The following is a 1,018,228-nucleotide window of genomic DNA, read 5'->3' as shown; positions in this document are numbered from 1 at the left end:
TGAAGAATGTTTATTGTAAGGCAATGCATATTGTCAGCTTAATGCATGATATGAAGAATTTGCTCTTGCATCACATGCTCCGATATTCATGGTGTTTTATTTAGAATATATTGTATCTCCACCCAATGCTCAGTGTTTTCTATACCTGCTAGCACTCCTTTTCTTTGACTTGTCAAGTTTGATTATTTTGTGTCTGCTTGTTTAAGTGAGGATATTGTGAATTACCTGACGATACAGTAATAAAGAAGTCTGTAAACATTCCACTCACATCACTGTGAGCAACATTTCCTTTAAAAGCATAAATAAAACCATTAAACATATTTTTACAGTACATCCAAGGAGTTTCAAATGCTGTTCATTTGGCTTAACTACGTCCCTTGAGAAATTTTACCACTGGATTCTTTGAGACAAATACAGGTTATCTAAGAAGAAGCTTCTAAAACTTTTTTGTCTTAATTTTGATGATGGATTTTGATGTTGTAAAATTGCTGCTTAGAACATTCTCATTGAATTAGCCATTTCACAGGCCTAAGTTATAGCCCTATAAGTCCTTGTGAGTCTTTCCATTGATTTTACTGACCTTTAGATTGTATTTCTTCAAGCTCATTAAGACTCCATATCCAGTCATTCTTTTTTTTTTTTTTTTTTTTTTTTTTTTCCTTAGGGATCTTTATCCATTTCCTTAGCACAAATATATGAAAAATTGAAAAAAAAATAATCCAGTTTATTTTAAACAGGACACGAATTACACCTTTACACATCTTTCTCAGTTAATGCTTGAATTTAGCTGTGGCAGTCTCCATGGGTCTGACAGGACTAAATCTTCTTTCAGTCTAAGCTTTGGCCTAAAAATCATAGTTCCAATGTTTTACTTCAAGCGCTCATGAAAAAGACTGAAATTTTTTGTGGAATTGTTTTTATTCTTCTGAGGAAAATATTGGCAACCAAAAGCAATTTATAGCAAACTGAGAGAACTTTCCACAAACAATCTAGCCTTTATTGGTCTTTTGGATATAGGAAAAAAAAGTATCCAGGCAAAAAAAAGAATCAGTTGAAGATATTCAGTACATCTTACAAGAGGAAAAAAGTGATATTTAGATATGCTTGCTTATCTGTTTGCCTGTTGTCTTCTTAAACTGGTTTGAATCAGGAAGAATCTTTGAAGGTGGCTACTGCTGGTAAAGATGAAATGAAATTTCCCATTGTCCCAGCCATCAAGTTTCCCTGGGCTGGATACGGCACCCTTCAGTTTGGGAAGACAAAAAACTCTAGGTCAGATAATGAAGTGCAAATATTCACCATCTCCCAGTATCCCAGCTCAAGACAGACCTTATCAAAGTTAGAAAAATAATGAACACCTCTCTCTTGCCAAACATTAATCCACAAAACCATGGGAAATGAAAGCCATGAAGAACCTGCGTGGAAATATTGCAGAATGCTCTCACAGTCTTGACACCATTAACCTCACTAAGAGGAGAAACTAAAACTCCCCAGCAAGTTGCAAACACTTGGAACAATTAGCTTCACTGTCTATACGACAAGACAACAAAACACTGAAGACCTTACACCAGTCCCTCTTGTATTACATTCATTTTGAATGGTAGGGATGAATACAGGGAGTTAAAACCAGCCAAAAGTCACAGCTGGGAGCTGGCAACAGTATTTCAGGCTTGGCCAAAAATTGTTTGATGGATACGCATGTTAGGTGTTCAGATCTATTCACTTTACAAGAAAGAAACAGTGTTTGCCTGAAACATCCCACTCGGTGAGCTGGCATTTTGACACTGGGAATTGGCTGGAGAAGCTGTGTTGATGGGGCTGGAGGGGACGAGGCAGCCCATGGGGATGTGGCAGAGATGAGGGGAAGGCTGTGGGAAGAGTATTAAGAGCAGAAAGCTTTGTGAAACTTTCTACTTTGCTTCAGATGCAGAACCAAACTTCAGCATGGGAGTGAATAACATAATAATAAAAATGCAAATACTTTGGACACCTCCAGAGACGTGACTTTCTGACACTGTTCCAAATGTGAAATGCTCAGGCTCCTGAGTCAGTGTAGGAGGATGGTTACGAGTTGCATGCAGAAGTTCTGGGCAATAGTGAGGTTTTGAGGGATAAATTCTATCACTCAAGTATCTGTTCAACATTATGTGGAAGCGTCTGTGTACCTGGATGACCCAAGAAAGAGATAAGAGAGGAATACCTCATTTCTCTTTCTCAAAATTGAGTGGGGCTAGTACTTTCCTTTTGTTCTCAAGCCAGCAGACAGATGTACATTCCTTTTAAGCCCTGGCACTCATTAGAAACTGATGTAAAAATGACAGCCCAGTATTATTTCTTTCTGCTTTCTGTGAGGAGTATCTTCACTATCAGGCTGTCCCTTGGGGTTACTTTCTAGGCATAGAACAGATTTATTATTCATGGCTGGCAAAGAGAGCATGACCCTGCAAGTACACACACTTTCTTAGCAAGACAGATTCCTTCAGAGAAAAAAGACATATTCATTTAATAGTATAACATTTTCTGTAAGTCTGAATTTACTCATACCAAAACCCTCCTCTGTGCATTTCTGTTTGTTTTATCTGAGAGAAAATACCTGCCTAGTCCAGTGACAAGAAATAAACTCCCTGCACTCCCAGGGCAATCCTTTACCCATTGATATGGGATGGCCATGTTCAATGACTCTTGCAGCCCTTTCTACACTTTCAGGGAGGATAGAAAGGTCAGCATAGACTTTAACCAAGTCCTAGCAGCCCAAAGTGAGTGATCCCCCCCCCAGATTTTGCAAAAAGGGATGAAAAGGGCTTCAGCTCTGGAATTCTTCCTCTCTGCTCCCATTTCTGTTAATCATCTCTTTCCATATACTTTAGAGAAATACCAAGCACTCTTATAACAAAAGTACAATATCCACTCACCTTTTTAACCCAAGCTACTCCTTATCTCACCACTGTTATTTCATGACTGAACAAGCCAATGAAACTAAATGGGAAGCACTTCATCTCATCTTGTGCCACATTTGGGGTAATAAACAATTGGAGACACAGTGATTAGAGCTTGCACTTTCCTCTGTTTTGTCATCTGGTGTACAACAGACCTTTCACTTAACAAAAGTGCATTCATTTTCATGAATCTGATTCTTCAGAATAAAATACAAGAAGCAGTACATGTAATTTACAGGACCAAGCTCTTCACTTAAGTGAGCACTAACTGCCATTTTTAGAGTAATAATTCATTATAGAAAAAATGTATCCTCTTTTGCACAGCTCCTGGACTGTGGAGAGTGATTTGTACATTCAGACATTTACTGTGTGTATCTGTCAGTTTATAATTCCCTTCTGGGAGGACCCTAATGCCTTTCAGTGCATTGTTCCTTATTTGATGGTGGGCCAAAATATGGACATTCAGGCTGTAAAGAAGAGATAAGCTGAAGAAACCTCATTATTTCCATATTTTTAAGGGTATAGAGAGAATAAGTGCTTAAGCTCTGAGACAGCATGAGTGAACCTCTTAGAGAAATTAAATCAGTTCCTCCTAACTACACTGCTCCTTGAAATGGACCTAGGCTGGATGGGATCCCTGACTTGACCTGGTACACCCACACTTTGGGGTGCTCAGCACACATCTCTTTAACTCTGATTGCTGTTTTGCCATGCATGTTTTGCCATGCTATCTGAACTTCATGTGGGTGCAAAATGCCCTTAAATTTGGAGCATGCACCATCTCAGAGGGACTGTGTCACCAGGGCAGGTGAGCTCTCCAGGATGAGCCTGCAAACCTGTGAGCACTAGGGCACAGTTATCAATGAGGCAAGCATTCTTCATGGGAGTTCCTTACTTTACTGGAAAATACCAGGCTATTGCAGAGAGAAATCATATCTGTAATATATCTCTGGTTCAGAGTACCTAAAATATATCTAACAGAATGATTGTCATTGCTCAGCAGCTCCATACCAAAAGGGACTTTTCTATGTGAAGATACTGGCAATTACCCAATACTAATAAAAAGACACCAATGTTCAAACTGTGTATGTCAGAACTGGCTGGGTATTTCTGATCAGAATCTATTTTCAGAAAAACATAAAATTTCCACAAAATCAGTAGAAAGATATCAATTTGTTTAGAAATCTTTCTCATCCTTAGATCTTAGAAGTATTTGTTTCATTTTTTGTGAGCTGATCAAGTGTCTGAATGGTTTTGTCTTCCACTGGGAACTGATTCAGCTTCCATGAACATCTGTTGTTCAACTTAGGTGAAATTGAATACTTGATTGAAAGAAAACAACCGAACAAAATCACATACATGTGCACAAAATAAACAAACAAACAAATAAATAAATAATATATATAAATCACTTTCACTTTGATTGTTTTTCTGTAAAATTAAGGTGAATAAGCATGGAAGCATTACCACATTCTCAGATAGCAGAAATTCTCAAAACACTTTCACCTTGGCAGACTAGTCAAATAACACAAGACATAGTTGGGAAAACCAATTAGACTTCTGACGAACATCTTTGCTTGGTCTCCCAAAGTCTTTATTTGACTAGAAAACAAAAAGAGAGTAAGTAAAAAATTGTTATTCATAATACTGATTATGGACAGATCACACTAATACAAAAATCACCAGTACTCAGAATGGCATTTACCAGGAGTTTCTTATCAGCATTAGCAGTGTAATGGCATGCAGTGGAAAGGTGCTGCTCCTATTTTGAACCATTTCATTCCACCTTTTTCTGGATTTTTTCTTTGTTTGAAGAAATCAAAATCTTAAAAGGTGAACAGTGTAGTGTGAAAATCTCCAGATCTTCCAGCTAGAAGTAATAACGAGAATTAGTAATAATAAAAACAACCAGGTTAAATAACAAAAGGTAGGAATTTGGCTTGGGCTAAATCCAGCATAAACGTGGCATTAAAACTCTGACTGTCCATATATCTGTCATCTCTGCTTTCATCTTCCATTTCCATCTTGACCTTTAAAATTTGATCTTATAAGGGTATCTGTGTAAGCAGATGTTGTGTTCAAAGAAGGCCCAGCTACTGTGAGGAACCTTGGCAGGGCTGCTTTGCAACAGACCTGATGGTTCTTTTACTTCTTCAACACAGATGTTGCCTCTTCAAGCCTATTGGATTGCTGAACAAGTAAGTGATGCTGGAGGTCAATAAAAACCGTCGTAGCTGTAATGAAAATACAATATAAATAGTATCAAAATGTAAAATATGACTAACTAGTGGGTGAATGAAAATAAGTGGCAGAGAAATGGGTGGTATTATAGTATAGATCAATCCTCTAATTTGATTTCATTTCTGCATTCATTCAAAAAGGAAAAATGATACTTTTTTTTTTTTTTTTTTTTTTTTTTCAGAGATGATAGGCTAATGTAAGTATTAATGGGAATAATCATCATTATCAGATTAACATGTTAAGAGGCAAGGATCACAGAATATTTACTAAGGACAGTTAGATTCCTCCATAGGTTATTCCTCAATAGTTTTAGGGTCTCTGAGAGGTCCCGTAGAAAAAACTCACTGCACCGCTATAGATGAAACCAAGGAATATAAGCCTAATTTTCCGATTTCTAATTTTCTAATTTTCCTCTTTCTTTCCACTGGTCACATATACAAACAAGAAATGGGTTTTAATAATTTTGTTGAAACATTTGCAATGGAACAAGTAAGGGTTTTATTTCAAGCTCCAAATAACGTGTTTTACTTTATAACCTTATCACAGAGAAGGTTGCTTTGGAAAGGACAGAGATTTATTCTGAAACATTTTTCTTTCATCTCTTCATAGTTCTGTTGATGATTTTAAATGTTTGTGCTATTGGTACTTACATACAGTAAATGATAAATGATATATTACAACAACAATTGTATGAAGCTGAATTGCTTTTTTAGTGAATTTAGTGAATTTATTGCCTTGAAAGGTAACAGATTGATAGTACTAGTGAATTAAATCCTCTCTTTATCCCCAGAGCAAGTATAATATGGGCATTACAAATATTTTTCAAACCTATAAATCAGCCATGGCACCTGAACTATCATCCACAGGGACCTGCTACTCCCTGCTTTTCACTTTTACTTTTTTCCTAAAACTTCTTCCTCTAGGGATTTTATAGGATACTTCAACTGCGAGAAAAAAAAAAAAAAAAAAAAAAAAAAAAAAAAAAAAAAAGCGGTGGTACATCTTATGAGATTCTCTTTTCTGTATCAAACAGTAATTATCAACTTTGTATGGTAGAAAAAGTATGTGGAGAATGTCACTTAGTGATGCCTCGGAAGGTAGAACAGTAGTTGCTGAAATACAGGTCATAAGCAACTTACTTCCAGTCATGTGTAGGAAACTCTACTTCACCTCTTATGTGCTTTTGTTTTGTTTTGTTTTGTTTTGTTTTAATTAATCTGAGCCTTTCACTGGTAATATAGTCATAAAGCTCTAAGTGGTCACCAAGTTTAGCCCACCTTGAAAATAACTGGAACTGGAGAAATGGTGGAAATACAGAGCTGGATTCCCTTGGGTACATTCGCTCCACTGGTCTCAGTAGAGTTAATCTAATTTATACACATCACCCCATGAAAAAAGGTAAGTTACCAATGGTGAGCTCAGAAAGACCTCACAGGAGCTAAGGACCAATTTATAGCCAGCCCAATCATTTATTTTCTGCAAGACTTCCTCTTTTCAGTACTCTCAACTAGACATTTTCCAGATTCCAGTTTTTCATCTTTTGAAATGTGTAAAAATCAATTCATTACTGAATTTGTCTGAAGAAAACTATGTAGAAAGAAAAGCAGGTGTTGAATAAAAACAGTAGCACTCCAAACACATTTTTTCAACTCTTATAAATAACAGTTTTCTTATAAGTTTGCCTCTCATGAGGAGATCTCACCTTACAAACCTGGTGAAATTAATAAATTAATAGAATATTATTAAACATTAAGTGAATGAACATTTTAGTATAGATTATTATTATTATTATTATTATTATTATTATTATTATTATTATTATTATTATTATTATTATTATTATTATTATTATTTTTATAATATATTTTTTCACTAAGGTGAGTGTTCATTCCAAATATCACAGAGCTTGGAACTATAGCTTTATTTTACAAACCTGCATTACTGTTTCACACAAATATATATATATTTTTGAATGTTTCCTTTCTTTTGGCCTTTTGACTTTACTGTTGTTCTGTTGTCATCCATTTCAACTTTTTTATGATCCCAATTTGAATTAGTGCTTCAAATATTCATAAGATTCAGATCTTGCCTAGACTCGGTTATTCCTATTGTTTACTACTGCAGTTGCTTTTCCATCCATTCATTTTTTCCTGGCAATATGAGAGTTGCTTTTAACAACCCAACACTTCCTCATACACTGTATCTGGAGATTCATGAAAACAGTACCAATGCAGCAAAGAAAAAAATTCATTTTGCATTTCTCGGCTTAAACTGATGTGATATAGGTACTGAAATTACTAATCTATGACAGCAAATATCTAGCATTATGGTATCTATTTATATGAAGCCAGGAAAAACATTTCTGCTTATTAGAGACTTTAATCACACTTACCCATTTGGATTTTAGAGCATTAATGTCATGCGATAGGTTTTACACAGCTGACTACCTATTAATTGAATACTCTAATTCAGCCTCTAATTCTGCCTTTAATGGTTGAAAGCCCATTAAAGCACCTATTTCCCTAATAGCTGTGTAGAAAAGTTAATGTTTGTTGCTGTTTCATCCCAGCTGAATCTTCTTGTTGTCTTCTGGCTGAGCACTCTGTTGCTGCACCTTTTGTTTTGAGTTTGGTGCCAGAAAACCAAAAAGTGCTTTTTAAGAAGAATTCAGGTAATGGAAATCAGGCATGTTTGCTCGGTGTACAGTATCCATAATAAAGCACTCCTGTAACAGGTTCATCCTAGCACAGAATATTAATCTAAGATTATTTAATAGTCTAAAATAATAGCCTGTGGCTCTCTTTTCAGAATAAAAATACTTTACCAGAATTAAGGCTAAGCCCTTTGCCTACCCAGCTGCGCAGACTGGATGAAGCCAAACAGGTTCTCAGAAAATTGCACTTTTCCCGAGCCTGCAGAAACTTTTGTAAAACTCCAGTCCAAGATGAAGCAGACCAAGTTACAGGACAGTTCTCTTCACCTATAGAAAAAAAAAAAAAAAAAGAAAGAAAGAAAAAAAAAGTAGGCTTTTGCACCTGCCAAATTTGCTTTTGACTTCCATGCTGTGAACCTGGAAACAGTGCAGGCAATAGCATCTCATTGAAGAGGCAGCTCTTCAAAGGTAACACAGGTCTTATGATTCTTTGTGTTACTGCATTTTTTTATACGTTCACTAGAACTGACTAAATATCAATGTCTAAATTATGAATAAATACCACTGGCTATGTTATCAGGGTAGATGATTTTATAACTCCATCTAAATTTGCTTTGCTCTTTTGGAGGCTCTCTAATGTATTATGTCTTGACATTTTTTTTTTAAATTATTCTAGAGTATGTCAGCTCACATCGCTGCTTGGCCTAAAGTCAAACGTAACAAACGCTTTGTTAAATAATTGGTCTTAGACTATAGAACAAAGTCATCCATCATCAAGTCATAGGTTTTGTTTTGTTTCCAATAAATTGTTTCAGTGTAATTTTCTTTGGTAATAAATCTTGAATAGTATTGAATATCACAGCACTGAATTTACTGTATGTGCTTAAATATAGGCTAAATACCTATATCAAAACTAAGAGCTTGCACAGACCTCTCGCTTCCTGTTGAGTGTATAATGGATATAAAATATTTAACACATAAGCCAACTACTGCTTAGATGAAGAAGAAACTTCTCCATTGAAACTGTTATTCCCTGGGTGCTCATTATCAAGTTTGTTGAACTTTCCTCAGAAGCAGCTGGTGCTGGCCTGTGCTCAACAAGATGAGCAACAGTCTGGCTTGTCACACTGTAAGTAGGTCTCTCACGTTCACAGTAGGTCACAGAACAGAAATTGGTTGTTTCATGGTGCAGGAACCATTGTGTTAGTCATTATTTCAGCCACTGGATAAAATGGCTTCCCTGGATAAGGAGCCATGCATCTGCTGCTAGGGCTGAACAAATGGAGGATATGACACATCAGTTATGCAAAGAAACCTCAACAGAAGTTTTGGGAAAGCATGGCCCATTTTACTGCATGTCTTGATAAATCTAGGAATCTAATTCCTATTAGACTAACCTTCTCTATTATTTATTTATTTATTTATTTATTTATTTTGGAAGGTGAACTGCTTAGTAAATGGTTCAGTTTCACAGACTCATAAATACATGAGTCTACGTAAGTCTTAACAACAAATGGGAATATCTTTGTTCACATTATATTTTCTTCAAACTTTGAGTTGTAAGAGAGCCAAAATGATTAGAAAAGACAATCAAACTTTGCTATTTTAACTGAAATTATTGTGAATTTTCCTGATTTCATAAGATGAAATATGAAGAGGATTTTATCAGAAATTTCTCTGAGACTGTCTTGCCAAGGACTGAGGTTTAGCAGGGAGAACATTTTTTGTTTGTTTGTTTGTTTTTCCTGGAATACAAATGTAAGTACATGTTCTGTTGCCCTAAATTACATTAATACTGCTACCAGAATGTCCCAAAGAGAAAATAAAACTCCGGAGAAGTGCATAGCCATCAGCTCCATTGGTGAATATGCAGACAGCTGTAAGTGTTTCGAGAGCTTTGGTATTATTCTGGAAGGTGAAGACAAGATATACATGCTATCTGATTCAACAGCATGTCAAGAGCAGTGAATAAAAGCATTGGCTGCTCAAAAAGACTTGTCAGGAATTTCTGGAATACCTGCAGGGTTTCAGCAATGCTTACAAATTGCAAATGTCATTTTGTGATAGACTGCAAATAATTAAAAATGGCTAAATATACTGCCTGTAAATGGGCTTGTTGAAAACTTTGATCACAGACAGAAAGGAATTCTTTTAAAAACCTACTGTTAACAGTAGGTAAAAAGTTAATGAGAAACATGTAAATAATTAATTCTTCCTCTAGAGCCAGAAAAGATTTGTTGTTGCTGCTAATGGACTCACAATATAGGTTGCATTATATTTTCAGAAGTAAACACTGGATTACTTGATCTCCATACAAAAGAAAATAATTTATTGCACTAATAACTTTATTAGTGTTTGTATTCCCAATAAAGAATATTTTCCTGTGTTAACTAAAGCAACTTGCTTTGATGATATATACAGGGTGGCAGAACTAAATTGACACCTCAAAATTAGCAGCGTACATAAGTCAAAAATATTTTTTAAAAATAATAGTAATAATGAAGAAAAATGTACAAAAAATGCCTGGAACTTTGTATTTACAAGAAAACATTTGCAAAGCACACAAAATTAATAAAGACAATCCAAAGGTAATACTGTCTCATTCCTTCATATGATGTCCCTTGCAGCTGTAACATCAGGAGAATTATTATACTTCCTTTACTTACATGTACAGAGCATGCAGTCATCACAGCTTGAATGTAATTTAGGTCAAAAATGCATACAAGATACCAGGTGTTCAGAAACACCAGTCTGGTTTCAGATGTGGTCATTTCACTACTGAACTGAAAATATCTGTCTCTTTACATTATTTGATAAATATTTTTGTAATATTAGAATAATCTTGCTTTTGACATTATGATATTAAATATGAGATTGTACTGGGTCTGGTAAAACCATCACAGAGATTGATCTGTGTTGTCCCAATAAAATAATTCTTACATTGTTCTGCTAAATTTATAAATTTCATGCAAACTAGCTGGTACATTGTCCACAGATTATTAATAACTGAGCTGAGGCAGATGTATCTCAAGGACAATGGAGATACTTCAGCATAAACCAGCAGATAGCTTGGGGATAGGTGATAGGTTTAAAAAACAAAAACAAAAACAAACATAAAAATTGCCATCTAAGTTCTTTCTATATAAGACAGACAATCAGCTCCTGCTATAGTTTCATTCATGTGTGACAGACACTGATAATATTTAATCATAATAAATGCACAGGAACTACTGTTGCTTTTGCTACTAACAGAGAAAATGCACCTTGGCTATCTGATGTTATTAATTTTCATTTATATGTAAATGAATAAATATATTAGGAGGCTGTATATTTTCTTTCCAAGAGGGAACGTAGGTTTCTCAGGTTGCAGATTTACCATAATTCAACTGTAAAAGTACAGATTAAAATTAAACTGAATCTAATCTAAAAGTCACCATATAATAATAATAATAAAAGAAGTATCTCAGATAACTCTTTTCAGCTGTGGTTGCACTGAACTCTGCTGGATAAAGCCCTGGCCAGGTCCCTCATCAGGAATGCTGCAGCCATGCCATGTACCCATAATGTTGTAGGGCCTGGCCTAAGCCTGTTCTCATCCTCAGCCTTGTGTTAATTAGTATTTGCATTAGCTGGGGGGAGTTCCAGCAATTCTCCCTCTGCAGAGGGAGGAAATCTCACTGTGGTGTGTGTTTTTTTTTGGGTGGGGGCATTACTCAGCTTGACTTAAGGGACAGTAGCAGATTGGCATTTTCCCCACATTAAGGCTTATGTGTTTCAGCCTTGTTTCCGACTTCTGTTTCTGACTCACTGATCATTAGCAAGTTTCTGGTCATTTGGACAGGGTTGGTAAAAGTGCTCCATGCAATACCAGTCACACCATCACACTATCCTTGTTTTTGCCTTAGGCTACAGAGAATGGTGTGCCTTGACTATATTAGCTGAGTTGATGGGCTCATGACTTTTCAGATCACTTTTGCAGAACACCACCTATGTATCAGATATACCCCACATTGCTAGTGGAAATTATTTATATCAGAAATAAGCATGGAAACAAGCTACCGTATATCTAATACACACAGCAGCAAGAAATCCTGCAGTATTTATACTTCCTGCAAGAACAATTTCTAGGTCTTTGTCGCATGCTGTTTCCCACATCTGGCCATGGCATGCATTTCAACTCATCAGTGGACGTTGCTATTTCTAGTTTTCTGCTTTGCGGGCTTGATGTATGCAACTGCATGTGACTAAGCAACAGATCTGTAAGAGCAAATAATATCAGTCCTGATGAGAATCGAATTAATATGTCTTTTATGGGGCACAGCTGCTGAACTGGTGCTGTTCCCCACACAGAAACGCTATGAAAAATGTTCCCCATTTCCCTATTCGTGTACATCCACGCAAGGTAGTCTTTTTTTTTTTTATGTATCTATTTAGCTATGTCTTACATAGACAGCAGCCTGCAAATGCCTCAGTCAACATGAATAACAAAAATAATGAAGAATTACATAATGAGGGCTTATCAGGTGTGTTCTGGTATGTACCAAAGAAGCTGTGGCTGGGAGATGTGGATAATTTTTGTCTGCAAGTCCTCTCATTTCGACATATTAACGGGCTGCCCAGTAGATGGTGGTGTTATTTCAACTACTCTGCTCTGCGCTCCCCATGAAGCAGACAGGCTGCACTGAACGACGATGGGAAAAGTCACTGTAGGATTTTGCAGCTCCTAGAATTACATTTACAGGTCATTTCCAGCAGCTTCATGGTATTCCTTCTTGTAGTAATAAAGGTTACTGATGTGTATGTTAAATTAAACATTACTACAATTGTCTTGATGAAAATGCTGGTGACATGAGGGAATGCCCCTTCTCACAGGCAGGAGTATTTCTTCGAGGGATCTCTTTTCCTGAAATTTCAGTCTTCTACAAGCTGCTCTCTGGCCCTGGTCTGGCAGTGTAATTGCCTCCTTATGGGATTGCCAGGCTCCTCTGCAGCTTCTATGGAATAACTTAATTACTTGTGGTCTTTACCAGCAATAACTCGTTCCTTTTTCTTTCCATTCCTCAAACTTTTTTTATTCCTCCTTGTTCCTGTCCCCACTCCACACCCCAAGCAAATACTCCATCAGATTTGCTGACTTTCTTGCATCCTTTTTTTTCAGCCTGGATTGTGTCCTTTCTCTTCCCAAGCTACTTCTAGAGAGGCAGCAGCTCAGACCCTGGTTATTTGGCAGTCACAGAGTAAGATCCCATTGGGGAGTGCTGAACACCCCCAGCCAGGCAGACAGGCACTGCTGCTGCCTCATGCTGCATCTCCTGGGTGTGTTGCACACCAGACAGCCTGCACAGCAGACTGGCACCCCCTGGATGTCACCTATTCCAAACAACAGCCGTTCTCTCTGAGACAGCCTGGCAGTTGTAATGTGGCTGCAAACCTGTCCATGACAGTGCTAATTCCTCTGAGATGTGCCAAAGGCAGGAGTCAGCCTTTCTCACCACCCTCTAGGATCTGACGTCTTCCAGGAAGGAGCATTTCTCCAGTCTCACCGCTCCTTCCAAGCCTTCATACCCATTCCCTGCCCCTTCACAGGGGATGCAGAGGTGGCTCCAAGCCAGCAGCTCACTTGCAATAGGGTTGACAGCACATTTGCAGCCTCTGACATGTCTGGCATTTTGGGGGCACCCATTATCCAGATACAGCTAAAACCCATGGGCAGGACCCAACCTTCTCTTTCCAGACTGTTTCCTCAACCACCACAGCCAATGTCACATAATAAGCGTGTGATCAAAGGTTTAATGCAGCACTGTAGCCAGGGTTGCAGTTATCCCGAGCAGACAGCTATTCACCTCCATTTAGCCATGCAGAGTCAGGTATAAAAATGTAAGACACATCAGAATGAGACTGCTTGAGAAGTACAGAATATATTTTTTGTAATATAAGGCAATTTATATGTAAAACATCTGTAATCACAAAAGTGCCTTAAATACAATATTCAAATTTCAGCAATAAAAATGCTGTATCTGACAATGATAAATCAGCACATTAAAAACATGTCACTCAGAGAGCAGATGCTCTTTGCTGGGGAAACAAGGTTTGTAATGTGGAGTTAAAATAGTGGTGACATAAACATGAACAGTCATGCACAGCTGGTCTGTGTCCCCAGCAGTGCCAGGATGGGAGCTGAGGAGGTGCAGAAATGCTTCACGCTGCAGCATGTTGCTATGGACACAATGACTTCTTCACTGGGACTGCCAGGATTGTGTGTTTACAGGGTCGGACCCCTGCTGATCCTAAAATGATGAGAGCTACTTGCTAGTCAAGTGCTAAATTCAATTAAATTGAATAGGAATATTCTAGCTCTTTCTTTCTTCTTTGTGTTCCAGGACCCAAATCACTTCACATTTTCAAACTATCTAAAATAATTCATAAACTAAACAAGTCTTACATAATTGTCTCAGTGTGCCCTAGTCTGAAAATAGCCTTTGGATCACATACATCTTTTCGATGACCTTCTACAGGACAAGATTTCTGCACAGATGATAAGAAAGCTGTTTTTCATGCAATCCAGGGAGAAAGAAAATAAGGAAATCTCTCAAGGCTGAAAACAAACAATTCCCCTGTTTAGAGAAAAAGCACTAATAAAATTTACTTAAGAGTGGAAATTAGTTGACACTGTATGATGCACAATGAGTGAAAATCTCTGTGAGAATGAACTTCAGAGGGCTACATAGGAACTGGGAAATTTTACTCATACGATGCAAAGAACAGGGTCACAAGCTAACTTTCATGGGAATTAGACCTTTAATAATCTGGTCTGTACTTGATTAGAGCAGTGTGCCACAGTGTAAGAGGCTTTCATGTCTTTTCTTCCCTTTCTTTAGTTAAGTCTATTTCTAAAGCAGTAAGATAGAAGGTTTAGATGCCATCAAGCAGTCACAGCCACAGAAATCTTAAACATGTAATACAGTGAGCAATCTAACAGGATTATCAAAAAGTAATAGTTAAGGTTTTGTTCTACTAAATGTTCACCCAGCCTTTGTCAAGCATTTCTAATTACCAAGATTTTAATGGTAACGTTTAACAGCCCCAGAACTCCAGGGTCTTTTAATATCTGCCACAACAGAGCTTTCAATTATCATAATTCTGTCCTTAATTTCCGTCATCATAATTATCCTTCATTACAGCAACATTCTTAAATCTGACTCATCAAAGCAAAATTTTTCCTTGTTTCACTTGACTTACAGCTCAGACTGAGATTTAACCTCTGAAACAGTCATTTTACCCTGTAGTTTCTATGAAAGGAACACAAAACAAAACAATACAAAAAAAACCAACAACTTCTCCACTTTCCTACATATGACAGTTATTGTATCAGAGTAGGGGACATACACAATATTTTTTCAAAACTAAGAGTCAAAGGCTGAATATTTATACTATTTTTGTAATAATAATGGAAACAGTACAGGACAGAAATCTGTTATATTTACAACAGTCATTCACATCATTGCACGCTGACCTTCACCAAACCTAGCATGTTACAAAAAATAGTGTTTATAGCAGATAACATCCATCTCTCTGATAATCCACCTGTCTTAGAAGAGGCAATCCATTTGATATGCTATTAATTACATTAAGAAAATACTGAGATATCAAGAAGCTACAGATCCTAATTTATTCAAGTTACTGATGTGCAATTTGCTTTTAAAGTGCTTCAACATTTTCACTTGAAAAATGTGACAGCCTCCTGTCAGATCTTCTATTCTCCACCAGCTCTGACCAAGCTCAGTTTGATGGCAAAAACAGCGTAGAATCTGTCTTTCAAAAAAAAAAAAAAAAAAAAAAAAAGCCTTCAAGCTCACTGAAGAAAGGTCAGTGTAACCAATAGTGCTCTGTTGCACCAGGTCTTTCTAGACCTCACCCTGTACCTACTGAAGTCAATGAGGGCTTTATTGCTGGTTTTGTGGGAACAGGTTCCCAGCCATCTGTCTCTTTGCCAGCCAGCTTTCAAAGTCCCCTTCTGCAGTACTTCACTGAAGTCAATAACTTAATTTAATAAACTCAGACTACAAAATAAATACTTCTGGCACAAGTGCTGCATGCTAAGGGTTTAGGTATTTTATGGTACCTCTAGTACTTCTATAGTATTTCTACCCTGTAACAGCCTAAGCCTAGAAAGTTTCTAAATTAAAACTATGAGAATGTAACTAATACTATACCATAAGGATTTAAAAGAGAAAAAAACTTTGGCAATCTTGCTGTCATTGCCCTATGGGAGGTTGTGATGTGTAAGGGGATTGTGTGATGTAATGGATGAAGCAAGCCCTGGGAGCCAGCTGAGCCTTGGAGTTGCTGTATCAGTATCTTGACCTTCTTTTGCATCACTCAAACCATCTGGAAAATTAGAGGCAACAGAATGAAATCTGGACAGTAGTACCTTGAGAAAGGTAAGTTGCAGAAACATGTAATAAAAGTTTTGTTCAGCACTGTAATATGTGCTACACATGCAAACAAAAATTCTATATATACAGAGTCCAGTATAAATTTATCAGATTTATAAATACATTCCTTTGTTTCCCCCCCCATTTTTTTCAGTAGAGATCTTCTTGCAAGCACTCAAAATCTACAGATAATAAAGTACAGTCCATACTCAATTGTTAATTAATTTAAGACCTTCTTTTTACATTTTTATTAATTTTAATGTAGCTGGTTAGTGGGCAAAAGACATGATTTATATATAGGCTGCATTGAGCTTATCACAAGGGTCTTAAATTGTCTGCTTTAACACTAAGGTCCTGCAGTGAAGGAGACCTAGAAAACTAGTTTTTCCTCTCCCGTCTTTATGTCTGATCCTATTAATCTTGTGTTGACCACAGTCTGGACAGGAGAGGGGAGAGTCATTCCCTTTATACCACAGGTACTGCTCAGGTAATTAAGGTTCTCCAGAGTGATTCAACCTGGGAGGTATAAATGTTTTCAACCTAAAATGGGCACTGAATCCAGTTCTTCATATTTTCTTGACAAACCTGTATCTCTTTGGGCACTTTGTCCCTATTCTGATTTTAATGTGGCTAATGTCATTTGCACACCAGTGATCGGCTTTGTCTGTCTTCTCTAAGGTGGCTCAGAAGTGCTCCAAAATTTGTGTCTGCTCACCTTCATTTCCCTGCCAGGCTGAGCACAGAGCTGAGGCTGCCCAACAATCTCATCTGCCTCTACAGCAGAAATCAGCTGCAGCAGCTCTTCCAGAGGCATTCAGCACTTGGCCACAGCTGACCTGATCTGGTCTTGATGATGATCCTGCTTCAAGCAGGATGGAGTAGGTGACCTTCTGGTGTCCCTTCAACTAGCATTTCTAAGCTTCCCTTGTCCTGCCTGATCAGTGGTGCAAAATCAGCCTTGGCATGATGGCATCATCTTTGAGAACAGGCAAGAGTCAGGCCTTAGGTGCCCCGTTAACTCGTTTAAGAGATTGGCTTGGTCACTCAGAGATCCTCAGATATTCACTTTGATTTTCATTTGCCCATGAACTCTTCTGTGTGAGCAGCTCTGGATCTGGGTCTCACTCCTAGCTCCTTTCCAAGTGCCTTTGATCCAAATTATGAAACAGAGGTAAACGGGAGATGATGGAACATATTTATAAAATGAATTGTGGATATTATAAAATATATTTTTAAACTAAGATGATGGTTTAATTTAATAAGCTTTTCTCTCTATTAACTATTCCTGAGCTGCTGCCAATGCAAGAGGAGCAGCTTGACAGCATTTTTGTTCTTTTCATTAAAACTCTTTCATTTATCACATATCCAGCAGTAGAATATTAGAGCTGAAATCTACCTTTACCAGATCAACACAATTTGATTTAAAGTCTCTATGTAGCTACTCACAACTATATACTTTAAAAATAAATAAATAAAAATACAAATGAAAATAAATTACAGCATACAAATATGTCAGAGTGACTGGAAATAACTGAAATAATGTATGAGGTTATCAGTAATGTCACATGTACGTGTGTGATATCAAAAAAGAAAAAAGTAATTACAAGGCGGAACTTAAATAAATAATACTACTGTACTGGGAAATCACTGCCCTTATATTCTACTGAAATCTAAAGAGAAGATTAACATCTTTATTCCCCGATGACATTTTAAGAACCAGCACACAAACAAGCTGGAGATCCCTGACAGATTAATGTTGCTAAGAATTATCAAGATTAAAGTAAATTTATAGACATGAAATGGTAAGCACATGCATGTGGTTGACTTTAGATGCTTGTTTTCATGCACTTCTAGCATAACTGCTCTTATGTCCATGAAGATACTGTGGATATTCACAAGATCATGACTTCATTGTTGCCATTTAAAACCTTTATAAACAATTAGCAAATCTACCTTTAGATAATAAGATGATGAAATGTGTTTTGCATCTAGCTGTTCTCTGGACCAACTTTGTACTGGAACTTTCACAATGCAAATGAATATTTAATTAAAAAATAATATTATTAAAACTTTAAATATACTTCCTGACAAAATTTTTTTTTACACTATGCTATGAGTTACTCTCCAACTTGGATTGCTAATGGTAGAATGCTGGAATTCAAGGGAAGTAGTAGAAAGTAGTGTCCCAAGCTAAAGTTAATTTATAAACAGGTTGTTTCTCTCTTGGATGCAGACCTTATCAGACCTGTCCAAAAACTGCAGTGTACTACTTCAGTTATGGAACAAACCAAGAAGACAAATTCTACCAAAGAATAAAAATTTGGCTATTCATGGAGAGTTGACTTTGGGATTGAGTTACCTTTACAAATAAAAGTGCGTATTTCAAACTCTGCTAGCACATACAGAATTGGTCGGCAATTATGCATCCCCTGACAAGGTTATACATCTTCAGACATATAACAGTATGGTTAACCTATTTCAGGGCAAACAACAAATACATTAAGCATGCTTATTTAAAACTATCTGCTTATCGTTAGTGACAGTCTAATCATACCATCGTTTAATCTAACAGAATAATAGAAAAACCCGTGGCAGGTTGGTAAAATGTAACAGCAAAAGCTCAGCAAGAGATTTTCTCCGTAGCTTGATTACAATAGCTTATTGACCCAGCATAAAAAACACTGGAGAGAATGGATAACATTCATTCTACTCACTTTTCATTTAGCACAAGACCATTTTGCCTATTGTTTCCTCAATATCTTATGTACTCTATTCTGCAGTGTTCCTGACCATGAGACTTCTCAAATAATTTAGGAACAAACTAGATCCTACTAGTAAAATGTTCTCTTTCCTATGTATTTGTATTTGTCAGAAATATCATTCTTCTCTTGTTAACAAGAAGTGAAAAAATATAAAAATTAACTATGCTCTTCTTCACAGGGATTTTTATTAAATACAGTGGAAACAAGATTTTTTTAAGTTCTTACTGAAATTCAAATTTTGTTATGGACACATTTGTTAAAATTTAGATAGTTTCATTTGCAATTTTTGAGCCTATGTCTCATCTAAAAAATCATAATATTTTTGAGCCCTTTATCTCATATTTCTATCATTGATTAGAAGTAGTTACTCTAATGTTAGCAATGAAATCTGTTATTCATAGGCATTTCTCAAAATGAAGTTGTAACAAGCATATTGTTTTCAATAGAGCTATTAAAAAAAATAAAAAAAAAATATGTGTTTTTGCAAATTAAATCATGGATAAAGAAAATCATTATAAATACAAATATATCAACAGTCACAGGCTAACCAGACCTGCCCTTGACTGACTGACTGAAAGCTGTTCTGCTTTGGTAAATATTAAGAGTAGAATTTGAAAAACACTAATTAATGTGCACAGCCCTTATTGATGCTCAGAAGGACATGACTTTCAAGGTCACTTAGCCATTTTTAATTATTTTATCCTTAGTCTTTAACAGGAGACTCACGTCACCACAGTATTCAAGAATAAATGATGTGCCTTATATAAGAAATTACCCTAATGACTGAAGATCAAAAAAATCAAAATCCATTGTGTTTAACTATTTAATACCTCTCATCAGATGTGTCTTCAGCAGTGACTTGCCTGGCATTGGGATAGAGGATCCAAACATTGCTTGGATGCTGTTCCTTGCATAGCCGGGGAGAAAGAAGAGCACGGTGAATACAAAACAGCTAATCTTCTGCTGACTTCAGAGTGTTTGGGCCTGGGCAAAAAGTGAACCATCGCTATGAAGAATATCATAAATAAGATATGATTTAACTATACAGAAAATAACATATATAATGCTTTAGTAACAACAACAGACTGAATGACTGTGCATAGAAGTACTTTTGTTATGATCAGCAGCCGAGTGAAAATGAGTGTCCCAGAATGGGTTCCTTTTCAGCTTGTTATTGGACGTAAAAAGCACTACTTGTCCTTCTCTGGGGAACAGTAGACTGTTTGTTTGTTTTTAAGGGAAAAAGCCATAAGACAATAAAGGGGAATCATACAATCTGCCAGCAGTGCAAACAGCGAAAGCTGGACACGTACATCACATAATGCTTTGTAAGCTGACAACTGATACAGATAAATGCCATCAGACCATACCTCTGTCCTCCCACTGCTCGTCTTTCTCTTGCCTAAAAAAATCCTGCACACTGGTTATGAGAATCATAGAGATTCCTGTCCTGATGCAGTGGAGAGTCAGTCAGAGTGGAGAGTCAGTCACTGTGCTATGGCAAGGATTTCATGAAGGATAAAGATCTTCATCATAATTAGTATAAGAATAAAAATAAGTTCTGTGAGTAGCAGGAGGTTTTTTGAGGCTAGAGACATTGAAATATTGGTTCATCAATACGATATAAGCATAGAAACATAGAAACAGCTCTTGTTGAAATGAACTGCCCTGTGCCTTGTCTTAAAAACAGGATTCAAGACCTCTTTCCAGCTTTGCCACTAGCAGCCACCATGACCCAGGGTGTCACCCACATCCCCTGCATCTCGGTTCTCAGCTATGAAAAATGGGTTAATAACAACTATCTTACAAGGAAGTTGTGAGCTTGCATTTTTCAGTTAGATTGGGGACAGTGAGGAAGTGCAGTGAGGTAATTGATTGATACTGGCTAAGTGGTTGGAATGCAAATATCAAATAGTCTTATTTTATTCAGATTTTCTTATCTTTAATTTCCCATTTACAAAGCAATGATCATGTGGTGATTTTCTTAGTTATGAAAGGCATTTTTTAAGGAAGTTTACAAGAAGTAACACATATCAAATGGTCTGAAAAGGGTGGATGTATTTTGATTTTTTTAGATCAACTGTTTGCAGCTTTTACCACTGAATTTTCAGAGGTGGAAAAAAAAAAAAAAAAAAAAAGACATACAAATGTTTCTTTGGCTTTTTCAAAACATTTGAAAGAGTATAGCTTAATCATCTTCTCCTCATATTAAACAGCCTGATCAGTTCTGGTGGCTTTCATTCATTTCTTAATCTTGTGCTTTCATCAGTTTTAGTTTTTCACCTTCTCTTTTATCTCTTTGCCTCTAAGTGCACACACACGTCTCTCACTTCCCCTCTCCCTCTGGAGATATTAAACACGTTGCCTCAGTCCTCTGTGCTCAAGGGCTTAAGAGCTCAAGGTCAAAGTCTTGCAATGCCCATGACTTGCTATATGTTTTGCAATTCCTCGTGTCCCTGGAAATGGTAGCACTGTATGTTGATGTGGAATGCCACAAGCTGCAATCACGAAAGCTTTTTCAAAATGAACCAATGATATGCTAAAACACACCAAGGATGGGACAGGAGTCCCATTAGCAGCAGCATGCCACCAATGCTGGAGTTGGTGACCCCCATATTCACAACAACTTTTATTTTAATTTGTTTTCTATTCTGTTGAACAGTCTTAAAAGTGACCTGGCTGGTGCTTCAGCTCACAGGTATGGTTCTTATTAAAACAAATACAGGAATTATTGTTTTCATTAGTGACTTATTGATTCATACACTCCTCCTGGATAGACATTGTGCAGTCAGGATTGCATTCAAACAGGAATAAGTTGTGGATCAGGTTCAATTTCTTTTGATGTACTGTCTTGTTTTCTGGAGGATATAGCATTTCTTTTTGATGAGGTAGGACAAAATTGTAAGGGTTTAACCCAGGCACCTTTATAGCACCAGTGACATAAAAGATCATTTTAAATGCCACGCTCTTTGTGACCCTGATTCAAAGACAAAGTAAAAAACCTATCCGCTGTAATTACATGCATCACCACACTGAAATGTATTGAGTCTTCATCAAAGTTTGTGATTTCCATTGTATTTTCAAGCTCCAAAAATCTGAAGGTCTAACAATAGTTGCACAAGTATTTTGCTTTTGGTTTTAGATTGTGATGTTGATTTTGTTAAATGGAAGTCCTTCTGAGACAGTTGTGTTCCTGCTCTAATAAGCTCTGCAGTTGCTTGTTTCCGTCAAACAGCTTTCTCTGTGCTAGTGGAATTGAGCTTTCTTCCAGTTCAGGAGCACTGCCACAGACAGAGACTGGTTAAAAGTAGTTCTGACATGCATGAAATTCTGACTCTTCCACATGTCACTAATCATCTTATTTGGTCTTTAAGATGAAGGGTCATTGTACAATGTTGTTCCAGAAGGCTTCAAAGCCACTGATCAAGAAATATGAATCCATCACAGTGTGTAATTGGGTGTGAAGTGTCATCCTCCCACAACAGACACTGTAGCAATATCAGAAAGGATGTACTTTCATTTAAATAGTCATCATATCAAGATCTTTTTGGTAACACAGCTTTTACAAACTGAGAATGTGGAAGATAATTTGACAAAGCTGCTCAAAGAGGGTAAGATCAACCTTTGAATGCATTGCACAAACTTTCATGGTATGGCAAGTCTTCTCCATTACTAAAATAGATACTCATGCTCACAGTGTTGAGTAGCCAAGTACTCACCAAATCAAAGCCACTACATATCAGTCACTACAAGTTACTAACCTGCCAGTTTTCAGAAAAAATTTGGTGAAAATCCATCTACTGTTCATCCCATTATGGTGGGCAAAGGAATATTTGAATTGCCCAGCTGCCAGGGCACTGTCACAACAGGGAGCAGGAGTTGGGTTCATTAAGATGGGAGGGGTTTCTTGGGAGGGGAGCCCTCCTTGTTTTCAGAGAAGCTCTCAAACTCTTTCTGCTATATAGATTCTAATTAATGTTTAGATCTTAGGCATGTTCTAAAGGTTTAGATGATTGTGTCATACTGAGCTCCCTCTTTTATGCGCCGTTCAGCTGCATTGTCCACAGCTAATGAAGACAAAGATAAGTACCCCATATTATTCCCACTCTTTATTCCCTTTCTTTGTCCATCTCTGCCTGTGAGATTTGCAGAGGATGGATTGCATTTCTGAAGTGCTCAGAAAACATCACTTTTGGAGGTAGTGCCACCACAAATAAAATAGACTAGGAATGGAACAGAGATTATTTCCAAAACCAGCCCAATATACTTTATTGTCTCCCATTAGTCAATATAAAGAAATCATATGTACAGATGACTTCAGAAACTGGAACGTAAACCTTCTAAATCAAGTACGTTTATAAATATTTGAAGTTGCATTCAGTTGGTCTGCATCTTTTAAAAATATATCTTGAATTCTTTTTTAAAACAAACCAGGTCAAATATGGTTAGAGATCATTCTATATTTTTCTCATTATTTTTTTGACAAAATATTATCACACAAGCTATGGCAGTGTATGGCAAGTTTTATTTAATAGAGTTTTACAACAGATTTGCTGACAGGCTCTTAGTGCAGCACTAGCCAACAGAACTACAATAAAGAGCTTTATCTGGGATTAAAGCTTCTGGATTTACTCATTAATTGGATTAATGAACTGTAATTCATCATGCATGTCAATCCTGCTTTAGTCTAACTCCTTCTTCCACCCTCCCTGTAACATTCATCCAAGGAAGACCTCTGTTCCAGGAAAGTTCAAGAACAATGTTAAGACTTCCTTGATTTCACATTCATTTTAAATCTCTAATGTGAACAAAATTCCCTTTATTATTTCCCTGCAAGACTCTATAACTTTTCTTTACGTAATATTTAGTGTATTTCAGGTATTCTTAAAATCTCTCATTTCAGAGCTCAGGTGTAATGCTGATCTCAGTGTTCTGTTGTTGTTATTTGTTTGTTTGTTTGTTTGTTGTTGTTGTTGTTTTGTTTTTGAGATTTCAAGGCTGTAGAACTGTCTTCACTTGTTTTTTGCATTTAAAAATTCAAAATACTGAAAGTGTTTAGCTGAAGTTTTATTTTATTTTAATTTAATTTTGTGACATTTAGTGTTTTCTATTAAAATACTTATTCAATTATAGTGAAAAGGAGACTCAACCTAAAACTTCTGGTAGTTTGTGATTAAAAATCTTCTTTGGGAAACACATTTTGTTTTCCTTACATGCTGATAAATGATCTAAAATATTAAAATGTCTTTTTTAGCTTTTTTACTTCAGATAAACTATTTCATTTGCACCTTCAAAGGATACGTTTTTATTGAATATACAGAATATGCACTGCTCCAGCGATGGCACTCTGAAACAGTAACATTAGCCCTGCTCAGCTGTCAAAAGCTGAAAAACAGATTCTGCAGATATCACTCCTCTGGAGTTGTTAATAAATTGCCTCAGAGCCTGGTTACAGAAGAATATGTGCATGGCAGGAAGTCAGAATTTGAAATGAAAATGTTTCTGAAGTTTGGAAGTTACCTAATCACACATCTTCCCGTTTGCTCTGTGTGTGTCGAAGCCCCTTGGCCTGAAGCTCGGAAGGGTAAGGAGCTCTCTGCTTTCATATCTTGGTGGAGAGAAAGAACCGTTTCATCTGCATATCCCAGTGATTCTCAATTTTCAGCAGACAGAAGTTCCTGAGGGAAAGGAGCTATCTACTCCCATTTATTTGTAAGAGTAGAAGTCAAACATGGTCACAGAGACGGTTTAATGTATATATACTTTCTATACAGAGCATTTGCAGTGAAACGGTAGGACTTGCCCTGCCTGAAAGAAGTGCAGAATAGACTGAAGAGTGGAGCAAAAAAGAGCTTCTGCTATTTCATATCAAGGAGCTTTTCCTCTGCTCCTGGCCCCTCTCTGTTGGCAGGAGGATGCTTTGATGGGAGGCGGTGAAAGCCTATGCCTCGCTGAGATGCATTGTACAGCCTTTCTGCGGGAGGATGGAGGAGCTGGGCCCACTTGGAGAGACCGTGCAGCTCAGCTGCAGGATGTGATCACATTTTTATAGCTGGATCTCACCTGGAGAGAGGGTCTAGCTCAAAAAATGGACTGGAAGACAGACCAGGCTGATTTCACCCAAATTCTGGTAGTATAATATTCCCCAGCACTGAGGCAGGGATGTAGGTTAACAGAGGAAGAAGGAGGGGGAAATGATACCCAAAGTAGCATTTTTCCACATGCTGTTTGCTTGGGCTGGAAGAATTGAGTTAATTAGATACTGATAGTGTTTCTGAGTGAATACATTGCTTAACATTAAGAGAAGTAACTTCTATAAGGGAAAGTAATATCTCTTATTAAAACAACTAATATAATTAGAAAGCCAGTAGGTTTTCAGGTCAGAGTCCTTTAGTCCGTCTGACAAGAAGAGCCAAAATTATGTCTAATGAAGATCAGAGCCAACAGCTCATAATTCAGTTTATTACTTTAATCACTTTGTGGCAGAGAAGTGGGCTGGCACCTCAGAGAATCAGGCAACAGGGTCTGGCGCCTTAGTTTAGTAATAGGAAAATTCTCAGTGCTGTAGGAAGGACAAGAGGAAGATCATGGTGTACTGTAAAATAAGAGCTTTTAAAGATTTGTTTAAACCAATTGACTTCTAAGCTTTTAGTTATTGGTTTATCTTTTGAAGGTATTTATATGGGTGTCCAATGAGGACCCTCTCTGAGAGATTAAAGATGGAGCATATCTTTAGAGGAGATGTTCTTCCACTGAAAAAGTAGGAATTGCAAGTCATATGGCATTGCTGTATTCCTAACAGACACAATTGTTTGTGCAACCAGAAATATCCCTTGTTTTGAACAGAGACTAAGGATGGAATTTATATCACTACAATTTAGCTGTTTTATATGAAATAGCCACCGCCAATATTCCTTCAATGATCAGTTACAGCAAATGCACTCCTTCAGAGAAGTGTTAATGTCTCCACTGGGGGGTCCGATTTTGGATTATCTGGATACATTTGATAGAAAACTCTTCTAATACATTAACTGTTCAGGTCAGCTACAGCACATTACACAGGGACAATGCCTCAGGGAAGCCCCAGACGGGGACAGGAACAACAGAGGTTACCCAACCTACTGTATCTTGGTACTTCTGATAGCTTTTAAGATCAGTTGAATCAGCTTTTGCAGGTGGGGAAGCAGAGGGCAGCAAGTTTTAACCAGGTACCTTACTTTTTTAGCAATACCAAGTTTAGTGCAATTATTTCACTGTTTGTAAGCAGAACTTAACAAAATACCATTAATCCCAGGGATTCACAAAGGATGCCCAAGCCAAAATGGTTTTCTTTTAAAGAGGTCCGCTTGCTGTTTGAATCTGGACATTGCTGTTAACAGTATCTAGCAGAAGGATATAAAAAGATTAAAACTAAAGGCAAAGAGACATGGAAATAGTTTGAAATAAAAATGATGTGTTTTGCTTGTTTGTTTGTTTGTTTTGTTTGGTAGTGGTGGTTTGTTTTTTTATACTAGGATAAAATAAATTGGACTGCAGATGTGGAGCATCCACTTGATCCTTCTGCTTTCAAGAATCATGGTGGAAAGGTACCACTGCTCAGAAGTTTCTTTACATGGTTAGAAGGCAGCAATGATCGCAGGGAACCAATATGATCTCTTATATACAAGAAACTGATCTTTTAATATGGACTGGAGACATTTTGTCTATTTTTCTTCATCCCAGAGAGAAATTCCTGAGATGGTAACCCACAAATGTTCCCATGCCATGGACAATGAAGGCAAAGGAGAATGCCCAGGGATCCTGTGAAAACCAGCTTCTTTCTGTGCAGGTTACAAAGCCCCTCTTTTTCAGCAAAACACAAGAATCACTGCTAACTTCTGATAGTTAGCTGCAAATGAACTCAGATGCATGTCCAGCTTAGGTTGCACATATAGCCTAACATGCAAATTGCAATCAGTATCTTTTTATAGCTGTAACTATAATCTTGATTTCCTTGTTTGAAGAGCAGAATACTACATCAAATATATATGTAGTTTGCTCTAATTTATCCAGTGTGTAGGGTATTAGACATACAGATTTATGCCATCAGTTATGCCAGCTTCCTCATGACAAGAGCCAACACTGATTTCATGCTAAGGTGAAGCATTGTGTGGGCTGCAGTCAGGATGTATATGTCTGAGCTACTGAAGGCCCACAGACATTAAAAGCTGTCTACGGCTACTGATAACAGTATCAGACAACCTCATTTACGAGCTGCCTGTTGGAGTCTGCAGCCTCCAGGTTCTGTCTCTGATACCATCCACGCCAGCAGCAACTTGGTGTGTGTCCATGAAGCAGCTGATGCAAAACTTCAGTTACCCAAGGCAAAACTGTCTATGTTGACTTCAAAATCTGAGCAATTTGCATGGAGTTTAACACACAGAATCTCCAGGCTGTGGAATGTGACAATGAGCAAACACTCTGTAGAAACACTACTTCATGCATTAATGTGCCAGCAGGGGTGAGTGTGTTAAATGGAATGTATATTCCAGGGAGAACTATCGTTAGGAGAAAACCAGGGTGGCACACCTCAAGGCTTGAGCCCTAGTGCTGGCACATCTCCACCCCATTTTTAAGTGTTCTCTCTTCTGAAATCTTCATACAACCCAAGCACAGATTTTCTTACATCGAGATAAAACTTATTCTCAGAAATTTGTCTTGTCCTTTATTCAAAATAGACTTTTGGGGCTTTTTTTTAATACCACAACATATAAGCAATACATTCTGCATCTATTGCAACTGTGTTGTTGCTCATCAAACCAGGTCTGCATTGATATCATTCTGCTCCTGTACCACCTTTACTCTGAATTTTGTTCTGTACTTTACACAGCCCTTGTTCTCCATTTTATGTGTTACTTCCACATAAAATAGGAAATGACAACACTTTACTCATATTTTAGGATGTAGATTGAGATTTAAAATTGCTTTACTGAAAAATCTCACATCTTCCAATGTTGTAGAGATTTTCTTCAACATAGCTGGCACTGATTCAAATTGAACATTTTTAGATGGCAGCCACAAAAACCATCACAGTCTTCTGTTCAGTGTAAAACTCAATGCTTGAACCCCAGGAAATTATCATTTAAAATATCAGTACTGGCTATAATGAAAACTGAATTTTCAAGTAGTCTACGCTGCAACTTAGAAAGGAATTTTTCTAGAGTTTTGAGAACACCATGTATGGGGAGGGGGAAACATAATTATATATATATAAATGAATGTGCAGGAGTATAAATTATATTGCATTATTATGTTATTAACACTTGATGAGTGGATTACCCTACCAGGAAGCTGACAGCTTCTGCACAAATGCAAATATATATATATATATGTATATACCTAGCAAATAAAATCTGATTTTCTAATACTGCACAAGATAAATTAAGATATGTAGTTTTACAAAAAGGTGAATGCCAAAATATTAAAGAAAAAGTTTATTACAGATAATTGCTTGCTCTGTTTATGCTGTTTCTGTAGAACTTGGATAAGCAATTTAGGTTAGGGAGATTTATAACTGTTTTCATGAAGATGTATGAAACTAAAAAATTGCAAGCCTTTTTAATCCACCTATAAATCATTTTATACATTTAATTTCTTCTGTATAAATTTTATGGGTTCATATATAAAATACAAGTTAAAATTGCTACATGCTTTCAGATGAACCAGCTATTGCATTTCTTTTCACCTTTTCATTATTACTGTAGGTATTCTCTTCAAGTAGAATACATAAAATTTCCCATAGGTTACTTAATATTAAATATTTAATGACTGTTATAATTCTGCATTTAAAAATATTTTCATAGGGATGTCAGTGGTGGTTGCTGTATATGTTCCTTCTCAGTAGGACTACTAGCAGAATGTTCATTATTTTGGAAGTCGGAGTAACAGTGAGCTAGCACAGGACAAAAACTCTCCAAGGATGACCACAGGGCAATTGCCAAAGCCACCTGAAGCAGTAAAACCCAAGCAGTGCTAAGACTCAATGCTTTTGGGCTGGGGTAAAACCTTCTAGTAGAAACCCCAAACTATTTCCTGGGCATAGTCCCATACCAAAGCTGGCTGATCCCTGCCATTGAGGAAAGCTTTGGAGACCAGGGGATTTTGGAGCCACTGCTCGAAGACTCCTCTTCAGATCCGTTAACTCCTTTGGCATGAGTTGGTAAAATCACTCTTTTTGTTAGTGAAACTCCCTGGATTTATTGGCAAGCAAGTGACCAGCACTGAGGCTCTTTCTTCTCCCTGCCCTTGGTAGCTCATGCTGTCGTGGTCTCCTCTCTCCTTCTCATACCCAGCTGCAGCTGGAGTAGGGCCAGACGTACTTCTGTGAAGCTCATGGAGGTTTTGCTGTAATTTCACAGGAAACAGGACCTTAAATTGTCAAATCCCCTAAGGAGTTTTCTGAAACCAGCTAGGTTTCAGCATGACTGTGTCAATTCTATGGCAACGACATGACGTTGTTCACTTCTAATTGTTTTGACTGCTTATTCATCCAAGTGGATCATTATGCATATTTGTGCTCCACAAGAACTGATTTTGGAAAAAAAATAAATATAATAATAATATTGGCAAGGGAAATAGATTTAAAATGTCCTTTTAACATTACTTTCTCTAGATAGACCAAATGCATATGGAAAAAAAGTTAGATGATCTTTTGTGTTTTCATTTTATGTAACAATAGAAAAAAAATCTGACTTCAGAAATGGGGAGATCTGATTATTGAGGTGTCTTTTGAAGCATAACTAGAATTTTTTTTAAAAGACACAAAGGGAAGCTAAGGTGTCAATTCTCCCCCAAATGTTCTATAGAAATTATCCAAAGAGACACTTTCCGAAGAGAAACTTGCAGTTAAGGCAAATTTAGCATAATTTCTAAGCATGAAAACAAGCAGAGAAATTTTTTTCATTCTTTGGACAGAACTCTTGTTTTCACTCAACAAGGGTACAGTTTTATCTGACTGTGAAAAACACTGATACCGTGACTACAAGCACAGCACTAAGGAAAGCAGCATGAGTTGCCCCTTGCCCCTTGACTTCAAGCTGAAGTTACATAAAGTGTCTAAGCATGTTCTTCACATTTTACTTTCTCATAAATTTGTTTTTCTTAGTTACGTTACCTGGTCTTTCCCCATGCTCCTTTTGGATTTTCCTTCTCTTTTCACTGTGTGCATCCACATGATTGTGGTGGTCATGGGGTCTGTAGAGTATACAAACCTGATAATGCAAGATATTCCCCATTTCTGTGAAGGAGCTCTCCAGGTCCCCCCTTGCTTGCTCCAGGACATAATATTGGCTCTAACTGGTCCACCTGGATTCCTATTTCCTTTCATCCTCCACTGAACTCAGAGTCCTTGTGGGTTATGTAAAGATTTTTCAAAAGACTTTACAAGGTTATTGCCACTAAAGTGCTTATATCTCAGAGGACCGAGGAAAAGAAATATGCAGTTTAAGCCACAGAAATTTATGTAATCTTCTTGGAGAGGGGATCCTTCAGACTTTGCATTTAGGTATCTGGGACAGCTACCGTGATGATATGCAGCCATTATCAATCCACTGCAACCTGCTTTAAATACGGCAAGGCTTCAATTATAAATTACTTACTTGTTTCTATATTGTATTAAAGGGTAGTTAAGAAGTTCAAAGCCATTTCATTACTACTGCAAAATTTATCTGTGGGGACATTAGAATAAAAAGTACTTATTTGCTTTGTGGCTTAAATTGCACCATTGTGGGGTATCAGCTTGCATTTTAAAGCAGTAAATTCACAAAATTACATTATGTTTATAGTTGTCATCAAAATATAAAAAGGAACATTAATCTTCTCAAATTTAATTTTGCTTGGGTTTTAATTCTATTGCTTATTACCGGAGGGATTTATAGAATTTTCTCTTAATATCTCTGACTTCACAAAGTTTATGTTTGAAAAAATAATATGTTATAGCACTGAAGTAATTTTCTAGCTGATAGTTTTAATATTGCCCTCTTATTCACTAATAATTTACATACAAGTATTATGGTACTCCATATTCGTACCAGTTCAATAGAAATGTTATGCCTGCAATATTTCAGCCCTCAGCTGAAACACAATGCTGGGACTGTCTCTGAGTGGGGAAGAGGTTTCAGTTTCTCAGGTACAGCACAATCTTCTCACAGCTCTGCTCTGATCAGAGGTGGAACCAGACACCCTACTGAGAAATGATGCTCTGCTATTTCTTTTAGCTGACGAGAGTTCTTTATTATTCCTTTTTCCAGCAAACTTTACCTTTCCATCTCTTTCTGGTACTAAATCTCTTAGTACATGGGCTGGGTGTTGCTGAGGTTTCACACATCCCTACCTGCCTCTCAGCTGCATGAATGAAGGGATAGAACAACCACCCCCCTTTGGGCGAACGGTACCACTCAGTATAAATTTAGTTCAGAATAAATATTAACTTGTTAATAAAAAATACAAGTATCAACTTGCCCTCTATGAGGAAAAATGGTAAGATTATTTTTCTCCCATTTCTTTTCATAGGAAAACATTTTATTGAGCAGATGGAAGTCTGACTCCAGTATCGGAAGAGGTATGTAAAATACAATATCCCTGGACATAGCTACCTTGTTCACACTGATATGAAAGAAGCTGATTTTGCCTCACAAGAAGACTTGCATGAGGTGCAAGGTGAGAAAGGTGCCTTGTGTGTAACGTGGCAGATGCACATTTATTTGTTACTTCACTGGCTGTAGGAAGAGGAGATAAAGTAAGAAGAGTTGCTACAAGAAAACTGTATTCTTGCCTGGAGCTCAAAAGGCTTTTGTATAACAGTGTGGGTTTATTTTGTTTTTGAGCTTCTTAATAAAATGGAAAGAATAAACTCAGGATCAGTGAGAAATGTCTTACACCTGTGACTGCTCTTTCTCTGCAAGGTGCCCAGGGTAGCCCCCACGAACCCCATTCCTTCATGGGAACAACCTCAATTTTCTATGATTTCTGGAATTGATTGTACTTTGCTGGTAGTCCTCAGGGTGAGTAAGTCAACTACTGCTGAACTGACCATTTGGCACAAATTTCTGAGATTGGAAATTACTACAAACATCCAAGATCACAGATAAATTTATCTTTTATCTCTAAATCAAACATTTTTCCTCATTGCCTTCCCCAGTCTTCCCTTGCCTGAATTTTAGTTGTTCTGGGACAACAGCAGCTCCTACATTATGAAGTACTTGAACACAGGGCAGGTTAGGCCTTCATATATTTCCTTGTGGATGTTGCTTTCTCCATTTTGTTCCATCAAAGCAAATAACAGCCCCGGTTTCCAAAAGGGATGCTTCACAGTGCTTTCTAACCTGACTGGAGAGAGGGAAATGGTTAATAGGGACACACTCATTTAGATCTTTTTACTGGTCCTTATGGGAAGACAATGAATTACTTCAGATATTAAAATCTCAAAAATGCAACTGAGATGCTACTTTAATAGAAGTCAGACCTTATAAATATTCCATGTGCCTGCAATTTATATTGCATTTCTGTATTTTTTCAGGCTGCTGTTATCTATTTTTATTATGAGCTTTATTCTATCAGCAGCTCTGATAACTCCAGTAAAAAGTTTATTTAACAAACAAATCCAAAAAGGTTTTCATTGTAGACCAAGTTAGTGTATTTTTGGGCTGTCAGTTACTCTTATTTCTAGTTGTGATTTATTGCCTGTTTGTCACTTGTCGCCTACAGATTATACTTATCAGTAAACAAAGACCTGCCTTTTATTACAGTTTAAGCATGTCAAGGATGTTTTTTTGCTTTCCATTAACATCATACAAGGCATTTCTGAATATCCTGAACCTCTAGGTTGTCGTTTCATAGGATGCTTTGTGGCACTCCATTGACATTGTTGAAGGTATAGCTATGATATGTATTATGCTAGTTTCCAATTCATGCTTCTCTGACTGAAGGTACCAATATAGAATCTATGTGTGGGTTGAATGGAATTAAGATGGTTTGAGGTCAAGTTTAAATTCAAAATTAAGAAAAATGTGCTTAATTTCAGAGTCTCAGGAGTTTTTTTTTTTTTTTTTTTTTTTTTTTTTTTTTTTTTTTTTATATTATCTGCTAGACTCTGTGTTAGGGAGGGAAACTAAATGGGGAAAGCACTTGTCTTAAAAACCTAATCCGGGATCTTTCTACTTACCTGCCCACATTGGTTAGAGCACTCACACAGTGAGGAGGAGACATTTGGATGGGGCAGCATCCTCCATATGCATTTCAGAGGTACTAAATAAATAATACATCCATTACTAACATCTCAGCAGGATGATCTTTCACCCTTCTGTTCTAGTCTCCGGGAAGCCATTGTAGTTCCAGTTACAGTCATGCTCTTCTAATTTTTGAAAAGGTTAACACAGTTTTATCCTTAATAGCTGCTTGATCATTGCAGAAGCTAACAAGTCATGTTGGAAACATTAGTCAGGAAGACAGGGGAGTATATCTGGATGTCTCGCACAATTATAGAGAGAGTTATTCTCCTGCTGTTATCACTGCATTATCATGGCTGGTATTGAAATGACATATTTATTAAGGAAGAGTACATGAGGTTCAGGAAGCTTTGGGTGCCTGCCAGCAGCAAAGTGTCTGCATATCTCTTCTCCTGGTCATCTTATTGTCCTAACCATCTTGTGAAAATTGTTGGGCTACTGTTTCATCTTTTATGTTCAAGGATCCCATGTTGGCACTTTCATTAAGGGAGCTGCTAAGTTCACTGCCACAGTGATTTGATTAAATGGCATAGTGCTGTTAAACAGATAGCCAAATAAAAGGATTTTTTTGTTTGTTTGCTTTTAATGTACCTAACTAACTATATGCTATTTGTAAATTATCTTTGTAAAACAGTTGTAATTCAGTTTTCTTTCATTTAAAAACATCAGATGGACATTTTTTCCCCCATATCTCTTTGATAATATTCTGCAGAGCTCTGTCTTCATCAGGAAAAAGTAAAACCCCTCCAATCCTCCTGCTTTGGTTTAAATCTTCTCTTGATGTTCTGGTCAATTGGGACAGATGCAATGGCTTTGAAAATCTGAACCTGTCACTTACTCCCTGCTTCCTGAGCTCAGCACTCAAGAACAAGCTCCAGCACTATGGAGCTTGTTCTTATAGCAGTGCAAGGCCAATTCTGCTCTGCTCTCAACTCCAACCTAGTGTAGAGAAGGACAGAAAAGGAGGTGGAAGTAACACCTGGGTGCACCTGCATGTGCAGTCTCCCAGTAGAGACTGACTGCTGACCCTGACCGTCTTCTGTGCTCAACATTTGCCTATGCTTAAAGAAAATCCTAATTTAATCTGTATAAATAGAGATGAAAAACAAACGAACAAACAAAAACAGAAAAAAAAAAAAAAAGAATAAAAAACAAAATTGCTGTGATCAGATCTGTTACTTCCAGCCTTGTAACTTACATACAGTGCATCTCTTGGTGTTATGCTTCCTGAATCCACCTGCATTTGAGCCTGCCACATACAGAGACATCACCTTTGTTGGGAAAACTTGCCAAAATATAACTCAGCAGGAAATGTTGGTTAAGTCTTCATGGCTTAGATGTTGCATAATTTAATGGTCACATGCTACCAGAAAAGCCTTTTTCTGCTTTGCAAAGTAGTCAGTAAACCAGTGAAATATGACTATGAAAGCGGATTGCATTTTTAATATATTTGCATGTTGAACTCCTTGAGAGAGCAGAGAGGCTTAAATGGTCTGAACATGAAACTAAATACAGGAGGAAGAAAAGCCTGGAGGAGCTGGAGGATGTGTAAGAAGCACTGCTGCACTCAGCCAGATCAGAAACAATCTATTTTCCACTTCATGACTCCCATACCATGAAGTGACATGAAATCTGGAGTTGTGGGATAGGTAAAGGAACATAAGCAAAACCATGGCCTTTCATGTGTTTTCAGCCAAAAATCTAACCTCTTCCCAAAAATCTGTATTAGGAAATATTATTCTGCACATGGTGTGGGTGAAAAGGATGGATGTGGGTACGTTTAAGTTGGTATTTTACTTGGAGGGAAAAACTTGGAGATCAGCATACTGATCTAAAGTTATTTATTTATAACTGTGGCTTGTTTCTAATATTGTGATGCACTTTCTGCTTCCTTTAATTCATAAAGTATTTTGTAAAGAAAGGTTAGAAACTAAACAGGGTTTGGTACAAGTTTCTTTTTATTACAAAATATAATTTTGTCATGCTACTTTTATATACTATATACGTATACATAAATCTGTATATAAAAGCTATGTATGTATATATCTACAACAATATCTATATACCCATATATCAACGTAGGTCTAAATATTTAGAAAAAAACACTCCTTCTTCAAGTAATAATTACTCTAAGTAAAATACATATAGAAACCCCTTTGAAAAAAAAATCTGCAGATGTTAACAAGGTTGCTTAGGTAACTGTTCATACAGAATTAAACAGGAGTTTCTTACATGCAAAATACATTGGTTTAGTGAAGAAAAGCACATATTGTGAGTAGCACATGGGAAATTATTCTTAGTGCAATAAGATCAACTCTCACCCAACAATATTTTAGCTTTTCACTAAAAAGTAGTATTTTTGAAGCTATATTTATAGCTAATTTCACATCAGATTGCATTTAAAATATCTCAGTGTTACTTAGTGCTACTGCTAGACAATACTAGTTAGTCACTGTAATTGCCTAAAGATTTCATATTACTTTTAAATGGGAAAAAGAAAGACTAATGAAGTTATACAATTAAAGTAATCATAGCTAATGGTTAAATAAACATGTGAATTGTGTCTATGGAGCTATTGTGGGTTCTTTGATTTCTTGGGTTTAATGATAATTAGCTGAATTTTAAAAGCAGAAGCTTAAGAGAAATTAAATGTTCCCCATCTAGAGCTGATGACCTGGGATTGTCAAAAAGCTTAAAAGGATTATAATTCTAACTGAAAGCCCAGCCTACATTTATTATAATACTGCTATTGCAATATTTATTTATTTTATTTTATTTTATTTTATTTTATTTTATTTTATTTTATTTTATTTTATTTTATTTTATTTTATTTTATTTTATTTTTTACTATAGCATTAGAAAATACTTTGGAATTAGAAAAATCTGTACAATTGGCAAAATAGGAAGAAAAGTAATTCTTTAGCTTGCACAGTTTCAGGAAAGATTCCCAACCTGATCTCATGTAATACACTTGTGACTAACCCTGAGGTCCATTCTTGTGGCCACCTCCTCCTATGCTGGGTGAGACCTTTGAGTCCCCGAGTTAACCTACAGCATGGTGTATGCTTAGGACATTGAAAGCATCTTGAAGATGGTACAACAAGTGTCTTCTCCAAAACTTGAAAGATCAGTGTCACTAGCTTGGAGGGAAATGCTTTAGACTCAGATGTTTGTAAACAGGTCTGTAATGACTTATTCATATTAGACAGTACTTACAGCAAGACTAGTGGCCACATTGGAGTCCAGAGAACAGAAAGTGGAAATGGAAGACAATATTTCTAGCTAAAGCACACTCTTCATTCAGTTTATTTAGACTGTTTGCACTTGAGTATTTGGAATGTTGGATCACTCTGCTGCTTAATGTAAATACTGGGCTTATGTCTCAGTTGTTTTATTCAGGACTATCATACTGAAAATGATTGTGTCAACATGAATAGACCTAGAAAAAATCAAAATAATTGGAGAAATAGCTTCTATTTCAGCCCCCAGTTGACTAAACTAACCGTAAATGAGGAGGCTATGTTAGAAATATTGAGATGTTTTATGGACAAAACATGTAAAAAAGCTAAATGATGACTTGTTTTTAATTATGGGAACTGAAGGATTGCAACAAGCATTGCCTCTCACCCAGGCTGGTGGGTCCTTGTTAGCCAACTCGTAACATCATTTTCACCTCCTTGGTGCTGCTGGATACACTATTCCTTAGACAAGCCAGGATGCCATTGGCCCTCTTGGCTATAACTGGGGACATGGTTGTACCATTTACCTTTGACACTGCCTTGTCAGAGAAAGCCCAGCCAACACCCAGTACCTTCAGTCTGTTTTTGCAGATAAAACATACTTTCAAACTGTTCTGTTTCTATTTTCTCTGGGAAGTTTTACCCAGCACTGTAATAGTTAGGGGCTTTAAACCACACAGATTTCATGTACCTTTTTATGCTTTCTAACCTTGGTAACAATGCCATGTCCTTGCAGAAAATAGTATGTAGGGAATTAATCATATCAATGACCTTTAACTACAATGTCTGTAACATTTGTGGTACCATGGCCCAAAGTCCTGTGACCATCAGTGAAGAATCAATAAAAATCTGACAACAAATTACATCAGTAAAACAAAACCTGGCTCCAGAAGAAGGGAAATGGAACAATGCTGACTGAAGCTGCTGCTATAAACTGTGACAGCTTTTGGCCATATTCCACCACCTAAATCCACATACCTACTCACTGAGTTTAACCCCATTGTGACAAGATACGAAACCTAGCCCAGAGAACTGAAAAGACCAACTAAGTCTTTAGACCAATGAGGCTAACCCCGGAACCTTTAAGAACCCCTACTGGAGATCTAAGAACCTCTACTGGAGAGCAAGACTAGCTTTGAGAAGCTCACAGTCTGTGAAGCAGATCTCAAAAATTATCTGCAGGTATCAAGATTGTCATTAAAAGAGTTCCTTCAATGTGTCAAGTTAAAATAAATAAATAAATAAATAAATAAATAAATAAATACACAAACAGGAGATAGGAACAAACTTCAACAGATGTAGCTGTCATTTAAGATTAAAGCAAAAAGCTGACAGTACAAAACCTCATGGTGTGTGCAATCACACGTTTGTTTCTACCAAAGCAAAAGTAGAAGTACCTCTTAAAATATTCCAGTTAAAAATAAAAGAACAAAGTGTACCAACAATAAATAAATCAAGACACTGAGAAGAAGAACTCTAATATGTCCACACATGAATCCTGCATGCACCTCAAAGCTCCGTTCTCAAGGACCGATTATCCCTCTAATAAATCATTTGCTTTCCTTCTTAGAAAACAGGTTGAAAGCATTGAATCTTAAGTCCTCTTTCCTGCAAGAGGAAAATATACCTGATCTAAAACTGAGAGGACCATGGAGGAGGAATGGTTTAAAAAGCCCACAGCATTGAGCAGTGTTGAGTCTGGATGGAGGAGAGTAACCACAATGCTTGGACCAGGACTAAACTCTCAAAAAATAAAAGATCGGTGTTTAAGGAAAATAACCTCTTTTCAAACCAAACAGCCATCCTACCTAATACCAGTTCATAGTTGTTTCAAAAACAGGCCTCCTGATAACCTGAAAAAAATGTAATCTTCCCATATCAGTCTGTATCATGTCCAAACACCACTCGTGTCCCCTTAGCCAAAGCATTAAATGGTACAGAGAGCATATCACAATACCAGATCCTTTTTCAGCTTCTCAGGACTAGAGAAGTTTGTGTGAAAAGGCTGTTGCATACACAGAATGGGGATAATTGCTTTCAGGTGAAAGAGGCTTACAGTCATATCCAAAAAAATCCACTTCCATTCAAATAGAAGAAAGCAGTTTAGAGAGACAGAAAGATGAAAAAAAGGCTTCATGGAAATGTATCTCACCTCCTGCAAACGTCTTTTAAGTAATAAAGAAAAAAAAAATAGCTTTTGGTTACATTTACGATTTACGTTTTGGCACTATCTTTCTTGTTCTACATATATGGTATAAAATACACTTGTGTGATGTTCTACCTCATACCTTAACACTTGCATACAAAGGAATGTAATTTTCAAATTACTGCTTTTTTCACACACATTAGATTTCCTTCCCAAGTGAGAAAAATCCTAATTTTTAAGAGCTTATCCAATTATTTTTATTTTAAAGATCATCTTGGCTAATCACTGACAAGCTGCACGGTACAAGAAATCAGCTGAGTGCGTATTTTCAAAAGTACTATATAATCAAACCATTTAACCAAGCATTTTATATGTCTCAGGACAAAACAAACCTCTGTCAATAAAATTACAAGGCATATCACAATCTACAACAGATGCTTTATTGAATTCTTTAAATATATTACTCTATTAGCATCAGTTCATGTCACTGTTACACTTCAGGTGAAACCTTCTTAAATGAACACTAGATAAAGGATGGACCTGTTGCAGCAATAGATTTACTGTTATGGATTTAAGAGGTCTCCACTGTATTCACATTACTTTATTACCATTTAGCACATTCTAATTAAAAATAAAAAGACTTCTTCCCTTTGCCTTCTTCCCCTGTGCATTCTGAAGTGATTTAATTCTAAAGAGAAAGAGCAAACGACAGATCAAAAGAAAATGTTAGACTATAAATTACCTGCTTCTCTGGACATATGGACTATTCATTAAGTACGAGGCTGAATGCTAGTTACATTCCATGTCTGTCAGATATGCTAATTCACCTAAGCCATTTAACACATCCTGCAAGACATTCCCATGCTGTCATTTAGGGAACTGCTTCTTAAATGGAACCTCCAGTTCCCAGAGACTCCCTGTACCATGCTGGTTGAGTGAATAGTGGCTGTAGTGGTTATCACTGGGAGGTGATCCCCACCATTTTTAACTTCTACGCAGGAAAAGATTGGTCTTCCTCAGGCATCCTTGTGCCCAGACACAGTGTAGATGTGGCTGTGTCTCCCTGATTTTTCAGCACAGCCCTGCAGATCTGCCAGTGCTGTCACCAGCTCAGGTGGTGCGCAAGTGGCACAAGCACAAATCAGAAGCCCTGGGACAGCATACCCTCTGTCTAGTATATTCATGGGAAAGGTTCGTTGGAAGAAAGGTACAACTGAGGCATCAAAAATTGCTCATGTTATTAGTATTGGGCCACATCCCAAGAAAGTAACCAATCTCAGCAGGGAAGATAACCAAAAAATTGGTAGGAATTTCAACGAGACTTGGACTGCCTGGTCTTTTTTTTTTGGAAAGACTCAGGTCTACCTATATAGAAGTGGAACCACTCATAGGCTGGGCTCCATCGTCTCTGACAGTGTCAGATTGTTTAAAGACACAGCCTGTGCCCAGCAGCACTTGTATTGTATTTATTTTGGTGAAGCAGAGAGATTACATTCAGATGGAAAAGAAGTTGCAGAAAGAAACTGCTCTGCTGCCAGCCTCTAAGTACATTAATGGGAGTGGGCAGCCGGTGCCTCTTCTGTATGTAGGGAACAGCTTGCTATTAAAAACAGGTGAAGGACTTTGTTTGACATACAAAACTACAAAGTGCCTACTTTACCTAAAATAAGGCCTCATTTTATTATTTAATTTTAAAAATGTCCCATTGAATTTGTAGTATTTATGCAAAATTACTGCTGTGGTAGAATTGTCATTGTTCATTAGTGAAAGTCCTGAGTGCTCTTTTATTTATTTATTTATTTATTTATTTATTTATTTATTTATTTATTTATTTTAATGTTGACAATTCTTAGTGTTTATTAAATTAAGAAGCTAATTTGTACTGGATAGATTCTAGCAAAATCCTGCTGGAATCAGCCTAGCCTTCTCAGCAGAGCTGAGTGAACATAATTTAGCATTCTCCAGCAATTCTTAGCACTTCCCAGGCTTCTTTTCATCAGAGACTTGCCAAAGTATTTTGAACTGCTTGCTTTTTTTTCTGACTTAGACAAACATCCTGTAGGAAATTAGATTAATACTAGTTCACAATGGAAAACCTTTATGACCCTCTTTCATTATTACTACTCAGATCATCATTCACATCATGAATAAAGATGTGGGGTATCGCTCCTAGAAATGTATTATGCTGCTAAAAGTCGCTGTTGTTTAAAGCTACCTTAGCCTTGCTGGGAGGACAGAGGTGGAAGCAGACTGCCTTAAAAAGTTTCACCTATTGCCAAAGTGAGAAGAGAAAGTGATTTTCCAAAAGGCAAACACAGTCTTTCAAAGATACAGGAGCCAGTGCCCTATCCAGTGTTATAAACCATGTTCAGCAGTGTCCCATTGCTTTGCCAATGTGGAACTGGCTTCTGCAAGGCATGTGTCACTCAGTATGGGGTAGAGGCTAAAGAATCATAATGAAGATCAGGCAGTCTCATAACTCACCTGCTCTCCAGCTGTGCCAGCACTGAATAGCACAGGGTACAAAAGAAGGGAATGGGGGAAATTGTCTTGACCCAGGAATTTTTTCTTTATGGTCTTTCATAGTATACCAACATCTCACGTTTCATATTTTCCTGGACACTAGATGGGGACAGATCAAAGATGAAGTTCAGTCACAAGTCAACACTGCAGTTCAGAATGTGTTTTCTTGGGTGGGTTTCCAAGCTGAGGAGCACACAGTTAAAATTTATTGGGGAAGTGAGGTTGTTCTCTACACAATTAGCCTACCAAAAGGACAGATGAAATTTCCTGTATTTCAAACCACTTCAGTCATCTGGGGTATAATAATGAATAGGTTATCCTGTTTTAGCATACAGATGCATGTCAGAGAGTAGATTTTAACTACTAAGAAAGAATTTGATTATAGAAATTGATGTTACCACTGTCATTTTATAAAGAACACTACTGATTCATCATGTTGTGGTAGGAGTCACCAGACAATTTTGTTAACAACAGTTTAAAAGTTCTTTTTTTTTTTCTTCTTTTTTTTTTTTTCTTCTTTTCTCTCTCTCTCTCTCTCTTTTTTTTTTTTTTTTTTTTTTTTTTTTTTTTTGTCTGGAAAACACGATCTTGTTCTTTGTTCTCCTAAAGAACAATCATTTGAGAGGATTTGTTAAATAGTTGAGAACTTGTTCCTTCACTTTATTCTCCATCCTTCAAGGCAGTTCCCAGGACCGAAAAGTCCAGCTGGGAACTGGACTGTGGTACATGGGTTAAAGTTTTCAGAAGAAGTGATTATGGATTGCCTGCATATGACTATTCTCTGTTACTAGATTGATGTGAATATGTACGAAGTAAGTTAAATTGAGACTACAGCCAGACTCTGCTTCACTGATTTCTCCTCCCTGAGAGCTACTCCTAGAGCCTCTAAGGGCAATTCTAGCCCTCATATATACATAACATATTAGAGTGACATTGGAAGTCTAACCAATTAGTGAGAGCATAGTTCTGAATTAAGATGTCCACTTCTGAAAATTTTGGCTACAGACACCTATTGCTATCACCCTCACTTTATCATACATCAAGAAGGAAATTTTTCACTGGTTTTGCATAGATTTATTTGTACAAAATTGTTATTGGGCCTCACTGGCAGTGAGTATAGAAGATTTACAGTAGTTGGAAAGATGAGGGGAGGAGCTGGAAGTTCACACTTCAGTAGACAGAGGTGCTAATCTTAAAATTCTAGCTACATTCCCATAAATATGAAATATGAGGATGAAGAAGTGATTTGAATTTATGAATAGGAAATAATGTTCTCCCTCTCTAAATCTTACCATTTGCTGTAGTTAATGATGAAATGCATTGCGATTTTTTTTTAATATATTTTTTTAACTAAAATACAGATTTAGCCAATTCTGAGCTTTTTGAACATCAGAGATGGATGTTTTGCAACAAGATGTAATTGTCAATTATTGAAATATATCCATAAAGACAATGTCATTAAGCATCAGTGAAACTACAGATGGTTTGAAAGATATCTAAATGTTTCTAAATTTAGCCCAATTAAAATAAGAGACCTGTGTAAAAAAATAAATAAATAAACAAACAAACAAACAAACAGTGCTCTGAGGATTCAGGGGCAGGAGGGGGATATGAAATGAGTGATGTAGCAGTCTGTGCTCTGTATAAATAAAGCTCTAAAGATTCTGAGACAAGAGACCTTAATTGAAGTCCATTAAAATCAATGGAGGTATAAAAACCAGACAGAAATAGAACAGGAAAGATAGCATACCAAGGGAATTTCAAAGTACTGAGCATATCAAGGGAGTGTCAAAATATCGAGTACTCACCTGTGTTTTTTACTGAATTAACAGGAGCTATTGATGATCAAGATCTCAGGAAATCTCATAAATCTGTCTGCTGCTGAATTTTGGCATGAAGTGTTCCTCTAAGGATGTTATTCCATTGACCTCACTCAGCCTATGATTTCACCTCTGATCCTCTGTTTTCATTTTTTAACAAGGTGTGGAATATAAATAAGTCATAACACTGAATCACACTTTTTCTGCAGTGCAAAATTCTCCTATCTGCTGCATTTGCTTCATCTGAAAGGGTAGAGAAAAGTATTTATGTCTATCCTTAGGCTTGTAACTAAGTACCCTGAGAGCACCCAATATCTCTAAAAATATAGCTGTTGTTCAGGGAATACTTGCTTCCACCCCTGTCCTCTCACTGCCCCTGGCTATGAGATTCCTGAGCAACCTTGCTGAGGCATAGGGACTACTCCTGCAGTGCTAGCCATTGTGTTCTCAATTCATGAACCAGGTGTCTGCATTTTAGTTTTATTTGTGTTTACTGGCTGCTTTTTAAGTTTCAAGAGTTATTTTCAAGATTTTCTTCCCATGTATGAAGAATGCCATTTTTTCTATTCAGGGAAATCCATTTTGAAAGAAAGTGATTCTAAGTGTTGAAGCTTTAAGAAGAAAAAAAAATAAAAATTAAGCAGCATGAGATTTATAACATATAATTAAGTGAGATTTCATTGACATATGTTAGAAGAAATCTTTATTTAGTTTCAACACTTTTCTCTATTAAAATAATACAAAATCAGAAGTCTGCAGCATCCCCATGTAGTCATCATCTGGATTTACTGTGCTCGGGTACCCAGTTGACCTATTAGTGATTATCACTATACCAAGGAGTGCTTATTTCAGGAAGAACATTGTATTTGATTATAAACTGTAGAATGCATATAATTTTAATATGTTGTATTGGCCAGATTATTCAGTCCTTCCTTTCACAATATAAGTAGTCCATTTATTTCAGTATAACAAAAATTAAGTTAAGGAAAAACAAAAAGGAGAATGGGTCAATTTAATAGTCAGGAGGCTGCACAGTCTGCACCTCTCTTTCTGCTTCATTGAAGGCAGACTGCTGTGATAATTTTAACTCTGCCTGGTCAATGCAAAATGCAGGCCAAATGCTGCACACCTTCCTCATGCCAGCAGTCCCACTGAGCCCTGGAGTTTATAGCAGTTTCTGCACTCCATCAGCCGTATGCCATGAAATGAAGTAGGATAGCCCATTAATTTATTTTATTGCAGAAATGGCTAACTGATGAGTTCACCAACTGATGTACCTTAAAGGGGGATATGGGAGGTTAGAAATGCACCTGACACTGAATCTTTACATAACAGCTCCAGTTAAAAAAATAAAATAAAAAATAAAAATAAAAAATCATTAATCAATAAACACCAAAATACATTTTTCAGAGGAATATTTTCCAAAAGGAAATCAACTACTAAAATGGCTATCATAGGTAATATAGAAAAGACTGGAAGTTTTCAAGTGAGATTTTTGGCTAATAAACAAAAGAAACATGATGATTTGGCAGCCAACCTTAAAAGAAATTTTAGGTACATCCAGCAAAGATATGATATGTTATTGTGACAATTAATGCATTCCTGGGACAGAATTTCTTTTACTTTCATTTGATACACTAATTAATTCCCATATAGGTATAAGTAGATGATTCTTTGCAGCACTCACTGGCTAAGTTCTTATTGGATAAACATAAACAAAATTTATGGATAACTCTAAACCCAAGACCTTGGACTGCTGAGAGGACTGTCTTGAGATTTCAGCCTTCAATTCCCAACTTCTTAAAAAGTCCACAGTAAGTAATGATGCTCAGTATATCAGCCTGATACTGCCTCTGCACATTAGCACTAGTTAGACGGTGTCCATAACTCTTGCAGTGCTGAAAACCACAGCAAAATCAAAAACCGTCATGAGGCTTTTCTCCCTCAATAGAAACATTTCCTTAAGTGAATACGTATAAGCTTATATCAAAAGAACTGGTGTAACTAAAAAGCCATTTGCTCAAGACACTTTGGGAGCAGAACAGAGCAGACAGGCACAGGTTTTGGTGGCCTGAGTTAATCTTCTGACTTTTCTCCTCTGCTGGCTTACAGGATACAAGCCCAAAGTTGAGTGATGCTTGATATGTTGGCATTAAAACTTGTATCTGTGTATTTTCCCAATAAAACAATTTGAAATTTCAGAAACATCAATAGGAGTAAGGTCTACTTTAGTAACTTACTTGTAAATGCTGAGATGTTGATCTTTAGGCAAGTGCATAATATTAATACTGAAAGAAAAATCATGATTTCTCAATTTAACATCTATTTTATTGATTAGTCAGGTACTGTCCTTGTTTTTGGTCAGGTTTAGACAAAATGAATGTGGTCCTGACTGATGGGCTCAGTGCTGGTGGAAGGGATTTGTTGAAGAAACAAAAGCAGGCAAGCAGGCAGGTATTAAAAAAAAAAAAAAAAAAAAAAAAAAAGGCAAACAAAATCACATTTTCACTCAGAAAATGAATTTAAAAAAAAAAAAAGGGAAACATAAAACAGACTCTGAAAGAACAAATGTTCTTAACAGATACACAGGCATTTTTAGAGAAAATCCAGACTACAGGGACATTAAAATAAAAATGGAGCAATTTAACAAAGAGAACAAAACATTTCAAGAGTACTAAAGTACATGTTTTACATAATGAAGAATTCAAAGAAAAAGGAGGAAAAGAATGAATTTTAAATACTGTTTTCAGTAGTGACTATCTTAAAGTCTCTAATCAGAAAAAGGAAGCCTTTGTAAAGAGCATAGCAATTACAGCTATCAAATACTGTATGTGAGTTCCTTTTTCTCTATATATTTCTATTTCTTTCTCTTTCTCTTTCTATCTGTCTTTCTCTTGTTTTGTTGATCTTTTTTTTTCTTTTTCTTATTTCTTTCATGTTCATTCTCCCTTTCTTTCTTCTCACACACACATTCTATTCCTCTTTCATAATTGTTTCAGTGCTTGTTCTTTTTGTTTTTGAATAAGTTATTCTAGAAAATGTCAAAAATATTTCAAATGAATGATGACATACTGAAAACATGCAAAAAAACAGTCCTTCTGACAGTCTGCAATACATTCACTTTCTCAAATTGTATTTGAGTTTTGACCATGAATAATAGTATTTATCATCTGATTAGGTAGCATGACCCCAGTGAAGCAACGCAGCTCATTACCTGCTAAACTATATTTTGTAGACACAAAGATGCCTTGCAGAGGGCTTAAATGTCAAAGTGCATTGGCCTCAGGCTGCTGGCAACAAGATAAAATAGGAAATTAGTGTAGGTGAAAATCTGTTATTTGTAGCTGGGCTCCGTTTGATGAGATTGCAGGCTCTGAAATGGAGCCTACATTGGGATCACCCTTTACAGCCATGATACATGATACAGGAGATGTTTAATATTACAAATAAGCCCATATTCAACTACTTGCCAGCTATGATCACAACCAATCATTTCAACATAAAACACAGATCATATTTCCCTACAGCAAAAAATTCCAGGTAGTTTTAAAGTTTTATTTTATTTTATTTTATTTTATTTTATTTTGAGTTTTAGTCTGTCTCTCTTGCACTCTCTGTCATTGTCTCTTTCTTGTTTATCATATATGTAAGGAAGGAAGAAAAAAAAAAAAAAAAGCTAAAAATATTGGTTTATTTTATCCCCTTATCCCCAGAAAATACCAAAATACAAAATCACAAAAACATAAGAAACTTTAAAATACCTATCAGATTCCTGTTTTGTTAAGTAAAATGCAAAGATAAGAAGATAAAAGAATTGTAAGAAATGTTGATAGAAGCAGAAAAACTGCTGTTGTATAGTTTACAATGTAAAGAAAGACACACATCTCACCTTTCCTTCTTTTTCAAGTGATATGATGCTTTGTGACATAACACATCTCTATAGATATATATATGTCACAATACCCATAAGATTTTCTATATAAGACTCAGAATGAAACAGTGTGTCATTCACATGACAACAATTTTCTTCTTTCAAGCTCTTATTATTGAGGCAGATGAGTTTCTTGATAGACCAGTTTGTAACAACATGGCTGATTTCAATAACACTATAAATATCTGTGAAGAAATATGAAACCTCCAAAACAATTAATGCCCATTAACATAATTTCTTTTTCAAGTGAAATCCTAAAAAAAATTTCAAAGGTTGATACATTGAGCTTTTAAAAAGGTGATGCTGAAGACTAATTGTCCTCTGTGGTGTCTGTAGCACCTAAGTCTTCAGAAATGTTCATTTTCATGGAGTAATATACTAGAGAGGAAATTAAAAGTTTTAGACTGAGTATAAAGATTGACAAATTATAAATAATTAGCCAACTGTGACTGCCTAAATAAACTAAATAATAGAACTTTCAGGTTTACCTACAAGAGTGTTTCTTTCATTAGTAGTTCTACTACTTCTAGTATTTCAAGATTAAGCAGAGGGAAAATAAATCTATGCCCTGAAAAAGCTTATTGCAAAATTAATATAAAATAATCTTAAATGTTTTTAAGTAAAAATCTTGGTATAATAAATTTGTCTGTATCTTCCTCTACTAGGGAAAAACAACAACAACAACAAATGATATTGCTTTAGTGTTTTCTCAGAAGGTTTCTTTTTCCAGTTCCAGTATCTTCGAGGTAACTACAATACAGAAGTACTTATTAAAAAAATAAAAATTAAATATAAAAAAATATATTTTCTTTCAGCTTCTTTGGACTATGCTTTAAGTAAAAGTCGCTTCTATTTTTCACACAGGAATCATTTTCACTCAGTTATCAATACCGACAATTTTACTCGTTTAGAAAACACATGATTGGTTTTGACAGGTCATTGCAAAGTATGTGCCAAATTGTGTGTGGCTCCCAGGCTCTCTGCTCTGATTCCCATCCCAAAACATTAAATCTCCACTTTTCTAGTGGGTCAGATGCCGTAGTCTTCTCCTGAGGAGATCAATTTCCTTGATGCCAGTAAATGAACGAATGAAGACACTGCTGTGTCAAAAATCGTTGCTGGGTACTGGTAGCTCACATTAACGAGAAGAGAGAAGCCAGCCAGTGATTCCTACAGTTAACCTTCACACATACACAGATGGGCCTGAGCAAAAGAAAATGTCACTAAGAACAAAGCCATAAAGGCAATATCAGAAAGACAAATGTTCCTGATGGAAAATGACCTTTCACTATCAGGTCACTGGTTCAAACTCATTCAAAAACTACAGGAATGAGGGAGGTTAAAGGATTAAACTTACTGGGAGCCCAAGGCTTTAAAAGAGATTCTCTGCCCTCTCTGTGTACTTAAAAGGAAAGATAAATAAGCAGCAATAACTAAGATTGCCTGGTAAAAATTTCAATTAAACACGAAGAATGTCCTTTTAAAACCACAAGGAAATGGACTTCATACATTTATAGTATGGTCAAGACAGTAACCTCTTTCTAATGATAAATATGACCACATTTTTCAAAATAGAGAAGGGAGATAAAATATAAGTGATCAAAAAAAACCTGTTCATAATAACAATAATATGTAGAAAGTGGTGATAATAATAAATGAAAACAAGTGAAAAAGATGCATATTCCAGAAAATAATCTGAGAAGTGAAGCTACAAGGGAGTATTAGATGTAAATCAAGTAAACATTCATGACACAGAAATACTATACAAGCAAGGTCACCCAGCTAACCACATCAATCGCACCTCAAACTTGCCAAAATGTTCAAACCTCATTGACACTTAAACTGGGATAGAGATGACAATGAGAGATCTTCCTAAGAAATACTAACATTTTTCAGATTTGCCACTTAGCACACATATTAAAACAAAAACAACAACAACAACAACTGCATATGTACTCACTTATAATGCTTTCTTTACAGAAAATCCCACGACGTTAAAATATAGTGAGTTTTTTTTCGTGCTCTTTCTCTTCTATATATTCAATGTTTACAGGAACTGCAACATTCAAAATGTCCTTAGCTGCAGATTTAGTTATAATAGTGGCTTTTCAGTAACTGGGATTTCTACATTTTCCACACTGATTATGACTGTCTGTTAGTAAAATTATTACTGAAGCATCTTCATAATTTCAGAGAAATGTTTGGTCCATTTTAGATTTGCATAACCTGGGTAAAGTGGATAACCTGCATCTGTTTGGGTGACACAGGTCATGGCATGTGGACAGGAAGAAATTCCTTAAGAAAGATTTAAGGTGTCTTAACAGAGTTAAATAAATGGTTCTACACAACTGGGAAGCAGGAGTCCTGACTTTTGCTTTGGTGTTTTATGAAATTCTTTCTTTTATGGCATATATAAATGTCACCACTTATTTGTTTTGGAGAGGACTGAGAAAGAGAAATGTGAATGTATTTCTGGAAGTCATGCAGTTGGTAGAAAATGGAGCTTATACTGGAGGACTGGTGTGTACCAATATTTCTGAAGCCCTTTTCTCTTTCTAATGTTAAATAATACAGGTTCCCTCTGTTCAATAATCTATCCACCATTCGCTGTGTTGAAAAATTATTCATTTATACCTTCTTTTTCCATTAGCATGAGCTTTTAATGTTGAATCTTGAGTTTTGATGCATGGCTTACTGAATAGATGACAAAACTCAGCATGACAATTAGCACAGAAGTAATAAGAAGCAGAATCAAGCTTTCTGGACAGCACAGTGAGTGGTATGCTCTGATGGATGTATTTTCTAGTTTGCTTGCAAAAACAACTGCACCATTTCCTCATGCTGAGTCTCGGTTAGAATTCAGGAGCAAAAGTGGAGAAGTCATTGACAAGTTTCTTCTAGCACAGAAAGTTAATTTAATTTGCTAGTAGACTGGTTTTCACGCAAAGAACTACCATGATACCTGACACAGCATGTTTTCTTCTGTGACTTAAATTGTTTTCACCAGTTCTTACACCACCATTTGCTCTACACTCCTTAATGGTTCAGTTACCAAATAAGAGAGAGGAAAATATACTCCTATTCCTTTAAAATATCCAAGACTAATTAACCTCTAAAATAAACTTCTAATTTTGGAGGAATCATTAAGCAATAATGGAAACAACAGACTTTTTAATTAAACTTCACTGGGGAGGTGATTCTCGTATTTGCTGAGTTTGTCAAATGCCTTGACAGACTTTCCCAGTTTTGCTGGCACTTTGCTACATTTTTTCCTGACCCTCACTGAACTCCAGTTTTATTTTGGGACTTTTGATGTTGACAGAGATGTTCCTAGCAAACTGAATTTTGGTCTCTCTTGCAGATGTTTTCTGTCTGTCAGTGTCACCTTGTGCACTCCAAGTGCATGCTGCTCACTACTGTTCTTACCTCAAAGCAGTGGATCAGGGAGCACAGAAGGACACATCCACCCTTTAAATTTTGCTTTGGTCACTGGTTCTTCACTAATATTTTCTAGTGACCCATCTGAGGGACTGAAGTCTCCAAGAGCAACACAGAATTTTGAAATAATTCCTGCTCTCTTTTTTTTTCTCTCTCTCTCTTTTTTTTTTTTTTTCTGACCACCTTACCCCAAATACTGCTTTGAGGGAATTAGCCTATGGAGGGGCTGCTGGGGCAAGGATCAAGGACCGAAGGACCGACCAGTAGAAGAAGTACCAACAGGATAAAAATATCTAGATTTTCTTTTCTTTTCTAGAATTTCAGTAGTCTATACAAGATCACAGAAAAAGCATGGAATAGAAAATGGACTAAATAGTTAGAGGAATAAATAAGGGTGCTAAACACAGTGGAGCATGATGAGTTTATGCTTGCACATAGGGAACAAAAGCTGAAGTGGAATGGAGGTAAGGGGAACTAGGAGGCTGAAGGATTTGGAGAAGGTCACATAAAAAAAAGTGAAGCAGGGATGAAATAAGCAAAGAAATAGCACTGTGTGAGAAGTTATAAGGAATCTATCTGTAACAGATAAGTGTAATGTTCAAAGTGTGGAAAAGAAAGTTTCCGGAGGATGACCAAAAAAAAAAAAAAGAGAGAGAGAGAGAGAGAGAACAAGAGAGAGAGAGAAAGAGAAAAAGAGAGTTGTAAGAGCTATGCTTGTATTAGGAAGTTTGTGTGAAGGTGGTAAGACCTTAATGGGTTTTCAGTGTCTCAGGGAGAGAAGAATGGATATAGGAAGCTGAAATAAGAGCAGCTCACACATACTCCCCAAAGAAAAAATAAAGATAACTTCCATAGTGCATTTGGGTACAGATGAGAGAGAAATCAGCTGCCAGACCACATCATGTTCAAACCATCTGCAAAGGCACAAAGATGAAAATGCTAATATGCACGTGTCAGTGATACAGCTCTCTTGAAATACTGTTGATATTTTGAAGTGGTGGGTAGGCATGTCCAGAGACAGTTCCCCTTGAAGATTTCTGCCAGATCAGCTGTCTTCAAGAAAACAGCATGAGAAAAAGCATTTTAAAGTCCATTTGGGGAAGATGCAGCCTTGGTTAAAATGGTATATCAAGTTACCATCACAAAAGGATCTTAGGAAACGACTAAAACTAGTATTTTGAGATTATAATAATACATGACATAAAAGAATAATTTTTATATGGGTGTGCAGAAAACCTTAGCTGTGAAAATTCTAAAAGAAACAAGTATTTAATGGATTCTGGAAACTAGTTCCTTAAAAGTAATGTTATTTTAGTTGTCATATCTTGTTCATGTGGTTATCCAAAAATTTCCGTTCCCACTTGTCCTTTGCATTTGCAGTGAAAAATAAAAATAAACTTGTGTTATCTTCTTCTACAATTTGTTTAAAGAACAACATTCAATTCTGATAGAAAACACACACACACACACACACAAAATATATAAATAAATACACATTATTTTAGTTCATTTAAGATACAAAATGTGTGACTTGAAATTTGTTGTTTTCAAACATGAATGCCTTAAATTTCTGACCAGGTGATTAGAATGGTAATTACACCAGACTACTCCCAGGCATTACATGAAAAATACGCTCCTACATTTCTTCATTTAAATTATGGAAACATTGCAGTTCAGCTAAATCTAAAAAACTTATCCCTAAGTAATCCTGTCATTCCTTTTCATTATGGTGAATTAGTTTAAAGCACACATTGAACCTAGGCCAAATCAATACTTGATTTAAAAAGGGAGAATGGTGAATTTTATAAAACTCTAGAGGTGTCAGCATCTATACATATACCTGTAAAATAACCATGCATTGCAATAACAAAATTTCTACCCTCAACTGTCACTGAGAAAATATTTGATTAACATTTTCCACAAGCACAAATACAAGCCTGATAAAGAATGATTCAGCACAAAGTCTGTAAGGCCAGCTGGGGCCCATTTTAATACCAGATCATTTTAACACCAGAATAAATAAGTGACCATCTTCTGAATCTGACCTGTTTGTCTCACAGCTCATAGGATTTGCAAAGTGCCAAGTTTTCCAAGATTTTGCATATTTTCATCTTTCACGTATATTATAAGCTTTTAGAATGTATTCCTGAGGACAGAGCAAACAATATAATTTTACTCTTACGCCTTTTCCAGTAATATTAATAAGTATTAACATTAAATTAAGGAATTATTAAAATATATAAAATAAATGATAACTAGCAAGATGATTTCCAGACTGAACACCACTTGCACTCTTTGGCTCTCTTGTTACGCAGCAGTCACCAATATCTGTGAATTCTTGAAATTAAGTTCCATTTTTCTTCCTATTTTCTCCCTTACATATTTTCTGCTCTCAGACTTAGTTGGTGGCCTTTCGGGGGAACATTCTCCTTTCTGGACATACCTGTTACAGTGCTGTGTCCATGGAAACTGAAGTCCCAAACAGGCAAGGAAGACAGAGCATCAGTTTTTGCCTGCTCCAAGACCTAGCACCTAGCCCCAAATCATCTTCTGCACTTGCCTTATCTTGCAGATAATTGTTTGTTTCAAGCTATTTTTATTATATTGGTTAGTTTTTCTCCTAGTTTTCAACTATTTTTAAAAGTGTAAAGATTGATTACATTTTACCCTTTTCTTTTTAGATGCCATTTGTCACTGTTGTGAAAAACATCAAAATGAAGGCTACTTCTATTAAATGGGAAACACTATAATTCCCATGCAATCTGTCCTTGTATAAGAAAAAAGAAGAAACAGCCTTTCCTCCATGACTAGATTTGATTTCCCCACATAAACCCACACCTTCACACATCACACCCACACATCATTTCATACAGGCTGCAAAGTTAGTGAAGTGCCAGAGACTGCAAGTAAATATTTTAGAAACAATTGCATTTGTCTCGTGAATTGCACCCTCTGATTAGCTTTCTTATAATCAATCACACTGGTATCTGATTCACAAAAGCTCAATTATGCCTCTGTAAAAGCAATTAGATGGAGACCTTAAAAGAACAAATTAAAAGCTTTGAATACTTGGAGAGAGTAATTTAAAAATATTAAAAGGAAATTACTTTTTAATTTTATGTATTCATCTATTTGTAAGTTAATGAAATTAATGGGGCAAGAAATGAAATGGAAATTCCACGACTTTGCATTTCTATAGTTAGTTTGTTTGCCAGGAGCAATCCCAGAAAAGCCATATTTAGTACCAGTTTACAGCTAGAAGTAATAAATACTCTAATTGCAAGAGTATTGCACATTTTGCCTCTTTTATCTCATAATCTACAAATATCCTAAATATTTCCCTGAAGGAGTGTCTGCTGGACAGGAAGAGGTTGAAACCCTACTGTAAAAGTGTATAAAGTGACCCTGGAAAAATTGAGCATTTCTATTAAGATTGTTTTTTTTCCCTTCTGCAAACAATATTTGCTCAGCTTTCCATGTCAACATATCTTTGAAATGAATCATTTGAGAAACTGAAAGCTGTGACATAAGGACTGTGAAAAAAGCAGTTTTCAGAAGATATGTGTGTACTTGAAGTGTTTTCTTCGTACTGCTACAGATGGAGAAAGGTTTTTTTTTTTTGTTTTTCAATCTTTGCTTGGAAAAATAAGCACAATCAAAATAAATAAAATAAATGGGATGAAACTTAACAGATAATTTTTTTTGCAACCATTAAATGTCTGCAAATTTTGACCAAGCACCTGAGCTAAAGATAAACTGAATTTCATTTCAAACTTTCATGCTTGTTTCCTGAAGAATTTGGAAGTTAAACAAGTCTGATATTATTGCTCATGAAATTAGCGGGAGTCACATGATTGAGTCCTAAATTCTTTTAGTATAGCCTTAGAAACAGCAAGAAGAGGAACAAGCAGTGTCAAAATCTGAATAATTGTATCTATGGCAAAAGGGAATCAGCATAATTATTTAAAGAAAAAGGCATCAGTAGCCTTTAGTAACGTAAAGTTTGGAGAAAAGTAGAAAAAACCATCATCAAGGCTGCTGCCGTAAACTGATGTAACACCAGCTGAGAATATATTTTGTTTTTACTAGAAGCTATGAAATACTTAATTAAAAAGATCATGTTGGCAAGAAGTCTTTTTATTAGTTATATCTATTCACAAGCAATTACTGCAGTATTAAACAGGTAATACACCAAAAGTGTCATTTATTGTTATGAGATTCTATGTAGTTTAATGCTCTGTTTAATAATAGCAACAAGGATAATATTAAAAATAATTGCCAAAGCATTAACAGAAAATGTGTCAGACCATTCCCCATCTTGTCCTGCCTAGAAGAACTCCTCCTGGACATTCTGAGTGGCAAATAACACCATTAGCATTCAGCCAGTGAGCCATTCAATAGCATTTGGGTCTCACCACATCAAACAGGAATGCTTCAAGCCTCTCTGTCTCAAAAGGAGGAGGGTGAGCAGTTCCCCTTTGCTCTGAACCAGGTTCCCCTCTGCTCTGTCACTCTCAGCCCCTCATCCTCCAAAACAAGACTGAAGCATATCTTGTGAAGGGCTTCCCATAACAGCATTTTTCCCAGTACCCAAGACTGGGGGGCTCCCTTTGCTTTTTTATTTTTCTCTAAGATGAACATTTAAACCAGATTTCTGCTAAGTAAAATAACTCCTCTAAAGTGAATGGCTGCAGACAGACATACAGCACTTCAAAAGAAGCAGATATATGGCTTTAGATGCTCAGTAATCACTCCTTAGTTTGGATAATATAACAAAGGCATTAATCTTTAATAGTTTAATAATAAAAGACTGTAAGTATGTCTTTTCTTCATTTCCCCTGTTACATTTACACATAGACCTCGACTTTAACAGTCTTTCCTATAGCCCACTTCTCTTCTGCTAAGTAAGGACCTGCTGTCTCAGCTGACTTGTCCTTCTTCTTCTCCTACTAGTATTGCACACACTTAAATAGGAACCATCTATTTTTAAAATAACCATTTTCTCTTTTTGTCTTCTTTTTTACATACCTAGCACAGGGATCTTCCCATTTATAATTTCAAACCACATTTAAAAATGACTCCAGATTACCTGCAGCAGGTGAGGTTAATTGTTGCACTGTGGTTTTGTCTCAAAATAGTGACTATGTTTCAGGTCTGATGGTGATCCAGGTGCCCCAATGGTCATCAAGCTTTAACTGCTTTCAATTACTGATAGAGAAAAAGATGTCAATGGCAGATTGCACAGGACTTGGTGTATATCAAAGCACACAGTTAAGAAACAATTTCATAGATTTTCCCATAACTGATAAATTCTACATAAACAGATTACCTGAACCATCATTGCTAAATCAGCTGTGAATATTTGTGGGTAAGTGTAAGTGCTTATGTAAGTAAAATAAACAAATAAAAAAGCAGATGACATTATAGCTTTAGTAACACTAAAATAAATCTTCAGATTAAGAAACTGGATTTAGAGTACATATGTGCAAAGACATAATTTGGCTTGAAGTGTTCAAAAACCTTTAAGCACAGTAGCAAAAATTTAATTTCCTTATTTGCAGCAGCCCACTAGTCACACTGAAAATTGCAGGCCCTACTCTGTGATGAACTTGACCTAGGTTGTCACCTAATTTGAGTCAGTTTCAAGATTAAATATATATATATATATATACCAAACAAAAGCCATTACTATATGTATTATTTTAAGTTTGAAAGACATCTTAATCTTAGGCAAATTTTATATTAACTTTCGTGATATTTATGTTATTTTCACAAAGAGAGATTTTAATGTCACTGTCTGCAAGTCAGATTAATATCTTGATTTTCTTACCTCCACCGACTGTCAGTATAAGCCACAATATCTTATTTGATGTTTTCTCATTCAAATTGGCATAATTGTTATTAAATATATTGGCATCTACATGATTTCAAGTGTATTGGTGCATCCTTAGATACTTATTATTTTTGTATTTCTCATTCCTGTTCTATTTTTTTTCTTGGCAACAGCTTTCTTACATCTGCTCAAATCATTGTCTCATACAATTTATCAATACTAACTACTGGTCTGTATATTCTCTGACTCACAAATACCTTAAAAGCTCTGACATTAGGCACAAAACCAATATCAAAATAATGATACTGAAATGTATTTATCTTAATCATGCAGTTACTTCTATGGAACCACAAGTAGAACTATTTTTCACAGGGTGAGGGGAAATGTATTAACTTTTAGGTAGAGTTTGAATTCCAGAAAAAGAATAAATTGTATCTCTCCAATTCTGCTTGTTCATCATTTGCTTAATGGATGATTATATTCAGAATATGGAAATTGTAATGACTGAATCTTTACTTAAATGACAGTTTAAGATGAAAAGGGCATGATTAGGAAACCAACCCAAATCTACTTAACAGAAAATAAATCCACAGAAAATAACAAGTTAGTTTTGTCTTACAAGATAAAAATAAATAATGGATCTAGACTTTATTTTGTAGTTGCAGAAGTTTGAGACCTTTTCAAAATGTTAATTTTGGAAATTGGATGCTCATTTCATGTGTTGCAGGCTGATCTTCTGCAAGTGATTCCAATCACTTATAAAGAAGAACCGAGAAACAATAAATTCACAGAAATAAACCAACTCCTCCCCACCCCCCCCCCCAAAAAAAAAAAAAAAAAGTAACAGTGGAAGTAACACATGGTAAATTCTGCTTTTCTCTTTTTCCTTCTGTTTTTCTTCTTTTACTGTCAACTCTTTTCATGGTAATCTTTGCTCCACTGAAGTCCACAGCAAAAATAAATATACAAAAAAATAAGAATCCTTCCCTGGAACAAAAAGCTTTGTTAAATATGTGACACTCTGGAAATTAAGACCTTGAAAACTAAAAAACACCTTTTCTTTTGTCACATTTTCTTATTACTTATTCTTCTTATTATTTCTTATTCTCAGTGAGTCCTCAGAAACCTTCAGCCTGTTTTTCTTGGAAATTATGAACACATTACTTCCTATATGCTCTAAAACTAAGAGCAGAAGAAGACACTTATCTATCTGTGTTATGTTATAGGATGAAATCCTATAACAGGATTTCATCTAGAATAAGAAATAAAAGACCTACATTCTTGGTTCACTTATAAGTAAATCTCAAATTTCGCTTTAAAAAAATCCAAGAAATTATTTGAAAAATATCCACTTTTTATTCAATTGCCAAGTCTAAATATTACCAAGTGAATATACTGTTTCCTTTGATCCTACTTTGGCACAGACAATATATGTCATTGTAATCTGAATCCTCTCTTTTGTTTCATGTTTAATATCAGATATTTCAAAAAAAGAAAAAAAAAAAAAAAAAGGCCCAGTTCTATCCAGGCCTCAAAAATACCTTTTTATCTTTTATCTGCGTCTTTTTGTTCTGCCTCTAATACAAGCAGATCTCACAAGCATAAGATGGTGAACATTTCATCTCCTTTTTTCTGTTTTCTGAAAGTTTCCCTGACCCACAGCCCTTGTTTTCAGAAATCAGCAGTTTCAACCCATTAAATACTCCCTATTTTTGCCGCCTAGAAAACAGAAAATACACGTCTTAAATCTGTGTTAGTTCTCAACTGCTCACACAGTCTTAAAGTGCAACTTCGTTTTACTAGCTCTGAGTGTAGACAGAAACTCAGCTCTACCTCAAGAATCACCAGCTAATACATCAAGATGGTCCATCTGAGGTTGCTGCCATGATCTCAGGCCCTCAGATTATTCACCCTGACAACCAAGAAGTCAAGCTTTAAATCTAGGCTCAGTGTCATTGACTGCAGCTAGGATTTATGACTGAGCTTCTCCTAAATGCTTATATCAATGAATCATAATTGCTCTTCTGAGACAAGCTGGATTTTCTATTCAAATCTTCCCACTGCAAAATCAGCTGGCTGCCCTTGACAGTCACATTTTCAAAAAGTTTCACTGATCTGCTACTTATACTTGCAAAACATTACCTATGCTTTTGAACTGTCTGCAGTACAGGAGAATCCAGTCCTACACACAGAGCAATGTCATGGTATCCAGCAAAGGGTGGTTTTGAAAAACAAATCTCACAGTAAACCAGCCCATCATTGACTTAAGAAAGAAAGGACAAGAAGAGTGATTATCACAAAAGTGATTATGAATCCTTAGTTCCATATATTCCTTTCTGAAAGGTCCTATGAAGGAATACATGGACGTCTAAATATATTCATATTTCCTCTTCTTCTTCTCCACTCTTTACCAATGACTTCAAATACTGCATGGAATTGTTTGTCTGTACTATGTCAGTTTCATATCATTGCACAGAGCTACATAGAGAAGGCCAGAATGAAATAGTTTATATTGCCCTTGTGGGATTTAGTTAATTATTCTAGCCTGGACTTTATTCATGTCAGGAGCTTGGCACTGTGCTTTCTCCCAAGAAAGTTGTTTCCTACATAGATGAGCTGAACAGTTATGGTGGAAAGGTAAGTTGTATCTTGACAGAAATCTATCAGTCATAGATTACTCACCAAGTTTTATTTACTCTTTCAGTTAATATGGACTCTGTATTTCCTGACTACCTTGAAAGAAAGCTCTGAAATTTGTTTTGTTTGCACTTCATTGCAACGATTTTAGTGAAGGTTAAAATTTAAAACTGCTTTTGCACCAAATACAAATGTTTCTTTATGGCAAATAAAGGCTTATACAAGCATTCTGGACATGTCTGGATTGGAGAGGAATCCTTGCTTAGACTGGGAATTTAGCAATTTGTGCAAAAAAACAGTGAAATGTTTTCTGAGTGCAAAAGCACTGTAGTTTTTCATCTCACTTGTTCAGATGAATAGATGAATGCAAATGAGTGGGTCAGATGGGAATCTTTATTCTTTCTTTTAAAATATATAGTAATGGAGGAATTGTCAGAAGGCTGAGTCATCATGTAAGTGCGTTTCCAACTGAAGGTCTGGCTCTTCCAGCACACTGAAGTGTACATATAGTATGCACCCACTCCAGTTATTCAGCAGACTCCTGTAAAATTCTCAAGAGCATGGTTGGAAAGAAACAGAGAAACAAGAAGACATAGGGAAATTGTTGGAGTAAATTTTGAACTCACTGAACTGAAGCTGTTACTTCTGTTACAGGAAGAAAGATTCTTTACAGAGGCCAAAAAACAATACTGTAAAATATATTGTAGTTCATCTTTGACATCACAAAGGTGTCTGATGAATATTTATTTTCAGCTTAAAGAGTGTCTGCTAAGGGATACTTAAGTCTATCCGTTTTCATATGCAAGAGAGGGGAAAGAGGCACCAAAGCAAATGAAAAAATTGAGGAGAGAGTAATGGCATCTATATAGAGGAAGACAAGGACATTTGTACAGGAATCTGGAAATAGTTTAATAATAACAAAAAAAAAAGTAAACTAGCACAAACAACAGCAAGTTGTATCTGGATGTATTAATACAATGTGAAATCATGCAAGATATAAAAAGAGAGGATTTAACATTACTCAATTATATAGAAAATGTGTCAAGAACCATACTGTCCTTTTCTGTAGAGAGTGCATAGCAGTTATAATTGTTACTTAAATTTAAAGGATTCCATTTATATTTCTAACTATATATTTCCTAGATGGGTGGATAAAAGAAAGTCAGAAGTACAAGGGGAAAGAATACTTAGCAAAGAAAAGGAACAGACAGTGAGAAAGAAGACATTAAACTAGTAAAAAGAGATAAATTGGCATAATTAATACCTTTTCTTACAAACACGGAAATCATTTGAAAAGAAGTTGAAGAACTTATATTCAAAGAAAAGATGTATATTCAAGTTGGTCAAAGCCTGAAATCAAGTTATGCTTTCCTGTAGATCCTCACATTTATTTTTTTTTTCAGAGACCCTGATCTGCTTTGTTAGCTATGGTACATTTATATGCAACCTCTCAGTGCAAAGGAGCTAAAGCAGAAGGAAGGATTTTTTGTAGAGTAGACTGCCAAGCCACAAATTTTTGGCTGTGCAAACAGGCTCTGATTCTCAAGTAGGTTTGTGCACATGCAAGCAAAGTGTTTCAGATATTTTTAGCTTCTGGACTGGCATCAACTTGTAAACTTTCTGTATGTCTGTGCACGTTAATTATTTTTCTCACTGTAAACCTCCTCACCTTTAGGGAAAAAATGGCTTGAGATTATGTTAGGAGAGTAAACACACTTAGCCCTAGGTCTAGGTCAAACATCGACTCAAAGAAACAATAATTGTGCCAGTAAATTATTTCTGGCACAATATCTGTCACTTGTTTCAAAAGAGTTGAAGGTGAACATGCCCATTCCTCAGCTTAAACAAACCTGGCTTTCTTGCTGTTGCACTGGCAAAAAGGTTCTAACAACAGCCATTTTAAATTCTATTTTTTCCTTCCAACTTCTGCTTTTTTCTTTGTCTTTTCAGGGGGAATTGGACAGCTTCATACTGCAGAAGATAGGACAGTCACTTTGCTTGTGTTCGTGTCGCCCCTTCTGCTTAAGGATCATTGTCTGAGAAAAACTTAAAGCTTGGAGAATCATTAGTGAATAGCTATCAAAATATTAAATGCAAGTATTTGTTGAAGCATGAAGAACTGTATACTATTCTCATTATTGTATAGGATAATAATAATACTAAAATGATGTATCACCAAACCTGTAGTGCAGAGCTCATCTTATATATGTAGTTCAGGATTCACTGAACACAGTGACATGTTCTGTTGGTACTTGTACTAATTTAAAGCTTAACTCCAGTGTTAACTTTAATTGCTTCTCAGTTTCCTTCTCATTTTATCCATTTCTGAAAATTTTTTAGACTTATCTTGTTATTTCCCATCCTAAATTAAGAAGACCAGATGGACAAGATGTGTCACAGACAGCCTTGAAATTATTCTGTGTTCTCCAAGCAAGGTATGGAATCATTTGGTTTTATCATTTGTGAGTGGCTGTTTACTTATACTGCCTCATAAGTAGACTTAGGGATTCATTAATGACTAAAAATCAGAGACCTTGTAGCAAGAATTTATGTAAACCTTAGAGTAAAAATAGTTTTTCACATTATTTTTCACATTATTATGTAGGAGAATAATCGTATCAAATAACCCAGATTAAGTTGCAATGTAAATGCATCAGCTGAGAGTATGCATAAAAATATGAAGATATAAAACTTTATAGTCAATGTATTTTTAATATTTTAAATTACAACATAAGTATAAAAAATTACTTTGTCTGTGTCCTGTTAGCCAAGAAGGCTAGAGGTCTAATGTTTTATCTTATAAATTTATTTAAGAAAAAAAAAAAAATCATTGAAAAGTATTCTGATTCAAAAATAATGCAAAACCCTTCACAAAATGAAATCAGACAAGAAGTAAGGGAAATGATACAATATTAGTTTAATGATTAAATCAATCTAGGCAGGGGTTGTGCCGCATTAAGGGAAGACATTATATATGCAGAGCTTATTTTCTCTTCCTTTAGAGAGAACTAAAGTATACTTGACTCCTACACCTTAGCATAACATGTAATACAGAAAATGCTATCTTTCACTGTCATTTCAGTAGGAAATGAAAGCTGTTCATCTTGAATGCAAACCATGATACTGTGACCCATGTATTCTTGAGTTGGGATTATTTGAAAAGGTTATACTAGTAGTCACCTCACCAAATGAATTATTAAGTGCAATCATATCTCCCCCATTCAGTGTTTTAAGAGAAACAAAACTGATATTATAAACAATCTCTCCTCATCTGCTCATTTTTTACCTCTTCTCTGTACCTATTCCAGTTGAGATTCATCTTATCTGAAGATAGGCTGCAGGTAATATAGGTAGCAATCCACTTCAGAGACTTATTCAGTAGCCTAAATATTTCATTATCTTCAGTGGAAAAAGGCTGCAGTTACTGTTTTCTAATGCCCTATGGAGTGGCTCATAGGCAGCATGCAACTGAATACTATATGTTGTATTCTCACATGTCAAACTGATAACTTCATCAACATCTTCTCTACCTGAACTAATAATTCTCTACAGTATACTACATCAGATGCTTTGCTGAAAGCCAAAAACCAAGACATCCAGTTACCTTTTCTTTTCCTTTAAAAAATAAAAAAAAAAAGCAATGTCTAAAAAATCACTGTTTAGTTTTAGTAAATTTATAGAGCATTTTACTTTATTTTATCACATGCAGGTTTTTTTCTTCCATTCCAAATGTAGACTAAGGTGAGTCTAGCAGATGCACAGCAGTGACTTAACATCTTGCCTCAAACCATTTTTTCTCAAGCTCTCCTTCTAGGAATTTGAAAAGGATATATCAAAATGTCTAGACAATGTTTGTCAGAAGTTGCATGTCAATAAAGTTATTTAAGATTCTTATGACTTTATTTTAAGTTATTCCTGTGTTATGCAATTGTCATCATTTTTATAAGGAAAAATATAAAATAAAAAATCAGGTTAATGAAAGGATTAATTTTTAGACTATGCATATGCAATTTGTTGAACTCATGTCAAATGTTATACTGAGAAGGAGCTTACAAGGATTCAAAGTAATGATTAACCATTGATATGGATGAATGCTGACTGTAACATCAAATAAAGACAGAATGAAAAGGCTACAAGTCCACGTGCTTCAGGCCATAGAAATTTCCTGCAGTGCTTAGGAGGAAGTTACTGTTCTGACCTGGTCTTTCCAAATCCAACAAGATTTTTGTACTTCTGAAGCAGGAGCAGGTAATGCCTAAATGAGTACAGGATAATGCAATAGATAGGCCATAAGAGAATTGTGATATTCCAAGAAACAAATCCAGAAAATCAAAACTCATCATTTCAAACCTCTTAATCTATTCTATCATTTATTCTACTTATTCTGTTTGTAAACTCCATTTAAGTCCATTAAAGAACTATAACACTGAAGGCAGACAAGAAATCTAATTATCTTTTGTTGCAAAGCACCATATGCTTCTTTTAACTTCAAATAATAGAGCGAAGGACATTAGTATTTTAAATGAATCTTTGATAAAGTTGAATGAGAGAGGGGAAAAAAATCAAATGACCAATATATTCCAGATACATTGTTTTTACTATATATCTTTACATGGTCACAAAATTATTCTGCTGCATTCAGGAGATGTCTGTTTAAAATATTGAAGTTAGAATAACAACAACAAAAATTAAATTCTTTTTGCTTAATTGCTTGCTAAGAAGACAGAAAATATTTGGCATGTCTGCATGATGAATGAAGACACAGACACAGAGTATCACCATCACTGCTTTATGAAATCATTGCATGCTCTTCTGGGCAATTAATACAAGCCTGCAACTTAGGTGGTGTATTTGAAAGAAAAGCAAATAGTTGTTTAGATATTCTGGTGCCAGATTTCTCTCCCTTTTTTTTTTTTCTCCCACTTTCCAACCCATTTTTTGGATTAAACTTGTCTAACTTCAACACTTAACCTACGTTGAAATGACACACTTATTTAGCAAAGTAGATATTTGGTAGAAATTTCAGTGGGCTTATCAAATATTTTAACTACTTTACCTGTTCCCCAACACTTAGAGGGTATGTGGCTTACAGGATCAGATTTTTTTACAATTTTTTAGATTTTAAGTGTATTTAGTATTTTTATGTTACTCATTCTAATTTCAAATTATGTGTCTGCATTTATATACAACATAAACAATGTACTTTTGAAAAAAGAAAAAAAAATGGAAAAAAAAAAAGAGGTTTCCATATGCATGTCTATATTTGCTCTGGTTTTCTTTTAAAGGATTACTTACATTCTTTCCAAAAGAAGTCAGCAATACTTTTTCTCAGACAGGAAATTAATTATAACAGCAACTTCTGGTTTCCTTAAATATATTAGGACTTTAATATTTGATATTGGGTTAAGATCTGAAAAGAGAAATAAAAGCTGTTAAATCTTTAACACATCACTTCAATTTCCTCAGAAAGTCTGGGAAAGCAATTCCATCTATTCTATTCATTATATAAAGAAAAAAAAAAAAAAAAAAAAAAAGGATTATTGTATGTTCAGCAAGCTTAACTATGAAGCATCCTGGTGGAATTCATATGTAGTGACAATTTTGGACAAGTTCTGTTTTCAGATAAAGCTATAATAATATATTTGAATTCAGGATGGGTTTAACTGAAAGCAGATCTTGACCACAGTATTTTGGGCAATCTCTCCATCTTAGAGAACAGTTTATGTAGGTCAGTACTGCTCCAGTGAAGGACTAGGTACCATCAGTCACCTTCAATACAGAGTGAAGGAATTTGGAAACTAGATAAAGAAATGGAATATTGGTTATCTCAAGAATTTTACTCAAAGTAATAATCTACAAATTACAATTTTTTAACAGGTCCTAAGAATTTCAGTTTTGCCCACAGAAGGAGAGGGGTAGCTGGCTAACATAATTTCCAGACTGAAAAGAAACATCTTCCTAGCTAGGCATTTAATTTGGGTCCTGATAGTTCATTCAAGATCATTTGGATTTTTATCTTTTCCTCTCAGTGGTTCTATAAAAGTGGTTTTTGCATATATTGGTCTGAAGTGTTTCTTGCAGGGTTTTTGAGTGTGCTGAGGGGCACTCCAGTCTGGCTGGAAGTAGGTGCTTAAGCCACTTTTGACCTTTCCCCCTTTCCCCCCCCCCCCCCCACCTTCTTCTTTTTTTTTTTTATTTTCTCATTGTTATCAACTACAGTTTTGTATAGTCAAGGTAAAATTAGTCCTTCAGGGCTAGTCTTAATTACATGTCATGACATAAAGTCTGAATTCTTCAACTTCATCCAAGAACCAAACTTCAAATACAAAACAAATACAGCCCAGACTGCAAAAACATTGCAGTAAAACCTCAGTTCATAAGATTTATCAAGTAAAATGGAAACAGTTGTTTTAAGACAGGTACGATGTTAGTGCATAATTGATATATCAGTTTAGTTTCAAGTGTTCCCACTTTGTCAATTCACTGTTGCAATATCTGTCCACTCTTACTACTATTTTAATATTAAATTTTGTCTTTTTTTTTTTTTTTCAGGTGGGGTAATCAAACTCAGGAATTAATTATTGTATTTGAGATTCAAACCATTGTTATCTCTATTTGAAGAATGCATTATGGAAAACAAACAAACAAACAAACAAAACATACCAAGGCTAGTAGTCAAAACTCAGCATACTAATATAAAGTGCTAAGCTTTTCTCCTAAAAGTTTTGTTCCACTTTTAGTACATGATTCTGTTTTTAAGTAAGACTTCACCAGTCCTTCAAAACAAAGCACATGGATACAGCTCTTCATTAAATGATTTCAAGTGAGACTCAAGTGGATGATGGCAAGTTTCCAAAGTCCCAAGTGAGAGACCTGTGCTGCAATGGAGATAGCATGTAAGGGGCTTTCTTCTTTTTATGTCTTCCACTTACTTCTTTTTGGCAAATGTCTGCATATTGTGTAGTTTTGGACTGTGGCTACTTTGGAGAAAAACTAAGATGCTAATGAATGAAACCTAATATTTATTTTATTTTACATTATTTTATTTTATTTTATTTATTTTATTTTATTTTATTTTATTTTATTTTATTATTTTATTTTATTTTATTTTATTTTATTTTATTTTATTTTATTTTATTTTATTTTATTTTTACTGGGTTCAGTCTTAAGCGGCATTTGTACTAGTTGCTTCCCATCCTGACTTTGAGCAACAACTTTTTTTAAGTTTTCTGTCTTCACTGCAGAGCACTTCTCTGTGTAGCCAGGAAAGAAAAAAGAAATGGGCAGTTTCCCCAGTGCCCCATATTTCCTGCCAGGACTCCTGTGATGAGATGGAGCTGGTAATTTCTTTTTGTAGCTGCATCACAAAACGGCAAAAAGGAATCCTATGGTATTACTGTTTCAGATCTCATAAAGCCCTATTGAGATCTCTGTCCCCACATGCCCACACTACAGAATGGATATGATAAAGTTTGGATATTATCCAAACTCTGCTTTCAGTCTCCAGTTTTCTATTTTCAGCAGGCGAGCTTTTCAAATATATACTACAACAACGTGAGCTCGAGAGATCTTTATTTAAACAAACAGAATTAGGTTGTACAGCTATGTTGTTAATGACAGTTCCTGAAACACATTTAACTGCGATTTGGTGTTATTATCACAGCTAAGTAGTTTTCATAAAGCCTCAGTTAAATATTTCTCCACTAACTCATCAAGACAAAGAGTTGACCTCAGCTTTCTTTCAGAGTCCATCAATAAAGCTCCTTGGGAAGCAGAGGGGCCGTTTAAAACAAAAACAAATTCAAGAACTTCCACCTCCTCCTGTTCTATATTAGCTAAACACACCGAGCCTGCAGGGCTGCCCATCCCCTGATGGCTCGTAATAGCCATTTTCATTCTATTTTTAAGGGTAAAGTTGTTCATAAAGGTGGCCTGCCTGCTGGGCTCCTGATGGATTTAAGATCTTGATATTCAGATTACAGTGGAAGTAGCTAAAGAGGAAGGAAAATGCATACTAGTCTTGCTGTTATATTCAACAGAAACCTAATCACACCAGGCTTTTAGGCTTTTTTTTTTTTTTTTCTTTATCCAAATTAGCATTATTTCTGTTTAGCCTTCATTAGGGACGTTTAGATTAAGCAGTTGGTTACAGTAAACCCTACGCAAAAAGGGATGTGCTTTGTTTTTAATGCCACACTGTAAAAATCTAAGTTTCTCTACAGAGGGCCATAAAGGCTATATACATTTATAGAGATCCATGAACTGTATTAGAAAGGAAAAAAACACTTTTCTGTGTCAATTTAGTTCATGTGAATAAGACAGATATTAGTAGGAAGAAAAAAGATTCAGCAAATAAGGGGGCAACACTGTGTTTGTGGTATGACGGAAATTTAGAAAGGTTTTGCATCCAGGTTGTTTTTGCAAAGCTCACCACCCCTGACATCTCCCTATAGTCTGGGCTCAGTGTCTATGGTATTCAAAGCAGAGCTTAGGACCCTTGTCCACAGTACCTGGTCACCCCAACAGAGCTGGTCTTATTTTCGTGCCCTTCCTGTATGTTGCAAAGAATCTGAGAGAAGACACCAGAAACACAAGCATGTAATTAACACAAAGCACAGCCATGGAAGACATGTATGATTTTTTGAGATTTTTGCACACCATTTATTTGGTGCCTGATCTTGCTGGCTTTGGAGAACTTTCCTGGCCACAGGGAGAGGGCAATTCCTCTCCCAACAGATCTGATGTCCCAGAGGTGGCTGGTGGGCTTTCAGAAAGGTTTCTAAATTACCTGAGGTTCTTCTAATACCCTAAAAATTCTTTCTATCCTGCATCCTTCCAGGAATAGCATTGCTGTTCAAATCAGTCTGTGAAGACGTCTTGTTATCCAGGATGTCCTTGTCCATGCCTTCTACTTGTCCTCTGCGCATTTTGGCCTGAACTAAAGTAAATCTACAGTCTTCAAAACTTCAAGACCCATTTCCTTCAATCTTCTTTTTATGTGCATTAACTCCAAAAAAAAGTGTGGTATAGATACATTCCTTACTGACACAACTCTCTTCCAATTCTGGGTACAATTCATAGCATAAAGTGCTCTTTGCTTTTAACTGAGGGTCAGATTTTTGCATCATGCCCTTGTACATCAGGAACAACAACAACAAAAAAGCCATCAGACACCTGTATGTGCAATGACTGGTTGCTGGGGGTCTGGGGACCTTGTCAAAATCTGCCACAGCCATTTCACTGCTTTGTCAGCATGAGGCAATGCATCATAAAGCAGAGCTGATACACCAGCAAGATGAGTAAACCCAGCACCAAAGCAGGACAATGATATGGGAATCTCTGATTTCTTTCTATTATCTAAAGAAATAAATACAGGAAAAAAAAAAAAAAAAAACTGTTTAAAAAGGAGGAAGGTATGATTAAAACCTCTCTATAATGAATTTTAAAGCAAGCAAGGGTTTATACAATCTGAATTTGTAAGCAGCTCATGGTGTACTGCCTGAGACTGACTCCTTTCAGCATCCACTGCAACTACATGCATGTGTTGAAAAGTGAAAAAACAACATTATGCTTTTCCTTTCAGGAGAGAAGTCTGAAAGTACTTTTCCCTCTTTTATATACTAATAGGTGTAAAGGATTTCTTGCTACCTTCAGATGTCAGTGTCAGATTAGGATGTGATGACAGAGGACATAAGGTATTGCTGGACAGTAAAATGCCTCTGGCCACAAGCAAGCCTGTCCTCGTTAATTTTATCTCAGCCCCATCTCTCTGATTTGTCACTGGCTCTGAATGCTTCAATCCCTTCTCTCCATAAAAATGTCTAGCTGTCTCTTAAATTCATTTATGCCATTGCCTTTTATGACCTTACTTGATAACTTACTCTTTGTGTTTTCCATCCTAAGTAAAAAGCCTTGCCTGAGTGAATTTCCTCATTGATCTTAATTTCCTAATTTTGAGGTTGTGTGACTGTCCTAGTTAAACATTTCCTCACCAATTGAAGTACTATATTTATGTTTGTTTACTTTGACTCTCTAGATAAAAAGATGAGTCTGTTTTTTTTTTTGTTTGTTTGTTTTAATCTTAAATGGCTGTTCATTTACTAATGTATCTGTAAGGACCTCTTTCATAATTTATGTTATATCTAAGTTTGGAATAATGTTTTAAGAAATCTTTTACATTATACATGCATATACTACCTCTACAGCAGGTGTCCATCACCAGGGCTGGACATGGGTCTGATAAGCACAGCCTTCAGCTAAGCAACTCACTTTGGCAATAGTTTCTCCCTAATATTTTCCTATTTTATATGGATGGTATACTTTAAACCATCATCCTCTACTACTAAAGTCATCAACAGACTATAACACAGCTTCTACAAAACAATTCCTCCAGATTGTCTTGATAGTTTTCAATTAACTTTCTGAAACAATAACAAGAATAATATGTTCATATGTACACCTCTAGTCTTCATACATCAGCTTTGGTTATTTGTAAAAATATTTTATATGCAATTTCTACTTCAAGTCTTTGCACTCCAGTCTACACAAAAGGCATTATTAAGACTTTCCCTGTTTCATTTCTGTGAAGATTTCATTGTCCATCATGGTCAATATATCTTCTCTTAATTTTCACAGAGTCCAGCCAGGTAGGTCATGACCAGATTCTTCTATATTTTTTTTTATAAATTTAGAGACTGTAATGAGATCATGATCCAGTCTGCCTTTTCTTTTAGGATAAATATATACATATATATATATAATAATATAATAAATATTATTATAATATATGATAAATATTTAACAGACTCTTTTTGAGTCTGTTTTTCATGTAACCACTCTATGGCATACATTTAGCACCTTATCTTTAATGAACTGTTCTGAAAACTCACTGAAGTGTCCAAGCTGAAGGTAGTACTTCAACCTTTGTACTTTTGAGTTAATAAATGATTTAAAAAATATAGTAGGCCCAGCTAAGATAAGTTCTTACACCTTCTTGAACAGAGAAGTCTTCTTCCAGGGCACTGCTGAGTGTTATGGAACGAAATTTCTAATCACTAGATATTCTTGCTGTTTATACTGGGGCCTGAATGATATACTTACTAGTACCTTGGGATCCTACCAGCATCCAGCACACCAGATAGAAAGAAGGATAAAGGTTCAAGGCATTCTTGCTCCCTTATCATAAACCATGCAGCCCACTGAGCCTTGGTGGGAAATGGAGTAAACCCTCAGCAAAACATCCCAAGGTCTGGCCTGGCACCTGCTCTCTAAGAGAGCATGCTCTCTTAGAAAGGGATTTTTGTGTTTTAGACTTATTAGTGAGAGAAGACTGTGAAACACTAAACCATAGACTGGGCTACAGCATTAAATAATAATAACTTGTTCTTCTGGTCTAATCTGTGGGCTAGTAAAGAAATGACTATATCCTTATTCTTGGTGTTTAGCGATATTAATTCCTATGTCCCTGTGTTATGTGGAAAGCATAAGCAGAGAACCCGGAGGAAATGCTGCCTTATTTTTCAGTACAGCCTACAGTCTCACGGGGCTGGCATGGTTTATACTAGGGAATGATAATCATTTGTTCTACTTGCAAGGAAGGGAAAAAATAATCTTGGGGTCATTTACCATAGTTGTATAAATAAGAAGATTTGTATGTTGATTTTGGGGATAGATGTAATGGGAATTGTCAGACACATAAGAGCATGCTGCAGCTCATGCTAAGTAGCTAGGCCAGGCAGCAGCACTATGGACAAGGTCACACAAGAGCAAGAAAGATGGTGGGTAATGCCTGTATTGCTGTCATTTGCTGCAGGGCTAGCACAACAGACATGCACTGGGTAGCACTTTTAAATATTTGTTTCTAGCTGTAATTTCATGTATGAGCTGCACCTGCTTTGCTTGGTTGCTGTATGTTCTTTCACATCTGTAGAAAAATGGAAAAAAAAAATCTCAGCAGAAAAGAATAGCCTAATAGATAAATCACAACAGGCAATTTTTTGAATACTAGCCAAATGGAACTAGCCAAAGGTGATAGTTATAAGGAAAGAAATGCTGCCATTGGCCTGATTTGCTCAAGTCTGGCTGATCATACTAGCATAGAGCTTCACTTACTGTCATCCACCAAAGCATACCCAGGATCTTTTCTTGGAATTGCATCCAAATGCTATTCATTAACAGTTTTACTATGGATATTTATTTTGCACTACAAACAGTAATGTACGAACAACAAAAAAGGTAATATCATTATAGAGGCACAAGTACCAGCTCTGTAGTTCCTAGTAGATTTTGGTTTGCATTTAAAGCCATACAGCCTTTTCTGCTCCAAATATTTGAATGCAGTAACTGATGTGCTTGCTTAAAATGTCAGTGAAAAAAAAAAAAAAAAAGTAACAAAAGTTTCAGAAAAAAAAAAATCTGGATAAATTATATTTCTGTAGTAATTAATAGAACATCATGTATTCATTATCTTGTGGTGTTTGTTTAATACAGGTCCCACACACCCTAGAAAATAGATAGGGCAGAGATGATCTTAAAGCCTTATCCATCTCTGTTCCAGAAGTCAAAACCATGATAGGTATAATTTAAGCAGCCCACCGTGGAGATGGTATCGCTTGCCAGATTTCCTGAGATTATGTGTGTTTTGACACTACCACTTCATACACTTTACTTGATCATAACTTTGGCACAAATCCTGATGCCAGGATTTATATGAGTAAGTATGGAAACCCCTCAGGATTCCATGCAGCTGCCTTTTGCAGCACTTGCAATGGCATATGTTTATCAATGAGCTCCATGGTTTTAGTTGCTCATAACTACGTGAAGGGTGGTGTGATTATTAAAGGAAAGAAAAGGAAAAGAAATTTAAAATGGCTCTGAGAATAATGTAAGAATATTAAGAGACAGAACATCTCCTAATATGGGTATGAAACCCATACTGAAGAAAACAAAGGCAACCAAAAAAATTACAAAGCAGTTGTACATATCTATGTGAAAGAGCAGGCTCCATTTGTATTTGTTATACATCAGAAAAGCATGGGTCTCCCTGCGCAGTCACAGCCTTTCTCAGTAATACAGCAGGAGCTGTGCTGTCCTGCCTTGAGACAAAGCTGGTTGCTGTCACCAAGCCTTGAGCATTGTCTGCCCAAACAAACAATGAAGCTGTGTCAGTACCAGACACATTTGGGATTTTATTTTTTCAATGAAATGAATTGCCATCAGTGGAAAATAATTTATCATAGCTGAGCCCTTTTTGTTAGGAAATACTGTCTGAGCAAACCCTTTTGTCAGGAAATACTTTTCAGCTGTAAGTTCTGTTCAAGGTGAAAAATGTCCACCCTGAAGTAACCATCCAAGTGATATCCAGGATGGTCAATGGGGATGGGCAAGGATAGGTCACCTTTATGATGAGTACACCTTTCTTTCTTCAAATTAGCATGGCTCAAACAAAAGAGACTAAAGTCCTCTCTCTGCAGCAGTCTATGACTCTGCAGGGATTAGGGCTTGGTCTTGGAAGATGGAGGAATGACAGAGTTTTCACTAGACCTCAGTTTTCCCAAGAAAAAAATATTTAAATCTCAGTATTTCTCAGGATGGGCAAATTATTCTAATGAGAAAAAATACTATTTTCAGGAAGAAAACAATTATTACTTTGTGCTCTCTTTAAACAAGGCCATCCAGCATTGCATTGCCACCTGTCAGTAGAACTGACATAGCCCTAGTTTGGAAGCACAGGAAAACTCAGTGAAAATCAGATTATGGAAAAGGTCGAATGTATCTGAGGTTTCAGAAGTTTTTTTGTAGTTCTCAGAAGCCAATGAAGCAAAGTTCTCAGGAGCCACTGAATCTGCCAACTTACTTCTTGCACCATTTGCATTTGAAGACTTTCCCCATTCTAAATTTAAATTTGTTCCATGTTAGTGTAAAATAAATAAATAAATAAAATAAATAAATAAAATAAATAAATAACAATAAATTGGGTAAGAAGAAAAAAAAATACTTCAGGAGGTATTTTTGGAGATTTACGAAGTATTTCCCTATGTCATTTTTTTTTTTCTGCTCATAAAATAAACACAGTACCTACACATTACCTATTGAAAGAATGCATCAGCTTTTTTCTTACTAGACTTTTTATTGTTTTGTATGTGTATTGCTGCCAGATGAGGAGCCAAGGTCTTGCCCCCTGTTACAAGAAGGTTGTGAGGCTGAGGGAGTTATCATGGGTACAGTCAAAGATTTTATTTTTCTCAGGTTTCATTTCAGTTTTGATCTTATAATGTTTACACTTCACTAAGGAATAACAAAGTAACAACACAAAACTCATTTCCAACCTTCAAAAAATACCTAAATGGGTTTAGACAAGGTTGCAAGGGGACTCAGTCCAAGCCTTCCTCTCTGAAGAGTTTTACATCAATATCTTTGTTAAAATGAACATTTTCATGATTTCAACAAGTAGTTAGTTCTCATAACTATCAAAGCTCTTCCCTGGCTCAGAGTATTGCACAGACCCCAACTCCCAGAAACCTCCTCATTTTGTTTAGACTTTTTGAACCCTTCTAAAACAAATATTTCATTTTCTATTCCATTTTCTGGAATAGTATCTGCAGGGAGTGAGGTGAGACCCACAGAAAATTGTAATAGTTTAACATTCACAGGACTTTTGCTTCAAAGCCCCAAACACAACAGTTTCTTCTCAGGTTCTCCAAGCAAATAGACTTAATTACTGGGGATCTGGAAGAGACACTTCTTCATCTCACACCAATTATGGGCACAGGCTAAAATCTCATATGCATTTTGGAATCATATTCATAAATCCATGAACCTTTCTGGGAAGCTGAATACATCATCTGAGTTCCACCAACAGAAGTAGTCATCTGGACATGGTCCTGGGCAAGCTGCTCCAGGTGGCCCTGTTTGAGCAGGGGGTTTGGACTGCCAGAAGTCTCCTCCAACCTCAGCCATTCTGTGATTCTGTGAGAACTTGTGTGTGAGCCAGTTGTTTCCTCGGTTTGCTTCCAGTGCACTCCTAAGGAGCCCAGTAGGTAATTGAAATCTTGCTTTATTACCACCCCTCTATGTATGGATTAATGCATTCACTGCAGCCTGTTAGTAAGATGCCAAGCACTCCCCCACTCAAGTAATAGACTATAATATCCCTGACATTCAGGAGGAAACAACAGAATACAATTAAGGACAGAATACGTAATATTCGCTGAAATGAAACAGATTTCCAATCAATTAAACAGACTCTTCTTTCAATAGCACCAAACAAATAATAAATTTACAAAACTAATCGGTTCAACACAAGCTGAGCTAATGAGTGTCATTTGGGTCACATCCTCAAATTGCAAATAAATGTTATCATTTATCAACCTAACACATTACTCAATAAATCTTCTGCACCACTGTTCATACTTATCAGCAGTGTCATTTAATATTCCTTTCTGATTTAGAAAACTATTTCCTCTGGTGCCTGACCCTTTGTAATGGAAAACTACCGAAAACAGACAGTAGCTAATTCAAGAATTGTATAACTTGGAGCTAAACAAAGAGGGGGACAAAACTGAAATGGTCTAGTATTCCTTTTTCAGTGGGTCTCCTCCCAAGTTGGAAATAATAGAAGCTTTTGAGATTCATTTAAGGAAATTAAATGATTTCCTTAAGTTTCATTTAAGGAAATTCAGACTACATAAAATGCAGTAAGAGCTTTTACAGTATGTAAAATCATGGAAATGATTACGCTTTGTCCAGACAAGGAGAGCTACTTTTTTATTTATGCAACAAGGAATTGTGGACACCCCCAGCTGCAGACACAAAATCTCTCCTCCTCAGCCACCTAATGTGCTGCATGCATGTTTTTAGACCAGTAATTCTGGTGATTTCAGCATTTTGAAGTCTCTACCAGGAAGGGAATAAAAAAGGAGAGAGCTTCCAAACGCCACTCTTTCACAATCCCCCCTTCACCCCAGAAAACCAAGTCTGGCTGCCCCACAAGTGATACCTGGTTTGTCCTCTCTTTTGTCCCAGTCTACTTCCCCAGAAACTGTGTCCTTCAGAACTCCCTGCAGACTGTTCTGCCTAGCACAGACAGAGACCTTTCTCTGACACTTATCCATCCCAGAATTGAATTACCCAGATTCATCTTTTTCATCACAGACAGATAAGAGCTTAGCCATAGAGCCACTGGGACACATTTAAGTGGGACATCTTGTGACCGACCTTCGTAAGTGTGCTTGTTTCTGTCTCTCAAGAGCGTGTTTATGGTGACTGTCAAACACTAAAGAAGTTATGAACTGCACTGTCCTCTTTGTGCACTTGTTTTAGTACACACTGCACAGCTGTATACAATAAATTGGTACAGGACCACATTTTTCCAGAAGGGCCTTTACTTGCAGCACTCTGAGTATTAAAAGGTCAAAAACTGACACCAAGCACAGCTGAGTGGGGTGCATCAATGGTTGGCTATGTCCATATGTGAATCTAACTTGTTTCTTTTTTTTTAATTCCCTTTTCCTAGCTCTTTCCACTCAGTGCTATTTTTCCTATCTCCTGCCCCAGTTCTGCTCTGAGTAGTGTCCTTTCATTGATCCAGGTCTCCCCTTTACCAGCTTCATCACTCCCGTCTCTTCTTTACAGCTCCTAATATTCTTGTCAGCTTTCTTATTATTACTTTCACCTCAGATCCCATCCATTTCCTATGACCTCACTTGGTCCCCCTCCTTCTTTTCCTCCCTTTTAACTCATCTCAGTCCTTACCCTTCATCATTTCAGGCAGACAAGTTTTCTCATCCCTTACCCGCTGCCAGCACCAGCAATGCTGATAAGGTGAGACAAGCTTCTTGTTGTCAGCTTAAGGATGCTGTGATAGGAAACCCAAACTACAAAGAGATGTGCAAGTGGAGACCCACCACGTGCAGGCTGAGTCAGTCACTCCTCAGTAGGAGCAGTGGGAGTATGGACCATAAACACTGAATGCAAAGCTCTGGAACAAATCTCTGCTGAGCAGTGTGGAGACAAGGTGTGGAGAGATTTCCATTTTGGGGAAAGTTTTGTCAAAATGTCAACTAAAAGCACCTCTTTGATACAAGACAGCTCTGTTGCCAAATAATGTGTTCTCATTGCTATAGCTGGAGATGAAATACAAAATAATGTGGCTTAAATTATGTAGCCAAAAGCAAACATAAGTGTAGAGAAAGTTATAAGCAACTGAAAATTAGAGATTGATTATGGGAACAGTTGGGTAACCTTAACTTAAACATATCATATTTCTCATTATAGATATGGCTCCCATACCACATATAACGAAATCTAGTTCTAAGGAAGTTCTCCAGCATGTTCTGTTTTACAGTCCTCATGAACTGACATTAACATACTAAGCTTTATTTTATCTGATTTCATGAAGAATGTCTGTAAGCAGGTAGATCTGCCATTTCTGAATTTCCATATCAAGGAAACTCAGATAAACATTTCAACTGCTCGTTTGAACTGTAATTTTGATCTTACTGCTTTCAGTGAAATTTCTGAACACCTAATGATGGTGGAATATCAAAATGGTATCTGCTGTGCAGATCTGAGAGGGAACTTTACACTTGACTGTTACACTAACGGTACATTTTCATGTTTGTTTATATAATTTAATAAACAGAGAAGTACCATAGATGGAATCTAGCAATGCGTAAATATCTCAGAAATAATATGCATAACATTTATAGCACAGGATAGTCATAACACATCAACCACTATTAAAAACACATTTGCTTGAATTTTAGGGATGCACTTCACACTGCTAAATGTCTTAGATATGTTTAGCCAGCCATTTCTAATGTAACATGCAACATTAAAGTTAAAGTAAATGCATTTGCAGTGCCTGTTGACCACTTTAACCAGTTTAATAAACCATTCATAATAAGATACATGCACAGAAGTGTTCCATAAGCATTGGATAAATCAGCATTATTAAAATAATCAGCCTTCCAACTAAAATAAACACCTTTTCTTTTAATGCTAGTATGCTGAAATTCATCTGAGTTATAAGGTCTCTACACTTTTGGTAAATATTTTGCTTTGTTAGCCTAGTCTGTGTATATCGTGCGTGCATGTGAATACATCAGATGAATGTTTTCTAGTGGTATTTACATTTCTGTATGCACCTCACCTACAGTGGTAATGAACATTTGTTAAGTGTATTGCAGTGATCTGTCTTTGCTCTAAACAATTTCTTTCCTGTGGCACATAGAAACTATTGTTTCCTTAACTAGCTGTATCTCACCATGTAGAACAAGCTTCTGACTTATAACCTGGAAGTATATTTAGGTAGTCATCTCACCTACTTCAGGCAACATTTAGGTAGTCTCACATGTAGTGAATATGCACGCTATTCCATGACAGTATCTATTTTCAAAAACTTAGAAGTGACAGCTCCAAGCATTAACAATCTACCCTCCTAGTATTTGTTATTTTACTCTAGTGTGTATTTCTGCATAGCAGTAGCAAGTAAATTTCCACAGGGATGTGAACTTTAGACAAATCCCCTGCCTGTTTATTCTCTGAAGATATATACTACACCCTTATTCCTTTGCTAAGCCATTCTTCATTTAATTACCTCTTTGTACCACGTATCCATTACACCCATGAACAACCAATTTCCTCTCTTTGTGCTTTCTGCTCATTCTTCTTCTGTTCAATAGTGAACAGAGCCCTAGTCACTCCCTGCATATATCACACCACAGTTTCTGCACATCCTGGCTTGCAAGCCAAGGAAGAGCCAGTTTCAGACAAAAAAAAATTGACCAACATTTAACAAGACTTTGAGCACTAGTCATCCGGATTTACTCTGCAGGTCTTTAAACTGGTATTGATCATGAGGAGGAACTCTGAAATAGTAAGGTTCTGTGCAAATAAATAGGAACAGTAGAGAGGTTTTCTATCTATGTGTCCAAGAACTGAATGCTCCATTTTGAGAGCCACTCTGGTTATAATGCTTCTTACCCTAACTTTTTTTGTTGCTTGATATTTTCAGTGAAACCTAATAAACAGTTTCTCTGGAGCTTTGCTTTCAAAGCTTCAGAGTAATGGCTGCAACTTCCCTCAGGTGTTTGCTCACCATGGTTACCATGACACGTTTCTGAGAGCTGCTCATTGACATTTGCTCATCACAAAGTCATGGGCTGGTGGAAGGAACTCCTATTGGACCAGGGAAGAAGCCTGGGGACTCCCAAAGTACCAGAATAAATCAGAGGGTGGCATAAGCTGTGGCATCCTTCCTTTATGTTTCAAAAAGTTAAGACATCAGATTTTCATTTATTTTTTAATCTTTGAGAGCCAGGCAAATAAACATGAAGAAGTTATGCAACATGTCTCATGCTATGTCAGGTAGGAAGGTATTCTTGCAAAGTCTTTGACCTTCATATCCCAAAATTTCCAAATCTTCATGTTGAGCTCTGCCATTTCTTAGTTTTGCCTTTCTTCAGAACTATCTATGAGGCTTAAAAAATATTTGTCCATAGCACTGAACAGATATCACAGAATGGTTAATTTTAAACTTTGATTGATTGGAAAATTAGACTGGCAAAAATGCATCAATATGTCACTGTTCTGAGACATGACTGAAGTCTGTTTTCTCACTGTTTTTATAGCTGTGGAAGTCTAACTTGTATGAAGGTACTTTAGATTTATTCAATTATATCAGAGAGCAAGATGTGCTGTGTAGTGTAGCGTCTGTTGACTGGGTTTTCAAGATTACTAACTACTCTGTAAAGATAAGATTCTCAAAAACAGTCTAATCAGTGTTCTCTCTTGCCATGGATTTTATTGCACACATTGCTTGGCATTAGCAGTCTGTTTTACTCTAGGCTCTGCAGAATTTTGGACATCTTTTGAAACTATTTCAATAAAGTTTTGGTAGAGCACTCAGGATGTTAAGCACATGTTCAGCATTAACAATAATGGGAGTTATGCACGTACTGCTATGGGGGCTACATTTACTAATTACCTCCAAGTTTTTATATTCTAAACCAAAGTGCAGCATTTTCCAAAATGCACTTCAGTTTATTTCATTCATGCTTCTCTTCTGGTCTCCAGACAGACTGAATGTTTTGATTGTGTCAGTATTTGCTGTTAAATTAGATACAAACTTGCTCAGATAATTAATCACACTCAGTGCTTATTGTGCATCTTTCTTACTACTATGTGAGCAGATTTCACACAGCTTGTGGTTCATTATCAGATTGCATGAAAAAAGCTGATTACCTTTCTTCTCATATAATTACATTAACGACAAAGCCAGCTTCCTGTCTCCATGTATCTTTGACCACATGAAATATTTCAGGAGAAGCTCATCAGAAAAAATTGCAATATCTCCGATTATCCAAGTTTCAGTTACCAATGTCAAGCCCTAGATGTTCAAAAATACCCAGTATTCCTATCCTCATAGAAAGCAAAAGTGAAAGAAAGAAATAAATCCCTTCAGGTGTCACCCAAGGCCAATGGAGCTTGATTCTGCTCCTGCCTTTGCCTGGTTGTGTTTGTGCTCAAGGAAAGAATATGCCGTGGATGTTATATTCATAAAGTACCTTCTTCTTTTAAAGCTGCTATCGTTTGACTTTTCTCACTTAAAAAATAATTCATTATCTCTGTTCTTTAGATTAACTTAAGAAGCCCATTCTATTATTTCTAAACAAATCTTCTAAAAGCTGGCTTATCATGTTTTGGAGTCCACATGAGAACCCAAGGAGAAAGTATAGCACTGCCATGAACCCAGAAACACAGTTAGACTGCTCTGTTTAGTCTTCTCACTGACATAAAGGAATTTGCACAAAGTTAAACTTGGCTGAGTGTCCCTGTCACTTTGCCCAGGAAGAGTCACATTCTGGAAAATGTCGCTCATCCAACCTCCTTCCTTGACAGCAGCAGTCCTAAGAAAAACATTCACAGTATGCCTTAACAGCTTAATATTCATAATTTATCTGGAGTGGCTTCATTGGTTCCTCTAACCCCTTTTCCCCACCTCACCACCTCCCCACAAAAAAGTGCAAAAGAAACCTACATTGATTTGGTTACAGAAATGTAATCACATGCTCTCCGTGGACTTTTCTTTTCACTGTTAGTTACTAAAACATCCAAAATTACCATGACACAAGTTGCAAAAATCACTGACTTTTCCCCCTTATCACCGGGGCTTTGATTTTTTTCACTTGTCTGTATACTGCTTTAATCTCTTTGTAGCCCCGAGGAAGCTGGTTTGGAGCCCTCCTTCAGGGATGGGTGGCCAGCCTACAGCTCCACCTCTCCTTCTGGTGGTGCTTCCATCAGGTCCTGTCCAGAGCCCTCTGCATTCCTCTTGGCCAGCTCCTGTGTGCTCGGAACAAAATGTGGACATTTCTTTCTTCTGAAAGAGAGGTGAACCCTACTTGGATTTGTGTGTCTGTTAATTTAAAAGTGAGATAAAGCCACAGGTTAGACTTTTAGAGACAAATTGAGCCCAAATAGCTCCACCAACATAAATTTATCTTCTAGATGTGTATTTTAAAAATAAACTAGAAGTGGTACTTGGTGATTATTTTTTTAATCTTATCTTGACAGAATGTATATTTTCTTAGTTTTACTGGATTGCATAAAAGTGCGTGTATAAGATTCTATTTTCATTTTTCAGCTCCCATATTAGATATTGTGCTTTGTATTGAATCTGCATTGAATTATTAATAATTTCCCCTTTACTTGATAAATTCCAGGAAAGGGAAGAAGAGTGGTTTAAATTCTATAAAGAAATTAAGAGCTTTGCTGGCAAAAGATTAACACTGTATTGACCCACTTTAGTATTCTTTTCAAGACTAATATTAAAGGAGAATTCATCATCTAAGCCTCTCCTAAATATTGAGCATTAACCGACTTCTGATATATAAAAATATTGCTACTCTTATTAAAAAGTAATGGTAAACATGAAACAGAGAAAATTTTGTTCAAGATGCTCTAATAGGCTTGATCCATTGAAAATAAACATAGAAGTGCTGCCTCCCAGAACACTGGATAAAATCACCCCTGTTCTCCCTGTGCAGCTTTTGCTGACTTGTACATACAGTTGAGCAGATAGATTTTATTCACTCAATATTTCAATACGAAGGACTGCCAATCAAGGATTCACTTCCAGGAGATGGATGAATTTGTGCTAGTAAGAGTTGCTTAAGAGCCACGGTTTCTTGTAAATGTTTATAAGAAGATTCCTCAGATCATTTCTGCCCCACAGTGTAATTAGAAATTCTTGTTTCTTACTATACTTGTTTTGTTTGAAAAACAGAATGCCTGAGCAGTTAATATGCTTATTTGCATATGGTAATTCTACAGCACACATCAACAGCTCTGCTCCCTTATGTAATTATGTCAGTTCAGATTTTTCCTAGGGCTTCGTCTCGTTATGCCTTTACCAGCACTGAACTTCTCCATGTGTGCTTCTACACTATCTTCATGGCCCAATCAATGTTTAGAACTTTAATTAAACTGTATTTAGACTCTGCATCTTTTGTCATGGGTTTGGATACACTTAAAAAGCTGTAGAGACAGATAACATTCACTTTCATTATATTTTGGAATCATTTCTAGGATCAAATTAACTTTCATACATGGACGAAGCTGTTGACTTCACTGGGTTTACATGTGCAGATATGAAAATAGAAAACAAGATCACTGGATAGGTAATAAAAAAACACTTTCATAACATTAGCTTTCTTGTCTGCTGGGATGAAACAGTGGCACAAAAACAACTCTAATCACATACTTGCAACTCAGACCCCTCAATTAGTCTCCCAAAGGCTACCTTTAGTTGTCTGTAAATTTGCTGGGAATGTAATCCCTTAACTAGCTCTTATGATATTTCACAGACTTTTCATTTTCTTAATAATGATTTTCCTGTAAAATTTTCAAAAAGGGGAAGGTACCTCATTGACTTTGTGCTCTTTTGGTATGTCATATGTCTGTTTAAGTACTCTTTGCTTACACTTAGATAATCCCTTACAGCAAATAAGTATGGGAGACTTCCAATTAGCCTCCACAATAGCAACAATCCTGTCATTATTGCTTTTTGACTCCTACATTAGAGAGAAAAAATAGGCCTTTGTTGTTAATTTCACATAATAAGTAAAGCACCCTTTGAAATATCCTTATGATTTTTGGACATATTTTCTATGAATGTGAATGTGTACCATATTTTCACTGATAAAACATTGGATTTTTTTTTTCAACGGCCAACTGTATACAAGTTTTGTCCATGCAAACAAGAGCATTATTATTTTCTTTTTCTTTTCACCACAAAATAAGTATATGAAAGGAGAAAAATCTCTGCCTGAAATAAGTACCTGAGTAAACTAGTTTCATGTTACATCAAAAGCTAGACAAAAACTATGTTGCAACAAAGGACATCGCATGGCATAAATAAGAGGGTTTTTAATTACTCCTGTGATTCTGTGAGATAAGGGTAAAACTACATCATCAGGTATTTGATGGGCAGGAATTATATCTTGTAGTAACTACTACAATGTTTGTAGAAATCCAGGATGTTTCCCTTTATGTTATTTTGGGATAGTGTTTGAGATTTCAGTCTTTTCTTGCCTTTTCTCTGCCTCCTCCCACATTCCTGAGACACAGGATTCTCTGACAAATACCTTCTCAAGCCCAGACTGTGATATTTGGATTTGCAGACCTTGCTAAATCCCAGGAGAGACACTCAATCTGGAGGCAGCACCAACATTTCCACTTCGTCTTGCTGTGTCAGAACCAAAGCCTGGATAAAACATCCTCGAAACCAAACACCCTGCTGACAGAAGAACAGATGGACATCCACAATTTAAAATCTCTGGAATTCCACTGGGATACTTAGCAGTATTTCATTTTTGTTGTTGATATTGCTGTTTTATTAAACAGAGTTAGACTAAAAAGTATCATCTCACTGAAGAAACTGAAAATTCTAATGAGTTTTGTGGTCAGGCAGTAATTACATTAGCTTTTCCTAAAACTGGATATGTTTAAATTCTCATCTAATTACGTTTTCAAAATGAAGCAGGGGAGTGAAAGGTCATAGTATTATAGCCAGCATATTTTGTTTTCCTCTGGAAAGAGTACAAGAATAGTTTCAATGGAAACAGTTTGAGATTATGCTTGATAATTTGTAATTAACTCTCCAGAGTGCTGTGAGGCCTAATTAATTACTTATTGGAAAGCATTTGGAGATCTTTGGAAGAAAGTTGTTATAGTAATGCCAAGAATTGCTGTTATTGTTATCGTTAGGTGTTTTTCATCCCCAAATGCGGTTAGGTGGAAACTGTACCTTTATTACCTTACACTATCTTATGAAGAACGCTAATCTGATGAAAAACAGTATTTAAAAGCTGTGAATAATTTTCTGCAGTGGGAAGCTGGAGATGTTAATTCTGAAACTGTGAGTATAATTTATGAATAAGCCAAATGCATAAATTGCATTCAGAAGTTCCATAATAATAACACACTTTATATTCTCCATCTGTAGATAAGCAGGTACATCTATTTGTAGAATTTGTCTTCTGTTATGAAACTGTTTTCAGTGTGATGGAAGTACTGTATCATGACTGACTCAGTGTTTTTAACACCCAGCATTTGCCCTAAGGTCTGTCAACAGGAAAGTGTCACACAAATGTAATTAACCCAAATTAATGTAATAATGAAGGGTCATGAAGATATTAGGATTTCTATTCAAATTAGGAAGATCCCTCAGTATAAAATATTGAAAAAACAGTCCACCCCAATTTGTTTTCCAAATTGTATTTTCCGAGTGGAGCCTACACACCTGTAAGAAAGAAGACAGATGTTAGCCCTTCTCCCAAAAGCCACACAGACAGAGAAGAAAAGGGCAGCTTCAAAAAAGAGAACACTTGGGTTTCCAGCCAGAACATAAAAATGTTCAGTCTTGGTATAGAAACAAAGAAAATTGTAGAGAATTTCGCAGAATTATACATAGACTATCCTCTCTTTCCCTTGCTGTTTTATGCTAGCTAAAACTAAAAAGGTTGACTAAATTATGTTCAGTAACCCCTAACCATACTTATATGTTTATCTCAAGTATTGAAAACCCTTGAGAATACCTGAAGTTGTGAAAAATGAACTACTTGCATTACACTGAGAAACCCAAGAGATAGGAAATATTCCTGAGATTTCTTCCCTGTGAAGAGCTAACAACCTAAGAGGCTAAAGCAGGGAGCTTTGTTACACCATGCTCAGACAAAGGAAATGTAAAGTTTGAAGCAAGCATGTGTCTTCCAAATCAGTATCTACTCTGAAGAAGGGTGGGTAAAAACAGACATCAGTGTGCATGCTATCTATGGTACCCATAATAACTATATATAGAAATATGGTTTACTAATAAGTCCTCATGTATTCTCCAGAAGAAGTCAGATCTTAAAAATTATTGCTTTTATTATTTTCCCATGTAATAATACATTTATGAATAAATCTCATCATGTGCACAAGATACAAAGCCATTTATTACAATGGTGGTGAATGCACATTTCCCTCAAGCATTAGCTGTCTCTAACAAGCAGGTTGCCGCATCTCTCTGTTTACCTTGTCAGCAGTGTTCATTTCTGTTATCACTCTTCTGGAAGAACAAAGTTTCTAGATATGCCTCAAAGGTGAACATAATTATGCTGTTTACATTGCTATTCCTACAGGGATCATAAAATAGTACTTAGAACAATGTTTACAGTCATCAGCGAAGCAGAAATCACTCTGTACGTACCGGAAAGGCAGAAAACAATACCCCCTCACTAACTAATTACAGATGGGACCATGCTGTATAAAGATCCCCTGTCTTGCCTGTGATCTAGGTGCCGGGTACTTTGGTAGCCTGAAGCATGCAGCAATTACTCTGTCCATCAAATCAAAATTTCTCTAAGGTGTTTTCTTTTCATTGGGGCCCTGCAGACAAAGTGACATACCAGTTTCTAACTTTATATTCAGAGCAAGGAAACAAGTAAACTGAATGTAATGAAGCATGATTTAATGCGCCAACTAACGAAAACACATCCCTCTTCGATGATAAACTTTTTCATCAGTATGCCTTGTTTCATCTGATCTTTAATCTGTTAGGGCCTGGGACAAAGCTAATCAAAGGCCATGGAGGAGTTTCACAGAATGGCTGAGGTTGGAAGGGACCTCCAGAGATCATCTAGTTCAATCCCCATAATCAAGCAGGGTCACCTAGAGCATGCTACACAGGATCACATCCAGGCATGTTTTAGATATCTCCAGAGAAGGAGAATCCACAACCTCTCTGGGCAACCTTTTTCCCATGCTCTGTCACCCTTTACCTTCAGTAGGTTTGGGGTCAGGCGTTCATTGTACAGCAGTGGGGCTCGCTGAAAGCAGATATTGAGCAGGCATTCTTCTGCAGCACTGCTGGTCCTTGTCTCCACACAGTGAGCTACCTTCCTCTGCATGCACATATGCATTGAGGTCATAGCTACAGCAACACTTTTGAAAGTTAATTATGTAAAATATGGAAAAAAATACTGATTGAAGACAATGTAGCAAAGATAATTTATGCATTGCTCATAGATGTAACTCGCAGGTGGTTGGGTATTATTACAAATGCGGGTGTTTTCCTTATTTCCTGATTACTACCAGTCAGTCTGTTCTGCTCAAGCTAACGTAGCTGTGATGTGATTTCATATTCACATTCTTCCTATTGTAATATTATATTTTTCTTGGCTGACACTTTACATTCATCATGTGGCGACTTTGTAGTCAGCTACCCTTGCTGTTTGCCTGAGGGAGCAGGGGATATATCAGCTCCGTCACACATCCACAGGAACGTCAGCAACAGAAGTTCAAACTAACCAGCCAGCACCACCAAATATACATCATAACAACCTAAAAGCTATCATTTTGGAGAGAAGAAAAATAATAAAGAACTACAGCATATGAAACGCATCAAGAATACAGGAAAACTATTTTTGAGGGACCCGTTGTACCTTGTTGACACAGCACTGTTGGTTTTGGATGTGATAGTGCTGGTATAAACATATTGCTGATATAAAAGTGCAGCTTCAGGGTGGATACAAGCTAATAAGAAGGAGGGCCTTCACCTTGGTTCACCTGGACAGAACAGGGTCCTGAGGGGCCCTTTGGAACAGTCATGCCATGTTGCTGGCCCACAACAGGCAATTGTGTGTCTCACCAAAACCTCAACAACGTGCCCAGGTCAGGGGAGTGAGGGCCGAGCCTCTCAGTACTAGACTGACAGAACAAGAAGGACTTTGGGGCACCATAATTATGTCTTGTGCCATAAGCCATGCTTTGGAAATCAATGTGTAGAGACCAAAATTGTGTTATGGGTTTATGAGTTCTTTTCTTTCATCTGTCTGAAGGTGAGAGCTGGTGAAGTCACTGAGAACATAACCATGGATAGCAGAGAGGCCAGAGATGCCACCAAACTGTGAAGTGTTCCTAACACAGCACTTTCTGTTGCAAAACTCAGGCCAAATTCAGAGTTATTGCTGTCACATACATTTAGGAGGTGACAATAGTGAAAGAAAGGACATAAGAGTACAGCACACACGTTTTCATTTTCACAGCCCGTTATATTCCTGATCTCTTTAGACTTAATTCCAGTCTTATAAAACAAAGCTTTAAGAGGAAAGAAGAGTCATTTTCTAATCACTCACAAGACTGAAATGACATTTTCACAACATGATTTGCTGCATCTTTTTCACCATTTATACAGATTTTATTTTTTATTTTTGTCTCCATTGTTCTTTGAGTTCTGTACTTACACTACTTAAACAGAGACTGGAGTCTTAGCTGCCACTCTGTTTACAGAGTTTCACATTAAAGAACTTCCCAGGTCTCATATACATCTATTTTTCATCAAAAAAAAAAAAAACAAAAAACCAAAAACAAACAAACAAAAAAACACAAACACAAACAAACAAACAAACAAACAAAACAAACGAGTGAGAGAGAGAAACTTCTCACCGACTTTCAGAGAAGACAAGAAGAAAACTTGTGCTAAAACTTGATGTGGCATTAATTCCTGTGCACTGATTGAGCTGGTCCCTGCAGAACACCATCACCATGGCTCACTCCTGGATGTTGTCAGCCGGCTTCAGCACACTGCTTGCAGGAGTCAGATATGACTTGTTCCCCATTGCCGTGAAATCACTGTCTGAGAAAAAAATGATCACACAGCTTGTGCCCCAGAGGAAGCAAAATGCTGGGAAAATGCAGGAGAACACACCAGTGGCCTCTCAGCCTGAGGTACTTTTCTGGGCTGTGTTTATAAATATCTGCTTTTTCAGTCCCTGGAATAAAAGTTTTGCATTTTTAATCCCTTCTCTCAACTACTTCACACTTCGCCTTGTTCTTCTTCGAATCTTTGCCACAGTACTTGCACCCTTCATACCCATCATGTTGCAGCCTCTTCTTGCACGCACCACTGCTAATGATTGCTACATTTTTTACTCTTTCCTCTTTTCTCTCTCTCTTATTTATTTATTTATTTATTTTTAGACCAAAAGGAAATCTATGTACCCCACCTTCTGTAACAGGTACCTGACACTCGTCTTCCAGAAAGGCACCCAGCCATGATGTAACAAACTTAAAATTAAAATTGTCATTTCCATTGCTGTTTAAAATTCTTTTTGTCATTGTTTGAGCAGCACTTTCAATTTCTTTATTGCAATGATATTCTAATTTTTATGTGGATAAATTCATGCACACATTATCATGTGGACCAGGAGGACTAGAACATATTTAAGAAATCTGTTTCTAGGAAGCTCTAAATTGCATTAACAATATATTTTAGTAATAACAATCAAGCCTGGCTCATTTCCTTGGGATTAATGACTAGCTGGGAGAGCTGATGGCCCCAAGAAGTAGTCATTATTTTATTAGAGATTTTTTTTGGTCTTTAATTAGGCAAAAATTAGAAAGAAATCCTGTCTTTTCTGTGTGCGAGAGTAATGACAGCATCTCAGGAGAAAAAGTACAATCACTCTAAGTAGGGAAAAGGTTTCTTTTAAATGTTTGATAACCTTTGGTAAGATCATCAGGTTAACACTGTGACACGTCACAATTTTCTGCAGGTTTCATCTGTTCTTTTAGTGTTTGCATTTCTCTGATCTCAGAGGGATTTTTGTTGATGTTTTGAAAAATGAAGCATCTAGATTTTGAGGAACATTTGTAAATATATTGTACACCTTTGGATAATGTTTTGCAATAGGATTACTTATGACAGCCAGCTCTGCCCGACTTCAAGTTTGCCAGCTAGAATGTATTGAAAATGGATGAGGAAAAGGAAGACTTGAAAATATATAAAAAACAAACAAACATATAACCTCTCTTACCCACCACCACCACCAAAAAAAAAAAAACCAAACAAAAAAAAAAAGGAAAAGAAAAAAAAAAAAGAATTATCTAATTACAAACAGCAGGAAGATAATAGGGTAAATGGTAAAAACAAAAATGAATTACTCAAAAACTCTGTTGGAGAAAACTTGCTAGGGTGGTTAGTGAAAAACTACCAGAAAGCCCACACCGAACAGGAAGGCAGGAAGGGCCTGGGTATCAGAAGGGGAGAAGGGGAGGCACTGGCTAACAGGTCCTAAGAGTGCTGCTACATCCTAAGCATCCTACAAAGACATGTCTCATTAGTGACACAAAAAAAAAAAAAAAAAAAAAAAAAAAGATATGTAGACATGGCTAGCACTCTTGATTTGGGGAAAGAAGAGTCATGGTACTAAATGACAAGGCAGTGCAGAGAGTGATTTCATAGGTAAAGGGCAAATGTGTCAGAGAGTAGACTGAGCCCAAAGACAAGTTTTCCCACCAGTATCTGACCAGGTTGCTCTTGGGTTTCTTTGCAGATTTTACAAGTAAAAATAATAAAAAAAATAAGTAAAATAAAATAAATAAAATAAAATAATAAACTAAACTAAACTAAACTAAACTAAACTAAACTAAACTAAAATAAAATAAAATAAAATAAAATAAGGAGGGAAGAAGCCTTTTCAGAATGCATTAGCAGGAGCCACGTATTTTGAATATGAAAAACCTTCCCCCGACATAGCAAAATTGGTGTGCAAAGTTCAGACTGGTTTGATTCAAAGCAACTTAAAGTTACCACCATCTTGCACATTTTTGCTCTCTTTGAAATGTGTTATCTAACTTTGAAAGTTATAGCTAGACAGAATTAGTGATCGTGACTATGTTGTTTTCAGTTCAAGTAGACTCTTGGTGTCTCTGTGTTAATTTATTTGTCTTTGCTTTGTGAAATTATGTGCCATTAACTCACTATGTTCTGTTAATCCTCTGCAGTAATAACTACATGCAACAGCCCTTCTGTCTAGTCAGCTGAGATTTGACAGCCTCTGTTTGCTAAACGTATCACTTCACTGAGACTTTGGAACACACTTTTCATATTTCTCCATTCTCATTATCTAGCTAAGGTCCTTATAACATATGGTCCTATTTTCCTAATTGCATTCACTGTTACACGTCAAACCAAGTTAATCTTTCAAACCGTCAGGCTAATCAGTACAAAATGCATGGCCACTGTTTGCACACATGCTGGTAACAAGAGGGGAACAGGACCTACACAAATCTGAAAATGCCACTGAGTCCCAGCTGGGTTGTTTGTTTCCCCTTCATTTTCTAAGATGATCTGAAATGCGTCTTCTCTCTCATTTACATTTTCAGAGTAATTTTCTTGACACAGAGCTAATATCAGTGGTGGCTGATGTCTACCCAGCCAGACCTTCAACATAAGGTGGGACTTCTAGTGATTCCATGAGATAGATCTTAAAGTAAATGGCCAAAATTATTCAGTATGTTATTATTATTCACAAGAAAATACAATATATTATTTAACCTCCTCTAAGGCAGCAAAAATGTGGAGACAGTCTGCATAGTAATTACCACCCAGCTGTAGGTTTCTTATTTGGTAAAAATAAAAGGTAAAATGCAGCCTGCAATTTACTTGTCATACCTCTGACATAATCGCAACAAGCTTGATTGTTCCCCTGGAGCAGGTTAGCTGGGAACATGTAGGTAGAGGTTAGGGGAGATAGTGGTTTGTATACTTAAAAGTAAAATATAAGAAACAGAGGCAAAGAAAAACATGATGCTTCCACTGTAAAGAAAGTTTGGTTCTAGTGCCAATGGATACATCACAGACAATTCCATCAAAGCTGTATGAATTCAGTAGACTCGAACTGGTTTCTAACTTCTCTGCAGTAAATCACTGGTTTTTTAATTTTTTTTTAATCTTGAATAAATGCAATAGAAACCTGAAGCCTGAGCCATCGGCACTCTCATACATTAGCTAGATACTTTGATTTAATCAAGCACATTTCAACAGTTAAATGCAGAATACCCACACAGAAGGAAGGAACACTCATTGGGCCAACTAGCAATTTTCTGTTGACAAACTATTTTTCCCCATTCACCTTTGAAAATGTCATTAGTTCTAGGCTACTTCCTAGCCCATAGTAATGAGCAGTGAAGGAGGAAGAGTCTTTATTTGCCCATATAAAGGGAATGAAAACAGATTTATAGTGTCTTGCTCTCATTTCTTTCACACTTTCCCTGTCTCAGATTCAACACATTTCAAATGAGAATTGTGAAACTATCTTCTACAAGAGAAACCTAAGTACTGTTCCATGGAAATGTATGTATTCACACTGGGACTCTATTTAGTGCTTTAGTTTGATCTCTAGTCTAAAGTTGTATCTGAAGTAACATCAAAGTGTGATTTTGGAACAGCTTTTCTTACATGTATTACATGGAGTTAACTTTATACAATTCAACTGATACAACTCAGACTAGAAATCGAGTAGGTAGTTACTCAATGTGAGATATATGGTAGTGCTAGGAAAGGTGTATAGAAGAAAGATAAGGACTATTAGATATAGGGAGCAGTCTCCATGTGGGGATTAATTAAATAGGTTTAAATATAATCCGTTTGGGAAAGAGAGAGCTTTCTCCCGTGACATCCCACCTCAGCTACGAACATAGAAAAAGTTAATAGGGATCAATTATTCACTATTTCTTACCACAGAAGGGTTTGGGATGGTGCAGTAAATTAATTTATGTAATTTAAAAACAGGCAAAGGGCAGTGTTTTTTCATGCAATCATGATTAAACTGTGGAACTGATTATTACAGGGTGTTACAGATGCTAAAGTCATAGAAAGGTTCAAAAGCAATTAAACTAATACAGGGAAGAAATGCACTTCTGGGGCTAATCTACACAAGATGTAGATACAACCTCTGAGCTGTGAGGGCGAGAGCAGAAGGGCTAAACCGCAGGTGTGCTCTCATTCCTTAGCCATTTGACAGCAGCCACTGCCAGCAATGAAATACTGAACTGATGGCTTTATAGCCATCTTTATAGCCATCTTTATAGCCATGTTATATATTCTGAGATTTCCTTTGTACACAGAGGTCTCACAGTGGGTATCACCGCCCCTGGCTGCTCCACAGCTGCGGGCAGTAACATCCCACCAGCAAAAACCCCAGGGCACAGCGCTGAGCAGACAGCAACCACCTCATGGTAATTAATACTGGTCATGTAAGCTGGAAAATGACATTACGAAAGTTCAGCTAATGGCAGAAAGAAAACAAACTGTAATTAAGGAAATTATATACTTCTCTGTATTTTAGAGGCTCTCCGAAGAAAAGAAGAGAAAAAAAAAAAAAAAAAAAAGGAAAAAAAAAAGAAAAGGATGCTTAGGAGCTTGGATTTTCAGATTCAGATAATTAAGTTCTGCATTAGAGGCTTATTAAAATATATTGCCCAAGAGACCAGACAGAATGTAAGATGTCTGGGTACAAAACTCTCAGAGATAGAGAGAACAAAGCTGCAAGGCCTAAATGACCTTTTACTATTCCTGAATATCTTATGATATGATGTTTGAAAATGAAGATTGCCAAACAGATGGAGCTATTAACGAATTTAGGAAACAACACGTCGTATGCTCAAAGGAGCTTTAGGAAAAAACTTGCATTTCATGTGAAATGCTGAGGGTCAGTTAAGATCAATCAAAAGTAGAAATGAAAATAAAGGAAAAGGCATAACTTTTCTGTTATTAAAGGCCTGAAGATACAAAACGATAGCTCCAAATCAGCTGCAGTTTTTGTGCATCTAGGTGGTACTCCCAGCTGGCTCTGGCAGAGAGCATTTACCACACATCTTGGAGAAATGAAATTGAAGATCTTAGGTATGTGGCAGAGCTAACTGTCATAGTTTACGTCTAAATAAACTAAATCAAATAAAACTAAATAAATTAAACTAAATAAAAATCAAATTAAATCCAGGAAAAAAAATAATAAAAAAAAAAGAGGATATTGAACCAGCAGTCAATTGTTGATTAAGAAAACATCACTAAAATCTGAAATTTATTTGAAAATTAGAAAATTAAGATTGAATTTAACTTTTATCTTCTCTCAGTGCAACTTTTGAAGCAGTCTTCATTTTTCATTGAGAACTAACAATCTTCATCTGCTGCCAGTGGAATACTATATAATGTTAACCTCAGTTATTTACTGTTAGTGGAAAACAGTTTCAGTGTGAGACCTGGTTTTAGACCCTTTTAATTTCATGCTAGCCAGCTAGATGAACAGTTCCTTGGCTCTTGGAGCATAGTAGCTTGCTACATAAGAGTATACCCAAATAGTTGATGTTACCCATTGCTGCCATGACGTGCTCTTTTTGACAGTGCATGACAAGTGATACAGTTACCTGGCCTCTAAATCATGAGATATTATTTGTTACAAAATTCATGGTTTTCCATTGCACTCACACATATGGAGAATTGTTAAATATATATATATATACATATATAAAATCTCTGCTTAGTTTTCAAGCTGAGAAAATGGTTTAGACCTGCAAAAAGCATTTCTGAGTAACAACCTACAGTATGGCAACATGCTTTCAGATGATGAAATGACTTATCTTATTGTTCCCCAACATCCTGACATAATTTTCTGGTTTTTAATGGTGTTAGCATTCCATTTTCTTGACTCTCTATAAGCAGTTATCAACAATTTCATTTGCTAGTTCAAGACCAAAGCAATGGGGTGGCCGATGTCTACTTTTATAGCCCCTGATGGGGAGGAATCTAGTATTCAGGACTGATATTTGCTATCAACTTCTTATTCTTTTTTTTTTTTTTTTTTTCCCTCAAACTTTTTGTTTCTCCCCAGCAAAGTTTGTTTTAGTTTAATCCTCTCAGCTTGTTTTCTGTGGTTGGAAAATAAAGAAAAAAAAAACCACGCTTCTAACAGCAGCTCAGAAGAGGTAATTTAGGGTCCCAGGAAAGCCTCGCTGAATGCTGCATGTGTCTGAGCTATTGAATTAGGTCTGTGTCTTGCCAAAGTGTACCTGATGGAAAGGTTAGATAAGCTTTCTGTTACATTTCATACCCACCACACAAAAATATAAATGTTAATAATTTATTAACACTTGTCATTAATATTGCAAAGTCAAGCGTTCATAAGTCAGGTTGTCTGGGCAACCTTCTCTTTTGCTCTCTCATGCACTATATTGATGTGATCTGTAATTACACCATGACATGCTAGTATTTCCATAGGACCCCTGACTCATTTGGTGCACAGATCAACCAGGGCTCCTTTAATGAGTACAGATAGTCAATATTTTATTTCAGCTCCACTGTTAATTGTGTGGTTGTATCATATTTAGCAGCGCTGTTTAAACATTGTGCTGAGGACAGACCAGCTAATCTCCTCACTGACTTTCTGGCCATATTCATTATTTCCCCATTTTTTTGTGGAATGATCATTTGATGTTCATGTCAATACCACAAAGACAGAGTGATAGCCTACTGATTTTATTACAGGAAGCTGAAGTACAAACAGATGAAGGTCAAAAGAGTCTGTTAATTTTGGATGTCCAATTTGGTAACTATGGGATCTGAATTTTACTGAGTGCTCAGCATTATATGACTTGAGGTAAGTGCAGTGCACCTTTCCTACTGCATTCAGCTGCATCTGCAAGTGCTCAGCAGGTCAGGTCACATATGAAGGCGTTGATTTACATCTCCAGAAAATGTTGCATGCAGTCAGTGACCACTGGTGACAAGCAGGTTCCACCCCACTGCCACCCCACTGCCCACCTGCCCTTGGAGGTGTGATTTCCAATGCTATGTCGTGCCACCTGGCAAAGGGATAAATTTGGGAATATTTCATTTCAACTCTTTAGAAAGAGAAGTTGTGTTTTTGACAAGACTCCATGTTTTTTTCCTTTTTAAAAAATGACCTAGGGACAAAAAAAAAAAAATCATAACCAAAAAAAAAATGAAACAGAACTTACCACATTAGGTGGAATTAAACACTTTTGGTTGTCCAAATTATGTTGTGTTTCCATTTTATTTCTGTGCTGTGCTGTTCAGACTTTCCTTCTCTTCCCCCCTTTTCTGGATCATCCTGACAAGCCAGAAAACTCATCCATTTCTGAAATTATCCACATTTATGTTCAGGTTGAGCTCGCCTGTTAGAGCAGTAGGAAATGCTGAACTCAAACAAGAAAAAAAAGAAGGGAAAAAAAAAAAAAGAAAAAAATCATTTGAAAACTTTTAATAGAGCATTACTAATTTTTCTGCTTCATTTCTGATTTCAGTCAGTGGTTTAATCTCACTTGGTGCTCCAGAGCGTCTGGAGAAGCAGGAGTGTGGCTGCAGCCCTCTGCAGTGTTATTTCTAGCACTCTGAAGCTTGCAGCTCAGCACAGACAGCTGGCAGAGTTTCTGCATCTCTTACACCTGCAGAGTGCCAGGCAATTTTGTCCTGATCCTGCTTTCATAGAATTAAATCTCAAACTTTTCAATGATTTTAACAGAGTCAGGCTTGGTCCAAGAAGAACAATATCCAGAGCTCTGTTCAACCTAGTAAATAATATTTTCTCATGGTACTGCAAACAGGGATGAACTGATCCATGCAGTGACCTCTGTCTTTCCCTCAGTTCCCCCCCTTCTGCCACACAGCAAAACAAGTTAATACAGTTTCAAGGCAACTAAGTTCAGAAAAGACAATAAATGGTGTACTCTCTTCCCAAAGCCAAAATAATCTGCATTTGTTTTGGAACACTATCATGAATCACTTTAATCTTTCCTTTCTTGAGATACTTTTTTATTTCTTTCTATAAATTCCATCCTTTGTGAGCTGCACAGTTGCATTTGAAAACTCCTCAGATGAAGGTTTTAGTCATTTGCTTTTTGGTGAGTAATTGTACTCATTTTCGGCCAGAAGACAGTTAACCTTTTGAGACAGTCAATTGCCCTCTCTATGTACCTATCACTGTTCTTACTGGTAGTGTAAGACTAAAACTTAATAACCTTGAAAAGATGAAGCATTAGCTTTGCTCTGACAAAAACTCACTCTAAGTTTTAAGGCCAGAAATTTTCAAGGGAACCTGAAGGATTTGGTTTTTAGAGAACTATAGTTTGGTCGAGTTTGAAACCTGAATACTTCCGTACTTATTAAATTGTAGTCCATATGAATCAGACAAAATCTGTGGTACCGTTTATATATTTTATTGTAATGACTACTTGAGTTCAAAGACTACTGCTGAAAGATATTGCCAAATATACACAACTTATATCCCTTTTATCAATTATGAAATCTTGTTTTGCTTTAGAAAATGAATCCTAAGTACTTAAATCAAATGATGGCTATCTTTAACAAACACACAGAGAGATTGTGATTATCTATAAGCATATTTAACTCTACATACCTTTGAAAAAAATACAATTAGAGGAAGCATTATATGCAATATATATACAAAAAAAATACTGCAGCATGATACTCTTGGAATACTATATTTAATAGTAACTTAATAAACACCAAATTATAAAAGACTGCAAACACAACAAAGCCATATATTTTTAACAGTTTACATGCAAAATTCCAGCTCACTTTTTGGAAATGCTCACACTTATCCAGAAAAAGCTCAAGATGACCTTTAAAGATGAGAACTGTCAAAGTAATGTGAGGGGGTGGGCTCTCTTATCTGTCTGCCTGTTGTGTGAGATGGGCTTTCAGTACCTTTGTTTCCTTCTGCTTTCCCTCCTCCTCACCCCAGAGAGCCACCAGAAGAGCCCTGTCCTGGGACAGCTGAGACGAAAGAGTTGAGAGGAGATCTGACGTGATTAGACACACCCAGCATCAGAAGACAGAAAGGAGAGGAGGGAAAAGGTGGGAGAAGACCAGACTGGCCTGCACGGTTGTCTGTAGCCAGTGTCAGACTTCTACTATTGCATGGACGTAGTCAGAAAAAATACTAGGAGGTGGTTTTGCGGGGATGGTGATGGGAGAAGATGAAGACACACAAAGGGCACATTTTCATCTAAAATACAAAATGAGAAAAAGAACTAGTTAGGGGTTGTTTTGTTTTGCTTCTGTTTCTAATAACGAGATGAGGAAGGCACATGTTCTTTCTGTTTGTTTTGGACATAGAATGGATGTATAAAACCTTCTTCACTTCAGCTACCTTCTCTTGGTGTCTTAACACTCCTCACAGCATGGTCACCAGCAGAGATCTCAAGATGTCCTTCCTGCTCCAGCAGCAAGCCCCCAGACCTCCCTGTCTCTCTTCTCATTCCCATTTGCAGCAAAAGATCTCATTTTGAGAAGCTTTTGTGTGGGCTTGAAAAATTCTTAGTAAAATTAATCCTTTTCATAAGCATTCCAAAGTTGTAATTCCTCAAATGTTAAGAACATTTACCGCTGAGAAATAGTTTGTAGAAAAAGTTACTTACTGTTAAATCCATCTGCCTGCTTAAAGGTGAAAACTTAAATATATTCCTTAACAGCTTCCAAATGATACATTCCTCTGATGTGTCTATTTTCAGATGTTTTGTATTTTTCTGCAATCAAAATTGCAAAACTTTTTAAAATGATAGCTCTGGAAATTATATTTTTGTGTCATTTTGACATACTCCTTCAACAGATTACAGAGTCAAGGAGCTAAAAAACATTAATATTCTTTAGTCAGTCTTTATCTGGCAACTCTTAAGCAATTTCCTTGCCAAAACTAGAAAGAAATATCCCTACAAAGATACTTAAAAAGAGACAATGCCTGCTTTGGTGATCACTCCATGCAAAGCCTTTGTGAGAACTGAATTTAAGAATACATGCTTAAAGCTGGAAGTCATTCTTTGTTCAAATAAGAATGAACTGACCTGAAACAGCATTTCAGCTCCTTTCAAACCCTCAAAAACCTAAAGAGGTAGCTAAAGAAATGGCCTGCATGAGAAAATAAAATGGAAACTTTTGTAATAAAAGTAATTTCTTCCCAGACAAAGAGCACACAGCCATCAAACTCAGCATAAATTATAACCCAAATGCATATGTTGTAGCACATTAACCAGTCATGACCTGATCCTGCCGGCACAGTAATTCCATGGAAACACTGGGGAAAAGATAAAAATGAAGGGAATGGAGATTTTTCCCCATTCCCTCCCAGCCTCTGCTCCACTGCAAGAGGAACACCAGGGCTCAGCTGTACACAAACCACCCCGCCGTGTTAGCTGGTTCCTTTCACTGGTTTGAAAGAGCTGGAGCTTACCGGAGCTCTGCCAAAGAGTTACACACAAGTGTGCCTTATATTACCATTAAGGAATAATTGGATGATAATATAAAACAAAATATCACTGGCTTCTGTACCATAGACTTCTGTTCTGCTGGGTTAGGATTATGCAGACAGAAAGGAGGTGGCAGTTAATCCTGATAAATGTTAAGAAACAATGCTATGCCATTTGCAATTTAAAATTTTTAATTTTAACCTATTGGGCTGTTCCAAAACACTTCCTTCAATAACTTTTGAATAATTGATTTAATTATTTTCTTTGATCCCATAGGACTTAGTTGAATATTCAGCTTCAACCATTTCTAAAAATGGTTTACTACGTCAAGCATCACTCATTTATCTATACATGACATTATTCTATCCCTTCATAAACAACTTCAGTTTTCCCTGTAACATCATGACAAACACTCTGGGGCACAAGACATTTTGGTCTTGTCTCTCTAAGGACACATACCTCGTCAAGCACAGATCCACTAGGAAATCTGAAATCTTTGTCAAAAGCCTTGAGCTAAGATTTTTATAAAAGAGGTGGCAATTAATGTAACATCTGCTTTGTTTCTTCTTTCTTTCCTGTTGAAAGAAAATATTGATGTGAATAGATGGCTTATGCTAGGACAAAACAAAGAAACAAAGCTGACTAAGGTGCTTTTCCAAACTTATGATGTGGCAAATATTATGATAAGAGCTACCACACCTACTTGTACATTGCTCAACTGCAATGGCATGTCTACTGTCATAAGTTGACCAAAGTAATGAAAAGGCCAAAGATACCTTTTCATAATTTATATGGAAATCACTGTAAATGTCTCCATCTTTGCCTTGCTGTCTTGCACCGGCTGCTGTTATATCTCAGCTAGGAACATGCCCTGCAGACACAGAAGGGGCTGTGTGGAGCAAATCTGCAGTGCATATCCAAAGGATGAGATGTGGTTTCATGTTGAGCCTGATGCAAATCAGGGGCTTTTCCCCAGCCAGGACACCAAATGTTACTTGGAAAGTGACAGCGGAGAAACTCATGGTAATAGCAAGCAATTTGCACGTGAAGGTTTGTTAATAAAACATGCAGAGATCAAGGCAACCATTGTACACAATGTGATTTGGGGAAGATGAGCAGAGGATGTTCCTCAGTTCTGAGGACATGTGGAAAGACAGCTGTAAGGGCTGTGTCTCTCTGTGCTTTCACAACCCAGTCAAGTATTTCCTCTGTCAATCTGCTGCCTTTGTGTTTCATTTGGCAAACCTATTGGCTATGCAGCATACCACAGCCCTTCGAAAAACAGTAAAAAAAAATGTAGGATTTCTTTATAATCGCTTGTTTTTGCTGTCTTAGCTCCTAAACCAGACAATGTAGTGTCCTTTTATTAAGAGTCTTCAGTGTACACACACATTTTTTCATAATTATCTTTTGGGGTTTTTCAGCCATTCCTCCTGACCACACGCTTGGAAATTCAAGAAATTTGAAATATGTATGACTCTCCTTAGAAGCTTGAAATAATTCTCCAAATTCACAGCAAATCAGGCAATGATTATTACACAACTTTCATGAAATATCTCAGAAAAGCTCGCTTTCATAGTCATGATTTAAGAGGAACAATTATCACTGCCCAGCCTTATTTTAAGGCTGCAGCTTTAACAGGCTGAGATCACTGTGATTTCATTAAAAATCAATAAAAGAGGCAATAGAATTTTCCCCTTCAAGCATCCTATTCACAATGAAGGAATGTTCTAGTTTAAGGCAAAAATGTAATGCAGATGGATGATGACAACATCACTGGAAAGATCTTCAGGCATTTACATATTTTTCTGATTCCAAAACCCATTAGAGAAGTCAGGCACATTTTGCACTCACTTTTGAGTGCTGTGAACACTGTGAATTTAATAATAAAAAGGGTTCCAAGTCACTGCTAGCATAGTGCTAAATGCAACCTGTATTTCTCATAGTTTTTTCCCCAAGTGACAATCTCAACTAGTCTAGACAGACATTTTCTCCTACATGTTCACTGAATCCCTCCCGTTTTGCTATTGAAAAACTTCAGCAGCAACCTCAGTGAAACAATGCAGCCAAAACCTAGCATAAAATTATGCTATAAACCTTCAGTGGATAGTTGTGTGGAAACCTCTTTTTCTACAAAAAATAAAATAAAATAAAATAAAATAATAATAATAACAAAAACACACACACACAAAACACCTCTATTTATATCTTGAACATCTTGCTTTTATATATCCAAATAAAAAATTCATATTCTCTGATGGTATCAGGGAATTGCTTGCAGCCGAATAGATACTTCTAACATTTTCCTGCTAATATTATGATAGTAGCATTGTTATAGCTGTGATGGTCTTACAATATAAGGGAAACAAGGTCTGCAGGGGGAGAGGTAATACCTTTTATTAAACCAGATGATGTAGCTGCAGGAAGAGTGACTCTTTGCCCTGGTAAAAGTTTTGTGCCTGAAAATATCTGTTGTTTTCTTTCTTCCTCTACTATGAAAGCAATTGGTCTTCTTCTCACAACTATTCTGCAATCACACTGGCTATGCTGGGAATCCTCTAGCTTTCATTGTCTCTGCCACTGTCTAATAGATTCTGTCTATTGTCTGCCACTGACAGACAATAAAAATTTCACTGTAAATGACATCTGGAACTTCTCCATAGCTTGTTGGGAGAAGTGTCCAAAAAGATGGGGATGAAAACAGGATTGCAGTTCTTTCTCTTGGCTTACTTACATGTGGAGGCAAGTGGCACACACAGAGGATTAAACCCTATCCTATAAGATGCTGGAAAAAAAAAAGAAAGAGGAAAAAAAAAGACCAAAAAGACCAAGAGTGCACACCTGGGCTGAACCAGCTGCAGTCAGGGCTTTGCACAGAGGAACTGCTGATGTCTCCCATCCTATTACTCCATGCCCATTCTCAGCAAATGATGAGGAGCAGGGCCAGCACGGCGCTGAGCTACTGTGCCTCAGCTCCCATGAAAATGAAGCTGGGACAATGAGAGGTAACAACACTTGAACCAACAAAGCCTTTCCCTAAAGGAAAGGTCAATACGGAAGAAGACTAAGGGATTGCCTTAGTTGTCAGAAGTGCCATCTTTTAATGAAAATGGCAAGCACAAAGTCATTTATTTTTCATGTATTACATGGCAACACTTGTCTTGCAGTCAGGTATCGCAGGCATGCTTTCAGTGCTGTGGTTTTAATGAGGTGCTTGATCCTTGTGTAAAATCAGCACCACAGCCCTTATCCAGCAAGAACTAACAAGGAACTATAAATGGCCCAATTACCAGGCTGAAATGTCATTCACACATTTGTTATCTCCCACACCAACAGGGAAAAATAACACAGAGACACAGTAGCTGAAGGCAAATTGCAATTACTGTCGATTGAACTAGGACTTGTGAAGCTCTTCATGTAATTCAAAGCTTTAAAATTTAACGTGAACTATATTTAGTTTCGAACATCAGTTGGGTTCATTAATATTTTGGTTTAGATTTGCCAAAAGTCACAATATCCTTATTAATAATATTAGCAGCTCTAACTGTTGCCTACTTGATACTCTACTCAGTTTTGAACTCTTTTGCTAAATTACTTCAGCAGCAGCAGCACTTGAGACAGAAGATTTCTGGAACATGGTCAGGGAGAAGCTGGACGCTCTTCCTCCAAGTCACTACCATGTCAGTGCAGGGCATGATGCTTGAAGAAGGGATTTTGCATGTTTGTCTTCCAGCTGTTTTTTCTTGCACTCAAGCCTTAGTCTTCCTCTTGCTAAAGCATATGCTGTTAATCTTTAAAAAATGCTAATGCAATAACCCCATCTAATTTAGGTATTTGTATTAGCAGTACTGGAATGCACTGGAATGCCTAAATAAAGCCATCTTCCCTAAAATAAATAAATAAATAAATATTTAACATTTTATTTGCCTTATAAAAATACAAGCAATGGCAGATAATGGAAGTGCTGTGGTCATGGTAAGCAGCACTCAGTTCCTCCACACTCTTTTTGTTTCTCAGGCACTCCAGCTAACCCAAGCATTGCTCTGAAATAAAGCTTTTCCACTTACAGCTAGCACAGTCAGTTCCCAGGGAGTAATCTAAATCCCTCACCACTTTCAGAAAAAGTTGTCTGTTATATACCTAACAATTGAAGATGACATGATCTTCTATAAAGCATTTTGGATGTAAAGATGAAACAAAACTATGCACTGAATGTCTCATTTCCAAAGCACACAAGGATGCTATAGGAACATGTTTAGATACCAGCACTGCCAAGCTTAAACAGCCTGCTAAAAGAAACAGAAGAGTACTTGTATTCTCCCTCTTACCGTGAGCTGTCAGCAAACTCACTAATTGGGGCTGTGAAATTGTTTATTGCTGGAGTTATCTGAAAAGCAAAGAGGTAGGGATAAGGACAGCAGCAGATCAGGCACTGAGATGGACGATGTTATTTTGTGATTCACTCAGTTTATAGACTGATTATGCACTGGTGCAGATCAAATGTTTTCAACATTTGTTTCTTCTGCTTTCCAACCGAGAAATATCAAGCAGATTTTAACACATATGCTTAAATTTGCTTACAAGAACAGGGGTGTTGCATTTTATATAAAACTAATTATGGTAATACATGGTGCTGAATACAGGGAGCTACAAGCACTGGAAACAATAACCATGTCTTATCTTTGCACCTTTCTGACTGCTAATACTCATAGGCTCTTAAGAGTGAAATATTTTTTTTTTTAACTTTGACATAGTTCATTCGTCTACTGGATTTCACTGAACTTTGGTATAATGCAGGAAGACAACCTAATTATTGGTAATATTTGGTAAATCTCACTTTACCACCCATCTTCCAGAAAATATTTAAGTCTTTTATAAATAGACCATGCTGTGGACTGTTTAATTCCAAAGTGCTTTATTTCCCATTTGAGACTTGAGGAAAAAAAAATAAATAATGGTAATAATAATAATAATAATAATAATAATAATAATAATAATAATAATAATAATAATAAATTGTTCATGAGAGTATGGCTACAAGGTGTCAACAATTTTTTAACATGATAAAAAAAAAATCCTCCTAAATTTTTGCTATTTTTGCTATCCTTAGTATATAAGGATCTACTTACTACAACTTAGTAGGTCTTTCCTTTTTCTCTTACTTCTGTTTTGTTTTGGTGCTTGCTTTTTGGAGGTCTGGCATGTGGTTTGTTAGTTTCTTTTTTTGTTTGTTTCTGTTTCTTTTTTTTTTTTTTTTTTTCATTGTGACTATTAGGATAGAAGGTCAAGATAAATTACATTTCCTACCCATCATTTTTCTCCTGGAGTATCCTTCGCATCAGCATTTCCCTCAAGCTAAACTCATGCTTCACCAGTTTTTTTAAGCACAACAAGCAATCTAGAGCTTGCCATCTCATAGCAGAGTCAATCCAGCTTGCAGGAGAGGATATTACATTATGCTTTCTACCCGGCACACATCACTCCCTTGAAAGTATATGCTCCTTTCTGCTATTTAATAAGACAAGCATTGGCCTTTGGATCAAATGTCATTTGCAGTACCTGCTGGAGCAGCAAGGTGTATTATGGATTTGCTGCAAAATCCACTACAATTATTATGGAAATTTTCCTTAGGAATATAAGGGTCAGTGGTTCCAGGGGAAAAACAAACAAACAAACAAACAAACAAACAAAGTAGTAAACCACAAAAAGACAGAAAGACATTCCAGTTACTGGAATGGAGAAACTACTTCACTTCACTCCCTAAAAGGTTCCTGGGACATCTGGACACTGTGGTCAACCCAGACTCAGCATTTCTTTCCTCTGGCATGTAATGTATTGGAGTATGGAAAACTGTTCACTTGTAACTTAGTTACAAGCAAATGATCAGAAGTGTTTAAATGAGTGCAAACACATCTTTACTTGAGGTTAAACAAGAACTTAATCCCATTGCAGTTATGGTCCCTACGCTACAACCTCACTTGTAGATTAAAATTTCCACAGGACAAGAGTTTTCAAAGGGACTAGATTATCCTACGGCTATCTGAGGTATCCAGAGACACAATTAGCAACTTAAAAAAATATAAAAATTAGGAATTTAAATATTCATATTTCAGATACTATGAAATACGTGTTTGGATTGTATTTTGTATCCCAAGCTTAGGAAAAGAGCTTCATTAGTTTTTTTTGAAGCATCTCATCACTGACAGAGACAGATTACTGAAATATATGGTCCTTAGGTCTCATTCAGTTCCTAATCACTGGATCCTGTGATGTAGTCAGGTAACATTTTTCTCTCCAAGCACATTACAATTTGCAGGCAAACTGGGTAACATTTTCTAAGCTTATTTAATATTTCTAGTATGGTTGTCAGCTGGCTTATGAAATGTTTACCTTTACAGTGGTTTCCACGTTCCTCTTGATGAGTTTCCTTGTTGGAAATTAAACTTATCCATGATATTGTGCAAAGATATTGCCGGTACTGCTGACCAGAAGGAACACTGAGTTTCCTGAGGCCGCTTCATAATTGCATTTTGGAATACAAATGAGTTTACACTCTGAAGAAGATATTTCATTTGAATTCTTCCCAACACAATTTCTTTTTTAAACTCCATCACCCAATGTTCACAAAGTTTATTCACAGATTAAATCCTGTTCTGTGACTGTGCAAAATAATTCCTGTCTGGGGTTCAGCCATGTAGTTTTGTCCCTGCTTTATAACCTGCACTCTATGCAGGTGAAGCAAGATGGACACAACATGTCCTGTGTGATGTGCAAGTATAAGTTGTGCTCTGCGGTGACACCGAAATTGCAAATTCAGAATCCCTGATTTGCCCAGCTGTGAGTCAAATCAAAGTAAAACAAGCAACAAATTGCAAGTGGATGCTCTCCCAGACCACCCAGAGTCCCTCTGATCGAGTAATGCTGTCAGGTGGTAGTATGCATTATTAAGCTGCCCTACTGTGGAATATTGGGTCAAAAATCTCTGGTAAAGCAGAGTTCTCTACTTTTTGTTACTGTTTTGTGACTTGAATGCCCTGGGTGTTAAGCCCCACAGCAGTTTAGAAAGGAAATTTCCACAGCTTATATGGCCCACCAGAAAAAAATGTGGACACAAGTAAATGATGATTTTGTCCGTCTTACATTCAGGCTTTTTCTTTTACTTGTTGGTGGCATTTTTTCATAACTACTAAAACATGCATGTGTGCTACACGAGAGTTCCTTTGATCCTCTGGTCTGGACCCCTGCACTGCGGTGTCACGCATTCCCTCAGCTATGGCTAACAAGATCTTTCAAAGAGGGTTTTTCTACTTTGTCACCACATAACTACTGCCAGCTCTTCATTATCATCTTAACACTGAATTTTTCCATTACCTGTGTTTATATCTTTTAAAAATTTCTAATCATGATTTCCAGCCAGTCAAGACATGGATAGTTCATTTTATCTTCCTGCACAGTGCATGCTTTCCTGACCCACTAACCATTTTTATAGCTTTTCTCTAAACTCCCTCCAAATTAGTCAACATCTTTCTGTTAATGATGCATTCAGAGTTAACCTAAAAGGTGAAAAAGCATCACTAAATGAGCTCCTTTCCACACTAGCAGTGGCTTAAATGAAAGCAAGTTCAAGTGAAAAAGTTGATTTTAATGGTGCTAGCAGTTGAGTAGAAGTCTGCTTAGATGTGGAGCTACTAGGCAGATGGATGGCTACATGAATTTTAACAGGCCAATATGCTAATGTGGAGACACCAATAAACAGAACTATTCAGATGAATATTTGATGGATTCAGGGCAATGTCATGAGGATTTCAATTTCTTTAAAAGGTCTTGGAAATTACAGAAAGACAGAAATGTGTTCTTTTCACACTCCTTAAAGGGATTTTGTTTGTTTGTTTGTTTGTTTCAATTCTTTTTGAAGACAAGGAATAATAACCGTGTAGTCCTTTTACATATGGAAATGACAGACCAGGAAAGGACTGAACTCGTTACTGGTTCTGACTGAAGCAGAAGGGATATTTGGAGCAGGGGGGTTGAGGGAGAGGAGGATATTTTCCCAAATGAGTTACTCCTCTGTATCCATGGACTACCACAAAATTTCCTCTGGTGTTACAATTGGTCAGTAACATGGAATTGCTCAGCTTATAAAACATTATTGGTTGTGTGGAGAGATGTGTATTAAAATTAAAATCGCATCTAGTTCTGTACATGTCTTGAATATAGCACAGTGTGGAAATATAAGAAATGAAGGATCCAGCTCTTAAAATATCTACTCAAGAAAAACAATAAATAAAATGCTAAAAATGGGAAAATATTAAATGCCAGAGTCTAGATCTGCAAATGCTAAATCAAATGTTTAATCACTTCTATCTTAGTTACATGAGTACTAATTCCATGACAAAGAGTCCCTGGCAGGGATAAAAGGGAAAAATAAGAGCGAAGAAATTTCAACATCAGATTCAATATCAGATCATGAGAAAACTTCCAATGTTTCCCACGGCTGAGGATTAAGCTCAAAACATTTACCGAAATTCATAAGAAATTATAACTTCTAATGAAAGGTAAAAGGGTTCTTGTAAATTTTTAATCTAAATTATATAGACAATTACATTAATAAGACTTAATTATATCATGAAATATTTAATGTTTTTCTCTATGCTAAATATTTTTTGAACATAGTTCTCCTGGTTTGCAAGTTTAAGAAATACTTAGAATCCAAACAGAAACAACTGTTAAAAACAATTTTGAAATGTACTAATAGCATAGACCATTGCTTCCATCATTACTTTAAAAAAAAAATACTTTGGTAAGCTGTACATTTTATTCTTTTTGTAAATACAGAGAAAAAATAATAAATACTTTGTTCAATATGTTCATTTAATAGAAAAACAGCTCATAATGTACAATTAATATCAAAATTTGGCAGTAATGTGTAACTATTTATTAATGTCTACATTTACTTTGTATTTTGCCAAAACTATCCAGCCACATATTTACTATCATCCACAATGTGACTAGCTAATTAATCCACTTGTGAAATTTCCTAAATTGTATGCTACTGCTATTTTTGTTATGTGGCTCTTCAGCATGACAGTACTTCATAATTAACGCATGCCAAGCACGCCATATTTCTTGCAGGAAGTGGACTAGTTTCCCAGCAGTGACTCTTCTTCAACATGGGATACGTCCCTACTGCCCCACAGGTTGGGCTGCAGTTCCTACTGAACACTGGCCCTGACTGCCCACTGGTGCTGGGATGTCAAACTTTAAGTTAAGCGTATTACCAAAAGCAGTGTAATACCCCTAGAACAGCTGTAATTTGCTACATGATTATTTATTCATTTATTTAAATGAGTATTACTAAGCTGTGGCAGTTTCCTCTGTAGTATCTGAAGGGCTGTACAACATTTTGGTGGCTCAGTCCTACTGACTTCATTGAGGTTCATACGAATTAGGTGACAGAATGCCTTCAAGCGAGTTTTTCACCCAAAGCATGAACAAAACACATGTAATGTATCTAACATGCATTAAAATGCATCTAATATGGCCAATGATCAATACCCAGAAAGGGGCCCCATGAACACATGGACAAGTCTTTCCCTGGGCTGTCAATTCCTCTCCCAGGTAGGAATCACTGCTATGGAGGCTACCCTGAAAAAAATAAGCATGCATTTTTGTAAATGGGAGACCTGTTCTTACATTTAATACAGTTCATGTATATTCATACCTGTGCATATTTTATATATATATATATGCATCTAATGCATAAAATCTATACATTTGCATATGTACACACACCTATATCTATATGTGTATTCAGACACAGGCATACAATCTATACAGAAGCAGAGGCTCCAACCTCTGTTTCTCCACCTCCCCCAACATCAGAAATACAGAATATTCTTATTTCTTTTGCAGGGCAAGATCAGGACCTGTGAAAGAAAAAGGAGCAGAGTTTTCACCGATGTGTAGGCACAGGGGGTGCTCACACAGGGATGACAGGGTTTGGCACATGGGGGTTGCAAAGTGGTGCTCTGCATATTCAATTTCATCAGTTCCTAATGTTTTATTTAATAATTTGTGAGAGGATGAGTCACTGTTATTATTTTTTAATACAAAACACGCATGCCATTTCTCTACAGCAATCTCAAAAGTTCTTCTCACAGCAGGCACAATCACAGCTATTTCCCACTTTGCAACCTGTTTGTCTGTCCGGTCTCACAACAGCTGGGGCACTGCAACTTTCCCTAGATTTGCCGTTCTATTGTGATTTTCCCTGCCCTTCCTTTCTGCCACTTTCTCCTGCCTTTTTTATTTATTTATATATTCTGCCATTTTTATCTCTTTTCCCTTTTGTCTATAACGCCGTGCTGACTTTAACTCACTCTTTTCTTTTACATACTCTACCAGGCTGCAGTTTTGATTTGTGGCTTTCCTGTTTTATTCGGAGGCCGACAAAGGAGGGAGCAAGTGGCCCCCTGTGCATGGAGCCAGGAAGCAGCACAAGGGCTGGTGCACCAGAGCCAGCTGTCCTGCACACCATGCAGCAACGGGCACAAAACAGAAAAATTACAACCTCTAGCTCAAGGAAAGCTAGCAGTAAAGCTGCAGTAAAGCATGGGGAACCGAGAGCCTGGCCTCAGAGGAGACAAGCAAATAAACCTGCCCAGAAATAAGAGAGAGGGCTGCACAGTTTGCTGCAGCTCAGAAACTCCAAATTAACCAAAGCAAATCCTGCAAGCCAGCAGGGACCTGCAAGTGCATGGCAGGGAAGAGAGGAGGAGATGCTCTGAAACCTTTTTGTTGTTCTGCCTCACCTCATTTCTTTAGGGTTTTTTGTTATTGTTTAGAAGGTAACTAGGCATGTAGGAATGCAAAACAAACAAACACAAAGGGTTGTGTTTTTCTGTTGTTTGTTTGTTTCAATTTAAAGCACTCTGCTCTTTCTTGAAAGCTTACTACCAAGAAAAGACAGAAGCAGATCCGCCTCCACTTGAGCTGGTTTGCAGCCCCATTACAGCTGTCCTGGGAGGCAGAATAAGGCACAGGTAAATCTGGTCCCATGGTTAGTACACAGGGCAGTAGAAGGGGCCAAATTTAACTGATCAAAATCTGATTTTCCCCAAGTCATTTAAAATTTATCCCTTTCTCTATCTCTCTCTTTTTTTTTTTTTTTTTTTTTTTTTTTAATATATATATATATATATTTTATTATTTTTTAATGCCTGGAAAATTTAGGAATACAAACTGCTCATACTTTCAGGTGCCTGCTTAGTTTTCACTAAACACAACTTGTGTTCAGTGAAAGCTATGTCTTAGCTTTAAAATACACTTCCCATTTCTATTTAAACTCTTCCTGTAGTAAATGAGGCACAGCAGACCTCAACTTTTCTTTGAAATGTGCAGGACAATCACTCACAAGTCTCTCACTGCCACCCTGCCTCCGATGAGTCCCCTTTGGACCAGCAGCCTGTGGATAGGAAAGTCAGTGGTAAGCAGCTGCCATGGTCTCTCTGAGGCTCTGCACTAATCTTTGTCACAAGCAAATCTTGAATTTCCTCACCTCAGACACATTGCCATGTGCATGGGCATAAGGAAAGAGGGAGAAGAAATTGCTGGGGTTGGTGCACCACGGTCTTCAAGGATGGTGCCAGGTTCAGTTAGGCTTTGGAGGCACAGTAAGGTGAAAAAAAAATCAGTTTACCTTGCTACCTTAACGGCTTTTTCTAGACCATTAAGTCATGATATAAATAAATCAGTTAACCTCTGCCTGTGTTAACTTTGCTGTTCCTTCAAGGAAATTTCACAGCATTAATGCAAATGTGCCAACATTGTGGAAGAATATTCTCATTGCTGATATACCTTGTGTTTAAAATAGGAACTATTCTCTCACAGCGCCTGCACAGACATTTTAGAGGTGCCTCCAGCATCTAAGTCCTGCCTCTAAATTCCAGTACACAGCTATGGTTTTTATTTCATCTTCTATATTTATGAGCTATTCTGGTAGCATCACAAGCTGATGTTCCTCCATCTCAGTCAGAGAAGGTAATTCCTTACATAGGCCTCAGTGACTTTTCTGGCTGCAGCTAACTGAACTTTTTTTACACCTAAAAATTAATGAAAACAAAGGCACAGCAAAAGAAAGCAAAGGGGCAGTGAAAACATATCACACAGGCTGCTGACAGTGTGGAGCGTCTGCCCACTCAGAAGCCCATGGAAGTATGTTTTTCTGTTGTATTTTACGAGCAGCTAGATAATTTTTCTCATGAGTAAAAGCATTTGTAGCCACACAATGGAAGCAAATATAAAAAAGGCAATGTGATCCCATGTTCTGGGCAGAGCAGACAGGTACAGCGTACGTCCCACCACCTTGCACATCTCTGTTGGGCAGGAGGGAGCCTCTGTGGGTGGGGTGCAGGATCAGCTTTGGTGAGTGATGGTCTAACTGCATGCAGAACATTTTATGTTCTGAAAACAGAGGAAAATGAAAGCCAAGTGAATGCAAAGAGGAGAATAAAAACATGACAATTTTGCAACTGGCAGAGGAGAGATGAAAATAAGATTTGGCAAGAGATCAGCTTTAACTCAGAACCAAACCCAACGGGCACTAGTGATAGCATATAGCTATTATCCTTACAGTGACAGAGAAAAAACATCAAATAGATCATTTCTTTTGTGTCTGAAATAGGCCTTTGTCCTAGCTCCACACAAGAGCAACCTGGACTAGATAACCCAACCAGCATTCTTGCAATGCTGATGCTCTGACAAGATGCTTTGTGAGTAAAGCAAGGGAAGGTTTATCATCATGTATCTATTTATCTGTCCTAAGAATGCTTTCCATTTTAGTTTTGTCATTAAGATAGATTCACTTTACTAGTCCTTCTTCAGCACCAAGGTAAAAATAAGCTTTCCTTCAAACACAGCACTTTTTTCCTATGCATTCACCTTTTAGTAGCATACAGAATTGTATACATATACATGCAGGTATACAAAGTGGAATTTTCACACACAAAAATTAAAGAAAACTTAGTCTTTACAGTAACACCCGAGAAGCCCTAGAAGAAATATGCTGTATGAATTTAAAATGTTTTCTGCCATAACAATAAAAAACTTTTCCAGAGGCAGATGCTCAGATAAACCAGCACAGCTTCTCTGAAGTGAACTGAGCCATGACTGCTCCAGCTACAGATTTTGTCCATAGCAGATACCTCTGTGGACTGATCCTGATCCTAGCGAAGTCAGCCATGAAATTCCATGTATTTTCCATAGGGCAGAATTGGTCCCAGCATATACATATAGCTGTATTGCTGGAAAGATGAAGGAAGAAAAAGACATCATAAAGTTCCCGGTTTGCTAAGCAGATGGTGGAAAGAAGGCCAATTATAGTGTAAAGCATCATTTCACTAAAAGAAGTGTGAGTGCTGGAAGAGCTCTGAACAGAGGGGATTTTGCTCTGCCATGTGCAGTCTCCAGGAAACAAAAGGAAGGGTGTGACTGAAATGAAGACAGGCAGAATGTAATATTTTCCTTTGATGTGTAAACAGATTTAATGCAACAAAAATCAATGAGGAAACTCTCCAAAGGAGAGTATTTTAATGTGTTATCATATTTCACATAGATTTCATAAAAATTCAATTTCAATTATAGCACAGTTTACAAACAGTGCTGTGCCTCCCTGGAAAACATATGGCCATCAAAACTTCAAACAAAATACTGCCAAAGTCGCTCATAAAAAATAAATAGCCATAAGCCAGTGTGTTATTGTCCTTTTAATGTTTGTTGAATGCCTATAATTCTTCTCGTGTCCGCCTCGGCTGTCAGCTTTCTGACACTCAGGTCTCCCTTTCACTCACCTCCCCTGGAAGATGTCTCGGAGAGAGAATACTAGCAGGAGCTATAGTGTGAGGAGTTCTTAATTATTTTGGATATTATCTTACATTTCCAGCTGGGCTGCTGCAGAAAAAAAGGAAAAAAGTATCATAACCACCCCCCTGCAAAACAGCAGTGTAGCAGCAGCAGAGAGAGGACGGCTGAAGCACGGGATGGTGCTGCAGCGTCTGCTGGAAGTGAGGAAACAGGCTCTTCCCCAGCAGCAGTAAATGACTTCCTGAGAGCTGTAAGCTCCTGCACCAGCTCCTGCTTTGATAAATTAATAACCCGCTCCATGGCTCAGCATGCCCCAGCCCAGCGAGCTGCAGCCCCTTCGAAGCTTCGCACAGGGTGCTCCAGTGGGGTTGGTGTCGGGCACATTACCTCTGGTCCCTCTGCAAGAGGCAGGCCAGAGCCACGCAGGATCAGAGAGGGTTATGCATGCAGGTAGGGGTTTATTTTAGTACTTTTGTCAAGGGATTAGATCAAAATGGATTCCGTGCTTCTGCAACACAGGGGCTCAATGATGCTTAATACACTGCGTTGTGCAACAAAAGGGCATTTACATCTTACACAGAAGAAGCTGAAAATAGATCAAGACATCCAGTACTGGCCTCACAGCTGGCTCTTTCCACCTGGGATAGAAGTTGCAGGGCAGAATGAAGGTGAAGCCTTGGGGAAAAGGTAAGGGTGGCTTTGAAACAGCTCTGACTTACCACACCAACCTACAGCTTTGACAACAATGCACCCCATATCCCAGTGACCACTGCCAGGATATGTGTGACAAACCCCTTTTCATTCAGCTGGGAAATAGGCACAGTTCTATGGAAAAAGAAGTGATGCTTTCTACCTACCTGTAATTTCCAGAAGAGTTACTGTGCAGCTCCCAACTGATGCAGAGATAAGCTTCACCCAGTAAAACCAAACTCTACCCTTTTTTCAACAGAGACACAGCTCTTTTGTCCTTTAAGAGCATCCCGATGTCAGGAGACCAGCTGTGGCAAATGAAGGGCTGCCATGGCTGGGAGAGGACAAGGTACTCCGTGCCTTGCTGAGCAGAAGCTTTTGCCCCTGTGGTGGGTGCACAAGGAAGGATCTGATTACAGGACAATGCCACAAGCACGCCTGTGTCCCAGGGGCATTTGGAAATATTGGGGGGAGCTACTGGTTATAATGGTTTTGCACTGTGCTCAGGCTGGAGAAGGAAGCTGGGGATGGAGGGAGGTTAATATGGAGCAAGTGCTGATAAAATGCCAGGAATGAAGCAGGAGAAATGAGAAAAAAAAAAAAAAAATATATATATATATATATATATATATATATATGGAAGAAGGAGGACATTATTGATAGCATTAGTGAAGTGTAAGTGTGTGGGAAGAAAATGTGATGTATACTGGCAAGGGCAGAAGAACTCACAAAACCAATGTGTTTTAGTCATGAGAGTGAGGACACTGTGCAGAGCTATTAGTTTTCCTCAGCATACACCTGTCTAGCAAAGACTGCAGTGGTGGAGGGATGGCAGGCAGTGGTGCTGGCTGTGCCTCTGCAAGGATGTTACAGCTGGTACTCATGAATTTTGCTCTGCTTTCACTGGAACAAAGAACAGACATCCTGCATAAATGTAAATAAAAAGAAAAATCCGTTCTCTGATCTACCTACCCAGACTGAGTGTAGGATAGAGAAACACAATTCATGCCAACTAGTCTGTGAATCCTGTGGAGACAGGTCAATGTGCAGCCACCTTGGCACTAACCTGCTCCACCTGCAAGGACCCCGGAGGGATGATCACCACCCTGAGCTGTCTTGCTCTGCAGGGCTGTCTTTGCTGCTGTATGCCCAGCAGGACTTTATGCAATAGGAGAACTGAGCAAAAATATGCATTGTCTGTGGCTCTGCTCAAATGAGATATTTAAGCATCTGACCAAAATTGCTAGATGTCACTGGGACCAGCCACTGACCGAAAGGACCATGCTAGCTTGAGAAAGGCAAATATTGTGAAGATAGAGCTATGAGAATATAGTAGTTAGTTATATATATAAATATATGTATATATATACACATATACATATATATATATTATTTTATTTTTTCAGAAAGGATGTAAAATGTATCTTTGCTATTCTCCCATTGACATTAATACGGTGTCTCCACAGGATGTGTCCCTCTCAGAGAAAGGCCAAACATCCCCAAATCTGCCATCTTTTTTAAGGAAGGTCCTGGGGGGGGGAATATGGTCTTATGGCTCCTTGGCCTAAACAGCCATCAGCCATGAGGTTTTGGTCAATTCTAGAACAATAAAGACAAAAATAAATAAATAAATAAATAAATAGACTTTTTTCTTATTACAAGCAGTAGTAGTTAAGCTCACAGTAGATATCACAGGAATACTAAAATAGATCATTCCCTAAATGCCTGGGAAAGTAGCAATAATTTAATGTTAAATATAAATACTCGACACTTTCAAGCTAGTTCAAACTAGTTTCATCAATAAATATCCTTGTATAGAAAGATGAGTCTCATAGTATATCCCAAAAGAATTTACAAATGATGGGAAGACTTCATGTACAATTACAACAGCGATAGTAATACAGTGCAGTACAGGAATGTACAATTCTGCACATTAAATATTCTCCTTACAACCCACCACCTGGGTCTCTCCTGCAAGGGCAAATTTATTCTGATAATTTGCAGTCCCCTGTTTAGAGATCTGTAACGTTGAGGCAGTTTGAACCCATAAACCACAAATTCACACTCAGAAGACAGCCCTGTATGACTTTCGTAGGTATGCACATTGACTCAGCCTCTCACCATTAAACAAAAATCCCCAGAATCTGTAGCAGTTTGGGGACAGACGTAGTGTGCCTTCTTTTCTTTGGTTTCCTCCTACCTACCCCGTTAGCTGAGCCCCTTCATACCCAAGAGCAGGCAGTGTTGGGGCAGGTGGCTCATGTTTTGCCTCCCCAGCTTTGGGTTTGAGAGCCACAGGAGACAAGCATTTGGGAATGATCTAGTGCATGTACAGGAAAGCACCAGGCTAGTATCTAAGTGCTCTTAAATATTTAACGAAGAGTCGTGAAGAGGAAATTGGCCACCTAGCTTAACTTGTAAACAGCAGGGCTGCATTAGCTGACAAACACAGCAAGTGTCTAAAGCGCTAACAGGCAGGGAAAAAGAAAAAGAACAAATGCTGAGGATGAACAAATGGAGGCATAAAAACGCCATTGTTAGCGGGTGGATCGTGTTGTTGCAGGAGGTGGAATAGGACCCCCTGGTTATGGGACATAAAGAGCAAAGGCTCTTTGGGGCTCCTTGGAGAGTGCCCCATGTCCTCAGGACACAGTGGGGGGAAATGGTTCACGTGTGCCACCACTGGTCCCTTGAGCTCACTGTCTGTCTCTGAAAACCCTGGCTCAGGCAGCAGAGGAACATACGTGTATCCTCTGCCTTTCTATAAACTCTCCAAGGATCAAAGACAGTAAAAGGAGAAAGCCCTAACCTGACATTTGTGAAAAGGAATATAAAATATCATGGTGGTGGATAAGCAGTTGGTCAAAGCAGGCTGGGAAGCCTGAATATGATCCCAGTGTGGTGAAACCAGTGCGACAGGGACAGGGACAGCAGCAGGCCTGAGGCAGAGCCTGGAGGAAGAAGTGCAAGACCAAGGCTTGCCAGAACTGGTAATGTCACGCAGCTGGCATGGCCAGCACTGCCACAGGGGCTCCTCGACATCAGGAAACATTCAGGGAGCTGTGGTAAACTCCAAATGAGATTATTTTTGTGCAGGCAGCCTCCCCTGAGTGGCCCTGTGTCTCAGGCCTGAGCCCGAGCTTCCTGCAGCAGTGAGGGAGGTAGGAGAAAGCTGTGGTGGACTTTGATGAGGCTACCCATGAGTGAACGTGAAACAAAAGACAGCTGATGGAAACTAATTGTTACATAAAAGAGCTCTGTACAGATGTGTTGAAGACACAGTTATGAAAGCTGCGATTTAACATCTATTCCAATAAAACCTGTGTCGAATGACAGCCAAGCCTGACACAGTTAATTAAAGCGGGATGCGCAGACACTTATATAGAGACAGCAATAAACAGCTTTTTCAGTTGATTAAAAAGCAAAGACTGAGGCTTTTGACTTGGCACAGAATATATTTGCTGTAAGCACACCTCATTTGCCACAAGTTAGGAGTACTGCTGCTCCCAACAGGAGGGTGAAGCCCTCAGTGCATTTAGCTGACTACCCCTAGACCAACAGCAGCGTGTGAATAGGCACGGGCAAATAAATTATAATAAATGACTGTTACAGCCCCCATGGCTGCAAGGCCCTAATGAGTTTGGGAGGTGGCTGGTGCATGGTGCAGAGACAAGCTGGGCCTCCAAAAGGCAGGAAAAGTGTATGGGAGTGTTTACACATTTTGTTGCAGTGGTTTGTCTTTTCCCTTTCACAAATGCTCCTGTCAGTTGCTAGACAGAGAAAAACCATGCCAGAGCACTGAAAAATTAGTTTGGGAGCAGCGAGGCTTATTCTTGGTGCAACAGGCCTTTGTCATTCATAGTTTTCAGCCACTGCCATCTGCAACATCATCCTGGGCATGCAGTATGACAGCCAGCACGTACATACATAGCAGCAAAGTGCCTTGCCACAATTTGTGTTTATAGCCAAGGAAAGAACAATGGAGAAGCAAGAGGAGCATTCTATGCATTCCACAGTGCCTTGTCATTAACAACAGCCTCCTGCAGCCTTTCTTCCTCAGAAAATTGTTTTACTGAACAATTTACCAGGACCACGGAAAACTAAAGGTGTCTGTGGCTGAATTTCTACTTTCCACCTCACTGGGTTCATTAAGCATGATTAACCCTCTCTGTGAGAATGCCACCAGCAGTACTTTTCCACTGTGCTGCTGGTATCCCAGGATTTGTGAGCATGGTTTACATTACTGATCTGGATTCCCACACTTATAAAATATTTGTATGGATGGGACGTGTACAGTACAGATAAGAAAAGGTGAGGTGTTATAGTAAAAATTCTGTTACTCATTTTTCTCTCTCTAGTAAGCAACAATACCATATTTTCCTGACTGACAGCAAAGGTAAGGCAAATTGTTGGATACAAGGGCTCATCAACAAAGCTAATTATCCCTCATAAATGGATAATAGATATAAAACATTGTTATTTATGTACGATCCAGAGAGATAAAGCGGCTAGAAACCATATGGAAGAGTGAAGGAGCAGAACGGACACATTTTAATCGACCTGGTGCTGGTTTCAGCTAACAGCTAGAGCTCTCTTGGCTCAGGAGTAAAGCAGAGTCCCTGTCAAATCTGTACTGAACTTAAAAGTAGCAGAGAAAAGCAGAAACTCAAAATGAGCTTTAGTAATGAACCTGCACTTTACTTTTCATAACAATGGATTTTTTAAAAGGTATGTCAAAGAGAATTGAATTTGGATCCATGAATACTGCAGTAAATGATGTAACTCAAGTTAATTAAATTCTGTCTCCCAAGAACTACATTTTTCCTTCTTCTAGCAGGTATATGCTACATATCATAGTCTTGGTTAAATCTAAGCATCCATTTTGGATCAAAGTATTTTCCCAAAGAAACTATTCTGAACAGAATGTATATTTTGGAAAAATATACATATTCAAAATGTACAGCATACATATTCAAAATGTACATTTTGAATCTATAAAATAGTCTCATGAGCAAAAGCTATTGAGAATAAAGCAAGATGGTAAAGTAAAGGCAGTGCGAACCAGCTCAAACTTCTTTTATGTTAAATTTTGGTGCAGGTGTAGGACTGCTCCTCACCAAGTCCAGCCTTTGCTTTGGGAGGAGGTGTGATGTTGCCAGTCTTTTCCCTTTGGGTGATAATAATTACAGTGCACACCACCAAGAAGCTCTATCAATGCACAAAAGAGCCTGAGGGACTTACCATCAAGTGGCCAAACTGTTTCTTGCAGCATTAAATCACCAGGAGTCACAAGATGTACAGCAATGGGAAAAATAAGTATATCTCTTGGCTTTGTGGAGGAAATAGGGTCATAAAAGGCCCTCTCTCATTTTTGATCTGTAGCCTATGAGTGTCATTTCACATCCAGATGCCCATCAACAGTATCCAAACAAAGTTCATTACCATTACGCTTCTGAAAAAAAAAAAAAAAAAAAAAAAAAAAAAAAAAGTACAGCAGATGAGTATTTCTATCAGCAAACCACAGGGCAACAGTGTTTTATAAACACTTTAAAATATATATATTTTTTTCATTTCTTTCCATTTGAATACTCTCGGTAGCAATATCGTGTGTTCTTACAAAGGTTTAAAGGTTTTGCACCACAGATTTATGCTTTACTGGGAACTACGCCACTACCTTCATCAGTAAACTTGGTTCAGAAAAAAACAAAACAAAATAACAAAAAAACCCTCATGTGCCCTGACTTCACAGTGAACAACAACAACAACAAGAAAAAATAATAATAATATAAAAATCTATCATTAAAAAGTGGGTTTGCTACACAGAATTCTGAGCAGTCTTTAATTTCCGCTGTACATTTTCACCCTCACTGAATGGTGAACTCCAGAGCTCATACGCAAACATCCAATGACAGGATTTTAAATCCTGGAGCATAAAAAAAAAAAAACCTGATTTAATCAACCCAAAGCATGTTGATAAAATAGTTAAGTAGATTAGATTAAAATTCCATACTTGCAATGTTTTATGAACAAAGCTGTTTAGTCCTGTGGGTAACATTTTTCTTCGCCATAGTCTAAGAAAAATACCACAAACAGCTGTGTTATGTACACTGAATACATGTTACTTATATCATAATAACTGCTCAGTTCTTGGCAAACTCAGAATTCAGAGTACTCATAAAGAGCAAGTTATGTGCATATCCATTTCCTATTAGAAATTTAATTACGTGGAACCAGGCTATGAAAACTAGAAATTTTGTTTCCTGCCCACGTGCCTGGACTTTAGAAGTCATCCCGGTGTTTATGTGGTATGTTAGCCCCAAATATTGCTAAATCGAGTGCCACCAGATCTCACGCTGACAGAAGAAATACTCACAGAAGTGCATTTTCCTACTCAAATATGAAGCTGAGCAGTATCAAGTAAAGCAGGTACACCTCAGTGGTGATCGCCGCCGAGTTCCCCCCAGCTTGGCATGAAGAATGATTGGGGAGAATGCTTAAAACCATTCAAAATTGAAATTACAGAAGAAAAGGTAGGATAATGGAGCACTTTGCTTTGCAAGGCTGCTGTAGGTTAGGTCAGGCAGCATTTCAGTGGAAACATACAATTTCTATGAATTCATAGCAATGAAAACTAAAATGTGAGATGCCTTTATTATCATAAGCTTCAATTTCCCTATGTATGCTTTTCATGAATTCCTGTACTTTATGAGGTTCTTATGATCCCCGATTTCTTCGAAGCAAATACACATCTCTGCACAAATGCATCCTTGCAAAGAAAGTGAGCCAGACAAGGCAGCTGTCCTTTGTAGCTCATGTGTCTGATCCCAAGAGGAGGTCAGCACAAAGTGGCAGCAAGAGCGAATGCAAGAGCCATCAGGCAGGAGAAATGGCAGAATTTCAACTCCTTGGGGCCAGGAAACAGTGAGAGTGCTGGCGAGGGTGAAGAGAGAGAGGAGGGGACTGGAGAGCCAGAGAAGTGCCCTGAAACCGTCTGGAGAGAAAAAGGGTGCAATCATTGCAATTGTACATAACAGACCTAGTGCATTGTACTACTGTAGCATTTGCACAGAAGCATTTTCTTGAAGGAAATGTGTGAACAGGGCCTTCCTGGGGTAGCTCTGCATACCCACATTCACTTCATAGAATCACAGAATTGTTTGGGTTGAAAGGGACCTTAAATATCCTAAATAAATGTCCTAATACCTCCATGTTCTTCCTGTGCTGGGGGCCCCAGAGCTGAACGCAGGGCTCCAGGTGAGGTATCACAAGAGCAGACCAGAGTGGGCTAATCATGTCCCACAAACTGCTGGTCACACTTCTTTTGATACAGATACTTCCCTTGCCTTCTTTCCTGCTCTTTGAAATACATATTTTAGCAGGGAAAAATCTATGTTTTGGCTGAGCAAACATAAGCAAACAAAAAACACATAAAACCCCTAAATGATCAAAACCAACCAACCAACCAACCAAAAATATTTCTTAGAAGGCCTGGGACTATGACAATATGTGAACTATTAGAACCATCCCAAATAAGGCCTCTGCCTATTAAAAAACATGTCTTTCTTTCAGCTGCCTTATGGCGTAAGTCTCTCAACCCAAATGAAAATTCAGTCATTATCAGTTCTATAGGAAGAATAGAATCATAGAATCATAAGTATATCACAAATGCTATTTTTTTTTTTTCTGATGATTAACGGTATTGTCGATTCTGAAATATCTCCCTCACACACACGCAAACACACCCTCCTCAATGATGCAGCAGGCTCTTGGGGTATTTATTGATTTTCTACCCTAATGCAATCATGAAATACCATGGATTCCTCTTCCTGCGTATCTATATCAATGTACATCTACATCTGTCCTCTATCCCTTTATCTCATCTTTTGTCTTAATTGTAGCAGTGGGCAGGTGGCACCTGAAGGTGAAAACTGTGGATTTTCAGCCAAAGTGCAAGTAGTAGGAGCAAGGTGGTCTCAGGTACCTGCCTCCTTTAGTGGCTGTCCAAATTTTTTTTTCTTTTTTTTTCTTTTTTTTTTTTTTTTTTTTGCATTCAGTGCAGTTTTACACCTTGTAGTCGGTCATTAGTGCTAAACTGTTAATGGACTCACTCATCTCGGAAACTACAAATGCAGCACATCATTGCCTTCTTGCTGATGCTGTATCATCAGACAACTTAATCACACACGTACCTGTGGCTCTGCATTTAAAATACACTTGAATATTGTTGTGCCCATTAAGTGCAGACTGCTAAATGTGTAAAATATGTGACTTGTGGCTTGCCACCATAATTTCTATTTTAGACATTGAAATAGTACCGTTTTGAAATAAAACACACAAATTATCATTGTTTGGAGGCTGGGTTATGTGGTGAATGTTGTACCTCTCAGGAAGTTTTCAATGACAGAAATTGCTTTTGTAGTAAACCCACAGAACTGTAGTCCCTTTGGTTTGAAAATTGTGAACTTTTAGACTGATCCCCTGTGTAATGTAAGAACTACTTGAATTAAGTCTTTGCTGAATTAAAGCATTATCTGTTTAGAAAGACATTAAGTTTTGATTTAAAGATTGCCAGTGATGTAGACTGTAACAATTACCCTTGGTAATTTGACTGAGCAGGAAATATCTTCACTGATTGAAAACAAAACCTCAAAACTAAACACAAAATACTTCTATCTGAAACATTACCAAATTTCACTCATCTGATTCTGTATTAATCCCAGAGATTCAACACTCATTTATACTCCCCTATCTTGTCTCACGGAGGAATCTCTGATCAAATGACCCCTTAAGCTGTACTTTGTAGTAAGAAGTTTGCAAAACCATAGGTATTTTGTTTAGTTAATAACCCATTCCAGTTTCACAGTTTAGCTATGTGCTTCCTTCTGCAGAAAGTTCAAGATACTATTACATTTTAGAGTAAGAATTTCTTTTTTTTTTTTTTACACTCAGGAGTTTTGTTGTGGTATTGGTGTTACTGATTCATTATCTGCATTACTGACTTGATGCTTCAATAGATTCAGCCTGCTGCTGTGAAATAAGGCAGGGCAGGGAGTCAGCAGAGACCTTCCTTCAAGCTAACGAAGCTCAAAGGTCTCTCAGGCCGAAATGATTAGGAATGCTTTGTAGGACTATGCCTTGTTTTTGTTGGTATAGCTATAATGGAATTAGATATATTGGTATAGGACTGTCTACGTGATTCTCTGATGCTCAGAGGTTTGCAGAGAAATTACCTCTTGCCTTTTTTGATATAGATATAGCTTTGATTTTCTTTTTCTTTTTTTTTTCTTTTTTTTCTTTTTCTTTTCCTTTTCCTTTCTTTTTTTTTTTTTTTTTTTTTCCTTTTCTTGGTCTGCTGAAACACAAAGATACTAGCTTTGAGTTCCACTTTTGAAGGGCAGTCTTAATTTACAGAGTAAGATTTATAAGCAAAGAGGTGACAATTTTGAGATCTGCGGTCATTTGAACTGAAGTGGGAAGGAGGTGGCAAGGAGAGCAGCCCCATGTCACTCATCAGCATCATCAGATACCAAGGATGGTCCAGAGCTTTAGTGAAAGAGAACAATACAACATGTTTGGTCTTCATACTGTCACCCACAGCCTGGCTGAAGACAGTATTTCAGCAGGTTCCTCTGTGCTCGTGAGTGGTGGTGCAGGACTGAGATGTGTACACCACAATGGGGTCATTTTCTCAGCTTCATTTTAGCTCCTCACTTTCTTAAAGGCTGTAGAAAGAAGTATGGTTTGTCCATGATGGATAGGACAAACAGCTTTAAATGTCAGCAGTAGAAATTGATACATACTCATAACAAAGAAAGGACAAGTGCTGGAATTGGTTGTGTAAGGACATTGTTGGTACTTTTCAAAAATGTGAAAGAAATGCCTATTGAGGCTGGCTTAGCTACAGCTGATTCTGTTTTGGAGACACAGAGAGGGCAGATGCCCCCCTGAGGTCCTGTCAAGCCCTGTGATTCTGTATTTGTTATCCTTAATTACATAGTTCCCTTCCTTCAGTGCTGTCTACAGTTTTCTGTCATCTGTAATGAGGATGACTCTGCTTTTCTGTCATTCAAATCTTGCAGAAACATCACAAGTTTTTAAATTTTAATTCGAACTCTACAAATATAGTAAGTACAAATAAAGAGAACGGTTCAGTACAAAGAACTCTATTTCATATTATCTGTATCCATGGAAATCCAGTTAATTTCCCTGATTTTTTTCAAGCTGCCAGTGAACTGCTTCACAGAGAATAGGAGGTAAAAAACCCTATGAAAACATTAAAGAAATAGAAATACACTTGGGCACTTGGGAATATGAATAAGGAAGGGTTGAAAAGAATTAGAAAATAAGATGCTGCTGGTCGCTGAGTCCTACAGACTTTGGATAAACGTACATACTCCCTAAAACAGCTGAAAACAAGAATGAAAAGAATCCCATCTAATACTTCTATTATATATAATACATGATGCGATTTACTGGCTAGACTCTTTTTCTTGTTTTAATATTCCAAGAAACTTGAAACAGCACAAACCCAAGCCTGAAAAATAAAGAGACAAGCACTGGGGTAAAACTTTGTTTCCATGTGCTACACTGGAGTGCTGGTAGTGTTTTTTATCTGCATGCGGCAGAATTTGGGACACCATTTTTGGACTCCATAGCATGCCACTAGTGCTTCTGCTTCTACCTTGCACAGAAAGTGACACACCACAAAATCACTGTAATGATGGATATCTTTAGGGTTCAAATGTGCCCTTCAGTGCTTTTCAGCCAGCTGGAGGAGAGGAGACCTCTCCTGGTGTGTGCTTTCGGTCTCGTCACAGGGCAGTGGAGGCTTATTAGGGTGCTCTGTGGAGCCTCTCAAGGATACACTGGGAAGCCAAGGCAACTGGCAAGGGGTATTACTCATTTGATTTACAGTTTTGCAGTACCTTCCTACGTGGAGTGCCTGGTTGTTAACTTGTACCTTGATGTCCTTCAAAGCTCCTGACAGTTAAAAGAAAATTAGAAATATTTTTGTAATATCAGAATTCAAAATAGACCATGTAGTTGCAAGTGAACAAAGCCCTGCATTTCAGTCCCTTTCTTCTTCCTTTCTTATTGTATTTGGCTGGTTTGCATACTGCCTACCACACACCTGGAGTCTCCATCTCACCTTTGATGCTGCATCCTTGGAGACAATCCTGTCTTGGTGGGCAACACTTGCCCGTGTAGGCAAGGATCCTTTGCCAGATTTAATCTTGCTCCCTGAAACTTGCTGTTATAAGATTGGGTAGGTGTTCTTAATTAAAAGGCGCATTGTTTCACTTCCTCTGGGACACAACTATTGCTTTATTAGAGACATCTTCTTTCCTTATGGACTTAATTAACTGCTCTTTTCCCAGTGAAGGGTAACGCTTCCTACACCCTCCCTTTTGGAGAGTCACCAAGCACATCTCTGTGTGAAGTGTCCTCTTTGGTGAACTCTCGTATTTTACATCATGCTATACAAATAAACATACTTGATGCAGCAACTGAATGGAGTTTGGATGTTTGCAGGTTATTGCTTGCTCCTGGCTGATGAGATAGCAATTAACCACGCTGGAGTGACAACAAGTGTGGGGTGACTGACCTCAATATATTTATCTCTGGTAGACTGTAACAATTGTTCTGATCATAATGATGCCAACAAAAATAGGATGTGATATGGAAGTATGTGACAAGATTCAGGTTGTCATTCTGTATTTATTGGATATGGCTATTTAAACAGACAATATAATCACTGTTTTTTTAATTACATTGTCATTATAGTCAATGTTTTGCTATTTCATTTAGTGTTAATGTGCTTGTTAACCTAAATTATCTTATTCCTTTATTAAAACATTTATTTTTCAAAGCATATGTTTATTTTATTTTTTTTTTTTTTTAAAAAGGTCGGTTTTATAGCATATGAGAAGAAAAATAATGTTTTAAATTTGCCAATTTGGAACCATTCTATTTACAAAAGCTGAAATACATTATTAATATTTTAAGATACTTTTAGTAGTAGATGTAAATGTTAATGGATGGGAGGAACTTCATATTAGGACAGAAAATTAGGACAGAAAATAATTAGGACAGATTCTTGCTCTATTGATCATAGTCCTTTAAAAATAATGTAGTATTTTGTTGCAATTTTGATATTCCTTAAGAAAGGGCACTGTTGTTAAGTAAGTCAGATTGATTAATTCAGTGACAGGAGATGTTCTTCAATCCTTTAACACTTATTAAATTTATATTAAGACTGATCAATGCATGATGAGAGCGGGCATATAGTTTGACAGATAGTCTTAAAACTGGGTAGACAAGATATTGATTAGCCCTATGCAGAGCTTAACTCTGGTGTGCTTCAGTCCTGGAAATCCCAAGTTAAGCACATTGTGCAAAGAAGTGGGGCCAAAACCACTGGTGGTGGTGTCCCATCAGCCCTTCTCACTGCACTGGGACATGAGTCTGTAACCCATATTTCCTCCACAGTCCTTCAGAGCATGACATTACTTTTTACTGTCGCCACAGTACTAGGGGATTACTTTCAGCTCTTCGTCTTGCTGTGTCCCAGTGACCTTGCATATTTAATCATAATTGGAAGTCAAGTGACTTTTACAAGACATGAATGTTAATTAGGTTTCAAATTGCTAGAGAGGGTACTTTGTCTGGAGATCCTCTGATTGCAATAATTAATTAGTTGTGCGAGGTCAGCCTCCTGTCTTGCACAGTTCATTGAACAGCATCTTTTCAAATATTTATAAAGATGTTTTAGTACCTATCACTGAAAGCTACATTAATGCTTTAATTTAAGCAGGAAAAAGGACAACCTAATATTGTCGGACATGACTTAGATAGTATATATAATGGCAATCTCAAATTAGCCATTTTATTATTTTTTTATTATTTTTTTTTTCTTTCTCATGTCATTTAAGAGTGGGGGAAAACATACTTGATTCTGCAGTATAGGAAACAAACCAAAAAAAGATGAATTAAAGCTGTGATTGTAGCCTAATTAACATTAAAATATTGTTCAGGGCAATGAAGAATTAGGACTTTAGGAATTTCAAGATAATTAGAATAGCTAAAAGTATACAGAAATTCATCGCACGTCTATAACAAAGGCTTCACATCTTCTGAGAAGTGTCAGATAGGACACACCAGGGCAGTACAATGTATGAACCCAATCACGCTCACAGACAAAAATGGAAGAAGGTCACAGTCTTTTTATGATAGACCTATTTTCAGACTGCCTATTGAACTACAAAGTCCCACGGGGTGGATGTGTTTTTCCTGAAGCGCAGTAACACACCAGTACCAGCTGAAAGGCCACCGAAAGAGCCTGGGCATGGGATCCAGGCTGGGGAAGCACGGGCTGCACACCAGCCTCAGGGCTCACACGCAGCGTGGCTCTTGCTGCAGGGCAACTCTGTGCTGCACAAAGCATCCCCATTATAGTCTTGCTACTAAAATGAAGTCCAATGACTAGCAGGAATCTGTAATTTGAAAGTGTGATCTCCGCAGCAAGGACAGCAGTGCAGCATGGCATACTTTCATGCTTTATGGCATTTAAACAAAGAGGATCTGCCCAGTATGCACTGGGCAACTTAAAACTAATTGCAAGCTACATTCCTCCTCCTAGCAAAACCAGCAACTACCATCACATTTTTAAAGTAGTGTGTCTAGGAGCCTGCACCCTTAGGGCCGGATATGCAGACATTGCTTTTTTTGGGTGGGGTGGAAGGAGAGATGTTAGGATCCACAGACATGCCTGGAAAAGGGCAATAATCTAATGTACACAGGAGTCCTCCCACCTCACCTCAGCTCACCTCACCTCGCCTCACCTCACATCACCTCACCTCACCTCACCTCTCCTGCCTGTTCTTCCTTAAGAAAACCTCTTCTGAGACTTTATTATAAAAGATGGCAGACCCCCTTCTACTATGTGGGAACATTAACATTATTTTCATTGCTTTCTTTTGCTTATGAAAATTGGTTGTGGATCGATTAAAAAAGCTGTAGAGCTGCTGTACTTACGCTTCTGTAAGTTCAAAGCTCCAGATTTACAAAATACTCATTTTTATATCATATTTCACCAAACATGAAGAATTTCTGTTGGGCAACAACCAATTTCATATTGAGCACCCCTCTGCAGCCTTTCTAAAGGCTTCCAGAATATTTAGCAAATTCACACAGGCTCTGTGAGCTTGATCCCACAGGCGATGAGGTTTTGCTAACTGTCCTGCAGTTCATTGTGGACAAGGACTTTAGCTATGCAACTAACACCAAAGCTTTTAATAGCTTGGATTCAGAATCAATAAAACTAAGATAAAAATCTTAAGTTTCTTGCTATGTTATGCTCACAGTGGCAGTATTAATTCCACAGCAATACAGGTCTATTTGCACTGGTTTATGCTTCCCACTGTTTGAAACTCAAGACTCATGAGAGCCACCAGGAAGCAGGTATCCCAGGCTCACAAGCTAAAAAAGTTCCACCTATGTAATGCCATTTGCCAAAATTAGATGATACCTTAACTGAGCTTTCAGGGTGCTGTCAGACACCTTACGACACTGATCACTTTGGTATCTCATGGAAAAGCATCGTTGCCAGTTTATCAAGAAGTCCTCAAAAACACAGGCAGCAAAGCATTGTAGAGACTTGCTCCAGCAAAACAAAGGGAGGGACACACTGCATTTGAACAACTTAATTTCTCACTTAATTCCTCTTTCACAGTATTCCCCGCACCCCCTTCCCCCCCCCCCCCCAAAAAAAATAAAAAAAAAATAAAAAATAATTCATAGCTCCAGGCAGCTGCTGTAAATATCTCAGGAGGAGAAACATGGAGAAACATTTTGCTGGAGTCTGACACACAAGCCAGATACAGCACTTATCCAAGCAAACAGTGTCTGTACTGTCAGAGCACCCCTTAACCTTCCCTTCAGAGCTATGCATACATGTTTATTCTCCAAAAGAAAGGCTGTAAATGATGTCCACTAGTGGAACGTGAGGTCTGGGACAGAAGACAGACAGCTCCATGTGACATACTCTCTGCTATACCTTTCCTATCACTGGCACCCAGCAACACTGTGCTCTTCACCCATGCCTACCCAAAGAACCAGAACTTCACCATCCCTAGCTTGAGATACTATATTAGCCATGTGAGTGATGCCCAAATCTTCCAGTTTTCAAGTTAAAACTTTGTATCTTAACATTGTCTCTTGCTGTTTGGATGGAGCAAGACCATGCAGCCTGATGTAGGTGCTGGGCTACTGCACAGCTCAGCTTCTGGCACCAGGTTGCCCACCAGCACAGCTGAGCCTGTCGACACAGGCAGAAACCCATTCCTGAGGCCCTTCCCAGTCTTGGGTTATTCCAGTGGCTGAACAATGATCTCCTGAGCAGATTGTCTCTTTGGCTAATACTGCCTTATATCTAACATGCATATATTATTATCTTACACTAATCCCCAAACACCTACTTAGGTGACACAAGATTGCTGCTTGTGCATCACAACACGAAAGAAGTGAGAAACCATTCCACTGCACAGCTATTTTCTAAAAGCTTCCGAGTTGAAAACTCTCATTATGTTCAGATTTGTTTATTTAAGACTCAGAAAAATTCACTGACTAGATTGTATATTTTTTTTTCCCTCCAGGTTGCACATTCACTTGACATGTAGTAACTTAAAGAGCTTAACAGTAACCCCGAATTAATATATCCCATGAGTTCCTGTGGCAGTTACAAACTTTCCTTTGTACTTACCTGTTAAAATGCGTTTACTCTGATTAAACACACATTAGTTCGGATACTATACATATTGTGTATATGTAAATATCTCGATAATTTTTTTCCTTAAAAAAAAAAAAAATCAATTATTGGTTTAGTAGAGATAGTAGAAGCTTTTTTTTTTTTTTTTTTTTTTTTTTTTTTTCAGGTAAAACTTGTTCAGCATCCTCCAGAGACCAGCAGTTTCCTCTATTCATGTATGACTTTGAAGGCCACAGTCAGAGGTCATAAGAGTCACAACATCTACTAAGTGATGTGCAGCTGGCATAAGGAACCAAAAGATGCTTTATTCTTCTTTTCTCCTTTTTGTCATCTTACAATATGGGCACTAAACTAGAAACCCTTATTTTCATCAGATCTGTATTTCACACATGTGGAGATGGTAAGTGTGATAAATTAGAGAACCAAGATGATAAATTATCACCCCCTCTGTCAGCCATACCTCTGCTCACCAATCCATCTCTCTAAGACTTGAAAAATTCCAAGTGCCTCAATTTCTTTGTAGTGGTGCCCAGGGCTAGACAGACAAGTTTCACTGTTGGTTTGCTTGTTCCACATGAAAAATGTCTTAGTTTTTAAAGCTGATTACCCAGACAACCTTTTATTATCAATGTCATTTCCTTCTTTTATTACCTTCTCATCCTCCAGAAAGGAGAAGGAACTCTTTTATGTGAAACAGATTTTTGGAAATGTATTGAAATAAAATTTTATTACATATGTGACTACACTAGTTATAGTCACTACCAACTTCGTAAGAATAAATTAATTATTGTTATATCAGGACCTTCTCTATGATCTTACTGATAGCTGATCAACTTGGGAAGAAATTTTAAAGGCATTCCACTACAGAGCTTTCCTTTCTTTCTGTAAATAACAGACCCATGATTAGCGAACAAAAAACATTCAAAAATGACAATCAAAATAAATATTCTCAAATGCATTCCTAGTTCCCAACCTGTTTTCATGTTATCTTAATTGTGCAGAATGACTGACTAATCAAAGTAGCACTTAGCAGCATCCATCCTGATTTGTAGCTTTGAACTTGTCTTGTCATACTTTAGTGTTTACGCAAACTCTTGCATAGAAGAATGACAGCCTCTGTCACAAGACAGAGACTCCATGACACTGTTATTGTGTGTGAACATACAGAATGTCTTTAAATAATAATAATAATAAATCATTAGACAATTCCATAAAGTTTGGCACAAATGCTTTTTTCATGTGTTCTGTTTAAAGCATCTTCTTTCAGCAAAGCAGTTTGGAACATAGCTTGTATTGAAGCACATCATGTCACCCTTCAAGCTTATGTGTATATTTTTCTGTTGAAGGGAAATGGGTGTAGTGAAATTAAAAAGTGACAGAGCTGTATCATGGTCACCCAGGAACTTGAAACCATGCTTTACACATAGCCTAAACCTAAGAGATAAATGAACAGTGTATTTCAGGGCGAGATTTATCGGAAGTTCCATTTCCCTGAATAATTTTAATAGCTGATATTTATGGAACCCACAAACTGCTTCACACTGCTAACAAAAAATATTAGTATTGTGGAAAAATAATTTTACCCTGATGAATTCAGTGAAATACTACAGTACCAGCATTTCACGTGAAATGCCGTTAGTACTTTCAGGAAAGCAACCACAAGCAGCCTTGCAACTATACCCTGAAGAGAAGGATGTTTTAATCAGTGATACAAGCACATTTATCCAATTTTTCTTTTCTTCTAAGCTTATGTCAACTTAAAACACACAAGAATCTATGGCTTTAAGAAAAGCAATAAGTTTGTGGAAATGTAGGAAGTTCATAATTTTGTTGTTCCTTGAAACTACTTATATAATTTCCTGCACAAAAATATTTTACTGATTTTATGAAGATGCACATACAGGTTATTGAGCAGGTTCTCAGTCTTCCACCCTTCAGCTCCTTGCATGCTGTCTGTAGATATAGAACTGGGGACTGAGGCCCCAGAACTGGGCTCTTAAAGGACTGTGAGAAACAGCTCCTGTGGAGAACCTTGGCAAAGTTAAGAAACAAACCAAAAAATCCATTACAAGGATTATTTTGAGGTTTAATTTAAAGATCTTTAAGGCATGGCAGTGGTAGAGCAAAAGAACTCCATCAAAATTCTGCCTAAAAGCTAAAGATCAGATTCTGATCTAATATCCAACATCTAATAACTCCACTGACATTTACTGTGTACTTCTATGAAAATAAATAAATTTAATTTTTAATAGTAATTTACACGTAAGCTAGTTGAAAGTAAACGAAAATGTCTCACCAAAAGGAAATATGAGACATTACAATAAATAAATTTCATCAGTTCTGTATAAGAATTTATGATTTCAAACTCATGTTACCTGCATATCCACTAGTTAAAATTAGTTCTGCTAGAGCATTGAAGATATGAGGTTTTCTCCACCAGAAAACAGACATTTCTGAGAAGTGTAACTGCTCACACCTCATAAAAACTACAGTTATGTAAAAGTTGAGGGCCAAATCCATATCTGATGATTTCAAAAGAATAAAGGCAGAATCTGTGGAATCATAGCCGTGTGGTATGAAATTATTTAATTTGGGATTTTTGTAGAAAATAAAGTAATTCTAAAATTCTATTGACATAATATACAGCTATACACTTAATTTATTCAAACGTGCAGAGCTGCAAAGAACATCCAAATAGAAGTTGTATAAAAAGCAAAAATTGTCATTAAAAAAAGGAATTTAGCCATTTGTACAAAGTAATGTTCTTTCCCTTCAATTTGCTTTTCTTTAGTTTTCATTTTAATCTCAAATTTAAAAATTAGTCAACACACTGAATCAAGTATGTAGATTTTCATTTAAATAAGTCAGTCAACAATTTTTTTTGTATAAAGTATTTAACACTTCATTGTAGAAACATAGGCAAAATGACTATTATAACCAAAATGAAAAATACTGTTCAATCTAAAAAAATGTACTTAAACAAGAACCTGAAAAAGTTTATGATATGCATAACATTGTTCAAGCAAAATTGCACTAGTATTACATAAATCAGGAATTTTATAAAGGCCCCAATATGGCAAAGTTTAGAAATAGGTAGTATGCATGCACAATAGTACAACAAAAATCTTTTATAAAACAGCAGTTATTTTTGTAATGCTTGTACAAAGGGAGTAAAGAGCAACCACAAACATATTTAATCTGTTAGGTTAATATATTATGATAGCTAAAAGTCAGTCATGTCTAGCAGAGGAAGGAAGAGTCCTCCTCAGTATATATGTGTGAATCAGTCTTTTGTGCCTTTAAAGTTATGTATAAAATACTTTGATTCAGTTCAAACCTGAAAGACATTGTATCCTTTATTTCCATCAAAATTAAAAAAAGTTGAGTCAGATTTTCCTTCTTAGCAACAACAGAAAACAAATCAGGTCAGAGCAAGTGCTGGAAACTGATACTGAGGCTTTTCACTTCTGATATCTGGATTTTGGCATTTTACACAGGCTACTGAAACTCGGGTTTAGGTGAGGTTTAACTAATATGCAATTTGCTAATGTTTTATCTCAGCAATATCCCAATTGATTTTTATTTAAAGCATCTGCTGTGTTTTGGATTCCTTAGTATCTCTAAACGAGTATGATTTTTATTTTTTTTTTTTTGTGATTGCCAAAACTGAATGCTGTGATTGTGTGCATGTGCTTAAGGTGTTTTGTGTGTGTGTTTCCCTACTGCTTGGTACATGTTGAGGAATTATTAATTCATAAGTAATGCATATGATTAAGTGAATAAACATATAATGCATGTGTAGGCAATGCCCTCTTGTGCTCTAGGGTGGCTACTGTCCTAAAGGACTCTTGGAGTTCATATGCTTTGTCCCACAGCAAGTAAGGTTTCAGCTTCCAAGATATATTGTTACTATGTTCTATAAGGTTTTAATAAATACAAAGCTTGTTTACATGGTATATATGTTTAGTATAGCATGTACAGTCACTGAATTTCTGAAACATAATCATTGTGTTCATGCAGATCATTAGATGTTTCATTTCTATAATCTTGTTTACTTCTTGGCAACCTAAAGCTAATTTAAAAGCAAGTTATGTTGGTTTGTGAAAAGTTATCTAGCTTTATCAGGATCTGAAGAGAAATTCTAATGGGCACAAAGAAGAGAGTAGACCATTCAATCATTCTTTCACCATTTAAAATAAACAAAATTACACACTGTACTACAGCTTCCAGACTACATAATGAAAAAGTGCAGATACCATCTTCATTGATTAAGTAGAACCAAAAAAGTTCATAGAAAATAGATTGCTCATTTTCACGCTACAAACGATAATGTTGTTTGCCATTTTAACAAATTTAAAGGTGTGTTATTTCAGCAGCATTGTTGTAAGTTGTACCGTAGTGCAGTTTCTTTTTCATAAAAATACCTTACAAATGGTCAGTCAAAAGTCATCAGCAAAAGAAAAACCCAGAAAACATCAACGAAACAAAAAACAGAGGTAATGCTGATGCCAAAACAATTATAATACTGTTGGTACATAGAAAAGTAATCCTTATATTTTATACATTTATACAGAGTATAAAAGGTAACAGCAGATTATGCCACAGTCTCCCTTATCCCAATATCTATTTTCTTTGGAAGGAGTTCTCTTCTTTCATCAACGCTTGCTAAGGAGTTTCGACAGTTTTGTCCATCCATGTATAACTTTGCATATACTGGATTGGAGTAATTTGTTGGCTGCAGAGAAATTAAGCATACCTTAGATCAGTCAGATTAAACCAAAATAAACATTTATGGATATGGAAATGGGGTTGTTAAAGCTAGAACAAGTACACATAAAATATAATTGGACATATTTAATAGATACCTGGACTTCTGCAAACCTGATAATGGGTTAATTATTTAGTTCAAATTAAATTCATGATATGAGACATGCTATTAAAATAACCAGTGACGTGACATGCAGCATAGTATGATATTAAAACCATAAAAGCAATGACAAAAACAAAAACCTTGAAAAATGTCTCTGAAGTTCACTTGTCCACCTTATTACACCAGAAGATTTCAGAATAGGTATGAAGTAGTTTATAGAGAAGGTGCACTGTGAGACCATGTGACGAGTTTAACAGTAGAAAACTGCAATCAACAGTTTCCATATATTACCTGTTCTAAGACATCAGCATCCCATCAATAGCTGACCATGTTTTCGAATTCTGTGGCCCAAATATACAACATGATTTGACCAAAAATTCAATACTTTTGTAATGAAAATTAAACTTTTTTAAAAAATAAACCAGCATAACTATTAACATATCATAGTATTTACAGATTGAGAAATATTTTCTCAACAAGTTAGGTAGCTTGGACTATAACGAAAAAATCTATTGAACTGAATAATACTTCATTATAGGACAAGTCCATTTTTAAGTCTGCAAAGCACTCGAGTATATGAGAAATCTCCTACATACGACAGTGTAAAAGGATGAACATGGATGAAAACTTACTCTCCTATCAGTAATGCTAAGGGAAAAGCACTTTCCAAGGTTTATAATATAAATGTCTCAAATAATTTCTTCATACTTTGTGCGTTTGTTGTCTTCTAGAAGACCTTTGCTATGCAACTTGATATTCAGACTTTTACTCACTGGAAAAGGTACTTTGTGGTCAAAACATTCCTTTCTCGTAACCAATGAAACAGTACAAGTTTGCTTACACAAACATAAATATTTACAAAAAGTAGAAGAACAGTAAGACAGAAAACAGGTAAATGAATTTGTTTAGTGAGAAGTGGTTAAATTTTTTATTACACTCCTTACCCCCTCAAAGGTGGGTAGATTTCTTTATTTGAACATATGCTGAAAAAACACTTGGGTAACAAGGAATAAAATGAGTCCAGAATTGTAACTTTCCTTTTTCCTGTTGGTCAAACACTCTTTCTGAATCCAGGGTTCTGATATTCTTTAGGCTGGCTAGCTAAAGCAGCTACTCCTTTGGGTTAGTTAAAAGCTGCCTATTCTACTATTCTATCTATTACAGATGACAAAGTGACTGCCATGCTTCTTAGAATGGAGGAAGAAAAAGGTGAGTCACATTTATTAAAAAAAAAAAAAAAAAAGGAAAAAAAAAAAAGCTACTCTTGTATGTTTTTGGAACTTAAATATGTAATAACTGCTGCTGTAATTTATGAGAGCAAAATCTCATTTAAGCCTGTCTAGCCCCATTGAATTGGAGATCTTTACATTTGTCATAATGATTATCATCAGCAAGTTAGGTTTATTTCAAATGACAGGACTTTTTATTTCTTTGACCATCGCTGTTAAGGGTGGTAACTACAACAGTACAAAGAATCTTGGCATTTATATAGTGCCTCATGAACATGAGGCTCTGTCTCATGATACCTCTTTGAGTAGGTCCTAATGCAGTACAGTGAGCCACAAAAAGTAAATAGAGTGATGTGAGTAACAGTTACTGCTGCATATGGGCATATATTCTATGTCTTCTCATCAATGGTTCTGTAGTCCATCAGAAATGTCATACCCTATACAAATTGTTACATTTTGAACAATAAAGAATATGTTACAGTCATGCAAGAATGCAAATGGAACAAAAGATGAATATATACTGAGGCATGTGAAAATGAATGTCATATTGATGTCCCTTTTTAATAATTTAAACTTCAGTGTTTGCAAACATCATGCTGAATTGTAGTCAGTCTGATACTTTAGAAGTTACTACCTTAAGATATTCAAAAATTGATTGAAAGCTGCATTGCAAAAATTGATTGAAAAATGCATTGCAAATATTAAAGGAAATTGCTCATTTTAGTGTTTATCAAATTCCTTTAAAATGACTTTTTTTTTTTTTTTTTTTTTCTCATTTACTTGGGAACTTCTTTCAGCTTGATAAACTTCACTAAATGTCTTTAATTACAAATGAATTGAAAATACATCAAGATATACAGCTCCAAATGCCATGCTAACCTTACTTAATGCTATGCGAAAGCATCATTTTGCTCACTGGCTTTGCATCCCTTTGCATCCCCGTACATTTGCAGTTTTAGATCTTTGTATGGAGAGAGGAACCCCTTATCTCAAAATTAAAATGTATTAATTCCTGTCATTCTTCCTCACATTAAAAAAAAATAAAAATAAATAAATAAAAAATGAAACCACACACAAGATACCTCTATTCTAAAATGACAGACAAACTTTCTTTAGCGAGGGGCTGTGGTGGAATGAAATGGATTTGAATCATCATTTCTCACCCCTGTTGATAGTGGTCCTTTCAAGTCAGAGTTTAGGTAGATTGATGGAGTTGTGTGGGGAAGCTTGAATGCAGTGGGCCCTCCCCCTATGTATCTGGCCTGTATAAACAGAAAAATTTAGTTTCTGTGCTAACAGAGTATTTTCTATGTGTACTTATAATCACTGTTACATAAACAGTGCACTGATTGAAAACATTATTTTAGAGTGATCAATAGCAACAATAATTTTAAAAAAGCTCATTGCATGTATTCTTCACCTTCAAAAATTCTTTCATTCAGTCTGAGAAAAACATTCAGCATGTTAAAATCATTTTTTTATTAAGTATTACAGCCCGACTTCAAAATGAGCATTGGTTCAGTTACTCATCCCCCGGGAGTAACTCCATTTTCAGCTTACCTCTTGTACACTGCACACTGGCTATGTGATTCAGCGATGACATTCCTAGAGCTAACAGTAATCCGGTTATTGCTTTGTCAGAAATGCCACAGAATGATGGCTGCCCTTTGGTGTAAGTCTGATTACGGAGCTCTAGGAAAGATATCGCAGCATTACCCTGTTCATCCCATGTCACATCACTCAGGGTGTTCAGTCACTGAAGAGTGCTGCTGCAGAATGACAGCATCTTTACACAAAAATGATAATACTTACTAGTTTTGTGTAAACATTTAATCTATCTATCCAGCCAGAACTCTGAATTCTGTATGCCTTTGGGAGTTTTCATATATGAAGTAAGTTAAATCTTCTATGTATGAATACATTCTTTCACACTTCAAAAGGTAGACTCTATGATAATGTATTTCCATTCAGTATTTGTGACTAGACTAAGAAGATGATTAGGCAACTCAAGGCAGAATGTCTGTGACAAAACTCACTTCACATTTTAGTTCCAATCTATTTTTGTAAAATACAGGCACTAGGAAAGAATGTCCATCATCAAGCATCAGACTGCAAAAACATTTGTTAATATACACAGGAAGTTTCTTCAAATGAAACCTAACTTTTCTATATGTTCACTGTGTCGTTAAATCTAAACACCATCATTTTGTTTCTATTAATGACAGTTAAAGTCAAAATCTTTTAAAGACATAAATTAAGTAATGTTTTGGCCACTTAAAAAAGAAAAAAAAATACCTTTTCTGCATTTACAGTAAAATCTGAGGCTAAAAGACCACCTTCACTGTGATCATGGCCCACCTCATACATGTTATATGATGGATTGCCAATTTCAACATTGATTCCTCCGTTTATAATGGGTTGTCTTCTGATAGTTTTTGTCCTGTAATGCATAAACACAAGAAATAAGCTAGAGACTTAAGCTAGTAGCATATAAATGTTGAACAGCTAGACCTATTTTAACACTTCACAATCTTCCGGGAAGAGATTTAAAAACACTAAATTCTACATAAAAACATTACATTTCAAAATATAATTTTAAGAAAAAAAAACAGAACAAGACACATTCTTTATTGAAGTCAACTCTATTTCTCTTCTGAAGAGTGATTATTAAACTGTTGAGAATGACTTCTTCCACTTAAACAATTTACAGACCAGCAACCAGTTTTAACAAATTGCCTATGAATGAATCTGTTGTTTAGGAACAGCAGCATCTGACATCCATGGAGCCTGGCAGTATCAGCATTACTAATGGTACAGCCAGAAATGTATTTTGTTGGCTTTTCAGAAAGAAGAAAAAATAAATAAATAAATAAATATATATATATATATATATATATATATATATATATTGTCTTCTTCCTTTCACACTTCTTCACAAATGTCTAATGGACTTAAAAGGAGACATCTCAGTTTTGGAGGTAGGTTAACAAGACTCAGGAAGATGCTCAATCAGCAGACCGATTACTGGACTGCAGTAGGTGCTTTGCCATCTAAGTCTTCTGAATCTTCTTTAGTAGGCCACATCGATATTATTTGGAATATTTCCTTGTTAAATCTCCCTCTCCACTACCACCATTTTGCTAAACACAAGTCAACAGCTCTTCCAAACGTCTTTATACAGTAGAAATTCCCCAACAACTCTTTACAGCCTTTGAAGAAGTCAAAATATCTAGTACATTCCCTAATGTAATTATGAGTTCTAGGGCAGCTAAAATTCAAGAGAACAAAAGATTCACTGTTCAGTGCTGGAACTTGGTTTCCTGTACAAGATAAATACAGTACTGATGATGAGGCTCAGGATTCTACAGTAGGTACTCTGAACATTGTTTACATCTTCACTATAACTTACACAAAATCGAAAAGAACTAATCAATGTAAATAAATCAGAGTGAACTATAATTAGAAACTGGAAATTCTGCACAGGCTCTATCTGCAGGTATTCATAGACATGAGCAATATTTCTTAATTATGTGGTTCCAAAAAAATACATTAATTCTGCTTACTAAGTTCACTAAGTCTCTGGCTAAAATTATTAACACTTTTTCAGCCTTGGCAGGATTGAGCAAAATTGTCAAGAAATAACTATATCATCTGATCTACTGCAGGTGGAATACAAACACATTAAATATCAATTGTTCCAGCAAGAATCAAAATGTAACTAACTAATTGTATCCAGAAACAGTTTGTTTGTTTTTAACATTCTCAACATTGAAGAATTTTGATATCAAAAAGGTGCACATATTTCAAAGATTTACTTTTTATTCTATACATAACTATAAAAAATACTTACCTTCTTTTTCTTTTGCAAAGAAATAGTCCAATTACCAGAGTAGTGATCAAAGTCACCAATAAGACAAGAGGAACAATGATTGCAATGCTTCCTAAAACAGGAAAAGGAAATCTCACTGAATGTTCACAGCTAAGTCTAATCACAGATGTAAAAAAGCTAAATTAATTTTAAAAAGAATAATTTACCTTACCAACAAATGAAATTTCATGCGATAAGCTTCATTAATTTTAGATTTGAATGTTGAAAAAATATCACAGATACTGGTGTAAACACTACCAGAATTTTTTGTCAATTAATCATACCTGAGTTAATTCTCACCACACACACACCTCTCCTAAACCCCTGCCCTCATTTGCAGTGATAACGTATGAAGGTGCATGGAATTGCCACACACTTTGGACTTAAGTAGCATGGTCACTGATTTCAACTGCCTCCATCATCTTCAGCAGTATATTTAAGTCACACAACTAATAATTTGTAAGATTCAGTGCGTTGTTCTGATTGAAGAATTCTATTGTTAGCATTAATATATATTTATTACTTTTATTTGTGGGAGACATAAAGTGTAGTAAGCAATATTAATTTCTGTGTGGTTGGCATATCCCTTCCTTTTACTGCATTCTACTCAAGAGCCAGTAATTTTGTTATGTTGATATAAGCAATCAAGGCAACTACAATAATGCTTAATGTAGCAGAAAAACAGTGTACAGATCAGACAGGAATGTTAAAGCAGAGGAGGGAGCAGGGAAGAAGAAAGTCAGCTGAACATTATTTTAGCAGATAAATAAAATGAAACCTGCAAAAGTAAGGTCAGCAGTGGTACCCTTCTAAGAATTTCTCAGCTCATAGTTCAGCAATAAAAAAAAACAAACAACATACAAGTACTTTTATGTTGTAACATCTCTCAAAGTGATCCTTACAGACCACAGGACTCTAGTATGAAGCCAATGTGGAATGAAATGCATTTCCTCTACTATCACAATACTTAATTGGTGGAAAATGAAAATACTGCTTGCTGTTTCATTGACTAGATGGGTTGATTCATGACAAAATAAGCTGTTGATAGTCTGCAGCTCTCCATGAAACAGTATTAATAAAGAAATGCAAAAAAACGTCCTTGAATTCTACCTGAAGGCTTACTGAAAGTCAAGTCAGATTCTCAGAGGCCCAAAATAAAGTACTATTGAACAAAAACCTTAAGGATTCTGAATTCACTTCAGCTTATAAAGATTCAACATGTAAAGGACATTAAACAATTTCTATTTTAAGATAGCATTTGTGTAAATACCTTTTCTCCTTTGGAGAAAAAAAAAAAAAAATGTTCATTTTGCCTTGGCACGTAAACTTACACAAAAAGCCCTGAAAAACAGGCTACTAAGCATGAGCTGCTGTCTGGAAACCATGGTGCATCCTGGGGTCTAGCGGAAGGCAAAAGATGAACAGATGTTTCCTAAATCATAGCAGGTATTCCCTCAACAAGTAATATCTAGCTAGGTTTTGCCTGTTTTTTTTTTGTTGTTTGTTTGTTTGTTTGTTTGTTTTGTTTGTTTGTTTTGTTTTGTTTTGCCTGTTTCTGACTTGTAAGTTTTATCACTTGTCTGTAAGTTTTTTCACTTGTCTGGATTGGTAGGAAGATTTAATCTAAGCATCAAGCTGACCTGAATAGTGGGCAATTCGTTCTCCTGCTCTTCTTGGGTTAAATGTGACTGAGACGTACAGCAGGGTACCATCAGCATACTCAATGCACTGCAGGGGACTTTGTCCAGTTTAAACTGCCAATACCATAGCAATGCCATCCTTTTATGCTTACAGATATGTTTCAAAAAAAACACGACAGGAGCTGTTCTTATTTTCAGGGTGATTTTCACAGTAGGTAAAATTCAAACCTCTGCAGACAGCCAATGCAAAAGTTATGAACTACTTACAACTCTATTTTTGATGCTTTCAGTGGGACTTAAATGGTCAGAGGTCTTGTACTAGTTCTCTGCACAGCAGTGATATCACCAAGCACTTGTCACTTGATAACATTTTAAGAAAAGTGCAGGCTAGCCTTGAAACAGCGAGTGTATGGCATATGGCACATAGCCAAACCTTCTCATGAAACAGTGTCAATCAAAATGTTAAAGAAAAAAAAAAAAAGCTTTTTTTTCCCTCTCAATTTAAAACAGGTAACCAGCACATATCATTTCACAAACTCATATTCTAAAAAGTATCATCAAGTTAAAATTTGATGAGCAATAGCAGTTATTTGAAGTACTTACTTGTACTAATATTGTCAGACTTGCTGCTTTTGGGAGCTGGCCTCTCACACTGTGTGCCTGACCAGTTGGCTGAACATCTAAAAGGATCCAATTAAAATGATAAAATTAATAGATGTCAGCTGTTAACACAGTAACCTATTAAAGAGACCACCAGCATCTTCTCAAGAGCTACACAAATGACAACTGTGATTTTACAAAGTAAACAATAAGCTTCATGAAAGGAGTCAACAATACTCTGCCATAGTGCTTACAATATTCTGAGCAAGTTTTTAGTTCAAAACTACAGTTTTGTATCTTCAGTTGCTGCTATTATCACTGCAATCTCGATTCCAGAGTCCTTTTCTAAAATTATTGGATAATAAAATAACTAATCATATATTAATGTATCTTATACCAATTATCATCTACTGTGCGATCATGAAGGAGCATGTGAGCTGAATCCATGCATAGATAACTTAGTCTAGCAAGGTTTATTTGTACTATGTTGTTTTAGGGTCAGCTTTTATCTAGAAGCTCTATCAGCCACTTCCACATCGCAAAAAGAGTATTTGACTGGACATAAAGCACTACACACATCCAGTAACTCACACTATGTATACTAATTGCCTCCTCCCAGGGTGCTGCTGTTCCCCATTGCGCTGAATAATAAAAAGTTTACCATGAAATCCTTCTTACAGACCTGGCTGTAATAATTTACTTGCACAATTAAGATCAATCTTTTAGTAATATTCACAAACTTACTGAAGTTTTCTTTTTCTTTCTATTCACATTTAAATGTTTTCCTGAAAATTCCATAATGTTTTATATTTTTTAAAAAATTAACTATATAAGTACATACATATTTATAGCAATGTATACATATGCTTGTAAGAGAGTTAAAGTATAAAAAGCTATGAAACTGAAGGGATAGGAGTATCTCCACTGGCTTCAGAGGTCCTTGAATACTGATAATGTGAAGAATAAATATTTCGTGAGCTAGGTGCCTGGATGAGCACAAAGTTATTCAGCTGTAATTTCCTTGTGTGAACATCAATATGCAAATATTTCCTCAACTGAGAAGTTGCTCTCCATGCATACAAGTAAACACAAGGAGTTCATGCATGCAGCCTCAGCACATCCATCAGAAAGGGAAACAAATACCTGAATGAAATCCAGTTGCTTATTCATCCTGCTGTAAGTATGATTAAGTTTACTATGGAACCTGAAACTCTCCTTGTGGAAACGGCAGAAGTAGTCACTTTTCATCTGCCTCTTGCATATTGTGCAGTGACTCATATTTTTCACTGTATTTTTGAATTATTTATGAGTTTCAATAGGGGTTATCTTTAGGAAAATGCAATAGAGCATTACTTTGCATGCAGTTCTAAGAACAGCTATTATCTAGTGCCTTTCTAAGGATTAAATGAATTGCAGAGTTTAGGGCTGGACGCACTTAATGAGCAACATTGTTCTATGATATAAAAAGGTTTGGAAAGATACAAAATATTCCAGATAAATATTGTGGAATTATTCCAGGAGAGTCCCAGCTAGATTTGCTGATGATGCCTCTGACTCTCTTTTGTCTTTGCAGATCACATGGGAAAAAAGACTAATTTATCCCTTTCCTCTTAAGCCTTCTCCAGCACAATCCAATATTCAGACAAAACCTTTTACTGTGTTTCATGCTAAGTTTGAACCTTCTTTGGAAGGTTTCTAATTTCCTTTTTTTTTTTTTTTTTTGGTAGGACATGTTATGCACATGCTTAACTCAAACTCTACAGACATAAACAATGCACAGATGGTATTTAAAAAAAAAGTGTTTATTAATTGATAGTTGGTTCAAAAAAATTCCTACATAGAGTACTTGTCTTATAATTTAGTAAATTCTTATATTTAAATTTAAATGCATATTTCCATTTCCACACAGCAAAGGAACCTCCCCAATTGCTAACTAATTACAGACAATATGATTCACAATAATATAGTTTAAAACTGAAGCCAACTGACATGTTTACTCCTGATTACCACCATTTTAGCTCTTTCCAAGCCAAAAAAACCATGATTTTAGTATTTTAAAAGATGCATTTGTTCCTTTTTTTTTTTTTATAGATCCATTTTTATCAATTATATCAAATGGAAGTGATTACACTGATGGCCTACCTTATTAAGATGCTATTAAGGAACTATTTTTCAAAAGTCTACCATTTAATGCACAGCCGCAAAGAAAGTATCTCCATTCTTATAGACAAACACCTTAAATTTTTATATTTAGTATATTCTACAGGGAACCGAACTGTTGGTATGCAACAACCAAGAAAGAAATATGTTTTACTGGAAGTTTTGCATCATTGCTCTTGAGGTTTAAGTTCCACTTAATGCTATACTATGGAAAATAAAATAAGAGTTAGACATACCTTTACTTTGTACCTAAATCCTTATATTGAAAGTTTCAAACAGTTCTGCTGTATAAGAGAATCACTACTGTAAACCTACTTTAAAACACTTAAAAGAATATAATTTAGTGAGATTAGTAAAAGATTCACCATTGAAGTATGCCAAGTATAAGCTTATCAGAAAATTGTGCATACTGTACACATTCTTCAAAATGTTATAACAGATATGACACCATGACAGCTGGTGAAGAAAGAAAACCTACAGTTCTATATGTAGAAAACAAAGGAACAAATTAAGGTAGTAGGATTAGCAGTTCTTGGCATTTTAATTGCAAAAAGTCAGCAATACTGAAACAGTTCTGAGCAATTTGATAAAAGTCTCATAAAAACATGATAGTTGCCACTTCACTTTCCTTTTCCAAAGGCTTGCTGTCACCAATACCTCCTTCAGTGGGATGAAAGCTGACAGGATGGCAATAATTTTCTTCTGAAATTAGACGTAAAATGCTTGCCCTTTTATGGTCTAGGAAGCCATTAAAGAATCTTGGGCGTACAGAACAGAAAACAAAATAAGGTCCAAGGGAAAGGTGTTTGCAAGGGAGTTTGACACCAAAAATTAGCCCTGAGCAGGCACATGAATAATGCTGGGGTTAGGATATGGACAACAGTTGCTGTAGGAATGTGGGAAAGATTAGTAGATCTGAATTACTTTTATTAGTGTTCAGATACAGTAGACATAAGTTGTTCTTAATAACAGACATTTTTCTGATATTAGAACATTTAAACTCAGACTGCTCAGTATCTAGCATGGGAACTGGCTTCTGGTTTAATTGGATGCACATCATTTTGCACTTTTCCAAATCATTTGATATCAGGAGTTTTTGTTCTGTACTACTGCCAAGAGTTTTATGGCCAAAGATATGACATTTGCAGTATAGGCCAAAAAAAAAAAAAAAAAAAGGGAATTGACGAAGAAGAAAGCCACTGATTTCAGTGAAGACATACATGCTATCAAGAACTGCACAGAAAGACAGTGATAAAGCCTAATCTGAGCTACACAAACAAATAAAGATGGAAACAGATTGGGATCTTGACAGTGAAGGACAGGTTGGAGTCAGTTGAGTGGTGCAAGGTGCTACAGGTGCAAATCTCCAGTCCCCAACAGAGTCAGTGAACAGATCAAAGAGCAACAGCATCTTAGAGAATGCCAGTATAAATCCTGAAAGTGAATGTAATAAACAAAAGGTTGTACATGGCCTGCTGCCAAGGTCATTAATGAAACTACCTACAGCTCTCTCTCTTACAATTTAGTTCTACATTTAGAAAGAGGTGACTGCTCAGGAAACACACATTGTGAGATACAGACTGCCTGTGCAATAAGAATTATTTATGCAGAGGAAATAGTATTGCAGAAGAGAAATGTTTTAAAAACTCTAAACTGGAATTGTAAAGACATCTGACTTGTAATGAGAAACATTCAGAATTAAGACATTTACATTTTAGAGAATGATCATGCTGTTGTTACAGAATCTGTTCACGAGAGAAAATGTCTCTTTTCTCTATTTTTCTATAAACCTTACAGGTCAGTGCACTGAAACACTCTAAACTCAATTATATGGGCACTTGACCAAAAGGAGCCATTTGACTATGAAATGTCTGAACAAATAGAAAAAGCTAGTAAAAAGGCTAAATTGGAGGAAGTGTGGATATTTCTTTTTTTTTTTGTGTGTGTGTGTGTGTGTGTGTGTGTGTGCGCGCCAAAGGCATTGTCATAAAATATAATATAGAAGGCATAATACGCAGTTAAAAGTGCTCTTGTAAAGATGTAAAGAGCTGTTTTCCAACTCAATACACCAGTGTGTAACAAAAAAAAGTCAGAAAGCAGCACTAAAAGATTAGACCAGAAGTACAACAGAATCTGTGAAACAGTCATTACAATACAGAGGCTGAAGGGGAATTGAAAATGTTTCTTACCTAAAAATGTTATTTCTTCATTACAGTAAGTAATATAGCGAAGTAAATTTCTAACTTTTATTTTTAGTCAAGACATAGATAGCAATGTATTAAAAATAGTAAAAGCATTTAAAGGAAAGTATCCAGCCCCTCTATTTTGAGAACACATTAAAATTCTACTAGAAAATGTCTTCTCATTAGTATTATAATTCTTTGTAAAATGAGAACACAGAACATCTGAATTATAGTTATTTACTATTTGTATTAAATTGCACCAAAAGGCAGAAATTGAAATAATTCACTTTTTCCCTAAAACTCTGTAGAAAGACATAGTATGAAATAATCCTTGCCCTATACTAAGTCACTGAACTATTCCTTATTAATTAATTAAATAAATAATATAGATACTTAGTAGAAGCAGTCTTTATAAAGGGAGCTGATAGTACAGAGTTATACCCACAGACAAACCCCCAAGTGAAGGAATTTGTTGTAGAAGCTACGGGATTGAAACCTTACAACACAACTTGAAAAGGAAGTACAGGTTACCTTGCTGTACAAAAAATTAAGAATAGAAAAATAGAAAAACTGCATAACCCAAAAGCAGACAACGTTTCCAATAGAAAATTACTTTTGAGGAATGCAAAGAATTTTGGTAACAACATACAAGAAAAACTGTGACTTTTAACATTAATTTAATTTTTGCATGACATTCATACACAGAAATCTTCATTCACAGCTAGTGCATGGTGTTCACTGCTAAGGAAAAAGCCTTGAGATGCATCTTAGCCTCTGTGATTCCAAAGTAAAAAAAAATAAGTGTAATCGTGAACTCCATGCTGTTAGGAATTTGTATACAATACATATACTATTATAATATTTTAATAATATTAACATAGAGTATATAATATTTTAATATTATTAACATAGAGTAAATATATAAAAATTAAGCATGTCTAGATGACTACCACTTCAGCTGAAATTACACTGAGCAACCAAGTAAAAGAATAGACTGAAGTGGTAAAAATATTAAAAGAATGAGAACTGAGTGGATCCATAGATATATGACAAACCATGTTTCTCTCTCCTTCACACAGAGATAAATTAGTGATGTATGGCAGCAGTTGCTATGCAAGTTTTATCTGAACAATTTTAAACTTATAAAGGGTACTTGCATTACAGCCTAGCTGCTAAATGTTCAATGAAGACTGTACATGTTCCTGTTTTCCGAGGTCTTGTCACTTTTTTCCTTTGCCAACTACTCCTCAAACATCTGTTTGCATTTAGTTCTTTAACTAATGCTAGTTTACAATACAAACTGAATGAATTTTACAATATAAAGTTACAACCTGCTGATTATGTTCAAATTCAAGACATTTATAACAAACATTTTTTAGTTGAAAAAGAAAGGTCTCAACTAGCATAATACAGTGAAATTCCTGTTGTAATTATAACTGTGTTATAGCTATATAGTTATATTTAGCTTCATTAAATATATCCTAGGAAAGCATATGGAAAACATTTATTGCAAAATACTTGATATATTTTTCTGTTCTATGATTTATACTGCCTGTCATGATTACAATTGCTTTCTAGTCTTAGGCTGTCTTCTCAATGCTATGATTATTCTATGCTGCAATAGCTTTTTTCTATTCAACCTTCAGAAAATGCCAGTCAGGGGACTTCACAAGATTTCCTTCCTGTCCGGAACCAGACTATGGATCTACCTTAACCTTTTTTTTGATCAGAGACCTGCCATAGTTTTACATTTACTTATGTTTTTGCATATACTTACAGTGTTTCTACATACATATATTTACATACAAACTGTTCATATTTGAAGATTTTTAATGAGAAAGAAACATCAGGAGAGAGGTACAGCATCACAGGAAAATGAGCTTGAGGGAAATATACTCCGTGTGGATGAACTCAGTCTTTTTTTTTCAGATTTGCAATAACATGTACATGTGTACACATGCGTGTGTGTACACACCCATGCGTGCACACACACAGATTTTCTCTCTCCAACATACTGAAAATAAAGCTCACAAAGCATCTCTCCTGTTTAGTACATTCCTGGAGGAATTATTTATTCTGATATCTTCATATCATCACTTCAAGTTCAAGCTTCTTGTTCTCACTTATAAGAAATTAATTTCTTTTCACTCCCTATGTGTTTTGTATTGTTTCTAACGTATTACTCAGCCAAAATCCTCATTTTAGAAAGAAAGTAATTTAAACATTGTCCACCCTTCACTTTTCAGTTTCTTCTGCTACCAAAGTCATGCTTTCCTTCAAGCTCTTGTATCATATGTGCCTTTTAATTAATTTGAAAGGCCACTGATTTCTCTACTGAATTTGCTCTCAAAACCATGCATCTGCTTACTGAAAGCAATTAAAAGTATCTAGGGTGACTTCTTCTACATTACAGAAAAAACAAGTTCTAGTTTAGAAATACAACACACAAAACCTGAAAGCCTCTGAACAGCCAATGCTTCTTATCACAGGCAACTAATTCAAGGTTGTGAATTGTCTTCTGAATTTCTCTCTTTCTTACACATGACAGCTAGGAAACAGAGACTCTGAAGTTTAGATACATAGACAGTAGCCTAGGAAGGAAGAAATGACTACCCTTTTAATTAGCCAGCAAAAAAATATAATCTTACTTGTGTCACATTGAACTTCTCAGCCAAACTGATGAAGGGTTGCTCAAAAGCCCATTAAAGTATTTATAAACTCTTTAAAATCAGTGGGATTTTGGTAAGGACCAACACAATTTATGTCTTTTATCAGTTTTGACTGTAAACTTCTTAGAGCAAGAACTGTCCTTTGTTATGTTTCCATAATGCCTAGTGCAAGGGGGTTACAATTTTATCCCACTTTTGTGCAGATGCTAATAATAATAATAATACAAACATAGAGTTATAGCAAGCTATAGGTATAGTAAATGTATGAAATACACAAATGTAAGAGAGGGTAATATTCCTCGAAATCAGTATCTATTATAGCCATTTCTACTACAGAAATTGACAGAGTACTGCTTATGTTACAACTAGGGTTGAGCTTGTATACTCAAAAGCTTTTAATTTTTTTCCAGCTCTCTTTATTGGTGTAATACAGGACATAATCTTTCACTAAACCTTGCTTCTCTTTCATGGTGTATAGTTAGGAGATAGATAATTAGTGGGAAGGAAATAGAGATGCAAATAAAAGTAATTTTTAAAAAAAAGACTGACTGATAGAACAGCTAAAACAGACAGTTTGTAAAATAAATTGAAAAAACATTTCTTGACTATTTCCCATCTGAATCTGATCTCATGTTCATTCTGCTTTCAATGGGCTGATGAAGTTACTGAAGCAATTCAGACATATCTCATATGCTTCTAGTGTTACATGTCCCACTCCCCCCAGATCATTACAGAATAGTACTGAAGATACTTGTAACAAACTTAATACACAAATTCTAAAAAGACAGTAACTACACATAAGATCATACTGTCTGAGGACTCCCTCAGTGGTACAATTTTTAGAAAAGGTCAAATTTTATCATTTTGATATCAAATTCTTTCAACGTTTGTTGAGCAGAAAAGAAAACAGAAAATAATACAGAAAAAAATAATAAAGTTTTTTATATTCCTAAAAACAATGCAAAGAATTAATAATCTAGATTTGTAGGTGTCTTACCTACAAAGACAAATCACAGTGTATCCTGCATCTGCATCAAAGTGAAGACCAGCTTCACTTTCTTTTTTTTTTTTTCCATAAAAAAAAAACAGCAAAGGTTGTTAAAAGGAGAGTAAATTCTTACAGGCTTATAGTTCCTCTGTATGATTATGGCTAGGATTGCCATTTAGAATGGATAAATCTTATTTTCTCTTGTCTTTACTGAATGATAATAAGGGCTTTATTACTTACAAAGTATGCATTCTCAACTGATCTGGCTGCAAGAGGCAGAAGAGTTCTAACTGAATTAAAATAAAATCATCTCCCTCCAATTTCTTCCCTCCAAAAATCATCCACCTATGACTAGTTAAGAAAAATGTTAGCTCTTAATTGTCTCTCAGAGACCAAGCAGATGTCATCCACAGTGTGACCAGAAATGCAAATTGGAGGGGTAAATTATTTTCTCTACCAGTGGAGCAGAACTTACAGAAAAAGTCTTTGAGAATCCTGTTCCATGGCACAACATCTCTGGGATATTTTCATTCCTTCCCAAAGTCTTTTACTTAGTATGAGGTCAGTAAAATTATAAACAAGCTCCAGTTAAAAACTAATTTGTGCCACAAAGACACAAGATATTAGAAAAAACAGTGAGAATAGAGGTTGGCAAGAAGAACTGAGACATATGGAACTACTCTTCCTCGATCACTGTAACTGCCTTTAACTCCATAAAACAACCATTTGCCTCTCTTCTCTTTCCTTTAAGCCAGAAACAATTTAGAAGGCTCTCTTAACTCCTAGACACAGAGAGTGGCCGTACTAATCCAACAATCAGTTTGAAGACAACAGGAAGACTAGCTTTATCTGTGATTATACTGTGAATGTGATGAAGTAAATTATCTACTAAAGCTTCATCTAAATTTCATCCTCGTTACCAATTCATCCGAATCTCTTCCTCACACTGAAGAGAAACTTGAATTTGATCTTTCTCTAGTACCTTCTTTTCTTCCATGTTTCCCCCTTTCCACCATGTAATACATTTAACAAAAAAGCTTCTAAAATTGTATTCAGATAAACCTCCTGAGATGAAAGAGAAAGGACAGTTTAATCTTACTAAAAATCATTATCTTGTTAATGTCTGTTGCCAACTTATTTATTTATTTATTTTGAGCTTGGTATATGCACTTTTCTGGATAGCACAAGTGCCCAATAAAATTAATCTTGGAAATATTGTCACAGTAAAAGGAAATAGTAAGTAAACAAAATAAGTTAATCACTCTGTTCAAAATGTTGCAATCCCTCCCTCAGCTTTCTTTGGAAGACAACCTGCTCAAAAGGGAAGAACCACTGCCTTCATCAACTAAATAGTACTTCAGATACTAGTATTTCACCTTCAGGAAGGAAGAAAATTGCATCTAATTTCACTTTTACACAGAGAAGTGATTTTTTTCTCTCTGCTCTGCTTTCTATAAGCCGCTGTTTTGTACTTTTCCCTCATTATATATTTCAAAGGAAAAGGAAGAGTCTCATCTAGTCTTGGAAAGTAATACTTATCCACGGATTTCTGAAGTCTGTTTTGTTACTTTCTACAGCTGAGTCCAAACTTTGACCATTGCGTGCTCCGGGCATTGGCTTCACAGTGGCTTCTGAAGGAAAAGAAGTATTTTCATCTGTCTGTGTGTCTGGCAGCATGAATCTTTTCAGTATTGTTCCTATTCAAACAACCCACCTCCGTACTTCTTTGCCTTACATAGAAAGTAGGCAGAAAGGATTATGGGGCCTGTAGAACCTGTGATACCTTTCTGTTAGCATAAATTCTTGAAATTGTTGGCATCTGGCCTCATATAGAAGCTCTAAGGAGGTTAAAATTTTGTTATCAATTCAAAGACTAACCAAGAAATATATATATATATATAAATATTTTTAAATGACTTCTCATTTTGGTCAGCAAATTTAGTTAAGCCACAAGATCCTGAGAACAGGCAGTGTCAAAAAATAAACATTGATGCTACTCAGAAAGTTCCTAATTAAATTAACCTCATTGAAATCCTACTGTAATATCCAAAGCAGTTTTGACTCCAGTAGAAAGAGAATGCAACCCTTGTTGGCTATAGGAATGCATATTGAAAAAAAAATCTTCATATTTTTCCGTGGAAATCTTACATTAGATAAAAAGTAAATATTTACTGGTTTATTGAATTATGAGAGAGTATGTAAAATTCAGAACTGATTCTGAATGGTGTATTTTTATGCTATTTTATCTATTACAACATTTCACAATAAATTTTGTACTGTTACTTTCTTGAGAGCTCTGATAACATCCCCAACATATTAAAAAGAAAAAAAAAAAAAAAAAGGAATGGTACTTGCAGTACATGACCTTATAAGCAGCAACATGTTTTGCTTCAGGCTATCTTATTCTTAAATCTGTAGGATGCACAGAAATAGAAACTGTCCTGGCAATCATTTCACATGAATGCTGACCAACAGACCTACTCTCCATACTCTTCAAAATTTTAAGATGTGGTAGTCAGAAGACTAATGTACTTTCTAATGGATTTATGGTAGCTCTAGCCAGTTTCATTGCCTGAAAAACATTGACAAAGTATTTTGATTGTACTGATTAAAAAAACTGTATTATTCACCATACCTAGTCAGTCTCATTGTCTCATCTCTACCAGACAATGTAATCAATCCCCACAGCAGTTTACATTTTCAGAAACCATGAGATAAGATTAAAGCTGTTAGAGATTTTGTATTTTATCCCAAATCTAGGTCTTTGGCTCATGATTTAAATTCCAATTTTTGCATCATAACTGTTGAGTAAAGTAATGTACATCTAACTGTTATTGTGCATCTCTGTGTACATGTATGCCTAACTTAGAGCATTTTCAAAGACTAAGTCTGTTTATTTCCTGATAAGGATTAAATTTTACCCTTTAATACATAGACCTTAAATCCATTAGCAAAATACAGCACACAACGGTGTCTATTCTATATATTTTTTATCAGCAAAGTTATGAGGTAACTCAAATGCTTCTGTTTAATAGTTACTTTTTTAGAGCATACTTCTATAGTTTACAAAAAGACCTATGAATACAGGCTAAACTCTTGAGAAGGTAGCTAAATAGCTCCCCAGCTTCTTTCCCTACAGAGATAAGAAATAGTAAGTCAGTTTTAGACTACAGAACATGTGCAATATCACTGTTTGCTAAACTTTATGCTGCGTAGGATTAAATTGATAAAATATCTCAATGTGAACAATAAAAGCCAAGAAGCATCTTTTTTAGTATTTTCAATACACTTTTTAAAAATAAAGCTTTTTATTTCTTCCTCCAATGACATAGATACTCCAACAATATGTTTAAATATAATCATCAGTGCAACTATCAAAGAGTAAGTGTGCATTACAGAAACAAGAACCCGGATTAGGTATATACTGTGAAATGTATGTGAATGTGCATGACTTGAACCAATGAACTGTGGCCTGAAATGATGTCACAGAATGTGCAGCATTAAGTGGAAGGTTAAACCTACTTGCATCTCGGTTCATTAAACGCAGTTAAAGTGCAAATTCCCTCATTCTGACAGTAGTAATCACAAGGGTTCACTTTCTGGTCACAGCGCTGACTTTTAAACCCCACAGAGCATCTGCAGAATTTCAGTAAAATAGACCTCTATAAATATTCTGCCTTTTGCTGAACAGATTTTAAATGCATTACATATAATTATGGCAAGACACGCACACATACACAGGCACACACCCATAGATGTAAAAAATTAATAGCTTTTTTCATGGAAAGATCTAATCTGACTACATTGAAAAATTTGCTCATCAAAGCTTTTTAAGCACTTTTAAAACAATGGGCCTATACAAACTTAGGTGTTCAGGAATCTAAGATTTGTAACAAAGTAGTATTGTCAAACGTTATGCGCATTTATATTGATTGATCCAGTGTGCAATGGTCTTAGAAATGTTCATGATTGTCTTCTTAGCATGGTTAAGTATTGGCATATGCTACCAGTTTTTTATTTGGAAATACATAAACAAATTAACACATGAAACTTGTTTTCCTTGAGATGCTATGGTGTTCCAGATGGAAAAAGAACAGATCAGCTATATTAAGAAAAAGAAAGGAAGAATCAAAGTTCTAAAATAACTGTTCTAGGTGTTTAAGCACCTGGACTACTAGACTTGCCCATCACATTTTAGTCTTACATATTACAGCTGTTACATTCTCTTTTTGCTGAGGTTTATGAGTCTCTCTAGTCTTCTACTAACGATATTTAAGGAGATCCAAAAAACAGGTAAAAAGGGCCAGGTGAAAATAACAATAATAATAAAAGAGCCATAGGTACTTAAAGCAAAATAAGGACTATGGTGCAGTTGCATTCCACTGTCTCTAACCCCAAAGCTACAAACATTTGTTATCAACTTCTTTCCAATAGCTCAACCCTTATGGTTTTGCAGCTTTGCAAAGGTGCTTGAGCTTTCATAGGGAGGAACATTTGATCCGTCTCTTACATTGCTAAAGTCACAAAAACTAAGCATTTCTCTAACCTCCTTGAAAGTCTGAATACAGCTAACACTCTCTCTAAAAGTCTAAAAACACCTACATCACGCACGTCAACAAATGTTGACTGCATCTGTATTCACAGATCTGTAATACCAGATCGCAGACAAGAATTTACTTATGTCACCCTGGAAATTACATATTTAAGTCTAATTATATCTTATAATACCTCATATATTCTTGGAGAACACTGTGACATCTAGGTTGGTTTAAAAAGTGGAAGACTTTCACAGTGAGGCTCTTCTGCAGTGCAGAAAAGATTGGATTATTTATTAGGAAAAAGTAAAAAAAGAAACAATCCAGAAGTGTGACTCAGTAGCTCAGTGCAACTCTCAGCAGGAAAAAAAAATAATTTCTTGCTATGATGCCTACTTCTGTATTTAATATTTAGTAGGTGAAAAAGATACACCATAGCTCTCAAAAAAGGACTAGAGGAAAGGACTAATGTAGGCTTTACTACCTCTTAAGAGAGTACTTCACAGTCTAGTCTACAGAATCACATTTTCTTTGGTATTGGATGTCTGGGCTTAAGAAAAGCATCTTGAATTATTTTCTTAATGCTGGTGTATTTCTGCAGAAGGGGAAACTGATCTCACCACATAACAGCCAAGCTTCTATGGGTAGTGTAAAGGTTAAGACAGAAATGAGATACATGAGCATATCCTCTGACACATAAAGGAAATAAACACTGATATCATTCTCCCTGTTCTCTAGCCATCAGGTTCCTTACAGAAATGTATCACCACCACCTCTGACCGCCTTCATAAAAGAAAACACTTCATCCACCTTTGAATAGCAGGGACAGACAACCATCTTGTACATTTGGATTCCATTCCAGAACAAATACCTAAATAAGCTTTAGATCTGGCCCCAAATTATTAAGTCTCAAAACACTTATCTTCATGTCTATATACATATAACATATAGCTTATTGTTTGATACACATATTGTAAAAATGTAGAAAAGGGTTACAGAAATAGTCAGAAAAAGTACCAAAAGTTGCGACTGCAACTGGCATATTTTATTTCCTAAAGAGATCAGAAATACAAAAACTCTAGTATTTGTTGGTGTTTTATTATGGTCTCCATAGATATTTTAATGCAGGATACTCACAGACAGACTGGTATATTTGTGTCTGGGTCCAGCTGACATGTACCACCATTGTAACAGTAGCCATCACATAACTGACACGTAGAGGCAATCTTTCCATTAGTGCAACTGTCATAGTTAAAAAAAAATAAAAATTGCTATCAGTATATTAGTAAATCTAGTGAATCACATTATAACGATCCATATATTAAAATACTAATTTTGTGATATGTATTAAAATTGCAAGAATTCTAGGTTTCTAACTTGAAAAGCTAGTGCAGGCAGTGAACTTTTTACACAAAATATTTTAAATCTTTCCTTTTATGAAAATAAACTATTATTATATAAAATAATCATTCAGCAATACAGCAGCACATCTTAATTTATATGCTTTCATTAGTATCAATATGTCTTTTCCAATTTCACAGATACTGCAAAAAGAACACATTTTGATAGTGTGGTAAAACTAGACTGTTTACTAAATATTTCTATGACAAATTTTTTTCCAGTCAAAGACACATTCAGTTTCCTACTACATTATGCTTCTCCCAGTGAGAAGTACTCCAAAAGTTGGTTTAAAAAATCAGGAGCCAATGAGTTCAACCAAAACTTGGTAGCTGCACACTCACAGGCACTGTTCTGATGTGACCATTTCAGGGGCTAGTTGCTCTGTAACTGATTTTACAGATCTAAAGGATACTGCAGTGTAATGGGTATCAAATATACAATTTTGAATATACCCTCTTTTCTCAACACACACACATACACACACACACACTTACTTGCATACTATGTCATTACTGTCCTTGTTTATTATGCAGTGTCCCCCATGACACCTTATACACTTGTCCACTTCACATTTTGGACCTTCGAATCGTACTGGACAGACACATTCTACGCTTCCATCATCAGAAATAGTACATGATTCAGAATTTACACAATAATGGTGGCAAACATCTGCAAGAAACATGAAATCTAATTACAAAAAGACATTAAGGAGCGTCACATTTTTGTAATGATTAAAAAATAAAGAAAGCTTTTTTCCTTTCTTTTGAAAAAGAAACCCCCCAACAGATATGCAATATATTAGCAACATAGTCTTGTGAAGTGAAATAGAAATATAAGTTCATAAGAGATTTTTTTTCCTTCTGGATTTCTAACCATTTATGGCACCACCACACATGATACAAAGACTACTGATGAGAAGCAGAGCAGTGTTAATATATTTAATGGGACATTGGCTGAATAAAAATATTCTGATAAATGCACATTACCATTAAAAACATTATGTTAAACTGAAATGGGAACAGTATTTTGAAATAATTAACTTTTATTTTCATTTGTCCACATATAAAAATTTAATGAAGTTCTAATAATACCATATAATGACATGACCAATAAGTTCTACAAAAAATACATACCGCCTTATCTTTATAGGCTGTGCAGGACTCTATTATCTTAAGTAACTGCTTCAACATCAGCAGGACTGAGGTTTAAAGCAATAAATTCTTTAACTCTTTGGAAACACTAGTAGCCATCTCATTTATTTCATCTCCCTTTTATATAAACAAGTTAGCAGACTAAAGAAACTTGCAGAGCTACCAAGATATGTTGTTATCTAAACAATTATGTAAGAGTGACAACTTTCTTTTGACTAAACAGTTTTATTTTTACATCTTGTCATTTAAGCTTCTCAGTCCAGACAAATCACTTCTCTCTGTTTCTAGTACTTCAGCTCTGTCTAGTTAATGTTGTGTGGAACTTTTGGTGGTGTTCCTGATGGACAAATGAAGTAATTAACAGATAAAATGCATCATTTCTGAACTATGCATCTGTATTAATTCAAATTGTTCTATATTAATAAAATATTAACTTTCTGTCAAAATTAAAAAATTCAAGTCCTTTGAAGATCAGGATATAACTGAGGACAAATCATCAGCAGCTAGAAGTAGAGTATTACCAAGCCCTTCAATGGAAAATGAAACCTTGGCCATATGGCAACTTCAGCCTTGAATGTGAAATTTTAAGATGTTGTTTTACTAATAATATTTTCAACTTCAGAGCACAAGTAAAATACCTATGCACATTCATGTATCACACTTTGCATATAAACTGGTTTCAATCACATCACTGAAAGACCAAATTCTTAGAAGCAACTAATCTTTGTAATATTATAAGTTATATTAATAAATTTCAATAGGCATACAAACTGACCGCTTTTAATACAGCAAAAAAAAACCAACATACATACTTTTGAATAACAAAACTTTTTGAATAGCAAAACAAACAATAGGTGTGAATCTATGCACATATCAACTGTTGTCAATCTGTGCGATGTCACAGAACTGTTACTGGCTACAAAATAATACTCTAAAAGATTGTAAGACTCTTCTTTTCCTAAAAGTATTAAGGTTTAAATAAACAAAACCTGTAGCTTATTTTGTATTTTATGATGTGTTTGAGTCTCTGTATTGTGGCATTTTTGCAAAGTGTCAGCAGAAAACCCAAATCTGACAATAAGCACTGTTTAAAAAGTAACCCTAAATTTACATTTAAATTAATTCTTTTAAACAACAACAACAAACAACAACAGCAACAACAAAAAGCAAAAAACATGTTTGCAGAAGCATTCAACTAGAAACAATTTGTTTGGTTTTGGGTAAGCCTCAAGTAAATATTTTTCTTAATCTGTATGTCTGTCTGGGCATGATTTATACTGTTTTCAAATACCCAATTGTGTTTGCAGATAGTTATTTGTGGATCCATGCAGTTTGTTTAATACCAAGTGGGAGAGAATCACAATTACTTCTGGTTTTCCTTTCAAAGGTTTCAATTTATTTCATAGTCTCCCAACTGGAAATACATTCAGTTTACTTCAGTACAAATCCTATTTAAAGATACGCAGTAACCCATTCCCTGTTTGACAATCTTTCACTAAAACAAAGTACTTTTTGTATCTAGTAGGTAATTCTAAACCAGACCTTTATAACAACTAATTTCCCTTCAATTTTGTTTAAATATAGCCTTTTCAGTGAAGTCACTGAATTATGTAAAGAGATTATGGTTTTCACATTGAACATCCTACAACCACTATGATGATCCTCTATCTCAGTGTTATAGTCAATGCAAAAACACGTGTAGAGAAAAAGAAATTTTTGAAAAACAGGAAAAAAATTCTGACCTCGGATAATTAATTGATATTAAGTTAGGCTTGCTTGTTAGTAGCTGTTTGTTAGAGTGCTACAGACTTTCTAAAGGCATGAAAACGTTTGGATAATTAAGGTGATCTTGGAGTGAGTGGATGAAGGAACATGGAAGAATGAACCTCAAAGCAGCACCGATTATATGCTGCTTACTAGGATTAGAAATAAAATGGTAAATTAGCAGTTGGAGAAAGAGTGTTGGCTATTTGTGAAGATAAAGGACACCAGAAAAAATCTTTAACCAAGTATGTCAGATTATTATTATTATTTCAGAAATTCCACCAGCAAAAAATAGTAAATATAAAAAGTTTAAGTAGAAAATTTTAATTCAATGATGTTATTTCTATTTATGAAGTCAGATGTCTGGGACAATTCCATTTTAGATTATTTTTCATGTTAATACTAACTTTAATCACTTCTGAATAAGTTTTTTCCTCCTACATGAGTAGATGGATATTGTGGAAGCATGTTCAAAGATCATTTAGATAGACCAGATTCCATTTTCTTAGGAGTAAGAATAATTTTGGACCTAATTTTATCAATGTGTACCACAGATAACCAAATCAATTCATGTTAAACTTCCATTCTGTGAAACTTCTATTATAAATCCAGGTTTACTAGCGTGTGAAGATTACTTACAGTACTGACATCTGTCTCCTGTGTACTCAGGCAAGCAACTGCAAAAGGGTTGATTTCCAGCAGTGACACTGCAGGTTCCTCCGTTTTGGCAAAAATGATGGCAGACTGTCTGGTTGCAGTTTGGTCCTGTAAAACCTAGTGCACAGTTGCAGGTAGGCCTCCCTGTTCAAAACAAATAAGACTACTTTATGATAGAAATACAAATTAAAATAATAATCACTACATTAAAGATACATTTTTTTGTAACAGTAGCAAGCTTTAATGTATGAGCCCGACTTTTTCATCTTACACTTGTGCACGTATAGTTGGTCACTGGCTATTTATTTGGGAATTATTTTGAAAGACTGTCTTACGTAGGAATATTTGATATGACTAAGCTCCTCAAATCATCCTGACAGGTTGGGTTCCACTCAGTTGCAGAAGATATTTGTATAATCATCATTGCAGTTTCTTCAGAATTCAATACATTATTCTCAAAAGTACAAAGTTTTGTACATATCACATGAATACAAAAATATTTACTAGTATGCTAGTAAGTCAATTTTACATAACATTTTTACTAAAATAAATATCTCTGGCTGTTCTGTTATCCTGCCCCTCTAATATAATAAATACTGTAACTTAAGGTGAGTTGTCTTGTATCAGACCAAAGATGCATATAAGGTCCAATATGCAATTTCTGAAAAGTAAATGAAGGCAAGAATATTTGTGTAGAATGAATTCCTAGTCTACAGTAGCTTATTTTAAGGGGTTTTAAAATACTATTTAAACCCTAATGCATTTTTCTCCTATGATTTTTACCTGTTTCAATTCTCCTATTTTTTCTCCTTATCTAAATCTAATGTCTATGAGATTTATAGCTTTGTTATAACTTTACTGTTTTATTAAACTGTTCCACTTATCACTGATTTTTTAAGGCTTATCTTCTCTAAAACTACATTCTGCATCACGTACACGTCTTTCCATCTCCTGAATTTGCTTCTATATCTCATTTATAATCTTCTCTTCAAGTCAAATGACTTATTGTGTCCAAATAGTTGGTCCCCTTCTCACTTCCTAATAATCTAGTCTCATTCTTGTTTATTTCTTATGATTTTTTTTTTCCCCACTCTCCTTCCCTTTGCTTTCATCATTCTGCCTTTTGGGTTTCCTTAAAGTTCGGGTAAATAGACCAAGTTTAACACTTTTCTCCTTCCTGGCTTCCAAAATTGGTATGGAGAGATGCAGATTCATCAGAACCTCAGGACAGTTCTGGAATAAACGCGCTGACAGGACAGACATCATTTGAACCATCAAGAACCCAACCTGCTGGCAAGTACAATCAAGATCTTAATTGGGTCCATGCAGACTGTGACAGCTAACAGGCAAAGACACAGAAACACTACATCTGCACAAAGGAGTATGGATAGGCTAGCAATAGTCTAACAGTAAATAGGTATCAGGCAGAACAAAAAGAACACACCAATAAGTTGACTACAGAGAACAAACACAGGAACATGCATGATTTATATTTACTGAGTAATTCTAAGAAACAAGGTGGGAGAACTGAAATGTCCAGTCTTGAATGGGTATATCAATATAATTGGTTATTGCAAATTTGGAAAAGGAAACCAGTTAATGGGCTGTTGTAAAACTTGTATGCATTTACTTCTTATCTCATCTTCGCTGGTCATAGAATAGGGCTACATATAAAGAAATATTAGGGTTACAGTTAACTACAGTTAATTACTACATAATGCACTGTGTATACATTCTACAATGCAGAAGCCCTTCAGACTGGAATTGCAAGCACAAATGGGGAAAAATTGATTATTGGATTTTATTAGTGACTGTCCAAGCCAGACAGTCACTAATAGTACAGCTGTGGAATCTGGAAGAGATCAGAGAAAGACAGATAATGCAGTAATGATGAAAGACTCCAATTATCCCTATATTTACATCTGTAAAACTCCACACTAGCAAACGAAGCAGAAACTAACTTCTTAGATACAAACAATACTGCTCCATGGAGAGCACACAAGAGAAGCTATGCATGACTTGGGCCTGACCAATGACATGGTTTAAAGTGTACAGGAGAGCCAACATCTTCAGTAGTCAAAAGAAGTAACATTTAAGGGTTTATAAATATGTTAAAATAAATTTAACATTTATTTTCCATAATTACTTCTCACCTTTGTATTAATCTACCAGAAAATATTTAGTGTTGCCTGATTTGCTGAAGCATTTTGACTTGGTCCCTTCCTTGCTATATTTTGTCTCACGCCTTGTTTCCTCAGTAATTTTTATACAATCTCTTGTATAGGTATCCACAACTATCAAATTCACATTGTCTCCTGATGCTGCAGCTAAAACTCTGCAATGAGACTCCTCTTTTTCTTGCCTCTGTTCTATTTAGTTGGCTGTCTCATTAAAGTTACACAGATTAAACTAAATATGCCATAAACTCCACAATTCTCATTTTCTTCCAGTCTGCCTTTGGTTTAATGTCATATAATCATTTAGTATCATGTTCATGGAAGAATTTTTCAATGCAGGTGAAGTACCCTTATTTTTTCTGCTTTTTCTAAGGCATGTAGAATAATTTATTTATTATATTTCCTTCCCTAACTTCTTACTCTTATTTTACATCAAACCCTTCATGCAATTCTTTTCTATACTTTCTATTTTAAGCTACTATACTTTAAAGTGTTTTGCAAATCATCCTAAAGGCCATGAGATCAGTAAGTCTCTTCCTCTAATGAGTACAGCAGGAACAAACCCATTGACTTAAAATAGCTCCAAGTAGTTTAATATGCATCAGCCTGGTTATTCATATCTGTCCCCTGTGATCTAAACATTAAATCAAAGATGTTGAACTCAGATGTTAGCACAGAGTCTTTGTTTTTCCCCATGTATACACTTGTACTTAAATTTCTGCCCTCGAATCAGAGGTTTTCACATCCGAATCAATCTTTCAAATAAAATAGTGATATTTTATTTTCAAATATAAGTTTGAAATTGTTTTTTATTACCAATATTCCCCTATTTTTTAAACTGATGGACCATGATATTTTCCTAGTTTGTAGAAAATATTATTCTATTCTTTGCTAATGCAGCCTTATAAATATGCCAAATGGCTGACAGTTATATGAAAATTTAATTCAGTATAGCCTAAACACCATTTTTATCACTGGATTTAACATGACTTTTAGTAATGTTAATAGTTCATTGCCTATTTTACACAGACTGTTGGCATCTGAAATAATAGTAATAATAATAATGACATTTTCATCTGCCTTATTCTCATAAATTATTTTGGATATAAAGTGCTTCCAAGAACAGTTTAATAAAACTGCAGTATTAAACAAAGACAAACAAGTTTTCACAGCACAGAATCCAAATATTGATTTATGCTTGCAAAGAAAATACTTACATTAACCAAGATGTCATATATCCTAACTAACAACCACTGCATCTCATGCACAGAGAATATAAACATTTACACTCGTTATGAAGTTTCAGGACTAGAACTATGTAGGGACAAAAGTCATCTCTTAATCCCTGAATTGTGCCACAACAGACATATTAACGACAGAGTGTAGAAAAATATTCACAAAATAGTATAGAAAAATATTAATAAGATAAGTGGCTTATGAAGTATTAACTTCTTCAGATTCATCTTTTGGTGAATTTTATTTAAAAAAAAAAAATCCAAAGAAAAAAATAATCCCAGTTTTGAGTTCTTTTTTCTTCAGTGCAGCCCTCAAATGGACTGTATGAGAATACTGTCTTTTCCTGTACCTATTACAAATCAGTACCCTAGCCTTCACCTATCCTCTTTAGACCCCTAGCATATTAATCCTAAGAAAAAAAATCTGTTTTTGACTACCTATGTTGAAAAATCTTGTTTGTAGTCAAGGAGGACAAAATAGCAACATATTTTCAACATCTCACATGAAAATGTTCCAATTCGAAAGCTGTAATAATAATACCTAGAAAACAAGAAGCACATCTTTTTGTTCAGGATTTCTCCACACTCAATGCGTTACAGTGAATAGGCACACTTTGTGATTTACTATTCCTAACCCAATTTTTGGATAAACTGAATTTCTTACTACATGTGAGAAAGTAGCAAGTGGATGTTTGCTACTTGCATCCCCATACCAAGGGGGTATCCCCTTATCAGTGGGTATTTTCTCTTTGAAGTAATTATAAATAATAATTCTACACGAATGAATTGCAGCCAAATAATAATTAAGGGAGGACTGACAGGACACATAAAACAAATAGCCAAAAACTATAATGACATTTGAGTAAGCAATGTACTTGTCACTATTCTCTGAAGATTCTCTCTATAGTCTCCTCTCTCAAAAAAAAATACAAAGCTTTAATCTTAACTGTGAAACTGATGAAACACACACACACAAAAAAAAAAACTGATATTTTTTTCCAAACATTTTGCACATAATTTAGCAAGTTAAATAACAATGCCTTATGCTGACCCTGAGATATATGATGATGGTTTTGGCAGTAGGACATGACCAAAACATGAAACTTTTGCCATAAAGATGAAATATAGTTTCCCCCTTTCTTGCAAAAGAAAAAAACAACAAAAACACATCTGTAAGAAGCTGTCAAAGACCCAAATCTTAAAATGTTCAATTAGCACAGAGGCTGTAGTTACCCCTAGTCTCCTGATTCAATTTGATATATAATAGCAAACTGCTTTTCAAATTATCTTAAAAAATAGCTAATTAATATTTTAGTGCATTGTTCCTGTAATATCTAGGTGATTTATTTCATGTATCTAGTCATATATCCAAAAATCCTATTTGAATTTATTTTGTAATGAACAAAGCTGTAGGGCAAACATTTTTGATTCATGCTATTACCTAGACCACAGAGAAATATTCTGCATTTGATATGACCACATAAGATATTCTGCTTGCCTTTTTAAGAAATAAAGTACAGCCTTTTATTTTAGGAAAATAAACACCATTTTTGTAAGCTTTTTATTTTTTTTTTCAAAAAATTAGATCATCTAGATTAATGTCTGCACCAAGACATAGGTAATTTATTTCTTTTTGTCCATGGTAAATTCCCTACCAGCAATATGTGTATTCTATTCGTTATGTACAATCTATTTAATTTGCATATTTCACTTGCTGTCACTATTAAAACAATGTGGCACACCAGCCTACTATAAGTAATATTATGTCCTCTAGAGTAGTTATCAGCAGTTTGTGGGAATCACAATAATTCATTTCTCTGATGCTGATGAACCATAATTAGCTTTACTGAACCAACAGTACTGGAGAGAAGCTGTATTACACTACATAATTAGTAGCTGAGCTGATTGGGATCAATCCCAATAGATATGTATTCTCTCCATGTTGTGAAAGAAAAGGAGAAAAGAACCATCCCAAAATGCATTATTGTAGTCTTAAAGGCTGCTCTTTCCAAGGTTGTTTGTGGGACCCCTGGATCAGCTGCACACCAGATCAGACATCTTCAACCCCCAGTAAACCATGCATCCTTCCTGTACGTTCCCGTGTCCTGGCTACAAAAAGATGTACATGTGTTGTGCTTTAAGCTCTTGGGAAGCTCAGCACCACACAGCTGTATGCTCACTGCCCACCCCTTACCCACAGTGGGTTGAGATGAAGGCAATTGGAAAGAAAAGGAAATGAGAATAATAGTAATGATGATAAAACAAGGTACAAAGCAATCGTTCACTGCCTCCTGACTGATGCCCAGCCAGCTCCTGAGCAGAGGCAGCCCCACCCCAGCCAACTCTTCCAGTGTTATTGCTGAGGGATGTCCCTTTGGGCTGCCTGGCCCAGCTGTCCTGGCTGTGACCCTCTCAGCCTTTGGGGGACCCCCAGCCCCTGGCTGGCACGGCAGCACGAGAAGCTGAGCAGTCCTTGGCTCTGGGTGAGCCCTGCTCTGTAGCAGCTGAAACATCACTGTATTATCACTGTTATTTTCATCAAAAATCTGAAACACAGCATTGCATGAGCCTCTATGAAGAAAATTAACTCTGTCCCAGCCAAAACCAGGACAGTACGCCCCTTGGAAGCTTCCCAGTTTGAACTACTGGGACTGATCAGACATTATCAAAGAACTTGTTTACTTTGCTAGTGTTTCCAGTATGCACCATCACGTCCCCAAACCATCTTGTTTTGTTCACATTACAGAACATAAAATAAAAACTGCTTTATATATATACATATAAACATATGTTTAATCAATTTTTGTTTAGTGGAAATAACAAATTTTTACTTGCTTTCATACAAACACCATGGTTCTATGTGGTTAAATATAAACTTTGAACCATAAATATAGTAAAAAAGATTTATCTAATTTTGTGAACTAGTTAAATGTTGGTATTGTGTTCAAGACACGTAAAATTTTGATCCAACATTTTTACCTTTAACTGTAAGTAAAAAGGAAGTGTGTTTTTTATGGTAACATTTTTTTTTTTTCCAAATTCCCATTAATTTGGTATTGGAAAGTGTTCATTATTATATCCAAACTTTTAATTACACGTCTCAGATGTGTACTTTTAATTAACTGATGACATTTTCTTTGTTCAATTTTTGTAGTTCAATACAACTGTCATAAACTTATAAATTTTAATTAAAGCTGCCCCAATCTCTAGCTATATAATGTTCACATAGGAATTTGCCAAAAGGCTTAGCAGTAAGTAAACCAACAGTGAATAATCCCTGAATTGCCAGTGGGATTTGTTTAACAAATTAACATTTGTGTGCAGATAATGAGGTTCTACAATTTACCACATCTAGCAAAGATTTAGCACAATCATGTTTTAAAAAATGAGTAATACTCTGCAATTTACTTAATTGGTTATCACATTCCTATTATATATTAGGTAGTGAAAGAGAGCAGAATTTACACATTCGCTAGAACACACATATTTGCCAAAAGTGTATTTTATATGCTGTGTCATTCCATTTTTATCGGAAAATGATGAAAGATCTGTTTTCAGGATGTATCTACCTTGGTTTTCTAGCAAGAATCCAACAACAAAGAAACTTCCCAAGTCCTACAGAAACCTCACAACAGCTGGGCTCCTGCAGAAGCTCATTTTCCTGTGAGGCTTCTGGGCAAACACCAGCAGCATGCACCCGAACCAGCTTCTTTCAAGTCGGAAGGCATGCACCACAGCAACTTGGATGAGCAAACACCACATCAAGTGGTCCAGATTTCGTCTCCGGCAACACAAAATTCACAGGGGCACTTCCATAAGCCCATTGTGGCAGAAATAACAGACAGCAACTGACTCCTTTAAACTGGGAAACTGTGGAAATAGAGCTGCTAAGTGGTCCCTGTGTACCCTACCCTGACTCCCGCTCAGCATGCTGATGGCCTGCAGCTGCCTCTGCTCACACCAGTGCTAGCCCTGTGGCACACGCTCTGCAGCTCTGCCCTGGAAATTTCCTCACAGTCCCTCAGCTTTCCAAAGGGTATGCGTGTACAACAACACTTGTAGATTGACTCCATCGAGGCTATTTGAGTTAGATAATATAAGAAAATCAATAAGGGCAATCAGAGCTTCTACAAAAGACAGATTAAAGCAAGCTGAAGTTATCATGGGTCATTTATATTTTGTGGGTAGGATCTAGATTGGCACTAGCACACATGTGCCTGTTGCAGCTTCCAAAGGAAAATGCTGCATCATTTTGAACAAAAAGAAAAAAAAAAAAAAAAAAGGAAAAAAAAAGAAAAAGACAAAGGTGAAATGTGTTTGCAGCAGTTAGCAGGACAGTTTGATGTTTGATGAGCCAGTTGTGTCATGGATCAAAAGCTGCATTAGGAGGAACTGTTTGGGAACATGGTATGCACAGATAGGATCAGAGTAGTGAAACAAAATGATACTGAGCTGACTTAAAATAGAAATTTTACACTTTCCAGATGTAAAAGAATTCTCTACACATGCAAACAAAAATAAACAGCATGTACCATACTTTTTGCTAGCGGACAGGTCAGCCTGGGAGGATGTAACACTGGAAATCTGGGCATAATATAATGCCTACTTTAAAGTTCTGCAGCCATGAATGAATAGTGGAGGAAATCCTGTAATAAAGAACCTATGTGTTGCAATGTACAAGGATAAACTAACATGCCCACTAACAACTCTCATATGAACCTGATGAGGCAGATCAGCTCTGCCTGGAAGGCTGATATGATGAGAAGGAAGTAAGTGAATGCTGCTCTGCTTCAGATTTCACACCCCCAGTCCAAAATGTGAATGGTATATGCAGCCCTTGCAGCTAAAAGTGCATTGACTGAATTCAGTGACTCAGTAACATGTTTAGCATAGTAGTATATCCAGCAGGAAAGAAGAAACAGTTGATGCAAAAAAAAAAAAAAAAAAAAAGGAATTAAGCTTTGTTGAGTTAATAAATTGCAGTTTTCAATGTCTTAAGGGCATCCAGTTTAGCTTCCCTCTGTAAAATATATAATGGCTTTAGTATACCATGGATTAAACAAGGACATGGGGACATCTCACTGACGTGTTAGTTTGTTTCAGGAAAACACAATTTATTGTCTGATATAGATAAGAAATATAGTCTGATAAGAAATAGAGATTTCTTCCTAATAGAATATTTACAGGGTCCAGGGGCAAGGCATGCAAGGAAAATGAGGTGTGGATCAATTTGAAAGTTTTATCTGGAATGCTGGATGGAGTCACTTTGATTTAGAAAGATATATGGTCTTCCATTTCTTCCATGTCTCCAGCACATGAAAGTTATGGCACAGGCTTCAAGGCATGGCTATTCTCATGAATTGGACATGGCAGATGGGAAATCTGGTTAACTTGAAATATGATTATTAAAAATTAAATGAAACTTGGAAAGTGGACTTTCCAAGCAGAATACTACTCCTATAAGCAGGTATGCCCAGTAAGAGTCATCAGAAATTTTGACATCATAAGGACATGGGAGTCAGATGCTCTCTTTTTGCTTACAAATAGAAGCTGCAATTTTAATGGCCAGGTCTCCGTTAGTAATGAGCAGGAATGGTTCTGTGCTGGTCTTAGCTAATAAAGGCTTGGCATGCTTTGGCTAATTTTGGTACAGTAAACTTGTGATGCAGTTAAAGGCTCAGATTCCCAAAATCAGGCAACTGAACATTGAAATGTGGATTGTGGTGACATCCAAGCTGGCTCTCCTGATATGTTTTTGATACAGGCATGTAATCCTGTTTCAGACCAAAAGAAATAAGAACAACATCTGCATCTTCAGGCCCTCTATAGCAGATGGGACCATGATTAACAATTCAGCATAAGTATATTGTATAATACACTCATATCTCTCATTTACTCACTGGTGACCAAATGTACTACACTAATTATTTCAGCAAGATTGAGATTTCAGATGCTGGATTTAATAGGACAAAAATATTCAAAATCCAGGTTACAGAATAGCTGTGTGAGCACAACAACTGCTAGCTGCCTGGTAAAGAAAGCACAAGTTGCTGCAGGTGAGTGAGCCCTATGGCTACTGCCAACTGCCAAAAGAAAAGGAAAGGAAAACCCCAAGGTCCGGGATTCAGAACTGAGCTGTGCCATAGGAGCTAAGTTACTAGTTATATACAGCCTTTTAACCCCACAGAAGTATCAATTAAATGCATGACATTTAAAGATGTGGGAGTAAACATCCTCTCTTCAGACAACAGCGAAGTTCTGCACATCATTTAAATCACCCATGACTGTCTTTCATTCACTTGCATGTCCTCACTAAACGTGTATTGATCTCGCTAAATTGATACAAATCTCTGTTTATCATTTGTGTCAGTAGTTCCATTAGCTGTTAGAAGCAGTTTCAAGTACAATTAATCAACTTCAAGTTGACTGTACAAGTAATTCTTATTTTCTAATATTTAGCCATTATTAGTAATATTAACTATGAAAAACATTATTAATCCTCAAACACTCAGAACTGAAAAATCATTTGTTTAGCATACAACAAAATACTCGGTTTGGATTCACTTGGATTTTTGCTACCATATGTCTGTAAATCAGAAGAGGATCCACAGAAGCCAGTATAGTAAGTGAAACAGAATTACTGAACTATATAAGCTAAATTAGTAAGGAATGCTGAGGAAAGCATTAAGATGTAAGCCCCCCTCTATCACAGAGACTAAGATTAATTCTGCATTACAGGGGAGTCCATTTGGTTGTGTTAAACAGTCACAAACTCCTTTTATATGGTCCAATGCCTCTATTTTCCTTTCAGTAACGAGGATGTTGGTCATTTCAACACAAAGGAGAAAATGATTCTACTTCAGCTTCTAAGAAGAGACTAGACATCAAACTCTTCCTCCTCCAGCTGTCCTGTTTTTAATAAAATATTTATATGTTCCTTGGAACAGGAAATAGAATTCATCTGCTTTCTCACATAATTACTAAATTTTAGAGTACTTCTTAACACACTTTCCCTTTCTAGCCCAGTGTTTAATTGAAGCATACAACCTCGAATGTCCTACATGTTGGGGACACAGATCAATTCCCAAATATGCACATTTTGACAGTTAGGAAAATCTCTCTTGAGATAAGAAATGTGATTTCAAATTTCTTCAGGCAAACAAAGGATTTTAATTCTGATCAACCAGTTCTTCTGGAGAATTAGATGAGGAAAATGCCCATTTTGTGAAGTCCAGTAAGATACAGGGAAAATCTAAGTCGCACCACTTTGTAGCTTAAAGAAACAACTCGACATGTATGCCCAGTAGCACCTAAGACTTTAGAGAGAGAATTGAGATACAGAGAGAGCAACAAGAAGATGTGTGGGACTTTTCCAGATGTGATTTGACTTGACCTTACAATTTACAATTCCCTTTTCACACCTCAGTATGTGTTTTTACACTGAATACTTACATGCTTGCTTTTGTGGGATGTAGTTTAGTTTTGTCAAAATACTGAGATACATGAAAGAAAAGCACTATTCATTATAAAGTATATGTGTAGTATATGCTGCTATATTTCATAGAATGTAAGCACAAACAAAGGAAAGAAGTTACAAAGATTAAGAAATCACAAGGTAGACACATATCAAACATTTAAATTACAGTAGGTAGAATAATATAAAGCTGCACATAAATATTTACCAAGGAGAGAGGCTCCACAGGTTCCTCCGTTCTGGCAGTAATTGTAGCAATGGTTGGTTTCACACCTTTCACCTGAGTAACTAGGCCAGCAGTGACATCGGGGATCCCCCTTCTCGTTTATAATGCACTTTCCTCCATTTTCACAGGTTAGTTTGCAGGTATCATCTGCAGCAAGAGCACACAAGTGTTTTCAACAATTCCCTTTCATGTAACTGGCAAAACAGAGTGTCTTCATATTTTAAATGGAACTACTGATCTCTGTCAGTGTGGAAAATGAATATATATATGTATATATATATATATATATACACATATATATATATATATCACTTATCATAGGAAAAAGACACACTTAGAAGACTGTGAGCCCCCACTGGAAAGGCTGTTAAGATTTCCAGAGGCACTGGGAGCTGTACAGCAGGGCTGGAGGCTGGTATTGTACCAAGGTACTGGCATGGGCACATCTACTTGGCAGCTGTGCTTCATCAAAATGATGAGACAGGAAAACTGACCTCCTGAGGACAGCAGTTATTATGAATTCTTGTTTGAATATATCATTCTTGGTTTAAGAAATGAAAAAATGAATATTGGTTGCATCTGGGGGATCTCAGAAAACTTCCCTGTCTTCTGGTAACCTCAGCATAAAGTGGTTTGCCTTTTCCTATTTGATTTTTTTTTTTTTTTAATCTCTTTTCCACTCTATTAACTAACACCCTTCTTACCTAAATTTTATCCAAAATATTTAAAAGGAAACTACTCAACCTTTAAATCCTTCTTATAAATTGATGTTTGCATACTAACTTGTTGCTCTTAAACTGATCTCAGATATATTATTTTCTCAGCTGATTATTACACTTCTCTCAAATTAAGCTGAAACTAGACAACAAATCTCAAAGTTCCTGTGGAGGACTGAGTGGCACTACATTACTTCAATTGTTTACAGTAACAATAATAAATACCATATGTTCTTCATTTTTTGGTATCTACCCTAGATATATTCATCTACTGTAACAAAGCTACTTTGTACTTGGAAGTTTGAAGATGCCTCAGTATTTTATTTATTTAGGTGGTTCATTAAATCCTTTGATGTTGCATGAGCCATTCTTCAGTGACTCATTATAGAAGTTGTTTAAATGGATAATGTGGCATAACTTATTGGAGAAAAGGTCTATTTTTGTTTTTCTTATCTTATCTGTTTTACTTATCATTAGTCATGAGTTTATAGAGCAGAGCTTAGTAAAAACTGAGCAATACCAAAGTACAGACAAGTGCTGATTTTTATGAACCTTTCTGATTGCACATTAAAAACATCAGTTATAGTTCTCTTCTAGACCAATTCTGCAGAGTTAAGATGCAAAATTTGAAAAAAAAAATCAATTATGACAGACATTATTAATTCAACAGAAAAATAAAATATCATAAAGCATATTTATAAGAATTAAATATGGACTACAAACTTCAAAGTTACTGTAATCACACCAAGAAATACATGCCTTCATATTTTCAGGAAAATATAATGAACCAAAAATTGCCCACAGTAAAGCTATTCTAATCCAATTGCCTTTCAAAAATTTAGGTATTCATGTCTTAGACAGTTTAAATGCAACATATGTTAAAACTTTATGCAGTGGTCAGTGGTTGACCTGGAAAAACATAAAAGTTGTTAAATTTTCCATCATAACAAGATTACTAAAATTTGCTGCTGGCTTTGTTCTCTATCCAACACTTCAAATTCAAGAGTTTAAATAAAATTCTGATATGAAATGAAGAGAAGTTGCTACAATACTTTTGGACTCTAAATAAACAACAAACTAGGACTGGAAGATGTAATGGATAAGCGAGTTTAAAGATACTATGTTAGACTTTAACAGTATAGGGCTTTTAATGCTGCTGTTTTGTTGTTTGAAAGTAAATACAAGAGTCAAATTACTCTTGCTGATTCACATCAGCCAAGTACAAAAGAGGATCAGATGCCTTTGTGTGCGAGACAAGAGCAGAACGATCCCATAGGAGAAAACAGGAAGAAAAAAACAATACAGGAGAGAAACACAGAAGAATTTTTATAAAAAGCTGCACACTCTTAATTTGAATTAGTGAATAAAGGCCTCAGGAGAAAAGAGCTGAGAACATCTGTAATATGCATTCACTTCTGGAACAAAGCAACGTAAAATAAATCAGAAATCTGGAGCCAATTCAATACTAGTCAGTGCTAGCAGGAACTTGGACTCAAAGACCTCTCAGCTGTTCTTTTCAGTTCTGAAATGTCAGAAGTAAATAATTTCACTTGTTATAGTACTTCCAGTCTAGCTACTGAATCTATCTAACATGAAAAAATGTAAAGGGTTATAGGTCATATAATTTTATATATTTTCTTCTAGCCTGGTTATTTATTCTTCAGCTGCCTTGATTTGTCTAATCAATCTTAATACATCTTCAATAAAGAACAGAATAACTTTGATTTGTGGTTTTTCTTATGTTTTTTCTTCCTAATATGACTATATGACAGAAAAATTAATGAATTTATGGCCTATTTGCGCTCTTTGCCTCTTTCCTCTAACTGAAAGTAAAATCTTACACAGAAGAAACACTGAAAAAGCAGCAATACAAAGCATTCTGAATCTCACTGATATTTTTTCCTTCACTTGTCCAATTTTTTTTATGTGATCCATCTCTCTCCCCCAGTCACACACATACACATCTTTCATTGGCATTTCTATAACAACCTTTTCTTTCTTGAGAAAAATGTATCTTACTTTTTGCTATTTTTATTCCTCTGAAATATCCACTAGCCAGCTAAATGGAGAGATGAGGCACATGGCTAATGAATGACAGTCATTGGCACAAGAAGTTTCCCTTCCAATAGTGGAAAATAATCATCGCATGGGGCAGAAAAGTATTTGTTCTTGACTATCCCAAAGAGAAGTGCATAACTCATACTTTCCTGAGCTGAATGCACCTATTAAGGAGAAAGTAGAGTTCAAATGTTATGCTAAGGTTGTGCAAATTTTTCTGTCCCTGCAGATGAGAGTCTTAATGTCTGTTAGATTATTAGAACAAGTTGTAACCTCTGAAATTTGTCTGAACGCTGTATGGAAGACCTTGATTTCCCTTCAGATTATTTTTTTTATTATTTAAAAAATCCATTTGGTTTAAAACCCTAGGTGGAAGTGAAAGGGCTAAGAAAAGGATGCACAGTGAGAAGAAACTAACACCTGCTGTAATTTAACCCATTTTCTTCTGTTCTGGGATATATCATTCTCAATGGTATACCTTTCTATAAATACAGAACATAGTTATGTAATCAAATATTTTTTCAAACCAGAAGCAGAATTCTGTGTTTTACACTGTTCTATTTTGTATCTAAACAATCTGAAAGCAGGACAGAAATCAGAAGCTAGCATATGGATTGCCATAACTTTTGCTAGTACAGCTTCCTGAGGCAGAATTCGTGGATGAAGAAGAAGGCATACAGGGATTAACCTCTACGTCCCCAGCCACAGCACTCAATCTACCTGCAGTTTGTGTGCGCAGTGGGTAAGCCTTCACAGAAATGTGCTGAAGGCAACAATGTGATAAAGTAACGTTTCATCTCTCTTCAGAAGCAACGTCAGATCTGAGTCTTTACAACTTTTTTCTCAGGCATTTCATCCAGTCAAGACAGCATAAATATTCCCTTCTTAAAATGAAAAGTGATAAATATTCACCCCCAGAATACTGAACTCATGGAAGCATTCCATTACTTTTGCTCATTCAGCTGTGATACACACTGTCTTCCTCCAGCGCAAGTCTCTACATTTCCATCCTCTCGGTACATATTTAGCATCACTGTTGTACAGACAATTAGATACAATGAACCTGATGGTTTCAAATTAAGTAGTCTCTCAGAAATATAAAGAGGTACTCTACCAATATGAAATCGAAAGAGTAGCTTCTAAATTGAAAAAGTTAGGCCTGCTACAGTCAAGAAATGTATCACAGAAAAAAAACGTGCTCAGTCAGTCATAATCTGCTTGGGAAAAGAGAGATGGAAGCTTATCTAAGAACACACATGAAATCACTTTCATTTTATTATCAAACCATTCTGAATGATACAACACATGCGTTGCAATAACTCTAGCTTTAGAATGCCAAATTAAGCCCCCAAACTGTTTTTCATCCGTTGCAAGAGATGTTGGTAAAACAGCTGTCTGGAGCAATCTGGATTTAGTCTTACAGAAAGCCAATTTATAATTCTTCACATAGTACTTATGAAGAAAAATCAATTCACTGAATCAAGACTTTTGTAGAAAGGCAATTCTATTATGCAGAATTTCAAGACTTACCTCAATTTTCTTTGGTTAAAAAATCAACAACAATCCAATGAAACAGAATTTGAGTCAATTTGGGGCTATAGTCACAAGAAATAGAGCAAGAGCCTTAAAGTGGTTAGACAGCTAAGTAGTAGCTATGGGTCATTGAAAATAATTTTTAGATTGTACTGTATCATCAGAAAAATAAATTGTATTGAAGCATTTCTGGCTTCTGATAACAAATCAAAAGTAGCCAGGTAGAAATGTTTCCATCTCAGATGAACAAAGAGCTGATACTTGGAGGGACAGCAATTGCAGATTCTCCCTGAAGACAAAGGGTTTTTAAATAGATCTGTCTTAAAAGTTACAGATCTTGTATAGTATACTAATACTTTCTATCACTGACTTCTCAAACACAAAAGAAACCCTATCCTGTGAGATCTAGAACCTTTTAAAATCCAAGCTGGTTAGGAATTCATTTCAGCTGTATAACTACATTAGGCTTAGCCTTATATATTATATGGATATATATATAATATATATGGAGAGATATAGAGAGAGCAAGAATTCAGTAGCTATTTTACCACGAAATCTATTTTCTTCTGTTTTGATTTTAAGGATTATTAGATATTACCAAAAAAGGTCATTTTAGATAAAAATATTTCAGTTGTTTTTTTCTTCTTTTCCTTTTACTTCAAACTCATTATAATTTGCTATGTTGTTCTTACTGCCTTTTAACCATTGTTGCAGTCTAAGCAGAGTTGTTTCCTGAGGGTCTTTTATTTTTTTTCTCATGAATGTCTCTTGTTTAATTTGAAATCCAAAACGCTTCTGACCTTTTCAAACCTCTTTTGGTCAAAATGTATGCACGTTCATTTTCCAATATAATTTTGTATCAAATCAGCTGGAAAGCTAATTTTTTATTTTGATGAATATAAACAATTTTCTGAATCAGGCATTATGCTTCTTCATATTTAGTTTCCATTTCAAATATGTAATACTTATGATGAAAAACATAACAAAACTCTGACTCACAGACAGGTTAAACTCTTGCTATAAAAAAATTGACCATTTCTTTATTTCCTGCTTCTCACACAGTTTTCAATACCTACCTAAAAGGCTCTGATCAATGCATGTTCCGTTAACCAATGATTTTCCTTCCGGACAAGCACATGATGCACCAGATGGGTTGAGTAAACAGATGAATTCACATGTCAGACCCAAACATGGATTAGGCACTGTTTCAGAAGAGAAAATATTTTTAAAATACATTTTTTGTATTTGGTATTTTTTTTTCTTTCTTTGTTTTTGTTTTAGAATTATATTGTGTTAGAGAACTGGGAAGAAATAATCACAAAATTCTGATATACTTCCAGTTTCTAGAATACCAACAGCCTGAAAACAGTGAACATTCACTCAAATTGCAGTGCTAGATTCAGGCCATGATAGAATTTACTCCAGTAACAAGAAACATATTGGTAATATGCAGTAAAAACCCTAATTTGTATTCAGCTCTTTTCTAATTTTTTTATATTCCATTCACAGTGTGGGTATACAAGGCAGGCATTTGTCTAATATCTCTTCAAATGAAAGAAAAGGGATCAAAACCTAAATTTAACTTATATAAAGAAATAAAACTAAATCTATTTTCACTTTGTACAACCAAGATATGTTTTACTTTTCTACAGGTGATGGTTACTTTTAGGTTTTTGTTTATTTTTCTGAGATGCACTTCCCAAATATTTAGTCTTAAGTAATTATGCTTACTCACAGTCCATTTGTTTGTAGCGATGAAAAATCAAGGCACTTTTTGCTTTATCAACATCCACACTTAGATATTCCACAAGGCTCTTGCCAAATTTGTGTACTCTAAATGCACCATTTTTAGGACCTGCTCCATATATGTAATCCTCAAAAATGTCAATTCTATGTGGATGCAGTAAACCTTAAATAAAAATAATACACATAGATATATATTCATATACAAAGAGTAAACAGCTTTATTTTAATAATAACTTAAATTGAATTGCAATTACAAGTTAAAAGGCATTATTATTCAGCATGTGCAGTTTTTACCCACAAAGATTGCCTTTTAAAAAGCAATCTTCTTAAAACGAATTCTTTCCATACTACGAGCAACTAAATGCGTAGCATTCCACACAGTTCAACCCCAGAAAATGGTTGAACATTGAGAAGAAGGGAAATCCTACAAGAAAGACCACCCGATTAAAGACTACCTTTTATACTACACATATTTTAATTCATAATGATGGTAAATTAATGCAAAATAAAATGCAAAGCCTCTACCAATTCCTCATTTTTAGCAGCTAGTGTCTTCCAGAAGCCTCTGGTGAATTCCAGACCACTCTCTCTCTCACCAGATATAATAACATCCCAGATAAAAATCCAATACCAATTGCCAACTAAGCATTCCTCAACGTGCTTTCACATCTTTTAAGTCTTTAATGTTCTGAATTTCTACTAAAATTTCATAAAATAATATTACATATATCATCAAATTATTGAACAGCCAACATGCAATTGATTAAAAGCAAAGTTTGCTTGATCAGAATCTCTTTTCTTCTGAAAGTAGCCTTCCCAACTGACATTCTTTTAGTAGAATTCTGTGATTGTTAACTGACTGGAAAGCCAAATTATTTTTTTTTCTTCCAAACTGACTCTGGTCAGATCTCACTACAGTCTACAACTTCCTCATGAAGGGGAGTGGAGAGGCAGATGATGATATTTCCTGCCTGGTGACCAGCCAGCAATAGGACCTAAGGGAAGGGTTTTGAAGCTGTGACAGCGGAGGTTCAAAATGGGTATCAGGAAAAGGTTCTTCACTGAGAGGGTGGTTGGGCAATGGAACAGGCTCCCCAGGGAAATGGTCACAGCACCAACCCTGCCAGAGTTCAAGAAGTGTTTGGACAATGCTCTCAGACACATGGTCTGATTTTCTCTGTGGTCCTTGAAAATCAAGAGTTGGACTCAATGATCCTTGTCGGTCCCCTCCAGCTCAGATATTCTATGGATCTATGAACTTTACAATTCCTATGCAATGCCAAAAGCTCCAATTTCTAACCAGTCAAGGTCCTCCTGTTGTAATGTAAATTCAAATGAGGCCACACAAATATTTCTCACAGTTGTATTTAACAGTAACTAAGCTAACTAATAGGTAACAATCTTGGAAATATGCACATATAATTCTGTATTTGTTTTCCTAAAGTAACTTCATTAGATTACTTAAAACTTAAACACGTATTTCTTCTGATAATATATAAAGTATTAGCTACAAAAAGCAATGAATATTAGTTCTTAAAAGCGAATGCTTTTTTCTTACATAGTTTCTCAGTGTAGTAAAATTTTTGCCCAATAAAACAGAAATCATGTTACCTAAATCCTCTTCATACCTTGTTTAGTGCTCACAGACACAACTGAATCAGAACCATCAAAAAGAACACTTCCAATAACAGATAGTTCAAAATCAGCCCAGAACAAACGCTGACTGAACTGATCAACTACAAGACCTGAAAAGAAAAAAAAAAAAAGTTCAACCAAGTATACAGAGGTTGAATTTTTTTTATTAAATATACAGTTTTCTATCATTCATATTCCAGTGATAAAGATGACAAGGAAAATACAGGCTTGGAAACCAAGGAACAAAATATAGTAACTGCAGCTTAAACCTTCCTTGAGCCAACTGATTTCTTTTACTTTCTTAAACTTGCACATCCAAGTCAGTACCTCAGCAAGGTACTGGATATCTACCAAGTGGGAATATAAACATAGGATCTAATCCTGTCATTTTCTCTATCAACAAAAAATCTCTTTTGTTAATAGATTTCTAACCAATAGCTTTCTAACCTAGTGTGACTGCATGTTAGGAACTATAACGCATTCACATTTGATGTTGTATGCTGAATCTATACTGTTTCTACAAATGTATAGCTATGTAATTGTTACCAACAAAACTTCATACATACATGTAGTAATTATTACAGAACTAAAAATAAGATTGTTTTAATTAAATTAGATTGAAAGTGTTGCAAGAATTAAACAGCAATATCCACAAATGTGTTTACACCCATATATATGGAAAGAGAGCAAAAGTGAGAGAGTGAGAGTACAAACAAGAATCAAAGACGGAGAACGATGTGATTACTCAGCCTCTAGGCAATAATGAAATAGTTAAATCGAGCAGTCCATGTTACTCCAGGGGATGCTTAAATGATTAATGTCATTTTAAGTCATGTCAAAAGTTTCAACCTGTGACAATATTTGAAGCATAAAAGAATTTAATTCAGAGCTCCTAAAGATGTAGTGTATTTTTAATAAGAATGGGAAAAGTATTTTTCTTCCTAGTTATGTAAGTAGGTAAGTCAGAAAAAAAATAAAAAATACATCAAAAGAAATTATACGTAACAGCAAAAATTCTCTTCTTAAGGTCATAAATTAATCGGCTACAGATAGATGAGAGGAAGTAGAGGATGTGCAATGCACAGACCAGTGAAATATGTTTCTATTTGCAATTCTGTTAAAGAAAAAGTTTTTAAAAGAAACACTAGAATTCAGACATACAGTTAAAGAGAATAATTTCTGGTTAAATATCACAATGTGTCAACTCTGTGTGTTATAAGGTACTTGTAACAGAGAATATTTTAGAAATAATCCCCAGTCCAGTCCCCAGCTTAAAATTATTTTTTTGCATTTTAGTAAGAATACTGAAATATCAAAAAAAGTCCTCTGTGATTCTTTCGCTATATCAGAGATAACACAAAGTGAAAAAAAAATAGATTTTTTAGAACTGGATTTAAAGATCTGTGTATCTGGCGTGTTCACAATGTTTTATCAAAGAAGCTCAGCAAAAAATAAGCAAGAGTTCTGATAAACTAAATTATGATCTCTTTCAATCCTAATAATCAAAATCTACTTACTGAATTTATTACTGACTATATATTATTGTATTTCAAATTTGCCTAGAAAGGAGCATTAGCTTCTTCTCCTCAGAGCTTTTCTTATCACGGATATAATACCTTAAGTTGTTATATTTCAATCTAATCATGTCAATAAAGGAAGGGTATGACCTTTGTGGGGTGAGTGTAATTTGCATATTCAACTCCATAAACCCACCTCAGCTAGGGACTTACAAGTCTATTATAATATTACTACTTGTGGTAGAGATAGTGTCAGCTTGTAACTGATTAGATAGTAACCTTTAGAAAGAAGCCTGTATTTCAATAGATATGCATAGCAAAGTTGGACAACTTTGGACAACAATTTGCAATACAATAATAACAAATTATCATTGTATGCCTGAAGAAACATCAAATATTGCATGAGAAAATGGGTTGCAAACACATTGTTTGTGGTTTCAAGACAGGATGCTGATATTTAAGAGAGAACCACTTCGTTATTGATTTATCACTTCCTTTGTCAAAAAAAATTACTTTTATCCTGACAATGGCGTCTTAATGGTAATTCACAAGATCTCAACATGCATTGTCAAGCTTCAAAATGCTTCTGTAAAATACTGAGATAATGAAGTTGTTGCTTCTGTGAACACCTAAAACCTCATTTTATATTATTTTGCAGCGTATTCAGGAAACTAACTGTAATAGGCTGTAAGACTTCACACACAGTCTTAGAAAACGTGTTTCTCTGCTAACTGATGTTCCCTTAATTGATTTTGCTTGTCAAGTGTTATTGAACAAATCATTTTTTTAAACTGATTTTATATAGTCCTCTGGTACTGCTTGGTAAAATTAACCAGTTAAGCTTTGTTACAAAAGTTTAAGTCATATCAAGATGCACTGTTTGAAAAAAATACCTAAAATTTTTTATTAGTAGCTGCACATCAATATCTTGAATATATATGAAAGAGTATACAATAAATATATATTTGCAAACTGAGAAATGAGAATTCAGACAAAAAGTCCACAATGAATTGGAAATGCCATGTAATTAAGAAGAATGGATAAGGTGCATACCTGTAGGTCTTTGTAAATTCTTTTGAACCAATATCCTCCTCAGTGTACCATCCATAGATGATTCCTCTATATGAGAGCGATCCCCAATAACCGTCCAGTACATCATCCTAAAAGCATTACATTAAAAAAAAAAAAGAGAGAGAGAAGAAAAAAGATAGAAGCCTATACTAAACCCCAGAACACTTTATAGATACCATTTTTTTTTCTTTTTTTTTTTTTTTTTTGGTGAGCAACCTACCTGAAAGATGGGAGGTAGCTCACCCTGATTTACATAAAAGTAATCTGAGTTGGCAAGGTTAAGTAAATGACTTGGAAAAGTTTAGACATTAGTGAATATCATTTTGTTTCTCTTAATTTGCATTGCTGTTTGAATTACAAAAACAGAGTAATGTTGAAACATACATACCCCTTTTTAGGATTTACAGCAATTGCATATGGTTCTCCTGCGATACTCGTTAGGAGTCTTGTACAGTTAGGTCCATTCAATTGACCTACATTGATGGAATATCTCAGACTAGTCCAATGAGTTGTATAGTAGCTGAACCAATGCATTCTGGAATGATCGGTCCAGTAAATATTTCCAGCAATCCAGTCAACAGCAATACCCCTAGGTCTTTTGAATTCTGGACACTAAAAGGAACAGATGTTAAAGTCAGATTTAATGAAATGATCGTTCACAGCAGCTGTATAGTCACAGATTTGTATCGGCAAGGAACATTTAGCTTTAACATGAAAAAATTAAAAACACTTCAATGCAAACGCAGGCTCCACCTGTAGGAGTAAAAGCAGTGGAAGCAGGCTGCTCACAGTTCTACTCAACAAAGAACAAGGCAATGGTTCAAAACAACTGTTTCATCAAGTCTTGGGCTACCTAAATTATGAAAACAGCACTTAGGCATGAGATACATGAACTACTAATGCTGAAGTAAATAAATGTTGCATATCGAAATTCCAAAGGAAAGGAAAAGAAAAAAACAAGATTATGCATTTATTATACTCTATGAAAACCAAGCTATGCAATGCAATCCCAACCTAACCCTCCTCATTGGAAATGTTTTTTGAGACCATTCCGAGTTATGGCACCTCAGGAGTCTGCCAAGGAAAAATAAAATCACTACGTTGAAAACACTGCAAAAAAAATACCTTTGTATTCTGCCCAATATTGGTATGCAGTAGTAAAGAAGCTATTGAAGCACTTTTCCTCCCTTGCTGTTAATTGTGCTCCACCATCAATTAAAACTAGAGCTATTCAGCTTCATTTACAAGAGTCTTGACTGATTACATCTTTGAGATTATAAACCATCATATCTGGTTTCTGTGAAATCATATCTGTATTATGATTCCACAGATTAAAGACTAGATCCTAAAGTACGGTCCTAAGGGACCATATCATACTGTGAACTGGAGATACATATGAAGAATATTTACTGAAATTTACTAAAATTCCTGAATAGAGAAGTAAAATCTATAAAATAGAACTACCCAATTATTTCTTATATGAATGATATATATCAACAAAAATTAATACTTGCACAAACTAAATACATGTAACAATTGTATACTGGTTTACATATAATTATATCAAGTTAAGCTATGAACAAAAAAATTCTATTATTTGACAAATGCAGAAACAGAATGCTAGTAAACTAAGTAACTGAAATCAGTAAACTGAAATCAGTGAAGAAAACCGTAAAATAGCTTTTTTCCTTGGGTATCCTTAATACCACAAAGACATTTGTAGACTTTTTTTTTTCATCATAAAATAAAGGTCATTTCAATCTCTAGGTGAAGTAATAGGACGTGCAATGGTGAATTTAGATAGCCCGCTGTTTGTAAAACTTTAATCCTGCAAAAATGTCATAGAATACACATTATAAATGTAAAGAGAACCCTGACTTCCTATTTAGATGAATATTAAACCAACAAAATCAACCACCGAATTTACAAATCAGTACTTCTTTAAAACACAGGTCATAGTAGTTTTTTTTAGTTAAGATCACAAATCATAAATTTTTTACAAAATGACGATACAAGCAGGATATGCTTTCAGAAATACTCTTTCAAGAAGTGTAGCACCTGAACGCAACATCCCTTTTTTTTTTTTTTTTTTTTTTTCTTTAGAGATATTTTTGGTATTGCATTTCTGTAGAAAAAGAGTAAGAGAATGATTTATTGCTTTTTTTTTTTTTTTAATGTATCTTGATTAAAAATAATATATTATCCAATAATAGATAGCAATAAAAATAAATTAGAAAAGATGATACTTGAAAATTCTTAGTCTTTCACTTCTGAAAATAGAAAATTTCCTTAACGGATGAGCATCCCAGTAGATGCAAGTATTTACCAAACCACTGTTTGTGTTACATAAGTAGGATCATTTAAATAACATATCTGTCTGATCCCAGAGAGGCTCTCCTAAGGTCATAATTAAACATCATCCATACAGAGCTGCCACTTTAATGTAAAGCCATAACTTAATGCTGTTACCTTTAAGAATAGTAAAAACATTCTGATGATCAGCACAACTAAAAAAGAAGCAGAAAACCTGTTACTGTTCCAATCAGTTAACAGCTGAAAAGACCAGAGTAGATATTCCTTAAATATTCCTTGAGCCTGGATATCTGCTATTGTCATCAAGCATTTGCACAGGAGCTCTCCTGTACTAATGGTATCATGGTGTGTACTGGAACATCTCAGTGTATGGATCTGAGCAGGATTTTTTTTTTTTAATAGTATTTCTTAGCCCTTCTGCATAATTAGTATACTGTGAGGTAAAAATACCCAGGTCAGTTCCAGTAACCTCATGAAACACGTAAGTCATGGAAAATATTTGTGAGGGTAATCCGGGAAGTTTTTGTAAACCAAACTTTATCATTTTATAGATTTCAAACTACTGTCTGCAGACTTAGATACCATCTTTACTTCATATAAGGTGCATTAACAGAACATATTTAAGCTATGGTACATTTTAGCTGGGGTTAGTAGAACATTTAAACCATTTTTCCATTTAAAGCAATGGACTGAATTCCCCATGACCTGGGGAAAAGTTGGGAGTACATGGGTAGATAGCTATATCGCAGGAGTGGTTAAGGGCCCTTGTTAAGCTCTCAGAACAGTGAGCCTGGAGCAAGCTGCTAATATACTGATTAAATACATTACAAAACCTATGTTTTTCTTCCTATTATACAGTACAATTATTTTAATGTTCAGCTTTGTGTTCTCTTCCATGAAAAAACAGCACTTGAGTTTAAGTGGCAAATCACTGTGTTGAATATTCACCTCAGATAACATATATCCTCTCTCAAAGGATTATACCAGTAAACAGCTGCACCAGTTATCACCAATTCACTTAAATGAACTTGAAGAATGTAATCCTCTTCTGTATCTGCCAATAAACTCTTCAGAGTTGATATTTACTATTTCCTTTAATGCTTCAATTTATGCCAAGTTTAAACCCCTTTTCACAGAAAAATAAGAGATACTCAAAGCTGTTCTCTGAGGAAGGCTCTTGATATGCTAATTCCATAGAGCAATTTCAGTTGAGATGTATTTTCTGCATTAATGCAATTACCTGAAAATGCAGGTGAGTTTGTTCAAGTTTGCCATCCTGATTTACATATCAAAGTCTAGATATAGAAGTTAACAATGTAACCTTTGAAAACTTATCCATTAAAAACTTGAGTTAAGTATAAGAAATTTTCAAGCTTTTCAAAATCAAAATTTAAGTGACAGTGCTAAAGCAACACTATAAATTAATTAAATCACTGATCTGCTACATATATGGCAATAGTATTTGAGTATTAATGAGATAATTTTCGGAAAATATTCTGTAGAGGTTAAAGCAATGAGAAATAAATGCTTCACAAAAATAAATGCAAGGCAGTTGGAATTAGATGATCTTTAATGTCCCTTCCAACCCAAGCCATTCTGACTCTGATAAATGAAAGGTCTCCAACTTATACTCAGATATACTCAATTCTGTTCATTTTCCGCATACAGATTTGTAAAAAGCCTTGCATGGTTTGGAGGAAGCACCTTCACAAGCATCTACTGGCCTGAGCTCTTGGAGGAAAATAGTATATAAATAAAATCATATTTTTTTTCATGCAACACTGGGAAAGCAAAGCTGTATTTCAATAACCTCAACTTAAGAGGAAGTGACTAGAAAGTATTCTGGCATAATGGCAAACCAGAAATAAAAATAAAATAAAAAAAATAGTAATCATAATAACATTTTTACTTTATTCATTTAAACATGGAGACAATATTGAATCAATCAGGAAAATTTCAACCCTTGGACTATTAAGAACTCTCAAGGAAGTTTATGTTGAATTTTATGGACCTATAATAAAGCACAGATCCATTAAAGATGTTGTGGGCCAACAGACTATACTTATCCCTGTAGAAGTTGACTGGATGTTAACCACAAAGAAATAAAAGAAATCAATAGAAACAACAACAACAACAACAAAAAAAAACAATATAATTATTTCACAAGATTTTACAAGTTTGTTATTTTCTCTGCATAAGAAATTTGATACAGAGATTTGTCTAGCAGGATTTCTTAGGTACAGGTATCCGCAACTTTCATATGAAAAAAATATCACAGTACAATTAATCCACATGTTCAGTGAATACTTAGATTCTCAAAGTATCCTGCCCCAAAACTTGAATGACATACGTTACCAACAGAAATGCTAGGAATAATCTTCTATTTTAGATCTACTTCCCACACATATTCATGCCATCAGTTGTTCATGACATCATGAACAACTGTCCACTGGTGCCTGCATCCTCAGGGTTTCTGCTCAAAGGTCAGAAATGTCATTCACTTTCAAAGGTAATTTTCTTGGTGGAAAGGTACTTAGAGCTGGTTTCAGATGTGCAAGATTTGAATGACAGATGAACGATTAGTCTACTGTTGCTATTGGTGTTTATTCTACTGGATACAAAAGCATCCATGTAATGTAAGCTCATCCCTGTTAACTCTTAATTTTAAGGAAACAGCTAGAAAGATGTTCTAACCTCACTTCTAGTGGCCAAGAAAAAAATAAAAAAAAGAGTAACTGAGTAACTCTCCTTTTGCCATCACATTTAATACAGTTGAAAATCTAAATTTAGAGAATTGTAGAAACATGGACATACAGTTCATTTTGTTATCTTCAGTTCAGCAATAATGTATTCCTGAGAATCTTCTACATATAGATTAGGTAAAATGAATATGAATCTGCACTTCATTTGTTTATAAGTAAAGACTGCTTGAAGTTACCCTAGGTTAGAAAAATCCACATTTCTGCAGCAAATGCCAAAGTTACATTTATACTCATTCAAAAATAACTACACATTTAAATAAAGAAATAAATAAATACCGGTTTCATTTTTAAGTGCTTCTCATAGGTTTTCTAATATTATTGTTTACCTGGTCACAGGAAATTAGGCCTCCCTTTGGCCTATCTAAATTTTATGTCTTCCAAGTATTTAAAATTCATGCCCTTCTTTAAACCATATCACTTATACATATAATATCCTCTCTTTTTTTTCTCTCCCTCTTAAAAAAAAAAAGTATATATATACCTTCCTAGTACATAATATTTCCCAGTTTCTAACATATTGGTTATTCCTGTGTAGAACAATTTTAAGTATAGTTGTGTTCTCCTAGAGCCATGAAAGGCTCTCCCAGAGCCTTGAAAGAAAAGGCATAGTAATTTAATTTGACATGTACTATTTGAATAAAATAATTATCAAATAAGAATTTTGGCTTATTAAATCATCATGTTATTATAAACAATTAAAAAGAAAAATAAATGGAAAGATGTTTGTTATTTGCAATCTTTGGGTTTGTTTACTTACTATCAAGCCACTGTTACTTTGCCTTCTCTCTCGGTCATGAAGTTTTTTGTAGAAAATTCCTCCAGGATTAAACTGAGTACTCCAAACAATCATGTTCCCTTGAAAATATGCATCCATTCCAGTTATCCTCGAATTATGTTCAATATGTGATATTTGTTGATGAACATCACTGTAGTTGAATGGATATGCAAAACCCAGGATGTCAGTGTCATTAGCAACATAGAGAACTTGATCTTCAGAGCCTAGGAATTATTATAATGAAACAAAAATAAGGTAAATGTCAACTAATGCAAAAATCGGTGGTTTTCACTCAAGTAGCTTTTTGGTGTTTATCTGACTATTTTTTATCTTAAAAAAACACTTCTGGTCTGGACAATAACCGCAACTCTTCATTCTTTGATACTATTATATGACTTCAATGCTCTCCAGACTCACACTGTGACATCTGACATTGTATATTTCAAGGAGTGTGTAATGTAAGAATTTGAAAACTTGAAGCAATATACAAAAATAGGGGATATTATGCATATATCCATAACCCATATCAATTGCTACAAATTTTTAAACGCATGTTGTGTCTAAAGGGTCCTAAACAAACACAAACATGCCAATAGGCATTATTTCAAAGTGCTGTAGTATCTTTGGTGAAGACAGTGAACCTTGAAAATGACTACAATAGAAGCACACTGGACCAGAGTTGCTATAGAACACACACAATAATGCCTTACATCTCAGCATTTCAGACAGGGTTTATGGACACATGTGCAATATTTACGGTTATCTAGTTACCATCTAGACTTGGATATCATATATGTTATTCATAAGAAAGGTTATTCTGAGTTGTTTTGAGAATTACTTTGTGTATTATTCAAGAAATATTTATCTAAATATTGATTATATATGCAACACATCAGTGCTACCAACGATGTACATAATAAATGACTTACTATACCCCATTTATTCATTTATTATAATTTCAGTAGCCTTACCTTTTGCTACACAACTGTTATTCCTCTCCTTATAATTTTTCTCACATGCACATTTGTATGACCCTTTAATGTTATTGCAATGTTGGGAGCAGGCACCGAATACCATACACTCATTGATATCTGTGAGAGAAACAAATGCAGTTTATGAATCTATAGTCTAATACTATTTATTATTTAACTGAACATCCTGGAAAAATGCAAATGAAGAAAACAAACTCATAAGTATCAGTATATCTTGCAACAGTGAAAGGAAGCTTTCTGCAATTATTACTAACATTATTCCCACTGTAATCGACACAACTCAGAAAGACATATATATATATATATTTCCTATTTCTCCATCCTTCTTGTATAAACTTATAATCATTAGAACTTGAAATCAACTTTGAGAATGAAAATGCCTGCTACAATTATTTCCAACATATCTACCTCTATTAGACTAAAAAATAAATGACCACCTGTTATTGGACAACCTCCCATGTATAGCATTTTCTCAAAAGTAAAATAATGAAGCATTTTTATTCAAGAGTCTATTCACTTGTGCAGATCACTTCAACAGGACTGTCATTTTTTCTGCATGTTACTGTTCATCAGTAAAAAAAAATAATTCTGAAACTATCCTTTGGAAGGTAGAAGTACTTATCCTTAATTATAACAACTTTTTTTTTTTTTTTTCTGCTCAGTGTGGCATCATAGATATTGAGACCTCTTTTCTAAGGTATTTTACCTTCAAACTATTTCTCTTCATTTCAATTTTCAGTTTTATTCATCTTCATTATTTTTAAGCATCTAAGGTATTCTCACATATATATTTAAAAGCCAGTCCTAAATGGTCAGTTAAATATTCTATTAGACCACAAATCATCCATTAAAACCTTGAATTAGAAATTCATTTAATATTTGTACTGAACCTTTTGACATTCACAATCAGTGTTAATCTTTGATAACTTCTCTGGATATGTGCACAACTCTACATCCAGTGAGTCCTTTCAGTTTCTTATCTTGGTTTCTAAATCTCACAGCTATGAAACAGTTTTGGGGAAAAAAAAAAAAAAAAAAAGACATGCACCCCCTTTTTTAGCATCGAAAATGGACTACCCAACTGTCTTTTAATACTTTACAGTGAAAAGTGATGGAAAAGGTCTGTACCTTCACATTGTCTATTTCTCTTGTTTCTCTGAAATCCAGGTTTGCATTGACACAGTAGGGATGTTTTTGTTTGATTACAGTATGCATCATCTCCACAAGGATTCACATTAGCTTCACATGTATATTCAGTGACACCTAAACATAAACAAAATGTCTAAAAAAAACTGATAGATTTGTTTATCTGTTAAAAATGACATTGAAATAACAACAAAAAATGTGACAAATTTATCTTTCCGTTGAAAGATCAAGGTAAATTTTAATACATGACATTACAGTATTTACCTACATATGCATATAAATTGACACTATTTTCAAGTATTTAGTTGAAACACTGTGCTTCACATGAAGAATTTAATACCAAAATTTATCTTGTTGTAGATGTGAAATAAAGTGCAATTCACTTATAGCTGATCTACTCCAAAAAGAACTACCCAAAACACCCTAAAGGCTATTGCAACTTTTCCTTCCTTTTTGGTACATCAAATAGAATTAGAATCAAGTAACAATTAGCTGCCTTTTTTAATTATTTTTTTTTAAGACTGTGTGTGTATCTGTTTATATATACTGTACAGGTTATGTTATTTTCATGTTACACTTCAATGCTGTTGAAGAGGTTTTCAGTGGATGAAAGTCTCAGTTTATTCTTTATTTTCTGCTACAATCATGAAAACAAACTGTCAAAAAACTCACTTATTTTGCAGTCTTGCTCATCTGAACCATCTCCACAGTCATCAAACCAATCACACTGTAGTTCCATTGGAATACATTTCTTATCATTACAAGCGAATTCATCTTTTTTACAAGGTCTTGTTTTATATGCGATTTTATCTATGTAATTACAAATGAGTAAGAAAAAAAATCAGTATTTAGGCAGTATTTAAACTCTTTAGATTATTTTAGACACATGTAAATTGAAATGACCATGAAACATTAAGCAACTGGAAATTATTTCAAGCTTAATTTCTTTCAGTTTCAAACTCTGATCTACTAACCTCCAGTTAAACTTTACTGAAGGACAAGCAGATCTCTGTAACAAAGTTTGCCTTCAGGTTGTTTTCTTTGATCTGAATGCCTTGAAAGGTAATGTCACCTACCACAGTGATCTTCATCCGAGTTATCACCACAGTCATCAACCTCATTGCAAATCTGTTCGGGTCGCAGACAAACCCTGTTGTTTCTACACCTGTATGGCCTTGTTGGAGGGCATGGAAACTTTACTGTATATTAAAAAAAAAAAAAAAAAAGAAAAAGAAAAATAAAAAAGAAAGAAATCAGCTAATACCCAAGCTAGTATTCTTGAATCTTCTTTAATGTCTCCTTATCAAAGCAATGAGCAGGCATGGGAACACAGCTGTCCTTGACATATGAATCGTACTTTTTATGTTCTGGTAACTAATAAAAGAACACTGAAGTAATGTTTACAGTGTAAGTTTTTTATTTCAAGAATGAAATTATTTTGTTTGATATAGGTTATTACACTTTTTTTTTTTTTGAGAATCATTAAATATGACAAATAAAATAAAGGAAGTAGCAAAGCTTATCTATATTTCAATGTAGAAACTACTTTTTCCCATCTATGCACTTCCTCTAAGAAGCTTATTTTTTCACAAATATCTTTTCTGAAATTACATGAATAGAAGTAACAATGGAAAACTGCATCAAATTGGATGTGCATAACAACTATTTGCATTGATGATTCCATAGATCGTTGTTCAATGGAATGCTAATTATAGCTGTAAAAGTTAAGTATAGCTGTAAAAAATATTTTCAACATTAATTTTACTAAACTTGACTGAACTCATGAAAATAACTTGTAGCTGTTAATCTAGGTTTTATTTTTTTTCCAAGAACTCTGAGAATTTCAGTTTTACAGTGTTTCAGATTTATAAAATTTCAGTTTTATAGCTTCTGTGAAGTTATTTTATTCATGATTGCAATGGCAGGCGTCCTGAAAAAAGGAACACACAGTAAAAGTTTATCATAACCTTATATTCCCTATTATCTGACACCTGCTTTCTCTCCTGTTTCCTCATTGGCTGAGTACTACAGGTTCACAACCTATTTGACGCACTTCTATACCATATGGGTACAATTTAATTTGACCAACCATTAATTTCTTCTTTTCCTTTTTTTTTTTTTTCCTTCTGCTCTCATGACTAAAAGGCCCGTGATTTTTGTTTTTACTGATTTTGTATGGCTCACCCTGTTTTTCTTAGCTATCCTCCTTATTTTGGGACAGTGGGATCTTTCCCTTATCTGCTTAACATACTCCACACTGCTATGCTGCACAATCACTTTTGAATATGCAAAGTTAGTGGAATTTTCCACTGCAAAAACACCTTCTATTGCAAAAACACAACTTTGTTTCTCACACTAGCTAATAGATGATGTCTTTTGTTTTGCGTATTTTTGGAAAAAATGACTTTGCTATTTCTAAAGTTTTGTGATGTTAGACTTCTTTAAAAAATTACTCAAGATAATTTCTATGTAATGTAATAATACATTTAGCATTCGTTACAGAACTGTTGGTTTTAGAATAAAGAAGTATACATCTACCAGATAGACATAACTTTAAAAAGGCACGTAAGTAATTTCTTATTTGACATCTACCTTGTAATTTTAATAGAGGTAAAGACTGTAAACTGAAAAAAAAGAGGGAGCAGGGGAAATTATATCCAGTTCCTCTGTCTAGAGTTTTCACTAACACAGGCAACAGTATAACACAATATGAACTCAGTATTTAGAAAGTATTACTTTGCTTGTATGCTCACATTTCAAGATAATCTTCTAAAGATCAAATGAAGAAAACTTAGATGTTCTTGTCCTTATATAGTTAGGTATTTACATGCTATTTTTAAATCACTTACTGGTGTTACTACATTGAAAACACTGAAAAATTTAATGTCATACCACACATTTCAGCAACTTCATCAGAGTTATCTCCACAGTCATCCTCTCCATCACAAACCCAAAAATGCAGTTTGCAGAGAGAATTGTTGCACAAGAACTCGTCAGCTCTACATATACTTCCCCCTGGAAGGAAAGAAATAAGACAAAAAAAAAAAAAATAAAAGACAGGAAAACAGACAAAGAATGAATGACAATTCTTGATGAAATCAATAACATCATTACACATCCTATCTGCAAAGGATGACACATAGTGTAACTACATGAGCAAATCCCACATGTACGAGTTGAAGAAGCAGAGGAAAATACTCATCTCTTCCTTTACCATATGCTTCTTCCACTTTCTCCTCATGACTGTTGGTTATATCTAGCAAATTCCTATTTGGCCTGACTAGAAAGGGAAATTACCAAAGAAAGACAATGAAAACTCACCAGCTATAAACTTTGCTATTAGGGTAGATCTAGACATATAGGTACAGAGTAGATACGACTAGGTGACCTCTAAAAGTCTATTCCTTTTCATAACTTCTGAAATATCTCATTGGGATATTTAGCAGACACAAAACACATCAAGAATATTTTTTTTCCACACAACTTCTGTATTGATTGATTTCTGAAACATCTAACAAAACAGAATAGAGTGTGAGAGCTAGAGGATTCAAGCTTTAAAAATGCTTCAAGCTGGATTCAGTTTTAATATGTGCAGCAGTAAGAAAGTATTTTGTTTCAAAGATGTTACAACTAAATTTTACCATTACAATCAATGAAGTTATAGAAACTTCTTGAAGTTCATTTTCTACAGAACATAATTTTCTGGATGGATTCTCAGTTTTCTGAGAAAAGTAGAGTACAGAAGTAAAAAAAGAAGAAGAAAAGGGACATGTATCTGCAGAGGAGGAAACAATGAAATTTTATAAGATAGCATCAAAACTCTCCCTGTGGCTTTGCTCAATGCATTACATCTATTCTAATAGTTAGATTAAGCTCCAGTGGTTTTTTAGTTATTCACTCAGTGCCCTGTTCACACCCCATTAAAAACAACAGAAGGGTTTCTTTCACCATAAAAGGTTCAGAACAGGTTTTTTTTTTTTATTATTTTTATTTTTTCCAGAACAGTAATTTGCATGAAATACCCACTGTATAAGAGGATGTTGGGAACTCTCATACTATGTTACTGAATGCGAGTCACCTCCATTGCAAATATATGTTACAAGCAGTAACAGAAATTTTATTTATTATTATTCATGGAAAAATATAATTCAGCTATTTATTTTTTTAATTACAGAAGACGTGAATATAATTGTGTGTATAATCACAGTAAAGCCACAACACTGGTTGAATCATAAGACTGAAAGAAACTAAAAAGTTGTTTTTTTTTAAACATGCATTTGTGGGCTATAAATAAATAGTATGGAAATTGTTTCAGAATGCTATAGAATAAAATTCCATTTGTGTTTGCTGTATTTTGAAAGAGGAAAAAAATAGTTATCAGTAAGATAAACTGGCATTTGTTTTATGTGATTGCTCTGCCTGCCATCATTCTTTTATAGAATAGATTTCTATAAGAGAAATCATAATTGTGACATAAATACGAAGTATTATAGCAATAACCAACTAGGCAAAAGGTTTCTTATTGCATTATAAGCAATTTGCAGTTCACAGAAGCTTCATTATGCCATCCAAAGAATAATGTAGGCTTCAGATAAAATAAGTATGTTCCTACTTATTTACAGATCATTGCTTTTTAAAGAGATATAGGCTACATATTTGTAAATTTTAAAATGGACTTCTAAAAGTTTGTTGATTTTTCCATCTTCATAAAACGGTTCATATTTCAACACTTCCAAATATGATATTTGCTCTTTGCAACTGAACATCTCTGGAACACATTTCAGATTTCCAGATTTCTTCATTTTCCTTCATTTCTTCCAGATTTCATAATTTCTGGTCTGTCTTTCAAACTAAATCATCCCACATAACCTCTTCCTCCCTTCCCCCTCACCCCCACCTCAGGGTAAGCGTTGTTGCTTAGTAGTTTTATGACAAAATAATGGAAGGATATTTTACTCTGCAATTGCTTGCTTCACCTCAGATTATTATTGCTTACTTTTGTACTGCATTATGCTATGCCTTTGAAGGTACACACAGATCATATGATTCTAGATGCCTAATCCACAGAACTATACTCTAAAGAGAAGGAAAAAAAAAAAAAGTCTGGAAAAATAAAACAAATGCAGAGTAAAATGTTGCTATAATTTCTTTTACTGAGATGTTCTGTCTTTGTCATAATTATTGAGTCACTACACTTTAAAATCTTGTGCAGAGTTACACTGCTACCGCCTTTTTCATGGTCTTAAGCTCAGGAGAAATACTAGGGGGAACTTCAACAACATTTAGTTGCTTACGTGTACACATCCGTATGTCATACATGTATACAAATACATATGAATGCAGAATTGAAAAGGTATAGTAGAACAAGATTTCTGATTTTTTTATCAACTATGTAACAGATATATTTCTCAAAAACATTTGGAAGCTTAGTCATAACCATGAAGGAATAAGCATAGTGTTTAGCTTCAAGTGAATAAAATTATGTGCATAGTTCTGTTCTCTCAGGAAAGAGAATTCAAAGCGTGGTCTGGTTAGATGGAGGATTTCATCTACATGTAACAACAGAAAATCGGGGTCTTTATTTAGATTTTTTTTTCATTATAATGCATTGTTTTCATCTTATTATTACTTCTAAGATTGTTTTAAATAACAACAGTCTGGTAATATGGTATGTATTACTGATTTCTTTGATGATACAGAATACACTACCAGTAAAAAGCCCAACCTTGGTCACAGTCTTCTTCATCACTGCCATCCACACAGTCATGGATTCCATCACAAAGCCATCTGACAGGAATACAGTAAGCCTTATTTTTGCATCGAAATTGATCTTCTTTACATTCTGTTACACAATCCATCTGTGTGAATACAGATGTGAACTAATTATTAACGACTAAAAGTAACAACATACCTAAAGACAAACCTAACAAAATTTACTGACAGTTTTTCACTGCCCTATGCATTTAATAAAATATAGTTGTCTCTGACAATGGCATGTGTAATTTAAATAGTTACTGAAGTCCAAGTGAATTCATAACCACACTATACATGTTCTGATAGCGCCTCTGTTGCTCACTATTAGCAATGGAAACGGTGGCTATATTCATCAGGACAGTCCTGAAAGAAACAATCCTGAATATGAAGCCAGCTAGTACAATCTGTCTCATATCCGCATCAATCTGGACTAGATACCTTCAGAGTGGATTCAGAGTCTTCACCTGCACTAGGTAGCATTTAGCTCATACATACTTCTGGCTCTAAATGGCAGCTTTATGGCTTTGAGAAAAACAAACTACTTTGTGTCTTTTTTTCTTGAAGTTGTTCAAGAAGATATTAGTGTTTTAAAAAATATATAAACGGTTTAATATCTAGGAAGAATATGGCTTGAAGGCCCATGGAGAGTGAGGTGAGTCCTTGGATTATTTGATATCTCGAGGACAGAGGGAGACAAATGTGACACAAACTCAACCATGCTGTGAGTACAGAACAGTCCCTGAAGTGAACTGCCCCAGAATGACACCCAGGTGTTGATTTAGGGGAAACAAATTGATCTATTTGAAAAGGACACACAGCAAACAAACATAATCCACTGTGAATACAAAGCAACCAAAATCATGGGGCTAAGTTATCTGACAGTGTTCAATGAATGCAGGAAAAAAAAAAAAAAAAAGTGTTTCTATTCAGTTTAAAAATTGTTACAAAATTCATGCCAGACACTAGAAAAATAAAATTGTCAGTTACCTCATCAGATCCATCAGCACAGTCATACTCTCCATTACATTTCAAAGATGCTGAAATACAGCCTCCACTTGCACAGATATACTCACTTGAAGAGCAGGTTGGAGACGCTGGTTACAAACACATATTTTAGCATTAAGAAAAAGATAACTTATACATAAGCTGTCTTATGATTCCATGTCTTTATCTGGTTTAACAGTGTGCAAACATGTATTTATAAATGATGAACTTTTCCGAACTTACAAGGAAATATTTGACAAAACTGAATTGTATCATCCTAATTAAATTGTATAATGACAATGAAGGGATGTGTTTTATCACTGAGAAATTTCTTTTTGTGTTTTCCTTATGTTTGGTAAGGATGGCAACTACACATATGCACATATTCACAGAATTAGTATATTATAAAATGCATGCTTAAAGTGGGCCTAGGCTTTACCTAAATTATGTAAATGTTAATAATTAAACAAACTTAAGTTATATGAAACCACAATTTTGGCATGCACACATTATTAAAATTTTAAATAAATACTTATTAATCAGTTTTTATTTAAAACACAAGTAGACATTTTTGATGCCTTAGAAATCAGGAAAGTTGTGTCATAAAATTCCATAAGCTTCATTAATGCAGATGAAGCTTACAAAAAAACCCCCACAAATATAAACAACTACATTTTCCAAGACAATAATAATGAAATAAAACAAATTTGCTAAAGAAAACCTTTGTGTAAGGACTAGTAAATACTGAATTAACACCATAAAACAAAAAATCTCCAGATACCATAACATGCCAAGAGATGCTGGTGTTATCAGAGCAAAATTTTGTAAGCTGAATTATATTTCATTAAAATTAAATACCATTCCTCTCAACAAGTTTCATATTGTGTGGCTGTATATAAATATTTTTGTTTTAAACATGAGTAGGAAGACACAATGATACAAACTCAAAAGTAATAATAAGTCATTATTTCAAATAAGTCTATGCCAGACTTATTTGCACTCCTCCCTACTCGTAACTCACAAGTTCTCAAGTTATTGACTTATTTTCTCCTTGTTTCATTCTGCTTTATTCCTTGTTTCATTCAGTTTTATTTGTCAGCATTATATAAAACAATACCTGGTTCACAATTTTTCTCATCATCCCCAAGTTTGCAGTCTTCATGACCATCACATTTCCATTTTGCTGATATGCACTGACCGTTGGAACACTGGAACTGGTCCCTTGAACAGCCTGTTTCACAATACCTCTGTTACAATAAAAACAATGTGTATACAAAATCAAGAGTTTAATATAAACATAGGCAAATATACAGCTAATCAGAGAAATTAATGGCCATAACCCTTCACATTATTAAATACAGCAATGCCTTATGAAATAAAATATCTTTGTAAGTATGATCCATGAAAGGTGGGAAGCACCTGAGGTCCAATACTAGCAGGAAAGGAAAGGGGACAAAAGGAAAGAACAGAGAAACTGTAAAGTAAATATCCATGAAACTTCTGCTACATAAGCAACAGTCTACATATTTTCAGCAAAAAAACGTAAACCAAACGAACTGACTGCTGGTATTGAAAGCAATTGCTACCCAGCTGGGACAGAAAATGTATGGAGGATGGGAAGAGGTTCAGATCATTGATGGAGCCAAAAAGATGTAGATAAACTACAGATAAATATGGCTTGATTTTAAGTCAGCTTCTGCTTTTAGAACTAATTAAATAGGTTCAATTTAGTAAATACATATGTATTTATCGACTCATGTCTACAGTTTCTATTACTGCTTATTAAAACAGTCATATGTGGGAAAACCATGGTCAAACAATATAAGGTCAAAAAACTACCAATTTTCTCAAATGTTTCTCCTGGAAGAAACCTACCTCATCTGAGCCATCTGCACAGTCATAGTCTCCATCACACCAGAATCTTGCTGAAACACAGTCTCCATTTGCACAAAGAAAGTCTTTCAAAGTGCATGTTTGAGGCTCTGAATAAAGAAAAGTAACAACCAAAAGAGGTAAATTTCTATTTATTAGCATTTACATAAAAATATTTCATACAAAAACAAACAAACAAACAAAAACCAACCAACCAATCAATGAATTACTATAACAAAGTCAAAAAAACACCAACTCTGAAACTCAGGATTTTTTTGTCTGTAGGATTTTTGTGTTGTTAAAATTTAAAACTATTTTTCATTTACATATAAGATATTAATGAAAATTCTGTCATTTCAGTTGACATATTTCTTTAGAAAATTATGTGATGATGAATATGTAAACATTATTTATTTTAATGCATGCATATTATCACAGGTTCAGTGAGAGATACCACAGACTAGAAATTTGTTTTGCAGTCATTACTATCCGATCTAATTAGAACTAAACAGATCTTTCACTTTCAATCGCTCAATAGTGTACCTTTTATCACATACCTTTTAGCAAATATGTATGTCAAGAATTAGCTTCCCCTGTGCTAAGCATTCAGGGGAACGATCTTGAGATGCTAAATGCAATACCTAAGAAGGAAGGTTCGGAGTTTCAAGTAAAGTAATTCAGTTTTCAAGCAATTAAATATGAGATGAAACATGACAATTATCTACTGACCAAAATGCTGACAAAACTGTTAAAGTAGTTTAACAGAAAGAGAATACAATGAGGTGCAAAAGTTAATGGACAGCAAACTTTCATAAAAAATACACTATTGTCAGAATGTTTGAAAACAGAAAAGAAGTAAAGGTAAGAACAAGGATGGAGTTTTTAAGTAATGTCAGAGAAAACAGAAAGATGTTAGATAAAAAGAATCTTAGGAGCTTACAGATGGACAGGAGACAGTAAAAGTTGGAAGATAAATGGGATATTTTTTGATAAATTGATATGTTCTTCTATTCCCTAGGAAGAAACAAAACACAGGTAGGTCTGAAGTCATTATAAAAGGCGGACACAATAAAAGGGAAGAGCAGACAAAATTAATTCAAGGTACAGGCAAAGCAAACAGAAGTAGGCCGCAGGGAGCGATGGAATAATCGTGAGAAAGTGAGATTTGCTGCTTCAGCCTATTTACTTCACTGTCTGCATAGCTCTGCGTTTTCGCTTTTACTGCCATGAAAACACTGGACAGGGGAGCAAAGTGGAAGATTCTCCCAAAAGAATACCATGCACTTTCTTCCTGAAAATGAGGACAAACAGCTGGTAAAAGGTCTGAAGGGCATGTCCTACAAAGAGAGGCTGAAAACACTTGGGTCATCTAGTGTGGAAGAAAGAAGGCTCAGAAGTGACCTCACTGCTCTCAACAACTTCCTGAGGAGGGAAAGTGGAGAGGTGCAGATCTCTTCTCCTTGAAAACTGATGACAAGACATGTAGGACTGGTAAAAACTGTGCCAGGGGAGGTTCAGACTGCATATTAGAAAAAAATTCTTTACTGTGAGGGAGGTCAGACACTAGCACAGACTTCCTAGTGAGGTGGTTGATGCCCCAGGCCTGTCAGTGTTCGAGAGATATTTGGACAATGCCCTCAATAATATGTTTCAACTTTCGATGGTCAGGCAGTTGGACAAGATGATCTCTGAAGATTCCTTCCAACTGAACTAATCTATTCTAAAAGACACTGGGGAAAAAAAAAAGAAGTCCCTCTGGACTTTGAACCATTACATTAAACAAAGGTACAGAAGAGATAATTGAGCAAAATGTAATGGAGCCTTTATATGCAATTTAGTCTTGACTGTCACACAGTTTTTGGAGAGTAGGACTGAAAAAGCAACCAAGGTTTATTTGTGAGAATATTTCTGTTGGAGGAAACACTGTATTATATAAATAATGTAAAATCAAGAAAAAGGATTGATTGTTAGGATCTTTTCAACAGAGAGCTAGGAAGAGTTCAGGCAAATGGCAAACAACAGCAACTAAATCAATGGAGGGAGGGTGAAAAAGAGAAAGGAGAAACTGAGAGTAGGAATAGACTAAGTAATACTAAAAGGTCTTTAAATAGGAATGGAAATTAGAAACATGGCTGTTTTGTGGGGAAACGTAACAGAGTAATCAGGGAAAAACTAAAACAAACAAACAAACAAACAAACAAACAAAAAAAAACAAATGACATCCCTTCTCCACCCCCAAAATTAGAAACTCCCAATTGAGAAGTATTTGGCAGATAACACCAGCGTGAGAACACATTAGACATGAGTTGCACAGATCTCTGGTGAAGTCAAATGAAGGTTTTTGTGTGTGGTTTTTTTTTTTTTTTTTTTCTTAAGAAGTCTCAATTTGTAGAAATCAAAGACTGTCTCAAGAAAGGAGTATTTCTGATGGATTTTTCAGCTTCTTCTTCATTTATTTTCCCCTCACTTAATAAATAAAAGTCAAAATTACTCTGTTTGAAAGTTTTTAGAGAGGAATTTCATTTTTCAGGTAGGCACAACTTTTAATTTTAAAGCTGTAGGGAAGTAGTAATAAAAGCAAATCTACACCAGTTTCATCAGTTCTCCAGCAATGTTATTTTTAAGCAAATCAAAGGTTAGCATTTATATGGTTTCTTAGATTATATACATAATACTAATTTTCTCAAAGCAAAAGCTCAATGTATAAATGTCAGCAAATCACTGACATTTGATTCTCTTTACTGTCAACAGGCCAGGAGAGGAAGTTCAAGATATGATAAATTATGTAAAGGAAATACTTTGTGGAAAAACAATTCACATGCAAATAAGCATTTGTCATGTTTCTGTACTTATTTGCAAAATATAAGCAAATACTTTTTCTATACTGCTAATGAATTATTTATAAACAGAGATTTGATTCTGCAAAAATGTACACAATGGGCTAACTTCTCATTTCTCTGTTTGCAAGAAATATTTCTTCTGCTGTTGGAATACATCTATGTGATTTACATATGAACACAGAAGAGCACTTTCCCATCAGTGCTGTGGCTGTTAGTGAAAGGAATAAGTATTAATAGACCTCTGTATAACCAATAAAGGACAGCATCTTTCAGCTTCTGCCTTATAAAAGCACTGAAACTCCTTCCTGAAAAAAAGCATTTTTGAATTATTAGAAAGAATCTTATTTGAAACACAGAACATAAGATGATCTCCTTTCACCTTTTAAAGTTGGAAAATTATCTGTAGAGCCAACAGACACTTTTGTTATCAGTTTAAACGATAGCAAGAATGGGATCTCATGAGAAAGACTTAAAATCATTTCATATTTGGGGTTCAATTTCTTATTTAATAAGCATGGATATTGTACTGTCATGAACTGACAAGATTTTATTAGGAGACCAAGCTACTTGCATATAACTCAGAGGGAAGAACAATTTTTTTTTTTTTCCCTTAAAATAGAATATGAGGTTCAAACTTATACTGTACTTTTTACCTGTATTTGTGCAGGCCAAACATGTTTGCTCCTTATGAGGATTCTGTGCTTTGCAACAGCTGTTGCAAAACCAACTTTTAGAAAAACTAATTTATATACAAGGAAGGGTGCAACCTGTATGTAGAAAAACAAGTAACAGCAACATAAACGGGATGGAAGCTCTTCAAACAGAATGGATTAGGGTTGTATATTGACCTCTTGATTCATTCAGGCATTTGGCAGCCCATCATATAGACTTAGAGGAATTAGGGGGATGTACTTAGGCCATACTTTCTTTCAAGGTATTAAAGATTCTGCAGATACAGAATGGAGCCATTATGTAAAATGCAAAGCAGAAACACATGTAAAGCAAAATTATATTACATAAAGAGACCTTCAAAGAAGTCATCCACGTCTCAGTTCTTTTGAAAATGTTTGCTTAGTAATCGACAAAGATTTTGTGTTCTTGGTTAGACTATCATCAATAATAAAGTTTTAGCCTATTACACAGGATATAATGCAAAATATGCTGTTCTATGGACTCTCTCTATGGAGTACATAATTAAGATAAACACTAAGGAAGAGTCATACAGAGTCATTAAGCAAACAGGAACCGAGTTCAAAATTAAGGGTGACGATTACTTATTCAATGGATTGTTTCATTGTAAAAGTTAATTACTTCACAAAAGAATGGTAAAGATGTGTGGGGGGGGGGGGGACACGGGACGGGATGGGACATATCCTGGGGCTCAAGAGATTTGAAAGAGATCTACTGAGTTTTACTAGATATACAAAGCACACACGGATAAGGAAAATCAATGAACTGAAAATAGAAACTGAAAGAATACTCAGAAGACATTTCTGGCTTGTCATGGTTTACTCTGTCCTAGCTACTGGCCACTACTGGGAACAAACCAACAAAAAGGACCCCTGGTCTGAAGCAGCGTGTTTATATGTCCTGCCAGAGCACTGAATAGTGATGATGTAGTAAGTGATAATTGTAGTAGCTAGATATTATTCTCTGTACTGAAAGAACTACCTTTACAAATGACTACATGATACGAATATATGCCTCAAAGTCTCATTTTGTGAATGGAGGTCTCTGCCTCACTGGACGAAAAAGGATGTAGCTGGGGATACTGTATTCATCAGATATACTACCAGATAATTATGTGGGAGCGAAACCTTTCAGTAAGCCAAGCCAGAGTACCAAGTGTGATGCATCCACATAACATAAGCGAAACAGTATTAACGTGACAAAATGAAAGAGGAGGTAAAATCAAAACCGTTCTTCCTTTTAAGTCTCCATTGCTATACAGCTAAAAGCAGTAGCATAGACCATCCTGTAGAATGAATGCCTGTAAGCATGAAATAGTTAATAATTTTTTCTTTGTGTATTTAATGTGATTTTCAAAACAGAATTTAATTTTTTATTTTGTATTTTTTCAGCATCATGTTTAATCAAAAAGACAACACTTGTTCTATGTTAATCTAGGCATAGAACTGGTAGATGTCCGTAAAAGAATAAATCTTTAGTACACATAATTTTATTGAAGTAAAGCCTTTACTTGCCGTTAGCTACCACTGAAACCTAGCTGCTTTTAGAAAACTGACACTACGCATGGTCCTATTTGCACCAAATCAGTTGAGCCTTAAGCAGTGTAAAGAATGCAGAGAATTTATAGCACTGTCCACTCAAGATCTACTCACGATGACATTAAGAGACATTCCAGATTAGTTTCTTTCAATATGCTAATTTAAATGTTTTCACTCAGACATTAAATAATTGCTGGTTCTCATTGCATTTAGGATACAAACTTATCCAAGGACAAAATTAACTAATTTGTTTTCTTGACAACTTGTAAGCGCAACAAAACACCACTGAGAAGATTATCCAGCAACTGTAATATTTCCACACTGATTGAATGCATGTCCTTCTACAGCATTATTACATTTGCTTTGCTTCAATGTTTACAGTACTTTATATTTTCTTTAATTACATTCAATAAAACATTGCTGGTGCCTTCTTTTGAGCAGGAATAAGACTCATTACTACAGATTTTCCCATTTTTAAAGTTCCCTCAAAGAGAAAATACTTTGGCCTAATTTCTTTAAAAATAACCCCAAAAACTCTAACAGCATATTCCCCTTCCAAAAAGATAATAATTAACTGAGAAGAGTTAAAAATACCTTGCTTTATTTAGTGCTAGCAGTATGAATCTTTTCTGTCCTTAATAATTCTTACTTATTTGAGAGGGTCAAAATGACAGAAGGCTGCCTTCATTAGGATTAATGTTTTAAAAGGATTTTCCAGTTTTGAGCATATTCACTGGAAAATTCAATCGTTACTTAAAAATATTTATGGCAAGTTTGGTAGTACTGTCAGTTACTGTCTCTTTTCATTGTAACTGCTGCTTCTCATGTGTCCTTGTCTAGGTTCCCATTAACATGGCTGTCCTCTCTCTTCCTTGAGCTACTCCTGTCAAACTGCTTCTGATATGAAGTTGTGGGAATGGGTGTGACATCCTTCACTAGTTTTCTGACATTTTTTTGAAGGAGCACAACACTTTTGCATTCATCTATATAAAATGATGTGGTAAGAAGTTCATTAGATAAGAACTACAAAGAAGTAAACAAATAAGCTGGGAGGAATGGTTCACACTGTACATTGTAAGACAAATGAAGGTAAAGAACAAAAAGGTCTGGAGATGCTATGCCAGAAACACAGTCTTAACAGACATATCTCTTGGCATTATAGCACTAATATTTTTTCACCCCCCTGTGTGGTATTTTCTAACTCACTCTTTTGCTGCTGATAACTTCAGGTTACTATTGTATGCGAAAGTAAATAATATAGATAAATGTACATACTTGAGTTGAATTTCTAAAATTCAATGAATTCATTCTGTATTCTTGAGAAACAGCTCATTTTCTGATATAGCTGCCTGAAAAGCCCTTTGTAAATTCATGTATGCTATGAACAACTTATCATAACGTGCCACGCAATACATTTTGTCAAATTCTTTTGAAGCTCTAATTTAATATATATTTGTTTCATTGCACTTGATTCTATAAGTGGCCAGACAGCCCATAAAGAATTTTCTACATCTATTTTGAACAACTGAACAATATTATGTATTTTCCCAATGCTTCTGAGATTTTGAATTTTACAACTGTGCCAGCATACTGCATTTAATTTAGACAGCAGAATAAGAGACTTAGGAAGAAAACAGTTAGGAAGAAAAGTATGCATTTGACAAGCAAAAGAAAAAGGAATACTGAAAAGAAAACACAAACTACAATTCATCACTACACAAAGATCTGTTTAACACTTACATATTGTAAGGTTTGTTCTGAGAATTTAAACAATTTTAGTTTAATGCACAGGCTGTATCCAGATACTCTCAACTCACTAATTCTGTCCACTCCAATTAACTACAGATTTCCTTATCTGAAAGTCTAGAGAACAGCCAGGAATGGAGTATATAACTTAGGTATTGATGTGAACACAAAGAAGGGAAGCTTAATGAATACATTTTTCTATCTATATATTTATATTTAATATATTACATAATTATTTTTATTTATTTTTATATATTTATTATTTATATATAAATATTGTTTTTATTATTTATTATATTATTAATAGATATATTATATTTATTTATAAATAAATAAAAAGAAATTGCTGAATAATTTCTCCTATATTACTTGAACACTTGTTTTTACAACCTTATTCTATGACAACCTAAACTTTACAGAAGAGAATTAACAGTTCTGGACAATAAATAAATACCACTTCACACATGACAAAATTTCAAGTAAGATGCTTGATACTTATTTTGCATACAGTAGTAATGTTTAGTGGAGGTGGGCTTTTGTTGTTGTTGTTTTGTTTTCTGTTTTTAATTTCCAACTTTTAAAAAGATTATCCAGTCACATAGATTAACACTGCTATACCAAACCTGTGTCTTTCTTTGATTTTTACATGAGCATAATAGAAAATAATTTCTTGCTATTTATAATAGAAATGGAAAAATCTCACCATCACTAATACTCAAATCCAAAATAAAATATCCAGTGAAGCTAAGAAAGCTTTTGTGTGTTGTCAGCAACACCTGCTTCCCTGCCCCGTGTCCTGTCCAGGTTTAACAATAAATGGCTCTGAGTCAGATGGCATCTTCCTCTTTAAATGAAGCATTTGCATTTGAAAACTATGGCACCATTGCTTTCAGTAACTCTTTTTTTTTTTTTTTTTTTCCAAACAGATAGTGATCAAAAGGCATGTAAATCCACTTAAACTTTCAAGCTAAATGAACTAGTCTTCAGACATCCTCTACCTCTGGACAGCATATCTCAAAAGGGAGAAAGGAGCAAACAGCACTTGCACACCATGAGGATGCCTAGTTTATTAAACATTCTGGCTTTGACAGCATTCTAGACCTCAAAGATGCTAAAAACACATTCAGGTTATACAACCAGAGACATGCATACAAGATTATCTGTACAAAAAGATATTAATTTATTGTATTTCTAAGAACAAAAGAAAAAAGGAACAGAATTTGTTTGCCAAATGAAGAGAAGATGCTTCAGAACTACTGCTGGAATTTCTATATAGACAATATTTATGCTATATAGACAATGATTGCAGGATGAAAGAAACAATTATGAATTTGTCATTGCTTCCTGAGAATCAGATCTAAATAACACACTGAAAGTGATATTACAGAGATTTATTAGGCATTGGAGTTCCTAATGGGTGGAAGAGAACTAGATTAACCAAGCTACTTTCAGTAACAAGGTCTACTTTTTAATCTAGTTAAGTATTATAGAAACGGGTTACCAAAGGCAGATAGTGTATGATCAAAAAATTGTTTAACAAGGTGTTAACAGTATTATTATTATTGTTATTATTAAACAGTAATTGTTTATTGTTAAACAGTATTTCTCACTATGTTTTATTTTTCTTATATAGAGATAATAAACATGAAACGTAAGAGTAACTGACAAAGGTAAGCTAATTCTGACACTGATTATTGTGAGTTCATCGGGTTATTGACAACTCACAATTCAGACTTTTTTTTCTTTTGTAGCTCTCAGAGAATTGCAGATCTTTAAGAATTAATAAAATTGGAAAATTTCAGCAAGAGACATTTTCAATTCTGGTTGACTAATTTTCAGTGGATCAGATGGCATTGTAAGAAAGCATATATGTGCAATTTATCCAAATTAAAAAAAAATACTCTTACATGTTAAACTGACTGTACTCATTGTAACATGCACGTAGGTAAAAGTTACTTACTACAGTTCTCTTCGTCAGAATTATCACCACAATCATTTTGACTGTCACATCTCCAATGATCTGGAATACAGTTGTTGTTTTTGCACTGGAATTCATGAGGCCCACATGTTTTTTTATCTGTAATTAGGATGAATATCATTTATATCACTGCAGAGTCAAAAGTGGAAACATTGCTGACACAACATTACTAAACACCTTTCAGAAGGAGCAACCTAAAAACTTAAAAAGTTATTTTCAGAACTAATTTATTTGTCATATCACATTCTTTAAAAAAATCTTTATTCACTCTTACCAAAAGAGATATACTTACAAATTTGATGATAAAATTAAAATACACACTGTAAAAAACTCTCATTTGAAATAGGAAATGTGAAATTTAGAAGTGATGAACAGATTATCTTGGAGGGGTTAACAATTGAATCTCAAAAAACACATTGACTTTCCCTTGAATTTTACTATAAGATTGCTCTACAAAAGATCAGATCACAGTAAACTACATTTTTTTAAAAATGTACATAATACATATTTCTCAACAGCTATGTTTGCATGCAATTATTTAAGACTAATCACACGTAACAAAACTTTGCATTTTGCTTTGTGTTTTCACCTTTTGTTGTCTTGGACTGAAAGTCTGCTTACACAGAGGAAAAAAAGCATATAATGCTAAACTGAAATTAAATTTCTTCATGCAGTAAATTCTCAATGAGATTTCCTGTTTACAGAATAGGCAAAACCTACTGGGGATGCGTGAACACTCTGAACTACTCCAGCAAGAAGGATTTGCATCTGTGTTTTATTTTTTTATCTCACTGTGATGATATTTCAGCAGGAATTTCTTAAATTTCCATTCAGCTATTTCATAACTTCCCAGATCAAACTTCATGTTGCTATTATGACAACTTGATAAATTCTAATAACTGACAGAACAAAAGAGAATTAGCTTAAGTCAACCTGATTTTTCTGCCTCTGAAATAGAAAGGATGATGTCCCAAATTAGAGATATTACATTTGATACTATGGCCCAAACTGCTGCTTTTTGTAGTTTGATTTAGGTGTGGTTCTGGAACTAGAGATATAGAGCAAAAAAAAAAATTGAATATCAAAAAGGTGGCGGCAAACAGCGGCATAGCTCCTCACACTCACATATTTGTTAATTAAAGTACTGCCTCTTGCATTTGTTCCCCATTCTCTGCCAACTTCAAGACTATAAACACTTTTCTCAAAACGTACTTCTTATGATGTTTCTCAAGATGACAGAAGTAATTCATACATAGTTACTGATAGTTCAATCATGACATTTCAAATACTTACATGGGCAAACACTTTTAACTTTTTAGCTTTTAACAATGGCAAAAAACTTTTAACATTATAAAACATAAAAATGAGAAAAATAAAAACCAGAACTCTTGCATTTGCATCTGTAGCTTTGTAAAAGGTGGTTTCAAATCAGAAACCCATCCTACACATTAAAGTACTTCTAGTAAACTTTATAATCCCACACTACATATCTTCCCCTAAAATGAGTCCTAAAGATTACTCACAGATCATATACTATTTGTTCTTCCACATTGGGCAGACACACAAAGATCTAATCAGTAACACACAGAACACAGAGATAACATCCTTTCTTTTCAGCCACCTGCTAGGTTGAAGACAATGTGCAAGATATCTTTTCTTATTCTTTATAAAGAATCACCTAGTTCTCAAGAATGCCGAATACATTTTCTATGACTGCCTCTTTACGCTTTTGTAGAAAGACTGGATTTTATTTTAATATCCTTATGTGTATTCTAAATGTATGAGTACTGATAGAATATTAATCTTTCTTCTTCCTAATTTATCTAAAACAAACAATAATTTAACTCTTTCCTTTACAAAATACTTTTTATATCTGCAAGGCTTTCTTCACTTGAGAAATCTGAAAGCTTTTTTATTCCTTTGGGTTGATTCTGGTCTCTTATAGCAGCTTACAGTTGACATGTCTTACGGACCAGATTTCTTGTTTTTTCTTTCATTCTTCACATTAATGAGAGCTCAGGAAAACACTAGGACAATGGAACTAAGATATAATAAAGAGAAATATTTGGGAAAGTTGTGTAGCAACTATATGATCTTGCAGAAAGAGCGATTTATTCAGCTCAAAAGAGCTGTATACATACAGCCTAAAAGCACATTGATACCAATACCAATGAAGTAAAACCAAAATTTTGCCACTAACTGCATTACACTGCAGTTTTGGGGATTCACCATCAGGAAAAACAAACAAACAAAACAAAACAAAACAAAACACTTATGCTCCTTAGGCTAAAAAGCAAAGTAATATTTAAAAAAGAAGAAAGCAGAAAACAAGTCATACTAACATTGACACATTATGCGAATAGAAACCTTAAATACACGTAACCTTTAAAGCAGATTATAATCACTTTCCAACACTGAACACAGCTTTCTTCATATTCTAACCCCAAAAGGGCCTTTTACGATGTAAAGGAGTAAAGTTGTGAGTAAGGATTACCATAATTTAATGGCTTCTTTTAATGCAGGCATGAATTAACTTTACCTATTGTTCTTTGAAAAACACCACATGCTCATTAATAAGCATGCATTTCCTAACTACTTTAATTGTCTGAGTTGAAAATGAACCATAGAAAACTAAATACATTCAGAACAATTCTAACAAATTCACTCAATACAGTATCTCCAATAACATATGGTAGTAAACGTTTACTAAGCAATATATACATGACTATGGGGCACTTAAGCAAAGAAGAAATTACCCTTTATGCAAGTTTTGCATTGCAAGCATTTTAAAAATGAACTATAAATGATAACAAGTTAGTATTAGCACCAACATATGCATATCTTTATTACACTCAACTTCTAGCTTCATAATTTAATTTCCCCACAGTTTGTTCATGAAAATAGCCATCTTTAAATACATTAAAAAACAAATAAACAAAAGCACAGACGACCAAATCTTGTTCTAGCTAGTGATATAACAAGATCATTTAAACATATTTCAAGTCCTAAAAATAAAGAAAACTTTAAAATGTGATTAAAGCCATCTTGTTCTTGCATATGTTTACTTTTTAGATGAGTGTGTGTAACAATCACGACTGGCACAGAGACTGTGAGTAGGGATAATTGTTTTCCTTCTGATCCAACGCAAAAAGTAAGGGCATTATGTTCAGCTAGCAAATTTAAAATAAAAAGGGAGGGTTTTTTGCACAGAGGTTCTTTCTGTTTTTCTTTCTATTGGCTTTTGCCAATGATGAATCACAGTGACTTAATTATATTTTCCTGTTCAATATTAGTTTTTTGTTTTTTTTTTTCTCTTAATTTTCCCTATTTTTTTTCCTGCTCTGCTTTCAAATTTTGTGCTTTGCATATTTTATTATATGAACCTTTTTAAGATTCTTTGTTCCATATCACTTGGGCTTGAATGGGTTACTCAGAAATATGAATCCACAGTTTGGCAGCTGGGAATGCCCTTTGTTAGTGCAGTTCTTGCACTGACATCTATCCTTCATCTTGCCTGTAGATGATCTGCTTTCTCAAACTACCAGATTTAAGTACAAAAATTTTATAAGTATCAGAGGTTCTTGGAGAAGTTCTATGGGGTTGCTGAGTTTGTGAGATCGTGTGATAGGATGTGTGTCTCACTGAAGCACGCTGACAGAAGCAAAAGTTGGTCATGTCAAACTGCAGTCTGCTCTGGATCCTTCTGTCCAGCCAGTCTTAACATCTAATTCTCCACTTAAGAGACCTCTGTCGACAAACATTTAAGTCAACTTCATACTGGTCTTTATTCTGAGTTACATTTCCCAGTATATCTCACAACACTGTGGCTCTTGTTGCATGGAATAAAGTAATTCTTTTATTACAAGATGTTTTTGCTACATTGAGTGTCTTTCTTACAAAAAAATAAAAAGGTGATGCAGAAATTATACCGAATAATCTACTCAAACTATACAGTAGATTATAGCAAACTATGAAATTTTTTACTGTTTATTAATCATAAAAACAATAAAGTATGCAGAATAAATTGATAAAAAGTGGATAATTCTTTAAGAAAAATTTAAGAACGTAATTATATTCCAGATGAGATACTATATTGGCTGGAGCTATAAATTAGTATAATAGAAAGTGCACAGTTTAATTATCCAACAAGAATTGTATGAGACAGACAAAGCTATCATACCAGATAGGTACTACCATACATCAAAAGAGGACATCTTAAATGAAATCCTTATATACTTTTGCTACTTCTTTCAACAACATCAAACTACAGTCATACTCAAAACAGTAATATATTCTAAACCAGTGTCATGCTTACCACAGTTAGCTTCATCTGATCCATCAGCACAATCTGGGTCTTCATCACATACCCACAGTTTAGAAATGCAATGTTTAGTTGTTTTACATTGGAAATGGTCTGGAGAACAACTGTTTTCAGCTTTAAAAAAAAAAAAAAAAAAAAAAAAAAAGGATTTAAAAATTAAATCAAGAAGTTTAAAGGATTTAAAATTAAATCAAGAAGTTTCTGCTTATATTCCAAACACTTTTTGTACGTAAAGTTAAAAAAAAAAAAGTAACTTCTGTAAGAAAACAGTATTCAGGTTTACATTTTTTATAATTTCATCTTCTTTTTTTTTTTTTATTACTTTACACACAATAGGAAGATGTACGCAAGAATTTAGAATACAAAAACATCCTTACAATAAAAACATCCTGAGTGTACTCGTGGATTCCTTCTTCTATCTAAGCAGTGAGAACACTGCAACCATCAAGAGCCTTTCACAGAGATTCCTCCTCATGAAAAGTTACTTGCTTTGCTGATTTATTTCTTACAGCATTCAGCTCCACAGACTAAGAGGAAAGTTAAGTTCCTGCCTTAAACCAAGAATCTGCTTTCAAGCCAGCGTGGGTGGAATGCTACTTTAAATTCATGTAGTGAAACATGACTCTACATCAATTTATGCCAGATCTTACTATTTCTTAAACTCATAACTGAGAGTATAAAGACAAGATGAAGGACATATACCTGGACTGGACTGTGAACCAGTTATTTGAGAGCAGATTCATAAGGATTTCTTTAGAGATAAGTATATGTAGAAGAACCTCTAAACTTTCTTAAATTGAACTGAACACAGGTGGAAAACAGCATGTCCTATTCTTTGATAACATTATCCAACATGAATACTTGTCCCACTTTTACCTAGTGAACTCCACAAGATTTTTAACAAACTTTTTTCAACAAACATGCTGAAAAGTAACTTGCTCCTTGGCACCAATGTAATACCACTGATATTGATATAACAAGGAGACATGCTTGTTTCCTTCAAGGGTTTAGCAAAATTAAAAATAATTAATTAATTAATTAATTAAATAAATAAAAGCACATGTGTTTGTTAAAATATAATATCAATATTATAAAAGATAATAACAACTATTACCTGTCTTGCTGTCTTGTGACAGGAACCCAAATCACCTTGAACTTTGAGGCAAACTTAACCCTCCCACAACCCTCACAACTTTGGGTAGTCTCTCCAAAGACACCTGAAGAGTTTTCAGAAGCCATAAACTAGATTTTATTAGAATATAAACTAGCACACTTAGCGTTCTTAAAAGAGAAGCTCATAATGTCTAGGTAAGACAATAGTGTTTTTATTTTATTTTATTTTATTTTATTTTATTTTATTTTATTTTATTTTATTTTATTTTATTTTATTTTATTTTATTTTATTTTATTTTATTTTTTAAGTATATAATGAACCCTTCCAGCCCCCTAACTCATGCCTTTGCAGGTGGGTTGATAGCTGATTTTCAGACAATTCAAAAGCTTGCTTTGTATTACAGCAGACTGTCCTATCCCATCCTAGTGGAAAACATTCCAAGGAACTCACTGCTGATCCTGACCCTATTCCTACCACAATCCTTGAGCACGGCTGTGCTGTGGACTCTACTGCTCTGATTTCATTTTGTCAGGTTCACCTCATGGTTTTGAGAACCTTTCACATAACATGTGCAGATCTTTATAACGAAGAGAGCAATCTCCCTTATCTTTTGCATGTACTTACCTGACTCCACTTAATCTGTTTTTAAAGAAATGTGACATGCAAACCAACATAATTATATTGTTAGATACTATAGCTCTGCTGCATTGTTTGGAAGATGCCATTAAACATGATAATTAACAAAGCCTTTGTATCCTTAGCAACCCTTCCCTTGGAGAAGGACATGTTCTTTCAGAAATGCAACACATGCAAACTTTGAGAAAACTAATTCTGAAAATAGGAATAAGCACTTTAGATCATCTGTAGATATGAATAATGAACTGAGTGAAGGACAGAGACGTATTTGAAGACAACAACATCATTTTAATTGTAGAATGATCAAAGATACTACCTATTCAGTACATTTCCATTTTAAAACTGAAAATACGTTCTCTATTTGTCTCTGAGAAATATGGAGTGAAACTGATTTTACCGAAAGATGTATAAAAAGATGAGTAAATGGAAAGTTGCATAGATAAATTAATGAAGTACCCGTAGAAAAGGAAATTGAAAAGGTAGAGAACTATACCAGTGAAAAGGGATATAGAAGGAGCTATGGATCTACATAATTTCCAATAAAAGAAGAAAAGTATTTTTCCCTTTAAATGTGTTGCCGCAAGCCACGGCAGATGAAAGCCTCAAGAATATGAGTCATTTGTGAGGTGGTTAACAGTAAAATGGATATTTCAGCCTAAGTCAGAAACCCAATTAAATGCTTGAAATTAATTTATTTACACACCCGTTTTCTTTGAAATGACTTTTAAAAATGAAGTTAATAAATGACATTTTATTTTGTTCTCTTGTATATAAAGCATTGTACATTAAACAGTCCGATGCATTAGCTGTTTTCCATGTTCCTCACATTATTTTGCAGAGGACATTAACATTATTTTACATATTTTATTTCAGCTTCTGGGTTAAAATCAGCTACAGTTGTCAGAACAAAATTTTCTAAACATAACTTACGGCAGTCTCTTTCATCTTCTTCATCACCACAGTCATCCTGTCCATTGCATCTCAGATTTATTGGAATACACTTCTGATTCTTTGTGCACTTAAACTGACCTGACAGACACACATGTGTGTCTGGAATTTGAAAGAGTAAAAAATATTAATTTAAAGAGATTAAAAGTTAAAGATTAAAAAATTTAAAGATTCAAAGTTAAAATAAAAATACAAATAACTTTCTTGATAGCTTGGCATTTATACCAGTTTAGCATGTTTCTGAAGTCTTTAATACATACAGTCACTTACCACAGTTAAGTTCATCAGAATTGTCCCCACAATCATTCTCTCCATCGCAGATAAAAGCTGGAAGAGCACAAAGTCCAGTTCCACACTGAAAACGTCCTGGCTGACATCTGAATTCAGCTGGAGGAAAAAAATGCTTTTTAATACTGTTGGAGGAATAATAAAGTGTCAATAGTGTTGTTCTTTCTCAACAGAGCTATCAAAAGTATTTGTGAACATTGTATTTTACATTCAATGTTCACAATTTTACAGTCAAATATAAATCTAAGTAGATAATAGCAAATAAAACGTATGTGTACTACTGTAAAATAGATTTCAAAGTGTGAGATTTTACATTCACGTAACTGTATTTATAATTTCCAAATGATATGTTTATCATTACAATGCTCTACAGGTTGTTTACTAATAGTTCAACAGAAACTTGCAATTTAGGATATAAATATTTCAATTCAAGTGTGCATTTCAGAAATTTACTATCTAACTCTAATTCCACATCCTATGAGTCTACCACTGCTTTTTCTTATAGCCACTGCCATTTGTGTGAATGAGCAATTATGCACTTCTATAGCACTATTTTCTATAAACAGATTGTAGCTAAAAATGTTAATCTTACGTACGATGACTATATATGTTAAGGTTTGCTTCAAAGGCCTTTGCAGCAGAAAAAGAGAACTAATAGCATTGTAAAAGAAATGGATTAGAGATTTCAGTACACAAAATTCAATGAGCTGTTACTTATCTGGAAGACTCTATAACACATAGCAGAGTTTTTTATGTTTATTAGCTTGAGGAAAGAATACAATAATATTTTGTTTTATGTAGATTAATATAATAGAGTTTTATGTAGATTAATTTAATAATATTAAAGAAGTTAGTGACTGGGACTGAGAACACAGTATCATTAATAGACATTACTCTTCAGGAATCTAGTACACTAGACAGGTACTTTTCTAACAAGTAAACCAGCAGCCAGCTGCCATCACAGCAACCATCCTTTGGGATGCTGAAAGAATCATCTTTATTGACTTTCAGCTGTTCAATGGGAGAGTACTACAGTAATCTACTATTTGGACTACGGGAGGCTATTGAGAAATATCCTGCATCTTTTGTAGTGTGTCAGAGTTACACAGGGTGCATGAAAAATGTTCACTGCATAAAACCATTCAGACTGCTGGTCAAATTCAGCTCACCAACCTTTCTTTTGACAAAGTTTATAAAATTATAAAATTAAAATGTTTATATAAAACATATCATGCAAAATAAACAGAATCTTAGTTGGAGTCACATCGAAAACATTGCTGTTTCAGGAAATTGCACTAAATGATACCTTGAAGCTAAACCTGTATAATTGCAATAAAACATAATCTAATGAAAATTACTATATCACATTTCTATTGCAAAAATAGAACAATTAAATTCAGCAAAAATTTAGATGGAATCGAGTAAAAAGGAAAAATGTGTACTTATAATTTTCCAAAGAGACACTTAGTAGTCATGAGTTAATGAAAATCTTATACAGCCTGACAGATAAGACTCTGTGCCCTTTCTAAATCTGACAGAGACCAAGGAAAACAAAACAGTTCTGCAAACAAAAGCTTTCAAAGAAAATCCTCTTCCTAACATTTATAAAACATTATATTTGATTTGGACTCTACTGACAAAACTGAGTTCCAAATGTAGAATGCACTTACGGCACTCATTGGGCTCATCAGAGCCATCTCCACAGTCGTCAACAGTGTCACATTTCCACCAGAATGGAATACATTTGTCAGTTTTGCATCGGAACTGTAAAAGGAGAGAAAGAATATGTTGTTGGTTTTTTTTTTTTTTTACAGGAACAGCATAAACTATAAGAAATCAGATTCATTTGATTAAATCATTGTTCCACTAATAACTTCTGGTTGTTGATTTTATAAAACCTAATTTAAAAAAAAAATATGTTTTTGGAGATATATTGCACTGAGACTTCATCTGACAGAAGTCACTGAGGTTTCAATGACATTGCTACACTCGTAGCTCCACTGATAAAAAGCAATCACGGCATTTTGCTGCATTCCATGACTTGATCCTTTAAGATCTTATTCAGAACAACCACAAAAACAACACTGTAACTTTGTTTTCACTAGAAGAAAAACACGAACAAAATAAAGGGTAGAAATGATTTGATGCAATCTTCGAGGGCTTATCCTAAAATCAGAGTTCTTTATGTTAGGGAGAAAAATCTGAATAGACTATCCACACCTTTCAACAAATATTGTGTTTCCTACTTGGTTTCTCTATGAGCACAGAAGAAAAGGAAACCAGCAAACTTAGAAGTGCAAAACATTTCATTTTTTGTGACAGCATATATATATTTTTTTCATTTCTTCATGTTTTAAAAAATATTAATTACTCAATAAAACTGTTTAAGAGGTATTTAAAACTTGGTACATTAGTTCAGGTTTAATTTGTCTGCCAAGGCAGTTCATGGTTTCATTGCCATTTATACATTGAGCAACATAATTCCCATACCACACTGACAGACATGATATACAATTGGTTGAATCTAAATTCAGGCATATAGAAAAACCAAATTGCTGTATTTTATCCTTCGGTGCATATTGTTGTATACCACTATCAACCTCTACTAGACAAATACATCAGCTCCAGATTTTGTTTCTGTCTAATCCTGTATTTTAAGAGAGTACTTCTCTGGATAGCCATACTCTAGGAGGTTATTTAGGAATGGGTGTAAGGCTGTTAATCCGTTCTACAAAGGTATGCATAGCAGGGTAGTTCAGCAGAAGGCCTCCTGGTGTAGGAAACCAACAGAAACTCAGACAACTCTCATTCTTACTAGTTTCTATTTGCTAGCTTGGCCTTCTTACTGCCTCATTGTTTTAAAGTACCAGCCATACTGCTCACCACAAGGCACCTCAAGCCATTACTGACAACATAAATTTAATTCCAGGAAATGGGTACTAACTTAGATATTTTTCCACTCTGCATGGAAATACTTATGATCCCTTCTAAATCTGGGATCTAATCACTTAGTTAAACTGGGGGTCAGAGTCATGTAGGTGTGTGTGGAATTACCTTAAATGGCCTTCTAAAGTCTGATGTATCTTGTAGTGAATAAGTTCTTACATCAGATTAGCCATCAAAAGACATCTGAATGTCTGTCTGTGTGTAAAACGAGTGAGTGTATCAGCCATCCAACTGCTTCAGAAATGGCTAACAGTAGATGTGTTTTCATGAGTGATTACATCATCAGAATAGCTATAATTTTACAACAAAATCTGAAAGTCTTTACTGAGCAAAGTATATTTTTGCCACAGAGCTCTGCATCTGATGCCATCAGGCTGACAAATTATCAGAGTAAACAGATTTCAGAGTTAGAAGAAAATGACTAATAACCAACATCAACTTGTAGTTGTATTTCTGCAAGCAACTCCTCCAATATAACCCCTCTCTCCCTCCTAAGGAATGCAGAAGTGATAAAATATTACTTTTGGAGGATCCAAGATACAACACTATCCTTCAAATCAGATTATGAATTAATAATTTAGAAAGGAGCCACTCGATCAACTGTTACCATGTAAGTAAAATTAAAACAAACAAACAAAACACAAAATAGAAAGTGCCTTTTTACTTTAATAAAATTAATTTGAGAAGGTGAATATATGTGGAAAAAAGATTAGGTAAAATAATCTTTATTTTCTTTTATTCTTTCTTTTTGCTCACCACTTAATGGGAAGTGACAGACAGACAATCTAAACATAAAAGATGCAGTGAACAAAATAAAACCACAGAAAGCACTGCATTATGGTAACAGAGGAAGACAGTGGGAAGGAATCTTAACAATATTACTTAAATTAACTTGTACGTCATTATAAAATTATTAAGGTAAATTGAAGATGACCACTGGTCCTTCAAAAGGAAGAGTAAAACCCTTTCCTTATTGAATATGGACAAAATGCATCATGATGTGTAATGCTGTAAAGTCATTAGCATACATATAACCAAACTCAACTACTAGAAACATTAAAGCTTGAAATATATATATACATATATATATATATATGTATAAAAAACATGAGGCCATATGTACTATTACAATCAACCAAACTAATTGAGTAGAACAGTCCAAAGCCTTTTATCAAACTGGTTCTCTTGTGAGAAATAAATCATTATGTTCCAGTTAATCTAACTTAAATCTTAAGAAAATGAATTTATTTCAAGTCATAGGGAATCCATCTCCCATAAATAATTCAATGTTTTAATTGATGCAATTTTTAAGTAATTGTGCATTTTACCATTTTTATCTACCTAACTGGACAGCTCAGTCCCATCCTTTTCTTATATCTTGTATTTGTGTAAAGTTTGTTCATGAATGAATACCCTCAAACCATTTTGTAATTTTATCATTCATGTTTTTTATACATATATATATATATATATATATATATATGTATATGTATATTTCAAAGCAATGTTTATGGGTTTAGTACCTGTATTTGCTCTAATGACTGGAAGAAACATCCACATTTGACAAGGAGCAAGCTCTGTGCTCTCCAGAAAACAAAAACAAAACAAACAAACAAACAAAAGCATTTGAAAGTAAATCTATTTTCAACTAATCTTGAAGATTAAGCACTTTAAATGCACCCATGAGTTTCCTAGTCTTCAGGTGTTTTGACTGCTGCTTCCGTATTTCATAGACATCAACCCTGGTTATTTAAAATGAGGTGAAAACACAGTAAAATGCAATTCTTCTCTACATACTTCTCTACACTTACCTGACTGGCAGTGCAGTTCGATAAACATGTCTTGTTATCTGCAGCAAGGTAAAAGTTAGTGGGACAGGCACAAGTATGCATCTTGTCAGGGGCCAGAAGGCATAAATGACTGCAACCACCATTGTTTAGTGTGCACAGATGTTTAGACACTGTGGACAGAATAGGAAAGGTGTATCAGAGACTATTATTTCAGTTTACTTCAGAGTACCTACCTGCTTTATAGAAGAAAAATGTATTACACGCTTCAATTTTAAAAAGGAATGGTTCATATCAAAATCCTTTTCCTTTCGCCTTTAAGCAATTCTTCTTTTTTGTATGCAATAATTAGTTATTACTAAGGATATACATTCAATAAACAAAAACATGATAAAAAGAAAAAAAATAGATAATGAGATAAAAAATTACTTAATCTAGATCAAGTACCAAATTGTATTTAGGCAGAATTCAAAACATAGACAACAGGAGACAAAACACAATCATAATACCTATATTTTCTGTCATTTTCTCAGTACAACAGGTTTCTAAACAACAGTATTATTCTGCATTATTAACACTCTCCCACTTTTGCAATAATAACGCTAAATATATTCATAACATAATGCTCTGATCTTGGTAACTGTTAGCTTGGACTCTAATGTAATTTAACCATCCTGTACTTCCAGTCATTAACTATAAATGACTATAAAGCTATTTCATCACTGAACAAGACCTATCACATTCATTTAATACCAGATATACTAACAACATTGATCACAGATCTATATTTTAAAAACTACTGAAACTTGAAAATTTCTAAAATTCAAAATAAAACAGAAATAAAAAATAAATCATTGCAGCTAAATAATTTTCAATTAATTCAGCAACTGGATGCTTACTAAGTGAAACACATGTACATGCTGCATGGAAAACATAGAATAATTACCATCAGGTTGTCTATAAGAATGATACACCTGGATGTCTGTTATGGTGTGCCAGGAATTAATCAGTGACAGTCTGTTTAATCCAGAGGTTTTGTGGGCACGGCTGAGTGATTTGGTTTTCCCGTCCGTCCAGTAGATGTAGTCTTCAAACAATGTTAGCGCAATCACCCCTGGAATATCTTGATTAGGGACTGTAAGAAGAGATGCTAAGATTAATGTTCACTCTTGGAAGACTGCCAGCTAAAATATTCCATACTGAATGGGTTGACAGATACAACTGCTATATAATGTCTTGAGAATAATTATCATGACAATATGTCAAGCCTAAAGGGTTCTTTATTACCAGTTACGAGAAAGATGGATGAGGTATGTGAGCTCTGCTTGCTTGGAATTAGTTGGCCCAATCAATGTTAAAGAAATGAAAGAATTCCAGTCAACAAAAATCACCTCCGGATTCTAAACCAATTACATGTTAAGTTGTAAAGTCGTACGTAACATAATTATAACTTAACCTATTTTTTTTTTTACAGAAGACCAGTATTCATTTGCTGTCTTAGGAGAATAAAAGTTATTAGAAAATACCCAAAATACAAAGCAAACATCCCCAGATGCATTTAATTTAACACAATTTAAGGCAATTATTATTATTTCATTTTGGCAAAATATGCTGACAAGTGAGACAGGGAGAAAAAAAAAAACAATTTATTAAACATCACAGTAAGAGGGCATACTGTTTATTCCTAGCATAACCAGCCATACAGAAAAAAAAAAAAAAAAGAAAAAAAAATATACAAAGTAATAATACCCCATTGTTATAACATCACAAGATTATAAGTCAACATCACTTAAAAAGATGAAAGAACAAAAGGAAGAAAAAAAGCTTTAGAGTGTTCTTTATTCTACTGTATACTTGGACTATTTGTTCTTGGTAAACATAAAAAAAAGTTAGAATTCAGCTTATTTATAAACTGTATGTAACTGTAATCATAAATGTCACAGGAAACATCTAACCATAATGTTCAATTTGTGTATTATAGTCTTTTATCACCAAGTCATTCTATTACTGATAGAGCTAAAAAGGCAAATTAGAGAAGCTGAGTCTGTTATTTTAAGCAACATATTCTTAACACATTTACCTTGTTTTCTTAGATGAATATAGCTTCATCTTTCTACATGGAATGTGCTTAAGTTTGGTGAATCCCAAATTCCCACTGGAACATTTTATAGTTTACTGACAACTGATGACCAATACTTGAATAAGAACTTAGCAAATGTACTTTTGTGTACAACAGTCTTTCCTATATAATGAACACCAACATAAAGTCTGTTGACTTTTGGTCCTGAAAACCTTGCTTTTTAGACTTGAAATTATTTTCCTTTCTTGTATGTTTACACATTCCATAACCATCATACTGAAACAATGATACTCTTACAAGGAGCTTCATAACATTTCCGTGAAATCAGTTAAATTGCATTCATATAAAAATATCTCAGTTTTGGCATGTATTACATACACAGCATTGGCATGGTTCTCTATATAGTACAGTGTCCCCAAGAAAAGCTCTTATTATTTCCCTTATTAGTAAAATCACATTATGAAAAGGGTGTCTACAAAATGGAAGTGAGTCACTCTCCATGTCGATTGTTGCTATCCCATTTCTCTTAGCAAGGAAGGAAAGAATTCTTGAAGAATCGTTATTTTCTGCTTTACCACCAAAGTAACAAGACAAGTAAAAGAAAGCAAAACCACAGAAACTATAAGCACAGGTATTTCCATCATACTGTTTATTTTCCTCAGGCTGACATTTGCTAACCAGTGGACTGATCAAAATATATTGCAAGAAAAACATCCAAGACTCAGGAAAACTCCAAGAGGTACAGTAGGGTTTGTCTGCCTACTGGAAAACCTATAAGCATTATTATCAAATTGTACCAGCTACTTGCACGTTAATTTTGCCCTGACTCTGCTCTGGTGTGAACTAAGTAATTCACTATGTGGGGAAAATAGGGGAAGGCTAGACAACAATACACAGCCTCACCCTAGATGTAGTACAGTGTGTGGGAGAATCTCCAGTACTGAAAACATTGGAGTTTTCACATAACCTTAACGCATAACCCTACATCTAGGCACAACAGAGACTAAGCAGTCAAATGCTATTTTCTTTTTAAATGTTCTTTCACTTAACAAAATTTTTTTTTCCACTTAAGATTTTCCTTGAATCTTGAGAGATTCTTCAAGCTTTGCACACACCTTTAATAATGCTGAGTTCAGCTTAGTACTGTTCCAGAAAAGGCATGCATCACTAATTTTACATAAAAAAGTGAATGATCTATAAAATGCTGTAGCATAATTATTAATTGGGAATACTAATTGCCATATCCTACTCTTACAGACAGATTACTGTAATTAATTAAGGAAGCATAGAATTTACACATTCATGTCAGTTGGAATAATGAAATTACAATTCTGAAATATGAGTTAATCAAAATCTGTGTACACACATGCTATATGGAAGAAACATCTTTCGGTTTTTCAAATTTTATGTATGTTTTTATTCAATATTTATTTATTCAATATTTATTTATTCATTAGCATTTGCTATTGAAAGTTTCTTATAGCCTCTGCATCATATGGTTCTGTCACTGAAGAAAAAAAAACAAAAGACAAGCAGAAAACTTAGGTTCATCTGCAAAACTGCAGAAAATTCCCCACTGATCTTAAAGGATAGTTTCTAATGAGAAATGCAGACCAGACTGACAGAAGAAGCTGGAAGGAACTGCAGAAAGAGAAGCTGCTACTTGTAAAACCCTGGACTGTAAAACACTGAAGCTATTCACGAAGCCATTTATCTTGCTTTTACTTGAGTTCTGAAAACATATCTTTTCATATAAATTATGACCCTTTCTGTTACTTTTGACATCAAATTAAAGACGTCAAAGATATCACTGCAGGCTTTCTAAATAAATAAATAAATAAATAAATAAATAAATGTTGTTGCCTTTGTCTGTATTCTCTTATTCTGATCACAGTTAGGATTAAAATCAGAACAAATGGGCATGTAAAAGCCTTAATGCACATAAAGAGGATTTAATTGAGACAATTATCTTGATGTGGTCTTCTGTAATACTCCCCAGTAATGAAAAATACCTGTAGCATTCATCTTGTCTTTGACCATCCAGTAATTATACATAAACATCATATACTGAGTACAGATATATAAGCAAATGCTTACTTTCCTTTCTATGTATATCTGTGGGTTGTCATAATGACACACAATCCATTCAGAAATCCGAGTACACAATTCATCTTAGCTTCAATGGATTATGCATACATCAGAATCCAGATGAAACTTCATATGCATGATCTAAAAAATATTCAGGAGAATAACATACTGTTTCAATTCTCTTATCATGCCTTATTAATAGGGAAGCTAAGTAAAATGTGTAGCGTAAGATTCTAACTACTACAGTTAGAGTACTGCACTTCAGAAAACAACTGACTGATGCAAGTAGATTTTTCCTTGACCTATTTCCAAAGATAATTCTGCAAGCACCATGTTTAGAAACTTGTTTTCCATAAAATACCTTAAGATCAAAACCAGAATAGACAATAGAATGTAGCAGGTATTATATAATCTATTTATATTCTTTAAAAGAAGCATGACACAGTGTATCTTTCTAAAAAATGGATTTTGCACAGAGGTCAAAAGATGAAACTGTCAGGGACTTAATCACTCTCATGTTAGGGTTGTATTTTGCTGCTGTTGTTTCTGACAGAATTACTGAATACTCCAGAATAACTGATCATGAAATAAGAATGGATGCTGCATCCAACCAACAATGCAGGAATGTGAGTCTCTTTAGAGTAGTTCAGTTTAAATATTTGACATGTAGGGTGAGAAACTGAAGCCCCCACAAAACAAAGCACCCTTTTTTCACCAGTGCTGCTGATGAGTACACATTCATATCAGCCACTTATTGTGGAAGCTTTCTCTTTGAGAAGAACTGCTTTTCCAACTGAGTATAGAATTGAGCTCATATATTTTAATGAAAGAACTTAGAAATAATTCTGTATGGAGATGGACTCACAAGTTCACTCCTGAGCTCAGCCACACCTGCATGTAGGAGGCGTACAGGACAGCAGGACCATTCCATGGGAACCATGTGGCCAAGCCATGCTGAACCCTAAAGCTGTGAAAGGACTGATGGCATGATGGTTCCAACTGCTGAGTGGGAAGTCATCCTAGCCAAATACCGATCTAAAGAAAATAATGAAATAGTACTATAAACAACTCACTTGGTCAGAGAATTTTTTAACCCTTGAGTAACTTCATAATTTTAATGGGCTTCTCTGTTAAAGTCAAGATTTCATGAAGTGATGTTCAACAGAAATTTGATCAAAGTCACGACCTTGCATCATTTATGTCTCTAAAAGACCTAAGTTTTGTGACTATGAAGCTTGGAGAAGTTACAAAAATAAAAGATAATAATAATATAAAAAAAACATAGGGAAGCAATGAAAGGACTATTTTATTTAACATAATATGTCAACGTGTTAAATAAAATAGTACAAACAAATAAATGTAGATAAATATATATATAAATAAAATACATACAAAGTAAATACAGTATCAATGGATGGAATTATATCATATAAATTTTATTCCAAGCTGATCGTAAAAAGCAATGTATTTTCTTTCAGTTGGTACATCTGTAAAGACTGAGGAAATGTTTTATTAAAAAAAAGGCACACACACAAAAAACAAAACAAAACAAAACAAAACACAGATATTTAATGGCAGTTAATTCTGATTTCTTTCACTGCTTGAGGCATAGTACTATCATAGTTCTCTCATATCCCAAGACAGGGGGGTTGGAACTAGGTGATCCTTAAAGTCCCTTCAAAACCAAACCGTCCTATGATTCCACAGCCGAATATTACTTTGCTTCATTCCTTCATTGTTTGATATATTATAAATAATGGAACATCAGAACTGTTGACACCTAGTAAATAGGTTATAAAATCTAGTTTGTATTAACTGTGAATGACAATAAAATGTGATATAATTTTAATGTCGTTTTTTTTTGATGCAACAGTAAAATAGTCCTTCATGTTTGTTCTTTGCCTCTGGGGACATCAGCATTCCAAGTTTTCCAAAATCTGAGGCAGTGACAACTGTTGATTTGTCATAAATGTATGTAGGTGAAGAAACACGCATTGTCTTTTTTTGTTCTTTTACTTCCAGAGAACTTCAGTTCTACCTCTTCATAAATGGCATACATTATTTACATGTTGCAATACTAATTACAAGTCTCAGAGCATACATTACAGAGTGAACCATACTTTTAAACAAGAGAGCAAGACTAATTGCCCTCCTTTCTTTAGCAAGCACTGTGAGGATAGACTACTTTCTGCATAATCAGAGAAAAACCAGGTCAGAGTCATAACAGGTAAGTACTTCTACCTTCCCTTCATCTCCTATTTTAGAACATTTAATCAAGATGTCTACTTGTCAGCCCATCAGTATGGAAGTAATACACTCTGTTATGCACAACTTTAACAGCTATGAGGGACAAAAAATGCAGAATGCAGAATCACCACTCTAAGCCATTTGGGAGGAAAACTGCAAATGAAATTTGTTTTTGATTCTTTTTCCTACCACAGCCTTGCTCCATATTACCGATGGCTGATTCCCTTGCAATACCTTCCTTTTCTAACAGGACTTCTGCTGCTCTTCTCTATTAGGATTTGATCTTATACAGAAATAATGAATTGTCTTCTAGTGGAAGAAACTGCTAATCTCAGGCAGTGCTTAACCGAATAGGGAAAAAAAAGAAAAAACAAAAGAAACAAACAAACAAACAAAGATGAGAAATTTGATGAGAAGTGAAGCCAGTAAATAGAAGGAATGCACAAGCCTATCAGAAAGCTGGAGGAAACTGGAAGAAGAAGCAGGAAATCTGGACAGATAAATAAATCTAAACATCTTAAGATACCAATGTATCTGTGGCATTAAGGCTGACTATTAGGTATGACTTACAATGATACCATGAGCAGAGATTAATAAATTTTCAAAAATATGCTTATAAAATCAGTTGATCAAATATAGGACTGAAATATTGTACTGTCCAACTTTAAAATGTTTTATTGCTTTTTTTTTATTTCGATGTGAGCAGTTATTTACATGCCACTGCCACCCTTTAGCTGTAAAGTACAGAGTAGTATGCTATCACAACAATGTTTAAATCATTCTCAAATACATGCTAGTCACAATTAGAGCAGAAAGATACATAATGTGCTAATTAATTTCAGTTTTCAGATTTATAGAGACCACTTATATGCCTACCACTCTTAACACCTGGAGACCCACGTATTGCTGCAGTTTCAATATTCATCCCCACTCTGCCTCTCAAGCTGTTCCTTCCACCACCTTTGCTTCCCCCATGCTCCTGCCCAGATTCTCCCCTGCTGTCATCTAACTTTGAGTACATAAACTGCTAAGCCCCTTTTGTTTATCTCATTTATCTTCTACCACATGTAAATGAGCTATTCAACATTCTTCACCTTTCTTCATTGAGAACAGATGGCTACCTCCCCCTTTTGATCGCTTTGATATCAACAAGGAGAGACACCATGACTTAAGAAAAACATAAGAAAAACTGAGTTTTATGTTCTCTGTTCTATGTTCTTGCTTTCTGACAGCAATAACTGCATGGAAATTAATGCCAATCCCTTAAAATTGGTGATGCAGTATATCCAGCACATATGGAAACTTCACTGACTTCACCAGTAAATGTCCACTAAGATTTTAATGAGTATGTAGAAAAAATATTTTCAGAGCCTTATAATATAATGAATTTTTGGCGTATTATCACAGGAACAACAGAAGATATAGAAACCAACCCACTGGCAATCTTCATAACCTGGGCTCCATAAACTGGAGACTGGAACCTCAGAGTAATATAACTGTGTGAAGTAACTTTAATGTAGGAGAACCTGTATATTCTTCCTAAATATTATCCTTTGAAAGAGATAGAACACAATACAATACAATACTCAGATTTAGGAAGACATATGAATTGGAGATTTTTACCTGAACAATTATGAAAACTATGACTTATTATGAGTTTGTGCTAACAACAGATGCAGCTAACACCAGATGTGGTTATAACAAGCAATTCCATAGATGCCACAAAAGCTGGAAGAAAAATTTTCCAATATCAGAACTACAGTTTATCTGCTGTTAAAGTTTCTTTCCACACTTTTATAATTTTTCATCTATTTAAACTGCAGTTTAAATCTGAAATGAATTGAATTCTGTAGTGTTAGGACAATTCCATAAACAAATGGATTTACTCTGCTGTAATATTCAGGTGGCAGAGTTTAGACTTAGACACAAATGTTCTATTTCTACCTACAAAGCCCCCGAAATTAGTAATTCTTGAAATTACAGAGACTAAAATTAAAAGGAAAAAAAAAAAAAAAGTTAGCATCTCCCAAAGCTTTTTACTTAATACCATAAAACTTGCACATATTTAGACACAATATTATACAATATTAGACACAATAAAGTTTGTAAACACTCAGGTAGAAACCAGTTCTGAAGACAAGGAATTTTCAATTTAAGATAATATAGAAAAGTTTCTGTCTGATAACTATATTACAGCTAACAAAGTAATTTCCAAATACACAGTTCATTTAAAGGCTTAGGACATTTTCATTGCCTCATGTTCCCTGTAAGATGAAGCAATGAAGTGCTTTAAAAACTTTTGTTTTTAGAGTGTGAAACATCAAAAAATTTGGCATGGTTAAATTCTAATCTTAGCTCAGAGGAGTTTCTGTACTTCCTAAACTGGACTATCAGATTCCATTTTTGTATTTTCAAATTCTCATCGTCAAAAAGTGAAATGGGAAAATGGTAGGTACTCTGAAGGATAGGAGGAAGGATTGCTTGTGTGAGGCAATCTGATAGCTAGGGAACTGCAAAGCTTGCATGTCCTCTGGGCAATGGGAACCAAAAGCAGCTGTTAAGTCTGACAAATTCTTCTTATTTTTTTTTTTTTTTAAGCTCACAGAAGTAAACCAGCTTAGTGCTTAGCCAGATTAGTGCCTCAATGCTTGCTTAATCATTTACTGTGCATAACATTTGTGAATGCTGCAGTGCTAAATTGGCTAAGCTCTAAAGACAGTTTACATAATCACACATTAAACTTCAAATAGATAAGCAAGGTCATTGCTACCCCTAGCGCCAAGAAGAGTTCCCAAGTAGGGTAAGATTTCTGGCCTAGTTAGCATGTTTTCGAAGTTCTTACTAGGACTCTTGACAGTTATAAAAGCGCCCTGTTCTGTTAAAATGCTGAGGAATTTTACAAGAGGAAAGCAGCAGATGTTCTCTTTTCCTGAAAAGTTTTTAAGACTCATAAGAAAGAAATAAAAATACTTGTTGCAAAAAATGTTACCATTATGATCTACATTTCCAAACTACACATAAACTGCAGCTGCATGCAAAAACAATCGTTAGTTTAACAGACACGGTGTCAACAATTAGCCACAAATTGTTCAATTTCTGTAAGTTTCTTGCACAGACTTTGCAGTTTTCTGTGTTCTATCTCATACAAAAAGTATCTCTTTATGATATATATTCAGATCTATCCATTCTAATTTGAGACTTATTTGGTGGATATTGTGAGGTCTTTCTGTCATTTTCTGATAATTTCCATACCAGGTCATTTAAGATTCAAAAAACATATTTTCAGAAAAAACTCAGAGCAAACTAGCTCTATCCTCAAAGGTCAGAGAAGCAGGTAAAAAAAATACATAGCTTATGCTACTTAGCTCACAACAACTAGTACTTCAGATTGCATTGCTCACATGATTCCCATTCAGACTTTATCTGCTGCATGAGTATGTATTTTATGCTCATCATATCTGTGCCTTTATCCTTCTTCTGAAGGATATGAAAATACGAAGGATAGAGTAAGCTCAAGCATCCATTAGTTAACTTTGACAATAAAAAGTGTCTCAGAACGACAGAAGAAAAATAGACCATGAAATCCATGTGAACAATGCATCTTCAAGAAATACAGTTATCACAAGCTATGAAACAGATCTTTCTTATTTAAGTGCTCATTGACAGATATTGCAGTTTCTTGTATCAAAAAGCTAGAAGCGATCATTAAGTTTTGTTTCCTCTAAACCTCAACCACTGAACTTCCTCAGGTTTCCCTTATTAAGGCAATTCATTTGTAATGGTTAAAAGTTATTTTCCAGAAATGTTTCTTGTCTCATGTTGAAAGATGAAGACATGAAAAATTGATTTGGAAGTTTGTTCTAAGAGAAGCAGGACAAATATTCTGATTAAATACAAATTTATCATTATGAATTAGCTCTACAAAAATCTCAAAGCACCTTTTAAAACATCTACAGGCATGTTTGATCTACTTCAGATGCCAAGGATTCTATCGCTTCTTTGTTAAATACATAGAAAATTTTGTACCACTTGGTTTGATAATTGTATTTTGCAAGAAACACCTGATAACAGAAAGTGACAAACAGTATTAGCTAATGAAAAAATCTTTCGCTCACATAATTTAAATACTTCAGGATCTTCCTCTCAAAGCTAAAGTTTCTTCTTGCTTGAATCTCTTACATGTCATCTGTAAGAACCATGTCCTTAAAAGTATTGTAACAGGTTTACATAAAGTCACAGCCACTTATGGAGTTTGCCTCAGACATTTAACTGCTACCAAATTTTTATGAATTTTCATTTCAAAATCATCATAGTAAAAACTTACAGGCCTAACAGCCTACAGAATGTCCAGTAATGCTTGATTCCTAACACTTTCACTGTAATACTTAGGGGGTCAGACATGCTCCTTAAGAAGTCATGAATAGATTCAGCTGTCTGAAACTGGTGGCAGTGTTGTTAGGCAATAGACACCAAAGACAGTGAAACTGGAATTTTGCAGGTTTCTTCTCAACTGTACCAGTATGTACCATTTTCTGAGACAGAAAAATTCCAAAACTTTCAGATTGAAAGAGAAAACTGAAAAAAGATTTAACCACTGCATTTAGGTGTGGACTAAGAAAGAAACATTTCCACCATTTCCTTTTTTTGTTTGAAAGATCCAGAAAGAAGAGTAAGAGGATAATTGTATGAAAACTAAATAGCAGGATAGCAGAATGAGGAATAATGTGAAGAAGAGCATGAAGCCTTGCTTAACCTGTCAGAAAAACAGACTGTCAGCAGGAATTCAGCCTGCAGACAGGATATATCTGAGCTACTACTGCTTTGGTGAGCAGGTTAGGACCATTAAACTGTCCTGTGTTCACTACAGAAAACATGGAAGTTAATTCTGAGATTAATGGGAGTGGTTACAGCTCTCATAGCTATTGCTGTAGTCTCCCCAGTTCAGCATTTCAAAAACTGTTCATTATCTATTTATAACTTATTCTTCTTGAACACAAGACCTAGAAAACATTTTTTTTTTTTCTATTTTTCTTTTCAGAACAAAACTCCAATCTGGAAATAAAGTACTCATTTCATGAGCTCTGGTTTAGAGAAATCCTAGAGGCACTCAGTATGAGATAAAAGCCCCAAAAAGCCCAAATACACAAGTTTTACCAGGATAACAGCAATTCTGAAGTTTGGGTAAAGCTTGTGGAAGGAAGCTCAAGTTAACAGTGTTTTGTCTTAGCAGAAAAAAAAAAAAAACAAAACCAAAAACAATTTCATATATTTGAATTAAAGTGTAAGATTATACCATAATTATACCATTCGGAATATGAGAAGTACTCATCACAGTGTAAAGCTTTTTTTTTTTTTAAATACTTTATAGATAAAAGACTAGCATTCTAATTATCTGCTAGGTGAGAAGCAGAACACAGGGATAAAAATTAGTTAATTACATAAGTATTTCAAAAGTTATTATTTTATCCATCTACCAAGAAAGCCCCAAATTACATTTGTAATACTATTCTGCTTACTGACTCATGCTGAGCAGACTAATGGGCTTTCCAGACTTTCTCAGGCTGCTTTTAGCCGCATTGTAACACATGGCACACAGGACATACTCCTTCCACTTTTAACAGCCAAGTTTCTCTGGCTTTATAATGTGGTCAAGTATATACTACAGCACAGAATTGACAGGGCAGCCTTTGATTGCTGAGTCTGTTCCCTAGAGTTTCTGTTTTCATTTGACATTTTTTCCATGGGCAAGTTTAAAATGTGGAATGCATGTTTAAAAAAGATTCATATTCACAATAGAAAAGGAATATGAAAAGCAGCTTATAAAATGTTGATAACAAGGAAAAAGTGTATGAAAATTAAGTTGCAAAAAATGTTTTAAAGTACAGTTTTCACATGATTCTAAGTAACACATAAAACATTTCAATTTTAAAATTACCAAAAAAAAAAATAAAGTAATTAGCTGTTTGACCAACCTTTATGTCTATGAGATCCATCCATGTCAGAAAACTCGATATGATTTTCATCAGCCCAATACAGTCTGTGGTTGACATAATCTATGGTAAGAGCCATAGGTCTAGATATTTGTGTTTCTATGACAACTGTTTGACTGGAGCCATCCATACCAACACGGCCAATGTGAGGATACTCACAGCAATCAATCCAGTACAGGTATCTAAAAATAAAATACAACAGCTGCTTGGTGATGAAAACATAGCAAAAAAAAAAAAAAAAAAAAAAAGCAATTAATTTAGCTGACGTCAAAAATATATTGGTAGTCATTAGTCATTCCATGATTCCATTTTCCAGGTAGCTTTTTTTAAAATTATTTTTTAATTCATAGAACTAGGTTAATTTTCTGAACAACAGTTTTATGTAAAATATTATAATATTTTACAATTATATTATATTATAGGATTATTTAGGATGGAAAAGACTTCTAACATCATCAAGTCTTAGTTGACCATCACCATCAACTGTTAACTTAGCACTACCAAGTCTACCACTTGACCGTGTTCATAAGTACCATATCTACACATCTTTTGGATACCTCCAGGGATGGTGACTCAACTACTTCCCTGGGCAGCCTTTTCCAATGCTTCACAACCCTTTCAGTGAAGAAATTTTTCCTAATATCCAACCTAGACCTCCCCTGGCACAACTTGATGCCATTTCCTCTTGTCCTGTTGCTTATTGCTTGGGAGAAGAGACCCAAAACTGTCTCTATAACTGTTAAGAAAAATGTCTGCTGTACCTATAGCTCATACCAGTCAAGAAAGCAAAAATAGTGGTGATACTCAAAACTTCAATCAGAATGCCAGCACAAATTAATAAATAAATTATGCCAAGTAAAATTACTAATTACTGAAATTAGCAACTACATTCACCTTTTAACAAATTATTTAAATTAAGCAGGCAGTTCTCACTTCTCATCATTGTTGTTGCAATAAATTTTTCAAGCCTACTGACCATTTCAAATTTTTAAGACCACCTTAGCAGTAACTGAAGTTTATTATATATTTAAAGACTTTTTTTCTAAAGTTATATGTGGACTACAAGTCTTCTCTGTGATCTTTCTCTCTCTCCCAAAAAGCCTTAAAAGTCTCCTAGTACTGAATCAATCCAGCTATTCTATCTCCTAGTACTGAATCAATCCAGTTATTAGGCTTTTGTTAAAATCAAAAACCTAATTTCATAACGTAAAAAAAGGCAAAAGCTATCTTCCAGTTAAGAGGGATCAAACATTTTCATTCTTCAATTCACATGCAAGGCCTATCAAAGAATGTCTTCCAATAAATTATAGCTGAATAACCCCACTTATTTGGAATCTAGTGAACACAGAAAAGAGTGACAACAAAACAGTTCACTTCAGTGAATAAACGAAAAAGTCTGTAAGATTTCTTTGTCTCTCATACAATATGAACCTTTTGTTATTCAGTATCCCATTTATTCATAAACAAATAAATATGATGATGTGATAATTGTTGTTAATGCATTTTAGACTACTGATATTCAGTATAGCTGAAAGTCAGATAACAGAAAATAATTAGTGCTTCTCTTCTGATTTTATAAAAAATATAAAGTTAAGATCAAATATTAATTACTACAGAACTGTTTCTTCATACCCAGCTTGAGGATCCAATGACAGATCTCTAGGAAACTTCACCCTTTTGCTTACAAGGACAGTAGGGTATAAGCCATTGAGTTTAGACACTTCAATAATTCTCTTTTCAGTATCAGACCAATATAGATTCTTCCCAATCCAATCAACAGCCAGTGCATTGGGAACAGCAGTATTGTGGACTACCTAGAAAAGCAAAATTACAAAAATTAACCATCTAAATACTGTGAGGAGGAATAAAAATTAAAGAATTAAATTTGTCTGAATACTGAGATGTGGGATATATGATACAGAGAAATACAATGTGAGAAAAACAGGTATTACTCCTTGTTAAGCAATGACACTTCTGAAGTAATGACACCTTTGAAAGTAAAAACAATGTGACACCATTTCTTATAGTCAGTGAGAATGGAGAATAGCATGATGACACCTAATTTTCAACTTCTTTACATAATGCACTAAATTCTAATAATTTTGTATCTTTATTTTTTTTATCTTAAGTTTGTAATTTTCCTTTTGTCTTAATAAAAAAAATACATACCTTTTTTTTTTTTTTTTCCCTTTACTACTCTGTTTTTCATAGAACTCAAATGAAGCTTCTTCCTTGGTAACACACCCTAAAATATGTCTACTTGTTAGCTCACCACTTCTTCTTACACTACATTGGCATATATTTCATTTTAATATCACACTAGTGTCATACATCATCATGACAGATACCATGAGGGCACGTACATCAGGCAAAAAGAAAAAGCGTACCTGGTTGGAAAGTAAATGCTGCGCTGTTATTGTCAATGTTCATTTGGTAGAAGGAAGAGAAACTTTCTAAGAATTAGCTCTATTTCAAAAAGACTACTTTACTGAGGAATAAACTAAGGGATAGAAGCAATTTGGTGCCATAACGGATAGACTATGCTTCACTGACTTGAGATGTGTTATTCTCAAAATTTCTGATGACCTGAATAATTCTGAGACTTGAACAAATATCTCTAGACATACATGACTACAAATCTCATCATGACAGTATGACTCAATCTAGTCTGGCTGGGAATACTTCACATTAAGTATTGTCTCAGGCTATATTTGAATATTCCCAATCATCTTAAAATGAGAGTCCAACTTCATCTAAGCTTCAAAATTGTACTCCTAATTAGGAGTAACTGGAACTTAAGTAAAAAGAAAGATAAAAAATCACAGGTAGCAACACTGGAAAATATTTAGGATCTCTGAAGTACCAATAATGGATTTATTACCATAGTGTACATTCTAATTTATTGTCATATTCACCACTAAAAGCATATGCACTCAAGTATAAACTTTACATGTAAACATTATAATGTATTACTGAATGTGTGATTTTTAATTTAATTTACCATATGAAGACGTTGAAAATCATTCAAGATAAGAGATACTGTGAAGTACTTTACTCTAATTTTATAGTTATGAATATGTAAAAACATCATTTCAGGTTATTACATTATTTACCACCTTATAAAATCTTTCTAAAATTAGATCAAGTTGTGCAACATTTTCTTCACATTAATAGAATATTTTATTTCCTAATACCTTAGCATTACCAGCTTCACTGTTTTATAAATGTGTGCCTGCATCAAAGCTATGCAATGCAACATGGGACATTTCCTGTACAAACGGACAGCTCTGCAAACTCATATTGTGGCTTAGTTATACTATCTAGAAGCATCAACCAATTATCTTCTTTTCTAATGACTTTTCTTTTGAAAGGTCTCTTTAAACTTCTTCCAGTCACAGAAATGACCAGTGTGACATTTAAAGTCTACAGACCAGCTGACTACAGCATTTTCCATAACTTCAGTACTTCAGTATATTTACACAGCCTACCTACCTACTTATACTTGTTTTTTCTTTGGCTTTCTGTAAACCCCACTGCACTAACAATTCAGTCAACTGTCAGTTAATTCATACAGAATTTAGCTCATGAATACAATCCTCTTAGCCCTTAACTCTATTTCAGACAAGATCCAAATGCAATTAAATTTTACTATGACTTGCTAGATCATGCCATGTATGTATATGCATATACCCAAACTTCAAAATTTGGCTTACAGCCATAAAGGAGAATTTTCCAAAATACTGAAAAAAAAATATACATTCTAATAGTAACTTTATTAATCAACAAGTACCTTGATGTCACTTCCATTCAAACACATTCTGTTTATCCTACTGCCATTTGGTCTGCTGGAATCAATCCAATAGATGAACTCTTCTCTATAGTCAAAGTCTATTGCAATCACATTATTTAGCCCCTAAAAAAGGAAAAAAAATAAAATAAAAATAATAAAAAAATCAAGCCAACTTATTCAAATAAGTTTTAATATAAAATATTTGATAGCATTCAGAATGCAAAATATATTGCATATAACAGTCATCAAAATGCTTCATTTTACTAATCATTATTTTTTAGTACCTTTTTGAGGTACTTTAGTTATATGGTGACAAATAACTATTGCACTTCAAAAAGTCAGATGACTTGAAACTAAATGAAGGTGTGATATTCTTCATTTCTGAAATTAACTTTATCAGTAAATATATTTATCTTTTGCTCGATCTTTTTGTTAATTACTACCTTTGGCATTACTCTAACAAACAAAAACAAACAAAAACATTTGTGCATTCAAATGATGGCCCTCATTTCCTTATTTGAGAATGGAAAGCCTTGTCCCATAACTTGCTTTACATTCTACTTGTAGTGAATTCATGGTTATTCTTAATATTATACAGAGATGTTGTTATCAATAAATGATGGAACAGGGGTAGCAAAAAGAACAGATGCAGTTTGCACTTTTAAAACCATAAGATCATTTCATCAATTCTATTATCAGCCCAATGACCTTTTACTTTCAGGTATTTTGGCAACCTCTCTCATTATTGAAATTCATACCTGTAGAGAGAATGCTCTGGAATTGACAACTCTAAAATAAACAACTAATAAGAACAATATTTAATTGCCCTGAAAGTAATATGTGGCTTATCTGTAAACTACTGTGTAATAAGGTAGATCTATCTTTTGAGCAAAACCTAAGAGGAAAGGAGTGATCAGGCAGCACAAACCACCAGTAAAGCCTGAAACGACACAGTATTTCAAAAATCACATATCCATGTACACACACTTTTGGTAAAGCCAGTTGCAATTCTGACACTTTTAGTTGTGCTACGAAACAATTTTTCTGTCTCTTTTTCTATTACTAGCAAACATTCACCTAAAGATAAAGCCACACACCAAATTCTTAACAAAGAAGACTAAAGATGAATGAATACAGAAGACTATCAAAATGTATAAAATTCTGAAAATCAACGTCACCAATTTTTGAAAAGCTTTATCCCTACATATTTTAAAACAGCGCATACATTTCTTAAGTATCCAGGCTGATAAAAGAATTTGAATGCCTTCAAATCTTTGGTTTCAAGTGTTTTATTTTTGAGTGAGTTTGGTTCAAATATTTATCAGAACATCAGCTGCATGTAAAATTGTTCCTGCATATTTGCAACAGAGTTCTCTGTCCAGACAGTATCTCTTCCTGCTCTGCATATCACTTTGAAGTTCTCCTAGCGTTATTCTTTGTCTTGTATCTTCTACCCTGCTTTTAGAAGGAAGGGTAAAACTTTTAGATGGCATCAGCTGCTTTAACCTTGCATCTCAAACCTGTGGTTTTATTTGTCTCGGTTACATGCAGCATACTCTATCCTAGTCCATAAGTTATGGTCCCCTTGGTGCATCAATTAAAAAACAAACAAACAAACAACAACAACAAAAACAAACAACAACTAAAATCACTAATAAGGAGCAGGAAGATTCTACCTACTTTGCCTACGGAAATCCTACAGATTTTAATGACAACAAGTGAAGAAAATGGAAGGCAAAGAATACAGATGAAATGTATTTAAACAGTTGAACTTTTTATGTACATTTGAAAAGAAAAAAAAAAAAAAAAAAAGAGGACAAAGCTGGCATGTAACAACTCAGAGAAGATTAAATGAACTCCTGCTTTCATCTCCTCTACTCTGAGTTTATATGAACGATTGTTAGAATGACAAAGCACAGATCAAATGCACAGAGAAGGTAGGTTTTGCTCCTTTGCCAGAGCAGTTCTGGTATTTGCCTTCATCTGGCAGATGTCTAAGAAAGGGTTAGAGCTGATCCATCGTACCATTACAAGGACAAAAGGATGTCCTCATGAGGAAGACAGCTCACCTGTTCTGCTGGTATAGCTTCCTCTTTTGCTTTCAAATCTGGATGTTTTCAAAAATGCAGTATTTATAGGATCAAAGGCCAGTAGCTTCAAAAGTTGAGATATATATTAGACTAATGAATTGATGTGATTCAGAAACCACAGATTGTCTTCAATGGCTAGAGCTACATTGTCCCTAATGTAGTGAAAAGGAGTCTATTAAATTCAAGACTAATAAAGCTCTGTGCCAATCTGTCAGCACCAAGCATAAAGAAATGTTACTGTTGCTCCACTCTTTTCACAGGCTTCTAGTAATAGATATACCAGCAAAAGAGGAAAGGCAGTGAGATGTAGATGAGAGGCAGTCAAAAGGATTTCAGAAGAACAAACAGATTTTAACAAAATGTTACCTATGCTTAAATAAATTAAAATGTTTAATACAAGATGGTTAATTTTGTAATTACTGTTGTGAAGAGCTAAACACCTTTCTTGTGACCTAAACACCTTTCTTGTGACATAAGCACAGCTTACTGACACAAGAAGTCACAAAAAACCTGATGCTATTGACTGGCATAACTGATTTGGAACTCTAACCTGTGGTAACTAACTACACTTAGGTGAAGCATAGAAGCAGAGTAGAAACTGCTAAAATGGTAGCTCTGTACCTACTGGGCAACTTTATATTTTTTATTTTTTTTCGAAGATTTGTTTTGCTTTGTTTTGTTGTTCCCTGTCATAATAATTTAGAATAATTACACAAAAAATCAGATTTAGACAAAGATGCGTGTTCATGCATTGTAATGCTGCAAATATTGGAATCGAGTTTGTCTAAATTAAAAAAAAAAATAGATTTGGATTCTGACAGTAATTAGCCCAAATAATACATGGCCAAATATATATGTATTTTTTTTTTTTAAATGAAATATTAAAATTGGTCAAAACATATTGCAGTGGAAGAGGATCACAAATAACATAAATTTTCATACTTCAGAATGACTGACAAAACAACTGCCTGAGCCTTAATCATCTCAATACTCAGGTAGTAAATTTAAAATATTATCAAAACTGTGAAGGTACTGCAGTTGTTCTGTGGTGCATACAATGCCAATTGTAGCATGATATTTCTGTCAGTTGCACAATTTAAATAAAAATAAAAGTATCAAGTTAAACTTAGAGCATGGTACTATGATTATACCTGTTTCAACAAAGTGTAGTTGGATCCATCAGTGCTAATTTTTCTTATTTCATGATGATCAGCCAGAATTAAGAAAGGTTCCTCATCTAAACCCCGGGAGAAAGAATATATTAGACTAGCTTTTACGTTAATTTATGGAAAATCAGGAATACAATGCTGAAATACAGATGGTTGGAAAAATAAATGTTACATGCTCTGATCAATGTTATGGATGAAAGAAATATTTAAAACATTCAAATGTTCCAAGAAAGATCAATGATGCAGTATAAAAATGAACAAAGCAATCAATTAGTATATCTTTCAATGTAATTTAATTTTTTGCCTTTGGAATATGGGAACCATACTGTATTTTATGCTAATTTAATGTCAGCAATTAAATTTGAAATATATTTCATACCACTTGTTTTAATTTGAACATTCACTTTCAAATTATCACTAAGATGACTAGTATTTTTTTTCTGTTGCAAACCAAATACATTTTGTCCATTGCTTTTTGAAACCTCAACACTCTGTATATTTTAGATATAAAGAAACAGCTATTTGGATAAATCTCACTTTCTAATTCTGAATTTATGCCATTTTTTTAAATTTATTTTTTTTTACCCCATTTTTCTAGTTTATAAAATAATATTCCTTCAGATTATGCCATCACTTTGATACATCACTGACAAACACAGTGGCCTTTTTTTTTTTTTGTCTTTGTTTTCACTCTACTAACAGAGATTGATACATAAAAAATAGTAATAAGAGAAAATGTATTTATGATTTTTGTCTACTGCTCATACATTCTGGGATCTAATGTGCTGTCAAGCCTACTCTGTTCTTGTATTAAATACTTTGCCCCACCTATATGTTTAACTTGTAAGATATTCTTCAGTTCTTCATGATCTGAGACACCATCCTCAGCAAAGACTGTTAGTGGGTTGTGGAGAAAGGCTGCAATCTCTGCTCTGTTGTAAAGATCTCAAGGCAAATTATGCAAGAGATCAGCATTATACTGAACATTTGCATGTTGGTAACTCCTCACAGCACAACCATCCTTGCCACACCTCATACAGCTTCATCATCATCACTTTTGAAGTCTGATTTATTACAACTCCAGCATACAACTGTCCAACAATGTGCTTCAGCTCCCCTTCTCATTTGAGCAATCTATGAGTTCTGAATATATGAGTGGCTTGCAAGGCATGAGACAGGAGTAAAGTAAAAATTAGATCCTGTATCTCTACCCTCCCCTGTGCTTTTGCTCATTACTCTTAGAAGCACCTGGACAGGAATTTTGAGGCAAACAGAGGTTCCAGTCTTCCTATCATTTAGAAAGAAAATAGATGGTTTTGATAAAACAACAACCAACCAACCAATGAAACAAAAACTCTGCAAGGCAGGAATCTCCTCAAGCTGAAGATTGTCTACACTATGAACAAAATCCAGCATAAAGCAGTAATGGAGTTTTGTTTCTTTTCTGTTAACATTTTGTTCTTTCTTTCACTGACCTAATGAATCCTACTGACTAAAATACATAAAAATAACATCAAGGGCATGGACAGAGGTGTGAGGAAATAAGCAGTGTTCTTATATATCTTGAACTGTACTGTGTATTGAAGATGAGAGTTGAGAATTTTATATGTTACAGAAATAATGGATTTTGCAGTTTCTGTTCTATTTTCCTGATTCTCCTTTTCTCATGCTCACATTAAACATACTAGGAAGTCTGAGGAACAGTCTAATATTCAAAAGTAGATGAAATAAAACAGCATATGTCTTTTACATAAACATATTGCTATTATTTTGTGATTCAGAAGTTGATTTTTTCTTTGACTTTTCCAATACTACTCGTAATAAAATAATTCAAACTATCATAATCCACTATAACTATTCACCAAAAATGATTTAAGTACAATACATACTAAAACCATAACTTATTATTACATTCAGGCACTGAATCACACTCCTACTGTTTGTTGAAGAAGTACTGTGCTTTGAAGTAACTGTTTATCTTGCTTAAAAGATAAACAAAGACCTTGGAGTTAAGGAATGTCACAAATTATTTTGGATACAGCTGTGAATAAAAAAAATAATAATGAATTGTGATACCTGAAAGGGATTTACAGCCATTTGGGTTATCAGGCTGTATTTCATACCCTTCTGCACACAAGCATTTGTAGGTTCCATATGTATTGATGCATTGCTGGCTACAGGGAAATCCAGATGAACATTCATCAATATCTATACATGTTTTGCCATCATCCTTCAGCTGGAATCCAGGCCAGCATTTGCACTGGGGAAAAAAAAAAAGAACACAAATACATTCATTTTGAATTACTTGCTGACTCTGTTATCTTTTGAACATGTTAGCATCATAAATTTCTTTATGTAGCCTCAGGTTTTTAAGTAAAATTCCAACTATACTGCTATTCATACTGTTAACAGGCAGACATAGCTACGTTTCTTTTCAACTGATGGTGAGATCATAAATATAATTTCCAAATAGATATCTCTTTAGAATAAGTAATTATTCCTTCTACATTAACTGAAGCAAAAGTAAAATGCATCTTTTCAAAAATATGGAAAAAAAATCCATAAAATATAGAATTTTTCCATAAAAACATGGAGAAAAACAAAACAAAACAAAACATGAAAATAATGACACATTAACCCCTTTTGAATTCCTTATTTTCAAATGCACATGGACTTTTTGGTAAGGTTGATCAATGGTTTTCAATGCTTTTTTCTTGAATATTGATAACATCTAGCATTCTGTGTAACAGGTACAGTAATGCGAATGACAACTCTGAAGCCAATTTTTACTTGGGTCTGATAATCACTGCAGTAAACTGATTGCATGCAACATCAGTGGTGCAAAACACAACTGTGTAGAAACAGGTGAGAATGGATGAGGAAGATAATATATAAAGATCTGAATCAGAAGAAAGTTCTAAAGGCAGCAAATACATATCAGAAGAAATTGGTGGCCAAGTGAAGACAAAAAAAAAAAGAGAGCTTTTGAAACAGTAGGCAAAACAAATCATAGTATTAGACAACTATTATTTCAGAATATTACAAATGTCAGTAAAAATGCAGAAATGCCATACATTCTAAACAGAGATTCTCTTCTGTATTTCACAGAAGACCAAATGATGTTATTTCACATCAGTTTCAAATGAATTAACTTGTATGTAGGGATTAAAAATAAACAATAAGTGAACGATCTTCAGAATTTTAAAACTGCAGTTTTCATTACATTTTCAGAACTGGGCTAATTCCTCTGAACTGTAAGGAATTAATCCCTGGTAATTTAAAAGGGCTATAATCATTTGATATAAACACTATAGTCAAGAAATGAAGAGGCTTTGAAATTGGGGCATATTTTCAGACAGTTGCATGTCTGGTTGCTTGTATTCTCTATTTTGTTCTCTGCAGAGACCCATCATCTGGTTTCTACATAGTCAGGCTACTACAACTTTGCTACTACTTTGATTCATCTAGTCTAGTCTCCATGGCCTTCAGATTCATGGTTTCAAGGGTTTGACTACCTAAAGGCCTAAGCCATATTGTCCAAATTCTATTTAGATCTCAATGAGCCAATATTCTATTAAAAAGATTAAAAGTTTGGGTGTGCGGTTAGGGATACTGTAGAGTTAAAATCATGAAAAAACGTCTCTCAAAACCCACAGCCTCTACTTACAGGTTAGTGCAGTGATTAGGGTTTACACAATATACAGGAAGTATTCTTTTCTACATGTTTCAAGCCGCAAGAGCAGATTCAGGTAATTCAACACAAATCACATACAGGCAACTACAGGTTTTATTCTGAAATTAAGGCAATGGTACTTTGTTCAATTATGTTAGTATCTTTGCCTTAGGAAAGAAAAATGGAGACAATTTCTACTCCTGCTATTCACTTGTACGTTTGATTTTTTCACAACTGAAAAGGAGACTGTTTTTCTATGCTCTGTACACATCAGCATAATTTGCTACATACAAAGAATTGTATGCTTTTGTCAATAGGTTTAATAGGTTTAAACGTCAATATGTTTTATACCTTTTTTTAAATATTTATATATACACTTAGAAATTATTTGCTTACTGGAAATAAAATTTTGAATCTTCTTGCTATAGTAGGTAAGCCACTTCAATGCAAGCCACGTATCACAATGTGTGTGCAAGTGTGCAACACATTGGAGTTTTATAATAATCATGCAATAGTTAAGAAACAGGTAAGAATTAAGAATTTGCATTTTCTAACACCATATTTAATAGATATTCACCTTGTATCCAACAGGAAGATCCTGACAATCTTGAGAGCAGCCACTAACTTTCTTACTGAGACATTCATTAATGTGGCAGCTTTTCTCATCAGAACCATCACTACAATCTTCTTTATTATCACAAACATGACTTTGAGGAATACACTTGCCATTTTTGCACATGAAAAAAGAGCTGTTACATGACTGCTCTGGAAAAGAAAAAAGGAGACACAACTTTGTGTAGTTGATTAGTATTTGGAATTAAGTTTCTGCTGGATCAGCTGCAATATGCATGTAACATCAAACAGTTGTGTAAGAATTGAATGTTCATTTCTTACTGATAGTATTATAATACCTTTTTACTTTCCAGTATCTGCTTTTTCACTGTTTGGAAAACTTAAAGGAACCTCCCATCTTGAAAGACTTAGTTGAAAATAGTCAATGTATTTACGAGGCTGAATGCCTCCCTTAGAAAAGAACAAGCTAAAATGAAGTAATGCAAATTAGAAGCCTAAAAAATATGTTAGATATCATGCATTTGATGTAATACAAACCAGCAGCACAAAAAATTACACTGATAACACTGAAGATAAACTTTTTCTATCATATAGAACTAAATTTAATTAAAATAGTCTGTACTTCTTTAGGAGGAGTTCTGTAATTAGACTCTAAAGTTAGATTTGGAAAAATTAAAAGGGAGAAGTAAAGTTGAAATACAAGATAACTACAGGGAATTTTCCTCCTGTAATGAGTGACTTAGATTAGAAACAGGTCAGATCATTAAACAGGGTGCAATGCTAGACATAGCTACAGATTCACATATTAACATCTATGTCATACAAATCCCAAGGCTTTAAAAGATTTTAGAATTCATTTGCAGTTTTTGAGATTATCTGAAAACTCTTGTGTATGTTCATAACATTAAGATCTTCAGTACAGTTGTCGAGAGACTGGTAGCAGAAGCTCCCTATGCATTCCCTAGGGTATGAAATTTCAGCAATAACATGAGATCTATCAAATAAATACTACTGTTTTGAATACCACCATTTAATTTGCACACATATTAGGATGTGACTATAATATAATGCTAGTTTTATCAAGGATTGGGATTTTACGTCTGGCTTCTATAAATATAGGTAAAGTATACCTTCCTGATTTACAATGTGAGCGCACCTACAGCCTCACATCTTGGCAACAGGTCAATTCAGCTACATTCCAGATCTTCATATCAGAATCACAACACTTAAATATCAAGCACATATGTTGCCTTACCACAAAGCAAATAAGTGATTTCCATCAAAATCATTATAAAGTCCTACTGTGCAATAAGGCCATAAGATCTAGACAGAAGAACTAGCCTTTCAAAAAGCCATAGAAAATATTATATGCAGACCAGGATTCATTTACTGCTCAAAAAACAGTCGGACTTCAGCAAATTTACAAATGCCAGTAAAAAATATCAATAAACCCAATCATATCTGCTCAGTAAATACAAACCTGAACTTTTGCATTTTACATTTATAGGTGCCTCATCAGAATGGTCTGGGCAGTCAAAATCACCATCACATTGCCACTGGGAATTTAACAGGCATCTTCCATCAGCACACGTGAACTCTCCGGGATGACAGCGACGATATCCTAGAAATATAATAATCAATGACTTCATACTTTACTTAATACTTTTGACATACAATTTTGCATAAACAAAGCATTTTAATTAAAATTTTCTTTTGTTCTATAAAGAGATACAAAGCATTATTTGCTTACACACGAATGTCTACCAACAAAGAGAGAAATCAAATAGCTGTTATGCAGCACAGTATAGTCAAGAAACAATTCCCACCTACACAAAACATATTTATGCACCTCTCACATAAACATAAATACATTTTCCTTTAGAAGTAATTTAACTTTATGCTATTATTAGGAAATAGCTTTCCAAGAGACATTTGAGAAATTACTTTACCCACCAAGTAGTTTTTACAACATGCTTACTACTCACAAGCTTTCCCTTTGAAACATGCAGAATAGTAATCATTTTAACCATTCCAAGCATGCATTTTCTAAGACTTTCACAAAATTAAGAAAGATATATAAAGTTTATATACTTTAAAAGCTAAAATGGATTATTCACAGAAAATTGTAATATATAAGCAGATATTTTCTTCTTAAAACATGTCTGTATAACCTAAAGTTTAAAAACAATAAGCCAATAGAAAAATCCGGAAGAGTCAACACAAATTTATTTTTTCCTATTTGATTCTGAAACATGAAGGTTTCAGATGGAAAATCACCCTCTATTTGAAAGATATGTACTTATAAGATTCATTACATCAAACCAACTATTAATAAACTTGTGCTCCTGTTTTGGAAAGAAAACTGTAATTTTTCCTATATTCTATGCATATAAATTCTGCCTCAAATTACCTGTAGTCCTTGAAAAGAATCTTGAAAGCAAATTGTGATTTATTTTAAAACTCAAGAAAAAAATACAGAGTAAACATGGTTATAGAAGAAGAATTAAATAGCTATACTCAGCCTGGTTATAAAGAATGATTTTGGTTCTTTTTTTTTAAATACAAATTATGCAAAATCATGTTTAAGATTATTTCCTCCTGGGAAAAAAAAAAAAATCAAAAAATTTGATTCTTCAAAGAAGCAAATTCAAATTCTAGTTACTACTGAAGCTTTGATTTAAATACCCAGGCTGAAACAAGCAGCGATAAGAGACAAATTATAGAAGTAGAGTTAATATTTGTCTTTATTTTCTAATTACTACATAGCATATCTTTTTTTTTTTTTTTGATAGCAGATGGGACATGACATTTGACTGTCTGGGATGAGATACCACTCTACATCAAGAGCTTTGAACCTTTTGTATCTTTAGCTGTCATTTAGAAATGTGTTAATGTACTATTTTCAAAATGCAATATGTTACAACATCAATTACAATCATCACTTGGAATACAAAATAATTCTGAGGCCTCTGAGGTGTTTTTTTTTCCTTGTTTTTTTGTTTTTTTTTTTTCTTCATTTCTCTCTTTTAACATGCAATCATGCTTAAAAGAAGATAGGCTGGTTTGATATTTGATACTTTTTGGTTGTCTGAAACACCTTTGACTGGACGTTTCTATAAGCCAACAGTTTTACCTCAGATCTGTAATGTTTCACAAAGATGTCACCATGAAAAATGTCTTTACAAACGCGAAGAACAAGAGCCTCTGTTCTCTTCTTAATTTAATATTGTCTCTTTTCTGTATGAATAGGATGTAAAGAAGCTGGGAATTGGGATAAGAAAATTCTTCTTATTCCTATATTTGTCTTTTAATTAGCTACATAGAGTATTTTGTACAGGTTATTCTTGAATAGTTGTTTTTGTTTTGTTTTGTTTTGTTTTTTCAAGAGCATACTAAATACCTTACAACATCAGACAGTGGCTCATCTAGCCCAGTATTCTGTCTCCAACAGTGGCAATAGGAGAATTTTAGGGAGGATATATTTTGTTCTCATGGTCTCCCCAGCCTGAATTATTTTTATGTGTTTTTTTTTTTGTTTGTTTTTTGTTTTTTTTACAATTAATTAATTCTTTAGATTTCATAAACAAAACAGGATTATATAATGGAATTAAAAAATGTGTAAAAGAAATTTTCAAGGGCTACAAGAATTTTTATAATCTGTTTAGATCTAAAATCTCATACAAGTTACAACTGGTTATTCCAATTACCCATCCTATTTTTATATTATATCTGAATTATTCCCAATGAAAACAAACAAACAAATAAAGTATACCCTTGCATAATACAGATGGAAAAAAAAAAGTGTTTTAAATGGAATCCCCTAACTTATCATTTAGAAAAATATCCCAAATGAATTTTTATCCCACTCAGTAGGCAGTGGATGCTGAATAATCATAATTTGGGGGGATATCAAGATGCAGATCTAGCAGAGCTCCGAAGTCTAATAGAGCTATTATTAGGCTACTTAGTTTGCAGTCAAAAAATTAGATATTTCAGTGGATTAGATGGTTAATTTTCACATCACGACAGCACCTTAAAAAGTCTGTTTTGGAATTTGCTTCCTGCTCTCTACGAGTAGTTACCTTTCTCATAAAAGAATGTATCCCTTCCCTAAAATTACATAATGAGTTTACCATGCTGTTTCATCCTAGTCACACATTACTGTGTGTAGTTGATTACCACCTAACAGAAAATCGCACTGAAGCATTGCAATGTGTAACAGATGTTGCTGTAGATTTCAGTTTACTCAGTAAAAATTAAGTGGAGCCTGTTCCTGAAGGCATGTCTATATTACAATTAGTTCAGGAGTCTGTACATCCCCTTCTTCTGTTGCTATTTCCTCCTTCTGCCCCTCTTCAGAAGTCTGTCAAAACACTTCTATTTACTTGTATATGTATTAGTATTTTAAGGGACCATGCATGTAGATGATGCTATAGAAAACAAACGAAATACATGAGCAAAAAATTGTAATCATTTAGAAAAACAATGCACCTATTTCTGAAGTTTTTGAGAACCTGTTTGCTTCTAAATATTTATTAAAGAGCTGAAGACTGTTTACAAGTAAAAACTGATCAGAAAGGCACTCCTATTCCCTTGAGTCCTCAGCTTGTTCATGTAGTGCTAAATAAAGGAACAAACCCCCCCAATGAGTCACTTCCTATGAAGGGTACTGATATGCAGAAACTACACTTTATGCTTTCACTGTTGTATGGGCACACTCTCAAAGACTTCTTTTGGCAAAATAATCTAGATAGCAACAGCTGTTAAGATACCAATGTCAGTATAAAGTGTGCACTTCAATCACCAAAAACAGTCAGTATGGGCGCAATGGGGTGTGCATCTGACCTCATAGAAAGCTACAGTCCTACATGGATTAGTGGGCTGTAGAGAGCAACAGGCATGCACTCAGATAGAGCACCCACATCTCCAGTAGATGCCATGTGTGTGTGTATTCAGAAGTTTGGGGGATTAGTTACAGGAGGGCATTTAAAAATGAGTAAGGTATATTAACATTTTGAAGGTGTACTCTGATTTATCCATTGTGTTGCTGTTATTTATACCAAATGTATAGTTCACTGATTTCCATTTAATTGTAAGTTATTAATGCTTTGATCCTGATTTGGTTTAAACTACATGAAGTAAGCAGCTTTTCATTACAACTTACTGTCATCAACAGCTCCTTTCAAAACAGCACATAGTTTACTTAGTTGAAAAGGAAAAATAAAGTTTGATAGGAAGTCTACATGTTTGATCTGCTTTTTTCTAGGGTAGCTAACTACACGGGCAACCACATCAGTCGCACGGCGCAGTAAGGATGCAGCAGTAGAATGAAGTAACTAGTAATGAGAACCTAATATTCACAGTAGAGGCATTACAGGATTTTACTTCACACTAGCTCTCCTCTATTCCTGTGGACTTTGGGTCCATTGCTGTCTGAAGTATACCTACTATCTGGCTCAGTTTCAAAGGATTTTTTGTTTGTTTATTTGTTTCCCCCTATCATTTTGTTTGCTTCAGCACTGCTGCATGTGTGCCAAAACACCATATGTGGGAGTGCCTGGGAGATTCACTTCAAAAGTGCACTCCTGATCTGACCTACATAATGTCAATGCAGCAGGAATGGCTGCTTCATCTTAATGAACCTGAAGTTATAGATTGCATGTTTTTAAATTATTTTAAATCTCATTAGCAAGTAACTGTAAGTCACAACCATAGGAAATAAGTTGTCATTGCAGCTCCATCTCCAAGTTAATACCACTAGCTAACGTTAAAACAATTATAAAAAATGAAGAGATCTTTTTTTCAATGGTGACTTTAAAGAAGCAGACCTTGCATAAGGCCCTTTAGTTAAGTCTGAAATTTTTCTGTTTATTCAACTTTTATTGTACTTGCCACATTCCAGTGATTCATCTGATCCATCTCCACAGTCATCATCATGGTCACATACAAACTGTTTGGGAATGCAGATGTTGTTATGGCACATGAAAGCATTCTCATCACAAGTGTTATTAGGAGCTAAAGAAAATACAGTACATAAAAAAAAATGAAATTGAGAACAGTAAGGTATATAGCCATTTTCTTACAGAGAAATGACATGAGAAGTAGTTATTTTCAGTGTATTCACTGTAAATAACTTTAGTTTTTTGGATCATCACACAATTAAATGGCAGAAAAAGCTGCTCATAACCACCAAGATACCTAAAGGACAGCTAAAATCTCACATAATCCAAGACAAAAAGGTTTCAGAAGTTGATGCTGTCCACAGCTAACTTATGGTTTGCCTCTGAGAGAAATAAAGTTAGTAAAGTACAGATTTCTTTCTTATGTTACTCTGCTCCTAAACAAAAGCTCTTTAAAAACCATAAATACCCAAAATACTACTCATCTTAGAAATAATATACCATAAAATATACATTCAGTGCAAAGACATTTTCTCAGTATTTTTAATCTACATCATGGTTACATACTTTGATAAGACAAAACCCCTAGTGAAAATAGTACTTTAATTCTGACACATTCAGTACAAATGTATTTCAGAAGACTGGAAGCGATACTTTATAGAGGAGGACATGCCAACATCTGATCAATTAGCCAGAAGAAATTGGAGACATAACTATATTTTCTTTTTTGATGCACAACCTCCCTCACATGCAGCAGCATTTTCTTCAGGAAGAGGAAGAAGACTGCATTGTCAATGATCACCTAATTTTCATTAGTAAACATGCTGTATATTGTGACACACACTGATTTTCATCTACTGGGCATCAATAACAAAACCTGAAAGTATTAGGTTGATTAAAACATTTAAGGATCCTGGTATGTATGCTCACATGAGGTTAGTCAAAATTTACTAGTTAGTCAAAAATTTACTAGTTAGTCAAAAAAATTATCTTGGCAGTATAAACTTATGATACTATGGACACAAACAGCATCAGGATATTATAAAGGCAAAAGTATCAAGAAGAGAAATACTAAGCATTTTAACATGCAAACGTACCACAGCCTGCTGTAGAAAGTTCATCACTTCCATTAGGACAGTCTCTTTCACCATCACAGAGCCAGTGTTGAGGAACACAGGCATGGGAGCCTAGGCAACTGAATGTCTCCACAGCGCAGGTAACTGAACCTGAAAAGATGCTATGTGTTAGTGTTCAACATGTTCTAACTGCTGTTTGCTTTGTTTTGTTGTTGTTGGTGGTGGTGGTGTTTGTTGTTGTTTAAAACATAAATGGTAATGACTGGGGAAGCTAAAGAAAATTTTGCTTAGCACAGTATGATAATCATACCGGACAAAATTGTATTTTACAGTCAATTTTTTTACAAGCTCTTCCCTCTTCCGTTCTTTCCATTTACTCTCTCTTAATTCACTGCAAAGAAATTTAATTTACTGTACTTCATGAAACCTATCCAACAGAATAACTTTACCAACCCATTTTGGGCTTTATGTTTGACAGCATGTTTTTGACTGTCTGAACAGAGGAACTCATTTTATAAACCTCACAATCCTAACATCACTATACTCTATGCCAGGAGGATGCAGGTATCCAGATCTTGCATGAGACAGCCCCATATGGCTAGAAAAGAGCAATATGTACCACATACAATAGCAGTGGAAGTAAGAAAATCTTCCACAGTTCCAATGCAAGGAATTCAACATACTGTTTGATTTAATCTGGTATTTTTTAATTAATTTATTTTTTAACAGGCTTTTCTTGATACAAAATATTATATCCTAGGATTTATTTTACTATTCTGAGGTAAACTTTTGATCATTCCATTGCTTAATTTTCTTAGATAACCTAAGTATACTTCATTAACAGAGTATTTTCTAGTCATTTCAATTAGAAATTAACAAAATAGTAAAACAAATTCAAAGATTTTTATTTATTTATTTATTTATTTATTTATTTTGGTACTACTTATGCAAATAAAAGAAAGCTTTTGTTATTTACACTCATTTGACATTTTTGGGTGCTTCTGAAATTAAGCTTCAGACTAAATAATTAATGATTTTTTAAGATTCAAAAACATAAAGTCATCTTGATCTCTCTTTTCTTTTTTACAATTTAGAATGGTCTCCTGCTCCTATGAAGAAATACAGTCTTAACTCCCACTTGATTACTGTTGTGGATTTTTCCCTCTTCAGGACAGGGCTTAGAATTTTGTGGGTGGGCTTTCCTCTAATAGATCTACAGTGTATTGTCAAGATACCAAAAGAAGTAATCCTGAATATCCTTGAAAGAAAAAAAGTGACAAAAATCACTATGTTGTAGTGACACTTGGTAATTTGCTGGCCTTTGTCTTCTTTCCTCCTCCCACTTTCTATTTCCTGCTCTATGTTTCCTATTAAGGTTCAGGCTTTGATGTTTCTTAAGGTTTCACATTGTTCAATAGTAGTCCCAGATGCCTGTCTTCTTATTTCACACCTGCTTCCCTGATCCTGTTCCTAGGGAGATGAGAGACAGACAGAAATCTTACTCTTATAAAGACACTGCCTCCAACTCTCCAATCTTACCACTGACATGAACACCATGAAAAAATGTATTGTAGATGGAGGTCAACTTGAAATTAATGCAAAAATTCATTCATATTTCACCATATTATAATAGCATATTTTCTATTTTCATCCTTTTGATTGGTTAGCATTTCTACATACATGTTGATTAAAAAATTATTTTAACAAACCACAACTCTGAAAATGAGCTGAAGAAATTTCTTTATCTACTTAATGGAATGCTTTCAGTAAAATCATCATAAATAATGATAATTTTATTGTGTTATCACACATGAAATATGGAACAAAATACTCTTTGCTGAACATAGTTTAAATAAGAAGATTTAAAAAAAATAAATATTTAGAAGTTTTTTTTTTTTAAGGAAAAATTATAAAATACAACATAGACAAAGATGGAACCAATTTATAAAATATCATGAAATTGTAACATCGGTATCATGACAGCATAACTTGACACAAGTGATTTTCTTTCTAAAAGATTTCACTAAATTTTCCACTCAACTGAGTTTTAGATAAAAGTAGAAATTTCCTGTAGTATTAAAGTATTTAGGGATTTGAGAGGAATATTATGTAATCATGTTTACAACTGTATATACAGAAATTTAAAGGGAATAGCAGAAAGAGTTGTGAAAACAAACAAACAAGCAGACTTTTAGAGTCTTAAGGCACCTGCCTACCACTGAAATATAAAACTGAAATAATGATACACGTATTTTACCTCAGGGATGGGAATTAGAGAGGTTTGGTTTTGCCTATGGTGGTGTGCCCCTCACATCCTCACTGACAGACTACACACAGATCATATAGTTCCCATAAAAAGGAATTTAGCAAGGCTGTTGGCAGGGGAGAAGATATTCTCTGTCCTTTAAGGACACGTTCCCTTTCTACTGCCTTCATGGATCACTTAGTATATGTGATCTGACGTGATAGAGAGACAAAATTATTCTACTTACCACAAATAGCATCGCTCTCATCTAAACCATCTCCACAGTCATCCTCACCATCACAAGTCCACTGTTTAGAGATGCACTTGTTTGCAGAACAAGCAAACTGATTCCATGAACAGGACGAATCTAGGAACGACACCAACCACTACATTTGTTAGGTTCAAAACAGCACTGTGTTTCCTGGAGTTCAGCCAATGAATGAATCCTGGGCACTGCTTCATTCTGTCATCCCAATTGTAGTGTATTAATACACTCAAATACAGTATAATCCTAATCGCTGTACTCCAAATGTTATCAGTTTATCTAAGAGTTTGCATTCACCAATACATTTTAAAAAATGAGCAATTAATTAAATCAATGATAAAACATTCAGAATGATTACATTCTAATATTTGAAAACATGTGGCTAGTGGAAAAAGGAGAAACTTTAAAAGCATAAAGCTGGTTTGTGTATTTTCATTGATGTTTTAACTATACTGAACCACTTTATTTTGGTAATAGGACAGAGATGACACAGTCCACATTTTCCAACATTACTCTCCTCTTGGTACTGCAGTACTTAAATGAATTTTAAATATTTCATGTTCTTTTCTCTCTTTCAAGAAAAATAAGGATTTAAATCTGAAAATGAAGTATTAGGGACTTTTTTATATAGCTTTATATTCAATCTCAGAGACATACTTGCATACTTCTTTTTGAAGTGTGTCAGTGGTTACAGAAATAAAAATAAGATAAAATGCTCACCACAGTGCAATTCATCTACTCCATCCTCACAGTCTTTCTGCCCATCACAAAGCCAGGTGTTCAGAATACATCTTCCACTAGGACAACCAAAATAATTTTCTTCACATGTGGGTTTGTTTTGAACTGTGATAAAATAAAGAATGTAATGTAAAATGGTCTCTACTAGTATGAATAGGAGCCTAATACATTTCTGCTAAATTTCTGAATACTGATGGACAACAAAGTGATTATGTTTGAAAATGTAAAAATGTAAAAAAAAAATAATAAAAAAATTATATTATTTAACCAATAACTAAGTACTTTAGGGAGCTGAAATACTTTAGAGAAAAAAGAGAGCACAGCTTCAATTTAAAGGGACCTACAGTGGAAAGTATTAAGTATTTCCATTAACAGATTTTTAGGTCAGGTATATCAACAGTGCTTGTTGTTTTACACCAGCTGAAGAAATTGTACTTCTGTTCCATCTGCCAGTACCCAAAGGATAAACTAACTGGGGAAGTATTTTTGTCACATTCACTGGGATAAGCTATAAGCTTGACACATGCTCTAACTGTACCATTGAATTACAGTACTGACATTGGAGCCAGAGATTTAGATTTTATCACACATGAAAAAGTTGTTCTTCCATGCTTTATTTCTTTTGTATATGGTGAAAGTCATTTGAGATTTACTTGAATAAATACTCAGAAAACAGACATGAGGAATGAAAACGTACCATATCTTTCGTTTCAAGACACAAGTAGAAGTATTATTCTAATGAGTAGCACACATTTTCAAAATCTCAAGAAATTTGTTGCCTGTGAAAACCCAGGCAATATGTACTCATTCTGAAGCTCTCTGCAAAGGGTTCTATTACTCCTTCAATGTATGTACCAGGGCTATCTATAGTTATTTGTTTTGATTTTTTTCCCCTCTTTTTCTCTCTCTTTAAGAAAAAAAGAAAAAAGAAAAAAAAAGAAAAAGTTATGATATTTATGGCTTCTGCCGTTGTATGAATATAAAAAAGGATAAAGAAATAAATAGGATGTTTATGATGGCTGGGTAGAAATTAAAGACTGTCCAAGTATAACCACCCCTAAATGAATATTTTGCCTTAATTTTCTGTAAGAACAATGACACTGAACAAAGTTAAGATTGTTAATGAGAATTATCATATTCATAACAGAAACAACACTCAGAAACTTAATGTGCCAGAGTCAGTCAGTTCTGAATGAAATGGCAAAGGAAATCACAAGCAGGTTGAATTGGAATGGTACTGTGTTCAAATAAAGGGAGGAACGATCCAGGCAATTAGTCACACATTAAAATGATGGAACTTTTGGCACACATTTGGAAAGACAGAATAAAAGTAACACAAATAAATGGACAATGCAATAAAATGCAATATCAGTTTACTTATGCAACATTAATTTACTAAAGCTATAGCATATTACCATCAAATCTTTTTTGGTATGGAAAAAAACACACAAACAAAGGAAAAACAGTAATTCTAAGCTATTTTGAACTCAAATAGATGAGTTGAAAGAATGACTGGATAATCTGCAGAATTATAGAAATTAGAATGAAAACTATAATTTAATATGCATATGGTATAAGGAAGATGAATGTTCTTAATAGCAGGTTTAAGTTAGTGCTGAAGTTCTAGGTATCCTCTGGATCCTTGTAATGTTTTCATCAATAAAGCTGGCACAAAGTAAATGAGAATTCTAATAGGTTTTAATGATGCAATGGGATTATCACTAAGAAAAACAGAATACTAAATGGGAATAATCAGATGTTGTTAATTATTGGCTAAAAAAAATAGATAGTATTTAACAATGTTAAATTCCAAGTTTTATTTGTACTAATTAATAACATTAATTCTTAGAAAAAAAGAGAGAGATACTGGTCGTAAGGAGATGATTACAAGTTAACTAGAACAAGTCAATTATGAAAACAAAGAAACAAAATTTCTTGTGGGATCTTTCTCTCCAGTGCTACTACATAGGTTCCAAGAGTAAATCTGTTTCAACACTAATAATTTATGTTACCTTCTAATTTCATTAACGCTATGGTCATTCTGATAGAAATTGCTAAACAAAACATCATGAAAGTGCAGGCTTTCCCTCAAATTTATATTATATATGCATATATCTTGAAAAATTATATTTCTAATATGTTAGTATTCTGATCTCATGAAAATTTCAGTCAAAAAGTTGGAATAATAAGACTCTTTAAACTGTCAAATACATTTGCCTCTTGTTTCTTTCGTGTATGATACTCTTTTCAGTCATTATTTTTGTTATTGGCTGTTTGCTCACACTTATTGTAATAATATTTCATGAGTCACCTTCCAAGACTCTAGCATTATGAATTTATTTATTTTTATCTACATAAAGGTGGACTGTTTTTCCCAAGGAAAGAAGAAAGAGAAAAAACCAAGAGTCATAGGTTTGTATGAAAAGTTACACAATTTCCAGCAGTAAATACCTCTTCCTTTTCTGGAAGCCTACTACCTCAGCCTGGGGATTGGGACTAAGGTGTACCACAATCTCTTTGTACTGGCTCAAGAGCAGAAAAATCACTGAAGCAATAGCCCTGGATTCTACCCTGTCAGCCTGCACCAAGTACCTCAACAAAATAAAAGTAAAAAAAAAAAAACAACAAAAAAAAAACACTAAACTAAACTAAACTAAAAAACCAATTCAACAAGAAAAGAAATACAATCCACTAAAACAGTAGCTAATAGCTAATAAAAGTTCCTGAGGAATTGTGTGGAAGCTTGATGAGTTTGATATTTTAATGGTTTATTTAGATAAAAATGAATAATGACAGACCCAACCTGGATGAAACACAAAGCTAGATATTACACTTGTCTAAAGAGAAATGCATTAATTTGTAATAACTTGCATCATCTAATGAAATGCAAAATAAAAACTGGCAAGAAAAACTTCATTAACATATTTATCTCTACATTAAATATTAAGTATTGACTGAGTAAACACTTTGCAACATGTTTAAAAATAATATTGTAATATATTTTTTTCCAGAAATGTGTGTATGCGCGCACACACACACACACACACACATTCTTTTTAACAGTTACCTGGGCATTTTAGTTCATCTGTGTAATCTCCACAGTCATTAGATCCATCACATATCCATTCTGGCAGTATACAAAGTGAAGTAGAATTACAACTAATAAATCCTGTAGATTTTATTCCAAGTTTATAGAAATAGGCACAGTTTGTATTTTCTGGAAAGAGACAATAAATTACTGTATCACACCTAATACAGATTGAAAGCCTTATTGTTTGGTTTGTACGTTTAGCTTGAATTTGCACAGACCATGCAGCTGTTGGCATCCAACAAGTAATGACTATGAATTATCCACTATATAACAAGGAATAATCATGGAACAGATGCTAAGATGAAGCACAGACAAACACGAACTTACCACAGTTCTTTTCATCTGAAGCATCTGCACAATCAATGATCTGGTTGCACTGTGCTGATTTTCCAATGCAAATCCCATCTGCACAACGGAATTCTGTTGAAGCACATGTTGAATCTATAAAGTATGGTTAAAATAGATATAAATTCATGTACTAAACAGACAGTCCAGATGCATATTATACTTATTATACATATTATACTTAAAGCTTCTATCCTTTAGGATGGGATCTTCAGAACTCACTGTACCTTCCAAAGCTAAAACTTCAGTAGAAATTAGTAGGCCTAATAAACTTGAAAGCATAAGTTTCTAATTTTAAATTTATTTATTGAGCCTAAACATCTCTCTTTAGATAATCCAACTCAATTTGAGATAATCATGTGAGAAGGAAACAAGCACTTCCAGCACGATCTATGAATCTTTTAAATTTGTTATTTAACACCACATAGGGGTTCTTGCCTGTATGCTTTTCTCTCTACCCATATTCAGTTTAAGATTAAAAATCATATAGTACTTTCTGAAAAATCCTAGCCACCGAAGTTACATGATTTTTAGCTATATATGGCATAGTTTCTCCTCCAAACTTTCTGAATTGTAACGAAAGATTTGTGTTGTCTGCTAGATAATTTTTATTCATTCACTGAAGCACAATATGAATATTCATGTTTTAAAATGTAAAAAGAAAAACAATTTTGATATAAAAAGAAAATAAATTCCAATAAGTTTTACAAAGGACATAGACATTGTCATGCATCTGAGAAGCAAAGAAACAACACTGGCTACTTCAAAGAAGAAATAGTGCAGCAGATGCAGAGAAGAAATCATATAGCACATATTTCATCCTTTCCATCTGTGGCAAAGATACAACTTCATGTATCATTTAATGGAAGAAGCTGCAATAGTATTTTTGGAGTTTTCCTTAGCCCCAAAAATCTCTCCTTCTAGAGGACAGTAGGTGTAAAACAGAACTCAATCTTGATAATCAGTCCCAATATATGATCTCTTAAACATACCAGTATGTACCTGCTCTTGTTTTTGAATTATAAAGAAAAAATCCAAACTCTTGTAATTCCAGTAAAATTATCTGCGTTTTCTAATTACTTCTGTTTACATATGAAATATTTCTAGAGCAAAATTCTGAAACCACCTTGGAAGTAACTGTCATTTACCTTTACAGTCAAATTCATCAGAATTGTCACCACAGTCATTTGCACCATCACACACTTTGTTACTTGAAATACAGCGGCGATTAGAACATGGTTTAAAACCCTTTCGACAGCCTCTATTTTCTGGAAAAGCAGCACATAATTTCATTTAGACATCTGATACATTAACAGAAATAGCCTTACATTAAAAAAAAAAAACAAAAACAAAAACAAAACCATACTCCAGAAAGACATTTTAAATGAAAATGCATTTGAAGCTACAGAAAAAAAATTTCTGAACTTGTTTTTGTCTGACACAACAACTTGGAGTGCAATTTGGAGTGATGAGCAGATAAATAATGATTGAGAGTAATACATGAAAGCATGATGAGAAAGAACAGAAGAATGGCAAAGAAAATAACGAAAAAAGGGAAGTCTAACTACAAATTTTCATTATCTTGTGATGGTAGGAAAAAAAAATTGCTATAACTTCTGATCAAACAGCATGAAAAATCTAGATTGCTAAACCAAAACAGATTTGGCCTAAGCCAAATTCATCAATAATATGGAGATTAAAATAATAAAAAATATTAGCATAAAAGTTTCATACGTGAAACTTTTATCTGTTCATCTACAGGATGAACATGAAGTATGCCTGGATTTTTGAATACTAATACTGTAAGTATTGGTATTGCTCAGGTAAGTGCACTATTGAAGAATGTATTCGTTTTGAGTATTCAAACATATCAAAAATATGTAAGGTATTTCCTGAAGCCCTAAGCATTGTAGAATTAAAGCCACAATAATAAACAAAGTTCATAATGTTCATTGAGCTAGCTAATCAGTAAAAAATCCAGCACCCTGTACTTCATCGGATTCAGGAAGCAACATACTCCGCACGACCTAGTGCATGACAGAATTACATCTCTTTTTCTAATATGTAGCAAAAAGTTCTGTATGGTTGATTTAAATCAGGCAAACCATACACAAGCATATTGCAAACTAATATAATGTCCATCACAAAAATATGTGGCAAATCCATATAAATACAAATTGTTGGATATTGCATTTATATTTTTTCAGTATCAAAGAAAAAGTATAAAATAACTTTAGCAGCCCTATAAACCTGAAACTGACTGCTGATACATAAGACAACTACTCTGGAACAACAAGAAACAGTATTTTGAGATTCTTCACCAGCTGCAGCTTTCTTTCTAATTTGTTCCCATATGACTTTATATGCCTTCAACTTACCTTCTTCTCTCATAACAAAGTACAGGAAACTATGAAAACTTAATCTTTCTGCTACGGACTGTGAATGAAATCAATGACTGAAGCTAACAGTAGAGCCAGATATATTTAATCAAAAAAAAACAACATGGCTGTGTTCTTTTTTGTTGTTGTTGTTTGTTTGTTTGGACTGTACTTTGTGTTGTAGAAAATATTTTCTCTTTATGTCTAAGGAATATACGTAAATACAAATATGTTTGTATTACTACTACTTAGTAAGACAACCTAAGAAGGAATTCATGGAAAATTTTACTAAATATGGGAACAGAAATATTGATTGTTAAACTAAAGCTGAAAATACCGTTGTTTTTGTCATTGTTTCTAAGCTGTTTCCAACCTGTGTTTTTTGTAATTTTTTGTTTTAGAAATAGAAATATAAGAGAACTTGAGATGTTTTGTATTAAATATAAGCCAGCTAATACATGAAGTTTGCAAGGAAATACCTTAAAGTACAGTTAATTTTGTCCATATAATGTCAGGGTTTTGTTTGTTTGTTTGTTTTTAATCAGTAATTTGGCATTTTCTTCTTGTGCATTTTAGTGAGCAGTTGATATATGTAAGTAGTAAAGTCAGAAAAAACAAAATAAAATTGTATAACTGAAATAACATAAAGGCAAAAAATCTGGAAATACTCACCACAATAAAAATGTTTCTCATCAGACTTGTCTTTACAATGAGCAATGCCATCACATGTCAGTTGATAATCAATGCATTCACCATTTCCACATTCAAACTCAGAATAAATGTTGCAAGTAGAATTCTTAGCTAAAAATAAAATATATCAACACATTATTTTTATACCTGTTATCCTTAGTGAAAATGAGAGCAATATTTGGCTGCACTTGTATTAATCTCCTCTACAATTTTAGAACACCAAAGTACAAAAACTCCACAGCATCAAAATTTAAAAGCTCCCACACAGTAGTGGCCTGTAAGAGTGATAACTGATTTGTACATTTCTCGATATTTCACAGGAGTGAGGGCCAATATCTAAATAAGAAACACTTTTCAGACATTTCATGTTGGGGCAGAATTCCAGTGCAAGGTAGGAGAAAGCCTGTAAAAGATATATATATGTCCATGAACCAAGAGAGATGTGAACACGTAGTGAAGCAAGTTAAAGGCAGTAACTCTGATGAGATGATGACTTTGTTATTACTGTTCTCAACATTTCTTTACCTACATGCCTCTCCACAGCTTGTATATAATCATTACTTAGGAGATGTTTTAAAACGCTCTTCAATATAGCACATCCAAGAGCAAGAAGTAAATACTCACCATTACCTAGCGGTTAATTTGGACTCAACTCTGTCTTGCTGTACTGCACAGCTGCTCAGTGTGTACACAAGTGCCAGGATCAATGTACTACACACAATGTTAAGGCGATTGCTTAACACACAAGGAAGAAAACCTGTTGTTTATACTTCACTTCTTTTTATTCAGAAAAAAATAATCATCGGTAGACATGAAAATTTTGTGTTCTCTCCTTTTCAGAGCAAATATTATATTTATTATTTTATAGGAGAGATGTACACATAATATTTTGACTTCTTTCTCTTGCATATTGATTTTCTGTTAGTTCGGTTAAAAAAAAATAAAGCATTGCAGTATTTACACAGAATGATTTGGTTGTGAACTTTGTTATAGTACATTTGCTTTATATGCATGGGTCTGAATGAAATATCAAAGCTGAGAGAAAGGACAGATCAAGAGGAAGAACAGGGAAATTATACTGTTTAGTATGTTTGTTGTTGTTGTTGTTGTTGTTTTTGCTTGTTTCCATTATAATTACTTCTGCACAATTTCAGGAGGAACAGATGTCCACTACATGCAAAAGTCAAGCCAACATAATTTGAAAATAATTCTTGATTTGAGTTGAATATGAAGAAAAACACAAAAGTTCTGAAAATGTGGATTCCGGACAAGGTGAGGTCTGATCCTCAATATATAGAGTCCTTTAAATTTCAATCATGTTATCACGTAACTGCTCTTTTTTTTTTTTTTTCTCTTTTTTTTTTTTCCCCTTTCTCAGCATTGTAAGGGGTAAGATGTTAGGGAAAGTCATCTGCAGTTAACTTTGTAGTTCATCTAGTTCAGTATTTTAGACTGTAATCTTTAGAAAAAGTCCCCGTCCCCCCCCCCCCCGTCCCCACCACCCCCGAGAAAAAAAGGAAAAAAAATCAAAAAGTACGGGTAGCTTGCCTTCAGTTAAAGTCTGACAGTAAACCCTTGTATAGATTTTTTCAAATCCCAATTTTCAGAAACAAAAGATTCAGAACTTTCAGAACTGTTTAGTTGTTTACAAACAAGTAGTCAGTGTAGTCTTATTATACATATAATCATCCAATTCCTCTTTTAATTTTACTAAAGCTCTGTCTCAAGAATCTTCACTGGGAGTAAGCTATGTATGCACATCACATCCTTCCGGCACATAGTTCCATGTTCATAAACATCAATTCTGCATAGGGAAATTGTGATCTTAGGAAGCTACAATGAATGACCACATATTCTGAACCACTGGTGAACTTGAAAAAATAGTTATTTCTTATTTTCCTTATCATGTGTTGAGACATACTGGTTCAGAGCATGGAAAGATGTGGCAAGAAGAAAATTTGAACAGAACATTGTCAAAACAAAACAAAACAAAAACAAACAAACAAAAAAAAAAAAAAAAAAAAGAAAACCAATTTCCAAGTAGTCTTCCAACTTAAATTGATATATTGGCCAACGGCTCAAACACAGACTCTGCAAGATTAAGTACGACTGCCCTATTTATCGGTTACAATTATTTTATATATTGTAGGACATGTGTATTGGGTTTATGTGGCAAGGTTGTGGTAGTGGGGGGCTGTAGGGGTGTCCTCTGCGAGCAGAGCCCAGAAGCTGTCCCATGTTAGATAAGGGCCAGTTTCAGCAAAGGGACCTGCTGCTGGCCAGAGCCGAGCCAATAAATTATGTTGCTTGTGCCTCTGTAACAGCAGATTTAAGGAAGGGAAAAACCAACTGCTGCACAACAGCAGCTGGGAGAGCGAGGAGTGAAAGCCAGCCCTGCAGTTCTCAAGGTCAGTGCAGCAGGAGGGCAGGAGGTGCTCCAGGCATGCAGCACAAGTTCCACTGCAGCCTGTGGAGAGGCTCCTGGTGGAGCAGGTTGTCCCCCTGCAGCCCATGGGTCCCACATGGAGCAGATCTCCACGCTGCAGCCCGTGGAGGAGCCCCCAGTGGAGCAGGTGGATGTGGCCTGCAGGAGGCTGTGGCCCATGGAGAGCCCCCGCAGGGGCAGGCCCCGGGCTGGACCTGCAGCCCGTGGAGAGGAGCCCACGCAGGAGCAGGGGTCTGGGGGGAGCTGCCACCCACCCATGGGGGACCTGTGCTGGAGCAGTTTGCTCCCGGGGGATGAAGCCCATGGTATGGAGCTGTGTGGGTGCAGTTCTTGAAGAGCTGCTCAAGAACTGCATCCCGTGGGAGGGACCCCACGTGGAGCAGGGGCAGAGAGTGACTGATGGAGCAGCAAAGACAAAGTACTGCATACTGACTACAGCCCCCATTCCCCATTCCCCTGCACCGCTTGGTGGGAGAAGGTGAAAGAGGGTAGATGGGGGAAGGTGTTTGTAGTTTGTTTTAAATTTCTCAATGCTCTACCTTGTTAGTAATAGGTAATTAATTTTATTAATCTCCCTATCCCGAGTCTGTTTTGCCTTTAACAATAATTGCTGAGTGATATCCCTGCCCTTATTTCAACCCCTGAGACCTTTTCATTGTATTTTCTCCCCCTTTCCCTTTAAGGGGGGGGACTGAGCGAGCAGTTCTGGTGGAGCTCAGCTGCCCAGCTGAGTAAAACCACCACAACATGAAAGAGAAGTTCTCAACAGAAAGAAACGGCAAATAAATGTTAAGTAGAATACAACTACCCAAACTGAAATTTAAGGAGGGAATAAATATTAATGCTTTTTAACCTTCCAGAAGTCTTGTGAGACATAAATTAGTTAAAAGCCTGTTATGTGCCAAGCTTTCAAAAAAAAATTGTAAACACTGCTAGAGCAGTATTTATAGTATATATGAGCAATCAAATTAATGACTTGGGTCAACTATCTTTGCTCGTGATAGTCAACTGCATCACACCACAGCAAAAACACTGCATCAGCTAGTATTACTTACTCACACATCTGTTATCATCTACCAGTATTCTGTCCCCTCTACATGAACAGTTCACTCGTCCGTCAGGAGTCAGAAGGCATAAATCATGACAGCCACCATTCATTTGTGCACAAGGAGATAATTCACCTGAAAAACAAACAGGAAAAGATAGACTCTGCTTTATTAAATTTGCTTCAATGGCCAACATCTTAGAGAGAGCAAAGATCACCGTATTTCAGATTTATGGGCAATTGGTTCATGTTTTATCAGTCAGATGAAAATGTCAGCATGCCTCAGAGGCTAGCATGTTAAAGATAAACAAATGGAGTTATTTTGAATATAATCACTAAACAAAACCCACAACATTCAGAACTGTAGGTATTTGACAAGAAATGATTTAGCTACTATCAGAAGAATGCCTGTAGCAGCCAATGCTCATTCAATAATATTTAGTTACCTGGAGAAGAGGTTGTATCACACCTTTTGTTACCAGTTCATACAACAACAATTTATGAAATGTTGTGAAATGTTTTAACTTTATTAAAACTAAGTAAAATTCTTTAAATTAGTAATAAGGAATCAAGAACATAGTGTATTTTCTTTTGTAACTTACAACTGTTAGTATCATTAGCAACAGCAATAATGCCCATTGGCTGATGTGGGATATCAGAACGAAGAACTTTTGTATCTCCTCCCGTATATTTACTGGAACGCAGAATAGCTCTTCTCACCCCATCTGACCAAAAGATATAATCATCATATACTGCCAGGCTGAGAAAGGTGCCTGGTCCAGATTTAACAATGACCTAGAATACATAAGCACAGAAGAAGAACATGAACAGGACTGTTGTCTCTGAAAAAGAAAATTTAGTTTCTTTATTATTTTTTTTTAAATTATTATTATTATTATTCTTTGCTTACAGCACCTGGAAAAATGAGATAACAACACACAAAATGTTAACTTACTTATCATACTTCAAAGTTTTGCAACTCCAGGTTTTCATTACTCCATAAGTCAAAAATCACAATTTAACTAAATGCACTTGTAAAAATACCTGCTCAGAACACTACCTGCTTAATAGCCTGAGCAGAACAGAGAAAAAGAGATACTGTAGAAAGCCTGAACATCTACAAATTGCGTCTTTATGAATCAAACTGAGAAGTAAGTTTCAGAATTGGAATCTTTGTCACTATGTTAACATTAGAAATGTGAACCCAACACACAAAAAATGCTTTATGTTTTAAGATCACAAAATTAAAAAAAAAAAAAAGCTCCTCAGTCACCATAATAATTATCAGTTTAAAGCCTAGAAAGAAATTATGAGTTTCAGTTTGAATTAAAACTGCAGAAATACAATGAATTTAATTTGTCTGTCTCAAATCTTCTTAAATATTTTTCTATATGTTCTTTCTTTCTGCTTATTGGAATGAAAAATTTAACATGTACAGTTTCTGTTCTGAAGAACGTAACACATTTGTAATCTGTCCTCTAGTTCAAAATTCAATTTTATCTGAACAGCAGAATTATTGGAAGGAGCTCATTATTTTTCCATTAGAATTTTTGAAAGATAATGAAAACAAATAATATTCTAAACATGCTTATTGCACTTATTGCATTTCATTCTTTTATGTTTCTATGTGAAAATTAGTAACTTAGCTACACGTATTAAGTGGGAACAATTCTGATCCAAGATGGCATGAAAAATTTTATATCTAGCTTCTGCTTGTCATAGGTAAGCTGGGATAAATGCTGAAAAAGAGTATTTTAAATAACCCAACAGAATTTTTATTTATTTATTTTTTTAATAACCGTCAGTGTTCAGCCTATATCTCTACCTAGGTTACCATGTTTGTTTGTTTGTTTGTTTGTTTTTATCTCCTATGTGTCCTTTTTCCTCTTTCCCAAAGGCCTTTTTAGTAATGGCATGAGTTCATGGAAATCAACTTGAAATGTAGAGCATAATTATTGGCATACACACAGCACATTTTATGAATTTGAGCTACTCATGCTGACTGCACATATGCACATGGGCTGCACTGTGCATGCAGAGCCAGCTGGTACACTATTCAGCCTACCTGCCCGTGGGTGATGTGTGCCATGTTTTTTAAATGATAGCAGGAGAAAAAAGTAATATGGTCAATCCCATATTAAAATAAATCTTTGTCATCATGCAAAGAAATCACCTAGTAGAGAGGACATCTAAATTCAATTTCCTGGAATAATAAAACATTTTTCCCACTACAACTCTGCCTTCAAGATTAAGAAGGTGCCCTAACTGCAGTATTCAATGCTTCTCCATGCTAGAAATGAACGTTTAAGATACTGAAAAGCAAGCTGCAATGCTAAACTTGCAGTGTTCCTGCTACTACTCACATTTGTAGTTTAGATTAAATAAATATTTAAGCAACTATTTATTAACAGGCCTGGACTTTTCAGCACCATTCAAATGGGAAGTATTTATCTCTATAAATTATGACTCTTAACAAGGGTCTTTTACATGCGTATTAATTACATAATACTAATTTTCAATATTATGAATGATAATGGGAATCCTCATCTAGTGTTAAATGTATGCCAATCTCTATTAGAATTTACTGAGAACACGTGGTTTTAAAATAATCTTATTCTCCATATCCTTATAAATTGTTGTTGTCTTTTAATTAATTCCTTCTTTCAGTTAATTTCTGTCAGGTTACCAATATTGCACATCAAGATACTTTTGCAAACAGACCCAAGTTAACACTGTCACATCGCTGTCAGCCATCTAGCTTCCATACATTAGAGGACTTTATTGATGAGTGGCCTCTTTCATCAATTTCAATCTTAGCATTAATTTACAGAACTATTTAAATAAAGCAAATCACCGATGATAATTAAGTGAAATCCCCGGCAAAACAGTTTAGCAAGTTTAGAAGCTAGGGGGCATTTTACTCTTTGCATTGATTCTGTACTTCTTCCAACATAGGCTGATCGAAAATACAGGCATGTGGAAATTCAAGAAACATATGTTCTTTTTGATTAGATTTGCAACAGAAAAGAATCAAGAACGGAACATTCCCATTACAACTAATATATTTATAATGCTGAGTAGAGAAAATTGAAAAAGCCACCAAAATTTCACTTCTGGTACCGTTAACTTCCAAGATTATCCATAATTCCATCTGCTTTTCAAACACAGAAAGAATGAATTGCTTAAAAAGTCCCAAACCTAACAATAAACTATCATAATTAGAAAAACAGAAGAGACAAAACATGATGAACTTAAATGTCTAGGTGGCAGATGCAGCATGTTTTGAAAAAAAAATATATATATATATTAACCTTTTTTTCTGCCCTGTTATTTCTTCTAGTTCTGTTTAACAAAATCACACAAAAGCAGTAGAAATTTATTAGATAGTTTCTCTACAGAGAATGGATTAAATCTTATTTTATTACTTGACAACAAGTCAATCTTATTAAAACATCTGCCTTCTGGTGGACATTTTTTTGTTGTTGTTCAGGTTAATTTCCATATCTCATCATTTATTAACACAGAGAGAATAAAGCAATGTGATTCTTTAACTCAGAACCATGTTCAGGATCTGGATCTTTCTGTAACTGCTCCTGACCAGATCTTAGTGAGAATCTTTTCTAAGACTTTTTAGCACATTCTGATTTTAATGGAGTTAGACAGTCTTCATTTATAATTGCTAATATTTTGTATGCTTTATCTCTCTTTTAGCTGCCTTGGCCAATCTCAATTCTGATCTGCTTCACTGAGTTATCCACCTACTTCTTAAAGTAACGTTGGTGTCATGGTGAATATCTTCCAAGAATTGACCAAAATTACAATACTGTCCTCAGTCACACCTGTCTTTCAAATAAATGTAATGACATGTCTGGAAAGTAATTTGAGATGTCAATCATAAAGTCAAGCTTTCTGTAAATGCACAGTGAAACCTTTAACATCTGTTTCTGTATTAAGTAATCTGGTGGAACAGATATGATAAAATGTTACTGAAAATGGAAGTTGAACACCAACTTTGGAAGTATTTTTGCTTAACTGCTTAAATACAGTATTCTAACAACACTGTAAATACAATACATACAATACAATAAAAAAACGTCTTACGGAAATTGAAGGCTATAATTACTGAAAGATAAAGTAAAGATGGAGAAACCTCTAAAATGCATTTTAACAATCACATCTGTAGGCCCACAAAAACATAACTGAGAACAAAATATTTGTATTCTAGATGTTAGAAGATAATCAGATTTCTGTTTACAGAACACTAACTATAGTTGTAGGCTCCAGATCTGTAAAACATTACAGGGCATACAGTATTGAATGAGAAAAGAAAAAATAAAATAAAATAAAATAAAATAAAATAAAATAAAATAAAATAAAATAAAATAAAATAAAATAAAATAAAATAAAATAAAATAAAATAAAATAAAATAATAAAATAAAATAAAATAAAATAAAATAAAATAAAATAAAATAAAATAAAATAAATCAAAGATATAAAGATACAAAAGATATAAAGATACAAAAAAAAAAAGTTCTGAAACATACAATCAGCTTTATCAGCTCTGTTCATACCTAAAATGTTATATCTAAAGCAACACTAAGCAACCAAATACGGCTGTGCCACAATGTAAAATCTAATGGAAGGCAGGGTCAAAAATTGAAGAAAAAAAGGAAAGGGATTGTCAAAAAATGACAATAGCCAGATTTATTTTTAAACAAAGTTCTGATAAAGTAGAACAATAAATGTTAAAAAAAAATAAACAAAAAACAACTGCATATTGTTTAAGTAAGAAAAAGTAGCAAATATAACAAAAATAACCTTCCAAACTTGGAAGAGTACTTCAGCAACCACATATTAAATGAACTCTAACACTCCATTTAATAGATACAACTCAATACTGCTAAATTATGTTCTATCCATTCATTGTACTAGATTACTGTGGTGAGCAGAATAAAAAAAGAAGCTACCTGAAAGAAATTCATAATATTACATTAGCATTTCATGTTCTACCCTACAATTGCTATCTTTGTTAACCTAACTGAAACTAGAAAGCATCAAAGCAGACACAGTGAGGAAACAGGTAATTGGTTTAAAGTATTTTTAGGGTGGCTGAGAGCAAGACCTTGCTGAAAAACCCTAGAAAATCTCAGACCACCACAATTTGGGAATGATTTTTACTTGTGTCATCCTAATGTTACAGAAACCGGATATCTTGCCAGGCTGGATAACATACCAAGAATAAAACACTTCTGCCCTAGAAATACTTCACCAATAATACAATTTCATGGTTTGATTCTGGCATTCTTAGTAAGAACACATCTATGAGATGATGAGCAACTCTGATGAAGCACTGCCAGTGAGGTCAATACAGCTTAAGAAGATTTGAATGAAGACGCATGATATACATGACAATACCAAACTAATGCAAGAAAAGAACTCAGAAAACACGCATGATTCCATTTCTCCACATTTATCCTTCCTTCTTTTTGTTAGCTATGTCAAAAAAGACAATATATTATTATCTGCCTGAACTTCTCATTGTTATAAAATTTAAGCTCCTGATTGCCTTCTGTTTTTCCAATGGATATATCAGTTAAACATCTGTGAAAGAAAATTTTGTTGGAAAGTTTGAGGAAATTCAAGCTTCATGTGTACCTTGTAACTTTCTTATACGTGTTTTCCTGAATTTTATTCCAAGGTAACACGTATGGTGGGACATGTGTATGGTGGATCTGATTAACTATTTTGCTGTCTATATGTTTCTTGATACAGATTGCAATCGGTTTTTAAATTCTTTGCAGTTTGACACTAATTTTGGAACCATGGTCTTGAGGTTTTGAAAATAAACCATATTCTGAAGGTATGACTATATTTCTCATATTATCTAGCTCCCATACTTTACATTATTTATAACATTAAGAAAAGGCAAATAGCTGTACATACTAAGCATGAAAAGATAAATACCCTAGTTGACTGTGTTAGTTATTATATCCTGAAAAATTGTTTGCCTGTCATAACACCTTGTGTGCCATCACACGTGAAAACTCAGATCAGCATTTCTGACAATGGCGTTGATTCTCCCAAAACAGGTATTGGTGTTGGATCACAGCGATAGCTATAGTATAGCTTTGTATAAGTCACCCACTACAGCTCCTAAAAAAGCCTTCAGCATGCTGTTGTAACTTGTAACCGCAAATCTTACTACTTTTAGGAGCTTTTTTTTTGATGTAACAGAGAAGGAGAGTTAAAAGTGCAGAAAGCCAAACAAAGAGATGATAGACTAGAAGAGGTAGAAGTGTCAACAATAAATGCCTGAAAAAAATTAAATGACTAGTTTGTCTTGCTGATGCAAACTGAAACTGAAAGCCAGAGGTTTTGATGAAAAGGTGGAATTTTAGTAATGGTTTCTGCAATTAAACGACATTATCTCCCATTTCATGTTTGCAATGCATATTTTGTTCTATACTGTGCAGGATCAGAAAAGCAAAACTAAACACCAAAGGAAAACAGAAAAAAGGAGCAGTACAAGACAGAGGTATGGACCAAAAAGTGAAAATGTAGCCAAAATGTATAGGAAAAAAAGTCAAATCTAACAGGGAAAAATAAATAAAGTGTAAGAAAATGATGTAAGAATTCCTGTTGATCTAGAAGAAACACAAAAGAATATCCGCTCTAGAAATGGGTATTTTCTAGTAAAACATTTAAAGCACAGAAACTAATATGATTTTTAATTTTACTACTAATCAGCTAAACAAGGTGTTTAGTGACATGTTCTTCATTTACTTTATTGTGCTCTTTGGGAGGTACAAGTTCCCTGAATGGAAGGCCTCATGAAATATCAGAAATGTAGAACTAAACATGCAAGTATGTTGTGAACACAGACCAACTACCTTTAATATATTCCAACCAAAACATAAGCTAACTGAGCACTCCAGCACCAAAATGTATGATGATAGAAGAGTAAAGGAGTACAAACATACTTTAAAATTGAGATTTAGAAAAGTAGGAAATAAGATTTGTAGAGTAACACACTCATAAGCATTACACAAGAGAAATTCTGGTGATTTCAGCAAAGCTTGACACACAAAGAAAACTTATAATTCCCCTATGAAAAGTAGAATATCTCTCTATGTCTTCTACTGATTTCTACATTTTTCCCCACCATTTTCCAAGTTTATACAGATTTTTTAGTGCAGTGGTGCTTCAGAACCAATATCAATGCAGAGATATTGGTAATGGTCTGCATATTCAGAATTTCACAAATTGGAGCGTGCTGAGTTTATAAAGCACTACTTCTAGTTCAGATTTTTTTTTTCAGTTTAAGTTTTAATATACAATTAATAGTAGAAGAAACATTATTTTTGTAACATTTTGTTTACTTTAAAGATAGTAACAAATGCAAACTAACAGATTTGCAGTGAATATATTTGTGATTTATGTTTTACTTACATATCTTTGTGATCCATCATATTCACACCTCTCTATTTTTCCCAAGCTGCCATCTGAAAAGTAAAGTTTCTCCGCCCTATGATCAATGGTGAGTCCATTAGGTGTCAGAATATCTGTACTAATGATAACCTGTGCATTCTTGCCTGAGAGAGTAGATCTCATGATGCTTGGGAGTTGCTCATTCCAGTTAGTCCAAAACATTAAGCTGTATTAAAATCAAAATAATAAAGAAAACCATAAGATATATTTTATAATTTAATTCTCTTTATGGAATGAACAATAGAAAAAATACATGCCAAAGGACTGGTATGTAAAAGAGGGATAATAAGGAATCAAGTGACCTTGGTATGTTCTACAGTGGGCACATCAGGCTCCTGGCTGATGTTGAACAATGGTAAACAAAATGTTGTGGAATGAGCTATGGATGTAATTTATACACTCATTGAAAGTGGTGGTAGGGGAAGTGAGACTGCCCACTTGCGTTAGCTGAAATTTCTTGAAATCAGCTTGGATTTTTAATGTACCATGAAAATGCAATCAATATTTGATCTGAAACATAAAAATGTACAAAATGTTGTAGCTTCACTCTGTGCTTGCTTTAAAAAAATTATACTAAAGTTTGTCTTGTAAAACAAGAAATCCACTAAACCTTCATAGGGTTCAGCTGTATTTGATGACTGTCAAATAAAGAAGTGAAAAAGGTCATGCTGTTTTCTTGACATTAGTTAAAAATCAAAATCTGGTAAAAGCATCATCATCATCATACATACTTTTGACATTCATCTAGAGCTAACACATGTGGATGATCATCTTCAGACATTGTTATTACTGCTTCCCGGTTGAATGCTCCTCGACGTCTCTGGTCAACAGTGTGTCTTGTGATTGAGGATGTGGTTGAACTGGTCCAATACAGAGTGTCCCAAGCTCTATGATAAGCAAGTCCCTCCACTGACCCAACATCTGGAAAACATGGTTACAGAAAGAGCAAATAAAACTCCTTCTAAAAAGGCCTTTTCTTGTTTAAGTTGATCCTGCAAAATCTCAGAGTTGAGAGAATCACAGAATTCAGCCTATTATTCCTTTCAATTATCATCGGTATCATCAATTCCGTTATACTTCCACCTTCCACCTGCGTTGTTTTTGTTTGTTTGTTTGTTTGTTTTTTTCCTGGAACCAAAGTTAAAAAATATTGAAAAATATGGGGAGCAAGATCATTCTTAATATCCTTGTACTGTATTTGTCAATGCTAGCACTTGTTGAAATATTTTCACTACAGTGTCTCCAGCAAATACATTAGAAATAATAAGCTTTTATTCAAGATGGCAGTAAATTAGTTACAAGTTTGGTCTTCATTTAAGAGAAGTCTTGGCATGTTTTTACTAATTACTTGTACTATTTCACCTTATCTTTGGATGTATTTTGTAACAGATATACATATTACATTAATTGGGATCAAAATGTCCTTTACTGTTATCTGAGTAGGCTTTTATAAAACATCTGAAACACACTGAAAAAGACCAGCTTTGAATGTTGTAGCATCAATACACTGTTTTAGTAAGCCACAATACCACACACTTTCTTTCTACATAAAAAATGCGTTAGAAACAAAAGCAAATATTAATAAGCAGCTAAAACATATATTTTACATCCAGAAAAGATAAATTGCATCTGATTTCAATGTATAAAAGTGACAGACTGTGAGAATTAGTAATTACTTCCTACCATTATTTTTGAATTACCACAGAAATGCATGTTGATTACTTCACTTATTATTTTGTTAGAAACAATTTTAGACCAGAAGGTTCATACAGCTATTAATGAACTATAGAAGACAAGACCTAAAAATATAATAAGGATTACATTATGCTGATTATTACAATTTACACTCAGCTTTCAGGAAGATGTAATTTTTACCACGCAATTCATACACACAGAACAGAAAGTCCCCAAATCACACCAAAAGTTAAATCACACCAAAATTGCTAACACTAAATTAAAACTATGAAGTAAATAATTAATCAGTATTTTAGATTTCTCTTTCTTTGCATTTGGAGATCTCCTGATTACATTTTCATGATTTATCTGTAGAGAAGTCACAGCAAATTTCTTACAGAAGAAAGAACAGAAGAAATAAATTGGATGACACTCCGTAAATGGAGGTGAATATATGTAGAAAAGCTATCCCTACCTATGGAGGGGAATTAATGAATAAAATATATTCAGTTCACTTAAAATAACTCAGGAAAGTGAATGAGTTTTCAACTGGCATTGAAGGCAACTTGAAAATTACGAAAAATTATTCTGACCATTGTAAAGGTTACCTTTTAGATAAGAATTCTGGATGTGACAAAGATTTCTTTAAGAGCGATGGCCATATTCAGTTATTTTTAATTTTAAGCATGAAAACATATTGAGATATAGCAAATGAATGCTTCTTTCCTTATTTTTTACTTTATTTTATTTTTTTTAATATCCACCATAATTTGAAATCAAAGAGAGGTAGTTCTTTCAAACAGCAGGACAGAGATGTGCAAGTACTTTAGTACTTTAAAACCAGTTAGAACATGCCTGAATGCAGGCTTATAATCAGCTATGGTTTACATAGTTTCTGGTATCATCTTTCTGTATGATAAATTAAGAAAGCTAGTTGCTTCGTTCTTGGATATTGCAACCATGAGCTCCCACACCACATGCATATTACTTTATGCCAGGAATGAATGAAACAACTAATTCCTCTTGAAATGTACTCTGGCATGGTTCTGGCAAAAAAAATATGCTGCTGAAACAACACTGCAGGAAGTATAAACAGTACGATGCCAGACTTCGTTCCTTTTGTCCACAGACCTCCCAACCACTGAAATCTGTGCTTCTCAAACACACCATAATTTTCTCACACTATACTTCAGAACATGCAAAAATATTCCTGACAACATAACATTAAAATATTACTCTCATGGCTGACATGGCCAGCACAGTATTTTAGGCAACATGAAACAGATGAAATCCTAACAATAATAATTTCTCAGAGCAAGAGAAACACAAGATAGGATTAAATGGAAACTTGGGATTGTCTAAAACATCATTAAGGCACTAGGCCAAGCACTGTGTACGTGAACCATTTTGCACCCTGGTTTGGATCCTGGATTACTTCCAGGGCAGAAATCTGAGATACAGGTATTGATACATTTCTTGGTCAATTTTTGCAAACTTTTGATTAAACTGTGAAATTAAAAGAAATTTTAGGAAAAATGATAAATCTTAAACATATAGAACCATGAAAACAATTCTAATTTAATCTATTAATTTCCATTTCACTTATGTTGAATTCTTCCAATTTGCCATTGCCAATTCTGTATACTATACTGACATTTTCTGACCAATTCTGCATATTACTTATCATGAACAAACCATCAGAGCATTTACCCTTTTTTTTTTTTTTTTTTTTTTTTTTTTACCCTTTCATATCTATGCAAGTTGAATGTTTCCTTAATTTCTTTAATTATGGAATTTTTTCGAAAAATGAAACCAAGCCTTTTGCTTGGTGGATAAAGACATAACCCTTAGGAGGTAAAGATTTAACCAAGATTTGCAGCAAATCATGCTCTTCAATTGAAAGGCACCTATCAGAAAATAACAACAAACCAAACCAACCAAACAACAACACATTTCCCTCATGTAACCTTTTGAATTTCTATCAACTTCAGCTTTGTTACTTGTCTGTACCTGTCAAGAGATTCAAAAGCAACCTGTTTATACAACATAGACTAAGATTGTTCTGTACTAGAAAAAGGATAGTGATGTTTCTGCCACAACTAAAATGATTAAAATGGTCTTGAAATAGAAGATATATGTGGGTTTACTTGTAATTTCTATGCTTAATAGGTCTTTATTTTTCTACAGAAATCATGTTCTTATATAATCATTAACATTATTAAATTGGACCAATACATCAAACTGCAACTCCAGATCAGGGTGTGTAATATATTCTTACAGTATGAATATTATGAATAATGAAACGGTCACTTCTAAATTTTAAGAAAGAGAGTCGTGGACAATTTTGCCATATATGGAGAAACATTTAGCATACAGATGAAAAATAAATATTCCTCTTGTTTGAATTAAAAAATTAAATGTTCTGTTTTAAAAAACCTTGCAATATACGCATGTTCTGAATGGACAAGAACTTCAGCAAAGTAATCAATAAAAACACTATTTAAGAGAGAACAACAGCAACAATTCTAAAAGAAAAAAATAAAAGCTAATAAAAATACAATAAATCTCTAAGATTAAGAGAATTTCAAAGTCTTAGACTTAAGAGAAAAAAAGTTATCTGAAAGTTTATTGCTTAGAGTCAGACTGTAAAAGATGCTCAAAATCAAATATCTGAAAGAAGTTCTTCATGGTGAGGGTGATGGAGCACTGGAACAGGCTGCCCAGGAAGGTTATGGAGTCTCCTTCTCTGGAGATATTTAAGGCCCATCTGGACACCTACCTGGGCAGTCCCTCTAAGGAACCTGCTTTGGGGTTGGACCTGCAGGGGGGTTGGACCTGATGATCTTTCGAGGTCCCTTCCTGTGATTCTGTGATATTCAGTTATGGAAATGTGTTTTCATAAAAAGAATTTCAGGAATTATCTGAAGTATTTGTGATCTTTTAAAAATCTCCTTTAAGGTCTCCTTATAGACTGATCTCACCTTTGAGCAACCTAAATGAAACTATTAAACAGCTCGGGTGACCTGTGAGTGGATGATGAAGTTTTGTTAAACACCACAAAATCACTTTGACTAAAATATATGCTTAGTCAAAAAGAAAAGTCAGTTAGAAAGAAAAAAGAAAAGAAAGAACACTATATAAACACTATCTGTAAGACAAGAATTAAATGCTAACTAAATATTGTCTGCTGAAAACACATACCAAGTGCATATGTTTAGTTCCACTGGAAATAAAAATCCTGAAGAAGTAATACCAAGAATTCTCCTTTATTTTTCAACAAACTTTTTTGATCATGTTGCTCACTTATGAAATTGAGAACTCCACCGAAACCAAAGAGAATCATTTAATACTTTTTAAAAAACACAAATCTGTAAGGAAAGTGATTTTAAAGTCAGTGACATAAAGACCAGACGGTAAATGCTAAAGTCATCCAAGATTTAGATAAATTCTTACAATAGAAAACAAAACAACTTTTGTTCTTATTAACATTGAGTATGAACAGGATGAATTATTCAGTACATCATGTAGAAAAATCTTCAATATAACTAGGATTTTTGGTTGTTTGTTTGTTTTTACATTGTTTGTTGGTTAAAAATACGTTTTGTTTTACGCATGGTAGTCAAGAAACATAACATGCATATAAATTATTTTAAAGTGTCACAAAAATTAAGTGTAATTTAAAGCAAGTACCAACTAAGGACAGAAGTGGCCCTCAAAATGGTCCTCCTGCCACCTTCAGATGCCCCTCCTCAAAACTAAATCTTTTATCAACTTCATCTTGCCAAAGAAAGGTCACTAGAGGAGACTCCAAAGCAACTGAATTCTAGTGTCACATCATTACCATTTTGCACTGAAATTATTTTGCATTTACTTAATTCTTACTCCTTAAGGGATACCCTAGACTACATAGGGCTTTTGTTGTTGTTGCAGTTACTATATCATCAGATATTCAGTTACTTTAAAAAATAAGGGAAATATGTTCTCATCCTGTTTTGTGCTACAATTGGGGGATTCAATCCCAAATCTACTGACAGGATGAAAATTAGTGATTTGTTTACTCTCAGACTCATATTTTCATAGCATCATACAATATTCTGAATTAGTATAGCATAAAGAAACTGGAAATGAAAAGAAACACATTTGTTTCACTGACATATTGAATTAAAACACTGATGGCATTAGATGCCTACAGCACTGATTAAATTTATTCTAGGCATGAAGCAACAGTTTATGATTTTCACATGAATAGCATACTTAAATGAAAGGAACATTAATACAATATGATATTAATATACAAATACTCACATTATTCACCTGCCACTGACATTCTGAATTAAATCAGCAATGGGGTGTATAACTGATTAAATATCTACACAAGAGAATGCAACAGCTTATGATTTACAAAGGCAATGGTAGACCGATCACATCATTATGTTGCCAAATGCTATCTATCACTTTTACTGAACTTAACGAAGATGGATTGCATACCACAGATGAGATGCGGCCTATAAATATTGTCATGCTGATCTTCATCTGACTTTCCCAGGGAAAAGACAAGCAACAAATCAATAACTGAAGAACTCAGATTAGAGCTCCCTGATTACTGCAAATACAAAATAAATACTTAAGGGTGTAAAGTTTAAATTATCCAATAGTTCTAGCCACTGACTTTCGGTAATGTATATACTATTTCACTGTCTCCTAGATTTTGATCTATCTTCTGCAAGTTTTAAAATTTTCTAGTAAGTTTACAGTAAAAACTTTCTTAGTTTTGACTGCATAAGTTCAACTACCCTTTTCATTTAATTTGATATTCTTACACACTCTTTTTCTTTAGCAAAGCTGATAAGCAAGAACTGCCAACATTATAAGGCAAAATAGTGTGGTTTTATAATTTTTTGTTTGTTTGTTTTTGTTTTTTATTATTGCTGAAAAGCCAACAGAATAGGAAAACAGCATAAACTACACTGATATCAGAACTTTGGAAAGGCTTTAATACTTAAATCTACACTGATATCAGAACTTTGGAGAAGGCTTTAATACTTAAATGTACTTAACATTTAACACCTGTTTCATTTTTATGTACCTACTAACTTAGTTTTCACAATTTACCTTTCAGGATACAGTCTGTCAGTTGTTTTACCAGACTGGTCATAGGAGATGAAACTGCTTTCTGTCAGTCTGTTTGTGTAAAATTACCACGATAGATAACAGGTGATCTCAGGTGAAAAAAATGCCTCACAAGCAGCAAAACAGCCAATGAAAGGGTTATAGTTCACATAACTAACTAAATGTACAATTAGAACTCTAAATAGTTATTTCTCTTCTACTTTCCTCTTCAAGTAGCCAGAAGGCAGGAAGTCATTTCTGCTATATAAAATTCTAAGACAATAACAAGCTGTTAAAACAAAACAAAGAAAAAATAAATCAAGATAAGTTATATTTGACTCAAAAATTAGAGACTGATTTAATTTTTTAATTGCTTCTGACATCAATCATATATATAACAAGTACACAGTATGTTATATTGTAACAGAAACCTTAAATATCAAATATGACAACTCTGTATTGCAACAGTTCAATTAACTCATTATCCTGTTTAGCCTATAAATATAATTTTAGTGCACATGTAAAGTTTGCCAAAATTATACCATAAATCACCATTTTTCTATATCTGTTAAGTATAAAATCATGCGGTACAGTACTAGACATTAAAGATGCAATAAGATAATATAAACAGAGGCTTTGGGTTCTTGCAGGCAAGAACTACCTTAAGTAGAGGACACAAAAAACAGCTCCGTGGATATACTGACTAACTGACTGCAGTAAGCATGAAAGAATTAACATTTGCTGTGAATGAACTAAAGAGAAATAAAATCATTTTGGAATCTTGGGGGGGGGGGGGGGAGGGGAGGGAGGGGGAAGGCAAACAAACACCCTCATTTTTTTAGAAAGTATAATACCGGAATCTCAGATTCTAAAAAGTTCAGTGACTTTCTAACAAGTGAAAATTCAGTCTCTGTGTGATAACTATTCACAGAACACTTCTTAAATATGTGGCAAAAAGAAACTAATGGGTAAGTATCTTTCTGGATTTATAACATTGACTTAGTCTGCATCCATGAAGATATATAAAATATTATGTTCAATCACTGTACGTGTGAAATAAGTACGGCATGAATGGCAGGCAGATGCCCAAGTAGTAGGATGTTTATTGTCTAGTCAATCAGCAAACTCATGAAGGTCTACACAAAACACCTGATGAAACTACTCAGGCAAGGAGTCATTCTAATTAAGCATGGAAAAGACCATGAACGTAACCTGCAGTTGATGACTTTAATCATACTTAGATGAACTAGTCAGCCAACTGAAAACACGATAGATTTTTATTGTGTGAACTAACCAACCAATGGAAAAGTAATGATAGAGGGAGGATATTTCTGTGCAATGAAGTGCATTAGATATTGATTAAATGCATCTCTGGGATGGCAGTGGTAAACTCCAGTTTGGAGCTGGACAAGGTACGTGAAGCTGGACATTTAAGAGCTGATCACCCATCAACACTTAACAAACACTTGAATGCTCACTAACAGGGTGTTATAAGCTATGGAGTGCTGATAATGTAAACAGGACAGAGATACTGGAAGGAAAGACTCAGAGGATCAGTCAGCAAATCATACAGTGTTCATGGGACATTTTGCCACAGCTGCTGATGTAAAGACAGCAGCAAATTTACACCAGTAAAAATTTAAAAGCAACATGGAAAATTGAAGCAGTTACAAACTGTTAATTCTTTATGAATCATCTCCAGTTTAGGAGGCAAAAGCACCTTTCCTGAATACTGAGGATGGGAATGCTAGCGAACTGAAAGATCAGTGTATGTTAGTTCCCGTCTTAAATACATTTCAGTTTCATAGTAGGAATAACTAAACAAGCCATGGAATGTGCAAAAGTATATATTCCTAGAATAGTAACTGATAAGTATAAAGTTAGTAAATGTTATCTAACTATATACTTATTTACTGTACAGATTGCAAATTCTACCCATTAATCATAATATACCACCACATACAAAACCAAAATGTATTGATAAACCAGACATTTTCTTTTTTCTAACAAGGTAGCAGTTGTAATAATAATTTTAGCTTTTACTACTTAATGTCTTAGGTTTAACGATAGTCTCTCAGTTTTACCTTGTTAAAAAGTGAACATCACTGGAACTATACCATATACAATTAAAATAAATGCAATTTGTTTACAGAACTAAAAGCAACTATATTAAAGTATTTATCTTTAACAGATTAAAAATTTCTTGTGGAGAAGAAAGCTCAACAACGACAGGGACCTCATACAATGTACCAAATTTAATGCTCTGTAAGAGAAATGGGAATATAAATGCCTTTTTGACAGTTAAATTGGAGCCATTTAGTTAGCAAGAATAGTAGCACACATTGGAACACCTTTAAAAGATTCAGACTGTAAAAAGCCTTACAATACATCACAGGATCTGACACTTTATGCTAGCAGTGAATAAATTTTTGCCTTCTATAGACACTAGTGCCTGAAGTTCTAAACAGAAGCAGTCTTTTTTTCACATAACACTTCCTTTCTTACCATGAAGGATATTACACTGGCAAAAACGTCTTAGTGTAATTGTTTACATAGTTAGGAAAGAAATGGCTCACCAACAGTATCTCATCTTAATACTTCTTCCCATTTCTGATTGCTTTCTTTTGCCTGTCCTCCCCTTTCCTCTCTCCTTCAATTTCCAATTCTTTTCTTTTCTTTTTAGTGTTGTACCACTATATTAAGCCTACTTGAATGCTTGAATGCTGCACTCTTCTATAGATACCCTGAGGCAGATGTTGGTTAACGAATAAATTGTCTCAAACCTATACCTATGATAAAAAAGGAAGCTGCATTATTAGCTTAGCAGCTCAGGCTCTTATTTCAGAAAGTATTCCTTGTATAAACATAAGCTTTGAAACTTTAAGCTTTGAATTTTGCACTGTACACATTAAGAGACCACTTTCCAAATATACAGGTATGTCACTGGACTGTGTACTTTCTTAAGAAAATTTTTTCTAACACCATTGATAGATTGAACCTCATTCTACACGACAGAAATAAACCTGGCCTAGAAATTCTGTGATTCTGGCAATCTTGAAAGAAGGATGCACTGTGATATTTAACATTACGACAATTGTATGTGCATAGTCTTACCACAGCAACACAGTAGGTCTGCAGCCTCAGAGGTGCATGTGGCTCACTCTGTCAAAAGACATAGGAGTCAGCATGGCCTCTTCATCTAAGCTCATAGAGCATGTCCACAGAGTTGTTTCTATGACCACACCACACTTCTATGTTGTCCTCAGTTTTGCCTCCAGAAATGCTGAGGCAACTTCTCGCTTCTGAATGCACATTAGTCATCAAATAGCATGCAACTTACTCTGTAAAGTTAACCTTAATTTGCATTTGTAGTGGGATGGAAGACAGTTCACAGAGATGGTTCATCAGAGAACTGGTTTGAGTTTGTCTTCTCTCAGTTCTCAGTTGATAGAAAGTTTAGACTTCTTCAGACTTACAGACCCACAGTTTCATGTTCATCAGAGAAGGAAGAAGGGACATAGATGCTGTAATAGCATTTTACTTCTAGGCAGACAGAGAAGGAGGGATACCAAAGTAAAGAAGAAAAGGTTGGCAGATGGTTTGGGAATTAGGGCTTAATCATGAATATCATAGAAGGATAAAACAAGGTTCACCCTGTTCAATATTATGTATTTTTGGACTAATGGCTCAATCCACGATGATAATAATGTTTCCTAACAGGAAACAAAAAGTTTAAGATACAACCCATCTTCATAATTTTAAATGAATTAAGGCTCCAATTAGCTGTTTGTTCCACCCAAACCACGAAGAATCTACCTTGGGAATAATATGATATCTTCCACTGGCTTTCTCTAGGTCAAGCTGAGACCTCCCATCCAATGTAGAAAAAAATTCTATTTAGATAATCACATCACTAATAAGAAAGTCAGCAGGCTATTTATCAGTTGACAAAATAAACAACAGCCAATGGGAGATGTGGTATAAGAAGGGGATACGCATGAAATATTAAAAATCTCTTATATTAAACAGATGTTTGTTTCCATTGAAACATTTTCAGTCAGTTCAATCTACTATAAAATTACTTTTAGATGGAAGATAAGTCTATTTAGACCTATACAGATTGAAAGTACTTCATATACTTTTATCAGAGTGCATATGAAATGGCTTCTAGTTTGAACATTACAGAAACATTCAGAAATTTGAAATAATGGTGTTGTTCCACCTAGAAGTGTTCAACAACAAAGAAAAATAAGAACAGAATGCTCTCCAGGCTCCCTTTGAAATGAGAGTAAACCATATTGTCCCAAATGAGACTGATAACTTGCAGCAATTTAAACAACTCACATTTCCAAATATGTCCTTATGTAACCTTATGCCTTTAACTGCTAGTGAATGCTATTCTTTTCTGTATAATGTTCCATTACCTCATTTTAACCTAAGTTTTCAGTAACAAATTCTTCAACAGAATGGCAAAAGCTGGGATGTCTGGTTCAGGTAGGCATTTAAACACCTGTTCAGAGATGGCCAAGCGAACATACTGATTCTTGTATTTAATGTCTTCTTCAATATCCTAGAATGCCTGTAGTATATTGGGGCTTAAAATTAGATAAAATTAGAAGACAAACAACTTTCAAAGTGTACATAATCTCTCTAGACCCCTCCTAGAATATTAAATGATTTAGGATATGATTTCCAAGTCACTGCTTCTCATAATCAAAAACTCCAGAATGCTTACACAAAGTGAAAACATAGTCCTTTTTGCAGAGTAAATCCTGCATGATTCTTCAAACTGGAAGAACAGAGAAAGTATGTATCAAAATGTATTTTCCAAATATAATCCCTTTGTGTTTTGTTTCATACAGAACTACCATCGACAACAAACAACAGGAAAGTCACAAAGTTTCTCATGATTTATGAAGAAAAAAGGCACTTGGGATTCTGTTTCTTGGAACTGTAAAAATACAGTTTGCCTTAACAGGTTTCTGAAGCTTTTACAGCACAACGGGATACAAAACATGCAAATGTATAGCCAGTTTAAGTCACAGAAGCAGTCTAACATGTCTAAAGTGAGCTGCAAGGGTGATCTTCACAACTAAAATGTGGAAGATTAAGAAAAGAAAATGAAATGTACCATCTTGCATCCTTTCCTTTTTGGAAGGAAAGACTGAGATCAAAACACATGATAAAGAAAGCAGTCTTGTCACAACATATTTAAAACAGATATTGCTATAATGATGCTAATTTTAAAAATCTCCACAGACTGGATAAGACTCTACATGATGCTATAGTAACAAAATCAAGAGCAATACCGAGTGGTTAAATAATTCCTCAATCAAAATAATATTTATTTGTGAGACATCACTGCCAAGAAAACGGAATTTTTACAGGTCAGCAGTCAGGCCCAACTCCATCCAGTTACTTATCAAAAAATAAGAAAGAAAAAGTCCCTACTAACTGAATGACCAAAGGAAATAAAGTTAGAAGTTATGAAAGAATTCACTCCCCAAACCTATGCTGCATAAAAATAAAGGTGTTAAGGAATGGCATACTGTGCACATGCTACACTGTTGTTTTTGTTTGTTTGTTTGTTTTGATATTGCTCTTTCCTGCTGAAGACAGAACCCTATCAGGTACCAGGTTCTTGGTGAGTTTTGAATCTGTTTTTAGTGAACTGGAACAAGTTAGATAAAGTTGTTTATATGCTGTAAATCTACTTTCCCTGAGCAGAAAATGTGTTAGCTAATGGGTTGTTTATGAGTTGCAAATCTGTTCAGTGAGGTGAAAATTTGTCAGATAATGGGTTGTTTATGAATTCTAAATCAATATTCAGTGAGTCGGAACTATGTTAGATAATAGCTTGCGTATGGGTTGTAAATCTGTTTTCAGTGAACTGGAAACATGTTAGATAATGGGTTGTTTCTGGGTAGTAAATCTGTTCTCAGTGAGCTAAAAACATATTAGATAATGGGTTGCTCGTGAGTTGTAAATCTGTTTTTAGTGAACTGGAAACCTGTTTAATAAAGGGCTCTTTATATATCTTAACTGTTTTTAGTGTGCAGAAAAATTCAATAATGTGTTGGATTTGAGTGGCATATCTGATTTCACTGAGGTAGAAATCCATCAGCTAATGGATTCTTTATGAGCAGAAGATCTACATTCAGTGAACTAAAAGTCTGGGACAATAATGTACTCTATTTTCACTATTTCACTCAAATACAGTTTTATTTATTTATTTATTTAAATAAAGTTTTGCCTGATTTGTAGACCTCAGCTTAATGAGGTCAAACAAGGTTGTAAGAACCACACTAAGTAATTCTAATGTGGTTTTGTATCCCTTTCCAGTAAAGTAAAATTTGGTACAAATGCCTACTGATAATTTGGGAAACAAAAGACAGCAAAATAAATGTCAAATAAGTTATCTTTTAATCCTGCAATGAAATATTATTAGTGAAATTTGTCAGCTGGATTCCATTCACTAATTTTCACTATTTTCATAGTCAACATAGAAATCAGAAAATTTTCTGTCTTACAGTGAATGGAAGCACTGATTTCAGGTAGTCATTTTGTTTGTTTTTCATATTGGCTATCACTTTTAGTCAAATACTTCTACTGTATCAAGCAGCCCCATGAACTATTTCCTGTTTGCAGGGAGAGAAAGTCACGTGCCAACTGCGGAAAGGAAGGATATGTGGTACAAGAATGCCAATTTTAAATGAATCACTCAACATAAAGAAAGGTTTTTAAAACATGTGAAGGAAAACAATATAGTAACATATGTTACTTTATACTGTGATGTGATATCCCTTCTCACTTATAATGAATAACAACCGAAGCATTTCTATAAAAACACCCTTGTTCAGAACTATATCCTTAGAATATACAGTACATTTCTGAAGGATACAAAATTTCATCTGACATTCAATTATTCAGAGTGCTGACTCTGCTAATGAAAAATGAAATCAGGCATATTAAGATTACAAGTAGAAACACTGTCTAACAATTTCTTAAAAGTATAATTCTCATTTGTGCTCTATGGAATGTTCTTGTACAACAACCCATTATAAAGTAATGAGGAATAGTTTATTGTTCTTTTAAAAATCCAATTTGTAGCTGCATTGTTGCTTCATCAGTATTTCTTTCTCCTGTTTTAAATGTAAAATTCTCCAGTGGCTTTTCATGTAATGCTTTTCATCCTATCCTACAACACCAGAGTTAAAATAACATTGTATCATCCCTGCACACGTGAGCTGGCTGTCTCTCTTGTAGAGCTAATCTCAGCTCTGAATCTCTAGGTTTAATGCTTTCCAGAGAGTAATGAGAATATCCTGACAACATTGCTTAGTTTCCTTTTACTGTATCTCAATATGGATATCATTAATTCCTCTATAATATGCGCACATAAAAACTCAAAATTAAATTTAAAAAAAGGCTTTTGTACCATATTCAAAGATGCTTTTCCACTCTTTAATGTGAACAGTTTTCATGACTGGGAATAGCTTCTTAGAACCACAGTGCAGAGGTGCACAGTGATACAATTATCCAGTGTAAACTGTAGAATATAAGTTCATCACTTTGCAGCTGTTTAGCTTCTTTCTTTTCAAAAAGATTTTTTTGTTAACATGCAGTAGCAAAGGGCAATATGTTCTACATCAAATGTACTTCAATTTTTCCAGTAACTTTCTTTTGTCTCCTTATTGTTTGACCCAGACAAATAGCTAAATGTAGCAATGCCACAGGCAATATAACATGACAGTAGAAATTCAGATGAGAATTATCTACAATACAGGGAGAAAAAAAAAAAAAAAGAAAAAAAAACAATAAAACACTTCAGACATTATGGAAAATGGCTACCAAAATGAACTATTGCCTGTGGAAAAAAATAAAAACAACTCAATCAGTATTTGAAAAAATAGCATGAAGAACCATAGTAAATATATGCTTCTGATAAATAATTACAGATGAATGATTTATGGCATATTTTAAAACCATTATTAGAAAATAAATATTAGAAAAAATAATAAACTAAAATAAATATTAGACAAGAAATTTAAGGCAGCATATGATTCTGGAATGTAGGTTTTTGTTGGTAAGATTTTCAGATGGTTAATATTAGGCTATATTTCTCATACATCCGTATTCAGATTTTCCTTGAATTTGAACTTTACCATGACAAACCACAAAAATTTGCATTAACTTTGAATAAAAGTTATGCTAGACTTTGTGATGATATTGATGTTGATTCCTTAAGGAGTGACAGGCCTCAAGTATTTAGAAGCCAAAAAAAACATCAAGTTTAGCAACTCCCCTTGCTAATGTGGTGAATGAATTGAATATGCAAAGTTACTGAGTAAGCCTCTCCTTGAAAAGGACAATTTCATAGGTTAGAGTATGCCTCAGATAATCACTGAGTACAAGTCGCTTTTCTTGAACTGACTACAAGAATGGTGAGTCAACTGGACACACTGACCATGGTCCCAATATTTTTATACCGAGGAACGGTTATATCAGCAGAGGTATCTTACAGTATTCCGCTCCCACTAACTACAAAAATACACAACCGATAATTTCACGATGTAACAGGACTTCTTTCATGCCTAGGCAATGTATAATGAGGTTTGTTAGAAAAGCTCCAAAAAATTACCATAATACAAATGAAATATCATGGCCCCCCCTCCCCTTTTTTTTCTAGTAGTATGCTTCACATGTCGTAAGATTGCTATAAATTATTTTGAAGTTGTAATACAAAAAGATAGTGTTTAAATTCATCTTACAGGGAAAAATTGTAATAGTTGTATTATATGCTTATGTATAGTAAAACATTATTGGCATTTTTGACCCTATGATGCCAAGTGGTTATCAACTTTTGACTTAATATGTGTTATTCAAAGAAAATACATATAGTGTGAAATTATTTTTTTACTCACTTTCTATTAGCACTTTTCTGCCCGACCAGTTGTCTGTAATAACTTGTATATTTCCAAAGTGTGCATCACTGAAGAATATCCGATTAGAACCTCTTCCTCTCAGACTATAGTCAAAAGCAAGAGCTATCACATTTTTGAAGTACTCTGGATTTTCATATGGCCTTACTGGTGAATTTAAGTTGGTTTCATCAGAAAGATGTATACTTTTTAATATTGTCCTTCCTGAGTATAACAGGTAACCTTTATGTCTTAGGCAAGTAATTCCATCTTCTGCAAGATAGCCATGTGCACAAGCACAAGATCTTTGTCCATTTCCCCGATAAAGGCAGAGTTGATGACACCCACCATTATTCTTGGCACAAACATTAGTACCTGTAGGAAAAAAAGAAAAAATAAATCTCTCTCTTGTACAATTACAAGTAACAAACTTAAATCAGAATGCAACTTTACACATTCCAAGGATTCTTCTCTTAAACTTTATCTACAGTACAGGTAAATCAAAGGCCAAAATAGCAAAGAATATATAATTTCAATGACAAATAGACAAAGTAAATTTTAAAGTAAACAATCTATTAGCAAACATAACTAATTAACATTCTTTCCAATTCACACGTGTATATACTTTATAAATAGATAATGATTGAATGGATTTTTCTTCCACATTCAGATGAAGACTTAGATAGACACCTATGAGCTGTTTCAAATGCTTTGAAATATTTTATTTTTTTTTTTTTAAACACCTGTTACTGGCAAAGAGTAAATTTAGATACCATCAGAATCCTGCACTGTTCTTAGCCAATTTCTATCAAAATGAAAACATATATATTAATATGTACAAAACTGTGTCAATCCAGGCCCTTGTTTTTAATAACAAGGTTTCCTAACATTTTGTTCTATTTTCTTTTAAAACCTGACTTTAAAAACTTACTCTCTGACAAATGCATTCCATTAAATAATCATTGTCAAATTAGTAAATTCAATGACATAAACTTCACTTGTTTCAAGCCATATTTAAAATTACAGTAATTGTCAATAATTAAGACCTATTTTCCTTTGTCTTTTTTTTGGACTATGTATGAAATACAATTATAGTTAGTTTAGATAATTTAGTTTCTGTTTCTGACAGCATTTTCCATACAACAACTCAGCTCTTTCAGTTTTCCCGTTTCTGATTTTTTTCCAGATATTAAAAAAAGAAAAAAAGAAAAAACAAAAAAAAACAAAAAAACAGTCTCAATAAATTGTTTTCTGGTAGAAAACCATTATAATTGTCGGGGAATAAGTAGTGTCTTTGTTGACTGCATTTTCTAACTGCTACATTTCAAGCTGAAGATACATTAAAGCAAAAGTAATGGGGGATGAGAGTTAACTTTCCCTTTAAATTAGAAATGTTGCATTTTGAGTTCCTAGGCAAAATTCCATGAGAAATATTCCTGTGTAGTCATGCAAAAATATTGGGAGATTATCTGTATACATTTGCACTTGTGGTCTCTTTGAAGAAGTTTTTGAATTTTTATTAGGCTAGAAATGTTAATATCTGGTTGGAAGGATGAGTTTGAGAGAAAGGCAAATACATGAAAGAGATTCTCAAGTTTCTAAAATCTCTCTTTGAAAATTTCAGTGCTTCCACAGTTCACCAGCTGTAAGTATCTTAAAAAACAGCCAGCTCTAAAAACAGTTTAATTAAGGCGTATCCTTACAAACAGCACTGAAGGAAAGTAGGAAATCACTCGCTTAGCACTGCAGGGCTGGCTCATCAGAAAGGGTAAAACAGGTGTTTGAAAAAAAAAAAGCATTAATATTTGTCAATCATCACAGGTTCTTTGTGTAGTTGTTTTTTGTTTTTTTTTTTTCTTTTTTGTTTGCCTTTTTTTTTCCTTTTTTTTTTTTTTTAATTAGAAAGTCAGGAGACTAGCTAATTATGATTTTTTTTTAAGGAGCATTGACTACTTCTAGTTCAGTAAACTTAAATATATATATATATGTATATATAAAATAGAGTTATATAGAAAAAAATCAAAAAAATATTTTTCACCTGTTTTTTCCCTTTTGTCCTTCTGGCTCACTGACAGCCCCTCCAAAAGACATTAACCATTTGTACCCTAGTAAAATTTGAAAAATGTATTAAAGATTCATCATTCAGTTATGTTTTTCAAACTAACATTAAAAGATTTTTAGCCTCAGTAACCATATCTCCTATTACTAATGCAATCGAGTATTTCAAGCTACCAATAAAATCATTACATATAATTAAGCATTTTATCCAATTATATTTTCCTAATCCTAAAATACAAAGCCCTTCCAAGCAAGCAGACATTAACTATTTCTAGCCTAGTTAAAAGAAATGGATTTTCTATGGATATTTTTTATCCATAAAATATTATGTCTACAATACGGTGAAACTGCATGCAAAAATCTTTAATAAAATTAATACACGTGCTCATTGTTATTAAAACTATTTATTATTTTTTTAAAGAAAAAAATGAAAAGACCGTTTATCTTATTGATTGTTAAATGTTATTCTTTCGAAACAGATTTATTTTACATTTCATATTTAATAAAGTTTTTTAGGAAAGATATATATAAAAAAACAAGGTCTTCAGATACATGATGTTGTGATTAAAGCAACTTTTGAGCGCTACCAACACTAGAAATATTTGTATTAAATAGTTTATCTTTTCATGGTAATACTTTATTTCTCTGTGATTTTGAATATATATATATACATATATATATAAATATATATGAATATATATATATAGACATAATTTGGGCTGAATTTCCTGGTAGCAGTTTGTTCTGAGGAAATCATTACCATTTGCTGGTAGACTTCTTAACACTTTTGCTAACCGAAACAAATACATGAAACAAAGATATTGTTTACAAAGGTGATACAATCACGTCTCTATTTCTCACAAAATAGTTCTTGTTTTTTAAGATCTCTATTGATTTAGAATTTTAGGAAAGAAAAGAAATCTAAAAGAAAGATTACTCTTAGTGGAGAATAAAATTCAGCCATTTTTATCTTTATATCATAAATCACAGAGAGTATATGATAACTTTTGTCTCTTCAATTTCCAAAACAAATCAAATTCCAATGAAATCCAATTATTTACAAGGTCTCTTCCCACACAAAATTGCTGGACTGAAAACCAAGGAATTTCAGGAAATAAATATTTGAGAGACAGAGGCTGGGATTTTCTAATTGTGAAAGAAAATTCTGCTTTCCAACAGAATTTTGAGACAGCCTGAAATTGTTGCTTTTTAAATCACAGTTTAAGGTCTATCTCATTCCTACAGAAAACAAAAAGGAACAACACAATTTGTTCTGGTTTTAGACTTTCTCCTGAAAACATTCAGAAGGATTTTAGTAGAAATTGTACTATATAGTTTTTTAGTATATTAACTTAAGCTAAAAACAAAACAAAACAAAACACAAACAACTTTAAGAGTAAATGTGGAGATATTGCAAAATTTATTGCCATAAATCATTGATTATTTAACTTTTTGTATGCTTTAATATACATAAAATGTACCAGGCAATAGTAATTGAAACACGTAATAGTATCCTTAAGAACAGCCAACCTTTCTCTCGTGCTCTATTAAAGATTTTCACTTCCTTCAGGTTTATTCCAAGGCCAGTCCTCATGGTCACAGCATCCGTGGCCTCATTCTTGTGGCCTCTTCTAATAGAGCCATTTGCATGTGCTCTGCCAAAAAAGTTGAAGATGTCTGATCAACAATCCTCAACTAATTCACACCAAACAAATGACTGAAGGGCAGTGGAGAGTTTGCCTAACAGAAGGTGAAGAAACCTTGTCTCATCTCTGATGCTGATATGCTTAGCTTTCAGTATCAGAAATACCCTTTCTTTGGAAACTGTGTAACTTTCTGCAATCCATTCTCTGACCTTGTTAAGGAATGGCTAATCCTACAAAGGTGAAACACCTGGCACTGAAATAACATTTTGAGACTCAAATACTTATGAAAAATAAATTACCTGTCAGACCAGTAGATGTAAGCTCCAAACACCGCGACAGAAAACATATCCACATTGCTCCCTGACAGCACAATCTCCCGATTCCCTCCACTTTCAAGGTCAATCCTTTCTATCTTGTCGGTACGAGCATCACACCAATATAATTTATTTTCCTAAAGATAAATTTTAAAGGAAACATCAACAGTCTTGTCCAAGTTTTTCATTAAGAGTTATTAAGATTACAGCAAAGCGATAAACCATTTGACTTTAATGAAACATAACAAATATTGTACATTTTAATGTATACTGGAAGACAAAGAAACTAACCTCATAGTCAATGGAAATCCCGTTAGGCCACACAATCCCCAGGCTCACAAGCACAACCTTCTCAGACCCATCTAAGTGTGCCTTCCCTATGCAAGGAGTCTGTCCCCACTCTGTCCAAAATAAATACCTAAAATATTGCAGAAATTACCAATTAAAATTTAGCATCAAAATAAAGAGATGAAAATGTGTAATACTGTACTTCAATAGCAAACAAAATGAATGTACCATTAGTAGGTATTTTAAAAGCATAATAAGGCTTATGTATCTTCATATAACCTTTAGAGGATGAGTGTATTTTAACACTTGTTTGATAACATATTTTTTAGACAGATTCTTTGCAGATGTTTTTTATGAAGTCATTCTTAAAACTGTAAATAATCAGTCAACATGCAGTTCTTTGATATAGCTTTACTGCTTGGGAAAATCAAAGAAAATTATAAAGAAATTACTGCAAAGCAAGTGCACACATCTAATACCTACTAAAAACATCGTGATTATACAGGTGATGTATGTATAACTAACTAGCAGGTTAAAGGAATCTAGAAGATTCCCAAACACCTGGCAAAAAGATAACACAAGATATTTAATATTGGAGTATTAATGGTAATAAATATATTGCTATATAAACTTAAATAAACTATTAACTAGCCCAGAAATAAAAACTTGATCTTCCCAGAAGTCTGGGAAGGGACATCTAAAATACTTGTTTCCTGGACCTTTGCAGATAGCAGTATGCCACATATGTATTTGGTGTGTATACTGCAATGCTTGAATAATAACACACCAACTTTTTTAGGAACTACCCCATATATGTTACATAGCTAACATGGAGATGCAAGTGGCAGAAATTTGATGCAGTCCTGGATTAACTTTCAAAAGATATCTGTGAAGAAAATTAAGTCAGAGTTTAAATATCCATCCCTCCAAACACAAATCAAGTTCCTCAAATGTCTTCAAAGGAAGTAGTTTCAAAGTCTGAGAAATATTTCATACTCCCCCTCTTCCCCCCTTAACCCCATATTTCAATCACAATTTTGAGCTTCATCAGAAAACTGCTATTTAACTGTACGGAAGAAAAAAAAAAACAGCCCAATATGTTTTAAATGAATAAGTATACCTGGTGAGGGACAAAGACCCTCCTTTGTAGGACTACACATTCTTAACTTTTTCCCTAGTAATATAAATAACATTACCAACCAGCTGAATGCTGGCTGCTTCATATCTTGGTATAATGGGCAGATTCAATGAGATGAAATAACTGCTATTTTCCTCTCCGTTTTTATAGCTGTCAACTCAAACTCCAAGAGAAATGAAAAAATGAGAAGTCAGGGCAACGAGAGAGTGGGGAGAAAAGAACACCTTTGAAAGTTTTGCCTGGCAAAGGGAAAGAGATATGACAATAACGCAGAGGCTAAGAAGGCATTTATCTCCCCACATAAAGATACATCTTTCCTCCACCTTGAAAACTTTGCTGTCCTACTTGTATAAAGTAAGTTTGATTGGAGACATCTGAAGAGATGTTGTGGCACAGTATTAAAAAGAGAGTCCAAGTTTACCTGCATTCACAAAAAGTGTACCTTTCTAGCAGACATGTAAAGTATTTACTAATCTGTAAGTAAGGTGTGAATACCTATTTGTGTTTTGAAGACGTGAAGTTTACCCTTCTGGTCAGAATAATTTTATCAGGTTTATGTGTATTTTTCTGCAAAGGCTTTTTAAAAATTTTTATTTTTATTTTTTCCCCTCCTCTGTAACAGAAGACCACAAATGTTCTGGTACATTAAGCACAAAAATATTTTAGCTAGATCCTGAAGAACAGCATAAATCCAAAACTGTTAGCAGATACAGCCAAGCATCCAGTGGTGCTATATGAACATAGCTGTAATCATTTGTGGCAAAAGCTTTTATATTATGCAGAAAATAAAACTCACTATTGCTTTCACCTTCACTCTTAAATACGTTTAGTTTGAATTCCCTAGTCTGCAGAATACACAGATCACTACATCTAAATTCTTATAAAGGAAATTGTGGCAAAGATCCAGGCAGCATTTTGCATCAATGGTATCAATCTGGACTCATTGAGAAGTCAGAATTCTTCATTACTAGGCCTGCAGACTCCTCTAACTGAGTATAGAGACTGCTTTCCTGAACATACTGTGATACTCGTTTGATTGAAGCTGAGGAAAATGAGTGACACATCTTCATCTTTAGGTTTGAGAGGATACACATAATGTGGCCTGCGTTTTGCAGGATAACTGTAGCATTTATATCCACTGAGTCATAAATCGACTCACAAAGCACATTTCATGTTCCAATGAAGAAAAGATGGGATTTCTTTGCAGAATTTACTGCTTCTGCATTATTTGTAACTCTATTAACAATAGCTTTGGAGCTTGAAGGGGACAGAAAGTTCTGTATTTGCCTTAGTGCTTCACTGTAGTCTGTACTCTTATCAAACAGTTGGATGAAAACAGACGTAATTTTTGACACTCTCTTACCCATGTGCTTCATTTAACATAGCTCTCAGCTACCCTGGGCAATTTCCTTCATTGTGCATGATGATGTTACATGACACTGGAATTTATAACTGTAAAGGATTACACCATTCTATTATTTCAGCATCACTCTGAGGTCTTCATTACCTAGCGTGACTTTTTTGGATTTGCTGGAAACTTGAGAAGTACTCAACAGATTTATCAAGTTTCCAATCAATGTCTACACTTCTGTTAAAATGATTATCTTAGAAGATAAAAACTTGTGAAAAGATGATACAGTACTTCATTTAGACAGAGACTCATGAAAAATCTCAGCATATGTTAAGAACATTTTCTTCCACCCATGTTTAGTTACAGAACAATATATTCCAGTACAATCCTTTCAGGTTCTGATTCCTAAAAGCTTCAGTGCTAACATGCAGACTTTAAAAGAAATACAAATAGCCACAGTAATGTTACCCTTTTTCTGGATGTACTGCAATAGATCTTGGCTGGTCCAAACCCTGGGATATAATTACGTATCGGAATGAGCCATTGAGTCTGGAAACTTCAATTAAGTTGAAGCCATGATCTGTCCAATATATGTTACCTAGGAAAAATATTATGAAGTTACTGGAAAAAGCAAACACTACTTGAAAAGTGAATTCTTGAGAAATTAATCTTAAATGTTTAAGTTAAGACCAGAAACTAACTGCTATATTTTAAATTACATGCATCTAATATTTTTAATTTCCAGTCCTAGTCAGCCTTCTGCTTTAAAGTATAAACTTGTATTTGTAGGTTGTCATAATTGAAACTGTTGATATATGAAATAGTGTCCAAGATATTTAAAGATTTTTTCCTGGCTGTAATTAAACTAACTCCTCCTCCTCCTCCTCCCCGCCCCTTCCCCCCCCCCAATTAAATCAAATCAAATAAATAAATAAATAAATAAAAACCTCCACACACAAAAAAACAGTTGTACTATGTTTAAAAACAAAACAACAACAACAAAAAAACTAAATTATTGAAAGCAAATCAAGTTATTTAGTCTTGAGCTGAAATGAAAGTGCATACTGTCAGAAATCATGACAGTACCTCAAGCAGGTAAACACCTACCTGCTATCCAATCCACTGCAATGCCTTCAACTCTTCCCAAGCCATTTGTGACAATGTCTTCTTTCCATGTCTGGTCTCGTTTAGATCTGCTAATTTTGTTGAAACCCATGTCTGTCCAATAGATTGTATCATTACCTAGAAAAAATATGATAAGGATTCTTGGATTAACTGTAAAACTTCAGTAATATGTCAGAGTAAACAAAGGAATGGTTATCAACATTATCATTTTAGTTCCAGAATATTCAGTGCTCTGAAGAACTGCAGTGCCAATCTGACTATATAGTCATTTCCTTCAGTAATCATTCAGATTAAATTTTGGCAGTAGCAAAAAATGTAACTAGAAAAAAAATAGAAATTTGATAGTGACATAATAAAAACACAGAAAATGGACTCATAGAAAATACTCACTAAATTAATTTGCACTAAACTAATAAGGATCCCTGTGGGTTTCAGATACAAATAATATTACAACATTTGCTGAGTTCCAGTTTACATTTGGAGATAGATCTAAATGATCCGAGTGATAAGCCCCTCTAATTTTATTAAGACACCAATTTTCAGGGGTTCTCTTATGCTAATAATCAAAGTCCTGTGTATCTCAATAAAACATAATGTTCTCAGTAGGACTCAACCACTGAAAACCCATGTCATGGGAAACAAGGCAATAGGAATACAAATTGAGCAACTGGCCTTTATTCTGCTATAGACTCTGTTCACTTATAAAAGTGGATGACATTGCACAGAACTGTGCATCAATACTGTCTGTCGGGTGTCACTTAATATCATAATTGTACAAACCTGTTTTATTTTCCAAATTACTCTGGAAATTAATAGAAATGATAGCATGAGTAAGACAAACTATAGACAGAAATCTGGGGAAAAATGTGTGACAGTGGCTCTGGGTTCCCAGCTCACACTAAGTACAACAAAACTGAATGAAGAATTGAAAAGACTGCTTCTGAGAAAAGCAAAATCTTCAAAGTCTCAAGTCCCTTCTGAGGTTAACTATTGCAGAACTGAAAGGGGCTCAGCAATAAGAATGTGTTCTTTCAAAACTCTTAATGATTTTATTACTCTGTTGCAATATACAGTCAACTTCTACTTCCTCCATACATAGTTACAATTATTTATTTATTTGTTTTTATTTCTTTCCCATTTATAGGAATGGGATAAGATATCTTCCACTTATATGATAAACTATACAAAATATTTACCTGCATGAAAGTCTATGCCCACAGCAAATGAAGTTCCGGATACGGGCATTAAAGCATCCATTTTATCATTTGGATCAAGAGGTATTCCTCTAATCCCTTCATGAACAGAATACATAAGAAACGATTCAACACCTAAGGGGAAAATCAAATAGGTAATGAGAACAAAATGGAGACTCCTAATCAACAAGACCTGAGGAATTAACACTTGCTAGACATAATTTTCCAATACAGCTCCATAATTTTCTAGAATGATAAATCCAGCTCTTTGAAAACACATTCATGAATTATTATGGCATATTTATAATAAATTACAAATACACATTCCTTCTATTTTACAATAGAAGAAAATCATTGTACATTTAAAGCAAGCACCATCTTATAATTAAGTAATTAGCTTTAATGAAAAATAAAGCTAAAAAGAAAGTATTTTGAATTATGAGAAATTTAAGAATATTTTCAGTGCATATATTCTTTATCATATGCATTATTATTTTCAGTGCACTTTATATATTCAAGGGACAGTTTTACAGTACTTGTAGAAAGCAGGACTCAAGACTGTATAAATTATCTTCTGAGGCATGAGATTCCTCTCACCTCATTTAATCATGCACACTTCCCTTACAGACAACACAGAAATGCATAGTTTAAGGGAACAATGCATGTGATGTATTTTAAATGTTTACATTTGTGTTAGTTGCACTCCAGAAGCACCTATTTCTATTAAGTGGGAAGAAACAGTTGAAATGAATCACACCTTTCCACAAATAGAATTATAACAAGTACTATGTTGCATTAATCTCAAAGTTCATATAATAGAACACTTCTAAGTTTAAGGGAAATTACACAGCATGATGATATGCAACTTGGAATTTTTAAAAGTCCAACTATGATACAGGAAAAGTTCCTTTTTCTTCACAAATTTTTTAATAAATTTCTTTCTTTGTAAAAAGCTAGCTCATAGAACACAATATGAACCACAAAGTTTCAGATAGAGAATTACCAAATTTCGTTTAAACAATAAGAAACCTAGCTCGCAAATGAAATGAGCAATACTCAACAAATATGTATGTGCAGAACAGTACTTCCCAGTTTTTGTCTGAGAAAGAATAAAAATAGTTAAAATTAAAATTAGAAGAAAATTTAGTCCTAATATCTGTTAATATCTAGAATGCAGTATAAAGGAAGAAAACTTCAGATACACAATATCCACCAGTTTTACTTTAACCCACAACTGCAAGTTATGAGTATCTGAAGCAAAATTAAAAGAACTATATTAGAAAAAATAAATAAAAAATGTTAAGACCATGTTATTAAGTTACATATGACAAGCACTGAAGTAGTAGAAAAGCCACATTCATGTTGCTTAACTGTTTCCATGTATTCTCCATCATGAGTTAGATGAGGCAGCAATTCCCTATTTATTTCCCTATTTATTCCTATAGGAATAAATATTTTCCCTATTTATTCCTATAGGAATAAATAATACAAAATGTATACAACTATAGCACATCTCAACAATAAAGTGCCTTTTACTGTTTTGTATTATTCAGGCAAAAAGTAAAACTTCAGATGTAAGCTGTTTTCATTCTCCTCCTCAAATAGAAAAAAATAATAAATAAAATAATAATAATAATAACACATAATATATATAATATAATATATATAACGATATAATATATAATATATGATATATAATAAATAATGATGTTATTTTAATTAAATAATAGATATTATTATTATTATTTTACTTTATACTAAGGGCAATAAAATAACAGTAGATATCAAACACTTCAAATACTGCAGGCTGTAACTTAGATTTAAGTTATGGCCTAGAACAAATAGATATTGACCAAATGATGGGACAGATGATCTGCTTTTCTGTCTGCATTAGGAAAAAATGTGAAAAATATTCCTTAGAGCTTCCACAAAATGTATGCAGAACTAAAAGAATAAATTAAAAGTCATATTGAAATTCTGTCTTAACCACAGTAAACACTCCTCTTTCTCTGTTGCAGCTTGAATCATACATATTAAGTATGGTTAAATGAATTAAAATGAATAAATAAAGTTTCTTTGTATATTGCTTACAGTGTTCCCATAAAACTGAAGTTAGCTAAAGTAAATACTGAAAGCAGTTTTACCTTTGCATGACATGCGGTTTTTTTGAAGGTTGTAGCCTACTGTACAAACACAGGTCCTGGTAGTTTCTGATGTAGGTAAACAGAGCTGGGAACATCCACCATTGTTTAACTGACAAGAATTGCTGCCTAGAACATAACAGAGGAGAAGACACAAGAGGCAGCAAAATTTTAACAGTATAATCCTGACTAAAAATGAGTGTTGTCATCAATTTATTAATATTAAGAAAACCAAATTTTGTTCAGGTAAAGACTTTGCAGTGGAAATATGCACAAAATATTTCAGGCTATACTATTATTCATGCATTTTGTCGTGCTACAGTCATAGTATTTTACCTGTGCACTGAGTTGTGTTTCTTTTTTTCCCCCTCACCGTTACAATTAACATTTTTTTTGAATAATGCCTTTTTTATAGAAAAAACATATGATAAAACTGAAAATGTCATATTAAGTTTATGAGTAGCAATACTGAAATCTCACTAACTTTAGTCCAGAAGGCATATCTTATTCTAGACCATCAGCAAAACATGGATCATATTTTATTAATTCAAATGGTATACTAATCTTGCATCTTCATGAACTACCACTTGACTAGTATAACTTACACATACTCCAATGTGATCTCATAGCTCGCTGATCCTACTTCTTAATTAGAACATTTCATTTTAATACATACTTTTTAATAAGATGTGTAATGAACTTTGTACAAAGTACAATAAATACAACTCAGTAATTTGAAGCATCACGAAGAAACACTTAAGTCAACTATGACATACAAGGAATTAGTTGACTGCAAGTTACCAAACCCATATGAATCTAAGCAGTACTTATTGCATTTATTTCTGTATTCGTAACTTTGAGATATTTCTTCATCTGAAGTCATAAATGATTGAACTATACGAATACAACAGACACTTGAGACATCAACCATTCTGTGATTCTCCAACATTTAAAACTAAGTGCAAGACTTCCAAAGCACATTTGGTATTTCCTAGATTTGGTAAAATGGCAAGTGTTCAAGGGAAGTACTCAATATGGAACTGAATTAATAACATTGGACCCTGAAAATGAGGGCTGAGAATAATTAAACTAATCTCACATTTTCATAGACTTCTTGATGGACATCTTGAGCATGACAAACTGGTGATGAATATGTGATCTTTGAGAGAAAAGGTTGAAATTCCTATGGAGCAAATCTGTTGATTAACTTTTCCATGGCTAACTGTAATTTTAATGACTAACCACCCTGACTGAATCTTAATCATTCAAAGAAAAGATTTTAGAATACCCAAATGATGCATATCTAAGATTTGGGTCTGACTGCTGATGCACACATAAGTCATACATGCAAAAGCAAGTTATTGCCACCTTTAAGAACACTTTATTCATACCTGTGCCCTTTGTAGCATTCATCTCCCATTCAAAAGTGGAAGAGAAAAGGTTAAAAAAAAAAAAAGGTAAAATTTAAATGGCTTTGTCAATACACAAAGCTCTAATATATGATCTAATATAGTGGAAGAAGTGGAGCAGCCCCAAAAGCCTTTCTTTCACACTTGTGTTCTGTGAGATGATGTTAGGAGTTCTAAAATTATTTATAGAAGATTAATAATGATAAAAATAGCAAATTATGTAGATCAAAATACAATTCTAGTATATCAGTTAGTGTATTTACCAAGTATAAAGGTGGCGTCCAACCAGGGAGAAATTTCTGAGTGAAAAATCTAGCAACTGTACAATGAGAAAACACGGTGTGACTTTCAATTGCAATAGAAAAAAAGCAGAACCCTCTTGTTTCTAAGTAACTTATTTTTCAAACTTAAAATATTTTTATTAATCCTCTACTTTAGGTCAAAATCAGTGTTATTGTTAAGGATCTTGAGTCCCACTGTGTTAAGTGGTCTTAGGATCACACAAACGTATTTGGTCAACGTAGGATTTTTATCTTGTTGTAGTACCCAACAATGGATAAGCCTCAGTGCCAGATTTTTCTCAAATGAAATGCGACCCTTGTTCACTACTTTTTGAGTACACTCAGTAACACACACAGGCCAAGAAATAGAATGCTGGGTTATTAACAAGAACATTTTATGAGATATAACCTTCATACTGGAAATATAAGGAGACACCAAATGTTCAACACAACACAATGTATCTAACAAAGACAACAACTCTACTTAAGCACAAGTCATGTGTACGTTAATAAAACCAGATATTAAATATTTCTCCCTACCTAAAAGCTAGCTAATGAGATCTTTGGACTACATATTGCCCATCAGACAGCATAGCTCCATGCTTAGACTACTTATTTTCCACCAAATATCAGACGCTTTAGCTCCATCCTGTGTTCTTTTGGAAGCTTCTCCACAAAACGAAATCATTTGTAGATCTCATCGTCATCACTTTCAGTGCAACCATCAGCACTTTGAAAGCAGCTGGAATCAGAAATAATCTCTTTCTAAAGAATCTCCCAAATGTTTTCATCTCTAATCACCTCCAAATTCATAAAACTGTGTGCATGACCACAAATTACACTTTTTCTTATTATTTTAATTCCCACTTTGCCATCTAAATTTTGGCAGTATTAGTAATATTCCCCCATTTTGTTGTTGTCTAAATTTTGATTTATACTGCCACAATTTCTGTCAATTTAAATGAATTAAGCTGTCTTAAAACCAATAGAAAATTTAGAATATTAACAAATTCTCTGTTAATACTTCATTTGTTTAAACTTTCAAAAATTTGAGACTGTTTACACACCAGCTCTTATTTTCTGACTAAAAATTTTAAACTTAGACTTTAAGGAACTCCAACACTCATTACAGCATCAACTGTGGAAAACATCTAATAAATTAGAACACATCAGGCAGATATACTAAATCAATGATCTTATATTCAGTATTTTATTCAATAACTAAATATTTAAAAGTATTTTATCACTGAATTATAATGAAATGAATGTTACTGTGTTCAAAGAATGGAAGGAAAATAACACAAGAAAAGATACTACATAGCCTAAGAGCTGGTTAAACATGCTTAAAATTTTACATACCTTGCTGTGCTGCCTTATCATACACTTTCATATGCACAACACCTGAAGTTTTGTTTCGCAGGACAGCTGGGTTTCTTCCATCTCTTTTGTTACATGTACCGATCTGAGCTAAATTCTGGTCTGCCCACCAAAGCTTTTTATCTGTAAAATTTTCAAATTTTTAAAATTAAGAGGAACATTATTGAATTACTTATGTTTGAAATCTAAGGGGAGATGGAGGATTTTCAATGTAATTTTCAATGTAATTTTCAGATCAATTGTAGGCAAAACTTACTCAAAGAACAAATTATATGTTTCTTAAATAATAATAATAATAACAATAACAATAATATTTTTTTTCTCTATAGGTGAAATATTTTCACATATTATGAAGTGGAAAACCTGTGAATTATATCCAATTTATAACTGAAAGTTACAAAACATTATTCACATATCAAATACTATTGCTAAACAGGGTTTGTTCTCAGAGTTTGATATAACCATTCATTATGTACATAGAGATGACAGGAACTCATGTTTTAGGCATTCACTGTCTTGATTGCTCAAATTAATAAGTATTAGAATTATTATAAAAATTAGTAAGAATCTTGTAAGTGACTAAGAAATTATTGAAAACACCATCTTACATAATAAACATTTTTAATCATAAGTTACATGAGATATTAAAATAACAGAAAAAAATGTCATACTATGGATATACTAGCATAAAAATTCAAATCATCTTCATCAATCCACGTATACAGAATACGTAAGTGGCATGGAGGATTTGTCAAAAATTAATAACAGAAAATTCTCACAGGATGCACAATTGCAGCATATTTTTCAAGGGTGGGATTTAAAGTGACTTGAGTCACAAATATTTCATTTAAATGTAGACAGTATTTTTAGACAGTATTTTAAGTGAAATGATGATAGAAACACTACATTTGAACATTTTCCTGTAGCCACATCAGTTATTGTGGAATGTGAAATTTCATTAAAAATAAATTAAGAAACAAATGTCATATTGATGCAAAAATAATGCACTTCATAACAATTAAAACAACAGTGTAGGAAGACAAGCTATTTGAAAGAAATTTCAAGGAACTGAAATATATACATGAGATGTATGTTGTCTCCACGTCACTTACTTCACTTCAGGATTTTTTTTTTTTTGTGAAATATCATTTAAATAACAACATTAGATATTGTTTAGATTTGTTCAGAAAACTACAACATTCATCAATGCCATTTTTCATCATACAACTTTGAGACTGACTCTTCACCTGCTGGATTGCAAGTAGCTCTGCAGTTAAAGAGCTTCTGCAGTTAAAGAGCTTGTTAGAATTATATTCATCTAACAAAAGCTAACAAGATGCCCTAGTGTTGATGGTTTAGGTCAATATAAACTATGTTACCTCAAACCTTTACTGGGGCAATATTCCTACCAAGTTTTTAATACTTCATGTTTCTTGCAGCTATATAAGTGGGCTACAATAGAGGTCTCAACAAGCACAGAGCCAAAAGAAACAAAACAAAGATGACTTATCAAGAAACACATCAAGAGCAAATAATGCAAACAGAAGAAAAGTATATGAAATATACACTTGAAAACCTTCCCAGCAGCTCTTGTAGAACACTTTTATTCCCTATTGATAAGGCTTAGAAGACAGAAAAGGCTGAAACGAGAGGAAATCAGAACTCCAGAAATGCACTTAAGTAAGTCTTCTCGCTATTTCTTTATATTTCTATCCATATAAATAGCCTCAGTTATTAGCTTTTTTATAGCTCTGAAGGATGACATCAAGACCTTATAAAAACTTTCCACAACACCTACTTCCTGCCCAAAGAAAAAACACAGGGATGACAATAGCTCTGTAGTATGGCATAGCTTCTGGGACAGCTACTGGCAGGGACTAGTAAAATATCAAAAACTAGGGATACCCAAGGACTGCTCATCCTTTCTCCACATCTGAGACTATGAAAACTTCAGAATCACGGTATTGAAATCAACCATGACATGCTTTTGTGACTTGCCATGTGCCAAGAGAGGAAAAAAAAAAGTGTTTAAATTTCACACACACAGGCATTAGCATTACACATTGAATGTAAGATGATTTGTTTAGTGTAAACTAACATCTTCTACATAAATATTCTTCCACGAGGTACATGGCAATAGTTCAGAATAGTTCAATCTACAGCAAAGTGAAGAATGCACTGAAATTACAAAAGTGTGTTACTGAAAGGCGAGTAAGCTTCTGTCAGATCAAAAATAATAACAATAATGCTTACTGTCTAATTTTAAGACTAAACACTAACTAGTGTAAACTTACTTCCAAAATGAGAACTCAGCTAATTCTTTCCAACACAATGTTCACAGTGAAGAGCTCCTTACCTAACTAATGTCAAGTCCTTCAGTTGTTTCCCTTATAACATAATCTTTTCATTTTTTATCACAATTAATTTCAGCCAGCTTGTTCCCATCTATTCATCAATCTCAATGGTTGCTGGAAGCAAAGCAAAATAGTCCTTTCCTGTCTGGTAGAGACTGAAACACAGAGCATACCAAACATACAGAAAACACTTAGCCAATGCTAACTCTTAATGTCATCCTTCAGACATTGCATAAAAGCATTATTTCAGCGAAGAATTTCCTGATATTTCTAGTCAGCCAAACAAATCCAATGCAAAGCACTGCTAACTGTTTCTATGAGGTGCAACAGGAACATCAATATCCCGTATATCATTTTTCACAATAAATGTGTAAGTTATTTCTGCTAGTTGCTATTTAAAAAAATAAGGAAAAACAAAAAACAAAAAAAAAAACAACAAAACAAACAAACAAACAAAAAAAACCAACAATGCAAAGATAACACAATCTTTATCAAAACACAGATTTCCTTATGAAGGACAACTGAAGAACATGTATATGTCATACTTTCTCAACAAGCTCACAAGCCACCCAGTACAAACTCTTGTCTTCTTGAGCCCTAGTATACTGCAAAATAGCTGAGTGATTGAATGGTCAAATACCTTCCATTTGCTGGCACACATATACTGGTCAGCTTATCACTTTACGAACAGCTCCAGAGAGGCAACAGCATGTGCTTTGTTTTGACACAGAGAAGACAAAGAATGGAGTGGAGAGAAAAAAAAAAGTGTAGACACTTAAATATGAGAGGAAAATGGGGTATTGTGATAGCAAAAATTGGAATTGAGAACAGAGGAAGGTCCTCGCAGCAGAATGGGGCAGAAGATGAGGAGAAAAACTGATCTGAGCTCTTAGGATAAAGGAAGATTTTTCCATTGAAAGCATTACTGGGAGAAAAATAGAGAAAAAACAAAGTTACTGCGTTTTTAAGATGCAGGAGACAGGAAACCAGTCTTCACTCTTCACCAGTTTCACTTCTGCTGCAAAAGCTGCTCATTTGAGGGTACTTGTACAGAAAATCCTAAATTAAAATGCCTACCTAATGGAAATTCTACTGATTTTACCCTGTAGAATAATTTTTTTTACAAGTGAACAAATTTGATTTTAATGTTTTCAATTTTTAATTAAAAACAAATAATAATCAATAAGTAACAAATCATGGAAAAAATGAAAAGCAGACTCTACCTTCCAAAGCATCACGATATCATTTTATGTAGCTTTTTCAAACTCTAACTCCAATGAACTAATGCCCAAACACTGACATGAAAATCATAGCCAAACTTGTTTCATATCCTGAACACATTACTCCTCAATGCCTCTAGAATATACACAGATCTTTGATGTGATGGCCTCCAAGTATGAGGCTGACATGTAAGTTCCACAGTCTGTAATGTATTTCACAGTACCAGTTTCTCCCTTTCCCTCAAAGCAGTAAGATGATCTCCTTCCAACTCATTGCAGGTTGTTTCTATTGACTTAGTGAAGTCAGCCACCTTTGTGACTGGCTCGTAGTTTATCACTTCATAAAGATACAGATTTTTATGTTATAAATTTGAAGTTATACTTCTGCCCTTACCCTCAGCCACAGATTATTTCCTATATTTGCATTAATAAATAAGTTTAATCCATTTTGTTGGTAAAATTTAATCAAGCAAATAAAATGGAGTCCTGGTACCACCTGTCTAGTAAGTTTTAGTAAAGAAACAAGGTTTCATTCACCTATCTGTTATATTCTCTCAGTTAAAAAAGTGTCATAAAAGCAAGTTCTATTAACTGCCTTCTACTCTCAGCCTTTTCTAAAAGTTGCCACTTTAATAGCATCTTACCTCATATTTAGACTTGACCAATAGTCTTGAGGGCAATAAAATATGGGTCTCATGTGAATATTAAATTTAACCAAGAAAGGTAAAGGTAAAAAAAAAAAAAACAAAAAACAGAGAAAGTAAAAATAATTATAGCAGATCTCTGAATTTCTTCAGAATTATATTCACTTTCCTATGTGTATTTTTAAACTGGAAGAATGTACATGGTAGTATATGGACATGTTTAGGTTAATAAAATATACAGCCTTTCAGTGAGTTAACATTTCACTCATGACACTTAAAATATTAATGACTGTGAAATACTATCTTGCAGCAATGTTCTACATGAAGAAAAAAAATGAACATTTCCTTTTTTTTTTTTTTTTCTCCAAATAGCTATGTATCTTTCAAAGATCTTAAATGAAATAATTAAATGGAGCAAGTCCATATAATTGCAAGTTTAACATCATCAGTATTTTCATTTCAGAAAGACAAAGTTATTACTGCAGATGAACTAGAAGTAAAACACTATATCAAAAAACCTTTAATCTTTGGGAACACTGCATTTCCAACAAATATTGTGTGTTAACTTCATTTCCAGTTCATGTTCCTATCAGTTAAATGAATTGTTGCCTATGATTCAGTTTTAATATTTAAGGCAATTAATATAGAGAGCCAGACAGCTGAGTGTTTTGTGATGAAAGTTGCAGACCTGAAAAATAATTTCCATTGCAGTAACTGTACTTCCACAAAATAATATAAACTTTGAAAATATAAAGGAAGAAAAGCATTTACTGAGTGGTTTGCACAGGCATGTTTTGACAGAACAGTCTACAGAGTTGAAAGATTCTGAATATGAAGATTTGGAGACATAAATGGAAATCTCCAGTGAAACTGATAGGGTGGTAGGGCACTGGAACAGGCTTCTCAGGACAGTGGCTGTGGCACTGAGCTGCTGGAGTTCAAGAAGCATTTGGACAATGCTCTCAGACATAGGGTCTGATTTTGGGGTGGGTCCTGTGTGGAGCCAGGAACTGGACTCAGTGATCCTTGTGGGTCCCTTCCAACTTGGCATACTCTATGTTAATTTTATTTCTATATTAATTTTAAATGAAATCTATCATCCTACACATCCAAAGGTGCTAGAATTTACTGACTGAAAAGATCGGCCTGTGATATCTTTCTGTTAAATTAATAGTAGCTTATAAAAATCTTTTGAACAAGAAATTACTGTGCTCAATTTTGATGGCGTGAATTATAACAACAAAAAAGACATAGATGTGAGGTAGGAATATAGTGGTAACAGAATGATATTGTCTACATGAAAATTGGAGGGCTTTTGTTTGTTTTTGTGTTTTCTTACATGAGATTAGGACCCACAATAATGTATTATCTATCCTATAAGATTAGTTCAGCTTTTTCCATTAAATAAAAAAATAATAATTTTAAAAAATAATTTTACATATGTTGAATGGGGCTTTGATCTTGGTTGGATGGGGCTTTGAGCAATCTGGTCTAGTGGAAGGTGTCCCTCCCCATAGCAGGGGCTTGGAATTAGATGATCTTTAAGGTCCCTTTCAATTCATACCATTCTATGATTCTAAGATATTTCAGTATTCAAAACCTGTATTTCAGCATTAATCACTTTAGCCAATTAAATAATTTTGGCATTGACTGTCATATTGTGCATGGTGTATATCAGAACTTACAGTTTTATGTATCAAAACCCACCCATAAAATTAGCTATAAGGCTGGAGTACAGAAAGAGAGCAAAATGTATACAATTTTGATGTTTTGTTGCATTTACTACAAAGAGGAGACCAAACTCTTAGGCATTTCTTTAGTATTTTTGTGTGAAACTCATGTTTGGCTATGGTTTAACAGCCTACCAAAACTGCAATCTGATGACTATCTCTGGAGAGCAAACAGGCATAATCCCCAAATAACCAACTTTGCATATTCTTTTACCATGAGATGAAAGCATGACATTTGCTTAATCAGGAGGTTCAATCAGCAGTAATTATCCTTAACACATAGTTTCCTTTCTCCCTTTAGGTATTAGCATAGAGCCAAACCATTTCTGTATCACCAACTGGATGTTCAATGATGTGCCTCTGTAGCTTACTATGTTACTAGATGAGGCAATTGCTGCTCAAGGGAATAGCATCTAGACAATTTCCATCAGTGATGTCAGACGTGTAAGATCATAGAGTTCTTTTTTTCCTCCCTTCACAACAGACTCAAGAAATAGAGAATGAATCAGCACAATACAAATTCATTACTAGCCCTTAGAGTACTGGACTGCAAATGCAGAGGTTACGTAATTTCTTACGACATCTATAATAAATTAAAAATCTATATTAAAAAATACAAATCAAAACAGATCACAAGAGAATAGCCAAAATACACTTTATAATGATTCTTTTATCTTCTTCTTCCATCTTTGTTAACTCGAAGCCTGGATAAATACTATTTAGAAATATAACTTACAAGATCTTTCTGATATATAGCACAGAGGTTTTATAGTGCACTACAAGGTTTTGAAAGAGATATGGATACAATATGGGGAAATCTGGTCATTTCAGACGTATTTGAAAACAATAATAATCAATTTTTGAACTACAGGCCTCTTGAAGAAGAATCTCTTAAAACTACCAACCAAGAAGCATTAACTGGTATTAGCTGTTCAGTTGTAAAATCATAGAATTATAAAGGTTAGAAAAGACCTTCAAGATCATCTGGTCAAACCATCCTCCAACCTCCAATATTACAGCCTTAGATGTAAAAAATATAGGTTTTAGTTGTTTGAAAACCACTGGATATGTGATACCTACCACAACACAGACTCATACACACACACACACAGGTTATTCATTAGGCTGAATTAATCTGTTTCTATTTTTTAAATAAATTGATTTTTATGCAAACCCACTTGGCTAGCATAAAAACTATTTTCTTCTAGAAAATAGCAAAGAAGAAATAGCAACTCTATTTGAAATCTTTAAATATCAAACTCAAGTTAAATGATTTGTTTGATTATGCTAACAAGAATGTTGCTCGATCACTAATTACAATCTTGTTGCTGAAACTGTGTTATCATATATATTAAAATTGTTGTATTTATCCATTTTGTTGGGTAATTAGCATTAAGCACAGCAACATATTGGGAAACAGCAATTTCAAATGCCAAAAACTGCTACACTAGCATTGTGGACAGTCCTTTGGAGATTTCAAGCAGTACTCCGAATGCAAATTTTGATGGACCATTAGTTTTCATTAATGATAGTTTGAGTATTTATGGAAGACAACTATGTACTGTACTTAGAACTGGGCAAATTGCCTAGATATATTTCATATATTAATGCTAATGTAATGAATGGTGTTACAGCAATTAGAAGACTGATGACTTGGAAAATTAAGGTGTATGTATTTGAAGTTTCCCGATCTAAGCAGCCCCTTTGATTTCACAATTACATTCAGCAAAGTCACAGCTTCCACCATTTGAGTTACTTGAAATGGATTGTAGTGTTTTTTTCAAAACTCTGTGTAGTGAAAATGAAAAAAAAAATAAAAATCAAACAACCAATATATCAACTAACCATATGACTTAAAGTAAATGTCAGCACAAATATATTTTAGTAATATGAACCAAGATGTTCTGTCTAAAATAGAATACTATAATTGTTATTGTCTGCTTGTTTGTTTGGTCGTACACCTCAATGGCTGTATTATATACAGTTTGTGTTGAAAAGAGATTTTTCTAATATCTGCATTCCTTTTGGAGAAGCTAATATATATCTCCAATTTGGTTGCATTGCTGAATGACTTTCAATAGAATATTATGCACTCATAGAATCATTCACTATGTTCAGTTACTGTATTTTATGCTACTGAAGAATGACAAGGGAAATGTTACTACTTATCACCATAGAACATTTCATTTGAGGTTTCTACTATATCATATTCCAATTTTCTAATTAAGTGAGCTGGATTTTGTGTAAACTACTTTTGTGAGGACCTAATACAAAATCCAACCAAATATCTCTCATGGAAGATTTCAACATCGTTTTCTTCTCAGCTACAACCTTACAGTAACTAATCAATATTTCTCTAGCAGTGTTCAATTTTTGATTTAGGGACATTCATGGAAGACTACATCAATTTGGAAATATTTTAGATATTACTGCAAGCCCCTTTGTAATCAAAATCTTGCTGTATAATGACTCTGCTCATCAATCCAGAAATACATAAAATTCTCACACAGGAGTAAATTTCCAGCGAGTTTCAGTTAGAGTCAAGGAACCATAATCACAAAGCATCTTGGAAGACAGGAAATGAGACTTTATACAGAACGCCAAATACAGATATGTAATTTGATTACACAGAGACAGCAGCTACCAGGAAAAGTGCCAAAATCAGATATGGAATATCATATCTTAAACTCAGTCAAATCTTAAGACAAGTATAGAAAATGTTTTCTCATTTTCTTAATCTTGAAAAGAGTACCACTGTGGATTCTCTCACACGGAACATCCCAAGTTTCTGTAAAAGTAGATGTATTTTACATCAACCTGTAAATGGTGTCTGTAGTAGGTGTTAAAAATTACGCATGGAAATGAGTATGATGAATTAGAAAAGCTTGTAAAAGACCACAAGAAATTTCACAGGAGTTGAACACAATAAAATGAATTGTCAGTACAGTGGCAGAAGAAAACTGCCATTGACCACATGCAAGACAATGAACAGTGGGAGGTACTGTACAAAGTATTAACATATATTTCTGAATAGTAATTTAATTAAAAAACAACTGATGTTGCACTCACTGACTTGCACAGAGGGAATGTGCTTTTGCAGAAAAAGTTAGGAAGAGCAGACCAGAAAATATGACTTCAGCATGGATTGATAGCAACATCTTTATAAGATGTTGCTGGGCAGAATTAATTTTTTATATGTCTAAGGGCAAAGGAAAACTAGCAATTTTGTATATATTCAAATATTTTGCTTTCAAATGGAATATAATTTTCATCTCTTACATATCATACATCAAAAAAGAAGTGGCAAAGGCAGGAGCCAGAAGACTAGGAATTCTGAAGCTTAGTGTACAGAAAATAAATGACTGACACTGTTGAGTAGAAAAACAATAAGTAGAAGATCCAAAATACAGAAAGATGTGAATTACATAGCTTGTTTCCATTTCTCTCAAAGATAAACCTTGTAACCAACTTTTTTGTTAGCATGATTTTAAAGGATCTAATAGTCAGAAAATGTCAGAGTCTGGAGAGGATAGTAAATATCTGAAACAGTAGCAGTTAGCTTCCAAACAGTTTACAGTGGTTAGTTACAAAAAATTTTCAGGATTGTAAACTATAAGAAAATCTCCTTAAATCTCCTGGACATTGTTGAAAGATGTGTTAGTTTTCTGAGCAAAAAGCTGGCCAGACAGCTGCCCTCTGTAAGAACCAGGGCTATCTCAGATCAGATTATGCTCACTGCAATAAAACCAACTTGCTCTGTCTTCACAATGAATTGAGGTTCCCTCCAATCTTTCCTGGTTTTAGCTGTTTAGAACAATAATGTTTCTAACAATCAAAAATAACTGACCAATGTATTGTGACCTGTCGAGACTACTTTACCACAAGTGTCTGAAAATACTGAACTCCATCTCTTCTTTCTGCCCCAGTGGAAACGTAAATCAATGATATGACATGATATGATCATAACATAATATTAAAAAAAAAATTGAAGTTCTCCAAAATACTGCTTTTATCTGGATAGGTACCAAATGCTGAAGACAGAAAAATGCAAAAGATAGCAAAAGCCTACAAGACTCTAACACTTAGTGGAGCCCAAATGCCAGAAAATGGTTAAGATTTTTGGCACATATGTCATGTCTATTTTCATTTTAGTTGCTAAACATTAACTACCATGCCCCCCCCCAAAAAAAAAAAAAAAGATTTTTTCTGCTCTGACTTGTTTTACACACAAAAATGTGTAAATATAAGAAGCTGATGTAAAGCTATCATCACTTCAAGAAAATAGATGAATGTTTCACAACATAAAAATACACAGGAGAAACAAATACAGAAATCTTTCATGTTTTTCAGTCAGAGTATGCAACACTGTATCAACAAAAACAATACTGTATCAATACACTCATACTGAAATGTCATATTGCAGTTTATCAAAACTATGGCTCCTAAATAAAGACAAAACAAAAAAGCAGAACAAACAGAAAAAAATAAACACATATTGTGTTTATCAATTTTGAGTAGGAAGGTTTGTCATCACCCACAAAAACAATGTACCACAAACTAGTGATATTATATGAATATATGTTTAAAAACTAAGCTGTAGAAATTCTTGCCTCTTCACACCGGCAAAAAATCTACTTTCATACAAACACAAATGAAACACTCTTCTTTAAATGATAGCTGTAAACTCTTTATTCTATATCCCAAATGGATCATAACTGCTGTAGCTTCTGTGAAGCACAGATAAAGACAATACCATATATGTTTCAGTGACAGCATTGGACAAATGTTCTTTACAACATCTCATATTAAAGACCTTCAACAGTTCCCTGAAGTAAAGGTCATCCATTCATTCAATTCAGAGTCACAATCAAATCAATGAAAGATGATTTTTCCATCTTAACATTCATGACTCCTTCTGACACAAAACTAGCTTTTGTTTATGAATGCATATATAAAAAAACATCCCTTCTCTAACTGATTTTGACAGCATTTACAGCTCAATACTGGCCAAATAGTTTCACAATAAAAACTCCTTTAAGCAGCTTTTACTTTAAACTATAACAACTTACACTGTGTGTATAAAGTCTTTGGGGTTCCTTTGAAGAAATTTTCAAAAGCACACCAGCTATATGTGCACTATACAGTTAATCAAATAAAATACATTTTTAAAGAGACTGGTAGTTGATGAGTCAACTATAACAATAAAAATCTAGTTATAAACAGAACTTATTTGTGGAAAATCCAAGATAAATATAAATCGTGTTGAATTAAACCAGAATAAAGGTGAGAAAAGCATTTAGAAGTAAATAAAACACTAGTTCTGAGTTAAACTGTAATTTCTTAACACACTGTACCCTAGAAAGGGCAAGAGATGAAGGTACATGTAAGAAGCATTTGGATCGACAAAGATATATTCTCATAATATTCAACATTCTCCAACTTAAGGACTCTATTTAAGTATTTTTACATATGTTACCTCTCTTCTTCTGTTTGTTTGTGTTGTTTTTTTTTTTTTTTTTAGTTTAAAAGTATTTAAATTATCCCAATATTTCTAAAGTGCAATGCATAAAAAAGAAAAAAGTTGATTGAATACAAAGAATATTAGCAGACATCTGAAAATCCAACTCATCTATTTATGAAAATGTTTCTTACAAAACCAAATCTTACTTTTGCTCTATGCATTATCTACATTAAAACAACAATAACGTTTACAAATTTTTGACAGTTCACAATTAATTAGCTTCCAATTATTTGAAAATTATTGCTATTACAAACTTACTTACCCATAATGGTTAAAGCTGTGGCTTTTGGTAAGTATTCTTTCATGGACTCTATTATTTCAAGATTACCACCATCCAAGTTGCATCTATTTATGGTTCCATTTCCCGAACTTATCCAGTAAAGTTTGTTCTCCACATAATCTATTGATAAACCTGTAATTAACACATGCAATTTTAACTGTTTGAAAACCTAATCTACATTTAGCATTAAGCTGTTTTAACAACAAAAATGTGTTCAAGAAAACAAAGAAACAAACAAAAAAAAAAACCATAAAATTGTTATCTATCTACTCAAACTTTAAAAAACAAATCAAGAAAACCAAATAAGATCAGACATTTTTAGTGAAAAACAACATGCTTCTTGAAATATTTCTGCCTTTATTTGTCCAAACATCTACAGAAGTCAATCAGGTACTGACAGATGAAAGTATCATCTGGCAGAGAGCTACTTGAAGGAACTGAGGTCCTAAGAGATGTCATTAACTACTACCAAATGCCAACCAGAAGCCAACATTTTTATTCTAAAATTATGAATGTATATTCTTAAAACAATCTTTTTGTGTGTGTGATTTTAAGAACTAAGAAGAGTCTGTTCTCTCCCTAAATGCATAGTCTTCTGCTTAGAATGCTGACAGAGATTAAAAATACCAAAACTTAATGACAGTACTCAATAAATTTATAGTTACTAATTTTAATTTAATTTCATAGTAAACTGTCTTCATGATCAACTCTTTGGAATTAGAAGCAAGAGAATTTAGAAATAAAAATATTTGAAAAATAGCCTACTAAGTAAACAAAGCATATAATATTCTGGAAGACAGTAAAAAGAACTAAAAGATAATATATTTCAGACTTCTCAAATCCTTTAAAACTGTTGAAAAAATTGCAGCAGGAGATTTTCCACAGTGAAATACACTTGGCATGGTGACAATACATGCCATAATAATTTGCTTTGGTATTAGACTTTTCCCAGAAGTCGTATTAGGCAGCAGATGATTGCCAAAAAATACTGTATTTCACTACAAAGGTCAGCTTCTAGAAGGCACGAAATACTCTTCTTCCATCCTGTAATCCACTTCTCTGTAGAAAGTCAGATAAATTTTAAAAATTCTGACAGAAGAAAGTAGTGCCATGTGATGCAGTACTACGAGCTTGCATCAGGACACTACTTTACGCACAGCTGACATCGTAAGCCAAAAGGTGTCCACTTTGTAAGCTTTTCAAATGTAGTCTTCTAGTTCCTTTACAGTTACTGATATTTGTTCTGCTCTCTGCAAGTGTATCACCCAGAGGAAAAACAACAAAAGCTAAAGAGAGGATACTGGGTATTGCCTCAGCAGACTGATCTTGCAACATCTCTTTGCAAAGAAGTGATCCCCAGCTTGTAAAATAAGCACTGATCAAAGTGAAAGGGTAGTACCACAAACCTTGGAGACACTTGCAGTACATAGGAAACTTTCCTGAGAATCTGAATGAACCTTGCCACGGATTTACAAGGGTAACACACAAACAAATATTAAGGTTTCCTTACTATCATATGGATAGAATTTGCTATTCCCAGTAAGTCCTGCCTGCTACTAGATAGCTGCTCACTGATTTCATGCAGACAGGTCTATTAATGGGGTTGCTATGAATGTTATCTATACAGCAATTACAATGTTATGTTGCCAGGTTTTCTACTATTTTAGTTATTAAAATAATGTTTCTACGCATGGGTATACCAAAACATGGTATATCTGAAGCCACTATCTATAGAAGCAACAACCCCATCTATTGGGGCTGCTTGGGTAGGCTACCCAAGTCTACCACAGCTTGTTTTCTTGGAACGCTTTCCTGTAGTGTTATACCACCGCTACAAACTCAGAGTGCTTCAAAGAGCCTAGAATCATCACCTAGATAAGAACTGCTACTATTCTTAAGAGTGAGCTCACACATCTATTTTGAGTAAATGATGTAAAAGAAAACATACTGCAATATCCTGAAAGAACTGTCATAGCGGTGACCTACTCTTACATGTAATTTTACTGCACATAGACCTAACCTGGTACAATTAATAACCTGAAGCCTTCTCCAATTCCTCCTTCCAACACAACATTAAGCAGCAAATGAATGGACTGAAGATCAGGTCTTGGTCAGGTCTAAAATTAAACTAGACAGTCAAAATGAAGTCAGAAAAATAATTATACAAATGGTATCCTCCTCACAAATAAGATCAAAATAATTTAATATCATAAAAACTGACATTTTTAAATTAAAGTTTTTAATATTGAAAACAGACACTTATGTGTCAGTTAAAATACAGGTATGTTAATAAGAATAATTGAAATAAAAGATTAAAAATATTCTCCAGAGAGTGTCATCTCTTGCACATTCTTAATAGGAATGCAATATTCCATAATTTAATAATACTGTTTTCCTTAAAAAAATCCAGTGGAAGCATGCTTTTTATTTCTAGAGCTTTACAACAAACTCCTTAACCGAAGATAAGTTCCATGATCAAATGATCTGCCTCACAAAGCATGAAGATAAATATAGCAAGAAATCTGAATCCCTAAGAAAGTAATTTAATGGAACTCCATTGACTAGTTTTGTTTTTTGTTGTTTTTTTTTTTTTTTTCAACTGATCTATATATGTCAGTATTTGAGGCTTTTAGAACTGCAAAATGGACTATTAAGTTTTAACTAGCATCTTAAGAGAAAAATAAGAGACAAAATTTGTCTTTGTAAGATTATCAGTTTCCAAAATATTTAATCTACACATGTTGGTGTTAATACAAAATATTTTAACTGAAATTATCTCATTCTTTCAAAACCAAACTCAAACTGAGAAAAAAAAAATTGTTTTCAAGACAACTGTAGAAAACAAATGTTCAGGACATCTTAATAAGCCATATATTTTTCAATAATCCACCCGTGAATTCACTTATTAGATCATTCACCTCATTCTCCAAATACTCCAAACTAGCACTACATGAGCTGGAGTATTCCTTATAGAAAAACACAGTTTCTTGGCTTGAAATGAAATGCTACTTTGGCTCTTCAGCAGTTTTTTTCTTGTTCTTAATATGGAACTTCTTGTGCTAACAATAATGATAATTTAAGCCATTAAAACTGGTATTTTGCACATGCATGAGTATTTAGAGTATGATGTTGGAAATTTAACACTTGTTTTATCTACAAAACAATTTATCTGATTTTTCCTCAGATATACAATGGAATCTCTTTTCATTGTTCATCCTGACTGACAATAAAACTGAGCCAAGATGTCTACCAATTATGAAATATTTCAGCAATAGACAGGTGCAAACTTTACTTTCCCTTTACATACATATATACACACACAATTTACTTACTACATGTTTTATGACTTATCACACTTTCAGACAGGCAAGAAGAAGGGAGAAAAAACTAAATCTCTATGGTCTCCTCTGTCTCATTATTATGTAAAAGAACTTTCAATCTGGAATGAAACCTATTCAAGTAACTCAGATCTCAAAGGTGTTAAATTAATCTAATACTACAGGAAAAAAAAAAAAATCTCGCAGCTCTGTGGTGAAGTAAAAAGTGTGGTGAGTCACAATCCTCAGTCCTACAGGCTTACAGGAATGTTTAACTGGATGAATAGCCCATCTCATACCACTGAGACTCTATGTGCATGAAGAAAAATGTCACAAAACCCACACAGATTTGCACATGCAGCCTTTGACCGTACTGATATATTTACAGAAAAAGAGGAGTACTTACCACTCTACCATGCATTTGGTTCAGTGGCTTTACTGCTACCCAGAACAAACTCAATGACAGAAACCATAAGGACTGCAATTTAGGACCTTGTGACCTATGATCACAGGATATTCAGTGCAATAGGTTGCACACAGCCTTACTTCTTAATATTGTCCAAATATATGAGTTTATGCTTCACCTCAAAATTAGTGGCTTTGTCACTCTTTTCCTCCAAATAAACAGACAACTGTTTTTTCAGGTGGATAGAAATCAAATCAAACCAAAAATAAAACAGTTGCCAAATGTTTTCTATAAAATTCTTTGGATGTATTGTCTAAAATGCATGTTTTGTTTGCTCTATTTTATTTCATTCATTTTTTTGCTTCTGAAAGTTTAATACACTCAGTTATCAAAAGCCATAAATTATTTAAAATATAAACACTTTATTGATGGGTTTTTAATCTGGCAAAGGTAACTGAGTTAACTACTTTAACTCCCTAAACAAAAATGAAATCACAAAAAGAAAGGAATATGAACAACAACAACAACAAACTATCACACATAGAGAAGATATAATTTTCAAGAAAGTGCTCCAATTTACTACCAATTATATTAATTCTCAAATATTAAAAATTAGGTTAAGTCATATCAAATGCATGCTCCAATTTCTGCTCTCTATACATAAAAAAAAAAAAAAGAGCCAAATTATCTTTCATTGTGTAGCTGGGGCTGGGATTCTGTTGAGGATAGTTACAAATTTCCACCAGTAAAAGAATCCTCTCACATTGATTAAATTGATTAAATTAATTAAAATCCCACTCTCTACACTTTTTTTTTTTTTTTAAATCCATGTCCTAAAGTGTAGAGATACAGGTGGGTTCTACTTCACCTGTGGTCCACATAACTAAGAGTATACTTAATGCATTACAATAGATTTCAACTCAATTAGAATGGGCCAAAAATACCTTAAATGGTGAAACACAAAAATACATTAGTCTTTTCCATGCCTTTATGCATGTTCTTATCACTTTTAGAAAGTACATCACAGTATATTTACACAGCATTTCAATATATCGTTTGTATTAAAGTATTGTTGAATGAAAAAAGAAACAGCAAAAATGGTATTTACCAACAGGATCTTTTTGATTCTGAAAGAGAATTTTGCTGTTGCTGCCATCCATGTTTGCCATGTTAATTGTGTTTCCATCGGTCCAATAAAGCTTACTTAAGAAGAAAATAAACATATTGAAAATGTCGCTTTGTGTACACAATATTTTTAATGCACCAGAAGTGAAAACATGTTTATAAATTTAGAAGTAAGCAAAATATACAAATAGCAATTACATGATTTAATTAATACTAAGCTTTAGTAGGGAAACATTATTCAGTTAAGAAATTCTCAGAAAAATCTTTCAAATGGATACATTTAGTTCAAGTTTGAAAGACAACAAAATGTGCAAAAAAAAAAATCTGAATGAAGAAGAAATCGTCTGATGAGCTTTAGAACAGTTTAATTATTAAAACCACAGATATCTTACCCTTTTACTGGGTGAACTGCAAGACACTGAGGTTTATCAATTCCATGGATGATTGAGGTTTTCAAGGAACCGTCTAAATGTGCCACATTAATTTGTGTTTCATCAAATTCTGAGCTAATCCAGTATAAATTCCGTGATATCCAATCCACTGCAAGACCTCTGATACTCTGAATATCTGCAAAAATTAGAAGCAGTTGTTCTTTTGATTTTCTTTCTAGACTATTCTCAGTCTTTGAGGGGAAAAAAACAAAAACAAAACAAAACCAAACCACCAAACAAACAAACAAAAAAAAAAAAAAAACAAGCACACAATATATTCTACATTTTTTTAAATAAATGTGTGCAATACTCTGAGAATATGTATTTGCAAACTGGTTATTGAGAATGAGTAATCATGTTTCTTCTTGAATCTGACACATCTGAATAAGTAACATGGAATTTGCATTAAGGATTTGGGAAATCCTCCCTTAATAGTCCTAAGAAAATAACATAAAACCTATTGTTCAAAAATAGTAATAAGAGAGACTCACTGTTTTCATAGTGCATTCCTCTATTTAAGAAAGTATTTGTTACTCAGTGAGCTATTAAAAAGTGTTTTTTTGAAAAGATGATAATGTAGAATGAGTTAGCCTCGACTAGGTAGTTTAAAGATCAAATTTAATAACCATAAAATTACTTGTGAAATAAGAAAAAGGTTCATATTTGTGCAGTCGCAAGTCATACTTAACATATAGAATACTAAGAAGCTTTCTAAAACAAAGCAATGCTGAAGCAATGCTGAAGCTTAAAAGCCTACTTTCTTTATCACTGAGCAGGTTCACTATATAAAATGTAAATGGTTCAACACCACATAAGTAGGTAGGTAGCTACAGCACTGAAGAAGCTATTTTTTTTTATTTTTTTTTTTTAGTTCTGGAGCTGGTATGTAATATGAAATGGTATGTAATGATGAAAGACTTAACTTCCTCCTTAGGCTTTGAAAAGGAAGGATGTAACGCAGCTGTTAAGAACACCCTAGCCCTAAAACAAAGTAACAAGAAATCTACGTGTATTCACTGATTAAAGCTTAAAGTGTAGTTTATCAAGAGCCACTGGAGGAAACTACTATTCTTATTGTAGATATGATACTGGATATGAACTTCAAAATAAGGAAAAATGAGAAAGAAAGATAATTTCTGAAACAATGTATTTTAAAGTCTGTGCAGATAAAGTCTGCACAGATAGCTCTCTCCAGAGTCTACCACAAATAATTTTGATTAAATATGCAAGACTTTTCATGGGAGATCAATGACTAACGAGAATAGGCACTGCAGCATTAGAAGAAGTGAGCCTATTAGAAGGAATCAACCTCTGATGGTAGCCAGTACAAGTTGAGCTAGCAAAATATGAATAAGATATGCTTAATTAGATAGCTTCACAAGTCTCTTTGCATGTGAAAGCCTTCATTAACATATTCATTAAGAATGGTAACATCTGCTAATATTTGCCTTAAATGCTGGGTATAAAATCAGTACTTAATGCCAAGGTAGCAAAGTGATGTTCTCCCTAGGCTTAGCAGTGATTCATACTGCATCTTTGTAGGTGAGGAAGCAGGCCAAGGGTGATTTCATTATATTTCATAGTTTGTACTTTTTTTACATATTTAAATTACATAGTTTGTAATTTAACTTGGTTACTTTCACTGACAGAATTATTCCCACTGACAAATTAACGTGGCTGTTAGTTTGGCTTGGCCTGCATATATGTAAGGTCAAATGGTTATTGTGCATAAGAAAATTTTCCAGCTTTCAAGAATGCATCAAAAGACACTGAAAACACAGCCTTGACCCATTTTAAACTGTTTCCTTGTTCCCTTGTTCTTTTTTTTTTTTTTTTTTTTTGGTTGGAAGAACTAGAAAAACAAGGATTTCATCCTCTTAAAATGATTAAAGTATGACTTCAGCATCCTTGTGACACTGGTATGAGACTTCATCCAATGGGAATCCTACTACTATATGCCTATAAAGCTTCTTAATTTTTTATGACAAGTATAAAAATGTAACTGTTAGCAAATGAGTAGCAAATGAGATCATTCACACAAAATAAGTAGTCCTTATAAAGTCTGGATACATCAGAACCTGATAATTTTGCAAAGTTTATCTAGTCTGCAACAGAAGCTAACATCAACTAAAAAAGATATAAAATTATGAAATAATGCTAAATATAATAATAAATATTATGATAATGATAAACAGAAACACATGGTGAGTCAATTTTATTAAGCTTTTTGATAAGTTTCTTAATTTTTCACTGTATGTTTTATACAGTAAAACAATGGTGTAATTCTACTACCATTTAAAACCAAACCAAACCAACCAAACAAACAAATTCTCTTTTGGACACCTCAGTTCATGATGTAGAGAAGAACTTCAAGAGACACTATAAAACTTGTTCTACTGATTGGTACTGAAAATTGTCTCCTTGGGGATAGCAGAGGAAAAATAAAGATACCCACACAAATAAATTAATTTATCAATCTATATAGTCAAGCGGGGATATTGCCATGCTTGTCCAATGACTTTCTGAAGTTTGCTAATACCACAGAAATTTCTTCTAAAGTGACACCTGGGAAAGAATTTTTTTTTTGCCCCCTTGGGTTACCTATTCTAAAAAAGTATTTTCATTTTTTTCATTTGCTTTCAAAATGAAAAACATCTGATCTTACAAAAGTGAGTTATTTCTTTCCTCCTCTTCCTCTTCAAATATACACTCAACAATTTGCCTCCAGATAGTCACTGTCAGACATTTCTGCTTTTTAAATTGTTCTCCTATTGTTTACATGAATTATCCAATACCAGTGAAAAGTATACCAAATAAGAATATGAACACTTAGAACACATGAACATTTACCTAAAATTATTTATTTTTAATTCAGTATTATGCTATTTACCTCTTGAAATAATGGTTTCTAAGCCAGTCCCATTAATGAAGGCACGCTTGATGGTCTGTGTTTTCACATCAGTCCAGTACAACCGTTCCTCAACAGCATCAAAATCTATGACTGTCACATCGTCAATGTCAGGAACAGTGAAGGCTGTGATGAAGTTGAAGTATGGGTTCTCTATGTCCACTCCTCTTATTTCAGAATGCCTTGCATAAAGAAGAAATTTCTTCCTTTCTGTTAGAAGACAGGAAAACATCACCTCATCCTCTTTATATCATTGCTAGCAGAAGTCAAAGTTAATTGTTTAAAATCAGGTTACAAATGTGTAAATAGAGTTTGTATGAATTACTTAATATCTCCAGAAAACCTGCGCCTAGTAACATTTGAGAAATAACGTTATAGAGCACAAAAAATCACGGGAAAAATATATTAATTTCGTATACTAGATGTGATGTTACTGTTCCACTAAATCAATACAATCTAGTGAAAGACTAGGGAAAAATCTTGAATAACATTTAAAATTTTCTATTGCACTTATCCCAATGAAAAAGAGTTTAATTTGCATATTGTAACAACTATTAACCTTTGGTATATTTCAGGGGAGCAGACTATTGCTGTAACAGGAAAGTTCCGCAATCAACAAAACTCAGTAGAAATTCTAGAATGTATATGTGGAATATTACAAGGTGTATTTTACAAGGTTGTACAGATAATGGACACAATTATTTGACATTCAGTGGTCTTTTATAGCTTTAAAGTGTTTATTATATATTTTTTTTAAATAAAATTCTCCTACAAGTCTATATGTCTAACATTTGCTTTTTGTTTTGTTTTCTTAATCCTTGTAAATGAAACTAAAACAATTTTAGAAAAACAGACAGAGATTAAAGCTATTAAGTATCTTTTTAATATTCATCTTAATTGACTCATCATTTTTTGATGACGAACCTTACACCATAAATCCTTCTGTTTTGCAGAGGTAAGTTCTACTGACATATCATACACACAAGCAATAGAAAATATGATCATGGTAATAAGTATCAACGTTACACATAACCCATATATGAGAATAAGTTGTCAGTTCTGAAAAAGGAGATGTCTCTTTTAATCTATCATTAAAATGCTCTGTAGAGACTGTTTCTAAGGCTATTTTAATTTGTCCAGTTCAAAGTCTTAATACAATTGTCACGCCTTGAGAGGAAAACTTACCATAACATGTTTTCTTGTCTAAAGAAAGTTTCATCAGATGTGGACATGCACATGCAGCACTTCTGTTGTGATTGATCAGACACATATGAGAACATGGACCTCTGCCCTCATTAGCAGCACATGGATTGGAAGCTAAAATTGTACAGGGAAACAAAATATAAAAATAACATTTGGAACTAGTCACCATTCTTGTAGTACCAAATATTTTCTCATTAGATCATGATTACCATTTTAATCCTAAGTTGATTTCCTAGCTTTTCACTAAAAACAAACAAGATTCTAGGGGAAAATTTAACTCATTAGCAGTTCAAGATTTTTTAATAAGATTTTTAATATTAGTATTCTGAGAAGTGAGAAATACCTTATTCATTCAAATCTGGAGTAACACAGCAAAGAGAAATAAATATTTACATAGAAATGTAACCAGATATCAAGATGTACACCTCATTTTAAAGTGCAATACTAAAATCTGTTAGTAACTATACACTGTAAGGCCTAATCTTTGTTAATTCCTTCAAATTTCTCACTGAAATTTATAGCTAAATGACATTTAAAAGCTAACTGCTCAAAATGTGATCAATACATTACTTATGAAGTTTAATGGCCTTCTCACCTTCTTACTGATTTGACTCTTGGATCTCTTCCTTTGTTTATAGCTTGAGGAGAGGAACACCCTTATTTAGTTTCTTGTTGTATATTTAGTATCATCACACAATATTCCTCAAACAAAATTTTAAATTGCAATAACTCATTCCTCATTAAAGACAGTCAGGAGCCAAATGAAATTGTAACTGTACTGAGTTAGTAGCTGCTTCTAACATTACAGAAAGCTGTATTAAAATATTTTGCTAAGTTAGCAATAATTGCCAGTGATGTGTCTTTTTGTGACATTAAAATGTGATTGTACAAGGTCCTATTTTAGCTGCCATGCTATTAACCTTGTCTCATTTGCTGGTGTAAGGTACCTCTTTTGTCAAAGCAGCATAAGCTATACTGGTGAGAGAGTGGTGAAAATTCTCTTTGAAGAATGACCAGGACTACTGAGCTTGTACTTGTAATCATTTTTCCTAGGCTGATAATGAAATCATGGCCAGATTTTTTTAAAGTTTGGGCAGTCACAAAATTTACCATTCCAACTTCATGAAGTCAATGGATAAAGTTTTCCCAGTGAGATATTAATTTTGCAGTTTATTTATAACATTTAAATATGAACAATTGCATACTCCTAACCAGGAGGCATGGAATAAAAACTGTCAGTGAGGACATAAACAATACATTTCATTTTGTCAAGAGCCAAAGCTTATACCGCGAGATGAACTTCAATAAATTCAGTGCTTCCCCTCAATTTGACCTACTAATTAGAATATTAGTGGAAAATCTAACATGAAAAGATGATTTGAAAACATGTAAAACATCTACTTTTTTCAAAGAAAAACCTCTACTAAATGTAATTTTTTTTCTTCAAGCAACTTCCTACATTTCTCTGATCAAGATGTGCTGAAATTGCTTTAAAGACCAACAAGCAAACTAATTGAAGAAGACTTCTTAGTGTTACAAAACCTGGAAAGTATTGTTATCTTCATTCATTACTACACAAACACAGAATGAAAATTTCAAAAACTCTGATTAATGGGTTAATAAAATTCTATCCAGCATCTCCATCATTCTATCAAAAAAAATCACATTTTTTTTATATATTATTTTTCCATTAAGTCCCTTTCAAGCACTAGTAGCACTGGAGGCTAAATAGCTTTTTCCCAGTCTTTGCTATTTTTCCTGTTATTCCAAGGCTTATTGAAAAGAAACATCAGGCATCCTCTTTGTCATCGTTTCTAAATCTGATAAGAATTCAGCTGGGTCAGTAGACTTAAAAATATTTAGTCTTGGTTAATAATTAAATATCTTCTTTAACTGATAACAGACTGTAAATACCCTTTTATCTTTATGTGATGGCTATATATTGATTTTAGAGTAAACTGTCATAATCTAAAAATTGTGTATACGAGCACATGTATATATTCCTTTTTCATTCATACTGCTTTCATTGAGTAACAATTAAGTCCATTCTCTACTTTTTAATAAAAACACAATTCTCTTGAAGAAAAATAGGTATGCCTATTAGGTATTGGCCTGACTGACTCACAAAACTTTGGCTCTTTCATTTCCTTGTGCTAGTTCTAACACTTCTAATTCTATCGTGAATCACCATAAAACCAATCCTTACTTATCTTCTCCATGCCATTTAGAATTTCACAGAGTTCTTTTGCAGAGAAGCCTGTCTATAAGCTTTATTTCAAGAAGCAGCACCTTACCTTACAAAAACCTTTCACATACTTTTGATCAGCCTGTCAAGCTTTCTCTGTATCTTTTATATGATCTGCTTACAGCATTCAAGATGCAGGAGTGCTATGGATTTATACAGCATCACAGTACACTGTGTGGTTCTTTATTCCTTTCCTAATCATTTCAACCAATCTATTTTCCTTTTGATCACGGCAACCCACAGAACTGGTGTTTTCATCCAACTAGTCAGCCTTTTGCATTATTTAATTGATTTCCACTCCTGATTGCTTGTCAATCTAGTGCTCTTACAGTAGTGTGCACAGTTAGACACGTCACTCTTCATCATCTTTTTTGCAGTCTTCTTGACTGCTGTCTAAAACATTATTTAAACAAAATGTTTATTTTTCTTGACCAGTAACCCTTAAAAAGCTCCAGACGTTCTATCACCAGTTGACAAATGAAAGATTACCCTGACAACCTCTGAATATGCATTCGCTATGGACCAACTTATATTAGCTTCATATTGAACCCTTCCCTTCTTGGCATCAGATTGCAGCTAGGAAAAAAAATAAAATAATATTCTACTTTAATGGTGGATGACATGATTAAATTCTGCCTACACTTTCAGATATATGCACTTTACTTACATCAAAAGGATACTTTTAAATCGCTGACAATCTATTCTCCGTATTATTTAAAACCAGTTATAGATCTAACACTCTGCTCACCATCAATATTTCCTGTAGTGTTGCTTTTCACAGGTCCAGAGACCATTCTACAGTACTCGGTCAAGACAAAATCTTTATACTACCTGATTGTATCTGATTATTTCAGCATTAATTTTTGGAATTTACAAGTTAGCCCTGATCAGAAAATGCACTAGTTCTCATATATCTATTTATAATCTATGTTCTCTATTTCAGTTTCAGTTTTGAGTCACTCAAAGATTTAGTCAGTATCATTCATACATTCACCATGAACCAAAATAGACAAAGGGAATAGCAGTAGCTCAAAGATAGCATGGTTCTTCATGGTACTCTACTGTATGCAGCATAACAGCTTTATGGCAGTTCTGAAGCTCTTGTTAATGAATCTCTCTCTTTCCCCTTCCTCCTCGCCATGTCCACTTTAGCCACCCAAAGGAATGGGCTTCACTTAAAGCTAAACAAAATCAGGCTGTTCACATTTGCCAGTAAAATTTTCTCATTTTTCTTTCAAACAGAAATCTGCAAGAAGGCTGACAGGTACAGGAGAGTACACAGTTTAAGATGAAAGGGTACCACAAGAATCATGAACAGAGAAAATTGAAATTAATGAGATAAGTTCAATACAAAGAATACAGAATATATGGAATTCCTGACTTTAAAAAAGTATACTGATATACCAGGCAGATGATAAGCACAGATGTAAAAGAATAAGAAAGGTCGTATAGGGCACAAATGATATGGGAAAGCCAAAGGCTATGGTACTTTTACACAGTGGGTGCTATATTTTATAGAAAACTATCCTCAGAATTAGAAATTTACTGTTAAATTAAGTAACATAAAAGAGAAGTGACAAAGAATTAATTGAAATCCAATGGTGAAAAGTTACAACAGTAAAAAGTTATGTGAACAAGTAACTGAGAAATGAAATGGCTGATAAAAATCAATATATATACTGCAATAAACATGGGGAAAAAAAAACCAAACACACAAACAAAAAACAATCCCAAGTTATAGATACAAGGATGAGCACAGAACTAGCATCTATATGTCCCAGATACTTTTCTGAAGTAACAGAGTTTATATTTTGCTTATGAAATGACTGTCCAATACCCCTGATATTACAAGAGCTAGGGCACACTGAAGTATCAAAGTATCAGCTGTTAGGGCCACGATGAGTGTGATGAGGTTGTCTTTCACACAATGCACAGTTACACAACTGAGCCACTTGTCCAAAAAGTTGCAAACATCCAGAGTTTATTTAAATTCAAGTCAAAAAAGAAAGGTTCATGCATGAAAAATCTGTCAGAGGCTTTAAAGCCTTTAAAGCACAAAGATACCATGTGAGGTTGAAAAAATCACTGAGTTACAGCTTACTGGAAGCTGACAGGCTATATGGGAAGAGCATGGCTGTTATCTTCCCTCAGGACCCCACTTTAGGCACTGATCAGCTTCAATTGACAGAGAACTGATGTTGAGCTGGCGAAGACAAATGTAGGAAAGAATGTTTTTATAATTCCTAAAACAAAAATGAAACTTGCAGAAGGCACAGAAGAATCCAATTTAACTTTGGAAATGTTGTATATATTTTGCAGGATTTGCTGCTCATTTTGAAGTAAAAACGATGTATACAAGAAACTTGTGATAAAATCTCAAACACATACAATTTTAAAAATCCCACCCCAAATGAAAAAGCCAGATCTTTGCTCATATGCTACACTTCAGTAAAAGACAACACAAGCCTCAGCAGAATATTGTAGTAAAACAGTGCGAGGAAGTTAAATGATTTCCATGTTTTAGTTACAAAAAAAGCCCAGTCGTACCAGTATGCTTTTTATTCAGCAACTTTTCTACTTCTTGTCCTAATTTCCAGTCTATAAAAATTTTGTCTGCAAAATACAAAAATAATTTCACAGTCCTTTTTTTTAATTGAATACAAATTATTAATGAAAAAAATATAATGTCACAAATATTTCTTTTTTAAAGAACTAATACAAATTATTAATGAAAAAACAAAAATGGGAATGTGTGAGAAAACCACAGCTTTCTAAATTTTTACAAGCTGTGATCCTCCCAATGCACTATGTTTACCCCTCCCACCACTATCCTTGGTAGTATAGCTTGTGGAACAAATACAGCTTCTCATGCCTAAAATAGAAGACCTTATTCTTTGAAGGAAGTGGATTTTTTGAATATAATGGTAGTTGAGAAAATACTTTTCTTAGAAAATCTGCATTTTCTATGTTTATAGCATTCTTTACACACTGTTTTCATTCTGTAAGATAAGTAGATCCCAAACACATATTTCTGACATGTGACATCATGCTGCATGATATCAAGGAGTAGTCCAACATTTGTGTTTTTACTAACAGGTGAACCTATTGCCCATACAAATATCTCACTAAAACTTTATTACCTTAAACCAGCACCTGTCCTAGATTAACTGAAATACTTTTAGCTTTATGCTACAGTAATTTATTTAGCTCTGCTGTACTTTATTTCAATCAAAATAAGAAACATGATCTTAAAAAAAAAAAACTAATAACCTTTCACCCATATAGGTGACCCAGATACATACCTATGGATCTGAGACTAGAAACTGCTTGTCTTTCTATGCTGTATTTATTTTGACATTTTCCCATAAAAACGTAATGTTAATTTCATTTTGGAATTTGAAACTGTGCATTATTTTGTTTTACTGCACAGTTGCTACAAAGTCGAAGGAAGGAAGGAAGGAAAATTATTTAAAGTAAACCCAGATGGCCAATCATAAATTGAATTTGGTATTTTATGCATCATAAAAATCAAAGCTAAAATTACACAACTTGATGTTGAAACTTCTTGATGCTAGCAAACTATGGCTGAAAACTTGTCTTATACCTTCCCTTAGGCCAAGATATCTGTGACAATGGACTATCATCTCCCTAGGCTACAGTCTCTCTCTAAAGAAAGATCATCTCCCACGAAGTTGCCTGGCACTGGTCCAAACTGAAACAGAATTTAGTTGTTTTTTCTAACAGTAAGAAAAGTCTAATGGGGACTCTTCTGCTACTGTGAAAACACTGAATATAGAACACAGGTCCTCAAACACCAAACTGGAAAAAGTGACTAATTATAGAAAATGGCAAAAAGCCTTACTTGAAAGTGATCTACAGAGATGCTTATTTATTCCACACATTTGAAGGTATTGGACAGAATGGACATAACATGATACAAATTTTACACTGTTTTCTATTACCATCAACTTTTTGGAACAAGAGTTGAAATTAAACAAGAGATTACAGAACATTTTTTGACTCATGTGCTTACACTCCAGTGGCATTTTTTATTTTCCTATATTCACATACAAATTAAGTCACTGTACTTTCTAATGCTTCACAATAAAAACGCATGCATGCCCAATTGATTTTTGCAGCATCAGTGTTTTCCAAACCACATTGCAAGAGCTTTCATAGGTAGAAGCTACAGCTATGTAGTTATACGTAAATATGGCCTAGATATGGCCATAAATAACAAAACTGGATGTATTAATAGATAATGCCACTGGTGTTATCTCAAGCATGTCAGAATGGAACATTGAACTCAAAGCTACAAAAATAGGAGAAAAAAATGTACATATGGGAATGCAAATGTACATATGGGAAGTACACATTTGTACAAATATATATACATTTAAGTATATATTTGCATATTAATTATGCATTATTATAGATGTAATAGCTGTAAAACATATTATTCACACTTTATATAATCTTTATCCTTTATATAATCCTTAATCTTTATCTGCCTATTTTGACTAAATAACATATCAAAAGTCAAAGACAGGTTAAAGACAGAGAATTAGAGACAATGAAGTTACCAGGGAAGAATTAACAGCTAATGGGATACATGAGACTAAGACCACAGCAGAGGAATAGTTACTGCAGTAAACTTAAACATGTGTATAATTAATAACATGGCAACTCACTTCATTCATTAAGCATGACTTGCTTTCTTTTGGATGATCTGTTTTGTTGTTTAGAAATAATCCATGAGAAATTGATATAAAAATATATTAAAAAGATTACATAAACTAATTCTTCCCTCCACTGGCTTATACAACTAATAAAACAGTAGTGCTACAGTTGTATAGGAAAGCTATATAGAAGAGTTGGACTATCTTTAAAAAGCTGGCACTCCAGCTGTGATTAAGCAGTTCTCAGTTCAGATCTCTTTTTGATCAATACTCTAACGTATCTCTTTCCAGGTATGGGTTTCAAAGCCATCAACAACATCATAATATTGTCTGCCTGTTGTATACATGATTTTATAACTTTAGATATATTTTAAACATTGGCTTATACACGCAGCTATATCTGTATTGAAACATCACTTTACTTAGTTCTTCATTTTACATGGGGATTCTACTGGGATACTGATCTCCAAGTATACTTTCAACAAAATACTGAAGATATTTACTAAAGAACACTTCCTTCTGCTCAGCATCTTATTATATCCCTTCATTACTACTTCAACTACTACCTCATCTTCCAAAAATGTCCTTCTATAATTAATTTGGTTCTAATTATTGGTTTTGTTACTAGCAGAGTCTTCCATTTTTCACCAGGAATTAAAAGGAATATTTCCCTAAATCAGACAATCCAATAGTAGCTGCATATTTAGCTACTATAACTCAAGACTGAATTTTACTCATCTCAAAACTTAAAACTGTCCAGATTACATTTATCTCTAATGACAAAGCCTTGGCATGATTGTACAGCAGTGTTCTGGTATAATTAGGTGTTATGCTATAAAAGCTAGTATAAAGTAAAAATGGTATGTATGCATATTGAGAGGTAAGTTATATACAGATGAAATTGGGAAGTTACAAAATAATGTAACAAGAAATAATTAAAGAATTTTATATTATTTAATTAAGGTGAACTTCCTTTCAGTTTTGATTGTTACCCAAACCAAAAATAATGTTTTCATGTTACCTGACATTGTCAGCTCTGAACTGATGCCTCCAGAAGGTTGACCTAAAACTTTCACTAAAACATAACTATTGTAATTTGAAATTGGAAGTTGTTAATGTTATTTAAAGATAAAAGTTGTTAAGTGAATAGGACATGCTTTGGAAAAGCATCTGTTTAGGGGCAAGATTTAACTGCACCTATAAATGGTATTCTCTGCTGGTGGAATGTAAATTATGTAGTCCTAAGTATGAACAGTGGGACTGAGAAGCTAGTAGAGATAGAGAAGTGAGTGCCAAATTAAGAAAATTGTAACACTAAAACAATATTTACTACTGGAAGTTGCACACAGTTTATTTTACAGAAAAAATAATCTTCCTTTAGAAAGAAGCATGACAGCTAATATTGTTATGTTTGCTTTTGACAGACTAGTTATAGTTACTTCAGTTACAAAAAAAAACAACACATTACATTTAAAGCTTTTTAAATATACATGTATGTTGTTCTGCACTATATTTTTAATAGATCAAGAGCAAGAGTTCACATGGGCAGCATTCACAGACACTGATCTCACGTTAGTTCTTGCCTGAATAAAGATTCTGTTACTACCTAAGGAACACTAGTGATGAACATGACATTTAAGTAAAAACAGTCAGTTCAAGGCAAATCCATATACAGATAATAGTATATAAAAGAGTACTTTGTTCCCCTCATATAAATAATAATTAAGTGTTCTATAAATACTCACCTTGTGGTTGACGACTTGGGTGATATATCTGAAGATCAAATGGTTGAGCACTTGTTTTTTGTATTACACTGACATTCTGGCCAGTCCATTTATTGGCTTTTGCAAGTGTATTGGTCCGCCAATCTGTCCAGTACACTTCACTCCCATACAAGGAAACAGCGAAAGGGTGAGAAAGATATTCATGACCCCGTATAATTTCTATCATGCTGGTTCCATCATATAATGCAGAGTAAATAGCATCTGATCTAGAAAGTAAACCCAAATTTAAGATTACATAAGAATAATACTAATTAAAAAATTATACAGTCATTATGAAATTGGTGCAAAATGTATTAAGACCTTATACTTACACTGTTCATTCACTGAATGCATCAAATGTACTCCCTTACAGTCATACATTGACACACTCCCATAGTCAATGTCTATGCACCAAAGACTGCTAAGGACAAATTGCTGACTGACAAAGTAATTATGTATAATAATAATTCAACGAGAGGAATGTCCATAAACTACATTCACACACAAGACTCTTTATGTTCAGAATGTACATATCTACATTCCACTTACAACGTATCTCACATTTTTGTATGTAAGAATAAGGATTTATAAACAGATAACCAAGAGTTCTGGTATCATTTTACCTGGCATCTGTCCATACTATTCTTTTTTCAAAGTGATCTACTGTAAGGCCATTAGGCCAGGCTCCAGTATCCATATCTTTATATATGATCTTTCTTTCTGCTCCACTCATAGAAGCAGATTCAATGCGAGGAAAATTTGCATCCCAGTCTGTCCAAAACAGAATTCTGGTGAGACACAAGGAAAACAAATATAAGAACATCTTTGAAGCATGTGAAAGAATTTAAATGGCTCAATGACAAATTAGTTGGAAAAAAGATTCAGTCACCCACATTTTTAAAATGAAATAAATGTGACTTTCCATTTAGTGCCTGTGAATACTAGTACATAGTATATTGAAATATTTTGTGAGGGTATAAATGGGCCAGTCACATGCAAATGGGCTGCTGCTCAGTCCTCTTGACTGACCATATTCTGCACCTCTTGTTCTTGTCTTCCTGCTAAGTGATATTTCTATCTCCTTTCCTAGTTGGGTCCTCTACTCTGCATGCATGTTGTGTATATATACCTACTAGGACAAGATTACTGGTGCTGTTCATGTCTGTGCTGAATGTTTTTGCCTTTGTTCATCTACGTGTATATGTATGCATAGACATATACATATGTATATATACATACATGTATACATATATGTATATGTATGCATGTACATGTGTATATGTATGTATGTTTACGTATGTTGTGTATGTGTGTATGCATGGACTGAGAGCACATGCTCAGTCAAAATACTGGTTGGAATTGAAGACATGAAGCTGTGGCAGCCACGCTTCCACTGAGCTACAGCATTTGTGCAATCCTAAAACAAACAGCTACTTTAAATTATCAGTGTTTCTGTATTCAAATTTACTTGTGAAAAGAATGAAGAGCTATTCCTATGTGTGTTCAAAGATTGTATTCTTTCACTACTTCTAATGAAATGTAGTATACAAATTCCTCTAGTTTTCCAAAAGACATATTTAAGCCTTAATTTTCAGGAAGATTGGTGATTTGGTGGTGGGTTTGTTTGCTCGTTTGTTTGTTTTCCCTCAGTGATTTAATTTGAACAATTTATCTGCCATTTCTTCTGCCAATAGTATGTCACTTTTTAAAGTTCTGTTTAAGATAAGCTATGCATTCTGTAAATAAGCTTACTAGCAAGTTCGCAAACATTATTTCAATTTCAAAGATAAGAACAAAACAAAAAAGGTAGGATTTACCCTCCTTGACCTCAGTCATCTAAACTATGTTTTTATAGTCACACAAATATCAAAGTCAGATAAATTATCTTGGCAATATTTAAATCTGTCCATTAACTGACCACAGGCTCCAGTTATTATCATCTTCACTACAAAATTAAATGAAACAATCACTCAGCAAGAGAAGTATTTTGTCAACAAATAGTATCTCCTGAGTTACCTTTTCTTAACCCTTTTCATTGGGGCAGAACACGCTGTAACAGATGGTATTTCATTCAAAATACTGTTTCAGACATTATTACAAACAAGTTAGGTTCTATAACTTACAGCAAAAAGGAAGTCAAATTATTTCATATTTAAACCTTTTTTTTTTTTTTTTTTTTTTTTAATATTTTGCAACATGAAAAAGTGTTTTATTTTGTTTTTTTATAATTACCCGTATCTGGGATCCAAAGCAATAGCCCTTGGATGTTCCATAGCTCCTGCTATTAATGTTGTTCGCAAAGTACCATCTAGTTTTGCAACTTCTATTTGGTCCAAATTACTGTCTATCCAGTATATATTTCCTGCAATCCAGTCTACAGTAAGACCTTCAGGTGTGGCCAGGCCATGTTGTACTACCACTTCAATGGCACTAACACCTTAAAAGAGAGAAAGAGAGAGAGAGAGATTCATGCTCTTGGAGTGAGCTCTTGATTAATCCAATGGATGACAGTGCTCTTTCATTCCATGTGACATTTTTTCTTTGGAAATGGGATAGACAGGTATAAATAAGTACATTTCTGGCAGTATATAAATAAATTTCATTCTACATTAATTGAAATTTTTAATTCTTTGACAGTTTAACAAATAAAACCCTGAAAATTTCAGTGAAGGCCAGAGCTCACATGGAGTCACACAGCAGACATTCTTGTGCCCTAATAGCAGGGATCTCTTTTACAGTATCTGTGAAGGACATACTTGTGCTCTGTCTCCAACTGACTAGGTATACCAAACAAAACTTCATGCAGCTCTTTAACTTTCTTGTCAATCAGAAAAAGAGAAAACTGAAAGATTATGATGAAGACAGAAAAAGCAGGGAGAACCCTGTTTGGACTACACAGTTTGAAAGCTCTACAAGAAAAAATAACTTTTTTTAATTCACAAGTACAATCATGCTGTTTACAAAGATCTCTTTCCCACCATAAACTGTCTTTGGATCTGCAAGTGATTCTGCACAAACAGTAACTACAGAAGCATTTTGTTAGCCCTCAGGAATTCCAGGAGAGTGCAGTGTTATTTATATATATACATATATATATATATATATTTAATACAGCAGAGAAGTCACCTGGCCTTTGATACAGTGTGATTGCAACACAATGTGATGACAACAGTCTAACTTACTAGTTTCATACAAACACCACAAACATTAATGGAAAGTGGCAAGTCTTTGGCTATCTTCACATACTTAGCCCTGTAGGCTACTTCTGTCCTAGTCTGCACCCATGGATATAAACATACCCACAAACACCATCTACTAAGAGGAAAAAGAAACTATGTCGGAGAATGTAAGCATGAGTGCATATGTGAACTGTTATAACAGCAAATTTTAGATACTTCTATCAGTTAGCTCACACAGGAGTGAAAGCACCTGAATAAATAGTTTAACTGAGAATATTATGTATAAACACTTTTAAATATATTATTAAATTCTATTGAGTTATTGGCCGTAATTATGTTGCCAGAGAAAAGAACAACTCTTTCTGAATGCTATGAAACTTTCACCTAGTGAAACCTGATCATTTATCAGACATCTGATAAATTCTTGCATTTTTATCAGACATCTCATTGCTCTCTACAACTTCCTAAGGTGGGGAAGTGCAGAGGTCTCTTCTGGTCTGTTCTTCCTGATAACCAATGACAGAACACACAGGAATGGCACAAAGCTGCTCCAGGGGAGATTCAGACTGGACATTAAGAAAAAATTGTTTACTGTGAGGGTAATCAAACACTGGAACAAAATTTGTAGACAGGTGCTTGATGCCCCACAGTACATTTCTTGTACTTTTTTAATATGGGGAAGCTAAACTGCAAACAATTAGAAAAGAAAAAAAAAAAAAAAGATATTGAACGCATTGGATCAGGAAGAAATATCAGCCCTTTGAGGTTGCCAGTTTCCTCCCTCCCTACAGTGTATTGCAAAAGGAAACTTTTATAACAAATTTTTTTTCTAGTAATACACCAATCTAGATACACACCCTTTTAAAGGCAGAATGCCATCAAAGATTCTGTTTGTGTGAAAGGTGGTAGCTCAGTTACAATTTAGGAGGTCCAACAACCTGTAACTGCAGTTGTTTTGACTATCAAGAAATTAAAGATTAAGTTCATACCTCCAGTATCAGAAAGCTTGCCTCTGTAAATTTTGTCTTCTACCACATCTGTCCAGTACAGTAAACTCTGACTGAAATGAAAATCGAGTGCTATTGTATTTCTTAAACCAGGAACCAAGAGGCTGTAGTCACGCTTGTGAAGATCAATTTTTCTGATCTCATGTCGAATAGAAAAAATTATGAAAGCCTCAAATGGATCTGGAAGCAGAAGATTATACATTTCAAAAGAATGATAGAGAAGAGATTGTTATATATTACTATAAATTACAATTGGAATAAGAACAGCAGAGTATTTTATCAAGAGAAACAGTTGATTAAAACAATTAACTTTCTTATGGAGAGCCTTTGAATGTATTTTATATTTTTTAGTCCTTTCAGACTTTCCACTTCTCCATTCTAATATTATCTTTGATCACAACTACAGACACTAAAGCATTAAAATCAGAAATATCAAATTCAACTATTGAACCATATAGCTCCACCAAAAATAGTTACATAAGATCTTTTAAAAGACTCAAGTTATCAAAATTAAAATCTGTTTTCTCAAAAGCTTCAGAAAATATTAATCCATTAAATTATACATTGTTCCAAAGCCAGTTAGCTGAAAACATTTGACATATATAATGATATATATAACTTTTTTTTTTTTTTTTTAAATTGAAGTGCCTAAAAAAAAACTCACCGTAAACTACCAAGCAAGGAAATTTTTTTATGTACTTACTGGTATACCCCATCACCAAACCCACCTACCGTTAAAGTTCTCCCTTTTTTTGGCATTCAAATAATGCTAGAGTTGTGCATGTAATCTTATATCACTACCCATGTAAATACATATAGAAGCTTTCTGTTTAGGTCAACCATGCTATAAAATTGATTTTGTATTATACTTCTTACACAGTTCTAATTTGTGAAAGCTTTTTCAAACAAGTAGCATTGTTAATAATACAAACAAACAAAAGACAAAAATGGATCTCTGTAAACTTTCCAATAAATTCAATATATCCACATTAATAAACAAAGTTTTTCACACTGAGTCACCAGAAAGTGGTTTTCTTTTTCTTTTGCAGTTATTTCTCCTAGAATGCAATACAAGTGTACATTTTTTTTTTTTTTTTTTTTTTTTTTAAGTTGAAAGAGTAGGTATCTCTCTAGAGCTATGTTTCTGCTGATGTACTTGGTCATAATCTGCCTTGGCCTTTACAAATGGTCCTTGTGTTTGTTAAAGCAATGGCTAGCTTTCTGCAAAGACAATTTTTCAAAGCTGTGCTGTGGTTGAATAATTTAATGAAGAACAGTATCACTAATGTTAGTAGCCATTTCACAAGTTTCAGTGATCTGAACCTGAGAAACAGCTTAAGGGCACTCCTCAATTTCTGATAAATTGGCAGCTGTTATGCAAGAAACCACAGGCTAATAACAACCTGTGTTTTAGGCAACTCCAATGCATAAGAAGACACATGATATAAAACAGCAGTAGTTTCTTCTATGTTTCTCAGTAACAAGCACCACAACTGAAAAAACAAACAAACAAACAAACAAAAAAACGAATATGTGCTCCCTTGGTGGCTTTTCCATTCAACTAGGGGAAGTCTACCTCAAACTAAATAATGTAATGTGCAAATCATCAGATACAATGATGAAAAGGTTAGAGTTCAATGCGATCTTATGAAATTTAACATATAGTACTTAGAATGTAATTCAACATATATATATATATGTTGTGCAATGTTGATTTACATTCTAAGTACTATATATATATATATATATATACACACTGTGACAAATACGAGACAAGGATTGCAGATTAAAAATTTCTCCAGAAAAAAGTCATAGTAGGCAGAAACCAGTTTTACTCAGGTTCCTCTATGACAAGGATATTTAAATACAGACAAATGGCTAGCACTAATGATTATAACTTGAAAGTAAAAGACCATAAAATGAGAGCCTGAGCACAAACAAGGTGAGACCTGAAAACCAAAGAACCCTTTAGCAAGTTACAAGAATACCTTTGCTTTTGACTAGAAGCCTGGCTAGTGAGTTGTGAGATCAAGTCCAGCCATCATTCTGCTTTACATGACATAACAACCAATCACAGTTGTCTGTACTATTGGAGTGGTCCCAAATTTTACCAACCCCCAGTAACTATGTGTCTATTAAGTACCATTCAAGGTGCATAAAGCTTGAATAATAAGCTGCATAAAATTATGTAATTGATGGGATTCCAGACCAGTAGGGAAGAATCTAGGAAATTATCAAGCTGAACCTAGATCAGCAATGGCATGGCACTATAAATATGGTCATCACAAGGGTTGCATATGAAATAAATATGATATAAATCTTTAAGATATGCTAATATATGCCCCTAAGCTTTAGAGGCAATCTACAATACTGTATCCTGTTCTGAGCATGACTCTTAAAGAATGTGACTCTTAAAGAATGTGAATCAACTACAGGAATTTAAGAGCAAATTAGCAAGCATTTTAATAGGTTTAGAAAGCATGACCTGCAGAAAAAGAAAGAACGAACTGGGACTGCTTAGTCTAAAAAGGAACAGAGTAAGATGATGAGTGGAAGTACATAAAAATCTTCAAAGACTTAAGAGGCTGATAATATGGAAATGGGAAAAATCTTGTTTTCCATATAAATAACAAGTGGGCCAAGGATTAAAGGCTTAAACTGGAGCAAGATGACTAAGAAAAGCCAGAAAGAAATCTTAAGGGAGAGTGTGGCACTGAAACGTACCACCTCTGTGAAACTGGGAGTTCACCATTGAAGGTGTCTTGAAGGTCTTTGAAAGCAGATAAACAATAGCAGCATCCTATTGTGTTTGATGTTCTTTCCAATGTCATAATTTTATAAATATGAATGAGCTAAATTTCAGTGAATTATAAAATTGAGAGCAAATACTCTGTATTTTACCAATTAATTACACGTATTTTCACGCACTCTTTCCTTGGATGAATTCAATGAAATGGATCTTGATTCTCTTCTTTCCTGATCTCATTTTTCTTTTTCCTTTTAAGAATGGTCATTGATAGCAATACAGTAGACAAAAACCATATATTTCTGTAACTACTGATTTCATGAATGCACCAAGCTTTTTTATCATATAGAGTAAGTATATGAAATACATGATATAAAGATGAAGCACAATCTGCACCAACAGATGGAAGAAAAAATTCTGGTAGAAGAGAATTGCATGAATAACACACTTAAAAACACAGTATAGAAAGATTAATGCCTCACCTTTTCCAGTGGTTTTAACTTGAAAGTTTTGAGAAAAATGTGAACTGAAACATTTGTTTCCCAAATAAATGCCTATTGTTTCCTTGAATCTTACTGTAAGAACAGTAGGATAAGCAAGCAACTTCACAATGCTTTGTGAAATTTACCTCAAAAGAAAATGGTAACTTTGTAAAGAATTTAGAAAAAAAAAATAAATAATATATATATATATAAGAAGTTTTACATTGCTTAAAAAGGACCGGACCATCCTTTGTCTTCCCCCTGCCCCGCCATTTTTAATATTGAAAGCTATCTGGAAATTTTAACAAAATGGAATTTAAAAACAGCTTAAACAGATCAAGAACACAGACATTCATCCTCTTTTCCAAGTATTTATCTAGTAATACAATAAAAATACACATAGTAGAGTTTCTACAGCTTAGGAAAGGCTAAGAGTCACTTTTTAATGAAATCTATACTACATGTTTCTGAGTTCATCAAACTTTTATTATACGAAGTTCTGAAAGGTGGAACATAAAAATGAAATTTAAATATCTTTCAAGAACAGTTTTTTCCTTCCTATTAACATCTAAAAGAGTTCAAGTGCAATATATCAGCACAACTTATTTTGAAGGATGTTCCAACAGAAAGTAGGAAGAAGTGTATGGAAATATATAATTTATATTGACTTTCTATTTGAATAATGAAGCCCTATAGCATACTTTTAGTTCAATCGATACAATTCTAAAAGTGAATGAAACATTTATTCTTCGGGAAGTCAGTAATGTAATGGTACATGTCAGAACAGTAAAAGCAAACTAGTTGAAAACATGAAATATGGAAAACGAAGAAACTCTGAAGGGGAAAAACACTACAGCACTTAAAGCCCTCAAGAACTGAAGAGAACATATGCAGAAATAAGAGAAAACAGGGGAATGGAAGAGAACGGCATTGCAAGAGACATTAATAGAGAACCTTAAAAAAATGCTCAAATTAATATTTCTCTTTACTTATTTTTCTATAACTCATTCTATTACCCCGGTTATTCATTAGATTCCTCTGGCAAACAGACTTTTCGATTTTGATATGCCATGTAAAAAAAAAGGGGGGGTGGGATCATAATAATTGCTGGATTTTCAGTCTATTATTATCCCCATTAGATTTTTGATGGACACTCAGCCAAATATTTTGTAAAGTGTCTTGAAAAAATGAAGTGCTGCATACTAATGTTACATGTTACTGCTGTGTACTACAGAACTGCTTGTCTATATATAGGAAAATGCTGTTTTAGATAACAAGAAAAATAATGTAGCTAAGGGCAAGGTAATAATTTTCTTCTGAACATTTTTTCTCCTAGATGAATGATTATTGGTTACTGCTCTAACATAATACACTTATACTCCGAGTTTAAGGCATTTACAAACAAATATGGCTATTCTAAGACTTACTTCATATCAACTGGCAATATTGAAGACTTTGGACATTACTGGGGACTGTTGACCTTCACAAAATCACTTGCAACTCTAGTTGTAGTAGACAACTATAAGCCTTTGTTTTATGTTTTTGTAAGAACTCATGCACAGAGATATAAATTGTATGGACATTTTGAGACTTAAAAATGCACAGATGAGACCAAAATTGGGCTCACTTGACTAGTTTACTAAAGTGCTCTTCACACAGTCAGCAACTAATGTATCAGAGGTTGTATCCTTTGGAGTATTTACCATACCCTTAAATGAAAGAAACTAAAAGGGGTCAAGACTTTATTATTAATTGTAAAAGTATATGACACTTTTAATACAGAATAATTTTGTTGCTGTTTTGATGGCATTAGAATATAATCTTTATACCTTTAAAGAAATGTATCATCTTTCTTTACACCAGCTGACATGCCCAGTCTCAAATCATATATTTAATATTAAATTCATTAATAAGATGTCAAAAGTCAATTTGTAACTTTATATTCCTGCTAACACAACTAAATATTAAACAGAAATATCGCATGGCCCTAAGAGAAGCTGAGAAGCCTTACTCTGTCTCAATTTTCTTACTTTCCAGCACAAGTGAGTCTATTTCATTTTTTCTTTTTCTAATTTTTATTTTTCCCTTAGTTTTCAAATACTGATAATTTGGTTTAATTTAAAGTTAATTTCAAACATTCCTCTACAATGATTACGTCATTTTATAACATTTTTAATCCTTTTTTTTTTTTTTTTTTTTTGTAGAATCCAGTAAGAATGTGTGGTTTTTTGAATGCTCAGAAATGGCGGTACTAAAATAAAGATTTAAAGATTTCTTTAAAATAAAGACTGATCAAGAAGAATCAAAAAGGAGTAAAACAGTGTCATAAATATCCTGAAAATTGGGAAAGCTTCTGGAGAACAGAGGGATGCATGGAGAGATATTCTAAGGGATGCCCAAGGACTCTGACCAGTAATGCTCGAGACCAGCAACTCAACGATGAATAAACTAATTTTTAAATCTCATTCTCCTAAACCAGCAGTGATCCCTCTTCTGGAAAAGCAGGTTGAGACCTAGCAAATGTAATGCTGGAAGGAGGGTGAGTGATTGCAATGATCAAGTACAGCAAAAATTCTAATCTCACAGTTCTTAAACAAAACCCAGTATGCAAATTCACTACGGGCTGTCATTTACTGTGTCTTGCTACTGGCAGAAAACCACTGCAAAATAATAGAAACAGCATAACTTGAAAGTGGGGAGCGGAGTCATGGCAGGAGGACTGCCTCTTTCTGCAAAAGCAAGCTAGTAAAAGAACTCAAAGTATGTTTTCTGCAATCTTAGTCAAAGTTCTTTGACTCTCTAAATATTCTACTCATTTTTCTTTGTATGTTCTCCAAGTGATAAACAAACTGGAACATGGTGAATTCTTTTGTTCACATATGTGTTATTTAAAACAGAAGAAGTAATAATTGCTAAAGATGTTGGCTTTTTGAAACTGTTGAGTTCAAAACAGGATAACCTTCTAATACTCTTGCAACACTTCAAGATTGCAAGGGGAGTCTGTATGTAATAAGACAAGGCACTCTGTTGAAGTTAATTGTTTTTATTTACCTATTAGAAGACTGATCTTTTACTTCACTTAACCAATCAATACCAAGATGTCACAGACTGATAATTTTATTGAAAATAAATAGAAAATACCCTATATTCCTTATATATATTTATATTTGTACACATACATAAACATAAATACAATTCCGCTGCTATAATACAACTCCCCATGGGATGTTTTATAAAGAACTAATACTGTATTATTCCTTCATCCTGCATCACGAACAGTGTCACCGTTGATGAGTTTTTTAGATTCCTATCAGCCCTAGATTTTCACAGTCCAAACCTATACTTAATATTAAAAAATGGTGAAAAAACGAACAAACAAAAACCTACCACTAAATGGACATAACAGCTATTAATGTCTGGAACAGTGAACTGAATTCAACTTACCGGTACTAATGCAATTTTCTCCATCCTTACTGAGCTTCCAGCCTTCATAACATGAGCACTTGACAGTATTTTTATGCTGTTCACATACTTGACTACACTTAAGGTGTTTGGTACAATAATCCATGATTTCACAAGTTTTGTTGTCTATACTAAGACTGAATCCTGAAGGGCAGGAACACACAATTCTTCCTCCAGGAACCACAGAACACTGATGGCTACATCCACCATTATTAAGTGAACATTCATCTGAAATAACATGGAAAAAATAAAGTATTAAAGACTGCAAGGGACATCAGTTATATTGTATAATTCTTAAAGACACCGGGTCTACTAAAACATACGAAAAGCCTCTAAGAAAAGCAAACTGAATTTTAAATCTGCTAAACAGCTTTGTATATTTATTTTTAAAATGATCTACATGTAATTTTTAAGTATTCAGCATTGTAGCTTTCCTGCAACCTTTCAAGATTTTAGCATGACAGATGTACAATACATATACATACACATACACACTCATCTTCACAGACTTTCACGCATATTATTTCTTTCACTAAAGAAACAGAGTGTCCATACAGAATTAGCCCCAGGGTGATGTATAGAGAAATAAACACACATACATTAAAGTACTCCCAAGTACTTCCCTTGCCTCGAAATACTTGGAACTTCTGGGTTTGGGAGGGGTTCAGCTCTTAGTCATTGGGTATCTATATCATAAATGACTAGTTGTCAAAGAAACATGTACAAGAAAGAATTAAATACATAAACAAAAACAAATAAGGATTTATTTATCCTTCTCTTCCATTAACAACTACCAGAGAGTACTTTTTCTGTATCATCTGTGTCAATGCTCTCACATTATATTATGCACATAACTGATGATCTGCAAAGCTCTCCTAAACGGATTGGTGGTGATTTGTGAAACCTTTAAAGAATCTGAATTTAAAGCATGGCAGTTGTGTACAGTGGTCTGTAAGAAATTCTGTGATCTCTGAAGCAAAAAAAGCAAAACACTAGAATTACTCCTTACCTCATAGTACTACTGATAATCACAGAATCAATGGCAGTGCCAAACTGGTCCATTTTTGCACTGGAATCGAGGCTTCACTTTTATTTTTTAATCTATTTTTGTCTTTAGTTATTTTGTTTGATTCTACCAAGTTTTTGAAAGCCCTGTTCACTTGTGATAAGATTTATAAAACAGTTTTCTAAACAAACAAAAAAAAGCAATAAAAATGACTTTCTTCTTATAGTCCTATGTTCAGATTTCTTTTTTTTTTTAAAGACAAAAAAAAAAAGGATCAAGCTCTTTAAAATATCTAACATGTGAAGGTGCAGCCTGACAAACCATACATCCTGAATATATCCTTCACCTTATGCTTGGGTTTGTTTTAAAACTAAATAATAAACAAAAGCTAAAATGCCTGTTGTTGACTAGCACACCATCTAGAAGTTGTAACAATTGTTAAAAGACAAGCTGGGCCCTATATTGTGTCCAACAGGATATAGATGCCATAATTGTCTACTACTAGTAGAAAGATGATTGTTCAGATAAAGCAACAGCACAGAAATGATATAAATTATCTTACACTATATATTCTTTCACCTGGATTTTAAATGATGCACTAACAGGTGACAGTATGGAAAATTCGGGGCTACCACACAATTTTAACATATTCCAGAGGCACAGTGAATTTAACAATCCCTCTAACAGCACAGTCTGCAAACCAACAGAGCAAGACAATGTAAATCTCTGCCTTCTCCAGCAGCTTTTGCCCAGCCAGTGAACTCACTCAGCTACGCTAAACAATTAAGGTGACTCAGCACAGCCCATTGAAGGATCTCCTGGTGAAGACTGATTCTAGAGAGTGAAAATGCTTGAGAGCATCTTGAAATGATGTTACCATCAAAGAGAAATGTTAATGCCTTCTAGCCATCCTAATACATTTCTTCATGATCTCCTATACAGCTACTGACAGGATTCCATCAACTCAAGCTTTTGTAATTTGAGAGAACTGCACATTAGGTTCAGTGCTTTCATTTATAGCAGAGCCCCTTAAGTTGTTTACCTCCAGAAAATGAAAGACTTACCTATGCAGCTATGTTTCCCCATATTTGAAAAAAAAAAAAAAAAAAAAAAAAAGATCAAGGAGAAGAACAGCATGATTTAAATTAAAATAAATAAATAAATAAAAAATCCTCACACAGGCTACTGTGATAAATTTTCAGTAAGATTAACATGAGAACTTTTGTTTGAAAGAAAATATTATGACAGACAGCATCAAGGAATCAGGAAAATGTGTCTAAAGCAAATACCACAAAGATCGCCTTCATCAGATCCATCAGGACAATCTCTTCTCCCATTGCAGAGCTTCTCAGGCTGTAGGCAGATGGAGGTATCATTAGCACAAGGATATTTTGGTGGTCCACACATATAGCCCTCGCAATTATCCTCATCAGACTGATCCTCACAATCAATATCGCCATCACATAGCCACGCTTTGCTAATGCATCTCCCTTGGAGAAAAAAGACACAAAATAAACACAGGAAATCAGACTGGAAGCAAGCTTTGGAAAAAAAAAAAAAAAAAAAAAAAAAAAGTCAGTAACATTACACAGGATCAACCCTGACTTTTTCTGTGCTGAATATAAATGCTTACAGTCAGGACATATCTGCATAATGTCAGTTAAATATTCGAAATAGTACTGGTTTTTATTATTATTATATATATATATATATATATATTTTTTTTTTTTACTTCAGCTTTTCTTCTTCTCTCCTCATTTATCTTCTACTCCAACAGCCTTCCATAGGAGCAATGTTTCAAGATATAACATTCTATTTATGTGGGTTTGGGGAACAAAATCTTTCTAGGAAGTATAAACAATACATTCCCAGAACACGACAGAGAAATTATTATCTATTACACAGAATAACTGTAACAGATGAAACATCTGACAAGATTTTAGTATTACCAAAGCAGTGTTCAGATCATTTCTTTCAGTCTTTAAAAGGAAAAAAACAACAACAACAAAACAACAACAACAACAAAAAAAAAAAAAAAAAACACCTCTGTGCTGACCACATATTTAGAGATGCAAGACAACCTTTTGACTGAGAATGTGGTAATGATCTTAAAAAAACATACAGGTATTAACCTAGAATCACTGAAGCCAGGGTTTGTAACAGGTAAAGAATAACAGACAGTGAATGTATGTATGTACATACCAGTGTATATATGTGTGCACATGCGCATAGTCATGTCCCAAACTGTATTTTTGAACTCAAGCATAAGCTTGTTACTTGCTAGCTACAACCAGAAAAAAAGCTGGTTTTAAATTTTGGTAACACCTGGACTGAACAAATTTGATACGGACTTATTTTTCCAATTAATATGGGGACGTCAAATAGAACTGATTAAGAATCTGATCTTGCACTGTGCTTCTGCCTATAAACTACTTCGAGAGGCTGTCTGGAATGGGAAGGAAGATCCTGGAAGCATGGAAACAACTGAGAACAATGCCTGTGGATGTCCAGCTAATGGCTGGTGATGATCAAGACTTAAATGCAAGACTGGTAAATGCAAACTGCTGTATAGCATGAACTAACGTGAATTTTTGTTCAGACTTCCCAGTTTGGCAACCATCTCTCCAACAGAAAATTGAGACTGAATATGACATTGTGGGGGAAGCAAGCGAGTGAAATAATCAGCTAGAATAAAATTCTCATCCCATTAAATGCACCCCAGTGCCTGGTCCACTACAGGCCATCAGTTACTCTGTGTTACACATGACATTGTCCCATATAAAAACACCTTGAAAGAGATTCTGTAGAGCTGTCTACAAAATATAGTACCCATCCCTAACTGTCATTCTACTATCTGCCATAACACAGTAGCTGATTTTTTTTTTTTTAAAAGAATTGTTTGCTGCTTAGCTTAAGATGAAAATAATGGTTCCTGTTTGTTCTCATCTTCTTTCAGTGGCAGAGGTACCATCTTCACAGAATGATACAATACGTTGGTAAAAGAACAAAGAAAAAATATGTTTCTGCAGCATCCCACAAAGCTGCTTTCACTTTCGGTGAGCAACAAAAAGAATTGAAATTTCAGGATCACTGTACAAAGAATGTAGTTTCAAACAACAGAACATAATTTTACCAGTACAAAAAAATCACATGAAAATTTAAACAGGGAGAGATGTCAATTAGAATGAAAAACTTTCCACTTTTTCAGTAATGGTCAAAGTCCCAAACACCCTACCAAGGTGTCCAAGTCCCAAATATCCAAAAAAGATAGGAATGAACAGACACAAGGAAATAAAGCTGTACACGTAACATGTACACTGTCTATTCTCAAATGCAATCAAAATTGCTTCAAAAAATGCCTATATTCATTATTATCTTGAAATGAACATTGATTTTATATATTATTCTAACACAGCAGTAGAATGAAAGCTAATGGAAGACATGAATACCAAGCAAATGCCAGGTCCCAAAGTAAATTGATGTTGCTTCTAGTAGAGAAGCAATCTGTTTTTCTTTCTTATTTTTTTTTTCTTTAATCTTTTATACATACAAATGTTTACAGAGTTAATCAGTTTGCCTACCTTTCTCTTACCTTAATGAAGATATATTTTAAACTAAATGATTTAGCTACCACTATGACAGCTATGACATGTTCTTAAGTAGAATATACTTACAAGGAATTAATCTTTGACAAAATTCTAAAGAGACAGACCTAATGAAATATTATGACTCTCTTGAAATCATTACTTCAAATTCACTCAATTATTTTTGCTTTACTGCCCCTTACTGAATCTTACATTTTTGGTTTCTAGAAACCATTTCTGTAAAATTCTATCATAAGTTAATTGCCTGAATGGATATCTTTTCTTTGCCATACCTCTTTAGCGTAATACAGAAAAAATAAATGTAAAGTAGTACATCAGAAGTTCTGAAGCAAGAACTATGGGTAAAAGACTCATCCAAATGCTTCTCCAGCTTTTTTTCTTCCCCCGTTTTATACAACTGTTAGCAAGTACAACAGAGAATTAACTTTTTACACACCATTCAGTCTTTGTCAGTCTACCGAACCCAGGGAGTTTTTGGACTGATGATCTATTAAACTGTAGGAAAGATGCTTTGATGGACAGTTAATTGCATTCATTTTCCTCTTAGTGTTGCTCCTAACTGCTGAAAGCTGTAATGCCTTCCTAACCTATGGAATGGACCCAAACTCATTCACTCAAAAACGCATATGTTCTAATCTTACATGTTCAACAAAATGCAGCAACTATGCCAGTCAGTCAATGATCTTACTTGCTTTGTAGTACACACTCGAGACTTTCTTAAACTAATTCCTTAAACTAATTTCTGCTATTTAAAAGCTTTTTGTTCAAAGCAGATGCTTATAAATATCTCCTGGATGAGACAAAAGAAAATTTTTCTCATCTACTCATCCCATATCACAATCTTCCATTTTGACTCTTATATTCCGTATTCAGGCAGTATTATTTACTGTTGTCCTCCTCTTCCAACATCACTGTAATGATCACCAACTGGTTACTTCCTCTTTGTGTACATACCTTATTTTCCCACTCAAATAAATCTTACTTCTTCCTTCATTTTTTTTCCTCTGGTGTATTATTAACACATGGGGAAAAAAATGTACAAAATGATAGCCCACAGGATAGCATTAAAAATGGTAAGCTACAGAATTAACTGCTTCTTCAACAAAATACAAAAAGCCCTAAGCATGAAAAATGTACAATACAGTTCAGATATATTGATTACTAAACTGAAGTATTCATGACTTTCTTACATTTGTCTTCAAAGAAGTACTTGAATACTACTATCATTAGAGCAATTTTTAAGTGAGATTGCACAGATTTTAGTTTTGGTCCAATCTGCAAGTAGGAAACAGAATAAAAAGTTTAGATTTTTGCAGTACATAAATCTCAGTTGAGGTTTTTACATACCTGTAAAAAATTGTAGGACAGAATCTGAATTTAGAATAGTTAGTTTAATCTTAGCTTAATCTAATTTAGCCTAAACTAACTTAGAAGTAGTCTAATTTAATTTAAAAGCAGAAAGTGGACTAGAAGCAGCCCAACAGCAGTTAATCTAAGGTAGTTAATGTACCTCCTACACTACTGCTGCTCATAACTCTAACTTTGTTTATCACATCTCCACAAACAATTGCGTGATGTTCCAGCAAAAATGAGAAATGCCAATCTGAAATCCGTTAATGTAAATTAACAGATTAATTGACCTTTCTTTTGAAGCAGACCTATTATATTTTGAATTAGTAAATTGGATGCTACCACCTAGCAGTATATAAGGGAAAAATTAGCCCACTTCTCTTAGTATGAACGATTCTGACAAGTGTGAAGAGCTAGACATTATAATTTCTTTAAAATAATCCACAGAGAAAATGACGTTCTGAAACCTGAGAGAATCATGAAAGGATTATGACATAAACTATTTCTCATAACACCATTAATATTCATTTGTCCCACCATCCAGAATTAAATTGAAAAGTAACTAAATAAAAATTTGATTTTGCAGCTTCTTGTTACAAAGCATTACTAACATTTCTCCTCTGGAACAGCAATTTTGCTCCTTCCAGGACTGGTGGAAGGAAAACAATGAAAAAAAAAGTTATTGATAGAACTGTCAGAACTGATTCCAATAGTGATGGTTCCACACCACTACCAAGCATGATCAAGTTTTCCTATAAATGAAAGCCATATATCCTTAAATTCAGCAAATGTTTGATGAAAATAAATTTTTCGCTGCCAGAGAATCCACATTTCATCCTCCATACGACAAACTGACTGAGACATTGCACTCATTGCACATGATTATAAACATGGTTAAACGTATAATGAGGAAGAATAGTTCGAAAACTTTTCCCCATTCTAGCTTCAGAAAAAAAGATATTATACTTCATAAGGAAGTGCCTTTCTTCTTTCAGGGTTCTCATCAGCCTATTTTAGGGAAAAGACTATTCTGTTAAAAGAAAATAATCCTTTTTTACTTATTGAAGTTTGGTTTGTTTGTATGTTTGTTTTAATACTTAAATACATAGTTATGGAAACTGTAAGAATACTAAAGGAAGCAATTTATTTAGTTTACACAAAATTCTGTATTTCATATTTTTTATTTTCATATTTATTCAGATGTTATGATTTCTGTAACTTTAAAAGCCAAGTAGCAGCAAGCAACCAAGCTTTTCTAAGACATCCTGAAGTATTAAAAAATTATTAAAACTCGACTCTGTTCATACTGTAGATTTGAATAAGTATTTTACTATATCCATACACATTTGCAAATACTCTTAGTCAGAGTTCACATAACTAATTTGCAACATTTATCATGCTCAGCTATAACACAGACACTAGGACATGCTCTTCTTTCCATTACTAATGGCAGCTACAATTACTACTAATTATATATATCTCAATTTAAATTTTGTTTTTAAAAGTTACTTTACCGCCAATATTTCATTAAGCTTTGAAATAAATTGAAAAAATGATTAATACAATTACAACCTATATACATTTCATATTCCTTTTAAGTATGATTTTGCAAAATATCCTAATGTAAACAGTAGCTAGTCATATTCTTTTCAGATTTTTAAAGCAAAGAGCAAGACTAGATATTAAGCATTCTCGGTGAATACATTTTTCTTTCAACGTTGTCATTATAATTTCCAATGCTGTAGTTCTAATTCTTTGAAGTCTTCTAACTAATTACTTTATATAATTTCAATGAAATCACTTGTAGTGCTGAAGACGGAAAATGGAATAAAATACTTGGAATTTAAATCATTTTTAAACGCTACATTTATATATTTGTTTTAACGTACTATCAAGAGAACAGTCGCAGCTTTACATAATCTCAAAAACCATCCATTTTATATCATAAATCAGAAAACAGATTAGGGAAGCATATTCATGCTATTCTGGTATGCGTAACCTCAGTAGCATTAAACACTAAAACCACTATTCACATAGTACATTTATGACCAAGTCACATGCAGAAACACAAACACAGTATAAGTGAGAGCAAAACATATTTGTGAATATATACCTGTACTCTTGCAGGAGAACTTTGTTTTTTCATCACACAGCCGTATGGTTCCATTACAGCCTTTTTCATCACTACCATCTTCACAGTCCTTTTCTCCATCACAGCGCCACAACTCAGGAACACAATTCCCATCAGGACTGCATTGAAATTCCTTCCCATTGCATCTTCCAGGAGAGGGAGTTTCTTAGAAAAATGAAAACACCTATTTCAGAGAGTGACTTAAGTCCCAATGTAATGTGGTATTGTATAAAAAGAGATGGGAGTGAACAAGAGAGGCAAATGAATAGTACCAGATCAGTTATTTTAATACACATAAATAATAATACATTTTCAAATACATAAAAATTAAGAACTTATGTACAACATCCTGCTAATCCATCTGTTTGTATGAGGTCTGGAGATAGAATGCAGGTACATCAAAAGGACCAATAAAATCAAGTACAATTATTTTGTTGTGGGAAAATCTCTATGATTGATCACTATAATAGAAAACTATGAGAGAAAAATATATTAGCTTCTTTTTATCAGTTTATCCTTTGCCACAAGCATGGTCCCCTTCCCTCCCCACCCAAATATACACAAAGTATGACATTTGATGGTGACTGTAGTTTGTTAAAACATTTCTATGCTTCAGCAATACTATCAGAAATTAATATTGGAGTAGCACAGAAATGAGTTACTACATAAAACAAAAACCAACCAAAAAAAGAACACACACATACACACACAAAACAACAAAACAAAACAAACAAACAAACAAACAAACAAAAAAAAACACAGAAAATGTAAACAGCAGCTTAAGAAATGTTCCTTATTGGCTCCTTATCTAGGTAGCATGCACCTCTGTTAAAAAGACAAACATCATGTTTATCATAGTTCAGTAAAGTAAAACAATGAAACTTCTTTTGGCATAGGGTTTTATTTTATTTTTTAATGCATTCTTCTTCTGTAGTATCCTTCTGTATTATCATATTGCATCTGAAATATTCAAAGCTTGTTGTAAAACTAACCAAATTGCTTCCTGTGCTGTGTTCCAAGGATATTCTAGAAAGTAACTTCCCCTTAAATTATAAAACGTGTAAGACAATGCAATGATGTAAACTGTCCCTTCCCATTTGCCACTCTTACACTTTTCCCACTTCCTCTTCTCTACCTTAAAACTATGTTAAATATTTCTGTTTACAAATAAAATGCAGATTTCTACAGGGAATAACAGGTACAAAGTTTATTTATTTTTCTCTAATAAATGGGCAAATTCCTCATTTCACTTAAGTGTATGGGGGTGGGGAGTAAGACTGACATCTTCAAACAGTTAAATGGAAGTTTGGCAACTATGTGAGCAAGGAAAGAAAAGATAAAGACCATGAGTTATCCCAGAAAAGTACAGAGATGTCTCCTACAAATCATACTAAAAGTAGACTTTTAAATGTGGTAAGATGATATTTAAATTCACTATGACTGTCAGCAATATAGCAAAACTTAACGCCATAATTTGTAGTGTGTTTATTGCTAGTTAGGGACTTCTTCACTGCTTCATTGCTATTGGAAATACAAGAAAAACACAGTATGTAGCCTAACTAGGGTCCTTTGTTTGAATGTAAATTCAAAAAAAAAAAAAATCAAAATGTAAATTCAATCCTTTGAATGTATAATAATACATTCTCTGTATTTACCAGTAATAAAATACGGGAAGAAGAAAATAGCTACCTTCCTTGGTGCAGTTTGTTTTTGTTTCATCACTAAAGTCTCCACAGTCATTGTCACCATCGCATGCCCAATGGCTTGGGATACATCTGCCGTTATAGCACCTGAACTGATCAGCAGAACATGAATGAATACAGCCCAGTTCATCACTTCCATCGCCACAGTCATCATCTGCAAATATTAATTTTTATTTTTTTTTAATTTTAAAAGATACAAAATCTGAGTAAAAGATGTCAGGAGAAATAAACTATTTCTGAAAAGTGAGAAAAAATAAAGTGTAGTAAATAAAATAGTCTGTTTGTTAACTCCCCACAAGAGTACAGTAAACTTATTTCTAATACACAGAATTAGAGAATATCTTGAGTTGGAAGACACCAATAAAGATCATCAAGTCCAACTTCTGATTCCACAGAGGACTACCCAAAAATCAGACCCTATATCTGAGAGTGTTGTACAAATGCTTCTTGAACTTTAGCAGGCTCAGTGACATGACCACTTTCCAGGGGAGCTTGTTCAGGGCCCAACAACCCTGTCTGGGTGCAGAACCTTCCCCTATCCCCCAGCCTGCCCCTCCCCTGTCCCAGCTCCATGCCGTTCCCTCGGGTCCTGTCGCTGTCCCCAGAGAGCAGAGCTCAGCGCCTGCCCCTCCGCTCCCCTTGTGAGGGAGCTGCAGGCCGCCATGAGGCCTCCCCTCAGCCTGCTCTGCTCTGGCTGAACAAACCAAGGGACCTCAGCTGCTCCTCATACAGACATACCGAGCTTCACCTCTAAACCCTTCACTGTTTTCACAGCCCTCATTTGGACGTACTCTACTAGTTTTATGTCCTTTTTATGCTGTGGTGCCCAAAACTGCACACAGTATGTGAGGGGAGGCCACACCAGCGAACCCCAAGATAAGGTTGACCATTTTGGCTGTCATGGCATGCTGTTGACTCTTCTTTAACTTGCCATCCACCAGAACCCCTAGATCCTCTTCCATAGGGCTGCTCTCCAGCCGCCAGTCCCCCAGCTTGTACGTGCAGCCAGGGTTGCCCCTTCTGAGGTGCAGAATCTGGAACTTTCTCTTGCAGAACTTCATGCAGTTGATGACTGCCCAGCCTTCTAGCCTGTCAAGATCTCTGCAAGGCCTACGTGTGCAGGAACATGTAGTTCCTTAACTCTGTCTCTTGCCCCTCTGTCAGTTTGGATAGTCTAAGCCCCTTACACTTATTCACACTTAGCTATTCAGTCACAGATACCAGTGAAGTGTTAGGGGGCTGTAGATTTTCTTCATTTCTTTAGGCACGTAACTACAGATGCTCCCAAATGAAACAATTTAGTTTTATTCTCAGTGATTCCTTAAGTTAGACAGTTAAATACATGTCTAAGCAAGCAAGCATAGAACTGTATATAAGTCAAAATGAAAGTCTGATGTCAACAATTATTTGTAATAGTATTGCTTTTTTTTTTTTTTTTTCTATGCACTTGCAACAGTGAGAGGTAGAGAAAGATAGCAGCATGTAAGTAAGGGTGAAATGTAGTTTCTCATTACTTTAACGTTGTAGTCATTACAACAATCGTAAGACAGTTCCTGTAATTTGATTGTGATCACCAAGAGAGGAAAAAAATAAGTATGTTAGATAAACACCAAAGGGTTTCCTTACACAGAATTTCAGCAAGCAAACTGTGATAATTTGGGGGATTTTGTCCATTTACAGCTATGAATTCCAGTCAGCTTCACAAAATTATAGTAATATCAAATTATGTGGTGGATGAAGAACCAACCCAATGTTGTTAGAACTGGCATGGTATCCCTCCCACATCACAAGCTCTGGAAAAATATTCATGTGAATAGCTGTCATTCAGATATATTATCTTTAGGACAAAAGAAGTAACTATATCATAAAGTCTTCCTGACCTTCCCTCTTTGTTGCTGTTTATACAGTGGAACTTGCCCACAAATTACGTATTTTGTTCCTGGAACAGCTTTGTTTTCTGAAAGTAGAAAATACTTTTTATAAACAACATTTTGTTTTTGCTTTTGTTTTTAAATAATTGAAGATTGCATCAAAATTCAATTTACATAATACATTATTTGCAACTATCACCATATCCTACTGCACTGTTTCCTGAATATTCCTTCAATTTTGCTGCTTTCTATATTGGGTCAGTGATTTAGAACTACTATACTTATTCTCTGAACCAGTTGCAAGACAAACTGGTAATATTAGTCTCATAAAAAAAGAATGAATACCAAAGTAAGATCTACCCTATTCATTTCAGGTTAAGAACACTCGATACTTGCCTGAATCACAGAGCCATTTGCTGCTAATGCATCTTCCGTTTTTGCAAATAAATTGAGTTAATGGTTCACATGTTGGGAATTCTGTGAAAGTGTTCAAAAACAAAAATTATTTAATGTACATCATCTTTAGTGAGATTCTTTCACCCTTCTGCATGCATAAATTACACAAGTCGAATACATTATAAAAACATCTGCACTTGCCTGAGGCAATTTGAAAAGGAGGAAAAAGTGAGAAAAAAAAATAAAGGCGGGGTAGAAAAGGCTTTTAACAATAAACACCATCCAATACCTATCCTTCATCAATGTGGACCACTGAGGTGTATTATTCTGTGTCATATGTCATGGTCCTATACTCCCATGAGACCAGGCCTGTCTTTGCCATTAGTTTTATGACTGATACAAACTGAGTTTTCAGCATTTTTATTTATATAAAAAAGGTTCCCCAATTGCAATAATTGCCAGTAAAGGACAGGAAAAAGAAGACTATAAAATTAGAAGGTTAAGTACAAAGTAAAAGAACAGTCAAGAAATAAAAGTAACTGCACAATGACATAATAGAATGCAAAATTAAAATGTCAGTATTTACAATCATTTCCTACGTGTATTCCTGTAAAAAAAAAAAAAAAAAAAGAAGTAGAAAACAGACATCATTCATAGAAGGTCATCTCTATGCTCATTACAATGAACTTTGTTTTTAAGATTGTCTACTATGCTTTTGCATAAAATGAGTTTTTTCAAATTTCTTTTTCTTCTAAAACCAATGACATAGCTAGGTATGCACATTCATACTATTTACATGTTAAATAGTATGAATGTGCTTGTATCTATTCCATTTGGAAAATACGAGAGCCACCTTACAAAACCTACAAATTCATGAGAAATAATCTGGAATTTTAACTTGATTCAAAATGAGTGTGGATGAGCCTAAACTCTCTGTAGAGACGTTCAAGAGAGTAAGATTCTTCTCAGAAAGTGTTAGATACCTAACAGAAACCATAGACAATGATATTACCAATCCACTTGAACATCTAAAGTTAAGTTCTTCCTTCACTGAGGAATTTCTGGTTGGAAGTTCCTACAAAGAACATCCTAAGTGCAACAGAAAGTAACATCTGAAATGAGGCATAGCACTGTCAGATAAAACAATGCTGCCAAACTGCAGCAAATCACCAAGTGGAATCCTCATTAGGTGTCTCCCGCTACATTAGATTGTTCTAGTGTTTTTACAACTGAGCTGAAATAAAGCTAAACTTCAGAAAGATTTTGAGAATCATATAATCACTAAGTAGTGAATCATTTTTGCGATTTTTTAAACATGCTACATAAACATAGCATTTTTTTACAACAAGAAGTGAAATATTTAGTCAATGAGTCTCTGACTTAGATTTGCTGTCTTTTGCTGTCTTTGTTGCAGAAAATGTGCTATAGCTAACACAAAAGCTATTATTTTTATAGCAGCTCAGAGATGGTTTTAGCTTAAAAAAATCACACATAAAGCAACAAACCAGCTACATCAACTAGTAATATTTAGAGATCACCAAGAACATTGTAAGACTAAAGTGATTATTCTTCTGCTTCAACACAAGAAAGAGGTAGGAAGAAAATTTAACACCAGTGACAAAAGTTTGTCAATCACTCTTAGAGAGTCTTTTGTTGTTGTTAAACAAAACATTTGTTTCTTGGGGGAACACATTACAGTGACAACCAAAAATCTGTTCTGATACAAATAATCTAGATGTTCAAGGCTGATGATGCCTAGCTTAGATGCTTTAAGCAAAGATGAAAGCATTTTTTATTTTTTTTTTTGCATTTTTAGCTGTCCCATTTTTTTTTCTAAAAATTGAATCCTTATATTAAATGTCATTTTCCCCCTTTCCTTATATGAATTCTTGTATAAAGAGACTGAAACTAATCAAAATGACTTGTGATTGCCCTTACACATACATGCATATCATGTCTCTCAGATCACCAGTCTTTGCAAGGATGTTTTCCAGTATCTCCAATATTTAATTCTCAAACCTTCAGACTCTACAGCTCCCTCTTACATCCTGGAGGACAGACACAACACCAACCCTTGCTGTCACCTCCTGAAGCTGACTCACATTCATCCCTGTGCTGACTGCCCAGCAGACACATAAAACAACAAAGGTGCCTCTTGAGCTCACAGGGAACTTTCTGCACAGTGTAGACACCAATCTGATTTCTTTTTGCTATCCAGCTGTTCTGTAAAAGCTCTGTTTCTTTGATGCTTTTTTTTTGCCTTTTGGTTATTGACTGCAAATAGCATGACATAGAAAAATGGACACTAAACACAATCTTAAGTCAGAAGAAAAATAAGGAGGGTCTTCAGGAACACCATGATTCTTAGAAATAGTTGTATTTTAAGAAAAAAATGAATTTTGATACTGGCATCACCTTTCCCATCCTGCTCACCAAAGCTATAGACTAGCATAATTATATATAAGTTATACATAACCAATATAAGCCAAAAGTTATTCATAGCTGAAGACTGATGCAGGTAAAAAACTATCTGTAATTGTAACTATTAAATACAAGATGAATTTTAAACTGTTTCATAAAAGAATATTGGAAAGCTAAATATTTTTGATAGTGGCAATGCCTTTACCCATTAGCCATCAAATTGTAAGGCAGAATAAAAAAATCAAATATTTGACATATTTTATAATCAGAGTACTCAGGCACAAATGAACAAAATCCTAAAATATGGCACATAGGTAAAATTTGGCTAAACTGAAAGACAGCAGGTAAAATAATTGTTGATTAAATGATCTGAAGAAATATTCCAGATAAGATGACAGGATATACCATATCAAACGTGGGTATAACAAAGATAATATTAAGATTTATAAATTGACCAAGAACACAAGGTATTGCCAGTGACAGAAACTATTACTGTACTAAGTGCCTTGCTGTACCATTACAGAAAACACCGTAATTTCAGAGGCTAACATACAGCAAGTCCACTACAATCACCTTCTCTATCTCTGTACATGGCAAGCAACAGATCTTACTCAATTTGAAGCATGGCAATTAGAAGCCTACCTTAAAGCATTTTCACTCACACAATGTTTTTTTGTTTTTGTTTTTGTTTTGTTTTGTTTTGTTTTTGTTTTTCTGTTTTATCAAATTTCTCATCTATTGATCAGATATCAAGTACTTTCAATATCAAATAACCTTTTTTTCTTAACAAATTGTTAAAAAGTAATGAGAAACAAGACAAAAGAAAACAAGTTAATACTCCATGAAACTACGTACATATAAAATTTTCGAAAGAGCTTGAATGCAGTTATAAAAGAAAATAGTGCTGAAAATTACACATGGCCTTAAAAAGTAACAATGTAAACTCAACTAATGGGTATTAGCTGATTGCCAGTCATGAATAATTGAAAATTAAACAAACTTAAAGGATTACGAATCAACAGAATTTACTGATTGGATCATACTCTATAGATTTTCTGGCAGCTGAGGACCTTGAGATTTATGTTTATGGAGCACAGGGGTATCAGCCACTCTCATTTACACATCTACTCTCTATGTGCTTTCTTCTTGCTATCCACTAGAAGGGCTTCATTGGTATTAAGAGTTTTGCAGAAAAACTGTTATCAGTAACAGAACTCTAACAATGCTGAAAGTTTACATCAGTAAGAATTTTCAAAAGAGAAAAAAAAAGGGAGAAAAAATCAACAATAGTGTTTTCATAGTTTGATTTTGATTACGAAACAATGTATTTTTGTAACAGTGAGCCAAGTTAGAATATCAAACACATCTGAGAAAAAATACAGAACTACTAAGTATTCTCACAAATATAATTTATATTTATTTATTCACTTTGTGTACAACCTATTACTTCATTTTTGCATGGTTGATGCTACTAAAATATTCTGTCTCAGCATTCTTTCTCAAAAACTCTTGATAAGTCAGTCCAGAAAAATGTCCTATAATATTGCAACACACTTACTAATCCATATTAGTAAGTGGATTGATTTACTAATCCATACTACTAAGTCAAATAATATCATAAATATTACCTTGTAAACAGGTAACACCCTGATACAATATTTTGCAGACAGCTCATTGACCTTTTTGCACTCAGACTCATGGCAGTTACCTGTGACCTGTCAAACAGATGAAGGCAGTCATGCTGACTTATAAAAACTTTAATTGCTTGGAAGCAGTTGATTAGAAAGAGTGCATCTCTTTTTGCAGTATCTCAGTAAAGCAGGAATCATCAGAGCTGCTAATAATTAGTATCTCATTATATAACCAAGAAAGATTCTATTTTCTGCAAAATACCACATTGATTTATTGACATCAAACTACGCTGAGTGGGCCCAGGTATGTGGCTGAGATAAAGATCAGTTTATGAAGGTGACAGTATTTAATAATGGATTGTAAATTAGAAATGTATTAACTGATCTGCATATTTGGTATTGTAGTTAAAAACTCATTAATAGAATATGCAGTCTTTGTTTGGTTTATTTATTAATCAAATAAATTGTATTTGTTATTTCAGAAAGAGTATCTTCAGTTCATATAAAAAGAAAAAGAAGACCCTCAGACTCTTTCTATGTGTCAGCTTGCATTAAAAGAGTACCTTATATATTGAACTTTCTGTAGAATAACTTTACCTTTTATCAAGAGAAAATTCACTTACCGCAGGATGTCATTTCATCAGTTTCATCTCCGCAGTCATCCTCCCTGTCACACAGCCATGATGTTGGAATACAGCGTCCATTCCCACAAGCAAACTGGTCAATTTGACATGTTCTTGCTGTCAAGACAAAACACTCCAAAAATGCAAGGGAAATGGACTAAATCTGTTAGGTCTTTTGGTGCATGACTGTATGTAGAAGTTGCAAATCTCTCCTGGCCTGGTTGTTCATTTTACTTTGTCTGACTAAACATCATTCACCTCCTTTGATTTCAGAGAAAATTGAGGTAATCTGCAGGACTGTGTTCTACCTCTCTATTGTATAGTTCGTAGTGGTTTTCCTGTGTTGAAGAAAACACTCTTTTACATGTAAATATACAAAACTAGGTGGTAGAAGAGTAGTAATACTTGATAAAATAACAGTGCTCGAGTTGAAATAAACAAAAAGCAGGGTATGAAATATTCTAGTTTGTAATTTGAATCTTAAGTCTTTTATTTGCAAACAGTTTTTCATAAGATAAACAATGATTACTGAGATTCTTATTTACACAGAAAATATACAGTACGTGTATAACATGACTGGCTTTACTGTTCCTGGAATATTTGCATTTGCAAATACGAAACTGTAATGATTCATTAAAGTATACGATGTATGTCTTTTCTCTGAAGAAACAAAGATCATTAAATGAAATTAAACTATGTAACTACTGAAATGGTTTTGAAAGTTGATGAATATCATCAATCATCAATCTAACATATAAAGCTGACACTATTTATGTGTTTATTCAAAATCTGAACCTGTAACTACAATGCCAATGATAATGACACAGACTTTGATTCCAGATTTAAGCTTTGGAAGTTCATTTATATGTGGCTGTACTCTTAAAAAAGACTCATATATTAGAAACCCTAAAAATCAAGAGAGCATTTTTTCATTTGCTATATTCAATTAACCTTTTTCTTCACAAAAATAGCCCCAAACAAAATAGAATACAAGCTTAAAATAGTTCAAAGAACTATTCTAAATGTGAATAGCATTTGCCAGTGCAAAAATAAAAGGAAAAAGAACACAAAATTCAAGGGATTTTGCACCCAGGGATGCAAAGCATGGTCTTCAAATCAGACTCTTATTCTGCAATCATACAATTGAATATGAAATGATATCAAGATATATTAAGATCTGCAGTAACACCGTAATGGTGACATGGACTTCAGAGGTCTGTATTTGTGCTAGATGTTTTTTATCCAGATCACACAAATAACAACCAGTACACAGAAAAGGAAAATTTAAATCAAGCAAACTGAGTTCAGGTACATGCTATCACTGGATTTCAATTTAAAATGGCCATCAGCTTATTGATGTCTGATATTTTGTACATAATGATTGTTTAGTGTACACTACTGACCAGCAGCAACCATCACTTCAAGATTTGGAACTCCATGATTTATTTTAGTGGAATTAGTAAACAATTTTCCTCTTGGTATTTCCTTATAAATCCATTATATAGTTAATAAATTGCAAATCCAAATGACAACAATTTTCAAGACACCAAAAGGAAATTGAGTAAGAAATTATGGTTTTGTCAGCATAAAATAAAATTTACTCATCACAGCATGTTAACAAACAATTCTAACTGCCAAAAAAGATTTAGTAGGGACAAGTATGCAACTAAGTAGTGCTTTGACAGTCAACTTATATGGATAGATTAAGTGCTGAATTACTTTGGAAAGCACAGTCAAGCACAAGGATTAAGTGAAACATAATTTGTATTCCAGCCTTAGGTGCATCAACATCTGAATTAATTTAAAATGGCAATAATCAGATTACTAAAAGTAGACTGGTTCAGTTCAGCTCAGAGCAGTCCTGAATAGTTTATGGAGCTGGAATTAAGTAAAGTTTTTACCTGCACAGGTTTTATTTGATTCATCTTCATTATTACCACAATCATTAGCTCCATCACAAAGCCATCTCTTGGGAATGCAGCGATTATTTTGGCATTTAAACTGATCGTCAGGACAACTGTGATTGACTGGAAAAAGAAAAACAGAAAAGCATTTATCCTAAGAAAATGATCAGAAAAGCAGCTGAAAACAGTATATTAAATTGTACTTAATGATGATGTAGTTAGCATGGTTATCATTGCTACAATATAAAAATAGTTCAGCAATGCAGTCAATAAAAATTTTTGAGTACTTAAACATAAATTAAAAAATACATAGTAAAGAAATTCCTAAAACACTGGTGTCAATATGGAAATTCTCTTATAATAATGACTAAATGACAAAAGGTAGTAGCATCTTACACGTACAAATGAAAAGACGTCAAAAGTGAACAGAAAAAATTATGTTTCCAAAAAATTGCAAATGCAAGGCGTAGCCTGCATGCCTCTAATATATAATAGATTAGAGCTTCACGTTATTTGAGCTACAGTAGTTAACACCAGCTGAAAATATAATGATAGCTATCCAACAACAGTTCTGTTTCAGGCTACATTTGGTACATGGAAACGTGAAGTTGAAGGTTTATCAGAGAATTTCATCACCTGAGGATTTCAATAGGCTTAAAACACAAAGGATCCATAAAAGAACTTGTATTGCCCAGCTGGTAACCTAGTAAACCTATACCATATACATAACAGGGTACATGCATGGGAGTATAGCACTCAAATGACCAGGACTGGATGCACATATCCATCACATTTGTTATCAGATGTCATCTCTTGTAATTTGCGTTATATAATACTGAAAGATATTTGCCTAAAATCACCTTGAACTGAACAGGAAATTTTACATATTTTCTTCAGTGTATGCAGGTCCTAATTTGGGGTGGAACAGAGCTATATATTTTTTTCAGAATAAAAATAAAAATAAAAACATTGAAATATAAGGGAAAAAGAAGATTAAAACAATTTTTAAAAAGTAATACAGTAAAAATTGATCTAAGAATTTACGTTGCAAAAAGTAACAAAAACTGGTAAATTGTTGGATCCATTGTTTACCATCAAGGTCACATTTATATGCTGTGTAAATAATATTAGGAATATAAAATCCTCAAAGAAATATATATACATAACATATATAAAATTTGACAGTGATTTAGGTATAGATATATGGCAACATGAATAAAAACACCACAAGTATCAAGAAAAAGGCAATTTCACAATAGGTTTAAAATGACAAAAGTAAATCTTTCTAGAATTGTACACTTTTTTTTTTTTGTTTGCAACTGAACACTTCTCTCACATGAGCCAAGTTTATCAGCAGCCAGATATCACCAAATTTTTATTATGTTACGCTAAGGAAATGAACAAATATGGCTCCAACTATCTTAAATTTTAATTGTATACATACATACTTTAGCTATCTTAAATTCTAGTAAAGTTGAATTAACCAAAATAGTATAAACCATAAAATAAATACATTTGCTTAAACTTGTTAATTTCTAGGTAACCTATACACAGATGTTGAATAGACCTTTCCCTCTGCATAAGTCACTGACTTTGCTGTAAGTTTGGGAAATTTGCTACTCATTGAAAACTATCTAATTTTTAACAGAGGGCTATTTTTTTTTTTCTCTAGTACAAATACATGGATGCTAGAGGATTATATCTAACAAAACAAATTTCAGACACCTTTTCTTTTAAGAGTAAAGGAACAAACACTTACTAATAAGTATTTTAAAAAACTCAAGACTACCTTAAAAACATGAGCCACCTGAGAGCATGCCCAAATTCCAAAATGAGATCCAAAACAGTCATGACATGTTTGGAACACTATGTATGGATCTAAACATTCAGTATGCCGTGCCTAGACAGAATACATTTTTTTTTTTTTTTTCAATTCACCCAAAACCAAGTCAGTACAGGTTTATTTATTTACATGGAACGTATGTATGGGAAAAGAAAGACAGGCAGGTTTCTTAAAAGCAAAAAGAAAGAGAAACAATACAAAAATGTTAATATTGGTACAAATCAAATATGAGTAGGAAAACACAAAAAGATCTGAGTGCCTTGTCTTGATGGCAGTTTACAGATTCTCAAAACACCCACATAAGGAAGACAAGGGGAAGTTTATAACCAGACAGAAACAGAAGGCAGACTGAAGTCACTGAGTGAAGATACAGGGAATACACAGAACAGAAGTGGTGCTGGAAGACGTTCCAATACAGAGAAAAAAAGACAATCAATGTCAGATTCTGAAGGGCAAAGATGAAACATTCAAGAATCCTCACAGGGTTCCAGGAAATATGTTGAGTATTCAACTGCCATTACGGCTTGTCCTCCACATCATTCACAAATAATATTGGTAGACTACAGGGACATGTGCTACCTGAGGAACTGGGAACTGAAGAATGAATACAAGTTAACTCAGTTCTCAGTTTTGATTTGAAATAATGATCCTCTGTGAAGTCTGGCATTAGGCTTTGTTGCATTAGCTGGGCTTTGCTGCCACAATATTGCCATTTCCTTAAAAAAGGATGTCATTGAGTTGCTTTTAATCCATCTAAAATGAGGTTTGCAAACTGAAGCACATATAAGCAAAACAAAACAGAACACCAAAGTGAACAAGGATGTAAATTGCTAAGCACATATCCAAAATATTATACAACAGTGATCAGAGATTTGAGAAGGTTATAAAATGTGTTTGAAATGATGCACGTTACTATCAATGGCCATATATATATCTCCTTTTTACTTACCAGAGAAATTCAGGTGTCAAAAAGTAAAATATGATGCAGTGTAAAAGTGACAAAAAATCTGATATTCAAGAGTGAAAAAGGTACCTCACAAACCTGTTTTTGCTAGCTACCAAATATCGCTGGAAGAAGGAAGACTTTGAAAGCACAAAAATTATGTAAATACTGCTGACCTCCTTTTCCAGTGTGACAAGTATGTATGTTCTGCTTCTTTTATGCTAATAACAGGGTCTATTATTAGCAGATCTTGCTCATCTACACAAGAGCAATAAACTATACACAGTTTCAAATGCTGGGTTAAAAAAATAAATAAAAAATAAAATAAAAAAAATAAAATCTCATGTTCTCTTCCACCTACTCAGCCATCCACAGTCTCTTTTTTAAAGTTTAACATATATCTGGAAACAAATGGTATTTAAAATGAAAAGACATCTTGCAGGCTTATCCTTGACATTTCAGTAGCTTTTATCTTTGACCTTTCTACCTATTCTTCGCATTGAAAACAACACAGAGTGAGTGTGATACCTACAGCACATGAACCCTTCATGAGTGTTTTGTGTGGAAGGTGCAAGCACATTTGAGATGGAGATTAATTAATAATCTGAGCAAAAAGGTATTCCAAGTTGTATGTATTCACTTACGAAGCAACCTAGTTTGCAATCTGACTGGCAAATAAAACTGCTATCACATGTGATAAAAGTAAAAAGGAAAGACTTTTTTAAAAATCTGACTTTATTATTAGATACATAGATATTATTTTAAATGGTATTTAAGGCTTTTGCTTATATATATTTAACGAGTGTGTATTCTATTCATAACTGCAAATAATTCAGGCTAATTAAAAAAAAATCTATTGAAGTTACTATAGCAACTGTTGAAAAGGGATTACTGCTATCATAGTGGACTCTCTAACTATATGTCACGTACAGGTTTGGGACCAGATTACGATTTCATTTATATCTGTATAAATCCCTTTAGTATTACGAGCTTTGATCAATGAATTGGTCTAAATTACACTAATTTAAATGAGAATCAATTCAACTTTGCCAAAAGATTTTCCTTCTCACTCTTTTTATTAGTTGAACTCCTTATTTAAGTACAAGAATCCCCTGTATTATGTTAGTAAGCACTACAGTTCAGATCAACTGGACAAATGTCTTGACAAGAATTAGGATTTAAATCAGTACAACTACTACATGGAACTATCAAAATACATAAATGTAGGATAAAAGAATAATTGTCTATTTAACAGACATGAAGAAGAAGACCAAGGGATGACAAATGCAGTATATATCAACATCAAGCCTGTGTGAAACAAAAAAGATTTACCCAAGGATATATAAACACCACTCTCAATCCTCACAAATTCTCTTAGCCTCATCAGGTTCGTAAAGACCTCAGCAGAAGTACATACATCCAATTTTGGACACCCAACCCCAAGGATCATTTGACAACGTTCAATAAATAGCAAAGAAATCTAAACAAACTAATAAACAAAATAAAAAAAAAATAGAAAAAAAATAAAAAATGAAAATAAAAAGAACAAATTAGAATTGTTTTGTCTCAGAGAGAAAAGAATGAGAGACCATGACAGAAGTTTTCAGACTAAGAGAACAATGCTACACAGTAGAAGAGTTCATCATGTCTACAACTGATAGGAAAATAAGTGATGAATTTTCATTTCTGTAAAGAACACTTGGTTTAGGGAAATGATCTAATGATAGAAATAGGCAAGCATTGCAACAAACTGAGGAAGGAAAGAGGAATTTTCACAGCTGCAACTCTCCTTTCCAGGAATGACACAGATACATAATTGGTATGCTTTCTACTATTCTCATTTCAACACTGGGACTCTAAAGTAAAGATAACAACAATACTATAGCTCTACTGAAACTGAATTTTTAAAGACAGATTACATCTTGCTATAACTGGAAGTACTGTATTCTTTCTTCTTATATAAATAAAACATTATAGAATTACAGAATCCTTTAAGGTAGGGAGGGACTTCTTGAGATCACCTAGTGCAATCCCCCACTCAGGCTGGGTCAACCAGAGGAGGTTTCTCAGGACCACGTCCTTTTGAGTTTCAAATATATCCATAAATGGGCAACCCGTTGCAATGTTTGACCACTCTCACAGTATAAAAATGTTTTACTGTGTTCAGATGAAATTTCCTACTTTTCAATTTGCGTCAATTACCTTTTGTTCAGCATGTGGGCACTATGGAGATGTGTTTGTCTCTCATCTTCATTTCCTGCCGTTAGGTACTGTACTTCGCCTTGAACTGCCTACTAAGGCAGCTGTCAAGGTGAGGCTGACCCAGCTTAAGAAGGTTGAACTAGAGACAACCTGAGGCCCCTTCCAACCTCAACTATTCTATGACCGTATTTAAAAAGTGCAATAATTAGAAACAAAGCAAAAAATCCCTACACAGAAAGAATTAGAAATGACAATGCCAAAATCAAAATCATTATGACTGACATACTGCTCTTGTACTAAGCTATGAAACTAGTACGAGTGTCATTTAAAAATACTACTACTATTATAAACAAGAAAATGAAAGATTTACATAAATGACTTAAGGATATTGTTTGTGCTTAATACGGACATATTATTTTGTTTCCAGATTTTTAAATAAAGTATGAAATGTGGGTTAAAATTTCAAAGAATACATACAGCAAATTTCAGAATGCTCATCACTGCCATCCAAGCAGTCATCGTCCCCATCACAGCGCCAGCGATCCTGGATACAGCGCTTATTGTTGCACTGAAACTGTTCAGCTTTGCACAACTGTGGTAACACTTCTCCCTGTTTAACTAGGAAAAATATCCAAGAAGCACATGTAATATATCAGCTTGATACATACAGATTTTTTTGTTTGCACTCTTCTGAAGAGTTTGTAATAAACTTTTTATTTTTTAGGTAATATGTCCTGAAGCCTGCAGCAGCATGCAGACCTGAGTGTATAGCTGAGGTAGTATATTTTTAACAAATGGAAGAACTCATAACAGAATGGCTTTTTTTTTTTTTAATTAAGGCATAAGATGATAGTGTAAAAATACCCATTTAAAATATTGTAATGCCTCACTGACAATGAAAAGAAAATATTCTCACAGACAATCAAAATTCTGTTGCACATTTAAAGGCTAGAAAATGATTACTGAAAAGCTGATTCTTGTATCCAAGCAACAACTAAAACACCTGCATTATGCACTGGTACAAACTCAGCAAGAAAAGGATAAAATTCTATGGCGGTAGAATTAAGTAGCAAGCTACAAGCTTACTGGTAAATCCAGACAGATACATTTCTCAACATAAGGTTCAGAATCTTTAGTGTGTAAAATACAACACATCCCTCTATGACCCTATCAGGAACACCAAAGTCTTTGGAAAGAGCTGGGCACTGAAGTCAGATGGGAAAAAAAGGAGGAAAGATGCTTCATTGAGATCTGAAAGTGTCTAGCCTCTCTTCCTAATGCTTACATTCCCTCTTACCAGTGGTAAATCCACCTTCCAGTATTTTCTGCTAAAAGAAAAGTTTGCTTTAACAGAGATGGCTCTGCCTGCCATGCGTTTGGGTCAAGTTCAAGGTAATTGTAAACTCAGTAATGTTCATCGTGCTATGAAATAATTCTTTTGCTTTACTCAGCTGTACCAGGTCTATAGCTGGAGAGCTATGTAAAGTTTCATACACTACACTTAAAGAACTAAACAAATGAGATCAAAAAGATCAATCAGAATTTTAAGTTACAAAATAGCGTGTCATCTTTTTTTTTTATTATTATATTTTTTAATGCACATACTATCTGATATTAACATTAATTTTAAATTCCATGTTTTATTATTAATATATATATATATTTGGTGTTTCAATGAAAATGTCCAAGGCAGAGATGAAAGGAAAAGATGGCAAAATTTGCATAGCCTATGTAAGGACATGTTATGTATATAAATATCTGCTTGATGGATTTTATGAACAGCTTGAGAACTAACATTTTCTATGCCTGATTTCAACTAAAGGTATGGAGACCATATAATAATCTGAAACCAGTTCATATAGATTATTAACTTGAAATTTCCTTATATTTCTGATATTTTGTAAAAGAGGTAAGTGAAATATTTAAATCCATTAACGTATCAGACATTTTAAAATATTTTCCAGTGAACTCTTTAAAAAGCTTACTTGTGCAAGTTGTACTGTTTTCCTCCAAAAACTGATTATCAGCACAGGCACAAACTCTGCCTCCAGGAATGGCTAAACAAAGAGTACTGCAACCTCCATTGTTAACACGACATGCATTATCACCTGTAAAAGCAAGAAAAGGAACTTTAAAACTAACAGCTGCGCTAGAACTAGTTTTGTTCGTATGTTTGTTTTTATTTTCCTTTTTTGAGTATGTAAGCATTTTAAGATCCTTTTATAATTATCCTCTCCATTTAGGGAAACATTATTCTCATAGTTTGATTACTACAGCTTATAATAGAAGAATAATTTCAGTTACAGGTTGCAATAGCTTGTAAGAATAAAAAGCAATTACATCATTAGCTCATAGCATTTTATCTCACGTTTTAGGAGATGAATAAGTGTTGGAAACTATTTAATATGTTACATCTACATGTGCTGACAGATTGCCATGAATATAGTGGTTTTAAGAAATCCAACAGTATATATAGAAAGGTCTGAATTATAATTGCAGTTGCACATGTTCAAACAATGTGACTACAAATGCAGACTAAGAAAAAAAGAGAAACAGAAATTAGAAGTACATGTATAATGAGATCGTGGCAGATAGAATTCAAGGCAGACATTCCACTACTCTTTGATGAACACATCTGCTTTTCTTTGCTTTCTTTTCCCCTGTTGTTTCTTCCCAAAAGCCATATGCAGTTCACACAAAGTTACTGACAGCTGTCAGGTGTTCTAACATGCACTGCTGCATACTGGTGATGATACTGTGAAAATACAGCTGAGTTTTAAGGATGGTGACAAGGTATCTGTGAGATGTCCTGTAAACCTAAAAAAAACCTCCACCATTTTAATATGCTGGGTATTACGGCTGAGCAAAGTACACATTAAAGTTGTATCTGTACTAAATAGCATTGGGATAAATGGTGAAATTTCTATGTTATTTATTTATTTATTTATTTTGTTCATGTACAGGATCAAATGTTGCAGGACTGCAAACATCTTAGAGTCTCCGATTTTCTGTAGGAACCGTGGAACTGGAAACACTGTTCTACTTGTACATGTCAAAAATGATAGCCCAATAGGCTTGACATTTTTCTTGTTGAGATCTATAGTTATTATTATTTAACATAGACTACTTTTAAAACAGTATTTTACTTATACTCATTCCTGATATTTAGTTTCATGCTTTCAATCTCTGGTAGCAGACATTAGCCAGAAATATGTTCTCACTAAAGAAAGCAAATATTCAACACTTATCTAAATTCCATATGCAGTAAACAGATTCCAAAGTTTTCTTCAGTAAAATACAAATGTAAATTAAATTGTGTGCATTTTCTAAACTCTATCTGTACTACTTTATGGCTTTCTATCTCATTTCTCTACTGACACAAATAGCATAAACAACCTACTCTTGCACTATTCTCAAAGGCCACCATTCTGTATAACAGCACCTTGTACTTTCAGCAGACTAATTCATATGGTGCTGATGAAGATCTTACCCAACAAGAAGTAAATTAGTATTGTATGTGCATGAGCCAATGCATACATATTATCCATTCATATTTTCAGTGTCTCTTTCACACACAAGAAAAACAGTAATAAACACAGAAGAAATACAGTTAGTTATACTAATTTGGCTCACTGTTAATAAGTACAAAATGATCAATTTTAACATCAATGGACTGAAATATTAAGAATTGTCTTTGTCATGCCATAACCAACATGGAAAATATTATTTCATATTAAAGCTTTGAGAAATTATATCTTATTAATACCTTGCTGTTTGCGCGGGTCATAAATCTGAAGCCCAAACAAAGGTGGTCTCTCACTTCTTAACAGTGTCACATTTCCTGTAACCAGATCCAACTGGAAAATAGATCCATTCATATAATCTGTCCAGTAAACACGATTTCCATGATGCGATAGTCCAAACGGATGATTCAGATCTTTTCCACTATAGACTACCTGCAATTAATTAGTGATCATTGGCAAGGCTAAAATAATTATTTTTTCTTAGCATACTTTACAGTGAATATAAAATAGAAAACAGGAAAACTGAGATTAGGAGATTAGCAATGTGTAGATATAGCAATTTAATGCAATGACATTAGTGTAAAGCTGTTCTGTGCACCAGCAACAGTTAACTTCATAACTTCAGATACATTCATTTTAAGTTGATCCTAACATATAATGCATAGGATTGCAGGTAAACATACAATTATTATGTTCAGTAAAAAGATTTCAAATATTTGCTTCTTCTAAAATGTTGCTGAACTCCTCTTCTCCTATAAACAATCAATCTCATATTTCAGAGTGACTTTTACCTCAACTAGGTTTTTAATTCAGCACTCCTGCTTCTACCAAAAGCAAAGAACAATGTGTATGAGTTGCTTATTTTTGTTCAAGTGTGAAGCAAAGAGCAGAGACTACTTATTTATTTTTTCTTATTAAATTCTCCATTATCTTGGGTTGGGGTAACTTAAAAATAAAACAAAACAAAACATAACATGCCATTGTTGGTTCCCATAACAGCAAAAACTATTTTTCTCCACAGATCTTTTGCCTCTGGTTAATTAACATAAACAGAAGTACAAATTATTACCAAATCTTGTCTCTGTTTTATAGACTGCAGGAATGTAAACCCATGTCTTTGCTATAGATCTAGTCTCAGGGCTCGCTAACAAGAAATACAACTACACAAGAGCTGTCTGATAAAGAGGAATAGTTTAAAAATATCTGTAATTCCTACAGAATTAAAACAAACCTTTTTTTTTTTTTTTAAAAAGTTTTAATTTACCATCATGAAAATTGCATTCATTTGAATGATTTGAATTATAAAGACATAGAAGAGAGCAAAATTCTACATCATCTACTTCTGGGAATGCCTCCTTTATACTTCATCATAGCAGCTGTTGTTTAGGATGATTAAGTTTCAGTATTCTTCTGTTGGCTGGGCTACTTCCTTGAACTAATGCCCAATAGTGTATTTCTATCTTGCCTCCAGAAACAGTGAAGCAGTTCATCAGATTCTGTACCTTGTCTCTATTTAGAGACACATACCCAAGAGAATAAATAAACTGTTAAAATACAACTGCTTTGAGGTGACGAAACAGCATCTTGCTTTCCCCTTCAATTTTTCTATTTGGGTTTGGAATGTATTCATTTATTATTAATTTATTTAATGGTCAAAACACTTCAGTTAACTGCTTTTGATAAAAATTAATTCATCAGTCAATCACCCACCAACTAGTGGTGGAATTAATTTAGAAATTCCCCAGACCCCAAGTCTTCACTATATCAACATTTACAGAATTAAAGATGCTACAGACCCAGTTATATTTTAACCAGAATATCCTGGAATAAATAACAAAGGACCCAGCATCAAAAGCAAGTATCTTCTAGTTATTTTTGGATGCATACAATTTACTCAGATGTCTCCAAAGTTTATTTAAATCACAGAATTATGCAAGAAAGCCTTTAAAAATCAACAACAACAACCACCACTAACAGAACAATTCTGTGACACTTCAATATAAAGCCTGTAAAGACAGGTGCTTCTTATTATTCAGCAGTTACAGCAGGAGGCAAAAACAGCATCTCTCACTAGTAATCCATGTGTAATTCATGGCAGCTGTATTTACTTGTTTAGACCTGTTCTGTCCAGGAACTTTCCAACAAGTCTAACATGGCAAGTAGACAAAGATCTTTGATTAAAATTGCCTTGCTGCCAGTACACTTACCCTCCTGCTCCCTCCATTACAGGACCATAATGGATTTGGAGCAAAAGTAAAAACACTAAATGTAAATTCCAACCTAGCTATTGTGACAAACTGCAACACTACTGCATTGATACAGGTTTAAGAGCAGATAATCCAATACACTGATTTTAAAAGCAGTATGTGCTTGCACAGGGACGAGTACCAAGGAGAATGGTGTCTACAGTCACTATTTTCAGTACTAGAGATCTGTGTATTGGTCCTATCATATGGCCATCATATGGAGGGAATCATGAATAAAGGACAAGTGAATTTGTGAAAAAAATGCTTACACAGAAGTAAAAGGACTTAATGCCAGCCACTCTCTACTAATGCCAAAGAAAACATTTCAATTGTCAAGGTACTAATTTTATGAAACTAATTTTATTAGTTTCCAGTCTAAAGCTTCAGCTGTTTTCCATATGTTTATTCTGTGCTTGTTCCTTCTAGAAAACAACATAGGACTTCTATAAAGATTTGTATCGAGGTAATACAGCCATTAGTAATAACTAAAACAATCTCTCTCTATCGTTGACTGTACTTGTTGAGTGTTTCCTCTCTACATAGTACTGCAAATGTTCAAATAATGTCCCAAGATTCATCAAAAGCAGTAAAGCTAAACGAAAGCCTAGCTCTGGCAGAGTCAAAAGACTTTTCTTTTTCTTTTTATTTATTTATTTATTTTTTTACTGAAAAGCTCTCTGTAGTTTGTTGGATCAATCCAGATGAAATTCATTGTCACATGAGAAAAATATATTAATAAAAAAATAACAACTTTTGTGTCACTTTCTAAAGTAAAGATGAAAACTTTAAGCTGCATTTTATTCTTCTGCAGGAGACTGCCAACATCGCTTGTTTCAACGGAGATTACACTGGACATGCCACAGGGTTACAGAGACTTTAAAAAGCTTGAAAAGTATTTTTAATGTAACACAATAAAATCCAGAGAAAGAGCATGCCTGTGGCAAAGCAGCAGTATTTTTCTTTTACCTTTCTGTCAGTTCCATTCAAAAATATCCTTTCAATGTGATCATAATAGGCATCACACCAGTATAACACATTGGCATGATAGTCCAGAGTTAAACCATTTGGCCATAGCATCTTTGATGTTACAAAAATCTGCCGACTGTAGCCATCCATCCATGCCTTCTCAATTCTTCCCACACTGTCATCTATTTCATCTTCTTCCCAGTCTGTCCAATACATCCAGCTATGAAATCATAAAAAATGAACATTTAGATACCATTTTAATCATGTGAATAATACTGTAGACTTTTAACGGAAGTTTGAAACAGTATACCCACAAGCCAGAGCAATTTTGTCTTTTGCAAGTCTTTGCATGCCTTTCCACTGCTATATAATGATATTTAATTTCCATGTATTCTGGATGCTGCTAAAATGACACTTAAGGATTTTTTCTCATATTGTAATGAATTACACAAACACCAAATGGACTGACATGAGAAGTGAAAAAATTAAGAACTTTTTTAATCACACCAGAATTATGATTTTTTAAACAGTATTTTACTGACTTCGTCATGAAATTTGAACTTTAGCTGTTGTGTAGTTTGTGGGGTTTTGTTTGTTTGTTTGTTTTTAAGTCTAATTTGCCTTTTGATGCAAAGCTGATTTTTTTTTTTTATTATTATTATACTTAATACTATATCAAAAAGCTTCAATACATGAATTAGTTGCATTCTAATTGAATAGCTACAGGATAACCTTGATGTTCTGTGAACTTCACATCCCACGTGAAAGCAGCCAAATTACTCTGAAACTATTATGAGCAGTCTATCCCTTACAAAAGTATTTAGAAATAGATGTCTAGAAGTATTTGAAAATTATCTAGTTGGGCTAGTAGGCAATTTTCGCAGTTTTAAGTGCAGCAGTGTAGATAACGAAAACAACTACAAAAAATAAGTACCTACTCTCAAAAATCAAGCAAACATTGCAGTAAGTCATCTAACAGTATTCACTTAGATTGAGTTCTCTGAGACACTCTCTACTGGCCATTATAAACACACCCTGTGTTTACTTTTCATTTTTGTTTCTTTTTTTATTGCATTAGTGTATTGATGATGCCTTATTAAAGAATTTGCTGGTGACAATTCTGATTTCAACAACTTAAAATACATAACCTGAACTTATACAAAAGCTGAGGGTAGAAAATATGCTAAGAAATACCACATTTTTCTTACAAAAAGAAAAACACAGGTTCATGGAAAGAAACACACAGAAGCCAGTATGTAATGTATGAAGCCCCTAAACAGCATTCCAGATGGAAGGTAATGTTAATATGAGGAAAATACTTTGTAACAGATGTATACTTTAAAGCCAAATATAGATTTGCCATTATTAAGTATTAAATAGAGTAAAACCAGCATATGTTTCTTAAACAAATATGGTGCTACTTCCAAGTATTAAAGGTGTCACGACTTCTTAGGTATTTAGGTGTCTCACCTAATTTTAGAATCATAAATCTGTTGAAATCAAACTTTCTGAAATAATTTCTGTAATCCCAATCCACCTAATTTGTTAGTACTTTAAAGAATAAAATCCTGGAATTTTAATCCTGATTGTCTCCATGTGTCCAAAGGAAGGAAAAAAATGAAGAAAAAAAAAATGTTCTTCCTGACAAATCCAATCAGATTAAAAGACAATTTCAAATCTACTGGGCAAGCATTTTATTCACACCACTTTTATGTTTAAGAATAATTTGATCAGTTTGTTTTTTATCTAAGAAATTGGAAAAAAAATAATATTACACCATCATTACACAGATTTAGGGATATGAAGGTGTACATCTTTTGTTTCTTCTCTATTTAACATGATTCTAACACAAAGAAAGTTGTATTGGGTTCTTTTAGTATCTTTCCAAGTATATGCTAAGAACATAAACAAATTTTTGATCCATGATGCTTACAAATCTCACTGTATGTCTAACTCAAAAAACACCACATTTAACCACAGAATTTTAAAACCTATATATGCTGTAAAGCTCAAGAAAAGATACAGGCCAGTATGGAATTTATACTGAAGGCCAAAATATGTTTTATACCTATTTACATGACTCCTAAAGAGCAATTAATGAGCTTTCCCCCATTAACTTTTTGTCTGTACTTATTCTAGTTATCATGTCATAAACTAAAACATGCTTACAGTAATGGACATTTACATTAATGTGCTTTAATTGTATCTCAAAATGCAGTTAATACTTCTGTGTTGGTTAAATCAAGACTAATATTTTCTAAACATAATTAGAATGCCATAATAAACGCTATCCCTCAGGAAAAGCTTCCATGGGAAGCATGATCATGAAGGGCAAGTTATTTTATTAGTGAAGTGTTTTATATAATAGTCCTTTCCAGATAATACATCTTCATACACTATTTCCTGTGCCATGCATTTACTGAGCTGGAAAATTTAACAAAGTAATTGTAGGTATGGTTATGGTTTGTGGTCTGATTTTACATTCTTACTATCTGACCTTAATTAATTATAGCCTGTCCACAGTCACTTCCATTCCTCAAGGACAAGCTCAAAAGTGAAAACCTGATAGTGTAAATACATTCTAGTACTAGAAAAACAGCAATCAATCCAGCCACACTAGAGTTACCTGCCTAAATCATTCCCCAGTGACAATTTTCTGAATAAATGTATCAGTGAATTTTTAGGTATACCACAACCATAACACACTAATATAATGTTCTTTTTATTATGCAGCCTATCACAACCTATTATATTAGTAATGAAAAATACCTGTCTCATTTATTTTTGTAAACTAATGTGTACAAGGATATGATTTTAATTAACTTGAGAAATAGAGACTTAAAAAGAGAGAAATAAAGAAGAGTATTATAAAGTTCACCTAATATTAAAAATACATACAGGTCTGATACACTCAATTTGTTCAAGCAAAAAGTGAATCACATTCAAATTAACTTGACATAGGTTCAGCTGTGTCTGAGCATACACATTCTTCTCAAAGCTTCAGACAAGAATTCTTGACAGGAATTAGAGATATAGACTAGACTACTGCAGAATTTTAGACTACTATTTGGCTTTACAGACCCATCCTAAGCAAAATTCAATCCTGTATTTATCCTATAAAGATATGAATTAAACATGATAGACTACTCCATACCCATTGACAGGATCAACAACAATTCCTCTAGGGTGGGACATGTCTCCCTCCAACAAAGTTTTCCGACTTTGAGCAGCCTTTTCCAGTCTGGCTACAGCAATCGTTTTCCTGTGGCCATCGTTTGTCCAATAAAGATTATTTCCAATCCAGTCCACTGCTATGCCTTCTACATTATCGAGATCTGAGAGAGAAGGGAGGGGCAGTAATAAAAGATTAATATTATACATTCATTTTCTAACACTACCCATTAATGTCAATAATGGACAATATCTTATACATATAGCTAAATTAGATTATTTTATTGAATTAATTATATTTGCTGAATTACACTACTGAAGTTTGCTGTGTCTGTCAGAATTAATTTTTGCTGAAGACAACCTACTGGCCATAAAATTTGTGTATTAGGCCATAAGCCCTGCATATGCTAACTAATCAGACTCAGACAAAACACTGTTTAACAAAATCCTACTTAGCTCTTAAATTTAACCCAAAATTGTTATATCACCCAAGTCAGGAGAAGCTTCGAGGATTAACTGTAGTATTCCATCTAAATTATCTTGTTTTTACCCAAATAAAAAAATATCATTATTTTTTAAAAAAATAAGCAAAATATACATTGTATATACATTGACCATGCAAAGCACAGAAGCAAGAACATTACAACAGTTTGAGTAATTCTCCACATCTATGTACAGGAGCATCACTAACACAGCAAACAATACACACGCAAACAGTGTGCCTCAGCAGCATCCCCACCTCTCAGCGCCCACAAAACACCTTTACATGTAACCAGCCCTTGACAATCCCATTAGTTTTGGGGCATGCTTTTCTTGCTCCATCTCAACTCAACCAATGCTTCAACACTGCCTGCCACCCCCACCCCACCACCTTGTGGCAGCTGGGGGTGTCCTTCCATTACTGGGTCCCCAAGGTTTCTGGGTCTGGTTGTGAGCACCTCAGGGTTGTTCTGAGCCAAACACCAGCCACCAGCAACTGGAGGCACATGAAAGAGGTTGAGACAGGCCCAAGTGGTGGTACCCAGTGGTTACCTGACTGCCACCCACCCAAAAGCTTTGCTCACTGTAGTAGTCTTCTGAAGTAAAACTGTAGGTGGAATCGCTCATCCTCCTATATCACTCCTACATGATTTGGCACAGCTCAGGTTGATAGTCTGAGTTATCTTTACCACAACAAAATTGTGCAAGGCTAATGCCATACTCTAAAACTTTAAAATTTCATCACAAAAGATGCCTCCCCATAATACAATTAGTAAGCACTAATGGAAAGGCCGTACTTACTAAGTTTAATAATTTCAGCATAACTATGAGGGTTTTTTTGCAACATATCAGACCTGTTTTACTTGGGACAAACTCTTCACCAATACTATTTTTTTTTAGATGACAAACGCCTTTAGCGATGTTCTAATAAATTATTCCATTCCCCACAAGAAACCAGTGAAATTCTTCGTAACAGATGGGAATGTAAGGCACTTGTACCTAGTCAAGGTACATAACTTATTTAACATAACTTATTTAACAGACTGCAAAAAACTTACTGCTTACTATAGCCCATAGATAATGTACAGGGTACCATCAAAAACACACCAAGATAAAATATGAGTTTTATCCCAAAAATGAAATATTGGGCTTTTTATAGACTTGGATGCAATAAAAGCATCTATAAAAGGTGTCATTATAATCTCAATAGCATTGTAACATGACAAGTGACTTCACAGTCCTTTTGTTGAACAATGTTTTTCAGAGAGTTGTAATGTCACTAAATCCCTATCAAGTTAGCAGAGACATAATGTTTTCACATAACATTTTTCCTAAATTTTATAGCTATTTCCTTTAAAAAAAACGCAAATGCATTTAAAATGCAATGTTGAAGTATCTTAAGAATATAGTAGAGATATGCACTGTATTTTCAGATCTAAAAATAACAATCCCCTTATTAAGACAGATATTTCAATAAGTATTTTTCAGTAAGAGCCTACTAAAAGTGACATCATGACAGCCATGTAATACTATTTAGAACTTTTTCCCTTATCAGTATCCCCTGATATAAAAAGTATATTCCCTGTTTTCCCTCAGTACAATGGACAGTGGACAAACAGCACAAATTAATAAAGAGAAATATACAGATGAAATATTCCTTAAAAAAAAAAAAAAAAAAAAAAAAGGAAGGAAGGAAATTCCTGTCAATATCGTGGAGTTATATATAAAAGTATTTGAGAAATGAATTTGCTTGTCTCGAACAAGTTAACAATGTGGGACTAGAAGTCTCTCTAGTGTGTGTAATTATTTTATCCCAAGCATATTGCCTATGTTAACTTTAACACTTGTGGAGATGTATGTAAATGGAGGTGTATGCATGTAAAGCTGCGATGTATGTCAAACTTTTTTTTTTTTTTCACAGTTTTTTTTCGTCTGATTGTTTTCTAAATTTAAACCTTGAACTGCAAAATACACTGTACCACTGCAGTGACCTGAATAGTAACAGGAATTAAACATATGTAACATCTAAAGCTTCCTTATTTAGATGAGATTATTTTTATTTTTTTTTTAAATGTGAACTGAAGCTCAAATACAAATATAAGATTTTTAAAAACTCATATTTCTAAAGGCAACAATTTGCCATATCGGTTTTAAATGTATAAGAGATTATAAGCACAGTATGCAATTTCGTACAGAATGGCCTAACTCCATTAATGTCAGTTAAATCATGTGCACTAATGTTGCCTAAAATACTACACATAACACAAGCATATATATTTTTTAAAATAGTTCTTCTGTATACAAACCAGCTAGACAGATAGATTCCAAAGATCTGTGTAGACTTACCATTACCTTGTTTAAACAAAAAGTTAGCCTTTGCCCATCCTTGCTAATATTTCCAAGTTTTCCATGATATAAATCATTAAGGCTTACAGTGACCTCAAATAACATCAGGGTGTCAAAGAAATGTGTTTTTTTTTTAAAAAGGAAGAATAAAAGAGGGAGAGTGTGTGTTTGTGGCGGTCCAACTGAACAATCCTTAAGTCCCTTTAAAAAAAATATCTGTTTTGTTCCATTTTTTAAATTTAAAAAATGTATTTAAAAAGTAAGTCTGAAACTTTTATTACAGCATTTTCTGTTGCTGATGAAAGTACACTTATTGCAGTTGTGCTGCCAAGTCTGGGATAGGCCTTGCTGTGGGCTGTCAAACAGTTATCAATACTACACAGCAGTTTATTTTCCAAAGTGAAGAATAAGAAATCACAGCTGAAGCTGTATCGGAAATCAAACTCCAGCAGCGTTAGGTGCTCAGCGTTCTCAATTGCCAGTCAACAGCTTGTAGGATCAGGCTCTCATGTAGGCAAACTGTAATTATCTGAGTTACAGTGTTGTTTGAGCTAGCATATCTGTTCTTGCAAAACCTGATAGTCACAAAAAATGACAACTTCTCATCTGAGAAATGACACAGATAGAGCTCCTTAGCAGCATGCTGTACAGAGCGAATATTAAACCACCTCCTGACACACCTGATTTTCTCTAGTAGCCTTCCACCAAGGAATGATTTAATCTATCCCTGCTGAGCTCTTGAGAGCTGACAGAAATAAAAGCTGAGGTGGTATGGCTGGAGGCCATATTAATTTTTAAAATCATGATAAACACATTAACAAGTGTTCTTTAAACATTCCTTAAAGTTATGAAAATACATCAAGTTCTAACTTACAATGTAAGCTACTGGAAAATGAGTGAGGAAAGAATGACACTGATTTTATTTATTTTTAAATATTAGGAACACTAACAATACATCATTAAGTAATCCACATCTCTTTTGGCAGTACTTTGGCATTTTGCTATGTTGTATTTACGAAGAGTAGAAATTACAGTTAAAAATTATTTAAAAGAATCTCATCAAGTTGTTGATCTGGTATACAATGTTTATTGACGTTTGCATGTTTGATTAGGCTAACCTCAACCTGTCTGACACCCTTCAGCAAGGATACTCTTTGGTATGACCGTGAATGTTTAAGTCTATATACTGTCCACTCTACCTGCACTCCACATTTGGATTAGCTTGTTGTAAAATAAAATGTCTGTTGTTTAGTTAAAGTTCAGCAGTAGAGATTTGGTGATGTATGTTACCCATTTCCATACACACAGTGAAGAATTACCAGATTGGCACCTGAGTGTTCATTATTTACTCAGACAGCCACCATTTATTATGCTATCACCAAGCTCCTCGTAGCTACTCCTGAAGGGATCTGCATGCGGACTTTGAGGTCTGTAGAGAGGAGAGACCTTATACCAAAAAAAGCGTCACAGCACTGCAAATGGGAGAGTTGTCTCTGAGACAGCAGGATTAAAACATGGGTTATGAATCATGGGGAATGAAAATCCCTCCATTAATGCAAAAGTATTTTAGTTACTTTCACAGTCTCAAGCTTCAATTTACAAATGGAGACGTTAAGCTCTATGAAGAGCAAGATGGATATTCATGCTGCTTTTATTTTTCTTGAGTACTAGAAAATAATTACTGCAGAATGTATTTCAACTGAGGCAGTAGCTACATCTTGCTGAAGCCGTCTTTCATGAAAAATGTCTGTTAAAGAAAAAGACGGGTTGACAGTCTAAAGGTTTAGTTAGTGAAATAGCATTTAATATGAAGAGATGTGCCTCTAGACCAGGGAGATTCTATGGTGAGAGGTGGAAACTAGAGAACTGCTGATAGTTTTTCTACTTGCTATAATATACAGTACAAATACCTTAGTTCAGATTCTCAAAAGTGTTTAGGTTTTCCTGTTGCTTCCACAGATACAAGGAAAAATACATCAGAAAAGACAAAGCTAAATCACTTTTTTTTTTTTTTCCCCCTAATTAGTTTTCAAGTGATAGCACTACAGAAAGTCTTCCTCTGCCAATCTACTTGAATAAACTCCAGAAACCACATTGTGATACAGGTTGTAAGTAAGAAGTCTCACAATATTCATAAGGACATTGGATAGTTTAGTAAACAATTACAGGAATTACATTATGGATCCACTGTACCTACTGAAAGAATGCAGTGGAAATGCAGGAGTATAGGCTAAACAGAAAGAATTTGCAGCAGAGCAATTTAACCAAACTTAGCATTCCTGCAGTACAGAAAAATAAATAGGAAGTTCTAAAAAAAATAAATGTATCCAACTCTGTTCAAGGTCTAGTTTGGGTCTGTTTTCAATAGGTGATTTAAACAAAGTTTTAAATTATCTGTAAAGGTCAGTTCAACTTCTCCTGAGTGAGATTCTCTGAATGTCACTATCAGTTAGCATTGCCTACCATCTTTGAGGATTGTTTCTCGCTCTGTGCCATCAATTTTCTGTCGTCCAATTAGGAAACTGGTAGTATCAGCAAAGTAAATGTAATTGGTTTCGGCATGGAAGTCCAGGGCACGAGGATTGACTAAGTTTTCTATAGGGATCATGTATTCATCAGATACTTTGGTATTCAGGTCCATTCCCCGTATTATTCCTGGGCGTCCCTTCCCATAAAAAAGAAACAATTCATTCTTTGGTCCTGCAAAAGAAAGATTACAAACATAAACAACTGATGCTGCCTAATCTTCTTTACAGTGCATAATGTCACTGTTTAATTAACCAGCACAATTAGTGGGGGAGCAGGAGCGTTATTCAATACCAAAAATTAAACTTTCATATATTCCAAAGGTATCTAAACTGAAGAAATCTAGCTAATTACATTACCTTAATTAAAATACAAATTACTTCAGTGAGCTGCTTACATCTAATTATTTTTTCTATAAAAGTTCACACTGAAAAGAAATGCTAGATCACAGAATAACTTTGCATCTAATGTAAAATGCACATATATAGCACTGCAGACATTTAATTTTACAATTCATTAGGATCTATCAGGGTAATGTAGACCACGACTGAAGCAATCATTAGATCTAACAAGACTGTAAACTTCAGCAAATTCAAAACACCATTTTTTTTTCACCTGAAGTTTCTAAGACGCAAACAAAAAGTTACGGTAAAATTCTTTAAGATGGGAAGGAATATAACAAATTGACATGCTGACTTCCTTCATTCCTTCATACTGAGATACAAAACATGGATACTGATATTTCCTACTTTTTTTTTTTTTTTTTTTTTTTTTTTTTTACAGTTTCCTTAGGTAGGTTAATTACAAATAACTGAAGTTCGTTAAGGAGATTTTCTTAAAGATACTTACAAAAATCCTTAATACTTCATGCTATAAGTATAGCTCTTAAAATTGTCTAAAACATATTCTTTTCCCAGTGCCTCTCAGTGTTTTTTTTTTTTGCTGGAATTGTTCATGCAAACAGGGAGAAGATTGACTGAGGTCAAATGCAGTTATCTACCACCATCCATCAAAGCATTTAGTTGCATACCTTTCTTTTGAACTAAATCAATGTCATTTGAACAAGAAATCAGACAAAAATAGACTCATAGAATCACAGAATGGTTTGCGTTGGAAGGGAACTTAAAGACCACCTAGTTTCCTCCCTCACCCTCCCCCTGCCATGGGCAGGGACACCTCCCACCAGACCAGGCTGCCCAAAGCCCCATTCAGGCTGGCCAGGGATGGGGCAGCCACAGCTTCTCTGGGCAGCCTGGTCCAGGGCCTCACCACCCTCTGAATGAAGAATTTCTTCCTATAAAATATAAACACATAGTTTATACTTTAAAAAAGAGTAAAACTGGGAACTTGTGATGATTTTTTGAAGTCTTTTAAAGAGCATCCCTGATTTGTCACTTCTGTGAACTGTGAAACCATTTTAAGGAGTGAAAAGAGTATATGAATCAAATGCCAAGTACACGTTGCAAAGCAGTTTTACCTGAAAACAGCCCATGTGACAGCCCATATTGTTATTGATTTCAAGTTAAACAACACATTAACTAAGACCTGAAATATTAGCATCTGGCAAACTGTTTGATTTCAGTAACATACTTTTGCATGACCTGCCATCGCTTCCCAAGATGAAGCCAGTCCTGCAGCGACAAGTCCGTGTTTTGTAGTTGCTGCTGAGCAGACAGATGTGCGAACATCCCCCTGGCATTCCATATGGGTCCGCCTCACATGCATGGCTTCTGACTACAATGAGCAAAAAACAGCACAATGGAAATCCAGTTATGGTCAGATAACATTTCTATATGCATCAGTATGTAGAAAAATTTAGACAGGGAAAAAAGGGATTTTTTGTTTTGTTTTGTCATGATAAGTCTTTCCTCATAATATAATTACAAAAGAAGGTGTTTTTTAAGGTGATACCCAAAGGGGACAAACACATATATCCAAAGGACCATCTTGTGCCTATCAAGCCTACAATGCTGTATGGGATAACTCCTTTCTGAATGAGTTTCTGTAGAGTTGTTTGGTGGGCAACACTATGCTGGGATATATGACTTTCTTTACCTTTATTTGTTTGTTTGATTCTTTTTGTTTGTTTGTTTTGTTTTGTTTTAGAGCAGAGTGAATCTCATGCCAAATACCCCATTACAGTTCACTATATATTCAACAACATTACACAGCAAATTTTTTGGGGAGACACCTGTGCAGAAACTAAAGAACAAAATAAGTCTTGTAGCATTTTCCTCATATTTGGGACAGAAATTCAACTAAAGCACAGCTCTCAATTAGCAGATTAATATATCAAATACACTTTTAAATATTATTTAAGGCAAATAAGATCAGAAAACAAAACAAAAACTATAATTCTATTTTGTATTTACTACACTGACTTAGAAGAGGACAACAGTATTTTAGCTCAAAAACTGCTTTTCCTATCTTTCTCCTTCCCCTCAAGCTTCTTAGTTGTTTTATTTATTTATTTATTTTTAAAAAGTAATCCAGTGTTTTAAGATCAATATTGTTAAAGGTATACATAAACTCTACCAAGTTCAGACAGCCTTTACAGCAAATCTTGACAAGCAACAAACACGTCCATTCAAAACAAAAGGAGCTGCAGAGTGAACAAAGGGCAAGAGGAACAGATTAATCACAGGATGTAATAAAAGATTACACTGTGCTCATGTCTCTGCTATACTATACTCAACCTCTCTGACTCCCTCAGGGGTACAAGAGGGAGGCCTATAGCAAGAAGAGAGTCTTTGCGGCCTCCTTCAGATTCTGACATCTGCAAAATCAATGCATTCAGATATAGAGTAAAAATTAGTTCACCCAATCAGTTATAGTTTGCTATCACTTCAGAACCATCCCTAAAAGCAGTCAGGCTGTTTAATAACATTGATGTTAATCACTAGAATTAGTGTGTTAGCTTTTACATCCCAACAGTCATGACAAGGATTCTAGTATTTACTGCTATCAGTCATATATTAAAAAAACAAACAAACAAACCAAAAAAAACACTCATAATTTTGGATCTTACTAACTTTGTGCAAAGTGCCCACAAATCATACTGATGTTCTGAGAGCAGAAAGTTATACAATCAGACCTATGATTCAAGTCATATGGACCTCAGAATTTGCTATTTGACCAAAAATTCTGAGATTTTAAAAGTTTTTCATTATAGACTAAAATGGGGTTTTCTCTGACAAAAGTCAAAGATTGTATTTATCAAAGTGAAGGAAAACTTAACAACAATTTCCTGTCTCACCAATGACTCTGCTGACAGGTTGGAGGGCTACCTGACTACATCTCCATTCTTTTTGGCAACTCCAAAGACTGAGGGAAGGAATTTTGACTCTCTCAGGGGGTACAGCCTGTGCAGAAAGCAGGTCCAGAGAAACGAGGAATCTCCAAGGTCAGATACCCAACCAGGTGGGAAGTATTGGACACAACAATTTTGAGTGTTAAATTCTGAAAGGCTGAGTGTGTGGATCCAGAGCACTTGCAAACCAGGGCTCTTAGGCCATTCTCCAAGTTGAATGTTCAGGAACCAGTGGTGGGTGATAGGAGGTCAGGAAGTGTGAAAACTGGCAGTGAAGAAAACAGAAGACTAGGAAGGTGAAGAAGTCACAGAGAGTTCTGCTGTAGTGTCAGCTTTTCACTGCACCTCGTGAGACATCTTTATGGAAGAATAGTCTTCAACACACATTCACCTATTAACTCAGTTTACATTTCCTAGAAAGAAGAATTTTTATCTCACCTGCTGTTTGAGTTCTTTTCTGGTACACACGGATCCCTTTAGCATTGTCAAGTCTTATAAGAGACTGAACATCAGTGCCATTATATCTGTTTATCTGTAAAATGCTGAAGTTATCTGAATTAACTGCATATAAATAGTTTTCAAATACTGCCAAACCACAAAGATGCCTAACCTGGAAAAGAGAGAGAAAAAAAAAATCATTATTTTGGCTGAATGTTGTAGGTATAGCCATGTTTTACGAACATTAAATAATAATGTGAAATGCACATGGCAAACTACACAAAATAGTTTCTCAGTATGTTGATAAAATTAGTAAAAAATACATGGAAACTACACTACAAATGTAGTTCACACTCTTTTAATCGACAGTTTATAGTGACTAAAGTTTTATATAAGAAAGGAAGAAAAATAAGAGTATTTAGCAATGTGTATTCATTTAGCCTTTGAATTTCCTTGGTTCTCTGTCTTTTAAATTAAAAACACCTGCATACTGTGTTAAGCACAACAGTTTATATTAGTATTAACTAATGTTAATTAACTATTAATGCCTAATATTAACTAATATTATTAACAACAATTCTCTAGCATTAACTAATAAATCTAGTAAATACAAATATTTAAAGGAGTCTATGAGTTGAATTAATGCATTTTTTCATTGTGATATAATCAAACACAGGTAAATAGTAGTGCAGAATAGTCTATCTGAACTTTTTCTTTTTTTTTTTTTTTTAAGTAAATAAATAAAGACACCGTTTCCCAAGCTATACCTGAGATTCTTTTGTTTGATAGATTTGAATATGTTTTTCATCACACTCTACTGCTTGTTTCTCAAAAAACAAATACTAAAATTTTATTCATCTCTGATGTGCATGGGCACACTGATTAAAAATTACCTAAATTTAGTTAGTCAATTAGCCAATAACAGCTCAGATATGATGTGTTCAATAATCTAGAGTTTATGCTTGATTTCTAGTTTTGGTATATTTAAAATATCTCACTGAGCAATCTTGAAAGCAAGAGTTGGCTGGCAGATGTTCACAAGCTGAATATCTTACTAGTGTAATCAATAAATTATTCACCACAAAGTATTTACTCAGCTGATTTACTCCCAAATTCAGACATACCTCACAAAAGAAAAACAAAAACAACCCAAAACCTGTTGTGCATCAAATATAATCAGTGCATCAGTCCTTCCTGGAAATTACCCCAAGCTGACCAAATCTTGCCATTGTATTCTGCTTTTAGCCATTTAAAAGAAAACAACTGAAATCAATTGAAGTATTTCATTAAGACCCAATAGAAATACAATCCAATTAGAGTAAGACCAGAGATAAAAAAGAAAACAGACTTGAAAATAATGATGAATCTGTACCAAATTGTTGAATTCTCCTCTGCATTATAATCCTCTTTCTTTCCTATTACCATTTGCACACAATTTAAAGCTTTATTATTTGACTCCCATGAGAGCTTTATATTTACAATATTAACAACGTGACTCTTTACAATGCACGTTATAATGCCTTAATTAATTTTTATTTAATTTATTCGTTTCGGCAGTTTTTACTTCTCATAAAGATTTTCAGCTATCTTATGCATGACTGGAAATGCTTGCTATAAAGAACAATCCTTTGAAAGCTGTCCAGGCTATCAATCAGAAAGGCTGTATCATTTGGAAAGCATGCCTTTTGATATGCTTGTACTTATGAAATAAAGTTTAATCCCTAAAATTTCTTTAGAATACTTTGCTGATTATGCCAATTATTTGAGTTTTGGTAAACAGTGTGTACCTAGAAGCAAATAAAGAATTACAGCAGAATAGGTAAATAGGTATCTGCATGTATAGGTATCTGCACACCCTGTTTAACCTCAGGCAGAAGCAGATGTGCCCACACCAGCTCAAAGAATGTAAGTAGCAATCAGCCAATTGCTTGGTCTTTGCTAATTTTCCCTCAGTTTCCATGAGCCTTGCAACTGTGTGCAATTGCTACCTACTACTCCATTCTCCACCCTGAAACAACAATAATGGATTGATATATTCCTGTTCAAAAGCTCATATGGTCTTAGCATTTGTATTTATGACTGAACATCTGGATCAACTGGGAAAAACACCATTGCTATCAACAAAATATGATTTAAGGGCATCCTGATCGGTCTGAACAGGTGAATATCTTTTGCTATTCTCCTGTTTCTTTAATATTCTGCCTCTTAGTCTCCCCTTCCTGAACTGGCCATGATGTTAATAATTCCCTAGTATATTTCCATTGCCTCATATTTTTTCTCCTGAAGTCTTTTACGATGAGGACTGACTTGCATGGTGCATTGTTAATGAAGCACTGAATGGAAGTTTGTTTATAGGTTGCAAAATATGCTAAAAACAAAAACCTGTAGAAAACAAAACATGTAGGTGGTTCTTTTAATGTCTAATGCATATGAAGCAAAAAGAGAAAAAAAATCTCAAATTACTGTTAGCATTATGCATGTTCATTTATTGGTATCATTTTCTTACATTTTCATATAAATACCTACTTGTCTGCCTTTAATTACTGTATGTCTCTTTCTCCCTTCATAGTCTACAACTTCCACATTATCCAGATAGATGTCAACCCAGTACACATATTTATTGATGAGGTCTAGTGCAAGAGCAGTTGGCTGTTCAATTTTAGAGTCTACTATCCATGTCCTGTTCATTCCATCCATGTCACATCTCTCAACCTTGGCAACGTTCCCATAGTCTGTAAAGAAAAGCTTTCTGTAGAAAGAAAATAAAATGTTGTAAGTTTCAAAGGGTGTGAGCATTGTGCAAAGCTCCTGGTGGCACTGTGCAAAATAAGTTTTCATTCTGTGTTGTATCAGGGTCCGTACCTATCTACATAGACAATCATCAGTGATTAACAAAAAATTCAACATATCCTCTAGCAAATTCACAATTACATGACATTTTCTTAAAGCAGAAGGTACAGAAGTTCTAAATGCATTTCCTTACACCACAGGTACACCCCTCATGTAGTACTCAATTTGTTTTTAAGTGGTCAGTATACATATGTACAGAGACTATATTAGTACATTAAATATATCTATATATCCACTATTTATTAAAAATATGGTAAGATAGTTATACGTACCAGAGAGTGGCAAAACCATGAAGCACTTGGATGGTTTATACAACAATTTGTTACATACAAGGTATTACAAATACAGTGATCCACACCATCAAGCTTTTGAAAGTATGTTTCTAAAGATGCATTAGGCTGTAGTGCATTTATATCACCTTGGAATATTCAGGACAGGACTACCAACTATAAAAAAACTTTTTAAAATATTTCCATAAATCCAATGAGCCGTTCCATTAAGAGTAATAGGAAACTATCTAAGATGTAAAAATTCCTAGTGAAGCTTCTCAACCCAATCCTTCATTAGAATTCAGTAGATTTAGTACACACAAATCAATCCTGATTAACCTGACAATATTTTAACTAGATTAACTATTTGTGAGATTAAATTGCACTTATTATCAAAGACCACCTTGTCATGATTTTAACATGTAATAAAGAATAATATGATTCCAGAGGGAATGTTACTTAAACTACCTGGAGAATCAGGATTTCATTTGCAAATGAAGTGAATTATCTCCTACTTATTACCATTTCTGGTAATAACACTGCATCAACACTATATAAGGCGTGTTTATGTTGAAAAGCAGTAATTTATAGCCTTGTAACACCTCATAGAAATTCAGCATTGTAGTATGTTTTAAGCTAGAAAGAATACATGGTTTCTGAATAGCTAAATGAGACCCATGTCATTTATTATTAACATCTTCAAATAAATAAGAATACAATTTAAATGTAGTTAAAGAGTGTTTCATTGGAAAAATACACAAATTAGAACACCAGTAAAAATATTGAAGGCATAAGAATTATCTGTAAGTACAGCAGCTGTCAAATGTTAAAATGAATTGATCACAGAATCATAAAGTAGGACTTGAGGAGAATTTGAAAGGTCAAGTAGTCCATCACCAGGCCATAAGGCAGAGTAAACTTTACCTATAACATTCTTGAGGGATAACTCCATTCCTGACTGGGAATCTGATTAATCAAAATACTTTTGAATTCCTGTCTCGTCCTTTGTTGTAATTTTGTATCCCAGCTGTACTTTAAGAGCATTTTAAAAAGCACACATTTAACATTCTGGCCCATATAATCAAAATGTGCACATTACAGATGATATGCAAAGTAAAAAAAATATGTCTGCAAAGCAAATATTTCATTTGGAATTAAAACAGCCAAAAAAAAAAAAAACAAATTATGTGACTATCTGTGTGTATACGTATTTAATCAGCAATAACAAAATCAATACCTATTACATTTAAAATAAGTTGTTAAAGCATTACATGTACTCTAGTTGACAATCTTTACTTTTGGGGATCAGATGTAGATTATTTAATGGAACTTTATATCTCAAGATTCAATTATTCAAATCAAAGCTCATTTTGCAATCACAGAACCAAAATGTGTTGTTGCTGAGATCAAACACACATATATCTGTATACATTTCTGCATACATATATACATGTGTATACATATGCATATATATATATACACACCTATATCTCTGTTGGTGTAGATATAGATCCTTATATATATACATACATACACAGAGCAGCTACAAAGACCTGAAGCTTGACTTCAAGCTGTCTCTTTACTTGATTGCTTAGTGCACAGTATTCTTGCTCAAGATTAATGTTTCTATGCGATGTCAGAAAACAGACTAATTCACAAGTTAGAAATGATAATTCTTTGCCTTTTGCAGCTATTTCTCTCTGGGCCATTTACAACTGATCTCTTTTTAGTTCAGAAAAAAAAAACAAAACAAACTGTATGTCAGAAAAAGTAGATACAGTAAAGAGAATCTAATTTAAGTTGCTTGTCCACCTTTCAGGGATGGGGAGGTCATTTCTTAATTTTCTAAATACCTGGTTTATATTAACACCATTTGTGCTAAGTGAGCTATCATGACTTAATGTGTAAATAAGATACTTTTTATTTTAAAAATAAGGACTCTTCTCCTGAAGACTGACAGTAATAAAACTTTATCTTTTAATGTAGAGGCAAAAGATAGAACAAGAAAATAATTGCCTAACTGCCGTTGTATGATCAAAGAACACTGTAAATTAAATTAAGGAAATTAGATACTTTACCATGTAATCTTGAAATACAATTCTGTATTTTAATACTAGTAAAGATTTTTAGAATGAGGTTTAAATCAGAATTGCATTTCTAACACATGAAGCTGACCCACAATTACACTGTCTTTCCTTTCCTTGGGAGTTCTCAAAAATATGTTGTAGTGGTATTTATTGCAACTTAGACTAATTCTCCTGCTCACAAATGATGCTGGAGTTGCTTATCCATTTTCAGCAGAGGATGGTGACATCTTTTATCAAGTCACAGAACAATTTCAGAATGAATACCATTTGCATTTGCCTGTACAACCCAAGCACTACACATTAGTACTGACCTTGAGGGACCAGCTCTAACAGGGACAGGGAGATCTGTGTTCACTACAGCCCTTATAACCTGAGACTACCAATGAGGATGCTGTCTGGGGCAGCTACAAAATAGTAAAAATTTTGGCTGTAAACTGATTTTTTTAAGGCATGTTATTGTTTGAGAGTTCCAGACATCTTCACGCACAGAATTTCTGAATAATCTCCCAGCTCCTTGAAACTGTCCAAGATGCATATTCTGCGCATTGGTAATTAAGACTAAGAGGGGTCATATTCTTCATCAAGTCCAGGTGCTTTGCAGGCATCAAATATTACTCTTTTTTCAAACTTCTCAAACTCATTAAAGTATTTTGCTATTTTGTCCCAATGACTCTTTCAGAATTCTCTTCCAGAATGGTTTGTTCTAACAGGTATGAATCTACATATAATAATTTAATGACAATTTCTTCAAGACTAAATTATAATCTAATGATTTTTGCAGCACACATATTTGGCTTAAACAGTTCTTTTCACCTGTCTTTTCCTCTGGATGTATTTCTCAATAGCAATCAAATTCTTCCACTGTCTACTGAGCAGCTAGAGCTAAGCAAACAAAGTCAATCTGTCTCATCTCATAAGGCAGGTTTTTTATGTTGCCCTTCTCTGCAGTTATTACAATTTTAGGTCATGTTATTGACCAGTGCATGGTCAGCACTGGATACAGTGTTCCAGAGAAGAGCTTGCTGGTGTCTATACAAAGGCACCGTAACTTCCCTGCATCTGCTGGAGATTCATCCATCACTGCATGGCATTTGCTATTTTCACAGCTCTATTACACTGCTGATTTACAGTCATCCTATCACCAGCTATTACATGCATCCTCCTCCCTCTGCTGATTTCCCAGTTTTCAGATGACTTTCTTCAGGCTATGAAGTGTAACCCGTTCCATAACTGAACAGCTAAGTCTTAAAAACTTATGGTTGGAGTTTTTCCAACAAGAGTTTGATTCCAGCTAGGAAAACACAGGGATTACTCCCCCACCATCTGAAAAACAAAATATCTGTAACATTTCAAAATATCTTCAAATGACAAACCCGTTGACTGCAAACAACAATAAAGTCATGTTACCAAATAAAAACTAATTCTAAAGAAGAATGCCATCACCAGACAACAGTAACAGTGAGTTTTCCAGTCCCTGTTCTTATACCTGTGGTCACAGATTCATCTTTCCTTCCCTTCCCCCAACTAGTAAGATGGGTCTCCAGAGGTCTGCTGCTCTTTTCTGACAGAAGACATCTGTCCTGAATAGGAATTTCCTTTCAGACCCAGACAGTTACTTTCTTCAGCTGTAAAACATGATATGCCTCCCTTATCGCTGTTGTTTATTTCCCCCAACTTCTCTTTTGTCACTTACTTCTCTTTTCCAAGCTTTCAATCACAGCATTCATGATCTGCCTATCTCATTAGCCTTGAAAGAAATATGTGCCCATCATAAAGCCACATTTGGCCATTTGAATGAAAGAAATCTTAACTTCTTATGCACCTAAGAAGCCATATAATGGATAGCACAATCAGATAATTTTCAGGGGACACCATCTCACAATTCTGCAACTCTTTGGCAAAGAAAAATAAAAAATGCATGGAACAATACATGGTATGATGAAACAATTTGCAAGTTTTTTTCCTGACACATACAACTGTGCTTCACGGTTGAGTTTATTTGTGTCATTATTATTTTTCATTCTTTATTACCCTCCTCAATCTCTCATTCCTCTTTGTAATAGGAAAGAGGTACACTCATAACCATGTCCAGAAACTTATGTATTCAGCTGCCAGGTCCCAGACTTTAAATTGTTCCCTGGACAACGTGCAAGCCAGCCTATTTGTAGTTCTTATAGATCCTCTAACTCCCAAGTTGGCTCTTAAACCTCAGGTGTTCCTTCAGTGCATCTCTGGAACAGGAATGTGTTATCATACAGTAACCTAAATCCCTCATGACGACAAGCAAAGCACAGTTTCAGGAATGCTCAAACAAGACAAACAAATGTAGAAAATAAACTATCACATATCTGATTGCACAATGTGATTTAAGACCAAATGAATGAGTGGGCTGGGTAGCAAAACAGTCACAGCCTATCCTCAGGCCAGGGCTGGGGGAGCCCTGGGTGCCTCAGACTCTCTCGTGGGGTACCTCGGTCTCTCCCTGTCCTCTCACCTGGGTCACTCCAGATGCCCTAAGTTTTAGGAGCTATTAGAGAAAGCCCAGGTCTCGAATGACCCCTTCAAACTCTCACAGTGTTTGACTGACTGGACCAGCACTGGCACTTTGCTTGTCTCAAAGAAATCCACACCTCCACAACTTTCCCAGTAACTGATATGCTATTTTCACTCAAGGTTTTTCCTCTGCTTCCACATCCTATAGGGTTACCTAAAGCTCACGTTTACTCTGTTGTCAGTGAGGCCCAACCCATGGAAAATGCCACACAGCAGTTAAATGACAGTGAAAATACCACTTTCTGCCTCCACATCTTCTCTCTTCCTCTGGTTTTCTGTTACCCGAGATAAGGGTTTGTTAGCATAAGCACTACGTGGTAGGAAAAAAAATAAGGCTTACAAATGTACTGACATTTAAAAGATAGCACATTCTACTTAAGCTGAAGAACCAGAAAAGGTGTTCTTCTGAAGTACTTACAGGTTCACTAGCTTAGTTTCAAAAAGATGGGAACTGCTGGGGTAGGTTTTGAAGGAAGAATGAGAAAGAGCTTGGTGGTTCATGGGGCAGAGTCAAATGCAATGAAGTTTCAGCAGGTGTAAATTAATGTAATGTATACAGAGAGAAGGCCACTTTCTTAGACAAAGTTACTGCCGTGGACCAGATCTATTCAGATTAAAGGAAAAGATTTGCAGTATATCTCAATAGGAGTTGAAAGAGGGGTATTTAATTTCCAGAAATTACACCGAAAGGATCATTATCAAGACAGAAAGCTTCTAAAATATTCTGTTAATCTTGGGACAAGTCTTGTTTAATGAAAAAAAAAACTAACTGTATGCTTTGGAATGTACGAGTAGCGCCAAGTTATCAGCTTTTTTTCTCATTTTGATTATAGCATGGGAAAAACTCTGAATTGGAGTATCAGATGTGGGATGAAATTTAATAACATGAAATAAATAATAATAATAATAATAATAATAAAACCTGTTTTAAAACTAATAAGCAGACCTTTGGAATTGATTGGCACTCTAGGACACACTGTAAATACAGCAAGATACACTGCAGGATAACTAAAATTATGCGGACTGTGATGAACAGGGAACCTTCTTCAGAAGAGGTGATCAACTAATTAAATAAAATGACTGCATGAAAATATCCATGAAATGCTCCACTGGTAAACTAAAGCTTGTGGTATCGGGCGATCTTTTAGCTGTATGCTCAGAAGGGGACTGTCATGTAGTGTTCTATCTGATTTCTTCTGCATGTTACCTAAATGAATGTAATTTGATTTAAATAAAATTGCACTTAATTAATAGTATGTTTTATAGCATGGTGCAGGAACATTTTTTCCTTTTTGACATTTAAGCTCATTCCTGGACTCAGTAGTTCTCTTTTTCATCTGCATCTAAAGGAAAATTAATCAGACACATTGACTTGACGCGTGGTGGTAAATGAACCATGGTCATTAGCGTACCAGATGAATCTTAGGTACTTGCTTACACATCAAATTTAAAACATTTGCTACATTTTGGGCAAAAGGCCTTTGGATTTGGGCTTATTATTATTATTATTATTATTATTTTATTTTATTTTTCCTAGTACAATGCAGCATCCAACACTGTAAGAATAACTTCACGTTAAAAATTCATGCTATTTTAGTATTTTAGCAGGAGTAACAACCAGGAGTTTCTCCAGTGTCATGTTTTACCTTTTGTAGCTGTTTTTGGAATTAAATATTGAGTGGGTATTTTGGGGGCTCATAGGAGTGAAATTCTATTACAGCTCCTCCCTGATTTCTGTAAAATAAAGGGAAGACACACGTTTCAGATGTTCATAATATTTTGGATTTATAGTAATGAGTGCAAATAGTAAAATAATAATAGCATCTTCTCATAGGGAGCTGTAGATTCAGTGTCACACAGGAAGCAGCAAAGTGCTGAACAGATAGAAATAAAACTCGGTTAGACAACTCCTTTGCACTGCACAGAGCCTAGCTCAAACACACCATTTGTTCCACAAGAGAACATAAGCGAAAACAGCAAAACCTCAACCAAAAGCCTTAGGGGGAACATTTGTAATAAAATATCTTTTTAAACAGAAAGCACCAGTTCAAACAAAAGTTTTCTTATTTGCTTTAACACAGAGAGCAGCTTGAGCAAGGAACAGGGTAAGCAGGTGTGAATTTGGGAAGGGATTAAAATCCTATCTGGTTCACTGAAAAGGTAGCTACAAATTGTGACAATCCATCTGGTTCTTAATGAACAGAGCAACACAATGCAGGAGAAGAGAAAAATACTGCAACTATTTTTTCTTCTTCTTTTTTTTGCTACTCTAATTGCCCATCATTAGAAACAGACCTAACACAAAACAAAATTTGCCTTCTGTCAGCAGGAAGAAAAAAAAAAAAGAGAACACCTCGATATCATTTCCTTAGACACACAGACATGTGCGTGTTCAGAAGTGTTATAAAGTGAATGTAACACGGTAACTCAGGACTGTGATTTATTACATTGCTTCCATTGAATGCATGCCTGTTATTTTACCTTATCGGGACAAAATCTTGCATAGAATTTATCATGTTTGATTCTTTCCTTTTCACTTTTGAGGGGATAAAAGCCTTCATTTTCTTTTTTCTTAGGAATGACAACCAAATGTACATTTTTTTAAAGGTCATAACGACCCTTAAAAAGTTTTGCATCCTTCATTTTCCATCAAAATAACTCTCCAATCTACCATTTCTGAGTGCAGCAGTAATAATATATGACAGTAAGATGTAAAGTTAACTTTCTTTCTTATGATATCTTTACACAGTTCCATTTTTCTCTCACAAGCTATACTTCACACACAAAGTAAATATGGAGCAAACCCATATGCAGCCCACTATGTTCTCCTTCTTGCTGTACATATGAATTGAGGCATGAATTTCTGTATGTGCTAAAAAACCTACATCTGAAATACAACAACAATAAATCAAAAGACAAACACCCACAGAAATGAAAATCCAATTCATAGGTTTTGCTATAGAATACAAATGAAAACAAACTTTGTGTTACATGTATTCTTGCCATAATAGTTAAATTTATTTTTCCCCGGCTAATATCAAGATTAAAGTGATAAAACATAATCTTGAAAAACCGCATCCTTTAGCATATACCACAGTTATTCTTGCTTTATCTGCCATTCTGCCTAAATACAATTCAAAACCCTTTAATTGAAGCAATGTAATTACCTTGAATAATTTTGTGCAGCATTGGTGCATTTTCATCACATATTCTCTTTATTCTGAAGAAAAAGATGTTGTCTGTATTTTGAAAATTTATTCCAAATATAAAATTCTAGGAAGTCAATCAAATGTCTTTTATGTCTATGTCAATGTTTTTTCTTAAAAATATGCAAAGGTTTAATAAATGTTATTTTTAATTGCAAGACATGTTGCAGATGTATTTAGGGCCTCATTAAGGCTCTTGAACATTACTATTTAATTCGTCCAGTTGTGTGCTTCTACAAACTCATCAGTTAAAGTAAGAATAAAGAACCATTGATTATTCCCATTTTATCAGAAACCAGCTGTGCCAAATTACTGTGTTGATCCACTGGGAAAATTCAGTTTTTAAAAACACTCACACTGTCCTGTAACATGGCTTTCTATAACCACTTAAGTAGACTTTTAAGACACAACAGCCAAATAATAACAAAAAGTCTTTCTATTTTTTTAGTGTAGTCTATATAAACCCCAAAGTATTTCACATACAGACTTACATATTCATAAAATATGTGTTTACACCCAAATCATGCACACACTTCTCTTAAAATCTGAGCATGGAGAGAACATGATGCTGAATAAAGTTCTTGGATTATCTTAACTAATTATTTCTGAGGATTAGATGGTCATTTTAAACTGCTCTGTATTTTATGAGATGTGCAAGACACAGTGAAATAATTTTGCCAAAGAAAATTAAAATTCTGTTTTCATTGGAAACTCAGGGTCTGACATATCCTTAAAAAAAACAACTAAAGAGTTCTTTTCAGTGTAATATTTCATATTATTCTGCTTAGAATGATTTCTGGAACAACAAAATGGTGCAATTTGACCATTTATAATACTTACATGAAAACAAGTACATAACAGAACATGCACACTCAAAGACTTATTTTCGAAGGTTTAATTAGGATTGTACCGAAGTGTTCTCAGATAAATAGCCAAAACACAGTACTTTTCCTGATGCTATTTATTTTTCACTATATATTATTATGCGCACTCAGACTGTTTTTTTCTTCAACTCAGTAAACAGCCTTTTCCTTTAGCTGAAAAGAGAAAATGTTGAAAATTGCTTTTAAAAAATAGGATTTGGGGGAAAAAAATGAAGAAGAAAACAAAGAAAGTTTTGTTAACTGTTCAGTACTTACAGGGATAAAATAAAATAAAATAAAATAAAATAAAATAAAATAAAATAAAATAAAATAAAATAAAATAAAATAAAATAAAATAAGAACCAAGAAAGTGTGCCTGACCTCCAACCTGGTGAGATTCAGGCTAACAGGAAAGCAGGCTGGAGCGTGCTACATCTCACTAAGTTCAGCTAAGGAGCAAATGCAGACAACATTGGCAGTAGCCAGCTTTTTAAAAATGGTTGTGTAGACAGAGTGGGCTATTATTTCACAAACATAATCCTGCTTCTCAAGGGTTTTTCTTTCTCAGAATTTGAGACATGACCCTTTCAATCCAGTGTGAGGAATTTTAGGTTTGTGAACTGTTTGGCACTATGAAATGCAAAACTAAATATTCAGTTTGTCTGGGATTTAAAGTTACGCTTTGTACATCACCTACATCAATCACTACAGATTTCTGTTTTAAATTAAGAATGCTAGGTTTTCAAACTTGTGATTTCTGTCAACCTAATTCAATTTGCATTAGAGTTATAGAGAATAGAAAAGGAAGCATTGTTTGCAATATTAATTTATTTAAATATTTATTATTAATGTGAAAAATACATTTTAACAGTTCTTCCTCATTGGTATTTTATGACCTATGCCAGACTAAATGTCAGTAATAACTGGCATTTGAGAACCTGTCTCATCCATCTCATACAGAAAATGCTACAATAATCATCATTACAGGGGATTATATTAAAGTAATCAAAAATCCAGTTTGCAAGCTTAAGGAACCTCGGGGCTCCTCCTTTGCATGCAGAACTGGAGAAAGGCTAGGATTATATTCACAGGTTTAGTCTTTAGGTCCCAGAAGCTTCAGACCCCAGCTTTTAAAACTGATGATTTCAGGTCATGATAAATTAGCTCTACACAGCAAGGGTCGAATTTACTTTCCAACAAATTCATGAATGGAAAATGTATCAGTGGTTTTCAAACCCAATGACATGTTTCTAACTCTGGAAATCAAAAAGTTGTATACTGGTGGAAGCTGACTGGTTTTCAGTGGGAACTACTACTGCGGTTCTAAGCATCCTTTCACTACAGCAATGAGAAGACACACCTTAAAGAACAGTGACAGTAGTTCTTCAATGCCACTGGCCTCACAGCTCCTGATTTTTAGATTAAAGCATTAAATTTAATTAATGATACCAAAGTGGAAGATGATCTTGGAGAAAGACAGGCCATTCTGTGTAATAACTAATTTGACAAAAATTACACTTAAAAATGTATTTTAAACACACATATATTAATTAACATATAAACTATACTTCAACGCAATCTTTATACATGCTAATAATCTCACCTTATGCCAAAGGTGAGCAAATACATCTCATATTTGATCCACAGAAGCAAACACTGCTAATACAATGAATTGTTGTGTTGCTGTTGTGTGCATGGCTATTTAGCATAGCCCAGAATACAAGATACAGTTGATATTTGACAGCAATGGACAGATCATTATCACCATATGCAGCTTTCCTTTGTAACAATGCACTAGACATTACAGGTTAGGGAATTACTCCAATCTAACTGATTATTCTACTCATTGAGCAGCAATGAGGAGGTACGCAGGCTCACCAAGAAAAACATGTACAAGCTGTGCAAAATAAAATAAAAATAAGATTCTCATCTAACACTTCCACATTTCTATTTAGAAATCATCCTTCTTTAATATAATTATTTTTAAGGTAACAAATTCCAAAGTGAACATTAGAACTTGTCCTAGCTCCTGAGGTTCTGACCAAGTACCTTCTGCTGGAGAAATTGCTTCAGACACTGGAAGTTAACAAGGTTGTGCAAGTCTTGTTAACAGCACATCTTTATGCACATCTGCAGAGCCCGTAAGCTCTGCACCATGGATTCTTAGCTAGAGCATTATTTTATGTCAGCAACAACTGAATTACTTGATGCCATGCCTCCCGTTGGCATTTAGCAGCTTGTAAAGAAAAACAGGCAGTTCATCTTACCCATTAACTGCCAACTAAGCAAGTCATTTTGTCCCCAAAATTGTATTACAAGTTAAATTAAAAACAAAAACAAGCACTGGTCTGAAACAAAGATCACAGACAAGGAATTATCAAGTAAATAGAAAGAAAAAAAAAAAAAAAAAAGAAAGAAAGAAAAACATGATTTATACAGTATCGTAACATTTGAAAGTCAATTGGAAATATTCTATTTGTGTTATTTTATCTCTTCTGAGATCAAAGACTCTTTAAATCTTTCTGATGTATTGTTCTTAAGGTGTTACAAAAAAGAACTTGGTGTTGGTTAAATGACTAGTAAATTGGTCGTACTCCACCATGGAAAACAATCCAGTGTTTTGCTGTTGTTACTCCATCCTTAATGTCTTAACCTTGAATTTGCAGTAGCTAGTCATAGCAGGAAGGCAGTATTATTTATATTACTACTAATAATTAGTGCCTAATTACTAGAACTAATAAAAAAATGGATAGAAAAGTGACTGATATAAATACAGGATATAGAACTCATGAATGCTGATTTGAAACACAAATACATAAACGACAGCAAGATTTCCATTTTGACTTCCAAAGATTGCCACAACTGAGAGCTCACTGGTGACTTATGCCATTACTAGTTATATCTCCACTGTGACAGAGAAGTTATACAGATACTAATGGGCCAAAAAGGGTCATGTATGCTGCTTTAGTTAGCAAATGTTTTCCTAACATTTTCCTCAAACTTTTACTGAATGCTGTGAAGAATACAAGAGAAAAAGTTTCTATACATTTTCACGTACATGTTTCTACATGTAATAAACACTGACAAGGGAGTGAAAATTGATGGAGGTTGTGTATTTTGATGCTCAAAGTGACTTAGTTGAGCTAGGGCATAGAAATACCATAGTACTCATGGTTCTCTCATGCACCTGCATTAGTCAAAGAATGGACCAGTTGTGGTGCTCTTGTATTTTATGAAAAGTGACGAGATACAAAAAGAGATACAAACCACTGTGTAAAGGTTTTTGCATCTGTAGATTAAGGTTTTGAAAAATGTCCAAATATACTCAGATGTCAAAATTCCCAAGAGTAGCAGGTGCTCACAACTTCCAAAGAAATTACTCAAGAGTTCTGAAAGCCTGCCTAGAGAGAAAAGTATCTGCTTTGAGTATTATGTCCTCCTGGAAATATAAAGTATAACCCACCCCCTCCCCCCCCCCCCCCCAAAAAAAAAAGTCTTTCATTACTCTGCAAGCAACCCACTAGCTTTAGGAAAAGGAAAGAAAGAAAGAAAGAAAGAAAGAAAGAAAGAAAGAAAGAAAGAAAGAAAGAAAGAAAGAAAGAAAGAAAGAAAGAAAGAAAGAAAGAAAGAAAGAAAGAAAGAAAGAAGGAAAGAAAGAAGGAAAGAAAGAAGGAAAGAAAGAAGGAAAGAAAGAAGGAAAGAAGGAAAGAAGGAAAGAAGGAAAGAAGGAAAGAAGGAAAGAAAGGAAAGAAAGAAAGAAAGAAAGAAAGAAAGAAAGAAAGAAAGAAAGAAAGAAAGAAAGAAAGAAAGAAAGAAAGAAAGAAAGAAAGAAAGAAAGAAAGAAAGAAAGAAAGAGAGAAAGAGAGAAAGAGAGAAAGAGAGAAAGAAAGAAAATATAAAAACCCTGAAGTACCAGGTGCTGCTTACTTGGTCACAGTAATATTGTAACATCCGCTGATTTCCTGCTTAAAAACAAACAAGCAAACAAAACAAGCCACCTGTCCACCAATAACTACATTAAGAACTACAACCTAATGACCTGCAATACTAGTTCTGCATGTAGCTAATAAGTCAAGAAAAAGTAATTAGGCTCTGTGGAGCCACGTGCATCTGTATGTCCTGCTGTCCAGCCCTTTTCACTGGGACCGTGTACTTCCTGGCACAATTTTCACAACAGAAGAATTACAACGCACAGAAGCTCAGCCACGAAGGCAGAAACAGGCCAGAGCATCCAAGCGGGATGACAACCAGAATATTAAGATGTGGTGATAAAATCATTTTTGCAGCCAAACATAATGGTGCAACCAAATATCCCCTCATATACTGGGGACTTCCAAAACCCTTTCATGCCCCTTATCGAGCTGAGAATAGCTTCCTACAGCTAAGCATTAACACAAAGGTGGATTCCCCTATTTAGGATACCAGACATACAATAATTACAGTACTTCTAAGAGGAGCTTAGATACCTCCACATCTTTCTTTCTTCACTACAACTTTTCATCATGTACTCATAAATTTAATGTGTAACTCATCCATTCATGCAGCTGCTTAAATACGGGAATCAACATTGTCACTTTTCTTTTCCTCAACCAAGCTATAATAAGAAAAATAGATTGTTTGGGGGATCCTAAGGATTTTCAGTAATCTTGGATTCACTGGAATTGCTAAATACACAAACCTTCTGAAAGCTGACCATACAAAAAACCTTTTCCTGGGAATCTAGTCAGAGATAGTTTGCATTCAACAGCTTACACTGTTGTCTTCCCTGACAATTTTCAGTGGAGACTAAATTAATCTTTATTAATCTTTTTTTGAGCTTCATATTCAGCAACATAGAATATTCTGATGTGATTTATAGAATGACTCTAGGGTAGGGTTTACTCACTAATGACCCCTTTTATGAATGGGATATATGGGAGGAATTGCTTTTTGTTCTTTATGTGTGAGCAGTGATTTGATAGGCTAAGATCAGAATATTCAGATTTCACTCACGTCTTTGTAAATGTTAATGCTAATCTATGAACTCTGGAAACGAATAACTTACAGTACTGCATAATTCTTATTATTTTACAGGAGAATGACAAACATTTATTATCTTCCATTTATGTTGAATTTTTAAAGTAAAATTTGGTATTATGTCCTTATCCAAATTCATACTTTATTACAGCACTGTTATTAATGTCAACCAGTCAGAGTTGAATTTCATTCACAAGTTGATAATCAACTGAAAATATGAAAAGCTTAATATGGTAACTTCCCCTCAGGAAGAAAACAAAATATGATATTTTCTTGGTACAATACTGATTAAGATCCACTATCTACAAACCACAGGCACAGAACCTGCCAGTCAAGTTAAATTTTTTTGTGTGTGTATGTTCATAGCTGTTCGATGAATGACATGTAGACAATCAAAATTTATTCTTACAATAGTTTGAAAACTGATAAAGAATTGTTACTACTCATGGCAAACAGGGATTAACCTAATTTACATTCTTTAGTGGCCTTTCCTATCTCCCATTCATGCAAAAACTTTGCAACTATTCCTAAGATGAATGGTTTAAATGTCTATAACAGTATTCCCCACTTTGTCTTGAAATGTACAGTGTTTTTTTGTATTTATTCCTCCTTCCCTACCCACCCCCCCCAAAAAAAAAAAAAATCTTATCCACAACCATACTACCTAAGACGTTGCTAATACATAAACAATGTGATTTTAAAATACCAGAAAACCGAATTGGCAGGCTTTTTTTTTTTTTTTTTTTTTTTTTCTTCACATAATATTCATAGGCAAGTTCTAATCCTGTGTTCTCTCAGCTTTCTGCAGGACTACAAATGTTACCTTTGTTCTTCTGAAATTTGCTTGAGGAATTGCTAATATTCAGAATTAACACATTTGGTTTCAGTTTTTTGGAAGATGATAATTGCCACAAGTGATGCTGCATGTCTGAAATTTGAAAGATCGCTCAAATTTTGCTCATTATTATTATTTTTTAACATGAGTTGTTGGCCTGAAATTTTTCATTTCATTTCAGTGCATCATCCCAATCCTTACTCAGTCACCTGCTACTGTTTGCCACATGAAGCTTGTCTCATTTCAAGAACAGTGAAAACCTGTGCTGTCATGACAAAGTACTTGATAGAAATGTCATATCTGTAAAACACTTAGCATGCTTGTTACAGAATTTTGAATTTAAGGAATTAATTAAGCAAGTGACTGAAGCTGTCACCTGATCCAGAGCAACAGCAGCTAGTTCAGCTTACATTTTTCTTTTTTAAAGTGTCAGTAAAATGTATTATCTTTGTTTGCAGAAATGATTGATGAGATTTAGTCATATCTCCCACCCCCAGAAAGAAAACTAAACCAAACTATGTACAAAAAAAAAAAAAAAAAAAAAAAGACTATTTCAGGGAAATAGTGGACAAGTTACATATATAGATATGTACGTAGTGACAGGAAAATCAGTGTTCCCAGGTGATTCCTGCATACCTTGGTTCTCTATAAATTCTTTCAAACATCAACCTACGCTGCATAGATTTAAAGAGGAAGATGATGATTTTTAAACATAACTAAATCAGAAAAAAAAGGCATGAACAATTGCAGAAATACGGAATAAATATGCATTTATTGCCAACTATATGATTATATTAATGTTCAAAGTAAGTTACGTAGGCATGAACCAATGTATCGATAGCTGAACTCTCCAAACCACCTCACAAACTTAAATACCAACGCCTAGAACATTTTCACACTCAAAAATCTGACAATTATAACTCATGCCATTGAAAATATATGAAATATGATAACAAAGTATTTATGATGCATCCCACCCAGTCTCATGGTCTGCATAAGTGTTCACTAACTCACTCAAGCAGTTCCCTGCCCCTTGGTCTCCAGGCCACCAGACACACCTGTTGCATTTTAAATCTAAGAAGCTTTATTAATTAGCAAATTAACTTTTGTTTTAGGAAAAGAAGAGACAATATAAACCCCACTAATAATGCAGGGCACCTTATGTCACACATTCCACGGTGGCAGCAGAAGAGGAGGTGAAAACCTCTTTTTCCAACCCCAAAACAGGGAATGGAGCTGCACAAAATAGAGCAAGATTGATCAGTGGAGATTGCTTTTATTAAAGCAAGTGATGCAGTTTGAAGAAAAGATTCACTTTCAGGCAGACAACCCCTCAAGTCTGAAACCATATCATGGTGTGCAGGAAGGTTTGATTTCCTTATTTTAAACCAAACTCGATACAAACTGACAACAGAGGGAAGTGGATCGGAGTACAGCCTTGGGGGTCTTGGGGAGGGGGGCTGGGGAGCTGCTTGTTTGCCTGAAAGCAACAGTCCACAGGCATAATTAATAAAATATATTTTAAGACTATTTTTGTTATATTTATACATTATTTTATTTGCCATCAGAAAAATAATTAATATCTACTTTGCACATTAATTGCAAAGGCAGTCAATTTACTCTAATCAGCCTGAGGTGAACAGAGCACAAATTAAGTTGAGTTTTTTTTTCCCCACTTTGTTTCAACTTAATTGTCCTCCTCTGAAAAAAGCCCAGTGAATAACCTTACAATTTCCAGAACTATTTTAATCAAATTGCTTGCTGGTGCCTGTGACAAGGTGGTAGATAGCCTGGGCTGGAACCTACAAACGCCCCCTGAAATAAAGCAGTTATTTCCTTTCTTACCTCCTTAAAAGATGTGTTCCTGGGCTTTTCACTTTTTATACCAAAAGAGGGAAAAGAGCAGGACAGTAAAGATACTACTTTATGTTCCTTACAGGTGTTGCTATGTTCAGCAACCAGTAATTGCTTCATATAGCTTGTTTCTTGATGGTGCCTGGGTGTGTATACTTGTCAAAGCATGACGGGCACAGTGAGCAGCAGTGACAATCAGCACAGAAGATGGTATGGTGCTCAAATCCCAAAGAAAACCTTGGCAATATAAAGGATAACCCCCAGGGACTTAAGGATGCAGTTGCTTTCAAGAATCCTGATTGCCTTCTTCCTGTGTCTAAACATCTTTGAAATGTCATCTTCATTGCTGGGAAGTGAGAGTCAAACAGGAATTCACAACCTGAGTTCTGACCTCCAAATCCCTGCACAGCAACTAGAGGGAATGAAGCACTTTGAACTAGGATGCACAGTAGTTGTATTTAACTACGAAGCAAAATAACAACCTTTCTTTTGTTGTTGTTGTTGTTTTTGCTGTTGTTGTTTTGTTTTTAATTAAACTAGTAATGCAGGCTGTCCTATTGCTGAACTCAATTAAGTATGATGGGGTATGTTCAAAACATGCTCTTCAAGCTCTGCCACTCCAAGTCTAGACTGGAACATCTGATCTGCAAGTATCAGACTGCTGTAAACAGGCAATAAATTACCATCTGAGCCACACGCTATTAAACATGCTTCAGAAAAGCTAAGACTCATTTCAATACCTAGGTAGCAGTTGAAAAACTAAGGACAATTTAAAAGGTAAGGAAAATTTCAATTAAAAAGTGTACATTGGGGAGAGCAGGACATTTATTTTGTTTCTTGGTTACGTTATTCCTCATTTGGAATTTTGGTTGAATGTTTTATCAAGCAATGATTTTGGTATTACATAAAAATTTCTGCTAAGAAGGCAGAGTTTACAATGCTGTGACAGACAGCCCACTAGCTGGCTTAAATCTTTTATTGACTAGAGGTGATTTTCAAATCTGTATGCATCCATTGCAATATCAGGGAATCTGTCCCCACATTTCCTTTCAAAGCTTTTGTGCTTACTATTACTAATTAAAAATAAAAAACAAAAGCAATAAGATCATGTATGACAGACAAAAATTCTCATCTCTGCTCTAACAGCTCTTTAATTGTCTATGAAAATTATTTCTTTCTTTATGCATTGGTAAAAAGCTTCAGCGGGAGAGAATGAAGGTGACTGGTAGGCCAGTGGCCAGACAGCGGTGTGGTGTGCTGGAGGAGTGGAGATACCTAACTCTGGTACTCCCAGGTGTTGTACAAGCATCTCCTGTGGCTGTGGCATTCCCAGGAAGTTTCTTCTTTCACGATAACTTTGAGAGTTCCCAGGTTCACCACAACCAGGACACACAACCTGTTGCAGACAGAACTTTTCCCCTGCAGTTTTGCTTTAGAAACACTCAAAGTCATTAAACTGTCTTTACATATGCGTACATTGCTGAAGTGTGTATGCTGCCATGTGGAAAAACAAAACACGCCAAAGTTCAGAGGCTTCCACCTTTATGACCCTGTGTCTGGAGAAGTCATAAAATCATGCTTTATATTTTCCTATCCATTTTAACAGAAAGTGCCCTGGAAGCACTTCATAAAGCTAAAAAGTAATTCTCACCTGAAAACCATTCTTGATGCTAGAAAACCTAGAGATAAAATTACTCTTTATTTTTAACTGCACACCACAAATGTATTTTGGTATGAAAACACTAGCTATTTATAGAAAAAAATAATTGAATGTAAATGCTCATAACAGATCACTGGACATTAGTGATCTTTGTTTTAATTTTAATGGGAATGCATTCTGTTTGTAGTACAGAAATGGAATCAGTAAGAGCAGAAGACACGTGTTGTATTAGCAGCTGGGTTTGGAATACATTTTCTAATGTCAGATAATGAAGTCAGTGATCCAAGAAAGCCAGGAAAATCACAGGGTAAAACGAATGAAAATGATGATATTTATTAAGCCTCTTTTCAAGTTTTTCTAATAAGAATACTGTCACTAATCAGTCATTCATAACAAATATTCATTAATTTTCATCCTTCTCAAAGCACTGAGCGAAAGTAAGGTATTTTTAGAGCTGATGAAGTTGAGGTGTTGAGCGGTGAGCTCACACAATTGACAAGTACTAAAACAGGAAAGAAACTCAGTTTTTTTCATCCCTTACACCTGTGCTTTATCCATCTGCATGAAGTTCTCTATACAAAACACTGATCAGGCAGCATGCCTACAGCTGAAATACATCATCAACTGACAGGGATGTATTCACATTACCTTGTTTGCTCACTATAGCAAATATTTGCTTAAATTTCCAAGCTCTGCATTGCTGTAAAATAATTTATAATAATATTAAGTATAAAACCTCAAAATTGTATAATTTGGCTCATGCAAAATTAATTTGACATGCTACAGAAAAAAGGAAGGACTTAATGTGGCTGTGACACACACCAGAAATTTATAAACACAAACTGGTTCTGCCTTCTCCTGCACACACAGCTACAGAGCTTGATAATGAATCTGTTTTGGAAAGGTTTCATTAAGACTTTCTCTCTTTTTTCTTTTTTCTTTTTTTTTCTCTATTTTTTTTTTTTTCTCTCTCTCTCTTTTTTTCTTTTTCTTCTCTTTTCTCTGTTTTTACCTATAGAGGTCAGGGCATGAGCTCTGAAGAGTGCACTCCAAAGCATTCCTGGGGGTAACAGAAACGTGAGCTCACGTGGGGTTTATATTCTGTACTGGGAGGATGGTGTGTGTTAGGAAAGAGGAGTCAAAAATCCTATAAACCAAAACTGGCACTACATCCTAAGTCCTGTCTAGACCCAGCAGCACCACAGGAAGGATCCTCCATAGTGAATTTTCCAGGTTTCTTAAAATCTACTTTTTGCTATAAATGAATGTAGTAAGAGGGCTATGTGGAGATGTCTGAAGTTTCATCAGACTCCTACTTACGATATTACATTTCATAGCTACAGACAAGATAATACATGTATCCGCAGAAAATCTGAATGGTTAGTAAGAGCCACCTCCCAGATAAAACTTCACTATCTCACCTCTTCCTCTGGCTTTATAGCATAATTCCAGCCAAGACAGCTTCCAGAAACACCTAATTCTATGAATCTGAAATCTGAAGTACATTTTCCCTGACAATTAGATTAGGAAAATGGAGAAGGCAGAAACTGCGGGCCATCACTATCCCTTGAAACTTGAGGGTTAGCTCTTGCAGCCACAGCGTTAGTTTGTTTAGCACTTCAAGAGATTGGGCTTGATTGTACTGGGTTTAAAATTGTACTATTTGCTTTTAGAGAAAGATAAACAAAGTATGGAAACTATCAGACTGAGTTCATTGATGTACATGTAGTACATGAGCAGTTCTCATGTTATTCATTTTGAATGCAAAGTAATAGGGACTGAGAAATGTTATGTATACCTTCTTTTCTCCCCCATTTTTCTAAGCCCAAACAAAAGCATCTTTCCCTGACACTTGACACCGACAGTGACAGTCATTACTTTTAAATCTAAAATAAATATCATCTCCCAAACTTGCAAGATGCCTACTTAGTAAAGGAAGTCTCTGCAATCTTCATCTTGAGGCTTTCTTACCATGTGTAGAAATCTATGCTATACTGCAGTAGCAAAAGCTTCCTATCGACACCTGTAGGTTTCAAATTGCAAACTAGGAGCTCTATCTCTCTGCAGTATCACAACAGCAAAATAAAATATCAGCAGGACACCAGATGTGAAAAAGACGGGATTTGGCTTGTCAAGAAGGATTTGGGTCCCATCCAAGGGTGAGGGAAAATGGAAGCTTCTATGATTTTTTAAATTCTGTTTTACATGAAGTGTGCCATTCACTGCTCTTATTTTCTTCTCACCTAAACAAAAGGAGGTTGCTTAAATTGATATGCAGTTCAGCCAAAGAAGATTAACAATAGGAGGTTTATACCACAGCGCTGAGGAAGATTTTTCCTCACAAGAGAAGTGTATTCCCTTCATTTTCCTTAGCATTGGGATAGAGTCACATTTAAGACATATAACTGTCTGTGCAACTGTATGTAAGAACACACTGAACAAATGTGTCATTTACAGAGGATCACAGTTGCTTTCTAGCTGCTTGGACAAGTGAAAATTTTACCAAGAATTATTCAACATGTGCACGTTTTAGACCTGCACCTAATTGCTTACATGACAGTAGGACAGAACTTACAACTTCATAAACACATGAAAGTTACTGTCATAGCTTTTCCATCTACCATATTCTCTTTCAGCAGATAGAAAATGGCTAAATTACCTTTCTCATCCATGGCAAACTGTGAATATGAGCTCTAGAAGCCACCACATGCTGAGGAGAAAATGCAGCCCAGGTGCCCCTGGTTATTACTAGCTGTCATGTTTTTTTTTTTTTATTATTATTCTAAGAGGCCTGTAAGACTTCATTATCCGATTTTACAGCAGTACTTTGCTGATAACAAGTAAAATTCAAGTAAAGGAAGCACAGAGAAATGAAATGGTATGCGCTGGGAGGCAGCAGGCTGACCAGCCTAAGAGCGGAGTTCTCTACAGCAGAGAGGCCGGGTTGGAGCTGTGGCCAACTCATCTTAAAAACTGTAAATCATAACAAAACCTGTGCTCTGGGAGCAATCCACAAATTGCATGAATTTTTATGAATGTGTGGGAACACACGTCTTTTCTTTATTCTGATACCTACCCACGTTAACTCCATCTGTGACATCCTAGTATTATTTTTCATCCTGAAACATTCTTCACTTTCTTCTTCTTTTTTTTTTTTTTCCTAATGTTCTCCTTATTTTTGTCCCCAAGTAAGGCTTTCTACATCCTCTTCTTGCTTTTGTCCCATCTTATCCAATTTGCACCATCTCCATTTCCATTTCTATCTGCTTCTCTGATCTCAGATTATTTGCACTGCACTGACTACAACCCAGCATTTCTTATTGTTTTTTCCATATCTGTCCATATTATTTTTAAGCACTTTTCTAAAATATGTGATAACAGAAAGGAATGGGAACTTTCCAAAGTGATGTTTCAAAATTGAAGACACAGTGGCCTAGAGACACTAAAAAACATATATTTAAACTTGATAATAGAGAAGGCTCTGTAGTTGTGATGTTCATGTCTTTATTACAGCTTCTTTTCCCCTGAAACGTTTCTGCAAGGAAATAGCATGATAGGATAAAGTACCCATCATTAAGCCCCAGTATGTGTGAATATGGAGGTAAGCCAAAACAGAAATAGACAGCTTATTTGGAATTTGGCAAGACAATATTTGGCATTCAATGCATTAAGTGGTAATTTGCATTGTATTTATTTAGCTGAGCATTTATGGTACATTTAAATGTGAGAATAATAAGTAAAAAGGAGTTACAAAAACTGCAATCAAACTGTATGCTGCTCTAGGCCTAGAAATTATTAAAATGAGATCTAATATGCATATTATTTGATTTTTTTTTTCTTATTACAAAGGATTCTAACAGTAATATCCCTAGGGTTTTCAACGTGTTATTTGTAGATGCAATTTTTTCCTCCCAATAGAAAACTGGACCTCTAAGGCAGCTTTCTCATATATATATATATATATATTTAGTACAACAATCTACATATAAGCTTGCTTTTCTCATTCACCTTTTGCAAACCCTCATACGCAGTCTGAAAATTTCTGCAGATCACCTGTTGAAACACAATGCAACATGCACAGAAACCATAGATCAGTTTCTGACACAGAGTAAACTCTTGTGATTTTAGCACATTCATATTTTCGGCATTATTTGTGGGATTTTAGGTTTTTATCTGTGGTCCAGAGCCAGTAATTCGCCTTCAGATTTGTTCCATCCCCCTTCTCCCCACCATCTTTCTAGGTATATTAATTACCAAATACTTACATGTTGTTTGTCTTATCCTTGTATCATTATCTTCAAGGGACAGCTGTTGAACAGCTGCAGAGGTACACTATCTTTTGTACATGTGGGGAAGTAAGTTTGTATTTCTGCCTGGGATTCCAATCCCTCTCTGTAGGATACCCAAACATATTTATCTTTCTGCAAGATAATGTTTGCCATTTAATATATTAGTGGATAATCCATGCTGTATTTGTTTAGTTGTGCTCCTTGGAACATTAAAACCCAGGAACATTTATTCTGCAATGTTCTAAATTGGTTGCAGAAGCTGACAGCAGAATTTCCTGGAGATTTTGACTGCAGCTGCTTCTCTGTTTTGCCTTATGGAGCTTATTGTACATTACAGTCAGTACAGCCGTTTTTAGGCATACGTTTACTTGAATGCAAATGCCCAAAGCTGCCTGTGTGCAGTTTTTTAACTAGCTGGTGTTAGAGCCAGCAGAGACAACAGGAAAAGCCGTGTCAATATACACATCAGCACTGCATTTCTCTGAAGAGGAAGAAAGAAGACTGCAGCTTGCTGCAATCCTCTCTCAGCCTTGCTTCTGCTAAGGGTACCTCCACTGCTGGAGCCTAAGGACGGAGCTGATGCTGTCACAATGCAGCAGAATGTGTGCTGCTTGCAGGGGTGTGATGGATGTACGAATTCAGGCAGCCAAAACCTTTTGTTATTTTGTCCACAAGACACATGCGTGGCCTCCATGGCAATGTTTGCCCCAGCAAACAGCTGTTGTACATCAGCCCCCAGCTTCAGGTCTTACACCCTCTTGCAATCCTATTAACTATCGAGTTTGTTAGGGACAAAAAGTATTTCCTAAATTGAATACTATAACAGGAATTCACTCAATACTTGAAATAAAGCTAATGATTGCATTTAGTTTTACAGGGAAAAGAAGAAAAGGGCATAATTAAGAGCCATACATTGCAAGGGATGAGTGGAGCACGCCTGTGAGTGCCTGCAGTGAGTACACAGTTGGTTCGTTGTTATTGTTGTTTTTAATTATTTTCTTGCTATCTTAAAATGCAAGCAGAACTTTAAATTAAAATATTTACTTTTTATATGCAGCATCACCTGCCACCTTCATCTGTTAAAGCTGATGCCTTCAAGGTGATATATCTAGCTCATCTTTGGGCAAAAAAAAGCACACAAAAAGAACAAACCATTTCAAAATAATGCTCTCACAGAAAGCACAAGCACCATCTGACACAGCCCGGAAAGCACCGTGGGGCACAAGAGGCACCAAGGGCCCCATCTGGTGTAACTTGTTTTGTCAGCAAGCAGAGAGCGCTCACCCATGCATATGTTACTGCTTATGTTGTTTAACTGGTCAATGATGTTAATTACAATTAAATGTTCATTGCGGAACTTTATAGCTTGTATGGGCACAGGAACATAGACTTGATTAACTAACTACAGACTAAATGGAAATATTTCTGAAGCTAATGTTTCTGAAAACTATTAACGGAATTTAGTCAAGTTATATTTCCTGTAACTAACTGGCAACAGGGAAACAGATAATGCAACCTCATCTCCAAGGAGTACATTAGATGGAAGCTACAAATATCCTTATCCAGCCTCATGGTGTATGTGTGGCTATTCACTGTAATTATCCTGTATGTTTTTTTTTTTAATTATTTGCTTGTTTTGTTTTTTTCTTTTCAATTTTTAGAAGGGTCAAAAGCCAGCTCACACTCTCTGAAGCTGATAAGCAACTACTGCCAATGTAAGCAAGCAGTCAACCCTAACACTAAAGGGGTGACAAGCCAGAGCTGACACTGCCCACACTCTGGCAGCTGTAGCTCTCTGTGTCTTCCAACTTTCCTTACAGAAATAGAAGTGTAGAAATCACTTCCCAAAGTTGTGCTGGGCAAAAGAAAACTATTATTCGGAATAGTGAACAGTGGATAACAATGTAGAACACATCTTGTTTTGAAAAACTCTGTTTTGCTAAGTCAGTTACCGCTGTGACCACTTTCAGCCCCTGTTTTGAAGCTGCTTTTTGTATATCTTGGGTTCGTTCACAGGTCTGGTTTAGAGTTTGGCAACTAATATAGGTTCCTGGAAACTCTTATCTAAATATTATTGAAATTTTATTGAAAATAAAAAATAAAAAACTCCTTGACGAATGTTATAAGTCTGTTTGCCTTCAAACAAGGTGATAAAATAGATATCATCTCAACCTCTAGTTCTCATCTCTTTCTCCTTAGAAACAGGACAAGGATGGATTTATGTAATTTAGCCCCACACCATGAGCTAAGAACACAAAAACTTACATCAGAAGTGTTACAAGTGCAAAATCAAGCACTCAAATGTTAGCAAGTGTTACACAGAATCAAACAGAATCACAGAATTATCTAGGTTGGATGAGACCTCAAGATCGTTGAGTCCAACCTCTGACCTAAAACTAACAAGTCCTCCACTACACCATATCGCTAAGTTCAACAACACTGTCAATATAGTCTGAAATTACCACACTACATGACCAAAATTCTTTGATTTCAGCCATTCCTACCGTTACCACAAAACACGCCGCCTCATTCATTATCATCTATTGCTTTATGTTATATGCAGTCTCCTGCCCTACAAAGGAAATGCATTTTGTTCAACTCCTGCCCTGAGCACAAAGCTCTTCATTCCCGAACAGGCACTTCACTGGTGTTCGCCCCCATCTCCTACCACTCCCGTTATATTCATGAATAGTCCTTCATAAAACCCTCCCAAGCTGAAATGAAGTAATCTCCCTATTTTACCACAGAATTTAAGTGCAGAATCTCAAACATACCTGCTAATGAGCACTCAAGTTAAAATATGCTAAGGCTGATATTGCACAGCACTTTGCCTTTGACACCATGTGCTCAGCATCTCATTTCCCAATCACTTCAGACAGCTGAGCACAGTCAAAACTTCCACATACCAAGGACACAGGTGGCTCTTGCTGGATATTCATATGATATAAAATACAAAAGCAGTAGTGTCTTGTGTAACTTTTGGCTAAAATAATTCACCAGCCACAGACAGGAAGCCTCTCTTAAAATCTTGGACAAAATCCTAAGTAGAATTCAATTTCCTTTCCTGAGAAAATATGTTTACACTTCACACCTCCCCTACCTCACTCACAACATCCTTTTCACAAAACGAAAGTAACAAATGAGAAAAGCTTCATTAAGCCTGGCAGTTACTGTGGTCTACAACCTGTAAGACATCTGGGAAGGAGAAATAACAACTGTGCATGTGAGCCGTAGGTATACATCACGCACAGACACACACTACATAAGTAAAAAAGCAGCTTAACTTAACCAACCCCAAACAGTCTTGGCTGTTAGCAGGATTGAGTATGGCCTGTAGGCATTCAGATCTTTCAAAATTAAGCTACCAATATGTTTAAACATGCAGTTAGGTGCCAATGTTAAGGTCTCACTTTCGAAAATTTTAGAACAGACATATTTTATTATTTTTTTTTGTTTAAGTATGAGGTATGTATATTAAAATACTGGAACACAAAATATTACCATGCTCAGAAAAGTACCTACGTGACAAACCACAAAACAGTAATTTAATAGGGAAGCTAATACATTTAAAAAAAAAAAAAAAAAAAAAAAAGGAAGCAAAATACTCTTAAAGTTTCTGAAGATGCAACATATTCATATCAGTAAACCATGTCAAACACTCAGGAACACAAACAAGAGCTTGGCTTGGTATAGTCAACAAATTTCCATTCCAATTAAAATATTTTGGTTAGAGGTCTGATTTTCTGTTGAAGTCAGTGTAATCCCTGTTGGAAAAGCAGTTTGCTTATTCTCTGCTCCTTATGCTCAGACAAATGAGCCGTGCCAGCAGAAAGCACCATATATTCTCATTCTGCGGGGTAAGATCAGCCAAGAGGTGGTGCTGTGCAATTTCTTTGTCTGAAGAAGTCTATAAGCATAACTAAGTTTATAAAACTTAAAAAGACTGAAAGAATGTAAGTGGTTATTTTTCAGCAGGTAAAAAAAAGGCAGTGAGTTTCAAATATCCTCCTATTAATACAATTTTTCATTTAAAATCTGTTAATGTGAATCCCTGAGTAGTAAGGCTTGGGTTTTTAGATTTGCTGTCAAATAATAATATGAATAATAATGATCTATGTAAAGCTGAAGTAGAGTTAATGAGAGGTCTTTTTTTTTTTTTTTTCCTTGGCTTTCTTCTAGGCTTGTCTACACTAACAGTTTGCATCTCCAAAGAGTTGATTACCAGCTGATTCAAAGTAGACATGTTTTCAAGTGGCAGTCTGGACACCTTCCAAACACATCAGTTCTGTAGTTTAGAAACACTCAGCCTGAGGCCAACTGTAAACTTGGACCATATTTCATGTGTGTCTGTGTGTTGTCTTACCTAAGAAAGCGAATTAGCTAGCACACATTGACTGGCAATGAGCAAGCTTAAAGCCAAAAAAAAAAAAAAAAAAAAAAAAAAAAAGTTTCTAGCAGTAGAACATCTTAATTTCAAAAAAATTAAGTAAGCAAGTTCTCCCCTGTTATTTTGCTGTATTTTTCAAAATGCTACAGTTGAGAAAGAGAAATATTGCCTGTAACTCAAAAGGTCTCGTCCTTAAAGAAAAGCTGCTCAGCACCTACTATGGCCACAACCCAATGCTGCAATTAGCTTCTTAGCCATGTTTAGCCATGAAGCAGTCACAGGCACCACCATGCCATGGCTGAGACAATGTCACCCTGTACCAGACAGTAAGTAAAATCTATTTGATGCTTTTTATATGCTGCTTACCAGCCACAATGGGAGAAGGCTGCTCATACCGCTTTACAGACACAACTGTAAATACAACTTCTAAACATACAATTTCACTGCAGTCTGTTAAAATAAAGGCAGTTCTTAAAAGGCAAGGATGCCACTCATAGACACAAACTTCTGCAGATTTTCTGTTTCAGTTTCAGTTTTCAGTTTCATTTGCAGTAAATTGCACCACCTCTAAAAGAAAAGGACAGAGAGGTGTGGTTTTTTTTTGGTCCTTATTTTACTTCAAATGTCTCCAAACCCCTCAAGTGGAGAAACAAAACACATTTACTTTGGTAATGTCTCAGTATATTTTAAAATGTGCTTTTTAAACAACACTGAAATGCTAGTAAACACATTTATTCACACCCACTCTTCTAGTATCCCATTATTTGACACTGTAAGCTTATAGATATGCACACAGATACCACCTCCTTTACTGAGAAAGGGTAACACAAGGCTGGAATATCCCTGCCAGACAGACATAGTCCTAAACATCCCTGATGAAGGAAATTGCAACATCCATGTGGGTCATATGCCAACATCTATTCATCCTAGTAAATTCTGCCTTTATCTGCTGAAGTCTTTGCAACATATTAAAATGATTTTTCCTGTCCTTTCTTTAATCACCTTTCAATAAACCACCATTATATTTAAGCAGCCATTTATAAAAAAATAGTTACGGCTCTTCTCAACCTCCTCTTTTCTAGATTAGACTGTCATAGTTCCTGCAGGTCATGTTTTGTATATCTTTTATTTCCTATTATTATCTCCAGATTTCCGCCAGTTTTTCTATATCTCCACCAAAAGTGTCATGTTGCAGCAGAGCTTCAGCAAGGCATGTACACGCTGGTGAGCAAAGCAATGAGGACACTGACATGTGAGAAACCTCAGGAAAACAAAACATAGGGAAACTGTATGAAAAAACATATACAGAGGTAACACAGCTCAAGAGAACAGCAGTTTCTATTGGGATGACATCATCACACAGATGGTAAATTAACTGAATGAATTTCATCATTTTTTTCTGAGTTTGAATGATTCTGATTAATCCAGTATCAGAGTAATCCCAATGTTTTTATACTAGAAACCCTGCATATATGGAGGCAGTGATTTATTGTCAGTGAAGGAAGAAATGAATGGCATGGCAATAGCTTATTAGAAAGTCTTTTTGACAATTTTTCATGCTAGAATAGAAAGACTGGTGTAAAAACAACACAAGAAATGCGTGACCATTACTAGAAAAGATTTTTGGAACATTGTAACATCATACTATATTAAATGGGTGAACTTTTTTTTTTTTTTTGATTACTTCCATTTTGTTCATATTTTGGAAAAAAAAAATAAAAAATGAGAGTGTCTCTCTTTCTTGCCCTCTGTATATATAAGTGCTCCCTGAGTCCAGCCTAATGCAACTAACTCCTTTAAAAGAAGACAGGTTTTAGCAGTTCTTTTGTAAGATATTTTTCTTTGCTTCCACTCATGCAGTGCTCTAATTCATATCAGAACTTGTCTTCTACACAAATGACCTTACAGAAGATGGCTAGATAATAAGACTATCAGGTAATAAGAAAAATAAAATAAAAGGCGAATTCAGATGGACATGAACATAATGTACATGCATTATAAAGCCTTAAACTCCCATTTATATTCTCATTGAGAAACAAAGTGGCCTCAATTCTCTCTGGCTTAATTGCTTTCATCCTGGAGGAAAATCATTGAGAGGATGATTTAAATCTTGCAGCTTTTGTATGGACATTGCAGGTAAAAAAGAAAGGACTTAAAGCTTCCATACCTGGCAGAGTAGCACACCTATTTTCTATTCCTTCACAAATACTGAATTCAAATTCAAAGAATCAGAGTAATTTCGGCGAAAGATGAGAGTTTTGTTCAGAACCTTAACTAGCTAAGGACTGAAGGACAGGAATCTAAGGGCAGAATTAAGAGTAACTACACTAATTACACAGAGACAGTTAAAAAAGAATGTGTTGCATCAGCCGTGAATTGCCCCAGGTGATCAAATTCATGGAGTTTTATGAGTGTTGTTGCTGTTCATGTGTTCAGATGGTTTGCTGACACAATTCAAATGTTTAGTGGAAAAAAGCACCAAGGATACCCCTTAAAAAAAAAAGCCGTTTTGGGTAAAGAGGATGCTGTAGTCAACTGGCAGCTGAGATCTTCAGGCAGGTCCCAGAGAAACGAGGGAGGTGGGATGCTGCATTCAAGGTCCTAGCTGAAAGGCAATCTTTGAGAACTTAAAAAAAAAAACACTTTAATTTACTTCATTATTTTTTTTCAGATTTATTACAAGTTATGGATGTTTTGTGATTCCATAAGTGTTTCTGAAAAGTGTAATCTATTGAAGTTTTTTTTTTTTTTATTATTTCCACTGATTATTTTTCCATAATTATTGACACCATTCAAATATTCTTCCTACCAGACATGACATACCTATTAAAATCATTGCACATGCTGAAAAATAAAGAAAAAAGGTTTACTTTAGTTCATTTTACAATAGGCTTTTCTTCAGTTTTCCACCAGTTAGCTTTTTATTCTTTGGGCAGTAATCCTGGCTATTAGATGATGCCACCACTCAGAATATCAGCCAGATATTCTAATAATACTTGCAGTCACTTTGCCAACTCTTTCACTCTTTCTTTTTTAGGATCACTAGAAAAAAAAATAGTATTTTTCATTCAGAGTTTATCACTGTTATTAGTGCCTCTTTTTTTTTTTTTTTTGAATGCAATTTTATTTTTGGTGGCATTTGAGGTTTTGGGTACCCAGTAGAGTACATCTTCCTATGCATCTTCCTATGTATATGGAAGATTGGATACTAATTATAGTCATCAATTATTAATGTCAGTAGTATTTGATTAAGTATGCACAATAATAAATGCACTCATATAAATTCTTGAAACATGCATGTAATAAATATATTCAAGCTTTTTCTTTTTGTTATCTTGAACGTAGTAGTCACTTAGATCCAACTATATAACCTATCTTTGTAAATGATTTCACTTTTAATGCAGTTATATAATGTGTTTGGTATTTTGATTCTTCCCACTTTATCGGTGACTGGGGATGTTTGTCAGCTTGATTTGTTGACTTTTGCATACAAGCTTGTCTCTTTCAATGCTCAGAAATCCAAATATTTTTGAGTTTATTGAAGAAAAAACATTATTTCTTCTATTTTCTATTTGCACATCCATGCTAAACCATATCGCATTATTTCAGGAAAGAGCAGATGAGGATATGACTTTTTACTTTTTGTCATTAAGAGCCGCAGCAGCAGCAAAGTTTCCTAGTGAGCAGATCTGTACCACTACAGAAGAAACAGAATTTCAAAGGAAATTAGGTCCAGCGGGAAACTTAAAGGTGACAGAATTAAAAAAGAGTTTTATGCCACAGTTTAGTTAGCAACAATTAAAATTAAAAGATGGAATGGCATAGAACTGAAAGCTGAGTTCTCTGAAAATCAGAAAAAAAAATCTTCTCTCAAATGTTTAGCAAGCATTTGAACTAAATAGATAGCAACAGAGGCAAACATAATTTCAAAAGATCACTACTTCTTATACCTCACAGCCTGAAGAGGTGGTGGAGTGGGAGGATGAGCAACAAAATCTGAATTCTTAATGAAAACTTCTAGATTGTCATTAATTATTGTAAAGATTTATTTTTTAATTATTTTTTTTATTTTCTTTCTGAAGAGGATTCTTTTCCAGGTCACCTTTAAAACTTTCTAAAAGTTACTGTGCCTTATATGTATCTTACAGCTCTTTGAAATTGCTTTGTGACAAGAAGAGGAACTGAACTCTTTTAATAATGGCATGTTATTAAAATACTAATGATTTTGCTGTTTAAAAGTGAGCTTTAATGATTATAACACTCCTCTTTGATCAGCAGGAAATGGTGACTAATCTGAGAGGAAAAAAAGTTTTAAGACGCAGATATCTCTCAAGCCTTGTGGGTGCTATAAAAGCTCAGAGACAAGAGAGAAAAAAGAGAATAAAAAAGGCAGCAGACAATAAGTGTAGATGTTTTATTCTTATCCTAAAAGACTCCCCTGTCTAAATAACAATGAAGCAAATGAAGAAAAATAACTACTGTTTTGACCTCCCCTGCTTTTTGAATTTTTGCTCCTCTCCTCCCCTGTAAGAGACTTGATTCCTGTTGATAACAAACTCCCTGACTTTCCTTGTCTGTGAAATCACTCCAGTCCAGTCACCAATTATCACAACACCAGGTCAGCTCTAAGACATTTTTATCTCTTTGAGCAATCTCTCTGGCATGACACCATCTCCGGCCACTTTCTAAAAGCAGGTGTGAAGGGAAAGGCCATGCTTCCCACAGCCAGCCCTGTTTACCAATCATGCTAAACACAAGGAAGTATTCAAATTGAACCATTTCTTATTAAAACAAGTCCATAGGGGTTTAAATTGCAGATATCTGTAATACCCTCACTGAGATTCAAAACCCCACTGCACACAGCCCTCACTGTCCCAGTGCCCCAGATGCCAGTTCTGCTCCTTGCTGGGGCCCCAAGTGGTGCCCTGTGACCCATGGGGAAGCTGCAGCATGGCCCCATCCAACCCTACACTTTTTGGTGCCTTTCAATATGATCTTATATCATGCTTAATTCAAAGCAAATAAAATGTAAGTGCAAATATTATTCATTGTGTCTAGAAGATAATGCACTCATGTGATTATAATTATTTTCTTTTATGGATAAATGGAAAAATCAGCTGACTTCCAGGAAAGTTGATTCAGAAAGTGTCTCTCTGTTGCCTCATCAGCTGACTTGTTCTTCTTTGGCTATTGCAGGACTCCTAACATGGGATTTCAGGGCTCTGTCTAGTCAGATGTTTCATCAAAGACTTGACCCATGCAAAGGTTTCTCTTACTGTCTTCTCAGATCCCACCACACAGGAGATTTCATACCAGCTTACAAGTCTTCCCATGCTGCCAAAAGGTTGAATTGTCAGTCCAAAACTCACTCCATTCACAGGTGAAAAAAAGAAAAAAAAAATCTGTTTGCCCTCTGGATGGTTTTCATCCTCTAGATGTCCTTTGCACACCCCAGGCACTCCTGTGCATTTCCTGAGCACAACTCTCTATCAAGGAAAACTTGGATTCGGTGACGTATAAAAACTTCCCTATTCCTTTGACTTTGTTAACGTGACCTGCTCAGTGAAGTTCACATCACATTTTGGGCTGTCCAATAACCACAAATGTCTCAGGAGGACAACCATACGCAGCTTAAGAAAATAGTCTACTGCAGCTGATCACTTTGGACAACAACAGGGTTCGTACGATATCTCCAATGTCTTCCTAATACCCGTACAAGAATTATATCAGAAGTGCAATAGATATACAAGGAAAGCAAACAAACAAAAACCTTACAGGACAGAAGCAACTGCTCCTTAGGAGTTTTTTAGAGCTTCTTTTAAACATAGTATTTTAAGGATGTTGCTCGGCTCAGTCCTTATACAGAAGACCACATCTCAAAACGCTACCTCACACCGTGCTTTCTCCCATTTTCTCAAATTTTAGACTGAAGAAAATTGCCCAACTATTTCAAGAACTTTGTTATGCTTTTGTTTTTCTTTTTATAACATGGCTTGATTTTAGCCACGGTAAAACTGTGCTTCCAGTCTTTCAGTCCTTAGAATCTAAGAGGAAGTTAATGGAATAATCCTTTTTTGAGTTTCTGAGATGAGGAAAAAAAACAACTTCAGCTATTAACTCTTCCCTTGTTCACCTTTGTGGATTGGAAAGATTAGCAACTGATTGCTATTGCATACTTAAAGTGAAAAAGATTTTCTTTTCTTTTCTTTTTTTTTTTTTTTTTTCCCTTTTCTTTTTGCGGTTATACAGCTGTTTTCTTTTTTCTTGACTTATTAGCATTTCCAAGAATTGGTACATAACACCATAACACATTAACAGACATGGCTTTTAACAGCCATCGTATCACAATCTCTTGTATGCATTTGCAGTTGTTCCATGAAAGAAATAAGCAGGGTTCTTTTTTATTATTACTTCTACAACATAGCAGAAGGAAAAGCCGATTAAAAGATTTATTCAAATATTTACATGACATACAATGTTGCAGTATTAAAGTGCGAGCTTGCTCTTTTTACAAATCTCTTTAGCAGTAAGTCTTTTCTCCCCATTGTTATTAATACAACTTTTAAATGGTAGCTACAAGCTCCCATTTCAATGCCTTCAGCCTCTAATTGAGCATCCTCTCCCATTCTTCTCTCCCCCTTCCTATTCTCCCCCTTCTGCTACACCCGTCCTTTGTAGTGATTCATGTATGTCTCACCCATTTCTTCACTCACAGTTCCTCTATGCTCTGCTCCACGCATCCTCCCACTCACCAGCTTCGCTCGGCACATCCTCTCTGTAATCTCACCTTATGTGCTTTTTCTGTAGACATACCTTTATGATTGGATCAGTTTTGGAAGTGCAAAACTCTTTAAAATTCAACACGCTTTGTATGCTCCCTATTAAATACAAGGGGAGACTGAAATATAAAAAAATAAAAATAAATAAATAAAATGCCTTGCCTATAGACATCTAGCTTGTTGATGGCAGAGCTTAGAGAGAACATAAATACAAGTCTATTGTCATGTCAGTTTAATATATATATCACCTTCCCCATCATACATGTATGGGGATCTAAGTCCTGTGACTATACAAGCTGATTGCCAAACTAGCTACAATCCTTTAGAAAGGATTCTCCATGAGTACAGTAGACCTACAGACCACAGCTAGAGTGAAAATCTTTCTAACTCAGCTCCTATTTGTTTCATGTGAGTCATCAGTAATCAACTGTACGCCAATTTCAAGGACCGGTCAGAGTAATAGCTTCTATTTCTTGATCATCAAGGTCCCATATTAAAATTTATCAAAAATATGAACTACAGACATTAGGAGCCAAGCATTTTACTTCAAAGGTATTCGATAGATAACATATTATTGCAAAACAATTTATTCTTCCTCTCTGTTTCTGATTGCCACTTTGTTTTTCTGCTAGCATTGCTCTAGCTTTTTAGTTCAGCATACTCTGAACTCTGAACAACTCCCAGTGGCAGTGGAAACCTAGCCGTTCCCTCAGGTAACAGCTCCCTGTGACTCTTCCAGTAATTATGTTGTGCTATTCTGAACTGAAAATCAGATGACAAAGCAGATGAGTATTAGTACAGCAAAACCTCTAGCTGGGTAAATAATTAATTAGCTGCTTTTTGTTTGTTTGGTTCCTAAATGTTTCAGTTGGGCTTACATTAGACATCATCTGGAGTGCTAAAAAAGGAAAACAGTTTGTATTGGTAAAACTGCTGAAACCCTAGACCAAAGTAATATGCTTACATTAGATATGCAAAAAACTTGCTCGTAAAAGAGCTTTTTCAGTAGTGGAGTCTTTCTTTTCTCAACTTAAAGTTCAGTTTTAGAAAAATAACGAGTTCTCATTCATTCACTGTATGATGTGAAATAAGCTTAGTAGTTCAAGTTCAACTGTAAGCACATGAGTATATAAAATCATCACCCCTAAACATCTAACGAAACTCACAGAGATAAAATTCATCACACTCACAAAATAAATAAATAAATAAATAAAAAGATTAAGTAATTTTCCACCTACTCTCATTTTATTCTAATGATAAATGGAGAATTTCTGGTTCGTAAAGTAACAACTGAATGCAACTAAAACCAGCTCAGATGTGATCACATAAAAATAGCAGGGCTTGACCTTGTACTACTACAGGGAAGTCTGTCATAGACATAAAGGCTTAGGATCAAGCTCTGGATTCCTTAATGCAGGAAATGGTCTTCTCTGTACGAATGTACTTTCAGCTTTTAGAAGAATGCTGGAGACAGTGAATGCACTATAACAGCAATACATGTTACTGGAGCAAATATCATAAAATCTAATTATATCTAATGTCTTAAAATGTATTTTTTACAGGAGCCCACAAAAAAAAAAAAAAAAAAAAAACAAACCAAACCAAACGACAAAAAAAAAATCTCATCCTGGACTTCACATTTAAATTAATTAATTAATTAATTATTAAAAAAAAAAAATCAGCAAATTACCTAGATAGCAATACCATGTTCATACTTTGACACAGAAATATATCTCAATCAGAATCAGCATGAAAGGAAAATGAAAAGCAAAAATAGAGAAGAAAGAATGGAAGAAAACACATTTTTAAGTAGCCAGAATGTTTTGATTATCTCTTTGCATTTTGTACCAAAGCCCAGTCACTAACAAGCACAAGTAATACATAAAGTGAGGAATATTAATTAAGATGTATGTTAGATATCCTATTAACATAATAACATATGTCATATAATTAATATAATTGCCAACTAAAGCTGTAAAGAAATAACTCATGAAATGCAAAATATGAATTCTGGAAAAAAAAAAATCCACTCAGTGTTTCCATCATGAAATATATCAGTATTGCTCTATGAAGAATCACAGTATTACATATCATAATCACTTATGGTCTCCCTCCAGGCCAGCGCTTCCATCTACACTAAAGCAGACATGATTGCTCTCAGATGTGGCACTGCAAAAGGCAACTATCTGAATAAGAATGGTTTGCAGCTAGCAAAGAACAAACAGAAGGAAAATCAGTCTTTCTTTTTCTGTTCTATTCCTTCTTACAGAATCAAAGTGCAGGATATAATTCTTACATCCCTGACAGATAAGATTATCTAATGACAAACTGTGGATTCATCTAGTAAATCCCGTAAAGAATTTACAAGTAAATGTATAGAAAAAAAAGGCTGCTGCTGGCAAATCTGAAAGCTTCAAGTTCTTTCAGATCAGAACTTGCAGAAAAATCAATTTAAACACGCATTTTTTATTTTTCTTTTAAAACAACACTGCAGTCAGATCAAGTCAAGCTCACCATCTGCTGCAGATAGAAATACAGCTATACTCAAGAATTACATTATAAAACTTCTTTGTAAACTTTACATGCAAGCTGTTCTTGTCAGAATTAAAGTCATTGTGATCATGCATCTTAATATTCAATCAGGCTTTAAATAAAGAGTGACAAAAGTCCACATATGGATGACAAGCTGTTCTACAGTAAATATTTTTGTATTTATTGAGAAGGGGCTTATGGCTGTTTAGGATGTATTCCACCAGGCATTTTGGTTTAACTACTTACAGACTAATAAAACCAAAATAAAATCTCTGTTCCAAAATCCTCACTGAAATTTACAGTTTTTAAATTAACTTAATTATTCTTATTTAGCTATGCTTTTACTTCGTCGTTTGCTTGAAAACTTTTCCCAGCTGGTGGCTGTTATAGAATAGAAGATTTTTAGAGCCCTGTATTTTAGGCAAAGCTTTATTCACAGGTGGCATTGAACATAAGTATGGAAGAAGAAAAGCAAATGCAATGTGTTTTTATCATTATAACTGACCATCTAAAGCAGAGGAAAAAATCTTTCACTCTTTTGTGTAATTATACCTCTTAGAGCCAGTTCACATATTCCTGCAGCTGAGAGAAGAAGGTATAAGAAGTTCCTTTTCTCCATACACTAGTTATAAACATAATTTACAGAAAAACAGAAAATAATCTTATGACAAGTAGAGATAAAATTTGTTTTCCATTTCCAATTCCACTTCGAAAAGTTACAAGGCACGAGCTGTGATTAATATAGTTATGTTAAGTACTTGCTGCAAGTGCATTACATGTTACTGCTTTGTTCAACTGTGCAAGTAAATCAGGACAGCAGTGAAAAAGTTTTTAAAATGATTAATTAAGCAAATACACAGACCAGCACACATCATATAAGATCAACATTTCCTAATGAAAATAAATAATCTTACCCTGATGTTGGATCAACAGCTATGGCCTTAGGGTTACTGAGATCCAGCTCAATGAGTGTGACACACACCGTTCCATTCTGGTTGCAGACAAAGATCCTGTCACTGACATGATCCACGAAGTAAAAATTCCCAGTGATCCAGTCGATAGCTATTTGCTGTACATCTGCCAAAAAAATCAAAGGATAAAGAGAAAGCTCAGAAGTGCAATTATAATACAAATAACTGTTTGTAATACAAAGAACTTCACCAAACAAACACTCTACCCAAAGAACTCAAGCTGTTTTTACAATGAGACTTTATACATGGTATATTGTATATAATAAAGAATTAAATTCTCTATGGACAAAAAATAGTTGGAGAGAGTTGTTCCTTTCTAAGCACAAAAGTCTCATTTCAACTTCAAGGACATTTAAGGTACACATTTGTTCATAGCTCTGTTAAATATTTCAAATTCTGTCTGTGAAATTTTGTAATGATATGCTCAGAAGCAACACCACCGACTGATGGTGTGTCTGCAAGAGAGGAGTTGGAAATGGGTGTCTGGGTGTCTGTTACACCATGGGGATGGCACACTGATAAGGCTTGCAGCATTTTATTAGATATGTATAAAGGGAACTAGAAACTGATTATAAATAATCCATAGAAATTCAAACAGCCTGTGTGTAGCTATGTATGTCTAAACACACTGTATATAATAGCACATATGTGTGTGCAATGAATTCACTCTTTTTTTTTTTTTTTTCCCTTTTCTTGTTGTTTTGTAAATCTGCATGCAGCAAGATTTCTGATTCACCTGTCACAATGATTAGCATCAAAGTAGCTGTCTGCCCGGTAGCTGGAGAAGTTTTATAACAATGACCCAAGAGTCTTCCTCTTGGGATGCTAAGGTGGCTTCACAACCACCTAGCACTACTGCTCTCATTTCCAAACAGTAAGAGCCTTTTCTGGTGGGATCCTGGAACTGTTTCTTGTAAATGTCTTCTAATCTCTGCATTTTTCTTTTAAATTAATCTACTGGTCTAAAACATAGTCTTACTCTTACACTAAGTAAAAGTATAAAGAAGTGCAAAGAACATAACTATCAATTTCATTTAACTAAGATTTCTTTACTTCCTATTCTCATTGACAGTACTGAATTGACATCAGCCTGTAAGATAGAAGACTTTGTTATTCTTAAATTAAAAACAACAAACTACTATAACATCATTTCCTGTGAAATATTTTCAGTGTTCAATATGAATGAACTTTCATTTTCAAAATATATATTTATTATATAACAAAGGTTTCAAGATACTGCTAATATAATATATAATTATTTCATGACAGAAACAAAATGTGATAAAATAGTATTTCACACAGGTTTTTCAATACTTTTAATTTTTATACTTTCAGTTTATGTATTTCCATCTTCCTTCGCAAGTTTTTTAGTCCCCACACACATACTTGAATAAGAATCTGTCACTTCTATCACACCCATCTTGTATTAGAGAATATAAAGTAAGCCTTTAAAGTTACTATAAAGTAACTGAAAGTTTATGAGTTATGCATTTGCTAAATACTTAGACATGAAGACTCATGCACTGTCCTTCAAAGTGCAGATAACATAAACAAGATTTACTCAACAAAATGTCAAGACACCATCTCTATTCCATCTCAGCCATCCTATTACACAGTTCATTACAGTCTCTTCTATCTCAGATTTCTTCCCTTCTGCTACTCATTTTCCTTTTAATTCACAGTGAATATTATGCCTTATCCCTTCTGATAGCTCCTATTATAAAGACACGCTGAGCCAGAATAAAGGAATGCTCCATTTAGTCTCAGATCCAACCTCCAGAGGAGGTCAATGTCAGGTGCACTATGTAGCACATTAGACATATGTAAGCACTAACAAATATTTCATACAAAAGGGAGAAAAACTTTTTTTTCTTACTTATTGAGAATAACATTTACAAAAGAGATTTGATTTTAAATATTTGTAGGCATAAAATTAGTAAATAAATTATTGCAGCGTGAGCTCTGGAACACTGCTATACTTTGGGAAGCAGACGAAGAGCCTGCTGGAGGAGGGTGCCGTCTTCTTTCCAACCCGTGGGAATGTTCCTAGTTTTACCTAAGTGTGACACACACTTGAAAGGCATGATACATACAGTTTATTAGATCTCTTAACATAATGATACTCACATCTATAAAATATTAGCTTTTTTTTTTTTTTTTTTTTCCCATTGTTTTTCAACATGTCATTAACAAGAAATGGCACCGAACAGGTATTTATGGAATAAAAGGAAATTAATTCAAGGTCACACTAGGGATAACCATTTGCATCCAATAGTTGCAACTGAGGTTTCTCAGCAATCCAGGCAAAGTGAGACACCTAGAAGCAATTTAACTGGGTAACCTTTGTGTCACAGACTTCAAAAAGCATTCAGAGCTCTTAACATCTCTTTGCCCCATTTCCCTTCCCCAGCAGGTTATCTTTGGGAAGAGTGTGGAGCTAACAGCAGCACGGGCGATTTGCAAGACATAGGCTCATTACAACTGCGTTCCTTGTAAAGCTGTTCTTTACAAAGCATGCTATGCCAGAAGACTCGATTACGGTTTCCAGAAAAAGAGCCACATTAATTCACATTTTTCTTCAGAAGTCTACTGCATGAAATGGAGGAGAGATCTCCCACTATGGAGAGAACATCTCTCTAAAATAAACCTTCTGGAGCAGTACATCACTGAAATCTATTAATTAACTTAGACATTTAATGCACAGTAGCATTTTCATTTAACAGTTCATCTAACACAAATATGTTGTGTATTTTAGGTACCAGTGTTGTGGTATAGCTTTTGTCTTTTTTATACCAGGAGCTCTGCTGTGCATAGGACACATCCAATTGCTCACAAGAGAAGCTTATAAAGAATTGTCCAAGTCTACGCCTCTGTAAAATCATATCCCATGTGAAAAATCCACTTAGCTGGCAGTTTTCATGAATCAAACTTTTAATCCCTGCGGTTTCACTATAGTAGCTATGCATTTAGATGCTTTGAATGGCTCTCCAGTTATCACACAAGTCAAATGTACTGTATGCTACAGAGATAAGGTTTTGGTTGCACTGGGGACTTTTAAAATACATATTTCTGTGCTCAAGATGTTACTGAATTAATTTCTTGCTTATTTTTATATTCACATATTAAAACCGAATATGTACAGATGGCTAGTTCACTGACATCGTTAAAGTAATGAATCTTTTTTTTTTCTTTCATTCACACAGCCTCAGAAATCTCTAAAAAGAAATGCCCCTCCTGAAAGCACACATATTTATTCTGAACAATCTCATATGTATTTCTGAGGGTCTTTCTTATTTTAATTACAGTTTTGATGGAGTATTTCTACCAAATGTGATCAACCTTCCTTTAGTACTTTCTAAAAAACAGAGTTTCCTCTTAAGGACTTCAGAAAGAAATGTTAAGATATCATATAGTCTAAACTCTACTTTGGTTGATGACGTTATGTAGACCATGGGCACTAGCAAAAGCAGGGCTGCAAGAATATATATATATATGCTTTTATATAAAAATATATATATTTTTAACTCACAAGTATTATTATACCTTTAGAGAGAATGACATTTTTATATGAGGGTGACTAAGTCTTCAATGGTACTAGAAATATATGTCTTATGGCCAAAATATAGTTTATGAAAATCACAATCATACTGAATGACTGTCTTCTTTCATTTCAAATCTCAAACATGTATTTTGTACTGTGCACATTTTAATTTCAAATAAAGACTTGCACAATTCAGTTAACATAAAAGAGCAAAAACAGTGCTATATTCTTGTATTTGTACTACTGCTGTAATAATCAAGGATTCAACACAGGCACTGCCTATTAACGTAAATATTATGCTAATTGATTTTATTTTTTACAAATATGGAATAAAGAGTATAAATATAAAAATTAGCATCTTTTCTCCGTTTATACACTTCAGTAAAAATTTTCAATTTTTAACATGCAAAATGATCTAAGCACATGACACGGGGGAACTTAAAGTAGCTGGAGTCTTTTATAGAAACTTCTGAGTGAACAGAGGAATGATTCTGGATGAAATATAATTAAAATTAAAAATGCTTAGTGTGATCCCCATATGCTTCTGGTTAATAATTAAAAAGACAGACAACCTCTCTCTATTTCAAGAGAAAGAACTAAGCTTCTACTGCCTCATATACTTACAGTTTTCCTTGTTCTGAATGACTGCAATAAAGAACTGGGAAATCCACTCTAGACTCAATGAGAAACAATTTCATTGACAATTGCTATGGGAAATAAGTTCTTTTTATAAAACCTTTTTTATTTATTGCATAGAGACAACACTGATAGTTTCAAAGAAATTGTATATGATCTACAGTAAAATATCTTTATTGGCATCAAAATCATGAATCATTATTATGTTTAGGCAGGGTTTTGGATCTTATTTAAATAATAGTATTAGTGTGTATTTTTGCTTGTATTTTCCTAAAAATAATGGATATAATTGAAAATGCTATGAAATAATATTCGTTTTTGTCACAAAGTTTATTTTTTCTTTCGTAAAAGTTGCTCTTAAAGGAAGTATTATTTTGATTTACACAAAAAGCTAAAAAAGAATTAGGTATTAATTCTTCTTCAATAGCCCATATACATTTCTTCCGAAGCAATATAACATCCAGACTTCCACACAGGACTGTAATGCTGTATTCTGTGCTGGCATGGGGGAGATGAGGGACATGGAAGTGCTTTAAAGTAGTGGTGGTTCAATAAAATAACAGCCAGTGTGGGTGGGCAGTTTCCTGACACCCCCACAAGCACTACCTGGAAACTACAGGTGAAGATGGAAGTACTCACTGCTTCTGCACACCAAAATGTCAAGTGCTTATTTTACAGGACTCTTTCCACGCTGCAAAGAGCAGCCTGGCATTGTCACAGGTAGCCAGGTCTGCTAAGAGCCACTTGTTTAATTTATTCTATGATAATTGGCTCAACAAGCAGGGTATTTTTGAGGACAGTGCAACAGTTGTTTGGACGGCTGGCCATATGCTAGGGGAATAAATGATTCTGAGAAATGAGAGAGGATTGCTCTAATAAAACTTTCATGAGCTTAACGTTTCTGTAACAAGCATCCTAACACATGGAAGCTGTTGGTACAGTCCCTAATGGTCACGCACCGTACGAATACCAGAGTGGTGCTGCCCCATGCCAGGAAGAGTCACCCTCTGTCCCCTGTCCACCAAAGACAACAGGGGACAACAGATCTGCAGACCTCACAGGCAGTTTCACACCCGCTTTCTCCACAGCCTGTAGTGTTAGGAACTGTGTGCCTCTGGGGCTGTCTTTCATAAAGCAGCCTGCCATGAAAGTTAGCTTCACTGTGTTTCAAATAAGGAAGCATCTCTTGATTTCTGCTAAAGTCCAAACGGGTAAAATAGAAACAAAACTTTAGATAAACAAATAAATAGGAATCTGGAAACTAAAACCTCAAGAAATGAGGTCATAAAAAAATAATATAAAAATGGGACAACATATTTGAAATATTTTGTCTCTTGCTATGTTCCCTGAACCTTCAGGGTGTATTTTTCCAACATTTATGTGTTTTAGTTCTCCACCACTAGAAAACTGCTTTGATTTTTTTATTTTTTTTTTTTTCTTTGACTGGAAGTTGAGATTTTATCAGGTGAGACTTTGTGAATTGTGTAAGGTAAGCAAACGATGAAAGTGCCAGGTATGGACGAACCTGTTCAATTTAACTTACTATCTATTTAGAGGAAAAAAAAAAAAAAAAAGAATTAACATGGAACCAACACATTTTACTCTGAAGAACAAGAGAAAGCAACTTGAAGATAGTCTTTTTGACAAGTTTTGAGTAATGAGACTAATGGTAGCAATCCTTTATTTTTCCAGAACAGACACCAAAAAGGCTACCAGTTAAACAGTATTTAAAACACGCTTAAATGACAGGCTGTAAAATCTGCCTTGGCTTTGCCTCTCATCTGGGAATAATGCTCCTAATTAGCAGCCCAGACAACCCAATACTGACACAGTGGTTTGGGAAAGTTAGATTGTCATAGATTTTTCTGTGCCTCTGCTATTGACAGCAACTGGCCGTAACTGTGCTGCAATACCATTTACAAAATATATTTTTATTAAATATGCCACCATTCAATAAGTTAGACAACACTGTTGTCTAAACTTTAAATAGCCATGTCCTGAGTGATTATTGCATATGTTTAAAAGCGAATTATCAAATGACAAATACCCATCTGTCTTTTGCAAATGACTCATCCTCAAATACAAAATTCCTTTGAAATAAATCAGCCTTCTCTGATAGTGTTTGTAAGGAGTACAATGCAAAACCTAAAACATTACATTTAAATAAGCACTTTAAAACATCCAGACTTCAAGTTCCTCAGAAGAAAAGAAAGCTTTTCCTCTTGTTTGCTAAGTAACATAATTTAAAATTCAATAAATTGGGTTCCTGTCAAAAATACAGTTGGTATTCTTCCAACCATACAGGATATTAGAATATAATGTTTTAAAAACCTATAAATGTGAACATGGAGACAATGGCAGCTTCTCCAAACTGAAGATATATTTTTTTTAAACTATGATTCTATTCTAAATATTATGAATACTTAATAAAAGCATCCTGATGGCTCATGAAGACATCCAGTCTCTCAGAGACGTTGTCTCTCCAGTCACTCAGAGACTTAAGCATTCAGCTTCAGCTAGATACAGGAGAGAACATGTTTACATTTAAAATTAAAATTGAAATGTTTAAGACATTTTTATCCTTTTACTGGATGCAGCCCACATCTGAAGAAGAGGTCTAACTCCAGAAACTTCATCTGATTCTGGAGCTTCTGAAATTATCAGATTCATACTAGTCAAAGGACTCTGCAGAGGCCACGATACAGCCTGCCCCAAAAGACCCCTGTCAGTCCTCACATCTGTAAGGTAACCTCTGAGCACTGATGACAAGACATGTGTATGCAAGCCAATTTTGTGGCCTCTTAAGCAGTACAGTGGATATTTATGTATGTTTGCTGCACTTTTATGCAGAAGGAGGCCAAGCCAAGCAGTACTGTTACGACAGGCTGAGTTTGTGGGCTATGGTGGCCCACTGAGAGGGTCTGAGCGGACAGAGAAATGCAGGTCTAATGATAAACCCCTTCCTTCCACTGGGAGCCCTGAGACCTACAAAACCACAGCAACAACAAAAATCCCATCTTTATTCTCTAACAAATCCCTGTTTACAGAGCATTCAGAGGAAATGTGCTGATGGTAGATCACAGATATGCTTGGGCTATGGGTCTTTGCCAGGGGTTTTACAGGAGGGGAGTAAAGTCTACCCCTGAAGCTTTTAGCATAGCTCTTCTTTTAGTCATGTTATAAAATGATTCTACCTTACAACTTATCACGTTTCTGGAAGGAGTAAAAAAAAGTGAAATTTTCTGCTGCTGGGTCTTGAGCCACAAATTTGGCCATGATGCCAAGATGTGCAAGGCAGAAGTGTGAAACAATGACATAATGGCCTTGTGAATGGCCCTGTCTTTTAATCCCAGGGCTTAGATTTTTATAAGTGAATTTTCTGCCACTGGTCTTGTCAGAAACAAGTAAGAATAGTCAAAAACCGTATCATTTCTAATTTCTGCATTACTGAGTTTCAAGCACATAGCCAAATGATTGTAAACTTTTAACGGGGTCCCAGTAGCCTACATCCATACTGAACGATAAAGACAGATTTATAGAGGTACATAGCTGTAACAATGTCTTTTTTCTTTTTTTTTTTTTTTTAACTGCACATTCAAAAGCTTCTTATAAATCTGCTGAGACTGTAAATCAAACCCAGTTATTTACTTCAAAGCAGTTAAGTCATCCACTGTTAAAATTAAAGCATAATTCAGCCGCAGTAGGCATCCCATCAAGCGTGTGGACTAAGAGACCTGCTGGGGGAAAACACTGCGGCTGCATTAGGCTGTGATACCTGTCTCATTGAACCTCCTCCATCAAAGGCAAAAGTCGACAACCTTCCCGCCTTCCAGGACTGCCTGCTGCATGTATTAAGAACTTCATAAAGCATCTTTACACAAAAATAAGGTCACTTAACCATTTTCCCATGAAGACGCTAGGCAGTAGATTACTACAGTTTTAAAAACGTGTCAATAAAGTGAGGAGTTACTTTGGCAATACAAAGTATTTAAGGAAAACGACTTCCACAAAAAGTTTGACAGCTTAATCCCAGAGGCGAACAACAACACTTTAAGAAGCACTTCTTGGGGGTATAATGTAGATGCAAATTAACATTGTCAGCCTTAAACAAAGCTTTAGGGAAGGAAGGAAATTCATATTGCATGTTTTTTGTAGAAGGTGACATTTGTCAGACAAAACTGGCTCACAGGATCTAGAGCACACTGTAGTCTCTTCCAGGTAAAATGCAGGTCATAGTTTTGTAGCAGAATTTCATATTGAGACCAATATAGTTGCAATTCGTAATGGATGGTCTAGACAATATGAATATGCAGTTCATGGCATGACCCAGTGCTATCAATCAATCTGTGTCTTTTCACCAAAGAGCATTATTACATTCAATTTAGTTTTAATCAGTAGGTAGTACTGATTAGTACTGGTAGTACATAGAATATTTCATTCTAATATATATCAGAAACATTTGTATTGGGCACAGAAGTCTTTCTCTTCATCTCAAACATATTAGAGATAAAGGAGAAGATGTCACCATTTAAAAAAAAAATATTTTGCTAGTATTTATATATATATATTAAAGAACTTGCTTATAATACAATTAAAATCTGCATACTGAGTCCAATTTAAATCCAGCTTGAGCATTATTACTTAAAGAATATTACAAAATTTTTAAAATCTTTAATCATAAAAATATGTCCAAACACAAGATACTTGTGCCACATAATATCTATAAAACAAACTCTTAGCATGTACTCTACTAGATAGGATGACCTCTTTTTTTTTTCAGTGTTGCACAGGAAATAAAAGGAAAATGCTCCTTAAATTAAAGGGTATTAATGTTTCCTTCACCATTTTCCCTGCATCTAAAAATGAAATTCTTCAAAAAGGATCGTCATATCCATGGCTAACTATTCCTACAACCCAGAGGAATCACTGTCACAACGTGAGGCCTTCGGCACATCTGTAATTCTGCAAAACACTGAAAGTCACCATATAGCACTCACTAATGTCAGATGCCTCATATTACAGTTCGATCAAAACAAACAAATAAAACCCTTAATGCCTATCAATGTTGGCTGCCAACTGTCTATAATAAATGCATACTCATGCAACCATGATCTCCCTGTCTTCCTCTGTCCATTCTTTTTTTTTCCATCAATTTATTCCATATTGTCCAATATCAAAATAGCAACCTTTGAGGAGAAGACTGTTATTTGTTATATTTGACTTGACCAAAAAAGCCCAATTGTCCAGACTTAAGACACAGGGTTATTTGATGCACTTAAATTAAAAGCAAACAGACAAACAAAACCTCTTGCTAAGTCTTTTCCCAAAGGGTTCAGTTTTGAAGCTAATGCAGTGGTTATTACAACAGAAAAGAAACCCGTATTTTGCAACCAGTTGTACAGACTTAGTGAGCAACCTTTATATCCTTGAAAGAGTCTTCAAATGAAAATGCATACTATCTTCACAATATTCCTATCTAGAAGAGAAACAGCATTGATTTTTCCAACACATTATATTTCTTTCCCTATATGTAAGCACAAAAACACCTCCCCATATATATATATTATATAAAAATCACTTGGGCAAAATATCTGTGTATGACATACAAGCAAGTCCAAAAAATGGCAAAAGGAATGAGTCTCTGGAACTGCAAATTGTGGCAGGTATCCCCATGTACTCTGCAATCAGCTCATTATTTTTGCTTACATGGTGTGACAGAGATTCTATGCAATTATACAAGCAAAGATGGTTCAAACTTTTATCAGCAGCTCAAGAACTGTCATGGTGAATGCCTGACCCAACACATCAAACCACAGCTGTTTGGTGACATGGTGATAAAATGCAGAGCTTCAGCTCTGTGCAGACAGACCATCCCTTTTGCATAGCATCCTCCTCATTAAATAACTTACAAAGATTAATAAGAAATATACATAGCTTAATTTTGACTTTAGCAAAAGTTATTTATTCCATTTAAAAGACTTGTTACATGTAGTTTTTCAATGTCAGATTAAGTGCTTTACTAAAAACACAATTAAACTTTGTAAAATAAAGCCAAGACTTTATTTTATTCAACCTAACTGACAAATAGTGAGAAGCATAAGATTTGTTCTTCCGTTTTGTTTTAGTAATATTGACACAATCCATAAAGTTTTCAGCGTTCCAGGTTCTACTCCAAAGCTGAAGTCAAAAGAAAGTTTTTAATCAAATTTGTTTAATTCAAGGCAGAAATCTACAATTTCAGTTCTATGTATTGAGAATTCAAAAATATTTCCACAAACTACAGATAATACTTTTTTGAGCTAGACATTTATTCTGCCATTCAAACAAGTATAAAAAAAAAAAAAAAGAAAAAAAAAAAGAAATAATGTATTAAAATACCAATTCAGAGGATATTTTTAATTTACCATTCCCACCACAGTGCAAATAATAATCACAGTTTTATCAGCTTTTACAAACATGAAATTCCTTTCTGTAAGAGCTGTTGATAAAGTACTATGTAAAGAGCAAGGACTTTATTACATTCTGACCCAGACACACTCCTTTGTGCATCTCCATTGCAGGCTACAATAAGGCACTGAAGCACCCATGCTAGAGTAAATACTGAAAGCAGACCTACACAGAGGCCGAACTGATGTGCTTTAAATATTTTCCTAAAAAAAGAAGTGGCAAAGATGCTGCAACAGGTTTTTATTCTATCAGAGATGCAGCTTCTCATTTCAGATTACTTCGATTAATGCAATTTGTTATTTATTTATGAAAAGCATGACCTTTATTTATCCTTTACCCCACAGCAGTACAAAGTGTTAGATCAAAGTAGGAGTTGCAAAACATAACAATTATGCCCCCTGCTTTACTATGAAGACAAAAAGGTTTAAAGGAAGATATGTTTTAAATTTTATTGTGATGTTATTGCAATGAACCTTCTATGATTTCTGTCTCAGATAAAAGTCTTAAGGTGGCTGAAGAACTAATTTTAATTACATAATACAAAGTACATTATGTAAAAAGAAAGATTTCTGATTTTTTTTTGTCTTTCTGAGTTGATTTTAGTGTTTTTTGTTGTTATTGTTAGCTTTTTTTTTTTTTGATGAAGTCTGAATGAAATGTTTGCATGAATAAACTAATATCTTGAAGCAAGTAGCAAATTTACTGTCAATTATTCTAACGGAAGTAAACTTGATTGGCATCCTGTGTGACAAGAAATTACAAAGCAATATCTCCACTTCAGAAAATCTCCACTTCGGAAAAAAAGCACTAGCTATATCATCAAATAATGTGAAATTTATAAATAAAAAGTAAAGAAGATGAAATTAGTTCATGCATATATAATTAGCTGATGATATTTAACACAAAGTTAAAAATCTAAATATTTTATTGCCACTGATGTTAGCTTCTAAGAGCCTAAAGCCTCAAGTTCATAGCCAGCTCCACTGAAATGGAACGATTATAACTATATGCCTCCTGTGTATCTCCTGTATACACTTCTGTCTTTACAAGAAAGGCAGAAAACAGTGTTCTGTGAATACTGAGGACATCTCAAGAGCCTGAAAGCTGCAGCAGAAAGAAGATTTTTAACAATTGCTGTGGCTAGACAGTTCCTTAGATCCTGCATAGGATCAGAAGTGGGTTTGGGTTGTAAAAGGAAATGCCGTTCTGTTCCTGTTTCTCTTGCAGCACATTGCAGGAAAAAGATCTTTCTGGTTTCAGCAGACAGCAAAAACAAACAAACAAACACTCAGTCAGAGCTGGAATCAGAGGAACGAGGGAGCATCTTTCCTAATCAGAGAGAAGGCTGTGCTATGTGAATGTCTGCATCTCCCTGGACGTTTACCCATTACTGAAGTCCACAGTGAATTTACAGAAGCAGAACAAGTTCAGTTGTGAAAATGATATTACAAAGAATAGTACCAGTTGCTACCATGTAAAAAACAAAATGAAGTCAACAGGGTGTATATGGATGTTGAAGGCTTGAAAATGTGTCTGATCAGATACAACATGCATTATTTAATTCCACATTTCAGAAAGGCGATCCCTGTGTTTGTTTTTTACTGTTATTTCATTATTCTTATATCTCAGGATATAAATTCATTTGTAAAATATTCACTATAAAAATGTGTATTTTATATTTGCAGCAATCTAGTTATCTACCCAGTAGAGCCTTCCAGCCCCCAGAATTATTCCATTGTATCTTCATAACCTTGTTACCAAAGTACAAAATGTTATTGTTTTACAGACAGTACAATCACACAATTTATCAGTGAGAAAGAATCCCTCAGCATTATGTTTGATAAAGATAAATTTACTTGATTATCAATCCTTTGACTAAGTGTCCGTTCTTATGAAATCCTTCTGCTGCTGTGGGAGATGGTCTGCTTGCCCCTGAAATTCCTCCCTGACACAAGAGCTTTGCTATGCAGGCTGGGCTGTGATGTAGGGCTGACAAACAGTACAATTCTGTCAGAATGTTAGGACAATAATGAAACTAAGATTCAAACTGGTCAGCTAGCAAGCTGATGATTGGGAAAAAGGGAATTCTGCAATGCAGAGCTGAGAATAAGGAGATGAAGAGATGGAGGCTTTGCAGAGACACTATTCAGGAGACTATCTGAGGCAGAGCCCAGGAGTTTAAGGAAAAGAAAATAATGCAATCAAAAATTTGCACTGAGAAATACCATTGAGATAAGACATTTGATTTTCTGCACACAGTCTGAGAATTAACTGTCCAGGGCATGGCTTCTGAAAAGCACATGAAAAGAAAAAGACAGCATGCCAGCTCAGATAAGAACAGAAGCAGGGGTTTCACTGATGTCAATGGAAGATCAATTGTAGAAACTGGATAAGTAACAAAGGTTGAAGAAATAGTAGTGTTATATCTGAACAACTGAAAAAAATCCATTCTTGGCAATTAACAAGCAGTTAATAAATAGCTCTTATTTCAAAAGTGCAGGTAACCTAATGTTTGCAGGAAATTCAGCCAATTCACAGAATCTACTGTGGAAGCTTGTGCCACAGAAATGCACAGCATAATGTTACAGGGACACGACTCAAGCCAGCATAAGCCCCCAAGTCAGACTGAATGGACTGCATCCAAAAAGCACCAAAAGCAGACAGATGCTTCACGGCTAGCATTTAGAAACTCCTAATAAATGCATAGTCCTCTAAGAGCCTCTGATTTCAAAGGTTATAGCTTAATTTTTCTGCAAACACCATCAAGTTTTCAAATATAAATCTGAAGATATGAATACTATTCTTAGAAAAAGGCCGTGGATTTGCAATACCTACCATGGCCAACAGAAGATATCTAGCTCAGTGTTCATGTTGGAACAGAAACCCCAGAGTCTTCAGGCAGTCTCTGATCCTGTCTCTGAGAAAGGCTGAACGGATGGATTTAGCCAAAGATGTCCTGGTTTTGGCTGGGATACAGTTAATGTTCTGCCTAGTATCTAGTTTGGTGCTGTGCCTTGGATTTGGGATGAGCATAACGATAACACAGCGATGTTTCAGTTGCTGCAGAGCAAGGCTCACCCAGAGGACTGCTCAGCTCCTCGTGCTGCCCTGCCAGCCAGGGGCTGGAGGTGCCCTGGGAGGGGACACAGCCAGGACAGCTGGGCCAGGCTGCCCAAAGGGACATCCCACACCATGGGGCATTGTGCTCAGCAATAACACCACAGAGTTGGCTGTGGTGGGGAGCTGCTTCTCCTAGGAGTCAGGCTGGGCATCTGTTAGGGGGTGGTGAGGAATTGCATTACTTATCACTTACTTTGTACATTCTTTTATCATTATTTTATTATTATTTTTCCCCCACTTTTCTTTCCCATTAAACTGTCTTTATCTGAACTCACGAGTTTTACCTTTTTTATCATTCTCTCCCCCATCTCACTGCGGGGGAGTGAGTGAACGGCTGTGTGGTGCTTAGCTGCCTGCCGGGTTAAACTGCAACAGATGTGAACTACCCTTATTCTTCTGGTAAACATGATTATCATCAAAAAGGCTGTGTATAACCAATAATCAGAAAAGATTAGCCAGGAGTTAAAGACGGGAGCAGAGTGATAAAAGGAAGTTTCCACAAAGCTTGAGTCTCTAAAGGAGTCTTATCATTACAAAGTGCAAAGTAACCACACGCAGAAGGACAGTTATCAGATAGCACTGCTGCTGCATTAAATAAAAGTCCATACAGCACCAGGAAAACTGTATCACACACCTGATCAAAAGTTCTCTAAGTCCAGGTCCACTAGAATGAGAAATGAATGTATTAGGCTAAAAAAAAACTCAGCAGCAAAGCCTCCTAGCCTATGCCATGTCCATCAAGATGACCGCAATTATGTTGTCTCATTTCCCGTGAACCCCTGCTGCAAAGAACGAGTTTCCCATCTCAGGCCATGGAGAAAAAGATGTTCCAACTAAAGATTTGCACTTGTGTCTGCTGAAGGAGAATACCTAAAAGAATATGGGAATTAAACACAAAAACATATGGAAACCCCTATTTCCAAAAGCCATACAGGAAGTTATGAGGGAAGACTCAGGAAAGAGGTAATCTTACACATATGTCACTGACAGCCCCATTTAACTGCCTAAGTCAGGGGACAAAGCTGGTTCCCCATTGAGGATCGCTGAATTCCACAGCACAGCTAGAATGTATAGCAATAACATGTGCAAGTCGCCTGGAAAAGGACATGAATAGATGAATAGGAAGGTGAGAAAGTCTAATAATAATAATAATAATAATAATAATAATAATAATAATAATAATAATAATAATAATAATAATAATAATAATAATAATAATAATAATAATAAAAGTTTCCATAGTAAAGGGGAAGGTCAGCTTTGATAACGGTAGGATTTCATGATACAGAATGACTGGGCAGTAAAAGGAGATGGAAAATTCAAGCTGAATAAACGTGATTCTCAAGAGAAAAGTGTGCCATTTCTGCTTATATAATGATGACTTTATCTAAAATGAGATATTGACACTACAACAACAGAAAAACACCTTTGGAGAAATTGAGGAAAGTCACTATCCCAGAAGCAACATTTGTCCAGTCCTCCCAGAACCGCACCATGATGTAAGACTGGCCAGGGCTCTGGGAGTGCCAAGCAGATTCCAACTACACTGGGGTATTTTTAAGGATACTTTTTTCACACCCCCATTCTGGTTCCAATTACTCTATCAGATGCTCTCAACACTACTGAAGTGTGATTTGAAGTACAAATGACCTTTGTCATGAAGCTGTCTCATTTCTATTTATCTTCTAGGAGGTCTGTAAGCATAGACAGTCTATCACAAAAAAAAAAATAAATAAATAAATAAAAAATCACGGTCTACAACTATAATGTCAGCCTCTCACACCTGTCTGGAGACAAGTTCAGGGGCAGGCTTCATATAGGAATAAACACCTCCCCTCAGATCTTCACAGTTGCTCTCCTCCTGAGTAAGCCAAACTTTAGTTTGATTTCTCATGAATATTCATACAAACTTCACAGGAAGGTTGCTGACAGAAGCACGATCCTTAGTGCTTAGTGTTTCCTTCGATGATTGAGACTCATAAATGCCAAGGTAAATGACTAGCTGTTCTGAACAGCACAACACTCATAGCTGTTGTTAATCACTGGAAGGAAGCGTTTCAGGTCTGGGGAGGGAGGAGCTTTGTGATTATGTTTGTTTGTTTGTCTGCATGATTTCAAAGTCCAAAGAGACAATGAGAAAAAAAAATAATTTTTTAAAAAATGGACAGCCTCAAAGATCTTCCTAGCCCTCGTGCCTTTAAACCTTACTCAGTTGTTTTTGCTTAGAAGAAGCTATTTGTTTTTTTTTTTTTTTTTTTCTTGCTAAACTCAGAAGAAAGAGCACACATACGTGTGTGTGTGTGTGTGAGTACACAACTGGGGGGACCAGAAATGTGGAAGAAAACAGGAATGTAAGCACAGAGATGCTGCTGGATCCTGGTCAAATCCTCTGGGCTCCCTGTCTGATGGTCCTCACAGCAGCTGTGTCCAAAAAAGTCAGAGAGCCAAAACGTCAGCCTTGGCTTGGGCTCGTGCAGGCAAGGAGAAGGTGATGGGTTGCACAAGCAGTTCTTGCTCCCCACCAGAAACTACCCACCCTCCTTGCTCCTGCTGTAAGGCAGGCTAAGGAAGTCAGCAAGATTACAGCTGAAATAGTAGAGGCAAAGCCTAATGTTTCCTTTCATCCAGATCAGTCCCGTACAAGCACATCTACAAACAGAAAAGCCTGTGTGCCTTCCCAGGTGAGGTGGCACTGAGGAGGTATAAAACACAAAGCAGCAAAGCTAAACACAACTATTCCAGGATTTGAACTGGAGTATACTGTGATTACCAAATGCCAAGAAAACCTGGATCAGATACCATCCAAGCATAAAATCTCATGCTCTGAAGCAGCATCCCAGAAGAGTTTTCTGCAGAATAGTGGCTGAAACGCAGGCTGTGCTGCCTGGCGCTTGTTTGGAGAGCACAAAGTGCTTCGTAACCTGTAATGATCAAGGTGAAAACTGCCTATTAAAGTGAGGAAGGAGATTCTGTCATCCAGAAGATGCTGCTCCTGCTGCCTCCTGTCCCAACACCAAAAAAAACATGAGCATGGGATTGCACATCACAGGTGTGAAAGGACAGAAAATTGTGAGAGACTTTCCACTTTTATTCCATTAAAAAGAAATTCTGCTAGTTTGGTCCTCACGGTAGCACTTCACATAAATGATTGTTCCTGGAAGTCTTGCTGTACTAACTGGAAGTGGACTGTGAGATAGTGTGAAGTGTCAAGGAGCACACCCGTTATTATAGGTAGTGGTTGCACAAGCTGCCTTATCTGAGACTTTCCTGAAAGCCTGTTCGGCTCCAACACTGCATACATTTTCCAAAAGGGAAAAAATTCAGTTTAACTACCAACAACTTCTAGGTCTAGAAAAGACAAAGGTGAAATAACTTGCCAGTGCCTGGCCTTGGCTAACACAAGATTGCCTGTGTTAACATTACAATGCAAGAAACCTACTTATTTAAAAGAGTAAACCTACCAAGCAAGCAAACAAAAACCTTGTTGATGATATAATAATTCTCACAAGACTGAAACTAGCTTAATAAGAAAGCACAAGGAATGCCAACACTGCTGTGCTTCAGCCAGTGACACCTGAGATGCAGACCAAGTTAGCACTGCCCTTTTCAAAGGAACCTGATTGTATCCACCTAGGACATGTATGCCAAAATGAAGTCATGTTGGACTGTCTTTTAAGGGAAAATGTTGGATACTAAAGCATTTTAATTTAATTTTATTTTTTTTATTGTGTGAATCTAAAGCTTCTGCTGACTAGAGCTTACACTCTATGCTCTACCATGAAAACTAACTCATTTTCATAGTCTGCTTTCCCAGAGGTAGTTTCTCATCTCAAAACAGGACCTACATTCTTGTTCCCAGCTACAAGACTTGCCTGCTCTAAAAAAGCACTTTGAATAAGGCCACTTCAAGCAGTCCCAATCACTTTGTATAACTTTTTGTGTCATATGCAGACGACACATTTTCTTCCAGATAGCTAAAGAAAACAGATTAGAAGACTGGGATAAAGAAATTCAAAATTCCACAAATACTACTCAGAACTCTTTTCTCTCCTTTCAGAATGTCCTCTTTGTGGCAAGAGAATAAAGAAAATATTTTCTATGAAGAACAGACCTTCCATTTTCCTGTGACTAACTCCATGGGCACAACCATTTATTTGGCTTGAGCTGCCAGAGGATGTACTTGCGCTTGAAAATGCGCAGGTTGAAATCCTTCACCAGGAGGCAGAATGAATTTGTTTGCCTCACCCAATGCAGGTGCTATACACTGAAGAGGAATAGCAGAAGGTGCATGATGGGTAGAAGATGGAGGAAATAAATAAAAAAAGAATTTAAGATTAAAACTCAGTTTTGCAGTAGCCACAAAATGACCTATCCACATGTGCAGATATATATATATATATAACGATATAGTAACACCAGACTCCTTGCAGAAATAACTCCAGGTGTATGTCTAGAAGGGAGGATATTAATCAGGTGGACAATTTCTGCACTGAGTACTGGAAAAGAAAAAAAAAAAAATAACACCACAACACCAAATCATCAAGAGACGAGCTCTGACTGAACCTTTTAGATGTTACTGTGCCCTTGAGGAGCAGCATGTTGTCCATGGTGCCTCAGGTGCCTGAGCAGGACAAAAGCAGCTCTCACACTACTTGTTGCCCTGTGAAGAGAACTGAGCACCTTGGAGCTGATATGTTCAGACTGCTGATATGTTCAGACTACTGTGGCTCCACTGCCAAGAAGAGCGTCTGTCAATATGTGTGTCTGGGAGAAACACCACCACAGCTAAATCTGCTGGATTTTGTCAATCATTGCTCCAAGCAATGTTTCTCTAAGCCTCCAAGCACCGTTTTCATATCTAAACTAAAGAAAAAGTTGGAAGAATTCTCTGCAGTCGGTGCATGTCCGTGGGAATTACAATTCTTCATTTAAACAAGACTGAACAATTACACTGGAGTTTCAGGGAAATATTAGAGTCCACAGGCTGATGTGTACGAACACTATGAAAAATGATTAGCTCATTAATTCCAGGCACTGTATTCATTTCAAACACATAATACAGACTTAATTTTGCAAACAGATGTGCTAATGCAGATCCGAACACCACAGAGATTAGCAATTCCCTTCACATGCAGAGAAGAGAGGGAGAGGAACGTAGGAGAGAATTGGTGAAAGAACCACAAACCGCGGTGCTAGGAACCACTTTGAGGATGAAGATAAGTGACAGAACAGACACACATACAGTTCAATACAAAACAGATTTTGCTAAGGACTGCAGTTAATCTGATTGCTATTACTAACAGGAAAAGAAAAGAAAATATCAATAATAGAGTGAATTAAAAAGGCACAATCAAATATTACCGACAAGATTCTTAGGGGTCTTAGATATCCAGAGTATGAAAAAATAAAATAGGAAGAAGGCAAAATGAAGTACAACTATACATCTAGAATAAGAGAGTCCTCTAGAAGTAATATTGTCACAATGAGTGGAAAAGCAAAGCAAACCAAAACAAAATGAACCCCTTTCTATTTTCTTTTTTTTTTTTTCTTTTTCCATTTAATTTCCTATAGAGTAAATATATAATTAGGAAATAGGTTGAAAACACAAATAAACAAAAACCCTTTACTCTGCAGAAATGACCACATTTTACAGCAGCTATCTTGATAGCCTAAAACACAAGTTCTACGACAAATTGATTACTTTGATATGCACAATATTATATCACCATCAAATTTGTGATTTGAATATTTCCGAACCTAATGGTCACAGAGTTTGAGATCAATTCAGAGTTCATCTTTCCTGTCCATCTCTACTTTAAAGTATATTTCTAAATCTTAGGTCCAAAGCAAAACAGTGGAGGTTCTAGCCCTGAGTTCACAAAAGCTAGGTTAATACCACAATGGCACTCCTTGGTGCTGTGTTTTATAAGCTGATCTGCGGACAATTCTACTGTGAAAGAAAATTGCATTTTTTGGACTGTATGCTGTTTTGCAGTCTGTTCACATGAAAATATGTAAGTGGATGAACACCTCCTTCAGAAGATAACAGCAGTCCACAAATTGAAAAGATGATTGAGAAGTAACGCTGTAATGCAAAAGACTAATTCCGTATTATGAGTCTTTTTTTTTTCCTTAATTGCAAAAAAGGCAGCAATTTGTTTCCAGTGTCAAGAAATATTTTGTTATTTTCAAGAACTGACATACCTACAATAGATGACAGCAAATGTGATAAGCATGTGTCTCTTCTTCATTCACTGTCAATATTATCCCAGTAGTAAAAAACATTTTCAAGCTTTATGTAGCACTACTTTGCCAGAGAAGAGGATGCATTTTACATTTGTTCTTCTGTTGTACTGCCCTGGTTTTGTAAGTTCTACACATTATATTTAGACTATAAAAATGCACATTTTAAAAAACATCGTATACATATATTTTTTATTGGAATGAGAAGCATAAAAGTGCTTCAATATGAGTTTCAGTATTTAATGCCTTAAGACTATCTTCAACAGCAAGCCCCCAAATATTACTGACATCTCCTGCACCAGGTCACAGCAAACACTACAGTTTTGCTAAATGACTGTCAGATACTTACTGTGAAGATACTGAGCAATGTTTATTATCCACTCATCTGTTAACTTCCCAGCTTTTGTTATCCTGGTGCATTTCAGCTGACTTGAAAGGTCTCTCGATTCAATCCAACAAATTGTGTCCTCTTTGTAGCTATAATCTAGTGTCAAAATTGCAGATCCTTTTACAGGGGTTCGGGCAGACACTTTGCTTCCATTAAGATACAATACCTCAATTGTTTCAGAGTTTGCAACCAGAAGAAGAGGAGGTCTATCAGCAGGCTCTGAAAACAAATCAGAATTCAAAGTGTTAACAGATTGTGTATAGCATAATTATCATATCAGTATTAACATATTTTTTAAACGTTCTTACCTGCATGTTTTAAGAGATATAATAAATAGGTTTTGTTTTTATTTTCATAACTATCATATATTCCAAATTACTTCTCTATTTTATCCTGCTGTTCTAATAGTTCACATCATTAAAGAAAATTAATTACCCTAGCCCCACAGCTTCTGTTTAATTCCAAGTATCATTATTGCAACATTTTTCATGCCCAAGTCATAAAAAGAAATACATTTATACAAATTATTTCTATCCAGATTACTGACATTTCTAAAAGAATGGAGGGCAGGAAAACCTGAAGAATTTATGAGTACGCATGACATGGTAAGGTACTTTTCATATCAGAGTCTATAAAATAAGACAAAAACTGAGTGAATGCTTCTACAAAGCAAAACAACATATTAAAATAAATAAATAAATAAAATTTAAAAAGCACCAAAGCAAACAAACCCAATGCAATGGAACCTGACTACCTGCAGATGTTGGGTCTAATACTGTGCAATGCAAGGGAAAAAGCTTTATGCAGTGGAGAATCCTAACAGCGAAAGGGAACAGAGATTGCATAGTTTCCATTGGGTTAACATACAGGTCACAACAAACAAACAAAATATGAAGAAGCAATTCACATTCACCTGAATTACTTTGACTGGAAATCCTGCTAGTAATTTATAAAAATACTTGAACAATGTGTGAACAATGAAGGGAACAATAATACCCAAACAGTGAAGAATATATACTTTAAAGTACAAGGTATTCAGCTGAAGTGATGCTACAGAATAATGATTTAGCACCCAGGTCAAGTTCAAGTTACAATTAAAGTAAGGTATGTTGTACACTCAGAGGAACAAACAATACTCATCGAGCTAAAATATGTTTTGCATATGATGAGTGCTATTGGGCACAAAAGCAGCTGGTCTTGCTTTTGGTGTATTTTAATTGCATTATTGCCTAGAAAATCTGACTTGAAATTATGCATCTGACTTAGTCAAGTATTAATTAATATTAATCTCAGTATGTTGAGGAGTTTGAGAGGGGAAGAATCCCCTCCCTTGCCCTGCTGGCCAAGCTGCTTTTGGTGCAGCCCAGGACACAGTTGGCTTTCTGGGCTGCAAGCACACAATGCCAGGTTTCTACATCTCTATTTATTTATTTGTTTACTATTTATTTACTTCTAGGGTAGGATTAGTATATAACTGACAACTTTGTGTAGCTTTTCCTTTCATTTATTTATTTATTTAATTTAACAGAGGAAGATGACTCATTTATATAAGCGGATGTTTATCCTCTGCAAAGAAGGGATCTCTGCTTTGACTGAACTTTCCAAAGAGACTCAGGTTCTGAGCCGCTCACTTCCCTGTACAGCTGTTGTTGCACTAGGCCAACTATACACACTGGAGCAATCTTCTTGCACCAAACTACTGATTAATTTCAGTAGAAACAATTGTTCATGAAAGTTGCCACCACAAGCAGCAGAATTTAAGGTAAGGAGTAATCAAGAGCTACACAAATCAAGATATAAATTTTCTGCAATTTAGATTTTCTAAATACATATTATAATATTCTGCAGATATAGATTTTCTGCAGAGAACCTAAGGAAGGTTGTTCAAGAACTACTCACACCTATTTATACACCAAAGGTGACAACAGATGGACTATGCGGAAAAAATATTGAACAAGTCAGTGCTGTCAATATTTTCAGATGAAAAGTAAAATTTTCAAATAAAAAGAATAAATGCTTATATGGAACCCAAATTGACTAAGTCCCATTGAACACCTAAAGCTGTTACTGGTGATTTTTTAGCAGGAATAATGACTCACAAGGTTCCTACAAGGAGTTTTGGGAACTTCTTTACAACTTTAAGGAAGATTATATTGAACTTTCATGCAAATTTTATGGTTTAAGCTTGTTTCAGGTTTAATTAGAGTAACAGTGATGCCTAATTTTGCAATGAGGTATGTTCATGTGAATAATAATGCTGAGTGGACACACCTCTGAAGTTGTACTTAAAAAAAAAAAAAAAAATACCCTAAAACAGAAACTTACACTGCAGTTGCCAAGCCTGTGGAAAAAATATGCATTGCCAAGTCTCACCCCAAGAGCTCTCAGCCTAAAGCAATCTGCTTATATTCAGAAGAATAAAACAATGTTTAAACACTGTATTAAAATGCAAGATTTTCAATCAACATTCTACTTCATACAGTTTTCAAAATTTTGCTAGAGTAATATCAGGTGAGGAAATGGAGAAAAAAATGCATAAATAAAAGGATTTACAAATCATATTCCATCAGCAGGTCTGATTAACGAGAAAAGATGCTTTATTAAATACACTGCTCAGTGGTCTTAATAAAATCCACTGAAGTAGGCTTTATGTTTTGTTCTTTGGTACCATGTGCTTTCATTTAAACATCTATTTTGCTGATATTTTGTTTACTTTGTTGCAAAAAAAAAAAAAAAAAATCTATAATGGATCAGCATGCATTCTTTCTAAAGTGGATTTCATTCTTTCCTATAGTTTTTCAGTACCTTGGAGCATACTTCTTCTCTCTCCAGGAAATCACACTGCAAAACCACACTTTGGTAATTTACTACTTTCCTAACTTACTGACTGTCCTCATCTTACATTTGCTACCCCCATTTAAATCCATGCAATTTTTCTGTAAATTTTCAGATTTTTAAAGACTGAATAAACTTGTTTATGAAACAACCTCTTATAAAGTGGTGAGAAGCCACAAGTGAAGCTCCGTAGCCATACTTTTTTCCCAGAAAATGAAGGCAATGAAGGTTTTAATAAGCAATTTTATTTGAAAGGTGTCCTGTGTATGGAAATCTCTGTCCCTCCCTTTCTTATAAACTTATGCTACCCATCAGAAGAAGAGAACTTAAGAGAACTCTTAAGAGAACTTTAGAGTTTCTGTTTCCACTACCCATTGACCCCAGTGGAGATTTTCCAGACTGGTACAAAAGGTGTTTGTCTGCCTCTTGCCAAGTATTTAACACCTAACAGCTAACCAGCTGCTCCCTTCCAATGAAATAACATCACTCCTTTCCCAACCAGCAGCAGTGTGAAAAATTCCTTATTAACATTTTTGCTCCTATACTTTATATTAAGGGAGATATTACCACTGCCTGCAATCTGTAAAGCCTTCAAGAAGCAGCAGATACTCAGGAGCTGTTTGCAGATAAGGAGCCAGCCTCATTGCTCAATTGTCCAAGGCTGTCATGGAGAACCATATCCTTTCTTGCAGTGTTCTGAATCTACCTATTGGAAACTGCAACAAGGATTTAATGCTTCACTGAACTCCAGATAAAGCTTGTATTTCAGTATTAATGTCTAAGAAATAAAGGAATTATGAAAAAGAATTAACATTGACACCCCTGAGCAACAGCTGTAATCAAACCTGGCTCCAGACAATGGAATCACAAGTACACGTAGCACTGCTAAGAGGTTCTGCTTAGCAGGCGCTAGTAAACATTAAAACACATCTGTATTCTTGCAGAACTTATCCAGAAACTAGATCACTGAGCTTGAAATTCTATTTTTCAAGCAGTCCATACATGAAATAATTGAAGGGCTTGAATCAGTTAATCTTGCTTTTTCACAGTAGGGTAGGTAGCTTGCCTATTTTAGTGTTTTTCAGATAAAGACTGATTTATTATTATTACTTACTAAAAAAGATTCAAATTATTTCATGATAATGTCATACGCTAGGGAAAAAAAAAAAAGTTCCTTTAAAGCATTTTAAAGTATCATAAACATAAACAAAAGAAAAGAAAAAAAGAAAAGAAAAGAAAAGAAAAGAAAAGAAAAGAAAAGAAAAGAAAAGAAAAGAAAAGAAAAGAAAAGAAAAGAAAAGAAAAGAAAAGAAAAGAAAAGAAAAGAAAAGAAAAGAAAGAGAAGCTGAAAAAAATGTCTTGTCTTCCACGTCACAAAAAATCTACTTGTCTGTTTCCCAAGAACAGAATCTACAAAGCTTAAAAGTTTAGTGGACAGATCTAAGATGAGTTGCAGTGAGCTGACTGCAGCTTTTCAAATAACTGGACTTCATGTGTGTTATTTTTTCTGGAGTATTTTCCTTTTTTTTTTTTTTTTTTTTCTTCTCCATTTTATAGGAAAGATAAGACGTGAGTAGCTCTCTAATCCAGGGAAGTTTTATGTTTCATCCCTCTTGACTAAAAAGAAAGTATCTTCCTTTGAATTATGTTTAAGATAGAGTGGTAGAAAAGATGAAAGTCTTGCGTTTTTCCCCCTCCCTGATCTTGTCTAAAATACAGATCAATAGTGATGCCACAACAAATCAGATACAAGGGCGTTTTGCTCTGCCACCAACAGTCCTACTTCTCTGAAAGAAAATCTTCAGAAATGCCAGCATTTGTGTTGTGCTTTTTTTTTTTTTTTCATTATTATGGTCCAAAAAGGATAAAAATCATAATTCGGTGTTTACAAGCAACTAAAAAAAACTTCTCCTCAGGTCTGCACTGTAGATTTTAAGTCCTTTGCTCTTAGCAATGCACGTATTGCATAACTGTCCAAAAATTATTTAGCAGTGTTGAGTAAAATGCAGTCAAATTTTATTCTGAAATTTATTTTCAGTGCTTAAACAGTCCTACAATGGACTACTTGAAACTAAAAACCCTTTCTAAACCCTTGAAACTTAGACTTGTGAAATTTTACAAGCAAATTGTTTTGTGACATAAATTGAAGAGTGATGAATGTCAGGAACAGGTTTGTACTTGAATCATTATCACTTCCACCCTCTTTAACCACACAACAAATGCTTCTTATCACATGGTATTTCTTTATAGATGGCCTATGAGGGTATAAAAAATATGAGGAATTTTGGAAGAAAGTGATTTTTTGTTTCAACAGCTTAAGATTTCTGAATCTGTCACTTTGTTTTCTTAAATATCCTTCATATCCAATGCAGGCCTTACAGTATAGGCATACAGACTTGGCAAACAAAGCTTTTCCAAAACTCTGTTCAGCAAAGCCACATTTTGTTTCATTTTCACCTTAGAAGAAGGCATTAGCTGCTTCTTTATTCATAAAAGAAAGCGTGGTTAAAAAGTCAGAAGAAAGAAACATGGTGTGCCCCCAGCTGTTTTGATACCTTTTTTAACATCCTTCCCAAAGGTGCTGTGCAGCTAAAAGTTTCAGGCTCCAAAGTTATGTAAATGAGCTGAGGAAGAAAAATGCAGGCTCTAATGAGAGACGAACCTCCCCACCTTCACAGCCAAGCATTTGGCTGCCTGAAGGGCAGAAAAACAGCAGCTTGTGTGAGGTGCTCTGCAAATTGTACCTGGAGGACCACATACGGCCAGGCCGCTGTGAGTGGATGGGTTTGGGGCTTGTGGAAGAGGCTGAGGAGGCCTCCAGTGGCCACCTGCAGGGCTCCTGCAGGCCACAGCTCACAAACACATCTCCCCTGCTCAGCACCTTGGGAACTGGGCCTCCACAAGTTCCCCCATGTCTCTTCTTGTAAGGATTCAGAAACCTCTCACTCAGGTTACAGAGGCAACAAAATCGTGGCACAGGGCTCCATAGTTACCTCTTGTGCTGTACCTAGGACCATGGATGGCAATTTATATTCGCAGCAGAACTGCTGTTATTAACATCAGAAAGCTCTACATAATGCCTAAGCTAACTTAAACCTTTATTGCTTCTTATCTTTCATACCTTTTGCACACAGAATATTCTTTAGTTCATTTTCTTTATGAATTTGACAACTGCTTTTGTCAAATGCAGACTAAATGGGTAGCTCACTCTTTCCATCCTTATTCTCCTTAGGCTTTTTAAGGAAATTAAAAAGTTGATTATTTTTTCTAAGAGCTTTTTTTTTTTTTTTTTTTTTTTTTCTCCCCTTAGATACAACCTTTTCCCTGGATTCTCTTCTACTGGTCCACATCCGCTTTGCATGATGTCCCTCTCTGGATGTCACATTCCAACTGATGACTTCCCAGTGTTGAGTAAGCATTAGGATTATTTTGAAGTCATAATACTTCTTATACATACCAGGATTGTACCTCTCCCTTTGCTCACAGAATGGCATTGCCTAACCTGTGATCCATTACACAATTTTAGACACTTTTTGGGAGGACTGGTTCCTCGTTGCTTGCTCCCCAATCTTTTATTTTTTTTTTTTTTTGAACAGGGCAGCACCTTGCTTCTGACCCTGCTTGGCAGCAACCTGTGAAAGCAATTTGTATCATCGGTGAAGCTATGAACATGAACGCTTAAGGAAAGCTACATCCTGGTACATGGAAACGTCACTATTTTCCACACTGTAAACTGTGCCCTGTAAAACAGCATACACTGTTACAGGTCGCTGTAGCTCTTGCAGCATTCTCTGCTAAAAGCACCATCATCACTATGCCAGAAAGTTCTTTGACCTCTGTGCTTTATGAAGAGTTTAGCTCCACTGTTCAACATATTGATAATTGAATCCAGCCTTACTTCAAAGAAAAATTATGATTACACACAAAACCAACATAACAAGCGACACTGATGTCTGTGCAGTGCCATGATCTTGATTTGCACTATCCTGCTGTGATTTCTATGGTTAATGATTAGTGACCACATGCTGAAAATAACAAAAAAGATTAAAACTACCATAAAGCAAACATGACAAAACACTAAGAAAGACAAAGGAATAGTTATTCTCTGTTAACAGATGATCTGATTTATTTCACCAAGACCAACAAGATATTGACACCTCATTACAACACTGAGTTACACACTCTGCTAGATGTAAGAAAGGAAACTCAAAGGCTCATCTCAAACCCAACACTGGCACCACAAGAATTTCCTGACCTGGAACAGTGATATTCACTTCCATGCAGTGGAGGAAGAAAAGTATTAAAATATTTTTACTTTTAATGGTCTTTCTTATCTCATAACACTTATCTGTGTATTAAAAAAAAAAAAAAAATCACGCAGCCATGTTATGTGGATCAATATAAAACTTGATACAAGCAGTAAAAAACATGTAACTTATTAGTGCTCAAGTCAGAACATACTTAGCAATGCTTGAGGTAGCCTCAAGAAAACAGTAGACTTTCACATTTTATCATGATAAAATAGCTACAAATACTCAAAAATATATAACAAACATAGCTTTATGCTGGGCTGTTGAATCATCATGGATGTAAAAAAAAATTATCAAGAAAGTGTTTTTTTTTTTTTTTATCATAAAAACATTGTTAAGTCAGCATGCAGAGTACGAAAATTCTTTGTACAGTATTGCTTCATTAAAAAAAATTCACTAATTTCCTCAAATACCTAATTTACTATTGCTAATGAAACTATGAGGTAAAAAGAAAAAAAAAAAAGTCTAGTGTGAATATCTGTATTTTGAAATTCACCTCTTGGGATATTACAAGGACAAAGCAATCTCATGTCTTTTTTCATCCTAAGGGTACAATTACCTTGTGATCATTTCCTCTGCCTCCTCACTACCTCCGCTGTCTTCCCAGAGTAAACAGCCTATTTTGTTTGTGTGAGGAAAAACCTTTGATTTATTTATGAAGAGGGAAATTGGGGACTATTCTAATCTTGGCTGAACTGAGTATATCAATTTAATTAATAACAACCATATAATAACTACCAAGAGTTCCCTTGGAGTATTGTCATAATATGTGAAAAGTTGTTCTAGGGTTGTTGTGTTGTTCTTTGTAATACAGTGAAGGACTTCAAGTCCATATCTTCTATGTGCTCTTCTATCTATATTTTCATATATATTGTTTATACAGGACCAAAACAGAAATTATTTTCATTAAGGTAAAAAGATGTTAAAACTTACCATTTTTGGCCTTGCAAGATCTGTTGTCAGGCTGAAGTACGTAGCCCTCCACACAGCTACAAGTGTACGATCCCTCTGTATTTATACACATCTGGCTGCAGCTTCCATATGTATTACATTCATTCAAGTCTAAAGGGACATTAATGAGATCTTGTTTAAGGATAACAGAAATAATAATAATAATAAAAGAAAAAATGAGGAAAGTTCGATCCATTAAATCATTATGGTATTTAAGTATTCGTCTTCTCAAGCCATGACCTTATTACCAATATTGGCTGTTGAAATTACCCCAGCAACCAAACAGAAGGCCAGGAGTTCTTGAGTTAAATTGCTGTTTATTTTTAAAGTTAAAACCTTCATTTGTTCAATTAGCATCCAATGTCTACATCATGTTAGGGAGACATCCGGACTCTTGTTAGTACTAGAAAACACTTGTATTTAAAATTATAAGGGCTGTGGCTGAGACAACATTTCAGGGGAGAAAATTGATTATCCTTCTGAACCTATTTGTGCTGGAAATGTCTTACAGTTCCTTAAATGAACTGTCACAACTTCTACATTAAACCATCATCCACTACATCAAAAACTATATATTTCTCTAATCTAAAGAACAGTTTTCTCAAGTAGGGTATATAGGCATAATACCATAAACTCAAGACATGCTATTTAACAGTGGTTGAGGGTTTAAGTAATAAACTGACATTTAAAAAAACCTGCTGTTGAAATTATTTCCTCAGATATATTTTCAATCACAAAACATGACAACCATAGAGCAAAAGAACTTAGAATAAATTACATTTATGAAGAATCTGGCTTAGCACTATTACGTGTAGAGGAGTGATTGGTAGTGAGCACATACATAAGGCAGCAGAACTCCAATCTGCTTATAAAAAGAGAAAAAAAATAAAACAAGAAACAAATACCTGGATAGAGAATTAAAAAGTCATATATTTTAAAAATGGAAAAGAACACCAATTTCAGCCCACATTTAATTATGCCAAAACAACATTCCTTGATAAGTTGTACGATCTGGGAGGGTTCATTTATCAAATTCTAATCTAGATGTGACTTTATGGGCATGAGGCGAAACACTGCAACTCTCCGCAATTCTCCTGGCAGTAAGGTCTGGAGAGCAGCTTGCACAAACGAGCTGCAGGCTCATTTGAGCAAAGGGAAAGAAAAGGGAAAGACTCTCACATCCTCTGGTCTGGCAGAGGATGCTTTCATCCCAGTAAGTTAGGAACAGCTGCTGCTGGGGCACGGGCACAAGAACATCAAGGAGTCAGCAGGGAAGTCCAGACCCTCATTATGGAGTGGGGCTCTTTCCCTCTGTCTGATCCCACAGGTTCATGCTCATTCCCTGATGAACACCACTGAAGGAAGCTTGTGAGCACAACAGCTCATCCATGACCACCAGCACTGTTAGCCTGCCTGCATGGCTCCCAGACCTAAGCTGGCAGCCCACCACTGGTTCTCTGCACCTGACAGCCATCGAGGAGCCATTAAGAAACCCGTGTGTCAATCCTACAGCATCTTTCTTGTTTACCTGTGCAGCTTCTTCCATCACTGCTCGTTTCATATCCATCTCCACAGTAGCACCTGGTGCCATTCCTGGTAATGGCGCATTTGTATTGGCAATTCATCTGTTGGCACTTGGGTAGCAATTCTGTAAATAGTATTATTTAGAGCAAAATGTTAATAAATGCTAATTTATTATTCCTATATCACAAAATTCAACAACATATATATATATATGTGTGTGTGTGTGTGTGTGTGTGCAAATGCACCTCTCAGGAAGGAAACACCACCACCAGCTGTTGTTTGAAATAGGACAAATACATTGGAAAATGCTTGCTTTGAAAACTGTATTTTGGCACAATAATAAATCAGCATTCCATTTCTACCAAAAGGTGCTCACAAATACATTATCAAGGTGCACCGTTGTTCTGCTTAGATGTCTCTTTTTCACACATCAGTCATATTTTAAGCAATGATTTGGAAAAAAATAAAAATAAATAAATAAAGCACCAAACCTAAAAAAAATAAGATTATAGTCATAAAAACCAGCAAAGATTATGAAAAAGATCTCAACATCTTTGTCTTCCCTACTTGTCATATCAATTGATCTTTTGAAAGCTTGTCTTGATTTACTGATACGCATATAACCTTTACAGTAATCAATGGGCATGTGTTCTGGCTCAATAATTTAATGTTGGACATGTACTGTTGGATAAACACTGGACATAATATATGTCATTACTACTGAAGTCCTTCACAGCATCTATTGCTTAAATACATACCATCAGTACAAGGAATGATGCTAACAGCTGGAAGAAATATAAAAATAGAGAGACATTTCTCAGCCCCAAGCTGGATGAAATGTATCAATTATTCTGCTAATCAAAAAAAAGAGCATTTTAATGAACATTTTTCCCTACAGGAAAATAAGAAAAGGATTGTGGAAAACAGCTGTAAAAGCTTATCTGAAGATATTTTTCGAAACTACATGCAGATGGATCAGAAAGTAACCCAAAAATGGACAGAGAAAGGTTCTGTTATAGGGCTGGTTTCAAGTGACTGGGAATGTCCTAAAGAAAAAGAGTTCTGTAGTTTAATATGTTTTAATCAGTTTTAATCTGTGTGGTCATTATTCATCAAGCTCTACTAGGGGCTAGAGTGAAAATTAATATGAAGAAGAATCAGCATCAGCATCTGAAACCTGGGGCTGCTGGTGTCAAAATAAAGAGGAAACTTTGGAAGAAAAAGTTGATGTGCCACCCAAAGTTACAGCTTACTGTATTGAAAAAAAAAAAAAAAAGAAAAAAAAGAAAGAAAGAAAGAAAGAAAGAGGTGTCACAAGAGGATACTCCCTAGAATTCTACAGGCCACACAATCCGCAGACTGACTAAGAGGCTGGTAAATCATCTATTGTCCAAATCTGCCCATTTGCTAAGTGGTTTGTGGGTTATTTCTCTGCCTCGTGTGCCCTTGTGAATAGGAAGGTAACACATTTTGGCCGCAGCTTGCTTTGTTGGCGTCTTGTCCCTAGTCCAGTCCTTAAATCTATTACATCCTTCCAAGAACAAGTCCCATTCAGAATGCAAACAAGGAAATTTCCCCAGAGGTAACCTGAAATGGGGCCGCATGCCGAGGTGTGGAGCTGGAGTGGAGGCTGATTATATGCTATCTGTTTATTTAATATTTCTATCTGCACAAAATCGACATATACATTTCATTTTCTAAGCAAACACGGATCGACCATCCTTTACAACCTATAATTTTCTTCCTCAAATATTTGTCTTATGCTGTACAGCCGGTAGCTTTTACCGGATGATAACTATTTGACTCACAAATGGGACTTGGCTTGTTTGCACTCTTTCCATAATGGATACAGATAGCCAGCAGCTTCAACTGGAATAGCGGGACCTGCACACAGCCAGAAAAGGCTGCTAGAGAATGGCAACAGTAAATTGGAAAGTGAGATCCATTAGAGGAAAGTGAATAAAAGCAGCCTACCTGCTCCTTATTTTCACAAAAACTGTTGCATTTCATTGATTCTAAATTATTGCAGTATCATGGGGATGGCTTTTACCAACAAAGCAGTTGCATTTTCTTTACAGTAAGTATAAATGAAGTACTGCACATAGCCCATTTCTGCCAAAAATATTTCTTGTCGCGTATCTCATCCCTCATTCTTTGCACACAGTTCTATTTTTCACACTGTCTATCACAACTTTGCTGGTGTCCTCATCCCATCTGCTGTGTTTTTAGAAAGGGCTTCTCCAAGAAGGTGTTCTGCTAAAACTGCCTCCTCTTGCACAACTCCTTACGCTCACTTGGGTACAAATGCTGTCTGATCAAGTTGATCCGCTGATCAAGTAAGAGATTATTTTTCAAATGAGTTTTCTCAAAAGACACATTTCCTGGTCCCCTGTCAATAACAGTCTGAGAAAGTTAAAACTGGAACAGGGAGAAAAACAAAATGTCTTCTTGCATTTTAACCAGCTCTGACAAGAAGCAACCTATCATTTTCCCAGGTTTTACACTAAAACTTCTTTCACCAGTTTCCCAGTGAGGCCGCCGGGAGTCCTTCAAGCACACCAGACTTTCCTACAAATCCGTTTAAGACACGATGTCGACTGCCATATGTTTCTGACTTAAAAACTTAAAACCATTTCCCTCCACTAAATTATCAGTCAGATTATTACAGCAGCAAGTGGCCTCCACGCACTGCTCGAGTGCAGAGCTTCCTTGCTGCCTGTCTGACAGACACCTCTGTGCCCCCAAACATTTTTGCTCTACTGCTGAGCTGCGAAACCTGCCAGGGGAATTCACGAGCGGAAAAACACAAAATACAACAACAACATCGAGGGTAAATAAATCTATTTTCTATTTTACTGGCTCTTTTGTTTTCTTCACTTTAAGTAACTGATCCTAAAAACCTTTGGGGAGAAAATGGAGTTAGCTTGCCCCTGGAAATGTTTGAAGTATTGAAGGACATGCCATGGAAGACAGTGTGTACATTTATGGTTTGGTTAGATTTGTAGCAGACTGTTTGGGAAGAGGTGAGGAGGCAAAGAAAAATCATAAAGCAGTGAACATCAATATTTCTAATGTTCCAGATAGGAAATGTAAAGAACTAAAGAACAGGGATCCTCATTTCTTGTCCTTCCTACCTTGCTTTAGGATTAAGTAAAATTCTGTTCCCACTCTGGTCTCCCTTTCTGAACGTGAATTGGTTTACAAAGTACGCAGGCAGTGAAGAACGAGCATCACCAAGCTTTGCATTTTTAACACAGCTACAGAAACCTGTATTTGTCAAAGCACACTATTTCTGCTGCAAGATTTAAAGGAAGAAGCTAAACTGAGGGAAAGCAGCAGAAGTAAGCTTTAAAGCTCACAAGGAGACCCACAACTCAAGACCAGGAGTGGCGGAGCAAGCTGTGAGATTTGCAGAGATGCAGGGTAGCAGAAGCATGTGAGTGCCTTTAGGGTGCTCTATTTTCCCCAGGCCTGGGTCGTAATGCCAATTCATCCTGCACTGCTTTAGGTCATTTTGTCCAGTGTTTTCTTTCTGCCCCCAGAGACATTCAGGGCAGCATTTTTTTCTTCCCTAAGTCCCATGGAAGAAGCTCTCTAAAGCGGAGCTCCAGCTCTACCACAAAAGTTCCCCTGCTTTCTCAAATACCCCCATGTCAATCTTGTGCTGACTTTCTTATTCCTCTGACTCCCAGGTACCAGACCCAAAGGAGAGCAGTCCATCAGGACAAGACACTGCTGATAGCCTCTCACCTGATATGATATACCTCTGACAAAGACCCAGAGGAGCTGTAAGTTTTTTGGACGTACTGCTCCCACAGGATTTCATAGTAATAAAATCCTGCCTTCATTTATCCCTTCCGTGTTCAAGGAAATACACTGCTTATCATAGTTCATCCGAAAGGAATGATATAAGGAACTATCCTCTCTTGCATAGCTTTTTAATGAAAGAATTAACCAATTGATCTGACTAACCTTTTTATCAGTTCCTCCTCAACTGACACAGGGTACACACCAGGTTCACACGTGGTTGTTAAACTTATATGTTTTGACTGTTTTCAGCTTGCACTTTCTTAATTCTGTGTATTTTTTGCCTATGAAGGATTGTTGAACACTAGAATGGATTTAAGAAGATGCCTCAGTGAGACTTCCCTTTCCTGAGAGGATGGAAGAAGACTAGATTCACATTAACATGTATTTAGATGCCATAATTTTTGAGCCATTTTGATGATAATAAGACCTTTTAGCTGCGGTGGGTTCCCAGTTACATTTCATTAGTGCATGCGTAATATACAAATCCTGTACAGCTCTTTTTGTAATGATGCTAGAGTACAGACAACATCGTAGCACACTACGTTAAAATTAGCTGATCACACAATGCTGATAAGCACCAGTGATACACAGCCAGATTAAGTAAAAGCAATTGCCTGAAGTTTGTGGTTCTGAGATCAAGATAATTTGCTTAGGGAATAATAGCAGAGATTCTGCACTCAGTTTGGGACTTAATAATTTGAACTGAGGGATTCTTGTCAAATAGTTCATCAGGGGATGGCTGTGAACTACCAGCACCATGCTGCCTGGGGAAAAAGCAAATGCAGCTCTGGAAGCATCAGGATGTGTCCTTCCCACAGAGAAAGCCATGATACCAAGGGCCAGGACACCAGCAAATCCTTTTCTTGCTGAATGCAGCTGCTGGAGGCTGTGCTCACCCAATGGGTACCTGGAGGATAAACCCAGACTTGAGCAGGCTCAGGAAAAGGCTTCAGGGACTGACAGTGGAGCTGTGACTCGAGGGCAGACTAAGTTTCTTTGTTGGTTAGTGTTGGGAGCAGAAAACCACAGGCAGTCATAAATATATCAGAGGCTCAACAGTGGGGAAAGAGAGACTATTTAAGCTAAAGGGTTACTGGTGGAAGTACAAATGGGTATAAATTGTTCATTAATACATTTGGACTGAAAAGGAGAGGTTCTCAACTATCACTGTAATCAGGTTCTGGAACTGCTCTTTGAATGGAAGCAGCAGGGACAGAAAATGAATGTTTTCAACATGGATCATGATAAATTCATGAAAAACAGCATATTGAAAGGCCCCCGAAACACCAGACACTGCATTCATGACCCAGGAGGTTCTTTCTGCTACTGTATTCCTCAAGCAACACACCATCTTATGCTAAAATATCATTTTTCATTATGGAACTAAGATTAATTCTTTTTTTTCCTTGTCTCTGAAACATACCCAAAGGAAAACTTATGGGAACTTGTTACTGAATTAGTCTTCTAATTGTACTCCACACGCGTTCTTGTTTCTCTTAAATATTCGGATTCTTTTTGGCAGCTTTGTGTTTCATGAATATACTTGATCTTATCACTGTGTTATTCACTCAGCTTTTATGATTCAATATTCATACACTGATGTCTAGACTGTCCTTATCACGCATATGCTGTAAACCTTATTTTTCTTTTCTAGTTCATTTTCTATTTTTTTGAAGTACAATTCTTTTTATATATTAGACTCTCTAATGCAATTTACCCCAAGGTTGTTGTTTTTTTTGTTTGTTTGTTTTAGTTTTTGTTGGTTTTGTTTTTTTTTGGTTACACAAGATAAAGCTCTACAGTTTGCTTCTCTGACAGAAAAGGGTAGTTTGATTGATAGAATTCAATTGCTAGATCGAAATAATGCAGCCTGTTTTAATCTTACATTCGTTGGTCATTTTATTGGCTTTGACTATCATACCATAAAAATATGACAAAAGTATAATGATCTTTGTCACGCTCCTCGGCCCATAACTCTGTTATGGTAGATATACCACTGAGAAAGAGATTTGGAAATCTAAGATCAGATTCATAACCTTGTACTCCTGCTACGGGTGACCCCAGCCAAAGTTCAGCATTGAAGCAGGAGTCAAATTCCAAACAACATGCAAGACTGGGAGGGGACACAAAAAACCTTTAGGCAAAATACATAAATAAATACATACATAAATTCCTGCACCTCTTCTCTGTTTCAGGTAAAGCTGCAGCCTCTGCATTTGGGGACCAGGTGATTGACTGTTGCTTTGTAACTTGTGGTCAGGAGGCTTGGGACAAGACTAATGATGTTTTTTATTCATCCCCCAAATAAACCACCAGTTTAGAAACAATTGCTAGAAGCCTTAAAAATTGAGACATTTACAGGTAAGGTCTGCAAGCCAGCCTCCAGGTTCCCAGCCCCAGAGATCAGTTGGCAATAAAGGTTTTCTATACAGTGTGCAGACTAGGAAACAGCCTCCCCGCACGGTAACCTAAAAACCTTGCACACTGAACAGCCTGAAGGAAGTTGTAAGCCCTGGGTATAACTAAAATCCTTCATTTTCCTTCACAGAGCTTAGACATCTGAGCCTGGACTGCTCGGAAGAAACTCCACTTGCTTCAGCTCCAGAGTGCAGAATCTTCTCCTAAGGCTGGTTTGAGAACGGTGCTTTGTGCTGGGTACCAGGCTGCTCCTGAATTTTCCATAAAACAGTTACTGGATAAAAGATACTAAAAGACTGCAGTATTTCTGCCCTTTGCCATTGCTATAATCATCAGGCAACAGAGTCATACTCTAAGGTATGACTCTGAGCCCACAAAACCCAGACTCCCTGTGGCACTGATTCCACACAAGGATGCCTTCCATTTCATACCACATGGTGAATGGTGCATCCTGCGGGGGAACACTGATGCACTGATGTGCTGTGAGGTGTGGATAGCCCCTGGGCTGAAGGCACACCTGGGTATTCCTGGGTTTCATCTCCTGAGCAAGTGCTAAAAGCACAGCGCTGTCCTGTAAAAGCTGGGCAGGAGCTTCTGTCATGTAAATTGTCATTGGTAAGAACTTCATAAATTCTACCTGATGTATCTCGGCCCTCCGTTGGATCTATTTTCTCATCACAGTCTATGCTGGCACATAGACTGTTGTTGAACAACTTAATGTATTATTTTAAATAGACATTAAAGTGCATTTGCCTATTTTATGATTAGAAGAAAATTACACGTCTTGTTTAATGAACTTGTCTGCTCAAAACCAGAAGTGTCTTACTGTGATTATTGTTCAATGAAAATGGGCACGTCTTGCTGAGTTGCCGAGTAACAAGTGATTAACAAGATATTATTTAAAAAAAGACAGATTTCCTTTTCTGTCATTTCAAACCTAATGAAATCAGAAAAAAAGAAAACAAAAGAAAAAAAAAAAAAAAGGAATGTTACAAGAGAAATAAAACTTAAATAAGCAAACCAAATCTTCCAAATTCGTACTCTAGTCAATGTTCCTTTTTAGAAGTGAGAATATCCATCTTCAAAATATTACCTAACAGCACCTCGGGACAATATTCACGAAAAAATTTATTTTTCAAGGATGTGCTATTGAAACTTCTTCCTGCCTAAATCTTGACCTACAATATTTGGCTGAGCTTCAAAACAATTTGTTTTATGTGGTGCTCTTCAACCATAGCATCACAAAACATTTGAAAAGATGAGATCAGCAGTAGTAAGCATGTAGTAAAATATTAGATTCACCAGTGGAAATGGCTCATTATTTTGACCTTTTGCTGTTTTAGTTATACCTTGGCTGCCACACACAAGCATAAGCATAAACTAGGGAGAAGTTCACCTGGGAAAATTCAAAATAGGCAAGTGATTTCATGACTAAAGGGATGAGACCATTTATATGGCTATTAATCTGGATGCAAGCTATAAATTTAAAGAATATAGATTTTAATGAATACATGCTTTTTTTTTTTTTTTTTTTTTTAAATAAACTACTGTAAAGTTTTAGGTATTTTCACAGTGTTGAATACATACTAAAGCAGGTTCACTGTCCCAAATATTCAGACCATGTGACTAAGAGCACAGTCCAAATGCTTCTTAAACTCCAACAGGCTTGGTGCAGTGACTACTTCCCTGGGGAGCCTGTTCCCGTGCATGACAACCCCCTCAGTGAAGAACCCCTTCCTGATGTCTAGCTTAAACCTCCCCTTCCTCAGCTTGACACCATTCCCATGGGTCCTATTGCTGGTGACTAAAGAGAACAGATTGGCAAGAGGCTCTGAGACATAGAGAGGCTCTAAAGTCTCCATCCTTGGAGACATTCGAACCCAGACTGGACATGGTGCTGGGCAACTTGATCTAGGTGCCCCTGCTTTCAGCAGCTAGAGGCTCCCAAAGGTCTCTGCCAACATCAGGGAGTCCGTGGGTCTCACAGGCTGTCCCTTCCATGCAAAGATCTGCCACCATCTCTTCATCCTGCAGCAGTCTGAAACAGGGGAAGAGGGAAGAGGCACAACTGACTGCCACCTGCAGAGGGCAGGTGACAACAGGAGGAGAAGGAGGTTAAGATGGGGAGCTGGGGAAGAACTTTCTCTTCCCTCCCTCTGCCTGCAGGTGAGACGGTGATGGGAAAGAAGATCAGGCAGTGGCTGCTCCCTGTGGAAGCTGCTATCTCCTCTCTCTCCCACATCTCTTCTAACCCTAACTTCCCTCCAGCAGTGACAGCTGCATGGAGTTGGCAGGCCGCAGGAGGCTGCTCATCCTTGCACAGTAAATCTCCATTTCTTCAGGCAAAGCATACAGCATGTCACCTTCGAGACTTGCACTAGTCAGCTATCTACTTAGGAGATAAACAGAGTCAGCTCTGGCATCTAAATTCAACACAAAGCAAAGTCACACACTGGGAAAAAGGAAATGTGTGCTCTTTTCACCCAATGAAGGGAAAAAAAAATAAATTTCATAATTGACAGGCACTCAAATGTGAGTATCCCACATGATACTTTAATGTACAACTTATGTTTTTAGACTCTGTACAGTTAATCTTTGGATGTGAAAGTCGCAAAGAGTTGTGGAGGAGAGATGATACACTGACTGGAGTGATATGGTATGCTCGTACAGTCCTTGCACTGGTATTACTTAAAGCTGAAAGAAATTGGAAGATCTGGACATTGCCGTGGACCATGCAAGTGCTCCCCAAGTACTTCAGTGTGAGATCAACCACATTAAGTTGCAGAGTCTCCTGTCTGCAAAAGCAAAGTTTTATATTTTATAAGAGGTAATGCATAAGCTTAGTCTCTGATGAAACATTGTCCTACACTTCTGCTTCTGAAGTATCACTCACTTTAACCATCACGTATTTCAATGATCTTGTTCACTCTATATTTATATACTTGACCTTATTCTACATTTTGCTGATGTTAATTTTTTATGTGCTCAAACACACTGTTGTTGTATCTCCGGAGCATTCATTTTTTAAAATTAGGCTTTATACTTAAAAATAAATAAATAAATAAAATATATGCATACAAATATCTACATGTCAATAACACCAACCATTTACTGCAAGTATTTAAGTAGTAATAATTTCAAGCTTTTTTCTTTTTCTTTTTTTTAATAAAACAGCCCAAACTAAAAACTATTCAGTGAGTCTCAGAGTGCTCTGGAAGCATTAACTATTTAATAATTGAAGCCCCACAGTGTTCTGTTGTAATAGGGACCCACTACAACATTAGTATAGGTTCACCAGTGATGCCCATTCCTGTGACTCCAGCTATCTCACCCAGCCACTGGGTAACAAAGACTTAGAAACAAGTGGAAGAGGTGTGCCTGTTACTGTAGTTTTATAAATGGTTATGATTTCCAGCTCTACTTGATTTGAAGCCAGATCACCCTATGTCTTAATCACTGTTCAATGTCTGTCTTAAAAGAGTCTCTTGTAGATGACCAATACATCTGACCTCCTCATACAGCACTTTTCATTCAACCATAATTGTGTTAAAGTCCATTTACATTAAGCAATAAAAAGTTCATATAAATTTGTTTTATGGCATCATATAACACCTGATTTAATAGAACTCTTTTGTTAAAATGCAATCCAGTGCCAAATTCATACTAAATATCTAAAACTTTTTGAAGTTCAGAGAGCAATTCTGATGAGAGTTTCCTCTAAACATAAGAATTTTTATATTTTGAAATAATATTTATTGAGAAGCCATGGAGTAGAATAAAAACCTTTTTATTGAGGCCCAAAACTAAAAATTTTTTTTCAAATATCTTCAATGAAGACTCGTGACTGAGACTATTGTTGTCAACGTGGTGTCTGTTGCCATTTTATGCTAATCAATTTTTGTCATAAAGTAGACCAGGACAATACTATGAAGTTTTTGTAAGTGAGGTGTTAATTACAAAGGAATTATGGAAGGCCATTCACACAAAGAACCTTTCTGCTCCATGAACCCAAAGGATAAGCTTCAAAGCAAGGCACCCACACTGCTCAGAAGGAAGTGACCAACACAGTAGCTCTGCGTACTTTGGTGTACAGATCAGGACTCGTACTGCTCCAAAGCTGACTGATTAGTCACTCCAGTGAGTGACTAAGCAAAGATACGAGAGAGCAGTAATCTGTAAGAGCAAGTGATACTGTGTGCTACAACCACAGACCCAGATCATCGCATGAGGTCTTAATTCATCCAACCTCAGTCAATTACCTTGTACAAAATGCTTCAGCTGAAATTCTTAATACTGCAATTCTCAGTACTGCTATCTGTGCCTAATGAAATCGATAGAAAGTGTTTCATTTATTCCTAGGCTTGGACCTTATGCCATCTCTGCAGGCAGTAATGTTTAAACCATTGAGCAAGGTGAAAGAAAGCAGTATTCTGATGTTTTCTACAACTTGGAAGACACACTTGAAGGCACTATAAGTCTCACCAATCTTCTTGGTTTAGATTGGCTCATCTTTGCCTGCATATCACTAATGGTCGTGAGTACCTATCGATCCCCCTCAAATCAAGCAAGGTTAATTGCCTGCTGCTCCTTGGCATCCTTTTAGCCTTTCAGCCATCACTGATCACTTTCTGATTACCTGTGGTGAGATGCAGGCAGATGGTGGTCAACTACATATTATTTTAAACAGACATAATTCACAAAAGTGCTATGCGTATGGATAACAATAATGTGTCTTGAAGACTGCATTATACATTTATGCTGTAGGGCACTTAGCTTGCTTGCTCCACTGGATATGCGGCTTAATAAAGACTAAAATTCCATTAAGCAATACATTTCAATAAGAATGACTTTTACTGTTATCTAACTAGAGTGTACTGGCTTCTAAGTGACCAGGTTTCATTAGTGAATAAACTTGGTGGAAATGAAATGTCCTGAATATCAGTAGCAGAGGTTAGGAAAAAAAAAAAAAAAAAAGACTTACTGTATTTGTTCAAAGATAATACATAAATGCAACGAAACCAAACCAAAACCAACACTGCTTGGGATTATTAATATCCCAGGTAATTCTACATGCAGGTACCGTTGAACAGTGGAGCCCAAAATCAGGTATAACAAACGTGTTCAACTCACGATTTATTATGCACTAAACCTATCTGGACAAGAGCTGCTTTTCTGCTTTCAGCTCTGTTTTGTCTTCACAGTAAGTTTTTAATATTATGAATCAGAATAAAAATATTTTAAAATATCCAGCCTTTATTCAAAATAAAATCTCCAAGACTGTTACAGGCTGCTGAGAAATAATGGTATTTGCAAGAGCTCTCTCGCAGTAGCAGTCACAGATTTGGAAGAAGATGCATGCAAGGAGTAGAGGGGTTTTAGCTGGCAACCTGCTGCAAGAAAATGGGATGGCAGTCTTGCCAGACTGACTCTTAAATGAGCAAAGCAGAATACAAAACTTTCACACAGGCCTTAAAAAGTGTCTATTGCCCAGCACGTTGGCATTCTCTGTTGTGTCTCAAACACATACAGCCTAGCAGATGCAATGCCACTTTCCCCTGAGGTAGCACACGAAGACATCTTGGTCCTCTTCTGGAATGACAGCTTGTAGAGGAAAAGGACCGGATTAGCCTGTGCCTTTCTTCTGTTGCCTCAGCTAACACTGCAGATATAATGGTGCAGTAGGCCTGGAAATAGTGTGGGAGTCTTAAAACATTCCAGAAAGCCCAGAAGATTATTATTTTTCTTTTCTTGATACTGGAAAAAAAGCCAGCATCTTTATTTACTTTGCTCCCTTCTCAGTTATGTGGAAAAACATAATTAAATCATTTTGAAATCATAAAAGACACCTATAATAGCTTTTTCCAACGTCCAATTTCATGCCTCTTCATGGAAGTAGTACCTCTGAAATTACTTCTCTTCATGAATACAACTTTACTTGATAGATAAAATCCTCAAAAAAATTGCCAAGCAGAAACCTCAGGCTCACGAAGCACTGCCTGCCTGGAAACTCAGCCAAGGACTTGGAACAATTACATAAAGGGATTGAATAGCAACAGATCCCAGAGAACCAAATGTGTGACTCAGTAACTGAATTTCTTTATGTGTACAACTAAAGCCAGTGAAGGATAAGAGAGAGGACTTTAAGCTAGAAGGGAATTAAAAACTAGCAGCAGGGAAAAACTATACCGGAGAAATAAAATTCTTACTCAATAGTGGTTTTTTTTTGTTTGTTTTTTGTTTTTTGTTTTTTCCTGGGAGACAGATATATGGAGTTCTGAGCTGTGGCTGTGGCAGGGGCTGGAATAAGTGACACATTTTTTTACAAGCCCCATTTACAGCGTCTGCCAGCTAAAGAGGCTGAACCTTTATATTCTTCTCTGCAGCAAGCAGAGTCAAGTTGCAAGGTGGCTCCTGGAGTGGGTTTGTCCCATTGGAGGTGCCCACCCCATGGCAAATCCCACACTGAGCTGTACATTGCTGCCAGTGTCTGCAAAGATTCACAATTGCCAATTCTCAAAAACATGTTGCCAGTGGTTTTCTTATCAGTTTACTTCTCAGGGTGTTACGAACCTGTGAGTCTTATCTCATGAACGTATGTGAGTGTGCAGAAATGCACATGTTCAAAATAGCTAGAAAATACAAGCCCTCAAATCCCAAAGCCTAGAAAAGAACTGAATTACACCTACTCTCCTGATGTCTGTTTGGCATTTTATTTTTATCTTACCTTGTATCCAACTAGGATTATTTAGCTATAACTTTTCTGCAAGAACTACTTATACCTAAAGCGCCCACTGAAAACATGAAATTAGCAATAACCTTGTAAAGTACGGTTCTGTTTCCAACCATTTTACCATGACTCATCTTTCCTCATTGTTTTTCTTATATCTTACCCAACTAACGAGACTTGAGCCTTTGGCAATGTGTAATTGATTCAGCGCTGACGAGATTGAAAGCAACAGAAGCACAAAAATTGCTTTTCATTCATTATTTCATTTAGCTGTAAGTCAGTCATCTATCCAGAGCAGCAACTTGCACTGCTCAGAATTGCCTATCAGTATTGCTCATACATGGCACTGACCCAGGCACAGATAACACATAGGAAAGCTTAATCTAATTTTTACTAAATTTCCATAGGACAAAGCCATCCACTGTTTTCTGTTATGAGTTCCCCAGCTGTTGTTTCAGTACCTTTTTTTCCAAACCCCTTCAAGTCTTTACAGCCCCAAGTAAAGCCCTTCCTTGAGACCATCCTCTGAAGCAAGGAACTGCTAAGTAGCATACTCCAGTGATGAATCTACTCTGCTCCACATATTTTTTAATTGTTGGGTAAAGATTATATTTTTTATGTAACTTTATGCACCTTTACACATATATGAATTTACACATATATGAAGAGGAAAACGTGCATTCTTTCACAGAAGTCACATTTTATTGGTAGAGACAATGTAAATGAACACCATCCTCTCAGCCCACCTCTTTAGCTTCATTCTCCAAGGCGTACAGAGAAAAAGCTGATAAGTTGATATAACCTGATATAAAAATTCTCGATACCAATTTCAGCATGCCATAGCCTGAGATTATTAGAGGCACAGCTGCAGCGGATAATGGAAAATGAGTGACTGAGGTGATATGCTTTAGAGGCTAAACTGTAGTACAAAGATCAGCCCCTATTTCTAGCTCCGGAGAATAAATAAGGAATTGCCTTGGTATTTACAAAAGAGCTTCGTGTATTACTTCACCATTTGGTTACTATATTCTGGCACATTAAAAGTTAACCCAGCTTTCGCCTGGCTTCTGGAGGGAGAAAAAAAGAAAAAGCGAGGGGAGAAAGAGCATCTCTTTCTTTTTTCTCCAGTTTTCTCTTCCAAAGCTTCTTTTAGAGGCCAGTCCAACCATGCCAAGTGGGGGGCTCAATGCAATGAGTACTGCAACAGGTTTGGTGGGGATCTCTGCTTCTCTTACTATTTTAAGTAACTTTTTACTAAGTTTTAAACATTATCACTTAAAAATGAAGAATAGTTACATTTACTTCTTTGAAAATGATTCTTAAAAGAGACCGTTTCCAGCATGCTGTAAATTGTGCACGTCATCTGAAGATTTTCATAATGAGATGTGTTTTGCCCTAATAAAATATGGTTTTGAAATTGGACAAAAGTTCTCATTATTAGTTTATTTTCTGTGGTCTTCATCAGACTGAAGAACAAGAGGCAAACCATTTTCCTGAATCATGTTTATCTGTTTTATGTGAAGAGGCATGCACACATATTTACAAAACACAAGTGAAATAAACTTGGTCCATTACACAAGGCTGTTAATCGTCATCTTACTTCTTTCTGTTACCAAGCCCAGTGGAAAAGCTTAGGTATGCCCAAAGTTAAAGGTAACATTGGAGTAGCTGAGAAAAAAGAAAAAAAAGTCTTTATTTATTTAGTGACTTTTAATAAAAAACTATTAAGCACATGAATTTCAGCAAAATCTCTACTCCAGAAACTCTTAATACATTACTACTGTGAAAAATAAAAATGCAATTAAAGAGGTGATTTAAAATCAGTGCAGAATAATACTATTTTTCATGAAGAAAACAGAAATTGAAAATTAAATTGGGGAAGCATTTTCAGTGGTAGCTAAATTTAAAGTGTGTACCTCCACTTTTTCGTACATTAATGTGATATAAAATTCTATTAAAAAAATGTGTTTGTTTCATAAAAACTATCAGTGCAACTAAATTTATTTATTTATTTATTTATTTTTTCCTGTTCCACAGATGTGGGCTAACTCAATACTCAAAAGAATGTAGGGCAGCTGGTTGGTAGCACCCGTGCATCATTACTTCCAGGTAGCTGAAGGGCCTCGCTTGTGCCAAAAGCAAAGCAGCTTTTCTGTGCTTTTCCCACGTTTACAAAGCAGCCCCAAACACACCTGGATTTCTTTGGATAAAGTGATGTTTATAACAGCCAGGAACCTTAGCTCTGCAACACTCCTTGTGAGTAGGTAATTGACTCCAAGGCAGTCCAAGGTGTAACCCTGCTCGTGAACTCCACTCATGCTTCTGCTGCACCTTGGGATCTCCTGGATTCCTTTGCTGTCGGTTTGTTTTGGCTAAGGGGCAGGTTTTCCTTTAGCTACCATGGCAGCTGTTGTAACTGATTTGTTATAGATTTATTATATTTATTCATTTGTATCAGATAACATTACATTTTTAGTGTAAATTACATACGTACATGTATTTCTATATTGATCTTCTACACCTGGATCTTTCTTTCTGAAGGCCTTGCTTTCTGCCAATGATTGGAGATGGAACCTAAAACCTGATAAATACTTCTAATATGGAGCCAGCTATTAACTGTATTCAGCAACATTTTGTCCTCTTTTTCTAACTAAATTCCTCTTTTCTAACTAAAGCCTTTATTTCATTTACGTCCTAAATTAATTGGTTGAATTTCACAAGCACTGAGCACTTCTCAACTCTAGCTGCTAGAAGAAATTATTTGATGGGAACTACAGCTATTCACCATATCTCAGGAAAATATTTGATTTATGCATTTAAATCTAAATTTAAGTGATTAATTTAGCTATCATCTCTGCAAACAAAGAAAAATAAGGTCTGCTCAAACAGACAAAGTACATGTTTATGTTGTGTTTTTCCCAGGCCCATCAATGGCTTTGGGGTTGAACAAATTGTGAAATTCCTGTCTAGGGAAGGTTCCTTCTTTTGCTTCCAGGCTTCTGGGTCTAGTTTTTTCTTCCGTTTGATGTCTCTCAGTTTTTAATGGTGCTGCATGCTCCCCATCTTCTGTCTCCCCAGTGCTCTACCCAAGTTCTCGATCCGGAACACACTCAATTATTCAAGCACCAAAAGCACAGTTTCTCCTTCCAACATGTTTAACTGTCTTCAGCCCAGCACACAGAACAAAGGTAACCAGCAACAAGAGTCTCTTCTTTCCAACTGCCTCTAGCACGGTCTCTCCCACTAAGAAAATAATATGCAATACTCACACAACTGTGAAAAACAATTCCACTACCACATTTGAAAAACAGAGGGTTCAGAAGGCAAGCAGTTAGTATTTTGCAGCACTTTTCCTTTCTCATTCCTATTAATGAGGCTGTAGGGAAAGTCAGAGTAGAAAATAAATTATCTAACACTCCTCAGTGTTGCCTGACTACAAGTGTACTATTAATTAGAATCAGAATCATTAAGGTTGGAAAAGACCTCCAATATCATCTGGTCCAACCATCAAAGCTACTGAATAGCCCATTGAAGCTATTTAATATGTTTTAAATATAATATATATATATATTTAATTTTTTTTTTTCATGCTTTGGTGACTGTTGTGTGAACTTCCTTACCTCCATCCAGTCTCCCTCCAGCAGCTACAGAGACCAACAAGCCTCAAGACAGGTAACCACCAAATGGACCTGTCCTGCCATCATCCAAAGCATTGGAATGCAGTTTTTCATAAACTTAAGTCACATTTTTTTCCTGTATATACGTCACAGCAACATTTCAGAGGGCTACTGAAGCAGTAACTAGTACCACATTCAGCAGTTCTTTCATTTTCTTCTATGCATCTATCCATAATTCTCACCAAATTCAAAAGGAAAAGGCAATTACAGCAGCCTGCAGTGATTAAGCTCCAGTTCACAAGCAGCTTTGATGATTTCATTGCTATAGAATTACAATTTTTGTATGTGCCTTTCTTTTACTGTGAGACAATCTATTCTCTGTATGGCAACAAAAAAAATGCTGGTTTCCTTTTCCAGCTTTAGTTTTAACTTACCCTTTTTATAACCTGATCTTGTCATCTTGTCTCTTACCTAAAACTCCCATTCCTCCTCAATTTTCCTCACAGATAGCTATATACAAACACATCTATGTTGTATGCCTATAATCCATGTTTGCACCATTTTCAGGAACACTTAGTAGAGACCAACTTATAACAGATGCAGACATTAGGAGAATACAGTAAATCAAGAGATAAATCTCCATTAAGAAGACAGCAACAGAGGTGGGGGCTTTGTTTATTTTCAGAATTGACTTCATTATTTCATAGCATGACTTTTGTGTTTGTCACAATATATAAAATATATAAAATATCAGAGAAAATTCTCAATTTTTATATACCATAAATCTACACTTTAGTGACCACAGTTATAAAGCAATGTAATTTACTTAGTCCTTCACTAAATATTGTACCTGAAGAGCTATAATACAACACATAGTACAGTTACACTGTGTGAAAACAGGAGTTTAAACACAACTTCATCTTACGAACATTTCAATGTGCACAGATTCATCCATACATATTTAATATATAGTTTCAGTACTCCTCTCCAAGCATTACTATCTACTGCAACATCAGCCTTACATTTGCCTGATGCAGCCTTCAACACATGTTGAAAGCCTGAACCAGTACACAATGCAAACAAGTAGACAGTGTGCATCCTAGCAGTCACAGCCAGTTTCAAGTTATGTCCTTTAAGTAGCTGATGAAAAGACATTATTATAAAAATGTCTATAAGACAAGTCTATCAGAGGAGCCTTGAATAAAATAAAGACTTCAGATACTATTAGAATTAATGAATTAGGTCAGGTCAGGTAATTCATTACCTGACTGAATCAGAATCCAATCTGAGGCATCCTTTAAAAAAAAAAAAAAAAACACATTCAAATGAGGTAGTGTTCACAGGGTAGTTGTGAAGATAATCATAATTTAAATGAGAAAGTGCCTGCACAGTTTTAGCAAAGTCTGACAGGGATTCTATGCAAAAACAGCATGGTAAGCAAAGGCAAATTTCCACAAATTAATTTGACCTTGATGAAAGGCACATATTTTTATCAATCAGACTTAACTAATATTGACTTTGGGCATTAACCAATGACATACATAAACATCCAGGTTGTTAAAACAGTTGTCAAGTTCATTTTCCTCCTGAAATCACAGTTTGCTGATAAAGACCTAGCTGAACTTAACCTCTGAAAAAAAAAATGTATTGTCACACGAAGCAAGAGGTGCATAATTTTACTGCCTACCAACTTCTGAAAAAAGACTGAAATCTAGAGCCAGGACAGACACAAATGAAACTTGGTCTAACTATAACCCCAAGTGACCCCATGGCCATGACCATCCTTTTCCAGCAGCACCAGTAAGGTGACTGGGAAGAGAAAAAAAAGACACCACCTTTGCTTGTGGCTGAGTTGCTCACTGTGGGATCATTTCCATTGGAAGGCCATGAGAACAGCACACTTCAGACCTATATAACATGGTGCTTCCACTAGCTATATGAAGAAACAACCATCATCTGGAGGAAAACAAGATCCCTGCTATGTTTCCTGAGTGAAGAGCGCCCGCTAGCCCTCAATGAGAAGACAAAAGCTCAGTGCTGCAACGTGAGGCAGGAGCTGCAAACAAATGGCAGGCCTCCCAGCAGGAAAGGCTCCTGGCTGGTGGGCATGGAGAGCTGCTCAACTTCTGTCTCCTCCAAGATCAAAGTCTTCTCTGCGCTGTCAGATGCCCTGACAGAAGGGAAGGGCAGGGACCACAGTGGCAGCCAGGCTTCAGCCAAGCATTTTCAAACATTCAGTAAGGTGTGCTTGAGATCAGATTTGAGGAGTACACGAAGGCTTTATTCTGTACCACAGCATTCACACATCTAGTTTGTGTCACATCCAGCCTTCACCGAAGAAACACCTTGAGGCATTTCATGACTGTGTTGACATTTCAATTATGCTGCATTTAAATAGATTTGGGTGTGCTGAGTCTTATTTCTTGCTAAAATATTTCCCATTCTAAATATAGATTTACAACATTATTTATTAAGCCAAATTCTGACAGGAAACATGCTATGGAAGCAGCAAAGCTGAGCGTCACAGTATTTGCCTCCTCCTTTTTAAAATTCTTTCTCTCTCCTTGTTTCATCTGCCTCATGACTTGAGGCTCTGCACACAGAGCACTGCAGGGACAAAAGCAGAGCTCTGTAAGGGATCATCAAACTGGGGACAGCGTGCAGAAAGGCAAAATAAGTTTGTTTTTTTTTTTTTTTTTTTTTTTTCTGATGCCTCCTCAAATGAGCTCTGAAGTGAGCAGGAGACTAGTCTGCCCACTGGGATGGCCCAAAAAAAGGTGCAGGCTAACTTTAGAAATCCATAAACAGTTTAGAAATTAAAGCCTGTAACTCCTGGAGCCGTTCAGCCAACCAATACTTTTTCCTCAAATTTCCTCGAAGTTTATAGGGAGCACTAGCATTAAAGAACTGGGAGACAAAAATCGCATCCATAATTTAGCAGCCTTACTGTAATGACCGGCTTCTCTACAAGCCATGAAAATGTCAAAGCCTTTGCTAGCAGAGTTTGCAGAGCTCTGTTAAACAGCTTTTTACACAGCAACCCCTTAGGAACCCACAGGTTGCTGAAACATGTACCAGATGTACAGTATTTGAAGAAAGAAGAAAAGCTAAGAGTTGGTTAAGTTTCATACATTTCTCCTCTTCTTCATTCATGGCTAAAGAAAGTAAACAGTTGCTAATTCCAACCTCTCTGGATATGATGTCTTACATTAACAATTTTCTGGGCAATTCTGTTGCTTTAGGTGATCTGAGAGTAACAAATATTAAGGAGCCTGAATATTTTCCTACATGTCTTTTAGAGATTTGTACTTACTGCTGTTTATCCAAAGAAAGTAATGGCTCTGAATCCTGTTGAAAAATGGACCACAGCACTGGCAAAGTTTTTCCTGAATCCAGTTTTATGAGGATGAATAAAACAAGTGTGCATAACTATCCAGCAATATATACTACTCACTTTTTTAATGCGCCTAGAAATATTTGAGGGAATGTGAAGGTGATCTCTTGAGAATATATCCAATACCCACTGTTACCCTTAAAATCCCATGCTGAAACTTCATTGCCAAAAATAGCCTCCTAAAGGTGACACTCATATGAAAGATGTCACAAGTTGCAGCAAGAGCTGGATGAATATATAAGCCATATTTACAGTGCTGCTGCAACTTGCACATTTATTCCAGTATTCCCTTTCCTCTGTAGCATTTCTTTTGCTATTTTACATGAAGATTTTTGTTTTGGGGAATATTTTTAAGTACATGCAGTTATGCATGTGGCTTGCTTGCTTAAGAACCTCATTATTATGGGAATGTGAAATGTATCCACAAAAATGTTTTTAAATTAAAAAATAAATAAATAAACCCAGAAATCAAAATGAGCAAGAGACAGGTGTTTTAAACATCTTATTCTCTAAAAACAAATTTTACAAGGCAAAGAAAGCAAATATTCCAACCCAAAATATCATTTAAAGAAAGAATTCCCCACATAGCCCCATATGAAGCAGGTAACAAACAGATGTCAGCACATCTGCTCATGCGTAGGCTTTCACCTGTATGTACTTTTTAGGGGTCAACAGTCAGTAAAAATAATTACACGTAGCCTTATGCCCATATGTCTTTGGATGATCAGTGGAGAAATATTTTCTCACCAGTTGCCTGCCTTCCCCCAAACCATTCAAGCACTGACGGCAACACAGGAGACAGTGAAAGCAGATGAGAATGAACCTTTCTGGAAATTCCCTGGAGTCTGACTGTGCTCACCAAGGCTCGACAATTTCTGCAGGCTCTGCCCAGCCCTGACCCAGCTGGTCCAGCTGGGCAGAGCACAGCAGCTCAGGGCAGCACCAACCCTATCAACAAGATCTTATTGCAGCATCTCCCCAAAACAGGCTTCTCACTGCAAGGGCCATATGCTGCTGCACTGACTTGTGCATTTCATAGCACAGCTGAGAAGAAATAAAATCCAATACAATTTTGGAACAGAAAATAAAAGTTATTATTCAGATGACATAAAGGTTGGTGCAGTACCTGAATGTGATACTAACTTCAGGTCATATTGCCAACCATAGTGAACAGCTTCTTTTATTTTATATTTTATTTCACCCCCATTTCCTCTACAGTAGGCAATTCAGCTACAAGATGCAGATGAGATGCAGGATACTAGCTACTGGCATAAGAAATATTTCCACAACTTTACTGCAATGCTTTGGACTAAATTCACATCCATGGCCATTATAGTCAGAAAAAAAAAAAAAAAAAAAAACAAACCCTAAACTGCTAGATCAATAATAAAGGAGTTCAGTAAATTAAGTACCACCTGGTGGGGAATGTGATGTCAGTACTCTCTGTCCTAAAATAGTTGGAGGAGCACTTCTCCATGCATAGTTTTACTGAAGGATAGGTAAAAGACATGTAAAGCCTGGACTCCCACCAATTTTAGTAAAGATGCACGTGCTCCTGCAGTTATGTCTTTGGAGAGCTTGTGTCTAACAAGCATAGCAAGTTGCAACTTGATGATTTCATACACCGGCATGAAAGCTGGAACTGTAAAGAATTACACCCCTACTACCATTATTTACTATGTTACCCTGACCCACTTGGTTCACAAGAGAAGAAACTTTGGTTGACCTCTAGAATTCACTCTAATAAGTAATTATAAGGTGTAATTGGGATTATATTGGTGCCTTGGAGTAAGAATAAAATGGAAAGAGAAGATTTCCTTGTGAGAACCAAGCGCAAGATCAAGCTGAGCTGTGCCCAAATTCAGAATGGCAAAAACAGATCTTCACTTCAATACAAATGAGAACAAAATTGGTGGGATCATCCTCTGACGTAAGGACTGCTAACAGGGCTCCCAATTAGAATTATACCATCAAAATCCAGCAATGTGTCAACCAGTGAAAATCCAATTGTTCTGCAGACCCAGGCTTCCTACCAAGTTTAACTGTCAGAAAAAATAATAAAAATAAAAAAATACAACTACGTCCAAAACTTAATCCAAAAATTTGTATGTAGCGTATGGAGAACTTTTAAGGGACCAATATTATTTTACTCACTTTTTACAAAGTATAATGTTCTCTGAAGTGCCTTTATTAGTTCATTCAGGGTTTTAATAAATTGAGAGACCATCCAGGATCAGAGACTTAGTTTCTTTTAAGCGGTATCTCCAAAACCCTTTCCAATGTTCAGAAGTTCAAACCAAATGCTGACTACCACAGTGTGCTCTTCCTGACCTGAATATTTCAATTTCAGAGTTTCCTAATGAAAATCTCCCATCAAACACTTTTTTATTGACAATGGTCTGCTCTTCAGAACAAAGAGAACTACACCTCGAGAATAAGAAATGTGTACCTGCAACCCTCCATATTTTATTGACTACAAAAGTTCTCTGACTTCATGCTTTCTCCACACACACACAAAAAATGACAGAAAAAGCTGTGCCATTAAAATCAGACAGGAATCAAGACTGCCCTAAGAGCCCATTATTGCTGCTAATGAGGCTGATACCGCTGCGTCGAGTTGCTCTTTTGCTACTGCTGCTCCACAATGCAGTCAGCCTGATGAACTCGGATCTTCATTGTCAAACATCAAGAACACAGCACAGGAAGGTTGCAAAGTCCAGGTAGCATTATGCACATTGGTAAAAGAAGAAGGAAGGTTGTTTGCAAAATAGGAAATACACAAATCTGTCTGTTTCGTTAGCAAAAAGTATCTCAAACATAGGAGACCGACTACAAAATATATGTAATAATAATAATAATAGCAATAGTAATAATAATAATAATGCTTCTATGTTCCAGCTGGGTATCTGCAGTATGTGATTACTTCCCTCAGCCAGTGCAATGTTAACAGGAGGATGACTTAAAGGAGCCTTCGGAGAGAAGTGTCACTGCTTTCCGTGAGAAACCTGAGATATGGCACACATGCGGATCCACATCCACACAATTTGTGCAGCCTCCACCTCGGCATAAAACCGTGCACTTTAAAATATGACAATCATAACTTCCCATTTTCAGATGGTACCATTTGTTACAGGATGGTTGTCTGCCGTGTATTTTATCTCCTACATATGAAAAATTTATAGATGCTCCTGAAGATGTTCCTGAAAAAAAATCGAGGAACTCACTATCAACCTTCTGTGTAAAGCAGCTCTCATAAAAATTTCTTCTCCTTGGCATCAGTGCTCGGTGTTGGATAGCAGACTCCCAGTAACAGCAAATGGCCAGCTTCACTCATAAACAGGCTACACATAGGTAACTAACTAAAGGGGGCATAATCATATGGGAAAGGCTATAGTGGAGTTATTTTCCTGCTTTTGTTGATACAGGAAGACAGAAGGCACAACAGCCTGAGTGTCACTGCATCAGGCAGGTCAGTGGACTCACATAATGGACTACTGGACCATATGGACTATTAAAATATGGCTATTTATACCAAAAGCATGATTCAAAACTGAAAAATATCCCGAAATGTATGAAGTCCATATTTAAGATATCGATGCCTCTTAGACTTTCAGCAATCACCTCAGCTTTGGTAATCCACAATCACATGGACACATGCTGTCTGCATTGATAAGGAAGCATTTGTTAGCTATGTTTACCATTTTATTTCATATATACATGAGTTAATTTAAGTTCACGTGAAATTATTCATATGAAATTATTTAATTGCATTCTTCACAGATGAAGACAGCAAATATAAAAGGTAGAAATTTATAAAAAGCTGTGGAGAAGCAACTAAAAACTGAGAAAAAATGAATAGTAGAACACCAAAAGTCCCAAGTTGAGAGACCTGATAAGATGACAATTACAGCTGAAAAATAAAAAGCTAATGTATTTTCATGATCTCCCATCTCTTACAAGAATGACTATATCCCTAGATAAAATCTTTTTTTTTTTTTTCCCTTTAATGAAATGACATTCAAAAAGCCCTTCGAGAAGAACAACTAGCAGCCGCTACAATATTCTTCTTTAGATTTTTAAAAAGAGGGAAGATGACCTGATTGAAAAATGCTGGTCAGCAACAATAGCTTTGTCCCATCTTTTTTTTTTTTTTTTTTTTTTTTTTTTTTTCTTTCCAGAGGAGAGAAGTGCTCCCTGACTGAGAAAAGAGTGGGCAGAAAGCATGTTCTCCTAATCACTCTCAGGTAACAGGCCCCAGCTGAGCTCTACCAGGCAACAAGCTTTCTATTTTCTTTCAAAGAAAGGGAAGGAGACCTCATTTAGAAAATTTAAAAGTTGGATGATTTTTTTTTTTCTCCCTCGTGAATAGAAAAGGCTGCAAAATTGGCTGACTAATGCTGCAGAAGCTCTTCAGAGCCATATTGGTTTCATTGTGTAACAGCATGAGAACCCAGTCCCTCTCACCCAGGAAACAAACACGTGGGGATAGCTATGGGCTCCTGGCCTCAAAATGGCCAGTTTTGCTAATTCCACGGTGAATATTAAGAAACCTGGATTCTGATCTGTTTAAAGCTATTTGCAATGAACCACCGATGTATTTCAGAAGAACTGAGAGATGCGGTTCAATCCTTACAATCCTTATGTTAAATAAAGGAATCTGAAAAAAAAAAAAAAAAAAAAAAAAAAGGAAGAAATAATTTGGGTTGGGTTAGTTTGATTTGACCATGACAAGCAATGACAGAACACAGAGCCTGGGGTTAATTTGAGTTTCATAATGTAATGAATGGAGCCTGTCAGTCAGAGAGAAAATGTGTTAATAAAATCAAATCAAGTACAAGTGGGGATTAGAATTCCTCTCTCTGCATGGGACTACAGTGGCAAAAGGCTATTGTGCAGAATATTAAAACTAAAAGATGCTGATAAAACAGCTTAGCATGTTTAGTAGCTGGTGCACAAACACGATAATCATTTCCACGCTGAGCACAGAATCAATACAGCGAATTACTTGCAAATGCCTCACAGAGTGTTTTCAATGTCACCAAGAAAAGTTCTGTCTCAAAGCTTGGAGCCTTTCTCTCTTGGCAATACATCTCCCACTCACTTCCCACTGCAATACTTTCTAGCTCTGAACGTCTTCTGTCTTTTTTTTTGACACCCTGCTCTGCACAACTTCCTTAAGTTTCATCAGCCCTGTTCCCTCTCCATCTTCACACAACTGTCTCTGAACACTAGGGGGACCAACAGAGTCATTTTCTTTTCTTAGTCTGCTTCATCAAAAAAAGAAAAGCCTTGTTCTTAAGACTTTCTAATCATATGTAGTATCAACCAACATTTTTTCCCCACCTCCAACTTAACCAGAATAAAACCTGTGGCCAGTTTCTATCCCCTCTCATTCCAGCTTTGTAATTTAGTAAGTCTTTCATAAACTTGTTTCCAGTAAATAATTTGTTTTCTTTTTGTTTGACCTTCAGTGTTGCAGTTATTGGCATAACTTCTAGGTCTTATAGTTATTTTAAAATTCTCTGAATCTTTTCTTGTTGAGACTTTTTTGGTACTTTGTCTTCTGAGTTTTTAAAGAACTTCTCTTATACCTTTCCATGCATTTCTTTTCTTAAAACTGAATATGCTGCAGTCAACAACATATAACTCAGTGTTTTGTGCATCCCAAACTAAACAGTATAAAAAAATGCCGTTACAAACAAATAAGAACTCTAATAATTACAGGCAGGAAGAATCTGTATTTAGTTTTGATGTGAACTAGACCAAAGAAGAAGCAATGTGGTAAAGATTTCTACAAAAGTTTTAAAAGTATAAAACCCACTCAATGAGGAAAAAATAACAAAATTAGGTATTAGAACAGAACAAGAAACTGAGTGGAAAACACCACTGAATCACTCTCTCTATATATTTTAAAAAGCCAGTAGAGATAACAAACCAGAGTGAATGATATCAGACTCAGTAATATCTCACACTGAAGGCATACAAAGAGCTGGAAAGGCCTAGAGGATTTCTAGGACTCAGAAACTGATGGACTCAGAACAGAAGAAAGTGAAAGAAAAAGGCTTTACTTTCCACTGTTCTTTTCAGTATCATGAATTATGTTCTGCTGTCTGCTGTGCATGCCCTTTCCTTTAACATGCTCTGCTTTTTCATGATAAACTGCTGTGGGCAATAATCTATGTATGCTTTTCCCTACAACCCAATTTTCATTTAGGTCAAAATCTTAGTTTCTGTGTAAACAGTGAGACTTCAAAAATATACTTTTAGGCACGAAGTCACGAGGGCATCCAAACACACAGCAGCATCCAACCACTGCATCACCAAGCTTCGTCTATTTGATGTCAGGTATTAAGTGTGGATATTCCTACGTAATTGCACATACTCTAAGCATAAAACATTTCTTCCTGATAAAAGCAATGTTTTGTATTAAAATTGTATGATTAGGTTGAATCCCTGAGTCTTCAGTGCTAAAATGTCTAAGAAGGGGGTTGTGACACCTGGCCATGGACAGGTGCAGTCACCTGTTGCTTACATCGAACACTTTGTTAGCACAACTGCCATGATCCATATTTCATCTCTAAAGAAATAAACAAAACCCCACAACTCTTCCATACTATGTTTTGATAACTAGTTGCCACCTCTATACTTTTCTTTGCTACAACTTATTGCAGAAAAGCAAACAAACAAACAAACACATAAAACCAAACCAAAGCAAGCAAAAAAAAAAAAACTACCAACAACAAAAAGCAACATTTAGTGTCAGCATGAAAGATTAAAATAAAACTAATAATAATGATAATTAAATATCCTCCCTGGTAAAAAAACTAAGTGTCCTGGAAAGTCCTTTAAGAGTCCTGTGAAACTCCTTTCACATAACCATGTCTCTTAACTTTTTAAGGATTTCTGATCTCTTACATCTTTACTTAACTGAATCATGCTGCAAACATATATGTATATCTACATATATTATATGTATTACACATGTACATACATATACATATGTATTATATGTATATCTACATATATTATATATATATGTAGATAAATATTTTGGGGGGAGTACCAAAGAAAATCAGGAGAAAACAACACAGAAAAACAATCTAAGAACCACAGTGATTGCAGAAATAATTTTAGACTCTATAGAATTCCAAATTCTTTGGGGTGTGGAGATACCTTCACTCAGCAAATAGCTGGCACAGGAGATAATCGATGCCTACCATTACTTCACTTAGTTGCTATTGCGCTCTGTACAGTCAAGCAGATGCGTGAGCACTGCTCATCTCCTCCAGAGCAAAGCCAGCTGGCGTGGCACGGTGGCATCTCATTCCACAAGAGCTTTCACCTCTGCCTGTGGCCATGTATTAAAAAACTGCAGTTAAAACCATTCCATGCATACAAAACAGCCTGAGCATGTATGCTGGGTCATATGCTCATAATGTCTCACACTTTTTGATCTTCTAAACTTTTCTTTAGTTTGCCCTGTGCTTGTTTAAACGTGATTCATTGAAATCTGGCTAGCAACACATTACAATAGCTATCCCACACCACAGAATAATAATTATTTCTGAAGATAAAATAGTGGTCCTGGCCCAGGAATAGCGATGAACAAAGAGACTGTTCTCTGGGGAGATCTAGCACACGATGTGTAGTATGAAAACTACCATTTCAGTGACTCAAATCTTCAGACACCTACCATGCAAATTTATTCTTCAATCAGTGTTTATGATTAGTATAAATTTACTTCTCTCCAGTTCTGTAAATTTGACTTTTTAAACAAGAATTAGAAAAAGTATGATTTCACAGCCACCACCTTCCCTCTCTTAAGAAGTTTGTGGGATCCTGAGGTTTCATTGTAATATCAGAGACTTTGCAGGCTCTGGGTTATAAACTGTCTGATGAGGCAAGGCAGGTAGCTCACATGTTTTCCAAAACGGCTGTAATTTCAGTATTACATTATGAGATTAAGATTGACTGCAATATGGTTTTTGTTTTCTACCAAAAGAATGGCCTCCTCTTCACTGCTGGAACAGAAAAATGGTATTCACTATCTAGCTGAGGGTGTCAGCTGGAATAGTTATAACCCTAAAATCCAGAGGAGCTGGACAAGCAAATAGCAAACGTCTGGATGAAAGAGGTTGAGGCAGAGATGGATCAGGACAGGGAGGAGGAGAAATTTATAGGATAGAAAGGATATTCTGACTGAATAGTCAGAAGAAAGTGCATCTGGTAAAGGGTGTATTTTGTCTGTACAGTTAATGGATGTGTTTGTACCCTACGGTGTAGCAGATACTTGCCAGAGTGCCTCACCATGACATGAGAATGTCATAAAGAACATCAAGAATCCTCATAGGAATTTCCAGTCCTACAATTTTCAGATTTGGGACAGTAGAAATGCTCTATATGACAGCTTCGGTCCTCTGGGAGCTGTACAAAAAGAAAACCTTGAGAGAGCAGCAAATTGGCACGGACAGGAGCTGGTGCTGAGCCCACCTGCACAGCCACAGAAGTTGCACAATGCAAATTACACGAAGACCCACAATTCCTGCAGAGTGGCTCTTTGCTTCATCTTGGTGATGACTGTCACTCATCCTGATGAGAACTGTTATGCTCCTCATTGCAAGCTGTTATTGTTTTTTCCCTGTGTATTTCAGGCATGCTGAATGCCAAGTCTTTTCCTGCCTAGCTGCTATCCTAAGGATCACATCCTAACTTTGTTTCCTTCCTGCCCATTTCATAGTTCCTTCATTATGCACTTGGCTCTAGCCTAGTTTCATGCCCTGTTTTTCTAACCACTTGGTCAGCTTTGATTAGGTGCCTTTTATGCAGGTTAAGATTTCTTGAAATATGAGTATTTGTATCTCACATTCAATACAGAAAATACTGGAACAAATAAAAATAACTTCCCAGGAAGCAGCAGGTAGCCCTGTATGTTGGCCACATCTATTATTAGCAAGTTGCTCAAAATGCGTGTTTTGATCCAGAGAACAGGGAAAGCAGCTCCTTTCAAGATTAATTTTGAAACACTACATTAGCAGAGAATAAAACCAGGAGTTATATTTCCAGACTATTTAATTCTTTTCCCAGAATTTCAACAATTTGGAAATGAATTTGTAGGATTTAAGTGCAGCAAATCAAAAAGTTGTCTACAGCACAGCTCTGATGCTATATCCACACATTAGTTCTACCAGCAGCCCTCAAGACAGCGGATCAGGATGTGCTGTCGACATGTCCACAGGAATCAGACACAAGGGATTGTAGGGTCACGCTCTGAGTCTTGTTCTGGGCAACAGGGAACACATCATACATATGGAGTGAAGAATTTATTGTTAGTCCAATTCTTCGTTATTGAATAATACTCCAGTAGTCCAAAATATATAATTAACAAAAAGCCTCAGCAATAATACCATACTTCAAAGCTAAGCTAGGTCAGGCGATACTTGCTTGCCTACTGGGCAATAGATAAAATGAGCTGCAGCAGCTCAAGTGCAAGCAAACTGAGAGGGAGCTGAGTCCTAGCTTTTACTGGGAAAAGCTGCTGCCTAGAAAGGTTGCTCTTTGCCAGAGGATCCCAAAGCAAGAAGGATAAATCACTAAATGCTGTAAATAATCATTAGATTTTTGATTAGATATTTAATTTTGATAGCTTAATAAATAAATAAATAAATAAATAAATAAAAAACATAAGCACTCTTTAAAACTCTGCTACTCTGCTATCGTAGAACTTTATTTAACATTCTGCTTGCATTTTCCCTTGTGGTAAAATATATATATATATATTTCTGCTAGTACTACTAGAATAAGTATCTTCTAATAAGGCAATATTCTTGTTTGACATTTAATAATTAATAAAATGTGTAATATGCTGGTCATGTAGCTTAAGCTCCTCGAGTTCAGGTCTCAGGTACTATGATGGTGAGTGTAGGAACCTCAACAGCACAAAATATATTTTCCTACAAAAGAATATTGTAACTTGTTATCTGCATTTAAGTTTGTACTTAGATACCAAACAGCACTTTCAAAAATTAATTCTGTAGAGTAAATGTTTTAAAATGTGGAATGTGTTCTACCTTATGATTACTCAACCTAACTATAACCTTATTATACAAATTATTATTTGTTGCCAGTAACTGAGGGCAGAATTCTCTATAACTGTAATTTACACATTTTTTGGTGATTCATGAACCAAAGTAAAATACAGTTCAAAGTCTCATACTGACTCACATTGAAAATATATCAGAAATGTGCCCCTATTAAAAAACTCAACAGGTAATTTTCATTGACTGTATTTTAATGCAGGAAGGGGGCAGATTTACCATGTATCAGATTCCACTCTTACAGACTTGGATTTCAGAACAAACTCTCTTTTTAAGTTGGTATTATCTGTTGATACATATTGGATCTACCAATAATTAAAATACTAAAATGGTAATTAACAAAGGTGACATTAATGAAATGTAAATATTCTAGTGGCTTAGAAATAATGAGAATGACTTTAGGATTAATTTTGGATCATGCTTAACAGCACTACAGAGAACAGATCTGCACTTCAAAATTGCCCTTCCACTTGTCAGACATCTAGTACTAGCCAATTTACTAGCTAACATCTAGTGAGAAAACATAATTTCTCTTCCTCTTCTTGCTTTTGTTTTTTAAAGTGTTACTTTCATTCAAAGTTCCTTTCTAATGTGGGGCCTTGACCCTGGAAACTGAGAACTTGGGCCCAAACCCCAAAGGGCTACCAATAAATATGAGTACCAGAGGAAGAAACACAATCAGAAGAACTAGTAGGAAAGGAGACAAGGCACATATTTTAACTCTTCTTTCTTCCCATTCACAGAAAACAAACCATTGTGATGTAAAAAGAAATAGTAACAACAAAGAAAGGGGTGCTCATTGCTTCCAAGTAATAAGACTATCTAAATTTGGGACAAATGTACTGAATTTTAATTTCATTTCAAGGTACTGAAAGTGGACTGTCTAATAACACTCTTTAGCAAGGCTTTGTCTTGTATTTAAAAAAAAAAAAAAAAAAAAAAAAAAAAACACTAATAAACACACAAGACTCACAAAAAAATTGCAAAGGACTTGCAACACCTGTTGTTCTTTGGCACATAATGAAGAGTGGGCTAAAGAAAAGAGGCTGTCAGGTGAAAACACTCTTGGTTTTTTGTTTTTCCAACCACAAAACTTCCTGCCCATACTTTACAATCTGAAGTTTGGTGTTTTTTTTAACACTAATGGTTATTTCATTTTCAAAGGGAAATAGCTCATCAAAACTGTACTATAGGGAGCAATCCTGAACTCAAAGAGGGATAGCTGAGAGATATAAATATTTAATCTCTAATTTCTTAGATTCATTGACAAATAACTCTGTGAGTCTATCACAGCAATTGTTAAAAGAGTTCTTTATAAATGAGAAATAGACTGTTCTGTAGCACTGTGCCCATAATATAACAGTCAAACTTTCTCCACACTTTATCAACTTAGATCAAAACCTAGAAATTGTCTTATGCTTAGGAAAGAGAACCACAAGACCACACACTACTTGCTCAAAACTGGTCATTAGTACCTTGAGTGAATAAATATTTACCTCTGTACCGTTTTTGATAGATTAACGGATGAAGAAATTGGATATTTGATCAATTTCATTTTTTATTGAATATTCATTCTGCATTTTGTACAACTCTTCCAAAGATACACACAATCAAAATTCACACTGGAGTTCTATTGAGTGTGCCTAGTTGATAATATCGGCTAATTAAATGCAGCTTGTAAGCATATTAATTTACCATTTTTATTTTGCCACTGAAATTCCATCAAGCTTCAAATAACAAAGAATGCAAACAGCAATATATAGCCATCTCTGGTGCTCAGTATACATCTGGAGTTTCAAAGCACAGGAGCTACTACTTCTAATAAAAAAGACACCTTTTGACTCACTTGGAATATGAAAGGCAACCTCAAAAAAGCCAGACTTTTCTGAACCTGAAGGTAAAAGATGTGGTTTACTTCAAAAAGATTGCAATTTGAAATTTCTTAGATAATATACATATCACCATAAATTAAAGTCCTTACAGATCTGTTTTAATATACAATATCAACTTAAAATTTCCTTCTCATACATAATCCACAAAAAATATAATGCACAGGCTTTTGCTAACATTTAGTGATCAATGCTTTTAAGATTGATCTAACTGAAATCAAAATCTGTGAATTTGCCCTCAGAAGTCTGTTCCTATTTGATTTTTACTCTAACTTTGTATGTTATGAAATTTAGACAAGCTTCCCATGTTTTTTAAAGATAATCCAAAGAAGCGATGTTTCTGTGCATTTGTCCTCAAATTGCATGAGCAGATGTTATTGATATGAGGCCTCCTATGCACACAAGAACTGAATAGGGCCCTATCTATATTGCTGTAATCATCAGAATCACTTTAATTTTGCAGACACTTTCATCACTCTGATTGCCTAAGTTTCTATTGGGTAAAAATAAAGCATTGACTCTTTCAAAAACTCATGCTTATTCAGTATCAGGATCATCTCACGCTGTCTTAAATGAAACCAGGATAAAAAAGACTAGAAAGAGACAACTCTTGGGTTCAGAACAGTAGCAGGACTCCCACTAGTGCTGTACGTATGTCCAACCACCAGTATATTCCAAAACTGGGATTATTACATTACTCACATGGGTGGCTGGCACATTTGACAGTACATGAGGGAAAAAAGAGTTGTAGGGTGAGCAAGGGGAGACTGGCTTTTCGCTACCTCTTTTTTGTTGTTATTTGAATTATCTTTATATTTTACAAAACAGATATTTTCTGTGCAATTTGAAATCCAAATGGAAAGAGTAAAGCATTGCTTTCAAAACTCACTTAAACTACTTCATTCAATAAACTACTTTATCTGAAGTCATAGAGAAAAGGTTTTGACAGCTAATAATAAAACCTGGATGTTTCAGAATGCTGTGTTAATAAGACTTGAATTTGATGGAATAATTTCTTTGACCTCACCGTAAATCTTGTACATTACAGAGATGTCATTAGCAGCAGTCAGTAAAAGTAAATGTGCTTGTTGAAGAAAGGAACTAATGTAGATACATTGGCATTTATTAGTACCTCATTGTATTGTTACATTACACTTTTGTTTTTGAAATTGTAAGAGAATTCAGGTCACTGATAAAAACCATTATTCTCTCCCAAAGGATTTTTGTAATGTAACTTCAGTGAACATATGTTGCTATCTATTGCATACTCCAGATGTATGCCACCAAATAAGGTGAAATTTATAGCCTTCAGGAGTAATTAGGAAGTGGAAAATCAAAATGAAGAAACTGTGCACTGGCAATTCTAGATAATTGTAGGAAGACTTTCAGTATTGTTAAGAATCTCAGGGAACATAGCAAAATATATGACTTTGTCAAAACAACTGTCAGCTATGGCTTACTTTATTGGAAAGAGTCAGACCTACCCTGTGCCAGTCCCTGAATTAGACAGTGGCATTGAATTACAATAGCAATAACTCTGAGGGTTGCTAAAATCCACTCCTTCACAAGCAACAAGATGGAAAGACAAGGCAAATGGAGAAGTCTTTCCACTCTGTCTCAGAGCCAGCTTCCACCAGATCCTCTGGAGGCTTCACAAACCCTTCCGACCTCAGCGAGCACACCAGTGCAGAGCATGAGGCTTGGTCTCACTCCTCCAATGGCATCTACCAGGCTTAGCAGTCCCATGTCTCAATGCACAAAGTCTGATGAAAGCTGGAAGTTCTTCAGCTGTGAAGAAGTTTAAAATAGTTGATATGGATCTCCTCTATTTCTGTTCAACTCTGTTACAACCACTGATTATATTAGTAGGAGTTAAGAGCTAAAGACAAGATCGGTCATGCTGTTATGGAGGACAATGTATAAGTTTAAAAATGGATTAAAGAAATTCATAAAGCTAAGCAGAAAGGGGTGATCCAGATGCAAGGTGACTCAGGAAGATGGTAAGCTTACTAAAGCTGAGAGCACACACACCTAATTTCTCTTCCTGCCCTATTTCTTATATTTTTCGCAAAGCACTGACTACTGGCCCCTGGCAGAGGACCAGGGTGAGAAATGGAAGAAAATGTTTCTCCTTTGCCTTATAATCCCCTTTACATTTACTTTTCTCGGTTACTGTACATAAAGCTATGGAATTAGCCAATAAAGGCCAGGTATTAAAGCTATTATTTCTGCACTTCCAAAGTTACACTTGAGAATAGAAGACTTGGAAGAAGTTCTGCTTGATTCTTAGGGGAAAAAAAGGCTTATTTATAAAATGTAACAAATGCAACTGGATGAAAAGAAGCCAACCACACTAGCTTAAAAGGAGTAATACTTCATTCAGCAAAAAGATGAATACTTGCAGTACGTGAACACGGCTTTAAAATGCCTCTGAAATTTTCAGATTAAGAAATGTATTTATTCAGCTCTGGAGCTGGACACAGTGACCCTTGTGGGTCCCGTCCAGCTCGGGATATTCTATGATTCTATGATAATAGTATTTAATTATTTGGGGAAAAGCAAACAAACAAACAAAACTTCCTAAGATCACTGATGTATTTTTGCATGATTTTTCACAAACATGGAAGCCTTCTCTAGTTTCATTAATAAACATGGCTTTCTCTTATTCATCTGTTCTACTTCATAAATTGATTAAACGAGCTTTAGATGCCATAATATAGATCTGAAAATGGTTATTCTGCACCAAGCAATTTGCACTACTAGGCCAAGTTAGCACAGGCAATTCCCTAGTGTGCACTTCCAATGTATAGAGAAGAAAAATTTAGGCTGAATTCAAATGGTGGGGAAGACAACAGAATGACACACGAATAACAAATGGTTACAAATCCTGCTCTCTGTGCAAATTTACAGCCTGATTTGGAAAGCACAGTTCCTTCTGCACAGGACTGCATATACAGCTACCGCGTCACGGTAACACGTTTTCTGACAAGAGCACTCCAGCTTATAAACCTTAACAAATGAGGTAGATTTTAATTCTTCCATCTAAAAGCAATTTTCCTGGGTGGCTTGTAAAGCACAAGATAACTTATATATGTGTGACAGCGAAGTAGAGAGAAACTGCAACATTTTATTGATGATTTGAAAAAGTCATCAGCAAGTTGGCGTTTGTATTCTAACAAACATGCCATCCCAAAGTGTGTTCCCACCATTCCTTAAAATATCTTATCACCCAGTCAGAGTTATCCTAACTTTGGTTTCTTAAATCCTACTTCAGGCACCTACAGTGTGGATCTCAATGAACCTAATCTAATGCTATTTTTGCTAATAGTCAAGTGAGTAACACAGACCTAATTCACAGCAATGTCACTACAGACTCTGCTGGTGGAAGTTCACAATGTTAAAGAATGAGAACAGAACGATGATGACTAGCATAGGTGTATGCTTTGTATCTCCAAACTGCTTATTATGTTTATGTACTTATGGGAACAATTAAGTTTGTTCTTGGAAGGACTGAACAAAAGCCCAAAAGGACGTAAACAGAAACACATAAATAGCTGTGGGTTGAAATCAGTAGCAACATAACATCTGTGTCACTTCATTCTTAAAAAAACAAACAAACAAAAAAGATGTGTTGCACAGCAATAGAATAAAGAAATATGAACTGCAGGGCTACACAGTTGTGAAAACTGTCTTTTCCATTGCTTATTCCAGGTTGTTCGGGTGCAGCAAATGCTAGGTGTGCTGTCTTCAGTGAAAGTAAACACCCATTTCCATACATTTAAAACCAATATGCCTTTCAGTAATGCAAGTTTTTTTTGGTTGGTTGGTCTTTTTTTTTTTTTCTCTCTCTCTCTTTTTTTTTTTTTAATCATGACAGAGGAGCATCTAGGAGACTTGAAATGCATCCTAAAACTTTGCAGTGTATCAGTGTCACCATAAGTCTCCAGCTTTCTGCACAGTTTTAGTCCTACCTCGTACTAACAACAGCACTCTTCAAAACTAAAGGAGCAGTCAAAACCTCAGCTTAAGCCATTACCACTCCGAGCCTCTCTGATCAGAGGGAACCCAAGTACCTCATTAGGGTTTACTTTTTTGTGTATGATTGCTAAGAATTTACTATTTTTCTTCAATATGTATTACAATTTAGAATTGATCTGGGTGCTAGAGATATTTTCTTCTAGTACAAAAAAAATAAAATGTACAGTGAAATGAAAATCTACTCCCAAGGGAATAAGACCTTCAGTAAGGAATCTCAGGCCCATCCATTTTCTACAACAGCTGAATGGGAATGACTACTTAAAGTAATAGGTTTTAAAATGTTTTCTGAGATGAAGCAGCAGTACCATGGCACTTTTTTTTACCATTGTGATTCTGCCAGGAATCGGGTAGGCAGGAATAATTATATAATATATATAATTCCATTTACAGATAGATCTAAATGTAGATGTACGACTCCTTTGTGAAATTCAGGGCTCTGGAGCTGTCACAGAATGTCTCACTCAAGCCCTGTGTTATAGTTTGCAAATGTAGAAGAGTTGTTAAGTTTCCCATCCCCGGGGAAACTGCATGCATTGCAGATTTAGAGCGTTCTGTCTGCAGGAGAAAGCCAAACCGAAGTTCCATGCATCAGCTTTTCTGTTGGCCAAGGAAGAAGTGACCTTGTTCCCTGTCCTTGCTAACTGGTTCAAAAGACGTGGGAGAAGGTCCATGCAGTACATGCAAGTACTGACTGAGGAGAGGTAGTGGCCATGTTGTGTTGTGGGGCTGTCATGCAAATATGCTCCGCAAGCTCGTAAATATATGCACGACTATCTTTTTTCTTAATACTTTTTTTTTTTTTTTTTTTTTTTTTCCCCACCTTTTTTGTCGCATTCCCCTTCTCTCTCCTGCCTTTTCTCTCGGGCAGGCTGTTACCGTCTATCACCTTGCCGTGGGCCCAGGTGGCACTGACACCTAGGAGAAAGCTACAGCAACGCTGCCAGACAAAAGAAGCAGGAGCCACACAGATCATTATGTGTGCTGCCGGAGAGGAGGAGCAGCAAAACAACTGGCATCCAGCTCGTCTGGGACTGTTAGCAGGTGCAGCAAGTATCCGTGAAACTAAACGGCACTGTGGGAATACAGGGGCTGGTTTAAAAATATTCTGTCAATAGCCTGAAAAATCTATGCAGACTTCAATTTGCCTATCTGCTTCAGTGACATTGTTCAGCTGGGCAGGCTTTGATGTGGTAGTGAAATAAATTCATACACACATATACATGCACATCGGTAGATAAAAATATACATCTTGCACCGATCTCTTCTGGATGTTAAGTCAGCTCTGTCGGCATCTCTTTGCTCAGGTCAACCTCCTGCCTTTGAGCCCTGCAGAGATGCTCTTGTCCTCTCTAATAGGACAGGTATCAGAGCAAATGTTGTGTGCCTTGTGATCTCCAAAAACAGAAGGCATATATAAAAGTACGTGAGAGAAATGTTGGGACTTGATGTGACATCTTTTTACAGCAATACCATCAGATACTCGATTTTGTTCATGTATAATTCAGAGTGGGGCTTCAACCTGAAATGAATACACTGCATGTGCAGTTGTGCACTTGTGATAACGAAGAATTTAGGAGTAACGTTAAAGAACATTCCTAGAACAGAGCTATGTTTTTTTGCAGTGTTTCTCCATTTGAACTGTCAGCTTACCATTTTTGAAGCAGTTGGCCCATTTTAACCAAACCAAAAGATGGGAGTTTTAAGGCAGAGAAATGAGGGTTGTGGTGGGTGGGATGCCAGCAGAGGTACGTCTGGATGGCGTAGGTAGGCCTGGGTGAGCACAGGGAAGGGAAATGAAAACTTGTGGGTTTTGGAAAGGGAAGATTACAGCAACCTGGGATTTGGGGAAGAATGAATGAAGATGTAAGATACTTCTCTGATTTTAAATGTAATTTATGCTTATGAAACAACTCTTTTTCACTTGTCCCTTGAATAACGGAACCCTTTCTTTCTGACTCACTTTGTGTCTTTGCATTGTTTCCAGTTTAATCCCTCCTTCCCCCTTTCCGGGAGCATGCTGCATTCTTGTCTTACTTGAAGACTTCAGCCACAGCAGCTCTTCTTCCCAATTCCTGCCTTTAATCCCATCATTATTCCTACAGTGCTTTGATCCACGTGATACTCCTCACTCTAATTTTCAGCCCTTGTTCTCCTCGCCATATATCCCAGTTTTTCAATCCCCTCCAGCATCCATCCATCCTGTTTCCCTGCCTCTTCACCTCTGCCTTGTTCTTATTTCTGCTATTCCACTTTGTAGCATGAAAGGAAACACAGGAGCAATGTATTGCCACTGGTCTCTTTGTCAAACAGCATCTTATAGCTGCTTCTAGGACTTTGTGGGTCATTGTAATTCCTGAATGGTTTCTATAACGGTTTTGGCCTTGTTTTTTCAACTGCTTTTGCAAACATCTTGAGGTGTTAAAGCGAATATAATTTCTTTCAGCCTGAATGGCTTGGAATCGGTTATTTCTCTTCTATACCAAAAAGCAAACGTGTATTTGATGCCTCTGACGGCTGTCTTTGTTCGGGGATCTATATGTCTCTGCTTGTAGACTGTTGTGGCATGATAAAAACCTAAGAAGCATTAAAAATATTAGCCGCATTTCAACTGACAGCACATATATCTTGGTATTGAGTATATAAAGAAAATCAGCTGGGTTTATGAACAGGCTCGGGTGCAACTGTAGTAATAGACACGGTGCTATTAAAGAGTGACAGTCTGTTGTGTTTCCATTACAACTGTCACATCTCGGGATTGTGCAGGCCTTACATGACTGCCACTAGGAGCACGCCATGTCGGTGATGAGCATGAGAAGCAGAGCAGAAAGATGAACCACAAATCATGCTGAACTAACTACACAGGTGAGGAAAAGTTTGTTGAAGGATAATGGCTTTGTGCTTCTGAAGAAGATATAAACTGTGAAGGGGAAAGTCTGTTTTCTGAGTCTGAGATGAGACCAGGAATGTCTAAGATTCAATTGCAGTCCCGCGGTGTCTGCTTGCACAACCTATTGACTTGTAGATAGTCCTGCAGGACATTGTGAGACTTGATTAATATTTGTAAAATGCTTCAAAATGGATTGCTAACAATGAACAGAGCTATCATGAAAATCGGTGGGAATTAGGCCAAAATCCTCTTTTTCCTATTATTCATAATTTCTCCTATTGATGCTCTTTTGTAAGTGAGTTACAATTTCTTCTTGTTTGTGATAGCCTATTATCTATTTACCAGCTTCCTTTAAACAAAATCCTCTTAGTAAATGAGTCTGCTTTTCCCTATGAAAAACTTTTAACTCCTCTTATCTCTCTCTTATGTTGCATTGTGTTAACTCTTATCTCTCTCACATTGTATTGCATAAATCCAAACCCAGTTAAAAGAAAAAAAAAAAAAGATAATTGTGTTAACAGATTATTACTTAGTACTTTTCAAGAAAATGACTTAGAAATTACTACAAAGTACAAATATTGTTTACAATTAAAATGCAAATTCTAGGCTTTTAAGCTGAAACTTAGTACCCAATTTCTATGATGTAAATTGGTAAAACAATATTACATTTATTTTTTCACTTCCAACAAACCGACATGATGAAATCTGGTAGTCAAGTCTTTCTCCCACAGATGCATGAAGTATTCTGCTGAGATCTGACACCCATCAGGACGCCCTATGAAAACTTACTGTACTGCTCAGAATGATTTATAGTCTGCTACAAACACTGTTGTTTCGTATTGTGAGGTCTTGTTAGAATGCTGATGTATTAAGACAAAGTACCATCACCTTCCAAACTTAGCTGTGATAATATATAAAACCCGTCTTTGTGGTCATCTAGCTATAGCACTGTCATCCACGAGAAACAGAATCTTTCATCTCTGACGAGCTTTTTGTAATGTAGCACCTTCGCTCCGAGCTGCCAATTTCTAGTCAATCCCGAGCATCCAAAATTACAGTGAGGGAAGGCATGTTATATGTTCATCACTGAAGATGAACAGCCTGTTTAAACAGTTCTAGGTTTACACTTGGTAGCATTCTGAGGGGATTAACCAATGAAGAATACATAACAATAGTTTCCACTTGATAATTAATTTCTAACTAACTCACAGAGCTTTTAAGTGTAGAAAATTCCTCTTATGGCTGCTAACATTTCATAAGACTGCTTTATCTTTGATTTCTAGGTTTGAATTGCATTTTCAGGATTATTTTTAATTACCTAATAGTAAGATGTAACAACAGAGTAACAAACTCTGTAACAAAATATTCCCTATATACTAATTGGACCATCCACCCAAACTGCCATTCTGTGATCAGATGCATAGTTAGTATTTCATAAGCTACTGAAAAATATCAGAAAGCTCCCCCGGATTCACTCAGGACAATTACAGATTTCAGCCTCATTCAGCAGATACCAAAATGTAGATAAACCAAAACCTGCTGAAGTCAATGCAGGAAGAGGGACCCCCGTTCCCACCAGAGATGTTGTGCAGACATTGACTGCAGGCCCAGATCTCTGTCCTTCTGATGTGCAGGCTTACATCTTAGCCATGAAAATGCTGGCTGAAAAGCTTATAGAAAAATGAGAAATAGCAAAGCAGTCAAGGTGCTGCTTATGTCCATTAGCATGTTAATCAAAGAACGCGATAATAAGCTTTTTGTTTTGTTTGAATTTAGCAATCAGACTGCTACTGCTTATGTATGAGCATATATTTAGCAAAATTAACAAACAAAGTTAGCAATCAAGTAGCTGGAAGAGATCATTCCATGCATCCAACCAGGCACAAGGTTTACATGTGAAGAAGATCAAGGCTCTTTGGATTTGTCTGCATTGCAGTAGAAAGGCTGCTGCAGGGCGAAAACCACTGATCACCCAAGTCTGCAGTGGCCAGCTGATCAAAGGAACGGCTAATTGATAGGGAAGTCATTTGGGTAATTATGATTTGGTTGCTCAGATCTTACACATTTTTAGTTCGATAAATCTCTGCCCTGACAGATGTACAGCCTGGTATCTCTTGAAGCTGAAAGGATTGTATCTGAACATCTAATTGCAGGTTATAGGAGAGAGGAAATAATGTTCCTATCTGTAGCTTGCAGTTACATAATACAAGCACTAAGTACCTAGTATCTCTGATATGGAGCATGGTCAAGATTCGTTTTTTTTTGTATGGACGAACTATTACTGGATGAACTATTGAGTGATATTTCCAAAATCTCATAATTTGATGAAAATGAGTTTGACTTTACCATCAGTACAGTAGCTGATGAAAATGCCTTACTGCCAAAGTGAAGTAGGAAATAAAGATACCAATATATGATTGGTTATAACAAAGAAGAAAAAGGTTGTAGTCAGTGAATCTTGCAGTCACAGGGTATAATCAGACAAAGCTGAGTGCTTTCACCACTAATTTAAATACCGGTATCTCAAATACTGACTACTAAAACTGCTGAGTCATCTTGGAAAACAAAGAAACAAAACAAAACAAAACAAACAAACAAACAAAAAAATCACATTACCACAGTTAGGCAGAAATTTTACGAACACAAAAGGCAATTTTGTGTAGGTAAGGGGGATATTCCATCTTACTTCTGTTAGACTACTTATACATGTAGGTGGAGACGACAAGAGTGGAGGGATATTTTGGTAGAATGCAGGGATTTACCCTGAGCACAGGGAAGAAAGGCTGGACCTCTGCTGATTTTACCAGAAGAGAACGAGTTATGGTCTACATATTTCATAGAATCATAGAATCATAGAATATCCTGAGTTGGAAGGGACCCTTAAGGATCATCAAGTCCAACTCTTGACACCGCACAGGTCTACCCAAGTTCAGACCATGTGACTAAGTGCACAGTCCAATCTCTTCTTAAATTCAGTCAGGCTCGGTGCAGTGACCACTTCCCTGGGGAGCCTGTTCCAGTGTGCAACCACTCTCTCTGTGAAGAACCCCTTCCTGATGTCTAGCCTAAACTTCCCCTGCCTCAGCTTAACTCCATTCCCGCGGGTCCTGTCGCTGGTGTTAATGGAGAAAAGGTCTCCTGCCTCTCGACACCCCCTTACGAGGAAGTTGTAGACTGCGATGAGGTCTCCCCTTAGCCTCCTCTTCTCCAGGCTGAACAGGCCCAGTGCCCTCAGCCGTTCCTCGTACGTCTTCCCCTCCAGGCCTTTCACCATCTTCGTAGCCCTCCTCTGGGAGGAGGAGCTCTTCTTATTTAACAATACTTGATCTGGACAGCTTTACTCTACCTCCTTTGAAAGGCCTTGGCAGCACAGGGCTGAAATTCACTGAAATTCCCCTTTATCCTCCCAGGTGCTTTCAGTGGAAGTCCCAACTACTGCTGTACAGGATTTGTCCCACTCTGAATTGCAGTATTTGGGCAAAATACCATACATTTGTCCCATCATGCATTTGAAGCTGAATTCCTATCAGTTTGATGCATAAGTAATGCAAAAGCATAAACAAGTTTATGAAAAGATATTATGAAACTTGAAGTTAAAAAAACACCACCACCACCACCACCAAGAAAAAAAAAAAAACCACCCTTACTTCCTTCAGAATTCGGAATCATTGAATAAGTATCCAGATTTGAATTGAAAGTGCTAACAAACTCCTTGCTATGACTACTTCTAGCCAAAATCAGAGTTAACCTAATTGCATAAACCAGTAGGAATTGATAGCAATTTTTATGTTCAACAAACATAAAAGAAGCCGAGCTTGTTTTAGCAGAAGCCACAGCCAGGAATACAAGATTACTTCCTGACTATATTTTTCAGTAGACAGCTACCTGTGTTAAAGAATAAAATTTAGTGACAAGTGTTCCATACATATATATCCAATTATTTTATTCTCTGGGGATTGCTTTTTATGTCTTTGGGAAAGGAAACATGTGAGTTAGACTGTGATCTTTCTCAGATGCAGCAGATCTGATTGCTGTTTCTACAAGTCCATGTGGTTAATACAGCCTTAACTTAAGGCCACAGCAAACTAAATCTCATTATTGGCTGTTAACTATAATTTTTTATTTACTTGAATTTGACTTAATTATAGTAAAGCTTTCATAGTGATAAATATCTTCTAATACATTTGACAAGGACAAAACACCAAACACTGTAACAAGACAGTGACTTTGGATCAAAATCTATTAATTTACAGTGATATAAATCGGGATTAATTCTTTGGATTTGTACCACAATACCAAAAAGAAAAAAAAAATGTTTAATGCTTTGTATTTTGATGCTGTACCTCTTGAATAAAGTTAATTTAGATTCCATTGTACATGTCAAATTCTTTTGTAGGTCATCTATTTTTTTAATCCAAACCAAGGCATTTCCACATACATCTCCAAAACAAAACATTTACATGAAACAATAAGAAAATCAAGGTCCTCATTGTTTGTTGTTCAATGCCTCAAAATGTCTTTTGAAAATGGAATTGTTAAGTACAGCTTATATATCCGTAACAAAAATAGTTCGTGCAATTGTATGCCACACTCTGATTTTTAGCTGAATGTGCTAAGAACAATCTGGCATTGTTCAATCAGCTGCCAGAGCACTCCTCATCTGATGTTGCCCAGGTGTGTTGATATATGGCAGGCAGCATTTGGGGCAGAAGCCTCTCCTAAGGAACAGCTGGATTCTGAGCTGTGCCATAAAAGGCCTTTTCCTTTCTTGCATCTGGCAGCTCCTATTGGGGATGAAATCTAAATTTCTACAGTGAGAGTCATGGGTAGCCCTGAAATGCCATGTCTGGGTGTTTTGATCAAAGAACCTGCACTAGGAGATGCTGTATACACTGAGATTTAAATCAGCCCATTACAAATGCAGAGTATTTTAATAGCAATTAATTATTGCTATTACTATTTTGAAAATTTACTGAAGAGAGGAAAGGAGAGGAGATGCACTGGGCCTCTTGCCTCTCCACCTTTAGTGGGGTTCAGGAAGCCTCTACTCGCTGTTCCAAAAGCAAGATGTCAAGTGGCTGAATGTGATCCACCTTGGAGGTGAATCTCCGGCAGGTGCAGAGGACAGCTGGTAGCAGGCAGGCAGCAGCAGATGGGCAGGACAGTGGGAAGGTAACCCCAGGCTATCAGGAGATGGCCAGGGCATGGAGGGCAGCTCTGCCTAACCAGCAAGTGGATCAAACAGCAGAAAGGCTTCCCCTCCTGGTTCACCACAAGTCATTAATGAATGTCTTTTTTAGAATTTTTTAAAAGATGTTTTAAGGACACAGCCAGACCTTCCTCCTCACTTTGTTCTGTTATATTAAACTGACAGCAAAACCTGAATCCTGTAAATTTCAGCAATGTCTCTGTTGAAATTTAGATCTTACTTTTGCTGGGTTACGTGAATATCTTAATTTAATTCCCATTTGAAATAAAAACTTGCTTATTGTACAAGCCTGAATTCAGAAAGTATTACTAAAGAGTATGTAGTCACTGTGGCAGTACCGATCATTGACATATAACAGCTAAAGACAAGGACAGCAATGAAGGAAGATTAAGATACTATATAGGTAACATTCCCCAGTCAACTGACATTTGTGAGATGCACACTGCAAAATATTAATGACATAAATGCTTAATGTTTGTGGGTTTAAAATTCATTAAAAAGTACTGTTTTCTTACAATCAAAAGTATGCACATTGAATAAAAAGTGGGTTTATCTGAGACAGTTTAAATCCTAGTTTTGTTTTGTTTTGTTTTGATTTCCTGTAGCACAGCTTGAAGACAATTTGCACTGGGGTAAAGCACAGTAACCTAAAGAAAAGGACACCCCAATATAACACCGAGTTCTTATGTGTGAATCCGAACTACAGCTCCTCCCTTGTGTTGCACTGTAATTTTCTGTAGAAATGCATTTTTTTATTCCCACTTCCACTAACAGTTAAATCTACTTTTACATTTTTTTTCTTAGTGATACTTTGGAAACATGGATGGCACACATCAATGACACTTCCTCTGTTTGGAGACCAGCCATTAATTCAGCTAGTAAGTATCCAATTTGCACTTCTATCAAAATAGAAGAAGAAGACGGGCACCAATTTAGCACCTCCTCCTGCTCCCAACCTTCGCTGCCCCTCCTGCTGCCCTCGCAGACCTCCCCTGTGCAGAGCCGAAATTAGCCTAGCTGCACACCCAACACTGACAGACATATGCAGAGGTTCTCTAATTTGATTTTTATCAACTCAACAGGGAAAACGTGAATCTCCACAGCATCTCATTAGGGACCAACCAATTACTCTTACTTGAACTCCCAGGCAGAGATGGATAAATAATTAACAATTTACTAGATGATTTAAGATCTATTTTTTTTTCTTCTAAGAAGATTGCTTTTTTTTTTTTTTCATTGTTGCCTTTAAAAATAACCTGTAAACTATTTCCATAAACAATCCTTGGTCTGTATTTTCCAGCTTTGTAAGGAATTCTCGGAGGCATTTGATATTCAGCACTCACAGGCTGAGCTAATTGTCTGAAACCACAGATCACACATTACGTTTCTCTCGTACATTTGGATGGTTGCAGTAACTATAATTATTTTCTGAAGTGAATATTCAATTTCTGCATCTAAAGCAAAATTTTCTGTAATCTTATTTTTAAATCTATGTTTCCCTAAGCATTCTTGTCACTAAAAGCACTAGAAGGTTTGAATGTACCAAGAAGCATTTTCACTTCAACTGCTAAGATTCTGTGTATTGCAGTGGTCTGCAATCTTTCTGCAATGTCATTGGAGAGTAAGATATGAAATAGATACATCATTGTATTCACAGAGGTTCGTCCTGCTCTGGTACTCTTCCAGCCTCAGGGGCAAAAGAGTCAAACACCAGCCTCTCAGATCTGGAGTCTGAGTGAAAGTAAAAAGGGAAAAATCTCAATACACAAGTAACCATCGCTGGGATCGACAGGGAGGAGCAAGGAGCAATGTTAAGAACAGAAAAAGATATGGATCTGAGAGGGAATAAAAGAAGGCATCCTCTGCTACCAATGTATATAGTATTTATTGGTTTTGTTACAGGACCTAAACAGCTCTCTATATGAATAAAACATGCACCTCTCTGTTCCAAACATTACTGTTTTAATATTTTTCACAAGTCTTTAGTCTGTTCAGAAACCAAGGAAAACAGGAGGGAAATAAAGATATGGATATACAGGTATGCATTCTTACCTATAGGTAAGAAAATATGCACACATAAATTCAGAAAGCTTTCAACTTGGAAGGCAGGAACTTTCAAAGAATGGATTCAACCCATATTTAATTAACTCCAGATTTAATTATTACAACACCAGAACCATAGCTTTATAAAGAATAACTGCCTGGAGACTATCCTTCTTTACAGACTGTGTAATTACAAATTCCACAATATTAAACTAATCCTAATATTGAGAATATATATATGTGTATATACAAACAGAATATGTTAAGAATATTACTAGGTAACTGAAATTGTGCAAAAATACTCAATTACAAAATGAATTAGGAAAATCTTCATGTACACAACTCTGGTTAAAGAAATGGGGATGCATACATCATTTTCAGAGAAGAAAAATACCCAGAAAGAAAAAGATATGCTAAAACTTCAAAGAAAAAAAAAACGGGGGAATACTACTGTAGATGAAATACTCAGTGAATTATTATTATTATTTTTAATAAGCTCTTCCCCCATTTCTCTGTCTAAAATTACATTAAAAAAAAAAAAAAAATCTGTGGCAAATTTATAGCAAAAATGAAGCTCAGTAATTCTTTTGGCTTCTCAACACTCCCAACTCACTGTTTTGTTTTAGATCATTCTCTAATTTCTTTGAACAATTCTTCATCTGCAGCCTATTTATAGCGGCGTTAAACAGTCAATAATCCAAAAGTGGACTGCTTTGATTATAAGCTTGCGATGTTCTGCTTCTTGAGTGGGTGATGGGTCTTAGAATTATCTGTCTGTGTGAATTCATTAAAGATACTTGTAAGAAGCCAGTAAGCTCCTTTATGGAACCAGGTAGCTGAAACAATTTGAGACTTCCATAAAACTTTGGCAACCACCACTATTCAGCTTGATCGGATATGCACAGGACATGTGGGAAGAGGAATCTCACTGAGTATTATTTTGTGACCGTTTTTCCATTAATGAGAGAGAAATAGAAAGACCAGTGAAGCAGTCAAAGAAAGCTGCAAATTAGCCTGGGGTACAGCCAAGGAGGTTCTGGAAGCTCTGTCCTCAGAAAAAAAAAAATAGGAAGCAAAGCTCCTGGCTGAGTGCCGGTGAGCCAGAGACATCGTCTGTCGTAATTCCTGGGTAAGGGAAAATAGCGCAGGATATTCTCTGTGACTACATAGGATAGTGTAAAGAAACATGACTACAGAATCTTTTTTTTTTTTCTTCTTGCCTAAAACAATCTCCAAGAGCCTGAATTTGGTTAATTTCCAAAAAAAAAAAAAAAAGTATTGTGTAAAGGTTATAGACAGAATTTAGTTTCCAGGGCAAGTAGGTAGGAACTGGTCCTCCTGTTGATCCATGCTGGAACAAACAGTGTGGATACTTTCATAGCTCATTGATGTCTCAGAAAATGAAAAATATGATTTAAAACAAGGGCTGGACACATAAAAATGAATTAAAGCAGTGTCTGAAAGGCTTCGAGAAAACAGCTGAGGGATGTCTTGCTTCTGGAGATCAAACATCTGTTAAAGTAACAACCAGACTGTCTAGACAGATTATGAAGTCCATTTGTCTCGCAGTGGCAAGACGAATCAGGATGAAGTGACTAGTAATGCAATTACTACTGACAAAAATATATTTCACATTACATGGGTAGAAAAGTTAAAGGAAACTTGAAATTTCTTAATAGAAAAGAACCACAAAAAGGACTTGAGCACTGAGAGAGGAATGGGAAGACTGCAGCGTGCTTGTTTGGTAGTACTTGGTATACTAACAGAAAAACAGCCCAACCCTACTTCCAGCAACCAACTGATGATGCTGAAGAACTTGTATCACTGATGGGATTCAGTTATCCTAGTTCAGTGCCTGGGCTATTTACAAAGCTTTATTCTAGCAATTAGTCAGAGGTGGGCAAGGCATGCTTGAAAGCTAAAAGGAGACACAAAGAAGAAACTACCCAAGCTGAGGGAAAGCCTTTGGAGACTTGTCCTCTTGGCATAACAGATTAGCTGCTTCTAGGATAAACAAGAAATGGCCTATAGCTGCTATGAAATAGTTTTCCTAGGGAAGGAAAGCTGTTTGCAATAGTCCCCAGTCCATCCTGATGCCTAAGATGTCCATGGGACAGTAGGTTCTCATCTGCCCCATGACATTCCTGACCAAATTAGACCAGTTTGTAAAACAAGAAAAACAAAAAGTAGTGAAACAACTATGGAAGAAAAGCTCAGAGGGCTATAAGTAACAGCATGTAGGCTTAGTGTCCTGTTTCTGAAAATGGCCAGAGGATGATGCTTAGGGAAATATACTATCAACAAGACATTTACAGAGTCACCTTTCCTTCTGGTTTATCTTCCCAATTTGTGACGACCAATGCCCAGTGAACATCACAAACTGATGGCTGTTTCAGGTATACTCGCACCAGGAATTTCATTTCACCAATCCCTTTTCTGCACCTGTTTTTCTGCCTTTTTTAATTATTATTATTTATTATTATTATTTATTTATTTTTTAATTGTGTGGCTAATTTAACTACTTGCTGACAGAAAAAAGAGACTGGCTGTACAGCTCAAATGCACCACAACTGCTAAGAAGACCAGTTTGTTGCAAAGCCAGGAACAACAAACACAAGCAGCTGCTGAAAGTCACTTTCGCGTTATGAGATGCAAGGAGGAACACAGCTCTGAGGCACCAGTCTGTAAGTGTTGTTTACCTCTGGACCTCTGTTTTTCTTTGCTTACTGTCAAGTAATAATAATGTTAGTAAAGCAATTATATTCAGGAATAGTAGATATTTGCTGAGACTTAATAGTTATCAGATCAGACACGCTAAGACAGCCTGGGGGAATATTAGCAGTTACAATTCTTGTGGATCTGGAGGAGAAATGCCATACCTATCATTGCTTGCTGAATTATTTAACAGGCAGAAAATGGTAAAGTAGGAAACACTGGTGCAAACCTGAAGTAGAAGCTTTAATAAGTACTGAGAGAAAAGAAATCGCAAGAAGAGGGCACTTCCCTTCAAATGGGCAAGTCAAGTGTTCAATAAAGACAAACTTAATTGGTCCAGCCAAACACTGAAACGTTGAAACTGGAAGAAGAAGAAAAAAAAAAAAAAAAAAAAAAGTACACCTCTGAGGATCTGCTTGAGAGTTTAGGAAAGAAGGATGAGATTTCCAGGCCTTTTGCTCATTTATCAAAGGTATAATTGAGCCTTGGACATTTTTGTAAGCTTTCACATAGTTCAAAAAAAAAAAAAAAAAAACAACAAAAAAAATCACCCAAACTTCATTCAGTATGTGTTCCAAGGGAGCAAGCATTAGTAGGTTGAATTTAGTAGCTGAATGAATTGGTTTTCCACAGACTTCTTGCCTGTACTTACTGATGTATTATGGTGTCTTAGTTTTATTGGTTATATGGGTGATTCATTTATATACAGACCAATTAGTACCAATGCTTCCTGTATCATTAACATATCCACACAATTTCTTACATTTATTCTGTTTCCTAACCAACAACTCAAATAACCTTTTAGTGTTATACAGCAACTTATTTACATCGTCATTCCCACAATTCAATCCACTTAGGTTTGCCAGCAAAGTTTCTAATTAACCATGTGTCTCAAGCACCTAAATTGCCCTGCTTGAATTTCTTTAAAGTTAAACATCTCAATAGGGTCAACATCATTTTAAAGGATTTGTATTCATTAACATCCTAGATACAACAGGTTAAGCCTGGTTTTCTAAACCACATAAAAAGAAGAGATTGGCAACTGCAAGTAGATCCTAAGGAGATGCAGAGATTACTTTCAGAGCAAGCCAAGGCCTGTTGTAACTTAAAATGATGGCTTTTGAACCCAGACATGTTGAAAAGGCTAATGGCAGTGACAGTGTGTGACCTGTCCCATCACCTTGTTATATCAGACAATAAGTAATTTTCTGTTGCATCCTAAAACCTTTCAAATGTATGAAAGATGTGTGAATAATATGGCAAAAAGCTAATCTGCACTGTGAACATAAGCTGTGAGGAAGAACATCTTCTCAATAAATGAAAATACAGATTCTGTAGAATGGTGTATGGCCAGACACACCAGTGCCAAGGATTAAGGCCTCTGCCCTTTATAAAAAAGGCAAATACTGTTAAATTATTGATTTTCTGGTTAACAGAAAGTAGATATTTTATGTGCTGAAAATAAATATATTTTTAAATTTCCAAAGTTTTGGCATTATGACAAAATCAGCCATAAAAATATACAAAACTACTGTTAGAATTGTAATTCCTAATGGATCAATTTAATCAAGTTTTAATTTTTTTAAAACTGCACAGTTCAGCCAAGCTTCTTTTAGATCTTCTTAAATGAATGATGAAGTCAACTGAAATATCTCTTTTAGCTAAGATCTGATTATCAGCTCATAAATCTCACTGATGTGAACATTTATGACAAACTTCAGTTGGGTACTGTTCTCTGACCTGGTGACAAGATGCTTTCATCCCGTGTAGCATATAGGCAGGGTGGTACTGCACTGCATAGACTAGGAAACTGGTGAGATGCTAGACCAGCATCTCAAAATACGATGCATGGGGCAAGCTCAGAATGTACAAAGATCTGCAAGAGTTGTATAAACTACAGTCAGGTAAGTTTGTCTTGCTGTGTTTATATGTTCTCAGTAATACACAGTGTTTATTACAACTATTTTCATAACCTATTCAGCAATGTTATAAATTCCTTGACTTTATCTTCCAAACAGGCCATAGTTGATAATTTTAAGAAATGTACAGCAATAGATGAATGCACTGAATTTCATAGGAACTGACATTCAACAGCAGTACCAGGACAGGGAGCAGTATCTTACCTGCCCAGTCCAAGCATGATAAAAAGGTCACTTAAGAAAGACCAGAATCTTGAAATAAAATAGGCAAAAGTGTGGTATATTTGAAAGGCAATAAAAGGAGAAAAAAAATGATAAAAAAATAAAGCAGATGGAAATTTCTCACTAGTAAATGCAATATTTCTTCCCCTGGACCCCAAAAGAATTGGAAGCCAGTGAGCATTCACAATGCATATATAATTTAGTGGCTGAAGTCCTAACTGTTGAAGCTTTTAAGTTCCAATGTTTTATGTTCGACTCGTGTAAAGGAAATGAACCCCTAATAGCCTACTCCCTAAGTTTAGCTGTATCTAGCCTAAAATATGTATTTACTACAGCAAGGTTCTCCAGAGAGTTCCCATGACTAAATACTACTTTTTAAAGGAGATCACATTTCAGTTGTGTTATGCACTTCTGAAAAATTATATGCTTCTCTTACACAACATAAAGGTCAAATCGGCAGCCTGGAAAATTTCTGTGTTAAAGAGAAGAGCTGTCTGGAGCTTTTCTATTCAATGTCTGTTCAAAAGTTTGTCTGGGTATTTCATAGAACATTTCAGATATCTTCAGACATGTACTGTCCAGCTTAGTCATACACCACTCTCTAGAATGCAATATATTTGATTGTTTCTTTGTTGTGAGAGGTTTTAGGTTAAGCATAGTTTGTCTGTTCCAGTATGATGAGTATGTTTTCCCGTACTGCTTCTATTGATTATCTACACACAATGATTTTGATGTCAAGGTCAATTATGTGAAGGGTCACTTATTACTTGCACCTTTTTCTTACGAACCACAAAATTTTGACCTACCAACAACCTCTCCACAGAATCATCTCAGCAGGAGAAAAGGAAAACAATTCTGGCTGAACTGGTTCTGTCAAATCTTTAAAATATTGTGTCACTATCTGAAGTGATATATGTGGCACATCAGATGAATAGGAGCATATATCAATTGTGTGATCTGTGATGCATGTGCGTCATGCAGTATGACAAGAAATTGATTGAACAATAAAATGTAACAAGTGCACTCACAACAGACCAATATATTTGTTAAATGTTTTTTAGGAGTACCACACAGCATATTATTCCACATATTTTAATATTTTCCAAAAAAAAAAAAAAAAAAGTGTGAAAAATATGCAGGAAAAAGTCTTCTTCCCACCTTACTTTCTTGATGTGACATATTTAGGTGTTTCTTCCTTCATTTTACATGTTTTGCACTTCTTGGTAAGGATCAAGAATCACAACTAATAGAGTCAATACTTGAAATCATTCTTTATATGCCAAAATTGGAAGCCAGTCCAGGCTTGTATGTTCAGGAGATTCAAACAACACCTGGTATACGTTTTTTTAGGTAAGAAATAGCATGTATTAAATGGAGACGTTTAATTGTACATAAATGCTGTAATATCACAAATATAAAAGTATTTGGTCAAGTAAATGAGCTACACACATCGATCTGTGAAAGAAGAGACATCAGTGCCTCATTGAGACTAGCTACAGATCAAGAGAGTTCAAGCAAATGGTTTCTGTTATAACAACATATCTCCAAAACAAATTACAGCCCTTGTGTAGGGCTGGCTCACCTGACACAGGATCTGTGGGAGATGCACGCCTATGTGGAGTAACAGCTCCAGAGTGCTATTATGCACAGCACATAAAATGTTTTCAGACACTTATGTTTAGTCCTTGAACCTCTCTCTTAATGGAGCCTTGATTCTCTGTCAGTCTGCAGGATCTATAGAGTGGATACTAATATACTGGCATATAGCTTTGCATTTAATGAATGCACAAGTGGTCAAATGAAGTGGTCAGAAACTCCGCTCATTGCATAACTTTGTTGATGAGGCAACCACGTATATGCAAATATACATTGTAAACACAGTACTTATTTTTTCTTTACGGTTGACACAATGCAGCAGGTAGAGTACTTTAGTGGAATTTGTTTTAATCTGGTATCTGAATTTCCATCAAATAAAAAATAAACATACCTGACGTTAGTTTAATATTTGCCTAAGATCTGTTAAAGATCTTTCTTGATTGAAAGCAGATAAAGAGAAACAAAACTAACTTAGTAGATGTCTAGCCAACTCTCTGCATACTATAAACTTTACATTCCCTACTATTTTTCCTAATGTTTTGATAATCCCAATCTAGGATTCCCTCGGCTATCCATAGGGATAATCAATAACTGAAAGGAAGACATTCAAGACTATAATGTCATCCCCTTCCTAGCTCATGCTTTGACATGGAGCTTTTATTTCTATTTAGTTTCCTTAGCACTAGTTACTCAGTTCCTACCCTGTCGCTTCCATCAGTGCTGTTGATACTTAAACCAGGCTTGATACCTAAACTGAGGTTGATAGACTTCAGAAGTACCTCAAAGGAACAACACAGCCAACACTTCTGGCTCAAAAGAGCATTTTTAGAGCAAAACTCTCAGATCTTCAGAAGTAGTTGGAAGGTCTAAGACTTCATGTCTCATTATTTTAAAAATCTTAATATGGTAAAGTTTCTGAGGGAGTGTGGGGGAGAAGAAAGAAGCCAACAAATCACTCAAGCTCATAAATTTGATGCTACAGATTGCAGAAATTTACTGACTGATTTTACACCCTTACTGTAGTTTGACTATTACTTTAGCTTCAGAATTAGCATTCTTCTGTATCTTGATTACATCTCTGCGTATTCCCTTAATCTCACTGTGTATTTTGAAACATTATCATTTCCTTTGAACTGACTTCTCCCAACTGCTTAATGCCAGTAGCAAAATTTAGCCTCTTAATGCATCATTCTCTTTAGAAAGAAAATGCAGAAAGGAAAACTATGTTGTCTGAAGACACCCCTTCAGTCAGTATTTCACCTCAGAAGACCTATCTGGTGTCAGTTGGTTTATCCAATGAAGTCCCTCCCTGTTTCACTCTTGATTCATTCACCAATTCATGGTTTGTATCACACTTTATCAAAGACTTCCAAAACTGATATCGGGCAAGTTCATTTACAAAAACGTTACTGCTTTGAGAATTTAAGTATATTTCAATAAAATGACAAAAGAAAAAAAATATTCTAGAACTCAGTGCTCCCCTCCTCCAGAAATTTCCTCCTGGGTTCCATGTTTTTCACTTAGGGATATCATGGTATTCTAATGACAAATCAATGTTAACAAAAGTTGAGAGCTGCCCACTCAAGATATCTTGCAGCATGATGATTGAATAAATTGTGTTAAGTGATGCAGGAAGATGTTCACATTGGCCCAAGGAGACAGAATTTGAACCAATGTTTCATACTTCCTGATGAAATGATTTAAACACAGACATTTTAGTTAAAGCTAAGGACCTCCCTCCACACTTTTTGTACCTCAGGATGTGATGAAAAATTATTATCATGTTTGCATTATTCAGTATAAAATGAAATTTCAATGGAAATATCTCCAAAGCATTCACCAAGTCCTGGCTATTACCAACCACTTTTTTCCAGAAAAAAAGCACTACTTTTTAAAATTCAAACCAGACCAGTAGATTTATTTCCTACAAGGCTTTAGACCTTTAAAAATCTCAGTTACATGCAGCATTTCTATTCATGTGCAGGAAAATAATGCTTTCAAACAATATATTTTGCAATTCAGCAGTCAAATGTACTATGCAAACAAATACACTCCCACAATCTCCAGACCTGAGCATCACATTAAATTTGAAATTCAGAAAGGGTATAAAATGTCAAAGTTGAGTTTTGAAAAAAATGTATGACAAAGAACTGATGGATGGGTGGAGCGGGCTGTGCAATAATTACTTAGTGAGGAGTCAACTGAAATAAGAAAATGAAGAAATATTATCACTAAAAGAGATGAGCGCAAATGGTTTAGCATTGAGGTAAATGTGCAGTGCAATATCTCCCATTGCATGGGTCTGGTTTTCACTTATTCATTTTTCCTATAATTAAAATGACAAGTGCATATTTATGAGGCAAAATACAAGTATATCATTCCTAAACTGTTTGCAGGTTTTCTATTTCTGCTCATTTACCTGGGTCTATTCTACATGTCAAAGCATGCTGCGTGCAGATGACTACTGAGAGTCTCAGAGCTTAGCAGGAGTCCCGCGTCTGTCTGAGAAAGGTATTCCCACGGTCAATGAACAGCTTCTTTATGTCATATTTGTAGGTACTTGAGGACACCTCTCTAAACCACTTCAATCACTTAATTTTCTTCTGCCCTTTTCTGTGAGGAGGAGTATTCTTGCACTGATTTCGTAACCGTGAAGGAAAAACAACATTGAATGTCATTGTTAATTACCCCTCTTATTAAACCATTTTCAAAATTTAAATTCAAATGCATTTTTTTTTGAACTAAAACTAATATATTTCTGATAGTTTGCTTTACTACTAGAAGTCTCCAGAGACCAACAATGAGATTCCCCCAACTTACATTCAGAGAGAGAGCCCTGGCCCTCCAACATGTAAAATTTAATGCAAAAAATAGGCAAGGATGAATAATATAATTATATCTGTCTTTTCACTGGGGAAAATGGCATTGAAACATTAACAATTTTATAATAAATCATCGTATTAAAAATATCAACTTGGATAAGAAAAGATGGGAAATTCTCACAGCAAAGGTTCATCACTGGATATGGGATCATCATAAGTGTTATGTCTTTAGAAACGACCTGAAATCATACCACAGTTCATAGAAAACTTTCATTTAGAGAGTACTAATTGTGTTGATGTCTGGCTACCAAGCATTAATCATTTATGTCTTTCCACATGTAGGTTTATAACTATAAAAATATTACAAAGGTGTTATTTCAATTGTGTTACCATTAGAAGGAAAATATGAGTTCATGAATCAGCTTATCTCAGTTTTGGAAGCTGAAGAGTAAACAAAGACAAAGAGAAATAATAAATGTCTCAGGTTTTCCCTAAATGTCTCATGTTTTCCCTAAGTACTTTTTTTTTTTTTTTTTTTTTTTTTTTTTAATCAGGAATATTAATTTGTTTGTGCAGTCCTTTCAGATCCTTAACAGAAAGATGCTCTGAAATATACTGTTGTTGTTATGCCAGAGGTCACCAGATGGCACTGTTAAACATTTTAAGATTTAACTGATAATGATTTTTTCTTTTTTTCTTTTTTTTCTAAGATGAGCAAGGTTTTAGTTTTAAAAGAAAATACTATTTTGTTGCTTTTGTGATAGAGAATCTTTGAGGAAGCTCTGACAATTAATTTGAAAGTTTTCTGTCCATCTTTATTTCTCTCACTGGAATCAATAATGGAGCATGAGTATCTCCTGGGATCTCTGGTTTACATTCTCCAAGAGGCAATTTCCCATGTGAGCTGCTTCTGGCTTCTTTGTTTCAGAGACTAATATATGTAGTGTAAAATATACTCATTACATGAAGAGCATAAAGTTCTGGCTGTGTAGCAATCACTTTTTCTCATCTGGAATCAAGGCACAAAATGTTGTATCTGGTACCACTTGTCAAGAACGGAAAAAATATTATCTACCTTGGAATGGGAAGGTGGATCACCCCCATTTCTTTTTATATATTTATTCGTACTTTTTCCATACTTACAGGTCTTTTTATTTTTCTGCAGTGTTCGGTAATATAATGCGCTTAAAATAGGAAAACACACTTGGATGGAAACTTCTTGACAATGCTTTATACTAATTGATACTTAACAGTCTAGTAAAAAACATTCTGATAATCTGAGAATCCCTCCGTTCTACCGCTTTTCCAGGGGAAAGTCACTGTCTATGCAACAATTAAGTTTTCTTCTTCCCAAAGATCAGTGGAGTTCCATCAGTTTGTTAACCTGAAATCTCTATTTTCAAGCACTGGAAGACATATTGATCAGTACTCTTTCACAAGATATATATCTATATATCATATTTGTCTACTTAGATCTAGCAGTAGTAGAAGGAGTGGGAATGTGTACAAAGTTGTACATAAAATGATAAACAACATAGTCATGTTTGACATGAGTTTTATCACCTGGCTGGATGCTGAAGAGATTTATTAAGACAAGTTCTCTAACTGGACCTGAAATGATACATAAAAACTCACTATCTGGTCACTCAGGCAAGAAAAGCTCTGAGGAATTTTAGACCATGCTTTTATATTTAGTGAATTTGCTTGTCACTTAATATGTTGGTATAAATAATAACACATTTTTAAAACTTCATCCTCAGGAGTATAAAACCATCCACTTTGTCAGCATGTATAAATTGTTATGGTAATATATGACTATAGTTTGGGCAAGTCAGCAAAACTGTATTTAGAATTAACCCAGTGATCACTTCCATTGACACCAATACAAAATTAAGTCAGCAAGAATGCTACTTTTGCAGAACTATAATAATACACATTTTACAATTTTGTTTTATTTCTTGGTGAGGCAACAGATTTCTGTATAAGTCACTTAACCTCTTTTGGTCATGTTCTTTATCTAGAAATTGGAAATAACAGTATTGTTTGACATCCTTTTGGCTGTTTTTCTGGAATCGTGGTCTGATTATAACCTGAATCTGGCCAATAAGAGTGTTTAATTCAGGTATATTGATATCTCAGGGTATCCCTATTTTCCTGTGTTTTGTGGGGGAAGAAAAATTAAGTCCTGGATCCATTCTAACATAGGACAGAAACCTCTCTGAAATCTCAAAAAGTAGCATCAGAATATTAACATGACCCTTTGCACTGTAGCTGTCTCTAGACTGGGCAGTCAGTAAATAAATACCATTATCCTAATACATTCCATATTCTGGAATTTGCTGTCTCCTTTGTGTGCTGATGTGCTATAGCAAAAAAGTGTATTCTTTTCATCATAAATTTAAACTTTGCTGAAACAATTAGTCTATCTCTGTGTGGAATTCTATTAAGAATTTTAAGGAAAATGTCAAATAATATCAGCTGAATATTGCAGTCTATTTTACCATTATATGCATTTCCAGAAGTCAGTATAGAAAGAACAACGTGTACATCCAGTTCTTTCAACCAAAATCCCAGGTGCTCAGAGGCTCTGCTGTCAGTCTAAAATATTTATACATTGATCTGCTAAGTACATAAAGCTCCCATCTTGAATACTGTAAAACATGTAGTAAAGCCTGTCCATCTAGATCTCATTGCATAAACAGGGACATGAATTTGTTAATCTGACTGTATTTTACTGGTGAACTCATCTAAAAAAGGCTTGTTTGATTAGGTTCAGAAGACAGTTCTCCTAAGCATAATTAGAATAATCTAGTAAAATCAATTACACTGATTCAAAGTTGCCGAAAATTTGGATTTAAATTCTGATAAAATGTATGAATCATCGAGAGCATTGCAGATTTGTTTTCTATCTGTTGGAGTCTTCGTGTGTATAATTTATTTTAATCAATGCATGGATAAACTATAAAACCTAAGGAAAGGAAAGAAGGAGGAGCTTGGGAAGACACTATTATTTTAATCTATTGATTCATAAGATACGTCTATAATTTTCATATGCATCTTTAATCAATAAAATTACATTAAAATAACTAAAACACATTGAATTTTGGCTGGGAGACACTTGTCAAAAGTGTTACATCTGTTAGAGCTGTGGTGAAATGAACTAAATTTAGTTCATATACCTGTTAAACAGAATTTAGGACAAAAAAAAAAAAAAGAAACAGAGGTGATAAAAGATTTCTATGCAGGATTATTTTTTTTTTAATTCTGTCATTCTCTTCACTGTTGTAGTATTTATTTATTACACACTAATGGGGATGAAAACAGAATTTAAATGGAATTTTTTGCAAGTGTCTAAGCCTTAGTTCAACAACCAAAGTATATAAACTTAATCTGTTTTTTAACATTATCGTCTGCATTAAATGAGTATTTGCTGTCTCTCTGAATGAGTCTACCACTATTGCTGGCTCCCAAGTGCACCCAGTATCACTAATTGATTGTCATGGACAAGAAAAAATTCCAGAACATGAAGTAAAGCAGATCAAAATGAAATGTGAAGTATATCAGGAGGAAAGCAGTGAAGAAGAAAATGGTATTGGAATGTATGGGATAAAATGAATCCACAATAAAGAAAAAATTAAATGATTTCTCATATAAAGGATTTAATTTGGAACAACAGTAGAAAAAGGTTCCCAAGTGGTGGTTATTAACCCAAGGCATCATTACCCATGCTTTTATGCACTCATATAGAAAAGACCACTGGCAAAAATATCTTCTGCTTTTAAAATTCATTGCAGAGGTTGAAAACAGAACTGATTTCAAGCAGGCAAGCACCCCATTTCTGTCCCCCCAGCTCAAGAGAGAACAGTTGGCAGCCTGTCAGACTGAAGGTGTCGGTGTGACAGCAGCCATACAGCCAACACCGGCAGCCCTTCTTCAGGTCCATCTGATCTCCTCGGTCACTGGCAATTTTAGAAACTGGAGGAGAGAAGACAAAGGCAAAAGGCTTACAAGTTTCCTTGAAGTGAATAGGGCAGTTTTTTAGGAAGAATTCTGCTGTTTTCACAAATTTTTCAAATTTACAGTATGAGAAGAGAAACTGGTGGTAGCTAATGAAAGACTACTGGGAATAACCTAAGAAGGAAAGGCTCCGAAGATGATTAAATGGAGATAGATTTCTATTAATTATCCTTCAGTGGATTACAGTCTGGAAGTACTTAGCTATGAAACATTAGAGCTCATCAAGAAAAAGGAGGGAGAACTCAAAGAGGATGATCTTAAAAAACAGGAAAAAAAGTAAACTTCACAGACAAAATGGGCTTGGGGATATTTAAGCTGGAGATGTTTACTAGAAAATATGAGAACGCATGTAATTTCAGTGTGAGTTTGAACACGCTGCAACAGAAATATATATATATATTTAAAGATAAATTTCAAACAAGGAGTGGTGAAGTACTTGGGGTGGGAACTGGAGCAGTAACTGCCTAGGTCACAGGCTGGACAAGAGAACCTGGCCAACCCATGTACGCATTTGTGGGAGGTCAAGAGATATGATCAGGGTGTTAGGATACAGCTGTAAGGGGTTAGAAAATAAAAAGAAAACAGTGAAACTAGAACTCTCCCAGGAGGTAAAGCGGATACTGAAGGAGTAATAGTAGGACTAATAGTAGGAGAAGTGACTATGGTCATATACAGTCACAGTGACTGTAGCATTGAGGTATACTTGAGGTGTCTTGAAGTGGTACAAAGATAATGGTAGAGATAAAGAGGCCAGGGCAGATCATTTATCTACAGCACAGTCAGGACTAAGTGACAATATATATCAATGGGCTCTGTTTAGTCAAATCCACTTTGGAGTTCAATGGTTGAAGAGATTAAGGAGAATATCCGGAGTCTGTTAGGTGGACTTGGATTTAACTGATAATAAAAATTATGCATTAAGGCTAGCAGGAATGCAGCCATCTGCTTCAGGAGCAATGTCCATGGCTAAGTGTCCTGGGTAGTGCTGTGGAAATGACAACTACAACCTCCAGGTAAAACTAGCTTCATGTATAGGTCCTTGCATCTCTTTCCACACATGCCCGCTCTTCACCTGGTTAAAGCATGTCACTTCTGAACATAAGAAGAGTGCAGAAATCAAATGCATGGCTAGGAGAGACACTGGAATTTCCTTGTGATTCAAGTATACAGACCTGCTTTGTAACCAGCATGAAAATTTAAAGCCTGTTGTAATAAAATATATTGCCCAACCTTGAGAAGCATTCATCAAGCTCTGGGTGATGGTTGATATACAGGTAGCACCTAGTGGGCATTGCCTGCAAACATGAGAGTAATGCCAAGCATCTCATCCAGTTTGAGAGCAGAGATCATGAACTGGAAAACCCTCTTCTCTTTGGAAGAAGAGCCCAGCCAATATGCCCCATTACTAGATCAGTCCTCTCTTCAGGATGCCAGACATACACCAATAGGTGCAGTTGGTAGTCTCCTTTATTCTGTGCCCTCAGTCCCATGGTTTGCCTTTAGCCTGAGAAGAAGACTGCACTTGTTCCCATGTAAGAAGACGATCAGTAGTGAGCCACTTTTCATTTTCTTTCTGGAGTTTCAGCTTCATATAAAAACCGTTTGAATTTGCAGCAGAAAAGAGCCTGCAGCTTGGCCTTAAAGAAACTACATCTGATATGAGAAAGCGTTTGGGTGGACATAAGAAAAATGGAATATCATTAAAATAGATTCTAATTTTATGCAGTATGGAATATTAGAGCAGCACATCCCCCCTCTTCTTGCCTTCATGCCTCAGGGGTCACTCACAAGGTTAACACAGCCATTCAGGACAGATGGGGACAGGCTGTTGGCTTCATGGCACCAGAGCAAAGTGCGCGATTACCTCGGTCACTCACAGAACCAGAATCATTTAGGTTGGAAAGGCCCTCTAAGATCATAAAGATCATCATTCAGGGCAAAGAAGGGCTAGTCAGTGTGAAGCACTGAACTGCTACTTGCTTTTTGATAGCAGATAGTGAGGAATATTGACAAAATCAGCATCAACATTCTCTTTTTTTTTTTTTTTTTTTTTTTTAACTGGTTTTCTTGCAGCACTTAAGTATCTCTGGGAGACAGAAATGCCTTTACAGATTGTCATGTCACCTTAAATTTTGGTGACTCAAGCATTGTAAATGACTTCACTCAAGTACATAAAAAATAAGAACAGCGGGAACAGTAGAAATAGCGAGTGAATACCTCTGGATATTCAGCACAATTTAGACTCCATGAAATATAGATTTTTTCAGTACAACTTATCCATGGCAATAACATGCTGATATTTACAACAATACACTTGATTATTTCTGAGTATTGCATTAAAAAAAAAAAAAGAATGAAAAACAAGCAAATCTGAGAGCAGACTGGATGGTGGCTGCTTTTGATGCTTTGGCTGCTCTCCACTACCTTCATTACTCAGCTCAATGGGGTGCAAGATCAAGAAAGTCTGCTTCCACCTCTAGGACAGGACGGCATAGCTCTTGCAGGTTGTAGTGTTCCTAGGGAAGCACGTGAATTGGAATCACAAAGCACAAACCCTTCTTCTGTAGAATATTATTATTCATCCAGAAGTCAATATCAAGCCTTTACATTTGGGAAGGAGGAGGTGGAGAACACAGAAGAAGGGATGGAAGCACTGATGGTGCGGCAATGAATAACAGTTTTGTTTAAAAATTGTGTGAAAACAGCCTGTTTTCATTTATTGTCTTCTTAACATGCACAGTTGGACTTCTCTCATATTTATGCAGTTTTGCCAATATCAACTTATTCCCATTGAAACAGTGCATACCTTTGTTGTACTGCTTCTAATGTGTAATTTACTTGGGCGAGAATAATCCTGTGCATTAGACTGAGTCAGAAAACAAATAAAACCAACATAATGAAAGTAATTTCTTTTATATTTGGTTTCCATGCAGAAGATTCAAACTTGTTTTGGGAAAAAGCAAGAAGACAATGCAGACACTGATGATGAGAAGCCCTTGAGAAAAAGGTGCAGCAACCTGAGAACTGACTTGCTGAGCTCTCCCCACGCACACCGTGGGATGCCTGGAGGAGAGCAGCAGCTTCCATGCCACCTGAATCCTCCACAGATGAGTACAGGAGAAAAATATTGGCTTCCCCAAAACCAAAAACATGGACAGGAAGCTAGTATTCATAGCTGATTCTTCAGAAACCTACTTCAAAGAACCAGTTCTTTGGAGTGGGAGGTTATGCCTTTATTCCCCTCTCTTGCTTCAAAGTGTTAAGCACTTCTATTAACACATAAGAAAAATATTCAGGTCACTACTGAACAGAAATAATCTTCCATGCAAAAACATCGTAACCTAATCATAAAATACCTATCAGACATCCCCAAACTAAACCACATCCACGCCTGGGATGGAAGGCAGGGAATTTGTTACAGCAGCACCAGCCCTCCTACCAGCGATAACTCAGGGTAAAATTAAATACAGCACCTAATGAAACTAAGTCTGCGCAGACCTCACAGAGCAAATATTGTTAAGATTTTGAAAGTAGCACACCTGGAGCTTGAATACCACAGGAATCGAGTGCTTTCATAACCTGAGACTTGGGGGTCTCATGCTCTTTTTCAGCACATCCAGAGCACAGGATCCAGAGTGAGGCAGGAGGAGCATTCCCAAGCTCATCACTTGGTTATTCTTGTGGCCTTTGGCACAGCCCTTTCTGTTTCTCCCATTTTTATTTACCTACCCAATGTACTGCATTTTCATCTTCAGCTCGTTATGCTTTAGAAACACATGCATTTCAGTGCCTTTTCTACAAGCAAGAAGACTTATGCATGTTACACATAGGCTAAAGCTGGAATACACAAGATCTCGTTCATGCCAAACTGCCCTCCTTGCCACACAAAGCACTCTGTAGGCAGCTTTTAGGAAATAAATTGTGTAAAATGGACTGCATCTGACTTGAGCTTGCATTATATAAATAGGTAAATGATTCCCAGACTGAGTACTTAAGGATCTGCATTGACTCATCAGCATTCATAACTTCTGCCATAACATGAAGGAGATAAAGCACAAACAAGCACGGAAGAGAAGATAAAAGAAGAGCTGTTAAAAGCAAATATTCTTCTTTCATTGTGTTGTTAATTTTCTCTTTAACAGATCACATTCCCAATCCACCCTGAGCAAGGCAATAGTCTCAGTGGTGGTGTATTTTGCAGATCTCTCAGCAGTAGCACACATAAAACCCTACCTATATAGGACACAGCTGCTTGAAATTTCCAGGCAGCCGCCAGATTTGTTTTTGTTTGGGAGGATATCCCCTCAATTGATGCACAGATGGAGAAGGCAGTTAACTAGCAACAATAATAATCATCCTCCATGACAGGCTTAGAGCTGAATCTAAACCTAAGGTGAGGAGCTGTGGGAGTTTTTAAGGCACAGAGTCAGTGCTCTGATCATTAGTGCTAGCACATGATGTAACAAAGACACAAACTTGCTGTTTTGGCTAGGGATGGACTCCTCTGTGTAAGCCTTTAAGTCCAGATAGAGCTATTAGACAGAACTGTTTATTAACATACCTGGTGCAGAACAGGATACAAATTAAAGAGATAAACTCTTCAAACAGCTTTTAACCTTGGTGAACAGGTGAATTCTGTAATCACAAAAATGTATTATCTTGGAGGTTACCGGAATGGGGAAGAACAGTCTCTTTCCTCTTCATCTCTAATGTGCTTCCAATTTAAACCATACAAAACCCTTTGACAAACAGGAAGGTGTTTTTTTGTTGTTTGTTTTGTACACAGTCCCACTATCCCAAAGCAAAGCTTATCACACAACTGTTAGATCCATTATCTTATTAATTATCATTATAATAATAATAGTTATGAGTAGAAGACAGATTAGTTTGGTCTAGGTTTAGATATAGTGCTGATACAGGAATGCTTAGGAAATTTAATTGGCAACCTATGGTGAAGTCTTTTGAGACAGACATTCAACTACTTCTGCTTCCATGCTAGGGTGAAATGTGAATAGTGGGTGAAAATTACACCAATGTGCAGAATTAACCTGGAACTCCAGGGCAGATCTATATTCAAACATTTCGGTATGCACCAAATCATTGATTTCAAAACATTACATCAGCTTTCCTCTAGGTACAGAAAACAAGAGCACAAAACTGTTGCCACTCCCCCATGGATATCATTTTAATGCTTGAAGTACTCTAAAATATCTTATACTTTTTATGTATAGCAGCAAATGAGAATGGAAAAGGCGTTCCAGTTGCTTTGCAGTTTAACTAAAGTCAATCAAGTATGGTATAAATAACTACTGAAGCAGTAATACATACGTGTGTGTGTCTATACCTATAACGTATTTTGGTGACTAGTTTTTCTTAAAAAATCCACGCATAATTCCAACAGTTCCCAAAACAAAGGTTTTGTGAGGATTAATGATGTCCCACCAGACATTTAGGAGCTGTCCTGCTCAAAATGCCCTGACTGTTCCATTGTGCGTGGTCCTTTGCCAGAAGTCACGGCTGCAACCACAGCAGAAAATCAGCTGAAGTTTTGTCAGCCTGAGGTTTATGCTCCATGCAGTTTGATTGAAAAATTAAAGTTTGGATTGTTTGCTTTTATTTTATCCAAATGGTTTCAACAACCCATACGTTACAATTGTGTGAGCAAAGGACGAGCAAGGTCAGAGGAAAATGAAGTTATAATTCAGTGACAAAATAACAGGCAACACATGAACGTATCGGCAAATTGTGCCCAACAACATAACATTAGTCAAACAACAACAAAATGATTGATAGATTTAAGTATTCCTGTCAATGATTAAAATATGTAACTCTTGTACTTATGAACTTTATCATCTTCCCCTTGCAAGGAACAAGAGCCGCGTGGTAATTGCTGCCTTCTTTAAGTCACCAGTGCAGATTTAATGTGCTCAAAATAAAGCTATCATTGCTTTCAAGCCATGCAAAATGATTGCAACCCTTTTTGGCACCTATCAATAAAAAATGGGTTTGTGGTGATATTAAAAGATGAAAATCACTTTCTTTTACTCACTGACATCTCCTTTTTGAAGTTAACTTTATGACTAAAAAGAGAACAGCCACCTTTTGTCACTGCTGGAAGATGGATGGATTAAAAGGAGCACATCTCACTGCTGCAAATAGGCTACAGATCTTCATCAATATAAATCCACAAAGCATTTGACTGTACAGGGGAAACATATTCTGAAACTTTCATTGCACTGAAAGATTATGGGAACTTAAAAGGCAAACAGCTATTGATTCTTTCTTATTACATGAACTGCTAAAGGAAGGAGAAAAAGCAAATATTTAAACCATTCCTTTAAAATCTCTTCCTCAACTTGTGGCTCTTCTTAAATGCTAAGCACTGTTAGCACTTCTGTGCAGTCTGTGACTTTTTTTTTCCCTCAAACTTACTGTCTTTTAGTTTGCAAATCAACGAAATCTCATAGAAACTGATTATTTGTTCTGAATATAGCAGTCAATTTGTCAATGTCTTATTATTTTACTTCATATTTTATTCTATAGTACCCTACAGAGTCACTGATCTTGACTCCATGTAATAACCAACTGGTTTTGCCTTACAAATTGGCAAGTGACTAGGAACAAGTAATAATTATTACACCAGTACCCAGGAGTTCCAGACATGGACCAGATTTCCTCTGTAAAGCCAGAGTTTCCTTCGTGCCAGAAAAATTCCAGTTTCTGACATAGCAGGTATGGAAATGGGAAGGGAAGCACAAATGACAGCAAACATGCTGGTAAATATGATGGGCAGCTGCCTAATGTGCCAAGGACTCCATTTCATATGGCCTAATTAGGCTATTTTGTGTCTATCCAGAACATCAATATAGATCTTCATTTGATTAAAGATACTGAGTGATCAGTTTTTATAACAAATTTTATTTTTAAAACATTTTGGACAAGAAATATGAAGGAATATCATGAATTCCGATTAATTTCAAAACAATTGAAAAAGTCAAACCCTGCTGTGTTTTAGAGTATGCATTTCTTTCTCCCTAAAAACACCAATCTTTAGACAACTCTGAGGAACACAAAAGGCTATTTTCTGAAAAGAAATCACACAGCAGCTGATGACACACCTCTCTTTAAAAATAAGCTGTATGGGCTGAGGTAAAAAGAATTAGCAAGTTTCTTTACAATGACATCACTACTAATCCCAGGCACCATCGGATGTGTTTCCAAAGGTTCCTACCAGTCACACTCATATAGAAGCTGCCCTGGTTGTTTCCTGCCACCAGAACTGCTCAAAGCAAATGAGGAGAGGACACCCGAGGAAGAGTAATGATGCACCTGATTCCCTGGCTGAACACCATGTCGTCCTAGCTCATAAACTAACTGCTTTGCAAGGTCCACAAAAGAGAAGAGGAGCCGTGATAATATCACAGGGACAAGGCAACACTGATCCGTATGCAGGGAGCCTTCATATTCATAGAATACTTCATGCTTTGTAAGATCTTGAGTCATTATTTTAAATCTCTATCACAATGAATAAAATAAGATATTTTTTTCACAATTCTGGAGTCTAATTATAAAACTTACTGTTTGTCCCTGCTTTAAAGTTAATTCCTCTGTGTACAGCATGGATTTATTTGAGGTTTCTGCAACTCTCTTATTAAATGTATCAGCATGGGAAACAAACAAAACCACTGAAATCTATATCCTTCATATTCAAAAGGGCAGATCTACTGTAATGTTTTATTTATAAAAAAAAAAAAAAAAACTAATATAAAAATGTTTTTTAAACCCACCTTTGACTTTTTAATAAACATTTTAGACTTCTGTACATGGCAAAATTTAAAACCATTTAGATTCTAGTTTTGATCAAAATCTAACAAATTTGTTAGATAATGCCCATTAAAAGAGAACAAAATCACTAATGATTTTACGGTGAAACATTTTTCCCCAAAAATTTCATTTTTAACATTTAGATAAAAGTCTCTTCCTTCAAAATGGCACAAACGAAAAAAGTCTTACTTGTAATGCTCAGGAAAACCAGGGATTGTGCTAAAATTCTCTAACTTGGTCTTTCTCACTGGTAGCTCACCTGGAGAAAGTCCGAGCAAGACAGGGGAAGTGCTCAGGCTGTGCCTCAGACTGACAGCTAAATCCCAGCCAGCAGCCCCACCAGGATCTAACTGCACTAAGTCCTTAAAGGATCAGATCTTCAGAAGCACATACAGTACAACCACAGAAGAATCAATACAATCTTAATTATCAAGCTATTACTAATTCTGACGTTTTTCTGCTTACAGTTCCCAAAATATTGGAGTTACGGAACTGCAAACCTTAGTTATGGTCAAGCTTCCAGGTATGACTGGACTTCTCAGATGCTGAGGCAACGATTAGGAGCCTGCTAAAATAAAAACTACATTTTCTACAGCATATGTCAGTTTAGAATAGAATACTGTCTATGTTATACCAAAAGCATGAAATATATTTCCCAGTACGTGTTTAGCTCTACGATCAACATTTCCAAGCTACTTGCCAGCAGAATTCATAGCGTTGAACATCAGCATTGTTAGCTCCTTAGAAACCCCTTTGGAAATCCTTGACACATTTTCCATAGCCCTAATTGACTTCTCATCTTCATTAATAATGCTTTCACATGGGGAGGCAAGATCTTGAACAGAAATTCAGACCAAACATGTGTTACAGCAAACAGTGATCACAGCACAGTAACTTCTCTGCATGTAATCAGCCTGAGATAGCTGAGATAAGTACAGAGATGAGTGAAGTCCATCTCTCCATTAGGCAGACATCACTACCAAGCATGAGAGCTGGTAAGATCTGTAAGGTCTGTGCCTGCTAACTACCTTTTTCCCTGTTCAGGAATAGGGTAGGGCTAGGAGGAAGCTCCATGCAGTATGCGTACAAGCTGGGGGAGAATAAGCATGGTTAAAAGCTGCTCTTGTTCTCCTGTTCAGAGCTCTCACAGTGGTAATCCAGCCAGACCCAAAAATGAGTTGCATAGGATGCAGCAATTGCAATCAAAAAGCAGTAGAATCTGTGGCAATGAACTAGAAAAATCATAAAATTCTGGAAGACACGAAGGTTTACTAAACCATTGTAGATTTTCCATGTTTCTACCCCCAGAAAATGCCCTCAACATGCACCAATACTAAATCTCACTACAAGTAAGTTTCCTACTAACAACTCTCTTGAAAGGCAGCTACGTTTCTGTGGAAGTCTGGAACTCCACAATCGCTCTCCTTCTTGGGACCCTACATGCACAGCTGTGCCTTCATTAGGGGAAAAAGAAATACGTGGGAAGCACTTTCACAGCTGAAGCTAGAAGCAATGGCCTGCAGATGTATCCGCTAACAAGAACAGTATTTCATTCATATTACTTTTTACTTCGGGAGATGATTGTAACTCGAACGAACATGAGCCAACAGCAATTTCTACTTTCATTTACAGTCCATATACAGAAAAAAAGTTTCCTGGGTCCTTTGCTGAACACTGCTAGCAGCTTTATTAAGACCAACAGACTGAATTTCTTTATGCAGCTCCTGTAGGGTAAATGCTTTGAAAATGCTACAGTTCCTTTTCTAAGCATGCTGGGATGGGCATGGAAGTCAGTACAACTGGTGTCCAAATCATGTGAATTTACATTAGACCCAGCTTCTCTCACATGCTGCACACTGGAAAGTTGTAATATATATCATACACATCCTTAGTAATGCATATTATTTATTAGTTATGTAGCCAGGGTTCCTTCAGACCGCAGCAATCCTGAGAAAGGATTTTCCCATGTCTCCTCACAGCTGTAGACTCCTTGGTTGTCAGGAGGGAAAAATCTCCTGCACTGGCAGAATTATTTTTTATGAAATGTAATGCATGGGCATTTTTAAGGTATGCACATTATAAGACTACACATTTCTGCATTTAACAGAAAATGTTTGCTTTTTGTTACATCCTGCAGATTAACAGTTTCAGCACTGGAATGATCCATCCCCTTAGACCTGTTTCAACACAGCATCAAGAAACCTGACATATGCTGGTGGACTTCAAAACCAGAGGGCTGTTTTCAAATAGTAGAAAGCCCGATTTTATTTTCAGATCACATAAGGGCATTTTTTGTCTTTCATCTCATTCTCCTTTGTAAACCTACATAGGACACATTTAATAGAAACCAGTAACCTTTTCAGTAAGAGAGGAAGCATCTACGATCCCCATTTTACTTCATCTTAACTGTAATCCACAACATGTCACTAAAAAGTATGATGCTATACAAAGCATTTTTCCATTAAGCTCAAGAGGGAGAAATTACTGTTTGAAGATTTTGTGTTTTTGTTTGTGTTTTACCCTCTCTTCTAAGCAGATATGACAAATGCAAGATTTGGTTTGGATTTGTGTTTTCTTCTCTTGTCTGAAAACCAAACCATCCAACTCCCACGTTAAGCAAGACCCTGTTTTCAGGAAGAGCTAGTAGAGCACTTTCCATTCTTATGTATCGTAGGTCATTCAGAATTACAAGGAAGCACAAGGACAAGCCCCACACTGTGACCACTTAAATTTGTGAGTAATTATCTGATTATTATTTAACGTAAAATATTTGTGTCAATTCATGGCAGAAAGCTGAATAGTTACACTTCACATAAGTATTTCTAATTAAATGTCCTTAAATGCAAGTACTCAGGATGTCAGAACGGTTTTGTTTTTATGCAACTGTCCACATTTTGTGCAACAATTTGCAGCACAGAACTTACTCCTATCCTTTTTTATCCTCCTGATGCTGCTGCATGGCATTACTTTGTGATTTTCAAATTACATTCATGGCTTTCTTGTAGAAATCAACTCTTATACCTAAAAATTACCTGCGCATAAATGTTTCATGCCGATCTTGTATCACATCATTGTCTTTCAACAAAGTAAAAAAGCTCAAATTTGCTAAAAGACAACTAAATGTTTTGATAGTTCAGAATTGTGAGCTATTCTCTTTTTAATCTGTGAGTCTATGTCACTTTTGATGATAATGCCTTGATCCCAGATGGAACTGTTCTGCCATAAATATTTTAAAATAGAACATAAAACCTGACTGCACATTTTACTTTGTTTATCAAATAAATCAAGATCTGAATGCTCATTAAGTGATGTTTGTTTTTAATAAATTGCAAGAGTCAATAACAAAAAAAATGCAACTAAAAAATAATGACAAAAGTGATGACACAACCAGTCAGGAACATACACCATTATCCTACAACTACATCGTTTCTCCAGCAGTTTTTTGAATGGTTGCTGAAATTGCCTCAGAATAATACTGAGGCAACATGCCATGGAGGTACCTTATCACCACTTTTAAAATTAATAGACCAGTTGAGATTATTCTTTCCAGTACAGAAGCTTTACCTTAAAAGCAGGGAGAAAAAATCTCTGCAAGGAATAGTTCCTAAATAGGCAGAGTGTGTTCCAGAGTCCCAGAAGAGAGGGCAGAGCAGCCAACAGCTCCTGTCCTTCAGCAGAAGACACTTCCTTTCCTATATATCCCCTCTGACACAAGTACACTGGTCACAGCTCCAGGTTCCCTACCCAGAAAGACCCTCTTGGGGTCAGCAGGGACTCCTATCACCATTATGTTTACCCCACAGGTGTACATAACTGATACAAGGAGTTGCCTTTGCTTCTGCTAAATTCTAGAAGATGCACATCATTAAAAAAGAGAAAAAGTCAATTAAACTAGTGGCAGGTCCTACATCTGCTGCATAATTTTGAAAGAGGCAAGACCATTAGGCAATAAAAAGTACTGTAGACAGCAACAAATTGTGCTGAATTGCCTGCTGGTAATTAAAAAGTGCATTTGTTTAAAAGGCCATATATAGTTCTTAATGAGCTAGGACTCTGACCTTCAACAGCATGGCGAAGAGATGTGTTTGGGGCTTAAATCACTCTAAATGAGTCTTTTATTTTAAAATACAGACATTGCCTCTCTGCCTGATCTGGCTTTGGGAACATGACATCAGCTCTTATAGAACCTCATCTAAGCATGGAAACCAAGCTCCATCCCAAAGGGTCAGAAAAGTGTCACTGTGCATCTGATAAACCTATTTTTGGAATCATAATCTGCCCTGCTGCTAACTCCTCCTCTTTTATACTCTTAGCAGCCTTCACTTCCTTTGAGAAAATGTGAAGCTGACAACAGTCCACTGTTCCTTTAGTCCATCCCAAGTACAAGAAATTAATCTTCCAAGTAGTGTTTTTAACATTTTACAACATTTTAATGAATGATTAAGAATGACTGGATGAACCAAAAATTCTTTTAGAAAGATGTTACATGTAGTTTCAGGAAGTTTCATTTCAGAGAGTACTTTGCTACAACACAATATCCCAGAGCTAAAAAGTTCACAGGGCAGCCAACACAAATATAACATCCTTACCCAAGAGCTCAGATGCACACCAGAAAACATTACTGATCTACACAAAGTGGGAAAAGGTCACATCCTGAACTTCAAACACTACTCATCCTTCTCCAGATCTAGCATTTTCTTAGGGTTTCTTTAAAACTAATCATCCTTTTGCATAACTAAACGGAATACAAGTGTTTCAAGGAATTAATCACACACCATTTTTTGGTTTTGATAGGACCAATCCAGGGGCCCCAAATCAAAGGGTTATTGCCATTAACTCTAGTAGGCTTCAGGTCTGATCCTAACTAAACATTTTTGCTTGTTGCACACTGCTTAATTTTTGTAACAAGTGTCTTCACAAGTGAAAAAGAAAATGAAGAACTTCAGAGCCTTGGAAGCACATTACCTTCAGAGAACAGGAAATAAGATCCGCATTCTCTTTGCATAATATGTGAGGTTAAAAATAATATTAAGAGGAATACATCTCTTCTGCAGTACACCAACAGTATAGATTACATGTGATTCAAATGCAATCATTTTCTATTACATTTATCTAGTGAATACTACTGAAGCATGTATAAGTACCATTTTACATAATCTGTGATTTTTATGAGATTTAGTTTCAGGTGAATTTTGTCTCTCTCTCCAAATTTCAGGGAATGAAAGTTTGCAGTATGTGGTATGGAAGAATGCAGTCCCTTCAACTCAAAATCTGTAAGAACATGATGACAAATCATAAATTTCAACCATTTAAAACATATGTTGTTTACCGTCTTCCATACTGGTAAGACAAGTGTTGTGTGGAGCAACTGTGGTAAAATCTGTGTTGTTTTAAAGGACCAGTATCAACAGAGACACAAAAGAGAAAGTATTCTTATTTATGGAGTCTCCTGGCACACTCTTGTTTTCTTATTTTAGTCAGCGCAGTGGAAACACTTTCCTTCTCTTTGACATGCATATGTCCAAACAGAGGGCACTGACTTGAGATAGGTCTCCTTTACTAGCCTCATGTAAAGGGACTGTACTGAACCTTGTATTGCTTATCTATGTATCTTCCCAGATTTCATTCTTACTTGATTGCTTCCAATGATTCTTCTTCTTACTTGCCATTTACTGCCCATACTTTCCTATGGTATTACTTCTCTTTTTTGTTTCTCCCACAATTTTTGCCTCTTTCTGTTGCATCTCACAATATTTTAATCTGTTCTTTCCACAGATAACTCAAACTATAGCTCTTACTCCTGCCAGTTAAAGACTAAGTTATCCTTTCTTGACTCAGATTTCTGTGGAGAAAAGACCACTGAAATCTTCTAGAGAGGATATAATGAATTCTGCAAATCAGCTTTTTATGCTATGCACATGTTCTTGTTTCTGAGTGGAAGACCAAGAGTTATTTCTCAAAGTGTCAAAGAAAACTTTTCACACCACTGAATGTTATCAATCTCACTTAAGATTGCTGGTGACATCTTGACTTGTTTATCATAATCTAAGAAATGATGGCAACTTTTAACTTTTAAACTAGATTTGTAAATGACTTAGACTCTCTGAATATACAGTTTCCTGAGCTTAAAACTGCAAAATGTAAGAAGTAGGATATGGTATGAAATTAAAATCCTTGTCTAAAAGAAAAATGAACATTTTTCTTTTTTTCTCTCTCTCTCTTTTTTTTTTTTTTTTTCTCCCCTCACCTATAAATTGTATCATGAGAAAAGACAGAATAGCCTAAAGACGTCTTCCGGATGTATTCCCTACTGAACACTTTAAAGGAATGATTAAAAACTAGGCAAAGGAAAAGCCTACCTTCATCAAGTTTTCTGATTTCGTTAGTAAATAACTGACTTGAAAAGGTTCAAACATAGCAATCCCATTTTCCTTGATATAATAGGCTACAGATCTTACAGAACAGGAAGGTGTCTGTAAATACCACACAATGTTTTTTAGCCACTAATAACAGGAAATATGTAAAATAGAAATATGTAGAGGCATACGTGTGCCAGGTGGGACTATATCTACATCAACACCCAGAATTGACCCAAATTGGTTAATAACACACAAATAATAGTTGGGACAGGAGCAACTTAAAGACCAGAACCAACTCTTTGGCATGGAAATTAAAATGAACACTCCCGGAGGTTCAAGTGTTTGATGTAATGAATCTTTAACTGTTTATTCCAGAGAAGAGAGCCATAAGGAGGAAAAGTATCCCCCACGCAGAACATCTTGTAGTTTGCTCGTTTGTTTATTCACCTTGGGAAGATAAGGAGCTGGGAAGTCAAATCCCTGCAGGCAGGAAATGAAAGAACTCGAAACAGAGTCTCATAATTTAGCTTGGCTGAGGACTCCTGGGGCAGAAAACTGACAACTACACTTCTGACAAATTATGTGATGCCAGCCCTTGAATTTGCTCTTTTCTTTCTTCTTTTTCCATCTTCCATTTGATACTATTCTGTAAATTTAGGTTGAATTTATGAATAGCTTCAGGGGGACCAACACCATGTTTTTCAGCAAATGTACCTTTCACTTAATTTTCTTTCTCACTTCAAACATCAGGTTGCTCAATTACTTCAAAATTCTGTTCATATGAGCAATGAATACACAAATAATGTAACTGGAATAAGAGTCCATGGAAATTTAATAGTGATGCCTTTTATTGATGGATGGGTGCCTCAGATCAATTTTTCCTCATCAGATATAATTTTATTATTAGTTAATGTAAGAAATATTAATTGAATTCTTACCCTGCAGGTCTAAATTTAAAAGTTTCTGTATACTATGAAAAAGAAAAATGCTCTAAGAGAAACTGGAAAAAAGTAGCGCTCCTATTAAGATCTCAGTAAGTTTGACCTATATGTTCCCTTCCCTCCCAGTACCAGTGACAACAGAAAATAACTTTGTGTCACCACTCTTCCTGTGCTTCAAAGTTACTAGGGTTTTGTTTGCATTTGGTGTCAGGCCCTGGTATCTCATCATTGAAAACTGTCTCCAATGCCTATCTATGTATGGAACATGCATTTAAGATATACACTATGATGTGAAATAACAGAAGGAAGTTTGTTTGTTTGTTTTTCAATGTGTATATGTCTGACCTCTTGATATCAAGATTGTGCCTACTATCACTACTATCACTATAAAAGTACTTTGAAATTAATTTGTAGAAAAAGCATCTTTCATGTTTTATGTAAGATAATTCCTTAAAGAATGTAATTTAGCTGGAATATAAGGGGAAAAATAATCAGGTAACTAGACACACTAATCAACAGAAAGATAATAAACCATCTTGAATAAAAGTGAAAACGGGATGCTTATAGTGAGAGTTTGAATGTTTGTTTTCTTTTCTCAGTAGAGGGCATCCTCAAAACAGTAACAGCAGGCAACAACAACAGCAGGCAACAATAAATACCATTTAACCTAAATCCCTGGAAAGTAGAACAAAGCTTTTCTCTGATCACTCCATGATCCATTTCTCTGATCACTTAACTATCGTGATCTAATTTAAAATATGAGAAATTAACACATCTACTGCACTTTGCTCATTTTATCAAGCAATCCAATCACAGAAAAAATGAAATATTGGAGTTGCAGTCTTTAATGCCCTGTCTCATACGGAAGAAAGAACTCCACGATTCAAACATTTCAGAACTGCATTTCCTACTGTAAAAATGGTTTCCATGACCCTGGAGAAAGTGTATGCATTTTAAACACTTCTGCTCACTAGGAAAACTAATCAGTAGTTGTATTCACGAAGACGAACATTTGATTTTGCTTAATAAGTAATTTTATCCAACTTTTTCTCTCATGAAAAAACACACAACTTGAAATGGAAATACAGACAAAACATGTTACTCTCTCATTAGGCAGGATCACTACAACACTCTACACAGACTATATTCTACATTATTTAATGATCTATTAGCATATATTATTATCATATATGGCGAAACATTTAAATTCTACGCTTAATTTACTATACAGGCAATGCTGATATCTTAACAACAGTGTTCATATTATCTGGCCTGAAAAATCTCTTTAGCAACAGCCCATAAAAGGTGGGATGAAAACACATCACTCAAACATCTTCCACTGCGCTATCCCCCTGCCAGCCACCTTTAATTTGCTTCGCTGCAATAGGATTTTGTGATAGAAAGTTATTAAATCACCAAGCCCATGACTTCTTTCTCTTGACAGCAGAACAGACTAAATGACCTTGGCTAATTTCAATGAGCCACATCATATTGTATTAAGGAAAAAAGATGAGAAAGACAGTAATATACAAAGAACTGGTATTTGGATGGTAAAATGAGGAGATTTTTTTAAAAAAAAGGGGGGGGGGGGGGGGGGGGGGCTGTAAGATACGCTTTTCCCCAGACAAATGCTCTCAAATGCTCTTATTTACTAGCAGCAAAAATACTTATGATCATCTTATGTCTACATTTTTTTCCCTTTTCTGTCTTATAACCAGTGAAAAAGTAAAAAGTTTAATACAAAATGCAGAGTGGTTGCAGAAGAAATAATTTTGAATGTTACCTGATGGTTTCAGCAGCCCCCCTGGCACATCAGAAGCAATGTGAGATTTCCTGAGGGTACAAGGATTCAGTAACCTGATGTGACACTTTGTACAGCACAGTCTTAGAAGGTGATGAGTGATTTCAAACTTGTCAGAATAAACCAAATGAGTTTACAGAGATTTCTTTTGCTGGTGTGCATAGGAAAAGACTCATGGGAAAATGGTGGGAACATTTACAATTCTAGACTAATTTAGATTTTCTTTGTTCCTTTGAAACATGACTGCATGAGAAAGGAAAAGCAGGGGAAAAAAAGAGGAAGATTAGGATATAAAGGTAGCTCCATAACTTTATACTTTTACTTTTATAATTTCTCATTCTTGAAAGGCCCGAAGATTCCATAAAGTTCTAAAATTTCTATTTTTGCCTCTGGTAAACACTACTTAAAACTTCTTAGTGTTCCAGCTGTAGAAGTGCCAGAGTGAATACATGATTCAGTAATAGCTGCATTAATCTTCATCTTGTAACAATTCATTCAAAAAGCTTAAACAGAAAAATAATGCTCTGATTATAGGTTGCTGCAAACATAACAATTATTTGGCTAAATCTTCTGTATGTGTGTTTTGCAGGTTTTTTTAATACTAAATGATCCAGAGCTTGCTTTTGTGTATTTTATTGACTAGAGATTAAAGCTCAGATCACAATTAACAGAGATCCAAGTAATCCAGAGAGTTGGCAGAATTCTATCAGATCTCAGTTAAGTTCAGTTAAACTGAGTTTTAATTAAAAAAGAAAGTATCTCAAGTAACCTCTGTGATCTCTCCTAGATTTTCTTAATCTTAATTAGCCCATTAAAACGTGTCGGGTTACATCTAGGTAATATATCAAAAACATTTTCAAGTTATTTTCATAAGACAGTCTTTCGAATGTGATGCAGATGCTCCTATGTGCCTAGGCTCGTCTTGTCAGTGGTGTTAGGTAGGCAGACAGGTAGACATGCAGGCAATTACCTTATGAGTGACTCTCAAAATAGCAAGGGCTTTAATGGATGTTGCAGTCTTGCTATTATGATTAATTTCAATATGAGATGGTATAAGCAATCAGTATTTATGATGGGAAAGATACAGTCACATTTTTCCATCAACTCTGACTTTGGAGGGGAGCTGCTGTGACTCAGAGCCCAGAAAAGCAATGCAAGTGCAGGTCACGAGCTCCCCTGAGCCCAGGCCAGAAGCTGTGGCACTTCACAGAGATGGGATACTGGCCAGATACTACTGATAGCTAATCAGCAGAAGTATTTGTAATGAAAGTGCCCTATAAAATCTTCTCACTTCAGGGGTTTAGTGAGAGTGGAGACCTCCAGTGAGTCCCAACAGCATTCTTGATTTTCCCTCCCCAAAGCTGACTTGTCTATCCTCCAACCAAAGAATTATAGAGCATAATGTATGGCGAGGATGTGACAGAAGACCATTTAATGAGACCCCTATGTACTTTACTACTAACGTGTCCATTGGAAAAACTGTACACGTAGACTGTTAAATCTGTTATTTTGTCCTGTCATCCATACCAGATAAACTTGCAGTATTCCCATGACATAGTACAACACTGCCCGCAGAAAAGCAGTGGATACTGCAGTATAACGCATAACAAACTTCATCTTTAAGTCAGAGCAGCAGACTGGACTCTTACCCGAGTGTCTGTTTTTTCTGTCAGTTTTGCTTCTCGGTAATTGTTCACAAAATGTTCTATTTTATGATAAATTGGCATAGAGCCAAAGACTTGCAGAACATTTGTGCTAGCATTTATTATTATTTTTTTGCAGTATTCTTCTAGTATTTTCTGGCTGAAATATCCATAATTTTAGCATAATAATTCCTGCTGCCGTTAATAATAATGTATTTCTTAAGCCAGTTAAGTGAAAAAGGTCATTTCCACATTCTGTAAAAGTTCTTGTTTTCTACAGCTCTAAATCAGAGACAGACTGGAAACTACTTTTGGCATATCTAATTCAATTTTTTGCCAAATATATAAGAAGTATGGATTTATAGAACTGTACAGACCACCTCTGCAGCCCTATTAAAAACTCTTTCTAAGATTCATAGGAATGTGACTGTAATTCTCTAGAAATTATCTTAAGGATATATCTAATCCTTTACCTACTCGAAGCCAAGTTACCCCATCTAATCCTTGATGGATATTTGTCTAAGTTGTTCCTAAAACTTTTGGGGAAATAAATGAGGCATTTTCACCTTCAAAATACCACAAAATCGGTGGCTGGAGCAGGCTGAAGCAACATGGTACCTGCCCTAATGGACCACAGGCAGGCTGCAGCCTAGGCCTGTGTCAGCAATGCCCTCAGTGAGCTCACTGAGCGTGATGCTCTGGCATGAACCATGGGAATCAAAGACTCAGAGCTATAACTGTCCAGCTTGCAGCAGTAATTCGGTGACTCCCCTGTGGCACGAGGTCTTAGCATGTTGCTCGGCTGAGCTTTAAGATTGGCTGAAAACGCAACAGAAATAAAGATGTGACTCTCAAAAGAAACACGAAGAACGGTGCTACCAAAAGAAAAAAAGCTAAACCAACAAGAAAAAGCTCTGAACCAGTCCTCTGCCAGAACAGCTCCAGCCTGGGTCTAGTTTTGGCATCAGTACATTTTATCTAAGCCTTATCCTGCCTCCAAACAGCTGATGGGCACTGACCCTAACTTGGCAAGTCACACCAAGGTGAAATTATCTGGGAAGCCTCAGGACACCAAACAGCCCCAGCCTACAGTTTAAATGAGGGACAAGTATATACTTTGAACTCTTGCTTACACTTTCAGCATCTGTAAAACATTCTTCAATTAGTCAAAAAATAGCTAAGAAATCAAAATGACCAAATACGGATGCTTTATCTCTAATACACACAGTGAGTTTCAGTTCCAGTGAACTAAGCACCCCTTCTCCTCTGAAGGACATTGGAACACATAATGTGAAACAACCATACATAATAAAACATTTTTTATTTCATATTGCCACAACCCCTCCTGAATTTATGCATTACATTCACCAGCAAAAAATGCATACGTGCTTGAACTAAAAGATGATGAGAAAGGAAAGTCATTGTATTTACTACTATTCCCTTGAAATTCCACATACATTACCATTTCACACTGCAGATATGATCATATTTTCACTTGCCCAGGGAAAGGTGCAGGCCTGAATATCTCTCTCAAAGATCATAATGTAATGAATTAACATAAGAATGTTAAATTTAGAGAAAGAAATGGGAATAGTTCCAGTTACTGAATGCTCGTGCTCCATTAGTTCTTGAGCGTTACTGGAAGCCTTCACCCTTGCGGAGCTGTGACCTGATCACTGAGACGTCCCTGCCACGGTCACTTGCCCCATAACACAGAGAGATCAGCAGATCATTGCAGCATAGGTCCATGACCAACTGAGCTGTGTGTAGCTCAATATTTAGAACTGATACTACCACCTTGATCAATCAAATATATCATATGAATAATCTTAGCGAAGGACTAACATAATTTGAATGCCATTTTTGCCACTAATAAGAGGGAAAAGCTAACAATTCAGACAGGTTTCTGGAGCAACTTTGCAGCTTTTGGCCACACAGATGACCTAAACATATCACTTGTATGCTCAGTCCTTAAAAAATACAGCAACAGAATGGCTCAGCAGTCCCCCTAGTCATTGTTCCGATATATATGTACAAAATAGTTAATACTATATTGCATTCATACCAAACATATCATAACAACACATTAGTGGCAGATGTTACCAAACTACATGACCATAATGTAATAATATTGTTTTCTTATTCTTTGGGCTTTGTTGTTAGAAATGTGTCCACTAATATTTTCAAGAACCATCTCTAATAAGCAGGTCAAAATACACAATGGCTACAAAATATTAATGAGTTGTTAACCCCTTCTGACATGAGTTACTGGGAGACAACTTTAAATCCTTCATAATAATATATTTAAAAGGACTTCATCCTATATGTGTTCTGTGACCACATGTTTACTTTTAGTACGTTTAAGTAAATGTTATGGTAATTTATTAGAGTAGGCATTAATTGTACCACTGGGAAGATTTCATATTCATGTATGATAATAAAGAAAGGAGTGGGAATCAGTAACCTTGCAAGGCTGATTTAAGCATAAATTGAAAGGGCATGCACGAAGACAAGTGATTTTATGTCATATTGCATATGAAAACCAAATGTATTTAATTTACAGTAATATAAGATTTTAATTTTGGTCAACTTCTTTTTCCAATTCCACTGTTCTCCTAATTTAAAGAGTTAAAACACAATAATTATTTAGCTTTGGCAGTTTTTATTTTCTTTTGTCATTCAATCCAGATTTACAGAATGCATGAATCATTGAGAAATACACATTTAAATTGTGTTTAATGGATGAATGCTGTTCTTAAAAAAAAAAAAAAAAAAGACTTCAGAAAGCCTCAGGAGAGACCAAGTATTACTTTGGTCAATTTACCTTTTTTTGGATCCTGGAACCAGTGCTAAAGTCAATATGCTGACACAAATTTTGATTTTCTGTAATGCTTGTTGAACAAGCACTACAAAAGTAGAGCCTTCTAGAAAAGAAATGAATCCCATCACTGTGAATAAGAATTGTCATGTATTGTATGACAGCCTGTACCCTCACCAGGTTACATAAAAATAGCTATTTGTAGTTTTGTGAAGTCAGCAGTATTGCACTGATTAATTCCAAGTGGCATTTTTTGTTCCTTATTTAATTTTTTTTATATGGCTTATTTTTGGTGTGGGCTTGGATTTTACTATGACAGTTCTGGAAATCTGTCCAAATGAACCTTTAAATTCTAATTTAACTTTCTGAACTGTACCACTAATTGTATCTTTTACTGTATATTGTCACATTGGATTCTAGCTCAAGACCCAGAATCTGTTCCTGAGTTTCTGTTTTTCAACATAAGTCCTGTTAAGGATCATCAGCAATTATTTGCCTTGCAGTTAAGTCTACTGATTCAAAATAGTTGACATGTTAACGATTGATGGTATCCTAGATTTGAGCTTAAAATGACAGCCCCATAACTGTCCCCAAGGCAGAGCTTAATAAAACTTCTGAGTATTACAGTTGAGGTGTTAAAAAAATTGACCTACACCAATTTCTATTTAGGACTTCTCATTGCCAGAATTAGGTAAGTATACTCCTAAACATTTTGTAATTTAAATAAAATCCTCCCCATAAGCAAGAACTAAATGCAAAATAATGCTTACGGCAAATGCAATGTCTTTTTCAGTGTTGTTTTCATATTCTATTTTGTTTAAATGAATCATAAGAAAAAATAAATTCTGGCAAACATTATGCTGCCCAACTTTTGTTTCCTAATAAAGGGTTTCCTCATCTTTCTCTTGGAATAACCAGTTTCTTCATATGATCTTAATAAAAGTCTGAAACCCCGCATGTACTTTTTATTCTTATTTGCTTCATACAAAAAAAAGTTCTTGAAACATACATTAAAATTAATTTTTGCTTTATATGTATATATATATATTCCTAAGAAGAAAGTTCTAGTTCTCTTTGAACTCAAGAAAATACACAGCAAAAGACTTCAGGTTAAAAGATTTTTTCTTCAGGAAATCTACTCACCCCGACAATGTACTCCTTCATCGTACCCATCTGAACAGTCATAAACACCGTTGCAGAGCTGGGACAAGTGAATGCATTTGTTTGTGCCGATGCAGGAAATATAATTCAGGGTGCACTTGAAATCCACTTCCTCGGGACCTAAAAAAAGACACAGAACATTTCTTACATATACTTTTATACTTCTGTATCTACAACAAGGCAAAAAAAAAAAAAAAAAAAAGTTCTGTATTGCATGCTATTCCCATTTTGATTCTCAGGGCAACACTCCACATATCAGTCCATTCTGATGACTTCTGGCACATTATCATTGCTGTAATTAGGAAAATTAAAATCATCAGGTAATGATTAGTGCAATTAAAAGGAAATCAAGGGGTCAGAGAAGATTACTTCCCAAAATACAGGTGATAAAATACCGTTGTTTTTTTTTCTTCAAGTTAAACTTTTTGGAAGCTAAAATTAAACTTTACAACATTAAAAAATTATCATAGATGTGCAACTGCCTTGTGAATCCCAGGGTAGGGAATTCTACAGTCATAACAATAATAGGTACTTATATTAATATCCACTGTTTTGCTATATAGATAATCTTAGCTATTTATGGAATTACTTATAAATGCTACACGTTTATAGCTGCATTACATCACAGAAACTGTCCCTCCATCCCAGGAGTCTGGAGCCATGCCGTACAAGATGGCAGGGGCGGATAAGGATGCTGTGATTGCTCCCTCGGGGATGCAATCCCCATGCAATCACTCTGTATCCCCTTATCTGTGAAGTGTTAAGGAGAGGGATTTTCAAGGCTCTTGTTTGTTTATCGCTTTGTGAGGGTTTTGAGTGATTAAAAAACAATGAACATTATAATTTCACGTGAGAAGGATTTTGAGATTTTTAACAAATCATTACAGAGCACAAGTAGGTCTGAAGGCTTTAGCTTGTTTAGAGGATGAATCATACATAACTTATGCGCAGTAACTGAGCTACACAGAGACACACAGAGGTGTGGAAGTTTTCAGGAAACAACTTGCAGCACCTTGACTGCTTGTGTCGGAGCCTTGGGTCTGTGCTAAACTGACAGCTTTAAACAGTCCTCAAGGGAAATATCACCTAGGATGCACCGTGCTCAGGTGCAATAAGCTTTCACCTTCTCCAAGGCACTAACTGCAAGACGAAGGACAGAGAACACACAGAAGCTGAGAGCTCTGGGTAAATCTCAGCTTTGGCAGATTTCGCCTCCTGGAGTCAGCAGGCCAAAGTGAAGCTGAGCTCCAGAGGGCATTTAGGATTTTTAAACAACTGCAGAAAGCTCTTAGCACAGCCAATGAAATAAAAATCCTTACTTTAAACAACCGTCCCGATTAGAAGACTGAAGCATTTCACTGCCACCCTGCACGCCAGCAGGCTGCCCAAAATTTGGAGTAGGTGCATCCAGCACCCTTCTCAGGGGTTCCTGGTGTCCCTCCTGCCTGGCTCTGATGGGGTGACACCAATTACATCCCCGATACCCCCATCACTGGCAGACAGAGCACAGTGCACTCATGCTAGGGAAAAATATAAATGAGTGATGTGCACAGGGATGAAAGTATGCTGTCTGGCATGTGTTATTTTTATTATATCTGTATTTTATCATATCCATATCAGGATATGATGACAGTAGGAACAAAATCTGTTGAGAATGAGAGGGCTGTGACCTCCCAGCACTGGCATAGACCAGCAGCAGGCAAGGACGTAAGAGGCAGGGGTGAAGCAGCTCTCTTCGCTTCTTCCCATCTTCCCTTCCTGCTGGGCAGCACGGCCACTGGGTGGGGTCCTGGTTCTTGTCACTGCTGGTTTTGCTTGGACTTTTGGCATTTTACTATTTTCTTCCCCCTGATATAGGACCTATGAAGCATCCCATGTGCAGGAAGCTCACCACTGTGCCTACAATCTCTGGCAGTGCCGGGTGTCCTCCAGGACCGGCCGCACTCTGCAGAGCTTTCAAAGAGCACAGAGAAGTTCAGCACAGTCAAATGCTTGGTGTCAGCTAGGTCAGATAAAACTACAATGCTTAACATGATTCCTATTTCAGTTCCATAAAGATTGAAGGCACTTAAAATTTAACAAAACCAAACTAATTATCTGATCTGTTAGTTACAGCTTGTTTATTCCTTGCATTGGAGCAACTGTGAATAGAGTGTGAGGAGAAAAAAAAATACTTTTTCTACATTTTCTCTACAAATAAAGAACATTCATTAAAAAACAAACAAACAAAAAGGATGCAAACAAACAAAAAAGACTTACATCTGTGAAGTATGGAAGCCATGGTACTTGCATTACTTACGAATAAGCCTAAGATTGCCAGAGTGCTTTCAGCATTCACAGATCATGATCAAACAGAAAATCAAAATCTGTGACCAAAAATAGATAAGCCTGTGTATTTTTCTTCTAAAAATAATGAGTGAAAAGAATGAAAGTCTTAATTAACATTTAAAATCTCAACGGGAAAAACCTGATAAGCATATGTCTAAAGATTTCAGTATTTAATTTTGACATGATGCTTTTTATTTTATACTACAAATTTTCCTGCAGGACACAAATATATTGTGATTTGAAATACAGTATCTAACTTAAAATAAGTAGGTAGGGGGCTTCATAAATTGTAGTTCTTTCAGGGGGAGCAGTCTGCCAGGAGACTGAATCATTACTAACCGTGTTTTGTTTTCAAGAGAGATTTAGTTCATCACTTTAGGAAAACAAGAAGGTTCTGTATAGAAGGGATTAACTTATCAATGTGACTGATTAAGGTAAATTCACATATACTTATTTGTCAAATCGACCTTACACCAGGAGATGACCTCCAGTCCCCCAAAAAAGGGGAAATGTCTGCAAAATGACAGGTCCCAATTATATCATAATGTCAATGAAATAAGATAACATGTCCCAAGGCCTCGGAGCAGCCCAAAACTCCCCGTCTTCACAGAATAAAATCCTGAAGCTGAGCACCAGGCTGCGTGGTGCTATGCCCTCAGTGCAGCACACACTCCTTAGAGTGGATCTGACCCTGCACATCCTGAAACATCCAACGCGAACAGAGATGAGCAGCTCCTTATCTTGTTTACTCCTCTCCCCTTTTCCTTGAGCAGACAGCCACTTCTGGCAGTTTTATCTAGTGAACTTTGGGAGAAGGAATTTAAAAGTGTTCTTCAAAATAATCTCAGTGTATTTTACATCAGCGCGAGAACGCTAAGAACATAAAAGACAGATGGTGTCTTTTCTTCCCTTCAAAAGACACGATAATTCATAGCCTTGCAGGTTGGGGGAAAAATAGTCAAATTGCTGGCTGCAATTATGGCAGTACAGCATCCCAGCACTTCAAACGCTCGCACCACGACACCGCTTGGAGGCAAAGGACTGAAGCCACCTGCTCCTGTAGCTCTGTGCAGCTTTCTGGACTGGCTCGGAAGAGACCGTGCAACTCCTCGGTGGTGTAACTGCGCAAGAGCCTGGGCAGTGGGCACCTCACTGGGGTCAGTCCATGACCCAGGGTGGGTACAAGACAGGATCAGGCCCTGTGAGGGTCCCAGAATTTGACACGGCCCTGGGACAGCCAGGCAGGGTCAGCCAGGCAGCTCTGCTTCTTTCCCCAGATCCTGCAGAAGGCCAGATGTACCTCAGGAGCAGATGGGATGAAAGCAAGCAGACAGGGATTTGTTACAGATCCACATTTCTTTGGCTACTTGGCCAGAATGACCATTTCTGATTTGGTCATCCAGTGTTGAGGCCCACTTCACCTTCACAGCCTGTGAAGCATGGAAAAACCCAACACTGTGTTTTTGCCATACCTGTGTCATACACAGTAAACGCAGCTCGTGTCCCTTCAGTGTAACTGCCCTTCCTTCAGCAGGGGTTGAGAAGAGCTAGTAGAGTCCTTGGGATGCCTGCCACATCCAACACAATCTGCTTTCCCCGAATTAGCAGAGACATTTCACCATGCACTTTTGACATGGTATCTGTCTTGAGTTCATGCTCATTTATAACCACATCTGCACCTGTGTTGCTTCAGGCTATACTAAATTTCCAACTAGAGGATGCAACTGAGAACACGCAAGCTGATTATTTCCACTAGGTTTTGTTATCACAAGCAAGGTGCAAGTGGTTTTCATCAGCCAAAATTATGGATGAACATTATTTCATTATGTACATTTCCTTCTAGAAACATTCTTCCAAATTTAATTTATCATTCTGCGCTAACTTTACAGAGGAGTTACAAAGTATGAATAAAAGATATTTGCAAAGATTGTAGAGATGGCCAGACAAAAGGAAGCACATCATGGCGTTCAATGAAAATTCAAGGTCCACAAAAATTTATTAAATTATAGTCAAAAACACACCCTCACTTCTTGCAAACTCATATAGAGATGCTCATATATGACAGCTGTTACCAAAAGGAAAACAAAATAAATAAATAAAATAAAAAATACATCAAGGCTGCTAGTTCTGAATTTATTTTTTCACTTTTGTCTTTCTCAGTATGGTTTTCGCAAAGTGTTTTTTGTTGTTTTTTTTTTTTATTCAGCATCTCAGATAAGTAGCTAGGCAGTAGCTTACACTTTTAAATAACAGACTAGGTAGACAAATGTAGCACATCCCTTTAAAATACATTTAATTTACAGGAAATCCAGCAATTTTCTAGCAGCTCTAATCCTGAGCTGCCCTCAGTCACAAGAAATAAGTATTCTGACCTGTGCGTTGTCTTCAAAATTGACATTTGTGCTGTACATCAGGGATGAACAGATCCATCCTGCTCTCCTAAGGGTCTTCCTGGAGTCGGATGCCCCAGCAGTGAGCAGTTACCCAGAACAAAGCCTATTCCATGGGTTTGGCAGCCCTTGAATTCAGCTCTGTCTGCATGTGCAGGTGGGAGCCCCACAGAAGGCATTTTGTATTTGTGTCCACCTCAAGCACCAATCTGTCCGAGGACAGAATCTGACCCAAAGACAAAATTGATATTTGTGATGCAAATACCTGACCAAAACATGTCTTTTTCTGTTCTGACTGCAGCACATGTTCCTCTAGGGAAGGTTCATTGTAACAGCTACCTACGCCTTCTCTGCAGTATTGATGAATGAAGTTGATTAATGACTGCAATTAAGCCAAAATGGCCCAAAGTTTAAGAAACGATAATCCGCACAACTTTTTGGATCCCTCTAGATAAATATAGGCTTAAATGAAAATACTCCACTATGGCACGATACAGTTCGTGGTTTGTTCAACACGCTCTGCAGGGTGTCGGACCCATTTCTCCCCTGAAGCATTTCTGTGGCGCTGCTGGTGTGCCATTTCTGCTGGGGATTCTGCGTGCAGTATAGGATTTTTAAGACCAAAGAACTGATTTAGGGGATTGAACTCAATGATCTTTCAAGGTCCCTTCTGATCCTTAACTTCCTGTGATTAAGAAAATTAAGATTCACTCATTAGCTCTTGCCAACATGAAACAGCCGTGCAGTCAAAGTAATATGAAATGTGTGACATAGTTTAAAAAGCGTGAGAACTCATCTGCACCGTGTTTTTGGTTTGGTTTAGTTTAGATTGGTTTTGGTCATATCACTGACAATAACCAGGGTTTTTAGAAGTGCTTAACTTTTATAAATCCTGATATTACATCTTAAATAAACATGATGTTTCTGTGCCTTCCAGGACAAGATATATCTTAAAAACATTTAGGGTTTAGGGCTAAATTATGGACATTAAGAAGAGGTTGCATTGTAGGAAAACAAGAGATTAATGTGAACACAAGTCTATGTCTTCTTAATTTCATTATTAATGTATCACAATTATTTTTTTTTATACTCAGTGTTTGAAAACTTCCAAGAGGTTGAATACTACAGATTATTTTTTGCATTTGCAGATGTAATGCGTTAAATTCAAACTAAATACACATCATATCCCATGGTATCATAGTTGCCTTAAAAATTCATTCTTCACACAGGTATAAAATCTATAGTATAACTATACATACATGTACACAATTTAAATACAAGGACTTTGAAACATTGGGATTAATTTATGAAAATTACTTAAAATCTTTTCTTTTTTCCCCTTTGGTATTTTCATATATACAAATGATTTTGTATTTAATACGGATTTATGCATCATAAGTTATCCTTATTCATTCATTTTTCTTTTATTTATCCTTGTGCTTTATTCACCCACACAGATTGACAGTAAGTATAAGTTTGAAGTCACCTTCAATTAACTTAGGTATTCAGCTGTCCAGGAGAGAAAAAGAATAACAAACACTTACGCTTAAGTATGGGTGATTGAAAAGAAGAAGAAAGCAGACAAAATATTGTGCTGCTCTAGGCAGAACAATAGCTGTTCTCTCTGACCCCACAAACACAGCATATTCTCTCCAAAATAGTATTTCACTAGGAAGAATAATACCAGCAGCAGTGAGAAAGATTGGGAATGTGCAAATGAATGAATATACTTATTACATGCCCTGTGACCAAACAGAAGGTGAGACTGCCAAAGCCTGTAGAAAGCAATATTGAAATAGAAACAACAAAGAAACTGCAGAACTGCAGAAATCAAAAGATTGCTTTCAGTCATCGCAGTTCTGAAATCAGCGTTGATTCACAGCCCCTGCAGACCTTGTGCCGAGCACTTCATCCCTCCTCTCTCTGAAGGGAGGAGTATGGGCACAGACAGCCTTCCAGTGCCTACCTCCCCTTTCAACAGCTTTGGCTCTTTGGGCTTTGTATAGGGATAAGAAACAGCTATTCAAGCCAAAGTTTCCCAGATCCATACAAGGATTTGCATTGATCTTAATCTGTGCTTAAGTTCAGTATATAGCTTAGTCATTCAAGAGTTCATAGTAAAAAAATAAACTGAAATCAGCTTCCACAGGATGGCTTATAATTCTGTGCATTATTGTAGATTAAATAGTTCAAATTTTTATACTCTTGTGACAGTCTTTTACTATTGGCACTATTATTGTATACAAATTATCATATACGCAGATGCAAAAAAAAAAACCAGCATATGGATACTGGGCTTATACAACTCAGCCATTTCCCTTTAGCCCATATGGTTTTGTAAGTACTAGAGAAAAGCAAACAGAAAGTCTACACCTGATATTATACAATAAGGTTAATTGTTTAAATGTTTCCTTTTGTATAAAAACACGAGCAGTGCTTGCATCCTGCTATTACAATGACTGCTCTCTTTGAGACGTCTCCCCAGTAAACACTTCCCTTTGGCTGTGTTTTCCCTGATCGCTGCTTTCTGCATGTCAGACACTTGCTCATCTTCACTACACAGATGTAAATAATTAACTGAGCCACAGGACTCAGCTCTTCTACTGTAATGTAGCTGGTAGCCACTGGAGAGATGGAGGAAAACGATATTAAAGACTGCACAAAAACTGATGAGGAGCAAAAAGAGATGTAGAGAAAATCTTGATAAGCCAGCTCAGCCCTGGACCTCTGGGCACACATGATTCGTAAATGCAGGTGGGCATTTTGCATCCAGAAATGACCTCACACAGAAAATTCACCTAGATAAAAAACTGCGCCTATGAATAAAGAGGGAACACCACCTCCTCGGCCAAAGCACGCCTAACATAATTCTACAAGTCTGTAGTGTTTTGTTTTGTTGTTGTTTGTTTGTTTGTTTCACTGAACAGCTTTAAAATATGTCAATTTTGTGGCTCCTTCACATGAGAATGTGACTTTTAAATTATTATTATCATTGTTATTATATATTTTTGAACATGGTTTCATGGTTTGGGATGGTCAGAGAGATATATGGGGACACTGGGAACACCAAAACTTACCTGCCTAACAACACTTCTGCAGCCGCAGAAAAAAAAAAAAAAGAAACTATGGCAGGGCAATGAGATGGGGAGGGAAAGTAGAAGGGAGACACCTGGAGTGTTCTAGCATTCTTTCCTCAGAGTTCACACGCTGTGCCAGAAGATTAATAAATCAATCAATTAATAAAGTATAGTGCTTAAAGACTGCCACAGTTGATCAAAGTCAAAGTTTAGTGGAGAAGGCAATGCAGAGGTGTAACTGCTTTTTCTATATGAACTGACAAGGATCTAAAGTCCAAAAGAGAAATATGTTTCAATGAAATCTTTTTCTCTGCTCTTGCATTTTTTCAGATGTCAGTGAAAATAGCTGTACTGGAATCCCCAGCAGGGCTGCCATAGGATACTGTAAGGCATATATATATATGCATATACATACATATGTATACTTGGCATAGCACATATATCTAAGATATTTTCAGCCCTATGAATCAGATTACAAAATCAAAACATACTCTCTACTGCTAGATATTAAAGAATTCATGTCTTTCTGTACATACCTCTGACTTTTGTTGCCCCACACTTAATAACTGTCCTTCTTCTACAGACTCTATAAATGCATGCGTTTGTACAGAAATATAATGCATTAAAAAGTGTATATGATGTATTAGTGTGTCAATGCAGTAAATCGTACTTTCCCATTCACCATTCTATAGTACACTGCTGTTGTGAATTTAAATATAGGAAATGGGTCTTGCACAGTTTTAAACCTCCAATTTATCTTAAATTCTCATAAATTTTACCCTTAAGTTTTCATTTGAATTTTTCATAAATTGAAAATCTTGAAAAATTACATGGTCAAGAAAAAAATGCATTCTCTCAAATGAATTATTAAAAAAAAAAATCATTGCAGGCAGAAAATACTAATATAAAAAAACTAGCTGGAGAGAAAATAGGTTTGTGTTTCGAAGCAAGAAGAATGAAGAACTCACAAGAGGACATACATACCATGAACTTTTCTTGAAAATCAAGTCTCTCTCTTATCTTGCAAGACTCAGCGTGCCAGCGGTGTTTGATTAAAAGCAACAATAACACAATCCTCACCATTAGGATCTTCCATCACAACTGCCCAGCATAATATAGTTACGCCTCAATAAGTTTTAGTATTTTTATATACTTGCTCAATGACCGCAGCTTCAACTTGTGCAGTAAAATTTCTTCATTCAGATGCCAAGAAAGAAAGAATTTATGTTCTTTGCTACAGTCCCTAAAAATTAAAAAGCTACAGCAGTCTTATTACTCTCTTGTATGTAGGATGTATCAGAATACAAAAGAAGATTCTTGTATGTGCCTATACATATGCAAACCCATTGTTAATGGACGTTCCCTGTCTATTCTTGGAGCACAGACTGTCAAATATCTGTCAATGCAGACTGTAGGAAGAGGTGAAAAAAATGCTCTCAGTTTTTGGGAAGCAAAAATAATTAATACTCTTTGTATCAGGAGAAAAAGAAAAGCTTTGTTAATGGATTTTTGGTGATTTACTACAACACACTAAAGCAAAACTTTATGATCAAGAAAGAAAGGAGGTTTTTTTTTTTTTGTTTGTTTGTTTTTTTTTTTTTTTATGTAGGTGGTCATTCCTCTTTAGTTATAAGGAACCTACTTTTAATCTGGAGATTTTTACTTAATTAGTGTCTCACATCTCAAGGCTGTCTTGTGTCAACTCTTGTAATGACTTGATGTCTACGTGCAATACAGAATCGGTTGCTAATAGAGTCTCAGTTTGAGAAGAATGATAATGAGGTGAACAAAGAAGTGTTAATTACTTACACAATTAAAGTACCTAATACCAGCAATATTGTAACACTTCTACACTTATAGATATTTACATATAACTACTGGGTATAAATGTCAGTGGAAAAAGGCAGGTGGATACTTGGGCTTTATAGGACAATGCAGTGATGTAATGGCTGGACACAATGTAGAATGATTCCCGATTCTCTGCAGAATACTAGTGCTGCCAGACATTATAAAAATGTGTTTGATTACATTTACGCACATCATCCATCTATATGTATTCCATTCTGTCATGTTCCAGCTCATCTTTTCATTACACTGTGAAAATTCTTTTAAAATAAGGGAATAGTATTATTTACTGGATCATATCTGCAAGAAGAGCTGGAAATCTTAAGAAAATCCTTCTGTAGCCCACGTCTTACGAACATTTATGCATCCACACAGAACCTCAGAAATGTCTACGGACTGAGAAAAAAGTTCATATTTGCATCAGTAGAACCGGAATTCAAACCCAGAAATAGTTCGGAAATCGTTAATAGCATGAAACTTTCCAGGTCTGACAAGATTTATAATATAAAACACAAGTGTTTTAAAAACAAGAAAGGACTGAAACATACACTGATACCTTGACTTCCTAGTTTAAACAGCAAAAACAAAGCCTGCATCTTACTTGCAATATGTTAAGACTCTTCAGTAGATGATAGGATTTACGTGCATGTTTTATTTATGATTTTGGGGTAGAAATGTACCATTAAAATGTATAACTGTGTTCTATAACCATGTGAAAATTTAGCTTAGAGGGCCAACATTTCCTAAGTATTCGATTAAAAAAAATAAAAAGTTATTAAATCTGCATTATTTATTCATTTTCAATATTATCTTATATGTTTAATTCAGCTTTACTGCAGTAACTTAGAAATACATCTCGTGCATTTTTTTTCAAAATGAGCTAGGTAGTTTGCAATCATAAAGTTATTCATTTTTATTTTGTACACAGGCACATAGATGTAAATTACCTCTAATTAAAATAAATTGTGTGACTTGTTTCTTCTTATGCAGTCATGCACTGAAATGATGGAAACCAATTTTAATTGTTCTGAGTACAAAATTTAACACTATAAAATACTCAGGTTTGCTGGAGTATACACAGTGTCAGAAAGATAAGAATTATGGGGCTTCTCATTGCACAGATACTGAAGGTCCTATTTGATTCATCACTGGACTGTAACTATAAAATTACTTGGAACATTTTGATTTTCAAATGGAAAGGAATATGTACTGCAGTGCATGCCAAAGTACCATGTTTTGTCAGCCTCCTCTGACTGCTGTTTTCCACTTCTCACCATGTTTCTATACCTTTACTTCCTCAGAAACATTTACAGGTGGACCAAAACTCATACAAGCAAAGATTAGGACAGATAGAAAAAAAAATAATAATCCCTTATTATTGCCTCCTGCAAGGCCGAGTGAACAAACCAGCCATCTCCAGCCCTTTCCAACCAGATTTCCCCCCACAAATAAGATTCATGGGAACATTCCAGCTCACCCAGCTACCCTTGAAACAAGAAGGTTTTGGTAAAGTCAAAATCCTCTTCTGGGACTGACTTGGAGCTCCAAGAGCCAAAGACCCCATCCGCCTGCTCAGCAGCTCCCAAAGGCTGCTTCTGCAGTCAGCTTGCAGCCACTGCAGAGAGCTTTATCCAAGGCAACACTTTCAACTGTCACTTTCAGTTCAATTACTGGTGTCTGAATAGTTCACCATTAAAATAAGATTCCAGAACACTGGAATTTCCAGGAGCTCATGCCTGGCTTCTACCATAATCCCAACCAAGAAAACTAAAGTAGAGAAAGAAGCATGTTTAGGTCCATTCAAAGAAACAAGAAAGGATCAATTTCATGTGAAACACGGAGGAAAAAAGATGGAAAATTTTATTTTCCTGCTAAATTCTGGTACCTGAGGAGACCTGTGGAGACCTTTCCTCCCTCATCATCCCATTCCACAGTTTTTCAGAATGGAACATGGAGAATTTCATAGCTTATGCTGCATTTTAGGCTTTTCACCACTTTCTTTGAAGAGCTGAACAATTCAGAGGACTCAAGAGGGAAGGGACTACAGAAGTGCAGGGACTTTGAAGAATGCAAAGTGAAGTGAATGGTAACACCTGAACACAAACACCTGAATGCAAGACAAATTGCACAGAAAGGCAATATCCAAGGACACATTCAGTTTTTCACCTTTTACTGTTTTTCACAGCATTACTTCTAAAAACAACACCAACACTTAAGGTAATGACACAACTGAAACACAGGAAGTGTAAGTGAAACCTGCTATGACAGAATGAGAATGATCACTACAAGGTGGGTAGCGAGCAACCCATACAAGCCTCAGCTGCAACTCAACTGAGGAGCTCCTGCCTGTCAATGCACGTGGCCACACAGCGAGATCCAGTAGCTCACCCCCATGAAGGAGCTTCACTGCAAAGCAGTTGGGTTTTGCCCTTCATCTTCTCAATCTTCTCTCTTCAAGAAAGGAATTTTGCTAAGCCATGAGGATTAATCATTGTGACTAGCAAAATCACTTCCTTCGAGACAGTGCTTATGAAATAATTCAGCTTTCAGCAGTACTCATCAAGCAGACAGGTATGTGTCCCAGGAAAGGCTCTAACAATTATATTATAAATAAATAAATAAAACCAAAACAAAACAACAACAACAAAAAAGTGCTTTCTCTAACAGCCTGCTACAATGGATCCAATAAAATGGATGCAGAACAGAAATTGTCTTAACAAGCTTCATGTATTGCTTTTAGAAAGGTTTTATGCATCTCCACCAGAAGTTTGTGTGGACAAACCAATTAGGTAAAATTAAGAGTGTTGAAGAGAACAACGAGGAGATGTTGGGTTGTGTCTTATAACTAACATAGGAACAGTTTGTTGAAAGTATTTTCTCTCTTCCACAAGTGTAACACTAGTAGTGGAGAGCACTCCAGTTAATCATAACAGAGCATACTGAGCTGGACTTATGATAGGTATTAAGACCATTTGCCCCAATATTGGGCTTTAACTGTCAAGATTTAAGATTTAAAAATGTATAGTTGCAGTACTTTGAAGCATTAAACCCAAGAAACTGACAAAATGGTTTATAAAGAAGATGTATATTATACTGGTTTTATATATAATATGAAGTTTAGAACACGTTACTCTGTCGGAATAAAGGTGGAATTTCTTTTTAGACCCTTTTTTACTGTCTTGTCCTAATATATTGTGATTCAACAGTTACAGGAGCATTCAATAAATTTAATAAATATATATTCAATATAATTAGCAAACAAACTAAAGTTCTTGTGTAGAATTATAAGCAAATAGTTTCAGATTTAGACAGGAAAAGCACACTATTATCTCCATAATTTCATAATTATAAAAAAAAATAAAAAATATTTCACCAAATTTTGGGTGGAAAAATATTATCCTTCCCACTACTATATCCTTAGCAATTTTGGTATACATGAATATTTTGGTATGTGCTTGGTATTTTCAGCTCCAATTTGATACAGAGCTTTATGTGTACAGACACAGAACCCTGCCCTTCAGGAACAGTGCTGACACCAAACTGATTATTTTTCTCCTATAGCTTAAAAATAAAATAAAAATTCTTTATGATGCAATTCTTAAATACTACTAACGAATCAGTGTTCAGCAACTCTTCCTACAACACGAGAACTCATTCCTGAGATTCCCTACCTTTACAATAGGATAAATACATATTTTTAGGAGATAAATGACCCCTTGCTATCTGAAAGAGTATGGCTAGCCCATCAAAGAGAAATGCCAAGTATGCAAACTAGGTGTTGCAGACAAAAACCTGATTTTTTATGACTTTTTATGACCTAAAATTTTAAAAAAGTTTTTCAGAACTTTTTTGATCCTTTGGTTGGATATCACATTGAGCTTAACTTGCTTCACAATTTTCCTCAAGACGCAAAATTTTCTTCTCTTGAAGTCACAAGAATGAGTGGATAGTCATATTGCAGCTCAGTATAAGCACTGAATTTAAGTATCTTTTAGTAGGGACATTTGTTGTTCACTTTAAATAAGTGGAAATTTTCCAGCAAGGTGACAGAACATAACAGATACTGTCTTGGTACTGGTGTTTAAAGAAAAGGCTAAAATGGTTGACTAAATAATGACAGAAAGTATGTATCTGATAGCTACAGAAGATGCATGGGTGAGTTTGAATGCTGTCAGAATTATTTACACTCTTCACAGTCAGATTATAGAAGCAGTAGTTCATTTACTTCAATATAATTTCAAGAAATTCCTTTTGTGGTTACTGAACCTAGCTGCTTTATTCCAGCATTTGGTGAAGCACAAAAGTCACTTTATTCTGATGAAAGCAGCTCAGAAAGGTTTGTAATATTCATATTTTACCTGAATACTTTCCTAAGGACTTTTAGAACATGCATATTTAAAGGATTCCCTTTACAGATGGCTGCATCAACAATGGTTTCCCATTAATCGCAACAGTTTGCCTTTGTGCTATATTTTTCTAGATTAGGACCCAAAAAATAACATAAATGTTAATATTAATATTAATAATAAATATTAAGTTTCTTTGTTTCTTAACATTGCTTAGCTTTCATCCAGGCTCAACTCCTATTAACCTAAAGCACCATCCACACAGAGCAAGATTTGTTATTAGTTATCATGCCTTCATTTTTATTATTATTTTTTTAATGTTAATTTTCTTACACCTCAATGTCTCTTATTTCCTTTAAAAAGAAAGGAACCAATGTCCACAGATGTTTTGCCTTAAAATCATTCAGGGCTTTTATAAACATTTAATTTTGTGTCTGTTTACTGTTGCTCACATCTTCAGCTGCTCCTGGGTCTAGATCAAGAGCATACAAGGCATGTGGAGTGAAATTAGGAGATATTTGGACAACTAAATCCAACACTGTGACTGGAAAATTCTGCCAGGCTCTGAGGGTGATGTCCATTTTCACTTCCCAGCGGCACAATGCAGAGACACCTGACAGCCCAAAGCAGAGATGCTCACCTAGCATCATGGCAGAGGGGCTGGCTCTGCTCCCAGAAACTTTAAATCCACTAACCTCTATCATCAACTCCAGCTGGGATAACCTGGGCTTACGATGTGACTACTTTTGTAGTCCTAAGGCAAAGAGGAAACTGAATAGCTTTTCCTAGCCAAATAAATGTATTGCATGTTAAGAAGCATGGGAGCTGCTAACAGACTGTTGCATTTTTTGTTGTCGTCATTGTTCTTTTATTATTATTATTTATTTATTTTTATTGTATTTTTATGTTTTACTGGGGAAAAAATTGAGGCAGGTATGTTAATGCCTTTTTGAGAATTGTCCTTTTGCTGTACGCATACTCCGCAGCAGCGCTGTTTTTATGTGCATAATATTTAAGAAGTAAGAGCCTGTTGGGATCCAGGACTGAGCCAAACTACCCATTTTCACCTTGTTATTCTTGTATGAAGGAGAAAAACCATCAGGTCCTCTCCCTAGCAAACCTTGTGTTTGTTCTCAGACATACACCAACTATTTGTTTTACAGACAATTTGTACCGGTTGGTTTGTCCACTCTCGGTGCTAAGTTTTGGATGCCCTCCTAAATAAAAGATCGACTAACAGGAGCTGGGGTGACTTTTTAACTTCATTTTACTGTTTCAAATATGATATTTCATTCTTGCTCTATTGAAATTTGTTTCAGTTTTAAAAGGACGTAGGAAATTTCTTTTTCCTGACCTTTGACATGTATGTGTCACTCATAAAGACTGTAAGTAAACAGTGGAGCTGGAGGGAAGTAACTCTTCCTTTTGGTTATCCTCACAGAGCTCTTTGCTTTTCCCATGCTAGAGATCATTAAAAATAAGGGGAGCCCATACCATGAGGCACAGTCACAGCCTCTGGAACTCCTTGCTACAACAACCACTTGTGTTTCCCTCTGCCATTGTCCTTTGGATGCTTTCACAGGGGAAAAAGTCAGTATGGTGTTGGGGGACCTTGCTCCCATCTTTTGTTCACTCTGCCTTCTGGTCGTTTTCTGGTTTGGGTTTGGGAGTGGGTACTAAAAAATAAAAAAAAATAAAAAAAAAATCCACTTTCAAGTGCTTTTAATCCTGACTCATTTTCTGACTTTCACATTCCTTTCTGCCACAGTCACTGTTTTTACCTTGGTGCATTTACTGTAAACATTAAAGAAAGGCACTGAAACTAAGATCACCATGTAAAAAGACTGCACCCATTTTTCCGTTCTAACTTTTCTTTTCCTAACTTTCCGATCTGTTCTTTGGAATCTTAATTCCTACAACACTGCTTGCATTGGGTCTGCCTCGAGGTCATTTCTTTTATCAGGAGAACAGTAACAAGCAAAGCTCCTGGCCTTTGTACCAGGATCCAAACACATTTCAAGGACTTTATTTTATGGTTAAACAGAAATGCCATTCCCATTTACTTTTAGAAAACTACACTTGTGAGGCTCCTTGCTCCAGGCAGTTGCTCGTGAGTGTCCTGGAACACGAAGAATTTAAAGAAACTTAACTAAAAGAAACTTTAAAAGTTTCTCTCCCTCACACTACCTACTGAGGAACTACAGAATCCATCCAGAAGTACTGATATATTGATATTAAAGACAAAAAAAAAAAAAAAAAAGAACTATTACTGCCAAATCATATCTGCATAGCCAAAATAACACTGGATGTGTAAACCAGGATCCCAGACAATAGATTAGGTAACAAAGCAAGAAGCAAATGGAAAAAAAAATATATAAAGAAAATAAAAGAAAATCAAGATCTATATTTACTGTAACATCCTCATGGTTATTTTTTTTTCAAAAAGAGTTATAATGTGTGCTGAAGGATTTTGATTAATGATTAGAAAAATACTGTTTTCCTTAATTTTGCTTTAAAAAAATAAGATCTTAATTAATTCTCCATATATTCAATAACTATTTCTATGTCTACAAATTTGTAGAGCTCCATAAAGTCCCCAAACCTGTTAAGCTCTCACATTGTTTCCCTGGCAGTGTAGACACAAGCACTGTCACCTGAAAGATTTTCAATCCAAGGACTAAGTAAACTTCCTTAGTGCCCAGTTAAGCTCTTAGAGAAATTGTGATGTTTTCTGAACAAAGATGTCCAGAGATTTAGGTACCAAAAAACAAAACCCTATTTTTAGATGCTTAAAAACTGAGGCATCCCAAGTTTCCAAAAATCTTACAATCTCAATATATTATTCAAAATATACATTTTGAATAATGTAATAATATACATCCAGAAAATCAATGCGTAAGACTCCTGACATTCTGGATTTTAACTGCAGGAATTTAACTGGTGTACCAAGTGGTTTTCAAGACAGGCTCAGCATTTTGTTCATCATTCGGCTTCTTTTTAGGGGTGTTCCATCATTTGATGACTAACTGCTGTGCCGAACATCCTTCTTTGCTGCTACACAGTTTGCCTTGTTCATTGTTTGGGGGCAGTGTACAGCCAGCTTTGCTTTGAGAATGACTGTGCCATCGAGGTAATGGAATTCATGCTTGGTTTATTGTGCAGAACTGCCAATTTTGCTCCTGCATGGCTATTTCATAGCAAGGCTTTTTAGTTCACAGTAAATCTCTTCCCTTTCTGAACACGAACTGCAAATTATACAATTAGTGTCCTTTTATATCTGAAGAAAGAAATCTAAATGTTAACTAAATCCATTTTTTCCTCTTGATGTGTATTCACAATGGCATCTCAGGCTTCTTAGGTCACCTTATTATTAGGTCACATTATTATTAATCTTCTTTTTCTTCAGCCTTCCCATTTCACCTCACTTCTAAAACCCTATTTACTAGCAAGACTTCGTTTTTCTAAACAATTTTGAATCTTTGTTTCCACCAGCTTCAGGAAGTCCCTGTGTCACATCATTTCCAGTCAGAACACACACTTCACAATTTTTCTCTCAAAATGGAGATTTCCCAACAGACCTCGCTAAAATAGACCCTGTAGTGAAACACAGGCAGATGTCTGAATGACCCCTTTCTTCAGTTATAAGTCTTTTTACTCTTTAGATTCTCATTTTTTACTGAGAGTTTCCCTTGGTTTGCTATTACTAATCTTCATTAGATGTTTGCTACAGCTTACTTCTTCCTTTCCATCAGGAACTGGAATATAAAGTAGAAATTTGTTTTTCTACTTTGTGAAAATGACCCCCAAAATGGCTCCAGAACATTGCAATCAAGTTCACGTTTGTCAGCTGGGGCAGAAGAGACGTGGACATGAGCTCTCCATCCACATCCCTGAGGAATATTCTTCCCTTATTCTGGTTATTCTGGACTCCCTGGCACCATAACTCTGTCAGTAACAATTAAAACTGATACTGGTCATGCGCTGTCTCTCTCCCAACACACAGCATCTCCTGCTCCCCACCAAAGTCATCATAATCCAGCATAACCACCACAACCCTTTGCCTTTCACCAATTCATATTTTTGAGACTCCGTCCTAGGTGGCTGCATTGCCCGTTACTGTAGCTCTTAGGCCACATCAGCAAGATCAGCAAGTAAAATAATTTTGCTTTGCTTTGTTTTTAATGGGCAAGCTGAGACTTCTTCAGCCTGTAGCTTAAATTGTTCAGCATTTCAGACACCATCTGCTTTGTGCTGGACACGTGCCATAGACGCATAAATATCTGCAGAAAGAAACTTGGTTGTTATTGCCACATTTATCCCTTGGCTCTGTTGTGTTTTATGCTGCAAGTCTTTCCTGGTGTATAACCCTATTTACTCTCATTTACAGGAAATCATCCTCTTTTACCAGACTTCTACAATTTATTTTAAATATAGCATGCTTGTGAACTGAAGAAAACAAATAATCAATTTTCATAAGGGTTGGGAGCCTTCTGCTACCTCCCATCATTTCCCCTATGAAGGAAGGGCAGTGTAATCGGGTAGGTAACTTTTAGACCAAGAACAAGTGATGCAGCAAGAGTTATTTCAGCCTTGACAGGCAGCTCCACCCTCCCTGTCATGCACACGTTACAATTCAGTGAAATGAAAAGCAGTTTTCAATGGGGAGAAATTGATTTTATGCCTGCACTGAACTTGGCAAAACTGCTTCATAAAGAAAGGGGTATTTTTTTCCCCCAAGTTTTGAAAATGACTTAAAGTGATTTTTTTTTTTTTTTTCTCAGTTATCTCCCTCTGGGTTTTATGGAAGGATAGTTCTCATTATCAGAGACGGCTTGAAAGTTAGAGGCAGAGGCATATGTATGCACTCACCGAGCTGGCAACCAAACGCTTTAATTCTCTCTGTCTTCTAAGAGCTTCCCAGTAGAAAGCTGTACGGAATTAAACCCATTCTCCCCTCCTGCACGCAATTTTGCAGGCATTGTAACTACTGTTGCTTTTCATTTTACAGCAGTTTGATAGGACCACAATCCAGGAGTGGTGATGCTGGGAAGCTAGCACAACCTCTGACATCCCCCAAGCACGGCAAAGCTTGATCGTGTTCATCCTGGAAGGCAGCAGTGCACGGCATGGTAGACAAACGGATTATCACTTTTGATTCTTGTAAGTGTCTCCTATTCAGCCAAGCATGCTACCCTTCAAACATGTATCTTTTCTTTTTTCCTTGTTTTTTTTTTTTTTTTCCCCCCTTTCTGGTGGCAATGCTGCAACCACGAGATGAAAATTTCTAAAGCCAGACCGCTTGTTTGAAGGCCGTATTGTCACAAGCAGCTGTGTTAATTAAAGTAAGAAATCCAAATGCTTTTATACTTATTGATGCTTTGAAGGAATTGAAGCTTTGACAAGCTGCCTTTCCAGCTGTTATCTCACTTTTTCACCTAGCTCTCACTGTGCCTTCTCACGAGTGGTTCTTCCCTTGACCTAACGTGATATGCAACTTATCTGTGTTCAGCAACTGGAAGACTGCTTGAGTGGCTCGACATCTGCTTCCAGACAGCTAGAGATGTCTCCGTCACCCTGGGTCTGAGGACAGTTGTTGACATGCACAGAAATTCAAATGATTGTCACATCTGACTGTAATCGGCCTTTCGTAGAGCTGCAGTGAGTACACAGAGACACCAGCTCAGGAGAAAACGCCCCTCGGTCCACAGAGCTCACTGACATTTATTCTTTAGGCCAGCATTGAGATCTGAGACTTTTACCTTGTTTTGGTGTTTAATGAATAAAAACAACCTTAAAAGAGAATGCAAAGAGGAAAAATTACTTATCCCTTTCAGAACCTACAACCTACACCAACAAACAGACAAAAAGACAAATAAAAGCAAACTAAAACCCAAAACGAAGCTGCATTTCACCAACCTTTTCAATAAGTAAAAACTCCCGGTGCCTGGATCTACCAGATTTGATTCTGATCAAGACCCTTGGCCTCATTCCATCCAAAGCCCTCGCCCTCCTCTCTGAAATGAGTCAGTTAGACTTTGCAAAACAGGAGGTGTAAGGGAAGACGAGGACATCTTACTGGACATTGTACAATGGTAGGTAGGAGGATATATAAGTGGGCAGATCGGTAGGTGGGTAGGCAGCCAGACGGCATATTCTTTTTTTTTTTTTTTTTTTTTTTAATATATATTACCTGAATTTATGTCAGAAGAACAGAATTATGAAAGGAATGGAGAGCACAGAGTGAATAGAGAAATATACCCATCATTGATTTTTCTCTTTCTGCATTAGATGGGAGAATACAGGCATACAAAGAGCATGGGAAAACAACATTTTACAGTGACAGAGAGAGGCTTCAAAAAGAAAAAGGCAAATGTCAGTAAAAAGATACAAAATATTACATGTGAAGTCGCTTTGAGAGGATGAAGAACAGCCACAGGAAAGATGAATAACAGTAATTACATTTATAACAGAAAAGGCTCTGAGAACACTGGCTTGGATACATCTTTCAGTGGTTGGGTCTTCAAGAGCAATAGCTACTTTTGTGTTGCTGACCCTTTAATGAGGCATCACCAACTTTTAGCCAGAGGAATCTTTTCTGAAAACTGTCACTAAGTCACTCTGCAGAAGCCACTCCTCATGTACTAACAATTTATTTTTTTAATGGCTTAAAATGATGGATTCCCAGCTTGAAACATATGTCATCACCAGACAAATCATTCATGCATACACGTGGAACACACAGCCAAGAAGCCAACACTAGCAGCAACCCAGCTCATTTGCCTTTAAATTAAAGGTTGCTACTAATTATATAGTACGTAAGCACCACTAACAGCACTCTGTTATAGCCTCTCACGTGAAATAAGAACTATTTATGGATTTTAATAGAATTATGACCTTTACAGTCACCATTTGGTTCAAATAATAATAATAGTTTAAAAATATGGGAACCCACATTTCCCTGGAAACACTTATAGTTATACGATCCATCAAGAAACAATAAGAGAAAAGTAGGAAAGTTTTATTTAAAAAAAAATAATCTTCAAATGAAGGTGGTTCATTTTAAGATGATTTTCATCCCATCTCTAGGAAGAGATGTCAAGATTGGTATGTCCCTCCCATTCTTCTGAGACATATTTTAAGCTCCATTAAGCATTACTTTTGAGGCTTTAATTTGATAAACAAAATAAAACAAACAAACAAAAAGACCAGGATTTCAAGGGTATATTGATGGAAAGACAATATGTAAATTATTAAATTCAAGCAATTAATACAGGAAAATCTAAAATACCTGCAAGATCATGCATAATTGACTACATATGAAGAGCACACACAATACATTTTTGAGTAGTTTATCAGACCCATAACAGAGATTTTTTTATTTCTATTTGAGCCATTAATATTTCCTAACCTTTCTACAAGGCAGCTGATGGTCTTTATTCCAGACTTCCAAGTAGAATATTAAAAGGCTAATATAGTTATTATCTATATAATTACGTGGGGATTATGTTGCTACAGTAGGTGCTATGTTATTTTTGTTTATTTGTAGCAACATAAGTTATGAGTAAATTCCCTGAAATCAAGGCAATTACGGTGATATGAAATATATGCAAGTAAAGACATCCTACCCCACTGGTAAAAAGGTCCATTACGGCTGTTTCTGAAGAAGAATTAATTGATAACACAATTCAGTATTTCCCATCAATAATGGGTCCAAGCGAGAGAAAACCCTTGACATGATGGGATTTATCAAATCTAGTTCTTATTCAAAAAGGGTGATATTGCATATGACTTTTGGCAGCATAAGTTTCTTGTGAGCCTTTTGACTATGTGGTTACCCCGTGGTGCTACACAAGTGGTTTCTTAATTCCAGTTCCATTCCTTCCCTGCTCTGGTCTCTTCTCAGCGAAGACAGCCATCAATTCAAAGAGATAAATGCATCACTTCTTCTGTACAACTATGTGAATAAAAAACTCTGTTTGTGAATGTTTTCAAGCAGAAAATTTTAGGCCATATGAATTAAAAGAAAGCAAGCAAGAAAAAAAAATAAAATAAAGAAAAGCACAAATAATCCCCAAACAAGCAAACAAAAAACCCTAACATCCATCAACTCATGGATTTTATTGCAGCTTAGATTGTTAAACACCCTTTTGTGATATTTGTTTTGGTCTAATTGCTGATACGTAAAGCTGTTTTTACTTAAATTAAAGATCAGAGCAAGGTTACCTGCAGCTTTAATTCAAACTGCAGCCTCTGGGTACCAGCTGGGTGAAACAAAAATTGTACTGATGGATGGATTGGCTCCCCTACTTTCCCATGCTGTTGCTGTTCTTTCTGCTGTTGCATGACAGGGTTAAACAGCCAGGCATTAACCTTGACTTTGATATTGAGAAAGATTCTGTACGCTACTGTTCAAGTTAACAAGAGGAGATGAAAGGGGAAAAAGAGACGCCTGTCCTCCCTGCTTCCATTCCTGCCTCCCAAATTTTGTAAAACCCATTACTTTCAATAATCACAAAATATCATTAACTCCAGGAACAAAGAAAATTCACACCATTTCAACATGCTCTCTCTCTATTTAAACAAATGCACATGAGAAGGAGACAAATTTGCCAGAACAGAAAGGACCAGTCTTGAAAAACTGTTAATCTTTAATCAATGAAATTTGTATAGATGACTGGAAGATCTCCTTCATTGACTTAAGAAACACACATCCCTGAGCTGAATTAAAGCATTACTGGAGACACAGTCTGGTGTGACACTGCTGTCTTCATTGAGCTAAGTGGGCAGGAAACTAATACAGAATAAAAAAACTTGCAAAGATGAATTCTTGCCCTACCTATTTAGCAAGATGATTCCGCTCCCAGAAAACTTGAAAGAGCTAACGGCAGCATAAGGACATTTAGGGAATCCTGACAGAAGCCCATTCGATAAGCTACATAAGGTACTGAACTCATTCACATAACTTGTCTTGCTGTTCTCACAAATCCACTAGCAAGACAGTTTGCATTCAGAAGAAATGCTACAGAGTATTTTAGAAGTGTAAGTGTGCAAGAAGCATACCTGGAGAGCCACCTTTTTGATTCATCTGGATGGTCTCCAGGGACAATTTGGTGAATCTTCCAGTCTGAGGCATCAGCAAGTTACACAGAAATCAAGCAGAAAACATTATTTTTTTCATTTCCTACTATTTTAAGCTCAATTGTTTAATTCGACACTAAGTAGAAGCAGCGAGGTTTCTTTTCCAGTATTATAAAGTGTGTGCAAATTTTAAATCTGCACTCTCCAATACATTTTTATCCACCTTTAGTTTAAACTAAGTTCATGCTACTGAAATCCTATCTTCTCTGCAGACTACCAGAAGGTAAGAGAGAACTGAAATCTACATCCATGTACATACTGACACAAGATTCATCAAAATGTTATGTCTTACTTATTTTTCTCAACCCAAATTACATACACTATGATTGAAAGCTTTTCACTGACACTGGTAGCTGTCCAAAAACACTAACTAAAATAAGAACATGGGAGACAGTTTCAGCATGAGATGCCTTCTGTCCTACAGCCAAAACCTTCCAGAACATGATGGTGCAAATGTGCCCCTCTTTTATTCTGATAAATGGTGTGCTTTCAGCTACTTTTTTCATTCTTGCCCTTAAAACACTTCAGCTTTAATCTTTGCCTCTCTGCTTTTTATTATACTCTTTTGTTTGCTACCTTATTTATTTTACATTTTCCTGGTTTGGTCTACTCTTGTAGTTTTGTTTCCATCTCCATTTACTGGTTGCCTGCTTTCTTTAATGTATTCCAGCAGGCAGACTTTTTCCCCATAGTTCTTGGTTGTTTCTTTTTTTTTTTTTTTTTTTTTTTTTTTCTGTTAGTTTGCAATAGCATTTTTAATCCAAGTCTTTCCAGTAGCAATAAACACCATAAAGGAAATATTTCAGGTATGAGATTATTACTGCCCAATTACAAGGTCCTTGGAAAGATGTCCCTTCTGGAAGATCCCCCATTTCTGGTTTCTTCACAGTTTAAAAGGTAGCGAGGTGGTGACATGCTCTAGAGTTGATATAAATTTCCTGATTGTTCCACAGCTGCAAGAGACATATGCCATTTGTGGTTTCTATTTGACATATTTTCTTGAATAATATTTTAAGGTAGCTTTAACATAGAGCTAAAGGGAAAATTCTTCATAGGGCAGGCCCTTGTATGTACGCTTCAGCTTCTACACATAATCTTTAACCACAAAAACCTTAGCTAAAAGAAACCCTCTAAATCTGGTGTGTCAGTATTTATCAGTCATTTTAGTGATTTTTTTTCATTTAAATATCAATCTGAGTAACGCTTGGTTTCCATAAGTGTTTGCAGAAAGAAAAACTTACATCTTTTCAGTGTTTTCAAAAGAAAATATTTGCTCAATGAGTTTAAGATGCTCATTACCTTCCCTCTATTTTTAAAAATTTCAGGATTTCACAGGAATTAAAAATCTATTCACAGTTCACTACTTCTGCAGACTGAGAGCTTTAATTGGCCAAATAATTATTTGCTAAGATTATTTCAGCCAATTATCTTGAAGTACACTGTTGGTGCAGAGGGTGGATTATTTGTCAAGAGGATGCAGCTGCAGGATGTATTTCAAGACAACATGAGATAATCTGATGGTGTCTGGATAGGCTGAAGTTCTTTTTTTTTTTTTCCATAGCATTTGTTGTTAAAGGGTTATGGAAGAATCCTTATGCCTTTTATCCATCCACCAAATAACTTTTAATCTTTCAAAAAATGATATAAAACAGATTGCACTATGTAGGAATCTGTCCCTTTTCACTATAAAGCCTCAGAAACTCCAATAGGGATGTTGTAGCTCTATGTGAAAGGCAGCTGCATCCCATGGTACAGAAAGTAAGCGAAAGCATCCTTTTGATCTGTGTGTCCTGCAGCGTTAACCAGCATTAATTATACTGAAGCTCTAGTAACCGTGTACAAGATAACAAAGAAGTTCTCAGCAGTCAGCTACAACCAAAATTTAATTTCTTTGAAATAGGATCTGTCTATACCCAAGAACGCGACCTTATCTCTGCAGCTTTGTTTACTTCTCCCATTGATTTATATGTAGAAGATACAACCTATTTCAGTGATAAACTTCTGAACAAAATAGACCCGATATTTATCCTCTTTTGTGGGATCTTTTTAAAAACTAATAAAGCTTTTTTATTACAATCACGCCTTCAAAATATTACTGACTTCCTTAGACGTGCCCAATTTGGTGAACCTGTCTCACTTCATGAAACGTGCAGAAAAGGAAAGTTTGTTGTTTAAAGAAAAATATAAGTTCTCAACTTTGAAAATATTAAGATCTTGTCAAAGAATAATAGTGGAAAACCAATCAGGACAGTATATAATAATTTAGAAAGCCAATTTGCCAATCATTTGCTCTACTATGAGCTTCTGTGGGGAACTTCTCCTAAATGACAACAATTTGACTGGCAAATTGTAGAGCTTCAAAAGCTCATCTTTGGCATCTCCATTAAAAGGCTTTCAGCTATTCCTTAGCTTGCTGAATGTAGTTTTATTTTGTTTACTTGTTTGGATGTAATTGCATGCAATTTGTAATTGTGCCTTCCCCTATAATTACACTGCCACTTTTTGTAGTGAAAAAAATGATGCAGCAACCACCAAAGCATGGTGGTGTAAAGATACATGTGTATGAGGTAAAAACTGATAGATTTTCAATACTACCACATGTTTTTTAACATGTAGTTAATGTAGTACTACCACTTCTGTTGAGCACACATTTCAAAGCAGCACCATTTTTTTCAATGGCAACCTGAGAGTAAATTTAAATGTCCATCCTATTGATAACACAGTGGAATAAATACTCTGCTAAACTACAATCCATTCACTGTTTGAAAACTTTCAAATAACTGTGTAGACTCACAAACCTATAATTAAATAGGGATATTTTACAAAATTCTGTACGGTGTCCAGTGATCCGTGAGTGCATTTAACATGCTGAATTTCATTAATTTCTAGAAATTGGTCCGAAAGACAGAAGTCTTTCAGTTACCAAATCGATCCATTTGATAATCCCTTCAGATATTAACTGAAGAACACGTTGTTTATACAGGAGTAGGGTCAAGGTACAGGGCAGAGTTGTAGAGTAACATTAACTGATGTCAATGCAGTTGAAATGAAAATCTAACCCACAGCTTAAGAAGTCCAAATCTACACAATTCAGAGTCCAAACCTGAACTGAGTTGCAATATTCCAATAGTGGATATGAAATGAGGAGAAATTACAGAATAAATTATTTGTCTTTCTCCCTGCTGATGGTGAGATGAAGAGGTAAATACCTTGAAAGTCAGCTCATGCTGGCTGTTTTCCTGTTATTAACGCACTTAGTTCTTATGCTTAACAACTGCCTGTTTTTTGTGTTGTTGTTTTTTTTATTATTATTATTATTTTTTTCTCTTTAGTTTCCTTTTCCTTCTAACACATCTTAGTTCTAACAACAGTGCATAATCGACAACCGAGAATTAAGCACTCCATCATATAAAATGGGACGCTCCCAGAGGATCTTCTGAACACCTGGAGTGTGGGGAGCTCTGGCTACATATTATACGTCTTAATTGGAAACTTAATTGGAAACTAAGACTTCCCAAACAAAACCAAATGTCCTAGTCAGCCAGTGGGGCAGGCATGGGTATGAATACTTCAGAAACAGAAGGCAACAGGAAGAGTGCTCTGACTGCTATGGCATTACAGCTGTGGGATGGCAGGAACACCATGAGTTCTTGCACCTCAAGCACTGAGCTTAATGAAGCAACCCTGAAAGCTTTAGTAATCACCAGCTCTTATTTATGGACTAGATCTGCCTGGCTTAGACGAGAGTTTGTCCCTACTTTCCCTAGCTAAGGTGTTTTTTGGATGGACAGAAAAGGCCTGGTGCACCCTTATTTACAGGACCCTTGTGGAAAGTTTCAAGAACCTCCACCTTCAGTTAGCCACTGAGTAACAGAGGATGGGATCACACACAGGGGTAAGCATGAAGTTCTCCTCCACGTTGCAGGAATGAATTATGCACTTTGCTTTAGTACAGAAAAGACAACTTTTCTCCTAGTTCTTCACGTACATCATGCAAATTTTGACCCAGAGACATGAATTTACTCTCAAAAGTATGGAAATGTACATTGCACTGATTTACCAAAATATTTTTGCAGTACTGACAGAATGCTAGCAAAATATTTGGATTTCTTTAGCTTGGCTGTAAACAAAAGAAGAGTGGGTGCAAAATATCTTGAGCAACTGGCCACAGTGAAAACATTTTAGTCACTTATCTAAACGGATGTGATCCAATAACAGCATTACCAACATCACATAAAAAACACGTGCATAAGCCCTGCTAACTAGCAGGGAGTTCTGTGTGCCCTGCCCTAAACATTCTCCTCTGGCTCAAGAACATCTGCATATGGTGAAGGTGTGTATAGTTAGAAAACATGAATTAGGAAGCTGTTGAGAAGTGTCACGGTTCTGCACGTGAATAGGTCATGGGCACATGATGACCAATAGTCTACCCAATGCCTTTGTGCAGCCCTACCATCCTCATTGTACAGACAGAATAGTGAAGACATCAAAGTAAAATAGATGCTGATAGATTAACTTCTGGTTCTTCATTTTGAACGTGTTCTTGCTGTTGCCATTGCTTTCAAGATATAGTCTTTCTTCCTTCAGTAGTATTCCACACTTTGTCTTTCACAAGCTATTTTTTTTTAACTGTCCTTTCATCACTGTTTTTCACTACTTTGCAGTATCAATATATATATGCACATGTGGGAAATGAAATGGTTAAGCAACTTTATGAAATAAGGCATGCCAACCACTGGAGAATCTTCACCAATGTGTTTTCTTTCCATTTCCCAATTACATTCATTCATTTCACCCCTCTCAACCACAATTCTTTTTCAGGGCAGATTTTTTTTTTTAACACTATGCTCAACCTTTTACTGATTCTATCAGGAGCTGGAAACATACCGAATGGGCAAATAAAAAATATGTGTGGAAAAAAAAAAAAAAGAAAGAAAGAAAAAAGGAAAGCCACATTGAAATCTCTTGGAAAATTTCTTCCAAAACACAATCTATTTCTCCAGCAGTATTATGACTGACCTCCTTGGAACAAATTTATTTGTTATTCCTCCATCGTCAGATGGGAATGAAAGAGAATGAAAACAATATTCAGATCCAAAGGAGAATGACCATTTCTTAGGCAGGTGGGAGACGGATGGTTTTTGACAACCTGCTCTGTTCCATCTTTTTTTCCATGCTCTCCCTTTCAGTAGGAGATTCCAGGAGTGCCATCTGCTTCACCACGCATTTAATACTATTCTCTAGTAGGAAAAACACAAATCGCAAAGTAAGGGGAAGGAAACAGTTGCAGAAGGAGGAAAGGAGAGAGGCAAATCTCACAGTAGCAGCATCTGCTTTCCACGAGAAGCCCCCCACAGCAGCATCCCTGGGGTTTGCAGGTGCAAGACCACAGGCCAGGAGCACCAACCCAGCACACAGCACTGCCCCTGGGCCCCAGCAGCTACGTGAGAGGTTGTGGAGCTAAAAGCAAAGGGAAAGCTACAGATCTGGAAATGCAGGGCTGGTGGAAAAATTTTTAAAGCCACCTGTGGGACAGCACAAAATCCTTTCACTGTGCACGTTGGTGTCGATGCCCGCATTGCTGTCAGAAAACTCTTTGCTCCACAGAGGCCTTTTCATCGGGGTCCACACACAGCAGAAACACTCATCCCCCCCCTCCCCGCCCCCCAGCATGCAGCACCTTAGCTGAAAGATTTTTAACTCACATTTGCCTTTATTCTTCTTTCTATACTTCCTTATCAAACCGAGTATCTATTCAGTGACATTCTAAAAATTGATATTTTAACAAGAAAGATGATAGTGTATAGAACTACTGTTCTGATATACCCACAGCTTTTATTCCACTTACTAGCAGATAATCTAGCAAACCTATGAGCAAAAGAACAGCTTAAAGCTTTGAGGAACTGAACTTTTTTCCATATGGTGTCTATGACTTTGAGAGCAGCATATACTAACTAATATTCTTCTTGAGGAACTAGTTCTACTGCTGCAGATTTCCATACCCTATTGAAGATGTCTGTTAAGAAGTCTGCAGCAACAATAGCTTATGGTTTAATCCTTGGGAGTTCCCTCCACGGATACATACAGCAATAGCTGCGAGCATTACAATGGAATACATGCCTGCAAGTACTGTATCTATTTTTCATCTAAACTCAGTAATTTTTTTAGGAGGCTTATTATGTCAAAATAACAGCATTAGTATCATTTATAACCTTCTGAGAAATATAGTACCTTATATATCAAGAAAACTAATTAGAGCCAAGAACATTGTTTTCTTGTTCTTTCTAAATTGTACACAACCTTTTTATTGGCACAGTGAATTGTCCCTGGTTGAAAGCGATGATTCCTTCAGAGCCAAACACTTACATCTTCATTTAACAGGGGAGCAAGCCCTGAAGAAACAATATTCCCATGTGTCAAAGTAGCATGTTTTTGAAAATACAGCCTCTTGTGCAGAACATTTCAATTACACTTCTTAATGTTTAAAGTACAGTGACCTCATTGACTGTTTTTTCCATCTAGTTTACACGTATGGTATATATAAGCAATTCAACATTAATGCAGCTGGCCATAACCATCGCCACAAAATAAATAAATAAATACAAAAAAAAAAAAAAAAAGAGAAATCAAATGTTACTTTGTAAATCATTGCATAAATTGACTTTCTCACAAATGTCACTAGCTTCAACCATACCACACAGTGATGACAAGTTACTATGGAAACTAATGTATAAATTATGTTTTAGAATAATTAAAGTGTGCATTTCCTTCTGCATCACAGTATTTATTAACCTAGGTAGCAAACAAACCATTGTTTATACAGGCATCCACCATCCCAGAACTGACTCCTGGGCCTCATGGAACTGAGAAAGAATGCGTCTTTCTGTCAGTGAAATACTTGGCAGTTTATCTAACATCACTTATCCTCTTCAAGAGGACCCATTATCTGTGCTTTGTATCTCCATCAGGCACCAAACAAAATGCAAAAAGCAGAAGGGCTGAACTCAGCCATATTTCTTGGGGACACAATGGCAAAGGAAACATAAAGAAAGAGCAGACAATCACATTGGATGTTCTGAATAGTGGCAATGGAAAATATTTCTAAAGTGGATGTAGATATGAATACATCTTCCTGACCTTCTACGTCGTCTTATTGCTGCTTCTATGCAGCAACATAACTAATCATTTTCCCTCACATGTTAACACGGTGATAAGCAAAAAAAAATAAAAATAAAAAATAATGCTAGCATCTTAGTCCCAAAAGATCAAACCCTTTGTTCTGCAGAGCATGCCAATGTATCTGTAGAGGGATCTGTGAAAGAGATGGAGTTAATTGCTTTGTGAGTCCAATGCACTGTTAATAGAAATTTCTTTTGAATAAATAATGTGGAAATAGAAGAATTAAATAGTTCATGATTTTCTAATTTACCTTAATTTGCACTCATTTTGAATTGCCAGAGCAGAATGTGTTCTGCTTCCCAGCTACCTGAGGAGTGCAGCCCTGAAGAGACAGGGGAATGGAGGGCCACAGGAGGTGAAGTCCCAGCCTCCAGCAGTAAATACGCCCTGACACAACCGTGCTCATGGCCAGGCTGTGTTCCCTGGTTTCCCACTGGGAGGGACATGCTTGAGATCCAGCATCCCCAACAACATGAGCAAGGAGACCCCATAGCTCAGAGCCTGATGATCCCCATCACAGCCCAGATCCCCATCACAGGACTGACTTCCCACAGTCTCATTTCACACCCACAGCTCATTCTGGGGGAAAATGGTAAACTGAAGCATTCTGTAGCCTTGTCTCTCATAAACACACTTGCCACCTTTAAGTGGGACCTCATTTTCCACTGTTCTGGGCATTGCCAAATCTCATCTTCCAAGTGACAAAGTGACAAATGCCTTCCATGCCTGCCCCTTTTCCCACTTCTCCTAACAAGGAACTGACAGCCTCCCACAAAGTTTTACTCATTAAGCTAACTGAAGTTAACAGGATAGCAATTTGAGTGAAGAGGTAGGTATTACCCTGTTTAAAATATGTGTTTTATTTATTTATTTATTTTTAAAGTAAAATATTTCTGTCTACTGATTAGGAAAGGACCTGAAACTCAGGATCACTTGTTTCTGTGCCCCTACTTCTGACTTCCTGGCTCACAGTAGGGATTTGGGACTCTTTTTGCAAACTTCTGCTTTGCCTTAAAATGACTTAGATGCTTATAATTGTAATCTGCCAAAGCATAATTATGTGTATGTAACATTTGAGCCCCCCTGCTGAAAGGTGCTATATAAGCGTTATTTAACCCCGAGTTCATTATCACTATTAAGTCTTATAATCAGAAGAACAGAATAATCTTTTTTTCACGCTAATTCATCATCTAAACATTAATCATTCAGAAGGTTAGAAGCATTATTAATTCTAAATCTCATTTTTTGGCTTTATTGCAGAACTTACATGGGGAAAAATGAAAAGAAAAAAAAAGAGAAAAATTACATCTACTCAAGAACGGCGTAGGTTATGAAATCCCCCACCTCACATCTGCCCAGGAACAGCTGGAGAACACACACTCGCTGTCTTTGAGGCAGTAAGTAGTGCCGTGTGTGTCATGGAAGTTTCTGTCTAACAGATTTCAGTGTCAGAGAACCAACATTTGATATTAATCTGCAATTTTTGGCTGCTGGAAGCTGACCCGAGAAAGACAAAATGTATCAAAGTGTCTTTTTAAGCTTAAACTGAGTAAGTTTTCCCTCAGAAATAAAAGGAAACATCAAATTTTGCTATTCAAAACAGTACTGCTCCAATAGAAAATCTTTAGAGGAAAATCTAGCAGGACTTCCTTACTCCTGGTGTTTTGGGGTAGGCAAAGAGCGTCACATTTGAACTGCTAAATATTGAATTTCTTTTTTTTTTTTTTCCTATCTACATAATTTGATTATGGAAACTTCATTAAGAGATGGATTGAGATTTTCTAAATGAGTTAAAATTCTGTTTCACTCTACTGCTAAATTTAATCAAGAAGGCTAAATTTATATAGAACAATTCTTCAGAGGCAAGTCATTTTCCTAATGTGAGCCCAGTAAAAGTCTGGATGAAAAAATTGCTTCAACTTTTCATTTATTTATTTTTTCCTTTCTTCATGTAGATACTAGTGACAACCTTCAACAGTTCTGAGTTAGCTGATACACAGTCCTCAAGTATCAGCTCAGGCACAGGCATTTGTCTTCGCTTTCTGCCTAAAGGGAATTAACATCTTGGTCACTCTGGGACAAAAGAGGAAAGGCAAATAAAACCATTTGGATAGATCCTCGATGTTCAGCATCTAAGTAAATCGTGGTAAATTTGAAAGTTTGAGCACAAGTTTGACTGAAAAGACACCCAATACAGAATGTCGAGCTGATAAAATGGCAGCTCCAGCTCAATGGCAGTGAGCTGCACATGGGTAAGAATAACCCTGCCTAGCACAATAATAGGCCCAAGATAATACTTTGCCATGCACAAAAGATATCTTAAGAGTCATGTCAGACAGTTCTCTGAAAATGTCAGCTTAATGCTCAGTAGCACTCAAAAAGGCAAATAAAAAAATATTAAGAACATATCAAAAACATCGTTATGCCATTATATAAATTCATGATGCACCATGTCTGGAATTTTCCATCTAACTCTAGACACTTTACCTCAGGAAGGATTTAACAGAACTGTTGAAAAGTTTTGTGCCTTTTTCTTTTTTTTTCTTTTTTTTTTTTTTTTTTTTAAAGACACACTGTATGGAAGTTTCCACAACACACACACAAAATACATAGAAATAGAATTTTTAAAAATGCATGATGAAGTAAATCATTGCTTATTTTTTAAACTATACCTCATACAAAACAAAGAAAATTAAAAAGACATTAACTTTAGAAAGGACAAAACAATGTAGAACCACCATTTAAAGAACCTTGTAAACCACCAGCTTTGCAACACACTATTGCAAGATTTCATAGAAGTTGATGGATTCAAAAACAGATCAGGGAAGGAGTCTGCATTGGTCTGTGGGGTACGATGGCATGGATGTAAATTCCTACTATGAAGTGCCTTCATTTTATCGCTGGGCCACCAAGGAAGTGGTTTCCCAAGTGGATTCCCGAGGGTGCTAAGTCTGTATTTGTACCATATCTTTTGTTTCCCTAATACCCACTTTCCAAAAGATACTGAGTTGGTTGGATGCCTGGTATCACCAATTTAGCAGTTTTTACGCTTCTATACTGTAATTTCTGAATTCTTACACTTTCTTCTTATTGGTGTATGTCTGATCCACCTAAACTTTGATTTAGTACTATTTTATATATATTATCAGATATGAGTTCATTATAACACTATTTCCCAAGACATTTTTTCTGTTCTTCCTTTTTCTTTTCTCTCTTTTTTTTTTTTTTTTTTTTCCCTCATCTGATTTTGCATTCTTCCAGCTTTCCAGGAAAGTTATTTAAACTCCATCTCACACAACATGACTGAGGAATGGTGTTCCTCACCCCACTCTCACAAACTGGAGCCTGTGCAAAGTGGGGTGAGAGTGCCCTGCGCAAGGTCACCAAGGACTTCGGTGATTTAAACCACTGTGAACCTACTGATACACAACTATCAGGTAACTGAGTGGGAACTGCAAATCTACTGAAAATATGCTGTACTGCAAAGAAGTGAAAGACAACCTAATGGCAAAGGTCAAGGACTGAAATCAACAGAAAGATTCGGCTCAAGCCATCGGACAGCATTATCCAGTATTTTTCTCTAAAACTTACCCAGCAAATTGCTAAATTCCTCCCATTCAAGACACCCATCAGTCAGACAATACATCAGGATTGCAGTCCCATGACAATTTTAAAATGCCTGTTCCTGATCTTCCTCTATAAGCCAGGCTTGGCTGCCCTCCTTCTGCATTCCAACACCCACGTTTACACCACCCAGGAACCTAAACAGGCAAAAGCTAACCCCCTTATAGGAAAACTGAATGGTTTTCAGGCAGGTTAGCTCCCAGTGTGGCTCATGGTACAGATGGACAGATTTTAAGTGACAGCAACACAGGAAATAATGGAAACGCTTCTGCTAAGGGAATTATATACAAATTCATTCTATTTTTTCTTGATCATCGTTATTATTATTATTATTATTGTTCAGTGTAAAACAACAGCCTATATTTCCATAAGCCCTTATTCCCCTTTAAAAAGTCTTTGCTAAAGAGTAAAAGCATTGGTTGTGTGGTTTTTTTTTGTTTGTTTGTTTTGTTGTGTTTTTTTTTGGTCACTTTTTAGGATGACTAGTTGTTTCTCTCTAGAAAGTTATTTTTCCTAAAATGATGTAGAATGCTTTCAGTCCCAAAGATATAAGATCTCATGGTAGTATAAGGAGATCCTAATTAATCAGCATTAGCAACATGTCCAACTACATAAACATAACTGAATTGGTCAGCAAGCAATTGACCCTGCTACTTGTCCAGTAGCATTAAGAGAGCATAGGAGAACCTAAAGGAAGTGTGGTTGTTAAGGTATCACAGCAGGTTTTGTACTCAATATTACTGGACTATATCTCGTTAAGGAATATCATATCTGACAGGTATATGTAACATACAATACAGCAGCTAAGTATAACGTAGCACTGTCAAACCCTATGCACAATGTCTCTGTGGCCTTTGTGTGTGATGAGGTCAGGACTCAGACCACAACCTGAGTTAGAGCTCTGCCCCGAAATGGAAGAGACGCCTCTCCCATCAGAACCCATTACAAGCCACAGTTAACAAGAGCATCCAAAATCCATTCCAACAGTTGCTATTAGACGGAAAGCCACAAACACAGACAGGTGGCAACACTTTCACAGCAGCTCTCACACTTCAAAACCTATCGCTGTACTAAGTTGAGAAAAACAAAGCCTCCTGAACCAGCGCTGGCAGGCTGAAATGTCTTCTTTCAGATTTTAACTTGCACTCTGTGGATCTGAGAGCTGTCCATGTGCGTGAGGTGGTATCTGGGAGGACTACGCAGCACATCACAGACCATGCTTGAGGTTCTGCTCTCATGCAACCACAGTGGTTTTCAATGTTTCCAGCACAGTTACTACCACAATATTTTGGCAAGTCTTTCTTCCTCTTCCCCTTTTCACCCATTAAAAATATTCAGCTGTCAGATTCTTGCAAAATGTATTTGCTTCACACAGCCAACAAGCTCTACGTATAATATTTGCTGTTCTCCAGCACCCTGTCAGATCAGAGAAACAAATCTATATGCTGTGATAAAAATGCTTCCCTCCTGACAACTTGTATACCGTACCGTAATGAGGCAGCAAACTGAGCTGATCCGTGCTTATGCCCCAACTAGACTGTCAGCCATGTGTACAACATAGTTAACCAAATCCAAACAAACCTCGCAAACACGAGCTAGGTTGAGGAAAACACAGGGATGTTTCAAAAGAGGATGTGGTTCTTTCAGAAATAACCATCTTTAATGCATTGCGTTTTGATGGCTTTGGTTTGGGATTTCTTTGCCAGTTACTAGGCTCACAGATTTCCTTCCTCATCTGCTCAGAGCTGGATATCGTGCATCCAGTGAATTTTATTCAGCTTCTCCAAAGGGAATTTATGCAATAATTTAATTAAAGCTTCCTTTTGTTCAGCTAGCCAACCTGGAACAGGGGATTACAGGGATCCTAGGCTCAGGCAGGATGAAAATCTGTTCATGTTTAAGGCATACCAATGATGAATTATACCACAGGGATGGGAAAAATAGATTCATATGGGGACAATGATATCACCAGGAACATTCCTATTTTATTTTTTTCAATCTCTTTTAGTAAGAATGGCAGAAAATTGAAAAATACTTTTGCTTTCACCAAAATATTTGTTCAGTATCAGTAAGAAATGGAGTTAATTGAGCCTGAGGCTCAGTTATGAGGAGATCCTTGTTGTTTCAGATGTTTGACAATCTCCTATTAAGACGGAAGATTTGGAAACTCAGAAGGCTGCCTCCAATGAAAGATTAAAGCATTCCTCATACTTCTAAGCATAGCGCAAGGAAAAACTTGCCTTAGATTATTTTCAGCCATTTCTCCCTCACCCCAAAAGCAGGTCATGCAACAAAAGTACATAGGACTATAAAAAATGAAATATATTATTACCTTGTTAAACATATGTGTATTCAGGAACATTTAACCATATTTGCTTTAGGCTTACCTGAAATTGTAGTTTGGTGTTCTTGTTTTGCGTTTTTTTTTTTTTTTTTTTTTTTTGTTGTTTTGTTTTGTTTGTTTGTTTTTTAATCCTGTCTACCCTCAAGATGATCAGAATTTACCAAATTCAATAGATTAAAGCACACTGAAGAGTAAAATAAATATATATAAATATACCAAAAACATGACTATCTTGAGAATGCACACTACACACAGGAGCACATACCTGAGCATAGATTTGTAACATATATTATTTAGGCATATTAACAGTGAGTGAACTCCATTCATTTTTATGCACTCACAAAGGTAGCAGCACAGAAGAAAAGCAATACAAGTGTGCTGAAAATCAGCACTTACAGTATTCTCGAGGATCCTTTCAGAGATGTATTTTTGTAAATAAAACCCTTAAAGAGAAAATAACTTTGGCATAGAAATTCTATGTCAACTGTATACTCAAATTATCTCTTCTTTTGCTAATGTCATTTTCTTGTCTTCTCTTTACAGGATTGGCTGCTACTTCCTCCTCCTGAAAAGCACCTCTAAATTCTACACCAACTCTACCATGATAATAAAAAAGTACTGAGAATCTTTCTCCATTTCATCTCTTCTGGTTGCAGAGCTCTGAAAACTCTAAATCTAGTTTTATCTGAATATTTAGAATAAATTGAAGTAGAAAAGTCAGAATTTTTATTGAAGCATTTTATCTTTCTCTCTTTTTTTTTTTTTAATTTAAGAGATGAATATATGTAGACTACTTACTCAAAGAAGATCAACTGTAGTGCTTTTTAATTTGCATTATGAAATGCTGACAAAATTTCAGCCTTCTCTGTCCTGTTTCATTACCCTTCCTCAGGTTTAACAACGTATGCTCTGTCAGCACTCTTCATTTATAGCACACCCCTCTATTCTCTCTGACTGATACATCTTGCTAAAAATACAATTGGGATTTTTTTCTCACACAACTAGGGTTGGAGGGTTGTTCTGCGAATATTCTGTTTTCTCACCTACCAAAAATCAACTTCCTGTCATTTCTGTCTTGAAGCTTCTCAAATACACACAGTAAGGTATATATTGCTCTTTTTTTTTTTTTTTTTTTTTTTTTTTGACAACTACTGCTTCTTTAGCGTTACAGAGGTTTCTCATGCTCTTATAGATAGCACTCGCACAGACAGCATTTACCTGCTCCTCAGTTTGTGCCAGGAATTTTTAGTATGCCTTCAACTACCAACAATTTTTCCTCTGATGCTGTTAAGATGGATGTGGTCTACAGGAGTGCATACTGCAGTGCCTGGAAGCTACTGGAAGAAGTTCTGATAACCTCTCCTAGCAAAGCTCCAGGTAAATACAACTCATGAAAAACTTGTGAACGTTTTGTTGGACAGTGGATTAGTTGGCCTCCCAAACACATCACGACCACCACAGGGATGATAATCCTTCCATGCCAAATATTGAAGTTCAATGGAGTTAGAGTTTGGTTAGCTCTGTACCTAAGGCTCAAATAAACGCTTTGAGTTTTCCATTATGTAGAAAATTAGCCAAAACCATGCACCAATAGTTTCAGCCTTTAGCTATTATTATTTGTTTGATATAGCAAACAAACAGTTGTGGTAGCAAAATACCCCTCCCATTTCAATTTTCTACAAATTCACTCTTTTCAATGCAAAACAAAGTCAGGCCTTTAACTTTCATGTCTACAGTCTTCTAGCTTCTTCCAGTTTTCCATCACACGGAAAGCATACAAACTTTTCATCTTTCTTGGAAGTCTTTTATGAGTATAGCTTAAATTGTCAACACGTGCTTTGAATTGCAGACAGAGTGTTTATAAATGAACAAAATTCAAATACACTATTTTTCTATTCCTACCTATACTTTGTTTACACATACAAAGGGATTGCACTAAGAACTCATATTTAATTCATTTCCATCAAACAACAGCCTGGAAGAGTAATGACTTCCCAGGTAGGATCTTCAGTTCTGGGAGTGTGACTTTATCCAAGGTATGGGCTTTTTAGCATGCTGCTTGCTTGTGCACAAGAGATTCCAGCCACTCTGAGCCTGATCTGTCACTATCATCATTAACTGCATCCCCCACCCTTGCGCGATCTCAAAATTTTAATGATATAAAATGTCATTTTATATTTTATTGTGTGATAAAAAAGTTAAATACTACAGAAAAAAAGAACCTCTATGCAGTGATGCCATATATAAAAATATTTTTAAAATATACCAGTCACCTTTTGTCTACTGCACCATGTTGTTTTGCTGCTCTGCTTAACCAAACTATCATGCACTACAAAGCTTTTTTCCAAGGCATATGACTAATGTCAACATTTTTATTTTATCAATCAAACTTGTAATCTCATCAAAAACAGTATCAAGGTAGCTTGGTGGGATCTATTCTAAGCCAACACTGTTAGGCATTAATTATATTACCTTCCTTAATTTTTTATTAAGCAAGCCTTGTTATTAACCACTGCATTATTTTGCTCCAGATCAATATCAGGCTAACAGGCCAGCAATTACCAGGACTGTTCCATTTATTCTTTTTAAATATTGGCACAACATTCATCCTTCTGTCTGGCATCTGTACCTTCCCCAGATGAGTTATTTCAGTTATTACAAAGAACTGTTTTATACAAACAACAAAATGCCACTGCCCAAACAACTTTAATTTGACGTTTTTTGTGTAAAATTCTAGAAATATATATTTCAAGAAGCCTTAGGCACCTAAACCCATCAACATTAAAAGCTTATTTCCAACTTTCTAATACCACTGCCACTCAAAAAAGGCCTGAATTTTGGCTCAGCATCTGCACTGATAAGCTCTTAGGAGTACCCAAAGCTCCTCTAACACAGTGGGCACAAAACTGGGGTCTGAAAATGTTCAAGTTCACGCTTGAGACCTATCAAAGCAAGCTGGCATTCAGCTCTCTCACTTGTAGGTCTTATCACATAGATGTGCTCTGATTATTTCAGGAAAAAGAACTACCAAAAAAAAAAACAAAAAAAAAAAAACTACCCCCTGCCTGCTACTGCCTACCCTGCTGACAAATACTCCCCAGGGAAAATCCCAGCCCATATCCTCCCCACCTAAGGAGACTTTAATCCCTACTTCACACCTCCTTGGAGGGTTCCCAACTGTTAGGCTGTCGGGTATTATGCAACTCCATCTGTTTCAGCTACCACATTTAGTATGGATTACGTACATAGTCACTGAGCTAAAATAAGGGAAAAGAAGCAAACCTGGCTCTACGATGTGGATGGGGCAAAGAACAACACCTCTGGGCACCGCTTCTACCACCACTTCAGTGCAGTGCTGCATCTGTTGGTGGGACTTTACAAGAGCATTGTGTCTAACTGACATTGTAAAGAGCATTAATACCTAGCTGATATGAATATACCTAACTACAGAGCAGTGTCAGATATTACCAAAAATTATTGCAGATCAGGTAGTACCAGAAAGCTAATGATTAAAAACATCCAGAAGGAAAAACGTTCCTAAAATTTCTTAAACTCTGATTGGATACAGATGTTTAAATATATAATTTCATATATTCATATGCAAACACATTTTTAAAAATAAAGACTGCAGTGAAATAAAACTGACACCCCTATAGAACATGAATTGAATTGGAAGCTCTGAAACAAGCAAAATATTTCACTGTCACTTCATTTTCTTTCTACTTCTGGATATTATACTGCACTGTGTTCTGTAGATTACACACTGATTATCTTATTAAACAGAAAAGATATCATCACAATATAGATTAGTATAGTTTATACGTTTAGATAAATTAATGAAAAAAACAAAGTAAAAATGAAATGTTGCAAATGTCAAGATGAAAAGTTTTGACATTATCAAAACAAAAAGAAGAGTTCATATAAACCTGCTGTAACTAAAGACAGCAGTGACACAGACTAATGGGCTAATACAACTTTTAAACCTAGAGAAAATTTCTTACTTTTGTCAAAAATATTGCATTAAATATTGATGTAACTGTTATACTATTCATATAACTCTTTTATTAAAAAAATCAAAGATACTTTTAAACCGTCTTCCACAAATTGTAAGTTATTTAATTGCAGTTCAAATTATTTAACTGTTTTTCTCTAAAATGTTAATATCAGTGACATAATTGCAATCTTTCTTTTATTAGGTAATTTTTCAAGATGTGGAATATCAGTTGCTTATGACATGGAACAATGTGCTCCACACATTTTCTCTTTACAGAGCTTTCTAAGCAGAGATACAGGTAAACCAGAGCATATGATACACACAGGAGCAATTCCTACACACTGCATAACTTCACTACTGAAAGTAACCATATTTTTAGTTACTGCTAATCAGTTGATTTTTAATTTTTTTAAAATTATTATTAATTGACAGTTCATTGAAAAAAAGCAGCAGCATAGTCTTACAGCGATCAAGTAGCTAAAATAATGGTCTGAGTTGATACAAGAGGCATGGCCTCTTTGCAACTTGTACTTCTTTTCCAACTCCAGCCCAGCAAATCTCAGACGAACATCAGGTGAAAGTCACCTTTTCAGGTGACACAGTCAAAACACTAATAAAACTGTTTATTTTCTAAGAAATTTTCTATAGTCTATCAAAATGAAAAAATCAACCTTGTCTCCAAGCCTTTGATTTACCCTCTACAACAGTGGCAATGAGCTGTTTGCATGTAAGTCAACACGCAGTACAGAAGCAATTTCAACACATGTGAACTCTTTTCCACTTTATCATGCTTATGCAGTGTTTAAAAAGCCAAATCCTTATCCATTTCACTCACTACCTCAACAAATATACATAAATAATGCATAACAAAAGATACAATATCAAGATTCTCTACTGAAAGCCCACATTAACTCTTTTTGCTATTAATTCTTAATGCACAATGAAATAGCCAGTTTCTCACAGAGCACTTTGCAGTTTAGCAACTGACCTAAATAGAGCAAAATTTATGTTTTGTGGCCATTTTCACAGGCCACAGATGAGGGTTTTGTTTGTTTATGTTTGTCTGTTGTGATACCAGACCAGAGGCAAATACTTACTTAAATATTTAGAAAAAAAATGAACCCTATCTCCAAAGCAAACTACCAGTTGAAGCCCCATCAAGACAACACCACCATATGATGTATTATTTATTTATTTATTAAAGCACAGCATTTTAGAGGAGTAGGTCTGGGAAAGAAACAGACAAAAGGAACACATAATCAAGCAAAATAAGTGATCTAGTCAACTGAGTTTTAGCCACAAATAAATAAATAAATAAATAAAAGGAAATCAAGGCATGGTAAGAGAGAGAAGAAAGAACACTTATTCCATAAAGTCTGAAAAAACCCTTATCAAATTCATAAAACAAAATAAAACTCTTATAAACATTGATGTAGCTTATGTTAACCAAACCTACCTGTCCTAGTCCTATACACAATTTATATACAAAGTCCTGTAACCTTTTCAAAAGAAAATGCTGTATATTATTACAATGCTGGCCCTGAGGCTAACTGCTAATTACGATCACTTTAACAACGTTTACCTTATGGAGCCAATATGGCTTAGGAAAAAATCCTGAATACGTTAAATGCTGCTAAACTCCCAAACTGGTTATGTTTTGAGCACAGCCATGTGGTACAAAGTTTGTAGTGGATGAGTAGTTTATATTGCCTATCCTTAGTTCTTAAACCTCCTGTGTTCGTAATGTCTATGTTTGAACATTTCCATCAGGTTGAGTCTAGTCATGCAAGTGCCATATTGCATTATGGTCCAAAGCAAACAGTTACTTGCGGACTCATCATTGCCTGTTTTTAACTATCATAATGAGTTTTTAACAGATTTTCTGAGCACAAGGTATTAAAAGTAAATAGTGCGTACCAAACGCAAAGTTTAAAGCTCCTGCTGTGAACACATCTCTTTGTGCCCTCACCTTAATTTTATGATGTTGCTTCAAGTACAGGTAGCACAAAGGAAGTAAAAGCGAGCCATTAATTGCTGTCTTTGGCTACCACTTCCCTTACCCGTTTTTGAGAACTGGAGCCCATTTTGGTGAAATTTAGTTTGAGCAACAAAAGTAACTGCTTTAAGCACTCTGGTAATAGCACGCTGCATTGCGATAATCTTCACAGGCTGTCCATCCCAGCTAGGTTTTACTCTTAGAAATGACCGCACTTGGTTCGTTTCTGCTCTTCTGACAACTTCTGTTGTGAGCTGAGCAGGACAAAAACAAACCTAGGGACCTGTAGCAGGTCAAAAGGAGGCAGAGATTCAAAGGTAACATCTGTGGTGGGTGAAGAATTACATGTATGTCAGAGAGTTTTGTTTTTGACAGCTCTGGAAAAGGATATTAGGAGATACAATTTCATAAGTATGTTTCCCAAGACATCAACTTTTTTAATATCTATTTGTTTGACCTCTGACACAGATTCTGGATTTTGGATGTACAGAGCTGGAGAGAGAGGGCAGTGAGGAGATGGAGAAGACAAAAAAGGAATGAATCATCTTAAACACTAAATATGCTTTAATGAAAGAAAACCAGAAAATTAATATTCTTTTTATCTGAATAAACCTCATCTAGAGGAAAACCTTGTCAGTTAAATTCTTTACCTAATAATTACTTAAAATTATAATCAGAAACAAGACTAAGGTGAGTTTTTTTTTCTGCTTTACTATCCTAGCCATTTTTCTTTTAAATGGATAAGGTCCAAAGAGTCGCACTGATAGTTGTGGTTGCAGCAATATGTGCTGCTATTTAACCTACAGTGGAGAACTAAACAATGCAAAAGGAAGTACACGCAAGTTTTAGCTAACAATTAGTTGGGTTTATGAGCTCACTCAGGATTTTATTCTGTAAATTAATGGAAAAAAACTGTTATTTCTTTCATGAGCAGTTGACATTTGTGAACAACAAGGCACCAGACCATCAGGTGGCTAATTTAAGCATTAACAGTCCTTGGCAGGAAAGACAGCCAGACTGCATGCAGGCATTTATGACAGCATTTCTAAATGTAGGTTTTAGTCTGTAATCCTATAAATGAACATTCTTTTGTGCAATATTTTGACAAATCAAGGGAAAAAATGCCAGGAAAAATCCAGCAGATAGTATGAGTCACACCTTTCCTAAGCCATTTCAGGCATCTGTTACTATGGGACCATATGGATAAAACAGAAGATGCAGGTACCTTTTCCAGTCACTAATATTCTGAAGATATGCATATGGGTAGAAAAACATTTTAAAAAAGTGACCCTGATTTCATTGTCTGTGTGACAATATCAGGTACTATGCTTACAGCAGCTTTTCTCTTACCACCTTTACAATTAATCGTTATTAATCGTTTCTCTTTACATTCTGATTTCAAGGTGCCAAAACCCAAAGCAAAACACTTTAAAGATACAGTTGCTTTGTGCTGGGGGATCCGTTTTTTGTTTGTTGTTGTTGTTGTGCTGTTTTCTTTTCTTTTTTTTTTTTTTTTAAACAACTAAGCTGCTTTTTCCTCAAATGTAAATTAAAATTTGATTACTTTACTGCATGCTTATACTGTTAGAAAATTAATTAGTTCAACAGAAAAGGGTAGAATTGTATTTGTTTTCCCCATATTAGAAGGTCACTGAATGATGAATGTGAAAAAAAGTTTTGATAACATGGGTTAATGAAGCATTACCTACATTTGCATAAAATAGATCTAATCATCATTGTTCTGCCATTTTATCACCAGAGAAGAATCATGAGGTATTACCACAAAAAAAAAGTAATAAAAAATCTCACACATCTGACTGAGATGCTATAAATAACATTTGCTTACCTCACGTTTCTATATACGGGTTCCAAAGTGTTGGCAGACCTATAAAGAACCAAAAACTTGGAGGGAGAATAGCTCCTGCTGGTACTACATATGTCCAACTGCACTTTGGAGAGAGATGCCACAACTAAAAACCCAAAGTTTTGAAGACAGAGATGTGAATCAAGGCACAAACCTGGGGGTTTATTCACCTACATAAAGATCACAAAATTAAATGAGCCACTGTAGCAAATTACAGTGTATTAATTGCTTTGAATTATGATTTTTGCAGTTAAATCATTGTATGATGTAGCACCCTAAGATTTCTGGCAGGTACTTGCCAGTTTTAAGCCCTTTCCCCTTTTGGGTATCAGGAACATTTCAGGAACAGACTGGTAGGAATTTTTCAAGCTGTTCTCAAGGTGTGAATGAACTTGAGCTACTTCCAAAACCATGAGAATTGAAAAACTAGAAAAAAGTGCCATTTTCAGTCAGCCACCTGAAGAACTATCTAAAAGGGAAACCAAAGCCTTAAGAATAAAATGCTTTTTCAAGAGCAAAACCACACAGAGATAGACTTAATTCTGTATGTCAGTGTTTCAAGTCTGCTGGGCTGAACTGACTGCGGAAGTTAAATTACATAGTAAAATTAAAGAAATCTCTCATGGTATTTTGAGGAATATCCAAGTCTTATAAGAATTTACCAATTTTATTTTTATTTTTGTGCATATACACACGTTTTTAAGTCAGTGCTGCCATTTTCAAAACTTTTTCTTTGCTTTGATTTGTGTTCTGGTTCTTTGGTTTGCATGCATCCTTTTGGCCCTGATGCAGGACTCCATGGTGATTTGAATCCAGCAGAAACATTAGCACCAAAAGAGCTTTTTCTCTCCTTCTCTCCTCCTTTCCTTCCATTCTAACGGTTTTACAATACAGTATTTTCCCTCCAACTTCCTTATCAGTGAACCATATGCAGTGCTCATCATGAAAGCTGTATTATTACCTCTGGTTTTCCCATGACACTTCTAAGAGAAATCAGCTTTAAATCAATTACAACATCAATCAATCTCCATGCACTTCAAATTCAACGGGATCTTACATTTGAAAATATCTACTGCAAAGAGGGGCTGCAAATATATACACGATGACTATCTTCTGTCTCTTGGTTGCAATGTCTTTTTTATGGTAACGATAAGCAATGACACTTGAAATAAAAGTGTTTGAAATCTGAATCTCACTGTACAACGTTAGTGTCTCAAGACATAAACAAAAAAAAAATCAAAATCTAATGCCTGTTTTATCTTCTGTTTTTCTTCCTGTTGCATAAAATAAAACTGCAAATCTCTAGAATATACAAGCAGTAAAAAAAATGCCTTTTTTTTTTTTCCTCTGTATACCCCTTGCTGTCCTGCACTGAAGGTAATTCCTGTTTAGTCAGAAATTGCTTTAAAATAAGAGAAGAAGCTGCAATAGATAAATACAATTGTGAGCATAATACAGAGGTGACAGCATTTAACCTCTGAATGTACTCTACAACAAGCCAGCATGCTCTCATTTGTGCCTTTAAATCTACCTAGGAAAAAGGTTAATTTTCTGCTAGAAATCATCAATCCAGATCCAGTTTATAAATGCAACCTGTCTATACTGACACATGTATTTATTACTTGTCTCTGTTTTAATTCATACCTCAATAAAATTCCATGTCTATATTATTTCTAGCTGATAGTAAAATGTATCAACAGCTAAATTTTGTCTTGCATATCCCCTAAGTGTCCCCTCACACTATTGCTTCAACAATGCTGGTATCACTCTCAATCCAAATGCTACAGAGAATATTACTAGAGCTAATCTTTCTTCACATGACCATAGGAATCTTTCAGTTATCCTTCACAAATTGTTTTTATGATATCCTCTGAGATTTTCTCGTATGTAGTCCCGTGTATGACTCAATAAATTTGAAGCAGATTTGAAAACAAATATAATACTGACGAATATCCCAGGATATATATGTAGGACTATTTTAATCTTATTTGCTTCAGGCTGATCTAGACATAAATGATCATCAATGAAAATGCATGTTTTTTCTAATCAAAATAAATCAAGAAAGATTATGCTTCTTCCTCTCTCTATTTCTCCAGAGGAAGCAATCAAGTTCTATTTTGAAAACTAAAGGATATTATATCAAAGTTATTTTACTAGGTATAATTAGAAAATAATCTTATTTCCAATTGTTGGTAAGAAATATAATGTGTTATTACTAAAACATTAATTACATGTAATTTAATTATTACTTTGAACAAAAAGAATTCCTCTAAGCAAACCAGCAAGTTTTGTTACTTTATGACAAAAGACTTCAGACCATCTGCCCATTTATATAATCAAAAGAAGGCCTTTTTTACTTTTCAGCAAAATAAATATAGAGATATTTCATACTAAGGGAAATAAAGGGAACAGAAATGGAGGCACAACTCTTGGTTTCTGTCTCATAACAAAAACAGTTACCAATGTTTGCTTTGATGAGAACAGCCTGACCTTACACTTGTGCAAGTATTAGTCAGCAAAAATCCTGTCAATTGAATTAAACAAGCTGATCCTGATAATGCCCTAACATCCCAGTTTCTCATCAGCTATGAGATGTGAGATTCTGCCCTTGCACACCTGCGGCTGGAGCTTCCCTTGTAGTCAAAATCCAAATGGCAGGTTTCATGCAGCTATTTTGGTCTCTTTTTTCTTTTGCATGCAAAGGCTATTGCATTTTATTTTTAATATATAGATTTATATGAATGTATGTGCATATTGTGACAGCAAAAGAATTTAGCAGGGATAGAGAAAGTATTTTTTCGTTAAGAATAAGAAGATGACTTCATGCCAATCTTCCATTTTCCCTCTCTTTACAAAAGTAGGTTGAGCTAAATATGAAGTATATGGAGTACAGTTTAAAACTCATTTCAAAACAAAAATAATAATGGCATTCCAAGGTAACCACAAAACAACATAAGGTTTTCCATTTTAACAGCTACAAAGGAACTCAAGACCTTAAGGGACACCTGGCGCTGCAGCCAGGCACTGCCTTGATACAGTTTCTCCCTGCAGAAGCACTAAGCCTTCCTCTACTCCTATGTGTAATTTTGTCTTCCAGGAACCTTCTGGTGCTAGAGACAATTCAGGCAAATCTGATATGGATAAATACCTCAAAGAAGTATGTTTATTAGCATGTAAGCTTAGGTTTTGGTTGTGTTAAGTTTATTTCAACTACTGTAGCAATGGTACATAAACTTCATATGTTTTAGTGATGCTTACAAAGATAAGCCTCCGCCCATCAGGAACGTCCTGTTATTAATTTTCCAGTTTGGGGCATATAGCAAACAAGTATCTAGTTTTCTTTGTAATGCTTGTAAAATAATGGATAGTTTGGGATTTTTCTATCTATATTTCACGTCAATTAAGAAACCACAGTTTGTTACACAGAATAACAGATTTTTTCCTGAGCTTCCTCTATTCAGAAAGAAAGTATCAGCCATTTTTTGTTCATTTAACCATCTGCAGTCTTTCTTGACAATACTTTCTTCCTTGTTTTACCGCTATGTAAATACACGGCATCTTTAGGCACATTCCATTCAAGTTAGAAGCAGAGGCAAGTTTACAGTACAAAAGTCCCCAAAGCTATAAATCTTTACACAATAGCATTAAAAGATCTTATAAAGGGCATTATATCCTTGGGAAAGGCACCATTTACTGTTCATTATTCTAACAATCTTCCTGTAGTAATGGGTCACACTTAGTGATGCAGTGTATTTAGGGTATGAAATCAGCAAAGCACATAACTGCGTGCTTACATTTAAGTATGTGCCCAAGTCCATCTCCGCTCAGCACAGGCCACTGACCCCCATTCAGCAGAGCACTTACGAATTTCTGCCTCAACCTGAAAGTGCGCACACATTTGGAAAGCTGGTATGTGTTATTGCCATCAGTTTTCCTTAAAAGCAAGGAAATTGCCTACAAAATTCTTAAATCAGTGCCATGCCTGTAAAATATTCTTCTTCCTGTTCGGTGTTATAAATTCTTCTCCCAGGAGTTAATAATTTAGCCATATTCAAAGCTATTAAAATAAACTATATAGATAAGGAAACACAGAAGAAAGCAGAATATGGAATATTCCACACTGAAACTGACAGTCAATGTTGCAATTTTCCCCTACTCCTGCAGTCCATTTCAACACCACAGTCCTCCTTGGAATACTGCTAAACATTTAGTGGTTAAATGCATTTGCCACTCACCATCTTGGCTGTGCAAAACCTGAAGTGAAATGCATAGGCAACTTGTAAGATGCACTCTATTTCATGTCTGTGTGTGTTTGTGTTAGATAATAGAAAAAAGATTTGCTCAAACAAAGACACCAGCATGGATGTGATGTTATCCTATTAGTCTTAATTCTCCCAGTAAGTACCAACCTTTAAGAGAAAATACACAGAGAAGAGGAAAACAGACACAAGATTCAGCTTATGGTTTTGAATGGCACCCTGTAAATATCAGAATGACAATTTTGACCTTTCCGAATCTGCTGAAGATTTCTGAGAAGTGAGTATTTTCAGTTTGGGGTTTTTACATAATTTTCTAGGAAGAAAAGATTCAGAAACTCACTGTATATACATAAAAGGCTAGATTATGCTTTGTCCAATGTTCACCAGTTTGCAAGTGTTACCGTGATTCAAAAAACACATTCATCAGATTGTTCTCCCATCTCCTACTCAGTTTTTCATACTTTGTACCAATGTGGGTTTTTTTTGTTTGTTTGCTTTGTTTTCCAGGAAGTTGTTTCTTGATAAATCAATAGCTCTTAAGAAAATGTTTAAGGAATTTGTTTTGAAGAATTACATCAGTAGGTTACAAAACACAAATAAAACCAACTTCAAGCACACAACCTCCCAAAGCCACTTCTGGGAAGACAAAATTGTATTTAGTATCTGAGGTTATCGCACAGAAAGCCCTGGAGAACTGCGCATTTGCAAATCAGACAGCATTTGAATGCCATTTTAAGAAGGCTGGCTTCTGAGAGGCAGTTGCCACCTGATAGGAGCAGTTGTCTCTGATACGAACAGCAAATCGCTCCTGATAGTGCGTTTTGAATCAGAAGAAAGAACATGGTTATACCGTTTTGATCTTATGCTAAATATTCATGTAATGGCCACAGGGATGAATAGCAACTATCCTCCCATGGAAGCGTTTTTTGTATATAGGTGTCAGTGTCACAGGAGCAAAGATTAATCTTTCCCTTTGGTTGCTACAAAGGCACATGGATAGCATATGTGAGTTCTTCAAAGTGCCAAGCCAGACTCATAGCTTTTGCCAGACTGTTCATACTGTCCTGCCACAAACCAGGAGCAAGACCCCACCTTCACTGGCTAAGTGGCCAAGCTGCTATTCCACTTTCATTCATTTCAGCACCTGCAGTGATCTAATGCAATCTAGTTTTGAGCCTCTTTCTTTTTTAATAGTGAACTTACACGAAGTTAGGTAGAAGCCAGAGATTTAAGGAAGCTATGCAAAGTGATGCCTCTGTAAAAGAAATTATTTTTCTCCGTTTATCTTGCTTCCTATTATGTTTAAACAGAACAGGTCCAGCCATTGCCAATCAACCAGTAGACTTTTTACTATAGCTGTCTTGATGGGTTAAAGCCTGCAACTGTGGTGAACACTATGGTAAACACCTATCTTAGATATGAGATGATTACAAGACACAGCTGGGACTGAATTGTAATTAAACCAGTATTTAATGTTTCATGCAATAACTCATGACTAATGATGGCTACTATTGCTGGAAAGAAAACAGCCTGCAACCTTGAGTTCTTTCTCTCTCTGTGATGGGAACACTGCCTTTCCTCACAAGCCCTAGCAGAAATATACCCACAGTGACACTGTGGTTTGTGCTCATACCCCATCAAAAAAATAGGGAGAAAGGAGCTTACCTAAAGAGCCTTTTCTGCTATTGTCTTTCTAATGTTTATTTTCCTTGCTGAGCATTTTGACCACAATCAATGTTATTGGAAGTTAATACATCTAGAGCTGAGACAAGAGGAACAGTGAATGATGACGGTTTGGCTTACAGATTATGCTTAAGTCCATTCAAACACTTTTGGCTGGCCCCATCACCATGCTGCAATGAGCAGAGATCAGGCACTAACTGGAAAAACCATACTGCATGTCTGGAAGTGCCCGGCACATGCAGAAGAAAAGGTGTAGCACCAAAACAGTTGATCTCTGGACTAACAACTTCCGAAGAGAACAACCACCAGAGTCCCTAGAAACATCCAAGTTAAGCCTGAAAGGAATCTTTAAATATCTTCTAAGAAAGGTGATGTTAAAGTGAATGAAATAAAAGGCTCTGCTCTTGGAAGAGCTCATACCCCAAAGCTAACTCACTTCTATTTCATGCCAAATAAAAGCCGAATGAATAACAGAATAAAATGTTATGGCTGCTGGCACAACTAATTAGAGATGGAGGAGAGCACAACTTTCACCTCAAACAGAAATGTCACATTAGAAGAAGAAAAGCTGTTAAAATATTGTGACCATTTCCAACTAATTTAGTACAGAAATTAGGAGATGCCGAGAAAATATTAATTTACAGGAATTAAGAAGGCTATGTATTGCTGTTGCGTTCCCACTACATGGCAATGTTTGTAAAACACCTTCTGGAGATCATGTTGTGATTATAGTGAATCAGCACTTCAGATGGCAGCTCTCTTAATTTCTCTACTACTACTTTTGGCAACAAGGACTGCATCATCTTCATGGACCAGTTAAGTCTATGCACTTCTGGGGACACAAAACTTCCACAAATAAAGCAGAGAGCACTGAAGTCCATCATCATACTCTCAAGTCTGAACCTTCCTTATAAATTTCAATTACACTTCTTTGAGCATTCTGGGAACAAAAAAAAAAAAAAAGGAATTCAAGAATTATTCAAACATACATATTGTAATCCAGACCCCATTGTGTATTTTATTTGTTCCTGGTTTCATAAAGAACCAATTTTATGTAAATTGAGTTTATTATCTGCTTCTTATTAATCCATATAAATACTTAAAATATTAAAATATAAACTATTAAAAAGGTGTTATTTTTAATCAAATGTAAAGTTTTTTGTTTGGTTGTGTTTTTTTTTTGTTGTTGTTTGTTTGTTTTTATTTTTTATATTTCCATGACATTGCATTAAGAAAAACTAATTCTGCTTAAATGGTAAGTAATACAGAAAAAATTACCATTGTGAATCCTGAACAACAGAGCATCTTGGATTCACATTTTGGACTGCTAAGTGTAGCAAGTGTTCCTTAAGTATTTCTCTTTTTACCTTTACATGTTGATAAATATTAGAATAACTCTCTGAAAATTCACCTTTCTTCATTTGAAATTCCACTAATCAGTTAAAGTTTACCTCCAGAAAAACTACCAATTTTTGAAAAGTAAAGCATCTCCCAGAGTGAGGAAACAGTCCATACACTGCATGCTATGCTGAACTCAACTGCACAAAAATCCAGGGATTACCCTAATAATACATCACAGCAACAGTTTGGAATCAGGGAGAATATATGGAATATTTTCCAAAGGATATCTTTTCAAAAGAATATTTCGAGCACTCCAAATATCATAGCTATTTTTAAATATAAGTGCAGTCCCATTTAAATTGGCAGAGTTACTGGTACAACTGCTTAACCTGAAAGAACAATCTGCATTTATTGCGATAAGTTCTCATAACTTAGAATTGCACTACTTCTTTGAAGTCATATGGATGGTCAGTTTAGGAGAAATTTAGGAATAGTAGTACTAAAAAAGTCACACACACAAAAAAGATTTCTCTAAAGATAGAGTTGCTGTTTGATACAGCATACATTAAACTTCCTGCAAAACAAGCTTTTTGTAAATAAAAATATTCGAAGTCTTATATTTTGATATTATAGTTTGTATGGTTTGTTAGGCAAGAGTTATGCTCAACTGACTCAATGCAAATTGCAGAACTAGGCAGATATACACAGCGACACACTTCTGTCCCCACCAAACCTCATTAGCAATGATGATTGACAAGATGCTCTGTGTGTTCGAAATGAAACAACAAGGGTTTATTCTATGGTGTTTACCCATAAGGAAAGAGGAAAACCATGTACCATCTTGGTTTGATTTTTAGTCTTTGCATGTAATAGGAACCATGTTTCCCCTAGGTATACATCCTTCTATGTTTATGAACAGATGTAGGAAGGAAGCATAGTTTATGGTATACTAGTTTTAAATTGACTCATTTGTGATTTCATTAAAATGCAGAATTAATTTGATATCCCTAGGCAATGTTTCCACAGAATTCTCTAGGTTAAGATTTTCTATTTCTCTAAAAAGAAAAAAAGTGTTTTTCTAAAGAGTTGCTGATTTTATATTTCATTAGAACTGCCACTGAAAGAGAAAAAGAGAACAGAACAAATTTTGTTCCTCGATATTCTACATTACTTTTTAAAACAAAATATATTTCATGAAACCTAATGAGAAAGCTAAAGAGCCTACACGTGCTGAGCATCTTTGCAAAACCTACATCGAACAAATGCCTTTGCTGCATACATTATGCTTTTGACTTCTGTGTCTTTTCCTTCCTTCCTTTTATACTAAATGTATTTATTCTGGATTAGTTTCACCTGGTTTTTACACAATAAAAAATTAAAGAGAATTTTGGTGATATGTAAAGCGTGTCTTTATATATCAGCACCGTCTTTTTGAAGGGGGCAGTTTCTGGTGAAACCACATTCATGCTTTATTTCCCCTCTAGACTTTCAGATACTTAGTGGTAGGCCAGTCATGAATGAAATTTACTGAAGGTAATCTGGAAATGAAGAAAAATATTTTGTGTGCAAGACCATACTCCCTTTTTCTAAAATTCAAAGTCCAGTGATTTAGGTCTAAAGGGACAGTAAACAATAAAAAAGCCAATTTAATCTTACTGAGATATCTGCAAATATTTCCTTAATTCCATGATCAACCCAAAAAAGACTACATTTTAGCATACTATATATGCAAAGTTTAATCTTACAAACTATATAGATGATTAGCAATAAACTTTGATGAACAATAAAAATCAATAATGAACTTCTGGTTAAGTGTTCATTAGGCCCAGTTACTTTTTTTTTTTTTATGCTATTATTATTTATTATTATTTAATGCTAATGATATTCAGGTGACCCTATAAGCTATACGCAGACAAGTTTTGAACTAACGCTTGAATATTTGGCATGCACTGTGTGCATCTGAAATGACAAGATGAAAAGTCATTTGAACATTGTCATGGGAGATTTAGTCACAACCAATTATGCTGAGGAGTTACGCAGGCAGGAGATGATAACCCCAGACCTGGAGTGCAGGTGATCAAGGGATATTATTATTTGCAGAATAGCTGTCTCTTCAGTTGCAACCATGGCAATTAGGTGACAAAGTGACAGGCACATGTTCTTCATGGAGTAACCAAGACTCACAGCAGATGAGGTGGCCTCCGTCAGCAGTAGGCTTACATCGGCCTGCCCTTATTAGTTATTTCTTGTTTACTCTTTCTGCCAATAGTATTCCTACACACTACCATGTACTAAAGTGCTGAACATAGGTATTTTTGTAAAAACTGTGAACTCTGTCAAATTCTAGTATCTTATTAAGAGTTGCAAATTAGTTTGGTACCGGGTATTGTTTACTAAATGTAATAATTGTGGCTTCAGAAGGAGATGTTATATATAGGTCATTGAAAACTTCTGCCCAAGCACAGTCTTTTTAATATGGCTAATGTGGAGAGCATTCAGTAAAGCCATAGGGCAAACAGTACAGGATTTATTCTATTATATTTATGCTGAAGATATAATATAAATGTAGGGAGGAAAAAAGAAGAGAGAAAAAAAAAAGAAAAGAGTTCCTTTATTCTTCCAGGTTGTTTCCACCTTGTAGATCCATCATTTCAGCTATTATTCTGTGGCTAAGGAATGAATTATAGTTTAAGAAGAAATTAAAGCTTTTTGGATTTTGCCAGAGACAGTTCAGATCTGTTTACTCCAAATAACCTTACTGCTCTTTCAGTATTCTGGTGTTTGAATAATAGCAGCTACATTACAAGTAATGAAAAAAATATTTTACAGACTCTCCCACTAAACCCCGTTCAGATGGAGATTAGAGATTAACATGAGAGACACCCTTCTTCATCTAAAACATTACTACAAGAAGTGAAATTACCTTTGTGCAGCACTTTTTGTAGGGTGCTTTTTTATAAACTGCCTATTTGAAATTCCTGACATTTGGGTTGCTGCAAAGTATTTATTCAGTGAGGACAAAAGAAACAAAGACTAAGGGAGAAGGAAGGTCAAGAAACTGACTCAAAGTTCACTCCCCAATTAATTTGATCCACTGGGAGTCTTGAACTTTCTAAAAATTGGAATTCAGAAAGAAACACGTAGCATGAGTTAAGTAGCTGTGACTGGCCTGATTTACACTCCAAGGGCTATGGGGACAAACAGAAAATACTTTTCTTTCCTGCATAATACAGAAAAAAAGGAAGTAATGTAGAAGAAGGCAGCATTTCCCAAGGGTCACCAGAGGTAAGTGTTGCAACACAGGTTTTTATTAATGCTGTCTTAACAGCTTATCTTCTGAAAAGCCATTTCTCTTAGAAAGAGATGAACAGTTCATTGCGAAGTTAGCTAGCGAGGTAAGTGTATGGACCCACTGGGAACCTGAGGTTGGAAATAGAAGGCAACACCACTAAGTAATAAGTCCTATTTACCACATTAGGGTGTTTCATTCATTTTGCTTTTGTATTGAAAAACTGTAAGCAAGGGGAAAAGCCGGTTTTCAAAAACCTTAATTTACAAATTGGCTTGTGCTATTTTTTGTAGCTAGAAATAAATAAATAAATCTACTTGATTAGAAGTGTTCTAAGAAAAATATAAATGGAGCAGAAAACAACTGTGGGGGTACAGAGAGGCACAGGGAGGGGGGGCATTGTTCCCTGATATCTGCTTCCAATTGCAACTCATTTCAAGCCCCTTTTTGTTCTAAATTTCTTCTCCTTAGTATGTACTAACTTGTCTACTTACCTTGACAGATTCAGTTCTGCCATAAATGGCTGTTATACCATGTATTTGAAGAGTACATAAGACTAAATATGGCCAAACATGTCCTCTGGAGCATATCTGCAGATCTCAGTTTCTCCCAGTGCTTGAAAATACCAACAGTTTTGTGCAATTAACTTTTCACTTACTGAGCGCTGCTGTCAGATCAGATAGAGCTAATTAAACATTTGTTACTTTTGCTAAGATTCAGCTCCAACTAGTCACACTGAAAGGCATGCATGAAAACCAAATATCTAGAGGCAGAACCTGCCTATCTAACAAGCAGGCAAAGGCATATCAATTTTGACGTAGAGTTCAGCTCTGCTGCTTGACCTTCCTGGGGATGAAATGCAAGACTATGCTTATATTTCTCACCATTCTACTGCCTGCATTGTATCTCTTATCACTGCCACTGAATCATTAAAACTCTCTGCTTTTTGGCCCGTATCACCAGAAAGGAGCAAAAGGAAGTCTCCACGGGAAGGGACATGTGGGAAAATGTCTGCCTGCAAGCAGCCTGGTCTGTTGTGCTGCACCTCCATGCAGGGGCAGAAGCAGGGAGCACAGGGCTGCTGTGCTCATCCTCCTCAGTCCTGACATGACATCTGTTTGGTGCTGGAGGAATGATGGGGAACAGAATGGAAAATAGCATCGTATGTGTAACTGTTTGCATGGGGGGGGGGGGGGGGGGGGGGGTGGAATGTGCCATAAAAATTGAAGACACTTTAAAAAAAAGTAGATACCAAAATATAAAAACATATCTAGTAAAAGGAATGAACTTTTACAAGTTTACATCTTGGCCAAATACTGATATGAAAATACACATTTTTGGTGGATTTCACGGGTGAGAAGCAAGAACTGGATATGTATAGTCTCAACACTGGCTAATTGCAGTTTGAACAAAGACAGTTGTGGGCTGCTTTGGAAAGGGATGGAGGTTAAAGGAATTTGGGAAGTGCTGCCTTGCTTCACTGAGTCTTCTAAACATCTCAGTGAAAGGCTGCACCATTTATAATTAATGCTCAGCTCAACAATGTATTTTTTTTAATCTTCCTCTTAAATACTGGACAGACTAAAATATTTCAGTTTACAAAATATTTGGCTTAACTCATAAAACTGAGATTGAATTTTCTGCCAATATATTTAAAGCAGAAAATACACATAAATAAGAAACTGACACTAGGGTTTGATATGGGAAAGCGCTAAACAACCTGAACTGTAAACACGGCTGCAAGTTCTTCCAGTAATAGAAATGAAGCAGAATCTTTCCCATAAACCTCCAAAGACATTAGGTTAGATTCTTTTAAAGTCCAATCAATGGAAGTGGTAGTCTACTACCAAATTATGAGCCTGTCTGCAACTGAACTTATCTGACGAGTTGCTACATCTTAAGTGGTAGAGCAGATGTCTCTTCAGGGGAACTTGCAGGAGCTGGGACAGACAAAGTACTGACATCTCTAATATTTGCTTAGAAGAAGAACAGGGAAATTGGACTGTCTGTAGAGTATTCAATCCAAAAAGCAATTTACATAACAAAACCAAATACATCATTGAATGTGCTTTTAAACCAGAAAGAGCACTTGCAAACAAAGTATTCAGCAGCATGTCTGTTTTAATTATAACTGTATACACAAAACATACACCGTAGGCATAGAAATGGACGGCAATTTTCTCTCGTTCTCCATCCTTGACCTAATTTCAAACCATTAGATAAGACATAGGGAAACCATTCTGAGGGATGGCGAACACTTCCACTTCAGGACTTATATCATATTATTTTTTCAATATTTCATCTGCCTGTCCTAAGCCTTCTTAGGAGGAATGTTCTTTATTAGCCTTCACATATCAAGACTGAGTGCCAAAAATGCAAGCACTCTAAATGCTCAGGACAGTTTTCTTTTTAAAATGGTAAGTATAATTGAATACTATTTGCCTGAGGAGATTAGAGTTGCAATATGTCTTATATATCCTAGCTGATTGAATAATATACTTAATGGAACATACCTGGGAAGATGAACTGCTTATCTGGTTGTAGCATATGTCTCCAGGAAAGATAAGACACTTGACTTTTTTCTCCTCCACAACTGATAGTCTGTGATAATTCACTTGTTTGTTCATTTGCATACACCAACTATTTTATGGAGTCTTGCACACCCACTCAGCCAAGAATAAAATGCAGAGAGGAGCGCCAAGCAAGCAGTAGCCCTCTGACATCCCTGATCTCCCCCAGCCCTCTTCCCCCAGCAGGTCTCCCCAGCTACCATTCCAAATCGGACAACCTCCTGCACACCCCGTGCTCTGCAGAAGGGAGAGAACAGCAGGCAAAGCCACAGCTAAGTGAGAACAGCCAGCCTTCCTCAGGTCCTGACCCGACTGCAAGCCCTTAGCCCAGTGATAAAGCAGCCTGGCATAAAGTTAAATGCACAGATCCCTCTCTTGCACTGCAGCCGAGCCCTCTGCTGCTTGTTAGTCATCGTCAGTCTCGTACTTTTACACTCCAACTAAGGCATCTCATTAATCACCGGCAATATCTAGAGTTCACCTTTACAAAAACCTGCTTCACAGGTAGGAATAGAAAGGGAGACATTTTGCTAATCCCAGATTTGGTGTGACAATTATAACCCCTCTCCAAATTTCAGTTGGGTATAATGAAATAAAAGTGAGAGGTTCATTTCTTCTCTGACAGAAAAAATAAATAAATAAATAAATAAATGTATATATTATGTCTTAGACAATAACCATATAAATTAATGAAATTCTCAGCTACTGGGAATAAATGTCCTTTAAACAGGTTATCATATATGCCATGCCAAAAATACCTTATGTATACAGAAAGCCTTCCTATTTAATTATAATTGCACTGCTTTAAGAAGTGTTATGCAGGTAATACGACTTTAACTAACATATCCCTAACCCCTCCCAAACACACCACAGATCAGGTGATGAAGGGGCAATGTCCCTTTAGTCCTTTAATTAAATTTGACTCTGGAGGAAGCAGGGAGAACACAGAAAACAGTGACCTGTTCTGTACCTTCCATCTGGAGTGCTACCAGGCAACCATGGCTGCCGCTTGAGTCCATACCCCCATTTCCCTGGGGCTGACAAGCAGCAGCACCCACGAAAGAGCAACCGGAGGCTGGTTCTTGTCACAGGACAGCTCTACAGCAACAGGAGCGGTCCCACTGGCATGGGAAGCCCTCACATGGAAGAAGGTCCATCACAGGCAACCACGAAGAACTCAACAAACCAACACTCTTATGCCCACGGCCAGAAGAAAAAGTGCAGGGAAAAACAACTGAGATACCCTGTTGTTTTCTTCCTCCTGTAAGCTCTCCCTTGCTGATGCTTAGCTGTCTCAGGAAGAATACTGACGAAGAGTACAAGGCATAAGCATTTTATTTTATGATCCTTCTTTTCAGCAAAGCCGTCTCTTTAATGAGCAGAGATGAGAGCTATTGTTCCGTGAAAGGATGCAGTCAGCCTCCTCGGCAGCCACTTTGAGTCATTACGGCCCAGAGCTTTACTCAATCGGTGGCAACAAACTCAGCACTCGGAACAACACATAAGATGGAAATGGTCCTGGGTAGGCCAATCTTTGCTTTGAAAAGGGCACTTTGGTCCCAGGAAATCAGAGCAGGGCCCAGCTCTGAATGAAAGCTTCTGCCTAGGGGATTTATGTGGGGCTCATGGAGGCCGTGTCCTGTTCGGCTCCAAAAGGCCGGCAGGTGGGCATGCATGGATAGCGTGGCTCTGTCCCAGGCAATAAACACAGCATTTGTGCCAACTGAGGTTAAAAACTTGTTGACACAATAAGCACCATTGCTGAAGCCATTGGGCAGAACCATGGCCAAAGGCAGGAAAGCAGTCACATGAAAACAGTATGTATATATGTGTGTGTGTGTGACTTACAGGTTTTCTAAAGAACAGCTGGGTAAACCTCAAAGAATGCAAAATAAATAAATAAATAAGGGTCTACAAAGCCTAAAAAATCATGAAGATAGGTGCAATGTGACAAGAAGTCCTAACCTACCTGAAGCTGAGAAGGGACAGGGGGCCAGACTCCCACCTCCAGGGGGGCTCAGGGTTCTGCAGTAAGATCTGCACTGGGAAGGCAAAAGGCTTCAGAGAAAGACGCTGGCAAAGGATGGAGAGAGAAATAATATCTTGGCAAATTCTTTTTTACTTACATTACTAAGGAAAATGAACAGACACTTTTTACTGCCAACAGCCTTGCTAGCCAGTAGTTCACAAAGAAATGACTTAATAGATTTAATAGGTGAATCATTTCCTATATTAAGTTACCAATAATTATAAATGTAGCGGCCAAACTTCCATAGCCTTGGTAGCAGGTCACCCCAGAGCCATGTTTTCTAATACCAACTTGTCCCTGATTAAGGTCAGATTTAAGGTCTCAAATTTAAGAACTCATCAAGTCGCCATTAGCATGGCAGAAACAGATGCCCTCATGGGCATCGTGCCACTTCTGACAACTTCTGACAATCCTTACAACCACAAAAACATGAACTTAAAACAGACTGAAAATGAGAAAATGCTGCTACTGAAGGCTGAAGAGCCACTGTGGTAAACAAGTAGAGTAAACCACCGTAATCCCACATGAAAATCCACCATATTCCCATTAGGTATGGTAAGCATGGTGTAGAAATCAGATTATTCTGCATGAAAACTTTCCTATACTGAAGAAATTCTTACATGATCAGAGAATGCTCTCTTGATACTTTAAATACTCTGTCTTTTGAACACAGCAAAGCATTTCCTGCCCACTTGCTGCAAGTTATCAAACGTTGTGAACAAAATAGTTGTGATAACCAGACTAGCAGATCTAGAATATAATGTCTTTGTTTTTTTAACACAGGTCAGGTTTTTAGAGCAAGATAAAGCCTATGACAGAAGTTCCTTCCTCTGCTCCTTTTCTAAATATTTGTAGTTTATAATGGTATTTCATATAAAAATATAACAAACAAAAAAAAAGTTTTACAATCTACAACTAAAAATGCCTTTCAATAAAGTGAATATTCAGGTGCTGTGCTTTAAAGAGAGTAACTATCTCAAGTTGCACAAAACAGTGTGATTTTATCAGCATCAAGAATAATGAACAAAACTAAGAAGAATTGTGAAAAGAAAGGAAATAAAAATTATATATATAATTTATATAATTTATAATTTATACATTAAAATTATATATAATTTTTAATTTCCTTTCTTATATATATAGTTTATATATATATATATATTTAATCCATTGACTGTGGCATTAAAATGGGATAGTAAAAGAGAGAAGAACCAGTATTTGAGGGAAGGGGAAATCTACGCTATTCTGACGTACACCTTGTTTGAGTGCTATTTGGCAAATGATTTATTCCTCAGATTCTGAAAATGGTGAGTTTGACTGGATTTTCCTCCTAGAAGAATGATCTTGGAAACATAGAAAACTTTTTTTTTTTTTCTATCTCTACTGTGTAGTTACAGTATGAAAACTGGAAGAACACATAAACATTTTACTCATTAGAGTCCAACAGCCAGCAATACATAGTTTAATATTAATCAACAGCTAGCAATAAATATTTTAATATTAATTCCATTTATGAGTAGAAGATGAAAATGATTCAAAACAGTCAAACTGATAGATAGCAATGATGCTCCTAAGCATTAATGTTAACATTAAATGGACTTGCCCACAATAATCTGCTTTAAAGCCTGTAATAAAATTTCACTATGCAAGTGTGGCCCCTCCTTCATCTAAATATGAAGCCGAGTTGAAATATAAATCGTAAATAAAATATTTGTGTGACACAATAAATAATAAAATAATTATGAAGTTGTTCGAAGTAATTTCAGTCCTGCCTTTGTTTAAAATGGCCAGCTGCATAAACAACACAAACACATGCTTGTCAATAAAGGGGTTAGAAAATAAAGTGCAATACCTGTGAATGCTTTCAGTCTTGATTATGTATTTCACCAAGACTAAACTACATTAACTGATTTATATTTTCATTCCTTCATTTTCCACAATAAATCCTCAAAAATGTCTTAGAGAAAAAAAGTTCAAGGTCCAGCTGCTCTTACCATCCCCTTTACCTTTCAAAGCAGTTGAAATAAATTAGAATAAAATGATTACCTTGAATTTTACTGTGGTTGGTGAAAGTGCTGTTGCCAAGCATTCCAATTAATTAAGTCCCTTTGAATTTTTGTAGGCAGTGCCGTGGTACAAGTAACCCATATGTTCTGAGTAAGTGTATTTTTATAAGGAGATATATGCTAAGCTGAGGGGAAAAAATACATCTGGAAGGCTAAAAGCACAAGGAAAATACCACAGATCATCAAAAAGCTTCTGCTACTTTGGCCGTGAGGCATTTTACCTGGTTGCCTTCACATCTTTCAATGACCACAGACAAACATTTAGGTTTCAGTTCTGATCTTTAGGAGAAGGATTAGCAAGGCTTTAGAGCTGCAGATTTTATTTTCATCTAGATTCTTCCTTTCTGGTTAAAAACAATGAGATCACAAGGTTTCATGCATCTCAACAGAGCTTTGCAAGTGTGTTAAACTAGTTTGGATGAGCTTACTTGATTAATAAAATCCTCAAGCCTCAAAATATTTCATTTTGATGGACAGAAAAGATAGCACACAAAGCTGAGTGAGAGAAGAAATTTGAGCGTGGCTCTCGAGCTGACAAGAAGCTTTCCATTTCCAGTCTTATTTGATAAATGTGCTTGGGATTTAACCCCTATGTTTGCCTGTATGTGAATCAGTGTACTTATTACCCCTCTTTAATTCAGTAACATGTAATAGTGATAAAACACTTTCCAAAGAGTTGTCATTAATTAATTTTTCAATTTTAGTTTAGCCTTTAGTTACACAGCAAAATCTAAAGATTTTTGATAAACTTGCAGCATTGACTTAACTGTGTCCACTGAGCTGGACGAGAAACCTTATTTATGACTTCAAATGAAACAGCAATAGACCAGCCTCAGAAATCCCATATATATCAATGTATGGTACATGGCAGCTCCCATATACTGATGGCAATTAGAATAATTACATGTTATCTTAATGGCGATATTTCTAAACCAGTTTTTAAGTACTATTTTAAATGATTACCTAACCTGAAAAACTCCAAAAAGGGGAAGCGAGTAATTTTGAAGGCTTGCAGGTAGCATATTTCAAGTTCTTACATCCATTCAGTGTTTGCATTCATATCTGATGATATTCATATATAATTTATGAAACATTCCCACACTTCACCAGACTAAAAAACATGTTTCTGCATTTGTTTTTTTTAAACGCTACATAGAGAAATGCTGAAGGATTTGAGAAACTGTGAAGGCTAAATCACAGAACAGCATTTGCAACGGTAACAAAACTACATCTGCAAAATCCATTGGACTGCGCGGAATTTTTTTGTTTTTTTTTTCTGCTAACTTGGCAAAAAACATAAAGTAATAGAACATGACTCCAGAATCCTTCTCATCACTTCTCACCTTCATTCAAATTGTAAAGCTTCTTGGCAACACGTGAAGTTGAAAAAAATTATATGTTTAGGGGGCTATCTGGAGTTACAACAGCTTATATATCAATGCCTACAGGGGCACAGGAATGATTTAGGAGGTTACACCCTTGTACCATCTTTAATGATGCAAGGAGTTAAGTCTTCAGTCCTAATGTTCACCTGGAACACCCTCCCCTTACTGCCATGCATTCACATCCTGAGAGCAGTGCTATAGTAATCACGTTGTTTAAATCTGCTTACCAGACTTCAAAGAACTCGCACCTCTTTGTCATTTACCACCCAACTCAAAAACCTATTTCAGCACAGGATAAACTTTAAGTACATCTGAGTTCACCAAGTTCCAAGGGAATATTTTTATGATAAACAACAACCAGTATTTATAGTAACAGGGATGCAAAGGTGAAGGTAAAGACAGGATGCCTTCAAGATATCCATTGGTTGACAACAAAGCAAAACTGAAGTTTTGGCTTTTCAAGGAAACTTATGCTTGTTGTAATTATAATATATGTTCGTCATAGGAGTTACCGAGATTGACCCCTCTTATTTTTTGAATAAATCACAACAGTGATATTTACAAAGTATGCTCACTAGAATAAAGCCATCACTTCCTTACAAAACTTCACCTTTGTGTGATAATTATAGCTCAAAAGACAAGGTCAGCCTGATTAGATACAGTACAACAAACATAATATTTTAAGCATCAACACCCCTTAGCTCCTAGGAAGCTACTCTGTGCAGAGCATGGACTGAGTCTAGGACTGCATGGAATATCCTAGTCACTGTTAACAGAAGGAGGAAATGTAAATAAAAGTGTGTGAATAAAGCTAGTGAAAGAAGTGCCTCTGAATCTGAGCTCTTATTGTTGTAAGAAACACCTGCATACAAACCTTGTCAATAACCATTCTCACACGCTATTATTTCTCTTTTGAATTTTACAATTTTTTTTTTTATTTTTTCAGCAAATTACTAATGTAAGATGTAAGCTGCTTTTGCAGTAATGTGATTTTAACTTGTCTTTTGAGAATTTTTTCTTTGATTAATGGTAAATTGCTGTGAGTATTCAGTGTCTTTTAGTAGCCTACTTCTACGTATTAACAACAAGATAATTATAGGTAATTCATTTTAACAAAATTAAAAGCTTTCACACGTGCAACTTCCAGCCCTAAGATGATTTGCATTTACTCCAACAAGTCTCCACATCATGGAAAAGTGCCAGTACTTTTCTGATCGCCAGCTCACTCCTGGATTTTTACAGGGTATTATTGTTTAATTTTGAAGCCCTTTCACTCAACCTCCACACTAGAACAGCATCTCAAGCTTTTGAAACGAAGCCCAGCCTCTATAAAACCAATGCAAGCAACTTATTTTTTCACGAGGCAGTGGGTTTCTGGCATTCAGCAGACACCTTGGTAGAATCTGAAGTGTTTTGGAGGGCCACAGGTCGGTCCCAGCTGCCTTGCTGTTTGCAAGCGTCCTGCTGCCAGCTGTGTCAGCGACTGCTTCAGCTTGGGAGCCTTCCTGTAAGACCTTCCATGGCAAGATGCACACTGGGATAATGCCGTGCTCTGGTTTTCCGTCTTTTAAAAGCTTCCCTCGCATTTACCATTCCGTGTGAAGACCTAAGCTTGCCATTCATTTCTCACACAACACTTCCCCATCGATTCCAGGTGGATCGATAAACCCTGCTGCTCCCTGGCAAGCAAAGGGCTGCCTGCCGAGTAGCGCCGTGCCACGGGGGGAAAGGGAAGCCTCTGCCCCTGGGGAAGCTGCAAGCACTTCCATGGTACGCACCAGTTACCCTTATTTCCCACAACCTTTTAATTGGCTTTCCAAGAACCTCACCACAATATCTTCCTCTCTGTTAAAGAAAAACATCAAAGAAAATCGGCAGATAATGTGTGAAGAAAGTTGCTTTTGAGAGACTTCATATAAAATTACCCTTTAAGGCCCCTAGCTATTTTTATTTTCCCACCTCATTAAGACTCAGATCTCTCTGCTCTGGATTGCCCCAACAGAAATAGGCAGGCACTTGTGTAGGTCACATTCAGTTTATTACTTGTTTGGGCTTACTGTAGAACACAAGAGCAGATCTGCTGAACTGCTGAGTGGATTTCTCCACCCTAACCAAAGCACAAGGTATCACAACACAAAGAGACATCTGACCTGAAGTTTCACAGTTCTACCAGAAATATTTATCAGGAAGAAGGACACAAAGAAACAGGGACAATACAGTACCCCTATAACAAACTACAATGCAGGTGGAAAAAAAAAAGTCTTCATAGTTCTGTTGGGTAATGTCAAATTGTACAAAGCAATTTTCATTGAGCAAATAAATAGAAACAAAAGCAAGAATCAGAGCTGAAAAGTATAAAAGCACAATAGCTGCAAAGCTGATCAATGGAAATAATGCATATATGAAAAAAAAATCTCTGCCACTGTATATAATTGACACTGGCTGCTTGGTACAATGCAAATTTACATGTGAACCCCTGAAAGATTTCACTTGTCATCAGTACAGGTGGTAAATCTGACAGAACATAAACATATAATCAGTAAATACTTTATTTTTTTGTAAATATTGTTAGAAGTAAAATAGCTGAGACTTGACTACAGCCATTGTAATGTTCTTCAGCTATCAATTAGAAAAATACTTATTTCGCTAATAAACAGTTGTCAAAGAGACAACTTTCCTTCTTGAGTCTCCAGTTCCAACAGCAAACTGTAACTCAAATCTGGGTCGGGCACAGCTTTATCATGCATTTTCTCTATAACATACATTTTACTTCTCTCCAGATGCAGCAATTGCTTTTAATTCCTATGCTCTACTAAGCCAATGTAATGAGTCTGTTCTACTTGCTCACGTCATGGCTTCCCCTGGCTGCCTGTCTTTCCAGTGCAGTACCAAGTCTGACCTTACTGATCAATCCTAATCGATGCTATTGATTTGTTTGGAATGAAAAGACACAAGCTTCCCAGGGAAGTCAAAGACTTGTTTAATATATCATCTGTGAAAGAATCTCCTAAGGAAAAAAGAACTGGAAACCCATTGTTTGGGAGCATTAAACCACAATGTGACAAAGCCATTGTAAATATATCACCTGGAACATTATGGTCCTGGAGGGAAAGTAGTCTCCAGTGAGCCTAAGCTTATTTGCAATGTATTGAGCTTCGAGTCATGTGCTACTCAAAGAAACTTTGAGGCAAATCACTTATCACTAATTGCTATCTGTTCACTAAGGTACAAATATGTACACCTCAGGTTTTAGGGCACTTCTTCCTTATTTCATTTGTCATTTAAATTGACTCTGAAGTCAATGGGAAATATTCCTCCTTAGTTCACTGACATGCTCTTGATTATTTCTGCAATTACAAGAGCTATAAAAATCAATGTTATTATTAAGACAAATACATTTTATGTAAGGCACAGAAAATACTATTACAGACTAGTCCCTTTTTAATGTGTTTTATTTCATTACTGTTAAAAAAAAACACACCACCTTACATTAAAAGCACAATTCAGTCCATTCATAAATTGCAAGGTATCAAGAAAGTTTTCTAAGTGAATTACCTCGACTTCAGGACAACCCAGATTCAAGCAATGAAGAAGTCAATTCGTCAGGTACAGAACACAACTTTTTGCAGTAGCAAACCCAACTGCACACGTTTGACTAACACATCAGCTATTTGAGGTTTAATAAAGACCAACATTCAGAAAGCACACCGCTGACAGTCAATTTGAGATCAAATCCCCACCGCAACCATCAAGTTAACCATTTAAACTGAAGTTTACTCAAAAAATACCTGTCTGCTAATATTTCCGAGCATTTATTTTCTGTTGCACTGACAGGCTGCAGAAAATTTACTGTCACTCCATTCATTATTTGGAATTGACTTAATCTGTTGTGGTTCTATGGACCAGAGGGATAAGTGGAGTGACTATTGCATAGTCTGAAAAAAAAAAAAAAAAAAAAAAAAGTTGTTCACACACCATTTTTGCCCTAATAAACAACATTTTTTTCCAGATGTTTACTTCTTTGGGTTTGCTGAATAAACCTTACTTCCTTTATACTGTGGCTTTGATAGTAAGAGATGGTAAGTGTGCAATTGGTGAAAAAAAAGGGAGAGGGAAAGAAAATACTATCTTGGGGGGGGGGGGGGGGGGGGGGGGGCGGGGAGAGAGGGGGAAAGTCTTCAAATAAACACTGGGAGACAGCAGACGGTAAAGAGTCTAACCCCTAGCCCCTCTCCCAGTCCATGCAGTGTTTGCAAGGGTTTATCCCCTAGGCTGAAGAGCTTCAGAGGATAAGCGCTAAAGCAAAAATGCCACAGGTTTGTTTTGTGGCAACACGCAATGCCAAATTCAGTCCCTAACTTCCTCACTAACTGGAGACTGAAGTAAGGAGCTCAGATTTGCTTTCCCACTTTGTCATCAGTGGCATTATCACCCTCATTTTGCTACAACTTAAAAGTAAATGTGTTTGGGGTGTTTTATGCTAGTAGCATGCTAGTAACTCTGCAATTTAGGATTGCAATACATTTTGCACACTAAGGACTCCCAAAAGGTGTCTGTCCTAATGCTGCATTTCTTTATGCTTGAACACCAGTGAGAGCGGGGAGAAGCAGCACATCCTCACGTTGTGATGCTTTACTGAGCTTGTTTTCCTCGTTGTGCAAGAAACTGCACAGCTGTGCAGTTTGGGGTAAGTTCTCACTTATATTGATATAAACGCTGGTTTAGGAAAAAAAAAGTAATTTTACTTTTAGGGCCATTAGTACTGTAATGTGAGGAATTTGATTCGAGCTACATCCTATTAAAGAAGCTCAAGTTGTTTAAATTGATTTCTTTAAGCACCCCTTTCATCTCACCAAATCTCCACAACAACATACCTAAGTTAATAATTTTCCAGCACCGCATTTTACAGAGAGTTGATATACGGAGGCAGTGCAACTTGTCTTGGAAGGGTCAGGTAATTCCCCATTAGCTAAGAACTCTTACTGAAAATCACATCAGCTTTTCATTAGTTATTTTTAAACATCATCAGCCATCAGGGGCTGCAGATAACACTCAGGGTATTCACTGCATTGACAGGATGTACAGGGTGATCTTGGCAATATCTCCTTCTGGTGGTTTTACCCAGCTGGGCAGCCAAGCTCCACCACAACCACCATGGTCTTACTTTCTCTCCTCCAAAGAGAAGGGGGGGAAGAACAACATGTTCTGGAAATACCCCTGCTGGCCCTAGGGGTTTTGGGGAGAGTCCCGGAGCTGTGCCGGCCCTGCTTAGGGCCAGACACAACACAGGTGATGATACCAGGGCTGCCCTGTTGCAGGTGCAGAGCACAGTGGTGTGTAGGCCAGGGAGGCCAGAGGCTGCAGGGGAGGTCAGCCCCATTCCAGCCAGGCCCAGTGCACTCCTTTGACTAAGCCTTATGCTTCTGCAGCCAGCATGCTCCTTTGACTTACGCTTATGATAAGGAACAATACAAAAGCTATTACAATAACAACTGCTTTTTGTTTGTTTGTTTGCATGAGCTGTAAATAATTAAAGTGGAAAAATCAAACAGTTTAGAACAAGAAAATAACTCAGTGTGTGGGCCTGCTCCTTCTTTATATGGTATGTTTGTCCTATACACAAGTTACAGTTCCCTAAAATCTTTTTTTTTTTTTGGAAAAATTAAACACACCTGTGGTCACATGCTGGGCTAAACAGTGTGGAAAGACTAAACCTGTAGCTTTAATACTGCACGCCAGTTTGATTTGTACATTCTCTGCCATCTCCAGGACAGCAGATAAACTGGTATTTCTCACATACAAGGACTGTTGATATCAATATTAAAATAAATCAGGTATTCTGAATTCAGTCCCTTCAACCTAGAGTTTCAGGAAATACTGAGTAAGCCATGAACAGATGTCTGCAGCTCCCCGTCCAACATCTCATGTGCTGGGTTGAGTTTCCAGCTCACTTGTGGATTCAGATGTTTCAGTGCCCATGCAGCTCTAAGCAGTATCTTCTCATTTGTATATGTCTGACCTAATTTGATTTATTTACTTTTTTTAAACCTCAGAGGTAAGATATAAATGTCAATACAAATTAAACTCTGGCCAACGGATATGACTTAAGTTTAGTTTATTTTTAAAAGCAAACGAAAAAGGAAGAAAATAAAAACAGGAAGCAATCTCCTACAAATTCAGTTTGAAAATAACCAACTTAAGCAATATTAAACTCAGAATACTATTTGCTTTTTCTGTATTTGGTAAAGGTGAAAATTATCTTTAGTCTAATGAGGTCTAATCCAACATTTTCTTATTCTACAAAAATTCTACCTGTTGCTTGTAAATATTCGGTCCAGCATCTTGTTTAGCATCTAATGCAGTATCTTTAAATTCTACTAACCTACAGTTAAGATTGGCAAAATAGAAAGTTAATAAAATTAAAATATTTTAATGATTATAATTGTCATTTAAAAAACATTGATAATTATATAAAGCATTTCCAAAGTACATGTACTTGCATTCCAGCCTCCTTACTGTCTGAAGGAAATAGGAAGTCAGAACAATTAAGTATTAAAAAAAAGTAGACTGAATTCTAATTTGGAACAGCAGAAAGGTTAGCTGCATCTCTCTTACCATAGCAGCTCATGACTCCAATTTATAAACACATGGGATGTATTTAGTGCACATTGCAACTTTTTTTTTTAATGTATCACTTTAAAGTCTGTGTTCATATTGCAAACTTCCAAAAAGCCTCTGCAAAACAGCCAGAGCGTGACAGCGTGAAGTTTACATATCCTCTTACCTTGCTTCCCTCTCTTTCCACTCAGTCGGTAACTGCTGCGTTACCTCCCACCACACTGCTGTGCCCACGATGGAAATCGGACACATTCATTCTGCAGCAGTTGTTCCTAATGCAGTAACAGCTCCTTGCAGTATTTTTTTTTAATAGAATTTAATCACACTTCAGCAAACATTCTGCAAACATCAGCTGCTATATTAGAAATGAAGGATATATTATAGGGTTTTTATCTTCATAAAGTTCTATAAAAGCTTCGTGTGAGATTGCTGTCTGCCTTTTCAATCAGTGCTGATACAGCAGAGAACCACTCCTGCTTTAGTGCCTAAGCTTCTTAATGAATGCAAATGAAACACCCAGGGTGGCAAGGAGCAGGACCTTCTCTGACTCTCTCTAGTTTCAACTGTGAGGTGAAAGCTCTCTCCTAACTCAGCCCTGGGGTGGACACCGACCTCACGAGTCCAGAAATCTGCACCGCTGCATTCCTGAAAGCTCCTAATCCTTCTGCTTTCCTGCTCTCTTCCCAGATTCCTTCCTACATTGCATAAATACTTGTATTTTGACACTAACCCGTGCTGCAGATCGGAATCACACGCAGTTAAAGTGCCAGGGCTGCTGGCACTTTACTTCTAGATTTATCCACTACTTCAATATTTATTTCTTAGTACAGGGGGAGGAGGAAAGAATAGAAGAGGGATAAAAATATACCCTTAGCAACAGATTTATTTTTTTTCGCCAAAAATACATAAAGAACACTCATTGCTCAGAAAGCATTAAGGAAATTACTTTGTACAGCAAACTGCTAGTAGTAACTTGAAACAAATTCTGCTAATTGTACTTCTCAGTAAAAAAGAAAAAAAACCTGCAGTTGAGATAACTAATCAGCTGGGAATAGTACAATCTGGCAAAGAAAGCTGTCAACCGAAGGAGGAATTTTTAGCATGGCTTATGAGCCAGAATTAGGACAGCTACACATTTTTCACAGTTTTTGGCAATATTTGAGCAAAGGGTAAGTTTTAAGTAGGTTAAAAAAAAAAAAAAAGAAACAAAACAAAAATAAATTCAAACCTATTACCAACAAAACAAGACTTTGGGGGAAAATATATATATTTGTAGTAAACATTTTTAGCACCACACTATACATAGTCATATACACACTATACATATATATAGTGCTCATAATCAGGACTCCAATGTTCCATTATTCTCCTTTTCACTGGAGAAAACACATAACCCCTTTGTGGCTCTGTACACTACCTGAAAAAAGCAAGGATAATAAATGTTTATAAAGCTTTGAAGGAAGACCTCTGAGTCTAGAAACACTCAGGAACTTAGAGGAAAAACAACTGGTTAGCAGTTAAAAAAAAAAAATAGCTAAAGAAACTGCACCTTCTCTGCTATAAGCACATGCCTGGAAGCTTCATGAAAATCCTCGCTGCCATCTTCTTGTCCTATGTCCCATTAGAAGGAGACTTTGGGGAGGGGTTAAAAATATCTTTGAATATCCATGCGTATTTGAGGAGTTCCACAGACTTTTAGCTATTCCGTAGGATATATGAAGTATTTGCACTCAAGGCTAATGAGATCATCAGGGGAATAACCACTAATGATTAGAAGTCAGAAAACAAAATTTACAGCACTGAATGGCACTCAGGCTGAAGTGATCTGGCACATTTAGAAAAGATCACATACCAATTAACTAGCATATTTAAAGAGTTTATGGAAATGTGCAATTCTGTTTCCTCAAAGATAATAAATAGATTTTGCGTGATTAACAACTGGTTTATTTGCCTCTGCATGTTTTATTTATTTGGAATTACTATAGGATGTACAGCAAACCTGGAAGACTAATGAAGCAAAGCTACAGCTTCCAAATTAAAAAAAAAAAAAAAAAGTAGATAATAGATGAAAGAGAAAAGTAATGGGTTGCATTAAGTAAAGGATTCACATTGGTACAGGCATAATGTAAAAGAAAGAATCTACTTCAATTTACTTTATTTCAATCTAAAAACAGCACGGTAGATGCACAAAACCAAAAATTACTCAGACTGGAGATAGGTTAGTGCCAAGCCGCACTCGTGTAATAGGAAAATGCTGATTAGAGAAAGAGTACGAAGGTCATGTTCCAACTGAAGACTAATTGATCCCAGTCCACTTGAATCAATGAACTCTTTACCACTGACTTCAGTGACAGCAAACTGCATCCACAGAGGCTTCTGCTCTCAGGGCACACACCAAACCTCACAGGCCTGCAAAGGTTGCTTCATTCAGCTGATAGCAGTCATCGAAAGGCACTCATAACTAACACCTCTGTTGTGTATCACTGTATGTGACCCTTTATGCTTGGTAGCTCAACTTAGTAAAAATTATGAAACTTGGGTTGCAAACTTCCTGCCCAGTCTCAGACACAGCATACAGAAGAATCTACAGAATATAAAAAAATCTGTATGTGCTACCAGAAATAAAAAAATGTAAATAAGAAATGATGCCTTGTTCTGACACAGACAAAAATTCAGAAGTTATCTTTGATGCAAGATGAGCCATTACAAAAAGTGCCTTTTAAATCAGATATTTTTGGTCTGGATCTCCCACATATTAGCATGCTCTTGAAAAATGTAGTTTAGGACTGGTCTTAGAGAAACCATCAGTCACTTGTAGCCCTGTTACCAGAAACGTTACACTTTTTCCCCAAGTATAATAATTATACTATCCATCTCTTGTTCTTCCTTTTACAAGTGCTGCTTCAACTGTGGTTCAAAGTCAGTTTTTTTCTGACCACACAGTTGCTGTTGAAATTAAGTCACATTGCAAGGATGAGTTTGTTGCTTTTGTTGCTTCTCCCAGTGAGTCCACTTTATTCTCTTATTTCATTGCTGGTGACAATTTGTGGAGCAGCTGGAGGTGTATCGAGCCATCGCCACAGAGCTGGCAGCCATTACACTTCTGAGGAGGATGCCTCCAGCCTGCGAACTCCAAAGGGAACAAACTGAGCACGGACTTCTAGGAAGTGCCCACTGAAAATTAAGTTAACACTGCATTCAAGAAGTTGATTCTGGAAACACTTCGGTCTTAATAAGGCTGTTTGTTCTATCTCTAATAGTGCTCCTGCTCTTTGTGTGGATTATTTTTACTGTCAATGTGTTTTATCCATTTCTCTTTTTCTGTCTCACACACACACGTGTAGTAAACATTATTTCAGGTCCAACAAGATTAGGAATTTCAAAATAATAAAATAATAATTTAAACCTAAACAAAACAGCAAAAACCCAACTCAGTCACCCCAAGCCAAATCATTCCCCTGCCAGAGGCTTCAGTCTCCTAAAATGAGCAATCCTCTGCCAGAAGATCTAAGGTACCAGAGACTATGCTGCTTCAAGCCACACATGGAGTAGAATAGCTGGGTTTACAAGGCTTAGTCTGCTTTTTGAGGGGACACACAGCCCAGTGCTACCAGCAGGAGCGATAGCCTTCTCCCTCTGCTTGTCCAGCCTCATGGTTTTACTTCCTCCCTTCCTCCAAGGCTCTGGCACTTGCCTGGCTTTTCACTAATTCAGTCAGCTTGCAAGCCCTGCAGGTGAATATCCATATAAAAAAAAAAAAAATCTCCCATTTCAGGAAATTATACATGCTCATGAAGCCATTTGTTGAGCATTAGATGGGTTCCAAATAATTTGTGGGTGCATGGGCAGCATCTTGGAAAGAAGAGGAGACAGGAGGGGACAGCAGGGCAAGGTGTCACAGGCTCAGCTAGCAGAGCTGTTGTCAGATATCCCACACCACATTCCCACATACATTACAGCCCAGATCCTCCTGGAAACTCCACTAAAGCACATGGAAAACAAAGACGTTACTGGTGGCTGCCAACAGGGCTTCACTAAGGGCAAATCATGCCTGATACATTTGGCCTTCTGCAGTGGGGTTACAGCGTTGGTGTATCAGGGAAGAGCAACTGATGTCATCTACCTGGACAATGCATTTGACACTGTCTGGCATTACATCCTCATCTCCAAAGTAGAGGGACATGGATTTGACAGATGGACAACTTCCTTCATTTTTTCTGTCTCAATTCTTCAACAATTACATCTACTTCTGTTTCCATCTGTCACTCATTTTCTAAGGAAATGACACAATGAAAACACCTTTAAAACTTAATGAAAAATTAACCCATGCGTTCAGATTTCACTAAGTCAGCATGAAGACTAAAATGTATGGTCCAAGTCTTGGACAGAAACATCTCAATTCCATGAGAAATGGTAAATTTGGAGCTCAGTATAAACAAGAAATATAACACATCTGTGTTTCAAGGCATCTCTTCAGCATTTTGCTGTTTGTGTCTTGAGTTTGCACAGAAAACATTGAAGTGCCCCATGTTCTGGTGGAACAGAACCTGTGGAAATAACAGGGAGATATTTACAAAGGAGTTGGAAAACAAGAGCAAGATAAACAACTTGAAGCAAACTTATATAGAGAATTTTTCTGCAAATGCTTTCAAAATTAACATGTTTCTAAGCAGTTTCAAACTATATTCTCAGCTGCCAAGAAACTATCAAAAGAGGTGGTATTACTAATCATGGGTACAGCATTTATACAGAGACTTAGTTCACTGCTCATCCTCCAAGAGAAGAACAATTTCTGGAGGGACCTGCGCATGCAAACGCCTTGAGCTCCAACTCCAAAACCACAGCCAGATGTGGCAGACTTATCATTAAAATCACATGGAGAGGCACTGTCTGCAAAACAGTTTCATCCCCCAATCTCTTGACCGATGCTTGAACACAAGCCCAGCTTGCCAGCTGGCCCCAGGCAGGGAAGGCCTCAAGTAAATTGGCAGGTCACTGATCCTCACCGACACAGCACACCCCATTCCCCTTTTCTGTCCCCCTTTTTCCCAGTGTGAAGGAACAAATGTAAGCTTCTTCTGGAAACCAGAAAAATCACTTAAGATCTCACTCCTTTGTTTTCCCACCGCTGTCTCAGGGTCTTCCTCCCTAGTGAACCACAAATTCTGACCACCTTAGTACATAAGGATGGCTGTTCATGAAGTGCAGGCATCAAATCTCTGGGTTTAAAAGCAGCCTCAGCCTTCCCACATTATGCCACAGCCTTCCTCGTGTTACCTTGCCTTTTAGCTGGCAGTATTTTCAGGTATCTCTATCTTTCCAAGGCCTCTGTGAAAGCATCTAAAAGGGCACCTAGAGGAACCTGCTATACTTTACCTCCATTCTGCTGTTCACTCAAGGGTAAGCTTTTTAGATTTTATACACCAGATGGACTGATGAAACTTGTTTCTGCCAGAGTTTATCATTTCTTTTACATAACAGTGTCTGTGTTCAGTTCCTGTTGACTAAAAGAAATTTTGTGCCCAGTCTATTTTGGTTGGTAACTTTAAAACTACATTTTATTCTTCATAATCTTTAAGCAACAGTAATACACAAATCGGACCAGTTTGTTTAGGAGAAGCTAGCACCTTAAATAAAGCTGCCAAGATTTGGAACTAATGGTACGGTACACTTCCTGGCAGGATTTTATTAATTTTAAATGAACACCTTTCTCTTTTGCTAAATGATAGCTGTAAGTGGTATGAGTACAACAAATTCCCTAACAGAGATCTGTTATCCCACAGATAAAGCTTTTAAAGATTGTCTTTAAAAATTAAAGACCCTAGTTCCATTGGAATGGTATGTTTTGTCTGAATCTAGTACAATTCCCATCGAAACAGGCTTCTGGAGATGAAGAAAAAACTAGTTGAGTACCAATCTACTTGAAAAAGATTTTTGAAAGTAATTCTGTAAAAGGAATTCCTTCATAAACCACATTCCTGCTCCATTAACCCTCATACAGTTACAAAGAATTATAATGTAATTATTAACTTTAACAAAGAGATTTTACTACAGAGACCCTATGATATAAAGATGAGTAGCATGATATTTTTTTTCTCCTGTTTTTACATTTTTCATTTGATTCCTACTCAAAGATTTAATCTCTGTGACATAGATACTGCATTACATCAAACACACATACTAAGATACCAAATATACAGAAAAGATATACAAAGGGAAAAGTCAGGGACTGAAAATACTACAGTTAAGCTTGCCATGTATAACCTAATAATTTATGTTCCCAAATTATATCAAGTTTTTTTTGTTTGTTTGTTTGTTTTGTTTGTTTGTTCTTTAATAAAAATAACTATAAAAAAGAAGCCCAACTAGCTTCCTTTAGCTGTCCCCCTGCCAAACTTGCCATCCATAGCCCTTGGCCAAGCAGCAGCAGCCACAGAGCTCTGCCTTGCCAGCCAAGCAGCAGCGTTCAGATCTTGCCTTGGCCCGTTCCCATCCCCCTCATTCTGGCAAGGCAGTATGAAGGAGAAAGCAGGAGACACATTAATTTGAAGTAAAAGACAAGAAGTTTGTCTTAACTTAAAAGGAGACTAGGAGAAAGTGAGCTGAGGTGCTGAAGGAGGTGAGGCCATTTGTGATTAACGACATCCTGTATTTTTCATCCTTCCATGACTTTAAAACACACAAATAAATAAATAAATAAAAACAGATAAGAAATACACTCTTACTTTGTGGGACTGAGATGAAAGCATACTACTGCATACACATCAGCTATAGCATGTGCTTCAAAAACTGCACCGGACCCACTGGATGGGTCTGGATGAGCATCTCTATTTCTCCTACTGAATGTGCTGCACAGCACCTCGGTGCAAGGTGCAGCAGGTGATCTCTGCCTTCAGGCACTACTCTGTTCTACACATAGAGCACTCATTGGGTCTTTGTCAAAAGAGCTTTTTGAGTCAAAAATCCCATGCAAGAACCAGCAGGACAGGACGTTCGGCTAGCCTCACTTGTGGTCCCACTCCAGTGACTGCCAAATACTTAACCTACAGCTGCCACCAGGATTTCCTACACACCCTGATCCATCACACACACTCTGCACAGCAGAGTGATTCCTTGGGAAGCGTCAAGTGTCTGGTTGGACTACTTCAGGACTGGCATCTGTCTGCACTCTCTGTACAGAGCCTTTAATTGTTTCAGTGCCTGGCAGACCAGACAGGCAAATAGCCATGTAAATGTCCTGCTCAAGCTCACCGCCTTCCCCCCAAACACATCAGGGCTCTGTACTGCTGCTGACATGCCAAGCATGAAATAGTCAGGGAATTGTTGCCAGCTTGAATTGTTAACCTGTACACAATTCTGAAAGTGAGTTCTGGATACCTGGGCAAATACCTTGTGTTAGGAAGCAGGACGGTCTCTGCCATAAGTAGCAGAACAGCTCCGCTTATAATTCTGGTAGAAAAAAGCAAAAATCTATTCTCCGGAGGTAACATTCTCCCCCACTGCTTCCCTTTTACAATCAGAGGAAAGACAGATGAGCTACAAGTGTGCAAGTATGCAATACTGCACAAACATTTTGCTCTCACAACCCACTACAGCCTGGTGCTGCAAGCAAAACTTCTTTTTCCATTTCCATCTGCTACTGCTTCTGGAGCTAGGACACCAGCTCTTGAGAGGAAGCAATTTCTACAATAACTTTCTTTCAATTACATTAGCCTTTGTATTTCTTCAATATGAAAAGAACGAGTACGTTGATGAAACAGGAGAATTTCTTCCGCAAGCCTGAGGATTTTTTTCATTGTACTTTGAATACTGATACCTGGGAGCTCTGCATAAAAAGTGCAAGAAAAAAAAAACAGTTTCTCAAGGGAATTTAGACTACAAATTACTGATGTGCTAATAAGATTCTTTATGTACAAAGAGGCACAGGGAAAGGAAGAATAGAGGAAATTTCAGCAGGATACATACAAATAGACAAAATTAAATAACACTAGGAGTAATCCTCTGTAAAAGACATACTCTGAGGCGTTTTCTTTCTCTCCACTTAGTTAAGCAAATGAATCAAGTAACAGAAAACCAGAGCTATGCTTCCTTTTTCTTCCCCAAAAAAATCATTTTTACAATAAAATTACAACCAATTGTTATGATAAATGTTACTAAATGGCCACTGCAATATGAAGGGGCAGTCACAGTAACTGTACAGAGTTCGTACTGTAAGAATCTAGCCCCATATATTTTGTTAAATTTTTCTAATAGGGCAACTGAAAACGCCATGGGATCAGCAGAACTGACCTCAAAATCCAAGTTTTCTGATGACAACCACTTCCCTGAAGTCTTCCCTTTTCACATAAAGGAGTAATTTGGGTGCTTTACACGAAGATAATCTGACAGACCCACTTTCTACAGACTTCCCATTTTGTTTTTCTTCTCTTTATACTTAGAGATGATGTGTGAACATCTTCCTCCAATAGATTTTTTTTACCCTAAGAAAAAGTTGTGTTATTTTTCCCCTCCCCTGCATTTAAACTATAAAAGAATCTTTAAAAAAAAATAGCCAATTATGGCTTTATGGTTAAATCTCTGGTATTATGTTCCTACTTATTTTCCATAATTCTTCAACAATTTGTAGCTCACGTCACAACCATTAAGTGGTCAGAATATTACTTTTACATACAAATTGAAGTTTATTCCCTTCAGATACAAGAGCTGCCAGTTAACTAAAGGTTAACTACCACTACTCACAAAAATACATTTTTGGTTCCTATGCATCCTCAAAAAAATACTGCAAATCCTGCTTGTGCTTTTTCTAATAAAGAGCAATTATCTTTGTAGAAGGCAGGCATCTTTGTTCAGAAAAAAATTTAAAAGACTTGGAAATACCAGTCTTTTGAATTCACAGCACTACCTAATACTGGACTGAAGATATATTTTTTTTCTTTCAACTTTCTCCCACAGCCAGGTCTTCTTTTTTCTTGTCTCTGGAGTATCCTCCTATTTCAGCATCCTGTCCTTTCTATATCTCCCCTTTCTTTTTTGGGGAAAAAAAAAAAAAGAAAAAAAAGCTGTGCATGCAGCAGGGGAATTTCAACAGCTACTAAGCACATGAAAGAAAATAAATACCAAGCAACAAGCCAAAAGCAAAAGAGTTTTAGCATTTAGCTCCCCAGCTAGTTTAGGACCAACTGTTGTCACCCTTTTTGGAAGAGCAGGGATTTGCTGAGGCTGTCAGCGGCGATAGGGAGGCTGGTACTGCCCGTTCCCTTTGAGATGTTCAACAGCCGCGGGGAGCTTGCCGACATGAAATCTTGGCAGAAGCTACAGAGGCCACTCCAGAGCCCCATATAAGCTGCACAATTGCTCATTTGCCTGCCCTGTCTGAACTCAATATCCCTTTCCCAGTGCAGCATTACCCCGCTCTACGGGAACGCTGAGAACCTTCCGTGTTCAAAGGCAGCCAGCGCCAAGGTCAGCTTCTTGTCTAAATACACCCTGCTTCTGAAAATTAAACTTATTGTTAACTTTCTCTGACTTTTCATGGGACAGACAGGGACTTTATACATTATTTAATAGGAACTTTAGAGTGGAACAGTAGCTCCTCAAGGCTCTTCCAAAAAGTACAGGAGGTTACAGAGCACTGAAGCTGGAAGTGCTCCAACCTGTCATGAAAATCAGCAACCCTTGTATCTGTCCATATATTTGTTCAGATAAAAAATATTTTTTTAATTTTACTGCATATCTTCTGTATGTTGTTTCCTACATAATTAGGAGAACCCATAGATATAATGTGTATTTCACTGATTTCAATAAAATCTCGTTTAAACCCATTTGTGGACAAAATACATATTATACCTACTGACAATTCTCTGCCTTCTATGCTTTGTAAACAATGAGTAGCTGTGATTAGCAACTGAATGTGTAGAGATTAGTTCAAATTAATGTTTGGTTAACATGCCACTGTAGCTGCAGATGATGTATCACTGCCCATGTATTATAGTAACTACTGTACAAAAATTCTGTACCGATCAATTTAAAATAACCTTGTAAAGTTTAATTACTATCTAACACGAGCAATGAATTGAGAAAATGTCAGATCTTAGTAAATGTGTCTTTTATCATAGATCAGTATTTCACATACAATAATTATCCCATTAATGCTAAATGAAATGCTTATTGAGTGTATTTAGCATGCAGTGTAAGTGGTTGAAATGACCAGGTATATGTAATAATATCCTGACAGACACAGTTGAAAGAAAAGACATTTTGAAAGACAAATTATTCTTGTTAAACAAAAAGAATACTATAACAGAAGATGACTTTTAATAGAAGCAAGTTTTTGAAACAGTTTCAGTTTAATAAATGAAAAAAAAAAAAACAATAGTAAGCTACAATACCTTCCTAAAGCAAGAAGGCTCTGTGCCTCATTTGGTTTTAATTCTGTCTTATACTGTGAAGAATGGAGAATGGCTAAGTCGCTAGTTTATCTAACTTAACACACCCCACACTTGTCAAATATGCTGCGATAAATAGTTTTAACTACCTTCTGCTCATCTTTTGATTATAGGATATTATGAAGGGATTTGTAGATTGAGTCTCAGAGTTTATTTGTCATACATTCTACAGAAGAAAGCTGAAGACTGAAGAAGGCACTTAAATGAGGTTTAGTGTGAAAAACACAATTAGATAAACAAAGAGCAAAACTATATTTTACATTGAAAACATCTAAGGCTTTAGAAAATCCCTTAAAGAAAGCTCAATGTTTTTACGACAACTGAACAATGTCATAAATAACTACAGTCTTCCTGCCTTTTTCCTGAAGTATGCTTTTTTGTTTTGTTTTGTTTTGTTTTTTTACAGATTCTGTATACCTGAGGAATATACATATGAGTACACTGGTGTCTGAATCAGGTATGCAGAGGAAAGAAGTCCTTTGCTGTCATATGTAAGAGGGAATTAAGACAAATGCACAACTGTATCAATAAGCACATTCAATATGCTCCGCACAACAGTCATTGCTCAAACACTCCTAATGCTTACACAAACATGAACACTCCTATTGTCAGATAAATGTGCACTGCTAAAGCTTACAGCCTCCTCCTCCTCTAATCAAATCCTTCACATACTTTTCTTAGGCAAGTTTCAAAATGAGAACCCATCCTCACATTTTCCCTTTTGCTAAATCACTACCGTACAAGTCTCAAAGCCTCCTGACTCAGCTTGCCTGTAGGCCACCACAAATATGCTGCAGCTTCTTTCAACAATCACAGCAGCTTAAAATTATGGAAAGAAATGCATGCATCTCTATTCGCTACCTTGTGAAACAAGTGACTTGCTAAAAAGCTTAGGCAAGCTTAAGAGCGTTCCTCCCGGATCATTAGCAATTTATGTGCACCGGTAATAGCCATTGTCATTAAGCGTCCCTCATCCTCTATGCAATTATGCATCATAAAATCAAAAGTTTATTCCAACTCTTTCAATATATTTCCAGTATATGTCTCTTTCTCACCTTCTGAGGCAAGTTTTGACAGAAGTAAAGAGTAAGGAGTTGTCCGAGTGAGTGGGCAGATGAGTTAACTTCTCATCTGTTAGAAACTGCAACTATTTTCTAACCATCTCATTAATGTAGTGGTTCTTAGCTGACAGTTTTAACGATCCTGTATCCCCCAAAGTGTCACATGAATCTTGAAGCACATAATGATTACGAGAGAGCAAGAAGTACATTGACTGGAATATTAGTGAATGAAGTTCACTAAATTGTGACTAGATTCCTAATATGATCGATGGCTTAATTATCATATCACCCTGTCATCAACATGACAGAAGCCTGACAGCAGTTGAAAGCCATCACCTAACTGCTGATCCAGAATCTGCACAGATTTTAAATCCAGCAAAAGAACCCCAGTAAGTTCACACAAACCTCTAATGAATACAGGTGGGACAGACAGCTGCCGAATGCTGCGTCACTGTAGGCTCTACTGCACACTGTTCCTGACATTCAGTATACTTTGTTCTTGCCCTGTATGTTTACAACATTTCAAATGTTGTAAATAATATACAAAAATAAGCATTAAAAACATTAAAGTAAGAGTAGGCCATTTTACGAAGTAAGTATCACCAGAACCTTTTAATTTGAAGTGTGAAATAAAAACAGAGTAAAACAGTTGGTCAATCTGTTTTTTCTGCTTCTGTTTATAAAACTTTCCGAGAAAACAACCGCCATCAGCAGCAGCCTTGCAGAGCAGTACTGCCTACAGCTACAGCACGGCAGCAAGGCATGTTGGCAGAAGGTCCTCATGCAAGGAAAGGAGAGTCCCCATGCCAAGTGCGCCTTCCCACTGCTGCTTGGCCCTGTCTGGGTTCATAGACTCGAGTACTCTCTTGATAGTTTCACTTCTGATTTAGATTATGGGTACAGGGAATCAAATATTAACTTTTATTACATCCCCAAATGCTGATTTATTCAAACAATTAAGTGATTAAGAGTGATCTGCAAGCAACTAACTAGTCACCAAGAAATGCAGCCATTCCCAAAGACAGCACTCTGCTGACTCAAGAGCAGAAATTCTTTTAACCTCAGCTGCTGTAACTCCCATACAGTAATATCACAAGTTTCACACTATGCTTTCTTTTTGGTTTTCTACTAGAATTATGCTAACACACCCTTCAAAGCATCCTTTTTTTGTTTTCCTCTCCCCACAGCATCCACTATGGAATTCATTCATGGTACCACTACATGAGAGGGCATGGGTTTTTACCTTAATTACCATCTTTAGACTTACTACTTTTAGCAGTAAAAAAAAACTTTACACTGTACATCATGGGATATTGGTGAAATCTATCTACAGACAGAATTCAAACAATGTTCTCATAAAATTTTCCATTTTAGATAGATCTGTATTGGTCATCCTTCATTTTAAAACCAAGCAAGGGTTATTTTATGGAACCTATTTAAGTTTCTTGTTTTCTCTCCATGTTGCAACACGCTTCACAGACCGAAGCTATTAAAGATGGGACTAAAACATTTTTTATTTTATCACCATTCCTGGATCTTCTCAGAGTGGTCTTAGTGTTATAGAACCTGTGTATTTAAAAGCCTCTGGGAGGAGTGTGGAAGTGGTTATTATTTTATGCCAAAGCTAATATGACACTGCTGTTCGCATTTTTAATGCCACATCTAATCAACCTCTCTCAGACTCCTCACATCTGAGTGATTGCAGAATAACATTATAACCCTGTATATATTTTTCTTCATTAATGGTGCAACTGAAATGGACCCCATTACAGGGTATGCTCTCTTAAAATAAAGGATGAAAATTCTGTTAAAATAACAAAATATTTCCAGTCAATCCACATTGGAAAAACAAGCTCTGAAATTCAAGGACCCACGTTCTACTCAACTACGAAAAAAATAAAAATAAAAAGGTGAGCTGTGCATCTCTTCTGTTACCTGGGACAAAGAGTGAAAACATGGAAGATACTCAAGGGAATGCAAGACAGGAATGAAGAGTCCCACTCCTCATGTGTCCAGGCAGATCCAGCACCGACTCCTCCCAAGCTGGAATTGGGCTTTGCTGTGCTCCTACCGCTCCAAGCATCGCTCTACAGCGGGTGGATGTCCTGGCAGGCAGAGGCATTCTGGCAACCAGGCTGAATCCATGACAGCAGAAACGGCAGACAGTTAAGGCAGCGTCTGGCACTTGCCAGAGAGAGATGAAAGAACTGAAATTGTATTACTGTGCAAGAGTTCGCATGGCAGAGCGAAGACCACAGAATCACCTCGGCAGAAGACGAGTCCTTCACAGAAGGAACAGGCAGTATTTCAGCACAAAATGAATAGACTATTAGCCTTCAGCAAATGGGATATTTATTGTTTTTAAATTGTACATTAGTCCCCCAGCAACAATTATATTTTTAGTGCACATCAACTGCGAGACTAAGAGAACACGGAGCTAAAACTGAGGACTCGGATTAGTGATTTTTTTATGCCCTGAGGGAATACAAGATCTAAACAGATGCACACATAAGTGAATAAGATCCAGCGATACTAGGGGAATAATGCCAACTGCGTCAACAATATGAAAAGGCTACTGTTCAGAAACATCCAACAGATAGCAGACTCTGGTCCCAACAGACAGTCTGGGAAGTGAAGAGATTTAATTAAAAGGGGGAGCAACCCTGAAACAAAGGTAAGCACAGAGATAAGAACACCTCCCGAAAAAAAGCATTTTCCTTTTACAGTATCATGGTCAAAAAAGAAACACACATAGCTGCTGTGTACCAAAAGAGCTGGCATCCACAATAATGTTACCCTGTCATTTTGTATTGGTATTTAAAAATTTTCCTCAGAGAGAGGCGTAGGCTGAAACATCAACATATCAGTATTAAAAATTCCTGTTTTCTTCCTGTAGCTTTTAAGTTGTAGATATTAACAAAGATGAAATGCTTATCTATTCAAATAGAAACACAATTTTGACCTTAGCACATTACTGTGAAGACAAAACATGTTGTTTTGATATTTACAAGATGCCAAAATTAGCAGCACTTCACAATCAACCACATACCATCCTTGATAAAACAGCCTTGCAAAAGACCCTCTGGAGGAGGAGAGAGGAAAAAAAAATGGAAATAAAATAAATCAGTTATCAGTAGCAGATTTTCAACCCAAACTTCAAAAACATCAAATCATTGCACTTGAACGCTGTAGACAAGGGAGTCACAAAGCCTAAACTGGAAGCAGACCCTGCATATATTAAAAATGTTTTCCAACACCACCTAAAAAGCATCCAGTGACTGCCAGAGCTGCTTCTGCTGAGCATGAAATCCACTATCCAGGTGAGAACAGAAGGGGCAGTGTAAATTAATGATAAATTTCTCGTTGGCCCAATATATACTCGTCCTGGTACATATACATGTATATACCATGATCTTTTTCTAGCTAAATGTGAGACTGAACTGTTACCTTGAGATGTTTTAGCCACGTGCAGCTGCTCTTACAGTTTCTCAGAGAGTAACACAACCACTTCGAGCTTAGGCACTGAGCAGAGCAGCCATGCTAAAGGAACTCTGGTTTTAACTAATGTCTGAACAGCAAATAACCACATTAACACAGCTGATGCCTTCCACTAGGGCGAGACACCTCAGTGAGCTCAGCACAACCACACACAGAAGCCTACACCAAATATCGCTGCCTCACGAGCACTCCAGTGGGCGGGCACGGATCACTGTCCGAATATTACTGCTGGCTGCAGACTAATGCAGTTTTAACAAGCTCAAAGCATCTTGCTAAAACGAATCTGTCATTATAAATAACTGACAGTACAGTGGGCACGCAGCGTAATGCATTCACCAAGGCTATCACATGGTGGTAGAAATTAGCTTTGGTACTTAGCATATTCCTCTGCTGATAACAGTTCAGGTTTCTACATATACTTTTTATTCTGGCAATTTCACCTACTAAAAGAGATCTTACTGTCAACTTCCTCATATATGTGGTATAAGAGAAAATCCCCTGAAAGACTAACCCGATATCATTAAATTCTACCACTAGTAAGCCGGTGCCTGAGGAGTGCGGCCCTACCCCTGTGCACCAGAGCATTGCTTACACCGGCAAGCCTGGAAGCTCAGGCTTCTGAAATATCTACCCAAATGTTTGTATCTTTAACCCAGCTAGGAAGACGTGCTTCCTGAGAGATGGGATTCAGCCTCAGCACAGCATAACACCAGATCAGCACGTAATCTATCTTCAGGCTTGAACAGAATCCATGCACGTACCTGTGTATTCACAAATATGGAAGCTCCTTAGACGTTATGGGCAATTAGAAGTAGGATCGTTATAGCAAACACACACACCATTTATGAGAAGGTTTTTTTGTACTGCTCTGAGAGTAGAAAGAAACAAATTCAAAGAAAAGCATGTCTGATGTAGTGCTCCCCTGCACAGCCAGAGAAACATTAAGAAAGCTTAATCACAAAACAAAGCTCCCCAGCATAGACAGCCACGGAGTAGCATCCTAAAAATCAAACCCAAGGCTTCTTTTTGCACTATGTAACTTTTAAAATTTGTTTTCTTAAACAAGCAAGCACTAGCTTCCCAGCTTTATTTATTTATTTATTTTTGGTTAAAGAGCAAGTTGACAGCCCCTTTCAATATGTGTCATATATGCAAACACGTCCAAACGTGGATTAAAAAATAAAACTTTGAGGGAGTTGTGGGTGCTGCATCACTGGTTCTTCTATACGATTGACTTCTCAGCAGCAGTTTTATACATCTCTTATCATCTTTCTCCAAAATGGAAAAGGAACATTCCCTTGACTGTGTATGAAGTTTTTCAGTTATTTACTGCGATACAAAAATCAAACTGAGAAAAAAAATCTGTTACAGAATCTCTCGGTATTTTTATGCATTCAAAACTGTAAGCCTGCTGGCAATTCGTATGTGACAACAAATACAGCTGAGTCATGGAAAAATAGAATAAACATACTATATGATTTATGGTTTCCAGTTTTACCACAAAAAAGCAACCAAGCTGTCTGGATGAGTGTAATTTTTACTTTTCTTCCCAGGCTTACATCACTCCCTATTGGAATTAAGTATTGCAATTACTTTGAAAACTAAATTGTTTTTTAAGAATAAAAATAAAACTACATCGCTGACAGGACCACAGGATAAAGGTATTTGACCAACAAAAGTTTTGCACTGACCTGCACGATAACTGGGGAACTGATTAGCTCCTCATTCTCCTCCTTGCACAAACTTTCCCTCATGAGGCCAGGAGGACATTTGGTCCTACACAGCTTTCCCAAGCTTTTTAACAGGGTAGCTGTGGCAGATCATTGCATCAACGTGAACTGTATTTCCTACAATGCCAAGCTGTGGCTGCATTACATATGTTGGCCATACTGTGTGCTCTCATCTTTCTGCCTCCTTTTCCTGAGAGCAGGCCAAAAAACGAAAGGGACCAGGTCTTAGAGGTCAAGGGACACTATGTGAAGCTCTTCAACCCATCATCATAAATCCTTTTCTTTAAGTTTTGCTTACTCAAACTTACCCTTATTCCAGCTTAGCAGGAAACATTTATCTGTTCACATTTTCCCACTGTTTCCTAAATTTGAGTTCCAACTTCTGTAAAAACACTTGCTGCAAATGCAGAATTTATCTCGTGCACTCCAAGGACAGTTTTGGACAGGTAACTCACAGCAGCCTGTCCCTGTGGCCTGCACACAGAAAGCACAGCTAAACGCCCAGAGGCAATAACTTCACAGACCAAGCCTTAAAGCAGGTCAGTAGAAATAGAACCATTTATAAGTAAATTGTTTAAAAAACAATCCCTTTTCTTAAGCTGGAGACAGTGGCTTGCCCACATAGAGCAAATTTAAAGATCAGGCTTCCTAACATGGCAGATTATGCAGTTTTTCCCCACATTTTGCTTGCTGTCTACTTCAATCATTAACAATCTTTGTGCCAGCTCCAGATTACCAAAAAAATAAAAATACCAAACAAACATGTCTCTTAAAGACAGTATTCTTTTTTATCTAATTTAAGAGCTTTCCAACATCTTCTGGTTGTGTCATAAAAAAATTGTCTGCCAGAACTAGTAATATATTAATTATTTAACTGAAATAAATGCATCTGTTAATGTGTTTAATTAAGCATACAAAATGCTTTATTTCATTTTATTTGTATTTAAGATTTCCTGTTTTCCCTGAAGTATTTATTATCCAAGGCATGATTCTTCTAATCTTAGATATATTCTGGGACTTAAGTACTATTTTATATCAGCATTTCTCAGCTGCTTTTATCGTGAATAGATATATTATAAACCATGTTAATGAGCTGTTTAGTATTCATGTATTAGACTTTTCCTCATTTTATATGGAAATAATACTATAAAAATTCTAAGAATACTAGTTTTATGTGCACGATAATGATGAGATGCAAAGCAAATAAGGAGGAGGAAATCTGGTGGCAGTGAATATGAAATGGATTAGTACCTCGTCAATGTGCTTTACATTGGTTTAAAATTATTAAGCATGTAATTAAGTAGGATCAATTGCACTGTTTGTTTTTAAGGTAATGCTTTAGCTATTTTAGATGTTTTATCTTTAAGAATTTAATTTCATACTAATGATATTCTTGTAATCTCCCCCCTCCTGCTATGAAGCCACATAGTCAGGGTATGCATGTAACCCACGACATATCAGGAAATGACCAGGGCATAAGGCCAGGCCAAAGTCACTCTAAAGAAAGATAAGAAAAGGGCAAATTAAACAATTTCATAAACATAAAAATAGTTCAGTTCAGCTGACCTTATTAATCAGATGTATTCCAGTCCCCAGGACTGTTAGCAGGAAAGAAATGCTACAGCTACGTGCAGCAACTGCAGCCCTGACCTGGCTGACCTCAGAGCAATCTCCAGTGCAGCCAAAGTGAAATGAGATTAGGCTTTGTAGGAGCCTAATGAGTCAAACTGTCAGCCTTCAGTACACTTACAGCTGAATGCAGATCACAGAAATAAATAAAAAAGTGTAATTCTCACTTTGTATAAGTTTGGGGACAGAGAAGACTATTTTCTAGATAGGATAGAGAACTTACAAGTGCTTTGCTGAATTAAAAAAAAAAAAAAAAAGTGAAAATACATCTGCTGTTTAACTGAATTGTCTCATTTAAAACCAGGAATTCCAAATCTGTGAAACTATACATTTGTTGTTATGGAAAATCTGATGTCTGTGCCCCCCACCCTCAACCTCTCCCAAAGATGTGGAGTATCTCGTGTTATTGCAAATACACCATCAAGTTACACTTCTAAGAAGCTGAGACTTTGATGAGGTTATAAATTTCAGACAATTAATATGAGTTTGGCATTCTTATGAGGAAACTTGAGTCCAATCGTGTTCTCAAGAATAGAATCAACTGACAATTACTTCGTATGGGGCACATCCAAGTTTTACATAGAACCTCATGCTTGTTTCTGAGGGCATAGCTCACCGTCCTGCAAAGCTGCACACAGATGTTGGTGTTTCTTCGAAAAATGACTTAAGATGAAAGCATTAAACAATTCCAAGATGTGAAAGTATTTCATTTGACACAGTAAAGTTTCACCTAGAAATACTGGGACATGTATAAGAGCTGCTAAGACAAGGACTTCCTGGATTAGATCTGAAGATCCAAAGTTAACATGAGAAACTAAATCCTGAAGGGCACTTTTGAAATGAAATCTCTTCCATAATCATTTCCTTTTCTGCCTTATTAAAAGAGTAAAATGTAGTGCACTTGAATGCAGACCACTGAGTTACACTCCTGTTCCATAGTTATGCATTATTCTTTGCGAGCAGAGTTTTTGTCTTGCATTATTTCTTTGACCATAGCAAAGTGCCCTCTTTACTAAAACTACTGTGCATTATAGAGCTAAAAACACATCCAAGTTCTTATTTTAAATCACAGCCCTATTTTCAAAAAAAGAGCAATTTTACTTCTCTTCCAGCAAGCCATCTGCCTGCTAATGAGGGTTGTTTTCATCAGTAATTTTGAGAAGAAAAATGATTATTACACTTTAGCACTTTAAGTGACAAATAGAGAACACCACCCAGCCCACTATTTTAATGCTTAGCATTTCTCCCCGTACAGGATCTGCAGGCCAGACATATCACATAAACATTTCTAATGAATCTCACTGTAATTGGGGCTCACAATGAATGAAGTAGCATCACCTCAGATTAAAATCTTTGAACAAGACATTTCATATATAATATTGCTGTGATTTATAAAGCCTGCATTATCAGAAATAACCTCTTTACATCAGCAGTCAAAAAAAGGTTTTGATGATGCTACAGGCTTACATTTTTAATTTTCAACACCTAATCAATAGACAAAGCCGTGATTCAGTAATTTTTCTACCTCCATTTTACCAAAGCTATTCCTGGCAGGCACTGGAGTGACATCCTAACAATCAAGGCTATCACAATCATCTGGATATTTGGCTAAATTATCCTACTTAAAGTGTATTCCACATTTCCCCAAATACTTTTTTCCTGATGCAGACTATTGAACAGCATTAGCAAAAACCAAAGGGACTGCTCAGGAAGATAAAAACTGCAAAAATGAAGGAATAAGAATTCAGACATCACTAAAGAGAAAAGGATGAGACCTGTGAGTCTCCCAGAAAAGGGAAAGGGAATCTGCTAATACTGATGACAGAGGAAAAATAAGGGAAACATATCCCTCCTGTAAAATCAGATAGGACCACGTGCATACCTGTAAGTTTGCCAATGCCCAGACTGAGATTACCACTGAGACACAAATCTTTTGTTGCCAAATATTGTCAGGAAGGTCAATGCTGCAAAAAACAATGTCATTACGTTAGGCTTCACAGCCAGCACAACCTCATGAAAGAGAAACTGTGACAAGTCTTGCTATCTCTTCTCTCTACTTTTTATAAAATAAAATTGCTTTGGGTTAAAAACTTGCAAACGATCTTAGTCAAAGTATGACTTACTTTTATGTTTTTCAAGAGATTGATCTTTTCATTTTCTTGTCTTATGAGTATATATCCCATTAGAGTTGCTTCTGTGTAGGAAGTGCAATTTTAGCAAGCAATTAATCCATAAATGAGCTGTTTCAGAGTTTTAGGTATTGGACATCATCCTTCAAAGGCTCTATCCTGCCCTTGTATTATACCTACATGTTTCCACAGACCTTAAAAGAGGCCCATTTTGTCAGCAATGATCTAACTGAATTCCCCGTGAATCACTTTCAGGAAGCCATACAAAAGATAATCAGCTACAGACAAAAAAAAAAAAAAAGCATTATATTTACAATGACCATGTCACTGAGATGCAATGACCTCTAAACCCTTCAATGCTGAACTTCTTGTTGCATACTTTATACCAGAAATTACAGAGGGGAAAAAACACAGCTTGTGAGCTACAGAATTTATACCTATTTGAACCTGGGCCTCTTGCTAGGGATGTTGAGCTTCTGTGATATAACAATATCATGATGCCCTGTGTGGTTCTCATCTTTCACACAGACTGGAGATACTGTGATTTTGCCACCCTGCCCCTGAAGTAATTAATAAATTTTTATTTTATTTTTTTAATTTGCCCCATGTGCGTAGGCTGAGAGAAATCTAACGCTGCATTTTGTGTAATCAGATGGCCACATAAACTTCAGCACTTTACTGAGTCCAAGGGAAAATCTTATCTAAAGATCATTTCATATTAGAAGCTCAATGCATCTCACAAAGGAATTATCCTTTGCTGAACTTCTTACACACCACACAGATCTCCCACTGCACATTCACAAGGCAGGAATCATTATCAGTAAACCCCAAACGGGCTAGCCTTAGGAAAGCATACTGGCCTATACTAAAAGTTAATGCAAAAATGTGCATTGGTAAGTTGGAGATAACAATTTGAATAACTATATATCATATTCACACTAGCTGCATAATCATAACTACAAATCTATTGCAAAGTTTTCAACTTGCTTTTAAGGTAGTTGCATCTCATAGAAATAGGTCTGGGTGTATGGACTATGTAAAGGCCCACATTAAAGAATATACAGACCAGAGATCAAAGTAGAATTGAATATAAAAAATACAAAAACAAACTAATAAAAACATTGTTGAATGATCTTAGTCTTTGAAATTATTATTTTTAAAGCAAAAGCAATTCTATTTCCTGACGAATTATGGTATTAGCCTGACTGTAGCCTGTCAACTTCAAAACAATCATTTAAGAAAAAATATTTTTTATTCAGACAAGTTTAGTTGAAGCACCCTGCCAAATGAATGATCCTTGTTGCTAACCCATTGCAGGGAATGCAGCACTGCCAGCAGACACCAGGAGTAACCTGCCAAGTGTCCACCCCGTTGCTCAAGAGAATGGGAGAAAATAAGACGGAAAACTCATGGGTCAAGGTAAAGACAAGGAAAGAGGACAAACCTTGAAGTGTTTTGCCATCTCTTTAATATGATTTTGCAGTAGCACCACCAGAGTGGCTGTGGTGGGGCAACTGGTGCTGGATGGCACAAGACAGACCCAGCTGTGTCCAGCATAGGGCAGCCCCGGCCTCTCCTCACAGATCCCCTGCGGCCCAAACCTGGGCACACATCCCCTGATAACATTAGGAAGAAGTTTCAAAGTAAGGGCCATAACGGTATGCTTAATCACCCCAAGTACTCACACAGAAGGGAACAAGCTGGTTTTATTCACACAAGGATAACACACGTCTTCCAGTGATTTGAAAATACGCTTCTGTGTCAGAAGCGGTTTTACCAGCCATTGGACTGGTAAACTATAAAAAGGAATTGCCTTTAAATGTTCTCTAAGGCCTCCATACCATCGCTTATATATTACTGACTGTGACAGAAAAAAAGTACAAAATTATGTTATTCACCAGCCTACGACGTGCACTCACCTGCACCCAAGGATGGGGTGGCCCAGAAGGAAGAGGAGCAGAACAAGTGCTTAAAAACAAAGGAACATCCCCAAAGCAGAAAACCTCTCATGGGGACAACTGGGCCCAACCAATGGCTGTCCCAAACCCCACAGTGGATCAACCTGAATTCCTCCAGCTCAACTGTAACAGAGGATTTGTCTCAATGGGGTGCTTCTCTGTAACCTTTCCAAAAGGCTTAGAGGGTATGAGCACCATCAACATTCATCCTTTCCAGACTGTTTGCTCTAATATTCGGTTAACTGCCAGAACATCAGCAATCCTATCACACCAGCAAAACGACCTTTCCTGGAGGGGGCAAGCACGTCAGTTTTCCCAAATGACAGAGCAAGGAGAAAGCAGAGGTCAGAAGCTGAAGCCAAGGTGAACATCTGCGTGAATGCTGCCTGAGGAAAAGGGGTAGAATACATCAAAATATTCAAACAGGACAAAGCACAGCAAGTGTCTATATGCCAAAAACTACTATGGCCGAGACAAAGGCCACAATAAATACATCTTTGCTAGTGCTTACCAACTGCAGTTGCTTTGCCATGGGAAACCACAAAGAGATCCTCACTTGTGTTTCCTTTCAGCTCTGCAGAAACAGTACCAGGAAAGTTCATCCTGCTTCAAAACATTTATCTTGTTCTGTCAGAAGCACTTCTCTTCACCAGCTAACATATAACCATGGCAATATTGTATGGTTCTACTACGCATTTAACTTAATTTTACATAAACCAGCAAAAGTTTCATAAGATCTATTGACATTTGTCATTTTGTTGTGGTTTGTTTCCCACAAGAACTATAGAAGTTATGTTTCATGCTACTGATATGAAAGATCTTGATTCGGAGAGAAAAAGTGGGTATACATTCATCACCTCAAACAAATCTGTTTAATACAACTATCAACATGGTTAAGCATCTTGAAGAATATAATAAGCAGCTATTTTAAATAGCAGATTTATTTTTTTCAATAGTAAATATATACAGCAATATTATGAAGGGTAAAAACACCAGCATATTTTTCCCTTGCATCCAGTGATTTGTCATTTACTTTCAACAGCCTCATTGCAGCCCATCTTGAATGTATGCAAGTTATTTATTGATCTGGAATTTTCAAAAGCTACTTCTGAGTGGTTTGGGAACCTGACTTCTATTGAATTTCAATGACTCTACTTGTAAAAGAATTAGGAGCTTTAGGAAATTTTATCTTTATTGTTTCATACTGCAGGAGCGATGCAGCACCCAATTATTCTTCGCTGGTAGGAGAACTACAATCAAGGTACCAAATTAACAACTTTTAAGCTTGTGAAACTAGTCTCACATAATTAGCATCCAGAGAATGAGAAAAGCTATTTTAGCATACAAAGTGAGACTCAATCTTTTAAACAAGGTATTTCTGGTTTCTGCCTTTCTCTTACACCTTCAAATTCAGCTTAGCCATGATTACAGAAGATGATAGTCCCTCAACATCCTACAGAAAGATTTATCATCAGAGATGATTTCAACATGTTTTGATAAGGCTGTATCTATTCAAACTTCTAGAGATACGAACCATTCATATCTGATGACTTGTTAATATAAATTAGGGTTCTTTCAATTCTGGAACAGTCAGCTACAAATGAACGGTATAAGTGGCTTGTATTCAAATAGCCCTTTGGATAACATTTAAGAAAGCTCTAATACAAGACCAGTGGTGTCGGGATAACAAAAGTCTAGCTGGGGACGATATGAGAAACAATTGCTGTCCAGTGGTGCAGGGCGAATCGTTTTCAGAATTTTGATGCTGCTAAAATAACCAAGTGTCAAGTTCTTCCATATCTTGGTAGTAGGACAGCCTGATATTTTAACTGTGTTTTTTCCTCTCATAAGATATTCTTGGCACTTGAGCAAATACTTAGGGTCACAGATGTCTCTAATAGGTACCTGTGCCATAGCAAAGCACTGCAGCCTGGAACAAGCCACAGAATGGTATGAAGAGTTCAGGGTGTACTTGTGCCAGACCTCAAATCTCCACAGGGCAAGTATCAGCCAGTTCTATAGCGTCTTCCTCTATTTCATGGCTAAGAGAAAATAAAACATCCTTTGCACTGAGCATCACAAAACTAAACACATTCAGTGTGCACAGCTTCAGAAAGAAGTTACAGAATATGAGTAATTTCTTTCCCTCCTCTTTCACCTTTCCTTAGTACGATGCACTCTGACAGAGAGGAGTTTATGAACTGAGGTTAGACAACCATATGCAAGCCAGACAAATCCTTAAGCCTAAAGCTGTTAAAACACATAAAAATCCTTGAGTAGTAAACAGATGGAGTCATCTGCAAATATACCTTTTAAATCTTGACCCTGTTAGTAGGAGGTTGAGAGGGAAACCTGGAAATAGTACATCAAACCAAATCTTCACATTTCAGAAGCCATGCACTGATGTTTTCTGTGCAACCACAAGGCTTATTTAGAGATGAATATGTTAGAGTGCCAACTGTAATGCAACATGCACTGGTACCCCAAAATAACAATGTTTTGAATTGGTGCTTTGAGATACAATTAATGAATTTCCCACTTCAGCCCCTATAAAAGCTTGAGACAGGGGAATGTTTACAGCTTAACAGCTATATTGGTAGCAGGAATGGTAAAATTAGTAAAATTCAATATTAGCCAGACCTTTACAACTACTTAGCAACTAAAGCAGGGAATATAAAGTAGATATTAGGTGTTACAAAAGGTTGTCACCGTATTTGATTTCTAAACTCCATTCACTTCAAAAGTATTTTTAACCCTTCTGTATTTATCCCAGTAAAATAGTTTAGCAGATAAGCCTATAGACAAGAAATAAAATAAATCTTTAAGTAAGGAAATCATAGAAACATTTGCACCTACCTCCAGACTGACAGCTGTCTGTAAAAGTCAAACATGTCTGGCCAGATTCTAGGGCACCTGACAGAGTTGTATTGATTTCAGGTGAGCTGGCTGATTTAGCCTACTGAAGAACCAAGCCTCATCCGATTAGGTTAAGTAAATTGATTTTTGAATCCTGACTATTTGCAAAAACCTTATGAACAACCTAGAGAATTACCACCCAAGAAAGGGTAGAAATTACTTGGTCGAGAGTTTTTACTACTATAATTTTTTCAAAATGAATTTTCTTATGAACAATTCGCTAGCAGAAAAGCAACAAAATCTGTTCACTAAATTATTCATTCTGAATTACTGAACCAGGTTCATTCACATTATAAAAAGCAGTAGCTTCACTGAGAGCAGAATGAATCGCAGCTGCTAAGAAACAGACAGAACACATGCAGATGCTGTAGGAATTCACTTCTGGTCTTACAAAGCTATTCGTGAGATGATTTAGTGGGAGATGGGAAGTAGAATGGGGACAGATCAGTGATGGATGCTCTCTTTTGACTCAGAAGAGCACAGGCCATGACAGGACAGCTCCATCACGCTTGTCCAAAGGAAGCCCAACACAGACAAAGAAAGCTGTGCCAGCACGAAGCCCTACCCCAACCTTTGCCAATGCAGAGACAAAATTCAACATTAATGAAAAAAATCACCTTTTTCTCCTTTCTGTCCAATCCTGGATCTCTTTATTAAAGCTAGTATAGGGACTATATTGCATGATTTCAGACAGATTCCTGAGAAAATCAGTTTATACAATGATATATGTGTTCGTAGACCAATAGCTTCCAGGCTATTACAAAGTCTGGTAAAAACGCCAGCAGGACAGAGGCCACAGAGATATTGAGTACCTAAAAGTTTTCTGCAGATAGATGGCTGAGTGATTAGTGAGACTAATAAGACTTTTCATATTCTCAGCTGTGGGAAAAGCTGCAGCATGAGAATTTATCTCTTCTTAGACACCTTGAAATCCCCATGGGAGAGAAGTTAAGAACTTCCACTTGCAGGAAAAGCTTTGATCCATGTTTTCACATTATTAGAACCCAGAAAACCCTATTACTAGGCACAAATCCACAGAAAATCAATCAAACTTCATTTGTTTACGGCTACAGGAACAACTAGCAATACCTGTCAAGCCACACCAAATAATTCATCTTACATAAGTCAGCAAAGGGCTGACAAATAGAAGCTGCATTCATCTATAAACAAACAGACACATGACGCAGTGCACTAAAACTGGAAAGTGCTGCGTCCCTGGCATTAACACCACAGAGTCCTCAAATATTTCATAAGGCTATTTTAAGGTAGTTTATAACTCCTTGCGGATACGATGATACAAAGTGTCAGCAAGAAAATTAAGGGACATTATATTCATCTCCGATGGGAAGCAACTTACCTGATGAAGCTGTAGTACATATACGTATTTCAAGAAATATTAGATTTGACAGTAAATTACGCTGACTAAACAAATACAAAACCATTAATACTAGAATATCATCGCAAGCAAATATATGGGAAAGTTTCTCCCAGCATCCCAGCGCTGTCACTGGGTCCTCATGCAGAGGCCTGGGCTGAGATGAACTGAAAGGGAGAGGCAGGGCAGTCCCATTACAATTACCTTCTCAGCCTGTACACTCACATGTTGTCCATGCACCTCATCAACACAGGGCTACCTAAAATGTACTCTTAAAGATGCAAATGTCCTCCTGCTCTACAGTCAGAAAAGCAGTGAGTGATGCTAACTACTTCTGATGTAGAACAGCACAAGCAACGCATCCTACAGAAACTGTTTGCATTTGCATTAAGGGAAGGTGCTTCCAAAAGGATCAGACCTGCTGGTGTCAGAAGAGGGTGGGCTTTGCCACCCTCTTCCCCTTTCTTTAAGTTGTCCATAATCTTCAAAGGCTATGTTTTAATGTGCTGTGATTTTGAATGGCATTATTAACACAGATCATGTGGTCCAGTACAATAAATATGCAAAGTGCTTGGGAGGAAAGTAACCAGGTAACCAGCAAGCTGCTAAATCTGGAGCTATGTGCTAAAAATCCAGAAGCAAATTAAAAACTGCATGTGACAATTTTTGTGTTCTTATTGCAATATTCATTACTTGAAAAAGTTGAAGCTGTAGATGTGTTATGGTTCAAATGTATGCTTAAAAGTGTTATGCTACAGAAGATGATAATCAATAACCAGTGCAGTAATAAAATCTTAAGTATACCACCAAAAACACATTTTGTTTTTAAAAATCCCAAACAGTTTCAAAAGCTGTTAATCAGAGCACCCTTCACCACAGTCCCAGAAGCAAATTTCCTATCAGTTTCAAGGAACAAACCATGGAGCAGTAAGGTTGCAATCATCGGTACTTGCCCAGAATAATATATATAAATAATATATTGAACTATTATAATATAAATAATATTTGCCCAGTCAGAAATGGTTTCTAGACATCTCTACTTTTCTGTCCCTCATTTTAAAGATTAGACTCCTAAATAGCGTCTGATGTTTGATACTTTCTTTTCTTTTTACTTTTTACTATAGTTTATCAGTAAAACACATTTCTAGCCTTATTGATTGTCAGTATTGCTTTGATACTAAATACATGTTTCTTCTCTTACATTAAGTGATTATCCTGGGGATAAAAACCAGTAAATTCCCTCATTTTCCTCAAAATGCAGGAAACAAGGACACATTAAGATTTAATATCACCTCATCTGTAGTCTACAACACCATAAGAAAAAAAATCTGTACGGTTGCTGTTCTGGTCTTCAGAAGCTCTTACCCACATAAATTTAAAAAAAAAAAAAAAAAGAAAAAACCCATCAAGGTCTTTTATAATAATTAAATGTGTTGTATTAAAGCTCTCTCTCAATTTCTGATCTTTGCTTCTTTTCCCTTCGTAGTTTTTACATCTTCTTTCATTTCTTCCTTTGATGTTTGCATGCTCTTAATACCTTTATTGAAAATATTTTGCACTATTCATTTCCACCCAGCCTTCCCTTTTTTTGAGGAATACCTTTTCCCTGTGCCTGACTTTGCCTCTACCCTCTACAGCTCAGTGAGAGCATAGGGAACATATGCTCTGGTGAGTGTTCATTACAAAGTGGCACACGAACAAAACACCTTCTGTTTCTTTTGTCTCTCACCTACACAGGGAATGTAACCTGTTAACCTGATACAAAGATTTAGTCAGGATTTAAAATAAATAAATAAATAAAAGCAGAAGCTTTCCCTTTGATTATACAGTTAGTGTAAATATAAACGTTACCTTTAAAAGGAAGTTAAAATAAATTTGGCACCTTCTTTACTTACATGTGTCTAAAGACTCATCTGAATCATCGGGACAATCAGGTTCTCCATCACACAGCCAGTGCTGGGAGACACAAGTCATGCCGTCACGACACAGAAACTCTCCTACATCACATAACTGATGTTCCTCTGAAAACAAGAATGGTTTAGAATGCAATAATTAAAAAATAAAGCAAAATGAAATGGCACAATGAAAATTAAAAGTGAAAATAAAATGATTACAATCAGGAATCAAAACAAAGAACAGAAACAATGGGAAGCAGTAATTAAATGAGGTATTAATGGTAATGCCTTTACTCAGGCTGGATAACCCTAACCTCCGGTTGCAGTGTTTCAGTGGGAGCACCCCAACCAGACATGAACAGGATTAGCACAAATCACCTCCATGAAAAAGAATTGTAGGAAATCCCGTTCTTCTCTTCATCTCTTTCACCATTAAGTAAATTTGCTAAGTAGACAGAACTCAACAAGCTTTAATATTCATGTTTCCAGCAGGGAGGTATCCTATTCTCCTCCCCCATCTGAGAAAAACATTGACAAATTGTTGTTTCAAATAATCTTGTTTTCTCCAGGACACATTTTTGTAAGCAAGCAAACGTCGTTTTAAATATATGTAGGAGTTTTTGACTACTGCTTTAAATATGTACTTTAATGAGCAAATCCCATCTCAGGTTTATATTTGAACTACTTTACTTTTCATGAAACAAAGCTGCAGTCAAAGTTAAAGGTCAAAATTGAGGCACCTTGATAATTATTTGCTTAAAAAGATAACAATTTTTGAAGCCTGGCACACCCAAACTATCAGCTGACTTCAACCAAAGTCTGATGTCCTTGAGATCTAGAAGAGTTAATTAACACAAGACTACTCTTTCGTTAACTAACTCTTCCATCATTAATTAAAGCTCACAAAGCCTCTGTGCAATATATTGTATTCTCTTTCTCAACACATAAATTGCAGTAGTCCCTTCCACAAGGTTGCAATTGCAGATCACTGGAAAGGTTTCTCGATTATTCTCTCACACTTACATGACCAAGCAGTAACTTCTCTGGAATTAATATTGTTACAGAGATATAAAAATAAGCATATAAGCGTTTTGGGGACGATAGTGTATTATTACTCTAGGAATAACTGTAGGAATATTTTATTAAAATTAACCTATCCATTTCATCCTGCTTGCATTTAATTTTCAAGATCAGCCTCTACAACTATTGATGGATACAGTTTCAAATTAGTCAAAGTTGCAACTATTATGCAGATAAATTTAATATTCTTTAATACAGCTGCATCATGGCTTCTGTAACTCTGTAGGAGTTGTTATATTTTAATTCTTTGCATTTACTACTACAGCAAGAAGCGCTGAGTTAAGTTGTTCATCTTTGTACAAAATGAACGACTGTGTAATTAAAAGTGCAGGTTTACATGCTCAAGGAAGCAGTTTTGCATTAAGCATCTCCCTGAAAAATTTAAGATCCCTCTCTGGAAGTGCTTCTTGAAAATTCATATTGGAAGAAAGAAAGAGGGAGGGAGTTTGGTGAGTTTTAGCATTTCAAGAACGTGCAGTAATATAAGCAAATCCATTTTAATTTTTAATAATTTCTTTTAATAAAAATATTAAAATCCATAATAAATTTCTTTGTCTATAGAAACCTTGTAGCACAGTGTGAACTGTTATTTTCCATACATTACATGCATGTTCCTAAAAGGCATGGGAATATCAAAACTAGCACAAAGACAATTATCTACCATGTCCACATACCACTCAAGATCCATTTTTCCTCACATGGGTGACCTCGGTATATATCAAATCAGTAGTAGAACTGCTTATATGCTCAGTGCCCACTCAATACTTTTTCTTCTTTTTGCATATAGTTATTTCTCAGAGCAAAAAGAGTGGTTGAAATGGCTAAGCGTCATGGATTAAGATTGTTAAAGTTAACTATATAAATTTATAGATTTCTGGACTGACAGCTAAGTGGAAAAAAAAAAAAGCTGAATATAAGAAGTTTAAGCTTCTAGAACCATTTATGTAGTCAAGTTTGTCCATGTGACTGGTTCTAAAAGAACATACTGAATTACCAAAATGCAAAATTCCTATAGAAAAATAAACTTAATTTCTTTTCTAATTCCTAACTGACAATAATTGACTAGAAGGAGAAATCAATGCTGTCATTTATGCCGAAATGTAATACTCCAAGTCTAATTATATGTTGCAGCAAGTGGAGCCCAGCGTTAAAATTACATTTGAAGCCAATGGAGAATTTCAGTATAGTTATTTAAATTTGTAAACAAATTTTACAATGATACTGATAAAATCAATGCAAAATTTGCAGAGATATTCTTTTATATCTTTTAGGCGAGATGTCAGAATTAAACCCTGCCCAGAATTAACACCTGCAGCCATCTCTGAAGGAAAGCCGGCAGCACGGGAGGAAATTCTGCATTCTTCTTCATATTTCCCCTTGGAGACACCAAGTTGAAGGCAGACCAACAACCAGTAGGTCCAGACTGATGTTAATATGGAGACCGTTTTCTTCTGCAACATTCCGTTGTGTTTTATACTTTTATCTGCAGTAAAATACCTTTTCACTACTCAACCTCAACTGCCAGTCAGACCAGAATGCAACCTCAGAGTAACGCTGTCGATAGGATAAGGGACATATCCTATCACTGTGATGAATGGTCACATACACCCACACAAATACATCTTTTCTCATTTGGGGTAAAGATTACAAAGTGATTTAAACAAACTTGATTTAAAAAAAAAAAAAAAAAAAACACACGCTTTATAGTTCAGTCTTGGGCATGTATTTGGGAAAACAGCTTGTTTTCAACTTTTTAAATTTTCTTTTAATTGAAATAATTTAGCTATTTCCACACAATTAAACTCTTTCCTTGTATTTTATTCAACAGTACAGAAATTATGGAGATCTAAGCTTTTTTAATTCTCTATCTACAGAAAAACCCAGCAGAGTGAAAAAACACTAACTTATAGAACACTTTGAAAGACAGATCTTGTTTGGAAGAAAGCAGCTTTATATTCACTCAGGGTTTTATGGGCTCTGAAACTGCTTTTTCAAACTGTTTTCTTTTGCATATCTATAGAATTATCACTTATTTTCAGCTGCTATCTTTGTAAAATGAATTGGACCAGTTATTCATGGACATGCTGTAATTAGTGTTGTGTTGTTTTTTTTAAAAAAGAAAAAAGAAAAATACATCATAAAAAAAATAGTCATCTAAGATGGACTTATTTCTTAACAGAAAAAAATATATATACTTTCAATGACACCTCTGCACACTGTTTCTTTCTGTATTGTGTGCTGTGCTAGCAGGCTCCCAGCAGATGAGAAAATTCACATACTTTTAACATACCAATTGTGAGATACAGAGCAGATGGTCAGAAATCATCTCTTGATGGGTAAATAAAAGCTTTGCCTCCCTAAGGACAGTACTCCTATGCTATGTTGCAAACACCTGGCAATGGCTTTTGGAAGGAAAGTTTCACAAAAAAAAAAAAATAGCCAGTGCCTTTGTTTTAAAGTCACTGTTTCTACAGCCAAATATTTATTCTGTTAAAAGACAGGCACAGTTTTAAGAGGACAAAGCTCAAAATCTCTATTAGGAAACCAATTACACTAAACCTAGAAAAATAAATAAAAATCCAGGTTCAATTTATCAGTATTGCGGTTTCACAAGAATCTCACGTTCATACCTGCAGCACACTGCTATTACTAGACAAGCGAAGGTGGAAGGGCTGCTCCCCATGGTGGCTGAGCTCAGGGTGGAGAGACTAAGGAGCATCAGGGCATGTGAGCAGGAGATTGACTGGTGGAGTAACTCCCTGGTGTGCCAGAGGGAAGGGCACTGAGGGATGTTCCCCAAAGCATGGTGGAGCCTCTACTCTGTCACTGTCCAGAATATGGAGGAGACCAAAGAAATAAGGAGGGTTGGAAGTGAGTCCCACTTCGACGTCGCCAGCAACCCCTCTCCCCACCTATCTCGCTTCCCTCCATAATAGGTTTGAGGTCCTGGATCTTGAAGGAGCAGCAGGCGAGGATATGGTGGAAGGCCTGCCTACAAGATCACATCAGAAGAGGCAGCTGACACCAAGCCTCAAGACTGCCTCCAAAAAGAAAGAAAGAAGGGTAATTTTAGTAGGAGGATCTCAAAATAATTCCCTTTTGAGACAAAACAAAGAAGGAATTCAAAGCCTTGGGACAGTTGTTGAAAGAGTTCAGAACACTTCATTTTTTTCTTCCCTCCTCCTGTGCTGGGGTGATGATGTGAGACAAAGTAGAAGGATCCAGTCCAATGATTAGCTACGTGACTGATACTACAGGCAGGGCTTTGGGTTCTTATATAATGGCTGGTTTTATAAGACACCAGGCCTAACAGTAAAAAGCAAGAAAGTTTTATCTCACAGGAGCAAAAGGGTTCTTAGACAGGAATTAGCAGGGCTCATTTGGAAAGCTTTAAACTAGATCCTAAGGGGGATGGGGTTGTAACTGGGTTTGCACCGGTGGGGCAGTGCCCTAGCAGTGATGAAGACCAGGAGACCTCCCACCCCCCTAGGGTGGAATCAGCATGCTCAGCTTGCTCCCTGAAGTGCCTGTACACCAATGCACACAGCATGGGGAATATGCAGGAAGAATTAGAAATCTGTGTTTGGTCAGGAGGCTGTGATTTAGTTGCAATTACGGACACAGTGGGACAACTTACATGACTGGAATATGGTCATGGTTGGGTATGTCCTGCTCAGGAAAGACAGGCCAGCAAGGCGAGGTGGCAGAGCTGCTCTTTACGTGAAACAGCAACTACATTGTGTTGAGTACCAATCAGGGGCTGATGAGGAGCGAGTTGAGAGTCTGTGGTTGAGAATTAAGGGGCAGACTGGCATGGGGGATACTGCTGTGGGTGTCTATTACAGGCCACCAGATAAGGCTGAGGAAGTTGATGAGGCCTTCTACAGGCAACTGATAGCAGCCTTGCGAACACAAATGGATGAAGTTTAGGAAAGAAATATGTTTAAGTTCGTTTATACAAAATCTTTGAAGATAGACTTGAAGTTAGAACACTTCACAAAGTTTCAGTACCCACAAAATTAGAGATTATCTTTCCTATGATAAAAATGAAATATAAGAACTTTGAAATTTACAATTTTCTCTCAATTTACAAGAAAGAAAAAGGGTAAAAGAAGATGGGCAAAGAACACCACAGGGGGACATGCTAGTAAACATGCTTTCCTTTTCAATTTGGGGATGCCACCACACTTTTCTTATCAGAAGAAACTTTACACTGACAGCTTGGCTCCACATGGGAAAAAAAAAGAATCAGATAAACACATACAAGTGTTGGACTCCATGATCTTTGCAGGTCTCTTTCAATCAAGTTACTATATTTTAAAGTGCTCAGCTGTTTTGTCCCTATCTGCTTACCCAGGCAGAACTCCCAGGAAAGAGGGGGAATTGCCTGCCAAAATTGCAACTGCTCCAGAAGCAAAGAGCACGAAGGCAAAAGGAAGCACGGAAAGGCCAGCGAGAGCTGTCCCCAAACTGGACTTGAGGTGTGCTTTTACATTCTGATCCGCTGGTGAGTGCATCACCTGTCTACACAATGGGGAACTTCTATCAGTGATAATAAAGCAGTTCTGCCATGTTTCAGTGATATTATGCAACCTTAAACTTGTACTTTTAAGTTCTTAATTAGTTTTGCTTTGATTTTAATTAAGTTATCTTCATTACAAGAGCTTAAAAACTTAGAACTTCCCCCCCCCCCCCTCTCTAAAGCATGTTTTCCATTTGGGATTTTCTTTGATCTCTCACTCTGAAACATGGAAGGGTTTGCAGATTAATTTCTGCAAAATTTACACAGAAGTTGAAAAGTATATTCCGGTAGTAATTTATGTTAGAATTCGTCATATGCTAAAACCTAAATTACTGTAACTGAAAGAGAGATGGAAAGAAAGAGCATGCACAGCAGTTCCTACTTATGACTTCTCAGACTTATATAATCGTTTTCCAACCTTTTATACCTTTTGAGTTAAATCTACATTTTTAGTGCCCAGAATACAGCAAAATGTTTAAGTTTTGGCCACACTAAAGTACAGACAAAATTCTTTGAATGTGTCTTGCAAAACACTAAATCAGAGTTTTACACTCAGTTTATAAACAAAATGTTGTTAGCCCTTGTTTCTGTCGTGCCTGGTTCAGTACAATGCCACACTCAAAGTCAGAGAGCAAAAGTTTTATTCACACAATCCAAAGAATCTCTCTCAAGATTAGTCAGACTTGAATTTGTGGCTGTGTTTGAAAAGGGCTTAACCAGTTATATCTCTATCCATACTTATTCCTGGGAAGGTCATGTACATTTTATGTGTACTTACTCAGTTCCCAGTGTACTAGTTATCACATACTGAGCAGTTACTAATCAATTGTTTTTCTCCATAGCAAAGCACATGCACAGGTACCAGTCACTAACAGTGCCAAACACCTTGTTCATGCAGCATATCCCCTGATGCCACATACACGCGTTTGTCGGTCTGCACATCTTCCACCCAGCAAGGTCACAGACATCTTGTTTACAGTCTGGTCAGTCTTCTGATTGACAACAGAAATCCTACTTCTCAGTCCAAAACAGAGTCTATAAATATTCACATTCAGATTCCTCATTTACATTACACAGCTAAAACAATTCATATTTTGCAGACTTGCCCACTGCGACTTCAACTCACAGATCACGCTGAGCAAGGTGCATTACAGATCAGTATTAACAAGAAGACTAGAAACATCCACTACTTTATACAAATCATGAAGCATTTGGTGGAGTGGGGAGGCGATAAGTTTGGGAGCAGCCTTTTTCCTCTCATTTTTGCTCATCCTTTGACTACCTAGTATTTCCTTTAAGAGGGCTGACCCTGAGTCCCCTCCTGTGGATTTGGACCAGAGAAGGTTATTATTCAGCCTTAATTTGGCACACTTTATGGACAGAGAAATCTAAGAAGCATTCAGATAACGAGAGAGACCCAAATATTCCTGAGATGATTTTTACCTAATCAGCAAAGGGTCACACAATACTACATACCTCAGCAAACTACAAAATGACATGATAGCAGTGTTCTCTAATGACATAAAAATGTTATGGAATGGCAAGATACTATCTGTACTAGATATATACTAATAGGAGAAAACAATTCTTGCAATCTTGTCATTTGCCAATCCCTGCTCCAAGTATCCCTGTATAAAAGAGAAGTTGAAGTCCCAACAAGCTCACTACAAACCAGTTCTTTACCATTAGATTTATCCTCTTGAAAACTGGCAGAAGCAACCGCGTTCCCCAGTGTGGAGTTGTTGTTCTTCCCTGACTGCCAGACTTACAGTGAATATTAATGGCAGGGTAGAAGGTCAAAGTGACCATCACTTATCCCCTTACATATGAAGGATGACAAGCCCCATAGCAGTCAACAGCATGCCCTTTCAGCTGCTGACAGCCAGACAGTGCCAGGGTGCACAAGAGCAAAAATGTGCGTTTGTGAAAAGCCCTCAAAGAGTTCCAGTGAAACAACAACTCTCTTCCCCATTTCACAAAACATCTATGAAGAAATTATTTATATGGAATGAGAGACTCTCCAGCTTGGCCCGCATTATCATATCGTGCTCATAATGTTTCATTTGATGTGGTGTAAGCCTCCTCATCAGGAAGGAATGGTTGCAAGAGAAAAAAAAAAATCAGTCCTTGTAAGGAATGGTGAGGATGTTTGTAGGAACCTTTGTAGGTCATCTTATGAACTATGTGCTTCCTATCTCAAACACAGGAATTTTGGTAAGCAAGGCAAGCTTGCACATGCAAAAGAAATTCAAGAAGCATCCAGAAGAGATGGCTTGCATAATGCATCATTTTGTACACTTATTCATGCTTGCTGCCTCTTGAGAAAATCAGCGGAGAAAAGACTAAGTCTTTCAGCTACTCCCAGGATTAAATCTCCAAAAGATCTGAAATAAAGACTCCTGAGAAGTAGAAAAAACATGAACAGAAGGATTGGGACTGAAGAAAAGTCACCCTGAGCCAAATTCAAACCCAGTTCAATGCAGTATGCCACGTGTTGTGCCTCTAAGCAGGACTTCAAATAAATCTTTTTTGTCTACAACCTGCATTAGTTGTTTTAACTTACATATTCCCACATTATAATTTTACCTTCTCTTGCTGTAAAGCTTACACATTTAATTGTAATGTTTCCAAAGCAAAATTGCTTCTTTTTCTTAGCAGTAGAATGGAAATCTTGAATTGAGGCAAATTATTTAAATAAATGTCATACACAATATTTTCCTCTTTTGGAAGCTGAAAGCATTCATTACATAGCTTATTACAGTATCTTTAATAAGTCCTCTGTTCAACAGATGTTCTATCATTGTGAATTTTCACATTCTAATATTTTTAGCAAATAGCAAAAGATAATTAATTTAGATAAATTTCTTATATCAAAGGGTAATCAATAGTGTCATTGTTTTAATTCAGTAGTTTTATTGCCACATAAAACATAACAAAACCATTTCCTTCGATTTTTTCAAACTTTAATAGAACAACATCTGCCCAAGCCAGGAGGAAAAAGCACATTCTAAAAATGTTGCAACATTTGTAGATATCAGGAAATTGAGGGAGTAAACGTCTGCTCTGTTTATTATCAAATTTAATAAAGTTTTAAATCTTCTTTTAAAAGTTTAGATAATTTCATAAAGGAAAGAAACAGGCAAGGTGTCAGTAATTCAGACGGCTGCATAATGGAAAAACAAAATCGTGCTTAATGAAAAAAAACTATAACCTGAAAGGTATCATAAAGGATAAATAAAAAAAATACTGTATGGCACCTGGATTGAACTGAACTGTCTTCTCATTTATTTGCCTGGGAGGAGGATGCTGAAGGTGTTATCTTTGCCCATAGATTTGTTTTCTTCATTGTAGGACTCAAGGAAAAAATATCATTCCTTTTGCCAGATATCGCAATGGTATCGATATCGGGCTGGATCAGATAATCCTGGAACTGTTCAGTCTTCCAGCAACTAAGTGGTTTGTTCAAGAAAAATCCCGAGGCCTCATATACTCCATAAGTTATTAATTACTTAAGTTGGCCTTCCTCTCTGCCCTCCTTCCTGCATACTGTATTAGACATTTGGAGCTTCAAACAGCCTCAGCCAGGACCAGCAGTGACCTCATGAAGTTATCAGGTCCAGCTCCTTCACTATAAAGCACAATCTGGTTTCCTAAAGCATATCTAGCCCCACTTATCAGTGCAGTTCTTAAAAAAAAATAAACTTTCTGTGAAATTCCTGCCCCTGATTCGGTCATCTATTCCAGTCCTCAGCTATTCTTACAGAGAGAGCATTTGCAATAACGTGCAGCCTAGCTGTCATTACAGCAATCAGATTGTATTTATCCAGCTCCAAACTGCTGCTTACAGCTCACATTTAAGCGCAGCAATGCTGAGCTATCCATCTTCTCTATCCACTCTCTTGTTGTTCCATTGCCAATCATTTAATAGTAACTGCTCTGCTAACCGTGATCAGTGTCATGGCGATAGTGGCTGAGTTTGACAGATAGCAAAGCTGATCATCCCCCCTAAACACAGAGCAATAAATGTAATGGGCTGGGGGCAGTAAGTGGCAGAACTTGTGCACCACTTAAATACACAAGCATAAGGATGTAGAGGATGGCAACACAGAAGAAACAAGAACCCAACTCCTGGAGAAAACCTTCTGAGAAGGCAATTAACATCAAGATGCCCTTGCAGCGAGGAAGGAAGCCCTGACTAGGAGTGGGGTAGGGCAGGAGCAGCAAGCCTGCTGTCAGTAAACGGATCTCAGAGCAATCCCACTTAAAATGACAGGGAATAATGTTGAACAGGTTTTGATAGCAGATGGAAGCCTACTACGTAATTCAATTTTAATGACCAAAGAAGTCTTAAATATGAAGGTTTTGTTTTGTGTGACAGAAGATTTATATGAAATGAAACAGCCAAGTCTGCTACCATAAGCAAGTACATATGTTCAATACATATTAATTTTATATGGGAATAATTAATCTACAGGGAAATGGTGTTAAAGCCTAAGATATCCTTATACTAACTCAATGATTAAAAGCACAGAAGAACTGAGACAAAACAAGATAAAATTTCTTCCTAAGTACAATCTACATACACAGTTTAAAAAGGTCTTATTACCAGGGTTAAGTATTCTGTTCAAGCTGAACAATAAATAACTTAAATACCAAAAAAGTTCAAAACAGACATTAAAAAAGTAGCAGTAATATTCAAAACTTACAACACAAAAACTGTATATATATATTTTTATAATGGCTCCCTATTTATGCTGGGCCCTACTGAAGTCATACCCATTATTTTAAATAACTCTAATCAACAGTTCGAAGTTAAACTGTAAGAATTAGGTTAATGGCACACCAAAGGGTTGCTTAATATAGACTTTACTGCAATTTAACAGTTGGGAAATTAGTTAAAATTGCGATCTTCTGCAGTTCAGGCCTGTCTTTTTGATAGCATGATCCAAGACTGATAATTTCAGGTATAATGCAAAAATGTACTTATAGAATAATAATTTTCACACCGGTAGAGAACAATGTGTTGAGGTTTTAGCTGCTGCTGTCAGTATACCTTGGATGTGAACATCTGAGTAAATAAACATTAGAGGCAGAAAGATGGGATATTTAATAAGATCTGGAAAGCTTTAAATAGTATTTGCAGAGGCAGCTTGTATTCTCTAAAAGGGTGATGTTACAAAGAAACATCACATTGATACAAGGGATGGAATTCATATATCAGAGTAGCTTTATGTTTTGTAAAAATACATGCCAACATATGCCTATTGCATCACCTAGAGCAGCACAATGTGACCCAGCTGCCTACAAAGAAGTTTTGGAAGTACCCCAGCTTGGGTTCATTATCCAACGCAGGACAGCAGGCATAGCACCGGGTGGGTTATGTGAGCCTTGAGGACAGGCACATGGGATTAACGAGCACATATGCTCATTTGACTGTTTCCTTCTCGTGTCCAAGGAGCAAAGCTTTCACACTGTCAGACTAGGGTTATGAGTTGGTAAAAGGATGAGGAGACCATCCCAGGCCTTGGTTACAGACCTATAATAAAAAACTACTTGTAAAGCAAGCTAGGAATCCTCCATCTCTGATGAGAGTTTCCTTTTAAAATTGAGCTCTTCTTAGTTTGCATTCTAGGATCATCATAGGCTCATCACCTGTGGAAAACTAAGTGTATTTTAAACAATTCATTCTGAATTTCTTAGAAGTCTAAAAAAAGTACGTAAAATATTTATTAAATATTTTTTAACACTTGCATCTCTTTTCCCCCATTACCAATTGATAAAGAATAGTGAGAGCAAAGCAAGAACATATAAAGTATTGAATTTTTCAATGTCATACCCAAACCAAAAGAATTAAGTTGAAATAATTATTGCTTTCACTCACTTAGGTGAAATTCGATTAGCCTTCATAAATGTTAGAGGAAGGTCCCACTTCATAACAAAACAGGCCAAAGGGCACCCATCACACATGCAAACCCCTCTTGGTCCCTGCACTCTCTTCTGTCCAAAATCTTTAAGCTGCTTTTGAGACCTTCCACATATGGTGAAGAGTAATTAAAATTCAAGCAATGGCTGAGGAGATGGGAAAGAAAACCAATAACTTCATATTCAGGAAAAAATTGGCTGGCTTTAAATAAAAGCCAAGATATCCATAGTTAGTGAGCTCGGGACAGAACCTGCAGATATCATCATTTTAACAGGTCAAAAGGCTGATCAATGTTTAGCCTGTGTTAGCAAAAATCACAGCTCACTTCAGCAGGAGGGGTGCTGAGGACTTCATTACCAGCTATGCTAGGTTCGAGACTGTGAGAAGAAAATTATGCCTTGGCTTTTACCACATGCAAAGGGAAACAAAGACTCTGTGTGTAACACATGAGTTACTTTGGCTCTAAATGCTTATTACTGCTTACCTTTAAGTGATTTCACGCATGTCGAAGGTGAGCCGTGCTCTATACGGTAAAATACATAAAATCTTGTAAACTGTCACTTTCTTGACAGTGTTGCCACAGTCCTTCCCAGCTACCTCCAGGTGATGTGAAAACATATGCTTGAACTGTCTCTGCTGGGACTTATTAAACAAACAGTATGTTCTGTAGATTAAACCATAATTAGGGATGATGTCAGGATTGTAAAAGCTCAGTAATTATGCCCCCATTTGTTCTACTAATTTCTGCAGCACTAAAAACATGATTTCCTCACAGGCTAGTATGAAACTGGTAGTTCACAGTTCAGAAGTCTCCTCTCATTTGACACAAGGTAAAAATACTTCAAAAAATTAACAAAACCATCAGGTTCCTCTGAATATCTTTTGCTTAAGGGGACTTTGGATCAGTCCATAAATAAGGAGCTCTGATATCTATATGCAGTATGGAGCACTTAACTCTATTAAGTAGCATTCATCTTTATACTATGTCCTCCCTTGATAATAGAATAATGGCAGATGCTTACACAGAGAAAAAAAACAATATTAGGAAGTACATATTTTTAGCAACTTTAATTATATTCTAGCAGCAGGACAGAAAGAGATGCAGAACCATACGAGCAGGCAATTCTCCCCAGAAGACAGACACAGCTTTGGAGTGCCATAGCAGAATAATTTTACTTTTGAGTGATTTTGAGTCAGGGAATTACTGAGAAGGCTGTTTCTTTGGTGCTGCACCAGTTATTTTTTGCAGCTGTTCTACAGTACCTCCATGACTGGGCTAAATCACTGAAGCAGACTCAATCCTTCTGATTCCTCCCAAACACACACATGTAGGAACACAGGGTCCAGGAAGAGCTGGTTTGGCCTGATCTATGATCACAGCATTCACACGTTTTAGTCATTTTATATATCTTTTTCTCCTGTTACTGATGGGACCAAATTTCTAAGGTGTGCCCTACCTGTGGATTCACTAAGAGCTGTCCACTGTACTTATGTGCACAGGCAAAAGCAGTGTTAGCTCTCAAATCTACTGCTGTTGAAAGGATGCGGAACTGAATGCCAGTGCAATTATGCAATATTTTTAATATGTAATATTCTCAATTGTGCAATATTTAAATACTGCAGTTGTGCAATATTTTCAACGTGCACCCTAAGCAATTGATATTCCATTCTTATAATGGTCAAATTAAGGCAGGGAGATCCAAAGAAACAGGGGTTTAGAACACCACAGTTGATGTTGTTAGTATATTGAAAATTCATGATCGTTACTACATTGAAAAGTTATTTGAGTTCAAAGCAGTTTTCCTTGCCATGAGGCTGAAGGAAAGATAAAGGACAGAACACTCAAGTTACTACTACAATGGACTTCATACAATCATTTTTTTCATTATACATATTACTTTTGCGGTATGCAAAGCATGATGTATAATTTAGATTTCATTTAAGATGCAAGTGAATAAAGAGCTTCATCCCATTCATAAATGACAGGTTTTCCTGCTGCAGTCCGTATCTCTCAGCAAGCAGTGCAAATAAACACACGATTTGATGGAAGTTCAGTTTAGAAAATATTTACATCACAAAGGTAAATGTTTGTTTTGGTGGTTTAGTGCCATATTACGAATAGAGGAAATAAAGCCTCATCTGTTGCATGCGAAGGGACATGTCTGTGAGCTGGCAGAGGGCACCTGATTTACCTTGGCAGAAGGCACCACAAGGCTCGAGCCCAGCAAGGACAGTAACATCTCCCACCCAGGAGTTGCTATCCATTTGATTGTGTGCTTTACAATTCCACAGATTTTAAATTTGTAATAGTAAATTAATCCATGTCAGGCTGTAGGGCACCACACGCCACCCATTATTGACCATCAATAATCCAAACAGAGGTCTTGTAAAACTGGTCTTAACATTTTACAGTAAAATATTTTTGGTGCTTCAACACCTCACAACTGAACCTTGACTTTTCTCTTACAGCCCAGGAGAATTATAATGGTGACTGAATTATTTGCAAATGAAGACGTGCTCACTCAAGGATAGCTGAGTCTAAAAAACACGTCTCTCTTACTGAATCTGATACCCTTTGTACATTACTGGTAGGTTCAGTCCAAGCATCAGCACTTATAAACCAACTCTTACAAAGCTTTATCATTATCATTTTCAATCTAATTAGTACTTATTTTATGCTAATAATAGAATGTATGGAATTGACTGCTTAAGTCATCATTTGAAGGCTTGTGTAATAAGCCATTAGTTTTTTTAATATAATTGAAGTAGGTCATATTATGGTACGACACTCAAAAAATATTAATTTTCATTTCACTTACTGTATTTGCAGAACAAATACAGGCCTGAATTAGGGCTCAGGGAATGGAATATTTAGATTGTACAATCTAAATATATCTCCCAGGGAAAAACAATTAATTATCTTTGTTACTGCCTCTACTGCTGAGAACAGCTGCAGTTCCTGGCTTGCCAAGTTCACGTCATTGAGGGTTATTCCTATTAATATCAATTAAGATCTCAACTGTTTGAGTCTCTTCAATAATGACACTCAAGTAGGTTTAAAGTGGCATTTCACAGAATGTACACCTGTTGTCAGAATGGTGGCATTTTTTTTTAAATTTAAGTTGTTGTTTTGTTTTTTTTTTTTTTGTTTTTTGTTTTTTTTTTTTAAATACAGATATGGGTCACTGAACCATGTCCAAGCATCAGTAACTAAGGTGCACTAATTACTAAGATGCTCCAAAGAATTGCCTATTTACGTCTACCTAGGAACGAAGATATGAAACCTTGTTCCCCAACTGAACCAGAGATACTATTATCCCTCATTTGTCGGCTGCAGTTAAGTCAGCTCATTAAGTTAAGTCAAACTGGTCTTGAGTACATCATGACATCACTGCTGAAGGCAGAAGAAGCTGGCCAGAATTCCTCACTTGCATCTCAGCTGTGCCTTTCATCTACATCAGTTATGAGGTCAGAGACAGAGACTGTGCTCGCCTCAAGAGAAGTCCATGCTTTCCCTCACACAGCTTTCTACTTCCTTTCCTATAAATATTTTAAGTTTGTCAAACATGTTTCTCATTAAGCCACTGTGGACAGAGTAACATGAAGAACTATCACCTTAAAGATACCAGAACATCGACAACAGTTGAACCAAACTGAGTCCTAGGAGTCAGTCCAACCAAACTGAGGCCTAGGAGTTAATAAGTTAACAATTTTTCATCATTTTCCTCCTACTTGACTGATAAGAACACAGGATTTGTTTTCCTCATTTAGTCCCACTCTGCGTTTCAAGGACAAGTCTTTAAACTACAATGTTTTAGTTTTTTTTTTATTTTTTTTTTTAATTCTGCGGAAGCATTAAAGTGAAAAAACAGTAATGGTTTTGAAGACATCTCTGAAGACTGCACTGTGAAATTAAGTAATTTATGACGGGTTAAGAGGAAACACTAAGTAAGATAGAGCAATACACACAGGATGGTCTGAATGCTGCTTTGTGCATATGCATGAAAAAACACTTGTGTTATTTTTAAAACTAGTAATGATCACTATCAAATATGAAGGAAGTCTGAAGAATAACATTCAAATCCTGGAAGGTACACATATTACAAAAAAAAGAGGAGATTGAGGACAATTTGACAAGAAAAATAAACTTTCTTTCATTTTGAAGTAAACCTTATTTATCACTGAAGACAAAAATATTAGTCCACGTAAGAAGACATGAACACTGAAGAAGTCTTAAGGTGATAAATGCACTTGTTTATATTAAGGACACTTTTTTTTTTTTTTTTTGAAAAAAAGCAACTCACATCACCTATATAAAGTTTCAATGATCCTTTGAGATGCACATTAAAATGACAGGATATTTGAAGTATTTTGGAACTGGCCTTTTTTGGAACTAGAAAGATACATTCTAAGCAACTCATCACAGCATTCAAAACTCTGAAGCCCAAGATATAACTCAAAAGAATAGGATAAGATGCTCTAGTTGCACAATATTTTGTTCATTTTTTTGTTAAATGGGATGTTTTAATTGTTATTAGAAGCAAGCAGAGAAGATGAGTAAAATATAGGTGGTCATGACCTCCTCATTCCCCACCCTAACCTTCCCAATGATTCAAGGCCCTGTTCAGATCTCTGCATGCCATTTCCATCATCTACATGGACTTAGGCATAAGCATGCAAAATAATTCTTAAAATGTCTTGGCCATTGCTTTGCATTTTCCTGTATGAGCACTGTTTCTCTTTTTATCTCCCACCGTGCTGATGGATATCTACATCAGCACAGTGCTGTTACCCTAGCTTGGACTCTGGGCAGCACTCCCCCTTGCCTTTGTTCAATCAGAAATATCACACTGTGAATCCATTTTAGTAAAAAGGGGGTAAGGCATCTCAGTCTAAGGATTGAGGAGGTAGAAGCGGGTCTGTAGTTTTCCTCCTTTGGCAGCAGTGTGACTGGTTTAACCTCCCACAGAGACTTATCCGCCACTCTAAATTAATTCTACATTCTGCAGCAGAAATACTCGTGCATTTATGAGCACTGGGGAGAAGGAGTAAAGAAAACACCCCATGCTTTACAAAGATGAACGAGTTGCAAATCCCCATTTCCAGAGCCTTCCACCAAACTCCACTGATCTTCCCCAGGAGAGAAAACAGAACACAACAAATACCACCACCACCACAGGTTTAAGGCTTTTTTTTGGATGCTTCTTATATGAACACTGCTTTTCATGGTTTCACTCCCACTGACCTCAGCAAGGACAATGAAAGTGCTGTTGTTAGGTCCTTGTGGTTCTCTGCGCTGTCCCAAACACGACACTGCCCACCCCACACCTCCACTAGGTGACATTACTTAATGATGCTCCAGAAATTGTGCTGAAAGGCAGAAAGCCAAGCATTGCCATGGGATCATTGTTAATGAAGCAAACCCAAGATGAATTATGTTAAGAAATGAGAAAGACAAAGAGATGAAAATAGACACATCTGAAAAAAAAAAGTAGTTGGGATAAAGGCAAAAATTCAGACCATGGAGGTCCTCAGTTGTGTGAAACATCTTTCATACATTTAGAAACAGGAACCGTGCACATCCAAAAGCCACAGAGGGGCCATGTGAGAAGGAAGAAATCTTTTATCAGTGCTACACTAAGTTTGCATCAAGTAGGCAGAGAAAATAACCTTTAAAACTGAAGTCCTATTCATCATTCAAAACCAAATGCAGTATCACTCCCATTTAACTCAATGCTGCTTCTAATAAAGTGGTTTAGGCTTGCTTTATTGGCTTACAAGTTCATTTTTATTCCGATCAGATTCACTGATAGACACTGTTCTGCTTCCCTGTCTTGTCGAAAGAACACAGGACCAAGACAACCTCAAGGCTGACATTTGAGTACATAATAGCACATTTATCATTCTAAAGTAAGCACTTTGTTTAAAAAAAAAATATTCCTAGTAGCATCCTGTGGCAGAGAAAAAAAAAAACTTTGATTTTTTTCTAATCATGGTTTGGTTAAACACCACCAACCTGAGAGACTAGATCATGAAAAATTCCTATTTCCCCCCCCATCCCTGAAGGTAACTGCTTTAAGCACTGCATAAATTAAATTCAGAAACACTGAACTTAACCTAGATAGTTCCTGTATGCAACTTAGAAGCAATGAATAACAGAAATCCACAGAAACAGACTATGGGAGAGAAATTTTATGAACATGGTGAAACTAACAACCTTTTCTTTGAATAAATACACATTGCATTTCTTTTTCATCATACCAGACATAAGCGGGCAACGTAATGCTTCAAACTGCTCATGAGGAATTCTGGTATCATTTATAATCATTTTTGGTCAGGCTTTTCTTCCTCTAGGCATACAGGTAGATCGTTATGCCACACAGACATGTGGTCTTCGCTCAGATGATGTCCATTCCACAGGAGGACATAGGAGCACTAAGTCTATTTCCCCTTCCATTAATGCTACACTGGAATCATACATTTGCATAAACAAGATTGATTTATGCATAACGTGAAACATATCTTGGTGTACTGACAGTCAAGGAGAAGTTAAATAATTAAAAATTTCAACTTGCTAAAATATGACCTGGGGACTAAAAATCACCCAGAGAAGAGATCAAGTGAAATTAAATTTATTTAGCAGAACAAGACAAAGGCTGGAAGAGAAAATTATCATGAACTGTGAAGGTGTCAGAAGAGACAAAAAGGAATGTTTTCACAGGTGTTCATGTGCATTACTATGTGAACTGGTCAGATTTAATGTAAAGAAAGTTAGAAGATGCAGATTTGGCAGACTTCTCATGATGACCGATAAATGCAAAAAGTTAAATACAGTGGTGCTTAAGGAAAGTAATGAATGGGGTATACAGCTGTTATATAACATTCCTAAAGTTCTTGATTCATAAAGCACTAACAGAAAAAGTTCTGGTCATACTATAATCTGTACTACTGAGCATGTTTACAGTTAAATTTAGCATGTTGACTGAGAGCTGTTTACAGCTTCTGTACTGCAATATGAAGACAAGAAGCTAGCACCAGCCAACTTGCATTTAACATCACCAGCCAAAAGGAGAGCATAACATCACCCCATGCCATAACACTTTAAAAATGTGTCCTCCATTTAACTACAGTGACCCTAAGGTAATAAGTATTTCCTGGAACACATAACGTGTTCATTTTTGAGGAGGACGGAATATGTTTCCCAAATTAGGTGGAACCCTACAGATGTTGGCATTAAGTTTCCTGACGGGAATCATGATCATCTGTCAGAAAAATGCATAAATCCTTTGGGGTCCATAAGAAGTTGACAGCATTCCTGTGAAATATTAACTAGGCACGATGCAGATATTGACATTTAACTCTCCATTTGCACTGGCTTTTTGTCTGACTCATCATCGCTCTCTCCAGTTTTCTCAGGCTCAGTATTTTATAGAGCTGACCATATGTTTAGATTTGTATTTGATGACATGACAGCAAAGCTGCAGAGGGTGAGCAGCTACATCTCCGCCTGATGGCTGTGTTGGGGCCACAGAGCTGAAGAAACCTTCTGCAATGCTATGCTGGCATCTTCCAAACCTTTGCTATGAAATCTGTGCTTAGATCGACAGCTGTAGTAGAAGCATGCAAGCAGGCAGCCCAGAGTACAGCTAGGTCCCTCTCTTCCTTTTAGAAAAGGAATAGGGGAAAAATAAGTTTGAATTAGATGTTCTTGTTTCTGTGGAGAAAGGAGCTGGCCTTTCTGCAGATCTATCATCGTTTGCAACACAGCAATATGGCAAGACAGAGACTTCATGAATGTTTTATGAAGTTGTAGGTGGTGGTAGCAAACTGCTTCTTGCTCAAAAGAGCAAAATTAAGAGTTCAACTCTTTCTCATCAAGGATTCCTTCATGAACCTGTGGAGCCCTTTCTTAATTAAAAGTTTCACTAAAAGCAGTACCTTTTCCACAAGCACACAAGAGGTTTCACTTTGGACAAACAGGCTTTTTTTTTTTTTTGATTATGTCCACTTAATTTAAAGAAATCCAGCCAGCAACTTCTGAAACACTCAAAAGGCAACATGGTCATGACATAGCAGCATGTGAGGGGGGAATTTAACAATGACTTTGCATAGTTGCCCTGACATCTCACACACAACTCATTAGATTGCCCCTGCAGAAAAGCTACCTTCTAGAGCTCGTTATCAAATGCAGGAGAATATTGCACTCTTGAATCACAACACTGCTCTTTGAGGCTTTCAGCTCTTGACAGTCCTAGCTGAGGATGTGCATGTGTAAACACAGTATTTTCAAGGTGCTGAAGAAGCTCTGAGAACTGTTTCCCTCTTTAGGTTGGCCTCAAAACTATGAAAGCAGAAGAAAGGAATGGAAATTAAGATATTAACTGGAATCTTCTACTGCAGCTGCACATCACATCCCACAGACTTCAAGGCTTCCTCCAGCTGCCTGTGGACCAGCATGGTTCAGATCTGCCCTTTGGCACGCTACCGGAATCCCAGCCTCAAAAGAGAAGAATCCCACTGAATTGACAGTACACAACTCCACATGAAAATTAAATAAAAATATATAAACATATAATATTTACCTAGGGAAAACTCTCGCATGAGTGACACTTTTGTCAGTGTAAGATCCATAGCACTACCTTGGTGCAAAAGCTTCTGTTATAAAGACTAGTCTGTACACTAATTAACCACATAAGGAGCAAACATTACACAGTCAATAAAAAAAAAGAGAAGTGGCCAGAAACAGAAACCATTCCCTCAGCAAATACAGCACAGTGTCCACAGAAATGTTGTCGGGAGACGACAGCATGCAGGTGTTGGCACACAGCACGCCCTCCCACCACGCTCAGCTGCCCCAGCATCTTCATGCCACACTGGTGTGCAACAGGGCTTGCACCCCAGGCTCCCCCAAGAGGGGATCACCCCACATGCTACTCCAAGAGCTTTCAGAATTCTGCTCAGATTGCTTCTTTTTCAAGATTGTTAGTTTTTGTAACTGCTAATATGCTTTAAAATCACAACTGAAATAAAATTAAGCATTTAACTTTAGTGTATAATGAAAATTAAAGAAAAAGAAAACACTAGTAAATTAGGAAATGCCTGATTTTCTTCAAATATTACAGGAAACCAAACTTCAAAATCTTTCATGGAACAGAACTTCTGTCCTCTGCATTCTTCTAATCAGAATATTTAAGTAATTAAAAATCATCCACTGGAGCTAATTATAATTCCAACAGAAGCAGAGCCAAGATTCAAGAAGGGAAGTGCTATTAAAAAAACACCATACAATCAACAAAAATTTGTACTCTAGAAAAACATAATTGGTCTAACTTGATATAGATGTACATTAGTTCTTGGATGCAAAAAGCAATGCTTGATTACAGCAGTAGAGAAAGCTACCATGATTATCCTAATTAAAAATTTGCCAAGTTATTTATAGTATAATACAAGGAAATGACATTCATTATCCTATAAACTATTCAACAAACCATTAAGCACTGTAATAAAAATCAATTGGCAAAAAGAGGTGCAATTATATTTATACTCATGTAAACTCCTTAGTGAACTAAAACCACGGCAGTCCCCACTCCCAGTGTTCTTCATACAAGCAATGCAGAAGCATTTGAGAGATTTAAAGATATAAAAGTATTGTTTAATTAGCATGCTAGCAGTTGTTTAATCAGTTAGCTTCCAATTTAGTAGCCAATCGCCAATCACACCTCAGGTTTTCGGAGCACCAAGTTCAGAAGAAAAATAAAATTAAAAAAAGCAGTTACCACTCAACAAAACAGAAATAAGTCAAAAACTATTCTACCACCTTTAAAAACGTGTTGATTTATTCTTAATTAACTGATGAAGCAGCATTCTGAAGTCTTTCTATCACTACACACAATTAACTCATAAGCAATCAAGGAAATTAGAAGAAAATTAGAAACAGGATTGTCATAAAGTGTTGATCATCTACACCTGCAGTACACATCTGCTGGAATTTACCTTGCTTTATGAAACAATCAGATCAGGCTACCTTCAAACAAAAAAAATCCTCAACAATCTAGAGTGCTGAAGTTAAAGAAAATCACCCTACAGGTCACCTTTTTGATCCAAGTTACCAGTCAAAACCAATTTAGATGAACCTGAATAAATTTCACAGAGGTAGAAGTGAACGTGCCATGACTTGCCAGCACCTTTTCAGTGCCAATCCTATTTAAGCCCATTTAGAAAGGCATTACATCCCTATCCTATTGGTTCTGCTGTCCTATCAATTTTTCATGCTGTAAAGAGAGTTCATCACCCTAGTCTCCATCTGTGTGTCTCACACCCCCAGCCACGACTGACCTTTGGCCGCAGCAGTGAGGAGCCACTGCCCACCAGGGTCTGCCTTCACGTCAGTGAAGCTGGAAAAAAACATCTCAGATAACTTGGCATAAAGTGCAATAAGATAAATAATATTTTTTCGCAAGCTCAAAGGGTTGTTAAGCACCTGCAAAAACAACATGAAGTTCAGTGGGTTCGCCAACACATATATGTATTTTGGAAACATCATTCAGGAATGTGTAGGCAAGCAGTTACTCTATTTGAGGCCGTGTATTAGTGCAAAGGGAACTCTGGGCTTTGATCTCTTTAATGAGAATGAATCAAGATTGGATTTCACCCGGGTAAATGAAGCCAGGAAACTAAGCTCGCATACATCTTTGCTACTACAGGAACACGGGAGAATGTAACTAGGACTTCGTCACAGTAATGGGTTTATTCTACAGATTCATCCCTTCACATCTTAAAATGACAAATAAAAAAAAGTAAATAGGCTACTTAAAAATAACAAGTGTAGCTATCTTTCTCTTTTGCTCCAACAGGTCAGAAACATATTTTACAGCTTCCATTTTGAAGAGGAGGCTTCAGGAAATGTTTGTACCATATCTTACGCCTACTTCGCCTTCTGAGTAAGAGATGCAAACTAGTTTGTACGTGTTATGTTACAATTCCCAGCCCTCTTACACATTTGCTGACGGGTTCAAGATGAGCATTACCCTAGGTTTAAGTTCAATTTGCAAAATCCATTAGTTACAAAAATAAAACTAAATACCCCATATTGAGGCAAGAAGGCATCCACAAATGCCAGCTCTCTCCACAGCTCTTCTGAAGGTGCTTGCACATGCTGACCACCCACAACTACTGGCAGCAACACTCTTAAAATCACTGCTGAGCAGAAGGATTACTGGAAATATGTAGCTGAAGCTTGCAGAAACAGATGTTTTCTCTCTGGTAATGTAGAAACTAAGTTTTACTTCACTTTCTCTCTCATGAGAGTTGTAAGTGATAAAAAAATCCCCGTTTGCCCCTCTCATTTTGGTCTCTGGTTGCAAAAATGGACACCTGCTTGGGCTGCATACCCCACTGCCAGCTGACAACATTAGAAATACCCAAAGGAGGAAACTCCAAAAAAAAGCAAATTTTGATGCTTGCTTACTTTCTTACTAGTATACCATCCCTTACAGAAGAGTTTTTAGTTTTATTCCACGTGCACTGAAGAGTCAACATGAAGAATTTGAACCATATTAGAAGGGGGAACTTAACAGCAAGATGTGTTCCCAATTAGTAGTGAAGTCCTTGACATTTATCATATAAGCGACAATATATATTTATTCTATCAGACTATAATTAGAGAGGGAACCATTTAGTGTAAGAAATGGAGGTACCAAATTTTGACCTTGAAAGTGGTGTTACAAGTGTCAACGCACACGGATATACCTCTAGGTACTACAATAAAACACAACTGTTGAACTGAAAACATGCTGCATATCTGGGGAACCTGAACCACCTGAGCTTGCCCTGAGAGAACATCTGAAAAAAAAAAAAGATGAAAAACCAGATGAAAACTTCAACCCCATTGGATATACCCCCAAGAAGCTGGAAGGTAGTTGTGACTTGGTCCAAACACATTTGCCTCCCCTCCTCAGCACCCCAACAGCTTACTCCAGCCCAGGTATTTGGTTATAGAATTGTTTTCTTTCCGCGGAAGTTATGAACTTCCTACTAGGAATTACAGAAGAAGCTCTTATATTTATGTACATACATTCATATCATATCTGACATAACCACCATCAGCTACCCTTAAATCTTTGCAATCCGTCATCGGTGCTGTACACAAATGAGGATTTGGCCGTTGAGAGTAAATCAGCAAGGCCTTTGTGTTTCTTGCCATGCATCTCCCGGCGTGTATTTCAGCTCCGTGCCACCTCACGTACTGACAGCACTATTCATCTCAGCTGCAGGGAGACAAGGCAATTAAAATATTAGCATCTTCCTTCAGCCTTCTGGAAACTGAGCAGTGCCATTTCAAAAAGGAGAAGAGAAGGGTTCAGCCCCACTCGCTCTTCCTCCCGACAGCTTCAAACTTCAGTGTTTAAGATCTGCAGTGGCACCTGCATCAGTGAATTTAACAGCTTCATTGGACTATCTTTTACACAGCAGATACTACGGAGAGGAATGGGGGAAAAACAACAAATGGGAAAGACAAATGAACCTCAAATACACAAGGCTGGGAGCTGCTGAATGATGAGCATGAGTTCAGGCCCTACAGCTATAAGAGCTACACTACTTTTTAAAAGGCCTACTTAATTTTTAACAGTTTTTTCCTTATAACACAGGAAAGTATAAGAAACCATACAATGAAGCAAATCCTTCATCTAAAGAAATCAAGGTATTGCTCTTAAGTAAAATGCCAGAGTGGCAGCAAACATTTTTAATCCTAAGGAACATACACGGTGTTTTGTTCATTATCGCTGGGAGAAGAGATGATCAGGATGATGAAGAGGAGGAATAACGTATGTGAGAAATTCGGTGTGAAAACACATTGAGAGTGAAAAACCTCACTTTCTCCAATTCCAACTTTCACAATCCAGCAGACACTCGCTATTTTTGCCCTACACAAACTTCACATCTAGGTTTTAAAACAACTGGCGACCTGGTTGCGAATAGGTGTTTGTCATGAGCCAAAGAGATCAAGCGATGTTCTTTCATACTGCATTCATGCAAAGACTTCTACCAACTCTAAAACCAGGAATAAATCTCATCACTGCTGCTAGAGCACATCCCTCCTGTTAGCCAAACCCAAGCCAGCTGCCCCTGTTTAATTACTCAAGTGCACAAGCACATAGCCAGGCAAAATCATGTTTTCCTCTTCCACAATCCTGCCACAGAGGTTCCTTCCCTTATCATATTTATTCCAGGTTTGCTCAATATTATTTCCTTTTTGCTTTCCTTTTAGGCTATTTCAATTTTTATTTAAATTGAAACTAAAGATGAACTTTTTTTTCCCCAAAAGCAGACAGTTCTTGTTTGACATCCTTATGATGTGACCACATTTTTCTGAAGGCTAAGTATAGTAATGGAAACAGCTAGGGGCTGAAGTTCTTCAAAACCATAGACCCCAAATTACCTGCTGCTGTCTCTAAGCCTCCTAGAAAAAGATAAAGAAAATGAAGGCAGGGAAAATATTTGATCTTTCATGCTATCTCCTGGTGGAAATTCCTTCCTATCTTTTAAACACATTTAAGGCAAGTCCTGAAAGTAAAAGCATATACGCAGGTGAAAGTAATTGTATGATACTAGAGAAGATCTGGCTTTGAAGAAAATTGGAATTCTTCAGTGTATAACTAGTACGAGTATTGTGTTTCCCCTGTTTTTAATGTTCTGCAAAACTTGTGGGTGTATAATGAGGTTTAGTCAAAGTCATGGAAAAAGGTTATTTACTCTCGCAGTCCTGTTGCTACATGGAAGATTTCAAGACTGAACCAGGCAATGGCATTTTGCCACTAACATCAAAAGGGTTGGGAACTTCCCCTCAGCAAAATTACATACAAAGTTGTTATTTTTATAAAACTTTAAGACTAGCATAAAATGAGCATAGAGCTTTACTGAAGATGACATTAGCACTTGCCAGATTTCAAATAAAGTGGCTGGAAACAGGGTACTGCTGTTCTTACACAGAAGAGGTGCCCTAGGATGTGCCAGAGAAAGCAATGGTGAAGAGAGCAGACAAATCCATCCCTCACCATACATGGTTTCTACATTCCTGAAATCATTGTCTTCATTAACAAAATGATACTATCACATCATAGCAATATGAAAAAGCAAACCAACTTTCATTTTAGCAGGTTTGTTAGAAAAGAAAAAGGGTAATAAAGGAATACTAGATAAACAAATGAGCTACAGTCTTCACCTTGAGGGTAGAATCAATATCCATTGCACAAACAACAAATATCTAACCAACTGTTCTCTTTCCAAACCATGCTGGAAAACCATTTCCATCATAGTCAGAAGACGGAAGTGCCATCTCACATGTCCTCCTTAACTGAGTAGGGTAAATCAGAACTTCCATCTTGCAGGGGAGTCCCCAAATTAAGGCTTTTGGCTAGGAATTCCACGTTTCCCCTGGAACCACATCACCAGGCAGCTGTTAGCACAAGCCTCCCTGCTTGAGAGACACTACGTGGACCAAGGACTGCACTACAGATCATTTGTCAGGACTGGGCTTGATTCTAGGAGTGCTCGAACAATTTTGCATTCAACAATTACTAAAAAAAAAAAAAACCACACACTAAAAGCCACTCAGTTACCTTGAAACATCTAACTTGTTTTCAAATTACACCTTTATCATCTTTCCAGAAAGATGTTCAAGAAATTCTCAAGTTAGTTGGTAGAAAGGTTTAGTAAGCCCATTAAATTTATCCTGAGAAAGCACCAAGAAGTAATTGTCAAAGGAAAAAAGGAAGTATCTTCTATTGAAGTTTGAACAGAACAAATCACTTGAGCACAGCCAGTATGAACTTCTACATATATATATATATATATTTTACACACAAACCTAATTAGTCCTTTCAGTCATTACACATAAAACATAAGCTAACTGATGAAATAAGTCTCAGCAGATGTAGAACACCACATTAGGGCTGGTTAATCATGTCATGTTCTCCCCCCCCCCCCCTCACACACACACAAATATTTAAAAATCACGTTTTCTTTACTAAAAAACTGGCAGAAGTTGAAAACACCAACAAGTTACCCAGACTTAAAAATAACTGGTGGTAAGTCATTGTTGAGCCTATGCTTCTATAAAGTTATTCTGTGTTGTTAAAAGTCACTATACTTCCATTAAAGTCAAGCTACCAGAAGTGACATTTTGTAAGCAAATGATTCCCCATGCATTACAAGAGCGCACTGCTGACTTCTCTCCTAAAGCTCACGACCACGTGCAAAGCACAGCACTTCAGAGCAACATCCAGATTATGTAGTAACATCAAGACTATTGTAATCAGCAAACAGAAACATGGTACCTCACACTACATCATACTCCCCAAGGACCAGACGATGAAAGATGCTGGCAGCTGCTGAAAAGAGAAAAGCTCAGTGAATTATAAAAGCTGCATTAAGCCAGCTTTCGCATTTGCTTCACAATTAAGGGACAAAGGTTTGTGAGGTGGGGAACAGAATCTTAAAACAGTGTTATCGTGAAGTCCAATATATAGGGAGGTTTGGACTATTCACCGCTGCCAGCCTCCTGTTATTTACATTAACTCTGCAGCTGAAGCCTGGGTTGCCTGTATTTGAAACCTTGGTATTCATCACTTGCTAATAGGCTCTTACCAGCCTCAAATGCCAGCTACATAAAGGATGAAGCAACTCAAAGGGAAGAGAGACCAAGGAAAAATTGTTAGGTCAGTACAATTATTCTGAGACTGTTTTGTCCCTTGAGTTTGTTATTCTGCAATTCTTTCATTTACATATTTCGCTCAAACTTTCCACACCTGTTGTTTGTTTGTTGTAGTAGTTTAACTATGTGACAATGGATGGTTGGAAATCTAGTTAAAATTCTCTAATACGTAACAGAATTACACATGCATCGCGTTATCTTGTTTGGAAACATCACTGGATACAGGCCAGATAATCAGAATTTTAATTAACAGCTAATTAGAAACACAGGCCTTCTCTTGGAGACTCCCAGTAATCTCTAGATATCTCTAAGGTTGTTATCACATCTTTTACAACAACTGTTTTGCACTAATTGGAGTGATTTTTTTTTCTGCTTTTAGTGCTCCATCCTGGCTTTTCTGGGTTCACCACAAGCATGTGGTCATTAGCTGCAACTGATGAATTAGGTTAGAAATGGGCTAAGAATCAAAAATTCAAATTACAATACTTGGAAAACACTGATTTCCCCCTAAACTTTGTTATATTTGTACTTCAAAACCCAGGTTTCAATAAATGGAAAGCTTGATACACTTCTGTGTTTGAAGTAGAAAAAAAAGACTGAGACAAATGTCTTTGAACTTTCCAGATATTGTGGTGAATGAATTCCCTATTATTTCTGTTTAAAAAACAAAGCCAGTTGGTAGAACCTCTTTAAGAGGAAGGAAGTGCACAATACAAAATTCACCTTTGTCCCTTGGGCAAAGATATTTTTGATTAGCCTCAGCCTACAGAACTCAGGGCTGAATAGAGCAGGTAGAAGAACCGAGATTGTTCTGGGACTCAAGGGAATGCTAAAACATCCAGAGATGCACCCCTGGGATTTGAAATTGCTCAGTATCACTGTGGCTGCCATCCAGCCTCAATCACAAGACAGCTCTTCTCAATTGATATTAAGAAGGAATCCACTGCACGACGCTGATTAGACCGATGCGTTTTGCTGACATTGCCAGAAACATTTATTTTAATATAGTGGAGTAGGTAGCTGAGGTTAATTTAAGTTTGACCTTGAAGAAAAAAAAAAAAAAAAAGATATTATATAACAGATAGGATAGGCATTCAGGGATATATATATGGAAATAGAAAGATGGAAAAGCACTTCACCATTCAACCAAAATATTCAGCCAGTATTAAAATTGGTTCTATATCCGAGTCACCATAATTTACCCTTATTAAACCTAACAAAGGATTGGGCCCCAGGTACAGCCCAGACCGATGGAATGAGGTAGTTTCAGCCAGGAGCTGGTGCCCCCGAGCTGCCCTGGCCAGGGCACGGGGCCACCAGGGGAGCACATTGGTGCTGGCTAAGACTGATCGCTGTGAGCAATGATGCAGGGGGAGCTCACCGAGTTGCCCCCACAATTCAAGCTGTCTTTCAAAGATGTGACAGCAGCTCTCCGAACTTCAGCCTGATGTCTTTGCTAGGGAAAGGCACATAGCAGCTCCAGTGCCCTGAAGTGCTTTCTGGAAGCACCCGTAGAGAGCAGCAATCACCCTGATTGCTGCCCAGCTCCTGCTTCTGGTGAACGAGGTAAGTGAGAGGGCCCAGCTCCTGCACACTGAGCCCCAGGGAGCAAGAGCACAGAAAGCACATTATTTTCTTTCCTGGCGATCAGGATGGCTCAAATAGCTAAGGGCCTGTATTTGTGCTCCTACCTCAGCAAAGTTTTATTGTGATTTACTTCTGAAACACCTATTAAAGAAACAAGCAAGGCACTTGGCTGGCTTTCTCCATTTGGATAGTTTAAAACACCTTCTTGCCTTCTACCTTGCCTTCCTCTCAAACATAAAAGGAAATGAGATCTTTGTTGGAAATTTGTATAGTTATTATCAAGGCATATGGAGGCACTGTACTATGCCTCAAGCTAAGAAATACAGTATCTTTGCTTTTCAAAGTGGCTGAATCAAGCCTCAGGAAACACAGAACTGATACAACCCAGACACACAAATCACTTTCAAGTAGACAGTCAATCTCATTTCTCTATCCGTTTATATCCCAGAACCTAAATGTTTCTCCTCTCCTTTGACCAGGGATTAGACTGGCGTTGCAAAAGTGTTCTGACACAGCAAAACAGCGTACACGGGTATTTTTTCAATCCGAGTCACTCAGAATTATGTATGTCTGACACAGTTTGTTCCAAATTACAGACAGAAAGGAGGTATTTGGATAAGAAGCCTTATCGCTACACAAGTAAACTTCAGTGCTGGCTCTACGTCATACTGAAAGCACCGTGCTTTTTTTTTTTTTTTTTTTTTAAGCAGACTTCAAAGAAGCTATTAACAATTTCTGAGGTTATAAACACAATCTGCTCTGCAAGGCTTTATACACTTCAGTAAGCCAGGGTCAACACTAGTTCTAGTCCGTCCAACATTTCCTACTGACTCCTGGGCAGCATTTTTCTCTTCCCTTTTGCTTTTCCCTCCCTATCCATGTCTCCAGTTGTTACAGTGCTGTAGTTCTGCTTCTACAGCACTCAGTTCAGCTACAGCTAACAACGTGCAATTCGTCTGTTTCTCTGTTTTGTACCAAAACTTTCACAGGTCTCACACAGAAAGCCACACTCCCGGACCCCAGGTTAGCAAATATCTAATCTCTCCTACCAACAGACCTGATCAACCAGTTACTTCTCCCAAACACAGGAAATCACCTTTGCTCTTCTCCCAGTTCAACTAGAGACCTGTTTCAGGAATAATTTCTAACACAGGCAGTATTAGTCTATTAAGTTCTCATCCAAACCGTTCTCCCAGGAGAAATCATTGGAGACCCCTTGAGTTGTCATCCTTGTGCAGGAATGCCAGAGCCCTGCACCAGAAACAACAGCCCCTACCTTTCCTTTCTCATCTTCACAGAATCTGCTACTCTTTCACTATAATAACTGCCTCAAGGCTTCTGTAGAGAACTTGCTTTTCCATTTAACTTTCCAGACCCTTAACAGCCTAATAAGCATAAAAAACAACACACTTTGCCCACACCTACACTTAGCTAAGGTAGCTCTCTCCTTTCACCACCACACCCCTGATTATTATTTTTATTTTCATCTCTTTAAGTTTCTACAACTTACCCCATTCATTCTGCATAGCTCTGCACTTCTGAATATTCATTCTTCAGGTAGTAAATCCAGAAAACTGTATTTCTTTTTAGAATACCTTAAAAGCATTTCTTCCTTTTAGTTTTCTGCCCCTGCCCCCTGAATCCTTATGAGGTCCAAGTGTTTTCCACCAAGTCCAATCAGGAGACATCTCATTAATGAATCTCAGCTGACCTGAACTTTTATCCTCCTTATTCACACCTGACCTGAACCCACAGCACCTGAAAAAAGGTGAAACCCTATCAAATACTTTGTAACTTCATCTCTGGTCTTTTACAAACTGTACAAAACACCATAAATATGCATGAAGTTATATATATATATATATATATATATATATATATATAATAAAAATTAAAAAATGGAACAAATAAAACAGTGACTGGTGTGATCCCAGTATCTTTATGGTCTATAATGCTGGGGGAGGCTCATATTTGCTTTGATCCAGGTATCTCTTTCAAGAAGAGCGAGGTGCTTCTGCAGATCTTTAGATGTCTGCGTAACCTTAGCCAAAACATTAGCAGATGAATGACAGTTCTTGGATCTCAGTTTTAGACCAAGTACTTAAATACTTCATAAATTTCAAATTAGTGTCTAGGTCTTGGGGGGAGGATCCGGTGATAGAGTTTATAAAGTTATAATCACTGCCATCAGATAAAGCTTAAAAGAAAATGATGGATATGTCTAGGCTTACCTGCCAACGCGGCTATAAAAATAAAGAACAAAACAAACAGAACTGGAAATGGCATTAATATCTGATTTTAAAATAAAATTGAGTCCAAGTTTAAGCAACTTCCCTGTGGTATTGCTTAGTTCACTGCGCTTCTTGCACTGTTTTTCTTATACCAAGGAAAACATTTTTAAGTAACATGTCAAAGTTACACATCATCAGGCTGGCATATCATGGTTCAGAAAATTTAAAAAGCAGCAGGTTGCTAGAACCCCTGGATAAAAAGCAGCTTTCCAGGCATTGGTTTTGACATCGTTTTTTCTTATTGGTTATTGATATTTCCAACAAATTATTTTTACATCACAGCCCATGGAGTCATAGAGAACAGGGATGGACATCTCTAATTAGCAGCTGCAAACACTTGCTTTCTTCTTACAGTTTTCTTTTTTTGTGTGTGTATGTTTTTTTTGTGTGTTTTTTTGTTTGTTTGTTTGTTTTGTTTTGTTTTGTTTTTAACATGCTAATGTTCTGCAGTTTTGCATATTTTGTACAGTTTTCTTGAAATTGCTTTTATTGATCAAAGTTGGAGACTAAATTAACATTCATCTGAGTACTTAAAAGTTTCACACTTAATGAAGTTAGTTTACAAAAAACAAGTCTCTTTAGCTATATATATTACTCATGCAAACAGTAATCTTATTTTAAAATAATTTTATGTAAATATTCTGCAAAACAGTAAAACAAATGAACCAAAATTCCAAATCTGAGTGTTAGTATGATCTTCTGCCTCACACAATAGAAAACCAAAATGGAAGAAACTAATGCTTTCCAGGGACACTAGTGATACATTTCTGTGATCTAGAAAGATAGCTTGCCACTGGCTGAGACAGATATTATTTTTTTTCCCCCCAATATTTATTTTCCCTTTTCTACCTTTCTGTTGTTGGTTATGGTGAACACAGACTAGTGTCATCATTATTTTTTGCCCATATACTTTCCAGTACAATAGCAAACATCATATATGAAGTAGAATATAGAGAATGGGTCTATAATGTGACATCACAATTTTGTATTGTATTTGCATATTAATGGTGCTGGTGGGAAGTACAAATTGAAAGAAGTTATTAGAATATGTAAGCTGAATTTTCCTGCATAAGCCATTTTCATATCATGTCACCATAAAAAAAATTGTGATGAATGTTCCCCCTGAAGCTGACAAGTTACAAGGGCTTGTACTAGGGGAATAATAACTCTAAGATTCATAAAAACGGTAATTACTTTATCAACCTTCTAGTCACATTGCAGACAGATACACTGAATCACTCCAAAATAACACTGACATAAAATTAGACTTTACGTTGATATTATATTTTTTACCTGAGGTGCCCTTTTAAAAAAAAAGTCCAATATATTAAAATTTAGCCCAGAACCAAACAAACTTGTTTATCTCATGCAACGAAACAGTGAGGTAAGGCTGGATGGGTTAGAGAGAAAAAGGAGTAGACAGCAGGAGGGAAAAAGTATTTGAGAATGACACTGGCCAAGGAATAAGTGACTGTGTCTTATGGCTATGAATAGCAAAGGTTAAGAAGATGAAGGCTCCTGATAAGGCACCATCTTCTTGGACAGCCTCCTAGGAAGGACAGTAGAGACAAAAAATACTCCATAAACCCAATCAGCTGAAAACAGAGTTGGATTAATTTATAAAAGAGATTATATGGTTGTGCCATGACCCAGGAAGGTCCTCTCATCCCACATTCCACTTGCTTCATCCATCACCACCTCAGCTGCCAATGACATTCACAAATGACACCAAATTAACCTGAAAGTCCCTTTTTATTTCCTGTGTGAAACTGCCCTGTATACCTGCACGTGCACAGGTACAGAAACGATCAGACTGCTACCTGAATTAACAAAAATAGATCTTGTCTCCAGAGGCAGACCCGGCATGCTTTTTCAGAGCAAATCTGGAACCTATAGAGAAGACAGCTGAGAAAAGTAGTGTTGTCTGCAATAAAGACAAAAATGCTAAATATGACCATGTCATTTCTTACTAAGCAAGGTGGGGATCTCTGTACTCCATCCCCAAACCCTGTTTCACTATAGAACACCCATAAAGTGACAGGGACCTGCTGAGACCTTTGTCCTCATATCTCAAGCTAGTCCCTGCCAAGAGAGCAGTGCAAAGACCTAACTATTAGGCGTTTGAAGTGTTCAGTGCTTCATCGGTATGCCTGAGAGATAATGGATGCTACCATCGAGGACGGGTGGTAGAAGTGTTTCACTTGCTTGCCCAGAGCTGAGCATTTAAGCAGCATGTGTTTTGTGTTCCAGTGACAGGGGGCAACTGGGGGGAAGAAAAGAGGAGCTCATTACCTCTTAATCGTTATTTCTAATTACTTCTTTCTCATCACTTCTTCATTCACTACTTGCTGTTGTGCATCCTGGAGGCTACTAACATCACTGGTGTGTTCTCACCCATTTTGGGAGACAAAATTTAAACATCCAATTTGTCTCACCTAGCAGATCAGAGTTTACCATTGTCTAGAATATTAGGTTTGTGTTCTGGCAAAACACAGCTTTAGACACTGAAAGATTCACAGTGGGTTTTCGACATCCTTACTTATCAGTGTTCTCACAGTGTTCATCAATTCTCAATCAGGAAGGCACCGGGCCCTGAAGCACATAGTCAGTTTGGGGTGGAAACAATGGGATTCAACATTTTTCTGTGCATAATTTCCATTGAAATTCATAGGATGTACAAATATATAAGATTAGAAATGTCTTAAGATTAGAAAAGTGAGTATGATTACAATTTTGAAGGCTACACAACAGACTGCAGCAGAAAACCATCTTCTAAACAATACTGATTGTTGTTGTTGTTGGTATAAAATTATTTTGATTGCTCTCCCTATGTGAGCATGAACTATTAAAAAGTTTTCATCACATTATTTTAATTTCTAATGAGTCCTTATGCCAGAACACCAATACAGCTGGACATTTTTCAGCAGAGTTGTTTGCAGCTGGAAGTCTCTCTGCAGAGTAACTCTATCTCCCGTGTGAGCTTCCAGCCTGAAAAGAGGCAATAGCTCAGCCTTTGTTCCAGCTCAGTCCTTGACCTTTTTGTTTACAGTGCTAATAGGGATAGCAGTTACTCAGAGTCAAAGTGGCATTTTTGAGATGTGAATAATCACATGAGAAAACCGACCGAAACAGTCGGTACATTCACAGCGCCTGCCTAACTGAGCCATTAGCTACTTAGGGTTCGGCCACTAGCACTGATCTATATCAGAACAGAGACAGTGACCTATAGGAGAAATAATCCATATCCCATTACCAACTCTCTGAGACATTTGTTCCTTCTAAAGTCCAAGTTTTTCAATGACATCCTTCTAAAAAGGCTCTCTTTCATGTCGCTTTTATCATTCTGACCTTGCTCTAGTGGGAATTTCAGTTCTGTCCTTTGAGACATGCAGATGATGCAAAATTTCGCTCTCTCCTCTTGCTGCACAAAGGTCCAAAGAATAAAGCTCCAGCTTGTCCCTGGACTGTCCCCCTCTCCTGTGTGACCAGCCGGGCAATGTGTACTCCTCTCCTGGTCACGAGGCTGCAAGTGCGTCTCGCTGTCCCTGCAGCACCAGCTATGCTGCAATGGGAACACGCCTTTCTATAGGAAAGCTATTAATTTGATGTATCACATAGATATTATACACGAAATACATTTACTGAACTGTTTTTCTGAAGCAGTATAAGTTATCCCATTTGACGATAGAGTCTTCACAAGTGGGAAAATGCGACATTCGAGACACCAAATAACTGTCCCTGTGTTTTGCTTGGCAACCAAAGGTCACTGATTACAGTCCTGGGGATCTTAACATAGCTTTTCTAAAGTCCCCTCTAATACTACTTGAATGAGCATAAGACACTCTATGCTGAACCACTGCGGCTTGGACTTCCTTAATTATATGGGAATAAGATAAAGATTTCCCCAAAGCACTGCAGTGACTCAAAGGCACTCAGGTTTGCCCAGCTAATGGGGTCAAAACCTCTGTAAATGTCAGGTTCACAGGTATCATGACTCAAGGGCTATGGCCTTAAGTACAATGCAGGCAGGAGAGTTGTAATTATGACACTTAAAACTATTCAGAAGACCGAAACCATGCATTAAGTATAAATGGAGAGTATATAAAAAAAAATGTACAGCAACTAGACTGTTTGCTACATCCAGCCATGGGTTTAAGGTTACCAATTCAGAAAATTTCAGCACTTATCGCCACACTTTGCATCTGATTTTTATCAAAAGACTGTTATTTTTTGTATCTTGGGGCTGGGAACACACAGGCAAAGAGTGAAGAGTACCTGAGGAGATGATAGAGGCTGTGTTGTTCTGAATTTCTGATGCTGTATTACTGCTCATTATTATGTCTTTGAAAAGCAAGATCCTTGATGAGTGGAGGACTTTCACCACCAGTGGTATGGTCCTACACAATGACTGGAGTATGAGAATACTAACTGTAGGACAATGAGTCTAAACTGTTGCAAAAAGAAGAGGGTTTTTTTTTGTTTGTTTTCCTTTCTTTTTGGAGCTTTGATCAATAAGTAGTAAAATATCTTTCAAGGCTCATAAAGCACTTCTCTGTATCTTGGTGGACTCTCAGCCCCTTCTAACTTGATTCACAGCCTTAATAAGCTCAGTCATCTGTTCTTCCCTTCGAGTCTCACTTGAATGTGGAAAAAAAGCCTTTTTTTGATTTATCATCCCCAGAAATTCTGTGGTAGCAGTATGTACAGCTCATACAGCAACCATTTCCTTTCAACACTAAGGTTGTACAAGGAAGACCTCTCATTTACAGTTTCCTTAATTTCACAGACGAAGAGAGTAAAGCCATTGCCCACTACAGTGTTTAAGAGGCTTGTAGGATACATACAAATCTTAACTAATCTCCCCAGGAAAAGGAGAATTGCTGCTTCAGTTTCAATTTCCCTGTAATTTCAATGTATTTAAATTTCAGATGAAGTTGATACAAAGAAAAGTGACATCATAGAAATGCTATTACCCATCTGACTTTCTACACAAAGCTATAGCCATGAAAGATTACTGGAAATCATGTGGTTAAAGCATTGCAGTACATGTAGAAAATGTAGCAAGTAAGGTCAAACTTGCAAGCAAATTCACACGATAAGAAAGAATTGCTTTGATGATTTTTAAAACATCATAGTCGTACTATATTGGGTCACCCACACTAGCTTGAATCTTTTCTAAAGTTATAATAAATTGAAAAATCCAATTTCTTGGATGAAATATTTTTATTTTTAAGTCAAACTCAAGCTTGATTGAAATGTACTTGCAGGATTTGCAAAGTAAGCCAAGTCTGCAAAGCAATCAAGACATTTTGACGTAGGTGTCTGGAATAACGTGTCATACATGTTCCCCGAGGTTCCAATACAAAGGGTTCCTGTGATGTACAGGAGAGGGGAAATCTGGTATTCAGCATACCTGATAGGTATACTCTGTTCTGGTGGAACTAATGTGTTTAGTTGCTTAATCTAATTTTAAAGATTTAAAAGATTTAAAGATTTAAAAAACAAACAATCAAACAAACAAACAAAAACAAACAAACAAAAGCAGTGTTTCTCATTAGAGAAGGCTGAAATAAAATAAAAATTCCTAACTTTCAAATGACTTTTACTGTTCTTCTACTTGTCCTCTCTGCCAAACAATACTGCATTAGCTGCTATGCTCTCATTTAGGCAGATAACCGAGATCGCAGCAGTAAATTGGGCCTGAGCTAAGAAAACTCTTGCGTCTCCTTTGCTGTGATAGATCGAGGACTGACACATGACCTGGACACCCCTTTTGGCCTGGAACACAAAGATGCTGTACATGTCCTAGTTGTTTCAGAACACATTTTGGGAAGCCTGCATTGTGCCTACGTGACTGTGTAAAATTTTATATAACAATTTGTTTTTAATCCAGTCATCTGTAAATGAAATGGGTGATCTAACATCTTGCCCACTAGTGTCTGTTGGATGCTGTTTGAGGATTTCTGGATGTCAAAGTATAATCAGACTTTTTGCTGAAGAATAAAGTATTTTTCTTCTGTCCCCCTCTGGTTGCAATGTGATTATCAGGAGAGGGATTTGCTATTATTTTATTCTCTGGCAGCTTTGGAAGAGAATTGAGATATTATATGTGTTTCCTTGGAAGTCCTTGCAAGGTTTTTTCTTTGGAAGTGTTTGAAGCTGGCTAGCAGAGGAGCCCCAGAGCAGAAGGGGAGTTTTGGATGAAGGCAAGGCCAATGCAGAACTTGTTTTCCACAAAAACCTTCTTGTTGAGATAGCGGTAAAGGCGATAGTCTGCAAAAAGAGCCTGGTGTACTCAGTGTTCCAGGTATACCATATTCTGTAGCTCAAATAATATTGTCCCGTTTTCTCTGTTCTTTTTGAAAGAAATAAAAATAGTAAAGAACTTGAAGTACTTGTGCCTGGACCAAATCCTTGTAGCTATCTCCTGTGCTTTATGTGGGGTTGACTTCCACTGCATACATCATATTGCAGGGAATAATACATTCACGCTACAGACTTATACGCACTCTGCTCTGGCACATTAGGAGGCAGCAAAGCCGACTTCAGTACACCTCTACAGTATTATTTTTTTATGTGGGCTACCAAAGGCAAAGCGGTTTTAAACAAATCTTTCATGCCATCAAAGAAATCCTCACATCACCAGCCATTTGCTGGGACAAAAAAAAAAAAAATCTACATATTGCTTGAGGGGAGCTTTTCTGCTGTTTCACCGTATCGGTAATAACAATTACTTCCAGAAGTTCAGAGCAATGAAAACTTATGGGAGCGTATGGCAGGTGTGACATCTATGCCTTTTACAACAGAATCAGCACAGACTCTTCGCTGCTTTTTACCTTTAAAATTATTTTAAATTGGCTTGTTGGGACCAAGCTGATTTTCCCCAAACTGTGTCTCCAATTCCACTCTAGCTTTGAAGAGGAGATAGCTGGCAAACGTTATAAAAGCCCTGCTGTGCACACAGGCTCTCTGAAAAGCTTGAAGCTGCCTTCACTGCTAGAAACTGCACTTCTCAAAGGCTTCCTTAGGCACCGAGCAGTGCACAAGCACTCCTGAGCTCTGCACACATCGGAGCTCACTGGTGGGGAGTTACACGGTGGAGGATGAGGGGACAGAAAGGGCTGCAAACCTCCGCGAGCCTCCCCTCCCTTAATTACTCCCACGAGGCTGTTTCAGGAAAGGGCTTGGGGTATTTCTCACATCTTCATCAGTCCCCAAGGTACCCTCAGAAGGAAAGCTCACACACAAAGAGCATCAATATGTGGGCTTACCCTTAAATTGCCTGTCATGCCACAGAGGTGATGTTACAACTACCGGCATCTGTTGGCTTTAAGCATTCTTGTGTGCAGATGGGCCTTGCTGCAGAAGGGTTTCCTTAAGTTTTCACACAAAAAGGGAGAATGGTACAGAACACTTTCCCTTTAAATACGCTCATTCTAGATCAATCTGATACAAATATTTCTTTAATTATTGTTTTTTAATCTACCTGCAGTTTCTTTTCAGAAAAAACACTTTGAAATCTTGTCATTTTTGGCACAGAGACACCCGTGTTTGCAACCAATACAGGGCAAGCAATGAGCTCTGTGTAGATACGAATCTGCCACAAATCTGCAGAGGCAAATGCTCTTATTAAAGCACATCTTTATTTGATGACCAGCGAGTACAGCAGCATGCAACTAATTTTTCTATCAACCCCACCTTTTGGCACACAGGAAAAGGTGATGGTTTCCCTCCCAGAAAATTCACTAAGAGACAAGAAAGTACGAGTAATTTTATCATAAGGCAACTAGCCTCCTGATATGCCACCAACGACTTTTAAAATGAGCAAACATAATAAACTAAGGCCCAAAGAGATATATGAGGATAATAATGCTATAGCTTAGTGAAGCTGAACACTAACATGAGACAGTGACAAGCACCGCAGAAATGCCAGCAACACATGCAGATGCACACAGCTAAGGAGGAACAGAATCAAAACGTGTGAGACCTCTTTGTGTGGGAAAAGAAGACAACATGACTTCTATTTTTGTTGTTGTAAAATAACAAAATAGAGTTAAGCACTGCAAAGCCTGCCAAATACACCAAAGTGATAAATTAAATAAGAGATTACAGTGAGCATTTAGGCAATCTTTAGATATTGCACATATGAAATAAAAGTGATAAGTGTTACTTTAAACAGTCAGGCCCTGGATCAGTTTTCTAAGTTTTGACTTTAGGTGCAAGAACTTTACTGTCATATACATAAATAAACAGAAAGCTGATTTTTTTTTTTTTTTTTAATATAAGACTTTAAAGAAAGGACTTCAATATAATTATATTATTCTGCCAGTAACTGATTACAATGAGCACGGCTCTTTAAACATAACCTCCTCATCACCCTAACTCAGAAGGAGAATTCCTGATTCAGATGTTCTGGTTGTTTTTATTTCCAGGTAAGACCACAGAAAGGATTACGAAGGAACCTTGCTGGAAGCACAGTGCATCAGGCAGCTGCAATTTCCTATTTAGAAGTGGCTCCTGAAAAAAGTAACTAACATACACCTTTTTGAATATTGAAATCTGTTTCCATAATCCTGTCCAGCATTGCAATAAGGGACTAGGAAGCATCTACAAAAAACATGAAGTAACACAATTAGTTTTTTTGTAAATGGATTGCAAAGGAAAAACTGTATTATCATCTGTAGTAAAAACCGCTATCCTCTGACAATAGATTTCTCTGTCTAGACAGAGAAAAGTGAGCTATGATCCATCTGAGCAGTAAAAAGACACTTCAGCTGTTGATTTCCTCAAGCCAACTCCATAAAAATGGTGGCAGGATGTTTTAAGCAGAGGGCCTTCATTTGCAAAATCTGCTCTTGTATTTTGCTGGAACCAAATTGCTCTGACTTTGGGATGCAAGGCAGGTACATTCATTCTGGCAGCCTTTTAATCGAAACTCGTCTCTGGCAGAAAGGCAGTTCTCATGTGTGACAGTAATGTAGATTTATGGAAAATAATAAGGCGATCAGCTGCCCTGCAGAGTTATTATTTTGTTTCATTCAAAAAAATAAGACACTGAGACTAAACTGATGGGTTGATGTATGCAATGACATGTGATGCCTGTTTCATAGTTCAATGATGTTAATCGAAAAACTCCCATTGCCTTCACTTACAAATCAGCCAGCAAGTTTAAAAACAAGGCGAAACAAAAACTCAGTAAGAAAAAAAAAAAAAACTAGTACTAGGTAAATACCAGAACAGCAACCATTTTATAAATATCCAAATAGTTAAAAGAATTTGTTCTGATTGTCCCTTTGTGTTCCTTTGGTTTTGATACTTGAGCAAATTTAAGGCAAGATTAATCACTGAAGCAGTGCATTTAAAATTAATACCCCAGAATATGTATCAAATGTTATTAGGAGATGAATTTTAAATATATTATCATGTTTATACAAAAGTAATTATAATATTTTTTGTTCATCTACCTTCTGATTATAATCTCATCCTAATAATAAACTCTGCCAGATCGATCCAAGTTCTTTCTTTGACTTTGTTGTGCATGGGAGCAGACACCTAGCCAGAGAATAAAACGTACTGGAGCATCCAATTAAAGCTGCTTCTGTTTCAAACACCAAGCTACAGAAACACTCAACGCTTCTCACAAACAATCCTTCGCAAAAGATTCCTGCGAAAAGACTGCTAAGAAATACTAATGAGCAGCAAAGAATACTAATGAAAAAACTCATAGGGCAGAAATTAAAGATGATGCAGTTGCACATACATATGCTCATCTTTTCTGCTATGAAACAAGGAAACATCGAAGTCAGTAACAAACGTGATGTCAGTTTTGAGACAAAGCCCTGTGTTGAAAGTACAACTGCACACAAGACTGTTGTGTCTGCCCTTGTTTTGCTTATCAGGCCAGAGACATTTTCAGGAAACCTGCTTTTTTCAAATTTTTAATTAATATTTTCAAAACTTCCTTTCAAGCACACAAAATTGTTTATGCTGAAATAGCTCATAGCATTTAAATCTGTCTGGCTTCACACCTGTTTTTATAGTGGTAAAAACTGTGGGTTTCACCAAATAGAGTACCAGCTAAAAAAAAAAAAAATCATTCATTTAACCACAAGCCAAATATCATGGTCTCAGGCAAGGCAAGTTGAAAAGATGATAGTTTTCCATCAGGATACAGACTAGCCAGAAAACAGGATGTATTACACACTGTAAATATTAACACAAAACAAGCCCAGGAATCTCTTGGCTGAACATCCCCTCTCAGATGCTTTTGCAATGTGAGTACCTCAGAGGAAGCATTTCTGTCACTTCTTTTAAACCCTGTAGCTTGATCCTGAGCCTTTGCAGCATTACATGATCTAACAACAGGCATCAGCTGTTAAATGGAGACTCCTCTAAGTCACGTGCAATTAAGAACTATCCAAGATATTTCTCAAAAGGGAAAATACTGTGACATTTCTGATGTACATCTAAGGGGGCTCATGTTCATCCCACTGAACAGCACCCCAAGGCAGGCTGACTCTGTGAGTCTGCTCTGGGGAAGTTGTGTTGCAGTAGCTGCTTCTCACCAAACTGATTTATTTATATGGGACCACAAAATCATTTTAAACTATCAGATCCAAACTGTGTACCCTCCCGTCAGCCTTCATAGATAGTTTATAACTCAAGAGAGAGCAATCTTATCTGGTCACTATCTGATACTTCCATTTCCTTGCAAAGTTTTTCCTTTTTCTGTGGAAAACATGTACTTACTTCTAAGTCCCAACAGCATTTTTTATATTTTTATTTTTTTACCAAGAGATCAGTTAATCTTTGCAGACTGTTCAAAGCAGTGATTGGGTAGATAAGACTCTAGCAAAGTAAATGAAATAGGAGGGTACTAGGATGCCTAGCAGTGCTACAGATCCCGGTGTCAGAGTTGTGCCCATTTTGTGCTCCAGATTTTGTCAAGGCCTCCACAGGCTCCACTGGATGAGTGGGGGGGGGGAAGGCACCAGGCAACAGCACTGCGCCATGACTGAAGCACTACCCTTTAGTTATTCCCTGTCTCCCTCAAATTCGTCTTCCTCGAATATCTAAAATTGTTATTTTGAAGTGACCATGCAGCCAAAATTCCTCACTGTGACGTGAGCGCTGCCTACAGGCCAAGGGTGTAGGCCTGCTAACAGATGGGCTGACCACTTCCCTGACTGTGCTGCAACGTGGAATACAGTTTACAAACCTAAGCCGCAGCAAACATTTGGGATCAGTGTATGCCACCCTAACTTATTCTCTGTAACTTCCATACAGCCTTCAGCTATAGCATCAACCAAACTCCGTTGTTGGTATTTGGATTAGTTGCTTTGCACACCACCTCATGTGGCATAAACACAGAGGGTCTCATATTCCTCGTGGCAGTGAAACTTGGAGAAGCAGTGCATTTTTCCTCACTCCTCACCAGGGTTTTGAGTCCAGTCTTGACATTGATCAGCTCACAAAACTCTGAGTGATTTCAACGAGAGTTCATATATAGCTCAACGGAAAAGTGGGATTTATTAACACACTGCCGGAGCTCGCGGACTGCTGCTGCTGTGTTATTGATCGGATCCTGTGAAACGGCATGTCTACCCAGGGAGATTATGGATATAATCAAGTAAGGGACATCAGACTGACTGATATTTGTACAAATTTCATATTGCTTGTTATTTTCCTGGTGCTGCATGCAGGGAAACACAGGGAGCAACAACGTAGGTGGGAAACAATCTCTAAAAAGTGACTACAGAATGAGCTTACAAAAACTAAGTGGCATTTACCCAAAGCAAGAAAAAATCCTATCTGGGCCTTATCAACAGTACTTTTCAAGGTCTGAAGTTCTCACAATAGCTCTTTCTGGTTTGGGTTATTTTTTCCTCACCTAGCTTTAACCTTTCTGGCCAATCCAGACCTACAATTTCTTCTTCATGAAAAATCCCAGCTGCCACTGGCCTGAAGTCTGCCTACCCATTCTAGGATTTGGAAAACAAGTTTCCTTCCCATGTGATGTGTCTGGGCTCAAATCTTCAGGTGGACTTTAATCAAATTCACACTGCCCTTTGCTTGATCTGAACAATCAGCTCAGAAAATTTCTCATTATGGTATTTGTAAGAAGAAATAATAACCTGTCTTCCTGCAAGCAAACACAATTTCAATGAACAAAATTAACGGCTGTTTCTGTTAATTTTTTCCTCCTACTGATGTGATAGGTTATACATGAGGTGTAATTACAACAGTGTCAACGTCTCTGTTGAAAGAGTTAATCCACAAGGAAAAATTCCCACCAGTAAAAAGAAAAAAAAAAAATCCATGTTATTCAGATGAACTGTTTATTTGGTAGCTTTTCTGTGATCAAACTGAAGCTAAGCTGAACTGCTGAAACAATAAAAGTAAATTGTTGCTTGGGGTTTGCAAACCTCAATTAAATAAATATTACGCAGTAAACAACATTCTGGATTTTAATTAGGATAAAACAACTGAAAAAGAAGTTAGCAACCATTTACCTTTATCTCATAGTAACCTTCAAATATTCCTTATCTTACATGAGAGCGTATAAGAGGTATAGCTTTAAAAAAAAAAAAAAAACCACACAAATGAAAACTCTGGTTTTACTTTCATCAGTACCAACAAGTCATCTTAATATACAATTCCCCTCCTGAAAAGTTTCCATAAAACTTTAAATTAGATAAATATAGGTATTCATGGTGGTTTTCTGCTTGCAGCTTTTCAATTACTTTTAAGAAAGCAAAACATTTTGAAAATAACGTGATCGATTAGTTGCACTCTCTCTAACAAGACAAAATAACCATCTAATTATCCAGGCATACAAAAGTGAATGCTAACTGGGGGGTAACTAATTTTAAATGGCAGCTACCAGGATGGAAAATCATGGCTGATTTTGCATTTTTTCTGGTAGGTGTAATGCAATGTGATACAGTATTTTCATTATCCGTTTGCTTTTTTTGTAATGCTGTGCACTTTGTAACAGAGTTGATTGCCTTGTTCAGTCACCGGCATATATTTTGCAGTGGAGTTAAAGCAGATTCTTACTGAGACGGAAGACACCATCCACGCTCCCATCTCCGACCAGTTTGCTCCAGCCTCGCAACTGGCTTCCTACAGCAAGCTGAAGCTGCCTTTCCATGGCAGGGAGCAGCGCGTAACAAAGAGCAAACTGTAACATATGTTATTATGGCTTAAAGAAGAATAAAATGCTGTGTTACTTCTTCACACAGAGCAGTGAACAGACCCCGAGACGTGCCCTTTGGGTGACCCAGCCGTGGCACACGCATCGCACGCGAGGCCATGGGACGTGGGACGGGATGCAGAGAGGCACTCACAGCACCAAGTGATGTGAGCTCACGGGTGCCTCCAACTCCATGCCCCTACATCCCAATCACTATTTTGTTTGAAAGAATAAAAAAATACCACCAGTGTTAACAAATGGTCGGGCCTCTGTCCCCCCAGGGAACGTGCTGGCTGTGAGCTCTGTGAATAAAGGCCACGGCTTGTTCCTGCTCCCGGGTGGCTTCCAGCTGCCCCTGGGTTTCTCCACAGGCTGCTGGTCCCCTCTCAGTCCTGCTGAACCCTCAGTTCCTCGGGATTTTAGTTCATCTGGGAGGATGAAGCCGGGATACAAACCCCTCCCCTGCATCGGGCAGGCTGAAGAACATCACCTTCACAAAAAAATGTATTTATGAACACCAAGTGTTCAAGTGTCAGTTAATGTCTTTAAAAAGGTGAGATTCTGGCCTCCTTATAAATATTGTTCCATTATTCAACAGCAAGACAGCACATTCTCAGTGGAGACAAAATTATCGGTCTAAAAATGAATCCATAAGCTAGTAAAGAAATAGCAATGACATTTCTATGGGCTGACATTTCTGCACAATGTAAGCTATTAATTTCCTAATTACTCAGGTAATACCATTCCACTGGATAGCTCAAGCAACAATTTAAATTGAACCTTAAGATTAAAAAATTTGGCCTAAAGGCTTGGATTTCTATCTTCCTTTTACACTACAATCCCTAAAAGAAATTAGCAGGCTCAAATTTTTTTTTGTGGCTTACACCAGAGAGGAGAGGAGAACACTGCTGCTGAGCCCCTGCCCTGCTATGGAGCAATAGTCACAACTGCCACATGGTCTCTGGCAGTATGGTATATTTTGACTTACTTTTCTATTTCCCAGAATACCATCTATCCCCAGAAACTGTTTTTTTACCATTTTTCTCTCTCTCCTTTTTAGCATGCTGTTGAAACATTTGCATTCACACCTGGAGCAATGCAATTGCTAGGATGCTCACAGACTTCCTCAGTATGAGAAGTTTAAGAGAACACTTTATATCACACATGTAGGTGTCAATACCTTCTGCTGCTGCTTCTTTAGGTGATGATTCCCTAAATTGGCTTTTAATACCACTTTATTAAGGAGCCAATCCTTATGAAATGTCATTACACCAGCCCCCTGCTCCTGGGTAACCTTCACCAACTAGATAGGGAAAGTTTGGGTAGGAAAAGAACATTTATTACTATTATTAGCAATCTGGAAATGAGGGATTTTTATTTTTTTCCACAAGAAAATGACAGAACGAGCTGTAAACAGCAGGCCAAAATGTCAACTCAGATTTGCAGCATGGGTCTCCAGCCGTTCCCCAGCCAAGACTCACACACTGTCTCTGGCAAGCCAAGCCAGCGCTGCAGCCCAGCCTCGGCTGACAGCAGTTGTCTTGGCTCTCTTCGTTCCCTGCTTCTCATCTGCTCCCCTGAACTCCCAGTCTCCTTGCTAGAATTTGTTCTTTCCTACGGAAAGATACGCCCCTAGAATAGGGTTCTTGTTCCTCCGGCAGAGACAATGCTCTGGCAGTCTGATCCTGCGTTACCCAGAGGATAACTGCTGAAGGTCAAAAGGAAAGATTTCCTCCACCCTTACAAACATATCGCCTTCACTTCCACATGACCGACAGCTTCCAGGTTTACAGAAGAAAGATTGGCAGTTCTGTGATGTGGAACATCAAGCTAAATCCAACCTAATTCATTTAAAAGAAAATCCATCTTTTAACGCTTCAGTTGGTTGATTTTTTTATCAGCATAATACAGAGCCCATAGCACAGCCGACTTCAGAAGTGACATTGGGGCTATTTCTTTCTCTCCTTGTTCCCAGCCTCTCAGTATTTGTTTGGATAATGCATGCAAAGAAATGAAGAAGGCAGCAAGGAGAAATAAAGTAGCTCTGAGTGCATCGGAGCGCTGGCAAAGCGCTGTACTGCTCGCTCTCCAGAAATCAACTCCTCTCAAGTTCTCCAATGGCACTGAGCACTAGCAGAAGAACATCAGTGTTTGGATGACTTAGAGCTCCCTAATTATTATTTTGATATTTCTGGATGTCTCTTGAGGAATGCTGTTTCCTGTGTACATCGTTTCTCTCCACCTCTTATGCCTCGGGGAGCCCCACGTGAGCGCTCAGCCAGCCGCTGGCTCCTCTGAGCCTTCTGCAAACGGACATGCAGGTGTCCCTCTGCCATAGGTTTTCTGACTGGAACGTTTTAACGGCCATATCTGACCAGTTTCACTAGCTGTATTCCTTAATGGAAAGCTTATGTGAGCCTATCTAGATGCATATATGTGTGTGTGCGCACATTACTTCCATAAGCTCCACAAAAAGAAGCTTAAGAAGCTTTCTTGTGCTCAGCCCCAGCCCCATTGCCTACATTTTCTTCCACCGTTAGAGGATTTTTAAGGATACATTCGATAATGGGATGCATGCAACTAAAAACTGTGTTTGAGCTATATTCAGCTGGTCCATGGTGCCTTCACTAATGGAAATTGTAGCCTAAACAGAGTTCTTTCCTGTGGTACCACAGAACTGAGATTTAGAGAGCTGCCATTAGCTGGCTAATGCCTTTTCCCCAGACTTTCTTCGTTGCAACCAAGCATAAGCTCACAAAAAGGTATCTCAGCCAAAAACTCCCTCTTCAGAGTCTTGGAAGTCATTTTCCAAGGCTGAGAGCCTCTGCAGAGCAGGATGTACAAGCCTTGTTTATGAAGATGAAGAAGAAAGTAGGCAAGCTTCACATCAAATGTGTATAAATAGATCACTAGATAAAAGAATGTATTTGCAAAATGTAACCTATGAAAAATTAATGTTTAAGACAAACACTGTGATCTCACATGTGAAGCAGGAAGGCTGGGTGCCTATAGGTATGGAGAACCAGGAAAGAAAAGAGTTTGAATTTGGGAGAGTGCCAATCCAAATTTATAGGAAATCACTGGAAGCTCACACGGCTGCATTTAAAAATTGACTTTCCCCCTTAGTGTCTCAGTAGATCTTGCGGTGACATCTTATTGCTGCTAAGTGAACAAAGCAGCCCTGAATATATAGTTAAATCACACACAATAGCAAACATTAATTAATTGATATTTGAATAGTGTGTTGAGAGCGTAACAGTTGTACAAGTGGGATTTGGGAAGCATTCGCTCAAATTTGACATCTTCAGTATTGTCAGCCCTCCTTTCAGCTCCCCACTGTGGTGAGAGCTGTGGTTTCAGAGACGCACAATGCCTGGTGTAATAGCTCTGTGGCTGGAGGTGAAGGTGGGGATCGCGGTGGCTTTGTTCTCCTGTGCCATTGCCAGAACTGCTCGTGCTCCCTCAGCACAATGAGAGGATGCAGGTGATATTCTACTTTTGAAAGTTTCAAGGCATCCCTATTTTTATTCAGTTTTTCTGAAAGGTCAGTGCCATTCAGATTGCTTATCAATGATACCTCCTCGCCTGTGTATCATTTTAATACTGTTGCATCAGTTTTCCTGGTTCAAGTCAGCTCCTAATAAAAGAGGATGACACGTACTAGAAGTAAAGAAAAATAGCTGTAATAATAGTACTCCAGTACTACTTACATGTCTCTTAACCTCTTCCTTTCAAAGGCTCCCGCACTGCAGTGCTCACAAGAAGGTTACCATTGAATTACCCACCAGAAATCTATTGACATCTCTCGCTGCTTTGGTGCAGCGTTGTGCTGGGCAACAAAAAGAGAACTTTTCCCCGATCCCTGCCCCTCTTCCTTCTCAAAGTCTGGGTCTGGAAATAAAACCTGTTGCAGAGTGTGAAGATTTTTTAAATTAAGCCCACAGTTCCAGGCAGATATCAGCTCCGACTGACAGCTCGGCCCCCAAGGACGCCGCACTCGCCCATTGCCCCCCTGCTACTTACAGGCATTGTTCTGTGGAAGCAGTTTTAAAAAATTCTCACTGATCATGAAAGCCAAATAAACTAAATCCCAGAAGCAAAGGCGAAAACATCAATACAGTGTTCTCTAGCAGCCCACTGCTATTTATACAGGTGACTGTGAACATTCGCACATCAAAAAAGTGGTATTTTGGCATATCTTCCAGGAGCATTCATCTCCCTGATGGATAGCATGGTAAATATGCTGTCCCTGATGAGGAAAAGATGCTTGAATCATTAGAGCAATAGTCTGCAATGAAAGGGATGCAGATTCAGTTCCCTGTCAGATTTCCCTATATGAGATTTTTTAGAAATCTCACAGGTACCTTTGCATTGCAGTTCAAGGATCTAGGTGCTTTTTAATGCCACAATTAAAATCACTGTGCTTTTCCTAACTTCACAGAGGAATTACCAAGATTGATACATTAAAGGATGAAGAATTCGTTAGGGAGCTGGTAGCACACAGCTTTGGTATCTGAAGTGGATGGAAATTGGGACTGGGTGAATCAAAATTCCGACCTAAACCTGAACTGCTTCAACAAATGATGGGTTCAGGCAGGCAGAGGAAGGCTGGGGTCTGCTCCCTTTGGAAGGCACAGAAGCTCCATAATTACTGGGTTACACCTCTGTCCCCTATGTCGCTTTCAAGAGGGACACACAAAACTTCCCAGCAGAGAATGGGGCAGTCTCTCCTGCATAGCATAATGGTAGGACTTTCCACATTTTCACTGTTTCACAGAAGAGGTGGGACAAATCCCATGTCTTCCATGGACAGGCAAGTGAATTTGACATATATATTTAAAAACAAAGTAAAGTCTTGTGCTGGTCTTGCACCCCAGGCACCCAGGCATTCACAATGCAATCTGTGCTATCTCATTTCTAAGATTAAGCAGTTAAATAGTCTTGGCCTGGTTCTTCTTAATAACACCTACACCACTTTTACAATGATCTGGGCTGAAAGGTTTAGTATTAAGGAAAATTGCCCTTCCTTTATTACCAGCCAATGCTGAGCCATTACATTTAATAAGAAAAACACCGTAGGCTTCAGAAAGAGCAAGATCAGGGTTAGACTCATGCTAACATGGAAACAGTCAGAAATATCCATTCTGAACTGTCCCAAGCAATGAAGTTCTCTGAATTCCTCATTCATCTCCTAATGAAGACACACAAGTCAGAATTTGGAGCTTCTTTCAGTTGAATATCAGTGCGAACAACAAAGAAGAATGAAGATCGATTGGAGTCTTTTGGCATCAAAAAAGCCAGCGCGCCGTGTGTCCTTGTCGGTGCTCCCCAGTGGATATGATCGGAATAGCTGCAAGGACTGGAGAAGCAGTAACTTTTGGAAAGTGCTATATCTGCTACAGAAGCATCACATTAAGTAGACCATTTCCAATGAATCCCAAATGCTCGTGTTCATTAGCTTTTTTTTTTTGTGAAAGCAGAATGCCATGTAAAATGTGCACTGCACAGCATGACTTGTACTTGTGCCCTAGACAGTGAAAGAAGTCAAATCACATCACCAAATCAAACATCCCCAGGAAAAAAATCTATCAGAACAAAAGGAAATTATTCTGTAGAACTGCAGTCAAACAGAACTGGGAAGACTATGATTTCTTTACACTAGAGCACAAAGTACATGTATTTTAAAATAATATCTAAAGCTAATATCTGCTTTATAACCCTTTAAAACAGAAAATTATTTATTTTGTTATTACTTTAGATAAACAGTGCGTGATGAGTCTGGGGACTTTTTCAGGGTGGAATAGGATATTAAATAGCAATTGTGTCAGTTATGTTATTAAATCCAAATCACAACAGCCATATATTAGTTTTTTGTGTTTGGTTTTGTCATTTTTTTTTAACCTGAGAGACAGCATCTCATATAAACAATGCTCTCCATACATCAAGGACTATGGGTGCTGATGCTGAAGCAAGTAGACGTAATCTCTAAGGTTTTGTTAGATGTGGTAACCTGGTAGCACTTTGCAGGTCCTGGAGCAGGACGGTGGCAGGATGAGGCTGAAATGCAGCCCCCAAATCCCCTTCTTGAGCAGAGCCACCCACCCTTGGGGCCCACAAGGAGCTCCAGCCTATGTCAGTGGCAAACCAAGAAAACTTAATTGAAGATAGCAGAAAAGCAGGTTGCTAAACTACCTGCTGGGAAACTTTGTTCTTTGGTAAATGTTAGGTGTTTCTGCTTCTTGCGTGCACAAATCAATGTGTCAGGCAGCGAGGACTTTACAAACAACACTTTGAACCAGTAAAGAGATTGAGTTCACTAAGCAGGATATGACAAATGTCATAGTTGACTGGAACAATTACTGGTCTTCCTCACATCTTTATAAAATGTGCAACCTGTCTCATAGCTAAAGTATTTTTTCTGCCAGGTAAGTGAGCAGGACCAGAGAGAGTAACAGGAGTCTTACACCAGAATATTCACTCATTTTTTACTCCTGGGCTCACTACATAAATTTTACATGTGGTGGTCATCAGGATGCTCTTGACTACCGTGTTCTTATTGCCAGTCCTCCTTGTTCATTTATATGAATGTTAAAAATGAGCAAAAATATTATCTAACCCACCGGGAAGTTATGAACTGTCACTGTTATTGATAACAACAGGAAATGAAATCTACGCCGGTTCCCCTTGCTCAGCATTAACATGGTAAAGTCGTAAAAGTAACTGGAAAATGCAGAGCCTGTGCTTCTTAAGTGCAAGGCAAGGGACCAGCTCCCGTGGTGTGCTCCCCCAGTCTCTCTGTGACTCCAAAGCTGCACCAAAGCAGACCCTTACCACATCTCCTTCATTTGCCAGTCCTCCTAGGAACTTTGTCCATGGCAGTGCAGTGACAAGTTTCAGATGTCCGTGACTTTAATAGAACAGCTCAGCTTCTGGCCCAGATTTATCATTATAGAGTAAAGACGAAAAAAGTAATCTACTTAATCAAATAGGAGGCCACGGCCAGGATACTATGCTGGATGGATAGTGGCCAAGGACAAATGCTTCTTAAGAAGGTGGACTTTGCAAAAGTACATTCAGATTGGATTTTAGATAAAAGGTAATGCTTTATTGTGGACATCTGTGGCAAATTTATCCACAAGCAAAAATATTTTTAACTGGTATTTTTGAAGGAGCTATGAACCTTTCCTAGCAAAAGTCCTGCAGCAGGAATCTATGAGGAGAGGAGATGGTGCTGACCAGCAGTATGGATGGCCCTCTGGCTTTTCTCACCTAAACCCCTGTCTTCCCAAGAGCCAGGGTGACAGAGCTGGAGCACATCCTGTCTGTTCCTGCCATGTTCCTCCAGGTATCTGATTGTGACGTCTCCTTGGACCCTGGAGACCACTGCAGAGCTGGCCTGGACTCCACATGGCACAGTCCAGGGACACAGCAGGAAAAACAACACAGGAAAAGGCCAGTGGTGAAGACAGCGGGATTTGGGTATTTTTGAGGAGGAAGCCAGCATAGGAAACAGAGAACTGTCTTGAGTCATCACATAACACAATTTATCACCACAAAAAGCAAAAATCAGTTGCTGTTGCCCAGGACTAAGCACTTCACTATCTCAAGATATTGGCCAAAAGAAGTCCTCAAAACAGCCTCTAAAAGCAGCAATTTTAGGGCCTCGATGCCCTTTTGTCCTCCAGAAGTTATAAAAAGCACAGAACAGAAGTCTATTAACTTGTCCCAGAGTACTGGAAATGCCTGACAAACAGCCAGGACTAGGTCTCCAGGACCTGGAGAAAGATGCTTTACAGAAGACGCACTAGCTTATGACAGCATTTAACGTTCAGTCCCTGTAAGTCCTGCAGCTTAATCATGTTCTTGCAGCAAACACTCCGGTCCCTTGGAGAAAATCACCTTCCCTTGGTTTTTCTGGGCTGATCACCTCAACAAGATTAATGTCAAACCATAAAGTCAGAGTGACAGAATTGTCCTCTTCTGGAAGAAAATGCTACAGCACAATCTGTGGAAAACTGAGGCAGAAATATAAAGACTAAACAGAGTCCAAACCCCTCCATAAGCCATCAGCCCTGTTCCTGTTCATCTCCTCCAATCTGCAAGCCCACAACAGGAGGAGCAGGCTTTGCTCCTAGGCAGAGCTACGATAGATGTTATCTAGCACACATCTGAACAGAAGTTCACAAAAAAAAAAAATCACATTTATCCCCAAATCCTGCCAGAGGACTTCAGCTTTCATTCAAGAAGCTTCCTCGGCTGGATAAGGACAACACAGCCACGGCGCGAGCTCAGGCATGTGCAGGTGCTGCCATCCTGCTACCAAAGCATCCGCTTTGCAGAGCAGAAAACTCTGCTTCAAGACACACACACACACAAGAAAGCTTAGAAAAGCTACTTCTAAAGGCTACTCAGCCTTTTGGAATAAGTATATACATATTTTGGGTTTTAAAATGCAAGTCCCCTCAATCCACGTGGGCCCTTGATTTTTCACTTCCCACCAAAACTGCCACATACAGACCCAGTAACTCACAGACTGGTAGCAAAACCCTGCAATGGTGAATAGGGGTACTTGTTGAGTGACACTAGAGATTACCAGCTTGTAAAGTTGTTGGTTGTTGTGCTATGTTGGTTTTTTTTTATTATTATTATTATTTTTCCATAAGCAGTTTGCCAAGTGGTAACTGTAAAGTTCAGAAATATTTATTCAGATAAGATCTGATATTGATTTTCAATGCATTCCCAATTTGGCAGAGATTTTTAGGGACCTGACCAGCAATGGCTCAGTCACAGTACCAGAGCTCCACCTATAATGAAGCGAATCCCTACTATCTTTGCAAAAGCACAACATGTGAACGTGACTTCTACATTAATCCTTGAAAAAAAACGGATACAGTCTATGCAGTGTTAATAAGGCAATTATCGCACAAGCGGCACTTTTTTTTTTCCTGTGATTTCCTAATTAACATGACTATCAACTGCTTATTAATAAAGCAGCTTCCTATGCTTTGACTTGCAGCATATTGTAAACAAATTTACGATGCCATTTCCTGCTTCACCATTTACATCGCACTCTTAATTCACACTTGTATTTGTTTTTCCTATTTGTTAGGGTATTTCAGAGAAAACTGTACATCATAATGGGGAAGAAACTCAAAGGTAGAACCAAAACCACAAAAAAACAGATTGGTGGATTATTTCCTATTAAATTATGCACCCAGGGAGTTTTTTCTACAGTATGTGAAACCACTTGCCAGTAATCTGGACAAACTACCTCCTCCTACATCAGTATTTTATTTGCCTTTCTCCAACAGATGCTACTGACAGTTTACTAAATGGTGCACCGGTTAATGTATTTAGGAGAGAAAAAAGAACATTTATTTTCATACAAATTAGATCATGCACGAACCCACGTTAATTGCAGCATTTGGGGAAAAAAGGCTTCAGTCCAGTAAATGAGTCTGGAAACATGATTCTTACTCTTTCTGATGTTAACACCAAGCAACTTCCAACGCACTCCTCTGCTTTGCGGTTCCCCATAAATGCCATCCTGTGGCTGAATTCTCCAAAGCCAGCAATTTATATATCCATCCCTTGAAATTACATCTTTTGGTGGTGCAGCTGCCTGCAGCCGAGCAGTCTGACTTTGCCGGTGCTGTAAGCGCGTGTTGTCTTAAACAAAACAGCACCGTTTGCACACTGCTTTCTAACTGACTGTCTAATGTGAGAAGGCATTTCGGAGTGAACTTGTGCTGAAGGTTGTGTAAGCATTTAAAGGCTGGGGAGATCGTTTCCTGTAGCATATAACCTGCACCACACCAGGCTAACTAATGAGTCAGAGAGTGCTCAAACCCTCCGGTCCCATAAACATCCACTAATGAGATGAAACAAGATCTAAAGTGCTCAAATGTTGATAAGTACGGAATGTAGCTCACAATGTACTCTTCACAAATTAGCCAAGGGTTGCTATGGCTCCTTAATGAAACGTTATTATGTTTTAAAACTGAAACCAGACATCTGGGAGGTGCCAGGAGGGGAGGGGGGGAAGGAAACGGGAGCGAGTGTTTGAACACCGTTGTCTAGGCTTCCTTTCATCAGCCAGCTGAATTTGCTTACTTGTCCTGAATGAGTGGATCCATTTCTTCAGCTGTCACGGTGCCTCGCGATGAAGCTGAGCAGTGTGTGCTGCCTTCCGCTCCCTGGGAAGTGAGAAGCTCGTGGCTCCGCGAGGGCAGGCGTCTGCAGGCACAGCTACACGAGCTGCGAGCTCCCGGCTCCCCACAGAGACAGAGAGCACCCGAAGGATTTGACTGACACCAGCCCACCAGTGGTTTTAGTGACGCTACCAATTATTAAAAAAAAAAATAAAGCCCCAAAGTACTGAGGATCATATCTTTCAAGCTAAACTAGGACGTGAAAATATTTATTTTAAATAGTTCCTTATATGAGACTGTATCAATTCCTTTCCTTAGCAACCTTGATATACATGTGTATAAATATATATACATATACATATGCACCAGCATGCACACATATATATACACACACACATATATAAAACTTCAGTGAGAAACAAGGATGGATCTGGCTCCATCCCCAGCAAGCCCCAGGACTCACCACCTCCTGGTGCACCCAGACTCTTTAAACAGCACACTCACAACTGTTTCTTCCTGATTTGCAGAGCAGGCACTGCACTACAACACAGGCTTCAGCAAGAACTCCACACTCCAGCAGTGGCCTTAGAGGTGATGCTGAGATCACCTGGTTAGTGAGTAACTGGTTAAACAAACACAGGCAATGCTGAGCAGCCCCCATAGAGTGAATCTTGGAAACATTTTTTAAACATATTGTTTTAAATGTCCTTTTGAGAGGCTGAAGTGAGGGAGGACCATGCTGACAAAGATTAAATGAGCTGACTTTCACTCTCCAGCACTCTGGGATGCAGAAGTCTAATGTAGGTTCTGCACATCAACCATGCATGTGGTCAGTTTGCACAGCCCTGAAACAGAATCATAGCATGGCTTGGGTTGGAAGGGAACATCTAGTCCCAACCCCCTGCGATGAGCAGGGATGTCACCCACTAGATCAGGTTGTCCAAAGCCTTGTCTGACGTGGCCTTGAACACCTCCAGGAATGATACATCCACAGCTTCTCTGGGCAGCCTGTGCCAGGGCCTCACCAACCTCTGCATTTCCTCCCCACCTCTAATCTAAATCTCCCCTCTTTTAGTTTAAGACCATTCTCCCTTGTCCAGTCATTGTATGCCCAAACAAAAAGTTTTTCCCGTCTGGGATTGCCCCGGACCAGGTGGTGCACCTTGCACTTGGACTTGTTGAACCTTTGTGTTCTCCACCTGGACACAGAGCCATTGACCACAACTCTTTGGGTATGAACTTCCAGCCAATTCCTTATGCACAGGATGGTCCACCCTTCAAATCTGTGTCTCTCCAGTTTGGACATCAGAATGTCATGTGGGACCATGTCAAAGGCCTTACACAAGTCCAGGTAGATGACATTGGTTGGTCTTTCCTTTTCAATTGATACAGTCAAAGGAGGCTTGGGGTCCTGATTCCATCTTTTCTAGCAAACAACCACGCAAAATATATCAATTTTAAATTTAATTCAATTTACATCAGTTTAACTGAATCATTTTCATTCTCCTTCAAATCTCTCCTGCCTTACCTGTGGCAACATTTCCCAACCGAGCCTCCTTTCACTACTGTGGACAGTACTTGGTATTCCTTGTTACTGTCGCCTTTCCAGGGTCCCTACTTTCTAAACGAAGGAGAGCTTTAATATTTCACACTTATTCTGTTGGCAACTCTGGTAATAGCTCTCTAGGGAAAATATTTAAAAATTTAGAATACAGCTGTACAGTTCAAATGCTTGATAGCTATTCCCGGGCTTGGCACCACTACAAATGACAGGTGAGGGCCTCTACGTGCACTTAATGACTGCCAGCCCAAATTGCAGGACTGGGTTCAAATACCTTTGTATCAATCATTTTGGCTGCTGAATCAATTGAACTGATGTATCGAAGCAGAGGCCTGACCCACTTCTTATTACAGTCAATGAGATATATTTCACATTAATTACTGAACCTCCCCTACAGAAGCAAAGCTAGCAGATGACTTTCCACGGCCCACATTTTCCTGGATGCCATTTTAGGATACTCCAATGATTTCCTCTACCTTAAAAACTTGAATATGACTTAACCATTTAAATATAACTATAAAGCAAAATGTATCGTTTATTTTCTCAACAGGAGACTTGGCTCTCAATCATGAGCAGTAGCCCACCACCCCCTGGTACCTGTGATACTGCAACAGTGGTGTCAAGAAAAATGTATCAGCATTGCCAACGGCAGTGGATCTGATGAGACTTTAACATATAGCTTCCTGGGGGAAAAGAGCTGTGCGAAAACAAGCACTTCATGATGCAGAGTGAGGAATAAATCTTGCCACTCAAACTAATCATTGTAGTAAAAATAATAGGTTAGATTAAAATCAGCTCTACTCTTTACTAATTATGGTATTTTCTCTGTCTAATTAGAGTTTAAATCATATAGTGCTACAGATGCATTTGCAGCATTTTAAAAGAATGATAAAGAAATGTAAAGGAAAAAAAAGTTTAATTACAGTTGTTTATACATATATGGTCTAATTATCTTCAAGTCATTCAAATACTGATCTCAACAACCTGGTACTGGAAAACCCAGGCTGATATTATACTTCTGTAATCAATATTCCCAGAGTAATTACTTCACACTTCTATGAGAAAATTTGAAATAAATGCTACAGATAATACATCACATGTTTTTTATTTATTAATACCAACTCTTTCCAATTCTTATAGAGGTCTTAGGACAAGATTTCCAACTAATCTGGTCATCTTCCTTTTGGCAAATGTGGTGACTAATGGAGGCTGAAATTAAACCAGCTTTTTTGATTATTTTCTGTTTTGCAAAAACTCATCAGTGATGATGAACTCCCCTGTTTTTGTGCTGCAGCAGAGGATGCCCAAAAGAATAAAGCATTCTACTGTCACAAATAGATTGCAGAGTGCTACTCTGCAAGGTTCAGGTCCATGAATGAGGTCAGTACGGGCTACTACTTTAAAAATGGTACCACTTAAAAATACATAGCAGTGTACAGTATTTTGATGTTGGCTGGAAGGAGAAATAGATGAGATTTGGCTATTTTCTTTGGCTATGTTGAGACAAATGCAAGTGATAAGCAGCCATGCTAAATGCCAAAGTAGTAGGTGTTGCTACCACCTCACTTGGAATCTGGCAGTATCATCCAGGAAATCCCTCTTTCACTAGATTAGGAGTGCATATAACTTAATTAAGGAGAGTTCTTCAACTCTTATTGAGTGTCTCAGTCAGTCAAATAAACACACTCACAGACCTGTTTGTCTTTTTCTTCTTAAGTGTACCTGATCTTTTCCTGCATCCCAGAATCTGTTTGGATAGAATCTGCTCTGAGAGGTGAACAGACATTTTTGAAATGTTTAAGAAACACTTGACAGCCACAGTCTGGACTTTTCCCTGTCCATGTGGGCTTAATAATTAGTTTTATTCCAGATTTTTACTTTTCAACCCCAAACTAATTGTAACATCTGCATACATGTACCGACTACAGCTACACAGGATATCTCACTTTGATTTATGGTTTGGCAATAGGAAAACTACTTTGATGATTCTTTTCCTCCATGCATCTGTTAATTCTGCATGAATACTTCATTTCACTGTTTCCTAAATTGCAAATATCTCCTTCTCTTGCAGCACCCTGTGGTTTAGTGTTGCGAAGGGGCTGGGCTTTGCCATAGCCATCCCTCATGGAAAACATTGTGAAAGTCACTGAATTGACCAGCTGTGCTCTTTCAAACAATAAAAATCTGCTGTAGGGCAATGACGGATTGACATTGTCCAAAATTTCTGCTTTATTTTCCTAACATTTACTGTAAGATCATGACCTTGTTGTGGATCTTCTTGAGGGAAAAAGATTATAATTATTAACGTTACACGATATGTAAATATCAATGCTTCTCTCAGCACACAACTATTCAATGACTTTTTTTTTTTTTTTTTGGTGAAAAAGATACTGTCAACTCTTTACTTTCCTGAAAATTTCCTCATAAATGTGTCTGATGGCACATCATTAAATGCTGAGCTGTGGCATTTCCCTGAAGATATAACTATAAAGCTGTGGTAGGAAAAGAGACAACTCTTTAGACCACCCTTCCTTCTTTTATGGCTGTGTAGTTCGGTGCCTAATGTGTATATTGAATTTAATTTAATCACTTCTGTTATTTCTTCTAGTTAGACAGCAGTCATTTCATACAGGAGCATTATAAAATTATTTAGATGGGACCTTCTAGTAGCTCAACTTCATTAATCTGGAGCTAACTGTTTGTAAACTCAAAAATAGCACGATTTTCTGAGGTAATGGCAAGAAAGAGCCAGTCAAGGAAGTTTAAATGCCCATGCCAACATGCAGACAGCTAATACATATGAGCCAGACGCCTAAAAGCCGATTGCTGCTGGAGACCCAGAGCACGCAAGCGGAGGAATTTGCAGAGCATTGGGCAGAGGAGCTGAGCTGATCGCTCCCCAGGGTTCATTGGCTTTATCGATTAGGTCCCCACCGGCACTGCAGATGAGATGTGCTGGCTGCATGTAGATACTGACAAGTTAGCCTCATGCTGACTCTCACCAAGAGTCTGGAGTTGAGTCACTGCTTAGGAAATTTTGAAAACTGTTTTTTTCTTTTGTTTGTTTGTTTGATTTTAAGTTTTTATTTTTTTTTCTGGAAGAATCTACTTTGTACTGAATCTTTCTGAATCTTTCTGAACTCCTTTTTTTAGACATACTGGGACATCGTCCTCCATAACAACAGTGTTTGAATTCAGGAGGAGTGTCTGGGTAATACTGCTGCATTCATTTCTGCTAGGGGCATCACAGACTGGTTTTAGAATCTTGCAAATACAAGGATACTCATCCAGGGATGCTAATCCATCCCACTCACCTCTACCATACAATTAATGTAACACAGGATTACTGATCTTACTCATTCAGCCTTTTGTGACAAATCTCCCAGCTTGCCCTAAATAAGCCATGCTATTAGGTACTCCCCAGTTCTTAAATGCTTTACAGTGGGATCTGAAACCCACAAAGCACCTCTCTGGTACCCCCTGCCCTGGGAAGCCAGCCTGAGAGCATCCCAGGCTGGACCAGTGCATGTCCCATGTGCAGTGCTGAGACAGACCTCGTGCTTGGCACTTCTGCTCAAGCTAAATGAAAGACTAATTTCTCAGGAAAGATCAATGTGATCAGCACTATTCTGCTCTGATATCACTATATGCAACTACCCAAGGCTAAGATCTGTTCCAGAGTTACCTCCTTCTAAAGCTTAACTAAAAATTGGCTAGACTCAATTCACAGTGAGTTCATATCCAACCATTTATTTTCACTGTATTAGAGATTCACTGATCATCTGTGTCACAGCCACCTTCTTCCCATCGCACATGCATTGATTTGATAAACTGTGTGCAAATATCCCCAGAAATGTGAACTTTGTGTATCAAGTTTCCTCTCACAGACCACGCAGTTGAGCAATGACCCTACTAAGCAGAAAACCTATTTTCATTCCTAAATGTGATATTACTGAAGTCAGTTGAGTTACACTCAGCTGCCATAACAAGAACAGAGTTTTTGGTTTCAAAGACGGAGACGTCTCCTAGCCATTTAGCTGACTGGGCATGTGGTTAGTTTCCATGATATTTAGGTACTATAATAAGCACTATTTTTATGACAGTGAGCTGCAAGTTCTTCTTTTAAAAACCTGGCCATCTCCTGCAGCTGCTGGGGAAAGAGCTCAAAAGTTCTTGTTGTTGACTTATACCAAAATGTGTCACATAATATACATAGTCATAAGAGATTATAAGAACAAGGAACATATGAACGAGAAAGATAGGAGAAGAATAAGGGCTTATCTACCCCAAGTTTTTATTTGACTTAGCATGATTTTAAATTAATCTAGCTAAACTAGCAAAAAGACTTTGTAAACCTTATAAACCAATTTTACTGTGGTTTAAATCAATTTAAAAGAAAGATTAAAGTCTTGGACACGGGAACTTGTTACCATGAGTAACAGATTTCTGCACCACAGGCAATCTGTGGTAAAGTAGAATATGTCATAAAAACTGAAATAGCGTTGTCAGCAAAGACTTTTGTTTTAATTTTTCTGGATTGCATAAGCCTGTATGAAATGGCGACCTCATGTAAAAAGAAACTAGGAGAGGTGAAGCCATGAATGTGCAAGAAAAAGTATGGAAAATGTTTCAAATAATAATCCATTCACATAGAGGTCACGCGATAAACATTCATATAACACCAATTTGTAACACTATTGAGGGCTCTTCATAACACTGCAACACCAGGAGAACAAAGCTGGAGTGTTTTCTTGCCAAAACAGGATTTTCTAGCACTTGTTTTTACAGAACAATTGGTTTATTTAACTAGTTTCAGTCTTTCTGCACTGCAGCTTCTGAACACAACTGGCACCAACAACTGCCTGTAAACCCAGTTGAATACTGCCAGCCACATCAAAGATCACTGCAGCCAGCTAAAGATCATGATTAACCTCGGTGATCTTTTGCACATGTGCTTACTGTAGTCCGCTGTCCACCACGGGAAGCTGCCACTTTGTAAAGCTCTTGGGGAGATTAGACAAGAGAGCATAAGAAACGAGCTGCTCTCCAACCCAAAGACAGCAGCTTCAAATTAACGGTAATCATATTTACTGTGCGGGGTGGAGAGAAGTAATCAAAGTGAATTATTTACTTGATGATCAAAAGTCATTTGTAGGTCTTTACAAAGTGTCACTAATGTTTTGTTAAAATTCTACTAATAATAGACTTAAGAGCAATGGAGCAATACGGTTCGGAAGACACAATATTCTACACTGCATGCACAAATACCTTACATTTCTGGACCTTTGCTATTTATTTCCACTGCTATTTATACTCTCATTTTATAAATAATACCAATTTACCACAATTATCATCTCAGGAACCTGGCATACTTGCAGCTTTCTAATTGCACGACAAGCTTGAAGAATTAGAACCAATTTGCAATTGGGCAATGCCAACACACGCCACGGCAATTTTTTCTAAGCAACCTCTTCCCCTCTTTGCCATAAAACTGCACAAAACCTGCAAGTGCTACGAATGCCGTCAAAGCAAGTTATTTCATTAAAAAGTTTGCAAATACCTTTTCTCACATCCCCCTAACTACACTTCTAGCCCTGACCCCGGTTCTCCAGGGAGTTCAACGTGCCTCCTCTGAAATAAGCATTGCATGCAAGTTTTTTAAAAAGTAGTGAAATGCTATGGCCTGGCTCGCTGCCATGTAAGCAGGGACGTTGAAAATTAAAAATGACATTCCTGGCTTTCTTTCACACTACCCGTTTCTTTCTCGATTTCGCGCAGCAGCCTTGTTTTGTCACTGACCTTTGTGGTGCTGTAAGAAGATGGAAAGGTTTGACACAATAAATCATAATGCCACTTCTGCTGTAATTGTATAATTCCAGACCATTTTTTTTTTCCTTTAATCAAGGTGAAATATAGTGCTTCACTTTCTTTAGCGGGTTCAAATAAACCCTAAGTCCCAGTAAAAATTAATTTTCTTGTCCTAATTGAATCCTTGGTTGATCTGGGATTGCTCATGGCCAAGTTGTTTGGCACAATAAAACACAGAAAATTGGGTGCAGGGTGTAGCAGAGAACAAGATAGAACTTTGTACTGTTTAAGCCCAGTCTATAACAGCTATCCACAGTAATATGTATTTTTAAATAAAATTCTTATATGCTTAGGGCTAAATTATGAGCAGCTTCATCCTCAGTATGGTTAGTCCAACCCTTTTTGAAGCTAATTATGTTATTTCTGAGTCACAGCTCCGTTAAATCCTAGAGGAATTTCACCTTTATGGGATTAAATGAATTGGTATAAAGGTTGGGACCAGGACTAAATGCAATTTGTCCTTTAACATCTTCTTAAGTGTTTTATCCTATGAATATTTCACACTAACTGCTCTCCCAGATGAAGAAAAGCATTATTTGTGTAAGCCAGAAAATAAAGGTCTCAAGGATCTGCCACCTAGCCAAGAGGAAGGAAAAATTTAGAACTCCTTGAGAGTGAGAAAAGAGGAAAATTCAGCCCTCCAAGCAAGAGCCAGGATGATGCTTGAAACCACTTAATCCTCCCAAATTTATGTTGTCAGCCGGCAGAAAAATGCATTGCTGCTGCGCCACCAAAGCCTGAGAAGATCAATAGTAAGTGGGTAATTAAAACCACAGCGGTGCTTCAGGAGGCGTGGGTCTTCTAAGGACGAGCGTTTGCGTGGCATGTTTGTATGTCAGATTTCAGAACTCTAAATCTCTGTATTTAAACCTTGTGTTTTTGTTTGATTATGGAAGGCTGAGCAATAAGAGGAAGACTTTCCCTTCCTGCCCAGCTTCCTCACAGCTGCCCAGTGAATTCCTATGGATACTTGACAGTGGTCTCCTCAAAAAAAGGAGACCAAGAGGAGCTAGAAAAGAGTGGGACCAACCACTGACTTCACCACTGGCACCGTTTTTCACAAATTGACTCCAAGGGTCCATGTTACCAGCCATTTTGCAAATATTATTAATGATTTTACTTTCACAAATTTATTTTGACGAGTTGTTTTTTTTTACCAGCCTGTGTACAGATAGAAGATTGCACTGAAATTCAAACTCTGGCTTGTATGGCTTTGATTGAAGCCCATCACCTAGCTTCATAGTTTTGTCTGAAATAGCCTGATGCTGGGGATTACTCTTTACTGCCTTTTGAAAGATTCAAATTCAAAACTCCTTCCTTTTTTTTTTTTTTTTAAATTCCAATTAGCACCCCATTTAAAGAATATTTAGAATTTTCTAACAGCACCAAATACAACCAAACATTATTTCAAGGGTAATGGAGCTTTTTATTATTATTATTTATTTATTTATTTATTTATTTATTTATTTATTTATTTTTCATAAAAGTAAAAAGTTGTGGACATCCGACTGCCTTAGCCCTCAGCCAGAAATTGCATGTTAGTGTGAGCTCCTTGCACACCTCCTTCAGGACAGAAATGAGCAGCACGCACGTCAAAGACTGCTCAGCGCTGTGCGGTGACTCTGGCTCTCCTGAATTCAATCCTGCTTCAATATTTAAATACTACTATGATACTCTCTCATCCCCTTCTTAATAAATATAAAACAAATACGTTTTTATACTAATTAGATAGGGGATATAAACATTTATAACACATTTTTGGAAAGCTGCTTATATATTTGTTAAGCCAGCAAGCTCCACCATTTTTTTTTAATTAATAATGTGTGTCATGGCCTCGATATTTATAGATACTTTTTTTTTTTTTTTCTATAGAAATATTAGTTATATTCACCAGACATGAGCAGAATATGTAAGAAGCCATTTATAAATTAAACATAGTAGTTTGTGCTTTAAGGAAATCAGAGCTAAACTGAAATTATGCTTAGGTTTATGGATCAGAAAAACGGGTTTTGTTCACTACAACATATCGAAAATATAATCGACAGATGGCAGAACACCACTGGGGTTTGTTTTTTTGTTGTTTTGTTTTCTTAGCACACATTTATCTACATTATACTTATAAGACAACAATGACAGAGCTCAACGAGTATTTGGGAATATATGTGTGTGTTTATAAATGCCTCGGTTAGAACAGAAGGAAGAGGAAAGAGGTTAACTTGTGCACTGAGGGTCTGAAAGAAGAAATTTCTAACTTAGAGAGATTTAGGGGTTACTCAGGACTAGAAGGTTGAGATTCGGGTTAAGTTGCAAGAGGAGCCCGTAGGGGTGAGTTGCTTTTAAACTGAAAACACTGCAAATGAGCAGAGGAAAAACCTGCAGCCAAGCCTAATTACTGTCCACATTTCCCTAATTCAGTGAAATGTAGTAGAAGTGCACAGGAAAACGAGCTTTGGAAGAAAACTCTATGCTGGGGCTAGAGCTAGCACTTCTTTAAAGTGCGGCATCACCTCCACTCCTGTTTGTGAAGCTACATTTCTCCTGTGCATGTAGCTGTGATACTGCTGGGTTAGCATCTAGCAGGTTTTCTACCTTCATCCCTTCATTTCCAAAGCTGCCAGCCTCTGGGGCTGATCCCCTCCCCTGGGTTTTGGGTCTTGGGGCTTGAGGAACATTTCCTAACGTTAGCAAGTTATCTGCCATACTTGAAGTTCAGCAAGTATCCATCTGTGGTTAAAAAAAAATTGAAGCAAACCTGAAATGCTGAGCCTGAAAAGCTGTTCCACAGCATTATTTTTTAAGTTAAGAACTTAGAGAAAACAAACATTGGTGTTTGAGGAAAGCGCTCAGCAGAGCTAAATCCCTCATCTGATAATATTCATTGGAACAAAAGACAAGAGATTAACCCACCTGCTTTGAACAGACTTGCTACCAGACAGGCAATTGCAGGTAAATTGACCTGCTCAATAGGAATGAATAGGAAAGGATAATGAAGAAAAACACTTTTTTTGTCTCCATCTATTGGCCAAAAGTCCATTTAACTGCTGTTTGGGTATGCATTTTGTAATGCTATTACAGAAAGGACATCTGTGTAGCGAATACCCCAACATCCCCATCTTTTCTGTCTTGTGATAAGGCTTTTTGATGCCCTGGAACACATTCTCCATCTGCCTGATAAAAGCCTTTTTGTACAGAATGCAGGTGTCCAACTTTATTATTTGCTCGTGAGGCTGAAATAATGCAGCCGTCTCCAACAAGGCCCTTTCCTCCCTGAGAAATAAAATATGTGCCTTTACAAAAGGAGAATATTGCAGGCAGTATTACATAGCAAAGAGGCAATTTGGGTTTTTAACTAAACACAAGAGTTAGAATAGCATATTGACAGCATCATCTTGCTTGCTGGTGACCTGGAAACTGGAATAATTTCTTTAGTATAATAAACAAACGTAAAGGTCTGAACTGAGAGGAACTAATGATTTAGGAATTCTGCAGTCAGGAAAGAGACAATAACACTCCAGGGAGAGAAGGTGCAGCGGGAATAAGTAGCTATTTAAATGTGAGCAGCATCTCTCCCTCCCTTTTTTTGAAACATTAGCATCCACAACAAAACAACCTGTATGTAAGTTAATATTGGCATACTGTCCCCGCTCAGAAAGCATTCCCGCTGCATTACAGAAGGCAGCTGGGCGGCACAGTAAATGTGTCATTTGCTATTTAACATCTCTGTGACCTGGATTTAAATTCACGGGAGCACAAAATGAGGCTTCAGTTCCCGCGGAAGGCTATTAAGGCACACACAGGAAGGCTTGTGAGGGATCCAAGGCTGGCGGGAACGCGCTCCCCGCGCTCGCCCCTGCAGACGCCCACCCTGAGGCTGCAGGAGTCAGGGGAACTGGATGGTGTTTGTTAAAAGGACGCCTTCAGTTTGGAGGAAAGGCACCCAACTACTGTGAATAAATCTTCTGTTTATTTAAAAGTTTACCCACGATGCTTTCCCCTCCCCGTGAGAAAAGGGCACTTGGTGTGTCACTGCCCATCCTAGCGCCTCATCGGAGAGCTTTGGAGGTCTAATTGTTTTCCTAGCCACGAAGAATTAAAAGGAGAGCTGTGAAAATTTCAAAAATGTCACAGTCTCTCACTTACAGCATCATTACCCACAAGATACTAGCACATCACTGGCCTGGCCGTTGCATCTGCGGATGAGGATGAATTGCCTGCCTTACCCTTCCGAGGCAGGGCAAGCGTTTATGATGAGGCTTAGCTTTGAATTAAGCTCAAACCATTCCTTCTTTATTAGGATTATGGGGAATAATTGCTAGAGGTGACTTACTGAGACTCAAGGTATGTCCGCATCTTAAGAGAAGGTTACAGCGCTGGGGGAGTTTGCAGGGTGAGAGGCGGGGATAGGGCAGGGATCTGGTCCAGGACATTCCCCTGGGCAACCGAACCTGCAGCCCAGTGCTGGCAGCAGCACGGGAACTCAGTGTGCTGGCTCCAAGGGAAACAGCACAGAGGGTGGAGAGGGGCATGGCCACCGCGGCCAGGCTTTGCGGTGTCACCACAGGGACAGGAACTTGGTGGTACTATGGGACGGATACACTGCATAGACCTTACCTGGAGCCAGCCCTCAGCTGGCACTTTTCCATTTTCTGTTGAAATCATGTCCTCTGGGTGAACTTTGCTCATTATAATGCCAAAACACATCTCCATCCCAAAGGCTACCTGCCTGCAAGGTGAGACCACCCCTCACTGAGCATGTGCTCTGCATTTCTCTGAGCCTATGACTTCAAATCAAAGGGGAGAAGATTTTATACCAATAGTAATGAAGGTACGTATGACCAGAGACACTCAAGCTCCACTTGAAAGTGAGAAAATAGTATGAAAATGGCCCACGGGAGGAAGAACTTTAGGGAAGGTACCATCGCAGACAAGTTGGGAGGACATCACTGACTTGTGGGATCAGCCAAAGGACTGAACCTCTTACCCCCCCCACAGGGACACCTGTCGGTGAAGTTTGAACCCCAAGTGCTTCCCTGGGAAGCTACCAGCTACTACTATGGGATTGTTTCGTAAATTAACTCATTTGCAGTTGGTTGTGTTAGTCATATTTTTGCTACTTGCAAGTGCTTTGCTGACATCACATGCATCACCAGCAAGCCAAAAGAACCTGGACTCCTGATGCTTCACTAAACTGCACCAGTCGTTAACCTGCTAGAGCGAAGGTGCATCACGTTATTTGTGCATCCATGATCATGGTGGTTCAATATATTGAATGCCCCTGGACTTATAGTGCTGCACTGGGCATCACTCAGAACCCAAGCCCAGCCACCCCAGCCCCTCTGATATCTGACAACAAGCTGGGATGTGAGGGGATTCAGGTCCTGCCAAGCTTCTTACCCTTTAATGAAACAGAAAATTGGTGTCGCGGATGGGATTACCATGGATAAACTGCTGCAAAGGTATAAATGTGTCCCTTCCCAGGCTGCGAAGGAATGGGTTCAAACATTTTGGAAGGTTGAAGGTTGGAAGAGAGAGTGGAAGAGCAGATACAACAATGTAGATGTGAGCAACACGTTAAAGAAGGTAAAAGCCAAGGAATTATTTGTGCCATGCTGGGGGCTTACTTATCTTGTGCTCAAAAGAAATTTAAAGAATCTCCTCCTCCTGCCAGAATTGCACATGTAGAACACCCTGTGTTAAAATCAGAAAACAAAATGCTGAAAACATCACCGGCCTTTGAAAAGGAAAACCAAGAGAAACTAGGAACAGATTATAGGGAACTTAAAATGCTATCGACCTCGGCTGAAAGGCAGGAAAAACAACTATAGGAAAAACTAGATCTCTTACTAAACCAGCTGCCATCCTCAGCCTCTGCTAAACAAATCTGCAAATTGATACACCGTGCAAATCCTGAGACACAGGATGGAGACATCTGGCACAGTAATGATAACAGGAAACTGGTGGGAGATTGGGATTATGATCTTACCCCGGATCCTATACCTATATGACCAAAATTGCAAGTGACGAAGATAACGACGTTCACACTGCAGTTTGAACTCTCTATGTCTGCATTAGTAAAATTGCAGGAAAATTATTCTTCATGCCCAGAGGAATCTGAGACAGAATACATGTGGCGAGTATCCCTCAAGGGAAGGGACCGAATCCTATTAAGTGAGGAAGAGACAGGAGGCTACTGGATCCTGGAGTGTTTTTAACCATTGCACCAGGTGATCATAATCACTCACTGCCTACACGAGCTGCCTATTGGGCTGGTGGCACAGACCCATGAGAAAGAGGAGATCTCCTTGTTATTAAGACCTTACTTATTAAGACCAACAAATTAAGACCAAACTCAATATGTTGTATGGCAGAACATGGAAACTCTGATGAGTCAGTCTGGAGTTTTGTGGGGCAAGATGATGGGGAAATAGCATGATCTAAAGAAGATGAGTCTAAACCTGTAAATGTATTAGAAACTTCTATACCTGTACCCCACCTTTAAAATCGCCAATGTTCAGTAATATCTGTTGCCAGCAGTTATAGGGATTGACATGGTGGTGACAGAATTGGAAAAGAGAGAGATCATTAGAAGGACTTCAACCCTGCTGGCTGAATACAATTGAGGATATTTTCTGTCCTTTTGTGTTCGCAGGAATCCTGGATGAGCTGCATCTGGATGGCTGGAGAAAGACAGGTCAGCAGGTTGAATTAATAACATTATGTTTTATTCTGCATTATTAATTCAACCTACTGATTTACCAGGCTCCTTTGGTTTGTAGACAGAAAGACCCAGAACAGCCGTGGTCCCAAGCTTATGTTAAATACACCGGGAGTAGAGGACTACTGTTCATCAAAGAAAATTTCAGGTTGACCACTATGGCTATGCATGGAGCAGAAATGTGATCCAAACATGAGTGGGATAGAGAAAGATAGGATGCAAGATGGTTTATTTCCTGCCAAGTTTCTTTACTTCTTTTTTTGTGTTGAGTTAAAACTCAACACATTAAAACATAAAACTTGGACATGATCAAATTTTTCACGTTTCTGGGCATAGTTATTTTGTTAACATTCATCAATATTCATGAGTTTCATGACCCAGCAAGCCCTGAACACCACACAGGGTGCCACACCACTCCTTTTCCTCCTACGCAACCAGAAATGTGAGGCCAGTACTCCTCACCCACCACCTGTGCCCTCTGCATCCAACTAAAATAAAAATAATAAAATAATAATAATAAAAAAAAAAACACCCCAACATATACAGGTATATTTTTCTTTGTACGGATAGGGTTCAAACACATCCATTCTTTGGTTTCCTGACCACCAGGCAAGAGTCCATGGTGATGCTGGCACAGAGAAGGAGGTATAAAGGTATAATCTACATACAGACCTAGATTAATCCTGAACAAACCTGAAGTGAAACCCAGAAATTCCACTGAAAGCAGATCTACTTGCAAAGTCTCCAGGTAAATACATTTAACATAGAGTTTGATTTTTTTTTTTATTTTTTTTTTGCCATCATTTCCTTGAAAACTCAAAACTAATAATTTCATTTCAGATAGCTGAAGTTTAACCAAAGCATCTCGGTTTGTCAATCTAAATCAAATCATTCTATAATAAAGTATATCTGTCTGAACTGCCACAGGGTGTTTTCATTTTTGTTAAAAATAAAACAATTTGAAGCATTTCTTAATACAATGAAGGTTAAACTAAGTTGTGATTAATGCAGAGAGGTTCTTGAGTAGAGAATGATCAAAAAATAACTGTATTTGTCAGCATGCTTTTATCGGTCCCCTTCCATCTGGAAAATAGATTAAAAAAAGAGAAATTTAAGAAGGATCTGGATACCTGTCTGACCTGTGCTGGACTAAAATTAGTTCTTTAAAATCCCCCAGATGTCAGTATTTTGCAAGGTACCAGAGGTGCCCAGGCTCACTGCCTCAGTGCTGCCCTGCCCTGCTGCAGGACCAGCATTTTGTCCATTTTCAGCATGAATTTCTTTCCCCAAAGCACCTTATTTCCTATCACATGAAGTGAGCCCCTGCACAATCAGAGCTCTGAGAGGAGGGGACCAGGTGCTTTCCCTGGTGTCCCTGCTCCACCATACCCAGGTGGAGGTGCAACCTGCCTGGTTCCTCTCACTCCTGCTCCATCACTCCTTTGCTAATTTGTTTTACAGCTTCAGTATATCGTGCAGAAGAATAGCACTCAGCAAGAAACTCGGTCTCCAACCTTTCACCTCAACAGGTTCTTTCAGCTGGCAGCATAAGCAGAGCCCACACCCCGTGGACCTAATGCAGATCCCAACTGTGGCTCCTGCAGCTCTCCACAGTTTGAGTTTATACACAGATGGAGTTTAACCCACATACTTGTCTATTTACAGCCTCAGTTTTATCTGTATTTTGTCACTGTCACCAAGTGCTAAAACATCTATCAGCCCCAGGTTTCAGCCTTGCTCTTGCTGAGAGCTCTTGAGAGCTCTTGCTGGCTGAGTTTCCTTCCTTTTTTTTTTTTCTTTTTTTTTTTTAAATTTTTCTCCAGAAAACTCTCATTGGGATGGAACTCACTGCCTTATTAAATTCCAGAAGGACTCTTCAGGACTGGGGAGAACTACAAATCGAATACTTCAGAATAAATCAAAGCATAAAATTACATTGTCTCTGGCAAGAAAAAGATTTGATTATCTGCATTTCCGTACAAAGAAATTACAGGAGAACCTACATTCAAGTTTAAAGGCCTGACTTGTTTTCAATTGAAATGTAGCAAGCAAACAGAAATGTACCTCCAATCTTATCCTGACAGGAATCAGTTTGAACTGATTTGTCCCCTCCCTGGTGACAGGGAGTGAATGCAGAGCACTTGGTATTGCAGATGTAGGCTATTTCAGTCTGTGCAGCAAATCGGCTGGGATTTTATGTGTATCAGGAATTGAATTGTGCATCTCTCCCAAATGATGGGAAAATCACTCCCCATGAAGGTGAGGTCGTTGAAGGAATCAAAGAACAGTACAAAGCACGCTATAAATAAAGGTCAGCTTCTCTGTAATTTCTCCAGAGAAAGACTGAACTTGAAAACATGTGGAAACCAGATAATTGCATTGTCTGATGCATATTTGTAGTCTATAAAAACTTGTATATCAAAAATATCATCTGAGCTAAAAATGGGCTATATAAGGATTAGCTATAAAAGTCAGTAGTTAATGATTCACCATAATACATGATTTAGCTGTAAGCTAGAAAAACATAAAAATAGCTCAAGAAACTAATTTCTTATGCTGTTTCAGGCATATGGATGATTTAAACCCAGGCATCTCCACATTTTTCAGATCCCTGAGCAATGGCATCTGATGAGAAACCGATCTGTTTAGGCATTCTCTTTCTAGGGTAAGTAATGACACTTTATGGCATCCTAGAAAAGATTGTGTAGTTCTGTAACTGGTAATTTCATGCAGCTTGCATGAGGTCTGTGTCATCCCACAAATTTCACAAAGAAAGTCACTGCTCCGACTGGGTGTTATAATTAATTACACAAAATTGCTGGGATAAAGAGATGAGCATGCCACCAATTACACTGACAGAAAACTGGTGGAACCAAACAGCAATTTCCAGCAACCACAACTAAACTCCTAATAGCAGGGATGGGTACAATACTCACATCCTAGGCTCACTGTTGAGTTACAGAGCAGGGGACTGGACTGTGCCGATGGTATAGCCTGGGGTAATCCCTTGCAGGTCTACATGGCTCCGTGGTATGGATCGTTGATGGCTGGACTAGATGATCTTGAAGATCCTTTATAACCTAAATGGTTCTATGATTCTGTGAAGTGTAGGGAAAAGCCAGACTGCAGAGTTCAAATATGAAGCTGAGCTCCGAGTTGTGTTCTCCTGGCTGTCTGCAAGTCATGCCAGCTGCAGATCAGCCTTGTTATCGGCAGCTTTACTCTTCCGTTCTCCTTTTTCAGCACGAGCCTTCCTCACTCATCAAACTTCTGCAAACTTAGATCTGCTGTTAAATTCCCTAATATTGCACTTGTGAGTGAATGAGATGTTTAGCCAGTGAGTTGAGCTCTTGTCAGATTTAGCTCTGAGCTGAGTGCTTTTGATTTCACAGGCTCAGCTGTTAGGGCTCAAATGAGCTCAAATGATTTTCCACATGCTGCAGTTGGAGAGGGCCTTATCCTGCCCTTCTTATTTCAGCACAGAAGCTCAAGTCACATAAGGAGGCTTTCTGCTTCCTAGCTCTAGGGAAGAGAAGGCTAGAAGGATAACACAGCAACAAACTTTCAGTTCCCTCATTTATTTTGGACCAAGTCTGCATCTAGATCTAACATTTTCATGCTTTTTCCATGGTCTTCTGAAATGTCTCTGTCTAGCACCTTGAGTGCAGATTTGGACACCACAGTATAAAAAGGACATAAAGCTATTAGAGTACATCCAAAGGAGGGCTAGGAAGATGGTGAAGGGTTTAGCAGGAAGACGTGTGATGAGCGGCTGAAGTTCCTTGGTTTGTTCGGCCCAGAGCAGAGCAGGCTGAGGGGAGGCCTCATGGCGGCCTGCAGCTCCCTCACAAGGGGAGCGGAGGGGCAGGCGCTGAGCTCTGCTCTCTGGGGACAGCGACAGGACCCGAGAGGATGGCATGGAGCCTCATCAGGAAAGCAGCCCTGTCTGCTAATCAAGGCTGTGCTATTGCACAAGCCATCAGATAATTAATGATCAGATCTCCACTGGTAAACTAATGGAGAAAAACCCTAATGAAGAAGATTCTGCTCTTCTTTATACTGGTACATCTCAGGCTGATGTCAGCAGCAGCTGCACCAGTTCTTGAACTTAGACCCGAGTGTTTTTGTAAACACCACAAAATAACTCAAAGACTTTTTTACATCAAATTCCTACAGACAAGTCCTTTATGTAGCTTCAGAGCTTCCCATAATGACACTGGGCACAGTTATAAAAACAACAGTCTTCTAGGAACTACACTATAATCGCTTTTTTTTTTTTTTTTGCTTTTTTTTTTTTTTTCTGACAACAATCATCAGAGAATCTCTTTAAGATATTCGATGTGGTAAAATATGTAAATGACATACAGTTGCTAGGAGATAAAAAAGCGACGTGAACTTGTGAAAACATTGCAATCTGCTGCCTTCGAATCTGCAAGGTCAGCTGTATTTGTCATGATGATAACTTATTTGTATTGTCTCCACACTAAAAATGAGGTTCTGTACAGGTTACCTCTTTACTGAATACTAGCTGACCTACTGTACCCATCAATTGGTATTTATTACAAGCCTGGTTAACTTCCTCACAGAGTTTACAGCCCTTTAATTACATTTTGCCAGACTAATTAATAAATATACTATACACTACTCCTTTCTGCTGAAACAAGCAAAGGCTCTACATTCAACGCTTTTGCATTCATTTATTTATTTAAACATTTCATTAAATGCTAGATATGTCTCTTTTTAATGAAAAATGTTGTAACATGAGAATGAAAGTGTGGTTTACTGCCCAATTAACAAATCTAGTAGCTTACTCTGTCACTCAATGAATGATAATGCATTGCTCATAAATCAGGAAGAGAACTACTTAGGCATAGACCTTGTAATCAATGCTACAAGTATTGGCTGCTCTCCATGTAATCCAGCACTAAATGTGCAGCATGATTTTATTCCAGTAACACATTAACAGAATGTACAGCCATTCTGACTTTTGTAAATGGTCTAACAGCGTCACAGCAAAAAGCATTTGTCCATTTTTTAACATAAATGTATCCCGATGACAAATGTATTTAGCAAGCGTAGTGATGAACCAGCAACATGAACTAACCATGGCCTTCCAGTGCTTTTTCTTTTCTACATTTGTGAGGGAACCTCCACCAACTGAGGCACACTGGCTAGGATCCAATTTTTACATGGAGCTTAATTTTTCCACAGATATTCTTGGGATTCCTTTACTTTTGCATCTGCATAGGAAGAGATTGCACTGTTTGACCATAAGAAGAGCCAAAATGCTGCAGGTTGTTGGGGCAATTGCCAGAGGCTTTATAATAACATTGGGGAAAACTCAGAATAAAAGCAACATTTTTCCCACTTCCATCCTTACTAATAACTTCCAGGAACTGTCCTGCTCCAAGGATTTGCCACTCTACTGTGGAAAGATGGCAACATTATACTTACTGGGCTTAGTTATAAACCTTTTCTGATGTAGACTTGTTGTGGTATGAATGTGCAGAGGGTATTAAACAGGATAAGTGCTAAAAGCATCTCACAGGAAATAAAAAAGAAATGTGTTAAAAGATTTCACAAATACATCGATAGAAAGCACAGGACAAGATATACAGCTTATGTCACTTTTTGGTTGACAACCCATTTTTGCTGACGTAGATGCTACAAGGAAGCAAAGGAATTGGAGACCCCAGTAAAACGACATGTGGTACTGATATGTCAGACATAAAAGGCTGGTGAATCTAGCTGTTTTTTCTAAAGTGAGCTCACTTATTTGCTAAGCAGCTTTCCTTGAGCTTTCACAGCTAGAGCTGCAGAGGAACAGTAACTGAATTATGAAAGATCCCCCTGGGATATTTGAAAGGGTGAGAAGGTTCCAGAGCAGTGGAAGAATAAATCCTAATTCTTATCCAAAAGAGAGAGAATGGGATAATCATGAAAATATTAGCAGGATAAACGCGTTGAATAACAGCCAGAGGATCTTTACCAAAGTCATCCTAAGTAGGATTGAGGAAACACTGAAATTAATAATATGTGGATTAGTACAGTTTCAGGATGAAATGGTGTTTATGTATCAAATCTTTCTGATCGCACAAACTGGAGAAACAGAGGGATTTTGTGTGACAATTTTTGCAAAAGTTTCGTACTCAAAGAAATAATCATGATGTGCAATAATGGAAAATTTCTGAAATAAGAGAAAACAGGTACAACGGTGACTTTTCTGCTGCACTGTCTACACAGGTACTGAAGCAAATAATTTAGATTATTATAGAAAAATGATGAAAACATTTATTTTTCTACTTTTCTTTCTTCCAGGAAGAATTAATGCATTTCCTCAGGGAAATAGCTGATGTACTGCCAAGGTGATCTTGGAACTACCAGTAAAGAACTATCAAAGTAAGTTATTATGAGAAGTAACGGGAAATGGGAGGCCAGAAGAAAAAAGATATATCCAAAATATATCTGAAAGAAAGAAAACATTAACAAAGATGAAAGAAATGTTAAAAAAAAAAAAAAAAAAAGAAAAGAAAAGATCAAATGATTTTCCAGATGATGTAAAATGAAATCAGAGAAATTTTTCAACAGACAAAATTTCCACAGCTAACGAATGGCAAGCCTCTCATCCACAGCAGTGGAGCTACCACTCAGATGTAAGGACTTAGCAGAATACAGACGAAACAGCTTTTACATTTGTCTAAGTTGTATCCAAAGACGGCTTTAGTTTGTAAGGTCAGGAAGGCACAATTTGACCTAGGTCTTAGGAAATATTGCTGTCACTTCAGATCTTGCCTGGAGAAAGTTATTGGCTCTCTGTAGTAGCAATCAGTACAGGAGGTAAATGTAATTGCAAAAGAATTACGTTCAGTGAAATGGGTGAACAATTACTAATCGTTAGTGGCCAAATATGTACAAGATGTTTCTGAATTGTTTTAACAGCATCAACATCATTTGGGTGTTAGGGAATGATCATATTGATAGCAACATGCATGTGTTTGTCCTCACATAATCCTAGGATTCGTTAGAAGCTCCAGCTGAGAGGGCATTGGCATGAACCACAAAGAACCCAACCAGTACACTACTTTAGGAAACTAAATCTGTGTCTGAGCTAAGCCTCCATTTCTCTTCTTGAGACTGTCTCTGCCACTCTCCCTTCTCTTATCCCTATGTTTTTCCATCTCACAGCCCTTGTAGAGGGTCTTTGCTCTTCCATTGTGACATTTGATGGACACTGATGATGAACAAGGTCTGGTATCACCTTTCTGCCTCAGACTGTTTTTTTATTAATCAGGGTATGTAAAAACCACAGCCTCACAGTGGTTGTTCAGGCATTGTTATTAATCACCTGCAGTTTTCAGTCTTGTGCCTGTATTGCTGTGAAGGACTATGCTGGAACTGAGTGCATTTGGAAACCAGAGGTTTTGTTTTAATAGGATAGCTAAGTTAAAACAAAGCTGGGCAGAATGGTAAATTCAGAACTACAACAACAAAAATCTGCCAAATCCATTTCAATGTTTTTTCCCTTAAGAATACTGACCATTGTTACTGTGTAGATAACATTTCTGTGAAGTTAATTTGGAAGGGTCTTCTCCAGTGCACCATCTTAGAAATCCAATTTATAAATGTTGTTGTGTGCAAAACTCATAACTGATAACACTAAGGCATTTGTGCCACAGACGTGAACGAAAATAAAAGGGAAAGACCCTTACACTTTCAGAACTAATCCATCCTAATGACCACTAAACTGAACAGAAGATTCATCACCTCACCTGACTACATACAACCATCTTTGCCTTAAGACAGTCTGCAAGGCATAAAGACATCATTTTTGTTTCCCTTATGCTTTCCATTCAATAATTTCATTTATGAGATTGAAATAGTTTTTATGTTTAGAACTCTAAAACTTTAGAAAAAAGACTTGCAAAGTTTTATACAATTTATTGTGCTTTTCTAACTAGGTTACATACCCTAGTAAAGTTTTTTCCTTACAGCACCTACCTTCCAAAGCAGGTCTGAGATGTTGTTCTTTTTACTATTTTTAAACAAAAGGGAGATTTAATACTTTACCTAAACAGACTAATTAGTTGGTTAGATGCTTGTAGGCTGGCTGCTGAAGGAATAAGCAGACTGCATTTCATTAATCAAAATCAGCTTTAACACCCATAACTCATAAAACATTTACATTTTACAAATCAGCTGATATATTCACAGACTCACCATCAGAGGATTGCTTGTGCTTATCGAGGATTCAGCTTCTAACTGAGGCTGCTGTGTATCTAATGAGCACAATGTGTTCTAGTGACCTCCCCAACATGAAAGTGCTGCCCTTGTTTAGACCCAAATTGCTTTTCTCCCTCTTACTTGATGAACATGAAAGTGGTTAAAGTACTACACTGCTATGCATAATTTAATGTTATATTTATTATTTTCCTGTTCTGCTTATATGAGCAGAGGGTGGACAAATTCAAAATTTATGTACTGAACTCAAAGATAACACTAGAACAAAAGCCATAATGCAGGGATGTTAAATAAGAGGAAGTTATGTCTGAACAGTGGCTATGGATATATCCATACATATGGAACTTTGCAACCATGAGAAATAAAATGTCAAAGAATTTAAACAGCCGTCTTTCATGAGTTGAACTCTAACACCAAAAATTTCCAAAAAGTACAGCTTAAAAAAGCACAGTAGTTAAACTGCAGTGACTGAAATACCAACTTTGCTTACCAACAGCACTGCAATGCTCTCTGCCTTAGACTTCCCAGGAGCTGTTTCCCAAATTGCTTGATCTCTCTAAATCTCTAAAATAGAACTGCAACAATACTCATCTCCTTCTCTAAGATGCTGTGAAGGTCTCTTTTCATGTGCTTGTGCTGACTTCCCTGCTGGCTCTGAGCTCAACAGAAGTCTTTGGACATTGCTGAAATTTAAATAAAATTATTACTAGCAAAAATTACTAGTGATCGCCATCTCGCAAAACTTAACCATCAGCTGCCGTTTGAATGTTCAGTTTAAACATGGCAATTGTAATTCACTCCACTGCAATAGTGATTTCTATCTATAATTTATATTACTATAAAATTTAAATGGCTCTGCCTGTCCTCATCCGAGCTTGTGATTCACCTGAATGAAAAGGCACAATACGCCTGACATCGAAGGGATGTTGTTTCACCTACATAATGGACTTCTTTTCTCCCTTCCACTTTTACAAGGATTTGATCCTATCCCTGAGAAGCTGTGCTGCTGCTTTCAAAGAGTGGAGGAGGAAGCAGCATGGGCTTTATCCTGGGCTTTATCCCTTGGTAGCGGAGGCTAGGCTAACCGGATGAATGCTATATCCTACTGCTCCCTGATATATGCACCATTTCCACCTCAAAGCCAAGCAAACCCTGAATTCATTACAATATCACGAGCTTTAAATAAATTAACACCCAGCTTGTGGCAGGACTTGCTGCGTGCTGAGCAATTTGCATGCTCTACCTACCTCCATGGATGTTTCTTCTGCTTTGCCACTCTCCTGTCGACAGAAATCAACTTGGGACAGGATGGATTTCACCTAATTCTAATTCTTTACCTCTTTTGCTTGAACTTTACTTAAAACTGATAAGAAAATTGTAAATCGGAGTTTTATTAAAAGTTGATATTAATCGAGGCAGAAATTAAAGAAATCAGGCGTGACAGAAGACCATCAGACTGGACTGAACTTGGCTGTCTTGATGTCCTGTGTTCATTACTGGCCCCTGTATCCCCGAGCAGCCTGACTCATACATTGTGAATTGCAAAGAGCCGGTGACTCACCAGCAGCATGGAAATCACAAAGATCCAGCACAGGGCTGGACACTGGAGCAGCAGGGGAACAGTGGACTCATGGGCTACTTCTGTGGTTTGAATGTCTTAAGTGTATCATCCTCTTCAATAAGTCGTATTTTCTCACAAAACAGTCCTGTGATACTCAAGATATACTTGAGAACTGAACACGACTGAAATGACTTGCAGCAGAGTTTTTGTATTTATTGCACTCCTGCCTTCCCCACTCTAAATGCTTTTGACTTGGCTCGCTGCTGGCTGCATTAACTTGGTGCCATATTGCAGAGAGGAGGGAAAAATGCACAAAGCCTTTTTTTCCTGCAGGACATGTGCACATACACATTGCACACACGCGCAAGTATGCTGGTCCTGTCTGCTTCCATGTGTCTGTGGCTTAGGCAGAGAACTTCACAATTCTCATGAGCTTATTAAGATAAGTTATTGAAGAAAATTTTCCAAGATATGAAGAAAGAAAAGTGACAACAAAGTAATACAAATAAAATCATGGTTATTTTCCCATTAATTTAAGGTGGAGAGCACATTTTAGAAACAAAATGCCAAAATAAATAATTCTCTTCTTTTTAGCATTAATGATAAATACCATTCTCCTAGGGTATGACCAAGTGACCAAAGTACAAAGTCATATAGGTAAGTCTAAATATTCCTCTGATGACTCATCTGGCACACTGCGCCCAGCATTTTACTAATGAAAGAACTGCAACGTTCCAAAAAGAAAAAGATGTCTTCTATTATTACTTTTTTAAAGGATAGAAACTGCGCAAAACTTCCTTCGGTATTAAAATAACAAAGGCCTTTCTTCTTACAAAAATGTAACTTGCATCTTAGCGAGAACTATTTCAAGTTTATAAAAACTCAAAGCAATGTGGTTTGCTTTGAGCCTCCCTCTGGTCCCTGATTTCCACCAACCAGAGGCAAATTAGGAAAGAAAGGGCTATTTCTGCTGCCCCCCTTGAGAATAAATAAAAAAATAAAATCATTGAACAGAACAGCTCAATTGTAGTAACGAGCTGCTACCACCATCAAGGTTTTCCTGTGACACTAAGATGCTCTCCATCACCATTAAGCCTTAGCTGGGGTTTTAGGAGAGTGTTTTCTGATATATCTTGCTTTGAATTTAATTGAATTCAGTTATTTATAAACTAGGTTAGCCTCCACCCTAGTCACACTATTGTACTAGGGGGCTGTTGATTAAGGATCCATCTACTCCATAGCAAGGTCACCTGGCCCATGAAAGCTATTTATGTATGGGATGCAAGCTTAGGACATATTGATCCATAGGATGAAGAGAGATCATAGGGCAAAATGCCCTGACTATTTTTAGTTGGGTTAATTTTTCCCCCCAATCAGATAAGAGGAAATGACTGCTTTAATGCATTGTGCTGGCTCCTTTACTTTTCAAAGGAAAAGCTGTCCATGTCTGCACGTGCTGCTGTTTCGCCATCAGTTTTATTATTTCTATGGGCTTTACATTAGCGACGCCAGGACAGGATCTGAATGCTGGCCATTAGGTCAGATTGATGGCCCCACTCCTGGCTGCCTTGGAGAAGCCCTGAAACCACCGGGGTGCCAGCACAACCTCAGCAAGACACCTGTCCAAATGCAAAATACCAGGCACAGCTCTCCTGGAGAACTGCTGAAACAGTGAGGAGTGTCTCTGGCCTGTGCCACCTCCAGTCCTGGGCTTTCAGGGACAGGCGTGGCTCGTGATGCTTAAATGGCATCTGTAAAAAAAACCATTTGCACAAACTATGCAACCGTAGCTTGAAGTCATCTAATAGAAAAAAAATATATTTGGAAAAAAAAAGGTTCACTTCTCCCATTTACCTTCTGTTTGCAAATAAAAAACACTTCAATTTATTTGCTGAAACATTTCCATAAAATATTAAAACAACCACTGGCATCAATTTTTCTCCTATTGCATAAAAAAATTTGCAACTCTATACAACTCCAGTTAGAAAGCTTTTATTGCATTTATTTCCATAAGATAAAATCAGAATCTGCTCTCTTTTACAAATCTGATTGCTTTTGCCTTCTGGTCTGGTTTCTCTCTTTAATGTTTATTCTTCCAGTCAGCACTTTGCAGCACTGATTGCTTCAGCTTTTCTTCCCATTAGACAAAACTTTCTTCCAATTCACATGCTCGGAGGTGGGCTCAGTGCGAGTAGTTCTTATCTCTGTAATGCAGCGCTCTGCTGTCTTCCACTCTTGAGTAATCAATTTCCTAAATATCTTGTCATATTTGGGTGGCACTGGTATTTATATCAGCATTCCTATATATATATATATTTATTTTTTTTCAGCGATGTACTGCTGCTGCCTTTGTTTATTAGTCTGCAGCTTACCTGAGCCCACAACTAACCCCAAAAAGCAACCCTTGGGAGTGGCCCCAGCCAGCCACCAGCCAGAAGGAGCAGAAAAAGAGAAATCTGAGCCATCTACAGGCAAGGAGCAGGGCAGAGATTGCATTGCCAGCCCCAGGTGGGCTGGTTTCCAGGCTTTCATTTCAGGCAGGTAATGCTGAAAAAAGTTTGATGCCAATATTGCTTTATGCTCAGCAGAAAATCCTCGCAAAGTTTGAGATTGCCTACAAGCAGCTTGTTTTACAGAAGCAGTAAATAGTTTGAACCCACACAAAGAAGGATACCAAAGAGAAATGACGAGCAGCACTGTCATCAGACATTGTCAATCAGACTTCAGTATTTCGGACCAAGGCAGAGAGATACATAAAATCTTCTGTGAAAAAAAAAAATCCATGCCACTTTCCCCAAATTTATATCCATCTAGAGGCCACAGGATAGGAAAAAACATAGGCATTGACTGCAATAGCATTCAGCAGAAATACACGTGCTTTTTGGCCCAAAAGAGGTGAAGCAGATTTCTTCTTCCTACTCATCCTGAACTTTATCCGTGCTGCAGCTATTCAGGGAAACGCTTTTCATGATGAAAGGTTAATTGTCTTTTTTGTCATTAGCCCAAATGAAATTAAAAATAAAAGTTCTCGAGTTGTTGAGAACTGAACCATCTGTGCTCTCTACGCTTATGGTAACCAATTGTTCCCTCTGATTTGAGGAAGGATAAGGCAGTTTCTGCATGATCCCTGTAAAGCTTGTAGAAAAAACAGTAGGGATGGATGGAGTGGTTGCAGGCCCAGCAGACGCCGCGGGCACCGATCATCCCCAATGCAAACCACAGTGTTCCCCAAATTGCTATAACCATGGTTAGTCTAGGAATGGGCTAAGACAACAGTAAGAAATATAAAACTTTCAGTCATGTCGCCTGTCTCTTACATTTCATGGAAATGAGGCACTACAGAAGAGCTCGCTTTGTTTTGTGAGTACAAAAATGCCTGACATTAAGGAGCCGAGAATACACAGAGGGAAAGCCAAAGAGCATTTCAAATGCTCTGCTAAGTTATGTATAACAGAGCCGTCTGCATTCGTTGCAGGACACCTTTTCCTGTGCATCTGTTTTGCTTATTAGTATAATGAATCCTTAATGAAAAAAGAAAAACACAGAGCAATATAAGTACATAACTTCCTTTGCACTTGCAGTGTTAAAATCAGCATAGCCCATGTAAGTTTGGCATCAAAGCTCTCGCTGTTCCCTGTGAATATCTCAGAAACCCTCTCTCGCATCACACAGCCAGCGATGTTGATGAAGAAGAAATACCATCTTTGAAGGATGTTTTCATTTGTTTTCATTTTCCCCTTTGTATATGAAAGAGCTGCTGCACACAGATGACTCGGCATGCACCACGGCGTGTTTGAAGATGATGCACAGGCAAACTCACAGCCCACAAATCTTTTCTGGAATCAAACTTACGTACGTCTTGTTGTCCACAAAAGCTCCTTTAGCATTATTGGCTTCATTTATGCTTTCCAGTCCCATTTTGAACCAGAACGGATGAAATCACCGTATGAGACTCTCTCTGGGTTTGGCTGCAGCACATGTTGGCAGCAAGGGAATTTGGTGGCTGAGGCTGAAAGGATCCCAGGGCTTGTGCAGAAGGAGCTCAGGGAGGGCTACGGACATGCTGTGAGCTGCAATCTACTGGTCCTTTTTGTTGGGGACCATTTTCCTATCAGTCTGAATTTGGATGAGGCTGCTTACTGAGCAAAGGCTGACCAGGACTAGATGCGCATATGTGCATGCGATTTATAAAAACACTTGGGGATCAGCTTCTGAACAACATAGCCAATTTTCCCTGGCAAAATCTATAAAAATAGGAACCGTTGATCTTTCTGATAATTGCAAACTGAAAAATAGATATGTTTTCTGCTACAGATTGTGCCAGAACTTGCAATCTGCTCACAGGAAGCATGAAGTCATAGGATGGAAAGTTCTTCTGTTATTGTATCTGCATTGCCCTCTTTCTGTCACAACATTTCTGAGCCACCGCGATTTTACTAAACTCTAAATTCCTGCTCCTCTATTACCAGCCATAAAGAGCTTAGCTTCATTATGCAACTGTAATTTTGCTTAATTTTTTGAGACTTCAACATAATTTTCTTCATGCCGAGTAAGAGAAGTTATTGAAAATGACAACATTTTAGTTGGGTTGAATGAGCTTATCGCCATTGCTCTGCTAGAGTTATAACTTTTGCTGCCTAATATAGAAACCTACCTGGTTTTTATCTAAATACAAAAGGAAGGACCGTTTACTCTTGTTTTCATGTATGCATTTGAGGTAAAATAGCATGAAATATTCTAGGCATGGCCAGATCTTTCCAAAGATAATTTGAGTGTGAGCTGATGTACCATTGTAAGGCAAAATACCTATGTTTTCTGACAAATATTAAAAAAAAACTATACATGCTTTTTGGGGGGAGAAATCCCGCCAATGTTTAGAAAAATATTTATTGTAACAAGCTTTTGTTATTTACGGAGACATTTAAAATTCAGGTAAGCCCTGGGCTCACTGAGCTTGTTTTAGGGCCTAGGTACATAGCACCCAGTGAGAAGCAAGGGACTGTCCTGATCCACCTCTTGGCAAGCTCTGCAGCAGCCACCGTGCATTTTGCCTTGGTCTGCAGGGCACTTCTAAGGTCTTTTATGAATGCTGTGTGACACCGGAGGAGACAGCCCCTCTATCACAGCAGAGGGTGCAGAGCTGGGCACAAAAATGACAGTGAGCCCTGTTTTGATTGAAGCCGTGCCTCAAGCCTTGAGCCTGCAACTATGTCAGGCTTGTTCTTACAGATGAGCACAAGCTGAGGAGCACGGACACCACTCCTGATGTCACCTGGATGATTTTTATGGGTGAAAGCCTGTCACAAGCAATGAGGCACAGGCGCCCTTTGAGCCTGTACATCTTCCCCAAGTCTTGGTGCAGAGTTATTAAATGCTCGCATCGCACAGGAGCGGTTTGGCAGCAGAGGGCATTTGTCAGAAGGAAATCAGCTTTGGCCAGACAAGTCTCCTGTCAGACAGACACAACTCTGGGGACAACACAGCCTCTCCTGCACCAGCTCTGGGTAGCCCCCAGCTGCCCAAAAACCACTGCAAGTCCCCTAGGCGAGTAATCCACTGCTTCTCCTACCCCTTATTACCTACAGGATTTAAAGCTAGGAGGAGATGTAGGGTTTAAAATAACATAATGAATTTCTCTTTTTTTTTTTTTTTTTTTTCTCCTATTGCAAACAACACGTGCAAGAAAATGGAGTTTTGTTTCTTGGAGCCTCATTGTTCCTGATACTTCTCCCCATGTCTTTTAATTTAAAGTTATGATTGCTCATTCATTATCATTTCAACAGCACAAGGCTACGAGTAAATAGCAGCTTTTTGGAATAAATGCACTCACAATGTCCTAGCTGAAAGTCCTAATGCTTCCCAGTGAATAAAGTGAGAATCTGGAAACATGTTTTGCAAACAGACTACTCCCTGAAGTCTTAATGGTTGCTGTTTTATTTTTAACTTGCCCATTAGCAGCTCTCAAAAACTCCTGAGGCTTCATATGCAAAAACCTGCAAACATTCCTCTACAGACAAAAAGCAAAACCACTTTGAGCTGGGAAAAAAGAAGGCAGAGGAGACACGTAGCAAGGTGCCCATCCTTACATTTCAGGGCAGGATGAACCAGCCCTGAACAGAATGAAGAATAAAAGCAGGCAGTGATGTACACAAGATAAAACACCTTAGTTTAATGAAGACTGATGAAAATTTAGAAACTACCTTATGAAAAGCAGACAAATAAAGCCTAACCACTCTTCTCCATGGACTCGACATGATAGGTGGGCCTCTCCCCACCACCTCGTGTTCCCAACATTTTTTTAATCTATCAGACTAGATAACTGATGCTTCCCTGTCTTTAATGCATCTTTTACTTTTTCCTCTAAAAAAGACAGACGATATTTTTGGAGTAGCTACAGGCTAGCATTTTAACTCCATTCATCTGCTCTGTTTTTGAACTGATATATTTTGTATGAACATCACCTATGACTGTGTTGGTAAATTGAGACAAATTACTGTTACAGCCAAACAGAAGGGCTGGGATATTGGACCTTTTTTTTTTGTTCTTTATCCTGCACCTCTGCAGAATTCACCTGAAAATGTGGTAAGAGCTAATTAACATACATTTATCACACTAAGTATGTTGTATTAATACATTTAATATAATTATGTTGTTATTACTATTACATCAAAAACAATACTTGTTGGTTGTTTTTTTTTACAGATGTGATAATTTATCATTTGTGGGAACTTGTATAAATGTAAGACAGGCTTTCTTTTAATAGCATATCATTGTCTTTACACCAACACTATTTCCTCCCCAAAATGCAAAATGAGGAGTATATTCTCTTTACCAACAGGAACTATTTTAAAGTAGTTTACAGGTGTGAGCAGCGCCTGCCCTGTTCTCCTCCTGCGCCATCAGATGAAGGCTGCTCATCTCGCACACCTCCCCAGCCTAACACAGACGTCCTCCACAATTATTTTGACTGCATTATGAAAAATTGCTATATTGCAAGAATGCAAGTTTGGCCTCTCAAGTCCATTATGCTTTGACTGCGGAATAGCTGCCAGCAGTCAGCATTTGCAAGCAATTAATATAAAGCACTGTGAGATTTGAGATACCATTACTCTTCCTTCATTAGACTTAAATACTTACCTTTGACAAATCTGTGGTTGGCAAAATCTGACTTTTAAGAGCTTCTACAGTATGCAATTTTACCTTGTAGTGCATTGAAATTTCCAAAGTGCACATTGGAAAAACAATGCATCAATAATGACACGCATCCTATCTGTCCTGAAGGGATCACATACTCAGCGTGGACGGGCTCACAGACTGTATGGCAAAACCTGGTGCACACCATTAGGACAGTCCTGGAGTACTATGCTGGGAGGAGATACAGAAATAAATGCCATCTCTCATAGAGATTGATGGTTCTCAAGAAAGTAGATGAAGCCTACGACATGCTCCTAGTAGCATTTCCCAGCCAATATACAAAAATGAGATTCACAGATGAACATGTATACGAGTCCATCATTACTGAAATGCAAAAATGTGTTTGGTAAGAAAGGCACAAGCAGTAGGAAAGGACAGAGAACAAACACTGGGATGTTATCCATCCCCATTCCCATCCCATGTAGTGGCCACAGCAGATTAAAACCAGCAAAGGATGAAAACATATCACGCTGTGGTAACCCAAAACTTGCAATTCTGGGAGTATTATACTTGTTGTGCTCTTGTTAACCTTCCAGAACCAGGATGTTTTGATTAATTATTGATGAACAAAGGCTGAAATATGTCCTTCAGGGAGCACGGAGAGTCTGAAAACTCTGCTCCAATCAGTACACTCGCTCTTTGAAGCACACATGATTATTTAAGATAAGAATTTACGGCCACAGTTTTAGGTGACCTTGCGAATGGATATATTTCATTAATTTATTTTTATTAAGTAATGAAAGCATCGGTTCCAAGAGATAATGCAAGTGGCACTCCGGCAATGGGCAGTCATTATTTCTGTGTCAATATTCATTGTGTGATGGCTCGCAGAAAGTTGCTGCAGATCCACAAGGAAAACAGATGAATGACAGTTTATGTATCTGCATTTATTCCCCAGTCTTTTACTTAAAGAAAACACTTTTGAGGAAGGAAAACAAAATATCCGATCAAAGATCTGCAAATCAGAAGAATTTTAAGTCTTGTTTTTCTAAAGCACTGTATCCTTTAAGGAAAGGGCATTGGGGCTGCAAAGGCAGACCCTGTGCCGAGGCTGTTGAATGGAGTATCAGGCAGGACTGAGGAGGGAATGAGATGCTTCTTATTTGATTGACTACAGGGGAGACAGTGATGTGTGACCTTGAAACAATGTCCAGAAAGCTCAAAATGCTGAAAGAGCAAAGCATAACCTTTGAATGTTAGAGCGTGCTCATGGATTGCTTCATAACACAGTTACTGGCGTGCATATTGACAGATAAGAACAGTTTTACTTACAAAATTACTCCCTCCTATTCCTCCTCAAAGACTTAGTGAGAATCTGTGCTCCTGCTTAGAACATCTCCACACCTATCCTGCTACCATCTGCCCCCATGGCTGCTCCTGTCCTTGTTTTTGTCTCTGCAGTGAGCCCTAGCCCGAAAGCACAACTTTATTTATTTTTGAAATCAGCCCAGAGACGGTCTAGCTGCGTCTATCATCGCTGAGTGACAGTTTATCGTAATTCCTCATTTCCTTGTTGAAAGGTGCTTAAGTGCTTTACAAATTCCGCAAGCAGGGCTCACATCGCCGGCACGCAGCCCCCACAGCGTGCTACTTGGCAGCCTTTTAACTGGCACAGCCACACGGCGCGAGGCTGACAACAACAACAACAACTGTCCGCGTACGATCCTGGTGGCTTTGTGCAGGCAGAACAACGGGAGGAGGTATTTTTGGCAAAACCCGACTTCCTCCTGCAACTCTGTTTGTATTATTACGCTCTCCTTTGAGGCACAGATAGATTATGATCAAAGGCGGTGTCGGGCGGCTTCTCCCTTTGTCCAGCTCTCCATTTCATCGCTTCTAATAGAGATGTCCATTTGTCCGCAGTTGAGCAGGGTTTTGTTGAATCGCACCAAGGCTGATCAAACTTAGTCTGAAGAGGAGCCTCACGGATAATAGCTCGCTGCCTCCTTCCCCATCCCTGAAGAACCTGATGTTTGAGATAAGAGATTCTCCTCATCTCATCTTAATAATGCGTAGCACTTTACAAGTCCTGCTTCAAAGTGTTACACAGACGTGAATTGTCACAAAGCCCCAGTGAGATAGCAAGGTATTATCTTCGCGGAAAAGATATATAAAATGAATACCCCAAACCCGGAGAGCTTTAGTGACATCTCATGATGGACAGGAACGCCGGGTCAGAGATGGTATTAGATCTCAGAGGTTCATTGCTGTCAGTTTAATCTCTAAATATAATTTTACCCCATCCGTCTCCTCCGAATATTAACTATTCATAGCACTATCCCCTCCTCCCTCTACCCAGATTCTTCATTTTCAATGTTACTAGCATGGTAATTACACAAAATTGAACTATTAGCACCAATTTCTATACAAATCTACAAACTGTGAAGCATAGCCTCAGTGTCACATTGTCTAGAAGAGAAGACAGCCGTGATTTAATTGAATATGACTTTTCTTCTTTATCTAATTCGTTTCGTAACAACCTCGTGGCACTGGTAATATTTCTCTCCCTTAAGGAGAGGGATGAAGTGCCATCCCCTCGCCTCCCACCCCGGGTGGGCTCTCCTCTCACAGCAGCTGCTCGGGCTGTGACAGATCACCCACCAGCAGCCCAGCAGCAGAGCAGGGGTGCTCCGGGTGCTCCCTCCTGGCAGCATCCTACATCTGGTGCCCTGCCTTGGCCACCGAATTTATTGGCAGTGGGGAAGAGAGCAACAGGATGATACAATTCCCCAGCCATCTGGCTACGGTACTGGTTTTCTTAACCTTGTGTATGCTAAATAGCGTAATAAATTTAGAAATAAGACTTTGAGGTGGCTCAAGGGACCCTTTATTATGACAGTGTAGGTCTGTTATGAACAAATACTACCGGCTATAGGTCATCTCCAAATGTACCCGTGCCCTGCTATCTCAGCTTTAGGTTTCTTTGAGGTAAGTGTCCCCTCTGGTAAACTTTTCTGTTGTGCAACCTTGCTCTCAGAGTTGCGGCTGCAAAATAAATCCATCAGTTTGGAAACGGTAACCACATTATATACAGAGAGCAGCCTTCTCAGGGAGTTGGGCAACTTGAAAGCAATCTTTGCTTTCCCTGCTGGTCTGACCCTATTACTTCAGCAGATGAGAAAGCAAGTGAAATAAATTCCCCGGCACGGCGAGGCTCTTGTCCGGGCCGAGGCAAGCAGGGAGGCAGCACTGTGCATCCACCGGGCTCATCAGTGCTGATGCTGGGACACCACGGGCTCTGCAGAACCACGGTGCTCTACTTGCAAGCTCCAATGATGGTGCTACAGCCCCACCACTGCCTCGAACCACGCAATCCTGGCAGGCTGGAAGAGGATGAGAGAGGTGAGGGAGAGGGAAGGGCAGACTGACCCTAAATTAGTGGATTCTGGCTTGGTTTTTATTCTGGCACCGATTTTGGCCTCGAAGTCATGACTCCAGTCCTTCTCACTGACTGCCTGCATCCCATGTCTGTCCTCCATGGCACGCACCCTTCTGCAGAGCCACCCAAACCAGCCACTGCATTTTCCAAGAAAATTCTTCTTCTAAAGGCAAAAAAAAACACTGGACGGCCATTGTTTTTACTCCTGATCCAATATCTATTTTAATCTAAATAGAAATGAACCAAAACCAGTGGACAAATTTCTTTAAAAATGTTGTGAGGCATAAGGGTAGAGTCTTGCTCACTGAGACCTTCACAGATTTGCCGGTCTCAACTTTCCTAATGAAAACATTTTGTTCTTTCCACCATGCCGCACAGCCGCTAAATTAATTCTCCACTGTAATTATATTTATAAATTGTCTGAGTTAGGTTTGCAAACCGACCCTACAGAGAGTGGAGGAAAAAATACATCTGCAGGCTCAGGATTGTTCCATGTGGGTTTTTCCTTGTTACTTTTTTTTTTTTTTTCTTTCCCCGTTATCAAATTCAAAGCTACTGTTCATTGCTGCAGTACTTCACAATTAATTGCAATTAATTAACCTTAGAGGAAACCTGTAAGTTGCTGCTATAAGCTCCTTTTTTCCTGGTCTGCTTTTCTCAGAAGACTGTTTTGGGGAGATGTTAGGCTAAAGAAGGATTAAAAAATCCTTGACACTAAGACTGAATACTAATTCATTTGAGGTTTCATCTGAATTTCCTAGCTTAAGCTGCCGTCCCTCCTCTCTCTGAAAGCATCTTGCCCCCAAAAAGCTCAACCACAAAGTAAAATAAAGGAAATAATTCCTTTTTGTTGATTTCTTTGCATAATCTTTCCACACCTAACAGAAGTTGTGGGTCTGCAGTATTTCTGTAACTCAGGAAATGGATGGGAGCCTAGCTAGGAGCAGAGATTTGAGAGACCCCAGTGCCACTCCTACGATGTGGAGCCCACCGGGAGAAGTTGCCTGTGTGTGTGGCTCCCACATGCCAAAATGTGTGCTGGGTTTCCAATAGTACCGAGGGCTGTATAGCCTCTATATAAATTATTCCCAAGCATCCTCTGCACAGGACTGTCCAACAACAGGCTAAACTTGGGAAAATGATGCTATCAGCACCGTGGATGTACAAAAATGATCAGTGTTCTGCAGGAAGATAGTAAGAGCAGGGATGCTTCTTCTTTTTTTTTCTTTTTTTTTTTTTTTTTTTTTTTTTCCATGCTGAAAAAAATCCTGGCTTGCAGCAGAACAACTTGAGCTTAAGGGCTCCCAGAAATGTTTTTATGTAAATCAGACTTCATGCATTATTTGAAGACACATTTTGGAATGTAATTTATTAGTGGGTCATTTTTTCCCTAAAGTTGAGTTTCTATTTCATGGAAGACTGGCTTTTGTCAAAGCCTTTCTATGTATCTCAACTTTCACTACGGTTTTACACCCCTAATATGAACAGAAGGAGATGAAGGCTCATTAACGAGCATAAAGAAATTACATGAGACAATGCTATCAGATTTAAATTCACCAGCCATTTCACCTAACCTTTTAAATTATGGTAACCTGCAAAGGATTTTTCAAAGCCCTGGGGAAAAAGAGTTGCTAGGCACTCACAGATGCGCAAAGGGAAAGGAATCCTTTACCCATTATCTCTGGCACAAGGACCATCCATCATCACAGATGTGCCTGTCCAAGGCATCTCCATGGGGCTTCCCAAAAGTGGAGAGGAGTTAGGATGAGGACCCCAAAGTGAGTCTCCGGAGCCACGTGGGGAGCTTGCCCACATCTCAACCATGCCCCTGGCCTGCTGAGACTGTTGCACGATGTATGGCCCCCAAAATAAAACAAACTATAGAAATCACCAAAATGGGAGAAAGGAATGGGAAAAAGCCCACAGTGATGAAGCACGGGAGATACACGGAGGGCAGCTGAAGGGCACATAAATTGTCTTTCTCTATATATGTGAAGGGCACTGGCACAGAGGAAAACAGTCAAAAGGTAGCTGTAATTTTTATAACAGCTGGCCTGACCTTGTCAATGTATTTATACTGCGGTAACAATTAAAAGCTGTGGTTTGGGATCAGGACTTGAACATGCTAAGTGCTGTACTAACAGCAATCCCAGGCAGAGCATCCCCACAACAGCCATTCCCCAATCAAAGCATAAGGTGAGGCAGAGGCAACAGATGGGTACAACAAAAGGTTAAAGCAGCAGGCGATGACAGCAAAATGATGATGATCAGTGCCACAGCCAGCATCTCCAGCACGCAAATGCCTGGCTATTATGGAGAAGGCTGTAAATACCGCATGAGAGGCAAGTGTGAGGAAAGGAGCGAAGTGTGAAGGTCTAATTGTTGCAGGAGCTCTATGGAGCAGCATAGAGAGAAGTGGAGAATTGCTCTGAGGAAAATTGACTAAGCCTTGCTGGCAATGATATATGACTGAAGACATCGGTGGTTGCAAAAGAGAGATAATGACAGCGTAGGGGTGGTAAGGGAACCTTTAAAGATGAATAGTTCATATTTGGCAACCCCATTTGCCTCTGCTATCGGGATATGCTCTTACAGACACACCAGCCCTTGCTATCCGGTGCCTTTTATCCGTGATGCTCTAAGTGGAAAATGCATGTTTCTTTCAATATTCAGGAGAAAGTTGCCAATAATAATAGAAAAGAAAACCTAACTGCTCTGGTATATTGGTTGTCGTTCTTTGAGACTCGCGTAACACCTGACTAAAAATCCATCTAATAGCGGTGCGTTTTAGTCCAAAGGAGACCATAATTCTGTATAATCAGTGTAACTATGCTTAAAACTGAGTCTGTCAATATGCCCTTTCAAAAAAAAAAGTGTTTCCAAAGGCTGCTTTCAGACTGAAGGCTTTGGCACTTAAAGCATATATACTTTCCTGTAGATTTTCTCCAATCATAGCTCCACAATGCAGCTTTCAGATGTATAAATCACGCGTTCATCTACAAGCATCTGTGGGGAGTGGATTCCAGCCTGCCTTTTGCGAGAGACTGCAATTATCATCTAGGGGAAAAAAAAAACAACTACATTTTACTGTTTTTAAATAACTAACATAACCTTTACATGTAATAGCCACTCTCTTATCCTGCACACAAAAAGCGTTACATATGCTGCAAAAAAACAGAACCACTGCCAAGTGAATCAAGCCTGGAAGTCTCCTGGGCTAGCTTGGAAGGAGGCGATTTCCATCTCCTACACACCTCACCTGCACGCCTGGGTTCTCATTTCCTAACTGTCTTTGCTCCACCAACACCTAATCTCCTGCATGTTTCTCTCACTGCCCTTCTAACCTGGGTTGTTATAAAAAGGGGTGACCTCTAACGTCTTCAAACATCAGGTTTGCTGCGTGACATGGAAAAGCAGGTAACTGAGTGTGTAACTTCTCACAGTCCCCAAGGAAGAAGCACAACATGCATGTTGATGAGAGCAGGGGAGACTGGACCGACATCCACCCGCAGCGCTGCCAACAGCACGTCATTAGGAGCAGGGGGAACAGCCTGGGAGCAATTCCTCAGCACCTGGGAGAACGCAGAGGAAGTACAATTCCCAGCCCTAAAAACCCACCGGCTCTTTCCAGGTGTGATTTCACCGTGGTGTGCATTCTCGAAACTAGTTTTATTATCCTGTATGAAATTCACACATCTTAAATGTCTGGCTTGGGGATTTTTGAGGCCCACATGGCATGATTAACTTAATCAAAACAGAAACCTACTGTTTTAGAAAGCAACCTCAGTGACATCTTTTTTCACTTGGAGAATTGCGAGTAAGGGCAGTTTCAAGGGGGGAGACTTCACCGTCAAGAGTGGATTCAATTTCCTTATAATATGTACTACAAAAGAGTTGCAATTAAGTGGCTGCTTTCTAATCATCTAGAAAAAGAGCTGAATCCTGCTGAAATTATGGGTGTTCTTCCACTGATGTCAGGCACGGACCAGAATGGACAAGAGAAGACCCAGAAGTGGCCACTGGCCATGACAGCGGTGTCCAAGCCAGGGGAAAGGCTGGAAGTTGCTGTGCCCTCAGCATCAGACAGCTCAGGAGCACAACCTGTTGGGGCCTCTCACCGGTACAACGCTGTATAGGCATTAATTGAGATGTGCTGGCCCAATAGGAAACGATAACAGCTCAGATTTTATTTGTTGCAAAGCAGAATTTAGCCTTTGGAAAAATATGTACAATTTCACGAGTCTTTTCCATGTAGCAGTGTGAACACAAAAACACACGCTTCACCTCCTGAAACCTCTGCCCAGCAATAATAGAGAAAAGAAGAATCTCTCTCACCCGGTGATGCTGTTTCTTTCTCCTTGCTCACCATCCCCAGCCCACGGGTGCCCTTGTGTGCCACCCACGGCCGAGCTGGCTCCAGCCCCACACACACGGGGCAGGCAGTCCATCCTGTCTCCCTGCCACCAAGCCCAACCTCTCACAACAGATACGTCAACTCCCTCTTTTTATTCCAGAGGTCACCCCTCGCATTAGCCAGGACGGCAGCACCAAGAAGATGCACGGCCAGAGGTTAAAAGACAGGGCTGGAGCCTGAAGGCACTTATATATGGACCTGCCACGTATCTTGGGAGAGTGTCATGAATTCTGCAGTTCTGCAACGCACTTCTGCAGAAACTGATAAAATACCACACATTTTCTCCTGGAGCCACAATACCCTCGACTTCAGCGCAAAGAGCACCAAGGTCCAGGCGAAGAGACCATGAGTTATCATCTCGGCTCTTCTGCTGACCGCCTGTAATATTTCTCTGCTCTTTATAATTCTTAATAACCCCGGTGTTCAGTCCCTGCCAGGGGACAGATAACTGTAATTTACCAAATGTATAGCTGCGATGGCAGAGAGGTTGGGCAGGTCATCACAGACAGGCCTGGGAAGAGAGTCCGTGCTGCCTCTTATCCGGCTGCTCTTTCAGGGACAGAAAATAGTCAGGGTGCTGAATGGCCGGCTGTCTGTCTGGCAGGTCACCTAATGATCACATAATGAGATCATAGAAGGGAATTTAGGAGTCTGTTGTTTTTTGTTGTTGTTGTTTTGTTTTGTTTTCATTTGTGACATTATGCACTGTATTTGACATCCAAGATTTTAATCCTTGCTCACAAATATTTACGTGACCCAGAACAACATACAAAATGAGTTTTCCTGTGCTGGGTAAAAATCCCAGAGGACAAAAGAAGGACTACAGAGAATGTTGGCTAATCACCCAATTAGCAAAAAATTGAATTTAAATTAATGTGATGAACCAGGCGAGGTGTCAAAATCAGGCTAAATTGCAAAATGAGCTAGACATACGTGAAACTGGAAGTTTATGGATCTTAGTGCATGCTGAGGAACTTTCCCCATGCTGTGGGTGATGAAATTAGGGAGGACAGTACATGAGTTTTTATTCTGTTTATAGCAAGTCAAAGCCTGCTTCGAGTGGCCTTACAGCAGTTAAAATTCAACCTAAAAATTGCATCTTTAGAGCAAAGAAGCCTCCTTCTTGAACACATAACAATAAAACATATTAGGGAAATTAGGCTTCCCAAAGGTTTTTGCATGTTTGAAGGCAAAGGCTTGAGCCGAACCCAAGCAATTACGCAGCAATCTCCACTGCTATCAAACAGATATTTCTGGCTTTGATAAGAAATACGTTTTGTGTACTTCACTGGTGGGTAAAGTTTATTTATAGCTACACACAAAGTAAAAGTACAAAACCTGCATCGTCTTAGTTGTACCATTTGGTAATAGATAACTCATAAAGGCAGACGCTGCAGAGACCAGACCATCACACAAAGCACTCGCAGGATGTAAGGCAGAATACCATGCACCCTTCCACCTACCTTAGTTTGAAAAATACAGCTAAATCCTGGTCGGATGATTAAGGAGAAGGAAATTAGAAAGAGCTTGGTCTGTTTAGCCTAGCAAAATGAAGTTTGAGAAGGGATACAATCATTCTTTATAGGTACATTTGGAAGTAAACAGCAGGGAGGGAGAAGAATTATTTAACTTTGAAGGCTGATGCTCACACAAGATTGAGGGGCTATAAATTGTTCATGAATAAATTTATACGGGAATTTAGGAGATTTCTGACAACTTACAGGCCTCCCAAAGAAGCTGGTATAGGCAAATTGATTTGAAAGGAAGCTTGATACATTCTTGGAGAAAATAAGAAAAGGCAGGTGTGATCTTGGAGACAGAAATTAAATTTTTCAATGCAGGATTCAGGAGTTTGATTTGCTGCGATTGTTCAGATTTGGCTATAGGAAGACTTGATAGCCTTGTTTGACCTTCTGCATGGAAGTCCCTGAGAGTTTCATCTTGTTGGCCAGGCCACACAGCAGGCCTGAGTGCCAAGTGCACAAGATCAAGAAATGGTTTTCAATATGAAAGGCTGTTTCCCGATTAAAGTGACACGCTAGTTTTGGAGTGATGTTTGCTGGGATTTAGCATCCATGCCCCCTATCTTTGTAAAGACATAATATTTTTCTAGAGTAAAATAAATTATCCTGCTTTTACTGATAAATAGAGGCAAACCAGAGACTTTTGGAGTGGTCATTTATGGATCATATTTGCAGATTTTATTTTTTTTATGCTTATATGCACACTTTCCCCAAATATGTTAATTAGCACAGGCAGTTGAAGAGTATCTGGGAATATTACATTTGTCACTGCATGATCAAAAAGTTCACATACTTTAATTCTGTGCTTTGTATCTTTCTCATTTTCAGATACAAATCCCATGTGAAAACTAATTTTCCTTCTACAAAAATTTCTGTATGCATGATGTTCACTATAAGTACTTCAAAGTAACTCCATCTTTTAAATTTACTGACAAGTCCTTTAGCCACCTCTTGCAAAGGCTTTTGCAAGTTAGAGAACCACTGAGGTTTTTCCAAAGGCTGTCTACATCTTTTATTACAAGTAGCAAAAATTAAACTACAGAAGGGACACACTTGGAAAAACGCAACTTTTTTACAGCTCATAAACAAGTTTTCATCTGATAATTAACACATTTGTATAAATTTATGCTTCCTCCTAGTATTCTGGTATCCCTTTTAAATCCTGCATATTTCACCAAAACACCTTTAAATATTCTTGCATACCTTTGCACTAAAGCTGCTTTCTTTTCCAATGCATTTCAAAACGGGTCATTGCCACAGTGAGGATTTTAGTGCAATCCATCAATCTTACTACATTATGAACATCAGTAATGACAGAAAAACCTTCCTGGAATTTTTCTTGCTTATTTGGAGAAGGGAATTGATGAATATCATGATATGTTTGAGCACAGTGTTCAGGAATTGATTAAGGCAACCAGACAGAGAAGGCTGACTCAGGTGTGCAGCACCCCCTGCTAACCTCTGGAAGGGCTGGAGGACTGATCCTCAGCGCTGTAAATCGCAGCAGCGCTCCTGAAGCTGATGGGTTATTCTAATTTACACCGTATCAGATCCCCTGGTGATTCGGACCCTCACCCTGAGAGGGTCCAAAAAAGACCCAGAAATTCAGGAGCAGGGGAACGAGGTTGACTTTGTGATGTTCTCCTCTCCTGCAGAGATGTAGGTCACTCTGAGCTGAACAAGCCCTCCTACACGAGCGTATGCTCCGGATGTGACACCCATCTGTCTTTCCGGGTTTACACAGCCATAGCCTACAAATCTTGTTCTGGCATTTCTTCTCTTTTTTAGTTCTCCAGCTTATTTAAAAAGAAAAGAAAAAAAAAAGAAAAAAAAAAAGCGAAGGCATATAATGATAGAGATAACTCTCCTGTAACCTCTGCAGCACATTCAGTAGCTATCAATGTCAGCCTGTGTGTGTTCAAGGTCTGCGCTGCAGTGATTGAGTAATGTGTCTGGTAACACGATCTAAATATGAAATTATCTGTCTACCTACTTAAAAAGTTCAGAGTTAACATGCCGATAACAGAATCTGACTTTTGCACCTAATAACGTACGATAACGTTATATGCTGCTACTTGAAAACGTAGGCATGCCTGCATGCTTTATTTGCAGACACGTCTGGAAAATGCACAGACTCCTACTATTATTTTTAGCACTTTAAACCAGATACTATAGCCTATGAATTTAGAATAGAGTGGAAGAAAAGGGAGGAAAAAAAAAAAAGTTATGAAACTAACTTTCACTTCAAATAAGGTATAAATAGATGTCAGTCTTTCAGCTGGGATACAGAGGAAAATACATTCAACATCATTTACTCCCCACTGCAGAAGAAGCAAATTAAATGCAGCAGTAACAACATTAAAACTGCAACAGTTTCCAAGAACTTATCATTACAGAAAGTGCATCCTTTTCAACTGTCAGCCCTCCAGCACTCCAGGTCTTTATATCACATTGTTATTGCTAACCTCTGATCCTCCTGGATTCAACAGCACTGTAAAGAAAACCAATTAAGTAACAACGGATCCATAGATTATATTTTTTTTCTACCACCATGTTAAAGATGTGACATCATCCCATCATTGTCTAAGTATTTAAGATTAAGAGCCTAATCTCCTTGGCTCTGGATACTTCACAGAGAGTAGAGAAGCTCCTCCTAAGGACGGTGGGTCTGGCTTCTCTTGGGAGGACAGCAGAGGTGGAAAATGCCAGCACTGTCCTGCCAGCACAGGAAAATGCAGGCACACTGGCTTTTTTTTCTCTTCCCAAGTCCATTCCACCTTTTCAGGATCATTAATATTAACTACCCATCAAAGTAAATGGTTGGGGTTGAGGCATCTACTTTAAAGTAACTACTTAAACAGCTTTACTCATTCCATTTAATTATCAGTTGCCCTTACAGAGCTGTGATTGAAACCATTGTGATTATCAAATTTACACGAATCAATCAGTTGCCCAAAGGCCTGTTGTCACCCTGCTAATGGGAAGGAGAAAAAGCCCTGCAGGCCTGGCCAGGATGGCCATTCCCAGGGAAGAGCCAAAGAACACCAAGAACATGGTCACCAAGACGAAATTCTCAGGGACTTCCATGCAGAAGGTCACACAAGGCTGGCTATCAAGACTTCCTGTAACCAAATCTTAACAATTACAGTAAAACAAACTCCTGAATCCTGCACAGAAAACGTTAATTCCTGTCTCCAAGATCACACTTGCCCTCTTATTTTCTCCAAGAATGAATCAACATCAAGAAATGGAAATTCGCATGGAGGGTGGAAGGAAGACACCCACTGATCCTGTTCAGCTGCAGGAAAAGGTATAATATGGGTATAATAAACATTGTTTTTCTCTTTCTAAATGGTCAGTATAAGTCTTTATTTTGCAGTAACACCCTGGAAGGAAACGTACACAAAGTTCCCAAAGCCAGGCAATGTACCTCCAACAACCAAACGCGAAGCTCTCGTTGTACTGGTTTGCTATTTAAAGCACATCCCTACGCATGTCATCTGTAGTAAACACTAGTTGTGAAAAACCTACTCAGAGCAAGCACATTTCACCACATTTTGACAGAAGAATAGGTAGAAAATAGCAGCTGAACACTGAAAGCAGGACTGGAGTTCATCAATAGGCTACAGCTCCTGTCAGCGAGAGCTGTACCGCCGCATTGCCCCATGCTGCTGCTGGTGTTTACCACATGGTGTTTAGTGAAATACAGAAACAAACTAATTGCACTGAACAAGAAAACAATTGGTTAAATGCACCGTTATCATACAGAACAAATTCCACCCCCATGTAATGGGAAGCTTTTGCAGACTGAAGATAAGGCCTGATACGACGCTTCCTCCCAAAGCTGAGAACTCGTAGCCCCATTTGTGTCCTGAGGAAGAAAATACCTCTCAGCACTCACTTGTGGTGGCAAGTAGAGAAGTCCCACACATGGCCTGGAGGGAACAACTGGTGTTTGGTGCAGTGTGGGGACCCACGTGCCCCATGCATCACCCCACACACCCGCCAAGACAGTCTTTGGAAGAAGCGCCAGCTACCCTGGTCCACACCATCCATCAGCTTTTAAAATCATGGAATCAATGTTTGGAAAAGACCTCCAAGATCATCTGGTCCAACCCCTCCCCTACCAATGTCACCCACTAAATCATGTCCCTAAGCACCACGTCCAACCTTTCCTTTAATACCCCCAGTCACCATCGTGAGTCACTTCCCTGGGCAACCCGTTCCAATGCCTGGCTACTCTTTCTGAGAAGAAATGTCTTCTCATTTCCAACCTGAACCTCCTCAGCGCAACTTAAGGCCATTCCCTGTAGTTCTATCGCTAGTTACCTGCAAGAAGATGCCGACACCCAGCTCCCCACACCTTCCTTTCAGGTAGTTGTAGAGAGCAATAAGGTCTCCCGTGAGTCTTCTCTTCTCCAGACCAAACAACCCCAGTTTCCTAAGCTGCTTCTCACAGGACTTGTGCTCCAGACCCTTCATCAGCTTCGTAGCCCTGCTTTGGACACACTCCAGGGCCTCAATATCCAACTTGTAGTGAGGGGCCCAAATGTGAACATAGTACTCAAGGTGTGACCACACCAGAGCAGAGTACAGAGGGACGATCACCTCCTGGTCCTGCTGGCTACACTATTTCTAACACAGGCCAGGATGCTGTTGGCCTTCTTGGCCACCTGGGCACACTGCCGGCTCATGTTCAGGCGAGCACAACCAACTGCACAGCTTTCCAGAGCTGCTTTGCAGGGCAGCTCTTGCAGCTCTGCAAGCTCCCTTCCATCACTGAAGTATTTCTGTGACACACCGCTAGAAACTAGCTGCTTTGCAGCAGACTACTAATATCGTATCACAGACAAAATAGCATTAATCTAGAAACGGTTTAAAATGGGTAGGACTACAGGATCTGAGCTAATGATTCATAAAATCATTTGCAGCTATTAGTCTACAAGGATAAGTGCTGCTAGTGCTTTTATTTCAGTGCTTGGTGTGGTACCATCAATTTAAAATCTATCCTGTACACTGTGATAGATTTACGTATGCTGCGGAATCCACAGCAGCCTTGTCAGGATTTTAAAGTCTAGATTGCCATATACAATTACAGGTGTCACAATACAAAATAACAATCGAAGACACTTAGAGGAAAACTCTGAGAATTCTTGTGCACACTATGTGAGAAGGCAGTTGTTTAATATTCCTGTATAACACTGTGATTATTTCACTTGATGGAAGTGATATATTTTTACATAACTTGATCTAAGGTTACATCTCTCCTGAAAATGATTTGCAGTCTTGAAATCCCAAAGGAGAGGGAAAAGTATGGAGAACATTTTTAATGGGCAGATGTCATTTCTATGAACATCACACCAGTTGTCAATACACAATCTTTTGCCTGGACTCTATCTTGAAAAAGCAGTTTTGAAGTTGCTTATCTGCCAGATATTTTTGTTCTTAACCTTTTTCTTGAGTAGCAAAAAGGCATAAATATGCAATTGTTGGGCATATCTAGAAGAGTTCATATTATACAGGCAAAAACAGACACAGAATTGAAAGGAATGTGTGGGTGTACAGAGGACCCCTCAGCGGATGCGGTCCCTCTGGATGGGGGTCAGGTCTTCCAGACTCCACAACTCATAGGAGCTAATTTGCTGCCTCTCCCCAGTGCAACCTGACAGTAGTACTTCACTTCTATCACTCTAATAAATTAGATAAAATGGCTGAGGTGCTGGGAGACTCACCAGCCCAAGGGATTGCTAACATGATGAAGACTTTATTTTTAAGTCACTAATTGACATCCAATCATGGAAAGAGTAATGAAGAAATCATAGTTGTCTGGAGACCGCATGGGGCTGACAGCCACGTTCTATCCCCTTCTGTAGGACAGGCATGAGAAATGCGGTGTGATATTAAAATGTGCAGTGTTATGTTGGGCAATGGCAACCTTTCAAGGAGAGGAATTGAAGGAGAGGAGATTGATGGGTGTCATTTCAACCTTTTCCAATGTGATGGCTGTCCAACTGCTAAGGGGATCAAGTTTTTTATACCAAGAGTGCTCAACCTCTTTGTCACAAGGGAAAGGGGCTCTCACCAGGTGCAGGGCTTTCTTGGATGGTTCACATTCCCTGGCATTTTCTTGAGCTATGTGCGCTGCAAAACATAATCTCCAGAGAAGACTGAGAGTGTATGTCTGGCAGTACAAAAACAGTAAACATGGTTCCTGAGGACTTTGATTTAACAATGTTTAAATTTAATTAAGTTATTTGTATTGTACAATTAATTATGCTAAACTGCCTAAGCCTTGAATGAATGCACTTTGCCTTTTAATCTAAATAAAGCACATGCATAGAAAACCAGTAGCAATGAAGGCATTGCTGATGCCGAGGCTAGCAGAAATTGAGAATCATGTGACCATTCTGAACAAAAAAAAATAAACAAGCAAAAACCCCAAGCTGCTAAGAAACAATAAACCACACTAAGACATTTTCTCAGGCTATAAAGCAGAATGGAATTTGGGAGAACCACCAGGAGAACTACTTGGACTATACCTGATACTTTGAGTTACCTGGGAAGTTCTTTCTACTCTCGATTAAAGATGCATAAAGGAAATCAAAGTTCCCTTTTTGGTTCATCATCTCCGTCCCTTATGACTCCGTTGCCTGTTTTAACTAGATAGTTTACTGGGAAGGAGCCACCAGTGATGCAAGGCTTGCCTAGATCACAACAAAAGATTGGTGAATGAAAGATTTGGGACGTTTCATCCTTTTTTTGAGTGGGAGGAAAGAATCAGTACATGCAGGTCATTATCAAATTTTAAATTACAGAAGGCCTATATGTGCATACACACTCATTAGCCTTTTACAAGACCAACTGTCATTTTTATTTTAATATTTTGACTGTAATGCTGTGGCTCATTAATGCTTCTGATATTTAATCACAGGGTACAAACCATAATTGTTCTATTTCTAATAAGTCTCTGACCTCTATCCTCCAGATGACAAACTGTAACTGTTTTTCAAAATACATAAACCTCTGTAGAATTTCACATAAATTTCCTTCCAATAAAAGTATGAATATATTTTATAAACTTCCATTAAGCATTTCTATTCAGACAAACACCTTGCAAGATTCTGAGCAGTACATGAAGACATAATGACTAAAGTTTTAAGACTATTGATAAGGAAATAGGATTCCCATTTGCACATCAGACTGTCCATTTCCATCTAGGCAATCAGAGGACAATATTAAAATGCCCTCTAGTTGCTTTAAAATAGACAACAGCAGGTTTAATCTAAAATGTTAAGACTGAGTAAAGTGCTTTATTTTCTTAGGCACACTTGGATCTTGCAACCAGTATTGATTCAATGTTTGTGTAAAAAACCTCTCTAACATCTCATTCACTTGATGGGTCCTTTGGGGTGTAATATTGTTTCTTCTACTATTATGGACCATTGCCTTCAAACACTGTAACATCTGCGTTACATGATTACCAACTTCTCGGGCCAAATTAGTCCCTGGTGCAACTTCACTGAAACTAATCAAATTATGCCAGGGTGAGTCTGACTCTTTGCCTTTCCACATTTCTTCTCAAAAGTTATAGTGTGAACGATGCAACCCTTCACCTAACTTTTTTTTTTTTTTTTTTCCTAGAGAAATAATCCAAGGAAATGTAAGTGGCATGGAAAGAATCACTCAAGTAAACTCCAGGATTATTATTATACTTTTCTACGTAATTCCCAGCTTTCTATATGGGAGCAGTCATTACCAATTTCTCATTATATCTCATTACATAAAGCAGGAAAAAAAATCCAGATTAATTGGAACTTGGAATTTATTTAACTGTTTTGGAAAGAAGCCTGATCCCCCGGCTGTGCTTTCAAGTATGGGTTCTTTGGGAAACAAAACGAAGCACAGAAATCCAGATGGGGATGAAGAGGAAATGCTTCACGCATCCTTAGGGAGTCTTACACTTCTCTTTAAAGATTTCTTAGGGGAAAAAAAGGCTATATTTGGAACCACACAACAATTTAGGCTGTAAGGACCTCAGGAGGTCCAACCTCCTGCCCACGTGAGGGCTGACAGCAACGTTAGATAAGGTTGCAGATCTTCGTCCTTGCCATTCAGTCCCATTCAAGGGTTAGCTCAATAGGTAGCCAATGTATAATAGGAACCCTTCCTGGGGTTGTAATTGTCATTACTTGCTTTAAAGCAACGGCTGCCTCATCCAGAGGGGCATTTCCCACAGCTGGAAAGGTGGCAGCAAACGTGAGTTATGGCAAAGCTGAAACACAACGCGAGAATGGCCTGGAGCGGAGAGCAGGATGAAGGCAACACCACGCTCACCAGCAGCGCCGGAGGAGATACGGCAGGTTGATGGAGGCAGCATTTATCCACAGGAGGGAGGAAAAATGAGTGAAATAAAATGTAGAGTGGAGAAATTTGTCAGAAATGGCAAAGAAGGATCGCAGAAGAAGAAGAAAAAACAGGGTATAATCATGAGAAACAGATTACCTGCTACGCAAGAACTACAGACACACTGTCTACAGGCTTCTCATCACTCCCGTTTTCTATTGATTTACAGCATCAAAGAAGAAAAGACGATGAGGGAAACTTGGGATAGCAAGTACACTTATATAATTAAGACGATTAATCTACATATACATATATATATGCCCATCTCACAATATGCCAGACTACAGGTAATCATGTGCCTACCCCGCACAAAGAGACACAACTGGATCTTTGTAGGAAGTCGTTTGCGCAGCCATGTATAACCAATAGGTATCAACATAAATATAGAAGTTGTTCCGCTCTGGAGTGTTCTCAATTACAAGGAAAGTCAATATTGAGCATTTCCAATGCAGAACGGTGGGACTCAGTCCCACAGTCACTATGCAGTGTTTCCCCTGTGTAAGGTTAGAAAAAAACAACAGTCAGTCCCATCTTTGAGAAAGTCTATGCTTTTCCAGGCCAAGACCGTACTGTTTTTGTGCAACTGGGACTCTCCTGCATGTGACAGACCTGATCTTGAATGCAAGTGCTGCTTCAGTCCTGCAACTTTTAGGTATAGTACCTGCCACAACATGGGCAAAACATGGCATTTAAGCAGCTTCATTTCCATTTCCATACCATTTAAGGATATCACCGATTTCTGCTCACTTTTGGAGAGAAAAAAAAAAAAAAGGAAGAAAGAAGGCTGCCATCATAGCACAACGTGTGTTCTTTTTGGCAAAAGCCCTTTGTGCCTCTGGCTGAAGCAGCATGAGCATGCGTGTGCGCTCAGGCAACCTGCTTGCTCCCGGAGCACTGGCAGTCATGGGCATGGAGATGTCCATGTGGAGATGGATCGTCCCCATCACCACAGGCATGGAGAAACCATCTCTTCCTTTCTACCAAGTGACTTTGAACAGAGTTACAAATGAGCCCTACAGATGAAAAAAATCAGACTGATAGTTAAGTCTCTTAGTGGGCAGATGAGAAAGGCTTATAAAATTTGCTCATACCACTGTTTATTGTAACATAAATTATCACAATGATTTTTTTTTCCAAATAAATACATATTAAACATCACAAAGCATGAAGAGATAATATGCATATTTGAAAAATAGACTTTGCCAGCAAATACTCCCCACCATATTTCCAGTAAATACAATTTGCAATCCCTATTATTACTGTGAGATTCAGGGGTCTCTCTTTTGGCTACTGTGATATTTTAAGTGTGATTAACATAAACGATCATTGCTCACATGCACTGACAAGACACCAGCTCCCTGTTGTTTCATAAGAGCTCTTCTATCTGTATTATTTAATACTTTCGGATACTTTCATAGATGACTAGAAATTATTGCATTCTTGTAATGATGGATAGAAGTAATCTATGATTGACTAGGAATTACAGAACTATTGATTAAATCAGGTTACTGAAATCCCATGATTCATTTTCTTCATGGTATGCAGAAAATAATTTATCAGTCTCACAATCTTGTCGTTTTAATATCTGTGGTGTAATTTAACTTTCATTGTTAGCAGGAATCTTCAAGAGCAGTTTATGACCTTGGCTAGCTATGGCTAGAAATAAAACCACTTAATGATAATAAAAGTAAATTTGTTAGAATTTACATACTTCTAAAAATGGATTATATGCTATAATATATGCATACAATATATGCTGAAAACAATTAAGTAACATAGGGAGAAGAAAGGGGTATAAAAGAGAAAAGACTTTCAATTAAAAGAAAAAAAAATGAAGGTAAAATTTAGCTTCTTAAAGATATGGGAGGTAGAGTGGGAATCCATAACTTCCTCGTGACATTTTTTTTCCTGATGCTTCTATTAATAAGGAATAGGGACCCAGAGGGAATGAGACAGAGCTGTTTTACTGAAAATTCAAAAGTCTTCAGGATAAACCCAACAGCAACAATACCAGCACTTCCACTTGCTTTAGCAGATGCTCGTGAGTTTTTTGAACTGCTGAAATGAGCATACCTTTTACTACCATTTTTAAATGTAATTTCATTGGCAGCAAGTAAGACTTAACAGAGTAATTTTTATAAAAACGTGATGCATTTGCTTAAAATACAAAACTTTTTCATGACAAGCAGTTTGTCATACTTTTGGCAAGGTTATACAGGATTGCCTTTTTATTTTTGGCTGTTACAGAGGCTAATGGCATACTAAAAATCTTCTTTCATGTACAAATTAATTGTGTCCTTTTGCAATTCATATTAGCCTGCCTTACTCTCCATTCGGAGGCTTTTAAAAGGTTTATATGGAACCAATGGATGTTCTCATTTATTGTGCACACCACTTCAATTACCCACTTTCCACAAGTTGAAAGCAGAAAGACTGCATACAGCCCATTGTCAACATGCAGTAATTTGGCAGAAAAAATAAAATAAAATAAAATGAAGTTCTCTTCAAAATAATAAAAAAAATAAAATAATAATAATAAAAAAAGAAACTTTCAGAAAGCTTGGGGGATTGTTGGCAAATTATTTTTATATTTAGTGACTACAAAGAAGCGTGTGCTTCCTAATGATGAACTGCATGCTAGCAATTTGCAAAGCGCTGGGTTTCACTCCTGTTTCTGAGAAAAATACCTGGTACACCCTACTCTCATTGTACACCCTACCCTCACCACTACCTGAAGACCATCAGCGTTCTTTCCGCACCCTGATTTTGCAGGTGTGCAAAGACTTTCTTTTACATGCCAAAGAGACCATTGCAAGTAGGAGTGCTGGGCTCAGAACTGGACACTGCATGGACAAAAGTTGGAGCCTGGAGCACAGATGGGAACACCAAGCTCACGTTCTCCTCATGCACCAGCTGGGCCTGCAGAGCTGTTTGCTGCAAGCACGGGATTGCCCCAGGAGCCTACAGTCAATGGAATGGGACAACAAATGGGTTTATCACCACAGGCCACTCTGAAATTCAGCTAATATGCCTCAACTTACAAGCTGCAAGGCCTACAGTGCTGCAGAAGCACACGGTGCTCAGCCTGACACAGTGCCTGGCTTCCCTCCAGCAATGCCAAGCACCAGATCCTGATCAAACTACCCCTGCATTGATGCTGGTCCATGAAATGCTCTGCCTTCGTCAGCACAGTGAGAAAAGCTAACAAGAAAAAAATCTATACTCAAAAGGCATTTGTTCTGCTTGCATTCAAAACACGATTTTTTTTCAGTCACGTACGGACTACAGTTAAAAGAAAATTTGGCCATATTTTTTCCGTTCTTTCCCAGATATCCCATCAATGCTTTAAAACTACTATTAATTTTTCAGCCTTTGGTTAAAACCTTTTGATCTGCCCCACAATACCAGCTGGAGTCAGCTGCAGAGAAGTGAGCTGCCCTCCTTCCAGCCTCCGCTGCTGCAGATTTACCAACGGGGAATTTGGGTAACCGGTTCCTATGGGAAGAAGGAGCTTGTGCTGACCAACAAGGGGAATTACGTGTCAGAGGTGAGATCCCAAGGTGCAGATAAACGTGATTCAACTGCTGCCTTATTATTATCGGTTTGCACCAGGACCTCTCATCTTCTGCTCCATGGAAATTTCAAAAAAGTCATTCTGTAATCAGAGACTCCATACATCTACATATTACTTCCTTTCCTCGTTTTTCCGTTCCACCCAGAAGTACTTTTTGTACAAGAATGTTGACATTTTTAACGACAGAAAAAAATAATTTTCTGTTTCTTTCCCTCTTAGCATGTCATGCTTTGTGTCATTTGATAATATACATGACTAGGTTTAATACTCAATCGTTTCCCAAATCCAATTTGACTACCTAACAGGGTTTAATTTACATGATGATACAATTTCTCACACCAGAAAGCATAGTAACCCTTCTTCTTTGGAGGTTAATGGTGATCTAGCTTAAAGCCCAAAAGATAATTACAAGGAATGTGCTTCAGGTGACAAAGTACTTTTGACAATCCCAGGCTGTTGATAGCTTTTTAATTATACTTCTTCCCACCATAGGAAACAGTATGCTTTCTCCTAAATAGTTTGAAGGCATTTCAGCCTTATTTATTTATTTTTCCATAAATTGCTAAGCACTGTAATCAATATTTTAACTGACTGTTACCCCAGGCTCTGCTCTCTTGCTTTCTTTTATTTGGAGGAGAGATTAAATTTTGGGTTAATTTTTTCCCCATATAAAATGAAATACAAAAGAGCATCAAGAGAAGAATACAAACATTTATTGACTTGCTTCTTGTCTTCTGCACCCATTTGATATTTTGTGACATTTAGAAATTGAAACTTTGCAGGATTCTTAGGTGCGAGCTTTGCTAACGGAGAAGGTCAGGCTCTTAAGCAACAAGGCAGTTTATGATTATTAAATACGACCAACTACGAAGAAAAAAAAAAAGGAAAATCTCATGGCTGATTTTGCATATTACTGTATTTTCTGAATACTTTTCTGCTCCTGCTTTGCTCTGGGGATATAAAAAGGCTGTTCTGGTCAAAAGAAGAAAGTAATTGTTCTAAATGAATGTAGTGCACGGCATGAGTAATAACATGCAGGTCTACACTTTTTTCCATTTACTTTATATGCAAGGGTTGATTGTCTTTTATGCCACTGAAATTAGTTTCCAACTAGTATTTATGTGTCTTACAACAAATTGTTTGTCACTTTCTCTGATTAAATGCACTCTTAATAACACCCAGCTTTAAAAGTCTTTGCAATTTGGAGCCCACAGCTCAATCACTGCGCCTGCCCCTCCCAGCACCTTGCGCTTGTCCTTAAATAAATACCTCTATTTAACAGGAAGAGTGAAAAAAAAAAAAAAAAGTGAGACCTGGATAGAAGTGTTTCTCAAAAAAAAAAAATGTCTTAGGATAGAAGCAAAGATGCAGAAAACAGTTTTGATACTTGGAGGCATCAAAAACCATTTATGTAGAAATGAATTAAAAGAGTAACGTCACCTCTTCCCTCAGGCTTTCGCTGAATCTTATCAGTCTCCCTGCATGATATTACTAATATGCATGGAGAAAGCAAAGTCCTTTATAGGGGTGCATAGAGAGTGAACAAAATCAAAACCAAACCAAGTCATTGAATGGTCAGATCTAGGACAACTTCTAGTTCACGTATTTGTTATCCCCATTTCTCATTTATCTCGGACTGAGATGCATTTCCAAACCTCTGAGGAAATGCATCATTTTCAGGCAATAGCAGGAGTTCGTAATTCTGGCCTAAACCAGTTGAATCTGGTCTTATCCTAGTAACCGTCAATCCATGTAATTGATCTCTGGGGTACCCCAAAGCACCTGAACACTGCTGGTGGGTGTCACCTATAGGCGATGCGTTCAGGGCTTTCCCCTGCTGCAGTGCAGCACCTATCTTGGGGCTTTGCATTTACACTGGGGAGCCCTGGCATCAGCAATTACAGGGGGGCTGCTCTGCCAGCAAGGCTGCTGAGGATCAGTGTTAACTTACCCTTCTTTTTTATTTTTCTTTGGTAAATATAGCTCATATTGGCTTAATGAGAGAAACAGAGGCCCCTGTAATATAAAAAAAAATATATATATAAAATAAAATAAAATAAAAGGATATAAGGATATTTACACTCACTCACCTACCCCTTAGCTGGATGATCTGCCTTTATGGTAGGGATCAGCTTGAAGAAGTTACAGGCTGAGTGTGTGCTCTTGCATGCAAAGCAAACAGGAAAGAAGGCTTATTCAGAGCATGAGATTTATAAATAATAATGATTGTTTATAAACAAACAAGCAGCTTAAGGTACCCTCCACTTTTGAAAGTTAGACTGGAATAACCCCCATCTCCCCAACCAACTTCAAGGCATATCTTTGCTAAGGATTTACTGTATATTTACATTCTTGTCATAAATGACCTTTTATTTTATTGTATGATGTTTGCCCTTATTAAAGCCTAGTGACAGTAGACTGTAGTATTTTAAAAGCATGTCATAGTTGAAAAAACTCCACATTTCTATTTCCCAAAGAAAAAGTGGACCTTTGTGTACAATGCTATTGATATTTTAAAAGATGTGTTATTGCCTAAAGTATGGTTATATGGAAATGCATTATCTCTGACACTACATTTTAATCTGAAAATAATAAAAACCTCTGTAAATATGTTGCAGCTATATTGAGTTAATACAGTGAGAGCCCTGCTACTTGCTGTGGAAAACTACTATGATTGCTGGTAGAAATTAAAGTGGTCTTATTCTGTCTGATTTATTTGAAGTTTCAAGGACAGACTGAAATAGCAAACTGCATCTTAGGTTTGCACTCATTTTTTTCCCAGTATAGGTGTATATAGGTTAATAGATAGAGCAATTGGGACTGAAATACATTATGTAAGTTAAAAAGTACTGAGCAGGGTGGTTTTATTCAGGGCTTCAATAAAAGTTGCTGTACAGACAGTAGATGCTGGAATTCAGGCTTCCCTCCTGAATCTGTAGAGTAGCAGTGCCTCTGCACCAAGGAAGGCTTCAATAATTAGTTTACAGTAATCTGCAATAACTGGAATAAATGAGATCAAGTTTATGCCAGGAAATTGAATCACTTTTTTTTTTTTGTCTTCCTAGGCAGCCTCTGGATAGAATCATAGAATCATAGAATATCCTAAGTTGGAAGGGACCCTTAAGGATCATCAAGTCCAACTCTTGACACCGCACAGGTCTACCCAAGTTCAGACCATGTGACTAAGTGCACAGTCCAATCTCTTCTTAAATTCAGTCAGGCTCGGTGCAGTGACCACTTCCCTGGGGAGCCTGTTCCAATGTGCAACCACTCTCTCTGTGAAGAACCCTTTCCTGATGTCCAGCCTAAACTTCCCCTGCCTCAGCTTAACTCCATTCCCGCGGGTCCTGTCGCTGGTGTTAATGGAGAAAAGGTCTCCTGCCTCTCGACACCCCCTTACGAGGAAGTTGTAGACTGCGATGAGGTCTCCCCTCAGCCTCCTCTTCTCCAGGCTGAACAGGCCCAGTGCCCTCAGCCGTTCCTCGTACATCTTCCCCTCCAGGCCTTTCACCATCTTCGTAGCCCTCCTCTGGACACTCTCCAACAGTTTCATGTCCTTTTTATACTGTGGTGCCCAGAACTGCACACAGTACTCGAGGTGAGGCCGCACCAGCGCAGAGTAGAGCGGGACAATCACCTCCCTCGACCTACTAGCGATGCCGTGCTTGATGCACCCCAGGACACGGTTGGCCCTCCTGGCTGCCAGGGCACACTGCCGGCTCATATTCAACTTGTTGTCTACCACGACCCCCAGATCCCTCTCTTCTAGGCTGCTCTCCAGCGTCTCATCGCCCAGTCTGTACGTGCAGCCAGGGTTTCCCCGTCCCAGGTGCAGGACCCGGCACTTGCTCTTATTGAACTTCATGCGGTTGGCGATCGCCCAGCTCTCCAACCTATCCAGATCCCTCTGCAAGGCCTTTCCACCCTCATTCGAGTCCACAACTCCTCCAAGTTTGGTGTCATCAGCAAACTTGCTCAAAATGCCTTCTATTCCTACATCCAGATCGTTTATAAAAATATTGAAAAGTACCGGCCCTAAAATGGAGCCTTGAGGGACCCCACTGGTGACCGCCCGCCAGCCTGACGCAGCCCCATTCACCATAACCCTTTGGGCCCTGCCCGTTAGCCAATTGCTCACCCATCGTATGATGTTTTTATTTAGCTGTATGGTGGACATTTTGTCCAGTAGGATCCTATGGGAAACCGTGTCAAAAGCCTTGCTGAAGTCCAAAAAAATCACATCAGCTGGTTTCCCTTGGTCTACCATACGGGTGATCTTATCATAAAAGGAAATCAGGTTAGTTAGGCAGGACCTACCCTTCACAAACCCATGCTGGCTGGGACCAATGACTGCTTTGTCCCCCAGGTGCGCCTCAATACGTTCGAGAACCATCTTCTCCATGATTTTACCAGGCACTGACGTGAGACTGACAGGCCTGTAATTGCTAGGGTCTTCTTTCTGACCCTTCTTGAAAATCGGCACAACATTTGCCAGCTTCCAGTCTACCGGGACCTCTCCAGACTCCCAGGATCGTTGAAAAATAATTGAGAGAGGTTCCGCGATGACGTCCGCCAGCTCCTTCAGCACCCGGGGATGAATCCCATCCGGACCCATGGACTTGTAGGGATCCAGGTGGAGTAGCAGATCCCGCACACGTTCAGGGTCGGTTGGGAGTTTGTCGTCCCCACCGTCCCGGTCCTCCAGCTCGGGGCACCCTGGGTCCCGAAGCCCATCATCGGCATTGAAGACAGAGGCAAAGAAGGCGTTAAGCGTCTCTGCTTTGCCTATGTCATCGTCTGTGAGAAGACCTTCCCTGTCAAGGAGCGGCCCTATGTATTCTTTAGTTCTCCTTTTTCCATTCACATATCTAAAGAAACCCTTTTTATTTTCTCTCACAGACACAGCCAGCTTCAACTCTAGGTGTGCTGTAGCCACACGAATTTCCTTCCTACAGACACGAGCAGCATCCCTGTATTCTTTCCATGTCACCTGGCCCTCCTTCCAGTAGCGAAACACTCTCTGTTTCCGCCTAATCTCCATAAGAATGTTCCTGGTCAGCCACGACGGCCTCCTGCCCCGCCTGCCTGACTTGCGATATTTAGGAATTGCCTGATCTTGTGCTTCTAGGAGGCATCGCTTAAAGAGTGACCAGCACTGGTGGACATCAAGGCCTTCAAGAGCAGCTTCCCAGGGGACCTTGCTGACTAGTTCCCCGAGCAGCCTGAAGTCCGCCTTCCCCATATCTAGGGATGAGGTTTTGGTGGCACTTTTCCTTCTGTCACCGTAAATTTTGAACTCAACCACTTCATGGTCGCTATGACCGAGGCGGCCACCAATCACCACATCTCCCACCAGACCCTCTCTGTTTTCTAGCAACAGGTCTAGGAGGGCACCTTTCCTAGTTGGCTCCGTTAGCACCTGCACCAAAAAGTTATCATCTAGGTGCTTCATGAACCTCCTGGACTTGCTTGTGTCAGCCGTGTGGCACTCCCAGTTAACGTCTGGCAAGTTGAAGTCCCCCATAAGGACAAGGGGAGTTAATCTCGAGGCCTCTCTTAGTTCTGTAAAGAATAAGTTATCGGCGCTATCGTCCTGGCCAGGCGGTCTGTAATAGACTCCCACAACGACATCCCCTTTATTCGTTCGTCCCTTGATCCTTACCCAGAGGCTCTCAACTTTGCCATCGCCGACCTGAAGTTCCACACAGTCCAGCCCCTGCTTCACATACATCGCCACCCCACCACCTCGCCTACCCTGCCTGTCCCTCCTGAAGAGCCTGTAACCGTCTATCGCAACACCCCAGTCACAGGACTCATCCCACCAGGTTTCGCTTATGCCGATGATGTCGTAGTTGCGGGACTGGGCCAGGACTTCTAGCTCATCCATTTTATTCCTCATACTGCGTGCGTTTGTGTAGAAGCATTTCAGGTGCGTCTCCTTACACTCAGCACCTTGTGGATCGAACCGAAGGACCTCACTGGCACACAGCCCCTCTGATTGTAGCGTACCATCCCTTAGGTCTTCACCGGCGTGCCTGGTTTTAGCCCCTTCCCCCTTCGACTCTAGTTTAAAGCCCTATCTATCAGCCCTGCCAACTCCTGACCCAAGATCCTTACCCCTCTCCGAGAGAGGCCCATCCCATCCGGTGCCATCAGGCCCGGTGTAGCATAGACCTTCCCGTGATCAAAGAACCCAAAGTTGTGCCGGTCACACCAGTCACGAAGCTGGATCCTCCAGCAAGCTGCCTTATCGTTAGTGAATCTCAACAAACTGTGAATTTCAGGAGTTATAAGCTTTTTTTTTTTTTTTTCTTAATCAATCTGATATATCAAACATTGAGTCAGAACTGTAAGCATTTTTTTTTAACATCCTTCCAGTTCTTCCTTTTCTCTGCCCTTCCTCTAGATATTGTTTCCCTTCATATGCCACACTGTCAATCACTTTGATATGGTCATCAAAGACATTATATCTGATTTACTTCCCTGCAACAGTTTATTTTCTACACAGGTCAACACTTCCACATTTATTTTTGCCTGTCACATTATCATCATGTTTTCACATAACTTAATGACAATACATTCAGTGTATGATTTCGCTGCATCAAAAATCCATCCTGAAGCAGTCTTCAGATGTAATGGCTTTCAGCGTCACTTCTGGCACCAGATAGCTGTGAAAGCTGCACTCTGCACAGGCTGTTTTCATTCTCAGTAGCTGTATAGTTATTTTCATTGCCTACGAAGCTACATAAATAGTCTGGGTCAAAGTATGATGCAGTGAATTGTATGAATGATATAGATTTCCAGCTGCATTACTGATTTCATTTTAGGTATTTGTATAGCTGCTTTGAATTACTTATGCACACAGAAAAACTTGCATTTTCTGAGCTGTGCTTGCTAAAAAATCCCTAAGATCCAGCCGTTTTCTGGAGGCCCTACTGCAGGCCATACACCTCCCCCAGGGACCAGCACTTCCTCCAGGTGCTTGGGGCTCCTCAAGCTTTGCTTCCTAGAGGTTCTGGCAAGGCACCACGTGAGCTGAGAGCTGTGCCAGTTATTATAGAGACCATAGGACATCACTAGTCTTATTAAAAACAAACCAGCATGTTTTGAGGCTGGCCAAACAGAGAATGTCATGAGAAAGCAAGTGTTTTGTGCTGAAGGAGCATAACCCCTCTCACCTACCATGTGAGTAATAAGAGGCAGCTGTGCAAACTTTAATAAAGGCGGATTCGTGTTTTCATTCCCAGTTCTAAAGTAAAGATTGCATTTGTTGAGCCATGCTCTTTCTGCCTGCACGGATCCGTGTTTCAATCCGATCACCCCCTTTTTTCCTCTGCCATATGCACAATGATGCCATGACAGCTGAGGGGACAGCGGGCTGACACGTTTGCTGCTCTGAAGGATGGCCTCCTGTCATCTCAGCTGTGAGGGGACAGCCACAGCCTGACATGGGCTAACGAACACAGAGGGACACGTTCTGTCCTTCCCTAGCGAAAAGTTGCAATAATGCCTTTTTCTTCTTTATGCCACAAGGCAATATTAGAGCAGCAAGTAACACCTCACCTGCCTGTCTCATTAAGGCATTCAACATCTGTATTTTACAGAACTGAAGAGTTTAGTAAAGCCAAAGCAGCAGGAGAAATTCCAGGCTGTTCTTTAGCACCGGAGAAATGTATAGGAGAAATATGTCAAAAGGCAATTTTAAATAAAGCTACCCAAAGACACAAAACAAAACACGCAACGCCCAACCATTCAAATGGCAAATGTAAACGCAAGCTTGTTTTCAAGGGTACACTTTCTGGAGCTATTAAAGCTAGGAAAAGGTCATTTGTCAAGGCAGTATCCAGTGGTACATCTTGTCCTTCTAATAAGAAGGATTTCTTTTCTCCCATGACAGCGAAAGACAAACAGAAGTACTGAGCTAAAATTTCTCAATTTGACAGTAACTATGACTTTTATGGGTGCTCTAACAATATGATCTATACACTTGTAGTAGCTAGAAAAGATTTTGTAATTCATTTGGTACTGCAGAAGGTCATCCCTTCCCACTCAGAGCAGGTCCGATATGTCCTTACACGTACATTATTATAACTTAGTGCATTTCTATACATATACTGCTAATTGTTACATATGTATATTGTATACATAATAGGATATGTTGCCACTGTTAATGATTTATCATGTGTAATTTCACATGAACACAAACCACAATTGTTTTGTGACAGGAGGGGTTGAAAGGATAATAGAAATTAAAACCCTATATTGCTTGATAAAGCACACAATTGATTCCCTCCTCAAGTAGAGGAAGGATGTGAAATGTCAAGTTAGATGTACAATTTCTTATACTTCTGGTTTTTAAATTAAGTAGCAATTCAGCCCTAGCTCTAAATGCTATGACTGCAGATGTCTGACATGACTGATGATTTCTCTTCTTCTTGATCAAAAAATATTTAATTTACATAGCATAGTCAGTAAAATGTTAGAAATATATAATGCTGGCAGTGCTTTATTAACTTCCTTGTCTTTCTGCATAGTGTGGGGGAGAGAACACAATATTATTTGGATTCAGCACAGTCTAACTTTAGTCAAACCAGATACAAAGCACATAACTAATACGCTGCATAACACAGATACTCCAAGATGTCTTTTTGTTCCACTTCTGGATGACACCTATGTATTCAAAACATGCATAAATCAATGTTTTGAACAAAACGTTACGTTGGCCCAATTACTCTTTTAAATTAGGCTCATCCTTGTTGCATTACATCATCTTGCTAAAAAACAAAGTAAACCATTCAACAAAAATAATTTCAAATTGAAATCCAGAAACATTCCCAAAAATGACTGAATGGGATTTCAGCATTGCCACACAAAAACTTTCCAGGATCTCCCTCCGAAATAACCTGACTCGGTATAGCTCAGGCAGACCATGTGAAATTAGCAGAGATGGTGGCAACTGGATACCGTGAAGGTTATTTGGCTGCTTCACTGCAAAATCCCTGGTGGACTGGGATGTGGATGTTGCCCTGGCACTTCTGCATCTCCCTGTGCAGTTGGATGATCCATTTATGGAGCTGCAGTGCTGGCTCTCAGCACTGGTGTTCACTCACTTACTTTTTCCTGGGCACGGCAAAACCACTTCAAGTATAGCGTGTCCTACCTGCTGCAGCGCGACTTCCAGCTGTTATTTCTAAAAGAAGACTACATTAGCTTTTTATATGGAACACATGACAACTCCTCCAGGCTGCAAATAGCCTCCTAAACCTCGTTCTGTAGTTACTGGTGTGTTAACAATGAGCAAGCAGCTCTCCTGAAGTCTTGCTGAGGCTGCTCAAGAGGCCTGAATCGAGCAGGGTAAGTCCCCACAAGTCCTACTAATGGCATCTCACATGGCCTTCTGACAACCTCTCCTACCAGTAACAGGTTTTCCTACGGAAAACTGAGAAAAAGAGTGCGATCATGGAACTGAACTCCCCACCTTTATTGGTGAGACTGGGAAAGCTTGCGAGTGGCCAGGTTCAGAAGGAGGGCTCTCAAACCTGAGCTCTGCTGTGCAGGCCCAGTCCAATGGCTGAGCCCACGTAGCAGCTCCCCAAAAATGGTTGACCCTGAGCTCTGCCAGTACACAGGGCAATGGCTGTTGGAGAAATAAATTCAACCTTTCTACTCCTAGTATCTAGGAGAAACTGCTTTTGGAGTCCTCTTCAGCAGTGGAGTTAAATTAAATACAATTAATCATATCAATATTTGGGATATGGAGCTTAATTTTCTTTGATTCTTAATCCTTTTTTGTTGTTGTTGCCTTATTTTCTTTCCAGCACTTTTGTGGATTATAAATCCTTTTTCACTTAAATGCTACTATAAACATACACTGTACTTTACAGACAAAGCATTACCAGATAATTTAAAATCTGAAAATCCAGGACCACAGTCATGCAGCTTGCTCCAGAGGCAAAGACCCCTTAACCTGCACCAACCACAAGGAATTTCTGTAGGAATGTGGCTATGGTGGACTACTATGAAATGAGCCTCAAGTACTGCAGGGTACATCACTGCCATAAGAGTATGAAAAGGCAGTAACCAAATAAAGGGGTGAAGTAAAATAGTCAAGGGTATTGCAGCAAACCCTGGAAATCATGGGAAGATACTTGCAGATGTAGCATTTTAGACGGTAATTAGGAAGAGGAGAGGACGAGAGCAATATATTCTTCAATGTGTAAATTGCTTTCTATGAGGTACATTGAAGTGCCTTGCTATTATTACATTAAATTACAAAGCTATAGTGGGGCAATTACCAAAAAGTTTTAAGAAAACTCACAGATGTCTTCCATCCTGACACTTTGGTCACCTCCGCCTAGTAGCAACCAACCTCAGTGCACCTGGACAGCCCTTCAAAAGCTGTAGCACCTGGAAGTCATTTTAAGGTTTATACTGCTGCTGTTTGTTGATTAGTTTAATGTGAAAAATGTCTGTGTCCTCAGGCCTTTGGCATTACAAATAGCTACTTGATGTAGTTCAGAAGGACTACTTTTTTGACCATTACTTGCAAAATATTGATGGGCAATCTGTCTGTGTAAAAACAGAAATGTACAAAGAGAAAGCCTTTTTTAACATGAGCTAGGAAAAATCATGTTGCAAACATTGTGATTTGGTACAGAGTCCATGCATTAAGAAAATTTTCTAAAACAGCCAATTAGAACATTATTCATACTACAGGTACTTCAGTGAAAAGCAAACTAACGTCTTAGGGACATGGCTTAGTGGGTGACATTGGTGGTAGGGGATGGTTGGACCAGATGGTCTTGGAGGTCTTTTCCAACCATAATGCTTCTGTGATTCTGTGATTGATCTTGATTTTTTTAACACAGTCCTAACAATTAGCAAAGGCAATAGATGACCATAATTCTAGGTAAATTTCAAGTTTGGAAAAACTTTGTCTTCATTCAATTAAATAACAATTTTTTACACTATACATACCAGACTGGGATTTTTAGATTATGAAAGTCACAGATATCACAACACGCAGAACCAGAATTTGCTCTGTGTTTTAACCATTTTCAGCCCATTATTAAAAGTACCATAACCGTTTTGTACTGTGACTAATCCCTTCCTTCAAAACATACAAATTTCACAAGATTCCTCACTGCTGTTTGCTTTTATTTTTCCATATTTTGTTTTGCTTACTCCTTTGAAAAAAAGCACTAACATGATTTCCAAAGTGTAAATAGAGGGACGTACACAACTGCGGGTGCATGGTGTGGTGAGGCAGGTGAGATAGCTTCTTTTTAAAATTAGCATAAAAATAAAAAGAGTGGAACTCAACCACAGATATAATGGAGAAAGCGACAAGAAAGAAGCAATAACCATTAACATTCAGGGCTTGGAAGGAACAATACGAAATTTTCTTCTCACTTCACACTCCCTCCCAAGACTCACAAAGAACCTTTGGCATAACACCGCAAATTAAGTCTGTTAACAAGTATATATCTTCGCTTTTCTTTCTAATTAAATGGAAAAAGATTTCCTTAGGAAGCAAAGAGCACAGAAATGCAAATGGAAAGCACTGACAAATAAAGCTAATGCCCTGTTTCCACAAACATCAAAGAGCCCCTTAAGTGACATTTTGTACACTATTGAGATTTTGTGCTGGTTATATCAGTTTATTACTGTTTCTTGCTCTGTTTTAGGTACAACTCTGCCTCTGTCTATAAAGAAAAGCAAAAGTCCACAGACCTAAATTGTAACCAACCTAGCTCAGCCATTCACCAGACTTCTGATGTGCTGCCAGTAGAGGTTTACAATTAGTGAAATAATTGTATACTTTGTGGGTTTATATATCTACTTATTTGTTTTCAGAATGAATATTATATCCCTCATTTACAGTAGTATTCATTCCTACAGGCACTTAACTTGTATTTTTGCACTACTAGTAGAACTTTTCCATCAATTTCAGATTTCAACTCTGAATTTGGCAACTTCTATCTGCAAGAAAAAAAATCTCTTAAAAGCTGACTACATCATGTCACTGCGACCTACTCGTTAGAAAGTACCTTTTTTTATAGTTACACGTTAAATAATGGAATTTTAAAACTCCACATTCAACTTCAAAGTACAATTTCAATTATATCATCCACTTTGAGATTCTTTATCATTTTGTTAACAGCCACTGTCATATTTGATCTCCATCCTATACACAAGCAAGACTGACTATAGCTTTTCAGCCTTCATTGCATTCTGCTGTATATGCAGAGCACTGCAAGCCCAGCATACTAATAATCACCTTTGATTGACAGTTCTTTAAATTAATGGCATTTGGACAACAGCAGCAAAGATGATCAAGTTTAAAAACAACATAAAAGTTAACTGGCAGAAAGTTCAGCCTGCTGTAAAAACCCGTAAGTGCCCCGTAATGACCAATATAAGGTTCTCTGCTTCTGCTGGTATTGGAGCTAACTAGCATGTTAATTTATAGACCATTTTGCTGCCCAATATTTTGGCCAAGCTCTGTCTCTTTATGGTTTTCCTTCCATGACGTCTTTTATTTAGTATTTAATAAAATGTCTGTAATGTTTGACAATCAGGGGCCACTGGAAACTTCTCTGCTCCCACAAGAAACTTCCTCAGGAACATCACCTTTGACACAATGGTAGAGAAGAAAGAGTAGAGCAAAACTTGAGCAGACCACCACTACAGGAGATAAGCCAACAGTCTTATTACTACTGACAGTGCAGGGTCTGCAGCACGCAGACGAGTAGGTATAATACCTTAGCTCCACTGGGAGAGCTGAATTTATGAGACAGCATTCAGCACCCTCCCTTTTAGATAGGCTTCTGTTCTACACAGAAAACAGCTGAACACCCAAGAGCCTCAACTCTAGCACCTCTGTGGTGCTCCATGAGATGCACAGCTCATCACACTGCTGTTAGTGTCTGGATAATGAGCACACTACAAGAAACAGCTCACACAGGAAGCTTGGAGAGGAATTAGGTTTTCTTCATGCCCTTTGGACGGATGGAGAGGAACAGCCTGTACTTTTTAAAACTTTGTTTTTATCTAGATCATATCTACTCCTAACTAATTCAGCCTTCAGAATTTCATATGCAACTTAAGCTCTGCAAGGTCACTATTTCCTAAAGGGATTTTAATTTTTAAAGTATTACAGATGGTTATTCAGCTCAGACCTGTGAGTTCATAAACAATTTTTGAAATATCTGGTTTACAGTTGTATTCTAATTGTAGCAAGATGAAAGAAGAACAGGCCTGACTTTTTTTCTAGCTTCAGGCACATTTTTTTCCTTTCAGCTATACATTTCAGCCTATTAAAAAGCCTCTGAAAGGTAAGAAAGCTAACATAAATATGATTTTCTTCCTACAATTAAAGCAGCAAGTCTTTCTACTTGCTGCCAGTCGTGTCATACTAAAGTTTACAGGTGTTGCGAAAATCTAACATCTCTCTCTGTTTTCCTTGACACCATCAGGCACCTGGATTCATTTCTTAATTGGAAATGCTTTCAGCTGAAGAGTCAGCACGTAGGTGTGTGTGGTGGTAAAGAGCATTAGCATTGCACCACTCCGGGAGAAGCTCGCAGCTGCACTTACTTGGGTTACGCTCAACATCTCTTCCATTTTTATCATATTTGAAAGTAATGCTGACCGGGAGATAAATGATCAAAGAATGAATCCATTAAAACATGCTAATTGTATCTACATTTATTCAGTTTTGTAATATTTTTATTATTTTTGCTGAACTGGTAATATCTTAATTAACTGGGAACATTTACAAAGCTCTCGGTGGGCTCCGCTCGCCCTAACAGGAATGCTATTAGTCACTTACTGCTCACCAGGGATGACATCCAGCCAGCTGAGGCACAACTCCCCACTAAAGAGATCTGACCACGGTGATTTACAGCCTTTAATAATAAATAATCTTTTACTACTTTTACTTTTCTTGGCCAACGTCAACCAAATCCTTACATGTGACATCATTTAATTTCCATTAGATGGAAATGTGCTATCCTTTTGCCAACAGGCCTTGCAGGTCTATCTCCTGTTTGGCATGGAGACACAGAATTGGGTGTTTTCATAGTGAAACCTGAATTTTTCCTTGAGAAATGTTGTGCTCAGTAATTATGGCAATTTCTTTTAATGTTAATCCAGAACTCTGTATTTTTAACTGCATTTCATCCATGTAGTACTGTACATGTTAAAAATACATGCATAGGAAGGGTTTATTCTGTCAGCACTTTCTACAGTGAGTCACCAGCTTCACAGTTGCAGTTCTGAAATAATATTTTTAAGCTCCGTTTTTTCCAGCTGTGTCCAAGCAGACCACTGGTTCCTGTGCTGAAATCCCTTCACTTTAATGGGCACCATGGACTTACTCCCATCAGGGACAGACTGCAGAATAAAGTCTCAGTCTGGCTGCCTTTTGTATGTGTCAAGCTCTCAGGGAGTTGTAGAGTGAAAATTGAGAGAAGTAGAAAAATGACATTGTCGACACCCCAGACAGACATAACACATGAAAGCATGTTTGGAGTACTGCAAAAATGCAATTAATTAATTGGATTTGAGGTTGATGTCTCTTAAAATAGCCACAGCATCTCCTTCTCTACCAAAAGCAAGTCGCTGTCCTGATTCCCTTTCCAGCAAACTCCCTTCCTTGCTACGATGAACAAGTTGGAGGCAGAGACTGTGTTTGCCACACTGTCTTCTTCCTGCAGAGGATGAAATACTTTACACAATAAAAGTCAATGAGCCTGCGTAACATGAGGCCAATTCCAGTGCTGTCTCGGAGGGATTTATGATTGACTGAAGCAATCGGAGATGCTGATGGCATAAACTTATACAGTCCACTAGGAATATTTACTCTCCATTTCATATCTGCCACAAAAGCCTTAAACCTGTTTGCTGAATGTCACTGTTTCAGTTCATCAACACCCAACACAATGATCAAACTTTATTCAGCAGGGACCTGGTATTTCCTCTGCTTTTCCTCTGCTGAGCAGCATGGGTTAATAAACTGAAATGACTCATGACATCCTTTTAATGAATAATAATCTCTTTGCTTTTTAACATTTAAGTTTCAAAACTGAGCACAATTATTTAAATAAATCGATATTCTCTTGGAGGCTTAATATTTGCAACCAGGTTAAAATATTCCTTACTTTTCTGTTTTCTTCCAGACCAAATTTATTAGAAACCATCTAAAGCAGACTGTTTTGACAGCTGCCTTCTTAAAAAATAAGTGTTCTTTCTCTGTTTCTACAATTAAAAGGAAAAATAAAACATATATTTAGATTCCAAATAAACCAAATAAAATCACCAAGACATCTCCTGGTCATTGGGAGGTTCCATGATACCACTACTCAAAAACCAGTATTTTAGAGGATCTGGTTTTACTGCTGAATTTCCAGAGCTTCTTTACTAATTATTTGCATAGATTGTTCTAATGTGAAATTAGTACATGATTCTTGTTGAATGCCTGCTAAGATAGATGAAAGGCTGTCAGGGCCAGAAGGGCTCCTTGTGCCAGATGAAGGCTGCCCTTGGGGGTGCTCTGGCTGTGCATTACTCACCCAACCCCTCTGTCACTCCTTCGCATGCCCTGTCAAAATAACATTCTTATTAACACATATCTTGTTTGCTTGGTCACTGCCATTTGTTTTTGTTTGGAGATTTGTTAGCTGCAAGCACGTCTTGCTGACAACAGCCTCATGGTGCCAGTCCGGTACCTGAATGCCAGAAGAAAGGTGCGGGGTTCACTGCGCAACATCTGCTTCATGCTTCCCTGCTCTGGAAGGGTTCATATCAATACCTGTGCTTGCAGGGCAGATAAATAAGAACAACACTGACTTTCCATTAAAAAAAAAAAAAAGAAAAAAGACTGGTTTATCTCAGTTTAGCAAACATATATGACTCCCTTCATTAACGTGGGCCAATTTAGGCACAGTCACCAGTGCAAAAATATGCTGGAGGCTTCAAGAGAGGCTCCCTTGGGAATATATGCCTGCTTCAAAGCAGTGATAGAAATGCCCAGCAAACAGCTTGGACGTGCTGCCACTTGGCTGCTCTGCTCAGAGGGGATAGATCCAAAGCCACAGCGGCCCAGCACCAGCTAAACTGGCAGCAAATGAGAAGGACGTGCCAGTGCCTCAGCCCTGTCCCCACCGCTCCATGGCGTTGTTCCAGCACACCCCCCAGGGGCCTAAAGGACTTCCATCTCTTAGCAAAAGCAAAATAAGAATAATAATAAGAGGTAATTGCAAGTGTTCTCACAGCACAGGCTAGAACTGAGCCTTCTTCAGCCATCGGTAAGCAGAATAATGCAATGACACTTCCTTTTCTATTACCTTCCCATCAATACCCAAGCTGGTATCTATTACAGCTAATTCTAAGAGCAAGTTTAAGAGCTCTGCAGTCTCAGGTCTGCCCCTGCTGTGCCGTGTCCTCACCCTGCCCCACTGTGTTGCGTTGGCACCTCCCTGCCCCAGGGAACCCCCATGGACCACGGGAGCAGCTGGGCACCATGGGCACGCTGTGCAGAGCATCCCCTGGTGAGAATCCCCAAAGAGAAAAGGTAAGGGAACCGCAGGGGCCATGTTAATTGATTTTCAATATAAACAAATAAGGCATTAAATAAGCAACTCGGTGGTTTTACTTGCATGAAATAATGGCTAAATACTCAAACAGAATTACACTGAAGTCCTGGTTAACTCTTACATCTATATATGCTGTTGGTGCTCCAAATCGACATATGCTAGTTAGGAGTAACTACAAGCAAATAAAAATGTTTGTTTGTTATATTTATCTGAAACAAAAGCAAGTGGAGGTATTTGTCATAACAAAACTACATTATTTCAGATCAAACAAAGCCAAGTGCTTACCTCTGAGATTTATGGGGTGGGGAGATTTCAAGACATATTATATGTAATATATTTTTACATGTGCAAAAAATTTACCAATAAAGTGAAATGTAGTCTACCAGAGAGGAGGTAAATACCATCCCGAGTCAGGAGTCTCCACTGCCCAAGTGATCTCTGGAGAGCAGAGGCTTGGTGAACAAGCTCCAAACACTGAGGAGCCTTCAGCAATGCATTGGCTTGATCTAATCATTGGAGACAATATTCTCTTAAATAAACTATATACTCACAGACTACTAAAACTATTGTTCATCACAGCGTTTTCCTGCTAAATGTTTTCCTACTTTAGGTCTTTGGCTACCATTTGGTGCCTTTTTTTAGTTTGCAATGCCCCATTATTTCCTTTGCAATGCCCTTTCTATCCACAACCAAGTCCCCTCCTGCAGCTACAGCTCCTTATCTCATCACAACAAAACCCAGCTTCTCTGAAGAGCTTTCCCACATTATTTCATGAGCAGTGTTTTCTTTAACTCCACATTGTCCCAGCATTTTGTCACTGCCAAGATCTCAGTAGGGACTCTTTGGAATAAGGCACAGTTTTATTTGTAGACTATGGCAGTCAACGTTCTACATGATTTTGGGACTAAATCAAGTCTTTTATTTCTTACCAACAAGGCTGGAAAAGAAACCACAGAATTGCAGAAGCCCATAAACATACCTATTTATTTAATACAGATGCATTTTAAGGAACAGCTGCAACCTCCTGATATTTCCCGTAGCTCGAAGCTTGGTCTGTGCCTGCTCTGGGAAGCAGGGTCCATGGGACCATGCCATGGGGCAAGTGCCACCACCGACCTAAAAACCTCCTGCAGATGCACTCCAAGGGAGAGCCAATCCCATTCTGCAACACTAAAAAAAACTCAATTTCCATGTGTATTAAAGAACCAACACCAACAGGAAACAAAGAGAAATAAAATATGCAAATACTAATAATTCTCATATCTATTGCTTTAATGACATCCCAAACTTCACCACTTCCCCCAATATTACTAAAATTCCACAGCTTTCTCCCATGTTGTCACTATTTATAAGACTAACACATTTCAGAACTGCAAACCAAATGCATGGAAAATGAATATGAAAAGCAAAAATTTCTTCATTTTGATGTTAATGAAGTTTCTAATAACTGTTTTCATTCTAAGTATCTCTAGATATTAACTTTCATACAAAACTCATTAATTTTGTGAATTATAAATTAATACAATAGCCTTCAAACATCTACCTAATTTCTGCTAATTTCTAATGTATTTGCAGTTTTACATTACTTGAATACTGGCATTTTTTCATTGACAGCAACAGCAACAGGCAATTATCATCAATTTGTGAAATACTGGGCTATTGGATTTTGAAGAATTAAAACCAAATGAAGTATCTTGGGAATACTGATGAAGCTGTTGCTTGGTCGCCTCCTCCAGATATTCTGTTTGCACAGTAGGCAGATGGAGGATGTTTTTAAATTCATTCAAGTCAGTCAAGAGTAGGGTGGAATAGGACTAAAATGTTTTCCATCAAAATTCAGTGCAAATTCTTCCATCTCTGAAGACAAAGTGAAACACGAAATACTCGAACTCCTCGTTGGCTTGGCACTATTCGTTTGGTCTTCAAACACAATTCAGAATCTAACAGATGACTTAAGATAATCACGGTACATCAAAAGCCGTAAGGTAATAGATACAGATGGTATTAAAACAAAAACTGCAGCTAGCCTTAGGAGAATCCCCTCTGCCATGCAAGCCTGCCAGGAGTAACTTGGCAGCTCAGCACCAAGCATTCCCCCCACAGCAGCACTGGATCCCAACACCCATGTGTGTGCTGAGAAGAGAGGTGACCCTCAAGGGCATCTGTTTGAGACAATCTCAGCAGACAGACAGTTATTGCAAGGTTTCTTAGAGGTTCACTAGCCCAGAGCAATTTTCTTTGGACTCAATGAATTCATATAAGAAAACCCACTTAAGCAGAATGTGAATTTCTGGTACCTATGGAGGTTTACCCACCATTGGTCTCAACTCTTTTCAAGGATGATGCTCTGAAGCAATCAATCTTTAATTTGACAGGTACAGGCTTTCTTGTATAATCTAGTAAACACTGTAATTTACAGATTTTCACATTCCTGGAAAAAAAAAAATCAAAAATCTTGAATAGGTCTTTTCCTTATTCATTCACTTTGTGCAAAATTGGGGGCAATACGTCAATTTTAGTATGTCAAGGATAAAATCCATATTCTGTTCTCCTTTGAAATCCTTCAGGACCTAATTGACTCAAATGACAGAATAAGACCCATAGAGAGAACCATAGAGTATAAAATTACAATTTAATTTATTATAAGTTTTGTTTTATTTAACAGTCTATAAACTCTCGCAAAAATTCTACCACTTTGTTTTTTTACATTTTTAATTAGTTTTGAAAAGATCGTGTTACACAGAAATTCTAATGAATTATTTTTGGTTGATCTCTTCCTCTTTTACCTATCCCAGATTTTCTGGTCATTAGGTATTTCTCATGCATGTCGGACCTTTCATTTTTAACGCTTAGAATGATCAAGGAGCCTGATGTTTTGTCATTTATTTTAAAATTAAGATGACCGTGAAAACTAGCTCAGTTAGTCATTTCTGTATAGTAGTCCCTTATCATTAAAGCAGCAACATTTTCCCAACCTCCATAATTAACCTTTTTGTACAACCGAAAGCAATAGCAATCTATCCTTTGAAAGCCCTTCTGGGGCTACTTAGCACACTTCTTTCACAACTAAACAGAAATAAGCCAGCAAAGATGAAGAAAAAAAAATCCACCCTGCTTAGAATAAAATTAGATACTTTGTTCTATATCAGGCACAAAAATATCTCAAATCAGAATTAAAACCTCATTTAACTTTTTTTTTTTTTTTTTTTTTTTTTTCAGGTCCTAAATGCCTGGCTTTATTTTTATCTCTATGAACCCATCAGTTACGGGTAAAATGTGTATTATCCAATTGCTTTCAGCATAAGATTATTTCCCCTTTTATGCAATTGTTTGCTTCTACTCACTATTCTAAAATCAATTTCTATTGATCCAGCCAGTGGCTTGCACGTTGTTCCCGACAAAAAGGAAAACTATGTCATACAAATTCAAGGCACTAGAGACAAGCAAGTTCCATGATCGTATCCAGCCTTCATTTTCAGAAAAAAAAATCTCTTATATTTTCTGCCTGTGATAGGGAGCGAAGATGATAATAAACACAAGCTTACTTCATAAAACTGAATGCAATACTAAAGGAAAAACTGCTGCAAGAGAACTTCAGCTCATGTCAATGGGCGTAAAGCAAGAGCACTCATCTACCCCAAGAGCCTGCCGCTCACGTATGAGGGCACGACGATAATAGTAGTAGGGTTTTATTTGTTATTCTGGAGCTACTTGGTGCTTAGGACTGCAGAAGTGCTCATGAAAGACTGAGCCACGACTCACGCTGGGCAGCCCATGTGCATGCCGATAAGACACTCCCGCACACTACTGAAAGTTCGTTCATGCTACTCCACATGTGCTACAGAAAGCTTCTTCTGGGAGGCCATACTCTTGGTAAAATTAGCAGCATAACTTTAAATTGTCCTCTTGGAAAACAAGCCACTACAGATGACATGCGGGAAATTATACTTATTCTCTGCATAAAAAGACCGCTATTTCAAAGTTGCCACAGTGGCAGAGATGAAGCCCATGTTTGTAGGAGGAAAAGGAATCAAGGTCTTGGCAGAAGGGGTTTGTTTGTTTGTTACTTGCTGGTTTGCTTTTTCTGGCAGCCATCTGAAGAAGCTGAAGAGTTCTAACGATGGCATAAATCTCAGTAGAGATACAGTGAGCAAAAGCAGGTGAAGTGAACAAAGCTGAAATTTAATCACATTTCTATTATAATCAAATATGTATTCACAGTTGTGTACAACATATTATAAAAACACACAATGAGCTAAATTGTGATTTCAGCAGTGTAAATAGCAGAGAAAATGCATTGATCTCAGGAGAGCACTTCTGGCTTCTCACTGGTAAACCAAGAAGAATTTTGAACAACATATGCTAATTATATACAATATAATCTGGCAATCTGTACAGTCATCGCTGAAACTAAACTTCATTCATCCTGCCAGAATGTTCATTGGTCTGAAACTTTGCTGCAGAAAGAAATATAACCCTCTGATTTTCGTCAGGCAGCAAGTCAAACTTCAAGTCACATTAAAAGCTAAAACTTCAATACATATCTAAATTCTAGTTTACCTTCCCAACTCACTTTGTGGATGAGGTATGATTTCATAAGGCAGTGACTTACCAGAACTGCAAAGAAAAATATCCTGCACGTTTATTTCTCCATTGTCTATTTTACATAATTTGTTGTTCGATTAGTAGGAGCACATAATTAAAAACAAAGCCCAGGTAATTAAATTAAGAACTGATTTATTTCTAAATCGTATTTCTCATGGTTAGAAAGTCAGCAGCAAAACTCTGCATTGAGAGAGAACACCCGCATGAAAAAACACATTAATAAAGCAGGTCAGTGAAGGGAGGCAACAGTGTTTTCTACTTCCTTTTCCAATTAGAAGAGATCTTCCAAAAGCTAGAGTTTGTCTAGGCTACATTATGCATTTAGTCATAGTTTAACATCCTACCAGTCTTATGCATTTCCTTGGCCCCAAAGTGGCATTTGTCATCCTTAGTAAAATGGAGTACCTCGACTCATCTTCATCTACTCTAGCTGGAATCACTGTGGTTTCCTCAACGTGTGAAGCATCTTAAAATCTAACCCCTCTTCCCTCCAGCAGGGGTTTGGTTTAGCCCATCACAGGGCCTCCTACCCACAGCAGTGGAAAGCCTCTCGCAGCTGGCTGCAAGCCGGGGGATGAGCACAGGGAAGCGTCCCACCGCTTTTCGAGCATGCTGGACTGGGTTTCTCACTCTCCGTTGAAATCTGAATACCGACTCCCTGATTTGCATGTTCCCAGATGCTATCCAAGTGTGGAATATCACCTTGCCAACGTTTCGCAATTCAATACGTGTTGACTTTGATCAATGCTGATACTTCTATAGGTAGCTGTGCAAAAAACACCTAAATACATTTTAACATCTACCCAATGAACTCTTCCTCAAAATCACCAGGCTTGATCCTGAGGTTACAAGTAAACCATAGCGTATGTGATCATTCGTCGCTCCTGACACCTTCCCTTTTTTCCTCACTTGAAAAATTGATCATCGTAATACCAAAGAAAGTTTGTATTAACATAAATCTATTCCACTTAAGCACTGGCTTGGACAACGAATTATTAAATCTTGACAAAAAGAATATTTATGAGATACAGAAGAGCCTTCTGACATAGATGAATCAATATTTTTTTTCCTCAGAATTCTCGGAATCATCAAAAAGACAATATTTATATAGAAAAAAACCCTAAGGCAGTGACAAGGATGGTATCGTATTTTTCTTAAGTCAGTGCAATAAAGTAAACAAGAGGAAAAAAAAAATCAAATCTAACGGAAGAGCCCACAATATGTCACAAGGACATGTTGTTGTATATGCTAGGAGAAAAAGCAAAGAGTTCAAGCAGTGCCGGAGGATTTGTGGCAACAGGCAGACAAAATTGCATCTGCACCCTCAACAGTAAACGACACATGTAATAGGGCATGCACAGCTTCCATTTCGGGATTTAAATCACTGGGTGTTCTCATTGGATGCAATATAAATCCATGCTGTTAACATCTATAAAATAATCTAATAAAACCGTTCCATTATCAGCAAAATCTCCTTTAAAATGCACTTCCAAAAGTACAGCCTGCAAGTGAAGATTTGGTCTTGCAACAAACACGGGCAAAAAAAAAGCGGTAGCTCTGCACCACCTGCCAATTTTGTTCCTCTGCTGCACCTTTTTGCTGGGCATAGGTGGGGGAAAGTGGTACTTTTAGGGATGATTCACTTTTGTTTTTTACTGATGTCTTACGCACAAAACTGCACCCCAGGATTTGAAGATTTTCCCCTTTTTTCAACTTTTTTTGGGAAAAAGCAAACAAACAAACAAACAAACAAAAAAACAGCCAGGCTTATCTTTGTATTCCCGTTACCACCAGGTCTGACATGGGACAGTATTACTTACCTCATATTTATTTTTAAAGGTTAATTAAGGTTTGTACACTACCTGGTGACGTGCTTTGACAATTAATTTCCATTACTATTGATCATCTCATACATCAGCATATGAGCCAGCACCACTGGCATTTTCTGTTTCCAAGTGATGCACTACTGGCATTGAAGGCTTTTGATGATCATTGCTGAGATGCTGTGGAAGACCATGCTGAGAACTGCAAACATCATCTTCCTAAAGTACAGCTGGTCCTAGCCAGCACTAACCTTCCATTGAATTCCGCTCTTACAGCCAGAGGAGGAAAGATATCTGGTTTCCTCACCACTAATTTATTTTGCTTTTATTTCCTTTTACCTATTACATGGTTTAATGAGTTAAAAAGCTACCAGGTATCCAGATCAGGGCCACTTTTAAAACTCATTGATTTATATATTCAGGTGAATTTAACTACAGCTCTTCTCTGGGAGATTTAGGCTTCTGCAAAATGAAGACACCTCTCCGGCAGGAAAGGGCAGATCAGCAGTCCTGTACAACCGTCCACCTACCAGGAACAGAAAAAGGCCTTTTGGAAATAATGAGATAAATCTAAAATCAGGCAGCCTAGGAGAGTGGTAGCTTTTGAACTTGAAGGGAAAACGAATGAATTTCTCCTGTTTTGACATACTAGAGTGAAAATGTCCAATTGCTCTACTAACAACACTTTGATTTTATCCCTAGATTTACCATCAGCATATTTCTAAGCTGCGATAAATCAAAACACAACTTCATTTCCAGCACTTATAAAGGGATACAACCACGTCTCCCTTAACGGGATATTAAAATTAGTCACATAATTATTAAAGAAAACACCTTGAGGCCTTCCACTGAAGGAGTAATATTAAACACCAGAAGGTATTACTATTTTTGCAGTGTTTGAGAGCATTCATCTGCCATCGCCATCCCTTGGAGACAAGAAAAGCTCAGAGGAGCACAGCTGACCCACGTGTTACATATTTTCCTCTTGTGCTCTGCAGTTCTGCTTGGGTCCGTTCTGTAATTTAAATGCTAGTTGTCATTGTTCAAAGGCAACTACACTTCTGAGATGCTTCTGATAGGAGATTGTTTTCATTTTGTTTTGTGCTGGTTTGAAAGCTTTTGTATCTTTTCTCTTCGGTGCCAACTGCTTTGCATGGTAGCTGGTCTTGAGTTTTACACTGCAGTGATATAGCTAGGACTGCAGGAAAAGATCATCAGCCCTTTGTACTGCATTTCATTTTGCACCAAAACCTCCACATATTTTAAAATTAAGGATCTGATGGTAGTGTAGCACAACATTCAGGGTTGGTTTTTTTGTTTGTTTAAGATATGTTCTAACCATCCGTCTGATTACGTGCAGTACTTTGCATAAGAGAACAGCAAATAATGGGTCTGATTTTTGGTATTGCAGTTTATTCTGTGCCACACTCTTAGTTTAAAAAATATATATGTCACAACTGTATTCATTAGGAGATTAAATATATATATATAATGACCATATTCATTAGGAGACTGAAAAAAAATATCATGACTGTATTCATGAGGAGATTGAAAAAAATAATGAGTATTAATGGTCTAAAAGCCATTCTAGAAAATAAAGAAAATATATTGAAACTATAAAAAGGAATTAATTTTTACTGGAAGTGCAGATAGAAAAATAATAGCATCACAACAACACACCAGTAAAATGCACACAAATTTTGGCTCATAATTTCAAATATGCTCCGAGTAGAGACTGTCTAGCTTCAGAAGTATTACTGCAGCCAAGGCATAAAAAAAACATTAGCTGAGAGCCAGGCACCTACACAGGGTAGCAGGTTATCGGAGCAGACAGTTGTTCCCATTCACTTAATGAAGTTTCCTCAAGTTGCTAAAGGGTACAGCTGCTCTGTGCCCTTTTGGAGCTTTAAAAGTCTTCCCTTGGAGATCATTTGCAGTTGCTATGTATTCAACAGTTTTGAAAATCCAGCCATCTATCTTTGCATCAAAAACCCATATGCCCAGAAGAGGTCCGTGGAGGGAAATGTCTGAAATCTTGACCTTCTGATTTGATCTTTAAACCTAGACTTGGATGATAGCAACAACTCCAAAATAAGCATTTGATTGATAATATCCTGAAAGCCAAATATGTGTTCTTTAAACACTTCGATGAACCTGCAAAATGGTTGCATCTGCTTCCTTTTCCAGACTGTCATGCAACACCCTGTGAGGAATTGGTTTTCCCCAATTGTATGCAAAGAGAAAAAAACACAAATGCACTTGGATCTGCGACTTTAATCAGAGCAGAGTTTAAGGCTATGATTAAATAAGATAAAGCTCAAGTTTGGAAAATGTTGCCTTTTATAGGCTAATCCTTTCTCTGTGGATATCAGTATGTTGGAGCATTATTGTACAAACTCAGCAGTGAGGCAGGCCAACACAGCATTACAGGTTCACAGGTCCAAGGAAGAAGCAAGACAGCCTGGGGAGACCTGGCAAACCCAGCAATGCCTCAGCTCATCCCAAGCAGCCAACTCTCCCTCGGATAAGAGGGGGTTCAGCTCCCTCGGGAAGACGACTCTGGTTGGTAAACCTACCTCGAAATGCACAAGGGTATAAAAGATTTTCTTCAGAAACTTCATTTGCCTTTCTAATTTGCTTTACCTCAAGCCACTGCTGTTTTGGTAATGGCCACAGGAGAGAGTAGCACTAGACTTGGAAGTTGTTTTTGCCAAGGAGCCCTTAGCTGGATTTTTCCTTTGGGCTACAGATGCCAGTGATGAAGCAAATACCCAAAGAACAAAATGCCACCCTTCATCAGCATATGCTGATCATAGCTGTCTTATTTAGGCTAAAAACATAATGTAAGGATGAAAGCAGGAAACTGCGTATCAATTTTTTTCCAAGTTTGTTTTACTTTGCATTAGAAATTGTGCTTCTACAGCACAGATTGTGGCTGACATGGTAGGGGATCTGCACATTTCAGACACAGAAGCCTCCCAGATGTTCTGAGAGGGAGCAGCAACTCTTGGTACCACTCAGCACCCCTTTCTGGTCCACCTGATGTTCAACAATATTCCAGATTACGCTGCACAGGCACCCAAAAGGAAGAAGTCTTTCTTGAAAGGCTTTCTAAAAACGAGTAGAGGAATGTTTTCTCTTCTCTTCTGAAATGCAGCCTTCCTGTGGTGATTAACATAACTACTCTCAGCATGGCCACCAGAGCTGGTCTTACAGCAATAGACCCATCGTTTATTTTCTGAGCATGGGAAGAGCAGTGATTATTACTACATGAGAAATTTTACTAAAGGTGTGGACTCTGAAGATTTTAAGGAAATAATTTACTTTTTTGGCACCAGTGAAGACCTCCTACTTAGGGAGCTACCCCTAATTTACAGATGGGGAACTGATAGAAGAAGCAGGATTCATGAGGGACTCTACAAATTGTCCTGGCTCTTAAACCTGAAATATTAAAACATAGGAGACCCAAGCTACCCACTGCACTAACAACCCGACACAAAATGACATAGGTTGAACCTCTAGCTGCTTGCTCCTGCTTTCCAGGCTGAAATTTAGGGCTGGCATCTCTATTCATTGCCTGCAAATTGCAGTTAAGTGAGACCTTTCACTGGTATCAGACCCATACAACAAAACCAGCTTCTGCTGGCTGGGAAGTGCTGACAAATTTTGGTAACCAAACGTGACCCTCACTATTAGAAACCAGCACCACATTTTTGTCTGCCATTCATAAGTCATTTTAATATGCAGATATATGCCTGCTGTGCCTGATTAGAAGGTAAAAAGACAAACGTTCCTACAACGTGAAATAAATGCCATACATTCATAGTAAATGACTGCAGAAAAGCTTTAAGGATTCCTAATGGCGAGCCACTCTTCCTCAGCAATGCTTTCAAAAAGACTGACAGACCAATAATAAAATCAGAAATAAAACTACACATCACTCATCCCACAAGAAGCCTGTAGACATGGCAGCTACCGATCTTCCTTCTAGTTACAACACACCACACAACCCCTCTCTCAGCTGTTTCATGCCAATAACAAGCATGGGCTGCTGCGACACGGGATCCCATTTTCTCCCATGCCCTCCTGCATGCTGACGGCAAAAGCGCGTTTTATAAACACATCCCAGTTATTTCCCTTGGGCTGGATGAGACACACACTGGTGAGCACTTAGAAGTTCAGCATTTTCTCCACGAGCTGCAGCGAGTGCCTCTGTGAAAGCGCTCTCGGCGGGGCACCGTGCCTCCAAAGCGTGGATTTCCTTGACTCCCCGCAGGATCCCACAAATATCTCACCCAGGAGGTCGGCTCCCTGCTATCAACAACATATTGCATTGCCTATGAGGTCCTGCAATGCCCCAGTGCTGCTGGTAGGTCATGCTAAGGAAAAAAACACAACTAATTACAGCACCGAAGTGTACGTGTGCCTGTACTCCTTATATACTTCAATAATACAATCATCTGCTGCAATGAATAATAGCATGTTACATGGACAATCACCCTTGAGGGAAAGCGTTCCTCTAAGCCTAGATGACACCCTGCATTCAGTCCATTTGTATCGGAGGAGGAATCGATAAGCACACCCCACAAAGGCATTTCAGCAATGCCACTCCAACCTCAGCCTGGCGTGCCGAAGAAGATTTAGATCTGGGAAAGCATTGCCTACCGGAGGGAAAAAAAAATATGCTGACACCAGTCTCATTTTGCAGCTGTAATTTCCATTCTGTTTTTGCACTGCAAGGTGATTTGATGAGCCAAAATAAAGTATTTTAATAAGTCACTTCGTGAAAGCTAAAGCTGCTGAAATCCAATTTTTTCTTTCACAACTCAAGTACTCCAAGAGTAGTCACCGACTCACCTGAGAGTCCTTGATGTTCCATTCAGACATCTCTGATTAACTGAAGGAAGCACTAAAACCCACACATCGGCAAGCCTTAAAGGAAATGTTTGGGAATGTAAGGAAGTCATTACAAGTACCCAGTCACGTCACACATTCCCTCTGTTTTGAAAGGTAATCTGAAATAAAAAAACACTTTTTCTTCAAGAACGGTTTCTATCAAATAAAAAAAAAGAATAACATAAAAAGCCTTGAAAAAATACCTCCGGATTGTAATGCATACCCTTATCTCCACAAAAATCACGTGCCAGATGAAAGAGAGGGCCTAAGCAGAGATTTCTTTTAGAGCACCTGAATTTACTACAACAAAAAGATAAGCAGTATTATTACATCCTATTCTGGGATTCGGGTTTTTGTGCTTGCTAATTATCCTGGAGCATTCTGCAGCCAGAGTTCAGACCTCACATTTGATTCTAGCAGAGATGAGTAGAAATTGTACATTCAGAACAAGTACAGCGTATGCACAAATTTGTCTTCATTACCAGTCTGTTTTCAATGACCAGAACAGTTGAAACATGCCAGATTTTGGTCTTATTTATGATACTCATGAGAATCCAGCTATGCGACTACGTATTCACATCCGTATCGCTAAGACACCGCTAACTTCGTTTCCCCAGTTGTAAAATGGGAATAATAATGCTTAGCGGTCCACATTGCTCATTTAATGAAATAATTAACTAGAGACAATTTATGTTCCAATTTAGGCCCCCTTTACAACTACAGCAGAAATGAGGGAATTGCACAGCGAGCAAGTCATGGCATGGTGCCTCCGAGGAGATTAAGTGCCATTGGCACCTGCTGAGGCTCAGCGTGGCCACGGCTCAGGTTGCGACTTTGAATCTGCCCAGGAGAAGAAAAGCAGAGCCACAGGAGCCAGTAGGGAAAGCTTTTTATCAACGTGAACGCTTCTGCATGTTCAAATCAGTAGACGTTAAAATTATCGGATGGTCAACAGATGGAAAATGTCATATGGACTCTGCTCATGTTGCAAGTGCTACAAAACTCAGCTCAAACATCAGAGTTATTAGATGCTGAAATACTTCACATCAATCTACAAGTTAACTGAGTCACCTGCATTTCCAAAGACGCCCATAGAGTTCCTATACATCTCTACAAATATGTATTTTGCTTTGAGAGCCGTGTTACAAAGGAAGACAAACCAACACACAGCTCTGCAGGGAGAGAGGCACCAGAGGCAGGAGGGGCTGCCGACGCAGGTACGGCTTTGTGAGACAGCAGGCAGCTCCCACAAAACCAGCCCCAGGGGAAATTTATCCTAATGGCAACCTACGAAAACACGGTATTTACTGGATAAAGGTTACCGCTCAATGTTGCTTCCACTTTGGCTTTCAAGATCACCATGATATACATTAAAGAACATTTTCATGCACATTTTCTTTGTACCAACAGCCAGCGGAGTACTCTGCTGAGGGTAAAGTGGAACTCAGTCATTTAATGATTTATACTTTGGGTTCTTTTTGAGCCATTTACAGCTATGAACTTTAACATAGGAGTTTAGGGATATTTCAGGAGCCATTAGCATAATGATCCCTTGTTAGGATCCTCAACTGCCAGAATTCTCAAATGGCCTTTTTCAATTGTAAGGTCAGAACAAACATGCAATCACGTTGCTAAATATGACACGCACAAACATCGCACATCTGTGTTCCTATGGAAACTGTTTCATTTATGTTTGGGGTTGACATTTATTTATTTTTTCTGTTATTTTACCATCTCTCAAAATTCACCTGTAAATCCAAAATTTTCAACATCCATGTTGAAAACACCGATCCCAGTGCTGATCTCAGTACCAGGAACGCTTTATTTGAAGCTGACTTAAAAATATGACTTTTCCTTCATGAATACTGAATGAACAGTGGTTTAGTTGGGATTAGTACACATGACAGCATTTGAAAAGAAATTGAATGCCTGAAGTTTGAGATTTATACATCTCAGCTGAGTCACTCCTGTCCTTCACACCTCTCCTCTTACACCTTCAATAAGGTTGCCGGGCTACGTCAGCAATTCATTTACAGCTCCTCCTTTTCTTACTTTTTTTGCAAGTTGACTGGTTAGCAAGGATTTTTCCCCTTGATCTATCCATCTTGTCTGATTTTCCTTGCTACATTTACAGAAACGGTCATAGACACGTTATGCTTCATGAAGCTTTTTTTTATACTCGTAGAAACTTGGATTAGAGTAGCTTGGGAAGACTGAACCAATTTAGCTAGAACAGGAATTTGACCCAAAGTGCTGTCAAAAAACTAAAACCTGAACTCCTTTAGTATTTTAGATGAACATATAAGTTTAATAAAAGTTGGTATTCTTCTGAACCTCTGTATAGCATTCCCAGCCAAAAAGAAAAGTAAGACCTGTTTGTGTGAGATCACAGGTCCCAATGGGCCAGAGGAAGAGCAGTTTCCATACAGGTAAATTAAGGCCACACATTAAACAACACAATTTACTACAATTATTGAGTTTTCTTTTATACTGGATATATGCTAACACTTTTCCATGCCTATCAGAGTAATAAACTATGATAGGGATGTCTACACAAAGAAAAAACATTTTCAAACAGATCAATTCTGTAATTATAAATAATTATTAGATAAATAAATTAAGAAGCAATAATGCAAGAAGTCACATAAAACAAGGTCACTGCTAAAGCCAGGCTATTCCAAAAGTATATAAGGCTGGTATTTCTTAACTTCTATAGACTTTAAGATAAACATTTATTAAAATTTGTCTGTCCCTAGTTCTTCTGCCCTGGGAGGAGCATGCTACAGCTGACATTATCATTTACAGAGATTTCTCCATATTATAATCAGTCCCCAAAGAAACATTTTCTCCTCTCAAATCCTGTGGTCCCTAAAGCAGTTCCTGTAACTAAGCAGACCTGTAATCTTTCAGCTTTTCAGTATCTTGCAGCAATTTGCTGGCCCTGCTGAGCACTATTTCAGGATCGTTTGTTTTAATTCTCAGTCCCCTCTATTCCCCCAATTAAAACTCAAGTTAATTAATAGTACCGGTACAACTAAAAAGGTGTCAGAAAGCCCTTAACTTTACCTTCTACTCCTGTTGCTTCAAAATAAGAGTAGCTTTTTCTGTGTTTTCCCATGTTACTCCTGTAATTTGTTATACCAGCGGCACAGATTGGGTACATTTGAAGAGCTCCAAGAACATCTTTTTCCCCAGTTTCTGATTATTACCACAGTAACCAAAACAGCTTTGTCCTTCATCCATAAAATGTTTCCTCCTAGCACAGAAAGATCTGTCAGGAACTTTCGTAACTTGGGACCAATACACAAGCTCAGTGTCTGAGACTGAAATATAATTCTGATTTCAGTAGGACTGAGGAGGATACCCCCTCAGAGGCTACCTCTGTCTCCCCATGCTTTTGTTCAGATAATTACACCCACAAGCAACTTGGCTCACCACAGTCTCCTCCAGCACGTCTGCACAGTGATTTCTACCTTGCACTGTGACAACCTGAGGAGGTTTCATTCCTCAGAAAATTTAGTCATGATGTGTCTCTGCTTACAGCTAACTTCCAGATGCAATACTTTTCAATGTTTTGATGCATACCGTCTGCAGAATAAGCAGTGAAGTTCCTTTTTGTCCTATCTAGCTCCACAAACACATACGACCACTTCAAAAGGTTTCTCCCCAAAACATTCACACCTCACAGAGCAAGACAAACACATCAAAGGAACAGCCACTGGTGCTCCACTGGTTCCACTGGAGGTTTCTGGAACTAGCTCTGCTCCACCAAACCCAATGCTGACAATCAAATCATTGCACAGTTTCTGAACACGTTCAGTGGCTGGTTGCTCTTTGCACTGAAGGATGCTCTTCCAATACAAGTGGGCATCAGTCAAAGAATCTCTGATCTAGCTGCAATTCAGAAGACCAATTACCCCAAACTATTCATTCTTAAAGTTCTTCAACCAGGAGGCAGTGCAGGTGCCTTGTCCAAATGCCACTTCCACTGCATTGTCTCCACAGTTGCACAGTTGTTCAAGTGCAACAAGAAAAGCATGCTGTATGGTCTTTAGTGCATAGGCAACACTTCATCTCCTCTGCTTCACTTTTATAGTCTTGACAAAGTCAACATCAAGGCTACCTTCGCCCGAGGATCAACACCACTTGACTAGCCCAGGCTAAAGTGAAAATTCTGAAGCTGAACCTTTCCTGACCGTCTTTTTCAATCTTTTTCCAAATATGATCAATGCCACTGTGCACAGCTAAAGCTGTCAGTCTCCTCTTTATAAAGCTGCTCATCATATTTATTGTAGCCAGTTTTGCAACCCAAAAGTTGATTTTCAGTGAAAACCCACCTCTGAGGTCAACATTACCTGACAATGCTCTCTCTGTATTATCAGCTACCCTATGTGTGTCCTGTAGCAGTTACAGAATTGGCTAGAAAAATGTTCACAGCCAAAACAGCTTTTCCAAAGAAAAGCTTTTTATAAGCTGAAAATTTCCATTACAGATTTACATAGTGACTCCTTCTTGAACTTTTGATATTTTGTGCTATCTAACAATAATGGTTTGCTCAAATACTCTAGCTTTTACAAATCTTTTTAGAAATAAACCATGATGTAAGCTAACTGGAAACACATACATCTGGCCTCAACTATGTGACCTTCTCCTCTAGAAGCATACTATTTTGATGCAATTTTCAGGTAAGTCTTAAAGGCTTCTTTCACAGCCCCTATGGTTTTTTGATTGCTGACAGAATTACCTCTTCCGTTTTAACTGGGAAGGAGGAATCTTAAAACAGTGATACTGCTTGGACCCTTCTCTTTTGGGAATCATACTATTGTATATTGGAAGAGAACTCTGAACGACTCTGGAGAAACTCCCTCATTTAAAGCAGAGTTAAATTCAGAGGTGTGTCAGGTGCTCCTTGGTCTCATGAAGTACACTTGAGGATTTCTAAAGATGGAGATATCGCAGCCCTACTGTGCAGTTGTCCCACTGCTATACATCTTCATGGTGATTTTTTAAATAATTTTTATCATTTCTATAAGGAAATTCCCTTTCTGCAACTCATGACCACCTCTAAATGTAGTTTCACCTCCAATATCAGAAGTCTTTTCCCGATTCACTGTGTAGAAATCTGGTTCTCTTTATCCAGTCCCTCACTGCTCAGAGGCAGTGTTCAAACCACTAAATATTACTTTTCAGATAAACACGCATATATCATACTTCTTATAGTTGCATACAGGAGGATTAATGCATGCTATCCCTTATGGCTTTATTTAACAAGAGCAGGCATGGGTTACTGACTGGATTGTGATGATACCAGCTGTGGGATGGACCATCTCTTCTTTGCTGTTGTCTTTGAAGGAGATTAGAAAAGCACTTAGCCCAATTGATTTTATATATATATTTTTAATGGACTTTCAACTCAAAATAAACCCAGAAAGGCAGCAGATTCTAAATTCTATTCAGAATTTAAGACAATCTGAAGCAGTGTTGACACACAGCTGTATGCTCAAAATTCACAATAAAGAGTTGAACATCATCCAATACTGCAACTGACTTCTGAGGTACTCTACTGGCTCGACAAAAACAAGGTAACAAAAAAACCCAGCCTGCTAAAATCAACATCCCTAAATACTAAGAAGCACTCATCTGACTTTGTGGGAAGTGCAGGGAGCTCTGCAGTTTTAATGGTCAAATTACTTATGTTGGTACCCAACCACATATTTGTATGCCAAGCTTGAAGGTACACCTCTGGAAAAATCCGGGCTCCAAATCAGGTAAATCAGGCAGTAAATGAAGTAATCTATGTTAATGCAGGAATGATCTGCAGGCAAAGGTGCAGAGATGGAGCTCTATTCTGTCTATGGGAAGGAAAAAAAAAAAAAAACAAAAACCTGAAATTAAGAGTCCACGAGATGTACTTGGAAACAAAGGGTATAACTTTGTAGCCAACATAAAAGATAACAATGGCTCTGAAAGCCACTTGAAAAAAAAAAAAAAAAAGAAAAAAGAAAAAGAAAACAGAAGAACTATGTATTATTATGCTCAATGCAACATAACCACTTTCCAGAGTAACATACATAGGAATGTGTTTCCTCGGGATTTAAAATTAATGATTTGATAGATTGAGGGGAGAAACAATCTGTCATAAAGAGATCTTTTAAACAAGGCACATATGCACCGTAATACTTTAATTGTACATCTCTGTATTTTAGAAACATATCTATCTGACCTTCTGCATACTAAGAACTCATTGATTTTCACTAATTCTTAGCACTCAGCAGGATCCTTGATTCTCAGAGCAAACCAACAGCAAACATTTGTAAATCTCTTAGTGTGGAAGTGCCTTAACAAGTGGTGACAGCTTTTTTTTTTTTTTTTTTTTTTTTTTTTAAGTAAATTGTATTATCTTGAATATTTAACTAAGTCAGACATACAGCAGTCATTGCTAGTTTTCAAGCCTTGCTGTTACAATTTTATGAAAATAATGGCAAGACAATCACCAAATTTCTTTGGTAAGAAATGAAAGTATTTTCTTGTTATGATTTCAGGACCAAAAAGTGTTCTAAAAACAGATTATTTGTAAGCAAGTAGATGGAATAAGTGAATTAAGTTCAGCCACATGCATGAGTTTCTTGAATTATACCAAAATGCTCTTTGGAGATTCTGGGCTGGGCATCATAATGCCATGCACATGCCAAAGGAAAGATAGCATCTGAGTTGTCCTTTCTGTCCTTGTAGGACATGATCTGGCTACTGGAGATGTGTCTAAGCCACAAATAACTACTCAACTTTCACCTTTAGGTTCCTGTTATTCCTGTTATTCTGGGCTGAACAGACACCATGAGACAACTGCAGAGCTGCTCCTAGAGACACTAGAAAAGCTAGGAAGAGATTTTCTTAAAATCAAGATGTCAAAATATTCCCCTTATTTTTCTCATTTTGCATTTTGTTCCCTTGATTGCTTTCGTCAATTTATAGCTTGTCTTCACTTGGTTTGATTTGCTTTCCATAATGTATCCCCTTCACTTTTCATCCTCTGAAGAAAACATTTTGCCTCAGAGGAAAAAATTTCCGTAGAAAGTTTTCTTGGATTTAAAGACCACTTATTCTGATTTTTGAAAGATGCTCAGCTCTTGCTTTACATATTCTCTTTGAACTGTTATATTGTTCTCTCTTTTTTAGATTTAATAATCTGCTATTTTTAAAAGGTACATCATATGTTCACAGTGCTGGAGCTAATTCTCTGCAGCAAACACCACAAACAGAATACTTTCCTATACAAAAGGAAATCAGATGAGAAATCAGATGAGAACGGGTTGGAAGCTAGTGGACAGGTGCATGCTTCAACAGCTAATTTTCCAGTGGGCCACAGCACACAGTACTGTCTATTGTAAACACATCCTGTCAGTCTTTTGTACTTAATTAGTAAAATACCACATTTTTCCACCAATTAAAAACAGTGGTACGCATCACTACTTTAAAAGATCATTTCTACTAGGACAAACAAGAAATCATGAACACTCTGACACTGAAAAATATTATTGAAAAAACCTGCAATAACATTACTGCAATTCCATTTTTTTTTCTCCCCTGAACACCAGCATGAATTATTCTTCAGCAGCCAGCAAATAACATCAATTAGGAAGAGAAGCAAGATGTGCTACTATAAAAGGACATTATCTCCCCTTGGCTAAAATGACCTTTTTAAAGCCAAAGTAAAATTTTTAATTAAAAGTCTGAATTGCTTCTAGAACTGTCTTAAAACCAGGAACTTTTCATAAAATCGAGGTAATTATGAAGTACCAAACATATGAGAGTTTAAAATAGGTTATATATATTACATATTGATCCTTACAGGTTATATAAATTTGTGTAACAAGCATATGGATTTAATCCCTCACTTGTACAATAAAATATGCCTACATCAAAATCCATTTATTTGTTACATATTGGTTTATGAATAAAGAACGTTGTGGCATTACTATTTTATTTGCCTGCATACAAAGTAGGGGTTCATTTATGACAAATTGATTAATGCATATAATATGTTGGTTTGCAGTTGCGGAATATTAGATGTAGCAGAATTGCTTTTGGTTTGTAAGTCATTAATTTGCTGATAAGCCATACTGGTTGGATTTAAACCCATAAAGGTCTATTTGCCTTTAACTTTGAATAATGGCTGCAAAGAGGTACCAGGAGCTCTGTATGCAGAGAGACTCCTGCAGTATGTAAGAAAATTACTCCCATGTTTAGGAGTTACCTATGTTATTAAAGGTAGCCATAACAGAATTTGAATATTAACCTACCGTTCATGTGAAATTTATGACTAGCTGGGAACCAAAATTTGGAAAAAAAAAAAAGTTAGGTTCACAGGAAGGATCTATATATGTAACACAACATTTCTGTAAGATGTATATGTCGCATCTCTTACTCACAGGTATTCAGCAGTAATATTAAACACATACTTTCATTAAAAAAAGTTGTAGCTGGCTTTATGATGAACATTTTAAGCAATCTTTGACTCTAATGTCACCCTCACACTCCAGGCAGAGGTTTATAGGAGGGAAGGGTTCATGGCACAGGGAAGGGAGCAAAAGGGGGGCTCGTCCACCCCCAGTATCATGGCCAAGCATCACCTACCACATCATCCCAAAGCTGTATCACTGGTGTACTTCTTTTACAGAAGTAAAAGCTTTATAAACCTGCTTACTCCATCCCTGTTATAGCCTGTCAAGCCCACTGCAAAGCAGAGGAACATAAAAAGCACAAATAACACTTTCTTTAGGAGCACGGGATCAGACTGGCAGGTGTGGAGCAGCAGCCACAGGGTCATTTCGGTGTCAGCAGCGGGGCTGAGGCCCATGGAGGCTCCATCTGCTGACGTGGACAGTCAGCTTGGCCAAAGCTTGTCCAGAATTACCACTTCCATATTTTCCATAGATCTGTCATCTCTGACATAAACCTGCCAAAAAGCTGAGCTACTGACTAGTCATGGAAAAGGGAGCAAGAGCAACTTCTCCTGATGGGAGAAAACTGGTGGAGAATTAAAAGGAGGGAGGAACAGAGAGGGGACTCTACAAAACTACTGCAGATTCCTTCTCTCACAGCCTTTTTCAAGGATTCAACATGAAAGGGAAAAATATGGGTCTATGAATGTGCTGAAAAAAAAATATATATATGTATTTGCTGAGGACCCCTCTAAAGAGCTTGCAAAATAACTGTATATGAAAACTAATTTATTGGGAAAAACAATATGGTCATTGATTTAAGCTTAAATATTTGGTATTGATTTTGGTTCAAAGAAGGCAGCTACTTTTTTTTTTTTTTTTTTTTTTTTTTTTTTTTTTTTATGTACAGGGTATTGGTTTCTAGTACTAGCACCAAAGAAATTCACTCTGTGCGCTAATAGCAAAGTTTGGGTCTCCAATGGTAACAAAAGGCTTCAAACTTTCTAATGCTTTTAAAACATTGCTATTTATTCTACACCATGACAGACAGGAAAGTATTCCCACTTTAACTGCAGAAAAGGAGGCACGGAAGGGAAGGCAGTAACTTCAGACACTAGGAGGCTTTGGAGGGGTTACAACACACTTGGCAGAAGTGATGGAAATCCGTGTCAAATCAATAGGTGCAACTGATTACCTGCTATCACAGATGATGATGATAGCACTGCTTCAGACCAGGAGCTTGAAGGCTCTTGTTTGCTGGGAGGTTAAACATGTTGCATTCACATCTCACTTCAATTACATTGCAGAGGTAAGAGAAATTAAATAGGCATTAGTCAGCCAACCTCATTAACCCTGAGTTAAGACAGAGAGACAGAAATCACTAATTTGAACACGTATTTTAATAAAGCAAACACGACACAATAGGTTTACTATTGTGTACATTAAGAATTAGATTAATAGAATAAGATTAGAAAAAATGCTTTTGAGTGCTATAATGTTTCACACATTAGAAACAAGACTGACATGTTTGAAAATATGATGCCTGACTGATTAACATCCATTTAATCCTTTTAAATGTTAAATTTGCTTTTCAATGGGGATGTATTTGTTGAAACACAACAACTGACTTCAATGCACTCTTAAAAGAACAGATGCATCTACCCTGAAATCCAAATATTTCAGCCAAAATCAATGCGTTTTAACACAAGTCAATAAAATTACAGGAGATGAAATACTTATTTTAACCAATACATTTCCCCTGAAATGTATATAGTGTTACTGAAACCAACCTAGAGTCATTGGAACTCAAAGTTATATCTAACCTTGAAGTTAAATAGAGGAAGAAGGGGGTAAAACTATTACCAGTGGTAGCGATCTCATTTGAGACAGGCAATAAATTTCCTTAACAATGCAGAAAAATAGGTAGTAGAGAGCTCACTATATATAATCATTTTTCTTCTCTATTTACCTACATGTATGTATTCTAGAAATTTCATTAATAACCTTCCAGTTTGTGTCTATTTTGCCCAGACTTTTTTTTTTCTTTTTTTTCCCTCCTGAGATTTCTGCTCTGGGCCAGGGAAGAAGACACTGAGCTCCAAGAGAAACAACAGCTCAGCAGAATAGCAGGCAGATGTTGTTGGTGCCTCTTTCCATCTTCCATCCATAGGCACGGCACCACAGTACTCACAAAACCAGCATATTTCTGAAATCTGCCCATACTTGCTTCCCACTTTGTGCCCAATTGTGTGTCTGGAGAAAACACCGCATCACTTCTGTGCCCTTGAAAATGTGGGAATTTTTAATTAATTTTTACAGAAAAGTTTTCCCTCAAATGACCTTTACCCTTTCCACGTGTTCCCCATTATGAATTACCTGAGATGCACAAAATTGGTTATTAATACCATATATATTGTTATGTATCACTATATATTGTTGCCTGATTAGAACATTCTGGTTTGACAGGTCAAAAAAAAAAATTGTACATTCCTAAAACGATATGTGCTCCCTCTAGTGTCCATGAAAATCCACTCCGAATGGTGATAGACTGCATGGGATCACGTCCAGTTCTGCAATAAAAGCCTGTAAGAACTAATATATGACTCAAGAATGAATCAGCATTGAATTAAATCATAGGATTTAAAACAGGAGATAGGTTTGCAGGAATTTAAGAAAGGTTAAGCTAGAATACAGAGCTGGTCAGGAAAAGACCCATATAACTGGAAAGAGAGCAGTGTTTTACTTTTTATATTCATAAAATATTTTTTGTGTTGAGTTTTCTAAAATGCATCAGCCAAGTTTCTGTTTGGTTACAAACCACTACATTCAAACTGACACACCACTCAAAGCATTTGCCTCTCTTAAAACAGCTAGAACTATAAATTCACAATAAGATTAAAATCAATTATTTAAATCAAAGTTTTCTGCTTGTTGGTTTAAATCACCGCTAAATCACTTTGATTTAAGTCAATTCACCTTACTGAACCCTTTAATCTTTAAGTCAATGACAAAGCTCCCATTGACTCCAAGAGGATGCTTTAGGAGGATTCCCTCAGGCTGAGCAAACCAAACTCTTCCCTGTTCTTGCCAGAATCACGTTTAAGCAACCATTAGCCAAGTCCGATACATTTGTTTTACAGACCAACAGAGGGGCATCAACAATTACACAACCTCATGCCGAAAGAGTACAGAAACGGAGCGAGAATCCCGTCCTTTTTTTTCCCTCCCCTGCTACATGTTTTTACTTTTAACTAGCTCTGCCTGAAAGCTAACTTTGTCTCTTCTACAGGAACGTTTAAGCCCTGATCCAGCAGCATTGCACAGAGCTGTTGGAGCCAATGCAAAACTCTGTTTACACCAAATCAGGTCCCATCTGTCCACTCGCACTAAATATATTGGCTGATCAGGGTCTAGGAGTTCTCTGCACTTGAATTGTTCTTTTTTTGGGGGCATAAGGATGCATGCAGCATTTTTAATAAAAAGCTGGCTGATGTTTTAGTGCCAGTGCTGCTAGAGAAAGATCCTGCATTCATTATTCACAACTCTCTCTGAAGTCAGGGCTGGGTTTTGCCAACACATTAATTCTCACTATTTTTTTTCAGAGGAAAAAGAAAAGATCTTTGGAGGAGAACCAAACCAGTGAGCACACACAACAAGCACACATGCAAATCCATATCAGAAAGTGTTTTCGGCAAAAAAAATGGCTGCATTAAAGACAGAAACGCAATTTAAACGTTCAAATTAAATAAGGCAATTAAGACAAACTAATTCACATATTCCTATGGGCACCTTTAAGAGCTCTAGATGTAGGACCAAGTTAGCTGAAGTGGTGCTTTTAATTTAACTAAACCACGAAATGGTCCTTGCCCCTCCTAAAATGGCTGTTTCTCTGGATACCTCACACTTACATACTTGAACTATTCCTTTCTTAGTGGCCATTTCTGAGCATCCAGGGGGCTTTTCTGACTGCTTACAGCTTTCCAGGAACCGCGTGTAGTTCTGATAAACACTGATATAATAAAATCAGAAGCTACCACCCCTAATGAAGCAATTATCTCACAAGCTAAAAATAAATACGAGAAGTCCAATTAAACAATTTTGTTCTCCCTAATGCTGCCCAGTTGTTCTTTCCCTGCACCTTTGACACAGATGATGTGTGCACATCACCATATAATTTGCACCCAGAAGCACTGTACTGCTGGCGTATATTTAGATATTTGGGACTTTTGCAATCACAGAGGCACCTTTAGGAAAAATGGAGCCCTAATTCGCTAAACGCTGTTTTTGCATTTTCCTCAACTCTTCCAGGAAAAGTCGGCAACAACAGCATTAGCGTATCCCCGAGGTAGTCAAGAAATTGGTACCTTATTACCCGTGATCACACCAAATTGCAGAGGAATTACGTGATTTGCCTCTACAGGTCACATTACGGTGACTACCCCTGCACAGGGAGAATATCAACACGGAACTTGTCCCCATGGTTACACCTTGATTAATGCACGGCTTCTTTGTAGAAGTTCAGGATCAGCAGCTGCTGGGCACAAACCCAATGTAAACCCGGTGCCCTGCTTAACTTGGATATCCCATGGACTTATCTTTCATTTTGCCAACAGAGAGCTATTAATAGCAACATTTTAAATAAGCCAGATTTTTGAAAGTGAACTAGAAATCACCACAGTGGGAAGGCACTTATAAGGCACTGCTGTACCACTGAAGAGATCTGAACACAATTATTGTATTTCTAGAGGGAGAAATTTCTTCTATATGTTTTTTTTTAGAACCATGCTCGTGGTTTTATGTCTTGAGGGTTTGCCTGAGAAAAGCAAGAGTTTTGCTCACGTTAAAAGGAAATTCTTAACTAATAGCAACAAGTGTAACACTAAATATAAAGGTAGAAGGACTTCAAAGATAATAATGGGAAGCAAATAGCTAACCACAGGACTGAAGAGGAACACATGGGCTAGAAGAGGTGTACAACGCTGACTGATAGCAGACTGGTCCAAGACCAACTGCAGAAAAACCAAAGTTCCCAGCAGAAGCTGAATACATAATCTACATAATTATTATTTTTTGTCATGAAGAACTTTCAAATATTGAAGTTCCTGATGTGGTATTAGAAACTAGCTTTAAAAGTATTCCCTTCAAGATACACATGGCAAGAATATGTGAATTATACACACAAAGACAGGGCTCATGCACCAGAGACACTGATCATCTCCCAAACTTCCACTTCACCAAAAAGGGGTATGTAGGGAAAGTATTAGGAGAAGAGGAGCAAAGATAAAATAAGCAAAGCACTCAACACCAATGACACCAAGACCAGCGGGTGTCCTCCCAGCCTTTTGGCAGGTTTTGCCTCACATCTATGCAGAATCAGATACATGGATTGGGGCCAAGAAATACACAGTTATGATTTTATTGAACAATCTTTATTGGAGGAGAGGGGTTGTTAAACTTTCACTTACAGCTTTTTTTAAAAGGTAGTTTAGTAAAAAGGTTGAAGCTCTGGGGACCGTTACCACAAGATAAATGTTAGAGCTTTCCAGATCCAGAGTGAATCTGCTTATATAGAATAAAGAAAAAGAAAGCACTCTGGAGAAATTAAAGCTATCTCCCACTTTCTATTTGTACTTTTCTTGCCCAGAACCACCTCACCCTAATCCTTTTTTTGCTTCAAAACCTGAGGACTCCTGGCTACTTTACGCACTAAGAACACTTGAGTCAGACTGCACATCCTCCTGTTTCATCATGTAACAGAAGTTTTTATTCTTTTCAGACACCTATTCCAACTGCTGTCCAGCTGATTCACCTCTGGATACCTTCCCAACCCATCGCCTTGCCCACTTCAAAGGTGGCATTTGGAGCCCAGCAACTCCCTGTGCTCATGGGGCAGATGTCCTCATCTCTTCTGAGCAGAAGCCTCGACTTGCGTGCTGTCTCTGTTCCTAAATGCATCCCTCTTCCCACACCAGGTAATCCCTGGCTCACAATACATCCCATATGCATTTTGTCTTTTTTTTTTTTTTTTGTAACTGATCTACTTATGGAGAGAACGTTAAAAATTTGCAAAAGCTAAGTAAAAAAAAGACATATTATTCTTGAGAAAGCAGTTATATAACCCCTCATTTGTAAGATTATGCACTGCATAATGACTTTGGGAATATCTTGTGCAGATCAGTTTTACATGTACATTAGTTTCTACACTCTCAGCAATCTCGGACCTTGTCGCTCAGCCTGTCACACAGATGATCCCTGTAATAGCAGATTTGTCTTTGCATATTTTTATTCCTAGCCTACAGCCCAAGACAAAGAAGAAATAATTCTTAATCCACTTTGTCTAGCTAAGACCGAAAGGATATAACATCATTCAGGCGCAAGGGAACTTGCTCTGGAGCCCCAGCACTCCCCTGCATCCCATAGATGGGACATTAGGAGACCATAGGGAAGAAGACAGGTTTTCAAGCAGGCTGCAGAAATAAGGATACCACAGGTAGGGCAGCACATTCATTCTCACCAGGTAGCACAATTTCACTGCTCCTCTGTAAGGACTCAGCAGAGGGAAAGACGAGAGCTCCCCCAGGAGCCTGGCTGGAGCTCACTAGGACAGGTCAGCTGGTGCAGGCTCTTTTGGCAAGGGCTCTGCCTGATCGAGCAACACAGCTCAAAGACACCACCTAACCTTGAGAAAGTAGCAGAGTTTGGGTTGCTTTTGTGTTGTTTTAGACTTGTTCTGGCCTCATAAGGAACTGAAATGAGCCCAATTTCCATGCAGGTAGGCAGAGTGAGTCTCCTAGTGGCAGTGGCCAGTTCTCTTGCCTGAAAACAAGTTATAAATAGCAGTATTATTCATGCATCAATAGCAGATATTCAAACACGTCTCAAAGACGGTGACTGCAAACCATGCCAAAGCGATACATACAAATCCATATCGCTCCTAAAATAACCTCTTTCATAGCTCTCAGCCAAGGAGCGGCTGCATCCTCCTGGTACAGCAGAGGTGTCAAAGGCATCTTCCTCTTGATCCCTTTGGATGAACTCGCTAAGAGAAGCCGTGCTGCTGGAGCACATCAGATACAGGTTCAAACAGAGATTAAGTGACTTTCACAAGTGGCAAAGAACACTGGAGTACAGGGTCTGAAAGGGAGGAAAGATTAGAAGAAAGGTGAAGAGGTGACCATCTTTGATGGAAAATGAACAGGTTAAAAAATATGAAAAAGCACATCCAAAAATCCAAAAGTTCAAACCTTTCCAATGGCATTGAGACAAACCCCAAATAGGAACAGATTGTGAAGATTTCTGGAATTAGGAGGCGTGCTTTTTGTTTATAGCATTTAGGGGTAGTCTGTGTTTTATATGATTGTGGCAAGGTTTTTGGTTGTTCTTCCTTTCAGGTTTTAGAAAAAGGCAAATATGTATTCAAAAGCCTACCCATTAGTATACACTTCTTATAAGTGACAGAGATTTATGAAAAAGATTTCTTTACATAAAAATCAACAGATGGCACTCCGTAGGTAAGTCTATTTTTTCATTTAATATACATCTGACTGCAGTCTCGGATGATTTCATGAGTCCGATTTGAATACGACTACTCTGAAAAAGATATGAAAAACACATTTGAATTACACTGACCCTCGCAATTCTTCTAATGACAGATGAAAAACACACACCCAGCCAAGAGATCTGAATCAATCAGTTTCAGACGCATGAGGCACCGTGCGTCATTCCATTCAGCAATTAAGCAGTTCCTAATATTTTATGATTAACAAGTTTTCAGCCACTACCACTGTAATCTTTTGTTAATGAGACAAGCCTCCCCCCGCCTCCAAAAGAGGCTTACTGGTACACAGCTAAACAAACAACAGCAATTCCAGGATTCCCAGCTCAGATCATGAAACGCCGCCGCTGCCTGTGCCAGCTACTCCAGAAAGCAGCGAGCTGAGCCTCACAGCACTGCCCACACCTCTGCCACAAGAAGCAGGAGCAAACCTCTCCCCGCAGCCCTCTGAAACCAGCTGGCAACCTCAGTGCACTTTTTAAACAAGCACAACCTTCGTCTAGCTAACTTTACCTTCTGCAACCCTCTGCTGGAAGATGAGACGGAATGGATCTGACTCCAGAAAGGCATCACTCCGACACAGAGGGAGTTTTGTTCTGGACGCTGAAGCAGACGGGATTTCAGCAATATTTTCTAGCTGAGCAGCTGTCAGAAGCAACCACAGCTGCAGCACTGGAGTAACCCATCCTGGGCAGCAATCTCCCAAAAATTCAGTATTTCAGGCCCTCCTTTGACTGAAGGAGGAATTTTTCTAGCACTACATTGCCTCCCCTCTTTTTTTTGGCTGGGAAATAATTCATACACTAACTCACCAGCACGTTTTAGTGGGTTCCCATACGTACATACACTGCAGTTCCGACGAGCAGACCGCCGTGTAATTGCACGTTTTTTGTCCTTGTGCAAATAAGTCTCAGCTTACTGTAGGCTGATTTTGCTACGTGTAATATCTGGATTAGCAATTAACATTTTAATTAAAGATGGATTAACCAACATTACGAAAATTATGTCTGGAACTGTTCGATTTAAAATCCACGACATATATACAGATAAACATATCTTTGTTAAGTACAAGTAATTTTCTGGTCTGTGTAAGAATGATACGATTTAGGACTTTGAGAGACAGCATAGTAATTTGATATTATTATACATGGAGATAACCACAGAGCAAATATAATACGCAAAAAATACTTTTTTCAAGAAGCTGCATGGTTACCAGCAAGTGTTAGATGTTCATTTAGTGAGGGTTTGGACTGCAGTTCAAGAAACTCTGCCTATAGACCACTTTAATTTAGCTATGTTTAAACCAAGCGTAGTGGTGAAGGAGGACACACTGTTCTAAATGTAAATTGTATTAGCAACAACATATTGAGATTTCTGTACTTCTTGTTCCATTCGCAGTTTTTTGCCGTGAGAATAAATCACAGCATGTTTTCTCTTCTTGTAGCAATCTTCATCACAAGAAGCCGGAATCAAAACCACGCTCCTCGCACTTTGCATCTGGTCTTTTTTTGTTTGGGAGCTGGTGGCTTTGTTTGTTTTGTGGTTTTTTGTTTGTTTGCTTTTTGGGGGTGGGAGTCAGGTGAGATGGACATTAGCAGGTGTCCCCCTTATTTCCAAAGGGAACAAAACTGTGATCATGGAATAAAAGCCAAAAAAGTAATATAGAGAATATGAGTTTATATATTGGGTGGAATACTTGAACCTATTTACCTGTCATTAAAAGTACACAGAAATTGCACTTTCCTGTTCAGTCACTGAAAGAAACTGGGACAAGCACATTTGTGGCAAACAGTATTATCAGAACCCACTGAAAACCTTAACAAATGTTCTCATCAGCATCTTTTGAACCCATCTGGATACAGCTGAATGATTTTGCATTTACAAAAAAATTAGTATACTTGGAAGCCAAGTAACTAGCACAATAAATACAATGAAGCAGTGATTTATATGGCCAGCCCTTTTACTCTTTAGTACCAAGGTACTTTACTTACAATATGTAAAAAAAAAAGAAATCCAGATCATAGCACACAGTTTCTAAAGCAGCAGCAAATCAAAATCTTTTAAGCCAATTAACTTCAAAAAGGAAAAGCTTTCTGGGGTTGAATAAGTAGTTCCTCAGCATCTCCCTGGGTTGAATTTCACTAAGATCAAGGGTGACAGAGCTGTTTCCAACAGTGAGTGAGGCGGCCCAGCACCCACTGGTGGGTACAGCCTCATGGCAGCAGAGATGGACCCGCAGTAATTCACAGCCAAGCAGACACGGACACAGAACACAGATCAAGTGGGGAAAAAAGAACTTTTCATCCTTAGCAAAACCAGTGAACTCCAGGCCAGTGTTAAAAAGCAATGTTTATATATAGGTCATGTCAGATTTGAGTATGACTCCTCTCTATATGCTGAAGTCATAGCTTTAAGAAAACTTTCAAAGCTTGGAAGGAAGAAGAGACAGAACAATGAGGAGCAACCCGACTTACAAAGCAACCAGAGAACACTGAGGCAGCAGAAATACATTTCAGAGCTGCTCATTTGAGTTTAAACATGACATTTCCCCATTTCATAGATGAGCAGCAACAGAGAAATAGTCGCAATGGCAACTGCTTCCTCTGCCACCATCCTTCCTGAAAACTGACAACCTGAAATATTTTCATATAATATTGTGGAATAGCAATTCGGACTTTTTTTTTTTTTTTTTTTAATAAAAAAATTCAAGTAACAGCATTATTCTGGACCACATTGAGGTTCAAAACCTTGGGCTCAGAACTACTTTACCGAGGTTTAACCATGCAAAAAATGGTATTAGACAAGAAAAGAACCAGCGGAGAATGGTAGGGATGGGATGAACTGCTTTCAAAGATGATTCCTATCCAGGGAGCCTATGTAAGGGCAGGCAGGAGCAGTCCAGCAAATACAACCTCAGTGCCAACCCAGACGTCCCCATGGCCAAACCCTGTCCTGCTGCAGGCTACAGACACAGCCAGAGGGGCTGCCACCATCTGAACCTTTGCACACGTTGCCTCTTCAGCAGCCATCATCAGACTTGCGCTAACAGCCTTCCTGAAAAATATAACTGCTTGATTTAACATCTCTGGGAAACTGCGAGACATTACACAACGTTGTAGACCACAGCCAGCTCCCGCGACGAGACGAATCGCTGTACCAGCTTACAGTCTGCAGCGTAATGGGAATGCTTGTATTCCTACCAGTTACCAGAGTAAATAATAAATAATTTCCATCCATTGAGACGTTCTCTGATGTGAATTTAAGAAAGACAGGCCCAATATATTTTCACTGTAAACAGTGTAGTGCGTGTGGCAGTTCTTTCTGTAAATCTGTTGACTTAGCCCTTAGAGCATCCTTTAAAATTACTATACAGTTAACACCTTGTTGTTCCTTTACTTGTCAAATCATGCATTACTATTAACATCTCAGAAGTAAAGAAACAAACAGCGTGGACTGTCAAAACCTCAGCTGCATTATCGTGAAAATAGAATTGTAAAGTGCTGCGCTTGAATTCCACTAAGAGCAAAGTTTAAAAATCCACTCACAGAAGTTGCTGCAATATTTGAGGGGAGAGAGGGTATTTTGAGGCAGCACATGTACTGCCTGGAGCTGAGCTGTCATAGCAACAACCTCATTAAATCGCCCCTCTTGGGAGCACTAACCTGTATCCCAACTGTTGGAAAGATGTCATTTATAATGGGACTTAATTCAGTTAAGAGTCAAAGTACAGGAGACTTACAGAAAAGTGAAATTGCTAATTTAAGGAATTCGCAAAGGAGCACAAACACCATATCAAACGGCTGTGAAAAACTTGGCTTTTGCCCTCATCTTCCATTTCCCGTAACCACCACTAGTATTTCAACCTTTCAAACATAAGGTTTACAACTTTTCAGAAATTCCTTTTTTTGTCCTTAAGAGCCCTGGTCAGGGGAGTGATAATGTGCCTCTTTTTACTTGTCTTTTATTGCCCCTATGCCCCTATAAGCAAGGGATGGCCAACTCATCTGCCCACCCTAATTCTCCCCAACACCGAACTCCTGCGCCAGCAGCCCATAACAGCTTTCTCTCTTCTCCCTAGCTTTGCCACCCTTAAGGCTATTCCGCAAATGGATATTCAAATGAACATTTGGGTCCATCAACAGAAATATCCACTGACTTCTAGAGCTGCCTCAATGCTGCACTCGTGACTTCCATAATGGAGTGGCAACACCACGACAGAAATATATTAATGCGTATTTGGATTTCACTTTTAAAAATCTGTGATTTAATAACTTTAATTGACAGCAATAACACATGAGTACAATGCATTTTGGAAGTGCCTTTCAGGTTTTTAAAGCAGTGGAGATAATTGTAGATGAAAAATGAAAGAAAACTGCACTGCTCAGAAAATGAGTCATTAACCTTTCAACTCGAGAGTTACCACCGGAATCCAGACCAGCAGGGCTGCAAGGGCTGCGAGAGATGTAATAGAGGTAATTCAGTACTTTTAGTCTGATTTCTTTTAGTTGTCTTTTAAACTCTTCCCAACTTGGCCTCCATCTCCCCCAAAATATAATCACTTGACATGTCATTAATGCATCACCAAATACATTTGCTGGATCTAATGAAAAAGCTGAGCTTTACATATTCTGTGCCCATAAGATGCTGTCCTCAGCATTAAGGTAAAAACCAAACTACTTATGTGATACCAGTGCTTTTGGCCTGAGTGACAAACCCAGAATTTCCTTTACTCTAGGAGCTCTTGTAGAAATTAAGGGTTGCAGCTCCAGTATTTGCGATCAAAGATCACGGTGTCACTTAGAACAATATGATGTAGAGAAAAAGTAATAAAAATATCTGTGCAGTATCAGCTGCATGTAATAGCTTATTTACAGCTGCCTTCCAGGATGTCTTAGTTCAGAAGCAATGTACCTAGTTAACTTCCATGGAAGAGACCTGAACTGCAGAACATTGATTGGAAATCAAATTAATAGGTAACACCCCGTATAAAATGAGAATAGTGCATGCTTCCCATAATCTAAAGAAAATGAAGGTAATTTATTAAAGCTTTCCTCAAAAAGCACATTGGTCAGCCAGAAACAATACTGGGAAATAAATACATGGTTAAAGGAAAAAAGTAATTTAAGAAGCTTTGAAAGAACATAACCGGCTAAACCATAAATTAAGAAGAAAACCCTGCTCACATTTTCACTGGCCTTAGTTGTCCCCCATGACACACTCCACAAGAGACTTTCCTTCTATGCTTATAAAAAATATTAACTGTTTTTTAATAAATTACTTTATAATTAAATATTCAATTATTATATTCTTGTTTGCTAGTCTGTTACAAAAAAAAAAAAAAATCTCTGCAGCTGAAGGTGTGATTTTATTGGATATGCATGGAGCTGTGCAAGGCTGTCTGTATTTTAATGTGTTTATTTGCTGGCTGTTGGCAGAGTTGTCCCGGAGTATACTTGAAGCCAGTTGCAATGTACAGATTTTTCAATAAAAAGGCAGAAATATTGGCCAGACAGTTAATTAAATGGCACCAGGACATTTTTTTTCTCCTTTCACAAACTCCAGTTAGTATTCCAATCCTGTATTAGGTGCCCCAATGACACCGAAAATAATAAATCTTCATTTATTGTCAGTAGATTTCTAACCTGGTTGTTTTAAACAGCATGATGAACACATTTTAGCAGAATACATTAGCTGTGCCAATTTAATAAGAGCAAGATTGATGGAGCCTTCCCTTTTGTTTCTCCAAACGGGGCAGAGCCCAACTGCAAGCACCCGGGGAAGGAAATCCCTTGGTTTGCCCTTCTTCAGCAACATTTTGCCCTTTTCTGGGATGCAAGTTCTCCTCCCCAGGCTGTTACCAGTCTGTCCTCTCCTAGTCTTTGCTACTGAAATTCATCAGCAATCTCAAGCACTAGCATCACCCAACAAGAGAAGCATCATGACGAGCAGCATCAGCCCTGAGGGCTATGCTGCCATGCTCAAGGTCTACTCATTTTTTCCTCATTATTTGGTTCAAACAAATTGAAGTCTGTCACCACCTCCAGCGGAGAAGACATTTTTGGTTCTCAGGTCAGATGATCTGTCAAATGAAGGGCTACCAAGGCCAAAGAGGGGAAGAAAGACTTCTCCCCCCACTCTATGACCCCTTATTCCAGTATCACCGCCCTGAAAAGATACAATTTTCACCCTCTTGAACTACTATATTTTCTGTATTTTCATATTTACATAGCTATCATTGAGCAAAGATCTGGACCCGAAGCCTGCTGCACTCATGGGGAAGGAATCCAGCATGACCAACCCTGCCCAGCCGCCCCACTGCAGCTCCACACACAGCAGAAGCTGAAATTAAACCTCTCCCGCAGCGCTTTGCCCAGCCCCAGCTCTTCAGGGATTTTGCTTTAAAAGTTACATCTAATTTAGCAGATGTTGGCATTTTTGCAGCAGCTTACCCTAGCCACTTCTCCACAGAAACCCATGACGGTGAAGCAGGAGGCCTAACCTTGCGAGTGATATGAGCCCCGCTGGCCTAGTGGGAAGCTCAGGTTTTAAGCGGTGTTTCTCCCCAGGTATGGGTACGCATATTATTACCAGCTAATGAAATTCAGACACATATCTCCTACTTATTGCTTCTGAAGGATATCTTTTTGGATGTTTTGTGGACCAGACTGACATCTATGAAGACATTAGCCTTTTTTAAAAAATACATTTCGAACCAATATTCATGTCATTATGAGAATCAAAATAAATGTTAATAAACAATGAGATTTTGGACTATGTTATTGGACCATTTCAGCCCCCAACTAGAACATTCTCTGACAATTTGCTAGACTATGGATTCTGTCTTCTCTAAACAGTAACAGATTTCTCAGAAAAAAAAATGGTACCTATCCAGGCACACAGACTGGCAAATTTTGAGATCTCAGTTTATATCAATAACTATATTCTACTGCTCCTAAAAAACAAAAGAGCTCTAAAGATTAGACTATTCCCCAAAATACAGAAAATCTGGTTATTTAAAATAACTGGTTGCTTTAAAGGGCAACTATTTCCACAGCACAAAGTTCACGTAGATTTCCCTGCAAGTCCCAAACGCAAACACTATCTGCAAAGTCCATATGCTTTGTATTTCACAAAAGCTTTGCAGAATACATTTAACATGAGAGAAAAGAGTTGGATTTTATTCTTCACTTCATCTTTTTGACAGAAAGGTGTCAATAGAAAGATGTTGACAAGAAAGCAAACTGGAGCCTGTGTAACTTTATTACTGAAGTACGGGGAGATTACTTTTTGTTATTAAAACATCAATGTGCTACAGCTGACATTTGTGCCTTACAGTGGCAGCAATTTCTATTGGGATGAGCTGTTTTATACCTTCAGTTATTTATCAGTCACACACAAAAAAAGTTATTCTTTAAGTCTACAATAATGCAGGTGAATGTAAAATACATCCATATGGACCTGAAGTCCCAGAGTGCATTACCGTTCATTTCTATAAAAATTAGATCTGGATCATCCATGAATTTTTCACTAATACATTCATTTTCAAAAGCAACGGCTTCAAGGAGTTCTGTATTTTCATGAAGGAAAGAAGGAAGATTGATTTCCCATGGCTTATAAAAGACAATATTCACACATGCCAAACACTGCTGCTCATCACCTCTTCTATTCCAGAATGCAAACTCTGTGGTTCAGAAGCAGAGCAGAAACTTAGTAAGAGCTGTGGTGTTTATATTTTTGGTTTTGTACTGGACATGGCCTTTCTTGCTCCCTACCAAATAAAATAATCCTGTAATTTAACAAGTAGCCCTCCTAGCCTCTCTGTTTCCATTATCCACTTCTAGTCTGTTTGCTTCCCTGAGGCTGCAATTCCAAATGAAAGCAACATTCAACAGGCACTTGTATCATCAAAAGCTGTTACTCTCTAATAAGCTCTGCAGCACCTGGACTCCTGAAGTTGTAAGAGGTTTTCCCAGGCATGAGATTTTGGAAATTTGATTAAAAATAGAGATAGTCTACCCAAGGTGCCAATGTGAGATGAGCAAGTACAGTTACCACTCTGCTTGCCCGCAGTACAAACACAAAACCTATGGCCAGCAGAAGTTTGTCGTGACACACAAAATGAAATTATTCAAAGATTTCCATTTAGACGTGGCAACTTTTCTGCTCAGCACAAAACAGGATTTAAAATGGAACTCAATGTAAATGCAATATTTAGAAGTAATTTCCCCTTATTCGTTTTATGTATGCATGATCAGCCGGCGGTGACCACTTCAAGATTACCACCCAAAACACACAGGTATTCTACCCCAAATCAGAAAAACAACCATTAGCTGGCTTCTAGAAACACTTCTCCACAGTGCTGCTTTACTCATGGAACCACCAAGGACATGACATACCATCTTTAGAAAAAATGGCCACTGTGGGGCTAAACAGACTGTTGATCTATTACTCTCTGACATTTTTTCCTTAAGATATATAAAGCTATAAAAGGCATTCTATTAAGTTTGCATACTTACATCATGCTTTTCATATATATTTTTTATATATATATACAAAGTCTTTTATAAAGCACTTAAATCCAACAACTAATTTACAAATGTGATGCAGAATCCAAGTTGTGCCATACCTACTACTACTTTAGCACTTATTTTATGAAAGTGTTTTTTAGCGTGCTCCTAAAAATTCATGGCCACACATTAAGCACTCCTGTAGTTTAAATTCATTTGCTGGCCAGCTTCTGAGCACCAGTCAACACCACAAGAGCAGCAATCACAGTACGTTTAGCTGCATTACCTTTTTTTGCAAGGCACATTTGACACAGCGCGATACCATTGTGCAAAGACAGGCCACCAATTAACGTAAATCAGTGTGGTTTCATTGAAGAGCATTTAATGATTCTAACTGACAAAATCATAACACGGTTCATAGTGTTTTACTCATTGCTGAATAACGTTAATTGGTTAGTGGAGTTTGGCTTTTTTCAGTAAAAGAAAAAATATTTTATCACAGAAGTGTATGAATTGTATCAAGAGTATTCCACAGCAAAAGCGGTAATGTGTTAGAAATATAAGCAGTTTTATATGCTTGAATGTGCTTTAAATACCAAGCCTCACAGTTTGTATCTGAGCAGTATTTCAGAATTTCGTCATCATGTTGACAGCCATCTGCTTCAAACTCTCTTCCTACTGCCCAAAGAGCGGTCAAAATTGGGTACTAACAAATCAAATTTCTACACCGAAAGGAAGCTCCTCATAGGACAAAGTAAGTCACACAGGCTAGAGATCTGAACATACACTCCTAGAAGTTTGGAGAGAATAAATAAGGTTACGGACACCCAGATCTGACAGTCTCCTGCAGCGTTACGGGATATGCAGTTAGCAGGTCTCTCTGAAAACGTCAAAGTGGCAGATTAGCTGACACCAATTCTCCAGAGGAGTATAATCTACAGAGTAAATGGGTAATATTGTATACTGTCAGCTCTGTTTAAGTCACAGCCTTCAAAACCCAAAGAAAGAAATGTAAGGTAACAAGCGCAAGGGAAGGAATTCATTCCGATGGGTCTGTGTGCACATGCTGACCTGAATAGCATGCTCCTATTTGAAAAAATGTGCTAATGGGCCATTTGGGTCAGGGCATGAGATTACGTCTGCCCAGCCACTCCCTGTGCTCCTGGCTTTGCTATACACAGTATCTTCCACTCTCTCCCTGTACATCCAAGGTTTAATATACACGTTTATACTTGCAATCTTTCCTCACAGAAGTAGCTTATAGCAGCCCTACATGGTTAACTGCTGCAGATCAAGCTAGCTTCAGAGCCAGCATCTGCAAGATACCTGCCTGCTCTGAGGTAGCCCTGCTTTGTCATCAACAGAAGTGCAAAAGCGATTCAGCCTGACAAGCCACAGCCATGGAGCAGTGCCTTAGTTTTCACATCTTTACACCCGTGTAGTCCCAATTTGCTTCATCTCCCCTATATATGATGTAACGCTAGTCTAAAACGTTTTGCCTAAGACTACTATAAAGAGACACTACTATGAAGAAACCTTTTTTTGTTCACTATTCTTTCTGTAATCTCAAGAACCAGCCACTTGGCTTAGTGTCACCCAAGAGGAATAAATTCAGTATTGCAGCCTTCTTCCTTTGCTCCCTGTCCTTAACTCTGCCTGCCACTATCCCTCAAAATAGAAGTTTCATTGCAGTTACACAAAATAAGCCATTTTAAACCAAGTGTTTCAAATGAGGTGAGATTATAGGTCTTCCAACATTTCTCAACTGGCTAGATAGTAGTGGTTTATCTACTATTTTACTTTGAGCATTTTTTCCTACTACTAAGTAAAAAGAAAGAAGTCTACATTTTTCTTTAACAGGTTCCATTTATATGGTCTGACAAAACAGAAAGTAAACTTTTTTTAATATATCTTCACATATAACTTGTATGTAAAATGATAAATCCCATGAACAATGACACTTCAAAGTGTCAAGAAGTGGCAGACTAGATGTAACATTCCAGGGACACAATTTAATAAATTTGCAACAGTTTCTGAATCATAATTGTTGTTGTTTTTGTTTGTTTGTTTGTTTGTTTGTTTTCCCAGCTACATTTGTTCTTTCACCACCTCCGCTCACAGCAAGGAATTGGGAAGTGGGCTGCAGAGAACACCCAGGCTTATCCCAGCCCCTAGCTGGGCTTTGCAGAATCACCCTGCTGCTATACCTCTTCTGGCAGCCCCAGAGAATCTCAGAGCTTAAGTAGAGATGATGGAAGGACTGAACGAGAACAGCAAAAGCATTTATAAATATGACTGAGAACTTTTAAAGCTTCATATGTATGTATGAGCAGGAAATAGCCCTGTCTATCCTCATAGAGCAATGCTGTATTTCTGCCATTCATCCAGTAATAGCTCACCTCCACCTGTAAGCTGAGCAAATCCTGAGCATGCAGGGTTTGCATGACTGGAATACTGCTGAAACATGGATTATTTGAAAAAAAAAAAAAAAAAGAAAAAAAAAAGAAAAAAAGAAAAAGCATCAAAAGGAACTCAACTATGCTCATCTCTGGATAGGCACACGACTCATAAGGAGCCAGGTTGCTGAATAACAAGGTACCATCCTCACATCCCTCCCAGACCAGCATCTGGGAACTGGATCAAAATCCACTGGAAGCAAGACAAGTTTTCCACGCTCTTCCATGAGTTGTAGATCAGTCTGTCAGAGCATTTGGTACAAAAACACCTTCACAATTTAGGAATCGAGTGCTCACCCCTCAGCCAAGTGCCATCTCCCTGTTTTTACTAATCACATTCAGGCAGTAGGAAGCCAAACGAGCCACACTTATACTGCTGTTGAACATCCCTGCCACTGTACTGCACTGCTCTAATCCAGCAGATTTTGTGTTCTGAATTCCTTTTAATGAGTCTTTGCTACTTTAAATGAGTGATAACTAGGAGTAACAAGACATCTTGAATGCAAAGTACAGTGCTTCATCTAGAAAACGAGCCAGCTTTGTCTGCCTTACACAGAACCAGGTTTAAGTACAACCAAATGGCTTCCAGGTAGTAGACAATACATATCAGCATATTGATCTGTCTGGAATTTTGTCTGTTTTTCTGACCTCAGGAGAGGGTGGTCCATTTAAAACAATAGATTTATTTTTTTTTTTAAATGAGAAATTGACAATTTATCATTAAAAATAAACAATTTATGAAATAACTCATTTTCTAGAGGAACATTACAAACTGAGAAAAGCAATCATGAATTTGATCCATATATTTCAGAATTAGATGTGGGAAATATAAAAGTGAGTTCAATACAAGGAACCCAATCAAAATTGAACCAAACTTCAGAATAAAAATACTGCAAGAAATAGTTAATTTATTGTATAAAAGCTGTAGTACAAAACAGACAAAACATAACTTAATTAAGTCTACCAATTAAGATTTCCCAATGATATTTTAATAAAATGATCCAAAGTTTCCTTGCACTTCTGAATCCTGACCCCATAACCAAGTCCAGAACAACGAATACATTGATCTCAGAGGTATAAGCTCAGGGCTATAATCTGTTTGTTAGCACAGTGAAGCATAAATAAAAAACAATATTCTCCTGAGAAGAAAGCTTCACTGCTCAATGACATGCTTTCATTTCATAAGCACACAGTTTTACACAAATACCAATATACTTTGGGTAAATCAGCATGTGTTTGCATATGCAAAAGAGCATCCAAGTAGCTATGAACTTGTGCTGCTCTTCTTTCATCTTCACAGGATTTGCAAGCAAGAAGAGGCAGGTATTTTGGGGAAAGCTATCCATCATCTAGAAACTTACTGCCATTTTTTCCATGATCATTTTGCATTAGTAACTTTTTTTTTTTTTCTCCACATGCACTTTTATGGCTGCACTATGCCACAGCATTTCTCCAAAGAGGCACATTTAAAGAAGGATATATTAGAAGTAGTAGCGTTTTGGTACCTCCAATGCCTTAAAATATCCTAAAAAATTACATTTGAGGAAAAATACTTGCCAGCACATCACAACATGTGAAAATACAACCATTCTATCAGAGTACAATAAGCAGCTTCCCAAACTATTTGACAATATCAAAATTGTATTTTAAAAGTTGTTGACAAAAAGAATTTTGGTTAGTTTGCAGATAGGCGAATTAAAATCATAAAGCATTACATGAAAATTGCCTGGGTATCTTTTTGTGCTGCTGGAGCGTGTGCTTGTGTGAGCAGAAGAGGTCTCCCCTTGACAGAACAGCCCACAGGAGAAATACTGCATTTGGAAAGCATTGCATCAGCATTTGTCTTGCACATGGTCTATTCCCCTTTCAATATATCATCATAAGACTATTCGAAAAACACAAAACTGTATGTTTTCATTCCCCACGTTTCCTTTGTTCATTCAAGGAAAAAAAATACTGAAGCTTATGAACTGGTATTAAATAAAAACTCAGTGGTTGAGAAAACCTGGAGGAATTGTACGTATTTTTCTTATTCTCAAAGTTTAAGATTCATCTCTACAGCATTTCTTATCACTCTCAATGAATCAGTTATTCAACAGTGTCACACACAGAAGTTAACATGGAACCTTCTACTGACAGTAAGGCAATGGGTAGTCCAAAATACATTGATCTTACAGAAAGAAAAAAAAATGCATTCTTATTTCTGAAGCAAAGGTGTGTTTCAACAGTTTGGCTCTTCTGGAAGGCCACGTTATTCAGCAGACAGCAGCACGTGAGATGTTTAGGAACATCAGCTGGCGTTAAGAGCACATTTCAGGACACAATGTACCGTATCTAGAACTCCTAATACTGTAATCTCTACTTTTCCACCTCAGAGAATTCATCTGGATTTCTAACCGAATAGAAATAAAAATCTCCAAGTGTACCTCACCACTTCAAGACTGGCATTACATCATCTTTAAAAAGTCCCATTACTTAGCAATGCCCTTATGTATCCCAGTCTTTTGTTATTAATACACAACTGCAATTTATTACAAAATGGTTGATAAATGGAGCTGCTAAAGAGACATACAATCTTCTTTTTAGTGCCCAATTTTATTTCCAGCTTGGTAGGGTTCGTAAAAAAGTATATAGTGCCCAAGCCCAAGTCTATGTCTACATGATAGGGAGGAAGCCTCGACATACATAACAAGATATAACAGATATACCTACACTTCCCAAGTATGCAGGAAGATCTTCCTACTACAAGGATCTTACCAATTAAATTAGATTAACAGCATAGCGAACACAATACTGGCAAAAGCACGTCTTTGTCTCTAATGATTCTTCCTAGCTCCCACTAAATCTACCTCAGGACACGGTGTTTTAGGGGAATCCCGTTCCTGGGGTTCCAGAGCTTGTGTGCAGCCCAACATTGCCCACTGGTCCTGGCACAGCAGGGGCAAGCCATGATCCTGCTGACATCACTTTGGGTCTACCCAACAGCATCGGGAAACTCAGTGCACCTCGGGAATTTTTAGTGCTGTGGACACCAAGTAGCCAGCTGAAATACAGCTCTGCTTGCAAATATTTGCATCCTTTCTGTAGACCAAATTTGAGACCCCAAAACTTGTTTAGCTAAAACAAACCAGTGAGTTGGACAGAAGGTACATAGTCATTCGAGTAATATTTAAAAATCTAATTAATTTCTAATTGTACTTGCAAATTTAGGATCCATTCTGCAGTGCCTGCACTTAGCCCAAGCTCTCACTAAGCACAGACTCAACAGTCATCATGACTTACATAAAAATAATCACTTTCTGATATTTTTATCTTCAGGGTTCACGTTAAAAGTGTTTTGGGTAAGTGCAATTAAAATTATTTCCCTAAGCAAATTTTATTTAATTATATTTTAAGGAACATAACTATTAAAGACAGATTAATATATTAAAAACTAGGAAAAACAACATGCTGGGACTCAAAGTACAATGCTGTAACAAGTACTTTCTACTACCTAGATTACCAGCATCTCTACAGATAGACAGAACTCGAAGTTCTTAAATTAAAATTACATAAGTACTTTACAATCAATAAAGAGAAACCCATTTTCTTCAACTCCAAATAACAGACAAAAAGACATACAACAGGCTCTAGAGGAACAAGGGCTTCCAAACTGCACTTATTTCATTGCTACTGTGAGTTTTGCCACTTGAAGCAAGTGGGGTAAGACTGGGATCCATATGACTGTAAAGGTATGTGTATGTGCTCAAATTCACTTGTAACATTTCAAAAAAAAAAGCTACTGTGTGAAGTAAGAAGAGATTTTCTATAAGTCTTTGGAGAATAGCTACTTCAACATGCAGGAATACCAGACAAAACCCAGACAAAACCCTTATGATAAATTAGCAAAAGATTTGCCACAGAACAAGTTTACATGCAGTCCTTTCATATAATACATACGGTTTTGAACTGTAAAACAAAGTTTTGCCTTTTAAGTAGTTTGTGCATTTATAACACTTTTCCTTTTATTAAACCAAAGATCTCCAAAACCATTGAACTGAGCATAAAATAACTTTAATAAGAGAGAGTACATACGTCGGTTCAGAGAAAACCCAACACAGTTTGCTCAGTCTCCAGAAGAATCAGGATTTTGTGCATGCAATCACATACTCAATCGTGGAGGCACATACATCACTGATTGCCCCATAAAACCAGTCACTGAAATTGCACTTGTGGAAATCTCTCACGATTTCTTTCTTTAATTACTTCTTATTGCACATCCTTCTAACTACTGTCCTAAATTCCTTGATATATCTTCAAGCTTCTCTGTAATTGTGCCTCTCCCGTGACAGATAAGTTCTTAAAAGCACACCGTGCTTCCTGCAGCATTGTTCTTTGGAATAAATAAATAGGAATGTCGCTGCGACCTTGGACGTATTTCTTTTGGGTATAAGATATTAGTACTTATCTATGTCCAAGACACATAAAACATGAGTATGAAGCAAGCACCTCTGTAGCACAGCACAGGAAGAGATTTTTTGGGAATACTTCCCAATACACTGCCAAGCTGGAGCTCAGGCTGGTGAAGCACAGCAGCATTTGGTGCACTTGGTTTCAAACATTCAGCTAATAACAGGATGGCTGGAACCCCCCTGGCAGCCCCACTGCCACCTGCTGGGGCACCTTGCTGGAAAGGGAAGGCCACCAGCAATCACCCCCACCAGAAGGAGGCAAATTTATTTCACCTGGTCTGTTTCTGCTGCCCGGCAAGTAATCCAAATTAACATCAGCTGAACCTTGAACCTGAAAACTCCATTTTAAGTCATTCATTTCCAACCCTTACTTAAGTATGGTCAAAGGACACCCTGAAAACAGTAAATTCCCTGCTAAGTGGAACAAAGATGGAAATTTCTGAAGGCTTTATGACTTCAGAGAGGAGTAGCTTTCAGGGAAGTTTGCCTTTTTTTCTTTAAAGGCTTGAGATACGCAAAAGCATGAATTGAACATGTGATACACTGTCATCTGGGGGAAAGGGCTGAGTTTTAATGTACCAGAGAACACCTCTCTGCTTGGTTCGAAGACTACCTCTGGAGGAGGACCACCTGCAGGACCACGCGGACAAGGACCACCAGGGCAACCTGCCAGCTGTGGTCTGCCACCAAGCTGTGGGCAAATAATGAGCGGCAAGCCTATTAATAACGAGCCGCATACTCATTAATGCTACTGGGGATACACATTTCACTGGGGGAAAGAACCAAATCACACTACACAATTGCACAGGTTATCCAAACCCAGATCCCGGGGCTGGGCACCTTCCTCACAGCCCCAGGGCCACCAGCTCCAGTTCTGGGAAGGTGGGGACGGGACTTGGAGCTCCTCAGCCTCGCCAGCATTAGCAAGGCTGCTCAGGCTTCTCAACTTCCTTACCAGGATAACCGCAAGGGAATTGGGTTGTGAGCCTCCTCGGGAAGAGGCTGACTGAAGCACTGTAAGGTAAGCTGTACCTCCTTGTCACCCAAGGGGCACAACCTCAGCTGCAGGACTTCTCCCTCCCGGAGGGACTCACCTCTTCAGACTGCCTTTTTCCTTCTTTTTCACCTCATTTCCATATTTCTGAACATTTTTCCTTCCCAACTTATATATACATATATATATATATAAAATGTAATATGTATGTCATGTAATATACTCTAGAGTAGCTGTAACCTGTCTGAGGACAGAGCTGGTCTGATAAAACTCCTCCAGCATATTGCAAACATAGAGAAAAGCTTTACATGCTTCAAACTTTGGTGTTTTTTTTTTTTTCTCTCCCCCTTTTTCCTAACATTTTCCACTGGTCTAATAGGTGTCACCTCTCCCTGCAGCACCTCACTAATATTTAATATCACCATGGCTACCACAACACTGCTATTAACACAATCCATGACATTTCCCCAATTCTCGTATTACCAATGGCGAGCCACGGTGCATCCCAAATTTCACTGCCTTTCACATACATTAAGCCTGGCACGCTTCGGTGCCCCAGAATTTCCTCCCGTAAAGGAAAATCAGCTTGGTACGGTCAATAATTTTTGCAGCATATCAAAGTTTATCTGATGTGCAAATGTAATTTTCTTTCTGGAAGCCTCATCCCGAATCCCTTTTAGGTTGAGACCACTTGACATTTTTTAACAAAATGCCTTTTAAGTCCTAATGTGTACTCCGCTCGGTTTTGATAAGACATGACGTTACGATATGATGAGTTAGTTGATTCTAAGTAAATTTGATTTATCCCACTTTTGGGGCCGGTATGATTTACAAGGATGCTGCCTTTTAAGATGGGATTGATTGTAACGTAAGCTGACAGCACATTTTTTTTTGTGAAATGCTGAATCCGAGCAAGGTAACTACAAACACAAAATACGGGGAAAACAATGCAAAACTGAGACACCAGAAACTGATACTGAGGAAGAAGTGGCACCTGCTTATCTCCATCGGGGAGGGGGGACAGAGCGACAGACCCGTTTCCAGCACAATTCCACCAAATGTTTGCAAGTTTCGTTTTTATTCCCCGGCTCAGAGGCAGGCTGCAGCCGCGGAAAGCCAACCTGCCCGTTTGGGGAGCACGGCGGAAAGTTCGTGAAATATTTTCCATCGCGCAAACCCCATCGCGACCGCCGATCTTCGCCTCCAGACTGAAGTACGAGCGCGGGCACCGGGCGTAGAGCCGGCTCGTCCTTCTCCCCCTCCGGTAGCTCGCGTGTCGCGACACCGGACGCTACCGCCGCTCGTTCGCGATAGCCGCGTGTCGCGACAAAGCTGTCGCAGAGGGAGTCGTGGAGCGGCGCGGAGCCAACTTGGGCGGGCAGGAGCCGGGCGCACCTCGGGGCGGCGGCGCCGGGAGCCCGATTCGGAGTCAGCTCTGCTCCGGTGCCAGCGCGGAGCCGCCGCGCCCCAAGGGGTCCCGGAGCCCCCTCCTCGCCCGGACCGCGGCGGGTCACCGGCTGTGCCCCCATCCCCTTCTCCATCCTCATCTTCATCCCAATCCTCATCTTCATCCTCATCCCCATCCCCTTCTCCATCCTCATCCTCATCTTCATCCTCGACCTCATCCCCATCCTCACTCCATCCCCTTCTCCATCCTCATCCTCACCCCTACCCTCACCCCATCCCCTTCTCCATCCCCATCCCCTAAGTTTCCACGCCGCCACCCCGGCTCAGGGGCAGCCTCCAAACTTCCCCGCCGCGCTGCCAGCAGCGGCACGGGCAGCATCAGCAGCTCCGCAAAGTTCCCCGGGCTGCCGCCCCTTACCTCCGCGGGCTCCCGCTGCCCGGCCGCCGGCCGGTAATCCCCAGAGCGTTGCCGCCAGGGCCAGGAGGAGCGCGGGCATCGCGGCGGGTGCGGAGCGGCGGCGGCAGCTCCGCCGTTGCGCGGGGACCGGGGAGCAGCAGCAGCGGCAGCAGCAGCAGAAGCAGCGGCAGCAGCGGGGCTTTGCGGCTCCGGGCTCACCGCACGCAGCGAGCGGGCAGCGCGGGGCGCCCGCGGCCCCCAGCGCCGCGCTCCGCCCCCGCCCGCCCCGCGCCCCGCCCCGCGGCACGCCCCGCGCCCGCGGAGCCGCGCGGAGGAAGGCGGCTGCCGCCACCCGCACGCGGGGCACTTTTTGCCTTCTTCTTCTTCTTCTTTTTTTTTTTTTTTCCTAAATATTTTTACTTTTTTTTTTTTTTTTTAATTTCATCTTTTTTTACTTATTTTTTTTTCCTTTTCTATTTCATCTTTTCTCCCAGTTTCATCTTTTTTCCCTTTTTCATCTTTTTCATTTTTTATTTCATCTTTTTCCCTTATTTCATCCTTTTCCTTTTTTACTTCATCTTTTCCTTTTTTATTCCGTCTTTTTCCTTTTTTATTTCATCATTTCCTCTTTTTTTTTTTACCCCATCTTTTCCTTTTTTTCTTCCATCTTTTTCTTTTTTGATTCCCTCTCTTTTTCAATCCTTAACCTTTCAATTCTTCCTCCATTTATTTCATTTCTTAACTCCCATCCATTTATTTCACTCCTTAGTTCCCACAATTCCTCTGGATTTATTAATTTATTCCTTATAAATTCCTTCCTCTGGAAGGTTTCGACGGCAGGCTTGGTGACTCGACAAAAAAAAAAAAAAAAAAAACTCCCACCCTCACCTTATTAAGCTTCAGAGAGTAAAGAGCCATGAGAAAATGACTTGCATCATCCACATGAGAGCAGAAGTTGATGCCCAAAGGCTGCTTTGCAAACTTGGTGCCAGTGAATGGTGGGTCCTGACGTACATTTAAGCAGGCAGTAGGCTCTCATCGTGTGCTTGTTCCCCGCTCTGTACCACCGAACCGTAACTTTTGCCTTGCATAAACATACTACCTTGAAATCATCGCAGAACACTGCTACGGTTTGCTCATCACATTTTTACATTTTTTTTTTTTTGAACCAGTCCCTTTACCAGATGAAAGGTGATAAAGCTTTCACATCACCCTCAGATATTAGTTTTCTCCAAAGACAGCAAGGTGCTAAAACTGACTGCTGAGACCTTTACATTTCAAGGGTAAAGCCTCAGTCCTTTTAACTTCATGTTTATATTCCCCAACACAGAACCTAATGCCTTTTATATGAAGCAGCACAGCCAAGAAACTTCAAGGGGCAGAAAGACCAAGTGCTACTATAGAAAGGAATAACATACAGCCCAGAAGCAACATAAAATATTTAATTATTTCTGCTGAAATGAAGGAAGGACCCCATGATACAGTTGCCCAAGAAGTGAAAAGCCCCATCCTCGTCCCCGTGACGCCCCTGGGGCCAGGCTGGCAGGACTCACCGAGGGATGCTGGTAGCTTTATTGCTCCAAGTAATTTACAGCTGAGGGGAAAAATCCAGTTGGAACAAATTCTGCATTTATCTACTGTCCATAAAGCCCATATAATTCCCCTACAGTCAATTTGTATTTATATGACCATAACTGAGCAGAATTATAGATCCCAATGTAGAAAACCTTTGCTAATATGAAATGAACAGATTTGAACTGCAGAGAAAAAATCTGGCATTGTCCACAGTCTTGGAAATCCGTGGCTTCCATAACCCAAATGAAGTCACGCTGAATGTCACACTGAAACAATGCTCCAGCAAATTTACAGGTGGCATCCTTCTCTAAGCCACCAGAGCCACCTGGATGGCTCTTCTGCATTAATTAAGATTTTATTTGAGCAACCTTTTACATTTCAGATATGAAAACGTGCAGATGCCAGAGCTAAATGAGAAAATGTGTGAAGGAAAACCGGGGAATTCCAAGTGGTGAGGAATTCCTGCTTAACTCAGTGACATTTCCCACGTGCCAGCACTCTCACATGGTGCAGAGACATGAGTATTTCCAAATGAGCATGCTGCAACCATATTCTTGGGATACAGAAAGGGCTGTACAACACGGTCTCCTCTCATCTCGACTTCTTGCATCTTCTGCAAAAGTCTGAGGGTCTGCACAGTTAGCAGTGGTCATGCTTTTCCCCCAGACATTATCCATTCATTGGCACGCTGGCCTTCTATGCCTTCCCACAACACTGCGATGCAAATCCTATTTTCAGCCATCTGATGCTTTATTTCTAATTTGCTCCTGTTCGGTCTTATTCCATACTTATGCAACTGCAGTCCTCAGTGCTCTTGAATAATTTCCTTTAATGATGCAGTGCAATTTACTGCCCATTTTAAACATTAACATTTATGAGAGTCTTTGAAGAATTAATTGATCTTACTTTCAATACTGCAGATCCGACATGCACCTAAACTTATTAAAATATTTAAATAATATTTATAATAAAAGTCAATGGCCTCCTTGTTTACAGGAAATAAGGTGTCAATACAGAGCATGCTGTCAGAATTATGACTAGAAAGGCAATTACCTGTAAGTAATCATTTGTCAAATCACTGCCCAAAAACGTAGCTTGCTTTAAGCTAGCACTGTGGGGATAATTATCATAGAAGCCTGGGTTTAAAATACAGGTTGTTGAACAAATAAAAGTTGACCTTTGATAAATTGTTCTCCATTTCATTTCCATTAGACATCACTGGCTATGAAGTCACATCCCTGGGACTGAACTGGATGACTCGAACCATACAGTACAAAGACGTACGAGTAGGGGGGTCCCATGTCTCCTTTTTACCTCAGATAAAGTCGTCACTAAGAGTCCCTCTGTAAAAAAAAAAGCTTTCAGGTATATCATGTCAGTAATCCTATAATTGTGTAATGAAATGACCAGATACCGAGCCAGTATCTGTATGTAGATATAATTCCAAATCTTTAAACAATAACCTGCAATACAGAATGCTTTTCCTGTACTTTTTATTTTATTTTATTTTATTTCATTTTTTCAAAAAGAGATCTCGGGTGGATGTGCTTGCTATGTTTTTGGTCTCCCTCCCCATGTTTGTCTGTACACAGCTTCATTCGGGTCCCTGCCCAGTGCCTGAGCACGGTGATAGTGCCCAGACTGGGACTGGAGTCAGTCTGTCGCCTTGACTGAGGTCCCCAACCAGTCTCCTCTGACAAACCCAACTAAGATGCACTGGAGAGTCAAGCCTATAGTGGGTACGGAGGAGAAAGACGAAGAGTGTTTATCAGTGTCTTTTCTTCACTACATCCCAAAAAGGTAATTATACAGGAGACTAGAGTGAAGTGCCACTGAAAAGAAAATGCAAAGTTAAAAATGCTGTTAGAGATCTGTTTGCTCCTACGGTGCTTTATAACTCCTTCCTCCTAATCAGAGAAATTAACACTGACAGGTTAAATAAATGAATTCATCAAGCTATAGAATATTATGAAATCTCTTATTGAGATAAATTAAACAAAGTAGAACCAATCATTTGCGTTCGCTCGTGTAACACAACGCAAGAATATTAATTATCGGCCAAAGGTAATCCTGACATTAGGCACCACAGAGCTACCCCGAGAGCATCCCTGAAAACTGTCTTATGGTGTATTTTACCTGTTCCACATCACATGTGGCCTTCCTGTGGGTGGGCGGGTTGTGGCTGTCATCCTGCAGGCTCCTGAGTGCCCAGAACAGTGGGTGCTGAGCGGAGGGGTGGTTGCAGAGGTGGTGAGTGGTGTGCACAGTCTTTTGGAGAGCATCACGGGTGCCTGGCCAGGTTGCTAGGGGATGGTGCTGGCATCAGGCTGAAGGTTGTCGGGTGCCCTGCCCTGTCCCGCCAGGCGGAAAAAAAGTTGCCAGGCAGCAGCTGACACAGGGGCAGAAAAAAGGAAGAAAGTATTTGAGGAGAGCGAGAAGGGAAGAAAGACCTGAGATTAAAAAAAAAAAAAAAAAAAAAATCCACCCTTTCCAAATTCATGGCTTTGCATTATGAGCCATCCCTACTGTGGAAAACATCCCTAAAGGAATTTTTCATTACTGCAGTGCAACAGTGGTTTCATTGCTAAAGACTTTCTGAATGTGCATCTTCAACTGCTGCTGGAAAAAGTTCTTCACGTGTGAGCTGTAATGTGCGTATTTGCATACCGAGTGCCATGGATGGAAATCGCTGCCTGAAGTTCCAGGCATTTTAAATGGATCTGTGTGAAGACCTGCCACAGAAATGCAACAAAAAATGGGGCGAGAAAAACCCGGAGTTCTAAACCTGGAAACCATAAGCCTGATCTCCATCTTCTGACTCTCATAAGAAGCTCTGCTTCCTCGCTCTGCCTGTAACTGCCTGCAAGGCAGAGCAGGGCCACACACGAGTTCAGGCGACACACGATGATGAGCTGATGTACGTTTGCTAAAGACAAGGCAAAAAAGATCCAGATTATGGCACCCCGAGGTCTGCTTGGGACAAGGGACATTTCACCCTTAGCTGGATAGGCTTCAGCGCAGACATAAATGGGAGACGTTAACACTGATTGCAAGGCTTGTTTCTCAGAAAAATAGGCTCGTAAAAGTTATTAGAATAGAAAAGAGCTCATCACCTTTTGAAGTCGGTTTAAAGGACAATTTTGCAAAAAGGAGAATCTTTTGAATGAGAACTGTACTCTTACATTATTTTCTTACCCAATAGATTAAGTTGCTTATGTAAAATGGGCCGAATTTCCTACCTGGCACCCTGATGCACTTAGAGGTGCTGTACCAGCGTGCACAGAGAAGATCAAGTTTATTTCCAATAAATGGAGCAACTCCTTGTCCCCAGAATAATGCCTGTGGGAAAACAAAGCTTGGGAAAAAATATTGAAAGTGGAAAAAAGCAAGAAAAATATCTGGTTAAATCTGTTTCAAACTACCATGGTAAAACTGGTGTCAAGACCGCATGGTATATTAGCCAGTTCAAGCTAATATTTTCCCCAGTTTATCCCAAAATAAATATACTTTGCAGCTGTGAACACCATAATAAAATTACCTTTGTTTAATAAAATGTGAGTTTCCAACACTGTATAAACTGTGACTTCATTTCACAAATACCCATGAGCACATGCTTAAAATTAAACACACGTTTAAATATTCTGCATCATTGGTCCTGAAGATCCAGTTAATGAAATGATTGAGGTGTGGACACCAAAGCACCTCTATGGTACCACCAAGGGGTGGCAGAGGTAACCCATCCTACTAGTAGTAACTTTGGATTAATTTCATAGTGTATAACATTCACACAGGACCTATTCAGAAATATGTGGGAAAATTGCCTAAGGAGAGAACTCATCTTTTTTTGATTAAATCTCAATGCAACTAATGTGTGAAATTTTCAATTTCATCATGTAAGTGTTGTGAAGTAAAGTATACAGCTGTATCTTTTATTTCCTAAACACAGGAATAAACCAGTGGAATCTTTCTCAGTGATAGTGAATGATTAAAATAATAATAATACATAAAGCGTAATGTAATTCAACAGAAGTCATTATCCATTTCCACAATCTTCTATTAGGTTTCCATATTTTACTGCTCTCCAGGAGCATATATTTGCTATTTGCCAGAAGCACGGAAAATAGAAGTACTATTTTAAAAACAAGTATTTGCTTAAGAATTACATCTGGCAGTATGGAAATCAGGGAGAATCCATGCCACTTAATAAGTATTGTAAATGGATCTCATTATGACATGTACCAATCATGTATTCATAGCCATGCAGGATATCACAGAGAAAAAGATGATGTATGAAATAGGTGTATATATACTGACAGACCTGGGAAGCTCATGGTTATCTAACATGCCCTGGAAATACATAAATCACTCCTCCCTATGGCTATGAAATCAATTATAATGAAGTTATTATTATCAAAAAAAGCCAAGTTGCCATTATCTGTTGTATAACAGCTCCACGTAAAATAATAATAATAATAATAATAATAATAATAATAATAATAATAATAATAATAATAGTAGTAATAGTAATAATAATAATAATAATAATAATAATAATAATAATAAGAAGAAGAAGAAGAAGAAGAAGAAATCTCATTTTAGAGCAAAGCACTACTATCACTTCACTTTTCATGTTTTTCATTAGTTTTCATAGTTTCATTTTTCATATTTTGTTAAGAGCTTATAGTATAGGTGCTTTTCCCAAGGGAACTGCTGTCCCTTTCCATCCCATACATCCACATCCCTTGATTCATCGGTGTTATAAACCGATAAAATATCCCCTTCTCGATCAATGTTGGACACATGCATTACTGAAGAAGCCTGTGTGAACACTTTCTTTCTGGCACAACGTTTTCCTCTACGAGAAGCTGCATTTTGTCACTTACACAATGTTTAGCCCTACGGCTACTGGTGCATCGCAGCAGCCTCCGTAGCCCGATTGCATTGCAATGGCATCAGTGCCGCCTGGCCAGGCACGAGAGCTGGTGTGCATAACAGTTTACTACTCCAACTTCCTTTAACACTTCCTTTAGGACATATTAAAAGTACTGGCCAGTTTGAGATGTTTAGAAAATTGTCCTGCAGACAGCTATTATATTCACTTTTACTGTATCTTCCTCTGAAACGCATCAGATTGAAAACTTACGGATTTGCGCATTTCAAAGATTAAATGAGCCTTCCCTCCCCACTTCAAAGCAAATTATTGTGTGATGGCAGCCAGGTGCCGTAGCATGATTTTCATTCTGGTTTTGGGCTAAATCTTATTAATCATAAAACAGATCAAATAAAGGAACAGCTGGTACAAGGTTTTTGCCATCAAATAAAGGCTTTACGATAGCAGTCCAAATGCAAACAGCCATGGCTACAACTGTAGGCAAATTTTTCCTTCATGGCAAAAAATAAAATAAAGTTAAAAAAAAGAAAAAAAAGGATTTCACAAGTAATTTGAATAAATAATTGTTTCACTCCATAAAGCCAAGAACAGAATACGTGACTGTCATTAAAGTTTTAAGACAATCCCAGAAACTCAGTAGGCGAATAATAATAGTATCTAACATTGAAACATAATGTACAAGATACCTTGTTTAGAACTGAAAGAATGCAGACAAGCTCCACGGTCTAGGCGATGCTTTTACGCTTTTAGCATAATCAGGCTCTAAATGTCATTTAAATGCACCTTTTAATATCACTTTGTCTTTTGTGAGGGAACAGCAAGCCTGCGACAAAAAAAAAAAAAAAAAAAAAAAAAAAAAAAAAAAAATTAGTTTATTTTACTCACTTTTGTTCTCTATGTAAAAGGTAATGTGAAAACGTGCCCCAGGGTCTGCCCCATCTCAGCGAAGCACAATCTGACTAGTTTGGGACGAGAAGGATCTGTTTGCAGTACTTGAGTGCCCCCCATAGGCTACTCCTCAAATAATGGCTTTAAACTAGGCGTAAAGCCGAAAATCTTTCCGTCTTGGGGAAAAGAAGCCTAAAACCTTAAAAACAAATAGCTCCGTCCTATAAAGATACAGCTCACGAAGGAAAATTACAGTGGTTGTTATAACTCTAGTGCCAATCTCTCTTTCCATTACAATAACTTATTTTTTTGACAACTGTGTGCATGGGGGATTGAAGATTCAGTTAAATATAATGTATTTAAAAGCGATCATTTAAATTGATAAATTGTCTTCCCTCATAAGTATGATTTATTTAAAAAAGTAGAATTTCAGTTTTCCAACAGAATTAGCAAAGAATTTAAAGTTTACAAAAATAGAAGTCTCAAATGGAGTTTGTAACTTGCAGTGACATAGTTCTCAAAGAGAAATACTTGACAGGAATTCGTATGTTCTATTAGAAAAAAGAAAAAAAAAATAGTTAATTATAGTGAGTACTTAATGGATAAGAATTCAAAGTGATGCTAATACTCTCTCTTTTTATCTCCATTTATCATTGGCAGAACATTAAAATATATTGTCCTTTTGTCTCCCAGCTGTTATTGTATTAAACATTGCACCTCATCACTGATGAAATTTCACGTGTATAACCTTTGGGTTGTCACATACCTGTGGGAATGATGGAATTAGCATTGCTCTTCAGACATACATTGAAACATTGTAATACATACACTGTCTTTTAAAAAGCAAGTGAAAAAAAGTCAAGTTTTATCAACAGCAATGTTTTCTGAACCCATGCGCTGCCCCAAGTGCTGTAGGATGGCACATTCTGCAGCACAACACATCTACATAAATGTGCTTATGGAGCACCTTATGTCTGCATAAATGCACTTATGGAGCATGAAGAAAGGAGGTGGCAGAAGGGGCAAAGGAAAGTAGTTGGAAAAAAAAAAATCAACTGTGATGTAAAAAAAAAGTTCAAGAGGTATAGTGATGTTACAGCATACTTCAATTGAACAGAAACCCTCTGAGGGGTTAATTCCCCCAGGCTCATTCAGCAAATGCTGTTAGAGAATCACAGCATTTACTCTTTCGTGTCAGTAGATGGAATAACAATGAAACAAAAACTGCTACATGGAGGAGAGGGAGAGCTATAAATGAGAAAACACGGTGAATGATGTCAAATGAAAAAATAAGGTATCAAAAATTTAGATTCACCTTCTAAGCAAAGATCACATTCATCTTTACACAACTCTTCTACCTTATAGCAGAACAGGTAGAGCTGTGAGCACACAAATGGGAATAGCACAGATCTGTACATTAAATTTAGTCCCTCTCCTCAAACTGCAGACAGACTCTTCCCACAGAATGACTTTGCCTTTCTCTGGTCTGAAGTCCAACTTATTTGCTGTTAGCAGGGAGGACTTTTACTCTCCTGGACATGGTTGATCCCGTTGGATGCCCAAAAACCTGTGTCCCTTTGTACACTGAGTAGATCTGAAAGTTTTCTTAAGCAAGTTGCTAGGTAGATCTTCATCGGTACTGGTTAGGGCTTGAGATAGATTTCCCTTGAAAATGTGATTTTAATTCAAAATGCTGATTTGCTCATTTCCCCCTTCCTCCTCTGCTGTAAAAGATGTGTGTCCTCCTCCTGTGGCACAAAACCTGCCGTGTCCCTTACCAGGCAGCAGTAGTGGATGAAAAGGAGGAGACTAGAAAGGTGAAAGATCTTCATGGTAAACTGATGGCAAACGGATGCCTTGTTTCATTGATCCTGGTTCATATGGGTCCTCACTTCAACAAACTGAGAAGTATTTTCAAGACCGCATGCTACATGTCCATCTAAAGAGACTGCAGCAGTAGGCTGTGTGCTCAGCCAGAAATAAAAAGACACCGACTATTAGGCAATGTCCAGTGCCAGGCATGTGTGCAAAATAACTTCAAGAGTTTTGAAATTATTGTTCATCACCAGAACAGCTGCAAAAAAGAGCAGGTGATATCAAAATGCACACACATGCCTGTGGCTGTGAGGGACCTGGCCTGAGGTACTGAGATTTCAATGTCAGGTCTCATCACGAGGATAAGAACATGGACCTGTTGTTCTCTAGCTCTTTTTCCTTGATAACAAGATGACAACTCTTCTCCCCACATGCAGGAATAATGGGGCTCAGCTGTCCCTCCATGCCAGAGGGACACGGTTCAACATCTGCACTTTCGTTTTTGGAAGGCTTTCAATGATTTCTGTCAAAGAAGTCTTAAAAGAAAATTGCAGCAAGATGAGAGAGAAAGTACTTTTGTGGATAAATAACTAACAGATAAGAAACAAAGGGCAGCAGTAAATGACTATTTTCTCAGTAAAGAAAACAGAAGTCACTCCTGGAGTCCCAGAGGAGACTGAATATTCCTGCAATATCCCATAGAAATCAGAAAGACATCACGTACATTGTGGTTTACACTTTGTCTGTCTTAATACACGCTGAAGCTTTGTGTACACCAGTAACCCTGTGTCCTTTCTCTGAATAAGAATAGAGGAGATTAAAGAAAAGTGAGTAAATTGTACAGGAAGCAAGAAAAGGCAGAAAAGGTAACCTAAGGAATGAACAGAAAAGAGAAATTCAATAGCAGCTGAATCAGGTGGGAAGAGAGGTCCACATGAAATCCCTCTTCAGCTTATGTTAAAAGCTTATTCATATTAAAAAAAAAAAAATAGGGGGGGGGGGGAGAGAGAAGCAGGGGTGGGAATCACTTATCTGACAGAAATAGGTGTTAAGTAGCCAGTGACCCACAGGGAACTTATTGAATGAAGCTGTCCCATAGGTTTCAAAATCAGAAATCATCTACTGTTTTATCAGTTGTTTTTTCTTTTTCTTTCTAGCAACATACATCACCAAACTGGCACTCGTCCAGTATTTTAAGATGATGAAAATAAAATTACAATGACAGATTCCTCCCATCAGCTTTTACCACTCATTATTTCTTAGAGGTACACGTGCATGCAGAATAAAAATAAAAAGGTAAGAGGCACCAGGGATTTATTTATGTCTTTTCTCAAAGTAAACAAAAGTATCTCTGCAAAGCCATAAACAAGGAAGGAGGCAAAAACACTTAACAAACACACATATTAAATGCACTTTGATGGAAAGGTTTTCTTTCTAAAAAATCTACAAGGATAATGCTATAGCAGGACAAACAGCTGGGATTATTTGAAATGGAGGCAAGAAGATCATGTAGTACCCTATGGCAATCCATCTGGGGAAGATTTTAAAAATATCTAACACTTTATTTAATATAGTCTGTCCCAAAGGCAAAACTATTTGCTTTTCACAAGCATTTTTATGAGCTACATCTTAAAAGTAATCACTGGCAGAGATAATTTATTGTTAGCCAGAGAGGATATTGAAAGGCAGGGGAGCTATTAATCATCTATGCAGATATGGGTGAGATCCCGGCCCTATGGAAGTCAATAGTAAAATTCCCATTGACATCTGTGAAGCTGGGCTATTACTCTCTGTGCTTGTGCTTCAAGTGTTCCCTCTAACTCCTAGGTCAAGTTTCCTGCGTGCATAATGCTGCTGATTTACAAAGAGCTGCATCACGGCTGTGCCTGGGAAATATCTCCACTTTGCTGAAATGAAGGCTTTTCTGCAAGAGAGTCACGGCTTCTAGCTTTAAGAACAGGAATTGTTTCTGTATTGCAGGATCCATGTGTGCTGTAAGAGTCCAGATACGTATGTATGGGTGTTCTCTGTAATGAATTGCGAGGAAGCTGCAATTCAGATCTTGCTGGAGAGACTCTGCACACTGCCTTCCTGGCAGATCTCTCTGTATTTAGCTCTGATTCCCCCATAGAAGTCAGCAATAGAGCTGTCAGCTGTGACAAACCATCAGCAAGTCCAATAAACAATTTCAGAAATACCCATACTTGAAATACTTACATACAATTACGTATGCCCTTCAGAACAATCTATCCCTTTCACTTAAAGTGGGCACGTGAGCCCCAAGAGTTAACTCTGCAGCAAAAAAAAACAAAAAACAAAAAACAAACAAAAAAACAACAACAACAACAAAAAAAAACAGGAAGCCAGAAAAGAAAATACAGTTTCAAGCAAGCTTTTCCCTTTTCTGTTAGAGACAAGGATATGTTTCGCAGCAGATCACTTGGTGACATTACGACACTTTGATGTCACGACCAACGTAATCTCTCTTCTGCTCAATATTTAGATTCCCTGCGAAGCGTGTTGCCAATACTTCAGATGGTTCCGTCTCCTCTGCAGCCATAAAGGAAGAGATCAAATTATTTCTACCTCCTTGTAGACAAAGTGCTCCAGAGGCATCATTTCTAGCCTCAGCCCAGGGGAACAGAAGTGATTAAACAATTGCTGTTTAAAAATAGCATTGCACATCACCACCGGTCCATCGCGGAGTCAGCTGCAAACTATCAGCAGCAAAGATGTTTGTTTTTACCCTCTTCTGGGCTGCCATGGCAGCCAAAATATTCCCTTCCTCTGAATTGATTTGTTCTGAAAGCCCAAGTATATTTGTTTTCCCGAGCAAATCTGTATGATTAATAATAGTAGGTGAGAGTTATTTTGTGTGCTTTATTTTAATGAATAAAACCCAGAGCGCAGAGAGGCTTGTGTTCAAACAAGGCTTGAACAAAATTATGTGAGGGATTTTGGCTTTTCATGTGTCTTTTGTTTGGTGTTCAGGATTCAAACCTGTCGTGCCTTGCTCCAAATCCCCGCATGGGAATAAAAGGGTCTGACCCCGGTGATGGATTGAATCACTCTATCAAGAATATTGGGAAATGTGACTTTTTGTACAGAAGCGTAGGGCTGATATGAGGAATGATAGCCTTATATATATTTGGTTTTATGTATATTCCAAAAAGGCTAAAATGGCTGATCTATCTTAATTAAATCATGAATAAATATGAGATGTCCTTCCTTCAAAGCCCAGCCTGCTGCCTGAGCTCTGGCTTCACATCCCGGGCAGAGCATGATCCTACAGGTTCAGCCTGCTGAACCCTCTTGTCAGCAGCTTGAGTGATATGCTCAAAGTGCAATGTCTGGTCCGGTGCATAGAGAACAAGATCTATTTAACAAAATCCTGGCAGCCTGGGGCCTTCGATTCAGATTCGAGAGATGCCCTGGCCTCCTTCCCAGGGCTGCAGGATGGCAGCCCTGGCATTCGGCATGGGAGCCCCCTTCCTGGGAGCCATGCCCCTCATTCCCATGTCAGGAAGGAGCATCTGCTCCTCCCCAAGGAGGTGGGTAGCACAAGGTCGATCCCCCAGCCTTAGGGGGGTTCTAGAGATGCAGCCCCACTCTGTTTTCCCATGGGAAGCGAGCACGCAGAGCAGCCAGGGAGCTGGGCTAGTAGCTTTGGCCCAACACCAAAACCCACGAGGTACACACCTAGACCTCAGAGATTTTGGCATGTGCAGTTTTCCCTACCTCGAGGTCCCATGCATGAGCTGCGTTCTGTCTGTTGCCTGTCACACTGCGGCTGGCCACCCATCCATCCCAAATTTTGGAGGGGAGACGCTCCTGATCGCAGAGCATATGTTGCCCTTCTCTGCACAGTGCAGAAGGCAGCCAGCACAAATAGAGGTGGGGAGCGGATGGCATGGGAAGAAGTGGGGGGACAATCCAGGACACATGATCTATTCTCTGCACGCAGAGGAGCATCAGATGCAAAAAGCATCCTAATTATTGCTGTTGAGACAGAAGTGAACTGCCTTCCTAATTTTTGCAGAGCACTGACAGGAGGCACGCAACCCACTAGGGCTGTAGCAGAGATGGAGCGGGACCACCAGCAATAAGGTCATGCCAGAGGGCTGCAGATGGGGCAATAGCTATGGGGCAGAGCTCCACTCCCCCAGTGGATGCTGGCTTTGTGCTGAAGTCATCGTGTGTCGCCTTTGGTTGCCCCCCTTGTTTACCCGTTCCTCCAAGAGAGGCCTTAATAACATGAAATTAATCTAGTGAAAAGTAAGTGTCTCCGGATAAAATATTCCCCAGTTGTCTTTTTCAAAGGGTAGCTGATGTCAGTGCCTGAATGGCTCTGCAAAATGACTGTGGAGGGAAAGGGAAGGGCAGCAGGGATGTGATGTAACGTTCCTTTGGCTTTTCTGTGCAATACACAAAAGCCTTTTCCACATTACCAAATATCCGTATCGCACAAGGGCACCAAAAGCCAATACTCACGCGTACTTCCACAGCATGGCAATTGCCTTGCAGGTGTGTGGGGTTTCCCAAGGGCAGCAACCAGCCCTGATTTTCTAATCAACAACGGGGAGCTGTAATGCAAACAGAGGTTCAGATGCCAGCTTCACATCCCACTCCTTGGTGGATTGACCCTCAGCAACACCTGCCTGGTCCATGGGGCTGCAGACAGGAGGGCAGTGCTGTGCCTGCCTGCATCACCCTCCACTGTTAAAGACAGGGCTCATCCTGCTGCCTGGTAGAGAGAGGGTTTGTGAGCTTGCCAGGAGCCTCTGAGTGCTGGCACCTGAGCTAGAGCACCAGGACAGATTGAAGAAGAAGATACGATGACAACCTGAAGAAAAGGACTGAATAACGAGCACAGATCTCTGTTTGAAGTGGGAGTGTGCACGGTGCATGAGGAATAGGCAGAATTCTGAAGTCAGGCTGCTAAACCTGTGCTCTGCTGCTTGCTGTGCCAATTTCAGGTGTCTTAAAAAAATGTCGTGGCCTGAGCTGACTAAGTGTATGTACATTAAATGTGGGTATGCATCTGTATAAATGCAATGTGTGGCAGAAATGAGGACAGGGAGTGGGGAATTAGCTAAACATAGATTTGCACTACACTGAAATAGTCAACATAAGTAAATCAAGGTCATATTTTTTGTATGTGTTCTTCAAGCTCAGACCAGATTTATTGGCTGAGTCTGGAGTAGCTTTCTATTTTTTTTTTTCACTGTTCTTGTGTTAGGAATCTCACAAACCTGTTGTAATAGATTACGTAAGGGCTTTATCTTCATGTGAACTGAATCACTTTAGCATGTTCAACCCCCCCCCCTCCCCCCCCATCTCAGCTCAATATAATGCCATTGTGGTATTTTCTACATGAAGTTGCATCTGTTGGGCCAATTTAGGTCATTCACTGTCAGCACCACAGTGTACAAATTTTAAATAAGCTTTCAAAGTAATCAACAATTTATCATTTATTTATGCCTCCCTTTTATATCTAGCTTTAACATTTAGACATTAAGATTAAAAAAAATAAAAATAAAAAAATCTTTGAATTTACTATTGCATTTCACTGCATAATTAAAAGCATGGATCTGTTTTGTTTGATATATAAAACTCTTGTGTGGTGTGTAATTCAGCTAGTGTTTCTGCTTCTAGTACATCTCTATTCCCGTATTTCACTGAAGGGAGTGGAAAAAGTCAATTTGTGTCATGCAGCACTTTTTACATTTTGGAATTCATAACCCTCATAGGACAATAGCATAAATGATGCATCGTCACATTATGCATCATCTGCTGCATGTACCTGACACTGAATGAAAAGCAGCTTTCTTGAGTAATCCCTTCACATGGCCAGGCTGCAGCGGCTCTGCCGCCCTAGGCAAAACTCCCTCTCTACCAGGCACCCACAAATGGGTGCTGCATGTTTTGCAAGAACTATTCTCAAGGTTTTCAAGTTCTCCCATTCACTGTCACCCACATTACGTCTGCTTTTCAGCAGGAAGGCTGCTGCCATGGCTATTTTATCTGAAAGTGGAAAAAGCATTAGTTCTGAGATTTGTCAGTCTCTTTTTTTTATTTTTTAACATCTCCTGCCCACCTCAGTTTCTGCTCCTGTCCCTGCTCCTGCAGGACCAGCAGAAACAACCACCATCACTGCTCCCATGGAAGAAAGATGCAAAGGCTCACCACCCTTCAAGTCCACCTGAACATATCAGGCAAACAAAGCTGCTCCTTGTCAGCTACAGCAGGAACCATGAATACTCAGCATTTGTCTGAATCTCTGCCTTCCCCAAAGAGCAGAAGTAAACTCAGTAAGAGTGGTTTGCTCTATGGATTGGTGGCTGCTGCTTGACAATGGAGGAACTGCATGAAATTCAGAAATTCTGAACTTAGAAATTAGCTGGAGAGAAAAGAAAACCTCATCCCTTTTACAGATGAGAGAGAGAGAGACAGAGAGAGAGAGAGAGAGAGAGAGATCGTGGGGAACAATACCTAAAACAAACACCTAGGAATACTGGGTATTAGAAAGTTATTTGGTGATGGAGAAGAAAACTTATTAAATACGAGCTCCAGCAATAGCTTTCTATAGCAACCACAAAAATATGAGATCTGGGCAAAAGGAAAAAGAGAAAAGCATTTCTTTTGACTCTATTGATGAAGACAACAATTTTTCCTTGAATAAGTCTGGGGAAATTTATCAAAAGCCTTTATTCATAACATGCTCAACAGGGGAATATGAAAATATCTTGCAATATAATAAGCAGGTGTCTTGCCCAGTATTCTCTGCTCTCCCACCTAATGATGGTGAGGAAAAAAATGGTTTAATTATTGGTTTTACTTCTTTGCTGAATAAAAATGGGCTTACTGAGGAGGATTTGCATTTTTGGACCTTGTTAGGAAGTCAGAACACACCTGTACAATCGCATACTGAAGGCCTTAGATGAGAAGATTAAAATGCGCAATAATTTCAAGATGGAATTTGCATGTTCTGATCCTTAAATTGCAAAAATATAGGCATGCTTAGGACAATTACATGTTTTTTCTTTAGCAAACTAAAAAATTAAGTATATGAAAAGGAATTCAGAAGAGAAAAAATTGATCTCACATCTCATCCAAATTAAACAGGAAAAGCTTCTGCTTAAAGTCTAACAATGCTAAAATAATAGTTCTGTTTTGAAAGAGCTTTTATATTCAGAGATATACTTGGTTTAATTTTTTGCTTCTTACAGACAAAGCTTACTCAGTTTGGGTCTAATGATTCCTAGTTAACATGGAATAAACATCAGATGATTCCCTTACTTCAACCACGTTTTAAATTTCAGAGAAATTAATTTAAGGTGCAAACAGGAAGATGAGTAAAGGAAATCCTGAGACTCAACCCTGAGCATGCAGCTTTGCACTGATTGCTTTTCGCTCAGACGTGCAAACTTTAAATCAAACCTTACTTAAGCCTAGGGAAAAAGATTGCACCACAACATGCATTCTGCCATCTTATTCAATCCTGTCTGCAATGTCCTTATGCAAATTCTTGTACTCTAGGTCATGGTTAGCAGCTTCTTCAGGTGGTCTTGAGATGCCACTACTAATAGACATGAATACTGACAGTAATAAGGAACAACAGTGTACAGGAAAGAACAAGGTGTTCCTTTTTTCCTTGCATTGAATCTGTGCTGTAGCCAGAAGCACCAAGGGCTTCAGTTTCCCATTGCAAATGTACCTGTCTCAGCTGAAAGGTAGCACTATCAAAGATTTATACGTTGCAATTATAAAGTATTATTTTTAGATGTTTCTCCAGGATTACAACATTTCTGCCCAAATCTAAAGTTGCATAAAAGAGCACTCAAAATGTAAACCTTAAAATGCAGTTTTAATAGCATCCTCAGCTTGGCAGCAACCCAGCATAGTATTGCTCCACTCCCATACCAGGAAAAGCAATAACCTATGTACGAACCTCTGGGTGGGGGAAGACAGTCAGGAAGCACCGATACATAAATACTGATTCCTGCTCCTGGCCCCTCAATACCATTCACAGCTCCTACAGTGAAAGTTTTGATCCTGGAAATAATCCACACTCCAGTATAGGGGGGCATCTGTATATATGTCAAAACTGCCTCTGGTAGGTTTGTTTGGGCCTGATGAGCCAAGAATTACTAGATCTAAAATTGGACTGTGGTCAAGGCAAGCGTTGTGAGTAAGTGTATTGGCAAAAGAGGCTTTATTTGGAGAAAAATGGTACCCTCTGCCATTTGTGATTAATTGTTGTGAGTTGTAATTGATTTCCAGCACCTGTCACTCACCTGAGAAATGCCAGGTGAAAAAACAGTTGCCACAGCCACATCTCTCATCTCCCCAAAACACCTCCTTGTCCTGACAAATACACATATATGTGTGTATATATAAATATATATATTGAACTGAGGATATAATGTAATGTTAGTTCAAATCTGAATTCCTCACAAATTTATTCAGTTTATTCTGTGCAGCAGAATATGTGCTGGTTCCAGTTACCCTTTTGTGCAGAAGTAATAGACTTACCTCCCTGTACCTTTTAGCATTTTAGACCTTTCAAAACATTGTCTTCTGGGTGTTTTGTTGTTGTTGTTGGTGGTGGTTTTTGTTTGTTTGTGTTGTTTTTGTTTGTTTGTTTTTCTCTCGTGGTTGTGTTCTCCTTCGTCTCTGCTATCTCTGATAATGCTCTGTTAACCAGAGTTATTTTCACGTGAGTCTGATAACTATTTATGGTACAAGCAATAAGAACTATGACTGCAAGACATGGAACCAGGTCTTATTTCTACCAAGAACCTTAAATGTTTAACCCAGAAAATCATGTTACTCCCCACTCCTCGTCCCCTGGAAAGTCAAAGTAGTGACCTGATTCAACAGGAGCCCCAGAGGGCATCTCTTTGGCCAGGCACCTCGTGGCACAAGGAGCTCACAGATCCATAGGGCATGTCTAAGAACTGTTCCCTTGGACAAATGCTCTTACAGTGTTGATGAGTCAGTAGTATTTCATCATCCAGCTGGGTTTTAAAAGGAGAAAGCCTTACTCAGAAGAGCAGCAATGGGCCTTCACAATGTGCTTCCTTCCAGGCGGTACATACCATGCTCTTGGCTTTGGTTTGGGCAACTGAACTCGGGACAGCAATGTGATTTTAGGCTCACTCACTCTGCCATCAGTATTTCTTGTTGCAGATCAGAGCATGCCTCTGCTCAGTGCACAGGTTTTCTTGGTTCATACTTCTGAGGCATTCAACTTTTAGCTCAAGTTCCTAATACCCAGAACTTTGGGTCTTGCTACTTCTCACCATTTTAAAATCTAAACTGAAGTGACTTGTGGCTGTTAAAGGAGGTGCACTTGCACTTCCCCAGGTCTTAGAGGAGCATCCTCCTGCTGAGCCATCCACCCTCACCATCTTGGGAAGACAAGACTTTGCATTGTAGCAGCACTCAATAGCTGACAGATTATGTGTGTTTGCCTGTGAAAAAAGTTTATCTGAATTTCATTCTGCTCCTACGTAATGGCTTCTCTGCCTACTGCGGTATAAAATTAACTTCAAGGTGAGAACTTAAACTGTGTGCATCGGCACAAAAAGACACCCCCCAAAGTCATCAGCAAGAATATATTGTATGAGATTATGCTGCAGAAAAATAGCTGCTGCTGCTCCTTCCATCCCATCTCTGATACAATCTCATCTTGACTTATGTAGCTCAAATTTGTTTAAATGAGTAAAAGGAAATAAGATTGCATTAGGGATCTGCAGCCATGGTTCAAGTTACACTTTTGTCTTTTGCTCATTAAGAGAACCTGAAAATGCTTCCAAATTATTACTTCATTCACATGGATTCAATTTTATTGACATATTTTCAATTAATGCAAGGTCTTGCTTCTACAGACCTTATAGATGTCGTCCTTTAATAGTAAAAATAAATTCTTGTAACTCTGAATTTCAGGACAATCCCTAAACTATGGGTAGAATAATGTTAAATTTTGAAATAGGAAAAGGAACCCACAATCATTGCACTTTTAGTACTTGCCTGAAGAGTATGAGAATGTGTAAAGGGAGAAAGTAGGTTTGGTAATGGTGATTTTGAAAGACTGCAACTAGTTTTATAGAATTATAGAAGACTGCACTGAGCGATGTCAAATATAGCTCCCTACATAAAATGTTGTTAGTTTGTCTTGTCACTCTGCTGATGCATGTGCACTACTCCATTTGGCAAGAAAGGAAAATGTGGGTGTCTTGCTGGGGTAATAGTGCCACAAGTGAATATGCTAGCAATTTTAGAATGATATTTCCATTCCTTTTCTCTTTAAAGTTCTCTCTATAAAGACTGTATGTTTCTTTGAACTTTTTCAAAGCTGACTGCTAGGACTATAGGGTTTTTAATCTACCATCAACTTCATCTTTCTCTTCCTCCCTTGCTCTCTTGCTTTTTTCTGTCTATTAAGCAGAGATTTCAGGATATTTTCTTTTACCACTCCCCTCTCTCTGTAGTGATCTTAGAAGAAACTCATGTTACTAGCTAGGCTAGTAGCTGCATACTGAAATAGGTATTTGGTGTTGCAGTAATTTTTTTTTTCAAAAACAAAACAAAACAAAACAAAAAAACCACCACTGATCTCTCATAGAACTCACCAGTTTTGAAACAGAATACTGAGTTATTTTATATATGTTTTATTTGAAAATTTTAACAACAGTAAAAAACAATAAAAAAGAGAGAGAGAGAGAGAGAGAAACATCCCTAGCACACACAGGTTGCTTCTTTAGTTTTAATTTTAAAAGCCTTTCTATTCTTACCCAAATATAATTCACATAATTTAGGATTTATTATAAAAATAATATTATAAAAGAAGTAGTTAATATATTTTCATTTTCCCTTCATTTAGTGTGAAATAGAGAGCTGTGGGCTTAGTCCATTAAGCAGATATCTGCTACACAAAAACTACAAATATTCTGAAGTTTCCAAAACAAACAACCCCAAACCTAAAAATTAGCTTAAAAACACAGAAATCAGCCTGAGGGAAGCTCAAGGAAATGAATAAAAATATCCAGAAGGAATTAGAATCAACACTGGAGAGACAGTAATTGGGTTGATTTTAGGCTAACTAATTCACACTGAAAGTATCTCCTACATTTTTTTATTATTATTATTTTTTATTTTTCATTTTTTTCTAATGTGCTGTTAGACTTGTCTTCAAATAGTTTCATTATTGGAACTCCTGGAAAGTTTCCATTTATGTTGTGTGTTTTTTCATTATTTTTTTTTTTCTGAGTTGTTTTTCATCATTGTCATAATGCACACATATAGGCATATGTGTATACATATTTTAAATATATATTTCTAGATATATATAGAAAAGACCTTTTAAATGAAGCATACTAGAAGCAAACTATGCAAGCCAGGAAAACAATGACTGTCCGTGGCTGGCAGGATGCAGTCCTGTGGTCATATGTGAGGTTTCCCTGTCCAGTTATGTGACACAGGAGCTAAAACTGCCCTTTCCAATATGGTGCTAAGGCCTCATTCTTTGCCATTAACAATAAACTTACAATACCTTGCCTTTCTAGCAGTGGAAATGCACACCGGTGCAGCGTGGCAGTGTGGCTAAATTCTGAGCATTTAGCCCAAGGTAACACGAAAATAAATTCACTTTATTCAATAAAGTAATTTAAAATCTGCAGTGGAATAACTGAAAATAAGCATTTTTCACTTGAACTCAAAATTTCTTCCTAACTGAATTGCTCAAGGAGATCCCATATTCTTACCCGTACCATACAGAGAACACTTTCTTCCCCTTTGAACAAAATAAGACCTTTCCTTGCTGTATTAGCTACCTAGATATTCATATGGTCAGCACAAATTACTGGGATGACTCTGCCAAAGAAAAATGTATTTGCAGTCAGCAATCTCTTCTCCTCAGATGTCAGTGTTCATATCAAGAAAGCAAACAAAATTATAAATTAGACTGAGAAGGAAAATAACAGCAAAAATCCTGTAAAAAGCAAAAGCTCACTTTCCTGGGAAACTTTCTGGGCTCTTTGTGTAGTCTCAGCATGACCAGAGAGCCTGATGCGATATATATAATCATGCATACAGCTTCTGGGTCTTCATGCACCCAGTTTTTTGCAGAAAGGCTATTGTTAACCTTAAATCAGAAACAATATTCATGTTTTGAACAAGTAGGACAAGATAATGTGGGAAGTTGGAGGCAGAAAAAGGATCAGTACCCCATTTTCCATAGAGTTGTGTTGCTCTTGCAGAAAGCAGTGATGAAAGGTCACAATGTAAGACATCTGGAAATTTGTAAGGAGAAAAGGAAGAGGTAACATTGAGAAAACTGAGCTGGGGTTTATCCATTGCAATTTAAGAGGGTGTTTGTTCTCCAGACTGGCTCATGGAGTTACAGATTACAGTTCACACACTTGGATTTTCTGGCTAAGATAGGTTCAGTGAAAGCCTCTGTCTGAACTTCCATCCATTCAAATTGCCCCACTTCTTCAGGTTCTCCTGTAAAGGAATATTGTACCAATGCAGAGTAATATAGCTTGGCCTCTAGATTGCTCCAGGAGCTTTCAGAATGATTGTAAGCCAGTATTTCTACTCTGAAGGTCTGTGAGAGTCAGGATCAGTAGATCAGCGTAGATGATGCTAAGATTGCAAAAGAAAAAGAACCCCTAACTTTGCACCTTTTAACTAGAAAGCACCGCTTAAAAGCATTACAGTTGCCAGTAAAAGTAAACATATCTATTTTAATCTGTTCTCTCAGATGTTTTGAGTTGTGTAGTAGAATGTATAATACTGTATCTGACCATAAAGGTAGAATGAAAGGCAAACAAAATACAAGGATATCTTTCTCCTGTACATTTTACTACTCGAGAGGTGACAGTATCAACAGATTATCCCAATGGGATGGCCTCACCTGTAATTACAACTTCAATTTTGGTTATTTTATAGAACATGTAACACTAATAAAGGGATATACTGAGCAAAGACACAAGCTATAAAAAAGAGAAACCTTTAGATAAATATGTTTGTGTATATGGATAGATAGAAAATAATAAGGTGGTTTAGCTTGTGCTGAAATGATAAAAAAAGAAATCAGGAAATAAAATACTATGTGCAGTATATTGCTTATCAGGAGGTAAACTCTGAGGTGATATAAACTTCCCTAATGTAAGAGGGATAAAACATTCAATAAAACTGAAAGCTCTCACCTTTCAAACATGTAAGAAAACATAAAAATATATTTCTTCTCTCCCACCTTCTTCCCACAATATTAACCTCTGGAACTCAATGTTAGTCACTAAAAAATAAGGTTTTGTGTAGTTAAAAAGAGCATACACAATTAAATGTATCATGGCAATTTTAAGATGCTCACACTTCCTAAAATTGGCAGACCACATATTAGAGTTAGAAAAAAAATATCTCTGTGCAACATCGTAGTACCATCTGAGGTGTCCTTGCATCTTTCTTGCAAGTGCTAGAGAGAAAATTCCCCTTTTCCTGATCATTTTAAGGTCCATAGTGTGATTACAACACATCCCAAAACATAACAAAAGTGAACTTGATTTGTTTTCTCCATCCAGATTAATTAGCAACATTGCATAGGATCCCTGAACCCCTATGAACATGATTTATTTCCTATTTCACAGAATTCACAAGTTTTGTTCCAAATGCTATTCTGATGTTATGTACTCAAGAAATTCAAAAAGTTACAGAAAAGATCTAGTTGGGATTTTATTTGATGTTTTTCCTAATAGGTTGTCAATTCTAGCACACAAAATCAATTTTTCTGCTGATTTCAAGAAAAATATTCCTGATTTAAACTGGTGTAAGTGCTATTAGTCTCAGGCCTTTCTCATGCCTAGACATAGTTACATTTTCAATATATTAAAAAAAATAAATAAATAAAAAGCCAACCTTATTTTACATAGCATCTTCCACACACTCTCAAAGGAAAAAGAAAAAAAAAAAAAAAAACAACAAAAAAAAGAAAAACACCTAAATAAATAAATAAATAAAAATCCTTAAAGCTTTGTTTCAGTGACGTTATAACAATATAAAGAAGAAGAAAAGAAGAAAAAAGAAGAAAAGTGTATTTCACCTGAGATTTGGAAGTGGAACAGAAACAATTGAGCCAGAAAATGCAGAAAAGTGGGATTGGAGCTTGGAGAAGAAGTTTTGGAGAGAAGACAGAGAGGAAATCAGAGCAGGTGAGATATCAGAGAGAAAAGATTAAGACAATTCACTTCGCTATATCTGGCAAAAGATGTTCCTCTGACCACATTCATGTGGGATCTCTGTAGTGTAGGATGCAAAAAAAAAAAAACAACAAACAAACAAAAAACAAAGCCAACCTTGAACTGTTCTGTGTGGTAAGAGAGTGATTACTTTGGGGTTCTTCCTCCTAGTTTTTCTCTCTCCAGCTCTGTCTCTCATTAGAGGTAACCAGGACCAATTTGCAGATGTGAGAAACCCACCAATAAAGAGGAGATAAAATGTAATTTCTATTTATTTATTTATTTTTTCTTGGCACCATGTTGATACAATTTCTTTGTTTTGTACACAAGCTCATTCAGTGCTCTCCAGAATACATCATGTTATATGCCCGGAAATAATCTGAGCCAGACCCATCCCAGGTGAAATAATTCTCCACCTACCTGCTGGTCTTGCTAAGAAACATAACGTGACTGGGGGTCTGTGTAATGAATGTCCTATAAAAGCTTCCAAAAGGCAGGGCAGGGAAGATGAGGTGAGTTTGTGTGGTAGTTACATCAGTACTTGGTATCGAATCACATAAAGATTTCTCAGTTTTCATGAGCTTTTAGTTACCGCAGTTCAATATGACATGATATATCTATAGGCATACACCAGGTCACGTCAGCCAAAGAAATGTCATGTCAGTACTTCCCAACATCTGAACGGAGAATAATTTGCTAATGGAATGTAACGAGATGCAGGGTCACCCGTGCAGCCTGGGGAGCCTGGTGGCACGATGACACTGCTGTCCCCTGTCCTCTGACAGAAGGAGCAGAGCGGTGGCAGCCAGTGCAGGAGGGGCTGTGGAAATGTATAGATCTGCTGGAGGGAGCATCCAGGGACAGATCTGCAGGAGGGAGCATCAAGGGACAGCCCTGTTTGCTGGAGAGGGCTGCACACGATTTATTTTCATTCACGGCCTTTTCTTTCCACGCTAGCAGATAAGTAATCTTCCTTTTCACAACTGCATCCTTAATTATAGCAGACAGAAGATTATTTACCACATTGCAACTTCTTTCGGATTCATTAGTTTGCTCAATGTACAGCTACCAATGGCATTACTTTCCTTTGGCAGTGTTATTGTGGAAGGGTTTGGTAATACACAAAAGAAACATGTCAGTGTAATAAAACTTAAAATGTACCATCTACAACAGCTCTCTTCTAAAGGGTTAAGAAGGCATAATAACAATACACATCGAATTTGCACAATCCACTGCATAGGACCATCAGAAGACTTTAATAAGAATAATTGATACAATAATCTTGGAAAGCACTTTTGAAATTGGACTATATTAAGTTTATTAGCATATAACAGAACGATATAATAGGTCAAGTCATTAACTGGAATATTGTTATAGATTGAAAAGAGAACCTGATTAAAAAGAGAAAAGAAAAGATTATTCCATTATTTTTGCCTTTACTATTATTTCAGTAGTCAAATGTCTGTTATAAAATGTGCCTTGAATTATTTGAAGATGGATTTTATACTTCATCCAAAGAAGACACCTCCAGCACCAATCAACTAGTTACTCTCACATATTTCCAAGCTTTTATCGGTAGCCTCCATGGTAAAAATAAATAAATAAATGCTTTGTTCACCTTTATTCACTTTTAAAAGAAATGTTTTCCACGATTCTAAAAAGTGGGGTTTTTAGGCACGGAGGGTGAAGGACAGGCAGAGGGGCTCCTGGGCACACTGGGTGTGCTCCATCGGGCCTGGGGGTGAAGCAAGCAGGGAGCAGGACAGTGGCTCCTTCGGTTCTGTTCGTGTCATGCCATGCTGCCAACAGCAGCTCCCCTTCAAACCTGGTGATCAGTGACATGTTTTTTGCCGTTTATGTTCTCAAAACCACCTCTGAATGTGCTAAGAACCCCAAAACTCCCCAAACACACCAATAAGGCCCTTCAACCATTAAAAGACACAAAGAAAGGTGAAACAATTTTTGCAACCTCAGGAGCTTGTTCTCCAAGCTGGGCTCCTTTCTGGCACCCCCAGACATCCCACAAGACTATTGCCAGGCTCCAAAAGAGTTTTAAGGCTTTTTTCACAGAACCTCTCATTGGTGTTCAGTTTTTCCCTTGGAAAAGCCAGCACAAGTGCTTTCCCTGTGGCACCTCCCAGGTGAGAGCACTCCAGCCTACAGGGCTTACCTCCATTCCACATCCTTACCACCAGCAGAGGACTTTCAGCCTGAAAAAGGAGGTTTTGTCCCTCTGGGAAGCTCAAATAGGCATCTGCAAAATGAGAGGTCATGCCCGTAATGCCAGGCACGTCCGTGGGCTTTTCCTCCTGTCAGCAGACTCCTTTGCTGCTTATTGTTTTCTCTCCTTTGCACTGAAAAAAAATGCTTGCGCAAATTATTATAATTTTATTTATTTATTTATTTATTGTAAACCTAGTAATAAGCATCTATTTTTACTGACAAGTTTTGATTTTGTATGTGGCAGCAGTTCAGGTTATAGATTAGTTACTGGGGTAGTGAAATTAATGAAATCTCAGCTGCTTAGCCTAATAATAACAGGAATATGGCTAAAGGGGATGTGGAACTGGATTGGAAAAAAGAGAAAAACATTCCGTTACAGTAACAGTTGTGTTATATATTTTTATATTGATTTGAAATTCACCGTTTCTTTAGGTCCCCACACATTCAATTCTCTGCCTGCTATTACCCCAGGGTTTGGGATTTAACAAGCCTTTCAGATGAACATCCCTGCTTCTCACAGACACTATCTCTGACTTTCTGAAAGCTTATGGATATGTTCTTGTAGCGTCTTACTTTCAGTTAGCTTTTTCAAGCCCTTCTTTGTAGCCATCGTGGCTAGCGGCAGAGCAATTCAAAACAGTAACGTGAGACTCCAGAAACTGATTTTGCAGTAAAGGACAGCTTTCCTTGCAAATTCTAGTCCAGGTCTTGGTCAGGATTTGCCATATTCTACTCAGGATTTTTGTTTGAAGTTTGCTAAAGTCAGTAAGGAGACTTCAGGTGACTTCATTAGACTGTGTCTGAGGCCCTTTATTATACGTTTACAATCTACAAAGCACTAAACTTCTACTCATAGCAGTCCTAGATCTTCTGATAATATGCTGTATTTCATAATTACTGACTCACTGGTTAAGTTAAATCTAAGTCTAAACTTAGTTCATCTAACATCTTAATTAAAAAGTCAAAAAAATCGTGAATGTATTTGAATTAACAGTTGCTATTAAAACTTTGAGGATAATTTTCATACAGCATTTTAAGAAAAGATATCCTGGTGTTATATCTGACTTCTGATTTTCCTTTCTTTTTCAAAATACAGCTTACTTTTCAAACGTGTTTTTTTCTTTGATAAGCCTCAGAGTGCTAGCATTAGCAGCAGTTCTGAATCAACATATCTGTCAGTGATTTTTTTTAAACGAGGCAAATAAATTAAAGATCAAAATGAGTATTGGAATAATACAACACATTTCTTCACATGAGGGAGCGACCTCGTTTGCCACTCTGCTTTACAGCAGCGATGTGCCAGTAATGCTAATAAAGTGCTATCAATTCATGTGCCTTCTCAGTTAAATACTGTTGACTTCAAGAAGTGACACATCTTAAATTGTATAGTACTGTATGATACATAATACACACATACAAACCCTCTGTGATAGAGGGCTTGCCTGCCTGACACAGTCTTAAACCAGGAGAGGGACGGAGTGGGACCAGGACTCTTGGCTGAGTGATACTGTTCAAGCTATGTCCAGACCTGGACTCCTGTATGCAGAAATGTAAGGATCGAGATTTTGTATCATGGCTCATGAAAGGAAAGCTCATGTCCATCATGCTTTCACCCACCATCACCCAAGCAGAATAACATGGAGCTGCAAAATGTGCAGAAGTGAGATGTCCTTAGCACATGGACCCATAGCAGGTGAGTGGGGGATAGGTAATGGCACAGATTTCCACGTGAGCTGGAAAGCCAGGCAGCCAGCTACTTGTCCACACTAGATTGTTTGGCTTTGCTCCTGTTGCTAACAGTGAGTACGAAAATAGAGTTAACCTGTGTATCCCTTCTACACTGAAATCCCAACTTAGCTTTTCTATGTAAACACCCATTTAGTATCCATATCTCACTCCTACCTTTGTAAAGTAAAATAATAATATTCCCTTGCCTCATATGGTGTAATGAAGACTAATATATTAAAGATAGTGAGGCTCTAGTTGCTATAGTAATGGACTATTTAAATAACTAAGATTAAAAAAAAAAATAAGGAGAAGCATTTCAACAAATGCCATTTATTGAGGGCTACTTCTTTTGTGTGAAACATCTTCGGGAAGGCGAATGCACCATATGGGAAGCCTCCACGATGATGATCAGGAAAGGAGCCTGGTGGTAGCAAGTACTGAGCACAGTGCAGGCTCTCCCACCTTGCCTGCCTCCAGATTTAGCTGTCTGGTAGCAGGGCAACATCCACGTTGGGTCCATCTGAAGCCCGTAGCTGGAGGAAAGAACCTCTGAGTATCCTTCCACAGGCTGATTGAGGTTCTTTGTTTTTAGGAAGGTCCAGAGGCTGTGAAGCTGCCAACTGCTTTGATCGTTTATACAGACAGAGAAGCCTGGAGTGCAGCTCCCTTCCTGGTCGGAAGCAATTCAAACCTTTACTGCTGGAATAAACTGTCTTTGGAAAATACCTCCGGTCTGGAGACCAGAAACCCAAGAATAGCTCCTAGTGTAATGGTTCAGGAGCTATACAGTGGGGCTGGAAATGCAGGCTTGAACTTTCCCTGGCAGAAGGTGAAATTAAATATATGTTCTCCATTTCTTGGGCAAAAGGTGTAAGAAATAGCTAGCATATAAAACACATAAGCACTACTACCAATCATGCTCTCGAGGGCCAAGTTTTAAAAATAAAATGACTTCATCTGTATTCTTCACATGTTTGTTGGCCATGATCTGAGCTGCTATCAGATCAAAATCCTTGGGAGATTTAGGAAAAAGAATACTTATTTCAGGATCCTGAGTGGCCTGACAAGTGAAGAAGGCACTGCCCTGCTAAAAGGGGAAGCAAAAGAGGACAAACGCTACTTTCCCCCAGAGGTACCTAACAGCCAGAATGACTTTTGAGAAAAAGGTTTGGCTTGGACACCTCAGTTTCACTTAAGTGACATTTCAGTCACTTGCAACATTTTTAGATCTTGACCACAAGCACATTGAATAATTTCCTAAGTTGGACCATAAGAAAACAAGAAAATTGGAATCCTACTCATTCTGTAAAGATGCACCTTTGCGCAGACAAGGATGGTTGCTTTCATTCTATTTCTCATCGTGATGCAGAAAAGGTGAATACGACAAAGAAAATGACAGGTCTTGATGGAAATTTTGAAGTTGTATATTTCCTAATTTGATTTACAGCTTTTTAAAAGTAGATGCTCTATTCCTTTGTAAAATTCCATTTGGATTAAAATGCATGGATAGAAATGAAGAAAGTGGATACAAATATATCTTAATAATAGGTCAAATGCAAGATGTATAACTTAAAAACCAAACCTTAAAGCAAGCAGATTTCTGTTGAAATCAGTAGGAGCTGAGAAGGCTGGCTCAGCAGAAGGTGGGAAAAATAATACTTTGCTGCTTCTTTTCACTGAAGATAAGTCAAGTCAGTCCATCATGACCTCAGTATATAGCAGGCTTCATACTTAAATGGCTTATTTTACATATGGGCAATAATCTTCCAACCTTGACTCCAGCATGCACTCAATTCCACCAAGAGCATTACAGATGGAAGGAAAAATTTACAGGATGGTAAAACCGGATTACCTTTTTTTTTTTTTTTTAAGCAGGGTGTTTTGATCGGGAAATTATGACTCACTGTAGTAAAGTGAAGTGTCTCATGGTAAAGTACCAGTTTTAAGAGAACTTTTGCCTGGAATATTTTTCAAATTGAGCAGGACAGTTCTGACTCTAGTTCTATGGAGAGACATACACATATACAAATGTCTCTGTACTTGTTTGATGCAAACTAGAGACTTGAACCTGACCTTCCCCAAATACCATATTAACATGTAGTATCATTCTTTTTCCTTATTCCGAAGAGGAACTACTGTGATAAAGACTTTCTGAACCATTTGCTATGTTCCCCACCTAGGAAAAGGACCTAGTCATTGTTTTGGGTCAAGTAGTTAGTCAGCCTCCTTCTTTCTTCACCCTTACACCTCTACTTGTTCAAAACCTGTTATTTACCTGCAAAAAGTAGACTCAGCCAGAGGAAGTACAGCCCAGAAATAAGTAACGGGCTGGCAGTCAGTGGTGTGTGGGATGAGCCCCGGGCTGAAGTCCCTGAACCAGACACAGAGGGACTTGGCTCAGGCATGTCTTAGGCGAAGGCCTCCAACAGCGAGTCTTTATAATTTTGCTTTATGGTGAAAACTTCTGAAACCTTCTGGTTATAGCTTGCTTCAGAACAGGACTTTTTCAATCTGAAAATGTTTTATGGAATGAGGAAATAACTTCCTGTCTTGGGCTAATTTTCAAATTGGACCCCAAGTACAATTATTGAATAGTTTTTAGGTTGTCCTGGCTAACTGCATTGACTCCATCAAGATGACGCTTTTATACCTTTTAAAAATATATATGCTTTTGGCAGTAATTGCCTGAAATAACTGAAAGGAATTTCAGGCGTTGAATATTCTTGAATTCAATGCCTTTTTTTTTTTTTTTTTTAACATTCTGCAGGTATTAATTAGTTAGCAAAGATTATTAACACTTTATTTATATTCTCAAATATCTGCTCATGCAATTCACCGTATTGATCTCATTGATCTCCTTATAGCATTTCAAATAAACAGTTTACCAAAAAGCTTTAATTATTTAACAGCCCCTTATTCATATCAAACAAATGTTTTCCCTGTTTTGGAGGAAAGTAGTTGAAACATCATGGGTTAAAATTAAATTATTTGACCCAGACCACAGAAAGGCACTTTCAAAGCTGAAATCATAAAGCAGTAGACCTTACTTAAATCACCTCCACAGAGGTTTAAACTAAAGTGTTATGCTTGTCATTGTAGAAAAAGCTAAAACTATGTACAAAGTCAGCCCCAGTCACTCAGCTAATAAGTGTAATCTGTTAAACTGCTATAACTCAGACATTTTGGATTATGTGCACAGCAGTGCTGGCTCTAATGCTTTTTAGCTGGTGGGGTTCTCAAGAAAAAAATGTTGCTGTGGACGCGGGCATGTGCAGGTGTGTGTTCGTGCAGTGGAGGTTGGAGAGAATGGTATTGGACAAAGCAAAACCATAGTAAAGGATTAATTTTCAAAATAATTCTAGCAAGTATTTAGTTACTAGTAGGAAAACAGAAAAAACGGCCATTTCTTTGTAAATGTCCTTGTATCTTTCTTCTCTGCAGCACCTTTTGTGCCTTTAGCTGGAGTTGCCACAAGCCCATCTCTCTCCAAGGTTGGAGCCTAAGAAATCCCCCCGGGTGTTTGGTGCACAGTCCTTGGAGGCACCAGCAGATACCATTGCTCTCACTGAAGGTGTTTTCCAGCACTAAACTTCATCATAAAAAGGAGACCTCAAGAGCATGGTTGCACAAGTAATTTGTACAACTCACTCCCAAATATAAGCAACACTTGGGGGGGGAGGGACCTCAGTCTCCAAGGCAGAGCTCAGGCTGGTGCACAGCACCTGTGTTCAACGCCCACCTCTCTAAGTCAGGCACTCACAAATCCCATCAAACTATTTTTTTCCCTGAACCAGGGGAGTTAGGAGGAGACAGGGGTCTGCTTACAAGTGCCTCCATTTTATCAGGGGTGAAATGACTCATAGCTGATGCACTCAGAAAATCAAGGTAAATAACGTCGTATTTTTCAAAATTTCAGAAACTTTTGAGAGCTGATATTAGGTACAACTGATAACTTTGAGCTATAGCAATTATTTTACATAGAAGAAGATAGAAACTTTTGTTTAAATTGAAGTTATAACTGACTTTTCTAGGATCCATATACACCAGGCAAGAAACTGCAACTATTAAATAAATCCTGGGTTCAGTGGATAGCACTATGAATAGGACTTTGGCAACACTCTGAACCCTCCCCCCACCTGCCCCCACCCTAAAGATCTTTGGGATTTGGTGGCATATAATTATTTTTCACTCTACATAAATAGTGAGAATGCATAGAATTCCTTACTATTTTGGTTAATGCAATTTTGCTTTTGAAAGATATTGAGGAAAATACAGAAAGTGTACATCTACAGTCATCCCTCATGCCTCCCATCTGTAAGGAGAGAAAGATAAGAGTGGGCATGATAGCACGGAAGAGACCAATCTGTGTGCTTTTATGACCAAAATGCAATCTTCTTCCTTCTAGAATATTGTATATCAGTTTTATGATGAATTTAAATATCTGTGCAGAATCATAGGTTTAATATAGATAATGTATTTTATAAATTTTTCTGATTTAATTTCCTGGCACTCTCTCTCAGTTATACACTGCAAGCTTTGTTACATAACAGGCTCTAGATGATTGATAAAAATAATATTATAATGAAATGTGAATTAACGCTAATTCAATTTAGTGGGTTTCGGAGATGACGATTATCGATATATGGATTTTCTTCTTCCAAAGGAATACACAATCAATAGCACTAAAATTAGGATTACTCAAGTGAATTGTCTTATTCATGTATGCAACTGCTTTCACAATTCATAAATTTCACACAGTTTCATAGATTTTAAGGATAGCAGTTACTGTAATAACTTAGTGTCACTCTACGTTATTGTGGCTGCAGTTAGAGTCAGCAGTGATTTAGCTCAGACCTCATCGTGGTTCCCACTGAGCACCAGAGGTCACCTGCAGAAGGGCAGGAGTGCACAGATGAGGGCTGAGAAGAGGAAAGAAAACACTGGAGCATGAAAACCAGTATATTCAGGGAACAACCAACATTTATCCCAGGCTGCTGTGGCCACCCGCTGCCAGCCACTGAGCTGTGTCACACTGTGTCTTTGCAATCTTTGATTGCAATTTTGTCAATCCGTAAAATCTGGCTTCCGGTGTAATGTAGACCAGAGATTAAATAAACACCGTGGGTCAAATATACACAATAGCACGAGGCTGTTTTGATTAATTTCTTTGATATGTGTGTTTACAAATTCCTCTAATATATCAGAAATGGTAGCCAAGCAGATGCAAAGCAAAAGGAAACAAATCCAGCAATGACTTTTGGTAGCTGATTTTGTGAGTAGCTTTTTAGCTTTTGGTGTCACTGATGCTGGAAAGTAAATATAATGCACAGCTTCATACACACATGAAAAGAAAACTTCCAAAAGAAAAACAAATCAGGGCTAATCAACCAGTTGTCATAAAACACTGTACAGTACATTCATACTTAAAAATGGTTCAAAGCCCTTTAAAGAATGCATTTATCTATGACGAAAAACCACAGTTAAATCCAACAGTATCAGCTGCAACAGTAGATTATGAATAAAAGATCATATATGCCGTTTATGATATCTTCAAACAGGGTGTGCCAAATGTGTTTCTAAGATGGCAGAATGATGTATTTCAAATTCAGGATCCTTTCCAAGGTCCGCTGAAGTCAGAGTTAAAATAATTCCTCTAGAATCGGATTCTTCCTCCAGTAACTCTGTTAAAAAGCAATAAAAAAGAAACAAAAATATTACAAATTAATGGTTCAGTTAAGAACAACAAGATGCAAAGCAAGAGAAGCATGTTATGAATAAGGGAACTGAAAAATTTCCATTAAGAAGCCTAAGCTGCCAGCATCTTCTGGGATGGAGAATAAAGGAAGGGAAAGAATAACAGAATAACTGACCTGTTTGTTTGTTTGTTTGTTTGTTTTTTCAATGGAGTCCAAATGGCAGTACCACAATAAAAAAGTGTTTTGCTTTTTTTCAGAGCTCCAGATGGTGAGAGACTCCAGAAAAGGAACGACTTTTCATCCCCACCTGTGGACTGTGGACACCATGTCATTTACATGAACCTTCCTCCCTAGATAACTTTGGCAATTACTTAGGAGTCATCAAAAATGTAAGCAAACTCCAAATTGATTTAATGATGACATTAAAGGCATCTGTGTAATGATTAATTTGGTCCAATCGATACACCCCATTGCATTCAGCTGCTGAGGATCAGTACAGTCCTGTCAACAGCAGTGCTGGCTTCATTCAGGGCTCTCCAGCAGGGTGCCCCTTTTGGCTTGCCCTTTTTTGACTGACAGGAGTCAGGGAATGGCTACTGGGAAGAGGAGGATGGCCGATGAGCTGAACTCTGCTCTCCCTGCCCTGTGCAGCTCAGTGCTCAGGAGTGAGCTGCAGATGCTGCAACATCTGGCCTGGGAGCAGGAGCATGTTACAGTGCAGACACAGCACTGCAGCACAGAAACTACCTGCTCTGCGCAGAAAGTCTATGCAAGTGGTGTTCTCCACATAGCCCCATTTTAATTTATTTATTTATTTATTTATTTATTTATTTATTTATTTTTTCCCCCAATGGATGAGGACAGACAGCTCCTCCCCTCCAGTTTGGCTGACTAGCTTCTGAAAATTAGGTGGTTCTGCTGCTGGCTTACCAGCATAAGGTTGGAAAAGAGGAGGAACGTAGGGCTTCCATACACTTTTTGTCTTTGAATATACATTTTTTCATGCCTCTCCTCATCCAAATCATTTTCCATTTGTTGGATGCCTTCCCAAAGTAATCACTACAGAGGAAAGAGTTTAAGGGGATTTAAACTAGGAGAGGGTTTTTTTTTGCCAGATCAATACAGGGTTGTCATTTAGTATATAAGGGGAAAAGTGCAAGTATAGGACACTTGTGAGGGAACTGGGCAGACAGTTAATAGTTGAGGTAACAGGGTGAGAAGTCTTTCATTTTGTAACAGATGCCCCCAGCCTTTTACTTATAATGGACTACATCCTAAAACGTAAGAAATCTGCTGAACTGATAGCTAAGAGAAAGACTTTAGCTAATTTCAGCTCACAAGAAGAAGGGAAAAACTCTGTTCACTCAGACAGTTGTCTATTCCCAAATGGATATCCATGTTCAATCCTATACAGGATTTGGTCACTTGAGACCTTGTTTAAATCCGGTCACCTCTGTTGCTGATAAGGAGCCATTATCACTCCACTCCAGTTGATCTGCCATGCTCTCCACTGATAGACACAGGCTGTGTTATAAGGGAGAGGTGTTTACACCGAATAATCACTGGTGGCCAGCCTTGCAGAAAGAAAAAAGGCAAGAATTTCATAGCTAAAATTACTTTCTCTGAGATGGACCCCATCAAATCAATCAGAGTTTGAGGTGGCCTTTTATTATCACTGAACAAATTGTTGCTGTCCTTTGTGGTAAAATGACAATGCCATTTCCAGGGCTTTTAGTCAAGCCAACTTTGTTCCTAGACTCTGAATCCTAATGGTTAGATTTCTTTCTTTTGTTTTGAGGTAAATTGACGGCAGTGAAGAGATTATAGGCCAAATATGGTAATTGGGATAGTAAAAAAGGTACATGAAAACTGAAACATTTACCTGAGTGTGTGCAAAATCAGCCATTTGCTATCACATCAGATCTCTCATGATCTGGTTGGAGGAAAAGACCATCTAGTTCATTCCACTCTTTAAAAAAAAGTGTCCCTGACGCTTCTTCTCTGCCCCTTCTCTTTCCACAGGCTGCAGCTCTGGCCCAGGGCCTGCTCCTGCGGGGGCTCTCCATGGGCCACAGCCTCCCCCAGGCCACATCCACCTGCTCCACCAGGGGCTCCTCCACAGGCTGCAGAGTGGAGATCTGCTCCATGTGGGACCCATGGGCTGCAGGGAGACAGCCTGCTCCACCAGGGGCCTCTCCATGGGCCACAGGGGAACTGCTGCTGTGTGCCTGAAGCACCTCCTGCCCTCCTGCTGCTGTCACCTTAGGGCTGTAGGGCTGGTCTCACTCCTTGATCTCCCAGCTGCTGTTGTGCAGCGGTTGTTTCTTCTCCTTTCTTAAATCTGCTTTGATAGACTTGCAAACAACACCACTTACTGGTTTGGCTTTGGCCAGCAGCAGGTCCCTTTAGAGACAGCTGAAACTGGCCCTTATCTAACATGGGGCAGCTGTTGGGCTCTTCTCACAAAGGCTGCCTCTGCAGCCCCCCCCCCCCCCCAACCTTGCCACATAAACCCAATATACCTACTCAACATGCGGCTAGAGACATTCTTGAGATCAATTTTTAGATTAGCTGAATTCTTGCTCACCAAAGCTGATTATGAGTAAAGACTGATTATAGTACGTTTTCATCTCTGAAGAAGTTTTACATCTCTGATGAGTGTATCCCTCCTCCCCCCCCCCCCAAAAAAAAAAAAATGGAGACGATAGTAAATGCAACAATTTTATATGTCTTCTCTTTTGTAGTCATTTTTGGACAAAAGCTTTAAAATACACTTTTGTTTCACACAGATGTTGAGAGGATTAAATCCAAGCAAAGCCTAGACCAAAACAACACACCAAATGAGGCTGCAAAGAAGCCTCTGATCAGACTGTGGCACACTATCAGCTTCTGTGGGTCAAAATCATGCACAGGCACTAAGATTTTAGGAGGTTATTCACAATTCAGAAAGTTTTCAGCTTCCTAACTAAATAAATAAGTGTAATCTGCGCCTCCCAGAAAAAAAAAAAAAAAAAAAAAAAAAAAATCCTTCCTAAGTATTTTCTATTTTTTAAAGAAAAAGTAATATTTGAAAAACAAAACAAAACAAAAAAAAATCTCACAAACTTTTAGGTTTCTGATCCAGATCCATCATAATCCTGAATGTACCAAAATAATACTATATCATTAAAAGCCTAATTGACATTGTTTGTTTATAGATTTTTATGTCCACTAGACTTTGACCAGGCAGATAAATCATAATATCATTTGCATTGTGGAAAAATATTCCTTCAAGAAATAAAAAATTCTTTCTTACCCCAGAAACATCTACGCAAGCTATGCAAACTAAAAACTAGTTGTCAGTCAAATACGCCTTACCTCTCCACCTCAGTGTAGGCACAAAATATTCTCCAGAACCTTCCTGTCTGAAATCTGCTATGGCATGTTGGGGAAAAATATAGCAAGTTGTTTAGCTGAGAATAAAGTGTGAATCCACTACTTAAATCAGTGGTTTACTAAATAAATTTAGGAAATCATATAGAAGTCCAAGATTTAGAATCCCTTTAAATTTTTGAAGTGCTCCCATTTTATTTTATTTTTTCCTGTTGTCTTATTGAAGTCACTTATGGAGCAGCATGACAGGTTTCAGTAATAGAAGAGATATCCCATTTATTAATCAAGGTCTATCTAAGTCCAAGTATTGACTACTGATTTGCCAAGCTCCCTGAGAAGATCTCTAGAGATTGAAAATATAAGGATGGACTACAAAATTTGTAAGCATCTAAGACTGGTCATATCCTTGATTAATGAGAAGACATGATGACTTCTAAGCACAAAAAATCAATGCTATATGTTTCTCATCTCCCCCACCCCAAAAGGAAAGAAAAATTATGTACATGACAATACTCTACTCTAACAAGTTTTGCAGACATATAAGATATGCACAGTTGAAATGAACGTCCAGAGATCCCAGATGAATCCACCTCTAAAATTAATCTGAACATACAGAGAGAGGGTTTTCATGCATAGTCTGGAAATGTTTTCTATTGTTTCATTTTGATTTTGTCTGTAAAGCTTTTGCTAGCGATCCTTAAATGTTCTTGTTGTGCATTTTCTTACACTTATATTTATACCAGGTACAATTATAGATTCATTATATATGGTGATTTAATAGTTCTGGTATAAGAAGTTAAAATTAGTTTGGGGAATAAAGAACTAACCTTTTTTTTTTTTTTTTTTTTTCTTCTTTATGTTATTTATTTTAGGTCCTTTCTCTATACCTACAGAATTAATGAAAAAAAGCTTTTCACATTTTTTTTTTTTGTTTTTGAAATACATCTGTTCATACAGAATTGTGAGACATATTTTGCAGAAAAAAAATATTTCAAATAGTTGTTTTTTTTTTTTTTTTTCTTTCAGGAAAATAATATTCAAATTTATTTTTTATTTTTTTATTTTTTTACTGTTCTTGTACTCTGTTCTACTCCAGAGATTATTATAGTTTATCTTGCTTATCAAAAGCTCACTGACATTTATTGAGTTGGAAATATTGTTTGCTATTCACTGTCAATCAAAATCTTAACTCCTATTTCTAGGTATCCATTCTGCTTTATTGTTCTGATTGATATTGGAAAAAATCATTACTGGGTGAAACTTAACACAGAAGTTACTGGTGGATATGGTGTTGTGTTGAACAGAAGCATATGTAGCACCTACTTGTTAGGATTTAGAAAAGTCACCCAAAAGCAATCTGGCTGTGTTACTTGAAGGCAGGGATACTTTCAATTAAGAAAACTTAATGGAAACTTAATGCTAGGAGAGACAAAAAAAAAACAACAACAAAAATCTAAAACTAATTGGCTGAATTCACCTACACTTGATTTTTATGGACTTAGTGAAACATCCCTTGGCTTTAGTCTGAAGAGTATTAAACTTTCTGTTTGTTAACAGTCTAGATGTGGGTATGGTAGAATAAACAAGGGGTCATTCAGCAGAGCTATAAAGAGAAAACAGTGAAAACTTTGAGGGAGAGACAGTCTTTTTCTCCAAAGAAATTGGGTGCAATGGCTAGGCTATGCCACTTGTATCCTATAGATCTAATTCATCATATATTCATCATATATTCATCATATATTTATTCATCATATGAATATTTGCATCCTGGACACCTTGCTCAGTTGTTCTAAGATGATGGATTTATCTAGATGAGCACTAAACAGTCTAGGAGGATACTAAGGGAAGTCTAGGAGGATACTGAGGGAAGCAACTTCAGAGTGTAGTTGTTGCAAACATGCTGAAGAGAGGGTTGTGACTACACACACTTTTGGGGAACGAGAAACCACCATCCTTTCTGTCTTGCCATCATCCCTGCTCCATTCAGGCACTGATGGCAACCAGTGGTGTTACTTTGTGCCCTTCAGCTTTGTTAGACAGAAGCAGAACCTTTAAAAGATGATGTCTGATGTTGGACAAAGTTCCTGTACTTTGATATGTACTGGATATGCTCTTGGATTTTGTGCAAGAGGTGGCTTTAAGCTTTACTGAGGAGCTCAGATATTAAACTAGACTGACTTTGTCAGTGAGTTCCCCCTTTCATGTCATCCTAATCCCACACTCAACAATCTAGCTTGCAAGGTAGTTCCTCTTTAAGTTTAAGGTCTTCTCTGGAGTGAAATCAAGAGTTCCTTGCTTGGGAGCTCTGAACTCTCTGTTGTTACAATGGTATTGTCCCATGGAGACCCACGAACTAGCTGCATGAGCTGAGACTTGTTTTCTCACTCCCATGTCTTCTGATCATAGATAGGGAATGACCTAGGTGATCTCTCCATATTCTTTCATAAAAGGCAGAATTAAATGAAGTGAAAATACCCTAGCCACTAACCAAGAAAGCAGCACTACAGTTGTGATAAAGGAATATATTCAGTTGGAGACGGTCAATTTAAAAACAAACCATCAGTCTGTGAAGGGCTCCTTAGGTGTGAAAAACTAGGCCCTTAATTTTTTTTCAAATCAGACAGCTCAATTTCTTTACCACCAGGGTGACTTTCAGGGTCACTAAGACAAAACAAAAAAAAAACAAAACAAAAAACTAGCAATTATATTAAATGGGAAAACAAAATAAAGAAAACAAACAAACAAAAAAACCCCTGACTGTTCTGTTTATTTGAATTCTGCCATTCTGTCATTCCAACATGAAAACTGTCCTTGAAGTCTAGTACAACTTACAAAGGCAAACAGTGGAGCTAGTTTATATAAATCAAAGTAGTGTCATACGATCCCCAAGCACCAATGTGTTTCTATAAAGTTAGAAGCAAGCTCTATTTTAAGCAGCAAAGGACTATGTGCCATCTTTTCTCTTTGTTTTGTCATTCACCAGGGGCATGCATCTAAATAAAAGGAATATTGTTATCAATAAAGGCATTCTCCATATGGTGATGCACAGCCCAGGCTAAGCTCTAATAAATGACCTGCTCATAAGTCAAGTGCAAGTGCAAAGCCTGAGTCATTCAGTTGTCACACCTGACTCTTACACTGAGTGATACTTACAGTGGAGAGACAAACAACTCATGCATATGGTCTTGCAAAATACAGATCCTAGAAACTCTGTAAATGGCAGCAGTGGGGTATGCTATCCTCTTGTCATTGAGGCTAGCAGCAAAACTCTAGCATTATTACCAGAAATGACCTTGGACCACTAATTGTTTTACTCCTGCTTTATACGGAGGAAAAAAAAAAAATCAACCTGAAATGAGAAAGTTTTTATCCAGAGGAAGATCCATGGTGAAACTGGGGCAGTAGAGGGGTCTTTTCAAAGGAAAAAGAGACAACTATGCTCTTTAAATATTTCTTCCAATAGTTGAGGGATCTCAGTTTAGCAGGAAAGCATTAATAATAACAAAAGTAAGAAGAGAAGACAAAGAAAAATGTTTTTATGGTCAGCTCCAATTTTCTCTACTTCTCAACTGTGCAAAAGTCAAAGGGGAAACAAGTCATTGTTTCCCCTTCTATCTCAATCCTTTTCTTAGACATAAAAATATTATTTTAAGATTCCCAAAAAATAATAATAACTATCATTAAGAATCCTAGGTGAATCCAGCTATACCCTTAGATATGGGCTGAGAAGAAAATATTCCTATGGAAAAAAAAAAAAAAAAGTGTCTTTTTCTGTCAAGATTTATCAAATAAAATATCCAGTCTCCTGGCAATAGAAGTTGGACCACTATACTTTAAATTTTTCTGAGAAACAAACATTCTGAGCACAGCAGCCTATTATCTGCTTGACACTAGTTTCATTATCTATTAAATTATGTGACCTTGGCTATAAAAAACCTGTCATCTGGACTGCATAAAAATCCCCTTCCCCTAGACAGGTTTTGTGTGTTGCAGTTTGTTCATTCTTTGCACTTTCTATTTCAGCATCTCTTTTAAAACTCCTTTGAGATGATACTTTCTTGTATACTAAGTGCATTTGTTAAAATTCACATTTATTTTAGGACTACTTAAAATTAAAACTCACACACATGTATTCAATACATATATATATATATTTCATTCAGGTTGCACCAGATTCTGTCTGAGCTTTAGTATGAATAGTCTCTGCTGGTAACCTTTCAGTTACAAAGAATTCAGCATTCAGACCTATCAATCTTTTAACACAGAGCTGCCAAATCTTTTAACGCAGGAGTGTTTTGTTTGAAGGGCAAACCAAATTGACTCATGTTTCCAATAACTATAATGTCCGGCTTCTTATCAGTATTAATAAGAAAATGCAAATTGCATTCCTGTCAAAGAACTACAAAAAAGTTGAAATGAGCAGTACAAGCAGTAAATTGCTTGCAATATGCTATTATGTTCAGATTCATGTTTTCTGCTATACAGTAGTTTACTTGAGGTGAGTATAAAGAGCAATCAATGTAAAAGGGACAAAATTTTAAATATGAATAAGCAGAAGAACATGATTGTACAAGAAACAATAACACATGTCAATATGTAGATCATAAGCAAATTAAAATTAATCTATTTATTGAAAATTTGTATTTAAAATATAAACAAAGCTACTGTTAAATATGTATGCATTTAAAAATTCTGAATTACCCATGGAAACTGATCAACATTTAGTGAATCAATTTTCTTTATGCTTTGTAAAAACATCTGCTTTATTGCTTTTTGGAAACAAAATTAATCTGAAGCCTTAGAAAAGCTATTAAATGTGAGAATTTGTGGCTCACAAAATGTTGCCCCCACTGATTAAATTATATCATTTCTGTTTCTTGTTTGATTACCTAATGCTATTCAGAAAGAGATGGCTGTACTAATTTTTGGCTTGTTCAAAATAAATATTTGGTTGACTAATTCAGCCTTTTTCTTTGATGTGTTTGAGATGAGAAGAAATCACAGTGCATCAATATTGTGTATAAGGGTCAAATGTGGTCCAAGTTTAACTCTTGTAACTCACTAATGCCTGACAGAAAGCTGGGGATGTGCAGTCACAGGGCAGGTTAGAGATTAGCATTAAAAAGTTTATTCTTCAGCAAATAGAAGGCATTAAACAAAACATTCAATCTATTAGCTGTTTATGTTCTTTTCAGGGTAACCAGCTATTTAATTTGCATTACACCTGACTATGCTGGCTTTCAAATGAAGGAGAGAATGAAACATTGCCGAAGTATCTTCTGGTTATCAACATTACTTCCTTTGAAAAATATAACCCGATACAGGGAGTCAGTATTAGGCCATGCTTCCTGTTACCTATACATGATAATATCTGTGTATATTAATGTCCATAAATATGAAAATTATTAGAATGCTCTCATTTGAACGTGAATATTTAATGTGACTTTTGAGGGGGCTGCAGTCCTCAAGAAGGCACTGTTTAAGAGGAGATGCAGCCTTTCTTACAGGCATATCGTGCTGCATGCAGCAATTATTAGATGATAAAATTGCATCCCAGATTCAAGCCAGAAGCCATTAGAATAACTCACTCCATGCTGGTATGACTTAGGGGCATGTGTGTATTTGCAATTCACGCGATTACCAAATAGATTGAGGATGTATCCTTGCAGGGTACCTTGCACAATTCTCCAGGTAACCAGAGAAGATGGAAACCTACATTTTACTTTTGACTAGAGAGATACAAGTGTGAAAAAATATTGAGGCTGCAGAAACCAACAAACAATGTGAGGACTCTTTAAATCATGATAGATAAATTCATTATTTAAATTCTGTTTAAACTACAGTATAAAGCATTGAAAATTCCTACTTATCACATCTTCTCTGACTGTTATCAATTGTTTGGCATTGTAAAAAATGAAACAAAACAGACAAACAAAAAAATATATATTATTAAATGGTAACTCCAACACTCCAAATGAGACATGCTGCCATGCTTGTCACTGTAGAAGAACAGGGGAAATTTTTGTCCAGACCACACATGTTATCATGGTCTTCATATAGGTCTTCACATTTTTCTAAAAATATCTGTTCATCGTCTTTGAACTCTTTTCCATTCTTTTGTTTTTTTCACTATTTATTCAGGATGTTCCCATACCACAGATCTGTGCAGTGTAACAATGCTGTATGACTTTGCTGCTTCACTTTTTGTTCCTTCCCTTACACTTCCTGGCATTTTGTTTGCTTCTCTGACTTTGAGTGAGTACTTTCCATAACACTTCAGCACGTATAATTTCTTTAGGTCCTTTATTGCTCCGTTACTCAGAACTGTGAAATCCTTTCACTGCACCTTGCAGAAGGCATTTCTATTGCTCAGGTCTGCCTGAGCTTTCACATATAAATTGACAGAGCTCATACTGTTTTCTATTTCCTTTATTTGGATTTGACTTCAATTTTTTTTCTTTCAAGGATGTCTTATTATTTCTAATTGCCTGCCGTGCACTGTTCTTTAACTATGTTGCATGATTTTTTTTTTCTTTGACCTTTCTAAAGATATTTTTGCTGAGTATGTTCTTTAGGTCAAAAAGAGGGTGCCTCAGCCTACTACAAATATTTCAACCCTTTGACTTCCCATTATAGCAACTGTTTAAAGGGTTTTCTTAACTTTCTGTAGCTCCACTCACAGAAAGTATTACTATTTGAAAATTACTATATAAAATTTAGGCTTATTTAATAATTCAATAAAGTTGCTAGTACATCAGTACAGCTACGCATTCTATCACTCAGCATTTTTTTAGGACAAAGTCCTAAAAAAAAAAAATAATTAAAAAAAATTGCTTCTTGCCAACTAGAAAATATATAAAATTATTTTGTTATATCTACAAAACTAATCTGACCCTGATGCCTCAAATGAGATTAATCTATGAGGATTAACATAATTCACCCACTCTGCTATTTCCAACCACCCTGGTGATCTGCTGAACCTGATGACAGAAAGTTGGACTGTCTGAAAGAGTGGTCAAGGAGACGGCCTTTATCGCCTTCCCCTACTCAGCAGCATGCATGGTGCTGGGGGACCCCAGTGCCATGCTCAGCAGTTTGTCCCCTCCACACCTCCAGTTCATCTGCAGTGATCACTTGGTCTCTGAAGAGCATGGGTGGACTGGAAACTGTGTTGTCAATCAATTCAGAAAATATGCATGAAATTTTCTCATTTTTTTGTTTGGTTTGTAGAGATGTGCTCATTGCAATTTATTTATTTTTTAATTATTATTATTATTTTTCCTTCCAGTTGATCTATTTAATGTGTTTTGTTGTTTCTTTGTTTGGTAGGTTGTTTTGTTTTGGTTTGGTTTTGTTTTTCTCTCAGGAGATAAGGTTGGAGGGCTCATTCCTCCATCTGACATGTTTAACCTCATGAGGCCAAAAGGTCCTTTACTTTACATGAATAAATTAAAAGTGTGACTAACAAATCTACATGTCCTTTTGTTGAATGAAATTCTATGTGTTGTTATAAATATGCTTATGGCACTAGAATCTGCTATCATGGCTGAATTATGATCTAGATTTTGTATATTCTTCCCCCCTTTTTCTTTCCTGGAATATAAGTTATAAGGTTATAAATTATAAGGTTATATATTAAGGTTATAAATAATAAGGTATAAACCTCAAGAAATTCATCATTGATACAAATAAGAAACAAGCAACTTAATTATTGTAATATTATTATATTTATTTAAAAAATAATAATTATTATAATTATTATTTTTTCCTCTACGTACAGGAAAGCAATAGTGACTTCTGGAAATGTGTGAACCCCAATTCATCTACTGTCTAATTTGCCTAATTGGGAAAATCCACTCTGACTGAACCCACTTCAATCTGAGAAAATAAATCCAAATGGAAAGCTAGGGAAACTCTCTGAAATGAGACAATAATTTGTATAATTGAATAGCTGTAGTTGAATTGATTAATCATTTTCTCAGTTTTTATTCCTTAAAAATACAAGAATATAGTTGAAATCTTGATGCTTTAGAATTAATGAATTTACATTTGATGATGATTTTATTTTATTATGTCTTTGTCAAAATGGCTTAATGTTAACTTAAATGATTGAGAGAGTATCAGATAGCTTAAAAAGTTTAGCTAGACCAACTTTTTAATTCCCTATGTCCTATGCCTTAAAGCTGATTTTAATGAAGAAGATAGAACATTTTGATATATATAGTCACATTTGCTCATCTCTTGTATATTCATGACTTTAAAATGTTCAGATATTTCATTTCTCAGTAATCAAAAAAAGCCCATGAAAAATATCAATAGAATTATTCTGATCTGTAAAATTTCAAAGTATTTCCATAGTAAATGCCAAAATTAATGGCAACACTTCACAAGATGAGGTTAATCACAGTTCATTGTTTTGCTGTTCTCTGCAATGATAATACTTATGGTATACATGTAGAAGTAATAGGCAATTTTTGTAGATCCACTACTCAAGTATTAGAGCAAGATGTTTGCAATTCTTGCTGCTGACTACTGTTTGCAGAAGAACCAGCTACTTAATTTATCAAATGCCAGAAACCATAGCTACAATGGAATGTCTGCACCCACTGAAATAATTTGGAAGGCTAATTACTGAGAAGCCAGACAGTGTGGAGCGTTAAGCATGATTAAGGAAGGGAAAAAATTATCAATTCCATTCGAAAATTTAACTCATTTCCTTGGAGGCCTGAAGATAATGTTTGAGAACTATGTGGACTGTTGTGGAGTCTTGCATTTGTGAACTTGTCAATAGACTGAGCACTTTGGATGCTTAAATACAGCTGCATGTCTGGGATTATAAGGGAATTTATCTTACTCTTTAAAGGTACAATTCATTCTATTAAGGCCCACACAAAACATTTGCATTAATTTGCATCACTTACAATATGAATAATAATTCTCCCATCCTTCTCCCAACATTGCAAAGTCCTCCTTAGCAAACCTAAAAGAATTCATCACTCCCTGAATTCATCAAATGCACAAAAAACATTACCTCACTACGATTAACTCTGTCCACAATACATTAAAGAGCTTGGTCCATCAGGACTATTTGCTGTGCTTGCTCACACATCAGAAAGTCTAGTCCTCTGCAGCCTTGTGAGTAAATTGAATTTTAATTTCAGATTTGATGTCTGGTCCCCTAGTTCTTGTTTTATATGAATCATAGATTAAACCTCCTAAAATATTTTCTGCATCCTGTTAATTCCATTAACATCCTGTTAATTCCATTAACAGGATCTCATGCTATACTCCATAGTCACTGCTTCTTTTTTTTTATTTTTTTTTATTTTTTACTTTTTTTGTTATTTATTTATTTTTTTATATATATAGGAAGCTAACACACAACCTCCAGCTTAATGTGAACCATTCTAGTAGAACATATTTTCACAGGTCACATAAATTTAGGACACACTCAAAAGTCAGGTCAGGTGAGATTACCACTCTTGTGTCACTGCCTATCAAAACTGCAGAGTGATTCTGTTGGCCAGCCTTAACATCTGTCAGAAAAATAGCAGATGGATTACAGCTGAGCATTGCTTTGACCGTTTGTGATCTTTGTAAAAGAGACCGAGTGTGTTACAAGGAAAGAGCACTGAGGCTTGTCAAGAAAACCTGAATAATTCCTATATTGCTCCCTGTGGCTTTCATTCTGCTTATGTGCTATGCAGTTCAAGAGGCCCACATCTCACCTTCTTTAATGTCCTTCTTACTTCTGCCAAAATACCCCTGAAATCTGCAGTGGCTGTCCTGGTGACCAAGGGGACGTGATTGATTACCTTGAGAAAGCACAATTTTTGTTGGGCATTGGCCAGAAATACCAATTTGCCTACATGTTGTATGGTACAGAAGAGAGAAGGTGCTGTCGCCAGAAGGGACCTGCAAAAACGAGATGAAATGAGGCTCCTTGGTACTGCTGAAATTTTTATGCAGTTGTCTTCCAGAAAAAGTCTCAGATGTCCTCAAATATTAATATTTGTAATGAAATGCTCAGATTAGCAATTGCATAAATCCATTCCTCAGGCGGAAGTTTCAGCCGGCGGGATGGCAGCCGATAAAAAAAGATTGCTCCAGCTCCAGTCACCTTTACTTAAGCTGATGCCAGGTGCTATCATCCAATTTAGAAGTCAACACAGTATGTGAAATATGCTTCTCTGGGGGGCAAAATCTGACTCATATTATTCTCAGCATACTGGCATGGTGGGTGTGAAATGAGACACTGCAGGATGGGAGAATGAGGGCAGATTGTGGTTGGGAGGATAAAAGGGCTTCATGAAACCTTTTAATACATTTTAACTAAGAGACTTGGGGCCGTATCTTGTTCTCAATTTTGTGTTGACCTTTATGGGGTTTTAAAAGAGAGCAGAATTTCCCTGTTCTTAATTTATGCCACTTACCAAAGATCCCTGGAGTCAAATCTGTGCTAATTTACACAGTGTGCAAATCCTCTAAAGTCAACGGGTTGCAATGTAAATCAGACCATAAATCAGATCAGAATTTGGCCCCTGAAGAAGATCTGATGAAAAAAACTTGCCCTAAATGATTCAAAAGGAGCAGCTAAACCTATTGATTTTTATTTAAATGAATCACATTTGGGTTAGGTCTCAAAATGTTATTAAAAATTGAAACAGAATGATCTTTATTCTAGAAGATGAAAGTATTTAACATATCTACCCACTTGGGACTTGAAGGGAAAATCTGTACTGATAGCAAGAACCAATTCCTAACTATTGTTGGAAAATTAAAATATTCCATAAATGACAGAGTCAAAATTTGATATTAAATGTTTAAATAACATTGAAATATCTAAGAGAAGGGAAGATAAACAGTAACTTTATTTCCTTTTACTTTTTTTTTTTTTTTTTTTTTTTTTTAATGCTAGGATCTTTGTGATTTACTAAAACATTGTTACAAGGCCCTGGATATCTTTGATATCTCCACACATTCATAATGCATCATTTTGGATCAAATTCATGGCTGGTTTGCACAGGTGCAGTCACATTAATTTCACACCTCTGAATTTAGCTCCTTGCTGTGTATCTGGAGACCATTCATCAATATTCTCTGGAAAGTGGCTAGCTCCCTTCTCAACAAATAACCATATCAGTCTCCAATATTTTCAGCCAGAACAAATTCCTCTTGGTGACTTTCATTTATATATGTATATTCTTCTAAATATAGGATATATTCTACCAGATGGAAAACAGGGTGTATATGAGCTTCTATGACAAACTTTAAATAAATTGGGTTTGTGAGGAGTCCTTCTCAGCTGGTTATTACATCAATAAATCAAGAAGTATCAAATGCAGAAACATTCATCAGATTTTGATAATGTCTTCCAGAGTTATTCAGAACAGCTGACATAAAATAGCTATAATTACACATTTGGTATTGTATCATGTGTTTCATATTTCATAACATTTATTCTCAGTGAATGTCTCAACAGTCTCCTATTAGTGGAAGACCATTATCCTTTGACAATAGCCTATTTTTCTATCCTACTGACATTAACTCTTAATTATCTTTTTTTTTTCCTTTTTTTTTTTTTTTTTTTTAATTTTTCTTTTTAACAATAATAAATTAAAGTCAATGAGGATTATGGAAATCTCTCTAACTAATACCCTGTGACTGTTACCTTAAATGCTTAGGGCTACGAAATGAAATTTAGTGTGTATGAGCTCAAAGAAGCTATTTACTACTTTAACATTTTACAAGTCATACATTAACATTTAGCAAGCCATAAAAAATTTACATCTTTAAGCGATTTGTACTTAATAGGTTAGGGATATGCATTTCATTCAGGACACTGGGAACAGTACCTATAAAACAAAGGCATTTTGCATTGTCTGCAAGTCATTTATACTGCTGGTGAATGTACCATCAAACTTACAGAAAGAGCCTGGTGTGCCTTTTCTGTTTTGTTAGGAGCTATTTTTCAAGAGAATAACAATACAGTTGCAGTAGCAGACTGATACAAACCAACTTAAAGTTCTTCAGTTGCTAGTAAAAATCACAAAAAGATAAGGAAAAAGACATTTTTTAGTCAAAAGACAAATATTAATCACTGCAACCACTATAATGAAGTGATGAACATAGTTTATCATGATTAGATTAGAATAAATGTCTGTGAATATCTGCCCAATTTCTTTCCAGTAGTTCACTGCAGTTGGTTTTGGTCACTTTCTATATGCACTGCTATTAAGGACATACACTTCCTCTCAGGAGTGTGGGAGCCAACCTTTGGAATGCTCTGTAAATGAGTTACATCCATAGTTAACAGAGATGGTGCCACTAGGTGGTACCCAAGAATATAAAGCATAAGCAATCACTACTGTAGGATCGAGTCCTTGTTTTCCAAGGGAAAAAAGCTTCCTTTCTCATTCTGAAAAGGACAGGGATAGTCTCATCACCTTCCAGGGGGACCTTAATGGCACAGAGAAAGGAGAGGGGAGGCCAGATGCCTTCCAGGTATGATCCTGTTCTCCCAGTTCCCATGCAGCAGCACTAAGCACTGGGGCAGCCTTCTTTTCAGACATGGATTATTAGACCCTTGTGAAGGCATGGTTCAACACGAGAGGCTAAAAATTCTCCAGATTGAAACAGAATTGGAATTAATTAATGCAAATTCTCAACTTCTTTCAAACACACACCTAACAGGAAAAAAAGAAAAACAAAAACAACAAGGATTTCCAGATTCATAATTCCTTTTAAATTATTTATGCTGTTCTATTCATTATTATATAAGCTAATTTGGACATGCAGCTATTTTTCTATTTGCATATCTTTGCCATTGAAAGCTGAAAAATGAATATGAGAACAGCTCAGAATAGGATGCTTAGACAGCAAAATACTGCGGCAATAACTGGTAAAATGTTTCTTTCAAAATAACCATATAAGATGTTGAAATTTAAAAAAAAAATAAAAAAAAAAAAACATATATGGCTCCTACTTTCAAATGTTATTCTATTTTACAAGTGTATTATTTATTTCTTAAAAACAAAACAAAACAAAACAAAACAAAAAAAACTTATGGAAAGTACTATACATTACTGCAGTCTTGAATGGGTCTCCAAAGGATAATTTAGCTTTTCCCCTGGGAGATCACCTGGGAAGCAGGCTGCTGCTGTAAGAGCTCTGCAGCCTTTACCTCGTAGAGCTGCTGGCACATTGCTCTGCTGCAGAGGGCTATGGATAACACACAGGGCACGGACTTCAGCAGGGAAAGGTGGAAAGTTACTGTGAAAACAGGGAATATGTGTTCCAATCCTGATGCTATCTCAGGAAAGGCAGTGGAAAAACAAACAAACAGCAACAACTACAAATAAGCAACAACAAAAGAGTGCCCCAAAGAAATATTAGTATCTTTCTGCTACAGACTTTAAGCATTTGTTGGCTTAGTAATATTACTATTGTTTTCTTTTTTAAGTATCAGTTAATCTCTAAAACAAAAATATCAGCTAGACCATTCCACACCTACTCTAAAATAAGGCACTTCTTAAAGGCACTTTAATGAAATACGTTCTTCTCCCTTAATAACTTGTGTGGCATGTGAGTTGTTTTTTCCTGTCTAGCCCAGGAAAACTGATCAGTCTTTCCTGTTTTTTCCTGTGTAGCTTTGGAGGGCAAAGGAAAATGACATTATAGACACTGCCAGATTTTGCTTGTACCTCTGACTCCTTCTAGATTAAAAAGTACACTCTTCTAGAAACATACAAATACAGAAGTATTTGTTAAGGTCTTGAATGTTTCTAAGCTACTCCTTCAATTAGAGGGGTAATAGTGCTATTTAAATGCTCAGAATAAGTGAAGCAAATACTGTTCCAAAATGTTTTAAAATAACATTTCTTTTTTTCCCCTACCAGTAAGAGATCAAGTAAACTTTCAGATGTTTTGATTCTGAGCAAGCTTTCAAACTGTTGATTCAATCTATAGCTGAAATTACTTTGGGATCAGAAATTTTTTTGCTCAGCTGATCATTTTGAAGATGTTGTGAGGCACATAGAAACCCAGGAAAAATGATGAAAAATCATACTATCATGAACTGCGCTGAGAGCAGTATGGTGTCATCTGTAGAGCCATTGCTTTTCATGTTTGCTTTTTCCCCAGGGTGTGCCTCCTGAGCAGACAACAGAGTTCTGACCCATTGCTCTTTCATCCTGCCTAGGAAATTTAGTGCCTATAGCTCCCCAAGTGAAAGATCATGGAGACTTTCAGCAGCTGGCAAAGGCATAAGTATCACAGCTAATGCTCCAGCTGATTTCAAAGCACAGTAGGTTAAACCTGTGCATACAGGTAATGAAGCAGCTTGAAGACAGGTCAGTAGAAGTTTAGGCAATCAAAAGCTGTATTGTTTGCCGGGGATTTTACTTCCGAAGCTCCTATCGTGGAGACCTTAGAGACCTTTCATCAATTCCCACCTGCATATTGCATCTTTGAACTAAATGCTCAGAACATTTAGTCTGTTCTCACTTAAAATCCAAGAAGAGAAACAAAAGAAATAGCGATCTGAAATGCTCATGCTATAATTCATAATTTTGTTGACTTTTCATTATGCTCTTATTAAACTGACTATAATTGGAAATATCAGAATAACTCCTCTGGTGCTGGGTACTATCAACAATTCTTTTGTCTTTGTGAGACATAATGGGGGAAAAGAGGGCATGGGGATATTACATCTTGCTTATTTGGGGATCATACAGTCAGCGAAGGTCTTTAGCTGGTGGGAGGTTTTTAAGAAGATCGAGGCCAGAGGATCTGCAACTACCTTCCATATCTGTCCTGATTTAATGGCTGCAGTTGTAGAGAGCGGAAAGAAACAAAATTATTTTCAATAAATCTTACACATAACTCAATGTACAACCAAGCACATCAACATTAGGAATCAATTAGTAACTCAATGCATAGTTCTGAATAGCTGTAAATTACTGTGTACACTAACAGCTTTTAAGCAAACCTCCAGGGCGGGTTCAGTTTTTTCACAAAAAAAACCACATCTAATACCATAAAGCTGCATAGAGAAAAATGTTCAAATTAACATAATCTATTTTAATTTACAAGTATACAAGTCTTACTTTGAGCAAAACCGGCAACAAAAAAGCAGCACAATTCTTTCCATATCTGTCTGGATCATTTAGAATATTTCTCATTAGTATTATAGCTCATAAAATAATTTTCTCTATTTCCTTCTCTCTCTTTCATCTTTAATATCTGTCACTCCAGTATGCTGTGCTTAGAGACTTCTGCAGATTTTTCTTGCTTGATTCTTTTTTTCCCTTTGCTCTAAAAATATAGCACATTTAAGTGATGTAACTCATTAACTTCACCATCCCCATAAATGTGCCTTGTTCTCATTGAAGTCCCTATGAAAATATACTATGTAAAAATGGAGACAAACTGTTTTGTTTATTGCCTTTCAGCAACTCCCAAGTACTTGTGTTTAGGAAACCAACACATATCTGGCTGACTCCCAGCGATTATCAGGATCAGTTCTGCTAAGGAAGAGAATGTGATTTTTAAGCCTTTTCTCTAAGCTTTATCATTGTTAATGGTACATACTTCACCAAAATTTTCTTCAGAAGCATTATGTCAAATGCTGACTTCATTGCACATATGTCACACACTGATATCATTATTATTACTCAAGTCTTACTGGAAAGAAGTTGGGGCCAAAGCACTTAATTTACTTAATTAATTGTTAACCGACCAAAATATGGCTTCCACGGAGAAGATGGGAGTACAATGAAGTGAGTAAAATTTCTCAGGAATGTAGATCAGGTATTAAGCAAAGGTACTATCTTTTGTATTAGATGACACGTATTTTTCCAAAAGTTCTTTGTTCAGGAAGTTTGTTAATATTCTTGCTTATGCCATGACAAGTGCAAAGGTTCTGCACATAGGTACTAAGCCTGTATTTTTCCTGCATTTACAATATGCATAATTCAGACTTAAAATGAAGTCTCTTTGAAAAACACAGTGATATTGATAAAAATAAAAATAAAAATCATCTATCTTGTAGAATGGGAAAGAGAAATTAGAGCATCCCTTACTGTGGACTTGATGACAAATATTGGGTGGCTAATATTGTTGTCCTATAAGTATCCACAGAAAGTAATTTTATTTGGGAGAAGAGTCCCACTAAATTCTTCTACTTAGTCTGGTAGTTTTAGTGATAAATAGTGAACTGTGGGTCTGAATGGAGCCTCATATGTGTTTATGTCTACTTTTAGTCTACTTTGGATTTTTACTTAGTTAAAATTGGGACATGGAAGAGGATGTTGTTCGTTATTATAATTTGCAATGCTTTAAAATACAACACTGCTGTAGGAAGGCAGAGCATCCAAAAAAAGCAAGGAAGTAACCAAATGCTCTGTTTTCTTTTTTTTGAAGGCACATCCTACCTTTTCTTAGAGACTAAGGACACAACGTTGTGCACCTACTTAGAAGTCATTAAAAAAAAATGCATCCACTAAGACACGTTGCTATGTTTATTTATAAACTGTCATAGGATCACACAAGGACAAAATGAGCTTGTGTAGGTAGTTCACATGCCTAAAATACATTGGGAGCCAGGTATACTTCTCAAGGTAGGAACAAAACTTTCTCTGCCCTTTAGTGAGTATCAGCATGCCAAATATGAACATGAGGTGTTGAGTGATCTTAGCCTGGCTCCTCTTTTGGCTCCTCCAGCACCTGCTTCTCTCTGGGCTACCCAGGAAGCCTGCAGCATTGGTGTTGAGTGCTCCCCAGCTACTTGTCAACACAGGTAGCTTCTCATAACTTCTTTCAAATTATTTTACTGGAGATAAAGCAATATGAAAGCTCTGTATACCAAAATATTTTATGTCTTTGCAGCTAAAGCATAAGAAGTTCACTCATAATGTACAGCTTCATTTAGTTCATCTAACCTGAACTAGGAGGAAGATACTGAATTAAGAGCTGAGCCAGCAAGAATTGTACATTGCATTTGCAAAAAATAAAGCACTTCAAATCTCAATATATTACATATAAAAATGTATTAAAATAGTGTTAAATTGGCAAAACCAAAAGCTTAGAAACTTGGAAACACATTGCTACCTCATGCCACTTCGCACTAAGCCTTCTGCATATTAAATATAATACTGTCTTTAACTGCTTTTCATACCTTTTTCCACAAAATCTTTCCTTTGCTTACTTCACAATATGAGTTTCCCTTCCCCTTTTCTCACCTGTCCTCATCTCTTCTTATTTCCTCCTTCACCCCAACTTTTCTCTCTTCAGTTCTTCCACGTTGCTGAAACCTATGACATCTCCCCCACACACCCATCGCTTTCCATCCCCTCCACCTGCTTGTTCTGCCACCTGTGTCTCACCGCCTCCAGCATCTTCTGGACATTTGCTGTCCCCTCACACTGTCATATAACCATTTCAAATGCTACCTCGTAAATCTTGTCTCATATCTGAAGAATTTCTTTCTAACATTCATTGTCACTCCCACAGCACCTGTCATTCCCCAGGATAATTAATTCTTGATAAGTATCAGGAAATAAATATGGAGTTATTGGTCAAGGGCAGGGTTCGAGCCATAGGGGCTCAGAAAGGATGCACTATCAGGTAAAGGGTACAACACTGAGTTAACACTTTGCCTCTTACAGCTCTTTTTAATTGGCACTATTAAAAGTTTGCACTACATTTTGTCTTGTATTTGAACTAACAGAAGAGTATCACCTTGACAGGCAATCATTTAGGAAAAAAAAATAAAAAAATATTTAGAGTTAGAGCAGTTACACTGCAGCCTGAGTCCCACACAGAGACATCAGTGCATGTCATTGCAGGATCTGGCCTGACCAAGTTAAGAAGAAAAGCGGTGAAATGGATGATTCCCAAAATACTGTCAAAAGAGACATTTTCTCTCTAAAGCCTTTCAAGTATACAACCTTAGGACTCACTCCTATCAACAGAAGGTAAAAGATTTTTAAACAGACGTACAATTTTAAAATTGACAGTATCCCTTTAACAACTTCAACAGTTGGGGAGTTTTATGTAGGTGGGTGGCTCTGATGCTAAATAGTTAAACCTGCTTCAATTAAGAACTTGTGACTTCCAAAATAAAATCTTCTCTGGGGAAGAAACTAACAGTAACTAGGGACAAAGAGCAGTGGAATTTGTCAGTTTTAATTTATCCAGGTTTGAGGAGGGTCATCCATGTGCTTGATTTCTTTTTTTTTATTATTATTATTTTTATTTTTTAATGTGAAGAATTAAGTCAAGCTCTGTCTCTGTCAGAATAAAATGTTTCCACCACTGTTATACAGAAAGTTTGTTCTCTCACGAGTAAGAGATGCTGGGAAACATCTGCTAAGAGTAGAATACATAAGAAGCTCCTTTGTGTTGTGATAGTGCATCTAATTTATATCAAATTCATGCCACCTCTCATACCTAATTGCCCTTTCTTATGATTTTTAAGGACATCTAGGTCTTGTAACAATTCATAGTCCTGCTCTAGCCTGCTGGCTGTACAACATATTTCCACCTTCTATGGTGCAAAAAGCCTTCCTCTTCAGCTTCCCAGGCTGTAACTTCTGTCCACTAATGTTTCTTTAAAGTCAACATTCATTCTTCAAATCCACAGCCCTGTTTATCCTGCTTATTCACTATCCTTTGAGTCCATTTTTTTTTTTTTTTTTAAATCTCATCTTCAAGTCATAGGCTATTTTTGTTTTGTTTTGTTTTGTTTTTTCACCATGAGCAGGCTAGAAATAGAACATATAACTGTTAACAATCTAATAAAAAATCACACTATTCTAATTACTATTAAAGACATGAGTGCTGCTGCTGTAGTTTGTGAGTTTTGGTGAAATGTCACTGCCCAGTCTGGGGCTCTGCTGGTGTGAGTACTGATTGCTTTGGTACATAAACAGATTAATTGTGCACGTGTGTAACACCTTTACATCTGCCATATGTCGTGAGTGCAATGCGTCTCTGATGTATTGCCTTCACAGTACCAAAAACACAGTATCTGCAATCAGTGCTAGGAGCTCTGGGGGCCACTGGTGTTGGGCACCTACAGTTCTGCACTTGACCTGTGCTTCATTTGACCTGTGCTTCACAGACATATCTGCACATACTGTGTAAAACCACTGTGGGCTGTTTCTGGTTTTGCAAAAGCTGATAGGTCTGCAAGTGCAAATGTATTCTCATTAATTAGAATAAATGACCTCATGGTTTCATAGTTAAGTTCCCAAATTCCCTGTGAAGGAGCCTTTTGCTCTGTCAAACACTGCAGAATTTGCATCTAAGGGAAACATTTTAGGATTCAGTATTTTACCAACAATTAAAGAACCGAGCTGCTGCTTTGCTTGCACATTTGCAATGTAAATCTACAATTTTGGACCGCTACAACGTAGTTTGGTTCCAAACTTGTAGTCATATTCACAGGGATGGAGAGAGTGACCTTGGTGGTGATAATGGTAGAATTAAGAATGAGAATTACCTACTTTGTCTCACAGAAATTGTTTGGCTAGTGAAGATAATTTTTTGGGCAGCCTTTGCCAATGTAGAGCATAAGGCAATATGAGCTGCACCTCTGCATGTAACCAAACATAGAAGGGAGCGAAGCAAAGGAGCCTGGCCAGCAAAACCAGGCGAGGAAGCCATGAGGCTTGGATTCAACAGTCCATAGTCATCTCCTCCAAAGGAGAGTGCAATTAAAACCTGGACCGTGTTTTTACATATCACCCTGTAGTTAATCAGCCAAGGAAGGCTGTGGTGATACAAACAGCCTTCTCTGCTGGGCAGCACCACCTGAGAACCACTGCTCCTGCTGGTTCAAAAAGAAACCACTGTCTAAAATTTCAAAAGTAATTTTCGCAATCACCATAATTCAAAATTACCCTTGCCAATTCCACTTCTTCTTCTTCTTTGTCCAAAAATGAGCCCCTATTATTGCTCATCCTTGGTTTGTACGTGGAGAATTGCCACTGGCCATGGGGGAGAGCCAAGAGAATAAACAGCCACTGAGCACAGTCATGTTCCTAAAACTGAAACACAAATGTCCTCAGAAAGGGATTTGGAAGAAACTCAGCAGAAGGGAACTTCTCAAAATCATCCTCTCCTTGTAGGATGCTGTGCCGAGGGAGGGTTGATCTGCTGACTGCTAAGACTGCTATGCTCTCCTGTGGTAAGGATTCTCTCTTACAAATCATCAAGATCCTTAAAATGAACTGTGATTAGTATATTTCATAGATTGACTGTTTTATATCCAAATTGTTAATCTGCTTCGCCTCTGTGGGAGCACTGCATCTAGAGCTCTCATATCCATGCTGTTTTTGGTATACGTGTAGTATCCTACTTATTGCATAATTAAAGATCTTTTAACTAGATCATGAAGAAGAACATATATATTAGGACCAGTTTACACTGGAGAACATTAAAGCTAACCATGATTTCTGTGTTTCAATCAAGATTTTTTGTTGTATAGACACGTGCTGTGTCTTATTAATAACTATGAAAAGTATGTTGCAGATACATGGAAATATCTAGATAAAAATATGAAGAAAATAAATAATGTAAACTGAAATATTGTATGTTTCACTGTGACTCTGTTTTGAATCTACAACATACCAGTAGTTTTCATGTAGCTGAAATGGTAAGATTTTTAACCTTCCACTCGAAATTTAATTTCTGTATCCCTCAAATTTCATTCAAATCAGGCTGGACACCAAAACCTCCCCCTTCCATGGAAGTCTCATCATAACAAAAGTCATTGCCATATTAAAATAAAATAAAATAAATAAAATAAAATAAAATAAAATAAAATAAAATAAAATAAAATAAAATAAAATCATATATATGGAATCATGAATTTATTGGCAGCTGTGGCAAAAGTTACACTTCTTATTAACAACGTTTTAAATCAAGTCTTTGATTGCAACCCTGTGCTACATTATTGTATTGAGAAGGGTTATGAGATTACCATCTCAAGAAGGGGAATACTGCTGTTGGTTTAAACTGTCACGATTAGAATAATCAATCTCCGGGTATATGCCCCCTTGTTGGGATTTTGCAGATACATAGGAAAATTGTATCTCCCCTCAAAGAATGAAAAGCTTGCAGCCCCAGACCTGCAGGCTGCTTTAGAGGGACAAGACCTGTGTCATACAGTTTCCATAGAGATACACTACTCAAGCCAGGACAAATCTGCGCAGAGCAGCCTGGCAGGATCAGACTCAAAGTTTTAAAAAACAATTCCATGACAGTTAATAAAAAACTCAATTATAAGTCACATAGCATTAAAAATATGACAGGAAGAGAAAACAAGTCATGAGACACCTATTATCCAAAGATATTTCCAATTACAAATTGCAGCACAGCTTGAGCACCTGGGTTATTCATGTACACTGTCCTGAAAGCTGATTACAACTTCATGATATGAGTGATACAATGACTAATACAGTATCAGTACCACCATCTCCCACTCCATTCTTTCAGTATCATGTAAGTGGAAAGTGTTTAATTAGAAAGCTTTCAGTATTCATTTTCTAGCTTAATAAGCTTTTCTGGTTGATAAGAACCTTATTATGGGTTGGGAATAGATGCCTAGCCAACCCCAAAATGTCTTTTTCCCCCTTCTTGTCATATAAGAAAAACAAGCAAGTGTATTTCCCATCCATTGAAATGTTGTTATTAGATTGTATGCATTTTAATAGAGCTGTGTCAGTTCAATTAGTATAAGGGCAAGAAATCTTAAATTATATTCTAATTTTTTGAGCGTAGTATGGTGGGTAAAACAGGGTAATTCAAGGCTACAGATGCAATTTTGCTGGTGTTTTATGGTAACTCTGGGCTCATGTGAGATACAGTACATTTGTAAAAATTCCTTGTTGTGTACAGCAATACTTAATCAAAGTTTTAGCATGTTATCCAAATTAAGTTCTTATGCTACTCTTCAATATGTGAACTCAGGTATTCCAGTTTCAGTGAGGTCACTGGTTCTCTATTTGATAGCTCTTGAAAAAGCTAAAAGTGTTGTACTAAATTATAGGATGATTTTATGCCAAAATGCCTCTTTTCTCTGTATGTTTGACATGAGAGTGGAATACATGTACAGTTACGCCACATTGAAACTGAAGCATCTCATACTAAGCAAATGTAAGGTATTCAAAAGGAAGAGGTATACAAAAGATGAGTAGATGTGGTGCTTAGGGACATGGTCCCATGGTAGACTTGGTAGTGCTAGGTTAATGGTTGGACTTGATGACCTTGGAGTTCTTTCCAACCTAAATGATTCTATGGTTCTATAAGACTTTCATTTTTGTTCCCGGGAAACCTGCAGTGCCAGCAATGGGATTTTGTATCTGTATGTTCCAGAAAATTTCCTTTATCTGTCTTAATAGTGTTTGCAAAGAGACAGAATTGACTGAAACAGGACTCTTTGTCTTGCTATATATTATTTAATATTTTCCTCAGAGTTTCTCTTCAAGACATGGGCTTATTTTCAAAAGTGAAAATCCACAACCTGCTTTGGCTTATCCTCACAGGTATAACCCATAGGACAGGTTTGACTGTAGGGCAGTCAAAAATATTACCACACATTTAAGAGGATAGTAAAAGGTTTTTAAAAAAATACTTGAATCAGTTCTGTTTGATTTAGTTTTATATAGTTCTAACAAGCTCTGGGATGTGTAGTTTTAGTTGTAAATCTGATTCTTGCCAAGTATCATCACTGCTATGCTGAGCATTTATCGTGTAATGCACTTTAGGGTGGCCACCCAGCAGATATAATCCCACAGTTGATACCTAAGAGTATATGTTAAGTTTCAAAACACGAGAACAGATTTGAATTTCACCTCCCCTTTATCTAAGGAAAATTATTATCAAATTTTGCACTGAAATAGTAAAGAGAAAAAAGATAAAAAGTAAAAGCCTTTCACTTTCTCAAAGCAACATAGGGTCTTAAAAGCTTCAGGAACAGATGGGTAAAGGCACACCTTCAGTGACTCTTACAGTCGGTTGGAAGCAGCGAAGCCAGATAGCAAGTTAGGCAGATTGCTTCCTGACACCAGAAATGGGGAAGAAGTGCCTTTTTGAGCATGAGATATTTTTTTTCAGTTAATGGATGAGATGTAGTACAGAGATTTTTTCATCAGCCTTAACTGCTTAGTTTCAAACTTCATGGTTTTCTCCACAGTTCTGACTTCTGACATTTTCTAATTGGGAAACAAAACCACTCCATCATTAATGCTGTACCTTTGCAAATTTGCAACTCCTTTTTTTTTTTTTTTTTTTTTTTTTTGAGCTGCAAAGAATTATCCTCATTATCAGTTGCATCACAAGCAGCAAGTGTCCCTGACCCACAGCATCCACACTCCTGCCAAGCCAGAGCCCTGCCTAGAGAGGGTCTTGTAAATTGGGGAGCCAAAAGCCAAATGCTTGTGGTTACAGGAGCTTATCTACCAAAATGGGGTGTGGGGAGCTGTGTATGGATTTGTTCAATTTGTTCAATTCAATAACTAAGATCACTCCCCTTTTTAAAAAGAAGTTGGAAAAAAATCTCAGCTTTCATCTCAGTCTGTGTTTTCCAGGGAAGCTTTATGTGGTTCAAGGGTCACAACTGGAGTCTTTGGTTATGGTTAAAATGGGGCATGTGCCAAAGGGCAGGGCAGAACAACAAACTTCAAAATTGACTTTATGTTGCAGTGGGGTATGTTCAGCAATAATTCTGTAGGGCAAAAAAATTCTTTACAAATTTCTGTAACATTCCTGCTAGAGCACTGAATGCAATCAGGTTTTTCTGTGCAGTTTAACTAATAGGAGAGCTTTGCTTATAAAAATGTAAGGATACTGGTAATGAAGTGTTCAGCATGTGATCTACAGCTGTAAAAATAAAATGCATAAGAATATTACTTTGTTTATTTATTTATTTATTTCAGGAAATATTTTAGTGTTCTATTTTCATTATCATTATAAAGAAGGTAAGAATACAAACAATAATCAACACTTACTGTTGTTACCTGATATGGGAAAAATTGATCTCTGAACATTTAGAGAAATCTTTGTTCTATTATTTTCAATGTAAACTGACAGTAGGTCAAAATCCTAACGCCTTGACTAACAAGCAGATTCATATTTTTGTATCATCTGATGCATTCAATAGTAGATATAATTAACCATGTTTTAAGGTGTTCTGTTTTTCTGTGATTCATACTGTTAAAACTGCGGTGCTGCAAAGATCCAAAGGCTGAAGTCCTCTCATGATTCTGCTGGTTGGTGGTCAGGTAAATAACCTATGTGAACAGAACATGATTTACTAAAACAATACTGATTGTTATTGTTATTTTTGTGGGAATTAATAGTTTTTGTCTCCTTAAGACAGTAACCAGTAAATGAAGAGATCTCTTGCAAACTCCGCGTTGCTGATTTCTGTCTGTTTATTGTAAATCTTGTCTCAGTTGATGTTCCCCTTTAACCTCTTATGAGGTATGGTTAATGATGAAATTTGAGCTTTTCAAAAGGAAAGAGAATGAGAAAGGGAAGTGAATAAAATCTCCATTTTAATTTTTGGTGGAGAAAAGCTTGAGAAAGATATCTCTGAGATCCTAGAGGTTTAACAGAGCAAGTCAATTATGTGAGCTCCCATTTTTTAAGTCACTGTTTTCAGGCTAATCTAATGACTGGGCCTGGTTTACCATTTTAACAGCTGCATCTTTACTGACACATATAGAATTATTCATAAGGCTGACGTCAGACTATCCCAAGGTAAGTAACATTGGTGGGATTAGGCCATTATGAGCCAATTTTATGCCTACTGGAAAGACAATTTTGCTATTAAAATAAGTAGACAGATAGGGCCTTTTGATTGGCTTCAAAATATTCTGGTTTATATTTATCATTCACTTTGTGTATATTCTACTTTGTGTAAATCACATCATTTTGTAGTGTCTATTTCTGACTGTAAAATATGCCTTTATAAATATAACATAATATGTTGTTTTGAATAGATATAACATAATATGTTGTTTTGAACGCCTAATGCTAGTTTGCATATTGTTCTATAAGTTTCAGATTTATGCAAGTCACATCAATTTTTCTTATGAATTCTTTTGAATATATTTAACATATGTTGTTTTGTATAGGAATCCTACATTTCCATTTTTTCCCCAAATGCTTTTATTTTTCATTCTTGTTTGCTTTTGTATTGTTCTCCCCTTTTCTCTGCTCTTTGACTGATATCTGCATGCAGACTCTCTCTGAAGGCAAACAGCCCTGGCACACAGCACTGGAAGGTTACAGACGAATAGTAAGAGACATACATAAGACATAGGTAGCATTACAATAGAGAAAAAAAGCATGATGCATTATTATCATCTGTATGACCTCCCTCTGAAGCAGTGCACAGCACCAACTTTGATGTAATTACTCCTGAATGTGCCAAAGCAGTACTCTCTGAAATAGCCCCTGTGTCAAACATGATGAATGGCCAATTCCGTAATGTCAGTCCCAGTGGTGATTCCAGCAATGGCACAACCCACTGAACCCCAGGATGTCCGCAAGCCTGGACGAGGAGGTAGCATGGCCCCAAAGGACAACTGGGATCACCTCGTCTGATCCTGGCACAGGACATCCAACCTCTTTGGTGTCCCTCCTGCTACGGTTCAGAGCAGAGGCACCTTGAGCAGGTGTCTTCTCCAACACAGACAGGGCATGTAGAGGGGCTTTTACACCTCCTGGCAGGTGATCCTTGCACTTATCAGGCTCAAGATAAGTAACTGATGAGATTATATATATTTTCAATCTAAGTATCAAAATATAAACAGCTGTGAACACAATGACAAAAATTCAATTACAGCTGCTTTACGCCTTGTTATGGTATTTTTTAAAGATGTGAATGGTTGTTTTAAATTAAGTTCTTTTTAAATTAAGTTCATCTATGTCAGTAAGCTTATGTAAAAGTTTTAAATTCTGCATGTCTGAGGGCAGTATTCAATAATTTATCTGGAATGCCGAGACAGTCAGTTTGCTTATCCAGTCAGTTTCCACTTTTGCTACCAAACACCTACTTCTGCAGCCCCAGCACCAGACTCTCTGCGTCCCAGGAGATCAGTCCCACAAGACTATCAACTCAGTGCTATGGGGGAAATGCCTGACAGAGCGAATTAGTGCTGTGCAGCACTTTGCCTCTGACATGCATCCTCCTGCAGTGACTATGCTGCTGCTCATCAAAGAGGAATCCCATAGGGTTTAATAAGGTATTCTTCTTATGTTGATGACTCACCTTCATCATTTAACACGTGGTAGCAGTATATATAGGGTGTCTCACAAGTTCTTTTATGATCTACTCTGAGCTCCTGTTTACACAGATCTCCATCCCCACAATACCCACTTCCCTTTTATTTCAACCTAAAAAGTTGAAAAAAAAAATGCACAGAATATGTGGAATGTATAGTGTTTAGCAGGCTTTTTTTTTTTTTTTTTTTTTACAATTACTTTCTCAGTACTGTCTTGATATTTACTCTGAAAATGTTCTCTATGGGTTTTGTTTTTAATAAAAATCAATCCCAGTCATAATAATAGTTCATCTTAAAATGTTGTCTTTGCAAATTCTTCTAGCTTCAGATTTCATGTGAATTGCCACATAAAATATACAACCAATAATAAATTATATATTTAATATAGATATGTCTTTTGGAAAGAGTATTCTTTTTTTCTTTCAATAATTAACACTTTTCCAAACCCCCAACTTAATATATATAGAGAAAGACACTAGAATTGAAGAGCAATTATTACAACAAAAATTTTTTGGGGAGATTCTAAAACTAAAGGCCTGTTCCTCAGATCTTAATGAGAAGTCATTCCTTCTCTTTTGCTTACACGTCCTGTTTGCAAACCATAGCCTGAAAAATGGTTGTTTCCTCTGCTATTCCCCTTCCACTCTAACCAATGATTACGAATCATTTTTAAACTTCTAGATTATTATTCAGAAGTTTTATTCAAGAATTCTTTTCAGTTATTACTTTTTCTATAGCCACAGGTAAATACTAAATTTGAGGGATGCCAGTCAGAAATAAGTTTTAATATAATATTTCAATCTTAAGCGACCACTGTTTCAAAGAACAATGTAATTTATTAGAGTAACAAACCAGGCTATAATGGACTCAAATCAATATAATACAATTAAACCACATAAAATATTCAGAGCACAGTGGCATTTTGGCTCTTCTAACTACTTTGTTCTCATGCTCATATGTATTGCTGTCTCAAGGCCCATGGGGACACTCTCCTGGTCCCCAAATTTGAAAGGGATTGTGCAAGCAGTGTGTAATACCTAATGTGCATGAATCAATGCCAATCTCACTCCTCTGAGTACTCTTGAAAAAGGTGTGGGGTCTGTACAATAGCTCAAGGTGTTTGATGGAGACATGCTTGTTTCTTATCTAAACAGAAGATGTTCTTACATTGTTCCTTAGAATAAATAGATTAAAAATGGTTTGGAAAAATAATAACATATATAAATAAATAATAATAAAAACAGACAAAACACTTGCAAATGCTATAAAACCAATTTTAAATGCTTAAAAATTAGGATAATTATGAAAACTAATTCATAACACTTCCTACCATCAACATCCTGCCTAAAGCAAATGGTTTAGGCAGGATTATATAGAGAAATACAGTATACACCCCTATCTGATTACAAAAGGCATTTGAAGAATCTAATGCTTCTAATGCTTTTAGGCTTTGGTCTGGAAAGGTGCATGGTGCCCACATTTTCTAATAACATATCAACCTTGAGGATCAGCCCTTTAATGAGTTTTTTCCTAACATTTTTTCTTTAATTCCCTTCTGATTAGAAGACTTATTTTATTATGCATTAGTCCTGGAGTCTGATAACTATGCTGTGGGCTTTTTGAGTTTGAATAGCTTTAATTCTGTTAATTTAACTTTATACTGTTGATATGGTGAAGTCAAGATATGGTATTCTGTTGTAAACCTACTTCAAATATCTCACAAATTATCTTTTGGTAATTCTTTAAAATATCTGGGTGTAAAAGAGCCTTCCACCAACTTTATTTTGCAACAGATATTTGAAATCGATGGTAACTATTTCACAAGAACATTACTTTCTATCTTAATACATGGCATGTCTGGATATTTTACTAGGATAAGCTACAAAAATAAATAAATAAATGAATGAATGAATAAGTAAATAAATAAATAATTAAATGAAAGAATCTTCCTGAGCCTTCTCTGGAAATCAAGATTGGCATATAAGTTGTTCATGGTGTCTTCTAGTGGTGATTCAAAGGTCAGAACGCTGTGTTATGTTTAATGACAGCCTTACAATGGAAGGATGGTTGCTATTAACTATGAAGGACCAGAAAGTACATGTTACCCAAATAACTTTTGCAGATTTGAAAAGAAAGAGCTTCTTTCTCTCGATGAGTGTCTCAATCTAAGTATCATGTTTTCGTGAGTTTCTAAAGGAAAAAATAAACGTCTCTTGAACTGAGCTTTATCTTCAGCTGGTGTGAAGACCCACTCATCAGTGTGACATGGCTGAGTCACCATGGCTGAACTTACAGTTGCTAATAGAATTTTTCAATGTACCTAATATCACAATGGAGCCTGGGACTTGGTCACCAAAGCATTGTATTTTTTATAGGATTGAAACATATTTTTTAAAAATCGCAGCCTTCTTCTTTAAAACATGTTACTCTTGAACTGTTAAGAATGCATTCAGCTTGCCTGGGTTTTGTTTGTGAACTTGGTTTGCTTTCAACACTTTTTTGCTTTATTTAAAACAGAACTTTATTGTTTTATATTTTTCATTAATTTGAGACAGTACAAATGGTTCAGAGATATCTGACAAGTTCAGGCACATGAAAAATAAAGGGATATGTTATTGATGGAAAATCCTTAAAACTAAATTAAAAGTTGCAAAATCGTGAACCAAAATGAATACAGAAAGTATTCTTTTCCTAGCTTCATCATGTTACTGCCTCTCTAAGACAACCCCGACACAGAGGTAAAAATAATCAAAATAGGATTTAACTTGAACCCCTGCACATGGTGATAGCTTGATGCTTGGCAGTTTGGAGCCCTTACTCCAGCACACCTGATTATTTTTTTTTTTCTTCAGTACTTGTTTGTTGGAAAGCTGCTTTGAAAAGGTCCACACTGCATAAAACCCAGTACTATAATGCTTGGCCAGAGGAAAGTAAGGGAATTTCTTGCTGTATATTTCATATAGGACTCTACTGTGGGATTGTTTTGCGATGAGGTTGACCAGAATTGGCAGTGACTAAGGTGACAGCTGACCTGTGGCCTCTGGAGGTGACTTAACCTCTGTGAGCTTTATTTTTCCAGTGACAAACTACCTTTCACTTTGGGACAGCAAAAGGTGATTTGGCCCTGAACCTGTCCTGCTCAAAAATGCTTTTGCAACCTCAAATTGCTTCAGAACTTCTTTTGCAGAGCCGATGGCTTCTGTGGTGTTTATATATAATTTGTTTATTCATTGGATTTCTTGTCACGCATGTATGCAAAGCCCATTTTACTACAGGCTCAAATATTTGTTTACTTCCAGTGATTGCCTTTGTGGAAGCTCTCATTATTCTGAGACCTCTGGCTAAAGTGTCTTTGTCTTGGATGGAGCTCGCTAAGCCCTCGCTGGTACCCTCCTTTTGTTGGTTTACCGAATCACGGAATTTGTGCTTTGCTTCAACAGTGTAAGATAAACTTCAGTCCCTCGAGTTATTTTTCAGTCTGTTTTATTTGTATTTTGTTTTGTTTTGCGTTCCTTTGTTTTGGTCTTTTTCCAGCTTTCTGGGGAAAAAGGGGAAACAAATAGGGGAGAGAAGGAATTTGGAAGTTTTTAAGCAATTTGAAAGACAACCTTTTTCCAAGAGCTTCTCTGGTTAGAAGCCTTATTTTTGTAGCACTTAGTGGAACGATGTCTCATTTCTAATCTCATATTTTTAATTGTTTGTTTACATCTCTTTATCGTTATATTATATGGTGTCTACACGCTGCCAAGAACCTTTGCATCTTGCTAGCACTTTTCTGCCATAATCCATACAATGTCTGGCACTTTTAGTGTGGGGAAAATCCCAAATGTTGATCGGCTGATTGTTTGTGATCCTGTTAACATTACTGGAATTATTTGATTTTACATTGTATCTTGTATTCTAAGAAAACAAACAAAAAAACATATGAACATACTTTAACATCTCAGAAATTATAATTACACCCTGATTATGCTAGAACAGTAACATATGTTATCTAACATGAAAATAAATGTTTTCCCTATCTTGGATCTTATCGTCAGATTTCTTTTGAAGTAGCAAAGTGTTTTCACACTCAACAGTCTTGCTGCTGTGAGGCCACCAGAAATGGTCACTGCTGTTCGCTGTGTGCAGGAGCTTGTGGCTGCCTTGCAGATCAGCTTCTGAGAAGAACTTGCTCAATAGCTCTGCTGTATGTGATTCCTATGGAAATGAGATCAACATTCAATAGCGAGTGACAAAACAATATCTGAGGCAGAGAAAGCTTCTGTTGATAGTGCTCATATCCACGTATCCTGGGTACTCAGTGAAAATGAATTTGGATGCAGAGATAAGCATAGCAGCTAAGGGAAATTATGCCTAGGTTATAGCTGTGGAAGTTGAGACAAAGTAAAAATTAAGGAATCTGCACAAGGACACAACAATAAATCTGGGAAATGATAGGCAAGGAAATGTGGCTTTGCCCTTTTGCTTTACCCACATTAACTTTTCTCCTTCCAGCACTTAAGTTCTGCTTGTGCCATAACAGATGCTGCCTGAGACAGCCCTCTATTTTGCTAAGAAAGATCGATTCTCAGAAACAAAGTGCTAGTGAATTGTTTTGGTTTTCCTTTAAGCACTCTTTTAAGCTCTGTTTGCTTCAGGGTCATGTGATGTGTTTTTTTTTTTTTTTTTTTCTCAGTGAGTTTTCTTAAAAAAAATAAAAATAAAAAATAAAATCTGATTAATAATATTATTTTTTATGAAGTAGTTATTTCTGATTGTCTTCTAGTTTGCAGTATTATAGGGCATTTCTTGTTTGAGTACGGAACTTCAAATCTCACATCTCTTCCCATAGAGAAAACTAAATGCTGTTGTGACAGCACTATTGAGGTTAGGTTCATGAGTTTCCTATTGTGCTCAAGACAGCTAGCACTCATGCTTCATTAAACAGCCTCTCCCAGCTTTAAGGTATATCGTTCGGACAGTGCAGAAATCTGCCTGATCTGTCCTACTGCACATTATTAGATTTGCAGATACAACATGCTCAGAAAAAGATTTCCTTTTTTCCTTCTCTTTTGCCTGTATTGAAACGGCTTGCTGAAATACGGGATTGGCTGGACTCAGGCCAAAAGCACTTTGTGGCCATATATTTCTAATGGTTTTGTTATGAAGAATAGCATTTGGCTAATGGACCTGTACAGCTGCTGGAAGCATATTGATATACATTCATAGCACAAGTCATATACAAGGGGATAAAACCACGAAAAATCTAGCAGGGATTATTTTGTCATGTTTAGGCATTTTTTTGCCATTTGCCTGTTTATTATATTTGCTGGTTTATACTGAGGTCAATAACATAGCAGATATGTTCTATCTTTTCTGAGATCATTTCTGGCCCCTTTTTTTTGGTACAAGATACACTTCTAATAACTCTGTCATCCAATTCAGGCTTTCGTTAAAATGTATTAAACCTTTTCACTGAATTCACTTCTTCTGCCAAGGATGCTTCTGTGAAGTACATTTTTCACACTTTTTCCACTATGGCTCTTCTCAAAGATTGGGTCATTTGTGTCAACTTGTAAACAGTCTTTTGGCTTATGATTCTTTTCTGTTATTTTTATGGATTAAAGTGGTTTTAGTAGTACAGTGCTGTAATGTTGAAAGATAATTAGAATGTCCCAGTTTCAGCAGCATAGAAATTATTATGTTAAGCCAAAGCAATGCTCAAAGTACAGTTTTGACAATAACCCATACCAGATGTTTCAGAGAAAAGTGTAAAAACTCTATACAGCACAACAATATAATGGCTAAATGGGAAGCTTCTCGTTATACCCATCAGCTAGAAGCTTGAATACCCTCAAGTATAATACACGAAATGTTTGAATTCTTATTTGATCAGCAGTTGTTCTTATACGTTTTTAAAAACAGGTAAGAATCACTGCCTTGTCTGTGTATCACGGTATTCCATCTTTCCTGAGAGGTGTTCACATCATGTTTAGAAACAACTCTGAAATACTGAGTAGTCACAAATCTCCTTTGATTATTGAAGAGATTTTTCCTTCTGTGCTATTGGGAACAAATACCTACTTTTGGCTTGTACACAGAGAGAATAAAGGACATACTACTAACATGATTTTGGGAAGATGTCCTACAATGTAGGTTTAGTGTGGATACAAATGAAACTAATGTTATAGTCTCATACCTTAGTGTCTATCACAAGTCTATTTTTAAAAATCACCTTGTTTATGTCCATGAAAGTGCTGTTCATCATAATTAATACATAAGAATTGCCATGTAACTCATTGTACATGCCAATAAAAATGTTACCTGAATGAACAAATTAAAAGTCTCACTGCTTTGCCTGCTTTATTAGGACAATGTATTCTGTCTAGGTGCACAGTTAAAGCCCAATAGCCTGATCCAACTGTCTCCAATCATGTGGGATGTTTTTTATTTGCATTTATATGCTTGGGTTTGTTTGTTCAAGTGCATTTGCTCCATTTTCCTGATAGATTGCTTTCAGTTCTTTCTGGATTTTTATAAGTGGTACTTCACAAGAAAAAGGAAATATTTGGAAAATATTCCAGCAAGTTATTTTCTGTGGACATGACTAGAATATTAGGTGAAGTGTTAGACACATTGACAGATACTGATGTTGAGTATACATGTTCCATAAACTAATATGAAAGAGGAAAAAAAAAAAAAAAAAAAAGTGATGACTGACAAAAACAATGTAAAAAATGGCTTAGGCAATCAGTACACTGTAGAAAAAAAAAATACCACTAGACAGTTGTAGACAATATTTGCAATTAATACTCAAATCATCTAATTCCAGCCATATTGGAAACAGTATAAGCCCATGAACAATGTGGAGAACTACGGCCAAATTGTAATAAAATAAAATTATTCAAAAACTAGTGAAAAAATCCAGGCTACCAAGAAGAAATACAACAAGTGAATGATAATATATTCTACTTATCTGAATGCTTAGCTGTCTGAAGTAGATGCATAAGAGTAGAGTCTATTCAGCAGTGTGGCTATAGAGCAAGGTAAGGTGTGGGTTTTATTGAATACATCACAGTTACCAGTGTGAGAGAGCTGTCGCCCTTCACTGAGCCTACTGAAAATAAGCACCTGTTTCGGGGACTCCTGGAGAGCAAGAAAAACTTAGAAACAGCAAACTTTCCCCAGCAGCTTCCTCCCAAGTGGAACTTGAAACACAGCTGGAATATATTCTTCTACTAATTCTAGCAAAATCCAGCAGGAGAGAAGCTGCAAACCTGCAAAGAAAGGCAAAATATGCCAATTGAAGTTACCACAAACCAGATAATTTTGTGGGTAGGCTGGTTTTGAATTCACCTAGTATTACAGAACAAAGACCAAACACAAATGACTATTCATTATCAGTTTGGGCAGATAGTCTCTCTGACCTATGCAGAACAAATGCATTTGCTCTTTTTGCCTTCTGACATATTGATCTGGAGCCATGCAGACACTTGACAGCATCTTTCAAAATGCATTCCTATGGGATCCAGAAGCTCTTGCAGAAGCTATGTACTTGGAGGACTTCTAGTTCAAATTACAGTGTCTTTCTGACTGTGAGAATATAGAAATATAATATCAGATTATGGATGTCTGCTGACTTCTGAAAGGCTGTGCTGGAAGCCCATAAAATATAGAGAAAAGCATGAAGGAAGTCCAGCTCCTTCCTACTCTTCAGACAGATTTTGTACATAGTTGCATATGCATAATGATGCAACCTGAAAAGGTTGGAGATCCAAAAATGAATTTGCAAGAGTGAAGAAACTAACAATTTCGGGCAAAATTGTCCCTTATCACCTGGGAGTTTGGAGGCTTTAGAAAATGCCTTTCCATTGAATTATACAGTTTCTGTCCCCAACAGACATTTGTGTGAAGTGCAAACAGAAAACATTAAAAAGAAATCTGTAACAGCCAACAAACAGCTTAATCAAGAGGATAAGTTAGAAAGAAAAGAGGTTCAGGGGAAACTAGAAAGTCAATGTGTTGTACGTGGACTGTGCAGCTTCTCTTTAAATAGTTATCACACACACACAAATAAATAATAAAAAAAAAAATAGTTTTAGAAACATGGAGTCCTTTCACGTTATTATTCAATCTGTAGTATGTGAGAGAGAATCTTCAGAGGGAATTACAGCATAATGTTTGAATTCAGTTTTGAAATGCCATTCATATGGAGATATTCTTGTCTCCAAAACTCTATGAATCTGTATAAACTCATCTGAAATGTGACATCTACTTGTTCCTGTTGAGATTATGGAAGTATGTTTAAAAAAAAAAAAAAAAAGAATAAAGATGGATTTTTTTTTCCTATATGGCTTTTGCAAGCAAATAAACTATAAATAATAATAAAATCCGTCAGTAGTGGTATAAATCTGGGTTTGCTGTAAGACAGCCTGGAAAGTTATCCATGGGCTTAAACAGATAGCTGAATGATTTCTAAATATGAGGATTGTGGTTATACCACTTTCAGCAAGTTTCTGATTCATAATCATTTTTTTTGATTCTGTTTCCTTTTCCAAAGAACATAAGAAAATCTATTGGTAGTTTAGTTTTGTAATTGTTAAGTCCCCCGATTAATTAGGCATGCAATATAAATGAGTACAACACAAAAGTCAGTGCGTGGGAGGTTGATGAGATCATAGTTCTACCACAGTTAGTTTATTTAATTCTAAGCGAGTCTGAAGTTTCTGGAGCTGTCAACTTTTTTTTTTTTTTTTTTTTTTTCCTTTTCTTCATCAGGTCAAGGAAAAATAAATTGCTGGGATTCATACAGAAGAAACTGTGTAAACTGTACTGAAAATTTATGCTTCTGTTATATACCATTTATGGTATTCAAGCTGGTATTAAAGTGGGATGACTTTATGGGCTTTATAGGTTCTTCTACCAAAGAAATAGATTATGGCTACTGGGTATGTGAAGGACTCTTGCTGAGCTCTCTCCAGATTGGTGCTACCTCATCCAGCCTAATTTCTGCTTCGGAATAAATACTGGTGGTCCAGGTTAGCAAATGGAGTCCATCACCCTACAGAAGACAGAAAGACCCCAAGAAAGGAAACATCCTTACCACTTTTCAATGTTAAGGTAAAGTTCTGCTCTGTCATTTACTTATATTGTACCTAATGTGAACCTATAAGTAATCTCAACAAAATCAATAGACTAATTGCAGAGAAAAGTGTTACCCAATGGGAATAGTGATTGGCAGAATTTTGCCCTTAGAATTCAATTAAAGTTATTTACCGCAATGCTGTTTTCAGCATCTTTCTTATGAAACAATTTCAAGAAACAATAGCAATTACATATCTGTCAAAAAGTGTGATTTTCAGAACAGTAAATAACAACAGTTCATGTGCACTCCTTTACACACTTGTAGGAATTAATTCAGCAATATAAGATGGGAAGAATTGGATCCAACTAACTGCCCATGCTAAGACTGGTAGTGATGTGTAATGCTCACCTGTATGCCCCTTAATACCTAGCAAAGTTTTGATAATTTATGACCTACCTCCTGAAAGCTGCTCTGCCTGCCTCGGCTGAATAATGGCTACCTTTGCACCAAAAGCCTTTCCTAGCTAATTAAACTGGTTTCTTCAGAAGAATTTCCTGGCCATTTGGTCACATTTACTCAATACAGCTCACAAGTGGAAAACTCATTTAAGTAAGTCATGATTATGGAATCTGGGTGAAATTATTTAAAATGAATATGTGTTTAAAGAAGCGATTAAATACTGAAATTGTTCAATGAAAATTCCATATACCGAATGGTGAGATATAATAGCTATCTGATCTGTTAAAAGGAAAAACCTTTTAAACTAATCGATCTTCAGCACAACAATTTATGTCAGTGCCTTTTAAGATGATCCCTTCTTAAATGGGTAGCTGACAAAGAAATATATCTGATACAACTGCTAAATGAATAGGTTTGGAATGTGCTAAGGCAATACATTTAAGAGGTCTTTCATGTATTTTGAGAAGAGGTTAAAAATCCCGGCAGCTCTTAAAAATCAGGTTCTTAAGTGGTGTACTTTTTGTGCCATGAGATTATGACTGAATTGGATAGTACCGTTTTAACAAAACATGGTTTTTCTCTTCAGGAAATAAACCTTTTTTCTCAAGACATTATTTTCAAAGGAACACGGTAAAAATGTTGGGCTTTGTTTTTACTCTGAATAAAAAAATTAAGCACATTTTAGAAAGGGACAGACTGTCTACAGCAGTTTTACAAAGGCTGGAAGCATTTCCTCATTCCCACTCATTCATCCGGCCCGTCGTGGTCATGTCCAAATTATCTAGTCTCTGGCTGGCCTCCAGGACAGACTGATGAAGGTTTTGTTTGCATGATTTTCTTTGGCATTCCATCATCTGTACATGTAAAAAAAAAAAAAAAAAATAAAATTAAAAGTTTTTGGAACTTACAGGTTTTTCTGCTTAAGATAAAAAAGAGGTGGTATACTCATCATTTTAGTAAGAGCATTTCAATCAATAACATATTGCAAAGTTTTGTCTCTAAAAAGTATTATAGTGATGCATCCAGTGTCTCCTGTAATACCTCGCCTGTGCTAGTTATCATGAAGAAATGTGTAAGGTGGTGAAAAAGCTAAAATTTTTCATCGTAATATTTGCACATAGTGACTGGTAAAAGGTGGGGGGTCTTGTATCACTTGTTCCTGCATATTCAAGTACATACGCTGCATTATGTACAGTATTGAACCAGGAAATATCTGTCCTGAAGAAATGGAGAAAGAAGCATTTTCAGAATTTGCTTCTTTGTCTCCCTCCAGAAATAAGCACTGAATTGAGACCCCTTGTTGAGGGCAGACTGCAAAATGCTGGTCTCACAGAGGCAGGTGTATTTACCTAGAGGAAAATCCTAGTGAAGATCTATACTTTTCTGCTGTAAAAGATGAGCCAAGGCATGGCTATAACTCAAAGTATATCTCTGTACTTAATGAGAAACCACATGCTGCTCACCAGTATGTCTCCATCCAAGTCTGGGCGCATCATCTTTTTAAAATCAAAGAACAGTTGAGATTTAATGTTCACCAGTAAATTTCCACTCTACTCCCTTTAGGAGAATGCTTCCGATTCACAGACATCTTTATATGCCTATAACTCTTTATTTTTAGTGTCACTATATTGCCTATGAGGCCTCATCATAGGGGTGGGCAGCTATCTAAATAAGGTGAACATGCAGGACTAAAAAGTGATTTTCTAATCTCAGAGTAAGACAGGCAAGAATGTAGAAATAAATAAAAAAGAATGGGAGAATATGAGAAAGCAATGCGATAATATTGATTAACATGGCGTGTACTACATCTCGGTGTAGGTACAGACAATGAAAAACAAAGTCATTTCAAGAAAAGAGAGGTCTGAGAGACATTCTGGAGGAGGAGTAGTTATTTTTTCTTATGTTTATGGGGATCTCCTTCAAAGAGGGAGTGAAAGTATGGGAGAAAACATGAAAGTGCCAACTTGAAAAATGAACATTTTAAAAATGGAGTTTAGCAGCATGATCTGGTTGGAGTTTGGGATACATGACATTGGAGGAGGAAACAAGAAGTTTATGTTTGATACAGCAGAGGAAGCAGGAGGAGTACTATAAGCAAGACAGAGGATTAAGAACAACATTCTGCTTTGGGATCAATAATGCAAAGAGAAGGGTATTGCAGAAAATGAGATTCCTGATGAAGAGAGCCTGGTCTGAATGGTAGCTGCTTTGATATGCATAATACTTATGCATCATAGACATTCTGAGCAGGACAAACCTGCAAGATTTTACCTGAAAAGAGCTAGAACCTGATGTAATGACAGCATGATGACATCATCCATGGTATTCACAGAGAAGAAAGCTTTTTATTCAAATGAAGCCTGTGTCCAGATTAGGTTGTCTGAGGCCAGCAAGTTTTAACAGAAAGTTAGTGAAAGTACATAATGTGTGGTTAATGCAGAAAAAAACAAAGGAAATTGTCAGCAACCAAAATGAGAAGAGCATTTTTTTTTTTTTTTTTTTCTGAGGTATACCCTATCCTAATGAGTGGATGGTGCATTTGTTAGTGGATGAGTGGGTTAGCACATAAAGTGAAATTTAAAAGCACATTTTTTTTGCCGCTTATTATCTGGGTTGTTGTAAGATATCTGAAGAGGTTGCTGTTTGGCCCAACCTGGTCCCTGTATCATGGGGACAAGATGCAGCACCATCCCTCTGCAAGCATTTAGAAGGGGTGGACTGGAGGTGCCTATTGCTGTCCCCCACCTATCTGGCTGTGACCCCCATGAGTCTGGAAGTGACCTTGGCTCAGCATCACTGCCCTAGTGCCTCATCCTCTGTGCTGTTATGTTTGGGCCAAAAATAGCAGTGCAGGCAATGTTATTTAAATCCATGGATAGGACAGATGATGCAGCACTTTGAAGTGCTAGAAACACCTTGCCAAGGTTACAAGGACTTACAGGATGGAGGTCAAGTCCATAGATAGCCCACGTAGTATGTATAGAATGTGCATGAAACACAGATAATCTGAAGGACAGAGATCTGAGTGCAAAGAGGGTACTTCTCAGGAACAAATTAATAGAATGATGTAAAGACAGCTTATCTGGTTACTATTTATATTGCCAACATGCTAGAGAGAAGCATTACAGAAATTGAAATACAAGATATACTGTCTTCAAGTGATGAGTTAATGTTAGTCTTCAAAGGGAAAGAAATCTGTGATAAAATTTCTCACTTCATCTTATGCAGTCTGTTTTCTAAGAGCAATGAAACTGGTGAAGGGACTAGAAAACAAGACTTATGAGGAGCTGCTGAGGAAATTGGGTTTGTTTACTCTGGAGAAGAGAAGGCTGAGGGGAGACTTCATTGCTCTCTATAACTCCCTACCTGAATGGAAGCTGCAGTGAGAAGGGTGTTGATCTCTTTTCTCGAACAAGCAATAGGATGTGAGGAAACAGTTTCAAGTTGCACAACGTGAGGCTTAAATCGGATATTAGGAAAAATTTCTTCATGGAGAAGGAGATCAACCATTGGAACAGGCTGCCCAGGGAAGTGGTGGAGTCCCCATCCCTGAAGGGATTTAGGAGATGTGGGGATGTGGCACTGAGGGACATGGTTTAGTGATGTTACTTGGCAGGTCAGGTTGGTGTTGAACTTGGTGATCTTGAAGGTCTTTTCCAAGCTAGATGATTCTGTGATTCTGTGATTGTATGACTGTAACAAACTAGTGTGCACAGGATACCTGTGCAAAGGATTTTCCAAGTAAAGAACATGAAATAAGATCCTCTGTTAGATTTAATGAATGAGATTTGATTAACTATTTGTATTTATCACTTTTTATGGATATAAAGTGTTCCAAGCATTCCAAGTCAAGCCTTAAGGCCCAACTTTGACTAAACAGAAGAAAACAAAGCTACAATCTAGTTTAATCATTCAGTGTATCTATTACAAAAGTGAGATAAAATGTGACTACTATCCTGTAAAATTGACCTGCCATATATAAGCAACTTAACAAAAAATCCTTTTATGCTGTGACAAATCTTGTAATGTACAGATGTACAGGACAAAATAATTTAATTTGTGTACTTTTTAAAATGCAGTTGTCATCCTGATACTTCCATTAGGAGGTGAGGTGACCTGAAAAGTATCTCTCTAAAAGTTATGTGACTGTGCTGGATATGGAAAGAGTATCTGCTGCATCAGATCCTGAAAGAAAAGCTTTCAGAGAGATGTGAGGCTTAGTTAGCAAAGACGTAGGGACAATTTATCTGTATACAGCAACTTTTAACAAGCAACAGATCTACGGTACAGAGCAGATAAATTACACCTTGACCTCTCAAATGGGGCATTGAACAGGGGGCAATAATAGGTATGTATGAATAGACATCTCTCTGTATGCATGCACAAGGAACCACATTTCTTGCAAAGAACACTTTGAAATTACATAAGATATTACCGATTTCTTTGCTTTAAAGAACTCAGTTCTCATTAACCAACAAATGGCAATGCTCTGCAGTGAAATTATGAGAGAGCTGAAGCAATATATTTTTCTAGTGGTTTAATCTTGATATTTGCCTTGAACAGAAAATAAAATCAATTACAAAGACAGAAATATCTGCATTACGTAGAACATGCCCAGTAGAGAGGTTGGCATCATAGTTCTAAAATTTTCACCTTACATTTGATTTTTTAAATATTACATTAGGCAGATTGGACATAGACCTCAAGTAGCATTTGTGAATATCTTTTAACTTTTGAGTTTTAACAAAATCTAAATGATATTGTAGACAAACATAGTTTCTTCCACCAATAGTATGATAACATGTTTAACATGTTTTTGTATAGGCAGGCTCATTGTGTAGGTTTAGTTGTATTTACGCCAGAAAAAAAAAAAAAAAAAAAAAAAAAAAGTGAAAAAACCCACATCTAATTCTATGCAAGAGTTTCTGTATTGCCTCCTTATGGGGAGGGAGTCCACCACTTTGGTGGTGACCCTGGAGAGTCACCTTGGAGGTAGTTCAGAGATGTGTGGACATTGCATTGAGGGACCTGGTTTAGCAACAGGCCTTGGTAGGTCAGGCTGATGGTTGGATTTGGTGACTTTGAAGGTCTTTTCCAACCTAGATGATTCTATGATTCTGTGATTCTATGGTGTCACCTTAGGCAAAGGAGCACCTCCTTCCATAGCCACAAAATGTACCACTGCTGGAACCAGTGCTCTGGTGCTGTCTTTGGAAGCTGTAATGCAGAAACATGGTTAGAACACAAAGGAAGAAGATTCTGCCCAATATTTATGCAAATATGACAAAGCCCATTTGTACTTATGTATGCATGTAGACATGTATGTATGTTCTGACACGGGGCAGCCACCAGGACCTGGTGGTCAGAAGGACAATATATCCACCTGTGCCTGTCATCCTGTTGTGCCAGGGACTGCATCTCTGAGCAGGTTCAGTGGGAACTCACAGGCTCTGTCTCTTCACAGGAGTCAGACTCAGAAGCCCACGCATGAATATTTAAACAAAAGGCATTAACAAACCTGCCTGGAAATGTAATAAGAATGTCTTTTTGAAGAAAATATGCTTCCAAAATGACAGATAGCCACATTTTTCACCTCTTCAGTACTAAGTGCTCTTAGTGTTAATTTGTGAATTATGGTTTCTAATGAAAATAGTACTTTATGCAGTAAGGTGGTATTATATTTTCTTAATCTATTTTACAGAAGCCCTTTTGTTGTTCAGGCTGTTCTTATTTAAAAGCTAAGGCTTGTTTTGTATTTCACTGCCTGTCGCCAGCTTGCTGACAAAAGTAAAGGCTATGAATTTGTTAGACCCTACTTTATAATATATTCTGTTTATCATCATTTCTTTTTCATTATGGCAGTGTTATTTTCACTGTTGCACTGAAGGTGCTGTCAAAATTTTCATTATAAATATTGTTTCTGAGGGGTTTGTAAGTCTAAGGGTTCTGTATTAAAATTCTGTCTGGCTGAAATTTGGCATGCAAGTCTCAGCAAGGAAATGTTTTCTTTACATGCAGTTTAAATTGGCTTAGTCATCTTTTTTAAAGAAATTTGCATGTCAGTATCAGAAGCCACATATATAGTACAGTCTCATATATTTAAATAACAACAAAACAAACATCAATTTATACAAAATGGTTCTGAATTTCAATAGGTATCAGTCTACTACCACAAAAAGATACAGAAGAAAAATCAGTGATAAAAACCACCTCCTCCATAAATACACTTTGGCAATTTTATGACTTCTAGGTTGCTACTGTAGATTTACAAGGTAATGAGTAAAGATGGTGTGTTCAGGGTTTGACAGAGATGCAATGCAAAAATGTAGAAGTTAGTAATGGAAGAATAGATATATCATCGTACCAGCACAGGACAGGCATTTGTTTTTGAAGGGATTCTGTTGACATAAGCAAGAGCAATCTTTTAGTGACCTCTTATTTCATGAGACATTCAAGATGCCTAGTCAGAGTTTCTCTACATTTTAATTTACAGAGCCTAATTTGTACTGTCATTTCTCTGCTTCCACTGGCTTTTTAGGGATGATACACCTGTCTAATGCTCATTCCTGTTATAATACGTTGTTACAAGCACTTTCCATGGTTTAGTTCACCCACTCACCTCAAGTTCTCATGCTTACTGCTTTTCCTCCTCCACATTTCAATACGCTTACAATGGCAGAACAAATAAATAATGCTCTAAAAGAAATTGATAGAAGCAACATTTTTAATTAAAAAGGTGCAAAATATGACAAAATAAGTGTAGGATGTGCATCAGACCATACTCAGAATAGCTGTGCTACACAAATGAGGAATCACAGATGTTTCCTGTGCCTTGATTCCTGGCACTGTACAGTTTTCTTAAAATCATTATGGCACAGGAAGAGGGTTGAACAGAGGTGATTTTTTCCCCCAGTCAGTTTTATGCCTCCCCTGCCCCTCACTGAGCCCCAAGATGAAGCTGTATGGGCACCTGCCTGCAGTAAAAGCTCTGTCTGCATTCAGGCTGGTATACTAAATATAGACTAGCGAGGATCCATCCGGAGCTGCACTGTGCCATAGACTTCTGAGAAAACACAGCAGGAAAGTTTTCTAAACATGTATTTACAGGCTTTGTTTCAAAGCGAATAAGTAGTTGAAATTCAGTGGAGTAATGGTTTACTTAGCCCTCTCCTGTCCCTTGGTGCCACTCACTGCCATATGCCTATGGCACAGAGTAACCTGCCCGTTTGAGCGACGCACACTGTGGGTTTCCTCTGATGTGTGCTCTGCCAAAGCTGTGCTCCCCATTGCCTTCCAGAGACCTCCAGAAATTGTCGTAAACTTCTTTGTGAAGGTTTGACAGTTTCAAGATTTTTTTTTCCTTTCTTTTCTTTTTAATAATGATTACAACTCCTGTAACTGTCTTTGGAGACTTAGAAGTTTCCGTGGCTTGGAGCATATGCAATATCTTGCCTGATTAATATCAGTATAGATATCTGTATGTACGTGTGTGCCTAATTTTAAAAGAAAAAGATGCTTCATTAAGGGAAAAGTCCCTGGTGATTGATGTAAGAGATGTTATGTTTGTTGACAGCAGTAGAGGGGAATATAACAGCGATATATAGCAGGGTTGAGACTATCACCTCTCTCTGTGGTCCACCCCTCTTGCATTCCTCTAGCCTCCAGAAAAGCGCAGTAGCTAGAGTACAGAACAGTACAGTAACAAATCCAGAAGCACCCACCAGGGGGCCAGATCCTGCTCTGGGCTTGTGTGCTCGCTGAAGCAGACCCAGAAAGCTTCGTAGTGACAGCAGTGCTGCGGGAAGACACTGGGCTCCGTTTTAAAATCCCCAGGTGAAATACCTACAACAGGTCCCAGGTCCTTCAGTCAAGTAATAATTCACAGGGTTTGAAGAAGAGTGTCTAAGATAATCCTTCAGGCAAAACAAACAGCAAAGGTGCAAAAAGGCTTGTTTGATGAATATTTATTACAGGGGAAATAGTTCTGCACAATGACCCGATATTATAAAAGTGCGTTTGCTTCAAGTACGTCCACAAAGCACGATACTTCAGGGAGATCCACAGGTGAGGCTTAATCTTCCTCTAGAACCACTCTGTGAAATGACGGATAGCTTAATTCATTCCCCACTACATGTTCCAAAGTTCAAAAAAAATGCTCAGTCATATACACCATCACAAGGTAAGCTACTGTGAACTACCTTATGGACTAGGTAATAATAGACCATTGCAGAGTCTTTCAAATTCCTTCTTCAAAAGCCTTTCTATATTAATATATTTTACAAAACCGAAATTCTTTCACTTTTAGAAACTACATTGTAGTACTCAGTCTCACTGAAAAAAAAAAATGGGAGTATAAGTAGAATTGAAACGTTGCCTTTTGAATAGTAATGTATTTAATCTTTTAAAGATATTGCACGCAAGAATATACGTAAGAAGAAAAAAAAATAAAAGAGAGAGAGCAAATGTGCAAGTCTAGCTGTAAAATTCAGGTGGATAAACACACAGTTACAGTTACTTCTCTGCAAAATATGGCAGACTCAAGGCGATGATAACCATGTCAGTATAGCACTTCTATGAGTCAATTTTTAAATTTTCCTTTCCAAGAGAGGAATGAGAAAAAAAATAAAAAATATATCAGATAAATTTTGTGGGTTCATCTCTAGGAATGAGATTCTGTTGATATGTGTATCTAAATCTAAAGACATTTCTATAACTTTAGTCCTGCAGTGGTTGAAAATCTTCAAATTTTGAGTTCCACTTAATTTTTTATCCTTTTGTTTTATTCCTGTGCCAACACGTTCTTTAAGTTAAACAGCTCTTCTTGCTCCCCAGTGTTAAACTCCATGCTGCATTCAGGAAGGTAGTCGTGTCCTTCTCAGCCTTTCAACAATGGTAAATTGTTCTGTTCGGCTAACCGTGGGCATGCTTTGAACACAAGTACAATGAACTCATCCCTTCTTTCCAAGCATTAGCTTAAATGTTGGCTTTCTGCCACTTGTCACTCAAAAATCAAAACAAGAGCAGTTGAAATCACACAAATTTCTCTCTTGTTGTTCAGCTTGTTTTTCCTGTCCCTCTGGTGACCGGGGCTAAACAGTAACTCCTGAGACAGACGAGAAGGACTGCAGTACACAGGGAAAAAAATGACCAAATTTAACATTCACTTTTACTTGTGTCAACCTTGGTAACCCCATGGGCTGTTATGAAAAATATTTTCCCTTTTTCTACTACTGATTATAGTAGAACACCACCCAAAGACTAATTCTTTTTATCGTTGTCCACAGTTTCCGGCGGGAGGCCAAGACCTCCATTTGGATGTTCCTTTGAGAAAATATCTGAGTGATGTCCAACGTGCTTCGGCAGTGGAAGGTCCAGAAGAGGGGGCAGGGAGCATCATATCTTGCTCATTTAGCCTACTGCAAGACCGACATCAATAACTCTGATTCTTTGTCCAGATTGCTGTTTCCTTCTTATGACACTTCATGGAGGTTGCATTACTCATCCCCACAAAGACACAGGTGCAGAGGGTTCAGTGCCAGGGAGTTCAGTACTGTGCAATAAAATCAAGGCAAGGCAACTAATCAATTTTGGATGAAACACTTCAACCCCTCCAAGAAAAATAAAACCCGGAGTTAATTTACTAAGTTGTCATCACCATCAATTATACATACAGCATGTTTAATATTAATTGCCGCTGTGAATATACTAGGCTTCTTTTCTTTATAGAGCAATATATAAAAATATAAAATCTGTGTACAGATGCTCTATGTCTTTAGTTGACCAGAAATCACGGATCCAGATCCTTAAGCTGGAAGTTGGAAATTCAAATCCAAAAGAAATATTTCCCATGCTCCGTTGCTCGGGGCTGTTAGAGTGATGCCTTCATAGCGCAAGCCAAAGCTTGAGTTCAGGTCCAGGCTTTTGGCTTGAGACCATCTCTTAAAAGTAAAAATGAAGCGACCCCAAAATATACAACCTCTGTTTCTGCCGTATGAGTTAAAGCAGGAGAAAATCCTTCCCTGATGACCCTGACCCAGAATAAGTGCGTGCCTGCTTAAAACACTGCTTTGCCATTTAGGAAAATTTATGGCAACGTAAGTACTGAACATTTGGTCACAGCACTTTCACTCTTGGTTTGCCTAATGAGTCTGCAATCATCATCTTTTTGTGGAGGACTTTCATACCAATTTGATGTTCCCGGGAGGAGAACCCCACAGCACAGGGGGCTGATGGCAGCCTGAGAGCATCAGCCAAGTGGGGGGCTGCAGCTGGGTCTCAGTGCAGCACTGGGACCCTCTGGAAGGGGAAGGGGGCTGTCACCACTACCACTCACACTTACAACTGCATATCGTCAAACTGACTCTAATTTTTAATTCTGGAAAATGTGTAAGTTCAGTGATAAATATATCCAGTTTCAAGTACACATACATATGCAATTGGGCAGGGAAGAAAAAAAAAAAAAAAAGAATATTTAAAGTGGGAAGTTGCAGAGATGATGTGGGTGTCTCGCTTGCTCTTTGAGGGTCTTGACTGCCCTGAACTGCTGCAAATGTATTCCAAACACTTGGAAAACAAAACAGCATAAACTTGTTGAAAGAACATTCTGTAGAAAGGTGACCTCAAAAGTAAACCATTGCCACAGGCAAAAGCATGAGCTCCTCGGAGACAGGGGGCTAATCCTTCTCTCTCTTTGGGTGGTTTTTCACCAAAGCATCTCTGCATATCCTACTGGCGTTGTGATTTACACCAGAGGAGGACAGCATCCCTCGCTAAGAAGGATGTTTATAAAGCAGGGAAGCTGTATCTCTGCTCTGGGTGCCATTTCTAGCAGCAGGGAGGAAGCACAGGCTGCGAAGGGAGCGCACCGGTGCTGCAGCACAGAGGCACTGGGAAGGCTGCAATGTGCGTATCAAGTAGGGAGAAATAATGCCAATGGCACCTCTCTGCCACTAATTTTTACAGAAAAGCAGTTGAGTCTTCAGCCTGAACTGCAGTTTCCTCTAGCCCTCGATAGTGGAGAATTTGACATTAAAATTTTGTTATGAAAGCACTCTTTGAAATGAGGGCTGGAAGAAATGATTTTTATTTTTCTTTTTTTAAACCTAGATTTAATGTCTTTAAAACTTCTTTTCATTAAATATCTTTTGGCCATATGCACTTCCACAGCACTGTAACAGTGCTCATCAATATGCTAGGATATTATTCTTATATTGTAAAGTGCAACACAAATCTGACTCTTTTTATGAAATTTGTTCAACACAAGCTCCTTAGAGAAACCAAAGCAAATTTGTCAAAATGTTTCATGGCTGCCGAATTTGATTACTTCCCCCTTCCCCCAAAAAATCTTCTGTCAAAGAAATATCACCCAGCTGTCAACAGATGTCCAATTTTATGCAGGAAAGGAAGAACCCAGGCTGAGAAAAGGCATATCCAAATTCACATCAGCTTGAATCTTAGAGGAAGTAGAAGGAAAAGGAAAAAATATATATTCAAATCATTTTTATAATTGCATGAAGAGTGGCTGCAGTCTGCACAGTCTGTAAGGCATAGGATGGGTGTGGGTCAGGGGTTCAGTTTGCATTTCCTCCTCCCTGGCCAGCCACAGGATATTATCCAGCAATATCCAAACCCTGTCCATTATTTAGAGCATATCCTCAGAAAAAGCCTCGTAAATGAAAATGCAATGCACGTTACATTTCACTGGGTTCTCCTGAAGATGCGTCAGAGTAAAACTTAAGATCTACTGGGTTAAAGGCTAGAAATTTGGAGGATAAGCCATCAGCTTTAAGTAGCTATTTTTAAAGAAAACCAAGGCCTCTAAAACATTGGTTCAGCTCCTTGTGCAAGCAAAGCAAAGAGAGAGACAACAGCTGAGAGAGTGCCAAACCCTTAATTGGGATGTACAACACCCCTGTGAAGAAGGTGTTGTTATCCCTGTTTTTACAGACAGGGAATTGTTTTAGGTGTGACTTCTTTCATTTGCTCAAAACATTAATTTCCAGAAGAAAATCAGAATGAGCTGCTGTGAATCCCCTGCTAGAGGGCAAAACAAATAAATGCCTCTGAGAAGACACCTTCTAGGAAAAGCACTGCACTGGACATTTCTGCAGAGGTGACTTCCTCAGTGGCACCAATATATCCTGAGCACCCCAATGGTGAAGGTGAGGAAGGTAGCCAGCATATTAGTAATTTACAGCCTTTTCTTTCTATTTATGTCCTGTAATATCCTGACCTAGACCAGTCTGTGCCCCTAAAGGTTTGTCTTTTGGGGGCATTTGTCATGAGGTTGAAGGATTTTGATACACCAAAAAGAAAATAATTAAAAAAAAAAAAAGCACTGCTTATGTGAAAAGTAATCCAGAAGGCATACTGGGCTGATGGAAGATGAAAACCAGATTAATCCAATTTACTATGATAAATGTAGGGCTTGGATTAATTGTTAATAGGGAACTAAGCTGAAAATTAGTTGTGAGCTCTTGAGATCACCACATCTAATACATTTTTGACAGGCATTACCACAGTGGTGTCCTGACCCCCTGCCAGAGCCAGAAGAGCATTCAGTATTAAAAACGTAAATGTTTTTTAAAAAAAATTAAAAAAAAAAAAACAACTAGAATGAGGCTCAGGGAAGGAACATTTTACCCAGACACAGAGTGGTCCATCCCTCACTCCATGGCACACCCATTTCAAAGGCTTCCCCCTCTGCCCCCACAGTGGCCACAAAGGCAGACATCTACATAGCCACATGCTGCCTCATGGTTCCCTAAGGAAAAGCAAAAACCATGTGCTTTTCTAATCTTGCCTTATCAGATATTCTCCATTTTACATATTTACTCATTACTTTTAATCAAAACAACTTCCTGCCACTGCCAAGCTTACCAGATAGAAGCTTCTGTCCCCGCTCCTTCTTGGTTTTGTTACGTAAGGTTTTCCTAGATATTCTTGCTTTTATTTCTGTGTACTAGAGTTAATTATTGAGACCAAATTGTCATCAGTGAAGTATGTTTGTTATTGCATTTTTCTCTTTCCTAATGACTAATGGGAAGATGCTGTGATTCTCAATATGTGTTGTGTTGGTATTTTTTTGTTTGTTTGGTTGGTTGGTTGGTTTGGTTTGGTTTGTTTTTTTTTTTTTCATTTACTACTATTATTTGTGTCAGCTTTGTTATTTTAAAACTTTAACTACAAGACTGACACAATTACCACTTTTGTGTCCTCACAGCAAGTGGAGCAAAATATTTCACAACAGCCAGGGAGCTATCATATGATCAATCACACTGTGTCCTTTCCCTTGAAGCCTAATTGCATCCTACCAGCAGGATCCTCCCTCCTCATTGATTACCTTCCTCCCTTTATTTCTTACTGATTTATTTCTTGTATTCTCAGCTGTAATTAACAGGGATATCTGTTCTTTCTTTCTTTCCTTTTTTTTTTTTTTTTTTTTTTTTTTTTTTTTCTTCAGACATTTAGGCACCATGAGGATGATGAATAAAAGTTAAAATGCTCCTTTCAAAGAGAACATCCTTCTTTTAGGGTGTGTGAGAGGAGGTTACGATGCTCTGTGTCACACAAAGCCACAAGAAGCAGTTGGAGGCACGTGATGCTGAGAAAAGTTGTTTTTTGCTGCATCTCTGTATAGAGCCTAGCGCTTGTACTGCTGTTTTACAAGCTCCTTCTTTAAATGCACAAGAACTGAACTACATCAGAGCTTGATTAAATCCACAAATCCAGATAGCAAACATAAGAGATACTTACATTCTAATGAAGACCTACTTGAAGTTACAGAACAGAAATAAGCCTTTTAACAGAGCAGGTAAGAGCATTGCATAACCTGATTGTCGACTGTCAAGACCCCGAAGTCCTTTGCCTCAGGGTTTATAACATCTCCCAGGTTTATAACATCTCCTAGGTTAAATATAACTTGCCATAATTTATACTCCATTATTAACCTTTCTTTTTCATACTCACTTTCTCTGCTTACACAACGGCCATTTACAACCAGTGCAGCAGTCCGATACAAAGGAGAACTATTTTGGAAAACATCTCACCCTCCTGAAGAAAAAAAAGCAGATTTAGAAAGCACATCCTAATTTGTTACAAAAACATCATCACTGTTGGCATGGATACTAATATTTGGATAATAATTACTTTTCTTTCTGACTATACTGGCACTGAAATACTGTATCTTCAATAGCAACCTTATCTGTTGAAAACTTCCAAGCCTTTGAGAAAAAAAAAAAAAAAAAAAAAAAGAGAGAGAGAGAGAAAAGAAAAAAAAGAAAAGAAAAAAAAGAAAAAAGAAGGAAAAAAAAAAAAGCCAAAGAGGGTAAATTAGAAGGTTCAGGGAGTAGCAGAGTCCATCTTAAAATAGGACAACAAGTGGAGAAGGAACAGGAGGGGCAGTTTGGCAGACTCTGATAGAGTGAGTAGTCACGAAAAGGAGCTAATGGGGTTTGCATTATGTATAGGATGCTCAGGCAGACAGCTGTTTTAGACTAAATTTGTTTCCATAAAATCCCAACCGAACCACATCATGCAGATGACTGAGCGAAAACTGCAGCATGCCATCATTCAGTCACTAACTTTGCAAGCCCTTACTGCTCTGATTAGCTGCAGTGAAGGCAAACTGCTTGGACTGTTCATACTCAACAGTATCTCGAGATACTGTGTAATTGTTCAGTTCATCCCAAGTTGCATTGTTCGTGGTTTTACTCATGTAATGCATAATTTGACAACTTTTTCTTTTGTTCTTATGTAAAAGGCATCACAGGAGAACAGCTCCTGCAATCAGTCACCATCCCATTGATTTAACTCCTAACAAGATCAGAACTAAACGTATTTTCAAATACATTCTTGCTATTGAAGTCATGTCAACAAAACAGAAAACAAAAGTGTTTTCAGGGGTGCCTTCTCTAGCTGGTTATGATGTGTCGCATCACCTCCCTGCTCTTTTTGTTCTCTGGGCAACAGTTTTTGTCTTGGTCTTTCAGAAACAAAGGACAGTATGATTCATTGCATAGCAGAGATAAAAGCTTTCCAGTTTTGTCATGAGACCCCTCAGTGTGCATTCAGACCTCCTGAAACAACCTCCAGGTGCTGCATGTGTCTTGCCTGAAGGGAAAGAACTTGTTTCACCATGTACAAATACTGGGTAAGAACCAAAACAGGGAAGAGAAGCAAAGATGAAGCTGGATCTCCCAGAGTGGCAGTCAAAAGAAAGCCTGAGAAGCAAAAATGCCCTTGCTGATTCCAGAAAACAGTCCCACATTTATAAAGATCCTGCCAATATGGATCTGTCCTTTCAATCTGGCGTGGTCAGGAAGGCGCAACCCTTTCCTCTTGATAAACCTTTCACTTCTTCTGTTTTGCAAGACAATGAATATGGACATTATCTACAATTTGACAGCTTTACAGGTGTAAGACTCTTGATATTGCTCTGTGCTGCCAATCTCTTTATGACCTGGCACAATGGACCTGCAATGTCCGTGACAACAGTCCGGATGGTTGATCTACCAGCACTAAATTAACTGTACAATATCAGCAATCAGAAGTGATAGACTTTAATTAAAGGTCCGGTAGCAACAGCAAGTTGGTGACTGGCCACAGGCTGCTCTGCAGTTTGGCCAGGAGGGCTGATTGTCTATAAAAATAATTGAGCTATCTTCGGCTGCACTCTTCCCCTGCTCCGATCTGCTGTTGCCATTGGCACAGCCACACACAACCACCCTCTGCTATCAGCTCTGCTCTGCCATTGCAAGCACCGGATTGCAATCCAAATCCTCTTCTCAGGATGGGAAGATGCTGTAAAGCACAAGTTCCAGGTGCTAGGCGCCGCGTGCACAAGGCATTTGGCAAAGGATGTTGATGATCTTAAACCATCAGTTGGTAAGCAGAGCAATACCATGATGCTTCTGACTAAAGATGTTTTAATTACAAAACAAAAGTTGAGATAATAGACAAGCTGGCACTATTGGACTATGGAAAAACAAGCAAACAAACAAACAACAACAACAAAAAAGTCAGGTTACACGTCTACCGAAGTTCCCAGTGTTACTCATCTGATATCCATTTGATCCTCTATTTCTTGTCATTAGCTTTCCCTGCTTAAGAAAAAAGAGGCAAAAAAATGCACCATCTTTACAATTCTGCCTCTTTGTACCTCTGTGTGTGACAGGAAATGGATTCTAAAGAGCTGCCAAGAAAACTGCATAAATGACATTCAGAAGTACTTCTGTAAAATTCTGATTACACTTTACATCTGGCGAAAAGACACGAAGACTTCTCTGATATCAGAACAATCCATCAGCTTTCCCTCTGCATAATTATTCCTTGCAAAAGTCATGCTTGAGGAGGAACACTGGAAGATGCCCTTATGTTCTCATAAACTCCAGTTGTTGGTATTAATATTGCTAAGAACTATCTGCAAGAGATCCTGGTTACCATGAAATTATTTGCAAGACCTAACTGACTCTAGTAAGGACATGATTTCCATTAATATCATACATCCGTTTTTACATGAGATCATTTCGATTTCACTTTCTTCTGCTCTTATAATGTGCTGTCCACTAAAAATGAAGTCTAGCAACACCACATTCACATTCAGCTTAGAGTTCACCATTATCTGCCAGGATGTACTTTCCAAAAGGAAAACGAGACCTGTCCAGAAACTGCACTTTCAGAGTGAGCTAAGTACTTGCCCACTTACCAGAACTCCCATCCCATCTCAGTGGCTACTGAAATGTAAAACTTGTTCCATTCATGTTAGCTGTAGCTCTGCGCCAGGCAGAGGGACAGGCTAAAAACAGTACCTTGGGGCTCTGCAGAGAGTGAGGCACCCACTGCCCTGATTTGCTCCCTGTGTGTAAGCTCTGGTCACAGCCCAGGTTCATGAATGCATCTTGGCTCAGCACTCATCTCAGGCTGGGAGCAGAGCCCAAAGGCATGTCATCTCCATGCCGTGTCCTACCTGAACATGAAAGATAATTTGTAAATTGAATGCACTTGAATGCAAGGATGTTCTTTCTACATTTCAGGTCTGTAACCTCAGCCACAGGAGACATAGATTTTTTTATTTATTTTATTTTTCATGTTCTAACAACAGTCTTCAGTGCTTTCAGACCAGCATGGTCTTCACTTTATGTTGTAAAACTCTTGATTTTATAGTGGTGTGACCAACAGATCTTTAATGCATCGTCCAACTGAGGGCTCTGTATGACTCTGTAGTTTCTTCTTTCCCATGCTTTGATTGAAGAGATTCTTCTAGGATGAAAGATCACTGCTGTCACTAATGCTGGAGCCTACTTGCCCATAGCAGAGAGATGGTGCAATAGAAGTTTTCTTTCAGAGTTGACTTTTCATGTTCTAGTTACACCCACCCTCATACATTTTACACAAGCACATATACATGTGTTTTTAAATACATAAAATGATACATAAAATGGCCTACATGTGTCTCTAGCAAGCAGGAAGAAATGACAGGCAGATATATCAGGCAGACCAGTTGCCCCTTCAGTTCTTCATAGGAACATAATTCAACTACAGGAGTGCTTCCCCTTCTGGTTTTCAGTGGATACTTCCCATTGCCACTGCTCACTGTGAGGGAGCTCATCAGCTCTTCATTATTTAAAGACCTCTGCCCTTGATCCCACGAGCTGCCACTGCTCCACAGATGTAGGGTAGAATCCTTTGTCAACCTCCAACATAACAATAAGTTTAAAATAGTAAAAACTGGCAAGTGCTACCAGACCATGGAGGCCCCTTCTTGTTAGCTGGTGGAAGAACTGTACTTTCTAGGTTTTCTGGGAAACAGCACATTTCTTAGCTTTTTCTTCAATTAAAAAAAAAATAAAATAAAACTTCACTTTTCCTATTTGGAAAATATGCCACACTTTAATACAGTTTTGTGGAATAATAATAATAATAAATAAATAAATAACTTATTTATTATATTTATATAATATATTTTATTAATAATAATTGTTGAAATTAACAATAATTACTATTATTTCTATATAATATTAATAATTATTATTATTTAATCCCACTCCTACTTATTTAAACAAGTTATGATACTAATATACTTAAAGTCTTATTATAGTGTTTATTTAATCTGATTAAACTGCTTTTTATACGTAAGGTACTGCTCATGAATTGGTATGTCCCAGGATCTGTCACTTCTCAGAATATGCTCTGAACTCGATCAGTTTGTCCATACCCTGCAGGTAACATAACCTTGTATACTGAACATCAATTTGAAAGCTATTTTGAAGCTCAGTGCATTGCACGAAAAAGCACACATTCCATAATCAATAGGTCTTTTTTCATTTTAGCATTTCCATCTAATTTTTGCTGTTTGGTGATTTGGATCATTAATGTGTTGCTACTAAGCATTCAAAAATAAATTAGATATCTTCCCCTCAAGTAAGGAGCTTTTTCTTTTCCAATATGCCTCAGATATATCAGCGGGACTTACAGCATCAGACATAGCATCCAGTCTTTTTTTTTTTTTTTTATATTATTCTTATGTTTTGTTGGGAAACAGATATTTGTAAATATCTTACCTATACATTAAACAATGTGTAGAATAGGGAAGGGCTCCATGTGATTTAGACGAAATACAATGTTTTTGATGATTCTAAATGTGCACAGTTGCTGAAACTGTTGCTATGTTACATGAAGACATTTTGTGGCAGCAGAAATTATTGAAGAGATTGAAGAGCTATGCCAGATGAAACACAATGTGATGCAATTCAAGTAGCTTTTTTTTTTATATTTTTTTCAAGATTTGGAAAGGTTACTATAGAAGTTTCCTTCAAAGGTAGAGAAAAATCTCCTGTTTGGAGCATAACTGTAAGAAATGCAAGTGCCAGTATATACTTGGAGGGTTGTTTTCTAGCATATTAGTTCTTTGTTTTGTTTTGTTTTGTTTTGTTTTAATTGAAGTGCTCTTCACTTAAATAGTTCTCTTTATCAGTCATGATAAAACAACTTACTACATACTTAAGACTCCTACAAAGCTCATAGAGTGATACAGAGATTTTCGGCTTCTCATTTCATTTGTTTTGTATGTAAACGTCTACAAGATAAGTTCCTGCTTTGTTTTTCAAGCAGGACAAGACAATTCAGGAAGCAGACAATACTATTAAATTCATGCTATTTTGTGCTGGAAAGTCTAAAGCTCGAAGGTTTGAGAGGTACATTTCCATAACAGAAACAGCTATACCAGTTCAAAACACACAGAGAAATAACAGTGATGTTGCATTCTTGCTGCATCTGCTGATGGAGCTCAGCTTGTGAAGTCCATTTGAACATGATGTTGTCTTTAGGGTGAACAGAAGAATGAACATTTTTTTTTCCTTCTCAATTCCAGAGACTGAATGGAAATTTCATACTCTGTAACGTCTCTCAGAACTGACAGCAATATCTAAATCATCTCATTTTTTTATGTCTTATTTTGTTTTACTGTTGTTGTTGTTTTCTAATCTAAAAAAAAAAAAAAAAAAAAAAAAAAGTTGCTCTTGTACAGAGGAAAACCTCCTCCATTTAGTAATAGAGAAACTCTTGTCCAAGTAGTCACATAATGAGAAGAGCAATGCAGGGAATTATTTCCCTATATTTTTTTTTTTCAGAGTGGGATCCAGTGAGACTGCCAAAACTTCTTTGCATAATAGCTTTCAGGTTTTCAGTGAGACTGGATTTTTGCTATTATAACAGACAGTAAAATAATTTTAGTAGGGATTAAGCCGTTATTTGTAAGCCATGCTAAGAAAAGAGTATGATTGCAAACAAACTAGAAATTAAAATAAATAAATTAAAAAAAAAAAATCACAATTCCTGTTTCATTCACTTTGGGGGTACTGGTGCATGAGTTCATGGCTTCTTGCAGGGTATCATGATGACTGCTGTGGGCTCTGTTAACTGCTGTGAGCAGCTGCCTTGAGCCTCCTCCTCCTCCCTCAAGATTGCTCACCCTTCCTTTTCCCCGCATCACCATTGCTTCCTAAGCACAACCCCCTAAACATAAGAGGTTAAATAAGGGCTGTGAAAGCAACTAGCAAAAAAACAACACAACAAAACAACATCAAAAAAAACCTCTCAGCAAGTAAAAAGAAAAGGATGTACATCACAGGATTTGACTCAAAGCTGCTATGGCAGTATTCATAATTTGGAGCTGTGCCAGGCACCAAATGCTCCAGGCACCAAATGCACTGAGCTTCTCCCTGCTAGTCCCTGAGACGGCTGCTGTGCTCCCCCGCAGCAAAGAGGTTGCAGATGAATACAACAGGGGGTTAAAATGCTCAACACGAGGAAACTCCACCTTTACCAAACTCCCAGGAGAAATCTGAAACCATCTTACAGTGCATTTCAATTTCCATATGAATTTCAGGTGATATGGGGAAGGGATGAAATTTGAACAATGCAGATTGTCAAATAATTGGGACGGATCTACATAAAATGTTCCTAGTTTCCAGAGGATATCCATAAATTATATATCTTGATTTAGCAGGAACACGTGAGTGTCCCAGCAGTCCTGATGAAAGGCTATGAGCCTCATACTGACGTCAGTAAATTTTGGAGTTTACCAAGCCAAAGGATTCACCCATGGCTTCTTGTGTTTAGGAGAACAGTGTGCTGGCCAACAGAGCAACACAATCTTAACCTCAGACCTGAATACCTTTTCTATTTTCATCATCAATGACAGATCTTTTGCAAATAAACAGCAATTTTTTTTTTTTTCCTTTTTCTTTTCCCAACTGCATTGGAACCTACAGAATTCAACATCTTCTTATATTAATAATAATCAAGACTTTTCCCCTCACAGAAAACAAGTAGCTGCAATTCAAGCACACAGATAACAGAGACACATCTAGGAGAAAAGTGATGTCCATCTCTATAGATTCTTATATAACCAGTCCTTAGGTGCAGAAAGTGTAAAACAAAAGCTGTATATCTAAAACCAAAACAAAACAACACAAATTTTGTGGGACAGCAATTTTGTTTTTGATATTGTTTAGATTTACAGTACTTCTTCTGAGTTTTGTTTGTTGTGCTGTATTTCTTAATGATCGACTTGCTGCAGTAAATAATTCAGGAAATCATCCTGTACTCTATTGTTCTTCAGGCATATGGATTTTTTTTTTTTCACTTCAAAGTTCAACTTTCTACTGTATGTTGAAAATTTCAAAGCTCTCCGAGGAACTGAATACAGGTTTTGTAATTATAACAATTTCTAGCCTAGTACCTGTACATCTGCTGTACCCTTTAGGGAATAGAGCAAAACAAAATGTATCAATTCCCTCTGGATAAAATGTGACAGGATTTCCATTTTCTATTTTTCCAGACCACCTAGGCTTATTATTTTTAGAACATTATGGATTGTTATTAAGCAGTAACGGATTGTTTTGAAAACACAGACAAGATGCATAGCATAGCCCTTCTAAACGAACCTGACTGCACATGCACGGCTCCTTTTGCAGTGATGCAACTATATTTTCATGAACTATAGCAGAAATAGATATACAGGACTTTACAGTATTGGTACTTTATAGAAAGATAGCTTGAGGTTTTCAACAAGAAACCACTATTAACTGCTTTTGGTCACATAGAAACATCTTTCAAAAGAAACCTTTTAAAGGTGTTCTAGTCTGATAAGTGTAACAAATACTGCAAATTTCCACTTCTATTTTTTTTTTCTGAAATAAAACTTACATTGTGTATGCACATATGTATAGGCAATATGAACCGTTATATGCAATTGAACTTTGTGAAATGTTTCTTATATTACCATTCTGTATCACCATGCTGCATACATATTATTTCATGTAAAAGAAAATGCTGAAATAGTGCACCAAGCTATCACGTAAATATTATGCTCTAAAATTAAAATATTATTTTTCTAGAGGAAAACTTTCATTTTTTTTTCTTTTTTGAGATACATCACAGTGAAAAAAATCTACTTGATTTGCACCTGTGTCACTCTTAACAAGGACAAAATGGAAAGTGGACACCTAAGAAGGTGTTAGGTTTGCATGGAAAGCCCAGCCCTAGCTAAGTTAATGGCAAAAATCCCATCTCACCTCTGTGCTTTCTCAAATCACCTGTGGAGACTGGTTACCTTTCTGCCGCTGTTATCATTTTAATTATGCTGCTAATGTTTTTTAATTATATGCACACACCGGGTTGTGTCTCTTGCACTGTTTCTACATTTTCCCCCATTCAGGCTTTGAAAGCTGGAGAACACCTGGTTAAAAAGAGCTTCTGAGCATCGCCTTCACTGATTCCCCTCCAGTTTCTTGAACATTTCAGTGCAACGGTACACCAGCAGCATCAGGTCTTCCTTTAATCCATGCTTTACTCAAGAAAGAGCAATATGAACGTGGGCACCACAAAAGCCCTGTTCCCCTGCCAAAATGTGCCAAACGCAACACCTGTTGACCCAAAGCATCCCAAGATGACAGAAGACCATATCAAACCTGATGCATTCATGATATTATGCAGGGGGAAAAATGCTTGTTTTTTGTTGTATTCTGTCACTGCAGAGTAAATCTGAGTAGGTCACAAGAGGTGGTGAAATGTATCTGTGCCCATCCTGCAGGCAGCACCATGACCCCTGTGAGCACTCAGTTACAGGGACCAGCAGATTAAGCTCCTGTATAAGCCACCACAGTCATGACAAGGGACTGTGTGTGATTTGCAGTGAAATATTTTGAAAGAAACTCTTTATGATTCACAAAAACTGATTAAGGGTACATGGGGTTAGAGGCAAATTTAAAACAGAACTCCTAATCTAAATTTGAGACGGAATATATGCAAATTGTTATTAACTATATTTCAGCCAGACACATATTGTTGTAGATGTTTCCTAAAGGAAAGATGATTGCATAATGCCTGATTCATACAAAAATGTGTGAGCAGACAGAAGTTGAAAGGAAAAACTTCAGTCTAGTTCTATAATCATTACTAAGAGAGCTGTTAATAATTTTCACCATAACACCAGAATTTTGGCATCTGCTGTCCCCCTCCGGGAGCTATTCTGTGACTGAAGAGATGGCAATTTTGTACTCTGAATCAGGCTCAGACCCAACTGTCCTCACCTGCTTGTATAGAAGGACAGGATGAAGAAGAGCAGCTGGAGCTACACTCAGCCCTGTTACTGCTTTTTCCAGGCCCTGCTCCTCCCTTGCTGCCAGTTCCCCTAGTCCTGCCTTCAGACGCTGCATATTCTTTAGCTATCACATATTTTTCATGAAAACCTGAGAACTGGCCTGGGCTGCATCTGAGCAAGAGCCGGCTTGGATGGTGGATTGAATGACAGAGTCATAAAGAAACAAGGAGATAAGAACAACTGCAAGCTAAGAGGTGTCAAGGACAGCTTTCTAAAGCTCTCCTCGGCTGTAGGTGGTAACACTGTAAAGGGCTGTTCTAATTCAATCCAGTTTAGTTTAAATGACTGCTGAAGAATGGATTAAACTGCTCTGTTCACCCTTGCCCTGAGCTGGACTAATACCACTTCCACAGCCAGTCCCTGCATCAGAGCCAGAAGCACAAGGCCTTCACAGCCCGGCCCAAACTCCGACAACTCTCAGAGCTGCCAGCAGGCCCTCTACTCAGGAACACGGACAGCAGTACTGACCACCTACTGCTAAGCTAGTCCAAAGTCTTTATTTTCATTCAAGCCATAGCTTGGAAATTGCTTGTCTTCTAATTCACTGCAAAGCCCTGGGCTCTTGATTGCCCACCCTGCACTCATGCGGCTTTGCTCCCCTGATCTCTGCCAGAGCTTATGTTATTTCTGGAACTTTGCGGGCTTGCACACAGTGAGCTGATGTGCTGATTTGGACACACTAAAATCTGGTAGCTGTGCTAGTAAGGACATGACTTGGCTAAATTTGCCACATGAATGCAACCTCTTTGGTCACTTTAATCACTCCCTGCAGTGAGCAAGGATCATAGGCACTAAGCCCTTCTATAACACATGAACTCCTCTTTGTAGCTCAGTGAAGTTGCCGAGCAGCACTTCTAAAAGAGAAGCAATCAGTATTTGGTGCTCCCAAATGCGCAAGACATTGCAGATAGTGTTGCTCCAAAATCTAGTACTCAGACAATGTAAAGAACTGGTTGGTGGTTGTACGCATTTAAAATATATCATATAGATATGCAAAATACCATTTTTAATGCTTTCTGCAAAATGTCCCAGCACCTTTTGCCTTTTGGAGGTGCTTTTTTCTTGTTTGTTTGTTTCTCTTGGTGGTGGTAGTGGTGGTTTTTTGTTTGTTTGTTTGTTTTGTCTTTTGTCTTTTTTTTTTTTCAATTTGGAAATACCGTAAAATCTTGGATTTGGACTTGATGATCTTGAAGGTCTATTCCAACATAAATTATTCTATGATTCCAGGAAATACTCATTCCCTTGCATAAATAATGATCCCATATACCAGACATAGTTTTTCTCTGTCCCAGCATATAAAGATGATTTTGGAAATATGGAAAGTGGATGCAAATACTTATTTAGCCTCCTCCAAAAAGGATCCAAGTCTACAGTTACATTTTGGCTTGTTCCCCACTTCTTTCCAAAGCCCTGTTCTCTGGACTGTCCAAGCTGTGTGCATCCTTGTTTCTCCCCATTATTCCAGCTCAAGTGAGCCTATGAGCTCTCTCCAAAAGAAAATCTGGTTGCAGTTGATAGGATAATTTGCTCCAGGGTCACATCAGATCATACAGCACTGTACACGGACCCTGTGAAGTCTGGCACCCTCCTGCTGGAACAGCTATCCAAAAATACCCTACAGGCCTTGAGCTCTCAGATGCCCCACGTACCAAACATGTAATCTCAGTGCCATGCTGCCCGCAATGACTTGACTCAATTTGTACACAGCTCTCAAGCTTCAAGCATTTGGACTGGAAAAAACTAAAAAAATAAAAAAAAAAATTGTGGCCACAGAGGCCATATGCAACCCACAGGGTTGCAAACCAGGTGCTCTACAGTTTATACCTGGCCAGTCTACTCCAAGGAGCAATCTCTCTGTGCACTATGGGTGTGTGGTTATCCGCCTCGGCTGCCTTGGACATCAAGGCTCTTTCCTTGATATGGTCTGCAAAGACAGAAGCAATTTTCCCTTTCCTTCACTGACGTGACCTCCAAAAGCCAGTGTGGTTGGTGTGGTGGAGGTGCCAATCTCTGATCAAAGGGACTTGGGGAGATACTGGGTTTTTGCAGTATTGTCGCAGCCATCTGGTTTGCAATCTTGGGGGAAGAAAGAATTATCGTGTTCCCTCTGTCCAAAGCCTCATAAAGAGACTCTTTGCTCTTCTGTAACTCAGAGGATATTGCTCCTGGGCAATTGCTTTCTAATCTATGCTTTTCATATCATTCCTGTCACTTTGACATTTGGAATAAAAACGCAGGATGGTGTAAACAAACCTTTTAGCTAAAAGGGATGGCTAAAAGGAATGGATAGTATCAAAAATGGATCTTGCAATGATGCTCTTTATCTTTTCCCTTCCTCTGCCTTATAGCCCTTCATCTCTTCCTTACTTAGAGCACAGAACTTCTTAGTTCCTGCTATCTAAATTACAGGTCTTTCAGCAGTTTGTTAAATGTAAGGAAACATGCATCTTTTGTGTGGTTCAGTAGAGCTCTCGTTTTTGTTAGTTACTAAGTCAGAACTCACAATACACTGTTATTTAGGGTTTTCTCATATGGTATCACAATGTCTAAAGGCATAGCAACCACAGCACCAGAATAAGGATGAAAAACATGACCTCAGAAAATTAGTTTTGGTGTGTGTGTGTGATGTTTGAGAATGTACAGAACACTTGAACACAAACTCAGACGAGATGTTTTTAACCTTTTCACTCATTCTGAAAGATTTGTCATAGATACGCGGTCCTTGACAATAAACTGAAAGTCAGTCTTCAGTGAGATGCATCAGATCATGAATATGGCTAATTACTTGACAAGTTACTGATAGAAGCTTGTGTTCTTTTCAGATGAAATAAATTGACTTAGACACTCTTTGCCATGTTTTACTAATAGAAAATATTGTGGAAACTGTATGAACTCAGCCTGAAAATTTTGCTTAAGAGGAGGGAGATGGGTGGTGACGGATGTTTGACTTGAGGTCAGAGAAAACCACCAGAAGTGCAATTTAATGTAGCACATCAAGGGTTTGGTAGCAGCACCCCAGGCAGAGATGACCTAGACATTAAATGTTGACATGTTTTTAAGGCTTTTCCCATTCTCTTTTTACTCCTCTTCCTGTATGGTCAGTGAACACAAAATAAACAGTGGTATTATGAAAAAAAAAAAAAAAAAAAAAAAAAGTGCCTCTGGATCTTCACAGTAAATAAATAAATAATAGATAGATGATTAAATAAAATTAAATTAAAATAGGATGCCTTTGCTGTGTACATAAAGAAGAGTGCAAAACTTTATTTCTGAAGAGCACAGCCTGGGTTGTATTGGCAGCAACTGGATGACAATTGCTCTCCTGTTCTGCAGAGGATGACGGAATGTTATCTGCAGTTCAGAAGTTCTCAGACAGTTTTAAACAAATTTTCTCATTCTGAATACACACCATGCTCTGTGTATGAAACACATTTTTATAGACCATCTTAGTGGTTGAGCATATACACTAACATTCAGTCACTGCCAGTGCTCTGTGTTTTATTAATGATTTTCCCTTTATATTTTCAAAATGGTACCCTTTGTAAGACACAGAGGGGTCTATAATTCTCCAGCTGGCATTATAAAATGAAAAGGACTACATGGATAGTGTTTTTTAACTGGTAATAGAAAAAAGAAAAAGCAGAGCATTATGTTGATTTCTCTGCTATTTCTTTAGGTTTAAGACTGACTAGAAAAAAATACACAGTCAAGAAGGAACAGGAAAAATCTGTTTTAACTCTACCTACAGTAGAGGGAAAAAATAGTCCCTCCAATTTAATAATCATATTTAATTTTAATTTGGATGTGGTAATGTGGATCCAAATAATTTTACTTAGCAAGTACAGATGGAATCAAAATCATGTTGATATTTCTGTAGATAAAACTCAAGTTTTAAGCTAGGACAAATAATAGTAAAATTACCTTGCTACATTTGATAAAATCACAGTGAACAGAAAACTACAGTACAGGCGACAATATCAGGTATAAGATACATCCAATGCCAGCAAACAGCATTTAACATTGTTATTCTGACACATCAGATTGTGAAGATGAACTCTTAATGAATAAATCTCAGCATTTACAGTTTCTTTTGAAAGCCCAGTGGAATATATTAATTGACACTTTTTAACAGGAGTCAAGCAATTGAATTAGTTAAGCAGTTATGTAGGTCCCATTAGTATTTATATGTATATATTAAGCTGTTGAGTAACTCCACAAATTTCACAGAATCACAGAATTTCTAGGTTGGAAGAGACCTCAAGATCATCGAGTCCAACCTCTAACCTAACACTAACAGTCCCCACTAAACCATATCCCTAAGCTCTACATCTAAACGTCTTTTGAAGACTTCCAGGGATGGTGACTCCACCACCTCCCTGGGCAGCCTGTTCCAGTGCCTCACAACCCTTTCAGTAAAGAAATTCTTCCTAACATCTAACCTAAAACTCCCCTGGCATAACTTTAGCCCATTCCCCCTCGTCCTGTCACCAGGCACATGGGAGAACAGGCCAACCCCCACCTCTCTACAGCCTCCTTTAATGTACTTATACAGAGCAATAAGGTCACCCCTGAGCCTCCTCTTCTCTAGGCTGAACAAGCCCAGCTCCTTCAGCCGCTCCTCATAGGACTTGCTCTCCAGGCCCCTCACCAGCTTCGTCGCCCTTCTTTGGACCCGCTCAAGCACCTCGATGTCCTTCTTGTAGCGAGGGGCCCAAAACTGAACACAGTACTCGAGGTGCGGCCTCACCAGAGCCGAGTACAGGGGGACGATCACCTCCCTAGCCCTGCTGGTCACAGTGTTTCTGATACAAGCCAGGATGCCGTTGGCCTTCTTGGCCACCTGAGCACACTGCTGGCTCATATTCAGCCGACTGTCTACCATCACTCCCAGGTCCTTCTCTGCCTGGCAGCTCTCCAACCATTCCTCTCCCAGCCTGTAGCTCTGCTTGGGGTTATTGCGCCCCAGGTGCAGGACCCGGCACTTGGCCTTGTTGAACTTCATACAGTTGACCTCAGCCCATCGGTGCAGCCTATCCAGATCCTCCTGCAGAGCCTTCCTACCCTCGAGCAGATCGACACACGCACCTAGCTTGGTGTCATCTGCAAACTTACTGAGGGTGCACTCAATGCCGTCATCCAGATCATTGATGAAGATGTTAAAGAGGACCGGCCCCAGCACCGAGCCCTGGGGGACGCCACTAGTGACTGGCCTCCAACTGGACTTGGCTCCATTCACCACAACTCTTTGGGCCCGGCTATCCAGCCAGTTTCTCACCCAACGAAGCGTGCGCCAGTCCAAGCCAAGAGCAGCCAGTTTCTTGAGGAGAATGCTGTGGGAGACGGTGTCAAAAGCCTTGCTGAAGTCAAGGTAGACCACATCCACAGCCTTTCCCTCATCCACCCAGCGCGTCACTTTGTCGTAGAAGGAGATCAGGTTCGTCAAGCAGGACCTGCCTTCCATAAACCCATGCTGGCTGGGCCTGATTGCCTGCTTGCCCTGCAAGTGCCGCATGATGACTCCCAAGAGGATCTGCTCCATGAGCTTCCCTGGTACTGAGGTCAAACTGACCGGCCTGTAGTTCCCCGGGTCTGCCCTCCGGCCCTTCTTGTAGATGGGCGTCACATTTGCTAGTCGCCAGTCAGCTGGGACCTCCCCCGATAGCCAGGACTGCTGATAAATGATGGATAGGGGCTTGGCCAGCTCCTCTGCCAGTTCTCTCAGTACCCTTGGGTGGATTCCATCCGGCCCCATCGATTTATTGACATCCAAGTGCCGTAGCAGGTCACCGACCAGTTCTTCGTGGATGGTGAGGGCCACATCCTGCTCCCCGTCCCCTTCCACCAGTTCTGGGTACTGGGTATCCAGAGAGCAACCGGTTTTGCCGCTAAAGACTGAGGCAAAGAAGGCATTAAGCACCTCCGCCTTTTCCTCATCTCTTGTAACTAAGTTTCCCCCCGCATCCAGTAAAGGATGGAGATTCTCCCTAGTCCTCCTTTTTGTGTTGATGTATTTATAAAAGCGTTTTTTGTTATCTTTAACAGCAGTAGCCAGATTGAGCTCCAGATGAGCTTTGGCCTTCCTAATCTTGTCCCTGCACAGCCTCGCTACATCCTTATAGTCCTCCTTAGTGGCCTGCCCAATTTTCCAAAGATTATAAACCCTCTTTTTCCTCCTAAGCTCAAGCCACAATTCTCTGTTGAGCCAGGCTGGTCTTCTTCCCCGCTGGCTCATCTTTGGGCACATGGGGACAGACCGCTCCTGCGCCATTAGGATTTGCCTCTTAAAGAGCGCCCAGCCTTTCTGGACCCCTCTGCCCTTCAGAACCGCCTCCCATGGGACTCCACCAACCAGTGTCCTGAGCAGCCCAAAGTCAGCCCTCCGAAAGTCCAATACAGTGGTTTTACTGGTTCCCTTCCTGGCCCCGCCAAGAATAGTGAACTCCACCATTTCGTGGTCACTCTGCCCAAGACTGTTCCCGACAATCACATCCTCCACCAGTCCTTCTCTGTTTGTGAAGAGAAGGTCTAGCGGGGCACCACCCCTGGTAGGTTCACTAATCAGCTGCGTCAGGAAGCTATCTTCCACTTTCTCCAGAAACCTCCTAGACTGCTTCCTCTGGGCTGTGTTGTGCTTCCAGGATATGTCAGTGAAGTTGAAGTCCCCCACGAGTACAAGCGCCGACAAATTCGCAACTTCTGTCAGCTGCCTGTAGAACTCCTCATCCGTCTCCTCATCCTGGTTCGGCGGTCTATAGCAGACCCCGACCAGGACACTAGCCTTGTTGTCCCTGCCGATCCTAACCCAAAGGGACTCGATCTTGTCATTCCTAGCCTCGAGTTCTACAACATCGAAAGACTCTCTGATATAGAGAGCCACACCGCCACCCCTTCTGTGCTGCCTGTCCCAAATTTAAACCCCGGTCACTTTGAAAACCTGCCAAGGTTATGTGGCAATATCTAGGTGCTTTTGAAAATCCACTGTGACATTTCCATGCATGTTTAGTCACTTGAATAACTTCATGGAATAGATCACCAGGCAGATCTATGGAGTTCAGCCTGTTTTTTTTTTCCCCCATATACCAAATTATTTGTCTCTTTCCAAATGGTCCAAACTGAGTTAAAACCCCATTCCATCATACATGACTTCAATACTATTAAACTCATTTCTTGGGATCATGCTCAAAATTTGTTGTGCTTTCTGTCTTTTCTTCTGCTGCTCATTGAGTGTTTACTGAACTGTGCAAATGTTTCTTCACTAGTAATGAATACTTATTTCTCATTGACTTCTTAAAGCAAATACTTCCATATGCTTGTTATATTTTTCTTCTTCTTGCTCTAAATATGTTTTTTTTTTTTTTTTTTTTTTTTTTTCTTACATAAACAGGCTGTGTTGCTTTGAAACCCTTTGATCTGGATATAAAAATTCCCACACCAACGACTCTTCTGATTTCCCCTCTGATTTTCAGGGGCACACACATCTCTTCTCCCCTCAGTCAGAGATGCTGTAAGGATTTTTTTTTTCCCTTCTGTAGTTTCTCTCTCTATGAACCAGAACTTTACAGCCTGTACCAGGGCTTAACTCTTCTCATCTGTAAAGGACCTGCCAAGTCTCATTCACTTTGAGTGAGAGATGTGTTCACTTTGATTTCAAAATTGCCTTCAAATTAAATGGCTCCACTTTTGTGGCAGATGATTCTGTAGTATATTTCAATAAGACATTCAGAGTAGTGCTCCTAATCCTCTGAAGTTTCATGTATTTAAATTGTCACATTTGGAGTCTTGTGTCAGACTCCCCAGATTTGGAGCTCTTGCCAATAATAAACCATTGTCTTCTCTTTTTGCTGTTCTCCTCCCTACTTGCTGCTGTTCCTGAGGAGGAGATGTGGACAAAACCATGCAGGTACCTGCTCCTTTGTTTGTTTGTTTCTGCAGCATGAATAATTCTTGGAATTCTATGCCTCATCCTTCATGGTTTAAGGTGTACTCAGAATTACATGGTAAAATCTGAAGTGAAAACCATGTATTTTCCTCTATCTGTCTTTAATATGGAGAGAAAAAAAATAGAAGGAAGAAGAAAGAAGAAAAGAAAAAGCACTTGGAGTAAAAGATGCGTATATTTTTTCCTTTTACTTTTTGCACAGCACTTACTGTATTGTTATAATCTACCAAATTAATAGCAGTTTCATCACTGGATTCCTACCAACATATCTGTTCTCAAGGACTGGTATGTTACCGCTGATATTTGCTCTGTTCCTGCCCTACTGTAGTGCATCCCATGAAAAAAAAGGCACCTTTATTTTAGCAAAATTTGAAAACGATTAAGCAGGATCAAGAAAAATCCAAACCTCATATATTGACCAGAAAACGAAGTGTTCATAATATGAGCTCTCTTCTGCGTCTCGCCAACTTCTCCTAAAGTGCAGAGTCTTTCAAATTTCCTCTGACTCCCAGACTTTCACCATTATATTAACAAATCTAGATGAAGCAAAACATAGCTTTGCACTCAAGAACAGTTGATCTAAAAATAAAGAAGTCGATGGCAGAGAAGGATACAAGATCAGCTCCTTTGGGCAGCCCATCGATGTACAGAAAAATGTGAAGACACCAGAGGACTTGTCCTATGCCTAGTATCTGAGAACCACTATAAAATAATGAGATACTCCTTTATTGTTCGTCATCAAATATGTATTAGGTAGCAACACAGCCATGAGACTCATGTTCATTCTTCTTATTATTCTTATTCTTATTATTATCATTAAATTTTGAGATGGTTTGAACTGGGAGAGACTAAGAGTTCTAATTTGGATAGCAAAGCTGTTAACTGAATATCTCATGCTACCAGGATAAGCCACTGCAATGCTAATTATAGGATTAAAAACTAGACATAATCAGTCGAGGGAGATAGTGCTCTCTTTCTCTCTTTCCAATGCAACTAATTAGATTAAGCAATAACTGCTCTAGAATATTAGCTCTTAAGTGTATGGTCTGTGGACAAATAGACAGTGATCTGTGGAATTCCTGCTGGTTATCCATGGACATAAACTGTTCAACGTCCTGGACATTAAAAGGCCAAACACCCAGTAGTTTCCTTAACTAATCATTAAAAGAACGAGATGGTGTTCACATCAGGGATTACCAGTTCTCAAGTAAAACGTGTATATATATATATATATATATATATATATATATATATATGTAATGATTAGATGAGTTTATTAAAACTTTTTTTTTATTATTTATTTGTTTAAGGGTGGCTTTTCAATGAAATGTTAAATAAAAGCATTTTGTAATTGGAAAAAAAATAAGGTACAAATGCAGAGCAACAGCAAATATATAGACATATGGATCTCGGATGAGTTTTGTTCATGTCTGAAAGATCATGAAGGATACAAAAGAGAATTGTGACATATGGAGGAAGCGGATTAATTAATTTGAAAACAACCTTTGTGCAGGGAACAGTTTCAGCTAAAGTAATTAAATTTAAAATGTTGTATAGTTGTCAAGGTTTGTGTAAGGAGAGGGACTCTGAACAGTTATCAGGTTCTGAGAGAGCACTGTAATCTAATAAGGTAGGAAACATTGATGTGTAATACTTAACAGCCCATTTTACTTGCAGAATTATTCCACGTAACCAAAAACAAACACATCATCCTGCCTGTAACACATGCACTGATTATTATTTACTTTTTCCTATTTTTGCCCTGCTGTAAATTCAGCTTTGGGAAACTCACATCACTTTCTCTATCATCACAATCATCTTCCCGCTTCATCTCTGACAGCACTTCAAATATCACTTTCCATTGCTGATAGACTAAAATGATCTTCTCTCCTACCTGCTGCCACATCTGTCACAGCTGGGGATGTTCCTGCCCAGCTAACTCCTCCGTTAGCCACCTTGCTTGACACTGACAATATTATAATCACCTCTTTGCATAGTCTCCAGTTTCATGACTTAATCATGGGACTGTAAATAAACATTGAATAAAAAGCTATTATTTTAAATCTTCTTGACCATTATTTATTTTGAGGGAAATACCCTCAAGCCATCTAGCGAGGAGATAGTCCAATAAAATATTAAGAGCAATTTTGTCAATGTAAACTCTGAAATATTGAGAGGGTTATGGTTTTTGTTGTTTTTCTTTTCTTCTTTGTGAATTTCAGATGCTAAGTAACCCTTGCCTCAAGCGGAGAAAGGTTGTTGCCTAAGCAGAATGGCAGCCTGGGCATGGCTCTCACCATAGCAATGACACTCTAACTGTATCTCACTCTTCTTCAGAGAAGTGCGATTTAGATTTTGCCCCAGGTTTTCCAGGAAAATCCAGTTGCCCCATTATGCAAATACTGATAGTTCTCTCTTGAACACATCCAGTAAAGAATTCTGAGTTACATTAAACAGTAGCATAATTTAGTCTGCCTGTAAGGGAAGGTTAAAAAAAAAAAAAAAAAAAAAAAAAAAGAACAATTTGTATTGCATACATCGCCCACCAAAAACAATGTTCAAGATAGAAGACTTACAAACCTCTTGAGTTTTGTGCTTGGCATGTGTTTGAGACTTTATGAAACTAGCTAACCCATCCCAAATGAAAAAAGAAAAATCCCCAAAAGCCAGTATCTGAATGCATTAAGTGTATCTCCTCTGAATTCCCTGCCAAAGTCACTTCAGTCATCAAACTAGCACACAAATGATATGCACGCATTCTTACAAGCAATTGCCTTTTCCTTTCAGATATTTCTGAAGAAAAAAAGTAAAGTTTAATTATGAAGAGATAACCAGAGGTGTTACCCTCAGAATTTAATTATTATTTGATTAAATTTCAAAAAACACAACTAAGCTATGACAGGGGCAGAAAGTATAGTAAAATGGTAATTATGAAATAGGAGATATGAATTAAGATAAGTTAGGAAACATTTTTTAAGTGTATGCCTGTGGGAAGGGGAATAAAATAAGTGAATATTCTCTCATTCTTATAAAATATTAACATTTTGAGTTAGAAGATGGATTAATTGATGCCATATGCTGAATGGATATGGAAACCATGTTACCATTTCTGAAACTCCTTTTTTTGAGAAAAGTGGGGTGTTACTGCTATAAAGTGGGCTTGGCTGTAAAAGCTGCACCTGACGTTTCATCAGAGTATCCCAATAGAAAGAGAAAAGGAAATTGTAACTGGGTTGTGCTAGTAGAGCTCAGCCTCTCTGAGTATGGCACCTTCTTCTGGCACTGGCCCTGCATTTTGTATTATTAACTTGAAAATAAAAAGCAAACAAGTATGGGGGGGATTGCACCAAAAATGAACCAATGATGAAAGACAGAGACCAAGCTTTGCACAGCAGAAGCAGGCAGGTGTATAAATCGACGTGGCTTCTGCAGTTTGCTCTCAAAGCCCTGCAGTTGCAGCTAGTGCTGGGATATTTTGAGCAGCTGGAAATTTAGTCTGCTGGTTTTCCCAAAGACAAGCAAATTTACATACTTTTAAGACTTCATATTAATGATGGATAGTCTTACACGCTTCTTTAAATTATCAAGCTGTTTTCTGGTGTAGAGAACTGCCTCATCACAGCACTGAGAGCAGAAAGCTGAGAATTGGAAATAGTGGAGCCAAGGTTTTATGCTTTTGATGCATCTGCCCCAGGAGGCAGCCAAACCAAGGAAAAAGAAGCAGTGCCAAGCCAGTTTCAGTCTGGGTGCACATGGGGGATGGACATCCTCAGCATCCCATCCCTGCTCCTCAGTGTTGGACACCCCAAACATGCCCCTGTGCCAAACTGTGTATGCCACCCTCCTGCCTACACAAACACTACAGGCTCCTCAGAAATGACAGCAACTCAGTGTTTAGCTTTCAATCCTTGATTTAAAGATAATGACCCAAGAATGTATGCTGAGAGCTCAGTCTTGCAAATCTCTGCAGAAGCAATAATCTATACACATAGAATATTCACTGTAAGGCTGGGATTAATTTCGCATGAAATCCCACTTCCTCAGATATAATTTATGGGAAAACAAATCTTTTCAGTTAGATTTCCCTTACAGAGTCACCAAGTGGTTGAGGTTGGAAGGGACCTCTGGAGATCGTCTACTCCAACCCCCCGGCTCAAGAAGGGTCACCTACAGCACATTGCACAGGATCACATCCAGGGAGGTTTTGAATATCTCCAGAGAAGGAGACCACAGCCTCTCTGGTCAAACTGTTCCACCACTCTGCCACCCTCCTAGTAAAAAATGTTTTCCTCATATTCAGATGGAGTTTGATCTCTAAGCTCTTGTTCATCCATGCAGATCTCCTGCCCCCTTTGCTTGACTGCTTGTGGGGATGCACTGATCTTGTGCTTGGGGGAAGTAATACTTGAATATTAACCAGCTCTCTTAGACCCCCATGCCTTCATCCCTAACCCATGGGATTCTTCCATGTAGTTTCCCAAAGAGGCCAAAGTTAGCTCTCCTGAAGTCCAGGGTCGCAATCCTATGTGTTGCTGTGCTTCCTACATAAAGGATCACAAACTCCACCATCTTGTAGTTACTTCAGGCAATGCTGCCCTCCACCTTCACATCTCCAATCAATATTTCTTACTACCCTGTTTCTGTAACTCTTCTCTTTCCCCATCATTCCTAGTTTAAAGCCCTCCTTACCACGCTGTTGACAGACACACATGCCCCACTTAGTGAAGTGGATCCCACCTTTCCCCATCAGTTCCCCATCAGCTCAGCCACCTGCTGCAGGAAGATTTCCACCCAGGCACACCTTTTGCAGGCAGGTTTGCTGCCTGTCCCTACCCCAGGAGAAATGTTCAGGCATTTCCTGCAATCTGAGGTCTGCAGCTCTGTCTGGGTGGAGGCAGCAGCCACCCCTGGTGGCTACACCATTTTAGGTGTAGGCCCCTCTCAACTAAGCACTCGTTTCTCCATTGCTCAGCACTTTAGCTCATTTTCCACTTTGGTATCTGTACTCTCGTGTTACATTCATTTTACTTCCAGATCATGAAGACACGTCTAAGGAAAGCACCTAATCCTGAAGTAAATTAATAAATCCATTGAAACAACAGTTTGATTAGAACTGAGGTGAGGACAAATACCTTGTGTGCGTATGCTGAGATTCCTTTGTACCATCCTTTAATTAAGGATTTAATAGCTTCCAATAATCCAAGTGTCTTTTCCCTGGGTTAACTAGTTGTCTTTCTGCCCTCAGGGAAATATCAGTTTTCTCCTCACAGCACATCCGGCAAGAGGTTTCCTTGAGTACAAATACAAACCTGCCACTGGGACTCCACCCTTGTTTTTTCCAGGAAGATGAACAAATGCTGAGGTCTTTTGCTATGATTTTAATTCAAATCACAGATGAGTTCTGCTGATACTTGGTTTTTCAGTTTAAACACACTGCTTTTTTTTTGCTAATTTCTTTGGTAGGCACTGTACCTAATTGTTAAAGGAACAGGCTTTTATAGGCTGGGAGGTAGAAGGAAGTAATGGAAATGGTGTATTTATTCCATTATTTATTCCACTGCAGTCTTACTTTAGTTTCACACATTAAAAATGTAGAAGGGTCACATCCTAAGACTAGATTTTCTGATCATATCAGAAAACCAGAGCTCAAACATGCGTAGTTTCTTTAACAGCAGAAATTAATTGCAAATACAGTTGTTCTTTTTGCAGAAACATCCAGACAAAAAAAAAAAAAAAAAAAAAAAAAAAAAAATCTTGCCTTGTTTTTCTCTTTTTCTTACTCTTCATCTTGAAAGTTATCACTAAGGCTATAGGATATATCCTAAAAAATTCTAAAATTCAGCCTGTCATCCTTTAAAAAACATTTTAACCAAGTAATTACTGTGAATTTCAAATCCATTTGCTAGAATTTCAAGAGATTACTTACTTTTCTTATTGCTCTCTCACGCCTAGAGAAGCTTCCCTAACCTGATGCCATATCTGAGGAATATATGTGTGGAGAAGTGACTGTGTGCCAGAGACCCCTGTGCACATTCATAAGTGGGAAGGTAAAACTCCTAATACTTGACACCACACAAAAATACAAAGATATTTCTCCAATGGCAAAGTACTTGTGGTCTCTCTTCGTCTGTTGCTAGGAGACCTGTTTAAGAATTAATCAGGGAAACATCACAAATGCTGCTAAATCATGCACCACACTACAGATTGAGCTGCTCCAAAGAGATGAGAAAACTTGCTTTTTCTGTTAACCCGGCACAGACTGGTATGCAGCACAATTTCCTTCAGTAAGTACACTGCTGTACAAGTGCAAAATATTTACACTGTGTCTCCAGCAAAGTTGACAGTTATGTCTAGCCAAGAACTACTTGTACAACAAGGACAAACATAGGCATATTAGAAACTGAAGATGGAAGGATATGCTCAGCCAGCTTTAGGGCATGCTGCAAGCTCAAAGTTGGATTGTGGGTTACATTTCCTTTTGGAAAGACCTGGAGACTACAACAGAGGATTGGTCATCTCTGTCCAGTCTGCCCTAAGACCCCAGCATAGGGCATGAGAGATGCTAGGTATGGCAAAAGCAGGGCTTGAGTTGTGGTGGCAAGGAGCTCTGCTGCCAAGTGAAGGAAACTTTGTGAGTACTGCGATGTTTCACCATGTTACCTGTATGGGCACAGAGCCAGACATTCCCATGCAACCATGCTTCTACTAGCATCCCAGTTCCTGTGTGGAAAGAGAAATAAGCCTTTCCTGGATCAGGCACTTTGAAGTCAGTCTGGCATGTTCCTGTGCAGGAATTGTGTGGAAAAAGCGTACCAGTTAACACACACATGCACTTCAACCAAACGCTTTAACTGGTGCCAAACCCGTATTTAGAACAGACGAGAGATTGAGTCTGGCACGAAAAGAAGGGAAAATCTGGCACTTTGTGCACAAACTGGGACCCCAGGGCTCAGAAAATGATGCTAGGGAGCAGAAAGCTGAGAAGTGCTGGAGTGGAGGGTCAGATTCCCTGTTCTGCACTTCACAGCATATGTTTCAGAACTGCTCAGCCTCAAACTGTAGAAATTAGATCTAAGATTCCTGCAATCAAAAGCCAAGGATTTAAAAAAAAAAAAAAAAAAAAAGCTTCTGAGATTTTGTTGTGTGAGTGTAGCCATGTCTTAACTAAGAAATGGGCCCATCATGTTTTTGGGCTTAGAAATGGATTTGTGTTCTGATCCAAGGGATTTAAATTTCTGCCCTTGGTTCCAGTTTCAGGATATACTTAGCTGAGATTTTAATTTGTTCGAAGGCTGTGACTATGGAGGGGCCTGAAATGGGTCTGAGTATCTTTTCAATAATGAAAATGAGGCTTTGGAGAAAAGACTGAGCACAGCCTCCATAGAAAGAAGGGCAGGCTACTTTGTGTTTAAAGCTTTCTGCTGGGTTCTGGGCCATTTCCTACGCCAAGAGCAAAATAAAGAGCATTTGTAGAAACAGACAGGGAGATCAGAGCACTGGTAATGGAACTGAGAAAATCTCAGCTTTTCATATTGTCCTTCAAGGCTCCCAGCCCAAAGTCAGCACCTGGGACTGTGGTGCCACTCTGCTGGTGGTCTTGGTCAAGTTGCCATTGGACAGATTTCTCTCCTACAGATCCACCACAGTATCTGGTAACCCATCCAGAGATTTGTATGCTGAAATTCATAAAGCTGTGTTTGTTGTGGTAGTTAAAGGTGCTGCTAAATACAAGGGAGAAGAATTCATCTCAGAGAAGGAGCCAAAAAAATGAATTGGTGCGGAAAGTGAATTATTACTTGCACTTCTCAATATGTGGCCTCTCCTCATCGGGCCGGCGGTGTTGGCAGAATGAATAAGCAGGGGCTGCTGCTGTGGCTCACACTCTCAGTCTGGGGAAGGAATTGTTTTCTTTCTGGGTCTTGCAGCCTGATCTCTGAAGTCACTAAGTACATTTTGAACTTAACGTGGAAAAAAAAAAACTATTCCAAGACCATTCTCTCCCAATTCCAGCATACCTTATGCTAGTGGGTACACCCAGACAGTCTGTTCTGTCAGGGGCATTTTTCTAATTGTGATTTTGATTGCCATAGCATTTACTCTGACTTCATGGCACTCTGTTGGAACCTTCTCTCTACACAAAGTCACTGAAGGATGAGGAAATGGAGTTTCCTTTTCCCTCTATGTGTTCCAGAACGACAGCTCCCATGGGTAGAGCAGGGGCACCCTCATTGTTTCAGTTCACTTTAACTACCAGGTGAGTGGGAAGATGAGCCTGTCGCACCGAACACAAGCAGGTAGGAAAAGCAAGCAGCTCTCTGAAGGATATTTGGAGCTATTGCAAACCCTCTCCTCATCTGCGCCTGCCGTGCACCAGCCCACTGTCTCGGCAAGGCTCCAGCTGGCGCTCGGATCTCTCTCGCAAGCGCTGCGCACACCTCAGACGATGTGGCTTTGATCACGACTTCATGGCACTGAGTATAAAGCCATAACAACCCACACCTGCAGGATCTCCTCTTCTTCCCACGTACGTCACCAGCCGCAGTCCCACTGATGTCTATGGGAGTAGGATCAGATGTCTGTGCTCCAGCTTCTCAGAGAATGTGCCCAGCTTTGTAAGCACCTTTTTTAACACATCCTTTTAGGTAAACATACTGAGCTGCAGTAACATCAGCTCAGCCTCACAGCTAATAATAGAGAAGCTTAGTAAGATTCAAAGAGGGTTAGAAAAAAATATTTGAAATAACACAAAAACACCCCAATAAAATGTCTGCAGTTACACGGAGAGAAAAGAAATATACGAGGGACATAAATCCCTGCACAGCAGGAGGGAAGCTGTCTGGCTGCTCAGGGTCAGGGTGAACTGTTGTTATAGACACATCCAAGACCTATTTGAGCAGTATCAGACATCAGTATTGGACATTGTCGATAGACAGATCTTACACTAGATTAATTTGATCTGGCAAGGTGAATCCTATATTCCTAATACTCATAAAATGTATATTGGCTTTTCGTTTAAAAACCCTCCAAAACTAAAAATAACTCCCTCAGGCTTCGATATCAAAGCTATTCATTTCTACCGGTTAAACACTGAATTGCTTTTGAAATCTAACACCACTAAAACTGGTAAAATGGCTCTGGCCACAAACAGCCAAGGAAATCCTCACTTCTCCATCAGGAAATCCAGCCACTCCACTCCACCAGCATCCCATCCCTCTCCAGTCTGCGCTCCAGTCCCTGTAGTAGGTTTTGCTGTGTGTCGTTGAGGAGGATTAGCTGTTAATTTTTGGTTGAATCTTTTGATTCTTCTTTTTCTCTCTCACACTGATCCAGGCAAACAGATGTCTCGAACACCTTGGAGTATGCCCATTCTCACTCCTGGTCCTTCTTCTTTCCAACCAGTAATTGTTCCAGCATCCAAAGAGATAAAAAGGCATTAAAGGTAATGACCCTTGTTCTGATTTCACATAAGGCTGGGCCTTACCCAACAAAATCCTAATCCCTATTTTACAGATAATTATGTATCAAAAGTGATAAATGTTCTGTGACAACAGTATATTACCCAGAGAATACTAAAAGACTGCTGTCTCTGGGAGTATCTAGACGTGTTTTGAATGTGGAGCTGCAACAAACATGCATATAAAATATTTGTGGAAGCATTTTTCTGTCTCCTCCTCATGTTTTACCCCAACCCCCCCCCCCAAAAAAAAAAAAAAAAAAAAAAAAAAAAAAAAATTTTGGAAACTGGATAGTAATTTTGTGTAACTTTTAAGTGAATTTTCGAAGGCAATTCTGTGTGCATTCAGCACTATTGCATCTCTATAGTTAACTTTTATAACAGCACATTAGCCTTGAATATCTATTAAAAAGAATTTGTAATGTTAGATGAGAGATGACTACAAAGATGGTGCAATGCTGCTTTAAAACTATTGATTAGATCAGTAAAAAGACATTAAAAGTAATCATGAATAGCAAGCATATTAAATGATATTGCCTCATCTCCTTCAGCACCAGCTTGTGAAGTAACTTTAAGCAATGTAAAATGTATTAATATAATACTTATTTAAAAGAAGAGAACACCACACACTCCATAAATTCAGAAAAAAAAGCTGATCAAAATTAACAGGTTTTGGAGGTCAGGAACCAAAGGATTCAAAATGTGAAAGCAGAGCAAAACAAGAAGAATAATTTTAGATATTTAATTATTTTAGCTTTTAAAGCTTTTTTAACAATGTAGAGTTCAATCTGAGGAATTATTATTGTTACAGAAAAATAATTGACAACTATAACTTCAGCATATTTAAAACAGTTTGAAACTAATTAGCTTCTCACCTAGACTTGAAGGAAGGCCAGTGCTACTTCTGTAGTATAATGCAATCAAAATCACATTGAAGTATAACAGGAACTGTACTGATACAACTTTTACTGTTTTTCAAGTTTAGAAACAAAATTAATTGGACAAGTGCATAGAGAGAGTCACCATACACTAGGTTCATCAGTGGAAAATCCTTTGTACAATTCAAACTCCATCTTCAGCCAACACAAAGAAGTTTTAATAGGTTTAACTTAAGATTATTAAATAATGTACAGATGTGGGAACAGAGTGGCAAGTATCCAAAGAAACCCTACGGGTTGGATTAAATCATTAAAAATTACTAAGATTTCATATGCACTTCTGTATTTGGGGGTGTGCATATCTGGCTGTGGGAAAAGTTGTGCACTCAAGACTCTCACGTTGTGTGTGCAGACAGTGATTTTTTCTCCTCAACAGATGTATGTTTGTGTATTTATGCGTTTCTCTTCAGAGGACCTGTGTTTCTGGAAATTATGTCAGCTTTCTTGCTTGCTTTTCATTCATTTGATCACTCTCCCTTGTGTTTGGGCTTGCTAGATCCAGGGCAAATATTGCCTTAATGCCATTCTGACATAAATAGGAATAATTTTTACAGTCTAGAGGAAGGTTGAAACCACAAATATAACATACCACAGGCTACCCGATGTACCCGCACAGACATCATCTTGCAGGGTTTCTGCTGCCAGACCAAAGCCACTGTGGCCACAGTGGCAGGATCCAGTCTCCCTCCTCACTTGGGAGATGTATCTGGCCTTTGTCACCTAGTGACACAGCCTCAAGACCACCACAGACTATGAGATTCTCCTAGATGCAGCTAAGGCTGCAGTATTTAACATTCATTTCTTTTCTGAGACATTTGCAACTCTTCCTTTTGATGCAAACTTAGCTAGTTACATATGCATTTTCGCTCCCGCTCAGACTACCTTTCCGTGCACAATGACATATGTCTTGAGACCGCTGATGGCAAGCCGGGACTGGAAGGGAACACCTGCTTCCTACAGGCCAGGCCCCCACTTCGACAAGTGCATTGCGTCTTCCACACAGTGACGAACTTCTTAAAAAAAGTTATATTTTCTGAAAATAAACTCTTTTTGCCAAGTAAGTCCATTAAAAAGTGAACAGAACTCTCATTGCAGTTCCCAGTGAGCTTCTGAAGAGCATTACATTTTTCCCCAATGCTAGTGGGGACATGGTGGTTTTTTTTTTGGGGGGGGGAGTGCTGATGCAGTCAGGTAGGTAGCCTATGTCTGTGCCGGAGCACCTTTAATCTGTGTTACCTGAGATTTTGTGACAAAATATGAGAATGTGGGGCACTGAGCTCCTGAAGTGTGGCTTGTCTTTGGGGCTGGAGCCTCATATCTCTGCAGATATTTAGGGAGACATAGATCTGCTGCAAATGGAAATCAGAAGAATATAATGCATTGGAAAAGACTGGCTCTAATACTGCCTAAGTTGTAGTGATACCCCTGAGGGCTTTACAGGACACCTCCTATGCATCCAGTGCACCAGGGCAGTGGCAGCATGGGCCTGACACATTCTCTGCACTGGAAGAAATAAGGTTCGGAAAGATTTTGCCAGCAGAATTAAGACTGGTTGGAATAGACCCCTCTATGCCCAAGGAAAGAGCTACCTCTGCTACAGACCATATTTAATTTAAATGTTGTTAGCAATGTGTATATTACATTTGTACACTATATCATAGCATGGTACTATGAATAAATATGAAGACATAAACAAGGTCATTTATGTGAAGCCAACAACAATATTACTGCTGGAACTAAAAGACACATGCAAATATAGAAAATAAAGCTTTTAAGTGTATTGGTTGCAGGATGTTGCTAATGAAGAATAAAACATTTTATTTTCCAGAATTGTCACTGGTACTTTAACTTCTGATATCTTAAACATATCTTCCCTTGAATAATATTTTCACTTCCTGAAAACAATTTGTTATCCAGAAAACATTAAACACTAGCAAAATCAGTCTGTACTGACTTTGATGCATTATCTACAGAGTTACAAGAAGTATGGATATTCAAGATGTCAGTAAACAAAAGGATGAACCTTCATACAAAAGAACAAAGCTTTTTTTTTTTTTTTTTTTTTTTTTAAATAAGAGTGACATTGGATTGATAAAAATAGAAAAACAAAGAAGACCGGAATGAGACATGGAGCTTCCTGCTAGGAGCTGCGTGCCAGTTTGACAATTAATTGATTCAGACTGATTGGTGACTTGGCAGGTACCATCAACACAGTTTCCTGCAATCTGCCAGTCCAACCATCCAAAGGATGTTACTGGATTCTGCCCCACTCTGTTCCCTCTCCCATCTGCTGTGTTATGCAAGATGAGATACAGCAGTCCTAGAGAACCGGTAAAGTATTACAGAGAAAAGAAAACGCATCTTCCATCTTACACTAGGCATAACATTGTGCCATCACCATACATTGAAAAGGAAGATATGGTAAGGGAAATTCCTGTCTTCTTCTTAGAAACTTAAGGAGCTTCCATCACATAGAAATTGGATTGGAACAGCTGTGCTTTTCCAATACAATAATCAGACAATAATGCAGTAATCAGTTTTGTCAGATTCTCTACGGATTCATCACAGCTTCTTAGTGGTAACCATGTTTTTCATTTCAAAAGCGCATTAACATACCAGTGGTCCTGAGGTGAATAAGTGTCCTTTGCAGTTCCAAAACAAGCACAGATTTTTAAGACTCTTCAGATGAAGGACTTACCTTGGCTTGTGAGGGCACCCATGGAATAGATTATTCACACTTCTCAGCCCTGAGGAACACCTCTGGAACTGATGAGGGGATGCCACTGAGATCATTAAAAATACACACTGTGAAGCACCTCAAGCCGGCTAGAAGCTACCAAGGGAAATTTAAGCCTTACTACAGCCAAATTTGTCAGCAACACGAGCACCCAAGAAGCCTGTTGAAAAGGCTCATGAAGTAGCTTAGTGCCAGTGCCAGCTCTTGTAGCTGAATGCCGATGGCCTGCTCCCTGTCAGTGTTAGTGCTGGGGTAACACAGCTCACGGCCCTCTTCTACCTCACCAGGCACATCAGCTTCAAATGTCTCGAGCAGATCAGGAAGTTCAGGAAGGAGTGTGGCCTTCCTGATGGGCTGTGCAACACTTTCCATGCCAGATGCTCCACGAGAGCCCCCCTGCACACCTGCTGCTGGAGCACGTGGCTGGTGGGGGCCTCTCTTCTGCCAAAGCCTGGTGCATGTGCAGTCTAGGATGGCTTTCCCTGGCAGAGGAGACACTGGCTGCCAAACAGGGTGCATACATGAGCACCACCTGAGCTGGTACATGCATGGGGCATGTATTCACCGAGACGACCCTTCAAAAATTGCACTTTATCCTTGTTGAATGAAAAGCAGTGCCCAGCATCCAGTTTCAGGTGCATTCAGCCACCTCATGGAGAAGCCACATGCAACAATGATATGTTGGGTCTGCACATGGAGATTTCATTCAGTGCTGATGCCCACAGTAGGGGAGCACTAACATCAGGTGTTTTGAGGAAAGGGGCCAATGTACATCACAAGCTCTTCATGCTTCAGAGAGGTCCTGTGCAGCTGAAATGAGGGAAGGGTCTAATTATCAGTAAACTGTTGCTTGAAACCTGCAGCATCACTCACTGGGACAGTGCAGCACAGAGACAGACAGGACACACCAGAAGTCACCTCAAGGTCTGAGGTGTGGGCATGTTTGATATTGCAAGCTATCCCACTAAGTGATGGATAGCACTCAAGGGTGCCATTAAGGCAGCGGAGGCAGCTTAAGCAGTAAAACAACCCATCCACTTTTATAGATTAGTAATCTTCAAACATTTACAATATTTACTTTGAAAGACTTCATAAGACTGTAGAAAAGAGACCACAACCATCAGCTGCTGAGAGATATTCCTGTGGTGTAGAAAATGAAGCTGAAGAAAGAAATTAACTTTTTTTTTTTTTTTTGATTTTGGCAAAAGTTTTGTTCAGCCTAGTACAAGACTCAGTTTACAGCAACGTACTAGTCTTTATTAGTTTTCAGTAGATTTTTTTTTTTTAAGATCTTCAAGCATTTTATTGAAGCAGAAGGGAAACTGTGAGACCATTGAGGTGCTACTCTCCTAGCCCTGTGCTGAAGCAGCCCTTTCAGCTTCATGAGAAGCTGCACTAGGGCCCATCTGTCAAGACACATATTTATTTAGCAGAACATACAGAAGATCTAGGCAACCCTTACCATAATCACTTGATTACCCTATGGAATAACATCCCCCTTCTCAGGTGGTCTTCATCTGCATGATGAAGGTCCACGGGTGTCCTTTACTGTCAGATGTTTCTTCATGCAAAGATCTGTAGCTGGGACTTCCTCCTGCACAGTTTCACATGTTATGATCCTCTTTAGTTATTCACTTACTGAACCTGTTTACTAATTTTGCTAAATACATAATGAGGTATAATAAGCTGCAGCAATCTCACTGCTGAATGGAAAGGAATACAAAAGAAAAACTTACTGGTTTATGTTTTTACATCCCAGTGCATGTCAAACCACAACCCAAAATTTATACTGCCCACCCATCTTACTTATTTGTATTTCTTCTGCAGAATTTTCAAAATCCAATTACATATGGATAAGAGCCAAGTTAAGCCACTTCAGCCATACAGACCCAAAGCTTGATTTAATATTTCATTAGAGAACTAGATATTTTCTGAATTTGTCCATTTATCCAAAGAGCTTTTATGCTAATGACCAAGATGAGAAGCTAAGTATCTCTTAAGTTGCAAAAGTTTTATACACATATTAATGACTGTGCATTTGCCCTGGCTTCTAAGCTGTGTGAAATAACAGAGGAATACAAATTTCTACCCCAGACCTGCAGCCTTCAGGTGCAGAGAAAACCAAGGATAAAATCTGTAGTGGAAAGAGGAGAAGTTGCAAGCAGAAACTAAGAGGAAAATAAAATGGGTTCGCAGGTAGATTTTAAAGTTCCTCTATGCTGCTAGTAGAGCTGTGCTCTAGGAAAAGTTATTTCATTGTTTCAGAGATAAATGCAGAGGGCTCATACATCCGTATGTCTGGAGTCCAATTACATGCAAGGATAAGCTTTAAGGCTCAATCTAATTGAATGCTGTCTAAGTATTTCTTTCCTAGTCTGGACATGAAGCTGTCTGGTGATCCTACTCAATATTTTTTTTTTAAGGAAAATATTTTCTTTGCCAATGAAAGCTAATGCACGATATAAATACATTTGAAGCTTTTGAAGCTTTTTTTTTTTTTATTGTTTGTTTTTGCTTAACATCTTTGTGATGTTCATTCATTCTAGTTGGAATTAGATGAAATTGCCAGTTTGCTTCATTGAGGATTTTTTTTTTCACATAGATCAAATCCATCATCTTTCTTCTCAAGTAGCTGAAAATCCACCAAGGGAAAGAGATCATCATGCCAGAAACTAAATCAAGCAACACATTGCATAAAAACTTCTATGCCAATTCCAAACAGCTAAGAGAATTGTTCCTGATGAAGTATTTCACCCTATCAAAGACAGGTGCTTCCTTTTTCTTGACTAACAAGATCAGACACAGATTCAACAGGACTTAAGGAAAAAGTAACTGCATTTCATTTTTATTTTTTTCAGCATTAGGTAATTATTTTTAAAATGTTCTTTCCTAATGAGGTTCGACCACTGTACTGTCTAGTGCTTCTGCCTTCTACAGCTCCAACATCTGTCACAAGAATTGCAGCACACAATAGAAGTTGGAAAAAAAATGTGTCATTAATAACAGAAATTACCTCAAGAGTAGTTATTCTCTCCCGATGTTATCAAGCTACCACTGGAAATTTGCCTTAAAATAGTCTGAATTTTTGGCTCTGCCAAAGGGATCCAAAGAAAAAAAAAAGACCTATATTCATAACCAATGAAAAAACAGTTCTTCAAAGATGTTTTTATCTCTAACCTGTCACTCAATAGGAAACAAATAAAATTGTTATGAATACATGAAATTGAACCTTACTAAAAACTTCGAAGGACAGCCAAAAACAAGCTTCTAGCTAAGTCTTCGGTGTTCTGATAAATATTCAGAGCTGCACAGCTGAGTTTTGAAACTTTTCACTTTCAAAAAAGAGAGCAAGCACCAATATTTAAATAAGACATCCTAAAGTTAAAATATATATATATATATATATAAATATATATATAATTTCCAAAAATCCCTCCCCCCTCTTTTATGTTATTTATTTATTTTATTTTTTTCTCTGTAGACTGAAATGCAATATAAAACATTTCTCTGGCCACCTTTGGCCAGCAGGAAGCAGTGAGCATTAGTGCCCCTAACCCCAGGTGAGACACCCAGTGTGACCTCCTGAGCACCCAATGTCTACTGGCCACAGCATGAGAACCACTGGCCAAGGTGCAGGTGACCCAGGTACAATCTCTTCCTTCGCTGCAGAAGACATCCCAGAAGACAAATTTTATGTCTCAGACACACCTTATGTCTAAAATGAACCAACCTAGAAATGAAACTAAGAGATGATCTGGGTCACAGCTCCTTCTTGCTCCAAATCAAGGTTTCCGTAATTAGTCAGATAATGCATAAACAGAAGGGATGTTCAGAGGATGAAAGACTCTGTGGAGACAATGAGTCCTGTGCTCCAACCCCCAACATTATTTTCTTTCTGCAGCCAATTACTCTAATGAAGAGAAATGCATAAACTATAGTTGAAGCATGGAGTGGAGCCCAGGTTTCCTACCCCGTGAGAAGCAAACAGTTTGCTACAGGTTAAGTTTCATGCCCCATCTTACTAATTCTGTCTTCTGAACTCCTGCATCCTTTGCCATACTGTGAAGCCATGCTGCACAGGTGCTGCCTAACTGTAATGTTCCTTAGGGGGAAAAATGCATGTTTTATCTGCTTACCTAAAGCAGGGAATTGAGCCATGCTACTTCTTCTAGGCTTCTGCACCAAAGTTGAGACTTCTGCAAAGTTAAACTTTTAAAACTTTTGATGGATACCCTTGGGAATACACTGCAGACTGTGGAGCCTGAGGGGAACAGGAGTGCCTTTTTTCCAACCTGATTCAGCCTGGCATTTAATCTCCAGAGAGAGGACAGAGGTTTCCAATACAGTTATGTTTTTAGCATTTCCTAATAGCTAGGTCTTAGTAATGCCCCACACAGTGTGAAAGTACTCTCAATTACTCACTGGGAATTTATTTAAACTCTAGTCTTGGTTTTGTTTTGTGTTTCAAACTCTGTTCTCAGGCTAAATGCTTTTGACCGAGTTCTTATGGTATCTAACTTTGATCTGAAATCTTGTTTGGAAACAGACCCTGGTCTGCTCTAATGAGAAGTCAAGTCTCAAACTGAACTAATACTTTTCCAGAAAGGCTAGCCTATTGTTTATTCCAGAACAATTTTATTTTTGGATTGGTTACATCTCATAGTCTATATGCATTCAGAAGTCCAGTTTTTCAATGTTTCTGGGTAAAATCAGTAGTACAGTTCAGATAGCTTCCACTGATACTGCTTGTGTTCTTAAAAAAAATATAGGTAAAAAGCTATTTGGGTGGCAGGCCATCATGCTTCTTGTGAACGTGTTATTCCCAGTTTGCACTGCTGGAAGTTTGAATTTGACGTCTGTCTAAACAAAAGTCAACTTCCCTGCAATCTCCAAAGAGTTAGTTAAAGAAATGTTAAGTGTATTGTGGTGTTAGAAATGTACTTTTCTTATATCTCAGAGGATCAGAGATATCACTTAGAGAACTGTACTCTTAATTACTTAAAGATCACTTCATTTTTGGAGGCTTAAACAGCGATTTACAGCTTCCAATTACTGAGCAGGAAACATATCAAGCAATCAAAGCTGGAGTTGTTAATAAAGTACCTGAATGCAATAACTTTCCAGAAACTGCTGCAACCAGTTCAGGAATGTATTTGCCCAAGAATGCCGTGTGATAATGTACAACCTTTACAGCTTCTTCTCTTTCCTCTTTTAGACCAAGAATGGCTGATGAAAGGACTTTAGTCTCAGCTGAGCTATACTTTTCTCGTGCCCATCACAGCCTTACATTTATAGTAATGCTCCACAGAAAATGCATTTTCATACAAAATGTGGCTCACACAAAATGTGCCTGCAGACTCTGTTTTCTTTCAGAGAGGTGGTTATATGTCCCTCCTTACTCCTTTCTTATCAAGGAGAACACTTGCCTCAGGCAAGAGCAACATGATGAGTTCCCAACTTTGACTGGGAAGACCTGAACCTGCCTCATCGTCCATCACACACCAGCCACCACCCTACAGCCTACTTGGGGTGAAGGCGCTCATCGTCTCTCCTTCTCAAGGTGCTTCATTCTGCATAAAGGGCTTCAAAGTATATTGAGAATAAGATAAAATAAAAATTAAAAAATAAAAAAAACAGCTTTATGTTGGCTTCATGTTTGGATACTAAAGAGCAATGAACCTTGGAGTGTAGTCCTTGCCTCAAAGACCAGTTATTTATGCAGTGGAGTTTCATGTAAACTGCATAATCATTCCCCTGAAGCAGAGATTCATGCTCAGGACTAAACTAGGACACGGAGCTGTAGCAGCCAAGTGGAGGCAAGGCTGTATGCTGCCATGCAGGTGATTAAATTGATTGAATGGCATCAGGACTGGGATGTGCCTTCTGTGTTTTGGGGAAGTGCTGTAACCATGGCTCTCTTTCAGGTATGTGTCATTCTAGCTTCATTCCATGGTTTTAACAAAAATAATAATGTGAGCTTTTGCTGCATTCCCTGAGGAATCCAGCTGAGGTTTCTGCGGAAGGGTGTGTGACATTAATGATACCAAGCAGAGGCTCTCGCTGAGCACAGCCCTGTGTGGCTGCTCTCGGGGTGTGCTGCTTCTCCCTGTTGGCAGCTTTAGTCTAAGCATATCAATTTTAGCCTGCTCTCTTGTGCTGGCTGTTTTCGACCCTAACAAAACACTGCTTTAGAGAGCAGTAGACTAAAAGATATTACAGCACCAATTAGATGCCTGCGGGTGCATTTCCACAAGGCAGTGAGCTGACATAAGAACTTATTGCCACTGGAAAGGGGAAATCCCACGCTCCCCATCCCCTGCTCCCTATTAAGTGCTTCAGCCATGTGCTTTGCACCAGCTTTGCTGCCCAAATACATAACTTTGTGGAAAATGCATGCAGCAAAAATATGTGATGCTCTGGCTAGGTGATGCAGGTGTGTGATGCATAAACAAGCTCAGCCAGTGCAGAGCTGGCAGCAGAGATGGGAGACTGCAGGGGCAGGAGGGGCAGAGGAGACAAAACCTCGCACCCCAGAGGAGCAAAGCATCAGAGCATGCTAGTCAGTGTGCAGACACCACCCTTGGCTTCTTTTAAAAGTAATGCAGGAATCTTATAAACTCACTGAGCTAAAGTACAGGTAAACAGTATTGAGAGCCAAGTGCCAGCCTGCCAGTGATGCACACATAGATAAGTAAAGGCTACAACAGAAGACAAAGGCAAGTGATAAAGCCACGGCCAGGAGTACAAACAAACAAACAAACTACAACAACAGAAACTGCAAAGGCAGATACATTTGATAGGGATCTTATCGGGTTTTATTGAAGTGCTTAGAGTTTGGGAGGGCTTAGCTCAGGTTTGGGCAGGCTGGGCTTGCTTGCCTGTATGAAAGCTGTACTTGTGAGCTTACGGGAATGTATTACCAAGGATTTTGTTAATAAAGTGAACTGCCAAAATCATTATCCTCTGTGGAAGTTCAGGAGACTGCTTTTAAAAGGCTTGTGTTTTTCTCTCAAGGGTTTGTTAGCTTTGTCAGTTGCTGTCCTGAAGTTGCCTGGATTTATCCCATATTGCAGTTTTATACCCAGCGTATGCAGACTGCATGTACTTTCTGGAGGGAAAGCAGAGCTATTCTGCTGACTTGAGTGACTATCGCAAAATTGGAAGACTTATTCCTGACAGCCTTTATTTAAGGATGATCTTATTCTATCAAAATCTCTCAAGGCAAGCCATTAGTTCAATTTTAGCTCATTTCTTCTTCAACAGTTAGCAACCAAATGTGTGAGTGTTCTCATATCAATTTCTGACTATTAACATTTTCTAAAGTCCATTGTAGTGCATGGGAGGATGGACACAAGCCAGATCAGACTTTGCAATGAAACAGTTGTGGATTTGCAAAACAGTCTAAGAAGCAGAACCTTTATTTGGTGATTCATTAACTATCCTATCAACTTCTACATATAACCCAGAGGTAGATGGATTGCTAGCTACAGTTTGACACATACAAAAAAGATAAAGCTAGGTGGATTACAACTGCTTTCTCCTTGCATTATATTAAACTATACTTATATATATTTTTAAAATGATCACTGTAAAATTTCTATTTCCTCTAAAGTAGAGCTGTGTTCAAGGACTTACATGTAGTAACAGCAAAAATAGAAAATACAGACTTTGCAAAATTGGCCATGGAAGAATTTCCTAAATATGAATCCCACCAATGTATGGTATGTGTAGCATTAAATTTACCAATGCATGCAATACTTTTTTTTTTTTCTCCAGAGAGAATCTGAAGTTTTATGCTAGATATTCCTTCTCAGAAACTCTTCCTTCTCACTTTTTGTTCTCCCTTTTCTGGAAGAATTCTGAAAGGCAGATGAGATAGTAAACTGTTTGCAGCTCAAACCTCTCAGTGCTGCTTGGATCCTGAATGTACCAACACGCTGTCAGCACTGAAGTGTAGTGTTTTATTTGCTGATTGCATGAATGTTATAAATGCTTTATGCGTACTGACAGTTATCATCAGTAGAGATAACAAAACCTTGGTTGTGAATCCTTGTTAATGTAAAGCTTATCTGAGTAAGTACACCAACAGAATCGGAGAGATACCACTGCCACATCACCAGACAGCTATAATCACAAAACTAGCTAATATTTCTTCTGTATTTCCAGGAAGAAAAAAAAATAAAATTAAATAACCCTTAATGAACATGTATAGAACTGCACTCATAAATCACCTATGTAACGTTTTAAATAGCTCTTTTGGAGTTTGATCATGAACCACTAAAGTCAATGGAATATTTTCCTGTTCATTTAGGTAGGATCAAAATCAAAGCCTTAATGTCCCACTGTGTCACTTTGGGGAAAATCTCTCCTTATTACAAGAGAGTCCTGTAATTTGGTTTCCAGCTGTAGAAGATTGCTTCTTTCCTTTTCTTTTGTATGCATTTTATGACAGAAATAAAACACTGCACAATCACAGTGCAAAACAGAAGCCCCAAGGGCATCTTACAGACACTAGTGGCTCCTTAGGAAATCTTTAAAGTCTCCAAAGCCACTGTGATTGCTTTGTACTACTTACTAAAGAACACTTTCCCACAACTGGTAAATAATATGATATTTTGAAGTATATTGAAAATGCTCACAGAAGGTCAGATGCATGCACTCACTCAGAGTCAGTCTTGTTACACTGCAGTTGAGATATAGTGGAAATATTACATCTTTAATAGCCAATGCTTCATGGAGGGATGACAAGTGTATGTGCTGTCCCAGTGTCTGGCTCAAAGAACATTTTTTTGTGTTTTGCTTCCTTTGTTTACTTGTAATCTTCAGCAGGGAAAGACAAAAAGAATAAAAATAAATAAATAAAAAAGACAAATTCTGCTGCAAATATTCAGTGCTATAGAGAAAAAAATCAGGAAAGAAAAACAAAACAAAGCAAAGCAAAACAAAACGAAATAAAGCAGGCTAAAACCCCAGAGGCCTTGCCCTCCCCGTGGTGGGGCAGTAGCAGGCTGAATGGATGCGGGGCACTGCCACTTTCCAACCTGTGAGCTGGCAGTGCTGGTGTGGGAGCAGGAGCTGCATCGAGCCAGGTAAATCATGCATAAAACGGACATCTGCAGGAACAGATTGGCTAAATCCTATGGATATCACAGAGCCTGCACAGAGCCACCGCGTCCCAACAATGGTCCCTCCTTCCTCTTAGCACTGGCACCGAGGCTGGCACTGGTGCTGTGCGTTTTCCCTCCCCTCGTCCCACCACACAGGTCAAGAAAAAAAGGATAAGCCCAGCATTGTGTAGACAAACTTGGCAGCTCTGTTGCTTGCTTTCCCTCAGACCCTTCTTGTTCCCCATGTTTAGCCCTGATAACAGAATACGCTGTGCAGTACTTTCATTTTTCTTCTTGCAGATGAAGATTTCCCATGCAAAATTCACTTTCAGAATATTCCAGCCTTTAAAAACCAAATGTTTGTTGAACATCGTTCTAACAGGCAGTGTACATAAAGCATATGTATTTGACAGGAAAAATAATCTCTTCTTCCCAATCAGAGACAATTTGCATATCTTATGTTACATGACATCTCAGAGAAATGCATCCTGTTCTTTTACCACATTCACTCCAGCAAGATGGAAAGCATGTATAGCATATGATATTAGCAATTCAAGGCAAGCCCATGCTAAAGTATACGCATATGCCAAAATCTGAGAGATATATAAAGAGAAAGGCTTGGGACACGGTGAAGGAAAAATGTGAGAGAAATTATGAAAAGGAGAAGCGAGAGAAATGATGCAAAGGGTTCATTTGTCATTCAGATAGTTCTGAGGATAATCTTCGTCTTGTGGGATGAAAATACAGAACCAGAGGGTCCAAGATACTTCCAGTAAGGGCACAATTCAAGTTCAGCTTGTAAACTTTGTACAAATTTTATTGGAAGCAGTAAAACATGCTACAGTAGAGCTGTGGATATTGTGTCTCTGGATATCACCTGTAATAACTTGGGAATTTTACCAAAGGGAGAATAAAAAAAGAGGATTAACTGATCAGTCAGTGGCCAAAAAATACATTCTTGAAAGGAAATAAGTTATATGATATTTATTTAGGTTCACCTTCTCTGGAATTCACACTCATCTAAGCCACATAAACTTTCCCTATTTGGTCTTGCCTCTGCTTTTTGCCAGACATAGTCTATGCAGTTCTGCTCTGCAGAGCCAGGTGTCCAAAAACAGACCCCACTGGCTTGGAACAGGCTGGTGGGTGCCCCGTGGTGCCTCTGCAGAGGTTTGAGCACCCTGTCACTAGAGGAGTGGGGTCTTCCTATGACTACCACATGCAAGACCTTCTTGCAGGCAGCAACTGGCAGAAAATACTTATCTCCAAGACCATATCGGATGTCCCAGAGTTGCTCAGAACCCCTACCAGGATTTCACGATATAAATAGCATCAGTGAATTGCAGCTGACTTCAGAACTGCCCATGGTGCCCACAGTGGTGACAGGCTGCTCCTGCTCCTCCAGGCACCCACAAGATTCTGCTGTGACAGACAGCAGCAGGGACACCCCTGAGGACCTTCCCCATTAGGAGCCTGGGTTCCTCTAATGCACTTCCCAGTGCAGTAATAAATGGGATAAATACAGTTACTGCTCTCCAGATCTCTTCTCTTTATGAGGTGCTGGAGTCTGCATATCTGCCTCAGATCCCTAACTCACAAGTTGGGAGGCTCATCTTCTTCAGTTTACACAACATATGTAACACAGTTAAGAAATTCCCCCCAGTTGATTAATTTTCCCATCAGTTTTATTCTTAGAAGAGATCCAAGACTGTATGCATTACTCAGCAGTCATAATGCTAAATTTTTAGGGCTTTTATCTGGTCTGTCTTGTCTTTCCAACTTGTACTCAGGGTGCAAACAGTGGCAGCCTGAGATGGATTACAGCATAGCATATACTTAATGTTGCGTATCCTTAGAGGGTTGCATAAACCGGGCTGCTTTACAGCCCAGGTGTGAGGAATTTCATATCTAATCACAAGGAAAAGCACTTAAGAGCGAGGGAGGAAAGCTGAGGGAGACTGCTGGGGGAGGTAGGTGTGTGTATGTTACTGGGGATCTTGTATCTGGCAATACAGTGAGTTTGCTTGTTTTAGTGTCTTTCCCCCTGTTCCTTACTGTAAGATAAGTCTTTTACCAAGCTGTGGCTAGCAAAGGAGTTTCCAGTCAAGGTTTTGCTCATCTCCTGAGGGTGTGACTGGGGTTCAGCAGGCTGCTGCATGTGGGCATCAGCTGCATGTAGAACCTTGGTCACTTGGCTCTGCTCTGCCTTTATCCTCTACTTTTTGCCAGAGGTGCTTTTAAGAAAGATAGACTTATGAAGAAGCTGCATCAACTAAGTAGTTTTTAAATCAGAAACTCTAAAGGATGAAAATTTTCCTGAGGAAAGTGTTTAGTTTGCCAAGTGATAATGAATTCATCCAGGCAAGCCTCTGCAGATACTGCTGTATGGGTGCTTTGTGTTGTCTCCTACTGAACCTGATCTAACCTTTAAAGACACTTATTTAAAAAAAAAAAAAATCTCAAAAAGTACCCCTATCTTGTCTGCCATATTTGTGTTTAGCAGAGAAACTGTCTGTGCCAGCCTTTTTGTTATAAAACTTCGTTGAGCTAGATAAATGTAAGGGCAGTTGGAATGAATGAATTGTTCCACTAAGAATTTCTTAGTTGATATGTATGTCTTACAGCAAATTTCTCTAAAAGACATGCAAATATTTATATAAACATTACCAAAGATCTACACCTACTCCTTGCCTGGCTAGCTGAACTTGGACTTGGCTCACGGTAATAAGGATGAACTCCACCTCCACCGCAGAGGCAGATGTATTGAACATGCTTCATCATTTTCCAGTGCTTAGGAGTAAAGGTGCTTAAAGAATGCTTAAACACTTTAAGAGCACTCTAAATTCCTGATTAATCCTTAGAAATTTCATGGGAACTTTTACCCCTTAAGTAGTTCCAAATATTTCTTAGTTATGGACAAGAACCTGCCAACAGAAACGGAATATCTTTAGTTTTCCTGCTGATCCATCTAGTTACAGGTCCCTCACTTGGAAGAGATCCTGTGCCAAGTGCTCTGACATGCAGCAGGTCTTCTCAAATTCTCTGGCTGGCTCATGTAAGCTGTGGCACCACCTGGGGCCAGAGGTGAAAAAGAAACAAGAGAAGCTGTACTCCATGGCCCCATCTCATGGAGAGCCTCCAGGCTTCCTCTGGCTGTGATAGCAGATCTCCTTCAGGTTTTAGTAGTTTGTGGCTGCATGCCTGCCACGAATATATTATTTCTATTTGCATTATTTTCTTTTTAAATGAAATCATAGTTAAACTTTGAAAAGGAGACCAGATTTTTAAGAGCTCCTAGAATATTAATTGAGTGAAGGTATGAGTTATTAATTGCCTTTGAAGGTCTGGTCCCTTCATGTAGGCACCTGGCTCAGACAAAAGAGGCTGAACAACATTGAAAATATGAAACAGCATAAGCATAATTACTGGAAGTTTCTGAGGGCACACTTGGGGAAGGTTTTTATTTGTTTATTTTTTTCAGAAAGTTGTATTTTTGTGTTGCTGTTAGTAGAATTAATGTCTGATTGCCTCAACTAAAAAAAAAAAAAGTCAAAAGTACAGTAGGTTGATATTGTGAAATTAAAAAATGTCAGTAAGGATGGTACTTGAGATTTGATGCCTTTTTAGGGTAACTGCCACTATTTCTCATAATCTCCCTGGAATTATACTTTTTTTTTTTTTTGTCATAAGTATAATAATGTGGGATTACTTGCATTGCCACAAACTTAAGTTTCAGTTTTGTATACTTTATTTATAACCCCAGAATGTCTGCCTGGTCTGGGATATGTGCAAGGAGAATCCGCTCCCTAGAAGCACGAATGGAGACAGACTACCCCAGATCCTATAGATTTTGGGGACAGAGCTGGAGTTACAGGCCTCTTTGCTTGCTCCATCATGCTCTTATTTTCCTTGTCATATGTCAGATGAGTCAGAACTCCAAGGCTTTCTCTTTTTTACAAAGAAAATCTTGAATAAGACAGGTGAAATAATCTAATTTAAGAGTGAGGAGAAGTTCCTTTATGCAATTCTGCCTCTATTATCACAATTCAGTGTCAGCTATTGACACTTGGTCAAATTGCAACCTTGACACCTATTTAGTTATGGCATGCTGCTTATGAACAGACAGTAATTCTTCCCTCCAATATTTATGGCTTAGCTCCATGAAAATCACCCTCTGTAAATACAAACCCAACATAAACCAAAAAAGTGGGAAGACCAGGCCAGGTAGACCCAGGAAGAGTACATATAATCTTGCCAGGCAGAAGGAGCAGCTTCTCCAGCCTTGATTGAGAGAGTCAGGTGATGTGTTTTAGCTCTTGTAGTGCCATTGCAGTGGCTGTTGAAACTTAAAATTGATTGATTAGTTTTAGCTCCTCTGACTCACCAATATCTTTGCACAGCACCTTAATGGGGAGCTAAAAACAGCCACTGAAATCCTAGTGTGTTTTTTTTTTTTTCTTGCAGCTCAGGTGTCCCTCATAATTTCTTGCTTTTTTTTTTTTTTTTTTAATTCTTCTCTCTGTAACTTCCTTTCATTGTACTGACAGGCTTAAAGTAGAGCTGATTTTATTTCCCCTGTTCTTGTGTTGCTTTCCCCATTTCTAAGATTCTGGTACTCCCCACCTGTTACATTTCTGAGGTCATACTGTAGCATGGCAGTGCATTACTATTTTTTATTATATTTATTGGAGGCTCTGTAGACACAGCACAGTATTATAGAGATGCCCAACAGCAACTTGATATTAAAGCAAAGTAGTTTTCCCCAGTGTGAACACCTTTTGTCTGAGAAGTAATCAACTCTAGGCTTAAACAGAGCATCCAAGGTCTCTTCCCTTGGCAATGGTGAGCTTAGTATGTTTAGTGAAGTAGTTTGTTTCTTTACCTTTAATCCATGTATCAAAAGGTTGTACAGCCTCTCTTTTTAGATAGAGGAATTAGAAACCCTACAATTTTTGACAAAGATATTTTTTCTGGGACTATAAGAAGGGAGTGGTGTTCTAATGAGTGAGATTCCTGCCAATTGACTGTTGATACAAGGCAAAATTTTCAGAACATCTTACGCATTATTCAATGCTGTTTTCAAAATATCATTATATACACTTCTTGGTTGCAAGAGGCAATTCTTTCAGTCTTGGTTTTTAACTGACTGATAACAAACCTGGCTTTCTAATCATGTCCACTTAGCAAAATAATTGTACTCATTTTTACCAGGATGTGGCTTCTTGAGGACCTGGGGTTGACCTCAGCTTGTGCATCCCTTGAAATGCTAGATTCACCCCTCAGTTCACCTATTCACCCCCTGAACCAATCTCTATATTCTTTTGTATGTTCCAGACTGGTACAGATCACTAAGAGAGAAACTTCTTTCTCCTGTGAAATTAATTGTTGACTGATTTATCTTGTCAGTCTTGCTGACTATGTAGCAACCCAAATATTATAACTGGAATAAAGAAGGCACTGAATATATCTGATGGGAAGGGTTGGGCCAGAATATTCAGTTGTGAAACAGCTCTGTCAGAAATGTATGCTGCTTTTCTTTTCCATGCATTTTTGTATTCTAGATTTAATTACTATAACTGTCCACACTGGTCAAAACTTAAAATAGATTCAGAAGCTACTATTTCTGAAAACACTCACCCTCAAGATTGAAACAAAGCCAAAGAAAATTCTTTTATCAGTACATAATTAGTTTTAGTTCTATTTCATGCTTTTCCTAGACTTAAAGGGCCTCTGTCTACCAAAATCAAGCAACCATGTATTTGTGGGTTTATTTCTTGGTTGTGAATCTTCCTTGGCAGCACTTTACATGGACAACTCCTAATATCAAAAACCACAATTGACTACATCTGTCACTTCTTAAAGTATAAGCAAAAAGCAAAATATATGGGATTTTGAGCTGCTGCTTATATTTTAAAAGTGGAAACATAATACAGTAATGTGGTGAAATCCCTGAATGTTGTTTTTCCTGCTAGACTTCACAGATATAGTACATGGGAAGCTCATCTCAGAGACCTCAGTTAGCTCTTTCTTTTCTGATTTTATTATTTTTTTCTAATTCAAGGGATTTCTTTTGCACAAGCAACTATGCGATATGTGTTGAAACTCCTTTACCTGTGTGTAAATGCAGACAAAACCAGGGAAGGAGGCCTGAAAGCAGGTAAGTGTTTCTCTTCAGTGTCATTGAAAACCTACAGATTACTTTTCTACAAAGGTGCATGGGAAGGCAGGTGTTACCTCTGAAGTGTCAAGCAGTTTATATTGACTAGTGTTATCTAGTTTTACTTTCTCTAATAAAATAATAAAGGTAAATTTTTAGATTTCTGTTTTGTGGGAACAACCTGAGAACCTGTGAAACTGAGAAAGGAAAACCATCCCTTGACTGTCTTAATCAGTCTAACTAATAGAAGCATTTTTTTTTTTTTTTTTTTTTTTTTTTTTTTTTTCAGAAGAGCAAAGTTCCCTCTGTGTTCTGGTAGCATGAGCTGATTGGTAAGAGTTTACTTGCTGCTTGTTAGCAAAACTTCAGGGGCAATAAGTCCTTGTGAAAACGTATGCAGCATAGCAAGTGGAAAAGAAAGCATGGACCTGACAAGTGCTTATTTCCAGTACCCTACATGTTCTCCATAGAGAACAACTTATTGATTATGTCAAGATAGGCTTGAAAGCCCCCCACAAGGCTACAGTTACCTGCCACTAGATGTTTCACTAGTAACTTCGGGATACAAATGTTCATCCTGAAAAAGTTTTGATAGTCAGTTAACACTCTGTAATTTAGAAGATGCCAACTTAGAACATGACTGTTTGCATGTGCCTAATTAACTGAGTTGTGACAACTACAGTACCTGAGCAGAAAGAGCAAGTTAATTAGGCCAGCCAGATGATAAACTCTAACTTTTCTAGTAGTAACTAGTATGTCTTGAAAAACAGTTAGCCAATGGAAATGCAGGTTTTCATTTGCTTAATTAAACATTTAGCTAATATTAAAACTACATGGTGAAATGACTTGCTTAAAATCTGAACCTTCTATTTTTGATAACCCAAGTCTTTGGAAATTGAAATCCATTCTGTATCAATAATAGCTGGTATAAATGTTTGAAGGTTGTACTACTGCATGATAACCGTATGGTATTGAATATACAAATGCATGGGGTCAGTTTTGGAGCTGTATAAAATAACCTAATAACAAGCCAGGGTTTTCTTAAGGACTTATTTTTTGCTAGTTTTTGTCACTTCTAGTTAAATTCTTGATGTGTTTATTACAGGCAGTTAACTGTTTTGAGCCGTGTCTGTATTTTTTAATTTGGAATTGCATTTTGACTTATGCTAAATGACATTAGCATAAAAAGATCCCTAGAGCCTGATAGTGTGGTTCATGGCATGTAAATTAGCAAACAATTCCATTATGTCACAACTATTAATATCTCACCACCATGCACTTCATTACACATGCTAGGTTTCTTACAATAGTTATAAATTCTTTTGCATGGCAGCTTTCAAAGACAGGGTTATACATCAGCAATTTTTCATAAAGCAGAAATCCTTATGGCAGCTTTCACCATATGACTCTACCTTGCTAGGGTAAGCACATGACTCATTCTTTATCCAGACTGTAATTTGCTTTATAACTACTGTTCTTGTATTTAAGAACAGTATAATTATTTCTCAGTGGTTTGTTATTCAACATTAACAAAATTGATTTGATGCAACAGTGAAGGGCATATTATGTATTTTATGCATTTTGTCTCATGCAAGAGGGGAAAGAAAGGACACTGAACAGAGTATCAAGTGGGCAAGAAAAGCAAAAATGAAGAAATAGGTGAACAGCTACCAAAGCATTTTCCTATCTGAACACATTGAGTAGGGCCATCTTTCTAGGTCATGCCAGCTGCAGAGATTCCTTACTCCTTATGTGAGATTCCTTGTTGCAACAGATCCTGGGAAAGTGATTAACAGCTGGCTAAGTTCTGTACGTATCACTAAGATTACATCTTCAGATCACTTGTGCACATAGAAATCTTTAGACAAAAAATATTGACCAAGTCTAGGACTAAGAGGAGATTTGGCTGCACTTAGCCTTACTTCTTTGGTTCAATGAATTTAAAAAAGCAAGGGGGTTCACTCTGAATCTTGTGACTCAGACAGAGGGTCTCATTGACACTTCTGACCTACCCTGTCCTCTATGCAGTGAAAAATCAAGTGTACCTTGTCATCTTCAATCTTGTTAAGTTGATGTCTTATTTATGATTAAGCTTTGTTAGATCACTACATTATATCAATAAATGTATTGTTGCTTCTCTCTGACAAGTGTTTTCTTTCATTTGTGAGAGCTTTATATACTGTGGAGTAGTTCATAATAAAAAGTTTTCATGAGCCCCTCTTAATCTTTTCTATCTCTCTTTCCCTCAGTTTAACTTTAGAAAATATCCTGACAGTATATTTTGCCTTTTGACATAAGACCGGTTAAACAATACAGCCATCAAATAGAAAAAGATGTTGTTCAATGGATGATATGAAAAATGGTTCTGGAGACTTGAAGTGTGCTTGTATAAATTGGGTCAGCCCGTTATGACTAGTGAATTCAAAGCTCCCTGCTAGTTCTGACTTCTTAGGAAACAAACTTGAATTAAAATAACTCGGTGTACATTGTATGCATATCTTCATGTGTTTAACATTCCCTGTCAAAAACATTTAACAACTTAAATGCTATTTATATTGCTGTTTTTAGGACATCCGTTTTTCAGCTTATATAGTACTTAAACTGGTATGCATTTTTTTTATCGCAGTAATTCATATACATCTATATAAAAATAGGCTTAGGCATGTTTACTACTGTTTTCCACTAAGGTGTCTATTATTAAAATTGGAGATGGTTCAGCATTTTGTGAACTTACCAAATACCACTTTATTATCAATTTGTACATAGTTTCCATGACCATACAGCAAGCTGTGTACAAACACAAGGCAAAACTCCCTCCAACATTCAGTTGCAGTTCCAAAGTACTTCACAGTAGATGAGTTATGAAGAGTTTTGAGGAGGAAGTATCTTTAAATTTATGAAGTATCTTTAAATGTATTTCTAAAGTGTTCTTCCAGGAATAAAAGATAGCATTAGGGTAATAGTTTTAACAGCTTTAGGTGGTTAAATAGTTTAAACAATGCCGGATGGTGGAAACTAATGTTGAATGGGAAAAGGCTGAGCTCTTGATATACCAGGAGGGATATTAAAGTGGAAGTTGTTCTGATGAATGCAACTTACATTTGATGGGTTTATAAAAAGTAGTGAGTAGAGGAATGCAAAGAGGAACAATGTAGTCAGCATAGAGGGTCAGTAAAATGCTCAGAACTATGAGCGTATATCAGTAGAGCAGGATTACTTTTGTCAGGGCTGCAGGACAGCAATTCTACACTGATGGACCAAAAGCTGGGAGCCTGGCCAATAACTAAGGGCAAGAGGAAAAGTCACATCCTGAAGATATCTTGTGGATTAGTTTTGCATAACTTAAAGCAAAACAGCTATAAATAACCTTATTTTCCCAAACAATGTTTGGGAATTGAACTCTGAAAAGAAATAGTCCTCCTAACTTGTAGTTTCTCTGCCTGCGTATGTCACCTACAATGTCATTGCTCAGCAATTCTTATTTCTACCAAGCATCTCAGTTATTTGCAATGGGCAGTAAAATAATTGGTTATGCTTCATAAATCACTATTCTGTTCTTTAAAACTGTTCTTAACCATTTTTTTAAACTGATAGTGGAAAAATACTGTGATCAGCAAATAAAATCAAAAACAAAATGATACTTTGCTACATACTGTTTTTCATTAAGAAACAAAGCTGTGAGGTCACTTCATTTATATGCACTATGGAAAGGAAAAAAATCTTCAGTGACTATTGCCCATCTTGGATGTTTATAATAATAGTGGTCCTACTATTAAGTAATGGCTTATAGTGTGATTGCACAGGATTTCCTAAGAAATTGGTGAACTGATATGAGTATAGGGTGTCTTTTAAAATGAGAAGGTGGAAGTATTACTGGTAGCTGGGGAAAGGGCTATGACTATAGGAAGTGTTTTTTAAAGTGACTTTCTAAATCAAAATACCAAGTACTTAAATCAAAGGGCAGAGGTGCCAGGGCAATTCAATACTGGGTCTAGTTCAAGAGTTGACACAAATACATGAACATTTTAATGCCTATTTCAAGTTATTTTATATCTTTTATGATGTCTTTACTGTTGGATATTGTCCCTGCAAACACTGGCACGGGATTGTGGTAATTCGGTATGAATCATGAAGGTGGAAGTGTTGTCAGAGGATTATGGAGTCCTAAAACAAACAGTCTTCAAAGAAATGTCTCTAGGACGTGGGAGAAACGTAACTTGCATAACGTCACAATGATTTATATGAAGATTCTTAATATCCATTTTTGATGCAGACTAAAGCTTCAGGAAATATTCAATACTGGTTCTGTTGTGGAAGAAAGGATATTGTCTTGTTAGAGATTGGACAATTTTTCCCTCATTTTCAGAATATAGAATCACTGCATTAATATTGTGGAAGTAGCAATCAAAAGGATGACTTTTCCTTTGAGGAGCAAGATGGCTTTATATCTTAGCTAATTCTGTATGTTTTCAAACAGTATTTAACATCTAGTCATCTAAACCTACTGATTTGCAATAGATAAAAGGAAACACTTACCTAAATGAAATGCTTACAAAACAACAAGATTCCAACAGTAAATGAATCCAAAACTATCTCTTTCCTCTTTAGAGCAAGCTTAGGCAAACATTAATTTAATGAAATACCACAACTGGAGTGTTCAAAAGCACCCTTACTTACAATCAATGTTGTCTGTCTGTAACCCCCACTGACATTTCAGCAGCAAACATTTTTCAGAGTGGGTAAGGAGCTGATTAACAGTGCAGGTTTACAGAGACAAACTCAAGTCAATTAAGCCCCAGGAGGGGACCATCAATTAGTGTCAGTCAGGAAACCCTTTTACCACTTAAATTAACATAATGAAAAATAGTACTCACTCGTTCAAGTTCAAGAAACTTTTGCCATCTAAAAATATGGTCTTTGGTAATAGAAATCTTACAGCCACAGAAATCTTATTCTTCAGAAGCAATCACATGAAGAAACATCTTTCCCTATTTTTATTGGGAAATTGTAGTTTTGAGCACTATAAGATGGTAAGATGGTGCTCAAGGAAGCTTGGTTATGTTCTGTTTTAGTTCTTGAGTTGGATCTGCAAGGTGTCATTAGATTGTGAAAGTCACTGTGGAGACAGAATTAAAGCAAGTAACCCTGAAAGATGGAAAATAGGAACAACTAAACCACATCCTTAGCACCCGCATTTAACTGGACTAAATTTTGATGTGTGCAGGTGCCTCTGTATTAAGAAAAAAATCAATGTTTCCTTATTTTACCACTGTTCTAACTTCTGGCTCCTTCCAACAGGCAAATAATAAAGATTGGCTTTGGATATGAATATGTTAAAAAATATATATATAGTTGGTCTGTTCTGGTGCAACAAGTCCCGCTAGGTGTTTTGAAGGTAAGCTTTGAATCATTTGATGTATTGTGAGACAGCCATCAAACTGATTCTCTCCTGCAAATCACATGTAATATGGAATTACTTTAAAAATCAGATGATTGTTAAACAGGATAGTGAGGACTGATTTGTTGTCTTTTCATGCAGCAATCAGATGAAACCTTGTCAATGCTGTAAGAAATTCATCCCACAGTGATGAGAGGTAAGAAGTACAGGAAGAATAATAACCTTTCTGAAATTTTTGGAAATCGAAATTCCATTTAAAAGGTTAATTATTTTATTTTACACCTACATTGTTTAATTTCGGAAAGCCCTGTGCTATGAGGATGATGTTATCCCACTTTGAAAGTTCATTGCAGTGAAGTGGAAGCTTGGACTCTAAATAGAGTCTTCCTCCCCATGCATTCCCCTCCCATGGTCATAGGAGGTTACTGAACTTTCTGTCTAATACAGCCCCAAATGCAGCCCCCATCCAGGAGGAAAACGTCTCCCTGCAAGTACTGCTGGTCATTACCTCTGGCAAGCAGATCAGGGGTGCCTGGCATACCTGAGGGACTTTGGTATATGAAAAACTTTACTATTTTTTTTTTTTTCAGAAACACTTTTTTGTTACAAAGCTAGCCTTGAAGGCATAAATCATTGTATACTGATTACTGAGACTACAAGTATTTTCTTTTCTTAGGGCAGATATTATGTTTTCCGTTTCTTTGGGGACACTTTATTTTTGGAATATCTATCATTTTATTGAACTGTGTTGCATTGAAAGTGTTTATCTTATGTATATTGCATTCCATGCTGCAGCCTGTGGCTAAGTCTCATATTAGTAAGTATATTGCTATTGATTTTGCATTGTCCCCATTTTCCATGTGCATATGAAGTTGAAATTTGTTTACAATCTGTCCCTTATAGTGATCTGTTTGACTTCTGTGGTTTGGAAAACTGATTGCGCTTTTGAAGCATGGAAAAATGTGATTTTTGTTATGAACCCATTCATGACTTTGGTAAGCTGTAGAGTCCCAGTAACTGTTGGGGGCTGATTTGCTACAAAAGAAAATAGCTAGGTTTTGGGTACATGAGTTATGGTCACTATACTTATATGCTGTAAATGCTACCTTTTCGTTTCTGGTCCAAGAGTTGAAACCAGAAATCCCAGATTTTGCTTTGAGGTTGCCTGTAGAGAAGGGGGAGACGTGCTGACCCAAAACACATATCCTGAGATGCAAGCTTCTCACAAGAAGGTAATAAACAGCTTTTGTCTGAATATCTCCTTGTATGTAGCTTTGGTGTCGAGGTTAAGATATTTGAGCCCAAGTGCCCCATAAGGGAATATGTGCATTTGAAATGGGGTCCTGGGTGACACTTAGCCCCAGTGACTGGCCCAAATCTACCCAAGCTTTTATGATTTCCCCAAAAGCCCCTGAGCTAATGCCTGTCACATCTGGTCCTTAGTGCTGGCAGTCATGTAAACATGATATTCATGGAGCACTGCCGGAAAATGTTAACAAATTTAGTATTTTCTTCACAGCTGTTTCACTATGAAGGTTATTAGGTATTACACAGCTATCATCAAAACATTTTTTTAATTAGCTTCTTCTTCAGCACTGTATTTAATTACAAGCACTTAGCCACAGGGAATGTTTACATCTCATAACCTCTAAATGAGAGAATACACAAGCTATAACACAACACAGCAATCTAGGTGTGTGTAAAATTGCATGAACAGCTAAGATATATGTCACATTGAGATCTATGTTAATGTCAAACATCACAAAGCAACACCTGAAGAGATGCTGTTGAAGAACCTTTAACATGAAGTGTTTAAGCAGCATATGTGAGTGAATTGTGGCATATATTTGTCTAAAATGAGTTTCAAGAAATAGGCAATAGTAGGCTTCTATTAATAGTAGATTCCAAAGTCACCTATTAACTTATTGCCAAATATAAATTATGTTCATGTCAGAGTGCATAACACATATTTCCTTAATTTCTTTAAATATTTTCACAAAATTTTATGATGGTTGATGGCCCTTTAACTTCTATAATATAAAAAACAAAACAGCAGTTCAACAGCTTTATTCAGGCATCAGTGGTCAGTGACAATGTGGTGAGTATTATATCAAAGGAGTGGATAATTCTCACTATATGGTACCAACTATAAATATAATATGAAAATTTCCCCTTCCAAGATATATAGGAGAGAATCTATTGTCTTTGGAACACAGAGAGTAATTCACATTCTCTGAGTGTGACTTGGAGACCTGCAACTAAGAACTGTAGCTGAATACATGGTTATATGTGCCACTGATTTAAGTACATGGCAATTTCTACCCATATGTGAGGAAGAATATAAAAGAGACTTGTTACCTTTCTCCTTTTACTATGTTTTATGCTTTTTCTCCATGATTTTTTTTTCAGGGTTCCTGAATGCTTAAACAATATTAGCCTTCATTTCAATCTATTTTTACTGGCATATTTTCTGTTCAAAGGTAGGGGGTAACTGCTTTGAAAAAATAAATCATAAAATCAACATTCTGTTTCTTGGTTTGAAACTTCCCATTTTATCTAGTGGTTATGGAGGAGAATTCAGAAATCTATAGCTTTCCTGAGAGGGCTCCTGGGCAACAGCCAAGTAGAGTACTGATTATGCAGGGGTCTGAAATATATTGGCTAGCCAAGTAAAGTGATTTTTTTATTTTGTTCATGTCTTAAGATCTGCAGTAGTGTATTGGAGTCATTAGTCACAATTTAGTGAGCACTGGTTTAAAAAAAAAAAAAAAGGAAACAACAAATGTGGAAAGTGTTCACTTTGGGGATGTTTCCCTAAGCCAGCACTCAGGCCACATGGGTCTTGCATCAGAGGTGCCAGAAATAGGAGGAAAAGCACTTCCACAGAAGTGATTTCTCATCCCCGGAAGGCATTTTCACCTACACTGACAGCTATTAGGCAGTGTCTCTGAAGCTGCAGAAACAAGTAATCTCAGCAGTCCTATTTGTCTGTAAAAGGTGTGTGGTCTCTGCTGTTCTGAAACCTTAAGCACCAAGTTTAGAAACTGTGTTGTGGTGGACAGTTTCTCTTCAGCCCCCTAGGCCCTGTTTCAAGGTATTTTCAATACAAATAGTAGTTCATGACTCCTCGGCTTGCAGCTTTCCACTTCAAGGTGAAATGCTTTGAAAATCCATATGTATGCAAGAAATGAATTCAAGTCATTTGGGAACAAAGATGTTTTGCCAGCATTCATTAAGTGCCTTGGATACACTTGTCCCCATATTCCTCCAGATAAAGCAGTTTGATTGCTCTTCTTGCATCCAAGCTTAACAATAACAACAATGAGCACAATTTCAAATGCTTACAAACCCATTAGCCAAGTTCATTACACTTGATTCATTTGAGATGCATTTCAATACCACTTGAACTTGTTGGTCCTCCATAAAATATTGACACTTCCCTTAAGAGTACATTTATTCAGATGGAAAGGGTCCTAGATGCAACCATTTAACCTGTTAGCATCCTTGGCTGTGAGAGACCTTCATAAACAGAACGGGAGCTGTTTGCCTCCCTGGGAGGATGCTGATGTTCACTCTTCAGTGCTTGTGCACAAATGAACAGTGAGTATCCATTTCATTATTTTCCTGCAATGTTCAGTGGGTGCATCCCACTCCTGGCTCTTTCCTCTGTTTCATTAAAGAATTTCTTCCTTATAGCTGCTGATAGGCTGCAGAGTTTGTTTTCACTTGTCTGTTTTTGTAGTGTGTGGTAACTTTGAAAAGTTGTTCAGCTTGCTTCCTCTGAGATAATGAATTTAATGACAAATATTAAAAAATCATAGTGTTTCAAACCACCATCAGAAATGAGGTTATGTTTTGGATGATATTACTGGTATCTGCTACCTGTAGTAAATGAAACATGTAGAACTTCTAGCTCTTAGGTCAAGAAATTACCTTACCATGATGTTCATCTTCTCCTGCCTTCCAGAGCATGAATGCGCTTGTACATACTGCTTCCTTATTTTTTAATGAAATCTTTGAAATCTGTTCATCGTGAGCTTGAGTGCAGTTTCCTCTGCATTGGACAGCATGAATCTCTTAAATAACACGAAGAGGTAAATACTTCCTTTGCTTTTGCCCTGTGTGTTGTTTCCATGCTGCGATAGTTGTCATATTCTTCATGAATATCTGAGGAAAAATCCTACTATCTTGTCCTTTTTCCAGATTATAGCCAGCAACTTTTGTTCTTTTTCTTCCCCACTTTTTTCTTCTCACATTCTGCTTTGGTCTGTTTTGCTTTTGAACTCCAAATGTGAGCTTATGAATGCAGCCATGCTCATTGTCCGTAATTGGGCTCTTCTGGATGGTTACACATGGGAAAAACAAGTTCTCAGTAGGTATAGCCTATTTCTCTTAGATAGCAGCTTTTTGCATTTCACCGGTGGAAGTGTCCAGGAGAGATGAGAGATGAAAATTGAGCTCCTTTTGCTCATCTGGTAAGTGGAATGGGTTTTGCATCATATACAAGACTAAGTTTGAGACTAACGTTTCAATGAACTGTGCTAATGGCTGCTGTCAGGGGATTGACGGGAAGCAATAGCAGGTTTAGTTAAGATAACTACCTGGGACATAACAGAAGGTGTGTGAGTCTGCCTGGAATGGTGGAATTACCTGAGATAACAGGCCAGAGCAGAAATGTGGCCTGTTTTCTGAATGCCGACATATATGCCTGGGCATTGGCCTTGAATGCTGCTGAATGAAAACTATACTGTGGAAGTTTTGCATTAAATTTTTGACAGTGTAGACCTGGAGGTCTGCATATTGAATTGTTGTTGTGTTAATTCTTATGGAGCAAATACAAACAAAATAGGAAAGTTTTGTTTCCAGAAAAATCTTTTGATTTCCGATTTTCCCCTTTCAGGGAAAATTCTAAAAAAAAATAAACAAACAAACAAAAAAAAAACTGTAAAGCTAACCTTTGTGGAAAACAATAAAGGTGAATTTTTTATTCATTGAAATATGGAACTTTATTTCAAATCAGAACTTAGAACTTTCAATGGCTAATCATTTTTTCCTGCTTAAAAAACAACTAATATCTGCACTATTCCACTTATGTGTCAAACTTTTCTGTGTAATCAATTTTTCATTAAAAAGATCAACTACTTAACCCATTGCCATGCAATAATAGTTTAGAACAAAGTTCATCCTTAAACCATCAGGAATAATCAAATAGTTGAACTCCATTGCAAAAGCAATAGTTAGAAAACTGCAGCATGTCCTGCACTCCTCTCATGTTTTGTACACTTTTCTGATTCATCAAACAAAGCCAAGAGGCAAATAAGCTACGACAGTCTGCTGTTGCTACTAGTATTTGTTTCAGGAAACTCTTCATTTCTTCTTTGCAAATGATTCCCCTGAGGTTCCAGTACCCTTCCCTCTTTCCTATTGTCCTCTAAAAAAGGCATTTGTATTTAGTTGCAGTGCTGTGAGCCAACATGGGACATTTGTGCTTTGACACACAGCTGTATGCATGCATGGCTGGACCTCGTCCAGAAGAGCCATATGTCAGTAACTCATCTTGAGTTGGGCAGTAGTGAAAGGCAAGTGCTTGACAAACAACAGAGTGAATTAAGTAGTGTTTAAAAAAACCAAAAAACAAAAAACACCTTGTTTCACTCACTGCTTCATTTGTTTCTTCACCACTTCTTGCTTTCCCGTGCAATGTTTGTTTTACCTAGAGGTGTTGGTATTGTGTTGAATTCTGATGAGAAAGCCTGAAACCCCAGGCATGGTATTTCTTTTTTTTTTTTTTTTTTTTTTTTCTACAGTGGAAAAGAACACCTGTCAGTATTCAACTTGTTGTGTCTAGCTACTTGTGGTAGCACTTCTTCCTTCACCAACTGAGTATGGTGGGCTAATTTAGGATGAAATCTAGGACTGTCATAAACCCGTATTGCAGTTCTGGTATTCATTGGTGGTGAGCATGTGGGGCAGACTCACCAGCCTAGTAGGGGTTATAGAAATATAGACAGGTAAGTGTTAAATGGAGGCAGACCCGGGGTGTATCTATAGCAAGGTGAAGTAGTTACCTTGCCTGTTCTGAGTTCCTGGGGAGAAGGATTAGATCAGATGTATGGTGAGTCATTTGCAGTGAGTGCAACATATCTGGGGCATAATTGTGTAATAATCCCTATATTTGTGAAGTTTTTTGAATTTGCCAGGATGTACAAATCCATTTTCAGGCAGGCTGTAGGTGAGATATTCCTCACTGGTGAGCACATGCCATGGGGTTGATTTGTATATGGTGGAGAACAAGTGAGATTTCTGGCCACCACCTGCCTGGACATCTCAGATGAACCTAAAGAATCCTTAAATATCAAAAGGGCAAAAATAGTTACCACCCATCCTTGTAGTAGTTGTATAACAGTGCTACCTGCTAACACCTGTTACTTCTTAATAAATTGTCTTCTGCCTGTACATGAATATATCTTGTGCAATGGGCTACTTTCAGAAGTTACCTGTAAATGACTGTGATGTTTCAAAATTAAATTTCCCATGTGTTAAGAATTTCTTATAAATTAGTACAGATTAGGAGGGGAAAGGAAGATTTCCAATGCTACAGTGGGAAGCTTCAATGTCAGGGAGATAGGCAAGAGAATGTCTTCAGCATTTTGGAAACACAGTTATGCATATTTGGCTGTTCTTAAGGCAAATAAGTATGGCAGTTGGAAACTACCCTCTTTCAAGTGAAGAAATAAGGTACTGTGACAATATTTGAGCAAGTCAGTCAATGCATAACAGGTGGAAGAAAATAGGATTTCTTGAGAGTTAATTCAGGAAAAAAAATAATCCTTAAGTAGGACAAATTACTTTTAATTCTACATCTGCTTTTCTCTGTTTCAGTCTATGCAATGATACTGTGCAGGAGGAGACAGTAGCAAGAATTATTTCACAAAGTTCTTAAAAGCAAGTGAGGAGCTGGTCTTGATAAATATTTCTCCCACAGATATGAAATCCAATGCAATCATATGTGCCTTCTGTATGAAGTAACTTCAATGTGTTCTTTCATTTTTTAACCTTTAAAGGACAAATTGTCATTCTCATTGAGTGCCCACGCTTGTGCTTCAGCAGGTGTTTGACACTATGGGACTTTAAAGCTCTTTTTAGGAGCTTTCACAAGGAGTATCACAACCTGGCCTTGAGTGATCTGTAGTTTTGGAGGTGAGAGGCAAACACAAAGAATGCTTTTAAGAACGGTTTTGAGGCTATGAAAAGCTAATAACTTTTCCTGTTCCCTTTCCTGGCAGGTGGATGGGGGATGAGTAACTGTCAGTGGATTTTTTTTCTGTTTCCCAAAGTATGTTTCATTATGAGTATTGTTTATCAAGAAAACACTTTAAAAATGACAAATACTGAAGTAACTGAAGTAATGCAGAAGATACTGAATGCTTTCTTTGGTTCAGTCTTTGCTTCAAGGACTCCCCCCTGGGACTCCTCGACCCTGGAGAAAGGAGAAAGAGTCTGGGAAGTGGAGATCTCCCCTCTTGTTGAAAAGGGGGTGGTTTGGGAGCATCTGAGTGGGCTCAACGTACACAAATCCATGGGTCCTGATGGGATGCATCCACATGTGCTAAGGGAGTTGGCAGAGGTGATCGCCAAACCACTCTCTATCATCTTTGAAAGGTCCTGGAGAACAGGAGAGGTGCCTAAAGATTGGAGGATAGCCAATGTCACTCTGGTCTTTAAGAAGGGCAAGAAGGAGGATCTGGGAAACTACAGGCCAGTCAGTCTCACCTCTGTCTCTGGAAAAGTGTTGTAACAGCTTCTTCTGGATGCCAGCAATGGGAAGAGAAGGAGTAGTCAGTATGGATTCACCAAGGCGAAGTTGTGCTCAGCCAACCTCATTGCCTTCTATGATGGCATCACCAGCTGGGTAGATGAGGGGAGAGCAGTGGATGTCATCTACCTTGACTTTAGCAAGGGATTTGATACTTTCTCCCATGACATCCTACTAGCAAAGCTGAGAAAGCGTGGGATAGAGGAGTGGACAGTAAGGTGGGTTAAGAACTGGCTGACTGGCTGAGCTCAGAGGGTGGTGATCGGTGGTGCAGAGTCTGGCTGGAGACCTGTGACTAGCAGTGTTCCCCAGGGTTTGGTCCTGGGTCTGGTCTTGTACAACGTCTTCATCAATGACCTTGGTGAGGGAATAGTGTCTGCCCTTAGCAGTATGCCAATGACACAAAGCTGGGAGGAGTGGCTGACATGCCAGAAGGCTGTGCTGCCATTCAGCCAGACCTGGACAGGCTGGAGAGATGGGCAGGAAGAAAACAAATGAGGTTTAACAAGAGCAAGTGTAGAGTCCTGCGCCTGGGAAGGAAAAACCACATATATCAGTACAGGCTGGGGGACGACCTGCTGGAGAGGAGCTCTGAGGAGAAGGACCTGGGGGTCCTGGTGGACGATGGGTTGACCATGAGCCAGCGGTGTGCCCTAGTGGCCAAGAGGGCCAATGGGATCCTGGAGTGCATTCAAATGAGCATGGCCAGCAGGTAAAAGGAGGTGATTCTCTCCCTCTACTCTGCCCTGGTCAGGCCTCACCTGGAGTACTGTGTCCAGTTCTGGGCTCCCTGGTACAAGAAAGATAGGGATCTCTGGAAAGAGTCCAGCAGAGGGCCACAAAGGTGATACAGGGCCTGGAGCATCTTCCTTATGAGGAAAGGCTGAGAGACCTGGGTCTGTTCAGCCTGAATAAAAGAAGACTGAGAGAAGATCTCATAAATGTGTATAAATACCTGAGGTGTGGGAGACGGAGGGATTTGGCCAACCTCTTTTCAGTGGTTTGTGGGAACAGGACAAGGAGTAATGGTCACAAGATAGAGCACAGGAAGTTCCGCACCAATACGCCAAAGAACTTCTTCACGGTGAGGGTGACAGAGCACTGGGACAGGTTGCCCAGGGAGGTTGTGGAGTCCCTTTTCTGGAGATATTTAAGGCCCGTCTGGACACCTACCTGGGCAGACTGCTCTAAGGAACCTGCTTTGGCAGGGGGGTTGGACCTGATGATCTTTCGAGGTCCCTTCCAACCTCTTCAATTCTGTGATTCTGTGAACTTGGAAACCTGATGAAGATCTCTGGTCTTTGAATAAATGTCTACGTGACTTTTCAACAGAAGGATGTCTGAGTACTGTGGACAGATCTTCAACCAAGTAAATGGATACAGATGGGGAGGGAGATTCCAAAAGGGCTGATTTATAAATGGATTTTAAATATCATTAGCATTTATCTTTTACCACAGAGAGAGTATATCTGTGTAATGATAGCAGCAGAGGTGAGTGTAACGCTGCACTGTACTCACTGCTGAGTGAGAAGCAGGTGTATCTCCATTAGAAATACAGATTTTCAAGGTTTTCTTCTAGGTGTCAGACCTCTGTAGCCCTTATTGGTTTGTAATTCAAGGCTATGCCCAGGGGGGAAGTATATTTATCTTTCTTAATGGGTTTGCACAGCTCTCGTAAGTATTAATGGGGGATTACAAATGGACTTTGAAGGAAAAATATACCTTTACTGTTGTATTGTAACTTCAAGTCTCAGTGCACAGCAGGATCTATGCATGTGTGTCTGTATATGCAATACCTGGGGGATATGGCTTTGAAATACTTCGTTACTTGGACAAAAAAAAAAAAAAAAAAAAGGATGGTGACCTGTCTTGCTGCCTTATATAAGAGCTGCAGTGTTTGTGAGGAAGTGAGAGGAGAACACTGCCCATGTTTTATATTAGAAGTTGTTTTACATTAGAAATTTAGTCTCATTAAGATTGAAAGATGTTGTAATAACCAATCACGGGTGCAGGGAGTGGTTGGGGGGGAGGGGAAGAGCATTTTAGGAGAACATTTATTTTAGGGAAATAACTAACTGCTCTACAGAGTCAGAGGTTCAATGAATTTTTAGATAATGTATCTTGCTAAAGTTTAACCTCTCAACTTGCCAGTCTTTTTAAGAAAAAATTGTTCATGCTATTCTTCCAAATTTGGGAAAACCTTAATATCACGTGAAGAAAGAACTTGTAGAAAGTACTCTGAGAAGTCAAGAAACAAACCTGTTCATTCTCCTGCTGTTCTGTTTCCAAATATTGTGCACTCTCATTCCCATTGGCTTGCTGAGAATGAATTCCAGGAGGACAGGAGGAGAAGCAATAGTGTTCATCATATCCATTCTTTTTTTGGTTGTTTATGCTATTACTTTATGCCTCCTGGTCCTCATGCTAGAGTCAAAGCATGTGAAAGACCACAAGCGGGGATGAACTCCTTTCATGCTGTTCTTCATGTACCTCTGTGTGAATGTAATTTAGCTCAGTATGCAAAACCTCAGCAACTTTTTTGATAAATATACAACTATTATATCAACAATTTGTTTACTGTATCATGCTAAGTTTTATCTTCAGTTCCACTGTCAAGATGTGCATTCCTTGAGTTAGTATTCTTCTGGGTCAAGTCATATTATGGATAGTATTGTCTTTGAGCCCTTTGTAATGGAAAAGATGTGTCCAGTCTGTTTTGAACACTGCAGATGCAGGGAAAAACTTTTGCAGATCTTATGCAACACGTACCCATTCAAACTTCACTGGTGTTTTTTATTTTTTATTACAAAAGGTCTGAGATAATAGCATATTTTTCCTGAGGAAAGACAGCCGTGTCGTCTTTACTTTTTTAGTTGCTATGTGACTGGTTGATCTCCTGCTACTTGTGATTTTTCTTTTTAAACTTGTAAAGTTTCAGATTTCAGAGGTACGTGGATTTCATGGGGGAGTGCATAAAGATAAGGTAATAAAAGGGACTGAATATTTTCTGCTTTAAGTGGTCTTGAGTAAGATTGTCACGCAAGATCAGAATGTCACCCAAGTAACATGTCCTGCTTCTCAGCTAGACTAACTTGCCTTTATGATATGGTTCTTAAAAGATATTCTCCAGTACAGAGAGTATTGCACCGCTTTTTCAGGTATGGTGGGGACTATAATCTTCTATGAATCACTTTCTTTTCCAGAAATCCAAAATACAGCCTTTCTGCAACAGTTGATCCAAATGGTTTCTTTATTACAACTGTTACATTTTCCTCCTACATGGGGTATAACTACAACTGTATTACTACTGCTTAGGTTAGAAGTGAATTGGAGCTGATGATAAATGCAGCATTCCTAGCAATTTGCAACTAGCTTTGTCCCTGCCGGTCCAGAGGAAGAAGCTATGCAGGTGCTCAGCCACAGTGACTGTAACTAATGAGGAAGCCAAAGCCCCTTATCTCAGCTGATAAATCCTCATCTTCTTCTATCTGTCTTCAGCATTGTCACTTCAGTGCATGGCTCTGCTGCTAGGTTTCTTTCAGAAGCAGGAGGTAACATTAGCCTTGCTGAGCACAGTAACTACACGCAGCATTTAAAGCAAAACAACCTTTACAGAATGTCTCCAACTTAAAATAACTGTTCCCTGTCCTCTAGCAAAATACTGCTCTGTTATCGGCTTACTGCTGTGGGACCACTCAGACAATTGCATTTGTGAAAATGTGCATCTCTTGCTAAAACACATCTCTCAATCTTATGAAGTACAGTCTCATCTGCAACCCCAGATGAAAATACAAAGCAGAACAAAGTCTAGAGAAGACCTCCTGTGGAAGACCCCTAGAAATATCTTAACTTCAATCTGATAAAATGGGAATAGCTTTAAAGTCTATTTTAAAACCATCTGTCTATACACTTCATAACTTGATTTAGGCTATAATTCTTGAGTTTTCTTATAAAACTTATGAAAACTTATTTTCTAGTCATCAGAAGGCTTATTGGAGCATGCCTGCAACTTTGCATGTCTCCATTATTAGCAATGCCCGTGTTTGGAGACTGGCCTAATTTGTTCTCAAGAAATCCATCTAGTCTATCCTCACATTTTGGTCTCAGTTTTAAGCAATGTTCCAATACACTTGCCAGTAGGTCTGGCTGATCTTTAAATCATTGGGCAGTCCTTCCATCTTCTCTACTGAGTTGGTGCCGTTTGCCCTTCCCAGGTCCCACAGGATTTCTCTGGCCTCAGAGTTCTCAAAGATAATTACTAATGGTTCTTAGCTGGCTTAAGTTAATTCCTTGAGTACTTGAAAGTGCATTGTATCAAGTTCCTAAAATTTGATCACATCTAACTTGAATGTGCTTCAACTTGTCCTTTTCTTATTCCTGTCCTACACATTTATTTCCTAGCTAAAATTAGTTACAGATACCTAAACAATTAACCTTTTTAGTAAAAACTGAATTCACAACAGCTTTAGATACTTGAGCTTTTCTTCATTTGCTGTTATTTTACTAAAAATATAAAACTTGATTTATCTTCTGCTATGGGTAATGCACTTAAAGAACTTTTTCTTATTTACATTAATAGCTAGTTATAACTTGTTTTCTGTTTCTCTCTTTTCAATTCAATGGCTACATTGAATGGCTACTCTTTTACACTTGTCCTGAATTGTATTTCCACTTTCAGTGCAATTCCACTTTAAATACAATTCCCTCTTGATTATCTGGATTGTTTAGAGATACTGAATCTCTACTTCTGTTTTATCTGAAGCAAGAATATTTCATATTGTGTTCTTTCTATCCTTTAACCACCAGCTCTCCTGTATTTTCTTTGAGTTTATCCCCAGGGACTGTCATGACTACTCCAAATTTGCTGACATTTTCTTTTTTTTAATGTACGCTTTCCTCATTATGTTTTCTTCCTTTGAAATTATGAATACGATTGTTTTGCAAATGTTTACATCTTCAGATTTTCAGCCAACAATTCTTTTCACTTCATTTTCTTGCTTCTCTGAAAGGCCCGGGGGTGCCAATTGAGGGTGTGCAGGAATAATAGTGTCCTTCAAGACTTTTGACAGGCAAATCCATCTGAAGTTTGGTCATAACTATCCTTAGATATATTAAAAAGAAAAGGGATCACTTTAGATGTTGAACTGGTTGTGTAAGAAAAATTCACACAGGTCCTTAGCATGAATCAGCATATACAAAAGCATGAAAAATCATCCTATGAGTTAGTGTGACAGCCTGCTTTGTGTGGTGCCATGTAATGTAATTGCTCCTTACAGTGAGATGTTTTGGCTTTGCTTTGCTTCTTACAGGGTGCTCAAGCCATGTGTTTGGTCTGCAACTAACATGCAAGTATGTTGGTTTTATGCAGGTAACACCCAGTTATCTGGAGCACACTTGGAAAGAACTGACTGGAATATACAGCAGGAGGGATGAGGGAGGTGAACTTCCAGTCTTGGTCCTGGGCTGAACAAGATTTCTTAACTCTACATTATGAAACAAGAGGGCAGTGAAATGGTCTCTGCTAACACACACCACCCTTCCCTTTTTCTGTATGCTTTTCTTGATATAAGCCACTCCCTTTCCTGTGTCCTTCCCTGACTCACTGCTCTTTGCTGTGGCTGTTCCTCTTCCCTTCCTTCCCCACCTTGGAGTCCTTCAGCCAGCAGAGACGGATATTTCAGTAACTGCAGCTATGCCACTAAACTGTAACTTTCATTTTTTTTATTGGGAAACTCAACTGAGAGATGCCTAATGATCCTGGGAGATGAATCTCCCAGCACAGTGTAACCTAATGGATATTTAGAGTGGCAATCTAGTGGGGGAAGTGAATGAAGCAGTGCTGGAAATACAGTTGCAACAAATTTAAAACACTTCTGTTCCCTGTATCTATGTTTTACCCAGCTATTAGTATCAGCTTATTCTGTACGCTTAGCTGGCTCTTCTCTTCCTCCTTAAAATCCCTCTCAGAAGCTCCTTGCTGCAGCCCCGTTTGCCAATTAGCCTCTTGTTCCTGTTGTGCGCAGTGTTTAGGAGAATTCAGTATTTTGTGTTCTGTCTGTGGAACAAACCACCCTGCTTTTCTCTTGCACCCTAGGAGGATCTCTGGCATACCAGAACTGCAGTTTGGCTGCCTCCCACCCATGACTGAACTGCAGGTGGTGGTCAGAGGCCACAGTGACTTGATGGCCTTTTGGTCCTTTTTTGTCATGTCACCAACATACAGTTGCATCTGTATCCTTACCAGCCCCTGGTTTAGGGGGTCTTTCACCATCTTTCCTTCACCAGAGCCATAACATTGCTTCATTTATCAGTAAAACAGAATCAACAAAACATTTTCCTTTTCCACTCACTGAGCTGCACAAGATGATGGATGGGGGAGAGGCTTCTTTGAGCCAGCATGTCACAGACTGTGGGGTTGTTTTGTTGCTTCTTGGGAGTGAACATGGACCCTGAAGTGAAGACTCTCACTCCTTTCACTTTGGTCTAATTGAACTAATGCCCTCTTTGGGGTTTCATGGAAGAGAAAATGTTGTAGGTGAAAAAAAATTCCCAATGTGGCTGGCTTTTTCTCTACAGAAGCTCTTACCTGTCTTGCACCAATCCACCTTCACATACATGACTTGAGGTGAGGGACAACAGAATTCAAGTAGCACGTAGTCAATTCTACTAGCATACGTGGAGAAAATCAAAGTAATTGTGAAAGAGTTGGATTCATTCTTAAAAACTGAATAAATATGTATTTAACCATAGCTTTATGGTCTGGCCAGCAGCAAAGAGTTGGAGTAGATGGTTGGGGAGGGGAAATTATTGTAAATTGAAAATGTTTTAGTCTCTGTAGGTTTGGAATACAAAGGGGGAAGGAGCAGTTTTTTCATCCCTTAAGGTGAAAAGATGGTCTATTCCTAAGCTACATTAACTCATAGAGCTAACCACTCATTCTTCCACATTTTGATGCATTCCTTTTTGTTCTTTCAAAATCCCTCATCCACTGTCTGTTAAACCAGATCAACTGGGCTGCTGATACGTAAATTTGTAACCATAATCATTTGGTGTTAAAATTATCTCTTTTTCTTGTACCTTTTTCTTGTACCTTCATGGTTCAAAGCTGCATCTTTATACTGTTGCTTGTAGTCATGGAACTGTAATTTGCATATTGAAAAATAAAATTGGGGTGATGTTTAATGTTCACTGCTAGTTTTTAATTAAAAAATGAATATGACAAGCCAAGATCTTGAAATCTGTGTCTGTGATAAATACGGATACAGAGAGAGAAATTCTTTTGTTGTTGTTGTTAAAACTGAGCCATGAATCTTTCCCACTCCTGTCAAACAGGCAGTCCTGGAAGCACTAATGCACCTGAGTGATTTTACTTAGGTGAGTGGTTTATATTGATTGGGATTGGCACTGGATTAATTTGGAGGCTCTTGAGCACTCAGGAGTTCTTAGGAACAAGAGCACTATCTTATTTGGTTTTCTCTTTGGCAAACTGATGTAGGTGAACTACATTTTCTACCGCCTTTCTAAGGCCAAATGCTTTATTTTTTTTCCAAATTAATAGTCAGTGTTTTGAGAAATGATATGACAATACAGTTCAGTATTCTCTGAATTTTTGGCTGATTTCTTGTATGTTGAAAAATATTTTTTTTCTAAACCTAAAGTTTCTTTTTCTTTGTAGAGTTTGTGTAGTTACAAGCATGTGGAAGAGAAACTTTATGAAACAGAGCTCAGATTTTCATGAAGACAACTTTGGCCAGGCCAAGCTGATTCAAACTAAATCTATTTGGCCTTCTTCTGATTTTTGGTTATTGCTTCATGATAAAAGTCAAATTGCATGTGTTCACTGTTGTTGAGAAACAACATTTTTGTTTCTCAATAGCTTTGTTTCTCAGTTTCCATGCAAGAGGAACCTTATAACATAAATTTTGGAGTAGGAATAGACAGAACTACTTGCATATTTGGTGCCTGTTTTCTAAGTAGACTTTCTAACATAGGTGGTTATTGTCATTATGGGTGACAGTGTAGTGACAAATAGAACCATTTAAACCTGGAAGTTGGTATTTTTAGCATGTTTAAATTATTCAAATCTAGTTACTTCTAACTTTAACCTGCTGCCATGGCAATAGAAATATATATTAATAGACTCAAGCATGTGGTTGACTAATCTGCTAAGTCTGCCTACAAGGTTTAAGGGTTTGTGTTTAGTTAGTTCCTTCCACACAGCAACAACCAGTATGGAGGCATGCTTCTCAGTGTATTTAAAAGAATACATAAAAATCTTCTGCCATTTTCACATTGTAAGTAAAGCAGTTATTAAGGCTCTTCACCTAAACGGGACTTACTTTTACTAGTTCAAGAGACTGCTGATGTAAGAAGAAACATAAGAAGGGCTGTAGCTTCCAAGCAGAAGGGGAAACTTTGTATTTTTCCCTGCTGAGCAGCTCCTTGCAGTGCAATAGTTCTTGCTTTAGCGTTAGGGCTTAAAACAGGACTACCAGTAGAGGGCACCTGACAGGAAAAGTATTTATTCCTCCTGTTATAGTTTCAATAAGCTTTACCTCTTCAAATGTAGCATTTTTTATTAATATATTGAAATACTGTTTTCATGATTAGGTGTTGCATGCCTAGTTGTGCTGTAGAGCTCTGTGTTCACAGCCTGTATGGTTGATAACATATGGACAGTTCTTCACAGGAAAACATTATGTCCAGTCCAACTCCTGGCAACACACAGGCCTACCCAAAATTTTAGACCATGAGATTAAGTGCACAGACCAAATGCTGCTTAAATTCCAACAGGCTTGGTGCAGTGACTACTCCCCTGAGGAGCTTGTTCTAGTGTGCAACCACCCTCTTGGTGAAGTACCTCTTCCTGCTTGTCTAGCCTAAACCTTCCCTGCCTTAGCTTGACACCATTCCCACTATTCCAATGGGTTCTATCACCGGTGATTAAGGAGAATAGGTTGGAGCCTGCCCCTCTACTCCCCCTCATGACGAAGCTGTAGATGAGGAAGCTATCTCTGTGGAAGAAGTTAATCCCATCTCTGACCTTGCTAAGTTTTGAACCAGGGTCTTGGAAATATGAGCTGCACTTCTGGCTCTTCATTGCATATTTAGTTTCACAGGTTTCTGAAATAATTGTTGCAAGCACAGTTGTACTTATCTTTCCACTAAATAAGAGTCTGTCCTCATGGCTATTTCTATTTCCCTTGCAGTATCTGTAAGAATAACTTTCCATGTAGCCCCATTTATTGCTAGCATCCCATAACTAAGTAAATAGCCCTCAAGTCCCCCTCTTCATCAGAAGCATACCATGCACTGAAGGAAATCCTATCAAAAGCTCCCATCAATAAAAGCCTGAGAACACAGCTAAAACAAACACTTTCTCAATTATGAAAAAAATCCCTAACTGTCTTTAAGAACAATTGCCCCACACCCTAAATCAGATGAGGTTAAGAGATTAATAATAAATCTATAGAAGACCTGACCCTGAAATTTTAGGTCATTAGTTGGGAATTATTTATGCTGTACACTGTTCTAAACTTTCTTCCCCTCTGTCAAAAAGAGCCCATCTAAAGGTGTGATCTGTGATGTTAAAAAAATCTGAAGTCTTCCAGCAATTTACCTAGTCCTATAAGTTTGTCACAATACTAAATAAAAGCATTTGTTAAGCGAGTGGAACTGAGAACTCTTCTTTCCAAAATATGTGAATAATAATTGAGTGCAGAACAAAAGTGTTAGTTTAAAAGGCTTTTGGAACAGTTCCAGTAACAATCAATATTTATATACTCCTAACAAAACTAAGGTACTGAGCAATCGCATGACTTCAGACTGTCCAGAATAGGTAAAATAAGGACAACAGGAATCTAGATGAAATAAACCATGTGTGGCTGGCTTCCACCTCACACCCCTGCCTTCACCCCCAGAGAGCTTTCACATGGGCTGCTTGGCTTCCTGTCTGCTGTGGTCCTACAATTAGACTATATGGGACTAGGGTTCTGTTTACTTTAATAGGACTTTCACACCAGCATGGATAAAAGTTTATGAATCAAGGCATTAGCTGGTATTTGTGGCTTCCCTGTGAATTGATTTCTTGCAGACCACAGTCAGATCTGGTTATGCTGGGAAATGTCAAGATAACTCTGATATTAAGACATTTCTCTTCCCTTGTTTGTTCCAGTGACTAGCTGCGTGATTTTCTGACAACTTCTGCCTCTTAGTTGCATATTCATATGTTCAAACAGTGAACTCTACATTTCAGATGAAAATCTTAAGACAGTTATAAGCATATTCCCCTCTGCCCAGCTAAGAGATGAGGTGAGCTAGGCATTCGTGAGCCCCAGGTAAAAGCAAACCTGAGGGCATTTAAGAATGAAAACACAGGTTCTGCCACTTCACGTTAAGGAACCCTTTAAGTACGTGATAGCAGCAGATTATATGTCAGAAGACAGTCATGATGCTGAGTCACAGCCATAAGTGGCAGGTCTGAGAACGTTTTTTTTTGGTTTTTTTTTTTTTTTCCACTAGTCCATTTTCCCAGCTAGCATTTCTTCTAGCTGTTAAAGGGATGCTGGTGTCATGCATTTCATAACTTCTATGAAACTATTCAGCTAATCACCATTTCTCTTCCACCTGTCTCTGAGCTTTCTATTTATTATAGAAATTATCGGCTTATTGATAATATTCACCTTGATAAAACCTTTGTATATATTTAGCAATACCTGTGGGATTAGTGTTCTGCATTGGTGTAGGAGCCCTAACTCTGAGCATCACCTAGGAAAGCAAGGGAACATACATCTTTCATGGCCCCTAAAGAAAAGGGAGAAGCTGGCACGTGAGTTGAGAATTCTGAAATTTCTTATGAAAAATAATTTTAATTCTGTAAGTCTCTGTGGTACAACATGAACTTTTTCTATGTTAGTGAGAGCAGTAGCCTCCAATAAAAACTGCTTAGCCTTGGACATAAACAGCACAAAGAAACTGGCTGTTTTTTAGTTTTTCTGGTAGATGCAGACTTGGTGGCTTATATTTTCAGTGATCATTTGCTTTGCTGTTTTTAGAAGTCCACAGACCAATAAAGAGGCAACCTTTAATTTTTTCTTCTCTTGTCTTGTTTCTGTAGGTTTTCCTTCAGCCTTCAATTTATGATATCGATGCTGAATGCAGATGAGCTAGTACTTCAGTTGTCTCTGGATAATTATTTTCAGATAATTAACTGAACTCCCAAATGCATATTCTGGATTTTTGTGGGTTCTTTTTTTTATTATTATTTTTTTTTTTTGCCATGGTTCTTCTATTCCTGATTCAGTTGCTGACCAGAAAGAAACACTAAGAACTGCAGCTGATTCTGAATCACTCTGTTAGTTTTTTAGACTGGAAAAATCTACACCTAAATAATTTAGATTCGTATTATTCAAGCATCTAAAGCCTGGTGCAGTACAAGTGTTTGGTGTAATTATTACTTATAAAGTGGTAGTAGCAAGTACAGGAGCACCAGCAAATTCTGTAGAGGGAAATTTGACTCCCTATACAAAACACAGGTTAAAAAAAAATGTTGCTAATTAATGCCTATGAAGTATTTACTTATAATTATATCTGTCTCCAAAGACTGCAGTTTCATTTTGCTTTGCAGTGCTGGCTCTGGCTCTAGGAAGGAAGGGGAAAATGTGCTCTTTATGGCTAAAAGTGCTTTCCTAAAGTGGATATTTAGTGGTGCTCTTGACAGGAACTTATTCATCCAGAGAAAGTCAATAGGACAACCGCAACAGACCCAGCAGGATCCTTACACTCAATACTAATGGCAATGAGGTTTAGTTTGGAAAAGCAAAAGCCCAGAGAAGTCTGTATAATATTAGTGATTGCTTGCTCTTTAGTTGTGAATTTTGCATTTTCTCTCTTCTGCATCCCACTGTACAAAGATGAATGTGAGTAAAAGCATAAGTGAGGGAGGAAAAGAGTAACGATTGTTGAAAATGCTGAACTGTACCAAAATTACCTTCATTGGTAAGTACAATGGATAGTTAAAGGGTCCCTTTCAATACGCAGAACTCCCTAATGAATATATTCCCCTTTCATTTAAAAATCTATGAAATAAAATGAGGTTTTATTCAAATACTGTCTTACCAACCACTATCCAAGGAAACACTAAACACTAATTTTTTTGACTTTTTTACTGCACTTTCCTCTCTGTTTCTGTTAATGGTTCAGTTTACATTTTTCCCTTCTGGGTCTTGACATAAGGAGGGACACTGGGAAGCTGAATTCCCTGATCTTTTTTTTTTTTTTCTTTTTTTTTCGCCGTCTGCTTGCAGCAATGGAGCTGTGCTCTGCATGCACTATGCACAACTTTGAGAACATAGCCCTGAACATGAGCCGCTCTTGTGGTCTGCTTGTCGGCTGCATAATTTAAGCATTAGGAGAGTGTGAGGAAGCAAAGGGTCAGAAATCAATTCTGCAGTCAAATGGCTCGGGGGACTTCATTTCTCTGAAAGAGGTAAACAACTCTTCCTGCAGTGGGGCTGGCATGGAGCAGGGAATGCTTCGCAGAGGAGACTGAAGGGTTATGGAGTTTTAGTGCTTAGGAAAAAAATAATAATAAAAAACACTTGACCACCTGCACATCGAGCTTATCTCTACTCTCCTCCATATATTTATTCTTACAGCTCCTGTAAGAAGGCCCTAGTGCTGAGTTTGTCTCCTTTCGGTGTTAGAGCTGCTCCTTACCCTTGCTGCCCGTTGGGATCTGCTCGCCCCTTGCTGAAGAGAGACTAATTAAATGTCGTGGGCTGGTGCAAGGACCTTAAATACCACAAATTCCATTTGCAGTGACTTTTGTGTTCCAAGTGAGGTTGCAGACCAAGAGGGGGTTAAATGGTTCAGTGCTCATATGCTGGTGCCAGAGTTGCCCCTCAGAGCTGAGGGAAAACGGGAGGGAGGGAGATGTTGGGAAGGAGGCAGCAGAGCCGAGCACGCTGATAACGGGGAAGTGGTTTCCTTAGCAACTACAGCGCTTTGGATGGTTTCAGACCAGAGTACAACTGGGTACGAAGTATCTGATTAAAATTTATTGCAGGGGACAGAAGCAGTGCAAGCCATAGCAGAGCCAACGTGTGCGCAGAAGAGTGGGTGCTGGAGATGTAGGGTGATTTGAATGATTTCTCTATTGTCTGGGCCATCTTCTGTTCATGCCGAGAAGAAAAGAGGCTTGGGAAGTGGCAGGCAGGTGAAGATGGCACGACCGAACTCTGAAGGCATGAAAATCAAGATGAAATGCATGGCCTGGGTTCACAGCTTAAGGAAAACATAAAACTGCTTCACACTGAACATTTTCCTGAAGAATGTTCTCCTACAGCAAACTGAAAAAGCTGTTTAGCTTGGAAAGGCACATCTTCCCTTTTAGATGAGCCAACTTTTGGTAATTGTTGGTAACTGGCCTACTGTTCTTCTGTTTGTGAAATAAATCTCTTTTAATTCATCAAGGCAGTAAAAAAAAAAAAAAAAAAAACAACATCCTAACTACATGCTTTTAAGCCAAATATAGTTACATCTCTTCATGGTAACATTAGGTCCAGTGGCCAAAGAGCTACTATTAGTATTTAGACCTCTGCTTTCTCCCTAGGGTTGCTGCTTGAAAATTACCAGGTGGATACTTTCTTTTTATAAATCTTTTAATTATCTTATAGTCTCGGCTAGGTTATCTTTAATATTTTCTGTATTTTATATTTGAAAACTCCTGCTTTTGAATAGGAGTAAGCATTCACATTTCTAAGTGTGAATGCTTAAAGCATCATTTAGATGCCTAGGAATCCTTTTTGGATATTGAAAGTAAATGTCAATTTGGTAGTCATGTGCTTTGCTCTGTGCTTAAGTTTCCTAGTCTGTAAAATGACTGCACTACACCGCTGTCTCACAGGGATGTTGCAAGATTTATTTGTATAAAAATGTGAAATATTTTGAGTTGCTTGTATGGGTGTGTAAGTATGAAACACTATTACAAGGAGAACTTCAAATCTTTGGACTTTTATCTGAAGTCCGGAGTCTTCAATACTGGATTTGAAATCTTATGGCAGTGTCCTTTCATGCAGTATTCCCATCAGATTCACCTTTTGTGAGTGTGCTGTAGTGAATAAAAAATCTCTGCAGTGAAATGCAACTCAAAGTCAGACATTTCTTGGTTTATTTTTGTTTTTGGATCTCTCAGATGTTGCAGCTTGGAACATATATAATGGGTAGACAGAGCCCAGATGATCTATGGAATATAGACTGTAAAATAAAGATTTGTTGAGTCCTTGTTGTACCAAACTCAAATTATCCAGGAATTATAGAATTGTAGGAGAACTCATTTGGTGCTTTTTAAGCACCTGTTTTAGCATGAAAGGAAGGGAGTTTTGTAATGAAGTCACTGCACTAATATACAAGCATGTGTGCTTAGATAAATGCAAATCATTGGGAAGTTCCTAAGAGTTAGTGAAAATCAACAGAGCTTAAGGGCCCTGAGGACCACAGTCTGACTGAAGGAAACAAGAAGGTTGCCAGCATGAAATGGTCAGACAGGGGCCATCCATGTAGCCCATCCTGCCATGCCACTTCAGGTGCCTCCTTGGAGGCATTACCATGCTTTCCGTAGTGGTAGTGAAATGCAGAAACAGCCTCAGATAGTCAGGATCCACACTAGTGGATCAAAACCAACCATGATTTTTACCCCTCAGTATTGAGTATTGAGGTAATCTTGTGAATCCAAAGACACTATTGAAGAAAAGGCAGTAATGTGGACTAGTACTCAACTAGCCAGAATTGGAGCTGGTCAGTGAATACAACCCATATCTCAATAGCTTCAAGGCATGCTCCTCTTTGAGCAGGCTTTTTTCCTTCCTTTTTTTTTTTTTTCCTTTTTTTTTTTTCTTTTAACTTTATAATATATAAACAAAAGTTCTTTAGAGTGATTGTTTCTTCCTTACTAATAGCAAAAGCTTGTAGTAAACAGCTAAATAGCTATTTACTATATAGTAAAGATATAGTTATATAGCTGCCGCTTTTTTTTTTTTTCTTTTAGCGTTTATAGTATATCTCTGTTAATGTACTCAAAACAAGTTAGCTGAGGTTACTGCAACTTCCTAAATTCACATGGTAATCATATCCTAACAGTTCCAAACAAATTGCTTGTCAGCAGCAGACTAAAAGGACTCTATTTTTCACAGTCTTGGTAGTAATAATATAAGGAAATATTCCCTAAATTTGAAGGAAATGTTCTTCCTTACGCTCCTCAAAGCAACTAAACAGGATTGGATTTATCTCTGGAACTGTAAATTTGCATCCTATAACAAGATATTCTGATATTCTTTACTTGTTTTTGCTGTGTTCTTTCTATACTGACTAGGCTAGCCAATGTTAAGTACTTTTAGGTGTTCTGCAGCTAATCTTGAGTATAAGGCAGAGCTGAGATTTTGTTTGTCTGTAATAGCTATGCAGAGCCTTCCTGCTTGCAGACTTGCTGTATAGTTAAGTATGGCCACCAGGCTGCCCTCTGCAAGTGCAGGATTAGGAAACATGACAAGGGAGGAGGGAAGACTATGGAAGAAGCTAGCACTAAAGGGTAAATGTGCCCAAGCCACTGCAAATGCTGACGTCGGTGTGCAAGTGTCACTAAGTCACAGCACAATGGCAGTGCGAGGCCTTTCTTCCCAAATTGCTGTCCAGAAGTTGTGACCCATCTATCCTCTACATCTTCCACCTGTAATTCCTTTCCTGCCCCTGGCCACCACTGAGCTCGGAATGAAGATGAGATTACTTTCATAAAGCTTTTAGTGTGACTGCTCATTGTGTTGTAGTACCATCTATGATAGATTGATACAGCAGGATTAAGAAATAATTTATTATAATCTTCATCAATTTAAAGTCTCCATTTGATTTAATGAATTGAGAGTTTATCGGAAAAGCTTTTATCCACGGTCATTGACTTGAGTTCCCTTGGCCTGGCTTCTGGAGGAAGATGTGCTCTGCTAACTGGTTTGAGACAAGAAAAAGTGATAGAGGTCAATTCTTGTTTGCATTTCTAACTAGGGAAAGTAGCAGGCAGGGCTGCAGTCTGACATGTGTACTATTTATCTTCTGGGTAATTCTTTTATATATTTATATATTTTGTTTGTGTTATGCTGCAGTAGACAACATGATCTGTTGGGAAAGCATCTGAGAGAAGGGTTGGAAGATGTATATTCAATCACTGTTTTTTAAACTCTGACTTTCTAGGTACTCTTTTAGATAATCTGGGCATATTAATTATTTTTAACCCATTTTCCGTCTATACAGAGATAAAGAAAAGTGCAAGAGCATTTTGAAATGATTTCCTTGTCAAGGGTAAATTAATTATCGAAGGCATGCCAGCAGATGGACCTGATACAGGGAACACATATCAGAAGATGCTTTGTCTATATGTTTTATAGGTAATTTTAAATGCCAGTCTATACAGAAAGTCTACTTTAAACAATAAAACCTCTAAAATTCAATATAAATTAAGCTTTTAAATTTAAATTTGGTCGTTTTCTTTTTTTGTGAAATGGCATAATATATCTTAGATAAAATTAATTTTAAAAAGTTAAATTATTGTTGAATTCTTAACTGTTCATTACATGTAGAAACTTTTACTTTGGGTAGTCACACAAATTAAATAGAAAGAAAATGAAGAATGAGAGTTGAAAAAATATTAAGATATGACACAAAAGTTGATTCATGATGTGTGTGTATGTACAAAAAAAAGGTAGTTATAAGAAAGTAAAAGATCCTCAGCATGATTGTTGTTTACATCCTACATTATTTAAGCTCCATTTTGAATACAGATCTCAAGATACTGGATGAAAAACAATGGATGTTTTTTAAAATACACCTAAGGCTTTCCAATAGATTTTTATTAAATTTGATCCTCTGATGAGATCTGAGATATATAGTAAAAATATAAACTTTAACTCCACGAGTTCAATGCCTTAAAATTGTACAGGTATTTTTGCTATATAATGAATGTCACAAAATTCTAGTTAACTATAAGGATTGTGATTAGCTTTTTCTTAATGGTTCTGCTTTACTACTAAATTTAGTTGTTTGGGCTAGCAGCACTCTCCTTTCTGTGGAGCTCCCTTTTCCTGCCTATGCAGCCCAAAGGGAATAGATGAGGGAAGTGTATTTTCTCTTCATCAAAGCTGGAATAAACTTACATCCTCCAGTTTGCACCACAGGTCTCTGTTGCATATTTTATGTATCAATCTTTCTACCAGAATAGGTAAAGAATAGCAGAAGTGCAGAACTTACAGTAGAGATACAAACCACACTTTAACATAGATGAAGGGGAGATTTACCCTTGTCTATTGCACTGTTAGTAACACCAGATTTAACAGTGACTACAGGATGAATGGAATCCTCTCCAACCTCCCTATTAAAAAAAAAAATAAAAAAATTAGTAAGAGAGAGTATTTGATGTTATGTTTGACACAAATTGTTTCATGTCATGGAAAGACTCCATGTAAAAGCTATAACATGCCATCCCTGAGTGTGTAATGGAGAGAAGTGCTCCCTGGTTTTAGGGACTAGGGTTACTTAGATTAGAACAATTAGAACATGGAAATTGCCATGTATGACCCCATGGGGCTAAAGAAGTGAACTGGAGAAAGAGTAGTTCAATGAAAACTTGTTTGGACAGCAGAGAAGGGGGTGACAGTGAAAGGGAAGAGCTGGGTGGGAATAAAGCCTGCCAAATAGCAAAAGACAAGGCTTTTCAGCAGAGCAGAAGAGATACCTTGTTAGCAGAGGATATGCAGAGTACCTGGCAGTGCAGATAGTGATTGGGGCTGGCAGCTGAAAGGAAGTGTCCCTGAGCCAAAAAGCAGAAGGTGAACAGGGCACAGGAGGAGGGAGACTAGGCAAGAAGACACAGAGAGCCAAAGGGTGTCCTGGGTGGTTCAACTTGCACACAGGAGAGATTGGTTATGCTGAATCACCTATCTGAATTTTTGTTTACTTTTACTAATGCAATGTACGACAATCTTTCCCCTCCAAGTAACATTTTTATATGTATGTTTGCATGTGTATTGGATATATGCATATTTATTGCCTCCTGCCTAATTTCTCAAGGAAAACAAAATATTTTCTAGAGTTACAGGGAAGTTTATTATTTTTAAAAATAACTTGTAAAAATAAGTTTGGAATCAATGCATCTGCAGGTCCTCTACATTTTGAATAAAACAGAGAAAGTTCTCCCTGTATAGCTCCTAGTCTTGTGTCATACTGGGAAGTTACTGTAAAGAGAGTGAATTCAGCTTTCAGGGTGTCACTTACCACCTTCAATAGTCAAAAATATTGAGTGGTATATTTATTATTCCAGCATTAAGTCTCATATGAAGGCTACACTATACTGTACATCAAAATCCTAAGGGATGGAAATCAAAGAAATTTTTCATGGAACTATGAAGCATTTGATATGACAAATACTTCATAAAATTAGAAAAGCCTTATCATTTAAAAGATGAATCACACTGAGTTGTGACTGCCCTGCTGTGCTTTGAATTCTGTCTGCTGATATCTAGTATTTCAAGTGCATATATCATCGACCTCCTTATCTGTACTTTACAATCATTTTTTCTTTTTTGGTGTTGTTACAAAATTTTTGCTGATCACTCATCTTTAAATTTAGTTTTGGAAGTGTTCAGTGGTTAATTTAAAGTATGCTTAAGGAAACATTTAAGCTCAAATTGCTGTTCTGGGATTTCTGGAGAGAGGGAGGAAAACTTTATTTTATATACTGTCTTTTCCTCCAAGAACACCAGGGAAAACAGATCTCTGGTACAATCCACACACATGACAAGGAAATATAGTGTTTTTTTCTTAGCAATTTATCACCCTCTGTATGATGGAAAACCTAGTTTTCCAAAAGAAATACCAGGGAAAAAAATAATAATAAAAACACACACATACATACACCTGAAGAAAACTCACATTCAACACAGGTGAGAAACTCAAATGACCAAAAGACAAGCTTATTTACTGTATTTCTGATGGACCTCAGTCTGCTAGTCAGAAACTAATAGGGATGCTAAGGTATGACCCCACTGTGTAATTATTGTCTAGTTTATGGTTGGATTTCTGGGAAATATGTTATTCCATGAAAAATCTATTTAGACATTTCATAACACATCTCAAATGAACACCATTTTTTAGCATGTTTTCAACCAAGCAAAATGTGATATGTCATCGTGACTGTAAGAGAACCATATTTTTAAACAGATGTCATTTTTCTTATGATTACTGTATTCCATTATGAATCACCTCCGTTGGAGGAAAAAAAAATCATCTCTAAATGTACAAAACCTTGTACCTGAAATACACTGTGTTCAGGAAATAATAGGACACAGTAGTCCATCTGTGCCAGACTCAAATACCAGTAGCTCTTTTGAGAAGAAATGCTGAGGTCTTGGAAGGGGCCACTAGGTATTACAGATATGCATTTTCATATCAAAACCAGCATGCAGCAATACCAATAAAGCCCTTCAGTATAAACAACCGTAATTGACAGCATTGTGTATCAAATGATCTATAAAGTACTCTATTTCATGTAAGATGGCTGTGGAGATTTAATAGGCAACAGAAAGTTGCTATAAAATGCCATAATCTTGCACATAAGAGAACTGCTAATTAGAATTGTCAATCAGAGATTGATCACTACCTCCTAAACTGCATAAGATGTTTCTGCATCCAAGCAATTGTGTTATCTTAAGGGTACAAGAAACTGCAGCATTCAGCTCAGAGCTGTCAGCAGGATTTCACGGAGCGAAGGTCTGTTCTATCACCGCAGTCTGTTCAACAGCCCTTCTGAGAACACCTAGGGCATTGTGAGCTTCACAGACTGCTGCTAGAAAGCAATGCTGCACTCAAGGAAAAGAAAAAAAAAATAGTATGTATATCAGTCCTTTTTTAATTGTTAGAAGAATAAATTGCTGCATCACATTCACTCCTCCATTTTCTTGTTTTGTATATAAATGAGCCATAGAAGCACAGAACGTCATGAGCTGGAAGGGACCCACAAGGATCATCAAGTCCAACTCCTGGGTCCATGCAAGACCACCCCAAAATGAGACCCTATATCTGAGAGCAGTGTCCAAATGCTTCTTAAACTCCAGCAGGCTCGGTGCCGTGACTACTGACCTGGGTTACCTACAAGGAAGGGCAAGCATACAATGCATACAAGGAAGACCTTAGTGGAGAAATTCTTCCTACTCTGTGTGGTTACTTCTGTGAAAGTTATATATTGTTCTCTCTTAGAATTGCATTGGCACTCAGAGTATTTTATGTGATGTGTTGAGAAAGAATTGTGCTTTCTGCAGCTGCATACCAACAGGTGGACACTGTCTTGTTTGTAGAGCATCCTGAAATCAGGAAGGTTAGAAGGAATTTGAGATAAAATGTATGCATTAAAAGTTTTGATAAAGATCTATAGGAAATACAACTGTGAAGAAAGATGGTGCCTGCTGCTTTCAAAAGGAACTAAAGATTAATTATATTGTAGGTTAAGAGGGACCTATTGTTACAATGTTTTTTCCTTTTTGAATTCCCAGTATTATACGGTTCTCTATAAATTGCGTCCTCAGAGTGGCAAAGAGTCTCCCCAACCACCGGCAGGTGTTCAAAAAGAGGCTGGTTACAGTTTCCTGTAAGAGGTTCAGGATTTGCTGAAGGGCACAAAATTTTGAAGTAATTGTGTCCAAAACACTTGTATTTCCCCAATGTGATGCTTTGCTATCAATCAGAATCCTTGTAGAGTGTCTGGAGGGAAGAAATTTCAGGAAAACAACATTTTCTTTCTGATTTTCTCTCTCTCTAGAGAAGCTTGGCGTGGTAGGTCGCTAGCAGCTCTGCCAGAGGGGACAGCAGAGATCGGTGTTGTAACTAGTTTGGTGGGAACTGAAACAGAACAATGACTGTGACTTAAACTTGTGGAGGATCAGGAGCTGCAGGGGCAGCCTAATGTCTGTAAAATGCTGTCAGATCTGACCTACTTGCACAGGGCTTGAGCCACCTGAGTCCAGCAACCCTCTATGGATGGAGACGGTGTGACGTCTCTGCCCTCATGGGGAATAGGGTTTTCCTCATATCTTTTCTGAATCACTCATCTTTATTTTTGGAAAATTACTGTGATAAATGGAAAGGTGATGGCGATAGCAGAGTGAGTCATTCATGGTTGAAAACAAAATTACCTTGGAATATTGTGTTGGAGAAAACAAATCTTGTCCACATCACAGATTTGTTTTATGGCTGTTGTGACTAGCCATGGGAAACAATGCCTTGCACTTAAGGCTCATATGCAATGTTTTGCAAAGCAATTCTCAAACTGTAAGTGTTAGGAAGGTTAATTTAATACAGAATTAATGAAGAGACTATAACTCATCCTCCCTAATGTTAATCATTCAAAACATCTTTACTTGCTAACTGACTACTGTCAATTATCATTTCTAAGAGATGCTGAATAGGTAATTTCTTGTATACTGATTCTTGTCAGTATTTTACAAAACAGTCAGCATCTCATTCAGAAAGCATGAATTGGGAAAGCACAAAAAGCCCTGTTAGAACAGATGGTTTCTGTGATTGACGCCCTAATGCACAGTTTCAACTCTGTCTAGTCACTTTAACAGGGAAGTGCTTTAAGGATTCACCAGTTGGCTTGTCAAATTAACATCAGGCACTAGTTTGGGTGTAAAATCACAAGCATAAATCATTTGGTGACCTGAGGGTGGATGAAATATTAGCTAAAAGGAAACTTTTAACTTGAAGAAAAGCCTTTTCTGTGCTATGTTAACATCATCAATCACAGAATCACAGAACATTTAGGATGGAAGGGACCTTTGGAGGTCTTCTGACCCAATCCACCTGATCAAGCAGGGCCGCCTAGAGCTGATTGCCTAGCAGAGAAGTTGACCATCATCATGGAGAGAGGCTGACTAGTTAGAGCTGACCTCTTTTCTGAGGGGTGTGCTTCATTCTATGCTGAAGTCACAGAGCTGCCTACTGCCCTACCATGAAATAATAGCAGAGCTAAGAAAGGATATTTGCAAGTCCTTAATGCCAGGGACTAATTGCCCAGTGACCCAACTAATGCTGAGATTTTGAATTAATGCAGAGCTGTTCAGAAAGCCAGGTTTAACAGAACTTCTGTGAGTGGTGGAATAATGTCTTAAAGTCATGTATATGTAATTCATGAAGTGTAGCAAACATCAGATCCTTCATGCTGACTCCATTACCTTTTTTCTTGGGAACTTTGACTCCCATAGAATATGCACTTGGCTTAGGTGACATGGTGTTTAGGTCTTTTTTAGTGTGAAGTCTTTAGCAGCAAGGAAAAAAAAAAAAAAGATATAGCAAACCAACTACTTCACTTAAAATAATAGTTATTTAATCAGTACAATTCTGTGTTATGAATAGTTCCAGAAGTTTCCTCTGAACAGCAGAAGACCTGTAAGAAATCCTGCCTCTTAGAGGAAGGGGCTTTCCAATTCCTACTTAATTCTTTGAAGGATATTTTTATGCCAATAATACATGCCTGACAGGAGAAAGAGGATTGTAGAAACTAGAAAAGAAAATAAAGGGGGAGTGAAGGGGAACCCACCAAAACAAAGAAAGAGTAGGGGTAAAGTGACAAAGAGAAACAGTAAATAAATAACAGGGAAAGGGGAAAAGGGCAAAAGAAGGAGAAATATTATTTCAAGTGGTTGAAGATAAAGAGAGGAATGAGTAGGAAGTGGCAGGTTCAAAACAAACAAGCTATAAAATGTGGGGGTGAGCTCTGAAACTCCTGCCACAGGATGTTGAGATAATTTGTACTCTGTCTCCATTGCTTTTTCACAGTCACTATTACTTCCATATGCTGTGCATGTTTAGCATAGATGTCTTAACAGAGAGGAGAAAATAAAAAAAAAAGGCATAGTAAAGAGATTGTAAGTTCAGGTAGAAGCTCGACACTTTCATTGAAGAAAAATCCCCTGTGGATGACTTGCTCTTTGGAAAGCATGCTTAGTGGGTGCTGAGCTGCTGCTGGTGGGATGGTGCAGGGGTAGGGTAGGCTAGGGCCCAGTCTTGGAAATGGGACACGGGATCTGACAGTGCTACTCTGGCCCTGTAGGCTGCTCTGAGGTCAGGGAAGGAAACCATGCTGATGGAAAAACATGAACGGTGCCTGTTGCAAAATGAAGTTTATAGAACTGAACTATAAGGGTGGAAGCAGAGGCAGAAGATTCCCAAAGGGTTAATATCCATCTTCCTTTTGCTCTTCTTGCAGCACAGTGAGCTCCCTGGCTTTCAGCTGCTTCCCTTCCTCCTGGCAAGGTGGCTTCCACTTGCTGCTGCCTTTATGACATTGCTGAAACCCATCACTCTCTTTAAGTACACTTTTGTCCTTATGGCTCCCTAGGCAGGTATTATCTCTCATCACTCAGTATTTAGGCTTACACTGTGCTCAAGTATAGTTCTTGCTAATCTCCTTCACTCTGAGGAATTCCTATTATATATCTAGAGCATATGCAAGATTTTCTTTGGAAAGATGATCATGAGATACATCTCTCTGAATTATGCGTGTTATTCAGAAGTGGTTCGGGCTGTGTATTTGGGCTGCGTGAAGCAGTCATTTGAAATAAGATCATGCCAGGACTGTGCTTGTAGTGTTGCCCTTGGTTTGGTGCTGAGATGCTGTCAGGCTGTGCCAGTGCAGGTCAGTACAGGTCCTGTGCTGCTGTTAGTGCCCCATCCTCAGCAGAGTGAGCAGGAAATGAGATCCTACATTGTTTGCTTTACACATCTTGGGTGGTTGAAGCAGCACAGAGGCATGAGGTGGAACATGGCTGATACAGCCCTGGGTCAGGGTGAACAGGATCTTTGACTTTCTGAATTACAATTTCATTTCTCTCCTATTACTAGACCAGTTCCCCTCATGTATCCTTCATTAAAGACAACTCTGTGGTCCAAGACCTTTAACTCTTTCCTTTGTAGGATTTCACACATGTGCAATGTGTTGCCTTGCAGGTGAGGGACAAGCTTTAATATAACCTGATTTTTTTTTTTCTTCAGTAAACTATAGAAAATTAAAACATACTTCATATTTAAAATTTAAAAGTACTGTTATAGTGCACATATTCTTCCAAATTCTCATCTTTGCTTAGGCTGAGAATAATTATTTGAGTTTTGCATCTGTGTAAAAAATGCATTGCTCCAAATACAATGAAACATATTCTAAAGTTCCACCTCTAACATGCAATCAAAATGGAGAGATTATATGTACCTATAAAACAGAAATAATTTTCTCTGCTTCTCAAAGATAATTATATATAATTTAACATATATAGAATATAATTATAAACTAGGTGTTTAATTTCAAATCTGGAGTGATAACACCTCCCCCCCCAGATTTAAAGTGAATAATTTGTTTAAGTTTGCAGTTTACAAACCTTCCTAAGCACGTCTTTGGAACAGCATTGCATTACAGACACATTTTATCATCTGTTGCATAAGGATATTAAGTCAGTTTTATTGGAAGTATAGAGGACTGTTTACCTCGGACAAAATTACAGGGTAATAAATATATGTAATGTCAAAGTTTAACTACTCAAACCATTGTTAATTACCCATTTCTAGATTATTATTAGAAAGAAAAAAAAAAAAAAAAAAGGGAAAAAGAAGAAGAAGAGGAAATAAGATTGTTTCACTGCATGAAATTGCATACAAGAAACTTCAATAGAGAATAGTATAAGAGTGCCTCCAAGTGGCACCTATCTAAATTCCACTTCAAATAAATAAATAAATAAAGTTTAAGCAAGGTACATAAGGAATTAGTTTGCAAAAACAAGCCAAACAAATCATATCATTTTTTTTTTTCTTTTAGTCCATTTCATTCTTTATATCCTTACAGACATTTATGTTTAGTAGTTAATGGGACCTGCTATGTATTATTAAGAAACCAAACAGGAAGAGTATTTAATCTAAATCAGTGTTATCAGATAACTGTCTTTCTGAAATATCTTTCCTTCCTACATTTGTGATGGTCATTCTTAGATTAATTTTAACAGTTAAATAAACTTTTTGTCATGACATGTCATAGCTTCAGAATTTTGTGGGAATTGATTATTTGCAGAAATTGTGTTTTCCTTTGCTTTTGTGGTTCTTCCCCACTATGGGGTCCCGTTCTCCCAGCTAACATCCGAGCAAGGGCAAAGTGCCAACCTCTGATCCGCACCACGCATCGCTTCGTGGCTCTCTGCTGTGCGCTCAGGCTGAGCTGCTGCCATTGATGTCTGTGCAAGGAGTGAGGGCAGACTGTGCAACTGGGAGACTTTTTGCCCTACAACTGAAGGGAAATGAACTGGAATGACTAACTGAAAGGGAAGATCTGTAGATTCGGTAGGCTGTGATGTGGTAGTGCTGAAAAGAGTGGAAGAGCCTGTGTGCTAGCTAACACAGGACAGTGAACTTTACAGGCACAGCCATGAGCTGGCAAACCCACAAGAAAAGAGGGAAATGTGTTGTTCTGTGCTCTCTGAGGTCTTGGCTTGGATAGACCAAAGGAGCATTTTAACATCAAAATCCTCTTGGTTCTGAAACTCATTGGAACCAGTAGAAAATCTGTTCAAAACATTCAGCAAAGTTTGGTGTTTTTCTGTTTGTTTGTTTCCACTGTGGTGAGGAACTTGTGGAACTGATTGTGTCAGAAGGCTGTGGAGACAGGCAACACAAGCATGTTCAGAAAGGAGCTGGACAAATCCGTGGATAACAAGTCTATAGAAATACACTGAAGAAAGGGACCAAAGGTGTTGGCATCCGTATCCCTAATCCAAACAAATGCAGATGTTGGAAAAGACTGCAGATCAGGGCAAGTGCCTCCCAGCTGGACTAGATGGAGCAAGGCTCTCTCCCAGTAGGGAATTTCCCATGTTCTTAATTGTAACCCACATGTTTAAAATAATTGCTTTCAGTGTGCTTTGAATATATATACATATATTGTCTAGTCTAGAAAATCTGTAACTGTAGCCATGAAGTTTTAATCAGCAAAGATGAAAATAGCTCATATAAAGAATACTTTATGTGGCATTTAACAGGAGCAAATCTACAGGTTCCACAAGCTTCATGTGGCTTTTTCACATAGCTGTCTGAAGTCATTGTATTCTTTTAAAGAAGGAAATAACTTGATATCTAGGAGAAAATCACTGTCAAAGAAACCTACTAATTTAAATATTCTTCCATGATTGACAGGTTACAACACCCACAGCTAATATGTAGTTACTTGATGGCAGACTTCACAGTTTACAGATAGATTATAAGAAATGAGGAAACTGGTTCTTACTTTAGAGTGAAATAGCATAGTATATATCCAGATTTTTTTTTAATTTTTTTTTTTTTTTTTTTTGAATAGTCAATTTGCTTCTTAGCAGAGAATATCAGCTGATATACATTATAAGAAAAACAAAATATAAATAAAGGTTGCATTTATATTTGACTATGTTTTTGCTTAGGTCTGTATAGGCAATAGCAGTTAACAACAACTATTTTTCAAGCTGTACTACACATTAAAGAGTTGGAACTTAAGTTTAGATATGAAAAGAATAACACTAGCAATACAGCCTGGAAATATTTGATATTTGTAACTTGCATCATGGTTTACCTTTGCTCTAAATGAATGATTGCACTTTTTGTTGAATGTTTTCTGTGTTTATCTGAAGACTGATGTTTTGTAGCTTTTTAAAGATAAATCATGTTTGGCACACTTCAAGCTTTATGTGTAAAATATCTTAGCTTCTTTTCAATAGTGATTTGCAGTTAGTAATCCTTGTAATGGCTTTGTCAGAGGAAAGAGCTTTGTCAGAGATCAGTCTGCAGGAAACAGAAAGAAGATTTAAGAGAGTAACTAAAATAGTAGGAAAATTTGGGAAAGCATATCTGAGCAACCTATCTGAGAAGAAAAGAAAATGGTAAATAAGAAAAAATACTGACAGGATTTTCTCAGATTATTATATATAGATTATGCAGCCAGCACCTAATACTCCTCATACGGCGCCTTGATCCACAGAAACTCAAAGTGAGTTGAAGACAGGTAGGCAGAACTGAGCTGGCAGAAGCTGAAGGCTCTTGGAGATGACATGTATTATTTACCACTGCATGGAGAGTATTGCCCCAAATGGCAAAAAATTTAAATAATTTTCACTGAAAAAAACATGTTGGTAGATTCATATTTTTGCCTGTGACACTTTTAAACATTCCTCAAAAGTTGTTACCCTGTCTTTAAACTTCTCTATACCTTATTTTCCTCCATCTTCTTTGAATGCGGGTCCTTTTACTTTTCTAGGACCATAAGTCCCTAGTGATTATCTTTCAAAAATAAGAACTAATTAAGCCATTTTATTAATATACAATGTATTTTTAAGGAAGATGTCGGTAGGTATAAATTTCATAGTGACTGCATTCTCTATGAGGAAGATCTCAGTTTATTGGGAAAAAAGAAAAAAAAAAAAAGGATAAGTACCTTTTCAAAATTAATTAATTAAAAACATAACCACATATCAGCAGATGAGTACATAGAAGGGAAATCAAATTATGCATATGTAAACCTGTGGAGAAGTACAGAAAATAGCTGCATCTCAAGTATGATACAGGTATGATATTTAGCAAAGATGATACCATTTATCTTGCTTTCATAGCAAGATAAAGCTATTTAATTGAAATCATTTTTTTTACTTTTTTTCTTCTTGGTCTGAATTCCTCTTCAAGAAGTGTCTTCTGGTATCATCCTGTGCTCACGACACTGTGAGCAGCCAGAGAATGTCCCCAAGCCAGAGCGGTGGCATAGCTGATGACTGGGGCCCTGGCAATGGTTCAACATTTCAGTAAAAACCTTTAAGCACAATGAATCATACAAGCTTTGGGCCAGACTCAGCACTGCTGATTTAAGATGGTATAATTTATGCCCCCATCAGCTTTTGCCTCAGTATGTCTTGGAGGATGGCAAGAGTCTTCTGCTGGAGTGTTGTCTAATTATTATTACTGCAGAAGGAGAGAGAGTCAACAACCCAGTGGTTGGAAAACAGAGGGAATGCAGGACACCCATGTTCAAGCATCTGGTTTGAAGCAATCAGATGTATGCCCACCTACAAACTCTTGTGGAAGAGGGAAGCTCCTACTGTTTTGCTGCCCACCTAAGTTGGACCTGTGAAATAGCCACAGCCTCCTTATTCTGCTTTCTGCCAGCATCTCTGCACTGCATTAATTTGATCCTCACTTTTGTTCTTTTTATCGTCTTACAAAGAACAAAAATTGAGGAGATTTTGTGATGGTTACACTCCATCTCCAGGCACTGAGAAGATTACTTCTCTGGCTTTTAAATCTCTTTCTTTCAAAAGATTATCTGTTAACTACCTATATCTCAATAATCTTATCAAAAAGCAATTGTTCAGAAATGCTTTAGAAGGCATTAATTCAGAATTAGGTAACTCTTTAGAGAACATTTCAAACTCACAAGTATATAATGAGTTTAATTTTTTGTAGAAAAATTAGTCTTAGTTCATAATTTTGTGAAAGTACTGCATGTAGCTCTTCTACTAGAAAATTATCAAATAACATTACCAGCATGATTCAGCATTAGCCAGGAGTATCACCACTGAAAAAAAAAAAAAAAGAAAAAAGTAGTGAGTCAGGCTCAAGCATGCGTTGAAGAAAGGGACTCATACACTAATCCTGCAGTACCTTCCAAAAGTACAATAGCCTGACACACCTTTTGAGTCAGAGCCACATTTTGTTCCCCAGACAAATAGAAATGTAAAGATATACTTAAAAGTATCTTTATAAACAAATAGCTGTCTCTCAGGATTTCAAATGTTAAGCTAGTTTAATAGCCAGGATAAAGGCTAACCTCAAAGTGTAGAAAAGAGCAACAAGGGATTGCCTTTTCTCCTGATTTGTTTGATTAACATTTCTTGCAGATGAAGGGACAATCCACATGTGTTCCTCTGCAGAAATCAGTTTAGTGACATGGCCTTTCCCTTCTTCTGTGAAGGTGAGTGAGAGTTTGAGGCACAAGGTTCCTCTCCAGGAGCATCTTCACTAAAGCTCAAATTCTTCTTTCCTCATCTGTTCAGCCCTTCTGCATGCTCTGTGCAATGGGCAGTGACTTAGAGGGTGCTCAGAAGCCTGATACTGTTGCTGCTTTTGCCTTTATGAACCTCATGGGAATGAGGCAAGTGGATATTTGCCCTGCAATGGCAGAAAGAGGGCTCTGGCAAGGTCTACTGTGTACAGAGATCTTTGGAGACAGCATAAGGTAAGTAAACCCTCTTTTTGTAAGAATTGCTGTAATATTAAGCAGTGCTCAAAACTATCTTTCCACACTTTGTCCCAGATGTCCATCTCTACAGAGGACAAAAGATTCAGAAGACATCTACATCTCCAAAGAGATCTCCACCCCAGCAGTTCCATTACAAATTAGTCCCACACATCCTGTACCTTCCCATAGTGTCTCTGGTTTTCCTTTGAGTTGATGGCCATCTGCTCATACTATCTGCATCTATATTTATTTACGTGCACGTATATTGGTGTATATATCTCACACAGACACTCTTTTTTTTAAAAAAAAAAAAAGTTACATCCCCCAAAACACAGCAGGAGAGGCTTCATTTGCTGAGATGATTCTCACTCACCAGTGTGGAGGAAGAACTGGTCCTAGTCTGTTGCTATAGCAATTTTCAGAGGTGTGAATGTGGCTTAATAGTGTCATCTTGGAGCACTATAAATCTAAAGTAATGCCTGCCAAACTATTACATTCTGAAAATTCCATACTAAGGGAGTTAATAAAATTGATATGTGTGCAAATGGCATTTATAAGTTGCACATTACCAATAGTGTGTTCAGTCCCACTCCAATAAAAATCAGTTGCAAAGCTCTCACTGACTTCATGGCATTCAAGATGAAGCCCAACATCTAGCTGTGATTAAGTATGCAGTCTTGACAATTCAATGAAGAAAAGATAAAAAGCAATGATCCTATGGAGAACAAAGCTGCTCGTCTATTTATCAACAAATGCATTCAAAATCTTCTATCATTAAATTATACATCAATAATATTATAAAATGGAATGGGGGAAAAAAAGAGAAAGCGTCAAACTAAAATCTTTGATGTAAAAACTTGTGCAAGATGATGAAAAGGAAAGCCCAATATAGCTGTCTAGTAAAATCTTCTAGGTGTATAAAATGTAGCATATGCACCTTTTCTGTGCAATATGACTTTCTAATTACTGTTAAATCATTTATTGTGATAATTAATAATGGTTAAGTAATAAACCTTTGCAAAATTGTGAAATATTCACTCAGAATGCAACAGTTCTTATAGATTAGTATTATGAGACCAAAAGGTCAGTAAGATTTTAAAAACATGTTCGGTTCATGTCCCCTGCAGGGCAAATGTAAATTCATTGTTTAGAAACCAATAATGTTATGGGCTATTCTTGTCTGAGGGATGTTATTATGGCCACAATGCATTAGGTTGCTGTGTCTCTGGGATCTGCTTCTATTTCTTCAGCAATAGATCTCTTTCTAGAGAGTCCAAACAGAAAGTAAGGGAATTTCCTGTGTGTAGTTTTCAAATAGAAGAAATCCTGGCATGCTTTTTTGTAGGTATTGGGTGTTTTTCCTTGTTAGTCCTTACTCTTTGTTGTTCTTCTGAGAGTAACACATTTATCTGTATGGGACACAATTTCTAAACTTAGTACTATGAAACTAAGATATTCCAATGTTTGTTTTTCTACTTTTTGAAACTGCTGGTACTCACTGGTGTGTTCATCAGCACAGTGCTGTCAGCCAAGGCATGCTCATGCACTTTAGTTAGATAGAGATGGAGACAGGGACTGTTGGAATTAATAATTGCTTTCTTAACTGTAACTTAATGGATAGAAAAAATATATATTTTTTGTTATTTCAACGGGTGCTCAGTCATGATATGTTTCCACACAGTAAGAACTGGTATGTCACCAGCCAAACTTTGCAGATACGTGGCTAGTTATTTTATTTTAATAATTCAAGCAAATATAATTCTATTCTTTTTTGTATAATGGACTACCACATACTGAAACTTTTCCACACAACTACCACATTTGTCATTTAGCAAAGTTATTCTTTATTGCACCAATCAAAGACTTTAGACAACAACAACAAATATTGTAAGACTGATTTTTTCTGAATAGACACTTTTTAATTATATGAACCTAATCTTATCTTTTAAAATTATATATCAGTGCGTCATGGTTACTTTTCATTGTTTGTTTTCCAGGGGATAGAAACTAAGGGCATGATTCTTCTTGTAATGGAAAGTGGATCCAGAAAGGAGAAGAAGAAGAGAAGAGACAGAAACTATGTGACCACCTTCAGTGTGGAGATCCAGTCCCCCCAGAGTGATGGTATCTGCAACAGAGGATGATTTTCTCTCAGAAATTTTTGAGAGATTTTGCAGCAGTTTCAGTAAGAGTTATCTGCCAGATTGTAAGGTTTATTTTACGCTATAAAGTTCATCTGAGAAATGAAAAACAACACAGATTTGCTTTCACTTCATTTTTCCTTTTCATCCTCTTCTCAGCCAAGCATGAACCTCATCCTCTCTCTTTGTTTCTCACAAAAGGGTTGGAGCTGGTTTCCAGCAATTATTCTGAAGCAAAGCAGATCAGCATAGCAAAGTTAAAGCAATAAAAATAACAGTACAGACAGGAAAAAATATTGCATGATGGATTCTGATCTCCTGTGCTTCAGCATTAATCACAGTATTGATTTTAACAGGAATGACTTCTCAGCATACTGACTGTAGTTGCTTTTTGTTCTTTTTATTTTACTGCGGCTGATTAGTATCTGTCCTTCTGTGTCCAGTGTGGAACCATCCTCTGGAGAGAGTGCTTTCAGAAATACTTTTATTTTTTTCTCAGTTAAAATAATTACTTAAAGAGATAAGATGACTCAGCTGGAGTTATTAGGGCTGGTGTTCTGTTTGGATTATTGGATTATTACAGAAAATTAAAAAAAAAAAAAAAAAGAGAGAAACTGATTTTGTTAAGATGCCTGTTGCACTGCATGCCCATAAACTGTAGATGTTTTTAGTTTAAACCATTTTGAAAAACATTCGCAGCAAAATATTGGGTTGTGGTACATGTACTCCTGAACAGTGAGAAAGCTGCATGATAAAAACAATGCACTAACAGGTCTGAAGGTAGAACTAAGACCTGGAGTTGATGAACTGAGTAATTCTGTGTGATTAGCACATGCCACAGTAAGATTATTTGAGTTACTCTATTTTACTGCACATTTAATTTATATTTCTATGGATTAAATTAAATCTTCTACTATCAACACTGTCGTACTTATCTTTCTGCTACATGTAAACGTGCAAATGTAGATGCACAGTATGAACACGTGCATCTCCCAACATAACACTACATTTCTTCTCTTTGGTGTCCTGTTAATCTGTCTCTGCACAGCTACGTCTTTGACCAGACAATTTCCTGGAAAGAGAACATTTTCCTTTCCCTCAGTAGCAAAGTCTCTTTTCTGTTCATTCATGATTCTTGTTAAGACTTCTTTTTTTTCTCTGGAAGGATCTTTCTAAGAAATATCAGCCTCATTTATTACTAACTTCAGTGGCACTGCTGAGAAATTAGATCGTTCAAAACCTTTATATTTGAGATGCTCTTGAATACTTAAATGCTGCTATCCAGAGGTCTAGTTGCAACTCTATGTCCCTGGTATTTCTTCATTCCCTGCACCTTCTTGCCTTGTGGCAGTACAGGTATTCACTGATCCAGTTCAGTGGACTCCTTTGGGATAGGGGGATGGCAAAGGCTGGGGGAGGCAGGACATGGTGTTGCAGGTATGAGATGTTTCTGTGGACCTATTGATGTACATCAGACGAAGTGTGTGCGAAAAGGCTCTTAAACCCAAAAAATAACCAAGGGTAGACTGTTGCTTGCACACAGAACCCATGCATCAGTGGGAACTGGGAGAGCTGGGAAAGCAAGTGCAGCCAGCTTGGTGCTACCAGCATACTTGCAGCACTACTACCTCTTATTTTAGCATTTATGTCTCCATGTTTAGCTCTGAAGATGACTATGAAAGTGAAAATTCTTTATGTACAAACAGCTGAAACCTCACATTCCTTTACTATATGACTCCAACTAGCTATAGAGCTGTACTTCAGTGCAATGTATTTTCTCATTATTAAAGCTGCCTATCTTTTTTAGCTCTTCTACTGCCTAATCACCATTCTAAATATGCCTGCAAATGTATCTTGGCTTCCTTGGACTGGTACTTTAACCTCTGGAAAACTATTTTTCTTGAACTAATGTGCAATTTTCATTCAATCAGGGGTGTCTGGGCTTGACTTTGTAACCTCTTGAATGCAATAAAATCACTAGAGTAATGCTTAATGACACACAGGGTTGAAAATATATTTTAAGAATTTCAAGGCTGTTACTTTCTCAATTTCAAATTTATCAGACAATTAAAAAAATAATTAAATATTCAGTCTCCGTACAACTTAACAGAGATGCTGGGTCTACTTAACAGACTTTATTAGGCTCATGGGTCAAAATTAATTTGTTAAAACTACTTAATGCAAGAGATACTGTCCTGTATTACATCTATTTAGTGCTAGCATACAAAGAAGCCCTATACCAGATTTCTAATTCAATGCTCACCAGTCTTTAGAACATTGTTTCAATCCATTTTACTGAGTAAATTTGACTGTGGCAAAATCAAATAACAAAGACAAATTAGTTGCATCTTCTGTTAATCATTGATTATAAATTAGACATGCTAGCTCAACTGAAATGTCTCTGAGGATGTGAATATTAGAGTTAATTGTTTAATTTAGAAAAGAGCTAGAAAGTTTGTTTCCATTTGTACTGCTTGTGATCCTTTGAGATTAACATATTTGGACTCTTTACTTGATAAGTGACAGTCTTTCAAATACTGAGTTTTTTATATGGACCACTGTTTAAAGAGTAAATGATACCTGGACAGCAAAAGTATTTGTTTCATTGTAATGTTGACTCTCATTTGTTGATGTGTTTTCCTTGATTATACTCCTTATACGGAAAGATTACACAATTTATCAATATTTGTAGAGCTATTTAGTAGGACCTAATTCAAGTAATTAAGTACAAGCTAAAGTCCAATCAAGTCAAATTTATTAAAATTAAGCTTTAGTTTAAGAAATTTCATAGAAAAGCAGAATGATTCACAAATCATCAGCCAACAGAGAACTACTTAAGCTTAAATACTGTTTAAAGATATTCCAATCATTTTTTTCAATCATCTTGAAAGCTGTGTAAAGGAAAGTTATCCTTTAATTTTTTGTCAGTATAATGCCTAGCACAATGGAAATCAAGTTTTTGGTTTATAGTCCTGGGTGCTCCTGTATTATAAATAAATATTTTAAAGCATCCCTGATATAACATGATATCATAGTCAACTCTAAAAAAAACTGAAGTGACTTTAATGCAAAGATATAGTGATGATTTTTTTTGACTTGAGCTCAATCAGAGAAAGCAAAGATAGGAGAGAAACGTGCATCAAAACAAGGACTAGCACAAATCCAGCATTGAACTGTTGGAGCAAACCTTTCCTTCGTCACTTCATATAAGAAAATTTTCTGAGGGATTTTATTAAGAGCAGATAGCTCTGTGAATCCCAGAGGAATAGTGTGAAAAAAAAAAAATATATATATATAGTTGTAGAAAGGAGAACTGGCAGCAGCAAGAATCAAGAATATTATTTAAATAAACTTTACCCCTTGGTAAATAGCAAAGCTTTCCCCTTTCCCTCAGCTATTTATGACAATGTTTAGCTGGGTTTACACTGTAGGTTGACATGTCTTCTGAGAAGGTGGCCTGCCAAGAGGCTTCATTTCTAACTTTAGATTTTTTGCATCTCTATAAATGTCATAGATTCTTTAAACAGCTGTATAGTTAGGACAAAGAACATTTAGAGAAGCATTTATTTCTACTGCATAGCTTGAGACATTTACCCCCATTAAACCTGGGGGAGGGGCTCAGGTGTTTTGGGGAAGTTCAGCAAACCAATGTATTTTGCAGAAGCAACCAATTCTGTTCATTCAATTGACATAACATCTAATTTTTCAAAGTATTTCTCTGTTTTGAAAAACACAGTTTCACTTTTATCACTGCATGTTAGATTCAGTCAATAATGTAAAGACAGACACAGAACCTAAATGAAATGTATTTTTGATGGGTTATGTAGGTCTCCTCTTGGCAAGGTGGAAACAGTACCCTGGTATGGCTGGACCATGGCTGGGAGCAGGGAGTGTGCTGCTCTGGAGAGCCAGGAGCCATGGGTGACAGCAAGGCTGGCTGCAATCAATAGCTCACTATAAAAAATGCTGATAAGGAGCTTTCCATGCTGAAGGCATTTAAGTACATTATTTAAATGCTTTCATGCTTTCAGTAGATGTTTAAACTTAAGGTAAAGTAAGCACATGTTAAACTTTATGCACAGATGCTTTTTGGAGCTGGTGCCTAAACCCAAGGGGGAAAAAAATTAAACAGTCCTTTGAATGGCAAAAAATACTGTCTTAATGAAATCAATACAAGCATTTATCTTGCCATTTCAAATTAGTATAATGATCAGAATGAACAAGCAAGTTTAGAAAGTGTAACCTATCAGTGCAATGATAAATTGGACAGGCTTCAGAATATCTGGTCAGCCTTCCTGGTGATTTATGAATGTCAGAGGCTTAATAACATGAAAAAAAAAAATGTTTGAGACTTTCTATCTTGCTGTTCATGGTTGCTGTGCTCTGAGTTTTAAAATAATTTGTGTAAGTATTTGTTACAATATTATAAAACTTTAAACTAAATACAGAGATAAATCCATGTTGATGTAATTTACCTCCATTTCTGGCTAGTTTCCACATAAGTTACTCCAGTTCAAAAACCCATAATACCTTCCTACTATAATATAGAGAGAGAGTTTTAGTTTTAGTTTTACGTTTTTTGTTCTTACACATACTTATTGAAACTTACCTTTCATTTTGGTACTTTAAATATCTCTAACAAAGCAGAAGTATAAAGGATATCAAAATAAAGAATAACATAAAGAATAAATGACATTACAATTAGCTGCATCTCCTCCAGTCTATGTGCTACCATCCTCAAAGAAAAATTTGGTAAGCAGTATTTTATCCAGGCTGTGAACAATATAAATAAATAGAGTGGGAGATATTTCTGCACTTTTTAGTGTGAATATTCCCATTCCTGAACAGTATTCAAGATTTAGTCAAAGAACTAAAAGGTTTGATAGTAATGTTTCTTTGCATACAACTTCTCTCTTTACTTCCATAGAAATTCTTCAGTGGTAGTTATTAGTCTGTCCTAATTTTAAACAACAGGTAATTCATATTCAATCTACCATGCCATATATTACTGCAATAGAAAGCAAAATATTAGACATAGCACTTTAACTAGATTATCTAGTTTATTGTAGATTATTGCCGGGGGGTTGGACTAGATAATCTTCAGAGGTCCCTTACAACTTTGGCCATTCTGTGATTCTGTGATCTTTTTATAAACCTTGAAGAGTTGGGAAAGTATATATATATATATATATATATACTTTTTATATATATAGGCTATATATATATATACATTCTGATATATCAACATCAGAAAAGGCGAGCTAATTTTCACCTGATGTAAAATTGTACTAGTAGATTAGAAAATGTCAGTAGAATAATGCTGAACTCTGGAATGAAAAACTATGTACAGCAGTGAGACAGTCTTTGTAATATAAATGTTGCCAAATTAACACCAAAATAGGAGATACATCTGGTGACAGTGTATCTCCTTTCCTCCTTCTTAGATTTTGAAGATTTTATACAAAGTTTGTATTCCTTTTTAGGTATTAACAATCTAATATGCTTTGTCACACTGATGCTTGTCATAAACTGAGATTACTACTATGGTGTCCTGAAGATTGGCTATGTGTTATCATGCTATACTGTAACAGGTCTATATAAAACGTGTCATTCTCATTTTTCCATATAAAGTTTAAGCTGATCCCCTCCCCCCTGAGTAAATTAGACACTAAAGCCTTCAGAAAATCAAACTGAATAATCAAACACTTAATAAAAAATGCATCATGGTATGTCAGCCTATGTTATCAACTTGGAAAAAAAAAAAAAAAAAAAAAAAACAACAGTATGAAATGCTCAGACAATAATGATTTTCATGAATATAAACATTAATGCTAACTTCAACCTCATTGTACTTCTGAGATGTTTAAAACCTTTTACCAGATTAAGTTTTCTTCAAATCTTTTTGACAAACAGTACTTTAAAAAAAAAAAAAAAAAAAAAGTTGATAAATTATTATGAATGGACCGATTATGAATGTGAAGTAAAATTAGGTCATGTCAAAGATATCTGTAACATGCACATTTATAAATATTTATCACAGTCCCATCACTGTAATTGATAGGTCCCACTGAGCAAGGTGACTAAATCTTCCTGCCCCACTTGCAATCATTTGTCTTAAACCAGATAAAGAGTAAGACACAATCTTGCAAAATGCTTTTTAGCTTCCTTTTGAATAGAGGAATCTGTATTTCTTCCAGAAATGAAAAGGAGAACAAACTATTTAGAATTTTAATGATACATATTAATTAAAAAAAAAATCAACTTTGACAATGAAAAATACAAGTTAAATTATAGGACAGTTATATTGTGCCATTACCATTGATGGAAATGTCATATATATGAATAATGCATTGTTATATACATATTAAAAATCTCTTTAAACTATTCTTCTTTAAAGTTTTGATTTAAGTTCCCATAATTTTGGACTATTTATGAAAGGATTGAAACCCTATCCAGTAGGTAGCATATAACACAAGAAAACATGATGCTGCTTTGGGAGAGTGTGAAAAATTTCTGTAGAATTAACATATTTGCTCTCCTTTATAAGATATTTACACCCACCCTACCCAATGGTTGTCCATAACTTTCACTGATCTGTGGATAACAAAAGTGAACAATTATCATGGAATTTAAATTTGCCTTTTCATTTCCAATACTCAATGATGATGGTCAGCCTTGAAAAAAAAAATGAAAACCCATCAAGTATGAGTCATGCTGGAAGATCATCTTCATTTTTAAAGTAAGGTTTAATTTATCTATGTTTGTTCAAGCCAAATTCCCAAAGGTATCCCTGGAAGCTTCCTCCTTGTGAGGATCTAAAATGTTAGTGACTATGCTCAGGTGTAATATTCAATATTGTGTTAATTTTAATGCAGTACTTTATAGAAAAGTTTTTTTTTTTTTTTTTTTTTTTTTTTTTTTTACAGGATATCATTTATTTAATGTAATAAAATGTTAAGTTAATATTCTGCCCTTCAAAACTTATTTTACTGCTGTTTTTTCTTTGAAAAAAAAAATGTCACTTTGCAGTGACTAGCAGAACTTGAGGCACTTAGCTTGGCAAATACATTTAAGATGTCTAACAATCAGTTGCCGTCAAATGACTGGTGGTAAATATTCCTCTGGAAATACTTATTTTACAATGAAAGAGAGCAGTACAGGTGTAAATTTTGTGCTGTGATGAATTGTTTGTAGTACCTAATAGCACTTTCAGATGTCTGTGAAGCAACCTATTATAGCAATAACACCAATGACAATCTGAAGTGAACGGGTACACCATAAAAGTACTAATAAAGTTCCCTATATTCATTAATGTACCTTGTAATAGACCAGTTAGAAGACAATTTGTTCTTTCTTTCATGCAAATAGTTCTATTAATGGAGCAAAGAGAATAATGAAAATGTAAAAGGTACACTAAAACATTCTGATGAATATATGGGCTGAAGTGGTGTTTCCATGGCTGAAATATTGCAAGGAAATAGAACAATAATGTGCTCAGTATTACCTTTGCTATGAATCAGTTCAGCACTCAGTCTGGTCCATTTTAGGTATTTAGCAAAAAAGGTAGCACTGCCAAAAAGATTGTTTTCAGTGTTGCTACAAAAATTGCTAAACAAAACTATAAACACTGTTCCACTGTTAACTACAACAATGATAGGAGAAATAATAACGAAATGCAAGTATAGTGCAAATGGATCTTAGTTGCATTCAGTTCAATAAATGTGTACCTACTAGGAGGAGGGGAGGGTTTGACACCATCTTTTGTTGTTAGCAAAGGAGATGTTCACCACATATTTCAGATTCTATAGGAATTTAACTCAGATGTTTTATCTATCCTAAGCTAGTTGCCTGAGTAGACTTCACAGGAAAGACAGGTGTCTGCATATAGGGATTCAAAATACCTTGATGAGATACCAGAAGCTAAACCATACGAAGTGCCTATGGTTACAGGTTTCAGAAGTGTTAAAGTTGACAGGGAATATTCCAGTCTCTAACCCAACAAATCACTGAGGCTTTTACTTATCTTTGAATATAATTTTAAATTAGTCATTCTGAGTCTTCCCATTGTGAATTTATTAGTTGAGAAAAGGAAGTCTATTGGAGAAATTATATCTATGTTTAATATAATTAACATATATCCTGATCTGGAAATGGATTTGTATAAATAATGTTAAGCTCATCAGATTTAAGAGAAATATTCATATACTTAAAATTCAGCACTGGCTTTATTATCTAGCTAAATCAGGATTAAATAAACAAATCAAAGTCTAGGTTCTCACTGACTCTAGGTAAGTTTTGTTCAGAGCTGTTCTGTCATCAACACTCAAACTACTTGAAAGGCTTTGAGAATATCACTAACCATAGAAATTAAATAAAGATAACTTTTTCTGGTGCTCCTTGTGTTGTTACTCTTATATATTGTGTGAGTAATCAGCTCATCAGGATATGCCATTATGGAAAGGGATCTTACACAGCTAAACTTCTCAAACTGTGATAGAATTGTGCAGTTTCATATCAAAAACACACAAAACTGTTCTGCAGAAAAGTAAACCACTTTGTTCTGATTTCTTTCCAAGAGATAAATAGAAAAGCACTGGTGGTTCTCTAAAGGAGCCGTGTCATCTATTTATTCTGCAGAAGGGCTAGATGCAGCATGGTATCTCAGAAATTGCATTAGAAATTTAGCACCCAGTGATCTCAAACTACTTGGAGAAACAAACTCTTAAGCATTCCTGTCTCTCCTGACTTTTTTAAATTTTTTTATTTTTTTTTTAGCATTTCCCCTTTTGCAGCTCTGCTAACCCTCTAGAAGGGTTTTCATCTGTGAGTCCTTTAGGAGGAACTTCCCCTTTTAGGGCTGAACTTCCCTGCCATGCCCAAGTTGGAGCCTTGCCACTGCATTTACATTTAGAGGATATGTTCAGAGCTTTCTCCCTCAGCCCTTGCAGAATATAAGACAATTTACCAGGAAAAAGCAAACTAGCTTTTTACCTTTTTTAAATAATTATTATATTCTATGCCCTAGAAAAAAAAAAAAAAAAAAAAAAAAAAAAAAAAAAAAAAAGCCCTATGGAGATATTATCGTTTTCTATTATATCTGATGGTTTTTAGAGTGATTTCTATAGACTCCTATTACAGTTTCATAGTGTCCTATTGATTTTGTTTCTCTTAAGGGCTTTCACACCAAAAGATTGTATATAATAAAAGGACAATAAAAGAAATTGCTAAGATCTAAGGATTATTATTCTCTGTGTTTACTGTTGTTCCAACTATATGATAAAAAAGGGCCGAAGCAGTGTGCTTATGACTACTGGGATTTGTAGTTTGTCCTGTGTAAATGCACACTGACCTCCAACTGTCTGAGATGGCAAAATCAATAATAAGAAATCCACCCACCGTTTATTATACTGAAATTGTTATTCAGGATATATATTAAGAGAAAGTGTTTCATCTACAGATTGTACTACATCATGTTATATATCTGTACTTTCTTGGAAGCACCTATCATATCAGTGTGGATATTATATTACTCTAGCATAATAGGATTGTGCTGGCAATCCAAATTCAGTATTTTTTTTTTCTTATAGGCTATATTTATGACCAAAATAGCCACAATTTTCTTCACATAAAATATCAAGTGTAATCTAATCTTTCTCTTCCTGACAGAAGAATTTTGTAATTCTATTCAGTCTTCAGACCTTCTTTAAAAAGACTAATGATGGAATTTTAGAAGAAAATGCGATCAATTCTTGTAAAAGTAAAACTGATCAATAATTTCTCGGTCATGAAAATAGTTGCACAATTGTAAGAAATATTACAACCATTCTTTCAAGCTTTGTATTAGTCACATGAGTAATTCTTACTCAGGTAAGATAGGTCACTGAATTTGGATTATCATTAGTCTGATGTAGTCAAGATAATTTTGTGTTTCTTTTGGAACAAAATCTTGTTAGGTAAGAATGCCTTGAAAACTCTTTACATTTTTATATTTTATTGATGATTGATGGTATTGATGAAACTTTAACTTTCCCAATGAAGTTACATGACATAAAAGTGGTACCATTCACTCAACCGAAAAACTCAACTTGACATCAGTGACACCAAGGAAAAAAGTCTGCTATTCTGCTATAGTCTGCTATAAAGCAGATTCTGAAAATTGGTAAACACCTACAAGACCAGTGGAGGTTCTCCACAGATCCAGCATCTCTAGTAATCACAGAATGAGCAAATTATTCAAAATAAGTAGATATTTTCAAAATAATTTTGGTATGTAGGTAAAGTTTCTGAAAATATGCCTTTCATTTTTTGAGAAATGTGTTAAATTTTGTTATGATTTGTGTGACTTTGAAACATTTACACATCTAACAAAAGGAATATGCAATGCAATTAATTAATACACTGAAACAAAAAAGGATAAAATATTCCTTTAGTTAAAAGAAAGTCCTGCATTTGCCTACAAAACTACAAAATTTAAACCCTTGTGGTTATTAAAACATTATGATACACACAAAAGGTGCCTCTTCAATTCTTCAAAATTTAAAGTGCATATAATTTAGTTTCAGACTTCAGTATCCAGGGAAAGAAAGAAAAAAGTACAGTAGAGTAATAACAAAAAAAGACCTCATTTACTGAGATAGAAATGCACTGTTTACCCTTTGATGTAAAGAATCTCCTCCTTCCTTCAAATGAGGGCATACTTATTTCCAGGTTTATTCAGACAGAGAAGTATGGAGTGAGCAGGAAATTCAGATATTACATAATAGGAAAAAATATTAAAAAAAAATATAGTTTCATAAAAAAGTTTTTGATTTTAAGTTTAATTCATTATAGATATTCTCTTTCTCTCTCTCTCTCTCTCTGTATATAAGTACATTTGTCCTTGGATTATTAGTTTCTGAGAGCTTATTGTAGCTTAAAAGGCAAAACTCAGTTCAAGAATCAGAAGCATTGACAGGATGTTGTTGCAGATACACTTGCTTTCTTCATCTCTCTCCCTCTCTTTTTTTTTTTCTTTTAATTGGGTAATTGAATACACAGTATAACCAAACCAGTATAAAAGGTCAGAGCATGAATTAGTCTCCTCTTGGGACACTTAACCATGTGTCCTTGGAGCTCTTAAGGGCATTTCCACTATTTTTGAAGAAATAGACTGCAAACCTGGGCATTGACCATTTATTTTCAGTTGAATCTGCCTCCTTGGTTTGTCCTCCACAGCACAACAGGAAACCCAGGCAGGCATTAGCCTACAAAGAAACTCTGATAAATAATGTTTGCTGAATTTGCTTGTTGTAAGCGGGCAGTGTGTAATGACTAAACTGTACAGAAAGGGAAACCTTTAGAAATGAAGATTAAAATATGGCCTAAGGTTAATGATATATTATCCAAAGTTTCTTTTCTTCCACTAAGGCATATCTTGGCTTACAAGCACTGTAGTTGTTAAAATTATAATAGAAGAAAATATTTCAGAAAAGGAATTATTGCCAATATTTAAATTTAGAGAAAATGTGAAGTATAACATGCAATTTAAAACTCATTAAAGTTATCTGACTAGTTATTTCTTTAACAAAAGGATTTGGGCTGGATTAATTATATCACGACCAACTCAGTAGAGGCCAATGCAATGTTTTGCTGATATTGTCCTTTATAGTTACATTGTAACACCCGACTTCTGCTGCTCTGTATTTATTCTCTCCTCAAGTTTTTACTTTGAATCATTGTCTTCATTTATGTATGTAAAAACATCAGTAAGTAAGAACAGACTCATGACCATGACCTCTTTTGTAGGAAAGAGTTCTGAGAAAGGCAGCGCATTTTTATTTGTTGATGTATTATTCATTGCAAGAGTACTTCTTCATATATAAAGACCCACATGGATTGATGAAATTTGGCCCCCTACTTGCATTGGAGCCCCCATGAGTTGAGTTAGTACAGGAAAATCTGTACGTATCAGAAGGGCTTTTTACAATGTAAGCAACCCTGATAATAGGTTTTATTGGATTGCCTGAATTAAAGAAAATAAATAAATAAATAAATAAAAGAGAAGAAAACATAAGCATTTTTGCGTTTACTGTAAATACTGCTACTTTTCTGTAAGTAAAACAAATATGGCTTGAGCTTGAAGAGAAACACACGATCTTGGAGAAGACAAGGTCCGGGGTGAAGCCAAGAAGCCAGTCTGCATTTTTCTGCTCTCTCTTGATATAGGAAGTTGGAGCTGAAGAACTTATTTTTAATGTGCCAAAATCTTTTCATCTTGTTACAAATCTTTTTATCCAATAAAATGCCCAGATCTTAAACCTAAGAATAAAACATGTTAAAAACAATGGAAAAATGTGTGATATGTCTGCTTTCACATACAACCCAACCATCATAGAGGTGGAAGTCCTGTAGTTGTCTGCTAAGCAAAAAATTGTTACCTTAGCCTTCTGGAAATGAGAGAAAAGCTAGCTAACAGTGTTTGAGAAAAATAATAACTCCACCATTTTGCTGCATAAGGATGGACATAGCTAGCTTAGGTGAGTCAAGGTACAGTTGGTACTGGTGGGAACTGCAGAAGAAGGATCAATTCAATATTGAATGTAAAATAAAACATCTCCAATTACTCTAAGAAAATTCTTCCCCTATTTTTAGCCTTTCAGGAATTTTCAGAAATTCCTTGAAAATGAACTATTTTGCAAGATGAATAAGCAAAATGTCATAATAAAATGTCATTCATTTTATATTTGAAATCTGAATGGAAAGGAGAAAGTAATGCTGTTATTATTCAGACATAAGATTAGCAAAATGTAATTTATTAAAGTGAAATAATCTACTAGTAGGACTGGAAATTTCCGGTTGCTTCAGAAATCCATTAAAAGTTTCTGTCATAACTTTAAGTACCAGTGAATTACTAATTTGCTGTGGAGATAAATATTATTATAGCATGACATCATGATATGACAGGGATGGTTTTCTTTGCTGCCATTTTATTGTTTTGCAAAAAATTATTATTTTTTGCAAAATTTTACTGTTTTAGCCAAAGTCTTTTGATTAGTGATTTGATTCTCCATTTTCAGTTTCTCCTTCTCCCAGTATGATTTTGATCCTTCCTCCTTTTATACATCTGTGGAAAATAATTTTAAAAGAGAGAGGGAGAGGGAGGGTGGGAGAAAGGGAGAGGAAGAATCAATATCCCCAAATCCTCCCTTTCAGAAAGTAGTTCATTTCTGTTTTCTTTAAAATATAAAAGTCAATTAACTTTTTTTTGGAATTAAGGTTTCACCTGGAAAGTGCATGTATTTTTTGCCAGCTCAAATTGCAGTACATTTAGTAAGTATGCATATGCATCACCAATCTCAAGCTCTCAAAATGGGGAGATACCATTTACAGGAATAGCAATTCTGAAGTTTTAATTTGCTGCTTTAATTTTCAGATTGAATGGTGTGTTAGACCATTGGGCTGATTTCATCCAGTTTCAACAGAGACAGAGTTTTGCAGATTTGTAAGAGTAGTGAGTACTTCCAATGTGTTTTGTGAAACTGGCAGGTGGGTAACTGAGAAAGACACAGTGAAGTACCTTATTAGACACTAGAGGCTCCATTATTCAGTTCAGATTTCTTCCCACCTGCATTCCCCCATGGCGTGCACTGGTTTGTGTCTGTGACTAGGGCACTGTGATGTCTCTCCCCCTTGCAGACTCATGCAGAGAAAGAGGTGAACTCACATCACTGATGTAATTCAGTTAAAATGACAATGGGTTGTGAGATGGTTGTGGATCAGCCCCAGCAGGCAGCTGAGCACCACCCTGCCACTCGCTCACTCTTCCCAACTGGGAAGGGGGAAAGAATCAGAATGGTAAAAGTGTAAGAACTTGTGGGGTTAGATAAGGACAACTTACTAGGTAAAGCAAAAGCTGTGTACACAAGCAAAGGAAACCAAGGAATCCATTTGCTGCTTCCAATCAACAGGCAGGTGTTCAGCCTCCTCCAGGAAGGCAGGGCTCATCACGTGGAATGGTTCCTTGGGAAGACAAATGCCATCACTCTGAATACCCACCCTTCCTTCTTCTTTACCCTGGTGTTATTGCTGAGCATGATGCCCCTGGTGTGGGACATCCCTTTGGCCAGCCTGGCTCAGCTGTCCTGGCTGTGTCCCCTCCCAGTCCCTGGGGCACCCCCAGCCCCTGGCCGGCAGGGCAGCATGAGGAGCTGAGCAGTCCTTGGCTCTGGGTGAGCTCTGCTCTGCAGCAATTGAAACATCGCTGTGTTATCACCAGTATTTTAATCAAAAATCCAAAACACAGCTTCATATGAGCCTCTACAAAGAAAAAAAACTTTATTGCAGCCAAAACCAGAGACACTAATTTATTGGTACCACCAGACTTTGCCTGTTCAGGTGCTCATAAACCTCTTGCATTTCAGATGATCCACCAGAGGCAGAGGAAACTTTCAGAAGCCCAAGATATAAGTGTTGCTATGGACAGAAGGCCAGGAAAAGGGGGTTGACTAGCTCTGAAAGTAACTTGATCCAGATTCCAAGCAAGTCAGGGAAAAACTCAGCATTTTTTTCACATAGTTGAAGTCATCAACACTACAGTAAGTGAGAAAAAAAGGAAAGAAGGAAATGAAAGAAGGAAAAAGAAAAGACCCTGACTTCAGTGAGAAGATTAATCCCTTGATCTTAACATTTAGTCTTGCCCTGAATGGCTGAAGAAAATCCAAATGCAGACACAGTCCCATCCTCAGTCAGTGCTTTGCAACGCTGAAGGCACGTAAACTGTGGCCCTTTGAGCACAACTAAACTTTTGAGAGACTGAGAAAATTGAAATTGGACTGTGGCACTGAAAAAGTTTAAAAGTGTTTTAAAAAAGCATCAAAATGTGTACTGTGGGCTTTAAATCATTTTTGAAGAGTCAGATACATGCAATTGAACAAAAGAATAGGAACTAAAAAATATCTTGGTTTGTAATTTTGTGCAGGTATTTTGGGAAAGCAATATATGTGTTGTCCTCTATTGTTAAGAACATTGATGATTACAAGGTAACTTGTATGTGATACAAAAATTTGTGTAAAGACTGAGTTCAATTATTATTCAGCACATTGACCAAGCATTACAAAAAAGAATTGCTAAGCAAACTGTATTGAACATCTGTCTCAAAAATGTTTAAATCAATAGTAAAAGCAAACTTTATTTGACTTGTAGTCACAGTCTAATTCCATTCCCAAATTTTCCACAGGCTAAGTAATTACAATTAACCAGTGATTAATGCTTTAACTAATAAGAATTTTGTTGAGGAACTGAATATACAATGCTTTCCCAAAATCATGGGGAAAAGCGGGTTAAAGGGGTATTTCACAGATATAGCAATAGACAGATATATAGCAGAAAATGTATTATTATTTGATCACTTCTGAAATTCTTCTTACATTTGATTTATGGCTTTAGAGTGTGCATTTTTAGTTTAATAGTGTTTTTTAAATCTTCTTGCTCAAAGACAAAATTATTTTCTCATTTTCTGGGAGTAAAATCAGAGGCAATTCTATTGAGCTGATGATGGGAGAAGAAATGTTCTTCTTCAGAAGTATTTCCTCAACTAACTTATGTCTTCTATTTTTGATTATGCATCTTTATTCCACTTTATAAAATATTTATTTTATACGGATATAGTTCATTGATTTATTTTTTTTTACTAAAAGTAATCTCATGCAACACTTGCAACACCCTAAAATCACAATAATTTCTTTGAATAAGGAAAAAAGTCTTCCGTTTTATTCAGATAAGAAAAAAAATATTAAAATCTAGAATTTTTTCATCATTCAATTTGTAATTCTAGATTATAAAGAAGAAAACATTTTAAATAATGTATAGAGATATTCCAGTGCAGTTGACCTTATGAAAATCATTGGGTTTAAACTCCTTTCTTTTTGTTTGTACAGTTTCATGAAAATAAAGGAATTCTTACAAAATACATCAATTTTCAGAAATCAACATTTTTTTTCAACAAAAACATTCTTGTTAACAATTCATACTCTACTACTTTCCTAAACCAAATCTACTGTAATAACTGGCTTTATCATCTTCCAGATAACTAAATTAGTCCTGGATGTTAAAAAACCACCCAGGCTGGTAGTTTCCTGATCTGCAAGTTTCATTTGATTCTCTTGGTACTTGCTAAAAAATAAATAAATAAATAAATAAAAATATCTAAGAATGATACATGTATGAAGAAAACTTATTACTGAACTTCTCTGTCATTTGGAAAAGAAAATCAGGGAGTTAGCCCTTATCTCTATTTCAAGGTTCGTATTTTAACATTTAATTATTTGAGGGATCAATAAATGACGAAGGTCTAGGAGGTGAGGGACTTACTCTGTCATCTGTAACCTGTCGCTTTTCATATCTCTACCCATGCACAGTCTGGATATGATTAACTCCAAAATGTATCACAGCTGTATCCCAGCTCTGTGTTGGAGAACCTTGTCCTGGTTTCCCTTGCAGTCTGGCTTTTTTTGGCCAGACCTGGACACACAATAGAGCATGGAGCTCCACTACATACACATGGACTTGGACAGGCATGGATATAAAACAATGGAGGTGAAATGTCCTGACACTGGTGACTGAAGTCAACTTGCAATAAGTCCTTGGAAAATGTCTTTCTTTTCTTTCTTTCTTTCTTGGCAGACTTTGAAAGTTTAATCAGTATTCTAACAAGTTTCCAGTTTGCTGATTCTTCTGTTGCAGAATAACTTGCACTGGAGAACTTAAAAAGCATCTCTAATTTCTGTTACTGTCAAAGACTGGATGGGTCCAACATTTCACTTTGAAATTATGTTCTTCTTATGAACTGCTTATTAGACAATTATAGTGCTGTTTAAGCTAGAACTAGCTAGAAATTGAAATAAAATTATTTTTAAAAGACTCAGTGGTGGTTCTTGTTGAAAGGCAGTTATGACTGTGAGGCTGTCAGATAGGGTTTGGAATAATGAGACACACAGGTAATCAGCATGAACTGGCAGGAACATTTTTTCCATGATTTCATTCCAAGGGGACCTGATTAGAAAAAATATTGTGCTTATTACTTTTGAATGAGCATTTTAAGTAGGCCTGGCTAAGAAGAGAATTGCATATGGAATGACTATTTCAGGCATCTATAAACTGTAAAATCTAACTAGGGAGAGTAAAATTGCTATATCAAGGATTAACATTTTAGCAGGCCAGTTAACCAAATGTTTTTATTACTTACAACTTAAATGTGCTACTCCCAATTTTTGAAAAATGCTCTAGTTGCGATTGGTTCCAATGTTGGTGAAACAGTCATATGAACTAAATACAGGGAATGGATATCATGACATGGTTTATGTAATGCCTGTACAGGCTGGAGATTTCTTGTAGATTCTAAAATGTTCAGTCTGTTCTTTAGTTCTCATTTTGCATTTACAAGGCTCTATTCATCAAAATGGATCTCAAAACACTCTGCAAACCCACCATATACAATGAATTCTACTTTTCTGATTTATTAGGAAGTTCTTGTTAACTTTGAGAACACAAAATACTGATTAACATAAAATTTAACTGAATAACAACAACAGCAAAAAAGACATCTGAGTCTGCAATACTGTGAATAGCCTACTCTAGCACAAAGTAGAGAAATAATATGGAGTAATATGTCTCTGCAACATCTTGTTCCTAGTACTACTTGCCTTGCAGTAGAGCTCACAAACCCTAAAAGAAATCTACAATAAACAGTGAGTGGGAGAATAATTTTTCACAAAAATATGCAATGGTTTAAGCAAGGAAAAGCTGATCATTAGCAGAACTGAAGGAATAGCTGGGATCTCTTAATTCAGCATCCATTGCACTGAGCACTGCCTCAGGCCATCCTGGTTCACAGATGTTATGACTGATGCTCATGCTGCTGCAGGAATGAAGAGCCATTGCTCTTTTGATACTGAATGCTGTAGAAGAGCACTGAAAGTGTTTTCATTACTTCTTGTGTGTATGTGAAAATGGAACAAAAGGTCAAAAAATTTAAATATTATGGCTAACTCTAAGCCAATTATTAAGATTGTCTTAGAAGATGAAATTTTTACAGCAGTATAAAATTCATTTTAGTCTCTCTGTTGCCCATTTTGCATGACTGAAGCCACCAGATATGGTTTTATTGCCATAGTAGATACCACCCTTAGGCAAATATAAGTCAAACTGATGCAAGTAAGAATAAAATCTGATCATTCTCTTTTGATGCTGAAAAAAAATAAAAACACAATGGGTGGCATCAGAGAGCTCCCATACATTCTCTTGAAGGGACAAAGAAGTGGGTGACAACTTTGGAAACACAAAGCTGAGCTACAAAGCCCTATCTTTTCTTAAGTCTCTGAATGTAACTCAACAATGCTTTTAAAACTGAATATACAATTATAAACTAAAACAGCTCTTCAACTTTAGCTATCCAGAATTGTGAAAAGAAATGCCATCATTCATTCTAAGACATAGTGATATGCCAAAGTTGAAGAACATTTATTTGGTAGACATCTATATGTTTTCCAATTAGTTTAAGCTGAATAAACTTATCAGACCAGCATTAGTACCAAGCCAACAGAAACCCCATTGCTTGGAGCATCATATGGTTAATGGATTTTAAAATAACTCTCAACAGGTAAATCTGTTTTCATTACACATTTTGCCTGAATAACTTAGTTATGCTGTTGGTAAGACTGAGCTGCTCTTAATACAAAAATGCATTTAAAAAAGAAGGACCACACCATGAAGCAAGGTTGGAAGATAAAGCTGGCCTTTCCTCAATATAGGAGAGGCAATTTACCAAGTGGTAACAGCATTTTCAGCTTCCCAATGCACTGACTGCATGAATTGTGTTCTGCTAGTGCAAATAAGCAAGACTGAAACAGACAAACAAACAGAAGAAAACACCTTGCAGCAAACAGATTCAGGTAGGAATATATGAAGATAAAAACCCCATAAAATGCTGTGTCCTGAAACAGATGGATCAGCTTAAAATGAGTGCTGTGTTCTTGAACAAGAGCATGTACTGAGGCACGAGGAGGACTGCTGACATCTAGTGTTTTCTACTTAAACAAATCCTCTGCTTATACTCTTAAGGAGCAGAAGGGTCTAGACTAGGTTGCAGCCCCCGGGCTCAGAGAGCACAAAGTGCAAGGCTCCATGGCATAAATTTAGGGTTGCAGAGGATGCAGGCTTGAAATTCCTTGTTTCTGGTACCTGTTCATATGAGTTATGTTTTAGTATACCTATCCTTTTGCACACCGAGGCAAAGAGGACTGCAGGGGGAGCTGCTTTTGAACATTTATTTTTATTTCTTCCCTGCTATTCTTATTTTCTTGAAGCAAAAAGCAGTTTATAAAATCAAGATCATCAATCAATGCAAACAAAAGTCAGCAACAGACACTAGGAAAAGTTTTGCCTTTCTGCCTAGCTTCCCTAAAACCAACAGCAATCACATTTGACTATATTTGCTTTACATGCAAAATAGAAAAAAAAAAAAAAAAAAAAAGAAAAAAAAGTCTGGAAAAGAGCACTTTCACAGATAGCGTAGAGGCAGTAAGAACACATAAATATTGAATGTCCTCACTGTGATTGTCATTGTGCTTCCTTTTAACCAAACATAATTCTTCTATAATACTTTCATTGGAGAATATGTTTTGCCTCCCTACGCAAGTTCATTCTCTTTACTCTGTCTATTTACAGTTTGTGCACGCTGTCTGATTATGTTAGGACTGTCATTCTGTGCTGTCATTATTATCTGGATTGTTTTGTTAGCTCTGTTGCTGTTAGACTCATTATTTTCAGCCTGCTAAATGTCCTGACCTAGATTTGATTGCCTACCAGGTGACTCATTATTTAAATTAACTATTAGATCTACATCAGGCATTACAATCTAATTCCTTGAATTAGATTGCCTGCTGATTCTTCCTCTTCATATGATTGATAGTTTGAATGATTGTCATTTATGAAAATAAAAAAAAGAAAGATAAAAAAAAGGCCGTTACATATGAATCAGTATTTAACTATTACTTTTCTTTTATAGCTTCAAATTGAAGTTATTTTTTTTAGGCCTAAAATGGAGGGATGTGGACTGTAGAGACTTTACAGTAGAAAACACTGAGAATTTAATATTATATCTGTAATAGCCTTTACTCAAATCTCCTAGAAAGACAATGTTTGGCTATGTTTGAGACTGTCTTTACCTATATAGCAGATACTTTGACACACCAGCTACTGGGAAAGCTTTGTGGTAAATGCAGGAGGAGATAGTAAGTTCCCCAAACATCTCATGCAATCTAAAGGTTACATTGAGAATTTCTTTTTTGCAGTGATGGATGACTGCCTGCATGAAGTGTATCATTATTTTGTGTGGGACAACTAGTGCTAGTACTGCTCATCAATGAGAATAACTGGTTCACAATCTGTCTCTCAAAGATAAGACATGAAAAGGACATAGACCTCGGAAATGACTCCCAATCTGTTACCTTAAATACAAGACCATTCTGGTGAGGATATCAGGTTTTCTTAATGTATCTGTCTAGAGAAGGCTCTTTGCATAAAGGAAGAAACTATTTTTAAAACTTTGTAACTATTACCCTCTATAAAATAATTTTAAAATCTGCCTTTCTCTTACCACTATAATTAATATTGTTTCCAGCTGACAGTCAGTTTTGACTCCACAAGGTCAACTGTTAAATTGCTGCAGTCACACTAAGCTCTAAGCCTGTTAGTGTTTTGCAGGAATGGAGTTTCTGCTTTTACAGTGGTAGGGATGGACTCCTTGTCTATCTGTTCTACCTCTTCTTTTTCCCCAGAGCATTTATTCTCTTGGATTTAGTTTGACAGTTTTGAGTGAGGTTAGAAGGTTCATCTTGTTTACAGCTCCTCTGGAAAAAGTAATGTATGTATATATTCATGTGCTAAAGATATAAAAGGCTTGTGTGTTGGGAATAGTTTGCTTGTTTTCTCATTGAAAAAGTTTTGTCTCTAGATCTGGTCATAAGGCCCAGGGAAAAGAAGTAATGGTACTTTAATTTTTGTAGGTGAATGTGTAAAAAGAGCAGAATTCATCACTACGGCAAGGCTAACAGAAAGCCCTCAGTGCCGCAGACTGGCAGCTCCTGCTGCATGAGATGAGGGCAGGTGTGGAGCAGGCACACAGGCTCACTGTTGGATAGTCTCAGCTCAGCAAACATGCAATCACAGGCCTAATTGTAATCAAATGAGTAATCCAGGCCCCAATCCATAAAACACATAAGTGTATAATTAACATTAAGCAAGTGCCTAGTCCTATTAGGCTTAATAGAAGATAAGCATGGTCTAATGTTAAGCATATACTTTGTTGAATCAGGACCTCTCCAATCTCCATATACTTCACAGCAGCAAACTTGAAAGTCTCCAAGAGTATAAAGGGTTTTGATGGTGTGTGAACTCTGACAGATAGCAAAACCTGGGGTATATGAGGAAGTTATGAGAAATGTATGTGTATACCAGAGGATATTAACAGTGACAATGAGAAAAAATAATAATAATAATAAATAAACACAACAACAGAGCAAACAAACAAATAAACAAACAAAGAAAAGCAGTGCATTTAAGCTAACCCTTTGGGGAGTACAAGTCAGTGCATAAAGCACTCTGCATTACTTTTTGTCATGCATGAAGGGTAAGGAAGTGTAGGATATTGCTTCTGCTTGTTAAGACAAGAATGATTATTATATTGGTAGAAGATCTGCTCTGTGGGAAAGGAGCTACTTGTAATACTAAGAACTGGTGTGCACAAAGCCCTTGGTGGACAGAAGATGACCCTCAGCAGCAAATAAGGAGCCCATGTCCATAGGAGCTTGCACAATCTGATTCAAAACCACCTTGTTAACTCCAGCTTCCAAAGGGGGAATTTACAGCATTTATATCACTGGCTTTCAAAATTATCTGTTATGGAAAAACTACCAAGTGCATAAACTATCAAACTGTTCTGCACAGCCAGGGTAAAGTCTTTGGAATTAAACATTAATGCTAAGCTGCTTAAGATGAACGCTGTGACTCCAGACTGTGTACAGTAGAAGGGTTGACAGAAGACTAATTTCTAAAGGGGAAAATGTTTTAAAAATTAAGCATAGCCATCAATAAATCAGCCAAGCTTGAAATAAAAATAGGGGTTTGGATGTATTCTGACATTTGAATATAATATAGCTATAAGAATAAAGGCTTTACAGAACTATGTTCTAAAGTAGTCAACTATTTCTAACACTTAATGTCTTTATTCTGGAGATTGTGTTTAAAGAATTGTAACCAATGGTATAGTTCATGGATTTGTATCAGACTTCGTATGGTACTAACACTAAAATAATCATCTTTTTTAGAATATATATATATACCAGTGCAGATATTCAGAGTGCTTTACCAGCATTATTTAATGACATGCACAATAGCTCTTTGAGGTAAGTATTGTAGAGAGGGAAAAGCTGAGACATGGAAAGATATTTCTTAAAGCTATTTTGTGAATAAGCAGAAGAGTAAGAATTAGAATTTAAGAGGACTTAGTTCCCCAAAATGACTAGGGATCGTTTCTGTACAATGGTTTTCAAATATGATTAAACTATTAAAATGCTTTCATTCAAAATGCAAATAACACATGGGCTCTAGCCCACTCTGATGTTTTTGGCCTAATCTACTTCATTTCACCATTGACGGCTAGATCCTCAAAGAGCCTTTGTAATCTACCCCTTTTTAGCAAAGTGCTTACATCAATAAGACTACACACATACAAAGTTTAAGCATATACATTAATGCTTCTGTGGATTAAAGCCACACAGTTCAGCACCTTAAAAGACTGAGTTTTAAATTTACATTTTAGTGTCATATACTGCTTAAGACAGGTAATTTTTAATAGGAAAGGCATTGTTTCTGACAAACAGTTCAGCATAAAACCGAATATCTTTTTGCTCACAGGCTCATCTAGTAGCACTGTCTGTTCTATGTTAGGTTGCTACTTCAGTAATGCACAGGTATTTCAGGGCATCACACAGCTAAAAGCCATCTCAGCCCTTCTCCATCTGCCCCAAAGTTTGCCCTGGGAGACTGGGGAAGTTCCTGAAGGTTCTGGTTATTATGGAGTTACACCTGAGCTGATGAAGAAGTACACTCAAAGCCTTACAGCACGATTGTTGTGGCTCTTCTTTTTACAGATAACAACAAAATCAGAGTAAGGGTCAGATGACTAGTTTTCAGATACCACACAGTTTCCTTTTTTTCTCATTTATTCACCTTGACTCCAGGTCACACTTCATTGTAATAATGAATACTATCCATATATATGTCATTAACTTATATGTTTTCACAAGTAAAATGTTTTCATTGCTATTCTACAGTTAACCCACTACTATGGCAAGTTTATATACATCTATCAACATTTCTTAAGCAGTTATCAACACTGTATTTAAGCAAGGACATGAAGTCTAGCAGACAATGAGAACTGTCTGCAAGGCAGTCAGTTCTGTGCCTTAAGTTCCATTTTCAGCAAGCAGATATTATTTGCTATGTTTTGCTTGATTTGTGTTTTTAATCATTGGATTGTGAGTTTTGTCTTTCTTCTCTCTGGAAATGAAATAGTGAAGAAGTTTCCATTTGACTTGTAACTTAAGGAGTGATTCTTATTTCTTCTCTTGGGGAGAATTTTTCAGAGCTTGTAGCTTGCTTTCAGGAAGACTGTACTTAAAATTTGCAATACTTTTTGGCTCCCAATGCAAGATGTCCCAAATGTGACAAACCTGGCATACAGGCTGACAGTAGCTGTCTTTAGTTCTCCATGGAGATAAAACTAAGATAACATGGAGTCATTCTGCTTTTCAATCAGAAATGAAAAATGTGATTCAACAGTACATGAATTTGTTCACTTCAGGGATGATTTTATTCACTGGTTCATCTAGAGGATGATCAGCTATGTTGGAATTTGAAAGTTTCTTGTTTAATATTCAGCAATCTTAACATTCAGTAAACCGTGGTCTAATTTATGGTTATTAGTATGGCTGCTTTTGTGAATAGATCCTGAGTTAAGTGGGCTCCTTGAGAACTTGTGTAGGTGGTATTTACAATGATCCTTACAGTAATCACTAATATTTGGTTTTGAAAAACAATGATGTTTCCCTTTTGATCAGGGTTTCATGTGTTTAAAAGGAAGTGTGTTTCCATGCTAAAAGCAAAATGATTGCTTTTGACTGATGAAGAGCACTTTTTTCTCTTTTGTGGTAAATTTTTTGTACATTAAATAAGTTTCAAATCAAAGTGGAAAAAACCTGCAAAAGTTCAAGAGGAAAAAAAAAAAAAAGAATATTCAGCTGGAGACCATCAAAGAGTATTACTACAGTATTTGAAATACATCGATAGTATTTTATGATGTATTCCATTTATATTTCAACATTGTACTAATTTTTGTCTGTACAGAATAGGTTGCTTCTTTTATGGACCTCTCTATGAGTCTGCTGCAGTTCTGCTTATCTTGACAGTCACAATCTGGAAGAGAGTGATTAGCAGTAATATTTTGGAGGTGGAAACTCCTCTGCTGGGACTTCACCTGGCAAAAGTGATGTGCCATATGGTCCTGTGTCCAGATGATCACTGTGCTGTTCTCAGACACCATCAGGATTTCAGGATATCAGTAGGAAGAGCTTTCCTGTCTCTTCCAGTATAGAAAAGTGACCAGCATGTCTTACAGCAAGATTCCCACTTTTCTGCACACTACACACATTTATAGTAAGCTCTGGACAATGTCTACTCATGGAGCTGAGGTTCTCTGAGTGATTCTCTGGAGTGTTCCCAGGTTCATCCCCTAATTATGTTGGGTATAGCTCTATCTACCTCTGGTTACACAGAAATTAGTGGAAATTCTTACAGTTTTCCATGCCCCAGCTGTGGTTTTGAACAAATGGCAGGACGAGGTACAGATTCACCAGCTTTTTCCCAAAACTTAGTTTTGGGAAAGGGAAACCTGTGAGCACAGTCTGGCAGGGAGTAAAAGGGTGTCCCACTCCGTAGTTTAAACATGAGGAAAGCAATACCCTTTTATTAACTCTGGCTTCTCACACAGCAGTGCTAAAGCTATCTGTGCTCTCAGAAAAGGGATGACATCTTCAGGGACCATCCTCTGAAATCAGCATGGTCCACATCAGATCCAAAATTGCTGCTGAACTGACAGTGTGAAGACAGAGACTCATGCTATCCTAACATGATTACAATAAAACAAAACCTAAGGGTTTGCCCTTACATTCTTGGCTTTTTCTGGCCATTTACTGGTACATTAATCTTCTCAGGAATGATGGGTACAGTGCCAGCCCTGAATCCAGAAAATGTTGCCCTAGTATATACTGTTCCCTACAACAGTCTCAGCCATCACAAAGCAGAAGCAGTCTTAGAACACACACAGAATACATGAAGATTTACAAAGAGAGCAGGTAGAAAATTTCAAAGAAATCTTCAATATTTTCTTATGTATTTCTTCTCAGGTCTAAATCTCTCTGTAAGATCTGTACTTGGTAATGTAATTAGCTGAAGTCTGCAGAGGTAGCCACTTAAGCTACCAGGTTTCAGGGAGGACTGAATACCTCTCAGCCTCTTCAATCCATTTTTACAAATGTGCAAAAAATGGGATTACTGGGAGGTTTTGTATAAATTTCTTTAGCTGTAATTCCCAGGGAGTTCTTAGAGCTGCTCATCTAAGAGCTCGTCTCCGGGGGTTGATGACTCGCAAATCTATCTTACAAATTTAAATACCTCGCCCTTAAATATCCAGGGTCGGGGTTAGAAATGCCACTTACCCTTTCCATCCCCTCTCTGCTCTCTGAGAAGGATGATAAAATTACCAGGAGAGACAGATAAAGATGAGTGGAAGGGTTAGGAAGGAGGAGAGAGGCATTTTTCCTCGCTCAACCCAGCTTGCGCTCTAACAGGTATTTACAGGCTCTGGCTCGTGGTGCTTGTACTCAACTGTGTCAATCTGCTTCTATCCACAGGCTGACTGTAGCTAGGAGCAAGATAATTTATCTTTCTTGCTCTTACCCTTGTCTGTGTCCCCACACATTAAGGATGTTTCTCAGGCAGCACAAATATGTGTGAAATCTCTTGATTGCCTTTGCCCCGTGTGAAAAGGCATTGTATGCTCTGTCCTTGACCAGCTATTGTTACGCCTTTATAGCTAGCTGATGAATTCTCAGAGCACAGGCACAAATTCTGATGCACTGATATATATATTTATATGTATGTATATGCTCTGTACTGAAAGGGCATATTTCTTGGTGACATTGCTGTCAGAGAAATGCACAGCACTCTGCGATGGAGTTTCATATTCATCGGATACCTTCTTAGCAACTTTATAACTATGGTGCTTATAGACTCCATGCATCTTTCCTCTGTCCTCATGGATAGTGCTTTTGGATGGGGAAGGTGCTATATGCTGCTGCTCTTCATAAAGGTCATTGCTCCCTAAAAGATGAGTGTCACCACTGGCACCACTATGTTTGCACAAATGTGTTCCCAATTGTCCAAAATATTGTTCACAAAAATTTCTTCCTTACCAGATGCAAAAGACAGAAGCAGTGATTTATTTATTTATTTATTTATTTTGTAAAATGTGCAGAATTTCTGTGAGATTTTTTTTCACAGCAGCTGAAAATTTCTTATGAAAAGACAAAGACTAAAACTAAGTGGGAGCTGGAGAGAAAGGCAAATTATTTTCAGGTGGTCATGTTCTTCATTGTCTATTTAATTCTAGTTACAAATAGAGACTTCCATAGACATTTCTCAGGCTAAAAAGAGTTTCTGGTACTCTTAGACTACTCACAGAGCAAAATCATGCAGGTTAAAATTTTATATTCAGTATTACTGCAGGGACAAAAAAATGACACCTTCAATTTCAGAGAACAATACCAGTAATAAAACGATATCTAGAGATTATAGAGGAATAACCTGTAAACAAATGTATGACCATAAGTCACCCTTGGGGCACCAATACATTATTCTAGCATTGCCTAGAAGCATTTACTTGCAATTCTCTGAGATAGTTTATGCAAATGAGCCCAGCTCTGGACTATCCTTCATCTGGTTTAAATACATAGCCAGTGGAATTGGTGAAAATGCCAGGTTTCTGATTCAGCCAAAACATGTACTGAAAATCTGTTTCCATCTATGGTGGTTTTGTTGTTGTTTTGATTTTTTTTCTTTGTTGTTGTTCTTCCCTTCCCTTCCCTTCCCTTCCCTTCCCTTCCCTTCCCTTCCCTTCCCTTCCCTTCCCTTCCCTTCCCTTCCCTTCCCTTCCCTTCCCTTCCCTTCCCTTCCCTTCCCTTCCCTTCCCTTCCCTTCCCTTCCCTTCCCTTCCCTTCCCTTCCCTTCCCTTCCCTTCCCTTCCCTTCCCTTCCCTTCCCTTCCCTTCCCTTCTTCTTTAGCTCTCAAAAACATTTATTTAAACCAAAATGGCTGAAACAAAACCAAAGATCAGAGGTAGCAAGCGTTTTGCTTTTTCCTTGTTCCTTAGTGCTCATTTGAGTTGCTACATCAATGTCAATAGAACATTGTTAGTTCGGATCAGGAAAACATCCACCTATCAGTGATTATAGATGCAAAATCCCAGGTTTGACTAAATTAACCATCGTTAATTTGGAGAAGATGCATGTGAAGTATGCAGCACAGACACTGGTATGCCTGATCTCTTGACATTTTCTCACTTCTGACTTTTTCAAATGTATCAGAAAGAATATTACGGATTTAGTCCTAACACTGTCTTCAGGAGAATTGTGAGCCAATTTATGTTTTATAACTATAATTAACAGATGTCTGCAAAGACAGTTAAAAATACTGGAGAAATATTGGGAAATATCAAAGAAATACCTTTGCAGATTGATGAAATTAACAGGAATATACTGAAGCTGCATAAATTAACCTCATATTTCAAATGCTTATTACAAATAATGAAGTTTTAATTATGAGAAAGCCTTGTAAGTACTGCACAACTCTTCTGTGTTTTGCATTTTTTCCTGTCATAAGAGCTTCGTCAGAAGGCATATTTTGAGAACAGTTGCTGGCAATATATGCTGCATGCATTCCCAGCAAAGCATTTTTGCAAATGTACAGTCATAATCCAAATTAAAGATGAAAACAGCATAATTAATTCCAAAGTGAAAGCAGAGGCAACATGAATATTTCGAGAGCCATTTTTAGTTAAGTAGGGAGATAATCAAATATATGGCAGCTGAAGCCAAAGGAAAAATCTAGGATAAGGAGATGCTAATGTTCACTTAGCAATGTAGCAAAAAGTCAGCTAACAGATGGGGTAGGGTCAAAGAGGTCAAGTCAGCTCTGGGACATGTGCATTAGGGAAATCAAGGCTTACAACTTGAAGAAAGTCCACGAAGGCTTGTATTTAAATTTATCTGCTGCTATGATCTTACAGACACAAATGTGCACCCACCAGATAGAATGTTTTCCTATAAACCATTGAAGAGCAACTATAAGCTATGTGTTGAATGTGGTGCATCACTGTACAGGTTCATTGCAGCTAGATGGGTAATTATTGCCTTAAGACACCCTGGAGACTTTATGTGGGTTTTGCTTACATGCAGTAAGATGCTCTCAAGGCAGCAGAAATGGACCTATAACACTGACAGTGTTTGAATATAGCTGGAAGGTAATCTTTACTTCTACCTACCAGTGTTTGCCTGAGGTGTATGTTCCAGTAACTGCTTTGGTCAGGTGAAAGATAACTGTTTTTGTGTGAATTCTCCCATTTCACTAGGAGAGAATATTAAGCTGTCCAAAACCGTTGACAGACTTAATTTATTTGTCTAGAGGATGTCAAAACTCTTGAACAATCAGGAATATTGTGATGTTGGAGCAGCTTTCTTTCTCTCTTCTTGTATGGGAGTGAAGTTGTTACCCAAGGGAGGCTGAATTTGAACGAGAACTCTTCGTGGCTGTATATATATTCTCCAACAGTGATGCTGGATGGGAAAGGAATATTTATGGAAGACCCACAAAACTACCACCGTCCCCCTAAGATGTCTGCTGAAATAGCCCAGTGCTTTGTTTTTCACCAGATCAGACCTGAGGGAATGGAGCCTTTACCTATTTACGAAGCAGCACCAGCTGAGCAAGTCCCGTACTTCTATTCAAGCTTTTCATTACTTTGGAGAAAATTTGCCCATGAAAAAAAAAAAAAAAATAATAATCTTGGAGCCTCAGTTCGTATTTTCAATTTTTATTGTAAACTAACGCTGCTTTTGTTGCTCAGAATGGTGCTGCTCCCCCGCCACCTTATCTGGTGTCTGTCAAAGCCATGTGTTGGCTTCAGATGTATGTGCAGCTCCTATTGAATTCAGTGGCACTTCTTAACCACAAGGATTCAATTATCTGCTGTTAATGGCCCATCCATTCCGAAAACACCTATTGCTTTCTCTAAGCATTCTCTTAAGTCATCCCAGTATTGACTAAGTTTATCTGTGAAAGATCTGCTGAGCATGCCGTCAGGATACCACTTACCCGTGTAACTTTTTCCCCATTTGATGTTCTCTCAATACTTATTTTAGTAAAATTCTTATCTGTTCTACTGCAGCACACATACCACTGTGCTTCTGTCTGTGCACACATCTTAGAAAACCGTGCAAAACTTTGACTTCAATGATTTCTCATAGAAAATATTGTCAGAATTTGAAGTAGTATCTCTGGGAGAAGCCAGCAAGACTGCAGCGAACTCCAGCATGTAACCAAAATTTCATTGGCTCTTTAATGTCCTAATGGAGCAGACAAGACTCCACACTTTAACATTTTGCCCTAAAGGACACCAGCAGCAATAGGTTACAGCCTTAAAGACATTCCTGCCACTGAAAGATGAAAAGCTGAGTCAACGCTGTGGGTTTGCTAACTTTTTGGTTCACGAAGGCTGATGCTGTTAGGATGGGTACCTGGACCACACAGCATGCCCTCTGGGTAGCGAAGACACTGAAGTATGAAACAACCATGGCTGTTCTCTCCACAGAACAAACCAAGTCATTATTTTTTCTCACATCTTGTCATGGCAGCAGCCCCTCCAGGTGGGTACCTGCAGGCTGCATCCTCACAGCACGCTGCAGAAGTCGATGTTTTATATTCAGACACCAATGGATGCTGCCGAGAGCTCACTGAGTCCCCAGTGGCAGCAGCTCAGTATGGACAGCACATCATTTTCCTCCTCCAACCAGCCTACGGAAAATTGAAGTCTTTCACGTGTTCACCTTGACAGATCTGGGTTAACAGAATCCCTGACAGCCCAGCTGCCTTCCGTCCCGATGTCTCTATTTGGACGCAGGCAGCATATTTTAGGAGGGGCAGAAAGATGAACAAGAGCAGCTAACTCACCCCTAGGAAAGAGCTGTGGTTCTGTGAAATCCTGCCAACCGTGTGGTGTCATGCTTTCTGCTGCCTCGTCACAGTCTCGTGGGTTCACATTCCCGATCCAGAATAGGGTTGACTGAAACACAGAAATGGGATGCATCCATCTTCCTTTGTTTACACGTTTCTTGCACTTGCTAATTACTTCAGAGCACAGCTAAATTTTAGTTTGCAAACTGTATTACGCAAGGTATTTTTTTTGTCTCTCTTCCCGGCAAATGTATTGTGTTGTTTCTTTTGGCACATAACATTGCAATAGTCTCTGTGCTACCTGTTATTACTTATTTATCAGTTCAGTGACTCCACTATGCTAAGGCAAATAAAAGGTATTGTCTTTCACCATAGGGGACAACATTGCATTTGAATGCTTTTGTTTACTGATAGATCCCGATTAACATAAATTTCTAGGTTTCCATCAGGACATTTTCCCATTCATTAAAAATGCATAGAAAAAAAAAAAAAATCCACATGGCACTTCAGATCAGCATCTTTTCAGATACAGGGCAGGCAGACTTTTTTTTGTGGTGTGCTTGCTCCTTGAGAAGGTACTGAGCTGCCTCAGGCCTCAGGTCTGTGAGACACATTGGGGTCTCCTTCTGAGCACATATAACTGTAAACACATGCACAAAGACTACGATTTCAGTAGTTTATCAGTTCTAGCAAAGGAAATGGGACATTCTTCATTCCATTTCAGCTTTACAAAGTAAAGAACAATGTTAATAAAATCAAATTTTGGTCCGCACAAAGTTTTCATACGCAGATTAACTAGGGATGTGAATTTCTCCCTCATCGGCACTGCTGGCACTGACCCAACACGTTATGCTTACACAGATAAAAAAGTTCTCTGTCACACTGTAGCACTTCCCACGCAGGAATAAGCTCTTCCAAAACACGTATGTGGCAGATCCTGTTTGTTTGCACTTTCTTCGCAGTTGTTTCGCATCCCTTTGCGAAAGTGTGACTGAGCCAAATGAAAGCTGCTGGAGGGAGGGGAGTCATGACTGGTGTCTGCAGGGATGGGGTTGAGACATGGGGTCAGCATGGCTGTGGGTCCTATGGGAAGAGTGGAGAAGTGTTGAGGTTGATATTTGGGGCTAAAACACACATGAAGGATGTACCTTTAGTTTAAGCCTCCATGAGAATACTGTACAGTCTTTTTTTCTCTCTCTAATTGCAGTAATATATGGAACTGAAGAAGTCTCCTTTGTTATTCTAGCATGAAGTTAATTTTCACATTAATCATTGTGTCTCTGTGGCCCACCAAAGTCCCTGTGCTAATTTGAATTAATCACTCTATTCTGGGCAGGTATCTCATGGTGTAGTCTTTCATTATTCCTATAATCTGCTTTGTTTTATTTATTTATTTTCCTGTTGAAATGTACAGGGAAGGACAAGCAGAATCTGAGGATGGATAGGCAACCACAGACTGGATTGCACAGGTTTGTCAGGTTTGTTTTCAAATTGCCAAATAATGTGGAAGATGCAGCAGTTGCAATGTGAGTGTGGCAATCATTGTGCAAGTGAGATGGTGCACAGGTGTTTGGACTCAAACAAGTGGATAAATTTCTCTTTGCTATTCCAGAGGGATGCTCAATCTCTAAAGCTGTTGGAGGAGAAGGAACAGCAATGGGGTGAAATCAAGTTATTTATATTCTTGACAACACTGATCTGAAGTAACTTACTGGGTGAGCTCACAGGCATTGACTGGTGAGAAAGAATGATGACACAAACTGCTCACTGGTGGTTGAAATTAGGTCTGAGAAGGTCTGGTTTCTTAAAGACCTTTGCTGAGCTCATCTGGGTATTGCAGCAGCAAAACACTGAGCAAAGACTTCACCTCAACATAAAGCAGCGTGTTGCTCTTGTCATCTGATTATGGGTTCCTGGCTCTGTTAGGAAAACCCTTGTTTTTAGGGATCCCAAGTGGCTGTAATTAGGTGGGAAACTAGGTAGTACCCAGCTGTCTTTGGGTTTGCAGGATGCAAAGCAAAAGAGCCTGGTGGGCAATGCCTCCTCAAGTCTGCAAGGAGCTGCTGTAGGGCTTGTGATTGAATTCATACTCCGTCAGCCAGCTCTTACAGAGAGCATTCCCTAGAGTCAAACCACATGGAAATACAGAAGGATCTTGATAGAGAAAGCCCAGTCTTTGCCCAGCAAGTGTCACCAAAGACATTTGTCTGCCAAGCAGCTTCCAAGCCTGATGGCAGCCACCACCACGTTGTATGCCCTGACTCTCTGGAAGAATTCAGTGGCCTATAAAGCAGACCTTTATGGTAATATTTTGAGGCTTTCCCCTTGAGGTTAACCTTAATATCTCTTCGGAAAAGCCTCTGTACCATGATCTGGATTATTAGCCTTGTAAAAGGTAAGTAAGTTAAAAGCAGGTGCCTGTGCATCATTTCTACCCATTTATTCTGTTCACTTTAGGAAAGGTGCCTGTCCTGTGATGTGTTTTATTTGTAGATCCCTATAGCTGACATCTCGTGTGAAGGCTTAGGGCACTGTGCTGAATATGAGAGTCAGGGGAGAGAATGAGCAGGAGATGGCTGAGAAAAGGGAAGATGGTTCCGCAGCTGCAAGGGAACAAGGCAACCATGCAGAAAATAAGGATATTCCACTTTTGTATTTAAACATGCTGAGAAAGGAGGAAATCTGTTGTCGTGACTCTGGAAATGAATGTCTATGCAGACTTTCTGTATTTAAATCTGGTAAATCACAGAGTTAATGGTTGCATGGGATTTCTGGTTGGTGTGGGCTCTGAAGGCTGAGGATAAAAAATATTATAGAAGCAAATTCTTGTTTTTAATTAACTCCTACCAACTATTCAATGGGAAGAAGCAGTCTGTCAGAGAAGCATCCAGTTAAGTTGATTCTTATGCTTTTGCTCACCTTCTCTCACAGAAGTGGGACTTAACTGGGACTAAGGTCACTTTTCATCTGCACCAGTGAAACTCAGTGTGCATTGCTGAACTCATGGATGAATAAAGGTGTCTTTGATGATTTGACCCTTTGCTTGTGGAAAACTCTTAGTGAACTCAACTACAGGGTTACTGCATCCAGAGAGACTGTCAAGTTCACCACCCTTTGTACCACCACACTATGTGTAAAACCTGTAACAGAGTTTTTGGTGAACTGAATGCAGACTCTGTACTTTGGCTAAGGACACATTTATACCTGTATGTTCAAAATCTTGCTCAGAAGCATGTGGTAACTGTGATTAGGCAGACCAATCTCTAAAGACTTTCAAGTGACAAAGTCCACGCTTTCCCGTGATCCCTTTAAAAAGGTTTGTTAAATAGGGCATTGCACTTGCAAAGCCTTGCTTGTTCTGACATTTCTAAGTAATTCAGATTGAGTTTCAGTCTACTGGACTTAAGTATTTGCATTTCAAAGACCCTGAGAGAGCTTCAGAGCCACACATTTCTTGGGTCTTGGACTTTTTTTTTACTTAAAAGAAAAAAAAGGAAAAAGTTGACAATTGTTAGATGAAATGCTGACTCATCAGTGATGTCACAATTTTTGTAACCTGCCTCGGTGTTTAATTAGGGATTTCTAAAATGAACCACGGTGCAAAAGAGTGAAAAGCAAGGAGAATTCATCTGACAGGAGATTAGCAAAGGGACAGAGTTGGATCTAAAGGGAATGTTATCCTTGGTGCCTCCCCTAAATGCCTGACTGCAGATCAGCAGGCTGCAGGAGTGTACCTGCTTGTTGGGACCATTTATGAGTGCACAGGATTTGTAATAAACTGCCAGGTCTAGCTGATTGGATATTTTCTTTTTTTGGTCTCAAGTGAAGACAACACATTGCTAATACCCTGCTAGCCTGTATCCTGCCTTGGAGCCAGAGATAAGCTGCCAGCCCTTGAAAAAAAGCTACACACAATGGTTAAACCTATGTTCCAGCAGTAAAAAATGAAAATGAGGGCAAAAGACTACTTTAAAAAAAAAAATAAAAAAAAAATTTGCAAAACTGAGTACAACCCACCCCTGAGTATGGGTCTCTTATCAGACCTCCAGATGGTATTGGGTTCATATGGCTGCCTACACCTGATCAACTAGTTGAGGTGAAATATGATGTCACCTTTAGCTATTATTAGTGATAGAATAGTAAACAACCCTTATTTAATTACATTACTATTTCAAATACCATCACTGGCAAATGAAATCAACCATACTCTTAACTTGAATTTGCCAGTTTAAAAATCTACCTCTCTAATCTTGGTGTAGCGTTGAAGAGCATTCAGCAATTTACTCACAGTGATGGTTCCTGTAGACTGATGGGATGTTGTATTAGGTAAACCCTTAATTTTGGTGCTGTTAGATAAGTAGTTTGAGCTTCGAACCAAAGCCTAAGCAATGTAATTACATAGATGCTCTTGTGCATTCTGTTAAAATATTGACAATATGTTTTTGCCTATACATCTTCTGGTCATTTGGAATAACTCTGGATTATTATTATTAGTGTACTATAGCACACTATAATAATGGGTATTTACACATATAAGTTATATTAATGGTTCTGATTGCTGCTTTGCCAGACAGTTTAAAACTCCTTCTTTTTCTAAATATCTTGATTACTACAAGAATGAATGTTTAGTTTTCAGAAAGTCAAGGTATATCTTAATATTAACAGAATTAGACAAAATAATAGTACTCATAACAAAATGTACATTTAATGAATTTCAGAAATGGGAATGATTTTTTAGAAAATAAAAAATGTTTATCTAAATCACATTTTGCAGCGTGACTATGGGTAGAAGCTTTCTTCTTGATCTACACATTTTTTCTAATCTTATATTGGAATGAAAATCAAAATTAACAAATTTCCCAAGAACATGTGCTTCATACAAAACTAGATTTCTTATATTTGTGTTTTTTGAAGATTTGATTGTTTGTTTACTTACAGACTCCTGTTTTCCAACATAAAGTTTGAAAAGACTTTTTAAAATAAAAAAATAAAATATCAATTTCAAAATACTTTTTTTTTCTTCAAGTTTAAAATTAAATTATGTTAAAAATCAAATATAATTGATTCCTTTCCAGAAACACTTTTCCTTTAATATTTTCCATACTGGAAAACAATTAAAATATTTTAAAATTCCAATGAGTTGCAAAGACAAGCTCAGCACATCTTGGGGTATGAATATTCCTGAACCATGTTCTCTATTTTTTTTTCTTTTGCTACCTGCTAATGAGTATGCAGACTCAGCACTGTGCAGTATGCTGACCAGGAATTGATTAAGATATTCCAAGTGAAGAGACAGACATAAAACTGTTGGGACTCAAAGTCTAATGCAAGAATGAAACTGGAACCAGCACTGCTATTTTAAAGCAGTTTAAAACCACCTTGTAGAGTTAACTAAAACAGGAAGCTTGACTGAACACTTCTGGCTGGATTTTGCAAAAAGCAAGAGACTTCATCGATCAGTAACAAGATCTCTCTCCTTGAAAACTAAAACAACTAAGGTAATGATGTGCATAATCAAATCTTCACTATTCAGGTGTAAAAAAAAGTCTTTATAAATATCTCTTCCCCTGTGACTGTGCATCAGAAGTCTATTTACAATTTGTTTCAGTTAACAGTCTCAAGCTTGAGGAGAAAACTGAGTAGCAATCAAAGATCCACGCATGAAATAGTCGCTCTGATGTAGTTTATTTCCAGTTCCACTGATGTCTTCTGCTTCCTTATATTTCCCAACAAAGCCTTTCAAGAACCACCTGGGAAAATCCAGTTTAATGATTTGCTTTTTTTTTTTTTTTTGTCTAAACAATGCAAATTTTTCTTCTAGAGTCTGCCAAGTTCAGTAGGTGAACTTCCTGGAAACACCAGTGCATCCAAACATAAGTTGCAGAACGTCTGATTTTACATGACAACTTCTATCTGTTTTTTAACGTTTAGAATAGCTCTGATTTTTTTTTTTAAAGTACAAATATATTATTAATATTAAAGGAAAAAAAAAAAAAAAACACACATGGCTACTATGTTGACATATGGAAGATGAGTATTATGAGTAAAGTATTCATGAATTTGCTTAATGGTCTTGCTGCTCCAAAACCATTGGATTAGGTTGTTTTTATGGTGGGATTAAGAGACATACACTGAAATAAAGGGCAGAAGTATATCTGATGAATATTAACAAAACACAGACAGCTCCGAATATTAACAAAACACACAGCTCCAGGTATAAGCAACACTGTCTGCTTTGCCTACTCCAAACCTTTAGAAAGCCAGGCTTACTGCTTCTGCCACACCAGATGTCAAGGTTTATGCAGTATAAATTTCCATGGAAGTCATAGCTAGACTGCATAAAATACACTAATAAATGAAATGGAGTAAAAGCTCCTGCAGTGCTATGTGCAGGATGACTGAAATGTTTTATTTGTATCTCAGTCATTAATTACCTTAATCTTTTTCATATAGGTTAAATCAAAATTCAGAGAACAGAAACATAGCTTTATCTGTAGTTCAAATTTTTTACCAGCCACTCTCACATTGGCCAAGTCTGTCTTTCTTCATTGATTTATCTTATGTACCTTATTTATTTGAGAGAAAATAATTTATTTTTGTAAATAAAATTAATTTCTTTGTGTCCCATAAACATAATTTTTCTGCACAGGCTGAGTGTCTTCCCTGTTCTATATACTGCATTACAAATTCAGCATAAGCTTATGTCTATACATACGCTGTTTCTCTGAGCAAAATTAGAATTTTACCTAAGATCTTCTCAAAGAAGCAAAGAACTGAAGAAGGACTGTTTTATGGAGTTATCTGAAAATATCTCCAATTTCTCTCAGAATCTTGCTTTGATCTTCTGAAATATGCAAAGCAAAATTCTGGCTCAGGTGAGGAAGCTTTGTCGTGGACTCCTGGATTTCAGGATTTGAGCCATTCTCTTCTTCCTCACTGCAAAAATGATCAGATGAGTGCTAAGTTATAAGAATAACAAACCCTGAGGCTAGTCTGCAAGGGGATTTTCTGAGTGGTAGGCTGAAGGTAAAGAGCTTTTGCTGTTTGTTTCCTCCTGGGGTACAGCACTGCCCTTTCCTATCAGCAACAGGGCTGAGAAGTTGGTGACATGACAGAAATCAGCAACTACCCCAGCTACGTCCTGCAGCCCATATGTTCTTGACCTTTGCTTTGTGCTTACAGTGATTTCCTCCAGTTTTGCTTAATGCAGAGGGATCAGAGAGGGCGTTTCCACCTCAAGCCCCTCGCGCACCTCACCCTTTATAGCCATGGAAAAGCAGTCGCCGTGCCTGCACAGGGAGTGAGGCAAAGTTGCAATTGCACTTCAAATTCATAACATAGCTTGTTCCGTGCTGACCTCCCCGTGTAGACAAGCCCTTTATGAGATCATCTGCAGTTTTGATGATAATGGCGGCTTTATTTTCTTCTATTAGGCCTTGGGGTGCAAGAGCTATTGTAAATCCTCCTGCGCTTGTGCATGCTATTTCTCTTTATTCCTATCCTAATTCACATTTCCTATCCCCTAGACCAAAATACTGATGTAAATAAGCTTTTTATTTTCATTTTTCAAAGTTATAGCTCTGCACAGCATGACACAAAAAATCCACAACTTTCTTTTTTTCTTTTTAAAAGAGAAGTGTTGTTGTGTTTTTTCTTTTTCTTTTTTTTTTTTTTTTTTTTTTTTCTCAGGGAAGGTGCAGTTTGCATACAAAAGGTCAAATGCTCCCTCTCACATTCAATTCATTTAATAGCAGGATGCTCTTTCTGGCCATCTGCTTATTGTTGAATTAATTGTCAATTAATTGTCTCTTAATTGAAGCATTTGTTTCCAATTTTCAAAGATTAGCAGGGTATTAAATGAGAGAGGTCAACACAATTTAGGAGAATGTTTTAAATTTTGCTTATAGAAGCTGGGAATTGTAGCTTTCATTAAACATCACTCTGGTATAATTTGTGTCATTAAAAGTGGCAATTTTAGCCAATTACTGCAGCTGTTTTGAGTTTACTTGCTTGAATGATTCCTGATTCCAGGACTTGGGAAGATCTGAAATCTCACTATTGCTTGTTGTTTTTATACTGCAGTTTAAAAATAGAATTAATCACATAAAAAAAAAAAAAACTATTAAAGTTATTTTTTTACTGGGAAATATAACTCTTTAACAAACAAAACAAACAAATGCTAATATCTGCTCATAAAGGCAGACACTAGAGCCTAATTAAGTGGCTTTTAGACCAGGGCATGCTTGCAAAAGGCTGACGAGATAGAGGTGGGAGGGTAGGGGAAGCATGAGCTGAGCCCTGGCTCTGCATGAGATATGGTAAAAGGGTCCCAAATGCCTAAGGGTGATCTGCAGAGGCCAGAATCCAGAATAGGGAGCACAGTGACAGAGTTGTGGTGGGTGTAATTGCACTGGGCAGATTATTAATGTGATTAAATATAAAGGGACTTGGCTCTCAAGCCTGAGGACCATTAGGTCAGCTGCTCTGAACCTCAGCACAGCACCAGCCATTGACTTTCCCATCAGCTCTTCAGGTGTGGAGCCCTGGAGGCTGGGCTTGGCTGGTGAATCTTGTCCAGAAAGTACCTAATTAATTCCATGGCTGCCCAGCACTGCTGGTAGCCATTGCTTTAACTTTTTGCTTTGGTTTTACATTCCATTAAGCAATTTATGTGCTTAGATTGAATAAGGTCTTGATTCCTTAATGCATTTGCTTTATTAAAAGGAAATATTAGTTTTCGGAGATATATTTTTGAAACAACTATGGTGTTTTAGAAATTTCCATACTAGAGGAAAAAAAAAAAAAAAGCCTGAGTTTTTTTCAACCTATAGCCTTATTAATCAGTGATTCAGCAGATTCCAGGGGAAAATCTTCTACATGTGGGATTGATATTGCAGGTGTTTTTGTACTGAGTAATTTTAGTAAAGTTAGAGCTGGTAAAACAATGCCTGTTCTCTCTACCTTGATATTACTTGATTTAAGAAACCATTGTTCTCTTCCTAAATTTTAGGATGCAGACCAGAAAGCATCTGTTTTTCCCAGTATCAATGCCTAGACATCAGCAGTCTTGTACAGAAACTGATATAAGCGTTCATTTGATCACATTACATCCCCTATCTAATCACAGAGAAAGGCCAAGCTAACGGAGTTTGGGAGATCAGAAATATCTGTGCCCCAGTAGATAATACTGATTGCTTGAAGAATACATTATGCTCTGTCTTATTTGATAGAAAAGAAATTCAATTTGATTTGGATGTTTGCATGCACTTTGTACAAGGATGAACGTATATTCATCTGTCCCCTTGTGGGGAAACTCTACAAACTCTGCCTTTACCCAGCCCAGACAGTCTGATTTGTCTCTTCTCAGACATATTGAAGCGGTGTGGTCAGAGTAGCCACAAGGCGAGCCGGTTCATATCAGATAGACTGTGATTAGTGCATTTCACAAAGAGATAAACAAACCATTGAGAAATGTAAAACATTTCCCTAGCTGCCCTTCAGCCCTGGGGCACAATGTCCTGTGGTTTCCCCCTGCTGGTTCATGGCGCAGCCTGCAAAGGGCAGCTCTGAGACAGAAGGCAGGAAACACACAGAGGGAAAAAGGATTGGGCATTTGTAGTTGCTTGGAGTTGGGAATTTTACCTTAATCTGTGGATAAATTAATCCAGAAGTATGGAAGGATGGGGAATGCATTATTTCCTCTCCCTGGCTCTGCAGTTTGTCAGTAAATTGCCTCTATTGTGTGTGATAAGTGTAAAGAGGAGGATGTTAAGGCTGCCAGTGAGTATCAGGGTCTGAATCGGAGAGTTTGGATGGGATCATGACTCCTTCTACTTACAGCAATTAACATACCATATGCAGTCAGGGGAGAACAAAATGATAATGCGTGTTACAAAAGACCAAATCTGTGGCATGTTATATAAACCAGGAGAAAAGATAAATCTGCTCTTTACTTACATTTAGCGTAAACCACAGAATCCAACAAATCTTTTCAGACTAAGCCCATACTTAACAGCTGGGAACCTGTTCTCGCTGGGTCATGCCTGCTGGCTTCACATGCTTTATTTCTGATTTACATAAGCATGAGTGGAAAATATGGCCTGATTGCTTTTACTGAGTAGTTATAGAAATGGGTTACAGTACTGTAAAGATCATTTAGTGGTTGTACATTAAGCTCTTTCCAAATAGTCATCATTTGGTTAATGGCACCTACACAAATTCACCAGAACAAAAGCTCCAAAACAGAGGATATTATTTATTTTTAAATAATATGTTTTGTTGAGGTCCTCACCAAATGCTGTGTAGAAACATCTGGCAGAGAAAGGGAAAGATTTTAAATAAATTTTAAAGGGTGTAGACTCTACAGCTGAGAAATAAGGATTATGTAAAATGGAAAAGCATGTATTTTCTATTCTGTTGAACATTCATAAAATGTCTGTCCCTCAGGTGTTTATCTATTTACTTATTTAATATGAAAAATCATGTTAGATTGTATGCATCAAAGTTCAGAACAGGGTTTCCATTGCAGAAACTTTGTGGAATTCAACTCTCTGATAACCTAATTATTAAAGTGTATTTGCTTCTTCCTGCATCCTTTTATAGGCGGGATCGATGTTTTACAAATGTTTTTCTAGTAATATTTCGGTACACTAAGAATTAGAGTAAAATCAATCTTTAACCACAAAACCTGACACCCTCCCAAAACTATTGCATTCACTGTCAAGATTAGTTCAGATGAGACAGGCTTATGCATTTCATTGACTAATTACAAAAATTAGCAGGTTTGCTATTCAAAATCTAAGGAACTGGTTTGCACCCCATGGACTAAAACCCAAACAGTTGTCTTTGTCAAGTCGCTGAGGTCAGCAAACAAGATCTCCAAAAAGAAGACTTCCACGATGATCCAACCATCCCCCTATCAACCCATTAAATAATATCATAGAATCATTAAGGTTGGAAAATGAACAAATGAACGTCAGCTCTTTGTCTTTTTGTAACTTTTACAACTTTTTAATGTGGTCTGATACATTGAGATTCTGTTGGGTCAATAGATCTAGCTCAGGGAAAGCTTCAGATAACTACTCTCAAATGCTTTCATTAGCTATGCATTCTTGCAAGCACGTCTTCGCCCAAATTACTGTTCTATATTTTCTCAAACTGATATCAGCAATTTTCATCTTATTAGTGGAGTTGAAGTAC

The 1,018,228-nt window shown here is 36.9% G+C and overlaps 1 protein-coding gene and 6 long non-coding RNA genes across 9 annotated transcripts; 4 read left to right on the top strand and 3 right to left on the bottom strand.

Annotated features, from left to right (window-relative positions):
* Positions 1–131,418: 131,418 nt before the first annotated feature.
* LRP1B (LDL receptor related protein 1B) lies at positions 131,419–800,493 on the bottom strand. Its single transcript, XM_038182072.2, has 91 exons — positions 800,242–800,493; positions 631,200–631,325; positions 533,181–533,318; positions 451,239–451,358; positions 449,693–449,821; positions 441,576–441,833; positions 421,183–421,345; positions 383,615–383,837; positions 381,089–381,260; positions 378,931–379,074; positions 377,278–377,514; positions 371,972–372,152; positions 368,818–369,037; positions 365,848–366,037; positions 364,067–364,189; positions 362,559–362,699; positions 357,091–357,216; positions 355,190–355,306; positions 350,515–350,595; positions 348,234–348,401; positions 346,527–346,709; positions 340,748–340,948; positions 338,435–338,680; positions 331,745–331,942; positions 329,809–330,013; positions 328,200–328,364; positions 327,559–327,803; positions 318,872–319,003; positions 317,669–317,896; positions 314,740–314,914; positions 314,331–314,425; positions 309,482–309,631; positions 297,733–297,873; positions 294,687–294,812; positions 292,546–292,677; positions 291,332–291,466; positions 290,693–290,822; positions 287,739–287,865; positions 287,433–287,584; positions 287,018–287,142; positions 283,433–283,804; positions 268,457–268,646; positions 267,687–267,891; positions 260,839–261,031; positions 260,247–260,372; positions 256,728–256,856; positions 254,826–254,945; positions 253,660–253,773; positions 253,309–253,458; positions 250,224–250,346; positions 249,486–249,605; positions 247,015–247,143; positions 245,910–246,032; positions 241,498–241,638; positions 240,022–240,209; positions 237,848–238,031; positions 235,754–235,839; positions 232,513–232,635; positions 230,355–230,536; positions 228,705–228,904; positions 217,264–217,452; positions 216,342–216,490; positions 213,255–213,348; positions 211,567–211,683; positions 211,279–211,398; positions 208,593–208,712; positions 204,260–204,376; positions 195,489–195,595; positions 194,731–194,860; positions 193,617–193,723; positions 192,601–192,733; positions 189,768–189,890; positions 187,952–188,074; positions 187,548–187,685; positions 186,858–186,992; positions 185,709–185,828; positions 184,720–184,961; positions 179,276–179,499; positions 178,870–178,976; positions 176,293–176,409; positions 174,654–174,827; positions 173,995–174,120; positions 168,594–168,758; positions 157,482–157,643; positions 154,422–154,596; positions 153,664–153,768; positions 139,995–140,071; positions 137,734–137,824; positions 136,179–136,323; positions 135,047–135,145; positions 131,419–132,519 (listed from the first exon to the last, which is right to left on the bottom strand). The coding sequence occupies exons 1-91, from the start codon at positions 800,318–800,320 to the stop codon at positions 132,379–132,381; spliced, it is 13,797 nt and encodes a 4,598-aa protein (XP_038038000.2). The 5' UTR covers positions 800,321–800,493; the 3' UTR covers positions 131,419–132,378.
* Positions 402,514–410,939, top strand: LOC140002950 (uncharacterized). 2 transcript variants are annotated; one of them, XR_011810705.1, is made up of 4 exons: positions 402,514–402,588; positions 405,795–405,882; positions 407,440–407,522; positions 410,750–410,939. It is a non-coding gene; the product is annotated as an uncharacterized lncRNA (long non-coding RNA). The 2 variants fall into 2 exon arrangements; XR_011810704.1 differs by lacking the exon at positions 410,750–410,939 and adding an exon at positions 407,628–408,662.
* LOC113844206 (uncharacterized) lies at positions 641,531–661,660 on the bottom strand. 2 transcript variants are annotated; one of them, XR_011810510.1, is made up of 3 exons: positions 661,534–661,660; positions 643,209–643,388; positions 641,531–642,463 (listed from the first exon to the last, which is right to left on the bottom strand). It is a non-coding gene; the product is annotated as an uncharacterized lncRNA (long non-coding RNA). The 2 variants fall into 2 exon arrangements; XR_005267035.2 differs by having other exon boundaries at positions 641,531–642,337.
* On the top strand, positions 754,533–760,818 carry LOC119717462 (uncharacterized). The gene is made up of 3 exons (XR_005267036.2): positions 754,533–754,666; positions 757,908–757,957; positions 758,062–760,818. It is a non-coding gene; the product is annotated as an uncharacterized lncRNA (long non-coding RNA).
* A 30,889-nt stretch (positions 800,494–831,382) lies between the features above and the next one.
* LOC119717504 (uncharacterized) lies at positions 831,383–833,651 on the bottom strand. The gene is made up of 2 exons (XR_005267155.1): positions 833,454–833,651; positions 831,383–833,264 (listed from the first exon to the last, which is right to left on the bottom strand). It is a non-coding gene; the product is annotated as an uncharacterized lncRNA (long non-coding RNA).
* Positions 833,652–931,872: 98,221 nt separating this feature from the next.
* LOC106014653 (uncharacterized) lies at positions 931,873–951,206 on the top strand. Its single transcript, XR_001186144.5, has 3 exons — positions 931,873–931,970; positions 937,510–937,564; positions 950,553–951,206. It is a non-coding gene; the product is annotated as an uncharacterized lncRNA (long non-coding RNA).
* A 22,943-nt stretch (positions 951,207–974,149) lies between these two features.
* LOC110351384 (uncharacterized) lies at positions 974,150–978,013 on the top strand. Its single transcript, XR_005266935.2, has 3 exons — positions 974,150–974,240; positions 974,323–974,504; positions 976,505–978,013. It is a non-coding gene; the product is annotated as an uncharacterized lncRNA (long non-coding RNA).
* Positions 978,014–1,018,228: the final 40,215 nt, after the last annotated feature.

Source organism: Anas platyrhynchos, chromosome 7, assembly GCF_047663525.1.
Source record: "Anas platyrhynchos isolate ZD024472 breed Pekin duck chromosome 7, IASCAAS_PekinDuck_T2T, whole genome shotgun sequence".
Lineage (NCBI taxonomy): Eukaryota > Metazoa > Chordata > Aves > Anseriformes > Anatidae > Anas > Anas platyrhynchos.
The sequence above is the reverse complement of the archived record's forward strand: the minus strand, read 5'-3'. Positions and strand labels throughout refer to the sequence as shown.

Excerpts from the sequence above, each read along its gene's own strand:
- LRP1B (XM_038182072.2), bottom strand. The coding sequence starts at position 800,320 with ATGCCCGCGCTCCTCCTGGCCCTGGCGGCAACGCTCTGGGGATTACCG. Across the intron at positions 314,915-317,668 it reads AGAAACCATTATTTCAAGAG|ATATTCAGAGTATCAGAGGT; the intron begins GTAAATAGCATA and ends TAATTTTTGCAG. Across the intron at positions 194,861-195,488 it reads GTGCAGATGGCTCAGATGAG|AGGTATTGTGAAACAGGCTG; the intron begins GTAGGTTTCTTC and ends TTATTGTAACAG.